The sequence below is a fragment of the Ambystoma mexicanum genome, chromosome 6p, assembly GCF_040938575.1.
Source record: "Ambystoma mexicanum isolate Mex_15411 chromosome 6p, UKY_AmexF1_1, whole genome shotgun sequence".
In the NCBI taxonomy this organism is placed as follows: Eukaryota; Metazoa; Chordata; class Amphibia; order Caudata; family Ambystomatidae; genus Ambystoma; species Ambystoma mexicanum.
In genome coordinates, this window is record NC_090935.1 from 1,126,895,926 (window position 1) to 1,128,049,358 (window position 1,153,433).

General features: G+C 47.7%; 1 protein-coding gene across 5 annotated transcripts; it reads left to right on the forward strand.

Annotated features, from left to right (window-relative positions):
• The first annotated feature begins 6,400 nt into the window (after nt 1-6,400).
• On the forward strand, nt 6,401-971,963 carry PUM3 (pumilio RNA binding family member 3). Of its 5 annotated transcripts, none has more exons than XM_069625739.1 (18): nt 6,401-6,563; nt 74,424-74,517; nt 141,199-141,408; nt 201,891-202,026; nt 282,070-282,145; nt 331,268-331,361; nt 359,437-359,503; nt 422,277-422,451; nt 448,340-448,443; nt 520,967-521,045; nt 566,250-566,348; nt 609,183-609,236; nt 649,552-649,632; nt 682,022-682,164; nt 742,394-742,616; nt 855,189-855,276; nt 934,309-934,399; nt 971,714-971,963. In XM_069625739.1, exons 2-18 carry the CDS (start codon nt 74,436-74,438, stop codon nt 971,844-971,846), a joined length of 1,935 nt encoding a protein of 644 aa, XP_069481840.1. In that variant the 5' UTR covers nt 6,401-6,563; nt 74,424-74,435; the 3' UTR covers nt 971,847-971,963. The 5 variants fall into 5 exon arrangements, with proteins under 5 accessions (XP_069481840.1, XP_069481842.1, XP_069481838.1 ...); XM_069625737.1 differs by having other exon boundaries at nt 6,452-6,658; XM_069625738.1 differs by having other exon boundaries at nt 6,557-6,658; nt 141,199-141,405.
• Nucleotides 971,964-1,153,433: the final 181,470 nt, after the last annotated feature.

Sequence of the window (1,153,433 nt, forward strand, 5' to 3'; positions counted from 1 at the left end):
TAGTATACATGAACATGCAGGCATCTAGTCACTGAGGCAACACAGGGAGATTAAAGAAGCCTGTCCTACCCAGACACAGCAGAAGAAATGCTGCTCATCTCGAAAAAAGGCAGTAAAATCATGACAAGTTACTTCATGTTTTAGCGTGATCGCCCCCTGCCGTCGCTGCTCTTCATCCAGAGCCCCAGGCCGTCGCCGCACTCATCCCCGCTCCATGATGGCATATATATCGGCGCAGGAGGGCTCTGCAGCCCCAGAGGCATCCAAGTCCATGTGAGCCTGTGCAGCAGAGCAGAAAAAGAAGCAAGCATGCAGTGACCAGACGTCCCGAAAATTGGAGCTCTGTCCACCTTTGTCAAGATTATGTTCCCATTGGAAACTGCAGTGGTCAAGGTTGTTGGTAGTAGGTCTTCAGGGCTGGCAGGCACAGATCACACAGAATAAATGCTGCATTTTACAAGTGTTAGTTTGGGTTAAAAGAGTGATATAAGTAACACGTAAACCCCCTTCTCCAACCGCTACTGAATCGTAGTGCCTTGACAGCCATGTTCACGAGTTAGTCCTACTTTTACATTAGATTCCCTGTCCCGGTTTTTTTACTTTTAAATCTGGTCACCCTAGGTTGTGGTAAAGATGGGATTGACATGGGGCTTAAACTCAAACTGGACTAATTCATTGATGTTCAAACAGCGAAAGCCGTGTTGTGCAGATAAAGGTGAAGAAAGATGGCATATACACTCATGTTTTATAGGTAGGGCTTAATCCATATGTACACAGACCAGCTGTGGAGTGTTATAATCTATGCTTATGAGCATAGGCTCATAACTAGGCTGTGGAATGGTGAGGGGGTCATCATGTGGAATGTGGAGGTTCATCTGTTCTATTATTGACGGTTGGCTTGTCAGTGAGCAAAGGTGTTGATGGGGTGTGGGGCTGTCCCAGTGTTTTCTCCCTTATACTTGTATCCTGTGTTTCCCCTACAATCCTAATGTTTGATGGAAGAGCTGTACCTGGACATTAAAGACCCATTATAACATACCTTGAGTACCAGGAAACCTTCTTTCCTACACTGGCGACGAGGATGAGATTGTAGCGGGAGACCGTTGCTGCTGGGGGGGGGTGCAGCCCTGTGCCACCGGAGAACACTGCCCCCAGAGGAAGCCCCGCACCCGAGCGGTTTAGTTTGCGCAGGTACCTCTGTCTATCTTGCAGGTTCCGTGCTGGGAGCGCTGCATGGGACTGTTACGCTCACCTGACTCCCACAGAGGCGCTGGCCTGGTTCGCGCTGCTGTGACCTCTTCTAAGGTGATGCGCAGGGTTCGGAAGACGGACTGGACCGGGCCCCCAAATCTGGCTTGTCTGGCTCGCAGAAGTATCCTTCTAAGGGTCTGGAAGGACGAGCTCTCCATCCTGCTTCTGATGCAGGGGCGCGTTGGTATCCAGATACTTCACTGGATTTTCGGATTGGTGAGAACCAAACTTGCTTGGCTTCCAGGTAAGTTTTTTTGATAAGAGGTTCCCCTTGTGTGCATGCATTAATGTACTAATGCTAGTGTCTTTTTCCCCATAGGGGCCGGGGTACGGAATGCCGGGGAACAGGCACCGACCCGAGATGAGAGGTGAAATCCTTGTAGAAATCAGGTAAGTCTTTAATGAGCGTTTTTTGGTAATGTCTTTTCATTCGCTCATTAACGCTGATGTCTTTTTCCCCTTAGGGGCCGGGGTCCGGAAATGCCAGGATGCGGCGCGGACCCGAAATGAAGAGGGAATGAATCAACAGGTAAGTCTTAACATGGAGATTTAGCTTTCCTTATTCCCTTCTCTCTCTCACCTTTTGTTCTGGTGTTTTTCTCCCTAGACGCTGGGGCGTGACTGCGAATCCGGATGATCGCTGCTGAACATGGAGGCGCCCTGTATAGGTGAGTGGAATGCGGCACTGCAGCGATCGACGCGATGAGCTTTTAAATTAAAGTCTTCCTTTTCAGGATTGTCGGCGAGATGTCTCCGGGATGCGGATTTAGCAGGTAAGGACTTTTCCTTCTTCTGTTCTCTTCTTCTGCAGGTGATCCAGGATGCTGGCAGGCGTGGCAGAAGTCAGGATGCAGGAGCAGACACGGTGAGCGTCCAGCTGCTAGATGCAGAACAACGCGAAGCACGTGTGGCTGTTCGGGTGGGGTTTAAATAGCCTTGGAAGAAGTTCCAGGTATGTATCCTTCCTCCAATCAGGTATGTATCCTTCCCCGACCACGCCCGGATGGTAAATTAGTCCCACAGGTAAAGTAGTTCCTTTCAGGCCTCAAGGAGGCCGGGATCCTGCAGCATGGTCTGCATCAGGTAAGTGCACCCAAGCATTCCCATAATGAGCCTGGCGCCTATGGCGCCAGGACTGATGTCTTTTATGAGCCTGGCACCATAGGCGCCAGGACACTGTCCAAAGGGCCCCTATATGGGGTTGCTGGGTCCTTCCTTGGGGACTGGATGTCCGCTTTCTGGGACGCCAGGCTTGAACCGGCTCCCCGGGAGCGGGCATCATGACAGGGACTTAGTAGACAAACAAGTACCAGTTCAGATGCTGTCGGGTCTCGCCGGAGGTTTGTGCCCGTGTTTGCAGCTGGTTTAGTCGCTTGCCAGCACTTGGTGGCAGTGAATTTCCGTCCGCTGGTGTGAAGGAGCGGTTGGGAATCAGAGCGTAGTGCCAGCCAGGCTCCGAATTTGATCCCAGCGGCTTATTGGAGGGAGCGGTGAAGAAGCGGCACACGGCTGGTTTCGGGCATGGAGAAGAGGAGCATGCTCGGGTGTCTGTCGGACAAGCGGCAGTTGTGCGTGCCAGGCTCCTCCTCCGGACTGACTTTTGCGTCCAAGAATACGGACGTGAGCCATCACGCGAGGTCCGCGGAGGGCTCAGCAACGTCCAGGAGCATTGTTGACAGGTCGAAGGTTGGTGGAAGAATGATGACGTTGTCCCCGCCTCTAACTAATCTGGCCAATCACTGCAAAGGCCGTTGGTGTTCCTTTCGGTTGTGTCCTGCCCACGTCAGCATTGAGATCAATGCCAAGTTTCGTAGCTCGTTTCCGGATACTACGGATGGCAGTCATGTGATGCGGAAATACGGCAGTGGTGGTGATGCCGTGGGAATCACTTTTCCATTGAAGGTGTCGAGTGTTGTGGATACTACTGGTCCTGATGGGGTCGCTCAGCAAGGAATGTTGTACCCTCTTCCGAAAAGTGATTTCCGTTGTCCTGGTCCTGGCTTTGGACGTTCAGCAGAGGACAGTGAAAGGTGCGAGGGGGACTTTTGTGCCGGCGCTGGAAGTAGTGTCACTTATCTTCACTTCCTGGATTTGTGTTCGGGCCCTTCAATGAACCGTGTGGACTTGAAGATCAAGTAACTAATAGACAAGGTTAGTGTCTTGGGCCAGTGTGTTGTTGTCCTTTATGTCGTGGCTCAACTCTTAGGGGTGCGAGGTGTAGCTTCCGGTTAGAGTAAGGGGCTAATGTTGTGAGGCCGTTGTCCCTTCCCAGTGGTGTGTTTTGTTGTGGCCTCATAGTCCATGTTAAGCCATAGTTGCCATGTTAAGCCATATTTTGAAATTCTGTTACTCTATGCTCACTGTTTAGGGTGGTGCTTCCATGGATTAGAGGGTTTATTCCTGATGTGGGAAGCAAGGACATGTGGGTGATGTTTTCATCTTTACGTAGCACAGTGTGTTGCATTGGAATTTTGACAATGGGGCTGTAACACGCTGGACTGGCGGGTGGTTTTTCCTAAGGACTGGAATATATTGGACTTGAGGGTGGTGGTCTAAGGGACAACGTTCATTGGGAATGTAATGAAAAGCAATTGTAATGCAAATTGTACCAAGAAATGTGAATTGTATGAAATGTACAATGATGTTTTGTTTTCATGTTGTTTTGTGAGGCGAGTGGGTGAATGTAGTGTCAATTTGGCTATGAAGTTTTTTATGCCAATCTTTGGGGTTGGTGTTTGGCTGTGTTAGGTGTAGATGTCCGGGTGGATTTATGTCGCTTCATTTCCATTGCTTCTTACTCATCATCTATAATAAATGTGGATGGCCGGATGGCTTCACGCGATATGCTGTTCAGGTATTTGAGTATGTGCATACTCAGGTTTTATTAGGTGTGTGGGCGGCGGCGGCGGCGGCGGCGTATACGAGTTTTATGTGCCTTCATGCAGGTCATTGTTGTGACATCCGGGAGAGTTCACAATGTTGTATTGTGGGATGTCAATCTGAAATAATGGATGCTTGTGGGTCCATTCTTTCCAGTTTTGGGTTGTGGATGTCGGATTGGGTCCACGAAACCGGGTGGTGTTCTGTGGTCAGTACACTGTTACTTTTCCGATTTTAGGCTGGTGGGTCCACCATTCCATTGGTGTTATGTGGTGATTACACGGTTACTACTCAGTGTATGTATTGGTCTTCTTAAGTGCCATGTAGGGAATTTTCCACATGCACATGGCTATGTAAGAGGTGTTGTGTGCATGATAGGTGCTTCATGTGGGGAGTACAGTTTTTTTTGCACATAGCCATGTCAGAGGTTAGCGAATTCCAAGGGTAGTTCAATCTCATGCCATGTGCCTTGGCGTTGTACGGGTTTGCCCCAGATTTGTTTTCTACCGGTTGGTTGGGGCGTGTTAACATGTGTTGTTAAGCCATATTCAGTCAGATGCGTTGTAGGACTTTTGGTTATTCTCTTTGTAAGATTACTGTGGAGTGGTTTGCTTGTTTAGTATTAGCCTGGTCCCTCTGTGGTGTTGGGCTTTTGTTGTGCTCTGTTGAACTGGGTTGTGCTCGGTGGTGGCAGTTCCGAGACTCTGGGGTGCAGACCAGAGTGGGAGGATGTTTGTGCGATGGTGGTATAGGTTGGTTAGGAAGTTGTGTTCTCTAATGAACTGCGTGATCTGGGAGTGGCAGTTCTGGGTTCTGAGGTGCAGCTCGGTACGGTGGTAGTGCATTATTTGTTATTTTTGTTCCTTGTAGGTTTCCATCGAGGGGTTTGTGTAGTTTCTGGTGGAATTTTAGGTGGTATTTTGAAACCTAGGAATTACTTCGGCATTTGATCTGGAGTTTGGTCATGGTGGTGGTGCGGGGTTTGTTGATGGTCTGTGTGGGCCTGTGGAGCATTTATGGTAGTGGTCCGGTTGGCCCAGTGAAAGATTTCCTTATGTTGGGTGCTGCAATTACGGACATGGACGGCCGCTGTGTTCTGTAGTTCAGTGCTTGTTTTGTGATGACTTGGGTACAATGCTGGTCATTTTCCCTCGTTCTTTGTTTGTTTCCCAAGGGAGGGAGAAGTGTTATAATCTATGCTTATGAGCATAGGCTCATAACTAGGCTGTGGAATGGTGAGGGTGTCATCATGTGGAATGTGGAGGTTCATCTGTTCTATTATTGACGGTTGGCTTGTCAGTGAGCAAAGGTGTTGATGGGGTGTGGGGCTGTCCCAGTGTTTTCTCCCTTATACTTGTATCCTGTGTTTCCCCTACAATCCTAATGTTTGATGGAAGAGCTGGACCTGGACATTAAAGACCCATTATAACATACCTTGAGTACCAGGAAACCTTCTTTCCTACATGGAGCCATGTAGTTTAATTCAAGAAGCTTAATTGTACATACACACACACACACACACACACACTATGTTACTCTCAATATGTACATTACAGGTTCAGGTAGTCGCAAGTGGACATTATGAGAACAGACCCCCACTGGTCATCCTTGCACTACCAGCTCAGGGCCCAAATGACATTCATAGAACACACATAACATTCACTCAACATTCTCCTGAGCTGTTGATCATGCATACATCAGCATGCACTCCTGGCCAGAGATACAATACAAAACTGACTTACATCACAATATCTCCCATCCATAACCAGTTACACACCACAACACCCGTGAATACAGCAAAAAGCCACTGCCATTTGGAGGTGGTAAACATGCAAGTACGCTTACTAAACAATGAATCCAACTCGCTGACAGTCGAATTTGCACCAAAAATAAATAAATCTGCCCTAAAAAAAAAAAAAAAAAAAAAAAAAAACTCGGCGTGCGCGGCCATAAATCACTTCGGTTTGGGGGGTGAGAAGGGAACCAGGGATAATACTTACCAGCCAATGAGACACATAAAGACTCGCTGTTGCTACAATCAAAATAGCAAAAACAAACCCACCGGCACCTTAACATGCCTGGCGCTCCGAAACACTTTCGAAAAACATAAACGCCTTTTGAACAGATAATACAAAATAAACACCTTCCAGTGTACGGTAAGGAGTGCTCCTTCCTCCATGATTCGCTTCCTAAACAAGTAGAAGTCTTACGTGTCAACGTCATGACGATTAACGGCATTTCATAAATACGTCAAGACCTTTTAAAGGCATTTCATAAAGTGTCGGCAAATTTTTGAAGACACACACGCTGCTATCGGGTCTCATAGGGACTTTAAATGTGTGTTCCAATTGATGATGAAAGCAACATAAGGCCTCCCTTTGCCAAACGCTCCTTTTTCGTTTCCGTTTCCAAGCCAGACCGGGCAGCATTAGGTGAGCGCATGCGATCCAACTTTTTTGTAATTTACGTGCCCTTCCTTTTAGTACCCATCAACTCGGATCGTTCTCGCCCCTTTGTTGTTATATTGGTAAGAGGAGCCCTTTTGCGACCTCTGGAAATGTACGTTGAAGCACGAGGTAGCAGCCGAAGCTGCGATTTGTTGTGTTGTAATTATCACGTTGAAATTAGTACGTGACTTTCTAAAGATCTGTTTTTGAAATTAGTCTGTTTTTGGTATCGTAGACACAGTAGCTGCTCCGGAGCTCGTTTGTTATAGTTCAGGCTCTGGAATGCTCGCAGACGAAGTAACTGTTGTGTAGCTGGTGTGAGTGGCTATATAGCGCCTTGATTCCCCAGGGCTAATGGCTGCCGATCCGGCACTTTCTCTGGGTGTAATGACCCTTCTGTGGATAATAACTGTAGGCACAGTGTCTGTTCTAGGTCTAATGGAATTTAACCCAACATCTGCTCATGAGCAAATCTGGGTTTGTTTATTTGTAGTGCGCGACAGAACCGTAGGTATCAGGGTGCAGAAATTACAAGGATATGCAAAGCTTAGATTACAAAAAGTTACACATGATGAGCAGAAATAGTACATGCACAGAAACGAGTATAAGTTAATAAATACACTGAGGAGCATATATAGGTACAGTAAACAAGTATTCGTCAGTAAATACAATGCAGAGTAAGCAAAAACCGGCAAGCTGTGTGTTAATCTGTGGGTAGACTGTCTGGTTGGTATAGCAGCTAGAGGGACGTGCAGGCCTAATGATCAGTGGCCTTGAGCCAGTTGATGTAGTTAAGTCTGAAGTTCAGGTATGATATTCTCTAATTGAAGGTGGCAAGGAGTTCCAAAGTTGGGCCGCTTAGACAGGGAAACTGCAGCCACCAACCTTCGAAAGCTTAAATCTGGGGATCGTGAAGCATTTGGTGTTAGCTAGTCTTATGGGTCTGCTGGAGTTTCTTCTGCAGAATCTGTCCGTGAGATAACTGAGGGCAGCGTTGTTCTGGGCTTTGTGGGTAAGGGATGCAGTTTTTAGTTGGATTTTGTTGTGGGTTGAGAGCCAGTTGTTTTGATGCCTAATCTCAGATATATGGGTTCTTGTAGCCACACCAAGGGCCACTCTTGGGGCATTATTTTGGAGGAGTTGAATGCTCTGGATAATTGATTTATTGGCACCAATGTAGAGGGCATTACAATAGTCTAGCCTAGAGAGGATGAGGGCTCTGGCCAGGATGGAGAGAAAGGGTTTGCCGGTTCTAATGAGCTTACAAGTGTAGGCAGTGGCTGAGGCCATGGAATTCACTTTGGTGAAGGAGGGAGTGGAGTCAAGGTAGAAGCCAAGGTTGGCAACTTTGATGAGGTTACCATCGATTTATGAAAGACGAGAGAACCTGATCTAGTTTATTGATGTTGGTGGCAGTATCCAGGATGATGAGCTCAGTTTTATCATTCAGGCATAGACCGTGGGTCGCCATCCTTGCCTGGATGAAGTACACTCTGTTCACCAAGGCCAAATCCTTAACGTAATCCCCAGAAAGTGGTTGGAGAACCTGAGCATCATCTGCATAGTTAGTGTAGGTGATACCAAAATGGTCCAGATCATCAAAAAGGGGCTTAGTGAATATGTTGTACAATGTAGGGGAGACACAAGAGCCCTGGGGCACCCCACAAGTAATAGGGATGGGGTCTGCCGCTGCTGCGGGTAAGAAGACCCTCATGGTCCTGTCACTTAAGAAAGACGTGATCCAGACTCTGGCCTCTTTGGAGAACTGGGCAGCTGAGTCTAGGTGGGTGCATAAAACTTTGTGGTCCACGAGGTCAAATGCAGCCGAGAGGTCAAGGAGACGGGCTTTTTTCCCCTTGTCCCTTAACTCATCGACTTCGGTCTTCAGGTCGATAAGGGCAGTCTACGTTCCGTGTTGGGGGCGGAAGCCTGATTGTCGAGCTCCTAAGAGTTAGTGAAGTTCAGATATTTTGGGATTTGAAGGTAGGCAACATTGTCCTGTATTTTTAACAGGCTACTGTAGTTATAGGTCGGTAGCTGGTTGGTATAAGTGCGTCTAGGGTTTGCTTTTTTAATAGTGGGAGCACCCAAGATTGTTTGAGGTTGGTAGGAATGGTGCCGGATGCAAATGAGGCATTGCTAAGTTTGGAGATAAAAGGGGAAAGTTCTCTCGCTGCATCCTTTATAAGCTGGGCTGGGCAGAAGTCACCCTTGCAATTAGATGGCTTAAGTGAGAGAATAACTTTTTCTACCTCAAGAGTGGAGGTTTTAGTGAAATTGAAGCGGGCAGGAGAGGTGTCCGATATCGTTTCCTTAGTGTGAAAGGGGCTGCTAGGGGTCCCTCGCGATATGGAAACAAGGCAATAACCATACACGAAAGGATGCGCCAGACACGAGGTTCAAATTCCCAATGCTAGGGTTTATTGCAAGCAAAAGTAGTCCCAATTGGCCAACTGTGGTCTCACGCCCCGCAACGTGAGTTTCCTAGACCTCGAGGGACGCAAGAGAGCGAATTACGTACATCAGTTACATATATACAAAATGATCAGCTATGTCATGTTTAACACCCCTCTTTATTAACTTTCTTTGAACGCGGGATGATGATGGACATTTCCGACGGGTATGACAATTATGACACTTTTGATGTCTATTCTAGTAACAATGTGCAATGAGAAAGTGCAGAGGCATCTTTTAGTTGTTGAACAGAACACGGTGGTTCTGTTCTTGGCAGCAAGCTGCACACAGGGGAAGAGGCACATTCCAAGCTTGGCTATCTGAGGTACTATTCGTGTCCTGGGAGCCGACACGCTCTAAAGGGTTTTGCGAAGGGGGGGGCGTAAGAAGAGCATAATTCAAGCCTTTAGCTGCTTTATTCTAACATATTCTACCACAGTACGAGACTGGCTGGCAGCTGTGAAATGATTAAATGCCCTGCAGCTCTCCCTCAAGGCTACAGAGAGGGCGCGTGGCCATTCCTTTCTCGGCTACGCATGAGGAGTTTCAAGGAACTCCTCAGTCCCGTGACCTTGCCCTTTCATATTCAGACAATGTTAACAGTTGAGCAGAGTAAGCAGAATTCGCAAGAATTGCAAGCTGCAAAGCAGTTTTAGACAGAAAGCAATGAGCAATGGTTAACAAGCAAAATGGCGATTCTTGCTATGTTTAAAATGGCTGCTTGTTGGTCAAGCATAGCAGTCTGTATTTCTATAATTCGGTGCATAAGACGGTTGGCCTACGGCCATCAAGTTACGTCCGTCATTCAAATGAAGGGTATTCACTTTTCCAGATTGACAAGGGGGGAGGTCAGGAGTCGTATTATTGTGCGGTGATAGTGTTTAGGGATGCTTTTTTCTTGTGGCTATTTTATTTTGGAGGGTGGTTACTTTTTTGGAGAGTGCCTGTTGGATGTCTGAGCACCAGGTTTTGTCTTTGGTGCAAATGTCAGGAGTGGGGTTAGGAGACTCTAATTCCTTTAGGATTGTGAACAATTCCTTCATATTGGAGTATACATTAGAGATACGTTTGTTGTAGGAATTACGTTTTGGCCAGGCAAATTTCCTTTTTGTATTGGGATGAGATTTCAGTCAATTTGATTCTATTGGCTTCTGAAAGGAGTGATCTTCAGGACGTTTCGCAATTCCTTTTTTATTTTTTTTTGTCGTAAATCTTTTAGCTTTGGGGTGAAACACTTGTTCAGGTGGGTTTTGGGCTTACTTGGTCTAAGTTTGACTGGGGGAATAATATCAAGCGAGGTTAGCATGATTTTCATTATACTCATTAACAAGCGTTCCTGGATCTAAATTATCCGCAAGTGAGTTGAGGGTTGGGGAGAATGGCGGGAATAAGTTTGTCCACCATAATATTCTTTTTGTTCCTCATTAGGCAAGGTGAGTCAGTGGGGGCAACTAGGGGAAGTGCTCTAGTAGTCATGAGCGCAAAAGACAGGAGGGAGGGGTCCGTCCAGAGTTGCGGGTAGATGGAGGTGATGTTAGCAGTGCAGTTGTAATCAGCCACCCAGTCCAGGGTTCTCCCTTTTGTTATGAGTAGGTGCGCAGATTTTTTGGGTTAGGCAGAGTTCGGACAGGATGTTGGCAGTGGAAGTGGCATGTTTATCCAGTGGGTCGTTGAAGCCCAGGTTGAAATCGCCTAATAGTAGTAATTCAGAGGAAGTTTTGAGATTGTTGGAGAGGATAGTATAGATGTCCTCCTCAAAAGTCCCCATAGGGCAGGGGGGTCTATAAATTAGATGAATAGTAAGGGTCTGGGAGTTGACTAATGGAAGTTTAGCTGTGAGGACTTCACAAGATAGGATAACTTGGGAAGGAGCTAGTCTCATAGAGAGGCTGGATTTGGAAATGATGGCAATGCCTCCACCTCGCGCCTTATCTCTGTACTGTCTTAGTATTGTGTAGCCGTCAGGGACTGCTAGTGAGCTAGCGAGCGACTGCAGAAGTGGTTAAAACCCGTGCACCCTTTCCTTTTAGTGCCGTTTCCCATCCCTAATTCCTCTGACACCTCGAACCACATGTACTGAAATGAACGTACAGCGTAAAGAAGTGATCTGTAGGGATAAACCATTGCCCCACAATTTTCAAAACGTGTTTGGTGCAACTGATGGGATGCTCGTTTACTTCACTTTCAACAAAAAGGTGGTGAACCGTGCACAAAGGACATTTAAGTGTGCACCATAGTTATGCACATTGTGATCTCTTCCCACCAAATGCACAACTGCGCAAGGCAGAGGGTGGAAAGGGGGCTCTGGGCATTTTCAAGTAAATCACTTTTCAAAAGGGGTGCACTTTTCGAAGCACAGGGGGGAAAAAAAACATTTCCCTGTGCCCATTTGGAACAGGTGCAGGGGGATATAAAATGTATGGGAAGGTCCCTTCTGATCCTCTTGTGCAATGAGTGAATGCTGTGAGTGAATGTTGACTCTGTGTCTGCCTCCCGGTCCCAAGTTTCTGTGAGTGGTCGGCCCTCTTGCCAGCTGTTGTACAAACCCTTGCACCGTTTGAGAATCCTCCCACCCCCCCATAGTCCTCGCCTCCCCCAGAAACTTCAGCCATATATCCTAGCTTTCTGTGGAGGTGCCCTCCCCAAGAGGAACGAGTACTCGCACCAGCCCCAGCAATCTCATTTTCCTCGGGCACCATGCGGCTCGCGAGTACCGCTGTACGTGATGCAGGACAATGTCCCAGCCTGAGAGAAACCTTTGGTGATCCCCCTTGAATCGAATAGGTCACCCACTCCAGTGCCACAAAGTTCCAGTTTTGACTAACGCATGTGTTCTGTGGGCCCAGGTTTTTGTTTCCATTTGTGTGCCTCCACAAGCGTTGCCGCCGCTATCAGGATAACGTATGTCTTTAAGTTTTCAAGGTTAGATCTACCAGAACCCTGCCCATTCCTAGGATGGCCATCTGTATGCTGTCTGGCATCTGACTACCAAAAATAGTATTAATTGCTGCACAAATGATGTCTCAATAAGGCTGTATGACTGGGCATTCCACCAGATATGCTTCCACAATTCCAGTTCCCCACATCCCCTCCTGTAGAGCGCTGAGGCAGTTGGGTAGAATGTCTCTAGTTTTTCTGGGGTGAGATGCCATTGGACCATTATCTTAACCCACATCTCCTGAATCGGGATGGCCTGCGTGAGCGTGGGGTATATCTGCCCATAACTGAGTCCAAAGTTCCCCCTCCAGTGGCTGCCCCACTGCTCCATATAGTGCCATGCCTGGCTCCTTGCCTCTTTGCTATATTCCTATATAACGCTCCTACCAAATGCTTGTCCCCGTATCCATTGTTACGGACCTGTCAAAGGGCGTGAGAGCCCTGTTGGCCGCTGATCTGACAGTTGGGTTCGTAAGCCAGTGCCTCGGATGAGACTAGCAATACCTCTTCCCCAACCCCCATCTAGCCCCAAGTCCTGCTTGCACTGTGCAAAGGATTTAATATTCTGACCCGAGAACATGTCGCATAGCTTGCGGCACCCTGCCACCTCCCACCCATTGAAGGCACCCCTTTCCATACCCGGTGTGAACTGGGGATTCCTAAACGTCAGCGGGGAGGGGTAGGTGGTAAAGTTCACCCTCCGCATCAGCTCATCCCACGAGTCCCCCACTAGAGCCCCTATCCTGCTACGATACATGTTTGCAGGTCTATTCCCCATGGGTTGCCACAACCTCATCCAGTGGCGAACCCACCACTGCTTTGTCCATTCGACACCAGACCTTCCTGCGATTGCCCCTGACCCAATCCCGGATCACTCTGATTTGAGCCTCAAGGAAATGGAGGCAGAAGTTTGGTGCTTACAGCCCTCCCTTTCTTCTGGGAGACATTAGCATCTGCATAGCTACCATGGGTCTCTTGCGGTTCCAAATCAATGACCCCACGACTTTTTGAAGTGTCATGAAGAAACCATGGGGAAACCCCACTGGTAGGGCCGTGAAATAGTACATGTTGGCAACATCGCCATTTTAAGGGCATTTATCCTCCCCATCCAGGATATTGATAAGGGCACCCATTCCGCCAGCAGCTGGTGCGGTTTGTTCGCTAAAGGCGGATAGTTAGCATGGTGAAGAGCACCCAGAGAACTAGTAATCTGGACCCCTAATTATCCGTCAGTTTCTGTCAATCTATAGGGTACTATACCCCGCAATTCCTGAACCTTTTCTCAGGGGGTGGTCACGTTTAATAACTCCAACTTGTGGGTGTTTATTTTTTAACCCTGCCACCTCCCCAAAGTTCCCACGACATACCAGGGAATGAGGTTTCTGTGATCAAGAGGAGCATGTTATCGGCTAACGCTGCGACTCTGCTCTTCACCCCAAAGGGAATCCCCGTAATATCCGGGGAGTCCCTAATGCTGGCCAAGAGGGGCTCCAGGTGGATGGTGTATAAGTGCGGGCAACCCTACTTAGTGCCTCGTGAGACCATGACCCTTTGGGAAAGTTGCTTGTTGATTGCCAGACGCCCCATTGAAAGGAATTTAGAACCGAATCCCATAACCTCCATGGTATGGAAGAGGAATGGCCATTCAACCCGGTCAAATGCCTTCTCGGCATCCAACATTGGTATAAGTGCAGGGGTTCTAGATTTATTTACTTTTTCAATTGAAAGACAGACCCGCGGAATGTTATCTGAGGTCTGACTATGCCTAATAAATCCCGACTGGTCGGGATCAATCAGTTTGGGGAGGAGCTTATCCATTCATGATGCCAGAACCTTGGTGTAGATCTTTGTGTCTAGATTATTAAGGGCAATCGGCCGGTACAAACCGGCTTAACCGGCGTTGGGAGCACCACAACCCTGGCTTCTACCATAGTTGGGGTGATACACCCCCTTACCCCCAAAGAGTTGAAGAGCTGGACTAATTGCAGTATCCGTGCCTCTCTAAAGGTTTTGTAGAAACACGCTGGAAAGCTGTCCGAGGCCTTCCCCGGTGGCAAGGAAACTAGAGCCACCCTTACCTCCTTGGGGGTAATGGCTCCCTCAAGTTCTTCCTGTTTTTGAGTAGTGATCTTGGGGAGAGGGCACCGGGACAGGTATTCCCTTTGGGCTCCCTCTTCAGGGGAATCTGATGTGTACAGGGATGAATAATGCTCAGTGAAGACTGAAATGATGTCAGGTAGACCAGTGCTTTCTTGTCCCCGCCCGCCTTTATTTTAAGGATTGCTTTCAACGCTTCTTTTTTACTAATCAACCTCGCTAACTGGCGATCTGCCTTAGTGGCTTTGACATAATACCTCTGTTGGATGTAGAGCAATGAATTCTGTGCAGCTCTAGTCTGCAAAACGTCTAATTACCCCCTAATCGGACGATATTCCCCTTGCAACGTACTCCCTGTGTTATTTGCCATTTGAGCCATTATTTTGTTTAAGTTTAGCTTGCAATTCTTCCTCAAAGAGACCTAGTTGTTTGTCCCTCTGACACTTCATGATGAGCACCCCCCACAATGGAGCCGTAACGCGTCCCACACCACCTGGTCGCGTACACTTTCTGTTGCATTAAGTGCAAATTCTTTGTCCTCACATAGGACTCCATCCTTGAGGATGTGGCTAGGGGAATTCCACCTCCATAGGCCTGGAACGTTCTACCCCATGTTTAAGCTAATCGTTAAGGGCACATGGTCTGGCAGGGCGATCACTCCTAACTCTATCCCTGTGACCCTACCCAATAGTTTGGAGTCGGTGTGAATTACCATTTGATGGTGCAAAGTGCAGTTTACTCTGCCGTATTGATTGTCTGGCATGTAGTCACTTTGTATCCGGGAGTCTCATGTGTAACCGGGGGTGCTCAGGGGTGTTTCATCGTGTCAATGGTGGTGGTATTTGTCGGCATTGATCCAATTAAGATGGTCTCCCTTTCACTGTACCATTCGGGTATATGTGATTACCTCGGTGGAAGAGGATGTAGTGGAGCTGCTACAGCCCCATTTTTTGCACTTCGCTTATTAATTTAGCGGGGTTTGCGTCTATCAATCGGTATAATTACACATTGAGTCAGATTGAGTGTTTTTCTGTGTTTTTATTTTTAGGTGAGCTTTGTGCCATATTTGTACCTCTGTCAACTCCCCTGAAAACACCGGACCTACTTACCCCTGAAGAATTTCTACAGAATGGAATAAGCATAGAAAGAAACATGTTGGGTTGGGGAATTTGATGCTGTAGTAGGCAGCAGTCTATATCAGTGTTGTGTATTGTTTTGAATACATTGAATATTGATTTGTTGCCTTACGGTGAGGATCTCCTGTTTTCCTTATAGTGAACAGAGATTGTATTTTAGAATACTGTTTTAGAGTTGAGTGTTAATTGCTATAATTGGATGAAATAACAGTGGTGTGAATTTGTCTGTTTGTGTATGATGAGGTTTGTCTAAAGTGTGTTTTCTGGGAGAGGATGTGAATAGTGTGATGAACAAGACAGATTTATTGTGTCTTGGATGTTTTAGAGGTGCTTCTATGTCGGCACCATGGATTATTTTTAGATATATGTGATTAATTCATTGTGATGTCTTTTTCTACAATTTAATAAAGTGAATATTTTAATGTGTCCAGTGAAGTAAATTGAATTGTTTTACTTGACCCCTTGTTATGTGGACACTGTGTAATCCTGTGGTTTGTCCGAGAGACAATGATTGTATAAATGTGTGTACTTCTTTAGAGCTCATCACACAGAGACCCATTCCATGGTCTTTTATGTTTATAGAAATATAACGGTGCTCACCAGGTTAGACCATAGAGCAGAGTTAGACCAGGTATCCCCTGTCACTCTAGTTTTCCTACCCTATAGTGACCACGAAATCCAGGAGTGATCTATCCTTGAGAATGATCTATGAATGCGGGAATACAATGTGTAGCCCCCCCCCCCAGTTCCCTCCAACCATCTACCAACGCCAATTGGGCCATGAGTTCTTTCAAGCAGGCAGATGGCGCCACCTGGTTGTGGAACACCTTTGCGCTCTTGTCTTCTCTTGGGTCCCACGCCAGATTAAAGTTGCCTACCAATATTATCTTCCCTTTTGGCAAACATCTCCATCAGTGTCTCCCAAAAGAACCCATCTTGCCCGTATTGGCGGCATAGATTGTTGCCACTGTATGTCCCCCTTTCCCATTGGAAAGGGGCTGCCAGATCCCTACTGTGTCCCCTAAGACCTGGAAGGCTCGGATGTCCTGAATAGCATTGAAACCTCCGCCCCCTCGTCCCACCCCATGCCCATCTTCCTTTGGGCATTGGAGTGGAACAGATGGTTGTACCCCTTGATTTTTCACCATATGCCTGTCTCGCTTCCCAAAGTGCGTCTCTTGGAGGGCTAAAATACCCGACCTCCCCCACCCCAACAACTGCTTCACCTTTCTTCTCCTAACCAGGGAATTAAGCCCCCTGACATTTAGGGAGGTCACCTGAAGTACTTCCCTCTTTCCCATTGTCTTACCGTGCAGGCCGCACTGAGTGGCTGCCGTTGGGATCTCCCCCCAGTCCGCCTCGCCCTTCACGCCCCCCCTCTGGGTGGGCTCAACCAGCCTCTACCTCCCCCTGACAATCATCTCTGGAATTGAGCCTTTGTAACAACCCAGAGTAAAACTGTGCGGGTCCCCCTAGATCCATGTAGATAAACCAAGACATGTACCTTCCCCTAACTACCTCCCTCAGGTGGGCTATAACATTCCTTCCTGTAACCCCCCCTTTTCCCACAGCGTGGCGCTCCTGTGTCGATGGGCGTGTGGGCACCTTCCACTCCTACCCCCTTGTCACGTTTATTTTAGCCCCTTGTTGAAAACTTCGTCCACTCCCACATTTACCTCTTGAGCCGTTCTCTCGACGGTCTTTGTTCTTGCCTTGGTGACCCTTCGTTCTCAGTCTTCATTACCCACATACCTTCCTCACAGGTGGTGACCCGATGTTTCCCTTCCCATTCGTACAGTAGTCCTAAGGGAAAGGTACATTTTTAGTGTATGTCTGCTCGCATAACGGTGCGCACCACTGGGCCCATCATCCTACGCTTCACCAAGGTGGTCTGGGCTAGGTCCTAGAATAGCTGATGTTCCGAGCCACTGTAGCTGATTGATCTGGCTCTCCTGGCAGCTGCCAGCACCTTCTCCTTCTGCCCATACTCGTGTAAGGCCACCACTAGATCTCTGGGTCTTGCCCCTGGGTCTCCATCCTTTGGCCCCATTGTGTATACTGTCTAGCTCTATCCCCAACCAGTCTTCCACCTCCAGCAGGTCTGTGAACACTTGCTGCGCCAATGTGCATAGTTCCTTGTCCGCCACTGCCTCAGCGAGACCCTTATCAAGTTAGGTCTTCGCTCTGGGTCTCGAGGTTCTCGAGGTTCTGCGTGGCCCTGGCTAATTGGCTAATTGCTCTACCAGGTCGTCGATCTTACTTGTGTCCTCTGCAACCTCTTGTATGGTGCTCCCCGCTCCTCGGTCCGCTCCTCGTTTCGTTATGTCCCCTTTCACCTCTTGCAACAATTGGAACAGTTTGCTCTCATCGTGCTCAACTGCAATTGAATGGTGTTTTCTATCTTGTCCCCCAAAATCCTGAAAGCATTGGCGAAGGACACCACTTAATCTTTTGCGGGGACTGCCAGTGCCCCAAATCCTCTTGTCCCTGATCTCCCCCAGCCGGTACCTGGCTGTCTCTGCAGATTGCCCTCCTGTGGTTTTGTCACCAATTTTTGGTCTACTTTCATGTCCTTCACCTTGTTTTGGACATAGTACGTAGGCAGGTCTGATGTAGGAACCTCTTCCCTCCGCTGCTTTGTGGGTCCACCCTTGACTCTGCGGGGGGTTTGAAACTCCCCTGTAACTGTGCGCAGGTGAGCCACTGTTTGTCGTCCTCCTTGGGTTTCAAAAGACCCTCCTCCTGGCCTTGATGCCAGGATCACTCTGCCCTGAACCCGACCAAATGGCCTCTCCCTTATTTCATTATTTTATTTTTTTATTTTTTTTTGGTTTACAAAAACTTTACACATTTTATATCACTGCTTTACAACAGCCAAATACAGTTAACACCATCATGATGCATATCTTGCTGTAGCAGATCCCTTGAATAAATAAGATGGTTTAAAATTACAACTTTGTGCAGAAAATTCAAATGTATAAATCAGCAGAGGAGTTTTCCCAAGCTTCATGGCATACATTATACTTCTTTCTCATCCTATTACCATCGAGGCCAATGTAAGCTCCGCTCTAAGTTAACAGTAAACCTTTTCTGAGTTGAGCGAGATTCCAACTTCTTCGTAGTTGGGTGTATACATCTGACATCCTAGCTGTTTATGCACCGATTGACTATCATTAGGTCAAGCAGGAAGCACAATATGCCTTAAAACACATGGGAGCATTGTGAAGTGGTGCAAGTACACAATAAAACAGTTGATCAAAGTATGCATGGATTATAGATTTGTGCAAATAACGCATTGGGCCATTTGTGCAAGATATGCAATGTGCAAAAACAACGAAGTGCAACATCTTCAGTACATATAATCCCCAATTTGGAACTACGAGTGAAAGTTCATCAGTGTGCAAGATCGTCCAAATATAATTTGCTCAATATAATGACTTTTGCGAGCCTTAAAATGCATCGGTTTGGCTCCTTTTGTCAAGGAGTTGGGCGGTGTTTGACATGTTTTACTGCTCGTTCTTCATTTGGTAGCACTAGAAAGTGTTGGATTTGCTTACTTTAGAAACTATTTGTTTATTTAAAAAAAATTTTTTTTGTGGTATATCCATTTTTTGATAGTGACCAGACCTTACTCTCATGCAGCGTCAATACTGAAATGCGATGCTAGTAAGCATCAGTGCATTATCCTGTATCAACATGGAGCTGTTCGATGGTGAATTATCGCATCCACTGTTATTAGCGCATGGGTTCCATAGAGATCGTCCTTAGCCTCTAGTCTCTGATTTTATTTCACCTACCAAAATAAAGGATTTTAGATGGATCTGGGGCTTTTGTCAAGATGGTAGACTTGTTGCTCAGAGTAAGATAATGATATGTATCAGGCTGAGACCGCCTAGGCCTACACTGGGCCAGGGAGATGGATCAGCACATAACCTGCATGTTTGGGTTATAGTAAAGGTCTTATTCCCGTATCAAGACCATCTCAATGAGGCATTTTCCCAACTCCATAAAGGTGCAGGGTGCATTTTGTTTGCAAAATGGAATCATCCACTCCAGACAGCAGCATCCTCCCTGAAGATGGCTCTAGTAGTGTGCAGCTATCATTCCTGATTGCATTTGCGATGCCTTGATTTCTTTCGTTCAGGGCTTCCTCAATCTCACATACAAGTCGTACTGTGGCCAATATAGTCGCTGCAACCCCACATACACCGGGCCCAAATAGCATAACAATCATGATTTCGGCCTGACCCCATATATGCACCCAGATGAGACTTCCTTTTGGCTTCAAAGTGCAGGCAAAACAAAAAAAGATGCTGTAATGTTTCCATTTCGTTTTCGTTGATATAAAAACGGCATTTGAGGCCGAAGTCGAATGTTTCGTGCCCATACCATTTTCAAATTCGATATCCCGAGTGAACTAAGTTGAGACGGAATCTCATAAGTCGCACGCGCTTTGTTGTCCAGAAAGCTCAACGAGGTTTTTACGCATGTCTAAAGCTGGTATAGTTGGTGAAGGAAGAATACCCTTCAATCTTATCTGAGTTCCGAGCCCAGGAATTGAGATGGAATCTTTTTTTTTTTTTTTTTGCAAGTCCTGGGCACTCAATGATGTCTTGTTTGTTCAAGTTCAGGAGCATCAGAACATTTTTCATACGTTTGTGAAAGTTCGTTATGGATACTGGACAGTCTTCGATCAGCATGATTACCAGATCCTGATATAGCGAATTGGGCGGGGTTGAAAGCATCTTCATAAAATTGCTGAACATCCGCCGTTCAAATCTGTCAGCTAGAGGGTATAAACCCAATTCATGAATTAGAATCGGATTTGGTAGATACCCTGGTAGCCTCAAAACTGCTTTCCACAATTTGCCTTGGATTACGTTCAGAATTGTACCCAAATTCAATAAACCTAGGTCCAAGCCATACAGAAGTGTTGGTTCATCCTTCAGCTGATAGAAATCTATCAAAGGCAACAGTGAGAACTTAGTGACGCTGGAGTATCAACTTCATCTTTGCTATTAGTTGGAACAGCTTTAAGATTTAGTGAAGTTTGCCAGTTGTTACGCGAGACTATTCGAAAGTTGATAACCATCAAGTGAGATGAGATATTTGGGATACCTCCTTTAGCGTCAACATACCACCTAAATCTCGGCCGTTTCTTCTTAGCCGTAAAGATTAAGATGCTTGATTTTGCTGAATTAATGGTCAAGTTGTTGAGTAGGCAATAATGGTGGAAGTAATTGAGTTTATTTTGTAGTCTGAAGGGAGTTTTGTCAAAGAGGATTACATCATCTGCGTAAGCTAACCAATTTAGACGTAGGTGTCCCAACTTCAGGAAAAATATCAAGTGCTTGCCAAATGGTGTCAATATCTGCAAGGTACAGATTGAAGAGTACTGCTGCAAGATTGTAGCCTTACCTTACAACAATTTGAGTAGTGATGTAATCTGAGAGTAGGCCTGCAGCGTTGATGCATACCCTGTAAGATGTCTTTGTGTGGAGAAGTGCGATCAGTGCTACAATATGCGATGGAATTCCATGTTGCTAGCATTTTTTTTGCTAGACTATTGCGTAAAACGCTGTCTAATGCTGATGAGAGGTCCATTGAGGCCATATAAATGGGCCCACTGGAAGCATTTCACGATGTGATCAGTAAGTGGGCAAGAATGGTCGCATTCAAGGGAGTGCCCATTTTTTTTTACGGAAGCCCACTTATACTTTCGACAAGACCGGAGAAGCGATCATAAAGGCTTCTAGGTCATTTAGTACTAGACGTGAAAAGACTTTTCCCACAACATCGATTAGGACAATAGGCCGAAAGTTGCCAGGGTTGTCTAATGGTCCCGATTTATGGATGGGGAATAATTGTTGCAGTCAACCACGAGGGCGGGATTGTGCATGTCCGGAATACTAAATGAAACCGGATGAGAAGATGTTTTGCCCAGAAACAAGGGTCGTCTTTGACGCACGGAGGAATTCCATCTGGGCACGCCGCTTTAGAGGGTGAAAGTTTGGAGATTGCCCATATTACATCCTTCAGTGTCCAGGAGCATGTAGTTGCCATGGTCCTAGTGGTGGCCTCAGATTCCTGTGTTGCATACTCTGGCGGCAAGGAGTACTTAACCGTAAAATAGTTTTGCCAGGTAATTCCAGCTATACCTGCAACCATGCAAGTCACTTGCTTGCTGAAGGGATTTCTGAGAGTTGCCTATATTTCCCTAGCATTACGTTTACATAGTAGCTCAATTTTTTTGGTTGTCCAACATATAACGCGCATGACGTATTTCTTTTATTTTAGTTCTATACTTTTCCAGGATGCCACTTTTAGTATGTATGTAGTAACAGTTGGTGATGTTCATCGCGCTACTCTTAAATCACGATTATTTTGCGCGTTTCAGAATTGCTATTTCAGTCAGATATTTGGAGGATCGAAGAGGTGTCCGATGATCCATGGATTGCTTAGATAGGGTTTCAAGGTGTTCTAATTCCTATTCATGACTCTTTGTAGATGGTAATGATGCCGGATTGGCATTGTTGGTCAGAATGTCCCTATTAACTAAGACTTAGTTTCCTGCAGGTACTTGCATTCCAGTGAACCATGAGGGCAAAATCATCACTCTCCACAAGGGCAGTATGAGCCAAGGTTTCGAAGATTTGACAATTGGTATGGAGAACAGTGCGCAATATATTGTGGTCACCAAGGCCTACATGTAAAATCATTGCGGCAGCAAGGAGGCCTGACGACTCACTTGATGCCAGAAGGTAGTCTATCAAGGAGGAGGAAGTAACACGTTGCCAGGAGTTTAAGTTGCTTGATGCCACAAAACTCAGTGGATGGATATTCCATGCTTCAAAGAATTCTAACCAAAGGCGACACCTAATCTTCACCTGCTTTTCATAAGGCATTGTGGCGGAGCAGGCAGTTTTAAATCAGAATTTCATACGTTTGGTACTGGAGCATGGCTTTTGTCAGTGCCTTAATTAAAGGTTGGAGGGCCATTTCAAATGATGTTGCAAAGGGATTCCAGTAAACTGAGATGAGAACTACTTTTAGTGCAGGGTTTCCAAACCTTGTCAGCATGACCATCAAAAAGATGTCGGTATGATCCAAGATTTTGGCTGTGGATCTAAAGTTAAGAACAGCAAGTCCGCCACTAGGACGTCCCAATGCTGCTTGTCGAGCAGGAGCACAAAAAGCGACAAAGCCATCGAGAGTAATTTTTTCCGTCAGTGCCATGGTTTCCTGTAATAACAATATATCGGGCATATGCAAGGACCCACTAATTTCGCCATGCATAGACGTTTTTTGTTCCACAGCAGTTCCAGGAGATTTTAAGTTCTGATGGTAATGAGGTGGCTGTATGGTCATTCATAGGAGCTGCCGCTTTCAGAAGTGGTTGCATCCAGTTTAGGCCAGTAAGATCTTTGGTTAGCAGAGCAAGCTGGTCCCGTAATTCGATGTTGGATTCAGATGCCCCAAGCTGTGCCGGCCCTTTAGGGGCCCTCCAATTGTACCGGAAGAACAAATTCCAGGAAGGCCCAGGCGCTATCCATCTCTCTGAAGAGGTGAGGGTGAAGCCTCAGGGATTCAAGATCCTCTTTATGTTCCAGTATCAGCTTTGTAATTGAAGATTGCAATTTACATAGTCCTCTATAGTTATTCTCGTTCGCAAGTTTGACCCACTAGATATCTTTTGTGGCAAGGATGCGAAGAGATGGGATCTGGTAAAATGCATTCATCAAGAAGGATCTATTGATCCGTATATTTCCATTGATGTTCGAGTCGTTTCCCCATCCAATGATGTATTTCATTTCTTTGGAGAGCTCGAAATACTGTGGCGTCTGTTTTCCCTGTGGTCCAAGATCCTCTTCAAGAATTTGGTGCGGCATGAGTTCCGATTTTGTTGGAGGCATCAGGCCTTTCTTGGAGTCCCTTCCATTGGACACCAACGCCACTCTCCTAGGGGAGATGCTGGGGCCCGCCTGCTGGCTATCTGTCACCACCTGGTGGCAGTCGTGAGAGACCTGATGTGGAAGCGCATCATCCTTTTACGCATCGGGTATATAGTTCTCCCCTGTACCTAAGGTAACCGCCTTTTTATTATGAATACTTTGAAAAAAATTGTGGAGTTGAACTTGCGTTTTTTCAGCGATCTTGGCAGTTGGCCTTGTCGGAAGAGGTGTCACTTCGACCTTGCCTGTAGGTTTTATTTGTAACAACCTACTCTCTTCATTCAGTTCTAATAGATTAAGAGCTGGCTCTATCACATTTACATTTGTCTTTGAATTAGGCGTTGCTGGGATGACTTTGGCAGCACCAGATCTGTCGGTTTTGGGACTTTTAGGCAGGGGTCTTTTAATTTGGCTTTAGAGAGATTTAGCCTTTTTGTGCTCTAATACTTGTTGGCCTTGCGAGAAATAAAATGCAATCCCGATTGGACTACATCCTTTTGTCATGTTTGAGGCTGTGATTCGACATTTTGTAGCTTTGTGGCTTCTTGTAGGTCAATGATATCGGTCAATACAGTCGACTATCCGGTGAGTCTTGACTTTACGTCATTGTCCGACGGTCTATTCGATGCCTCCTCCCATACAGAGGTGTCCTTTTGAGACGGCATCAAAGAGTAGCTGTTTGACTTGGAGAATACGATCATTGTGTGATTTGGCCACTTCCAGCAAATTGATCGATTCGTCCTTTGACAGGGCAGTGATCTGGTAGGTAGTTCCCGGAAGTACCCGAGCGTAGGACTTGCCAGCAGTAAGCGATCTAACACCGCGCAGTCAGTTTGTGCTTCTTCTGGTGGTCATGGGTATAATCTGCTGAACTCCAGTTGGTTGGATGGTCAGCATTTTCTCTACAAGGCATAGAGAATGAATGGGCCTGTTCCTCTGCCAGTATGTAGCCTTCAATTTTGGTAATTTTTTCCATCATGCCTCCAAAAGCACCTTTCATTTCTCGAAGGGAGGCATGAGTGAGGTCATGGCCTTTATCAAGAAGGTTGAGTATTCTCGTAATGATATCAAAGTTCTGCAGATTGTGATCTTCAATATTGATTAGTAGGTCTTCTGAAGTCGAGGAAGAAATATTCCCTGATTTTAAATGAAATTCATCAGGGGATCTAATCCTCTGCTCGTGGTCCATTAGTAAATTAGACATAGAGGGGCCTTTATCTTTTTGAGATACTGGTGCTATGTGCGTTCTAGCATCATGAAAGCTGGATCCAAAGAAGGTCCCTTCCTGCGGTAATATTTTCTTTGTATTATAAATTGTCAGCTAAGTGTAGATGAACCTGCTCCCGGCGCGGACAATCGTGGAGACGGGTGTAGATGGGCCAAGAGATAACCGAACCCGTTTCGCCAGTTCGTCCATTACCACAGGAGCAAGCATTGAATTGTCTGATATGGGCACGAAGGCCACATAATCGTCGTAAGTGGTGCCAAGGACAGCTCGCTGGCACAGTTCAATCATTGTTTATTTTCATCATTGTTTGCGTCCTTAACCAGAAATGAGAGCATAGGCTGATTAGGGGTATTTTTACATGAGGGAGAGCCTTCCCCTGATTCAGAAGGAATTGTGGATGTTATAGTCGGGCCGTCCACTATGGGTGGGAGCCCTGACGCGGGGGCAGCGTGGGCTGACATTGATGGCAAGGATTTTTTGTTTAATGGCAGCAATGGAATAGTAGTATTTGGAGATTTACTAGCCATAGTTTGAAGTCACCCAGATGGGACTTCACATGGTGGATTGGTACTACATAGATCACGACCCATGATTTCAGAGCCAGTCGTAAAGTAGTTTGAGACAAAATGTCTCACACCAAGAAAGTGCAACGTCCAAACAAAAACAGAAGTTGTCAGTGAGAAGCTATGTGTTAAGTTAAAGTGCAAAGGTAAGGGACTTGGTGGCCACTCTACCAGTTACTTCAAAGAGTCTCCAGCGATGCGTTGCTCCGAATTTCACTGTGTGGTGAGTGTTATGGAGATTCTAGCAAGTGTGAACTTTCACCTCGCACCAAAAATGCTGCACCCTCGTTCAGGTCTACCCACCATTAATCACGAGCATGGTTCTTAGGACATCAACTGGAAGGCAATTGGGACACCAATTTCTACGGGGCTGTAACTCATTTAAGAAGGCGGGTGGTGACCAGTTTCATATGAGTGATGGTATATTCAACTTCCCTGGTGGTCAGAAGTCAATCAAGTCAAAGAACAGGGCCCGCCCCGCCAAGTACGAATCCCCATAGACCGGAGGCAACAACAATCAAAAAACCCCCTGTTTAATAAAACTGGGGAGGTGGGTGGTATGCAAAGTCCCTCTACTGGAACAATATCCTAGAAAGAGGAGCCCCTATTCCCAAAAGAGTACCTGGGCCCACAAGCTTTTGAGTTGAGGACCGCTAAGGTATCGCGGTCCAATTACCTGTTTTTGAGCGTGTACAGAGTAAAACGTAGTGTTTCTCCGGTGAGGAACAAACTGGAGGTAGTGTTTTCTTAGCAGTCTTCAGAGGTTCAAAGGCTACTGTGCCTGCACCCCTTCAGTTTATGACTAGTCGGATGGGTTCAAAGGCAGCTATACCCGCAGTCACCTGTTCAAGTTGTATATGTACACAGGGTTGTCAAAAATTGTGTAGAACGTATATAAACACACGCTTACTATGCGATAGAGCAGCAATTTGGTGGGGGTGTCAGCAATACACAGGTGTCTGGACACCTGGCTACTGCTATATAGGCCTCAGGGGCTCAAAGGCTCCAAGGCCCGCAGTCTTCCCCCTAGAGTGATAACCTATAGACGCCTATAAAGAGAGCATTAGTACTTAATCAGGATGACCTAAATCGCCCTCGTGTGTACTCAACTAGTGAACACCCCCACTTTATCAAGAGAAGTGCCTGTGTGGGTGCTGATGCTTATTGCTCAGTGTCTCCTGAGGTTCAAAGGCCTGCAGTCGCCTCCTTAGGAGATGTGCTTGCTAAGAGGTGTGTGCCCAACTGTAAGCACTCGAAGCCCTATTCATCATCATGGCGTGCCTTGAGCACCACTTAATATAATGCAACACTAGCACTGCAATCAGCCTTACAAATTCGTAGACATCGATCACCCACCCATCGGGAGGCAATAATTCAGTTTTCGTTCCAAGGCTCTTAGCCCCGCAGTCACCCCCTTTGGGAGTGATCCTCTTCAAACGTGTGGGAGAAAACTGAGTTAGCAATACAATTTACAATGTCAAAAAATCGTTCATGTAAAGCTGGTCCTGTCGGCGTGTCCGACCTCATACCAGGCACTAAAAACAAGTCACGTTTACAGCCAAAGGGATGGTTCACTGTGCTGGTATCAAATAGCGCCCCGCTAAGGGGATGAACTGGAGCACAGTAACGGGAGCGCACCGCACAAAAGGGAATGGTGACTAGAGAGCCACTCCGACACGTGCAAGTCTCCCCTCCTGGATACTGTCAGTACAGTTGCAGTGGCTCTTCCACTCCTGTAAAGACACAGCAGACAGAAGATTGCAGTGCAAGTTAAGAATTAAGAGAGGGCTATAGCACGCCGCCTTTGTTGGCGCCTATAGCTGCTTCTGTTGATTCTTCAATGCTGTGGCGAGTGCATATTAACAGGCAACATGTGGCGCGTTAAGTATGAAAGTCAGCTTGACGCGAGTCGGCTGACAAGTCAATTGAGTGAGTTCAGGCAATGTTTCTCTTACCAACTGTCCAAAACCGTGTCTACAACATCCAAGTGCTCCCCGACTCCACTGCTCCACCAAACACCTAACATACTGCGCGGTGAATATGTAGGCTTGGAGGAGGGCTGGATGATGAGGCAATGAAGATAGTAGGACTAACAAAGTTCTATTCCAACATGGAGCAAATAAGGCAGCACCTTCCACCTTGCTGTCACCAAACACACTGCTGGGCACACCACGCTTCTCCCTTATTATTCCTGTCCACCACGGATGTAGATGGACTGTTTAGCCCTCTATTCAGCCTCAGGATTTTCCTGGGGAGGCCGGGCCCCACCTGTCACTCTCCTAGCGTGGTGCGCCTCTTGCTGCCTTTTCTCCCTTGTTGTGCTTCTGGATGGGGGTGCGCTGGCTGAGGCACTATATGCAGCTTCAAAATGGACCTCAAATGGGCCTCCAGCCTACCGGCTGTAACACCACAGGGCCTCCCCTGGTCTTCTCTGCAAAGTGCTGGCTTGAAAGCTTGGGCAGGGGCTCTCCCGCCGCGCTCCCCTCCCCCCCCCCCCCCCTCACTTCTCACCGTCACTCTGCTCAAAGCTGGTGATCACTACCTGTACTGGCCAGCCTTTGACCTCTTGCACCCTTTCCTTGGGCCAGGGCGCACACTGACCTGTAATGGTTCTCCCCCAAGGGAGGGCGGGGGGGAGAAGAGTCGAGCCTCTCTGGGCCGCTGCGTTACTGCCTCTTGACTTTCGCTGTGCAGCCCCTCCCGGGCCTCTTGGCCGCTGTGCAGCTCTCAGCAGTGGGCTGCGGGTATGGCCCTTCCGGATCCTCCTGATCTTTCTGAGACGCTGCTTCTCCGGCACGGGGGCAGCGCGGTCCTGCCTCGATCTTCCTGCTAGCGCTCTACATGACTCCTGCCCCGGTGGGCCTCCAATATCGCAGACGTCTCTTTCCTGACAGGCTCTTCTGCCGTCCGACAGCAGCTGCCTTCCGCCACCCTGCCTCACAGCTGCACGGAGTCCTCGGATCTCCCCGAGTGGTTCTTCTTGCTCGTGGTCTGCAAGTGTTTCTCAATACGGCCTGCAGCGGGCACAGCGCCTCCGCACCTCAGACACAGCAGAGTCCAAGGCTGCAAGTCCCCCAGCGATCCAGGCTGCTGCACTCCACCACCGCAGCCTACATAGATAAATCCCCGCCTGGGGAAGGTTCTTTTAATCTATCTTTGTTTTTGGCCCCGTGGGGGTGAGAGCTCCACAATCACGCTGCTCTCCCCTCGGCGGCCATCTTGGAGTCACATTGCACTTTTTAATTTGAATGAGTATCCATCATAGATGCCAGTAAAAGGTTTTATATTTTTTAAACATTTTTTTTAGAAGGGCTGATATGTGCTTTTATGTGGTTGCACTGGCATTACAGGGCACCCAGTCTAGACATTCTTTGCTGTAGCATGACTTTTTACTGGGATTCTATGACCAAGCAAGCATGATGAGTGCTATTATTTGTCTAGACCGGCAATTGGGGCAGCCAGTCAAGCCATGTCTTACTATGGTGTGGCTGTTTTCACTGGGCATCAGTGGTAAAGCAAACATAAGCTTGGTTATGTATCTACTCGCCTGCATTGTGCAGCCAGTTTTGACATGTTTTCTTGTTGTGACAAGACATGTAAAGGCAAAGCCAACAGGAGTGTGTGGCAGAGCCATGGTGGGCATGTTTTCTTATAGTATCACTACTGGCATTATGTCGATTTGTACCGCGCACTGCTACCGTCCATGGGCAGTCTCCAGGCGCTTGCGTGACTGCAAAAAAGGGGGCAGTGAGGTTAGTGGGGAAAAGGGAGAGAGGATAGGTTCAGAAACAGGAGGAACTGGCTTCTGTGAGTGTTTTCCATGTGGTCATTTGTGAGCGGCCTTGCGTATTGTAACCGTATGGGTAAGATTCCATGCCTCTGTGTTGTAGTGTGTTGTGTTGGTGTGTGGTTACGATGGGCTGGCAGTGTGCACTTGTTAGACAATTTCCATAAGGGATTCCGTTACAGGTGGTCGTAGCTGTAAGGTAGTCCGGCATCTTGGTGTGTTGCATTTTAGATGGTACTGGGCTATATGGGTCGTTCACTCTGGAAGTCGGGATAGTAATGGTTCTCTGTATATTTGTGTGACTAGTCCAAGATCTGGTGTAGAGGCGTCAGTTATGTAAGGGGAGCAGGAAGGGAAGAGGGTTAGTAAAGACGGTCGGTTTGTTGTGGTCTCTCTCGAGCGGCCCATTGGATGCTGATGGACGGTATCTAGCCAGGTTTTTGTTTACGATTCTTTGGCCCCTCTCGTCTCCTCTCTCTAGTTGTTTGTCTGCGTGGTGGTTGTTGCCAGCGTCCCTTCTAGGTTGTCAACGTCTGCTGAATAGCTAGGTTTTGAGCAGTTTCCTGAAGGTGATGTGGTCCTCTGTGGTTCTAATGACTTTGGGCATGTTGTTCCATGTGTTGGCAATTAGATGCAAGAATGCTGTTCTGCTGATTTCTTTTTTTGCGTAGTGTTTTGCCTCTATTTGTAGGTTGCTGCTAGATCTTGGTTCCCTTCCTTTGTGATACCGGCTTATCTTGCCTTGGGGGAAACCCGCACCTTTGTGTGCAAGGCTTTGTGGGCGATGCAGAGTGCTTTAAATTTGATGCGCTTTTTTACTGGTAACCAGTGTAGGCTTTTCAGTGCTGGAGTGATTTGGTCTCTTCTGTTTAGTCTTAGTAGGATCCTGGCTGCTGTATTTTTTCACTCTTGTGGTTTCTTGGCGAGTCTTTCTGGCATTCCTAGGTATAGGCTGTTTTCCTAGTCAATTCTTGTGAGTATCAGGGATATGATTGTGAGGGTTCTGTGGGGGAAGGAGAGGTAGTGAGTAATCCTATGAGTAGTTGTAGGAGGAAGAAACATTTTTTGGCTATTGCGTTGACTTGCGGTTCCCGTGGTAGCTAGTTGTCATGAGGATTCCTAGGTTGTTGACTACATTGGAAGTCCCTGGTTGTGTTCCCATGCTGATTGGCCAGTCCGGGTGTGGGTTCCCTCCGTCAAATCCTGCGGATGAGAGCATTATTTCCGTTTTTGCTGGGTTCAGTTTGAGGTTTTGTTGTCATCCAGTTTTATATGTCTGGCATGGTATTTTTTATTTGTAAAGTGCCTTTACGCAGGGAAGTGTTTCAAAACGCTCAAGGAGGGTAGGAACATGGGGGTGGTGGGGGGGACATTTGCAGACGATAGTCTGCACAGGCAGAGTAAGTGCGTAAAATACATTCAACAGTTGAGATACAACAAATAGGCCTGACGACGATTCTGCAGTTTTTTCCCGTGCAATTAAGGGGTGAAGACAAGGGAGAACAGCCTATCTTCAGGCACGGTGCGCAAGGAGGGGAGGTGTAAAGGGGGGGGGGTCCAAGTGCACCTGGTCAGTGGAGACTGGGGTAAGTGCTTGGGTTATTTCTCAAGTGCAGCGAGTGTAGGTGGGTTATAGGGCCCTGAGGCAAGTGAGAAAGAGGACTGGCGGGGTACCAGGGACCTGCGAGACACTGAGGTACACCAGTTGGCCAGTCAGCAAGTTGTAAGGGAGAGGGGGAAAAGAGCAGAGAACTAGGTAAGCAAGGGAGAGGGAAGGAAGAGAAGAGGAAGGTCTGGAGTTTCCGGAACTTTCAGGCTAAAGACGGAGGGCGGCAGTGAAGCTATTCCAGAGGGAGGCACCTGCTGAAGATAAGGATCTTCTTCCAAATCTCTGCTTGGAGAACCGGCTCTAGAAGAAGGTTGCTGGTAGAGGCTCACGAGGGACAGTATTTAGGTGGGCAGCGTTGCAGGTAGGTAGGTCCCAGACCCCAGAAAGCCTTGTGAACAATGCAGAGAGTCTTGAACTTGATCCTTGCAGCCACAGGGAGCAAGTGAAGGGACTTCAGTGCTGGAGAGATGCATTCGCTGGGCTTGAGGCCAAGAATAAGTCTTGCGGTTCTGTTCTGGATGAGTTGCAGAGGGCACATGGAAGAAGGGAGGTTGAGGAAGAGGCTGTTGCAATAGTCCAGCCTAGAGAGAATCGGGGCTCTGGAGACAGTGAGATGCTGGGGGAAAGTGAGAAAAGGTAGAGTACCTCTGGGGAGGTGTAGCAGATAGTGAAAAGAGATGTCCAAAACGTGAGAGAAGGAGAGTGGGGTCAAAAATGACACCAAGGCTTCTTGCCTCGCAGGTGGGTGCGGGTGCAGGGCCAAGGGAGGCAGTCCAGAGTGAAAGCGGGAGGGAGAGGTCGTTTGCAGCACACCATGGCTGAATAGCGTAAAGTCGGATCTGAGGAGGAGGGAGGAGGGAGGAGGGAGGAGGAGCTGAAAGATAGTTGTATGTCATCCACGGAACACTGGAAGTTAGAGGTGAAAGTGGCAATCGCATGTGCCAGGGCAGCCATATAAACATTGAAGGACCAGGGGGATAGGTTAGATCCCTGGGGAACGGCAGAGGAGAGGTCAAGGGGAATGAGGACAGAGGGAGTGTTGGTGTCAAGATTTGAGAGCAGGTCTTCAGATGTCCAGAAGAGCAGTTTCTGTGCTTCTGGATGCTCTAAAGCCAGGCTGATGGTCAAGGAAGCAACCAAAACATTCAGTGTGGAGGGTCAGCTGAGAGATGGCCAACTTCTCCAGGAGTTTGCCCAGGAAAGGAGTGATGGAGATAGGGCAGTAGTTTGCCAGAATGGAAGGGTCGGCAGAGTTTTTTTTAGCAGAGGGTGCACAAAGGAGTGCTTAAGGGCAGTTGGGAAAACTACAGTGGAAAAGGCGAGATTGCAGAGATCAGCCAAGGCTAGAGCGAGGGAGTCAATATTGTCTTTAATGGTTTTAGAGGGGCAGGGGACCACCCGTTTGGATGAAGCCTTCGTAGATCGGACTTGTCTGGTGATCATCAGGTGTGATGGGTGAGAGAAGAGGGTAAGTGGAGGGGAGGGGGCAAGGGAGGCTCCGGTGTTGGTGTATGCTGTGGTGTGCAAGAGAGGGTGGAAAGGATGTCTTGGGTTTTTGTGATGAAGTGTGCAGCCAGGTCCTTGGTGGGTGTGACAGAAGAGGCTGCTGCAGGATTGGCCAGTTCCTTGAAGACTTTGAAATGTTCGGCCATGTTTGATGCAGAGATGCAGGCTTGAATAAATACTTTTCTTGGAGTGGATGCAGATTCTATATTGCTTTTGAAGGAGGCGGCAGGCCAGTTTGTCAGATGGTTCGCCCAGTTGTTGAGGTTATTTTGTTCCTGTCAATGAGTTGTCGTCTGCGCAGTTGTAGGCGGTAAGTCAGTGGGATCAAATCGTTTTCATCAGGGGGCACATGTAGAGGAGAAGCTGGAACCCTGTGGGACTCCCGCAGGATATATTTTTGGTGTTTGAGGTGAACAATGGTAAGTAGGTTCTTTCTGTTTGGTTTGTTAGGAATGATTTAAGCCACTTTAGTGTGGATTACTGTATGCCCCATTCCATCAATCTTTGTATTAGTGTTGCGTGTCTGATTGTGTGAAAAGCTGCTGATATATCCAATAGGAGGGTCGATTGGGTGTCATAGTCTGCGTTTATTTTCAGGTGATCCCATATCGATAGAAGTGCTGATTCTCTTCCTCTCATTGGTCTGAAGCCAACTTGTGATTGATCGAGTATTCTGTCTGTGTCTGTTTAAGATGTATTTCGTAGACTTGGTTATCCAGGATCTTCACTGGGTAGGGCAGGTTGGATATCTGTCTGTAGTTGCTTGGTTCTTCTGCACTTGGACTTATTTTTTTATTTTATTTATTTTTTTAAATCCGTGTTTTGATGTATGCTGATTTGAAGGAGGATGTATTATTCCTCTTTTTAGTGATAGATTAAGTTCCGCAAGCGTGTCTCGGGTTCAGTGGTTGAGGATTCCTTTGAAGACGTCCAGGGACGCAGGGGTCCCTTGGAGACTTGGCAACATTGGTGTCCTTGATTAGTGTTGGGAGTTTCCTCTGTGATTGGTTCTAGGCAGATGAGTTTTGCTGTAATCTGTATTGTCTGTAGCTGGTGGTCGCATTTGCCTCCGGCTATGTTGATGGTCTCCTGTATTGTCTATTTTTGCTCTCAGATGGTTGGCGATGTCAGTGTTTGTGTAGGTGTGATTGATTTTTTGCAGGAAGAATCTTTGATTATTTTGAAGAGTTCTTCCTGTGGATTGTTTGCCGATTCTATTGTGGCGTATTGGAGCTTTTTCTGCTTTGAGGACTGTTGCTTTGTACAATTTGAGTTGTCTTTGGTATTTTATGTTGTCTTGTCGGGTGTATTCTCTCCATTTTGTTACCATTTTGCAGTCTTTTCCGTTCTTATGTGAACCGTTAAGCTGTTTTAAAAAAAAAAAAAAAAAAGTTGCTTTGAATGCTTTAGCTTGTGCTAATTGGTCAAGGGCCTTGCTGATCAATTGTGTGTCTTCGGTTGTGTCTGTTTTGTATTGGTGGCATCTCTTCCGCTTGGGAAGGTTGCGTCTAGCAGGTTTTTTAGGTCCTCTAGGTTCTAGTTCTTCTAGTTTCTTTTCTTGCTTGTGTGGAGTACTTCCTTTCCGGCTTGTAGGTGGGTTTGGGGTGTGATGTAGAATGGTATCAAGTAGTGGTCACTGTGCACCATTGGTGTAGGTGGTGCAGATGCGCATAGTCCGTCCTTGTAGAAAATTGCATTCAGGGTATGCCCAGCGTCGCGGGTGGATCCTTTTACTATTGGCTTGAACTGCAAGGTTTTCCAGGAGTGCGCAGAGTGAGTTTGCTGTGTACTAGTTTTCTTTTTCTAACTGCATGTTGAAATCTCCCAGTATGACTAGGTTGTTGTGGTGGGTTAATAGCATGGCGCCTCGTCTGCTAGTATTGTTGCAAAGTTGGGGTTGTAAGAAGGTGGCCTGTACATCAGGAGTAATACTATGTTGGATTGGTCATTTGATTTCTATCTTGATGAGGAGGGATTCATAGTCTTCCGTGTTTGTGATTCGAGATGCTCGGACGTGTTTGTGTATAATGGGATTCCACCTCCTTTTTTTGGTTTTCTCTGTTAGCGTGTATTAATTCATAATTGTCAGGTATTGCTTCGTTCGCTATGGCTTTGTAGTTGTCCGATAGCCAGGTTTCTGTAAGGAGGAGCACGAATTTCTGAGTGTTTTGCCATGGATCTAACGTTGAGGGGGCTGCAGTGTAGTTTGCTTCATTTCCTTTTTGGGTTGTTTTTTAGTATTGTTTGTTCTGACCACTGTTTCTGTTCCAGGTGGGTTTTCTCCTGTTGTCTGTTGGGTGGGGTGGTTCTTTGTTGGTCAGTCACTTAGTTGAGTTGACAGATAAGGTTTATGGTGGGGTTGTAAGTAGGATAGCTACCCCTCTGTTCTAGTCTTGTTCGTGTAGAGTGTGGTGGATTCCAACTTGTCCTGGTTGGGTCTGTATTGGTGACGCTTGTTGGCTGTCGGTTCGTTGTTGCTGTGCTGTTTTTGTTTACCACGCCTTCTTATGTGGACAGGTAGCGAGTAATGTAGTCTCTTTGCTCTGTTATTTGTATGACTGCTTGGGCCATCTGGGATGTTTATGGTCTAGTTTTTTGGGGTTGTGGTAACCTGCTGGTCAGTGCTTCCCGAGTGGTTTCTTTTGTCTGTTCTGGCTTCTTTGTTCGGCCACTGCTTGGAACAAGCTACTGTCTTCTATAAAGAAGTTGGCCAGCCATCTGGCTTTTAGGAAAGCTGTGAAAACCTTTCTTTTTTCGATGGTTCTCCTTCTGCTGGCCTCTTTATCCTTGGATATCTGTCTCTCCTCTAGCGCCAAGATGCCTTTGGGCGACCGTTGCGCTTAATAAATTCCAAATAATAATAATTTGTCTTGTGGCGAGGCATGTGTGGGTTGTGTTCCCTTCAGTGGGCATCCTCTTTCGATTAGTGTTTCCTGGTCTTTTGGGTTAAGTTTTTGCTGTTTGCTGTTTTGTGGTTTGTTGCTTGTATTTGGTAGGTTGTGGGTAGAGACCTCGGTTAATAGGACTTTGTGCTTCAGTTTCTTTATTGCTTCTTTCTTTTTTGAATCCTGGGTTTTCTTTTTTGTTTTTTTTGTTTTAACCCTCAGTCCTTTTTGCTTATGGTTGTTGGATTATGCGCAAAGCAAACATGAATACTCTGTGAATGAATAAATGTGAATAGTGGCATATATTGGTGCAGTCAGCATGGAAATGTATGGCTTGTGAGGGTGCTGGGTTCCTACTTTGGGCTTGGATGGCCAACTATTCTTACCCAGGGGGTGCATGCTATGTTTAGGCCTCTGGCTCTCGCTTTGTCCCACTATAGTCTCAAGCTTTACCCTTGCCACATTGGGGGTCATTCAGCACAAGTGCAACTAAAAAAAAGCAGAATGACAGTCTGTATTATTCTGCATATCATCCTACAAACTCTGTTCTGAAGTAATCGGAAAGACATCCCAAAATCATCAAAAACAAACATGTTTTATGGCGATGCTCTTGACGTAATCAGCAGGTCATCTCAGAATCGTCCCCAAATCATCAGGGACAAACATGCAAACCTTGACGTGATAAGCAAGTCATCCTAAAAGCATTAGGAACAAAGATTTTCCTAAAATAGGGATGATGTTGGCATATTCATGAAGACATCCTAAGCTCATCCCCCAAATCCTCACCCACCATTCTGAGACGTTTGCTGATCACTTTAACAGCGTGATGAGGTCAGACGTGGGAATGACTTCTAGTGTAGTTCGATATTCATCAGTTGACCCCAGCAAACCTGCCTGTTACAAATAAATAGCATGATATAGCAGAAAAGTGCTACTTAATTTAGGGATACTGCACTTCCTCAAGGACATAACAGAATAAACAAAGTTGCCAGTAACACTAAATCCTAGTAGAGAACATAGTTGTTATAGTTTGAGGGCTTACCCCTCACACAGGTCCTCAAAGTAGGCCTAGCTGTTAAACTCTGATGTGTCATGTGAGCTGCAAGAGATGGGGTCCTCCGGAACAGAACTCTCAAACTTGGTACTGTGCAGATGGTTACTCTGGTGTGTTTACTTTCCTCTACCTGAGTCCCGGGGAAGGAACAGAGGTGCAACCTGCTGCCACCTTCAGGACGCGCTCTCACCAACTCTTTCTCTGAGTCTTTTAGGTCCAGAGAATGGTGGTTTATCCTTCATATTCTTGCTAGGTCTTCTGGTTCACTCTCTATCCCCTACAGCATGGGTGCACAACATACGGCCCGCAGGCCAGTTGCGGCCCGCCATGCCGTTTTGTCCGGCCCGCGAGGCACAAAGCTTGTCCTAATGGAGGGCAGCCCGCAAGCAGCATCGGCCGCCCTCCATTAGGAAAGTCTTTGTTGTCTTTCGGGCCGGACAAAACACTGGCCCTCATTGGTTCAGTGCACACGAACCACGCAGCTCCTATGAGCCACGTAGTGCGTGTGCTGCACCAATGGAGGGCCAGCACTACGGCTGGCGTGGCCAGTAAGGCTTGATGCCGGAAGGCATTTCAGCCTTGCTTGCCACGCCAGCCGTAGTGCCAGAAGCCTCGCCAGCGTTCCAGCACGTCTGGGTAAGTACATTGAGGGGGTGGCTGGGCTGTATGTTTGTGTGTGTCTGTCTCTGGTCCGTCCTGACAGTGTTTTTTGTTTTTATATGTATGTTGAGATGCGGGGGTGGGGTGTGTGTCGGATCTGCTTGAATGTGTTTGTGTGCAAGTGCAGTGTGTGTTGAGATGCGGAGGGGGTGTGTGTCGGGTCTGCCTGAATGTGTTTGTGTGCAAGTGCAGTGTGTGTTGAGATGCGGAGGGGGGGGTCGGTTCTGCCTGAATGTGTTTGTGTGCAAGTGCAGTGTGTGTTGAGATGCGGAGGGGGTGTGTGTCGGGTCTGCCTGAATGTGTTTGTGTGCAAGTGCAGTGTGTGTTGAGATGCGGGGGTGGGGTGTGTCGGGTCTGCCTGAATGTGTTTGTGTGCAAGTGGTTTGTATATTGAGATGCGGGGGGGAGGGGGTGGGTCGGGTCTGCCTGAATGTGTTTGTGTGCAAGTGAAGTGTATGTTGAGATGTGGGGGTGGGGGGTCCGGGTCTGTATGCGTGCATGCTTGTGAGTTTGTTTGGTGAGTTGGGGGTGGGGTCTGTATGGGTGCATGGTGTATGCTTGTGAGTTTGTGTGCTGAGTTGGGGGTGGGGGGTTTGGGTCTGTATGGGTGCATGGTGTATGCTTGTGGGTTTGTGTGCTGAGTTGGGGGTGGGGGGGGTTCGGGTCTGTATGGGCGCATGGTGTATGCTTGTGAGTTTGTATGGTGAGTTGGGGGTGGGGTCTGTATGGATGCATGGTGTATGCTTGTGGGTTTGTGCTGAGTTGGGGGTGTGGGGTTTGGGTCTGTATGGGTGCATGGTGTATGCTTGTGAGTTTGTATGGTGAGTTGGGGGTGGGGTCTGTATGGGTGCATGGTGTATGCTTGTGAGTTTGTGTGCTGAGTTGGGGTCTGTATGGGTGCATGGTGTATGCTTGTGGGTTTGTGCTGAGTTGGGGATGGGGGATTTGGGTCTGTATGGGTGCATGGTGTATGCTTGTTTTGTATGCAGGGGTGGGGGGTGTTGGGGTCTGTGTGTATGCATGGTGCATGCTTGGTGGCATGGGGCATAGTGTTTGCATGAGGGGTGGGAGCCATGGGGCATAGTGTTTGCATGAGGGGTGGGAGCCATGGGGCATAGTGTTTGCTTGAGGGGTGGGAGCCATGTGGCATAGTGTTTGCTTGAGGGGTGGGAGCCATGGGGCATAGTGTTTAATAAAAATTAGGGGTTGAAAAAGCCTCCCGCCACGCCTACTGCCCCACCCACATTTACTTTTCAGCCCACTATAGCCATCATGTAGGGTACTTTCGGCCCTCTGTCAAAATTAGTTGTGCACCCCTGCCCTACAGTAAAACTGTAATGCAATTGTATAGCCCGAATGATATGTTGGCCAGAAGAAAATCGCATCATGTGACAAACATTGCAAACCATGAAACCTGAATGTGACCATTGGGAGTCCATTTTGTAACTGCCTGCCATTTTCTTTTCTAAACGCTTTTGCAAATATATTCTGTCCTTCAGAGCTACACACGGTGCGAGGCCACAGCTTGAACCTTGAATGCTAACATAGGCAGGAGTGTGAAACCCTGCAGAAATGCATTGTTTTTCTTAATCTGTGAAGCCTGGAAGCTGTACATAAGCATCGACTAATCGGCAACCCAGGTGCCAGCCTGTCTTGCAAATGCTGTTGTAGAAGGCAGTTAAATAAGAAGTACATGCGACTGTGCTCCTCCACGAAAGATGGTATTTTCTCTGCTGCAGAACTGTCCGACCCTTAGCCATGAGCGCAGCGAATAGATGACATTAGTTGGAATGCCCCCCTGCTAGAACATAATATCCTTCCCCGTGCCAGTGCCCCGTGTTCCCCAAAACAGTAAACTGTCTCTACAGCCTCAGCTAGAAATACCAAATGTTTAGACTGATTGAAGCTACGTGCATAACTGTCAGTTAATGAACCCTAGCTTGTATGTCATGTATATGGGCAAACCGAATAATGCTGTACAATGATTGGATGTGTGTGTATATATATATTTCTTTGAGACCCGGTCGGCCGACTGAGATACTCGGAAAATAAACCAGACTAGTTTGGGAAACTAACCTCACAACTGGCGTGTCATTAGTATATGGTTATTGTGCCTTTATTCCATATATATGGTTTTACAGCATCACTGTGCACACTGCTAAAGGCCCTTTTGCTTAGAACTCCTCCTTGCAGCTCTGCAATAATTTCTCAAACTTGTAACCATTATTGCACAGCTAACCAGTGCATAGACTGGTGCAGGGCAGTCTTCTGTGCATCAACAGTGCTCTGGGGACTGGTGCAGTAGGAAAGAATAAATGGCTGTAAATATTCTTTAGTCCAATCTGTTCTGGACAAACGTTTGGGTTAACTTCTTAGTGCTTTTCGTAACTCTCAATCCAGTGCTCTGGGGATGATACATGTCTAGTGTAACATACAATGGTCTTCTATAGCACCCTTCTGTGGTTTTCGGTCTCCTCTCTCTGTATAAACCTTAAGAGGGGGTGGTGGGTTGTTAGTGGGAGAGGCAGGTGTGAGACCTGTGGTGTTGATGGGACCAGGGTGGATGTGCCTGAATGCTCATTTGGTTCTTATTTATTGGTCATTTGTAGAGCACCTATACACAAAGGGTTTCATAGCGCTTCAAGGCGGGAGAGGGAGCAAGGGTAAAATACAAGTCATTCTTACAAGGCCTTGAGACGTTCAGAATGAACAAACAAATTAATCGTACTAGGCCTGACGACATTTCAGATAGTGTAAGGGCATTGACAAAAAAGGGGGTAGGGGAGGTGGAGGAGAAGGGAAGGAGAATACAGGAGGCAGGGATAGAACAGGGCAGCAGAATGGAGTGTCCAGAGCACACAAATGCATAAAGATATGGAGGGTGCAACGATGTTAACACACAAGTTCGAGATTTCAATCATACCTAAATTCAAGTTGCTGCCAAGGAAGGCATAGTGGGAGCCCTCCAAAGCCTGGACCAGCAACGAAGGGCATTCTATAGGCAGCCTTGATTGGGAATGCTGGCCAGCCTGCCAGCTGTGAGGCATGCTTCAAATAACCGCCATCGCCAATAAGCATCAGACGAGCACTGCCATAGAAGCGGCATCGCATGTTGAGCGTCGAATGTTAAAGGAAGGCTCTTTGGTGTGGAGCGAGCGAGGTGGCCATTTTTAAAGGTGCGCCTCGGTGCCGATTCAGGCATTGCCCTGTTGCACCCAGAGCTGTAGGAGGAGGCTGGTGTCTCCACTCCTGATGCTGCAGTAAGAAAGAAAGGGATATTTGTGTTTGGTTATATTTGGAAATGTTTATCGAGAGGGGTGAACTCCAGGACTGAAAGCTACACCTCTGTGAGCCGCTGATGTGAAGATTGTGTTGGTGCTAAAGAGGTGTGGTAACTGATAGTTTGAGGTTGCTGTGTGGGGGATTTGTGTGTAGTCTAAGGTGGTAGGAGGGGAGTCATTTAGATGGGGAGCAGAGGGCAGTAAACAAACTAGGAGTATTTGCAGTGGAAAAAGATAGGTGCCATCCAGGAGCAAGATAATTGGCCACATCTGTGGAAAGGATTAGGCTGCACTTGTAGATGTTTGTGTTAGTACTAGTTTGATTCTGTTTCATTGTTTTTGGTCTGACCCAACGGAATAAGTTTTCCTCCAGTCTTTGTTGCTTGTGGGTCCCTTGCACTTTAAAATAGTTTTAGGGGGCTTTTTCCACTGAGGCAACGTAAACATGAGTAGGTGCATAGTTGGTTAAGGTTTCATTTCTGGCCTTGCACTGGTCTCATACTGGTGGAAGTTAGTTGAATAACCAGGTTTTTGGATGCTTTCTGAAGACAACTGGTCATCTTCTGTAGGGAGGGTTTTGGGTGGAGAGTTTGAGTTTGTTTGAGAGGGGAAAAGGAAGGTCCTCTGTGCAGTTCTAGTTGGAAATTGGCACCATTACTAATGCATCATTGCTAGAATGCATCACTGTTGATGGTGGGTGAATTTCCTTGTAATTAATTCAGGGCCCCTGATGTGGAAGGCACTGTGGGCAATGCATAGTGTTTTAAAGTGAAACCTCCATTTAATTGGAAACCAGTGAACCCAAGACTGGTCTGATGTGTTGGTATTTTCAGTCTTGAACAAGAAAGTGGGGTATGGTTGGGCACCACAATGATAGAACATGTTAAATACTCAGTTACTTCAAGGCTTCTTCTAGAAACCAGACTTAATAATAATTTAGCATTTATATAGCGCTACAAACCCTCAAGTATCTGAGCGCGGCTTATTACCCACCGTGTGGTGCTCCTTTATCGACCTCGGAAGGATGAAAGGCTGAGTTTGCCCCTGCCGGGATTTAAACTTGCATCAGCAGGTTCTGCACAGATGTCAAAGCGAGCGCTCTACTTGCTGTGCTATCGGACCGGGTGACTTGGCACTCAATCAGGAAATACAACTTGACCAAAAATTCTGATCTAATCATCAGAACTGTGGACACCATTATGTATTCAAAACTACTGTATAGTATCCATTCTTAATGATGTAGAAATAAATTAAATTATGGGAATCTTCAGCAAAAACATCCTTTATTGGTGCATCTGTTCTCTCATAACTGAGGCGGCAGAACATGTAGCCGATGCGTTTCGGACAACATGCCAATCATCGGGGCTAGTTCTATGTAAATGCACAATGTATGTTTACTACAGTTTGTGAGTGAACTGTCTTGAGTTGATAGCATTCAACAATTCCTCAATATTTCTATAGTGTCTGTTTGTATCTACTGTAAGGAATTCATGGTGGCAACAGTAAAGACAGACACAAATGATCACAGTTCAAGAGTGTGTATTAATTTGTAGAATGGATGCGAAAAACCCTAAATCTAAGATGGGAGCAAGCCAGGACCATCAAGGCAGTCCTAGTGGTGTCTTGTCAAATAAATGGGCCTATAGCTATGGCCAATTCTTTCAACCAAGTTAAAAAATAGTGAGACAATGTTCTCGAGAAAAGAAAGAAGTGTTCACCAAATAAGTCAGGATGGTATGGCTCGGTCTCCCACACGTTTTTAGCACAGGACAAGGCAGGAGTTTGAGGACAGCACACTCCTGCGCTTCGCCAGCACAAGGTTACAGTTCCTTTCAACAATGACGGGACCTTCCGGGTCCAAGTCTCCTTGCCTGAAAAGGCCGGCTGTACCAAAACCATAAGTTCATTGATATTTCACGTTGGGCGATCGCTCTCCGCTCATTGGATCCCCCTCAGCCAGGCTTTGATCCTTCATGCAAAGTGGGCCTCCCTTTGCCGGGTTCACAACGGCCGCCTTTGCACAATTATCAGATCTTTAGAATACCATTCACTCTGGACAACCCTCAGCCGGGCTCACTTTTTGTCGACACACTGTTCACAGGTGTGTTACTCTTCACCCCAATTCGCAGGCATCCCTCAGTCGGGTTCACTCTTGCCACATATATAGTTTACTTGGTTTTCTCACACTGCAGGATTTATTCTCATTAGATTTCCCCTTGGCATCCCTCTGTTGGGTTCATATAGCCTTACTATCAGTTTATGATTTTCAAATGCAGTTCATGATTTGCTAATTTTATTAGAAAGCAGAGTTATCTTCCCTAGCTTTCTCTTGGCATCCCTCCGTCGGGTTCGTACTTGCCAGTGTTTCTTTTGACCCCTTAGGTTCTTCCCTTTTTTAGTAAGGTCAGATATCGGCCCCAGTCAGGCTTTCCTTTAAGCCTCAGTCAGGCTTCACATAATCATAGTTAAATCCGTTTTCTCCAATGTCAAAGCCTTTCGAGTATACAAGGGCTTTTGCTCAGCCCTCGTAGGACCACTTTGACACTTTACACTATCCTCCCCAAAGACCACTTGGTCTTTGTAGTTTCAACCAACCGCACAACCCCAAACAGGCTTCAGTCAGTCCTTCGACTGAGCGGCTTGCAATACTTGACCACTCTGATTCTGAACCTTTCAATAGGGTTCCTTTTGAAGTTCAATTACATAGGTTCTTTGTCAACAAGGTTGCTGCTTGCAACCTTGGGCCCCAGCACTGTTCTATTTCACTATCAGTCTGTCTCACCAGCTGTTCTGAACTACTGGAGTCTCTTGTCTCGGAGTCATGGTTGACACCACAGTGGCAAGCTCTTCTCCCCGCTTTGATTATCAGCGTGGGAGGGCCCTGTGTGCCATTGACCCTTGCTAGCTGGACTTCTTGGTCGTACGATTTCCCTTTTGGAGGCTCTGCAGGTCTGAGGTGAAAAGGCCAGGGGTAACTCCTCCATCCGCGTCGTCCCTCCAGGTCTTTGCTTTTCTCCTATGTTTGAATTGCCGGTTCGGAATAGCTGCGTCCTCGTACGGTTTGCCTTGCTCGTAGTGCGCTTTTATGCTCTGCCTTTTATCCCTGTGGGGAAGGGAAAGGGCAGACAGGTGTGTGTAATTATTGGCAATTGCTTGACTCTGCCTGGCCCTTGGGTTGGAACATGTCGGGTAAACAGTTTTGGTATTAGTCTGTTTGTCACAGTATAAGAAAGTGTATGTGTTGGAAAAGGAGGGGGTGGTGGTAGAGTTTCTAGATATCCTACAGGGTAGTATGGGGAAAAGATGTTGTAAGGAAGGGAGTGGTTGGTCAACTCAGAGGTGAGATTTATAGGGTTTGCGAAAAATTGTGGGAACTGTAGTGTTTCAGTATAATGGGAGTTTGGGATAGAAGAATGACGGAGTATTCGGTTAAACTGGGCTTCAGGGAGATGTGGTTTTTGAGTGCAACAGGGTTTCTAATGGATTTACCAGATGCAGATGGGATGTTGGGTTCTGTAAAGGAGGTGGGTGGAACGGAAGTAGAGTTGGTACAGCCGGTGTCTAGTCAAATGGTCGACAGACAAATGGTCGACACGACAAATGATCGATTTTTTTTTTTTTTAGTTGTGTATATATTTTTTTGGGTTTTCGTTTGGGGGAAAAAGTGTTTTTTACCAAAAAAAAGGGGGTTGGTGGGGGACCCCCCAAAAAAAGTGAAAAAACAAATTCGATCATTTGACCTGTCGACCTTTTGGTGTCGACCATTTCTCCTGTCGACCATTTAGATTCGACCATTTGACCTACAACCGGTACAGCCTATAAAAGCCTCAAGGACCTAGTCTTCCTTGTCCCTTTTTCTGGTATAATACTGCGCCTCACCTGAGACATTCCACCCCCCCCCCCCTCCCGGGGTCCCCTACCCAGGTGATTCTCTCTCGCTCGTCCACCCCCAGGGTTGGGATCTGAGAGCACTTCGCTGTCCACATGAATAAGGTATTCTCAAGGTCCGCTTGGGAGAATACCCTCCAGTTTCTCACACTACCTTGTTAAGGAGTTTTACAAAGTCCACTTTGGGTAGGACTAGAGAAGACTCCCATTTGGGATACAGGGCTCCATCTCTTAGTGTAGGCCTGAACCACACAAGTATGTTGGTAGCAGTGGTTGTGCAGCCAGGCTTATCTTGGGATGGAGCACAGGGCTGTAGGTGGTACAAAGAATGTATGTACACATATGGCCAAAGAAGCTCTGACACACTAAGTTAACATTAAAGAGTTACTTTAGAAAAACCAATGCATTATACACCGTAGGCAAATCACTTTTTTGTAATACTTTTAGAATTGCTGTATGCAGTTCAAAGGTAAGTACAACTTTTGAAATAACGTTTCAGAATATCTGTTCAAGGTCAAAGTAAATGAAAAACTAACACTGGGGAAGTAAATACTTTGCAATATTTTCAGGGGCCTAACACTTTAGAAGTCCACCCCTAACTATCTGTTTGGAGGGCAAAACAGGTAAGGCACAGCTGTAGAAAGTTCAAACATTCCAGAGGAAGTTTTCAGTTGCAAGTAAGTCTGTGTTGGGAAAAGGGTCAGGGACTTCGCAGAAAGCATTGGACCTATGCAGCTGTGTATGGGCAAACTCCCAAACGCACAAATTAGCACTCCAGCAACACAGGGCCAGCTAAACAACTCTAGGTAAATTCTACCTTGAGTCTTGCAGTACCTGAGTGATGAAGTTGCAGCATGGTGCCGCTACGATACAGCAGAAACCGACCCGGTCACCGGATTCTACATCCGGCAGATGAAAGAAGGGACACTGGAGTAGACCTCGCGGCAGCAGCCGACGGAAGAGGCTTCCAGCAAAGGATTCTTTGTTTCTTCTCTTGGATGTTTGGTTTTGGCACCCTTTTCAGGATACCAGATGTTAAATGTTAAAGGTATTTGTACCGCACTGTGGGCTACATTGACCCACTCAACAGAATTCCCATTCATAACCAAGCTGCGCTTTTACAGTCCACAGTAAAAAGGCTGTGATGGCTACTTGGAGAAGCAACGCATTGACGAAAGGATGGCTGCACCATCTTTGCCAAATGCCTATTGGGCGAGTTGGAACAGGGGGCACTTCAAGAAAGGTGCCAGTGTGTTCTTGGGGCCACCCAAAAGAAGCGTATCAAAGCAGCGCTGCTCTGCTGCTTGCAAAAACGTTCCCATTGAAAAGGGAATATTTTACACTGAAAAGGATGCTGCCCTGATGCTATTTTCATCTATTCCACATCACATTGCTTTTATCAAAAAGGCCCTGCCATGCCCATCCATATCCACATTGTGCTTCAGCAGAACGTCCCTTTCAGCCGCAGAAAAACATTTGACATTTGAGTCACAATGTCAAAGATCAATGCTTCATAGAAACCCCAGCTCTTGGGCCTATGTCAATTTCAGTGCACTTGTGTTTCAAACAAATTGCTGCATACAAGAAACTGACTATGGCTACCGAACATTGTGGGAATTCAGATGGAAGAGAAAAAACAAATTTGAAAGTAAAATGCCAGAAGTCACCACATGTATAAATGTACTTTTGCAAATAAGAAAAATACCGGTTTAAAAGTGTTGTGCCGTGAAACATGTATATGGGAGGTTTTATTCATCAGGCTTTCTTCTGATTCAGAACAAAATAAATAAAATAATGGAATTCAATTGCATTGGCTACATGGGGGGGAAATCAGCCCCACACAGGTTTCTGCTTGGGGGTTGCTAGCAACAGAAGGCTCCTCACAGTAGATGCTAGGACACACCAGTACTAATTGTTACCTTGGAAAAGTTTGAATAGGACCAGAAGGCCGCATATCACAGGGCATCTGACCTTTGTCTGTGCTCCAAGCTCTTACAATAGAAATTCTGCGAGACGGACCTGTGAAAAGGGAAATCACACTACCCTGCGACTTCTGCTCGGAGCTGCAAAGCCAACTCAATAGCAGCCTTCTAAGCTATGCCCATATATGGTGAACAATGCTGAACATTTGTCTGAAAAGACTATTTTGTTAATACACTTGTAAGACTTTTATCTTTGCAACAAGACTTCGCAAAAATGTAAAGTTACAGTTTAAATGTAATTTTGTGGGGTTTAAGTTAAGACGTGGTATCCTTCACTGCCATATCGGGAACAGAAATGGCAGAGACTTGGACAGTCTGAGGAAAGTGGACTTGGTGCCATTAGGAAATGCAATACTGATATGCCTAATAATAATCTATACCCATGTATAAAGTTATGCTGAATATTTCTCACTGAAAATGACAAAATGACTAAGCGGACGAAACTAGGTCCTACAACCGTGAGAATTGGACTGCCATGCTCTACATAAAATATGCAATCTGCCCATGTGATTTGAGATGCCACAACTGTAAAAATGTGCCATTTATTTCAAAACTGGGTTGTGGCGAAATTAACTGTGGGAGGTTCTTAACATAGTAAACTGATGTCAGGTTTCTAAGAGTCCAATAAGTTAACAAGAAGGCGGTAACAATCACCCCTGTCCAATCCAGTTGTTTAGTGGCGTACTAAGCTAAGCCTTTCCTACCATATCTTTCTGTGATGTTACCATGCTTTATATAAAGGGTGGCTGACGGGACTCTAGGCGCACACTCCTGAATTTCCAGCGCCTGCCTTCCTGATCTTCAACATTCATCGTGCCAGATTCCAGATTCCACTGCCCGGCCAAAGCATAGCTGACCCTACTCCAGCTAGGTCTTGATCTAGAAATCCCACTAAAATCTCATTAACAAGGGGAAAAGCTGTGGTATGTTTAGGATCCTGTGACCAGACCAGCTTGTTGCCCACTAACTGCATCAAGCTGTGCCTGTACCATCCAGTGACCAGAATTGCCCAGCTGTTTGCTGTAAGGCGCGCCTGCGGTGCGGTGACCAGACCCGGTTGACTGTCCCAAAACTGAAGCGTGGACTGAAAGTATTTCCCATTCCATAGAAACACATAGCCTACCCATCCTCACCCTTTTATCTTTATTCCACTCTCTAAGCAATCCTATCCATGCCTTGGTAATTTGTGCTAATGTCGGAATTCTCTGTGCACCTTGTCCTTGTTTTTCTAGTGTTAGTGCAATTCTTTCATCCACCTCATCTTGTTACTCCTTAGCGATATTTGGAATAATTGAAATTAATTCCTATATAGATCTGAACGCGGGGTGAAGGGTTTAAGTTGCAAATTTACCCAGGATCCTACCGTGTCAATATAGTCTCAATCTAGTTTAAGTAAAATCTGTCCTTTTTCTCAGCCGATTTTCTCTTTCACGGCTTTATTCTACCAAAATCGAACCTTCTTTTATCTTGCAAATCTCATCCAAATCTTCAGCTACAACCATCCTTTCACTCTTATGTCCCTGTGATGTGCATCTATCCCACAGCCCAAAAACTGCATTCCAAATCTGAGTATTTCACCCGTTTTTCATAATGGTAATTGAGAAAAAAAATGCAACTTTCCAAATTAGTCTGTTTGCTGCACAATAGCCCTGACTTCCTGCTGCTTTCTGGCCATTCCCAATTCGATTCACCGGGGTTTGGGAAAGTATTGCAGGGGGAAATATTAACTTGTGTGCTATCTACCCAAAGAGAAAACGTGCCCCTATTAATTTGTGCCTTGTATATATTCTTGTAGAAGGTTAACCAAGTGTATTGCATCAGTTTCCATTGTAATTATCACCCCGTTGGTGATTGCTGCCCAATATTAAAATGTGTATGATTTTCTTTGAAATTTAAAAATGAATAAATGTTGCATTCCCACCAACCGGCTTGGTTCATGGTCCATTGTGACCCGGGGTATTTGAAAAAGGGGGTGTGAGACAGGTTGTGTGCCATCTCAAATTGAATTCGTAGAAAATAGAGAAAGCATTCCAGTTGGGCACTACATCCTAGGCTGAGACCAAGGTGTGTTGCCCAATTGAAATCCTTAACAGCGCACTGTCATCAACGGAATTGGTCCACAGGCGCTCAGCCGGATCTGTAAATGAGAAGGCGGGCTGCGTTAGTAAGGTGAAGGTGAAGAGGGAGTAGGATAGTCAGAAGTGGTATCCTGTTGGCAACTACAGTCCGGTTTACACCGTGCGCTGAGCTTTGGTGCAGGTATCGGATCGATGTCGCTCCTCGTCTGCTGTTGGTGCGGCTTATGTGTTTGTTGCGGTGTGGTGAAGTGCGTGCGGTTTGCTGTGCGAGAGGTGGTTGTGTGGGAAGTGTGCAGTAATTTTGAGCTTTAGAAGTCTTGCAGCTGACCTTTGCAGTTTGGCTAAATGCCTAGATTTGAGAATCCTGTATGGTGGGGGAGCCCCAGGTCTCGCAGTACAGTACGTTTCACCCTACAATAGACCAGGATGTTGGCCACACCTAGATTTGAGTGTCGTGCAAAGTGGTGGCGAAGCCTAGGTTTCATAATATATTACTTTTTACCGTACAGTAGACCAAGATGGAGGCCACACCTAGATTTGAGAGTCCTGCAGAGTGGATGCGACACAGGCTAATGTTTACAATTCTATTTACGTGTGGCACTTGCTAACATTCTGTCATGCGCCGCTTTCTCACCTGGCGTCTTTGGCCCCGCTGCCGCTTACGGACTTCCTGATTTCCGTCACGCTGACGCTACGTTCACTAAGCGGTCTAGTCTTTTTCCGCTAGGTTGACCGTAGCGTTATTTAACCACTCCTCTCCCTAGGTCCAGCGCGTTGCAACCTTCCACGGTCAGCTGCTTTTCCTCGCGGCCGCGGTCTTGCTATACGCTGTTTTCCTCTTGCTCCTCGAGCCTTTCGTTTTTCTCCTCTCTTACTCCTCACGGTCCTACTCCGGTCCCCGCCTTCTGTTCTCTCCCTCCTCCCTTCTTTCCCCCCCTTCGTGCCCGGCTTTCTGCCTTTGGTTTTGGTTACTTTCGCTTCCTGTGTTTTGCTGGAGTTTACCAATCCTGCTGGGTCCTGTTGCTGCCTTCTCCCATTGTTCATCTGCTAACACGCCCAGCTGCCATCAGGATACCTGCCGGTTCCAGGTTTTTTTTTGCCTATTCTGGCTTTTTCCCCCCCTCTTTGTCCCTCCCGGGAGTGGGACACAGTCGGGGCGCATTTACACGCTCTCACTGTGGCTTCCTATTGTGGGAGACACGCTCAGCCTCGGAAAAAAGAAAAGGACTACACGGCACATCGAGCGCTCAGCCCAATTGAGGAGGATTTCGACTCCACAGGTGAGGAGGTTGAAGAGATAAAAAAGGGTACTACAACTGTATTAGAAGTGGGTGCTGACAGTTTGCAACGCCAACAAACAACCATGGCAACTCCTGAGCAAGTGCAGGAACTAATTGCTGCAGTACAAAGCCTCTCTTTAGAAATGCAAAATATAAAAACCGAAAACAACCTGCTAAAACAAATGATAGCTGTGAGGGAGCCCCCCAACACAGACCTGCCTCCTATGCCTTTGTCCTCGGGGAAGTATGATGGTTCCCCCAAGACCCTAAAAGAATTTCTTGACGCTTGCAGGGTGTATTTTTCCTTCAGAACCCGCACCTACGCCTCTGATCATGCCAAGGTTGGATTCCTGGTGTCTAATATGACGGGGAACGCTCTTGCTTGGGCCACCCCTCTAGTCACCGGAAATGACCCTGTCCTACAGAATTTCGATGCCTTTATCGATTTTGTCAAACAAACCTTTGAAAGACCCGAAATCTCGATGGCAGCTGGTGAAGACTTGATGGACATTCGTCAAGGACAAGTTGATGTGCTGTCTTATATCTCCTCCTTTAAGAGATTGGCCATGGAGACGGGTTGGTCTGAGCAGTCCCAGTTTATCCTGTTTCGCCGAGGTCTTAGGGAAGAATTAAAAGATGAAATGGCTCATTTTCCTCGGCCTACTTCCCTGCAGGATCTGATGACGGCCGCCCTTCAGATGGAGTTCAGGATGCAAGAAAGACGCCTAGAAAGAAGAAAGACGCGTACCTCCTTTTCAAGGACCTCCTCACCTCCAACAGCGCTCAAACCTCACGATGAGCCCTTGCAAATCGGCACTACTCGCCGTTCTCTAACGCCTGAAGAAAGAAGGAGGAGAAGGGAACAGGGCCTATGTGCCTATTGTGCCTCTGATCGCCACACGGTGCATAATTGTACTGAACTAACCAAGAAACCGGCGGAAAACGCAAACCCTCGAACCTAGTTGGGACGGGTTATTGAGGGCAGTCTTCCAGTCCCTACGTTACTATGTCTATTGATTCCTCGAACCCTTCAGAAGATTCCCGCCTGATGGTTATAACGGTTAAGGTTACTATCAATGGCAGCCCGGTAGAGACGCTGGCTCTCTTGGATTGTGGTGCCGCAGGGAACTTCGCCGACACCCTATGGGTTGACAAAGTAGGTGCTTCACGGATAGATCGCGGACACGGCCAGAAGGTAGGAGTAGTAGACGGCACACCTTTGAGCTCAGGACTCATTGTTCAAACTACCGAACCCCTTCCTCTAACTATATTTCAGCATTCAGAAGTCATTACTTTTGACATCATTCGAGCAGCCCATTTTCCCTTAATCTTGGGGATTACCTGGCTGCGACAACATAATCCCCATGTCGACTGGAAGTCTAATAGTTTGCATTTTAATTCCAGTTATTGCCAGACACACTGCTTTCAAGAAGCACATTACCAGGAGGTAAAAATATCTCCCACTGTTCTCCCCACGAGTATAGGGGTGCATTCCATTGACAGGGTATTGGAAGAATACCCTATGGTGTATGCTGAATCCGCCCCCATGGCATTACCACCTCACAGACCGGAGGACTGCTCCATTGAGCTAATACCCAATGCCCTGGTGCCCGAATGTTTGCCTTATCCAAGACTGAAAAGGACGCTTTACGAAAGTATTTGGATGACAACTTGTGCAACGGTCTCATCAGACCCTCTAAATCCCCGGCGGGTGCTCCCTTGTTTTTTATTCCAAAGAGGGATTCTAAGGACTTCAGGCCATGCATCGATTATAGGGGACTCAATAAGGTAACTTGCAAGGACAGATATCCCATGCCCCTCATGCCTGACATTTTGGAATCAGTACAGGGAGCGACTGTTTTCTCCAAATTGGATCTGCGCAATGCATATCACTTACTCGGAGTAAGTCCAGGAGATGAATGGAAGACGGCCTTCAGGACACCATTTGGCCTGTACGAATACTACGTTATGCCCTTCGGACTGGTCAATGCTCCAGCAATTTTTCAAAGGTTCATAGACCGGATATTCTCAGATTTATTGTTTATTTCAGTGGTAGTTTACCTTGACGACATACTTGTTTTTTCACAGTCTGTCAGAGCATCTACAGCATCTCACAGAGGTCCTGGAACGCCTTAAGAAACATCATTTATTGGCCAAACGTGAAAAAATGTGTATTTGGGGCATCTTCGGTCCCTTACTTGGGGTTTATCCTCTCACCACAAGGAGTACAAATGGATCAAAAGAAGGTCGAGGCTATTCTCCATTGGCAGGCTCCTTCCTCAGTCAAAGAGGTTCAGAGATTCCTGGGCCTAATTTTTATAGGCGTTTCGTGTCAGGTTTTTCCAACACTGTTCTACCAATTACCAACTTGTTGAAGAAGACATCTGTGCCTTTCATCTGGAGCCCTCAGGCTGAAGAGAGATTTCAACTCTTGAAAAAGAGCTTCTGCAGCGCTCCCATCCTATTCCAGCCGGACCAAAACAAACCTTTTATCGTTGAGACAGATGCCTCTGCCGCAGCTATAGGAGCTGTTCTACTACAAGAGCATGACCACGCAGAACACCCTATAGCGTATCTGTCTAAGACTCTCACTACTAGTCAACGGAATTATTCCGTAATTGAACGTGAACTCCTGGCCATGAAAAGAGCCTGTGAAGTCTGGAGACACCTCCTACAGGGGTGCAGACACCCTTTTGTAATCCGGACCGACAATAAGAATTTACAAGTTCTACAGTCAATGGAGTGCATCAATTCCAGACAAGCCCGATGGGCGCATTTTTTCTCACAATATGACTTTACCATTACTTATATTCCTGGAAGCCAAAATACTTTGGCAGATGCCCTGTCCAGGAAGTCTTTCTCCTCCCATGTTGCCTCATCCTGCCCGGAGAAGTTATTTCCCAGGAACCGCATTGTTGCCACTATCTCCTCCTTGTTTCAACGGATAAAAGAAGCCGTCTCCTTACATCCAGAACCCCGCGGCATGATTCAAAAGGATGGTTTGTTCCTGAAGAATCAGAGGATCTGGGTACCATCTAAACCTCTTCAGAAAGACATATTGTCCTGGTGCCATGATCATAAAACGGCAGGCCACAGGGGACAGGCGAGTACCTTGGACTTGATTAGTAGAGCCTTTTACTGGCCAAGTTTGTCTGAAGATGTTAAGCGTTACGTCAGGTCCTGCAGAGTCTGCTGTCAGAGTAAAAACAACACAAAAAAACCCATAGGTCTGCTGCAACAAGATTCCATCCCGGAGCGTCCGTGGAGTCATGCATCTACTGATTTCATTGTGGACTTACCTTTGTCTCAAGGATGTTCATGCATAATGGTGTCCATCGACTCCCTCACCAAGATGGCTCATTTCTCTCCACTCCCTGGTATACCAACTGCCGATGGTATGGCATTGGTTTTCATTAAAGATGTGTTTCGACTCCATGGTCTTCCAGACAAGATAGTATCAGACCGAGGGAGCCAATACGTCTCCAAATTCTGGAAGTCCTTATGCGCCGCTCTTAATATTCACCGCACATTGTCATCGGGATATCATCCCCACACCAAAGGGCAGACAGAGCGGTTAAACGCCACCTTGGAACAATATTTGCGCAGCTACACCAATCTGGAACAAGACAACTGGGTGGATATGTTACCGACGGCGGAGTTCGCATATAATAATGCCAGTCATTCCGCAAGCAAGATGTCTCCCTTCTATTGCTCATATGGATTTCATCCCCGAGCCATCATTCCCCATTTTTCCTGCAAACCTGCACTTCCGGCGGTAGAGGAGGTACTAATCCGTATAAAGGACATCCAAGACAAAGCTAAATTGAACCTCGGAGAGAGCCTCCAGGCATACAAGAGGCAAGCCGACCGGCACCGGCAGGTAGTACCTGATTGGGAGGTTGGCTCCAAGGTGTGGTTATCCACCAAATACCTTCCTAGATGGTCTCGCCCGTCTAAGCTGTCCCCCAGGTTTATTGGTCCCTATCCCATTACTGCCAAGATCAATCCAGTGGCCTTCCGCCTGAAGCTGCCACATTCTCTTAGGCGAATTCACCCAGTGTTTCACGCATCTCTTTTGAAGAGTGCCGAACAGTCACTAAGGGCTCGCCCTTTCCCCATTCTCTCTCACTCACCTGATACGCCCGAGTATGAAGTATCCAGGTTACTGGACTCCAGGTACCGCAAAGGGCGCTTGGAATACCTGGTGCATTGGAAGGGTTTTTCCCCATGCTGAGGACTCTTGGGAACCTAATGCACACATCCACGCTCCTGTCCTTCTCCGGAAGTTTCACCGTTTACATCCCGGTAAACCGGGTGGCCTGGGCCTTGGCGGGGGCATACTGTCATGCGCCGCTTTCTCACCTGGCGTCTTTGGCCCCGCTGCCGCTTACGGACTTCCTGATTTCCGTCACGCTAACGCTACGTTCACTAAGCGGTCTAGTCTTTTTCCGCTAGGTTGACCGTAGCGTTATTTAACCACTCCTCTCCCTAGGTCCAGCGCGTTGCAACCTTCCACGGTCAGCTGCTTTTCCTCGCGGCCGCGGTCTTGCTATACGCTGTTTTCCTCTTGCTCCTCGAGCCTTTCGTTTTTCTCCTCTTACTCCTCACGGTCCTACTCCGGTCCCCGCCTTCTGTTCTCTCCCTCCTCCCTTCTTTCCCCCCCTTCGTGCTCGGCTTTCTGCCTTTTGGTTTTGGTTACTTTCGCTTCCTGTGTTTTGCTGGAGTTTACCAATCCTGCTGGGTCCTGTTGCTGCCTTCTCCCATTGTTCATCTGCTAACACGCCCAGCTGCCATCAGGATACCTGCCGGTTCCAGGGTTTTTTTGCCTATTCTGGCTTTTTTCCCCCTCTTTGTCCCTCCCGGGAGTGGGACACAGTCGGGGCGCATTTACACGCTCTCACTGTGGCTTCCTCTTGTGGGAGACACGCTCAGCCTCGGAAAAAAGAAAAGGACTACACTGCACATCGAGCGCTCAGCCCAATTGAGGAGGATTTCGAGTCCACAGGTGAGGAGGTTGAAGAGATAAAAAAGGGTACTACAACTGTATTAGAAGTGGGTGCTGACACATTCACAGTTCTGTCTTCTTGCAACGCAGGCTGTTACCGGTATATTAACCATATATAAGATGGAGGCTACACTTAGATTTGCGAGTCCTGTATAGTGGGAGAAAGGCCTAGGTAAGATATTGTTGCAGGTTTCAGAATATAATACACTAGATTTAGTTTTATAGCGTATACCGATGGCTTGATATACCTATACTTGAGAGTAAATTTTATAATGGGTGATTGCTAGTGTTTTATTCCCCAAGAGTGATGCAGGTGACATTCGCCTGGCAAGCTGAGGTAAGGTATTGAAGAATGGCGGGGCTTTCCGGAGTAGAATGACTGCTCTACTCCCCACCCATGCCACACTTACTTTGGGGTTTGCAGCTGGTTGACGGCTGGACACTGGCTGCTTCTGCCGACACCTGCAGACACTGTCTGGAGCCGTCCTTTGCCTGGGGCCCCTTAGCCGCCCTGGAGTGGTAGACTAACGTCATTGGTAGCGCCAATCCAGGCCGTTGGGATGGCTGGGAGGCGGGTGGAAACCGTGTTTTCTTGAGTATGTGCGATGCACACGTGAGAAGAAAGTATACCCTGTCTCCTGTCCTTTTCCCCCTCCATAAGTCCTTTAACGCCATCCCTTCCATTCCATCTCTTACCGTCTCCGAAGGATGTACCCCCTTATTGCTGTTCTGCCCACTCCTATCAGTCTCCGGGTCCCAGGTCATATTGAAGTCTCCTGTAATTATTAGTTCTCCGACTACGAATTGCTCCAGTTTCCCCAGGACCTGCTTTAGAAAGGGGTCTTGATCTGTGTTAGGGGCATATACCGTCCCAACGGCGCTCTTTCCTATCTGCGCTTGAACGAATATATATCTCCTGTTCCGGTCCACCAGCGTGTATTTGTGCGCCCAGAGTATTCTTAAAGCCTACCATTACTCCTACTGTCTTGTTACTAGCATTTTCCTGGTATTGTTGTGAATATTGCTGGGACTAATATTGCTGTAACTGTATTTTATGCTTGTCTTTCCGTAGATGTCTCTTGTAGTAGGAATATGTCTGCGTTATGTCTCTGTTTGGACCTTCTTTCATTTTACTGGCATATTCCCGGACCCCCTAGGTTACTCTAAGCTGTTGGATCCCAAATGGTGCCTCCTCCTCCCAGCCGGGCCCCCATACTGCTGGATCAACTCTGCTGTTCATCGACATGCTTATTTGAGCATCCCACATATCCTCCACCGGTCTCCTCCATCCTGTCTCGTCCGGGTGTTTGCCCCTCGTAGGCCGCTGCTTGTATTTGGTCTCTTTTTCTTCATTTCCTGGATCTTGGGCCTTCAGTTTCTCACCTCTTTTCCCGTGTGCAGTGGACCGTTCCCAGGGCTTAGTCAGCGACAGACGCCGGCGGGAGCCGATCATCAGAGGTGGCCTCCTCCGCTTCCATCCCCAGTACGGCGAATCCTTTGTCGCAGTTTGTCACTGTCTCCCCTTCCAAGGGAATAATAACACGGAGGGAAATGTCCATTTATAGGGGACTTTATTTCCCTGCAGTTTCCTGGTCACCGGCCCCATCGCTCTCCTTTTCTGCAGGGTGAGTGTCGCCAAGTCTTCGAATAGGCTGACCTCCGAGCCATTTATTGTCTATTGTCCTCTTGCAGCCTTTAGAATTTTCTCCTTCACCTCATAGGATGCCAGTGCCGCCAGGACGTCTCTAGGCCTGTTCCCTTCTCCACTCCTCTTCGGGCCCGCTCTATGTACCCGGTCTATTTGTATCTCCTCCGGGGTGCCATCAGTCAGGGTGGCAAAATAAATAGTGAATTTCAGCTCCCCATCTGGGGTCGCTTCCGTCAAGCCTTTGATCCTGATATTCAACGTCTGATTTTTCCAAATCCTCTGCTTGTATTTCAATGTTTTGTGTGGCGGAAGCTATCTGTTTCAATAATTCAGAGTTCCGACGTACTTTTTCCATTTCGGACAGCCCTTGTTCCGTTAAGTCTACTCTGATCCCTAAGGAGTTGATGTCCTCTTTGATTTCTTTAAGTGCGTCCTTCAGATCCTCTTTCAGGCCTTCGATCTGTTGCTTTACGAAAGCCCTCATTCCCTCCTCCATGCGCAGCAGGCACTTTTGTACGTCTTCTTTGTTTCGGGCCATTGTCCCTGCCCCCTGTGTCGTCCACGTCCCACTCCACCTGGCGTGATGGCTCTTCCTCCCCTGGCTCTACCTGGTCTTTTAGCCAATATCGTTTCAATTGGCTTTTATTTTGGTTTTTCCTTCAAAGGCTCTGGGCCCTGGGTCTGCTTCCTTTGGGCCTGGCATCTGCAGCTGGGAGCGTACTCCAAAGTCTGCGGTACTTCCTCACTCCCCTGGTGCTGCCTTCCCTGTTTGACTGGGGTTTCCCCACCTCTTCGCTGGCCTGCTGTTTGCTGCTTCTCCTCTGTTTGCCCTCTGTAGTCCTATTGCTGCCCACCAGGCTGCTGACCTCTGGGCCAAGTTGCCCCAGCCCTCCGCTTTCTCCCTCTTTGGGGTCCGTAGGCCTTTTGTCCTATTACAGTTCCTGGGCTTTATTTCTCTCCCCCGAAGTATTCTTGCTGCTAATATACTGGTGGAGCCTCCCCTCTCCGGCTACACGTTCTTGGCGTTCTACCTTTAATTGTCCAGCACTTGCAGCCCTTGCACTGTACTCTGCCAAGTCCACTGACTAAACTCTTACATTTCGTTGTCTGCTGAGTTTCCAGGCCGTGGGGACAGCACGACTAATTTCCTTACAGTGCCCGTGCTTCCTGGGGCCTCTCCTGCCGTCCCTTCACTTGGATCTTCATTCAGGGGCTCGGTGGCTGCGAGCGCTGCTGTGCCCTGTATGTGCTGCTGTGCCGCGTATTGCTAATGCGGCTTGCTCAGTTTCATTTTTCACGCCCCCCCTGCCTGGCGCAGTGAGATCTACGGACTCTGTGTGGATATGCGCCTCCTCTCCGCGGCCGCCGCCCGCTCTTTTTCGTGTACTGTGTTAATCCCCCCTTGGGAGTCCTCACTGTGATTCCTTTCAATCCGCCGCACAACTCCAATGTTCCTTCCCGCCTGTCTCTGCGCCTCGTACTTTTTATCCCTGCCGGGCGGCTTGGGTCTATTGCTCTGCGGGGGTCTCAACGCCCACTGTGCGTTTTACTGCCCACTGAGTGTGCCGGGTCCTCTCAGAATGTCACTCGCACAATTTTCAGCAAATTGAATTTTCTGACTGCTCAGTCTCCTTTCTAAGGCCTGGCCAGGAGCTCCCAGGAGTGCACCTTCACTCCTTGGCGGCCATCTTGGAATCCCCAAATTCTAGTATTTTTGATGTTTCGTTGGTAACTATTCAGAGGCGGACTTGTAGCATGGCTTCAGCTATGTCTTGAAGGTTATGTAGTCTGGGATGAACTGTTTTAGGGGGTGGCAAGTTGTGCAGTTTTGGGCCACTGAGCGAGCCAGCAAGGTTTTAAGTTTGCGTATGTTACCAGTGTTGGCAGATCACAGCTGGCTGCATTAGATTAATTTTGGGGGGGGGGGGGAGGAGGGGAGTGATACGTTTTGAGATCTTGGCCAAAATAAATTAGCAATTCTTTTAGCTTACTGGCAACATTTTTCTTCACTTAAGATAACCACTAAAGCATGTGTTTTATAAAGACAATCTCCACTCCTTCTTATGATGTGGAATCCACTAGTAATAAGGTAACTCCACATACTGTAGCCAGCAGTGCTTTTACTTTATCCTTGATCTCCAAATGCCTAGCACTGGTGGGTACAGATGAAATTGCTCTGTCATCATTCAGTATACTTGCATGATCACTGTTGGACATTCTAATTGCAGTGGATCAAGAGGACACTTTTAGTAGTGAGCACTGGCAAAATGCTGCCTTTTAGTATTTGTCTGGTTCATGTGTACGACTCCACTGTGGGAACGTCAGTAGTGCTCTTGTTAAGTGGGGCACGTGTTTGTTGAGGAGAGTAGGAAACCTACATGTCATTACTTTGCATATGTTGCGGCCTGTGTTATGCACACAAGTTGTAAATACATTAATGACCCATCCTCATCTATTCTGATAACGGGTGAAAACATCAGCGCAAACATGTTTTATTATTTCATTTTAAAAAGGTTAATCTGTATAAAGACATATATCACTGCAGATGTATTACAAATACCTCAATAATTCATACAGTTCTGTCACATACATTCACATATCCTACAATTTCATTCTTAAAACCCTTAAACAATGTGTATGCCTTCTCATAATGCATCCAACAGCCATCTTGGATACATTGGCCCATAATCAAATACACATTCATTTTCCAGGGTCACAATACAGGCAGATCAAGTGAAACATACTGACTGTGAAACCGTTCCACAAAGTAACCAATAGGAACTCGCTGTTATTATACATTAGCTTTCACCCGAAACCTGTACTTGACGAGCGCCTCATTGGGTAGCTTTTAAGACTGAAAAGGAACCGCTCGGATAAACGGTCGTTTTTGTGTGAAGCTGAAAAACAGATTAAAAAACACAGGAAGAGAGGTTATCCAACACAACTAATGAAGAGAGCTATTAACGATAGATCAGCTCTTTTAGAGTATAACCAAGAAAATAGAAAAAGGGGCAATGGGAAACTGGTATTTGTGAGCAAGTTCTCTAATATATCATATACAATAAGTAGTTTTTAAAAAGAACAGCAACATTTTGGAAGGAGGGACTTCCCTATGATGATGCTTCTCATTATGTATAAAATAAAGCCATAATTTAAAAGATCAAAGTATGAATAATGTTCGGAAAAAGAGAGAACGCCTAATCTGAGACATGCGGTTTTGAAAAAATAGTGGTCCATGCCCCGTGCAGCAAATGTCAATGCTGCAACCAAACGTTGGGGAGCACAGAAATCGATGTAGGGCTTGATCGACCCTTGTGCCAGTTACACTTCACGAATTATAACTGACATAGTGGTGTAGGCAATTAGGTGCCCAAACCAGAAAGGAAAGTTAGAACGAGAATAACAAAGCACAAAAGCTGTATCGAGAATAAAATGCATACAGATAACATAAAATGACGGTTTTGTACAAATTAAACTAAAGAGTCAACACTGTACAGGGAACGTCTCCTAAGAGAAGAACAAAAACTAATTTTCATGACAAGTGATCCAAAATGTCTGGGAGTATGAGGGGCACACACTGACATAAATATGAAATAATGCTAGAGCTACTGTATAATGAACACTGAGATGAGCATCCAGTTTGTGGCACAAACTGACATAAATGTTAGACTTTGTAATGAATACCACTACGACAAATATCCAGTTCAAGATAGCCTGTACATTTAAAAAGGGCACCTTTCGATAGGCGGTGTACGTGATGATATGGATGCTCTCCGTCTAGTCAGCACTAGTTGCTTTAATAAGGCCCAATCACTGATGTACAGTAGCGATCATAACGGGTGGGCGCTATTGGCCAGTGCATGCAATGAATGCAATCATCTGGAGCTGCTGTCGTTGAACACACGCCACATATTAGAAATGTACAGCCCATTGGCTACTTTGGAGGCTGCTTGTGGGGATAATGGAGATGTGTAGATAGTCAATGACACAACATTTCTGGTGTCAATTTAGGAAAAGAAAATGTTTGGACGAAGATGGAGGAATGTGGCATGCTTCTAGAGCAAGAAGTTCCGCATGATTAAAAAACAATTGGAATGATAGAGAAGTATGTTTGATTGTTTGAGTTTACAGTTTAGTAAGTGCAATAGGTGGTCTTTTCACCTGACAGGTGGCAGTGTAAAGGGGATGGGTCCATGGCACAGAATTTTAGCCACCATTTAAAAAAAAAAACAAAACTGCTGATTGGCAAATATTTGTGAGTAATGCCACTGAGACGAGATAGTCGAATTCTAAGAACTTAAAAGACCCAAGGGAATTAGTCTCCTAGTACTACAGCAGTTGTATGGATGAACGAGATGAATATTGTACTAGGCCCCTGTAGTTGTGGTCCCCTGAAGTTTCGTATAAACTGTGGTTGCCAAAGGAACAAAACTTGTTGGGCTTGATCTGCAGATATGGCAATCGAGGCAAGTGTATCTGACTTTGGAAAATTTGTATTTGATGTTGGGTCAATGTATCCAAAATGGTTTTTTGATGCATTATGAGATGGTATACAAATTATGTTTTTATTTAAGGGGTAGTAAGAATGAAACTGTACGATATGTGAATGGATTTTATTATTGAGAGAACTGTATGAATTAAGGGTATTTCTAATATCCGCTGGGATATTAATTTGTTGGATATGTCTTTTTTGATCCAGATTAACCTTTTTGTAATGTATTAATAGTCAAACATGTTTGCGCTGATTTTTCAGCTGTTCCCTGATGAGGATGGACTAGTAATTTACAAGTTGTGGTTGTAGGGGCAGTCCACCTCCATCCATAATATCCTAGAGTCTACAAAGTGGTGACTTCTACACACACTGAACATTGATATCTGGAATGCTTCCAATCCTAATTCAAAATTGTACTGAGCACCTTTCTATCGTATTTTCTAGACTTGTTGGGATCAACTTTAGGAAAATGAGATTTGACAATATAAAATGATGGATTTGATATGCTTTGAATATTCTATTTTTATGACTCTCCTGGGATTTTAGAACATTTGCATTTTTTGTCAATTATTGTAACTGAACATACTTTTAATTGGTGTACGGTTTGATCTAAACCAGCCCACCATACAATAATCAATCAGTCTTGCCCCCATCTAGCAAATGAAGCAGTCTGGGCCAAATACACAATAGGACCTAAAGTCTGGTCGTCCAAGCAAGCAACATTGGCAGGGAAATTGTCCGATTGGGGCCTCTTTCTTGTGCTTTTCAATCACACAGTAAGAAATTGGTGGGTACAAACCATGTCTGGGATTGCTTGTGCTCACATGAAGATGCAATGGCAGTCTCAAACCTGGCACAGCACGGGGTTGGTGAGAGGCATCCAGACTCTGCTTATGACAAAGATGCTCTTGATGGTTTCTGTGATGCACGGGCTAGATTGTTTCTTTTTGCTGTTTCATCCTTGGTATGCATCTGTCTTTTGATTCGATGCTGAGAGCAGCGCCTGCACATTTTCTTCTTCATGGCAGTATTGTCCGACACACTGGACTTAAGCAGGTGGCTTTGAATGTGTTTGAACTGTGTACAGCAGATCGATCCAGGCTTACACCTTAGCCGAGAATTGTATGTTAAAGGTCCTGTTTCATTATTGCAGATGCTCCAATGTTACTTGCACCAAGTTCTGCCAGTTATCTTTTAGGAGAGTGCAGTGGAGCCCGCAGGAACTCAGCACTCTGGTTGGCCATACTCCTAGCAAGCTTTTCGCAAGCATAGGCGATGAAGTAAAATTCCTTCATGCTAAAACTTTTATTTTCAATTTACTTTACTTTACTGTACTCGAAAGGTAACCTTACTACACCCAGGAACAAAATACTGAAACAAGGAGGGCGATTAGTCACAGTACGGAAAATCTGGAATGATCTCATGCTACCCTAAAAAAAATATACCTTTTTTAAAAGGAACAGAATAACCAACATGGGGACCCGCATACAACAACCAAATCACCTCTCTCCCCCATTCAGCTCTTCGGCATGTATACCTTAAGACTAGCACTTCAGCCCAAAGTTTGCACTTAACTGCTTGAGGACCTTGAATCTGCTGACCGTGGCCCTTTGAAAGGTCACCTGACTTGTACCAACTGTTGGGTCCAATTCCTCTCCTCTGGAATGGATTTTGGAGAAGGTCAGTTCTGCTAAATAAATACTACACAAACACTGTCTGCTTTCAGAAAATGCACCCTGCGGTTGTTTGATCTGCTTTGTATCGGTGCAGACGGCAAACAAAAATGTGCAAGGACAGGCAAAAGTGCATATACATTTCATCACAGTATCCCTTTTATTTCATGGTTTGCCTGCAAACAACTTCAAAGTTGGAGATAAATACTGTAGCATCCACAGAGCGTGACCCAGCTGGAGCCTCGTATGACTAATGCAGGAATGCAGAGGTGTAACACGGGGAGCATGGTTGTAGAGACGAGAGGACAGAGATGAAGGATGCGGCCACTCCCCACTCCACGCCCTTAGAATTTATTTACCTTATGTTACTAATATATAGTGCATGTTATCTTCACCCATATTATATACTTATTAAAATACTTCCCCTTTTACCTTACCTGCGTATGCCCCTGCTTCAGTGGCGACGAGGAGTCTTCACACGGCCGTTGAGAGGGATCTCCGGCCGACAGCAGGTAGGAGCGCAAAACGAACTATAGAAAGCAACTCCCATTTTAAAAACAAAAAAAAACAGCACACATGCGTAATTAACAGCTTTAAGAAGGTGCAGGTATTTCAACCGACTTGCCGGCCATCATAAGGTCAGGCATCGCATAACACAGGACGATCATCATATGCTCGCCTGCATTGCAGCAGTACTTGATTGAATAAGTGGGTAAGCCTCATACAATCACCCTCATCTTTGCAGCAGTATGTAGAGAATGTAAAGTACCTCGCGGCGGTCGCGCGTGCTTGTTTGGAATGAGCGTCGCGTGACCGCAGCGAGGGACGGCAGTTGGAATGAGAAATGAAAGGCGGCCTGAAGTAAGAGGGGCGACTGGCGAGCTCCGTGTTAATAAACACCTACTTGTTTATTTAGTGTGGCCTCCCTCTTTCAAGTGGTGACGAGGGGGCACACAGAGCTTGCCGAGGAGCCTAGCGATGTTTCCTTTGAAGCGGAAAGTGCTGTTATAAGACTGAGACAGGAGGAAGCCTGTAGAGAGGTGGGGGCCTAAAGAGCAGCTGTCTCCGCAGTGCCTCGGAGCGTGGCGCTGCAGGGGGACGCTCTCCCCACTCTCACTCGAACGGCCACACAAGGAAAGGCTGTTTGTCCTGGTGGGTGCCGCCCACTCCCCCTCTCATTGGACACGAAGGTGAGGAGCAGGGAAAGGGGGGGCTGGGGGCATAGCCAGGGAGGAGGTGCAGTGAAGTAAAATTCAGAGTCGATGGAAGACAGCATAAGAGGGGTGTGTTCAGGACATTAAAGCTAGAGCAGAGGTGAAACCCCAGTGGCTTGCAGTGTGCACAGGAAGACTGCCTCCCAGAGGACAGTAAAGTATCTGCATCAGGGAGGAGGTATAACTGAGAGGAACTCGGAGACAACAAGAGCCATATTAAGAAAGACGTGTGTATAGTACAGTGAAGCGGGGCAAATGTGCGCCCTAGTGGTTAATGTTGTCATTGCTGTATTAGCAAGAAGAATGCCTCCCAGAGGACCGTAAAGTAACGGCATAGTCTTAACTATAAGGTGTGCTAAAGTAATTCTGTAATACGGTGAACCTGTGCTCTTCATACATAAGAGTCGCCTAATAGGGCAAGCACATGAGACTGGCAGATAGTAGGAGATAAGGATAACAAAATAGAAAAGTATTGGAGATAAAAGCAAAATAACACAAAGGGTGACAATTGGAAAATAAGGCACTAATTACAAGAAAATGGCTGCGGCAAGTATGTCACCTCCGCCATCGTTCCTGTCAGAACCTGGTGCTCCACCTATAAGGTGGGATAGGTGGAAGAAGCTGTTTTACACGTACCTGATTGCCATTGGAGGGGATAAGTTTGCAGCAGCAAGAAAAGAGGCAATCCTGCTGCACAATCTGGGAACCGAAGGCAGAAGTGTTTATGATGGATTACCGGATCCTCCACAAGAAGGCCAGGGAGAGATGGACCAGTATTCCATAGCAGAGAAGAAGTTGGAAGTTCATTTTGAGGCCAAGAAAAATATAACTTTTGAGAGAAGTTTTTCCAAAGAATACAAGATCCGCAAGAGCCAGTGGAGAACTTCATTGCAGCGTTGAGGTCTCTTAGTCATACATGTGAGTTTGGGCTGCTCACTGACTCTCTTATAAGGGACCAATTAGTTCGTTGCACAAATAACATAAAGATACAAGAGAGGTTACTATCAAAGGATGCATCACTGGAGTTGGCCATAGACCTGGCAAGGAGTATGGAACAGACCCATAAATGTATGACCACTATGAAGGGAGACAAGTCGGAAGGAGAAGTGGCTGCTGTGAAGGGATTTCGCAAGACTGGCCTCAACAAGGAAGTGCTACAAGTGCGGTAGTAACCGTCATATTTCCACAAGCATGTTTTGCCCAGCCAGAAATATCTCGTGTTTAAAGTGCAAAAAGAAAGGGCATTTCGCGAGAGTGTGTCGGGAATCGGGGACGGTGCAGAGCATTGAAGCAGGTGGAAGAATGTCGGAACAAAGTGAAGATTTAGAGATGGGAAGGAGCAACCAAACAAAGCACGTATTGGAAGTAACAGAAGTATCAAGCAAGGGAGGTGCACCTACCGATGTATTCATGGTCGATGGAAGGGTGGTGACAATGAAGGTGGACAGTTGCTCACCATGGACATTAATGTCCAAGGTGATATTCCGGAGTTGCATGCAAGGAGACGTGACAAAATTGAAGAAGCATAATATAGAGCCATATGCATATGGAAATGTTAGAATTGGAATTATAGGGATGCTCCAAGCTTCCATCAAGTACAAAGGGAGGAGCTGTGAAGCAGAGATATACGTTACCCAAGAAGGTTCTTCACTTCTGGGATGGGAAGAACAGTGGAAATTGGGAATTAGGATACAGGCGAATGCGGAGAGACCAGTTGATGTGGCTGAACTGAAGGATAAATGGGGAAAAAGAGTATCCCATGGTGTTTCAGGAGGAACTGGGATTGTTGAAGGGTTTTGAACATGAAATTCAATTAAAGGCAGGGGCCAGTCCGACGGTGCACAAGGTGAGACCAGTACCTCATGGATTGAATGAGAAACTCAGAGGAAGTGGAGTCGTTACTCCAAAGAGGAATAATAGAGAAGAGGGAAAGCTCGGAATCGCCGGTAGTAGCAGCTAAGGCCAATGGAGACATTAGGTTATGTGTGGATCTGAGAGATCTGAACAGAAACATATTAGTGGATAGACATCCCCTACCAATAATAGGTGATCAGCTATCAGTACTGAACAATGCCAAAGTGTTTTCGGTTATTGATCTCTCACAAGCTTACCATCAGATTCCGTTGAAGGAGGATTGTCAACACCTGACAGCATTTATCACGGTGTTTGGTTCATTTAGATACTGTAGGATGCCATTTGGGCTTGCGTCCGCGGCAGCCGTGTTCCAAAGGGTCATGGAGACGGTGTTGAGTGGAGTAAAAAACATTGTGTTCCAGGACGATGTGTTGATATATGCTAGTTCTACTGAAGAACATGATGAAGTGTTGAGACAAGTGTTAAGCAGATTGAGTGAGGCAGGGTTGACGGTGAAGAGGAGCAAGTGTAAGATTGCGGTACATAAGGTGGAATATCTGGGACATGAGATAGATGAGCAAGGGGTGAGGCCAAAAAAGAACTTGGTGGAAGCAGTAAGATGTGCACCTGTACCCAAAGATAAAGAGCAGGTGAAATCATTTCTCGGTTTGGCCGAATATTATCATAGGTTTGTAAAAGATTTTGCCAAGGTATCAGTGCCCCTCAGAATGTTGCTCAAAAAAGGAGTGAGGTTTGAATGGTCTAAGGAATGTGATGTGACTTTTGAGTGTATTAAGCAAGCAGTGGGTCAGGCGCCATCCATAGGTAGGTTTGAACCTAAGGACAAAACGGTTTTGGTAGTGGATGCGAGCATGTTGGGACTGGGCACGACGTTAGTGCAGTACAACAAGGACAATACTGAGAGAGTGATAGCATTTGCGTCTAGGACGCTGAGAGGGGCAGAAAGCAAATATTCTGTCATTGAAAGAGAAACGTTGGCCATGTTTTGGGCAGTAAATCATTTTAAGTTCTTCTTGTGGGGAAGAGGATTTGTGGTCAGGTCGGACCACAAACCCCTGGTTCAGATGTTTGAGAGTGGCAGGTGGGCCATGGGTTCTCCAAGAATAAGCAGGTGGGGTCTGGGACTCCAAAACTTTAACTTTGAAGTGAGCTATTTACCAGGGAAGCGGAATGTTGTGGCAGACTGCCTTTCCAGACTGCCTCTTAATGGTGAACCTATGGAGGACAGAGTGACAGAGGAGGAGTTAGTGGTAGCAGAGGTAAAAAGTGTGGTCAGTAAGGAGGAATGGGCGAAGGAAGAGAACTCTGATAATGACCTCGTTAGTCAAAGGTTGGACGGTGACGGGGTGGCCAGAAAGGAAAAGTTTGGATGGTAAGTTCAATACTTGGTGGGAAGTAAAAAATGAGTTAAACTTATGTGAGGATAGGTTCATTCCCTTAGGTCAGTACTAGTTGAGCTGGCTCATCAGGGGCATCCTGGAGAAGCGGCTAAGAAAAGGAAATTGAGGCAGAATTATTGGTGGCCGGGAATTGACAGGAATTGACAGGTGTGCGGAAAGGTGTGTCAAGGATTGTATAATTTGCCAAACGAGTGACAAATGCAGAGTGGTGAGGGAGGCTCCAATAATTCCAAATGTGGTACCGGACCAGCCGTGGAGTAAGTTAGTGGACATAATGGGTCCGGTGGCAGGTCTGGGAGATGGTTTAAAGTTTGTGTTTGTTGTAGTGGATTTTCATTCCAAATGGTTTGAATGGGAGGATGTAAGGGAGGTCACGGCAAGGGAGCTGATTGGATTCTTAGAAAAAGTATTTCTTAAGGAGGGGGTCCCGGTGGAAATTGTGTCCGATAATGGGGTACAATTTGTGTCTGGGGCAATGAAGAAGTTTCTTGCAGGATACAGTATAAAACACACAAGGACCGCTCTGTATAATCCTAAAGCAAATGGACTTGTTGAAAGAGTTAACAGATATATAAAGGGGGGCCTGCAGATGGCCATGAAATCGAGGCAACCATGGAGGGGTATTAAGGATGCTGACATGGAATTATGTCACTACGCCTCATTCGGTGACGGGAGTATCCCCATTTGTTTCAATGAAGGGAAGGGAGCCTGGGACAAGGCTTTGTCCAGGATGGCTAGGAATGGCCAAAGTGGTTAATGTTGACCGTAATCAGATTATGAAACTTATTGCATTGAGTCAGGAAAGAAATAAGGAACTGTTTGATGACAGGATGAGGGTGAAGGAACGTGATTGGAAGGTGGGAGAAAAAGTGTATGTCAAAAATCCTAGACTAGTGAACAAGTGTGTGGAAAGTAGATTTCTGGGTCCTAAGAAGATATGTGCAGTAAAAAGTAATGTGGTAGTTCTGGAAGGTGGTGAAGTTTGGTCGAAAGGAAGATTGGCGAGTGGGTGATGAGGAGAGGAGTGAAGGTGAGGAACAGTTGAGGAAGGTGGAGGAGGATAATACTAGATTTAATGAGAAGATGAGAGGAGGGGTGCCGGATGAGAACATGGAAAAGACAGGTGGGAAGGTCAGAGAAGATGAGTCAAAGGTCAAAAGTCGAAGAGGATTCTTTACATAGGTCCAGGTCTAAGCCGGTGTGGATGAGGGATTACAAGACTTGACATTATTGTGCTCAAGTCATGTTTAAGGTATCCAAAATGCAAATGGACATGGAGGGTACTAGGTCATGTGCAAACTGTACAATTCTGTCGACTTTCTATTTTATTTTGGTTCAGACATATTTTCTGATTTATTTTTATTATAGTTAAGTTTTACATTACAGTTATAAGTATTATATAAAGTATTTTTGCCCTGTTTGAGGGGGAAGATGTGTAGAGAATGTAAAGTACCTCGCGGCGGTCGCGCGTGCTCTCGTGCTTGTTTGGAATGAGCGTCGCGTGACCGCAGCGAGGGACGGCAGTTGGAATGAGAAATGAAAGGCGGCCTGAAGTAAGAGGGGCGACTGGCGAGCTCCGTGTTAATTAACACCTACTTGTTTATTTAGTGTGGCCTCCCGCTTTCACAGTACTTGCGGAAATGATCATTTGATCATCTTCATCCTCACAGCAGTACTTCCATAACAGGGTGTTAAAAATTAACAATTAATATTATGTAACCTTTTTTTTTCACTGGTCAATGATGAATCTTCAACGGACCACTAAAATACACTAAAGGGGGCCATACAGTAACAACATTGAAACTGAAGTTAATACAAACAGGAGTAGAATATTCTATCAGAACGGCTCAGAGGCAGTGGAGACATGTCCATGCATAGTGTACCAGCTCCTCAAATGTTCATGCCTGATTTTGGAGAACCTATATTACCTTGGAAAAGGTGGCTGAAAGTATTTGAGAACTATGCCAGTGTAGTATGTGGAACCAATTATAGTGTAGAGAGGAAGAAATAGTTTTTGCTACACTGTCTGGGACGAGCTGGTCAAGAAAAGTATGAAGATTCGCCAGATCTACCAGCAGGTGAAAGCAGCGACATGAACGAATGAGAAAGCAATACAGAAATTAAACCAACATTATGAAAATAAAAATCAGTACAATACTGGAGAGGTACACATTTGGGAAAAGAATTCAAGAAGAGGGTGAAACAGTAGAACAGTATGTTACAGCATTGAGGAAGTTGGTAAGAACATGTAAGTTTAACCAACAGCTGGATGAAAGAATAAGAGATCAATTCATGTTGGAGTGTAGAAGTAGTAAGGTCAGAGAAAAACTGTCGGCAGAGGATGATCCCTCATTGGATGATGTATTAAAAATGGCCAAAGAAGTAGAACCTACAGAAAAATGTGTACAGACTTTAGAAAGCAGAATAAGAGATGTCGACAAAGACAGATGTTGGTGCTTTGCAACCAGATGTGGAAAACATAGTAGCGGCTGTTGAAAATGAAACTAAAGGATAAAATGCATACCGTCACATGAATAGGAAGATGAAGTTTGAAAATAGATCGTCATCTGAGAAGAAAGATCTCAGCAGGGAAATTACAGAAACGGAAGAGAAACAGAACACCAGGATGGAGGTGGATTTGCCCAAAGAGGATGAGGGAGAACTCTGGCAAGAACATGCTATAGATGCGGAAGTCCATCACATTGGGCAAGCAGTGTGACTTGTCCTGCTTTGAAAATTATGTGCAGAAACTGCAGAGGAAGAGGCCATTATGTCAGGTGTTGTAGAGGCAGGCAAGGATCATCAAACACAAATTGGATTGGTGGTGACTATGAGGAAGAAGAATGCGTCTTCATGGTTTCAGATGAAGCTGAAGAAATTGAAAGCCTGATAGCAACCATAGCAGTGAACGGTCATCCTATAGTGATGATGGTAGACTCAGGCGCCAGATATTCGTTGATCTTTGAGAAAGTATGGAAAGGTTGTGGACCAGAAAATCTCAATGAGATAGATATTAAGCCAAGGGTGTACGGTGAAGCAAAAATAGAATTGATAGGATGCTTTAATGCAGTTTTCATGTTTAAAGGAAGACGGGCGGAAGGCCTTATCTATTTTTCAAAGAATGGACCATCTTCATTATTGAGTTGGTCTCATCAAAAACTTCTGAAAGTTCGATTAGATCCCAACGCGAGTGATTCAGTGTTAGTAGAAGGCACTGGAGGTAAAATGAGTTTGGAGAGCATTTGAGATTAATTCTTCGGAGAAAATTGTATTGGATGTGTAAAAGGTGAGACCCATCGCATACTACTCAAATCAGGTACCAGGCCAGTTGCTCAAACTTCCCAATGTACCACTTTCACTTAGAGAAGAAGTTAAACTAGTACTAAAAAAATTGGAGGATCAAGGAATAATAGAATGCATAGATGCTTCTGCATGGGTGTCACCAATGGTAGTGGTCAAGAAAAGCTCAGGAAATATTAGGCTGTGCATTGACATGAGAATGTTGAACAAGTGTATGTATAATACCGGAAAGACATCCATTGCCAAACATTCGGGAATTAATTTCTACAATAGGTCCAGCTAAAATATTTTCAACATTCGATTTAACAGCTGCGTATCAAGTGAAATTACATAAAGACTCCAAACAATTAACAGCATTTATTATGCCGGCGAACATGACATGACTGGAGAGAGTTTTTAGGACGATGCATCAAGTAGGAATGATATTGATCAACGAAAAAATCAAATGCAAGGAGATAGAATGTTTAGGACATGTGATATCGGGTGAAGGTATTGCGCCAAAAAAGGAGTTGGCGGAATCAATAGACAATAACTCGAGAACAACTCAGAACATTTCTAGGCATGGCGGAATACTATGCAAAGGTCATGAAGGGGTTTTCAGCTCATACAGTTAAGATGAGGAATATGCTGAAAGCTAATAAATGTGAATGGGATGAAGAATGTGAAAGTGAATTTGCATCCATCAAAGCAGCTTTAAAAAAAGCCCCAACACTCCATAACTATGTGAGGGGAAGAAAAAACAGTAATCGCCACAGATGCCAGCAATGTGGGGCTGGGTGCAACTCTAGTGCAGTATCATGGAGGAAAATAATTGGTGATAGCCTTTGCCTCACGGTTGCTCAAAGGTGCGGAGAAAGTGTACGCCACCATAGAGAAAGAAGCTCTCGCAATTAAGTGGGCCACAAAGAAGTTCAGGGGTTTCATTTGGGGCGTCAAGTTTGAGATTCATACAGACCATAAACCTCTTGTTGTAGTGTTTGCCACGAAAGGATTGGACAAAGTATCCAGTAGGATTCGCAGATGGGTATAAAGTCTGCAGGAACTTAATTTCAAAATGGTCTATATTCCGGGAGTGAAGAACTACATGGGGGATTGCTTATCAAGACTAACCAGTTATGATGATATGAGTGAGGATGCAGAGGAACAAGAAATGATTTGTGAAATAACTGATGCTGCAGTGTCCAAACAAGAATGGGATGAGGAAATGACAAAGGATAATGTTCTTCTACAAGTAATGAAAAATGTGGAAGAAGCAAATTGGAATAAAAATAAAACCGCAGAGCCTGGAGTATTGTTCTGGAATGTCAGACATGAACTGTATGTCCAAAGTGGATGTTTGATGAGAAGTGATAAGCTGATACCACCAGAAGGCCTCAGACAAAATCGTCCAATTCTTATGACTCTCGTCACAATCTTTATTTTTGCAGAAGAGTACTCGCAAGTCTTCTTTCTTCTAGAGCCCAGAGATAGATGATTACGGAAACGTCCCCTCAGTCGTCCAGAGGCCAGAAGACTGGGCTCAGTGCGACCCAGGGGGCCGCTCCCTGGGGAAACCCTCTTGGGTTATAAAACCCAGATGATGTGAAGAGTGATCAGGTCCGGCCGTAATCCGATGAGTAGGAAGACGATGTGCAGGCAGTACAGGCGTCCCAGGTCCGGCCAGGTGGAGCGACCCCAACAGTGAGAAGGGTTACTTCCGGAACTGAGTGATCCAATCCAGTGGACGCGCTGGAACAATAGCGCAGAATGGATGAAAAGTAAACAATACAGATCGCACCGGTGACACAAAACTGAAGACGGGTAGCAGAAGGAAAGGGAACAGAGTGAAAAGGTGGAAGCAGTGGAAGGTAACGTGGAACAACAAAGGAAATGTGAAGGCAGAAGAAAACCAAGAGAGATTGGCAAACGGTAAGTAAAAAAAAGGAAAAAAGAAAAAGCCGCGAAATACCAGCAAGAGCAGAGGAACAGTCGGCAAGGTTGCCGTGAAAACAAGGCGGCCGCTGAGATGGCAAAGGGAGGAGTAATATGCCGCGTAGGTGCGGTGAAGGAAGGTGAGAGAAGGGCCAATCAACAGACCGAGAAACGGGAATTGGAGGTAATGACGAGGTATGGAGAAAGTTACGATCCAGAAGAAAGATGATGGGGACAGAAGTCGGGACGTGCCGAAAGGAGGGGGCACGAACGACTGAGTGTAAGTTCACAAAAGGGGCTGCAAACGCAAAAGAGAGCAGGAGCAATGCTAAGTCGGGAAGACAGAGTAGCAACGCAACTACCCTTCTTTCCCACCTGCATATATGCAAGTGAAGGAAATCGTGGTTCGTTCTCCGCCATCTTTGAAGAAAGACTAGACCAGCAACAATAGTTGATGGTTATGGAACTGAGTAGCCGCCATCTTGGATTCCATTGAGTATAGCGTGGCTGGTGTAACTTCCATCTTCTCCATAATGATTTGGATGTAGTTCTGACACCAATTAGGACATGAAGGCCATCAAGGAATGATGAAAACAAAACAAAGGATAAGCAACGCATATTGGTGGTCAGGATGCGATCTACAAGTGGAAAGAATAAGAAACTGTATACTTTACATGAAAAGCGACAAAGTGTGTGTGTGGGAGTGAGTTATCCAATGGTGCTGAGAGATGTCCCTGAGACTGTTTGGAAGACAGTTGCAATCAATATTCTGGGTCCAGTTTGGAGTGATGGAAGTGCTTCATATTGTGTGGTAATGATTGACATGCTGACAAGATGGGCAGAAGTAACCATAGTACCTAATAGTACCTAATGTTACTACTCGAACAGTGAGTGTTTGGAAGAAGTCTGAGCGTGAGGGGTATCCTGAGCAAATACTGCCCGATAATGGACCACAGCTCAAATCCAAAGAGATGAATAAGTACTTGGATGAGAGGTCACTTGCTCACATAGTATATGCCATTTATCATACTCAGTCCAATGGGGTAGTTGAGCGGTACAAAAGAGTGATAAAGGATGCTATAAAGTTGGCGTGGTGTAATGGTAGAGATAGGAGAGTAGAAGTAAAGAAAACTGTGTTGGCTCGTAGATTTACGCCACATTGGTGTCTCCCCATTTGAATTAAGCAGAGGAAGGTGAGCGAATACTAAATTGTATGCAGGATGGATGAATGCGGTTGCTGGTACAGGTATTGATTTGAGAAATGTGACAGACAATATTCAGAAAAAAACAGAATATCAGTAAGAATCACTAGAGATACAAGAAAGATGGGTTACCGGTAGTGGGAAGTTGGGTCAGAATAAAACTTCCAATAGTAATGAGTGGTTGTTGGTCGAAACCTGTGGAAGTAGTAGAAACGTTTAAACATGCTGTAAAGACGATTGATGGAAGAGTATGGAACAATGAGAGGGTGATGTTGTTGGAGAGAGTAAGTGGAGAAGAGTTGTATGGAACTGATAAAGGGAATGGTTGGAGTGAGCACAAATATGTAAGAGGTGTAGCAAGGAGTGATTAAGCAAGTAATTTTCCTTGTCACGTGATACAGATCTGCAACGGAGGACGTCGTCAAGAGCTGGCAGAACATACAATCGACCTAGACGTTTATTAGATTATGAAGAAGCTTAATTGAGGAGGTGCTCTCTATTAAAGAGAGGTGTAGCATCCACAGTTAAGTACAAGGAGTGTGACCCAGCTGGAGCCTCGTGAGACGAATGCGGAAATGGAACACTGGGAGCGCGGAGAGAGGACGGTTGGAGAGACGAGAGGACAGAGATGAAGAATGCGGCCACTCCCCTCTCCATGCCCTTAAAAGACTATAGAATTTATTTACCTTATGTTAATATATATAAATAAGTTATACATGTTATCTTCACCCATATTATGCCCCTGCTTCAAATGCATCATTGTGTACGACTTGTTATCTAGAAGAACCTCGGACACCCTTGTTTCCCAGAACACAGAACAAACTGACTATTGACGCAGGGAAGTTTCCCTGCCTTCTTTTTGGTGCTGCCCAATCAGGCTTGGCGGTAGTTCAGAATTGTCTTGCATCATTCCCTTCCCCAATGTTAATGTGCACGTCTGTCCTCAGCATAAACATTTTTTTCTTAATGCAAGCATATGTCTGTTTAGAAGCAAGCAGCTAAAATGGCGGCACATATAACAAAATGACAACCTTGCGCTAGGTCCACTTGTGTCTTGTGCAAATGTGTCTACCACACCATGTAATCCCACTGACCGTTTCAATCTTGTAAATCGACTGTAACTAAGCAGACTACCTGGCAAGAACCTCATCCTATGCCTTGTATATGTCACATCTCTGTATTGTACTGAAACTTAGTAAAGCGCAAACAAGACCAATAAAGGCAACAAGGCACTAGGGGGAAGAGAGCAGGGCAGCCCGGGATACTCAAAACAAGAACGTTTTTAGACATTTACGGAAGGAAAGAAACTGAGGACTATTGCGCATCTCAGCAGGAAGAGCATTCCACAAGGTAGGGACTAGCACGGAGAAAGACCTTCCAGAGGAATCGTGGAATGCAGAGCAGAGCAAGGTTGGACGAACCAAGAGCTCTGATTTTTATCTTTTATCGCAAGTGCTTTGGAGCAACATCCCCAAGAGCAAACTCATTTAAATAAACTCCACAATAATCAAATGCATAACGCTGCCTTTTTTAACACTGTCAATGCTTTGTGGGCGCTGCTATGTTAAAACCATCTTTCTTAAGAGCCCCTTTCCATTATCGGCATCAGACGTATCAATGTTAAAGGGAATGCTTCCTATTAAATAACTTTATTAAAATTGCACATTATTTAAAATATGAGCGCACATAATCCTATTGGTATGAGAGTCATTAATGTTAACATGTATTCATCTATCCTTGTTTTCTAGAAACCTATCCCCATGGAAAGCAAAGGTAAAAAACGATTCGAGGGTAAAGACGGAAAGGCATCACATGGGAAAAACAAGCCAAAAGCAAATCATGGTAAAAGCACACTGATTTCTGTTTTTTAATTTGCATGTGGGATGTTGCATGATTTTCATTGTATGGTAGGGGTTTATAGTTATTGACTGAGGCTTTGTTGGGATTGTGTACTTGACCAGATCATATAAGTTGGAATGCTGTGAGACTGAAAGTGCCATCTTGCTAGTCCAGTGCAAAGCCTGCAGTATTGATTTGTCCCCTAAATGGCTGACCTGATCTTTTTCTTACCCTTTTCTTACCTGGACGATGCACCATCATACCATACCATACAATACTCAATTTGCCCCTGAGAAGTACTTCAGGGTCAGAGAATATCAAGTACCATCTGCCCCACTGTTGCAACTCTCATTGCACAGCTGCCTATTGGGGCAGAATTCAATTTATGGGATTCTCATGTGGGTGCCATAAAGTTTTTGCTGACTGTCCTAGTTTCTTTTTTCTTATGTGCACAGATGGACATCTACTGCAGTCCCCTTGACTCTGCAACTCCTTTTGTGATGTTCTGCCCCGATAGCTCATAAGCTGCTGCAAGAGAGGTGTTTTTTAAGAGCCAATTTTCGTCCCTTGTAACTATTGTCACCCTAAAAATGTGGCAAGTGTGCTGGTGGCAGCTGTAATTTACTTTTAGCTCTACCAGAGGTACAAATCTATATTTTTAAGCCTAACTGTTGGCCCTGTTTTCTTCTTTTAGTGGGGGGCACCTCCTTTGTCCTTGTATACCACGAGGCAGGCCTAAAATGTGCCAACATGCGTTTACTTTGATCCCAGTACTTGACCATCTACAGTGGTTTAAACTGAGATGGCCTGCTTTCTGCCCCAGACAACCTCAATCTACATGATGTGTGGGTGGACCAGTGTTTTGCTGTTTTTCTAAACTAGCCTGATTGGCTGGAAGCAAAAACTTTGTTGCCTCGTGGTGTGACTTGTGGGCTGCCTTTGGCAAGCCAATGTTTTATCAGTGGAACACACTGTGCATTCTCCAGTTTCTTGCCATCATTTCCGGAGTACTGATGCGCAGATGGGCTGATGCCGAGGACCTACTTTGACCATATTGACTAGATATTGGCTCCTTTGTCCTTGCTTCCGTTTTCTTGAAAACCCACCCTTGGCTCTTCCTCCCTTCTCTTCCCCAGTCCGCCTTACTGGTTGGAACACCAGTTTATCCTGGACCCATTTCCTGCCCTTTGCTATGTTGCCTCCCTGCAAAATCTTCCTGGATCTACCGCCTGGATGAGTCATAGCTTGGTGCTAATCTGTCTCTGCTCCACCTGGAGCCATTCCGGGTCATCTACAATTGTTGCTTCCATAGTGGGACCGTTCTTTACTGACTTACTGCTTCCTTTTGCCCACCTCACCTGAGTGGAGTCTAGTTTCTTCAGATCTGCTTGTCTCTTCACGGCTGCTGCTTCTGCCTGGTAGGTCATCTTCCTGGGTACACTGTTATTCCTCCTCCTCCTCCTGTGTTGTCGCTCTTCGAGGGTTCAAGTGGTCTTGGTACTGGAATTCTTCAGCGCTGTAAGATAAATAACTCCATACTTACTGGGTTTGCTTGTCATTTCTGGGCTGATTTCACATTGACTGACTCAGTAAGTACTTGTTCTCGGGTCCTGATATTTTCTTCAAAGTCTTTTTCTAGGGTCCTTGGATCCCAAAGTAGTGGTGGTTTTTTAAGGCTCTCCTCTACCCTTGATTACCCTTGACTTGCATTGGTCCTGAATCTGCTCTTATCCCTCTCCAATGCCTTGGGGTCGCACCTACAGCTGGTGCTCTTGTTGGAGATGGTAGGGTCAATTCTAGTGTTCCCTGGGTTTGAATACCGTTCTCGCTGCAGCACTTCCCGTGACTTTATCCCGTAACATGGCTTGCCTACGGGATTGTCGCTATTTCCAATAGACAAAAACAAATTGAACTTCTACAAACTAACTGAAAAGAGGTACTTGCCTCGACTTTAGTTCATCCTGGTTCCCCTGTGAGTCTCTGGAGTACTCTGCCAAATACTGGGACTCACAGTGCACATTAGGGAATTTAATATTCTAAATCACTGCAGTTTATTCTAGCCCCATAGGTTAAGATGGGACACTTGGTTACGAATTTTACCATTTTGATTGTGATTGGATCGAGTGGTGAACTGGAACCTTTTCAGGTCCAGTCCATTGGATCTAATTTTACAGGCTTTTTGGGTGACCCTTTGGGTCTGGTTTTTGTTAGGGAGAATTCTCAGAAATTTGCTTATTCCCTTCACCTTAAAGAACCCCAGCAACTTTGCTGGATTTTGAGGACTTGTTTTTTTCCCTGTAGAGTTTGAGCCTTTTTTCCCACTCTCTCATGTATTTTGATGTGTTACTCCTGTGTTCTTTGGTTATGGAGTTTTAGATGACTCCATAGGCGGCATCTTTTTGTTGTCGCACAGCACCGTGCAGTGGCACAGGGGTGTCCTTTAGACTTCAAGGTTTAAATGCCTTCTCTGGGATGAACTACTGTTCCTCAGAGAATGTAAAGTAAAATTTACTTTACTAGTCTTTTTAAATTCACAGATCCAGCACACGTTATCTTCCTATAGAGTGCTGGATCGGTTACTTAGTATCCCCTATGTCTAAACACTTATAGCTGTCAAAAGCTACCCTTTCCTATTGAAATGGCTGGTGGCAGTGGTTTTATAACTACCAACCATGATTTTTCCTTACCGCGAACACCTGTAGCTAAAAATCGGGGCTGCCATGTTTTTCAATATGGCGCCCAAGACCCCTCTGTAAGAACAGACTCCGGTCATCTTTTTTCGCCGTTTCTTTGTGGAAAGGTCCTTCTGGTGTTTAACTCTGCGTGCCAAACTAGGTTTGGTCCCTTTGTTCGTGAGCCTTTGGCGGGCTTCAGGCATCTGAGTGTCTGGGCTGGGCAGGAAGTGAGGGAGGTACCCAAAACTCCCTGTGCTTGGTCTCTTAGGAGACACAAATGCACTCTGGCGTGATTGGCTGGCTGATTGTCCGGCAAGGACAGCCATCCTGCTGGGTGAATGACAGCTAGGCTGGAATGAATGGAGAAAACTGTTTAAAAGGAGAGTCTCCAGGACTGGAAGACAGTCGACCACTGGAACAAAAGAACCGAAGACTAGCTGGAAGAGGACGGCTGCTGAAACCACTGGACCGTTGGTTTGCCCGGTGAAGCTCTGCTGCAACTCCAAATGGCCAGATCTCCATTCGACAGAGGAGCTCCTTCAAGGACGACTTATTCCTTTGAGTTGGTGGGACCAATCAACTCAGCAAATGCCTGGCTACCATTCTCGGAGCTTGTTAAGGTTTAACCAGGGAGAGGGAAACTAGTTTGTGTTTGGAAGCCACAGCTACTTGAGCTGAAGTGACAACATTTTGTTTGCTCAGACGGCGATCCTGCGCAGTGCAGGAGCCCCCTGACGTCGTCCTTGTCCCTCAGGGACAGATAGCTGCAGGAACTGCCAGGAACAACGTCTTCAGCTACATCTTTAAGGTACTGTGCCATCCGGTTGAGGGATCCCAACGCTCGCGGTGAAAGCTTGTGAAACGTTCCCAACTTGCAGGCCTAATCATCTTGTGACCCAACATATCATTTGCTTTCGTCTAAACTACACTCAAAGCTTTTACAAAGACCTCTCCATATGTACCAGAACTGTACTGTCCTATCCAAGAAAAGATTATTGACTTTGGCCTGCCCTATTGAATTGAACTGACCCTCCTGGTACATTGAACCTTTGCATTATCTAAAAGAAGTGTTTTCTAACCCTTCGTACAAACCTCTGCCTTTTTTATTCCGATTTAAAATAAGGGAAGTGCCATTTGGCTCCTTTTTCAGGGGAGCTCCAACTGTCCCTGCAACTAGTTTTGTACTGTAGCTTAGTTTATTATTTGTAGTGCGCTCCAGACCCGAGGGCATTCAAGCGCAAGGCATAAGGATATTCAAAGCTTGGTTACAACATGAAAAAAACATGTGTGCAAGTGCCGATTGGTTACATGTTTGCAAAATCAGGTTGATATATCAATCAATTTAGCTAAAAGATGGCGCTCGCCCTCAAGTGGCTGGTGCTGGAGTGACGAATTTAGCCAAATTCGTAAATGAGAAACGCACAACCCCCTGCACGGTTGTAACACTGCAGAAAACCACCCAGTGGGCATGTGTAGAAAATACTCCAGCACACAAGACCTAGCTATTTAAAATATCATATTTATTGTTGCTAAATACAGCACATTACAAAAAACAGAGGTGAAATCATTCGCCCCTGTGACAGCCGTAAGGTTGAACAAAACACTCACCCCACGGGTGGAAGATGGTCACGCGTTCCATAAAATCCAAATGGGGCATGCACATCATAGAATTTAAAAAGAAAAGCAGTTACAGAGCATCCCCACTCGTGTCACATCACGTGCAAAAACGGTCATGTGACCGCTACAAGAAAACTAGTGAAATCTGTCACATGCAGTGACCTCCATATTGGGATGGTCAAAGTCCTATAGATAAGGTATATATGATGGCAAATTGCGTAAAAGTTACGTGCAAGGAAATCACTTAACACCTTTGTTGGCTGCCGCAATGTGAACTACACCATGGAGATGCTCTAAACTGCTTGTTTAAAATATTGTCAAATTACAATTGATGTGTAACAAACGAGCACAAGTGTGCCTGTTCATAATTAGATGACTGAAACCAGCTCAGATGGCCGCTCTGACATACGCCCCCACATAGGGCCAGTGTTTGCAAGCCAAGGACTACGAGCACAATGGCCGCAGCCAAATCGTCAATAGGCAAGTGCCCTGTTGGAGAGTGTACCTATAATAGGCATTGTTCAAACAGGCAGGTGCCCTATTGCTTAATAGATGCACGAGTGGACCCGGAGTCAGGAAAAAGAATAAAAATGTTTCATCATATAACTCCTCCCAATGTGCAAATAGCAGTTACTTAATCAATAATACAATCCAATAGGATAGCAACCCAATACAATAAATTGGATCCACTACAACACTGAAATGTCTATTGTGCAAATAGCAGTTCCTATGTCAATAACGTGCAAAAGGCTAGCAGCCTCATTAAATAAATCAACAGCTCAATACATAGCAGTGTGATAAATAAATGTGCAAATGGCAATTCCTATGTGAATAATACAGTACAATTCATGCAGATATAAAGTGATTGCCTAAGGGTCATGCTGTATTTAAAATGTCCAACTGTTACTCCCTTGTGCAAATAGCAGTTCCTATGTCAATAATAAAGTGCAAAAGGATAGCAGCCTCATTACATAAATCAGTCAGAAGCTAGATACATAGCAGTATGGAGATGTCTAACTCACTCCTCCCAATGTGCAAGTAGCAATTCCTATGTCAATAATACAGTATAGTTTATACAGATATAAAGTGATTGCCTAAGGGTCATCCTGTATTTCAAATTACCCCTAACCATATGTGCAAATAGCAAATTTAGAACTCTTAATGGATATCGACACATGCTTCAATAATGCCCTTATAATGGTATGCAGAGATCTCAACAAAATACATATCTTGAATCAAGTGTGTGGGCAACCCTCATATTATTGAAAAGCTCAGGTTTGCAAGAACATAGTTCTGTATCTATGTTCAAGCCTTTCGGTCTCAAGGTATCAAACTTGCAAATGAGTGTCGCTTCTAATTGCCTCAATTTCAATTCTCGGTTACCTAATCTTTTACTGGGTGGTATGTAAGCCAACCCCGTAAAGGATAGAGAATTCACATCGCCATTATGCTTTTCTTGAAAGTGGCTAGTGAGAGGGTATGTTAGATCTCCATTTTTGATGGCTCTGTAATGTTGGAGAATCCGCATCTTTAAAGGACCTATTGTCGAGCCTATATAATGAAGGCCACAACTACATGTAATCACTTAGACTACATATTTCGTGGTACAGGAAATTCTGTTTAGATTTCCAGCATTGGCCATTCACACTCTGAAAGGGGACCTTAGACACATGATTGCACAATTTACAGTGAGCACATTTATAGAAACCAGTTCTACCACTCTGAATCATTCCTGTTTTCAGCTGGTTTGGTGGTTACCATACTGGGGGACAGCATGGTTTTGAGCGTGGGAGCCTTACGATAAGTGACCTGAGGGAAGTCATCAAGCGCTAGCTTGAGATGAGGGTCAGTAAGCAGAACCTTCCAATGTTTGTTCATTATCATTTTGATTTCTTTAGCTTGATGGTTAAATCCTGTGATTAGCCTGTTTTTTTTTTTTTTTTTGGGCTTTCGCTTTTCTCGACAACAAGGATTCTCTATATATATATATTTCTGATGTTTGTTAATCTGCTTAGAATCACATGCTGTGCATAGGTCCGACATCCAGTGGTCACTGCGGAGTATTGCATTTTGTTTTTCGTAGTCGAAAAAGGGGACGTCGACAAGGCGGGTCTGAAACACTATCCCTATAGTGACGTGCCTTGTACCCACAATCCCTCACGCGTCGAGGTCCCTCAGATTGTTTTTTTCCGCCCAGCTTCTGGTCGCCTTCACGCGGAGCTCCTCGAGAGACATTGCAACTCCTCGACCTTTGGTCGTTTTTTCTCATAATATTAATAATCCCTCCCTCGACGCAGTTGTAAGCTGTTCTCCGCCGAGCAAGATCTTCGACGGAGGGTCGAGCGGAGGAAATCCTTCAGCGCTGCCGAACACGTGGCCTGGCCTCGCAGGCCATATACAGTAGGGAGAGTGGGGTTGTGGGACATCTCTGGGTCTTTTCTGAGAATGCCTTTCCCTTTCCCCTCCCTTTCCCTTGGGGTGCTTATCGCGATTTATTGCCTCGGCTATGGAGAGGACACCCTTTAGGTTTTGCCCGCTTTGCAAAGGCAAATTTACTTGGAAGGACAAGCATTCACAGTGTAACCGCTGCTTGCCCCTCGATCACAAAGAGGAAGGTTGCGCGGCTTGTCGGCTTCTTAAGCCTAAAACTCTAAAAGACCGTAGGGTTAAAAGGTGGGCGGCCTACGCGATGTCGAAGGCCGAAGGTTCACCCGCCGCTGCTACCACCGACAGTGACGAGGAACGCGATAACTCGACCTCCGCTACGGAAGTCGAAACCCCCTCTAAGGAGCGCTTGCGCGCTTCGTCGTCTGTCCCCGGCCCCGACGGGCTCGGCTCACGCCCTGCTTATGGGGATGAACACCCCGGCGACACTGACACACACAAAGACTCACATAAGCACACAACCCACGGCTCTTCTTCGTCTAAGACGAAAAGAGCTTCGGCGCCCAAGGAGACGCAGGTTCCACCGGCGGCCTCCTCGGACCGTTCGGGTTCGAAGCCCCTCTCGCAATCGCAGCCGCGACCAGCGACTGGGCTTTCGGCAAATAAGGGCGCCGCCCCAAACCATCGGCCGGCGCGCATCAACAGAAGGCGCATACCGCCGTAGAGCGTTCGACACCCATAGCGTCGAAAACGCAAGCTTCAGCCGACAAACTAGTCGCCGACAAACGAGTCGCCGAAAGCTTGGCGAGGATCGCTGAAGTGTACGCCGAAGAACACGTCGAGCGCTACGCATAAGTCGAAAGACGCGCCGAAAAAGCCCGAAGAAAGGCAGGGCTACCCCCTTCAGTCGGGGGGTCACCCAGCACACCTGAAGTTTTTTCGGAGGGCGACGGGACACTTTCCTCGACGCTTTGGGAGAGGTCGAGCCGTTTCCAGCTAGATGACTCTATTTTTCCCCCGCCAGACCGCTCTGGGGTACCCCATGAAACCATGGAAAGACTCCACCTCTGTATGGAGAGGATGGAAAGGTTTATCAACACCCAGACCTCTCAAACTCCCAAGAGGACTAGAGAAGGGCCTCAGGAGGACCCCAGGGCCAAAAATCCGAGGCTAGTCGATCCCCAGGTGGACACAGCCTCAGACTTCCATAACATGTACGACCTCACTGGGGAGGAACAATACTTGGAGGAGGAGGATGATTTCATGGACGATGAAGGACAGAACCAGGAGGAATGTCTGGAAGACAGGCCAGACATTATAGAAGAAGGCTTCAGAGAAGACACTGAAGAAGGACCTTCGCACCCCTGGCAATCCCCATCAGTATATTCCGACACTGATGTCCTAAACCTAAATCCTCCTGACAATTCACCGGTTAGGAACACGTCTCCAATTGACGATCAGCCCACTTTCAATGCACTGTTGCGCAGAGCAGCAGCACATTTCGAACTGGACACTGGGGAGCTCTCTCCAGAATTAGACTTTGTGGAAAAAGTAATTAAAGAGAAACCCCCTGTCAGCCAGACCATTCTGGCCACTCCCACATTGATAAGAGGGGTCAATCCGAGAATTGAAAAACTTTTCACTCCTTCTCCCTCAGACCCGCTCTACATTAGGGGACATTCCATTCCGGATTCCCTAGTAGTATCTAATACTAGAAAGAGGGCAGGGGTACCACTTTCCACCAGTGAGGCACCCCCTGACAAGGAGGGCAAAAGGCTATATGCCCTTGCAAAAAGAGTAACTTCCTCGGCTGCCTTCTCAGCAAGAATTGCGAACAACAATTCTTTGCTTGCTAGCTATGCAGACGCGCAGTGGGCCAAACTGCGCAAGGACGCCGAGGAAGCACCGGAGCCTTTACGTACACGCCTACTTTCAACTATTGGCGAAGGAACCCAGGTGAACCAGAGCATTGTAAAAAACTCTCTAGACGCGGCAGAAACAGCGGGACGTTCCCTGGTACAGGGAATACTCCTAAAACGCCATGTATGGCTGCGCAACTCGGGGTTTAAACCGGAGACACAGGCGTCTTTAATAAATAAACCTGTGGAAGACTCTAACCTCTTCGGAAAAGCGGTGGATGAAGCTCTAGAGATGGCTAAAAAAGAGTTCGATACTATCAAGACTCTTGACCAAATCTCTAAGCCCACTACCAGACGCGGCTATGGCAACAAACGCTTTTTTCGTGGCCAACGCCAACGCCAACAAAAACAAAGTCAGCATCAACTATACCCTGCCACCAATTACCAGACCAATAGTGGGCAGTACAGCCAAAGAGGCCAACGCCGGGGTAAAGGGAGAGGTCGGGGATCCACCCCCAGAGGCTCCCAAGCCCCCAACAACTCCAAGTGACGCGAAGATTCGCGTCCCCTCCCATGCAACACCGGTCGGGGGCCGGATAACATCCTTTCTTCCTGCATGGGAGGAGATAACGTCAGACCGTTGGGTACTTTCCACCGTAGCCCACGGATACTGTATCGAATTCAACAGTTCCCCATCCTACAGACCCCCGAGGGGACGTCGCATGACACCGGAACATCTTGCCATCCTTTTCCAAGAAGTACAACAAATGCTGGAAAAAGGAGCCATAGAGGTCGTGCCTCTATCTCAGGTAACGGAAGGTATTTATTCAGTGTACTTCCTTGTACCCAAAAAGGATCTAACCATGCGCCCTGTATTATATCTGCGCCCAGCGAACAAGTTTATCAAACCCCAAAAGTTTCGTATGGTAACCTTACAGGAAGTGATCCCACTGCTTTCTCAGGGAGATTACATGACAACATTGGACATGAAAGATGCATACTTTCATATTTTAATGTTGCCAGCGCACAGAAAATACCTCAGGTTCATGATAGAGGGCAAACACTACCAGTTCAAAGTGCTACCCTTCGGCATAGCATCAGCACCAAGGGTATTCACGAAGGTGCTGGCAGTGGCAGCGGCCCACCTGCGCAGGTTGTCCATCCCAGTTTACCCTTACCTCGACGACTGGCTCATAACAGGGGATTCTTAAGAAACCTGCTTCTCCAATACCCAAAAGACGGTAGACCTTTTGTTCAAGTTGGGCTTCTCCATCAACGAAAAGAAGTCCAGTTTAGACCCCAGTCAAATCAAGCAATTCCTAGGGGCTCTAATTCAAACAAAGGACGGCCTCGTCTTCCCCTCCAAAGAGAGGGTCCAAAACATGCTGTTTCAAATCCCTCAATATGTGACCGGTCGAGAGGTGACGGTACGCAAAGCAATGCGCCTGCTAGGAATGATGGCGTCGTGTATTTATTTGGTACCTCACGCGCGCCTGCGCCCAATGCAAGAGTGGCTCAACAGCCAGTGGTGTCAGGCCAGCGGACTATGGGAGGATCTAGTTGTGGTCTCGCAAGCCTTGGTTCTCTCGCTACGGTGGTGGACAAAGGAAAACATGGAAAAAGGGAAACCCTTTGCCACACCCGCGGCGGAAGCCACTCTAACCACAGACGCATCCCTCACAGGATGGGGGGCGCACCTATCCCATCAGACTGCTCACGGAGTGTGGACTCCGAACGTAGCATCCAAACACATAAATCTTCTGGAGCTACTAGCTGTGTTCAAGGCGCTAAGAGCCTTCCAGAAACACCTACAAGGCAAAACAGTAATGGTCCTTACAGACAGCACCACAGCCATGTACTACATCAACAAGCAAGGGGGCACCCACTCTCCAGGCCTGTCCAAGCTGGCCCAGAATATATGGAAGTGGGCTCTCAAACAGGACATGTTCCTACTATCACTACATGTACCCGGGGAACTCAATCTGCTGGCACAGTCTCAGCAGAGATTTCCCCCTGCCCGAAGAGTACGAATGGCGCCTGCACGAAGACATCGTCTTCGACGTCTTCACACAATGGGGATTCCCAGAAATAGACCTGTTCGCAACCCTGGAAAACTCACAATGCCTAAGTTACGCCTCCAGGTACCCCCAGAACCAATCCAAGGGGAACGGTCTGTCGATGCAATGGTCAGGGAAATTTGTTTACGCTTTTCCCCCGACTCCCCTTCTCAACAGAGTGGTGCACAAGATGCACCAGGAACAAGTGACCATGATACTAGTGGCCCCAATGTGGGCACGACAACCATGGTTCGCTCACTTGATGGAGATGTCTCTATCCCCCCCCAGTGAAACTCCCCTGCCCGTACAACATGCTGTCTCGGGACAAGGGCAGGACTCTACATCCATGCCCCCAGAACATGAACTTAGCAGCTTGGCTCCTGAGATCATAGAGTTCGGACATCTACAACTCCCGCAAAGATGCATGGACATCCTCAGGGAAGCCAGAAAACCGAACACTCGCCACTGCTATTCTAGCAAGTGGAAAAGATTTGTCATCTGGTGCAGGAGTAAAAGCATCAACCCTATTGACTGCTCTCCCACACATGTAGTCCTATACCTGACCCACCTATTGGATTCAGGTCTAGTGTTTAACTCCATTAAAGTCCACCTAGCGGCACTTTCTGCATACACCACTTCCCAACTCAAAGTGTCGTGGTGGAGGATCCCTGTTATAAAGGCCTTCATGGAGGGAGTAAAGAGAATACACCCCCCGATAGCTGACCCAGCTCCCGGATGGGACCTTAATGTGGTACTTACCAGACTCATGGGCTCTCCATTCGAACCCATGCACAAAGCATCTCTTAAACACCTCACGCTTAAGATAGCTTTTTTAATAGCTATCACCTCCATCAGGAGAGTAAGTGAACTTCAGGCTCTTTCTATTCTAGACCCCTTCGTTACAGTTCACAAAGATAAAGTGGTTCTACGCACTCACCCTAGGTTTGCTCCGAAATTTATTTCTAAATTCCACGTAAACCAATCTATAGAACTACCAACGTTCTTTCAAAATCCTTCCAATTTGGGAGAAAGGACTCTGCACACACTAGATGTACGCAGAGCGGTCATGTTCTAGATGGAAAGAACCAGACCACTGAGGAAGACTAATCAGTCTTCGTCTCGGTGGCAGCAGGAAGAGAAGGAGATGCGGTTTCAAAATCCACTATTTCTAGATGGATTGTTCAATGCATCACTCTCTGCTATACTCTTGCTAAGAGAGAACTGCCCTTTAGGCCAAGAGCACACTCCTCGAGGCACGGGGGCATCCATAGCATTCATTGCAAATGTTCCCCTTGAGTCCATCTGCAAAGCGGCTACCTGGAGTTCTGTGCACACCTTTACAAAACACTACTGTCTAGATACACACTCTAGATCTGACTCCCAGGTGGGACAGGCAGTATTACGACACCTTTTCTCTACTGTTCCTTCTCATAACCCACCGCCAACTCCGGGTACTGCTCGCTAGTCTATGCACAGCATGTGATTCTAAGCAGATTAACAAACATCAGAAGAGAATGCATTACTTACCGTAAAAGCATTTCTGATGGTTGTATCTGCTTAGATTCACATGCGCCCTCCCTTCCTCCCCGCTCGGATGGAAGGAACATAGACTTCCTTTATATATCTCTCTTTTCTGTACTCACTCATGTCTAGAAGGCTCCCTCAGAGCAGTAAAATACAGAGGGACCTCGACGCGTGAGGGATTGTGGGTACAACGCACGTCACTATAGGGATAGTGTTTCAGACACGCCTTGTCGACGTCCCCTTTTTCGACTACGAAAAACAAAATGCAATACTCCGCAGTGACCACTGGATGTCGGACCTATGCACAGCATGTGAATCTAAGCAGATACAACCATCAGAAATGCTTTTACGGTAAGTAATGCATTCTCATATATATATATATATATATATATATACACACACATTGAGGCATGCATAGATGGTGCTGCTGGTGCCTGCAATGTGGAGAGGGTAGCGGGCAGAGTCAGCGGGTATGTGCCTAGATGTCGGCCTCTTTGAGCCAACTAGTGATGCTATGGCGGAACTTGTGATGGGTTTGATCGATTCTTAGAGGGGATGGTAGCGAATTCCATAGGAGTGCTGCCTCCGATTTTGGCACGTTTGTATCTGGGGACCCAGAGGTAGTTGGTGTTGGCGAGTCTGGTGATTCTTGTGGTAGGCTTCAAGGTGAATCTGTTGCAAAGGTAGCAGGGTGCTGCATTTTTCAAGCATTTGTGGGTGAAGGATGCAGTTTTTAGTTTTATTTTATCATGGGTGGAGAGCCAGTTGTTGGCTCTTCTGGTATTAGAGATGTTCTCTCTTGGGGATATTTAAGGCTGCTCTCAGCGCGTTATTTTGTAGGGGTTGGATTTATTTTGATGGTTTTATTGGCTCCTATGTACAGAGCGTTGCAGTAGTCTAGCCTGGATAAGATTAGGGCTCTGGCTAGGGTGATGCAGCTGTCCTGTGACAGGAAGGCCTTGCCAGCACTAATCAACTTGCATGTATATGCCGTGGCCGAGGCATTGACCTGCTTGTTGAAGGAGAGAGTGGAGTCCAAATAGAAACCCAGAGTTTTAACCTCTTTGGCGATAGTAATAATATTATTGTCTGTTAAATGCAGAGTATTTGGGGCTGAGTTTTTGAGGGTCGAGGAGTGCCTAGGATGATCTGTTTTGTCATCATTCAGGCATAGACCGTGGGTGGCCATCCATGCCTGGATGATGAGATATATCCTGTTCACCAAGGCCAAATCCTTGTCGTCTGTGTTTCATCTGCATAGTTCGTGTAGGTGACACCCAGAAGGTCCAGATTGTCAAAGGGGCTTGGTAAAGATATTATAGAGGGTGGGTGAGACGCAAGATCCCTGGGCCACTCCGCAAGTGATGGGGTTGGCTGCTGCCGTAGGAGAGAAGACTCTCATAGTCCTGTTTATTTGGAAAGATTGTATCCATGCTATGGCTTCTTTGGAGAAGTGATCTGCCGAGTCCAGGTGGCTGCATAGGACTCTGTGGTCGACCAGGTCGAAGGCAGCTGATAAATCCAGGAGTAGGAGGGCTGATTTCCCTTCATCCCGGAGTTCATCAATCTGTGACTTAAGGTCTAGGAGGGCTGTTTCTGTCCCATGTTGGGGTCGGAAGCCAGATTGGCTGGTTCCTAGAAGAGAGTTGGTTTATAAGTATTTTTGTATCTGGGAGTATGCCATTTTGTCTAAGATTTTTTAGGAGAAAAGGCACTGTGGTAATCTGGTGGTAATTGGTGGGTATTAGTGGGTCTAGGGTCTGCTTTTTCAGTAGAGGAAGCACCCATGATTCTTTGAGGTTGGATGGGATGGTATTGGTGGAGAAGGATGAGTTGATGAGTTTCGTGATAAAGGGTGCAAGATCTCTGGCTGCATCCTTTAAAAATTGAGCGGGGCATAGGTCGCCTTGACAGTTGGTGGGCTTGAGAGATAGTATAGTGTGTTCTGTTTCTTTTATGGTGACTTTGGAGAACTTAAATCTAGGGTGATTGGTAGGGTTACTTGGTTGCTCTAGGTTGATGCTAGTGGGTTTGTTGCCAGTGTGGCTTTTTTCTTGGCAATTTTTGTTTGAAGGGTAGTGACTTTATTGGCTAGAGCTTGCTATATGTTGGAGCACCAGAGTTGGTCTTTGATGCAGTTGTCTGGCACAGGGATGGGTGCTTCTAGCTCTTTGAGGTTGACCGAGTTCTTTCATGCTAGAGTTGGCTTGGGCAATTCTGGCGTTGTAGGTTTCGCGTTTAGCTAGGATGATTTCTTTTTTGTATAGGGCTGTGATGGAACTGAGGTTGGCTTTGTTTTCGTCAGAGGGTTGTGCTTGCCAGGATGTCTCGCAATGCCTTTTTTGTTTGCGCAATGTTTTTAGGTATGGGGTGTACCATGAATTGAGATGGGCTTTGGGTTTGCTTTGTCTAAGTTTGAGTGATGCGATGGAGTCTAGAGATGTAGTTGAATTCCTTAACCATAGCTTCGGGGTCCAGGTTTTCCGGGATGGCATTGAGTGTGGGGAGGATGAGGGGTAGCAGTTTGTCACAGGTAATGTTTTTTGTTCCGGGTAGGGGATGGACGGCGCTAGAGGAGCCGGTGCCAGGGTGGGGTTGGCTGTGGTTAGGGTAAAGGTTATGAGGTGGTGATCTGTCCAAATCTGGGGTTGGATATGGAGGCTATCGTGGCGTTGCAGTTGTGGTCTGCTACCCAGTCCAGGGTTCTGCCTTTGTGTGAGGGGGAGAGCACTCTTTGGGTGAATCCTTGTTCCGCTAGTATAGTAGCCACATTGGAAGCGTGTGTGTGTCTTTGAAGTCGTTGTAGCCTAAATTCAGGTCTCCTAGTAGTAGGACTTGAGAGGAATTTTTTAGGTTATTTGAGATATTAGATATGTCATCTTCAAAGGTCCCAATGGGGCCTGGAGGTCTGTAGACCAGGTATATTGTGAGGGTCTGGGTGTTATGTTTATTTTGGCTGTCATGAGCTCACATGAGTTGATGACTGGGGATGGCACTAGTCTGCAAGGTAGATTGTTTCTTGTTATGAGTGCAATGCCTCCACCCCGAGTATCGGTTCTATCTGATGGCAGTATGGTATATCCGTTGGGTATGGCCAGTGAGAGGGCGGGTCCTGCTGCGGCGTGTAGCCAAGATTTGGTGACTGCTAGGATGTCTAACTGTTCAGAGTGGATGATGTCTGCTATCTCTGTGGCGTGTGCAACTAGCGATCTAGTGTTTGTTAGGCCAGACTTGAGGCTAGGTTTGTTTAGCTCTGGTGTTGTGGGACTAGCTGTAATTTGGGTTTTGGAGGGGGGGGGGGGGGTGTAGGTGGTGGTTGGAGTGGACCAGTGTTTAGTTGTTAGTTAGAGGATACCAGGGTTCTAGCTAATGGTTCATAGTTTTGCAAGTCTTGAGCGGAGTCTGCCGTTCCTCTCGAGGGTATTGCAAGGTAGTGTGTTTTGTGTCTGGCGTTGCGGGCGGCAGTCGATTGGCCTGTGTTAACGTGGTTGAGAGGTGGTGACATGATGTTGTAAATGGTGTGTATTGGTACGTTGCTAGTACTAGGAGCAGGATGTGTATGATAGTTGTGTAGGAGGTGGGGAGCAGGATGCGCATGGGTGTGTGCATTGTTGGTATGGGTGCTGTAAGTGGGGGCGCTTGTATCACATTTAGTATTGGTGTGCTGCTAACTAGGTCGGGTCTAGGCCGTGTGGCTATGTGCAGGGTTCAAAATTCAAATACGGCAGTATCCTAAATGCAGTATGTGTAAGGGCGCAGCATTGGCTAGGTAAAAGGCAATAACATGTAGATATGGATACAGCAATTCAAAGACAGTGAGTGCCTAAAAATACAGCAGTTCAGAAGCACAGACAGTGGGTCACCTAGATTCCATTTTGCAGTGAGGATAGTGCGATGGTGTGCATTGTAGGCTTGGGGTGGTAGTAGTAGACAGTGCAGTCAACAAGCGGGCATTAATGCAGAAAGGTGGCAGGGTAAATGCAAAATAAATGGTAGGTAAGTGGGTAAGTTAATTGTTTCATAGGTTACTCAGTCTCAGTATGCAAGGGCAGGGGGGTCTGGCCCTGGGCCATGGTCAGCTCGGGACAGTTGCTGGCCTTACCCTCAGGGCCTTTCCAGTAGTATATTGGTGGTTAATACTGAGTTGATTTCTACTAGTGAATGTTTTCTAAATGACTGTGTAAATCAATGTATTGGTATTTTTACCAAGAAACCTTGAGTGGAAGTGTCTACTTGAACCACTGTGATTGTGATACTTCTGTGTAACTTCTTCTACTGCTCACATTCCCTCTTGGGATAAGCCTGGCTGCTCAGCTCGCTACCAAGTGTGTGGTAAAGACTTATACCAAAGGTTGGTGTTGGCTTACACCTGTAGTCCTAATTGTGTGTGGTGTTCCCAGAGGGTACTGCATGCAATTCTGCTTAACAGTTTTTAATTGCTTTATTCCTTTCTCTTACATTACTGCTGTCTAATGTTTCCGCAGGCTTCGAAATCGAGGAGTGCTGGGAGCTATTTAACTCTGGCTTCTAGCCTAGGAGAGCCTGGTTAGCTAGAAACCAACAGCTACCAGCTATTTTCTGGCTCCTACGGCCAACCAGTGCCTTCCAAACATGTAAATGGGGACTTAACTTTGAGTATTTGAGAATGTTAATAAAGAAGAATTAGAAAACATGTAATACACATTTTAATGGTTCATACAAAATGGACAAAACGTTAAAGGAACATCTCTGGTAGCTCCTGGATCCCCCTGCGGTAGCTCCTGCCTACAAGGTGATGCACGACACCCAGGAGCTGGTTTTAGCGCCTGCTCTTCGAATCTCAATTTCGAACCCTGGTTTCCCTTTGGGTGAATGTGTCCTCTAACATTTTAGGCTGTTGGAAACTGTTAAACCCATTCACTGTCATGCTGATTGCAGGATTGTGTATTGTAGGGTCACAAGCTGTTACACTTGTTAAGGTTAGAGCTGAAATAAACTCTAGAAAAACAGCTACTGCAAGTCTCAACTGAGAAGAGCAAGCTACAGACAATGAGGTAAGTACCCCAAAGTCAGAAGAAGAGGTTCCAGCTGGCTTCTGTCTGGTTGCAGCAATGCAGATCCTGTGTTCCTGGGCCTCAGTCATGGGGACAAGAAGGAGGACGTTTGGGGACTCCTGCTCCAGCAATTTGATGGTCGGCGGCAGCTACGGGCTCTTGTCGGATCAGCGGCACTTCACGGTTTCCGTGCTTGGTAAACAGCACCACAGCGGATCTTGGACACTGGTTGGGCTTCCTTAACTCCTTGAGTCCTGCACTCTGGTGACTCGAGCTTTGGTTGTCCTGCTTCTGGAGGGTCCTCAGGAGACTCCTGGAGCTTTTGGCCGGCTTACAGACGTTGAACTAGACTATGGATTTCTCGACATGTGGCACTCTTGTTCCTGCAGCAGCAAAGAAGTACAGCAATTCGGGGAAGGTCTTCCAGCAAAGTTCGTTTTTGGGTTAGTTGGTGCCACTAACCCAAGGGAAGACGTCCTCTCCGGAGCGTCTCTTGTCGAGTCGAAGAGTTTCAGCACAGCAGCAGGGCTTCACTGGCAGTTCAACTGTCCAGGAGGATGCAGCAAGCTTTGTTCAGTTTCTTCGTTGAGTTGTTCTTCGCAGTGGTCGACTCTCTTGTCCAAGTAGCCTCGCCTTTTAAGCAGATTTCAGCCTAGCTGTCGCACACACAGCAAGGACAGCCAGCCAATCAGGACTGGTTGCTTTCAGGTTGCCCTGGAGACAAAGGAAAGGGGAGTTTTGGGCTCCTCCATCACTTCCTGCCCTTGCAGACACACTGGAGCCAGAGGCAGGTTTCAGTACTGAAGCCCGCCAAAGGCAAAACTAATAAAGGGCTCAGACCTGGTTTGGCACGCAGAGTAAAACCCAAGAAAGACCTCACAAACAGAAAATGGCGAAAAAAGACCAGGCCATTTTGACACAATGGTCACCCATGGGTGCTATACTGCAGCTGAGGATTCAGCCTGTGGTAGAAAAGCACAATGGTAGGCACATTCAACTACTGCCACCAGCTATTTAAAGTAGTGAGGGTAACATAACTTCTCCAGCATGGGGTCTGGCATGGATTCACATGCTCATGAATATTCCCCGTCAGGCTGGGAATCCTCTGTAAAGAAAAAAATCAGTATCAGTATCAGTTTCGTTTCTGATCTGTCTTTCGTAGTAGTAACCATTCGCTGATCTCTGCGTCATACTGACCACAGCCAATGACTGCCCTCTACCTAAGCCCCGCCTCTGGCAGCCATCTTCAGATTTTTACCGCACGTTCAAGTGTTGGGATCCTCGTGCTATTGCTCAAAGGCAGACACGGAGACGGCCCGGGCTCTTGGGGTTCTCCAGCAACGGCGGCCGCCCTTTCGGAGCGGCGGAGGCAAACAGGGTGCCTCCAAAAGTTCCAGCGGCGGATTTTCCACCTACCGTCAAGCGGCCCGTTCGTCGTCACAGGAAGCTTACAGGGGATGAGGCAAGTCAGGCGGACCCCGCCGTCGTCGCCAAGGAGGACAAGGCGGCAAGTCCTCGTCGAAGCAGGACTGAACTGGCCGTGGGGTCGGGCCCCCACCGAAGCACCCCGGTGGGAGGCCGGCTGGTGAGCTTCGTCAGCGTGTGGGAGTCCATCTCCACCGACCGTTGGGTGCTGGACGCCCTAGCTCAGGGTCACGCGCTCGAGTTTTTAAAGAGGTGCCCGCGCGTCCCCCCTGTGGCCAGGAAACATCACGTCCCTCAACTTCTCTTGGAGGTAAAGGCGATGCTCAAGAAGGGCACCATCGAGCTCGTCCCAAAGAGGCTTCGGGGCTCCGGAGTTTACTCAAGATACTTCCTCGTGAAGAAGACTGGAGGATGGCGTCCCATCCTGGACCTACGACGACTGAACAAATTCATCAAGGCACAGAAGTTCCGGATGGTCACCCCCCCAGCACATCCTGGGTCAACTGGAGGAGGGCGATTTCCTGTCGTCGTTGGATTTGGAGGATGCCTACTTCCATATTCCCATCCTAAAGGGACACCGAAAGTTTCTCAGGTTCGTGGTCCAAGGGCGTCACTACCAGTTCAGAGCCCTTCCCTTCGGATTGAGGTCGGCACCCAGGGTGTTCACCAAGTGCCTCGCACCGGTGGCGGCGCAGCTGCGCCGAGAGGGGATCCACGTCTACCCCTACCTGGACTGGCTCATCCGAGCGAGGACGAAGGAGCTCGCCGTGGAGCACACGGCAAGGACCGTCCAACTACTCACGGACCTGGGATTCTCCATAAACTACGCCAAGTCCCACCTGGTGCCCGCGCAAGTCGCACTGTTTCTGGGAGCGAAGCTCGACAAACTGTCGCTTCTGGCCTCTCCGTCGGAGGAAAGGACGAGAGCCATCTTGGGCCAGGTGCAGCAGATGCTGGTTGCAGACGCGGCCAGAGTGAGGTCCATCAAGTCCCTCCTCGGAATGATGTCTTCTTGCATTTACCTCATCCGCCTGTGCAGGCTCCGGATGCGCCCGTTGCAGGAGTTCCTGGACGCGCGCTGGATCCAGACGACGGGCAGCTTCGAGGAGAGGATCACACTCGACGAGAGTTTCCGACGAGCGATCCGGTGGTGGGGCACCCGCGCGCATCTGACGGCGGGCATGGACTTCCAGACCCCCGGCCACCAGGAGACAGTGACCACGGATGCCTCCCTGGAAGGGTGGGGAGCGCACACCGAAAATCTGCACGCGAGAGGCCTTTGGCTTCCGACGGAGAAGTCCCTCCATATCAACGTCCTCAAGCTCCGTGCAGTGTTTTGGGCCCTCAGGTCCTTTCTTCCGTCCCTCAAGGGCAAGGTGGTGAGCATCTTCACCGACACCACCACCATGTTCTACATCAGGAAACAGGGCGGAACCAGGTCCCCAGCCCTGTCCAAGGAGGCGCAGGATCTGTGGCATTGGGCCGTCGCCCAAGGGATGTTTCTGGTGCCGTTTCATCTGGCAGGGATAAAAAACACCATCGCCGACTCGCTCAGCAGAGAGCTGCGCTCGTGCCACGAGTGGGAACTACGACAGGATCTAGTGGACTGCCTCTTCCGACGGTGGGGCACACCCCAGATCGATCTGTTCGCGACGGCGACGAACTCCAAGTGCCGGAGGTTCGCCAGCAGGTTTCCCCAGCCGAGGAGCATGGGCGATGCTTTCTCGTTCCCCTGGGAGGGCCTGTTTCTATACGCGTTCCCTCCATTGCCATTGCTGATCCGGCTCATCAACCAGCTCAAGAGGTCACGGTGCAGGATGATCCTCGTCGCACCTGCGTGGCCGAGGCAGATAGGGTTCCCGGACCTTCTGGACTTGTCAGCGTCCCCGTCAATCAAGCTGCCAGTGTTCGCGGATCTTCTCTCCAGGGAAGGAGGCGCCATCCTCCATCACGACCCAAAGTCGCTGAGCTTGCAGGACTGGCTCCTGCAGCGTTAGAGTTTGGAGGATACAACATACCGGCCGACTGCAGAGAGGTTCTTGCAAAGGCCAGGGCTTCCTCAACTCTTAAATGCTACGGACACAAATGGAAGAGGTTCTCTGTCTGGTGCCATGCACAGAAGATTAACCCTCTACGGATTACGGCTCCCCAAGTACTGCCGTACCTACTGACGCTGGCCAAGGCTGGACTGGCTCACGCGTCCATCAAGATTCATCTTGCTGCGATCTCCCGATACACCAGAACCACGGGGCGGACGTCTTTGTGGTCTCATCGTCTGGTGAAAATGTTCATGAAGGGACTGTTCAGATAGTTCCCGCCGGTGAAGGCTCCGGCCCCGGCGTGGGAGCTCAACGTGGTGCTGACCAAGCTCATGGGACCTCCGTTCGAGCCTCTGCACTCGGCTCCGTTGAAGTTCTTGTCGTGGAAAACAGCGTTTCTTGTGGCCATCACCTCCGCACGACGGGTGGGAGAGATCCAGGCCCTTTCCTGCAAGGCCCCGTACTTGACTTTTCACGACACGAGGGTAGTGCTCAGGACGCACCCCTCCTTCATGCCCAAGGTGCCGTCGGACTTCCACCTCAACGAACCCTTGGTGTGTTGCCTGTTTTCTTCCCGTCGCCTTCGTCGCCGGCTGAAAGGACTTTGCACTCGCTGGATGTGGCTAGAGCGCTGAAGTTCTACGTGGACCGCACAAAGTGTTTTCGGAAGACGTCACAACTCTTTGTGAACTTTGGACCTGTCAATCAGGGGAAGGCTCTCTCGAAGGCTTCCAATTCCAGGTGGCTCTCCGGCTGTATCATGTACTGTCATCGGTTGGCAAACCGACCGCTGCCTGGCCGTCCGAGAGCCCATTCCACCAGAGCGATCGCAGCTACCACGGCGTTCCTATCTGGTGTGCCCTTGCTGGACATCTGCAGGGCTGCTACGTGGAGGTCGACGCACACCTTCACGAAATTCTACTGCGTCGATCGGGATTCCAGGGAGGAGTCCAGGGTCGGCCAAGCAGTGCTGCGCAACCTGTTCGCCTAAGGTGAGCCTGGTGAGGAGGTAAGAATTGCTTAATGTTGAGTTTGATGTAATGCTTAATGTTGAGCCTTTGCCACCTCCCGTGGTTGTGCATGTGTGTACTGCTATGTATTCTTTATTCATGAGCATGTGAATCCATGCCAGACCCCATGCTGGAGAAGGGACAAGTTACTTACCTGTAACTGTTGTTCTCCAGCATGGGTCTGGCATGGATTCACATGCGAACCCTCCCGCCTACCCCTCTGCGGCTCTTCACTTGGTCATACTGCCACTTCACGTGCTACCAAAATCTGAAGATGGCTGCCAGAGGCGGGGCTTAGGTAGAGGGCAGTCATTGGCTGTGGTCAGTATGACGCAGAGATCAGTGATTGGTTACTACTACGAAAGACAGATCAGAAACGAAACTGATACTGATTTTTTTCTTTACCGAGGATTCCCAGCCTGACGACTGGGAATATTCATGAGCATGTGAATCCATGCCAGACCCATGCTGGAGAACAACAGTTACAGGTAAGTAACTTGTTCCAAATGTTACATGAGTAAGTAGGGAAAAGGGGCTACTAAGTAACCCGCCCACCCCCCGCCACAGCACTCCACATAAGAGGATGTGCTTGACCTACAAAGAGAAAAGGTAAGTAAAGTGAATTTCACTTTACTGTTCAAGGGATGTAGATGTACTGTAGTTCACCCAAGAAAAGGTATTTAAACCTTAGGAGAAATCTAAAGATATCTCTGACACTGCACTGAAGGTGCTGTGTGTCGCCATACAAAAAGTAGATGCCTATGGAGTTTGCCAGACTCCAAAAATAAAGGAAACGCACAATCCAAAATCTGATCAAAACACATGAGTGAGAAAGGTCTCACTCAGGGTTAAAATTTAAAAAGTCATGTCCAGCAAAAGAGCTGGGGGTCTCTAAGGTTTAAGGGAATTGGCACAGAAATGAGAATTCTCCCAAACACCGACCGACCCAACTGATAACTCCCAGAGCTGCTCGCTAGCGTTCTGCATGCCTCCTTCCCGCTGGTCCGTCAGCAGGATTTGAATCTCCCGCGCTGGTGATCTTCTACACCTGCTTTCTGACTGCTGCGTCCTGCTTCATGGCCGGGCTTCACACATTGGTTAGTCATTTGTTCCTTTTTATACTTTGTATCCAGTTCCTCCCATGCAGATTGCACAAGTCCTTTATCTCCAACGACTTGATCTTCATGCCTCCTCGGGGGGGCGGGGGGGGGCCACCTCGTATCGGTGTTGGCACAGTCAATGATCTTCATGGCTCCTATTTTCTTCCTCATCATAGTACTTTTGGCTTCATCTCCTATGTTATAACAATACATAGGTAACCTTCTAATGGTAGAAGGTCTGGACATTAGGGAGGGCTAGGGAATGTCTGGTAGTATAGGCATTCAATGGGCTACACCCCAGGTGAGCATCCTTATTCCCAGAGGGGCGGGGGGTCCCTCTCCATGAGGTCCTACTGCATTAAACCACCCCCACGGGGACAATTAGGGAGCGGCCGCACTTCCTAGTGTGAGAAACCTGAAGGTGTCTCACCCTCTAGTCCCCGGGGATCTGTCATCCAGGTGGCCAGGACATGGCCATTGCTTTTGCATCCAGTTTCTGGGGGTGGACCAGTGCGGGAGGATCACCTGGATGAGGAGTTTTCGGGGAGTGGAAGTGGGGACACTGGACGGCGAGACACAGTATCCCCTTCCCTGTAACACCTTTCCCCCAATCCTTCCAGATGGCATACTTAGGAACTCCACCCCTTGCCCTTTCTGACACACTTTCTCACGGACTGCTTACTGTGAGACAAAACAGACTAACACCCGAGCCGTATACCTGACCTGTCCCAATACAATGGTTAGGCAGGGTCAGGCAATTACTGATCATTGCACACACCTGACTTCCATCACTTGCCCACACAGATAAAAGGCAGAGCATGAAAGCACACTCTGAGCAAGGCAAAGCACACCAGGAAGTAGCAGTTCCAAGATGGCAGTTCAATACAAGGAGAACGACTGCGAGGCTGTAGAGGGTTGCAAGGAGAGAAGTGCCCTTGACCTTTTCAGAGAAAGACCATTCCTTTCCTGAGCCTTCGAGAATAGGTATCAAAAGACCGTAATCGAAGCTGTAAACTCTGCATTGTGTCGGAGGTACCCGGGGCCCACCCGCGTTAGATAGCCAAGGTGGGGAGGAGCGTTTGCTGCCGTGGTACTGTCCTTTACTCCTACAACAAAGCAGCACCAGTAAAGTCAGCACAGCCGGTGAGTTGGGAAGACTGATACCACACCAGTCTGTTAGGACCAAGGTTGCAAGAGGAGTGACGGCACATTGTGAATTGTCACAAGAGGTAGTAGGCAGCATGCATGGCCTCACTCTGGCGCAGAAGCCGCAGCCACCAGAGCCCCAAAAGTAGCAATTTGCATGGGTATTTTAGTGAGTCTTCACTACTCCCACTGCTGTTCTTCACCGCTCACATTTGAAAGCTCAATCCAAGGCCTGACCCATGGGTTGGGGTTCTTTTTAACCCTAGTTCCTGGTAAAATGGCACTCTGCTACAAACTGTTGTATGCAGTATCCTTTGGGACCACTACACACAACTAGGACTACAGGTGTAAGTAAAAACTACCTTTGGTATAAGGCTGTACCACAGTTTTTGGTAGCGAGCGGAGCAACCAGGCTTATCTGAAGAGGGAATGTGAACTGTAAGGGTGTTACACAGAGGTCTACAATCACAAGTATTGAGATCCACTCATACTCAAGGTTTCTTGGTAAAACACTTCTTTATTACACAATCATGTATAAAGCATTCACTAAATGAGGCAACCAATATCGCACTCAAATCATACTACAAAATTGATTACTAAGCAGTTGAGCTCCCTTGAAGTAGGAGCAAAAAGGCATAAGATAATTAACTATTTGCATTGTTTTAAAGTAACTGTAATATTAATTTTGAGTTCACCAGAGGAGTTGATTCAATGCGATAGGTAGGCCAAAGTCAATGGACTGGTGTCTTGTATAAGTAAACGGTTCAGGTATTTAAAACGGACAGGACTTTGCCACGGTTCTTAGCAGTAGTTAAAGAAGAAAGGCTCTAATGTCGGGTCACAAGCTGACTAGGCCTGCAAGTTGCCAAAGTTCTACAAACTTTCGTGGTGAGAGGTAAATTCTCTGTCGGTTTTTCACAGTACCTTATATTGAAGAAAAAGATGCAGCTGAAGACTTCTGTTCTTGCGGATCTCGCTGTTCCTGAGCCACAGTCGTGGGGACAAGACGGAGGGCGTCTGACTCCAGCACTGCACGGGGACTGGTCACAAAGCTGGCAAATCGACAAATCTTCGATTCCGGGTGCTGTTTCTTCAAGCACACAAGCTGGTGTCCTTCTCCCTGGTTAATCCTAACCAGCTCTAAGAATGGTATCCAGGTGGCTTACGAGTTGATTGGTCGCACCAACTCAGAGGAAGAAGTCCTTGAAGGGGCTTCTCTGTCGAGGTGAACTTGGCGATTCGGACCTGCAGCAGGCCAACACAGGGCAAACCAACGGTCAAGTAGTTGTTGCAGCAGCCGCCCTCCTCCAGATAATCTTCGGTTCTTTTGTTCCAGTGGTCAACTCTGCCTTCCTAGCCAAGAGACTCGCCTTTTAAACAGTTTTCTCCATTTCATTCCAGCCTAGCTGCCACTCACCCAGCAGCAGGTTGGCTGTCCTTGCTGGACAGTCAGCCAGCCAATCACGCCAGAGTGCATTTGGGTCTCCTAGGAGACTAAGCACAGGGAGTTTTGGGCACCTCCCTCAATTCCTGCCCACCCCAGACACACGGACGCCAGAGGCAGTCTTCAGTCCTGAAGCCTGCCAAAGGCATAGAAACAAAGGAACCAAACCTAGTTTGGCGTGCAGAGAAATACTAGAAGGACCTTTCCAAAAAGAAATGGCGAAAAAAGAAGACTGGGATCTGTTTAAACAAAGGGGCTTTAGGCTCCATTTTGAAAAACATGGCTCCCCTGATTTCTAGCTGCCGGTGTTCGCGGTTTGGAAAAATCATGGTAGTTGTAAAACCACTGCCACCAGCCATTTCGATAGGAAAGGGTAGCATTTGAGTGCTACATGAGTTTCTAGACATGGGGGGCGGGGGGTGGGAGGGATACTAGGTAACCCCTCCAGCACTCTATTGCAAGATAGTGTGTGCTGGGTCTAGGAATTTAAAGACTAGTAAAGTCAATTCAACTTTACATTCTCTGGGAAACAGTAGTTTATCCCAGAGAAGGTATTTAAACCTTGGGGCAGCCTAAAAAAGCTCCCCTGTGTCACTGCACTGAGGGTGCTGTTTAACGCACATGAAAAGATGATGCCTATGGAAAAAACTCCATAATCAAAAAACACATCAGAATACATGAGGGAGTGGGGAGGGGCGGGGATGGGAAGGCTCACACTCTCTCCAGGTAAAAAAAATCAAGTCCTCAAAATCCAGCAAAGTTGCTGGGGGGGTCTCTAAGGTGAAGGGAATTGGCACATTTATGAGAATTCTCCCTAACCGAGACATTAAATGTCGAGCTCTTAAAAGTACAATTTGCAAACTGTTCTTAGGTGTGTTATCCCAAGAAACTGGAAGGACCCCTTGTGTGATTTAAACACACCTTTTTTTCAAAAGCACTTAAATTACTTGTTTTTAATACATTTCAAACCACAATGTTATTTTCAAATAATTGAATTAAGCTTGAACAATTTCTCATTTTCATAAGAAATTCTTTAATCCAAAGACGTAGGTAAGTTTTCATCTCAATGAATTTCTGTCTAGGAACACCATCCTCAGGGATCATGATCTATAAAAAATGGATGAGCATAATTGTAATTTCATTGGTTGGTTGGCCCTGATCTCTAAATGTTCTATGTTTATATTTTGAGTATACAAAAATGTCTTTTCCTACTTCCTACCTGCCTGTTTTGATGTCCTATCTAAAATACAGTAAACAACAATAAGCAAAAAACGTTTTCAGTAGTTGAAGTTTCTTCAATTGAAGGAACACATCTTTTTGGTAAAAGTTAAAGATCATATCAGTGGTATCTTGTTCTTCTGCATGATAATTGTTTGTTCTGCTAGGGGCTTTTCCTTGACTCCTATGGTGTAAACTGCTCTGTATTAGTATAGCTCCTTGTTAGAAATATGTCATGTTCATTAATTCTAAATGGATTTCTACTACTTCTCTTGCCTTTCTCGGGAGCTTTGTGGCCCCCCTCTGCAGCGATCGGTTGTGAAACCGATTCTGCTTGAAGGAAACCCTTTAAGTTTTCCAAAATAGCTGCAGATTCATAAACGTGATGGCATCAGGGTGTGGCTCGCGGCCATGTTTTATTCTATAGTTACTGTGCATGTCGATCTCACTATTTGTACACGTGCATACAACTAGTCTTCCTGGTTACATCAAATAATGGTACTTTATCTGCTTTGTGTGGGGCAGATTCAATTCCATTCCTTATAATTCAGATATTTGTGACGCTACTTATTTAGCATTCTGTTCATGTGATACATGTCTGATAACATTGACAATTAGAATTTCTGTGATACTTCACATGCTATTTTTCAAACTCCTGTTGGAGACACTTGTATTAATGTCCATGAATTAACTTCATAATCTCCATATTTGTCAATTGGACACGTTTTCTGTTTTGCCTATGCACATTCCATAAAATATTCTGTTTTATGAACTTCCCAATCGTTTGTCAATTTGACTGTTTTCTGCACATTTCATCAGAGGTTTTGTTGTATTGACCTCACAATCTTATGTAGTCTACAAGTGGCAACATTGTTTTTGCTAAATATTTTCTTTGACACTTTGTTCCCTTTCAAAAACATGTTGTACAATATAATTTTATTTATTTTTTTTCCTGCAAAAGCATTCCTCTGCTAATCCCAAAGTTGCTGATCAGTGTTCTTGTCCCTTATGCATCCTCTGGGCCTTGGCCTCCCACACCAATTCTTCCCAGCTCCTGTCTATCGACAGCACTTTGCATCTGCACACCTTCAGCTCTGGAGGCTTGCACCTACACCTCCCGTGGCCCATGCCGTGTAGCTCTCAACATTCTATGGTATAACGCATACTAGAGGGAATTATCCTGGGATACACAATCACGGCAATTGACCGAAATCTCCAAAGACAAAAGGTGATTTAACAGTTTTGGATGACCGTTTTTCCCCTTCTCTTTTTTTGTAATACAGTTTGGAGTTCTGTACATAAAGAACCCCTGATGAAGAGCGACTTTGCTCGAAATGCATTGGGTACAACATTAAAAGAAATAAACGTTTAGTCCTTCTGAATGGTTGAATTTACTAGGAAAGTTAAATCATGAGATTTGTATACTTCAAATTGTTTATGTAAAAAGGACACCGTTGTCATAAATTACATACATTTGATTTAAAGCCTATACAAAAGTTTGGCTGTTTTACGGCCACACCGTGTGTGTGCAGGGGACGGGAGTTCCCACACATTGGGAGCTTGCCGCCTTTTGCTTCAGTTTTTTTTTTGTATTTGTTTTTTTTATTGAACATTTTACATAGAACAGGTTGCTATACCAAGGATAGGAACATCTGAAATATCCCCGCCCCCTCCCTCTCCCACCCCACATGAGAAGAACGGAGTTCCACTGGAGGCTGGGGACAAGCACTAATCAAAATTGGGGATCGTATAGTGGAACTAGTCTGACACATTGGGTTCAAAAAGTACAGTGAGCACGTGGTGGAGAGCAAGTTTCGGACCAGGCATGAAGGGGAACTGATCAAAGTCTCAGTGCACCACAGTCTTTGTGCAGAAGCACCATTGTCCAGTCCTGTAAAAAGCTTCCATTGTGTTGTGGGACAAAGCTCGTCTGTAAATATCACCCACAGTTTAGTTAACCACTCGGACGGCACCAAATTATTTTTCCATTTCTGGGCTAGAGTCAGTCTTCCTGCTCTCAGCATGCCCTGGCTCACCTTGGGGAAACCACTAGAATCTGATTGAGGGGAGGGGATACCAAAGAGAAGCTCAAGAAGGTGCAAAACAAGGGAGATACCAGTTATGTCTTTGATCCAACTCAAGAGCTCCGACCAATAGATCTGGGCAGATGGGCACTCCCACCACAAGAGGTACCCGGTCCCCTGTTGACTCCACTCCCTTGGGCATAAGGGGGAAACTCTGGGGAACATTTTAGACAACCTATCCGGGGAGAGGTGCCATGTGTGGAGAATCTTGAAGTTGTGCTCCATGGCCGAGGTGTACAAAGAGCCCGAAAAGAGAACCCTGTGTGCCCAGATCGACTCATCCAATACCACCCCTAGTTTTTCTTCCCAGAATTGCTTGAACCCTTGTCTACCTCGGAGGTGCGCCACGATCAAGACCCGATACATCTTAGACCGAGATCTCTTCCTTGTAGGGGACTCTAAAAGTACCTTCTCAAAGGGCTTAAGGGGGCAAGTGAGATCATTGTTCTGTTGAGGGTGGGTTAGGATCCCTTTAACACTCAGATAATCGAAGATTGACATGGGGCTATCCCCCATAACTTCTGCTAATTTATCATAGTCAATGAAGAAGTTCTGCTGAAAGGGTTGGGCAGCCCATTCCAGGCCCATGTCCGACCACTTTTGCGTACCCCGCAAGCCCTTCTTACGCAGATCTAGGGGGACCCCAGACAGAGGACAAAGGGGAGGGCCAGGAGGAAAGGGAAAGTTCTCTTTGTTGCTTTTCCATAGAGCCCATAATACTGATAGTTGGTGGTTTTTTTACATGGTGTGGGAGGTCTATAGCAGGGGACCAAAACAGGTCTGACTTTCCTGGGGTGTTTGTGGGTAACTTCAAGTCCAGTAGGTGCGCATCTCCTCTCATATGCTCTAGCATTACCCTGAGTTGAGCTTCCTTGTGGTATAGGCAGAAATCCAGAAAGCCAAAACCCCCTAGGGATTTCGGGAGGGTTAGGGTTGCATGCTTGACTCTAGATTTCTTCCCCTGCCATATAAAGTGATCAATCGGGGAATGTAAGTTCCAGAAATATACTTCTGGGATCATAGTCGGGAGGGACGTGAGGAGATGGGGCAGCATATTCATTTTAACCGACACCATACGGCCGAACCAGGACAGAGTCAGGGGAGCCCATCGGATGAGGTCCGCTTTTTATCTTGGAGAGGATTGGGGGGGAAATTCAATTCAAAGATATTTCCCAAGTGCCTTGGATGGAGGATTCCCAGGTATAGGGTGGCATTACGTTCTACTCATACCCCAGGCCGTTTCCCTCCCCAAAATTGTGGTGCCCGCCCATCAGTGTTTTTGTTACTGCATATTAAAGGCAACTAGCCCAAGATGAGGAACAGAAGATATGTGCCATAGTATTTGTTTTAAGAAGACATGACCCCTAAACACTAGCCCTTTATGTTGAATCTAGCCCACAACATTGATTTCGATTGTCATCCCTCATCCAAAGACTATCTATATTTTCACTTTTTTTCTAATGCAATTTGAGAATAGCTTTTGTATACATTTTCTACTGCAAATATATTTCCATTTCTGTCCATTATCTTGGTCTAGTTGTCTCTATTAAAATGTAAGCATTGAACGTCTCCTTGTATACGTTTTTGACATCGAATCGATTCGTCCCTCTAGGTGGCAGAAAGAGGAAATTCCTATGGATGCAAGGGATTCTGGATAATTAACCTGTATTATTCTAGGATTTGGGTCACCCTTTAATTTTGTCAATTTTTCAAAAAAATGTATTGTTTGAAGCGCAGACCTAGTTTGAGAGCAGCGAGTGCTGTACAGAGTGTGGGTAGCCATCAGTGGGCTTGCATCCTACAATGTAGCACAGCACTGTAAGTTGAGGTCTTTGTGTTGGTATGTGCATTCATTGAAATTATACTTGGTCAGGTGTTGAAAATGCCATGCTTTGAAAGAATTGTGGGGGCATTTCGAGCCGACACTGGGATAGAGTTCCAGAAAGTGTGTGCATGACGAGAGGGATTGTTTGCGGATGGGGTGTGATTTAAGCTGGTTGATTTGCTGTGAGAGGAGCCTGTGCCACCAGATATGCAGAATTTAGCTTCTAGGTACTTTGGTGTGCTACTTGCGACTGCTTCGTAGATTAATGTATACAGTCTTGAACAGTATACTGTCCTGGAGAGGTAGCCAATATAGTTCGCGTAGGACTGGGTAGATTCTGTCAAATTTCAATGCACTCGTAATAAGATGTGTTGCAGTGTGGTGTACTTCTTTTATGGGAGCCAAGTGAGCAGTTGGGAGCTCTGTCAGGAGGGCATTCCCCCATCAATGTGCAAGACCACAAGGGCCTGCACTACGGTTTAAATCGAGTGCAACAAACCCAAAAGGCATTATACAATTAAATGTGTTTTGTACATAGTGCAATCTCAAAGGGGGAGCGTAGTAAAAACTCATCAAGGTAAGTTAAATAACAAGCTAAATGAAAACACAAAATATCTACTACTGCAACAGATGGCAGTTGTCTGGTATTGTACCATAGTTGTAACACACAGATTTAACTGGATTAAACACGATTAATAATGTATTAGTCCCTGTCCAGTGGGGCATTATAAAATCCCATCCTGTATTCAGGTTGGTTAATGCATTGCAATTTAGTGTCCATTCAAAGGAAATGTAGGTCGCCTTTTTCTGAAGAGCAGTGCTTTTTTCTAGATAGTGGATACATCAATCTGCTCCTTTCTTGGTCCCACAATTCACATACATTGTGTCCCAAGTCTCTTTTCCTTCCCCCCCCCCCACAAGGTCGACCTAGGCAGAGTGTTTGAGAAACAGGCGACCTAGCTAAATGCATGAACACCGAGTCTAGATTAGCCACTACAGTACAACCATTTATTTGGAATGTCAGTGATCTAATTAAGAAGTCTGTTTATGATGTCATGTTCATTCTCTAAACCTTGATAATATGATCAAGTGGATTCCATCAATATTCATCATTGCCCAGGATTGTAAGAGTACAGTTTCAATTTTGGGGGCAGATCACTAGCCATACTTTAACTTTTCACAGCTTTTAATTGCATATTAACCAATGTGTAGGTCCTTGTTAGGGAGAATTCTCAGAAATGTGCTAATTCCCTCCACTTTAGAGACCCCCCAGCAACTTCGCTGTATTTTGAGGACTTGATTTTTTTAACCTGGAGAGAGTGTTGCCCATTTTCCCACTCATGTATTTTATTGTGATTTTTGAACTTTCTTTTGGTTGTGGAGTCTGACAAACTCCATAGGCATCATCTTTAACATTGTGTCACACTGCACCTTCAGTGCAGTGGCACAGGGAAGTCTTTCAGATTTCCCAAAGGCTTAAATACCTTCTCTTGGATAAACTGTTTCCAAGAGCACTAAAGAGAAATTGACTTTACTTACCATTGTAACTTTTCTAGACCCAGCACTCCCTATCTTGCAATAGTGCGTTGAGGGGCTACTTAGTATCCCCTTTGTCTAGCTTCTCATGTAACATTTTTGTTACCTTTTTTCTCACTGAATGGCTGGTGGCAGTGGGTTTGTTTTTAACTACCATGGTGTGCTTTTACCACTGAGTTTGCAGCTACAGTAAAGCACCCAAGGGTGCCATTTTGACACGGCAAGCTACAGTAAAGCACCCAAGGGTGCCATCTTCTTTATTCACCATTTTCTCTGTGGAAAGGGTCCTTCTTGAGATTTACTCTGTGCGCCAAACCAGGGTTGGTCTCTGTTAATTTTGACTTTGGTGGGATTCACTAGTGAAGCCCACCTCTGGCTCCAGGGTGTCGGCGGTAGGCAGGAAGTGAGGGAGGTGCCCGAAACTCCATGTGCTTATTCTCCCAGGAGACCCAAATGCACTATGTGATTGGCCGGCTGACTGTCCGGCAATGACAGCCACCCTGCTGGGTAACTGACGGCTAGGCTGGAATGAATGGGAGAGAACTGAATAAAAGGCGAGTCTTTTGGCTTGGAAGGCAGTCGACCACTGGATAAAGGAACCGAAGAAGAACTTGAAGAGGACACCTGCTGCAACTCCTGGACCGTTGGTTTGCCCGGTGAAGCACTGCTGCAGTACAGAAACGTCAAGTTTGCATCAACAGAGAAGCCCCTGCACAGACGACTTCTCCCCTTGAGTTGGTGGGAACAATCAACTCCAAAGTAAGCCACCTGGACATCCATCTTGGAGCTGGTTGAAATTCCACAAAGTTGCTGCTGGAAACCGTATAACCAGGGAGAGGAACACCAGATTGTGTGCATTGCTTTTAAGCTGGCCTAGAGCTTCAGGACGATCCTCCGGACTCCCAGGAAGCAGGACTGACCAAGCATGAGCCCCCTCAACAGAGTGCGGGACCCCAGAAGCAAGGAAAGTCCATCTTGACAGCCAGGAACCGCAGTGTTGCTATTTGCGGTAGACGCAAGTAGCTGAAATGCTGAACAGCCACTAAAAGTGGAGTTTGCCGGTTGTGAATTTTGACCGTCCTAATGCATTGCAGGAGTCCCCCAGCGTCCTCCCTCTTATCCCCACGACAGAGGCTCAAACAGTGAGATCTGCAGAGCTGCACAGGAACAGAAGTCATCAGCTGCATCTTTTCTTCATGTCTAAGATACAGTAAAAAGTATGAGAACTTAACTCTCACTGTAGAGTGCTTGCAACTACAAGTCACAAGTCTAATCAGCTTGTGGCCCTACATCAAAGACTCAGAAGAACTTGTGCAAAGACTTTTCCATTTACTTACCAGAAGTGCTTCATATTATCCAAGACTTTTGCACGTTGACTTTAGCTTAGCCTATTGAATTGTAGAACCCTTCTTGAGGGATCCAAAAGTATTTGCTTGCTTAAGAATATTTGTGGTCTTTTGTTGTTCTAATAACCTTTGCCTTTTACCAACTTCTATATTATAAATTCCAACAGTAAGATATTAATGTCCCCAGCACCCTAGTTATTGAAGTCACCTGTGGGTGTAGGTTGTGTCTGTGGGCCATCCCAAAAGGGTCTTATTTAGAAATTAAGATTGTACAGTATTGAAGTCTATTTGTGTTACTATTATATTGCTCCCTTCTGAAGAAGGCTTATTCTACCTGATAAGGGTTCTTGCATAAACCATTATTAATTTGAGTGTACGAGTTTATTTGAATACTTGTAACTGTGAATCTCTGTGTAACACCACTACAGTTCACATTGACCCCCCTTGAGAGAAGCCTGGCTGCTCAACAGGCTACCAAAACTGTGTAGTACAAGCTTGTACCAAAGGTTGGGTATCCTATACCTGTAGTCAGAGTTGTGTGTAGTGGTCCCAGAGGGTACTGCATACCAACTTTGCCTAACAGTCATGGATAGTGAGTTATCAAGTAGTGTGACATGTTCCGTATTCTGACCATGTAAAGAGGGGCTAGGGACCCTTCTCAGCCAGGGGTGGGATTCCCACCAGGTTGGAAGCCAGAGCCAACCCTACCCCAGAAAGGAAGATTGCAGTTGAGAGGGCCCCAGTTTCTGTGTACTTCCCCACTTGCTTGCATGTATCTGAACAATGCCACTGTGAATCCTCCCATAGCTCTTCAACCAAATGCTTGCCATTCTCTTCATTTCAGGTAGCAACATAAAGCAAAGGTATGGGTGGACCGCCCACAAGCTAACAGCCCACCAGTGCCTCTGGGATGACTTTGTTGCACCGCTAAGTGTTCAGATAAACGGAGAGCCTGTGTCGGCCGCAAGGAATGCTGCATGCCACTAGAGGACTCAGCACGTGCCATATTCGAGCAGCTTCAACCAAACGCCACAACATGGACTATTACAAACATGCCGCAAAGCAGCTTTCTTAAAATCAGACATTTGAAACTTATTATGAACTCTGCTGCGGCGCAGGCCCCTGGAACACTTTCCAAAACTGGACACCATTATCCTCACCCGGCGGATCTGCATGGCAAAAAGGGGTTGGGGCTTAGTCCTCTTTGTATGTATTCTGATATGTATGATGCCTCCCGGGTAAGGAGGACAATGCGAGATTGGCCAGGGAAGAAAGAAGGGAGGAGGATGAGAAACGGGAAGGTGTGGATGTTCGGGTGAGGTCGGAGGGAGGAGGTGGTGGCAGACCAAGAGACCCAAAGGAGAAAGGGTGGTGAACTGGAGGGTGGAGGCAAGGTATTAGTTGCTGAGAGACTGCAATATTGTGTTGGAAGTGTGCGTTTTTAATGTGGGGTGAGTGTTAAAGAAAAGTGTAGAGGATGAGTGGAAAATGATTGTGAGTGAAAGGAGGGTGACTAAGAGTGGTGGGGCAGCAGTGGAGAGGAGGAGAGTATTAGTGGAGATGTGAGGAGTGGCGTGGAGAAGGAGAGTAGTAGTGGAAAGGAGGCAAAATAGTAGGAAGTCTGACTGAAGGGTGGACCCAGACCATTGAGAAAGGAACATTAGTGGGACAGAGAAGGAAGAACCAATGACTGGGAGAGAAGGGAGTTAAGTACGATGGAGGAGAGAAGGCGGAAAAAGGGAGAGTAACAGTGAGTAGGTGGAATATGGGGGCACAGATGGACTTGGGCTCGTCCAGACCTATGTCTGGAAGGCACAATCCTTGACGCCTTTTATAAGTAACTCAATGGTAGTGTAGGTCCAACCTAGGAAGTCCCAGTGGGTGAGATTAGACAGATAAGACAATTGCCTTTTTAAGGCCTGACTTACTGCAAGAAAGTAGGTGTTATCAAGCACTAAATACTACTGAGTAGGATGCCTTGGCTAGGGACCGTATTGCTTCTTCTAGATGAGACGATGAGGGGACAGCCGTTAGAGTCCTTCTAAGAGTTGGTGTGTTTGTAAGGCCACCTGTGACACGTGGTATTGTGGGATCCATCAGGCCTGACCCAGAGGCCTGCCATGGAAGAACAAACCTGGACGAGAGATCAGAGAAGGGCAGCTCTCAGCCACTAGACCATGCCATTTGGGAAATCGGAGTGCAATTAGAGTTCCTCAGTCTGGATCCACTGTCTGAAGATTTGGAAGACTCTGGTCAGAGGTAGTACAGACCAATTTGGCTCTTCAAATTAGTTTTCCTGAAAGATTGAACATTCTGGCCCCCTTGAGAAGCCTGGTGGAGCAGATCCGGGAGGCCAAAGAGAACCAGCCAGTGGAAGCAACCCCAACCCCAAGCCAGAGGCAGCAAGCTAGTAGGCCCTCCCAACTAGCTTGGGGTTCCAGCAGTCGCGAAAACCTGCAGGACCAGACAACAGAGGAGGAAGTCGACCGTAACCACTTCAACAAAGAGGCCGGGCCCAAGACAGCAGGAATAGCCACAGCACCCATGGAGCACTTGTTATGGGTCTTTGCGGAAGGCCAGCGGGCCATCAGCTGTCAGCATTGGGAAACCCAACCGTACTGCCCTGACAGGGATCTACTACAGATCGAAGGGAACAACGTGTAGTGCTGCCGGCCATCTTACAGAAGTTGGTTATCAGAGAGGACCCTGTAACCTTCTTTGAACTTTGAAAGTGTGGCAGAAACTACAGGTTGGCACAATGATCGATGGGCCAGGTGCATCACCCATTGCTCACAGGAGAAGCTCAAGCTATCAACCCGGATGGGAGAACACCATAGGAAGAATTGAAAGTAGGCATATTGGAATAGCTGTGCTAAGATCTGGAACACGATGGCCTACAGCTCTGGACGGGGAGAAAGCCCCACCAGTTGTCTTATCTGGTAAGGAACCAGTTAAACGATTGGTTGACTAAAAAAATCCTTTGAAAAGGTGAAAGAAATGCTGATATTGGAGAAGTTTGCTGACCCTTATCTACAGAAAGTGGTTTGGCAGCTGCACAAACCAACCTTTGAATACTATCCAAACTGCCAATGCACACCAGAGGGCCATGTGTGTTCCAGGGAAGATGGTGGGGTTAAGAAATCTATTGAGGCCAAACGGGGTGCCTGAGGATGAGAAAAATGTCCATTAATGAGGCGGCCAGGTCCCACAAACGCAACCACTGATTCCCTTCTAATCCACTAGGCTCTCGTAGAACCCGACCTCCACCAAGACAAGTATTTGTGCTTTGTGGAAATTGTGACGCAGTCAGCTTCCGGGGCTTCCGTCTAGTAGCCATGAGCCAAGAAACTCAGGGAGCTAGCTTCTCATATAAATGAATGAATAATGGGGAAAATAGGTTTCCCATAATGCCCCGGCAAAACAAAACCAAAACCTGGATCTGAGAAGCGTAATTGGGGGCTAGGAAAAATGATAAACCTGAAATACCATCCAATCCCTTCCTTTAAGACGGAGAAGTCACCAGAAAACCGGTCACCAAACCCAAATATCAAGATCACACTAAATCTACATCGTCACAATACCCTTCTCCCCCCAGTCTGAAAATCTGGAACGGATCACAGGCAGCCAAACCGTTCAGACAGGGAGACAGTAGGAGAAATCCAAACACCCCTAGAGAACCCTTAACCCACTTACTTGCCCAATGGCAGCACAGTGTCACACAAGCTGCCTCCTCAGCTTCTGTCTGCATACGAACTTCAAAACGGCCACCAGGGTTTATAGAGTCTGCTCAACTCTCCAAGCCTCAATCTGAATACTAGGAAATGAGAGCAGCCAATCCCAAGACTTGCACGCTTTAAGCTCACAGCGGCAGACTACCAGCCCTAATTGCAATCAGCGGAGGAGTTTTTCTATATTAGCCCAGTCTAGTGGGGGAGTTGACCGGAGCAGGTGGCTCCTGTTTGGAGAAGGCTGGTTAAGAGATTGTTGCAGAGGAGCAGCACCAGAGAGATTTTGATGACTAGAGACAGTCTGCCAGAGAAAGCTGCAAAAGGGGGCAGTAGGAGAGTGGAAAAGGTGACCCTCATAGGAGAGAAGAAAGTGGCAAGAATTAAAGGTGAGAGAAAAGTGGTAAAGAGGGCTGAAGTACACCTAGGAGGGGCTTCTCAGCCAGTACACAAAATGGAGGAAAGAAAGGTGGAGGCAAACCCAGGAGGGGATTGTCAGCTAATATTTGAAGTGGAGGAAAAGAGGGCTGAGGTAAACCCAGGAGGGGCTTGTGAGCCAGTACTCGAAATAGGACACATGGGTGGAAGGAAAACCTGTAGTGGATTTTAAGTCCATATTCGTAATGGAGGCAAACTGGGAAGAAGTAAACCCAGGAGAGGGTTGGAAATCGGTAGTTGGGAATAGAGGACAAAAAGGGGGAGGAACACCCCACAGTGGAGTTAAAGGGAAGTTGGGTACAATATAAAAGGAGGAAATAAAACGAAGTGGAGTTGAAGGATAGAATAATACAAGAAGGTTGGCTGCAGAAATGAATACCCGAGTGGAGTGGTAGGCGCTGACCAAAGGTCAAAGTCGTAGTAGGACATTTAGACATCAGCAGGAGGAGGGTATAGGTGAAAGTGAGGCATTTGACCAGGGTGAAGATGATTTAAGGGTTGATGAGCTTTGGAAGAGAGCGTTTAGTAAAATACTGAAAGGAGAGGCAAGGAGCAGAGGATGACTAGTAATTTAGGAGTAGCAGGTTCGAGAGGGCCAGGTCCGGCCCTAGGTAAGTTTACATAAGGGGAGTAGGTTCCAGTAGGGTCGGGGAGCTTGGTGATGGCTCAAAGGTGGAGGGAAGAACCAAGTCCAGAACGAAGCTTAGTGCAGAGCAGTCCTTTTTGCCTCTGTCCTTGCTGACCCCCAACAAGATCCCTAAACCACCCCGGAAGATCTGACGGAAGATTAAGGACTGGTTTAGTCTTTGGGTACAGTCCTAAGGAAAGGCCGCAACTGGGCTCAGGATCATAAGAAAAGTTAGCAACATGTTCGACTGGGGAGTGAGGTAACTTCCCTGAGACATTTGGAAACAGTAGCTGAGATCACAGTTTGAACTTGCATCCTGACATTGAGAAAATCATTGCAAGAGACACTGAAGGGAGAAGACACTGTTACTTCATTTTCACTGGGATAGATCCTGTTTACATTTCAGTTGGCCCCTCCCCTGTACACAATCCCTAATAAAATGGGATAACTTTGAGTACATGGTCTTGGCCTACATCTTGCTCCCAAATGTCCAGTTTGTGACAGAATAAAATATATTAATAGCTGCCCATGACATCCCTCATAATGTCATGTACCCCAATGTAGGTTTTTAAAATGGTCGACAAAACTCATTACAATGTGCCTGTCTTGATGCATAGGTTTGACCTCAATGTATGTTGTGTGAAAACTTATCAGCACAAACACCTTATAATGTGCATATACCACGTTTAGTGAGAAATGTATTGCAATGGCTGCACACGTTTGCAGAGTGCTGTGCTGTAATGAACAGGGAGCAGAAGGAATTTAGCCAAGAGATGTATTACCTTGCCGTACTCCAGAGTGGGGAGGTGGTAGTTGAGAAGTCCGTTCTCCCCCCCCCCCCCCCCCCCCGGTTCCTGTCCTCTCACCATGCGCCTGCATGTATTGAAACGGTGCCACTGTGAATCACCCCATACCTCTTTAAACAAATGCTTGTCAAGTCTTTTTTCTTCTTTTTTCTTTTTTTCTTTTTTTACATTTCAGGCAGCAAAGGTCCGGGTGGACGGCTCACTAGCTAACTGCTCTACCGTCATCTGATCACTGACCAGAGGGAGAGCCACTGAGCGGAGCAACAGATAACCCGCACGGTTGTAAGGAGCGCTGTGTGCCTCCAGAGGACACCAGCACACACCCTGCTAGACCAGCGACAACAAAGTGCTACAACATGGACGATTACAAACTTGCAGCAAAGTGGCTTCATGGATAACAGACATTCCAAAACATACCATGAACTTAACCGCGTCACGGCCTGCTCATATGAACTGGGTTGCCGTTATCCAGGCATTACGGATGCGTACTGCAAAAAGGAGCCAGGCATTGCCTTCTTTAGCCCCCTTTTTATGTAGTCTTGCATTTGATGTATGTGCAAGGTTTGCAGGGGAAGAAGACAAATGGGGGGGAGGAGGAGGAGGAGACTGGGAGTTATGGCTTGTTCGGGTGAGTTCAAAGTAGGTGGAGATGGCAGACCAAGTGATCAGAAGGAGGAAGCTTGGTGGAGTGTGGGAGAGACCCCCCCCAAGGGGACCAGTTTGTGATTGGGAGTGCGGGGGGGTGTAGTGGAGGAGGGACAGACGGTGAAGTGAATGTGGTCAGATGATGGAGTTGAAGGAGGTGGAGAAGATGGGATCAAGTGACTCAAGATAATGTGCAGGTTGGTGTTCAAAGGAAACTAGGGAGTGATCAGAGGGCGTTTAAACAATTTCAAAGTGGTGAGCCTTTTGTCATGGTGTTGAGGTTGAAGTCTCAGATTGTCACCACAGGGATCTATAAGCAAGGCGAGTTGGTAAGTTGAGGTTGTGAGTGTCATTGGGAGGAGGAGAATGTGTGGAGTTGGTGCTAGGAGTTGAAAAGTGATGTGTTCAAAAGAAAGGTCGGAAAGGTGAGGGGAAGCGCGTGTTTATTGTGCATTTTGTAATGCGCTTATACATAAAGTAAGTGTTTCAAAGCGCCCACAGGGCAAATGTGGAAGGGAACATGGGAATGAAAGGCAAATATAATAACAATGAAGAAAGGGAGTGGCGGTCCTACTAGGCCTTGTGAGCATTCAGAGTGTGCTAGTGCAGAGGGTGAGAAGGGACTGGGGGAGGGGGGTAAGTGCTGGGAGTACCTCAGAGGGAAGTGCTAGGGAGTAGGTTGCAAGAAGCTGTACCTGGCAGAGATCCCTTGGTAAGAGGGGCCCACTGCCGATAAGTGCAGGCCTGTGAGATGGCACAGGCCAGTATGATATGGCATTTGTAACGTGCCTATGCACGTGTTTCAAGGTGCGGCGAGGCAAGCAAGGGGCAACAGAGGGAAGACCGAGACAACGATCTTACTAGGCCAAGTGACATTGAGACAGTGCAGGGGAAGGGGGTTGGGAAAAGTGCCAGGGGAAAGGGGAGGGGGCAGTGCTGTACATGGGGTCAAAACAATAACGAGAAGTGCAGGTGGCAGGTGCACGGGTAAGTGCAGATGGCAGGTGTCCAAAATTGCAGGTCGGGGGACTGTAGGGTTACAGATACAGACCCAAGTACAAGGTTTGCCGGGAGGCAGTGTGGTTTTGCAAATGGGCGGGCAGTGACTTGGGCCCGAAATCGGAGGGTAGACGGGTGACCAGTGTAATTTCAGACAGTAAATCAGCAGGGGAGAGGAAGAGAAACCAGAAGCAAAAAGGAAGGTTTTGAGATGCTTCAGGAACCGGAGATGGTTCTCCTCGTTTCCGAGAGGCAGGGATGCTGTTCCAGAAGGAGGCCCCAGCCGAAGAAAGATCTACCACCAACTTGTTGCTTGGAGAAAGCGACTAACCCTGAGGGAGTTGAAGGTGGAGGAGCGACAAGCTCGAGTAGGAAGGTATTTATGAAGAAAGTTTGGAGGTATTGAAGACCCAGGCCCTAGGAGGCCTTTTGGTCAATGCAGAGTGCCTTGAACTTTATCCTTGCAGCCACTGTGAGCCAATGCAGAGATGTCTGTGCTGGAGAGATGCGATCCCTGGGCTTGAGGCCAAGGACGAGTCTGGCAGTTCTGTTCTGGATGAGTTGCGGAGAGTAGAAGCAGGCAGATTTAGAAAGAGGCTGTTGCAGTAGTTCAGCCTTGAGAGAACCAGAGCTCGCGAGACAGTGAGCTTCTTGGGGAAGGTGAGGAAAGGAAGAATACCTCTGAGGAGGTGCAGTTGGTAGTTTGACTTATTAGAGACGTCAGATGTGAGCAGAAAAGGAGTGTGGAGGCGGAGATGACCCGAGGTTCTTAGCCTCACAGGTGGGAGCAGGAAGAGGGCCAAGGTAGGCCGGCCAGAGATTGTAGGTGTGCCGATGAGGAGAATCTGTCTTAGTGGCATTAGTCAGAGATCGTTGGTGGCACACCATTCTTGGATAGCAGACTGTCGGAGATGAAAGCGGATGTGGCAGAGGGCAGGCTGAAAAACGAGCCGAGTGTCCTCTGCCTAGCACTGAAAGTTGGAGCAGAGATCTGCAATGCAGTGGGCGAGAGGTACCGGATATTGGTTGAACAGCCAGGAAGAGAGGTTAACCCCTCCCTGGGGAACACCACAGGTAGAGGGTCGATCGGAGAGGAACAAGGTCAGCCAGGCCAGTAGGCACCCAAAGGCAAGTGCTGGGAGTGGGGGAGGTTCAAGGCAATGGGGGGCCGGGGGGGTTGGCCAGGACACAAGGGCCTTGGTCACCAATCTCAGCGACTGTAGGGTTTAGCAAGGGAGTGAGATGGGGAAGGAGGTGAAAAGGAAAGTATTGAGGAGCTTCCGGAATTTGTGGAGATCCGGCTCAAGAAGGGGGAGGCTGTTCTAGAGGAGGGAGCCAGCCGAAGAGAGATCGGCCACCAGCTCACTGTTTAGAGGGTATACTGTTCTTTCATCAGCAGTCATTTTTACGAGTGCACAATTATGAAAAGTCATAGAAATGTTGGGGGGGGAGGGCAGATAAGGGGTTAAGGGGCTCAGGAATAGTTAAGGGGGGTAAGGGGCAGCTTTAGGGGGAACCCCCCAAAATAAATTCATTAACTTTTTTTTCTAATAGTGTACTTGTAAAAATGGCAGTCATAAAAACATAAAAATTACGGTCTAACAACATAGAACGTGTTTAGAGAAGCGCTTGAAATGCAGAGTTGGCGCAGGTGGAGCATAAAGTTCTGGAGGGAGAGTATTTGGTGAATGCCAGTTGTAGATGGTGTGACCCCTGGCCGCAGACAGCCTTATGGATGATGCAGAGGGATTTGAACTGGATTCTTGCAGCACCCGGGAGCTAGTGGAGAGATTTTAGGGCTGTAGAGATGCGATCCGATCCCTTGGCTTGAGGCCAAGGGTAAGTCTTGCAGCTCTATTCTGAATAAGCGAAGTAGAGTGGAAGAGTCTGTTGCAGTAGTCCAGCCTAGAGTACCAGAGCTCTTGAGACATTGAGCTTCTGGGATAAAGGAAGGATTCCTTTGAGGTGCAGTTGAAAGTGGGCCTTCTGGTCCTGGATGTGAGGGAGGAAGGAAATGGAGGAGGTGAGGTGAAGATGACTGCAAGGCTTCTGGCTTCAGATGAAGGAGAAGGGGGAGAGCCCATAGAGGGTGGCCAGAGTGGGAGCAGGCGTCCCAATGGGAAGGATCTCAGTCTTGCTGACGTTGAGGCAGAGATCATTGTAGGCACACCAGGACTGGAGGGCAGCTAGGCAGTCAGGAATGATGAAGGAAGTACGGACAGGATCCGAGGGAAGTTTGAAGACGAGTTGTGTTGTCTGCATAAAACTGGAAGTAAGGGGAGAAAGTGGAAATTGGGTGTGCAAGCGGAGCAAGATAAAGAACCAGGGAGAAAGGTTGGAGAACTGGGCAACGCCACAAGTGGAGATGAAGGTGGAAGGAGAAAGAGCCCCGGATAACTTGGTAGGGAGGGTCGGTCAGGAAGGAGGTCCGCCTGTCCACTGTCCGCTCTGAGATACCAAGGGTATCGTGGAGCCGTGTTATGAGGATTAAGTGGTCTACCGTATCCTATGCAGAGGAGAGCTAAAGTAGAATGAGAACAGCTGGAGAGTTAGAATCGAGAGATGCGAGCAGTTCTTCATGCTTGTTCAGGAGAGCAGGTTCTGTGCCTCTAGGTGCTTAGAATCCAGGTTGATGGTTGTGTAGGCAACCAACAAGCTCGGTGTGCTGTCAGTTTGGGGAAGACCAGCTTCTCCAAGATTTTCCCAAGAAGGGGGTGATGGAGATGGGGTGGTAGTTAGCCAGACACGAGGGATCGGTGGAAGGCTTTTTTTCAGGAGGGCTGCACAAGAGTGCTTGAGGGTAGAGAGGGAAGACCCAGTAGCAAAAGAGTGATTGCAGAAATCGGCAAGGACAGGGGCAAGAGAGCCAATGTTGTCCTTTACAGTTGTGGAAGAACAGGGGCAGGGGGGCTAATAATCATATCAACTCTCCCAGTAACGCATTAGGAGTTGGAGATGGTAATGGACTTTGAGATGTTCTGATAAAGGCACAGATGGGTGGAGTGAGATGGATGGGCATGGTGGGAGCAAGGGGCAGAGTGGGTGATGGACACACACCCACCAGGGTACCAATGAAAGATTGATGTGGGGGTCTAGAGATGCTTGTAGGGAAAGACTCTGAGGGCATGTGTGGTTGGAACAACCTGTATGTTGTCTTGGAGAGATGAGGATGACAAGGATGTGGTTTGGTGTGGAGTGTAAATGAGCAGAGGCAGAACTATGCAGGGAAGTGTAGAGAGCCTGCAGGTGAAGGGTAGGGGAAATGTGGGGCAGGGAATGATGGGTGGTGTCAGTGACTTGAACATGGTGATAAGACGGGGCAAAATCGTTCAATTCCATCTGCCAGCCGTGGACTCGACATCTGTCTGCTTTTTCTGCTTTGCTCCATTACGCTGTTTGGCCACCCCTGCAAGTTTCTCATGCCTCTGCACAAATCAAAACGTAAACTGTGCAAATCTAGCGCACATGGAAAAAAAGGCCTCTGAAGTTTCTAGTGTTGCTACAAGAAAACATGCAAATGAGACACCAGTCCGTGCAAAACTGGGTGATATTTTTGTGGCGGCAGAACCGTAGTGTTGATTTCGTGGACGGGACGGAAGCAGAAAACAGTGCAAATTCCTCACTTTTGGCTTTGTGGGCAGAAATTTCACCCATCCCTGGTAATTAATAGCTTGCAACAGGGAAAGTATTCAGGGTGTTTTCCTTAACCCTGTGCTAACAGTGAGAGAAAGTCCTACGTTTCCTTCAAGACTAACATACTTTCCCAAATGTAAATGATGCCCAACAGCCAAGACCAAACTCGTGAGAGGAAGCCGGGTGGTTAAAGGCACGGCATACGTTTTTAAAGTTCTCTAAGGGAATGCTCACACAAAATAGTCAAATGTTATGTGACATTTATGTTACACCTAACTTCCATTTGTTATCACCTGTGGGTTGCCTGGGAATTCGGTAGACCAGAGCTGCCAGAAGAACAAACTGCTCTCCTGAACATCTGTGGAGTCCTGCGCTTCAACCAACACCCCTTGCGTCCTCATCCTGCTTGATCTCTCTTCTGCCTTTGACACTGTCAACCATGCCACCCTGCTCAACCGTCTGTGATAACCTGGGTATCACTGGTCAGGCTCTGGCGTGGCTGGCTTCTTTCCTCTCCGACCCTCCCAGGTCCAACTTGGGTCCTTCCTCTCGATCTTATTCTCTACCTGTGGTGTCCCCCAGGGGTCTAACCTCTCTCCCTGGCTGTTCAACCAATACCTGGCACTCCTTGACCACTGCATCGCCGCTCTCTGCCCCAACTTTCAGTGCTATGCAGATGAGACCCAGCTCATCTTCAGGGTACCCTCGGCCTCCTCCTCCGCTTCCCTCATCTGACTGTCTGCTATCCAGGAGTGGTGTGGCGCCAATGACCTCTGCCTTAATGCCAGTAGGACTGAGAATCTCCTCATCGGCAAACCCGCTCCCTTCTTTCCTGTAGCTCTCTATCCGGCCTCCTTTGGCCCTCTTCCTGTTCCCACCTGCAAGGCTAAAAACCTCATCTTCGATTCTACACTCCCCTTCTCTCCTCACATCTCTGACCTCTCTAAGAAGTCACACTGCCAGCTGCATCTCCTCTGAGGTATTCTTACTTTCCTCTTTCCCCCAGAAACTTGCAGTCTCCAGAGCTCTGGTTCTCTCTAGGCTGGACTATTGCAATAGCCTCCTTCTAAATCTGCCTGCTTCTACTCTCCGCCCCCTGCAACTTATCCAGAACAGGACTGCAAGACTTGTCCTTGGCCTCAAGCCCAGGGATCGTATCTCTCCAGCACTGAAATCTCTGCACTGGCTCCCAGTGGCTGCAAGGATTAAGTTCAAAATCCTTTGCATCGTCCACAAGGCCTTCTGGGGCCGAGGGCCTCGATACCTTCAACTATCTATCCCCAAATGCCTTCCTTCTCGAGCTCTTCGCTCATCTACCTCAAACTCCCCGAGGGTCAGTCGCTTCTCCAAGCAACGAGTTGGTGGTAGATCACTTTCTTCGGCTGGGGCCTCCCTCTGGAACATCCTCCCTGAAACTTGAGGAGAATCATCTTCGGTTCTGGAAGCACCTCAAAACCTTTCTTTGCTTCTGCTTCTGCTCCTCTCCCTTGCTAACTTCCTGGCTGGCTCTGAATTTGCACTGGTTAACTGGTCACCCCCTGATCTCGGATCCAGGTCCCCTCCCCTGCCAGTTGCACTCCTGCACTACCCTCCTGGCAACCCCCTCACTTGGGGACTGTTTCTGTATCCTACAGTCCCACTACTAGCACATGACACCTGGTGTCTGCACTTATCCTTGCACTTGCCACCTGCTAGCCGTACTTTTACTTAATGTTTGTTTTTTCAATTATTATTTTTTTACCCCATGTACTGCATTGTCCTCTCCCCTTTCTCCCTCGCACTTCTCCTCCTTTCCATTTCCATGTACTTGCGTGATCTGAATGACACCTGGCCTAGTAGGATCGTTGTCTGTCCTCCCTCTGTTCCCCGTCCCTTGCCTCCTCGCGCCTTGAAACACTTGTGTATAGGCGTGTTATAAATGCCAGATCACATATCGTAGTTTGACACTTATATTATACTGTACATTACATTGCAGGAAAATAGTTGCTTTGGCAGAGATGACTAGTTCTCCAACATTTTCTTTAACAGTCCTGTGCTTGGTAGGGTCTTTTATTTTACTGTGCTACAAAAATAACAAAACAGGTTACATTTAAGCAACTGTGTGAGATGGACTTCTTAGTGTCTTTTCTATGTGGCCCTGCCAGCTCGGGGCACCGTTTGAGTTCAGGTTTGAGCCAGTTTAGGGCTAGAAATGTCCAAATGCCTTACATTGTTATGGGGAAGCTGACTAGTCCTTCATATTATCACTACTTGGAATGTAAGGTATCCGGAGTAAGACTCAAAGGTTTTGTTGATTGCTATAAATCTTTATTAACAGAAAAGAGGGCTGGAGAAAGACCTATCTCACCCTATCAATGAGTGGTTTCCCAGCCTCAACGAAACTAAAGGATGTCAATGTCCAAAAGAAAAGGTGTTCTTTGTCCTATGTGTGAAATCCTAACGGGACGCTTACATTCTAAACCTAAGATAATGTGATAAAGCGGTAGACTCAACTGGTTGAAGGTGGTTCCTTCCACAGTTCAACACAAAGTTCCAAAAGGGTGCAAAAAGAAACAGAATAATCAAAGTTCCATGAGTCTCATGAGGGGGCTCTCTGCCCTGGAGTTGCTCAGCCTTTCAATTTTATATAGTTATCCAGTACAGGGGGTATGGATCCCTTCCCCATAGATTCCACAAACTCAATGAATTCTCTGTTGCTCCTTGATTACACAACTTACTCAAGTTCCCTTTCAGTGTGTGCTTGCCTTCCCCTAGAGTTTCCACAGTCTTAAGAGGTCACTCTCCCTCTTACCAACTCTTACAGGAGAGATTCACATTGCCTGGTGTACTCTCCTGTCAGGCTTTCACTTTATACTTTCACCTTTCTCCTATGCCTGGTACACTCTCCCGCCAGGGCTTCTTTGTATATCTACACCAAAGTGGTAGGAGTCTTCCCTTGTGTTCTCACACTTCTCCTGTGCCTACTGTACTCTCTTGCCAGGGCTTTCACAGTAGGTTGCGCCCAGCCCTACAGATAAGGGGTGTATTGGCTACTTTTACTCCCTAAAAATGGGCAAATAAAAAGGAAATAGACGCGTAGAACCTCTTGCCCCTGCTCTCACCCACAAAGTCCCTCAGAAACAAACCACTATTAGTGCTTGATTGTAAGAGGTAAACCTGCGTCTTCTAATATTCATGTATAACTAGGTGCAAAGATGTATATATTTTTAAATCTGTTTTCCAGTTTCAACATAATTTTACTCGCTCATAAAATACTCCCATTGGATTTTGGACTTGCATTATTACCCCCTAAAAAAATCATTTTTCTCCCAACTTTAAAAAATAGGGAGTATAATACTCCCACTTCCAAATCTTATCTGGAGTACTGGGTGCACCAAAGGAGTATGCATCTTCCCTTGTGCCTTTATAATGTTCACTTAGTATTTGGTTGCAGGTCCCAGACTCGCTACAAGTTGCCTGTACTTATCTTCAACATATGTCCCTTTCGCTCAATTATCCTTGGGACCTTCAACCCCTCTTCACTAGTTTCCCTTCTTAATACTTTCAGCGTTCCGTTTGTTTACTTTTACACTGCTTCTGTGTGCTGCGTGGTCTACGCTACGAAGGGCTCCTGTGTCCCCCTTCCCTTGCTTGGTCACACCGGTCTCTTGTGGCGGCTTCAGCATTCTCCAAGGTCCTTGCTTCTTTCGCCAGGGAGTTTTGTCTTGCTGACTGCGTCCTGCCTGCTCTTCGGTACCTGCTTCACCGTGGCCTCGTGAGCCTGCAGCAGTAGCCGCTGCGAGAAGAACGGTTTACCTTGGTTCCAGACTTTTGCACCAACATCCACTGACCTGCTCCCTACTCCGGCTGTCTTCTTCTTCGTTCCCTGACCCGTGTCGGTTAAAGTGGATCTTTTTCCCCCTCGATCTCCATCTTCCTTGCAATGCCAAGCTTTCGAATGTCCCGGCACCTATACACGACTAGGGCGCATCTAGTTCGGGGCTCTGCATTACTCCCACAATCTTTCTCATCTGTCTTTCCATAAGCGAATTGAAGAAAGCCTCATAGTTGGTACTGAGTAGAGGACTGGGTTCTATGTCACAATATGCAATGCAGTACAGGTTGGGGGATTTGAAGAGTGAGCGTGATAGCCTGAGCGGAAAAGGGGATACCATGTTCCTGCCAGTGAGTTTCCTTCCCTCCCATGAAGGTTGTCTCGCCGCATGTGATCCTCCCTCGGGCAGCCACCCTCTAAGGTCGGGGATCAGGTAGCGACTGCTCTTCCCTGGCCACACCAGAAGAGCACTTCCCCGGAGAGGGAGTGATGACTTCACTGGATTCACCACAGAAATGTTCCCTGACATGTTATCTATTTTGGGTAACTTGTTCATGTTGTACAATGCATCTTCCAATGCAGTGCTATTGTGATACTTTTGTATCAGCCTAGACCTACACACAAAGGATTTCTGGTTACTTTTAAATGTGCCTAAATACAAGCTAGTGGCAGCAGTTACATGTTTACAATTTTTACTTTAGTCGGCTCTCTTGTTTAACACGTTTCGCCATTAACTGTGGCTAGTGTCCTAACATGGCCGTGCCATGAGGTTTTTCGCTTGTTCATTAGCCATTTTGTTCTTTGACCGCCTCCCTGCACTTGCCTTGGAAAGCCTTGCTTTCCCCGTGCTAGTGCAGGCCATGCGTGCTGGAAGCCAGGAAGTAGGATGGGACTCTCTGCTTCCAATCCTTTAATTGGTTTCAGTGTGTCTAGAGTGCATGCATGAGTTTGCCCACAGTGGTCCCTGATTGGACCAGTGCAGTGCGGTGTGTGTGTGTGTGTGTGTGTGTGTGTTTGTTCCATTGGTTGGGCTGAGTTTCTGTGCTTACCTGGACTTTAAGAGCCCTGCAGCCATTCCCCTGAGAGCTGAAGAGCCAAGTATCCTATGTAGCTGCGCACACAAAGGAAGATCTGTCGGCCCATCCTTAAGAGCCCTGCTGACAAACTCTTGCTGCTGTCCCAGTGAAGCCCTGTCTGGCTTTTGATCTTAGAAGACCCTTGCTGGTGCTTCGACGCTTTGGTCTGGGCGGGAACAACCACTCAACGTCGTCTTGTGTCTCTGCAGTTTGAAGTCTTCAGAAGTTTCCCTGAGCCTTCCAGTGGCCTGACCAACTCCAGTTTGGACTACCGTGGTAGAGCATCCCCATTCTGCTTTTTGACTTGATATTTCAGGGGTCTTCAGCTTGTCCTGCCAATTTTCTTGTCAAATTTCAGCGTCCCAACAGCAACAGGTCCTGAGGTGTAAGGCTTTCTTTGACCATGATATCTTTGACAACTGCTGTCGAGAAGTATCAGTGACCATCGCTGGAGCTGTCCTTCCCTCATCTTGTCAAGTGTCCTGAAGAATCCTGTATCGGCGCCTGCTGCGTTATTGCACTGGAAAGGGTTGCATTCTGCTCCTGGACCTGGAACTTCTCTTGCACTCTTCTCCTGGACATCTGCGACTGGACCCAACGGAGGGCAATCCTACCTCCAGCGAACCCCCATCCATCCGACCTGCCAAGTCTGGGGAAAATAATCTGAGCATGCATGGTGAGGAGTAACGATACTTAACCAGTGACCCTATCTCCACCCTTTAAATGTTTTGAACAACCTTGTTTGTTTTTACCTTTTCTTTGGCATTGCCAACATTTGTTGCATACGCCCTCAAAAGCCAGACAAACATTTTACTCACCAGTAAACTCCTTGGGCAACTTTTTGGAACAATCCTCGCATCCACAGGACCCTTTCCCTAACCTTTTGCCCAACTCCTAAAACTGTTGGAAACTTTGAACTTTTGGGTACAATGCATCATATGACTTGTGTTTGGACTTTACTAGTTTTATGGGTGGTTGGTGTTATAACTAATTACTTACCTTCCCTTTCAGGTACTGTAGGGGTGAATTGATTATTCTGCACTAACTGTGACTGTATACAGGTTTTATATTGGTATACTGTTTTATTACCTGTTCTGAGTCATTTTTAGAGTTTGTTCTTTGGCCAATAATAGTATTTTTATACTTGCCTGTCTTAGTGTAATCCTTGATTGCTTCTTGTGTGGACTCCTTTTGGACATCTGAGCCTGCTCGCCTCTCCTGAGACTTGGCCTCCATGCTACTTTGATTGTCTTGGCTACGGCTCCCAGAGTGTCCCATGTTCACTATAACTAGGGTGTTCTCCTAAACATCTGTCCCCCAGGTCAGGGCATCAATTAGAAATCCATCTTAACAAATTAGTGTTACAGCAGTGAGGACAATATCTTGGGTACCCCAGTGTGGTATAGTATCTGAAATTATACCTACACACAACACTGTGAATTTGAGTTACCCTACTATAGTTGGAACATCTAGAAACAGTCACCAGGAACATCTAGAAACAGTCACCAGGTCATCTCTGAATGCTCTAAAAGTTGATAACACTTGTGTATGGTCAGGGGTCTAACAGTCTCTGGAAATAAGGTTGAACTTAAACGGAATATTTTAGATCCCCAAGAAAGTAAGATCGTTCCTCTTCCAGTAGACTATTGTGAACCTGTGACCCCTCTTACCTTTCTTGAGAATTAGTCTGGAACTTTCTACATGCTACCTTGATTGGTTTGGCTACAGCTCCCAGAGTTTTCCCTGTTCACTATACATAGGGTGGCCTCCTAAACATCTGTCCAGCAGGTCAGAGTGTAGTAATTGTTCTTAACAGCATGTCAGGTTGAAATGCTGTGGAACCCGTAGTGGCTGCTGTGAGAATGTTGGTGGGTGGCAATGGATATCAGGTGAGATATACTCCGTTTTTTGTTCAAGCCACCACTCTGATCTAGCTAAAGCTTTGGAATCTGTGACGACTCACAAGGTGTCGGCACTTCTCCCGAAGGGGGAGCCCCTTCTCATGAGGCTAGGGAGGTGAGGCAGCTAGCCAAAAGTACTTTGTTTTAATGCAGGCGGACCTCATGGGGAGGAACTGCCTCCTTTGGGGCAAGGACAACCATCTTAGCCTAGGGAATAACAAAACCTCTCCACATTCTCTAGTCCATCCTTTCATCCCCAACCTTCTTGTTGAAAACAATCATACTACTGTAATGCAAAAGAAACAAATGGCCTCAAACACCAAGGCGAGGAAGAACCAAGAAAACAGACTGCTCCCAGTACTGGACGAGGTAGCCTCGAAGGGGCATAGAGATAAACCTGTCAAAAGAAAGCCCACTAAAGAATGGGCTACAATGTGTAAAGACAAACGATGGACAACTGTTTTGGTCAATCCCCTTCCTGGGAGGAATGGTCATTTGGGGAGCCAGGCCAGCCAATGTCGCTTGGGCAAAAGTCTAGGTGGGCTGAAGCGCTTCTTGTAGGTTAGTAAATGTCTTGCACAATGTTTTAGAAGTCTTTGTAGAAAAAATTTGAATCAATGTAGGGCCACAAGGTGTTTAGGCTTGTGAGGTAAAGAAGCTGTAAACAACTCTACAGAGCAACCAAGACCAGTCTCAACTGAGAACAAGTAAGGCTACACAACAAGAGGTAAGTTCTCTTAGACTGTACAGTACCTTTGGTTGGAAGAAAGGTTTCCAACTGGCTTCAGTTCCTGCGCAGCTGTGCAGATCCTTTTATTCCTGTGCCTCAGTTGTGGGGAGAAGAGGGAGGACTTCTGGTACCTTCTGCAACACAACGGGTCGGTCGGCGACAGCAAAGGACAAAGTTCAATTCAGCGGCACTTCGCCGTTACAGCTCCTCGCGTCTCATCAAATAGCACCACCGCGGTCTCACGATACACTTAGGATTTCACTCTAATCTGGGGTCCAGCGCTCTGAGGTGGCTCAGGCTTGGTCAGTCATGCTTCATTGGAGTCCGAGGGATCTTCCTTCAGCATGGGTCTTCCTTAAAAGTGATGCACTCCAATCTGGTATTCCTCTCCCTGACACTTCGGTTCCTGCCGCAGCGAGGAAGTACAGCCAGCTCTGAGAGGATGTCCAGACAAGTTCACTTTGGAGTTGATTGGTCCCACCAACTCAAGGGGAGAAGGCCTTGCGGGGCTTCTCTAGTCGAAACTAATTCGGAGCTTCAGCACACCAGCAGGGCTTCACTGGGCAAACCGGTCCAGGAGTTGCAGCAGGCGTCTCTTCCAAGTTCTTCTTTGGATTCCTTCGTCCATCGGTCGACTCTGCCATTCAAGCAAAAAGCCTTGCTTTTTATGCAGGATTCTCCCATTCATTCCGGCCGGCCAATCGCCTTTGGGTGCATTCTTGTAACCAAGGGGATTAAGCACAGGGCGTTTCGGGCACTTCCCTCACTTCCTGCCCCTGCCAGATGCCCTGGAGCCAGAGGCGGGCTTCACTCGTGAATCCCGCCAAAGACAAAGCGAACAAAGGGACCAAACCTGGTTTGGCATGCAGAATAAATCTCAAGAAGGACCTTTCCAGCAAGAAATGGCGAAAAAAGACCAGGTTCATTTTGACAAAATGGGCCCCCATGGGTGCTTTAGCAAGGCTGCAATTGCACCCGAAGGTAAAAACAAATGGTACTAAAATGTAAACCACTGCCACCAGCCATTAATTGTAGAAAGGGTAACATAAAAATGTTACATGAGAAACTAGACAAAGGGGATACAAAGTAACCCCTCCATCGCCCTATTGTAAGACAGTGTGTGCTGGGTCTAGAAAGTTACAAACGTAAGCAAAGTCAATTTCACTTCACTGCTCTTGGAAACAGTAGCTTATCCAAGAGAAGGTATTTAAACCTTTGGGAAATCTGGAAGACTTCCCTGTGTCACTGCACTGAAGGTGCTGTGTGCTTCAATGTAAAGATGGTGCCTATGGAGTTTGTCAGACTCCATAACCAACAAGAAACAGTCCAAATCACAGACAAATACATGAGCGTGGGGAAAAGGGTCTCACTCGCTTCAGGTAAAAAAAATTAAAAGTCTTAGAGTCCAGGAAAAGTGCTGGGGGTCTATAAGGTAGAGAGGAATTGGCACATTTCAAGAATTCTCCCTAACCGAGGCATTCTCCTGGAGAGAACCTTTTGTGAAGACGGACTGAAACCTGTAAGCCAGGGGAAGGGAGTCATTCCCCCTGGTATGTTTTTGAGAGAACATTTTGTTGGACTCCATCCAAGAAGAAGCAGGAGAAGGAGCCATTCTCCTTTAAAGAATGAACTTTCTGTTAGTTTACCTTTTTTAGTTGTACTGTGAGGGACAGAAGTAGGCTGCGACACAGGACGGTGGAATTTACTTTGACAGATGTTCTGACAGACCCTTTTAGGATTAGTTTGGGGTAGGGAAACGCCTCTTAAAGGTTAGGGATAGTAAGGATCTTTTTACCTAAAGAATTAAGTCTATAACCAAAATCATGCCACCTTTGTGTCTGCATCCTTTGACACCCTTTCATATGGTTTCAGGAGTGGGTTGTGACCAAACATGATTCAAATTGGGAAACCCTGAAATACTCCCAACTGAGCTGTCAGGCCACTGTAGCTACTAGTGAATCTATAGGTTTTGACCTGAGTAGTTGGGATATCTCTATCTAAGTAGGAGAATGTCAATTGATCCCTGCAGGATTCATTTGATCATCTCCTAAGGGTCCAAATCCGGGTTAGCCTGGAAATAAGGTCTTGTCGTAATGGCTGGAGTGATAGATCCAGACTACAGGGGTGACAAAGATATTAATGCAGAATAATGGGAAACACTTGCCATATAAAAGCTGGAGAGAAAATTTCCAAGGGAATTTTAGAAGGGGCCCTCTTTTCTAAACCCGTAGAGGTTCAGGAACAAGAACTACAGTGGAAGAGACCAATAATTCCTGACCTAGCTTTTACTCGGTGAAATGTCAGAAGCCTTCTCAAAAGTAGTGTCTGAAGGCTATTCTTTTCAAATACATGGCCTGTTGTATAGGGTAGACCTTACCACAAAAGGTGTAATCCGGACCCAGATTGTTGTGCCTAAAAGTCATGAAAGGATTGCCTTTGAAATGGCTCATGCCCATCTGATTTGGGGACACCTGTGGACAGCCAAAACACAAGGACAGATTATCAACAGGTTTTACTAGCCCATCTACCTGTCCCCTATGCCAGAAGGTAGCTCCCTACTCCCCTTGTACCACTACAACCCCTCCAATAATAGAGATGCCATATTCTAGAATTGGTATGGATATCGTAGCCCCATTGGAGCCGTCCAAACTAGGAAATAAGTATATTCTTGTATTCCTAGTTTATGCAATGTGGAAGCCTTCCCATTGACCCCTCGTAACAAACGCCTAATCCCTTTTTGCTTCCCAAAAGGAATATTGACTGACCAAGGGAGTACCATTGTGTCTAAGTTGATGGCGGAAGGAAAGGAGATTTTTACAGGTAAAAATCCCACGCACCTCTTGTGTACAATCCTCAGACTGCTTAGTGGAACATTTTAATAAAACTCTGAATGTTTTTGAAAAAGCTAGTGGAAGCGGATGGATGCAACTGGGACACAATGATTCCTTGGACTCTTTTTACCATCCGAAAAGCCCACCAACCACTTTAGGGTTGTCTCCTTTTTGAGTTACTTTATGAACGCAATCCAAGAGATGTACTAGACATGCTCTGGGAAACCTGGGTAGAGGCAGGGTTACCTTTGTCCAACACCGCTCAGAGTCTTTTAGAGCACATGACTATTGTGCAGGACCTGGTCCAAAGATGATAGTAAGGTGGTATTGCTGTCCTTTTCCATCAGAGAGTCTTGGTGCTCTTACCCACCTCTGTGCCCAAAATGCATTCACAATGGTATGGACCATATAAGGAACTTTTTCTTCTAAGATTTCATAATTATATGGTCGCTCAAATAGACAGAAGGCTTAAATCCCAGATCTACTATGTAATCCTTATAAAGGAGTGGAATGAGAACCAGGTAGAATATGCCTGTCCTAATGGCTACCTTATCTAATGAAAAAGCAGAGTATAGTCTGGTTCCCTTTGATCTTCCTGAGCAACAAGAAGACATCCAAGACGTACGGGATCAATTCCCAGACTTATTCAGTAGTGCATCCGGGAGAGTGAAGGGTGTTACACTACATTCCCACAATCCCAAGCAAAGTAATGAATCTGAGGCCTTTCTAATTCTGGCGACCAGAGTCCTCCAGGAAGTGGAGAAGATGTTGGAAGCTGAGATAATAGAACCGTCACGGAGTCTGTGCTCATCTCCAATAGTTATTGCAGCCAAACCTGATAAATCATGAAGGTTTTGCATAGACTTCCATAAGTTTAATGCTGTGTCCCAATTCGACAACTATCCAATGCCTCGGATTGACTACCTCATCGATCGACTGGGATCGGCTGTCTACAGCTCCATGATTGATCTAACCAAGGGCTATTGGCAGGTGCCACCGAACCCCTCCTTGGATAAAGAAAAGATGGCCTTCTCCACCCCGAGAGTATTATTTCATTACAAAGTCCTTCCCTTCATGGGCCCCCAGCAACCTTTCAGCGGCTTATGGACCAGATACTGCAACCCTTTTTGCAACCCTTTTCCTATTTATGTGGCGCGTATCTAGACTATATCGTGATCCACAGCAAAACCTGGAAGGAGAATGTTTCACTGCCTTACCGCCAATCCCAAAAAGTGCCATTTAGCCCAGTGGGCGGTATAGTATTTAGGCTTTTTCGTGGGTAATGGTCCAGTCTAAAACGAATTGGAAAGAGTCGGGCTATACAGGAAACGCCTCCCCCAAAGACCAAAAGAGACCGAAGGACCTTTTTGGGGCTTACCGGCTATTATCAGAGGTTTATTCCCAGCTATTCAGCCATACCACTTTGCCTCACTGATAAACTGACAAATGCCGAACCACAAACACTCCAGTGGCAGAATGAAGATCAGGCTAGCTTTAATGCATTGAAACGCATCTTGTCATGAAAGTTCCCTATTTCAAGAGTATCCAGTTGTATACACCAGTAGGAAGCTCTTCCCACGGGAAAAGAAATGATGCCGAACTTGAGACCCTAGCAATCAAATGAGCGGCAGATTATTTGAAATATCTGACTGGGAGAGCCTTCACATTAATAACTGACCACTTACTCACTTGACTCAGTCTACCGAAGGAAACAAACCCTAGGACTATGCGCTGGTTCCTTGATCTCCAGCATTTCTGTTTTCATGTAGAACACAAAGGGTAAAGAAAAGGGAAATGTTGATTTCCTGTCCTGAATTTCCCTTGGAGGGAGATGGGTAAGCCAGCAGCATTAGGGCAAGGGTATGTGACGATTCACAAGGTGTCGTCACTTCTCCCCAGGGGAGACACCCTTCTCGTAAGGCTAGGGTGGTGAAGCCGCTACCCAGTTGCTCCCGAGGGGTGGTTTAATGCGGGAGGACCTCATGGGAAGGAACTCCCTCCTTGGGGGACAAGGATGACCATCTTGGGTTAAGCCCAGGCAATAATAAACATCTCCACTTTCTATAACCCTTCCTTCCATCCCCAACCTTCTGGTTGAAAACAGACATATATACTACCTTAATGCAAAAGAAACAAATGGCCTCAAACACCAAGATGAGGAAGAACACAAAACCGACTAGTTCAAATACTGGTAGTAAGACGAGGTGGCCCCGAGGAGGCAGATCAATCTGGCAAAAGTAACAAGGGACGTTGACAGCCCACCCCTCAAGAACGGACTACAATATATAAAGACAACCAATGGACAACAGTTTTGGTCAATCCAGCACAGAGCTCGGCTGCAGCACCTGCTGGGAGAAGCAACGGAGGCAGAGTGTTCAGCGTGGTCTGGGTGCCGACCAGAGGAGAAGAGGAACAGAGGACGCCAGCAGTCGGTGAGTTCTTGCATTGTTCCACAGGTGCGGACCTGTGCACGATGCAGAGTTCAAGAAAAGCGAGCGGCCCAGCACTGGATACGCCGGAGAAGTAGATGGGTAAATTGATCCAGCCGAGAAGTCACACTGCCATCCCTGCGAGCCCCGGTGACATACCAAAGCCTGAAACCGGGTAAAGGGTGGCATGGGAGACCCGGAGGGGCTGCAGGCAGGAGGTGCTCGGGCAATCCTTTCTTGGCTTCATCCTACGCATACCGCTGACACTCCCAAGGAGTCGAGGGTGCACCCTACCTCCTCTTCGTTACAAGTGGGGAAGAGAAGCCCACTGGCCACAAGGGAAGGGTCTCGGACCCTGTCCACCCTAACCGTGGGAAAGAGACCACTGGCCATACAAGAATGGTCTGGGACCCCAACCAAAGCAGTCTTCCTCAGTAGATAAGTCCACTAGGTACAAGAGCAGGGTCTGGGACCCAAACGTGAATAAGTGAAACCTTCGAGGTTCTCTTGTCGTCCCAGTGGTCAAGAGGAGACCCCTTGAGCACAGAAGGGTCTGTGATACCAACAAGATTTGGTCCGTTGTTGAAAACGAGGGACAGTGGTAAGGTGTCCAAGCTGGAAGCAGTGGGAAAGAACTGTCAAGCAATACCAGGAGAAGGGAGTCATTTTCTTGGTACCATATCAGAGGTTTTGATGGGAACACCACGGGAAGGGAGTCATTACCGCATGGCCTTGTGTTGAACTGTGCCAAAGCAGACTAAGAAGGGAGGCATTATCTTGGCCCTGAACTGAAAGTCGAGCCAGAGACCCCAGGGGAATGGAGTCATCGCCCCCCCCCCCCTCCCCCGCCTTAACCCCCCCCCTGGCTTGGTTGTGAATTCTACAAGCCATACCAGGGGAAGGGAGTCTTCTCCTGGCGAGAACATCGTGTAAAGACGGACTGAGACATGCAAGCTGGGGAAAGGGAGTATTCCCCTTGCCATATTTGTTGAGAACATTTTGTTGAACCCCACCCACGAAGCAGGAGAAGGGAGCCATTCTCAAAGAAGGAACTTTTTGTTTACCTTTTTTTTTTTTTGTTGTAGTATAAGGGATAGAAGCAGGCCGTGACACAGGACGGTGTAATTTACTTTGACGAACGTACTGACAGACCCTTTTAGCATTCGTTTTGAGGCAGGGAAACCCCTCTCGGACGTTAGGGATAGTAAGTATCTTTTTACCTAAAGAAATGTCTGACCAAACCCATGCCACCTTTGTGTCCGCATGCTTGTTCGACGCCCTTACAATTCCTTCAGATGTCCTTGATCCAAATATCAGGAAAAGAATGTGACGAAAGAAATCTAGTAAAACAATGCACTGTTTAGAATAAAGGGTTGTCCGCACAGTTAGTTTCAAATTAATTTTACTTATCGATTACCACTGCGCAAATGCAACTTTACTGCATGTGGCAGCTAACAAATTCTCACTTTAAAGTCGTGTGTGTTCAAGGGAAAGGTCTTCTGCAGTTTGTAGGGTTGCCTCAAGGTGAACCTGAACTATTGTTTGCATCCACTGTAGAAGATGTGGGTCGGTGGGGGGGGATTAGGGGGGGCAGCGGGCAATATTTTCCTATGGGCCAATGCCTTTCATTCGGGTTATTGTTCTGTTAACTTCCCTAGATACCTGTTCGTTTCCAACCGTGGCCATTCTCCAGACACCAATGATTGTTTCTCCGTGGCCCAATGCTTTCCTGTTGGCCAGGGGTGTCATTGAGTAACATCTGATCACGAGTGAGACATCTAGTGGTTTCTGTAGTCTTTGCTTGGTCTCCAATCACTTCCAGCAACTTTCTCTGCTGAATAGTTGAACAACCACAAGAAGAACCGTTTGTGAGTAAATAAAACGGTTGTCTGCAGCTGCTGGAGAAGGGTGTGGCTTACTTGGTCTAGAAAAAAATTCCCATTACTGTTGGTGCTGTCAGCTAATTTGCCCTTGAGGTGGTAATGTTTATTCCACTATCTTTCCTTTGTCTTCATGTTGCAGCGTAAACCATATTCGATGGCCTCTAGTTACACTCTTGCATTCTGGTGGTTGGTGTTCTCAACCTCACACTGCACGCTCCTCTTAATTGCAGAGTGGAAATCGCCAGACAGTTATTCCACTGGTAAGTGGACCGCTTCAGGGTCCTGGTTTGGCTCAAAATGAGGTGGTCTCAACTTCCGAGTAGAGCTGTGTCAATGAGGCAGATCCTTAGGTTTTAGGAAATTGGGGACTGAGAGGCAATCCCAGCCTCCAGTTATGGGCCAATTTAGACTTTTGGTGGCCACCTAATCATATGGGGTCTGTCGCATTCAAACCAAGTAGGTTTGTTCCCTGGCTTTGGGCTGCGATGTGTAGTTATACTGAAGGCCCAGCCATCCACACATTCTTGTCTTACTTGGTTGTTTCCAGAACCATTCCTGCATATGAGACCCTCATCCATACCCACCATTTCAAGCAAGCAGGACTTGTCTCAATTGCTACCTGTGTACAAACGGGTCAGCCCAGGGAGTATAGCCTCTGCTTTCCACAATTTGCTCAATCTGCCACACATGCCAGGCAAACTGGAGCACTGCACTGGATTTTAGTTGGTTGCTCAGCTGAACCATCCTTTGGTTACAGCATGTACACCCACACTATACATCTGGTGACTGTCACCAACCAGTGTGGTACTTTACAATTACTGTTCCATTACTGTGTGTAATGGACTAAACCTGGGTTTATGGAGTACCGCTGGGCCATATCTGTACAGATTATAATCACTGGTGAACTTTCGCCAGGTCTTTCCAGGGAAAGAATTCATTCGTTTGACAAAAAGGGACTAAGGAAACTTGACCAGGGCCCCTCGTTGGAAGCAAGGTAGGGACATTTTTGCATTAGAGCGGGAACATGGGCACCATGCTGATAGTGGAGCATATGCACCTGTTTGGACTGATTGTCTATACTCTGCCCTGAGGGACAGATGTATAGAAGGCCAACCTAGTCTAGTGCCAGGGAAAACTCTGGGAGTTGTAGCCAAACCAGTTCAAGGTATGTGGATGAGTGGTCTAGGCTAAGTCTCGAGAGGTGGGGAGCCCCTAAGGGGTCCTCAATGAGTGCACACAGTGAGTCAGGAACACACTTGGACAATCAGTTATACAAATATTTATTTATGGCGCTAGAACACGGAGAAAGACTACTCGCATGTAATATCACACAACACTAAATAAAAGATACATATACAATCGCTAGAGTAGGGCCAAATACACATAGAACCCCTGTAAAGGAAGGCAAATATTAGTATGCAGCACTACAGGTCCATAGAATTACAACATTAACTTTAGAAGTCCATCCCCAAGATTTATGGTGCCTCATTTAATTTTTTTATGGGATTTGTTATATACCCAAACACACCATGGCATAGGTTACATGGTTGTCAAACCGATCTGGTTACAGAGGGTGTAAAAAGTACATGATAGCAGTGGGGAAGGTGAGACCTTAGTTTACATACAGATATAAGGCTCGGGTACAGTATGGTTAGTTTGTGTACTAGTTTCTTGATATGATTCCGCATGTTAGAACTTATTGAAAAGCAAAGTTTTAATCCGTTTGTAGAAACGGGGGTGGGAAGGCTCATTGCTGATGTTCAGAGGGAACTTGAATCGAGGGATGAATAAATGTGAGCTAGAACTTTCTTAGTGACCTAGTTGAAGTTTTGTGGGCGAGACATAAGGTAGGTAGGTGCCTCTTTGGTGATGCATTTGTGTGTGATGGAGTTATGTATTCTCGCGTGTATAGGTAGCGAGTGCACTTCTCTCCTGGTCTCTGAGATGTGGTCCCTTTTTTTCTTTTTTTTTTTTGTCTTTTTTTTTTTTGCAACAGTTGCAATTTAGCTAGATTCTTCTTTGTGGTTCCTAGCAAGAGTATGTTGCAATAGTCCAACTTTGAGAGTATAAGGGCTCTTGCTAGGGTGATGCAGTTTTGCAGAAATTGTCGACTAAGGGCAGCGAGTTTGGCCACGTAGGTGGTAGAAGAGGCGAGAGCATTATTCATGGTAAGATTGGAATCCAAATGCATGCCCAATGTTTTGACCTGTTTTAATATTGGCATGGGAATATCATAATGGTGATAGTCTGGGTGTAACATTTTTAGTCGAGCCGGAGAGCCTATCATGAGGACCTGTCTTTTCGCCGTTCAGACAGACTGTTTGTGGCCATCCAGTTACATATTATTGATGAGGGTGGAGTCTTGCTCATGATCACTGGTGATTGGGATGTGGATTGGCGTGTCATCCGCAAAATTAGTGATGCTGCGAATAAAAGTATAGTTTAGTTTGGGTATTGTATAGAGTGGGGCTGAGCCACGAACCTTGTGGTACTGGTATTGGGCCAGCCGCCTGATCGCCAATTGCTACTCATGATGTACTTTCTGATATGAACGATTTAACCCAGGCGGTCGCATCTGTTGAGAAGTGGAAGTTTTTTGAGAATGCTATACAAAGTCTGTCATGGTCCACCAGATCGAACGCAGTGGACAAATCGAGTAAGAGGAGAATAGTTTCCCAGAGTGTCTTATGGAGTCCATCTTTTTTAGATCGAATAGGGCTGTTTCTATACTGTATTCACCAGATTGTTCATCACCTAGCAGATAATAGTTTTCTAGATGTGCTTGAACTTGGGAGTATGTGATTTTTGTAAATTATTTTTTAGTAAGAAGGGAACTATGGCTATGGGTCTGTAATTGGTGGGTATAGTAGGATCCAAGGTTTTTTCAGAAGAGAAGTTACCCATGCTTCTTTAATATTTGCTGGGATAGAATTGGTGGTGAAGGAGGCATTTCTGAATTTAGTAATGATGGGTGTTAGAGTGGGGGCATAGAGTTTGACTAATTTTGCAGGGAAGCTATCTCCTTTACAATTGGAGGGTTTCAGAGAAGCGATAATATTGTGGACTTGGCCTTGGGGAGACGGTGGTAAAGCTGAACTGGGTGACTGGTCTCATTGTCAGCCGTATAGGCAATGGGGCCCTCATTTTTGTTGGCAAGTAGTTTTCTTTTTGTTAATATTTTCTCTTGAAGAGGGTTGATTTTGGACGCTAGGGCGTTCTGGATGGTGGTACACCAGGCTTTGCTAGAGTTGATGGCGACGGAGGAAGGAATGGGTGCTTCTAATTCTCTGATAATGGGAAAACGTTATTTACTATTGGAGGAAGCATTGTTTATGCGCATTTTCAGGTAGTTTACTTTATGGGTTATGACTGCAAGTTTGTAATTTGTGGTTGCTACCTGGAGCTCATTGTTGGATTCAACGGTGAGGTTCTTTTTGGTTAGGTGTTCTAAGGCTCTTTTGTTTCATTTAAGAACAATGAGTTCTTCATTGAACCAGAAATTGCTTCGTTTAGTGGAGCTAGGGATTTTAGTTGTACGTGGAGCTACTTAATCTATAGTTGTTTCAGGCGGGTATGGTAGATAAGGGAGATGCTGTCTGGGTTGGTGTTTTGTTATGGGCTGTGTCTCAAATGCTTTGGACAGAACGGGGGCAAGGTTTTCTGGTGTGAGCGTACAAGTGTTTCTCCCCATGATGGGGTTAAGCGATGGAGACGGTGCCTCTTGGGCTTTCCGTATTGCTACACTGAAGCGGGCTAAATGGTGGTCTGACCAAGTGATTTCAGATATATGTTCAGTGATAGCTTGATATGTAATGTTAAAATCCAGTCTAGGATTCTACCTTTGGCGTGAATGAGGGCATTAACAATTTCAGTGAACTGCATTTCTTGTAATGCTATATGGAAAGCTGTGGCGTTGTGCTCTCGAGGGTCATTGGATCCGAAATTGATCTCCTAGGATGATGAATTTGGTGTTGGGCTTGAGGAGGGGGGTGATAGTTGGTGGATGTCTGCTTCGGGTGGTTGTCAGTTTTTAGGTGCTCTGTAACAACCAGGAAGTTGATGGTGGTTTTTTAGTCCATGGAGAGTTTGATAAAGAGGAATTCATAGCCATCAATTAAGTCTATTTTACAAGATCTGAACTGCAGTGTGGTTTTAGCAATAATAGCTACTCCTCCTCCCGTGGCATCTGACCGGTCGGCCCTCAAAATGGTATAATTGAGTGGCATGGCTAGTGTCGGTAGGGGACTGGATGCTGGATGTAGCCAGGTTTCAGTCACTACTATGAAATGTAATTGTTGCTCCAGGATGAGGTCATGAGTGTCGATGGCATGCCCTCCTACAGAGCTAACATTTTGTAATGCGCTTTTGATGAGCAAATTAGGGTGGGAGGCGCAGTGGATTTGGGGAGCATGGCGGTGTCAGGTGGCTGTGCCTTGGACTGGGAGTTTTGATGATTGCGCTGTCGTAAGGCTGTGGCCTTGGTCTGCTTATTGGTCTGTGGCTTGTGCTTCTGGGATAATGTTAGTTGGATGAGGTTCGAAAGGAGGGGGGTGTCCTGCTCTGATTCCACTTGGATAGAAGAGGGCGGTGGGTTAGTGCAGAGAGTTTTAGCCTCCTGGTAGTCCCGAGTATGGGTCTGGTGGTGGAGGGAGTATGGGCAGGAGTTCTTGTGCTGAGGAATTTACTTTGTAATGCTCCTTGGCACGAGAACGGTCTAGGGGCTGTGGTGGGGCTAGCGTGAAGCGCTATATTAACAGGATTGGTTGAGCATGGGGGTCCTGTTGCTCCTATGTGATTGGAGGAGGTATGCGAGATGAAGGGGTGGGGGCTGGACTGCTTTAAGAGGAAAGGCGGCTGCTTTGGGAAGAAGGGGAGTTGGGCAGTGGAGTGGGTGATGTCTAGGACACCCAATAGGAGCCAGGCCTGTGCCCTGCTGAATGGATGCCCCTGCCGAACAGTGCCTTGTATTGGCAACGTTATTGTCCTGGGAGAGGATAATGGTCGTTGGGTACCTGGAGGGTTTATTAGGGTCTCAGTGGTTTAGCTTGAGAGATCTTGGAGACTCATGCTATGGATCATCAACGTTTCTTGCACGCAGTACTGCGAGGGGTTAATCCAAATAGTATCCCCAGGCTTGCTATTATGAAGATCACTAATAACAATGGGGGGGGAGGGGCACTGCCGATACAAATTAACCAATTGACTGATTACAGTTGGTTGCACAATATGTTGGTGGCTAGCAAGGAATTGTAGCACAGGCAGTAGCAGTGTGAAAGTTAACCTTGTATACAATTAAAGCAATGACAATAGAAGCAGGTAGCATTTACTAAATGTACGATCGATCATGCCCTATTTGTTGCATAAGGCACTATGAGATGCTAGTAAGGATACACACTATGTATTGCTAGTATGGTGAAGTAATTTGGTGGCTAATATCAAAATGTAGCATTAACATTAAACAAGATCGAATTATACAGGGTATATGGTAGAGACAATGATTAATAGGAACAAGGTCATAATTGGTATAATGTGTTCGTACAATTGCTATTTGTTGCCTTGCTATTTGTCACCTTGGGCACTGTACAATGTTGGCGACGCAGTAAAATCAGAGCCATTAGGGGATCTTAGACAAGGCGGGAGATAATGGGCATAGTAGAATAGGCCGCGACAAAGCGGGGGAAAGCTTTGTGCTCTAAAGTTCCATATAGTTTGTGAGACTGGTAGACAGTGTAGGTGTTCTGGGGTCCAATGAAGAGTTCAAGTGGTCGAGGGCAAGTTATGCTAACTAGCAAGTGTCCCAACCTTTTCGGAGTGCTTGTGCGAACAGGCAATGGCAAAGCCAAACTGTTGTAAAAGTTTCTAAGTTACTTAAACTTTTAAAAGGGGATCGGGTAAGTATCGTTACAACTCGGCCCCACCTCCCCGTACTCTGATTCTTATGACTTGGCAGTTCTTCTGAAGAGGGTCTGAGGTTGTTTTCCCTGCTGTCAGCTTCAGCCCTTTATGCCCAGGGACTGCTGGTTTGAGCCCTTCTCCGGTCAGTGACAAATGCTGGTTCAAGGTCTTCAGAGTGGAGAATGCAGAAGAACTCGCTGCAGTCCTCCTCTGAGCACTGGACTAGACACAGGAAAGCAGTTTCAGTAGACTGCTACTGATGCACTGCGACCTAGGATTCACTTGCTGTGGTCAGGCTCCGCCTCCTATCTCGGCTCCCCTTGATGCTGGAACCACAAAATTATGCAGAGGGGAATCTTGTAGCACACGCTGAGGATCCCCCCAAGTTCCAGGCCTCCTCTCGGAACGACGTCTGCAGCATGGTAGCCCAAACTCTGAGCTGGTCAGCCACTGGGGGGTCCAGTGAACTTCCGAAGGTGGTTCTTTGGAGGACTCTGAGCTGACCTCGAGAAAGGATGTTCCCTCCACTCCAACCCGCCACTCCGGGTCGCGGCTCTTTTGCAGGACTTCTGAAGATCTTTGACAAGACGGGGCGCTTCAAGGACAACAGCAGAAGTTGGTCCCCAGGCCTCCTTCCTTCTTCCAACTGGTCCACGCTCTCCTTGCAAGTCTTGCAGCTGGACAGGATACTTGGCTCCTTCGGTTTCTTCCAGGATCTATCTGAACTGGGTGCTGGGGCCCTCTTATCCAAAAAGCCAGGTATGAGCGGAAACTCCCACTAGCCAATGACATATCTAGCCCACCCACACACACCTCAGCAGTTGTCCAATCAGGACCACTGGTGGCACATCACTGACACATCACTGACACACTGAAACCAGTTTGTGGCTTGGGACCAGACCGTCCCAACCCACTTCCTGGCAGCAACTCACATAGCCCTGCAGTAGCCCGCAAAAAGTCTCTGCTTTCCCCGGCATCTAAGGATTTTCCCTCGCCTCACAGGCCAGGAAGAAGGGTTGGAAACAAAATGGCCATGGGGAAAAAACTAAAAGCCTTGTGGCATGGCCATGTTGGCCACTTGCCGCAGTTGGTAGCAAAATGCGGGAAACGCGGTAAGGCTAAAATGAAACGCACCGAAAAGTAGCAATAAGTAATTGCTGCCACCAGCTTGTCCCTTAGGCTCACCCAGAGTAACCAAAAATCCTGAGTGTTAATCTAGGTGAAAACAAAGTGTACACCATTGTTCTGCATTGTAAGATGCATTGTTCAAAAAGTTACCAAAATTGGCAACAAAGTAACAAGACTAAGGGAAACCATGTTTCCCAGTACTGACAGCCTGAAGGACATGCAAGTTTTCCTATGACCAATGAGCAAAATCCAGTGTAGTGAAGCTGAAGACTTTGCTCCACTGCAAAAAGAGCAGGTCAGATTAAAAAATAAAAGCAAAATGTTTGAGAGTCCAAGGAAATGGAAAGAAAGGTGCTGTAAAAAATCTCTCTGTACTGCACCCAACTCTTGATGCACTGCCAGCTCAGGGTAGTGCAAAAGGGGCTCAATCGTCAGTAGTTTGCCATGGTCTTCTTTTTGACCCTTGTATATTCCGGGTAATGTGGGGGAGGGATACCCAATCAGTTTGCAAGGTGTTAGACGCTACATGGGGCTCCAGGGATGATCTTGGGAGACCAACACAGGGTTGGTGAAGAACACTGGAGACAGGAGGATGAAAAGGGTCTGCAGGCCCACCTATGCTGCCAGCTGTGGAAAACCATACTATAAAATGAAACCGTTGAGTTTTGCAGGTATGTAACCTTTTGGCTGTGTGAAATCAAATGTGGGTACTAGGCAACATTATGGGAGTATTTGATTTTGTAATGAACTGAGACATTACCTTGTTTGAAATAGTTTTACGTTTTTATATTTTGCCATAGATTCTGGTCCTCCCAAAAGGTTTCACACTAAAAGTGTTGAGAAGTCCGGTCCTGCTGGCAAGTTTAAGCCTCAGAAATTTGAAAAGGGAAACAAAAAGCCAGAAAAGACTGTAGGAAAAGCTGCTGTCAAACAGTTTTCTGCCAAGGGGAAACCACAAAACCAAAAATTCACAAAGAAAAGAAAACTGGAGCAAGGGAATCAAGAAGGTGGTGAGTTAATTTGTTTACAGTTAAAATAGATGCTTTTGTTTGGTAGCCATGTAAATATGTGAAGAAAAGGTATTGTTGGATCTATTCCTGTTCTGCCATCTTTTTATCTGTTTTTTCTGTTCAGATGTTATTTCATCCCTTCACATCTATGCTTTCACATCTGCACTGGTGAAGTTTCTTAGATTGTTAAAGCCTGTTCGGTATCATCTGGCATAAGCTTATTGTTTTACTTTGGTGACATTTGGTGCCAGCAGCAGTTTAGGTTCCATTATTACGGTGTCCGACCCTTCTGATGCACTTCCCCACTGCTTCTTTGTGTGTGCACTATATAGAGGCCCCTGAAGCAAGTGACTGGGTGAGGTTCAATGACTTTATAATGTGATCATTTTGAGGGCTTTAGTTATGCTGGTTCCTGTTGAGAACATAAGGAACCAAGCAGAAATCACTCCATCCTGTGATAGTTGTGTGTCTCAGTGATAGTATATTGTGCTGCTAACCCAGTGTGACAGTCACATTTGATCAACCATCTGGGAAGGTTTGGGCGACTAGGGGCCGGGTACACCCATGAGCACTGGAGAGCTACTGAAAGGGAGGTATCGGAAGGATCTCCTATGGATCTATCCTCTCCCTAACTTCCTCTGCCTAAAAGTTTCCCAGGTAAATTAGTTTAGGGACAGTTGCCAACCATATGATGGAGAACCTTGCAAGGTGTGGACACCCACTGTTGGACACTTTTCTATTCATCTCTGGCACTCCATTAGTTATGGCAGCTGTGAGAGATCTGCACGCTACATTACCAGAGAGGAGTAATCCTGAATGGATGTTTGAGACAACTCTGAACACTGCTACTACAATGCTAATGGACATGCATCCTTCCAAAAGGAAGGCCAAGTGTCCTGTATGCATTTATCTCCCAAACTAGACTGTTTGCTCATTATTCATGAAGGTTTTTTTTGTAGCTTGCTATAGATCACCTTTCTGAAACTTCAAAGCAATTGGTTGCCTTGTGGAGACTGCCAAGTTGGAAGACTGCCCTCTGATATTCTGATCTGTAGTTTGAAGGAGATCAACCAGTAGGGTGTTCTCAGATTGGTTGTACCCTGCTCCTTCTGCTATGGGGTGAAATGTAATCCACTATGAGAGGAACAACCACGTGTGCTAACAGCATAGATGTGTTAACAATTAAATGGAACCACCTGAAAATACAAAAACTACTTTAATTGGTACACAAAATATTGAAATGTATATTACAGAAGTTAATTATAAAAGGTTCAGTCAAAATACAATCTATTTTCTATAGATAACCAATGTCTTAAGTAGTCCCTAATGAAGTGAATTGATACTAAAACTATTCAAAACCAGTTTCAATACATAAAACTAGTCACAGGCGACACCATAAATGTACATATTTGACACTTTTGACTGAAAACCTTGTGTACAAAAAACACCCAGCATGTTTCCGTCCCATAATTTTTGTTCAGTTGTTTCATGTGGAATATACATTTCTCACATACAGGGAGTTATCCTCAAGTTTGAGACAGACTGCGTTTCAATCTACAATAAAAGACGTATAACTGAACTACAGGTCTCAATTTTACCATGTTAATAACTAGGGTATAAAAATTCCCTGTTTAGTTGGAAGTTCACAGCCTCCAGTTCTGGAATGGCAGGTACTAATTTATAGTACTTCACACAGTAATCAACTGCAATAGAATTGAACAGACGAAAACAATATAAATGCGACTCTGGGCTGGAGAGCACATAATTAGGCTGCCTATGAAATGGAAAGTAGGCTTCATATTTGTCATACCATAACCTAGCCGTACTTTGGTCTTCCACAGAGGTTACCTCCTCTCAGCGGCTGATTTTTATGTGCCAAACACAATTTCGGGTATCTTTGCGTTATGTACATTTAAAAAATAACCCTAATTTGGGAATCAAATTTCGCTATTCAAATCTCATAATAAATAATAAAAATGAGGACATTGTTACCTGCATTCTGCACGCCATGGATAAATGGACGCTGAGTGGTAATGCCAGCCACCATTTTTCATATTGTCCATCTTATTTAGAGTATTCTTATATTGTGTTGGAATGCAACAGCATGACCCTGTTGCGTGGCGCTATGCATCCAAACATGGTCTCCATATTTAAGAAAAGAAACGTATAGAGTACCCTCAACTGGAATATTGCAAGTGCATTGAAGGCAATACACTTTTTTAACTTGCAATGTACAAAACATAATGCCAAAAGCTGGTTGTAATTTCAATATGTCTGAACAATACCATTTCACTTTTCATAATGATGGTACAAATTATTCCTTATTTGATACTAGTGTACAGCCTGTGTACACGAGCCAAAGTGCAGGTTTTCATTAACCCAGTAGGACCACTATATATCCTAAGGCAACCGTTCCCTCTAGTGGTGACGGCAGGTGAAGCTACTGAATCGGACAAACCTAGAGGGAGAAACCTCCATTATGGTTTTTTATTATTACTAAAGATTATGCTATTCAATACAAGCATGTTACCTAGTCTGGAACAAAAAAAATGTCTTGCCGGATAGGTTTGCAATGAATATAAATTCGGGATAGATCGATTATTATTTGTACAACTATTCATTGGAAGTCACCAATTTAATCAACCAAGACACTGAACTGTTTCACCGACGTTGTTTCTATTTTCAAAGAACCTAGTTTTGATTTTATGCAATTTTTCCCAAGTATATTAGCCCACATGGGCATGCAATCCTATGTTACATTTGTGCTCTCATAATAGTGTTCTATTACTAGGTCACCCTTCTGCCTGGCATATCAGACCCCAGTGACTAAGGAGTGTGACATCTAGCACTTTCCATTATGAATATGATATCTAGCACTCGCTAGAACTGACGGAACCCTGATTGCTTCGGCCTTCTGATTGACTTAATTTGTACTTTTACTTTGTTGATCTTGCACTAATATATGTAATGTTGACACTTGAATATGTAAAACTAGGACATACAGTTACCGGTCATTGGTTGAGGTTATGTTTTTATTTTTTTGTTATTGACACTCATTTTTGTAGTACTCATTGTGTAATTGTTGAACTGTGACAAATTAGCCTAAACGTGATTTAGAAAATAGAAAAACACTTAAAAAAAAAAACTGACAAAAGTAAAAAACATCGGTTTCAAACGCACAATAGTATTGTCATTAAGGATCCACTTGATACCCGCTCCTATATCTATCTCTGTATACTTTTACGTAAAAGTACAAACCTTTCCACATGCAAAATGGCCTTTTTATGTGCTGCCTACACCAGTTTTGTCAAATTAGGATTTGTGTTAGCAACGTTTCTAATATCGTTCGCAACGACATGTATGCTGGTACTTTTCTTTAGATGCGAATTATACGTGGCGAGATTCATCCCTTCACGCAGTAAATGCAGGGCTTTGAGTTCTACGGACCCACTTCTAAGATATTTTGAGATGGCTATGGTCCCTGCTGGGTGTTGATACGCCCCTACGCAATTCAGTGGTTGTATGGCAGCAATCGACTCAGGAATGATACTACGGAGTTGGAAGAATGTGCAGTTTACAACTGTCCAGTTGTATGAGATCATTGGACAACTAATCTGAAGAACCGAAACATTAAGCTCACAGCTGCATAGGAGTTGGGCATAACCCGTGAGGATTAGTCAGCACATCGCTTCTACCCTCTGGAACCATGATATAGAGACATCTAAATTGGCAATCGCCACCACACACCAGTGCGGCCCTAAATGGGTTTTTGCATGTCCTGAAGATGGCTTGGGTATGGAAATCACAAATGGTACCAAGCCGAAATTTGAGTCGGCCCTCTTTGCCTAAAGTTCCATTGGACTACAAAAGTTGGGCAGTCATCACAACTGTGAGGGGGAAAAAGGCATATCAAAACTTGAATATTGATATGTGCCTATTGTATTGAATGGGTGCATCGACTGAGTTAATTTCACTTTGCACTGTGGGGTCGAGTTATAAGACCCTATTTTTCTTATAAATTGTTTATTCTGCGTATCTTGCACCAGGGGACCACTCCGTGGTGATAGTGCGCGGTACAAATATCCTTTAACATTAACAGTATGAGTGGATCATGAATGCAAATGAATTATGTGGTACAGTATGGGTCATAGTTGGTTGTGAAGTGTTATACAAAAATGTAATCCAGTGTTATTAGTGATTAAGTTCATATACTTTTTAACGAATGGAAGCAATTTTTCATACATTCTTTTCATTAATTGCTCATGTATGATAAAAAATACAATATTTTGCCATTAAAAAATTATATGGGGTTTTTATGCAAGGAGATCGCTTTTATAAGAATAATTACATAATGCTCTGAGAGTTGGTATATACCTGCGGGTCTGTACACATTGTGCAGGGTACTTTTCTTGAAAGCAGGTAACCACATTGTTCACCATTTTGATTACCAGAAACCTTTTTTCCAGTTCTTTATTATATTCTTGATCTTATAGGATAAATTATTGAAAGTATTAACGCAAACTATACAATCCTTTTATGTTTTTGACTCTTGACCGTTTCTTGTAAGCTTTGACGATTATGGTTAAAGGCATTTTGCTTTTTGCCTGAAATCTTTTCGGATAGCCTTGCTGTTCTAATTTCTAAACCACCTGGGTATTGCTGTCTATTATATGCTTCACTACTTTTTGTTTTTCAATCTTATAAATGAGTCTTCTTTAAGATGATTGGCATCGTGGCTTCTATAGTGCAACAAAACATTTTAATGATGTAGTTCGGTATTGCAAACAGTACACCTTTTTGTCTTGATAAATGGCTAAAACAAACAATCACATTGCTCGTGTTATAAGATGACCTCAAATACCATTTGTGGTATTGTTAATCTCCTTCCCAAATTACTATGTCGTCAATAGAACCTAACCTATATATATATATATATATATATATATATATATATATATATATATATATAAATTTTTTTTTTTTAAGGTTTAGTGTCTACAAATTTTATTTTAAATATTCAAGAAATCTCACATTTTTACTTGCATTGGCCAAATTTGGGGTCATGCTTCACCCATAGCTGTATCATTTGCACAGAAATGGTGCCCATACATTGGAAATAATTATTGGATCTTGGAGAGTGCTATGTCAACGTACCACATGTTGGTTTTCATAAATCTTCCTGACCCGTGTGAACCGCAGAACGTTTTGCTGGACTTGGTGATTATTTCTCTGTTGTCCCCACGTGAGTGGGAAACTTATAATTATTTTTTTACTCCTTTTTTATGGGTCCCCATTTTATGTCTCTCCAGTGTGTGTATGGATTTATAGTTCACTAACTTTTGGGCTTAAGCTGGGTTGCCCCTTTGGACTTCCCTTTTGTAATTTCCCTTTTTATCTCTTGGGTGAACTACTGTTCCCAAGAAGTAAAGTGGGATTCCCTTTGTTTTATATAGTGAGCCAGCACACCCCACCATATGTGGAGTGCTGGAGAGATACTGTATCCCCTTTCTCACAGTTAACATTAAGTTAACTTGAAAGCTGGTGGCAGTGGTTATACCTTAATGACTTTTTAGTTCTATTGCTTGCAGGTTGTCAAATCAGCTGCACTAATGCATTGGAGAGTCACCATTCTTCTAGAATGGTGGGCTTCCTTCTTTTTTGCCATTTCTCGTTTGCTTGTTTCTTGGGTCTCCTGCTTTCCTATGCTGGAAAGATCCTGGTTGAAGTTTGTCTCTTTGGCGGGAACCCTTTGTGTTTCCCACTGAGGCTCCAGAGGGTCTGTGAAGGCAGGAAATGAGGGAGGAGCCCAAAACACTGTAGCTCTTTGCCTTCCAGCTTGACTGAAAGGAACCAGTTCCCCCAGGGGAGGTTGGCTGCCCCTTTCTGTAAACTGCAAGGAGAGTTTTTAGAAGTTACGCTGTAGTTTCTGATGATAGTCCGATCTTGGAAGCTTCCGACAAGTCGACCAGTGGAACCAAATCCAAAGAGTACGATGAAGAAAAGACTATAAAATTCCAAACTGCAGAAAAAGGGGATAAGTAGGTGCACACCAAGTGTTTCAATTATAAAGTAAACTTTCTAAATGTGTAACAATGTAGGTATTCTTTCCAGGTGCGGGGGAGGAAAAGTGATCCTGGCACAGAATCACTATAACTTGCAAGTGAGGAAAAAACGAGGATCCAAAGGTAGGAGCCCTCCCATCCCCTGCACTCTTTTCAAAATCCATCAATTGATGGTTCATCAATGTCAAATTCAACTTCATCATTCCATTGTATTTAGAGTTACATAAATAATGAGAAAAAGCACTTGTAAGTTATTGTAAAAAGAAACGAAACGGGTTTTAAATTTGCAATTAACAATCAGTTCACACTTTTCGGTTCAGAATCTAAGATAAATGTCAACAAAGTCATAATTAATGGTAGTCCATGTATACAATTGAGTGATGGCCGACGCGTTTCGGGAACAATGTCCCTTCTTGCGCCAAGCAGGTTTAAACTGCAAAAAATACATGAATAAGTAGTGTTTCAGTCCTTTCAACTATAATCACGTTGAAGTCTCGTACATATATAGAACATAAATAGAAGAATAAGCAAAGGTCAATCAAGAATTGTACTGCCAAGTCTAAAGAAACTTAAAGGCTGCTAGTCCAGTGCACCCTGATTAGAGGAGCCACCAAAGTGGGCAGTGCGCATCAACATGCTCAATACACGTCCCAAGAGTGGAAAATTACAATTCAAAGTGTGCTTCCAAACCAAATTACAACCATATTGCCTGCTAAAAATACTTTAAGTGTGAAGTAGGTGAGAACTGTCGTCCCCGGCAATGGTTGAGGAGGATGTGTTCCAAATCTTAACACACCAATTTATATTGAGGCTCCTATCCTGAATGCGGAGCGCCTATAATACAAAATAAGAGGTATGGCAATGACCCACATGATCAAAGTACCTGCAATAGGATCTATATTGACCTCATATAAAGAGTGACTTTATAAATCTAAATGCTAATAATGAGATTCTGCATGGAGTTTTTAGTCAAAATGTATCCATGACACCCTACAAGAGGTACAGATGCAAGGTCTAAATTTACTTAGATTAATGATGATTCGAAAATTACAAGAAATGATAATTTACCGCCCAGGTAAGAAGATCTGGAGGTCTGAAAGTGTTAAATCCTATATCCTAAACGAATCGCGTGGAGTGTCAGGCACAGTTAGAAAAAAGATTTGGTTTTCTGTAAAAAAACAAATAAATACCGGGTCAGATAAGTAGCTAGCAAGTGTGTTCTGTAGTTGGCAGTGACTCTGAATTAATGCTAACATTCAATTCAAAGGCAATTATGTGCTTCTGCTTACCTCAGCGATGTGAATCGCACGATCCACATTAATGAGTGAAAAGGAGCATGTCACTTCAAAGTGTGAATATCTACGCCATCCGGCTCGTGAACAGAAAAGAGCGTTCCTTCGTCCTCCCGGCAGTGGGTTTACACGTCTCCCTAGCAACCCTCTCCGCGTTTAGGCAGACCCTCTATGGCTTGTTACACGTTGGTAAACATAGTAAGCAGACTATTCCAGGTCCTGCAATGTAAATGGTAAAGCTAAGTGGCGGATACATGAGCGCCATCTTGGAGTGTACATGATGCTGTTTGTTAATGCAGCATCTAACTGCAGAGGTGTATAGAGTTGTCACCAAGCACAATGGACTGTGTAAAAATAACGTGAGAATTCTACTGAAGGGCTTTATAGTGGAATGAAAAACATTCACTAAAGACTGGTAAACGATTGGACTATGCGATTCGATATTGAAATACTAGATAGCACTGCATCATTGGCCACTGTGGGTACTCCAACAGGGTAACATCTGTATTGTATGAACAAAAAAAGAATTGCATCGAATGGAAATGCAAAATCATCCTAGGTATACATTTAACGGCAGTGGCTGGTTAACAGATACCGGACTGTAGATAATTTAACAAATGTTCCACTGTCAAGATTCTTGTGTTAATTCCACTTTGTGCCTTGTAGGTCCATAGGTCTATTTTTAAAGTAAGATTACCCCCACTAAGGATGAGGGAAAAAAGTATAGCTGGTGAGTGAATGTGTCAGCTTTTCAGGGATTAGATAAAGCACCTCAGAGAACTCCTCATTCAGACCATGTGGATTTAATGTATCAAGTAGGTGTATCCAAAACTTTTCCCTACGGGAGGGGATAGATTGATGGTCAAACCATAAGGAGGGGGAGACCATCTCCAAAATCTGGAATTTAAACTGGCCTATTGTATGTTGATGAGTGAAATGTCTTGCCAGTGTTGACTTTGTGTTCTTGCATCGGATGTTAGATTTATGTTCAGTTAGTCTTTCTTTCACTGCTCTTGTAGTCTGGCCCACATATAATTTACCGCATAGGCATTTAATTGCATAAATGGCCCCTGTTGACATGCAGGTGGTGTAATCACGTAATTTATACTTCTTGCCAGATTGGGGATGCGTTACATTTTCACCCTTGATTACGTTATTGCAATGGGAGCATCCCAAGCATGGAAATGTACCTTTCTTTCTAGTTTGTAAAAGTTGCTGTTTCTCTTTAGGCGGTTTCTCAACTCTCACCAATTTGTCTCAGGTTTCGGCCTCTTTTGAAGGCCATCATAGGAGACTTTGGGAATAATTTCGCAAGACATGGGTCATTTTGGAGTAGTCCCCAGTGTTTCTTAATTGATCTCCCCACTTGGAAACTTTGGCCGGAGTACTTTGTGATTTAGAGTAGTGGTGTTTCTCTGTTTTTGACCTTAGGTGTAAGTAGTTGTTGTTTGCTCACACTTGATGATCTCTCCCTAGCTTCCTCTAAAACGGTTTGTGGGTAGCCTCTCTTTGAAAATGTGTCCAATAATTTGGTGCATTCAACATCCAATCCCGCTGGATCTAAAACTATCATTTTCAATCTCAGGGTTTGGCTGTAGGGTAGACTACTCAACCTGGATTTAGGATGAAAACTGGAAAAATTTAATAAATTGTTGACGTCGGTGGGTTTGTTATACACATTGGTGGTGATTCGATTATTTCTAATCTCCAAACAGCCTGACGGGGAATATTCATGAGCATGTGAATCCTTGCTGGATAACAGTTGCAGGTAAGTAACTTGTTTCTTAACTCCCCTTGACCTTCTTATTGCTATTCTGAACAAGGTTATACTTCGGTTTGAATACCATAAGTATTAAGTTCGTTTTTAATGATTGTGTTATATAATAGCAGTTGTACCTGTGCTTTGCACGGTAATTCCTGCTAAAAAAAAATAGACAAAGGTATATTAATATTTTAGACTTTATACATTGTCTACACCATGGAACCTACCCACATGCCACAATTTAGGTTTGTAGCATGTTGGCAAGTATGCTGAACATACACGAATCCACCTCTCTTGCTCCCCACTCTCCCCCCCCCCCCCCCCCATCCCCAAGATTTACCTTGGCCTACATGTATTTATAATCATTATTTTTACACTATATTGTGTTTCTTTGGACCATATGCATGCTAACATTTCTTTGTACCTTCCTACATCCCCCCCCTGTCCCTCCTAAGATCAGCCTGGCTGTTCTGTCTACACTGCCAAATGTTCTTGGGTGGTACAGCCTTATACTAAGATTGGAGTTTCTGTATTGCCTCAGATATGGTTTTATGACGCACTTAGTTGGACTTAACTGTCATAACCCCACATAAGAAAGAAATTCTGTAACACATGCACATCTACTCTGCAATTGTCTTTTCTTCTATAACCTTAAATGTTGCTTGGTGAGGTATTTCTGATAACATGTGCTCAAACGACGAGCAGTTGAGAAACATTATGCTGCCGAACTGTCTGCATTTTACATCTTGGGAATTTGTATGCCTCATGGCTTTTAAAATGTGCATGATGCAGTAATAAAAGTCTTTGCTTTCTATTTTTGTGGATTCTGGTTCCTGGTTTCCATGCCTGTCGGCGATGGTGAAGAGTGCTCCTTTCATCTTGTTGTAATATATCAATTTCCATTCATACACGTATTTACCTCCTGTGGATCAACTTTTTGTCCTACCAGCTTTAGCATAACACTGGTAGAAATGGATACGTAGAACTTCATTTGTTTCACTAAAGAAATTGAGTTCTAATCTGCACATTTAGATAATGGCTCTGCACATTTAGATAATGGCTCAAGTGCTGGAGATGGCTGCCAATTTTGGGCATCCAGGAGAATTCTTCAAACATTTATGAATCTTGAAAATTACATGGAGTATGTGAACCTTATACATGTTTATTTTAATTACGATTCTTGTTTACTCAACCAGGTTCAAATGCCTTGTCACTTTTTGTTTAATCTCTTCTAATACATTTTCCATCGGGTTCTCTAACTTTGTTTTCTTTGAAATATCAAAGAAAACCTTGGCAATCATTTATGTACACTGCTTTATCAAGGATAACTATATAGTTTCCCCCCACCCCACTTATCAGCTTTCCGGTTAAAAATTATTTCTGGATTCTGCCCCAGACCTACAATAGTCTTCATTTTCTTTTTTACTAATACTATAATGCGTTTTATGATGTGCCTCTTATTTATAATAACTTCTTTTAACAAATTAGTGATCGTGGGGGAGTAAGGGGCAGTCTACACAATACCATAGGGATATCCATATTCAAACTGTATTGCTTGGAATTTCTTGAGGCATGACAGGACTTTTATGGGTACACTAAAATTTGTCCTGAAATCTGGATCCCTCTACAGCTGCGTTAGGATAACTCTTCCAGGATCATCATCGGCATGTGGTGTGCAAAATAGAAAGGGCACATCTTGCCTGCTTTGAGTCCTATGCACTGTTTGCTTATCGCCTTTGATTCCCTCGCTATTTGTATCCAGTGAGTCCGCGTCCAGGTGTTTCTGGGGAAGAAACTCTTCGTTGTCTGTGCCTATTAGAGATTCCTCTGGCCCTAAGTTTCCGTGAGCATGTATCCTCAGCAGGTTTTGATTGGTAGTAGTGATACCTTATATCATTGCTGCACTATGCGTGGCCATGTTAAGTTTGAGTTGTGCATGAGTGTGTATGGAAGCTTGACTTCATACCTTCCCTCGGGTTGGGAGATATAAGCTGACACTCTGCACCAGTACTTTATCAAACATTCATTTGTGACCAGTGCTCAGATGAGATTTTGAAGTGGGAGTAGGTTGCTCCCTATTTTTTAAAGTTGGGAGTAAAAACAGAAGCCCAATTCACAATGGGAGTCTGCCCGGTACTATTTATCAGAACAAGTGCAAAGAACGAGGAATAGAAGGAAAGACTTTACTGAATTGAAAGAATGTGTAAACTGTATCTACGTGTTTGAGAGGAAATGCAGCGAGAGGTAGTGTTGCCCTCCAGCAATCACTTGTAGGAAGAATTCAAAGGTGGTGGCAACTTCATGAACCTCGCACAAAGATGTGGACTGAACAGATGAGATTGAACCACTGTGGAAAGTTAGACATTGGAGGACGACAAGAAGACTTGGTTACATTTGTATTATTAAAGTAAAGCAAACCTCAACTAACCTGATCGCTATTATGATGGCTCCTTAACTTCAAAAGAAAATAACAAACTGTTGCTCGTTGGGATGTCTTACAAAAAGCTCTGTTCTGTGCCCAAAGCCTATTCTATCATATGCTCACCCTACCAATAAAACTAAACAAATACAGCTTGGTACAAGTATGTTTTTATTCTCACTATGCTTGGGCTTCTGGTGGCTGGTTTCTGACACCAACCCACTTTGTCATTTGGCTCTTTCTATCCTGTCCGGACATGTTTATAGTGTTAACTTTGGTCTTAAGTCTTTCTTTTCTCCAGGAGAAGCTTACTTGGAACCCGCATGCAGTCTGGTTCAACAGTTCAAAAGTTCCTTTCCACATAAGAATGGCAGGTGCTCTTGCCTTTGCTTTGCTCAAATGTGCCTCTTGTTCACATTTGGCTATGGTAATGTCTGTATGTAGGTTAGCCAAAAGTCAGCCTTCAGGCCATTGGATTTTGTGTTTCACCCCCTCACTGGGTACTCCGTGTTAGCCCCTCATGGGCTACGTGATTTGCTTTCATCCCCTCGTCCTGTATTCTCAATGTCAGCACCTTGTGCACTATTTAGTTTGCTTTTACCCGCTCATGGGGTATTTCCAATGTCGATCCCTTGCAGGCTACTTTGTTTCCCTCGTCCTTTGCCCGCTTCTTCTGCCCTTCCCCATATCTGCTTTCTGGCAGCGGTGTGCGTCTGGGATACTGTGGAACCATGACTCTGATGTCCCGCGGTCTGGTCTTACTCATTGATCTGTTTTGTGCTCGACTAGATGTCAAAGGTTGCTTGGACTGTTTTGGTTTCTTGGTCGGCTAGGTGGCTCTGAGCTCTCTGCCTTCATCCTGGGCTCTGCAGCATTGTGCAGGCTCTCCGCCCACCATGTCTCCAACGTGGTTGTTAGGTTAGATTATCGTTTTATTTCTTTCCAAATAAGCTTTATGGGTGAATTGGCATAGATTAAACTTACACAGCATATGTTCTCACTTGTATATTACGTAGTTCATCATACCAAAGATTTTAAAATCCCCCCCCCAAAACCTTGTCCCCCTCAACTGTGAGAGATAGAGAACTGGAGGATCTCCCCCACCATAATACAACGCCCCATCCCTCCCCCTCTAACAAACTTGGCTCCCGTGGTGAACAGAGCGGCTGGTACATCAGAGCCTACTTTAGCCAGGTTCCTTCCATCATTTGCTCCACACCCAATTTCAAGTCTTTCTTTTCGTTGCTTTTCCCCATACCCTCCCTCTACGGCCTGGGGAGGGTCCCATCTGTATCCCACCCTTGCGCTCCCCAGTATTTTTCCCTGTGGGGTCTGCCGAGGTCCCCATTAATCCCCTGTGATTGAGGCCTCTCCGGATTGCATTTTTCCAGGAAGCCTGCCCATTCCATTGCCCCTGATGGGGTTTGGCCGTCTGGCTGTCTGGTAAATTGTTCCATCCTATATTAGATATTCATTTTTAATGCTAAATCTCCCTACCCTGTTTGGGCCAGAGCACTTTTTGCTGAACTGTGGATTCTTTTTCTATGTTCCTGAGTGAGTGGGAATCTCTATTCCCCCCCCACCCCCTTTTTTCTTTTTATGGGTGCCCTTTTTTATGACTCCCCATACTTTATTTTTTGGAATTATACTTTCCTATAACTTTTTGGGCATCTGCATTTTCTTATTGCAGCATGTCAGAGCAATGAAATACTTGACATGGAGCGAGTTGCCTCGTCGTGTAGATAGTCTTCCAAATAATGTACCTGTCTGATTGTTAGAACCTAAAACCAGAATGGTCTATTAATGGAAAGACAGGAGACCGATGACGCAGGCGCCATAGAAGTGGACACAAGGTGGGCAGGACGACATATCACCAGCTGAAAACAAGGCAAGTTATCAGTAAGGCGTAGACAAGTAAGCCAATACACCAATACCATACACAATGTACCCTCTAACCTGCTATCTCGGGTATTGCAGTGTCAAGCGTATGGATATGATGCAGGTACCTGATTTTTTAATTGAAGAAAGCAAAGTATAAATAACCGTCTATGGCGGAATGAAGATCACTAATACCAGGTTAGCAGTCTTACCGTATTGGACTCCTGTTCGACGGTAAGTAGAGTTCAGGAGCAGCAGAAGTGCGTGGCAAGATCCCTCGTAGGTTTTCAGGAGAAAAAACAAAGACCACGAAGTACACCCAGAAGTCTGTACTCGTGAGTCCCAAAATACAAATGTTACTCCTAGTTCAAAGTTTCCAAGTCCAGTACAAAGTTCCGTGTGGAGCAAGAAGACAAAACAGAATCCAAATGCGGTCCGAAGTCGGGCATTGTGCAGACAGCAAGGTACTCCACGTAATCCAAGGCAATCCCAAATTCGGTCCGTGATCAGGCAGGGTGCAGGCAGCGAAGGCAGAATCAGAGTTCAAAGGCCAAACAGTAGCGGTCCGTGGTCAGGCAGGGTGCAGGCAGCGAGAGCAAATTCGGAGATCAAAGGCAAAACAGTAGCGGTCCGTGGTCAGGCAGGGTGCAGGCGGCGAGAGCAAATTCGGAATGTCAAACAGAATAGCAAGATCCGTAAAGCCACTGAAGTTTGTTCAGAAGCGCCGGCATATTCAATTGGAGGAGATTATGAAGAATGGATCATGTGACTGCCTTGCAGGGTGGGACAGCCTGCCGTGCAGAGGACGCCAGCGTTGCCAGGCACCATGCAGCATTCTGGGTAAACAGTTATTTTCCTACGGCCAGCATTTTTGTTGCTATTAAGCGTGTTTTGATTGTGGACGTGCCTACACTTGCTTTGTGATGCTGTACGTTCTTTCCCTAATACCGTATTAGGATGGCAGGGAGATCTGACAGTATCCTCCCCCAAAGAGGTCCTCACCCTACAGGCAGACAAGAACCGGGACACGAGAGCAGGAGCATGTATGTTACTCGCAGGTTCCCAGGTACGATCTTCCGGACCGTATCCTTTCCAAACTACCAGATAGAACCGTCTCCTTTGCGTATCTGTGTCCCCAGAATAGCGCTCCCTTCATATTCATCTGAACCGTGAACTCTAATCGGAAACGGGCGAGATGGAAGTCTAGTAGAAGGATGGCAGGGTTTCACAAGTGAAACATGGAACACCGGATGGATTCTCCAGGTTGACGGAAGTCCCAGTCGTATGGCCACTGGATTGATAACATCCAATATTTTGTATGGCCCGACAAATCTTGGTAGCAAAGCCTTGCGACCAGGTATTCGCAGATTGCGTGTAGACATCCAAACCTTCATACCCGTTTCGTACTGTGGGGCCGGAGACCTGTGCGCGTCCGCAGTCTCCTTAATTTTCGCCTGAGCTTGAAGCAGATGTTTAACCATCCCGCGTGTTCCAGATAAGTCCCTCGCACATGCAAGTGCCTAAGGATTGTTCAGTGGTAGTTCAAGGTGTTTTGGAAGGGAACGTGGATTCATACCATACATAGCATAGAACGGAGAAATTCTCGTTGCAGTATGCAATGAATCGTTGTATGCAAATTCTGCAAAGGCTAGAAGAGAGACCCAAGTACGCTGATGCTGATTGATAAGGCAGCGTAGATATTGTTCCATAGTAGCATTCAAGCGTTCAGTCTCCCCATCTGTCTGCGGGTGATGGGCACTGGAATATCTACCGTTGATACCTAGGGTAGAAGTGAGTGCCAAAAAAGGGAGGTGAATTGCGAACCCCGGTCAGTAATAATGATCGAAGGAAGACAAAACATCTGAACACTTACTTCAAAAATAGGCCAGCCAGGACAGGAGCAGTAGGAATACCCTTACAGGGAATAAACACCATCTTCGAGAGAGTCTATGACGACCCAAATCGTGTCATACCATTCCACCAAAGGTAATTCCAAAACAAAATCCATGGAAATCATAGTCCAGGGTAGCACAGGTACGGGCATGGCTCTTAGCAACCCCACGGGTTTGCCACACAGCTTCTTGCACTGGGCACACACTGCGCAGGTCACCAAATGGTCTGCAACGTCCTTCGCCATACAGGGCCACCAACACTTCAATAGATCCAGAGTTTTCCGGATACCTGGATGGGCAGCAACAGAGGAGTCGTGGCACCATTGCATCGCCTGGAGTCTCGGGCAGATAGATCCTCCCCTGTTTATAAGGAAGTGACTGCACTACCTCTAATCCCAGATTGGTTATCTCAGTGGGAGACATGCTGACACATTTTCATATTGCATCCTTGAGAGAGGGTTGGAGAGTACACCCGCATACCACTTGATTTGGAAAAAGCAGGACCCCATCCATACTATTGGGTTCAGGATTACCGTAGTTACGAGAGAGTGCATCTGCTTTGGAATGGAGAGCCCCGGGGCGATAGGTGATCACGAAGTTGAACATTGAGGAAAACTCGTGGCATTGGGCATGACGAGCCGTGGTACACTTAACAGATTGAAGTGCAAGCAGGTTCCTGTGGTGAGTAAATACCTGGACAGGATCTGGGTTACCCAGCAAGTGATGTCTCCATACCATGAAGGCATCTCTCACTGCCAGCGACTCGCGTTCCGTGATAGTGTAATTCCTCTCGTAGGAGGTGAATTTCCTTGAATGATAAGCGACCGGGTGGAGTCTGTTGGGCATAGTTGTGATAATATAGCCCCAAGGGCAATATTAGATGCTTCCGCCTCCACAATGTAAGGCTGTGTCAGGTTGGGGTGCTGGAGTACTGGTGCAGAGGTAAATGCGGCTTTAAGAGTCTCAAATGCAATTTGAGCTTCCTCATTCCAAAGAAACACCCTCTTAGAACTGGTCAAAGCAGTGAGGGGGAAGCGATGGCTGAGAAGTCCTTAATAAAACATCGGTAAAAGTTAGAGAATCCTACGAAGGATCGTATCGCTTTCAAGTTAAAAGGAATTGGCCATTGCAATACTGTGGATACTTTGGAAGGACTCATTTGCACCTCGTGATTGGTGATTTTATAGCCAAGGAATACAACCTCATGTACATGAAATGTACATTTCTCCAGTTTGGCAAAAAAGTGGTTTTCCCTCAATCGCTGTAATACACTGGATACATGTATAACATGGGTTTGAAACGAGGGTGAGTAGATAAGGATGTCGTCTAGATAGACCACTAGATAATGGTCCAGCATGTCGTGGAACACCTAATTGATGAAGTACTGAAAGGTGGCCGGTGCTTTGCACAGCCCAAAGGGCATCACACAATATTCGAAGAGACCGTATTTGTTTTTAAACGCGGTCTTCCATTTGTCTCCCTTGCGTAGTCTTATCAAATTATATGCCCCCCGCAAGTCCAATTTAGTGAACACAACTGAGGCTCCGAGTTGGTCAAACAAGACTGATATCAGTGGTAGCGGATATTGGTTCCTGATGGTAACGGCGTTCAGGGCCCAATAATCGATACATGGGCGTAGGTCCCCCTCCCTCTTGGGGATAAAGAATAAGGGGGATTCTGCGGGGGATTTTGAGGGGCGAATGAAGCCGGTCTTTAACGACTTATCTATATACTCTTTCAATATCATGTCGTCTTTGGGGGTCAAAGGGTATATATGCCCAGATGGTATTTTTGCCCCAGGTACCAATTCTATAGGACAATCGTAGCTTCTATCGGGTGGTAGAATGTCTGCTCCCCTTGCATCTAATACGTCCTTGTACCCTTGATATTCCTGTGGTAAAACTGCGTTGATAACAGCCCCCACAATGGGAGCGGAATCAAGCAAGGCGCATGGCTAGGGTTCGATGAATCCGAGCTAGCCTCCAAGCAGTTTGTTTCGCAGTGATCTGAAATTAACGTCACCTCCCCCGTTTGCCAATCAATTATGGGGTTGTGTAACTGCAGCCAGGGTAGTCCCAGGATGCACCTGAACTGTGGAGCTGCAATGAGATCAAATGTTATGTTTTCCTTGTGCCCACAGCCTGTGGTCATAACCAAAGTGGCAGTACATTCTGTTACAGGGCCTGAAACCAGAGGACCCATCAACCACATTCACGGTTTCTGGAGAAGGCTTGCTTACAACGGGTAATCCTAGCTCTCGAGCATAGGTTCCATCCACGTAATTTCCCGTGGCTCCCGAGTCTAGGACCACCAACACCTCTTAAACCAATTTCTTCAGAGGCGAGGGTAACAGAAAAACAATATGGAACGGACAACTTGGAGTCCATGGAGGAAATACCCGGCAGCTGGACCCCTTCTACTGTCGAGCTTTAGCGTTTCCCTGTTTCTTAGCCGATTTCTTGGGACAAACACGCAAAAGGTGGTCTGAGGCCCCGCAATAGAAACACAACCCGTTGTTTCTTCTGTGTTCTCTCGTCTCAGCGGACAGAGGACCTTGTAAAACCCCGATCTGCATAGGTTCTGAAGAACCTGAGACCGTAATGGGAGGAGTGACGGACGCGGGAGGAACAGTTCGCCTTTCCCCTTTCCTTTCCGCACGTCTGGAATCAATCTGTAACACCAAATCAAGGAGTTCAGGAAAGGTATTTGGTACTATCGGAACGGTAGCCAAGGTATCTTTCAAAGGTTTGGCTAGACCTTTGTAAAATAATGCCTTTTTGTCCTCCGGCCATCCAGTCTCCGCCACAAGCTGATAGAACCTGGCCAAATAAGCAAGAAGGGACATATCCCCTTGTTTGAGCCAGAGCAACTCCAGATCTGTGGCATAACGTGTGTCAAACACACAGCTCATAGCATCGATCAAGGCATCACAATTGTAGAGTAAATGGCTGCCATCCTCTAGCAATGGATTAGCCCAAGCGGCCGCTGTACCACCCAAATGGGACAGCAAAAAGGCAGCCTTAGTTGTTGAGTCAGGGAAGGAAGCAGGCCTAGAAAGAAAGTGTAGCCTGCATTGATTCAAAAAGGTCCTGTAAGACTTGGGATCCCCATTGAACTGTTCTGGGGGGGCCAATGGGAACTGGGCAGTCATCTATACCGGTCCAGTACCCGGTGTTGGCGGTCCTAAGCCTGACCCAGATGCCATGGCAGGTGGTGGTATCTGTGCGCCATGGGGTTGAAGACCCACTTGAAGCTCATCAATCCGTCGTTGAGTGACGGAACGAGCAGCCGTCATATTGTTACGTAGATCAGCCACTAGTTGTAAAATAGTGGTTAAGGTCTCGTTAGCTTCCATAATGTATAAGGCTTCTGAATCTGTCGGAGCAATGAAATATTTGAAATGGAGCGAGTTGCCTCGTCGTGTAGAAGACAGTCTTCCAAATAATGTACCTGTCAGCCAATACACCAATACCATACACAATGTACCCACTAACCTGCTATCTCAGGTATTGCAGTGTCAAGATACGTATGGATATGATGCAGGCACCTGATTTCTAAGTGAAGAAAGCAAAGTATAAATAACTGGCTATGTCGGAATGAAGATCACGAATACCAGGTTAGCAGTCTTACCGTATTGGACTCCTGTCCGGTAAGTAGAGTTCAGGAGCAGCAGACGTGCGTGGCAAGATTCCTCGTTGGTTTTCAGGAGAAAAAACAAAAGACCACGAAGTACACCCAGAAGTCTCTAGTCCGTGTACTCGTGAGTCCCAAAATACAAATGTTACTCCAAGTTCAAAGTTCCCAGGTCCAGTACAAAGTTCTGTGTGGAGCAAGAAGACAAAACGGAATCCAAATGCGGTTCAGGAGCGGGCTGAAGTCAGGCAATGTGCAGACAGCAAGGTATTCAACGTAATCCAATGCAATCCCAAATTCGGTCCGTGATCAGGCAGGGTGCAGGCAGCAAAGACAGAATCGGAGTTCAAAGGCAAAACAGTAGCGGTCCGTAGTCATAACAAGGAAGGCAATGGTAAGGAAGGTCGGGAAAACGGGAATCAATGTCAGGAAACGGCATAGCAAGATCCGTAAAGCCACAGAAGTTTGTGCAGAAGCGCCAGCATATTCAATGGGAGGAGGTTATGAAGGATGGATCATGTGACTGCCTTGCGTGATACAGTCAAAGCAGGGCGGGACCTCCTGCCGTGCAGAGGAAGCCAGCGTTGCCAGGCTACCTTCCAGGCACCATGCGGCATTCTGGGTAAACAGTTCTTTTCTTACGGCCTGCATTTTTGTTGCGATTAAGTATGTTTTGATTGCGGACGTGCCTACACTTGCTTTGTGATACTGCACGTTCTTTCCCTAATGCCGTATTAGGATGGCAGGGAGATCTGACACAGCACACTGCACTTTCTTTACAGTGTGGCTGGTGTGCCTGCCCCTTGGGCTCCCCTTTAATTTTCAATTGGGTTTCTTGTGCAACCTTATGTTCCCATGGGTAGAAGGATACTTTTTATCCTTTCTACAATCCCCATTGTGAGATCAGCACACCCCACATTATGTGGAATGCTGAGGAGATGCATAGTATCCCTTTCTTACTGTTGCTGTAACTTTTGTGTTAGTCAGTCACTTACCTTGCAGAACACATGCTCTCAAGGGTAGAGAGATTTATATCTGCTCATTTTTTATTTAGTTCAGCAAATCCCACCCTATGTGGAGTGCTGCAGGGGTGTGGAGGGGTGCTGTGTTAGGTTAGATTTTCATGTCTATGCTAAATCTTCCTCCACTGTAAGACCCTCCCTTGCCCCCCCAGCACTTTTTGCTGGACTTGTGGTTACTTTTTCTATGTTCATGAGTGAGTGGGAAACATTTTCCCCACTCACACTTTCTTTTACTCTTTACAGCGTGTCTGTGAAGGCAGGAAGTGAGACAGGAGTCAAACTCCATGCACCTTTGTCCTCTGGTGTGCCTGAGAGAAACTAGTTCTCACTGGAGGGGGCGGGCTGGCAGACTGGCTGGCTATCCTGATTAGACGGTCACCGAACCCTTTCTGTAAACTGCTGAGTTTGCAGAGGTTGTGTGGGTTCCTGTGTTTATGGCCTGGATCTTGGAGATGAAGGCCAGTCGACCACTGGAACAGAAGATCTGATGATAAGACTGCTGTAGCTACTTCCAGAGACAGAGATGCCTGCTGTGTAACCGCGGCCTGTGCTGACCCCTTCTTCGAAGCGACATAGGAGTCCTGAAGATGACAACTCTGCATTCCGAGCCTTCCCATGACGAGCTGTTTTATTCCTGGGCTGCAAACCGCCAATCCCCTGGGACCTCGAGCCTGTGTGCTGTATCGTCTTCCGAAGTCAGATTTTCGCTGAAACTTTGGTGGACTCTGCTGGACCACCAGAGACCAGATGCTACTCCTTGAAGTCCCTTCACGAGTGCAACACCGAAATAGCGATGTGAGATCCCTCATGCCTTAGATTAATGAAGGACTTTTGTATAAGGCCTCGGACTAGAAAATATAAGTTACTTACTTGTAAAGGTATAAGTGTGTAACTTTAATTCCTTAAACAAAATGTGTTACTAAATTATTACACTCCTTTGAATTGCTTATTGCCCCTCTGAAAAGTATAAGTTATCTTTGAATTGTGTTCCACTCTTCTAGAAAGTAACTGAGTTCGTATTACTTTAGTATTTCTTAAACTAAAGTGAAAAAGTTGACCAATATGTTTTACTCGCCTTGAATAGCTGAGTCCATTATAAATGTGTAACCTTAGTTTCTTACTTAAACACTTAAAATTGTGTTCCACTCTTCTGCCAAAGTAACATTGGTATAACAAACTATTCCTGTATTACACATCCCGCATAACGACGTGGACAGAAAAGCTGCAGACTTGAGACAAACCTGGCCACACATCGAGTGAAGGACCAAACGCAGAGCCCGGCCGGACAACTTTAAAAAACACAACTGTTTATCCCTTAAACAACACATGCTTCCAATAATGGGAAATGTTATAAATAAACCAATGCAAGTAATGAACAAACCAATATCTCTTAAGAGTGCTCTAACTCCATTTGATATTAAAGCCTCAGCAAGCTCCATTGCGATGCAGAAGGAAAGCACAGCTGTTTCTCTCCAAGTCGAATCTGAAAGATGTTGCACTTCAACCTCGGAGAGTAAGGAAAATATATCTCCAGGTTTACCTGCACAGAATCCATCATTGACATCGGATATTTTGGACCATGAATTATGCTACAACCTGGTAGAACCCGACCCAGCGGTTATACCCGAACGAAAGGATGAACTGGACCGAAAACCCAAAGTAACTCCAATATGCTCCACTGACGGTGCCTTGCGAAACTATGACCCAATAGCCCCCAATGCTGATGACGTTCAGGCAACAGACTACCAAGATTTATGCCCTCACCAGCTGAAGCCACTGAATAATGAAGCAATTGAGGCATACTCCTGTGAACATGAAACTTTTAACGAGCCAGAACAAATAACCACTTCACAAAAGGACAAAGCGACATTCGCAAAACAGAGATGGAAAACGAAATACGAACCACAAATGAAATCTGAATTACATATTTATCCAACAAATCAACGGCTTGAGAGACTCTTTAGACCTTAGAGAAATAGAATCTGATGGAAAACCTTGAAAAAAAGGAGACAAGATTTTGGCCAAAAGCCTGAGATGACTACCACAGAGCAATCTAAAGCAGCGCCCGCAACAACTCCAGTACAAAGATGCACTTAGCACCTGTACAACATAAAAGTATTGAAAACAAGCCCTCCCAACACAAAAACCCAGGTTACCTATGAGAAGAAGCCCAGAGTCGCAAGAAAGCGAAGCTGCCTTTGACTACAACAAATGTTCCTGTGACCCAATAAAAAGACGATTCCAAGATGGCGGCCGGGCAGACGTGCGTGAGCGTAGCTCGGGCCGCGGCAATAAAGAAAATAACAAAAGCCGGCGATGAGCCCATCGAGACTCCTATATCCCTCCCATCTCAGAGATTAGGAGCGAAGTCTCGCCGAACGAAACCCCTCGGAGGCGGCAGAGCCGTCACTGCGGCCCCGAAATACCCCAGCTTCCTGCCGGCATGGAGCTCCGCTAGGAACTGGCCGCCGCGGCAGGCATCCGAGGGAAGAACGTCAGCCGGGATCGGCGTTTCCCCTGACATCGGCAGAAGAACCCTTGCAGCATAGGTCCCGGTCCCTCACCGGTGAGAAATCCGGAGGGAAGCGATGAGGGACCCCTCCAGGAGTGACGCAGCCGGAGAGGACCGGACGGGCGCCGAGGACGCCTCAACGCGGGAAAAGAGGGGAACAGCTGTAAGGGAAGCCGCCAGCGAGGGGGGGGGGGGGGGATCAGCCCAGGAGGGGGAAAAGGCGCCTCCGCTAGCCCAGCAGAAGGAAACGCAGGAGCGAGCAGCGGTGAGAGGCAGTCGGAATCCGGCGGCTCCAGAAGCAGCGCTCGAGTCCAGTGGAGCCCTGAGCCCCGAACAGGGACAAAGCAAACAGGTACACGGCTGCAGCGAGAAGATCCCGGGATACACGGGGAGGGCGCACCTCGAACATACGCATTAAAAATATGCCGGAAACAGTGGAGGACAAAGATCTCCACACAGCGGTGCAACATAGGTTCTAGAACATACTGAAGGACGACCCCAGTGAAGATATCCTCATCGGTAGAATACACAGGGTAGGCCCCCGACGGGCAGGGGACCCCGGGTCCCGCCCCAGGGATGTCTTAGTGGCCATGACCAGATACGCACAAAAGGAACGAATATTGAGAGAGGCCAGGACTTTGGACCAAATAAGAATGAATGGCAAAGACATTTTACTCTTCCAAGACCTGGCACAATCCACGCTCAGAAAAAGAAGAGAAGTGGGCCAACTGACCAAGATCTTATCGGAAAGACAAATTCGATACAAATGAACATTCCCCTTTGGCCTTCTATTCTCATGGGAAGAAAGACAACACTGCGTCACTACATGCGAAGAGGGCCTGAGGCTCTTGGGATGCCGGGAAAAGGAGCAAGATCTGACAAACTAGGGAACCCCCAAAACAACGAAGACAGCCGAAGGGGTGGCAAACGGTGAAAAGAAGAACGAGACTCCAGTCACGCAACCCAGACTAGATGCAAGAACCCGGAGGGAATAAGCTAAGACTGGTCCGGAGAAGGAGTCTATGACTACTGGAACAGAGGGCAAAAGCCGAAAACTATGCGCGGCGAGGCCATGGGACCATCGTGGAATCGCGCGACATGCAGGGTTTAGGACCCCCTGCGAACTACCACCCTGAGACCTTTGAGGGCATGGAGCAAAAGGCGCAACGCCAGAGCAACCATACGACCCAGGGCCCTCCTCAGGGACATTGTTGGGGGGAATTGGAAGGGAGGGGGTAGGGCAGGGAGTTTTTGGGAAAGTTTGGGAGGGAATAAACTCAATCACCGGATCAAATGCACACCATAGCGAACCACAGGAGGCCCCCACCGAGGAACTTCAAAAACAGAGAACAGAATGGGGCTGAAAATACTAACTTTTAATATCAGGGGGCTGAACACGCCAGTGAAGAGGAAAAAAACAGAACACCTCTTATTCAGAGAAAAGTTTGATAAAATAACGTTTAAGAAACTCACATACAGAAGAAGAGGAAAAATCTACTCCGCATAAGAGGATATAAACAGTTTATTCAATGTAACGATGAGGAAATAGACTATATATGGGCATCAGGTGCATTACTCTGGGAAATCTGGGACATTGAAAAAGGCATAATATCACTATCGGACCATGCCCTGCTATGGATCACCCTCCCCAAAATGCAAAACCACTCAGGGCTGTGGCGATGGACTCTCCCAGGAGAAATATTACAAGATCCAGTGTTAAGAAACTATCAGGGAAAAAATAAATGAATACTTTGAGCACAACGATACCCCAGATGTCACCCAGGGCACCAAGTGAGAAGCATTCAAAGTCGTGATAAGGAGTCAAACTAATAGCTCTAAAAGCGCGAAAGAATAAGCTCATCTACAAATGGGAGGATGAGCTGGGGGAGAAGCTGGAAGAAATAAGGCAGGAAATGACCAAAAAAAACTCCTCCAGAGAACTGAAGAGAGCATACCCACACACTCGGAGCCAGTTAGACCTGATAAGAACCAAAAGAGCCGAGACGCAACTACTCCATGCAAAACACTGGTATGCGATGAAATCAAAGCGGACAAGCTGCTAGCGAGACAACTAAAAGGCAGGCGCCAAGATCAAGCAGTGAAAACCCTGATAAACGGGCAGGGAGAAAAGACGATGCAAACAAAGGACATAGTTCCGAGAGTTCTACCAGAACCTATACACGTTGCAGCGGCTGAGTAAAGTGGCTCAAATGGTGTTTCTAACAGGGATTACCCTTCAGACAGTATCACCATCAGAGAAAACGGCCCTCGACCAACCAATAACGGAGGAAGAGGTGGGGAAGGCAATTGGAGACCTCCCTAGGAATAAAGCCCCGGGGCCAGACGGCTTTACGGCTGCATTTTATAAAACATACGCGGACATATTAACACCCCATCTAACTACACTTTTCAATACCTTCAAGACTTCGGGTAACATCGTACCTTCAATGAATCAAGCAAAACTACTAGTCTTCCATAAGAAGGGGAAAGACCCTGAAGTTCTGGGCTCATATCGCCCAATCGCTCTAATCAATATCGATGCCAAACTCTATACAAAAGTCCTGGCCAACAGACTAGCTCCTTTACGCCCCAAATTAATCCACCAGGAACAATCAGGCTTCATCCCTAAAAGGAAAACCCACGACAACATTGGAAGAATTATTCACCTCATAGAGAAGACAGGAATCATGGAAATCCCCTCCGCAATAATGGCGCTGGATGCCGAAAAAGCATTCGACCGGGTGGAATGGTCACTATTTTCTACATTGCAGAAAATGGGCATGGGAATGGACTTTATCAAAATGATACGGGCCAACTATAACTCCCCGACGGCCAGAATCACAGTTAACGGAGAACTCTCTGACTCAGTCAGAAACAGCAGGGGAACGAAACAGGGGTGCCCCCTTTTGCCCCTTCTCTATGCTATCTTCCTAGAACCCCTCCTAACGCAGATTAGAGCGAACCCAGACATCAGCAGCATAGAAATGGGAGAGCACAAGACGGCGGCATATGCAGACGACATGCTGCTAACTTTAGCAGACCCAAGCTAAACGCTTCCCCTCCTTATCCAGCAAATAGACAACTATGGACCGATCTCGGGTTTGAAGATAAATAAACAGAAATCATCTGTGATGGCACTGGCAGGCAACAAGAAAGAAATATACAAGACGACAGACCTCAACTACAAAAAGCAGAAGCAGGTGTCAAATATCTCGGAGTGACATTAACACCGCGGATACAGGACCTCTACAAAGGAAACTACCCCAAACTTTTAGACGTCAAAAGCGATTTTACTCAGGTGGAACCCCTTGACAATTTCATGGTGGGGCAGAATCAGTCATCAACATGACAATATTACCAAGATTACTATACTACTTCCAGGCTCTCCCCATCCAGGTCCCACCGGCATTCTTTAGAACCCTCTTCAAAACCATTTCGAAATACGTAAGCAAATCAAACGCTCACCGCACACAAGTCGGACGGAGGAATAGCGCTTCCCCACATGAAGAAATACTACGAGGCTGCACAACTGTGGGTCCTACACGAATGGATCACGGATGACTCAGAGAAGTGGTGGGCGGCACAGGACAGCAGTGGCAAGAGCGAATCTACGCCACCTCCTATGGATGAAACCCGAACACAGACACCACAACATAAACCTCAGCGAAGTCATGAGTTCCGCCATGGAAATCGGGAACAGAGCTACAAGAAAGGGCTCTCTGACGATCAACCCAGCCCCCTTCATGCCACTCTTCGACAACCCACTTTCCCCCCCGCCCCCCCCCCCCTTTTGGCCAGGAGAGAGGCTCCTTTAGGAAATGGCGCGAAGCACACTGCACGAAAGTGGGAGATATGATGGAGGGTCAACAAATCGGATCCTTCAAAACACCCAAGAATTTCTGGGCCTCACGGAAAGGGACAGATATCAATATGAGCAACTCCACCACTGGCTCACATCACCAAGAATTACAAAGGCCTGGTCAAGAGACCTCACCCCGTTCGAGACTTATATCATGACCCATACGGGGGAAACAAAATTTGTATCCACTCTATACAAATTTATCAACGCCCAAGAAGAAAACATTACCTGGCAGTATATGAAAAAATGGGAAGTTACCCTAGGGAAACTAATTACGAGGGACCAATGGTCATACCTCTGGCAAGTAATCCCGAAATGGACACGGGCAGTACAAACGAGGGAAGCCTGGATGAAAATAATGGTTCAATGGCATTATACGCCAGAGAGAATCCACAAAATGTTCCCAACAACACAAGGCAAATGCTGGAGGGGATGCGACACATTGGGCACCTGGAGACATATCTGGTGGGACTGCATTGAAATACAACAATTTTGGGAGGAAGTGAAAGCACAAATGCAGGTAATCTTTGAGGGCGCGGCCAATCTGGGAGAGGAAATTTGGATGTGCGGCATGTCGGCACCCCCCTCCCCCCCCCCAGAAAAGTCCTATACAAAGTCGCAAAAACGGAACTTCAGGGGATTCCTCATAGCAGCGTGGCTAGCCATTGCGCAAAAATGCAAACAAGAAGGCCCCCCCCCACCCCCCCCCCCAACCACCCAAGAATGGCTCCGAAGAATTTGGACACATGTAGCTATGGAAAAGATCACGTATGATCTTCAAGGGGACAGACAGAAGTTCACCACGGACTGGGAGAAGCCATCAAATTTCTGCAAGGCGACTATATACAGCAATGGTGCCCCCATAACATCTGCATACTTGATATGTTCACAGCCTAAACAAAACCATCCAAGGTTTGCAGAGACAGTGCAAAGACATTAAGACGCGGTGAGGGGGGCACGGGGTGGGGAGGGGAGGAGTTGAGGGACACTGAGTCCCAATGCTCTTGTTTAAAACAAAATGCCAATAAAAACTATTTAAAAAAAAAAGACAACCTGACTCTATTCTAACAACCATGCTGGATCTACAAAACATGCTCATTACAGTTACCACACAGTGATACCATTTATGAAAATGCATGAATCGAATATCGAGATTTAAAGACCAGGCGACATGTTGGCCCTTATACACTCGAAACAAATCAATAACGAGGCCTTTATGAATAAAATTCAAGAACGCCTCAACCTTGAGGCAGAAGCCAGCGCGACATAGCAAACGCGATCATTGGACATTGCAAGGAAGGATAGAGCGGACAAAACCCAACTAACGGCCGCCCTCAGTGCAATGATAACTCACATAATGCATGTCCAATCGTGACCACTAAAGAGCATAATAAAGGAAAACGGTTATTGTATGCAACCACCCAAACCAGCCAATCGACCTCTCTTCCAACTAATGACCAACTTGACGAGAGATACCGTGTCCATCCAAACGCCAATGTGTTGGAAGGACACCTAATCGATCTCAATATCGAAATACCAGCTATGCAACAATTGCCAACAATGATGCCCCTGGTCAATACTGCCATGCAAGATCGACTTACAGACTCAAATAAAAAACCCTGAGATTTGCGGATTATTTGACTAATCTCAAAATGCCAAACATGCTAAACCACCTAAAGAAAAACAAAGCAGCCAACAAAAAAAGACTGAAGAGCTTTCCTAAGAAACCTCACTGTTTTTCCCATGCAGAAACCGGGAAAGCATAAAGAACTTAACATGGAGCAAACACGGAACCACCCTCTTGCCTGACACCTGAAATAGCCAATGCAACAGGTAAGAGACGGCAGAAACCAAATGAATCGGATGAAGCTAATCCTAGAGGCCACTTATGAACCTGTCAACACATATGAATAAAGATGCCAGCACCACAGATCAACAATTCCATCTCAATGAATTCTCGCTAATCGTCATAGACCTCTATAAAGAGGGTCACCTGGGTCAACTCATCGCAATCAATCTGACTTGTGAAGACCTCTCAGACACTGATTTGAGCTTCCCTAACATCAGTTCGACACAACATTAATATAACAAACGTAAATGAATCCTCAATCACAAGTTCAAATGCTGAGACAGGACAGCTTTGAGATGAGTCCCGCCCAAGTAACCCCACCGCCCCCACAGGTATTTTGAGACTTCCCCACTTTGACCCATGGAGGCAAGTTACTCGCAACAGGTTAAAACTTGAAAGAACCAAACGTCAAAAAGACGACTTGATCTTAAATAGAACAAACCTCTTATGCCTCCTTCATGCCATTTCTAACATCAAAATACTGAAATCTCAAAACCTACAGTTAGTTGAATTTATGGAAGATCAAAGATTGGATAGTGTATGGATAGATTCTCTCAATACACTAAAACTCCTAGAAGCTAACACCCAACAACATTGTCAACTTGGCTTTATAATCATAATAGAGAAGTGCAACACCTCTGTTAATGAAGAGAACCAAGGCCATCAATGCTACACAGGGGACCTGTCCACTCTTTGACTCCTAAGTAGCTGTGAAAGTGACTACTCGGACTTATTCCACCGAAGGACAAAACTACAACCAAGAGTCCTATTAGTGAATATCGGCACAATAGACAATAATCTGCGATTAACAAAGCACCTCTTCTGGAGAGACATGGGAGACACATTGCCTATAATGAGAATAAAGAATAACGAATGACGATCAAGAACAAATCTACTACGATCTCTTCATAGAAAACACGTGGCCATTCTCATTTATTTAATAGGGAACAATCTGATTTCTCCAAATATCAAATCGTGTGTCTCCAAGAGACGTAGATTCACCACCAACCCATATGTGATGGCTTCACCACACACATGAATCCAGCAATACAAAAAAAAGGCGTCCATCCTCCGGTTTGCTTACACTCATAAAGCTGGGTGCTAACCTGGAGACAGTTGAATCTATCAACCTAAACCCCTGGGCACAATTAACAATACTTCAAAAATTCAGATTAACGGAAAGATATTAATGAGGAGGAAAGATCTCGCACAGAATCTTGGCATACTAAATGTTTATTGGAATCCAGCAAAATTTCAGGATGAAACATTTATAAACTGTCTTTTCAGCCATGGATATGACGTTTCAGAAATACCCTCTGACAGACTTCATAATATGCAGAGACCTCAAAGTCCATCTTTTTAATCATGCTGGATTCGCAGCCGAGGATCACATGTTACAACCTTGTGCTTTGTGATGGAACACAGAAACAGCAAATAGAAATGTGGAATGTTTAGATGCCATGGATCCCAAGACGGGAATGCTTGCTCCTATTTGGGCCTGTGGCGAAACAACTGCAAGAATTGATTACAGTACCAAGCGACTAAATGAGAACATACATAAAAATTAACATCTATTTACCACATAGCTATCATTACATAAGATCATGGTCAAATGGTAACGCTCCAACTGACAGAAATTTACCACACATGGAAGTCCACACCTGCCTGAATAGGCTTAGTATCCCCCTAAGACAACTGGAGAAACTCCCAGAGACATTTGAGATCGATGCTTGAAGACCATGAAAAAATTAATTATGAATGGATCCTTTGCAAATTTAGACAACTTACTAATCCTAGGATTGTGAGGGATCAGCACCATGCACATACATTTAATAGCAGGATTGCTGAAAAAAGAGTTGAGAACATTGAACCAACTAAGAAAACTTCCATCGCCGGAAAAATACTTGCTGATGAAATCCAAAAAACAAAAGCATACAAATTGGAAGAAAACAAGAATGACCCTGTACCAACACGATGCTGAAAACATGTTGAGAGCATTCAAAACGCACACCACTAGGAATTTATGGAACTTACTCAATCCTCGACCTCCACGTCAAGACATATGACGTGCAAGAGGCACATTTGATTATCTACTTTAAGGAACTATATAAAGAGACCACCATTGAGGGGGAAAAGGGGGCATTCTCCCAAAAAGCGAAATGGGCACTTGCATGGGACCCCGATGACCTCTTCAGTGCAATTCACAAGTTAAATGTTTCACGATCCCCGGGTCCTGATGGACTCCAACTTTATCAAACGCAATCCTAAATTCTGGGCGGCTCTGTTCTAAAATTTTCTAACTCATTGATCGCACAAATGAAATCCCAAGATCCTGGCAACTGGCGATTCTCATCCCTATATTCAAACAAGGATCATCGATGGAACCAGGAAACTATCGGCTGATAGCTCTCCTCGATCCTTTAGGAAAAATCTTCGCCACTTTGCTTCTAAACAAACTCAACAAATGGGCTGCAAAAGCAAAAAGACAAGCGACCAGACAAACCGCGAAACACAGGTATATGCAGCCTTTGTCGATCTCCACCTCTCATTCGACATGGTAAACGGGGACATTTTATGGGGCAAACTATCAGAGTGGGGCTCCCCCCGGTAGATCCTAGAGCCAATAAAATTGCTATATTCAAACACCAATATCAAAATCAGAATGTCAAGAGGGCTTGGTAACAAACTTGATTAACACCTGGCATGGCCTTAAACAGAGGTACCCCTTGGAGGCATCCCTATTTAACCTGTTCACATCAGATTTCGAAGACCATATATATACACACCAACCATGAACCCTCCGAAACTGAATGCGACTAATTTATCCTGTTTGATGTACGCAGATGACATTGTGATGCTGACAAAAATGCAAAGGGGCTTACAAATGGCTCTCAACCTACAGAAATATATGGGCCAAAATCAACTGGAAATAAATGCCAACAAAACCAAAGTCATGAAACTGACTCCAGAGCACGCCAATACAAAGAATTCATATTCCTTTTTCTTGCAAAAACTAATGGAAGTTAAAACCATCAAATACCTTGGTATCTGGATCAATGAATCCCAAGTGGAGAAGAACTGCGCTGTACATCTCAAATCTAAAGCCCGGTCACTAGCACGCCAAAGACTTACTTTACACAACAAATTTGGCAAGTTTTCTGTTAAGCCACTGATAATAATCTACAGGAAGAAGGTGGCAGCAATTCGGACCTATGGTGGTGAAACCATGTTAAGTTACTTTGCATTTATATAGCGCCTTATGTACCATTGGTATGGTCTGAAGGCGCTGGTTCGGTTGAACGCTTTTGGGAACCAGAGTTCAAGTCAGTAGAGTGAAATGTGCGTGTGAGCACCGGATATGTGTGCAGCTGGTGTGGCATTCGTGTAATAGCTGCTTCTTAGCGGTAGGTGTGGTGGTTGAGAGATCAGGAGTATGTGTTCTTTCTGGCAGGATTTATCCAGACCGAATGTGGCTGCGTTAGGCGTGAGAACGCCTGGCTGGGGCGTGTGTGACCATCAGTGTTTACTTAGAGCAGGGGTCTCCAACCTTTACGTTGGCTAGAGCTACTTGTAGTGGAGGCCAACAGTGGAGAGCTACTAGCGGGCGATATCGGGGTAGGGATATTTATAAGCCTCAGAATTTTTACCAATATTTTTTTGGCTCGATTATTTCCCCCTCTATAAACAGATGGAATAACATATGCCTTCACAATTATATTAAGAACTTCAAAAACCTCTTTGTTGCATTATTATTTATTAGTAGCTGTCTCAGAAAGACAGATATTTGTTGGACTACCACACAAATATCCTGTAATTTTTGTGCCCCTTCCTTTGCGTTTTATGCAGGCTTTCTACATGCTAGGCACACTATTGTTTTCCGAATGTGCATTTCACACTTACATAAAAAAAACAAAAGTAATTTCCAAATTGAAAAATGTTGCTTGCGTTCACAAGTTTTCTTTGAAATGTTTTTTTTTTGTCAGACACCACACATACTCTGTTGTTTGCCAGTAAGATAGCTCAGTGGGTTGAGCGCTCGCTGCTGCGATCGGAGCGTGATCTGCAGGTCGCAGGTTAAAATCCCGGCAAGGCCAACACAGCCTTTCATCCTTCTGAGGTCAATACATGAGTACCAATTTCAGTTGGGTGATATTGCATGTAAATATGTGCTCTGAAAAGCGCTTTGGATTAAGGCACTATATAAATAACTTATCATTATTATTATTTTTAGGAAATTAAACTGTGGGTTCATGGGTGCCAACTTTTGATTTTCACAGGGGCAGAAATATCCCCACCTCAGCCCTGAATATAAGCAAGCAACCAGCCCAACCCATACCCTGGCCAAACACATTGTATAGCACTTTTTTTTATAATGCATTGCAAAAAGTAATACGATTAACAACCTGTAGTTTTGAATATATAACATCTCAGCATCGGTCTGTCAACCTGCTTAACTACCCTGGTAGGCTTCTACTGTACAGCGTGTCTATGAATTGCTTAATGTACTAAAAGTGGGTGTACTTGTGTCATGGAAGTGATTTAAAGTGGAAATGTACGGTGTGGAATTTGGAAAGAAACCACCTGAAAGAAATTGCACCCTTTTTTAAATATTATTTTGAACATTTCCAGGCGAGCGGCAGTTCTACTGTGATATTTTTATTGCGTGGTCACAATTATCCTGATCCTGCCCTAGCCCCTCCAACATCTCTGGCAAACAAGAGCAGCTTCCTTAAGAAAGACTGTCGTGGGGGGCGCACAAGGCCAACTGTAGTACTACAGGCGGCCTGCAGAAGCATAACGTGATACTGACATTTGTCAGCAGATTTACAAGTAGTTCCAAGTGGCACAGTAGCCAAGTTCTCTGCCTGCAATTGGGCTGTTTAGGGTTCGGATCCTGAACACTGCTGCAAAAAGCACCATTAAATAATATAACTTACCGAAAAATAAACATTTATCCTATCTTCAGCGCGGGCGACTGAAAAGGCTCAGGCGAGCTATTAGTCGCCCGCGATCGACTGTTTGGCGACCGCTGACTTAGAGTGAGGGGGAGTATGCAGCAGATGTTTGGTATGAGAACAGTTATACCGAATGGTGTCATAGTATGTGTTCTAGTTGAATGGTGGTGTAAAGAAGAGAGTAAGCGTGGGTATGTGATATGATGGGTTACATGCTCTTTCAAACGTACTATGCACTCCAAACCATTCCATGTAAGTCACACAGTTCTATGCGCTCCAATCCGCTCCACGCACTCAATCCATTTCATGCATACGAATCTGTTCTATGTACTCCGCTCCATGTATTCTAAGTTGTTTCATGCACTTCATGCACTTCATCCACGTATTTCACCCGTACCATCTGCATACTTCATCCGTACCATCTGCATACTTCATCCGTACCATCTGCATACTTCATCCGTACCATCTGCATACTTCATCCGTACCATCTGCATACTTCATCCGTTCCATCTGCATATGTCGCCCGTTTGGTCCGCATATGTCGCCCGTTTGGTCCGCATATGTCGCCCGTTTGGTCCACATATGTCGCCCGTTTGGTCCACATATGTCGCCCGTTTGGTCCACATATGTCGCCCGTTTGGTCCACATACATCATCCACATGCATCCATCCACATCACCCGTTTCATCCACATACGTCCTCCGTTCTATTCACATACATCACTCGTTCTATCCACATGTCATCCATTCCATCCACATACTTCACCCGTTCCGTCCGCTCTACACATTCAGCGGCTCTGCGCCACTCTTCCGCTCTGCGCCACTCTTCCGCTCTGCGCCACTCTACCGCTCTGCTCACCCGTGATTAACTTAGACTCCCAACTTTGGCAAAAATTGGAGGGGATATTCTGGAGTAAAGTTTTCTCTTCCAACATCATGAACGGTGCCCCGAATCGGTTATGAACTTGCCGTTCAGTCCCTGCAATCTATCATCACATGGAAGTAACTAGATCTCTATAGGAAAATGAACCTTGAGGATCACATACCTGCACTAGAGCTATTCCATTCCAAAACACTCACGAACAGTGAGACTGCCCTAACAATATGGAAAAACTATGTAGACCATAAAAGAATAGAAGCCGAAATAGCTATACACATGCTGATGCGGCGACCTCAAAAAGCCAAAATAAAGCTGTCTCCCAATGATTGGACTACTACGCAGCTTCTCAGAAGTCGATACCAACCTGATCTCCACTGACTACCTCAATCTGTTTCCAGAGAGATGGATCTGTGATACTTTCTTGAAACTACGTCTAAATATAATCCCAACATGGGAAATTATGGCAAAAAGGAACCTGATAAAAAAAGAATGATCAACCCTGTCTCGGCTCTGCAAAGAGATTCACTATAATGAAGTGTCCAGCCTTGACCCAGAAACATTGTTTATTTAGTGATCTGTTTCTTAAACCGAATATACGGCTAGACGGTAATGAACGATGGGCACAAAGCTTACTGGGTAATAACAGAAAATTAGTAACGACCATCATTCAATTCTGGTCAAAGATCACCTAAGATACAGAAATTGAGTTCTCTAGAAGGACACATGAACTGTAATCCGATTACAAACAAGATGGAAACTGAATCAACAACTCCTGATACACGATTCTAGAAAATAAGTAAACATTTTAGAGTTTTAAAGTCTGCATGCACAATATATACATTTGTATAAATGAAAGGTTTACGATATAAACCAAAGCATTTTAATAAAAAAAATAACAAACTATTTCTGTAATAGAAATAGTGTAAGAGTTTGACCAATATGGTTTTACTCACTTTGAATAGGTGGCTTATTCTAAATGTGTGTCCCAAGCTCTTACTTATCCATGAGTTGCTTACTGCCCTCTGAAAAGTGATGGATAAGTTATTGCTTACCTGTAGAATTGTGTTCCATGTTTCTGAAAAGTATTGTTGGTGTAACCGTAACATTCTTGCTTAGGAATTACAAAGTACTTGCCTGTTAAGCAGTAGTGCAATTGCATTGTTGCTGAACCAGAATAACCTATGCAAGTGGCCAGGTACTTATTTGTAACAGTGTTGGTATAACTATGGTATTCCTGAAACAGAATAACACTGTAGGTTCTTACCAATAGGGTGTGCTTACCTTGAATTACATACTGTCCCTCTAAGTCTACTAATGTGGTTTTACTCCTCGTGAATAGCATTCTGCCATTCTAAATGTGTATCATTAGGTTTTACTCAAGTTGAACTACATACTGCTATTCCAAATAAGGTTTATACTTTGGTTTGCATTCCCATAAGTATTGTTGGTTTTTATAATTGTGAATATGACGTATAATAGTACTTACCTTTTCTAAAGAATTCTTTGCCTGTGTGTATATATAAAATTAACCATTACTTTTACAATAAATCAGTGTTTCTTTGGACCATATGTATGCTACAAGTTTTTTGTACCCATCTACAGCCCTCTCTCCCTCATAAGATCAGCCTGGCCGCTCTGCCATTGCTACCCTAATAGCAGATGCTACAGCCTTATATTAAGAGTTGAGTTTCTGTATTGGCCAAGGAATAGTTTTATAAAAATCCCTTTAGGTGGACTTTAGAAAAACTGTCCAGTGGTCCTGCCTCCAGGAGCCAAGTGTCTGGCAGACCTGACAACCAGACGCAGAATAAATGCAACCCTCTAGGGAAAAACTTGGCACATGTTTTTCAAGCATAACAAGATTTTTACTTCCCAAAAAAAAATGCATGTCAGCAGCGGCATTGAAACCCTACTACCACGTAGCGCACTGGTTAGTTCAGACAAGGCATTTGAAGGCACAACGACACTCGTGACAAACCCTGTATAGTTCCATCTCATCATTGGTGGGGCCCCTATGTGCATACAGTCTACACCTTACTGACCACCAGATGATTGGCTGCTATTGCTTGTGTAAATCGTCTTCCGCGTTGACCTTGCCCTCTAAGTTCTAGACCTTTCTTTTCACATGTTGACCATGTGATCATCTGGTAATCTGGACATAGCTCGGTGGATACTCTTGGTCAAGATAGCCCTCAGAAATGCGAGAAGCTTTGTTCGTTCCAGACACTCTGGCGCCCCCTCGTAGTGCAAATCACAGTACATTCTATTTGGGACCCCCCCCCCCCCCACCCCCCCAGCATCTGCCCCCTCCCTGGGTTGCCTGTTGGAGTGACACTAATCAATCGACGGTTGAGGGATTTAGCAGTTTGGATAGCAAGTCTCTGGTAGTTCAAACAGAAAGGCCTGGGGTTTGGGGGCGTGGGTGCTTTAAATCTGGGATCCATGTTTTGGCACCTTCAGACCTCTGCCCTGCTTCTCATGGGATTGTCCTTCAAAACCAGGCCAAACCTACCCGCACTTTGCTAGGCACATTCCTGTTGGATTACATGGGCCTACAGTTTGATAAAAGAAAGGACTATGTTCTTACTTGATTGAATAACCTTTTACGCTATCGCCTTGGATGGGAGCAGGAGTGGGGTGGGTATTCTTGCTGAGGCCTACAGTTATTATTCCCTAGTACTGGGTCCTGACCGTGAGGGGCCTTTCCAAAATGACTGTGATTCAGTGTCCCTTCATCACTCAGAAAACCTAGCATCTGGAAAATCTACATTTTCCACAAGCTCTATCCCTTGTGTACACCCCCTCTCCTTGCCCCTGCGAGCCTTCAGGTGTGTGTACACTCTTAGCATTTTGCTCTGTCTAAACCGCTTGGGGAGGGCAGGGGAGCTGGGCATGCATTCCAATATTCCGCCTTTCAGTTAATCCTACATTGACTCTGCGGCCATTCTCTGCGCTTCCTCATACCTCAAAATTCCTTGCTTTGGTACCCAAACCCTACACGCATTCCCCAGCCTGGGCATATTTTTCATGAGTACATGTTGGATAAATGCATCCTCATCCCAATAGGTAGGTCTACCCAATCTTCAGTATAGTTCTGGGATCTGGTGGGGGTGTGGCCACAATTGCTGGACGGGCAGGGGATGGGGGGGGTGGGGGTCTATGGGCCTCCCAAATCTCACAAACATTTTTTTGTACCACGAGGAACGCTATTTACCCCAATCGTAAACCATCATTGCGCTATTCGGGAGTTTCACAGCATCAAAGGATCATCTGGCACGTGCAGAACATCACCTACAGAAGCACTACTATGGGGACCAGTATCTTCCCCAGTGCTCCCATCCAGGATGGCGCCCACGAGAACATGTTATGGAACCAATCATCAGTGTCATTTCCACCTTCTCTTTGCATATTTGTCTTCAGCTTATGTAGGACCCCTATAATTTACGCCAGGGACTAATTTGGGGGTATGGATGTACTGCAGGCTAGTCTGATTTTTTCCCCCTGCAAACCCCCCCCCTTTCTTTGGCAGTGAACAGGTAGAGGTTCTGGAGTGTCATCAACCTATTCGCCCTCATTTCACTCTTGGTCACATTTAGTCCTTGCTCTGTATCGTTGGCCAACTGCATCTCCTCCACCTTACTATTTGCAGCCATGTTGCATTTGTGGCTGCCTGCACACCTGGTAGCAGTATTGACGCGAAGAACACTCCAGCCTTGTTGTATAGCCGATTTTATTTTATCAACTTGGAAGAATGCTCCGATAAGTAGTTTGAGCGGCTTATAGACATAATTTCGAATACAAAAATCTCGAAAGTCAAAAAGTCGGAAAAAAAAGTCGAATTTTTTTTGATTGTTTTTTTTTTTCGAAATGGGGGGGTTCCCCAACCCCTTTTTTTAAACTTTTTTTTATATAAACTAGAGCCAAAAAAAATATCGAAAAAAAAATAATTCGACATTTTTGATTCGACTTTTTTGTCTATCGAAATTTTTCATTCGAAATTATGACTAGACACCAGTTTGAGCGCCTCTTCTGTCGTCTGAATGAGCGTTTATTTCTTCCTAGTTGTGGGAGCTGGGGCGTGGGATATTTTGGGTGCTTTACGCCAGTGTTCAATGCTGTCCGAAGATGCGCCTGGGGAACCACAAGGATCGCAGAATGCAGGGTGGCTAAGGAGCATGTGCCCCTCCCCGATGGTTTGAGGTGCAAATAACGCCTGCTGACCGTACACCCAATACATGTCTACATGTGATGCAGTATGTTTTTGGAGATCTGAAATATACAAAGTCTTGTTACATTTGTTCTTCCCTACAGGAACAGTTCCAACTCATTGAAGGCACATTTGATATTCTTGCGCCTGCACCTTTACTGGAGCTTCTTTTGCTTCGATCCATGTTAATTTGGAAATGTGTGCTGTCCAGATCTCTTGACACAGGTTGTTTACTTCCCTTATGACCTCTTCCTCCAGCTGCAACTTTCTCTTAGGCAATATAGGTTGTGTCAACTTCAAGTAATCTGTATAAGCAGCAAGGTTTCCCCTCCCCAACTTTGCCAACTGTTAGCCAAATAATTACCCTGAAGCCCGGTGCCACTTTCTTGTCTTCGGGTAATGCTTGCATATTTGTATCTTAGGCAAGATTGAATTTCTATTGGGCGAGCAGTCATTGTTAGACCGTTTTCTGGCTTTGAGAAAGGCTGCTTTCAATCTCAATAAGGGAATACTCTTGGCTTGGGCAATGCTTGCACTCTCTCCAACTGCAGATACAATGTTATGAACAATGGTTGTTTGCATGAATAAAGAGGGTAAAGAACACTCTTCACATGGAAAATAAAAATAGGCACACAACCACCTTTTCACAGGTTTTTGGTTTAAACGTTCAATGTCTTTTCGCAACAATCGTTCTGCTTAATGAGACTTGCGACCAAATCTTCATGAAGTTTAGGGGTTTAACAATGGCTTTCAGCAGCATTTGTATTCTGATCCCACGTTAGTGCTACTTTCTATTATCCCCTTATTAGGAACACGATGTACAGCTTTTGCTTCTACACAAGTGAATATTAAGTCACTGCTGCGTGAGCACGATGTCACCATCCTTCTTTCCTCCGCCGTATGTCGGCCTCCACATTCTCTTGCTACCTACTCTACTGCTCCTAGAGGTCTGATGTCTTTTTCCCTTCTGCTTCCCCACGTTCTGGGTCTTGCCTTACCCTGGCCAGGGGCCGAACTTGTGCTGGGGGGGCCCCCCTTCCTCTTGGATCTCTACTTTGAAATGTTGCGGGTACCTTCTTGATTGGTATCCCGTTATGAAGCAATCCTCCTGTTGTGCCGTTATGGCTGTGGCGCTGGTGTATTCTGCTGCCCGCCTCCATCTCTGGCAGTCACCCTCTGTCATCCAACTGGAGGGCGCCGTTGCTCCTCCCGCTCAGCACAGTTTGCCGCAGTGACTGTTGGGGAGAATTCTCATTTATGGCTAATTTCCCTTACCTAGTGAGTCCCTCAGCAGCTTTGCTGGATTTCTGGGGTTTATTTTTTCCACCTGATAAGACTGTGAACCTTTTTCCCCACTCTTACATTTGTTTTGCCATGTGTATTCCTACTGTTTGTGATATCTTGGGCTCTGGAGCCACACCACTCCACGAGCCCAACTTTTTGTGTTACACAGCACCTTCACTGCAGTGGCACAGGTTTGTCTCTAAGACTTCCCACTGACTAAAAAGATACTAATCCACTGTTTCTTTTTGCCTTATTTGGGTGTTAGGTCAGATTTTCCTGATAGCAAATCTTCCTGACCTGCGTCAACCCCAGAACATTTTGCTTGGACTTTGATTTATTTTTCCTTGTCCCTAGGTGAGTGGGAATCTTTTTCCTCTTAGTTTTTTACTCTTATTATGGGTGACCTTTTTATGTCTCTATAGTGATGGATTTATAGTTCCCTTTAAGTTTTGGGCTTAGGCTGGGTGCCCCTTTGGTCTTCCTTTTGTAATTTCTCTTGGGTGAACTACTGTTCCCATCCCCTTTGCATTTCATGTAGTGAGCCAGCCATCGCCCCAATTTATGTGGCGGGCTGGGGAGATGCACTGAATCCCCTCTCTTACTTACCTGGTAACATTTATGTTACAATTGCAAGTTTGCTTGAATGGCTGGTGACTGGTTTTACGTCAATGACTTTTTAGTCCTATTACTCGCAGGCTGTCCAATCAGTTGCAGTAATGCATAGGAGGGTCACCATTGTGCTAGAATGGTGAGCTCTTTTTTTTGCCATTTTTAAGCATCCAAGGCATGAATTGGTTTCAAAAATTGATTAGCAGAGTTTGCTAATTAAAATGTTCTTCATTAGCAATGGTATACTAATATTTTTGTCACCAGAAGTTGTTTGTACATAGCACATAAAACAAGGAACAAAACAGTATTTTTGTGTACCGCTTAAGTAAGACATTGGTGAAAGAGACAGGCCTTGAACATTCTTTAAAAGTCTGCTAGACCAGCAGGTCTAGAAACTTAGTTTACCTACTCGACCTAAGAGACATGCAATAGATGACAGACAATGTAAATGTGCTTTCTGTAAAATGGCATAAGTCACCAAACCCCTGCTTTGTTTGGCACACCCTAATACCCTTGGGTCTGGTGTGCAATATAAATAAACAAAACGAGCACACCGCTGCCACCCAGAGGCCAGTTTTGCACAGTGACATTTTTATTTCACATTTACAGGAAACCAAGTAAATATTAAATAAGTTCCTACTGCAAATGGTACTGCCTGTCATAAAATCTACTTGATCATGCTAGTGGGCGAGTAGACTTTGCGTGCCCTGGATGAGTGTCTGAAAAAGGTTAGCTGAATGGGCACAAATAGATGCAATGAAACGGCTCTGAAAACAGTTTGGCCCCCTCTCATGCCTGTGCTGTTATACAAGGTAATCATAATCGTAGAGCAAAGTGAGCTCCGGAGGCTAAATACGGTGGATAGTATTGCAGCAGATCTGTAGTTCTGCAGACTGGATGGAACGATTGATCACTACTTTATGCAGTTAGTTTTGTGTGTTCATTACGTAAGAGGACAGTAAGAGACTAAGCAGAGTGGATGGTGTAGCAGGCAGAGAACTGGACAAACAGTTTGTGGCCATCTCGTTTTCAGGCTAGCTGGTATAAAGCAACAGGGTAACGAGATATAATACACCAAAGTATGGGTTCAGCTCATGGGCCGAGCACCAGTTGCAGATGTATGCAACCAGTCCTAGAACTAGGTTTGTCATCAAATTTATTTGGCTGTGTAATCCTGTAAGTTTTCAAAAATGTTTAATCACCAAAAGGTGATTTTGAGGAGATTGGGTCCTCCGACTTATATCTTTGACAGTAATCACCACAGCTGTGCTGCTTCGGAAAATCTTCGGCTCCTGCGTCGATGACCTCGATACGCCGCCCTCGAGGACCTCCTCCGACGTCACTGGATGTTATAAGTAGGACGCCCGTAGCCTCGGTTACGTTTTTTCTGCGAACGTGTTCGCTTCGGAGATCTTGGCGCGCCTCGACTCTTTGGAGTTTGTTCTTTCTCGGTTCTTCGAACCTGTTCGTATTGTGAAGTCTTTCTTCGTGATGTCTACCTCGTCTTCCACACATCGTCCAGGCTTTAAGAAGTGCGGAGACTGTGGGTCCAAGATGTCAGTAACGGACTCGCACCACGCCTGCCTCTGGTGCCTCGTGGAGGCCCATGACACGGATAACTATCGACTGCCAGTCGCTCACGTCCAAAGCCTTGCGGGAGCGCAAGAAGAAGCTATCGGTAGGTAAGGTGTCCAAGCCACGGAAGTCGAGGTCTGCGGGGCTTTCGACGGACGATTCGAGGGGCGACTCTCTGCCTCGTCATCGAAGTCCAGTGGGTCTCGGTCCCGAAGTCGGTCCCGCCACTACTGTGCCTCTTTGAGGCATTCCTGGAAGTGCTGTCATCGGTCGCCTTCCCCGTCCTCATCCGAGGACTCCGCCCGTCGGCGGGTCGCTTGCAATGCCGGAGGAATGGGCTTCCTTCGGGAAGAAAATGTTGGCGATTCTCGAATCGCAGGGCACTGGTCCATCCACGCCTCCGAGTGGGGTCGGTCGTGATCGGTCGAGACACCGCTCGCACGCCTTCGGGCTCGGGTGGTCAGCACGATTCGCGGGAGAGGTCCCGCTCGGACAAGGGGAATCGTTCTCGTCATGCACGTTCCAGGTCACGGTCCTCGACGCGCTCAAGATCGTGTGCACCTGTTGTCTTCAAGGAAGACGTCGACGCCAGTGGCGCCGAAGTCGATGGACTCTTTCGAGGCCCTGCCTCCGAAGAAGTTGTCGATGCCATCGGCGCCCAGGCTGTTGAGGGACACGCTCGGGGCTCCGGCCTCGGACTGTTTCGACGCCATCAATGCTGTCGGCGCACGTTCGGCATCAATGCCAATTCATTCGATGCGGTTTCGACGGGGGTTCCCCGGGGCTCGGTGGAACCACCTAGAAAGGCTCTGGCAAAGGTCAATGATGGCTTTGTTCCACATTCTGTGCCTCCTTAACGCCAGCTTGAGTTTATGGATGAGGGCTCTGATGATGGCATGGTTCCGGATACGGTGCTGGACGAGATTCTCTCGGGCCATAGCCAAATTGAGGACCTGCGGCAGTCCCTGCACGATGCCAGTGGGCTGGACACCTCTCCGGAGGTGGAGTTTTGTAGACCTGAGCCTGGCACTCATGCCGACTCCTCGTACAGGCGCCTTATGTCCAGGGTCACCAAGTACTGGTGGTCTGCTCCCCCAGGGGATTTTCTTCAGGATGACCTTACGGATATCCTCGACCAAGGTCCACCAACTGACCCGGTACTGCCGTTCCATATGGCTCTACAGAGGAGGGTGGCGGCGGCTTGGACTGCTCCGGAGAGTCTCCCGGCAGTGGGCAAGTCTTTGCCGCGAAAATACCGCCCAGCCAGTAGCGACCCCTGCTACTTGACCAAGCACCCCACTCCGGAGAGTTTGGTGGTGCAGGCGGCTACGGCCCCGGCAAAGCAGGCGTCGTATCCTACCATCCCTCCTGATGGGGACGACAAGCGTTTTGACGGCTGGGCGAAGAAAGTGTTTTGTTCAGGTGGTATGGCGCTTCAGGCGGCCAACTCAGTGTTACTCACCACTCCGAGTAGGCCGAAGATACAGAGATAATGCCTTGGAGATGTTGGTATAAGATTCCAACTCAGCCTTCCATCCCAGCTCCCCTGAGTACAAGACTCAGGCTTCCTCAAAGAGGGGCTCTTTTTCACAATGTACCTCTCTGCTGTTTTAGTTAGAACAGACAGAGATGTCAATTGAATAAAAGAGCGGGGAGAACACACACCGCCAATACCAATGCTGCAAAAGAATGCAGATATTAGACAGTGTTGGTATTATGCAAGTAATTAGAACAGATGAAATGATGGGACAACTACCTATATAGATATTGAAGTGGAGTTGAATTTCCCCGGGAATGATCTAAAATAAGAATAACACAAATGAGTGGAATTGAACTAATTCAGTATTGGTTCCCACTATAGCTATAGGATTGATAACCACTGACTTGAAATAAGATAGTAGAGTAAGAGGAGTCCAGGATTCTGAAGACGACAGGAGAAAATAGTTGGTACAGGTAAGTAACCCCGAACGGCACGAGGGACGCACTAGTGCCGGGTTGGTGCAATTCAGGAGGGTGTTCATATGCACTTAAGAGCAACACAAGAAAAGTCACTCAATGTCCCAGAATCCAACAGAAGACAATATCCAAGGAAGGCAATAGGAATGTACCTGAGTACACGGGTATAACTGAGTAGCTGTTGAGATGATCCGGATAGAAGACGGCAATTGAATAGTAGAGCAGCAGCTGGGAAAAACCGCCACAGAAGAGAGCCTATCCAGTAGCGTTCCGAATCCAAAAACCAGATGAGCACGACAGGAATAAAGGATGAGACGAGGCAATCCAAAAGTCAGGCAAAGGGTCAAAACCAGGAGTTCAGATAGGATTCGTGTAAGGAAACACGAAGAGGAAACGGTACAAAAACCGCGTGTAGCTGGGAACGCTAATTAGCAGCAACAAACCCCTTGGAAGACGGTGGTTTTATAGTCGTAAGAGGGGCGTGGCTTGCTGTACATCTTCCACGTACAATACGTGTCAGTTGACCTGGAGTGCGTCGACGTTTGTACAGACGCCATGGTAGCTTGTACCTGGACCATAGAGGAGCCTGTAAAGAAGTTGTATTTTGCAAGGATGCCCGCGGGGAAGTCTGAAGTGTAACACTTGGTTTGTGCCTTGTCAGGTTTCACGCACTCTGTGGAACTGTTTCCTTAGCGGCTGAACATCGTCCCGAAGGGGACGAATGGGATGGTTTCCTTGCCATGGTTCAGGATGGCAAGGATGCCATGTGGGAGGCCGTTCAGTCGGGTTTGGACATGGCAGATTGTGTCAGCTGGTCCATGGCGGGAGCACCATGATGCGCAGATTTGCGCGGTTGCGGAAGTCTGGGTTTGCTCCTGATGTGCAGGCCCGGCTCTTCAACATGCCCTTTGACGGGGGGGGACATCTTTTTGGCAGCAAGGCTGACGAGAGCCTTGAGAGGTTGCAGACCTCCAAAGCTGCAGCTAAGTTGTTTGGTGCTGCAGTTCGCCAACCTTTGCCTTTTCGTCCTAGGGGACAGCAATGGAGGGGCGGTTCCTTTCGTTATTACACATCCTTTGGTAAAGCGAGAGGAGCTGCCTGCCAATCAAAGGGGCCACAGTTGGAGTGCCAGAGGTGGAAAACAAGGTACTCGAGGTGCCAAGGCCGCTCGGGCTGTTGCCTCTTTGCCCTCAGGCAATGCCGCAGCTGCTTCAGCTCAGTCATGAGGCCATGTCCCATGGTTTGCCGGTTTGGGGGAAGGCTGGCGCAGCATCTTACAGAGTGGCGTGCCATTACTTCAGATGTGTGGGTTCTGGAGATCATAACACACGGCTACTGTCTCCCTTTCCGGCAGAGGCCTCAAGACAATCCAACTAGGAATCTCTTTGAAGAGTCCGGATCCGCTCCTTGCGCAGGAAATTCAATCCCTGCTTGAGAAAGGCGCCATAGAACTGGTGCCTGTAGCGGAGAGGAACAAGGGATGGTATTCCCCTTATTTTTTGATTTCCAAGAAAGACGGGGGATTGAGACCCATCATGGACTTGCACGGTTTGCGCAATCTCCTCAGGAAGGACAAGTTCAAGATGGTTACTCTCTCTCGAGTCCTCCAGGCCCTTCAACTTCAGGACTGGTTGGTGTCTCTCGACCTCAAGGATGCTTATTTGCATGTGCCGATACATCCAAAGCACAAGAAGTACCTGAGGTTCGCGGTTGGCGACTCGCACTTTGTTTCGGGTCCTGCCGTTCGGATTGACCTCCGCCCCAAGGGTCTTCACCAAGCTCATGATAGTGGTGGCAGCGCACCTCAGGAAAGGGGATTCACGTCTACCCCTACCTGGGAGGTTGGTTGATCAGGGCACTCTCCCGAGCAAGTCCTGAATCTGTCAGTTACCTGTCACTCCCTCTACAAGCTGGGCTTCTCCCTCAACTTGAAGTCCTATTTGACACCAACTCAGAGGCTCCAGTACATCGGAGCAGTGCTCGACATGTCCCTGGGGCAGTGTTTTCCTCCCCAGGTGGGGACTCATCACATTCAGCAGATGGTGTACAAGTTTCAGCTTGCCCAGAGTCTCCCGGTGTTCGAGTTTTTGAGATTGCTCGGCCTCATGGCATCCTGCATTCTTCTGGTGCCAGAGGCCAGGTTGCGCATGAGATCTTTGCAATGGGCACTCAAGCTCCAGTGGTCTCAGTCCTCCGGCAGGATGTCAGACCCTGTTCAGGTGCCGTCCTTGGTCACCCAGGACCGTCTGTGGTGGGCCGTCGAAGACAATCTGATGAAGGGGGCTCATTTTGGCTACCCTGGCCAGAGGGGACTATCGTGACGGACGCATCCCTCACGGGATGAGGAGCTCATGCCAATGAGTTGACAATCAGCGGTCGGTCTCTGTTGGAGTCCAGACTCCATATCAATCTGTTGGAGCTGAGGGCCGTCAGGCTAGCCCTGAAGGCTTTTCTGCCGACTGTGCGAGGGGAAGAATGTCCTGATCCTGACGGACAACATGGTGGCCATGCACTACCTCAACAAAAAGGGGGGGCAGGGTCACTTCATCTGTGCAGGGAGGCGATGCAGCTCTGGTTCTGCGCAATCAGCAGGATGTTTCGATCTCAGCAGTTCATCTGGCCAGAGACTAAAACGAGACGGCGGATGCTCTGAGCAGGCAGAGCGCGATCTCTCACGAGTGGGAGTTGGCTCAGGAGATTCTCCTGGATCTTCGCCATTTGGGGGACCCCTCAAGTGGATCTCTTCGCCTCCAGTGTCAACCGAAAGTGCGAGAGGTTCTGCTCGTGGGAATTTCCTCCAAAAGGAGCCTTAGGAGACGCGTTTGTGGTGGAGTGGTCATTCCCACTGCTGTACGCTTTTCCTCCAGTCCCCGTCATCCCGCAAGTACTGCAGAGGTTATGTAGGCTCGGTTCCTGGATGATCCTCATTGCTCCGACGTGGCCCCGGACCTTCTCGACTTGTCCATCTGCCCTCCACGTCGTCTTTCCTACCGAGACGATCTGCTCTCACGGGAGGGGGGGGTCAGGTTCTCCATCCAGAGGTCAGATCCCTTAACCTTCACACTTGTTTTCTGAAAGGTTGAGGTACAAGGATTGGGACCTCCCTGAAGACGTGATGGAGGTGTTGCTCTGAGCCAGACGGCCAGCAACTAAGTCCCTGTACCGTTTGCGTAAGTTCTGCGACTGGTGAGGGTTAAGAATGTGGATCCTTTTGCATGTGACATTCCCATGGTTCTGTCTTTTTTGCTTTCTTTGGCCCACAGGGGCTTGCAAGTGGGTACCGTTAAAGGTTACCTGGCAGCGCTGTCCATATTTAAGCGCCCGTCTGAAGAGTGTTCCTATTTTAACATTCCTTTAATTTTGCAGTTTCTAAAAGGGCTCACTAATGTGTTCCCTCCGTCACCTTTCCAGGTGCCGGTTGGGATTCTGATGGGTGCTCCATTTGAGCCTTTGCATTCATGCCCTTTGAGACTGTTAACTCTTAAAACTGTATTTTTGGTTGCGGTTACTTAGGCTTGCAGAGTGAGTGAGTTAGATGCACTTTCAGTTAAGCCACCCTTCACTGTGTTTCATAAGGAGAGGGTTGTCCTTAGAGTTCGTCCTTTCTTCTGAAGGTGGTGTCGGTATTTCATTTAGGCCAGAAAGTTGTTCTTCCGGCGTTTAATCCTCCTCCACATCCTGGTAAGGAAGTGGAGAGGCTCCATAGGCTTGATCCTAGGAGAGCGTTAAGCTTTTATATTTCACGCATGTCCCGGGTCAGAGTGGACGATCAACTCTTCATTGGTTACGCTGGAAAGCGTTTGGTACAAGCTGTGACTAAACACTTTGTCTCGCTGGATTATTTTGGCTATCTCTGAGTTATCGTTTGGCGGGTAAGGACCCTCCGGTCGGCTTACAGGCCCATTCTACCAGGGGTATGGCTGCCTCTACTGCCCTACAGAGGGGTGTTCCTATTCGTAACATCTGTGATGCAGCCACCTGGGCTTCGGTACATACTTTTGTATGTCACTACTCCCTCGATTCCATCCGGGGGCAGGATCTGGCCTTTGGCGGTCCTTTACTCCGCAATTTGATTGGGCATGCTAAATTTCTGTTTTCTAATTTCTTTTCCCACCTCTTTGCATTGATACTGCTTTGGGAGTCTGTCATAGATATGGAATATGTCGGAGGACCCAATCCCCTTCAAGAACAAGTAACGTTCTTTTGATGGGATGGTCCGACGTATTCCATATCGCTCCCTCCCTGCTTTCCCCGCTACAGAATTTCTTATGCGATTTGCAGCTTACGTTTCCGCAAGGCTTTGTGTGTCAGACTGGCAGAAGACTGGTGCCACACGTTCTGGGGAAAAAACTACAACTGAGGCTATGGGCGTCGTGCGTCCTACTTATACCATCCAGTGCCGTCGGAGGAGGTCCTCGAGGGCGGCGTATCGACGCAGACGCCGAAGATTTTCCGATGCAGCACAGCTGTGGTGATTACTGTCATAGATATGGAATACGTCGTCAGACCATCCCATCGAAAGAACGTTACCAGGTAAGAGAGTAACTTGTTCTACTGCAGTGAACCGAGGAAAACCAGGCAGAGGCGCCTGGGGCAAGAGAGGAATGCAGTGTTCTGTGCTTTAATTTAACAAGGCAACTTAAATGGCTATTTTTGCTACACAAGTGTCAATTTAAGTAGCAAACCTACAGAATTGCATAGCAAATTGCTATACGACACTGTTTATTTTATGCCTTGGCCTTTCTTCTGTCTTCTGCTGCTGTCCTAGGCGGGAAAGATCTTGTTTGTAGTTTTGTCTGCAGAAGTAATTTTTGTATCCCCCACTGAGGCTCCAGAATGTCTGTGAAGGCAGGAGCCCAAAACTCTGCAGCCCTTTTCCTTTCAGCTCGCCTGAAAGGACCCAGTTCCTACTGTTCCCAAGTAGTAAAGGTTTTTTTTTTTTCCATCCCCTTTACATTATGTAGAAGTGAGCCTGCACACCCCGCCTTATGTGGAGTGCTGGGGAATACAATGTATCAGGAAGTGATGGAGGAGTCTAAAACTCTGCAGCCCTTTGGCTTTCAACTTGCCGGAAGGGAACAAACTCACACTGGGTTGTGGGGGGGAGGGGGGACTGGCTGTCCTGATTGCCAGACTGCCACTTTCTCTAAACTGCAGGGAGATTTTGCAGAAGTTTTACTGTAGTTCCTGATAGACTCAGATTCTGAAAGCTGGTGACAAGTTGACCACTGGAGTGGAATCCGAAGAGGAAGAAATGGCTGTAATGATTTCCAGCGACTGGAGAATCTGCTGTGTAACTGGAGCCAGATGTAACCCTTCCTTCCGACCTTGGGGGTCCCGAAAACGATGACTCCTACCCAGAGACTGGTGAGACCCACTAGTTTCAAGAAGACCTGCAAAATGAGCCATCCCTCAACGTGCTGTGACCTTCCTGGGCTGCAAACCGCCAATACAAGGGGACCTTGAATGTGAGTGCAGTGCAACGTCTTCTGAAGTCTGAATCCAGCTGAAACTTTGGATTCCTGCTGGACCTCCAGAGACACGATTTGAATCCCTAAGTCCACTCACCAGAGTGCAGGGCGGAGAGAGTGAAGAGAATCCGACTGGCGATATTCGTTTCATCTGGTTCCTGTAAAAGGGCGCCAAATCCAGCGCTGCAAGAAGCCTTGATGAATCCTTTGTTGGCAGCCTTTTCTGACGACTGCTGCTGCAAGTTCCCAGCCAATGTCTTTCGTCACCAGATCGCGATTCCAGGGACACCCAGGCGTGAAGCCATCCACACAAGCTCTTCTCTGCTAAGGTACTGTGTTGGCTTGGGTAATACTTGTGAAGTCTTGTGTCGATCCTGTGAGGCTGAGTGGGTGATTCATGTGTCTGGGAGTTTGCCTGTACCATTAGTACATGCCCAATGCCGGGACCCCTATAAGGGAATCTTCTACGAAGTCACTGAACACTTTTTTGTTAATGAACTCTGAGCTTCTGGAACTCTGACTGTCCTGTACCTGAACCTTCTACTGACCTGCCTACAGCTGGCTCCTAGATCAATAGGGTCCCTTCTCTGACTCTGAGAAAACTCGTGCTATAGAATAGGGAAGAACTCTAAATGATCAGGCTTCTGTCTTGAAAATGGAACCAGTGTGAAAAGTACTCTCTGTAATAGAGTATGTTACAACGTGTCTTAAAGGTAGTACTTGCCCTTTTGAGTTTTGCCCCTCTAAAAACTATGTTTTAGTGTACCACTCTTCTTCTTAAAAGTAATTGTGTTTGTACTGTCTCCTTATTCTGAAAAGGAATGTGTGTAAAAGCTTACCAATAGGGTTTACATACCTTGAATAACTGTGTACCATTGGGTTTTGCGTCCCCTGACCGCTTAGCGCATATCTCAAACAATAAGTTATTATGTATCTGAGTTGCTTATTGCCCCTCTAAAACGTATATGGGTCCTTATCTTGAACTGATTGCCTTTCTTAAGTCTGCTAGAGTTCTTACTTGGCCTAGAATTGTATTCTACACTTCTGAAAAGTATCATTGGTTAAACTGTCTATTCCTATAATAGTAATGGTGTAATATGTTTATATACCAATAGGTTATACGACCTGGAATAGCTGCTGCTCTTCTTAAACTAATGTTGGGTTGTGCTTTTGCTTTAGAGCATTTCTAAAAATGTTCCACTAGGTTCCTACTTGTCCATGAGTTGCTTAAGACACCTCTAGAAAGTATACAAGCTGTTACTCCCTCTGAACTGTGTTCTAAAAAGTAACTTTGGTGTTCTAACTATATCCATTCATAATGGAAGGAAGTTACATATGTTGCAAGATATACTTGTAACAGTGTTGGTCTAATTAAGTTCTATAACTGAATAACACTGTATATTCTGACCTATAGGGTCTGCTGCCCTTGAATTACTTATGGTATTCTAAAAGTCTATCTACTATGGTTTTACTCCCCAGGACTAGCTTATTGCCATTCTGAATGTTTTACATTAGGTCTGACTCACCTTGACTGCATATTGTATTCTAAATAAGGTTAGATTTTGGTTTGTATACCAGAAGTATTGAGTTGGTTTTTGTAATTGTGATATGTGATAGTACTTGACTTTCCCAAGATTTATCTTGGCCTAATTTTATTTAAATACACCATTTATTGTAAAAATAAAGGGTTTATCAGCGTTTCTTTGGACCATATGTATGCTACAATTTCTTTGTACCCATGTACAGCCCTCTCTCCCTCCTAAAATAGGCCTGGCTGCTCGGTGTACGCTACTAAATGTTCTCAGGTGGTACAGCCTTATACTAAAAGTGAAGTTTTTGTATTTCCTCAGATATGGTTTTATGAAGCCATTAGTTGGACTTTAGAAAACTGTCCACACAAAGGGGGGCAAATCCTGCCCTGGTTTCATCTTTGGACTCTCAGAAGGATTCATTGGAAATCTATTGGGATTATAGTATATTCCAAAATATTCTGCCACAGAGGCTCCAAGGCGGAGGCAAGCTCCGTTTCCCACTGATCCCAGGGGCACATTTGGGGGGGGGGAGAGAAACAGCTGGCTGAACCATGCCTACTACACCTTAGACACTGGTACCTGCTCATTGGAGGGGGCAGAACCCTGCAGTATGCTCCACAATATTCCTGGGTGTGGGGTGCAGCAATACAGGACTTTCCTGGATTGGGTCTCTGCAGCATCCAGAAGTCAAGGAGCAGCTCTAGATGCTGTATCCCTACTTCAATCCTTTTTGAGCAGGCTGACATATTTGCAATGGTTTTGAGCTTCTGCGAAAAGGAGCTGCTTTTGACACTAGCCACTTTCTGATCTGCTGTCTCACCCGCTTCAGTCAATCATCCCTGCAGAGACTGAACCTCTTGACGCCCATGATCCCCTGGGAACCAACCATTTGAAACGCCTCAACACAGACTTGACACATTAAAAGTGCCAAGAACGCCAAATCCAATGGTTTAGAGCCCCAAAGAGATTTGCAGTGGCCCCGTTTCCCTGGCCCACGTTGAGGGGCCCTAGTGACTGATCTCTGCTGTTTGCCTTTTTAAAGCCATTTTTAAGTACTTTTGACATTTGCTCTTCAGTTCAGTTGCCTGCACCTCTGTCTTCACCCAGACTGCACTTTTATTCATGAAGTCTTCATTCTGTGATTCCTGAAGAGGGGTGAGTTTTTTGCATGTTTAATACTTTGTGTGCATTGTTCGTTTTGATTAAAGTTTCTATTTTTGTAGAACCTCGTTTGGACGTTTTTATTTTGGTACCAACATACTAGTTTCAATTATCAGCTCACACATCTTCTGAAGAGTACCTTCTGCCCTCAGCCCACATTGCCAAAAGAGACTTTGAAGATGTACCTGTTGTGCTGGGCCTGTTTCACCCTTGATTGGGATCACTGCTGGTTAAGTAGCAATGTGAGGCTGAAGAGGCACTTTAGCCACTACACCTCCCTGTAATCCTGCAGAGCGATGGTAATTTTGTCAATGAAATCCATTCAGCCATGCAACCTTGTCACTTCCTTTTTGGCCAATACCGTGGTTCGCTTTCGTTGGTCCACTACATTTAATGCACTAACATGTTGGACTAAGAAGCTTTTATACTGTGCCTATTACCATTTTAGTGGCTTTGCTGCACCTGGGCCATATATGGAAAATGGCGTTTTCAGGGGTCGAAATTAGGATTGGATAAGTAGGAGCTAAAAAGCTCCTGGATACACAGCATTAAACAGTCACAAGGAGCTACCTCTAAGGAACGAGGAGCACTTTGTAAATAAACCTTTGCATATTTTATTATAAATTTGTCCATTATTTATGACCGTTTCTGCTTTAAATGTTATACAGAAGTGTCCTAATGTTTGGGAACATATTGTCTTAAATACAGTTAAATCCACATATGTGTTTGTTCTGCATCAGTTGATATGGTGAGCCAAAACCAGCTTCCGGTAGCTGTTGTTGGCAAGCTAACCAGCCTCTTCTATGCTAAGCAGGAGCTAAATAGCTCCCAGCTCCCTCCATTTCGATCCCTGCGTATTGTTCCCTGGCCCGGGGGAAAACCTTGGTGTGTTTCCAGATGGAGGATGGCTGATGGTGCCGGTTTGTCTTTTTCATTTGGGTCAGATATGAAATAAAATGTAGCTTTGCACATGCTTTTCAGCAATACGAGCGATCTAACTTGCCTTCTTGGAGCAATAAGAAGACCTCCTGACAAAATACATTATTTATTTTATGTTTATTTACATCAGTGCCACTTCAATATCCAAATCCTCGGCACAGCTCAATGCATTGAAATTTAAGATGAAATCAGTCTATACTAATGGCAATTAAGGGGGGAGCGTTGTATCCTGCTAGTATCCATATTGGATTACCAAAGACAGGAAAAAACCGTACCTAGATGCTCAAATGCCCACTAATGGGTATTCTTTACTTTTTTGGGTTCTAATTGGAGAAACCAATTTTCGCTTTGTGTTGAAGTTTCTGTACACATGGGAACACCAAATATGTATTTCAAATGGATTGTTTCCTCCCGCGTATTCTTCATCTTAGATGTATATCCTTACCTTCAGCTTGCTGCTTCGGAAAAAGTTTTCCTCTTTCCACCAGGGGGCGCTCCCCTCGAGGCCGCCGTCGAACACCGACTTCATCGCATGTATAAGAGCCTCGAGCGCGCCTGCTGGCTTCAGTTCCGTTTTTCCGTTAGCTTCGCTTCGGATCGTTTCAAACAGCGCTTCAATCTTTTGAGAAGAAAAAGCTATGTCGTCTTCTTCTAACCCTTCCACGCGGAAGAGGGGATTTAAGTGTGGAAAGAAAATGTCTGATAAACACATTGTCTTTGGTGCCTCGGTTACGACCACCGAATTGAAGACTGGTTCGTGCCAGTCGATGACCCATAAAGCCTTGAAAGAATACAGAGCTAAACTGACGATGTGGGAGGGTTCATCGAAGTCTACTTCGAAAGGGAAAGACTCGGCCGAGTCTTTGAAAAAGTATCGTAAAAAGCATAGGTCGAGGAGTAGATCGAGAGTCTTCTTAGTCATCCAAAAAGACAGCATCGATCTCCCTCGTCCTCCTCGACATCTTCGGAGGAGGTGATGGCATGCCCATCAAAGCATGACTCCCCGAGTAAATGAGAAGCCTTTCGAGTTTCCATGCTAAATTTTGAGAACGCGGCCCAGACCCCCTCAAAAAAGGCTAAATACCATGCCCCTATTCACGAAAACCGTGACAGAGGGAGGTCCAAAACAAGAAAAGCTGATAAAGTCGTCGAGGGTGCCATCGAGGGACTCTTCTCGATCACCTCATGAAAAGGAACTTTCAGTGCATAAATCGAAGGTTGAGGGAAACAAAATGGCGTTGAAACATCATACGTCATCAGTCGACATCAACGCCATCGAAGACTTCGAAGGCCCTCGAGTCGAAAATTCCTTTGAAGGAAACTACGAGTTCACGTTCGATAACTTCGAAAACTCCTTCGACAGTTTCCGCAACCCCCTCGACAATTACATCTAGGTCATCGAAGGTTCCCTCGACGACGTCTAAGGATGTGGTTATGACATTGGTGCCATCGACGTTTATGTTGACGCCCAAGCCTTTTTATAAGGGGAAAAACCCACATTACCAGAAAAGGTTTTTCAATCTGAGAATAGACATTACTTTTTCAGGACCATGTCATCTATCTATGAGGGAGAATCATCAGAAGAGGAAGAAGTCACCTCTGCTGGTGTTAAATTTGGTACAAGATCTGTTCCAGAGGAATTAATTAATCCTCAATCAAAAATGGAAGATCTACAAGAATGTTTAGACTGCAAGTGGTCTGGACACTTCTCCAGAGTACGAATTTGACAAGCCGGACCCATCAGAGCAGGCTGATGCGGGTTACTGAAAACTCATGAATAAAGTTACAGAATTTATGGGGTGGGGTAGAAGTTCACCAGTCTGTCAAGATGATGACATGACTGATCTACTATCAGGAACTCCTCAACAAGACCCCATTCTCCCTTTTCACATTGCCTTGCAGAGAAGGGTTAGTTCTGCATGGGAACACCCTGAAGCCACCCTGGCAGTAAATAAGTGTCTAAATATAGACCCTGCAATTCTGATCCAGAATACCTGAGTAAACGTCCAACTCCAGAAAGTCTGGTAGTACAAGCAGCCACTTCCAGAAGAAATGCTGCATACCCTTCAATCCCTCCAGATAGGGACGATAAAAAGGTGGATGCATGGTCTAGGAAGATGTTTACATCAGGAGTATAGCTTTGAAGTCTACTTATGTAACCTGTACCTTGGCAAGGTTCACATACCTAGTGGGATTGCATGTCAGCAGCAGCTGAAAACATCCCAGAAGGTGAAGAGCGTGATGGCTTTCTAGCCATATTAAGAGATGGAAAGGAGGCTTTGGGAGAATGCCTCCAGTCAGGTTTGGACACAGCTGACAGTATCAGTAGATCCATGGCAACCAGCACGGTGCAACGCAGATTTACTTGGCTAAGAAAGTCTGGTTTTGCACCGGATGTGCAATCCAAGCTTCTTAATATGCCTTTTGACAGTTCGAGGTTGTTTGGCAGCAAGGCGGATGAAAGTTTGGAGAAGCTGCAGACCTCCAAAGCGGCGGCTAAATCTCTGTGCCGCTATAAGACAACCTCAGCAACGCCCCTACACAGGCTCATCTTCCTGGAGGGGTCGTTATGTCCTCTTCCTTTTCCAATTGAGGAATAATAACGAAAAGGCCAGTCAAAGAAAATTTCCTCGGCGGCGAGGAAAAGGTGCTACATATGCCCCAGCAGCGGCATCTGTCCCTTCAGCCGCCGCTGCTGCAGCTACCACAGAACCAGAGGTTTTGACCGACAAGACCCTGGTGGGAGGCAGAAGCTCACAGCATCTAGAAGAATGGCGGGGCATTACTTCAGATGCTTGGGCACTGGAAACGGTATCCCAAGGTTACTGCCTTTTCTAAAACCTCAATCACCCCCGGGATACAACTGTCAAACATCCGGATCCGCTCCTGTTGCAGGAAGTTTTAACCCTGCTACAGAAAGGTGCAATAGAACATATACCTGTAGCAGAGAGGAACAAGGGTTGGTATTCCCCATATTTCCTCATCCCAAAGGACAGAGGACTAAGACCCATCTTGGACTTGAGAAACTTGATCTAGTTCCTAAGGAAGGACAAGTTCAAGATGACCACACTTTCTCAGATCCTTCAGGCTCTCCAATTCCAGGATTGGTTGGTATCATTGGACCTTCAGGATGCTTACTTTCATGTGCCAATCCATCTCAAGCACAGAGTACATAAGGTTTGCGATTGGCATGTCTCACTATCAGTTTCGAGTTCTGCCATTTGGGTTAAACTCCGCCCCAAGAGTTTTCACCAAGTTGATGGCGGTGGTGGCAGCGAGTCTCAGGAGAGGGGGGGATTCATGTCTACCCCTATCTGGATGATTGGATGATCAGAGCACGTTCCCCGGAGCAAGCCCAGGATTATCTGTCCAGGGTTTGTCACTTCCTTCACAAATTAGGGTTTTCTCTGAATTTAAATAAGTCAAACATGATGCCATCACAGAAACTCCAGTTTATTGGAGCAGTCCTGGATACTTGCTCGGGCAAAGCCTCTCCTCCCGAAGAGACCACATTGTGCAGATGGTAACAAGATTCCAGAATTGTCATGCCTACCCCCGGGGACCCAGACCAAGTCCAGCAACCCCGGAAGCAGGCATAGTTATCCCAAGCAAGCCCAACAACCCCTGCTAGGGGCTATTTGGGTGCAGTCCTGGCGCCTATGGCGCCAGGCTTATATGGAGAGTCAGTCCTGGCGCAATAGGCGCAAGGCTCATAGATTAAAACTTACCTGATGCAGACCATGCTGCAAGAGCTCCAAGCCAAAAGAGGCTTGGAAGGGACTACTTCACCTAGGGACTATTTTTTTTTTTTTTTTTTTTTTTTTTTTTTTTAATATAACTCGGGTGGGGCTGGGGAGGAATACTTACCTTTGACTACTTTGGAGGCTATTTAAACCAGGCCCGAAGACCAGCACACGCTTCGCGTTATTTTGCATCCAGCAGCGTAATGCTCACCGTGCCTGCAAGTCTGCATACAGCCTTCTGCCACGCCCGCCTCGAGTTTGGAGCTCCTAGAAAAAGGGAGAAAGCAGGAGAAAAAGTTAGAACAAGAGCAATACCTTTGATCCTTACCTGAATTCCCGATCCATCGCGCCTTCGAGCTGGAAGAAAAGTTATTTTATGCGCGTCGCCTCGCCTGCTGCAGCGCCGCGCTGAACTCGCCGGCCTTCACAGCATCTTCACATTCCACCGCATGTTCGCGCTGCACTCTGGCACCAAGGAGAAGACGAGAACAGCAAGGTGAGCCAAGGGAATACACAGAGGAATATTAGTTACCCCCCTATAGACTTACCTGATTTTACCACCGGGGGTACTATTCCTCTTCACAGGTCGGCGCAGCTTCCACTGCATCTTCGCCGAACCCCGGCCCCTAAGGGGAAACAAAAGGACAGCAAGGTGAAACAAAGGGACTAACAAGGGGAACCCTCCTCACCACAATAGACTTACCTGATTTTACCGCCGGAGGCATTATTCCCTGAGACTTCATACTTTCTCTCAGCACCTGAATAAGGGAGAAAGCAACAGGTTACATATTGACATTATTTTATCGAACTGTGTTGGAAAATACAAATCCTTACCAGAATATTACCGGTTGCCACAAGGAACTCTTCACTAGGGTCAAGCTGCAACCTGCAAGGAATTGGACAAGAGTGAAAGTCAGGCATTTGAACTCTCCCAAACTACATACTTACGGCGTCTTGCCGGGAATCTCGGAGTCAGTATTGTTCTGGAACTCACCAATTCCTTCGAGCCAGTGAAGCAACTGGTTATCAACGCGCCCCTGCGCTCCATGCAGGATGGAGAGCTCATCTTTTCAAACCATCAGGTGAGACTATAAGAGGGGACATCAAAGGTGAACAGTGGGGAGAACAGTGGGGGTGGGGGGGGATTTACGCTCAACTCCACGGGTGGTTAATTCCCTTTCTCCATTTGCAGAAGAATATTCCTACGGGCCAAGCAAACTAAGTTAGGTGGGCCAGTCCAGTCTGTCATCTCAGCCCTACGCGTCACATTGGTGGAGACCGCAGCTGTCCAGTTCAGATCGCCTCTGTGGGAGCCAGGTGAGCGTAACAAGAAGGCCCAGTATCTTCTGGCCTTCGATTTTCTCAGGTTGCTCGGTCTGATGGCATCCTGCATTTTTCTGGTGCCAGAAGCCAGATTGAGAATGAGATCCCTTCAATGGACTCTCAGAACTCAATGGTCTCAATTCTCAGGGGAAATGTCAGATCTGTTGCAGGTTCCAGCCAAAGTAGCACATGATCTACAATGGTGGGCTTGCAGACATCATATTCTCAGAGGAGAATCTTTTTGGCAACCATGGCCGGAGATAACAGTAGTGACGGACCCCTCACTCACGGGGTGGGGAGCCCATACCAACGATCTGAAAATCAGCGGTTGTTGGTCTCATTGGAGTCCGAACTACACAGCAACCTTTTGGAGTTGAGGGCAATCAGACTAGTGCTGAAGGCCTTTCTGCCCTCTGTACGGGGAAAGAATGTCCTGATAATGACGGACAACACAGTGGCCATGTACTACCTGAACAAGAGAGGAGGAATGAGGTCACTGCCGCTGTGCTGAGAGGCGATGCAACTCTGGTTCTGGGCAATACAAGAAGGGATCTCTATCGGCAATTCATCTAGCCAGAGAGCAAAAACACAGCAGCGGACGCTCTGAGCAGGCAGAGTACAGTCTCCCACAAGTGGGAATTAGCTCAGGAAGTCCTTCAAGGGATCTTCGCCCTTTGGGGAACCCTGCAGGTGGATCTGTTCGCGACCAGTTTCAACAGGAAGTGCGAACTATACTGCTCAATGGAATTTCCCCCTAGAGGAGCTCTAGGAGACGCATTCGTAGTGGAATAGGAGTTTCCTCTTCTGCATGTGTTCCCTCCAGTCCCTGTGATCCCTCAGGTAATAAGGGAAAGTTCATGAAAACCATGATCCTAATTGCCCTGTATTGGGCCAGGAGGACGTGGTACCCGGGCCTTCTGGACATGTCCATCTGCCCTCCAATATGTCTTCCAAGAAGAGTACCTTCTCTCGCGAGAGGAAGGTCATGTTCTCCATCCGGAGGTCAACACACTCAACCTTAACACATGGCTTCTGAGAGGTTGAGATACAAGGATTGGGATCTTCCGGATGACGTGATGGAGATTTTGCTTTCGGCCAGAAGGCCAGAAACCAAATCTCTATCGTTGTTGTTGAAATAAGTTCAGTAACTGGTGCAGGGAAAAGAATGTGGACCCATTTCAATGTAATATCCCCACAATTTTATCTTTCTGTTACATTTAGCTAATCTGGGGCTCCAGGTTGGTACGATAAAAGTATACTTGGCAGCGCTATCCATTATTAAGTACTCTTCAGACGAATCTTACTTCAAGATATCTTTTAATAAATCAATTCTTGAAAGGGTTAAACAATGTATTTCCACCAATACGTTTCCAGGATCCAGTGTGGGATTTGAACTTGGTTCTAACATTTCTCACATGTATTCCATTTGAGCCTTTACACTCTTGTCCGCTAAGGCTCCTTACTTTGAAAACAATACTCCTTGTAGCATTGACATCACCCCGCTGGGTAAGTGAGTTGCAGGCGCTCTCTAGCGGTCCTCCTCACACTATCTTTTATAAGGACAGTCTTCGAGTTAAAACATCTTTTTTCCCAAAAATTGTTTCGGACTTCCATCTGTCACAAAAAAATAACTTTACCTACTTTTCATGCAAGCAAAGAGGAGCGGCTATATAGACTAGATCCCAGTAGAGCTCTCAGTTTCTACATTTCTAGATTGGCAAAAATACGTCAGTGTGATCAACTTTTTGTGGGGTACACTGGACGCAAATTGGGACTGGCGGTAACTAAACAATATCTAGATGGATAATTTTGGCTATAACAGAATGTTATAGATTGGCTGGGAAAGAACCAACTGATGGATTGAGAGCTCACTCAACCAGGGGCATGGCAACTTCAACAGCACTTAAAAAGGGGTGTCCCTGTACAAGACACTTGTGCAGCAGCCACATAGTCATCCATGCATACCATTATGATCTGGACTCTACTTCTTCTCAAGGAAGTCTGTTTGCTAAATCTGTACTCCATTCTGTACATGAAAAATTCTGTACTCCTACCTCCGAGACAAAACTGCTTTGGGAGTCTATCTAAAATGAGGAATACGTGGGAGGACACAATCCATTCCAAGAACAAGTTACCAACTGTAACGTTCTTTCGATTGGATGTTCCTCCCACGTATTCCTCATCGACCCTCCCAACCAACCCCACAGTACAGTTTACGTGTATTACACTCAAAGTTCTTTTAAGGCTTGGGTCAAAAGGGGCACGCCATTAATCAAAATCAATTGACTACAGTATACGAAAAAACAGAACTGAAGCCAGCGGGCACGCTCGAGGCTTTTATACATGCGACGACGTCGGTGTTTGACCGGTGCCGCCGAGGCACACCGACGCCGCGGCCTCTAGGGAAGCGCACCCTGGTGGAAAGAGGAAAACATTTTCCGAAGCAGCAAGCTGAAGGTAAGGATATATATCGAAGATGAGGAACATGTGGGAGGAACATCCAATCGAAAGAGCGTTACAGTTGGTAAGTAACTTGTTCTTCTTACTTAATGTTAGTGTTAATGTCAGAATGCTTACAAAATGAAGCTTGAGCTGCACAACTGCGGACTTACCCGATGGCTGGCTGATGGCTAATTAGACATTGAAGTTGTTTCTTTTACAACCTGCAGGATCAGAGGCCAAGAAGCCGAAGTGGGAGGATGTAAAAAAGAAAAAGAAGGAATTAAAGTCCACCAGGCAGCTGAATGAGAAAAGCAATTATGATGTGATCATCAAATCCAAACACATTTGGGAAAGTGTGAGAAGGTAAGCCTACTTAAGTAGACCACATTTTTTTTTCTCCTCTGTTGATAAAGTTGCATAAGAATTGATGATCTTATTGTGAATTTCTTAGTCTTGGTCTCAAACCCCACCTTTTTTTGTGCATTTTCTCAACATTTGGTGGCTTATATAATATTTAAAAAAATTAAAATTCTTGTCAAACTGATCAACAATCGCCTCTTTTGTTCACAGGTGACCATTTTGTTTTTTAACTCCCCTTTTTCACCCAACCGGGTAGTGGCTCAGGCTCTTATTTATGATTCCTGAGGTAGATTACTCTAAAGGGTCACATAGTGTTGCTAGGTCGATTTAGTCCTCTTTTGGGGAGAATTCTCAGGAATGTGCTAATTCCCTTCTACCTTGGAAATCCCCAGCTCTTTTGCTGGACTTGAGGAATTAAAATGTTTATCCTGGAGAGTGACCTTTTTCCCACTCTCTCGTATTTTTCTTTGATTTGAACACTGTTTCTTTTGGTTATGGAGTCTGACAAACTCCATAGGCTTCATCCTTTTACATTGTGACGTACAGCACCTTCAGTGCAGTGGCACAGGGAAGTCCTTTAGATTTCCCAAAGGTTTAAATACATTCTCTTGGATAAACTGTTTCCAAGAGCATTAAAGTGAAATTGACTTAACTTACCTTTTGTAACTTTGTAGACACAGCACACACTGTCTTACACAAAGTGCTGGCGGGGTTACATAGTTTCTCCAGCATTGGGTCTTTCATGGATTCACATGCTGTGAATATTTCCTGTTGTCGCGCTGGGAAAACCTTGGTCACTTTAACTATGGAGAACTTTGACACTGAGTGTCCTATCGACGTCTTTTTGGCTGCACCAATAGGACGTCTGGTGTAAAGAGCCTGCCCCGCGGCTTCCCTTCAAATTTCAACTGTCTCCAAACTGTTGGGATCAACTTGTGTTTAACTCTAGATTCTACACGTGCTTTCGTTCTGTGTATTTTGAGGCCCAGCATGTCATCCGTGGGCTCGAAGAAATCGTTGTTTCGGCCGTGTGAGACCTGCTGTTTAAAAATGTCTAAGAACGGGTTGGGCATGCAGACTGTCTATATTGCCTGTATCCCAATCATTCTGCGGACAACTGTGATTTGTCAAGGCTTCTCCTAGAAGACGCTGAAGGACCGCAACCGCAGGTTGATTTGCTGGCTCAACTAAGGCACTTACCTGGCTTAGCCCCCCTCTAAGAAGCAGCGCACAGGGCACTGGTGTCGCAGGTGGGGAAAGACGGTGAGTCCTTTGCATCCAGGTTCCATCGGAGTAGAGGGTCGAGGGGCCCCTCTCTGGACAAGCCTACAAGGACGGACAAATCGAGGGAAGTGAGTGCCATGACGGAGAAGTCAACGGCGCTGTCGCACACATCCTCTGCAGCGGATAAGAAGTTGAAGTCCAGAACGTCCAATGATGGCGAAGGCTTGTCAAGAATTTGGCCTTACTCCCGAAGAGGTGCGTAAGGACTTTTTTTTTTTCTATTTGATCACATGGGGAATAGGCTAAAGCATTTTGGACCACGTGTGGCAGGAGGGTCTTTGCACGATGCATCATCCATTCTCGGTGCCGGTGGTCAAAGGCCAATTGGAGAAAAAGTTTAAAGCGCCAGAAAGGCACATAGTCTGCACAAGTGTGCGACAGCCCCAGACAGTGAGGACCAGAAGCAGGATGCGTTTAGCAAGAAGGTGCTGACGGTAGGCGCTACGACGGTCAAGGCGGCAAACTCCTTGGCCATTCTGGCTCGCTACGACAATGTGGCACCGATTTAGCTCAGCTCTTGGATCATCGGCCTGAGAAACAACGGTAGGAGGCTATGCTGCTGGATAGGGAGGGGGAGGACACCTCCAAGCACAGCATAAATATTGCAATGGACTTGGCAGAATCCGGGTTCAAACGATGAACAATGGGGTGTTCTCCAAGGCCAGCCTGGCTTCGCTGTATCGATTTTCGGCCGGAGATCCAACATAAAGTGGTGGACATGCCATGTGAAGGTGAGCAGCTTGGGGAAAATTAACGAGGCATTGAAAGGAATGAAGGAGGACTCTGATACAGCGAGATCACTGGGAATGCTGCATAGTGGACATTCTTTTTGCCCCTTTCGAGGAGTCTCCAGGAATGGCAGACTTGCGTGCTCCTGCGACAAGGGGTACGGTCGCCACAATTATTCATCCCAAGGGTTCCGATGTGCTTTCCTGTCCGCACAGAGGAACAAGGACTATCAAGCACAGCTACTAGAGGCCGGTAGTCCAAGCCTTAGCAATGACTTCCATATAGGCAGTCAATAAGGGGGCAGAGTGGCACAACATGTCGACGAGTGGCGTTTAATTACGATGGACCGTTGGGTGCTAGATGCAGTGCAATATGGCCACTCAGAGTTTCTGCATCAGCAACTCCCTATTCCACCAGTGAAGCTGTTGCAGCCGCATCTCCCAATCTTGCAGCAAGAGGTGCGTCTAATGTTGGAAAAAGGAGTGATAGAGCTGATCCTGGTGTTGGAACAAGGACAGAGGGTGTACTCACGGTATTTTGTGATCAAAAAGCCAAATGGAAAGTAGCACCCTATTCTGGACCTTCGGACGTTGAACAAGAAGCTGCAACCGCTGTCATGATTCCTGCCCCTCATGTCCCCAGCCTTCCAAGATGTCAGGCTGGAGCCAGGCCACGATCACCTACATGGTCTTCAAGGGCCTCTCCATACCTCCGAAGACCCACTTGGAGTCCGACTTGGCGCTTGTAGCACCAGACTCACTCACTCCCATAGGATAACATTGGGGATTGGGCTTGTAGTGCATTGATGGGGACAAGATGGATGCCCCCACATATTTCGGTTCCCAGAACTGCATGTGCAGTCTAGTCTTTTGGGTGTGGTTCAGCCCGGAGACACCTGAGATACCCAGAGACTATTTAAGCCACGCCCAGGCTGAGAAACATGCTTTGTGTTTTCTGCACCTCCAGCGAGACACTGTTTGGATCGGTCTCCAGTAGGCTTGCATCTTTCTTCTGCGCTCAGCTCCTACAAGAACACCGTTAGGAACAGCCTTACCTTGCGGCGCTTCTGCCCATCATTCATCGCTCCTTCTGTTCTGTGGGCATCTTCGGCGGTGTCCTTCCCATCCCGGGACGCCGCTTCCTAAGGAAAAGGCAAAAGAACAGAAAAAAGGCATTAGTAAGCATTCAGCAAATCTTCGCTTATTTTTTAAAGACTGTACAAGCTTCAAACGCTTACCTGAATCCCAGCTGCTCTCGGGGAACTGTCTCGAACTTCTCATCCATCTGTAGGAGGGAAAAGACACTCCAGGTTAGTGTGGAAACGTCTAGAGGCGCCGCATACCGCGCTTACTCACTGCATTTCTTCTTCATAACCGGCATCCACGCTGAAAAACAGCGTGGCACCTAAGACACAGAAAAAGAACTCGGTTCAATACAAATACGAAAGGGTTGCATCACGCTCACTCGCCTTCAGCGCTACTCATTTCAGCAGCAGGTCGCCATCCCCGGACGCCGGCCATCATCTAAGGAAGGAAATGAACGAAGTTGGAGAACTGTTCAAAAGACTCATTATACTTGACGGACTCTTGCCAGAGAAGTAACGAGGCAGCAACGAGCCTGCATCAATCACTGCGGCCCTGCGCTGAAAGCAGGACGGTGAGCACACTTTCCAAGAAAAAAAGGTGAGCTGTGGATCAAAGGGAGGGGTTGGACTCCAGGGAAGAAGGGGTTCAAGCACACAGACAATAGGGAGTTAAACTCTGCCAATCCTGTGTTTCAGGCCCAGTCTCCAGTCGAGTAGACTCCAGGGAAGGGTTCAAGGTCGTAAGAGGTCAGAACAGGCTGAGTGACGTCCCCGTGGATACCAGGTGAGCGTTACAGCCTCAAGTTCAAGATGCTTACGTTACAGGAGGTGGTACGCTCTGTCCAGCCAGGAGAATTATTGGCATCCTTGGATCTCGAAGACGCTTAATTCCACATCCCGATGCTGCCCAAACATCGCAGGTTCCTGCGCTTCGTGGTCGGCGACTATCATGTCCAGTTTCGGGTTCTCCCTTTAGGGATTACAGGACGTTCACCAAGTGCCTGGCTCCGGTGGCTGTCTTCCTTCACAGGGAGTGTCATCATGTGTATCCATACATGGACGACTGGTCAGAGGAACGTCTCCACAAGGGACGTTGGAGTCTCTCCATGCATCAATGCTCCTGTTACAGCGGCTGGGCTTTGCAGTAAACTTCACAAAATCTTGTCTGTCGCCATCCAGGGTCTTGGTTTTCCTCGTGCCCAGTTTCATACGCAGATCAATCTGGTGAAGCCGTCGGTCAACAGAATTCAGAAGCTCATCTCCAGGGCGACCTCGTGGGAGGATGATCAGTCACGGTCCGAGTCTTTTTCTCGGATCCATGGCGTCCTGCATACCACTCGTCCTGAATTGTCGACTGTTTGAGGCCAGTGCAGGAGTTTCTCGCCTCTCGGTTGTCGCAGAGTCTCGGTTCCTGGTCCGACAAGGTGATCATCTCCCGAGCTCTGGGCAGTGTCTGCGGTGATGGACTTGTTGAGAACATTGTGAGGGGGCATCCCCATGGTGGAGCCTAATTTTAAGTACATGATCATGACAGACGTGCCCCAGGTGGGTTGGGGGGCGCATCTCAGTTTCAGGTTCAGGGCTTATGGTCCCTCAAGGAGCCGTTGTTAGACATCAACGTTCTAGAGTTGAGTTGTCCACTAGGCTCTGGAACGTTTTCTACCCCTCATTCAGGGTACAGTGGTTCGAATTTTGACATAAACGCCTCCACAATGTTTTATCTGCGCAAGCAGGACGGCACGCACTCCCGGCCCCTGTCCCGGGAGGCTCAGGCGGTCTGCCATTGGGCCATTGCTCACAGGATTCATCACTGCTTACCATTTGTCAGGTGTTCAGAATGTTCAGGCGGATGCTCTCAGCAGAGACGCAGGTCCGTTGCACAAATGGAAACTGAAGGACGCCCAGGTGGCGAGAATTTTCAAGAAATGGGGGTTACCCCCCTTTTTGGACCTATGCACCAGCTCGGAAAACAAGCACTGCCCTCTCTTTGCCAGCAGGGTGGCTCATCCAGGCTCGAAGGGGGACGCATTCTCATTCCCGTGGACAGGTCTGTTCACGTACACATTTCCTCAATTTCCTCTGATCCGGAGAACGATCCAGATGGTGTGCAAGGTCCAGTGCAGGGTGATCATGGTGGCTCCATTCTGGCCCAGGCAGAAGTGGTTCTCGGATCTGCTTCACCTTGCAGTGGACGACCCACTTCATCTGGGGTCGGAGCCGGATCTGCTATTGCAGGACGACAAAGGTATGGCATCACGACCCGGCATCCCTCCGCCTGACAGCGTGGCCCCTAACGACCCCGAATTTGGACATCTAGGGATCCCGCAGGATTGTCGTCGGATCTTGGCGGCGGCAAGGATGCCGTCTACCAATGTCTTAGAGTTGAAAGGTTATGTGCCTGGTCCGTAGAGCAGCTGGACTTGCATCCTTTGGAGGTGTCACCAGCTCAGATTCTCCCTTATCGTCTGCTGCTGGCGAAGGGGGGCCTGGCGTTGTCGATCAAGGTGCATTTGGCTGCCATCTCCAGTTTCACGAGACGGCGCAACTCTACACCTCTGTTCGGTGACTGGTCAAACACTTCCTCAAAGGACTTTTCAGGACATTTCCCCCGGAGAAGAGGTTTGCTCCGGTATGGAGTCTCAATGTGGTTCTCTCAGCTCTCATGAAGCCGCCGTTTGAACCTATGTCTACGGCGACGTTACTCTTGGGGAAAGTCACTTTTCTGGTGGCCATTACATCTGCCAGGAGGATGTCTGAACTTCAGGCTCTGGTCATCGACCCGCCGTATCTGATTCATGAGGTAGTAGGTTCTCCTGTCTACTAATCCTCACTTTAACCCTAAAGTTCTGTCGGAGTTTCACAATTGACTTGCCCACTTTCTTCGCTAAGGCTACCACTCCTGTGGAAAAAAGCGATGCATTCCCTTGACGCCAAGAGGGCGTTTCAGTTTTATCTCGACCAAACTGAAGTCTTCAGGAAGTTGAGACAGCGGTTTCTGGCCTTTGGCCCAACAGGAGGCAGTCGCTTTCTAAGCAAGGACTTTCCTGTTGGGTCTCCTCTACAATTTCCTTTTGCCACGGGAAGGGTGGCAGGGCCACTCCATTCTACGGGACCCACGGCGTCGTCTGCTGCACTGTGGTCGGGTATACCACTTGGTGACATTTGCCAGGCAGCATCTTGGGCGGTGCTGCATACCCTCACCAAGCACTACTGTCTCGGACAACATGTGGAAGATGTGCGGGTGGGACTGGCGGTCCTCCAACGCCTCTTCCAATAAGGTAGGCCCTGCAGCTTCCAGGTTTTGCTTTGTCTAATGGTTGTTGGATGGTTTCATTGTGTTGATGACTATGACCTGGGGCATGAGGTTTTGGGTTGGCTGTCATGCACCACCGGATTATCATACTGCTATGTAATCTATTCACATGTGAATCCATGAAAGATCTAATGCTGGAGAAGGGAGTAGCTTCTTACCTGTAACTCCATTTCTCCAGCGTTGGTATCTTTCATGGATTCAGATGCACCCGCCGGCCACCCCTGTAGGCAAACCTTGGTTCGGGTTTACTCTACTTTGGGAGGTTAACATCTGATGGGAAGCTGCGGTGGTGAGGCTATTTATACCAGCTGTCCTATTGGTGCAGCTTAAACCACCCAAAAAGACGTTGATCGGACACTGTCAGATGTTTTTCCATAGGAAAATGCTATGTTAAAGTTACCAAGGTTTTCCCAGCCGAACGACGGGAAATATTCACAGCATGTGAATCCATGAAAGATACCAACGCTGAAGAATGGAGTTACAGGTAAGAAACGACTCCCATACTACTCTCATCCCCTTCGTCTCCTTTCTCGTGTAACATTTGTGTTACCCTTTCTACAATTAATGGCTGGTGGCAGTGGTTTACTTTTTTTCTGCAATTGTTTGTTTTTACTGCGGGCTGCGTTTGCAGCTGCAGTATAGCACCCATGGGTGCCCTTTTTGTCAAAATGTCCTGGTCTTCTTTTTTCGCCATTTCTTATTGTAGATGTCCTGCCTGAGACTTACTCTGCGTGCCAAACCAGATTGGGTCCCATTGTTCGCTTTGCCTTTGGTGGGATTCACAACTGAAGCCTGCCTCTGGCTCCACGGTGTCTGTGGTAGGAAGTGAGGGAGGTGCCCGAAACTCCCCGTGCTTAGTCTCCTAGGAGACCCAAATGAGCTCTGTAGTGATTGGCCAGCTGACTGTCCGGCAACGACAGCCACCCTGCTGTGTGACTGACAGCTAAGCTCAATGAATTGGAGAGAACTGAATAAAAGGTGAGTCTTTGGCTTGGAAGGCAGAGTCGAACACTGTCAGAAGCAGCCGAAGAAGAACTTGAAGAGGACGCCTGCTGCAGCTCCTGGACCGTTGGTTTGCCTGCAGAAGCCCTGCTGCTGTGCTGAAACTCCAAATTCTTATCGACCGAGAAGCCCCTGCAAGGACAACTTCTCCCCTTGAGTTGGTGGGACCAATCGACTCCAAAGTAAGCCACCTGGATATCCGTTTTGGAGCTGGTTGAATTTCCACAGAGTTGCTGCTGGAAACGGAATAGCCAGGGAGAGGAACAGATTGTGCGAGTTGCTTTTTAAGCTGGCCTAGAGCTCCAGGAAGATCCTCTGGACTCCCAGGAAGTTGGACTGACCGATCCTGAGCCCCCTCAACAGTGCGGGATCCCAGAATCAAGGAAAGTCCATCTCGACAGCCAGAAACCGTGGAGTTGCTATTTGCGGTAGTCCCGAGGAGCTGAAACGTTGAAGTGCCACTTGTTGGAAAGATTGCCGGTTGCAAGCAGTGACTGTCCCATTGCAGTACAGGAGTCCCCAGAAGTCCTCCCTCGTGTCTCCACGACTGGCTCAGGAAGAGTGAGATCTGCATAGATGCACAGGAACAGAAGTCATCTGCTGCACTTTTTCTTCAATGCAAAGGTACTGTAAAGTCTGAGAGAACTTGCCTCTTATTGTAGAGTTGCTTGCATCTTCTACTACTCACAAGTCTAATCAGCTTGTGGCCCTACATTTGATTCTTTTCTTTAAAGACTTCTAAAACATTGTGCAAATACTTTTTTACTTACCTACCAGAAGTGCTTCATCCTATATAAGACTTCTGCCCATTGACTTTGGCTTAGCCTGTTATACTGAATGACTCTGCTTGGAGGATCCAAAAGTATTTGCCCGCTTAAGAATATTTATGGTCTCTTGTTGTTCTAATACCTTTTTCCTTTTACCAACTTCTAAGTGTATTCTAAATGCAAACAGTAAGATATTAATGTCCCCAGCACCCTAGCTATTGAAGTCACCTGAGGGTGTAGTTTGTGTCTGTGGGCCATCCTGAAAGGGTCTTTACTGATTTAGAAACTCAGTGTACAGTATTGAAGTGTATTTGTGTTACTTTTATATAGCTCCTTTCTGAAGAAGGGTTATTCTAACTGCTAAATTTAATAATTGTTTATTCAAGAAACCATGTGTAAGAGTTTCTCATGCTTGTTAATCTGCTTCGAATCACATGCTGTGCATATGGTCCGATATCCGCAGAGTATTGCATCTTGTCTTTCGGGGACCGAAGGGGGACGTTGGCATAGGCGTGTCTGTAACACTATCCCTATGGTGACGTGTAGTGTACCCAAAATCCCTCACATGCCGAGGTCCCTCATATTGGTTTTTCCGCCCAGATAACTGGTTGCCCTATAGCGGAGCTCTTCATAAGAGACATTGTTTATCTTTATACTGGCTGTGTCGGTTATTTCCCCATAAGTCACTTCGACAGCGATTCCTGCACTTTTTGCGAAGTTGCAGGAAGTTTCTACGGCGGTGGATTTCGGCACCTAAGATCCGGCGGCTGAGCCATCCACGCCGGGCCCTCTGGCCGGCCTACACAGTAGGGAGAGGGGCGGTTGGGGGTGGTCTTATCTTTTGTTGTCTCTCCGCTTTCCTCCTCTTTGCCCTCTAGGTCTGGTCTTTGTCTATACCTTTCGCTCTAGAAAGGACACCATTTAGGTTCTGCCCTAAGTGTAGGGTCAGGTACCCGTGGAAAGACGAGCACAGTACTTGTAACGCTTGTCTACCCCTAGATGACCGAGAAGTGGTGTGCGGACTGTAGACTCCTTCGGCCTAAGACCCTTAAGGATCGCTGTGTAAAGCGGTGGGCCGTGTACGGCATGTCGCGGGGGACCCTCTTCCCCCAACCGCCGAAAGTGATGGGGGCACTGATGACCAGATATCCGTGTCAGATGTCATCGACCTTGAGGCGGATGCTTCTAGGTCAGCAACACCCGTCCCAACCCCTCTAGGCCCAACGTAAGTCGTGCTTTGGGGACAACACCCGGCGACGAGGGCGTACAGAAACCACACACTCGGAACACAACCCCATCACTGATTTCAACGGTTCTGCCGAAAAAGGTGAAAGCGCCAACAGGACCGCTGATAACGGAAACCTCTGATCGGGTAAATCGGCAGCCTTCCCTGCATCCGCAGCAGCGTCTTGCGACTGGGCACTCCAAAGTTAAGGGTACTACGTCTAAATCTGGTTTAGATGCCGAAGCGCGAACATCTGATGCTCCGGTGCCGCCCAAGGTCCCGGTAGGTCCGAAACCTACTCCTAGGCCTCCTAGCCTTTCAGCAGGCGAAAAATCTACTGCTAGGCTCTGGCGCTGCAGTAAGCGATCTACCGCTCACGCCGATTCGGCAGAGATTAAGGAAAGTCTCGCGAGGATTACTTCGGCGGTTGGGCTGATGTCTTAGAAAGCGTCAAACACATGGAACATGCCACATACGTGTCTAAAGACACGCCATGGCACCCCAGTACTTGCGAAACCTACAAGGACAGTCAGGAGCCTCTGTCTAACAGCCTTGGTGACAAATTTCGACGCCAACGACAGGAAGGCGACGTTGTTCCACATTTTGTCCCGGCTGGTTCGTCTAAATGGACCAGGGAAAAGTTTGAAGGGTGCATGGACCGCCTAGAAAGGATTCTCGCGTTCAGAGCATTGTTTCCCTGAAAATCTTTGGGAACATCTTTGGCTTCTGTCCACTTGGTAAGTGGTCCAAATGGACACTTACCAAGACATCTATGACTAGGAAGAAGACCCTTCCTGCAAGACTACCCTGATGACCGGGACACTGATGTCCTATGCCTGGATTCCCCTCCCACCACTCCGGCCCACAAGGCCTTACCTGTGGACGATCAAATGGCTTTCAATGCCATTTTAAGGAAGGCAGAAGAGATCTTTAAGATCACCACCCAGGAGCCGGTACCCGAACAGGAGTTTGTGGAGGACATTCTCAAAGAGAAACCCCCCCTCAAGCCCATTCCTCTCCTGAACTCTTGTTAAAAGAAAGTTGGCCCCTCTCGTCACGCCAGCACAGACCCGGGCAGTGAATCCAAGAGTTAATGTTAATGTTAAAGGACATTTGTACCGCGCACTATCACCACCGTAGTGGTCCCTTGGCGCTCTGGCGGTTCTGAAAGAGGAGGGGAGGTTGAGTTAGGGGGAGGAAGCAGGAAAAGTGCAAGAGCAGTGATGTGCTGTTGGCGGCCTCAGCCCGGTGGGTCCGTTGGCTGGGCCTGGGGTGTTTGCGGCCGGTCGTGGTCGTGTACAGTTGTGCAAGGCTATGTGTTTTTGTTTTGTTGATGCAATGTAGTGAGGTTTGTGCGGTTTGTTGTGCTGTAGGTTTTGGTTGTGTTTGGTTTGGAGTTTGAGAGGTGTGTGCAGAAAGGGAAGAAACTATTTCGGCCATCTCCTTCTGACCCTCAATATATTAAAGGTCACGCCACCCCTGACTCCTTGGTAGTCCCTACCACCCGGAAATGGGCAGGGGTACCCCTTGCTATGGGGGAGGCACCTCTGGCTAAAGAATCCAAAAGTTTGTACGCCTTAAGTAAACATGTTACCTTGGCAGCTGCGTTCACCACACGCATAGCAAATAACACCACGTTGCTTGCCAGTTATGCAGACGCACAATGGAACCTTGTACAAGAAGGTTTCCAGGAGGTTCCTGAACCGGCTAAGTCAAGACTTTTCACCATCGTGGCTGAGGGCTGACAGGTAAATCAAAATATAATTAAAAACACTCTGGACACTGCAGAGGCAGCAGGCAGGTCCCTGGCCCAGGGCACACTAAAGCGCCACGCTTGTCTCTGCAACTTGGGGTTCAAGCCTGAAACAAAGGCCGCTCTCATTAACCAACCCATAGAAGAGACCAATCTCTTCAGTACAGCGGTCGACAAGGCTCTGAGCATGAGACTCTTAAGTCCTTACAACAAATAACACAGAAGCCTTCCCCCCAGAGGGAAGGCGGTTCTCGTCGGGCCTTTCAAGGCCAATCCCATGCAGGTCAGAAATACAATACGGGAAACTAGAACTCTGGGCAAGCATCCGGAAGCCCTGCCAATTACCCACCTAGGGGTCAACGATGCGGCAGAGGCCCCAACCCCAGAGGAGCCGCAGCCTCTGGTCAGAAATGACCAACGGATCCAGGTCCCCGCCCATGTCACCCCGCTCGGGGGGTGCTTAACATCTTTCCTTGCGGCATGGTAGGGGATAACTTCAGACCAGTGGGTCATAAAGACACTCGCCCACGGGTACTGCGTGGAATTCGCACAACCGCCACAGTTCAGACCGCCACGACACCTCGTGCCAGACCATCTGCAGATCCTGATTCAGGAGATGGAAGCGCTTCTGGGAAAGGACGCCATAGAAGCCGTCCCTATTCTTCAGGTAAACAAGGGTTTTTTTCAGTGTACTTCATTGTACCCAAAAAGGACCTCACCATGCGCCCTGTTCTAGATTTGCGCCCAGCGAACATTTATAAAACCTCAAAAGTTTCATATGTTAACGCTACAGGAAGTGATCCCACTGTTGAAACAGGGGGACCACATGGCAACACTGGACATTAAAGATGCATACTGTCATATTTCAATGTTGCCAGCGCACAGGAAATATTGAAGTTTCATGGTAGAGGACACACTACCAATGCAAGGTGCTCCCCTTCGGCATTGCCTCGGTGCCAAGGGTGTTTACAAAGGTCCTGGCAGTAGTGGCAGCACACCTGCGCAGACTATCCGTCCCGGTTTACCCTTACCTCGACGACTGGCTCGTAACAGGGGATTCTTACGACACATGCTTTTTGAAAACCCAGAAGACCGTAGGCCTTCAGTCTGGGATTCTCTCAACGAGAAGTCCTGTCTAGTCCCCAGTCAAGTAAAACAATTTCTGGGGGCTCTGATTCGGACGAAGGACGGCCTTGTCTTCCCCTCCAACGAGAGGGTTCAGAACATGCGTTTTTCAGAACCCTCAATATGTGGCCAGTCAAGAGGTGACGGTACGCAAGGCCATGCGGCTGCTAGATATGATGGCATCATGCATATACTTGGTTCCCCACGCACACCTCCGCATGCGTGCCATGCAAGAGTGGCTCAACAGCCAGTGGTGTCAGGCCAGCGGATAATGGGAAGATCTGGTAGTTGTCTTGCCAGCCCTCGTTCTCTCTGCAGTGGTGGTCAAGAGGAAACCTCTTGAAGGGGAAGACCACCACCCCTGCAGTGGAAGCCACTCTCGCGACAGACTCATCTCTCACGGGGTGGGGGCTCACCTGCTTCAGCAGACAGCGCACGGAGTGTGGTCCCCACAAGTAGCATCCAACCATATAAATCTGCTACAGCTATTAGCAGTGTTCAAAGCACTAAAAGCCTTTCATACTCAACTACAAGGGAAAACAGTTCTGGTCCTGACAAAGCACCACAGCCTTTTATTACCTAAACAAACAAGGGGGCACACACTCTCCAGGGCTATCCAAGCTGTCCCAAAACATCTGGATGTGGGCTCTCAAACATAGAATGTTTCTTTTGTCCCAACTCCTTCCAGGGGAACTCAATCTTCTGGCAGACGTGCTAAGCAGAGATTTCCCACTGCCCGTAGAATATGAATGGCGTCTGCACGAAGACCGTGTCTTCAACGTCTTTGCAGAATGGGGCTTCCCAGAGATCGACCTGTTCTCAATTCAGGAAAATGCCCAATGCCAAGACTACGCCTCCAGATACCCCCAGGACCGCTCCAAGGGGAACAGACTGTGGATAACATGGTCAGGGAAATTTGTTTACGCTTGGACCCACCCCGCCTCCCATCCGACTCCCCTACTCAACAAGATAGTGCACAAGATGCACCAGGAACCAGTTGCCATGATTCTGGTGACCCCGCCAAACCTGGTCCGCTCACCTAATGGAAATGTCCCTCTCCCCACCAGTAAAATTACCCTGCCCGTACAACATGTTGTCTCACGACAGGGGGGAGACCCTACACCCATGCCCACAAACTCTGAATTTAGCAGCCTGTCTCCTGAGGTCATTGAGTTTGGACACCCGCAGCTCCCTCAGATGCATGGACATACTTGGGGAAGCCTAACCCGCGCTATTGCTTTTCCCGTAAATGGAAACGCTTTGTCATCTGGTGTTATACCAAGGGCGTCCATCCCATCGATTGCTCACCCACACACATTGTGCTGTACCTAACTCACTTGTTAGACTCAGGAATGGTCTTCAATTCCCTAAAGGTTCATCTCGCTACTCTGTCTACACCACGTCACAACAGAAAGTGTCATGGTGGAAAATGCCAGTTATTAAGGCCTTTTATTTATTTATTCAGATTTATTTAAAGCGCACATCAGCCCGGGGGCATCGTGGCGCTGTTACATGAATACATACATAGTCTAGTTACAATGGAAGGAAGATGGTTACAAAGCAATTTACATTACAGGAAGCATTTCGTATCGAACACTTTTAGTATCAGATGTGTGCGAGCTGAGGTGGGTGAAGGGAAGGTGGAGTTAGTTGAATAGCGTGGTTTTGAGGGATTTGCGAAAGAGATACAGAGATGGTTCTGCTCTAAGCGCGTTGGGGAGGGCATTCCATAGCTTAGGTGCTATGTGAGGGAAGCCAATGCCGCCGGCTTTGGCTCTTTTTACAGTGGGTACTTGGAGTTGGTTGGCGTGGTGACTTCTTCTGGGGCGGATGGAGGAGTTCTTGGTTATAGTCTCAGATAGGTAGGGGGGTGCTGTGTGGTTAATGCATTTGTGTGTGAGGGTGAGGATTTTAAAGTTGATCCTTTCCTTGACTGGGAGCCAATGGACGCGTCTTCTGGCCTGTGAGATATGGTCAGTTTTGGGCATGTGTAGTGCAGCACGGAGGGCATTGTTTTGCACTATTTGGAGCTTGTTTAGGTTTTTTGATGAGGTGCCTGCCAGGAGGGCGTTACAGTAGTCCAGTCTGGCTCCTAAGGGTGAAGAGAATCCATCCCCCCATTTCCCACCCAGCTCCTGGATGGGGATCTAAATGTGGTTTTAACCAGACCCATGGGATCTCCCTTTGAACCAATGCATAAAGCAAGTCTAAAAGACCTTACTTGCAAGACGACCTTCCTAGTGGCTATCAGAGTTAGCGAACTACAGGCCCTTTCTGTTCTAGACCCTTTTGTTACAGTCCACAGGGATAAGGTGGTTCTGCGCACTCATCCCAGATTTGCGCCTAAATTCATGTCTAAGTTTCATATGAACCAATCGATCGGACTACCCACTTTCTCCCAGAATCCCACTAGCATGGCTGAAAGAAGCCTACACACACTAGATGTGAGGAGGGCAGTCATGTTTTACCTGGAAAGAACAAAACCACCAAGGAAAACGAACCAGTTTTTAGTTTCAGTGGCAGCTGCCAGAGAAGGGCATCCTGTCTCTAAATTGGCTATCTCAAGGTGGATTATCAAATGCATCACTGTTACACTCTTGCTAAGAGAAAACTGCCCTTCAAGCCTAGAGCACACACTACTCTGGGCACTGGGGCTTCCATAGCATTCATTGCAAATGTTCCTCTCGAGTCCATTTTCAAAGCGGCAACCTGGAGTTCTGTACACACCTTTACAAAACACTATTACCTAAAATGATATATTTTATTTATATTGTGCTCATACACAGGTGTTTCGGAGTGCGACCAGGCAAAGGGAGGGGAACAGGGGAGAGAACAAAAACCACGATCTTACTAGGCCCAGACACTCATTCTAGATCTGACTCTCAGGTGGGACAAGCGGTATTAAGCCATCTTTTCTCTACTGTTCCTTCTCATAACCCACCTCCAACTCCGGGTACTGCTCGCTAGTCTATGCACAGCATGTGATTCTAAGCAGATTAACAAGCATCACTAGACATGCATTACTCACCGTAATAGCATTTCTGATGATTGTATCTGCTTAGATTCACATGCGCCCTCCCTGCCTCCCCGCTCTGGGTGGAAGGAACATGGACGCCTTACTTTCTATCTTCATGTAATCACTCAAAATAGCCTGTGGCTCCCTCCTAGCCGAAAAAATACAATCGGCGGGGCCTCGGTGCATGAGGGATTTTGGGTACACTACACGTCACGATCGGGATAGTGCTACAGACACGCTTATGCCGACGTCCCCTTTCGTTCCCCCAAAAGACCAGATGCAATACTCTGCGGTTACCACTGGGTGTCGGACCATATGCACAGCATGTGATTCTAAGCAGATGCAATCATCAGAAATGCTATTACGGTGAGGAATGCATGTCTTGTTTGTCACTGTGAATCTCTGTGGAACTCCCCTACAGCTCACATTGAGCGCTCTTGATAAGCTTGGCTGCTCAACACACTACCAAAACGGTCTAGTACAAGCTTATACCAAAGGTTGGGTTTCCTATACCTGTAGTCAGTTGTTAATAGTGCACCCAAAGGGTACTGCATTGAAACTTTGTGGGAACAATCAACCCCAAGACGAACTCATCTCGAAATCCTTTCTGCTGGCTGTACTTCCATTGTTGCTGCAGGAACCGAGTGCCAGGGGACAGGAACACCAGAATCGAGTGCATTGTTTTTAAACTGGACCCGAGCTCAGGAAGATCTTAGACTCCCTCGAAGCAGGGCTGACAAAGCCTGAGCCACCTCAACACCCCAGGAGCAAGGAAAGTCTACAAGGTGTCTAAGAACCTCAGTGGTGCTATTCACAAGAAGCTGAAGCCGCGGAGTGCCGCTGATCTGAACTTTGTCCATTGCTGCTGCCGACCTTCGAATCGTAGTGCAGGAGTCCCCGGACGGCCTCCCTCTTGTCCCCACGACTGAGGCCCAGGAACAGGATCTGCCATACTACAACAGGAAAGGAAGCCAGCTGGAACCAATTTCTTCAGACCTAAGGTACTGTGAACTAAGGATGACTTACCTCTTGTTGTGTAGCTTGCTTGCTTGCTCTGTTGGGACTTGCATTTGCTGCTTTCTACAGGGTTGCTTGCAGCTTTGCCTTTCACAAGCCTCCCAGCTTGTGGCCCAACAGTGATTCTTTTTCTACAAAAACTCTCTAACATTGTGCAAGACTTTTTACACACCTTCAAGAAGTGCCTCAGCTCCCCTAGACATTGGTCAAGTGACATTGGCTGTCCTGGCTCCCTGAAAGACTCATAACCTCTGACATTGTGTTTGGATCCATCTCTCCATAAAGTCAAAAACAGAGGTGATGGGTGGAAGGTTTAGAATGAATCTTAAACTCTGGCATTGCACTGGGCAACCCTCCAGACCATCGTTCTTCGCCTGCCAAGCCATTATAGAAGGGGAAAGACCATATGCAAATCAGGCTTGGTCCCACCCCAAAAGGGGCAGTCCAGCTGTTTTTTCCTCGATAAAGTCTTTACTTGTATAGCTGGGAAAGGGTAAGTCTACATTGCAATGGAGGGTGCGGGGGGGGGGAGGGGGTTCAAAAGTGCTTATCTGTTTGAGAAACTTGTTAAACATTGTTTCCTTCCCTAACCTTTTCATTTTTGATGACAAATTCAGTATTGCTCTAAATGTACCAGTGATGTATCAATGTCCAGTGTCCTAGTTATTGAAGTCACCTCAGGGTGTACGAAGTGTCTGTGTGCCATCCCAGAAGTGTATCTACTGATTTATTGAAACAGTGTGTATTTTGAAGTATATTTAAGTGTTACACATTTGCTCCCTTCTAAAGAAGGCTTAGTCTAAAACTAACTGTTAAATCTTGATTAAATAATTATTTATTCATTTATCAAGAGACCTTGAGTATAAATGTTTATTGGATACTTGTCACTGTGAAACTCTGCTACCCTACAGCTCGCATTGACCCCTCTTGAGATAAGCCTGGCTGTTCAGTCACACTACCAACTTGTGTAGTACAGGCCTATACCAAAGGTTGGGTTACCTACTGCCAAGAGGATAAGCTGGTGCAGTCTCCCACAGGGTTACTGCATACAATCTTGCCTAACATCCTCCCTGCTAGTCCTATGGTTAGGCTGGCGGCAGCTTTACTTTGTGCAAATGGCCTGCACTACTTGGAACCATTTGGTCCAGCTAATGTCCTTTTTTTGACTGAGGTACCGAAAATGGACGGTGCATGTATCCTTAAGTGGGCTGTTAGCAGCCTGAAACGGTGTGGATTTGGATCCTTTCTGTGAAAACTCTCCCTAAGCGCTTGAAGACTGCTTGGAGACTGAGGTCTCTCAGCCTCCTTTCTGGGGATAAAAGGGGACCCCACACCCACTCCCCTCCTCTTGACGCTAGCACACAAACATGGACATCTGGAAGGTCTTCTGCTCGAGGAAGGTGACTGTTAGGCAAGATTGTATGCAGGACCCTTTGGGTGCACTACAACAACCCTGACCTTCTGGCAATAGGAACCCAACCTTTGGTATAAGTCTGTACTACACAGGTTGGTAGCATGATTGAGCAGCCAAGCTTATCTCAAGAGGAGTCAATGTGAGCTGTAGGGGAGTTAAACAGATACACAGTGACAAGTATTCAAATAAACTCCTACACACTGGGTTTCTTGATTAAACAATTATTAATGTATTTAACAATCAGTTTGAGTAAGCATTCTTCAGAAGGGGAAATATAATAGTAACACACAAATACACTCTTAATATTTCTAAATCAGTAAGCCCCTTTTTGGGATGGCGCACACACTTCCTACACCCTCAGGTGACTTTAGTAACTAGGACACTGTGGACATTAATAAATCACTGTTGGCATTTAGAATCTGACTTTAGAGTTTGTCAAAAGAAAAGGTTATTAGGACAAAACAAGAGATCTCACAAATATTCTGAAGCCGGTAAGTATTTTTGAAACCCCCAATGCAAAGTCAGTTAACCCCTTCCTGGAAGGAAGACCAAACACAATGACAGAGGGAAGAAGTTATTCAGGGAGCCAGGATAGGCCAAAGTCAAGGCGAGCTGAAGCACTTCTCAGAGGGAGGTGAAAGTCTTGCACTATATTTTAGAAGTCTTTGTAGAAAAGATGAAATCAAAGTAGGGCCACAAGCTGTTTAGGCTTGTGAAGTCAAGAAGCTGTTAGCAACTCTACAGAGCAACCACAACAAGTCTCAACTGAGCACTAGTTACACAACAAGAGGTAAATTCTCTTAGATTGTAGAGTACCTTTTGGTTAGAAGAAAAGGGCTTTGGCTGTCTTCTGTTCCTGTGCACCTCTGCAGATCCCATGTTCCTGGGCCTCAGTTGTGGGGACAAGAGGGAGGACGTCTATAGGACTCCTGCGCTGCAATGGGACGATCGGCGACAGAAAAGGACCAACTTCTATTCAGTGGCACTTCGCGGTTTCTGCTCCTCGCGTCCAAGTAAATGGCAGCAGCGCGGATTCTTGGCTGTCGAGGTGGGCTTTTCTTGCGTCTGGGGTCCAGCACTCTGTTGTTGCTCAGGCTCAGTCAGTCCTGCTTCCTTGAGTCCGGAGGCTCTTGACCAACTTAAGTGTTCCTCTGCCTGGCTATTCGGTTCCAGCAGCAACTGCAGTGGAATTTCAACTAGCTCCGAGAGGATGGCCAGGTGGCTTACTTTGGCTTACTTTGGAGTTGATTGGTCCCACCAACTCAAGGGGAGAAGTCGTTCTTGCAGGGCGTTTCTAGTCAAAACTAAATTTGAGTTTCAGCACAGCAGCAGGGCTTCACCGTCAAACCAACGGTCCAGGAGTTGCAGCAGATGTCTTCACGTTCTTCAGATTCTTTCCTCCAGTGGTCCACTCTGCCTTCCAAGCCAAAAAGCCACTCCTTTTTATGCAGGTTCTACCGTTAATTCCAGCCTAGCTGTCAGTCACCCAGCAGGGTGGCTGTCCTTGCTGGACAGCCAGCCAATCACCTAAGTGTGCATTCCTGTTTTCTAGGAGACCAAGCACAGGGAGTTTCGTGCAACTCCTTCGCCTCTTGCCCCTGCCAGACACCCTGGAGCCAGAGTCAGGCTTCACTCGTGAATCCCACCAAAGGCAAAGCGATCCAAGTGACGAAACCTGGTTTGGCACGCAGAGTAAATCTCAAGAAGGACCTTTCCACAAAGAAATGGTAAAAAATGGCACCCTTGAGTGCTTTACTGCAGCTGCGAGCGCAGCCCGCAGTAAATCCACACTATGGTAGTTTAAAGTAAACCATTGCCGCCAGCCATTCATCGAGGAAAGGGTAACATAAAATGTTACATGAGAATCTAGACAAATTAATTACTAATTAATGCCTCCAGCACCCCATTGTAAGATAGTGCGTGCTGGGTCTAGAAAGGTACAGTGTAAGTAGTCGTTTTCACTTTACTGCTCTTGGAAACAGTATTTTATCCATGAGAAGGTATTTAAACCTTTGGGAAATCTGAAAGACTTGCCTGTGTCACTGCACTGAAGGTGCCGTGTGACACAATGTAAAAGATGCCTATGGAGTTTCAGTCTCCACAACCAAAAGAAACATGGAAAACACACAGAATTAAAGTACAAAGTTCAGCAAAAGAGCTGGGGGTCTCCAAGGTTGGAGGAATTTAGCACTAAACTGAATTATCCTTAACAGTGACCATCTCTGCACCAGTACGCACCCTCCAAGAAAACTGATGACAAAGCTCTTACTCTCCAATGACCAAGAAACAACTGAGTGCTGCTCTCCTTCTGTCTGACTCAACAGGGGTGCCTATAAAATCACTTTTAATGAAACACTTTGAATCTGTTTTTAAAAAAAAATCCAGCAGAAACCCAGCAAACATAAAAACATTGACCTGTCGAACATTGCTACAATGTTTTTTCTGAACTAGTGCCCTTCTGTGGGTAAATCCACATCCACTAAATGCAGCAAACTAGGGTAAGACAACAAGGTAAACAAGCAATGGGAAATCCAACAATTTTGGCTCTTGTGTAGGCATGGTATAGGCATTTGCCACGCGCTCTATAATGCTATTACTTCACCTTAAGATGGCAACAGCTGGACAATGGTGCAAGTACCTGGTAAATGCCTATATGCTGCCTAGCCTTCAGAAGGCAGCCATGTTCTTAAACCAACTCCCCCACAATCACTTTTTCATGTGCCCTAATTTATAGACCAACTCACCTCATCCTGCTCTGATTGAACGCATCCTCAAGCTACAGAAACAACTGGGACCCATCATTCACTCTACGGACTAACCTTCTATGATGAATCTTATATTTTACATACACCACAGAGCCAAACTACTACCAGCAAAAACCTCTAACAAGCCACCTACCTGCTCCACCAGCTGGTGTATACTAACCCTACCCTGGATAGCCCATCATGTGCTGTCTACCTCCCCCCCCCCCTCTGACAAGCCCCACTCAATAGGTCTACCCCGAACTAATCAACCACCCTTTAAAAACTCCCACTTCCACCATACTTCACACTCCCTTCATCTACTGATGGCGTCCATGGTCCTAGTCAACATCCTAAGTGCACTACCCATCTAGGACTTCTGATCCTCTCTTCATCCAGGTCAACACAGTCCTAAGCACTCCTCACACTTTTTAGTCTTTGGGCTCTTCCCTTACTCGCAATCAACTCTGACAAACCAGTAGAAACATACTGACGCACAGGAACTGGGTAGTTCCAACCAGCACCTGTCAACACCACAGGCTTTTACAATTGCTTCTCCTGCTAACACCCCTTTCGCTCAATGAGGCAGAAACAAAATGGCAAAAGTGAGCTATACAAGACCACAGCATTATTATTCACAAGGCAAAACTGTTAGCTTTGTCCCACTTGTTTTTACAGGACTTGAGACGTGACGGATGCAAGGACACATACACATTGCTTATAAATGAGATACCTGATGACACACTTGGATAAAGTTTTATCGCACCAAGAACTCATCTACAGCTCCAATTAAGCAATTAGTTCTCTGAAAACTGCTTAGAAATAACACTGGCATGCCCTGTTTGGCACACGTGTTGATGCTTGATAGTTGGCTCATAAAAATCGCAGGTGGGTGCTTTTTGGGTGGGTGGTGGATGGGAACAGTGATGGCTGTTGGCTGTCTTGTGTGTGGGTAAAAAGCCAAAACTCCCAGAAGCTGCATGTTGCGCCTTGCATCCTTTTTAATGCAATATTTCTGGCTTATAGGTGGTGATAAAGTTCCACCTCCTAGCCAAAACTTAAAATTAGGTGGGAAAGATGAGGGCGTACAGACAAGTCAGAAATGTGGTGGGTTCTTCTTCTGAAGCAGATGGCATGGAGGGCATGTTCTCACGTAGTCAATAGCACCTGCAATGGCATAAAACCGCAACATATTTTTTTTTTCTTCATCCAAGTTCCCTTGGAAGGACCCACATAACTGCATGCCATAGGACCACGCCAAAGAAAAGTGCTCTGCATGGAAACTGATTAAAACACAATTGTAAGACTACCGGTCAAATGTTGGATCTCTTATGCTATGCAGGCGGAATTGGTGAAGGATAGGGCTTTCTCAGGAAATATTGTTTTTGCGGTTTTCCTCCATAGACATCAATGGGACACCCAGCGTTTTGCAGCTGTTTTGAACCTGTTCTGACTTTTGGAGGCCGATGAAGCCTTTTTACTTCACTGGCATGCTAAGCTCATCTGTTTTGGGGGCACTGGTCAATCCCTTTGGCAATTGCACAGAACTCTGTTTTCCATAATAAAATTCTGTTTGTTTTTCCATGCACAAATCACCTTCTGTGAAGTGTGGTTGGGGAACTTTGTGTCCCTGCAGATTTTTTACCTGGACACTTTTTGGTTACCAACATGTGTCCAGGATGGGCTTGTGGCAGCAGATACTTTTCTATTCTTTTTGTTGCCACGTGCATTTTTGCATTTTACTGCCTAATGCTATGTAGCCTACCATTCGCTCTAAAATTGCTGTGCAATGATATTTATGCCTGACCTTTGGTCATCTTGTTAGACCTTCTTCCTGCTCTTAAAGGTGGAATTGCCATGCGTTGGGTAAGAATGGATTTAGTCACGCTTTGTGAGACTACGAAACATTTATCTGCTTGATATTGGGTAACCCACCTTTTGGCATAGGTCTGTACTACGCAGCTTGGTAGTGTGACTGAGCAGCCAGTCCTATCTCCAGAAGGGTAAATGTGAGCTGTACAAATAATCTGTAAATACAAGTAGCCAAATAACACTTCCATTCAAGGTTTCTATTATAAATTTGATTAACATCAATTATTAAAGGCAGTTCATGTAACAATGTAAATGCACTTTAAAATGACTTTTCAGATTCTGAACAAGTTGATGGATAATCTTTGGATAAGCTTCTTACACAATTCCTACACCCTGAGGGGACTTCAATCACAAGGACCGTAATGGCATATATATATCGCACTAGTTATACTTTGCAGATTCTGAGGTTGCAGAAAGGAAAGGTTGAAGGAAAGAAAAGGTTAAACAGGTTCTCAGTATGTTTGATGACACTTAAATCTTCCAATGAAATCTAGACCAGCCTTTCTCAGCAGTAACAGTCTAAAACAAGTTACCACCTATGAGGGACAAACAATATCAAAGTCAATTGGCTAGAAGAGTCTGCAGGGAGCCAGGACAGCCAAAGTCAATTGGAACACGGTCTATGGAGCTGAGGCACTTCTTAGATAAATCACTTGTAGGATCACAAGCTGTTAAGCCTGTGACAAACCGAGTTGCCATAAACTCTAAAAGTAAGCCACTGCAATTCCTAACTGAGAAAAGCACAGCTAAAAGATAATGAGGTAAGTACCACAAGTCTAAACGGTACCTTCGGTTTGAAGGAGAGTGGTCCAGCTGAATTCTGTCTTGCTATAGTGGTGCTGACCCGGTGTTCCTGAGCCTCCGTCGTGGGGGACAAGAGGGAGGACGCCTGGAGGGCTCCTGTGGCGGTACTTGAGAGGTCGTCGGCAGATACAGGCTCTTTTCGGTTCAGCAGCACTTTGCGGTTTCAGCGGTTGGTAAACGGCACCGTCATGGATTCCGGATACCGACTGGGCTTCCTTCACTCCTTGGGTCCTGCACTCTGGTGAGGGGACTAGAGCTCTGGTCGTCCTGCTTCTGCAGGGTCCTTGGGAGACTCCTGGAGCTTCTGGCCAGATTTCGGACGTTTCACTAGACTACAGATTTCTTGACCCCCGACAGTTCTTGCAGCAGCGAAGAAATACAGTCAGTCAGGGAAGATGGTGCAATGGAGTTCGTCTCAGGGTTAGTCGGTCACACTAACCCAGGGGGAGAAGTCGTCCCTTCAAGAGCTTCTCTGTCGATTTTTAAAAGGGTTTCAGCAGAGCAGCAGAGCAGCAGGGCTTCACCGGGCAATTCAAAGGTCCAGGAGGATGCAGCAAACTTTGTTTACGGTTTCTTTGTTGGGTGTTTCTCCCAGTGGTCGACTCTTCCTCTAGTCCCAAAACCCCTCGTGTTTTAAGCAGGTTTCTCCCATTCATGCACAGCCAGGCTGTAATCACACAGCAGGGGGGCTGTCCTGGAAGGACAGCCAGCCAATCGGGACTGGTTGCATTCAGGCATTCCTAGAGACAAAGGACTGGAGTGTCGGGGGCCCTCCCTCACATCATGTCCTTCCAGAGGCGGGCTTCAGGGCTTAAGCCCGCCAAAGACCAAACAAAGGGCTCAAATCTGTCTCCACGCACAGTTAAAACCCAAGAAAGACCTCACAAACGGAAAATGGGGGGAAAAAAGACCAGGGCAATTTTGACGAAATGCTCCCCATGGGTGCTGTACTGCAGCTGAGGGTTCAGCCTGCGGTAGAAAAGCAGTGGTAGACCAATTAAACCACTGCCACCAGCCATTTAAAGCAGGGAGGGTAACGTGAAAAATGTTACGTGAGAATGTAGGGTAAGGGCTACTAGGTAACCCCCCAAGCACTCCACATAAGATGGGTTGTGCTGAACCTACAAAGAGAAAAGGTAAGTAAAGTCATTTTCACTTTACTATTCTTGGGAACAGCAGTTTACACAAGGTATTCAAACCTTATGGGAAATCTAAAGGATTCCTCTGACACTTCACCGAAGGTGCTGTCGCCATTCAAAAAGTAGATGCCTATGTAGTTTGTCAGACTCCAAAAACAGTGGCAACACATAATCCAAATCGGGTCGAAACGCATGAGAGAGTGAGTAAAAGGTCTCACTCCCTCCATGGTTAAAATTAAAAAGTCCTAAAGTCCAGCAAAAGAGCTGGGGGGCTCCAAGGTTGAAGGGAATTAGCACAGAAATGAGAATTATCCCTAACACTATGTATTGGAAAGCCCTTTACTTGGGAAAGCTTCTGCTTGCCTGGGTTAAGTTGTGTGTGTGTGGCTGAATGTGGGGGCTGGGAATTTGTGCTCCAGTCTACATCCATACCAAAACGTGTTTGTTGCTGGGCAGATGTTGGCCAGAGACAGTCCAGGATTGCAAAAGAACTGCTGGTTTGAATGGTGCCGATCCAAACTATTGGTGGACTTGGGAGCGACTCAGCTGAATCCTGGATAAAAGGGTGACTCCTACAGCCATTTTCAGATTAAGAGCCAAAACCCCTACAAAGATAAACATCCTGTTGGAAACCAGCCAGCAGCACTTTTTCAACCGTCTCGGTGAAGCCCTGCAACTTTGCTGATCTCCTGAAGGCCTTCATCTATGTTTGAACCCCTGGACCTGTGGGAACAACCAATCTCGACCTCTGCTTGATATGCTGACCTTGGAAGCCTTTGGAAAACATCCATGAACCGTTCTGTGGGCTGATTAGGTTTAAATTGGGCTACCTTGCTGCATTGGTCAATGCCCCAAGTTAAACCATGGCACTCCTCGGATCCCTGATTTACGAAACAAGGAGCCTTCCCCCTCCATTTGCAGCGGTCTACCGCGAAAAGATGCATAGTAGGAGCCGTTTCTTTGTTTCGACAACGAGTTTTGACCTGCACCATTTCTTTGATGTGGCCATCGCTATTCACTGGCTGATTGTATCCTCCGAGTCTTCTGAGAATATTGCTAAAGTGGGTTGAGTAAGCATTCCTGTTCCCTACCCACCCCCCAACTTCCCTAGGGTTGAAAGGGCATACAATCCTTTGCCTTCCTCGCCTGATCGTGGGGAGATTCCGAGAGGCCACCCTTTTCGGATGAACGGGGACAAACCCTAATGTCTAGCCATACTCTACCTGGGTAATGTGGATAAAGCAGCGAGGCTTAGACTTCGTAGGGTGAGTGTAGTCAAGAGTTCAGTTAAGCACACACAGAGCACTCTTAATACATTTGGGACTGGCCGGGCCCAAACAGAGGATGAATGACTGGCAAGAGGAATTGCATGAGGAAGCACCCCTCTTATATCATTTTAATAACTTGCATGCTAACTTTTTCCTCTGCTTTCCCGCACATACTTGTGAAGTTTTGTAGTCCGGATATGTAAAGGTCTCATCCAATCAAGTGAAAACATCCTCAACTCATGCCAGCAGAGTTTGCGCTCACATTTTGCTACTCCGTTTAACTTTAGTTAAATGAAAACTTTCCCCAATTGTGTGACACAATCAAAATATTGTACCCCATTGACGAGCACCTCACCAGAGGTCTTCGTTGAGACTTGCTTTTGTTTACTTTGTGGAGTTGATTCCAACTCTGCTTTTCACAAGTTTAACGGCTTGTGACCCTACAAGTGTTTTCTACAAAACTCTAACTTTGTGCAAGACTTATAATAAAAGTGCCTCAGCTTCATAGACTGTGTTCCAATTGACTTTGGCTGTCCTGGCTACCTGCAGTCCCTTGACTTTGATATTTCTGTCCCTCATGGGTGGTAACATTTTTATACTGTTATTTCTGGGAAAGGCTTTTCTAGACTTCATTGTAAGGTTTAAGTATACTCACATACCCTGAGAATCTGTTTAACCTTTGTTCCCTTCCTTTAACCTTTCCTTTCTGCAACCTCAGACTGCAAAGTATACCTAGTGATTTCTGATGCTTGTTAATCTGCTTAAAATCACATGCTGTGCATATAGTCTGACATCTAGTGGTAATCGCGGTGTATTGTATCTTTCACGGATCGAAAGGGGACGTTGACATGAGCGTGACTAACCCTATCCCTAACGTGATGTGTAGTGTACCCAAAATCCCTCCAGCGTCGCAGTCCCTCAGATTGTTTTTTTTCACCCAACTAGTTGGTCGCCTTATGCAGAGCTCGTAAGAGTTAGTGCAAAATAGTTTTTTCGTTGTACCACGACCGACGGGCGTCTAGTCTGGACTTTCTCTTCCACTACTTTGTGGACCCCTTTGCCAAAGACATCTGACTGCTGTTCGGCGACTGGTGGTTCGGTCTACGTCTGTCGACCACGTGGCCTCATCCCTCCGACCAGGCCCTTACCATAAGGAGAATGGGGCCCTGTGATTCTTTTTAAGAATGCATTTCCTTTTCTCCTTTCCTAGTCTTTTTGCCGCTTTTCACTTCTGCTATGAAGAGTGTTAGGCAAGATTGAATGCAGTACCCTGTGCGAGACTGCACTAGCCTTGTGTTCTTGGCAATAGTTAACCCCACTTTTGGTCTAAGCATGTACTACACAAGTTGCTAGAGTGACTGAGCAGCCAGGCTTATCTCAAGAGAGGTCAATGTGAGCTGTAGGGTAGTAACAGAGTTTCAGTGACAGTTATTCAAATAAACGCACACAAGGTTTCTTGATTAAACTAGTATTAACTGCCATTTGAATAAGCCTGCCTTAGAAGTATGTAACAAAACAATACACCAAAGTACACTTTCTTTTAAATCAGTAGATACCCATTTGAGATGGCACACAGACAATTCTTACACCCTGAGGTGACTTCAATAACTAGGACTCTGGACATTGATACATCACTGGTACATTTAGAGCAATAATGAGTGGAGTGTAAGAGATGAGAATAAAACAGGAGTTAACAAATATTCTTAAATGGGCAAGTAGTTTTGAAACCTCCAATGCAAAGTTAATTTACCCTTTCCTAGCCCCACGAGTTATCTAATATGTGACTTTTGTTGAGGGATAGTTAAAGTGTAAAGTCAGAGGATAAGAAGAGTTTTTCAGGGAGCCAGGACAGCCAATGTTAGTTGAGCAAAAGTCTAGGTGAACTGAAGCACTTCTTGCAGGTAAGTGAAAGTCTTGCACAATGTTTTTAAAAGTCTTTGTAGAAAATGAAATCACTTTAGGGCCACAAGCTGGGAGGCTTGTGAGGGGCAAAGCTGCAAGCAACTCTGCGAAAGCAACCAAGACCAGTCTCAACTGAGAACTAGCAAGGCTACACAACAAGAGGCAAGTCCCCTTAGTTTTGCAGTACCTTTTGGTTAGAAGAAAACTGGTTCCAGCTGGCTTCTGTTCCTGTGTAGGTCTGCAGATCCTGTGTTCCTGTGCCTCTGTTGTGGGGACAAGAGGGAGGACGTCTGGGGACTCCTGCACTACAAATGGAAGGTCGGAGGCAGCAGTGGGCAAACTTCAGATCAGCGGCACTTCGCAGTTTCAACTCCTTGCGGCTCTCGCAAAAGGCACCACTGCGGTTCTCGGAAACCTTAATGGACTTTCCTCGCATCTGGGGTCCAGCACTCTGTTGTAGCCCAAGCTTAGTCAGTCCTGCTTCATGGGAGTCCAGTGGATCTTCCTGGCGTTTGTGCCAACTTAAAAACGAGAAACTCAATTCTGGTGTTCCTCTCCCTGGCAATCGGTTCCTGCAGCAGTAATGGAAGTACAGCCAGCTCCGAAGGGATGTCCAGACGAGTTCACTTTGAAGTTGATTGGTCCCACCAACTCAAGGGGAGAAGTCGTCCTTGCAGGGCTTCTCTCGTCGAAACAAATTCAGAGCTTCAGCACAGCCGCAGGGCTTCACTGGGCAAACCAACAGTCCAGGGGTTGCAGCAAGCGTCTCTTCCAAGTTCTTCTTCGGAGTCCTTCGTCCAGTGGTCGACTCTGCCTTCCAAGCCAAAAAGCTTCACCTTTTATGCAGGTTGCTCCCATTCATTCCAGCCTAGCTGTCAGTCACACAGCATTCGAGGGAAGGCAGGAGACCCATAAACATTTTAACACATGCTAGACGCTGCAAAAATGGCAGGATGCACACTGGCACAAGTCGTAATCCACAAGAGGCACGCCTGGATGAAGAAATTCGGGTTTCCAGCCGGAAACTCGGGCCTCCTTGATAAATAAGCCAGTGGACGAATCTTAATTTGTTTGGTAGATGACTCCTTGGAAACGGCAAAAAAAGAGCATGAGACTTTTAAATCTTTCAATCAAATCACAGCCAAACCTTTTCGACAGCGGGGAGGTGCAAACTCTCGCTGATATTTTGGGGTCAGGCCTTCTACCGATCTCCACACGGGCAATATGGTGCCGGAGGTACCCCATGGTCCTCCGGACAAGTTTCAGCTGTCAACAGCGAATACCAGCAAAGGGGGCAGTGCAGAGGTAAGGGTAGAGGCAGAAACTGCACTCCAAGAGGCTCCCCGGCCTACGCATCAAAATGACTCCAGTCCAGGTTACCTCCCATGCCTCCCCGGTCGGGGGACGGTTGTCCTCCTTAATTCACGCATGGGAGGGGAATACCTCAGACGGGTGGGTGCTCAAGACCGTTACCCACGGTTATTGTATCGAGTTCCACCGGCCACCTCGATACCATCCACCAAAGAGCAGACGCCTATTGCCAGCACACCTGCAAATCCTGCTGTGAGAGGTGCAGATCCCTCAAGAGGGTGCCATAGATGTTGTTCCCATTCACCAAGTAAACAAAAGTATTTATTCAGTGTACTTCCTTGTACCCAAAAGGATCTCACCATGCGCCCTGTGTTAAACTTGTGCCCAGCAAACAAGTATATGAAACTGCAAAAGTTCAGAATGGCAACATTGCAGGAAGTGTATCCCACTGCTGGTGTCAGTACCATTAACCACAAGAGCACTCGTAAGAACTGCCCTAGAGACGGTGGGTGAAACTATGAACATAGCGCCTTAACGAATTGAGGTGAAGACAGCCATATATAGATGCAATCAAGACTGCTCACCAAAACTGCACTACGGAGACAGCAAAAGAAAAATCTGTCCCCGGGCAGAAGCCTAAGGTATGGTGAATGATTACATCTTCCGAATTGAGCATCCAGAAAGAAGCCGGATGGTGCCAAGGATCTTTCTAAATGTCTCGAAGAAATATGAGTGATATACAGATTGCAATATAAGAAACATTGTATTTGGGAAGTATAAACTACATGCTTAAATCGCCCCTATTGGCCTGAAGACGGCCCTTACTAACAAGACCAACAGCACTGTGAGTGAACTGTAAGAGTTGATATGGCCGAAACATATGTTGACTAGATTTAAGGAAATTGTCACCAACTTTTTTCCTTTCTCTCAATCTACACCAAGAATCAAAGGTTGTCTGTTTGAATTTATAACATCATGTACACCCTTAAGTAATGTCGTAATCGTACGGTGTTGTAGAGAGGCTGTATATAAAAAAACTAAAGAAGAAACGGCAGACTCTTTAGACAATTGTATCAAATTATGCAGGAGTGAATTAGCAGTATACGCCAACAGTAGTTCAAACTGTTCCTTTCCCTGTTTTGAACCTTTGATTGACTTTTTTTTTTTTCTTCATTTTTTGCATTTAGATTGGTATGGTGTTTTGTTACCCTTGAGAATGTAAGTGTTCTACACAGTGTTTGATTATTTTTTAGATGAATGTGTATAGGACCAATTGGAGGTCTTTTTTTAGCTTTGCAAAATATGTATTAAAATAAATGAAAAGGCCAAACGTGGTGGCTTTAACAATCTTATAGTGAATTAGATTGTCATTGATCTGATCTGTTGATACTCAGTGACAAAAGGAAGGAGTAGTCGACCTATCTTTGTTCTTTTTCATGGTGCAGGGGATTACATGGCAACATTGGACATGAAAAATGCATACTTTCATATTTCAATGTTGCCAGCGCACAGAGTCCCTAAGATTTATGATAGAGGACGAGCACTACCAGTTCAAGGTCCTTCCCTACGGCATTACCTTAGCTCCACTGGTGTTCACGTAGGTACTGACGGTAGTAGCTGCTCACTTGCGCAGGCAGTCCATCCCAGTCTACCCATACCTCGACGACCGGCTAACAGGGGATCTGTATGGAACATGCTGAACAATCCAGGGGATGATAGATCGCCCCTTTAGTCTAGAGATATCGATCAACGAGAACAAGTCCAGCCTAGACCCCAGCTAAGTGCAGAAGTTTCTGGGGGCTCTAATTCGGACCAAAGACTGTCTCTTTCCCTCCAAGGAGAGGGTTCAAATCATGCTGTTCCAGATCTCACTATGTAGCCAGTCACGAGGTGACCGTATGCAAAGCCATGCAACTGTTTTGGAGGATGGCATCCTGCATTTACATAGTTCCACCCGCACGCGCATGCACCCCATGCAAGAGTGGCTTTAAGGCCAATGGTGTCAGTCCAGAGAACAATGGGACGATCCAGTGGTGGTCTCGACAGCCCTCATTCAGTCTCTGCAGTGGTCGTCAAGGGAAAACCTTCAGCACCCCCGCAGTAGAAGCCACTCTTACCATAGACTCATCTTTGACGGGGTCAGGGGGCGGGGGGGCTCACCTCCTTCATCAGACGGCGCAACCAACCACAACAACCTGTTGGAACTGCTAGCATTGTTAAAGGTCCTGAAGGCATTACAAACGCACCACCAGGGGAAGACAGTCCTAGTCCTCACGGACAGTACTACGGCCATGTATTACCTGAACAAAGAAGGGGGCACTCGCTCTCCAGGGCTATCCACTATCACAGAATATATGGAAATGGGCTCTGAAATGCAAGATGTTCCTCCTGTCACAACACGTTCCAGGGGAACTCAATCTTCTGGCGGACGTACTCAGCAGAGACTTCCCACTACCCGTAGAGTACGAGTGGCGATTGCATGAAGACATTGTTCTCAACGTCTTTGCAGATTGTGGCTTCCCATAGATCGACGTGTTTGCCACTCTGGAGAACGCACAATGCCCATATTACGCCTCCAGGTACCCGCAGAACCGCTCCACGGGGAACCGTCTCTGGATAACATGGTCAGGGAAATTTGTCGACACAAGACATATTGTCCTGTACCTAACTCCCCTGCTAGATTTCGGCCTCGTTTTCAATTCCTTATAAGCTGCACTTTCTGCATACACCACGTCCTTAGAAGGTTTCGTGGTCGAAAATTCCAGTAATAAAGGCATTTATGAAAGGGGTAAAGAGAATTCATCCCTCTATCACCAACCCAGCTCCCGATTGGGGCCTGAACGTTGTACTTACTAGACTAATGGGGCCTCCCTTTGAACCTATGCATAAAGCTAGTCATGAAGCACTCCCCTACAAGACTGCCTTCTTGGTGGCGATCACACCAATAAGGAGAGTTGGCGAACTGCAAGCCCTTTCAGTTAAAGACCCTTTCGTCACTATTCACAAAGATAAGGTGGTCCTGCGCACTTAACTACGATTTGCTCCTACATTTATTTCAAAGTTCCATGTGAAACAGTTCATAGAACTGCCCTCCTTTTTCTAAAACCCCACTAACGTGGCAGAAAGTAGCCTCCACACTCTAGATGTAAGGAGAGCAGTGATCTATTACCTGGAAAAGACAAGACCACTAAGAAAGACGAACTAGTTTTTTGTTCAGTGGCAGCTGGTCGAGAATGGGACCCTGCCTCTAAATCGCCTATCTCAAAGTGGATCGTAAACTGCATCACACTATGCTACACTCTTGCCAAGAGAGATCTGCCCTTCACACCTAGAGCTCTCACTACTCTGGGACAGAGGCTACCAGCATTCATTGCAAATGTTCCTCTTGAGTCCATTAGGTAAAGCAGCAACCTGGAGTTCCGTACACACCTTTACACAACACTATTGCCTAGATACACACTCTAGGTCTGATTCTCAGTTGGGACAAGTGGTGCTAAGACATCCCTTTGCTACAGTTCCTTCACACATCCCACCACCATCTCTGGGTACTGCTTGCTAGTTTATGCACAGCATGTGATGCTAAGCAATTTAACAAGCATCAGAAAACATGCATTCTCCAGCATGGGGTCTGGCATGGATTCACATGCTCATGAATATTCCCCGTCGTCAGGCTGGGAATCCTCGGTAAAGCAAAAACCAGTATCAGTTTCGTTTCTGATCTGTCTTTCGTAGTAATAACCAATCACTGGTCTCTGCGTCATACTGACCACAGCCAATGACTGCCCTCTACCTAAGCACCGCCTCTGGCAGCCATCTTCAGATTTTTACCGCACGTTCATGTGTTGGGATCCTCGTGCTATTGCTCTCGAACGTTAGTGCTATTTTTTTCACGTTTTTTCTCAAAAACTTCATTTTTTCGGTCAAAAGAGCCTCAAGCTCCACCGACTCTCCATCCGATCAACGGGGACCCGTGTCGGATTCGTCTGCACCCCTCAAGGGTGAAGATTTCGTCGAGCTACGCTTTTGGAGGACTCCAGAAGCGTCTCAGGCCCGGACATGGCCCAGGAGAAGGGAAGCTCGACGCCCGGAAAGCTGTTCAGGATCTGCCCTGGATGCCAGATGCAGAACGTCTTTAAGGAGGACGAACACTCCTTTTGTCTCTACTGCTTACATGAGGACAAGACGCACGTGGAGAAGGACTGTGCGTTTTGCGGCAATATGTCGGAGCGGACCATGAAGGACCGCCATCAACGTCTCGCCAACTGGCTGGAAGGGAAGAGCCCGTCAGGCGAGAAGAGGAAGAAATCCGAGCGGTCTTCTAAGACCTTTGAGGACGCCCCGGCGACGGGGGTCCAACACAAGGCCAAGCACCGCGAGTCCGCTGGCACCAGGAGCGCCGAACGGTCGGGCTCTACGGGCGCCAGGCAGGGCGCACCCTCCCCGGCACCATCAGCCACGAGCCAACGCTCTGGGTCGGGTAAGAGGAAGGGCGAGCACCCGGCGAAGCTCCTGGAGAGGCCCCGGTCGAGCTCGAAGGCCCCATCGGAGGGGGAGCGAAGCAGTGTCCCCCCCCCCCCCTCAAGGATAAGGCGGTGAGCGCACCTAAGGTGGTGAAGGCCTTAATCCATCCGGCCAAGCCCTCTATCGATACTGTCGCGGCGGCCCTGGCTCAGCCTGTGGAGGCTACACCAGTGGTGGCGACCTCGGGGCTCGGAGTCTCCCTGCCACCTCGGAGGGAGTCCTCTTTTGTGCCCATCGATAGGACCCCCGTGAAATCCCCGGCGGGGAAGAAAAAGGGGGGCAGGGCGTCGTCGTAGATTCGGCCTCAACCTCGGAGGAAGAGCTGATCGAGGTCTTAAGCCATGGCCTTGGCGTGGAAGAAGACCGGCCCGTCGGGATGGATCCCGACGCAGGTGACGACGACATCGTCGAGGGTGCCGACGGGGCCCCTGATCGCCCGTCGGATTCCCCTCTGCCAGCGCCGCAAGACAACTCGGCGGCCATTTTGTTGGCTATACAGTCCTTATGCTCAGAGATAAGGACGAGACTACCGTTGCCGACGGAGGAACCTCTCCCGTCGGAGGATCCTGAACCGGGACCTTCTGGTGTTCCCCCGCCCAAGAAAAGGAGGATTCACCCTCCACCTCCTTTTCAGCCGTCGCGCCCCGTCCAGCCCTCCTCCCCGTCCACCCGAGGGGATGATACGGGGACTGACACGGCAGCGACGGGTACGTACGACGAGGATCTACCGTCTCCTCCCACCAGGGCTTCTCCGCCCGACGAGATTGGATCGTTCCACTCCATGATCGCCAGGGCATCCGAGCTTTTCCAACTCTGCCCTGAGGAGAAGAAAAAGGAAGGATTCCTTTATCAACGGCGCGAGGCCAAGAGGAAGACCGTCCTCGCGGTGCCTCTACTGGACGACATTTGGGATGAGGGCCTCGCCCTCCTCAAGAACCCTTCCACGACGCCAGCTAGAAGAGACCGGTACGAGAAGAAGTACCGGGTCCCGGACGCGGCCCCCCTGTGCCTCCGGGCGCAGCCTACCCCGGACTCCGTCGTCTCCGCGGCGGCCAGGAAGAAAGCGGGGGGGGTGCGGCCTCCACATCGACTTCCCCACCGGACGGCGAGGGAAAGAAATTGGACGCTATGGGACGCAGGGTCATCTCGTCTGCAGCGACGACGATTAAAGCGGCCAACGCCTTGGCTATCGTGGCCCGCTACGACAGGGAGCTATGGTACAAACTGCTGGACTTCCTACCGGACGACAAGAGGGCGGATGCCCTGGAGATCCTACAGGAAGGTGAGGTGGCGTCGGACATCGCCGACACTGGGTTTCGCCAGTTGGGCAACGGCGTGTGCCTTAGGCGGCGTGGATGGCTCAAGGCTACGGACTTCCGTCAAGACGTACAGACCAGAGTCCTGGACATGCCGTTCGATGGGAACAACCTGTTTGGGAAAACAGTGGACGATTCCCTTCAGGCCATTAAAGTGGACACTGAGACGGCCCGGGCCCTTGGGGTTCTGCAGCAACGACGGACGCCCTTTCGGAGCAGCGGAGGCAAGGGCGCCTCCAAAGGTTCCGGCGGCGGTTTCTCCACCTACCGTCAAGCGGCCCGCTCGTCGTCTCAGGAGGCCTACAGAGGACGAGGCAAGTCTGACGGACCCCGCCCTCGTCGCCAAGGCGGCAAAGCCTCGTCGAAACAGGATTGAACCGGCCGTGGGGTCGGGCCCCCACCGAAGCACCCCGGTGGGAGGCCGGCTGGCGAGCTTCGTCAGCGTGTGGGAGTCCATCTCCACCGACCGTTGGGTGCTGGACGCCTTAGCCCGGGGCCACGCGCTCGAGTTTCAAAGAAGGTGCCCGTGCGTCCCCCCGTGGCCAGGAAAGAGCTTCACGTCCCTCAGCTTCTCCTGGAGGTAAAGGCGATGCTCAGGAAGGGCGCCATCGAACTCGTCCCAAAGAGGCTTCGGGGCTCCGGAGTTTACTCGAGATACTTCCTTGTGAAGAAGAAGACGGGAGGATGGCGCCCCATCCTAGACCTGCGACGTCTGAACAAGTTCATCAAGGCGCAGAAGTTCCGGATGGTCATCCTCCAGCACGTCCTGGGTCAGCTGGAGGAAGGAGACTTCCTGTCGTCGTTGGATTTGGAGGATGCCTACTTCCATATTCCCATCCTAAAGGGGCACCGAAAATTCCTCAGGTTTGTGGTCCAAGGGCGTCACTACCAGTTCAGAGCCCTCCCCTTCGGACTACGGTCGGCACCCAGGGTATTCACCAAGTGCCTTGCACCGGTGGCGGCGCAGCTGCGCCGCGAGGGGATCCACGTCTACCCCTACCTGGACGACTGGCTCATCCGAGCCAAGACGAGGGAGCTCGCCGTGGAGCACACGGCAAGGACCGTCCAACTTCTCACGGACCTGGGATTCTCCGTGAACTACGCCAAGTCCCACCTGGTACTCGTGCAAAACGCACTGTTTCTGGGAGCGAAGCTCGACAGTGTCCCTTCTGGCCTCCCCGTCGGAGGAAAGGACCAGGTCCATCCTGGGCAAGGTACAGCGGATGTTGGTTTCCGACGCGGCCAAGGTGAGGTCCATCAAGTCCCTCCTCGGAATGATGTCTTCTTGCATCTACCTCATTCCCATGTGCAGGCTCCGGATGCGCCCGTTGCAGGAGTTCCTGGACGCGCGCTGGATCCAAACGACGGGCGGCTTCGAGGAGAGGATCACACTCGACGAGAGTTTCCGCCGAGCGGTCCGGTGGTGGGGCAAACGCGCGCATCTGACGGCTGGCATGGACTTCTAGACCCCAGACCACCAGGAGACGGTGACCACGGATGCCTCCCTGGAAGGGTGGGGAGCGCACACCGAAAATCTGCACGCGAGAGGCCTTTGGCAACCGACGGAGAAGTCCCTCCATATCAACGTCCTGGAGCTCCGTGCAGTGTTCTGGGCCCTCAGGTCCTTCCTTCCGTCCCTCAAGGGCAAGGTGGTGAGGATCTTCACCGACAACACCACCACCATGTTTTACATCAGGAAACAGGGCGGAACCAGGTCCCCAGCACTGTCCAAGGAGGCGCAGGACCTGTGGCATTGGGCCGTCGCCCAAAGGATGTTTCTGGTGCCGTTTCATCTGGCAGGGATAAAAAACACCATCGCCGACTCACTCAGCAGGGAGCTGCGCTCGTGCCACGAGTGGGAACTACGGCAGGATCTAGTGGATCGCCTCTTCCGACGGTGGGGCACACCCCAGATCGACCTGTTCGCGACGGCGACGAATTCCAAGTGCCGGAGGTTCGCCAGCAGGTTTCCCCAGGCGAGGAGCATGGGCGATGCTTTCTCGTTCCCCTGGGAGGGCCTGTTCCTCTACGCGTTCCCTCCTTTGCCACTGCTAATCCGGCTTGTCAACCAGCTCAAGAGGTCACGGTGCAGGATGATCCTCGTCGCACCTGCGTGGCCGAGGCAGATATGGTTCCCGGACCTTCTGGACTTGTCAGCGTCCCCGCCAATCAAGCTGCCGGTGGACGCGGATCTACTCTCCAGGGAAGGAGGCACCATCCTCCACCACGACCCGAAATCGCTGAACTTGCAGGCCTGGCTCCTGCAGCGCTAGAGTTTGGAGGATACGACATACCGGCCGACTGCAGAGAGGTTCTTGCAAAGGCCAGGGCGTCCTGAGGTTCTCTGTCTGGTGCCACGCACAGAAGATTAACCCTCTACGGATTACGGCTCCCCAGGTACTGCCGTACCTGCTGACGCTGGCCAAAGCTGGACTGGCACACGCGTCCATCAAGATTCATCTTGCTGCGATCTCCCGATACACCAGAACCACGGGCCGGACGTCCTTGTGGTCTCATCGTCTGGTGAAAGAGTTCATGAAGGGACTGTTGAGATCGTTCCCGCCGGTGAAGGCTCCGGCCCCGGCGTGGGAGCTCAACGTGGTGCTGACCAAGCTCATGGGACCTCCGTTCGAGCCTCTGCACTCGGCCCCGTTGAAGTTTCTGTCGTGGAAAACAGCGTTTCTTGTGGCCATCACCTCCGCACGACGGGTGGGAGAGATCCAGGCCCTTTCCTGCAAGGCCCCGTACTTGACTTTTCACGACACGAGGGTAGTGCTCAGGACGCACCCCTCCTTCATGCCCAAGGTACCGTCGGACTTCCATCTCAACGAACCCTTGGTGTTGCCTGTGTTCTTCCCGTCGCCTTCGTCGCCGGCTGAGAGGACTTTGCACTCGCTGGATGTGGCTAGAGCGCTGAAGTTCTACGTGGACCGCACGAAGTGTTTTCGGAAGACGTCACAACTCTTTGTGAACTTTGGACCTGTCAATCAGGGGAAGGCTCTCTCGAAGGCTTCCATTTCCAGATGGCTCTCCGGCTGTATCATGTACTGTCATCGGTTGGCAAACCGACCGCTGCCTGGCCGTCCGAGAGCCCATTCCACCAGAGCGATCGCAGCTACCACGGCGTTCCTTTCTGGTGTTCCCCTGCTGGACATATGCAGGGCTGCTACGTGGAGGTCGACGCACACCTTCACGAAATTCTACTGCGTCGATCGGGATTCCAGGGAGGAGTCCAGGGTCGGCCAAGCAGTGCTGCGCAACCTGTTCGCCTGAGGTGAGCCTGGTGAGGAGGTAAGATGCTTAATGTTGAGTTTGATGTACTGCTTAATGTTGAGCCTTTGCCACCTCCCGTGGTTGTGCATGTGTGTACTGCTATGTATTCTTTATTCATGAGCATGTGAATCCATGCCAGACCCCATGCTGGAGAAGGGACAAGTTACTTACCTGTAACTGTTGTTCTCCAGCATGGGTCTGGCATGGATTCACATGCGAACCCTCCCGCCTACCCCTCTGCGGCTCTTCACTTGGTTATACTGCCACTTCACGTGCTTCCAAATCTGAAGATGGCTGCCAGAGGCGGTGCTTAGGTAGAGGGCAGTCATTGGCTGTGGTCAGTATGATGCAGAGACCAGTGATTGGTTATTACTACGAAAGACAGATCAGAAACGAAACTGATACTGGTTTTTTCTTTACCGAGGATTCCCAGCCTGACGACGGGGAATATTCATGAGCATGTGAATCCATGCCAGACCCATGCTGGAGAACAACAGTTACAGGTAAGTAACTTGTTCCTTACTCACCGTACTAGCATTTCTGATGATTGTATCTGCTTAGATTCACATGCACCCAGCCTTACTCCCCTCATGGAGTAGAAGGAACATAGACATCTTGCACCTTCTCTCTTCTGTACACTCACGCTGCCCAGAAGACTCCCTCACGGCAGAAAAAACAATCGGAGGGACCTTGATGCTGAGGGATTTTGGGTACACTACACATCACGTTAGGGATAGTGTTAGTCATGCCCATGTCGACGTCCCCTTTCGATCCTCGAAAGAAAGATGCAATACTCTGCGATTACCACTACATGTCAGACTACATGCACTGCATGTGAATCTAACCAGATACGATCATCAGACATGCTATTACGGTAAGTAATGCATGTCATATAAATACCATTACTGTCCTTGTGAATGAAGTCGCCTCCGGTTGTAGGAAGTGTGTAAAGCATATCATAAGAGTACCCACTAACTTGTGCTGATTCTGAAAAGCATTTTGAAGTGTATTTGATTGTTGCATACCTTGCCCTTTTTAAAGAATGCTTATTTAATATTGATGTTAAATAACTATAACTGAAACCTTGAGTGTAAAGTGTTACTTGGTTACTTGTATTTGCGAATTTCATTGCTACAGCTCACATTCACCCCTCTTGAGATAGGCCCAGCTGCTCATTCGCACATCAACTTGTGTAGTACAGACCTATTCCAAAAGGTGAGTTACTGTTGGACAAGATTGTATGTAGTAGCCCTGTGGGAGACTACACCAGCCTTGTCTTTTAAGCAATAGGTAACCCAACCTTTGGTATAGGCCTGTACTACACAAGTTTGTAGGGTGACTGAGCAGCCAGGCTTATTTCAGGAGGGGTCCATGTGAGCTGTAGGGTTGCAACGTAGAGTCAGTGACAGGTATTCAAATAACACTTATACTCAAGGTTTCTTGATTAAAGAATTATTCATTAATTTAACAGTCAGTTTTAAAATAAGCCTTCTTTAGAAGGGAGCAAATATGTAACACTTAAATATACTTAAAAATGCACACTCAGTTTCAATAAATCAGTAGATGCCCTTTTGGGATGGCACACACGCTCCCTACAGCCTGAGGTGACTTCAATAACGAACAATAAATGGGGGGGTTCCAGTCAAGTTTGTTTTGGGGCTGATTGGTCCCACCAACCCAAGGGGAGAAGTTGTCCTTGCAGGGCTTCTCTAGTCAATTAGAAATTCGGAGCTTCAGCAATGCAGCAGGGCTTCACCGGGCAAACCAACGGTCCAGGAGTTTACAGCAAGCTTCTTCTTCGGTTCCTTCGTCCAGTGGTCGACTCTGCCTTCCTTGCAAAAGACCTCACTTTTTATAATAGTTTCTCCCATTCATTCGCAGCCTAGCTGTCACTCACGCCGCAGGGTGGCTGTCCTCCAAGGGCAGCCAGCCAATCACCTTTGGGTTCATTCCTGTACCAAGGAGACTAAGCACAGGGAGTTTCGGGAACCTCCCTCGCTTCCTGCCCTGCCAGAAATGCTGGAGCCAGAGGCGGGCTTCAGCAGTAAACCCTGCCAAAGACAAAATGAACAAAGGGACCAAACCTGGTTTGGCGCGCAGAGTAAATCTCAAGAAAGACCTTGCCAACAAGAAATGGCGAAAAAAGAACTCCTGGGACATTTTGATAAAATGTAAAGATGCCTATGGAGTTTGTCAGACTCCATACTACAAAGAAACAGAGTCTAAATCACAGAAAAATACAGGGAGTGGGGTTAAATTAAAAAGTCCTAGAGTCCAGCAAAAGTGCTGGGGGTCTCCAAGCTGGAGGGGAATTAGCATATTTCTGAGAATTCTCCCTAGCACTCGTCCCCCTCACCTCTCCTAAGGGACAGGAGGATTTAATCCACCCCTGGATGAATCTCCTTACTCCAGTCGGTCGTACTTTCTGGAGAGACGATCAGCATTTTGGTGATTACACCTGACCCGTGTTCTATAGTAAAATCAAACTCCTGAAGGCTGATCGACCATTTTAACAATTTAGGATTTTCACCCTTGATCTTCATTAACCATCTCAAGGGTTGGTGGTCTGTTTGAATTACAAAAGTAGATCCATACCAGTATGGTCTAAACCTCAAAGACCACACAATGGCAAAACATTCACGTTCTATGGTTGCCCACCTTGTTTCAGGGTCTTTCAGTTTCCTACTGATGAAGCATATAGGGTGTTGGGGAGAATTCTCAGAAATGTGCTAATTCCCCCAGCAACCTTGCTGGATTTTGAGGACTTGATTTTTTTTTTCCCCACTCTTGTATTTTAATGTGAATTTTACCTGTTTCTTTTGGTTATGGAGTCTGACAAACTCCATAGGCATAATCTTTTACATTGTCACACAGCACCTTTAGTGCAGTGGCACAGGGAACTCTCAGATTTTCCAAAGGTTTAAATACCTTTCTCTGGGATGAACTACTGTTTCCCAGAGCATTAAAGTGAAATTGACTTTACTTATCATTGTAACTTCCTAGACCCAGCACACACTATCTTACACTAGAGTGCTGGAGGGGTTACTTGGTATCCCCTGTGTCTAGATCCTCATGTAACATTTTTTTGTTACCCTTTCCTCACTGAATGGCTGGTGGCAGTGGTTTCATTTAAACTACCATGGTTTGCTTTTATTGCGGGCTGCATTCGCAGCTCTGGTAAAGCAACCGCCAGAGCCATCTTTTTCAAAAATGGTGCCGGAGCCATCTTTGACAAAATGGTCACCGGTCTTCTTTTTTTGCCATTTCTTTGTGGAAAGGTCCTTCTACAGATTTTCTCTGTGCGCCGAACCAGGTTTGGTCCATTTGTTCATTTCGCCTTTGGCGGGATTGAGGATTGAAGCCCACCTCTGGCGCCAGAGTGTCTGGGGTAGGCAGGAAGTGGGGGGGGGGAAGTGCCCGACACGCCCTGTGCTTAGTCTCCTAGGAGACCCAAATGCACTCTGTGGTGATTGGATGGCTGGCTGGCTGGCTGACTGTCAGGCAAGGACAGGCACCCTGCTGGGTGAGCGATAGCTAGGCTGGAATGAATGGGAGAGAACTGAATAAAAGATGAGTCTTTTGGCTTGGAAGGCAGAGTCGGCCACTGAACGAAAGAAGAACTTGAAGAGGACGCCTGCTGCCACTCCTGGACTGTTAGTATGCCCGGTGAAGCCCTGCTGCAGTGCCAAAAAAGCCAATTTTGCATCGACGGAGAAGCCCCTGCAAGGACGACTTCTCCCTTGGAGTTGATTGGTCCCACCAACTCAAAAGTAAGCCACCTGGATATCCATCTCGGAGCTGGTTACATTTCCACTGTTGCTGGTGCAATCCATATAGCCACGGAGAGGAACACCAGATTGTGTTGCTTTTAAGCTTGCCTAGAGCTTTCGGAAGATCCTCCAGACACCCAAGAAGCTGGACTAACCAAGCATGAGCCCCCTCAACAGAGTGCGGGACCCCAGAAGCAAGGAAAGCCCACCTCAACAGCCAGGAACAGCAGTGCTGCTATTAGCGGTAGACGCAAGGAGCCAAAACAGCCAATGAAAGTGACGTTTGCCGGTTGCATGTTTTGACCATCCCAGTGCATTGCAGGAGTCCATCGACGTCCTCTCTTGTCCCCACGACTGATGCCCAGGAACAGTGAGATCTGTAGAGCTGCACAGGAACAGAAGTCATCAGCTGCATCTTTTTCTTCATTGCTAAGGTACTGCAAAGAGAACTTACCTCTTACTGTAGAAGTGCTTGTAACTTTCACAACTCACAAGTCTAATCAGCTTGTGACCCTACATTTGATTCTTCTTTTTATCAGACTCCTAAGAACTTGTGCACAAACTTTTCCATTTACTTACCTGAAGTGCTGCATCCTATACTAGACTTTTGCCCACTGACTTTTGCCCACTGACTTTTGCCCACTGACTTTTGCCCACTGACTTTTGCCCACTGACTTTTGCCCACTGACTTTTGCCCACTGACTTTTGCCCACTGACTTTTGCCCACTGACTTTTGCCCACTGACTTTTGCCCACCCTATTGAATTGTATGACTCTTCTAAGAGGATCTAAAAGTATTTGCCCGGCTTAAGAATATTTGTGATCTCTTGTGTTCTATGACCTTTGCCTTTTACCAATGAGTATTCTAAATGCCAACAGTAAGATATTTAATGTTCCCAGGACCCTTGTTGAAGTCACCTGTGGGTGTAGGTTGTGTCTGTGGGCCATCCCAAAAGGATCTTTACTGATTCAGAAACTCAGTGTACAGTATTGAAGTTTTTGTGTGTTACTGTTATAATTGTTTATGCAAGAAACCTTGAGTGTAAGTTTATTTGAATACCCGTAACTGTGAAGCTTTGTAACTCCACTACTGCTCACATTTCCCCCCTCTTGAGATAGGCCTGGCTGCTCAACACGCTACCAAAACTGTCTAGTACAAGCTTACACCAAAGGTTGGGTTGCCTAAACCTGTAGTCCGAGGAGTTTGTAGTGTTCCCAGAGGGTACTGCATTCAAACTTTGACTAACTTGTGTTCCCTGCCTTTCTCATCCAGCTGACTCAGAACTGAACCTATACCTGTATTGGAAGCATCAGTTTTTACAATAAAGGATTGGTTGTAGTCCGGATATCTCATGACTGGAGCTTGACAAAGGGCTTAAGTCTTTCAAATGCCTTAGTGCACTTCTCATTCTCAATACACTTCTCATTCTACCTGACCTTCTTGGGGAATTTGGGTCAAGAGATCACATTCATGGGAGGAGCTATGGTCCCATAGTTATCAGTGAAGTTCCTATAGTAACCTGTGAAACCTAGAAAGGCTCACTTGGGTTTGAGTAGTAGGGGTGGCCCAGTCCTGTACAGCTTGTACTTTGCTAGGCAATGGCCTTATTTCACCTCATGTCCAAGGTAGACCACTTTACCCTGACCAATTTGACATTTGCTTGCCTTTATGGTCAGATGGGCCTGCTCAAGAGCCTGCAATACATATCCTAAGCGGTCAAGATGTTCTTTCCAAGTAACGCTGAACACTGCAGTGTCATCCATCCATCCATCCATGTATGCCATGCAGAAGGCCTCCATCCCATTCAGAACATGATTCACCATCCTTTGGAATGTACCAGGTGCATTCTTTAGTCTAAAAGGCATAACCTTAAACTGGTAGAGGCCTCCTTGGCATGGTCTGTCAGAGCTATTTGCCAATAGCCTGAGGTTAGGTCAAATGTACTGAGGAACTTGGCTGAACCAAGTTTGTCCACCATCTCATCTGTCCTAGGTAAAGTGTGGGCATAAATTGTTGTGACTGCATTAAGAGCTCTATAATCCACACAATCTCCACTCTTTGGATCCTGCCTTAGGCACTAGTACAACTGGACTAGCCCATGGACTTGTAGATGGCTACCCCAAGATCAAGCTTCCTCTTGACCTCTTCCTTTATTTGGGTTCTTACATGGTCTAGCATTCTGTAACTTTCATGATCCATGCTCCTGACCCCCTCGGGTATAACAGAGTCCTGGCAGCAGTGCTGCTAAAACCCTTCACACTGGCTCCAAGGGCCTTAAAACTCCATCAGAAACCTACATGGAGTCAGTCTTGGCGCCTTTGGTGCCAGGCTCATTATCAGGAATAAAGCAATTCCAGTTTTGGACCTTAATCCAACATGAGTCCTATTACACAGCTCAGTTCTTTAGAACCAAGTCATGCAATCTAGTGTTTTGGGTATGGCTGGGCCTGAAACTACTTGGCCTGGAACTACTTTACATGGGCTATTTAAAACACACCCAAACAGCAGAGCACACTTTGCGTTATTCTGCACTCCTGCAGCGTAACGCTCACCATGTCCAGCTCCTGCTCATCTGCTTCTCTGGCAGCACGATCATGAAGCCCTAGATCTAGATTCCATCATTAACCTGGATGAACAAGAACATCATTAGCGGGCAAGACTTGCCTGTGAAGTAACCAGTGTTGAATCCATCTTGTGCTTCGCTTACCTCACCCATCTCCGGAGTTCGCCGCAACCTGCAAAGGTAAAGAAACAAGGACCGCATTAATGGCAATTCTTACCTGGGCAAGCAGCGAGTCCTGGCAGCACCCTGCGCTTCTCTTACCTCGCCTATCTCCGGGTTTCTCCGCAACCTCCAAGGGAGAAGGAACAAGGTCAGCATTAACAAAGTACTTACCTGGGCAAGTAGCGCTTCGATCGCTCATCACTCCAGAACATCACTGCAACCTGTACAAAGAAGGGAAGAGAACACATGTTAGCAATTAACACCAATAAACAGCGCAGCGCTCCACGCATCAATAAGTCACTGTGGTCTTCGCCATCGGCGCGGCAACTCTGAAATCGCAACCATCCCTGTGAAAACAAAGACATTGTTAGGGAACAGCATAGTGGAGCAAGATGCAGAGAAGACATAGAAAACAGAGGGAAAGAAAGAGGCAGAATAAAGACGGAAAAGACATTATAACTCGCCTGGAAGACAGCAAGCAGCCGTCACAGCCGATCTGGACCTGCGATAAGGGCGCACGGACCAGTGAAGCAACTAGGTCCACGGAACGCCCGCACCAACCACGTGCCTCTGCGTAGAGATGCAGGACTGAGTTCAACGCACAAAAACCTAAGGTGATCAGTAACCCCAAGGGAGGGGATTTGGACCAGAGGGAGGTGGGAGTCCACCCATCACAAACCAGCATCTTAATCCTCCATTCTCCTGTTATAGGCACTACCCAATGTCTGGCACATAACCAAGCAGAGAGGGGTCCGGGATAGCGCTTAAACCTCCATCCAATATCGTGTGGATACCAGGTGAGCGTAACAGTAACCCCTGCTCTTAACAGGGAGACGGTCACCAGTGAGTATATCATGCTGGCCCCAAGGGGTCAAGCATGTTGTCAGTGAAAACATAGGGGCAAACTGATTCAACAGAATTTTGCACTCCTCCTGTTCCAGAGTCAGATCAGAAGAGCGATTAACGCCTATTTTTCAATCTAGAGTTTGTCCTCTGAGGAGGTCAGGTAGAGGTTCACTCTCCTCCCCCTCTTTATCAGAGACTAAGAGCAAAGCTCCTAGTTCTGGTCAAGAAACAAATGCCTTTAGAGGGTTGGTGTGAAAGACCCTGGGGGTCTCCTTGGGATTGCCCAAGTCCACCAAATGATTGACCTCTCCAAGTTTGCCCACAACCTTGAAGGGTCCAATCCATTTGTCCTGTAAGGCCCTTAACTTTGTATGTACCATAACTAGAACTAGCTGATCTTGAGTAAACTCAACCATGTTGGCCTTCTGGTAAAGCCAACTTTTAACCAGAGCCTGACCTGCTTTCAAGTTATCTGATACTTGTATCATTCTCCTTCAGAGACCTAACGTATAGTCTGTGACACTCACTGGCTTGTGGGAAGGAGCACTCTCTCCAACCCCTGCTTGATTAGGGCCAATGGACCTCCTACCGGATGACCATAGAGGAGCTCAAAGGGGCTGCACCCAACCCCTTCTTGAGGAACTTCTCTATAAGCAAAGAGAAGGCATGGTAGTAGAAGGTTCCATTTTCTTCTTAGGGGTTCTTCTAAAGCACCTATCATGCTCTTCATTGTTCTATTCAACCCCTCTACCAACCCATTGGGCTGGGGATTGTAGACTGAGAACTTGTAGGTCACTCCACTTTTTCCTCGTGGCCTGCTTGTAGTGGAACATAAATAAAATTGGTCCCCCTATCTGAGATAACCTACTTAGGAAACACAATCCTGGTAAAAAATACCAAGGAGGGCCTTAGACACTGCCTGAGCAGTAACAGTCTTCATAGGTATGGCTTCAGGATACCTGGTAGCATTGTCTACCACAACCAATATAAATCGGTTGCCTGAAGATGTGGGAGGGTCTAGACCCCATCTTGGGCCAGTAGAAATAGAGAAATCCTTTCCATGGTCGTCTTAAAATGTAAGTGACCAGCCATAGAAATCTCATGGGCTATCTGTAGAAACTGTGGTCTTACCTCCTGATGCACTACAAGCCTTCTGTAGTACCCTAGGGTAGACTCAATAGGCTCGCTGTAAAGGAGGCCATCCTCCTGTACAGCCTGTGCTTCCCTGGCTCTTGCCCTTCCAGCTGGGAAGCTGCCTGTTGGCAAAGTCCTTAGAGAGTGGGACACTCTTTGACTTCTGCTGAAGTCTGCCCTGCAGGGGCCACTTTCTGAAAGTAAAGTCTGCAGCTCAGGATGGTCTTTAGGAACCAGATCTCCAACAGGGGGAAGGGCTTCCTCCAGCTCTGTTTCACCAGTAGCTGGTTCACCATCCGCTGGTTGGTCCTCCCACTCAGCCTCAGCTGGTGGAGTCACAGGTGTGACCTTGAACTGTCCTCTCGAAGATGTCCTTGTTTTGTGAATGGGGTGATACTTTTCTACCCCCCCGCCACCCCCCCCCCCCCCCCCCCCCGAGACCTTGGGTTTCCCCCTTTGTCTCTTTCTTCCTGGAATCAGAAGATTGTTCTTCATGTGGACTGGGAGTTATAGGTACTTCTGTAACTTCATTGAGAGTCATCCAAAGTTTGCTCTCTGGCCAGTCTAGTTTGCTCCTGCTTCCTTTTACTGGGAGGCCTGGGGGTGATTGATACAACTCCTATAGCTTTTAGGTCATTCCCAGGCACCTCATTTTGTACACCGACTGGTATTCTTACAGACATATTGTTGCACTGGAGGAGAGCTGGTAGTATTGGAACCACCTGGACAGGGCCTCCAGCAAGCTCTGGTCTGAAAAAAGGTTTCATCCACCACTGTAATGCCGGCTCCAGTGTCTCTAATAGCAGGGGTTTTCTGACCATTCACAAGTAGTGTGTCCTTTTAATATTCTTTTGTGTTAGCTGGAATAGAGTTGCACACATCTACTTCTGCTGTTCCCACAGACCCAAAAAACACTGGCTGAGACTCCAATGGGGTCTTCAGCCAATAGATGAAAGTTTCCAGGGATGAAGGCTAAGGAGGCAGTGTGGAACCCTGAAGGTTTACCCTTGCATCTGGGATCCCTTTTCACATAGTCAGTTGACCCACAAGCATATGTTTTGACAAATGGGGGCTTCTGCTGACCTCGCTCTGGTTAGCACCAGAGGTTTCACTAGAATGACCTGGTTTCCCAAATGGCTTACCCTACATATTTTTATGGCCCTCTTTTGGAAGGGAGGTTTTAGAATTCTTTGACATCTTTCTTGTGCTGCTTACCCGCATCCTTTTTTTGAGTGACTCTGTTGGCAACTCACAAGTCAGCAGCTTTTGCTAACTTCTTGATCAATCTCTTTTGAGTCAGCCAAATGCAGTCTCAGGAGAGCAGGCATCAAAAATAGATTCCAACAAAAACAGATTTCTCATTCCTTCAAAGGTGTTCACTCTGTAATCCTTAACCCAACCATCTACGTTTTTCAAACATTCACACACCCAGGTTGCCCAAGGTGTGTACCCTAAGTCTTTTTGAGGGTGCTAAACCTCTTAAGGTACTGGGACGGAGTTTTCCCCAATCTAGCTATCAAAGCTAGCTTCACATTCTCGTGATCCAATCTTTCAAGTTCCCCCACCTCCATTGCAGCATCAGTTGCAACCTGGGGAGCCTAGACAAAAGCCAAGGAATCAACTGATGCCCTGTGAGACCCTGAATCCCATGATTGTATTCAAAAAGCACCCAACCAATCCAAAATATCAAGTTTCGCATCATACATACTCGCTGCTTCTTTGGGCAGGCGAGGCCTCTTTGGACTGGAAGACCTAGAGGACTCTGGGAGGGAAATGTATTCAAGAGACAATTTCTTCATTTCAAGAGCATGTTGCATTTCTAACTTCCTGAGGTTGATGGCCTGATGTTTGGCTTCAGCTTGTAACCTTTTAAATTCCAAATCAAGTCTCATTTTCTCAAGAGACAAATATTCTAGACTCGGTGATAGACCTTGTGGGGTCCAAGTGGATACAGGTTGAGGCAAAAGGGCCGCTGAGGCATAGAGGACTCCTTTCCTGGGACTCCTCTCCCTCCTCTGACTCTTCTACAACATTAGAGTAAGACTCTGAATTATCATACTCTTTATCAAGTTCCACATTTTCTGGGTTAGTAGATGTGACGGGCCTACTACCCAGACTTTGATTCAACAATTTTGTTATCTATCCATTTCTTTCCTTTAACAGGGAGATTCCTGATTTTACAAATTTCCTTCAGTTGTTCTACTGTTCAGGGCTTCCTGACTGAAGTTATCCATATTTGGCATGTTACAATTGCTATTCTAGTGGAGCTTAGCCTTGTGAAGGTTTTAGTTGAACAAAAGCAAAGCAAATACTTAGTGTAACAACTCTACAATAGGGACCCAACCTGTGTAGTGCATATTTATACCAAAGGTTGGGTCCCTATTGCCAGGAGGTCAAGGTTGTTGTAGTGCACTCAAAGGGCACTGCTCCAAATCTTGCCTAAAAGGTAACATAAAAATGTTACATGAGAAGGTAGACAAAGGGGATACGTAGTAACCCCTCCAGCACTCTATGTAAGATAAGTCAAGTCAATTTCACTTTTACAATAACATCCGACAAACCATCCAACAGAGGCCAACCAGCAGCGACATACAACCAAACGAACCTAACTTAGAACCGCAGCACAAACTCAACAACTTCCCTGAAATATCAGCAGAGGCATTAGCAATGCTGGTAAAACACAGCAAGAAAGCGGGCTCACCGATGGATCCCTGTCCCCCGGACATATACAAATCAATCCTCACACAAGGAACGCCAGCAGAATACTTCAGAAACCTTCTAAATCTATCACTGGCAACAGGAACCGTACCAAGGATCTTCAAATCGGCTTACATCAAACCACTTCTGAAAAACACAAGCGGGGACATAGATCTCTCCAACTACAGACCAATCTCCAACATCCCCTTCCCGGCCAAACTCCTCGAAACCTACGTATACAAACTAACCCAAGAATACATCGAAGAACACCACCTGCTAGACAAAGCTCAAGTCAGCTTCAGACCCACAAGAGGTACAGAAACAGCACTACTATCCATCTGGGATGACCTAAAAACAAACGCAGACTCCAACACAACATCAGCCCTTATTCTGCTCGACCTCTCCGCAGCCTTCGACACAGTTAGCCATGACACCCTAACCAAAAGACTAGAAGACATAGGCATAACAGACACAGCGCTACGCTGGACTAAATCGTTCCTAGGAGACAAAACAAACCGTTTGGACCAAATCCGCCCCACGAGTCAACGACTGGACTACCACAAGGATCCTCACTATATCACCACTGTACTTCAACATCTACCAAACCCCAGTTATCAGAATCTTCAAGAAACGCAACATAAAATGCTACAACTACGCAGACGACACTCAAATCATCTACAAGATCGAAGACACCCAAGCCGATCATTCAAACTTAACCGACTGTCTAAAAGAAGTCTTCAACTGGATGAATGCCAACAACCTGAAAATCAACCCAGGAAAAACAGTAATCATGATCATATCCAAAGACCAAGAGAAGGAAACCGCCATCCCGTGGCCAATGGAAATGGGATCTGCACCATCACCATCTAAGGTAGTAGAAAATCTGGGAGTCCTGATGGACAGCCCCCTAACCTTAGAACCGCAAATAAACACAACAGTCGAATGCTTCTTCCTCCTCCACACGGCAAGAAAAATACTACCTTTCCTCTCCTTCACACGCAACACTCACTATCGTCGGCCTCATCATGTCAAGTACCGACTATGCAAACAGCCTCTACCTCGGTATACCAGAATACCTACTGAAGAAGCTACAACGGATCCAAAACGCAGCAGCCAGACTACTCCTTAAACTATCCAGAAGAGACCACATCACCCCGGCCCTAAAAACACTACACTGGCTCCCAGTAAAACACTATCACCTTCAAAACAATGTGCATAACGCACAGGGCAATCTGCAGACAAGGAGCAGAATTCCTGCAAAAGAAAATAACAATCTACAAGCCAACGAGACCGCTCAGGTCAACCAATGAAATCCGACTGCTTACATCAAGAAAAAACTGGGAGGCACCGCCTTCTACCACTTAGCCGCAAAAACCTGGAACAACATCCCAAAAGTAATAAGGAACACCAAAGATCACCTTAAATTCAGAAAATTACTAAAAAACCTGGCTCTTCAACACCAGAGACTAAAAACGAAACAATAAGACAAATGACTCAACAGGAAAGGACATTGACAAGCCCCTAGAACCGACAGAAGTACTCTGAGCACCAGTAGGGCTGACGCTGGACACAGGGGTCCACCTGCAAGACCCAGGGAGACGGAGGCAACAACCCCAGCCAATCCTTACCATCCCCCACCGCCTGTACAGCTACAACTAGGTACTACGGGGTTGTGGAACGGATGAGATACCACCAATCGCCACACAATCGGAAGTATGGACACTAGCAGGTGCGCTGGTCATGTGGGTGGGGGTGAAGAGCATGCAAAGTTATTGAGGGAGCGGACGGAGGGGACAGCTAAATGCTCAAGCGTCCTCGATGCAAAACGGGCACGTACCTTCTGAGGCGCAGGGTGCGCAAGCACCCCGTCGTGTAAGATTACACGAGCCCAACCGGTCAATCCAGGATGGTGATACCAAATAACCAATACCACTAACAATTTCCTTCTCTGCATACACCTCTCAAACTCCAAACACAAACCTCCAGCACAACAAACCGCACAAACTTCACTACACTGCAACAACAAAACAAAAACACACAGATTCGCACATCAGCACACGACTACCGGCCGCATACACCCCAGGCCCAGCCGACGGAACCACGGGCTGAGGCTGCCAACAGCACATCACTGCAATCTTGCACTTTTCCAGCCTCCACCCACTAACCCACCTCTCCCTCCCTCTTTCAGAGCTGCCAGGGGACCACTCCGGTGGTGATAGTGCGCGGTACAAATGTCCTTTAACATTAACATTTACTACTCTTGGAAACAGTAGTTATCCAAGAGAAGGTAGTTAAACATTGGCAGAAATCCAAAGGACTTCTGTGACACTGCACTGAGGGTGCCGTGTGTCACAATGTAAAAAAGACGATGCCTATGGAGTTTGTCAGACTCAAAAACCAGAATTCAAAACAAAATACATGAGAGTGGGAAAAGGGTCTCGCTCTCTCCAGGATGTAAATTAAGTCCTAACGTCCAGCAAAAGAGCTTGGGGGGTCTCTAAGGTAGAAGGGAATTAGCACATTTCTGAGAATTCTCCCTAACAATATTCCTTCTTACCATCCTGTACTGGTGGCAACTCGTCCATTCACCAATAGCTGAGTTCCCTCCCAGCATCCTGGTACTCCTGATCTTTTCATTATGGCTGAACATTACATTCTCCATTTCAACGACCTTTATTTGTTTTCCAATACTTAAGTTTCAAATGAATTTTGGCCTGCAAAGTATGCCTCATCTTTGACATGTAATGTCAACAGTTCGACTGCTGCGGAAATGTTTTCGGCAGTGGGCACCCTGCGTCTATGGCGTCGGGTCAATGTCCCTCAAAGACCTTCGTCGAGGGTGACGTCATTGGATGTTATAAGTAGCGCGCGCGGCGCCCGTAGCCTCAGTTCCTTTTTTTAGCAAACGTGTTTGCTTTGTTAAACTCTGCACGCCTCATGGATACTTTGAAGTTACCGAATATGTCTTAATCTTCTACCCCGATGACCCTCCGTTCCGACTTTAAGCAATGTCGGGACTGCGGCTCCAAGATGTCAATCACCGATCGGCATCGGATTTGTCTGTGGTTCCTCGGCGAGGGCCACGATACGGATGACTGTTCAAAGTGTCAGTCGTTGACTGCAAAGGCCTTGCGGGAACAAAAGGGGAAACTCCAGGTAGGCAAGGTGTCCAAGCCCCATAAATCCCGGCCTGCTGGACTTTCGACCGAGGGGACTCTCCTGGGACGAAGAAGTCCAAGCGCTCAAGGTCCAGGAGTGGTTCGCGCCACTCGTCACCCTTGTCGAGGCGTTAAAGGAAGCGGCACAATCGGTCCCCTTCCTCATCTTCGTCATACGCCTCCCCGAAAAGAATGGTATGCCCGTCCAAATCAATGACCCCTGCGGAGTGGGATACTTTCCGGGGGGGGAGATCTTGAAACTCTTTCAAAACTAGGGCACACTTCCGTCCACGCCTTCTGACGATGCCTGCAAGGCACGGTCTCGACCAGATACTTGTACGCCCTCGAGCCCGGGTTAATGGCGTGATAAAGATCGGGAGCCTTCGAGGCCCCCTTTCGGACAAGGCATTGAAAGATCACCCGAGGCATGCCAGGCCAAGGTCTTTGTCTCCGGTGGAGCCTTTGAAATCCTCAAGCCCCTTGAAGGCATCAACGCCATGCCCGTATGGTGCGCCTGTCGGGTCTTCAACCTCAGTTGGGTCCTCGATGCCGTCAACGACATGGTCTACGACGACGGCGCCATCGACTCTTCCCCCCCAATGAATGGCTGGTGGCAGTAGTTTACTTTAACTACCGTGGTGTGCATTTACAGCGGGCTGCGTTTACAGCTTCAGTAAAGCACCCAAGGGTGCCATTTTTGTCAAAATGGCTCTAGTTGTCTTTTTTCGTCATTTCTTTGTGGAAATGTCGTTCTTGAGATTTATTTTGCACGCGAAACAAGGTTTGGTCCCTTTGTTCGCTTTGCCTTTTGGTGGGATTCCCGAGTGAAGCCCGCCTCCGGTTCCAGGGTGTCTGGCAGGGGCAGGAAGCGATGGAGGTGCCCAAAACTCCCTGTGCTTTGTCTCCTAGGAGACAGGAATGCACTTGTGGGTGATTGGCTGGCTGTCCGGCAAGGACAGCTACCCTGCTGGGTGACTGACAGATAGGCTGAAATGAATGGGAGAAACCTGCATGAAAGGCGAGGCTTTTTTGCTTGGAAGGCAGTCGACCACTGGACGAAGGAATCTGAAGAACTTGGAAGAGACGCCTGCTGCAACTCCTGGACCACTGGTTTGCCCAGTGTAGCCCGGCTGCTGTGCTGAAGCTCCGAATTCGCCTTGACCCATTCAGTTGGTGGGACCAATCAACCCCAAAGTAAGCCACCTGGACATCCTCTCAGAGCTGGTTGAAATCCCACTGCAGTTGCTGCTGGAACCGAACAGACAGGGAGAGGAAGACCAGTTTGTGTGCATTTATTTAAGTTGGCCAAGAGCTCCAGGAAGATCCTCCGGACTCCAGGAAGCAGGACTGACCAAGCCTGAGCCACCTCAAGAGTGCTGGATCCCAGATGCAAGGAAAGCCCATCTCAACAGCCAATAGTACACGTGGTGCTATTTGCTTAGACGCGAGGAGCTGAAACCTTGAAGTGCCACTGAATAGAAGTTGGTCCCTTTCTGTCGCTGATCGTCCCGTTGCAGTGCAGGAGTCCTCCAGACGTCCTCCCTCTTGTCCACATGACTGAGGCCCAGGAACACGGGATCTGCAGAGCTGCACAGGAACAAGACCGCCAAAGCCCTTTTCTTCTAACCAAAGGTACGCTACAGTCTACGAGAACTTACCTCTTGTCGTGTAACCTCACTTTTCCTCTGCTGAGACTTGTCTTGGTTGCTCTGTAGAGTTGCTAACAGCTTCTTTACTTCACAAGCCTAACCAGCTTGTGGCCCTACTTTGATTTCTTCTTCTTGACAAAGACTTCTAAAACATTGTACAAGACTTTTACCTACTTTTACCTACCTCAAAGGGGCTTCAGCTCACCTAGACTTTTTGCCCAATTGACCTTGGCCTAGCCTGGCTTCCTGAATGACTCTTCTTCCCTCTGACATTGTGTTTAGTTTTCCTCCCAGGAAGCGGTTAACTAGCTTTGCATTTTTGAGACCTTATTTTGTCCTAAATAACATTTCTCTTTGAAAAATTCTTAAGATCCAAAATGCTAACAGTGATATATTAATGTCCAGTGTCCTAGTTACTAAAGTCACCTGAGGGTGTAGGAAGTGTTTGTGTGCCATCCCAAAAGGGTACGTACTGATTTAGAACATTAAGAGTGTATTTTGGAGTGAATTTGTGTTATATTCTATTGCCCGTTCTGAAGAAGGCTTAGTCAAACTGACTGTTAAATAAATTAATAATTGTTTAATTGAGAAACCTTGTGTGTAAGATTTTATTTGAATACTTGTCACTGTAAATCTGTGCAACTCCCCTTCAGCTCACATTGACCCCTCTTGTGATAAGCCTGGCTGCTCAATCACTCTACCAACCTGTGTAGTACAGACTTGTACCAAAGGTTGGGGTCCTAATGGCAGGAGGTCAAGGTTCTTGTAGTGCACCCCTAGAGTACTGCTCCAAATCCTGCCTAACACCTGCTCAAATAGTACATTTACAAAATGCAGTCCATTGTCAGACCGCAAAACCTCACACCCCATCTTGGAAAGGCCTCACGAGAAACTTGCCAGTGCATGTGTATTCGGGTGTGTGCATGGACCTACCTCGATCAAGCCTAGAAAAACGGCATACCACAACATCATATCTGTAGCCATTGCATGTCTTTAGCATAGCTACATAATCTATTTGTAGATGCTGAAAAGTGCCATTGCGTCTAGTGATTGCTCCTCTTTCTGTTCGCAATGTGTGTCCTACAGTACATCTCTGGCACACGATGCAAATCACAATCTGCTATGCCACATGTTCTATTACATTTGGTGAAAGCCAGTATTCTGCAGTTGTAGCTGCTGGACTCTCAAGTCATATATGCTGGGTAGTGAAGCTGTTCCAGGGCCACCCTCAATAACTGGCTTTCCAGTGCTATGTTGCCTCCAAATCGCCTCAGTGGGGGATAAAGAGCATGCCCCGCTTTCTCCACAGGTCCTGCTCCTCCTGTGAGGCTCAACCTTGTATCTCAATCAATTGAACAATAGCATGTTAAAGCCATCCTTTACCAACATGCACCATCCCGCATTTTTGGCTTCTAAATATGCAGCTTTGTTTCATTGAGATATCACGTCTGTTAACTGCTATAGTCAATGTGAGCATTAATGCCTCGGAGTTTTTCCAATACGGCTACATGTTTTACTGGAGTGCTGCCTGCGCAGAGGAAGCACCGCCTTTTCTAGCTTGACAGACCTGCTTGTACAGTTGACTTCACATAGGCGGAGTCAGAGTAAGTCGTCACTTCCTCATCCTCGTGTCTTCGGAGTGAGACGATGAGCGTCACTAATTCTGCAGCCTGTGCTCAGCTGTGCAAGGGCAATATCGCGCTTGTGACTACTTCAAATTCACCCTCTCGCTGCAGCTTTACTACTGCTGATCCAGTATGCCTTTTGCCAGTTACATTTTTGAAGAACCAAAAAGCGAACTCACCCCTCCAAGGGAATTTTCTTTAACACTGGGAATATCATAAAATTCAGTATATGTTGTGCAATCATGTACATAATCGTCCTCTCTTGGTTCTGCTATAAATGTTGCTGGATTCACTATTCTGCATTTAACAATTTTGACTGCAGGGTTTGAAGAAATAACCTCATACTCTGATGCTCTTTGTGTAGTCAACGTACTGTTGCCCTTTTCTAAAATGGCAAACAAGGCATGCTCAACAAACTGTTACTGTGCACCCCATGGTAATACTTTTCATAACTGGACCTAAAATCCCACTGTAGTATGCCATGTCCTAATGTCATTTTCTGTGTGAGAACTGCTGCCATTACTTCATTTCAATCGGCACATACTTTGTTTTTCTTCATGTTAATCTGGAATCGCTAACACAGAGGCTGTACTGATCACATTTTTTTAATTCCGTAAAACCTACAGTCATTTCATTAGTCCATGCTATCTTAGTCTTGTCCACCTGTGTTTCTTTAAGTCCTTTTAGAAGTGGTCGAATATGTACTATAATGAAAACCCAGGCCCTACAATAATTGCATAGGCTTAACAAATGTTGCACTTCCCTCACTGTTTTAGGTTCTGAAGTCTTCATAATTGCTTATGCTCTTTCAGGTGTTTACCTTCTTGAGATTAATTGTCCTATAGACAGGACCTCTTCCTGACAATATTATAGCTTTTCCTTGTCCACTTTGTATCCTTTCTCTGTTAGTACAGACATGAGTCGAACTGAGTCTTCCCTGCATCTTTCCTCTTTCTCACTGCACACTAACATCTCATCCACTTCAATAATTGCACTTTCGAGCTGAACATTGCCCAAATTCTTCTGGAGGATCCTCTTAAAGATTGAGGGGGACCTGTAGTACCCATGGGGCCAACTTGTATGTTTATAGCAAATATTGCTATATAAAAATTAGGTCAAATGTTGAGCCCTCATATAGGTGATCACGTGTTTTTTTTTAAATCTAGAACTGTAAAATATTTGGCCTTAGATGGGATATTACATAATATTGTAGCAGGATTTGGAACTAAAGGGATCTCTTCTACAACAATATTGTTTAGGGGCCAAAGATCCTGGATGAATCTCCACAAACCCTGAGTCGATTTCTTCACTGGATATACAGCCGTCTTACATGGGGACTCACATGGCACCAATATTCCCTGCTTCATTAAAGCAGAAATGGTCTCAAATATACTCTAATCCGCTTCTCTGGATATGGGATATTGGTTGGCTTAATTTTAACGAATACTCCTTTCAATAGACCCACATCATATGGACTGGTAGTCCATAAAATGCTTGGCACTTTCTCCAAATCTTCCTGAAAAAATGAATTTCTTTTTTTTACCATCGCCATTCTCTGCAGTATCTCTATTCTCCACTTTAATCCAATAAGTGAGACTATAAGAAACACAAATTCACCATCTGAATAATCATCCCTAAAAAGCTAGTCTGTCAAACAATATCCTTCACTTGGTACCATCACTGCACTCCATCTCCCTTTATCTGTTACGTGGACAACGACCCATTCTTCTGACCACTACTGCTTCTAGGTATAAAGGATCCCCCGTCTGCCATCGTTATCTATAGGTATTTCTGGTTTACACAAATACTCTTCAGGAATTCTCAATATTTTACCGACCGACTTGGGTAACCAGGATAATAAAACAGTCACCCATACAAGAAGACTTCTGGATCTAAAGGAACCCCTTGCAATGCCCTCTGACTTGTAAAGGACAATATAAACTTATTCTCATTCATGTATTGTATCCCCGTAGTGGAGCACACTATCCATTTGTCAGTAAAAGATCTCATCATGTTAAGTTTTGTCATCAAGTCATGTCCTCATAACTGGTGTCTGCAGCGAGTATAATAATGGCTTACACATGCCGTGCTCTCCTATAGAGATTGGTAATTCATCTGTAAAAGGAACTAAACACATCCCCCCAGAGAATCCTTGCGCATTCATGGCAATGCCCGACATTGGAAATTTTCCCTCATGGACACAGGAACGTGTTTCTCCAGTGTCTACGAGAAACGAAAATGTCTTGCCTCCTATTGTCGCCTTGGCCCTTGGTTCCTCTTGGGGGTCGGGTGTCACTGATGGTACTGAACACATCGGGTCGCCCGTTGGGCTGTCCTATTGTGGATATAAATTCATTCCTGTACCTGTAAAAGGATTTCCTCCCACCACGTTAACACTCCCTAGTTTAGGTGTGGGTGTTTGCGGTATTTGTGTTCCATTGTGGTTCCGAGGCCTGTTTGGTTTGTATCTGTTTAGGCATGTGCTTGCTATGTTTGTTGTGGTTGCGGCTCACTTGTCTGATTCTGTGTGTGATCTTGGGCCCAATACTCCTGTGGTTCTGCATTATATTGTGGAACATAGCCCTCCCTCCCCCTTGGAGCTTGCCAATTCTTCTGCATGCCCCGTCTTCTTCTACATGTTCTGGCTATGTGTCCTACCCTTCCACAATTCCAACATTGTTGAGTTTCTCTGCCATTAAATCCTCCCCTCCCTGAGGGTTCTGAAATCCACCACCACCTCCTCTAGGTTCATTCCCTCTTGGCCAGAAAGTATACCCACTCTGATCCATAAGGTATACTACATTACTTTGCTGCGCTGGTCGCATCTTGTGTCGCTTCACCACTCGCCAATACCGCTCCCTCTATAGCTAATTCTGGCAATTCCCCCCCCCCCCGACTTTTTCCCCCCTTGGGTTCGTGGGACCAATCAACTTCAAAGTAAGCCACCTGCACATCATCTCTGAGCTGTTTGAATTTCCAGAGTTGCTGCTGGAAACCGTATAGCCACGGAGAGGAACACCAAATTGTGTTGCTTTTAAGCTGGCCTAGAGCTCCAGGAAGATCCTCCGGACTCCCAGGAAGCATGACTGACCGAGTCTGTGGCCCCTCAACAGAGTGTGTGATCCCAAAAGCAAGGAAAGTCCATCTCGACAACCAGGAACTGCAGTGTTCCTATTTGCGGTGGACGTGTGCAGCAGAAATACCGAACAGCCACTGAATTGAAGATTGCTGGTTGCGAGCGGTGACCGTCCCATTGTAGTGCAGGAGTCCCCAGAAGTCCTTCCTCTTGTCCCCACGACTGAGGCCCAGGAACAGCGAGATCTGCAGAGCTGCACAGGACCAGAAGTCATCTGCTGCACTTTTCTTTATTCTAAAGGTACTGTAAAGTCTGAGAGAACTTACCTCTTACTGTAGAGTTGCTTGCATGTTCTATTACTCACAAGTCTAATCCGCGTGTGGCCCTACGTTTCATTCTTCTTTTCTTCAAAGACTTCTAAAACTCTGTGCACTTTCTACTTAACTACAAAGAAGTGCTTCAGCTCATATAGACTTTTGCCTATTGACCTTGGCTTAGCCTATTGTATTGAATGACTTTCTGGGGGGGGGTCCATTTGAATACTTGTAACTGTAAATCTCTGTGTAACTCCACTACAGCTCACATTGATCCCTCTTGAGATGAGCCTGACTGCTCAACATGCGATTAAGTGTAGTACAAGCTTATACCAAAGGTTGGGTTTGCTATACCTGTAGTCAGAGTTGCTTGTAGTGTTCCCAGAGGGCACTGCATGCAAACTTTGCTTAACAGGCATTCCATAGATGTCTATGGCGAGGAAGCAGAAAAAAGAAAATATTTCCTAACACTTGCTATTGTAAAATAGTCCTTTGTGTGAGCCTCTCTGTATATTTGTTATTAAATGTAATTTGTATATTAGGACTAGTGTTTAAATTGTAATGTGGTTTCCATAGCGTACTGAATGTTTGCTGTGCATTTTAGTATGTTGTTGGTGAATGTAAGATTCCAAAACCAGCCCGGTGGGTAGGGGGTCGGTTTGGACAGGTTACACTATTATGTTCACAGGTAGGAGAGAGGCAAGGCTTAGTCTTGGGGTGTGAGAGTGATCTAGGGATACAATGAGTAAACACAGCACCAATAATTCCAGTTAGACCAGGAAGGACAAAAATACAATTATTGCGCCTTTAGATTACACACTGACCAGATACAACTTCAAGGTAAAACCGAAATATACAATCCCCCTTAGGAGAAATTGAATAGCATTTGATTCAATGACTAGTGAAACACAGGTTAGTATTCAGCTGCATAGACTTACACCACATGCTTCAGAACAGCTCCCCTAACACTTATAAAGTCCAGCCCTAAGACTGTTTGGGGCCTTGTCACCTGTTCCAAAGTATACTCTCTTCAGGTAGGTTAATCTAGAGATTTGCAGTGCCAGCAGTTATGATTGAGAGTGAAAAGGTTACAGTTCAGATTAGGACATGGGTAGGTCTAGGGAAGGTTCCTTAACCCAGGTTCCACCGCCAAAGGTCGGGTCAGAGCAGTGGAGTAACTTTGTGAAAATGTTGGTGGCACATGACATCTAAAGGAAAAGGGCCCCTGCCAAATGAATGGGACAAACTGGTGTGCCACGAAAGTTGGGGGTAGGGGGTACAAAAATAGTAGTCGCCTCACCAACCCCCCCCATCCCCGTAAACATACGCCCATGGGTCAGAGTGAGTTAGGGTCAGGACTTTAGGCCCTGTGAATGGTATCCTGAAGCAAGATGCAGACCAGTTTCACTGTTCTTATTTAAAATACTTTTTATTGGTCTTTGTCAGGATGGATTAATGCGTAACTTGCCCTAGGTTGAGGTGGGATTTTCCTACCTGCAGAAACTAAGGATAGTCTGTCATTAATTTCAACTCAAGTCAGTCTGTGTCCAAAACCTATACTTGCCCGCACAACTAAAGGTATACAATGTGTAGGGATGTCTGCACCAAAAGAAACCGTGTTTAAGTAAAGTTCTGAGCTTCTTCCAGCCCTGCCCTGTTTCAGCTTCATCTTTCCCAAGTTTAATAATAGTTTCAGAAAGGTCTCAGGGTTCCCTTCCCCAAGCAGACCGCTCCTCCACTAGAACTACTGTGAGCCTCTTGGCTTGTAGGACTGGTGCCAGTTTGTAATCCTCTAGGCTTTTTTTTTTTTTAAATCTTTATTTTAATTCTGACCGGTGCTTCACAGAAATACTTTACACCAACGGAGTGGACATTAGGGTATCACAACAAAATAGCATTTTCATATTTGTATTTAGTTCAGCATGTACATCAATCTAGTAGATTTCATTCTACAGCCTCACTGTCTTGGGTACAGTTATGGTATGTCCGCAACGGAGCCCATATGTCCTTTGGTCTACACACTGCCGTCACACCCCTCAGGTACTGTTCCTCACCGTCCTGGACATATAATGGGCCACATAGCCACGTCTTGTGGTTTGGGGCTGTTTTGGCTTTCCAAGCCTGTAATATGTTCCTCTTGGCCACTGCCACGGCAATAGCAACAAAACAGCAGGTCCTGACAGATGCCTTACCTACGTCGCCCAACAAATACTTCAGTGGGGTAGCCGGGATAGTCACCCGGGTGACGTCGCTTACAACTCTGGCCACTTCTTCCCAGAAAGCTTTGACAGGGGGGCAGTTCCAATACATATGCATGGAGTTTGCCTTACTAGCATTGCATTTGGGGCAAGTTGCGTCCCGGGTAGGGTCGAACTTGGATGCCTTGTGTGGTGTTAAATGCACATGATTTAGGATTTTAAATTGAATTAATCTAAAATTAGAGTTGAGAGAAATGGATTTGGTTTGTAGACAGTATTTGGTCCATTTGTAATCCTCAATGATGATGCCTAAATCCCGCTCCCATTTTTGTTTCATGCAGTTTTTGGATGGAGTATGTTCTTGGGCTGCTCTATACAGACTGGATATTGTACCTGTAAAACCATCTTGTGACATAGTTGCTGTTATGAATTGGTGAGGCTCGGGGGCATCGGGAAATGTAGGCCGTTTACTTTTACATGCCGCTTTCATGCGGTAGTACTGTAGTGTCGTGGTAAGCCCTGCGCCCACTTTTATCCTGAACAACCTCCAGTGAGGTGAACCTGCCCTCTGGGTATAAATCCCCTAGGCTCATTTCCTTATCTGGTTTCCTCAGCAGTGCAGTGTCAAATGTGGGTTCTAGGTCTGGGTAGTGCCTTAGGGAAATAAATGGCCAATATGGGTTCTCACAGCCCACCCTGGAAAACGGGGTAGACCAAGCTCTTACTGTTGGGGCCACTAGGTCTAACTCCTTAATATGCCCCTTAATTTTAGCAAACTGCATCGCCTGTATGTTGGAGGGGGCTACTGCAGACATTTCGGCCCGTACATGTGTGTGGTTCGGCTGTATCCACCCAGTATCTAGCAAAGTGTGCCTGTGCTGCGTGGAAATATGTATAGTCAGGGGCTGCCAGCCCACCGGTTTCATCTTTTGCACATCTTTTGCCAGTTGAGCCTCACCGATTTTCCCTCCCCATACAAAGGCGGTGGATAATTTTGTAGTTTCTGAAAGGTCCCTGCCCGGCCATATGGGGATGCCGCAGAACGAGTACAACAGTTTAGGAACCACCACCATTTTGAGGACGGCCACCCGCCCATATAGGGATATTGGCAGTGCCCCCCATATTTTGAGTTTATGTTCCAAAGTTTGTAAGTATGATTCAGAATTGTTTGTGTAAAGCGTCTATCGGCGGCCATTAGTACTCGCAGGTAGCATGCAGAGGTGGGGGCCCAGTTGAAACCAGTTGTAGCCTGTGATTGCATCGTAGTTGGCGTCAATGGGATGATCTCTGACTTGGTCTGGTTTATTTTGCAGCCAGAGTAGATTGAGAATGTAGATATTTCCTTCATGATGGGCAACATGCAGCACACCTTCCCCCTAACGTATATCCGATATCATTGTGTCGTCCGAGTATAACGAGAGGAGTTTGGGGGGGGGGTGCCTCTCTGATACAGATGCCCCTCCAAGTATGTTCATGCCTTGGCCGCCATCCCCTCTATCGTAAGGGCGAATATGAAGGGGGGGATAGTGGGCAGCCTTGTCGGGTGCCCCTCCCCAATGTGAAAGAGGATGATAGTGTTTGTCCTAACCACTGCAGCTGGTTTTTTATACAGCACACAGATGTAACTCTGAATGTCGCCCCAAACCCCCCTTTTTGACCAGAATCAAGAACATATAATTACAAGATACTGAGTCGAACGCTTTCTGCGGCAGCTTTGGCGTTTGGATCCTATTGCGAGGTAATGGTGAAGAACCTGTGTCGATTCAGTGCAGTTGATTGGGTTGGGATAAATCCTGACTGGTCCTTGTGGATTAGTTTGTTCATGTATGGGGATCAGGCGGTTTGCTAATGCTTTGGCGTAAATGTTTGTGTCCGTGTTAATCAGTGATAGGGGGCAATAGGATGAGGGGGCTTGTGTGGCTTAAGCAGGACGGTTATTACCGCCTCTCTCATGGTGTTTGGCAATATATCTTCGTATATCCTCCCATCCTTTCAGTAATCTAGGGGCCATCTCAGACTTGAAGATCTTATAAAAATCGACAGGAATGCCATCTGACCCCAGTGTCTTGCCTGCTCGTAGATCAGCGATGGCTTGTTCGATTTCATCAGTCGTCAACGGGAGGTCCAACAGCGCCCGTTCCTCTTCTCAGAAACTGGGCAGCGGGATGGAATCTATGTATTCTTGGAGTGCCTCCGGGCTCACTGTGTCAGCGTTTGTGTATAGGGTGGAATAGAACTGCTTGAATACCTCATTAATTGCTTCTGGGGATGTCTGTACCGACCCGTGGGAATCGTAGATGCTGGTAATTTGTCTCGCTCCCAGCTCAGTTCTGATAAGGGTCGCCATCTATTTGCTAGCCTTGTTCCCCTCTCCGTATCTCCTAGCACGCATAGGTTGTGTTATGTGATATAATTCTCTATCGGCCAGGCATTTGAATTTGTCCATTTGAGCCTGTATTTTCAGCAGGTGTGCTCTCCCCCTCCCAGCTTTGGGTTGCTGAGTCTCGAGATCCCGTAGCTCTCGTTCGGTCTGGGAAAGTTCCTTTCTTATGTCTCTCAGCATGCCATAGGATGTCCCCATCAGTTGGCCTCTCAGCCAAACTTTAAACGACTCCCATACCGATCTTTGGGTCTGCACCGACCCTACATTTCGAGCAAAGATCTATTTCGGTTCAGAGAGGTTCTATTACTTATTCATCTCTCAGCAGGTCCGGGGGCATGCGCCAATTTCGGGTGGTATGTACTGTACTCCTCAGTACCAACTACAGGAGGACCGGGGAGTGGCCCGACCGTGTATGCGGGAGAATGGCACATTGCTCCACCTCAGCGACCAGTTCAGGGGACCATAGCCAGTAATCCTTGAACTGGACCCATGTGCCCCGGAGTAGAATGTGTATTCCCTTAGTTGAGGCTGTGATTCACGCCAAGTATCTACCAGGGGCAGTGTGGTCATTGCTTGCCTAAATGTCATCGCCGCTTTGGTGCCTTGTCTGCAGTTTCCTGTTGAACGGTTCAGGCCCAGGTCCAGTTTCAAATTGAGGTCACCCCCCCCCCCCCCCCCGCCAGATCACTGACTCAATGCCCAAGGGTGACGGCAGTTCTACAATTCGCTGGTAGAAGCCTGGGCTGTTCAGATTCGGGCCATATGTATTTACCAGGATGATGTCTTTGTTATGCAGTTGCCCCCATATAGCGCCCTTTGTCTGCTATGGATTTAAGAATTTGGAAATTGAGCTGTCTGTGCACAAGCGGGAGTACTCCTCTCGCCATTGAGGGTTAGTTTGTGGCAACTTTCACGGGACCCCAGTTTCTTGCAAATGCGTCATTGATCTTTTTAGTGGCATGTTTCTTGCAAGAGAAGGATGTCAACCTTGTGTCGATTTGCATATGCCATTATCTTCCTTGCCTTTATCGGGTGTGCCAGGCCCCTTATGTTCCAAGTGAGTAAGTTCATTCCCTGTCCTTTCAGTGACATTGAGTTTGGTGTCGTAGGCTTTCCATAGCTTGCGTTTTATTGCTTGTGGTGCCTTACTCCTTGCGTTTCTCCCTTCAGTGTTTTTGCTACTTTCATACCCTCTATGATTTAACTCGTTTCCCATGTCAGTGTATTCCATCTTGCTTCTTGCACTGTGAAGTGGATTGTCCCCTGCAACTTGCGGACAACAGGCCCTGTAACCCCCACTGCCCCCCCTCCCCCACTATCCCCCCACAACTGGACAGTGTAATTCCCACTTCAAACTTCAACGTTTGAGAAAACAATCAGGCGGCTGTTTGGTTAGTCTGTCCTTTTTCCACTTCTGACCAGACTGATCCAATGGCCGCCGCACCGTTATTGTATGAATCCAGATGGCATGACTTAAAGTGTTCGAACCGGGTTGGGAGTTCTTATCCTTTTGGGACTGCGGGATATTGCGTTCAATATACCCCATGGCTGCTTCTGGGGATTCAAAGAACTGTGTCTTCCCACTGTGCTGAAGGCAGAGTTTGGCGGGGAACAGCATTGCGTATGGGATGGAGCATGCCCTGAGTGCTTTCTTGACCTGGTCAAAGGTGTGGCGCACGGCTTGAACTCCGTTGGAAAAGTCAGGGTATATGTGTATCCTGTTAGTCATATAGTAGAGCGCCCTTCTCCCTAGAGAGGCGCAGGATCATGTCCCTGTCCTAATATTTATAGAGGCGGGCGATGACTGTGTGCGGGGGTGCCCCGGTTTAGGAGGGGCAAGCAGGGCTCTGTGGGCTCTTTAGATTAAGAATTGTTGTGAAAACTGTGCCTCCGGGAAGACGGTGCGGATCACTTCAAGGTACACCTCCATTGTGACATTTAGTTGCTTTTCCGCTAGCCCAACTACTCTTGAATTGTTGCGGCGTGATCTCGATTCGAGGTCATCCCACGTCATTTGTACCTGGGCTAGGTTCTTTTAATGGTTTTCTATGTCCTTGCCATGGTTTGTCATGACGTCCTCCACTGTGCTAATGCGACTCCATCTCCACCACCCGGGCATTCACCTGATGTAGTTCTGCTTTTATAGACAACGTTGTGGTCCCCATATCGTTCAGTTTCGAATTTACTGCTGCGAAGCCAGCCTGGAGGGCTGCCATATATGGGTTTGTTGGGTCATCTGTTGGATCATCTGTCAGACGCTGAGGCGTTGATTGGCTTACTTGTAGTTTCCTCGCTCCTGCCCTCCAGACCAGTGTTCGTGAATGGATCCCCGGGGCCTTTTTTTTTTGCCTTGTTGCCTCTGGGCATATTTTATGCAGTAGTTATACGTCGGCTAGGCTGCAGGAATCAGAGTGGGCAGTGGTGAAAAGTCACGGGACCTCGACATCTAGTTGTAGGGCTGTGATGGCGCAGGTAGAGTTCTGTACGTCTAGTCCTGACTGATGTTAGTTTTAGGATCTGATATACTGGTTACCCACCTGTTCCCTGGGGAGGACACTGTTCAGTGCGCGCCCCTCCTGGGGCACTAGCTAGTGGGTGCAAAACTTGACTGACTCTTTAGATTCTCCGTAGTTCCCCTGTGGATGATCAAGTGGTCTCTGCCCCACGGCTGCCCTCTGTCCTGGTCAGGCACAAGCATCAGTTGAGTCCAAGTTGTGGCCCCGGTTTGGTGTATAAGGCGTAGGGGGCTGTACTTCTGCCCCCGAGCATTCCACCTACCTGGTGAGTATGGAAGGTTGCAGGAGGAGCACACTCCGCCTACTGTCTGCTGCTGGATAGTGATCTGCTCCGATTCGTTAAGTATGGAGAGTGGCAGGGGGAGGGGGCTCTTCCTGGACCCTGCAGGCCGGGCCACTCGCTCGCAGCGTACACAGCGGCCGCCAGGGAGGGGAAGCCCTTTCCACCCGCTGTTTGCTGTAGGGTAATGATCCCCTCTGGTGGCTTGAGTGCAGATAGGCGCGAGGGGAGGTCTCTCCCTCAACCCAGCAGGCTGGCCGCTCGCACGTGGCGGCCGCTGGGGAGTGGGAGCCCGCTCCACCTGCTGTCTATTGCAGGGCAGTGGTCTCCTTGTTGGAGGGAGGCTCTGCCCGTTCCAGCATGGTCCCCTCTCGCCTTACCTTCGGGCAGCTGTAGTCTGTCTACGCTGCTGGGGTCCCGCGGCAACACCTCTTGTGTCCAGGCAATCGTCTATCCGGGCTCACACAGCCTCACCGCCGTCTGGTCCCGGAGGGGGAGGGGAGCGCACCAGGCCCTCATTTTTCTCCCAGGGGACCCGCGAGTATCGCAGCACGGCATTTATACATGGGCACTCGAAATTGGGTGGCCCCACGTATGTCGGCAGATGCTCCAAGACTTCAACTGCCCAATCCACCGTTTATGTGCTCTGTCTTTGTCTGGATTCGCAGGATTTCAGTGCGTATATGCTTTTTACGGCACAGCCACTCAATCAGGCAGCCATTACTGTCGGCGTCCAACAGCGCCTGTCCCCCCCACCTCCCTTCTAGTCTCTCTTAAAATGGCTCAAACAAGGGCTTTCTTTCACTTCAGCAACTGTCATGTAGCATAGACTTTCTATCGTGGCTTTGTTTAATTCTTCCTCCAGTAGTGCTACTAGGTCTAGACGCAGTTGTCGGACCACACGGTCCACCCATTACAGGTCACACCACCGATAACCCTTGGCACCTTGTGATGCTCTTGGTTCTCCTTGGCCAACAGTTTTCTCCCTGGACCTGACAGTAATTCACATTCCGTACAGCTTTCACAATGGCAGTCTCTTGGCTTTGCCACAATTTGTATACAAATCACTTTGTACTTAATGTCCGTTCAATTTCATCAACTTGTATTTCACACTTGCTTTTCTGATTAATTCATTAGTGCTCATTTATGAGCTTTCAACAGGTTTTCAGTTTCATATCTATACATGATTTGCTTTTCACTCCTGCAACACTTTCATCTGTTTTCCTTATCTTTCTCTTCAATTCGGTATTCAATAAACCTTGTGGCATTTCTAAAAGTGCTTTGTAATATGCTTACTATTCAATATTCTTCCCTTAGGGTTCCAAACCCCTCTTAGGCGTTTTAGCTAGATCGCTTCTTGCAAATGTCCACTTCCTGCCCCTGGAGCGCCCCGTTACACGTGCCCCCCCCCCCTCTCTCTCTCTCTCTCTCTCTCTCTCTCTCTCTCTCTCTCTCTCTCTCTCTCTCACTGGCACTCTGCTGCTCCTCTGGGAATCTCTGCAGTCTTCTGACTTTTACTTGCTTCCTGGGTAAGTGCCGGGAGTTCCAGCGAGCAGCGCTCGCTACCGAGCAAACTTGCTGCAGCGGTCTGCGGCGTGGGGAAGTCTTCTGTGCTCCAGCTGGGAATACGCAGCTCAGGTAGTTGCTGGGGCTCTGGTCCTCACAGCATGCTTGGGTCGCGGCATCGCGCACCCCGTTGCAACACACAGCGTCCTCTCTGCCGGCCCTGCTACTCACCTCGCAGCTGCCACCTTCTGACCAGGCAGGTTTCCCCTTCTTTCGGGCTACCATTTTATGCACCTGTGACCTGTCAATTGGTTGCAGGTGCAAGTACTTTGCCTGACCACAATTATAGCAATTAACGGGACATACCCGAGCCTCCATAGTCGTCTTCCTTGTCTTGGTACCATAGTGGCGAAACTGACTAGTAGAAGTGTGCATTACTCCTAGTTGCCTCTTCCTCGTCCCATTTGTAAAGGTATGTGAATGTGGGACAGTGGGTGTGTAGGGAAGGGAAAGAGACTGAATGACGGGGGGCATTACTCCTAGTTTACTTCCAGGTTTGTGATACGCTTGAGGTATCATGGACTCAACGGAAGGGGTTTGAGGTGAGTTTTCCTTGCTCGTATAACTCTACGTCCTTCAAGGTGTTCTGTTTCTAGACCTTTAATAATAAGGCTCTTATAAGGCTATTTCAAAGGGTCATAGGTATGTAATCTTACCCACTCCTCCCACCCCTCTTTCCTGGCTCAGATTTCCCTGGATACCACTTACGGAGGTTCTAGAATTGTTTAAGGCTTGTTCTTTTGTCTTGGTTCTTTTTGTGAGTCAGCTGGAGGTCTTGGTCAGAAGAGGTACTTTGTTTTGCAGGATATAGTTTAGTCAGTCGTGGTACTGCGGATCGGTTCCAGACAGCTTCCAGTAGAACACCCAAACAGAAAGGTCCCAGCCGCCTTCTCTGGCGCACGCACATCATCCCTTAGCCCACGAAAGTCGCAGCTTTCCCCAGGAAAGGGATTTCCATATGAGGCGTTTTCTGACCCGAGAAGGCTGGAAGATGGCCAACAGAACAACATGGCCAAAGAACAAGCGAAAGACATTGTGGCATGGCCTTCTTGGGTCACTAACTATCTTTGGTAGCTGATCTGGACTCGTGGACAGATTCCAGGCCACCCTAGTTCTAGTGAGCAGGGGAACTGCGAGGTTAGCCAAACCAGTCAAGCTAAGCATGGAGAGTGGTCAAGGCTTAGTCTCGGGGGGCGTGTGTGGTCCACAATGAATCCGCACAGTGAAACGCACAATTCTACTTAGATTGGAAAGTACAAAAATAGATTTATTATAGGCCCCAAAACACACTAGGAAAATAAATCAAACCGGTCATATGTTCACACAATACTATAGAACATCTATACTGTCATCTTTGGTTATAGAAATGCACACAATTCACCTGTAAGGCAGGTAAGTAGTTCTAAAGTTAGGGCTTCTATTCTTGTGAACTGGTTTTCCTATTGTAGAAGACCACTCACTTAGTTGAAAAGGGCTTTGTGCCCAAAAGTCTCAAAGTTCCTTTAGGCGAGGGGACTAAGCTAGGATATGTTCCTGTGGTGGTGAAAAAGGTTGCAGAAAACGTCTGAAGGCTTTTACAGTTAAGTAAGGAACTCTTTCTTTTTTTATTTATTTAGAACAGCTTTTTAAGTAAACGGTTAAGTGAAGGAATGGAATAATTCACTTTTCTTCACAAACTTTTAGAATGGAGGAGGTAGGGGCATCTGTGTATTGCAACTACTCACGGACCTTACCCTGATTTTTTCCAAGTGACTTGGTAGGTCGACTGTGAGTCGTTGAAGGTAGGTTTTTCCGCCGTTGGATCCAGTAGAAGAGGCCCAGGAGCTTCGGTTGCAAGGTAGATTCTGGTCGGGTCCAGCAGTTGATTGTAACTCTTTTCGACAAGGAAATTCAGCAGTCACTGATTCGCCCTCTTCAGGGAACTCTACCAGATGGAGGGGAGCCAGTTCCAGAAACAGCCACTGCACATGGGCGACAGCAGGCGTTTCTCCAGTCGCAAACAAAGACTGCCTTCCAGGACAGGATCCCTTGATGCTGGGAAGCTGAAACTGGGCAGGAAGGTGACTTGCAGGACTAGATGGCAACCACCGAAGTTCCTGATGACGATGCAGAACAGCAATGCTTCTGGCATGGTAGCTCAATTAAGAGCTGGCCGGTCCACTGGGTGGTCCAGGGACAATTCAGAAGGCTCAGCTACAAGAACGCGAGAAGACGTCGAGACTGGTTGGTCCCACCAGTCCAAGGGTTGAAGCACTGACAAAAGCGCCTTATCAAATCGGGTAGCCCAGCAGGATAGTTGCAGGAAAGGTCGCCGGGCCTCTTCAGGAGTAGTCCACTGGTCTTCATTCGGCTGCACGGCTACACAGGATACCTGGCTCCGTTGCTGATCTTCTGGAATAGCTGAAGGACTCCTTCTCCTAAATTCGGGTGAGTGATCAAACTTATCCCTCCAATAGCAAGGATCTGCACCACTCAATCAGCCAGCAGTGGTCCAGTCGGGGACCACTGGGTTTTACTCATGCATGCACACCAGACTGACTGGACTGTGGATTGGGACCAGACAGTCGCAACCCACTTCCTGACTCCACACACATGGCATGCATTATCCTGTGAAAACGGCAGTGTTCCATAGGCAAATGCATGACCAGATTAGGGATTTTCTGACCAGAGGTGGCAGGAAAAAAGGTCCAGAAACAACATGGCCAAAGATCAAGTGAAAAACCTGGTGGCATGACCATTTTAGGGCACTAGTCATGTTTAGTACCCGGACGCGGTAAACACGAATGTGGACACTAAAAGTACTGCAAAAATGATACAGAATGTAACTGCTGCCACCAGCTAGTCAATAGGAACATCTAAAAGTAACCATAAATCCCCAGAGTAACGGTCTAGGGTGATACAAAAGTGTCCCCATGCACTGCATTGTAAGATGTGTACTGTAAGAAAAGTTGCCAAAACAGGTAAAAGGGAACTTTGTTTCCCAGCACTGATAGTCTGAAGGAATGCTCAGTTTCCCCATGACAAGATGGGCAAACACCTTCACTTCTCTGTAAAAATGTCAGGACAAACAAAAGCAAAATGTTTGGAGCCCATAGAATATGGAGGGAAAGTTGCCTAAAACAGATTTTTCCTAACCGTAGCAGTTTGCGGTAAACGCAAAAGTGCACAAGTCAAATGTCAAAAACTATAAAAAATATCACAGCTTGCCAGCAGCTTGTCTGGGGCACATTGTAAAAGTAACTGAAAAGCCATTATGTAAAAGATATACGGATACAAATATCTTTACTGCACTTCACTGTAAGGTGATGTATGCAATTATAACAATACAAGAATTCAGAGCGGCATAGGTGCTCATTACGAATTTGCTGGCATACGGTAAAAGTGGTGGTAATACCATTTACTGCCTCTTTTACCAGTCTGGTTAAGTAGGAGTTTGCCGGAATACAATTGCTGTACTTACCGGCGCCAGTATCTACTCATCCGGAATTATCGGCGCTGGTTATACCGGCACAATGGTGTCCCCTGCGAATCATGCGATTGGAGTTGCCGGTAATACCGACAAAACCAAGGTAGAGATGACACCTATGCATACAGGAAGAATACAAAACAGCCACACCTTCCCCAAAAACGCATCCCAATACAACCATGCTGCCAGCGATTGCTGCAAACATGGAGCCGGTGCTTACCAATCTACAGCTGCAGGGGTTGGGGTACCAGCAAAGGCAACAGGAGGCCAGGGAGTATGAGGATGGTGGGTATGCAGGTGGCGAGGCGTGCAGTGATCCCTCGCACAACGCCCATCTCTGGGCCCTCACTGACCTGCAGATAGTAACCCTGTACCGCCTAAACAGGGAGACCATACTTGACCTCCTGACCCACATACAAGAGAACATTGGGAGCAGTATCGACATTGGGTCAGCCATAACACTGCTGGTAAAGCTGGTGTTGGTCCTGCACTTCCTGACCAGTGGAACGTTCCAGTACTCTGAGCCTGCTGCACAGCATTTCTGCCTGCCTTCTCCAGAGTGCTGGTGCTGGAAGGCCTCCTGCTCCATGTGAGCCAGCACATCACCCTCCCCACCACCCAGGCACAGTTCAACCCCACCAAGGACCGCTTCTATGCAATTGCAGTGGTATCATTGGACTGCATGCATGTTGTGCTGGTGCCCCCCACGCATCAGATGCCTATAGGAACCGGGAGCAGTTCCAGTCCCTGAATGTCCAGGTCACGTGTGATGCAGATAAAACCATTGTGCACTGCTGTGCCTGATTCACTGGATCAACCTACGATGCAATGGTCCTGCAGAACAAACCGCATGCTGCCAGCCTACATGGAGCATCACTGAGGACCAAGGAGCATCACTGAGGACCAAGGAGCTGGATGTTGGGTGAGCACATGTACAATACCAGCTACCTTGCAGCATGAGTGACCGGCAAAGGGGGTTAGTGGGGGGTGGCAACAATGTCACAAATGCATGTCCGGAAAGAACCCTGCACATGCAGGACCCAACATTGCACCCTGTTAGGCAAAGTTTGCATGCAGTACCCTCTGGGACCACTACACACACTAGGACTACAGGTGTAAGCAAAACCAACCTTTGGTATAAGTCTGTACCACAGTTTTTGGTAGTGAGCTGAGCAGCCAGGCTTATCTCAAGAGGGAATGTGAGCTTATAAGGGTGTTGCACAGAGGTCTACAATCGCAAGTATTCAGATAGACATTCATACTCGAGGTTTCTTGGTAAAACGCTTCTTAATTTATTACAGTCAGTTAGAAAACATTCACTAAAAGGAGGCAATCAATATCACACACAAATATACTACAGTACTTCACACTATCCGGTTCTGTGAAATTTAAACTACTTTGAAGGAGGAGCAAAAAGGCATAATATAATAAAACGATTGTTAGTTACTCTTAAACAGTGCAAATAGTTTGAGTTCACCAGAGGAGTTGATTCAATGCAATAGGTAGGCCAAAGTCAATGGGCTAGAGTCTTGTATAGGTAAAAACGGTTCTGGTAGTTGAACGGAAAAGTCTTTGCCACGGTTCTCAGAAGTAGTTCATAGAAGAAAGATTCATATGTCTGGTCACAAGCAGACTAGGCCTGCAAGTTGCCAAAGTATCACTTACTTTCGCAGTGAGCGGTAAGTTCTCTCGGTCAGGTTTTCACAGTACCTTATATTGAAGAAAAAGATGCAGCTGAAGACTTCTGTTCCTGGCAGTTCCTGCAGATCTCGATGTTCCTGATCCTCAGTCGTGGGGACAAGAGGGAGGACGTCGTGGGACTCCTGCACTGCACGGGGACTGGTCACAAAGCTGGCAAACGGGCAAATCTTCGATTCCGGTAGCTGTCGTCAAGCACACAAACTGGTGTCCTCCCTGGCTATTCGGTTTCCTGCAGCTCTCTAAGGAAAATACAACCAGCTCCGAGAATGGTGTCCAGGTGGCTTGTGAGTTGATTGGTCCCACCAATTGAAAAGGAGAAGTCGAGATGAACTTGGCGATGCGAACCTGCAGCAGGGCTTCACCGGGCAAACCAACGGTCCAGGAGTTGCAGCAGTCTTCCTCTTCCAGCTCGTCTTCAGTTTTTTCGGTCCAGTGGTCGACTCTGCCTTCCAAGCCAAGAGTTGCCTTTTAAACAGTTTCCTCTCATTCATTTTAGCCTAGCTGCCACTCACCCAGCCAATCATGCCAGAGTGCATTTGAGTCACCTAGGAGACTAAGCACAGGGAGTTTTGCGCACCTCCCTCACTTTCTGCCCACCCCAGACACTCTGGCGCCACAGGCGGTCTTCAGTCCTGAAGCTTGCCAAAGGTGTATGAACAAAGAGACCAAACCTGATTTGGCACGCGGAGACAAACGCTAGAAGGACCTTTCCAAAAAGAAATGGCGAAAAAAGACCGGGACCTGTTTAAAAAAAGGGGGCTCAGACGCCTTCTTGAAAAATATGGCTCCTGCGATTTTTAGCTACCGGTGTTCGCGGTCGGGGAAAAATCATGGTAGTTAATTGTAAAACCACTGCCACCAGCCATTTCCATAGGAAAGGGTAGCATTGGACTGCTACATGAGTTCCTAGACATAGGGGATACTAGGTAACCCCTCCAGCACTCTATTGGAAGATAATGTGGGCTGGGTCTAGGAATTTAAAAAGACTAGTAAAGTCAATGTTTAACTTTATATTCTCTGGGAAACAGTAGTTTATCCCAGAGAAGGTGTTTAAACCTTGGAAGAACCTAAAAGGCTTCCCTGTGTCACTGCACTGAGGGTGCTGTGTGACACACACGAAAAGGTGCCTATGGAGTTGTCTAAAACTCCACCAGAGTAAAACCCCCATCAAAATACATGAGGGAGAGGGTAAAAAAGGCTCACTCTTTCCAGGTTAGAAAATCAATTTCTCAAAATCCAGCAAAGTTGCTGGGGCTCTCTAAGCGGAAGGGAATTAGCACATTTATGAGAACTCTCCCCAACACACACCTCACAGGCCACTACACACAGGAGTAGCACATGACTGGAGATGTAGCAGTCACTGACCCGGCCATTTCAAATCCAACATCACTTCCACATGCAAAGCTCTACAGGTACCAGAATGCAACCACTCCCCCCATGCTATGACAATGAATTGGCAGACATGGCCACCTAGGGTCATCAAATGTATGTCCCGGGGTACCCCAAGAGCCCGGGGGAAAGCCTGCAGATGACATGCAGCAACAACGAAGACCAAGGCAGATGAACAATCACAGGGAACACAGTATAGTGATGCACAATTGGCCGTGCCTATTCAAAGACGCGTCCATAACCGAAACTGGCGGCCCAGGCCCATGCACATTGGATGCAAGCCCTGGGAGTCGGGTTAAGGTAAGATGCAGGGCCCAAAAACGGTGTTGCCCATAGCGTTGACGTTGGATGAGGCACCCAAACACACCCCCATACATATGATGAGACTGCCAAACTACCGAGGGGCTACTGGCATCCACTGTCCACAAGTAATGACCAACATCATGGATGCCGCACAGACTGACCATTGAGATGCCGCTGTCACAGGCAACACCACTGCCAAGCCTCATTGCTCCCACCGGTGTTACCCCTTTTAGGTGACTCTGGATACCCACAGCTTCTGTGGCTGATGACCCCTCTGAGGAATCGCCAGATACCGCAGGAAGTGGTATGCAACAGGGCCCATTTGAGGACCAGAGGGAACATAGAGCGGGCCTTGAGACTCTTGAAGGCACGTTTCAGATGCCTACACTGGTCTGGGGGGTGCGCTCCTGTCAGACCAGAGAAGCCGGACCAGATAGTCCTGGCCCGTGCAATGTTGCACAACATCTTCGTCAGATGCAACATACCCCCGCCCACAGATCTCTACCAGAGGATGATGCAGCGCCAGCCAGGCTCATGCACGTATGCATGGAGGCCAGGGATGGGCTCAGGGCCCGCCAAGAACTGCTTGAGGACTTATTTTGTGTTTCCCCTCCACTCACTCCTTGCACCATACAGTAAACACTTGTTTGGGGGGTGGAGGAGGAGGAATGTCTTGTCGGTGCTTCAGGTGAAAACCATGTTTTTATTACGAACGTGATTGCACAAAAACCCTACATCCCCTCCCCATCGCAAACACCACCCCTCCGCTCCCCTCCCCCTTCCTCACCACGTCAGTGTTCAGTGTCACTTGTGGCCCTTCTTTGGCAGACCTGAGTTGCTGTGAGCGGCGCCTTGGGCTGCCATGCTGGGAGCTCTTGGTGGTGGTGAGAGATGTTGGTGGGTCAGACCCCTGGCCCTGCACGTGTTCCAGGTTGAATTGGAGTGAATGGCTTATGGCCTCGGCTGTGGCAGAGGCAATCTTTGGGCAAGGGTGAGGGTGGCATGGCCTCGACCTGGCACTCCTGCAGCTGGAGGCCTGCATGCATTCTCGCATGAGTCTAATCTCCAGCTGTTGGCATGCAATTCCAGTGAGTTCAGTGTGCAGGTCCTCAATTGCATGCAGGCATGCATCAAGGGAACGGATGCTGGGCAGTGGCAGCGGGGCTGTGTGGTGATCTGTGACTGAAACACTCCATTGGCTAGTACATGTCGCCTGCCGCCTCCTTGGCAGTGGTGACCTGCCATGATGGCCTGGTGTCTCCTGTGCCCGTGGTGGTGTGGAGGGACAGTGGGGCCACTGACCACAGGTGTGGTGATGTGGAAGCCCCATGCACTCCTGCACTCCTGCCAGCGGCGAGTATCTGGTGATGATTGTTGTGGTGGGGCTGATGGTGGCTGCGACGGACCAGTAGTCCTGCACTGCCACCTGGGCCTGCTGGCGAGTGATGTGGCCTTCGCAGGTCTGCCTTCAGCTGCTTGGCCTGACGATGACTGTCTAGGTGCATTTGTTGGACTGTGTGCCTGTTGGGGAGAGAAGAGCATGCTGTTGGTCTTCTGGGAGTCAGGGCTGCGGGCATGCATTACCCATGTTACATTGTCATTCGTCGTCTTTGATCTGTTTGCTCCGATGTGTGCTTCTACATGTGGGTGGTGGGAGTGCACATTGACTGAGTGTGCACGCAAGCGGTACCGATTCCTTCCCTGTACTCATGATACACATGGGCACTCATTATGTGTCTGTGTGGGGCTGTACATTTTGGCAACAGTGCTTGTGCATGGCTACATGTACCCGCATGCCCTGGCATGTGTGTGAGATCTGGCCATTTGCTGTGAGTGAGAAGTGATGGACATGTTCCCTTACCCATTAGTTGTTTCTCTGCCTGTGGATGCCTGTATTTGGATTTAACATTTACTTTTACATGGGGTTTGTTGTACTTCCCACGGTCACCTTAGGTCCCAACTCCTGCCTCTGCTGTCCCAACTCCCTCTACATGCTGTCACAGTGCAGTCAGCACCGCCTCCAAGAACTTTGGTTTCCTCAGGCGGACATCATGGACTTGTGCCTTGTTGCTCCCAGACATGTTTCCAGGTTTCAGTCATGTTGGAGGGAAGCAGGAAATGGGGGTGTTAGGGAGATTTATCAGATATGTGCTAATTCCCTTCTACCCTAGACACCCCAGCTCTTTTTGCTGGACTTAAGAAATTTTATTTCTTAACTGGAGAGAGTGAGACCTTTTTCCCACTCTAATGTATTTTTTCTGTGATTTATTCTTTGTTTCTTTGACTTTGGAGTCTGACTCCATAGGCGGCATCTTTACATTGTGACACATAGCACCTGACACATGGCACCTTCAGTGCAGTGGCACAGGGAAGTCTCTTAGATTTCCCAAAGGTTTAAATACCTTCTCTTGGTGAAACTGTTTCCAAGAGCAGTGAAGTGAAATTGACTTTACTTACAAATTGTAACTTTCTAGACCCAGCACACAGTATTTTACAATAGGATGCTGGAGGGGTTACTTAGTATCCCCTTTTGTCTAGTTTCTCATGTAACATTTATGTTACACTTTCTACAATTAATGGCTGGTGGCAGTGTTTTACTTTTTACTACCATTGTGTGTTTTTACCGCGGGCTGCAATAGCAGCCTTGGTAAAGCACACATGGGTGCCCATTTTGTCAAAATGGCCCGGTCTTCTTTTTTCACCATTTCTTGCTGGAAAGGTCCTTCAGATTTACTCTGCGTGCCAAATCAGGTCTGGTCTCTTTGTTCGTTTTGTCTTTGGTGGTATTCACGAGTGAAGCCTCCCCTCTGGCTCCAGAGTATCTGGCAGAGGCAGGAAGCGAGGTAGGTGCCCGAAACTCCTTGTGCTTTGTCTCCTAGGAGACAGGAATGCACTCTTAGGTGATTGGCTGTCTGGCAAGGACTTTCACCTTGCTGGGTGACCGACAGCTAGGCTGGAATGAATGGGAGAAACCTGCATAAAAAGCGACCACTGGAACGAAGGAATTTCCGAAGAACTTGAAGAGGACGCCTGCTGCAACTCCTGGGGCATTGGTTTGCCCAGTGAATCCCTGTTGCAGTGCTGAAACTCCAAATTTGTCTCGACGATAGAAGCCCTGCAAGGACGACTTCTCCCCTTGCGTTGGTGGAACCAATCTACTCCAAAGTGAACTCCTCTGGACATCCTCTCGGTGCTGGCTGTACTTTGTTGCTGCTGCAGGAACCGAAGTGCTAGGGAGAGGAAGGCCAGAATGGAGTGCATCACCTTTAAGACGGAAGTAAGCAGGACTGACCAAGACTGAGCCACCTCAACAGAGTGCTGGACCCCATATGCAAGGAAAGTCAAGAGTGGATCCGTGAGACCGCAGTGGTGCCATTTGCTGAGACGTGAGGAGCTGAAACTGAGAAGTGCCGCTGAATAGAAAGTTTGTCCTTTTCTGTCACCGCCCGTTGTGTTGCAGGAGTCCCCACTCTTGTCCCCACGACTGAGGCACAAGAACAACAAGATCTGCAGAGCCACACGGGAACAGCCAGCTGGAACCATTTCTTCTAACCAGAGGTACTGTACAGTCTAAGAGGACTTGCCTCTTGTTGTTTAGCCTTGCCTGTTCTCAGTTGAGACTTGTCTTGGTTGCCTTGCATAGTGCCTTGGATCTTTGCCTTTCACAAGCATAACAGCTTCTGGCCCTTCAAGTGTTCTTTACTTCCACAAACTTTTTTCAAATCTTTGTGCAAGACTCTTACCTACCAGAAGATCTTCAGCTTCACTAGACTTTGTTCAACTAACCTTGGCTTGCCTGGCTCCCTGAAAGACTCTTCTACCTCTGACTCTGTGCTTTACCCTTTCCCCCCAGGAAAGGGTTAATTTAGTTTGCATTGGAGGGTTTGAAGAAGTACTTGCCAGTTTATGAAGTGTTGTGTTCACCAATCTTTTATTCCTATATCTAAATTTTGCACCACAAACCGTATAACACTAAATGTACCAGTGATAAATCAATGTCCAGTGTCCTAGTTATTTAAGTCACCTGAGGGTGTAGGAAGTGTCTGTGTGCCATCCGCAATGGGTATCATCTGATTTGGAGTAACCAAGTGTGTGTTTGAAAGTATACTTTAAAGTTGCATGTGATTTGCTCCTTTCTGAAGAAGGCTTATATAACTGACTTAAGGTTTCTTGATTAAACAATTAGTTGTTAGTTTGAGTGTAAGTGTTTATTTGAATAACTGTCACTGTGAAACTGTTACAAACTTACTGCTCACAATGACCCCTCTTGAGATGTGTCTGGCTGCTCGGCCACACTACCAACCTGTGTAGTTCAGACTTATGATATGATAGGTTATTTATTTACCCAGAGGTTTCTAAGCGCGGACCCGGGGATCGAACCTGTGTTGCTTTGTGTCGTCTTGCTACCAAGGAGAGCACGTTGCCCCTAAGCTATCCTCCCGAGACTATACCAAAGGTTGAGTCCCTATTGCCAGTAGGTCAGGGTTGTTGTAGTGCACCCAAAGGGTACTGCATGCAATCTTGCCCAACAGGGAGATACTAAGTGGATTGGGTTTCCAAGATGGCCGTTGGTGAGTTTCCGGTTCCGGCAGTTGGTACCAGTATTACAGGCACATTTCCACTGGTAATACCAGCGGATTGATGGCGACGCTGCTAATACTGTTTCCGGCAGGGAGGTGCGCCTGTGGACTTGTAATGCGCCGGTACCAGCGTGACTGTGTTACCAGCGTTTCACTGGCAATCTCGTAAGGAGGCCCATAGTCTTAGTATTAATAGTATTAGGGACTAGTCTGTTTCCCCATAACAATGAGGGAAGTAAAGTAGAAGGCTCCCCTGGCCCCCAAAAAGTCAGGACAGGGTTCACAATGAGCAAAAAACGGGTGTTGCATAGAATTCCATGGGAGGAAAACGGCAAAACGAAAATCCTCCAGTAGGTTTGATGCAAATCTCTCCAGCGGTTAAAGCTGTAGCTGTGACCTAACATATGTTTGTGGGAAATAAATGGGGAAAGTGGACCTTCTGGGAACATTCCCTATAACTTTGCCCTCTATTGACGCTGCTGAACAGTTCTTTCAGGAAGAGCCAGGTCTATACCGTTTTGGATAAGTGTTGTGCATTCCTGTCGATCGGCACTGAAGTTAGAAGATGAGAAGATGCCACAAAAAAAGCTCTTTTTATTTAGGGTTCAACTAGTAAGTGTCCAGTTTCCGTTGAGTGACCGGGGGTGGACTGAGGATGGCATTGCTATTGCATAGCTCTAACCCGGCTGGATGTTTGGTTTGTGCAGCATCATTTGCTAAATGTATGACACTATTTAGACTTGTTCTAAAAGTTTGTTTTTCCATTTCCGGTTGTATGTATGCTGGTTTTACAGAAAAGACTGTGACAAGGAAAAACGTGTAAAGCTTATGAATGATCTACAGAAGCTGCTCCAGGGTAACATTAAAAGTGTAAGTAGAGTTTGTGCTGATTTAATCTAGTAACAAATGCTGTTAACAATTGTATTATGTCTGTGCTCTGATCTGCTATGACTAGTTTGGTTTAGACCATAATCAATTAGAACGTAACGAATTTAAGCAGCACAGAAGGTGTTATTTTGGGTTCAGTTAAGTTACCATCATACTGAAACACAAAGGAGCATCCTGTTCTTTACGTTCTGATCATCATTGTTAACAATGGCAGTTCGATTTTTGTCATATTTGTTAGGAAGATTTTTCTACAGCCCTCTGCTGAAGGATGTGAAACAATCTACCTTAGTGGAAAGGCAGTGTTTCTTATCAAAAGCTAGACAAAACACCGTAAAGTGGTAGCTTTGACAGAGCAGTTGGACTTCACTTTACAGAGGAGGAGGGCTGGCAGCGAGATACTGTTAATTCAAAAAGTTACCCCAGGGAATAAACCACACAGATACACTGAAAAATGTACACATTATTGTAAAATTCCACAAATAAAATCTATAATGGTTGAAAAAAACCACAAAACAGAAACCTTGTGTGTATAAAAACAGTAAAGGGATGCAGGTGAAACTTTCCCACTCCTATGCTGAAGGGACATGATGATTACCTGGTTGTAAATGGAATACCTGTAAAACTAAGATGGAGAGAAAAAGGGAATTGTAGAAAGCGATAGCAATACATTTATGAAGTCATAATCGAGACACAAAATGCCAACATATAAATAGTAACTGTAATCCCCACAACGTCTAACCCGTAGTAAAAAACATATTTTTAGACATACTACACCATATGCTAAATACAGTACCGAGTAGGTGTAAAAGGGGTTAACTTTTCCATAAATGCCCATGAGGGCTAACAAAAGTCAGAACATGGGTTGGCTTACAATATCAGACCTGAATGGTCTTGTTGGACTAGGAAGAAAGAAAATGATAAATATCTGCCAGTTGTGCATTATAGTCTAATATATGTCCATGAACAGTAGGGTAATGTGATTATAAAAGCCTAATAAATCTGTGGTATCCGCTAAAAGTGGTCCTTTGTCCCTTGCAAAGTCACTGTAGTGGAGATTGAGATGTTAAATTGCCTATTCAAATTATTTAGGGGGACAAATCCAATAGTGTAAGGCTGTAGATGGAGGCGACTGACACACAGGTGGCATGTTTGTTTTCAGAACTTTATTTTGTTAAAAAATAAAGCTAAATCTATGCCTCCCTTACTCTGAGGGGTTTCCCTACCTCAAATAAGGATCTAAGGAATCTGTCCAAGTAAATGAGTCAGTCGTGTGTCAAAATGCCTACTTCTATCCCTTACACAATTAAGTAAACTAAAGAGATACTTGGTCTAGAATGTCTCCCTTCTTTCTGGACAGTTATAGTTCCAATTGCCAGGTGGGAACTTTGCCTGAGAGAATGACTCCATGTCCCAGTTCCTTTCCAGGATATAAAACAAGGTTCTAGCCTGGGGTGATATAATTCTCTGTTCAAACTCAAAAGTTCCAACTCATTCCTCATTGCCAATAGTATCTCGCTATTGGGTTCCTGGAGAAAGTCCCTTCTCGGGTATCTTGTTCTCAATGCGTTTTGCCGTGCCAGGGGAATGACTCTTTCCCCAGACCTTTTTCTACTTGGTTTCATGGTGCACAACACCCAGGGGGTTATGGGTTTCTTCCCCTGATCTCTCTTGGCTTCATGATGCACTACACCAAGGGTTATGGCTTCGTTCTCCTGGTATTAGTTTCACAGTACACAACACCAGGGGGTATGGCTTTCTTTCCCTGATCGCTCTCAGGCTTTTGTCACACTTCACGGATATTGGGGGAATGTCTCCCTTCCCCTAGCCTTTCTCAAGCTTTCTGTTTGTTGTGCTTCTCCAGTGGCTCGGGTAGGCAGACCTAGCAGACTTCCCTGCCAGGAAGAAGATGCACAGTTGAGGAATTCCTCCTCGTTCACCTGCAGGTCCCCGACCCAGTCTTTCACTCTGTTTGACTTCTACTATAACCATTTTACTAACCATTTTACTATCCTGCCAGGTATAGTACTTTGCCCACATTTTCTTATATTTTAGTTCTGGGTCCCAGGCCCTCTTAAAATGGTTTCTTGTGTTGCCTCTCTGGACCCTGGCAGCACTTGTCCCTTCAACGGGAGCTCCTTGTCCTCTTCGGTTTTGGTCTTCCCAGAGGCTTCCGACCGCTTCCTCTATGGTTCTTTGGTCTTCGTGCTGCCTCCTGCAGCTCCACAGCATTGCACTGGAGCTGAGGTGCGCATCGCTGCTTGACTGTGTGGTTCGGCGTGTTCTCGTGACTGGGCTCTTCTGTTCTTGGTCTGCCAATGCACAGCAGACCAGAGGGGGACCCTGCAGTTCCTCAGTGCGTCCTGGTCATCAGCTTCTTCATTTGCGGCATGGCTGCTTCGCTCATAGTGCCTCCAAGGAGGGTCTGACAACTGTCAGTCCTTCATCTTTAAGCCACTTGGCATTCGAAAGCTAGAACACTCAATCCAATTCTGGTGATTCAGCCTGGCTCCATGCCTCTGTATATATTGCAACGGGAATTCACTATAGTGAACCCTACTCTTCCTTGTGACAGTAATGGGGTTGTCGCTGATCTTACAAACATACATAGGATACTTGATTAGGGGAAGTGTGTATGTGTGTGTGTCACGCACCAGGAAGATGGAGGAACCCGCCCAAGTGTATCTGGACTGCTCGCATGGCAAAATTGAGCATCCAGCCAGCCGTAAAGGGTCCCACGTTTGGGGGCAACAGTGGAGGCAGCCTTGACAAGGAGCAGAGGTGGGCTACTGGTTTCCACCACCACCCTTCTTGATGATGGAGGCTTCGTATTGTAATTCACTGGGGTTAAGAGGGTATTCTGGGAAGATGGCAGTAAAAACCAGTCCAGCACCGAACGTCCAGAACAGCCAATGAGAAGGACCAGGACGACTGAGGAACAGCACAGTAAGGATGTCCACTGGCCAATGGAAGAAAACGCCCCGAAGGACAAAAGACTCGGAGCACAGCAGTATCAGTGAATTTGGTCCTAGAGTTTCAGCATCCCATCTTTGTGGCAAATCCTCTGGCAACTCTGGTAAAGATCAGCAGACCTGAGGAATGCACAGGTTCTCTCCAAGATGTACACCTTAACTTATGGACTGGCCTAAGCCAGACTGCCAATCGCACACCAGTCTGACTCAAAGGTTTTTTTGGCCAGTCAATCAGGTTGGACCTAATAAATGCTGACACTTGCGTCCACCCACAGTTTGTGTTTTGGGCTATTTGGGGCACAAGACTTTAACAAGTTCCTGAGGAGAAAAATTCCGGATGGTGACGTTGAGAAAGATAATCCACGCTCTCGAGCTACAGGACTGGCTGATGTCCATAGATCTTCAGGATGCTTACTTCCATGTGCTGATACATCTGACGCACAGGAAATTCCTGAGGTTCCTCATAGGGGACACGCACCATCAGTTCAAGGTGCTTTGTTTTGGGTGGACCTCCGCACCAAGGGTTTTCACGAAGCTCATGGCTGTAGTCACGGCTCACCTCTTATTCCTGTATTTGGACGGCTGGCTGATCCGAGGGATATCTGCAGAGCAGGTATTGTCCCGCCTCGGGGACACCTGTTCACTACTCCACAGGCTGGGCTTCTCCATGAACTTGCAGAAGTCCCACACACCAGTCCAGGGGGTCCAGTTCATCGGGCAGTCCTAGACACTGAGTCAGGGAAGCCCTTTCAGCCCGATAGTAGCTAGCATTGCGCAGATGGTAAGACTGTTCCAGAGCCACGCCACGCTACCAGCGGCTAGCTTCCTCCGCCTCTTGGGTATCATGGCCTCTTGTAGTTTTCTAGTGCCAGAGGCCAGGCTGCGAGTGAGATCATTACAATGGCTCCTGCGCGGTCAGTGGTCTCAGTTCCTCTGAACGTTACAGGACGTCCTCTGGGTGTCCAGGTCCATGACCTTTCTTGGTGGGCCAGCAGCAATCTACTGGTGGGTGAAACCCTTCTGGCCCCATTGGCCTCGGGCCCGAGTGTTCATGGATATGTCCTTGAAGGGTTGAGGTGCTCACTGCGAGGATTTGCAGGTCAGCGGCCTTTGGTCAGCAATGGAAGCTAGGTTGCATAGCAACAGGCTGGAGTTGAGAACCATCAGGTTAGCCCAGAAGGCTTTCACACCGTTTCGGAAGGGGACGCATGTCCTGATCTTGAAGAACTCTGCCTCTAGCCCCAAAACCCTTGCCTTTTAAGCAGGTTTCTCCCATTCATGCACAGCCTAGCTGTCAAACAGCAGGGTGGCTGTCCTGAAATTACAGCCAGCCAGCCAATCGGGACTGGGTGCATTCAGGGATTCCTAAAGGCAAAGGACAGGGGAGTTTCGGGAACCTCCCTCACATCCTGCCCTTCCAGACATACTGGAGCCAGAGGCGGGTTTCAGTGTTAAAGCCTGCCAAAGGCAAAACGTACAAAGGGCTCAAACCTGGCTTGGTGCGCAGAGTAAAACCTAAGACCCCACAAAGAGAAAATAGGTGAAAAAAGACCGGGCCATTTTGACAAAATGATCACCCAAGGGTGCTATACTGCAGCTGAGGATTCAGCCTGTGGTAGAAAAGCACAATGGTAGGAAAATTAAACCACTGCCACCAGCCATTTAAAGTAGTGAGGGTAACATGAAAAATGTTAAATGAGTGTGTAGAAAAAGGGGATACGAAGTAACCCCCCCAGCACTCCACTTAAGATGGTGTGTGCTGGACCTATAAAGAGAAAAGGTTAAAGTCAGTTTCACTTCACTATTCTTGGGAACAGTAGTCCACCCAAGAAAAGATATTGTGACACTGGACTCAAGGTGCTGTCGCCATACAAAAAGATGCCTATGGAGTTTCAGACTCCAAAAACAAAGGAAACACCTAATCCAAATCAGGTCAAAACACATGAGGGGGGAGAAAAAGGGCTCCAGGGTTACAATTAAAAAGTCCTGAAGTCCAGCTAAAAAGCTGGTGGTCTCTAAGGTTGAAGGGAATTAGCACAGAAATGAGAATTCTCCCTAACTGCAATCATGCTCTAGGTCCCTGGGTATTGGCGGGTTGCAGCACGTTGTGGGATTGCTTGACTTGAAGGTCGTCTTGGGACTGATTATGCACAACAGTCCAAGTCCTTCTCTTCTGAGCTTCCCTGTCGATTTTGAAAACTGGGCCAAGACAGCAACGGTACTTCAGCAGGCTTCTCTGGTTGCTGGAAGAGGCTGCAGGCGTCTCTAGTTGTCTTCTGTTCCAGTGGGCGACTTGGCTTTTGCCCCTGGATCCTCGCCTTTTTATCCAGGAACCCAGCCAATCAACAGTCATGCAACATGGAAACTTTTGGGGGGGGTCGTCCCTGGTTTCACCGTTTTTCTGAAGTCCAGCGAAGGGCTTAGTAAAACCATTCAACTGAGGCAGCACAAGACTCTACTCTTAGTATACGGCTGTACCACCCGAGTTCAGGGTAGCGTAGAATGAGTGTTGGGTAAGATTATCACAGAACTGGTAAATCCTCCTGACCTGGGTCAACCCCAGAACTTTTTGATTTACTAGTGGGATACTTTGCCTTAACACCTCAGTGAATGGGAACCTTTTTCCACACTCACAGAATCTTTAACTCTTTTATGGGTGTCATTTTTGGACTCTCCATAGTGTCTTTTTAAAGTTATCCTCTTTAATTTATTGGCAGTAAGTGCCTGTTGCTGGGTTGCCCTAAGGGCTCCCCCTTTTAACTTTGTTTTGCTAACCTTGGGTGAACTACAGTTCCCAAGGGTAGAAATGATCTTGGGATCCCTTTTACATTTTATTCTGTGAAGCCAGCACACCCCCACCTTATGTGGTGTGCTGGGGCGATAAAATGTATCCCCCTTCACACTAAAACTGTAACAATTCTTTTACAGGGACAAGTTTACCTTCATTGGCTGGTGGTAGTGTTACCTTATATTAATTGGGTGCACCTTTACCGTGGGCTGTGTTCACAGCTGCAATAAAGGCACCCAAGGGTGCTCATTTTACCAAAATGGCCCCTGTCTTTTTTTCACCATTTTAGTGTTTCTTGTCGTTTCTTGTTCCTTCCCCTGACATCCATGGCGGGAAATTCCTTTCTGTGATTTTTATCTTCGGCGGGAGTCCCCTGGACTCCCCGCCCAGGCTCCAGTCCGTCTGTGAGAGCAGGAAGCGAGGGAGGTTAAACTCCCCAGCCCTTTATCTTACGCCTTGCTTGAATGGGGACAAATCCCAGTGGTGCGGATGGCTGTCCTGATTGGACAAACAGATTGCCCCTTCTTGTAAAATGCAAGAGAATGCAGAGGTTGTGTTGTAATTCCTGAGAAATACTCCGAACCTGAAGAAAAGTCGACCACGAACTGAAACCGAAGAGGACGATGAAGGATAATCGGCAGAAATGATTTCCAGCGACCGGAGAGCCTGTTGTGTAACCGGAGTCTGCTATAGCCCTTCCTTCCAATCGACCTGGGGAATCCGAAAACGACTCCGACCCAGAGCCTGGTGAGACCCACTGGACTCAGAAAGAGTGGCATTTTGAGTCATCCCACGTGTTTCTGCGACCTTGCGTTGCTGCAATACCTCAATACCCTGGGACATCAAGCCACTGTGCGGTGTACAGTCTTCCGAATCTCGCTGAAACTTTGTGGGCATCCTGGTGGATCTCCAGAGACACGAATCGAGTCTGAAAAGTCCCCTCAACAGAGTGCTGGACCTTTGTAACAACAAGAATTCAACCGCAATTCTGTCTTCTGTGCTCCTTGAAAAGGCGCAGAACCGCATTCAGCTGTGAGGGAAACCCTGCCTAGAGCCGTCGATTCCCTGCTGCAAAGTTCCTTCTGAGGTCTTGTTTTCAGTCACCATGACAAGGAATCCACTGACCGGGTATTTGGCTGCAGACCCTGAAGTCCTCCTGCTGCAAAATCTTCAATTCTGAGGTACTGTGTTGGCTTGGGTATGTACGTACTTTAAGTCTCTTCAGATGTCTGTGTAGCTGTGGAGTGTTTTCTGTGATGGGGAGGCCTCTCATCCAGTTCACCCAGTCCCACTGCTAGAATCCCGAGGGTGTCATCTGTGAAGCCCCTGGACCCTCTTCGAGCCCTAGAAGTAAAGTACTCAACTGTTGCCCAGTTTTCCTAAGGAACTCTGACTTTTGCTACTAAAGAACCTATTCTGACACTGTCTGTTGGTCACTAGTCCCTAGTGACCCCCTGTCTGCCACTGAGAATACTCATGCTCCAAGAACCAAGGAAAGACTTCTTAAAGGGTTGGGCCTTTTGCCTAGAAAAGAAAATGAGTGTTTGAAAGTTACTTACTTGTAAAGACTTGGTTGGTAACTAACTCTGAGAGTGAACAGTAACCAAAGTTCGTTCTTGAATGTATGATGCGCTAGTCTCAAAAGTATGGTTACCATCTTTTCTTCCTTAGAAACTGCTTTGCCATTCTAATAGAAAGTAGATGTGAATGTATTTTACTCTCCTGTGATTGGGTTGTGCCTCTTCCCAAAAGTAGTGTTTTCACCAGATTATTCCTGCAGGGTAATTAGTGTCCCCCAACTGGGTCTTGCTTCCCCTGACTTGCTGCTAGCCTGTCAAGAATAAGTCTGCATAAGGTTGTTGCCAACCTAGAATAGCTGAGTCATTCAGTGAAGGGTAACATTAGGGTTTTACTTTCCCTGTGCTATCTAACCTAGAGTCTGTGGTTCTAACTGTCCCTGATAAGCCATACTTCGGTTATCCTTACACAACTGATTTTCGACGGAGAGGAAGAGCGGAGGAGATCCTTCGGCGCTGCCGAACACGTGGCCTGGCCTCGACGGCCAACTTACAGTAGGGAGAGTGGGGGTTAGAACTTTGTCTCTTCTCTTTGAGAATGTCTTTCTTTCTCCCCTTTCTTTCCCTTGGGGTTGTTATCGCCAGCTATTATTGCCTCAGCTATGGAGAGGACACCATTTAAGTTTTGCCCACGCTGCAGGGGCAAATATACTTGGAAAGATAAGCACAAGCTCTGTAATCGTTGCTTACCCCTCGATCACATAGAGAACAGCTGCGCAGCCTGCAAGCTCTTAAAACCCAGGACTCTTAAAGAACGTAGGGTTAAGAGGTGGGCGGACTACGCAATGTCGAAGTCAGTTTCCTCACCCGCTGCCGCTGTTACTGAAAGTGACGAGGAGTGCGATAACTCGACGTCCGTTACGGAAGTCATGAACCCCCAGAAGGAGCGCTCCCGCTCCTCGTCGTCCGTCCCCGGCCCCGACGGGCTCGGCTCACGCCCTGCTTATGGGGATGAACACCCCGGCGACAAGGACGCACACAAACCCCATAAGGCTAAACACACTACCCACGGCTCTTCTTCGTCGAGAACGAAGGATCCATCAGCGCCGAAGGGGACGCAGGGCACTCCGGCGTCTACCGCAGACCGTAAAGGTCACAAGCCCCACCCGCAAACGCAGCCGCGACCAGCGATTGGGCTTCCATCTAACACGGGCGCTACCCCAAAAACATCCGACGCAACGCTCCATAGAGCGACCGTCGAGGTACAACGCGCAACGCACACAACGTCGACACCAGAGCCCTCGACGGACAAAATCGTGGTCGAGAGCCTAGCGAGAATTGTCGCCGAAGACAAACTTACGCGGACGACGAAACAAACGTCGAATACCGCGTTGAAAAAACATAAAAGTAGCCAGGAACTCCCCCTTTCTCCAAAGGACGCTTCCGAACTACCTGAAGGCTTTTCAGAAGGAGACGGGAACCTCTCGTCGACGTTGTGGGAGCGTTCGAAACGATTCGAAGGCGAAAACACTAATTTCCCCCCTCTAGACTATTCAGGGGTACCCCATGAGACCCTTGAAAGACTCCATTCTTGCATGGAGAAAATGGAAAGGTTTCTAGGAAACCAAGACCCACCCACTCACAAAAGACAAAGAGAATGGCCACAGGATGACCCTAGAGTCAAGATTCCTAGGCTGGTTGACCTCACTGAGGAGGAGCAATACCTCCAAGAAGATGAGGAGTGTTTGGGTGGAGAAGAAGAGGTAGAACTTGAGGAAGAGGGGTTCGAAGAAGATCCTTACACCACTGCTACAGGGTTTGAAGAGGATACAGCTACCTCGCAGCCCTGGCATTCACCGTCAGTGCAGCCTTGGCAATCCCCATCAGTACATTCAGACCCTGATGCCTTTCTCCCTTCTCTCAAGGATTCACATGGGAACTCCTCTCCCATAGATGACCAACCTTCCCTCAATGCACTATTGCGCAAGGCAGCAGCGCATTTTGAGATTGATACAGGGGAAACTCTTCCAGACATTGACTTTGTAGAAAAAGTCATCAAAGAAAAAGCCCCTGTTAGCCAATCTATTCCACTTCTGGCTTCTATTAAAAGAAGAATTTCTCCTTCCCTTACTAACCCAGCTTTAGTAAGAGGGGTCAACCCTAGAATAGAAAAGCTCTTCAGCCCTTCATCCTCTGACCCTTTATACATCAGAGGACACTCTATTCTGGACTCCCTTGTGGTTACCAACACAAGAAAAAGAGCAGGGGTGCCACTATCCACTAGTGAAGCACCTCCAGACAAAGAAGGCAAAAAACTCTACGCACTGGGGAAGAGAATCACGACCTCCGCCGCCTTCTCTACTAGAATTGCTAATAACTCACTTTTAGCTAGCTACGCAGATGCACAGTGGAACAAGCTGCGCAGCGAAGCAGAGGAAGCACCTGAACCTCTGCGTTCTCGCCTGCTAGCTATAATATCAGAGGGCACACTGGTAAACCAGGGCATCGTTAAAAACTCCCTAGATGCCGCTGAGACGGCTGGCCGCTCCCTAGTGCAGGGAATACTTCTCAAGCGCCACGTTTGGCTACGCAATTCAGGTTTTAAGCCCGAAACCCAAGCCTCCCTCATAAATAAACCCATTGAACAGACGCATCTGTTTGGGAAAGCAGTAGATGAGGCCCTAGAACATGCTAAAAAAGAGTTTGATACCATCAAGACTCTTGATCAAATTTCTAGGCCCCCTAACAGGCGAGGCTATGGTAATAAACGCTCCTTTCGTGGCCAAAGACAGCAGCAGAACCAACAACAACAATATTACTCTGGCTCCAACTGGCCCACTAACCAGGGTAACACCCAGTTCAGTCAAAGAGGCCAACGCCGTGGCAAAGGAAGAAGTCGTGGCTCCAGCCCCAGAGGTTCCACGCCCAATACCAGCAAATGACCCGAAAATTCGGGTCCCCTCCCATGCATCACCGGTCGGGGGCTGGCTAACATCGTTCCTTTCAGCATGGGAGGGAATCACGTCGGACCGTTGGGTATTATCCACCATAGCCCACGGATACTGCATCGAGTTCAACGGTTCCCCGAAGTACAAACCCCCACGGAACCGACGCATGACACCGCAACACCTCTCCATTCTTCTTCAAGAGGTGGAAGAACTACTGAAGAAAGAAGCTATAGAGCCCGTCCCCCTATCACAGGTAACAGAAGGTATTTATTCAGTGTACTTCCTTGTACCCAAAAAGGACTTAACCATGCGCCCTGTATTAGATCTGCGCCCAGCGAACATATTTGTCAAACCCCAAAAGTTTCGTATGGTGACCTTACAGGAGGTAATCCCACTGTTATCACAAGGGGATTACATGACAACACTGGACATGAAAGATGCATACTTTCATATTTTAATGTTGACATCGCACAGAAAATACCTCAGGTTCAAAATAGAGGACAAACACTACCAGTTCAGAGTACTACCCTTCGGGATAGCATCTGCACCAAGGGTATTCACGAAAGTACTGGCAGTGGCAGCGGCCCACCTGCGCAGATTATCCATCCCGGTATACCCTTACCTCGACGACTGGCTCATAACAGGGGATTCTTACGAAACATGCTTCTCCAATACCCAAAAGACCGTAGACCTTTTGTCCCAACTGGGCTTCTCCATCAACGAAAAGAAGTCCAGCTTAGACCCCAGCCGAACCAAACAATTCCTAGGGGCTCTAATTCGAACAAAGGACGGCCTCGTATTCCCCTCCAACGAGAGGGTCCAAAACATGCTGTTTCAAATTCCCCATTATGTAGCAGGCCGAGAGGTGACGGTACGCAAAGCAATGCGCTTGCTAGGGATGATGGCGTCATGTATTTATTTGGTACCTCACGCGCGCCTGCGCATGCGCCCAATGCAAGAGTGGCTCTACAGCCAGTGGTGTCAGGCCAGCGGACAATGGGACGATCTAGTGGTGGTCTCGCAGGCCTTGGTTCTCTCGCTACGGTGGTGGACAAAAGAAAACCTGTTATTAGGGAAAACTTTTGCCACACCCGCAGTGGAAGCCACTCTAACCACAGACGCATCCCTTACAGGATGGGGGGCTCACCTATCCCATCAGACGGCCCACGGAGTTTGGACTCCGAGCTTAGCATCCAAGCATATAAACCTGCTGGAACTACTAGCGGTGTTCAAAGCACTGAAAGCCTTTCAGAAACAGCTACAAGAAAAGACAGTGATGGTCCTCACAGACAGCACCACAGCCATGTACTACCTCAACAAGCAAGGAGGCACTCACTCTCCAGGACTGTCCAAACTGTCCCAGAATATATGGAAGTGGGCTCTCAGACACAACATGTTCCTACTGTCGCAACATGTACCAGGGGAACTCAATCTTCTAGCAGACAAACTCAGCAGAGACTTCCCCCTGCCCGGAGAGTACGAATGGCAATTACACAAAGACATCGTCTTAGACGTCTTCACTCAATGGGGTTTCCCGGAAATAGACCTGTTCGCAACTCTGGAAAACTCACAATGCCAAAGTTACGCCTCCAGGTACCCCCAGAACCAGTCCAAGGGGAACGGTCTGTCGATTCTATGGTCAGGGAAATTTGTTTACGCCTTTCCCCCGACTCCCCTTCTCAACAAAGTGGTGCACAAGATGCATCAGGAGCAGGTTACAATGATACTAGTGGCCCCAATGTGGGCCCGGCAGCCATGGTTCGCTCACTTGATGGAGATGTCCCTATCTCCCCCAGTGAAACTTCCCTGCCCGTACAACATGCTGTCACAAGACAAGGGCAGAACACTGCATCCATGCCCTCAGACCATGAACTTAGCAGCCTGGCTCCTGAGATCATAGAATTTGGACATTTACAACTCCCACAGAGATGTATGGACATCCTCAGGGAAGCCAGAAAACCTAATACTCGACACTGCTATTCTAGCAAATGGAAAAGATTCGTTATCTGGTGTAGAGGTACTAGCATCAACCCAGTTGACTGCTCTCCTACTGACATTATTCTATACTTGACCCATTTACTGGATTCAGGTTTAGTGTTCAATTCCATTAAAGTCCACCTAGCGGCACTTTCTGCATACACCACTTCCCAACTTAAAGTGTCGTGGTGGAAGATACCAGTTATCAAAGCCTTCAAGGAGGGGGTAAAGAGGATACACCCTCCGATAGCTAACCCAGCTCCCGGATGGGACTTAAATGTGGTACTTTCTAGACTCATGGGCCCTCCCTTCGAACCCATGCACAAGGCAACTCTTAAAGATATCACCCTTAAGACTGCTTTCCTAATAGCTATCACCTCCATTAGGAGAGTAAGTGAACTACAGGCTCTTTCTGTACTAGACCCCTTCGTAACAGTTCACAAAGATAAGGTGGTTCTACGCACACACCCAAGGTTTGCACCTAAATTCATCTCGAAATTTCATGTAAACCAAACTATATAGAACTACCAACGTTCTTTCAAAACCCTTCCAGCTCGGGAGAAAAAAGTCTGCATACACTAGATGTACGCAGAGCTGTCATGTTCTACATGGAAAGAACCAGACCACTGAGAAAGACTAATCAGTTCTTTGTCTCGGTGGCAGCAGGAAGAGAAGGAGATGCGGTCTCAAAATCCACTATATCTAGATGGATTGTTCAATGCATCACTCTCTGTTACACTCTTGCTAAGAGAGAACTACCCTTCAAGCCAAGAGCACATTCCACTCGAGGCACGGGGGCTTCCATAGCATTCATTGCAAATGTTCCCCTTGAGTCCATCTGCAAAGCGGCAACCTGGAGTTCTGTGCACACATTTACAAAACACTACTGTCTAGATGCACACTCTAGATCTGATTCCCAGGTTGGGCAGGCAGTATTAAGACATCTTTTCTCTACTGTTCCTTCTCATAACCCACCGCCAACTCCGGGTACTGCTCGCTAGTCTATGCACAGCATGTGATTCTAAGCAGATTAACAAACATCAGAAGACAATGCATGACTTACCGTAAAAGCATTTCTGATGGTTGTATCTGCTTAGATTCACATGCGCCCACCCTTCCTCCCCGCTCGGATGGAAGGAACATAGACATCCTTTTATATATATTTCTCTCTTTTCTGTACTCGCTCACGGCTAAAAGGCTCCCTCAGGGCAGAAAAATACAAACAGAGGGACCTCGACGCGTGAGGGATTGTGGGTACAACGCACGTCACTATAGGGATAGTGTTACAGACACGTCTTGTCGACGTCCCCTTTTCGACTACGAAAAACAAAATGCAATACTCCGCAGTGACCACTGGATGTCGGACCTATGCACAGCATGTGAATCTAAGCAGATACAACCATCAGAAATGCTTTTACGGTAAGTAATGCATTGTCATATGGGTTTTTCTTACCTTGAGTTAGCTGTGTGCCTTAAGAGTTATTGCGTATCTTTCTGGGGTTCACTGATCTCAAAAGCACCTCTAATTGTATATTGCATCCATGGGTTTTACCTAGTATAACTGTTTTATCACAAAAGTAATTATAGGTTCGAGGGGATTGGGTCCTCCGACGTATTCCATATCTGTGACAGGTAATGTCCACAGCTGTGTTGCTTCGGAAAATCGTCTGCGTCGATGCGCTGTCCCCGAGGACCTCCTCCGACAGCTGACGTCACCCGATGTGATGAGTAGGACGCACGACGCTCGTAGCCTCAGTTCTGTTTTTTTCCACTAACGTGTTCGCTTCGTGAATCTTGGTACGCCTCGACTCTTTGGAGTTTGCTGTATTCTTCTCGGTTCGTCCAATCGAACCTGTTCGGTTTTTGTGAAAACCTGTTCGTGACGATGTCTACTTCGTCTTCAACCCCGCGTCCGGGCTTCAAGAAATGCGGTGACTCTGGGTCCAAGATGTTGGTCACGGACTCGCACGACACCTGTCTCTGCTGCCTCGGGGAGGCCCACGATACGGACGACTGTGTCGACTGCCAGTCGCTCACGGCCAAGGCCTTGCGGGAGCGCAAGAAGAAGCCGTCGGTTGTCTAAGCCCCGGAAGTCGAGGTCTACGGGGCTTTCGACGGATGACTCGAGAGGCGACTCTCCGCGTCATCGTTGGAAGTCCAAAGGGTCTCCTTTCAGGAGTCGGGCTCGCCACTCCTCTGCCTCTTCGAGGCATTCCCGGAAGCGCCGGCATCGGTCGCCTTCCCCGTCCTCTTCCGAGGACTCCGCCCGTCGGCGGGTCGCTTATCCCACCATGCAAGCGACACCGGAGGAATGGGCTTCCTTTGGGAAGATGTTAGCGATTCTTGAATCGCAGAGCACCAGTCCATCCGCGCCTCCGAGTGGGGTCGGTCGGCACCGGTCGAGACACCGCTCGTACGCCTCCGGGCTTGGTTGGTCGGCACGGCTTGCGGGAAAGGTCCCGCTCGGACAAGGGTAGCTATTCTCGCCATGCCTGTTCCAGGTCCTCAACGCGCTCGACCACGTTATCCTGTGCCATCTTCGAGGAAGACATCGACGCCTGTGGCGCCGAGGTCATCGAGACCCGCTCGGAGCTCCGGCTTCGAGGCCTGTGTCGACTCCGTCGATGCTGGCAGCGCTGCAGCTGACGTCAACGCCGATTCTCTCGGTGCCGACTCGTTCGCCGCCTTTCAAGGCGGTGGTGTCGGAGGGGCCCCGTGGCACGGGGTTAGCCCCTAGAAAGTCTCTGGCTAAGGTCAGGCATAGCTTTGGTCCCCAGGTGTCTTCCGAGTACATTTCAGAGGGTGATGAAGGCTTGGTTCCTGTAACGGTACCAGATGAGCTTCTCTCGGGCCATAGCCAGTTTGATGACCTGAGGCAGTCGCTGCATGTTGCCAGTGGACTGGACACCTCCGGAGGTGGAATTTCGTAGGCCAGAGCCTGGCACTCGTGCCGATTCTTCAAACCAGCGCCTTATGTCTCGGGTCACCGAGTACTTGGGATGGTCGGCTCCCCAGGGGAGTTCGTTCAGGATGATCTCGCGGACATCATTGATCTTGGTCCCCCCCACTGACCTGGTGCTGCCATTCCATATGGCTCTGCAGAGAAGGGTGGCGGCGGCTTGGACTGCTCCGGAGAGTCTCCCGGCAGTGGGCAAGTCTTTGTCGTGAAAATACCGTCCAGCCAGTAGCGACCCCTGCTACTTGTCCAGGTACCCTACTCCAGAGAGTTGTTTGTTGCAGGCGGCTACGGCCCGGCAAAGCAGGCGTTGTATCCTACCATCCCTCCGGATAGGGACGACAAATGTTTTGATGGCTGGGGGAAGAAAGTGTTTTCTTCAGGGGTATGGTGCTTCAGGCGGCCAACTCCATATGTGCCTTGTCTCGTTTCACACACACTCTGTGGAACTGTGTTGCATTAGCGGCTGAACATATTCCCGAAGGGGACGAACGGGGATGGTTTCCTTGCTATGGTTCAGTATGGCAAGGATGCCATGTGTGAGGCCGTTCAGTCGGGTTTGGACATGGCAGATTGTGTCAGCCGGTCCATGGCGGCGAGCACCGTAATACGCAGGTTTGCGTGGTTGCGGAAGTCTGGGTTCGCTCCTGATGTGCAGTCCCGGCTCCTCAACTTACCCTTTGACGGTGAACCTCTTTTTGCCAGCAAAGCTGACGAGAGCCTTGAGAGGTTGCGGACCTCCAAAGCTGCAGCGGAGTCGTTGGGCGCTGCAGTTCGACAACCTCCGCCTTTTCGTCCTGGGGCACAACAATGGAGGGGAGGTTCCTTTCGTTATTACTCATCCTTCAGTAAAGCGAGAGGAGCTGTCAGTCAAAGAGGCCACCGTAGGAGTACCAGAGGTGGAAAACTGGGTACTCGAGGTGCCAAAGCCGCTCGGGCAGTTGCCTCTTTGCCCTCAGGCAACGCTGCAGCCGCTACCACTCAGTCATGAGGCCATGTCCCATGGTTTGCCGTTTGGGGGAAGGCTGGCGCAGCAAGAGTGTCGTGCCATTACTTCAGATGTGTGGGTTCTGGCGATCATAACCCACGCCTACCGTCTTCCCTTTCGGCAGAGTCCTCACGACAATCCACCTGGGAACCTCTTTGAAGAGTCCGGATCTGCTGCTTGCGCTGGAAATTCAAGCCCTGCTGGAAAAAGGCGCCATAGAACTGGTGCCTGTAGCGGAGAGGAACAAGCGATGGTATTCCCCTTATTTTTTGATTTCGAAGAAAGACTGGGGATTGAGACCCATCATGGACTTGCGCGGTTTGAACAAACTCCTCCGGAAGTACAAGTTCAAGATGGTTTCTCTCTAGAGTGCTCCAGGCTCTTCAACTTCAGGATTGGTTGGTGTCTCCTGACCTCAAGGACGCTTACTTCCATGTGCCGATCCATCCCAAGCACAAGAAGTATCTGAGGTTCGTGGTTGGCGACTCGCACTTTCAGTTTCGGGTCCTGCCGTTCGGATTGACCTGCGCCCCGAGGGTTTTCACCAAGCTCATGGTGGTGGTGGTGGCAGTGCATCTCAGGAAAGTGGGATTCACGTCTACCCCTACTTGGACGATTGGTTGATCAGGGGGAGCTCTCGCGAGCAAGTCCTGGATCATCTGTCTGTCACCTGCCACTCCCTTCACAAGCTGGGCTTCTCCTTCAATTTAAAGAAGTCCCATTTGACGCCAACACAGCGGCTCCAGTACATCGGAGCAGTGCTCGACATCCCTGGGGCTGTGTTTTCCTCCCCATGTGAGGGCTCTTCACATTCAGCAGATGGTGCACAAGTTTCAACTTGCCCAGACGCTCCCGGCGTTCGAGTTCTTGAGGTTGCTCGGCCTCATGGCATCCTGCATTCTTCTGGTGCCAGAGGCTCGTCTGTGGATGAGATCTTTGCAGTGGGCACTCAAGATGCAGTAGTCTCAATCTTCTGGCAGGATGTCGGACCCTGTTAAGGTGCCGCCCAGGACCTTCTGTGGTGGGCCGTCGAAGGCAATCTCATGAAGGGGGCTCCGTTTTGGCTTCCCTGGCCGGAGGTGACGATTGTGACGGCGCATCCTTCACGGGATGGGGAGCTCATGCCAACGAGTTGACAGTCAGCGGTCGTTGGTCTCCGTCGGGGTCCAGACTCATATCAATCTGTTGGAGCTGAGGGCCGTCAGGCTAGCCCTGAAGGCTTTTCTGCCGACTGTGCGAGGAAAGTGTCCTGATCCTGACGGACAACACGGTGGCCATGCACTACCTCAATAAAAAGGGGGGGGGGGGGGCAGGGTCACTTCCTCTGTGCAGGGAGGCGCTGCAGCTCGAGTTCTGGGCCATCCAGCAGGAAGTTTCGATCTCGGCTGTTCATCTGGCAGGAGACGACAACTAGACGGCGGACGCTCTGAGCAGGCAGAGCATGATCTCTCACGAGTGGGAGCTGGCTCAGGAGATTCTCCTAGAGATCTTCACCCTTTGGGGGACCCCTCAAGTGGATCTCTTTGCCTCCAGTGTCCACCGGAAGTGCGAAGGGTTCTGCTCGTGGGAATTTCCTCCAAAGGAGCCTTGGGAGACACGTTCGTGGTGGAGTGGTCAATCTCACTGCTGTACCCGTTTCCTCCAGTTCCCGTCATCTCGCAAGTACTACGGAGGTTCGGTTCCCGGATGATCCTCATTGCTCCGGCGTGGGCCCGGAGGACGTGGTACCCAGACCTTCTCGACTTGTCCATCTGTACTCCACGTCGTCTTCCCTACCGAGACAATCTGCTCTCACGGGAGGGGGGGGGGTCAGGTTCTCCATCTAGAGGTCAGATCCCTCAACCTTCACGCTTGGCTTCTGAAAGGTTTAGGTATAAGGATTGGGACCTCCCTGAAGACGTGTTGGAGGTGTTGCTATCGGCCAGACGGCCAGCAACAAAATCTCTGTACCATTGCCGTTGGCGTAAATTCTGCGACTGGTGCAGAGTTAAGAATGTGGATCCTTTTGAATGTGACATTCCCATGGTTCTATCTTTTATGCTTTCTTTGGCCCACAGGGGCTTGCAAGTGGGGACCATTAAAGGTTACCTGGCGGCGCTGTCCATATTTAAGCGCTCGTCTGAAAAATGTTCCTATTTTAAGATTCCTTGAATTTCTCAGTTTTTGAAAGGGCTCACTAATGTGTTCCCTCCGTCTCCTTTTCTGGTGCCCGGTTGGGATTTGAACCTTGTTCTTAAGTTTCTTATGGGTGCTCCGTTTGAGCCTTTGCATTCTTGCCCTTTGAGACTGTTAACTCTTAAAACTGTTTTTGGTTGCGGTTACTTCCACTCGCAGAGTGAGTTACAGGCACTTTCAGTTAAGCCACCCTTCACTGTGTTTCATAAGGACAGGGTTGTCCTTCGAGTTCGTCCTTCCTTTCTTCCGAAGGTGGTTTCGGAATTTCATTTGGGCCAGAAGGTTGGTCTTCCGGCATTCTATCCTCCTCTGCATCCTGGTAAGGAAGAGGAGAGGCTCCATAGGCTTGATCCTAGGAGAGCGTTGAGCTTTTATATTTCACGCATGTCCCGGGTCAGAGTGGACGATCAACTCTTCATTGGTTACGCTGGAAAGCGTTTGGGACAAGCTGTGACCAAACAGACTTTGTCTCGTTGGATTATTTTGGCTATCTCCGAGTGTTACCGCTTGGTGGGTAAGGACCCACCGGCTGGCTTGCGGGCCCATTCTACCAGGGGTATGGCTGCATCTACTGCCCTACAGAGGGGTGTTCCTATTCGTAACATCTGTGATGCAGCCACCTGGGCTTCTGTACGTCACTACTCCCTCGATTCCATCCGAGGACAGGATATGGCCTTTGGCAAGGCAGTCCTTTTATTCTGCAATTTGATTGGGCATGCTAAATTTGTGTTCTAAATTCTTTTCCCACCTCCTTGCTTTGGGAGTCTGTCAAAGATATGGAATACGTCGGAGGACCCAATCCCCTCGAACAAGTTACTCTTACCTGGTAACGTTCTTTTGATGGGATGGTTCGACGTATTCCATATCGCTCCCTCCCTACCTTCCGCGCTGCAGAATTTCTTTTGCGATTGCAGCTTACGTTTCTGCAAGGCCTTGTGTGTCTGACTGGCAGAAGACTGGTGTTGCATGTTCTGGGGGAAAAAACTACAACTGAGGCTACGAGCGATGTGCGTCCTACTTATCACATCGGGTGACGTTGGCCGTCGGAGGAGGTCCTCGGGGACGGCACATCGACGTCATTGACGTAGGACGCAGACGCCGAAAATTTTCCGAAGCAGCACAGCTGTGGTGATTACTGTCAAAGATATGGAATATGTCGTCGGACCATCCCATCGAAAGAACGTTACCAGGTAAGAGTACCTTGTTCTTCTTGTGGCCATCACCTGCTCACGACGAGTGGGTGAGATCCAGGCCCTTTCCTGCAAGCCTTCATACCCGACTTTCCCCGAGTCGAGGGTGGTGCTGAGGATGCACCCCTTCATGCCCAAGGTGCCGTCGGACTTCCATCTCAACGAGCCCCTGGTGTTACCCGTTTTCTTCCCGTCGCCGAACGAGAGGAATTTGCACTAGCTGGATGTAGCAAGAGCACTGTAGTACTACATGGCCCGCACCAAGAGTTTTCGGAAGTCATCACAGCTGTTTGGGAACTTTGGACCTGTGAACCAAGGGAAGGCCCTTTCGAAGGATTCCATTTCCAGATGGCGCTCGGGCTGCATCATGCACTGTCACCGGTTGGCGAACAGACCGTTGCCCGGTGGTCCAAGAGCCCATTCGGCCAGAGCGATCGCTGCTACCACAGTGTTCCTATCTCGTGTGCCCTTGCTGGACATCTGCAGGGCTGCTACGTGGAGGTCGACGCACACCTTCACGAGATTCTACTGCGCCGACCGGGATTCCAGGGAGGAGTCCAGAGTCGGCCAGGCAGTGCTGCGCAACCTGTTCGCCTGAAGGTGTGCCTGGTGAGGAGGTAAGAGATGCTTAATGTTGAGTTGATAAAATACTTAATGTTGAGCCTTGCCACCTCCCGTTGTTGTGCATATGTGTACTGCTATGTATTCTTGTTTCTGATGTTTGTTAATCTGCTTAGAATCACATGCTGTCCATAGTCCGACATCCAGTGGTCACTGCGGAGTATTGCATTTTGTTTTTCGTAGTCGAAAAAGGGGACGTCGACCTAGGCGTGTCTAATACTATCCCTATAGTGACGTGTCGTGTACCCAAAATCCCTCGCGCGTCAAGGTCCCTCAGATTGTTTTTTTCCTCCCAGAATACTGGGGGTCTTATGCGGAGTGCGTAAGACATTGCCATTACCATTTATTCGATCCTTGGTCGTTTGTCAGTTATCGTTGTATCCAAAGGCCTCCAGTCCCCTTGACGGCTAAACTACTTCCCCGCCGAGTTAAGACCTTCGGTGCTTTTCGACAGAGTCGATCCTATCGGCGCTGCCGAACACGTGGCCTGGCCTCGCTGGCCTACACAGTAGGGAGAGTGGGGGTTGTTGGGACGTTTGTTTACTTTTAGAATGCCTTGCTCTTTCCCCACCCTTTCCTGCAGGGTTGTTATCCCTTATTATTGTATCCTCAGCTATGGAGAGGACTCCTTTTTAGATATTGCCCTCGTACGGCAAATTCACGTGGAAAGATGAGCATAAGCGGTGTAACCGCTGCTTACCCCTCAACCACAATGAGGCCGGTTGTGCGGGCTGTAAACTCCTTCGTCCAAAAACTTTAAAGGACCGCAAGGTCAAGAGGTATGCAGCCTAAGCTATGTCGAAGGCTGATTCCTCACCCGCCGCCGAATGTGACGAGGGGGGACAGTGATAACGCTACCTTCGTATTGGAGGTTGTCAACCTCTCTAAGGAGCGCTCCGCTCCTACGCGTCTGTCCCCGGCCCCGAAAAGTTCAGTTTACGCCCTACTTATGGGGATGTACACCCCGCCGACGCACATAAAAGTAAAAACTAAACACACAACCCAAGGCCATTTATCGCAAGTCGAAAAAGGCCCCAGCGCCAACGGAGACACAGAATCCATCGGCAGCCTCCGCCGACCATACAACCGCATGCGCGACTAGCGACTGGGCCGTCCGCAACTAAGGGCGCTATCACTAAAAGGTCAGATGAAACGCCTCGTAAGAGAGCGACTGTCGGCAAAAAGGTTCTGACACTGACGAAAACCGTTCATGACCAGCCCTCGACGGACAAATTAGTCGTCGAAAGCTTGGCTCATATAGTCTCCACTGAAGCTCAGAGAAGGACGTGAAAGAGTCGCAAGGCCAGAGAGACGCCGAAACCTACAGAAGGTACGCCGGAACCTCCCCCCATGTCGAGGGGAAGACTTACAATCACGTCCCCAGTGTCGGCCCACAAGGTGGTTTCTCGGAGGGCGAAGGGGGCATATTCCCACGCGAAGGGACAAATCTTGACAGAGGCGGAGGAGCACACCTTTCCGCCACTAGACCGGTCAGGGGGTTCCCAGTGGACTTTGGAAAGATTCCAATCATGTATGGCCAAACTAGATGGGTTTATGTCCACCCCTGAACACATTACACCCAAAAGGCTTACTTTATGAAGACCCTATGGCCAAATATCCAAGACTCGGTAACCCACTTCAAGAGGAAATGGAATTATATGACCTCACTAAAGAGGAGCCACATTTTCATGAGGATGAGTTCCTCAATACTGAGGATCTACAAGACCCTGTAGAGGGTGTTGAAGAATACCCAGACATAGATGGAAGTGGCTTTGAAGAAGACCCAGACATAGGTGGATCCCAGCCCTGGCAGTCTCCAGGGGCGTCAACAGACCCAGACGTTTTGGATCTGTCCTCAAACCACACCGGTCAGATACGCGTCACCTGTAGATGACAGCCCACTTTCAATGCACTGCTACGAAAAGCAGCAGCACATTTTGAAATTGACACAGGAGATTACTCCAGAGGTAGACTTTGTGGAGAAAATAATTAAGGAGAAACCACCTACTTGTCAGGCCATTCCCCTTCTTGCCTCAGTCATGAGACGACTTGTTCCATCTTTATCCACACCTGCATTGGTTAGAGAGGTCAACCCAAGAATTGAGAAGCTTTTTAGCCCCTCACCGTCAGATCCCTTATATATTAGGGGTCACTCCATACCTCAATTCTTTGGTAGTAACCACCACAAGGAAGAGGGCAGTGGTTCCGCTATCTACTAGCGAAGCTCCCCCAGACAAAGAGGGAAAAAAGCTGTATGCCTTGGGAAAAGATTACATCCTCAGCAGCTTTCTCCACGCGGATTGCCAATAACAATACTTTGCTGGCAAGCTACGCTGATGCCCAATGGGGAAAATTACGCGAAGGACTGGAAGAAGCTCCTGAGCCCTTACAAACCCGTTTGTTAGCCATTGTGACAGAAGGTACGGTGGTTAGCCAAAGCATTGTTAAAAATACACTTGATGCTGCGGAGACTGCTGGCCGGTCACTAGTCCAGGGGGTACTTCTCAAGCGTCATGTTTGGCTCAGGAACTCTGGTTTTAAGCCAGAAACCCAGGCGTCCCTCAACAAACCGATCGAGGACTCGAACCTGTTTGGTAAATCGGATGACGCGCTGGAGACAGCTAAAAAGGAATTTGAAACCCTAAAGACTTTAGACCAGATCACAAGACCTCCTAATAAGCGAGGTTACGGCAACAGGTGCTTTTTTTCGTGACCAACAACAAAACCACCACCACCTATACTCCTCAGCAGGCAACTGGTCCTCCACTCAGGGAAACCAGTGGACAGTATGCTCGCAGAGGACAACGTCGCGGCAAGCGAAGAGGTCGGGGCCCTACTCCCAGAGGCTCCCCGGCTGCCAACACCAAATGACCCAAAGATTCGGGTCCCCTCCCATGCATCTCCGGTCGGGGGCCGGTTAACATCATTTCTACAAGCATGGGAGGGAATTGCCACAGACCGCTGGGTATTGTCTATAGCCCGCGGTTACTGCATTGAATTCAGTCGGTCCCCTACATTCAGACCCCCAAGGGTAAGACTCCTATCACCAGAGCACCTCGCCATCCTTCTTCAAGAAGTCGAACTGCTACTAGAAAAAGGAGCAATAGAGGTTGTGCCTCTATCACAGGTAACGGAGGATATTTATTCAGAGTACTTCCTTGTACCCAAAAAGGATTTTACCATGTGCCCTGTACTAGATCAGCAAACAAGTTTGTAAAACCTCACATTTCGTATGGTGACTTTGCAGGAAGTCATTCCACTGCTCACACAAGGGATTACATGACAACGCTGGACATGAAAGATGCATACTCTCATATTTCAATGTTGCCAGCGCACAGAAAATACCTCCGGTTCATGATAGAAGGCAAACACTATCAGTTCAAGGTGCTACCATTTGGCATAGCTTCAGCGCCAAAGGTACTGGCAGTGGCAGCGACCCACCTGCGCAGGTTGTCCATCCCGGTCTACCCTTACCTTGACGATTGGCTTCTTGGGATTCTTACGAAACATGCGTCTCAAATACCCAAAAGAATGTAGACCTTTTGTTCCACCTGGGCTTCATCAACGAAAAGAAATCCAGTCTAGACCCCAGCCAAATCAAGCAATTCATAGGGGCTCTAATTCGAACAAAGTTCGTCTTCCCCTCCAACGAGAGGGTCCAAAACATGCTGTTTCAGATCCCCTCAATATGTAGTCGGTCGAGAGGTGACGGTACGCAAAGCCATGGGATTGTTAGGAATGATGGCGTCATGTATTTATTTGGTACCTCAGGCGCGCCTGTGCATGCGTCCAATGCAAGAGTGGCTCAACAGCCAGTGGTGTCAGGCCAGCGGACAATGCGACGATCTAGTGGTGGTCTTGCAGGCCTTGGTTCTCTCACTGCGATGGTGGTCGTAGGAAAACCTCGTACTGGGGAAACCATTCGCCACCCCGCACTGGAAGCGACTCTAACCACAGACGCATCCCTTACAGGATGGGGAGCTCCCCTATCCCATCAGACTGTACACCTTGTTTGTACTCTGAGTGTGGCGTCCAAACACAAACATTCTGGAGCTGCTGGCGGTCTTCAAAGCACTGAAGGCTTTCCAGACACATCTACAAGGGAAGACAGTGCTGGTCCTCAGACAGCACCACAGCCATGTAGTACCTCAGCAAGCAAGGAGGCACTCGCTATCCAGGACTGTCCAAGCTGTCCCAGAACATCTGGAAGTGGGCTCTCAGACACATGTTCCTGTTGTTTCAACATGTACCAGGGGAACTCAATCCTCTGGCAGACGAACTCAGCAGACACTTTCCTCTGCCCGCAGAGTACGACTGGGGATTACAGGAAGACATTGTTTCCAACGTTTTCGCAGAATGGGGATTCCCAGAGATAGATCTGTTCGCAACTCTGGAGAACACCTAATTGTTATTTTGCATTTATATAGCGCCTTATATACCATTGGTATGGTCTGAAGGCGCTGGTAGGTTGAACGCCCTTGGGAACCGAAGTTCGAGTCAGTAGAGGGATTAGAGAGAGCGCACCCGGTATGTGTGCAGCTGGTGCGGAGTTCATGTGGTGGCTGCTTCTTAGCGGTAGGTGTGGTGGTGGAGAGATCAGGAGTATGTTTGCTCTGACAGGAATTATCCCGACCGAGTGTGGTTGCGTTATGCCTGAGGAGAACGCCTAGCTGGGGGTGTGGGGCCAGCAGTGTTTGTTTAGAGTGATGGGGGGTGAGCGGGAGAGGTTGATATGAGAACAGTTATACCGAATGGTGTCATAGTATCCCTGTGTTCTATTTGAGTGGTGGTGTAAAGAAGAGAGTAAGCGTGGGGTGTGGTATGATATATGCTCATTCAAATGTTCCCTGCATTCCACACATCTGTCTGCTTGACATACTTACACTCTCAAGTGCGCCTTGCGTGTACTGGTCTATCACTCATTCTCCAGTGTGCCGCTGCGTGTGCTCTCATGGATTCCACATGCATGCGCTATGCACTCTTGTCCTCCCCGCGCGTGCACCCCAGTCTACCACGCGCATGTGCTCCCGTCTGCCTACGCACTCATCCGCACTGTATACTCGTCCGATCTATATACTCCTCTGTCCTGTACGCTCATCCGCTCTGTATCCTCATCCGGTCAACACACCCATCTGGTATACATATTCATCCTATCCACACACTCATCCGCTCAACATACTCATCCGCTCTATGCTGTTCATCCGTTCAACATACTCATCCGCTCTACATACCCATCTGCTCCAAACACTCATTCGTTCCATGTGGAAGTCCGCTCCACACACTTATCTGCTCCATACGCTCGTCCGCTCCAGATACTCATCTGCTTCACACACCCATCTACATCACATACTCATCTGCTCCATATACACTCATCCGTTCCACACCCTCGTCCGCTCCACATATATTCATCCGCTCCCCCGCGCCCTCGTCCGCTCCCCCGCGCCCTCGTCCGCACCCACGCCCTCGTCCGCGCCCTCGTCCGCACCCTTTCCCTCGTCCGCTCTCCACGCTCATCCTTTCTACATGCTTGTTCGCTCTTACACGTTCGTCTGGTCAAGACGTTCATACAGTTGATACGTTCGTGCGTTCAGTGTAGTCATCAGTTCTACGCTCTTCTGCGTTGTATTTTTCTTCTGTTTACGTATTCATCAACTCTGCACGTACTCAACTCCACACGCTGGTCCGCTCTACACACACCAACCACGCTACCCACTTATTGGCTTTAGTATGTTCATCTATTCCATCCGATCTCCATACTCATTTGGTCTTTCTAGTCGTCTGTTCTTCCATTCATGCGCTCTTACACTTAGTGCATTCATCTGTTCTATACACTTCATCCATTCTAACTATCATCTTCCTACTACGTCCCTCATTTATTGTCCATTTCATCAGTTTAGATCTCCTATTTTCACACAGATTTATTCCTATTATCCACTTCATTGTTTTGGTCTACATTACTCGTTTAGATTTGTTTGTCTTTCTTAGTTTACATTCGAGTTTATTAGCTGTCAATTTCTCGCTTCAGGTAGCTTGTTGGGTTGGTGATTATTGTGATGATGCTAGTTTGGAAACCGGTTGGTTTTAGGGGAAGAGCCAGGTTCTCAGTAGTTTGCGGAAGGACGTTAAATCTTCAGTAAGGCGGATGTGGGGTGGGAGGGAGTTCCATAGGGTTGGGGCTAAGGCTGTGAATGAAGATCCGCCTAACCTGACTGAGTTTGTCTTAGGAATTACTAGGAGGCCGGCTGAGCTTGATTTTAGGGTGCGAGTGGGATGATAAGGTATTAGTTTGTCTTGAAGATATTGAGGTCCAGTTTTATGCAGTGCTCGATGGGAGAGGCATAAGGTTTTGAAAGCCACCCTACGGGCTACTGGAAGCCAGTGCAGTGTTTTAAGGGCTGGGGATACATGGTCTTTTGGACCGAGCGCAAGTAGCATTTTAGCCGCCGCTTTTTGTGCCCTTTGGAGTTTATTCAGTTGGTAGGCATGTATTCCGAGGTATGGGGGGTTTGAGTAGTCCAGTCTTGATATAACGATTGATTGGACCGCGGAGAGTCTGTTGGGAAATGAGATATGGAAAGATGCGCCTAAGGTTTTTGAGGTGGTAGTGGCAGGACTTTGAGACATTGTTGACTTGGCGCGAGAGTGTTAGGTCAGAGTCCAGGGTGCAACCAAGATTTTTCACTGTGTTGGAGGGTGTCGGTGAGTTGCCCATGGCGGGTGGCCAGGGTAGTGGGCGCGGAAGAAGATCGGAGTTACCGCAAACCATGATTTCTGTTTTGGAGGGGTTTAACAAGAGGTGGCTTTGGGTCATCCAGCGTTCTATGTTGAGGAGGCAGGATGCTAGGTCGGGAGTTAGGTTTCGCGTTCAAGAATTTTAGAATTAATTGAATCGTCGGCGTAGTTGTAGCACAGGATGTTGTGTGAGCGAATTATTGGTGGGAGGGTGATCAGGTAGAGATTGAACAGGAGGGCGGATAGACATGCTCCTTGTGGGACTCCTGTGTCGATTGGTCGGGCTTGGGAGGTAAAGTTGGAGAGTGTCGTTATTTGGTGCCTGTCTTTGAGGAATGAAGCTATCCATTTAAGGGCGGTTCCACGTATTCCTAGGGAGTGGAGGCGGTCAAGGAGGATTGAGTGATTGATCGTGTCAAAGGCGGCCGATAGGTCAAGAAGGATTAGTGCGGTGCATCCCGCGGAGTCAGCTGTCACTAAGGTCATCCCAGATCGAGGTTAGGGTGGTTTCAGTTCTGTGATAGTTCTGAACCCTGATTGGGCGAGGTCTAGGAGATTGTTGGCTTCAACAAAGGCATTTAGTTGGGAGTAGGCGGTTCGGTCAATGAGTTTGGCAAGGAACCTGGTGTTTGAGATGGGGCGGTAGTTTTTGGGGTCGAGCGAAGTTTTTTTAATTAGAGGTTTGACGTGCACCATTTTGAATGCGTCTGGAAAGATGCCGGAATTAAGGGAGGTATTTATGATAGATCTTGCGTGTTCTCCTGCGCAGGTGGAAGCAAAAATTTCTTTAAGGGTTGTGGCTGGGCAAGGGTCCAATGGTGATCCAGATGGTTTGCGGGCAGATAGAAGTTTTAGAAATTGTTCTGGTGATATTGGGCTAAAGGATTCGAATGTCGGTTGCGTAGAGGTCGCCGCTGATGGGCTGGCCGGTACGGGTGGAGGATTGCCTGGTGGCTGTAAGAGCCAGTTTGGTGGTTGAATTTTGTCCTTTAATGCCAAGATTACGCCTCCAGGTACCCCCAGAACTGCTCCAAGGGGAACGATCTCTGGATAACATGGTCAGGGAAATGTGTCTATGCTTCCCCCCCCCCCCCCGACTCCCCTTCTCAACAAGAATGTGCACAAAATGCATCAGGAACCAGTTACCATGATACTGATTGCCCCCATGTGGGCCCGACAACCCTGGTTTGCTCACCTAATGGAGTTGTCACTGTCTCCTCCGGTGAAACTACCCTGCCCCTACAACATGCTGTCACAGGACAGGGGCCGATTGCTGCACCCATGCCCACAGACCCTGAACTTGCCAGCCTGGCTCCTGAGGTCATAGAATTTGGACATTTGCAACTCCCACAGAGATGCATGGACATTCTCAGAGAGGCAAGAAAACCGAACACTCATTACTGCTACTTTAGCAAGTGGAAACGGTTAGTCATCAGGTGTAGGGCTAAAAACATCAACCACACAAATTGTTCCATACCTGACTCACTTGTTAGACTCAGGATTAGTCTTTAACTCTATTAAGGTTCACCTAGCTGCACTCTCTGCATACACTACGTCTCAACATAAGGTGTCATGGTGGAAAGTTAGTTATTGAAGCCTTCATGGAAGGAGTGAAAATAATTCACCCTCCTATATCTAACCCAGCTCCTGGATGGGACCTGAATGTTGTACTAACCAGGCTAATGGGCTCCCCCTTCGAACCCATGCACAAAGCAACCCTTAAGAATCTCACTCTTAAAACTGCTTTCCTAATAGCTATAACCTCCATTAGGAGAGTAAGTGAACTACAAGCGCTCTCTATACTAGATCCCTTTGAAACAGTTCACAAAGATAAGGTAGTTCTACGCACGCACCCTAGGTTTGCACCAAAATTAATTTCTAAATTCCATGTCAACCAGTCTATAGAACTACCAATGTTCTTTCAAAACCCATTAAACTTGGGAGAAAAGAGCCTGCACACACTTGATGTCCGCAGAGCGGTCCGGTTTTATATGGAAAACTAAACCACTGAGCAAGACTAATCAGTTCTTTGTCTAGGTGGCGGCAGGAAGAGCAGGAGATGCAGTTTCTAAATCCAATATATATAGATGGATTGTCCAATGCATCACTCTCTGTCCTACTCTTGCTAGGAGAGAACTGCCCTTGCCCTTCAAGTCGAGAGCACATTCTACTCGAGGCACTGGGGCATCCATAGCATTCATTGCAAATGTTCCCCTTGAGGCCATTTGCAAGGCGGCAACCTGGAGTTCTGTACACACCTTTACAAAACACTATGGTCTAGATGCCCATTCTAGATCTGATTCCCAGGTAGGACAAGCTTAGGTAGTCCTAAGACATCTTTTCTCTACTGTTCCTTCTCACAACCCCCCTCCAACTCCGGGTACTGCTCGCTAGTCTATGCACAGCATGTGATTCTAAGCAGGTTAACAAACATCAGAAGACATGCATTACTTACCGTAAAAGCATTTCTGATTATTGTATCTGCCTAGATTCACATGCGCCCACCCTTCCTCCCCGCTCGGATGGAAGGAACATTAACTTATTACTTTCTCTTTTCTGTACTCACTCATGTAGTAATAAGGCTCCCTCATGGCAGAGAAAATACAGGGGGACCTCTACATGTGAGGGATTTTGGGTATACTACACGTCAGTATAGGAATAGTATTACAGACGTGCCTATGTCGACGTCCCCTTTTTGACTACGAAAATCAAAATGCAATACTCTGCAGTGACCACTGGATGTCGGACTATGCACAGCATGTGAATCTAAGCAGATACAATCATCAGAAATGCTTTTACGGTAAGTAATGCATCTCATTCATGAGCATGTGAATCCATGCCAGAACCCATGCTGGAGAAGGAACAAGTTACTTACCTGTAACTGTTGTTCTCCAGCATGGGTCTGGCATGGATTCACATGGAAACCCTCCCTCCTACCCTTCTGCGGCTCTTCACTTGGTCCTACTGCCACTTTACGAGCTACCAAATCTGAAGATGGCTGCCAGAGGAGGGGCTTAGGTAGAGGGCAGTCATTGGCTGGGGGCAGTATGACCCAGAGACCAGTAATTGGTTATTAGGAGAAAGACAGTTCAGAAACGAAACTGAAACTGATTTTTTTTCTTTACCGAGGATTCCCAGCCTGCCGGGGAATATTCATGAGCATGTGAATCCATGCCAGACCCATGCTGGAGAACAGCAGTTACAGGTAAGTAACTTGTTCCTTACCTACCAGGTGCTTCATTCCATATAAGACTTTGGCCCATTGACTTTGGCTTAGCCTATTGTATTGAATTGCTGTTTCTGGGGGATTCAAAAGTATTTGCCTGCTTAAGAATATTTGTGGTCTCTTGTATGTTCTAAATATTTTCCTTTTGACATCTTAATCCATGATTCTAAATGCAACAGTAATATATTAATTTCCCCAGCACCCTAGCAATTGAAGTCACCTGAGGGTGTAGGTAGTGTCTGTGGGCCATCCCAAAAGGGTATCTACTGATTTAGAGAGATTAAGAGTGTATTTCATGAAGTGTATTTGAGTGTTACTGTTATATTGCTGCTTTCTGAAGAAGGCTTATTCTGACTGATAAATTGTTTATTCAAGAAACCTTGAGTGTAAGAGTTTATTTGAATACCTGTAACCCTAAATCTCTAACTCCACTACAGGTCATATTGACCCCTCTTGAGATCAGCCTGGCTGCTCAACACGCTACCAACACTGTGTAGTACAAGCTTATACCAAAGGTTGGGTTTCCTATACCTGTAGTCAGTTGTTTGAAGTGTTCCCACAGGGCACTGCGTATAAACTTTGCCCAAACCCCCCCTCCCCCCTTTCCCCTCCCTTGAGGCCATTCCAGAGAGAATCTCGAAGGTTAAAAATAGCTTCCGCCCTGTATGTTAGAACTGGTACCATGTTGGCTTTGTAGTACTTCAATGCTGCTACAGTCAAACGGCCAAACCTCCTGCAGATGCTTGGCTGTTGAGGGATTTCATCTTTCCAAGCATGTACGTTGACATTGCAACTCTATTGATGAGTTGCTCAGCCATACCCCTAGGTATTTGAAGGATTGCACCTGGTCGATTTTAATATATTTATTTTTCTCCATCAATGTACCGTGAATGTCGAATCCCCAGGTTGTTTTTTCCGATGTGGTTTTTCGTCGATTAACACAACGTCGTCCGCATACAGCAGATGTGGTAACTGTAGTCCACCGACCTGGGGGAAGCGGGGGGGGGGGGGTGGCAATGACCTGGTAGATGTGAATGGTTCTGGCAGGTCCTCCAGAAAGAAGTTGAAAAGCGCCTGGGACATTGGGCACCCCGGCTTTAGGCAACTTAACTCGTAAGGTGGTGTCAGTGTGCATTGCTAAGATTGGGTGGAATATTGGCATCGGGCAGTTCTTTGCCAGTTTTGACCATTGCTTTCCTCGGTCGATTTGGTCGAAGGCTTTTACTAGGTCCACAAACACTATGTAGATCTTTGGTTTGAACTGACCTAGGTTCCCCTTCAATATTTGGAGTAGAAGGATGTTTGCTGATGTACCCAGGCCCCTGACGACAAAGCTGGTTTGAAATTTGTCAAGACAGCCCGTCCCTCTACATAACAAGTTGAACTGGTCCAAGATGACTGAGCTATAGAGCTTTCCGATGACATCAAGTAGGGCAAACGTTCTTAGGGTTGCACCAATCCCCCTTCTTGTGGATTGGCACCACCATTGCCTTCAGCCATAAGGTTGGTAGTTGGTGAGAAATGGCTATTTGCCTGAACAAAATTGATATAAACACAGCTCAGTCGTCTGGGAACTCTCAACATACGGTTCGTCAGGCCCTGGTGCTCTAGAGCCCTTCGACTTCTTAATTCTTCTTGAGATGTCATTTGGACTAGTAGAGGAGACCCAAGGATCGAGACAATCACTGACGTCGATGGAGTCAGTGTTTTCACAGGCTGGTGCATACCATTTTCAAAAGTGTGTGACCCAGGTATCTTCACCTGTAGGGTTTATTTGGTCTGCCTTTAGCGTTGATTCGTCCGCCTTAATTAGTGACCATACTCTGTTCGGGTCTTAACCTACCAGGGCTGACACCAGCGCGACAGAGGCGATGTTATCTTAGATGTTTAGATGCACGGAGCCAGTTTTTATAGCTGGACTTTGCGGATTGAGCTGTACGATAGTCTTCTAGGAGACCCGACTTTCTTGCTATGCGTACAGATTTTCTTGCTGCTTTTCTTCGGGCCACCAGTTTGGGGTCGAAAGTATGCTTATGGTTGCGAACCGGTCTGCCCTTCTTTGGATGGAGGCGGAATTTTTCCAGTAAAGGAGAGTAGATAACTGTTGCTCAGTCTTGTCCTTGCTCGGTTGTCGGGGCTCGGATCTCTGTAGATGAAGTTTGAAATGCAGTCCCCCATTGCATGTATCAAGGGCAGTTGGAAATGGCGCCCATTCAAGCAAAAGAAGGTGGTGATCGATGTGCGCCATTTTGAGAACTTGAAATTTCTCGACCAAAGGTAGGATTGCTACGTAAACATAATTGATGATTGATGTAGTACCCAGGTTTTCCCACGTTGGTTGAGGCAGTGTGTCGCCTGTACAATTGCCGTTCATGAGATGGCTCCAGAGGTTTTGTCTGGCGCAGCGGGGGTTGTCCAGGTTACAAACTTGATCCTGCAATGTTTTGACCAGGTCCAAGGTATTAATGTCACCACATAAAATAACGTGAGAGGGCTCTGGGTGGGTATAGGTGTCATCCAATAGCTCTGCAATCTGGTCTATAAACGTTCTGTTTCCGGTCATCGCGGGATTTCAGTATGTTGATTAATCTTAGGGTCGCCAAGGTTTTAAAGCCCTGCCGGCTCGCCTGTTTCCCATCCAATCGTCGACACTTGGATAAGGACATTCTTGTCTGTAGAGCTTTGAGATTAAAGGAGCTGCCTGACCTAACCGCGGTCAGAAGACCCGCAGATGGACGAACCATGTTCTTTCTTGGCTGGGTTTATCGCAATTTCAAACCCATCCATGCCTGGAGTCTCCATCAGCCAGGTCTCCTGCAAGCAGATCAGGTCATAATCGCCCAGGTTGACATCAGTTTGGTTTATCAGGTGGGCAAATCCCTGAGTGGGCCATGAAATCAATTTTAAATTGCTTTGTGCGGGAAGTTAGGGTGGTGGGAGGTAAGCCGGAGAGTTGATCCTCGATCTTAGTTGGATTGCTACAGTCTTTTCTTGGGCCGATAGTGCACAAGAAAACCAGGACCAGTCAACGCCAGACACTATGGAGAGTCTTAAAAATGACACCCATAAAAAGAGTGAAAGATCTGTGAGTGTGGAAAAAGGTTCCCACCCACAGAGGTAATCCACCAGTAAAATCAAAGTTCTGGGGTTGATAGGAAGATTAATCATTGCTAAGAAAATCTTACCCCACACCTGGGTATTGGTGGTTTGCAGTCCAGGAAGGTTGCAGCACATCGTGGGATGCCAAGAGAAGTCGACCACTCGAACCTCCCAGTTGGAACTGGTTCCAGGCTAAGATCCCACAAGACAAAGTACAGCACAGTTCCTGACTCGTTTTTTGTTCTTGCAGAGACACTGGAGCCTCGGCAGGTTTCAAAAAGGTTTCCCGCCGAAGACAAAACTCCAACCAGAACCCCCTCTTTCAGGAGAATAGGAAAACAATCCAAAAGTCCAGCAAAATGTGCTGGGGCTCTCAGAGATGGAGGAGATTTGGCATAAAAATTAAAAATCTTAACACCATCTCTTACTAGGTTTCTTGTGAGTGTGTACTATACCTTTTAACCATCCCTCTCCTTCCAAATGGATTCTTGTCTGTTCAGGCATATTTCCACTAAGTGTCATAAAACAGAGGCATGACCCCGTAATTAAAGTAGGTTGATTTATCTGAGCTCTTAGGGAGAATTCTCATAAATGTCCCAATTCCCTTCACCTTGGAGACCCCCAGCAACTTTGCTGGATTTTGAGGACTTGAATTTTTTACCTGGAGAGTCGGCTTTTTTCCCCATTCTCTCGTATTTTGATGTGTGTATTTACGTGTTCTTCGATTATGGGGTTTTAGACACTCAATAGTCATCATCTTTTCATTTGTGTGTCACTGCACCTTCAGTGCAGTAACACAGGGAAGCCTTTTAGACTGTCCCAAGGTTTAAATACCTTCTTTGGGATAAACTACTGTTTCCCAGAGAAAGTAAAGTGAAATTGACTTTACTAGTCTTTAAATTCCTAGACCCAGCACACCCTATCTTACAATAGAGTGCTGAAGGGGTTACCTAGTATCCCCTGTGTCTAGATACTCATGTAGCAGTCATATGCTAGCCTTTCCTCTCGAAGTGGCTGGTGGCAGTGGTTTTACAACGAACCACCATGATTTTTCCCGACCGCGAATACCGTTAGTGTTAAATTGCGGGAGCCAAGTTTTTCAAGATGGCGTCTGAGCCCCCTTTGTTTAAACAGGTCCCGGTCTTCTTTTTTCACCATTTCTATTTGGAAAGGTCCTTCTAGAATTTGTCTCTGCGCGCGAAACCAGGTTTGGTCCCTTTTGTTACTAGCCTTTGGCGGGCTTCAGGACTGAAGACCGCCTCTGGCGCCCGAGTGTCTGGGGTGGGCAGGAAGTGTGGGTGGTGCCCGAAACTCCCTGCGCTTAGTCTCCTAGGAGACCCAAATGCACTCTGGTGTGATTGGCTGGCTGACTGTCCGGCAAGGACAGCCACCCTGCTTGGTGAGGGACGGCTATGCTGGAATGAATGGGGGAAACTGGATAAAAGGCAAGTCTCTAGGCTTGGAAGGCATAGTCGACCACTGGAATGAAACAACCGAAGACGAGCTTGAAGAGGATGGCCGCTGCAACTCCTGGACCATTGGTTTGCCCGGCGAACCCCTGCTGCAAGTCGGAATCGCCAAGGTCACCTCAACGGAGAAGACCCTGCAAGGACGACTTCTCCTTTGAGTTGGTTGGACCCATCAACTCGACACTAAGCCACCTGGATACCATTCTCGGAGATGGTTGTATTTTCCTCAGAGTACTGCAGGAAACCGAATAACCAGGGAGAGGGACACCAGTTTGTGTACTTGCCTACAGCTACCGGAATTGAAGACTTGCCATTTGCCAGCTTTTTGACCCGTCCCTGTGCAGTGCAGGAGTCCCCCGACATCATCCCTCTTGTCTCCACGTCTGAGTCTCAGGAACAGCGAGATCTGCAGGAACTGCTAGGAGCAGAAGTCTTCAGCTGCATCTTTTTCTTCATTCTAAGGTACTGTGAAATAAGACTGAGTACTTACCTCTCGTGCTTGAAACTTTCCCAATTTGCAGGCCTAATCGGCTTGTGACCCAACATGATTCTTTATTTTACAAACTAGTTCTGAGAACTTTGGCAAAGACTTTTCTGTTTAACTACCATAACTGCTTTATCCTCTACAAGAATTTAGCCCATTGACTTTGGCCTGACCTATTGCATTGAATTGACTCCTGGCTGGTGAACTCAAAATATTTGCACTGTCTAAGAATAAGTGTGATCTTCTTTTTGTTAACCTATGCCTTTTTTCTCCTCCTTCAAAGTAGTTTAAATTCCTCAAACGGATAGTGTAAAGTACTAAAGTATATTTGTGTGATTATATATTGCCTCCTTCTAGTGAATGTTTTATAAATGACTGTGAAATAAATTAAGTGTTTTTACCAAGAAACCCTGAGTGTAAGAGTTTTTGAATAATTATTGTAGTAGACCTCTGTGTAACTTCATTACAGCTCACAGTCCCCTCTTGAGAGAAGCCTGGCTGCTTAGCAATGCTACCAAAACTGTATAGTACAGACTTCTACCAAAGGTTGGTTTGCTTACACCTGTAGTCCTAGTTGTGTGTAGTGGTCCCCAAGGCAACTGCATACAAACTTAGCCTAACGTTAGCCCTAGAAACGTAGCTGAAGGAAAATCTCCATAAAGCTACTCAATCCCCCGCCCCAACCCCAAGTGCAGTTACAGGTTACTGGATTTCAGCAATGGAGATGTGACTCTAATGGTTATACTTCTGCTAACCAGAACCTGGTCACTGTGTATAAGGTTACTTTCCCAGGGAAACCAATGTCTAACTTTACCATAGCTATGCCTTGGGGGGGCATAAGGATCCTCAAGAAAAAGCGGACATTAGATTTGTGTCCCTAGTCGCACCTGAATGGGACCTACTGCAAAAGAAATGTCTGATGCATTTAAGAAATGGCAATCCGTTGAACGATACCAATGTGGTCTAAAGGGGGCTAATTAGTGTCTTACAGGCATAATGCTGCAATTCCATAGCACATTGATGAGCATGTTCTCTGGCATTGCTCTTCTGAACACCTGTGAAGAACTGCTCTCAACTTACTCTGTCCTGATTCTTCTCTTCGGCTTTCGATCCGGTAAATCACAACATCCTGATCACCCGTCTCTGTGATACCCTGGGCATCACATATCAGTCCCTGGCGTGGCTCGGCTCCTTTCTCTCTAACCTGCCCTCCCAGGTGGAACTTGGGCCCTTGCTCTCCTCTACCACCCTACTTGTGGTGTCCCCCAGGTATATAACCTATCCCCCTGGTTTTTCAATAGCTACATGGACCCCTTGGCCCACAGGATCTCTACCTTTTAACTATAACTTTCAGTGTTATGCGGATGACGCACAGCTCTTTCCGGCTACCCCCGGCCTCCTCCGCCTTGCTCATCCCTGACTGTATCCGCAATCCAGCCTTGGTGTGCTGCTAAAGATCTATGCCTGAATGCTAGTAAGATCGTACTTATTGGGGACCCCTGCTCCCGCTTTTCCACTTTCTCACTGGCCTGGCTCCCTTGGCCCTGCGCCCTCACCTACCAATGAGGCAAAAAATGTTAGTCATCTTCGACGCCACTCTCCCCTTCTCTTCGCACATCTCGGACATCTCCAAAAAGTCCAACTACCAACTGCACTTCCTCAGAGGTATTCTACCTTTTCTCACTTTCCCCCAGAGGCTCATCACCTCGAGAACCCTGGTTCTCTATAGGCTGGACGATTGCAACAGCCTCTTTCTCAATCTTTCTACTTCTACTCCGTCCTCTACAACTCATCCAGAACAGAACCGCAAGACTTATCCTTGGCCTCAATGCCTGGAACCGCATCTCAGGCGCTGAAATCCCTCCACTGGCTCCTGGTGGCTGCTAGGATTAAGTTCAAGACCCTCTGCATTATCCACAAGGCCGGGGCCAGCACCATCTACAACGCTCTTCCTAAATATTCTCCCTTTAGACTCCTCGGCTTGTCGTCCTCCAACTCTATAAGGGTGAGCCGATTGGGGGGCGTGGCTAGATGGCCATGTGAGCAGACATGCTCTTGGAGGAGCTCCTGATGATCCTGCATTAATCCGGATAAAAAGTGCAGGTGCACGAGCACTTGGAAGATCAAAACGTAGGCGCTAGTGTATGAATACACAGGGCCCAGATGCCGATGGATTGGAGCCCGCACAATGTAGGAATCACCAGATATGAGTGTGCAAAGTTCCTGAAGACGGAGGCCCGAAAATGCAAGATGGCAGAGGCTCTGGGAAGCTCCAGGAGAAAGGAACCTACGTGTAGACCTGAGACAGTACCCACTGCATGAGCTACCGTGGAGCGGGCTGAGCGAGGGGAAGAAAAACCTGCAGTGCAACATGGATGAGCATATTATGCTCTTTTAAGCCCCGATCGCAGAAGAAATAAGCGGTCAGAGGCGGAGAGGACGCCGGCGCTAGGACCACGTCCGCAACGCGGCAGGAGCTGCTGAATTTTTCGCCTTGGACGGTGTAGCGCCCTGGGCATCCTGGGGCTGGAGGAAGCGTGTAAGGGACCCCAGCCCGACAGCTATTTGCCTGGGGAGCCGTCGACAGCGGCGCTGGACCGGCAGTAACACAAGAAGCACCCGGGTGGCGCTGCGTACTTGGGCACTCAGGTGCCGGGACCGTACATGAAGCAGGGCATGGGCGGCTGATCCTCGCAGCCCGAGCAGCAAGGTGGCTCTGGCATCGTTCAGCTGGGGAAGGCGGGTGTTGCAACCGGACCCACAGCTGATCGCTCAGAGCCACGGAGGCAGCAGCCAGCTGGGGAGCGCTCGAAGACACATTGAGACGCCGGCAGACTTGACCTCTGCAAGGCGAGTTAAAGGGGGCAGACTGGCGAATATTCCAAACCAAGCACCCAGAAGGCAGTGAAGAATCTCGAGGAAACTACAACCCGTTACTGTTCCACACCCCCCCCCCCCCCCCCCCCCCCCCCGCTTGTGCCAGACTGTTGGACCGGGAACAAAGTTTTAAACACCTTGCGGTGAAAGGGAGAGGACAATGGCCAGCTGATAGGTCTCAGGATGGCGGCAGGTTCAGAACGGAGAAGGGTGCTGCGGAGACTATAGACACTGTCAGCTCTTGGGAGACAAGCATCCCGAATAGCTGCAACCACCCTGCAGGCACTAGGCGGAAGGAGCGGGGGTAGGGAGCGGGATACAGGTGGAGAGCTGGTGGACCTGCTCAGGCCTGCAGCGAGCCTGGATACAGTGTTTAAAGCTGCTGACCCACAGTACCTGAGGCCGCTGGCAGGATCGAAGTGAAGATCCACATTATCACGTGGGAGGGCACAACCCACTCCTGTAGCTAAAAGTCAGTTTCAGGACACTCCTTGGGTGGCCCCTATGGGCCTAGGCGATAATAGAAGTCTGCCCCCGCTGGGGCTGGTAACCACAAGTGGAGAGGTTCGCCCACGAGTTCCAGTCACGCCATGTCCAGCAAACCTCCAAGAATGAAGGGCAAGCAACCCACGCTGGACGAATATGCCAGAACACTGCCTGGCCTGGAAGGAGCCAGGAGCAAAGACAAAACCCCCTCCAGTAGCGCAGTCACCATGGGCACCAACCAGGAGGTCCTTGCTGCGATCGCTGACCTGAAAGTGGCCTGGGAGACCAAACTGGGACTGGCTATGACAGAATTGAAAGCGGCACTGGAGCTCAAAGTTGGGGCGGTACAAGAGGAAGTGAATCTTCTCTGGCAAGATGTCAGGTCACTGGCACAGCGCACAGAGAACCTAGAGAAAGAGATGGGCCCAAACACAGCGTGTGCATCACATAAATCGGAACTTCACGCCCTAGTGCAACGCGTGGGCAACCTAGAAAGCAGGGCGGAGGAGGCGGAAGCACGTGCCCAGAGGAATAATATCGGCATTGTTGGTTTGCCAGAGGGAGTGGAGGGTCCCAACCCTATGGAGTTTATTGAATCTATGCTGCTGCAGGAGATAACCGGAGGAGTGTTATCCCAGGGGTTCGCGGTGGAAAGAGCCCATAGGGCCCTAATGAGGAAGCCAGCGCCAGGAACCCCCCCCCCCCCTCTAGGCCGGTGATCGCCAAGATCCTGAACTATCAAGATCGGGAAAGGATCCTAGAATACTTCCGGAAGGGTGGAACAATACAAAGGGGGACAGCACACATCAGCATACCCGGATTACACCCTGATGGTACAGCGTAGTCGCATGAACTTTGGGACTGTGAAGAGGAGACTGCACGAAGGAGGCCATAAGTGTATGTTTCTTTACCCGGCGAAATTGAAGGTGTTCCACAAAAACAGAACCTTGTTTTTCGAATCCCCGGAAGAAGCTATGAGGTGGCTCGACACGCAGGGCAGCCCCCCAGGAGTCGCGCATCCTGACGAGTTAAGGAGAAGGAAGAGATAAGTAACCTGTGTCTGGGGCACCGAGGGGTGTCGCAGCCTAAAACAATGGGACTTGATCATTGTATAAGATGTAGCTTATGGGCGTACAGGGATAGAAGTCGATAGGAACCATCTGCACTGACACTTTTGATGCACGAGAGCCTCACAGAGCTAGTCCTCATACCCCCATACAGAGTAGTTTAGTTAGGTCACCGATAGTCCGGGGACACCCTGCTGGGTTTCTGTCCTCGGCATCCCGAGGCAGGACCAAACGCAGTGTCGCCTGAGATCCAGGGATGGAGCTGGACATTTGCTGGGGGTGGGGGGAGGGAAGGGGCGGTGTGTTGGGGTTCGTTGTTGGGGGGGAAAAGGGGGAGGGGGAGTTTGTTGGGAGTGGGTGGGTAACGAGCCAAAATTAAAATCTTATCAGGGGGGATGGAGGGCAGAGTGGGAGGGCAGGATGTTGCATCTATGTCGTCGGGGTGCCTTAGAGTGGTTACCTGGAACGTCAGGGGCCTCAATAGTTACTTGAAGCGTAACAAAGTTATGATGTGCCTGAAAAGGATGAGGATTGACATAGCATTATTGCAGGAGACCCACCTCACCAGGGAGAAATTGGAGGTCAATACACTATGCGGCGCCACATGACCTGCACACGAGGCTGGACTACGTGTTCGCTGCTGGTAGATGAGGTGAGAAGCGCGGAATATAAGGCCAGGGTGCTCTTTGATCACTACGACCCCCCCCCCCCCCCCCTGGTTCTGGAGTGGCAACACCAACCCCTTAGAGCACGGATTCCGATGTGGAAGCTTTGAGCCGAGGCTCTGCAGGATTCTGGATTCCGGGAGGATTTAAGGGAGGCGATCACGGAGTACTTCGAGATTAATACTGGCAGTGTCCGATCTATGGGAACTGTGTGGGAGGGATTTAAAGTGGTAGTGCGGGGGGCGGCTATGTCAAAATCCAGAGGGCTCCAGGAAGCAGAGGAAGAGTTGGAAGACATTACGCGTAGGGGAGGCACCTCTAGGGAAGATGGGGTCAGGATGAGATGGCTATAACAACCTAGTAGCGAACACTGGGACAGACTATGCAAATTAAGCTATAAGAAATATGTGGAGAGACCGCATGCGGGGGGGAGACAAACCGGGAAGGTTGCTGGCCTGGCTATATAAGAGCGAGGCACCACGGCCGGTGACCAGGGAAAATGGAGGGGAGGGAGGCAGGATCCTGGATACCCAGGAGTAAGTGAACGAAGAGTTCCTGGGATACTACAAATGGCTCTGAGGACCCAGGCGGAGCAAGAGACCAAGAAATCCAGCAAACGCTAGAAGATATAGGCTTGCCCACCTTAGACGATTTAGAACGGGCGGACCTGGATGCCCCAATCACATTAGAAGAACTTGAGTTAGTGATTCAACACCTGCCCACTTGTAAGGCTCTGGGGTCAGATGGGCTCCCAAGTGAATTCTACAAACAAGAGCTGCTTCCCCCACTGCTGGCTATGCTGAACGAGGCGTATGAGCAAGGCAGTTTGCCAGAGTCCCTACGAGAGGCGGTGATCATTCCGCTTTTGAAGCCGGGTAAGCCTAGCACAGACTGCGGGTCATACAGACCCCTTTTGATGCTCAACCAAGACGGCAAAATCCTTACGGCAGTGCTGGAAAACAGGCTTAAGCGAGTCATTGGTAAACTGATACATCCTGACCAAACGGGCTATGTCCCTGGTAGGAATATAACTGATAACCATAGGAGACTGCATCATATCATCGATCAGACAAAGGAGGACCCGGGTGAGCTGCCGATCATCTCGCTTGATGCGGTTAAGGCTTTCGATTCAGTAAGATGGCCTTGGCTGATGGCGATCTAGAAGACTATGGAATGGGGCCGGGGTATCTCGGGTGGGTTAAAATGTTATACAGTTCTCCAATTGCAGAGGTTAAAATGGGTGCCACGATCTCAGACAAATAGGGGCACCAGACCGGGCTGCCTCTAGTCGCCCATGTTGTATATATTAGCGTTGGAACCATTGGCTGTCTGTCTTGGACAACAATATGGGGAAATTGGGATCCGCACTGCGGGCGGCCCGCATCTTATTTCATTATATGCTGACGATATACTCTTGTATCTGCGCTTCCCAGAAGAGAATATACAATACATCCTGGAGGTGATGGAGCGATATGCTGCCCTCTCCGGCATAGCGGTCAACCCCAAGAAATCCAGCATGTTCCCCCTGGGGAGATAGACTTGTCCTACCTAAGGGTTTACCAATACCTTGTCGAACCAAGTCGTTCCGATATCTCAGAATTGACATGTATCACACGACAGGAGAAGAACATAAACACAACACGGTAAAGGCAGTCGAAGGCATCAAAAATAGCATGGGATTCTGGTCCAGATTACCCCTGGCCATGATAGGGAGAGCTGCTCTAATTAAGATGGTAGTCCTGCCCAGACTGTTGCACCTCTTTGTAAATATTCCACATGTGATCCCTTACTGCTTCTTTGCTAGTCTCCACAGCTTGTGCAGGGGCTTTATATGGCATAACTCCAGAAACAGGGTGGCTCTTTGGAAATTACAGAACTCGTACGATAAGGGGGGAGAGGGGGGGGGATAAACCTACCGAATTTTGAGTTATATTATCTAGCGGGACAACCAATATGTGGCCAGGTGGCTGTCTGAAGAAGGAACAGCTGAAATCGGGCTGTTGTGCTTGGAACCGGCTCCCTACTTCCTTAGAGAGGTGGTGTGGCTGTCCAAGCCAAAGGCACTAGAGATGGTGAGGCTGTTGGCGTTTGGCTGGGAGGTCTGGCATAGAGCATGGCAGATGGTGAGATACCCAGCTCCGTTTTCTATGCAGGTGCCGTTGGCGGCGCTATGCAGAGAGGACCCCAATTGATACAAGGGGTCCGTAGACACTGGGAACCAATGGGCCTGGCCACCGTGGGAGACATATGGCAGGAAGGGGAGGCCCTCGAATTCCAGAAACTACTGGAAGACACTGGGGTGCATAGAGGGCAACATATAACCTACTCCAGAATGGTTAAACGAGTGCGAGAGAAGTGGCCGGCAGTGGTGCTCTCAGAACTGGATGCCACCATGGAGATGATATGACATCTCGGAGAGTGGGCATGAGATATCCTGCATATATGAGCTACTTGGGTCCAAGGTGGGGAAGGAATTGTCTCTACTGAGACAACTCTGGGAGGAAGAGGTGGGAGAGCCTGTCGGATGGGTTATGGGATAGAGCCCAAAGATATCATGAGGTGTCCCGAAAGGCGAGGCTCCAACAGATCCAATTATGTCACACACAGCATATCTGACCCCTAGCAAGATCGCCAGGTTTGGGGGCCAGTCGACTCAGATGCCTCGGGTGCGGGGAGGAGGAAGCCGGGATGTTGCACATGTTCTGTGCTTGTCCAGAGGTGGGAAGGTTTTGGTCAGAACTGAAGATCCGCTTGGCAGAAAAAGGTATTAGGCTGGAGGTGGAGTCGGCCTGGGCATGCATGCTAGGGGGTTTCCCTAGGCCACGCAATCTGAGGCACATTAGCAAAATAAGACATGGCATACATCCTGGCCAAACGGATGATTGCAATGTGCTGGAAGGCAGCCCAAAGGCCTAGGATAGAGTTGTGGTGGGCTGACCTCTTGAAGTGGGCAGACACAGAAATGGTTGCTTGGTTTGAAGCGGTCAGCAGGGGAGCAGGGGAGGAGCCCTAATCGAATGTAGACAACTGGTGCCACCATGGTGGGCTCCCCAGTCTGATCACAGTGATGATGATATGGACATGAAAAGGACAATAGACCCGCCTGAAGACGTACAGGCGGATGATATGGACATATTGGCTCAAGTTAAAGGGGCGGGAGCGGGACTGAAGAATGTATTTTGTAATGTTATGTTAAACTTGAACATGGAAGTCCTAATTATTTTAATGTTTGGTGTTCTAAAATAATAAAAAATGTTTAAAAAAAAAAAAGGGTGAGCCGCTTCACAAACAGAGCTTTGGGAGTAGATCTTTATCCTCTGCAGGTGCCTTCCTCTGGAATAGCCTCCCTGCCCCTCTCTCTTGAGCCGGAGCGTGTTCTCTTCCTCCTTCTCGCTCCCTCTTCCCTGCTAACATCCTTTCTTTTCTCACCACCCTCGTTCCCTTCCCTAACTCTGTTCACTTTTTGCTGACTGGTTGCCTGGCTCTTCTCCAGAGCCTACAGGTCCCAGTCTCCCCTGCCAGTCTTTGCACTTGCCTGCGGGCCGCTGCACTTGCTCAACATTACTGCACTTTCAGCTTACGCTCCTAAAGCGAGGCAACCTCTCTGCACTTAACCCAGGTCCATGCTTGACCAGACAGTCCCACCCCGCCCCCCAGCCTGCCCTTCTCTGCACCACTGTCTGTACGTATGGATGACCTAAATGTACTAGGACCAGTTAGTTTGTCTGTCTGACAAAACCCCCCACCCCCCCCCCCCCCACAGCCACCCACTGCACCGTTTTACTGGTCCCCTCTGTTAGGGAGACTTCTCATAAATGTGCTAATTCCCTTCTACCTTAGAGACCCCCAGCACTTTTGCTGGACTTTAGGACTTTTATTTTCTAATCTGGAGAGAGACCCTTTTCCCACTCTCGTATTTTTCTTTGATTTGAACACTCTGGTTTATTCGACTTTGGAGTCTGACAAACGCCATAGACATCATCTTTACATTGACACGCATCACCTTCAGTGCAGTGCCACAGGGAAGTCTTAGATTTTCCAAAGGTTCAAATACCTTCTCTTGGTAAAACTACTGTTTCCAAGATCAGTGAAGTGAAATTGACTTTACATTTTGTAACTTTCTAGACCCTGCACACTATCTTACCATAGGGTGCTGGAGGGCTTACTTAGTATCCCCTTGTCTAGTTTCTCATGTTCAGTTTTTATGTTAACCTTTCTACAATTAATGGCTGGTGGCAGTTACTACCATTGTGTGTTTTTACCGCGGGCTGCAATTGCAGCCTTGTTAAAGCACCCATGGGTGCCCATTTTGTCAGAATGACCCTGGTCTTTTTTTCGCCATTTCTTGTTGGAAAGGTCCTTCTAAGAGATTTACTGTGCTCGGAACCAGGTTTGGTCTTTTGTTTTGTCTTTGGAGCCAGAGGGGGGTTTCACTCGTGAATCCTTCCAGAGTGTCTGGCAGGGGCAGGAAGGGAGGGAGGTGCCCGAAACTCCCTGTGCTTAGTCTCCTAGGAGACAGGAATGAACTCTTAGGTGATTGGCCAGCTGGCTGTCCGCACAAGGACAGCCACCCTGCTGGGTGACAGCTGGGCTGGAATGAATGGAAGAAATCAGCATAAAAGGCAAGGCTTTTGGCTTGGAAGGTAGTTGACTACTGGAACGAAAGAATCCAAAGAAGAACTTGGAAGAAGACGCCTGCTGCAATTCCTGGACCGTTGGTTTGCCCGATGAAGCCCTGCTGCTGTGCAGAAACTCTCAATTCGCTTCGACAAGAGAAGCCAAGCATGGACGACTTCTCCCCTTGAGTTGGTGGGACCAATCAACGCCGAAGTGAACTCGTCTGGATATCCTCTCGGAGCTGGCTGTACTTTCTTGCTGCTGCAGGAACCGAAGTGCCAGCGAGAGGAACACCAGATTGGAGTGCATCAATTTTAAGCTGGACCCCACCTGCTGGAAGATCCCCCGGACTCCCAGTAAGCAGCACTGAGCAAGCCTGAGCCACCTCAACAGAGTGCTGGACCACAGATGCAAGGAAATTCCAGAGTGTTATCCGTGAGACTCCGGTGGCGCTATTTGCTGAGACGCGGAATCTGCAAAGTGTCGCTGAATTGAAGTTTGTCCTTTGCTGTTGCCGACCGTCCCTTTGTGTTGCAGGAGTCCCCAGAATTCCTCCCTCTTGTCCCCACGACTGAGGCACAGGAACAGGATCTGCAGAGCCACACAGTAACAGAAACCAGCTGGAACCATTTCTTCTAACCAAAGATACTGTACAGTCTAAGAGGACTTTTTATTGTGTAGCCTTGCCCGTTCTCAGTTGAGACTTGTCTTGGTTGCCTTGCAGAGTTGCTTGCATCTTTGCCTTTCACAAGTATAACAGCTTGTAGCCTGTCAAGTGTTCTTTACTTCCACAAACTCTTTTGAAAACTTTGCAAGACTTTTATTTACCTACCATAATACCTTTAGCTTCACCTGCCTGGTTCCCTGAAAGACTCTTCTACCTCTGACTCTGCTTTGCCTTTCCCCCAGGAAAGGGTTAATTTACTTTGCATTGGAGTTTTAAAAAAGTACTTACCAGTTTATGAAGTGTTGTTAACCTATAGTTTTTATTCCTATATCTAACCTTTACACCACAAACAGTAGAACTCTAAATGTACCAGTGATAAATCAATGTCCACAGTGTCCTAGCTATTTAAGTCACCTGAGGGTGTAGGAAGTGTGTGCCATCTCCAATGGGCATCATCTGATTTAGAGTAACCAAGTTAGTGTTTGAAAGCATACTTTAAAGTTGCATGCGATTTGCTCCCTTCTGAAGAAGGCTTATATAACTGACTGTTAAATTAATAAAATATTGTTTAATCAAGAAACCTTGAGTGTAAGTGTTTATTTGGATAACTGTCTTTTAGGCAACGTTTGTATGCAGTACCCTCTGGGAACACTGCACATAACTATGACCATAGGTGTAAGCAAACCAACCTTTGGTATAAGTCTGAACTACACCATTTTGGTAGCATGTTGAGCAGCCAGGCTTTTCCCAAGAGGGGAATGTGAGCAGTAATTATGTTGCACAGAGGTCTGCAATCACAGGTGTTCAAATAAAATCTTACATTCAAGGTTTCTTGTATAAATACTTTATTTATCAATCATTTATAAAACCTTCATTAGGATGGGGCAATCATATAGTAACACACAAATATACTTCAATACTTTTCAAGAGGAGTAAAAGGCCAAGGTTATCAGAGCATGAAAGACTACAACTATTCTTAGACAGTGCAAATATTTTGAGTTCAGCAGAAGAGTCCATACAATTCAATAGGCTAGGCCAAAGTCAATGGGATAAATAGGATAAAGCGGTTCTGGTAAGTAAACAGAAAAGCTTTGGCACAAGTTCTTAGAAGTAGTTTGTAAAAAGACTAATCATATGTGTGGTCACAAGCTGATTAGGCCTGCGAGTTGCAAAAGTTTCAAGCACTTTCACAGTGAGAGGTAAGTTCTGTCTTGTTTTACATTACCTTACAATGAAGAAAAAGATGCAGCTGATGATTTCTGTTCCTGGCAGTTCCTTCAGATCTTACTGTTCCTGGGCCTAAGTCGTGGGGGACAAGAGGGAGGACGTCGGGGGACTCCTGCACTGGGACTGGTCAAAAGCTCGCAACTGGCAAACTTCAATTTCAGTGGCTATTTCATGTTTCAGCTACTGGACTGGTAACGCTGGTCCTGGCTGTCAAGGTGGACTGTCCTTGCTTCAGAGGTCCCACACTTAGCTGAGGGGGTGGGGGGGGGGGGTCAGGCTTGGTCAGTCCGTCGTCGGAGTTCGGAGGACCTTCCAAACGCTTTAGGCCAGCTTACAAGCAACACACACAATCCGTGTTCCTCTCCCTGGCTTTACGGTTTCCTGCAGCACTCTGAGGAAATGCAACAAGCTCCGAGATCGCTGTCCAGGTGGCTTACTTGGGAGTTGATTGGTCCTACCACCTCAAAGGGAGAAGTCTCCTTTGCAGGGCTTCTGTCGATGGGAACTTGGCGATTCGGACCTGCAGAAGGGCTTCACCGGGCAAACCAACGGTCCAGGAGTTGCAGCAGTCGTCCTCTTCAAGCTCTTCTTCGGTTCCTTCGTCCAGTGGTCGACTCTGCCTTCCAAGCCAAGAGACTCTCCTTTTATTCAGTTCTCTCCCATTCATTCCAGCCTAGCTGCCACTCACCCAGCATGGTGGCTGTCCTTGCTGGACAGGCAGCCAGCCAATCCGCACAGAGTGCATTTGGGTCTCCTAGGAGACTAAGCACATGGAGTTTCGGGCACCCCCCTCACTTCCTGCCTACGCCAGACACTCTGGAGCCAGAGGCGGTCTTCACTCCTGAAGCCCGCCAAAGGCGAATGAACAGCGACCAAACCTGGTTTGACACATAGAGAAATTCGAAGGACCTTTCCACAAAGAGATGGTGTAAAAAGACCGGGACCTGTTTTAACAAAGGAGGCTTCGGCGCCATCTTGAAAAACATGGATCCCGCAATTTAATGTTACCGGAGCTACGAATAATTTGCGGTCAGGGAAAAATCATGGTAGTTCGTTGTAAAACCACTGCCACCAGCCATTCTGAGAGGAAATAGTAGCATTCAAATGCTACATGAGTATCTAGACACAGGGGATACTAAGTAACCCCTCCAGCACTCTATTGTAAGATAGGGTGTGCTGGGTCTAGGAATTTTAAATACTAGTAAAGTGAATTTCCCTTTACTTACTCTGGGAAACAGTAGTTTTTCCCAGAGAAGGTAGTTAAACCTTGGGAAAGCCTGAAAGGCTTCCCTGTGTCACTGCAATGAGGGTGCTGTGTGACACAATTGAAAAAGATGCCTATGGAGTTGGTTAGACTCCATAACCAAGAAAGCAGATGTAAAACGCATAATGCATGAGTGGAAAAAAGGGTCGCACTCTCTCCAGGTAAAAAATTCCAGCAAAGATGCTGGGGGTCTCTAAGGTGAAGGGAATTGGCATATTTTTGAGAATTCTCCCTACATTGTCAATGTGAAACTCTGTCTTACAAACTTACTGCTCACATTGACCCCTCTTGAGATGAGCCTGGCTGCTCAGACACACTACCAACCTGTGTAGTACAGACTTATGCCAACGGTCGGGTTACCTATATCCTGGAGGACAAGGCTGGTGCAGTCTCCCACAGGGTACTGCATACAGTCTTCCATAACACCCCCCACCCCTCCTGACCCACCAAGCTTGGTCTCAACGGTGCCCCTTCATGCACTTGCACTAGGAGAAATGTCGTCCGGCCTAGTGTGCTAGTTTTTCTGATTAGATCATTCGGAATCTTCAAGGAGTAAGAATGATTACTGTATTCCCTTGTTACCTTCCCGCCTTGAAGCCTTTGTATAAGCGCTATATAAATGACCAATAAATAAAATAAATGATTCCGCAGCACGCCAGTATCCGGTTTTACACCACAATCATAGACCTATTTTGAAATGTTTATGATAATCATGGATCCATAGTCTGACCTATGAATGCCCAGTGCTGCTTTGATATTTGAGTGCATTTTTCTACATTTATTGTAGAATTTCTTACTTAATTTGAATCCACTTAGGATGGGTCATGATCTTCTAGAAACCACAATTTTGAACTGTGAATTGCCCATACTCTATTTACTGTCATCTGTTGGGCAGGCCTCTGGTTTTATACTCCAATGACTACTTGCATCTTTTTTAAAGTGGTGCTTGTGGTGATTTCTACCATATCTGTGCTGAGATGAACAATAATTTCTAAGGACAGACATTTGCTGGTTTGTGTGGTGGGGTTTTATTGTGTGCATCCTAGTTCTAAGTATGAAGTACTTCATTTGATTATCATTACTTTGCATCAACAGATTGCCTTTGCTCATGACTCCACTCGTGTTATTCAATGTTACGTGCAGTTTGGGAATGAGAAGCAACGTCAAGAGGTCTTCGATGAATTAAAAGGTATTTTGTGTCTTAAGCTGTAAGGTGAACACTTAGTATTTTCAGTTTAATTTAAGGCGTTCAGCAGAGATCAGCCATGGGTTTATGAAAGCGGGGCTTTTACCACTTTTGAAAGGCAGCAAGGTCCTTTTGGAGTGAAATGTGACCAAATTTAACAAACCTGGTCTCATTTGATTTAAGAGATCAATGTGATGTGCCCTTGATATGAGTTGAAAGTAGATTATTGGCTGTTATTGGTTTCCAACCAAGCACTTTGATATTTTTAGTGGTTTTTGGCAGTATTCTCTTTCTAATGTGAGCTATTTTTCCTTGCCTGCTGGGTAAAAAAAAAGATTTTAATGAAAGCGAGTGCTAGTCCTAATCTGTTTCACTGAGCCCATAAATTCTCCAGCATGGGGTCTGGCATGGATTCACATGCTCGTGAATATTCCCTGTTGTCAGGCTGGGAATCCTCAGTAAAACAGAAGTTTCACTTTCACTTTTAAACTGTATTTCTCTAAACCAGTCACTGTCCTCTGGGTCATACTGCCCCAATCCAATGACGGTCCTCTTCCTAAGCCTCGAGTTGCAATCTGAGATATTTTGTACTTTTTTCCACATTTTTCACAGAACATTTCTATTTTTGTTCCATCAGAGCCTGTGTGCTCCTATCTTCATCGCCCGGGCATCCGTTGTTGAAGTTGTGCGCCCCTCAAGGGCGATTATTCATTTGTTTATGGAAGGCCATCTTGGGCCTACTTTGCGCCCTCCGACCATGACGGAGAAAAAGGAGGGAAGGTCCTGTTGGGGAGAATTCTCAGAAATGTGCTCATTCCGCTCTACCTTAGAGACCCCCAGCAACTTTGCTGGATTTTGAGGACTTCTTTTTACATTGTCACACAGCACCTCCAGTGCAGAGGCACAGGGAAGTCTTTCAGATTTCCCAAAGGTTTAAATGCCTTCTCTTGGATAAACGGTTTCCAAGAGCAGTAAAGTGAAATTGACTTTACTTACCTTTTTGTAAACTTTCTAGACCCACCACACACCCCAGCACACACTATCTTACAATAGGGTGCTGGAGGGGTTACTTAGTATCCCCTTTGTCTAGCTACTTGTGTAACAATATTGTTAGCCTTTCCTCGATGAATGGCTGGTTGCAGTGGTTTACTTAACTACCATGGTGTGCTTTTACCATGGGCTGCCGCTGCAGTAAATCACCTAAGGGTGCCATTTTTGTCAAAATAGCCCTGGTCTTCTTTTTTCGCCATTTCTTCTTGAAAAGGTCCTTCTTGAGATTACTCTGCGCGCCAAACCAGGTTTGGTGCCTTTGTTCGCTTTGCCTTTGGTGGGATTCACTAGTCAAGCCCACCTCTGGCTCCAGGGTGTCTGGTGGGGGCAGGAAGTGAGGGAGGTGCCCGAAACTCCCTGTGCTTAGTCTCCCAGGAGACCGAAATGCACTCTGTGGTGATTGGCTGGCTGGCTGGCTGGCTGACAAGGACAGCCACCCTGCTGGGTGACTGACATCTAGGCTGGAATGAATAGGAGAACCCTGCTTAAAAGGCAAGGCTTTTTGGCTTGATAGGCAGGGTCCACCACTGGACGAAGGAACTGAAGACTTGAAGAGGATGCCTGCTGCAACTCCTTGACCGTTGGTTTGATGGTGAAGCCCTGCTGCTGTGCTGATGCTCCAAATTCGTATCGTCAGAGAAGCCCCTGCAAGGGCCACTTCTCCCTTTGAGTTGGTGGGACCAATCCACTCCAAAGTAAGCCACCTGGACATCCTCTTGGAGCTGGTGGAATTTCCAGAGTTGCTGCTGTTTGTTTTATTCACTTATAATGCACACCAAACCCGAAGGTAACCGGGCGCAACAGTACAGAATATGCGAGGCTTTCGTTACATGGTTACAGATTATAAACAAAACATATACAATGTAATGGGTCAAATACCTAGAGACAAATGGGAAAATGTACATAATGGGCAACTGGATGGGGAGTATGTACAAACAAGGTGGGAGCGGGAGTCTTGTATAAGCTAGTATGAAGCTAGTTGTCCGATGACTTCAGCAGATTGATATAATTAGATTCCGAATTTGAGAAGGCTGCTCTTCTCGTGAAAGATGTGGCAGGGAGTTCCATAATTGTGCCGCTCGTACAGGGAAGGTGCCGGCCCTGGCCTTAGCCAGCCTAAATCTCGGTATGTGTTCTGACTTGAGTGTCGTGTAGACCGTTGATACCTCCGTCCTCAAGTGACGCACAGGGGAACTGAAAGAAACCCGCTGTGCGACCTTTGGAGCCACAGGTGGGAGATGTTACTTCCCGGATCCACGGAACCTCGAACACCGATGCTGCTGTTAAAAAGAACGAGGTTTAGTGCCAGGCAATTACAATGTATCTCATTAACCAAAGGATCTGAATAACCTTACCTATATGGTGTTAGGAAAACCCAGGAGACCTAGGAGGGAGGTTTGAGACTCGGATGAGGCAGTCCCTAGAACAAGCGTGGATGCAGGAGAAGCCACCTGTAGGACTGAAGGCGTGACTTGAATCCCAAAATGGAAATGGCATAGAAGTACAGCAACATACCAAGAGATGATCCAAAGGCAAATCAGGGTCGGGTCCAAAATCCGGCAACAGGTAATCAGTTCCAAGCAAAGGTACAAAGGGGTAATCCAAAGGAGTCCAAGATAGAGTTCCGAGATCAAGGTAACCGCAAAGCAAAACGTAACGCCAAACAGGGTCTGAAGACCGCTGAGAAGCAATGAGTGTTCCGTGTCTCAAGCCTTATATACTGTGCGTTTCTGGGTCATGTGACGTCCACCAAGGTCACGTGAGGAACGCCACTCTGGATTACGTGATCGGCGTGGAGATGTAACGCCGCCCCTTCTGCTGTATGTTCTCCATGGCAACTGCCAGTGCAGGAAGGGTTGCAATCGAACCCGTACACCGTACCTGGTACGGAGCTTTTGGTCCTTTTGGGTAAACCGAATCACATGAGCCTCGAACCCTGGAGGGAGGTGTTGGGGAAATGTGAGCAGTGTTCTGGTGTGCAGTGGATCGGTGTGCAGAGGATCGCCTAACAGTATGATAAGGCTGTTGGCATTGGTTGTTCTTGACGCTCGGGTGGAGCTTCTCTTTAGGAATCTATCCGTAAGATAACTAGGTGCTGCATTGTTCAAAGCTTTGTGAGTAAGGGATGCAACTTTTAAGTAGATTTTATTTTGGGTGGAAAGCCAATTATTTTGGTGTCTTATCTTGGATATGTGAGATCTTTTAGGCACGCCGAGAGCTGCTCTCATGGCATTGTTTGTAAGATTTGAATTCTATGGGTGATAGATTTTTTTAGCACCGATGTATAAAGCATTACAATAATTGAGCCTGGATAGAATAAGGGCTCTAGCTAAAATAATGCATTTGTCATCTGAAAGGAAGTGTTTACCTGATCTGATGAGCTTACATGTGTAAGCTGTGGCTGATGCCAGGGATTTCACCTTTTTGGAGAAGGAGAGAATAGAGTTGAGGTAAAAGCCAAGTGTGTTCACCTCTTTGGCCACCTTGATATTGCCATTGATCTCAAAGGAGGTGTAGACTTGGCCTAGTTTTTTAAGATTAGAGTGCCCAGGATGATTAGCTCTGTTTTTTATCATTCAGACATAAACCGTGGGTTGCCATCCATGCCTGGATTATGATGCACCCTATTTACCAAGGCCAAATCCTTGTTGTAATCCCTGGAAAGTGGGAGGAGAAATCTGAGTATCGTCTGCATAATTAGTGTAGGTGATACCAAGAAGGTCTAGATCATCAAAAAGGGGCTTAGTAAATATCTTGTATAGGGTGGGGGAGACGCAAGAACCCTGGGGTACTCTGTACATAATGGGGATCGGGTCTGCCGCTGCAGAGGGGGAGAACACCCTCATGGTCCTATCGCTAAGGAAAGACTCAATCCAGGTTGTAGCCTCTTTGGAAAAGTGTGCAGCTGAATCTAGGTGGCTGCAAAGGACCCTTGTGGTCGACAGGTTGAATGCAGCCGAGAGGTCAAGCAGTAGGACTGTTTTACCTTTGTCTCGTAGCTCATCTATTTGTGCCTTCAAATCGATGAGGGTGGTCTCAGTACCGTGTTGGGGTCGGAATCCTGATGTACGTGCACTTAAGAGCTTGTATCGTTCAAGGAATTTTTGTTTGTTTGGTTGTAGGCAATCTTGTCCAAGAATGGGACTGTCGTGATAGGACGGTACTTTGTAGGTATGAGGGGGTCTAGGGTTTGCTTTTTTAGCAGAGGCAACACCCAAGATTGTTTCAAGTTGGTGGGCTCAGTGCCTGATGCAAATGAAGCATTGATGAGTTTGGATACAAATGGGGAAAGATCTCTGGCCGCATCTTTTATAAGCTGGGCTGGGCAAAGGTCACCCTGGCAATTGGATGGCTTGAGTGAGAGGATGACTTTCTCTACCTCAGGGATGGAGGTTTTGGTGAACATGAATCGACCAACTGAGTCATGTACCTTTTGAGGGGTGGCGCGGGGGGGGGGGGTCTGTATTAAAATTGTTAGACTGGGGTGGGTGAATGAGTGTGGCTTTTTTCTTAGCTATTTTATTTTGAAGCGCAATTACTTTATTTGATGGTGCTTGTTGTATGTCTGAGCACCATGTTTGATCTTAGGAACATGTGTCCGGAATATGGATAGGGGACTCAAATTCCTTGAGGATGGTAAACCATTCCCTTATGCTCGAATTAGCGTTAGATATGCACTTATTGTAGGAGTTGCGCTTGGCCAGGTAAATTTCCTTTTTGTAATGAGAAGAGATTTCCATTAGTTTATTTTTACGATCTTCTGAGGGGAATAGCCTCCAGGAGGTTTCACAACTCCTCTTAAATTGACGTAAATACTTTAGTTTTGGGGTGAATCATTTATTTAGATGGGATTTAGGTTTGCTTGGTCTAAGTTTAAGTGAGGCAATGTTGTCGAGTGTAGTTTACATAATGTTGTACTCCTCGACGAGCGTTTCTGGGTCTAGGTGATCAGATAACTGGTTGAGTAGGTAGGATAGCGGGAATCACTTTGTCCAATGTGATACACTTTTTTTTTTAAAACATTTTTTATTCCTAGTTAGACATGCTGGGGCCATGGTAGGAACTAGAGGGAGTGGTCTAGTGGAGTGCTGGAAACCGAAACGCCACGGAGAGGAACACCAGATTGTGTGCGTTGCTTTTAAGCTGGCCAAGAGCTCCAGGAAGATCCTGCGGACTCCCAGGAAGCAGGACTGACCGAGCCTGAGCCATCTCAACAGAGTGCTCGACCGCAGATGCAAGCAAAGTCCGTCTCGACAGCCAGAAACCTCTGTGGTGCTGTTTGCGGTAGACGCGAGAAGCTGAAACACCGAAGTGCCACTTGTTTGGAGATTGCCGGTTGCGGTCGGTGACCTTCCCATAAGACCTCGCTCTTGTTCCCACGACTGAGGCACAGGATCTGCAAAGCTGCACAGGAACAGAAGTCATCTGCTGCACTCTTCTTCAACCTAAAGGTACAAGAGAACGTGCCTCTTGTCGTGTAGCTGCACTCTCTCTGTTGGTGAGACTTGTTGTAGTTGCTCTGTAGAGTTGCTGAAGGTTCTTTACCTCACAAGCCTAAACATCTTGTGACTCTACTTTGAATTCTTCTTTTCTACAAAGACTTCAAAAAACATTGAGAGACTTTGAAGCACCTCTTAAGAGGTAGGTAAGTTTCACCTAGACTTTTGCTCAATTGACTTTGGCATAGCCTGGCTCCCTGAATGACTCTTCTTCTGTGTTTGGCCTTCCTTCCTGGAAAGGGTTAACTAACTTTACATTGTTTTTTTTCTTAACAAAAAAGTACTTACCTGCTTTGAGAATATTTGTGAGATTTCCTCTGTCATAATAACCTTTCCCTTTGACAAACTCTTAAGTGTGATTCTAAACTAACAGTAATATATTAATGTCCAGTGTCCTAGTTAGTAAAGTCACCTGAGGGTTTAGGAACTGTGTGCCATCCCAAAAGGGTACTTAAAGATTTAGAAATATTAGAGTGTATTTTGAAGTGGATTTGTGTTACCGTTATATTGCCCCTTCTGAAGAAGGCTCATTCTAACAGACTGATTAAAATTAATAATGGTTTACTCAAACCTTGTGGGTAAGAGTTTATATGAATATTTGTCACTGTGAATCTCTCTAACTCCCATACAGCTCACATTGACTCTCTTAAAACAAGTCTGGCTGCTCAACACTCTACCAACCTGTGTAGTACAGACTTATAGCAAAGGTTGGGTTCCTATGGAATCATACAATTACTACGCCAGATTTACTGCGCCGGGGTCTCCCTCTGCATATATAGTCTGTGAAAAGGGGGTCGAAAAAGTCTGCATTTTCGGCCGGCGCAGTAAACTGGGTCTCAGTAATAACATAGATCCATTCCTATTGCCAGGAGGGCCGGGTTGTTGTAGTGTACCCAGAAGGTACTGCATACAATTTTTAACCGGACCCTCTTCCGGCCCTGCATCAAATGCGGGCTACGGATCGTCTTTGTGGAGGACAAACGTCAATGTCTCCTGCCTGCACCTGGATCACGAGGATGGGTGCAAGATAAGCTTGGGCTTCTCGAAGAAGGCAAAGAAAGACCGGTATATCAGGCCGGCGGCATGGCTCATGTTGAGCAAGGCCTCTGACCCGTGCTCAGAGCAGGGTCTTGCCTCACTCGGGGCCGGTCGGTCCGAAGAGCGGTCTCCCGCCGGGAGGTGAAAGTCATTTGAGGACGCCCCACCCGTGGGGGATCGAAGATAAGAACCGTAAGTCCGATTCCACCGGGTTCGCTGCAGATGCGGGTCCCAGGTTGGATAGGCCGCGATCACCATCTCCTTCTCCATAGCCAGCTTGCCACCGAGCTCCTCCTCAGAGGAAGTCATCCACCACAGCCAAATTACGGGACAAACCCGCAAAGTCAAGGCTAGAGTGTTAGGCAAGATTTGGATTAGTACCCTTTGGGTGCACTACAACAACCCTGAACTCCTGGCAATAGGAACCCAACCTTCGGTAGAAGCTTGTACTGGACAGGTTGGTAGCGTGTTGAGCAGCCAGGCTTGTATCAAGAGGGCTCAGTGTGCGCTGTAGGGGAGTTAGAGATTCACAGTGACTAGTATTCAAGCACTCGCACAAGGTTTCTCGAATAAAAATGTATTAATTTATCAGTCAGAATAAGCCTTCAGAAGGGAGCAATATAAAAGTAACACACAAATACACGTCAAAACGACACTCTTAGTTTCTAAATCAGTAAAGACCCTTTTGGGATGGCCCAGTGTCGAAACCTACACCCTTGGGTGACTTCAATAGCTAGGGTGCTGGGGACATTAATATCTTACTGTTTGCATTTAGAATACTCTTAGAACTTAGTCAAAGGAAAAGGTGATTAGAACAAACAAGAGACCACAAATATTCTTAAGCAGGCAAATACTTTTGGATCCCCCAAGGAGATTCATTCAGTATAACAGGTTAAGACAAAGTCAATGGGCAAAAGTCTTATATGGGCTGAAGTACTTCTGAGAGGTTAGTAGAAAGAGTCTTTGCACAATGTTTTAGAAGTCTTTGAAGAAAAGAAGAATCAATGTAGGGCCACAAGCTGTTTAGGCTTGTGAGTAGTCGAAGATGCAAGCAACTCTACAATAAGGGCTAAGTTCTCTCAGACTGTACAGTACCTATTGAAGAAAAAGTGCAGCAGAGGACTACTGTTCCTGGGCCGCTCTGCAGATCTCACTGTTCATGGGCCTCAGTCGTGGGGACAAGAGGGAGGACTTCTGGGGACTCCTGCACTGCAATGGGAAGGTCACCGATCGCAACCGGCAATCTTTCCAAAAAGTGGAACTTCAGTGTTTCAGCTCCTCGCGACTACCGCAAGTGGCAACACCTTCTGGGGTCCCACACTCTGTTGGGGCTCATGCTCGGTCAGTCCTGCTTCCTGGGAGTCCGGAGGATCTTCCTCGAGCTCTTGGCCAACTTAAAAGCAGCGCACAGAATCTGGTGTTCCTCTCCCTGGCGTTTCGGTTTCCAGCAGCAACTCTTTGGAAATGCAACCAGCTGCGAGAGAATGTCCATGTGGCTTACTTTGGAGTTGATAGGTCCCACTAACTCGAGGGGAGAGGTCGTCCTTGCAGGGGCTTCTCTGTCGATGCAAACTTGGTGTTTCAGCACTGCAGCAGGGCTTCACCAGGCAAACCAACGGTCCAGGAGTTGCAGCAGGCGTCCTCTTAAAGTTCTTCAGTTCCTTCGTCCAGTGGTCGACTCTTCCTTCCAAGCCAAAACAACTGCCCTTTTATACAGTTCTCTCCTTTTCATTCCAGCCTAGCTGTCACTCACCCAGCAGGGTGGATGTCCTTGCCGGACAGTCAGCCAGCCAATCCTCAGAGTGCATTTGGGTCTCCTAGGAGACTAAGCACAGGGAGTTTCGGGCACCTCCCTCGCTTCCTGCCTTCCTTAGACACCCTGGAGCCAGAGGTGGGCTTCACTCATGAATACCACCAAAGGCAAAGTGAGCAAACCAGAGTAAATCTCAAGAAGGTCCTTTCCACAAAGAAATGGCGAAAAGACAACCAGGGCCATTTTTACAAAAATGGCGCCCTTGGGTGCTTTACTGCAGCTGTAAAAGTAGCCCGCGGTAAATGCACACCATGGCAGTAAAAACGAAACCACTGCCATTCAGTGAGGAAAGGGTAACATGAAATTGTTACATGAGAAGTTAGACAAAAGGGATACTAGGTAACCCCTCCAGCACCCTATTGTAAGATGGTATGTGCTGGGTCTAGAAAGTTACACATTTAGGTAAAGTCTATTTCACTTTACTGCTCTGGGAAACAGTAATTTATCCCAGTGAAGGTATTTAAAACTTGGGAAATCGAAGACTCCCCTGTGGCACTGCACAAAAGGTGCTGTGTGCCACAGTGTAAAAGATGATGCCTATGGAGTTTGTCAGACTCCACAACCAAAAGAAACTGAGTACAAAAATCACATTAAAATACATGAGTGGGGAGTGGAGGGGTCTCACTCTCTCCATGTAAAAAAAAAAAAATCAAGTTCTCAAAATCCAGCAAAGTTGGTGGGGGTCTCTAAGGTAGAGGGAATTGGCACATTTCTGTGAATTCTCCCTGTCAAAAGCCTGTCATAATGTACCCACAAAGAAATTACAGCCTCTTAAAGGAGGTCCCTGAAGAAGTGTGCAGCGATTAAGTCAAGAGACCAGTGAAGTCACAGGAAGTAGATTTGACGCACCAAGAAGAGATGCCAAAGAAGGAAGTATATAGACCTTATAGATTCTGATGACGAAGTAAACAATTGAGTGACATTTCATGTGCGGAATGAAGATTGCACGTATGAGAAGCACTGAAGAAAATGCAAGCTGTTTTACAAGTGTACAGATGTTGAAACGCAAGCAGACTAAGTAATCCTGAAGGCTGGCTAGAAGTAGTGAATAGACTGCAGGCAGTGCGATATATATATCTGCCTTTCGGCAGTCAGGATTTGTCATGCGCCGATTTGGAGTGCCCAGAGCACAAAATCAATGGACCTTTCCCTAGACCTTGTGCGTTTCCGTTTGCTCGACACGTGTGGAGTCTCAGCGGTAGGTTGTGTTTGGTGTGGTGGGTAGTGGAAGCGCTTACGCCGCCGGGTGTTGTTCCTATAACAGAGCCGCCGGCCTGTCTATTGGGTTTGGGGGGCCTGCACCAGGGAAACCAGATTATCCCTGCCGCCTTCGCCGTCGGATACCGCAGCGTTGCTGCCATTGCTGCCATTGCTGAAGGCACCCTCCATGGCTCGAGTTGCCTGGCATAGTGGGCCCTGCGTTTAGTTGATCGGTCCTTCAAAGTCTTTTGTTTGAAGAGTCTACATGCTCGACAAGAACCCTCGACGTGGTCTCGTGGGAGACACAGGTTACACACAAGGTGTTTATCTAGCCATGGGAACTGCTTGTTGCACTTGAGGCCCAATATAAAGGGGGTCCTTTCCATAACGGAATGACATGGCAGCTAGGCGAAACTGTACGAAAAGGGGTATATGCATTCTAAAATGACCTCCCCCCAGAACCCCTACTCTCCCTACTGTGTGGGCCAAAGCCCGTAGCGGCCTTCCACGGCCGAAATGATTCTGTCGATGGCAGTCTTTCGATTGTCGTTTCTTCTTCACCGGCATCTGGTTGTATTGATAGTCTGTGAATATAAAAGGATAGGAAGAACTATTATTAATTTGATGATGATAAATGGCAATAGCCAAAAGAGGAACTCTGCTCTAAGCGTTCGTCTAAGGAACCTCAGGTACAGGATTCCCTATTCTCAAAGAAGAGAGCTGCGCCATCTTCTGTACTCCCACCTCCAGAAGATTTGGGCATCGCACCGCCACCAAGGGTCATCCCTAGTTCTGCAGAATGGTCTTCTGCTGGTAGTCACGAGGAGGATGTCTTTCATGGCTGATTTTCTATGAAAATAATCCAGATTACTCAAGTTTGTACAAAAATTGCTTCTTTCATCAGGTGTTATTTGTACCCAAGACATGAAACAAGCAACAATACAGCTGAAATAAGACATTAGTGAGAGGCGTCAACCCTTGCAAATTCTTTAAACTTCAGGTAGCACTGCCGGTCGGGTAACTTAATTTCCTAGTCAAACTAAGAGAAATGCACTTGACCCATAGCAACGAAAGACAACAAATTAAAAATGTTATTTCTGTAAAAATTGCCACCCAGAGGCAATTACTGCAAAATAGATGCTTAAGTTTCAAACAACTCTTGCAAATGCTACTCGCCCTTTATAAAAATGTACTCGCTAGGCGAGTGGGCGAAAAGACTTTGCGAGATATAGATTAGTTTCTGTAAAACGTTAGTTCTATAAATGGACACAAATGAATAGATATCATAAAAAGGCTCAAACAGTTTGGCCAGCTGTCTCCTGCAGGTGGTAATATATAATACAATCCTAAAGCAAAGCGAGCTCTACAAGCTAACTATTGTGTTTGGTATTGCATTAGATCTGTAGACATAGACTGGCTGGAACTATTGATCATTACTTTGCATAAGCATCTAGTACACTTTGTGTATTCATTATGTTAGAGGAAAGAAAGCGACTAAGCGTGGATTACCTAGCAGGCAAGGAAATGGGCAAATTATTTGGAATGTTGTAGTTTGTGGTCCTCTCACTTTCAGGGTTTCCTGGTATAAAGCAACAGGGTGAAAATAATTTCATGGAGTGTTTGCTCATGGGTTGAGCACTACAAGATGTATGCAACCTGCAGGCTACAGAACTAGGTTTGCCATCAAGCATCTGATCATGTACATTTTCAAAAGTGTTTTGACGCATCTTCCCCATAAAAAAATTATAGTTGACACTTTGAAATTTAGATACACTAACCTAAACTTTACTGTAAAGCATGGAGATTATGCAGACAGTATCAATACTGTAATTATGTATTATGTAACAACTTACATTTTAGGAATGGAATTGCATGACTGTATTTTATTGGCACATACTGATCTTTGCCAGACATGATATAGAAAGCTTAATAAAAGTATCATCCCGATTACTTCTGGTTTGCAATTATTTGAAAGATATAAAGATTCTTGCCTAGCACGCCCACACGTGCCTTTGGCACGAGTGTAGGAAATGAATACTGCTGTACTTTCTCTCCCCATTAGCACTTAAAGTGAACAGAGAAAAGAGGGTGAAGAGAGCACCAACGGCAAGCAAGGAATGCAGGGCGAGCTGTGCTTTCATTGGAGAGCAACTTCAATAGCTAACTTTGCTACGCAAGTGTACATTTGATTAGCAAACCTACAGAACTGCATAGCAAATTGCTATGCAACACTGCTTATTTTATGCCTTGCAACCCCCTACTAAAAGGTCTTGCCCCAGTGAGCCAGTGCAGGATCAAGATCCAACTGTCATTGAACTATATGACCAGGACTCTGATCATGAGGATCTATATAGTCAGGAGGCTGCAGACCCTTATGGAGATAATGAGGGTGACCCAGATAGTCATGTACAGCATCGACTCCCCAGTGGATAATGATCCCCCTGTGGTAGACTCGCCCGTGGATAATCGGCCTCTTTTAAATGAAGTACTCATGAAAGCAGCAGAACACTTACAAATATCTAATCAAGAAGATCCACAGGACAAAGATTTCGTGGATGGAATCTTGGGAGATAACAAGGCTGTCTCAATTTATTTCCCTACTAAAGTCCGTCCAGCGAAAAATGCAACCTTCGCTAGAAACACCAAATCCGACGCGAGCGGTGAACCTTCGCATAGAGAAACTTTTCAAGCCTGCTCCATCTGAACCGCTGTACATCGGGGGTCAACTAAAGCCGGACTACGACAAGGAAATGGGCAGGTAATTCCCTAGCCTCTTCCTGAGGCTATACACTATGGGCAGAAAGGTTGCCTCTTCCGCTGCTTTCCAAACCAGAATAGCTATTAGCTCTACTCTATTAGCCAGGACAAGGTCTTGGCTTTACTCTCCTCAGTCCCGGAACCCCTCAAGTCTCAGTTAGCACTAGTGGCTTCAGAAGGAAGGGCAGTTTCCAGCTGCTTGCTAAAAACCAGTTTCGACTCAGCATATAACGCCGGCAGAATCATATCTGACGGAACCATTATTAAATGTCATGCATGGTTATGCCAATCCGGTTTTAAACCAGAGACGCAGGCTACTCTCATTAACATGCCCGTCGAGGCCAATGTTCTCTTTGGCAAGGACGTCGAGGATGCCTTGAAGACAGCCAAGGAAGTATGACTCTAGTCATTGGGACAATTGACCAATAAACCTCCTGGCCAAAGGGGAAATGGCAATTTTCCCAGAGGGGTTCGAACTACAGCCAAAGTCGGGGAACAGCGTGGGGAAATAATGGACAAGCCTCTCAGAATTACCAAAGATGGACCGTGCAAGTCTCGCGGTTGGGGAAGGGGTTCCTCCTCCAGAGGTGGTACCCCTCCTCAAACAGTGACATCCCGCTTCAGGTGCCCTCCCATGCCTCTCCGGTAGCAGGGCGCATTTCCAACTTCACCTAAGCATGGGAGGGAATCACCTCAGACAGATGGGTGCTGTCCACAGTAGCAGGCGGATATTGTATAGAGCGACCTCAGAACCACGCCAAAAGACCCACTTCAAAGAAGACCAGTGCATCCTCCTCGAGGAAATCGCCACACTTCTTCTTAAGGACGCCATCGAAATTGTCCCGTCCAAGGTAAACGGGGGTATTTATTCAACTTTCTTTCTTGTGCCAAAGAAAGATCTAACAATGCGCCCAGTATTCGATTTGCGCCCTGCAAACAAATGTCAAGCCACAAAAGTTCTGCATGACTAGGCTACAAGAGGTAATCCCTCTACTAAAAAGGGGATTACATGGCAACACTGGAAATGAAAGATGCCCATTTTCATATTTCAATGTTCGAGCGCACAGAAGATTCTTGCATTTCAAGATGGCGAACCAGCACTACCAATTCAAGGTGCTGCCCTTCGGAATAGCATCTGCTCCAAGGGTATTTACAAAGGTACTGGTGGTGGTGGCAGCACACCTGCGCAGCGAGGCAACCCCAGTGTACCCTTACCTGGCTGACTGGCTTATTACAGGGGAGTCTTCCCTAATTTACAGGCAAAACATTAAAAGAACCATCAACGTTCTCTTTCAATTGGGCTTCTTCAACGAGAAGAAAATCAAGCCTAGTGCCAAGCGCAACCAAACAGTTCCTAGGAGCTGTTATAAACACACGTGGGGTTGGTCTTTCTGTCAGAGGAAAGAGTCCAAAACATGTTACTGCAAATACCGTATTATCAGGCCGGCCTCCAGATAAGGGTGCGCAAAGTTATGCGTTTGCTAGGCATGATGGCATCTTGCATTCACCTTGTACCTCACGTGTGCTTGGCATGCGACCCATGCAGGAGTTTAGCGAAACAGTGGTCTCAGGAAAGTGGTCAGTGGGACGATATATTGATCGTTTCACCAACACTAGTACAAAATCTTTGCTGGTGGACACAAGAGAATCTGCTGAAGGGGAAACCCTTCTACGATCCGGAAGTTCAGGCGATTGTCACAACAGATGCCTCTTTTGCAGGGCGGGGGTGCTCATTAACTTTACCACACAGCTCAGGGTCTGTGGTCTCAGGTGGCAGCACATAACCACATCAATCTGCTGGAACTACTGGCAGTATTCAAAGCCTTGCAGGCATTCGAGTTTCACCTAGCAAATCAATCTGTGAAAGTCCTGACAGACAGCACTACCGCAATGTTTTACATCAACAAACGGGGGGGAGGGGGGGGCACACGTTCTCCAAATCTGCCAGGCTCGTGCAACAAATTTGGAAATGGGCACTCAAACGGAAGATATTCCTATTGTGTCAGCACGTTCCAGGGGAACTCAACGCTGGCAGACTCATTGAGCAGAGATCCCCTACCAGAGGTGTGCGAGTGGCGACTACACGCAGGGGTTGTAGAACAGCTTCGCTCAATGGGGTTTCCCCACAATAGACTTGTTCGCTACAAGTGAAAAGTCAATTTCCAGACTTCGCGTCCAGGTTCCCCTAGCCAGGATCCATGGAGAACGCCCTATGGATGAACTGCTCAGGGAAATTTGCTCTCATGTGGAAGGTAAACAAGAGCCACAAGGAACAGGTGACGTTTATCCTAGTTGATCCTATGTGGGCAGGACAACCATGGTACCCACATCTGCGCAAACTGTGCGATCCATCAAGCTCCTGTGCCTGTACAGCCTACTCACTCAGCACGGGGGTTAACCGTGCACCCTCAGCTTCACGCAATGATCTTGGCAGCATGGCTCCTGAAGTCCTAGTTTGGGCATCTTAACCTACCACAAAGGTGCATGGATATCTTCAAGAAAGCAAGAAAACCTAACACTAGGCACTGTTACTTTGACAAGTGGAGAAGATTTGTAATTTTGTGCCAGTCTAAACCAATTAACCCCATAGAATGTACTCTAAGTAGGCCTGAACCGCAATGTCAAAGTATGCCATGAAGTCCTCATCCCATTCAGAACATGGTTCACCATCCTTTGGAATGTAGCAGGTGCCTTCTTTAGTCCAAAAGGCATAACCTTAAACTGGTAGAGGCCTCCTTGGTTTTCTCCTTGGCATGGTCTGTCAGTGATATTTGCCAATAGCCCGAGGTTGGGTCAAATGTACTGAGGTACTTGGTTGAACCAAGCTTGTCCACCAGCTCATGTGTTCTAGGTAACGGATGGGCATCAGTCGTGGTGACTGCATTAAGGGCTCTATAGTCCACACAGAATTTCAACTCCTTGGATCCTGCCTTTGGTACTAGCACAACTGAACTGGACTAGACCATGGACTTGTAGATGGCTCTATTACCTGAGATCAAGCATCTTGTTGACATTCCTTTATGTGGGTTCTACCATGGTCTGACATTCTGTAACCTCTGATGTTAAGTGTTAGGCAGAATTGCATGCAGTACCCTCTGCGACCACCACACACAATTAGGACTACACGTGTAAGCAAGACCAACCTTTGTTGTAAGTCTGTACCACAGTTTTGTTGGTAGCGAGCTGAGCAGCCAGGCTTATCTCAAGAGTGAATGTGAGCAGTACAAGTAATTACACGGATGACTTTCAATCAGTGGTTCAAGTAGACACTTATACTCAAGGTTTCTTGGTAAAACACTTACACACAATCATTTAGGAAACATTCACTAGAAGGAGGCAATTTAATATCATATACCAATATTCTACATAGTTTTTGAGACAGTTTGAGCTCCCCTGAAATTGGAGCCAAATAGCTGTTCAGTTACTTAAAAGTGAGCAAAAAGGCACAAGGTAAGTAGAATAGATCACATATACTTGGTAGGCAGTGCAAATAGTGTCAGTTGACCAGAAGAGTTCAGTTCAAGTCAACAGGCCAGGCCGAAGTCAATGGGTTAGTGTTCTGGATAGGAAGGAGCAGTTCTGGTATGAAACGGTAGAGTCTTTGCAAAAGTTCTGAGAAGTAGTTCAGTTGAAAAAGAATCATATGTCGGGTCACAAGCTGATTAGGCCTGTAAATTGGGAAAGTTCCACAAACTTTCACCGCGAGAGTGGCGTTCTCTCAATCAGGTTGGCACAGTACCTTAGTATGAAGAAACAAATGCAGCTGAAGTTGATTCCTGGCAGTTCCTGCACACTGTTCCTGGGCCTCAGTCATGGGGACAAGAGGGAGGACGTCGGGGGACTTGTGCACTGCACTGGATCGTCGAAAAAGCAAACAAGATGCAGTCACTTCAGTTCCGGTAGCTGTAGATTCAAGAACCAAGCTGGTGTCCCTCTCCCTGGTTAATACTAACCAGACTTGAGAATGGTATCCAGGTGTTTTAGGAGTTGATTGGTCCCACCAACTCAAAGGAAGAAGCCGTCCTTGAAGGAGCTTCTCTGTCAAAAGGAGTTTGGCAATTCGGACCTGCAGCAGGGCTTCACCGGGCCAACTAATGGTCCAGGAGTTGCAGTAGCCGTCCTCTTGCAGCTCTTCGGTTCTTTCGTTCCAGTGGTCAACTATGCTTTCCAGTCCGAGACTTGCCTTTTAAACAGTTTTCTCCCTGTCATTCCACCCTAGCTGTCACTCACCCAGCAGGGAAGCTGTCCTTGCCAGACAATCAGCCAGCCAATCACGCCAGAGTGCATTTGGGTCTCCTAGGAGGCTAAGCACATGGACTCTCAGGCACCTCCCTCACTTCCTGCCCACCCCAGACACTCGGACACCAGAGGCGGTCTTCAGTCCTGAAGCCTGCCAAAACGCACAGTGACCAAACCTGGTTTGGCACGCAGAGACCAACACTCGAAGGACATTTCCAGAATGAAATGGTGAAAAAAGACCGGCACCTGTTTAAACAAAGGGGCTTAAGGTGCCATCTTTAAAAACATGGCTCCCGTGATTTTTAGCTACCAGTGTTCGCCGTCGGAAAAAATCTTGGTAGTTCATTTCAAAACCACTGCCAATCGCCTTTTCAATAGGAAAGGGTATCATTTGACTGCTACATGAGTATTTGGACAGAGGGGATACTATGCAACCCCTCCAGCACTCCATTGTAAAATGGTGTGTGCTGGGTGTAGGAATTGGGAAAGACAGTTTCACTTTACTTTCTCTGGGAAACGGTTCATCCCAGAGAAGGTATTTAAACCTTTGGGAAGTCTAAAGACATCCCTCTGTTACTGCCCTGAGGGTGCTGTGTAACGCATATGAAAACATGATGCCTATAGAGTTATCTAAAACTCCATAATCAAAGAACACAAGTGTGAAACGCACGTCAAAATACATGCAAGTGTGAAAAAAAGGCCTACACTCTTTCCAGGTTAAAAAATCAAGTCCTCAAAATCCAGCAAAGTTGCTGCGAGTCTCTAAGGTGAAAGGAATTGGCACATTTGAGAATTCTCCCTAACCAACAGGTAAACAGTCACCAGTGAGAATCTTATGCTGGCCCCAAGGGGGTCAAGCCTGGTGATGGTGAAAACAGAGGGGCAAACTGATTTAACCCAGCTTTGCACCACTCCTGTTCCAGTGTCCAATCAGAAGAGATATTAACTCCTTTCTTCACATCTAAAGGTTGTCCCCTGAGGTCAGATAGAGGCTCACTCTCCTGCTCCTCTTGAGCAGAGGCTAGAAGCAAAGCTCCCAGTTCTGGTCTAGAGACATAGGCCTTTAGGCGGTTGGTGTGAAAGACCCTGGGGGCCTCCTTAGGGTTGCATCAAATAACTGACCTCTGGTTTTCCCACCACCTTGAAGGGTCCAATCCACTTGTCCTATAAGGCCCTCTGCCTTGTAGGTACCATAACTAGCACTAGCTGGTCTTAAGTCAATACAACCATGTTGGCCTTTGGTCGTGCCAATGCTTCACCAGAGCCTGACCTGCTTTCAAGTTGTCTAAAGCTTCTGTCATATGTCATTCTCCTTCGGCGACCCAACACATAGTCAGTGACTCTGACTGGCTTGTGGGTAGGAGCACTCTCCAACCCCTCCTTGATTAGGGCGAATGGACCTCTAACCGGATGACCATAGAGAAGCTCACAGGGACTGAATGCAACCCCTTCCTGAGGGACTTCTCTGTAAGCAAAGAGAAGGCATGGCAATAGAAGGTCCCACTTTCTTCTAAGGGGTTCTTCTAAAGCACCTATCATGCTCTTCATAGTTCTGTAAACCTCTCTACAAATCCATTGGTCTGGGGATGGTAGGCTCTTGAGAACGTGTAGGTCACTCCACAGGTTTTCCACATGGCTTGCATGTAGTGGGACATAAAGTTAGATCCCCTGTCGGAGATAACCTCCTTTGGAAAACCTACTCTGGTAAAAACCAAGTAGGGCCTTAGCCACTGCTTGAGCTGTGAAAGTCCTCATAGGTATGGCTTCAGGATACCTGGTAGGATGGTCTACCACAACCAATATAAATCAGTTGCCTGAAGATGTTGGAGGGTCTAAGGGACCAACAATGTTGATTCCTACCCTCTCAAAAGGGACTCTCACCACTGGGAGAGGCACCAAAGGTGCCACATTCTCGGATCCACTCTTGCCAGATGTCTGACAAGTGTGACAGCTCCTACAGAATTTATCTACATCAGACCCCATCTTGGGCCAGTAGAAATAAACGGAAATCCCTTCCTTGGTCTTCTTTAAACTCAAGTGACCAGCTAAAGGAATCTCATGGGCTAAATGTAGATCTGAGGTATCACTTCCTGTGGTACTACAAGTCTTAGTCTCCTGGGGTAGACTCAATAGGTTCACTGTAGAGGAGGCCATCCTCCCAGTACAACCTGTGCTTCCCTGGCTTTGCCCTTCCAGCTGGGAAGCTGCCTGTTGGCGAAGTCCTTTGAGAGTAGGACACTCTTTGACCTCTGCTGAAGTCTGCCTTACAGGGGTCACCTTCTGCCAGTAAAGACTGCAGCTCAGGATGGTCTTTAGGATCCAGATCTCCAACAGGGGGGAGGTGGTCTCTTCAGTAGCTGACTCCACCTCTTCTTGTTTGACCTCACACTCCGCCTCAGCTGGTCGAGTAGTCACAGGTCTGACTTTGGACTGTCCTCTCAGCGATGTCCTGGTTTGATGCACCAGAGTGCCATCTTTCTTGTTTCCCGAGACCTTGGGTTTCCCCTTTGTCTTTCATCTTGGAAATAGGAGTTGGCTTTTCCTGTCTACTGGGTGTTATAGGTTCTTCTGTAACAACCCACTGAGAGTCATTTAAAGTGAGCGCTCTGGCCTTCCTTGTCTGCTCCTGTTTCCTTTTAGTGGGAGGCCTGGGGGGTCATTGATACAACTCCAAGAGTTTTTAAGTCATTCCCGAGCAGGACTCTCCCAGGCACTTCACTTTGTACACTGACCGATATTCTAAGTCATATTCTTGCACTGGATGAGGTCTGGTAGTATTGGAACCATCTGGATAGGGACTCCAGCAAGCTCAGTGGGGCCTTTGGGTGCCTTAGTAACATCCTCGGGTTTGAAAAAGGTTTAATCCGCCACTGTGATGTAAGCCCCAGTGTCTCTCATGGCAGGGGGGGTCTCCTGACCATTTAAACGTACACTGTCCATGTAATATTCTTGTTATCTGGTATAGTTATAGACATCTACATTCTGCTGTTCCCACAGACCCAGGGACACAAACACTGGCAGAGACTCCAATGGGGTCTTCAGCCAATAGTTCAAAGTTTCCACTTACCATATGTACTTCTCCCTCAGGGATGCAGGCTAAGGAGGTGGTGTGGACCCCTGAAGGTTTACCCTTGCATCTGGGATCCCCTTTCACAAGGTCAGTTGACCCACAAGCATAACAATTTCCAAATGTTTTGACAAATGAGGGCTTCAGCTGACCTCCCTCTGTTTTGGCACCAGAGGTTTCACTAGACTGACCTAGTTCCCATGTTTGTGGCCCTCTTTTGGATGGGGTTTTTTAGAATTCTGTCATCTTTCTTGTGCTGCTTCCCCTCATACTTTTTAAGTGGCCCCAGAATCCTTGTGAGTAGCCCTGTTGGCAACCCACAGGTCAGCAGCTTTTGCTAGCTTCGTGGAATCAATCTCTTTTGTTAGCCAATTGCTGTCTCAGCTCAGGAGAGCAGGCATCAAAAATAGATTCCAACAAAAATGGATTTCTCATTCCATCAAGAGTTCATTCTGTAACCCTTAACCCAACCATCTAAGTTTTACAAACATTCAAACACCCAGGTAGCCCAAGGGGTATAATCAGTCTTTTTGAGGGTCCTAAACCTCTCAAGGTACTGGGAAGGAGTTTTCCCAAATCTAGCTATCAAAGCTAGCTTCACATGCTCATACTCCAATCTTTCAAGTTCCCCCACCTCCATTACAGCATCAGTTGCAACTTGGGGGAGCCTAGACAAAAGCCAAGGAATCAACTGATTCCCTGTGAAACCCTGAATCCCATAGTTCTATTCAAAAGCACCTAACCAATCCAAAATAACAAGCTTCACCTCATACATGCTCAGCTTCCTTAGGCATGCAAGGCCTCTTAGGACTGGAAGACCCAGAAGACTCTGGGATAGCAACATTTTCAAGAGACAATTTCTTCATTTCAAGAGCATGTTGCATTTCTATTTCCTTTAGTTTGATGTCCTGATGTTTGGTGTTAGCTTGGATCTGTAATCTTTTGAACTCTAACTCAAGTCTCATTATTTCAAGAGACACACATTGGGGACTCGGTGATGGACCTTGTGGGGTACCTGTGGCTAAAGGTTGAGGCAAAAGGGCCTGTTGAGGTACAGATGGGCTCTCTTCCTGAGACTCCTGACGCTTCTGACTCCTCAACAATATTAGAGTTCTACTCTGAATTATCATCCTCATTATCATTTTCCACATTTCCTGGGATAGTAGGTGTGACAGGCCCACTACGGTTGATCCACTGTTAAAATGATCAGGGCTTCTTCATATCTGGCATGTTACAATTGCTTTTCTAGTGGAGCTTAGCCTTGTGATGGTTTGTAATTAAACAAAAGTAAAGCAAATTCTCAATGTAACAAAACAATATATCCTCACCGCCTTCCACCAGTGTTAGGCAATGCTTGTATGCAGTGCCCTCTTGGAAAACTACAAACAACTCTGACTACAGGTATAGGGAATCCATCCTTATAAGCCTGTACCACAGTTTTGGTAGCGTGTTGAGCAGCCAGGCTCATTTCAAGAGGGGTCAATGTGAGCTGTAGTTTATTTATTCATTTGGTAATGTGCACCAAACCCTTAGGTAGCTGGGCGCAACAGTACAAGTAGACTTAAAGCTTAGTTACAGTGCATATTGCATGCATAAATATGCATACAGGGAATATATAATACTGCCATCACCGGTTACAGTAGAGTGGAGGCAAGTGCTTACATAGTAAGTGATACATAGGCAGATACAAGAAGTGTGGTCAAGCGTGTCAGTTAGGAATGGAGGGGTTGCAGTCTGGGAGTAGGCAATTAGTACGTAGCCATTTGAGTACATTGCGTCTAAATTTAGGATAAGGTTGTTCCATTCTAAGGTCAGGTGGGAGTGTGTTCTAAGTTTGCGCTGCTTTGACTGGACAGCTAGTGCCATCAGCCGTAGTACGTTAGAATCTAGGGTTCTCAAGCATGGAGGCATTGGCGGATCTCATGGGGTGGACAGCTGTTCTCCTGTTAATTCTTTCCCACAGGTATGGAGGTGCTAAGTTATTCAGACACTTAGAAGTGAGAGAAACTGTTTTGTTGAAGATCCTGTCATTTATTTTTAACTAGTGAACATCTCTTCTAAATTTAGAAATGTGCTCTCTGTTTGGGATATTCAGAGCTGCTCTTTATCCGTAACATATTTATTGGCGCCTGAGTACAGGGCGTTACAGTAATCTAATTTGGACATTACGAGGGCATTGGCCAGGGTAATGCAGCTGGTGCCAGAGGGCAAAGGTGTGCAGGCACGGATGAGTTTGCAAGTGTAGGCAAGTGAGTTGACTTGTTTCTTAAGGGTGAGTGAGGAGTCAAGGTGGAATCCTAGAGTTTTAACCACAGGAATCACCTTGATGAGATTGTTGTCGATATTGAAGGAGGCGTAACTAGGGTTAAGTTTAAGATTAGCTTTAGAGCCTAGAATCAGTATCTCAGTTTTATCGTCATTCAGGCAGAGGCCATGTGATGCCATCCATGCCTGAATGAGGAGGTATATCCTTTTTACCAAGTCAGAGTCATCTAGAAAGTTGCCCGAAAGGGGTATGAGGATCTGGGTGTCAACTGCATAAATTGTGTAGGTGACACCCAGTCTGTCCAACTCATCAAACAAGGGTGTAGTAAAAATGGGTTACATAGTGGGTGAGACACAAGATCCCTGTGGAACTCCGCAAGAAATTTGAATGGGGTTGCTGATGGGGAGAAGACTCTCATTGTGTGGTTAGCTAGAAAGGATTGGACCCAGGCTATGGCCTCCCCTGAGAAGTGGGCAGCCAACCTGAGGTGGTTACACAAGACTGCATGAACCTCCAGGTCGAAGGCTGCCGATAGGTCCAGGAGAAGTAACATAGCTGTTTTTCCATTATCCTTCAGTTCCTCAATTTGTGTCTTAAGGTCTAGCAAGGCTGTTTCTGTGCCATGAAGGGGGCGGAAGCCCGATTGCCGTGATCCTAATGGGTGATTGAAGTATTATTTGGATGAGCTTACAAATGTCGATGCGCCGCAGGACAAAGAAAAGACATCCTCTTAGAATAGGGTTAAACATTGTAGCCTTTATGGATGAGTCACTTGTGGTGTCTCCAACCGGGCTCCTGTGTCTGACCCACTCGGTACAATGTTTTCCCAAAGCCACTATTTGATTTTCTGGACACTCCGGGTATCTCCTGTACCAACTACGTGAATGATAGCCAGATTCTCCTACCCATTACAGGCGACTTTCATTGACACAAACGCGCTAGGAGAGGTCTACCACACCATCCAGGTCTGGATGACTCCTCACTCATTCCCAAAACAAGGTAGGGAAATCCCCCCCAGTGATTTATTTTTTTAATTTTTTTGTGGCTTCCCTGTTTATATATAGCATCACTCACTATGCCTTAACAATAAGACAAAGCTCCTTGGTCGGACCACAATCTTGGCTATTGAAACTTGACAGAGCATATACATCTTTAATTATTAATGGTAATACTATCCTAGTCTCTCTCGAAGTCAAAACCCTTGCTCTATTTGGACTCCAACTTGTCACTAACCAAGCAAGTAAATGCAATTGCTTCCTCAACAGTCTATACTGCGAAACGAACAAATGAATGCTTGCTGATCTTTGCTTTCATCTGACAGTTGCATCACGCTAGAACTTAGGATCTAGGTTCGACTACTGCAACTCACTATTTGTTGGTACCTGTGCTCGCAACATTAATAATCTGCAAGTAATTCAAAACAATGCCTTGAGAGCTGCTGTGAACATTCCTAAAAAAAAAAAAATCATATATCTGCAGTCAAAAGAAAAGTGCACTGGTTGCCTATCCACGAATGCATCATGTTCAAATCTCTTGCTATCATTCACAAGTGCATTGCCAACAATGCCCCAAAATGTCCCTAAAGTTCACCAAATGTCAATCCAACAGACCTACAAGCCCCTCCTCTATGCGTCGACTCTCCATACCGAGATTTAACTGTCGACGGTCAAGAGGGGATCGGCTTCCTGGTGATTGCAACTAAGAACTGGAATGCAATGCCATCATCACTACGATCCAAGCTCTTACTGTGCCTTCCGCAAGGATCTAAAAACCTGGCTATTTTGTGAAGACAGTGAAATTGGAGCCTACTACTAGCCTTCCTTTTTACAACTGACAAACTTACATGTAACAAAAAAATGTAATGAACTGCCTGTCTGTGTTTTTGTATTCTGGACGCACAATATAAAATGTAGAGATGATCCAAATCTCGCTCTCTCCCCTTGAGACATGCCTTCTGCAAGGTAAGTAACTGTCAGGAAAGTTACAGCACCAGTGAGAAACGGCATACTATGCTGCATCTCCCCACCCCACATAAGGTGGGGGGTGTGCTGATATCACAGCAGGGATTGTAGAAAGGATAACACGTATCCTTCTACTCTTGGGAACAGTAGTTCACACAAGCAACCCAAAAGAAAATGAAAGGGGAGCCCAAGGGCACCCCAGCAACACTGCGCAGAAAGTGCTGCGTGCTGCAATACGAAAATGCAGATGCACAAAAAGTTATACGAAAGTATGATTTCAAAACTAACATATGGAGAGTCCTAAAAAGGACACCCATAAAGAGTAAACTAAGGTGTGAGCAGGGACATTGTGTGGCCTTCCTCCCGAAAGTGGTCTTTGTTTATCATCTCTCTGAAAAGATCCATCTTCCGTTCCTTTTTCCTCCTCCTTCCAAAGCATTTGAACTAATCCATCGACTGGACCCAGTGCAGGCCCTTAGCTACTACGCCTCTTGGACGAGGTAGACCAGGAAAGGTGTTAAGCAAGATTTGGAGCAATACCCTTTGGGTGCAGTACAACAACCATGTCCTACTGGCAATAGGGACCCAACCTTTGGTATAAGTCTGAACTACACAGGTTGGTAGTGTGGCTGAGCAGCCAGGTTTATCTCAAGAGGGGTCAGTGTGAGCAGTAGGGGAAATTACGCAGAGATTCACAATGGCAAAGATCCAAATAAACACTTACACTCAAGGTTTGTTGATTAAACAATTATTTAACAGTCCGTTTGAATAAGCCTTCTTCAGAAGGGGCAATATAATAGCAACACACAAATACACACCAAAATAGTACCCATTTGGGATGGCGCACAGACACTTCATACACCCTCAGATGACTTAAATAGCTAGGACACTGTGGAGATCAATATACATCACGATTGCATTTAGAGCAATACTTGGGAGCATGTCAAAGAAAAGGGTTATAGAATAAACAAAGAGATCGCACAATTATTCGGAAGCAGGTAAGTACTTTTAAACCCCCAATGCAAAGTAAGTTGACCGGTTCCTGGAAGGAGAGGTTAAACACAATGTCAGAGGAAAGAAGATTTCTTCAGGTAGCCAGGCCAGCCAATGTCAATTGAGCAAAAGTCTAGGTGAGCTGAAGTACTTTTTGTAGGTGAATAAAAGTCTTGCACAAAGTTTTAGAAGTAGTTGTAGAAAAAGTAGAATCAATGTAGGGCCATAAGCTGTTTAGGCTTGTGAGGTCAAGAAGCTATGGGCAACTCTAAAGGCAACCAAGACGAGTGTCAACTGAGAACATGTAAGGCTATACAACAAGAGGTAAGTTCTCTTAGACTGTACAGTACCTTTTGGTTAGAGGAAATGGTTCCAGCTGGCTGCTGTTCCTGTGTAGCTCTGCAGATCCTTTTTGTTCCTGTGCCACAGTCATGGGGACAAGGAGGACTTCTGGGGACTCATGCAACACAATGGCACGGTCAGCGACCGAAAAGGACAAACTTCTATTCAGCGGCACTTCACGAATTCAGCTCCTCGTGTCTCAGCAAATGGCACCACCGCGGTCTCACGGATACCACTCTGGACTTTCCTCTCATCTGGGCTCCAGCACTCTGTTGAGGTGGCTCAGGCTTGGTCAGTCCTGCTTCAAGGGAGTCCGTGGGATCTTCCTTCAGCACAGGTCCGTCTTAAATGATGCACTCAATCTAGTGTTCCGCTCCCTGGCACTTTGCTTCCTGCAGCAGCGAGGAAGTATAGCCAGCTCTGAGAGGATGTCCAGACAAGTTCACTTTGGAGTTGATTGGTCCCACCAACTCAAGAGGAGAAGTCGTCCTTGCAGGGCTTCTCTAGCCAAAATGAATTCGGAGCTTCAGCACAGCAGCAGGGCTTCACTGGGCAAACCAACGGTTCAGGAGTTGCAGCAGTTGTCTCTTCCAAGTTCTTCTTCGGAGGCCTTCGTCCAGTGGTCGACTCTAATTTCCAAGAAAAAAGCCTTGCCTTTTATGCAGGTCACACAGCAGCGTGTCTGTCCTTGCCGGACAGCCAGCCGGCCAATCAGCTTTGGGTGCATTCCTGTAACCAAGGAGATTAAACGGTGAGTTTCGGGCTTCTCCCTCACTTCAGGCCCATGCCAGACATACTGGCGCCAGAGGCGGGTTCACTTGTGAATCCTGTCAGACAACAAAGGGACCAAAACTGGTTTGGTGCACAGAGTAAATCTCAAGAAGGACCTTTCCAGCAAGAAATGGCGAAAAAAAGACCGGGCCATTTTGACAAAATGGGCACCCATGAGTGCTTTACCCAGGCTGCAATTGCAGCCTGTGGTAAAAACACAATGGTAGTAAAAAGTAAACCACTGCCACCAGCCATTTATTGTAGAAAGGGTAACATAAAAATGTTACATGAGGAACTAGACAAAGGGGATACTAAACCCCTTCAGCACCCTATTGTAAGAGTGTGTGCTGGGTCTAGAAAGTTACAAATGTAAGCAAAGTCAATTTCACTTCATTGCTCTTGGAAACAGTAGTTTATCCAAGAGAAGGTATTTAAACCTTTGGGAAATCTGAAAGACTTCCCTGTGCCACTACACTGAATGTGCTGTGACACAATGTAAAGATGATGCCTGTAGAGTTTGTCAGACTCCATACTAAAAAAGAAACTTAGTCCAAATCACATTAAAATACATGAGTGGGAAAATGGTCTCACTCTCTCCAGGTTAAAAAATGCAAGTCCTAGAGTCTAGCAAAAGTGCTGGGGGTCTCTAAGGTAGAGCGGAATTGCCACACTTCTGAGAATTCTCCCTAACAAAAGGTGACCAGCTTTTTGTTGGTTATGCTGGTTCCTGTGGCCAAATGGACCCTGTCAAGGTGGATCATCCTATGCATCTTGGAATGCTATGATCTGGCTGGTAAGGATGTGCCTGGTGGCCTCTGGGATCCAGAGGGCTTGCTTCCACCTCTGCTCTGCAACATGAAGTCCCTGTTCTAGACATTGCTGGGCGGTTGTGTGAGCTTCTTTGCACATGTTTGCTAAACATTACTGCTTGGATTCTGTCAAGACAGGATGCTCGTTTTGGCAGAAATCTCTTCAGTGTTTTCTGGTTTAGTGGATGTCCTAGCTCTCCACCCTCGTGCAGATCGAAGTGCAGGCTATGGGAGTCTGTCATATAGATGAGGGATCTGTGGCAGCAAGGAATCCATTACAAGAGCAAATTACTTGTCTCCATAATTGTCTTTCTGATGGATGATATTCCCACGGATTACTCATTCTTCGCCCTACGTGCCCCTCTTGGCAAATAGCTAGTGCACCTTGGCTCTGCAGTTCATCGGCATCAGAGTACTAGGTGGGAAAAAGGGTTGAACTAAGGTCTCTCTGCAGAGTGCCTTATATCCGGCATTGAGCACTTGGAGGCAGCGGGTGGAGCTGACCCAGAGCCATGTTGTGCGCCCTGGCCGCGGTAAAGTTTCTGAAGAGCAGCTGTGCTGGGAGATGGAAATCCAAGATGGGCAATCTGTCCGAGGTATATCTATTAGAATATTACCAAGAGGTTACTCATTTGTTCCTCTCTAACACAATCGCCACCAAGTAAACAAAGTATTGTTCGGGTGTTTGTGTATGCCCCTGAAGATGAATATATGGCAGCCTAAGGGTGCCCCGGGGATGTCCCATGGTAGGCACATCGTTGCTGACCTAATTCACATGCTCTTTTCGTGCCCAAAGTTGGAAGCCTTTTGTAGATCTGCTAAAGTTATTTCATGTTCTCTTTAAGATATATATGTTACAAGGTCAAGGCTGTTGGTCTATTTTTTCTTTATTAAAGCAGTAGTAATTGCCCTAATATTAATGGATTGCCACTGAAAGAATCGAGAACTCTCCCCCCAACCCCCCCTAAGGTCCCCAAGTGATTGCAATAATGAATTTCAGTGCAAACCTAGAATGTTGACTGCTCCAGCGTGGGGCCATTGTGGCAAACTTTATGTGGGGTCTCTTTGTGAACCTTTTGAGCCAGTGCAAGGAAGGTGCAATTGAAATTGGATTACACATTCTATATCTAAAACTGTTCATAGAAGCCACATATTTGCCCAACAATAAAATGGAATGCCATTTTGTTTTTAGGGACACCTCTCCTGGTGTTTCTTGTTGGAAGTGAAGATCTCATGTACATGGCTGTTAACATTCATTTTGTTTTGTTTACAGAACATTTGGTCGAGTTGAGCAAATCTAGATATGCCAGAAATATTGTGAAGAAATTTCTCATGTATGGGTAAGCAAATCTTTGTCTTTATGAAATGGAGAGTGATATATGTGGATTTAATGAGGTATTCTAAAACACATGGCTTCAATTTTGTGGTTTGGTCAAGTGGATTGGTATTATGAGCAGTCACATGCACTTGAACATTCTCTGACAGTTCTAGTCTTAAGAGTAAAAGTCAAAAGTGTTTTCTGTAGGCCGGACATTTGTTGCAGTTGGACACACAGCAAATAAACAGAAGTAAAATAATTTCAGGGCTCCAGTCGGTCTCTTTCCTTACACTGTGTATTCATTTGAGTTTCAGACACACTGTTCCTTCGTTGTAATGTTCTGTTACATCTCTCCCACAGCACGTGCGTTGGACCATAAACCACAGCACTGTTTTTTGGTGTGAAGTATCATCCTAGTCCTAACAAAAAAGGTTTTCTTAAACTTTTCTTGACTCATGTAGTGATACCAGTAGTCGTTCAATTGTCTCTTTTGGAGAAGAGCAAAGTAGAGAAGAATTTGTTAACCTAATATTGCTTTAAATAAAATGATGCCCCACAGGTTATTATTGAAACAAGCTTCATGTAATGTAAAGAAACTTAGAGTGCAACCATGGCCTGTAGGCGTCTAGGTGTTAGATACACAGCAGACTTTCACAGGAGCGGAGGGCCCCATAGTGTGAGGAAGGGGTAGTTGGAAAAGATACGTTTTAAGTACCCTGCGAAATGGCAAATACTCCTCAATCAAAGAGACAGAGGGAGTCTGTACCACAGGGTCGGAGCAAGCACCAAGGAAGAGCGGCCACCTAGTTGCGCTCCTTGATACCTTGGTATTCAAAGGAGCACACATGAAGATGAGCAAAGACATCTGTGTTAGGTAAGATTTTCATAGAAATAGTTAATCTTCCTGACCTGTGCCATCCCCAGAACTTTTTGCTTTACTAGTGGGATATTTTTCCTTTATACCTCTTGAGTGTGAAACTTTTAGTATCTTTTACTCTTTTTATGGGTGTCATTTTTTCGGACTCTCCATAGTCTTTTTAAAGTTCTCCAGCATGGGGTCTGGCATGGATTCACATGCTCATGAATATTCCCCGTCGTCAGGCCGGGAATCCTCGGTAAAGAAAGTATCAGTTTCGTTTCTGATCTGTCTTTTTTAGTAGTAACCAATCACTGATCTCTGGGTCATACTGCCCCCAGCCAATGACTGCCCTCTACCTAAGCCCCTCCCCTGGCAGCCATCCTCAGATTTTTACCGCACGTTCAAGTGTTGGGAGTCCTCGTGTTTTAGCTCTCGAGCTTTTACTGCGTTTTCGCGATCAACCACGAGCCAGTGTTCTGGTTCGGGGAAGAGGAAGTCCAAGAGCCCGGGTAAGCTTCTGGAGAGGCCCCGGTCGATCTCGAAGGGAGCCGAGAGGGAGCAAGGCGATGACCCTCCCCCCAAAGCGAAGGCCCAGGACGCACCTAAGGTGGTGAGGGCCTTGATCCACCCGGCAAAGGCCTCTATCGAGGTTGTCGCAGCGGCCCTGGGGAAGCCGGTAGAGGCTACGCCAGTGGAGGCGGCCTCGGGGCCCAGAGTTCCCCTGCCGCCGTGGAGGGAATCCCCTTTCCAGACCATCGTTAAGACCCCCGTGAAGACCCCGGCGGAAAAAGAGGGGGGGGGCAGTGACCATTACGGACTCGGATTCAGCCTCCGAGGAGGATCCGGTGGAAACCGTGAAAGGCCTCAACGAGAGAGGTTCATGGGCCTCAACGAGAGGTTCGATCCCAGGGGAAGGTTCCCGCTGATGTGATCGAAGATGGCGACGACAAGGGCCCAGTGGAGCAGCCATCCCGTCCGTCGCAGCCATTACCCGAGCCCCCAGGATAGCTTGGCGGCCATTTTGTTGGTGATCCAATCCTTATGTACTGGGATAAGGACGAGGTTACCACGGACCCCGACGGAGGATCCAGAACCAGGCCCGTCGGGAAGCCCTCCGAACAAGTGAAGGAGAGTCCACCCCACTCCGCCCTTTGTGCCCGTGAGGCCTGTGGACCCCTCATCCCCCTCGCTGGACCCTCAGGAGGATACGGCGACGGATACAGCGACTGGGACAGACGACGGCAGCGATGACGCAACGGACATCCCGTCATCAGGCCAAGAGAAAGACGGTCCTCGCGGTGCCGTTGCTCGACAACATCTGGGATGAGGGGCTGGCTATCCTCAAGAACCCTTCCACGACACCCGACAAGAGGGACAGGTACGAGAAGTAGTACCGGGTCCCTGATGCCATCCCCTTGTGCCTCAGGGCCCAGCCCACGCCGGACTCGGCCACTTCTCCGCCGGACAGCAAGGGCAAGAAGTTGGACTCCATGGGACGACGAGTCATGTCGGCGGCGATGACGATTAAGGCGGCCAATGCCTTAGCGATTGTGGCCTGTTACGACAGGGAGCTTTGGTTCAAGATGGCTCCTCTGCTAGACTTAAGTACCGGACGACAAGAGGGCGGAGGCCCTACAGATTCTGCAGGAAGGAGAGGTGGCGTCGGATCACGCCATAACGGTGGCAACGTACATTGCCGATACCGGATTTCGCCAACTGGGCAACAGGGTTTGCCTCCGACGAGGATGGCTCAAGGCGACAGACTTTCACCAGGACGTCCAGACCAGAGTGTTGGACATGCCGTTCGATGGCAACAACCTGTTTGGAAATATGGTGGATGAGTCCCTCCAGGCCATCAAGATAGACACGGAAACAGCCCGTGCCCTAGGAGTCCTTCAGCAACGGCGGCCCTTTCGGAACTCTGGAGGCAGACAGGGAGCCTCCAAGGGATCCAGCGGCGGCTCTTCTACTTACCGCCAGGCGGCCCGCTCCTCGTCCCAGGAGGCCTACAGAGGCCGCGGCAAGCAAGGAGGGTCTCGCCGCCGTCAGCAAGGCCTCTTCCAAGCAGGACTGAACCGGCCGTAGTGTCGGGGGGGGGGGGGGGGGGCCCCCACCGAAGCACCCCGGTGGGAGGCCGGCTGACTAAGTTCGTCAGCGTGTGGGAGTCCATCTCCACCGATCGTTGGGTGCTGGACACCCTGGCCCGCGGACACTCGCTGGAATTTCAAGTGTCCTCGCATTCCTCCCGTGGCCAGGAAGGAGAATCGCGTTCCTCAACTGCTGTTGGAGGTAAGGGCGATGCTCAAGAAGGGTGCCATCGAGCTCGTCCCCAAGAGGCTCCGGGGTATACTCGAGATACTTCCTCGTCAGAAAGAAAACGGGCGGTTGGCGCCCCATCCTGGACTTGCGTCGGTTGAACAGGTACATCAAGGCACAGAAATTCAGGATGGTCACCCTCCAGCATGTGCTGGGACAGATGAAGGAGGGCGACTTCCTATCGTCACTGGACCTGGAGGATGCTTACTTCCACATCCCCATTCTAAAAGGACACAAAGTTCCTCAGATTCGTAGTCCAGGGGCGTCACTATCAATTCAGAGCCCTGCCGTTCGGATTAAAGTCGGCACCCAGGGTGTTCAAGTGCCTCGCACCTGTGGCGGCGCGGCTGCGCCTGCAAGGGATCCACGTCTACCCCTAACTGGATGACTGGCTAATCCGTGCAAGGTCAAGAGAACTCGCCGTCGAACACACAGCGAGGACCGTCCACCTGCTCACGGAGCTGGGATTCGCCATCAACTACCCCAAATCCCATCTGGTCCCGTCGCAGGTGGCACTGTTTCTGGGAGCGAAGCTCGATACAGTGAAGCGACTGGCATCTCCGTCAGAAGAAAGGACGAAGGCTATTTTGGGCAAGGTGCAGCGCCTGTTAGCCACGGATGTGGCCAGGGTGAGGTCCATCAAGTCCCTCCTTGGGATGATGTCCTCATGCCATCTACCTTGTGCCCCTTTGCAGACTTCGGATGGGTCCGCTACAAGAGTTCCTCGACGCCCGCTGGATTCAAGCGGCGGGCAGCTTCGAAGACAGGATCCCGCTCGACGAGGAGTTGCGTGTGCATTCGATTGTGGGGTGCCCGTGCGCACCCCGCTGCAGGCATGGACTTTCAGGCCCCTGCGTATCAGGAGACAGTAACGATGGACGCCTCCCTGGAGAGATGGGGGGCCCACACCGGAGATCTCCATGCAAGAGGCCTCTGGCTCCTGGAGTAGAGTTCTCTTCACATCAACATCCTGGAGCTACGAGCCGTGTTCTGGGCGCTCAAATCGTTCCTTCCGTCCCTCAAGGACAAAGTGGTGAGTATCTTCACCGACAACACCACCACGATGTTCTATATCCGGAAGCAGGGAGGCACCAGATCCCCAGCCCTATCCAAGGAGGCCCAGGATCTGTGGCACTGGGCCGTCGCCCAGGGGATGTTTCTGGTTCCCTTCCACCTGGCAGGAATAAACACCATCGCCGACTCACTCAGCAGGGAGCTGCGCTTGTGCCACGAGTGGGAACTACGCCAGGACCAGGTGGATCGGCTCTTTCAACGGTGGGGCAAACCCCAGATCGACCTGTTCGCGACAGCGACGAACTCCAAGTGCCAGAGGTTCGCCAGCAGGTTCGTACAACAGAGGAGCATGGGCGATGCTTTCTCGTTCCCTTGGGACGGCCTGTTCCTGTACGCGTTCCCTCCGTTGCTGCTCCGTCTCATCAACCAGCTCAAGAGGTCCAGGTGCAGGATGATCCTCGTCGCACCGGCGTGGCCGAGACAGATCTGGTCTCCGGACCTTCTGGACTTGTCAGCGTCCCCACCTATCAAGCTGGCAACGGACGCAGATCTTCTCTCCAGAGAAGGGGGCGCCATTCTCCATCACGACCCAGAGTCGCTGAACTTGCAGGCCTAGCTCCTGCTGCACTAGAGTTTGGAGGATACGATATCCCGCTGACTGCAGAGAGGTTCTTGCAAAAGCCAGGGTGTCCTCAACTCTCAAATGCTATGGACATAAGTGGAAGAGTTTCTCTGTCTGGTGCCATGCACAGAAGATTAACCCTCTGAGGACTACGGCCCCTCAAGTATTGCCGTACCTACTGTCGCTGGCCAAAGCTGGACTGGCTCACGCCTCCATTTCCTGATACACCAGAACTACAGGACGGGCGTCCTTGTGGTCTCATCGCCTGGTGAAGGAATTTATGAAGGGACTATTCCAATTGTTCCCACCGGTGAAGGCCCCTGCCCCGGCAGGGGAGCTCAATGTGGTGCTGACCAGGCTCATGGGGGGTCCCCATTCGAGCCTATGCATTTGGCGTCGTTGAAGTTCCTGTCGTGGAAGACAGCATTTCTTGTGGCCATCACCTCCGCACGACGAGTGGGAGAGATCCAGGCCCCATCTTGCAAGCCTCCATACTTTACACGACACAAGGGTGGTGCTGAGGACGCACCCCTCCTTTATGCCCAAGGTGCCGTCGGACTTCCACCTCAACGAGCCCTTGGTGTTGCCAGTTTCTTCCCGTCGCCTTCGTCTCCGGCCGAGAGGACTTTGCACTCGCTGGATGTGGCTAGAGCGCTGAAGTTCTACGTGGACCGCACAAAGAGTTTTCGGAAGACATCACAGCTGTTTGTGAACTTTGGACCTGTGAATCAAGGGAAGGCTCTCGTGAAGGCTTCCATTTCCAGATGGCTCTCCGGCTGCATCATGCACTGTCACCGGTTGGCAAACCGACCGCTGCCCGGCCGTCCGAGAGCCCATTCGACCAGAGCGATCGCTGCTACCACAGCGTTCCTGTCTGGTGTGCCCCTGCTGGACATCTGCAGGGCTGCTACGTGGAGGTCGACGCACACCTTCACAAGATTCTACTGCGTCGATCGGGACTCCAGGGAGGAGTCCAGGGTCGGCCAAGCAGTGCTGCGCAACCTGTTCGTTTAAGGTGAGCCTGGTCAGGAGGTAAGAGATGCTTAATGTTGAGTTGTTGTATTGCTTAATGTTGAGCCTGTTGCCACCTCCCGTGGTTGTGCGTGTATACTGCTATGTATTCTTATATTCATGAGCATGTGAATCCATGCCAGACCCCATGCTGGAGAAGGAACATGTTACTTACCTGTAACTGTTGTTCTCCAACATGGGTCTGGCATGGATTCACATGCGAACCCTCCCTCCTTCCCCTCTGCGGCTCTTCACTTTGTCATACTGCTACTTTACGTGCTACCAAATCTGAAGATGGCTGCCAGGGGAGGAGCTTAGGTAGAGGGCAGTCATTGGCTGGGGGCAGTATGACCCAGAGATCAGTGATTGGTTACTACTAAGAAAGACAGATCAGAAACGAAACTGATACTGATTTTTTTCTTTACCGAGGATTCCCGGCCTGACGGGGAATATTCATGAGCATGTGAATCCATGCCAGACCCATGCTGGAGAACAGTTACAGGTAAGTAACTTGTTCCTTATCCTCTAACTACTTTTTGGCAAGAAGGGCCTGTTGTTGCTGGGTTGCCCTAGGGGCTCCCCTTTAACTTTCTCTGACTAACCTTGAGAGAGCTACAGTTCTCAAGGGTAGAAAGGATCTTTGGATCCCTTTTTCCATTTTGTTAGGTGAAACCAGCACACACACACCACCTTATGTGGAGTGCTGGGGAGATGCAACCCCTTTCACACTAAAATGGTAACACTTATATTACAGGGACAAGCTTACCTTCAATGGCTGGTGGCAGTGATACCTTGTATTTGCGTCGCCATTACCGCAGGCTTTGTTCACAGCTGCAGTAAAGGCACCAAAGGGTGCTTATTTTACCAAAATGACCCCTGTCTTTGTTCGCTGTTTTTGTGTTTCTTGTCCTTTCCTGTTCCTTCCCCTGACATACAGGGTGGGAAATTCCTTTGTGTGATTTTTATCTTCGGCGGGAGTCCCTTGGACTCCCTGCCCAGGCTCCAGTCTGTCTGTGAAGGCAGGAAGCGATGGAGAAGTCAAAAACTCCACAGCCCTTTGTCTTCCTCCTTGCCTGAATGGGGACAAATCCCAGTTGGGGGCTTGCTGTTTTAATTGAACAACCAGACCGCCCCTTGTAAAATGCAGGGAGAGAATGCAGTGGTTGTGCTGTAATTCCTGTTAAATACTGCAAACCTGGAAGCTGAAGACAAGTCGACCACTGGAACAGAAACCGAAGAAGATGATGGAAAAGTGGCAGAGACGATTTCCAGCGACCAGCGAGTCTGCTGTATAACCTGAGCCTGCTGTAGCCCTTCCTTCCAATCGACCTGGGGACTCCGAAAACTACGACCCCGACCCAGAGCCTGGTGAGCCCCTCTAGACTCAAGAAGACCTGCATTTTGAGCCATCCCACACGTTGCTGCGACCTTCCATTGCTGTAATACCCCAATACCCTGGAACTTCGATCCACTTTGCGGTGCATAGTCTTCCGAAGTCCGAATCTCGCGGAAACTTCGTGGGCATCCTTGTGGATCTCCAGAGACACGAATCGAGTCAGAAATGTCCCCGTAGGCGAGTGCTGGACCTTTTTCTAACAACGAGAATTCAACCACGTTTTTCTGTCTTCTATGCTCCTTGAAAAGGCGCAAAATCTGCAATACCATATTCAGCCACGAGCAAAACCTTGCCTAGATCCTTCTCCATTTATCTCTGCTGCAAAGTCCCTTCCAAAGGACTGTTTTCAGTCACCGCAACAAGGAATCCACTGACTGGGTTTTTTGCTGCAGATCTTAAAGTCCTCCTGCTGCAATATCTTCAATGCCGAGGTACTGTTGGTTTGGGTATGTACTTACCTTGGGTCTCTTGGGATTTCTGAGTAGCTGTGGGGTGATATCTGTGATTGGGATATGTCTCGTCCAGTGCACCAGACCCACTGCTAGAATCCAGCTAGGGTGTCTTCTGCGAAGCTCCTGGACCCTCTTCTAGCTCTGAAGTAAAATACTCACCTGTTTGCCCAGTGTTCTGAAGGAACTCTGACTTTTGCTACTTCAGATCCTCGTGACGCCCCTTCTGCCACTGAGAACTTTCATGCTCCAAGAATAAGGGAAAGACTTTTAAGGGATTGGGACTTTTAACTAAAAAAGAAAATAAGTGTTTAAAAGTTACTTGTAAAGAGTTGGTTGGTAACTGTAACTCAGTGAACAGTTACAAAAGTTCTTACATTGGATGTGTGATGCACTATTCTTAAAAGTATGGTTAACATCTTTTCTTCCTTAAACTGTTTTGCCATTCTAATAGAAAGTAGATGTGAAGGTATATATGAGTGTCCCCCCAACTAGGTCTTGCTTCCCCCTGACCTGCTGCAAGCCTGTCCAGAATAAGTCTGCATTAGGTTGTTGCCTACCTAGAATAACTGTCAGTCAGCAAAGTGTAACATGGGGTTTAGCTTTCCCTGTGCAATTTAGACTCAAAAAGAGTCTCTGGTTCCAACTGTCCCTCCAAAAGGTCATACATAAGCCCTTGCATAGCTGGGAAAGATCTAACCTGGATTCCTTGTGAGATTTAAAAAAAAGTATTTACTTACCTTAGCTGTGTGCTATCCCAAAAATAAGTTGCAAGAGTTATTGCTTATCTCAATCTGTTTCACTGATCTCAAAAGCACCTGTAATTGAATATTGCATCCTTAGGTTCTACTCACCTAGCATAACTTATCACAAAAGTAGTTATAGGTCTTTACTGTACCTAGAGTAAGTGTTCCACTATTCACCAAAAGTATATGGTCCAGTTGACTGACTGTGATTTGTACAGTCACTGTACAGCTGGTATGGTCTACTGCCCTTGCATTACTGAATGTAATTGTGAAAGTAACCATTGGTTTTCACTCCCCAAGAATAGGTGTGACCTATACTGAATGTGTATGAAAATGTTTGGACTTCCCTAGAACTGTTAGGTATTCCAAATAAGGTTTATGCTTTGGTCTGTGAACCTTCAAGTATAGTATGTTTTTAGAACTGTGGTAGGCAAGATTGTATGCAGTACCCTTCGGGTGCACTACAACAACCCTGACCTCCTGGCAATGGGAACCTGACCTTTGTACCTTTGGTATAAGTCTGTACTACACAGGTTGATTGAGCAGCCAGGCTTATTTCAAGAGGGGTCAATGCGAGCTGTATGGGAGTTAAACAGATTAACAGTGACAAGTATTCAAATAAACTTTTACACACAAGGTTTCTTGATTAAAAAATGTATTTGTCAGTTTGAGTAAGCCTTTTCAGAAGGGGCAATATAATTCACACAAATACACCCTCTTAGTTCCAAATCAGTAAGTACACTTTTGGGATGGCACACACACTTCCTACACCCGCAGGTGACTTCAATAGTTAGGACACTGTGGACATTAATATATCACTGTTGCATTTAGAACCAGGTTTAAGAGCATGTCAAGGAAAAAGTTTATTGGAACAAAACAAGAGATCTCTCAATATTCTGAAACAATTAAGTACTTTTGAAACTCCCAATGCAAAGTTAGTTGGCCCCTTCCTGGAAAGAAGACCAAACTCTAAATCAGAGGGAAGAATCATTCAGGGAGCCATGCCAAAGTCAATTGGACAAATGTCTAGGTGAGCTGGAGGTAAGTAAAAGTCGTTCACAATGTTTTTGAAGTCTTTGTAGAAAAGAAATCAAAGTAGGGCCACAAGCAGTTTAGGCTTGTGAGGTAAATAAGCTGTGAGCAACTACAGAAGCCACCGCCACTGGTCCCAGCTGGAAACAAGTGAGGTTACATGAGAGGTAAGCTTTTAGACTGTACAGTACCTTTGGTTAGAAGAAACCGTTCCAGCTGGCTTCTGTTCCTGTGCCACTCTGTCGATCCTGTGTTCCTGTGCCTCATTCGTGAGGACAAGAGGTAGGACGTCTGGAGCTCCTGCACTGGGACGGTCGGCGACAGAAAAGGACCAACTTCTATTCAGTGGGACTTTGTGGTTTCAGCTCCTCGCGTCTAAGCAAATAGCACCACTGCGGACTCTTTGTTGAGATGGGCTTTCCTTGCATCTGGTGTCCAGAACTCTGTTGTGGCTCAGGCTCGGTCAGTCCTGCTTCCTGGGAGTCAGAGGATCTTCCTGGAGCTCTTGGCCAACTTAAAAGCAACGCACATGAACTGGTGTTCCTCTCCCTAGCTATTCGGTTCCAGCAGCAACTGCAATGGAATTTCAATCCGCTCTGAGAGGATCTCCAGGTGGCTTACTTTGGAGTTGATTGGCCCCACCAACTCAAGGGGAGAAGTCGTCCTTGTAGGGCTTCTCTAGTTTAGGCGAATTCGGAGCTGCAGCACAGCAGCAGGGCTTGAACGGGCAAACCACAACAGTCCAGGAGTTGCAGCAGATGTCTCTTCCAAGTTCTTTTCGGATTCCATCGTCCAGTGGTGGACTCTGCCTTCCAAGCCAAAAGGCCTCGCCTTTTATGCAGGTTTCTCCCATTCCTTCCAGCCTCGCTGTCAGTCACCCAGCAGGGAGGCTGTCCTTGCCATTCAGCCAGCCGGCCAATCACTTAAGAGTGCATTTCTGTCTCGTAGGAGACTAAGCATAGGGAGTTTCGGGCACCTCCCTCGCTTCCTGCCCCTGCCATACACCCTGGAGCTTCACTCGAGAATCCCGCCAAAACGCAAAACTAACAAAGGGACCAAACATGGTTTGGCACGTGGCGTACATCTCAAGAAGGACCTTTCCACAAAGAAATGACGAAAAAAGACTGGCCATTTTGACAAAAATGCCGCCCTTTGGTGCTTTACTGTAGCTGCGAACACTGCCTGCGGTAAAGGCACACTATGGTAGTTAAAAGGAAATCACTGCCACCAGCCATTCATCAAGGAAAGGGCAACATAAAATTGTTACATGAGAAACTAGACAAAGGGGATACTAAGTAACCCCTCCACCACCCTATTGTAAGATGGTGTGTAGTTACAATGCAAGTAAGGTCAATTTCACTTTACTGCTCTTAGAAACAGTAGTTTATCCAAGAGAAGGTATTTAAACCTTTGGGAAATCTGAAAGACTTCCCTGTGCCACTGCACTGAAGGTGCTGTTTGGTACAATGTAAAAGATGCCTATGGAGTTTGTCAGACTCCATAACCAAAAGAAACTAGTTCAAATCACATAAATTACGCAATAGTGGGGTGGGGGGGTCCCACTCTCTCCAGGTTAAACATTAAAAGTCCTAAAATACAGCAAAGTTGCTGGGGGTCTCGAAGGTAGAGGGGGAATTGGCACATTTCTGATAATTCTCCCTAACACTGTAATTTCATATGTGTTAGTACTTATTTCCCCTAGATTTATCTGGGCCTTTAAATACATTCTTTATTTTTACAATACATAGTGTTCAAGTGTTTCTTTGGACCATTTGTATTACAATTTCATTTGTACTGATTCTACAGCCCTCTCTCCCTCCTAAAATAAGCCTGGCTGCTCTGGCTATCCTACCATGAACTCTGGTAGTACAGCCTTATACGAAGAGTGGAGTCTTGTATTGCCTCAGTTGAATGGTTTTATTAAGCCCTTAGTTGGACTTCAGAAACACTGTCCTAACAAATATATATATATTTCTGAGGCTTGTGGAATCTGCTTAGATCACATGCTGTGCATAGGCCGACATCTAGTGGAAGCTGCGGAGTATTACAGTTTGTTTTTCGAAACTCGAAAATGGGCGTCGACACAGGCGTGCCAGTAATCCTATCCCTAGTGTGACGTCCACTGTACCCAAGATCCCTCACGCGTCTAGGATCCTCAGATTGTTTTTTTCCGCCATACTGGTCGGCAGCATCTTGCGGAGTTCCCTGGCCTTAGCCACACTTTTGCTAATTATTGAAGTTTAAAATTATTTATTGACATCCTTCCCCACCCCAACGTCGACCCTCGACACTCGACGACGGCTGGAGAAGACATCGACCGTCGGCTGCTGCACGACGGATCTGGGCCTCGGAAGGCCGCTGGCCTCGGCCCTGCAAGTAGGGAGAGTGGGGGGTGGTACATACTCTTCACTTAGTATATAGGTACACCTTATATATTTCCTACACTTACCAGCCCGCTGCCTCAAGGTGCGTATGGAGGGTACCCCTTTCGAATTCTGCCCCAAGTGCAACCGCAAATACCCTTGGGTCGACAGGCACGCCACGTGCAATCTCTGCTTGCCGAGGGACCACCCCGAAGCGAACTGCAGAGCGTGTAGTAGGTTTAAGCCTAAGACACTTAAGGACCGTTCGACAAAGCGTTGGGCCCACCACGCCAGGCAGGCGGCCATGGCAGCGGAGGGCGCCTTCAGCGATGGCAGCGACGCCGTACTTTCGGACGGCGAGGGCATTACGGCGTCGAAAGACTGCCGAGCGCAGGTCCCCGACCTCGGAAGGTTGTCCGGCAGGGCGGCTATGGGGAAGACCCCCGGCGACGCAAGCGCTACACACCCTACACACACTAAGCACACTAAGTCCAACCGAACCTCGACGACGTCGACTTCTCGGAAAGAGGCACAGATAGAACGGTCCGACTCGGTGTCCTCTGGGCGCTCTCGATCGAGATCGCCTCATGACGCAAGGCAATCATCCACTCTTGCCAAGAGTGCCTCGCTCCCTAGATTAACAGAAGTTCGATCGTCGGAAGACGAAGACGACTTCCACCCCCAGGCCGCGCTCCAGGAGACCGAGGCCGCAGTTAAAACCAGCAAGGCCCCACGCTCGAAACAAGGTACCTCTCCCGACCCTCGACGCCAGGCGTCGAATGTCTCTGGGGCCTCCAAGGGGCAGGGAAAACATTTTTCCACGCACAGGGAGGGGGGGAAACAGCGGAAAGCACAGCCGTCCACTCCTGTAAGACCATCCTTCCACCCTAAGCAGACAGACCAACATAAATCTACTGGGACATCAACATCCAGCAAGGCTACCCTTGATAAGTCCTCTAAGTTGCCTACTAAAGTCATACCCTGTTCCAAAGAATGGTCCAGTGAAGACATAGACAGGGTCATGTCAAGGATGTCTTCCTTAGCTGATTTTTATGACAAAAACCCAGAACATTTCCTTTCGTATGACCCTCAAGGGGCCACACCCTCAGGCTCCTCTGATCCTATCCCCCTAAGTAAAAAGGCCCGGTTCGAAAGACCTGAACCCTTCGAGGTGCAGCCTTACTCTACTCCATACTCTACTCCACACCCCAGATACCAAGGACAGCCTTTCCCTGAAGGGGACCAGGAGTTTACAATTATGGAGGAACAAACCGGGACTGAATACTATGCGGATGATGAGGACCTGGAGGAGGTAGAAGACGAGCAGGAAATGAGTAGATTCCCCGGTAGAGAGCGAAGCCCCAGTTACCGACTCGCCAGTTGATAACCAGCCCCTCCTTAATGAAGTTCTCGCTCGCGCGGCAGAACATTTTCACATCGACCCCCACGGTGTACAGGAGGAAAGGGACTTCGCAGAAGAGTTGGTGGGAGAGAGGAGGCCGGTCGCTCAGACCATCCCTATCCTTAAATCCATCCAACGTAGAATAGATCCATCCCTGGTGAATCCTAACCTCACCAGAGCCGTCAACCCCAGAGTCGAAAAACTTTTTCGGGCAGCCCAGTCTGACCCTCTTTATATAAGAGGACAGCTTAAACCAGACTCCCTAGTGGTTACCAACACTCGTAAGAGGGCTGGGACACCCTTATCGTCGTCAGAAGCTCCTCCCGACAAGGAGAGCAAAAGACTGTACGGGTTTGGCAGGAAGGTAGCCTCAACGTCCGCCTACCAAGCAAGGATTGCAAACTCCACCACCCTGTTGGCAAGTTACAACTGCCATCAATGGGAAGAGGTCGCGGCGCTTATAGCCTCTGCTCCTGAACCGTTAAAGGGCCAGTTGGCTCGGATCTCGGCAGAAGGGAGAGCCGTGTCTGGTTGCATATTAAAAGCAACTATCGACGCCGCGGACAACGCAGGAAGATTGATAGCAGAAGGTACTGTTATCAAGAGACATGCGTGGTTACGGCAGTCGGGGTTCAAAACAGAAACCCAGGCTTCATTAATAGACAAGCCGGTGGAACCCGATCTATTGTTTGGGAAAGCGGTCGAAGACACACTTAAAAATGCCAAGGACGAGTACGAGACTCTCAAATCCCTTGGCCAGCTTACCAACAAACCCCCTAACCAGAGGGGGAACAGTAATTTTCGTCGCCCACGCGGCCAAAATTCACAAAGAGGCAACTATGCCCAAGGACAGGGTACACAATAGAACAACAACCAGCAGTCTACCCAAAGTTACGGCAGGGGTAACAAGAGAGGTCATGGAAGAGGCAGAGGCAGCCCCAACAAGGGAGGTGGCATGCCTCCACCAAAGCAGTGACGCTCAGTTCAGGGTCCCTTCTCACGCAACCCCAGTAGGGGGACGCATTTCCAACTTCACCCAGGCTTGGGAAGGGATCACCTCAGACAGATGGGTGCTGTCAACAGTGTCCACAGGATATTGTATAGAATTACTGCAGCGTCCCCGGAACCACCCTCCACGACAAAGAGTACACTCCTTAGAACATCAGAAGATCCTTCTCGAGGAGATCGCCATTTTGCTAGAAAAGGACGCGATAGAACTCGTCACAGGACACCAGGTAAACAAGGGTATCTATTCAACTTACTTCCTTGTGCCAAAGAAAGATTTGACAATGCGCCCAGTATTGGACCTACGGCCTGCCAACAGGTATGTCAAGCCCCAAAAATTCCGTATGACCACGCTACAAGAGGTAATCCCCCTCCTAAAAAAGGGGATTACATGGCAACCTTGGATATGAAAGATGCTTATTTTCATATTTCCATGCTCCCAGCCCACAGAAAATACTTGCGCTTCAAGGTGGACAGTCGCCACTACCAATTCAAGGTACTGCCCTTCGGGATAGCTTCAGCACCAAGGGTATTCACCAAGGTACTGGCGGTGGCAGCTGCACACCTACGCAGGGAGGCAATCCCAGTGTACCCTTATCTGGACGACTGGCTCATAACGGGGGAAACCCCAGGAATTTGCAGGTCAAACATTCAGAGGACTATCGACCTCCTCCACGAATTAGGCTTCTCTATCAACGAGAAGAAGTCAAGTCTGGTGCCAAGCACCTCAAAACAGTTCCTAGGAGCAATCCTAGATTCTCAGAAAGGGTTGACCTTCCCTTCGGAAGAGAGAATTCGGAATATACTACTGCAAATTCCACATTATCAGTCAGGTCAACAAATAACGGTACGCAAAGCAATGCGGTTACTGGGCATGATGGCGTCATGCATTTACCTGGTCCCCCACGCGCGTCTGCGCATGCGTCCTATGCAGGAATGGTTGGCGAAACAGTGGTCTCAGGCAAGTGGTCAGTGGGACGATCTAGTGGTCGTTTCGCCAACACTCGTACAGAGCTTACACTGGTGGACAAGAGAGAATCTCGCAAGGGGAAAACCCTTTTACGATCCCGAAGTACAGGCAGTGGTGACTACAGATGCATGCCTGACTGGGTGGGGAGCTCACCATCTCCACCACACAGCTCAGGGTCTCTGGTCTCACTCAGTAGCCAAGAACCACATCAACCTGCTAGAGCTTCTGGCAGTATTCCGAGCGCTTCGGGCGTTCGAGCCCCATCTGCTAAACTTGTCAGTGCAGATCCGGACGGACAGCACGACAGCCATGTTCTATCTGAACAAACAAGGAGGGACTCGTTCGCCAAATCTGTCCAAGCTTGCCCAGAAAATCTGGATATGGGCACTCAGACGGAACATCTTCCTGTCATCACAACATGTTCCAGGGGAGCTCAATTCCCTAGCGGATGCCCTAAGCAGAGACTCCCTCCCAGAGGAACACGAATGGGTCCTTCACAGAGATATCGTAGAAGATCTCTTCTCTCAGTGGGGTTTCCCCACTATAGACCTATTCGCCACAAGCGAAAACAAACAATGCCCAGGATTTGCATCCAGGTTCCCCCAGCCAGACTCCCAAGGGAACGCCCTGTGGATGAACTGGTCAGGGATGTTTGCGTACGCTTTTCCACCAACTCCTCATCAGGAAGGTGGTGTACAAGATGAACAAGGAATCGATGACGCTCATCCTAGTTGCTCCCATGTGGGCGAGACAACCATGGTTTCCACACCTACGCAGGACGGCGGTGTGCGAGCCCATCAAACTCCCAGCCTGGTACAACCTACTGTCCCAGCAACAAGGTCAAACAGTGCACCAGGAACCCAACTCAATGAACCTGGCAGCATGGCTCCTGAGGTCATAGAGTTTGGGCATCTCAATTTACCACAGAGGTGTATGGACATCCTAAAAGAATCCAGGAAACCAAACACAAGGCACTGTTACTTTGACAAGTGTAAGAGATTCGTTATTTGGTGCCAGAATAAACAAATCAACCCAGTTGATTGCACTCCTTCCAACGTTGTAACATACATGCTCCACCTGCTGGACGCAGGTTTGGTTTTTAACTCTCTGAAAGTACACCTGGCAGCCCTCTCGGCTTACACCACATCCCATAACAAAGTATCGTGGTGGAAAGTACCAGTAGTTAAAGCCTTCATGGAAGGAGTAAAGAGACTTCACCCTCCTATTTCGAACCCACCACCAGGATGGGACCTCAATGTGGTGCTAGCTAAGCTCATGGGCCCCCCTTTCGAACCCATGCATAAAAGTAGTCTCAAACACCTGACTTATAAAACGGCCTTCTTAGTAGCCATTACCTCTATAAGAAGGGTCAGTGAAATTCAGGCTCTGTCAGTGCAGGATCCTTTCTTTACTATCCACAAAGACAAACTGGTTTTACGCACACACCCTAGGTTCTCACCTAAATTTATATCTAAATTCCATGTAAACCAGTCCATCGAGCTTCCGGCTTTCTTCCAGAACCCGCAAAGCTCAGCTGAAGTGAAACTACACACCCTTGATGTGCGTAGGGCGGTCCTCTACTATGTGAATAAAACCAGACCGCTAAGGAAAACAGATCAACTGTTTGTCTCCGTAGCTACAGGCAGAGAGGGGGATCGCGTCTCTAAGGGCGCGATCTCGAAGTGGATTATCAACTGTATACAGCTGTTACTCTCTTTCTGAAAAAACTCTGCCTTTTACGCCAAGGGCCCATTCTACTAGAGGCATTGGGGCCACTCTGGCTTTCATTGCAAATGTTCCCCTCGACACCATTTGCAAAGCAGCTACTTGGAGCTCTATTCACACTTTTACTCAGCATTACTGCATTGACACTCATTCCAAGACAGATACACAAGTGGGACAAGCGGTTCTAAGACACCTGTTTGCTCATGACCTTTCTCACATCCCACCTCCTTCGGGTACTGCTCGCTAATCTATGCACAGCATGTGATCTAAGCAGATTCCACAAGCCTCAGAAGGGATACATTACTCACCGTAATCGTATTTCTGATGCTTGTATCTGCTTAGATTCACATGCGACCCACCCTTCCTCCCCTCCGAGAGAAGGCGCATGATTGCTTGTAGTCTTACCTTTCTGTATCTGCTTGGATTATCTGTACTCACGCTACTCCTCATGCTTCCTCATGTCAGAAAAAATACAATCTGAGGATCCTAGACGCGTGAGGGATCTTGGGTACAGTGGACGTCACACTAGGGATAGGATTACTGGCACGCCTGTGTCGACGCCCATTTTCGAGTTTCGAAAAACAAACTGTAATACTCCGCAGCTTCCACTAGATGTCGGCCTATGCACAGCATGTGAATCTAAGCAGATACAAGCATCAGAAATACGATTACGGTGAGTAATGTATCCCATATATAATTATAATTTTTTTTTTTTAAACAAATGTGCTAATCAGACAGTAGAACAGCCATTATTTGCATCAACAAACCCGGTGGGACTCACTAGCTCAATCACTCCACACTAGCACAAAAGATCTGAAACTGGAGCAATGCATCTCCAATCCCAGGATGTTCCATGGGAACACAACTGCCTAGCAGACCAGCTAAGCAGAAGCACATGTCACCCCTTCGAACATGAATGGGAATTAAATTTGGACATTCTAACCAACATTTTTACACGTTGGGGGCAACCAGACAGATCTATTTGCCACAAAAGAAAAAGCAAAATGCCTAAACTATGCCTTTATGTTCCTGCAGAAGGAATCCTCGGGGAACACACTGTGGATCAGTTGGCCAGGAATATTTGCTTATGCTTTTCCTCGAACCCCACTGTTAAACAGTAGTCGGTTGTGAAGTGCTTTGCTGAATGGATGGATGCATGCTATTCCGGAATGGTTGATGCCAGAGAATGTTGGAAGATGAATGCTGATGTGTGAGTGAGAATACTAGGGTGTTGGCGTTCTAACGCAGGCGTATGAGAGAAGTAGACTGTGTGGTGTTAGCCAGTGGATTCTGCTCTTGTATCTTAAGGACTCAAGAGTAAATAGAATAAAGGATATTACAAGAACTTAAGTGTCTGCAGATCCTCTTTACAACACTGATCTTCCACGAGGACAGGGCAACTGACTGATGTGTGCTGAAGCTGGAAAGAAAAGGGCACCAAGTGAGCTACTCTGCATAGGGGTAGTGTGGAGGGTGCAGAAATCAAGGACCCGAAATTCACAAGTATGGTCCCATTACCCAGGGTACCATAAACCAGGTTGCCTGCATGAAGATGGAAAAGGTTGGAGAGAAAAGGATGAACTGAGACAAATGACACACAAGGAGGCCTGTGGCATAGAGCCTGCGTTTGATTGTTTGGTGACTCTGGGCAACCTGCAGGAGCAGGGTATGCTACATACCCAATAAGGGAGAGTAGGATGAGTGGACTGTGTTGGGTAAGAATTTGTAGAGTCTTGACTGGTGTGGGACTTTACAATACTTATCTCTTGGTATTTGGTAACCCACCTTTTAATATAGGCATGTACTACACAAAATGGTGGAGTGACTGAGCAGCCAGGCTCAACTTAAGAGGGATAATGTGCGCTGTAGATCTGTATAATGAAATAAGTAAATAAAGGGATTCAAGTAAACCCTTAGACTTAAAGTTATAGTATACATATTTACTTTTCTGAGGCTTGTGGATCTGCTTAGATCACATGCTATCATAGGCCGACATCTAGTGGAAGCTGCAGAGTATTACATTTTTTGTTTTTGAAAGGGAAAGGGACTTCGATAGGGCGTGCCAGTAATACTATCGCTAGTGTGACTTGTACTGTACCCTTGGTCCTTCGCGCGTCAAGGTCCCTCAGATTTTTTTCCGCCATAGTAGTCATACGCATATCGTTCCTTTTTGGCTGACGCCATTACTTAGTAAAGTTTAATCTTACTATTTCTTTCTGTCCTTTCTTTTTTTTTTAATTTTTTTTTTTAAACTTTTATTTTTGCTGGCAGTGGTAGTTGACATACACACACAACAGATCGATAGTATGGTCTTCAAGCATGACAAGGTACATTGCACTGGGATGTTCACAAACAGCAGTATACATTTTCAGACAAAGATCGGCTAAATGACATATTAAGGAGCACAATATACAGAAACGGGGTCTAGGGTGAGCTGTCCGCCAAAGAGGTAGCGTCGAGGGCGTTAAGATAGCTGTTGAAGGCAGTCCAAATGTTTTTGGGCCGGGACCGGCCTGGAAGGGTAGTGATGTAGTCCTCCTCGCAATTACGGGACCAGGTCACCAAATTTAGCCATTTCTGGAAGGTAGGGGGGGCCGAACAGTTCCAGTTTTGAAGGATACATTTTTTAGCAATTGCACAGCATACGTTTAGCAGCCTGGCCTCCCCTCTGGCGCCCTCATCAACCCACAGTCCAAACAACACCCCCATCGGATCAGGCTCGAGCACTGCATCGCAGAGACCGGACATGGTTTTAATAATCTCATCCCAGAATGGGGCCAGGTTAGAGCAGTCCCAGAACATGTGGAGATGACCGGCATCTTCCGCCCCGCAACGGGGGCAAAGTCGCGTGTCGGAGTGGGCGAATTTGGAAAGTCTGCGTGGGGTATAGTATAGCCTATTCAGCAATTTGTACTGTATAGTGCGATGTCAAATTAAGGGAGACCCTACTGGTGTGGGAGCACATTTTACCCCACAATTGTTCTGAAATGACAACCCCCAGTTCAGAGGCCCAGTCCTCTCTCGCCTTGGAGGGCGGTGTTGCTGAAGCAGTGAGCAGGAGTTTATACAGTGATGAGACCACTCCCCGCGCCCCCCCGGAGTTGGCAATATAGGAGATGGCAGGGTGGTCTGGGGGTTCGCTGGGGAAAACGGGCCAAGCCGCCCGGAACGCTGCACGGAGTCGGTAATACTGTAGTAGCTCAAGTGGCGAGCCCGAGTGGGCTGGCTTCCACGTCTGTGGCGTTATGAATACCCCATCCGGGTAGAAGTCAGTAAGGGCCAGATAACCCAGGTCCCGCCAGTGCCGTGCCAGGGCTGAGTCATTCGTGGGTTCCAAACCGGGGACCCGCCATGCGGGGAGCCATTTGTAGTAAGGGTGAGCTTCGGGGCCTGCAGCGAATATCCGCCTCCAGGCCAATAAGGTGGTCTGGACAGGGTCTATGGGAGAGTCAGGCTCATATCTCCGATGCAGGAGTAGGGACATAATGTTAGCACCGGAGGCAGCAAGGATTTCAAGCTTGACATGCGGGCGAGAAGGAGGGCCAGGATACCAGTACGTGGCAAACTGTGCCTGTGCCGCGGTCCAATAACTCATCAAGTCAGGGGCCGCGAACCCGCCCCTGTCATAGGGAAGGGTCATAGCGCCCCACTTTTTCCGCACAGCGCCAGAATGCCACAAGAACTGGGCACACAGCTTGTGTAGATCAGTGAAGTACCTACTTCCAGGCCAGATGGGAACATTAGTAAACGTGTACAGGAACTTGGGGAGCAGTATCATCTTGACCAGTGACAGCCGCCCGGCTAGTGATAAGGGAAGAGAGCGCCAGCGCTCTAGTTTGGCTTCGGCTAGTGCAGCCATTGTCACATAGTTGTCAGCCAGAAGAGCCTCCCTAGTCAAGGACACATGAACCCCCAGATATTTGATCCCGTTGGGAGACCACCTGAGCGGGTATTCAGTGGCCGGCTGAAGTGTGGAGTGCGTGAGGGGGAAAAGTTCGGACTTGGTGTAATTAATCGTGAAGCCTGAGAATGTCCCGATGCGGGTGATGTCCCGGAGGAGAGGGTCAAGGTGGAGATCCGGGTCCCTGACGAACAGCAGGACATCGTCCGCGTATAGGGAGACGACCTCGGGGGTGCCCTGGAGACGTATCCCCCCGCGCATGTGCCGTTCCCTGATGAAGTCCGCCATAGGCTCAATGGCAAGAGCGAACAGAATTGGGGAGAATGGGCACCCCTGGCGGGTACCCCGAAAGAGAGGAAACAGAGTAGAAGTTTGAGAGTTAACGCGGACTCTGGCAACCGGGGAGGTGTATAATAATCTGATGTAGGAGATCATCCCAGGACCAATGCCCATGGCCTCCAGGACCAACCACATGTATTTCCAGGAAACCATGTCAAACGCCTTCTGGGCATCCAAGGTTACCGCCACCGCACTCACGTTCCGGTCAATGCGGGGCATCACGTTAAGAAGCCGTCGAATGTTGTGTGATGTGGACCTGCCAGGGACAAAACCGGATTGGTCCTCATGAACCATATAAGGCATGACCGGGAGAAAGCGATTGGCAATCACCTTGGCGAAGATCTTCGTATCCAGGTTCATAAGTGAGAGGGGGCGATATGAACCACATTCATCAGGCGGCTTGCCAGGCTTAAGGAGAACCGTGATGACAGCCTCACGTAGGGATGGGGGAAGAGAGCCCAGGCGCAGGGATTCATTCCAGACCTCGAGCAATTCAGGGCCCAGTATGGCCACATGCTCCTGAAAGAATTCGGCCATAAGCCCGTCGGGGCCCGGTGCTTTCCCCTTCGGGAGGCTGGAAATGGCCTCTACTATTTCATTCAGGGTAAAGGGGGAGTCCAACTGTTCCCTTGTAGCATGGGAGACTATAGTGGTGGGGATCTGGGCGAGAAGCTCGCGCATCTGAAATTCGCTATGTTCTGGAGGTTGCGAGTACAGTTCGGAGTAAAAGTCTGTAAAGATCTCCAAAATGTGCTGGTCAGACCACTGGATCAACCCATTGCCACCCTTGACGCAGGTAATTTGGGCTGGGCCCCATTCCCCCCTGGCCAAAGCGGCCAGAGTTTTGCCAGGTCTGTCCCCCTCGCCGTATTTCCGCGCCGCCTGAGGTCGGCTAAAGTACTGCACCTCCCTGATGGCCTGCTCGTTGAAAAACTTGAGTTCCTCACTTATCTGGGAAAGGATGACAGGGTCAACGGAGGCAGGGTGGGCCCGCTCAAGATCTCGCAGTTTGGCTTCAGAGCGCGACAGGGAGGCCTTTATGGACTTGAGAACCCCGGCCTCCCTAGAAATGGCTGCCCCCCGAATGAAAACCTTGAAGGCGTCCCAACGGACCCCCCGGGTGGTGTCCTGTGGTAAGTTGAATTCAAAGTAGGACCGGATATCTGACAGAATGTCTGCTTTGAAGACAATGTCCTGCAGGGCGGCTGATTTAAAGCGCCAAGTATTCATGGTGGGAGCTAGAATACCCATATTGATAGTCAGTATGACCGGTGAATGATCAGACAGAGTACGTGCAAGTATACGAATCTCTGAAACCCCACCCATCAGTTGGCCCGACAGTAGGATCAGATCAATTCTAGAAGAGCTATCATGTACCGATGAATAATATGTGTATTCCCGCGTTAGCGGATGAAGAGCTCTCCAACTGTCCAGGATGTCAAGTGACTTGCAGTGTGCCAAGAGCCTGCGCGCTGCACTCGCTAAGGGTCTGGGGGCGGTGCCAGTCCTGTCCACGGCAGGGTTTAAAATAAAGTTCATATCACCACCCCAAATGATCTGTACACCCACGTATCCCAGGAGTATGGACACTACCTGGTCAATAAATTCGGGGGAGTCTACATTGGGGCCATAGGTATTCACGAGTAGATAATCTCTGTTGGCGATGGCGCAGTGCAGGATAATGTATCTCCCCCCCGGGTCAATATAGCTCCTGTGAAGTGCGAATTTAAGAGACTTGTGGATTAGTGTCAGCACTCCACGGGCCCTTGTAGAATAAGTCGTGAAGTACCTGAGGGGTCCCCAGGTGGGCGCAATGCTTCTGGCCAACGGGCCAGTGGAGTGTGTTTCCTGCAGGAGTAACACCTTGCAGTGGTGCCTATTGGCGTAAGCCACGATCCTGCGACCCTTAGTGTAGTTACTGAGGCCGCGAACATTCCATGTCATTATCGTCACAGCCATACTAGTACCCCAATCATTAAAATCCCTAGACTGGGAAACCAAGGATAGTGATCCAACGTCAGAGGACGCCGGGTCCCCCGTCCCCCAGCACCGGACCCCAGTACTCTGGTCACCAGATCTCCCAATGTCAGAGTGACTATGACTGAAGCGGACACGTACATCTCGACAGACTTAGTGAACATCCCACCACAGTTGTTGAAATACAGAAACAGGATGATGCATAATTAGACAATCGCGATCCGATGTGTGGCCAGCTGCCAGCCCACCACTGCCATTTTCGAAAACATGTCCCCAATCCCCACCCCAGCCACATCCCACCCTCACTGCCCACCCCCAACTTGCAGTGTGAATCCCCCACCCTCCCCTGCAGGTGTCTCCAGCTAGCCCGACTCTCCCAAAAACATGGAGGTCGGGGGGCGAAATCCAACAGGGATGACACCCTTCCCGTGCCCAACAGGGGCACCAAAGCAGCGACAACCAACAAACCAAGAACATTGCAAATGCAGCGAGGTGTGCTGTAGCCGTGTGGGCGGCTTTGTGGACAGATATGTAGGACAGCAACGCCGTCAGTAGCAGGTTCTGCGGTAACCGGATCAAAAGACAGGCCTCCGTAGCCAGCCGAGCACCTCGCCCGGTTAGGCGCTTAGGGGGCCTGAAACCATAGGACTGTTGTGAGTCGTTTCAATGATCACGTTCCGATTGAAGGATAACCTGGACGAAAAAGAGATAGCCGATCAGTGTGTGGCATCGGCTCAGACATCTTCAGCCGGAGCTCCCGCCGGGTTGGGAAGCGGCAGGTGCGCCTCGATGAATTTCACCGCCTCCTCTGGTACAGTGAAGAAGTACAGTTTTCCATTATGTGTGATTTTGAGACGAGCTGGAAACAGGATAGCATAGGGGACATTCCGTTCTCTGAGTAGTTTCTTGACTCCAATGAAGTGGCGCCTCTCTTGCTGGACCGCTACAGAGAAGTCCGGAAAGATTCTCACTGTGTGTGACTCGAAGCGCAGGTCTCCCTTCTCTCGGGCCAGGCGGAGGACAAGATCTCTGTCTCTATAGTTGAGAATCCTGGCTATGATGGGTCTGGGGATGTCACCCGGCCTGGGTCTGGGAGACAGAGCCCGATGGGCGCGCTCAACAGTGAAGTATGGGGACATGGCAGGGTCGCCCAGGAGGGTCTTCAACAACGATTCGACCGCGTCTTCCATGCGACCCTTTAAGGCATTTTCAGGGACTCCAATATTACGCAGATTGTTCCTGCGGGAGCGCGACTCGAGGTCATCACACTTTGCTTTCACATTCCGCATATCTCGAGCCAGTGACGCCACAGTATCCTGTAGCGCATGTATAGCATCCTCGTTAGTTGATATATGGTTTTCAGCGTCTGTGATTCTGGTCCCCGCCTGATCCACCCGTGTCTTTATAGAGGCAACATTGGCATTGATGTCGTCAAGTTTCTCGTGAAAGGAAGCAAAGTTTTTTGCCATAGCTTCCATGATCGTGGTCAGGTCAGGGGCCGCAGGAGAAGGGCAAACGCTGATCTCCAGCTCCTCAGAAATAGGTAAGTCCTGGTCAGCCTCCCCCCTCGGGACAGCTTTAGTGAATCTATCCATGGCACCCCCCTTGGAGGACCCCTTGATCTTGCTAGGCATCGTGGGTTGGTGCGCGGGAGTGGAACAGGTAGTGGTCCCAATAACAGAGAAAAGAGAGCGGAGCCTATGCCTGGGGGGAGAACCGCAGTCGCAGAGGCTTCCCGGGGTAAAGGAGATCAGGGCTCAGCGGTGGCTGATTAGGGTGTGTTGGTGTTGGGCAGCTCCCAAGGTCCACACCTTGGAGAAGCCCGGGCCGCAGAGGCAGCCGACCCGGGAAACGGATCCAAGGGGGGGGCGCCGCAAGAAACCCCCCGCCACACCGCCGGCACCACAAGCAAGTCACTAGCGGGGACGTGGTGAGCAATGTCCACTTCGAGTCAGCAGGCAGCGGTGTAAAGATGGGTCCTCCAACGGGCCGCAGTCCGCCCAGGATGGGGGGGAGGGGCCGGGCCAGCGCCGCGGCTCCAACTATGGCGGCGAACACAACCGCAGCGGGGATGTAGGGCCCTCAGGCAGCCGCCTCTTACCTTCCGGGGGCGCACCCCCCCGATCCTCCAGCAAGGGACCTCAGCGGAGACCTGCCCACAGCCGGTGGAGGGCCGGGACGCGCTCCGCGTCGGCTCCAGCCGCGAGCTCTCAGTCGGGCCGCTCCCCGGGGGGGCCAGGCACAGGACGCCTGTAAGCCGCCGGGGCACCGATCGGGCCGCAGTCCGCCCGATCGAGCGCCCGGGAGAGGTGCCAGGCCCTGGGAAGGGGGAGGGCCTAGGGCCGATGCCGCGTACACCGCGGGGGAGAGGGCCGGAGTCTGGCCGCCCGATCCAAGACCCCGCACTGGATCACCCGGGGTCGTAGAGGAGCCGGAATTTCACCAGGCAGAAGCGCTGAAGCGCTGGGCAAAAGTAGTGAGGAGATGAGCGTACAACGCACAGTGTAGCCGCAGATGTAGAAGGATATCGCCCAGTCCCACACGGAGCTCAAGAGCTAGGCAGCCATCTTGGGCTGCTCCACAGCGCCACCCCCCTTCTTTCTGTCCTTTCGACTACAGTTTACTGCAAGATTTCCAGCAACGACTTCGAGTACAAGTCGATTTGTTGACGGCGACTCCTGTCTCAACGATCCTTTGTTCCACAGCCTTTCAGGGCCCATTGTGCCTCAGCCCTGCACAGTAGGGAGAGCGGGGGGAGGTTCATATTCCACACTCGATAAGAGACTGTATATTCCCCTTTAATCCGATTTTATTTTGCCAGGCTGCCGGCCTTGTACATCATGGAAACCCTGTAGCGGGAAGTTCCCTTGGAAGGATTTGCACCGAGTGTGCAGCCTCTGTCTTCCCAGGGACCACGCCGAAGAACAAGTGTTAAGGAAAATTCTAATTTCTGTGCTAATTCCCTTCAACCTTGGAGCCCCCAGCTCTTTTGCTGGACTGTAGAACTTTTTATTTTTAACTATGGAGTGAGTGAGCCCTTTTTTGAATGGATTGTGTCCTCCAACGTATTCAGCATCTTTGACATGTAATGTCCACAGCTGTGCACTTTGGAAACTTTTCCAGCAGAGGGCATCCTGCGTTGATTACGTCGGGTCGATGTCCCTCGAAGGCCTCCTTCGAGAGCGATGTCACCGGATGTTAGAAATGGGAGGCACGGCGCCCGTAGCCTCAGTCCCATTTTTTTCCACAAACGTGTTGCTTCGTGAAACTAGATGCGCCTTGTGTGTTCATCATTACGATGTCTTTCTCCTCGACCCCTCTGACTCGCGGTCTTAGCTTCAAGACCTGCCGGGACTGCAAGTCGAAAATGCCGATCACGGACCTGCATCGCATTTTTTGTGGTGCTTGGGCGAGTCTCGCGACACCAACGACTGCTCGAAATGCCAGTCACTGACTGCCAAGGCTTTGCGGAAGGGCAATCTCCAGGTAGGTAGGGTCTCTAAGCCTGCTAAGTCCCATAAATCTAAATCATCCAAGGGGGTTTCCACCGACGACCCGAGGGGTGATTCTCTGCGTCGGGAGGCGGCCCGGGGAATCTCGGTCCCGAAGTGGTTCCTGCCATTCGTCTTCCTTGTCCCGGCACTCTAGGAAGTGCCGTTACCGGTCACCTTCCCCCGTCCTCTTCGGAAGATCATCCCTCGAGGAAAGTGGCATGCCCAACGAAATCCTTGACTCTGGAGGAATGGGCTGCTTTTAAGGAGCAGATGTTGGTGATATTTCAATCACACGGCACGGTTCCGGTCGCGCCTTGGCGCGAAGCCGGCAAGGAACAGTCTCGTACCACGGCTCGCACGCCTTCGGGCTCGGGTCCGTGATGCAACTCATCAGGAGCCTTCGAGGTCCCGTTCGGACAAGGTTTCGGAAGGTCGCAAGAGACATGCCTCTAGGTCTCGGTCCTCGTCCCAGCGAGACTGCAGCAACCTATGAAGGGCTCGATGTCGACTCAGTCATCGCTGTGTCCGTTCGACTCGGATGTCGACGCTTTGCCATCTTATCAGCCCACACCTCCGTTGGCACCTTTGTCGACGCCGAAAACTTCGGCGCTCACAACGTCAAGGTTGACGCTCTCGCCGTCTAAGCCTTCGGCGCTTTCGCTGCCTTCGGGTGTTTTTGCCCGCAATTTGCCTTTGGAGTACCCGGATCTCGTGGATCCTCCAAGGAAGGCTAATGGGAAGTCTGTGAGGCCAGTATTGGACTCCAGGCCCTCTTCTGTCCCCAGGCCAGGGTTTCAGCCCCCTCAGGATGACATTTATGACAAGGATGAAGTTCTGATTTTGAGGCCCCTAGTGATCTTGATGTGGCTTAGTTTTTTCTGGTGACAGTCCATTGGAGGAGTTGAGGCAAACCCTGCATGATGCCACTGGGTTGGACACTTCTCCGCAAGTGGAATTTGGTAGGCCTGAGCCAGGGGCTCATGCTGAGTCTTTATATAGGTGGCTCATGGCTAGGGTCTAGGAGTATCTGGGCTCGTCCAGTCCTCCTGAAGACTTTGTACAGGATGATCTAACGGACATCTTAGCTCAAGGGCCCTCCTCTGACTCGGTGTTACCGTTTCATCTTAGCCTACAGAAAAGGGTGGCAGCTGCTTGGCAGTCCCCGGATTCTCTTCCGGCTGTTAATAAATCTTTGACCAAGAAGTACCGCCCTTCCGTTAGTGACCCCAGCTATTTATCCACTCGCCCCACTCCTGAGGGTTTGGTATTTCAGGTGGCTATGGCCACCTCGATGCAGGTGGCGTACCATACCATCCCTCCGGATAGGGATGACGAGCGCTTCGACAGTTGGGCTCGGAAGGTATTTTCTGCTGCGAGCATGGCTTTGAAATCGGCCAACTCCACTTGTGGCTTGGCATGGTTTTCACACTCTGTGGAACTGTTTCTTTAGCGGCTGAGCATATTCCCAGGGGGTGGGGGGGGGGGTGGCTTCCTTGCTCTTGTGCAAGATGGCAAGGATGCCATGTGCAAGTCCCTTCAGTCGGGTTTGGATACGGCCGACTGTTAGCCGGTCCATGGCTGCGAGCACCGGTCTATGCAGATTTGCGTGGTTGCGGAAGTCTAATTTTTGCTCTGGATGTGCAAGCCCGTCTTCTGAACATGCCCTTTAATGGCGCACATTTTTTCGGCGCAACAAGGCTTACGAGAGCCTTGAGAGGTTGCAGACATCGAAAGCTGCAGCAAAATCTTTAAGCGCAGCTGTGCGTCAACCTCCGCCTTTTCGGCCTAGGGGATAGCAGTGGAGGTATGTTCTTTTCGTTTCTACTTCTCCTTTGGTAGAATGAGGGGGGCCGCCAAAGGGGCAAGTGTAAATTACCCGTGGTGTTCAGGGAAATAAAGGTGCCAAAGCCGCTCGGGCACTGCTGCAGCCGCTTCCAAACAGTCATGAGACCATGTTCCATGTTTCGCCGGTTGGGGGCAGACTGTCTCAGCTTCTCGAATGGCGAGCTTTTACTTCAGAAGCATCGGTTCTGGATACAATAGCTCTCGGCTACTGCCTTCCCTTTCTTCAGTGGCCTTGCGACAATCCACCGGGGAAACTCTTTGAAGCTTCCGGGTCCGTTACTTGCGCAGGAAATCTTAACCCTGCTGGAGAAGGGCGCTATAGAACTGGTGCCTGTAGCGGAGAGGAACAAGGGATGGTATTCCCCTTTATTTTTTGATCCCAAAGAAAGAGGGGGGAGTGGGGGGATTGAGACCCATCATGGACTTGGCTTGGTTGAACAAACTTCTCAGGAATGACAAGTTAAAGATTTTTACTCTTTCTCAAGTCCTCCAGGCCCTTCAACTTCAGGATTGGCTGGTGTCTCTGGACCTACAGGATGCTTACTTTCATGTGCCGATTCATCCCAAGCACAGAAAGTACCTGAGGTTTGTGGCTGGCGACTCGCATTTTCAGTTTCGTGGCCTACCGTTCGGATTGACCTCCGGCCGAGGGTCTTCACCAAGATAATGGTGGTGGCAGCTTACTTCAGGCAAGGGGGGGGGGGGATTTACATCTACCCCTACCTGGACGACTGGCTGATCTGGGCGTGCTCTCCCGAGCAAGCATTGGATCACCTTGGTCTCACCTGCCGCACCCTCCACAGGCTGGGCTTCTCTCTGAATTTCAAGTCGTCGCATCTAACACCTTCCCAACAGCTCCAGTACATTGGGGCTGTGTTAGACACGTCCTTGGAAGTGCTCTCCTCCCAAGGTGAGTGATCATCACACTGTGCAGATGGTGGACAAGTTTCAACATGCCCAAAGTCTCCCGGCGTTCAAATTCTTAGGGTTGCTCGGCCTCATGACATCCTGCATTTGTCTGGTGCCAGAGGCCCAGCTGAGGATGAGATCCCTGTAATGGGTCCTCGCGATGCAGTAGTCTCAGTTCTCAGGCAAGATGTCGGATCCCGTTCACATTCCACTCTGTCTCCCCGGATCTTCTGTGGTGGGCCAACGAGGGGAACCTGATGAAGGGGGAGCCGTTTTGGCAACCATGGCCGGAGGTGACTAGTGACGGATGCTTCCCTCACAGGATGTGGCACTCATGCCAGCGACTTGACCACCAGTGGTCGTTCCGTCGGCGTCCAAACTCCATCAATCTGTTAGAACTGAGGGCCATCAGGCAGACCTGAAGGCTTTCTAGCCGTCTGTGTGGGGGGAAAAGTGTCCTAATCATGACGGGACAACAGTGGCCATGCATTACATCAACAAAAAAGGGGGGTAGGATCACTCCCGTTGTGCAGAGAGGCAATGCAGCTCTGGTTCTGGGCCATCCAGCAGGGAATTTTGATCTCGGCAGTTAATCTGGCCGGAGATGACAATGTGGCGGCGGATGCTCTGAGCAGGCAGAGCACGATCTCTCGAGAGTGGGAGTTGGCTCAGGAAGTCCTTCTGGAGATCTTCACCCTTTGGGGAACCCCGCAAGTGGATCTCTTCGCCACCAGTGTCAACCGGAAGTGCGAGAGGTTCTGCTCAAGGGAATTTCCTCCGAGAGGAGCCTCATGAGACTCATTCATAGTGGATTGGTCATTCCCACTGCTCTAAGAGTTTCCTCCATTCCCTGTCATTCCTTAAGTGTTAAAGAGGTTATGGTGGTTCGGTTCCCACATGATCCTCATTGCTCCGGATTGGGCCAGGAGAGCGTGGTACCCGGACCTTCTAGAAATGTCCATCTGCCCTCCACACCGTCTTCCCTACCGAGAGGATCTGTTCTTGCGAGAGGGTCGGGGGGGGGTCAGGTTCTCCATCCGGAGGTCAAGACTCTCAACCTTCACGCTTGGTATCTGAAAGGTTGAGGTATATGGATTGCGACCTCCCGGATGACGTGATGGAGGTGTTGCTTTCGGCCAGGCGGCCTTCAACAAAATCCCTGTACCGTTGCAGTTGGCGTACGTTTGTTGATCCTTTTCAGTGCTCCATTCCTATGGTTTTGTCTTTCTTACTTTCATTGGCCCACAGGGGCCTTCAAGTGGGTACCATTAAGGGTTACCTGGCGGCGCTGTCTATCTTTAAGCGCTCGTCTGAAGAATGTTCTTACTTTAAGATTCCTTTGATTTCTCGATTTCTAAAAGGACTGACTAATGTATTCCCACCGTCTCCTTTCCAGGTGCCAGTTTGGGATTTAAATTTGGTTTTGAAATTTCTCATGGGTGCTCAGTTTGAACCTTTGCACTCTTGTCCTTTTGAGATTGTCCTTCAAGACTGTTCTTGTTTGCCGTTACTTCGCTTGCAAACTGAGTGAATTGCAGGCACTTTCCTCTAAGCCACCCTTTACTGTCTTTCACAAGGACACGGTTGTACTGCGGGTACGTCCTTCCTTTCTACCTAAGGTATCTGAATTTCATTTGAGTCTGAAGGTGGTTCTCCCATCTGTCTATCCTCCTCATCCTGGTAAGGAAGAGGAGCGACTCCATCGGTTGGATCCTAGGAGAGCTCTGAGCTTTTACATTTCTAGGATGTCCAGGGTCAGAGGGGACGATCAACTCTTTGTCGGATATGCTGGACACCGATTGGGCCAGGCTGTTACCAAGCAGACCTTGTCCAGGTGGATTATCCTCACCATTATGGAGTGTTACCTATTGGCGGGTAAGGACCCTCCTGAAGGGCTGCGAGCACATCCACTAGGTGCCTGGCTACTTCCACTGCTCTACAGCAGCGTGTTCCTATTAGGAATATTTGTGATTCCACTACATGGGCTTCACTCCACACCTTTTGTTAAACATTATCCCTGGATACGATCCATGGTCAGGATATGGCCTTTGGGAAGGCGGTTCTTTATGGTTACTCTAAATTCTTTTCCCTCCTCCATTTACTGGTACTGCTTTGGGAGTCTGTCAAAGATGTGGAATACGTTGGACGACACAATCCATTTGCAGAAAGTTACTTACCAACTAGTAACGTTCTTTCGACTGGATGTTTCTCCCACATAGTCCACATCGCCCTCCCAGCCTGTCCCTCTGAAGAATTTCCTATGCGATTGCAGCTTCCGTTTCTGCAAGGCTATGTGCAGTCATGCAGGCATGAGACTGGTGTCACATGTTCTGAGGAAAAAAACGTAAACTGAGGCTATGGGGGCCGTGCGTCCTATTTAGAACATCCATTGATCTCGCCCTCGACGGAGGCCTTTGAGGGACAGTGACCCGACGTCATCGATGCAGGACGTCCTCTGCTGAAAGTTTCAGAAGTGCACAGCTTTGGAATACGTTGGAGGAACATCCAGTCGAAAGAACGTTACCAGTTGGTAAGTAACTGGTTCTTCTCACTTTCATGTGTTTTTACCTGATTTGGATTGTTTTCACTGTTTTTGCAGTCTGACAAACTCCATAGGCATCTACTTTTTGCATGGTGACGCACCTCACCTTCAGTTTAAATACATTTTCTTTTGTGAACTATTGTTCCCAAGAATAGTAAAGTGAAATTGACTTTGCTTACCTTTTTCTCTTTGTAGGTCCAGCACACACCATCTTATGTGGAGTGCCGAGGGCTTACCTAGTAGCCCCTTATCCTACATTCTGATATAAAAAATGTTATGTTACCTTCACTACTTGAAATGGCTGGTGACAGTGGTTTAATTTTCCTACCATTGTGCTTTTCTACCTCAGACTGAATAATCGGCTGCAGTATAGCACCCATGGTTGGCCATTTTTTGTCAAAAAGGGCCCCGGTCTTCTTTTTTTGACATTTTATGTTTGTAAGGTCTTTTTTGGGTTTCATTATGTGCGTCGAGGCAGATTTGATCACTTTGTTCGTTTTGCCTTTGGCGGTCTTCAGCCCTGAAGCCCGCCTCTGGCGGTCTTCAGCCCTGAAGCCCGCCTCTGGCTCCAGTGTCTGGAAAGGCAGGCTGTGGGGGAGGTTTCCGAAACTCCCCTGTCCTTTGTCTCTTTGGAATGCCTGAATGCAACCAGTCCTGATTGGCTTGCTGTCCTTTCAGGATAGCCACCCTGCTGTGAGATTGACGGCCTAGACTGTGCATGAATGGGAGAAACCTGCTTAAAAGGCAAGGGGTTTTGGGACTAGAGGCAGTCGACCACTGGGAGAAACACCAGACGAAACCATGAGCGAAGCTTGCTGCATCCTCCTGGACCTCTGAATTGCCCGGTGAAGCCCTGCTGCTGTGCTGAAACTCCTTTTTCAGTTCGACAGTGAAGCTCCGGAAGGGACAACCGCTTCCCTTTGGTTAATGGGACCAACTAACCCTGATACTAACTCCACTGGACCACCTTCCCCGACTGGCTGCAAGAACTGAGTGCCAGGGGTCGAGAAATCCGTAGTTGAGTGAAACTTCTGACATCTTGCTGGAAGCTCCAGGAGTCTCCTAATGACCCTCCAGAAGCAGGACGACCAGAGCTAGAGTCCCCTCTCCAGAGTGCAGGACCCAAGGATTGAAGGAAGCCCAACCGGTATCCAGTATCCGAGATCCGCAACGGTGCTGTTTACCAAGCACTGAAACCGTGAAGTGCTGCTGAACCGAAAAGAGCCTGTATCTGCCGAGGACCTCCAAAGTGCTGCCGCAGGAGCCCTCGAGACAGCCTCCCTCTTGTCCCTGCTTTTCCTTAATCTTCCTCTTCGGTTTCGGTGGTTTACTTTTCTTCAGCTTCCAGGTTCCATATTGTGCATTTTCTAGATAGAATTTTTTTCAAAGCAGAATGACATTTTTTACCTGAATCGACAGTGATAAGAAAGTTTTGTCATTTTAATACAGTTTGCATCTTTCATTTTCACAGGTGGTACAGGATGGTGGCCTATCGTTGCTTCACTTGGTGGCTTCACGGGAGGCTCGGACACCGCGTTCGGAGAGTAATACCTGCCTGTGCGGTACTTGCCATTAGACAACATTTCCCCAGCGACAGTGGACAATACCGCAGATTTTCCATGGATGTGCTGCAACCGGAACTTTACAATGTGTAATGTTTATTATTTATGTTCAATTGAAATTAAGATCTAAAATAAAACCCAACATATATTTTAACAATGGTTGTTTTGATTTTTTAAATGAATCTAGTGTGTCTCCATTGAATAGTCTTCCTGTGCCTTGTCTTGTCGCACCACATGTCTCCGGCCAGCATCCTCCCTCACGCTGGCCGCCCACCTTCAATCCACATAACCGTTGAACCCATATGCAGCAGACATACATGTTATTTTGCGGGTTGGCATCAAGCCTCCCGGCCTTGCCTCCTCCCCCAAAAATACATACCACACCATTTTGTTCAAGCGTTGGCAATAAAAGGCCGTTGGATTTTATTGATACAAAACATGGTTATAGGTAAATAATCAATATGGTTGATCATAATAAATCATCCTTTTGGGCACCGGGTACAGAGATGACCCCCTCTGGCCCGTGCCGCCTTGTCACCAGAGGCCAGCCTGCTGCTGACTAACTGCCTAGGCATCCAGGGTCTCCAGGGTGAACTGCACCCATATATTCTCCTGGGAGGGTGAGGTATTTATAAACTCACCCCCCTGCCTTCCATGTACTAGATCCTGCAGCCTGCCTCTTACATGCAGTTAGATGGCCTCTCCTTGGTGAGGCCCTGCGGCAAACGAGTCTTGTCTGCACGACCACCGCCCCAATCCACCCCCCCGCCCTATCAAAGGCAGTTCGCACCGGGGTACTTGCGCTGGCAAGTGGAGCTGTCAGGGAGCGATAAAGGCCAAGAGGTGCCAAAGACCATGTACACTTCAAAGTGGTCTGTAGAGCATGGGTTGTTGTTCTCATGTCTACCTCCAGACCCCGTGTCTCCTGCCAAGCATCCCCCTCACGCTGGACGGCCCCCTGCAAACCGCATAATGCCACGACATATACACGTCATTCATTCACAAACACACCCCTGTTTCGAATTCTTTATAACCCACTTCATATTTCTAATGAGAACTTCTTTGCGCTTTGCTAGTCAACCCGTGAAGGTGCTGGTTATCTGCTCTTCGTCTCTGTGAACTTCCGTGACCACTTCGAGGAAACTCGTCAGTTTGCAACCTGTGAACTGCTCCCTGTTCTACGACAAGAAACTACTCTGATCCCTGCATTGAACTGTTTGTTCGTCAAGGTAAGGCCATGTACCATAATCATTTTGCGTCCAATTTCTTTTCGTTCAAGACAGTACATGCAAGGAACTAGTCACATGTTCTAAGTTTAGTCAAATTATTTTTCTATTTTTTTAAAGTTATTCAAATACTTATCCGCATGTGAATAACGTGTATAGTTCCAAGAACCAAAACGAACCTTGCATTGAACCTTTTATGTGTCATTTAATTTTTTAACACATTGGTATTCATAGAGAATTGTTGATCTTTACTTTTCAGAACTTTCCACAATGCCTGCCTGTTCCATTGGCGGTTGCCCTTCGAAGACCCATAATAAATCTGAGGGTACTATAATGCATGTTTTCCCCAAGACAATAGATCAGATAAGAGAATGGGTCCGATATTGCGGATATCCACCGTCTGAGCTTGAAAGTAGCGTCCTAGAAGTCTTTGCGGACAAGAGGGGTGATCGATACCGCATCTGCAGCAGGCACTTTAGCTCAGACATGTACTCCACATCATTGCTAATAAAGAAGAACACACCGCGAGCGAGGCGAAAATTGCTCTCAACCGCTATTCCCACTCTATTCGTCCACATCCCTCCACTGGTGAGTCAAGTTTACGTATTTATCTCTCGGCCTTGCGTTAGTGTGTAGCATTAGCTAACAATAATTTCCCCATTTATGTATCCACTCAATATGAAGGCGGAAGATTCTCCATCCGTGTCGTTATTGCAGTCATCAGCCACTTCAAGCGCCTATCGGGTAATCTTACTTAGCTATTCTGCCACTGACTTGTTTTAGGCATGTAAATCAATAGTTTTAATTTATCGTGTAATTATTTTACCTAGTGGTACACCCTTGTACTCGTCCTCTAGTCTTTGTTTTCAGTTAGAATTATTGTTATCCAAAATAATGCAAGTACTGTCTTTCAGGGAGATGCTGAGGAGTCCAACGTATTGACGACAACCGTTGTTGTCACTCAGATGCTCGAGGTACGTTTCCGGACAGTTCCATCGATGGAGATCATCAGATCTTGCATTCTTGTAGCGTGATTGTTACACACAATGTTTCTTTCGTTTTTAGCCATTGATATGGCCTTCTGTCGTCGCCCTCCTATGTGTCTTCTTTTTTCAATATTGTGTTCATTACAAATGAAAGTCCTATGTTTCAGGGAGTCGATGGAGCATTAGTCCAAGAAGAAGGGGGAGCATGCAGTTACGGGTCGGTGCAACAGCTTGCAGAAGTGTGCACCGCAGTTACATCGTCCCTTGATGTTCTTATGCATTTCGAGGTATGGATACTGACAGTTCGATCAAGCGAAATCATATGACGTGATTACATCCGCTATACTTCCTTCTTTATTAACGCAAGTACTATGTTTCAGGGAGATGACGGAGCTTCTTCTACAAGAACATCACCCCTAGTAGTTGATGCAGATCTCTGGGTGGTGACACTTCCAACGATCGAGCAAATGGAATCATATTTACATATCCATTATTTATTTTAGACAACTGATCATTTGTGCAGGTCTATTTAGATGAGCCGTTGACGCCTGCACAAAGTTTATGTTCTTTTTAACAAAATAGAAAACCGTACTAATGCAATTACTGTTTCAGGGAGTTAACTGAAGCATCATCTTCAATAATATCATCAATGGAAGTCTATGAGGAGCCCGAGGTATGGATCTTGACAGTTCCATCTATTTAGATCAACTATGCGTGAATAATTGTCGTTTGAAAGTTCTACACAAAGCGTTCATTCGTGTTTTGCAATTGAGATGTACGTGGGTATTGGTCCCCAAGTACATTTTGTGTTTTCAATATTATTATACATACTAATGAAAGTTCTATGTTTCAGGGAGTCGATGGAGCGTCAGTGCGTGATGGATGTGCTTATCATGAAAATATAGTCGTTGCAGCGCAAGAGGAAGTGGAGACATGCACGCACGAGTCGGAGCAACAGCGTCCTGATGTTGAAGTTCGAGGCGAGAAAGTTTCAAAGAAAAGAAAGCAAAAGGTTAGTGTCCTGGTCACTATATTATGTTGTTTTTCACTGTTAATAGTTCAATACTGTAAGTTGTGTTTAAACTGAACATCCCTTTTCCAATCTGTCTAGTTGCGAGTGGGTGTACGAACTAGATCTACACAGACAGTGAAGCGAACGAGAGATGTTGCTTGTCAAACCTTTTGGCAGGGACTTGAGACTGGAGATGCATCGTGCCAATGGGAAGAATATGAAGTGATTGACAACGGAGCTATACCACCACCAGCCATTGATAGTGAATGTCCTCCTGGTAGTTCGGATGCAGTCTGAGATCAATTCACAGAATCCACACCCGCAAAAACTAAGACCGCGAGAAAGTTGAAGAAATTGTTTTATTCACCCATCGCCGGAGAAGGAACAGATGTTGCAATGGAAGAGAATGAAGTGGACGACAATGAAACACCATCAATATCACTGAACATAGCGGAAGACGATATCAGAGATTCTACCTTTCATGTGAGTGACATGTCCTCAACGTTACAGGCCGAACCAGCTGGGATGCAGAGTGACAGTATAAAGAAAGAGGCCAAATTCATTGTATTCGATAGTTGTTTGATTGATATTATTATTCGGATGAAATGTGGGCATTCGGTTGGTGGGGAAGTATGTGGGGAGCCATTGATTAATGTGACTCGTGCAATTCGAGGCACTAACCTTAAAATACATGCCACCTGTACAAAATATCATCCTTTCTCATGGTCTGCAAAACCCATGCTGGGGCAACTGCCAGCAGGCAATCTACTTTGTGCCGCGGCTGCACTTTTTAGTGGTTCAAGTTTTAAAAAATTAGTCTTTCTTTCAGTTTGTGGGAATCCATTTCATTGCGAAAACTCAGTTCTACAAATACCAAACCGATTATCTATTTCCAGCCATTAGCGAAGCTTGGAGAATGGAAAAAATGTCTATTGATAGTACATTCGCGGGCAAACGGTTCAGGCTAGCCGGTGATGGACAGTGCGACAGCCCAGGATTTTCAGCCAAGTACTGCACTTACCACTTTCAGGACATGGAAAGTAAGAAAATTGTGAGTTCGGTGGTCGTGCAGGTGTCACAAAGTACATCCTCAGTGGCCATGGAGAAAGTTGGCTTTGTAGCATCATTGCAAGAACTACAATCGCGGGGAATGGTGATCGACCTGATAGCCACGGACAGACACGTTTCAATTGCCAAGACAATGAGAGAAGAGTACAAAAATATAAAAAAGATATGCAAGGTATTTCACAGTGGTCCAAGTCAATCAGCAACCATCTTTGGTGGAGCTCAAAAACATGTGGAGGGTCGTTGGAAATTCTACTGGAAAAATGGCGGTCAGTAATGCTACACTGTAGCAACGTTCACCGCTGGACCACAAACCAACATTTCCACAATTGTGAACATGGCCATTTGTCCACAGAGGAGGCACGGAAGAAGAAGTGGTTGAATCCTTCATCACCCACTCACAAAGCCATTGAAAAGATTGTATTTGATAAAACTATAACAAGAGATTTGAGGGGACTCACGGAATTCTGCCACACAGGAGATTTGGAGGTGTTCCACAATATGTGCCTAAAGTACAGGCCAAAACGATTGCATTTTGGCATGGAGGGCATGATAAATCGGACTCTTCTAGCGGTCTTGGCACATAACCATAATGTTGGCCGTCAACAAAGTAGGACGAACGGAACTTTAGGGACGCTTCGCTACAATAAGGCCTTCACTAAAAGAAGTAAACAATGGGTGATCAAACCAGTGTTTGAGGATATGCAATATGAGTTTATTGAGAGACTTATTGTTGATGTCCTAGATAGGCACATACATGGAGTTGTGAACGAACCTGTGCAGGGGACAACTGCATTGCCACCCAACATTGCCTCTGTTCCATGTCCACCTAAAGCAGAGCACATTGAGAAATACACATCACGGTTTAAATGATTGTAATTTGATTGTCTGTTCTCTCGAGTCTCCTCATGTCGCAGGCCCATTGAATGTGTAGCTATGTATTGTGTAAATAAAAGTGATTGCTCAGTGTACATGCAATGTGTCTCTCCACCCTTGTTCATTTGCGCATTAAATTAAACCAAACAGTAATATAAATCATTTTTCAAAAAATATAGAATGTCTCCGTATTTATGGTTCGCTGGGGCTGCAAATGCACGCAGACAAAATGCAAAGATGGAGTGTAAATTTCAAGTCCTGTGAGATGGCCTTACACTGAATGTAGCTAACTAGGAATGTGTGCTCGTTCAAAGTGATGGTCAGCTGCTTTGATTTTTTTGCTCGGGTGCCGGAATGGCCCACGACTCAGTATAAGGTTCCTATTGTTATTTGACCTTGACAGGCCGGGACCATCCCGAAAGACTTCTTTTTGGTGGTGTGGGGCAATAACGTAAGAAACGATAATGAATATAATTTCAGAAACGAAAGCCATTTAATGTTCGTTCATTAGAAGAAATAACGTCGGCATAGAAGGAGTGGTATTTCGGGGCTGCCCTACGCACAGACACAATGGAAAATGCAAATATAATGTAAGTAACTCTTTAGATGAGTTTATACCGCAATTTAATTACTATACAGTAGCTTTAAAGACGGGTTAAGTTGTACTTGTTCGTTCTATGTGGCATATTGTATTGTACCGCGCACTATCTTGAGGAGAACCATCTCCTTTTACGGAAGCACCTCAAAACCTTCCTCTTTGCTTCTGCTTTCTCTCTCCCTCTCCCCTGCTACAACTGGTCCACTGTCTGCGACCTCGGTCCTGGGCCCTTCCACTCTCCACCTGCACTGCCTCCCTGTCGACCCCTGCACTGGGGGACTGTCTCAGTATCCTACAGCCCCCCCTTGACGTATAATACCCAGTTGCACTGTCCTAGCTATGAAATAATTTCCCGACCTAATATATAAAATTAATAATTTTAATAAAGATCTGATGGTGAGACTAATTTTTAAAACGGGTACATCCTTCATTATTGTATGTGTCACGAGTACCAGACACCGGCGGATGGCTTTTTCAACCGCCAGTTGCTTCTCCGCGTGAACAACGTTACCACCCTGACATTTTATGGGACGATCGCCAAGTACAAGTATGCCCTTACGCGGTACTAACGGCTAGATGCAACATACAGACCGTTGTGGTGGCCTAGTGCCTCGTTGTTGGAACAGCCATGCGATTATCAGTGCGACCGAAGAGCTTATTTTATCGTAAACCAACACCCTGTGTACTGCACACGAACATCGCTTGCCTCAAGACAAACTATTTTGGATCGAGAGCAAAGAAAAATGCAAATCGCTGAATATTCTCTAAACATTTGATGTCAAATAAATGTACTTTACCAAATTTACAATCTTGCGGTTTGATTTAAAAGTACAGTTTCATATTCCGAATTGTGGCGCGCTGTGTTGTGAGCTGATCTGTGTTGGTTTCCGGGTTCTGTGTGGAGTCGCGTAGAAGACGCCTGGGCGCGTTTGCCTACGCAGCACAGTCACGTCACGGATAGAGGCGGGGAATATGAATGTTTTGATAAAGTCTGTTTCAGGGGCGGGGGGATTTGATTTCGTGCCGCAAAAGCAGGTGAGCCAGGTCGATGGGGGGAAATGATAGGATTATCAGAAAATGGCGGCTGATTTCGAGTGCGTTAATGGACGAAAAGTCGGGTAAGGTCCATAGGAAAGTTTTCTACGATCTACCGATTTATGCTTAAAAACACATGGCCGAACCGTAGGGACAATAAAAAAGTGTCCCGGAACTATCCTTTAAAGATTATGGAAGTGTGGAAAAAGGTTCCCACTCACTGAGGTATTATGGAAAAATATCCCACTAATAAAATAAAGGTTCTGGGGTTTACCCAGGTCAGGAAGATTTACCAGTTCTGTGCACATCTTAACTAACAGCTGTCCTCCCAACATGGTTTTCAAAGAGGCCAAAGAAGATCTAAGAGTAGGGGCAGATCCTCCTCCTCAAGAGGGGCCTCAACCCCTTCCAATCAATGACACCCGCTACAGGTTCCCTCCCATGCCACTCCAATAGGAGGTTGTAGTTCACACTTTACCCACGCATGGGAGGGGATCACTTTGGACAAGTGGGTACTTTCCACCGTGGCAGGGGGGGTGTTTCATAGAACTGATTCATACACCAGCCAAGACAGACAGACTTCACAGGAAGAACAAAGCAGCCTCTTGGAAGAGGTTTAAAGCACAACTACTAATGGACGCCATTGAAATCGTCCTGGCGAACCAGGTAAACCAGGGTATTTATTCAATGTACTTCCTTGCGCCGAAAGAAGATCCAACAATGCGCCCTGTCCTAGACCTGTGACCTGCAAACACCTATGTCAAGCCACAAACATTCCACATGACAACGCTACAGGTAGTAATCCCTCTGCTGAAACAGGGGGACTACATGGCAAGCTTGTATATGCATGAAAGATGCATACTTTCATATTTCAATGTTCCCAGCGCACAGAAGATACTTGCGCTTCAAAATAGTGAACCAACACTACCAATTCAAGGTGCTACCCTTCGGCATAGACTCCGTATAAGAGTTTTCACCAAGGTACTAGCGGTAGTGTAAGAGAATCAATCCCAGTGTACCCTTATCTGGACGACTGGCTAACTGCGGAAACCCCAAATTTGCAAGCAAAATACCCAGAGAAAAATACCTTTTGTTCCGATTGGGATTCTCAATCAACGAGGAAAAATATTGTTACAAGCAAGACACAGTTCTTGGGAGCTGTCGTAAAGACAGAAGGCGGTCTAGTCTTTCCGTCAAACAAGAGTGCAAACCATACTGCTACAAATGCCTCCGTATCTAGCCGGTCGTCGAATAACTGTACGCTAAGCATTGCACTTGCTTGGGATGATGGCTTCAAGCATTTACCTGGTTCTGCACGCACCGCTGTGCATGCGTCCAATGCAAGAGTGGTTAGCGAAACAGTGGTCTCAGGCAGACGGTCAGTGGGACGATCTAGTGGTTGTTTCGCTAACCCTACTTCAAGCGCTACACTGGTGGACAAAGGAAAATCTGTTGAAGGCAAAACCTTTTCACAACCCTATAGTACAATCGTTTGTCACAACAGACACATCTCTCACCAGGTGGGAAGCCCATTCCCTTCACCACACAGCGCATGGCCTGTGGACTCGGAGCACTGCCCAAAATCACATAAACCTGTTGGAGGTTGTTAGGCAAAGTTTGTATGCAGTACCCTCTGGGAACACTACAAACAACTCTGACTACAGGTATAGGAAACCCAACCTTTGGTATACGCTTGTACTACAAGTTTTGGTAGCGTGTTGAGCAGCCAGGCTTATCTCAAGATGGGTCAATGTGAGCTGTAGGAGAGTTACACAGTGATTCACAGTGACAAGTATTCAAATAAACACACTCGAGGTTTCTTGAATAAACAATTATTAATTTATCAGTCAGTTGGAATATGCCTTCTTCAGAAGGGAGCAATATAATGGTAACACACACTTCAATACTGTACACTCGTAGTTTCTAAATCATTAAAGTCAGTTTGGGATGTCCCACAGACGCAACCCTCAGGTGACTTCCATATCTAGGGTGCTGGGGACATTAATATCTTACTGTTTGCATTTAGAATACTGTTATGAATTGGTAAAAGGAAAAGGTTATTAGAACCACAAGAGACCACAAATATTCTTAGGCAGGCAAATATTTTTGGATCCCCACAGTCATTCAGTATAACAGGCTAGGCCAACGTCAATGGGCAAAGGTCTTATATAGGATGAAGCACTTCTGGTAGGTAAGTAAAAAAGTCTTTGCACAATGTTTTAGAAGTCTTTGAAGAAAAGAAGACTCAAATGTAGGGCCACAAGCCGTTAGACTTGTGATGGGTAGAAGGTGCAAGCAACTCTACAGCAAGAGGTAAGTTCTCTTAGACTTTGTACAGAATTGAAGAAAAAGTGCAGCTTTTCCTGTGCAGCTCTGCAGAACTCACTGTTCCTGGGCCTCAGTCATTGGGGACAAGAGGGAGGACTTCTGGGGATTCCTGCACTGCAATGGGACGGTCACCGCTCGAAACCGGCAATCTTCCAATCATTGGCTGTTCAGTGTTTCAGCTCCTCCTGTCTACCGCAAATAGCAACACTGAGGTTCCTGGCTGTCGAGATGGACTTTCCTTGCTTCTGGGGTCCCGCACTCTGTTGGGGCTCAGGCTTGGTCAGTCCTGAGGATCTTCCTGAAACTCTAGTCCAGCTTAAAAGCAACACACAGTAGTTTATCCCAGAGAAGGTATTTAAACCTTGGGAAATCTGATTGTTTCCCAGAGCAGTAGAGTGAAATTGACTTTACTTACATTAGTAACTTTCTAGACCCAGCACACACTATCTTACAATAGGGTGCTGGAGGGGTTACCTAGTATCCCCTTTGTCTAACTTCTCATGTAAAAATTTTGTTACCCTTTTCTCACTGAATGGCTGGTGGTAGGGGTTTCGTTTTAACTACCGTGGTGTGCATTTACCACGGGCTGCGTTCGCAGCTGCAGTAAAGCAGCCAAGGGTGCCATTTTTGTCAAAATGGCCCCGGTCTTCTTTTTTCGCCATTTCTTTTTGGAAAGGTCCTTGAGATTCTGTGTGCCAAACCGGGTTTGGTCCCATTGTTTGCTTTGCCTTTGACGGGATTCACGAATGAAGCCCGCCTCTGGCTCCAGGGTGTCTGGGGTAGGCAGGAAGTGAGTGAGGTGCCCTAAACTCCCTGTGCTTAGTCTCCTAGGAGACCCAAATGCACTCTGTAGTGATTGGCCGGCTGACTGTCCGGCAAGGGCAGCCACCCTGCTTGGGTGACTGACAGCTAGGCTGGAATGAATGGGAGAGAACTGAATAAAAGGCAAGGCTTTTGGCTTAGAAGGCAGAGTTGACCACTGGATGAAGGAACCAAAGAGCTTGAAGAGGACGCCTGCTGCAACTCCTGGACCGTTGGTTTACCCGGTGAAGCCCTGCTGCTGTGTTGAAACTCCAAATTCATATTGACAGAGAAGCCCCTGCAAGGACGACTTCTCCCCTTGAGTTGGTGGGACCAATCAACTCCAAGGTAAGCCACCTGGACATCCTCCTCAGAGCTGGTTGAATTTCCAGAGTTGCTGCAGGACACCGTATTGCCAGGGAGAGGAACACCAGATTGTGTGCGTTGCTTTTAAGCTGGCCTAGAGCTTCAGGAAGATTTTCTGGACTCCCCGGAAGCAGGACTAACCGAGCCTGAACCCCCTCAACCGATTGCGGGACCCCAGAAGCAAGGAAAGTCCATCTCGACTGCCAGGAACCGCAGTGTTGCTATTTGCGGTAGTCGCGAGGAGCTGAAACACCAAAGTGCCACTTGTTGGAAAGATTGTCGGTTGCGAGCGGTGACCATCACATTGCAGTGCATGAGTCCCCAGAAGTACTCGCTCTTGTCCCCACGACTGAGGCCCAGGAACAGATATCTGCAGAGCTGTACAGTAAGTCATCTGCTGCACATTTTCTTCAATACAAAGGTAAAGTCTGAGAGCACTTACCTCTCGTTGTAGAGTTGCTTGCATCTTCTACTACTCACAAGTCTAATCAGCATGTGGCACTAACATTTGATTCTTATTTTCTTCAAAGACTTCTAAAACATTGTGCAAAGACTTCTACTTACCTACCAGAGGTGCTTCATCCTATATAAGACTTTTGCCCATTGACTTTGGCTTAGCCTGTTATACTGAATGACTCTGCTGTGGGTATCCAAAAGTATTTGTCTGCTTAAGAATATTTGTGGTCTCTTGTTTGTTCTAATAACCTTTTCCTTTTACCAACTCCTAATGGTATTCTAAATGCAGTTGGATATTAATGTCCCCAGTACCATAGCTACTGAAGTCACCTGAGGGTGTAGGTTGTGTCTGTGTAATAAAGTGGATGAGTGAACCTTTGTTAGTGCACACTATATTTTGTAGTTGATTTCTGCCTTTGGTGCCAGGGTCTTCATTGGTTATTTGTCTACAAAATCAAGACTCCTTTTTTGATTTTTGAATCAACTTTTAGTTTTATTTGCCGGTCCAGATGTCAAAGTAACCTCTACTCGTGTTTCACTGCCTTACAATTTCATGACAGATCATCAGGAGGGATAAACCCACTTTGGGCTTTCTTTTCTTTTTTTTACCGAAAATGAAATCAAAGAAAAGTACAACTTAAATATACACTTGCGTGCTTTGCAATTCAATCGCTAAAGTAAACAAATTTACACATTTAAGCAATTCTTTTGGTTTCAGATACAGTGAGGATAAAAATAGGCTCATTATTAGTATTCAAAGGCAGAAGGTAAACTCATATTTACTTAAAGATGTTTTCACCTGGTTTTTACATAATTTTTGTCAATTGGCACCCCTAGGTTATTGTTTTTGGTTGAGCTATTTCATTTGCAAAGGTTAAAGTTGAAGCGGTTTTCTACTCGCATTTTGCTATTCTAATTTGATTTTGAGTGGACTTAGGATCTTCCCAAATTTCTGTTAGTTACAACCGGCAGAAACTAGAAAGATCTAGAGAGGATATTTTAGTAACTTTCACTTCTCCAGCATGGGGTCTGGCATGGATTCACATTCTCATGAATATTCCCCGTCAGGCTGGGAATCCTCGGTAAAGAAAAAAATCAGTATCGTTTCTGAACTGTCTTTCTACTAGTAACCAATCACTGGTCTCTGGGTCATACTGCCCCCAGCCAATGACTGCCCTCTACCTAAGCCCCTCCTCTGGCAGCCATCTTCAGATTTTTACTGCACGTTCAGGTGTTGGGAGTCCTCGTGCTGTAGTTCTCGAGCTTTTACTGCGTTTTGCGTTTTTTCCAAGAGTTTACTCTTATATTTTTGGTCAATCGAGCCCCAAGCTCCACCGATTCTACTTCCGATCAACGGGGACCAGTTTTCAGTATTTTCTACGCCCCTCCAGGGCATCTTTTCGTCGAGTTGCCACTTCGTTGAGGATTCCAGAAGATCTTTGAGGCCTAATCTGCGTGGTCATGGCCCAGGACAAAGGAAGCATGAAGCCTGTTGGACCCAAGCTGTTCAGGAGCTGTCCTACATGCGGACCACAGAACGTCTTTAAGGAGGGTGAGCACTCTCGGTGACTCTACTGCCTTCACGACAAATCGCACATGGAGAAGGACTGTGCGTTGTAAGAACATGTTCGAACGGACAATGAAGGATCGTCGTACTCGACTCACCAACTGGCTTGAGGGGAAGAGCCCAGGAGCAGGTAAGAAGTAGGCTGAGCGGTCTTCTAAGACCTTTGAGGGTGCTCCGGCGACGGGGGGGGGGGGGCGCCAACAAAAGGAAAAGCACTGAGTCTGCGGGCACCGGGAGCGCCGATCGGTCGGGCTCCTCAGCTGCAGGCAGGGCGCATTCTCACCGACGCCATCAACCACGAGCTAAAGAGAAAGTCGAAGTACCCAAGTAAGCTTTGGGAGAAGCCCTAGTCGATCCCGACGGAGACAGCCGAGGGGGAGCGAGGCGGCAACTCCGCCCCCCAAGGTTAAGGCCTCAGGCACGCCCAAGGTCGTGAAGTCCCTGATTCACCTGGCTAAGGCCTCGATTGAAGGAGTTATGGTGGCCCTGGCAAAACCTACGGAGGCTTCCCCAGTGGAGACTGCTTCAGGGGCTAGAGTTTCCCTGCCACCCCAGAGGGAATCATCTTTTCTGCCTATCGAGGACCCCTGTGAAACCCCAGCAGGAGAAAGAGGGGGTGGGGGGGCACGGTAGCCATAACGGACACGGATACTAACTCTGAGGATGAGTTGGCTAGCGTCCAAAGGATCCTAGACGAGAAGTTTGAGGAATCCAGGTCCACGGAAAGGATCCTGACAGAGAGCAACGGGGGGGGGGGCTGACAAGGAAGATGGGGCCGCGGAGGACCCCACACCCCAGCCGTCAGTCCCGTTGCAGCCGGTTCCTGTACCACGGGACAAGACGGGAGCTATCTTGATGGCTATACAGACCCTGTGTACCCGATCAGGACACGGATGCCCTTACCCCCCCACCGACGACCCAGCGGGGCCTGTGTCATGATCTCTGCTTCCAAAAGGTCAGGCTTTTCCCAACTCCCTTGGAAGCAGATCCATAACCCAGGTTCCGAGTGCCAACCAGTCCCAATTGGGACCTTTTGGACCCAGTCCTGGCGCCAGTGGCACCAGGCTCATAATTATGCCCAGTCCCAGCGCTGGAAGCGCCGGGCTCATAATGCTTGGGTGGACTTACCTTCAGCAGACCATGCTGCTTACTTGCCTGCCAGTTGAGCCTCTGATCCTCTTCTGTTTGGAACTACTTTTCCTGTTGGGTGGGGCTGGAGCCACTCCCTAGATTCAGAACACTGGAACTCTTCTGGAAGGCAGGAACTCTTTTCTTACCAGGAACTCTTTTCTTAGGCGTGGCTGTGGAAGGAGACACCTAAGCACTACAGGAGGCTATTTAAACCACACCCGGTGGATGAATCTTGCTTTGCGTTATTCTGCAACCTCTGCAGCAGAACGCTCATCGTGTCTTCTGCATCCGGTCCTGGGCCTAAGGAAAAAGGCTTACCATCCTGAATCCAGTCTTCAGCAACACCTATAAAGACAAGAAAGAACAGGTTAGCATTCCGGCATCTGAAAGGCAAAGGCTTACCTACTCTTAGTGCGCTCCGGAGGTCTTCACACTGCATTCCGGCATCTGAAAGACAAAAGTTTACCAACTCTTCGCACGCTCCTGAGGCCTTCGGCGCTGCATCCCGCATCTGAAAGACAAAACAAGGTGCGTTTAAAGACATTGGGGAACTTTAATACTCACGTGCCATTACTCCTTTCCACATCTAATCCAGTGGGTATTCCGGCACCCTGCAGCCGCTCCGAACTCGTACCTGCAAAATAAAAAGACAGAGCGCATAGTGAAGCAGGCAACAAGCGCTTACTTACGTGCTTCCAGGCGCTTCTATTCATCACACGGGCTCCATCTTCAACTCACTTCAGCCCGTCATCCGCCATCGCCGGAACCCTGCAAAACAAGAGACATCATTACTAAAGACTTTAAAGACATTTGAATGACTCGAAACTTACCGTTCGTGCAGTAAACGACGGACAGCAGTCCTCTGAAGTCAAGAGGCCTGCGCTACCTATCCAGTGAAGAAACTGGTTACAGCACCCTGCCCCGAGGCAGATGGAGAGCTCGGCATTCACTTACCTAAGGTGAGAGCGTTAACCTTTGGGGGTCTACAGGAGAGGAGAAGAGGAAAGAGATAGGGACACCCCAATAACCCCAGTTCATTAACCCCATATTTTCTATCTGCAGACATCTTACTCTACACGTCAGGCATACAGTGCACAGAGGTCCAGCCCAAAGAGCCAACCGGGTGCTACACATCACCTTTGAAGATATGGTAGTCGCCCAGTCAAGACCGGCGCCTCTGCGAGAATCAGGTGAGCGTTACAGCCTGGTCCATCGGGGAGCCCACCTATCAAGCTGAGACATGTCCATCCACCTCCCCCCTTCCAGCCTTCACCCCATCCCCTCCTCTCATCACCACCTGCTTGGGCCTTGCCCCCCCCCACCACCCCCCCCTCCGTCGAAATTGGCTCCTTCCACGCATGATCGCCAGGGCATCTGAGCTCTTCCAGCTCTGCCCCGAAAAATAGAAGGAAGCTTTACTCTACCAGCGACGGGAGGCCAAGAGGAAGACGGTCCTCTCAGTCCCGTTACTGGATGACATCTGGGACGAGGGGCTGGAGCTCCTGAAGAACCCGTCCACGGCTCCTGCCAAGAGACTGGTACGAAAAGTAGTACCGGGTCCCTGACTCCGCCCCTATGTGCCTCAGAGCACAGCCGTCTCCGGATTCAGTGGTCTCTGCAGCGGCCAAGAAGGAATCGACGGGGCGACGGCTTCACTGTCACCGCCGGATAGCGAGGGGAAGAAGCTGGATGCCATGCGTCGACGGGTCATCTTGTCGGCGACTACTATTAAAGTGGCCAATGCCCTCGCGATCATGGCACGCTGCAACAGGGAGTCGTGATTTAAGATCGCTCCCCTCCTGGACTTCCTCCCGGACGACAAGAGAGCTGAGGCCCTAGAAATCCTACAGGAAGGCGAGGTGGCTTCGGATTACAGTTGCCACAGACATCACTGGCTTTCACCAGATGGGCAACAGCGTTCGCTTTCGCTGGCGCGGTTGGCTCAAGGGCACCGATTTCCGCCAGGACATGCAGACCAGCGTTCTGGACATGCCCTTAGACAGGAATAACCCATTTGGCAAAGCAGTGGACGAGTCACTGCAGGCCATCAAGGCGAACTCGGACGGCTCGAGCCTTGGGTGTTCTTAAACGTCGGCCGTCCTTTCGGAACTCCGGAGGCAAGCAAGGTGCCGCCAAAGGATTCAGTGGCGGTTCCTCATACTGCCAAGCGGCCCGCTCCTCGTCGCAGGAAGCCTCTAGAAGACGCGGGAAGACAGGAGGATCACGTTGTCGGCGGCAAGGCTGCGACGAAACGGGACTGAACCGGCTGTGGCGTCGGGCCACCACCCGAGCACCCTGGTGGGAGGCCGGCTGGCAAAATTAGTCAGTGTGTGGGAGTCCATCTCCACCCTGCCGTTGGGTGCTAGATGCCCTGGCCAGCGGGCACACTCTGGAATTTCAGAGGTGGTGTCCCCGTATACCACCCTTGGCCAGGAAGGAAAACCACATCCCACAACTACTTCTGGAGGTTCCAGCAATGCTAAGAAAGGGAGCCATAGAACTCGTCCCAAAGAGGCTCCGGTGCTCTGGAGTGTACTTCCTCGTCCGGAAGAAGACCGGCAGTTGTCGACCCATCCTGGACCATCGTCGTCTAAACAAGTATATCAAGGCTTAGAAATTCCGGATAGTCACCCTCCGGGACGTCCTGGGACAGCTGGAGGATGCCTACTTCCACTCTAAAAGGACATCGCAAATTCCTACCATTTGTGGTCCAGGTGCGACACTATCAGTTCAGGGCCCCTCGCTTCGGATTGAAGTCGGCGCCCAGGGTATTCACCAAGTGCCTGGCACCAGTGGAGGCACGGCTGTGCCTGCATGGGATCCACATCTACCCCTACCTGGACGATTGACTCATCCGAGCAAAGTCAAGGGAACTCGCCATCGATCACACAGCGAAGACCGTCCAACTGCTCGCGGATCTGGGATTCTCGATCAACTTTGCGAAATCCCACTTGCTATCTTCGCAAGACGCCCTGTTCCTGGGAGATGGACTTGACACAGTGGCGCGATTGGCCTCGCCGTCGGAGGAAAGGACGAAGGCCATCCTGGGCAAGGTACAACGGCTGTTGACCACAGAGGTGGCCAGGGTGAGGTCCATCAAGTCCCTACTCTGCATGATGTCCTCGTGCATATACCTCGTGCGCCTATGCAGGCTCGGATGCGACCACTGCAGGAGTTCCTCGACGCCTGTTGGATGCAAGCGGCGGGCAGTTTCGAAGACAGGATCTCACCCAATGAGACTTTCTGCCAAGCAATCCGGTGGTATGGCACCCGTGCGCATCTAGCGGCGGGCATGGACTTCCAGACCCCGGCACATCAGGAGACGGTGACGGACGCCTCCCTGGAAGGATGGGGAGAGCACACCGGAGAACTCCATGCAAGAGGCCTTTGGCTCCCGGAGGAGAGGTCACTACACATCAATGTCCTGGAACTCCGAACCATGTTCTGGGCCCTCAGGTCGTTCCTTTTGTCCCTCAAGGGCAAAGTGGTAAGGATCTTCACCGACAACACCACCACGATGTTCTACATCCGAAAGCAGGGGGGCACCAGATCCCCCAGCCCTTTCCAAGGAAGTGCAGGATCTGTGGCACTGGGCCGTCGCCCAAGGGATGTACCTGGTACCCTTCCATCTGGCAGGAATAAAGGACACCATTGCCGACTCACTCAGCAGGGAGCTGCGCTCGTGCCACGAGTGGGAGCTGCGGCAGGATAAAGTGGATCTCCTATTCCGACGATGGGGCAATCCCCAGATCAACCTATTCGCGACGAACACCAAGTGCCGGAGGTTCGCCAACAGGATTCCCCAGCCGGGGGGCATGGGCGATGCCTTCTCATTCCCCTGGGACAGCCTATTCCTGTATGCGTTCCCTCCATTGCTGCTGCGACTCATCCGTCAACTCAGACGGTTCCGGTGCAGGATGATCCTTGTCGCACCGACGTAGCTGAGGCAGATCTGGTTCCGGGACCTTCTGGACATGTCAGCGTCCCCCCCCCTGGTCAAGCTACCGATGGACATGGGCCTTCTCGCCAGGGAAGGAGGCGCCATCCTCCATCACGACCCAGGATCGCTGAACCTGCAGGTCTGGCTCTTACAGCACTAGAGTTGGTATGTACGATATCCCGGTGGACTGCAAGGAGGTGCTTGCAAAGGCCAGGGCATCCTCAACTCTCGTGCTATGGACCCAAATGGAAGAGGTTTGCTGTCTGGTGCCATGCACAGCAGATTAACCCTCTGCGGATTACGGCCCCTTAAGTGCTGCCGTACTTGCTATCGCTGGCCAAGGCGGGGCTGGCACATGCCTCCATCAAGATCCATCTGGCGGCTATCTCCCGCTACATCAGAACTCCGGGGCGGTCATCTCTATGGTCTCATTGCCTGGTGAAAGAGTTCATAAAAGGACTGTTCTGATCGTTCCCGCCGGTGAAGGCTGCGGCCCTGGTGTCGGAGCTCAACGTGGTGCTGACCAGACTCATGGGGCCGCCATTCGAGACGCTGCATTCGGCACCGTTGAAGTTCCTGTCGTGGAAGACTGCGTTTCTTGTGGCCATCACCTCCGCACGATGAGTGGGAGAGATCCAGGCCCTCTCCTGTAAACCTCCATACCTGACATTCCAAGAGACGAGGGTAGTGCTGCGGACGCACCCCTCCTTCATGCGCAAGGTGCCGTCGGACTTCCATCTCAATGAGCCCTTGGTGTTAGCTGACTTCTTCCCGCCGCCTTTGTTGCCGGCTGAGAGGACTTTGCACTCGCTGGATGTGGCTAGAGTGCTGAAGTTCTACCCGGACCGCACAAAGTCTTCGGAAGTCATCACAGCTGGTTGTGAACTTTGGACCTGTGAACCAAGGGAAGGCCCCCTCGAAGGCTTCCATTTCCAGATGGCTCTCCGGCTGCATCATGCACTGTCTCCGGTTGGCAAACCGACCCTTGCCTGGCCATCCAAGCGCCCATTCAACCAGAGCGATCGCTGCTACCACGGCGTTCCAGTCTGGTGTGCCCCTGCTGGACATTTGCAGGGCTGCTACGTGGAGGTCGACGCACACCTTCACGAGATTCTACTGCGTCGACCTCGATCCCAGGGAGGAGTCCAGAGTCGGCCAGGCAGTGCTGCGCAACCTGTTCGCCTGAGGTGAGCCTGGTGAGGAGGTAAGATGCTTAATGTTGAGTTTGATGTACTGCTTAATGTTGAGCCTTGCCACCTCCCGTGGTTGTGCATGTGTGTACTGCTATGTATTGTATTCATGAGCATGTGAATCCATGCCAGACCCCATGCCGGAGAAAGAACAAGTTACTTACCTGTAACAGTTGTTCTACAGCATGGCTCTGGCATGGATTCATATGCGAACCCTCCCTCCTACCCCTCTGCGGCTCTTCTCTTGGTTCTACTGCCACTTTACATGCTACCAAATCTGAAGATGGCTGACAGAGGAGGGGCTTAGGTAGAGGGCAGTCATTGGCTGGGGGCAGTATGACCCAGAGACCAGTGATTGGTTACTAGTAGAAAGACAGTTAAGAAACTAAACTGATTTTTTTTTTCTTTACAGAGGATTCCCAGCCTGACGATGGGGAATATTCATGAGCATGTGACTTCATGCCAGACCCTTGCTGGAGACCAGTTACAGATAAGAAACTTGTTCCTTCCTCTACTTTGCCTAGGTTCGCTAGTACTTTATTATTCATATACAAAGGAATAATTTGGTTGGCTATGAGTACCTTTTTTTTAAAGTTTTGCTAGGCTGCTTACCTTTTTGCTGGTTCTCCATTTTATAGTTGTCAATTTGTTTAATGTATGGGCGGCGTGCTAGCAGTCCTGTTATTTCCAGCAGTGTATTCCTACTATGTGGTGTCGCCTGCAAATTAAACGAATATACAACCATTTGCTTCTAAAGAAAAAAACAAATCGGAAGGGAAACCGAATCACTAGCAACATTGCGCAATATGATACGGTTCCCAATCCAAAATAGCGGTCACGATCACGTGAGTAAGATAAACAGGTGACCGCGACACCACAGAGGAGTAGGAATACACTGCTAGCAACAGCAGCAAGACGGTTAGCATGCCGCCCGCAAATTAAACGAATTGACAAATATAAAATGGAGAGAACCAGCAAAAAGGAAAGCAGCCTAGCAAAACTTTTAAAAAAGGTACTCGTAGCCAACCAAATTATTCCTTTGTATATGAATAACGTACTAGCCAAACTAGGCAAAGTAGAGGGAGTAAAAGTTACTAAAATATCCTCTCTAAATCTGTCTAGGTTCTGCCGGTTGTAACTAGCAGAAATTTGGGAAGATCCTAAGTCCACTCAAAAACAAATTAGAAGAATAGCAAAATGCAAGTAAAAAACTGCTTAACTTTACCCTTTGCAAATGAAATGGCTCAACCAAATACAATAATCTAGGGGTGCCAATTGCCAAAAATTATGTAAAATCCAGGTGAAAACATCTTTAAGTAAATGTTTACCTTCTGCCTTTGAATACTAATAAGGAGCCTATTTTGATCTTTACTGTATCTGAAACCAAAAGAATTGTTTAAATTTGTAAATGTGATTTCGAGGGGATTGGGTCCTCCGACGTATTCCATATCTATGACATGTAATCACCACAGCTGTGCTGCTTCGGAAACTTTTTTCTGCGTCGATGATGTTGATGCGCCGTCGTCGAGGACCTCCTCCGACCTCCTCCGACGTCATCCGATGTGATAAGTAGGACGCACGACGCCCGTAGCCTCAGTTCCGTTTTTTCCGCGAACGTGTTGCTTCGTGATTCTCGGTTCACGCCTCGACTCTTTGGAGTTCTGTTCTTCTCGGTTCTTCGAACCTGTTCGTTTTGTGAAAATCCTTTGTGTGAAGATGTCTTCTACTTCGTCTTCGACCCCGCGTCCGGGTTTCAAGAAGTGCGGGGAGTGTGGGTCCAAGATGTCGGTGACGGACTCGCACGACGCCTGCCTCTGGTGCCTCGGGGAGGCCCACGACACGGATGACTGTATCGACTGCCAGCCGCTCACGTCCAAAGCCTTACGCGAACGTAAGAAGTTGTTGTCGGTAGGTCGGGTGTCCAAGCCCAGGAAGTCGAAGTCTGCGGGGCTTTCGACGGATGATTCGAGGGGTGACTCTCTGCGTCATCGTCGGAAGTCTCGTGGGTCTCCTTCTAGGAGTCGGTCTTGCCACTCCTCAGCCTCTTCGAGGCATTCTCGGAAGCGCCGACACCGGTCGTCTTCCAGGTCCTCTTCGGAGGACTCTGCCCGGCACGTCGCTTACCCCACCAGCCGTGCGACGCCGGAGGAATGGGCTTCCTTCGGGAACAATATGCTGGCGATTCTTGACACTGCTCGCAAGAGTGGTCGGCACGAGTCACGGGAGAGGTCAGGGGACTCGTTCTCGACGTACCCGTTCCAGGTCCCGGTCCTCGACGCGTTCGAGACCGTGTGCACCTGTGAGGTCTTCGAGGAAGACATCGACGTCTGAGGCGTCGAGGGCGTCGACAGGCTTTCTCGAGGCTCCGGCTCCGAGGAAGTCGTCGAAGCCGTCGACGCTCAAGTCGTCGAGGGACACGCTCGGGGCTCCGGCCTCGAGGGCTGTGTCGACGCCGCCGATGCTGGAGGCGCTGCATCTGACGTTGATGCCGGTTCTCTCGACGCCGGCGCCGATTCGCTCGACGCCTTTCGTGTCGGAGGTACCCCGTGGCACGGGAGAACCCCCTAGGAAGGCTCTGGTTAAGAGCAAGCACTCTCGGGTGCCTTCTTTTCGCCACCTGGACTATATTTCAGAGGCGGATGAGGATTCTGATGGCCTGGTTCCTAGTCAGGTTCCAGATGAAATTGTCTCGGGCCCTAGTCAGTTTGACGATTTGAGACAGTCACTGCATGATGCCAGTGGACTGGACACCTCTCCGGAGGTGGAGTTTTGTAGGCCTGAGCCTGGCTCTCATGCCGATTCCTCGTACCGGCGCCTTATGGCTAGGGTTTCTGAGTACTTGGGATGGTCTGCTCCCCCAGGGGAGTTTGTGCAGGATGATCTGACGGACATCCTTGATGTTGGTCCCCCAACTGATCCGGTACTGCCGTTCCATATGGCTTTACAGAGAAGGGTGGCGGTGCCTTGGACTGCTCCGGAGAGTCTCCCGGCGGGGGGCAGATTCTTGTCGCGAAAATACCGTCCAGCCAGTAGCGACCCCTGCTACTTGACCAGGCACCCCACTCCGGAGAGTTTGGTGGTGCAGGCGGCCACAGCCCCGGCAAAGCAGGCGTCGTACCCTACCATCCCTCCTGATAGGGACGACAAACGTTTTGATGGCTGGGCGAAGAAAGTGTTTTCTTCTGGTGGTATGGCGCTTCAGGCGGCCAACTCCATTTGTGCCTTGACTCGTTTCACACACACTCTGTGGAACTGTGTTGCGTTTGCGGCTGAACATATTCCCGAAGGGGACGAACGGGATGGTTTCCTTGCTATGGTCCAGGATGGTAAGGATGCCATGTGAGTCGGGTTTGGACTTAGCTGAATGCGTCAGTAGGTCCATGGCAGCGAGCACCGTGATACGCAGGTTAGCGTGGTTGCGGAAGTCGGGGTTTGCTCCTGATGTGCAGTCTCGGCTCCTCAACATGCCCTTTGATGGTGAACACCTTTTTCGCAGCAAGGCTGACGAGAGCCATGAGAGGTTGCAGACCTCAAAAGCTGCAGCGAAGTCGTTGGGCGCTGCAGTTCGCCAACCTCCGCCTTTTCGTCCTAGGGGACAGCAGTGGAGGGGTGGTTCCTTTCGCTATTACTCGTCCTTCAGTAAAGCGAGAGGAGCTGGCAGTCAAAGAGGCCAACGCAGGGGTACCAGAGGTGGACGACAGGGTACCCGTGGTGCCAAGGCCGCTCGGGCAGTTGCCTCTTTGCCCTCAGGTAACGCCGCGGCCGTTCCCAATCAGTCATGAGGCCATGTCCCATGGTTCGCCGGTTGGGGGAAGGCTGGCGCAGCATCTTATAGAGTGGCAAGCCATTACTTCAGATGTGTGGGTTCTGGAGATCATAACCCACGGCTACTGTCTTCCCTTTCGGCACAGGCCTCGCGACAATCCACCGGGGAACCTCTCTTTGCAGAGTCCGGATCCGCTCCTTGCGCAGGAAATTCAAGCCCTGCTGGAGAAAGGCGCCATAGAACTGGTGCCTGTAGCGGAGAGGAACAAGGGATGGTATTCCCCTTATTTTTTGATTTCGAAGAAAGACGGGGGATTGAGACCCATCATGGACTTGCGCGGTTTGAACAAACTCCTCAGGAAGGACAAGTTCAAGATGGTTACTCTGTCTCGTTCTTCAGCTTCAGGACTGGTTGGTGTCACTCGACCTCAAGGATGCTTACTTCCATGTGCCGATCCATCCCAAGCACAAGAAGTACCTGAGGTTCGCGGTTGGCGACTCGCACTTTCAGTTTCGGGTCCTGCCGTTCGGATTGACCTCCGCCCGAGGGTTTTCACCAAGCTCATGGTGGTGGTGGCAGCGCATCTCAGGCAAGGGGGGATTCACGTCTACCCCTACCTGGACGATTGGTTGATCAGGGGGAGCTCTCCCGAGCAAGTCCTGGATCATCTGTCCGTCACCTGCCACTCCCTTCACAGGCTGGGCTTCTCCCTCAATTTAAAGAAGTCCCATTTGACGCCAACACAGCGGCTCCAGTACATCGGAGCAGTGCTCGACACTTCCCTGGGGCAGTGTTTTCCTCCCCAGGTGAGGGCTCTTCACATTCAGCAGATGGTGCACAAGTTTCAGCATGCCCAGAGGCTCCCAGCGTTCGTGTTTTTGAGGCTGCTCCTGCATTCTTCTGGTGCCAGAGGCTCGCCTGCGGACGAGATCTTTGCAGTGGGCGCTCAAGACGCAATGGTCGCAGTCCTCCGGCAGGATGTCGGACCCGGTTCAGGTGCCGCCCTCGGTCGCCCGGGACCTTCTGTGGTGGGCCGTCGAAGGCAACTTGATGAAGGGGGCTCCTTTTTGGCTTCCCTGGCCAGAGGTGACGATAGTGACGGATGCATCCTTCACGGGTTGGGGAGCTCATGCCAACGGGCTGACAGTCAGCAGTCGTTGGTCTCCGTCGGAGTCCAGACTCCATATCAATCTGTTGGAGCTGAGGGCCGTCAGGCTAGCCCTGAAGGCTTTTCTGCCGACTGTGCGAGGAAAGAGTGTCTTGATCCTGACGGACAACACAGTGGCCATGCACTACCTCAACAAAAAGGGGGGGGGGGCAGGGTCACTTCCTCTGTGCAGGGAGGCGATGCAGCTCGAGTTCTGGGCCATCCAGCAGGAAGTTTCGATCTCGGCAGTTCATCTGGCCGGAGACGAAAACGTGACGGCGGACGCTCTGAGCAGGCAGAGCACGATCTCTCACGAGTGGGAGTTGGCTCAGGAGATTCTCCTGGAGATCTTCGCCCTTTGGGGGACCCCTCAAGTGGATCTCTTCGCCTCCAGTGTCAACCGGAAGTGCGAAAGGTTTTGCTCGCGGGAATTTCCTCCAAAAGGAGCCTTAGGAGACGCGTTCGTGGTGGAGTGGTCGTTCCCGCTGCTGTATGCGTTTCCTCCAGTCCCCGTCATCCCGCAAGTGCTGCGGAGGTTACGGAAGTTCGGTTCCCGGATGATCCTCATTGCTCCGGCGTGGGCTCGGAGGACGTGGTACCCGGACCTTCTCGACTTGTCCATCTGCCCTCCACGTCGTCTTCCCTACCGAGACGATATGCTCTCACAGGAGGGGGGTCAGGTTCTCCATCCAGAGGTCAGATCCTTCAACCTTCACGCTTGGCTTCTGAAAGGTTGAGGTATAAGGATTGGGACCTCCCTGAAGACGTGATGGAGGTGTTGCTTTCGGCCCGAAGGCCAGCAACAAAGTCTCTGTGCCGTTGGCGTAAGTTCTGCGACTGTTGCCGAGTTCAGAATGTGGATCCTTTTGCATGTGACATCCCCATGGTTCTGTCCTTTTTTACTTTCTTTGGCCCACAGGGGCTTGCAAGTGGGTACCGTTAAAGGTTACCTGGCGGCGCTGTCCATCTTTAAGCGCTCGTCTGAAGAGTGTTCTTACTTTAAAATCCCTTTCATTTCACAGTTTCTGAAAGGGCTCACTAATGCGTTCCCTCCGTCACCTTGCTTGGTGCCCGGTTGGGATTTCAACCTTGTTCTTAAGTTTCTTATGGGTGCTCCGTTTGAGCCTTTACATTCTTGCCCTTTGAGGCTGTTAACTCTGAAAACTGTTTTTAGTTGCGGTTACTTCCGTTCGCAGAGTGAGTGAGTTACAGGCACTTTCAGTTAAGCCACCCTTCACTGTATTTCACAAGGACAGGGTTGTCCTTAGAGTTCGTCCTTCTTTTCTTCCGAAGGTAGTAACGGAATTTCATTTGGCCCAGAAGGTTGTTCTTCCGGCATTCTATCCTCCTCCGCATCCTGGTAAGGAAGAGGAGAGGCTCCATAGGCTTGATCCTAGGAGAGCTTTAAGCTTTTATGTTTCACGCATGTCCCGGGTCAGAGTGGACGATCAACTCTTTATTGGTTACGCTGGAAAGCGTTTAGGGCAAGCTGTGACGAAACAGACTTTGTCTCGCTGGATTATTTTGGCCATCTCGGAGTGCTACCGCTTGGCGGGTAAGGACCCACCTGCTGGCTTGCGGGCCCATTCTACCAGGGGTATGGCTGCATCTACTGCCCTGCAGAGGGGTGTTCCTATTCGCAACATCTGTGATGCGGCCACCTGGGCTTCAGTACATACATTTGTACGTCACTATTCCCTTGATTCCATCCGAGCACAGGATCTAGCCTTTGGCAAGGCGGTCCTTTGCTCTGCTATTTGATTGGCTATTCTAAATTTTGATTCTAAATTCTTTCCCTCCTTGCTCTGGTACTGCTTTGGGAGGCTGTCATAGATATGGAATACGTCGGAGGACCCAATCCCCTCGAAGAACAAGTTACTTTCTTACCTGGTAACGTTCTTTAGATGGGATGGTCCGACGACGTATTCCATATCGCTCCCGCCCTGCCTTCCCCGCTGCAGAATTTCTTTGCGATTGCAGCTTACGTTCCGCAAGGCTTTGTCTGACTGGCAGTTGGCTAGTGTCACACGTTCTGGGGGAAAAAACTACAACTGAGGCTACGTCGTGCGTCCTACTTATCACATCGGATGACGTCGGAGGACGTCCTCGACGACGGCGCATCAACGTCATCGACGCAGGACGCAGACGCCGAAAAAAGTTTCCGAAGCAGCACAGCTGTGGTGATTACATGTCATAGATATGGAATACGTCGTCGGACCATCCCATCGAAAGAACGTTACCAGGTAAGAAAGTAACTTGTTCTACTTTAGCGTTTGAATTGCAAAGCATGCAAGTGTATATTTAGTTGTACTTTTCTTTGCTTTAATTTTCAGTCAAAACAAAAAGAATCCCTCCTGAATATCTGTCATGAAATTGTAAGGCAGTGAAACACGCGTAGAGGGTTTGTTACTTTGACATTTGGACCGGCAAATAAAACTAAAGTTGATTCTAAAACCAAAAAGGAGTCTTGATTTTGTAAACCAATAACCAATGAGGACCCTGACACTACCTTACTAACCAACTCACCTCAAATGCATCCTCAAGACCACTTAGAGTGGCCCAAGTACACACAATGTCCATACCGAGATTCCAACTCCATAACTCGGGTGGTACTAGCTTCCCTGTACTGGCATCAAAGTTATGGAACACACTCCCTGCTTTCCTCAGATCAGAACCCTCCTTCCACTTATTCAAGCGCAACACTAACCGCTGGCTTCAGGATATGGATATGGATACAGTGACAGTCTAACTTCCTTAGATCTTTAGGCTTGTCTTCTGCCTTACTGTATTTATTGTATTTCTATTAATAACAAGTAATCAGGATGCGAGATCCTCACAAATTCCTCAGTTTTTGGACATATTTATTTCAATCTCAAAAACCAGTATCTTTATTACACTGCTTTCGCTAAACACGGAAGCGACAACGGACAGATTTCAATACAAAACATAGGGAAGTGCAACTGTGCACCCTCGTCAAGGATGTGGAAGACGAGTTCCCTAATGGGAAGCACATATGAGTATAGGAGATTGGTGAAACATAACTCAAGTGAGTGCTGCCGAGGCTGCTATTCAGTCCGCGTGTGTTTTAAACAAACTGTGTACACAACACTAATAGAAACATACAACAAAGGGTATTTTCACAGTTGTGTCATAAGTAATCGACACTGTAGTGTTTCGGCCACAAAGGCTTGGTAGGGGCTTGTAGTTGTGGTGGCCTGCATCAAGAGAGACTTGTTAGATGAGTCCGTCCATGGGTGTCATCTGTGGGGAGGAGGAGAGCTGTGAGGATCTCTAAGTGGGGATTGACTTGGAGGTTATCAAGTAACGGCTCATTGGTGCCAGAAAAATACACCATTGGTGTAAGGAAGAGCGCAGCTTACCGTCCAGCGAGAGTGAGGCAGTGTTGCTGTGCCATCAACAATCCTAGGCAGAAATCAACTACAAAATATAGCGCACACTAACAAAGGTTCACTCATCCACTTTATTAATTTGATTCCTCTTCTGATCAGCCTCAGAAAAGAACCTAGTGCAGCAGCTTGTTATAAAAGTTCAGAATCGTTTTTAATAAAAAATACTGAAAAACATAACGGATTAAAGAGTGTTCGCCATTTTTGTTGTTTCAAGGCTGACTTTTTTTCTTTGGATAGGTTGTGTCCGTGGGCCATCCCAAAAGGGTCTTCACTGATTTTAGAATATTAAGAGTGTGTGTATTGAAGTGTATTTGAGTGTTACTTGTATATTGCTGACTTCTGAAGACGGCTTACTCTGACTGACAAATTAATTGTTTATTCAAGAAAACTTGTGTGTAAATGTTTATTTGAATACTTGTCACTGTGAATCTGTGTACTCCCCTACAGCTCACATTGACCCCTCTTGAGATGAGCCTGGCTGCGCAACACGCTACTGTATAGTACAAGCTTATACCAACGGTTGTGATTCCTATTTCCTATAATCCGAGTTGTTGTAGTGCACCCCAAGGGTACTGCATACAAACTTTCCTTAACATCCCCCCAACAATCGCATTATGGGATTGGCTTTGTCAATAGTGGTTGCAGCGACCCAGTGTCATTCAAGGCCCTTGTGCTGCTTTCAATACTAGTTGCAGTGGTCGACTTTTGTATGGCTCCAAAACTTCCCTCATTCACAAAGCTTTCTACAGGCTCCCTCAGGGCATCTGTCGGGAAACGTGCACCATTCAAACGCCAAATGATTATAAAACCCTGAATAGCCAAATCTGATTCATTCATGACGTCACACAGGCTTTTTGTAGATTAGGGTGTCTGGAAAGCCCTTCCTAGTCCAAACAAGTTCCAAGCACACTAGTACCTTTCCCAGGTTTTGGGCAGAGCCAACAAATCGACATGACTATATATGGCCATTGCTACCTGTTTGCTTCCAAACAGACCCTAAACAACGAGGTAGCCGTTTTGGACCTTGTGCGCTTTACAAAAGCAAATAAAAATACAACGGCCATCAGGCATCGTGGCGCTGTTAAGAAGGTTTACTTAGTTACATAAGTGCTTGCGAGAAACATACAAAAACATACCTGCATATAGCCAGGCCTCATGTTTTGGAGGGCGTCTTAGCTTAGTTATAGAAGTGCTTGCAAAGATAGTGTTTGCCTGACCGCATTTTGTAGAGCGGCAACAGCATACAATGCATAAAGTCAGTAAAGGTAGCACAGACCTGATGCACAGCCCCATCTTGAAGGGCGGCATCAGCACACAATCAGTGGCAATTACATGGTGCCAATCACATGTTGCATGACGGCAACAACACACAAATGCAGAGTCGGAATCCGTAGCAGATGCAGGGTGCCAGCCACAGTAAAACAGAGGGTCCCATATGCTATAATGCATGGTAGAACTCAGCAGAGAATGGCATGTTGCCCACCCCATGTTGTGGGTCAGCGGATACCTACTGGTTCAATGTAGAGATCGGAAGAATAAAGCATGGTGCCGATCTCCAGTTAGAGGGCGGCAGCTAAAACATAGGCAGGGTCAAGTCGGCAGGGGGGCACTTACCCACACAGATACAACTAGCGGGAGAGGGGGTATTTCACGTGTAATGGCCACAAGGCATCCTTGTGGTATACATTATGGCACACAACCTTCATTTTTACCTGTGCACCTTCATTTTTCTGTGCACCAATAAAAAAAATACATAAAAATAACCCTGCCACCAGCCAGTCAAGAACCCTCTGTGAATACAAAAATGTGTTTCAAGATCAAAGTATGGGGAAAATGGGTCCGACTGCATTAATAACCATATAAACTGTACACATGTGCAGCCTAAGGGAATGCCGAATGTGTGCCCTGAAATAGCTTCAGTGGCAACTGGAGAGGAAAAAAGCACTTTATCTGCCAGTGAAAATCAAAAGTAAGTTAAACCAAATCAATCATCGAATATGCTGGGTGTCTTAAGAGTCTGAGAGCAGAAAAAACGAAGATCTCTGAACATTAATGAATTAAGAAAATGACTCCATTTTGTTCTAGTGACCTAGTAGTCTGTTATTGGTGTGTTAAGATCTTTGCAGAAGTAATTTTCAAAGTTCATAGCCCATTGGTATAGAATGATATACTCTTGTCCACCTTGCCTTTCTTCCCAGCTCAAAGCTTTAGATTAGGTTCATAAGCATGACGTGTGTACACTCCTAGCCTATGCTTTCTTTTCATCCTAAAATAATTGTATTATGAACATTTACCTAGACAATAGACAAACCTAGTTAACACTGTTTTAAAACGTTTATTTGTGTAGTTTTTTGTTAATTCAAGAAAGCAAGTGAGCTTTTACAAATGTCTATTTCTATTCTTTCAATTGACCTAGATCAAAACAACAAGTCGCGGAAATTATAAAAAGTTTTAAAGGGCAAGTGAGGAAAATGCTGCGTCATGCAGAGGCGTCGTATATTGTGGAGTATGCTTACAATGACAAGGCAGTTTTGGAGCAGCGGAACCTTCTGACTGAGGAACTGTATGGAAATGCCTTTCTGGTTTACAAGGTATGTTTTGAATTTCTTTGCCGTACTGTTTCTTGGTCCGGGGGTTGATCCAGACATGCATACCTTTAACACGCCCGATAATGGATGGAACGCTTGTGTGGCCTTTTTATGCATGTATTTATTACAGATGTACATGTAACTGTGACAAATCATGGCATAACGTCACTTCTCCCTATAGCGAGCCTTTCCCTTTGAGGCTATGTAGTTGAGGCCGTGTTGGGGAGAATTTAGTGCTTAATTCTTCCCATCTTCGAGACCCCCAGCTCTTTTGCTGGACTTTAGGACTGATTTGGATTATGTTTTTCCTCTGGTTATGTAGTCTGACAAACTCCATAGGCATTGACTTTTTGTATGGTGACACATAGCACCTTCAGTGCAGTGCCACAGAGAAATCCTTTAGATTGCTCATAAGGTTTAAATACCTTTTCTTGTGAGAACTACTGTTTCCAAGAATAGTAAAGTGAAATTGAATGTACTTACATTTTCTCTTTGTAGTTCCAGCACACCCCATCAGTGCTGGGGGTTACCTAGTAGCCCCTTATCCTACATTCTCGTGTAACATTTTTTATGTTACCCTCACTACTTTAAAATGGCTGGTGGCAGTCGTTTTATTTTCCTACCATTGTGCTTTTCTACCACAGGCTGAATCCCCAGCTGCAGTATAGCAACCATGGGTGACCATTGTGTCAAAATGGCCCGTCTTCTTTTTCTGCCATTTTCTGTTTGAGCTCTTTCTTGGCTTTTACTCTGCGCGCCAATCCAGATTTGAGCCCTTTGTTCATTTTGCCTTTGGCGGGCTTCAGTCCTGAAACCCGCCTCTGGCTCCAGTATGTCTGGAAAGGCAGGATGTGATGGAGGTTCCCGAAACTCCCATGTCCTTTGTCTCTACGAGTGCATGAATGCAACCAGTCCTGATTGGCTGGCTGCATGTCCTTTCAGGACAGCCACCCTGCCGTTTACAGCCTAAGCTGTGCATGAAAGGGAGAAACCTGCTTAAAAGGCGTGGGTTTTTTGGGACTAGAGGCAGAGTCGACCACTGGGAGAAACATCTGAAGAAACCGTGAACAAAGCTTGCTGCATCCTCCTGGATCTCTGAATTGCCCGGTGAAGCCCTGCTGCTGTGCTGAAAGTCTTTTCTGATCGACCAGAGAAGCTCCCGAAGGGAAGACTTCTTCCCTTGGGTTAGTGGGACCAACTAACCCTGAGACAAACTCCACTGGACAATCTTTCCTGATTTGCTGTACCTCTTCGCTGATGCAGGGGGTCGAGAAATCCGTAGTCTAGTGCAACAGCTACAATCCGGCCAGAAGCTCTAGTAGTCTCCTAATGAGTCTCCAGAAGCAGTACGACCAGAGCTTGAGTCCCCTCAACAGAGTGCAGGTCTCAAGGAGTGAAGGAAGCCCAACCGGTATCGGAGATCCGCAGTGGTGCGATTTACAGCGCGCTGAAACCGCGAAGTGCCGCTGATCTAAAAAGAGCCTGTACCTGCTGACTAACTCCAAATTGCTGCAGCAGGAGCCCTCCAGCCATCCTCCCTCTTGTCCCCATGACTGAGGCTCAGGAGCCCGGGATCTGCTTTGCTGCAACTGGACAGAATCCAGCTGGACCACTCTTCAAACCAGGGCCACTGTTTAGACTTTGGGTACTTACCTCAGTGCGTTTAGCTGTGTTCTTCTCGGTTGAGACTTGCATTGGCTACTTTTGTTGGAGTTTATTCCAACTCTGTTTTTCACAAGTGTAGCAGCTTGTGATCCTACAAGGGATTTCTACAAAACTCTCTAGCTTTGTGCAAGACTTTTGTTATCTAAGAAGTGACTTTGCTCCATAGACTGCGCTCCAATTGACGTTGGCTGTCCTGGCTCCTTGCAAACTCTCCTAGTCCGTTGACTTTGATATTTCTGACCCTCATAGATGGTAACTTGTCTTGGAATGTTATTGCCGGGAAAGGCTTGTCTAGACTTCATTGGAAGATGCAAGTATACTTGCATTCCCTGAGAACCTGTTTAACCTTTTTCCTTCCTTTTTAACCTCTCCTTTATGCAACCTCAGAATCTGCAAAGTATTGTTAGGCAGAATTGCATACAGTACCCTCTGGGACCACCACACACAATTAGGTCTACAGGTGTAAGCAAAACCTGGTCTGTACTACAGTTTTTGGTAGCGATCTGATCAGCCAGGATTATCTCAAGAGGGAATGTGAGCAGTACAAGATGTTACACAGAGGTCTTTCAATCACAGTGGCTCAAGTAGACACTTACCCTCAAGGTTTCTTGGTAAAACACTTATTAATTTATTACACAATAATTTAGAAAAAATGAACTAGAAGGAGGCAACTTAATATTATACACACACACTTCAATACTAAACAAATACGTTTCTGAACAAATTAGGCTCCCCTGAAATCGGAACAAAATGGCATTTCAGTTACTTTCATGGGAGTAAAAAGGCACAAGTTAGCAGAATAGATCACAAATACTTTCTTAGGCAGTGCAAATAGTTTTAGTTCACTAGAGGACTCGATTCAGTTCAATAGGCCTGGGCCAAAGTCAATGGACTAGTGTCTTGGATAGGAAAGAGCAGTTCTTGAAGTAAACAGTAAAGTCTTTGCCAGAGTTCTCAGAAGTTTGTACGAACAAGAATCCTATGTTGGGGTCACCAGCTGATTAGGCCTGTGAGTTGGGAAAGTTCCACAAACTTTCACCGCAGGAGTTGGGTTCGCTTAATCGGGTTGGCACAGTACCTTAGTATGAAGAAACACATGCAGCTGAAGTTGTTGGTTCCTGGCAGTTCCTGCAGATCTCACTGTTCCTGAGCCTCAGTCGTGGGGACAAGAGGGAGGACTTTGGGGGACTCCTGCACGGGATCGTCAGAAAACGCTGATAAAATGGAGTCCCTTCAGTTCGAGTAGCTATAATTCAAGCAAACAAGCTGGTGTCCCTATCGCTGGTTAATCCTAACCAGCTTTGAGAATGGTATCCAGGTGGCTTCCGAGTTGATTGGTCCCACCAACTCAAAGGAAGAAGTCGTCCTTGAAGGGGTTTCTCTGTCGAGATTAACTTGGCAATTTGGACCTGCAGCAGGACTTCACTGGGCAAACCAATGGTCCAGGAGTTGCAGCACCCGTCCTCTTCCAGCTAGTCTTCCGTTCTTTCATTCCAGTGGTCGAATATGCCTTCCAAGCCAAGAGACTGGCCTTTTAAACTGTTCTCTCCCTTTCATTCCAGCTTAGCTGTCACTCGTGCAGCAGGGTGGCTATCTTTGCGGGAGAGTCAGCCAGTCAATCACGCCAGAGTGCATTTGGGTCCTAGGAGACTAAGCACGGAGTTTCGTGCACCTCCCTCACTTCCTGCCCACCCCAGATAGTCGGGCACCATAGGCGGTCTTCAGTCCCGAAGCCCGCCAAAGGCATACGAACAAAGGGCCCAAACCTCGTTTGGCGCGCAGAGAGAAACACTAGAAGGACCTTTCCAAAAAGAAATGGCAAAAAAAGGACACGGACTGTTTAAACAAAGGGGCTTATGGCGCCATCTTGAAAAACATGGCTCCCGCGATTTTTAGCTACCGGTGTTCGCGTTTGGGAAAAATCATGGTTTTGCATTGTAATACCACTGCCACCAGCCATTTCCATAGGAAAGGGTAGCATTTGACTGCTACATGGGTTTCTAGACACCGGGGATACTAGGTAACCCCTCCAGCACTCTATTGTAAGATAGTGTGTGCTGGGTCTAGGAATTTAAAAAGACTAATAGTCAATTTTAACCTTACATTCTTCGGGAAACAGTAGTTTATCTCAGAGAAGGTAATTAAACCTTTGGGAAGTCTAAAGGACATCCCTTTGTCACTGCACTGAGGGTGCTGTGTAACACAAATGAAAAGATGATGCCTATGGAGTTGGGTAAAACTCAATAATCAAAGAACACAAGAGTAAAACATACATCAAAATACATGAGTGGGGGAAAAAAGGCCCACACTCTTTCCAGGTAAAAAAGTCCTCAAAATCCAGCAATGTTGCTGGGGTCTCCAAGGTGAAGGGAATTGGCACATTTATGGGAATCCTCCCTAAGAAGTATAACTAGTGATATATAAATGCCATACTCCAGCATGGGGTCTGGCATGGATTTACATGCTCATGAATATTCCCCGCTGTCAGGCTGGGATTCCTCCGTAAAAGACAGTTTCAGTTTTGTTTCTATACTGTCTTTCTCATATAGGCCCATCACTGAGCTCTGGGTCACACTGCCCCAAGCCATCTTCAGATTTTTACTGCACGTTCAAGTGTTAGGAGTCCTCGCGTTTAGCTCTTTGAGCTTTCTACGTTTTTTAAATTTTTTTATAGCAAAATCTTTTTCGGTTCAATTGAGCCCGTGTGCTCCATCGCTTATCTTTCCGATTTAACGGGGACCTGTTTTTCAGCATCTTTTATCGCCCCTCAAGGGCAGAAATCGTTGAGTAATTCTTTTTGGAAGCTTCCAGAAGTCCATCAGGCCTAGACCGCGCCGGATCATGTTGGAGAAGGACGGAGTTTCCCTCTTCAAGCTGTGCACCAGCTGCTGTTTGCGGAATGTCTTCTTGGATGACACATTCCGATTGCCTGCACCCGACGAATAAAAAAGATTGTGATAACTGTCGTGGCTTCACCAAGCGTACAATGAAGGATCGACAAGTCTGTCTTGCAACGTGGCTCAAGGCCAGGGCCTCTGCCCCGGGTGGTTCACAGGGGCATGCCTCAATCGGATCCAATCAACTGGAGTATGCTTCTAAGTCCTTTTGAGGGCACTCCATCCGTGGGGTCCCAAGACGAGGCCCAGCACCGCGAGTCAACTTGTCGGAAAATGGAGAAGGATAAGGTGTCCGACCTGCCCGTGAAAGGCCCAGGTACTCCAGGCCAAAACGTCCTCTTCCTTCAAGATGGCTGCTGCCACCCTCTCGAAGGCGAAAGGGGCTGACCCAGTCCAGGGTACCCCGGTGGCGGCCAGAGTGGCTCTTCCCAGGTGGGAGGCTTCGTCCAAGCCAGTGGTAAAGACTCTGGATGCCAGAACTTAGCGCAATACCGGCACCTCAGGATCAGAAGGTGGTGCTCGGGGGAGGGGGGCGGATTTCCTCGTCCGACGAGGAGATAATTTCCGTCTACACCATCCCATGGTATTGTTTTAGGCTAATATAGTAGCCTCAAACATAAACCCGCTTGACCATATATTACAGTTCCAGCTGGGTTTATTCGCCATTTCTTTTTGTAAATGTCTTTCTCGTGTTTTATTCTGCTCGCCAAACCAGGTTTGGTCCCTTTGTTCATTGCCTTTTTGCAGGCTTCCACACAGAAGCCCTCCTTTAGGCGCCTGAGAGTCTGGGTAGGCAGGATGTGAGGAAGGGGTTTTATGACTCCTGCCATGGGTTCCCTCGGTAACCCAAGTCGCACTCCTGTTTGATTGGCTGGGCGACTGTCCTTGCCAGGACAGCCATCCTGCTGTGTGATTGACAGCTAGACTGTATGAATGGGGGAAAACTGCATAAAAAGCAGGTCTATGGGACTGGAAGAGCAGAGTCGCCACTGGAACGAAATAACCTATGAGGAACTGACGGAAGAGGACCCCTACCAGGACTGAACCGCCCGGTGAAGCCCTGCTGCAGGTCTGCATCTTCAGAATCCGACAACAGAGAAGATCCTCCAGGAAACCTCTTCCCTTGAGCTGGTGGGACCAACCAGTTCACCCAAACTGCAAGCCAGGACCCCTTCTCTGGTCAAATTCGCTGTACAGAGCTACAGTGGGCCGGATAGCCAGGAAGGTCGGACCCTGCTTGGTTTTAAGGAGCGCACCTTTAATTTGTTGCTTTGCTCTGCTGCTGGTTTCTTCCCTGGGTAGTGCAGGACCCTCCAGTCTTCCTACTTCTGATCAGTCCGACAGTCTCTTCAGGAACCGTGAGCCTGCAGGAACAACCAGGAACTTTTGCCTCAGCTACAGCTCCCTCTCCGTTTTAAGGTACTGTGCAAATCCGGTTGGTTTCGTTCAGCCGCGGTGAAAGTGTTTGAAATCTTTCTCCAATCCGAGGGCTTGTCCTTTTCTTTGAACTAACTTTTCTACCAACCAACCTCGTCTGGAAACCGTGCCACGAACTTTACCGCAAACTACACTGAACTGTATTATCTTGAGCAAAAGACTTTTGAAACATTGACTTTGGTCCTAAGCCTTTTCTATCTGATTTTATCATTGTAGTTCTCTTTTCGATTGCCCTGAGTACGTACCTGTTGGTGTGATTCAAGTTCTGTTAACTTCTCTTTCCCTCCCTTTGACATTGCTGGAGTGCCATTTTGCTCCCACTTCATTTTGTGAGCTTAACTTGTCTGGAATTTAAGGGAAGTGGTGTGGTGTATTAAGAGTGTGATTTTTAAACTGCTTAGAATAGTGAAATGTTATACAACTGAAGAGGGAAATACATGTGTATACTTTTACTTGAAATCCGTGAGTCAGTGTTTGCCTGAATCATAGTAATTGCTGTCCTTTGTAACTATTTGATACTGCTCACTTACTCTTGAGATAAGTCTGGCTGCTCATCCATCGCTACTACTTTAACTGTGTAGTACAGGCTTGTACCAAAGGTGAATTTGTACTGTCACTTGTAGTCTTAATTGTGTGTGGTGTCCCCAAAGGGGTTCCTGGAGAGGATTCCTGTTGTTTTTCGCCCTCAAGCCCAGACGGCGGTTACCCAGCATCCTAGATAGAAATCAGTTCTCATCTCTAACAACCTGGGACTCATTTTGTGAACCAGACCAGAGACCTCCTGTCCTAATATTGGACAAAACCCACCGGCCAGAGACTCATCCAGATTGTGGCCCTATACAAAATATACCACGTTAGTCATGACGCTTCAACTACCCTAGGTGCCTGGCACTTCACCAACCACTTTGTGTTTTCTTTTTAAAACAAATCCCCCAGTCCTGAAGACAGTCCGGTGAAACTGCCAGTAGGTTCCACTACCTCATCCGCTGGTTCTTCCATCTACTCACCGTACCAGAAACACCTGAACTTTGTGTGTGTGTCGACAAGTTTTCATACTGCCATAACATTAGCAGTATATGTAATCATAATCACCATTGTTGTACTAACCCACCCATGCGTATAATTACTGCATAACTTTGTACAAACTTATTGTTTTTCTTGTGCCAAGGATGGAATACTTTACCTTTCGACTCTTGTAAAGGTTTTTAATTGTGCAAATCTAATAAATCGCATTCTTTAATGTTTGAAAAATATATCCTTATCTTTTGGTGTTTATGTTATGAGCTAACTGATATGTGCTAAGTTAGCTCCACTGTGACCTTTTTTCCTACTGAAAGCGTCAATGACTAGGGTAGCTGCTGACTCCGATTATTTTCCTAATTATTGCCTTACCCTCTGGAGTCAAGCCCCCTTAGAAAAAAAGAGGGTTCCCTGCCTTATCTTATGTACTTCTGTGGGAGACTACAACAGCCTTGTCCTCTTGGCAATAAGGAACCCAACCTTTGGTATAGGCATATACTACACAAGTTGGTAGTGTGACTGAGCAGCCAGGCTTATCTCCAGAGGGCTCAATGTGAGCTTTAGGGTTTCAACATAGAGATTCAGTGACAAGTATTCAAATAACACTGACACTCAAGGTTTCGTGATAAATTAATACATTATTTTAATAGTCTGTTTTCAAAATAAGCCTTCTTTAGAAGGGAGCAATATGCAACACTTAAAATGCACTCCAGTTCAATAAAGTGAGTAGATCTCCTTTTGGGATGGCACACAGATTTTCCTACACCCTATGGTGACTTCAATAGTTAGGACAGTGTGAATATTAATGGATATAGGGAAGGAAACCATGGTTAGCAAGTTTCTTAAAAAGGTAAGCTCTTTAGAATCCCGCTGTTAGGGAGAATTCTCAGAAATGTGCTAATTCCCTTCTACCTTAGAGACCCCCAGCTCTTTTGCTGGACTTTACGACTGTTAGGCAAAGTTTGTATGCAGTAACCTTGGGGACCACTACCCACAACTAGGACTACAGGTGTAAACAAACCAACCTTTGGTATAAGTCTGTATCACAGTTTTGGTAGCATTGCTGAGCAGCCAGGCTCATCTCAAGAGGGGAATGTGAGCTGTAATGACGTTACCCAGAGGTCTACAATCACAAGTATTCAAAAACTCTTACACTCAAGGTTTCTTGGTAAAACACTTATTAATTTATTTCAGTCAGTTATAAAACATTTACTAGAAGGAGGCAATATATATCCCACACATCTGCTTCAGTACTTTACACTGTACGTTTCTGAGGCATTTAAACTACTTTGAAGTAGGAGCAAAAAGGAATAGTTTAATAAAGAAGACTACAATTTTTCTTAGACAGTGCAAATGTTTTGAGTTCACCAGAGGAGTAGATTCAATGCAGGCCATAGTCATTGGGCTAAAGTCGTGTATAGGATAAAGCAGTTCTGGTAGTTAAACAGAATAGTCTTTGCCAAACTTCTCAGAAGTCGTTCGTAAAAGAAAGAATCATATGTTTGGGTCACAAGCTGATTAGGCCTGCAAGTTGCAAAAGTTTCACTCACTTTTGCAGCGAGAGGTAAGTTCTCTCGGTCAGCTTTTCACAGTACCTTACAATGAAGAAAAATATTCAGCGGAAGACTTCTGTTCCTGAGCCTCAGTTGTGGGGACAAGGACGTCGGGGGGGACTCCTGCACTGGGACTGGTCAAAAAGCTGGCAACTGGCAAATCTTCAATTCCGGTAGCTGTAGTCCAGCACACAAACTGGTGTCCCTCTCCCTGGTTATTCGGTTTCCTGCAGCAGTCTGAGGAAAATACAACCAGCTCCCTAGAGAATGGTATTCAGGTGGCTTAGTGTCGAGTTGATTGGTCCTACCAACTCAAAGGAGAACTTGTCCTTGCAGGGGCTTCTCCGTCGAGGTGAACTTGGCGTTTTGGACCTGCAGCAGGGCTTCACTGGGCAAACCAACGGTCCAGGAGTTGCAGCAGCCGTCCTCTTCAAGCTCGCCTTCGGTTCTTTCGTTCTAGTAGTCGACTCTGCCTTCCAAGCCAAGGGACTCGCCTTTTATCCAGTTTCCTCCCATTAATTCCAGCCTAGCTGCCACTCACCCAGCAGGGTGGCTGTCCTTGCTGGACAGTCAGCCAGCCAATCACGCCAGAGTGCATTTGGGTCTCCTAGGAGACTAAGCACAGGTAGTTTCGGGCACCTCCGTCACTTCCTGCCCACCCCAGACGCTCGTACGCCCGAGGTGGTCTTCAGTCCTGAATCCCGCTAAAGGCATAGGAACAAAGGGACCAAACCTGGTGTGGCCCGCAGAGACAAACTCTCAAAGGACCTTTACATAAAGAAATGGTGAAAAAAGAAGACCGACCTGTTTAAACAAGGGGGCTCAGACGCCATTTTGAAAAACAGGACTCCCGTGATTTAACGCTACCGGTGTTCGTGGTCAAGAAAAATCATTGTCGTTCGTTGTAAAACCACTTCCACCAGCCATTTTGAGAGGAAAGGGTAGCATTTGACTTAGGAGTATCTAGACACAGGGGATACTTAGTAACCCCTCCAGCACTCTATTGTAAGATATGGTGGGCTGGGTCTAGGAATTTGAAAAGACTAGTAAAGTCAATTTCACTTTACTTTCGAAGGGATTGTGTCCTCCGACGTATTCCTTATCTTAGATATCTCCTTCCAGCTCTGCTGGCCTCGGAAAATTTTTCTCTAGAGGGCGCTGCGCCTCGACGTCCGCCGAGTCGATGTCCCTCGACAGCCGCCGTATAGACGTCGACGTCATCCTGCCTATAAAGGCCGCGCGCAGCGTCGGTTGCTCAGTTCCGTTTTTCCGCGCTTACTCAGTGGCTCGGAATACCATTGCTCAGTTTTGTCAGGTTAATCCTATTTACCTCAAGATATTCGATCAGTACTCGATGGCTTCTTCGTCGGAACCGACAACTCCGCGGTCCGGCTTCAAAAAATGCCGACATTGTGGGAAAAAGATGTCGCTGAACACCATTGTTCGGAGTGCGAGGACTGTATGTCCATGACAGCTAAGGCCCTGAAGGAGCGTAGGGGGAAGCTGGAGAAAGGTAAGACTTTTAAAGCTTCTTCCTTGACGAAGTCGAGACATTCGTCTCCTCGTCACCATTCGCGCTCCAGGTCTCGGAGTGGGTCCCATCACTCCTCGAGATCTAAGCATTCGAAGAGGAGACGTCGAAGATCCCCTTCTCCGTCTTCCTCTTCCTCTGTTTCTCCAAAGAGAATCCCTTGCCCCACGAAACATAATTCCCGGGCTGAATGGGAGGAATTCTGCAAAAATATGATGTGCGTCTTTGAGAAAGCGGCCTCGACCCCCTCGAAGACTGCCGAGAGCGATTCTCTGGTCGAAAGACTCGAAGGTCAAAAACGCCGCGAGTCGCAGTACCCGGCGAAGGAAGCTTCTCGAGCGCGTCTCGAACCCTCGAGTAAAGCTATGACCTCAAAACCTTCGAAGGTTCCGTCGACGCCGAGGTCGGTGTCTTCGACGCCGTTGTCGAAGGGACCTTCGACACACGGGTCTGTCGACTCGACGCCATCTTTGACACCGGCGTCGACGCCAAGAAAAGTCACGGTTACGACGCACCCAGTAGCTATCCCCAGGTCCTCGATGACTATGGCGTCGAGGTTGTCGACTTCCTCAAGCAGAATCCCAATTCTGTCGACGTCATCGAGGCCTCCGCCTTTGTTTTCGACGCCACGCCCGAAGCCTTCGACGACATCGACGTTTTCGAGGCCGATTATGACAAGTTTGGCACCCTCTGCCTTGGAGATGGGGTTTACACCCTTTGAGTTCAGAACAATTGAGAACTATGTCCTCAATTATGGAAGAGGGTGAATTGTCTGAACAGGAAGACGCATTTGAGTTGCAGGGACCTGCAACCCGTGTTAGAGAGGAGTTATCCTCTGAAGAACGCAGGTTGGATCTTCATGATTCCTTACATGAGGCAAGTGGGTTAGACAATTCCCCTGAGGTGGAGTTTGCTAGGCCAGACCCGGGGGAGCATGCTGAAACCCCCTATAGAGCCTTAATGGCCAGAATCACAGAATTTATGGGGTGTTCTGCACCTTCAGTCTTTCCAACAAGATGACCTCACGGATATTCATGACAAAGGCCCACAGGAGGATCCTGTAGTGCCCTTTCATAAAGCTCTTCAGAGGAAGATTATGACGAACTGGGAAACCCCAAATAAAAAACTGTCTACAAAATACAGGGTATCTTCTGCAGACCCGGAGTTTTCGTCAAAACACCCATCCCCAGAAAGTCTGGTGGTACAGGCAGCATCCTCTGACGTCAAGACTGCTTACCCTACCGTCCCACAGGACAGGGACGATAAAAAATATGATGCTATGGCAAAGAAAGTTTTTTCGGCATGTAGCATGGCGTTAAAATCTGTTAATGCTACTTGCACCCTTGCTAGATTCAGCCATACACTTTGGGAGTGTGTTTCTACAGCGGCTGACTGCATCCCAGAGGGAGAAGAAAGGGAGGCGTTCCTGAATATCATACAGGACGGTAAAGACGCTATGTGTGAATCCCTCCAGACGGGCATTGATTCGGCTGACAGTATCAGCAGAGCAATGGCGGCAAGTACAACAACCAGGAGATTCGCTTGGTTGAGAAAGTCTGGTTTTGCCCCAGATGTGCAAGCCAGGCTCTTGAACATGCCATTCGATGGCTCTTCTTTGTTCGCGAAAAGGGTGGATGACAGTTTAGAGAAACTGCAAACATCAAAAGCAGCAGCAAATTCCCTAGGCGCTGCAATCCGTCAGACACCTTTTCGTCCCACAGGAACCTCTGCGAGGGGCAAGTCCTTTCGCTTCTACTCCGCATTCGGAAGAGGTAGAGGACGACTTTCTCAAAGGGGACAAAGAAGAACTACCCGAGGTGGACGAGGTAGATATTCAAAAGCCGCAGCAACAGCAGGTGCCTCTTTACCATCTGCATCAGCCGCCCCAAAACCACTCTGAGGACTTCCCTCACAGAACACCTGTAGGAGGCAGGTTAACACAACATCTGGCGGAATGGCAGGCTATCACGTCAGATGCTTGGGCATTGGAAACAGTTGCCCAAGGTTACTGCCTGCCTCTCCTACGCATACCTCAGTCATCCACCGGGGATCAGCTCTCAGAAAGCTCCAGATCCGCTCCTCTTGCAGGAAATTTTGGACCTGCTAGAGAAAGGTGCCATAGAACCGGTACCTGTAGCGGAGAGGAACAAGGGCTGGTACTCCCCTTACTTTCTCATTCCAAAGAAAGACGGAGGACTGAGACCCATCTTGGACTTGCGAAAATTGAACAAATTCCTCAGGAAAGACAAATTCAAGATGGTCACTCTTTCTCAGATCCTTCAGGCCCTTCAGTTCCAGGACTGGTTGGTATCTCTGGACCTTCAGGACGCTTATTTCCATGTGCCTATCCATCTCAAACACAGGAAATACCTGAGGTTCGCAATTGGCAACTCTCATTATCAATTTCGAGTGCTGCCATTTGGGCTGACCTCCGCCCCGAGGGTCTTCACCAAGTTAATGTCGGTAGTGGCGGCAAGTCTAAGGAGGGAAGGGATTCACGTCTACCCCTACCTGGACGATTGGTTGATCAGGGCTGTATCTTCGGAACAAGCTCAGATCCAGCTTAATCACGTTTGCCACTCCCTTCACAGACTGGGCTTCTCCCTCAATTTAAAGAAGTCACAAATGATACCATCGCAGAGACTCCAGTTCATAGGAGCGATCCTGGACACTTCCCTGGGAAAAGCCTCGGCACCAGAGGTGTGGGCTCAAGATATTCTACAGATGGTTACCAAGTTCCAAGATGCCCAGCGTCTCCCAGCCTTCGACTTTTTGAGGTTGCAAGGCCTCATGGCATCCTGCATTTTCCTAGTGCCAGAGGCTCGCCTGAGAATGAGATCCCTCCAGTGGGCACTGAGGACTCAGTGGTCACAATTCTCAGGGAGAATGACAGATCTTCAGGTTCCCGACAGGGTGGCTCGAGACCTTCAGTGGTGGGCCTGTCAGGAGAACATTCTGAATGAGAACAGTTTTGGCAACCCTGGCCGGAGATAACAGTAGTCACGGATGCCTCACTCACGGGGTGGGGAGCCCACACCAACGACTTGACTATCAGCGGTCGTTGGTCTCCATCGGAGTCCAGACTACATATCAACCTGTTAGAGCTGAGGGCCATCAGACTTGCGCTGAAGGCGTTCCTGCCGGCTGTACAAGGGAAAAATGTCCTGATAATGACGGACAACACGGTGGCCATGCATTACCTCAACAAAAGAGGAGGCGTACAATCACTACCCCTGTGCAGAGAGGCGATGCAGCTCTGGTTTTGGGCAATCCAAGAAGGAATCTCTCTATCGGCAGTTCACCTAGCCGGAGAGAAGAACTTGACAGCGGACGCTCTGAGCAGGCAGAGCAGTCTCCCACGAGTGGGAACTAGCTCAGGAAGTCCTTCTAGAGATCTTTGCCCTTTGGGGAACCCCTCAGGTGGATCTGTTCGCCACCAGTGTCAACAGGAAGTGCGATCTGTTCTGCTCAAGGGAATTTCCCCTGGGAGGAGCTCTGGGAGACGCGTTCATAGTGGACTGGGAGTTTCCGCTTCTGTACGCGTTTCCACCCGTCCCTGTCATTCCTCAAATGATCAGGAGGTTGAGAAGACTTGTCCATCTGCCCTCCAATTCGACTTCCACTCAGAGAGAACCTACTCTCACAGAAGGGAGGTCAGGTTCTCCATCCAGACATCAAAACCCTCAACCTTCACGCTTGGCTTCTGAAAGGCTGAGGTACAAGTATTGGGACCTCCCTGATGATATGGAGGTGTTTCTTTCGGCAAGGAGGCCAGCAACAAAGGCTTTATACCGCTGCCGTTGGAACAGATTTTGCAGCTGGTGTAGAGAACAGAATATCGACCCCTTTTCATGTGGTACACCAATGGTTTTGTCCTTCCTACTCTATTTGGCGAATTCAGGCCTTCAAGTTGGCACCATTAAGGGCTATCTCGCAGCGCTATCCATCTTTAAACGCGCTGCGGAAGAACCATCCTATTTCAAGTTACCCTTGGTAATACAGTTTCTAAAGGGGTTAACCAACGTTTATCCCCCAAGACCATTCCAGGTTCCCCTATGGGATTTAAACTTAGTCCTAACTTTCCTGATGGGCACACCTTTCGAACCACTCCATTCTTGTTCGTTAAGATTCCTTACCCTTAAAACTGTTTTACTAATAGCACTTACATCTGCTAGAAGGGTGAGCGAATTACAAGCTCTTTCTTGTAAACCCCCTCATACAATCTTTCACAAAGACAAAGTTGTCCTGCAAGTGAAGCTTAATTTCCTCCCAAAGGTGGTTTCTGAATTCCATATCTCTCAGAAGATTACCCTACCATCTTTCTATCCTCCTCCTCATCCGGGGAAAGAGGAAGAGAGGTTACACAGGCTGGACCCTAGAAGGGCTTTAAGTTTTTACATCAGTAGACTAGCCAAGATAAGACAAGCAGACCAGCTGTTTGTAGGTTACACAGGTCACAAGCTGGGGTTACCAATAACTAAGCAGACCATTTCCAGATGGATCCTTCTAGCCATTTTGGAATGTTATAAACTGGCAGGAAAAGAGCCCCCTCAAAACCTTAGGGCTCAGTCGACCAGAGGTATTGCAGCTTCATCGGCCCTCAAAAGAGGTGTGCCGGTTAAAGACATTTTGTGCGGCCGCCACATGGGTGTCTGTCCATACCTTTACACGATTTTACAACTTGGATTCCTCCTCCAGTCAAGAGACTAGGTTTGGAAGGGCTGTACTGCACTCTATTCATCAATAGAAGACAGCGTGAAGTCAGTACTCCCACCTCCATTAATAGAATACTGCTATGGGAGCCTATCTAAGATAAGGAATACGTCGGAGGACACAATCCCTTCGAAGAACAAGTTACTTCTTACCTTGTAACGTTCTTTCGATGGGATGTTCCTCCGACGTATTCCTTATCGACCCTCCCATCCATCCCCGCAGTTCTACTTCCCTTGTTGCAGCTTACGCTCCTTCAGGGTGATTAGTCTAGTCCAGACAGAAATACTGTGGGCTACAAAACTGAACTGAGCAACGGACGCTGCGCACAGCCTTTATAGGCAGGATGATGTCTACGTCGATACAGTGGCTGTCGAGGGACATCGACTCGGCGGACGTCGACGCGCAGCGCCCTCTAGAGAAAAATTTTCCAAGGCCAGCAGAGCTGGAAGGAGATATCTAAGATAAGGAATACGTCGGAGGAACATCCCATCGAAAGAACGTTACAAGGTAAGAAGTAACTTGTTCTTCTCTGGGAAACAGTAGTTTATCCCAGAAAAGGTATTTAAACCTTGGGACAGCCTAAAAGGCTTCCTGTGTCACTGCACTGAGGGTGCTGTGTGACACAAATGATAAGTCATGACTGTGGAGTGTTCTAAACCCCCTTAATCAAAACACGAGTAAAACGTGCATCAAAATATGAGTGGGGAAAAAAAGGGTCGCGCTCTCCAGGAAAAAAGAAATCTAGTCCTCAAAATCCAGCAAAGTTGCTGGGGGTCTCTAAGGTGAAGGGAATTGGCACATTTATGAGAATTCTTCCCAACAAGGACTTTTAATTTTTATCCTGGAGAGAGTCAGATCCTTTTCCCATTCATGTATTTTTCTTTGATCTGAACACTTTCTTTTGGTTTGCTGAAGTGTCTTTTGGCTGCTGAAGGCGGCATCTTTTTACATTGTGACGCACAGCACTTTCAGTGCAGTGGCACGGGGAAGTCTTTCAGGTTTCCCAAAGGTTTAAATACCTTCTCTTGGTTAAACTACTGTTTCCAAGAGCAATGAACTGAAATTGACTTTACTTACATTGTAACTTTCTAGACCCAGCACAGTCTTACAATAGGGTGCTGTGGGGGGGTTACTTAGTATCCATTTTGTCTAGCATCTCATGTAAAACTTGTGTTACCCTTTCTACAATCAATTAATGGCTGGTGGCAGTGGTTTACTTTTTTCTACCATTCAGTGTTTCTACCGTGGGCTGCAATTGCAGATAAAGTAAAGCGCCCATGGGTGCCCATTTATCCAAAATGGGCCCCGGTCTTCTTTTTTCACCATTTCTTATTGGAAAGGTCCTTCGTGAGGTTTACTCTGCGTGCCAAACCAGGTTTGGTTCCTTTGTTTGTTTTGTCTTTGGCGGGGTTCACTGCTGAAGCCCCTCCCCTGGCTCCAGCATGTCTGGCAGGGGCAGGAAGTGAGGGAGGTGACCGAGACTCCCTGTGCTTAACCCCCTTGGTTGCAGGAATGCACCCAAAGGTGATTGGCTGGCTGTCCTTGGCGGGGGGAGGGGAATCCACCCTGCTGTGTGAGTGACAGCTAGACTGCGAGTTAATGGAAGAAATCTGCATAAAAGGCGTGGTCTTTTGCTCGGAAGGCAGAGTAGACCACTGGATGGAGGAATCCGAAGAACTACTTGGAAGAGACGCCTGCTGCAACTCCTGGGCTGTTGGTTTGCCCGGTGAAGCCCTGCTGCAGTGCTGAAGCACCAAATTTACCTCGACGAGAGAAGCCCTGCAAGGCCAACTTCTCCCCTTGGGTTGGTGGGACAAATAAACCCCAAAGCAAACTCGTCTGGACATCCTCTTGGAGCTGGCTGTACTTCTATTGCTGCTGCAGGAACAGATTGCCATGGAAAGGAACACCAGAATCATGCCTCATTTTTAAGTCTGACCCGAGATTCACGAAGATTCACTGGACTCCCATGAAGCAGGATTGACCAAGCCTGAGCCACCTCATAGTGCTGGACCCCAGATGCGAGGAAAGTCCACAAGGTATCAAAGAATATCAGTGGTGCTATTTGCGAGAAGCCAAAACCGGCGAAGTGCTGCTGGTCTGAAGTTTGCCCATTGCTGCAGCCGACCTTCAAACTGTAGTGCAGGAGTCCCCAGACATGCTACCTCTTGTCCCCACGACTGAGGCCCAGGAACAGGATCTGCCATACTGCAACAGAAGCCAGCTGGAACCAATTTCTTCAGAACTAAGGTACTGTAACTTAAGCGGTACCTACCTCTGTCGTGTAGCCTTGCTAGATCTGCTAGATCTCAGTTGCAACTTGTCTTGGTTGCCTTTTGCAGTCGTTTGCAGGCTTGTCCCTCACAAGCCTCTCAGCTTGTGGCCCAACAGTGATTTCATATTCTACAAAGATTTGTAAAACATTGTGCAAGACTTTTTACTTACCTTCAAGAAGTGCTTCAGTTTTTTGCTCAATTGACTGGCTGTCCTGGCTTCCCGATGGACTCTTCTTACTTCTGACTTTGCTTTAACTAACCCTCAACAAAAGTCACACATTCTATAACTTGTGTTGCTGGGAAAGGGTTAATTTACTTTTCTTTGGGGGTTCAAAAGTACTTACCTGCTGAAGAGTATTCGTTAACCATCGTTTTATTCCCTAATCTTTACCTTTTGACACCAAACTCAGTATTGCTCTAAAGGTGCCAGTGATCTATCAATGTCCAGAGTGTCCTAGTCATTTAAGTCGCCTCAGTGTGTAGGAAATCTGTGTGCCATCCCAAATGGGTATCTACTGATTTAAAGAAACTGAGTGTATTTTGAAGTATATTTTTGTTACATATTTTTGCTCCCTTCTGAAGAAGGCTTATTCAACTGACTATTAAAATAATTGTTGGAAACTTGACACTGTGAATCTGTTAAAACCCTACAACTCACATTGACCCCTCTTGAGATGAGCCTGGCTGCTTGTTGGGGAGAATGCTCAGAAATGTGCTAATTCCCCTCTACTTTAGAAACCCCCAGCAAATTTGCTGGATTTTTAGGACTTGATTTTTTCTACAGAGAGTGAGACCCGTTTTTCCCACTCATGTATTTTAGTGTGATTTGTAACTCTCTGGTTCTTTTGGTTGTGGAGTCTGACAAACTCCATAGGCACCATCTTTTGCATTGTCACACAGCACCTTCAGTACAGTGGCACAGGGAAGTCTTCCAGATTTCCCAAAGGTTTACATACCTTCTCTTGGATAAACTACTGTTTCCAAGAGCAGTAAAGTGAAATGGACTTTACTTAGGATTGTAACTTTCTAGACCCAGCGCACACTGTCTTACAGTAGGGTTCTGGAGGGGTTACTTAGTATCCCCTTTGTCTAACTTCTCATGTAACAATTGTATGTTCCTTTCCTCGAATGTCTGGTAGCAGTGGTTTACTTTTAACTACCGTGGTGTGCTTTTACCGCAGGCTGCAGTTGCAGCTGCAGTAAAGCACCCATAGGTGCCCGTTTTGTCAAAATGGCCTGGTCTTCTTTTTTTACCATTTCTTCTTGGAAAGATCCTTGAGATTTACTCTGCGCGCCAAACCAGGTTTGGTTCCTTTGTTCGCTTTGCCTTTGGCGGGATTCATGAGTGAAGCCCGCCTCTGGCTCCAGGGTGTCTGGCAGGGGCAGGAAGCAAGGGAGGTGCCCGAAACTCTGTGCTTTGTCTCCTAGGAGACAAGAATGTACTCTTAGGTGATTGGCCGGCTGGCTATCGGGCAAGGACAGCTACCCTGCTGGGTGACAGACAGCTAGGCTGGAATGAATGGGAGAAACCTGCATAAAGGCAAGGCTTTTTGGCTTGGAAGGCAGAGTCGACCACTGAATGAAGGAATCCGAAGAAGAACTCCTGGACCGTTGGTTGGCCCATTGAAGCCCTGCTGCTGTGCTGAAACTCCAATTTCGTATCGACCGAGAAGCCCCTGCAAGGACGACTTCTTTTGAGTTGGTGGGACCAATCAACTCCAAAGTAGACCACCTGGACATCCCCTCGGAGCTGGTTGAAATTCCAGTGCAGTTGCTGCTGGAACCGAATAGCCAGGGAGAGGAACACCAGATCGTGTGTGCGTTGCTATTAAGTTACCCAAGAGCTCCAGGAATATCCTCCAGACTCCCAGGAAGCAGGACTGACCAAGCTTGAGCCACTTCAGCAGAGTGCTGGACCCCAGATGCAAGGAAAGTGCATCTCGACAGCCAGGAACCGCGGTGGTGCTGTTTGCGGTAGACACGAGGAGCTGAAACACTGAAGTGCCACTTGTTTGAAGATTGCCAGTTGCGGTCTCTGACTTTCCCATTGCAGTGCAGGAGTCCCCAGACGTCTTCCCCTTTGTCCCCACGACTGAGGCCCAGGAACACCAGGATCTGCAGAGCTGCACATGAGTCAGCTGCTGCACTTTTCTTCAACCTAAAGGTACTATACAGTCTAAGAACTTGCCTCTTGTCGTGTAACTACACTTGTGCACTGTTGATGAGACTTGTTGTGGTTGCTCTGTAGAGTTGCTGACAGCTTCTTTTCTTCACACACATAAATAGCGTGTGGCCCTGCTTTGAAGTCTTTTTTTCTACAAAGACTTATAAAACATTGTGCAAGACTTTTACCTACCTCTGAGAAGTGCTTCAGCTTCACCTAGACATTTGCTCAATTGACTTTGGCTTAACCTGGCTCCCTGAATTACTCTTCTTCACTCTGTTAGTGTTTGGTCTGCCTTCCAGGAAGAGGTTAACTAACTTTGCATTGGGGGTTTTACCAAAATTACTTACCTGCTTTGAGAATATTTGTGTGATCTCTTGGGTCATAATAACCTTTCTCTTTGACAAACTCTTAAGTGTGATTCTAAATGCCAACAGTAGTATAGTAGCTAGGACCCTGTGGGCATTAATAAAGTCACCTGAGGGTGTAGGAAGTGTATGTGGCCATCCCAAAAGGGTACTTGCTGGTCTAGAAATATTAAGAGTGTATCTTGAAGTGTATTTGTTACTATTATACTGCCCCCTTCTGAAGAAGGCTTACTCTGATTTTTAAATTAATAATTGTTTAATCAAGAAACCTTGTGTGTAAGAGTTTATCTGAATACTTGTCACTGTGAATCTCTAACTCCCCTACAGCTCACATTGACCCCTCTTGAGATGAGCCTGGCTGCTCAACACGCTACCAACCTCTGCTGTACAGACTTGTATCAAAAGTTGGGTTCCTATTGCCAGGAGGTCAGGGTCGTTGTTGTGCACCCAAAGGGTACTGCATACAATCTTGCCTAACACTGCTCAGCCACTCTACCAACTTGTGTAGTGCAGGCCTATATTACTTATTGTGTCCCTAATACCCAGAGATGAGTCTTATGAAGTCCCACACCAGTTGAACACCCCCCCCCCCCACACTTCTTGCCTGCCCAGAGAGAGAGACATGCACACACTGTTGGGAAGAATTCTCATAAATGTGCGAATTCCCTTCACCTTCAGACCCCCAGCAACTTTGCTGGATTTTGAGGATTTTATTTTTTTTACCTGGAGAGTGACCTTTTTTCCCACTCTCTCGTATTTTGATGTGTGTTTTACTCTTGTGTTCTTTGATTATGGGGTTTTAGACAACTCCATAGGCATCATCTTCATGTGTCGCGCAGCACCATGAGCAGTGACACAGCGAAGCCTTTTAGGCTGTCCGAAGGTTTAAATACCTTCTGGGCTAAACTACTGTTTCCCAGAGAGAGTCTTAGCACACACTATCTTACAATATAGTGCTGGAGGGGTTACCTAGTATCCCCTGTGTCTAGAAACTCATGTAGCAGTCAAATGCTAGCCTTTTCCTCTTAAAATGGCTGGCGACAGTTTTACAACCAACATGATTTTTCCTGGCCGCGAACACCGGTAGCGTTAAATCGCCGGAGCCATGTTTTTCAAGATGGCGTTGGAGCGCCCTTTGTTTAAACAGGCCCCGGTCTTCTTTTTTCACCATTTCTTTTTGGAAAGGTCCTTCTAGAGTTTGTCTGCATGCCAAACCAGGTTTGGTCCCTTTGTTCCTACGCCTTTGTCGGGCTTCAGGACTGAAGACCGCCTCTGGCGCCTGACTATCTGGGGTGGGCAGGAAGTGAGGGGTGCCCGAAACTCCCTGTGCTTAGTCTCCTAGGAGACCCAAATCCACTCTGGCGTGATTGGCTGGCTGAGTGTCCACAAAGGACAGCCACGCTACTGGGTGCGTGGCAGCTAGACTGGAACAAATGGGAGGAAACTGGTAAAAGGCAAGTCTCTAGGCTTGGAAGGCAGAGTCGACCATTGGAACGAAAGAACCGAAGACAAGCTTGAAGAGGGCGGCTGCTGCAACTCCTGGACCGTTGGTTTTCCCGGCGAAGCCCTGATGCAGGTCCGAATCGCAAAGTTCACCTCGACGGAGAAGCCACCGCAAGGAAGACTTCTCCCTTGTGGTAGGACCAATCAACTCAACACAAAGCCACCTGGATACCATTCTTGGAGCTGGTTGTGTTTTCCTTAGTGCCGCAGGAAACCGAATAACCAGGGAGAGGGACACCAGTTTGTGTGCTTGACTATAGCTACCGTAATTGAAGATTTGCCAGTTGCCAGCTTTTCGACCAGTCCCAGTGCAGTGCAGGAGCCCCCTGACGTCCTCCCTCTTGTCCCCACGATTGAGGCTCAGGAACAGCGAGATCTGATGGAACTGCCATGAACAGACGTCTTCAGCTGAATATTTTTCTTCATTGTAAGGTACTGTGAAAACCCGACTGAGAGAACTAGTGTGTGAAACTTTTGCAACTTGCATGTCTAGTCAGCTTGTGACCCAACATATGCGTCTTGCTTTTACGAACTAATTCTGAGAACTTTGGAAAACACTTTCCGTTTAACTACCAGAACTGCTTTATCCTCTACAAGACTATAGCCCATTGAATTGACTCCTCTGGTGAACTCAAAATATTTGCATTGTCGAAGAATAAGTGGAACCTTCTTTTTATTAACCTATGCCTTTTTGCTTCTACTTAAAATACTCTGCCATTTTGCTCATCCTTCAAATTAGTTTAAATGCCTCAAACTGATAGTGTAAAGTGCTGAAGTATATTTTTGTGATATAGATTGCCACCTTCCTGAGTATAAGAGTTTATTTGACTACTTGTGATTGTAGACCTCTAACATCTTTACAGCTCACATTCCCCTCTTGAGATAAGCCTGGCTGCTCTGCAACGCTACCAAAACTGTGGTACAGACTTATATGAAAGGTTGGTTTGCTTAAACCTGTAGTCCTAGTTGTGTGTAGTGGTCCCCAAGGGAACTACATACAAACCTTGCCTATTGTAAGATAGGGTGTGCTGGGTCTAGGACTTTAAAAGACTAAGTGAAGGCAATTTCACTCCACTGCTCTGGGAAACAGTAGTTGATCCCAGAGAAGGTATTTAAACCTTGGCAAAGCCTGAAAGGCTTCCCTGTGTCACTGCACTGAAGGTGCTGTGTAACACAAACAAGATGATGCCTATGGAGTTGGTTAGACTCCATATCCAAAGATAACACAAGGGTAAAACTCACTCTCTCCAGGTAAAAAAAATCAAGTCCTCAAAATCCAGCAAATTTGCTGGGGGGTCTCTAAGGTGAAGGGAATTAGCACATTTTTGAGAATTCTCCCTAACCACGAGCAACAAAGGCCTATGCTCTCAGGTGGTGATGCGGGCTGGTTCTTAAGTACAGTGAGTCCACAAGCCTCCCACAAAGAAATGTCCATCCACTGTTATGTGCTAACCCAGGTCTTTATATAGAAATAAGGTTCAGAGATGTATGCACAATTACACACTTTGTACTCTGGTAATTCTAATATGGCAAACGTATACAATGTCTATGTGGTACTACACTTAGCAGTTGATGCATTTTAAAGGAATCTAAAGCTGACAGTTATAATGGCATACAAACCATGCAGCAATGTGTAACCTCATGGATCATAGGAAGGCAGGTTAGGTTAAACAATGGCAGAATACTTCTTTTGCTACTCGGATACAATTCTGATTGAGCATCGCCCCTTCCCTCCCCACCCCCACATGGGCAACATGTAATCAAGGTATCGTCGAGCCCAGTCCATAAATGTTTAACCAGTCTAGTTTCCTGGTCAAAACATTTCAACTACCCCAATGTACCTGAGATAGTTTCTTCGACGGATCCCTCAAGGGTGGAGGGGGGGCTCGCTTTAAAGCGGGGGCTACAGGGTGTCAAGATTCCTCAAAGAAAAGTGAACACTGGTGTCGGGACAGCAGCTTCTTCCTTCACAGTGCCCTTCGACGATCATTCGTGGAAGTCCTGGGAAGATGAGGCGTGCAGTCCACCTTGATGCTAAGTGTTCAGTGCCGCAAAGAAGACTCTGTGATGGGTTATAGGCCTAGCAGCAGGATCAGGTGTTGGAAAATGCTTTGGTGGTCCACTGGCCTGCCGGTGCTGCAGCATGTACTTCGGGATAGCTTTTGCAATAGGGACTCAACAGGCTGGGCCTCAGATCTTCACTCTGTGTCCTTGCAAAGTCTTTGTCGGCTTGGGGGTGGCAGGAAACCCATCGGTGGACTTCCTTGGTAGCAGGCGACATCGACTTTCTCCAGTGGGACATAGTGGTCGACTAGGATGGCAAGGGAGCCCTTCGTTCAAATGTTATTAGGCAAAGGTGGAGTGTTGCCGCTCCATTCGTTGAGCAGCACAGCGTCAAGGTGTCCCCACTTCTGGGCGACTTGCCTAGACTGGCTTCAAGCAGTTACAGAATCCTCTGAACCCTGGTCGACGGCAATGGACTTTGATGGCCTCGATGTCCTGGCGCTTTAATTCCAGATTCTCGGCGGACCCCATCTCTAGTCGACAGCCTTTCGGGACTGGCTTCCAGGGTGCCTCGATAATCTTTTGCACAATGGTCTCTCGTAGCTCGGGTAGAGGTCTCCTAGCCAGGTCCTCACTCGGATCAGTCTTCGACAGACTCGACAGCTTTTAGCTTTCGTCAAAGGAAATGCAGCAGCAATATTTCTTCTTCCAGCTGGGCCTCAAGGATGATTTTCAACTTCAGCTTCTGAACAAATAGTGAAGTGAGAGGTCCCAGATATACACATCTGTCCCTCATTCACGCTGGCTGAGTCAAGCTCAGTCAGCCAATCACATAGAAGGGCATTCATTCATTCATGCAGGCAGCCAATCGGGCTCGCATGCATTCAGGCTATTCACTTCCACCCAGATACCCATAACAAGGAATGTGGATTGGGGCAAAACCCCAGGCATTCAGCACACCACAATGCATTAATGTCAATTTCAGGCAGGGCTGTGTCATACATTGTGTGTCACACGCAGAAACTAGTCACCCATAACATTAGAATGCATATTGTTCACTCTATTCACACAGGTCACACCCAAGGGTGTACCCAAGTCACTGGGAAGGCTCCAGCTAGTCTGGCCTGGGCTTCCCGACAATACCATGTATGGTTCTTTCACCCAACAGCCAGTCGGGGGAAGAGACAGTCGGGGCTTCCTAGGACTTTGGGAAAACAAGGTTGCAGGCATTAGAAACCAAGCGGGCCAAGGGGCCATCTTGCCTTCTATTAGGAATCCACAAATTCCTATGGCAGGGCCTGGGTATCCCAAAATGGAGGATACTCGGAGCACCTGTCAAATTCAGCATGGAGCTGCCACCAGCCCATACCCTGCTCTGTGGGCAACACACAGGTGCCCAAAACATACACTAGGGGTACAGTGTTGTACCCTCACCCATGGGTGCCATAAGGGTATCCCAAAGGTCTCTGTTCACCACAACCAAAAAGAGGAAGAGCTGCAGTGCCAGGAGTCCCAACTGGACTCCTGTGCAGAAAACACAACACACATAGTACAGGACAAGGACATGGAGGCCCTGTCCCTCCAATGCATTTCCAGCATCACACATGTCCACTGCCACCAGCCATAACTATAGGGTTTTCTAAGTGACAAAAGTTATAGCAGTAGAGCGAAGGGGTATACTAGGTATTCCCTTAGCACTCCACATAAGGTGGGGTGTGCTAATCTCCAGAGTATAAAGTTTTAGGAAGGATACAAAGTATCCCTCTATCCTTAAGTACTGTTGTTAGTAAGGATAAGGAAAGCATCTCAAAGGAGAACCCAAATGGTTCCCAGCAACATTGCCCAGAAGGAGCTGTGTGCTGCGAAAGTTAAACACAGATGCCTTAAAAGAGGTATGGAGTGAAGTAGACTCCATAGTAAAGGTAAAACCGAGAACAGAGTTCCAAAAACCAGAGCAAATAAGAATGAATGAGTGGAAAAAGAATCCACTCATTCATGATGGAACGGAAAAGGTCCTGAAGTCCAGCAAAAAGGGCTGGTGATCTCACTAGGAGAGGGCAGGTAGTAGACAAATAAGTGTCCCTAACGGGATGCTTTCAGGACAGGAAGCCCCCCTTTCGGCAGAGTGGCCCTTCAGAGTTTTGTGCCCTCCAGATCCACATGGGAGTCGATTGTAGATGAGTGATCTGTGGGAGGAAGGAATCCATTAGAAGACCAGATCACTTGCATCTTGATGATCTTTCTGATGACTTCCTCCTACGGATTCCTCATCCCTTCCAACCTGCTGCACTTGGCGGATAGCTAGTACACCATCAGTTCTGCAGTTTCCTTTGGAGTGCTACGTAAAAAGGGTTGGGTGAAACTGATGTCAGAGGGTGCCGTATCTTGGGGGGCTTGGGGGGGGGGGGTGTATACTAACCTCAACGTCCTGTCCAGCACAGGGCATGTAGAGTTGCAGGCCGGAGCGACCCTTAGTGGCGATAGATTCTGAAGATCTGCTCTGCAGATAGGATTACATAAGGAATCTGTGGGAGGAACATCCATCAGAAAGAACATTACCAAGATGTAAGTAATTTATTCATCCATTTGATGCTCAACTTGTCTGCAAGTTGGTCCCAACGTGTTTGTGTCCATCTTAGCTAGACCTTTGCTTTCTCTTACATCTGTGACCATGAAGACGGTTGTTTTTTGTCATCCTAAACTCATAACAGTTTGGACTCCAGATTGTGAAAGGCTTTTCTCGTTGTTGCTTTCTTTTAGTCTGCCATCACACCAACCCTGGACAAACTTTTAGAAGCTCAGCCTGAGAAGCAAGACCTTATTTTGGATGAAATGAAGCAGATTCTTACACCCATGGCTCAAAAGTAAGAATGGAATGTTTTTAATCTAGCTGGTTGACCTTAACCTTAATTGTATCTTTAACAATTGTTAAGAATTTTCAGAAATGTGCTAATTCCACTCTATCTTAGAGACCCCAGCAACGTTGCTGGATTTGAAGACTTTACATTTTTACCCACTCTCGTATTTTTCTGTGATTTGAACTCCGGGTTTCCTTTGGTTATGGAGTCGGACAATCTCCATACGCATCATCTTTTTACATTGTGACCCATAGCACCTTCATTGCAGTGACAGTCTTTCAGATTTCCCAAAGGTTTAAATACCTTCCCTTTGATAAACTACTATTCGAAGAGCATGAAGTTAAATTGACTTTACTTACATTGTAACTTTCTGGACCCAGCACATACTATCTTACAATGGGGTGCTGGAGGGGTTACTTAGTATCCCCTTTCTCAAGTTTATCATGTAACAATTTTGTTACCCTTTCTACAATTAATGGCTGGTGGCAGTGGTTTACTTTTTACGACCAGTGTGGGTTTTTACCGCGGGCTGCAATTGCAGCCTTGGTAAAGCACCCATGGGTGCCCATTTTGTCAAATTGGCCCCAGTCTTCTTTTTTCGCCATTTCTTATTCCGAAGGTGGTCCTTGAGATTTGCTCTGCACGCCAAACCATGTTTGGTCCCTCTGTTCGTTTTGTCTTTGGCGGGCTTCACGAGTAAATCCCGCCTCTGGCTCCAGTATGTCTGGCAGGGGCAGGAAGTGAGGGAGGTGCCTGAAACTCCCTGTGCTTAATCCCCTTGGTTAAAGGAATGCACCCAAATGTGATTGGACGGCTGGCTGTCCTGCAAGGAAAGCACCCTGCTGTGTGACTGACATCTAGGCTGGAATGAATGGGAGAAACCTGCATAAAAGGTACGGCTTTTTGGCTTGGAAGGCAGTCGACCACTGGACGAAGGAATCCGAAGATGATCTTGGAAGATGCACCTGCTGCAACTCCTGTGCTGTTGGTTTGCCCGGTGAAGCCCTGCTGCTGTGCTGAAGCTCTGAATTCGCCTCGACTAAAGAAGCTCCGCAAGGACGACTTCTCCCCTTGAGTTGGTGGGACCAATCAACTCCAAAGTGAACTCGTCTGGACATCCTCTCGGAGCTGGCTGTACTTACTTGCTGCTTCAGGAACCGAAGTGCCAGGGAGAGGAACACCAGATTGGAGTGCATCACTTTTAAGTCGGACCCGAGCTGCTGGAATATCCTCCGGACCTAGTAAGCAGGACTGACAAAGCCTGAGCCACCTCAACAGAGTGCTGGACCCCAGATGCGAGTAAAGTCCAGAGTGGTATCCGTGAGACCGCCGTGGTGCTATTTGCTGAGACGCGAGGAGCTGAAACCGCGAAGTGCCGCTGAACAGAAGTTTGTCCTTTTCTGTCTCTGACCGTCCTGTTGTGTTGCAGGGGTCCCCAGAAGTCCTCCTCTTGTTGCCGCGACTGAGTCCCAGGAAAACTGGATCTGCAGACCTACACAGGAACAGAAGCCAGCTGGAACCAGTTTTCTTCTAACTAAAGGTACTGTAAAACTGAGGGTGACTTACCTCTTGTTGTATAGCCTTGCTAGTTCTCAGTTGAGACTTGTCTTTGTTGCTTTTGTAGAGTTGCTTGCAACTTCGTCCCTCACAAGCCTCCAAGCTTGTGGCACTACAGTGATTTCATTTTCTACAAGGACTTCTAAAACATTGTGAAAGACTTTTACTTAGCTGCAAGAAGTGTTTCAGCTCACTTAACTAACATTGGCTGTCCTGGCTCCAAAAAAAAGACTCTTCTTATCCTCTCTGACTTTGTGCTTTAACTATCCCTCAACAAAAGTCATTGGATAACTTGTGGGGCTGGGAAAGGGTTAATTTACTTTGCATTGGAGGTTTCAAAAGTACTTACCTGCTTAAGAATATTTGTTAACCATTGTTTTATTCCTTCATCACTCTTGACACTGCACTCTGTATTGCTCTAAATGTGCCAGTCATATATCAATGTCCAGTGTCCTAGTTATTTAAATCACCTCAGGGTGTAGGAATTGTCTGTGTGCCATCCCAAATGGGTATCTACTGATTTAAAGAAAGTGAGTGTGTATTTTGAAGTGTATTTTGTGTTAAATATTGCTGGGCAAAGTTTGTATGCAGTACCCTCTGGGAACAGTGCTAGGGAGAATTCTCATAAATGTGTTAATTCCCATCACCTTGGAGACCCCCAGCAACTTTGATGGATTTTGAGGAGTTGATTTTTTGTTTTTTTACCTGCAGAGTGCCTTTATTCCCACTCTCTCGTATTTTGATGTGTGTTTTACTCTTGTTTCATTTGGTTATGGAGTCTAAACAACTCCATAGGCATTATCCTTTCATTTGTCACACAGCACCCCCAGTGCAGTGATACAGGTAAGTCTTTTAGGCTGTCCCAAGGTTTAAATGCCTTCTGTGGGATTAACTACTGTTTCCCAGAGAAAGTAAAGTGAAATTAACTTTACTTGTCGTTTTTTTTTTTTAATTCCTAGACCCAGCACACTCCATCTTACAATAGAGTGCTGGGGGGAGGGGGGGTGTCACTTGTCTAGTAACGCATTTAGCAGTCAAATGCCACACTTTCTTCTCGAAATAGCTGGTGGCAGTGGTTTTGCAACTAACTTCCATGATTTTTCCCTGACCGTGAACACCGGTAGCATTAAATCGCAGGAGCCATGTTTTTCAAGATGGCGTCTGAGCCCCCTTAGTTTAAATAGGCCCGGTCTTTTTTCATCATTTCTTTTTGGAAAGGTCCTTAAAGAGTTTTTCTGCGGCCCAAACCAGGTTTGGTCCCTTTGTCAGTCTTCAGGACTGAAGACCGCCTCTGGCGCCCGAGTGTCTGGGGTGGCCAGGAAGGGAGAGAGGTGCCCGAAACTCCCTGCGCTTAGTCTCCTAGGAGTAGTCTAACATGAGGGGGTGCCCTGCTGGCAGAACCTTGGGCTGTGTATAATAGCAGTGTATAACTAGGGGTGTGGTAGCCGCTGATTTAGAATTGGAACATATCTTGAGTGTAGTATTATTCTGATGTAGCTGAATTGGTGTTAATGGAAATCACCAAGAGCCCAACATGCAAGTATTTTGAATAGTGCTTCACATGCAGAGAGATTATGAGGCTAGTTTGGAATGAATCTCAAATCTATTTCGGGTCCATAAGTCTCAAAGGTTCATGTGTTTATTTACATGTAGTATAAATAAATATAAAATAAAATGACATTGGAACTACTAAGTTAGTACTTATTATTTTAAATATGTAAACAAAAAGTAAAAACAGTATGCCTATTTTATATTTATATATATATATATATATATATATATATATATATATATATATATATATATATATATATATTTATTTCTGAGGCTTGTGGAATCTGCTTAGATCACATGCTGTGCATAGGCCGACATCTAGTGGAAGCTGCGGAGTATTACAGTTTGTTTTTCGAAAATGGGCGTCGACACAGGCGTGCCAGTAATACTATCCCTAGTGTGACGTCCACTGTACCAAAGATCCCTCACGCGTCTAGGATCCTCAGATTGTTTTTTTCCGCCATACTGGTCGGAAGCATCTTGCGGAGTCCCCTGGCCTTAGCCATACTTTTGCTAATAATTGAAATGTATTATTCTTTATTGACATCCTTTTCCACCCCAACGTCGACCCTCGACACCCGACGACGGCTGGAGAAGACATCGACCGTCGGCTGCTGCACGACGGATCTGGGCCTCGGAAGGCCGCTGGCCTCGGCCCGGGCCTAGTAGGCCGCTGGCCTCGGCCCTGCAAGTAGGGAGAGTGGGGGGTGGTACATACTCTTCACTCTTGGTATATAGATACACTTATATATTTCCTACACTTATCAGCCCGCTGCCTCAAGGTGCGTATGGAGGGTACCCCTTTCCAATTCTGCCCCAAGTGCAACCGCAAATACCCTTGGGTCGACAGGCACGCCACGTGCAACCTCTGCTTGCCGAGGGACCACCCCGAAGCGAACTGCAGAGCGTGTAGTAGGTTTAAACCTAAGACACTTAAGGACCGTTCGACAAAGCGTTGGGCCCACCACGCCAGGCAGGCGGCCATGGCAGCGGAGGGCGCCTTCAGCGATGGCAGCGACGCCGTACTTTCGGACGGCGAGGGCATTACGGCATCGAAAGACAGTCGAGCGCAGGTCCCGACCTCGGAAGGTCGTCCGGCAGGGCGGCTATGGGGAAGACCCCCGGCGACGCAAGCGCTACACACCCTACACACACTAAGCACACTAAGTCCAACCGAACCTCGACGACGTCGACTTCTCGGAAAGAGGCACATATAGAACGGTCCGACTCGGTGCCTCTGGGCGCTCTCGATCGAGATCGCCGCATGACGCAAGGCAATCATCCACTCTTGCCAAGAGTGCCTCGCTCCCTAGACTAATGGAAGTTCGATCGTCGGAGGACGAAGACGACTTCCACCCCCAGGCCGCGCTCCAAGAGACGGAGCCCGCAGTTAACACCAGCGAGGCCCCACGCTCGAAAGACACAGATACCTCTCCCGATCCTCGACGCCAGGCGTCGAAAGTCTCCGGGGCCTCCAAGGGACAGGGAAAACATTTTGCCACGCACGGGGAGGGGGGGAAACAGCGGAAAGCACATTCTTCCACTCCTGTAAGACCATCCTTCCCCCCTAAGCAGACAGACAAATACAAGTCTACTGAGAGATCAACATCCAGCAAGGGTACCCTTGATAACTCCCCTAAATTGCCTACTAAAGTCATCCCCTGTTCCAAAGAATGGTCCAGCGAAGACATAGACAGGGTCATGTCAAGGATGTCTTCTTTGGCTGATTTTTACGACCAGAATCCAGAGCATTTCCTCTCGTATGACCCTCAGGGGGCCACACCCTCAGGTTCCACTGATCCTATCCCCCTAAGTAAAAGGGCCCGGTTCGAAAGACCTGAACCCTTCGAGGTACAGCCTTACTCTACTCCATACTCTACCCCACACCCCAGGCACCAAGGAGAGCCTTTCCCGGAGGGGGGCCAGGAGTTTGAAATTATGGAGGAACAAACCGGGACGGAATACTATGCGGATGATGACCAGGAGGAGGGAGAAGATGAGCAGGAAATTTACAGAGTAGATTCCCCGGTAGAGAACGAAGCCCCAGTTACCGACTCGCCAGTCGATAACCAACCCCTCCCTAATGAGGTTCTCGCTCGCGCGGCAGAACATTTTCACATCGACACCCACGGTGTACAGGAGGAAAGGGACTTCGCAGAAGAGTTGCTGGGAGAGAGGAGGCCGGTCGGTCAGACCATCCCTATCCTTAAATCCATCCAACGAAGAATAGATCCATCCCTGGTGAACCCTAACCTCACCAGAGCAGTCAACCCCAGGGTCGAAAAACTTTTCCGGGCAGCCCAGTCTGACCCTCTATATAAGAGGACATCTTAAACCAGACTCCCTAGTTGTTACCAACACTCGGAAGAGGGCTGGAACACCCTTATCTTCGTCAGAAGCTCCTCCCGACAAGGAGAGCAAGAAACTTTACGGGTTTGGCAGGAAGGTAGCCTCAACGTCCGCCTACCAAGCAAGGATTGCTAACTCCACCACCCTGTTGGCCAGCTACAACTGCCATCAATGGGAAGAGGTTGCGGCACTCATAGCCTCTGCTCCTGAACCGTTAAAGGGCCAATTGGCTCGGATCTCGGCAGAAGGGAGAGCCGTGTCTGGTTGCATATTGAAAGCAACTTTCGACGCCGCGGACAACGCAGGGAGATTGATAGCAGAAGGTACTGTTATCAAAAGACATGCGTGGTTACGGCAGTCGGGGTTCAAAACAGAAACTCAGGCTTCATTAATAGACAAGCCGGTGGAACCCGATCTATTGTTTGGGAAAGCGGTCGAAGACACACTGAAAAACGCCAAGGACGAATACGAAACACTGAAATCCCTTGGCCAACTAACCAACAAACCCCCTAACCAGAGGGGGAACAGTAATTTTCGTCGCCAACGCGGCCAAAATTCACAAAGAGGCAACTATGCCCAGGGACAGGGTACACAGTGGAACAACAGCCAGCAGTCTACCCAAAGTTACGGCAGGGGTAACAAAAGAGGTCGTGGGAGAGGCAGAGGCAGCCCCAACAAGTGAGGTGGCACGCCTCCACCAAAGCAGTGACGCTCAGTTCAGGGTCCCTTCTCACGCAACCCCAGTAGGGGGACGCATTTCCAACTTCACCCAGGCTTGGGAAGGGATCACCTCAGACAGATGGGTGCTGTCAACAGTGTCCACAGGATATTATATAGAATTACTGCAGCGTCCCCGGAACCATCCTCCACGACAAAGAGTACACTCCTTAGAACATCAGAAGATCCTTCTCGAGGAGATCGCCATTCTGCTAGAAAAGGACGCGATAGAACTCGTCCCAGGACACCAGGTAAACAAGGGTATCTATTCAACTTCCTTGTGCCAAAGAAAGATTTGACAATGTGCCCAGTATTGGACCTACGGCCTGCCAACAGGTATGTCAAGCCCCAAAAATTCCGTATGACCACGCCACAAGAGGTAATCCCCCTCCTAAAAAAGGGGGATTAAATGCAACCTTGGATATGAAAGATGCTTATTTTCATATTTCCATGCTCCTGGCGCACAGAAAGTACTTGCGCTTCAAGGTGGACAGTCGCCAATACCAATTCAAGGTACTGCCCTTCGGGATAGCTTCAGCACCAAGGGTATTCACCAAGGTACTGGCGGTGGCAGCGGCACACCTACGCAGGGAGGCAATCCCAGTGTACCCTTATCTGGACGACTGGCTCATAACGGGGGAAACCCCAGGAATTTGCAGGACAAACATTCAGAGGACTATCGACCTCCTCCTCTAATTAGGCTTCTCAATCAACGAGAAGAAGTCAAGCCTGGTGCCAAGCACCTCAAAACAGTTCCTAGGAGCAATTCTAGATACTCAGAAAGGGTTGACCTTCCCTTCGGAAGAGAGAATTCGGAATATACTACTGCAAATTCCACATTATCAGTCAGGTCAACAAATAACGGTATACAAAGCAATGCGGTTACTGGGCATGATGGCGTCATGCATTTGCCTGGTCCCCCACGCGCGACTGCGCATGCGTCCCATGCAGGAATGGTTGGCGAAACAGTGGTCTCAGGCAAGTGGTCAGTGGGACGATCTAGTGGTCGTTTCGCCAACACTTGTACAGAGCCTACACTGGTGGACAAGAGAATCTCGCAAGGGGAAAACCCTTTTACGATCCCGAAGTACAGGCAGTGGTGACTACAGACGCATGCCTGACTGGGTGGGGAGCTCACCATCTCCACCACATAGCTCAGGGTCTCTGGTCTCACTCAGTAGCCAAGAACCACATCAACCTCCTAGAGCTTCTGGCAGTATTCCGAGCGCTTCGGGCGTTCGAGCCCCATCTACTAAACTTGTCGGTGCAGATCTGGACGGACAGCACGACAGCCATGTTCTATCTGAACAAGCAAGGAGGGACTCGTTCGCCAAATCTGTCCAAGCTTGCCCAGAAAATCTGGATATGGGCACTCAGACGGAACATCTTCCTGTCATCACAACATGTTCCAGGGGAGCTCAATTCCCTAGCGGATGCTCTAAGCAGAGACTCCCTCCCAGAAGAACACGAATGGGTCCTTCACAGAGAGATCGTAGAAGATCTCTTCTCTCAGTGGGGTTTCCCCACTATAGACTTATTCGCCACAAGCGAAAACAAACAATGCCCAGGATTTGCATCCAGGTTCCCCCAGCCAGACTCCCAAGGGAACGCCCTGTGGATGAACTGGTCAGGGATGTTTGCGTACGCTTTTCCACCAACTCCTCATCAGGAAGGTGGTGTACAAGATGAACAAGGAATCGATGACGCTCATCCTAGTTGCTCCCATGTGGACGAGACAACCATGGTTTCCACACCTACCCAGGATGGCGGTGTGCGAGCCCATCAAACTTCCAGCCTGGTACAACCTACTGTCCCAGCAACAAGGTCAAACAGTGCACCAGCAACCCAACTCAATGAACCTGGCAGCATGGCTCCTGAGGTCATAGAGTTTGGACATCTCAATTTACCACAGAGGTGTATGAACATCCTAAGAGAATCCAGGAAACCAAACTCAAGGCACTGTTACTTTGACAAGTGGAAGAGATTCGTTATTTGGTGCCAGAATAAACAAATCAACCCTGTTGATTGCACTCCTTCCAACGTTGTGACATACATGCTCCACCTGCTGGATGCAGGATTGGTTTTTAACTCTCTGAAAGTACACCTGGCAGCCCTCTCGGCTTACACCACATCCCATAACAAGGTGTCGTGGTGGAAAGTACCAGTAGTTAAAGCCTTCATGGAAGGAGTAAAGAGACTTCACCCTCCTATTTTGAACCCACCGCCAGGATGGGACCTTAATGTGGTGCTAGCTAAACTCATGGGCCCCCCTTTCGAACCCATGCATAAAAGTAGTCTCAAACACCTGACTTATAAAACGGCCTTCTTAGTAGCCATTACCTCTATAAGAAGGGTCAGTGAAATTCAGGCTCTGTCAGTGCAGGATCCTTTCTTTACTATCCACAAAGACAAACTGGTTTTACGCACACACCCTAGGTTCTCACCTAAATTTATATCAAAGTTCCATGTAAACCAGTCCATCGAGCTTCCTGCTTTCTTCCAGAACCCGCAAAACTCGGCTGAGGTGAAACTACACACCCTAGATGTGCGTAGGGCGGTCCTCTACTATGTAAATAAAACCAGACCGCTAAGGAAAACAGATCAACTGTTTGTCTCCGTAGCTACAGGCAGAGAGGGAGATCGCGTCTCTAAAGGCGCTATCTCGAAGTGGATTATCAACTGTATACAGCTGTGTTACTCTTTCTGAAAAAACTCTGCCTTTTACGCCAAGGGCCCACTCTACTAGAGGCATTGGGGCCACTCTGGCTTTCATTGCAAATGTTCCCCTCGACACCATTTGCAAAGCAGCTACTTGGAGCTCTATTCACACTTTTACTCAGCATTACTGCATTGACACTCATTCCAAGACAGATACACAAGTGGGACAAGCGGTTCTAAGACACCTGTTTGCTCATGACCCTTCTCACATCCCACCTCCTTCTTCTGGTACTGCTCGCTAATCTATGCACAGCATGTGATCTAAGCAGATTCCACAAGCCTCAGAAGGGATACATTACTCACCGTAATCCTATTTCTGATGCTTGTATCTGCTTAGATTCACATGCGACCCACCCTTCCTCCCCTCCGAGAGAAGGCGCATGATTGCTTGTAGTCTTACCTTTCTGTCTATCTGCTTGGATTATCTGTACTCACGCTACTCCTCATGCTTCCTCAAGTCAGAAAAAATACAATCTGAGGATCCTAGACGCGTGAGGGATCTTGGGTACAGTGGACTTCACACTAGGGATAGTATTACTGGCACGCCTGTGTCGACGCCCATTTTTGAGTTTCGAAAAACAAACTGTAATACTCCGCAGCTTCCACTAGATGTCGGCCTATGCACAGCATGTGAATCTAAGCAGATACAAGCATCAGAAATACGATTACGGTGAGTAATGTATCCCATATATATATATATATATATATATATATATATATTTCTGATGTTTGTTAATCTGCTTAGAATCACATGCTGTGCATAGGTCCGACATCCAGTGGTCACTGCAGAGTATTGCATTTTGTTTTTCGTAGTCGAAAAAGGGGACGTCGACAAGGCGTGTCTGTAACACTATCCCTATAGTGACGTGCGTTGTACCCACAATCCCTCACGCGTCGAGGTCCCTCAGATTGTTTTTTTCCGCCCAGCTTCTGGTCGCCTTACGCGGAGCTCCTAGAGAGACATTGCAAAATACTTACTACGGACCTCGGTCCTTAATTATACTTACTATATTGATAAAGATCCCTCCACTCGACGTTAGCTGTGAAGCTGTTTCTCCGCCGAGCAAGTTTTCGACGGAGGGGAAGAGACGGAGGGGATCCTTCGGCGCTGCCGAACACGTGGCCTGGCCTCGCCGGCCAACATACAGTAGGGAGAGTGGGGGTTCGAACTTTTATCTTCTCTTGAGAATGTCTTTCTTTCTCCCCTATCTTTCCCTTGGGGTTGTTATCACCAGTTATTATTGCCTCAGCTATGGAGAGGACACCTTTTAAGTGTTGCCCATGCTGTAGGGGCAAATACACTTCGAAGGATAAACACAAGCTCTGTAATCGTTGCTTGCCCCTCGATCATAAGGAGGACAGCTGCGCGGCCTGTAAGCTCTTGAAACCAAGAACTCTTAAAGAACGGAAAGTTAAGAGGTGGGCGGACTACGCTATGTCGAAGTCAGTTTCCTCACCCGCCGCCGCTGTTACAGAAAGTGACGAGAAGGGTGATAACTCGACGTCCGTTACGGAAGTCATTAACCCCCAGACGGAGCGCTCTCGCTCCTCGACATCCGTCCCCGACGGGCTCGGCTCACGCCCTGCTTATGGGGATGAACACCCCGGCGACAAGGACGCACATAGACCCCATAGGCCTAAGCACACAACCCACGGCTCTTCTTCGTCGCAGACGAAGGATCCATCAGCGCCGAAGGGGACGCAGGGCACTCCGGCGTCTACCTCAGACCGTAAGGGTCTCAAGCCCCACCCGCGACCAGCGATTGGGCTTTCATCAAACACGGGCGCTACCTCAATCATCCGACGTAACGCTCCATAGAGCGGCCGTCGAGGAACAACGCGTAACGCAGGCAACGTCGACACCAGAGCCCTCTACTGACTAACTCGTTGTCGAGAGTCTGGCGAGAATTGTTTCCGAAGACAAACGTAAGCGGACGACGAAATAGACGTCGAATACCGCACAAAAAGCTATAGAAACGCCGAAAAAGCACAAGAGTAGCCAGGAACTGCCCCCTTCAATTAAGGGCACTTCTGAACTACCGGAGGGCTTTTCTGAGGGCGACGGAAACCTTTCTTCGACGTTGTGGGAGCGTTCTAAGCGTTTGGAAGGTGAAAACACCGATTTCCCCCCTCTAGACTATTCAGGGGTCCCCCATGAGACCCTTGAAAGACTCCATTCTTGTATGGAGAAAATGGAAAGGTTTTTGGGAAGCCAAAACCTACCCACACACAAGACCAAGAGAATGGCCCCGGGATGACCCTAGGGTCAAGATCCCTAGGCTGTTTCCCCCTTCTACAGACGTATATGACCTCACTGAAGAGAAGCAATACCTCCAGGAAGATGAGGAGTGTTTGGGTGGAGAGGAAGAACATGAGGAAGAGGGGTTTGAAGAAGATCCTTACACTAGTGCAGGAGTTTTTGAAGAAGATACAGCTACCTCGCAGCCCTGGCAATCCCCATCAGTGCAGCCTTGGCAATCCCCATCAGTGCACTCAGACCCTGATGCCTTTCGCCCTTCTCCTCCCAAGGATTCACCTATTGGAAACACTTCTCCCATAGATGACCAACCTTCACTTAATGCACTATTGCGCAAGGCAGCAGCGCATTTTGAAATAGACACAGGGGAAACTGTTCCTGACAGACTTTGTAGAAAAAGTTATTAAAGAAAAAGCCCCTGTTAGTCAGTCTATTCCGCTCCTGGCTTCTATAAAGAGAAGAATAACTCCTTCCCTTTCCAATCCTGCATTAGTCAGAGGGGTCAACCCTCGGATAGAAAAGCTCTTCAGCCCTTCGTCCTCTGACCCCTTGTACATCAGAGGACATTCTATTCCGGACTCTCTTGTAGTTACTAATACAAGAAAGAGCGGGGGTACCACTATCCACTAGTGAGGCATCACCTGACAAAGAGGGCAAGAAGCTCTATGCACTTGGGAAGAGAATCACGACCTCTGCCGCCTTCTCAACTAGGATTGCAAATAACAATTCCCTACTAGCTAGCTACGCAGATGCACAGTGGAGCAAGCTGCGCAGCGAAGCAGAGGACGCACCAGAACCCCTGCGTTCACGCCTGTTAGCCATAATCTCAGCGGGAACTCTTGTAAACCAGGTCATCGTAAAGAACTCCTTAGATGCCGCAGAGACGGCTGGCCGTTCCCTGGTTCAGGGAATACTTCTCAAACGCCATGTCTGGCTGCACAATTCGGGATTTAAGCCGGAAACCCAGGCTTCCCTGATAAATAAGCCCATAGAACAAACACATCTGTTTGGGAAAGCAGTTGATGAGGCCCTAGAACATGCGAAGAAAGAGTTTGATACCATCAAGACTCTTGACCAAATTTCTAGGCCCCCTAACAGACGCGGCTATGGCAATAGACGCTCCTTTCGTGGCCAACGCCAGCAGAACCAACAGCAATTTTACCCTGCTACCAACTGGCCCTCTAACCAGGGTAACAACCAGTTCAGTCAAAGAGGCCAACGCCGTGGCAAAGGAAGAGGTCGCGGCTCCAGCCCCAAAGGTTCCACGCCCAATACCAACAAATGACCCGAAGATTCGGGTCCCCTCCCATGCATCACCGGTCGGGGGCCGGCTAACATCGTTCCTATCAGTATGGGAGGGAATATCGTCAGACCGCTGGGTTTTATCCACCATAGCCCACGGATACTGCATCGAATTCAACGGTTCCCCGAAGTACAGACCCCCACGGAACCGACGCATGACACCGGAACACCTCACCATCCTTATTCAAGAAGTAGAAGAGCTACTGAAAAAAGAAGCTATAGAGGCTGTCCCCCTATCTCAGGTAACAGAAGGTATTTATTCAGTGTACTTCCTTGTACCCAAAAAGGACTTAACCATGCGCCCTGTATTAGACCTGCGCCCAGCGAACAAGTTTGTCAAACCCCAAAAGTTTCGTATGTTGACCTTGCAGGAAGTAATCCCACTGTTATCACAAGGGGATTACATGACAACACTAGACATGAAAGATGCATACTTTCATATTTTAATGTTGCCAGCGCACAGAAAATACCTCAGGTTCAAGATAGAGAACAAGCACTACCAGTTCAGAGTACTACCCTTTGGGATAGCATCTGCACCAAGGGTATTCACGAAAGTATTGGCAGTGGCAGCGGCCCACCTGCGCAGGTTATCCATCCCGGTATACCCTTACCTCGACGACTGGCTCATAACAGGGGATTCTTACGAAACGTGCTTCTCCAATACCCAAAAGACCGTAGACCTTTTGTCCCAACTGGGCTTCTCCATCAACGAAAAGAAGTCAAGCTTAGACCCCAGCCAAATCAAACAATTCCTAGGGGCTCTAATTCGAACAAAGGACGGCCTCGTCTTCCCCTCCAACGAGAGGGTCCAAAACATGCTGTTTCAGATCCCCCATTATGTGGCAGGTCGAGAGGTGACGGTACGCAAAGCAATGCGCTTGCTAGGGATGATGGCGTCATGTATTTATTTGGTACCTCACGCGCGCCTGCGACCAATGCAAGAGTGGCTCTACAGCCAGTGGTGTCAGGCCAGCTGACAATGGGACGATCTAGTGGTGGTCTCGCAGGCCTTGGTTCTCTCGCTACGGTGGTGGACAAAAGAAAACCTGTTATTAGGGAAAACTTTTGCCACACCCGCAGTGGAAGCCACTCTAACCACAGACGCATCCCTTACAGGATGGGGGGCTCACCTATCCCATCAGACTGCTCACGGAGTTTGGACTCCGAGCTTAGCATCCAAGCATATAAACCTGCTGGAACTACTAGCGGTGTTCAAAGCACTGAAAGCCTTTCAGGAACACCTACAAGGAAAGACAGTGATGGTCCTCACAGACAGCACCACAGCCATGTACTACCTCAACAAGCAAGGGGGCACTCGCTCTCCAGGACTGTCCAAGCTGTCATAGAATATATGGAAGTGGGCTCTCAAACACATGTTTCTACTATCACAACATGTACCAGGGGAACTCAATCTGCTAGCAGACAAACTCAGCAGAGACTTCCCCCTACCCGAAGAGTACGAATGGCAATTGCACGAAGACATCGTCTTAGACGTCTTCACGCAATGGGGGTTCCCGGAAATAGACCTGTTCGCAACTCTGGAGAACTCACAATGCCAAAGTTACGCCTCCAGGTACCCCCAGAACTAGTCCAAGGGGAACGGTCTGTAGATTCAATGGTCAGGGAAATTTGTTTACGCCTTTCCCCCGACTCCCCTTCTCTACAAAGTGGTACACAAGATGCACCAGGAGCAGGTTACCATGATACTAGTGGCCCCAATGTGGGCCGGCAGCCATGGTTCGCTCACTTGATGGAGATGTCCCTATTCCCCCCCCCAGTGAAACTTTGCTGCCCGTACAACATGCTGTCACAGGACAAGGGCAGGACACTGCATCCATGCCCTCAGACCATGAACTTAGCAGCCTGGCTCCTGAGATCATAGAATTTGGACATTTACAACTCCCACAGAGATGTATGGACATCCTCAGGGAAGCCAGAAAACCTAATACTCTCCACTGCTATACTAGCAAGTGGAAAATATTTGTCATCTGGAGTAGAGGTAAGAGCATCAACCCGGTATTCTGCTCTCCCACTAACATTGTTCTGTACTTGACCCATTTACTGGATTCATTAAAGTCCACCTAGCGGCACTTTCTGCATACACCACTTCCCAACTTAAAGTGTTGTGGTGGAAGATACCAGTTATCAAGGCCTTCATGGAGGGGGTAAAGAGAATACACCCTCCGATAGCTAACCCAGCTCCCGGATGGGACTTAAATGTGGTACTTTCTAGACTCATGGGCCCTCTGGTGCCGTCTCCACTAGGCATCTTTTGCCCCTCGCAGCTCGTGTTTGGTATGGATCCGGCAAAGTGCGCCTTATGGACCCCCGAGTCGGCAAGACTCTCGATGCACCCTCTCCCGCCTGATCCTGACCTGGTCGTATGTGACCGTGAAGTACAGCGGGACATTTCGGCAGGGGGGGAGGGGGGCGTCAAGGTTGTGATAATGATTCACAACACTAGGGGAGAAGATGATTTCAGGGGAGGTTGCTCAGGCAAAAGTCCCTTTTGATGCTGAGAAGCGAAGTGGAGGACCTGCACCATCTTGTGATTCCAGGGGGGTGGTTTTGCCACCTCCAGCACCTGAGACGATATTACGCCCCCTCATAAAGGGGTCTACCTCCCCCCCTCCTCGGCCCCCTAATCCTTTCTGGGACCTTCCAACCACGGCGTGTGATTGAAATTACATCTAGGACACCGAATGATACCCCTCCTAAAGAACTGGATCCAATGGCTATTTTGTCCAGTTACCATCGCTTTGGCTCCTTTTAGTAAGCTTTATGAAGCAATCGGTGACACTCTGAAGGACCAAAACACTCTGATTGCGTACATGCACGCCAAGCTTAACTTTCTTGAGGGGTTTGTGTCCGCTCAGCAACATTACTGGCGCGATGGTAAAGGGTATATTGATAATGAAAGATCTGACCACTCCGCAGCGGGGTTGGCCTGCCCCCAAGCCTGCACTGTGACTAACTCACCACTCTCACAAGGTACTCAAACCACTGAATGCTTCTTAACAAACGAAAATAACATCTCAGACTGTGTAGAGCACAGCTCCACAGAGAATGGGCAATCCCGACGACCTTTGAGAGGGCTCCCTCCACCTACAAAGACCACTCCACTGACAAAGACGCAAGTAAAGGTGGGGCAATCCCCTCAAGCTCAGACCAGCAATGCACCCAAGAAAAACGGTTTGGTGGCCTTTAAGCTCCCGGAGAGTGCTTCTATTCAAACAGCCTCAAAAGCAATTGACTTTTCCAGAATCAAGATTCCATATACTTTCCAAATTTTTCAACACAAAGGACCCAGTGAACCAGTTCAGATACGAAAGAAGGTCTTGAAAGCCAAGACTCCTGCTCCTCGAACGGAAGTGACCCCGGCTTCGACAAACTACTCCAACTCAAGAGCCCAACGGGACTCAGACAAGGACTCTGCTCCTGTCCAAAATAGTGTTTAAGTTGAAGCCTACGGAAAAGTCTGACTGTTTTGACGAGTCCGGAGGGGTCGCGAGATGCTTCCTGTAGTTCAACTGATCTAATGAACATGAGCATCTATACAGTGGAAGAATCTGAAATCCCGTTTACCAATCAGCAAAAAAGGAAAAAAACAGAAACCTGGGAAAACAGAGCAATGGAAGAGCGTAAAATAAAGGCCTTGCTTCTTGATTCCCCTTTGACTACGCCTGTGACGTTGAAAAAGAGGAAACTTCCTCAGGGAAGAGAAAGTGTCAAGGAGGGGCGGTGGAGTGAAAAGGAACAACACGAGAAAAAGTATGGCAGTGGCCTTCGAGATCAATTACATCAAGGTCACCAACCCACTGCCTTATTAACAGCTCGTGATCAGCAAGATAGAGTAAACGATCGGAGGCCCTCTCCTGTCGGCACAAGAGTTCATTACAGATCCAGGGCGCATGACCTTAGGGGGGTAAAACCTAACCCGCCAGCGAGGGGTAATTCTCACAATCATTCCGTCTTACATAGGCAAAAAGAAACCTTGACAAGAACTTTCAAACTCCAAAGATCGTATGAAAAGCAAGACAACTGGACATTAAATCGAAGGGCTCTAGTAAAACTGTTCCATGAGATCAATCTTTCTCAAATTGACATCACGAAAGACATTAAAATCCTTGAACCTCTTCCTAATGGAAGAAAAGACCACTCTTACCTCCATATAGGTTCCAACGACATTCAACAACAAAGAGCAAGAGGAAAATTGTACAATATGGGGTTTGACTTGACCAACGTACCAGGAGAAGTATCTTCTACACCCTATCCTGAAATAACACCCCCAACGCCCGAACTTTTTTTTTTCAAGGCTCAAGACAGTGACTATCGAAGACCTCATACGAGGAGATTGATCGGGGATGCTTCACACGCTAATACCGAAAATCGTGACTCAAGAACTTTACATAAATTCAACACTCGTCAGGATGCATACAGGAAAGTGAGCCCTGAAAAGCGTGTTGCGCACAATGACCATCTAAACAACTTATCTTCTCGCCGTAACTTCCAGCAAGTGGACCTTTTGGGTGAAGTGACGATAGATGGCAGGAAAAATTAAAGAGAAACCGCTCTACATGTTGATCGAAGAAGAGATAGTATGGACTTCCTAAGGGAACAACCGAGAAAGAAATAGCCATCAGATGGTCTTTATCGAGGCACTTTGAAACAGGAGGAGCCCATACCAGATCTTATAGATGTTGACTTGAAGTTGGGCTCCTGGAACACCAGGGGTTTCTCACACCTGACCATCACATCTGATGTAAATTTTGATGCCTTGTGTCTGCAAGAAACTTGGTTGGTTGAGAAACGCGTGTTGGACGGCTGGTGCACTCCCTGGCTTATAAAGGAGAGAAGGGCAGACCAAGATCTGGCCTTATCACCTCCATCAGATCAGGCAGTGGCTTGTCAATGCTTAAGGTGCTACTAGCATCGGAATTCATCCTGGCCAGTGTTGGATTGGGTATTGCCTGGAAGCCCCTCTGAGACCGCCCAACGGGCAGAGATCTTGGTGATCAACATCTATTGGAACCCTAAGCGAATAACTAATGATGATTTCATTGTTCAAATGGAGAATCTAATAGACTGATTTTTGATCATGTCCAAGTCAAGTCACGTCATTATTGCTGGAGACCTGAATATTGACTTAACCCATTGACTCAACTGTCCTCAAGGAAGATCCAGCCTATGGACCAATTTATCAAACTCGAGAGAGATGCATAATCTCCAGCAGCGGTTTGTTTCTTTGAATGAAATTATCCCTACCTGGGAGCGAATGGACCAAATGGCCATGATTGACTATATTCAGATTTCTCGTAGCCTACCGCCCTTAACGGAATCATTCATAGTCAATAGGCCTAAGCACAGTGACCATAACATGCTAACTTTTACCTGGCACACAGAGTAGAGAGGTTTGTTTTTACTAACTCTAACCTAGATACCAATCAGAGTGGTACTAGGTTAAGACTGTCAGAAGCTGCAATCACAAAACTCACTCAGCTATATGTGAAATTAAAACCCGGTGATTTAACCACCCCAACAACTTCAGTCGACTATACACCTCTACGGTTTTCAAACGTAAAAAAGGAAAGAGTGCAATAGAAAATAATGCATTCAAACACACATTCAACGAACAACTTGTAGACCGAAGAAAGTGGGTAAGCAAACTAAAACGGGATGCAGCAAATTCAATTTCTATAAAAAGAAAGGAAGAAGCGTCCGTGGCAGTTACTACAAATCCTGGCTGAAGTCATCTAAAATCCAATGCCTCCAAGACGACGCAGAAAGCATGCTTTGTGCTATCTGTGGTCATAATGCACGAGAGTTCTGGTAATTAATAAAGGGCAATTGAAAAACTATCAATCGGGCATTGCAAAATTCAGTAGGTGAGCAAACATGGATATCCCATTTTGAGGACCCCTATGGTGTCTCGGATACCACGAACGACTTCTGTTCAGCTAACGCGAAGGTGGATTGGTCAATTCCGTTGGACCTGGAATCAATCAAATGGAAAATAAAACCACTCAATGGGGCCAGGGCGGCCGTTCCAGATGGCATAACTAATTTTGACATCAAGGAGAATATTGAATCCTGGTCCATCTTCATAATGGAGGTCTTCACAAATTGTGTCCAGTCTTCTACAATCCCATTGTCTTGGAAAAAGGCGATAATGGTGCCAATTTTTAAAAAGGGATCAAAAGAGAATCCATCGCACTACCGCCCGATAGCCTTATTAGATTCTATAGGAAAACTCTTTGGCACAATAATCCTAGACAAATTCCAGTCATGGATCTCCACTACCGGACTGTCCGATCCTTTGCAGGCTGGTTTTGTGAAAAATGTTGGGACCACAGTAAACATTCTGGCTGTGAGCACATTAAAATCAAATGTTTTCGAGGGCAGGCCAAAAGTCTAGATGGCATTCATTGATTTGGTGCAGGCCTTTGACCGGGTAGTTAGGTCCAAACTACACCAACATGCTTGTCCCTCAGGGATTTTGGACCCTATCAAGGCCGTTTACTCCGAAACCTCAATGTGCGTCCATCTGAACAACCGAGGCCTCTTATCGGCATGGATTAAGATGGGAAGAGGGGTGAAACCAGGCTGCCCCCTGGCACCCGCGCTTTTTAACGCTTGTACGGCAGACTATAAAGACTGTGAGGATAGAGCTTGTCTATTCCCCCCTACATTGGGAAAGAGTAAAATATCAAGATTGTTATACGCAGACGATATCCTCCTCATGGACTTTACCCCAATTGGCCTCCAGAGACAGATCAACAATCTAAATGTCTACCTTAGAGAGAACCATCTTTTGATGAACCTTCACAAAACTAAAATCATGACACTTGGAGGTACGTCCAGGAAAGTGGAGAAATTTTCATGGACAGTGGACAATACCAAAATTGAAATCGTGAATTTCAAATATTTGGGGGTCATTTTAAAAGCAACAAAGAAACACTGATGCAGGAGAGCATCATGTCAAAAGCTCGGCTCCTCATCTCGCAGTCTCGAGCGATAGCAAATAAGTTTGGACGTTTCACAATGTCACCAACGTTGATTTTCTACATGACAAAAGTCATTCCAAGTTTGACTTATGGGGTAGAAGCGCTACCTAACCTTCAGCAAACTTCTGGCCGAGACTAAAGGGGTTTTACTGGAGAAAAGTCCTCAAATCTCCCGTAATCGCTTCCAATTGCCCTAATAAGGAGACAACTGTCATTGCAATCGTTGGGATCAATAGTGGCCCGAAATGAGACTATGCTATACCAAAAAAATTTACTCCCTTCATCTCCATTGATCCTGAAAGAAATACACCAGGAAATTAAATTGGGGTCCAGTAAAATGCTTTCGGAATGGGCAGCGAGGATCCAATGTCTCCTTCTCTGGGCTGGTCGTTCCCAAGAGGAACTTATCCATAACCCAGTAAAGGTCAAACAGCGCATCATGGAGAGAGACTGGATAGAGACATTGGAAAAATCAGCCACTAAACTGACGCAAGATCCACCTCCGTAAATGTCTAAAGTAAATGATTTAAAACCATACCTGACAAAATGTCCAGACAAAAATCTCCAGGAGAATTTCCTAAGAATACGCCTGAATATTTTACATACAAGAGAAATTCTAGCAAGAAGAAATCAGTCTGAGGAAAAATCATGCAGATTCTGTAAGCTGCCGGAAAAGACGGAAACAATTAAACACCTACTGTTAAATTGTTCAGGGGTAATAGGCCTTTGCTCCCTGCATCTAGGGCACTTATTCAGGAACACATATTTTTATGATGAGGACGAATGGTGGTGCTGGTTTGAGTGGGGAAAAGACTTCCTGGGTCATTGCAGTGGTGGGCTTCTTTTGAAGTATCGGCCTACTCATTTGATGGCCCAGTCTGAAAAGAAAGGGAAACTCTGCCTCCCTTCCTTCTTCATGTTGGACACTCTTGATGTAAGATCTTATTGGAACATGATGGACTTATCCTAACTAATGTGGGAAGTTTGTCTTGTAAAAATTGTTTTATACAATTAAACCAAGCAAATAAAAAATAAAAAATGTTTTATCAAGAAACCTTGAGTGTAAGAGTTTATTTGAATACTTGGTGATTATAGACCTATGTGTAACATCATTACAGCTCACATTCCCCTTTTGAGATGAGCCTGGCTGCTCTGCTCCTCTACCAAAAACTGTGTAGTACAGACTTATACCAAAGGTTGGTTTGCTTACACCTGTAGTCATAGCTGTGTAGTGGTCCCAAAGGTATTGCATACAAACCTTTTGCCTTACAAACACTACAAACAACTGACTACAGGTATAGATAGCCCAACCTTTGGTAGAAGCTTGTACTAAACAGTTTTGGTAGCATATTGAGCAGCTAGGCTTTTCTCAAGAGGGGAAATGGGAGTTGTAGTGGAGTTACACAAAGATTCAGTTACAGGTATTCAAACAACCGCTTACACTCGGTTTCTTGCATAAACAATAATGTATCAATCAGTTATAAAGCCTTCAGAAGGGAGCAATAGAATAGTAACACACAAATATACTTCAGTACTGTACACTTTGAGTTTCTGTATCAGACAAGGCTTTTTGGGATGGCCCACAGACACCACCTACACCCACAGTTGACTTCAGTAACAAGGAGGCTGGGGACATTAATACCTTACTGTTGGCATTCAGAATACTCTTTAAAAAGTAAGTAAAAGGCAAAGGTTATTTAGAACACAAGAATTTACAAATATTCATAAGCAGGGCAAATACTTTCAGATGGCACTTAGAAGAGTCATTCAATTCAATAGGCTAAGCCAAAGTCAATAGGCAATGCTCTTTGAATAGGATGCAGCACTTCAGGTAAGTAAATGAAAAAGTCTTTGCACAAGTTCTTAGGAGTCTTTGATAAAAAGAAGAACCAAATGTAGGGCCACAAGCTGATTAGACTTGTGAGTTGCAGAAGTTACAAGCACTTTCACAGTAAGCTGTAAGTTCTCTAAGGCTAGTTTTACAGTACCTTAGTTAAGAAGAAAAAGATGCAGCTAAAGACTTCTGTTCCTGTACAGCTCTGCAGATCTCACTGTGCCTGGGCCTCAGTCATGGGGACAAGAGGGAGGATGTTGGGGGACTCCAGCACTGTATTGGCACCGTCAAAGCTGGCAACCGGCAAACTTTACTTTCAGTGGCTGTTTTGCATTTCAACTCCTTGCGGTACAGCAAATGGCAATAAGCGCAGTTCCTGGCTGTCAAGGTGGACTTTCCTCACATCTGAGGTCCCGCACTCAACTGAGGGGGGGGGGGGTCAGGCTTGGTCAGTCCTGCTTCATGGGAGTCCGGAGTATCTTCCAAAAGCTTTAGGCGAGCTTACAAGCAACGCAGACAATCTGGTGTCCCTCTCCCTGGCTCTACGGTTTCCTGCAGCAACCCTAAGTAAATTCAACCAGCTCCGAGATGGGTGTCCAGGTGGCTTACTTGGGAGTTGATTGGTCCCACCAACTCAAAGGGAGAAGTCATCCGTGCAGGGCTTCTCTGTCGATGCAAACTTGGCGGTTCGGACCTGCAGCAGGGCTTCACCGGGCAAACCAACAGTCCAGGAGTTGTAGCAGCCGTCCTCTTCAAGCTCTTCAGTTCCTTCATCCAGTGGTCGACTCTGCCTTCCAAGCCAAGAGACTCCTTTTGTCCAGTTCTCTCCCATTCATTCCAGCCTAGTTGCCACTCAGCCAGCAGGGTGGCTGTCCTTGCCGGACAGTCAGCCAGCCAATCGTCAGAGTGCATTTGGGTCTCCTAGGAGACTAAGCACAGGGAATTTCGGGCACCTCCCTCACTTCCTGCCTACCCCAGACACTATGGAGCCAGAGGCGGGTTTCACTCCTGAAGCCTGCCAAAGGCGAATGAAGAAAGAGAAAAGAGACCAAACCTGGTTTGGCGCACAGAGAAGCTCTAGAAGGACCTTTCCACAAACACCTGGCGAAAAAAGACCGGGCACCATTTCATCAACGTTGGCTAGACGCCATTTTGAAAAAGACGGCTACGCGGTTAACGTTACTGGGTGCGCGAACGGTCGAAGTAAAAGCAAACCTTGCTAGTTCAAAACGAAACCACTGCCACCAGCCAGTCAATTTAGGAAAGGGTAACCTAAAAGATGTTCCATGAGCATTTAGACACAGGGGATACTAGGTAACCCCTCCAGCACTCTATTGTAAGATGGGGCGTGCTGGGTCTAGCAAGTACAATGCGAAGTAGAGTAAATTTCACTCTGCCGCTCTGCGAAACAGTAGTTGGTCCCAGAGAAGGTATTTAAACCTTGGGAAATCTAAAAGACTTCTGTCACTGCACTGAGGGTTTGTGTGACACAATTGAAAAAGATGATGCCTATGGAGTTTTAGACTCCATAACCAAAAAGACAGAGGTAAAATTCACACAAATACATGAGTGAAGTGTATGTGTTACTAGTATATTGCTCCCTTCTAAAGAAGGCTTTATAACTGACTGATAAATGAATTGTTTATGCAGGAAACCTTGAGTGTAACAGTGATACCTGTAACTGTGAATCCTTGTGTAACTCCACTACATCTCACATTTCCCCTCTTGAGATGAGCCTGGCTGCTCAACATGCTACCAAAACTGTGTAGTACAATCTTCTACCAAAGGTTGGGTTGCCTATTTTTTTTTAAAACACTTTTTATTGGCATTTTCTTAAAGGTTACATTTCAAGGTTGCATTTAATGAAGGTACTCATAGCCGAATAAGGTGTGAAAGAAACAGGTAACAACAAAAAGTAACAACAAACATGCACAGTCTCTTTGTGAGGATGTCTTCGTTCGTCAGGTATCCTGGAAGAAAGGAGTATGAAGGCAAGGGGCTTGCGATTGTTCAAGGTTCAGATGTTGGGTGGATCCGTGGTTGTTTTGGAATTGGGGTGGACAGGCACCTCAGGGGGGCTTGTGGTCAGCAGAGAAGGGTACGTCGCGGAGGAGAGCCCTCCACGCTTCGAGGGTGTTGTTCACGTCGGCGGTCCCAGTAGTGGCTCCATCTTGCCAGGCCCTGGTCTCGGCTGTGGTCCAACGCTCTAGTTCTCCAAGCCAGTGTTGGTATCTCGGGCCCGGCTTGGATTTCCAAGCCATAGCTATGGTTCTTTTAGCTAGGATGCAGGAGATGTCCATTAGCTTGACCACGTGCTTGATCTTGCTCAGTCTAGGGTAAGTTCCGAGGAGGCATTCCTGGGGGTCCCAGTTGTATCTGGTGATGCCAGCTTCCGTGCAGGTTTGTTTTATTCTGGACCAGAATTGCGACACCCTGTTGCAAGACCAGAACATGTGCAGTAGGTCTGCTGGGGTGGTGCCGCACCAAGGACAGTTTGGTATTGCCTTGTTGTTAAAGCTGGAGACTCTCTTCGGGGTCATATATGTTCTGTAGAGAACATTGAGTTGAATTTGTCGGAATCTGATGTTCCTGGAGACCTCGCTGGGGTATTGTAGCGCTCTCTCCCATTCAGTGTCCGATAGCGTGGCCCGGAGGTCGAGTTCCCATCTCTCTTTTAGTGTAGCGCTTTTAGGGTTGGGTATGTCTATCAGTCGGCCGTAGAGGCGGGTTACCGGTTTCCAGCCGTCTGAAAGTTCGTGCATCTCGTTAAGAAGGGGGTTGGGGATGGGTTCTTCTGGCCATTCAGGCCATTTCGTTTTCGCTATCTGTCTGAGGCGATGGTACCACAGGAATTGGCCTCTGCTTAGGTCCTCTGATTCTAGGATCGCCTCGAAGTCTTTGAATTTGGCATCTTCGTATATGTCGCCCCAGGTGTAGATCCCAACGCTCTCCCATTTTCTCGCCACTTTGAGGTCCGATAAGGATTGGCATGCGTCCACGAGGATGGGGGTGTCGGGAGAGTATGGGTGTGTGATTTGTTGGGTGGAGCAGGTTCTAGTCCAGATTTGTCTGCCCAGTTGCACAATCATAGGAGCCCCCAGTGTTTGTTTAAGTGGGTTCCAAAGTAGTTCCTTGGGAAACAGGTTGGAAGGTGTCAGACTTAGGAGACCTGATTCAGGGTTTGGGTCGTCATGGAGCCACCTTGTGACGTGGCTGAGTTGGGCTGCCAGGTAATATCTGTGTAGGTCTGGGAGTTGTATCCCTCCCTCCTTGTGTCGCAGCGTGAGGATCTTCAGAGGTAGCTTGTGCCTGGTTGGGCCCCACAGGAAGTCCCTGATGAGGGATTCCAGTTTTTTGAAGAAGGGTGTAGGGATGTAGTGGCAGACGTTTGTGAAGTAGTAGAGGAATCTGGGTAGGATGATCATTTTCACAATTGCTGCCCTGCCCATCATGGCAAGCGGTAGCTTAGACCAGAACTTCATGGAGTTACGGAGCGCCTTTGTTGCTCTTTCAGTGTTGTGTTCGTGGGTGAGTTCTGGGGTATGTGTTATGTTGATTCCCAGGTAGCGAAACATCATTGGTTGCCATTTTATCCCCACCTCCGGCAGTTCCTCCATATTGGTCTTGATGAGTCTAGCTAGTGGGAATGCGCAAGATTTAGACCTGCTGAATTTGATTCCTGAATAATGGGCGTAGTTGTCCAGAACGTCGAGTAGGACTTGTGCATTCACCTGTGGGTCCTTTACGTACAAGAGTACGTCATCCGCATATAGGGAAGTTATGAAGTGTCTGTTGCCCAGTTTTATGCCTGCATCGAAGAGCTGTCTTCTGCAGTAGATGACGAGCGGCTCCAGTCCCAGAACGTACAACATGGGTGATAGCGGACAGCCCTGCCTGGTGCCTCTTTGTATCGGCCAGGCTTCCGATATTATTCGTCCGGTCTTCACTCTGGCGGTGGGTGAACTATAAAGGACCCTGACCCATCTTACAAAGCCTTCTCCAAACCCGAATTCAATCAGCACCTCGATCAGCCATTCCCAGAAGATGGAGTCGAAGGCTTTGACGGCGTCGAGTGAGAGGACCGCCAGATCTTCAGGGCTTTCATGGGTTTCGGCTATGACGTGTTGCAGTCTCCTCAGATTGGCCGAGGTGTTACGTCCCGGGATGAACCCGTTCTGGTCTTCGTGTACAATAGACCCAATCACCCTCGCGAGCCTCTTAGCCAGAATGGTGGTTAAGATCTTGGCGTCATAATTCAGCATCGCTAGTGGGCGATAGGAATCGCAGCATTCGGGTGGCTTGTTTGGTTTGAGCATAGGGATTATGATGGTTTCCCTCATGGTGCTAGGAAGAATTCCTTCTTCGTATGCTTCCGTGTAGACTCCCAGTAATATTGGGGTGATGATGTCTTCATAGGTTTTGTAGAACTCTGGGGGGAGTCCGTCGCTCCCCGGAGATTTGCTGGTGGCTAGAGATCTGATCGCGTCGGCGGTGATCTCTGCATCGAGTGCCGCTCGCTGTTCTTCGGCTATTTTAGGGAGTTCGATCTCTTCCAGGGTGGCTCTGATGTCTTCTCTGGGTATTTGCTTGTCGTGGGAGTAAAGCTCAGAGTAGAATTTTGCAAAAGCGATGTTGATGTCAGGTTGTGATTTGTGTGGGACTCCGCGTTCATCTTGGATCTCGGTGATGTAATGCCTCGGGTTTTCTCGTTTGCATAACCAAGCAAGTAGTCTGCCTGGTTTGTCGGCTTCTTTGTGTATCTTGGTGGTGTTAGTTGCAAAGTCGAATTTCGCCAGTCTGTCCCATGCCGTTCGGCAATCGTCTCGGAGTCCCCGCAGGGTCTCTTCCCCTTCAGTGGTGGTGCTTAGTTGGGACTCGAGGCGTGCTATATCCGCTTCATGTTCTTCTAGTGTCTCTTTCAGACGTCTCCGGATACCTCCTGCTCCAGAGATGGCCTCACCCCGTGTTACCACTTTCATCGCCTCCCATAGCATGCTCCAGCTTGACACAGAGCCTTTGTTGTTATCTATGTAGTCTTCGAGTTTAGTGCAAAGGTCTTCTTTGAATTCTTGATCAGTGAGTGCCGCAGGGGACAGTCTCCATGTCGGTATCGGAGGCCTGGGACCAGTCGATCCCCATTGCATGACCAGCGGGGAATGGTCAGATATCGATCTGCCAAGGTATGTGACGTCCTTTACCAGGGCGACTTGTTCCTTGTCGGTGAAGAGGTAGTCGATCCTTGTGTGAACCTTATGGGGGGCAGAATAGTGCGAGTAGGACCTTTCTTTTGGGTGTCGCGCTCTCCATATGTCCACTAGGTCTAAGTGTTCCAGAGCGTTGAGGGCCGTGGTGGCGGCATTACGTGGTTGTAATGGAGGCAACGATCTGTCCATCTCACCATTGCTGATGCAGTTGAAGTCGCCTCCCCAAATGAAGGTGCCCTCTCTGTGGTGAGCTAATTTGGGGCAGAGCATTGCGATGTGCGATGGTATCCCGTGTTGCGGGAAGTAGGAGTTGACCAGGCAGATTGCAGTATTTTCAATGGTCCCCCAGAGTATCAGATATCTGCCCTCTTTGTCTGCTTCCGACCCTAGTAGGCGAAACGGAACGCTTGGGTTCACCCATGTGAAGACTCCCCGTGCGTACTTGGAGTACGATGCTCCCTTTCCAGTACCACCATCTCTCTGCTAGTTTGGAGGAGGATTCCGCCGTCAGGTGGGTTTCCTGGAGCATGGCTATAGAGACCTTCTGCCTGCGGAGATAGGAATGAATTCGATTTCTTCTCAGGTAGGAGTTCATCCCGCGAACATTCCACGTTAGTATCTTCAGTTGTGATGACATTTGGGAGAGTGGGTGCTCTTCTTCGTCTCCTCTTCAGGGGGTCTGTCCAGAGGGTTCTGGTTCCTGTTAGGGCGACTAAGCATTCGGCCCTCGTACTCGCCTAAGGTGGAGTGCTGTGTCGGAGTGTCCTGATGTCTATTCAGGCGTGAAGACATAGTGACTGTGCTTATAACATAACAAATAACGTAACTGAAACTTGTGCGCCTAGCGACTGCGTTCTTTTCGCTGCGCTCAGGCGCTCTCGCACCGTCGGGACCCATCCGGGCGTCGGGCTCGAGTGGGGTCGGTCAGGCAACTGGCCTGTCCTGGTCTGTTCGCGGGGGCGAAGTCCTGGATCCGGTGTGGGGCCAAGCGAGAGCCGCGTTAGTTTGGCGAACTGTAGTGTTGATTGCTTCCGCACCGCAGAGTGCGTGTTTTTTTTGCTGGGTCTTGCGTCGTCGATTGAGCGTGCTTTCAGGTGCTTGATCGCAAACATTAGTCTTTGGGGCTAGTGTCAGCGCCTTGAGCTAGGTTGTTGTCTTCCAACCACATGTTGGCTGCTTCTGGGGTTTCCAGGAAAATCGAGCGGCCCTTGTAGATGACTTTAAGTCTAGAGGGGTACAGCAGCATGTATTTTAAGTTCAGGTGTCGTAGCCTGGCTTTAATTGGTACGAATGAGTTTCTCTCTCTTTGCACTTTTGGGGTATAATCTGGATAGACAGATATTCTTGCGTTGCCGCGTGTGATTGGGCCGGTTTCCCTGGAGTGTCTGAGGATGACTTCTCGGTCCTGGAAGTTAAGTATTTTGGCAATTATTGGGCGAGGGTGGGAGCCCGGGGGGGGTTTCTTTTGGAGGGACCTGTGCGCCCTCTCAACAGCGAAGGCTTGCGTGAGTTTGCCTGCGCCCACCTCTTGTTGTAGTAGGGTCTCTATGTACTCGGTTGGGTTCGGGCCCTCATCGCCCTCAGGAACTCCGAGTATTCTGATATTGCCCCTTCTGGCACGTCCCTCGGCCTCCTCAGCCCTCGCCTCGAGAAAGGCCACCTTCCTTTCAAGGTCCGACACCTTGGACCTGAGTTCCATAGTGGTTTCAGTGGTTTCTTTAATGGTCGTCTCAGAGGTGGCGACCCTATCCGTTAGATTCCTGGCATCCTGTCTCACAAGCTGAATGTCTGACCTGAATTCGTCGATTTTGGTGTCAATGAAGGTGCGCAGGGATGCTATGGCCTCCAGGACTTGTGCTTGGTTCTCGGTGGGATCTGCATTCTTCGATTTTGGGGCCTCGGGGCTGGAGGGGCGTGGGTCGGCCGGGGTTCTGGCTTTTGTGGAGACGTAGCTGTCCATCGTAGGAGGTTTCGATTTGCCTCTGGCAGACATGGCGGGCCTGGGGGCCGGGCGACGCTGCCTTGGTGGTGCCTTGTCGGCGCGCTGCTCTCGGGTCTTGCGGGGGGTGTTTCAGTCCGCCAGGCGGGAGGTGCTGGGTGGGATGATGGAGCTAGCGTTGGGAGGATGAGGGGGGGGATTTGGGCGCTGTTGGGCTCCGGGCTCTGGGCTCGGAGCGGCGGGTGTTGAAGCCTCGGCGAAGTCAAGCGGGGCCCCCCGACTCCTCACCTCCTGAACAGCAGTCTCTTCCGCAGACGTGTCGATGGCGGTCTCGGCGGCGATCAGGATGTTTCCCGCCCGGGGAGCAGGAGCAGTTCTAGCGGCGTTCGTCCACGGCCTACGGCTTCTCTTGTGACGGAGGGGCCGCGGGTGCCAGAGTCGGGTCTGTGTGGGAGTGTGTTCCTCAGGGTCTCGTCTGCAGGCGAGTCGCGCCTCCGTAAGCTGGAGTTCCCGGCCGCGGCCCGTTCAACAGCGTTGGGGCAGCGCGGGGGCCGCCATCTTGGATGTAGGCTCGGGCGGAGGGGGGAAGGTGCGCGGAGGGCAAAACTCGGGACTCCCGGCTCCGATTTTTCTCAGGGTTGCTGTCGCTGCTCGGCGGCAGATTCCGTCGTGTGTTGTCCGAGTTTGTGGCTCGGAGATAGGCTGCAAGCGGTCCGACAAGGATCGTAACGCGGCGTCTCGGCCGGAGCTCGGCGCCTCAGCCTCCTATCACCATGAGCTCCAGGCCACGCCCCCAAAGGTTGGGTTGCCTATACCTGTAGTCATAGTTGTTTGTATGCAGTACCCTCCGGGAACACTATAAACTTTGCCTAAAACCTCAGTCATGTGGACAAGATGGAGGACATCTGGGGGACTCCTGCGCAACAAATCAAAGGTCGACGGCAGCTACCGGCGTTCTTCGGATCAGCAGTACTTCACGGTTTCAGCTCTGTATATAGCACCACTGTGGATCTTGGACACTGGTTGGATTTCCTTCACTCCTTGAGTCCTGCACTCTGGTGAGGTGACTTGAGCTTGGGATGCCCTGCTTCGGGAGGGTCCTCCGGAGACTCCTGGAGCTTTTGTCCGGCTTACAGACTTTGCACTGTAAGGATTTCTCGACCCCTGGCCCTCGGTTGCAGCAGCAAAGAAGTACAGCCAGTTGGGGAAGGTCTTCCAGCAAAGTTTGTCCCGGGTTAGTTGGTCTCACTAACTCGAGGGAAGAAGTCGAGCTTCCGGAGCTTCTCTTGTAGATCAGAAATGTTTCAGCACAGCAGCAGGGCTTCATCGGGCAGTTCAACAGTCCAGGAGGATGCAGCAAGCTACGTTCACGGTTTCTCCATCGGGGTGTTCTTCCCAGTGTTGGACTGTCTTCAGTCCAAGAAGCCTCGCCTTGGGTTCTCCCATTCATCTACAGCCTTGCTGTCACTCACACAGCAGGGTGGCTGTCCTCCAAGGACTGTCATGACCCTTACTACCCCTGGCCCTCACTGGCAAGTCAGCCTTCCAGTTGGGGCTAGGTCAAAGGCCTTAAAACCTCATCCAAGGCCCTACCTTTGGCGCCAGGCTCGTAACCATCAAACCAACATTAGAATGGGACTATTTAACTTGTGAGGGGGTTGGGGGGGGGGGGGGTTCAGCCAGCATGGAGGCACACATAGCTCAGTTACAAGGAACTGAGCTATGTGGTCTAGTCTTTTGGGTGTGGCAGGCCTGGAACTACTTTACCTGGACTACTTTGGGTGTGGCAGGCCTGAGACTACTTTACCTGAGACTACTTTACCTGAGACTACTTTACACCGCACTCAAACAGCAGAACATGCGTCGCGCTCACCGTGTCCAGTTATTTGATGCCAGTTTACCTGAAACCAAGGACCTGCAGAGAGAGAGAGAGAGAGAGAACACTACGAAACTTACCCGGAACAGTATCCTGTCTTCAATCCATTGCCAACTTCAGTTCCACTCACCTGAAGTTACGAACTCCATCATCCCGCACCACATGCATCCTGGAATACCATAACCTGGAAAGAGGAGAAAGAAAGACCGCATTAGTAAGCGTTTACTCAAGTTTCCTCCCGAACGAAGAAAGCCACATAATTCTTACCTGGGTAGTCCTCTCCTGGTCAGTATCATCGCTGGAACATTACGGCGCTCGGTGAGGAACAGCGCGACCTGCAAGGAGAGAAAAGACACAGGTAAGCAATACAAAAGGCGAAACAGAGCAGCATATTATGCATTACTCGCCGGACAGCATCGCGCACACCGCGCTTTCGCCTCACGGCCCATGCTCATCTTCAAACTGCATGACAACACCAAAATACCTTTCCGTACCTAAAAGGAAAGAAGCAAGACATTATTATTCGAACTAATAGGAACATAAGAACTGCATATAAAGACTGTAAAGCAGCAAACCTACGGAGTCGCAGCAGGCCTGGATTCCCACAGGGGGGCTTGCACCAGTGAAGTAACTTAGTCGCTGCTCGCCCCCCACATCTACGCGCCACTGCCACGAGGAGCAGGACGGAGAATCCATCTTTTACAATATTGAGGTGAGGAGAAGGCCCAAGGGGGAGAAAGGAGTTGAGGCCAAGGGAGGTGGGAAAACCTAGACAATATGGTATTGAATCCAGCTCTCCTATATTGCAGGCCCATCTTTAACCAGAGGCCAGAGGGTTCGAGAGTGTAAATCATCCAACCAGGGCTGGGTGGCGTCCCCGTGGAAACCAGGTGACCGTAACAAGGACAGCCAGCCAATCAGTACTGGGTGAATTCAGGTTGCCCTGGAGACAAAGGACCGGGGAGTTTCAGGCACCTCCTCACTTCCTTCCCTTGCTGACACACTGGAGCCAGAGGCGGGTTTCAGTACTGAAGCCCACCAATGGCAAAACAAACAAAGGGGTCAAATCTGGTTTGGTGCGCACAGTAAAACCCAAGAAAGACCTCACAAACAAGAAATGGTGAAAAAAGACGACCGGGGCCAGTTTGACACAATGGTCACCAATGGGTGCTATACTGCAGCTGAGGATTCAGCCTGTGGTAGAAAAGCACAATGGTAAAAAAATTAAACCACTGCCACCATGCATTTAAAGTAGTGAGGGTAACATACATGTTTTTTTTTACATGAGTAAGTAGGAAAAGGGACTACTAAGTAACCCCCCCAGCACTCCACATAAGATGGTGTGTGCTGGACCTACAAAGCAAAAAGGTAAGTGTTAGGCAAAGATTGTATACAGTAACCTTTATGGAATACTAGACCAGCCTTGGCCTCTTGGCAATAGGTAACCCAACCTTTGGTATAGGCCTGTACTACACAAGTTGATATTGACTGAGAAGCCAGGCTTATCTCAAGAGGGGTCAATGTGAGCTGTAGGGTTGTAACAGATTCACAGTGACAGGTATTCAAATAAAATTTATACTCAAGGTTTCTTGATTAAAATAATTATGTATTAATTTAAGTCCATTTTAAAGCTGATTTTTTTGTTGTTGAAAACACCTTTACAAATATACAATTCTATTTCAAGATAAGTTTCACAACATTATTTTAGCATAAAATCATCTTAGTATTTCACAATTACATTTTTAGACTACTTTTCAGAGCAATGTTTCCAAAACGAGACCAACATAAATACACTTTTGTACTACTTATAAAGGCATATTTCCAATACAAACCAAAATAAAAAGTAACCAATAGCAATTTGATCACTTGAATTGCATAATTTTAAATCATTTGTCATATAAAAATCGTAAACAACCTAAACACTTTACTTTCCCTGAACATTTTCCCATGCCTTAAGATGTCTCCTCTAGACTTTCTGTGGGATAACACTTATTCCCGACAAGAACCAGATTTCAGTTAAGCAGAACAAAAGCTAGAAGACAGAAGAGAAAATGAACAAAAAAGAAATTCGTAAAATAAACAGTTAGTGGGGCGTTTCCTTCGAGGCAACATCACAGCTTTTCATAACGTGGCCATCTCCTCAGTCATTGGTATCTTAACTGCCAATGACCACCACTCAGATCTTCACCCTGCGTGATAAGAGTCCTTGTAGTTAGGGGTCTTATTCCGATCCCTGGACCGCATACTCGGGATCAAAATACCCAAACAGGTGAAGCATAGCTTGTAAAGCGAACAGACTTGCCACTATACATACAAAGTCAAAGTCCTTATTTTAATCACCAATTTCAATTTTGTGAACTCAAATTATTTTCCTTAAGGGCTTCTTCAATAATGGTTACCAAACGTACTGTGGCAAATATGATCGCGTTACTACTGCCCCATATGCATCTCGTCCATATTAGCTCCCATGATACACTGGACAATCCCCCCAGCCCCCATATGTACTGACCTAAACACATCAATCTTTGATCCTCAAATCTGGAGCAGAACATAAACCGATGTTTGTGTTTCGCATACATCGGGTCTCCCACAAAACCGAAATGCTAACTCTATGGAATAGGTAGAGAAGCTGTATCAGTTTCTAATGCGTTATCCTGTATGTATTAGATCTAGTCTACACCGCATGTAAGTACTTCGTACTTTATGACGAGGAAGACAAGTAATATACTCTCTACTGCATGTCTAAATGTTGCATATTCTTTAAACAAAGCATATCCCATTATTACGTCAGACGCCCATGCGTTTAAATCAAATCTTTTTTACAACCGCCGGATGCTCCACTAAATCATGTTGCATCATATTGAGTAGATAAAGAAACTTATTAATGCAAAATTGGAATTGTGCCACCGAAACTGGGTAGGCATTAATCAACATCTCATGTATGTCTTCGTACAGAGAATTTGCTGGTGGAGGTGCATCTTAATATAGTTATTTACCATTCTCCAATCAAATTTGTCAGCCAGGGCATACAGGCCCAATTTGTGGATCAAAATGGGGTTTGGTAGGTACCTAGGTAGTCCTAATACGGCTTTCCATATCTTTCCCTGTATTTTGTTCAACATAAGTCCTATCTCTGACAAAGGTCCAACCCATATAAAATTATGGATTCGACCTTTAGTAGGTAGAAGTCTATAAGCGGCTGGAGAGAAAACCTACAATAGCGATGAAAAATGAATTTCATCTGAGCAACCAAGTGTACTGTTTTAAACTTAAGAAACGTTTGCTATTTGGCAACAGAATTACCATTAGATAACTGATAACCCAGATACGTCATCCCTGTAGCGGCCGTTATGAAATTGGAATCAATATGCCATTTGAAGACAGATTTTTCTCTTCACCATAAACACTAATATATTCGATTTGGCTGAATTGATCAAGTTATTTGACAAGCAATATTGATGGTAGTAATTTAACTTGTTTTGTAGGCCAAAAGGCTTACCATCCAGGAAAATCACATTGTCCGCAAAGGCCAGCCAATTTAATCGAAATGCACGCAGTTTCACTGGGAAAATGTCAAAGACCTTCCAGAGAGCATCAATATAGGCAAGGTAAAGATTAAAAAGCACCGCCGCTAGGTTACAGCCTTGCTTAACGCCGATCTCTGTCGGGATGTTATCCGTTAGTAAACCAGAAGGATTGACTTGCACCCTGTAAGATGTATTTTTGTGAAGATGAGCGATGAGTGCAACTAAGGTTGCCGGAATACCAAATGACATTTTTTTTCCACAATCCGTTTCTAAGAATGCTGTCAAATGCTGAAGATAAGTCCAGTGAGGCCATGTAAATCGTTCCGTTAGATGGAAGACTTGATTAAGCTAATAGGTGTGTTAAAATAGTCACATTTATTTGCGTTCCCATAGCTTTACGGAAGCCTACCTGAGATCTCGAGGGTATTTGCTTCTTCACAAGGCAAGTTTCCAGCTCATTTAGGATCAGGCGTGCAAAGATATTAGCTGCAACGTGTATGAAAGCGATGGGCCTAAAGTTGGCAGGGTCATCCAAAGGAACCTTTTTGTGAACCGGAATAATATTGACAGTTAGCCACGAGGGCGGGATGGTACCAGAGTGATGAATGGACCTAAGAGAAGATATTTCGCCCATAAAATGGGGTCATCCTTCATGACACATGGAGGTGTAAGCCGTCCGGGCTTGCCGATTTTTGAGAATTTCAATTGGGAAATAGCCCAAATTATGTCATTAATCCCCCATGTGCATATAGGAGGCATATTTACTGTTATAATTTCCCTCTCCCGCATGGAGGGCAGGCAAGGCATATTTCCTTAAGATATTTTTACCCTGTGTCCCCATTTATACACGCGACAAAACAATTTGTCGTATGTTTAGGGTTTCTCACGATTGCCCACATGTCTCTCACATTTCGTTTACATAACAATTGGACCATGTTCTGATTTTCTAGCAAATGGCGAGCAAGTCGGATTCCTTTCAAAGTTTTTTTTTTTTAATATATTTATCTAAAATAGATTTTTTAGACAAAGTACTATAGATTTTGCCTCATGCGCGCACGTCTAAGTTCACCTTTTAAGTTGAGCTATATCTGCAAAGTATTTCTGGACGGGAGTTGCGTCGACAAACTTGGGTGGCAGTTTAGAGAGTTAAAAGATGAGAATTAATCATCTTCAGGGTATAAGTAATAACTCTGTCTAAAAAAGACCACTGTTGTCGTACTCTCAGCGACCACCCATAAATCGCAGTTTACCCAGGACACAAGTTTCCTAGAATTTGACAGGTTCCAGCGGATGGAGATGGCCTGTCAGTCCATCTGTGCCAATGACATGGTCTCCATAGTTTGAAAGGTGTTACAAATAAGATGGAAATTGGCGCTTAGCATCCTATGATCCCCCAAACCGGGGTTTCTCATTATAATTGGGTCAAAGTATGCCGACAATGGGCTCAATGTCAGCATATAATCAATGTGTGAACAGGCAGACCCTCGCTGCCATGACACCTTGGCACAATTCACAGCTAGGGTAGTAAGGTGTATATACCACACCTAGAAATTGAGTCCATGTTTTTCCCCTTGCAAGTGCTCGACTAGCATATTCAGTTAACACTTACCTAGATTGTATTTTTTCATCACTCCCAAGGTTGGAATTAGAGTCTCTGCCTATAAGGATTTCATAGTCACTATGCTGCAAAATGGCATTTGACAAAGCAGCATTTAGGGAATAGAGAATGCTATCTATGAGTAATGTTAGAGGATTCCAGTACAGGGAAACCAGCAGGAGTTTACGGATGTGTAGTCCCTCAAACATCACTTCGACTATCAGAAAAGAATCGGAATAATCAAGACGTTTCGCTGTGAATCTTAGGCTATTCTTAATGAAAATAGCTAGACCGCCACTGTCGACCTAGCCCACCTCGCCTAGCAGAAGCACAGTAGGAGGAATAACCCTCAACATGTACATCTGCCATGGACATTGTTTCTTGCAAAAAAAAGTATTTCCAGGAATTCGACCTGCCCTGACAATTTATGCCAAGCAATAAAGTTCTTTATTCCACAACAATTCCACGAGCAGATGCATTTTTTTTTGTCAATTTTGAGTTGGACGCCTCCTTCCTCTTAGATGCCGCTTTAATAAAAGGTTCAAGCCAACTTAAACCATTTAGAACCTTGGTAAATGAGGCAAGCTTAACTCGGCGGTTGGAGGTGCGACAGGACCAATGGGTCCACGCACTTGAGGGACAGGTATCACGAATTCTAGAAGGACCATCCTTCATCCATCCCAGGAAACGCGTGAAGATGGTGACCCAGCACTTCTAGCTCGACCTTATGGTCCCAAATTAACTAGGTAATGATGTGTTTGTAGTCTACACAGCATTCGGTTATTGTTGTGGTTGGCAAGTTTGACCCAATCTATCTTTCATGGTTAGATTGCGTAGTGAGGCAATTTGATAAAAGTTCATCAAAAATGATCAATTTTAATCCTAGAGGTACCATTTAATTCAGGGTTGCTTGCCCATCCAAGAATATATTTCATATCACCCGTCACCTCAAAAAAACGAGGGATAAGTTATTGCAGTGGCAGAGGATAGTTCACCCGAGGAAGTATGAACCGAATTTTCAATGTAGTTTATTTTGTCTTTAGCAAACGGCAATCTCATCTCACCCCCTGTTGCTGCTAACTGCTTTTTGTCTAAGGGCTCATTGCGGGTATTGTGCAACAAAGGTCCAGAGATGGGAAGCTGACTACCTATTTGAAATTTGGGGGCAGGAGAATCTGAGATGTGATGCTGCAGAATTCGAGCCTCAGGTTGTTCTATAGAAGAGACCTTATTTTGAACTAGTGGGAACAAATTGTGTAACTGCGATTGGGTCAAAGAGGAAGACTGTTCCCTTCATTGAGAAGGGAGTAATATCGGTTGGGTCTGTTGCTTATTATGAATGTTAGTGACGTTCACTAAGGCACTCGAGGGGGTGAGGGGTGCTTTAAGTCCCTTTCCTCCTGCGCCTTAAGTTGTAAAGCTTTTTTACTCTCGTCATTCAGTTCCAGAAGATCTACTGGGAACTGCTCAGAGGATAGAATAGAGTCCGATTTCCTAGTGGAGACATCTCTACATTTCTGGCTCCCATTTCCTTTTTGTTTCCCATAGGAAGTGTAGCATTATGAGTCTTGGTTTTTGCCCGTTGAAGTAGTTTCAGGGATCTTGAGAAGGATATTTTAGCTTTACGGGACATAAAATGATTCCCTGACTGTCCTGTTTCCTCGGCACCTGACTGGTGAGGTACTTGTTCAATGATTTGTGCAGTCTTCAATTGTTGGTCTATAATCTCCGTTAGCGCTGATGGGCTGTCAGGAGACTGTAATGGGTCGTCTGTTGATACCAAATTGCTGTATGCTACTTCTGATGGACTTCCCTCTTGGGGTTTCAACTGTGCCTTGAACAAAATTTGCTTGCCTTGTAAGAGTCAATCATGCTGTAATTTTGCCAACTCCAATAAATCGATCTGCTCATTATCCGACGTTGCACCTGGCCTAGTTTATTGCCTATGTAAGACCTGGGCATACGTTTTCACTTGGTAACTATCCCCTTTTAAGTCGTCATCTGTTTGTGTTGCCTGCGACACTGTTTTGTTTGTATTTACCCGGGAATGCAGAAGCGTTTGACAAGCCAGAACCATTGTCGTATGAAGTGTGACTCGATTCTTGTGCCAATATATACCCTTCTATTTACTAACTTTCGCAGTAATATTAGCAAATGATTCTTTCAGTTCTCGGAGCGTATAGGGCTTAAGGTCACGACCTTTATCTAAAAGGTTCAGAATTCTTGTCACCACTCGAAATGTATGCAGGTCGTGCTCAAAGGTCAATCGGGACTCTTCCGGTGTCGAAGGCATGTCGGGCGACTTAGACTGATTGTGAGGGGAAGAAGCCGACCGATGCTAATTGGCAAGGGAGAAAGGAGACTCCGATGTTGGTATGCCATCTGGCGTTAACTTAAGTGCCTCTTTACTGGTGCCTCTTTACTGTTCAATTTTGCAGTAGAACCTTCCCCCAATGTCACATTAGCTATGGGTTTCGGTTGGTGCGGTGGGGACAGTGGGCCTTAGTGCCTTTGTGCAGCCGTTTAACCTCCAAAAAAGGGTAACTGTGTATTCTTAACAGTTGCGACTTGGTGTACGCACTGACAGCTGGTTTTGATGTTTCTGAATTTGAAAAAGGCTTGAATTGAAGAGTATGAGCCCTTTTTTGAATAATTGGGATTTTGGCTGGTGCAGGGGGGAGGGGGGATCATGGGCCTTAGTACTTTTGAGCCCCTTTACAGCCTGGTTTTTGTCTGCTTGTTTGAGTGCATGGTGTTAGGCAGAATCATATGCAGTACCCTTAGGGAGCACTACAGAAGATTAAGACTACAGGTATATGCAAAAGACCCCTTTGGTATGTCTGTACCACAACGATTTAGTTGGTAGCTGTGGCTGAGCAGTCAGACTTATCTCAAGAGGGAGATGAGCAGTGTTCAGGGTTTACACAATAGGACCACAGTACTATGGAAAAAGGAAACACTGACCAAAGCTTTGTATCAAAAAGAATATATACATATTTATTTTACACTCTTAATTCAACACACACATCACTATCATAAAAGCAAGTTAAAACAGTCAAAAAAAATATACACAACTCCCTATTTAAATTCTAGACAAGTTTGAGCTAGAGTGAAAACTGAGCAAACCGGCAGTGTAAGCCAAGCAGAAATGGCACTCTAACAATTTCTTCAGAGGGAGGAAAATGTCACGTTATATAGGGTTAGACTCCTAAACACACCAGCAACACTTCCCAATTGGATTGTGAACAGGTTAGGCAAGGTAGTACTTTAGCATAGGCAATACTTGGGTGAAAACCGAGCAAAATGGCACTTCAACAATATATAAAGGGGAAGGAAAAGGTGGTTAGAGTTTAGGTGCACCAACACATTTCTTAAAGAAAATCAATCTAGAGAAGGTAGTTGTAACTGATTTAGCCAAAGTCAATGGGCCTGTGCCAGAGTCAGTGGTACAAGGCAAAGTGCCCAGGATCAAACGGTTCTAGTAGCTGCAGTCAAGTCTTTGTTTAACGATTAAAAAGGCGGTTGCAGAAGGTAAAAAGACAGACAATGGGGACGGCCAGCCCAGTAGGTAAGTAAAGGATTTAAAACACCTTTAGCAGTAGCCAACGAAACGGGAGTCCTGGCGAAACAATGTACCTTGGAAAGGCTCCTGCTGTGGCGGTAGTTCCTGCAGTTCGGGAGATCCAGCAGAGGAAGAGACTTTCGTCGTGGAGGAAGGTTCGAGTTACTGCACTGCCCAGGGATGAAGCCAGCCGCGGTGGTGCCAAAACGGAATAAAAGGTATGCTCCTTTAAATCGCGGTTGTGGGGGACGGGTGCCTGGCTATCCAGTCTCCAAGTGCTTGGCACTGGCGATTCGACCAAGGCAGCTCCTGGAAGCCGATTGGCGAACTGGTTGGCCCCACCAGCTCAAGGGAAGAAAAATCTTGCAGGTGAAGATTTTCTTGGGTCGTTGGAGAAAAGTGGTGATCTGCAGCAGGGCTTCACCGGTGGTTGTCGTTGCAGATGTCTTAAGCTTCTCTCCTCTGTGTTTCTCAGGTCCAGTGGCGACGTCTTGTCCTCCAGTTCTCAGAGCCCTGCTTTTATGCAGAAAACCCCCTATTCATACAGCCTAGCTGTCACTCGCACAGCGGGGTGGTTATCCTGGCGGGATAACCCCCCAGCCTATCAGGGCAGAGTGCGACTTGGGTTGCTTAGATAACCCTGTCCAGGGTGCCTATTCCCCCTCCCACACATACTGTCTATCCCAGACTCAGTGGCGCTGAAAGGAGGGTTTATATGCAGAAGCCCGCCAAAAGGACGAACAAAGGATCTCCAAAGTGGGTTAGGATTACAGAAGAAGACGCGAGGAAGAAGTTCTAACAGATATGGCAAAAATACCCAACCGGAGAATAAATAATTAAATAAACCGGCGGTATGTTTGAGGCTACTATTTAAAAAAAAAAATATAGCCTCGAACAATGGGAAAATCCCATAGGAAACTATTCGCGGTTAAACGAAAAGTGGTAGAACCACTGCCACCAGCCATACTCTGATAAAAGGGGGACGAGACATTGTCCCCTACAAAACAGACACAGGGGAAATATTATGACCCCCCCCCCCCCCTCCAGTACTTCCATATAAGATGGTTTGTACTGATTCTGTTCAATAGATTTGGCTAGTAAAGTCAATGGCAACTTTACATGCCCTGGGAGACAGTAGTCAGTCCCAGGATATGGAGTCTGTTTGGGGGTCACTATGACACCCCTGTGTTACTGCACTCAGGGTGCTGTGTAACACAGAAATAAGATGATACCCATGAGGGTGAGAAAAACCCCATAGACCATAAGCACACAGAATAGCCTAAAACACACATCATCAATATGTCTAAGAGTAGGAAAAAGAGTCCAACTCTTAGCAGGAGAAAAAAACAAACCCTTCAAATCCAGCAAAGCTGCTGGAGGACTCTATAGGTAAGGGGAATTGGCCTTTAAAGAGAATTCTCCCTACACATGGTGAGTTTCGAGCTCCATTATTGAGGTGGGTGAATAAACGACCCGAAGGGGCGGTATACAAACGTGGCTATCGGCAGTACTTTTGCCTTCGGGTGAGTAGTGGTTCTCAAAGGGGGCGGGGATATTGTGTCCTGTACTTTGAGCAGTGGGAATATATTCATTGAAACTGAGCCTGTAAGATCCAAAAGTAAAGACATGCCACTTGGGTATAACTGAGTCTTCCTTGGCCTTTTTCAATCTTGTACTCCTCCCTTTGTGTTTCTATACTTTTGCTCTATTGTAGTAGTCTTAAAACAGACACTATTTGATAATTAGTAGAAATTTGGGAAGTGCTAATCGCCAAGGCGAAGTTTCTAAAGGATTGCATAAAGCCACGGTTAGTAAAAATAATAATTTGACTCTTCCCCCTGCTCTCGCCGAGCAAAAAGTGCTTGTCCATGTCTGAACAATCCCCCTGTGCTTCCTCAAGTATCCAAGGAAGAGGAGTCTATTTTGTTCTCCAGCATGGGGTCTCGCATGGATTCACATGCTCATGAATATTCCCAGTCGTCGGGCTGGGAATCCTCGGTAAAGAAAAAATCAGTTTCAGTTTAGTTTCTGAACTGTCTTTCTCCTAATAACCAATCACTGGTCTCTGGGCCATACTGCCTCTTCAGATTTTTATCGCACGTTCAAGTGTTGGGAGTCGTCGTAGTTGGCTCTCGCGTTTTTACTGCGTATTGTACTTTTTCAAAGAGTTTACACTATTTTTTTCTGTCAAATTTGAGCCTCAAGCTCCACCGATTCATCTGCCGATTAACGGGGACCTGTTTCTGAAATCTCTATGCCCCTCAAGGGCGAATTCTCATCCAATTTCACTTCTTGGAGGATTCCAAAAGATCTTTGAGGCCTACCCTTCGTGGTCATGGCCGAAGACAAAGACTCTCGACGCCTCTGTTTAGGATCTGCCCAGGATGTGGACTACAGAAGGTCTTCAAGGAGGATGGCCACTCCCGGTGCCTCTACTGCCTGCACACAGACGAATCGCATGTTGTGGAGGCCTGTCCGTTCTGCAAGGACAGGTCCTCCCGTACCATGAAGGACCGTCACAAGCGACTCGCTGACTGGCTGGAGTCGAAGAGCCCGGCGGCAGGTGAGCCCCGGCAATGTACTTCTCCCAAGAGAAAATCTGAGCGGTCTTTTAAGACCTTTGAGGGCGCTCTGGCGACCGGGGGCCAACATCAGGCAAAGCACAGCGAGTCCGCGGGCACCGGAGTGCCGTTGGTATGGGCTCCTCAGCTACCAGGCTGGGCGCAGCATCGCCGACGCCGTCAACCCCGAGCCAACGCTCCGGATCGACGAAAAGGAAGTCTGACAACCCAGGTAAGCTTCTGGGGAAGGCCCGGTCGGTTCCGACAGAAAGCCAACGGGGAGCGAGGCTGTGGCTCTCCCCCCACGGTTAAGGCCTCAGACGTGCCGAAGGTCGTGAAGGCCCAAATTCACCAGGCTAAGGCTTAGATTGAGGGAGTGTTGGTGTCCCTGGCGAAGACCGCGAAGGCGGCCCCAGTGGAGACCGCGCCCAAGCCAAGAGTTTCCCTGACCAGCCAGAGGGAATCCTCTTTCCTGCGCATCGATGAAGCCCCTGGGCAAGAGGGTGGGTGGGAGGCACGATAGTCCTACCGGACTCGGATATCTCCTCCGATGACGAGCTTTCGGGCCTCAAGTCAGTTCTTGACCAGAAGTTCGTCGAGGTCAGATCCTACGGGAAGGACCCTGACGAGGCGGACGTAGAGGGCGACGAGGGAGCTGACAAGGAACGGTAGGTCGACGAGGAGCCGGACACTACACTGCTGCTGCCGCTCCCGTCGCAACCGCTGCCACCACCGACGGACATGTCCGAGAACATCTTACTAGCCTTGCACACTGTGCACAGAAATCAGGATAAGGATTCCTTTGTCTCCGGCGGACAATCCAGCGGCGCCTGGACTGTCGGGGAGCCCTCCATCTAAGTGGAGGCGGGTCCATCCACCCCCACCCTGCCATCCTTCATCTCCATCCACTGAGGGACAAGACAGACAGACGGGGACGGATGACTGCAGCGACGACTGAACTGATCTCCCGTCGCCGCCGCCATGATCGCTAGGGCCTCAGAACTTTATCAGCGATGTGAGGCCAAGAGGAAGACCGTGCTCTTGGTCCTGCTGTTGGGGGACAACTGGGACGACGGGCTACGCCCTCCTGAAGAACCCATCCTTAGCCCCCGGCAAAGAGACAGGTGCATAGTCGCGAACCCGGTACTTCTCGTACCGCTGTAGCCGTCCCGGGACTCTGTGGTCTCTGTGGCAGCCAAGAAGAAATCTGCTGGGGCGACAGCATCGACTTCCACTTCCCTACCAGACGGCAAGGGGAAGAAGCTGGACACCATGGGACGTCTGGTCTTCTGGAGGTGACGACCATTAAGGCGGCCGCCAACGCTCTCGCTATCGTGGTTTAAAATCATCCCCCTTGCTGGACTTTATTTCCAGACAAGAGAGCGGAGGCCCTTGAAATCTTGCAAGAAGGTGAGGTGGCTTCGGACCACACCATCACGGTGGCCACGGACATCGCCAACACCGGCTTCCGCCAGATGGGCAACGGAGTTTGCCTTCGCCGGCGTGGTTGGCTCAGGGCCACGGACTTCCGTCAGGACGTACAGACGAGGGTACTTGACATGCCCTTCGACAGGAACAACTTGTTCGGAAAAGGCAGTGGACGAGTCACTGCAGGCCATAGAGGCAGACACTGAGACGGCCCGTGCCTTGGGCACACCAACGACGGCCGTCCTTTCGGCCCCCCGGAGGCAAGTCACAAAGTGCCTCCAAAGGATTCGGCGGCAGCTCTTCATACCGTCAGGCGGCCCGTCCTTCATTCCAGGAAGCCTACAGAGACTGTAGCAAGGCAGGAGGACATCGTCGTTGTCGCCAAGGGGCCCAAGGTGGTAATGCCTCGGCGAAGCAGGACTGAACCGTTCGTGACGTTGGGCCCCCACCCGAGCACCCCAGTGGGAGGCCGGCTGGTGAACTTTGTCAGCGTGTGGAAGTCCATCTCCACCGACCTTTGGATGCTGGATGCCCTGGCCCACGGACACTCTGGAGTTCCAAGGGAAGTGTCCCCGTTTCTCACCTGTGGCCAGTCAAGAAAACCACATTCCGCAGCTTCTGCTGGAGGTGCGAGCAATGCTAAAGGGCGCAATAGAACTTGTCCTGAAGAGGCTCCGGGGCTCCGGAGTTTACTCGCGGTACTTCCTCATCCGAACAAAGACCGGCAGTTGGCAGCCCATTCTACATCTTCGCCGCCTCCACAAATACATAAAATCCCAAAAGTTCCAGATGGTCACCCTCCAACATGTGCTGGGACAGCTGGAGGAAGAAGACTGCCTGTCTTCGCTGGACTTGGAGGATGCCTATTTCCACATCCCCATTTACAAAGGATATCAAAAGTTTCTGCGCTTCGTGGTCCAAGGGCGGCACTACCAATTCAAGGCCCTCCCCTTCGGTTTGAAATGGGCCCCAAGGGTCTTCACCAAGTGCCTGGCAGCCCGGCTGAGCCTACAGGTATCCACGTGTACCCCTATCTGGATGATTGGCTCATCCAAGCAAAGTCAAAGGAACTCGCCGTCGAACACACAGTGAGGACCGTCTGCCTGCTCACGGAACTGGGGTTCTCGATGCGAAGTCCTGCTTGGAGCCATCTCAGGACGCTCAGTTCCTGGGAGCAAGACTCAACATGGTGGCACGCCTAGCTGCACCGTCGGAGGACAGGATAAAGGCCATCCTGGGCAAGGTACGACGGCTGTTGACCATGAAGGTTGCCAGGGTGAGGTCCATCAAGTCCCGGCTCGGCATGTCGTCATGCATCTACCTTGTTCGGCTGTGCAGGCTGCGGCCGCTGCAGGAGTTCCTCGCCGCCCGTTGAATGCAAGTGACGGGAAGCTTTGCGGACAAGATCACCCTCAATGAGACATTCCTTCGAGCAATTCGATGGTGTGGGCGTCAGCGTGCTTCTAGCGGCGGGCACAGACTTTCAGACCCCGGCGTGCAGACTTTCAGACCCTGGCGCATCAGACGGTGACAACGGACGCTTCCCTGGAGGGATGGAGCACACACACACCGGAAATCTCCACGCAAGAGGCCTTTGGCTCCCGGAGGAGAAGTCGTTGCACATCAACGTCCTGGAGCTCCGGGCCGTGTTTTGGGCCCTCAAGTCATTCCTTCCGTTTCTCAAGGGCAAGGTGGTGCGGGTCTTCACCTACCGCACCACAACGATGTTCTACATTCGGAAGCAGGGGGGCGCCAGATGCTCAGGTCTCCAAGGAAGCGCAGGACCTATGGCACTGGGCCGACACCCAAAGGATGTTGGTACCGCTTCATCTGCCAGGAGTGAAGAACACAGTCGCCGACTCACTCAGCAGGGAGCTGTGTCATTGCCACGAGTGGGAGCTTCAGCAGGATCAGGTGGACCTGCTGTTTCAACAATGGGGCAATCCCCAGATCTGTTTGCGACGGCGGCGAACACCAAGTGCCGGAGGTTCGCCAGCAGGTTTCCCCAGCCGGGGAGCATGGGGGATGCATTCTCATTCCCCTGGGATGGCCTGTTTCTCTATGTTCCCACCGCTGCTGTTGCTTCTGCGACTCATCGGTCAACTCAGACGGTCCCAGTGCAGGATAATCCTCGTTGCACTAGCGTGGCCGAGGCAGATTTGGTACCCGGACCTTCTGGACAAGTCGGCGTCCCCTCCAGTCATGCAGATCTTCTCGCCAGGGAAGGAGGCAAGATTCTACACCATGACCTGGGGTCGCTGAACCTGCAGGCATGGCTCATGCAGCGCTAAAGTTCGTAGGATTCAAAATCCCGGGCGGACTGCAAGGAGGTGCTTGCCAAGGCCAAGGCTTCTTCGATTCTTAAGTGCTACAGACATAAATGGAAGAGGTTCAGTGTCTGGTGCAGTGCACGGAAGATAAACCCTCTACGGATTACGGCCCCTCAAGTGCTGCCGTACTTGCTGTCGCTGGCCAAGGCGGGGCTGGCACACACTTCTATCTTGCGGCTATCTCCCGTTACACCAGAACTCCGGGGTGATCGTCGCTGTGATCACATTGCCTGGTTAAGGAGTTCTTGAAAGGACTTTTCCGCTCATTCCCGCCGGTGAAGCCTCTGGCGCCGGCATGGGACCTCAATGTGGTGCTGACTAGGCTCATGGGTCCTCCGTTCGAGCCTCTGTATTCGGCACCTCTGACATTCCTATCATGGAAGACGGCGTTCCTGGTGGCCATTACCTCCGCACGACGAGTGGGGGAGATCCAGGCCCTCTAAGCCTCTGCACTTTATTTTCCACGCAGCGAGTGTCGTGCTGAGGACGCACCCTTCCTTCATGCCTAAGGTGCTGTCAGACTTCCATCTCAACGAGCCCTTGGTGTTACCGGTTTTCTTTCCATCGCCTTCGTCGCCGGCTGAGAGGACTTTGCACTCGCTGGATGTAGCTAGACCGCTGAAGTTCTACGTGGACCGCACAAAGAGTTTTCGGAAGACATCACAGCTGTTTGTGAACTTTGGCCATGTGAACCAAGGGAAGGCCCTCTTCAAGGCTTCCAGCTCCAGGTGGCTCTCTGGCTGCATCACGCACTGTCACCGGTTGGCAAACCGACAGTTGGCGTGGCCGTCTGAGAGCCCATTCGACCAGAGCGATCGCTGCAACTACCGCGTTCCTGTCTGGTGTGCCCCTGCTGGACATTTGCAGGGCTGCTACGTGGAGATCGAAGCACACCTTCACGAAATTCTACTGCGTCGATCGGGATTCCAGGGAGGAGTCCAGAGTCGGCCGAGCAGTGCTGCGCAATCTCTTTGATTGAAGGTGAGCCTGGTGAGGAGGTAAGAGATGCCAATGTTGAGTTGTTGAAATGCATCATGTTGAGCCTTGCCACCTCCCGTGGTTGTGCATGTGTGTACTGCTATGCATTCTTTTATTCATGAGCATGTGAATCCATGGCAGACCCCATGCTGGAGAAGGAACAAGTTACTTACCTGTAACTGTTGTTATCCAGCATGGGTCTGGCATGGATTCACTTGAGAACCCTCCCACCTACCCCTGTGCGGCTCTTCTCTTGGTCCTACTGCCACTTTACGTGCTACCAAATCTGAAGATGGGTGCCAGAGGAGGGGCTTGGGTAGAGGGCAGTCATTGGTTGGGGGCAGTATGACCCAGAGATCAGATGTGGTTAGTAGGAGAAAGTTCAGAAGAGAAATTGAAACTTTTTTCTTTTCCGAGGATTCCCAGCCTGAATATTCATGAGCATGTGAATCCATGCCAGACCCATGCTGGAGAACTGTTACAGGTAAGTAACTTGTTCCTTATTGCCGAAGCCTACTAGTCAGATGCGTGGAGGGTCATGCATGGGAGGGGGGAGCCCTATGTATCAACCACATTCCTTTTCAATTAATGACGCCAAGAACTATGCTGATCTGTTGATGAATGAGGCGATTGTGCCTGTAGAGGCTAGCGGGCGGTATGGATGTGCAGGCTGGCCATGGGTCCATATCCAACGCATCCATGCTCGCCCCTGACATTATGAAATGAGCTTGGAAAACGAGTGCGACTGTCTTTTGGTCCTTCGACCCCAGTGTCTAGATCCTTTGCCTACTGTGAACAGGTGCATCTACACCAGGCAGACAAACTGTTGCATAGGGACCTTGCCGCTCCAAGCCGCGTCTCCATAGCTAATCCTTCTTTAGAAGGTTGCAATATGCAACGCTTAAACACTTCAAAAAATACTCCTTCAGTTAAGTAGATACCCTTTTGGGGTGGCACACAGACACTTCCTACACCCCAAGATGACTTCAATTGCTTGGACATAGTGGACATATCTCACTTTTTACACTTAAATGCACTACTGAAATTATGGCAAAAATGAAAAGGTTAGGGAAGTAAACAATGGTTAACAAGTTTCTCAAACCTGAAAGCACTTTAGAATCCCCCAATAAAATATAGGTTAACCCTTTCCCAGCTGTACAAGTAAAGTATTTGTGACTTTTTGGAGGGTGTTAGGCAGAATTGCATGCAGTACCCTCTGGGACCACCACACACAATTAGGACTACAGGTGCAAGCAAGACCAACCCTTGGTATAAGTATATACCACACAGTTTTTGGTTGCGAGCTGAGCAGCTAGGCTTATCTGAAGAGTGAATGTGAGCAGTACAAGACGTTACACAGAGGACCTTCCCTCACAGTGGTTCAAGTAGACACTTATACTCAAGGTTTCTTGGTAAGAAAAACACTTATTAATTTATTACACAATCATTTAGAAAACATTTCACTAAAAGAAGACAACTTAATATTATATACAAATTCACTTCAATACAAAACTAGCCTTTGAGACAGTTTGCGCTTCCCTGAAATAGGAGCCAAATGGCAGTTCAGTTACTTAGCAGTGAGCAAAAAGGACAAAAGTAAGTAGAATAGATCACATACTTTCTAGGCAGTGCAAATAGTTTGTTCACCAGAAGAGCTCAATTCAAATCAATGTGCTAGGCCAAAGTCAATGGGCTAGTGTGCTGGATAGGAAAGAACTTCTGGTATCAAACGGTAAAGTCTTTGCAAAAGTTCTCAGTAGTTTAGGCTAAAAAGAATCATTTGTAGGGTCACAAGCTGATTAGGCCTGCGAGTTGGGAACGTTTCACGAACTTTCACCGCGGGAGTGGTGTTCTCTCAATCGGGTTGGCACAGTACCTTTGTATGAAGAAACCAATGTTGAAGTCGTGGTTCCTGGCAGTTCCTGAAGATCTCGCTGTTCCTGAGCCTCAGTCATGGGGACAAGAGGGAGGATGTCTGTGGGACTCCTGCACTGCACAGGATCGTTGAAGAAAGCAAACAAAATGGAGTCATTTCAGTTCCAGTAGCTGTAGATTCAAGAACACAAATAGGTGTCCCTCTCCCTGGTTAATCCTAACTAGCCTTGAGAATGGTGTCCAGGTGTCTTATGAGTTGGTTGGACCAAAGGAAAAAGCCGTCCCTGGAGGAGATTCTCTGTCGAATGGAGTTTGGCAATTCGGACCTGGAGCAGGGCTTCACTGGCCAAACCAGTCCAGGAGTTGCAGCAGCTGTCCTCTTCCAGCTCGTCTTCAGTTCTTTTATTCCAGTGGTCTACTCTACTTTCCAGTGCAAGAGACTTGCCTTTTAAGCAGTTCTCTCCCATTCATTCCAGCCTAGCTGTCAAGTCACCCAGCAGGGTGGCTGTCCTGGCCGGACAGTCAGCCAGCCAATCGCGCCAGAGTATATTTGGGTCTCCTAGGAGACTAAGCACAGGGAGTTTCGGGCCCCTCCCTCACTTACTGTCCACCCCAGACACTATGGCGCCAGAGGCGGTCTTCAGTCCTGAAGCCCGCCAAAGGCATAGGAACAAAGGGACCAAACCTGGTTTGGCGCACAGAGACCAACTCTAGAAGGACCTTGCCAAAACGAAACAGCGAAAAAAGACCGGGACCTGTTTTTACAGAGGGGGTTCAGACGCCATCTTGAAAAACATGGCTCCCGCGATTTTTAGCGACCGGTGATCGCGGTCGGGAAAAATCATGATAGTTCATTGTAAAACTACTGCCACCAGCCGTTTCAACAGGAAAGGGTAGTATTTGACTGCTACACAAGTTCCTAGACACAGGGGATACCGGGTAACCCCTCCAGCACTCTATTGGAAGCTAGTGTATGCTGGGTCTAGGATTTATTTTGTATAGCGTGCAAAACCCAAGGGTAACTGGGTGCAAGCAATACATGATATACAGTTTGCAGAAATGTCAACTAACATAAGTTACAAGAATTGCAAGAGTTACTTGAGTTACAATAATGTACAGTTTGCAGTAGTTTCAAATTACATGATTTACAAATTACAAGTTACATCAGTTACATGATGCTCGGTGCAAGAGAGCAGACAACATGGGCATATATGGACTGAAACATCAGAGTAGTAGTTTAGAAGGGATGTTGTGGCAGGTAGTTAACGTCACACAATGGACTTGTGATTAGGTCGCATGATGCCTACCATTGGTTCTCAGCCATTTCTGAATGTTACGTCTGAAACTAGGGTAGTTTTGGTTAGTGCGGAGTGTAAGCGGGAGTGAGTTCCATGTTTGAGCTGCCATACCTGGGAAGCTTCTGCCTCCAGATTTGGTTAGATTGAATCGTAGTACATTGAGGCAGAATGAGTTGGCAGTCCTGGAGGGGCGATTAGAGGTTTTCCTAGTTATGCGGTTGGTAAGGTAGAGTGGGGCAGCGTTATTGAGACATTTGAAGGTCAAAGAGGTTGTTTTGAACAGGATTCTGTCCTTGATGGTCAGCAAATGATTTTGTCTTCTATGCTCAGAAATATCTTTGTTTGGAACGTTTAAGGCTGTTCTTGGGGCATTGTTCTGTAGGGTTTGAATTTTGTCCAAGATGTGTTTATTAGGGCCATGTACAGGGCATTTACAGTAGTAAAGTCAATTTAACTTTACTTTCTCTGTGAAACCGTAGTTTATCCCAGAGAAGGTATTTAAACCTTGGGATAGCCTAAATGTCTTCCCTGTGTCACTGCACTGAGGGTGCTGTGGCACACATGAAAAGATGCCTATGGAGTTATCTAAAACTCCATAATCAAAGAACACAAGAGTAAAACATACATCAAAATACATGAGTGTGAAAAAAGGCTCACACTCTCTTTCTCGAGGAAAATAATCAAGTCCTCAAAATCCAACAAAGTTGCTGGGCGTCTCTAAGGTGAAGGGAATTAGCACATTTATGAGAATTCTCCCTAACAGTACCCCACATGATACTCTGGATGAGGAGATTGCAGCTACACTTTGAAGCATCATGGAATCAGGAGCGGGGCTCCCAAGCGGAGCTTGTAAACGTTCCTCCTTCTCTCCACTCGGACCTCACATGGTGGTCGAGGGACTGCAACCTCTGGATGGGCAAGCCCTTCCGGCAGCCGGCCCTGCAGGTCACCACCACTACGGACTCCTCTCTCAAGGACTTGGGAGCCACTCTGGGAGTGTCCATGGAGTCTGGACCCGGCAGGAGCAGGAGTCCCATATCAACTAGCTGGAACTGAAGGCCATCTGACTAGCGCTCAGCTTTCCTCACGCTCATTGGGTGCAAAGTCGGTCTCCTGAAGACCGACAACTCCAGCATATACTATGTCAACAAGCTAGGCGGTACCAGGTATTATCCATTGTGCAGCCCAGCTGTCTGCATGTGGGAATGGGCCCTGGAGAACAAAATCTACCTCGCGGCCGTCCACTGTTGAGAAGGATTTCTGAACTCTGTTCTGGAGGAGCAGAGGTTCAGAAGGCCAGCCTAGTTTCTTGTAACAGGGTAACCTCTGGACAAGCCAGACCAATCAGGGTAGCTATGGCAGGCGGTCAAGACTAAGTCTCAGGAGGGGTGAGGGTGACAAAGACCTCAGTGAGCATACAAAGCAAGGACACTTACAAATTACTTCGACAGATGTTACATTAAAAATATACACATTTATTACAAGGCCTTTGTAACATAGACCATAGCAAAGAATCACAGTAACACTAAGTAAACCAATACATCACACTCAATACGATATATATACAAGACCAATGGGGTCTGAAGGGTTAATCACACGAAATATGTTGACAACCTAGAAGGGAAGAAAACACAGTGCAGGTAATCTTTTAGACCCAGTTCCACATCAATAATGCACCTAAGAGGCAGTCCAAGCCCTACGAAGAGAGGAGCCTTGTGCGCAATAGTACATGCACACGCTTGTGCCAATGGGCAGAATAGGGTCTGTTCAAGGGTCTCTAGCAGCTCAGGAAGGTGGATGAGGCGATGCAGAACAAGTTCCTACTATTCAAGGAGGACCTCCACTTGAGGGCAGATGCAGTTTGAGAGTGCGGGATGGAGTCGCTGCTTGTTTCGCAATAGCTGTGGAAAGGAAAGGGGCCCTCGGGGGCCACTCGTGCGTAAAAAATGGGCTCCTGTGCTAGGGGCCACCGGTTGGGGTAAGAACTACTCACCGGTCCCTGACGCAGGCAGACCCAAACTTTGCCAGTACAGTCCTCTTCGCTGGCAGGTTCAAATGCGTCAAAAAGGACGTCTCGGCACCTTGTAGTTCCCAAGATACAGCGATGATTCCCAAACGGGACAGTGGCAATTTCTCCGCTCCGGGTGGAGGAATTGGCTGTTAAGCTCACCTGGTCTCTGCGGGGGCGTTGGGGCACGGTTGGAGCCCTCCCTCGACTTGGCTCCCCTGTATCCGCTATCTTCCCCAGCTGCTGCGGAGTATTCTGTTCTGGATGCTGGTATTGCCCCTGGCAGAAGATGAGTCAATGAGAATGGCGTGGATGTGTCACGCATTCCCTCGACCCTTAGTGCGCAAGAGTTCTACCATGCAAGCTCGCCTGTTATTTTGTGATGCAGAGCTCTCCGTCCTGCTTCCTTCAGCAGGGGCGTGTAGTGGACCTAGTAACTTCACTGGCCCGTGGAAGTGGGGATCCAGAGCGGCTGTGACCAAACCACTTGGAAGGTAAGTCTTTTGTTAAGATTATTGTTTGTTTATTATGTCTTTGACAGTGAGTCTTTTGCCTTGATTGTAAAATAATAATTCTTCTTGCAATGTCTCTTCCCGATAGGTGTGAAGATGGTAGATCGGAATCGTGGAGCGGATCCAGGGATTACCTTGAGGATGATGGGGCTCTCAAACGAACGGGTAAGTTGGCCGTTATAATGGAATTCTAGACTCTGGTATGGCGCGGCCAAGTGTTGGTTATTTATAGGATTTCTAACCTGTAGTCTGCTTTTTCCCCCTTGCAGGAGCGGTCTGGCGTCGTGGAGCAGAGTCTGGATGCTCGAAGGCCGTTCCGCGGCAAGGATAAAGATACCGCGATGATGATGATGAAGAAAAGAAGAGGAGCTCCTGCGTCTCTGGATGTCCGGATCGAATGAGGAGAGGCTCCGATGGCTATGGAATGCAGGTAGGATGCGCGCACAGCGGTGGGGCGGTTGGAATCGGGTAAGATGCGCCTTCAGCGATGGAGTAACTGGAATCAGGTAAGGTGTGCCTTCCGCAATGAGTTGCAGGATTCAGGTAAAATGGTCTTCAGAGATGGAGTAACAGGAATCAAGGTGAGGAACAGTGGTAAGCGTCACACTGCAAAGCAGAATAACGCGAAGCGGGGGCATGTGGTTGGGCTGGCGTTAAATAGGCTGGCTCTGGCCCCTACCTTTGGCTCTGCCTTGGGGCTCCACTTTGCCCCTCCCAGGTATTCTTGCACATGCCTCCCAATGATGATCTATGGCCATGCCTGGCCCTGTTGCACGTGCCTTAGGCACAAAGTGTGCAAAGCACACTTTTCTATGAGCCTGGTGCCAGAGGCGCCAGCACTGGGTCCATTTGGAGCCTGGGGGTGAGGAAGCCCTGGGCCCTTGTCCAACGGCCATGACAGCACTCCCCCGCAAGGCCCCTCTCACGGGCGTCCCTCTCCCTGGTCCAGGTTTGGTGGGATTGTTACGGTGAAACCGCCAGATTAGTCGAGGTGCATAGACAAATTCCACAGGTTCCCAAGTGCGGTTTTGAGGTCCATAACCCTCCCAATGGATTAAAAAGGTATAGCTTTGCTCGTACCATTTTCGAATCCAGGATGTCTTTAACCTCGGACTCGGGTTCTCCTTCGATAATTTCTGGCTCCAGTGGTTTTTTGATCTTCGTTTCAAGCTTGACAGGATTCAGGAGGGAAACGTGACACACTGGATGAATTTGTATATTAGCGGGTAGATCTAGTTTTACCGCGGCCGGGTTGATGATGGCCTTGACGGGATAAGGTCCGAGATATCTGGGATGGAAGACTCAAGGTCCTTTTAATGGTATATTTCTGGCAGCCAACAATACTCTAGCCCCAATTGGGTAATGTGGGGCTTCCCTTCTATGTCTGTCGGCAAACTTCTTTTGTTGTTACTTGGATTTAGTTAAATTCTTGGTTGCTTCCTTCAGAGTTTGAGTAATAGTTTTATGTAGGGAGGTGATTGCCGGCATTTCTAGCTCATCAAGCGGGTCAAAGGTGGACGTCCGGGGATGCCGACCATTCATGATATAGAATGGGGTTTGTCCAGTACTAGTGTGGACAGTTATTGTATGCAAATTCAGTTAACCAGAGAATGGGCCTCATTATGAGTGTAGCGGAAAGGCAACAACGGCGCCGGTATTACTACTGGCGCCGCTGTTACCTCTGCACCACACTAAGATGGTGCCGGACTGCACGCCTGGTCTGACCAGGCGTGCATACCGGCACCTGAGAGCATAACTCATGATTGCACGAGCACCGTTATAAACGGTGCCGGTGCAACCATGCTCCCTATGGGGCAGAATGGGGATCGGGATGCCGGCCATAACGGCACCCGCGAATGGGCAATTACTGGGTCCGCCAAACTCGGCATGACCAGTTACTGGCCATTCGCGGGTGCCAGGGGGGGAAAAAACTCCGGCGGCAGCTGTGCCCTTAATAAGTGCAGGGCTACCGCCAGAGTTATAGTGGGGGCCAATGTCCTTCCAGGATCCTTCGGTTTGCTGCAGCATGCATCTCAGGTATTGTTCTAGCATCTGATTAGTCCTCTGTTTGACCATCGCTTTGGGGATGGTGACTGATGGACGCGAAGGTCGATCTGCGCTATCTTGCAACAACTCCTCCAGAATGCTGAGATAAATTGCGTTCCTCGATCAGAAATCAATATTGAAGGGAAACCAGGTAGTTTAATTATTTGTTCTAGGAATACAGTAGCCAGAGGTCCAGCAGTAGGAAGTCCCCTGAGGGTAATAAAGTGTGCCATCTTGGAGATTAATTCTACCACCACCAAGATTGTGTTGAAGCAGTCGCAGGGAGGTAAATCTGTAATAAAGTCCATGGATAATGTATGCCAAGGGACTGGTGGTATAGCTAGTGGACGCAATAATCCTGCTGGACTTGACTTTTGGGATTTTTTTGTTATGCACAAACTCTGCAGGTTGTAATAAATTGAACCACATCCTTTCTCCAGGTTGGCCACCAATAATTCTTCCTGATTTTGGCTTGTGTTTTAGTAATTCCAGGATGTCCCTCCACTAATGACTTGTGGTAATTTGCAATAATCTTGTTTGGAGTTTCTTTGTCTTTGATGTGTAGTCTCCCCTGGAAATAAGGTAAGTTGTCGTTAAAGGAGTACTGATTCCCCTTGTTTAACCATTCCTGTTGGGCGGCTTGGTCCATTTGAGACTGGGGGTCGATCTTCCCAGCAGGCGGTTACTGCAATCTGATTTTGAATTCGCTCTTCTGGAATGATGGATACTGGTTCTGATGGTATGCATCTTTATCCTCTCCCATTTGCGACAGAGCGTCTGCCTTTCCGTTACGTACTCCAGGCCGGTATGTAATCACAAAAATCATACTCCGCGAAGAAAAGAGCCCAGCGAAGCTGACGAGAAGATTGGGCCTTGGCAGTTTTCAAATATTGCAGATTACGGTGATCCGTGATAACGCTGACGGTATGTCTAGCTCCTAGGAGGTAGTGCCTCCAAGTTTTAAGAGCTCCTTTGATGGCCAGTAATTCTTTGTCAGTTATGGCATAGTTCTTTTCTGGTGCTGTAAACTTATGGGACCAAAATGCTATGGGATGTAACTGCCCCATGTCCGGATCCTTTTGCGATAACACCGCCCCCATGGCCACACTGGAGGCATCGGTCTCAACTACATAGGGCAGATCGGGTCGGGGGTGCTGAAGGACGGGTGCTGAAGTGAAAGCCCACAAACCCGGAAACGTTTACAAATAGGCACTGCCACGCACACCAGCGCGCGCGCGCACCGGGAAGTGCCCGGAAGTGCCTGTTTCGCCTGTGGAGAGCCTGCTGTGCCTGCCGTGCTTGTGATCACTGTGTTTCTGTGGATTTTCAAGTGGACTTTCATGGACTGATTTAAGCTTTTTTCTGTTGCTAAGGGTGAGACATTTAGTACCTGAATATCTGAATATGCATATATACTTTTCAAGTATACATTAAGTCCCCTAAATATTCATATATATCTCTTCTAGAGACAAGCCCCGCCCACTAACCCAGAAACGTTGACAAGTAGGCACTGCCGCGCACACACCGAGAAGTGCCCGGAAGGGCCCGTTTCGCCTGTTTGTCCAGGGGGTCCGGGGCTTGGGGCCACGAAATGCCGTTCGTGTAATTATGAGCATCGAGTGAGAGAGGTTGGTCCTCGTCATAGAGGTAGAACGAGAGGTATTGCGATTGAAATATCATTTTGTATCTCGGGCTCTGTCGAAGGGCTTGTTCACGTCGCTGCATAGTAGCAGGCGGCAAAAGTCCTGTGTCCTCTCTGGTGAGAGGGTGTTCCTGTACGGGGAGTATGGTGGGAACCCTAAGAAGTGGCACAATACCAACACAGTGTGGGGCCCATAAAAAAGTGGAGAAGCAAATCACAAGAGGCAAAATGACAAGGCAAAATACAATCATTGCAAGTGGCTCTTTTGTATTTACACAGACAATAAATCCCTTAGTGATAAATCCCCTCCCCACTAAAATGAATGATGAAGATACTAGGGGTGCCCTGGGGGTGGTTGAGATGGACAAATGGGAACTAAGTGGTATAGATTTTCCGCCGCTAACAAATGTAGTTAGTGATCGCATAATGGCACAAATGGAATCATTCAAGAAGACGGACCTCCTTGAACAGACAGCGCAGAAAAGTTTCTTAAGCATGCAAGAAATACCGGTAAGACCGTCGGTACTAAATATTGATTCCCTGCCCCCCACGCTTCAGCCGGACAGGTCACTCCTGGCCCCAGCAGTAAGTGCGGAGTTAGATAGAAGGGTCAGGCTGTCTACTGGCCCTTCCACTCCTGCGAGGGGAGGTGGACTTGAAAATGTACACCTACACAAACCCACTATTGGAATAATGGACGAGTACGAGATCTTAAAAAAACATGACCATTATGAGAACAAAATGGGTGAAACAATGGCCATTTTTGTAGGTGGGGAAATGGGCGATGGCAAGTCAACTCCAAACAAATGCTCTAGCCCGACCAACTCTGTTCCCCTTAGGAATCATGAGACTGAGGAACTGATGTATGCCCAGCAAGGAACTAGAAGGGGGTGAAATCATGTCAGAAATTGAGTCTTTTCCGGTCCTAACCAGGATACTCAACCTCCTGGATAAGGGGCACGAAAGGACTCATGGCGACACAGGAGTTAAGATACATGATGGTAGAGTGTACAGAAAAAATGAGTAGGCTGGAGGGATTGGACATGCCTTAAATATGAGTAAAAAAGAAACGTCTACAGACCCCCTTAAGAGTAATATAATGCTTAGTAAAGGCTCCCAAACAGAAAAAGAACCTTGCGAGAATGAATGTAATGGGAAAATAATTTGGGAAGATGCTAATGAATTGAAAAGAGTGATATTAATTAACCAAGATAAAATTAAAAATGTGGAGCAACAAGGCGAGAGGCTGCGGGGGAAAACAGAAATTAATACAGCAATGACCACAGAGCAGAAAGTAGGAAAAATGCTGGATAGTCCATCAGCACTACTGAAGGTGATGGAGGATGAGGATGCCCAAATGCAAGTACAAAATCAGGAAAATTGAGGTGATCAGAAGCAGGAAGAAGAGACACTGTATGTGTGTCTTCTCACGCAGAGAAAAGAAAATGAGAGCAAGGGCCCTGAAGAGAAGAGCCAAGAGTGAGCAGGGGAGTACTGCAATGGAGTCTAAAAAATCAAAAAAATCAACCTTCTCCTAAAATGAAAAATACCTCCTAACATTAAAGATATATGTAGCCTATCGGTAGAGGAAGGCCAACTAGACTTAACCCAGTTAAATAAAGAAAAATAGCTTTGGAGGTGAAGGAAATACGGGATAAACAAGATTCTTTCAGAAAGAATGAAATGGACACTATTGTGGGTACCCAATCGGAGAATAACAGTAAGGAATATGGAGAAGCCACGAATACGCTATCAGAAGCTATGAATCATAAAGGGAAAATGAGCAAAGCTAATTCCAAAAATAAAGGGTCCAAGGCAAATAAAAAAATGATAAAGAAAAAGAACGGAAGTAAAGTCGAAATTATTAAGGAGGAAAGGAGCATTCAGCAATTTTTTTGGTGTAAAAAAAATAAGCAAAAGCCTATAGCAGACAGAGTCCCCGACAAGGTGGAAAAAGCAGAAGTCAAAATACCCAGTAAGGCAGTAGATAGCCAAAAAGATCTTAGCTCTAAACAGCCTGAGGAGACGAAATCAGCGGGAGAGCATGGTAGTGAGGATACAAATAGTAGTGAGCTGCAAATGACACCTAGTGAAGATATTAAAGAATTGGTACAAGAGGCTCTCATCATAATTATGCAGAACCCCTCTACGTTGGGATCTACTCCTTCATCTGGACCATCGTCATTTGCTCATAAAGGTTTTGAGGGACAACAGCAGAGATTTCTTTCGCAAGGAGTTGTGGAAGAAAATAAAAATCAGGAGGAGCAGGGACATGGGGCCCAAATTAATGAAGCTGGTCCTGATACACGAGAGATCGTACAGAAACAAGGGACGGTTCCGATAAACACACAGGAAGGTGGGAGGGACCGGGGAGCGGAATGTAAGGACCGGGGGCCAATAGTAAATAAATCTAGAAATTAGCCTAAGGATTTTGAAGACCGGATTAGGGAGATAGCCGAAATGTGGAACATAAAGCAGGGCCATGAACAAGGCAGGGAGTACAATTGTGATAAGGAAGGGAAAAGGGACAACGAGAGAGGGAAGAATAGGGAGGGGGAAACTAGTAGAAACTCAAGGGTAGATGCGCAAGAGCAAGCTCTATTGTCGCGCTCACCTGATTCGATTCCCACGGAGGCGCAGGTCTGGCTTCGAGTGCTGATGCTTCTTCAATGGTGAAGCGCAGGACTCTGATGGACAAGAAGGGCCCCTCTACTCTGGCTTTTCTGGCTCGCAGGAATATTCCCCTGTGCGTGAAAAGGGAGTATTACCTACTGACGGAATAATGCTCAAGCCTTCCAACCCTCCTCGATACCCTTCCATGATTCCCCGTGAAGTCTCATCTTAGGGTCTGGAAGGATGAGTTCTCCATCCTGCTTCTGAAGCAGGGGCGCGTTGAAACCCAGTTACTGCACTGGATTGAGGTTTGATGGGAGTTCAAAATAAGCTTGACTATTCAGGTTAGGCGCTGTAAGAGTTCTGTTGCAAGTTCAAAAGTTCAAGCTTAATAATAATGTTCATTGTCTTATTGCAGCAAGCGCTAATGCTTGTCTTTTTCCCCTTAGGGGCCGGGGTTCGGAATGCCGGAGATATGGCGCCGACCCCAAGTGTAAGTTCTGGATGAGCGTTCAGGTAATGTCTTTGCATTCGCTCATTCAATGTCTTTGTCTTTTTTCCCCATTGGGGCTGGGGTCCGGAATGCCAGGAAGCGGCAGGACCCGAAATGAAATGGGAATGACCCAACAGGTAAGTCTTAGAAGGAAACTGAGCTTTTCCTATTTCAGCCTCTGGGGTTGCTGGGTTGGACCTGGCTCCTTGGAGGTAGGCATCATGACATCTATATAGTGCTTGGCCAGAAGATCAAAGAATGGAGAGAGCCGAAATTCGTGGATGACCCTAGTGTCATATTAAATTTCATGCTCCCAATAGGAGGTCCCTCCTCATTACACAGAGGACGGATACGCTCCATGTTCAATGAGATACCCCGGCTCTCCCTAATTACATAAAGTGATATTAAGCTCATTGATTACATACACCCTACACGATACGATTGTGTTAGGATTGTGTTCTACTCAAAAGCCACATATGAACTGGCACGTAGGAAGGAGTGGCACTTCAACGATTTGGGTACGACATAGTAGACTTCAGTCAGGGCTCAGGGGAAAAAACAGGGAAGAGAGATGGGAGGCTAACCCAGTGAAATGCAAGGGAGGAAAAATCGAGAAGAGGAAAGAAGCTTGACAGTAGACTCATTTAAATGAGATGGCTGAGTTAAGGCAGCTTGCACTTACTCTGCAAGAATCAATCTCCAAAATTCAAGGAATGAAAGATTCAACCTAGAGTATGGCAAAACTCAGCTTCCTATCATGTAATTCTAGGGGATCGCGAGCCTTGCTATATTCTTATGATACATGTTCAGTGCTCTCTACCTATTCTGTCCTATGTATACAAGAAACATGGGCGGTTACCCCAATAGTATTAGATGGTTTTACTTTCAGGAACTAGCACAGAAAAAGCTAAAGGGGAGACCTTCAGGGGGTCTCTTAATTGCTTTGAAGAACAATATTGACTTTTAAACCTTAACATTTTTTAATATAAGTAAAGGATGTATAGCCACCCTTGTTAAAATACGTTGCAGGAAGCAACCCATACTCCTCTTAATCATAAATATATACTGGCAACCTGAAGGTGATCTAAAGGCATTTATCGATGTCATAAACACTGTAATACAAGAATGTCAGGATATGAATGAGGAATTACACAATCATGTGTGGGGATTATAATTCTGAAATATGCTTGAGCGAAGGTAGAAATGAGTACACGTCTGGTCGTAAAATTGGTGAAAGAATTGACTCGCGGAAATGTCAACAGGGGGACATATGGACCGTCTTCCTGGGAGGTTGGGGCCTGCAAGGAGTAACTGACTTAATGGAAGACTCGATGGACAAAACAACATGGTCTAATGGTAAATGGGCATCCACTATAGATCAAATCTTTGTTAGTACCAACATTTTTAATCTTGCCCAGGATTTTGCTTTGATTGGTACAAAGGAGTGATCATAAAATATTAATAATGACATTGTGGGTAGACACGTATGAGGGGGGTGATAAATACTATAACATAAGAGTGGAAACGAATTCCAATTTGAACAGAATCTCCTGGCATAAAACAAACATTGAGAAAGTAAATGTACTATTCCAGGCAGATTTTGAAAATCCTATGTATGCCCAAAAACAAATGTACTGTCACGACTCCTTTGGATATTACATCGAATCCGTAATCGGAGATAAAGCGGGAATCAAATATAAGGTAAAAAGTACAGGAGGGCACAAGCACGCATACTCTGTCGAAATGAGAACACTTAAGCAGGGAAGAAATCGTGAAGTCTCTGGTTTTCGTAGGCATTGTGCAAGCCCTCCTACAATGGAGGAAGTCCAGGAACTTCACGAAATAAAAAATAAATGGAAATCGAAGTTAAGGTGTATGCGCGCAAAGCTCCTTCAGGGAGATGCAGAGGCTATGCTAAGAGCGTTGTACAATGTAAATACCCGCAGATTCTGGGCACTGGTTAACAATGGAGGGCAAGCTCAAACAAAAGTTCTGACAACTTGTGTTAATGCAGAGAAGTGGGAAGGACACTTTAGTAGCCTATTTCCTCCACCTGTGTTATGGGTCCCGTTACCAGAGACTGAAGATGCCACATGGAATATTCCCTTTTGTGTTAAAGATATTGAATATATTATTGTGAAAAGCTCTCCATCCAGGGCCCCCGGGCCAAACTTGCTCTGCAACAGGGTTATGAAAGAGAAGGCTAACTTATTGGCCAAAATGCTATTCTTTTTTTAAAGACATCATAAAGAAACATCTAATTCCAAATAGCTGGAGAATGTCTTGCGTAGTCCCAATTTACAAGAAAGGGGACAGGGCTTTACCAACTAGCTATAGGCCAATAGCCCTTTTGGATGTTGATTCCAAAATATTTGCAAGCCTAGTTTTAGAGCGTATTCGGAACTGGATGGATCTGTGTAATATTCTGTCGCCCTTTCAGTTTGGCTTTAGAAGGAATGTAGGTACTGATGCAGGAGGTCTTTTAATAAATATTATGCAAAGAGCGGCATGGACCCCCAGGAATCTCCCTATCTACTTGGCGTCAATTGACTTAACATCTGCTTTCGATTTATTTGATAGATCAATATTGTGGACAAAATTAACACTCCTTGGGATGCCTGATTCTCTATTGTCAATTGTTTACAACATGCACCAGGACTCTAGAATTAAGAGCCGACTTAGTATGGAAGGAAATTTGTCCCAAGAAATAAGGGTTAAAAATGGACTTGGGCAGGGCTGCATATATGCTCCAACTTTATTTAATTTATACTTCTCCGATATAGGAGAGAGTTTCAGAAAATTGGTTGTAAATTCACCTAAAGTGGAGGGAACCAAGATCCAGTGGACTGCCTATGCAGAAGACGTGACTCTCTATGATTACACCCCCATAAGCCTCCAACGACTCTTAACTGCTTTTAAAGAATACATTATCAAAAATGCACTAAAAATTAATTATTCAGAAACGATTGTCAAATAGGAAAAAACAAAAAATGAGCCCTCTTTTTCTAAATCATGAAAAATTACCGACAAGGAATGTAATAAGATATCTAGGCCACCCAGTTTTTGGAAACAAGAACAAGGCAAACTTTAGGGCTTTATTGGAATCGAAAATCACTCCTATGGTTTCTCAACTACGTAAAGTTGATGGAAAATATGGTAAATTCTCTTTATTGCCCTGTATTCGCCTGTATAAAAACAGAATAGTGCCTCAACTGTGCCATGGATTAGAACTTGCACCGTTATGGTGCCGGATGGAAGTAACTGCATTTGAATCCAAAATTGTAAAAACGATGGTACATTGCTTGCCAAAATGCGTGCCTTTGGTAGCATTAAGATATGAGCTTGGCTTGCATTCGATTAGAAGTACCATAGAATGGCCCTATTCAGGAAGCTGTTAATTAGCAAAGATACTACTCTATATGATGTAATGGGCAGAGGCATTTGGAGTGGCGCTCCTACATCAAAGTACCTCGGGGACAGGTTGGAAGAAGCAAATGAAATTCTGGACAAACTAGGGATCCATAGAGATGCACTTATTACGAACCCAATGAAAATAAAAAAACTCTTGCTTCATTCCGATTGGAATTCAACTGTCCAAGAGGTTAAGATGACTCATTTATATAACCATATGGTCTCGGAATATAAAAAAATGGGGGAGCTTGCAGCATATCTATTAAAATTTCCTGATAAAACCTGGTGACATGAGTATGAGATTTAGCTTCAATGTGCTAGGTACAGGACAAATAGTAGATATTAGAAGTGGTCAGAGTAAGGGATATTCCTTTTGTAGATTTTGTAAACAAAAGGAAAATCTGGAGACCTTGGAGCATCTACTGACCAGGTGTAACGGACTTGGGAACAAACGTATTAGTCACTTTAGCATGCATGTTCCAAATACATAATGTGTTGATTTAGATCTTTTGTGGCTCGATATGTTACACGGTAAAAGAATCAAACTACAGATTGCCGTAGTCAGGTTTTTAAAGACCTATTGTTGTCTTTAAATAAAGGGTAAATGGCCTATTCTACAGGGCATGCAATCAAGCATTTAGTGCAATTTTTTATGAATGGAAAGTATCAGGATATGTTATAAGGGACATTCAGAATTTGTATAAAATGTTTTAATCTTTTTTCTTTTAACTGTACAGCGATGTAAAAACTGAATTATAGGTGGGAAATATGAATTTCGTATGGAGGAAAATGTTATGGAAAACTTGTATTAATTATGCTGTTATGTAAAACTTGTATTAATTATGCTGTTTTAAACCACAAAGAAATCATTTGTAAAAGTTACTATGTAACTATAAACAAATACAAACAAAAAAAACAAAAAAAAGAGGGGGATTTCAATTCCAGAAAGGCTTTTCCGACATCAGGAGACCAATAAAACTTCTTATTCTTTTTTTAATAGAGAAGTGATAGGATGAACGATTTGTGGAAATCCTGGGATGAATCGGATTTGCAAATCCGAGTACGCTCTGCACTCCCTTGATCGATGTCGGGGATGGCCACTAAAGAATAGCCTCCACCTAACGAGTGTCCATGTGCACCCCTCGTGGGGTAAGCATAAAGCCCAATTACTCGACTTCCGTGACATGGAAGGAGCATTTTTCCAATTTGGCAAGCAGTCGATGTCTGCAGAGTTTCTCCAGAACGGCTCTTACATGGCCCACGTGATCTTCTTTGGATGCTGAATAGATGTGGATGTTGTCGATGTAAACTAGGACACAGAGGTCCAACAATTCGTGGAGTACATCGTTCATAAAGAACTGAAATGCTGCTGATGCATTGCATAACCCAAACGGCATGACCTGGTACTTAAAAAGTCTGTATTTGGTTCGGAATGCTGTTTTCCATTAGTCGCCTTTTTTCACTCTTACCAAATGGTAAGCTCCCCGTAGGTGCAATTTTGTATAGATTTGAGCATTCTTTACTTGGTCAAGTAGTTCAGGAATGAGCGGCCGAGGGTACCTATTCTTCACGGTAATCTGGTTTAATGCCCTATAATCTATACAAATTCTGAGGTCCCCTTCCTTCTTTGGCACGATGAAGATCGCTGAAGAGGCTTTGGACTTGGACGAATGAACCCATTAGCTAAGTACTGATCTAGGTATGTTCTTAGGTGCTGGTTTTCTTGCTCAGTCAGAGCGTAGATTCTGCTGCAGGGAATTTGCTCCTGGGACCAGATCGATTTTGCAGTCATAAATTCTGTGGGAAGGCAGGGTATTGGCTTGTTCCTTTTGGAACCCGTCCAGAAAATCTTGATATTAGGAAGGTAATGAACCATCAATTCCTAGGATGGATTTCCCAATGAGATGTAGGCCCCCCCCCCCCCCCCCCCCCGTCCCTGAGGTAGCAACTCTTTGCACTTTCCTGAGGGAAGGTCGGCTTCCTTGTGCGCCCGTCAATCCTTGGGTTATGGGTTTCAAACCATGGCATTCTGAGGATCATTTGGAACTGGGGGCCTCTATAAGATCAAACAAAATACTTTCCCGATGACCATCCTGACATGTCAGCATTACCTGATCGGTGTGTTGAGTCACTGGACCAGAAGACGGCTGTGAGCCATCCACGGCAGTGACGTTTTCCGAGCGTGGTTCTTGGTGAAGTGGAAGGCCTATCCGTGCGGCCAAATCCTGATCAATGTACTTTCCCACCACACCGCTATCAATGTAGGCTTCCAGTGCATGGACTCTTGACTGTTAGGCAGAATCCTATGCAGTTCCCTTGGGGACCACTGCAAAAAGATTAAGACTACAGGAGTAAGCAGCAAACCCAATTGGTAGCAGTCTGCACCACCTAGATTTACCTGGTAGCTGTGGCTGAGCAGTCAGATATCTCTCAAGAAGAGTAGGGCAGTATATAGAGTATACACAATAGGGCTAAAAACACAGTAGAGTAAACAAACACTGACCAGAGCTTTGCATCAAAAGTATATCATTATTTAAAACGCACTTTAGGAAATACCCTAGCACTCTAAATCAAAAGCAAGTTAAAACAGTCAGGTAAAGTATAGTCACCTCCCTTGATAACTATTAGACCAGTCAGTTAAAACACCACTATTTGTTAAAACAGATGTGAGTGTGTAACCTAGATGGCACTCCAATAGTTAAGTTAAAGGGAGAGAAAAAGGCAGGGCATAAAAATAAACCGTTTCCCAACACTTTTAGAAGTTCAAAGCAAGAGAGTAAAGGCAGTATACACTGTAGAGCCAAAGTTCATAGGCCAGGCCCACTTTAAATGGAGCAAAGCTAAAAGTTCCCAAGATCACACAGTTTAAAATGCACTAAAAGTCTTTGCAGAATGTTCAAAAGAGGTTGGGGTGATTCAAGAAGTAAAGTTAGGTCTGGGGCCAACCCAGTTGGAAAGCCCAGGATTTAAGGGTCACCTTGGGCAAACCGAAGAAAGGGGGGCCAGGCAGAACACAGTACCTTAAAGAGAGGGGAACCTCCAGCGGTGGCAGTTGTTGCTGGCAGTGATTGCAGTTTGTTGTTTCGACCAGGGGAAGAGCGGATCTCGTCGAGGAGGAAACTTCGAGTCGTTGCACTGCCCAGGGATGAAACCAGCCACGGAGTTCGTTGGTTAAAAGGTGCGTTCCTTTTATTCGCGGTCAAAGTGGTGAAGCTTGACTATCCGGCCGCCGGGGTTTTTGGCACAGGCGATTCGACCAAGAGACATCTTTGGAAGGCGAAAGGGGCGAACTGGTTGATCCCACCAACTCAAAGGAAGAAGACTCGTCCAGCAGAAGATCTTCTGTTGTCTTTGGGGAAAGTGGCGAGTTTGTTGCAGCACGGCTCCACCGGTGGTGCGTCGTTGCAGATGGCTCAGCTTCTTCCCTTTTCGGATTCTTAGGTCCTGTGGTGACTTCTGAAGATCCAGTCCCAAAGGCCCTGCTTTTATGCAGAAAACCCCCCATTCAACTGCCTAGCTGTCACTCACACATGCTAAGTGGTGAGCCGGGCGGCTCACCACCGGGCCGATCAGAATAGAGTGCGACTTGGGTTGCTAAGGCAACCCAGTCCAGGGTGCCAATTCCCCTCCCCACACATCCTGTGGAACCCAGACAGAGTGGCACCATTTGGAGGGCTTCTGTGGAGAAGCCTGCCAAAAAGTGGAACAAAGGACTCGACCTTGGTTAGAGTCGCAGACGGACACGAACGCCATTTTAAAAGAGTTCTGGCAAAAAGACCCAACTGTTGATTTAATATTAAATAAATAAACCGGCGTTATCTTTAACATTGCACCAAAAAGTGGTGCGTTTAAAATCAATGGAAAAATCCCATAGGAAATATTCTGGTGGAATATTTTGTGTGGTAACTGCCACCAGCCAGAAACTTGACAAGGGGGGACTAGACAGTGCCCCCTTGGAAACAGACCCAGGGGCCATCGAATTAACCCCTTCCATTGCTTCCACAATATGATGGTTTGTACTGGTTCTGTTCACAATTTTGGACTAGTAAAGTCAATGGTGACTTTACATGCCCTGGGATACAGTAGTCAGTCCCAGGGTATGGGGTCTGTTTGGGGGTCACTATGACACCCCTGTTACTGCACTGAGGGTGCTGTGTAACACACATGAAAAACAGATGATACCCTATGGAGTAGAAGACCCCAAAGCCCATAAGCACATACAAAGTCAAAGACATACCTCAAATTGTGCCTAAGAGTGGGAGGAAAACAGTCTCACTCTTAGCAGGAGAAAAAACAAACACCAAAAATCCAGCAAAGCTGCTGGGGGACTCACTAGGTTTGGGAAATTAGCCTTATAAGAGAATTTTCCTTTACATTGACGGTTGTTTGTGGTGGGTTATTAGTACAGGGATAACCAGGTGGGAGGTCTGTACAACTTTAATTTCGCTCGACAAGTGGACCCCTACACTTGCCGGGCGTCCAAGTTTTCCGACTTCTGTTCCTTTTCTTCATTTTCATTGTCCATGGAACCTACCATTTTCTTGGGGGGGTTTAATAGGGCAATCTCGCAAGAAATGTCCAGCTTTTCCGCAATATAAACAAAGTTGTCTCCTTTTTTCCCCTCTCAGCCTTGGAAATGGGAGCTCGCAATCCCCCAATTTGCATAGGTTCGGTAGCTTCATGAGCCTTAGTTTGATTGTCCCGAGATCGCAGGTAAACTGACCTCCCGTCCGCCCTTGTGCGATCCGTTTTTCGGGGCATTGGTGCACGGTTGGAGCCCTCCCTCGACTTGGCTCCCCTGTATCGGCCATCTTTCCCAGCTGCTGCAGAGTATGCTGTTCTGGATGCTGGTATTGCCCCTGGGAAAAGATGAGGCAATGAGAATGGTGCAGATGTGTCACGAATTCCCTCGACCCTTTCGTGCCAAAACGTAGTGCATAAGAGTTTTCCCATGCAAGCTCGCCTGTTATTTTGTGATGCTGAGCTCTCCGCCCTGCTTCCTTCAGCAGGGGCGCGTAGTGTGGACCTAGTTGCTTCACTGGCCCGCCGAAGTGGCGATCCAGACCGGCTGCGACCAAACCACCTGGAAGGTAAGTCTTGTTATGATTGTTTATTATGTCTTTGGCAGTGAGTCTTTTGCCTTGATTGTAAAATAATTCTTGCAATGTCTCTTCTCTTCCCGATGGGTGTGAAGATGGTAGATCGGAATAGTGGAGTGGATCCGGCGATTCCCTTGAGGGTGATGGGGCTCTCAAATCAACAGGTAAATTGGCTGTTATGAAATTCTAGACTCTGGTATGGCGCTGCCAAGTGTTCGTTATTTATAAGATTTCTAACCTGTTGTGTACTTTTTCACTTGCAGGAGCGGTCTGGTGGCGTGGAGCAGAGTCTGGATGCTCGAAGGCCGTTCCGCGGCCCCGGATGAAGATACTGCGAACATGAAGAAAAGAGGAGCTCCCGCGTCGCTGGACGTCTGGATCGAATGAGGGGAGGCTTCGACTCCGATGGAATGTAGGTAGGATGCACGCACAGCGATCGGGCGGTTGGAATCGGGTAAGATGCACCTTCAGCGATGGAGTAACTGGAATCAGGTAAGGTGTGCCTTCCGCGATGGAGTTGCAAGATTCAGGTAAGATGGTCTTCAGAGATGGAGTAACAGGAATCAAGGTGAGGAACAGCGGTAAGCGTCACGCTGCAAAGCAGAATAATGCGAAGTGGGGGCATGTGGTTGGGTTGGCATTAAATAGGCTGGCTCTGGCCCCTCATTTTGGCTCCGCCTTGTGGCTCCACTTTGCCCCTCCCAGGGATTCTTGCACGTGCCTAACAATGATGTTCTATGGCCATGCCGAGCCCTGATGCACGTGCCTTAGCCACAGAGTGTGCAAAGCACACTTTTCTATGAGCCTGGCGCCAGAGGCGCCAGGACTGGGTCCATTTGGACCCTGTGGGTGAGGAACGCCTGGGCCCTTGTCCCCATTGGCCATGACATCGGCCCAGTTTCACTGCAGCAGGCTTCAGAGGCAAGAGGGTCAACAATGCAGCGAACTTGCACAGGTTGTTGCCACAACAGGGCAACACGGTAACCGTGTTTACTCTGGTCCTGGCGCACTTGTCTCACTTCAGACCTGGGAATGCCGAGTGTACGAAATTCGGTGTGAGGGTGCCGTGGACACAGAGCCAATAGTACCAAGTTTTGAGGGCCTCCTCGAAACGACGGCAGAGACGGAACAAAGGTCCTGCATAAGCTGGTCGGCCCACTGGTTGGCCCAGGGACACTTCCGAGAAGGCTTACTTGCAGGGTTGATGAAGGTGCAGAGAATAGTTGGTCCCACTATTCCAATGGGTCAACGCATCTTCGCAGACCTTCTAGGACGACCAGATGGAGAGGGGTCCCACGGGACAACAGCGGCCTCAGGGTGCTAAACCTTCCAGCGGGTCACCAGCGGTTCCTCGGCTCGGCTTTGTGTTGTAGGATACTTGGCTCCTATCCTTTGTTCAGTGTGAACTCGGGAGATCGCCGTAGTGGTGTTTTCGGCCTCTTCTTATCCAAAGTTCTCTTCATGCCAAAACAGAGAGGACCCAATGTGAGATCTGCTCACAAACGCACACTCCATATGTGGACCAATTACAGACCAGTGGTTCCAGGCCTTCAGGGCATTCCAGACTCTCTGGCACCCAGGATGTGTATTGGGATCAGACATTCCAGCCCACATCCTGGAGGCGCACACAAGGCATGCAAAGCCCATGAAAGCATTGGGATTCGTGGGAAAGTGCATGACCAAATAAGGACTGACCTGGGTCGACTCGACCTGGTGAAGGTGAAGGGCCAAGATGGCCAAAGGACAGGACAAAGAACCTCGTGGTATGGCCATTTTGGAGTCGGGCCACCTATTTGTGCCAAACGCGGTTAACATGGCAGGAAAGGGTTAAAAATAATTCAAAAAGATAGCTGACCAGTCCTGTCCATGACACATTTGCACAGTTCATAAAGTCCAGCGAGACCAGACAAGTCCAGAATGACTAGAGTCCCATGTGTGCTGTATGGTAAGATACATTGCACACTTGTTACTTGTTGCACAAAAGCTGCAACATGAGGAAAGGACTAAGGGAAACAAAGTCTCCCAGTACTGACTGTCTTAAGGGCATGTCAGTTTCCCCATAAAAAGTGAGTGGAAGCCCAGAGGAGTGCAGCTGAAGGCTGTGCTTCTCTGGCAAAGTCAGTCAATGGGGTCTAAACAGCAGCAATAAGTTTGGGTGTTGACACATGGAGGGAAAATTACATATAATTATGAAATCTTTCCTCGCATCCACCTTCTGGGGGAGTTCAACTTGGAGGCGGGCAGGCTCAACAGACTGCAATTACGAGTGACCATTGAACTACCAGGTGCTGCTGGGGATCTTCCTCAGGTGGACCTTTTTGCCTCCTGGGACAAGAAGTGCCAGCAGTTTGCGTTCTGGCAGGGGGAGGGCCTCGGCTCCCTGGATGACTCATTACAGATTTAGTGGAACGGCATGACAGCATATGCCTTTCCACCCACACCCCTGGTCCACAGGGTGATCTGCAAGATAAAGTAATCTTGTCACCTCAGCATCCTTCTTATGGATCCTTGGTGGCCGACGAGACTGTGGTTCTCAGAGCTTCTGAGTCTCTCTGATAGGCCACCCATTCACCTTCCTACCGGTCCAGCTAATCTTATGGTGCAGCAGGGGGGCAGGGTCATCCACCCGTGCCACAGAAATTAGCCCTCACAGCGTGGTTCCTGAGCAGGGCACGCTGAAGCACCTCAGCTTCTCTCAGGCTAACCTAGAGATCATTCAGGGTGCTAGGAGCAAGGCTACCGGGAGCCAGTACAAGAGTAAGTTGACTAGGGTCTGTCACTAGGCAGACTCTGAGATCGACCCCTTGATGCATGTTGGATGAGGTGCTCTCCTTCTCTGCCACCTGGCTCACTTGGGTGTGCAGGTGGACGCATGCAGCACTTATTTGGCGGCCATAGGTGCCTACAGAAATTCAGAAGAGCAGGTCATCTTCTCTTCCAACCTGAAGACATTTGACGGGCCTCTCCAGACTCTACCTGCCCATCAAAAAACCACACCCCGTGTGGGACCTCAATGTCCTGTTGGGCGCCTTGGTGCACAAGCCATTCGAGCCAGTGGCATCCGCAGACATCAGGCTGGTGACTATTAAGACTGCTCTGCTAGTGGGCCTCACCTCGGCTTGCAGAGTCGGCGAGATTCATGCTCTGGTGGCCTCAGAACCCTATACAACCTTTCACCAGGATAAGGTGGTCCTGCGGACACATCCTGCGTTGCTACCGAAGGTGCCCTCAGCTTTCCACCTAAACGAGGAGATAGTCTTACCTAAGTTTCTTGCTGACCCTAAGGACAAGGCTCAGAGGGTCTTGCACTGTCTGGACGTTAGACGCGCTCTGAAATTCTATCGAGACCGGACTAAGGGCTACCGCAACACTTGTGTATAGGCGCGTTACAAATGCCATATCATCAAGTCGGACGCACTGTTTGTCACCTTTTGGGGATTAAGGCCCAGTGATCGGACATCCAAGGCTTCCATAGCAAGGTGGATGGTTTTGGCCATCAAGGAGGCCTGTGAGGGGCAGCACAAACCAGTTCAAGCTAACATGCACGCCCACACTGTCTGAGCCAAGGCCACGGCCAACGCATTCCAGCGATAGGTGCCGTGGCATGTCATCAGCAGGGTGGCCACCTGGGCCACTCCTTCAGTTTTCTGTAACCACTACTGTTTGGACGTCGGCTCTAAATCTGATGTGGCTTTCGGACAGGCGGTTCTAAGGAATCTGTTTTCTTAAGGAGGGTCTCCTCTCCACCCTAGTGCTACCTTCAGTTGTAATCGCCCATGCAGTATGGAGGAAAGGGGACAGGTCGTAAGAGTAATTGTTACTCGCCTCTTAGTCCCCTTTCCTCCATACGTCCCACCATTCCCCCGCCTCCCCTCCTAATACTGGTGTCATTAGGCAACGTTAAATATTGTTGCATCAGTGGGGACTGAGGTGTGGTGCTGGTGGGCCGAGTCAGGGTAGCGCATGATCCCAGGGCCGCACCCCTGCGCGCCTCTAAATGTAAAGTGGAAGGTATGTTTCTGGTGAAAAAGGTTGTGTCCCGTCCCTAGCGAGGGGCGCACATGTAGTATGGAGGAAAAGGGACGAAGAGTGCATTGGTCACTACGGTGAGTAACTTATAATTTATTTGAACTTTGTGCTTGAATATTTCTTTAAATGCATAATTTAAAATTCAACAATTTAGACCTTGTTTTTGAACTACTGTACAATTAGATCGTCTAATTGAACGGGAATCTCTTCCTTGGTCTACACAAGGAAGGCTCTTCAATGATTTTAAGAATTCTATGCAAGTATATAAATAAAGCTTCATTTTTAAGATTCTGAGAAACTAGTCCCCATCAATGTATTTGAAGACTGAATATAAATAAGGTTATTCTCTACAGACGAGTTTTCTAGGTGCTTCCTGCAGAGCATACCTGAACATTACAAACTCTTCCTCTGATATTTTATCCCTGATACAGCATTTATATATCCATACATCTGCCAAACCTAATTTCGCTTTCGACAGAGGTGTAACTACCCCACATGGTCGGATATAGTTTAAGCTCTGGTTATGGTTCAAACATCATGTTCCCAGTTTGCTGTATAAAAGGCAATGCAATTGTGATCTATGAAGTGAGGGGGATGATTTATAAAGCATTGACCATAGACTTAAGATGGGTCATTTTTGTATGATCGAAGTAAGTCTGCGTGGAGTAATGTATAGTTCTGCAAAATATGAATAATCATTTTAACCAGGTTAAAGTCGATGCCATCCTCAAAGACCCCTTGATTTGTTTCTGATCAGTTGAAAAATACACATGTTTCTGTGGAGAGGGTTTGGGGGTTGGACCATCGTATATATATTCTTTCAAAAATTGGGACTTAAGATCAGTTATTGTACTTGCTTGCAAAATCCAGTTCATAGCTAGAAAAGTAAAGACCATTTGGAAACGTCATGAAATATAGGAAAAGTTGGCTTTTAGAAAGGTATGTACTGCAAACAATGCTAGACCTACTACTTAATGTTCAATCATTCACTTTTTCTAACAAGAAGGAAGTGGTTGTAATATTTTGTTGATGCAATTCTTAAATTAAATGTTTTGTTGTGTTAAAATCTGCCTCTATGTGCTCTTGTATTATATGCGATCTCAACTTGCATTTACATTTGTTCCTAAGGATTACTTTTGTGACTAATATTACATTTTCTATGTTGCTGGTTTATGATGGGCTGATGTGTTTGCTCTGTCTGTTTTGCAGGGAAGCTGTGATTAAACACTCCTTAGTACATAAAGTATTTCTGGATTTCTTTATGCATGTAACGCCAAAACTACGAACTGTAAGTATGAAGACCTTTATTTGCTCATGGACTTGGTAACACAATTTTTCATAGTATACTTCTCTTGCATATGCTCGTTTAGTGCATCAATTGCTGTCTCAGTAGTGTTACATCCTACTAGCTGGTTGATAAACATGATATAAACACTGATAAGAGCAGGGTAACTCTAGCCTCTGGACCAGAGTATTATAATAACATCAAAAAACAGAAAAGATATGTCCAGAGCAAAGTATGTTTAGAAAAAATGTATCCGTTTATTTAAAGTGATACAAAAATTGCAAACCAAAAAATTATTATACAATGATCATTTTAACATAGCAAAACAGCAGCAACAATAAGTCGAAAATCGGCTAAAACTTCATCACACTACACTGCATAGGTTGTTGCAGCAGCTAGGTTTTCATCAGAATGGTAACACCCACCTCCTGAGGAAGACGTTCAGTTAACCACCACTACACGTCGAAAGCGGTCGAGAGATGCATTCTACAGGGATGGGATATTTGCATCTGTTATTCCTATCCACCCTGACAATAGATTGTGAATTATTTCTATTGTTTGTAAACATCGCAATAATGTGTCATTATGGGGACTAGTTATGGATTCCTCGTCCCCATTGGTTCTTAGCATGTTTTTTGTGTCTTTTAGTACTTTGGATGTATGCCGAGTTGTGTGTATAAATGCACCATGTATGTTGAGTATGAGTGAAGTTTTAGCCGATTTTCGGCATATTGTTGCTGCTGTTTTGCTATGTTAAAATGATCAGTGTAATCATTTTTGTGATTTATTCACTAGTTTGCAATTTTTGTATCGCTTCAAATTATGATACATTTTCTCTAAACTTACTTTGCTCTGGACATATCTTTCTGTTTTTTGATGATAAACATGATATGCCTTCTATTAATTACTATGTAATATGAGAAACCTATTGCACCATAAAAGCTGAATGGGACATTCAGCTTGAAGTATATCACCACAACAAACTTAGAAATGTGTTGGGAGCACAAGTCAAAATACTGTCTTATGCGGATGATATGCTGGTTCTTCTGTCGAATCCGGAAGTATGTGGTTCAATGCTGAAAAATGTTTGAAGAGGTGCGAAAGCTGTCGGGACACAAAGTGAATTGGGACAAAACAGAAATGTTTCCTCTATCTAGAACTTGTGATAAGGACATTGGAATTGTAAATGGTCCTGGGGGGGGGGTAGGGGGCATCAACTATATGGGTATACATATACTTGGTGATTTGAATAAAATTATTCAATATAATATAGATAAGGTAATAGATAAAATGTTCTCCATTTAAAAAATGGTAAAGGTTGAACCTAAATTTATGGTAAAAAATCAATGCAATTAAAATGGTTCTTTTACCCAAGATATGATATTATGTTGTTCATTCTGTCCTATTATTGATCTATAAGAAACAATTACAGAAGATTGATGGTCTTTTTCAATCTTTCTTATGGGAAGCTGGTAAAAGACCTAAAATACCAAAATATATATTGATGCAAAAAGTTGAAGAGTGTGGATTCGGTTACCCAGAATTGGTGAAGTACTATAAGGCTTTTTTTGCTTTAAAAGGGTTCATATTATTTTAAAGATGAGTATTTCAAAGGACCGATTTGGCTGCGCATGGAAAAGGAAATGTGTGCTCCCTATCGTCTAGATAGCCTTTATACTATGGGGAAGCTGTGCCGATAGTGGAGACTAGGTAGGCTTTGTGGTTGTGGTTTAAGGAAAATTGACAGAATTATGGTTTCAGCGAAGATGCATCTATTTGCCACAATGAGGCATTACAACTGAATAATAGATGCTTGAATTGGCAGAGATGGGTCAAAAATGGAATATTGAATGTAAGCGATATACTGGATGGTAGCCGGCTATTCCAATGGATCCAGAAAAATGAGGTTTGCAGAGGTGCTTTGGTGACTTGAACTCATTGAACTGCTCAGAACCCGAAAGCGTCTGAATTCAGAAGTGTTCAAAAACTGAAAGCATGTGTACTCTACAGGTTTCGGGAAACTCAAACCATTTGAAATCTGAGTGGTGTTGAGAAACTGAAAACACTTCAGAGGTGCAGAATTAAAAAAGCAAACCAGAACAGTTTTGTGGATTTGTGACCTGCTCTCCATGAGACGGGAATGCTAATGAATATGGAGACTAAAACGTGTGACAAAAGCTGGAATTGTAAGACCTATAAAATAAGTTTATCAATCATAACCACGTACCTTGGATTAGTTAGTAGTTGTTGATGGGATAGTATTAAGACGTTATTGATCTGTTAACTTGTACAACCTTGCAACATCCTGTGTGATGGAACTATGTTTTGTTGATAAACTAATAAAGATTTTGCAAAAACAAAGATTGTATAAAAAAAAATGTGAATGGAACAGAAATATAGTATTTGCACTACGTGTTGGTGGCCAGGTGAGAGCAGAGTAGAAATTGCACTTTCCTGTAATGTATCTTTGACTTATGCCTTTGCAGGCTTACCATTTTGGATTTTTCTCACCAGAGACTGTGCATGGTATGGACTGGCAGGCTAGGAATTGTGATTTGCAGTGAAAGAATCCCAGTTTACACGATCGAGCATTGGTGCACTCAACAGCAAGGATCCTTCTTTATGGCAACTATTGTCCCTAGGAAGAAGAGCCTGACTCATCTGAAGAGGAGGCAATTGCACGTTAAGCTGGCATCACGATGGGGGCTTCCATTTGAAGACAGCTAGTTTGCTTATTTTCGTATTCTGGCCCTGTAGTAATTGGGCTTTCAGAAACCACGAATGTAGAATGGATGTCAATCTTTGGACCAGGTGTTCTCTGCCTTCAAGCCAAGAGTTATTGCCTGAATAAAATATGAACACTGTTTTTTCGATTAACCAGTACCAGCAAGGAAGGAAGAGGGATAACCTATCCACAGGATGGGACTGAATCAAGGGAAGGGTCAGACATTAAAACCACCCATCCAACTTAAGGAGCAGTTATCATCTGGATCCAGAAAAATGAGGTTGCAGAGGTGCTTTGGTGACTTGAACTCATTGAACTGCTCAGAACTGGAAAGCGTCTGAATTCAGAAGTGTTGAAAAACTGAAAGCATGTGTACTCTAGAGGTTTTGGGAAACTCAAACCATTTGAAATCTGAGTGGTGTTGAGAAACTGAAAACACTTCTGAGGTGCAGAATTAAAAAGCAAACCAGAACAGTTTTGTGGATTTGTGACCTGCTGGTCATGAGACAGGAATGCTAATGAATATGGAGACTAAAACGTGGGACAAAAGCTGGAATTGTAAGACCTATAAAATAAGTTTAACAATCATAACCACGTACCTTGGATTAGTTATTTGATTAATAAGATGCAGCCACACACGTTTGATTGTATACCGTGGGAAGACCCCTGCATTGGCACAACCATGATTTTGTATTCCATGGGAAATAATGGAGGATCTTGAGAGACATCTAATTGGCTGAACAGAATACTAGACAAGATGCTGCTTTTGTTGAGGGGAAACTGATCAGTCCTTCAGTTCCAGTGCTGGGAAACTGTTTCCCTTTTTGACTTTTACACTTTTGTAACTTTTTAACATTGCATACAGCAGTTTACAATGCAGTGCAATGGGGATACGTTTATCACCCTAGATTTTTACACTTGGACATTTTGTTTACTTTGATCTGTGCCTAAAGACAAGCTGGTGGGCTCAATTATATTTTTACCATTGTTATTTCCTGTGTGCATGTTAGGCAAACTTGTATGCAGTACCCTTTGGGTACACTAAAACAACTCTGACCTCCTGGCAATAGGAACCCAACCTTTGGTAGAAGTCTGTACTACACAGGTTGGTAGCGTGATTAAGTAGCCAGACTTGTCTCAAGAGGGGTCAATGTGAACTATAGGTGAGTTACACAGATTCACAGGGACCAGTATTCAAATAAACTCTTACACACAAGGTTTCTTGATTAAACCATTATTAATTTAAGTCAGTTTGAGTAAGCCTTCTTCAGAAGGAACAATATTATAGTAACACACAAATACACTCCAAAATACAGCCTCTTAATAGTTCTAAATCAGTAAGTACTCTTTTGGGATGGCACACAGACACTTCCTACACCCTCATGTGACTTCAATAGTTGGGACACAGTGGACACTAATATATCACTGTTGCATTTAGAACCAGGCTTAAGAGCATGTCCAAGAAAAAGATTGGAACAAAACGAGATCTCACAGATATTCTGAAGCAGGTAAGTACTTTTGAAACCCCCAATGCAAAGTAGTGAACCCCTTCCTGGAAGGAAGACCAAATACAATAACAGAGGGAAGAAGAGTCATTCAGTGAGCCAGGCCAAAGTTAATTGAACAAAAGTCTAGGTGAGCTGAAGCACTTCTTGGAGGTACAGAAGTCTTCCACAATGTTTTAAAGATCTTAGTAGAAAAGAAGAAATCAAAGTAGGGCCACAAGCTGTTTAGGCTTGTGAGGTAAAGAAGCTGTTAGCAACTCTACAGAAGCAACCACCACAGGTCCCAACTGCAAACAAATGAGGCTACACAAGAGGCAAGTTCTCATAGACTGTAGAGTACCTTTGGTTAGAAGAAAAAACGCTTCCAGCTGGCTTCTGTTCCTGAGCAGTTCTACAGATCCTGTGTTCATGGGCCTCAGTCGTGGGGACCAGACTCTTGGCTGTTGAGATGGGCTTTCCTTGCATCTGGGGTCCAGGACTCTGAGGTGGCTCAGGCTCGGTCAGTCCTGCTTGTTAGCAGTCCGGAGGATCTTCCTGGAACTCTTGGCCAGCTTAAAAGCAACGCACACAAACTGGTGTTCCTCTCCTTGGCTCTTTGATTCCAGCAGCATCTGCAGTGGAATTTCGAACAGCTCTGAGAGGATGTCCAGGTGGATTACTTTGGAGTTGATTGGGCCGACCAACTCGAGGGGAGAAGTCATCCTTGCAGGGCTTCTCTAGTCGAGGCGAATTTGGAGCTTCAGCACAGCAGCAGGGCTTCACCAGGCAAGCCAACATTCCAGGAGTTGCATCAGACGTCTCTTCCTAGTTCTTCTTCGGATTCCTTCGTCCAGTGGTCGACTCTGCTCTTCAAGCCAAAAAGCCTTGCCTTTTTATGTAGATTTCTCCCATTCATTCCAGCCTGGCTGTCAGTCACCCAGGAGGGTGGCTGTCGTTGCCGGACAGCCAGCCGGCCAATCACCTGAGTGCATTTCTGACATCTAAGAAAGCGCATGTGCATGGAAAAGGGAGAAGGGGGGAAAGTGCATGGAGTGGGGGGGGAGTGAAAAGTGCAGCGGAGAGAAAACAGAATAATTATTACATAAATAATGGTGATAAAACCCTGGTAGTGCAGCCAGCAAGTGGCGGGTGAAAGTTCGTCTGAGGTATATCTGATAAGTGCAGAAGAAAAGTGGGAGGGACTATATGGGTACAGATACAGGACCCTAGTGCAGAGGGTGGCAGGGTGAGCAGGTACTTTGGTCCGAATGACAGAGGGTGGCCAGGTGCACAATGCCAAGAGAAGAAACGAGAAGGGGGGCTAAGGCAGAGGCAAAGAGGAAGATCTTTAGATGCTTCTGGAACCGTTGATGGTTTTCTTCAAGTTTCAAGGTGGCCGAGAGGCTGTTCCAAAGTGAGGCACCAGCTGAAGACTGAGATCTCCCCCAGTTTGTTTCTCTGCAAAACTACTAACCCTGAGGGAGTTAGAAGTAGAGGAGTGAAGGGCTTGAGAGGGCAGGTATTTACGGAGGGATAGTTGAAGGTATTTTGGCCCCAGGCCCCAGAAAGCCTTGTGGACAATGCAGAGTGTTTTAAATGTAATCCGCTGGGAGCCAATCAAGTGATTTCAGGGCTGGAGAGATACAATCCCAGGGCTTGAGGACAAGGACAAGTCTTGCAGTCCTGTTCTGGATTAGTTGTAAAGGGCAGAGAGTGGAGGCAGGTAGATTTAGAAAGAGGCTGTTACAGTAGTCCTGCCTAGAGGGAACCAGAGCTCGGGAGACAGTGAGCTTTTGAGGGAAGGAGATGAAAAGCAAGGGTGCAATAAAAAGTTTGACTTTTTGGAGACGTCAGATGTGTGTGTAGAAGGAAAGTGTAGAGTTAAAGATTACCCTGCGGTTCTTAGCCTCGCAGGTGTGTGTAGGAGGAGGGCCAAGGGAGGCAGGCCAGAGAGTGAGAGGAAAGGAAGGAGATGGTGTATCAATAAGGAGGATCTCGGTCTTGTTGGCATTTAGACATAGATCGTTGGCAGCACACCAATTTTGAATGGCGATTAGACAATCTGAGATGAGGGAAGGAGAGGAGGAGGCTGAAGGAAACCCGAAAATGAGTTTGGTGTCAGCATAGCACTGGAAAGTTGAGCAGAAAATGCAGATGCAATAGGCGAGAGTTGGCAGCTATTGGTTGAAAAGCCAGGGTGAGACCACGTGTGGAGAGGGAGATAGAAGAGAAAGGACCCAAGTTGTACCTGGGAGGGTCGATCAGAGAGAAGAGGTTAGCCAGGCCAGAGTCTGATCAATGATACCCAGGTTGTCATGGAGACGATTGAGCAGGGTGGTATGGTATTTAAACCTTTGGGAAATCTGAAAGACTTCTCTGTGCCACTGCACTGAGGATGCTGTGTGGTAAGATGTAAAAGATGCCTATGGAGTTTGTCAGACTCCATAAGCAAAAGAAACAGTTAAAAATCTCATAAAATACATGAGTGAGTTGGGGAAAAAAGGGTCTCGCTCTCTCCAGGTTAAAAATTAAGTCCTAAAATCCAGCAAAGTTGCTGGGGTCTCTAAGGTAGAGAGGAATAAGCACATTTCTGAGAATTCTGCCTAACGGTGCACATTTGCGTTTACTGCGTATGGCCACTGTTGGGGAGAATTCTCATAAGTGCACATTCCCTTCACCTTAGAGACCCCGAGCAACGTTGCTGGATTTTGAGGACTTGGTTTCGAATGGATTGTGTCCTCCAACGTATTCCAAATCTTTGACATGTAATGTCCACAGCTGTGCACTGCGGCAACTTTTTCGGCAGAGGGTGTCCTGCATCGGGTCAATGTCCCTCAAAGGCCTCCATCGAGGATGACATCAAAGGATGTTATAAATACGTTGCACAGCGCTCTTAGCCTCAGTTCATATTTTTCCACGAACGTGTTAACTTTGTGAGAGACTGCGCGCCTCGTGTGCATCATTACAATGTCTTTCTCTTCGACCCCTCCGACTCGCTGTCTGGCTTTAAGACCTGCCGGGACTGCAAGTCGAAGATGTCACTCACCGACCCCCACCGCATTGGTTTGTGGTGCCTGGGCGAGTCGCACGACAGACTGCTCAAAATGCCTTCGCTGACTGCCAAGGCCTTGCGGAAGGGAAAGCTCCAGCTAGGTAGGGGCTCTAAGCCTGTTAAGTCCCGGACTTCCAAGTCCAAGGGGGTTTCCACCAATGACTCGAGGGGCGACTCTGCATCGGAAAGAGTCCTGCGTAATCTCGGTCCCGGAGTGGTTCCCGCCACTCGTCCTCGTCCCGGCACTCTAGGAAGCACCGTCACTGGTTGCCTTTCCCATCCTCCTCGGAGGTTGGTGCCTCGAGGAACGGTTACGTGCCCTACAAAGTCCTCGACTCCAGAGGAATGGGCGGCATTTAAACAATCCATGTTAGCGTTTTTTGTTAATTTATTTTTTATCGCAGGGCACGGGTCCGGTCACGCCTTCTGACGAAGCTGGCCAGGATCGGTCTCGCACTGTGGCTCGCATGCCTTCGGGCTCGGGTACACGACGCGACTCGCATCGGCAGCCTTCGAGGTCCTGTACGGACAAGGAATCGAAGACTCGCAAGAGACGTGTCTCTAGGTCTCGGTCCTTGTCTCTGGCGAGACTGCAGCAACCTGTTGAGAGCTCGGGGCTGTCGTATCGGCCCATGGCACCTGTGTCGACGCTCTCAACGTCGAAGCTATCGGCGCCTTCGGGGATTCTTTCTAGAAATTTGCCATTGGAGTACCCAGATATCGTGGATCCTCCAATGAAGTCTACGTCGAAGTCTGTGAGGCCGGTTTTGGCCTCCAGGCCCTCATCTGTCCACAGACCTGGATTTCAGCTCCCTCTGGATGATATTTATGAAGGAAAGGTCTGAGGTTGAGGAACCTGGTGACCTTGATGATTCTCCACTTATTTCTGCAGATAGTGAATTGGAGGAGTGGAGGCAGACCCTCCATGATGCCAGTGCGCTGGACACTTCCCCGGAGGTAGAATTCAGTAGACCTGAGCCTGGGGCTCATGCAGTGTCTTCTTATAGGAGGCAAGAGACTCGGAGTATCTGGGCTGGTCTAGTCCTCCTGAAGACTTTGTGCGGGATGATCTGACGGACATCTTGGATCAAGGTCTGTCCTCTTACCCTGTTTTGCCATTTCATCTTACCTTCCAGAAAAGGGTGGCAGCTGCTTAGCAGTCCCCTGAATCTCTTCCGGCTGTTAAGAAGTCTTTGATCAAGAAATACCACCCTTCCGTTAGCGACCCAAGCTATTTATCTACTCACCCCACTCCCGAGAGTTTGGTGGTTCAGATGGCTACGGCCACCTCGAGGCAGGCGGTGTACACTACCCTCCTTCCGGATAGGGACGACAAGCGCTTCGATGGTTGGGCCTGGAAGGTGTTTCCTGCTGGCAGCATGGCCCTGAAATTGGCCAACTCCACCTGTGCCTTGGCAAGGTTTTCACACACTCTGTGGAACTGTTTCTTAGGCGGCTGAGCATATTCCTGAGGGGGAAGAAAGAGATGGGTTCCTTGCTCTCATGCAGGAAGGCAAGGATGCCATGTGTGAATCCCTTCAGTCAGGTTTGGATACGGCCGACAGTGTTGGCCGATCCATGGCTGCGAGCACTGTTATACGCAGATTTGCATGGTTGCAGAAATCTGGTTTGCTCCGGATGTGTGGGCCAGTCTTCTCAACATGCCCTTTGATGGCGCACATTTGTTTGGCAGCAAGGCTGACGAGAGCCTTGAGAGGTTGCAGACCCCAAAAGCTGCTGTGAAATCTTTAAGCGCCGCGGTGCGTCAACCTCTGCCTTTTCATCCTAGGGGACAGCAGTGGAGGGGAGGTTCGTTTCGTTGCTACTACTCCTTTGGTAGACCGAAAGGGGCTGCCAGTCAAAGGGGCCAGCGAAAAAGTACCTGTCGGGGAAATCGTGCTGCCAAAGCCGGTCAAGCAGCTGTATCTTTGCCTTCAGGCACTGCCGCAGCCACTTCCAAACAGTCTTGAGGCCATGTCCTATGGTTCGCCGGTTGGGGGCAGACTGTCTCAGCATCTCGAAGAATGGCGTGCCATTACTTCAGATGCGTGGGTTCTGGATACCATTGCCCACGGCTACTGCCTTCCCTTCCTTCAGCGGCCTCACGACAATCCACAGGGGAAACTCTTTGAAGCTTCCGGATCCGCTCCTTGCACAGGAAATCTTGAGCCTGCTGGAGAAAGGCGCTATAGAACTGGTGCCTGTAGTGGAGAAGAACAAGGGATGGTATTCCCCTTATTTTTTGTCCCAAGGAAAGATGGGGGGATTGAGACCCATCATGTACTTGCTTCTCAGGAAGGACAAGTTCAAGATGGTCACTCTTTCTCAAGTCCTCCAGGCCCTTAAACTTCAGGATTGGTTGGTGTCTCTGGACCTCAAGGATGCTTACTTTCATGTGCCAATTCATCCCACGCACAGGAAGTACCTGAGGTTTGCGGCTGGCGACTCGCACTTTCAGTTTCGGGTCCTGCTGTTGGGATTGACCTCGGCCCGAGGGTCTTCACCAAGCGAATTGTGGTGGTGGCAGCGTACCTCAGGTGAGGGGGGGGGATTAAAGTCTACCTGGACGACTGGCTGATCCGGGCGCGCTCTCCCGAGCAGGCATTGGGTCATCTGTGTCACCTGCAGCACCCTCCACAGGCTGGGATTCTCCCTGAATTTCAAGAAGTCTCATCTGATACCGTCCCAGCAGCTCAGTACATCAGGGCTGTCTTTGACACATCCTTGGAAGTGTTCGCCTCCCAAGGGAAGGGCTCATCACATTGTGCAGATGATGGACAAGTTTCATCATGCCCACAGTCTCCCGGCTTTCAAATTCTTAAGGTTGCTCGGCCTCAAGGCCTCCTGCATTTTTCTGGTGCCAGAGGCCCGGCTGCGGATGAGATCCCTGCAGTGGGCTCTCAAGATGCAGTGGGCACACTTCTCTGGCAAAATGTCGGATCCCGTTCAGATTCCGCTCTCGGTCTCCCAGGATCTTCTGTGGTGGGCCAACGAAGGTAACTTGATGAAGGGGAACAGTTTTGGAAACCGTGGCCGGACGGGACTGTAGTGACGGATGCTTCCCTCACAGGATGGGACGGTCATGCCAACGACTTGACCGCCAGCGGTCGTTAGTCTCCGGAGTCCAAACTCCACATCAATCTGTTAGAGCTGTGGCCCGTCAGGCTAGCCCTGAATGCTTTTCTGCCCTTGGTACGGGTGAAGTGTCCTGATCATGATGGACAACACAGTTGCCATGCATTACCTCAACAAAAAGTGGGGGGGGGGGGTCACTTCCGTTGTGCAGAGAGGCAATGCAGCTCTGGTTCTGGGCCATCCAGCAGGAAATGTCGATCTCAGCAGTTCATTTGGCCGAGACGAAAATGTGGCGGCGGACGCTCTGAGCAGGAAGAGCACGGTCTCCCACAAGTGGGAGTTGGCTCAAGCTTTTTCTGTTTCTTTTTGGAAAGGTCCTTCTAGAGTTTCTCTGCACGCCAAAACAGGTTTGGTCCCTTTGTTCGTGTGCCTTTTGGTGGGCTTCAGGACTGTAGACCGCCTGTGGCGCCCGAGTGTCTCGGATGGGCAGGAAGTGAGGGAGGTGCCCGAAACTCACTGTGCTGAGTCTCCTAGGAGACCCAAATGCACTCTGGCGTGATTGGCTGGCTGACTGTCCCGCAAGGATAGCCACCCTGCTGGGTGAGTGACAGCTAGGCTGGAATGAAAGGGAGAGAACAGTTTAAAAGGAGTCTCTTGGACTGGAAAGCGGAGTCGACCACTGGAGCGAAAGAACCGAAGAAGAGTTGGAAGAGGATGACTGCTGCAACTCCTGGACTGTTGGTTTGCCCGGTGAAGCCCTGCTGCAGGTCCAAATTGCCAAGCTCCGCTCAACAGAGAAGCCCTTCAAGGATGACTGTTGGTGGGACCAATCAACTCGTAAGCGACCTGGATAACCTTCTCAAGGCTGGTTAGGATTAACCAGGGAGAGGGAAACCAGCTTGTGTGCTTGAATCTACAGCTAGTGCAACTGAAGTGACTCAATTTTGTTTGTTCTTTCGACAATCCCGTGCAGTGCAGGAATCCCCCCCAACGTCTTCCCTCTTGTCCCCACGATTTAGGCTCAGGAACAGTGAGATCTGTCGGAACTGCCAGGAACGAACGACCAGCTGAATTTGTTTCGTGATACTAAGGTACTGTGCCAACCCGATTGAGAAAACGCCACTCTTGCAATGAAAGTTCGTGAAACTTTCCCAACTTGCAGGCCTAATCAGCCTGTGACCCGACATTGTCCTTTTTCGCCTAAACTACTTCGGAGAACTTTTGCAAAGACTTTACCGTTTGATAACAGAACTTCTCTTTCCTATCTAGAACACTAGTCCATTGACTTTGGCCTGGCCTATTGACTTGAATTGAGCTCTTCTGGTGAACAAACTATTTGCACTGTCTAACAAGTATGTGATCTATTCTACTTACCTTGTCCCTTTTGCTCACTCCTAAGTAACTGAACTGCTATTTGGCTCCTATTTCAGGGGAGCGCAAACTGGCTCAAAATCTTGCATTGATGTGTATTTGTATATAATATGTTCTGCAGCATGGGGTCTGCCATGGATTCACATGCTCATGAATATTCCCCGTCGGCAGGCTGGGAATCCTCAGTAAAGAATAAAATTCAGTTTCATTTCTCAACTGTCTTTCTCCTAACAACCAATCACTGGTCTCTGGGTCATACTGCCCAAGCCAATGACTGCCCTCTACCTAAGCCCCTCCTCTGGCAGCCATCCTCAGATTTTTACCGCACGTTCAAGTGTTGGGAGTCCTCGTGCTATAGCTCTCGAGCTTTTACTGCGTTTGTGATTTTTCTTAGTTTGCGCTTATTTTTTCAGTCAATCGAGGCTCAATCGATTCATCATCCGACTAAAGGGGACCCGTTTTTCTGAACTTTCTATGCCCCTCAAGGGCGATTTTTCATCAAGCTCACTACTTGGAGGATTCCAGAAGATTCTTGAAGGCCTACGCTGCGTGGTCCTGGCTGAAGATAGGAGACTCAACACCTCTGTTCAAGATTTGCCCTGGATGTGGACTACGGAATGCAAAGCACCGCAAGTCTGTGGGCACCGGGAGCGCGGTTGGTACGGACTCCTCGGCGGCCAGGGCGGGCGCAGCATCTCCAGCACCTTCGACCACGGGGGCCAACGGTCAGCTTGGCGAAGAAAAGGAAGTCTGAGCACCCGGCTAATCTTCTGGAGAAGTCCTGGTTGGCTCTGACGGAGAAGGCCAAGGGGGAGTGTATCATTGACCCTCCTCCTTTGGTGAAGGCCCCAAGCACGACCAAGGTTAAGGCTCAGGTTCACCCGGCGAAAACCTCCATTGAAGGAGTGGTGATATCCCTGGTGAAGGCCGTGGATACGGATTCACAGGACAAGGGCCCAAAAGCGAGTTTCCCTGCCGGCCAGGAGGGAATCCCCTTTTCAGCTGGTAGAGAAGACACCGGTGAAGACTATGCCGGTCATCTCCCCAAAACCATCTCCTCTGATCGAGAAGGGGGGGGGGCATGGTAGTCCTAGTACGGACATCTCGTCCGAGGAGGAGCTTGCTGTTCTCAAAACCATCTTGGACCAAAGATTTGTCGAGGCTAGGTCCTACGGGAAGGACCCAGACGAGGCAGATGTGGAGAGCGACTGACACCGACGAAGAGGAGCAGGGCGATCAGGAGCCAGAGGACTCCACACCTCTGCCGCCGTCTCTTTCACTGCAACCACCGCAGCTGCCACCGCTGCCTCCGGCGGACATCTCTGTGGACATCCTTCAGGTGCTATGCACTCTGTTCAGAGATTCGAACAAGGATGCCCCTGTCGCTGGCGGGAGACCCCACAGCACCTGGGCGGGGGAACCCCTGCACAAGTAGAAGAGTTCACCCTCCACCGCCTTACCATCCGTCACCTCCCTACCCCGCCTGCCGAGGGACGAGACAGAACAGAATATGGCGACAATGGGCAGGGGTACGGACCGACGGAGTGGATCTCCCGTCCCTGCCACCCAGAGCCTTGCCGCCTGACGAAATTGGCTCTTTTCACGCCATGCTATTGCGAGCCTCGGAATTGTTCAAACGGACTCCAGAGGAGGAGGGCTTCCTGTACCAGCGCTAGAATGCTAAGAGGAAGACTGCGCTGTCTATTCCGCTGTTGGACGACATTTGGAATGAAGAATCCGGCCCCAGCGAAGAGTGACTGGCACCCTGTACTTTTTCTCGTACTGGATTCTGCACCCAAGTGCTTGAGATCGCAGCCTTCCCCGGATTCGATGGTCTTGGCGGCAGCTAGGAAGGAGTCTGTGGGCTCGGCTGCGTCAACATCGCCCTCCCTCCCCTCCCGGACGGCGAGGGGAAGAAGCTGGATGCCATGGGATGACCATCAAGGCTGCCAACACCCTCGCCATTGTGGCTCGTTACGACAGGGAGCTCTGGTAAAAGATCGCTCCCCTACTGGACTTTCTGCCCGACAAGAGAGCGGAAGCACTGGAGATACTGCAGGAAGGCGAGGTGGCGTCGGACCACGGTGGCCACGGACATCGCCAACATAGGGTTCCGCCAGATGGGCAACAGCGTTTGCCTTCGTCGGCGGGGTTGGTTGAAGGCCACTAACTTCCGCCAGGAGTTGCAGTTGAGGGTGTTGCCCTTCGACGGGGATGACTTGTTTGGCAAGACTGTGGACGAGTCTCTTCAGGCCATCAAGGCGGACACCGAGACTGCACACGCTTTAGCAGTGACGGCTGTCCTTTCGGACCACAGGAGGAAAGTCCCAGGGTTCCTCAAAGCTTTGGTGGCTTTGTGTCCTATGGTCAACAGTCCCGCTCTTCGACCCAGGAGGCCTACAGGGGCTGCGGCAAGCCCGGAGGAGGTCGCTGTCGTCGCCAAGGTCCCCAAGGCGGCACCTCTACAGCGAAGCAGGACTGAACCGGCCGTTTCGGCAGGCCCCCACTGGCGCATCCCGGTGGGCGGCGGCTGGCGAACTTTGTGGGCATGTGGAAGACCATCTCCACCGACCCTTGGGTGCTAGATGCGCTGGCCCATGGACACACTCTGGAATTCCAACGGAAGTGTCCTCGTATACCACCCATGGCCAGATAGGAAAACCACATCCCTCGGCTTCTGCTGGAGGTGCTGGCCATGCTGAGAAAGGGAGCAATAGAGCCCGTCCCAAAGAGGCTCTGGGGCTCCGTAGTGTACTCTCGGTACTTCCTCGTCAAGAAGACAGGCAGTTGGAGACCCATTCTGGACCTCCGCCGCTTGAACAAATGCATCAGATCACAGAAGTTCCGGATGGTCGCCCTTCAGCACGTGCTAGGACAGCTGGAAGAAGGGTATTTCCTGTCAGAGTTGGACTTGTAGGATGCCTACTTTTACATCCCATCCACAAAGGACACCAAGTTGCTACGCTTCGTGGTTCAAGGGCAGCACTATCAGTTCAAAGCCCTTCCCTTCGGACTAAAGTCTGCGCCAAGGGTCTGCACCAAGTGCTTGGTGCCAGTGGCGGCGCAGCTGCGTCTGTGTAACAAATTCATATGTGTTTTACCAAAAAACATTTAGTAGAAGTGTCTACTTTAACCACTGTGATTGAAGGTCCTCTGTGTAACTACTTGTACTGCTCACATTCACTCTTCAGATAAGCCTGGCTGCTCAGCTCACTACCAAAAACTTATACCAAAGATTGTTTTTTGCTTACACCTGTAGTCTTAATTGTATGTGGTGGTCCCAGAGGGTACTGCATGCAATTCTGCCTAACAGCCACTTAACCTGGCTAATGCCCTAAAAGCAGCAGGGCGCGGCCATCTTGTGCTAATCTTATCCATTGCCGCATCGCCCTAAAGTGAACTGCCCTCGCGGCACTAAAACATCCCTTGTCCATGATGCTGACATCACGATTCCTAGCGATATTCTCCATCTGCTTTCATGACTTTAGTGGGCTGCGTAGCAAACTCACCCAGTCATCACCTACGTCTTAATGTTAGTTGACGCAGAAACCGGAATATCAACACACACATTCTCTCACAGCACAGCGCTTCCCAAATCGGAATATGAAACACTATTTTTAAAGGAAACGCCAATACTCTGCAATTTCTATTGTGCTTTTAAACGCTCCGAGAACATCTCCCAATTTCCATTTTCAACATTTTTAAATTTGTTGTGTTCGTACATCAAATCTTTCTCATGAGGCACACAGTGTACCTTTCGGTAGAAGCGCATTGGACGCACCTTGAATCGCAAGGCTTTGGCATCGGCTTCTTGCTAGACCACCGTAAATGTGAGGTTGCTCCTTGTCGCTGGTGTTAGGGAGGGTTCTAAAAATGTGCTAATTCCCTTCACCTTAGGGACCCCCCAGCAACTTTGCTGGATTTTGAGGACTTGATTTTTTGACCTCAGAGTGTGAGCCTTTTTCCCATTTGCGCATGTATTTTGAAATGTGTTTTACCCTTGCGTTTTCTTTGGTTATGGAGTCTAACCAACTCCATAGGCATCTTGTTTGTTACACAGCACCCTACGTGCAGTGACACAGGGAAGCCTTTCAGGCTTTCCCAAAGTTTAAATAACTTCTCTGGGATCAACTGTTTCCCAGAGCAGTGGAGTGAAATTCACTTCACTTAGTCTTTTAAATTCCTCAACAGTGTTAGGCAGAGTTTGTATGCATTACCCTTTGGGAACACTACACACAACTAAGACTATAGGTGTAAGCAAACAATCCTTTGGTATAAGTCTGTACTACACAGTTTTGGTAGCGGTGCTGAGCAGCCAGGCATATGTCAAGAGGGGAATGAGATCTGTAATGTTACAGAGGTCTACAATCACAGGTGTTCAAATACTCTTAGACTCAAGGTTTCTTGGTTAAACACTTATTTATTCAACAATCAGTTATAAAACATTCACTATAAGGAGGCAGTTAAATATTATACACAAATATACTTCAGTACTGTACTCTTTAAGTTTCTGAGGCATTCAGACTAAAAAGGCAAATGTTATCAGAACATGAAAAGATTACAATTATTCTTAGACAGTGCAGATGCTTTGAGTACACCAGAAGAGTCACTTCAAATTCAATAGGCTAGGCCAAAGTCAATGGGCTAAAGTCTTGAATAGGATAAAACGGTTCTGGTAAATTAATGTTAAAGTCTCTGTAAATGTTCTCAGAAGTAGTTTGTAACAAGAAGATTCCTATGTTGGGTCGCAAGCTGATTAGGCCTGCAAGTTGCAAAAGTTTCAAGCACTTTCACTGTGAGAGGTAAGTTCTTTGCCTTATTTCACAGTGCCTTACTATGAAGAAAAAGATGCAGCTGAATACTTCTGTCCCTGCAGATCTTGCTGTTCCTCAGCCTCGGTCACGGGGACAAGAGGGAGGACGTCTGGGGACTCCTGGATTGGGAAGGACCTTTCCAAAAAGAAATGGCGAAAAAAGAAGACTGGGACCTGTTTAAACAAAGGGGGCTCAAACGCTGTCTTGAAAAACATGGCTCCCGCGATTTAACGCTACCGGTGTTCGCGGTCGGGAACAATCATGGTAGTTCGTTGTAAAACCACTGCCACCAGCCGTTCTGAGAGGAAATGGTAGCATTTGACTGCTATGTGTATTTAGACATAGGGGATACTAAGTAACCCCTCCAGCACTCTATTGTAAGATATGGCAAGTGGAAACTTTCAACTATTGGCTGAAGACCCTATTGGAGTCTCTGCCAGTGTTTTAGTGTCCCTGGGTCTGTGGGAACAGAATTTAGATGTCTATAATTCTATACCAGAAAACACAAAACAATATGACAAGGACCGTCTACTTGTAAATGGTCAGGGGACCCCTGCCATTAGAGACACTGGGGCCAGCATTACAGTGGTCGATGAAACCTTTTTCAAACCTGAGGATGTTGTTAAGGCACCCAAAGGTCTCACTAGGTTTGCTGGAGGCCCTGTCCAACTTCAATACTACCAGCTCTCATCCAGTGCAACAACATGACTGTCGGAATACCGGTTAGTGTACAAAGTGAGGTACCTGGGAGAGTCCTGCTGGGTAATGACTACAACTCTTGGAGTTGTATTAAGCACCCCAGGCCTCCCAGTAAAAGGAAACCGGAACAGACCAAGGCCAGAGAGCTCGCCCTAAATGAGACTCAAGAGGTTGTTACAGGAGAAACTTTAACTCCCAGTACACAGGAAATACCTATTTCCAAGAAGGCGACAAAAGGGAAACCCAAGGTCTCAGGAAACGAGAAAGAAACCCTTCCTGTGCATCAATCCAGGACATCCCTGAGGGGCCTGTCCAAAGTCACACCTGTGGCTGCTCCACCAGCTGCGGCTGAGTGTGGGAAACAACCAGGAGAGGTTGAATCAGCTGCTGAAGATTCACAGCTGTAAGAAGACCTTCCCCCTGTTGGCGATCTGGATCCTAAAGACCATCCTGAGCTGCAGTCTTTACGGGCAGAAGGTGGTCCTGGTAGGGCAGACTTCAGCAGAGGTCAGAGTGTCCTACTCTTGAAGGACTTTGCCATCAGGCAGCTTCACAGCTGAAAGGGCAAGAGCCAGGGAAGCACAGGTTGTACTGGGAAGATGGCCTCTTCTACAGTGCACCTACTGAATCTATCCCAGGGGACTACAGAAGACTTGTAGTGCCTCACGAGATAAGACACCAGTTTCTACAGTTGGCCCATGAGATTCCTTTGGCTGGTCACTTAAGCTTTAAGAAGACCAAGGACAGGATTGCTCTTTCTACTAGCCTAAATTGGGGCCTGATGTAAATAAATTCTGTAGAAGCTGTCACACTTATCAGACATCTGGCAAGAGTGCAGCCAAGAATGTGGCACTTTTGGTGCGTCTCCCAGTGGTGGGAGTCCCTTTTGAGAGGGTAGGAATCGACAACATTGTTGGTCCCTTAGACCTCCAACCTCTTCAGGCAACCGATTTTATATTGATTGTAGTAGACCATGCTACTAGGTATCCTGAAGCCATACCTATGAGGACTGTTACTGCTCCGGCAGTTGCTAAAGCCCTACTTGGTATTTTTACCAGGGTAGGTTTTCCTAAGGAAGTCATCTCTGACAGGGTATCAAACTTTGTCCCCCTACATGCAGGCCATTTGGAAAACTGTGGAGTGACTTACAAGTTCTCAACTGCCTACCATCCCCAGACGAATGGGTTGGTAGAGAGGTTTAATAGAACTATAAAGAGCATGATGGGTGCTTTAGAGGAACCCCTTAGAATAAAGTGGGACCTTCTACTGCCATGCCTTCTATTTGCTTATAGAGAAGTCCCTCAGAAGGGAGTTACATTTAGTCCCTTTGAGCTCCTCTATGGTCATCCAGTTAGAGGTCTGTTGGCCCTAATTAAGGAGGGGTTGGAGAGTGCTCCTTCCCCGAAGCCAGTGAGAGTCACTGACTATGTGTTAGGTCTCCGAAGGAGAATGACGCACATGATGACCGAAGCTTTTGATAAATTGAAAGCCGGTCCAGCTCTGCTGAAGCATTGGCATGACCAGAAGGCCGACATGGTTGAGTTTACTCAAGACCAGTTAGTTCTAGTTATGGTACATACAAGGCAGAGGGCCTTACAGGACAAATGGATTGGACCCTTCAAGGTTGTGGGAAAACTTGGAGAGGTCAACTATTTGGATTTAGGCAATCCTAAGGAGGCCCCCACGGTCTTTCACATCAACCGTCTCTAGACCAGAAGTGGGAGCTTTGCTTCTAGCCTCTCCTCAGGAAGAGGAGGAGAGTGAACCTCTACCTGACCGCCCCAGGGGACAACCTTTAGATCGAAAGATGGGAGTTAACCTCTCTTCTAATCTGACACTGGAACAACAGGAGGAGTGCAAATCTGTTAAATCAGTTCGCCCCTCTGTTTTCACCATCACTAGGCTTGACCCCTTGGGGCCAGCATGATGTTCTCACTGGTGACTGTTAACCTGTTCAAAGCAGAGGTTACAGAATGTTTGACCATGTAAGAACCCACATAAAGGAAGAGGTCAACAAGATGCTTGATCTTATGGTAAAAGAGGCATCTACAAGTCCTTGGTTTAGTCCAGTTGTGCTAGTACCAAAGGTAGGATCCAAGGACTTGAGATTCTGTGTGTACTATAGAGCCCTAAATGCAGTTGCAAAGACTGATGCCCATCCTTTACCTAGTACAGATGAACTGGTGGATAAACTAGGTTCAACCAAGTACATCAGTACATTTCACCTAACATCAGGCTATTGGGAAATGGCTCTGACAGACCGTACCAAGGAGAAAACTGCATTTTTGACCACAGCAGGCCTCTACCAGTTTAATGTTATGCCTTTTTAGATTAAAAAAATGCACCTGCTACATTCCAAATGATGGTGAATCAAGTTCTGAATGGGATGGAGGACTGCTGCATGGCATACTTGGATGACATTGCAGTGTTCAGCACTACTTGGAAAGAACATGTTGACCACCTAGGATATGTATTGCAGGCTCTTGAGCAGGCCCATCTGACCATAAAGGCAAGTAAATGTCAAATTGGTCAGAGCAAAGTGGTCTACCTTGGACATGAGGTAAGAGGAGGTGAAATAAGGCCATTGCCTAGCAACGTACAAGCTGTAAAAGAATGGGCCACCCCAACTACTCAAACCTAAGTGAGAGCCTTCCTAGGTCTCACTGGTTATTATAGGAACTTCATAGAGAACTATGGGATCATAGCTTCTCCCTTAAATGTGGTCTCCTCTTCCAAATTACCCAAGAAGGTCAGGTGGAATGAGGAGTTCATTAAGTCAGGACTTATGAAAGCCCTTTGTCAAGCTCCAGTCTTAAGAGCTCCTGACTACAGCCAAACCTTCATTGTGCAGACAGATTCTTCCAATACAGGTATATGTGCTGATCTGAGTCAGGTGGATGAGAAAGGTAGGGAACACCCAATCTGTTTCTTCAGCAGGAAGCTGAAGGATCCTGAAGGAAGGTGCGCAACCATAGAATGTGAGTGTTTTGACATTGTGTTGTCTCTGAAGAAGTTTAGACCATACTTGTATGGATATACTTGTGTGATTTAGACGGACCACTGTTAGGCAAAGTGTGTATGCAGTTCCCTTGGGGACAACTACACACAACTAGGACTACAGGTGTAAGCAAACCAACCTTTGCTTGAAGTCTGTACTACAGTTTTGGTAGCGTTGCTGAGCATCCAGGCTTATTTCAAGAGGGGAATGTGAGCTGTAATGATGTTACACAGAGGTCTATAATCACAAGTATTTAAATAAACTTCCACTCAAGGTTTCTTGGTAAAACCCTTATTAATTTATTTCAATGTCAGTAATAAAACATTCACTAGAAGGAGGCAATCTACATCACACAAATATACTTCAGTACTTTATGCTATTGGATTCTGTGGCATTTAAACTACTTTGAAGGAGGAGCAAAATGGCATTCAGAGCATTTGAAGTAGGAGCAAAAAGGCATAGGTTAATAAAAAGGTTATTCTTACAGTGCAAATATTTTGAGTTTACCAGAGGAGTCAATTCAATGCAATAGGTTAGACCAAAGTTAATGGGCTAAAGTCTTGTATAGGATAAAGCAGTTCTGGTAGTTAAATGGAAATGTCTTCGTCAAAGTTCTCAGAAGTAGTTCGTAAAAGAAAGGCTCATATGTTGGGTCATGTTGGGGGTAAGTGGGAGGACGTCGGGGAACTCCTGCACTGGGACTGGTCATAAAGCTGGCAAATCCTCAATTCCGCTAACTGTAGTCCAGCACACAAACTGGTGTTCCTCTCCCTGGTTATTCGGTTTCCTGCAGCACTCCGAGGAACATACAACCAGCTCCAAGAATGGTATCCCGGTGGCTTAGTGTCGAGTTGATTGGACCCACCAACTCAAAGGGAGAAGTCTTCCTTGCAGGGCTTCTCTCTCGAGGTGAACTTGGCAATTCGGAATTGCAGCAGGGCTTCACCAGGCAAACCAACAGTCCAGGAGTTACAGCAGCCGTCCCCTTCAAGCTCGTCTTTGGTTCTTTCGTTCCAGTGGTCGACTCTCCCTTCCAAACCCAGAGACTGACCTTATAAACCGTTTCCTCCATTTCTTTCCAGCCTAGATGCCACTCACCCAGCAGAGTGGCTGTCCTTGCCGGACAGTCAGCCAGCCTTTCGCGCCAGAGTGTATTTGGGTCTCCTAGGAGACTAAGCACAGGGAATTTCGGGCACCTCCCTCACTTCCTGCCCACCCCAGTGTTGGGCAGAATTGCATGCAGTACCCTCTGGGACCACCACATACAATTAGGACTACAGGTGTAAGCAAAAACCAATCTTTGGTGCAAGTCTGTACTACACAGTTTGTGGTAGCGCGCTGAGCAGCCATGCTTCTCTCAAGAGGGAATGCAAGCAGTACACTAGGTTACACAGAGGTCTTTCAATCACAATGGCTCAAGTAGACACTCTCGGTTTCTTGGTAAAACACTTCATTTATTACACAATCATTTAGAAAACATTCACTAGAAGGAGACAACTTAATATTATACACAAACACACTTCAGTACAGAACCAATACATTTCTGAGTAAATTAGGTATTTCCTGTGTTTGAAGGAGCGTGTTGTGAACTTTAAAAGCTCCAATTTTTTTCCCTGCATTGACTTCCTTTGGCACAGCACTGCGAGCGGAGCTCTTGCTGTGCTATTTGCTTCCTGAAGGGGGCGGGCCCCTTCGTGGACACGTGAAGGCTCACGTGACTTGCCTCCAAGTGAAATTGCCGGCCCAACCACCCTTGCGGCGTTAAGCCCTGGAGGCAGTAAGGGCTGGAGCCGCTGTTGTGCTGTTTGGCTGTGACCTGTGAGTAACCTGTATTTTCGGCCTTCAGCTGCTAATTTTACTTACACGTATTCTATTAGCTCTCAGGGTTTGGGGTGGAGAGTCGGACTCTGGCAGCTCCACAAGCTGTCGGGCGTTCCCTTCCCTGAAGACTGAACCGCTGCCTTAGACTATTCGAATGAATGTCACCACTTCTTTTTTTAAAAAAAATAAATAAATAAGGAATTTACATAACTGCGTATTGACTAAGAATACTATTTAAGTTTTTAATACATTTGTCATTAGTCTGTGTAGCACTTTGCGTGTGGCGCCAAAGTCTGCCTTTTTTTTTTTTTATTCTATTTTCTTTTTAAAAAACATTAACAAATGTACCCTTTTTTTAACTGAAATTTAATTCAAGTGTTTTTGGGTGGCGTATTAAATGCGCCGACGCTTTTACTATCTTAGTTCAAGCAAACTAGCGCCAGTTCTATCTTCCCCACCTATTGCTCCTCGGAAAAGGAAAGTAATGGGCAGTACGCCGCGTCCGCATGCGGCTGCAGCCTCCCGAGTTCCTAAAATCGCAAGATTTAAAGCAACAGTAGCGTCGCGCGATATACAGGAGATGCTCGCCACTATGGGTAAAGACAAAAGGGTATGTAGCAGTGATCTGCCCTGCAATTCTGCTGTGCCCGATATTCCATCTACCATAACGCAGCCTAAATCCAAGTGCTCTATTTCAGATATAACAATGTTAAAGGATAGCGAAATTCCAATACAACCGGCCTTTTTGCCGGATTCCAATATTGATCTGAGAAAATTACCACGTGACAAAGATACACAGGCTACAAAAGAAGTGAGCACTCTGTTGCCGCGGAGTGATAATTTCATGCCCACTAGCAAGCCTTTAGTTATACCTGGGTCAAATTGTTTATGAACTCCTGCTGCTCCGTGTACTCCTATGTGTGATACATCTTCTAATCCTACGGTTATAGCATTGGCTGACGAGTCTATAAAGGATCAAGACGAACTTGATCACTGTTCTAAGTCATCCTTTATTGATAATAATGTGGCGCCTGAGGCAAACTACGAACTACCTGAATCTCTCACATTTATTCTGATGATGAGAAACATGTCAGTATCCTCATTTCTGATGTTTGTTAATCTGCTTAGAATCACATGCTGTGCATAGGTCCGACATCCAGTGGTCACTGCGGAGTATTGCAGTTTGTTTTTCGTAGTCGAAAAGGGACGTCGACAAGGCGTGTCTGAAATACTATCCCTATAGTGACGTGCGTTGTACCCACAATCCCTCACGCGTCGATGTCCCTCAGATTGTTTTTTTCCGCCCAGCTACAGGTCGCCTTTACGCGGAGCTCCTCGAGAGACATTGCAGATTCCATCTCCTCGACCTTTGGTAGTTTTCCTATTTGATATATAACAAATCGATCCCTCCCTCGACGCAGTTGTGAAGCTGTCTCCGCCGAGCAAGATCTTCGACGGAGGGGACAAGCGGAGGAGATCCTTCGCGTTGCCGAACACATGGCCTGGCCTCGCAGGCCAAATACAGTAGGGAGAGTGGGGTCGTGGGACATCTCTGGTTCTTTTCTGAGAATGCCTTTCCTTTTCCCCTTCCTTTCCCTTGGGGTCGTTATCACGATTTATTGCCTCGGCTATGGAGAGGACACCCTTTAGGCTTTGCCCACTTTGCAAGGGCAAGTTTACTTGGAAGGACAAGCATTCACGGTGTAACCGCTGCTTGCCCCTCGATCACAAAGAGGAGGGTTGCACGGCTTGTCGGCTACTGAAGCCAAAGACTCTAAAAGACCGTAGGGTCAGGAGGTGGGCGGCCTACGCTATGTCGAAGGCCGATTCTTCACCCGCCGCTGCTACCACCGACAGTGACGAGGAACGTGATAACACGACCTCCGCTACGGAGGTCGTACACCCCTCTAAAGAGCGCTCGCGCTCTTCGTCGTCTGTCCCCGGCCCCGACGGGCTCGGCTCACGCCCTGCTTATGGGGATGAACACCCCGGTGACAGACGCACACGATACCACACATAAGCACACAACCCATAGCTCTTCTTCTTCGTCGAAGACGAAGAAAGCATCAGCGCCCAAGGAGAGACGCAGGTTCCACCGGCGGCCTCGGACCGGTCAGGTTCGAAGCCCCTCTCGCAACCGCAGCCGCGACCAGCGACTGGGCTTTCGGCAAATAAGGGCGCCGGCGCGCACCTGCAGAGAGCGCACGCCGCCGTAGAACGATCGACACCCGTAACGTCGAAACCACAGCCCTCCGCTGACAAACGAGTCGCAGAGAGCTTGTCGAGGATCGTTGTAGCCGACGCCCAGAAGCGTACGCTGAAAGACACGTCGAGCGCTACGCAGAGGTCGAAAGACATGCCGCAAAAAGCCCGGAGAAAGACAGGGACTACCCCCTTCAGTCGGAGGGACCCCAGCACACCGGAAGGCTTTTCGGAAGGCGACGGGACACTTTCCTCGACGTTATGGGAGAGGTTGAGCCGTTTTCAGCTAGATGACACTAATTTTCCCCCGCTAGACCGCTCAGGGGTACCCCATGAAACCATGGAAAGGCTCCATCTCTGCATGGAGAGAATGGAGAGGTTTATGAAGACCAAGAACACTCCCAAGAGAACAAGAGAAGGGCCTCAGGAGGACCCCAGGGCCAAATATCCGAGACTACTCAATCCCCAGCAGGACAGAGCCTCAGACTTCCATAATGTGTATGACCTCACTGGTGAGGAACAATACTTGGAGGAGGAGGATGAATTTGTGGACGATGAAGAGGGACAGAACCAGGAGGAAGGTCTGGTAGACAGCCCAGACATGGTAGGAGAAGGCTTAGGAGAAAATCCAGAAGAAGGACCTTCTCATCCCTGGCAATCCCCATCAGTATATTCGGACACTGATGTCCTGAACCTAAATCCTCCTGACAATTCACCTGTTAGAAACACGTCTCCCATTGACGATCAGCCCACATTCAATGCCCTGTTGCGCAGAGCAGCAGCACATTTCGAACTGGACACTGGGGAGATCTCTCCTGAAATAGACTTTGTGGAAAGAGTAATTAAGGAGAAACCCCCAGTCAGCCAGACCATTCCCCTCCTCGCTTCAGTGAAGAGAAGAATCATCCCTTCGCTATCCACACCCGCACTAATCAGAGGAGTTAATCTAAGAATTGAAAAACTTTTCACTCCTTCACCCTCAGACCCGCTGTACATCAGGGGACATTCCATTCCGGATTCCCTTGTAGTAACTAATACAAGGAAGAGGGCAGGGGTGCCGCTGTCCACCAGCGAGGCACCACCTGACAAGGAGGGCAAGAGGTTATATGCCCTTGCAAAGAGAGTCACATCCTTGGCTGCCTTTTCGGCAAGAATTGCGAACAACAATTCTTTGCTAGCTAGCTACGCGGACGCGCAGTGGGCCAAACTGCGCAAAGACGCCGAAGAAGCGCCGGAACCACTACGTACAGGCCTGCTATCAACTATTGGCGAAGGAACCCAGGTCAACCAGAGTATTGTAAAGAACACTCTGGATGCTGCAGAGACAGCGGGACGTTCCCTGGTTCAGGGAATACTCCTAAAACGCCATGTATGGCTGCGCAACTCAGGGTTCAAACCGGAGACACAGGCGTCTTTAATAAACCTGTTGAAGACTCAAACCTCTTCGGGAAAGCGGTGGATGAGGCTCTGGAGATGGCTAAAAAAGAGTTCGATACTATCAAAACTCTTGACCAGATCTCTAAGCCCACTACCAGACGCGGCTATGGCAACAAACGCTTTTTTCGTGGCCAACGCCAACAGCAGAATCAGCAGCAACAGTACCCTGCCACCAATTACCAGACCAATAGTGGGCAGTACAGCCAAAGAGGCCAGCGCCGGGGCAAAGGGAGAGGTCGGGGGTCCACCCCCAGAGGCTCCCAAGCCCCCAACAACACCAAGTGACGCGAAGATTCACGTCCCCTCCCATGCAACACCGGTCGGGGGCCGGATAACATCCTTTCTTCCAGCATGGGAGGGAATAACGTCAGACCGCTGGGTACTTTCCACCGTAGCCAACGGATACTGCATCACATTCAACAGTTCCCCAACATACAGACCCCCGAGGGGACGACGCATGACACCGGAACACCTTGCCATCCTTCTCCAAGAAGTACAACAACTGCTGGAAAAAGGAGCCATAGAGGTCGTGCCTCTATCTCAGGTAACGGAAGGTATTTATTCAGTGTACTTCCTTGTACCCAAAAAGGATCTAACCATGCGCCCTGTATTAGATCTGCGCCCAGCGAACAAGTTTATCAAACCCCAGAAGTTTCGTATGGTGACCTTACAGGAAGTGATCCCACTGCTATCACAGGGAGATTACATGACAACATTGGACATGAAAGATGCATACTTTCATATTTTAATGCTGCCAGCGCACAGAAGATGCCTCCGGTTCATGATAGAGGGCAAACACTACCAGTTCAGAGTGCTACCCTTCGGCATAGCATCAGCACCAAGGGTATTCACGAAGGTTGTCCATCCCAGTTTACCCTTACCTCGACGACTGGCTCATAACAGGGGATTCTTACGAAACATGCTTCTCCAATACCCAAAAGACCGTAGACCTTTTGTTCCAGTTGGGCTTCTCCATCAACGAAAAGAAGTCCAGCCTAGACCCCAGCCAAGTCAAACAATTCCTAGGGGCTCTAATTCAAACAAAGGACGGCCTCGTCTTCCCCTCCAACGAGAGGGTCCAAAACCTGCTGTTTCAGATCCCTCAATATGTGACCGGTCGAGAGGTGACGGTACGCAAAGCAATGCGCTTGCTAGGCATGATGGGGTCGTGTATTTATTTGGTACCTCACGCGCGCCTGCGCCCTATGCAAGAGTGGCTCAACAGCCAGTGGTGTCAGGCCAGCGGACTATGGGACGATCTAGTGGTGGTCTCGCAGGCCTTGGTTCTCTCGCTACGGTGGTGGACAAAGGAAAACCTGGAAAGAGGGACCCCTTTGCCACACCCGCGGCGGAAGCCACTCTAACCACAGACGCATCCCTCATAGGATGGGGGGCTCACCTATCCCATCAGACTGCTCACGGAGTGTGGACTCCGAACGTAGCATCCAAGCACATAAATCTACTGGAGCTACTAGCTGTGTTCAAGGCGCTAAAAGCCTTCCAGGAAGACCTACAGGGCAAGACTGTGTTGGTCCTTACAGACAGCACCACAGCCATGTACTACATCAACAAGCAGGAGGGCACCCACTCTCCAGGACTGTCCAAACTGGCCCAAAATATATGGAAGTGGGCTCTCAAACAAAACATGTTCCTATTGTCACAACATGTACCAAGAGAACTCAATCTGCTGGCAGACAAACTCAGCAGAGATTTCCCCCCTGCCCGAAGAGTACGAATGGCGACTGCACGAAGACATCGTCTTCGACGTCTTCACACAATGGGTATTCCCAGAAATAGACCTATTTGCAACCCTGGAGAACTCACAATGCCTAAGTTACGCCTCCAGGTACCCCCAGAACCAATCCAAGGGGAACGGTCTGTCGATGCAATGGTCAGGGAAATTTGTTTACGCTTTCCCCCCCCCGACTCCCCTTCTCAACAAGGTGGTGCACAAGATGCACCAGGAACAAGTGACCATGATACTGGTGGCCCCGACAGCCATGGTTCGCTCACTTGATGGAGATGTCTCTATCTCCCCCAATGAAACTCCCCTGCCCGTACAACATGCTGTCACAAGACAAGGGCAGGACTCTGCACCCATGCCCCCAGAACATGAACTTAGCAGCTTGGCTCCTGAGATCATAGAATTCGGACATCTACAGCTCCCGCAGAGATGCATGGACATCCTCAGGGAAGCCAGAAAACCGAACACTCGCCACTGCTATTCTAGCAAGTGGAAGAGATTTGTCATCTGGTGCAGAGGAAAAGGCATCAACCCGATTGACTGCTCTCCCACACATATTGTTCTATACCTGACCCACTTATTGGATTCAGGTCTAGTGTTCAATTCCATTAAAGTCCACCTAGCGGCACTTTCTGCATACACCACTTCCCAACTCAAGGTGTCGTGGTGGAAGATCTGTTATAAAGGCCTTCATGGAGGGAGTAAAGAGAATACACCCCCCGATAGCTAACCCAGCTCCCGGATGGGACCTTAACGTGGTACTTACCAGACTCATGGGCTCACCATTCGAACCCATGCGCAAAGCATCTCTTAAAGACCTCACTCTGAACTCTCAGTGGAACACTCGCCCTTAAATAACATTGTGGCCTTGATTGACAATGAACCTGCTGTATTGGATAATCACCCGAAATTAATCACTGCTCCAAGAGCGAACGATCTATTGGATGCTGAATTGTGTTTAAAACGTGCAAAGAAATAGACCTTTACCTAGACGCTAAAAGTAATAAATTTCCTTTAGCTGAATCTAATATCATTGATGGATCCAAATTTAAAGATAGCTTATTTGCTCCAATTTGAGAAAGAGAGCTATCTCAACTTAGATTGCCTTCTACCATAAAATCTGTACCACAGCTACTTTCCCTTCCTTCCTTGGCGGTTGTGAATAAAATGGATCAATGTCATTCATCCTCCATGCCTCCAACCTTAGATTGTATCATAGCTTCAGCCATTGAACAATACATGTTAAAATATTACCAGACTGCTGGTAATAGTGCTGCTAAATGTGATGAAGGCGGGCAGAAATTACCTTCATCTATTGCTACTTCTAATCTAAAACAAACTCTATTTGCTGCTTCTAATTTAAAACAAATTCCGCTTGGCCTTACTGAACAGGTAAGTTCCCATGCGATACCCACTACGAATTCGGAGAGTACTCAAAATAGACAGAAAAAACCTGATGTAAAACAAAATCTCCATTCACTAATTATTAAATGTAGGCGCTTGCCGTATCATTCATATGATCTGAATCGTGCTAGCCTTTTAGCCATTTTTGGTGACATATATGCATTGGAGGATATTAATTCGGGTGACATTGAACAAGTTGAAAATAAAGCAATGGAAATAATATTTACGACCTGTCTTTAGTGCGGCTCTGGCTCCGCTCAAGAGTGGTTTTAAATACTCTTTGGGCCGCTCGCTCAGCTTTGTGGGATCTGGGTTTTGATCTAGCTATTGACCATCAAAGAAGCTCTGCTATTTCGGTTTCATGTAAAGATGCACAAGTAACAGTGGGCGCCTCTACTAAAGCGGATTCGAGTGGTTCACAATGCAAACAGTGTAAATGTCGGTGTTCTGCCTCTCAAGCTTAACGTTTCTCCTGGTAAGCAACTCTCATTATTAAGCTGGAATACTAGAGGCTTCAAACATCTTTTTTCTGATGACGCCATTAAACTAAGAGTACAATTTTATATTACTACAGGAAACATGGCTAACTAACTGCCCGTCGTGGGATGGTTATTATCCCATCCTAAATCCTGCTATTTCTGCTACTAAAGGCCACCCAATGTCTGGTCTGTTGATGATGTTGAAAACAACTCCATCCATGAGTGTTATCTCACATGAAACCTTGACCCCGTATATCCAGTTAGTCCAACTATCTATTGACGATTGTCAGTATTCTCTGATTAATACATATTGGAATCCAGCTGCTTTCTCCACCGATTCCTACTTACGCTCTCTTGAGCGCCTATGGGAAAAAATATACCAATACAAGAAACAATCGCACATAATTTTAGCGGGAGATTTAAATATCCATTGTTTAAATAATAGCAAAGTATTATCCGACGATCGATTACGAAGCTGGAATGCGTTCATACAGTCGAAAGATATGTTCATGGTCAATGGATCATTTCCTGAGGACTCTCCTCCCCACCCGACATGGAAAAGGGGTAGTTCTGTGGCTACCATTGACTTCATTTATGTTAGCCGTTCATTGTTCCATCTCCTGAAGGGGTTTCAGGTTTTGCCATCTTCGGCTAGTGATCATAATATGCTGTATCTCCACTGGCCACTGAACTCTAGTGATCAAGGAATTGCTCCACTTGTGTCTTCTATAACAATGGAAGGTACTATTGATGTAAATCCTGGTCGAAACCATTTACGATGTTCTAGTACCAAACTATTGCATTTTACAGATTGTCTTAAAATATCATGTAAAATCTCTCTAAATGATTGGAATTCTGATATTGATTACACAAAACTAATGTATCAATTCGCTGGTTCTACTAAGATAACAAGACCTTCAGTTGCAGCACATTCTTATAATCAAGATATGCAGAAAGCGAAAGCTCTATTTCGAAAAAATAAGAAAGCGGTCCAATCTTTACCAGTTGATCAGCGTTGGGCTGCTCTTAAAGCAATTAAGAGCAAACATAGGAATTGGAGAAGAACTTATCGTTCGCGATTATATCAAAAAGATGGTGAGGTAATGTTGGTTAAAGTTTTGACAAAAAATTCTGCAGGATGTTGGTCATTAATAACAGACACATATAGCACCACCGAATGTCAAATGCAGATTAATGATATTGCTTCTTCCACATGGATCTCCCATTTTTCTGGTCTGTATGCTCTTCTTCCTTCTACTAACTGCTTACCTCCTGTAAAACTTGAGGGATCCTTCTCAATAGTTTTTACAATAGACGATATTCTTTATCTTATTCACAAAGCTAGTAGATCCCGTGCTCCAGGCCCTGATGGGCTTTCTAACGCCATGCTAAAAGAATTTCCAGATTTATGGGCTCCCATCCTGTTTGAAATCTTCTCTCAAGTTGTAATTACCCAAAAGATCCCTAAATCGTGGTGTACTTCATTGATTGTACCCATTTATAAAAAAGGCGATAGACAAAATCCCGCTAATTATAGGCCAATCGCCTTATTAGATGTTCCAGGGAAAATCTTTGCTTCATTAATTCTAAGAGATCTCCAACAATGGATCAACTCATCGAACATGAGAGATAGGTTTCAGACAGGATTTGTGGCTGGTAAGGGAACGGCTATAAATATTGTCTCCCTGACTGCAATTAAGGCTCTCTGCTGTCAGCAAAGGCAACCGTTATTCGTTGCCTTTGTAGACTTCAAGGAAGCATTCGACTCTATAGACCGCAATCTAATGCTGCATAAACTGCTGCTATTGGGCTGCCCTTATTCACTGGTTAAGTTAATTTATATCTTTCATGAAAATACATCAGTTCATATCCGTCTTACTCGCGATGGGATGTTAACTCCTCCCATCTTAACATATCGAGGACTGAAGCAGGGATACTATATTTAATCTATTTATCCTTGATATGGGTGAAAAATTTCAGAATTAACTCTGACGCTCCTAAACTAGACCAAGAACAGATACCATGGATCCTTTATGCAGACGATCTTGTTCTATTGTCAAAAACTCCGGCAGGTTTGCAACGCTTGATTAATGGGTTATCGGAGTATACCGTAGAAAATGCCATGACTATAAACTTAACGAAAACTCAAATTATGATGTGCCAAAATCGTAAAATGACAAAATACTCTAAATTCAAGTGGTATATAAAAAAGAGCACATTTTCTCAACTGCAATATATAGATACTAGGGTATTATGATTAGCCAGGGTAACAATGATAAAGTGTTTCAAAAAGAACTTGAATTGAAACTGCAAACCCTAATCTCCCAATCTAGGGTTATTTTATATAAGTTTGGAAAGTTTACGTGCAATCATATAATATCATTTTATTCCATGAAAGCAAAACCCATTATCTCGTATGGCTCTGAAGCTGTATCGATGTTGCCCCGTTTAGTGTGGGATCGATTGGAGGGTAAATACTGGCGCTCAATTCTTAACTTGCCTACCTGTGTCCCCATTGCAATGATTCGTTTTGAATTAGGGCTGCTATCGTTATATAGTACTATTGCATGGAAATTGATAGCTCTGTTGAGAAAATGCATTCTGTCATTACAATGTGTAGATATATCCTGTATTTTGGGTAAATATTTACTATATTCAGATCATCAATACCCAAAATGCTGGTTAAATACAGCTATAAACATTCTTTCTGATGCGGACATCTCTTTAGATACTTTAATTTTAGCTTGTGTCGGATTGTGAATTAAACTGGATCGGCAAGATTGGATATATACCTTGGAAAAATGTTCCCACTCTAAAGACTGGAACATTGCCCAGTTTGGCCACAAAAAATTTAGAGTTGTAGAATCTTATATCTTAAAATATCCATCTCCAAAATTTAGAGATGATTATATTCGTTTTCGTCTAAATTTGTGGCATACAAAGGATATTTTATTTAGGCGAAAACTAATAGATGCCAGCGAGAACATCTGTCTATTTTGTAAGGACCTTGATACCGCAGAAACGTTGAAACATGTCATCGCCTATTGTCCTGCATTATGTGCCATATGTCGTAAATATTATTTCCATTGCTTTAAAGCGCAAATGATAACCGATATGGAAGAATTATGGCTACTGATTTTTGGTGCAAAGAGAATGTCAATTAGATTAGCAACAACAGGTTTTTTAAACAAATTATACCCAAAGTAATTGTGAATGCTTTTATGGGGGAAGGTGATAGGGGGGAAAGAAATGCTGCTATTATGATTTATATACATTGGATGCCAGGCGTAAAATGTTGAAAAGTTATATACTGATGAATTGAATTGTAATATGTCTATGATATGTTTTTATTCATTTTTGTAATTATTGAAAGGTTGTTTCATACAGCCAAACAATAAATAAAAAAAATAAAAAAATTAGGCTCCTCTGAAATAGGAGCAAAATGGTATTTCAGTTACTTTCAATGGGAGTAAAAGGCACAAGTTAGCAGAATAGATCACAAATACTTTCTTAGGCAATGCAAATAGTTTCAGTTCACCAGAGGACTCGATTCAGTTCAATAGGCCTAGGCCAAAGTCAATGGGCAAGTGCCTTGGATAGGAAAGAGCAGGTCTTGCAGCAAACGGTAGTCTTTGCAAAAGTTCTCAGAAGTAGTTTGTACGAAAAAGAATCATATGTTGGGTCACAAGCTGATTAGGCCTGCAAGTTGGGAAAGTTGGGAAAGTTCCACGAACTTTCACTGCGAGAGGTAAATTCTCTCAATCGGGTTGGCACAGTACCTTAATATGAAGAACAAAATGCAGCTGAAGACGTTGGTTCCTGGCAGTTCCTGCAGAGCTCACTGTTCCTGAGCCTCAGTCGTGGGGACAAGAGGTAGAACGTCGGGAGACTCTTGCACTGCACGGGATCTTCGTTGAAGCAAACAAAAGGGAGTCACTTCAGTTTGAGTACCTGTAGATTCAAGATTAAGCGCTGGTGTCCCTCTCCCTGATTAATCCTAACCAGCATTGAGAATGGTATACAGGTGTCTTACGAATTGATTGGTCCCACCAGCTTAAAGGAAGAAGCCGTCCTTGAAGGAGCTTCTGTCGAATGGAGTTTGGCAATTCGGACTTGTAGCATGGCTTCACCGGGCAAACCAACGGTCCAGTGGTTGCAGCAGCCGTCCTCTTCCAGCTCTTCTTTGGTTCTTTCATTCCAGTGGTCGACTCTGCCTTCCAAGCCCAGAGACTCACCTTTTAAACAGTTTTCTCCCTTTCATGCCAGCCTAGCTGTCACTCACCCATCAGGGTGGCTGTCCTTGCCAGTCAGCCAGCCAATCACGCCAGAGTGCATTTGGGTCTCCTAAGACTAAGCACAGGGAGTTTCGGGCACCTCCCTCACTTCCTGCCCACCCCAGACACTCAGACCCCAAAGGCACATGAACAAAGGGACCAAACCTGGTACGGCGCGCAGAGACAAACTTTAGAAGGACCTTTCCAAAAAGAAATGGCGAAAAAAGACCGGGACCAGTTTAAACAAAGGGGCTTAATGCGCCATCTTGAAAAACATGGCTCCCACAGAATGTCCTTTCAATTGACATTTGTTCAATTTTCCAGGCTTGACTAATAGCGGGGAATAAGAATTCTCTTTGATATTTGTAGTACTGCGTTTTAGAAATGAACTGAACATTGACATAAACTGGACAGCTTACTAAAAGTTGAGCCACTGAAAAGTAAAGCTGCTGAACATAGTAGATTTCCAGCTGGCACTTTGCCTTGTATCGGTTGAATGGACCATGAAAATGTATCATGGAGGTGGGCACAGGTGGCTTGGATTTTCAGGTTGGTGCCTTGTAATAATCGAGTCTCACAGGTGACCTGCCCTTACCTTGACTAACAATTGGATTCAGCAAGCAGGGTAGTTACTAGCATGAGAACAGGTAGCACGATCACGATTTGAGGTTGTGCTCACAGATGTTCTCAGCATAAATATCAAGGGGTTTATAAAGAATTAGAAAAGTGGGTGTGTATGTGAATGCGTGACTTGTTTCTGGGGCGGTCCGATTCTGGGGAGCCTGAAGACACTGTCTGGCTAGGCCATGTGAACAATGGCCCCTGCGCGGAAGATACCTTTTGAAGTGTACATGGCGTTTGCCACCTTGGCTGTTCCCGCCCTGCCAAGACAAGTGAGCGTGTACTTGATTCACTGATAAATTGAAACCACTATTGATAAACGTTGATTTGTAATTTATTTTGTTGCAGATGTTGATGGCGCAAATGTACTACACATTGTATACTTCGAGTTGCAGCACAGTGTCGGAAAATCCACTGTACTGTCCTCGGGAATTTGGCACGAATGGCTCCAACGACACCAGCCTGTACCACCTGTGGAAGAGAAAATTACAAACTGTATTTAAATGAACATGATAAGTGTACAAACCTTAGTTGAAAATGCAATCTTGTACCCTATGGCATATTTGCCAGTGGGCTTTAAAGTATAGGCACATTACATAATTGAACACCTATGCAATCCTTAACGTTTGGGGCATATCCTTTACTGTAGGCACTCCTTCCGCCAGTACTGCTAAGACGCACCACATTTACTTCCACGATTTCCATTCCACCCCCTCCCTTACCATGCTCCACTGCACTAACCCTCCCTCCAATCCTTACCTCAATGACCCAGCTCTGTGGCTTAAGCACTTTGCCACCAAACATACACCTAATCTTCCATGCACAATACAATCTAGGAACATCAGACTTGGATCTAGACTACCCCGACCACCTTGCACTCAGCGCATCCACACTGCCCATGTACAGCCCTTCAAACCCACGCTACCTAACACCTCTTCCACCTCACCTATCCCATCACTCAAGGGAGCCCTTATCAATGCCAAATCCCTAACGGCTCATGCCCTTGACATTGCAGACCTAATCACTGTCCAAAACCTTGACTTCCTAGCCATTACGGAAACCTGGCTTCATGATGCCTCTGGCCCACTTCTCGCCCTAGCCATACCTAAGGGCTACGCCATTATTAGAAATGACCGACAATCCAACCTGTCTAAAGGATGAGGAGTCTCATTCATACATAGTGACAAGATCACCATGAGAACTATTGCCAATGCCCAATTCAGCTCCGCAGAATCCCTATCAGTGAAACTAGTCCTCACCTACCAACACAGCAACACTCCACCTTTATATACAGACCTCCAGGAAAACTTGGCTCATTCACTGAGGATGTCACTTCTACATTGTCCGCCAACACGAAGCCTAATTCCCAGGTACTGCTATTAGGTGACCTCAACCTCGGCCTCTCCGATCCTAAGGACCACATGGCCACCGAAGTTGCCACACCCTCGCCAACCTAAGTTTCCAGCAGCGCATCCTCGATCCGACCCACAACAAGGGCAGAACGCTTGACTGGTTAGCAGACTTTAATTGCAATACCACGGTCAGTTCCAACACTGCTTGTGCCTGGTCTGACCATCACGTCATTACCTTCCTCGTGCCAGCCCTCAGCCCATACCCACCATAGCCCCTGCTATACCCACTAGAAATAAAAAGGACATTACCAGGAAGAAATTGCTTCCTCTCATTCTCCCTATCTTGAACACCTGTGCGCGCAGCACAAGGATCCCACCGTCTTAGTAGACCCTTTCAACAGCACTCTACTCAAAGCCATTGAGACCATAGCCCCGCTAAAAACTTGCAAAACTAAACAACTTTCCCACCTGAACTCTTGGTTCACCCCGCATCTTAGCGCTCTGCGTAAAGAAAAGCATAAGGCCGAAGCTCTTTGGAAAAGTCACCCTAGTACGACTAACAAAGCTTCACTCTTGATCACCTCACTTAATTATAAGGAAGCCATCCTCCAAGCCAAAAAAAGACGTACAACGTATGCATAACTCAAGCAGAATCCAACACACAAGAATTATTCAAAATTCTCAAAGAATTAGAATCCCCTGCACCTTCCCCCGACTCATGCATTAAAGATAGCAACTGGTGCAACAACATACAAAATGCACTTCTCAACAAAATAACCACTCTGCAATCTAAAATTAACACTAAACAAAACTCTCCACACTCCCCTCTTAAGCAAAACCTTGCCACCTAAAACAACCGCCCTAGTCTCTCACTTGCCTTTCAGCTTTACGCTGCTCACCACCCTTGAGGTTGAAAAAAATCTGTAAATTAAAACCCTCCAATTGCCAAGGGGACTCCTGTCCAGCACCAATCATTAAGGAATCGGCCCATGACCTCGCTCCTTTCATAACAACCTTTATCAACTCCTCATTTAAATCGGGAGTGGTCCCTAACAATTTGAAGGATGCCTGGGTCATCCCTCTTCTAAAAAAAACAACCCTAGATCCTGAGGTCCCAACTAACTATAGGCCCATCACTACTGTCCCATTTCTCCTAAAAATCTTAGACGGAGCAGCTTACCTACAGATACAGAACTATCTGGAAACTAACAATCTTCTAGGCACTAGACAATCCGGCTTCAGACCCAAGCATGGTACGGAGACAGCCCTTTTAGACCTCAAAACCCAAATTGAGGATCTAAAAGACAAAGGTAAACTAGCCCTGTTACTACTACTAGACTTATCCGCTGCCTTCGATTTTGGTCAACCACCAAATCCTTGGTCAATACCTAAAAAAACTGTAGCCCATTTCTCCGACAATGCCACCAATTGGATCAAATCATTCCTGGACAACAGACCTATGAGAGTATTCTCCCCAACGTCCTCTGCCGACCCTGCGCCGGTCCCTTGCGGAGTCCCCCCAAGGTTTGTGCGTATCCCCTACCCTCTACAATGTTTTCACTAAACCGCTGTTTGATGTGCTTGACTATCTGGGTGTCACCTACACTAATTACGCTGATGACACCCAGATACTCCTCCCCATCACGGGTGATTACACGGTAGACTCGAAATCTTTAAATGACATTTACCATGTCATTCAAGCCTGGATGGCACAACATGAGCTCTGTCTTACTGATGACAAGACAGAGCTCCTCATCCTAGGTACACAACAAAGACTTAGCAAGTTGAACCCTATGTTCAGCTCCTTCAATATCGACGGAAACTCCATAAAAGTCTCCAAAGACACAAACCCTCAGAATCTACCTTGATTCCACTCTCTCCCTCCACAGACAAATGAATGCATTCGTAGCCGCCTCTGCCTACTCAGAACTGCATCACCCTTGCTAGGACGTTGGTTATGTCTGTAACGCACTGTACCAAGGCACTAACCAATGTAACCTTGACAAACTTCAGATCATACAGAATAACGCCATTAGAGCTGCCCTCAACATCCCTAGATCTGCTCACATCTCTGAAACTAGGAGGAACCTGTCATGATCTCTGCTTCCAAAAGGTCAGGGTTTTCCCAACTCCCTTGGAAGCAGATCCATAACCCAGGTTCCGAGTGCCAACCAGTCCCAATTGGGACCTTTTGGACCCAGTCCTGGCGCCAGTGGCACCAGGCTCATAAATATGCCCAGTCCCAGCGCTGGAAGCGCCGGGCTCATAATGCTTGGGTGGACTTACCTGCAGCAGACCATGCTGCTTACTTGCCTGCCAGTTGAGCCTCTGATCCTCTTCTGTTTGGAACTACTTTTCCTGTTGGGTGGGGCAGGAGCCACTCCCTTGATCCAGAACACGAACTCTTCTGGAAAGCAGGAACTCTTTTCTTACCTACGCGTGGCTGTGGAAGGAGACACCTAAGCACTACAGGAGGCTATTTAAACCACACCCGATGGATGAATCTTGCTTTGCGTTATTCTGCATCCTCTGCAGCAGAACGCTCATCGTGTCTTCTGCATCTGATCCTGGGCCTAAGGAAAAAGGCTTACCATCCTGAATCCAGTCTTCAGCAACACCTATAAAGACAAGAAAGAACAGGTTAGCATTACGGTCTTCAGTGACAGCGCTTCACTTACCTGGTCCATCGGCTGTCACCAACGCCTCGCACTGCATTCCGGCATCTGAAAGACAAAAGCTTACCAACTCTTCGCACGCTCCGGAGGCCTTCGGCGCTGCATCCCGCATCTGAAAGACAAAACAAGGTGCGTTTAAAGACATTGGGGAACTTTAATACTCACGTGCCATTACTCCTTTCCACATCTAACCCAGTGGGTATTCCGGCACCCTGCAGCCGCTCCGAACTTGTACCTGCGAAATAAAAAAGACAGTTAGAGCGCATCGTGAAGCAGGCAACAAGCGCTTACTTACGTGCTTCCAGGCGCTTCTATTCATCACACAGGCTCCATCTTCAACTCACTTCAGCCCGTCATCCGCCATCGCCGGAACCCTGCAAAACAAGAGACATCATTACTAAAGACTTTAAAGACATTAGAATTACTCGAAACTTACCGTTCGTGCAGTAAACGACGGACAGCAGTCCTCTGAAGTCAAGAGGCCTGCTCCCCTTATCCAGTGAAGAAACTGGTTACAGCACCCTGCCCCGAGGCAGATGGAGAGCACGGCGTTCACTTACCTAAGGTGGGAGCGTAACCTTTGGGGTTCTACAGGAGAAGAGAAAGGGAAGAAGAGAGAGACATTCAATAACCCAGTTCATTAATCCCATATTTTCTATCTGCAGACATCTTACCCTTCGAGTCAGACATACAGTGCACAGAGGTCCAGCCCAAAGAGCCAGCCGTGTGTTACACATCACCTTTGAAGATACGGTATACGCCCAGTCATGACCGGCGCCTCTACGGGAATCAAGTGAGCGTTAAAGAACCTTAACTGGCTGTCAGTCACCCAAAGGATTTCATTAAAATCTCTTGCCCTGACCTACAAATGTATGAATAACTTGGGCACCTACCTATCTATCCTCACGGTTCACTCATTATAATCCCACCTCGGTCACTAAGGTCTGCCATTAGCCAGAGTCTACTGATCCCTAGATACAAGCTCCAAACAGCCGGGGGCTAGCTTCCCTGTTCTGGTAGCTAAACTTTGGAATTCTGTGCCTCTTACTATCAGAAACCTGTAATCCCTGAACTTATTCAAACACAAAGCCAAACTTTGGCTAGTCACCTTAGACGACCAACTGACACACTGAAAATCCTGATTACTTTGTATTGCTTGTCTAACCTGTAATGTGATTGTATTCCAGTGCTTAATTTAACTGTCTCTGTAATGTCATATTCTTATGTAACCACTGTTTGAAGATATGCGCCCGGTAGCCTCCGGGCCTGGTTTGCGCTATACAAATAAATACAAATACACAGAAATATTGTTTCTTGGTTGTACGTGAAAGACACATGAGATGATCACTATGATTTCCCCAAATCAGTAGAGATGTATTAAATTGCCAGACTAAATTCATTTGGCAGTGATAGATCAAAGTTACGACAATATAGGAGACGAACATTAAATGTTAGTGGCCTAAGTGACATCACACCTAGAGTACACTTACTCGTTACTTGGGTTGCGGGGGCGAAGTTCGTGCATAAGCACCATCATAATCCTCAACACAGACCTTGTGAGGCAGGCTGACCTGAAGTCATGCCGCTTGGTAACTCATAGCGGCGGTGTGTCTTTTCCGATATGTAGGCCAAGCATTCTCGGCAGCAGCAGTTCTCCCCGGTTGGCATGACCTCGCACTGATTGCAGATACACCAGGAGGAAACGTCTTCCATGCAACTAGGCTCAGGCTCATGATCCGGTGATTCTTCCTCCCAACTGTCCTCAGATGCACCATCGTTTCTGCATCTTTCTATTTCAACTAATTCTGCATCGGAATACTCCGGCTCGTAATGGTAGGGCTGTATTGTTGCCATTATACAACAAAATTAAAATCGATAGCAATGCTAGTACTAGTATCTTCGCACGGTCTACGAGCAGCGAAGTTGGCTAAACAGAGCAGAAATGAGTCGCAGGATGCACAAAAAAGACAGTGAAACGATTGAAAAAGCAACTTTGTTGTCTGAAAAGCGGCCAATTATACTTATTGAGGAAAGAGGCCTCCTGCCATTTCCATGGAGACAAGTCATTAGCAGGCGCACAGAGAAAGTTACAACGAAATGTGCATTCGCATTGTGAAATGGGCAGTATGCGTCTAGTGATGTCAGCTTCAGGGCGGAGGATATGATTTTGTGCCGCGAGGGTAATTCACCTTAGAGAGATTGTTAGGTGAAATTTGAATGCAGTACCCTCTGGGAAGACTACAAGCAACTATGACTTAGGACTTATTTCCACAACCCCCCTGTCTTTGCATACAAAAGAAGCAACAACCTGAGCAACATGCTGGCCAACACAAGAGGTAAAAGCACCACAGAGAATCAGATAAACATCCAGGCTCCTACCCCTGCATGAGCTGTGGTACCTGTAACAACGTCATGAAAGGAAACACCATAACTCACCCGAGAACAGGAGCCAAAATCAAGCTCAGATACCATGATGCATGTATGTCTGAAAACGAACGCAATTTATGCTATTAAGTGTCCCTGCAGAATATATTAAGTAGGAGAAACAGCACGGAAAGTTTGAGTCAGTCACCGAATAAGTCATGCATCCGCAACGCCAATCCTGCTTCAGCAGTAGATAGACATTTCAAGGCTAATAGACATTCCATTACTCAACTACAATTTGTGGTACTTCAAGTACAATCCACGAAAGGATCAAACAGACATGAAGAAATGGAGGGCACAGCAAGAAGCCTTCTGGATTGATAAATTAGACTGATTAACTCCAAATGGAATTAATGAAGAATTTGATTTGAGTTGTTTTTTGTAAAGACTTTTTTTTATTTCCATCCAAGACCTGCTACCTAAATGATGAACATAATGTCTGAACACACCCTATAAGTATATGATACTGGTTAATAGCAGTAAGGGCAATTATAAATCATGAATGTGTAATGGCTTAATTGGTATCTGGTTTGGAAGAGGTAAGTATTGATTTCATAACTCTACCAGTTGATGGATAAAAGTATACGAAATCACATTGTACCTTACATTCAGAGAGTTTCTGATTTGGAGCTACATGATGTTTTTCTGTGCCCGTCCTCAGTAAGAGTCAGTGTACAATGAGGGTTGTAAGAGCCATATAATCAGACCTGAAATATCAGCTTCACGCAGAACGCAATAACATCCGTACTCTAGCACATGCCTCGTGACGATTATAACTGGCTGTATTCCCATGAACCTTTCAGCCTCCGTATATTTCTTTTTTTTCTTTTAAAACTTGAGGTGGAACTCGTAGTAAAATTTTGGTAATGTTCTCTTCAGTTTTTTCTATTCTATTTATTTTAAGATTTATTTTTTATTTTTGTACCAATCTGTATTAGGCTTGTTTAATTATTGAAGCTTTTCTAACCCATTATTTGATCCAGTTCCAATTTGGGCAACAATTAGACACAACAAGAGACGTTGTATCCTAATAGCAAGGTTAGATGTTCTGATATGGCTGCCAATGTTACTTCTGCTCCGGTTACCATGATTACCGCTATACAACATCACTGTTCCAGCCAAGCGCGCGTTCACGCTGCCTCAGACTTTCGGATCGAGATACTAGGTGAGACAGAGCACAGAAGGGCGCAATTCTGTACTTTCCATTCTTTTTAGCATCAATCCTGATGAACCTTTACTATTTACACTTTTGATATAGATTTGTTCAGATAGAGCACCCGCGTGTCCACGGACTCGCAAAGCAGCAGAAGCTACTTCTTTTTCGTATGCATTGCATACCTGGAAGTTACTCAAACGTAACTGCTAAGGTCAGTCTTATCTGTAACCAGCATATTTTGTACCCGTCATTCTCCAGACAGTAAACCTATTTTAATATTCTCCCATTCTTCTTTTTGTTGTTGTGACACTGCCCACTCCACCCACATCATTAATACACATGTATACTTTAAACTCTTTTTTTTGGTAACCGTGTTGTGATGCACTGTGATACTTTAAACCCTTTATTTTTTGCAAACTGTGATGTATATAATTGATTTATTTAACCGCCATTTGTTTTACCAATATGGGATGTGTATACTGTATGAACATTATGGCTTGCACACTATTGATTGTTATGTGACCCCAATGGCTGTTTAAAATGACTTTTTTCTTTTTTGTGGTGATAAAAGATTTCTGTTGTGACTACAATTATCAGATGTTAAAGGCCCTGATGAAGGAACATTCTTTCCGAAATGCATTGGCCCATCTAATGGCACCTGCACAAATTGAGATTGTAGCAATCTCACAGTTTGAATAAAAAGTGCTTAAGTTCTTTTTGACTAACAGTTTTTTCGACTTGAAGATTGTAATAAAGATTCCATATAAGTGAAAATAAACCAAATCACAGTGGTTACGGTAGTGCAGCCCACACCGCTGGCTTCACAGCCAAGGTCTGGGAACATTGGTCTTTTTAAGTGCTAGTTCACGGAGGCACTTTACTAGTGGGTTTGCACCCAAAGTATAACTAACCTGGTACTGAATAAGCCAATAATTTAAGAAAAGCTTATAGGTGGTGCACACTCACCTCAACTCTAGGGCTGTATTGTTGCCATTATACGACAAAATTAAAATAGATAGCAATGCTAGTACTAGTATCTGTTTGCATGGTCTACAAGCAGCGAAGATAGCTGAACAGAGCAGAAACGAGTCACAGGATGCACAAAAAAAGACAAACGATTGAAAAAGCAACTCTGATGTTGTCTGAGAAGCGGCCTGTTTATACTTATTGAGGAAAGAGGCGTCCTGCCATTTCCATGGAGACTCATTAGCAGGCGCACAGAGAAAGTTGACCTGAGACATGCATTCGCATTGTGAAATGGGCAGTACGCGTCTAGTGATGTCAGCTTCAGGGTGGGGGATATGATTTAGTGCTGAAAGGGCAATTCACCTTAGCGCGATTGTTAGGCAAAGTTTGAATGCAGTTCCCTCTGGGAACACTACAAGCAACTATGACTACAGGTATAGGCAACCCAACCTTTGGTATGAGCTTGTACTACACAGTTTTGGTAGCGTGTTGAGCATCCAGGCTTATCTCAAGAGGGGAAATGTGAGCAGTAGTGGAGTTGCACAAAGATTCACAGTTACAGGTATTCAAATAAACTCGTACGCTCAAGGTTTCTTGCATAAACAATTAGAAATTCACACAAATACATGAGAGAGTGGGAAAAAGGGTCACGCTCACTCCAGGTAAACAAATCAAGTCCTCAAAACCAGCAAAGTTGCTGGGGGTCTCCAAGGTGGAGGGAATTAGCACATTTTTGAGAATTCTCACTAACATCGATGAAGCAAAGGATAAGATTAGCACAAGATAGCCGCGCCCTGCTGCTTGATTTCGCATCTGTAAAAGTGAGGAAAACTAAGGTTAGATGCATAGGATTTTTTTTTTTTTTACAATCAATCAACATATGCTTATAACGAATTGTCCGATCGATCAGGTCCGTACATACTAGTGAATCCCGCCAAAGGCAAAGCGAACAAAGGGACCAAACCTGGTTTGGCGCACAGAGTAAATCTCAACAAGGACCTTTCAAGAAGAAATGGTGAAAAAAGACATGGGCTATTTTGACAAAAATAGCACCCTTGGGTGCTTTACTGCCGCGGCAGCCCACGGTAAAAGCACACCATGGTAGTTAAATGTAAACCGCTGCCATCGAGGAAAGGGCACCAAAATTGTTACATGAGTAGCTAGACAAAGGGGATACTAAGTAACCCCTCCAGACCCCTATTGTAAGATAGTGTGTGCTGTGTCTAGAAAGTTACAAAATGGAAGTAGTCAATTTCACTTCACTGCTCTTGGAAACAGTATTTTCACCAAGAGAAGGTATTTAAACATTTGGGAAATCTGAAAGACTTTGCCGTGCCACTGCACTGAAGGTGATGTGTGTCGCAATATGAAAGAAGCCTATGGAGTTTGTCAGACTCCAAAGTCAAAAGAAACATTCAAAATCACAGAAAAATACATGAGTGGGGAAAAAGGTCTCACTTTCTCCAGGTTAGAAATTAAGTCCTAAAGTCCAGCAAAAAGAACTGGGTGGTCTCTAAGGTAGGAGCGAATTCTCCCTAACAAGGCCTGAGCAGAAAGCTCCCTCTGCAAAGAGGTCGATATCTCAAGAGGATACATCCCTGTATGAAGACAGAGGGGTCATGGGCATACATTGCACAGTTAAACTACCACCATCCCAACCCCCATCCTTCTTAACGCTATGATGGCTTCCAAAGCTCCATTTAGATTATCAGTCTCCTAGTCTTCTCTGTCCGCGACCAAGGGCCTGCGGGCAGCTCCATCCTCCACAGTAGACTGGTTTATTAAAACTCCTGAGAGAACCTCTCCTTTAAGTGAATGGTTCAGTCTCTATAATTTGCTTATTTTTCATGTCATGTCTGCCTGGCCTGATCACCCAAGATCATCATGTAAAAGTTTTTTTTTTTTTTTTTTTTTAGCAGCCTGCTTTATGCTAACTGGCGATTGCTTTTGTCTGCATTTTCACAATACCCTTGTCGTAAAATCCCAAAGGAGCCTGGATACAATTTTATTTTTCCTTTTAAACACTTCTGCTGGTTCCGATTCTGTGCTGCACTTTTCCTTTATCTGCAATGCACTCCATCGGGACAAGGTGCGTGATGTCGCCCCTTTCGACGAACCTCCCTAGCCCCAGGAGTATTTGTTTGAATTAAATGCAGTCCCTAATAGAATAGCCCAGTGACCTGGCTTTATTTGATAGTGAGTGTTTATAAACTCTTTGGTTTGGACTAGCAAAGTTACAAATAACACTTGCTGTTATGTTTTTACCTCACCTTTTTACCTCACCTTTTTAAAACCGCCTTCAGAAAAAATCCTCCTATGAAACACTCACCCAATCTGGAACATACTTAATATTTAAGATGTATATTTTCTAGATAGTATTGGAATTTCTCTCATTAGCTGTAATCCTTTTTTATGGAATTGTATTTTTTACCAGGAAATGATTGAAGCCATCCGGGAAGCCTTGATCTATTTGGCACATACCCACGATGGGGCCAGAGTTGCTATGCACTGCATATGGCATGGGACACCAAAGGTATTTGTTTTTGTTTCAAGAAATTTTGATTTCTTACCTCATTTTGCATTGTAAGAATTTAAAAATTTCTTTCTAAATGTTTGCAATTCCAATAGAATGTAGCTACTTTATTGCGCACAATGCTTTCTTTGTAAACATTATTCATGTGATGTCTCTAATATGTTTGGTCACAGCTATTTGAGGGCCAGGATACTTCATGCATGTTATGTGCATTACAAAATTAATTACCTTAGATGTTAGTGACTATTGAACTCTCTAGAAAAGTTCTTTGACTTGTTAAAGGACCCTATTGTTCATCGCATATATTTTAGAAAAAACTTCTGTGAGGAATAAGTTAGTAGAAATGCCATTTTCTAATTGCTTGTGTCCTCCCACAGATTCCTCATCTTTGATATACCAATACTTTATCGATGGCACAGGGGGTGGAGGGGTCGGGTCATCAGTCGGTGTCCCTCGGCGGCGTCTATCCCTGCACTCAGAAGTGACATTGGTATATATAGCATGTACTGCACCTGTTGCCTCGGTTCTGTTTTCCCGCATGCTCAGCGATTGTTTTTCTACTGCATAGTACTTTTTTTTCCTCAAAGATTGGTTTCAAGAGGTGTTTGAACTGTTACTCAAAGATGTTGATCAGATACGCACAGGATATGCCTCTTGTGTCTCGGTAAAGAGCACCAATTTGCGTACTGTGGGTCCTGTCAGTCTATGACTAGCAAGGCCTTGAAGGAGAGGAAGACTAAACGCACCTTATGTCCGTCATTATCTGTTAGGACACTTTTTCTGAAGTCCAACTAAGGGCTTAGTAAAACCATTCAACTAAGGCAGTACAAATTCCACTCTTAGTATAAGGCTGTACCACCTGAGTACATGGTAGCGCAGACAGACAAGCCAGGCTTATCTTAGATGGGAGAGAGGGCTGTAGAATCGGTACAAATTAAATTGTAATACAAATGGTCCAAAGAAACACTGTGTATGTAAAAAAGGATTTATTTAAATACAGGTAGGTCCAGATAAGTAAGCACTGACACATTATATGAAATCGCAATTATAAAAAAAACACTAAGGTACACAGACCAAAGTATAAACCAGTAGTTCTAGGGAAGTCGAAACCTTTTCATACACCTTCAGTATAGGTAACCTATTCTCTGGGGGTAAAAAACTAATGGTTCCTTTCACAATTACATTCAGTAATGCAAGGGCAATAGACCGTACCAGTTATACACCGACTCTTAGTACAAATCACTTAATCAGTAAACTGGACAATATACTTTTTGTGAATAGTGGAACACTTATTCCAGCTGCAGTAAAAACCTATAACTAGTTTTGTGATAAGTTCTAGGTGAGTAAAACCTAAGGATGTACTATTCAATTACAGGTGATTTTTAGATCAGTGAACCATAGCTAGATGAGCAATAACTCTTGTAACTTATTTTTGGGAAGGCACACAGCTAACTCAAGGTAAGTAAAACCTATATACTTTTTATGTCACAGGCAGTCCAGGTTAGATCCTTCCCAGCTATAAGGATAACTGAAGGATGTCTTATCAGGGACAGTTAGAACCACAGACTCTAGGTTAAATAGCACAGGAAAAGTAAAACCCAATGTTACACTTTACTGGATGACTCGGTGTTGGGGAGAATTCTCAAAAATGTGCTAATTCCCTTCACCTTAGAGACCCCCAGCACCTTTGCTGGATTCTGAGGACTTGATTTTTTTACATGGAGAATGTAAGCCTTTTTCCCACTCTCGTATTTTAAAATGTTTTACCCTGGTTTCCTTTGGGTATGGAGTCTAACCAACTCCATAGGCATCGGCTTGTTTATTTGTGTTACATAGCACCCTCAGTGCAGTGACACAGGGAAGCCTTTCAGAAGCCTTTCAGGCTTTCCCAATGTTTAAATAACTTCTCTGGGATCAACTACTGTTTCCCAGAGCAGTGGCGTGAAATTTACTTCATTTAGTCTTTTAAATTCCTAGACCCAGCACACCCTATTTTACAATGGAGTGCTGGAGGGGTTAAGTAGTATCCCGTGTCTAAATACTCATGTAGCAGTCACATGCTACCCTTTCCTCTCAGAATGACTGGTGGCAGTGGTTTTACAACAAAGTACCATGATTTTTCCCGAGCGCCGCTAACGTTAAATCGCGGAAGCCATGTTTTTGCAAGATGGTGTCTGGGCCCCCTTTGTTTGAACGGGTCCTGGTATTATTTTTTCGCCATTTCTTTTTGGAAAGGTACTTCTCGAGTCTATCTCTCCGTGCCAAACCAGGTTTGGTCCCTTTGTTCATCGCCTTTGGCGGGCTTCAGGACTGAAACCTGCCTCTGGCGCCCGAGAGTCTGGGGTTGGCAGGAAGTCAGGGAGGTGCCAAAACTCTGTGATTACCTAGGAGACCCAAATGCACTCTGTGGGCATTGGCCGGCTGACTGTCCGGCAAGGACAGCCACCCTGCTGGGTGAGTGACAGCTAGGCTGGAATGAATGGGAGAGAACTGAATAAAAGGCAAGTCCTTTGGCTTGGAAGGCAGAGTCGACCACAGGGCCAACAGAGATAGTAGTCTAAGGAATAAGTCGCCTCAAAGGGCCAAGAAATGCTCCAAATGTTCCAAGCAGTCGAGGTCACGGAGCAATTTGCATCACTCTTAATCTTCGTCTTCTCTAAGAAGTAAGAAACGGCATCATTAGTCGTCATCCGACTTCTCGCCTGACAGGAAATGGGTACGTTTTCCAGGCAAGTCTGCCTCAGCAGCAGATTGGGAAGAGTTCTGTCAGACGATTAGAGTTGTCACAAAGGCGGTCCTCCCAGTCTCTCGAAGGAGCTGAAAAAGTATAGCAACCCCACGGCGCCTTCTAAAGCCACCCAAGAACCTGGGTAGATTCTTACTCGAGTGGCGTCAATGGCATCGACCGCAAAACAAGCATCGAAAGCCAAAGGCTGCCATAGTTTTTGTCCAAAACGTGACGTCTAAGAATTGGACGTCATCCTCCGATCCAGCTTCTGGTTTTAAACTGTTATTGAAGAACTTTTTAAAGTTCTTTGGATCAATTTTTGAGGAGGATGAAGACTTTCTACCTTTTAGGGGATGAACGCTTTGGCACACTCTATGTCCCTGCAGATCTCTTTTCAGATGAACCTCGAATTGAGGACTTGCTTTAAGGAAGCCAGTAGTCTGGAAACTTCTCTAGAGGTGAGTTCGCTGCACCAGACTTGGCTGCCCTTCCTACTGCAGCATGCAGGTCCGGTCAGTGATGAACAAAGTCACTGAATATTTTGGTTTCGGACATCCTGCAAGCAGGATCTTGCAGACATTCTAGACCAAGGATTCTCCATGGAACCTGTACTGACCATGCACAATGCAAGAACAATATCTTGGAGGATTGGCAGAAGCCAGATACCACTCCTGTAGTAAGGAAGTGTAAGCCATTGGCTATTTACCCCGATTTCCTCTCGAGGAACCCTACTCCTGATAGCCTGGTAGTACAAGCAGTTGCTTCCACATCCAAAGCAGTGGCTTAGCCAACCATTCCACATGATATGGATCACAAGAGGTATGATGTGCTCGGAAAATGGGTGTTTTCCGTGGAGAGTGTTAGGACAGTTTTTCTAAAGTCCAACTAAGGGCTTCATAAAACCATATCTGAGGCAGTACAAAACTCCACTCTTAATAGAAGGATGTATGATATGAGAACATTTGGTAGCGTAGACGGAGCAGTCCAGCTCATTTTAGGAGGGAGAGAGGGCTGTAGCTTGGTACAAAGAAATTGTAGCATACACATGGTCCAAAGAAACGCTGAAACCTATGTATTTATAAAAATAAATGTTTATTTAAATACAAAAAGTAGGCCAAGATAAATCTTGGAAGTAAGTACTTTAACATATCATATAAACACTATTCTAATAACCAACTCAATACTATTGGTGTACACACCAAAGTATAACCTTATTAAGAATAGCAATCCGCAGTTTAAGGCGAGTCAAACCTATAATGCATTTAGAATGGCCTCCAGCTATTCTTGTGGAGTAAAGCCACAGTTACTTACTTTTAGATTACATTCAGTAAATCATGGGTAGCAGACACTATTCGTTATAACCTTGTTGTTCACTTTCTGAGCCACTTGGTTATATCAACACTGGTTTCAAGTATATCTTGCAACCATGTAATTTTCTTTTAGCAAGAATGTATACATTTACCAGAGCAGTGTTACTTTTAAGAACACATTTCAAAGGGAATAACTTAAATTTTATATTACCTAGAGGTCTCAAGGGGTAGGTATGAATACAGTAAACTATTTAAGAAGTGCCCTAGGGAAGTTTAGGGAAAGCACAACCCAGCATTACAGTTTTAGAAGAGCAGCAGCTATTCAAGGTCTGCATAACCTATTGGTATTTAAACTATTATACTATTTCTAAGCATAGGAATAAACAGTTTAGCCAATTATACTTTTCAGAAGCGTAGAACACAATTCAAAGGCAAGTAAGAACTCTTATGACTATTTTAGAAGTGCTCTAAAGCATTTCATGGAAAGCATAACCCAGTTATACACTTTTAGAAAGACGCAATGTATTTCACGGTAACTAACCTGGTATATATATATTTTTTTTTACTTTTTTTTTTTTTTTTTTTTTTTTTTTTTTTAGAAGGGCAGTCTGCAATGCATAGGTAAGTATTAACGAAAATACTGTTTTAGAAATGCACAAGGCAGATCAGGGAAAGCAAGCGGAGTGTGGCGAGTGTTTCCCGTGTGGAGACTCTGCTGTTTTTCCCCAACGTGGAGCGAGAAGGAAGAGGAGGAGCCCGCCTATAAAACGCCCAGCTACGCGGAGCGGAGTGTGGCGAGTTTCCCGTGTGGAGACTCTGCTGTTTTTCCCCAACGTGGAGCGAGAAGGAAGAGGGGGAGCCCGCCTATAAAACGCCCAGCTACGCGGAGCGGAGCGTGGCGAGTGTTTCCTGTGTTCCCTGGCGTTCCCCTGGCGTCTCCCTGCGGCCCTGGCGATTTGATCCTGTGTTGACGCGCACAACTGTAAATCAGCGTCCCCAAACCTTCATTCTGCATTACACAAAACGGACGCGCCTCCCGGTAAGCCAAAGATATTTCCAACCTGTCTCCTTCCCAACTCTGACATGGCGCAGCAACCCCTAGAGGTAGGGGCCGGCACGGTGGGGGGGGTCGGTCAACCCAATCCTCACCGAACCATACAGAACTTTGCGTAGCAAGGCAAAGGGCTTATTCCAAGGAGACCTGATTTCGACAAAGCTTTCTCCCTTGGTGGTGGTTGGCAGCCTTAAAAAAGGCGAAATGAACAGCGGTGATGCCGGTCTGAGAAGTGTGGGCGGAACTCACCTGGTGGATGGACAAAACCTACCCCCCCAGAGACTGGTCTCTGCCCAACAAGCATCACCGCCGAGGACGAACCCAATCAAAAATAAAACAACGGATCAGAGCTCCGCCTTGGCGAGAGGTTTCCCAACGAGAGACACCGAAGGGTGTGTCCCATTGGACCTTGCTCTGTCCCCGTGCCTCGATACCGGGGGACCTGCCGTACGGAACCAGGCAGTTGCTGAGTCCGAGAGTCCCCCGCCGGCAACGTGCCTTTACCCTCGAATTATAACAGATGGGGGTCCTTTTACAAGAACAGATGAGCAGCCACCAGACCACACGATGCCTGCCTGTTCTCAAAATAACATAACACCGTATAAAATGGCAGCCTCAGACGCCCTACCTGCAGGGAAACCAAATCCGAGTCGGGACACAATCAGTACCTTTACCCGAGTCGTGAAGCGACCAGCTACAGATAACGCAAAAACCAAGGCGAACAGCTCGATTCGTCCAGTCGAATCTTTTACAAACCTAACCAACGACAGTGGCGACAGGCCGGACCTGAATTCCTCAGGTCAGATAGAGCCATCAGAGTCATTAAAGACCCATAAGCAAGGTAGCACCAAAAGGAAGTATATAAAACCCCTAAAAAGAAAAAAGATTCAGATAGAGGTCAGAAAACTCCAAAAATTCGGAAGCAAGTCCCACATCACAGAAACAAAAAAAGATAATCGGAAAAAACTCTACCAAATTCAACACGGGACAACAACAAAAAGGTGCTGAGACACAAGAAAAGATCTTACCATATGCTAAGCCAAACGCATTCCACACGTACTTTAGGAAGCAACAATCAAAACGAAAAATGGAAACAGACGATGAAATTACAGACGCAGAGATTGTAGAGGTGATCGAAGGATCCTTGCCAGCTTTTAAATCCAGACGAACCTCTGTAGGGCAGGAACACCATATACAAAGTGTAAACAAGGAATCAACCAAACCAGACCTCGAGACACCCAGTCCGTCAATTAGTGATTCAGACAATACTCAATGCAACGTCAATATAAAGACCAAAGATGTTAGTTCCTTAAAAACGGTCCAAACTGATGGACAGGATCCTGCAAATTCCATCGATCTTACCGGCGATCAGCATAACCCCTCTACTCCTCAAAGGTGGGGCGCAACCGGATCTGAAGCCTCTCCGTCCCAAATAATTCAGGAGCCTCCACTCACCCGATCCACATGTGACATGATGAGCAGAAACCAGAAACTTCATGAAAACAGCACAATCGTTATCGATAAAAGTCAACTGAAAGAGTTTCACGAAATCGAAGGAAATGAAACGGAAAGAACAAGATCTAATGAGTCAAAAACAATTCGACCACCTAATATGAGCGACCAATTGTGGGCAAAAAACTACATCCAATTGCAGCAAAATAGAGGTCAATTCATTAAGCATGTCAGAGAACGTACCTCGTCGGAGCTCAAGTCTCCGCCCCAGGAGCAAGATCGCGAAGAGGAGGAACCCAGTTTAATTGAACCATTAAGTGGAAATCCTTCTTGCACACCTGTCGAGCTAAACTCTAGCCGTGTTGTCCAGAACACTGCGGCAAAACATAGAAGACATAGTGAAATTTTGATGGATACCCAAAGACCTTCTCCAACAAAAAAACAAGATCTGACGACGATCATGTCAGCCTTAACCATAGCCCTTGCACCATTCTGCAAATTATACGAATCACTAAATGACGTGTCTAAGGACAACACGGCCATTCTATGCAGATTGCAATCCAAGATGGACTTCCTGGAAGGTTTCATTACTGCGTCAGAAGAAAGGCATAATAAGAGATGGGAAGAACAGGAAAGGACCCATCTAAACCTAGTTAAGAATCAACCAGCAAGACAAGGGCCGGAAACGATGGTAAAAATACTAAAAGAAACTGCCTCACAAACAATGTTAATACCTGACGCAGGTCAGCCTGAACTAACTCGCAACAATTGCCCCTATATACACTTAAACTAAGTACGAGAAATTAAAACACTGAACAAACAGACAAAGGCAACCACAAAGAAAAAGGCGGGCCTGCAGCCCTCAAACGTGACTGCGAATGGCAACCGATCTATTGTCAAAACAGACCAAGCCTACGTAAACACACGGCTGACGACAGAAGCTGAGAGAACAAAATCACCTAGTAGCCTCGCAAACATAAACCACGATGCCATCGAGAATCTGGACTCATGTGTACAATCCCCAAAATCTCCTAGAACCATAGATGAATTCGCTAGATCGAGCCCTCTAATGGACCTCTCGTTATACGAAGATCCGGAAGGAAATGATGCCGAAAACAAGAGTCATGAGCCTTATAAAAGCGACCTGGTGCGTCCCACGACAGCAATCCCCGATGGGAAAATTGACGCAAAAAGCAGAGGGGAACAAACGGAGGGGGCCACCGCCTTGAAGCGCTCGAAGTTGTCCTGGTCCGAGACACCAAAGCTCCGAAACAAATCTTCTAATGGAGATACCGATGCTTCCCCTCGACTATCGCCAAAAGACGAACTTAGGTCAATCCCAATTCCCCGAAATCTGGAGAGCTCAGGAAATGGAAAAAATTCCAAAAGAGAAGTCCGAGTGTTCAAAATAGAACAGACCTCAAGTCAAACGAAATTCATGATTCTGAATAGAAAAACGGTTCTTCATATCCTGCGCAAGATCAGATGCCTCGATCATCTGAAATCGGATGACTTTCCATTAATCGAACCATATCATCGTGAACAAAAAGCAAAGAGCTACATACACATCTACATCTCCTCATTAAAAGCGATGCCAGAAGCGGCATATCTGGAATTAAGGAAAGCTGGTTTTACCTTAACAGAAATAAAAAGGGCACGGTACGAAAAGACAAATGATGGCAGATTGAGTGAACAAGACAGGATACGCCCCCAAGGAGTTAGCTGGACCGATCGCTATAACAGGAAATTAGTAAAAGATAATGACGGTAAACAGAGTCATTGGACTAGTGGAGAGAGAAGTTATGCCCCACACGCACGTCCCAGAAGCAAGTCGGAAAACGGCACGCCATGATGCAGATGTGCGATGCTACTTTGAAACAAAACGACCCACTAACGAACGCCAGGAAGACAAACATCACAAAAACAAACTGAGAAGGACGGCGAAGACAACCGTCAAAAAGGCCCATGGTCGTGGCTAAAAAGTACGCTCAAAAGGCATAATGAGAAATAGCAACTAGAAAGCAGCCATCGGCAGATCCCAACCTCATCTAACGATACCAACTCCAAGAACTTGCCCAATCTGATCTCGATGGCTCCATGGAACACTAGAGGGCATTCACACCTGGCAAACCCGGATAACCTAAACCTGGGGGCATACGATATAGTATGCCTCCAAGAGCACTGGCTGATGGAGAAACCACTGCTCGACGGTTTCGAAATGGCGTTCTCCCCTGCGTCAAAAGGCATCCTGGGTCGTCCGTCCTCTGGCCTATTAATTGCAGTAAAAGCTAGATCGGGAATCTCCTTAAAGAAAACACTGAAGACGTCGCGAGATATCTTAGCCATACAAACTGAATGGGAAGAAGCGAGTGATCATTCAAACTCAACTGCAAGAGAAAACTTGGTACTTATCACGGTCTACTGGAACCCGGCGAAAAGTTCCACTGAAGACTTTTGCAATCAAGTTGCTAATACAATTGACGACATCACTTCAGATGCTCCAGATTCCCACATAATACTATGTGGCGATCTAAACGCAAACTGCAACTACGAGCTTGAACATCTGGTCTCATCGCCCAAAACTCCAGCCGAAAAAAGAGGCCGCTCATGGTTGTCACTGATGAAATCGCGTAATTTTCACAATGTTTCAAGGCTGAACTCCTGGAAGATCGGTACCCCCACCTGGGAACGGGGTAAATCCAGAGCTAACATCGATTACTTCTTTGTGTCACAGTCTGGTGGATCATATTGTAGACTATTCAGTGGTCCAGACTAAAGAGAGCGACCACAACTTACTGGAAATCAAATGGAAGACACAAAGTACGAAAAACGATCATTATTCTTACCAAATTGCATCCAACAATCAACAAACACGTGTCCATCTGACAAAGATAAATCTGGAAAGAATAACCGACGAATATACAACGCGCTTTGGGAGCAAAGAAACCTCGAATCAAAATCCAGATTACTTGCTATTCCTTCTACAACACCAGAAGCTAAAACTAGGAACCAGCCTACAAAAGAAAACAAATCTTCACGTATTTGACGCAAAGGTCGCAGAAAAGAAAAGACTACTGAGAAAGCTGAAGAGGCAAGCAAAAAATGAACTCGCCAAACACCTGTAACAGATGGAAGAAGGAAACTAATATATACAAAGCATGGCTAAGATCCCACAGACGAAATGTTCCAAAGAGATGCTGAAGAAATGCTCCAGGTCCTAGGCTCAAAAAAGTCTGGAGACTTTTGGGCTCTCATCAGAAAATCTGAAATAAAATACCCTTGCACATGGCCAACACAGTGTCCGAAATCCGGTGGGTCAACCATTTCGGAAACCTGTTCGAAACTTCGGCCCATATCCTGCCAGACCAAAACAGGAGCACTTCGCAGACCTGGATCAACCTATCCTCCAAAGATGATATAAAGGAGATCATTCTTAAATTGAAAAAATCAAGAGCACCAGGACCTGACGGCCTTTCCAATACTGATCTTAAACAAAACCCTGAGCAATGGTCAATCTTGATCAGCGCTATTTTTACTCAATGCGCCAGGACTAGGACCATCCCGCCCTCATGGACCAACGCGGTGGTCGTCCCGATTTTTAAACGAGGGAACAGAGAAGATCCAGAAAACTATCGACCAATTGCTCTCCTTGACATAATTGGAAAGATATTCGCCTCCTTGCTCCTGATCCACTTCAGGAATTGGGCAAATCAATCACCGGCGTATGACCCCTTCCAACTGGGTTTCTTAAAAGGGGGGGGGGGGGGGGGAGTACGTCTGCCAACATCCTTCTTCTCAACATCTTAAAAGCTAGGGTCAAACAGGGCGCACCAACTCTCTTTTTGGCCTTTGTGGATCTGTCCCAGGCTTTTGACAGTCGACAGGCAAAAGCTCTGGGACAAACTGGGAAAAATGGCATTGCCCTCCCGAAATACTGGACCCAGTGATGGCTCTTCACACCAACACCAAACTAAGAATCCGACTAAACAACCAAGGTCTTCTGTCAAGAGAGATCCGTAGAGAGAGGGGTCAAACAAGGCTTCCCGATGGCCCCTCAATTATTCATCACCTTCTTAGAGATATGAAAGATACAGAAGCTGGCATTAAGATGGCACCACCGAAGCTGGGTAACGAGCACATATCACGTCTCATGTATGCCGACTATCTAATTTTATTAGTTCAGACTCAGATCGGACTTCAACGCCAACTATCCAACTTGGCTCTGTACATGGGAAAGAACAACATGAAAATCAACAAAGAGAATTCAAAAATCGTGATAATCGGAAAAGGTGGAAAAAAGATCAATCCACATTTCACATGGACCATGGACTCAATTCCTATTGAGGTGGTTACCAGCATTAAGTACCTAGGGGTACACATCGACCTTTCAGCTAGGGAGGCCACGATGCAACAAGCCTTATGGGACAAAGCGCGCAACCTCGCAGCCCAAATGAAAACCGTTAACAACAGATTTGGTAAATTCTCACTTAAACCAGCGATTGAATTTTACAAAGGAAAAGTGGTGCCTACACTCGCATACGGTATGGGAGCAACCTTGACCATACCAAATAGCATCTGGCGCAGATTAGAAAGTCTGATTTGGAAATCAGTTTTAGGACTACCAAATTCCACCTCGATGGATCTCATCAGACGAGACATGGGCCTACAGTCGTTAGAAGCAACGGTGATGCTACACGCTCTCACTCTCTTCAGAAACACCTTAATACCAGACAGGCCATTAATTTACAAAATCGTAGCTGATGAAATCGCAAAGCAGCGAACAATGAACTTAAACGCATGGTCAGAAAACTTAAAAGGAAAGCTATCAGATATTGCATGCTCAGTTGAACATCTTAAGCATAATCCGGAAAGAGTAAAAAGAAAGTTAAAGGAACTTGACTGGATCCTGACCCTGTCGAAAGCTCAATCAAACAAACTGACCATGAACCTCCCACCTACCTTTAACAGACTCAAGGTACCTATACCATACTGCTCTAAGTTTCCAAGCCAACAGCTAAGAAAATTCTTCATGAGAGCTCGTTTCAACCTCCTGCCGACGAGAGAAATTTTAGCAATCAGATCCAGTTCAACTGACATTATCTGTCGCCTTTGCCACAATTCCACTACGACAGAATCAATCAAACATCTCTTACTTAGATGTCCTAATGTGAGAAAAATTCGAGCCACCTACCTGTCGACACTAATCTGTGAACACTCATCTTTCGGAGAGGAAGAAGAACTTACGTGGTGGAACAGGTTAATGTCGGGAGAAAAAACCAGATGGACAATCGCGACTGTCAAAATCCTGGAATCTGCCTTTGAAATGATCAGTTCCAGTTCACAAACCACGAGTGGGAGTACAATTCCCGAAGACTCCACTCCCCCACAACAATGTTGATAAGGGAGATCAAGCTTCCTTCGGTATCTACTCCTCGTTCGGACTCCTATGTCCGTTTGAGCCCTTACCAACATCTTTTATACACTATACTGAGCTGGAAGAGGTAATCCCGTTCTTACTGGAATCTGACATAACATGAAAGCTCGAGGCGCATCTCACTAGGGGTTGCTGCCGTCCTCAACCGTTTGTAAAAATTATTTTCAATGAATTATAAACAAATAAATAAAAAAAAAAAGAAAGCAAAACCCAATGGTACCCTTTAGTTAGTCAAGGTAGCTTAACCCTATTGGTAAACATTTACGCGCTTTCAGTTAAGAATAATAAACAATATCAACACTTACTTTTAAGAAGAGTAGAACACTATACAAAGTAAAGCAACTTGTATACTTTTTAAAGGATCAACCAGCAACTTAAAGCTAATTAATAACTGTTGGACATTTTGTAATTTATTGTGTTTCAGAGATAGTTACAACACTAACTCATTTACAAACAAGTACTACACTTGTTATATTTTCAAGACAGAAACCTTATCTTTTATAGTCCTTCCCTATCCTAAAGCATGAGATATCTCGGAGGCAGAAAAGGGACCATAGTGGTCTAGAAGCCAGCTGTAGTCAGATCAGGGTAGGGTTCAAGTATAAAAGTCAGAGTTCCAGTGGACATCTTCTTTAACTAGTATTAGCTTCAGTGTTGGTAGTGTTCAGGGACTTCACTGAAGGCTCCCTATATGCGTTCCAACATTAGGCCTGGGCGAATGGTGGGCAAACTCCCAACACACGAATCACCCACTCGGCCTCACAGTTTGCACACCAGAAAAGTATTACCCAAGCCAGCACAGTACCTTAGGAGAAAGGAAGAGCTTCTTGTCATGATGCCTACCCCCAGGCATCCGGATCGAGTCCATCAGCCCCGGGAGCAGGCATCCAGATACTCATTAACAACCCCAACAGCCCCGGCTGTGGTCTGTTTGGATTCAGTCCTGGCTCCTTAGGCGCCAGGCTCATAGACTTTACTTACCTTATGCAGACCATGCTGCAAATGAGTCCAAGCCAACGTGAGGCCTGGATGGGACTATTTTATTACAGGGACTATTTTTCGCTCGGGTGTGGTTCTGGGAAACTTCCTACCTGGGACTACTTTGCAGGCTATTTAAACCACGCCCGAACAGCGGCCCATGCTTCGCGTTCTTCTGCATCCAGCAGCGTGACGCTCACCGTGTCTGCAAGTCAGTATCCAGTCTTCTGCCACGCCCGCCTCGAATCCGGAGCTCCTAGACAAAAGGAAAAGAAAGGAGAAGAGGTTAGATCAGACATTATTTGATTCTTTACCTGATTCCGGACCCAGCACATCTCTGAGCTTGGAAAGGACATTATTTCAGCACGCGTCACTTCGCCGGCAGCAGCGCTGCGTTATACTCACCAGTCCACCGCATCTTTCGACTCGGCGCTGCCTCCATCATTTTCTTTGTCGAAATCCAGCACCTGGGGGGAAAACAAAAGGAATAACAAGGTGAGCCGAGAAAACAAAGACAATCTCTTAGCCACCATAGGCTTACCTGCTTTACCACCGGAGGTATTATTCTTTAATTCGCCGCATCTTCCTATGCCGCACCTATAAAGGGAGAGAACAGCAAGTTAAACTCATGCAACTTTTACCAGACAGTGTTTGGTAATACAGACTCTTACCTGAAGGCCATCGGCTGCCTCCAGGCAATACTTATTGGACCCAGCTGCAACCTAACGAGGGAATGGAACAAGAGTGAACATCGGACATATTGAACTTTCAACTTTATAGACACTGGAGTCAATATTCCTCTAACTCCTCCAGTACCTTCAACCCAGTGAAATAACTGGTATCTACGCGCCCTTGCATGCCATGCAGGATGGAGAGCTCATCATTTAAAAACATAAGGTGAGGTTACCAAAAGGGGATATCGGAGGTGATTAGTGGGGAGAAGGAGAACTGTTGGGGGGGCCATCACTAAAGTCCACGGGTGGCTAAATCCCTTTCTCCACTTGCAGGAGAATACTTCTACGAGTCCAGCACACCAGATTAGGCGGGCCAGTCCAGACTGTCATCTCTTCGCTACGCATCACGTTGGTGGAGACTGCAGCTGTCCTGGTCCAATCGACGCCCCTGTGGGAACAAGGTGAGCGTAACACTTCTTGATGGATGCAGCAGCACAGGACCCGGTCCATAGATTCTTGGTCTGGAGATGAAAGAAACAGACTCTGGATGGGAACTTGAAGCAGCAGTCTCCTGAGGAGGCTTCCGGCAAAGGATTCTTCATGGTTTCCCGCGGCTCTTTGATTTTTGCGCCTCTTTACAGGTGCCAGATGAAGAACGAATATCGCTGGTAGGATTCTCTTCACTCTCTCAGTCCAGCCCTCTGGTGAGGGGACTTGGGGATTCAAATCATGTCTCTCAAGGTCCTGCGGGAGTCCACCAGAGTTTGGGACAGATTCAGATTTCGGAAGACCAAAGACCATGCAGTGCCCTCAGGCTCAAGGTCTCCTGTTATTGGCGGTTTGTAGCCCAGGACAGTTGCAACACTTTTAGGGATGGCTTGTTTTGCAGGTTGTCTTGGGATCAGTGGGTCTCACCAGCCTCTGGGTAGGAGTTGTCTCATTCAGGACCCCCAGGTCGATTGGAAGGAAGGGTTGCATCAGGCTGTGTTTACAAAACAGGATCTCCGGTTGATGGAGATAGCTACAGACGTCTTTTCTTCATCTTCCTCTTCATATTCAGCTCCAGTGGTCGACTTGTCAGTGGCTTACAGAATCGGGAGTATTTATCAGCAACTACAGCACAACTTCTGCAAACTCTCTTTGCAGTTTACAGAAAGGGGCGGGCTGGCTGCCCAATCAGGACAGCCAGCTCCCCGGTGGGAACTGGTTCCATTTAGACAAGGTGAAAGACCAAGGGCTGGAGAACATTGGACTCCTCCCTCGCTGCCTGCCTTTTCAGATACTCTGGAGTGTCTGCAGAGAATACAAAGGATTCCTGCTGAAGACAGAACTTGCACCATGGGCTTTCCCGCCTAGAATGGCAGAAGACGACCTAGGAAACCAGCAAAGGAGAAATGGCGATAAAAGGAGCCCACCAGAATGGTGAACCTCCTTTGCATTACCAAGGCTGATTTGACAGCTGGCAAGTAATAATGACTAAGTCATAAAAGTAGTTTCACTGCCACCAGCCATTCAAATAAACTTGCAATTGTTAGTGCGCGGTACAAATGTCCTTTAACATTCTCACCACCGGAGTGGTCCCCTGGGGCTCTGGCGGCTCTGAAAGAGGAAGGGAGGGACGGGGTTAGTGGGAGGAAGCTGGAAAAGGGCAAGAGCAGTGATGTGCTGTTGGCGGCCTCAGCCCGGTGGGTCCGTTGGCTGGGCCTCGGGTGTATTCGGCCAGTAGTCGTTGTGCGCGTCCATGAGTTTTTTGTTTTGTTGTTGCAATGTAGTGAAGTTTGTGCAGTTTGTTGTGCTGAAGGTTTGTGGTTGTTTGGTTTGTGGTTTGAGGTGTATGCAGAGGGGGGGATTGTTAGTGCAATTGGTTAATTGGCATCTTTAGCCTGAACTGAGGCACTGGGCTTACGTAATCTCCCCAGGTGGGGTTTGGGGGCACCCTTGTGTCTGTTCTGATCTGGATCCGTCCGGCCTTCAAGGGCCCTTTCACATCTGGTCCCCTCCTCCCTCAGCCTCCCTTGCAGTGCTACCTGTCTTCCCTTCCCACTCGTAGGGCTAGTGCCCCTGTCAGTGTCCACAGCTCTGATAGTGTGGTGATTGCCAATATCCCGGTAATTCCACCTCACTGTGGTACCTGGTGGCAAGTAAGGTGAGTGTGTGGGTGTTGGGTGGGAATGTGTGGGTTGTTGACTGTGTCCGTGTGTTCCACTCTGACCGGTGTCTATCGTCCGGGTGCCGTGGGAGTTTCTTCACATAGGGAGTTGTTCACGGTCTTTACTGAGAGTTGACCGTGTCCACTCAGTTTAGTCATCCCTTTTCCTTTCTGTTTCGGTTTTCAGTTTGAGTCTGTGGTGTTGAAGAGCCAGGTTTTAGTAATTTCCAAAATTTTAGGTGACTTTTGGTGTTTATTTCTTTTGGGATGGTCCAGGTTTTTGCGGCTAAGTGGTAGGAGGTGCCTCCAAGTTTGTTATTGAGGTATGGCTTTGGTTCCAGGCGGATTTCGTTGCTCGACCTGAGGAGTCTTTTTGGCTTGTAGTTTATCATCTTTTGTAGGAATTCTGCTCCTTGTCCACTGATTGCCCTGTGCGTTATGCACATTGCTTTGAAGGTGATGTAGTGTTTTACTGGGAGCCAGTAAAGTGTTTTTAGGGCAGGAGTGAAGTGTTCTCTTCTTGATAATTTGAGGAGTAGTCTTGCTGCTGCATTTTAATCTGTTGTAGTTTCTTCAGGAGGTATTCTGGTATTCCGAGGTAGAGGCTGTTTGCATAGTCGCTTTTTGACATGAGGGCGACAATGAGTGTTTTGTGCGTGAAGGAGAGGAAAGGTAGGATTCTTCTTGCTGTGTGGAGGAGGAAAAAACCTTTCGTGACTTTTGCATTTACTTGTGGTTCTAAGGTTAGTGTGTTGCCCATCAAGACTCCCAGATTTTTTACTACCTTAGGTGATTATTGTCCGGTTCCCATTTCTGTTGGCCACAGGATGGTTGTTTCGTTCTCTTGGTGTTTGGATATGATCATGATTTCTGTCTTTCCTGGGTTGATTTTCAGGTTGTTGGCAGTCATCCAGTTGAAGACGTCTTTTCGACACTCGATTAGGGTCAAATGATCTGCTTGGGTGTCTTTGATTTTTGTAGATTTGGGTATCATCTGCGTAGTTGTAGCATGTAATGTACTTTTTGAAGATTCTGAAAACCTGAGTCTAGTAGATGTTGAAGTACAGTGGTGATGGTGAGGATCTCTGTGGCACTCCAGTCGTTAACTCTTGGAGTGGATTTGAAGGGTTTAATCCATACGGTTTCTGTTCTGTCTGCTAGGCATGATTTGGTCCAGAGTAGTGCTGTGTCTGTCATGCCTATGTCATCCAGTCTTTTGGTTTGGGTGTCATGACTGACTGTCGAAGGCTGCAGAGAGGTCGAGTAGAATGAGAGCTGAGGTGGTGTTTGAGTCTACGTTAGTTTTTAGGTCATCCCAGATGGATAGTAGTGCTGTTTCTGTTGGTCTAGCAGGTGGTGTTCTACGTATTCTTGGGTTAGTTTATATACATAGGTTTCCAGGAGTTTTGCCGGGTAGGGAATGTTTGGAATCGGCCTGTAGTTGGAGAGGTCTTCTACGTCGCTGCTTGTGTTTTTCAGAAGTTGTTTGATATATGCTGATTTGAAGGTCTTTGGTACAGTTCCTGTTGCTAGTGAAAGGTTCAGAAGGTTTTTGTAGTATTCTGCTGGCGTTCCTTGTGCGAGGATTGATTTGTAGATGTCCGGTGAACAGGGATCCATGGGTGATCCAGCTTTCTTGCTGTGTTTTACCAGCATTGCGAATGCCTCTGCTGATATTTCAGGAAGGTTTTAGTTTGTGCTGAGGTTCTGTGATGGGTTCGCTTGGTAGTATGTTGTGGTCGGTTGGTATGTTTTGTATGGTATGTCGGCTGTCATTGATTTTTTTTTTCTTGAAGTGGTCTGCCAGGTCGTTGCATAGTTTCTCTGAGGGGTTTAGGGTGTTGTCGCAGCCTGGTGGGTTTCTCATCTAAAGTTAAACATCTCTTTTTGTGTGTTGGTGGCATTGGTGATTCTGTCATCATAATGCCTTCTTTGCCTTTTTTGATTTTCCTTCTTGTATGCGTGGATTTGTCTCTGGAACAGTGTTTTTTTTTTTTTTTTTTTGTCTGGCTTGTATTCTTTCCTCCATTCCAGTTCCATCTTTTTGTTTCCTTTTTCATGGTGCTTATTAGTGGGGCGAACCATTTGGCCATTGCGCTTCTTTTTTTGGTGTGCTGGCTCACTATATAAAATGTGAAGGGATGGAGATCCCAAGTACCCCTGGGAACAGTGGTTCACCCAAGTACATTTAAAGATAAATTAAAGGGAAGCAACTGCATTCAAAATGTGGTGTGCTGCCATGGCACTTTAGACAGTCCAAAGTTATAGGAAACTAGAACTCCAATCACAAACTATAGAGAGACCTACAAATGTCACACACAAAGAGTAAAAGACTGGGTGAGCGGGGGAAAAGATTCCCACTCACCTAGAAATAAGGGAAAAATAATCCAAGTCCAGCCAAAGGTCCTAGAGTTGAGGCAGGTCAGGAAGTTTTATCACTGAAATTAAGAACCGAACAGGGAGTATGGCGCTTAAGGCCATTAATGCTTCTTGCGCTTTAGCCAAATACACTTTCACTCTGTGGGATGTTTTATCGCAATCGGCTGAAAATATTCCTATGGGGCAAATGGCTTTCTGAACATCATTCAGGATGGTAACGAGGCTGCATGTCCATATCTTCAATCGGGGCTGGGTGCTTACAACTGTGTTGGTCGTTCTATGGCAGCGAGTTTAGTCGCACAAAGGTTTGCTTGCCTGCGAAAATCTGGATTTGCTCCGGATGTCCAGTCCAGGCTTTTGGATCGGCCCTTTGGTGGGTTAAACCCCTTTGAGGGGGGGAAAGGAGGCTGCAAAATTCCTGTATGCACCCATCCATCAGCCTCAACATACTTCTCAAGGTTGGAGAAGACTATTTTTTTAAAATTTCTACTCCTCCTTTGGACAGAGAAGTAGGGGCCAGTCTGCCCAAAGAGGGCAAAGTATGTTCCTACATTGCACAAGAGGACGTGAGTAAGAACTGCCCACAGTCACTTCCTCACTACAGTCTGCTGCAACTACAGCTCCAAGGCCATTTTAGCCACAAGACTCCAATGGGAGGCAGGTTAACTGAACATTTCGAAGAATGACAACGCATTACTTCGGATGCTTGGACGCTGCAGACAGTAGCTCAAGGATACTGTCAATTTTTGAAAAGAACCCCAGATTGTCCTCTGTGCGAGCGGTCTCTTTGGGAACCAGACCTGCTACTCCTGCAGGGGATTCTTTCTCTGCTGGAAAAAGGTACAGTGGAAAGGGTATCTGTAGCAGAGAGTACCAGGGTTGGTACTCCACTTACTTTCTGGTTCCCAAGAAAGACGGAGGACTGCAACCCATCTTGGACCTGAAACGCTTGAATAAGTTCCTCAGGAAGTACAGGTTCAAGATGGTCCCTCTTTCGCAGATTCATCAGGCCCTTCAGCTTCAGGACTGTATCGTGTCACTGGATCTTCAGGATGCTTACTTTCATGTGCCTATGCAATAAGCACAGAGTACCTGAGGTTCGCCATTGGCAGTTCTCACTTTTTCGTGTACTGCCTTGCGGGCTGACCTCCGCCAAAGGGTATTCACCAAGTTGATGGCAGTGGTGGCAGCAAATCGAAGCAGGGAGGATTCATATCTTCCCTCTACCTAGACAATTGGCTGATCAGAACTCGTTCTCCCGAGCATGCTCTGGAACATCTGAGCAGCACCTGTCACTTTCTACACAAACTGGGCTCCTCCCGAAAACGTCAAGAAGTCCCAGGTGACACCTTTGCCAAAAGCGTCAATTCATTGGAGCAGTCCTGGACTATTCCTTGGTGAATGCCTAACATTTTCCAGCTTTCGATTTTCTGAGGTTTCTGGGTGTTGGGGAGAATTCTCAGAAATGTGCTAATACCCTTCTACCTTAGAGACCCCGAGCTATTTTGCTGGACTTTAGGACTTTTTAATTTTTATCCTGGAGAGAGAGACTTTTTTTTCCCACTCATGTATTTTTCTTTGATTTGAGCACTTTCTTTTGGTTTTGGAGTCTGAGAAACTCCATAGGCATCCTCTTTTTAAATTGTGACACACAGCACCTTCAGTGCAGTGGCACAGGTAAGTCTTTCAGATTTCCAAAAGGTTGAAATACCTTTTTCTTGGATAAACTACTGTTTCCAAGAGCAGTAAAGTGAAATTCACTTTACTTACCTTTACTTACCTTTGGTAACGTTGTAGACCCAGCACACACTATCTTAAATAGATTGCTAGAGGGGTTAAGTAGTATCCTCTATGACTACGTTAACATGTACCATTTTATGTTACCCTTTCTAAAATTAATGGCTGGTGGCAGTGGTTTAATTTTGTCTACCATTGTGTGTTTTTACCGCGGGCTGCTTTTGCAGCTGCATTATAGCACCCATGGGTGCCCATTTGTTCAAAATGGCACCCGGCTTCTTTCTTCACCATTTCTTGTCGGAAAGGTCCTTCTTGAGATTTACTCTGTGCGCCAAACCAGGTTTAGTCCCTTTGTTTAGTCTTTGGTGGGGTTCACTGCTGAAGCCCGCCTCTGGCTCCAGCGTGTCTGGCAGGGCAGGAAGCGAGGGGAGGTTGCTGAAACACCCTGTGCTAGTTACAGGAATGCACCCAAAGGTGATTGGCTGACTGGCTGTCCTTGGAGGACAGCCACCCTGCTGTTAGTGACAACTAGGCTGCAAATTAATGGGAGCAACTTGCATAAAAGGCGAGGTCTTTTGCATGGCAGGCAGAATCAACCACTGGATGAAGGAATCTGAAGAAGAACTTAGAAGAGCTTGCTGCAACTTCTGGACCTTTGGTTTGCCCGGTGAAGCCCTGCTGCAGTGCTGATGCTCCGAATTCACCTCGACTAGAGAAGCCCTGCTAAGGATGACTTCTCCCCTTGGGTTGGTGGGAGCAATCAACCCCAAGACAAACTCATCTGGAAATCCTCTCGGAGCTGGCTGTACTTCCATTGCTGCTGCAGAAACAGATTGCCAGGGAGAAGAACACCAGAATCGAGGGTCTCGTTTTTAAGTCGGACCCGAGCTCCAGGAAGATTCTCCGGACTCTCCCGAAGCAGGACTAACCAAGCCTGAGCCACCTCAACAGAGTGCTGGGGCCCCAGAAGCAAGGAAATCCCGCAAGGTATCAGAACTGCGGTGGTGCTATTTGCAAGAAGTTGAAACCGCAAAGTGCCGCTGATCTAAAGTTTCCCCTTTGTTGCCGCCGACCTTCAAACCGTAGTGCATGAGTCCCCAGACGTCCTCCCTCTTGTCCCCACGACTGAGGCCCAGGAACAACCGGATCTGCCATGCTACAACAGGAACGGAAGTCAGCTGGAACCAATTTCTTCAGACCTAAGGTACTGTGAACTAATGGGTACTTAAAGGGATGGTCTAGTAAAAATTTTTATTTAAAAAATAGATAGGCCACATAAAAAAAAAATACTAGCATCCTCCGTTTTAAAACTTCCTATGTAAAATTTTGAGCTAGTCAAGCTCAAAATTCGAAAAAGCAAGCACAGGGGCGCAGCCATTTTGTGAAATGGAGGCCCTCCTCTGCTGGCTTTTGCTTTTGCGGCACTAATGAAGGAAAAGCCAGCCAGCTGTAGTAAACTAAGTCTACCGCTGGGTGGCTTTCCCTTCATTAGTGCCGGGACTCGGAGGACGCGGACCGGAGACCAGAGCAGGAAAGCTGCAGCTGAATCTCGGTAAGTGCTATTTATTTTTTTTACTAAAAATAAGCACTAGCTGCGGTTTTTTTTCTAAGTTTTCCGGGCTGGAGGAGCCCGGAAAACTTAGAAATAAAACCGCAGCTTTAAAAACGTTGTATTTATGTTTGCGGTCGCTTTTGAAGCGACCGCAAACATAAATACAACGTTATTGTGTTGGAAAACGCTGCGGTTTTTCGTTCCAAGTTTCTCAGGCTCCTCCGGCTCGGAGAAGCCTGAGAAACTTGGAAAGAAAAACCGCAGCGTTTTCCAACACAACCGCGTGTGTTTCTGCCTGCTGTGGCTATCACTTTGGGTCTCCGGTGGGAGCACCGGAGACCCAAAGTGAAAGCCACAGCAGGCAGAAACACACGAGGTTATGCTTACATGCCACGCAGCTCCCCTAGACTTTGCTCAATTGACATTGGCTGTCCAGGCTCCCTGATGGACTCTTCAGACTGTGTTTTAACTATCCCTCCAAAATTGCATCCATTCTTTACTTGTATCGCTGGGAAAGGGTTAATCCACATTACATTGGGGGTTGAGGTTCAAATGTGCTTACCTGTTGGAGAAACTTGTTAACCAGTGTTTTCTCCCTCTTACCTTTCCCCTTTTTGACACCAAACTCAGTATTGCTCTAAATGTACCAGTGATATATCAATGTCTAGTGTCCTAGTTATTGAAGTCACCCGAGGGTGTAGGAAGTGTTTGTCATCCCAAAAGGGTATCTACTGATTTATTGAAACTGAGTGTGTATTTTGAAGTATATTTAAGTGTTACATATTTGCTCCCTTTTAAAGAAGGCTTATTCAACTGACTGTAATTAATAAAGAATTATTTTAATCCAGAAACCTTGAGTGAAAGTGGTATTTAAGTACTTGTCACTGTGAAACTCTGTTACAACCCTACAGCTCACATTGACCCCCTCTTAAAATAAGCCTGGCTGCTCAGTCACTCTACCAACTTGTGTAGTACAGATTTGTGCCAAAGGTTGGGTTATCGCTTGCCAAGAGGACAAGGCTGGTGCAGTCTACCACAGGGTTACTGCATACAATCTTGCCTAATACTGGGGCTCATGGCATCCTGCATTTTCTGGTGCCAGAGGCTTGTCTAAGCATGAGGTCCCTCGTAACCGAATGGTCACAATTCTCAGGCAGGAAGACTGACCTTGTTTGTTTTATTTATTTGTATAGCGCTCCAAACCCAGAGGTAGAAGGGCGCTTATAGAAGGCGGTTACATAATTGTGATATATAAAATTTTCAATATTCAGCAATTTACAGAATATATAGACAGTTAAGCAGTGGGAGGTGTACACACGTATCTAGGTGGTACTACAATTTCAAATACAGCAGTTTGCGGAGATCACATATATATTTAAGCAGAGGAAGTGTAGCCAGATATTTGTGGTGTTACTCTTTGTTAAGGAGCCAACCGATAACATGTTTCCTGAAGATCTGGAAGGACTCAATAGTTTTAATGTTGAGTGGTAAGGTGTTCCAGAGTTGGGAGGCAAGTGCTGTGAAGCTAGCCCCTCCAGCTCTTTTTAAGAGGAATCTGGGCACTGTCAAGCATAAAGTGTTGGAGGATGTAGTGGTTCTGGTGGTGGGTTTCATGGTGAATTTATTACTTGGATATGGTGGGGCTAGGTGGTTTAAAGCCTTGTACCTGAGGCAAATGGTTTTCAAATACATTTTTTGTCATATGGAGAGTCATTTGCATGATTTCCTAGCAGTGGAGATGTGCTCTCGCCTGGGGATGTTGAGTGCTGCACGTAGTGCGTTATTTTGAAGTACTTGTAATTTGTTAATTATAGATTGGTTAGCACCTAGGTACAGGCTATTGGAATAGTCCAGTTTGGACTGTACGAGGGCTCTAGCAAGAGTGAGGCAGCTATTGGATGATGGGAAGGGTCTACTGGCCCTGATAAGCTTGCCGGTGTAGGCAGAGGCTGAGGCGATCATGTTGGTTGGTTTGTAGAGGTTGGAGTTGGCATCAAGGTAAAAGCCAAGCGTTTTCACGGTTTAGGCAATCGGGATGGTGTGACCATCGATAATCATGTTTTTGTAGTTCGGATTAAGTTTAGCCATGTTACTGGGAGAGCCGACAAGGAGGAGCTCTCTTCTCATTCAGGCAGAGGCCATACATGCCTGAATGATGGAGAATATTTTGTTGATCCGGGTGACGTCTGTATGGTAGTTGCCTATGCTGGTGAGGAGTATCTGGGTGTCATCTGCGTAATTCGTGTAGGTGACACCCAGACGGTCCAGTTGGTCAAATAGTGGCTTTGTAAATATGTTGTTCAAAGTGGGGGAGACACAGGAGCCTTGTGGGACCCCGCATGAGATGGGGCTGGGGTCTGCTGCAGTTGTTGAGAAAACCTGCATGGTTCTGTTTGCCAGAAAGGATTGTTTCCATGTGACGGCAGAGGAGGAAAAGTGAGCTGCGGTGGCTAGAGGATTTTGTGGCCAACCAGGTCGAAGGCTGCTGAGAGGTCTAAGAGGAGTAGGATTGCGGCATTGCCTTTCTTTAATTTCATCAATCTGACTTTTGAGATCAACAAGGGCAGTTTCTGTTCCATGTTGAAGTCTGAAGCTAGATTGACGTATTCCTAGCTGTTGGTTGGATTCCAGTTATTCCTGAATTTGGAGGTAGGCGACTCTGTCCAGGATTTTTAGTAGGAAAGGGACTGTGGTGATGGGTCTGTATTTGGTGGGTATGGCAGGGTCTAGAGATTGTTTTTTCAAGAGTGGGAGAACCCATGATTGTTTTAGGTTGCTGGGGACTGAGTTATTGATGAATGATAGGTTAATAACTTCAGGTCCCGAGAAACGTCGCGCAGGATCTCGTCTGGTGTGCCTGCAAAGAGAATGTGATGATAGGGGAGCCTTTTTGACAACCATGGCTGGAGATGACGGTCACAGATTCTTCCCTCATTGGCTGAGGAGCCCTCATTAGCGATCTCACTATCGGCGGCCTTTAGCCTCCAACAGAATCCAGACTACAAATAAACCTTTTAGAGCTGAGGGCAAACGGAATAGCGCTGCCCACCTTTTTGCCGTCAATACAGGGGAAGAACATCCTTATGACAGAGCACATGGTGGCCATTGTTAGGACAGTTTTTCTGAAGTCCAACTAAGAGCTTACTAAACACCATTCAATTGAGACAGTACAAGACTCCACTCTTAGTAAAAGGCTGTACCACCCGAGTATCTGGTAGCATAGACAGAGCAGATGTGTAGTGGGAACCGCTGCGGTTAAACCATGTAACCAGATATTGAAAGTTTGTGGTTTATACAATAAGAAATACTCTGTTGTATTTGGTCCTGTTACCAGAAAGCTCCCACTTGCACTATGGGGTAAATGGAAGTTACAATAGAATATTGACTGTTAAGAACCCTGGTCGTCTGTAAGGACCTGTAGTGAATAGATCACATATGTAAATGGTACATTTTGTAATACAGATACATGGATGTACTTTTATACATCTTTGTAGTTTTACAAATATACAGTGCAAAAAACTGTCCATGTTCTTCGGTTAGTTTTAGTAAAATGAAGCATTTATTCTGGAGACATTAGCATCTTGGTGGTATCCAATGCATTTCGTTCTCGTAGACAGTCTTCAGGGACTCAATTCTGTCTTTAAATGCATCACTCCTATGTTTGCTTCTTGGCTTGCTTTCAGGCTGTGTTGTGGTGGGCTACCATACGGTCATTAATGCAGACTTGGGTATTTCGAAGGGATTGTGTCCTCCGACGTATTCCTTATCTTTGATAGATCTCCCAGCTTGCTGGACTCAGAATTTTTTTTTTCAGTAGAGGGTGCTGCGCGTCGACGTCCCTCTAGCCGATGTCCCTCAACAGCCTCTGTATCGGCGCAGACGTCACCGCGCATATAAATAGTCTCGCGCAGCGTCCGTTGCTCAGTTCCATTTTTCCGCGCTTCGCGGGGCCTCGGAATAGTGTTGCTCAGTTCTTCAGTCGAATATATCAATATATTCTTTGTGAATACCGACTCGTACTCGATGGCTTCCTCACCCGAACCGACGACTCCATGGTCCGGCTTCAAAAAATGTCGAGACTGTGGAGAGAAAATGTCGTTGACGGATCATCACAGGATCTGTTTGTGGTGCCTGGGAATCGAGCACCATTGTTCGGAGTGCGAGGACTGCATGTCCATGACGGCGAAAGCCTTGAAGGAGCGTAAGGGGAAGCTCGAGAGAGGTAAGGCAGTTAAAACGTCTTCGAAAGTTTCCTCGGCGGAGTCGAGACATTCGTCTCCTCGCCTTCATAAGGCATTCTCGTTCTAGGTCTTGAAGCAGTTCCCATCACTCTTCGAGATCTAAGCATTCAAAAAAGATGTTGAAGATCCCCTTCCTCGTCTTTGTCTTCCGTTTCCCCAAAAAGGGTCTCCTGCCCCACAAAACATAGCTCTCAGGCTGAGTGGGAGGAATTCAGGAAAAAGATGCTAAGCGTCTTCGAGAAAGCAGTCTCAACCCCCTCGAAGACTGCTGAGGGTGATACCCTGGGTGAAAGACCCGAAAAATCAAAAAAGCCGCGAGTCGCAGTACCCGCCGAAAGAAGCCACTCTAGAGCGTCACAAACCCTCGAGTAAAGGCAAAGTTGCATCTTCGCCGTCGTCGAAGATCCCTTCAACACATAGATCGGCATTGTCCACGCCGTTATCGAAGGGTTCTTCGACGCACAGGTCAGTCGAGTCGACGCCGTCTTCGACACCGAGAAAGAATAAACCTATGGCCACCTCACAGCCAGTGGCCATACCCAGAGCCTCGAGCACGAGAATGTCGTCGACAACCTCGAGTAGAATCCCGATACGCTCAAGTTCATAGAGGCCTCTACCACCTTTCTCGACGCCTTTTTCGATGGCTTCGAAGCCTTTAACGTCTGCGTCGATGACGTCGACGTTTTCTCAGCCAATCATGACAAATTTGGCTGCTCTTGCTCTGGAAATGGGATTTATACCATTTTCAAGACCTGATCACTCCAGGGTCTTATCTTCTATTTATGAAGAAGGGGGGATTCGGATCAGGAAAGATCTTTTGAGTTGCAGGGATCTGCAACTCCTGCACCAGAGGAATTTGCCTCTGAGGAAGGTAGGTTGAAAAACCTCCATGAAACCCTATAGGAAGCAAGTGGGTTGGACACTTCCCCAGAAGTGGAATTTGCCACACCAGACCCAGGGGAACATGCTGGACCTATAGAACCTTGATGGCAAGGATAATGGAGTGTATGGGATGGTCCACACCCTCGCCTGCTTTTCAGCAAGACGACCTCAGACATCTTGGTCAAAGGTCCACAGGAGGATCCTGTGGTGCCATTTCATGCAGCATTACAAAGGACAATATTAGCAAACTGGGAAACACCTGAGGTAATCCCGGCAGTTGACAAAATATTATCAGCTAAATATCGGATGTCTTCTGCTGACCCTGAATATTTATCCAAACACACAACTCCGGAGAGTCTGGTTGTTCAGGCAGCTACTTCAGCAGGTAGTAAATCGGCTTACCCTACTGTTACACAGGACAGGGATGATAAGAGATATGACTCTATGGCCAAAAAAGTATTTTCCGCATGTAGCACGGCGTTGAAATCCATCAATGCTACTTCTACGCTCGCAAGGTTCAGCCACACACTTTGGGAGTGTGCTTCATCAGCGGCTGACTGCCTCTCGGAGGGAGAAGAAAGGGAAGAGTTTCTCAACATCATTAAGGATGGTAAGGATGCAATGTGCAAATCCCTTCAGACTGGCATCGATTCTGCTGACAGTATCAGCAGGGCCATGGTGGCAAGTACAACAACCGGGAGATTTGCTTGGTTGCGAAAGTCTGGTTTTGCTCCAGATGTCCAAAGCAGACTCTTGATTTTGCCCTTTCACGGCTCTTCTTTGTTTGGTAAGAAGGCGGATGACAGTTTAGAAAAACTACAAACATCAAAGGCAGCAGCCAAATCGTTAGGAGCTGCAATCCGTCAGACACCATATCGCCCCTCAGGAACCTCTTGGAGAGGTAAGTCCTTTCGCTTCTATTCCGCATTCGGAAAGGGCAGAGGACAGCCGGTTCAAAGGGGTCAGAAGAAATTCACCAGAGGTGGACGGGGTAAAAACACAAAAGCCACAGCAGGTGCCTCTTTACCCTCGGCATCTGCATCAGCCGCCTCCAAACCGCTCTGAGGACTCTTCACAAAACACCAGTAGGGGGCAGGTTAACCACATCTGACGGAATGGCAGGCTATTACGTCAGATGCTTGGGCATTGGAGACAGTTGCCCAACGTTACTGCTCTACGCATCCCTCAGTCATCCACCGAGGAACAGCTCTCTGAAAGTTCCAGATCCGCTCCTCTTGCAGGAAATTGTAGACCTGCTAGAGAAAGGTGCCATAGAACCAGTACCTGTAGCGGAGAGGAACAAGGGCTGGTACTCCCCTCCCTCCCCCCTACTTTCTCATACCGAAGAAAGATGGAAGACTGAGACCTACCTTGGACGTAGGAGAATTGAATAAGTTCCTCAGGAAGGACAAGTTCAAGATGGTAACTCTCTCTCAGATCCTTCAGGCCCTCCAGCTCCAGGACTGGCTGGTATCTCTGGACCTCCAGGATGCTTATTTCCATGTGCCAATCCATCTCAAACACAGGAAATACCTGAGGTTCGCAATTGGCGGCTCTCATTATCAATTTCGAGTTCTGCCATTTGGGCTGACCTCCGCCCCGAGGGTCTTCACCAAGCTAATGTCGGTAGTGGCTGCAAGTCTAAGGAGGGAAGGGATCCACGTCTACCTCTACCTGGACGATTGGCTGATCAGAGCTGTATCTTCGGAACAAGCTCAGATCCAGCTAGATTATGTCTGCCATTTCCTTCACAAACTGGGCTTCTCCCTCAATTTAAAGAAGTCACAGATGATACCATCAGAGACTCCAGTTCATTGGAGCGGTCCTGGACACTTCCCTGGGAAAAGCCTCGCCACCAGAGGTGAGGGCTCAAGATATTCTGCAGATGGGTCACCAAGTTTCAAAATGCCCAACGTCTCCCAGCCTTCGACTTTTTGAGGTTGCTAGGCCTCAAGGCATCCTGCATCTTCCTTGTACCAGAGGCTCGCCTGAGAATGAGATCTCTTCAGTGGGCACTGAGAACTCAGTGGTCGCAATTCTCAGGGAGAATGACGGACCTCCTTCAGATTCCGGACAAGGTGGCTCGAGACCTTCAGTGGTGGGCCTGCCAGAAAAACATCTTGAAGGGGGATCTGTTTTGGCAACCATGGCCGGAGATAACAGTAGTCACAGATGCCTCACTCACGGGGTGGGGAGCCCATACCAACGACTTGACCATCAGCGGTCGTTGGTCTCCATCGGAGTCCAGACTACAGATCAACCTGTTAGAGCCGAGAGCAATAAGACTAGCGCTGAAAGCTTTTCTGCCATCTGTACAAGGGAAAAATGTCCTGATAATGACGGACAACACAGTGGCCATGCACTACCTCAACAAAAGAGGAGGCGTAGGATCACTGCCACTGTGCAGAGAGGCAATGCAGCTCTGGTTTTGGCCAATTCAAGAAGGAATCTATCGGCAGTCCACCAAGCCAGAGAGAAGAACTTGATGGCGGACGCTCTGAGCAGGCAGGGCACAGTCTCCCACGAGTGGGAACTAGCTCAGGAAGTCCTTCAGGAGATCTTCGCCCTTTGGGGAACCCCTCAAGTGGATCTGTTTGCCACCAGTACCAACAGAAAGTGCGATCTGTTTTGTTCAAGGGAATTTCCCCCGAGAGGAGCTCTAGGGGACGCGTTCGTAGTGGACTGGGAGTTTCCACTCCTGTATGTGTTTCCACCAGTCCCTGTCATTCCTCAAATGATCAGGAGGTTGAGAAGATTCCGGAGAACCATGATCCTAATTGCCCCAGACTGGGCCAGGAGAACGTGGTACCCGGACCTTCTGGTCATGTCCATCTGCCCTCCAATTCGTCTTCCACTCAAGGAGAATCTTCTCTCACAGAAGGGAGGTCAGGTTCTCCATACAGACATCGGAACCCTCAACCTTCACGCCTGGCTTCTGAAAGTATGAGATACAAGGATTGGGACCTCCCTGATGACGTCATGGAAGTGTTGCTTTCGGCCAGAAGGCCAGCAACAAAGTCTTTATACCGCTGCCGTTGGAACAAGTTTTGCAGCTGGTGTAGAGAAGAGAATATCGACCCCTTTTTATGTGGTACACCAACGGTGTTATCCCTTCTACTCTACTTGGCAAATTCAGGCCTTCAAGTTGGCACTATCAAGGGCTATCTCGTAGCGCTATCGATCTTTAAGCGCACTGCGGAGGAGCCTTCGTATTTCAAATTACCCTTAGTAATACAATTTCTAAAGGGATTAACTAATGTCTACCCTCCAAGACCTTTCCAAGTTCCTTTATGGAACTTAAATTTAGTCTTAAATTTCCTGATGGGTACTCCTTTCGAACCGCTCCATTCTTGTTCGCTAAGATTTCTCACCCTTAAAACTGTCTGATTAGTGGCTTTAACATCTGCTAGAAGGGTGAGCGAATTACAAGCTCTATCTTGTAAAGCCCCCTTATACAATTTTTCATAAAGACAAGGTTGTCCTACAGGGGAAGCCTAATTTCCTCCCAAAGGTGGTTTTCACATCACTCAGAAAATTACTTTACCTTCATTCTATCCGCCTCCCCATCCGGGGAAAGCAGAAGAAAGGCTACATAGGCTGGACCCAAGGCGAGCTTAAAGCTTTTACATCAGCAGACTTCCTAGGATTAGGCAAGCGGACCAACTGTTTGTGGGTTACTCGGGGCACAAGTTGGGACTACCGATAACAAAATAAACCATTTCCAGATGGATTATTTTGGCTATCCTGGAATGTTACAAACTGGCAGGGAAAGAGCCTCCTCAAAATCTTAGGGCTCATTCAACCAGGGGTATCGCAGCCTCCTCGGCACTCCAAAAAGGGGTTCCGGTTCGAGATATATGTGCGGCTGCCACATGGTCGTCCGCACATACCTTCATAAGATTTTACAACCTGGATTCCTCCTCTAGTCAAGAGACTAGGTTTGGCAAAGCTGTATTACATTCGGTTCATTCCTGAAAGGAAACATGGCGTTTTACTCCCACCTCCAATTGCACACCATTGCTATGGGAGTCTATCAAAGGAAAGGAAAGGAATACGTCGGAGGATACAATTCCTTCGAAGAACAAGTTACTTCTTACCTTGTAACGTTCTTTTGATGGGATGTTCCTCTGACGTATTCCTGATTGCCCCTCCCATCCATCCCTGCAGTAATGCTTCCCTTGTGGTTGCAGTTTACGCTCCTTCAAGGTCAATAACCAATTCATGTAAAACGACTGTTAACGTCAAAACGGAACTTAGCAACGGACGCTGCGCGAGACTATTTATACGCGTGGTGATGTCGGCGCCGATACGGAGGCCGTCGAGGGACATCGACGCGCAGCGCCCTCTACTGAAAAAAAAAAAATCTGAGGCCAGCAAACTGGGAGATGATCTATCAAAGATTAGGAATACGTTTGAGGAACATCCCATCGAAAGAACGTTACAAGGTAAGAAGTTACTTGTTCATCTTGCTTATCCTTGAGCTTTCAAGGTGTTATCCCACTATTTTTTCACTCTATTTGATGTCCTTGCTTACGTGATGTATCCTTCCTCCCTGGAAGTGGATCATCCCTGATTGTCTCGAGTTGCTTGATTAGTGATTTTTATGAGTTTGCGTTCTCTTATTCAAGCCATATGTTGAAGTCCCTGAGGATTATCAGGTGTTCTCTGTTTGATGGCTTCTATAAGGTGTCAACAAAGGTTGTGTCGTAGGTCGGTGGTCTATAGACTAGTATGAATATAAGGTTTGATTTGAAGTTCGCTGTCAAGTGAAGGGCGAGAGATTCAGTTTTTGATATTTAGTTGGTCGTCTGTTTTTATTTTCAGGTGTTCCTTGTATGCCATTGCAAGTCCTCCTTTTTTTCTGTCCTGTTTATCTGTGAACAATGGATTGTTTGTATGTTTTAGATTTGTTTTTCTAATCGTCTTAGTCTCGATTGTCATGTTGGTCTGTTTCCATGTTGCTCTCAGGGTGTGAGGATTGTTCATTGTCATCGGTTTCTTTGTTGAATAGGTCTTCTCTTACATATTGGGTTCCTGATCATCTGGTTTCTCTTGTATATTCTGTCATAGTTGATGCAGGTGTCCCATGGTTTTGGTGATGTATGGGGTGAGGGCGCCAATTTTGTACTTAATCCTTCTTGTTTTTGTCTTTTTCTTTCCTGATTTGGTTCTAGTATGTTACTGATACGTCTGGCACTATTAGTGGTTGTAAGTTGTTGTAGTGGGTAGTTCGTTGCGAGATAGTGTTGGGTTTAGAGATTTTTCTCCTTTCCTGAAGTTTGTTCTGTTTCCTACCGTGTTAGTGGGGGTGTGTTCCGTAATCGTGACTGTCTAGTGGAGGAGTGAAGTGGTGTGCTTCCATCTGATTTATTACTTCTGTTTTTCTTTCGTGTCATCCTGTTCTGTGACGTGGCATACTGCAGTAATTTGTTTTATGTTCAGTATCCCGGGTCTGTAGCCCACATGCGACACATTGCAGAGTTTGGGATTGTACAGGTTTTTGGTTTCCTTAAGTTTGTGGTTTGTGGTGTAAGGGGTGATCGGGGGCAGTCTAGTGGGCTGATATTGTGAGGTTATTATCGGATAAAGGCAGAAAAGGTTGCTGGAGAGTGACTGGATGGAGTCGGAGTAAGGGGGGGGGGGGGGGGGGAAGGTCCCTGGGGGTAACTTCATTTGTTGCGTTGAGGGATTTGGTGAGCTTCAAAGGTTCATGTACGGGCAGGGCGTCTTAACTATCTTGATAGAGGGAGGGTGACTGTTGTATCACCCAAGTAGCGAACACAAGGTCCTAATATACCAATATCCTGTATAAGAAAGAGGGAGTGGAGAAGGGAGTGGCTGAGGTTCTTGGCTTAGCAGTGGAAGCGACTCACCCGGATGTTGGCTGGTGGGGAGATAAGTGACCGGAGCTTCAGGCTTAGTGTATGAAACACCCGTAGCTTTGAGTTTCCTGGATATAGTGGGTAAAGAAAAAATCAGAACGAACAAGTCCAGACTCCAAATACTCGATCCAAAGCAGGCAAATTAAAGAAAGTATTCTGAATCAATGGCACATCCTTACTAGCGATAACAGAACCAAAGATGTATTTCCTAATCCACCGGTCTTCGTGTATCAGAAGAGCAGTAATCTCAGCAATTTGCTTGTGGACACACGAGGAAAACCAACACGCAAGGTACCTGGCAAACACCCTGGAACATCCATGCATGAGCTGCGGAAACTGCAATAATGTCATAAAAGGGACCACGGTATCACATCCAAGGACAGGAGAAAAAATAAAACTTAAACGCCACACAGCATGCCTTTCTGAAAATGTGATTTACGCAATCCAATGCCCATGTGGGAAATATTATGCGGGTGAAACATCATGAAAAGTATGAGTGCGTATTAACAAATACAAATCATGTATCGGAAACAACCAGGCATCACCTGTGGCTAGACATTTCAAAGATAATGGACACTCAATCACATAGTTAGGTTTTCTAGTACTGGAAGTTGTACAAACTAGAGTTCCATCACGGACATAAAAAACTGAGAGCACAACAAGCTGCTTTCTGGATAGAGAATAGATGCTCTGTCACCATGCAGAATTAATGAGTTGGATTTGAGTTGCTTTTTATGAATTGATTACAACAGAACTACTATAATGGCTGTTATAGCAAGACTGAGCATATTCGTATTCTTTCCTTTTCCTTCCATTTTTACAAGTTTTACTGTCTTTAGAGCCTTGAACCTTTGTTACTTGATCTGCTGGATTCCCATATTTAACAGAATTGGCATCAGTTTCACTTTCTGTTTAGTTCATCATAATGAGTGTATCATAAATCACTAACCACAATCTCCTTTACCTGAGTAAAGGAGATTGACCATATTTACTAGGCTTGACATTGGGATCTCCAATTTGACTGATTATTTGTTTTCACTGCACACTGATAATACTAAACAGTATGATCTCCATAGGTCCGACAAATTTAAATAAGGTCCACCTCATACACGATCATTATATACTCTATGTTGCTTCTGATACCGATGTTAAGCACCTGGATTATATTGTCTGTTTATATGCTCTAATTATGTAATTTGAACTCGCGCATTATGCCGCTTCGATCCATTAGTTATGGAAATGGAAATTATATAACCTAGCTTACAGTTGGGACAAGAGCAGGTACATAGTTTGCGTGGCCAACGATCTCACTGACCACATGGACATGTAACCATCGGCAGCGAGAATCTACAACGCATAGTTACATGCTACTACACGTTTTTAATCCAGGTTGAGTAAGAGCAGTCCCTTCATAACCGCAAGTATAATCTTATTCCTTTTATTCAGTCTCGCATTTGGGAAAATGCAAATGTCTGACCCTGAAAGTATACTGTTCCAAGATGGCCGCTCCAACTTTGCCACATAACCAAGGGTTACCATAGATGCAGCCGATACACTAAAAGCAGGTTGGTCGTACGCGTGTTCACGCGGCGTTAGAATCGGTACCTACTTTCGCTAGTACAAGGTAAGTGCTCCCACTATGAGATTCAATCTATTTCTCTTTTTTGTAAGCATTACAAGCCCCAACGTAGATCTCTATATTGTTACGAGATCAGGGTTTCTACACACACGAACGAAGCACTTTATACGCGAAGCGATGCATCGCGTGATGACTGGTAAGAATTGCATTACCGTGCATGTTCCACTTGTACTGATGAAGGGGTTTGTTTCCTTTACTGACATGCTCCCTTCTATTCTCCCCAGAATTATCATCCGCACCACTAGCATCAGGTTAGTCATATTAGCACGCTTACCAGCCAAACAAGTAAACACACTGTAATAATGTACTTGCAGGTTTTTTCTCTTCTCCTCCTGTACTTTTCAAAACTGCCACTTTTCACCATTATCATGTATGAATGTTGCAATCTTGCAATTTTGGTATGATGCACATGTTTTTTTATTCACAATATGATTTATTGATTAACATGATTATCATTGTGGTTCAATGGGTTGGACATTTCAAAGAACTTCATACTCCCACCTTGGTGGATTTTATTGTATAATATTGATGCACGTTATACTGGGGACAACTCTGAACTTCTGCGTTTGGTTATACTTGATTGATTGGAATGGCATACTCCTTGAACATTGTTGGTATGTAACAACGCGATATGTAGACTATATATTGGTATATGAGTAATACCAATCACTGGCCCCGACTAAGGACGTGGCAGTCCAAAATACAAAGGCCATACATCTGCAAACATTGAAATTTAATTATCTGAACACCAGTTAAAGGAATAAATACGAAATTCTTTGTTAAAACTATCACTGGTACCGTATCGTTTATTGTATAGAACATTGATAATTTACACCACATAATAGTGGTAGATCGGAGTGTAGCCCACATCGCTGGCTTCACGGCCAAGCTCTCGTTCTAGTTATAATGGCAGTAGAAGGTCCCACTTTCTTCTAAGGGTTTCTTCTAAAGCACCTATCATGCTCTTCATAGTTCTGATAAACCTCTCCACCAACCCATTTATTTGGGGATGGTAGGCTGTTGAGAACTTGTAGGTCACTCCACAGTTTTTCCACATGGCTTGCATGAAAGTAGGACATAACGTTGGATCCCCTGTCAGAGATAACCTCCTTAGGAAAACCTACTCTGGTAAAAATACCAAGCAGGGCCTTAGCCCCTGCCTAAGCAGTAAGTCCTCATAGGTATTGCTTCAGGATACCTGGTAGCATGGTCTACCACAACCAATATAAATCGGTTGCCTGAAGATATTGGAGGGTCTAATGGACCAACAATGTCGATTCCTACCCTCTCAAAATGGACTCCCACCATTGGGAGAGGGACCAAAGCTGCCACATTCTTGGTTCCACTCTTGCCAGAAATCTGACAAGTGTGACGGCTTCTACCGAATTAATCAATATCAGACCCCATCTTGGGCCAGTAGAAATAAAGAAAGCCTTTCCTTCGTTGTCTTAAAGCTTAAGTGACCACCAGCTAATGGAATCTCATGGGCTAACTGTAGAAACTGAGGTCTCCCCTCCTGAGGCACTACAAGTCTTCTGTAGTCTCCTGGGGTAGACTCAATAGGTTCACTGTAGAGTAGGCCATCCTCCCAGTACAACCTGTGCTTCCCTGGCTCTTGCCCGTCCAGCTGGGAAGCTGCCTGTTGGCAAAGTCCTCAAAATCCAGCAAAGTTGGTGGGGGTTTCTAAGGTAGAGCGGGATTAGCACATTTCTGAGAATTCTCCCTAAGATTTACATACATAGTGCTTCAGTGTTTATTTGGACCATTTGTATTACAATTTCACTTGTATTGATTCTACAGCCCTCTCTCCCTCCTAAAATAAGCCTGGCTGTTCTGTCTGCGCTACCATGAACTCTGGTGGTACAGCCTTATATTAAGAGTGGAGTCTTGTACTGCCTCAGTTGAATGGTTTTACTAAGCCCTAAGTTGGAATTCAGAAAAACTGTCCTAACAGTCTTCCACAGGGTACTGCATACAATCTTGCCTAACAGGGCTCTTTTCGTATCAGCGGCACTTCAGGGTTTCAGCGCGGTAAACGGCACCATCGCAGATCTCTGATACTGGTTGGGCTTCCTTCACTCCTTGCGTCCTGCACTCTGGTGAGGGGGCTCGAGCTTTGGTCGTCCTGCTTCTGGAGCGTCCTCAGGAGACTCCTGGAGCTTCTGGCTGGATTGTAGAGGTTGCACTCTACTACGGTTTCTCAACCCCTTTGACTCAGTTCTTGCAGCAGCGAAGAAGTATAGCCAATCAGGGAAGATGGTCCAGTGGAGTTCACCTCTGGGTTAGTTTGTCCCACTAAACCGAGGGAAGAAGTCTATCCTTCCGGAGCTTCTTGTGTATCAAAAAGGAGTTTCAGCACAGCAGCAGGGCTTCACCCTCTAGTCCCAAAACCCCCGCCGTTAAGCAGGTTTCTCCCATTCATGCACAGCCTAGGCTGTCACTCAAACATCAAAGGACAGCCAGCCAATTGGGACTGGTTGCGTTTATGCACTCTTAGAGATAAAGGACAGGAGAGTTTCGGGAACCTCCCTCACATCCTGCCTTTCCAGGCGCACTGTAGCCAGAGGCAGGTTTCAGGACTGAAAACTGCCAAGGGCAAAACTAACAAAGGGCTCAAACCTGGCTTGGTGCGCAGAGTAAAACGCCAGAAGGACCTCACAAACTGGAAATGGCGAAAAAAGACAACCAGGGCCATTTTGACAAAATGGTCCCCCATGGGTGCTATATTTCAGCCTGCAGTAGAAAAGCACAATGGTAAGAAAATAAAACCACTGACACCAGCCATTTAAAGTAGTGAGGCTACTGGAAAAGTTCCATGTGAATGTAGGCTAAGGGGCTACTAGGTAACCCACCCCCCACCCCCACCGACACCCCCACCCCCTACACTCCACATACGTTGGAGTGTGCTGGACCTACAAAGAGAAAAGGTAAGTCCAGTCAATTTCACTTTACTATTCTTGGGAACAGTAGTTCTCACAAGAAAAGGTATTTAAACCTTATGAGAAATCTAAAGGATTTCTGTGACACTGCACTGAAGGTTCCGTGTCAACATACAAAAAGTAGGTTCCTCAGGAGTTTGCCAGACTCCATAACCAGAGGGGAAACATAGTCCAAATCCAGTCAAAACACATGAGCGAGTGAGAAACAGGTCTCTCAATCCAGGGTTAAAATGAAAAAGTCCTAAGGTCCAGCAAAAGAGCTGGGGGTCTTGAAGGTTGAAGGGAATTGGCACAGAAATGAGAATTCTCCCCAACACTCTTCTAATGTGACTGCATTGCCGGCTTGTACTGTACCTCCAAAAGTCATTCGGCCATGTAATACTGCTTCCTTGCATCCCGACACCACTCTCGTATCTACCCCCTATGCCGGCAGCAGCCACAGCTCCACTCCAGGTAATCCCTCAAACCCAAGTTCCCGCTAATTTGCACACTCATCAATGCCCGCTCCATCCCAGCACACTCCCTGGAAATCCACGACTTGATCACCGCTCACAACCTGGACCTGTTAGCGATATCAGAAACCTGGCTCCAGACAAGCTCTGGCCCAGCCATCTCACCTGCCCTCCCAAGGGTACACTATTTACCGTGAAGACCGACAACATGGTAAAGGTGGGGAGTAGCCATCATAGCCAAAGAATCACTGCCTCTCAGACAATACATTACCACCATTGAAGGGAATAGTGCCTCCCTATCCCTCAAGCTTGTTGTATCCCCAAACTGCACAATGTGGGTCTCTATCCACATTGTCTACCACCCACCTGGTCCCACGGCTGACTTCCATCCACCTCATTTCTGAGATCTAGCTCTCATCTAAGTCTATTCTTTTGGGCGACCTGAACCTAGTGTTCAATAACGCAGAAGACCGTCAAGCCAAATCCCTTGCCAAGGCGCTAGATACCTCCGGCTTTAGACAATCACCAAAACCACAGACACCAGAGGCCGCATCCTGGACTAGATAGCCGACCACGACTGCCCACCGGCCATCAGCTCAAACTCCCCTTGCCCCTGGACAGATCACCATGTCATTCGCTTCTCCATCTCCCCATACTCCAAGCAGGAACTTCGTCCCACTCCCCTACCGCCGGCTCTAGCTCGGAGCACCCGCAAGATAACCAAATAAATCCTAACACCCTATCTAGAATCACATGCATTCAGACCTCCATTCTCCAACGACCCAAGTGCTCTTGCAGATACCTACAACGCTGCACTCACACAAGCAATTGATGCTACAGCACTGCTAGTGCTGCGAAAAGCAAAACAGGTAAGAGACAACTCCTGATGCACCCCAAAGCTACTGGAACTACATTCCAAGAAACCTATCGCCCTCTCCACCTGGCAAACTAATCCATCAGACCCTGCAAAATCTGAATTCTGCAAAATCTCAGTTGAATAAAAAAAGTAATCATCCTAGCCAAAGCGGCCTCCTTCAACACCAGGATTGCCAACGCGTAATCAGGATCCAAGGAGATGTTCGCCATATTCAGGGAACTTGAAGCCCAGCCCCAAACACACAGCCCATCCTCAAGGACGAGGGGTGGTGTTCAAACATCCAAACTGCAGCCATGCTGGACAAATTAGACCTATTGCACAATAAAATCAGAAACAACCAGAAGGCCCAAAGCATTCCACAATACGATGCCCCATCCACTGCCACAGATAACCTCTCCTCCCAGGACACACACACGTTTCTCCTTCAAGGATGTCCCTGAACTTGAAGTCCTAACCCTTCTCAAAAACCTGAAAACAGCAATCTGCAACTATCATCAAAGACTGTGCTGCCCCACTGGCGCCATTCCTCGCTGCCTTTTATAAATGCCTCCTTCGCCTCAGCATCTGTCCTCTCATGCCTCAAGGAACCATGGGTTTGCCCAGCATTAAAATGACACTTGACCCCACACTCCCCAACTACAGACCCATAAGTCACCTTTCTTTTATAAATTCTGGATAAAGCAGCTTACCTTCAGGTCCAACACTTCCTTGAGACCCATCACATTCACTCCCTACGACAGTCCGGTTTCGGCCTGGTCATGGCACGGAATCCACCTTGCTGGACCTGAAAAACCAACTGAATGAGATTAATGACGCAGGCAAACCAGCACTACTCCTTAACTTATCGGCTGCTTTTGATTTAGTAGATCATAACATTCTGTCATCTCACCACTTCAGCTCATTTCTCAACCAGTGCCATAGCATAGATTACCTCCTTCCTTGAGGGAAGAGCCGTGGCAGTAGTCTCAGATCAGACCTGTGCTGGTCCCGTCACTATCCATTGCGGAGTCCCAGAGGGCTTCTGCATCTCTCCTACGCTCCAACATCTTCACCAGACCCCTCTTTGACATTCTGGACACCATTGGCATTGCTTACACCAACTATGCCGATGATGCACAAATTCTTCTCCATCTCTCTGGAAACTACGAGACATATTCCAGGGCTATGAACAGCCACCTTTCAACCTTGGATGGCAACTAACTGGCTCTGCCTCAATGGAGGCAAAACCGAAATCCTCTTGGTAGGACCCAATGAAACCTTGAATAAACTCAACAGCCAAAATAAAAACTTCACCATTGACAACGTACTGATCCCAGTATCATCTGTAAAAACCTTAGTCTGTTTAGACGCTACTGTCGCAAGTCGGCGATATCTCCTCTGCAGCTTAATCCACCAAGCTACTCAACGCAGCTAAACCATTTCTGTTTACGGAGAACTGCCTCTCCATTGCCAGAGTTCTAGTTGGATCAAGACTAGACTACTGTAACGTCCTCTTCGCCGGTACCTCAGCAGAGAACCTACGCAAACTGCAAATAATCTAGAACCAATGCTCTCTGAGCAGCCCTCAGCATACCTAACCGAGAACACCTCTCCATAGCAAGAAGAGAAGCCCACTGGCTCCCCATTAAAGCGTGCCTTGTGTTCAAAACTCACTATCACACACAAGTGTCTCAACCACACAGCCCCCCCTATCTCTCACACAAAGTGATTAAAGCTGGCTCTTCAAGACCTACCAGAACTCCATACCCCCACAGACTTGTAATTCCCTGGGACAAATGCACCAAAGCAGGTGGCTCCAGCTTCCCCTTCATTGCTTCCAGGAAATAGAATTCCTTGCCACACCCGCTAAGAGCCGAGCCCTCCCACCTCGCTTTCAGCAAAGCCTTCAAAACATGGCTGTTAACATGTAATGTCATCCTGTATACCACGGTCTTTTCATTCTGCATGTACTCGCCTGTAACTAAGCAAACACATATACAGATCCAACTCTACCTAGAATCCAACGCAATTCTAGGCAAAAGGCAATCTGGATTCCGTAAGGCACACAGAACTGAAATCGCCCTTCTAGACCTAAAAAATGAAATTACTAACATCCTCGACAAGGGCAAGCCTGCCCTCCTCCTCGACCTATCAGCAGCATTTGACCTAGTAGATCACGACACTCACCAATCATCTAACACAAGCAGCACACTTTTCTAAGGACGCGGCCTCATGGGTAACCTCCTTCCTACAAGGCAGAGCTATGAAAGTCTTCTCCAACACAGCTCATGCTGCGCCATCCATCATCCACTGTGGGGTTCCTCAAGGCTCCTGCACGGCCCCTACGCTATACAACCTCTTTACTAAGCCCTATTCGACAAACTGGACGCTATGGGGATCACTTACACGAACTATGCTGACGACACGCAGATACTCCTGCCCCTGACTGGTAACTATCATCAAGACTCCACCTCCCTCCAACTAATCTACTCCACCATACAAGCCTGGATGGCCACCAACGGACTCTGCTTGAATGGGGACAAAACTGCAATCCTCATCTTAGGCCAGAAGCCCACCCTTGCCAACCTTAACCCACTTTACACTAACTTTAGCATAGACAACTGCACTAACCCAGTCCTATCATCAGTTAAAACACTAGGAGTTCACATAGATGCCACCCTATCTATGGATAAACAAGTAAGCTCAATCGTCTCGGTCTCGGCATCAGCATTGAGCACTAAACTCATCAATGCTATAAAACCGTTCCTAACAAAAGAAAACTGCCTGTCCATCGCAAGAGCCACAATTGGAGCCAAACTGGACTACTGCAACGCGCTTCTAGCCGGCACCTCCAAGAACAACCTAGCAAGGCTCCAAACCACCCAAAATAATGCTCTTAGAGCAGCACTCAGCATACCTAAAAGAGAGCACATCACCCTAGCCAGGAAAGCCGTCCATTGGCTCCCAGTCAAGGATAGGATTGCTTTCTAAATCCTCACCACAACGCATAAATGCATCAACCTCACAGCACCATCCTACCTATCTGACACACTGTCTAGATCCCAATCCACAAGACCAACCAGATCCACATACGCCAACCGTCTCACCATACCACGCATCAATAGATCCAAAGCAGGAGGTATAAGCTTCCCATACCTAGCACCCAAGCTTTGGAACCCACTGCCCACCAACCTCAGAGCAGAATCATCCCTCCTCTCCTTTCGGAAACAACTTAAAACTGCTCTCTTCAACTAACTTGTGCACCTGACCACCTCTGTGTTCTCTATGTACATATACTTAAGCATAACCACTGTGTTCTCTATGTACATATACTTGAGCAACCATTGCCCAATGTAACCAAGGGTACAACTGCGTGTAACTAAGTTTAAGAAACACTGTAACCAGCGCCACGATGCCTTCGGTCTGATGTGCGCTTAACAAATGTGAATAAATAAACTGTCGAACATCTGTAACAGCACTGCGATGCATACGGGCCGTTGTGCACTTTATAAAATAAAAATAAGTGTTACATGATCATCTTCATTTATTGGAACAATTGCTTTCCATGTTTGCCTGGTCACTACATTGACCACTTTTTAATTTAAAGTTTGTGTGGGGGAATGTGAAGATATTTGGACTTTATTGATCAAACATATCAGCATTAGTGCATGTTGATCAGATAATGGTTACATTTTGTGTTCCCTTACTTCCTCTTGCTCTCGGAATTCAAAATGATGCTTCAGTAGGATCCCTGAGATCAGTTCCATGTCATTTCATTGCGGGATGAAACGACGATGGGTTTTTCTCCGTTGATATTTCAACTCGAAAACTCTACATTTTTTATTTTTGTGGGGTTCCCCCAACCCACATTCCCTCTAATTATTTAACTATTCCCGAACACTCACACCCATCTATCTTTTTTTAACCCCACTACAAAATTCGATGATTTTTTACGTTGAAATTACACCGGTGAAAAATCCAGCATCCTTTCATCCCACGATGAAAGGACGGTGTACCCTGAAATCCACTTGACTTTGAAGAACGGAGGTATTGGACATCCAGCGCATCAAAGAAAAGCTTCTTACATTTACAAATTGTGCACGTTGTCAGTATTATAACATACCTTGACCCCATAGAAAAAGATTGAATAAAGTCAACTACCATCAAAACAGAAATGCAATTACTAGTTTGAGGTCTGCATCATTCATTTAAGAAATGTCTGAACTTGAGATCTGATTTGAACCAAATGGGTAAATGGCTTCCAGATTAATTTTTATGTTCCATGTACTAAAATGGGTGTTGGGTGTATAATTCTCCATATGAAAAAACTCTTAACTTGCTCAAATAAGTAATGCATGTATCATCATTTTAAAGAAAGTTTTTGGTTAATCCATTAAGTAGAGTATCTTGATGAAAATCGCTGAATTTATCATTTGTGAACTTATGTTGAATTGCATTAGTTCAAGTTGTTAATTGAATGTGCTTTTCTTTCATAGGACAGAAAAGTCATTATAAAAACCATGAAGACTTACATTGAAAAAATTGCCACGGTAAGCATTAAGGGCTGACTCTTAATACGTAATACAAAAAGATGTTGATGTTATGTGTGCATTTGTGAACAGGACCCTACAACTTGTCCCAATAGATACTTGTATATTGAAAGCAGATGGATGAGGGCAGCAACTCGTAACTTGCTTTCCTGTATCCGTGCCTTCTGTGATATGTCGTCTCTACTTGATACTCGGCTTTGTTTTTGCTTTCATTATTTGTTTAGCGCTTAATGCCTTGCTCAGTTGTAACTTTTAGTTTTTTCAGCTCCCTCTCCTTCATGAAGTACTATAGTTCTGCTTGTATGCAAATAGTCCTTTGTTAGTCATTGGCTTTCTGCCTACATTGCTTTCAACCAGACCATGGTTGACAAGCCTGTAGGGCGTGCGGCTCGCTGTCCTCGAAAGCGCTGAAGAACAGACTAGCCAGGTGGAGGGAGCTCTTTCAGCAGTCTCCTTCTGAGGATCTCGAGAACTTCGTGAAACATCGATCCAGGCCTGAGGTAGGGCCTATATTTGTATCTGCATTCCGGTAGGGAGACTCCTTCCCATGGACTCTCCTGCGCAGGAGGGACCGGTTGGGTACTTCTACCAACACACGCACCTAGGCTTTCACAGCTACCGGCCTCTGGGCTGAGGGGGATACGGATCCTCTCGGTGCCAGTGTTGAGGGGCCGCTAGAATCTTACCGGGCTTACGCCCGAGGGGCTCCGCCCTTGTACCGGCGGCATGGCCGAGGGGCTACGCCCTGTTACCGGCAGTGCATCTGAGGGGGCACCTGAACGCAGCTCTAATGACCCCGGGTCGAGGTTGGTACACCTACCGGGCCTGTGCCCAAGGAGCCGGACAAGTTGCGCGCCTCACACATAAGAGACCGATGTGCCAGAAAAGGACACCCGTTCGACGCCTCTGCATGACTTTGGCGAAGAACGAGTATCGAGGTGGGACTGGCATCAACCAGGGATGTGGCCTATGGCCTACCGTTCTTATTCGCAAGGCTGTTTTCCCTTGCGTCCGTATGACCAGGGTCGGCAGCGGCCTCAGCTGCCTCTAGCTACCCCGTCTGTTCCCTCCTCCTATTCAGCCAGCGAGGACTGGATCTTCGAGAGGTTCCTCGGCCTCATGAAGTCTCCACAGATGGGGGGGCTTTCATCAAGGACGCAGTCAGGGAAGTCCTTCCCGCCATGCTAGCGGCACCACAGACTCTGCAGGCTCCTCGGCCTACTCTGCAGGTGGTTCCATACCAGCCTCCATCTCTTCCTCAGCCTCCGGCTGTGGTCCCAGTGCCCCAGCCTCCAGCACCGGATACTCCTCCTCCACAGCATCCCCCAGACCCTCTGGATACTGATGAGGAAGAGGATCCTGACACACAATCAGCCAGGGCCTTCCACGAGCGTCTCTCGGGCCTGGTGGAATACCTTGGCCTCACCCAGCCCCAGGTAGAACAGCCGGCAGAGGGCGCTGAATCCTCACAAGGCGCCCTTTTGCCAGAAGGGGGATTCCACTGCCAACCGAGTAGTCTCCCTCGCCAAGAAGGGTGGGCTCAAACCCTACTCTGTCCTGCCATTCACCCGCCGCCTGGACGCCAAGTACAGGCAGATGGAGGGGGGGGGATACACTCTTGCTCTCCTCCCATCCTCAGCCACACTCTTCAGTGATCGCTGCGGCATCACTGTACTCCAAGCCTCAGTCGTCCTAGTCATCTACTGCACTATTAGGCAAGGAGGAGAAAATCTTGAAGGCATACGGTAAGAAGCTGTATTCCAATGCTTCCTTGCATCTGAGCCAGGCCAACAAAGGCACCATGCTGGCAGCCGCCAACTAGAGATTATGGCGGGAGGGCCATTTCCGACTTCCTCCCGGAACTCCCCGCCCACAGCCAATCGCGTTTTAAGGTGGGGCTAGCCAAAGCCAAGCTTGTGGCGCAGGATATCATGGAGTCCACCCTAGCACACATTGATACATCTGGACGTGCCATCTGTATTGCCACAGACATGAAGGATGGCCTGGCTCCGGGCAACCAAGTTCAACCCAGATGTTCAGGAACGCATTCTAGATCTGCCCTTTGAGGGCAGTGACCTCTTTCACTCCAACACAGACTAGGAGCTGGATAAAGAGAAAAACGGCTCTGACAGCTAAGTCTTTATCCATACTGACAAAGGCCACGCCCAAAGTGTAATCCCAGTCTCAGCAACGCTCGGATAAGGGTCGCATATCTGGAGGCTTCCGCGGCTTCCAGGAACAGAGGTCTAGGCAGCCGGAACGCTCGCCGACCTGCCGAATCGGCGCAAGCATCAAAAAGGGATTGGGGGGGTGGGGGGGGGGCAGCAAGGGCTTTTTCCAGTCCCCCCCCTCCTCCGCCTCTGCCTCCGAGGGTAAGAAGTCGGGACACACCCCTCCGAGTCCACGTGTCGCCAGTGGGGGGCAGGCTTGCTCTTCACACACACTTTTGGCGACAGAACTTTGCGGACCCCTGGATCCAGTCAGTAGTCTCCTCAGGGTATAGTCTACCTATTTCTGCCTCTCCTATCGTCCTCTCCCTCATTTTGGGACAGCAACTCTATTGGCGCACATTTGGTCGCTCGTCCTGAGCCAGGCCGTGGAGGAAGTCACAGCCTCCCAGAGAGGCTTGGGCTTTTACTCCAGGATCTTCGCCATTCAGAAAGAACCAGGCTGGCCTGAGAGTTGTACTGGACCTCTCCACCCTCAACCTCTCCTTACCTCTTCAGAGATTCAAGATGGTTACGTCAGCCTTTATTGCAGAGACATTGGGCAGGGGAGACTGGATGTGCTCCCTGGATCTGAAGGACGCATATCTGCATCTCCTGATCTGGCAACCCCATCGTTCTTTCCTATGGTTCAGGATCATGGGCTGACATTTTCAGTACAAGGTCCTCCCTTTTGGCCTCAACTTGGCCCCCATGGTCTCTATCAGACTCATGCCTGCTGTGGCAGGCCCCCTCCGGGCCTCCATATATACCCCTACCTAGATGACTGGCTCGTCGGGGCTACATCTCAAGAAACCGTTTACCACTCCTCCCATGCACTCATGAACACGCTACCCGACCTGGGATTTTCGCTCAATCTCAGGAAATCACAGCTGCAACCCACGCAGTCTTTGACCTTCCTGGGCATCATCTGGGACACTCGCTCCGAGAGGGTCTTCCCCTCGGAGGACAAGATCTCGGCCATCAGGAGGGCTAAGTCCCGCTTTCTCAGCCGAGGCGCTACTTCGGCTTGGTGGTACCAGCATCTCCTGGGTCTTTTTGCAGCGGTACGGTTGGCCGTCCCCCACACGACTCAGGATGAGGAGGATTCAGCTCCACTTCTCAGCGTCGTGGAACCAGGAGAGGGGATCTCAGGACGAAATCAAGATCCCCATTTCTCTCCACCCGGACCTCACATGGTGGTCCAAGGACTGCAACCTGCGGAAAGGCAAGCCCTTCAGGCCCCCTGTCCCGCAGGTGACGATTACCAGGTGGGGAGCCACCCTGGAGGATCTCGGTCCACGGCACGTGGACCCGTCGGGAACAAGATTACCACATCAATTGGCTGGAACTGAACGCCATCTGGCTAGTGCTCAGCCTTCCTCCCACGTCTCAAGGGAAGGGTTGTCCTCATCCAGACAGAAAATTCGACCATTATGTACTAAATCAACAAGCAAGGGAGGGACCACGTCCCCATCCCTGTGCAGACTGGCGATCAACATGTGGGAATGGGCCTTGGAGAAGGAGATTTTCCTCACAGCAGTCCACCTTCTGGGGGAATCCAACCTGGAAGCGGACATCTACGAGTGCCAACTGAACAACCGTGTTGCACAGGAGATCTTCCACAGGTGGATCTCTTTGCCACCAGGCACAACAAGAAATGCCCCCAGTTTGCCTCCTGGCAGGGGCAGGGCCTAGGCTCCTTGGGTGACGCCTTATGGCTCCAGTGGAATGGCATGTCAGCACACGCCTTCCCACCCACTCCACTGATTCACAGAGTGCTTTGCAAGATCATGGAGTCTCACCAACTCAACATCCTGGTGGCCCCGTGGTGGCCAGCCAGGCCATGGTTCTCTGAGCTGCTCAGCCTCTTGGAGGTCCCTCCAATCCACCTCCCGACGGGCCCACCACATCGTATGACTCAGCAGGGGGGCAAGGTCGTCCACGCCGCCCCTCAGAAGCTGGCCCTCACAGCGTGGTTCCTGAGCAGGTGACGCTCAATCACCTCAACCTGTCCCAAGCCAATCTGGAAATCATACAGGGGGCTAGGAGCAAGGCTATCTACCAGCCCATCAGGAAGCCACATCCCGTGTGCGATTTGAACCTAGTCTTGGGCACCCTCCCGCGCAAGCCCTTTGAGCCTATGGCATCCGTGGACATCGGGCTGGTCACCATCAGGACGGCTCTGCTAGTCGGGCTCACATCGGCACGCAGGGCGAGCTAGATCCAGTCCCTAGTCGCTTCAGAGCCATACACTACCTTTGACAAGGACAAAGTGGTCCTGGTCACCCATTCGGCATTTCAGCCTTTCACTTAAACGAGGAGATCGCCCTTCCTACATTCTTTGCTGACCCGAAGGACGAGCCTCTGCACTGTCTAGGTGTCAGGCGTACCCTGAAATTGTACCTGGACAGGACCAAGGGCTTCCGCAAGTCGGATGCCTGGTTCATCACTTTTGGAGGCGACGGGCAATCAGGCCTCCAAAGCCTCCATTTCCCGCTGGATGGTCTCGCCCATCAAGGAAGCGTACGAGGGCCGGCATAAACCCCTTCCGGCGAACATGCATGCCCACAAAGTCGGGGCCAAGGCAACGGCCATCGTCTTTCAGCGCCATGTCCCCTGGCAGGTCCTAAGCAGGGCGGCCACATGGGCCACTCCATCGGCTTTCTGCAAGCATTACTGTTTGGATGCCGGCTCCAGGTCAGATGCGGCTTTCGGACAGGCGGTTCTCCGGAACCTGTTTGCTTAAGGAGGGTCTCCTCTCCACCCTGGGGCTACATTCATTTGTGATCGCCCATGCAGTATGGAGGAAAGGGGACGGGGCGTAAGAGTAATAAGTTACTCACCAAAGTGACTAATTTACTCTTAGTCCATAGTCCCCTTTCCTCCATACGTCCCACCATTCCCCCCCCCAAAAATAATCTGGTGTCATTAGGCAATGATAAACCAATTGTCGACGTGTCTTAGGGGACTGTGGTGTGGCGCTGGAGGGCCGAGTCAGGGCAGCGCATGCTCCCAGAGCCGCGCCTCTAAATTAAGATGGGAAGAAGATTTTTCTGGTGAAAAAGATTCCGTCTCCCGTCCCTCGCGAGGGATGCCCATGCAGTATGGAGGAAAGGGGACTATGGACTAAGAGTACGTTAGTCACTACGGTGAGTAACTTGTAATTTTTTGGTTATCGAAGTAAGGGCCATATCCGTTGCTGAAATAACAATCCAGACGCACGCATATGCATATAGGACAAAGTGTAAAGCAATACAAAATATTGTCGCTGAAGGCGATATGGCTATTGGTACTGATGCTGACCACCCGGTAGCCAATCTGCTCAGAGCTAAGCATCCAAAGTCTCACATTGTTAACCAAGAGTCCCCATGACAGCAATCCCCTGAAGCTTTAGTTGCTGCTCGTCAGCGAGGCCCTGAGGGGCTGACGCCACATGCAGGGAGAATGGGGGTATAAATGCCGGTGTAACCTGAGGAAGTAGCGCAAAGAAGCAGAAGCGATATCGATAGCCCCTCCCCAACAAGGCCCCCAAGCCACACAACCCACAATACACCCACTGGCCCAGGATAGGCAAGATTTCCCAGGGCCGTTATTGGACCCCCCCAGGGACTTGGCAACAAAGGCAGACTACACCTTGTACATGGGATCAACCAGTTCCCTGAAACGGTCAGTCTGTGCTGAACCAGAGGTGCTTGAAAGAGCTACGCTCCAGCGAGCATAGCTTGGCCAGCAACGTCTTCCAATCCGATAAAGTAGGCGATGAATTGGTTTTCCAGTTCAGGATCAAAAGCTTGCGGGCAGTAAAGAGCATGATGTGAAGGATTCACCCATAAGCTTATTCACATCATGCACCGTGAAGGAGACCTTGTGCCATACCTCCTTCTGGGCCCCAAACAACATAGAACTGGGGGACATCCCGAGCTAGGTGCCCTGGATGCGGGCGATCTGCCTCTGAACCATGCGCCAATAAGCAGCAATCAACGGACAAGACCATAAGGCATGCCACCATGGTACCCAATCCCCCAGAGCGTCGCCAATTTACTGGGTCTATAATAAATCTCGATCATTTTATATTGGATTTCCCTATTCCGAATGTTAAGGGAAACCGCCGGAATGGCTTAAAAAATTAATCAAATAGATCCCCCACAGTCCAGCACAATCTCGAGGTAATTAGCTAATTGTGTCGGAAGTGTATGATTACACCAACGTTGTCGGGGTTGTAGATGGTGTAGAACGTGCGCAAGCGCGGAATGGTCTGAATATTTGGTCCCAATTCAAGTTCAGTCTGCCCCGCTCGCCTGGAATGTTCTGTTGTGTGTGTGCGCGCGCGAATCACTGCTAGTAAGGTCCTTGTTGGGTTACAATTGGTGCAGTCACACTGTGTGTGAGGCTACACAACATTGATCTGCTTGGTATTCGGTAACTCACCTTTTGGTATAGGTCTGTACTACACAAATTGGTAGTGTGACTGAGCAGCTAGACCTATCTCAAGAGGGGTCAATGGGAGCTGCAGAGCTGTAAAGATTAAATCCATCAATGCAAGTAACCAAGTAACACATATGCTCCAGGTTTCAGTTATAAATAGATATTTAACATTAGTTTTAAATAAGCATTCTTTAAAAAGGCAATTCGTTGTAACAGTTCAAGTAAACTTTTGGAAATACTTTACAGAATCAATAAAGCTGGTGAATAATCTTTGGAAATGCACAATACACTTCTCCTACACCCTGAAGTAACTTCAATTACAGAATAGTATTTGCATTTATATTTCACGCTAATATACTTTGTATTCTGGGTTGCAGAAAAACATGGTTAGGAGAAATAAAAGGTTAGAATAGTTTCTTAATTGGAGGATTCCGTTGTCCTCACCTTTTTAAGTCTCGGTAAGCCTTTCCCAGCAGTAAAAGTATTCACAAGCTACCACCTATGGAGGGACAAGCATGAGAAGAGTGCCTTTATGTAGCCAAGACAGCCAAGGCTATTCGGACAAAGTCAATACTTCTGATGTACTTTTTGGATCAAAGTCTTTCACACAGTCGGATTGTTCAAAAGGAAATCACTGAAGACACACAAGCTGTTAAGACTGTGCAAAGGGGAGTTGTATCTCAAGTGAGACAGCACGACTTAAGGCAAGAAGGTAAGTACCTCCAAACCCCAAACAGTACCTCTGGTTAGAAGAGTGGTCCAGCTGTATTCCGTCTTGCTACTTTTATGCATACCCTGGTTCCTGAGCCTCAGTCGTGGGGACAAGAGGGAGGACGTCTGGCTCCTGCGGCAGTACTCTGGAAGATCATCTGCAAATACGGGCTCTTTGATTCATCGGCACTTTGCGATTTTCAGCGCTTCGCAAACAGCACTGATGCCGAACAAATCTCTGGTTGGACTGTCCTTGCTCCCTCGGTCCTGGACTCTGGTGAAGGGACTCTGGATTGGGATTTCCTGTTTCTGGAGTATCCTTCGGAGGCTCCTGGAGCTTTTGACTGGATTCGTTCCGCGGCAGGCTTTGCACTCTGCTATGGACACTCGTCCCCTGGCATTGGGCTTATGCAGTAACGGAAAGGCACAACAAATCGGGGATTGCGCCAAAGTGGAGTTTCTCGTTGTTAGTTGGTCCCACTAACCCAAACAAAGAAGCCCTCCCTTCCGGAGCTTCTGTCAATTTGAAAAAGGTCAGCACAGCAGCATGGCTTCACTGGTACTTTGAGGTCCATGAGGTTGCAGCGGGCTTCTCTTCACGATTTGTGCTTTGGATGTTTCTTCCAGTGGTCGACTCTGTCCGTAGTCCCAAAACCCTTGCCTTTCTAAGCAGGTTCTCCCATACATACACAGCCTATCTGTCAATTACACATTTTCAGGACAGCCAGCCAGTCAATCAGGACTGGTTTTGTTCGGGCACTTCTAGAGACAAAGGACAGGGGAGTTTTGGGAACTCCCTCACTTCCTTCTCTTCCAGACACACTGGACCCACGGTTGAAGCCCGCAAAATGCAAACTCCCAACGGGCTCAAATATGCCAATAAAGAACTCACAAAAAGAAAATGTCGAAAAAAGACGACCGTGCCGTTTTGACAAAATGGACACCCATGGGTTTCAATTCAACCACTGCTACCAGCCATTTAAAGTAGTGAGGGTAACAAAAAAATGTACATGAGAAAGTAGAATAAGGGGCTACTAAGTAACCCCTCAGCACTCGACATAAGATGTTGTGTGCTGGACCTACAAAGAGATAAGGTAAGTAAGATGCATTTCACCATACTATTTCTTGGAAACTGTAGTTCACTCAAGAAAGGGTATTTAAACCTTAAGAGAAATCCCAAGGACTTCTCGGTGACATGTCACCATAAAAAAAGCAGATGCCTATGTCGGACTCCAAAAACGGTGAAAACATAAAATCCAAATCGGGGAATAACACATGAGGGAGTGAGAAAAAGGTCCCACGCACTTGGGAGTTAAAATTAAAAAGTCAGAGCAGGGGGTCTCTAAGGTTGAAGGGAATTAGCACAGAAATTAAAATTCTCCCTAACAGTCCTGTACTGGAGCCAATCTGTTTCTCCCATCCCCAGCACCTGCCTAGCATCAGGGAAGTCAAGTGGGGTGTCCCCATCGTACAAGTCCATCGCCCTAACATGCAGCCAAGCTGACTCTTGGTTGGAGTGCAATTTGTGGGCCAGTCCGAAGGTTGGCAACGCTCGACGCCGTCCTCAATCTGTGCCATTATGCCAGTGTCAGCCCGACTATCAGATGCTCACTGATACTGTTGAGCAATTTGGCCGTGGGAAAACCCAGGACTGCAGATGGGGAGTACAGCGCCAGTAGGGACAGTTCCATGTCCCGCCAACTGGCCGGGTCCTTCAAATTGAGCCACTGCTTGGCCCAACACAGCTGGGCAGCCTGATTGTAGATCTACCATGCCGACACGGCCAGCCCCCTTTCAACCTTGTAGGCATGGAGAACCTCAAGCTTGAGTCTTGCCTTCTTGCCCCTCCAAATAAATGTACACATGTATTGGTCAAGCTCTCAAAACATGCGCTGTGTGGAAGGGCAGCATCGTGCCAGGTAGAGCTGCTCCGGTAGAGTTAATTTTGACGGCATTAATTCTGCCTATTAGGGGTACCGATGGAGCGTCCCACCTGACCAAATCGTGTTTAATCTTTTGGATGACTGGTGGATAATTCAGTTCCACAAGCCCACTAAGCGCCGGGCTAAGAGTAACCCCTAGATATTTAATATGGTTCAGTTGGAGCCGGAAGGGGGCAACCTCTCCAGGGTCCCAGGGGGATGTCCGTCCTAAGTGGGAGGATCTCAGATTTTGACCAGTTGATCTTCTGTCCTGCAACTACTGCAGCCGAGGTAGCGAGGTCATGCATGCAGTTGCTAACATACAAAAGGAGGGCATCAGCATATAGGGACCCCGATATTCCTTCTGCTCCCCCAGTATGCCCGACCACCCAGGATCCACACGTAGCTTCACTGCCAGAGGTTCTATGGTAAGGGTGTAGAGGAGGGAAGATAGTGAGCACCATTGTCGTGTACCAGTGTGAAGAGAAAAAGTGGCCAATGTGACCCAGTTAGTGACCACAGAGGCAGTCGGGCAGGTATAAAGGAGTTTGACCAATTTGAGGAACACAGGCGGAAAGTCGTAGGACTCTAGAACCTGAAACGGAAAAGGCCCATTGGACTTTATCGAATGCTTTCTCTGCATCACGTGTTACAATTACGTCCCCCGGATCTGCCTTGCCAATGATAATGTGGAGCAGCTGATGTACATTCAGAATGTCTGCCGCAAATGAAGCCTGTTTGGTCCCTGTGGATCAGCAGCAGGAGTATCCCCTCAATTGTCTTCGCAAGGCATTTCACCAGAATTTTAGCATTAGCGTTAATTAAAGAAATGGTGTGGTATGACCCACCGGCTCCAGGATCGCGTCCCTTATGAAATATCACAATGTTGGCTACCAACATCGTACTTTGCAAGTGGCCATAGGTACAGGCACCCTAAATCACAGACTCAAATGTTGGTGGCAAACGGTCTTCCAACGCCTTGTAATAGTCGATGGGCAGTCCATCGGGGCCAGACGACTTGCCAGACGAAAGGGACCAGATGGCCTGGATCACCTCTGCAGTAGTAATTGGGACATTGAGATAGTCTGTCTTGAGGTGAGCTGAGTGTAGATGGGTCATTCAATTGTCACAAGAAACTCCCGTATACAGTGGGTCTCAAGTGGTTCGGGCTTTGCATACCGAGTGCCGTAGTATTCTGCAAATTGATTATTTATGTTCTTGTCCCTGTTGGGGCTGATTCTCTATACTCTGGCCTGGTGGACAGATGTATAGAAGGCCAACCTATATTGTAACAGGGACAACTGGGGAGCTGTAGCCAAACCAGTTCAGGTAGCAGTGACAGGCGGTCAAGGCCGAGTTCTTCAGAGGTGGCGAGCTTGTAAAGGGTCCAGAATGTATAAAAGTAGTTAATTATTGGCCAAAACACACCATAGAAAAATGACTGCTAGCAAATAGTTATCACACAACACTAATAAAAATAGATACATGTATACATTCACTTATTAAAGGGCATAATATTAAACACCAACTCCTGCAAAGGAAAGGTAATATTATGCGCTCAAGGTGCACCGAGAATGGTCCCCAACTTTAATTGTCCAGCCCTAAGTTGTCTGGGGTAGTTCAGGTAAAAGTTCCACATAATCTTAGAAGCAGGAAAAATGCAGGTTGTCTTTGGGGGGTCCAGTGAAGGGTTCTTAGGGTTAGAGTACCAATTAAACTAGCTAACGGAAGTAGCCCAACTTTCGGAAGTCTAGCGCAAGCAAGCCTTGGCAAAGCCAAAAGTGTTAGAATAAAGTTTATTATAAGCCAGTTGAGTTATAATGGGAGTATAGGGGTAGGTAAAAAGCTCTAACTTACCCCCCGTGCTCCGATTCTTCCACAGACTTGGCAGGACAAAGGAAGAGGGTCTATGGTTGCTTTTCCCACCGAAAGTCAGTCCTCGATTTGCAGGGGTTGCAGGTTCTAGCTGATCTCCAGTTAGTGTCTTTCACTGTTGCAAGGACTTTAGGTTGAAGAATGCAGCAGAACTCGAAGCAGGACCCCTCTCAGGACTGCACTCTGGTCAGGTAAGTGATTTCAGACGGTGGTCACCGCAGCATAGCCACGTAAAGAGACTCAACTGCTGTGGTCATTCCTTCCCTTATATCTCGGGGTCCCCTCGAAGTTAGGTCACAGTGGTCCGTCTCGTAGGGCCAGCTGAGGATCCCCCAAGTTCCAGGTCGGAACTCGGAATGGTGATGCCAGCAGCACGATAGCCCAAAATGGTAGCTGGTCAGCCAGAGGACGGTCCCTGGACACTTCCGAAGGCTCTTTTTTGCAGGGTATTGAGCAGATGTCAGGAATGAATGTTCCCTCCACTCCCAGCGTCGCAGCCCCTTCGCAGGACTGCTAAAGATCTTCAGCAAGACAGGGCTCCTCCAGGACAGCAGTAGAGGTTGGTAGCCAGGCCTCCTTCCAACGGGTCTCTGGTTTCTTCTCAGGTCTCACAGCTGGATAGAAGTCTTGGCTCGTTCAGATTTCTTGAGGTTCTCTGAGGAATGGGTGTGTTGGGCAATGTTTGTATTCAGTACCCTTTGGGAACACTACACACAACTGACTACAGGTGTAAGTAAACCAACCTTTGGTATAAGTCTGTACTATACAGTTTTGGTAGCAGGGCTGAGCAGCCATGCTCATCTGAAGAGGGGAATGTGAGCAGTAATGATTTTACACAGAGGTCTACAATTGTAGGTGTTCAAATAAACTATTACACTCAGGTTTTCTTGGATAAATACTTATTAATTTATTTACCAGTCAGTTATAAAACATTCATTAGGAGGCAATCCTATATGACACACAAATATACTTCAGTACTGTACACTCTTTAAAAAAAGGTAGGTAAAAGATATTGGAACAAACGATTACAATTATTCTTAGACAGTGCTAGGAACTGAGGGAGGTGCCCGAAACTCCCTATGCTTAGTCTACTAGGAGACCCAAATGCACTCTGTTGCGATTGGCTGGCTGTCTGGCAAGGACAGCCACCCTGCTGGGTGAGTGACAGCTAAGCTGGAATGAAAGGGAGAAAACTGTTTAAAAGGCAAGTCTCTTGGCTTGGAAGGCAGAGTCGACCACTGAAATGAAAGAACAGAGGACGAGCTGGAAGAGGACAGCTGCTACAACTCCTGGACCGTTGGTTTGCCCGGTGAAGCCCTGCTGCGGCGCCTACTTGCGAAGTTCTAATCGACAGAGAAGCCCCTGCAAGGACGACTTCTCTCTTTGGGTTGGTGGGACCAATCAACTCCAAAAGTAAGCCACCTGGACACCCATCTCGGAGCTGGTTGAATTTCCTCAGAGTTACTGTAGGAAACCGTAGGACCAGGGAGAGGAACACAAGTTTGTGTGTTACTTACAGCCACCGGAATTGAAGTTTGTCAGTTGCGAGCTTTCGACAGTCCAAGTGCAGTGCAGGAGTCCCCCCGACGTCCTCCCTCTTGTCCCCACGACTGAGGCCCAGGAACAGCGAGATCTGCAGGAACTGCCAGGAACAGATGTCGTCAGCTGCTTCTTCATTGTAAGGTACTGTGAAATAAGACGGAGAAAATACCTCTCTCGGTGAAAGTGCTTGAAACTTTTTCAACTCTGAGGCCTAATCCGCTTGTGACCCAACATATGATTCTTCTTTTTACAAACTACTTCTGAGAACTTGTGCAGATACTTTACCTTTTACTTGCCAGAACCGCTTTATCCTGTCCAAGACTTTAGCCCATTGACTTCGGCCTAGCCTATTGAGTTGAATTGACTCTTCTCCAGCATGGGGTCTGGCATGGATTCACATGCTCATGAATATTCCCCGTCGTCAGGCTGGGAATCCTCGGTTTATTCCCCGTCAGGCTGGGAATCCTCGGTAAAGAAAAAATCAGTATCAGTTTCGTTTCTGATCTGTCTTTCGTAGTAGTAACCAATCACTGATCTCTGCGTCATACTGACCACAGCCAATGACTGCCCTATTACCTAAGCCCCGCCTCTGGCAGCCATCTTCAGATTTGGTAGCACGTGAAGAGGCAGTATGACCAAGTGAAGAGCCGCAGAGGGGTAGGCGGGAGGGTTCGCATGTGAATCCATGCCAGACCCATGCTGGAGAACAACAGTTCCAGGTAAGTAACTTGTTCCTTCTCCAGCATGGGGTCTGGCATGGATTCACATGCTCATGAATATAAGAATAAATAGCAGTACACACATGCACAACCACGGGGGGGTGGCAAAAGGCTCAACATTAAGCAATACAAAAAACTCAACATTAAGCATCTCTTGCCTCCTCACCAGGCTCGCCTTAAGCGAACAGGTTGCGCAGCACTGCTTGGCCGACCCTGGACTCCTCCCTGGAATCCCGATCGACGCAGTAGAATCTCGTGAAGGTGTGCGTCGACCTCCACGTAGCAGCCCTGCAGATGTCCAGCAAGGGCACACCAGATAAGAACGCCGTAGTAGCAGCGATCGCTCTGGTCGAATGGGCTCTCGGACGGCCTGGCAGCGGTCGGTTAGCCAACCAGTGGCAGTGCATGATGCAGCCGGAGAGCCATCTGGAAATAGAAGACTTCGAGAGAGCCTTCCCTTGATTCACAGGTCCAAAGTTCACGAACAGCTGTGATGTCCTCCGGAAACTCTTTGTGTGGTCCACGTAGAACTTCAGCTCTCTAGCCACATCCAGCGAGTGCAAAGTCCTCTCGGCCGGCGACGAAGGAGACGGGAAGAAAACAGGTAACACCAAGGGCTCGTTAAGATGGAAGTCCGACGGCACCTTGGGCAGAAAGGAGGGGTGCGTCCTAAGCACCAGCCACGAGGCATGGAAAGTCAAGTACGGTGCTTTGCAGGATAGGGCCTGGATCTCTGCCACTCGTCGTGCGGAGGTAATGGCCACCAGGAATGCAGTCTTCCACGACACAAACTTCATCGGTGCGGAGTGCATCGGCTCGAATGGGGGCCCCAGGAGCCTGGTCAGCACCACGTGAAGTTCCCACGCCGGGGCCTTCACCGGCGGGAACGACCGGAACAGTCCTTTCATAAACTTTTACCAGTCGATGGGACCACAGGGACGTCCGTCCCGTGGTTCTGGTATATCTGGAGATCGCCGCCAGATGAATCTTAATGGAGGCATGGGCTTAGCCCAGCCTTTGCCAGCGATAGCAGGTACGGCAGCACTTGAGGGGCCGTAATCCGTAGGGGGTTGATCTTCTGTGCTCGTCGCCAGATAGAGAACCTCTTCCACTTATGACCGTAGCATTTGAGAGTCGAGGACGCCCTGGCCTTTGCAAGAACCTCTCTGCAATCGGCCGGTATATCGTAGCCTCCAAACTCTAGCGCTGCAGGAGCCAAGCCTGCAGGTTCAGCGACGCCGGGTCGTGGTGAAAGATGGCGCCTCCTTCTCTGGAGAGAAGGTCCGCGTCCGCCGACAGCTTGATGGGAGGGGACGTTGACAATTCCAGAAGGTCCGGGAACCAGATCTGCCTCGGCCACGCCGGTGCGACGAGGATCATCCTGCACCGGGACCTCTTGAGCTGGCTGAGTCGAAGCAGCAACGGCAACGGAGGGAAAGCATCGCCCATGCTTCTCGGCTGGGGAAACCTGCTGGCGAACCTCTTGCACTTCGAGTTTGTCGCTGTTGCGAACAGGTCGATTTGGGGTTTGCCCCATCGTCGGAAGAGATGATCCACCTGATCCTGGCGCAGTTCCCACTCGTGACACGCGCGCAGCTCCCTGCTGAGCGAGTCGGCGATGGTGTTGCTTTCTCCTGCCAGGTGGAAGGGAACCAGGAACATCCCCTGGGCGACCGCCCGGTGTCACAGATCCTGTGCCTCCTTGGATAGGGCTGGGGATCTGGTGCCTCCCTGCTTCGGTATGTAAAACATTGTTGTGGTGTTGTCCGTGAAGATCCGCACCACCTTGCCCTTGAGCGACGGGAGGAACGATTTGAGAGCCCAGAATATGGCTTGGAGTTCCAGGACGTTGATGTGCAGGAGATCTCCGGTGTGGGCGCCCCAACCTTCCAGGGAGGCGTCCGTCGTCACCGTCTCCTGGTACGCCGGCGTCTGAAAGTCCTTGCCCGCCGTGAGGTGCGCTCGAACGCCCCACCACTGAATCGCCCGCCGGAACACCTCGTTGAGGGGGACCCTGTTTTCGAAGGTGCCCGTCGCCTCCATCCAACGAGTGTCGAGAAATTCTTGAAGAGGGCGCATCCGTAGTCTGCAGAGGCGCACCAGGTAGATGCAAGAGGGCATCATCCCCAGGAGGGACTTGATGGACCTCACCCTGGCCACGTCCGTGGGTAGCAGGCGGTGCACTTTGCCTAGAATGGTCTTTGTCTGTTCTTCGGACGGGGCCGCCAGGCGCCTCACTGTATCGAGCTTCGCTCCCAGAAACAGGGCCACCTGCGACGCACCAGGTGGGACTTTGGGTAGTTTATGGCGAATCACAGGTCTGTGAGTAGCTGGACGGTCCTCGCGATGTGTTCGACGGCGAGTTCCCTCGTCCTTGAGCAGATGAGCCAGTCGTCCAGGTAGGGGTAGACGTGAATCCCCTGCAGGCGCAGGCGCAGCCGCGCCGCCACTGGTGCTAGGCACTTGGTTAAGACCCTGGGGGCCGACTTCAATCCGAACGGCAGTGCTCTGAATTGGTAGTGGCGTCCCTGGACGACGAACCTGAGGAACTTTCGGTGACTTTTGAGGATGGGAACGTGGATGTATGCATCCTCCAGGTCCAACGACGATAGAAAGTCGCCTTCCTCCAGCTGTCCCAGTACGTGCTGGAGGGCGACCATCCTGAACTTTTGTGATCTGATGTATTTGTTCAAACGACGAAGGTCCAGGATGGGCTGCCAGCCGCCCGTCTTCTTCCTGACGAGGAAGTACCTTGAGTACACCCCGGAGCCTCTTCGGGACAAGCTCGATGGCGCCTTTCCTGAGCATCGCCCGTACTTCCAACAGCAGTTGCAGGACGTGATTTTCCTGCCTGGCCACAGGTGGAACGTGAGGGCACTTCTTCAGGAATTCGATAGTGTCCTCTTGCCAGGGTGTCCAGCACCCAACGGTCGGTCGAGATGGACTTCCACACGCCGACGAAATTCGTCAGCCAGCCTCCCACCGGGGTGCTTCGGTGGGGGCCTGAGACCACGGCCGGTTCAGTCCTACTTGGAGGTGGTGGCCTTGCCGCCCTGGCCACCTTGCCGACGGCGGCGAGGCGCTCCCTGCTTGCCGCGACCCCTGTAGGCCTCCTGAGACGAGGAGCGTGCTGCCTGGCGGTAGGACGACGAGCCACCGCTGGATCCCTTGGAGGCACCCTGTCTGCCTCCGGAGCTCCGAAAGGGCCGTCATTGCTGAAGGGCTCCTAGGGCACGGGCCGTCTCTGTGTCCGTTTTTATGGCTTGGAGGGTTTCGTCCACCGCCTTCCAGAACAAGTTGCTGCAGTCGAACGGCATGTCCAACACCCTGGTCTGGACGTCCTGATGGAAGTCGGTCACCCGGAGCCAACCCCGTCGTCGTAGGCAAACACCGTTGCCCAGCTGGCGGAACCCGGTATCGGCAATATCGGTTGCCACCGTTATGGCGTGGTCCAACGCCACCTCGCCCTCTTGCAATATTTCCAAGGCCTCGGACCTCTTGTCGTCCGGCAGGAAGTCCAATATGGAGGCCAGCTTAAACCAGAGCTCCCTGTCATTACGGGCCACGATCGCCAGGGCGTTGGCCGCTTTGATCGTCGTCACCGCCGACGAAATGACTTCTTTCCCTCGCCGTCCGGCGGGAAATTCGACGTCGAGGCTCGTGACCCCGCCGCTTTCTTCTTTGCCGCCGCCGAGACGACCGAGTCTGGCGTTGGCTGGGCCCTGAGGCACAGGGGAGCGGTTTCGGGGACCCGGTACTTCTTCTCGTACCGGTCCCGTTTGGCTGGTGCCGTGGAGGGGTTTTTGAGAACCGACAGGCCCTCCTCCCAGATGTCATCGATTAGAGGCGCCGCGATGACAGTCTTCCCCGTCACCGGGGCGCCCGCACAGGACTTAGAAGCCTGCTCGGACCCTTTCTTCTTCTCACTTGTTGAGCCCTTCTCCAACCAGCTGGCGAGACTGGATCGACGGTCCCTCATGGTCCGCTCCGACAAGTTCTTGCAGAACTGGCAGTCCTTCTCTACATGAGTCCTGTCCCCATGAAGACAGTAGAGGCATCGCAAATGTTCGTCTTCCTTAAACACATTCTGCAGCCCGCATCCTGGGCAGCTGCGAAACAGCTTGGGTCCGGGCGACACTCGCATCCTGGGCCATCTCGAAGTAGGCCGCGAATCTTCTGGAATCCTCCAAGAAGTTGATTCGATAAAATTTTCACCCTTGAGGGGCGTAGGAAAAATCCCGCAGCAGGTAGCCGTTAACGGGAGTAGAAACGGTGGAGCTTGAGGCTCGATTAACCGAAAAAATTTGAAAATTCACCTGAAAAAGCACGAAACACGCAGTAAAAGCTCGGGAGCTAAGCACGAGGACTCCCAACACTTGAACGTGCGGTAAAAATCTGAAGATGGCTGCCAGAGGCGGGGCTTAGGTAGAGGGCAGTCATTGGCTGTGGTCAGTATGACGCAGAGATCAGTGATTGGTTACTACTACGAAAGACAGATCAGAAACGAAACTGATACTGATTTTTTCTTTACCGAGGATTCCCAGCCTGACGACGGGGAATATTCATGAGCATGTGAATCCATGCCAGACCCATGCTGGTGAACAGTTACAGGTAAGTAACTTGTTCCTTCTGGTGAACTCAAAATATCTTCACTGTCTAAGAAATAATTGTAGTCTTTTTATGTTCTGATAACCTATGCCTTTTTGCTCCTCCTTCAAAGTATTCTGAATGCCTCAGAAACGTAGAGTACAGTACTGAAGTATATTTGTGTATATTTAACTGCCTCCTTCTAGTGAATGTTTTAGAACTGACTGTTAAATAAATTAATAAGTGTGTAACCAAGAAACCTTGAGTGTATGTTTATTTGAACACCTGTGATTGTAGACCTCTGTGTGACATCATTACTGCTCACATTCCCCTCTTGAGATAAGCCTGGCTGCTCATCTCCTCTAACAAAAACTGTGTAGTACAGACTTATACCAAAAGTTGGTTTTGCTTACAAGTGTAGTCCTAGTTGTGTGTAGTGGTTCCAAAGAGTACAGCATACAAACCTTGCCTAACAGATGGCACACTGACACTTCCTACACCCTTAGGTGACTTAAATAGCTTGGACACTGTGGGCATTAAGATATCAATGTTGCATTTAGAGAAATAGTTGGGAATATGTCAAAGAAAAGTTTTATTAGAATAAAACAGATCACACAAATATTCTGAAGCAGGTAAGTACTTTTGAACCCCCCGATGCAGACTTAGTTAGCCCTTTCCTGGAAGGAAGGTTAAAACACACAATCAGAGGAGAAAAGAGTAATTCAGGGGGCCAGGCCAGGCCAAGCCAAAGTCAATTAGACAGAAGTCTAGGGGAGCTGAAGCACTTCTTGTAAGCCAATAGGTCTTGCACTGTTTTAGAAGTCTTTGTAGAAAAGAATAATCAACGTAGGGCCACAAACTATTTAGGCTTGTGAGGTGAAGAAGCTGTGAGCAACTCTACAGAAGCAACTAAGATAAAGTAAGGCTACCCAAGAGGTTAGTTCTCTTAGACTGTACAGTCCCTTTGGTTAGTAGAAATGGTTCCAGCTGGCTTCTGTTCCTGTGTAGATCTGCAGATCCTGATGATCCTGTGCCTCAGTCGTGGGGACAAGAGGTAGGACTTCTGGGAACTCCTGCAACGGGAAGGTCGGCTAGAGAAAAGGACAAACTTCTATTCAGTGGCACTTTGCGGTTTCAGCTCCTCGCTTCTCTGCAAATAGCACCACTGCAGACTCTCCAATACCACTCTGGACTTTCCTTGCCTCTGGGGTCCAGCTTTCTGTTGAGAGGTGGCTCAGGCTTGCTCAGTCCTGCTTACTAGGTGTCAGGAGGATCTTCCAGCAGCCAGAGTCCGACTTAAGAGATGTACTCCGAATCTAGTGTTCCTCTCCCTGGCACTTCGGTTCCTGCTGCAGCAAGGAAGTAGGGCCAGCTCTGAGAGGATGTCCAGACGAGTTCACTTTGGAGATGATTGGTCCCACCAACTCAAGGGGAGAGTCGTCCTTGCAGGGCTTCTCTAGTCGAGGCGAATTCTGAGTTTCAGCACAGCAGCAGGGCTTCACCGGGCAAACCAATGGTCCAGGAGTTGCAGCAGGTGTCTCTTCCAAGTTCTTCTTCGTCCACTGGTCGACTCTGCCTTCCAAGCCAAAAAGCCTAACCTTTTTATGCAGGTTCCCCCATTCATTCCAGCCTATCTGTCAATCACACAGCAGGGTGACTGTCCTTGCCGGACAGCCAGCCGACCAATCCCCTTTGGGTGCGTTCCTGTAACCAAGTGGATTAAGCACAGGGAGTTTCCGGCACCTCCCTCACTTCCTGACCATGCCAGACATACTGGAGCCAGAGGCGGCTTCACTCGTGAATCCCGCCAAAGGCAAAACAAACTAAGGGACCAAACCTGGTTTGGCTTGCAGAGTGAATCTCAAGAAGGACCTTTCCAGCAAGAAATGGCGTAAAAGGAGGACCGGATCCATTTTTGACAAAATGGGCACCCATTGAATGCTTTACTGCAGCTGCAAACACAGCCCGCCTTAAAAACTCCCAATGGTAGTTAAAAGTAAACCACTGCCACCAGCCATTAATTGTAATTAATTGTAAAAAGGGTAACATAAGAATGTTACATGAGAAACTAGACAAAGGGGATACTAAGTAACCCCTCCATCCCCCCTACTGTAAAATCATGTGTGCTGGGTCTAGAAAGTTACAATGTAAGTAAAGTCAATTTCACTTCACTTATCTTGGAAACAGTTTATCCAAGAGAAGGTGTTTAAACCTTTGGGAAATCTGAAAGATGTCCCTGTCACTGCACTGAAGGTACTGTCGCAATGAAAAAGATGATGCCTATGGAGTTTGTCAGACTCCTCAACCAAAGGAAATGCAGAAAACACAGAATTAAAAGTCCAAAGTTCAGCAAAAGGGCTGGGGGTCTTTAAAGTGGGAGGAATTTAGCACTAAACTGAAAATTCTCCCTAACTCGTCATTCCCCTGTCCCCCATAGTAAGGGACTTAAGGAACTTAACCCCACCAGGATGGATCTCCTGTTGCAAGTCTAAATATGGGCATCCGGTGTGTGGACTGCCCATGAACCCAATACAATTGTTGCTAGTTTTAACAGCGGTCTGCTCTAATTGCTACCTTCCCATGACACTACCTAACTGCCAAAAAGTCCAGACAATATGTTCCAGACCTGTTCTCCTTCACTGAACTTTCAATGAACAGCTATGAGATAATTATTTCAGCATGACCTTGTGAAATTCAACCATTTTGTATTTCTAGCAACCATTTTAGAATCTGCCTGACCTTGTCTCAACCAAAATCGCTGACCAATCTGTTTTTAATTAGAACTCATTTTCTGTTCAGTTTTCAGTCTAGATTTGTGGTATGCGTAATGCATGTGTACCACCTGAGATACCCTCCGTTGCGTAAGACATTCTGACACCAAAAAATGTTGCTCTTAGACGGGTTTTTGGCCTACAATGCACTACAATTCTGATGTTTACCACTCTGGAACTATTGATCAGCCTGACAAGTTGTCTGCATTCAGTTTGAGGTGGGCGGGGGGTGGGTTTAGCACCACCTCTACAGTAACATTCAAATTTTGGATTCACTCTTTTTAAAAGACAATAGTTAATAATTACTTTTCTTATTATAATATTCCAGCACACTGAGTGCCTTCAGTAAAGGTCAGTATTGCACTTATTTCGGTTACCAATTCAGTTATTGAATTGTTTAAGGAAGGAAAGATTAGAATAAGATTTAGAGCATACTTTCAACAGTTTGTAAAACGATTACAATCTAAGGGAAGGCAGGTACACTTTTATCCCAGCAATAATAGTATCAATAATGATAACCTCAGTGAACAAGTACTGCCATAGCCAGTAGGTTCAGAAGAGTGCCTTTAGGGAGCCAGGACAGCCAAAGTCAATGGACGAAGTCAATAGTTCCTATGCACTTCTTAGCTAAAGTCTTGACAAAGTTAGTAAGTTCAGAAGAAATCACTAACTCAAGTGAGCTACTTTAGAGTATAAGCTGTTAGGCCCATACAGGTGAGTTGAGATCAACTCTACTTCGAAGACAGGAAGCACAACATATGGCTAAAAGGTGAAATCCCAAAGTCCCACAGTACCTGTGATCTGAAGAAAAATGTTCCCGGCTGGATTCCTCCTTGCTACACCTTGGCAGACCCTTGTTCCTGGACCTTGGTAGTGGTGACGAAAGGGAGGACGTCTGGCTGGCTCCTGCGGCAGTACCTGGCAGAGGGACTCCCCAGCAATGTATTTACTTTGTTTCAGCGGTACTTCAGTGTTTTGCTGCCTTTTTCTCAGCGTCCATGAAGAATGAAAACTCTAGTTGCAAGAAGCTTGCTCCCTCGGTCCTCGACTCCAGTTAGGGGACTGTGAATCAAGATTTCCTGCTTCAATAGGGTCCTCTGGATGCCCACGAAGATTTGGACAGATTCGGACTTCACAAGACAATGCATGCGTCAATGGTCAAATGACCCCTGGCATTGGGCTTCTGCGACTCTGGTGAGGCACAGCAAGACTGGGGGGATGTGCCAAATGGAAGGGACAACCAGCTGGCCAATCAGGACTGGTTTCACTCAGGCACACCTAGAGACAAAGGACAGGGAAGTTTCAGGACCCTCCTCCCTTCCTGCCTTTCCAGACACACTGGGCTTGCTTCAGGGCTGATGCCCGACAAAGTCAAAACACACAAAGGACTCAAACCTGTTTGAACTAATGGAGTAAAAGCCAAGACGGAACTAACAAACAGAAAATGGCAAAAAAAGAAGACGGGGCCATTTGGGGAAAATGGTCACCAATGGGTGCTTTACTGCAGCCGAGGATTCAGCCTGCAGTAAAAATGCACACTGGTAGTAAAAAGTAAACCACTGCCACCAACCATTTAAAGTAAGAAAGTGTAACAAAAAATGTTACACTAGAAGTGGGATAGAGAATTACTAAGTAACCCCCAGCACTCCACATAGGGGTGGTGTGTTCTCGTCCCACAACGAAAAAGGTAAGTAAGACAGTGATCATCTTACTATTCTTGGGAACGGTAGTTCACCCAAGAAAAAGTATTTAAACATTAAGAATAGTCGAAGGGACTTTTTAGTGGCACTGCACCTGAGCTGCCATGTTTCACTATAAAAAAAAGCAGTTGCATATGGAGTTTGTCAGACTCCATAAAACAGTAAGGCACAAAAATGGTAGTCAGGAAAAATACATGAGGGAGTGAGAAAAAGGTCCCGCTCACTCAGGAGGGAAGAATCGCAAGCCCCAAGTCCAGCAAAAGAGCCGGGGCTCTCCAAGTTTGAAGGTCATTTGCACATAAATGAAGTCTACTTAACACTTGTCCCCCCAGACTAAGGGACTGGAGGATTTAACCCACTCAAGGGTGAATCTCCTATTCCAGTTGGTCATACTCTCTGGAGAGACCCTCAGCATTTTGGTGATTGCATCCTGAGCTATGCTCTATAGTGAAATCAAACCCTTGGAGGCTAATAGACCATCTTAACAGTTTAGGATTTTCCCCCTTCATTTGCATTAACCATATCAAGGGTTGGAGGTCAGTTTGATTAAGGAAAGTGTAAATATACAAGCATGGCCTAAACTTCTTCAATGAACACACAATGGCAAAACACTCATGTTCTGTGGTTTCCCACCTCGTTTCTCAGTTCTTCAGTTTTCTGCTGATAAGCAAATGAGGTGTTCTCTGCCTTGCTCATCCAGTTGACTCAACACTGCACCTATACCTGTATTGGAAGCATCTGTCTGTACAATGAAGGATTGGCTATAATCAGGCGCTCTCAAGACTAGAGCTTTGCAGAGGGCTTGTTTCAGCCCTTCAAATGCCTCGGCACACTCCGCATTCCAATTTTGTAGAGGAGATGACATTTAGGGGAGAAGCTATGGTCCCATAGTTCTCTATACAGTTTCTGTAGTACCCAGTGAGTACTAAAAAGGCTCTCACCTGGATTTGAGTAGTGGGGGTGGCCCAGTCTTGTACTACTTGTACTTTGCTAGTCAACAGCCTAATCTCCACCTCTTAATCATGACCAAAGTAAACTACTTTGCTCTGACCAATTTGATATTTACTTGCCTTTATGGTGAGATGGGCCTGTTCAAGTGCCTGCACAACATATCCAAGGTGATGAAGATGGTCTTCCCACGTGGCGCTGAACACTGCAATGTCATCCAACTATGCCATGTAGAAGTCCTCTTAATGCATTCAGAACCTGGTACACCATCCTTTTGAATGTAGCAGGTGCATTCTTTAGTCCAAAAGGCATTACCCTAAACGGGTATAAGCCTCCTGGGGCGGAAAATGCAGTTTTCTCCTTGGCATTGTCTCAGTGCTATTTGCCAATACCCTGAGGTCACGTCAAATGTACTGAGGAACTTGGTAGAACCAAGATTATCCACCAGTTCATCTGTCCTTGGTAAAAGATGGGCATCAGTCTTGGTGACTGCCTTCGGAGCCCTATAGTCCACACAGAAACGCTAATTAGTTCCTGCTATTGGCACTAGCATGATTGGACTAGCCCATGGACTGGTAGCTGGCTCAATAACCAAGGTCAAGCATCTCGTTGACCGCTTCCTTTATATGCGCTCAGACATGATCAGGCCTTCTGTAGCGCCTGCTTTTGACAGGGAAACTGTCACCAGTGAGGATATCCTGCTGGCCCCACGGGGTCAAGTCTGGTGTCAGTGAAAATAGGGAGGCAAGTTGACTTAACAGATGTGCACTACTCCTGTTACTGCAGTGTCAGATCTGAAGAGAGTTTAACTCCTTCAATTGTTTCATTTGAAGGTTGTCAGCTGAGGAGCTCAGGGGGAGACTTGCGCTCCTCCTCCTCTTGAGCAGAAGCTCGATGCAAAGCTCCTAGTTCTGGTCTGGATACATAACCTACAAACGATTAGTGTGATTGACCCTAGGGGCTCCTTGGGGCTGCCCAAGTCCACTAAATAATGTACATCTCCATGTTTGCCTACAACTTTGAAGGGTCCAATCCATTTGTCCTGTAAGGCCCTCTGCCTTGTAGGTACCATAACTAATACTAACTGGTCTGGAGTAAACTCCACCATGTTGGCCTTCTGGTCATGCCAATGCTTAACTAGGCCTGACCAGCTTTCAGGTGTTCTGATGCTTCAGTCAACATTAGTGCCATTGAGGCCTAGCACATAGTCAGTGACACAGACTGGCTGTAGGTAAGGAGCACTCTCCAGCCCTTCTTTGATCAGGGCCAATGGGCCTTTCACTGAATGACCGCAGAGGAGCTCAGAGGCTGAAACACAGTCCAGCTTGAGGCACCACTCTGTAAGCAAATAAAAGGCAAGGTAGTAGAAGGTCCTTCTTTCTTCTAAGGGGTTCTTCTAAGGCGCCGATCATGCGCTTCATAGTTAAACCTTTCCACTTACCCATTGATTTGGGGATGGTAGGCTATTGATAACTTGTAGGTCACTCCACAGTTTTCCCCACATGGTCTACATGTAGTGGGACATAACATTTGATCCCTGACAGGGGGTCAAATGTTAACGTCCTTAGTCCATCCTATCCTGGTAAAAATACCACAGAGGGCCTTAGCTACTGCTTGGGCATTAACAGTGCTCATAGGTATGGCCTCAGGGTACCTGATGGCATGGTCTACCACATCCAATATAATTCTGTTGCCCTAGGTTGTTGGAGGGCCTAGGGAACCAACAATGTCAATCCCCATCCTCTCAAAAGTGACTCCCACCACTGGTAGGGACACTAAAGGTGTCTCTATCTTGGATACTTTTGCCAAAGGTCTGGCAGGTGTGGCAGCTCCTACAATGTTTGTCAACATCTTTACTAATCTGGGGCTGTAGAAGTACAGAGAAAGCCTCTCTTTGGCCGCCTTTGAGCTCAAGTGACCAGCCAGAGTAATCTCATGTGCTAGTTGTAGGAACTTAGGCCTGAGATAGCACCAGTCACCTGAAGTCCTCTGTGGTAGACTCTGTAGGCTCACTGTAGATGAGTCCCTTCTCCCAGTAGAGTCTATGCTTCCCTGGCTCTTACCCTACCAGCTGGGAAGCAGTCTGTTGTCTCAGACCTTCTAGAGAGGGACACTTTGTCCTCTGCTGAATTCTGCCCTAGAGCATCCACCTTCTGCAAGTAACGTTTGCAGCTCAGGATGGTCTCTAGGGTCCAGATCTCCTATGCAGGGAAGGCTCTCCTCCAGTTCTGTTTCACCAGTCACTGGGTTTTCAGAAGTTGGTTGGACCTCCCACCGAGCCTCAGCTGGGGAGGTGGGGGGTAGTCCTGGTTTTCAGTACAGGTTTCGGTTTGAGACCCTTTTTCTTTCCAGAGATCTGGATTTCTCCTCAGCCTTTCTTCTTCTTAGAAGTGGAAGGTTGGCCTGCCTGCTGGTTTGAGAAGCTAGATTCCTCCTGATCTTAAACTGAGTCTCTTAAGGTTGCCTCTCTGGCCAATCTTGTCAGCTCTGGTTTCTTTCTTCTGGGATGCGCGGGGTTACTAGACACACCTCCAATAGCTTTTAAGTGATTACCCAACAGGACTCTTCAGTTTGTACACTCGCAGGGATTCCCAGAATCCAATTATTGCATTGATTGAGGGCTGGCAAAATAGGAACCATTTGGATAGGGCCTCCAGCAAGTTTAGTGGGTCCTTTTGGATGCCTTCGCTACATCCTCGGGTCTGAAGAAACTTTCATCAACCACTGTAATGCTGGCCCCAGTGTCTCTAATGGCAGGTGTTTCCTGACCATCTACAAGTACACTGTCCTTATAGTATTCTTTTGTGTTGTCAGGTATGGTATTAGGCATCTATGTTCTGTTCCCACAGACCTAAGGACACTTAAACACTGGCTTGAACTCCAATGGGTTCTTCAGCCAGTAAATGAATGTGTGCACTTGCCATCAGTGTTTCAACCACTCCGCCCACCGGCGCCACTCCCCAGTCCCCTTTTCTACGTCGATGGGAACGGACCGCTTTCACCCGCGCTCCTCGGTTTGGTTTCGGCCTTGTAATTCCACGTGCTCTTCCCCGGATACTGCCTTTTTGTCTGTTTTTTAGTCTTAATCTGGTACTCTGTCCTCTGGCGCCACGCTCCTCCCTGCGCATGTCAACATCATTGGGCTTCAGCAGGTGTCCAACCTACAAGAGGGCTCCTTCCTACGTCTGACCCCCACACTCTTTTCCTCTGCTGCCTTGGCCCCGAACACGGCTGGGAGGGTTGTACCGCGTGTGACGCGCTTGCACCGTGCGCTCTGAAGAACCGGTTAGCTCGTGGAGGGAGCTCTTCGAGAATTCTCCTCCAGAGGACTTTAAGAACTTCATCAGACACAAGTTGAGCCCCAAGGTAGGGCCGCTTTTTTCTATCGCACCCCGCAAGGGTTTCTCCTTCTCAAGGAAACATCAGAGCGGGAGGTACCGTTCAGGTTATCACACCAGCACAGGTACCACGGCTGATTCAGCTACTGGCCGCCAGGCCGAGGCGTCGCTACATCCTTCTGGAGACAGTGCTGAGGCACTGCAAGGTTCTTTTACCGGGTGTCCACCCAAGGAGCTGTGCCCTACTACAGGACAAATGTCTGAGGGGGCGCTTGTACGCAGCACTACCGGCGACACAGCCGAGGGCACTACGCCTAACCGGCCTCGTCCTGAGGTGCAGGGTAGACCTCAAGCTCCACCGCCGAGGCCGTGCCCAGTGAGGCAAGCACCATGACGCAGGCATGTGGCATGCAGCCCGACAAAATGGCTGCTCGCCCGACACCATCCCAGTTCCTGGAGCATGTTGAAGATAAAGTGTCCAGATGGGACTGGTCTTCGTCAGGTACATGGTCTACAGCTTATCCTTTAGCATCTCAGGGCAGATATATCCTGCAACCAGCAAGGCAGAGTACGCCCAGGCCCCAGTAGCCGCCCTCTACTCCATCACCTATCACCCGACCAGCATGTCAAGACAGGTTTTTTTTTAAAGTTCCTCACGCTTATGAGGTCCCCTCAGATGGGTGCCATCCTTTGGGCTGTGATCAGGGACATGCTCCGTCCAGTCCAACCGCCAGTGCCTATTGTCATTCTTCTTATGGCTCCAACGCTTCAGGCCCCCGCGCAGGCCCAGCTGTCTACGCCGGGGCCTTCTATTCCCACTTCCCTGCCTCCTACAGTTCAGCCGGTTCTGCACCAGCCTCCACAACAGCCTACGGCTATGGTCTCCACACCTTAACCTTAGGCGCCCAGCACTCCTCCACCTGCTTTGGACCAACCGGACACCCAAGTGGACACCGAGGAGGATGACCACGACATGCCATATTCAGCCAAGGCCTTTCATGAACGGCTCGTAGGTTTGGCCGAATACTTGGGGCTTTCACAACCCGTGGTGGAACAACCGGGGCGGGGATCCTGGCCGAAGTCCTCACTCTACGCCCTGTGGCGAGAACAGGGATCCCGATGTAGGACAGTGTCGCCTTGGCCAAAAAGTGATGGATTAAACCCCATTCGGCCCAGCCTACCAATCGGCGCCTCAACGGCAAGTACAGGCAATTGGAGGGGGATCCACTATTGCTATCGGTACACCCTCAACCATGCTCGTCGGTGATAGTCAGTGTCACTCTCTCCAAGCCTGTCGTCCTCTGCTACCTCGTCTTTGGCGCTTCTAGCCAAGGAGAAGATCTTGGAGGCTTATGGAAAGGTCTATTCAACGCCTCACTGTACCTTCGTCAATCTAACGCAGACGCAGTGCTGGCAGTTGTTTATCTGAGGCTTTGGCCGGAAATAGCCGACTTCTTCCAGAATGTCCGATGCTGTCAGGCACGTTTTAAGGAGGGCCTAGCAGAAGCTAAACGGGTGGCCCAGGACATCATGGAATCCACTGTGGCACAGTGTCACCTCAGGCTGTGTCATCTGCATTGCCACGGACATGAGCCTGCCTGGTTGCAGGCTACCAAGTTCAAACCGGACGTCCAGGAACGCATATTGGACCTTCCATTCGAGGGTGGCAACCTTTTTCATTTCACCACTGAGGAGGAGCTTGATGAAGAATAATTCCCAGACTGCAAAATCCTCATCCAGCCTCACAAAGTCCACGACCAAGACGTACAGCCAGATGCGTCAGCATTCCGACAAGGAGCGAGCCTTCAGTGGGTTCCGGGGATTCCAGGAACGAAGGTCCAGGCAGCCGGACCGTTCTCCTAGTCAGTACCACCACAAACACAAGGCAGGAATAAGGGATTCTTCTCCAGCATGGGGTCTGGCATGGATTCACATGCTCATGAATATTCCCCGTCGTCAGGCTGGGAATCCTCGGTAAAGAAAAAACCAGTATCAGTTTCGTTTCTGATCTGTCTTTCGTAGTAATAACCAATCACTGGTCTCTGCGTCATACTGACCACAGCCAATGACTGCCCTCTACCTAAGCACCGCCTCTGGCAGCCATCTTCAGATTTTTACCGCACGTTCATGTGTTGGGATCCTCGTGCTATTGCTCTCGAGCGTTAGTGCTATTTTTTCACGTTTTTTCTCAAAAACTTCGTTTTTTCGGTCAAAAGAGCCTCAAGCTCCACCGACTCTCCATCCGATCAACGGGGACCCGTGTCGGATTCGTCTGCGCCCCTCAAGGGTGAAGATTTCGTCGAGCTACGCTTTTGGAGGACTCCAGAAGCTTCTCAGGCCCAGACATGGCCCAGGAGAAGGGAAGCTCGACGCCCGGAAAGCTGTTCAGGATCTGCCCTGGATGCCAGCTGCAGAACGTCTTTAAGGGCGCCATCGAACTCGTCCCAAAGAGGCTTCGGGGCTCCGGAGTTTACTCGAGATACTTCCTCGTGAAGAAGACGGGAGGATGGCGCCCCATCCTAGACCTGCGACATCTGAACAAGTTCATCAAGGCGCAGAAGTTCCGGATGGTCACCCTCCAGCACGTCCTGGGTCAGCTGGAGGAAGGAGACTTCCTGTCGTCGTTGGATTTGGAGGATGCCTACTTCCATATTCCCATCCTAAAGGGGCACCGAAAATTCCTCAGGTTTGTGGTCCAAGGGCGTCACTACCAGTTCAGAGCCCTCCCCTTCGGACTACGGTCGGCACCCAGGGTATTCACCAAGTGCCTTGCACCGGTGGCGGCGCAGCTGCGCCGCGAGGGGATCCACGTCTACCCCTACCTGGACTGGCTCATCCGAGCCAAGATGAGGGAGCTCGCCGTGGAGCACACGGCAAGGACCGTCCAACTTCTCACGGACCTGGGATTCTCCGTGAACTACGCCAAGTCCCACCTGGTACCCGTGCAAAACGCACTGTTTCTGGGAGCGAAGCTCGACAGTGTCCCTTCTGGCCTCCCCGTCGGAGGAAAGGACCAGGTCCATCCTGGGCAAGGTACAGCGGATGTTGGTTTCCGACGCGGCCAAGGTGAGGTCCATCAAGTCCCTCCTCGGAATGATGTCTTCTTGCATCTACCTCATTCCCATGTGCAGGCTCCGGATGCGCCCGTTGCAGGAGTTCCTGGACGCGCGCTGGATCCAAACGACGGGCGGCTTCGAGGAGAGGATCACACTCGACGAGAGTTTCCGCCGAGCGGTCCGGTGGTGGGGCAACCGCGTGCATCTGATGGCGGGCATGGACTTCCAGACCCCAGACCACCAGGAGACAGTGACCACGGATGCCTCTCTGGAAGGGTGGGTAGCGCACACCGAAAATCTGCACGCGAGAGGCCTTTGGCTCCTGACGGAGAAGTCCCTCCATATCAACGTCCTGGAGCTCCGTGCAGTGTTCTGGGCCCTCAGGTCCTTCCTTCCGTCACTCAAGGGCAAGGTGGTGAGGATCTTCACCGACAACACCACCACCATGTTTTACATCAGGAAACAGGGCAGAACCAGGTCCCCAGCACTGTCCAAGGAGGCGCAGGACCTGTGGCATTGGGCCGTCGCCCAAAGGATGTTTCTGGTGCCGTTTCATCTGGCAGGGATAAAAAACACCATCGCCGACTCACTCAGCAGGGAGCTGCGCTCGTGCCACGAGTGGGAACTACGCCAGGATCTAGTGGATCGCCTCTTCCGACGGTGGGGCACACCCCAGATCGACCTGTTCGCGACGGCGACGAATTCCAAGTGCCGGAGGTTCGCCAGCAGGTTTCCCCAGGCGAGGAGCATGGGCGATGCTTTCTCGTTCCCCTTGGAGGGCCTGTTCCTCTACGCGTTCCCTCCTTTGCCACTGCTAATCCGGCTCGTCAACCAGCTCAAGAGGTCACGGTGCAGGATGATCCTCGTCGCACCTGCATGGCCGAGGCAGATATGGTTCCCGGACCTTCTGGACTTGTCAGCGTCCCCGCCAATCAAGCTGCCGGTGGACGCCGATCTACTCTCCAGGGAAGGAGGCGCCATCCTCCACCACGACCCGAAATCGCTGAACTTGCAGGCCTGGCTCCTGCAGCGCTAGAGTTTGGAGGATACGACATACCGGCCGACTGCAGAGAGGTTCTTGCAAAGGCCAGGGCGTCCTCGACTCTTAAATGCTACGGACACAAATAGAAGAGGTTCTCTGTCTGGTGCCACGCACAGAAGATTAACCCTCTACGGATTACGGCTCCCCAGGTACTGCCGTACCTGCTGACGCTGGCCAAAGCTGGACTGGCACACGCGTCCATCAAGATTCATCTTGCTGCGATCTCCCGATACACCAGAACCACGGGCCGGACGTCCTTGTGGTCTCATCGTCTGGTGAAAGAGTTCATGAAGGGACTGTTGAGATCGTTCCCGCCGGTGAAGGCTCCGGCCCTGGCGTGGGAGCTCAACGTGGTGCTGACCAAGCTCATGGGACCTCCGTTCGAGCCTCTGCACTCGGCCCCGTTGAAGTTTCTGTCGTGGAAAACAGCGTTTCTTGTGGCCATCACCTCCGCACGACGGATGGGAGAGATCCAGGCCCTTTCCTGCAAGGCCCCGTACTTGACTTTTCACGACACGAGGGTAGTGCTCAGGACGCACCCCTCCTTCATGCCCAAGGTACCGTCGGACTTCCATCTCAACGAACCCTTGGTGTTGCCTGTGTTCTTCCCGTCGCCTTCGTCGCCGGCTGAGAGGACTTTGCACTCGCTGGATGTGGGTAGAGCGCTGAAGTTCTACGTGGACCGCACGAAGTGTTTTCGGAAGACGTCACAACTCTTTGTGAACTTTGGACCTGTCAATCAGGGGAAGGCTCTCTCGAAGGCTTCCATTTCCAGATGGCTCTCCGGCTGTATCATGTACTGTCATCGGTTGGCAAACCGACCGCTGCCTGGCCGTCCGAGAGCCCATTCCACCAGAGCGATCGCAGCTACCACGGCGTTCCTTTCTGGTGTGCCCCTGCTGGACATATGCAGGGCTGCTACGTGGAGGTCGACGCACACCTTCACGAAATTCTACTGCGTCGATCGGGATTCCAGGGAGGAGTCCAGGGTCGGCCAAGCAGTGCTGCGCAACCTGTTCGCCTGAGGTGAGCCTGGTGAGGAGGTAAGATGCTTAATGTTGAGTTTGATGTACTGCTTAATGTTGAGTCTTTGCCACCTCCCGTGGTTGTGCATGTGTGTACTGCTATGTATTCTTTATTCATGAGCATGTGAATCCATGCCAGACCCCATGCTGGAGAAGGAACAAGTTACTTACCTGTAACTGTTCTCCAGCATGGGTCTGGCATGGATTCACATGCGAACCCTCCCGCCTACCCCTCTGCGGCTCTTCACTTGGTCATACTGCCACTTCACGTGCTTCCAAATCTGAAGATGGCTGCCAGAGGCGGTGCTTAGGTAGAGGGCAGTCATTGGCTGTGGTCAGTATGACGCAGAGACCAGTGATTGGTTATTACTACGAAAGACAGATCAGAAACGAAACTGATACTGGTTTTTTCTTTACCGAGGATTCCCAGCCTGACGACGGGGAATATTCATGAGCATGTGAATCCATGCCAGACCCATGCTGGAGAACAACAGTTACAGGTAAGTAACTTGTTCCTTTCAGTCCCCCTCCTCAGCCCCAGCCTCGGCGGGAAAGAAGACCTGACACTCCCCTCCGGTCCACTTGTCTCCGGTTGAGGTGGTGGGGGGTGGGGGGGTGCAGGCTTGCCCCTTCACGTACAGTAGGGGCGCACGTGCGGACCCCTTGATTCTATCCATAGTGTCCACAGGTTACCACCTAACGGTTCCTCCTTCTCTTCCACTCCCACAGATTGGGACAACCACTCTGTTGGCAGAAATTCGATTGCTCGTAGAGGGCCAGGCAGTGGAAGAAGTCCCAGCCTCCCAGCTGGGCATGTGCTGCTAGTCCAGGATTTTCGCCATATAAAAAAAGAACCAGGCTGGCCTGAGTTGTGTTGGACCTTTCCACCCTGACCTTTTCCTTCCCTCTTCAAAAGTTCAAGATGCATACGCCAGCGCTTATTGCGGAGACACTGTGCAGGGGAGACTGTATGTGCTCCCTGGATCTGAAGGACGCTTACCTACACCAGGGATGTCATTTCACCAAAATGCCAGGGGTAGCAGAAAGGACATCACATGACCCTTGACCTCTGACATCACAGGAAGTGATGTCATTTGACCCCACCCAGAAGTGACATTATGGGAAGCGATGGAGCATGACCTTTCAGCCCTTTGAGTCTAGCAATTAATGTATAGAATTGCAGAAAGAGAAATGATTAATATTCTTATTCTTTATTTAGGGTCACTGCTCAGTATTACACTTGTGGAACCCTCTGTATTTTTTAAGAGGCCTCAACATAAATTGCAGTCACTCCAAAAACAAAGTGCCACATTGCACTGGCCACAGCCGAGGAGCTTCAAGGTAAAAAAGAAATACAAATGTTTTAAATTTTTTTTTAGGGGTAGCGAGCAAGACCACTGGGGTAGCAAGGGAACCCTCAGGGGTCGCAATTGCGACCCCCAAATGATGTCCCTGGCCTACACGTCCTGATTTGGCAGCCTCATCGGTCCTTCCTGATGATCAGGATCATGGGCTTCCATTTCCAATACCAGGTTCTACCCTTTAGCCTCAATTCAGGCTCCAGGGTCTTTACCAGGCTGATAAAGGCAGTGGCAGCCCTTCTCTGAGCTCAAGGTCACCATGTCTACCCGTACCTGGATGACTGGCTTTTCGGAGCGAGATCACCGGAGGGGGTCCATCGCACCTACTCCGCCCTTGTGAATACACTCCACGATTTGGGATTTTTCATCAATCTCAAGAAGTCACAGCTGCAGCCGACGCAGAATCAGACTTTTCTGGGCCTCATCTAGGACACAAGCTCTGAGTTTTCCCCGCAGAGGACAAAATCGCAGCCATCAAGGGGGCCACAGGGCATTTTCTCTGCAGAGCGGTGACCTCAGCTTGGTGGTACCAGCACCTCTTGGGTATCAAGGCAGCATTTTTACTGGCAGTGCCTTACACAAGGCTCAAAATGAGAAGATTGCAGCTGCAAGTCGCAGCCTCATGAAGTCAGGAGGGGGGAGGGTTCCTGAGCGGAGCGTGTCAGCATTCCTCCCTTTTACCACCAAGACCTTGTCTGGTGGAGCACGGACTGCAGCTTGCGGATAGGCAGGCCCTTCCAGCAGTCGGCACCACAACTTACAATCACCACGGATTCCTCCTTGCAAGGCTGGGGGGGGGGCTACCCTGGAGTTTGGTCCCTTCGGAAGAAGGAGGCCTATAGCAATAGGCTGGAGCTGAATGCGATCTTGCTCTCTCTGAAAGCCTTCCTGCCGCTTATCAGTGGCAAGACGATCCTCATTCAAACGGACAATTACACCAGCGTGCATTAAATCGACAAGCAGGGTGGCACCAGGTGGTCTCCCCAGCCTAGAAGTCACCATTTGGGAGTGGGTTCTGGAGAACAGCATTCACTTGAGCGCAATCCACCTCCCGAGGGAGTCCAACCTGGAGGAGGATGGACTCAGCAGATTGGTTGAGGACAATTATGAATAGCAATTGAAAGCTCAGGTCCTTCTGGGGTCTTCAGCAGATGGGGGCAGCCACAGGTGGATCTTTTCGCCACCTGGTACAGCAGGTAGTGCCCTCAGTTTTGTGTCCTGACGGGGCTTAGGCTCCCTGGGCGACACCTTACAGTTAGTGGAACATCATGAACACATATGCATTTCCTCCCACTCCCCTGGTTCACAGGGTGATCTGCAAGATAAAGCAGCCACGTCACCTCAGCATCATTTCTGATAGCTTTGTGGTGGCCTGCGAGACAATGGTGCTTTGAGCTGCTCAGCCTCTCGGACCAGCCTCTGATTCACCTTCGATTGGGCCCAGCGGATATTCTATTGCAGCAGGGAAGCAGGGCCATCCACCCCGCCCGCAGAAGTTGGCCCTCGCAATGTGGTTCCTGCGCAGGTCCCACTATAAAGCATATGCGTCTATCATTCTAACCTAGACATCATACAGGGCGCTAGGAGCGATGCTACTAGGAGCCAGTACAAAAGCAAATGGACTAAGTTTTGCCACTGGGCGGACGGAGTCAAAGGAAGTTGATCTGCTTACTTGGGTGGTGTGCTATCCTTATTTGCACACCTCGCACACTCAGGGGTGCAAATAGACACATGATGTACCTATCTGGCGAAAAACAAGGGGGGGGTCCCGGGAGTGTCTCTGCCAGACCTGGTTACGAGATCCTTGACCAGATTCTTTAGCTCACTATCTTTTACAGAGGAGAAATATCCAAAACATATCCGTCTTTGTCCTGCCCAGGGGCAGTCCAGCACTGAAATGCCAGGTAATTCTCCTCTGAACGAGAGTACCAACAACCCCAGACACGTGTTTCAGTCTGATTGGACCTCATCAGTAGGGTGGAGTTGTGCCTCTCTAAGAATAGTGAGCAAGGGGTCCACGTCTGGATTCCCCTAGTAACCAGACTGATATGTTTGGGATATTTCTTCACTGTGAAAGATAGTGAGCTAAAGACTCTGGGTAAGTCTCGTAACAAGGACTGTCTGGCAGAGGGACTCCCAGGAACCCCCTTGTTAGTTTGCATATTTAAGTAACTTTGGGTCTCACCCTAAGTTACTAGGGGAATCCAGACTTGGACCCCTTGCTCACTATTCTTAGAGAGGCACAGCTCCACCCTACCGATGAGGTCCAACCTAGACTGAAACACGTGTCTGGGGTTGCTGTTGGTGCTCTTGTTCAGAGGAGAATTGCCTAGCATTTCGGTGCTGTACTGCCTCTGGGCGGGGCAAAGACTGATATGTTTGGGATATTTCTTCTCTGAAAAATGGTGAGCTAAAGACTCTGGGTAAGTCTCTCGTAACCAGGACTAATATCTGGCAGAGGGACTCCCAGGACCCCCCTTGTTAATTTGTACCCATCTGGCGGCCATCAGAGCCTACCAGAACTCAGAGGAGGACGTTTTCTCATCCTCCAACCCGATGGTTAAAATACATCTGGCGGGCCTCACCAGGATCTACCCGCCTATCAAAAAGCCACACCCAGTGTGAGACCACAATGTAGTGTTGGTTGCCCTGGTGCACAAACCTTTTGAGCCAATGACGTCCGCGGACATCAGGCTAGTCACCATTAAGACAGCCCTCTTGGTGGGTCCTGCGTCTGCACGCAGGGTTAGTGAAATCCAAGCACTGGTGGCTTCAGAACCATACACTACCTTTCATAGAGACAAGGTGGTCCTGAGAACGCAGGATGCATTCTCTACCTAAAGAAGTCTCTGCGTTCCACTTAAATGAGGAAATAATGTTACCTACTTTCTTTGCGGACCCTGAGGACGATGCTCAGAGGGTCTTGCACTTCCTAGATGTCAGGTGCGCTCTGAAATTCTATCTGGAGAGGACCAAGAGCTTCCGAAAGACAGAGGCTCTTTGTCTCCTTTTGGGGGGGGGGGTCAGTCCAGGATATCAGGCTTCTAAGGCCTCCATAGCAAGGTGGATGGTTTTGGCCAACAAGGAGGCCTATGAGGGGCAGCACAAACCACTTTCGGCTAACGTGCATACCACGCTATCAGAGCCAAGGCCACGGCAGTCGAGTTCCAGAGGCACAATCCGTGGCAGGTCATCAGCAGGGCGGCCATGTGGGCCACGCCTTCGGCCATCTGCAAGCACTACTGTTTGGATGCCGGCTCCAGGTCATATGCAGCATTTGGGCAGGCAGTATTGAGGAACTTGTTTTCTTAAAGAGGGTCACCAACACCCTGGGACTACATTCAGTTGTAATCGCCCATACAGTATGGAGGAAAGGGGACAGGACGTAGGAGTAATTATCACCGTCCATATTCTCCTTTTCTCCATACGTCCCACCATCCCCCCCTAATAAAACTGGTGTCATTAGGCAATGATGATATTGTCGATGCGTCAATGGAGACTGATAAGTGGCGCTGGGGAACGCATGCTCCCGTCTCTAGCGGGGGACGCCCATACAATATGGAGGAAAGGGGACTATGGACCAGGAGTACGTTAGTCACTACGGTGAGTAACTCACCTTAATGTCTGGGTGAGGCTTGGCCTCCATCCCCACCCAAGTTCCGGATGTCTCCACCTCTCTGGATCTGTCTGCACATTCTCTGTTCTCCCTGTTATAAGATTGTGCATTGTTCTCGCTCTAGCACTTGCCTTGGGTCAGCCGGGCCTCCACATAACATCCTTATCTGTCTATCTGGTCTCTAGGCTCTGCCTCTTTTTGTTTTTTACTACTCTCCTCCTGATGTTCTCCCACCTCCTCTGGGTTATCCCTTTCTTCCTCATGTTATTCTTACTCCACCTTCTCCTTATTTCCTTTAATCACTTCCTGATATTTTCTAGTACTCCCCACCCTCTGCCTTCCTCTCATCAGCTTCCCCCTTCCTCCACCTGATCATCTCCTAACTGTCACAAACCTTTTCTTTCTTTCTTCCAACCACCTCAGTCTCTTCGAACCGCCTCTCCAAACTGCCATCATTTGAAGCGCTCTCCAACTCATTGCAGCCGCTTGCCCCAACTTTGTTTACCAAATTCCCACACTACACAACTTCTCTTGTGGCCTTTCATACCACCCTTCTCCATTCCCAGGGATGGGTTCTTTATGAGGGTCTGTGCTCTTGAATCAGTGAGGGGACAGGGTTGGCTGCTTCTCATAGATCTGCCCGTGTTTACCCATGGTGTGAGGAGCTCGGCCAAGCTTTTATGGCCTTTCTACCACCTTGAAATCCATTTCCCCTTTCTTACCTCTGTGCACTGCACAGCTTCCCATCTTCCCCGGGGTGTTACCTTCATGCTGGTGAATCTTTTGACATACTCTTAATCCCTCCAAGTTGAAAATTGTGACTTTGTATCAACTGAGAAGTGAAACACAACTGGTAGACGGTGGGTTGTTAATGGATCACTCGCATGTGAAAACTGAAAATGTGAAACCTTTGATCACATGAGAACTTCTCTATCACATGAACTTCGACAACAGTAACCGTGTTGGTTTAAAAGTATCTAGTCGGAATCAGTGTGGTTTTTCCCCACTCATAGAGCATACAGATCCCACGAGCCAGACGCAAAGTCTATGACCTGTGGAGGGGCCCGAAATATATTCCTACTGTGCCTGTCCCGTGCTATAGGATCCTCCTCATACAACCCTCTGTTAGGCAAAGTTTGTATGCAGTACCCTTAGGGTCACATACAACAACTCTGACTACAGGTAATGGGAAACCCAACCTTTGGTATAAACTTGTACTACACAATTTGGTAGCGTGTTGAGCAACCAGGTTTATCTGAAGAGGGGTCAGTATGAGCTATAGGGGAGTTACCCAGAGATTTGCAGTGACAAGTATTCAAATGAACACTTACACACAAGGTTTCTTGAATGAACAATTATTTATCAGAGTACGCCTTATTCAGAAGGGAGCAATATAAAAGTAACACTCAAATACACTTCAAAACGCACTTAATATTCTAAAATCAGTGAAGACCCTTTTGGGATGACCCACGGACACAACCTAAACCCTCAGGTGACTCAATAGCTAGGGTTCTGGGGACACTAATCTCTTTGCATTTAGAATGTTAGAAGTTGGTAAAAGGAAAAGATTATTAGAACAAACAAGAGACCACAAATATTCTTAAGCAGGCAAATACTTTTGGATCCCCCACAGCAGAATCATTCAGTATAACAGGCTAGGCCGAAGTCAATAGGCAAAAATCTTATATAGGATGAAACACTTCTGGTAGGCAAGTAGAAAAGTCTTTGCACAATGTTTTAGACGTCTTTGAAGAAAAGAAGAATCAATTGTAGGGCCACAAGCTGGTTAGACTTAAGTAGTAGATGATGCAAGCAACTCTACAATAAGAGTTAAATTATCTCAGACTTTACAGTACCTTTGTATTGAAGGAAAAGTGCAGCAGATGACTTCTGTTCCTTTGCAGTTCTGCAGATCTCTGTTCCTGGGCCTCAGTCGTTGAGAAGAGGGAGGACTTCTGGGGACTCCTGCACTGCAATGGGACGGTCACAGCTCACAAGCGACAATCTTTCCAACAAGTGATACTTCGGTGTATCAGCTCCTCGTGACTAACACAAGTGGCAACACAGCGGTTTCTGGCTGTCGAGATGGACTTTCCTTGCACTCCGTTGATGGGGCTCAGGCTCGGTCAGTCCTGCTTCCTGAGAGTCCGGAGGACCTCCTGGAGCTCTTGGCCAACTTAAAAGCAACGCACACAAACTGGTGTTCCTCTCCCTGGCTCTACGGTTGACAGCAGTAACTCTGTGGAAATTCAACCTGCTCTGAGATGGATTTCCAGTTAGCTTACTTTGGAGTTAATTGGTCCCACCAACTTGAGGGGAGAAGTCGTCCTTGCAGGGGCTTCTCTGTCGGTACGAATTTGGAGTTTCAGCACAGCAGCAGGGCTTCACCAGGCAAACCAGCGGTCCAGGAGTTGCAGCAGGCGTCCTCTTCAAGTTCTTCAGTTCCTTCATCCAGTGGTCGACTCTGCCTTCCAAGCCAAAAGCCTTGCCTTTTATTCTGTTCTCTCCCATTCATTCCAGCCCAGCTGGCAGTCACCCAGCAGGGTGGCTGTCCTTACCGGACAGCCAGCCGTCCAATCACTACAGAGCGCATTTGGGTCTCCTAGGAGACTAAGAACAGGGGGTTTCGGGAACCTCCCTCACTTCCTGCCCACTGCAGACACCCTGTAGCCAGAGGCAGGCTTCACTTGTGAATCCCGCCAAAGGCAAAGCGAACAATGGGACCAAAACTGGTCTGGCGCGCAGCGTAAATCTCAAGAAGGACCTTTCCACAAAGAAATGTTGAAAAAAGACTGGGGCCATTTTGACAAATGGCACCTTTTTGGTGCTTTACTGCAGCTGCGACCGCAGCTCGCGGTAAATGCACACCACAGTAATTAAAATGAAACCACTGCCACCAGCCATTCAGTGAGAAAAGGGTAACATAAAAATGTTAAATGAGAAGCTAGACAAAGGGGATATAGGTAACCCCTCCAGCACCCTATTGTTAGATAGTAGTTCAGAAATCGCATAAAAATACGTGAGTGGGGAAACGGTCTCTCTAGGTTAAAAAAAAAAGTCCTGAAAATCCAGCAAGTTGCAGGGGGTCTCTAAGGTGGAGGTAATTGGCACATTTCTGAGAATTCTCCCCAACACCCTTGAGGCCATAATTTACTAGATGGGTGGAGGTAGCCAGTCCCAGAACCAAGCAGGTGACAGTCACATATGCTAATGTTTCTGATGGATAATCCATGTGCTGCAGGTGAATCATCACCCCAACCTCACTCCCCTGAGCAAGATGGTTTATTCTTGACCACTAACCCCTTGAATCTACAAACGTGTTCTCTTAAAAGTTCCTTGGGTGTACTTTCCAGAACCTGTGGTTAGGTGTGAAGGTCATCATTGCTGAGGCCTGCTCTACCAATTTAATTTGATACCCCTTTTTGTATTTAGTGGCCATTTTAATTGATTTGTGTGGTTGTTTCTTGCAGGGAGAGTTTTCTCACTTGGTCTTGCTGGCAGCATTTGATTGCATTGATGATACCAAGCTCGTGAAGCAGTTGGTAATCTCGGTAAGTTTGAACATTAAGTTGAATGTGATAATGTGCTGCTGATTGTTTATCTAGTAAATTGGCCCGAAGAAGCCAGACGTCAGTGGATGCTCACACATAATCCAAAATGCCCTAATTTATAGTGTTCAAATAAATATTTAATGGTCTCTGAGCCAAGACTTGAAATTCCTAGTAATACTCAGCTGGCACTCTCATCCTTCTGCCCCCGTTGCTAACCTGCTCTCATCCCCTGTCTGCCACCAGAGCCCTACCCATCTGATTACCACTTTAATCTTCCACAATAATTGAGACTTGTAAGGGATACATTATCTTTCTCTAAGGGCAGCACCTTGCTTATTCAGCATGGTTGTTGTATGCTAATATAGCTCGATGTAGTATTTATTCACACCAGTGAATTATCTCCATTTCCAATTTTAGTGATCTTGCTTCTAGTAGCCTTTCCTGAGCAACCCAGCTTGGAACCTCCCATATCTGTCTCTTTGTAGTTTAGAGGTATGTTCCCTCTAATTAACCTCAGGACCCCATACATGATGTGGTTATCAACCAAGCACATGACCAGTGAAATATCTCTAAAATTACCATCTGTCAGAATTAAGTAAATGATTAGGTTGTAGGGTAGTCTCCACAAATAAGCATGTTTTGCCTTCTGAAAAATCTAGGCAGCAAGTGTAGGATGCAGCACCTTGTATGCTTCTAATGGATTCCTCATCTATGATATCCCTATCCCATTAGCTGCTCTTCAGAAAATGTTTCCGCCACCAGGTGGTGCAGCGTGGCTCTGCCCAAGGCCTCCACGTGCCCCGTGCTGGACATGACTTTGGGCCAGAATATATCGAGGCACTGCGCCCTGTGACCTTTTTTTGTTGGGCAAGATTGTATGCAGTACCCTTTGGGAGACTACATCAACCTTGTCCTCCTGGCAATAGTTAACCCAACCTTTGGTATAAGTCTGTACTACACCGGTTGGTAGTGTGGCTGAGCAGCCAGGCTTATCTCAAGAGGGGTCAATGTGAGCTGTAGGGCTTTACACAGAGATTCACAGTGACAAGTATCCAAATAAACACTTACAATCCAGGTTTATTGATTAAACAATTAATTTAAATCAGTTTGAATAAGCCTTCTTTAGAAGTGAGCAAATATATGTAACGCACAAATATACTTCAAAATACACTCTCGGTTTCGGTAAATCAGTAGATACCCATTGGGGATGGCACACAGATACTTCCTACACCCTCAGGTGGCTTGGATAACTAGGACACTGTGGACATTAATATATCACTGGCACATTGACACCAAACTCTGTATTGCTCTAAAAGAAAAGGTTTTAGGGAATAGAACAAATGTTAACAAATATTCCTAAGCAGGTTAGTACTTTTGAACCCTCCAATGCAAAGTAAATTAACCCTTTCCTGGGGGAAAGGTAAAGCACAAAGTCAGTGGTAAGAGTCTTTCAGGGAGCCAGGACAGCCAATGTTAATTTAGCAAAAGTCTGGGTGAGCTGAATCACTTCTTGTAGGTAAGTAAAAGCCTTGCACAAGGTTTTTAGAAGTCTTTGTAGAAAATGAAATCACTGTAGGGCCACAAGCTGGGAGGCTTGTGAGGGACAAAGCTGCAAGCAACTCTGCAAAAGCAACCAAGACCAGTCTCAACTGGGAGCTAGCAAGGCTACACAACAAGAGGCAAGTCCCCTTCATTTTACAGTGCCTTTGGTTTGAAGACATTGGTTCCAGCTGGCTTCTGTTCCTGTGTAGGTCTGCAGATCCTGTTGTTTCTGGGCCTCTGTCGTGGGGACAAGAGGGAGGACATCTGGGGACTCCTGCTGTACGAATTGAAGGTTGGTGGCAGCAATGGGCAAACTTCAGATCAGTGGCACTTCGCGGTTTCAGCTTCTTGCAACCCTCGCAAATAGCACCACTGTGGTTCTCGGATACCACTATGGACCCCGCATCTGGGGTCCAGCCCTCTGTTGAGGTGGCTCAGGCTTGGTCAGTCCTGCTTCCTGAAGCTCGGGTCCGACTTAAAGACTCAATCGATTCTGGTGTTCCTCTCCCTGGCAATAGGTTCCTGCAGCATCAATGGAAGTACAGCCAGCTCTGAGAGGATTTCCAGATGAGCTTGTCTTGGGATTGATTGGTCCCACCAACTCAAGGGGAGAAGTCGTCCTTTGCAGGGCTTCTCTAGTCTAATCAAATTCAGAGCTTCGCACTGCAGCAGGACTTCACCGGGCAAACCAACGGTTACAGGAGTTGCAGCAGGCATCTCTTCCAAGTTCTTCAGATTCCTTCGTCCAGTGGTCGACACTGCCTTTCAAGCCAAAAGCCTCGCCTTTTATGCAGGTTTCTCCCATTCATTCCCAGCCTAGCTGTCAGTCACATAGCAGGGAGGCTCTCCTCTAAGGACAGCCAGTCAGCCAATCACCTTTGGGTGCATTCCTGTAAGCAAGGGGATTTAGCACAGGGAGTTTCGGGCACCTTCCTCACTTCCTGCCCCTGCCAGACACGCTGGAGCCAGAGGCGGGCTTCACCAGTGAAGCCCGCCAAAGTCGAAATGAACAAAGGGGCGAAACCTGGTTTGGCGCGCAGAGTAAATCTCAAGAAGGACCTTTCCACAAAGAAATGGGGGAAACAAGAAGACAATTGGCACCCATGGGTGCCTTACTGCAGCTGCTAATGCAGCCCGCTGTAAAAACACACAATGGTAGGAAAAAGTAAACCACTGCCACCAGCCATTAATTGTACAAAGGGTAACTAGACAACGGTGATACTAAGTAACCCCTCCAGCACCCTATTGTAAGATGGTATGCACTGGATCTAGAAAGTTACAGATGTAAGTAAAGTCAATTTCACTTCACTGCTCTTGGAAACAGTAGTTTATCCAAGATAAGGTATGTAAACCTTTGGGAAATCTGAAAGACTTCCCTGTGCCACTGCACTGAAGGTGCTGTGTGCCACAATGTAAAACGATTATGCCTATGGAGTTTGTCAGACTCCACAACCAATAGAAACAGAGTCCAAATCACAGAAAAATACATGAGAGTGGTAAAAAGGGTCTCCCTTTCTCCAGGTTAATAATGAAGTCCTAAATGCAACAACGGTTCTGGTGGTGTCTAAGGTAGAGAGGAATTAGCACATTGCTGAGGATTCTCCCTAACAACTTTTTGTCAAGTGCCTATTGCTGCTGGGTTGCCCAACGGGCTCCCCTTTTATCTTTATCTGGATAAGCTTGGGAGAACTACAGTACCCAAGGGTAGAAAGGTTCTTTGGAATCCCTTTTACATGTTATTTGGTGAAACCAGCACACCACACCGTATGTGTGGAGTGCTGGGGAGATGCAATGTATCCCCTTTCACACACAAACTGTAAAAATGTTGTTACAGGGACAAGCTTACCTTTAATGGCTGGTGGCAGCGATAGCCTTTATTAATTCGGTGCACCTTTACTGTGGACTGTTGGCACAGCCCCGGTAAAGGCCACCCATGGGTGCTCACTTTGCCAAAATGTCCCGTCTTGTTGTTTTGCCATTTTAGTGTGCCTTGTCCTTTCTTCATTCCCCTGACCTCCAGGGTGGAAATTCCTTTGCATAATTATCTCCGCCGGGAGTCCTGTGGACTCCACACCCAGGCTCCAGAGTGTCTGTGAAGGCAGGAAGCGAGGGGGAGTCCAACTCTGCAGCCCTTTGTCTTCTCGCCTGAGTGCGAGATGCCAATTCAAACTGGAAGGCTGGCTGTCCTGAATTGGATTGCCAAACCCCCAAGTTTGAATGTTGCCAGGCTGTTTGTTTGGCTGGGTTTCTGCATACGAGTTTGATCCTAGAAGCTGAAGAGGTAGTCGACCACTGGAACCAAAACCGAAGGGGAAGATGAAGAATTTGCGGCTGAAACTATTTCCAGCGACCGGAGAGCCTGGTGTATAACAGAAGCCTGATGTAGCCCTTACACTCGACCTAGGGACTCCAAAAACGATGACCCTGAGCCTGGTGAGACCCACTAGATTCAAGAAGACCTGCATTTTGAGCCACCCCATGCCGTGCTACGATCTTGGGAGGGAGGGGGGGTTGGAATACCCCCACACCCTGGGACCTACATCAGGAAGCAGGGGGGGCACAAGATCCCCAGCGCTCTCTGGAGAGGCGCAGGATTTGTGGCACTTGGCCGTCGGCCAGGTATTGTTCCTCATTCCTTTTCACCTGGCGGGTGTCAAGAACACCATTGCCGACTCCCTCAGCAGGGAGCTACGCCCTTGACACGAGTGGGAGCTTCCGCAGGATCAAGTGGACAGCCTCTTCATCAAGTGGGGCACACCCCAGATCAATCTGTTTGCGACGGCGGCGAAAGCCAAGTGTGAGTTTCGCCAGCTTGTCAACTCAAACTGTGCCACTGCAGGATGATCCTAGTCGCCCTGGCGTGGCCGAGGCATATGAGGTACCCCGGACCTTCTCAGCCTGTCGGCGTCGCCTCCAGTCATGCTGCCAGTGGTTGTGGATCTGCTCGCCAGAGAGGCGCAATCCTACATCACAACCCAGGATCGCTGAACCTGAAGGCCTGGCTTCTGCAGCCTTTGAGTTCGGTGGGTACGAGCTTCCGGCGGACTGCAGGGAGGTCCATGGCAGGGCCAGAGCGTCGTCAACTCTAAAGTGCTACGGGCACAAGTGGAAGCGTTTCGCAACATGGTGCCGGATGCAGAAGATCAACCCTCTGAGGGTCCCGGCTCCCCAGATCCTTCCGGTTTTGTTGTTCTTGGCCAAGGCGGGGCTGGCACATGTTTCCCTCAAAATACATCTGGTGGCCATCTCCCGCTACCCCAGATCTTCAGGACTGTCTTCTTTTTGCTCACATCGTCTAGTTGAGGAGTTCCTCAAAGGACTTTTCACGATCGTTCCTGCCGGTGAAGGCGCCTTCCCCCTCCCACCCGCATGGGAACTCAACATGGTGCTGATTAGGCTCATGGGAGGGCCCCATTCAAGCCTATGCATCCAGCCCCCCTTGTTCCTTTCATGGAAAACGGCTTTTCTTGTGGCCATCACCTCTGCCAGGAGGGTAGGTGAGATCCAGGCCATGTCTTGCAAGCGGCCCTATCTGACTTTCCACGACACAAGGGTGGTGCCGAGAACACACCCCTCCTTCATGCCAAAGGTTCATTGCAATTCCACCTTAACAAACCTTTGTTGTCTGTTTTTTCCGACGCCTTAGTCACTGACTGAAAGGACTCTGCACTCACTGGATGTGGCGCGTGCTCTGAAGTTCTATGTGGCACACAGAGTTTCCGGAAGACTTAACATTTTGTGAAGTTTGGTCCTGTGAACCATGGGAAGGCCTTGTGCAAGGCTTCCATCTCCAGGTAGCTCTCCGGCTGCATCACGCACTGTCACCGGTTGGCAGACCGACCGCTGCCTGGCCGTCCGAGAGCCCATTCAACCAGAGCGATCGTGTGACGGCGTTCCTGTCTGGTGTGCCCCTTCTGGACATCTGCCGGCTGCTACGTGGAGTTCCACGCAGAGCTTCACGAAATTCTACTGCGTCAACAAGGATTCCAGAGAGGAGTCCAGGGTCGGCAAAGCAGTGCTACGCAACCTGTTCTCTTGAAGGTAAGCCTGTTACGGAGGTAAGAGTAATTGCTTTTGTTGAGCCTTGTTACCTCCCATGATTGTATATGTTGTACTGCTATGTATTCTTTATTCATGAGCATGTGAATCCATGCGAGACCCCATGCTGGAGAAGGAAAAAGTTAGTTACCTGTAACAGTTGTTCTCCAGCATGGGTCTGGCATGGATTCACATGCAAACCCTCCCTCCTGCCCCTCTGCGGCTCTTCTTGGTCATACTGCCACTTTACGTGCTACCAAATCTGAAGATGGCTGCTAGAGGGCTTAGGGAGAGGGCAGTCATTGGCTGGGGCAGTATGACCCCGAGCTCAGCGATTGATTTACAGGAGAAAGACAGTTTATAAGTGGAAGTGAAACATTTTTTTCTTTTACAGAGGATTTCCAGGCTTACGAAAGGTAATATTTGAGCATGTGAATCCATGCCAGACCCATGCTGGAGAACAACACTTACCGGTAAGTAACTTGTTCCTTCCCAAGAACAGCAAAGTGAAATTGACTTTACTAACCTTTTCCCTTTGTGGGTCCAGCACACACCATCTTATGTGGAGTGCTGGGGGGGTACCTAGTAGCTTCTTATCCTACATTCTCATGTAACATTTTTTATGTTACCCTCACCGCTTTAAATGGCTGGTGGCAGTGATTTTATTTTCCTACCATTGTGCGTTTCTACCGCAGGCTGAATCCTCGGCTGTAGTATAGTACCCATGGGTGACTATTTTGTCAAAATGGCACCGGTCTTCTTTTTTCGCCATTTTCTTTTTGTGAGGTCTTTAGTTTTACTCTGCACCAAGCCAGGTTTGAGCCCTTTGTAAGTTTTGCCTTTGGTGGGCTTCAGTCCTGAAACCCGCCTCCGGCTCCAGTGTGTCTGGAAGGGGAGGAAGTGAGGGAGGTTACCGAAACATCCCTGTCCTTTGTCTCTAGGAATGCCTGAATGCAACCAGTCCTGATTGGCTGGCTGTCCTTTTAGGACGGCCATCCTGCTGTGTGATTAACAGCCTAGGCTGTGCATGAATGGGAGAAACCTGCTTAAAAGACAAGGGTTTTGGGACTAGAGCAGAGTCGACAACTGGGAAGAACACCCGACGAAGAAACCGTGAACATAGCTTGCTGCATCCTTCTGGTCCTTGGAATTGCCCGATGAAGCCCTGCTGCTGTGCTGAAACAACTTTTCCATGATCGACAAGAGAAGCTCCAGAAGGGACAACCTCTTCCCTTGAGTTAGTGGGACCAACTTACCCTGAGACGAACTCCACTGGACCATCTTCCCTGATTGGCTGTACTGCTTCGCTGCTGCAAGAACCGAGTGTCAGGGGTTGAGAAATCCATAGTCTAGTGCAATGTCTGCAATCCAGCCATAAGCACCAGCAGTCTACTAAGGACCCTCCAGAAGCAGGACGACCATTGCGCAAGTCCCCTCACCACAATGCAGGACTCGAGGAGTGAAGGAAGCCCAACCGGTATCCAAGATCTGCAGTGGTGCGGTTTACTGCGTACTGAAATCGCAAAGTGCCACTGATCCAAAATTTAACCCGTAGCTGTCGCCCTCCAAATTGCTGCCGCAGGAGTCTTCCAGACGTCCTCCCTCTTGTCACCGTGACTTAGGCTCAGGAACCTAGTATCTGCATTGCTGCAACAGGACAGAATCCAGCTAGACTACTCTTTAAACCAGAGGTACTTACCTCTGTGTCTTTAGCTTTGCTCTTCTCAGTTGAGACTTTTAGTGGCTACGTTTGTTAGAATTGATTTCAGCTCTGCTTTCCACAAGTATAAAAGCTTGTGACCCTACAAGTGATTTCTACATAACTCTCTAACTTTGCAAGACTTTTATTAACTACGAAGTGCCTCCGCTCCATAGACTGTGCTCCAATTTCTGGCTGGCCTGGTTCCCTGCAGACTCTTCTAGTCCATTGACATTGCTATGTTCTGCTCCTCATAGGTGATAAATTGGGTTTAGACTGTTATTGCTGGGAAAGGTTTTGTGTAGACTTCATTGGTAGATTTAAGTATACTCACATGCCATGAGAACCTTTTTAATGTTTTTCCTTCCTTTAACTTTCCCGTTCTGCAACCTCAGGATCTGTAAAGTATCCTAGTGATATATATATGCCATTACTATCCTTGTGAATGAAGTTGCCTCCTGGTGTAGGAAGTGTGTAAAAAGCATTTCTAAAGAGTATCTACTAAACTTATGCTGATTCTGGAAAATTATTTTAAAGTATATTGGATTGTTACATAGCTTACCTTTTTTAAAGAACGCTTATTTAAAAATTGATATTAAATGATTTAAAACTGAAACCTTGAGTAGAACAAGTTACTCTTACATGATAACGTTCTTTCGATGGGATGGTCCGACATATTCCATATCTATGACGGTAATCACCACAGCTGTGCTGCTTCGGAAAATGTTCGACTCCTGCGTCGATGACGTTGATACGGCGCCCTCGAGGACCTCCTCCGACGGTCAACGTCACTGTTTGTTATAAGTAGGCCGCACGACGCCCGTAGCCTCAGTTGTAGTTTTTTCCCCAGAACGTGTGGCACCAGTCTTCTGCCAGTCTGAGACACAAAGCCTTGCGGAAACGTAAGCTGCAATCGCATAAGAAATTCTGTACCGTGGAAGGTAGGGAGGGAGCGATATGGAATATGTCGTTGGACCATCCCATCGAAAGAACGTTACCAGGTAAGAGAGTAACTTGTTCTTCGAGGGGATTGGGTCCTCCGACGTATTCCATATCTATGACAGACTCCCAAAGCAGTACCAATGCAAGGAGGTGGGAAAAGAAGTTAGAAAACAGAAATTTAGCATGCCCAATCAAATTGCGCAGTAAAGGACCGCCTTGCCAAAGGCCAGATCTTGTCCCCAGATGGAATTGAGGGAGTAGTGACGTACAAAAGTATGTACCGAAGCCCAGGTGGCTGCATCACAGATGTTACGAATAGGAACACCCCTCTGCAGAGCAGTAGAGGCAGCCATATCCCTGGTAGAATGGGCCCATAAGCCTACCGGTGGGTCCTTACCCGCCAAGCGGTAACACTCCGAGATAGCCAAAATAATCCAGCGAGACAAAGTCTGTTTCGTCACAGCTTGTCCCAAACGCTTTCCAGCGTAACCAATGAAGAGCTGATTGTCCACTCTGACCCGGGATATGCGTGAAATGTAAAAGCTTAATGCTCTCCTAGGATCAAGCCTATGGATGGAGCCTCTCCTCTTCCTTACCAGGATGTGGAGGAGGATAAAATGCCGGAAGAACAACCTTCTGGTCTAAATGAAATTCTGACACCACCTTCGGAAGAAAAGGACGAACTCTAAGGACAACCCTGTCCTTATGAAACGCAGTGAAGGGTGGCTTAACTGAAAGTGCCTGTAACTCACTCTGCGAGCGGAAGTGACCGCAACTAAAAATAGTTTTAAGAGTTAACGGTCTCAAAGGGCATGAATGCAAAGGCTCAAACGGAGCACCCATCAAACTTGAGAAAAAGGTTCAAATCCCAAGCGGGCACCTGGAAAGGTGACGGAGGGAACACATTAGTGAGGCCTTTCAGAAACTGAGAAATTAAAGGAATTTTAAAATAGGAACACTCTTCAGACGAGCGCTTAAATATGGACAGCGCCGCCAGGTAACCTTTAATGGTACCCACTTAAAAGCCCCTGTGGGCCAAAGAAAGCAAAAAAGACAGAACCATGGGAATGTCACATGCAAAAGGATCCACATTCTTAACCCTGCACCAGTCGCAGAACTTACGGCAACGGTACAGGGACTTAGTTGCGGGCCGTCTGGCTGAGAGCAACACCTCCATCACGTCTTCAGGGAGGTCCCAATCCTTATACCTCAAACTTTCAGAAACCAAGCGTGAAGGTTGAGGGATCTGACCTCTGAATGGAGAACCTGACCCCCCTCCCGTGAGAGCAGATCGTCTCGGTAGGGAAGACAACGTGGAGGGCAGATGGACAAGTCGAGAAGATCCTCCGGGCCCACGCCGGAGCAATGAGGATCATCCGGGAACCGAACCTCCGCAGTACTTGCGGGATGACGGGGACTGGAGGAAACGCGTACAACAGTGGGAATGACCACTCCACCACGAACGTGTCTCCTAAGGCTCCGTTTGGAAGTAATTCCCATGAGCAGAACCTTTCGCACTTCCGGTTGACACTGGAGGCGAAAAGATCCACTTGAGGGGGTCCCCCAAAGGGTGAAGATCTCTAGGAGAATCTCCTGAGCCAGCTCCCACTCGTGAGAGATCGCGCTCTGCCTGCTCAGAGCGTCCGCCGTCTCATTTTCGTCTCCTGCCAGATGAACTGCCGAGATCAAAACTTCCTGCTGGATTGCCCAGAACCAGAGCTGCATCGCCTCCCTGCATGGAGGAAGTGACCCTGCCCCCCCCCTTTTTGTTGAGGTAGTGCATGGCCACCGTGTTGTCCGGATCAGGACATTCTTTCAAGCCTTCAGGGCTAGCCTGATGGCCCTCAGCTCCAACAGATTGATATGGAGTCTGGACCCCGACAGAGTCCGACCGCTGACTCAACTTGTTGGCATGAGCTCCCCATCCCGTGAGGGATGCGTCCGTCACGATCGTCACCTCTGGCCAGGGCAGCCAAAATGGAGCCCCCCCTCATCAGATTGCCTTCGTCGGCCCACCACAGAAGGTCCTGGGTGACCGAGGACGGCACCTGAACCGGGTCCGACATCCTGCCGGAGGACTGAGACCACTGGAGCTTGAGTGCCCATTGCAAAGATCTCATCCGCAACCTGGCCTCTGGCACCAGAAGAATGCAGGATGCCATGAGGCCGAGCAGTCTCAAGAACTCGAACGCTGGGAGACTCTAGGCAAGTTGAAACTTGTGCACCATCTGCTGAATGTGATGAGCCCTCACCTGGGGAGGAAAACACTGCCCCAGGGACGTGTCGAGCACTGCTCCGATGTACTGGAGCCTCTGAGTTGGTGTCAAATGGGACTGCTTTAAGTTGAGGGAGAAGCCCAGCTTGTGGAGGGAGTGGCAGGTGACCGACAGATGATCCAGGACTTGCTCGGGAGAGCGCGTCCTGATCAACCAATCGTCCAGGTAGGGGTAGACGTGAATCCCCCCTTTCCTGAGGTGCGCTGCCACCACTAGCATGAGCTTGGTGAAGACCCTCGGGGCGGAGGTCAATCCGAACGGCAGGACCCGAAACTGAAAGTGCGAGTCGCCAACCGCGAACCTCAGGTACTTCTTGTGCTTTGGATGGATCGGCACATGAAAATAAGCGTCCTTGAGGTCGAGAGACACCAACCAGTCCTGAAGTTGAAGGGCCTGGAGGACTTCAGAGAGAGAGTAACCATCTTGAACTTGTCCTTCCTGAGGAGATTGCGCAAACCGTGCAAGTCCATGATGGGTCTCAATCCCCAGTCTTTCTTGGAAATCAAAAAATAAGGGGAATACCATCCCTTGTTCCTCTCCGCTACAGGCACCAGTTCTATGGCGTCTTTCTCCAGCAGGGATTGAATTTCCTGCGCAAGGAGTGGATCCGGACTCTTCAAAGAGATTCCCCGGTGGATTGTCTTGAGGCCTCTGCCGGAAAGGAAGACAGTAGCCGTGGGTTATGATCTCCAGAACCCAACATCTGAAGTAATGGCGCGCCACTTTGCAAGATGCTGCGCCAGTCTTCCCCCAACTGGCGAACCATGGGACATGGCCTCACGACTGAGCTGAAGCGGCTGCGGCGTTGCTTGAAGGCAAAGAGGCAACAGCCCGAGCGGCCTTGGCACCTCGAGTACCTTGTTTTCCACCTCTGGCACTCCTACGGTGGCCCCTTTGGCAGCTCTTCTCGCTTTACCAAAGGATGAGTAATAACGAAAGGAACCTCCCCTCCATTGCTGTCCCCTAGGACTAAAAGGCGGAGGTTGTCGAACTGCAGCGCCCAACGACTTTGCTGCAGCTTTGGAGGTCTGCAACCTCTCAAGGCTCTCGTCAGGCTTGCTGCCAAAAAGATGTTCCCCGTCAAAGGGCATGTTGAGGAGCCGGGCCTGCACATCAGGAGCAAACCCCGACTTCTGCAAACCTGCGTATCACGGTGCACGCCGCCATGGACCGGCTGACGCAATCTGCCATGTCCAAACCCGACTGAACGGCCTCACACATGACATCCTTGCCATCCCGAACCATGGCAAGGAAACCATCCCGTTCATCCCCCTTGGGAATATGTTCAGCCGCCAAGGAAACAGTTCCACAGAGCGTGCGTGAAACGTGACAAGGCACATATGGAGTTGGCCGCCTGAAGCGCCATACCCCCTGCAGAAAACACTTTCTTCGCCCAGCCGTCAAAACGCTTGTCGTCCCTATCAGGAGGGATCGTAGGGTACGACGCCTGCTTTGCTGGGGCTGTAGCCGCCTGCACCACCAAACTCTCCGGAGTAGGGTGCTTGGACAAGTAGCAGGGGTCGCTACTGGCTGGGCGGTATTTTCGCGGCAAAGACTTGCCCACTGCTGGGAGACTCTACGGAGCAGTCCAAGCAGCTGCCACCCTCCTCTGTAGACCCATATGAAACGGCAGTACCAGGTCAGTTGGTTGACCAAGGTGGAGGATATCCGTAAGGTCATCCTGAACAAACTCCCCTGGGGGAGCAGACGATCCCAAGTACTCGGTGACCCTTGACCCTTGACATAAGGTGCCGGTACGAGGAGTCGGCATGAGTGCCAGGCTCAGGCCAACAAAACTCCATCTCCGGAGAGGTGTCCAGCCCACTAGCATCATGCAGTGACTGCCTCAGGTCCTCCGAATTGGATCTGGCCAGAGAGAATCTCATCTGGCACCGTGTCAGGCACCATGCCATCATCAAAGCCCTCATCCACCTCTGAAATAAACTCCAGATGGTGGTAAGAAGGCACATAACGTGAACCAAAGCCATGCTTGACCTTGGCCAGAACCTTTCTAGGGGGTTCACCGAGCCACGGGGTACCCCTGTCGACACAGCCTCGAAAGGCATCGAGGGCTTTGAGTGAATCGGCATCGACGCAGTGCGGCATCGACGGCGCTGACAGTCCTCGAGGCCGCAGCCCCGAGCGTGTCCCTCGACGGCCGGGACGCCGATGGCGTAGACTTCTTCGAAGGCAGGCCCTCGAAAGAGACCGTTGACGACCTCGGCGCCACCGGCGTCGACGTCTTCCGTGAAGACACGACAGGTGCACAGTCTCGAGCACATCGAGGACCGGGCATGACTAGAACGATTCCCCTTGTCCAAGCGGGACCGCTCCCGCGAATCGTGACTCCCCGAGCCCGAAGGCATGCGAGCGGTGTCTCTCGGCTGATCACGACCGACCCCACTCGGAGGCGCGGCCAGACCAGTGCCCTGCGATTCGAGAATCGGCAACATTTTCTTCCCGAAGGAAGCCCATTCCTCCAGCGTCGCATGCTTGGTGGGGTAAGCGACCCGCCGATGGATGGAGTCCTTGGATGAGGACGGGGAAGGCGACCGATGACGGCGCTTCCGGGAGTGCCTCGAAGAGGCAGAGGAGTGGCAAGACCGACTCCTGGACTGAGACCCACTGGCCTTCCGACGACGCGGAGAGTCGCCCCTCGAGTCGTCCGTCGAAAGCCCCACAGACCTCGACTTCCGGGGCTTGGACACCTTACCTACCGATAACTTCTTCTTGTGCTCCCGCAAGGCTTTAGATGTGAGCGACTGGCAGTCGACAGTCATCCGTGTCATGGGCCTCCCCGAGGCACCAGAGGCAGGCGTCGTGCAAGTCCGTAGTTGACATCTTGGACCCACAGTCCCCGCACTTCTTAAAGCCCGGACGCGGTGTGGAAGACGAGGTAGACATCTTCACGAAGAAAGTACTTCACAAACACCAAACAGGTTCGAAGAACCGAGAAAAAACAAACTCCAAAGAGTCGAGGCGTGCCGAGATTCCCGAAGCGAACACGTTCGCAGAAGAAACTGAACTGAGGCTACGGGCGTCGTGCGTCCTACTTATAACATCCAGTGACATCGGCCGTCGGAGGAGGTCCTCGAGGGCGGCGTATCGACGTTGACGCAGACGCTGAAGATTTTCCAAAGCAGCACAGCTGTGATGATTACTGTCATACATATGGAATACGTCGGAGGACCCAATCCCCTCGAATAAGTGTTACTTGGCTACTTGTATTTGCGAATTTCATTGCTGCAGCACTACTGCTCACATTTATCCGTCTTCAGATACGCCTGGCTGCTCAGTCACACTACCAACTTGTGTAGTACAGCCCTATATCAAAAGGTGGGTTACCTTATACCAAGTAGACAAGTGTTGTGTAGTCTCACGCAGTGTTACATCAATTCTTGTCTAACACTTCCCCAAAAGTAATGCTGTTAGTTTCACTTTATTATTCCTGTTGGGATAAATGGATGAGTGTCCCCAACTGGGTCGTTCTTCTCCTGACTTGCTGTTAGCCTGTCCAGAATAAGTCTGCCTTAGGTTTTACCTAACTAGAATAACCAAATCATTCACAAAGAGTAACATTGAGTTTTGCTTTCCATGGTGTGTTTTAGACAGACAAAAAGAGTATTAGGTTAGTTGCTGATAGTTCCTGGAAAAAGTGTATAGGTTTTACTTACCTTGAGCATAACGGTGTTATCCTAAACCAAGTTATTGTTTCCTTTAGTCTGTGAACTGAAAAGCAACTGAAATTGAATATAGCTCCCCTAGAATGACTGGGGTTATCCTGAATTAGTTATAGGTTTATACTGTTCCAAGATTATGTTTCACTAGATCAGAAACGTATACTGTCCAGTTGATATTACTATGATTTTTTTTTGCAGAGCGTCGCAGTTCATCTGATGGGTTCTTCTACCCTGGTATTACTGAAAGTAATCTAAAAGTAACGATTAGTTTTGACTTCCCGAGAACTCCTGTTAGGTGTTCCAAATTGGGTTATATGCTTTGGTGTGTGTACCTTCAAGCATAGTTTTGCATTTTTACAATTGTGGTTATATATAATGTGATGGCACTTATTTCCCCCAAGATTTATCTGGGCCTACTTGTATTTAAATTAACCATTTATGTTTACAATACATAGTGTTTCAGTGTTTCTTTGGACTATGTGTATTACAATTTCATTTGTGCCGATTCTACAGCCCTCTCTCCATCCTAAAATGAGCCTGGCTGCTCCGTCTACACTACCCTGAAATCCAACCGTACAGCCTTATACTAAGAGTGTAGTCTTGTACTGCCTCCATTGAATGGTTTTACTGAGCCTTTAGTTGGACTTCAGAAAAAGTGTCCTAACAGCAAGGCAGAGAACACCATTTTTGCTTCATCAGTAGGAAACTGGAGGACCGTGAAACAAGGTGGGCAACTATAGAGTGTGAGTGTTTTGCCATTGTGTGGTCCTTGAAGTTTCCGCCATACTTGTTTCGTTCTACTTTCCTTATTCAAACGGACCACCAACCCTTGAGATGGTTAATACAAATTAAGGTGTAAAATCCTAAATTACTTAGATGATCTATCAGCCTCCAAGGGTTTGATTTTTCGACTTAGCATAAGTTAGAATGCAATCACCAAAATGCTGATGATACTTCAGAAAGTATGAACGACTGGAACAAGAGATTCATCCAGGAATGGATTTAAATCATCCTGCCCCTTAGTCTGGGATGGACGAGTGTTAGGGAGAATTTTAATTTCTGTGCCCATTCCCATCAACCTTAGAGACCCCCAGCTCTTTCGCTAGAGTCAGTGCTTTTTAATTTTTACTCCTGAGTGAGCTGGACCTTTTTCTCATTCACTCGTGTTTTTCTGACTGATTTTCTATGTTCCTTACTGTTTTATGGAGTCTGGTAAACTCCATAGGCATCTGCTTTTGCATTGTGACACACAGCACCTTTTGTGCAGTGCTACTGTTTTGTGCCGTTTAACTCCATTTTCTTGGGTGAATTACTGTTCCCAGGAATAATAGGAGGACCTTTGTCTTACTTAACTTTACATGGGTCCAGCATACACCGCCCTATGTGGGGTGCTGGGGGGGTTACTGTCATGCTGGAAACCCATTAGAGGGACAGGGCCTCTGAATCCTTGTCCTTTATTGCTTTTTATCATGTGTTCTGACCTGTTTTCCACGCAGGAGTTCATGTGGGACTCGTGGCGGTGCGGCTCTACCTGTATTTGGTTTGGTGAACAGACCCTTGGGGTACCCTTATGGCACCCATGGGTGGGAGTACGACCCTGTACTCCTAGTGTATGTATTTGGGCACCTGTGTGTGGCCCACAGAGCAGGGTACGGGCCGGTGGCAGCTCTGTGCTGAATTGAGAGGTGCCCTGAGCATCGTCCGTTTTGGGATGCCCAGACCTTTTGGCCCCCGTAGACTCTTGCTTTCTATCGCCTGTTACCTTACTTTTCCTGAACTCCCCACTGTCCCTTCCCCCTGACTGGCTGTTACGTGGAACTTCCATATAGTCCAGGCCAGACTGGTTGAAGCCTTCCAATGACTGTATGTTGTGGGGTGGAACCTGGGTGAATGGAGTGTATGACGAATATGCAGTCTTTGTTATGGGCGTCTAGTATCTGGTGTTTGACGCAATGATTGAGCCGGCCCTGCCTGAAACTGGTATGAATGCAGTGTGGAGTGTTGAATGGCTGGGTACTTGTCCCAATACATATTACTTGTGAGTGGCTGGGGAGAAGTGAATGGCCTGAATGCACTGTCCGCCTGATTGGCTGGCTGGCTGACTGACCTTCTGAGTGATTGGTTGCCCGAGTATGACCCAGTAGAGTGAATGGGAGATCAACTAGTATATCTGGGGGGCCTCTCACTGCTAGAAATACTTCAGAAGCTGAAGTTGATACTTGATGCTTACTCTCGAAGCCGAGTCGGAAGAAGGTGAACCGCTGTTCCCTTCTGTGTAATCTGAAAGCTGCTGTCTTCAAGAACCCATACAAGAGAGGACCTGCTAAGGAGACCTCTCCCCAAGCTACCATCGTGCTCCAGCTAATCTTTGCCAAAGCTCCCTGTTAGACACACCTACGAAAGGCTTCCGACCAGAGAACAAAGAAGCACCGGACAGCCGCCTGTCGATGACCACTGTCGCCGACTGGAGCCGCCGTGCTCCCTTTGCCCAAGAACATTTTATCCAAGGTCTCCCTTGTTCATTGTCGACTGCTTTCGTCCTGCCGGAGAAAGTCAAGGCCATCGACTACCGAGGAGAATCCGCTGGTGCGGTTTCCCGCCACCCGAAGACCTTGGAGACGCTGACAAAGCTACTGAAGCCAGCCATGGTCGTGTCCCGTTCGCCGGCGCCAGATGCCGACAACTCGACGCCTTTGCTGGGCTAAAGTTCTTCACTGACTCTTTGCGGCAACAAACCATCATCACCGGGGTGCACCGCACGCCTCCCCTGTTGCAGGACGTTTTCGATCACTCGTCAATGAGCACTGCAAGGATCGAAGCTGCTGCCTCAACGACCACGTTCACCCTTCATTCATTTCGGAAGTTCAATTACCCGTCCCTTTCTGCCTGAAAGGGAGTGCACTCAAGAAGGGTCAGTCGATTCCCTGATGAATAACTCTACAACACAAGGTACATTTGGGTTGCAGAACTATAGAAAAAGATAACTCTAATAGATGGACTTGGCTTGTAGTGTATCTGCATTTACAGGTTTCCCAGGTGGGGGGTAATACTCAGTGTATTATCGTGATAGTGTATATAACATTGAACCTTATTTATACAAAGACTTAACTAATGGTGTGTGGACATTCCTTTGTGGGTGCTTGTGGACTACACTGTACTTAATAACAAGTCCGCATCACCTCCTGAGAAGCTAGGCCTTGATTGCTCGTCCATTGCTACCAACAATAGAGAATCTTGGATGTGGCTCTCTGTGCCTCTCCTCTGCCATATAGAGAGGAGTACAGACACCCTCACCCCTCAGGTCCTTCACAGTTGCATAGTAATTCCTTTAGCCCATTCCTCATGTAACATTTTGTTACACAAACTCACTTGAATGGCTGGTGGTAGTGGTTTCTTTTTTACTACCGAGTAACATGTATCTGCAGGCTGCTACCTCAGCTGCAGTGCTGCACCCAAGGGTGACCATTTTCTCAAAATGGCCCCTGTCGTCTTTTTTCGACATTTCTTGTTAGTTTCTTCTAGGCTTTTAATCAGCTTTTTTTTGCATCTGGTTTGTGTACTTTGTGTAGTTTGCCTTTGGCAGGATTCAGCACTCAAGCCCACCCAGGCTCCAGTTTGTCTGGAAAGACAGGAAGTGGGGAGGGCCCTGGAACTTCCCTGTACTTTGTCTCTAGGTGTGCCTGAGTGATTCCAGTTCCAATTGGCCAGCTGGCTGTCCTGGAGGACAGCCATCCTACTGTGCGATTGACAGCCTGGAGCTGTGAATGAATGGGAACTTGCATAAAAAGTGAAGTTTGTGGGACTAGCGGCATAGTCGACCACTGGAGGACAACAGCCGAAGAAGACTAGAGAAGACGCCAGCAGCACCCTCCTGGACCGCCAACTGCCTGGTGGAGCCCTGCAGCTGTGCTGACCACGTTTTCGAATAGACTGGCAAGACCCGTAAAGTATTACTTCCTCCCTTAGGCTGGTGGGACGAACTAGCCTCAAGATACACCATTGTGGCGCAAACCCCAACCTTCTGTGACTTTCCAAGGCTGCAGAAGCCCAATATCTGGGGTATGGCAACCACTTGTGAATGCATTGTCTTCTGAAATCCGAATCCGGCCAGATCTTCGTGGGCATCCAGAGGAACCTACAAAATCAAAAAATTTGCGCCCAGAGTCCCCTCACTAGAGTCCAGGACCGAGGGATCAAGGAAATCCTAACCAGAGCTTTTCGTTCTTTGTTGGCACTGAGAAAAAGGCGTCAAAACCACGAAGAGCCACAATGGATGGAAATCCATTGCTACTGAGTCCCCCTCGAGTGCTACCGCAGGAGCCCACCAGACGTCCTCCCTTTCATCACCACGACCAAGGACCATGCATCATGAAGGCAACCACTTCATTTTCAAGGTACTGTGGGGTTTGGGGTATTTGCGATTTAACCCTACACTAAGTTGACCTCAACTTAACTTCATTGGCCTTACAGCTTGTGCTTTCAAAAGGTGACTCCTCGAGTAGCTGTGATTTTCTTTTTTGAACACTGACTATTTAAGAACATATTTCTAATAAGAGCATCAGAACTTTGATTTTGTCTGTTGGCTGTCCTGGCTCCCTAAAGGCCTCCTTCTGAACCTATTGGCTTCGGCAGTGCTTGTTTTAAATGTTGAACACTTTAATGCTGGGATAATAGACTGCCTGCATCCCTTTGGGAGAATCTAAGTGTTCTTATAACCTATCAGTCTGTTCTGATCTAACCCTAGTCTTTCCTTCCTTAAAAACTCAATATTGCAAAGGTGATACTATATAAATGCTATAATGATGTCACCTCTGGGTGCTGGAACATGTGTAACATATGAATTAATTACTCGCCTGCTTTATTGTTCACTTTTTGAATTGAATCCCAACTTGGGATTAATGTTACAGATAATTACTGCTTTGTAAAGAATGGTTTAAATAGCTTAGTGTATAAATACATGATTGATCATATAACTGTTTAATTGGATATTTGTATTTACTGATTTCATTTCACAGCTCTACAGCTCACATTACCCTTAAAATCAGCCTGGCTGCTCAGTCACATTACCAACCTGTGTAGTACAGGCCTATATTAAATGATGGTTTACCTAATACCAAGAGAAGTCTTGTGTTGTCCCACACCAGTTGGACTGCACTAATTCTTACCCAACACCTAATTTCTTTCTTTTTTGTAACAAGTGTTGCATCGTTGGAATGCAAAGTGAGTCTTCCCAACTGGATCTGCCCACGGTTTTCTATGTCGAAACACTTGAGGAGGGAGATGTAGTATACAGAACCACCCATTTCCGTTGTCCTCACAGAAAGAGGACTTGGAGCAAATCGGGCCGAAAAGCTGTCAATCGAGTCCTTTGCCATTCTTAGTCGTGTTCCTCATTAGGTTCAGTGAAAAGACCCGTCATTCCATATCTTTCAGTTTTCACTTCTGATGCCCAAGCCATTGCTAATAAGTCGTGGTCACCCTGGGTAGTTCCCACGACTTTGAAAGAGACGTATGGAAGAAAGCTCCTAGAGACAAACGTATAGTCTAAGTGCCTCGTGGCTGTCATTTCCCCAAGTCTTCCACCATTTGTCCATTTAACATGTGTGTCCCTCATTGCCATAAGTGATTGCCAGGCCACTCCTCATCGTTGAGGAACTTTGGTGCATGGAGTTAATTGAGAAATCATCCCTGACCAGGCACCTGGCAATCAAGTTGCCACACAGGAGTATGTTGCACACATCATGTTTTATTTATGCTTGGTCTATCAAGGTCACCAAATCCAAGAAACCTTGGGTCATCACGCCCCCCCCCCCCCCACCCCCCTCGGGTTCAAATATAAGTTTATAATCACTAAAGGTAGTTTGTATGCTTGTTGGTACTCACTGGCCGGTGGAGACCACCCCACTATGGTCACCTGGGCAAAGAGATTTTCAAATGCCACCTTGATCAGGTTCAGTCCGCTCCCTGACTTAATTGCAGTTGAGGCCAGATGATGATCTTCCTTTAAGGCCCTTTATAGTGGGGCTACGAATTACAGTATATCCATCCAGGCATGGTTTCAGCCTTAACCAGGTCTTTTGAAGACGCAGAATATTGTAATCACCCAATGCTACATCACTGATGGCAGTGAGATGCTTGAATCTACACCCAAGGCTGGCATTGTGGAACCCAAGTAAAGTGGTGCCCCTCTCAAGCAGCTATGGCCTCTTATTGAAGGCCAAGGCACCCGAGAGCCAGGACCAGGTGAAGTTGTCCAAAGCTCCAGGCTCTATTTCCAGGGGCATCGCGATCTTCTAGGTCCAATGCTGCTGATAGTGTGTAATGTGATGGCTTAAGTTGCTTCTACCAGGGCCTTGTGGGGCTCGCTTTCGTGCTAATGTGTCTTGTACAGTGCCGCTTTTGCTTTGATTTCCTGAGGCGAACCCTCCAAGTGGTTCTTCTTCCACCTTCCAGAGTTGTTCACTTTGATTAATACTGCGGCTCAGCTCCTTCATATCATTTGCAGGCGGGCCTACTTCTACAAAGTCTTTCACAGTGTAATATCAAAGCCCACCATTTGCAGGCTTTCTGCTGCTTTCAACGGCATGCCTTTCATGATCGGGCAGGGTGTATGGAGGAAAACGCTGTCCTTGCGTGATACGGGCACAAATGCGATGATTGGAAGGTCATTGGAAGTGATTTGGCGAAGGTTCTGCGGTTCAATATCAGGTCATCCTCCTTATCCACTTCTCTCTCCAGTTTCACAAAGCAGGGACTTTTCCCACCCAGTAGATGATTTTGAGAAGTGACCCATGTACCTTCCCGTTTTTTTCCGGTTAGTCCAGTTCTCCAATAAGGGCAGGCATCTCGGGTTTGTAGTCGGGGAGGTTGAATCTTCGAGTCAGTTTATTTTTTTAAACTTTGTTGTTGTGTTCATTAATTGTTGCAAAACAAACAAAACATAACAAACACACTGGCACTTCTTCATGGATTCCACCTCACATCACTTGTTGTGGGGCAATACCGTGGCGTGTCGCCCTGGTCAGTAACCATCTGTCCTATCCAATGCCGTAACAGTCTTGTATCCCCTATACTGCTCTGTCGGGGGGGGGGGGGGGGGGGCTTGCTCTTTTGCGGGTTTTAACGTTTAAGGCTCCTCCGGGTATGTCAGAGCCGCTTCCTTCACCTTGTCCGAACAAGCCCTGTATCAGTTGCATGCAAGTATCTTGTGCCCACTCTCCCGCTCTCCCCTCTGTACCGCTCTAGTCCACACTACTGTCTCCGCCACTGACCATTTCTGGAGATCCGTCCACCACAAGCCTATGCTCGGTCCCAAGCTGGAGTTCCATGCCATTGCTATGCGTCTTTGCCAAGATGCACACTAGGTCCTTCATTTTAGCTAAATGTGTTCTGTGTCTGTTTCCTCTAGGGAAGAGGCCCAATAGGTACGACTCTGGGGTCCATGCTCGCATGTGATTTCCACTCTCCGCCACCATTTCTTTAATCCCCTCCCAAAATGCTTTTATCACTGGGCAGGTCTAGAACATATGCATTATGTAGGCTTCCTTCTCTGTGCAACGTGTGCAGCCCCGGGGCTCCCCAATCTGCATCATGGTCATCCTCCTGGGCACGAGATGCACTCTATGCATGAGGTATATCTCTGCCTGCTTGAATCCCTAGACACTTTTCTTCGGGTATCGCAAGACTCTAATCAATTCCTGGTCACTGAAGGGCTTCTGGAGCTCCTTCTCCCATCGGTCTCTTATTTCCAGCTCCCGTTCATTATTAGATTTCAGAAATTGTTCGTACAGTCTAGAGACCGCATGTCCCCCTTCCGATACATTGTACCACGCGTCTAGCCTCCCCTCCGAGTCCTCATCTTCCGGCCATTTTCTTTGTCTGCACCATGCAGTTCTATAGCATAAACTGGCCCCCGTGTATATCCTGCTCCTCCATGTGTCGAAGTCCATCCATTGACCTTCTTTCCTCAGATCCCCTATCTGAACTACTCCCTTTGCTTCCCACTGGGATCGGTATGTTGTGAGGGTCCCTGCATCTACGCCCACGAACCTTGCGAGAGGGAGCTGTGCTGAGTAGGGGTTCTGCTCTCCCTGAAGTTTCCATGCTTTGTTCCACAAGGTCAGGTCCAATTTGATATGTTGGGTAGGGTCCTGGTCAGGGGCTTGTCGATCCATACTGCTTCCCTTAGATAATATTGCTTCAACGCCGGCTGGAAGAGTAGTGAGTCTATTGATGTTTCATCCCCTAGCCACGCAACCACAAACTGCAGTTGTCTTGCAAAATAGTATCGTTAAAAATCTGGCAGTCCAATACCTCCTGCTTCATAGTCCCTTTGTAGGGTGTTTAAAGATATCCTGTTCCTCTCCCCACCCCACAGGAATTCCTGCACCATTGTGTTCAGTTGTATGAAGAAGACCTTAGTTGCATCATATGGGATGTTGAAGTAGTAGAGCATGCGTGGCAATACCGTCATTTTCAGTAGGGCCGCCTTCCCCATCGAGAGTGTCTTTCAGAAAGTCCCTGCCTTCTGTGTCTTATCGAGGGCTCCCAGTGTGTTGAATTTGTGTGTCCTTGGTGTCGTATCTCTATCCCCAAATAACGGACAGATTTCTGTGCCCATGTGAGTCCCAAGTCTGGCAGTCGGCTCGAGGGGACCCAACTTGGGTCGGCTAGGGGGAAAAGAGAGGACTAATCTTTATTGGTGGCTATATCTGAAAGTCTGGTATATGCGCCTATTGCTTCCAGTAAGCATGACCGGTTCTCCCGCGGGTTCCCCACAAAGAGGAGCATATTGTCTGCGTACAATGATAATTGATGTATAACCCCATCTATATCTATCCCAGTATCCCCATATTCCGCCCTCTGGAAGACTGCCAGCGGCTCGAGGGCCAGTGTTTATATATAGCATTGGTGACAGCGGGCATCCCTGCTTTGTGCCTCTATAGATCCTCCATACGATCGAGATATGCCTCCCCGTCCTGACTCACTCTGGGGTTTTTGTATAGCAGCTCCACCCAGAGGAGGAACCTCTCCCCATCCCAAAGTGGGCCAGGACGTTTAACAACCACTCCCGATTCACAGTGTCGAAAGCTTTAACAGCATCTGGTGATGCTATTGCATATTTGCGCCACATGCTGTTTGTCTGGTCCACCACGTAGTCTTCGCAGATTCCACGTCGTGTTCCTCCCTGGGACATATCCCGTTTGATTGATGTGGATTAACGTGGTTATCGCCCCTTTAAGTCGGTTAGCTAGCACCGCTGTAAGATTTTTGGAGTCCTGGTTGAGGGAGCTCGGCCTATAGGAAGCGCATTCTAATGGTGACTTCCCTGGTTTGAGGATGGGTACAATTACCGATTCAGGCATGCTGTCAAGCAACTGCCCCTTTTCATATGCCTCCTTGATATGTTTCCAGCAGTCTCTGTGCTAGGGTAAAACTCGCCTGGTAGCCCATCAGGTCCCGGGGCTTTGCCCGATGGGAGTTCAGAAATCACAGTCTCCAGTTCCTTCACCGTAAGGGGAGCCTTCAGGATCTGAACCTGGTCTTCCTCTAGCTTTCGGAGTCTAAATCTCAGACCGGGCATCTGCTAGATCGCCCATTTCTACCGCCGGGGTTGGGAGTGTACAATTTCTCATAGAATTGTGATAATATATTGTTAATGCCCTCCTGGGTCCTGACCTCCTCCCCTGCTTCATCTCTTATCCCATTAATGGGGTCCCTCCTGCCTTCCTGCTTGGTGAGCCAGGCCAGGAGCCGGCCAGGTGTATCCCATTCCGCATGCAATCTCTGTATAAACCTCCCATAATCCAGTTTCCCCAGTCTCTCCCAGATTGCGGCACACCTCATTCTCAACTCAGAGTTCCCTGGATTCCTCCCCTGTCAAGCCCACTTGGGGTTCTGCCTGCTCCATTTCCCTTTCCATCTATCTCACCCAGTTCAGTCATGGCACTTCCTCTTATTCTACCCGTTTTCCCTATCACCGCCCCCTTACCACCACTTTGAAGGCGTCCCAGATTTTACCGGTGCTCTCTATACTTCCCACGTTATGCTCAAAGTAATCTACTGAAGCGTCTTGCATGTATTCCCGAAACTCGCCCTCCAATGCCTCTGCTCTCAACCGACACGTTGGTATTGGGGCCTTTCTATAAGTATGTGCGCATGTTAGCAATGGTGAATGATCTGACGGTGTCCGTGCCCTAATATGTATCCCCGTGCATTCCCTCAAAGATTCGGTGCTCGTGGCAGGCGCTATAGTGTGTACCCTCTCCCCTGTCCATGTACCTTCCTCCAGATGCAGATGTTTCAGGATCGTTTGCAGGGCCTTCGCTGGTCGTACTGCTTTCCTGTATTTGTCGTCAGATCTGTCCAGCAGTGGGTGGAGAGTGCAGTTAAAATCACCTGCCCAAACAAATGTTGCCTCTGTGGATTGGGCCATTTTGAACTCTATTGCATCATGATTTGGAGCATATGTATTTATCAAGCACATCTTGTTGTCCAGCATTCCATGCTCCAACACATCTGCCTTCCGGGTCTTTCTTGTCTTATAAATTGAAATGGAACCCCCGGAGCAACCTATATCAGGGATCCCTAGCATAATTGGAGTATGTCACACTGTACATTTGGCCTCCTCATTTCTTAGCCACTTTGGTTTGCTTCTCAGGCGTTAAATGAGTCTCTTGTAACAGTGTTGGGGAACATTATCAGAAGTGTGCCAATTCCCTCCACCAGAGACCCCCAGCAACTTTACTGGATTTTGAGGACTTGATTTTTCTTTTACCTTGAGAGAATGTGACCCTTTTCCCCACTCTCTCGTGTATTTTATTGTGATTTTGAACACTGTTTCTTTTGGTTGTGGAGTCTGACAAACCCAATAAGCATCATCTTTTACATTGTCACACAGCCCCTTCAGTGCAGTGGCACAGGGAAGTCTTTCAGATTTCGCAAAGATTTCAATACCTTCTCTGGGATAAACTACCGTTTCCCAGAGTAGTAAAGTGAAATTGACTTTACTTACATTGGTAACTTTCTAGACCCAGCACACCCTATTTTACAATAGGGTGCTGGAGGGGTTACCTAGTATCCCCTTTGTCTAGCCTCTCATGTAACATTGTTACCCTTTTCCTCACTGAATGGCTGGTGGCAGTGGTTTCGTTTTAACTACTGTGGTGTGCATTTAACGCAGGCTGCGTTTGCAGCTACAGTAAAGAACCCAAGGGTGCCATGTTTGTGAAAATGGCCCAAGTCGTCTTTTTTCGCCATTTCTTTGTGGAAAGGCCCTTCTTGAGATTTACTCTGCGTGCCAAACCAGGTTTGGTCCTATTGTTCGCTTTGCCTTTGGCGGGATTCATGAGAGAAGCACGCCTCTCGCTCCAGGGTGTCTGGGGTGGGCAGGAAGTGAGGAAGGTGCCCAAAACTCACTCCCTGTCCTTAGTCTCCTAGGAGACCCAAATGCACTCTGTAGTGATTGGCCGGCTGCCTGTCCGGCAAGGACAGCCACCCTGCTGGTTGACTGACAGCTAGGCTGGAATGAATGGGAGATAACTGAATGCAAGGCTTTTGGCTTGGAAGGCAGTCATCCACTGGACGAAGGAACCGAAGAACTTGAAGAGGGCGCCTGCTGCAACTCCTGAACCTCTGGTTTGCCCGGTGAAGTCCTGCTGCGCTGAAACTCCAAAATCGTATTGACAGAGAAGCTCCTGCAAGGACAACTTCTCCCCTTGAGTTGGTGGGACCAATCAACTCCAAAGTAAGCCACCTGGACATCTTTCTCGGAGCTGGTTGAATTTCCGCAGAGTAGCTGCTGGAAACCGTAGAGCCAGGGAGAGGAACACCAGTTTGTGTGCGTTGCTTTTAAGTTGGCCAAGAGCTCCAGGAAGATCCTGCGGACTCCCAGGGAGCAGGACCGACTGAGCCTGGGCCCCCTCAACAGAGTGCGGGACCCCAGAAGCAAGGAAAGTCCATCTCGACTGCCAGGAATCAGTGTTGCTATTTGCGGTAGATGTGAGGAGCTGAAACACTGAATGGCCACTGAAAGTGAAGTTTGCCGGTTGCGAGTTTTGACCGTCCCAGCGCATTGCAGGAGTCTGCCCGACGTCCTCCCTCTTGTTCCCACGACTGAGGCCCAGGAACAGTGAGATCTGCAGAGCTGCACAGGAACAGAAGTAGTCTGCTGCATCTTTTCTTAATTTTAAAGGTAGTGTACAAAGTATGAGTGAACATACCTCTCAATGTAGAGTTGCTTGCATCTTCAACTACTCACAAGTCTAATCAGCTTGTGACACTACATTTGATTCTTCTTTTCTTCAGACTTCTAAAACATTGTGCAAAGACTTTCCACTTGCCTACAAAGAAGTTCTTCAGCTAACTAAGACTTTTGCCTATTGACTTTGGCTTAGCCTCTTCCACTGGACCTCTTATTGTGGGATCTGAAAGGATTTGCCTGCTTAAGGATATTTGTGGTCTCTTGTTTGTTCTAAATAATAATTTCCTTTCACTTATTACTATATGATTCTAATTGCAACAGTGATGTCCCCAGCCCTTTAGCAATTGAATTTACCTGAGGGTGTAGGTAGTGTCTGTGGGCCATCCCAAAAGGGTATCTACTTAGAGATATTAAGAGTGTTTATTTCATGAAGTGTATTTGAGTGTTAGTTATATTGCTCCCTTCTGAAGAAGGCATATTCTAACTGACTGATTAATAATTGTTTATTCAAGCAACCTTGAGTGTAAATTTATTTGAATACTTGTAACTGTAAATCTCTAACTCCACTACAGCTCACATTGACCCCTCTTGAGATAAGCCTGGCTGCTCAACATGCTACCAAAATGGTGTAGTACAAGCTTATACCAAAGGTTGCGTTTCCTATACCTGTAGTCAGAGTTGTTTGTAGTGTTCCCAGAGGGTACTGCATACAGACTTTGCCTAACAGCGCTTGAGAAATATAGAGGTACATCTTTAAGCCGTACTGAAGCTACAGGAAGATCTTGAGGACCTTCCCAAAGCAGGACAACCCAAGCTCTAGGCACCTCACCAGAGTGCTGGACCCGAGGAGTGAAAAGAGCCCATCCAGCGATCCGGGGTGGTGGTAGCTGAAACCACAAAGTTCTGCTGAACTGAAACAACCGGTAGCTGCTGCCGAACTGCAGTGCCGGTGTCCTCCAGATGCCCTCCCTCTTGTGCCCACGACTGAGGCCCATGAACACATGATCTGCAAAACTGCAACCAAGAAAGAAGCCAGCTGGATCCTCTCCTTCTAACCTAAGGTACTGTTCTGACTAGCTTGCTTTTCTCAGTGAAGACTTACAGTAGCTGCTTTCTAGAGTTGATTTCCGCTCTAACGCTTCACAAGTTTAACCGCTTGTGGCCCAACAGTAATCTTTCAACAACACTAACTTTGTGCAAGACTTTTGTTGCCATCTAAGAAGTGCCTCAGCTCCATAGACTGTTCCCAATTGACTTTGGCTGTCCTGGCTCGATGAAGACTCTTCTAACCCATTGACTTTGATTCTTACTGTCCCCCATAGGTGATGCATTGGTTAACTAATATTTGCTGGGAAAGGGAGATGCAAAAAGTGCTCACATGCTCTGAGAACCTGTTAACATTTTTTCTTTCCTTAACCTTTCCTCTTTACCAACATCAGAATGTTACAAAGTACAAAAGTAATATATTCCAATACTGTCCTAGTTGGTGTAGGAAGTGTGAAGCATCTCTAAAGAGTGTATACTTGCTTTGCCTTGATTCTTAGAAAGTATTTTGAAGTGTATTTTTACTGTTGCACATTGCCCTTTTTTAAAGAATGCTTATTTAAAACTGACCATTAAATAAATAGTTTACTAGAAAACCTTGAGTGTAAGTCTTATTTGGATACTTGTATTTGTGGATTTCGATGCGACAGCTCTACAGCTCACATGTACCCCTCTTGAGATAAGTTTGGTTGCTCAGACACTTGACCAACTTGTGTAGTACAGACCTATACCAATAGGTGGGTTACCTAATACCAAGAGGACAAGACTGGTGTAGTCTCCCACAGGGTTACTGCATCAAATCTTGCCATTTTAGCATTTCTTGTGCTTTCTTGTTCCTTCCCCTGACCAAGAAGAGATCAGCTCAAGAAACCACAGCTAAGACGATTTCCAGTGACCAGAGAGCCTGCTGTAGCCCTTCCTTCCAATCGACCTTGGAACTCTGTAAACTACGTCCCAGACCTATAGCCTGGTGAAGACCTGCATTTCGAGCCATCCCACGCTGTGCTGCAACCTTGTGGGCTGCAATACTCTGGGACCTTCAGCCATTGTGCAGTGCAGAGTCTTCCGTATTCCGAATCTCGCTGAAACGTTGTGGGCAACCTGCTGGATCTCCGGAGGAGCGATTCCAATCCGAAAGACCCCTCACCAGAGTGCTGGACCTTGCAAACCACCGGCCAGCGATAGTCGGTCTTCTGTGCTCCTGAAAAAGTCGGCAAATCCACAGCCGCATCCAGCCACGAGGAAAACCTTGCCTAGAGACTTCCCTGTGATCCTTGCTGCAAAAGTCCTTTCAGTGTCCCGTCTTAATGAAGCAATTCAATGACCAGGTTTTTGGCTACAGATCCTGAAGTTCCCCTGCTGCAAAATCTTCTGTGCTGAGGTACTGTGCTGGCTTGGGTATTTACTTACCTTACGTCTCTTGTGATTCCTGTGTAGTTTTGGGGTGTTTTCTGTGATTGGGAGGCCTCTCGTCCAGTTCACCCAGGCCCACTGATGGAATCCTCCTAGGGTGTCTTCTGTGAAATGCCCCAGGACCCTCAGCTAACCCTAAAAGTGAAGTACTTACTTGTTCTAACAGGCTTCCTTAGGAAATTTGACTTTTGCTACTTAACCTATCCTGACCTGCCTGTTTGAGACCAGACATTAGTGACCCCCCTTCTGCCACTGAGAACACTCGTGCTCCAAGAATAAGGAAAAGACTTCGAAGGATTGGGCCTTTTGCCTAGAAAAGAGAATGTGTTTAAAAGTTACTTGCAAAAGAAGTTGGTTGGTAACCGTAACTGAGTGAAAATTTACAAAAGTGATTACTTACCTTAGAAATGTTCTAATTGGGTTTAGTTGATGATGATTTGTGTTGGGGTTGTGGAAAAGAACAGGGTACTCTGTTACATATGTTGTGGCATTGTGAAAGAGTGGTAAGATTTTGGAGGGAGGTTATTGACAGTATTGATCAGGTCTGGCACATTGTTTACCCACGCAATCCCTTAGCAGTTATATTCCTGTCGTATGGTGGTGGGCGTAATGTAAGTTGGGTGATATTGTGCGGGGTGCGTAAAGTTTTGTTGGTGGCGGTTAAACAAGTGTTGAAGGTCTGGAAGACACGAAAAAAGCCGACAGTGGAGGAGTGGATTTTGGATGTTAGAGCTTTATCAAGATTTGAAAAAACTATGTTTAGTAAACAAAACAAGGCAGAACTTTATGATGAAATGTGGGAGAGTTTTAATGACCTTTATGGATAATGCTAGGTTGAATTATAGAGTGGAGTGAAATGGTTTACTTTCAGGTACTTTACATATAGGGGGGGGGAGAATTGTGTTGTTTATGTGGTTGTTTTGTGTAGTCTTGTTTGTCTGTTATTTGTTTGATATATCTGGTTTGGTTTTAAGTTAATTTTACATTTTGATATGGTGGGATATGGGGTTATGGTATGAAATTCTGCTGTATTGCTTCCTGCTATTGTATATTTTGCAGTTCAATGACTTATGATGATGATACTTCTTGTTGAATATTGTTGAAAATGAGAAATAAAGAGTTGAAAAAAAAAAGTTCTACCATTCTGGAAAGTATATGTAACATCTTTCTTTCCTTTGAAACTGTTTAGCCCTTCTAATAGAAAGTAGATGTAGGGTCAATTTACTCGCCTGTAAATTGGCTGTGCCTCTTTCCCAAAAATAATGCTGTTGGCTTCACTAAATATTTCTTTCAGAGAATATGTATATACGTTTTCCAACAGTCTTTTTTCCCCTGACTTGCTGTTAGCCTGTCCTGAATAAGTCTGCATTAGGTTTTACCTACCAACAATAGCCTGGAGTCATTCATAAAGTGTAACACTGGGTTTTGCGTTCCCTGGTCTGTTTTAGACGGACCCAAAAACAGTCTGAGGTTTATACCTGCCTTTAAGTTGCTATTGGCGCCTTCAAAAAGTGTATAGGGTTTTCTTACCTTGAGTTAGCTGTGTGACATCATAAAATAAGTGACAAGAGTTATTGCTTCCCTTAGTCTGTGAACAGAAAAGCAACTGTAATTGAATTGCACCCCAAGGTCCAACTCCCCTAGAGTAACTGTCATCCTGAATCAGAGTTATAGGTGTTTTACTGTTACTAGAATAAGTGGTCCACTATTCTGTAAAGTATATTGGCCAGTTAACTTAATATGTGATTTCTTGCTGAGCGTCACGGTACAACTGATCGCGTCTACTACCGTGGTATTACTGAAAGTAATCTAAAAGTAACTATTGGTTTTGACTTCCCTACAAATACTGTTCTGAGGTTCCAAATTAGGTCAAATTTTATTGGTCTGTGTACCTACAAGCATAGTTTTTTTTTTATTATTATTATAATAATGTGTTTATGCTCTGTGATAGTACTTATTTCCCCCCAAGATTTATCTTTGCCGACTTGAATTTAAAACATTTATTTTTACAACATATAGTATCAGTGTTTCTTTGGACATGTATAATACGATTTCTTTGTACTGATTCTACAGCCCTCTCCCTACTACGATAAGCCTGGCTGCTCTGTCTACGCTACCATGAGCTCAGGTGGTACAGCCTTATACTAAGAGTGGAGTCTTGTACTGTCTCGGTTGAATGGTTTTGCTAAGCCCCTAGTTGGACTTCAGAAAACCTTTCCTAACACTAAGTCCTTTGCTTACACTACTTAGGTCATGTCGGTAACGCACTCGATGTGGTGGCTTTGACGCATGGGAGCATCATGTGTGCCTGTATACGTAGGGTAGAGATGGTGTGACAGGAATGTCTGAGTCAACACTATTTTACTTTGTAAGTAAACAACTTGTTATACAATGGACAAACCACTGGAGGGTGGCCTATGCAAAGGATGTTCCTTCATGCAGATAAAAGCCACAGACTCTTATTCCGCAAATAACATGTGCCATATCTGTTAGTGGAAAAGAAAACTTCTTTTTAAAGTTGAAGTTTACAAACTTTGTAAATGCCAATGTTGAGGTACAAACATTCAGTCCACGTGAAGTACTTCCCTAATACAAAGTTCATCCTGAATGACTTAATGAAAGGGCTAGTGTCAGATGCTGCATGTGTCCTGGTGTAAGAGGGGCCATCAATGCCTGCAAGACGTGTGTGTGGAGAACGATAAGGTGAAGTCTTCAAAGGTTGTAAATGTCAATGTTAAGGTGCAAACACAAAGTCCATATTAAGTCTTTCCCTAACACAAACTTCATCCTTATTGACCAAATTTAAAGGGCCAGCGGCAGGTGCTTTATCTACCCACGTGTAAAATGGTCACCAGAGAAGGTGGGGGACATGACCAAAGTACTGACTTGTACCCAGCCACACATACAGTCCTCCCCTAGTCACACTGCTAGCATACTTTTTGGCAACTTTAGGAGAAACGTCTGAGAGAAAACATAGTATCTGCTCATAACTATGGCTTTTTCCTCACACCCACAATGTTTGCTGCGCTGTATGAAGGACTATTTTGACACATTTTCTGATTAATGCCACACCTTATCTTTATCATGCTATATGCTTACCAGATTTATTTTTCTGTTTAACTGTTATTTGGAGTATGTGTTATTTATTTGGAATTCTTGCATCTCATTGTAGCATCAAGGTCCAAGGTGAAAATAATGTGCAAATGTGCTTCCAAGTGTATGCTAGCATGTGCAAATGGGAAATCTTGTCTATGTGCATGACGTTATTTGAATCTTTATGTAGTTCGTTCTATATAGTACCCACAGACGACCTCCTAATTACAAGCTATTCCTGGTCAGAAGCTTTTAGTGGTAAAGCATATAACTGAGTTTGTTTTCCAATAGTAATCCCGTAAATGCACTCTATGGGCCTTCCAACAATAGCCTAATGAGGTGAACATTCGCCTACTGGGTCAATTTCATATTTGCTATTGACACATTTCCTAGTTCAGTAACAGCAGGGGTTCTCTGTTGCAACTAGCTGTCAGCAAATAATTTGGTTATCTATTTTTAGGAGATGATTGGTTGCCTATCGAACATCATAAACAACAAATATGGCAAGAAAGTGTTGTTGTATTTACTGAACCCGAGAAATCCTGCACATTTCCTGCCAGAAATTGTCAAGGTTCTTCAGCAAGGTGATGGAAACGCTCACAGGTAACAAACACACCAGTAACATTGGGCTGCCAAATCCTGACATCTGTGTGAGGTGGGAGAGAGTGAGGGGATTTAGCAGCTGCCATTTTGATAAGTAGCTGTAAGCTAATAAAACCAAAATGCTTATTGCCACTATCTGCAATTACCTGCAGGTCACATGGCTGATGCATGCCTTGAGCTCCTTTGGGACATGGGCAATACAATAAGTGCCTTCAAGATGATGGGAATCCCTGTTTTTTACAGTGCTTTCAAATGGCACAACCACAGTAGCAAGTGCTATATAAATACAGAAGTTAATATAACTTTTAGAAAACATATTTAGTAGATTGATGGTTAATCCAAGCAAAGGTAAGTAGAAGCCAATTGACAGAAATTTGCCCATCTCTGTTGAGCATAAAGCCATGTTATGCAAGTTTAACGTTAGCTGCAATTATTTTGGGAGGTCTGGACTGTAAGCACAATTCTAGGGATCCCACCCCCAGGAATACATAAGTAGCAGCTGCCCACATTCCCGATACCTGTCTTGATTGTGTTAATGCTCCAGCATCCAGGTTATTGGAGGGCTGGAGGCTGATGTAAACCGGCTCCAATCCTCCCAGTGATGGAGCTCATTTAAGCATGACTGGCATCTTGACTTGAAGAAATGAAAATTTAACATTTCTACCCTTAACACAAGCTTACACATGTATTTGGGACTGCATCAACTGCTGCCCCAAGCTGATAGTGCATAGAGGGATCAATTGTTTGCATTGTACTTTCCCCTGCTTCAAATAACCAAAAGTAAAAGCCAAAGTAGTTGCTCACATTTGTGACTTCATTCAGTTTGTAAGAAAAGGAGGATTAGCTCAAATTGGGAAATGTCACCATGGAAAATCTTATGCATCTATGCAAACCTTCACAAATGTGCCCCTGCATGAAAGTATGCAGGATCTCTGGAAACTCGAGCAGAAGCCCCCGGTAACCAAAGAACCCTGGAGGGCCTGAAACTAGCAGAACAAGTAAGAAATTAACATGAGTGAGATTTGTTTTGCTTTTATTATTCCTTTATGGTCAATTCAGGTTTTACTGTAAAAACAGATACTTTCATGCTTAACGTTTCACGTAGTTATACTAAATGTAAGTACAATAAAATCTAAATCTTTCATAATGGAAGAGAGAAGTGTGGTAGGTCAGGAGGAGGACACGGACTCTGATTAGAAATTCACTGGTAGGTTTAGTAAAGAAACGGAATAAAGACAGTCTCTCCCTACTCTACAAGGCGTCCCTACCTAACGAAACTAGCGAAGGTGCTAGTCAATGAATGTCTTGAAGTTAAACTGTCCAACTATAACCTACCAGACCCTACCACTAATTCTAACAACTCAAAAACAGGAGGGTTTTGCCTAAGGTGTGCTGACATATCCTTCAGCCACTTTTCAATAGATCTTCAGATAGTCTCTAGTGTTTACTTTTATCAATTGATACAGTTCATTGTCTTTGCCTGCGTTCTTCTATAAGGGTTGATCCCTTTCTCTTCCCCCAGGTAAACTTATCACAGAACTATCATTTCCTTCTGGGCTGTTTCCTATGTCCCTGAATAGTTCATGGTAATTAATTTCCTTTTGCCTTTTATCTGGACATGGTTTTCCCAATTCGAGGTTGCTATCTGGTTTCCTGCTTATAACCAGTTATTTTACTTCACGTAGGCCTTACAGGTATGAAATATTACAAACTGGGTCATTCCCAGAACATTTCTTTCACTTCTTTTTACTGGCTGTACAATACTTTCTTCTGAACTAAGACGAGTATGATTTTTTTCATTAATGATTCTCAATCACTCATTAGGTTCTCTTGACTGACGAGTATCAGCATTCCATAATGCTGGTTTTCATCAACTCCCCCATGTCTCCTGTTATCCCTATTCCCTTCTGTTCATAAGGTGAACGTCACCAGGATTTTTGTTTGTTGAGGATCGGCGGCTTCTCCAACATGGTGTCTGGCATGGATTCACATGCTCATAAATATTTCCCTCTCAGGCCAGGAATCCTCAGTAAAAAGAAAAACGGATTCACTTTCACTTACAAACTGTATTTCTCCTCTAAACCAATCCCTGTACTCTGGGGCATACTGCCCCCAGCCAATGACTGTCTTTGCCTAAGCCCCTCCTGTGGCAGCCTTCTTCAGATTTTTACCACACGTTTCAGTGTTGGGACTTCTCCTGTTTTGTTCCGTGAGCTACTTCTAAGGTTGTCGCCGGGAATAGTTCTATTTTTGTCAAAAGCCTGTGTGCTTTTCTCTCCATCTATGACTGCGGCAATCAATTGTCGGTGAACTTCAAAGCCCCTAAAGGGCGAGGATAGTCAAAGTTTCTTCAAAGATTCCAGAAGGCCATCAGGCCTACTTCACACCTCTGACCATGACAGAGGAGAAGGAAGGGTGATCCCTTTTCAAGCTCTGCACCAGATGCGGGCTGCGGAACGTGTTTGTGGAGGACACACCCAGACCACAAGGCGGAGGGGCGTGAGATCTGGCTCGGATTCTCCAACAGAACGATGAAGAACCGACTCAGTAGACTGGCGGCATGGCTGAACGCCACAGCCTCTGCCCCGAGCAGGGTCATGCCTCACCCAGGACCGGCCGCTCAGAGTAGCAGGCTTCTATGTCCTTTGAGACAACGGCAAGCACAGCAAGTCCGGGTCCATCAGGGTCGCTGCCGTTTACGGATCCCGCGATGGACACTGCTGGATCAACATCACCATCTGCAAGCCAGCGATCAAGCTCCTCCTCGAAAAGGAATCGTCCAACCCGGCTAAGCTGCGGGAGAAACCAGAGAAGCCAAGGACGGAGGGAAAGGTGGCCAACCTGCCCAAGAAGGCCCATGGAGCTCAGGAGAAATCGCCGTGGACTATTGAGCTAGTGGCCGCTGTTCTCATAAAGGCAAAACGGACTGACCCCGTGAAGGTAGCCCCTGCATCGCCCAACGTGTGCCTGCTTCCGAGGCAGGAAGCCTCAACAGTGGCTACAGCAAAGCCAGTTAGCACGCCAGAGAAGAGGATGAGCGTCTCTGAGCCTGGCTCCGACCCCTCGGGATGCAAAAAGGGGAATGTGGGCGAGGAAGGGCCCAAGCTGTGGTAGTGTCATCCACAGACAACAAAGACATGGAGGACGACTACGGTGGCGGCGCAGGGTCTAGTGTTCCGGTCACGCCGGCTCAACCAAGGGATGTTTCTGGACATCATATCGACCCTGCACACTTTGGTGTCAGAGATCCAAAAGAGGATGCCGCAGGGCCCAGTCTCTATGGCCCCCGATCCACCTCCGAGGAAACTTTATCAGACACCCCCGTATCAGCATCCAGATCCGGGTCACGGCCCCCTTGGTGCACCCAGACACGGAAATGGATACGGAGACGACAGACTAAATTGTCACGGCGGGTGGTTCTCTGCAACAGAGGGAGTCTCCACCGGACGAGGTGGGGTCGTTCCATTCCATGGTCGCCAAGGCTTCCGAGCTTTTCCAGCTGACACCCGAGGAGACCAAGAAGGAGGGTTTCCTGTATCCGAGGCGCAAGGCCAAAAGGAAGTCCATCATGGTGGTGCCCCTTCTGGACGATGTTTGGGAGGAGGGCCTGGCCCTCTTGAAGAGGCGCTGCAGGGCCCCGGCCAAAAGGGTTAGGCTGGAGAAAAAGTACTTGGTGCCAGAGTCGGCGCCTAAGTGCCTACAGTCGCAACCATCGCCGGATTCAGTGGTATCGGCGGCTGCAAAGAAAAGGTAGTTGAATCCTTCCTCGTCCTCGGTCCTGCCGGACAGCGAGGGGAAGAAGTTGGGCGCCATGGGAAGGAAGGTCATCTACACTGCAGCGTCCACCTTCCAGGAGGGAGCGGTGGCTTCAGACCATGCCATCACGTTGGCACTGGACATCGCAGACACAGGGTTCCGGCAGATGAGGAATGGGGTCTACCTCTGTCATCTAGATTAACTAAAGGCCATGAATTTCAACCAGGATGTCCAGGTGAGGGTACTGGACATGACGTTCGACAGCGATAACCTGTTTGGAAAGGCTGTCCACTAGTCCCTGCAGGCCATCAAGGCGGATACAGAGACGTCCCGTGCACTGGGCATTCTCCAACAACACTGCTCGTCCTTTTGCTCCTCCAGAGCAAAGTCGAGCAGATCAACGAAAGGTTTGCCCTTGTCATACCACCAGCCCTCCAGGTTTACAACCCAGGAGGCCCACAGAGGCCGTTCCCAGGCCTACGGTGGAAGTGGTCTACACTGCCGTCTCCCTCAAGGTAGGATGCTGAAGCAGGACTGAACCAAACAGGATGCCTGGCTCCCACCCGTGCCCCCCAGTGGGAGACCGGCTGGTGGGATTAGTCAGCGAGTGGGAGAAGATCTCCACCGACAGATGGGTGCTGGACACTCAACCACTGACATACACTGAAGTTTCAGCACATGTGTGCCGGGATCCCTCCGGTGGCCCGGCAGGAGCAGCACATCCCTCAACTCTTGGAGGAAGTACGGCCATGCTGCGAAAAGGGGCGATGGAGCTGGCCCCACAAAGACTCCAGGGCTCCAGAGTCTACTCCAGATACTTTATAGTCAAAAAGAAAGCAGGGGAATGGTGGCCCATTCCAGACCTGAGGCACCTCAACAAATAACTGAATTTCCAGTTGCAACGTGACCATCCTGAAACTTTGGAAGACGACTTCTTGACATCACTAGACCTGGAGGACGCTTACTTTCACATCCCCAGCCACAGCAAACAGAGTTCCTGCGCTTCATGGTGCAGGGACGGCACTACCAGTTCCAGACACTTCCGTTCGGCCTGAAGTCTGCCCCCAGGGTGTTCACGAAGTGACTGGCACCAATGGTGGCCCATCTGCCTCTACAGGGGATACACGTGGACCCGTACCTGGACGTCTGACTTATTCGGGCCAGTTTGCAAGAGTCTGCCATCTGACACATGGAGCCCACCATCCAGCTGCTGACGGACCTGGGATTCCCCATCAATTATCCAAAGTCCTGCTTGACACCATTGCTGAATGTGCTGTTCCTAGGGGCCCAGGCTCAATACAGTCTCCTGCCTGGCATCGCCCTCGGAAGAGAGATTAGCTGCCATTCTGGGCAAAGTGCAACAACTGTTGTCGCAGAAGACTGCCTCGGTGTGGTCCAAGTCGCTTCTAGGCATGATGTCGCCCTGCATCTACCTTATCCAGCTCTGCAGGCTACAGATGTGACCCCTTCAGAGGTTCCTGGGTGCTCGCTGGATTCAGGTGTCCGGAAGCTTCCTAGACAAGATCCCGCTTGATGAGGAGTTCCGTCAGGCGATACAGTGGTGGGGCGTTCACTCCAGCATCGCCCGGGGTTCCAAAGCCCCCCCCGTATCAGCAGACGGTCACAACGGATGCTTCCCTAGAGGGCTGGGGAGCCCACACCGGATGTCTGCACGCCAGAGGCATGTGGCAGGCTGTGGAGCTGGATCTTCACATCAATATCTTGGAGCTGCGGGCAGTGTTCTTGGCCCTCAAGTCATTCCTCCTGTCTCTGAAGGGCAAGGTGGTAAGTATCTTCATGGACAACGCCACCACGATGTTCTATATCAGGAAGCAGGGGTGCACTCTATCCCCTGCACTCTCCAAAGAGGCGCAGGACTTGTCACTGGGCCATCGGACAAGAGATGATCCTCGCCCTCTTTCACCTGGCTGGAGTCAAGAACACCATCGCAGACTCCCTGAGCAGGGAACTGCGCTCATGTCACGAATGGGAACTTCGGCAGGACCAAGTGGATCGCATCGTCTCCAAGTGGGGCAGGCCCCAGAACAATCTGTTTGCGATGGCGGCGAACGCCAAATGCCAGCACTTCTACAGCAGATTCCACCAACCGAGGAGCCTAGCTGGTCGCAGAAGATCACCCCTCTGCGGGTCACGGCCCAGCAGATTCTTCCATGCTTGTTGTCCTTGGCCAAGGCGGGACTGACTCACGCCTCTATCAAGGTGCATCTGGCGGCCATCTCCCGCTACACCAGGTCTCCAGGAAGATCTTTGGTCTCACCATCACGTCAAGGGGTTGCTCAAAGGACTATTTCGATATTTCCCACCGGTCAAGGTTCCTGCCCCAGCGTGGGAACTCAACGTGGTGTTTACGAGGCTCATGGGGATGCCCCCTTCGAGCATATGCATCTCTCTCTCTCTCTCAAGTTCCTATCATGGAAAACGGCTTTTCTCGTGGTCATTACATCTGCCAGGAGGGTGGGTGAGATCCAGGCCCTATCCTGCAAACCGCTGTATCTGACTTTTGACAACTTGAGGGTGGTGCTGCGGACGCGCCCCTCCTTCATGCCAAAGGTGCATCGGAATCCCACCTCAACAAGCCTTTGGTGGTGCCTGTGTTCTTCCCGACACCTTCGTCACCGGCTGAAAGGACTTTGCACTTGCTGGATGTGGCTCATGCTCTGAAGTTATGCATGGCACGCACAAATAATTTCTGCAAGATGTCTCAACTATTCGTGAACTTTGGTCCTGTGAACCATGGGAAGGCTTTGTCCAAGGATTCCATCTGCAAGTGGCTCTCCGGCTGTATCACACGCTGTCATCGGTAGGCAAACTGACCGCTGTCCGGCCGTCGAGAGCCCATTCCACCAGAGCAATCGCTGTGACGACAGCGTTCCTGTCTGGTGTGCCCCTGCTGCTCACCTTCACAAGCTTCTACTGCGTCGACGGGGATTCTAGGGAGGAGTCTAGGGTCGGCTAATCGGTGCTATGCAACCTATTTACTTGAAGGTGAGCCTGTTCCGGAGTTGAGAGTAATTGCTTCTGTTCAGCCTTGCCACCTCCCGTGGTTGCGCAGTATTGTACTGCTATGTATTCTTTATTCATGAGCATGTGAATCCATGCCAGACCCCATGCTGGAGAATGAACAAGTTACTTACCTGTAACTATTGTTCTCCAGCATGGGTCTGGCATGGATATGCATGCCAACCATCCTGCCATCCCCTCTGCGGCTCTTCGTCATACTGCCATTTTACGTGCTTACCAAATCTAAAGATGCTGCCAGAGGAGGGGCTTGGGGAGAGGGCAGTCATTGGCTGGGAGCAGTATCACCCAGAGCTCAGTAATTGGTTTAGAGGCGAAATAGTTTTTTTCAAGTGAAATCAAACTGGTTTTTCTTTTACCGAGGGTTCCCGGCCCGACGATGGGAAATAGTCATGAGCATGTGAATCCATGCTGGAGAACAATAGTTACAGCTAAGTAACTTGTTACTGATTAAGGATAAGGAAAGAATCTCAAAGGATGTAGCATAATAATGGGAAATCTCCCCAATGCCTTACACTAATACATACAACAAATCTTGTACTGGAATTATATGGCGGTTTCAACTTCATAAAATAACATATGAATTCAACCATAAAGAAAACATGAATACTTGTGACAAGGGTTGCATCCCCTTCCCCAGGATCAATTCAGTAGGTTTCCAACCAAAGATCAATTGTAAGAAAGTTCTTTTCACTAGCCAAGTTTCACTTCAAATGGAATACACAGGTCTTTTGTAAGGTTTCTTGCTCTTAAGACAATTAAAGTTTTCACAACCTTCTGCTTGGTGAACCACAAAATACTCTCTTCATGTGGAAAAGTCCATGTAAAGACTTATTTTCTCAGAGACCAATACTTTTCTTTCACATTGCCTTTGTAATCCAGATGGTTCATTCACAATGTTATACATTAGTCAGGATGGTTGTACAACAGTTTACCAAAACACAGTAGTGGAGTTGCCACCTCTTTTCCACCATAACCTTCACAACCTTCTACCGCAGTCACAGTACTTCAAATGTTCTTCCTGTTCCATTCGTCTGCCACGACTAACCACTTTTTATCCCTTTCCTGGTGTACTCGCCTGCCAGGATAAAGCTCCTACCGCTATGATTTGTACTCTATAGTGAGGTGTGGTCTAAACTTTCTACACTTAACTCTTCAATGGGGAAAGTTGAACCAACACTCTTTTCTTGGGTAAGTATTTTGACATGCAGCATAATTGGACAATTTCTTTAACATACATGCTTTACAAAAGGACTATTTGCCCTCAGCATTGTAGGTCACAGCCTCCCCCCCCCCCCCCCGATTCATTCTACAAAGAGGGCTTTTCTCCTGATGTCTTTGATTTTTCGGTACAACCCACTGGCTTTTGGCAATATTTTACAACTTTCTTCCAAAGGGTATCTGTTGGGGAGAATTCTCATTTCTGTGCTAATTACCTTCAACTTTAGAGACCCCCCCCACCCCGGCTCTCTGCTGGACTTTAGGACTTTTTAATTTTAACCCTGGAGTGAGTGACCTTTTTTCTCACTCACGTGTTTTTACCTGAGATTGTCTTTCCACTGTTTTGTGGAGTCTGACAAACTCAATAAGCATCTACTTTTTGTATGGTGACGCAGAGCACCTTCAGTGCAGTGTCCCAGAGAAATCCTTTAGATTTCTCATAAGGTTTAAATACTTTTCTTGTGTGAACTACTGTTCCCAAGAGTAGTGAAGTTAAATTGACTTTACTTGCCTTTTCTCTTTGTAGGTCCAGCACACACCATCTTATGTGGAGTGCTGATGGTTTACTTAGTAGCCCTTTTTCCTACATTCTCATGTAACATTTTTATGTTGCCTTGACTGGTCTAAATGGCTGGTGGCAGTGGTCTAATTTTTCCTACCATTGTGATTTTCTACCGCAGGCTGAACCCTCAGCTGCAGTATAGCACCCAATGGTGTCCATTTCGTCAAAATGGGCCCGGTCTTCTTTTTTCGCCTTTTCATGTTTGTGAGGTCTTTCTTGCGTTTTACTCTGTGTTGGAGATTCGAGCCCTTTGTTCATTTTGCCTTTGCGGGCTTCAGGCCTGAAGCCCGCCTCTGGCTCCTGTCTGGAAAGACAGGATGTGAGGGAGGGTACCAGAACTCCCCTGCCCTTTGTCTCTAGGAATGCCTGAATGTAACCAGTCCTGATTGGCTAGCTGTGCTTTCAGGACAGCCAACCTGATGTGTGATTGACTGTTAGGACAGTTTTTCTGAAGTCCAACTAAGGGCTTAATAAAACCATTCAACTGAGGCAGTACAAGACTCAACTATTACTATAAGGCTGTACCACCTGAGTTCATGGTAGCGTAGACAGAGCAGCCAGGCTTATCTTAGGAGGAAAGAGGGCTGTAGAATCAGTACCAATGAAATTGTAATAAAAATGGTCCAATGAAACACTATGTATGTAAAAATAAATGATCTATTTAAATCCGGGTAGGCCCAGATAAATCTATGGGTAAATAAGTACTAACACATTATATTATGTGCCACGCTTAGATAGAATTGTGAATGATAGCATATGCCTCACTTGGATTGAATAGTGTGCATTGACCTGAGTCTCAACTAGATAGGATTGGGAATGTTAGCAAGTGCCACACTTAGAATTAGGAAGGCTAGCAAGTACCATACTTGGATAGAATTGTGAACATTAGCCTCCGCCCGACAGACATAATTATGAATGATAGCAAGTACCACACTTGGACAGAACTGCAAATGTTAGCATGTCCCACGCTTAGATAAGATGGTGAACACTAGCCTACATCACAACTAGATAGGACCGTGAATGGCGGCCAGTGCCACATCTACATAGAACAGCGATTGTTAGCAAGCACCACTTCTAGACTACATGAGGAATACTATTGTGGCCAGATTTATAGAATTGTGAATACTAGCTTGATTCACATATAGACAGGAATTTCGAAGGTGGGTCGGTGCCACATTTGGATACAGCTGTTGAACATTGATTGGCATCGTATATGGAAAGGATTGTGAATATTAGCCAGTACCGGATGTAGATAGAGATGCTCACGCGCCACATCTAGAAAGAATGTGGAAATTGAACACATCACTTCGAGACAGCAATGCCAATAAAAAACCCACTAACAATTTCAACCCTCTGCGTACACCTCTTGAACTCCAACCATACACAACCAGAACCCTATAGCACAACAAACCGCACAAACTTCACTACACCACAACAACAAAACAAATCAGACTCGCACAACAGCACACAACGGCTAACAACCAGAAAGCACCCCAAGCCCAGCGTGCTGAGACTGCCAACAGCACATCACTGCTCTCTTGCACTTTTCCCGCCCTTTACCACTAACTCGCCCCCTTCCCTTTTCAGAGCCACCAGAGCGCCAGGGGACCACTCTGGTGGTGAGTGTGCGGTACAAATATCCTTTAACATTAACATGAAATCACAATTATAAAAACACAACACTATTCTTGAAGGTATACAGACCCAAGTATAAACCTTATTTGAAATTCCTAACAATAGTTGTAGGGAAGTCAAAACCTTTTCATACACATTCACTATAGGTCACACCTACTCTTGGGGAGTAAAAACCAAAGGTTACTTCCTCAATTACATTCAGTAATGCACGGGCAGTAGACCCTACCTGTTCTCCAGCATGGGGTCTGGCATGGATTCACATGCTCATGAATATTCTGTCAGGCTGGGAATACTCGGTAAAGAAAAAATCAGTTGCTTTTCTGGACTGTCTTTTTCTCCTAACAACCAATCACTGAACTCTGGGCCATACTGCCCCCTGCCAATGACTGCCCTCTACCTAAGCCTCTCCTCTGGCAACCGTCTTCAGACTTTTACTGCACGTTCAAGTGTTGGGAGTCCTCGTGTTTAGCTCTGGAGCTTTTACTGCGTTTTGCACTTTTTTTGGAAGAGTATTACTCTATTTTTCAGTCAATCGAGCCTTGTGCTCCATCGATCAACCTTCTGATTTAACGGGGACCAGTTTTTGGATTCTTCAGCACCCCTCAAGGGTGGATTTCGTAGAGTTTCTTCATGGAGGCTTCCAGAAGATTCTCAGGCCTACACCGTGTGGACCATGTCACAGGAGAACGATTCATCTCCCCTGTTCAGGATTTGCTCCAGCTGTGGCTTGCGGGATGTCTTTTCGGACGAGAAGCATTCGAGTGGCTTTATTGCCTGTACCCAATGTACAAGGAGGAGGATGGGGCTTTTTGCCAGGAGATCGCCCCTCGCACGATGAAGGCTCAGCACAAGCGGCAGAACAAATGGCTACAGGCCAAGGCCCCTGCTCTAGGTGGGTCCCAGCAGCATGCCTCTCCTGGCTCCAAGAAGACTGAGCAGGCTTCTAAGACCTTCGAGGGTGCCCCTCCTGCGGGGGGGGGGTCCAATAAAAAGCTAAGCACTGCGAGTCCACTGCCACCGGGAGCGCCATTGCGACGGGCTCCTCTGCGGCCTGGGCAGTCAACACTCAGCCAAACGGAAGTCGGATCATCTGGCCAAGCTCAAGGAGAAGTCCGTTCTGGTGAAGTCCAAGGGGGATCGGAGCTCAGACCCTCCCCCTAAGGAGAAGGCCAAGGCGCCGACCCCGACCGCGATGGATCAGGTGGTTCAGGCGAAGGCCCAGCCTTCCATTGAAGGCGTGGCGTTGCTTGCGAAGGCCGCCGAAATGGCTTCGCAGGGCGCAACCCCCCAAGACTAGTGTTTCCCTTCTTCCCAGGAGGGAGGCTGCATTCCGGCCCATAGAGAAAACCCCGGAGAAGCTGATGGCCGTCATCTCCCGAGGCCTACCCCTCTGGGGACGAATGGGGGGCAGGGGGTGCAGTGGCCCTCCTTGGTATGGATATCTCCTCTGAGGAGGAGCTCACCGGTCTGCAAGCTATTCAGGGGGAGGAAAAATGTGGGAAGCGGGCCCTACGACGAGCGCACAGAGGAAGGCGACGACAAAGGTGATGACGGCGAGGACACCGTTGATTAAGCGCAGCATGGCGACGACGGACGGGCTCCCTTCCTGTGCCCCAGCGGCCTATTCCGCCCACACCTCAGCTGCTACCCCCCACCTCAACTATCTACTAGAGACCTCTCGGTGGACATTCTATCAGCACTGCATATGTTGGTCTCAGAGATGCAAACAAGGATGCCCATTGCACTGGCGGCGCCTGCACCAACCGACACCCTGTCAACGGGGGAGCCTCCGGACGAGAAGAGTTCACCCTCCACTTCCTTGCCACCCTTCGCGAAGAGTAAGACCATCCTCTCCGTCCCACAGCTGGATGACATTTGGGACAAAGGTTTGTCTCTCATGAAAACACCTTCTACGGCCCTGGCGAAGAGGGATCGCCTTGAGAAGAAGTACAGGGTGCCGCACTCTGCGCCCAAGTGCTTGCAGGCCCAACTGTCTCCGGCTCTGTGATATCAGCGGCGGCCAAGAAGTTCTCAGGCACTTCTTCCTCAGCCGCCTCCACCCCTCCGGAACATCGAGGGCAAGAAGTTGGATGCCATGGAACGGGTCATCTATTCTGCGGTGACTGCCATCAAGGCCACCAATGCCCTCGCTATTGTAGCACGCTACAACCAGGAGCTGTGGTTCAAGGTCGCTCCCATCCTGGACTTCCTTCCCAATGACAAGAGGTCGGAAGCGCTAGAGATTCTGCAGAAAGGCGAAGTGGCGTCGGACCATGCCATCACGGTCGCCACAGACATTGCTGATGCAGGATTCCGCCAAATGGACAACAGTGTTTGCCTTTTTCGTCGTGGCTGGCTCAAGGCCGCCAACTTTCGTCAGGACGTCCAGTCGAAGGTGTTGGACATGCCCTTCGACAGGGACAATTTGCTCGGGAAGGCTGTAGATGAGTTTCTACAAGCCATAAAGACTGGCAAGGAGACGGCGCAGGCTTTGGGCACTTTTCAACAACAGAGGCCATCCTTTTGGTCCTCAGGTGGCAAGTCCCAAGGCTCCTCCATGAATTTCAGCAGGGGCTCCGTGGGTTACCGCCAACCCTCCCGCTTTTTGGCCCAGGAAACCAGCAGGGGCCGCTCCAAGTCCTTCGGGGAGGACGTCGTCGTCACCAAGGATTCCAAGGCGGCCCTTCGACGTCCAAGCAGGATTGAACCGACCGTGGCGTCGGGCCCCCACCCATGCACCTCGGTGGGAAGCAGGCTTGGAAGACCATCTCCACCGACCGATGGGTGCTGGATGCTCTCGCCCACGGACACACCCTAGAATTTCAACTGAAGTGTCCCCAGATACCAGCTGTAGCCCGGCAAGAAAACCACCTCCCTCAGCTACTACTGGAGGTGCGGTCCATGTTAAGAAAAGGCTTGATAGAGCTTGTCTCAAAGAGGCTCTGGGGCTCCGGAGTATACTCAAGGTACTTCCTCATGAAAAAGAACAGGGGCTGGAGGCCCATCCTCTATCTCCGTTGACTAAACAAATACTTAAAGTCCCAGAAATTCTGGATGGTCACGCTTCAGCACATGCTCAGACAGCTGGAAAAATGGGACTTCCTGTTGTTGCTGGACTTGGCGGATGCTTTCTTCCACATCCCCATTCATAAGGGACACCGCAAGTTTCTACGCTTCGTGGTTCAAGGGAAGCACTATCAATTCTATGTCCGTCCCTTCGCATTGAAGTCTGCTCCAAGGGTTTTCACCAAGTGCCTGGCGCAAGTGGCCGTGCGGCTGCGGGGGATCCACGTCTACCCTTATCTGGACTGGCTCATCCGGTCCAGTTCGAAGGACATCGCCATCGACCACACGGCGAGGACCGTTCGCCTACTGACGGATCTGGGTTTCTCGGTGAACTATACAAATTATTTCTTGACTCCATCGCAGGATGTGCTGTTTCTGGGATCCCGACTCAACAGTGTTGTGCCTTGCGTCTCTGCCGGAGGAGAGGGTAGTGGTCATCTTGGGCAAAATACAACGGCTGTTGGCCCTGAAGGTCGCCACTGTGAGGTCCATCAAGTCCCTGCTCGGAATGATGTTGTCATGCATCTACCTCATCCGGCTATGCAGGCTACGGATGCGTCCACTACAGGAGTTCCTCAACGCCCATTGGATACAAGTGTCAGGAAGCTTCCAGGACAAGATTACATTTGAGAGCTTCTGTCAAGCAATAGTGGTGGGGAGTCTGCGCACATCTGTCCGGGGGCGCGGACTTCCAGATTCCACCGCACCAGGAGACTGTCACGACAGACGCCTCCCTAGAAGTATGGGGAGCTCACACCGGACGTTTTGACGCAAGAGGCCTATGGCTACCGGAGGAGAAATTGTTGCACATCGTGTTGGAGCTGCAGGCTGTCTTTTGGGCCCTCAAGTCTTTTCTTCCGTCCCTCAGGGGCAAGGTGGTGCGAGTCTTCAGACAACGCCACCACAATGTTCTACATTAGGAAGCTGGGGGGCACCAAATTACCGGCGCTCTCCAAGGAAGCGCAGAAACTTTGGCACTGGGCCATTGCCCAGGAGATGGTCCTCCTGTTTCATCTAGCAGGAGTGAACAACACAGTCACTGACTCTCTCAGCAGGGAGCTGCGCTCGTGCCACAAGTGGGAACTTCGACAGGACCAAGTGGATCTTCAGTTCCGCAAATGGGGCTATCCCCAGATAGATCGATTTGCTACAGCGACGAGCACCAAGTGCTGGAGGTTCGCCAGCAGGTTTCCCCAGCCGGGGAGCATGGGGTACGCATTCTCATTTCCCTGGGAGGGCCTGTATCTGTATGCGTTCCTTCAGTTGCTGTTTCTTCGACTAGTCAATCAACTCAGACGGTCTTGGTGCAGGATGAGCGTGTTCGCACTGGCGTGACCGAGGCAGATCTAGTACCCGGACCTTCTCGACATGTCGGCGTCCCCTCCAGTCAAACTTCCGGTGGTCGCAGATCTTCTCACCAGGGAAGGAGGTGCGATTCTGCACCGCGACGCAGGATTGCTGAACTTGAAGGCCTGCCTCCTGCAGCATTAGAGTTTGGGGGTTACGATCTGCCAGCAGATTGCAAGGAGGTACTGGCCAAGGCCAAAGCTTGGTCTACTCTTAAATACTACGGACATAAATGGACGAGGTTTGCTGTTTGGTGGTGTGCACAGAAGATCGACCCTCTACGAGTCACTGCTCCGCAGTTGCTTTCGTTTTTGCTGTTGTTGGCCAAAGCAGGACTGGCCCATGCCTCCAAGGTTCATCTGGCGGCTATCTCCCGCTACACCAGATCTCCTAGACCATCATCCGCATGGTTGCATCGATTGGTCAAGGAGTTTGTCAAAGGACTATTTTGCTCGTTCCCACCAGTGAAGGCTCCGGCCCTGGTGTGGGACCTCAATGTGGTGCTTACTAGGCTCATGGGTCCTCCTTTCGAGCCTATGCATTCGGCGCCACTGACATTTTTGTTGTGGCAAACAGCTTTTCTTGTGGCCGTCAACTCCGCGTGACAAGTAGGAGAGATCCAGGCCCTCTCCTGTAAACCACCTTACTTGACATTCCACGAGACGAGGGTAGTGCTACGGAGATACCCCTCCTTCATGCCCATGGTGCCGTCGGACTTTCATCTAAATGAGCACTTGGTGTTACCGGTATTCTTCCAGACGCCTACGTTGCCGGCTGAGAGGACTTTGCACTCGCTGAATGTGGCTAGAGCGCTGAACTTCTACGTGGACCGCACAAAGATTTTGGAAGAAATCACTACTTTTTGTGAACTTTGGTCCTGTGAACCATGGGAAGGCCCTCTCCAAGGCTTCCATTTCCAGGTGGCTCTCCAGCTGCATCACCCATTGTCACCGGTTGGCAAACCGTCCGTTGCCTGGCCGTCCAAGAGCCCATTCGACCAGAGCGATCGCTGCAACTACGGCGTTCCTGTCTGGTGTGCCCCTGATGGACATCTGCAGGGCTGCTACGTGGAGGTCGACACACACTTTCACGAAATTCTACTGTCGACAGGGATTCCAAGGAGGAGTCCAGAGTCGGCCAAGCATTGCTGTGCAACTTGTTCGCTTGAAGGTGAGCCTGGTGAAGGAGGTAAGAGATGCTTATGTTGAGCCTTGCCACCTCCTGTGGTTGTGCATGTGTGTACTGCTATGTATTCTTTATTCATGGGCATGCAAATCGATACCAGACCCCATGCTGGAGAAGGAACAAGTTACTTACCTGTAACTGTTGTTCTCCAGCATGGGTTTGGCATGGATTCACATGCAAACTTTCCTACATGCCCCTCTTCTCTTGGTCCTACTGCCACTTTACGTGCTACCAAATCTGAATATAGCTGCCACAGGAGGGGCTTAGGTAGAGGGCAGTCATTGGCTGGGGGCAGTATGAACCAGAGCTCAGTGATTGGTTGTTGGGAAGAAAGACAGTTCAGAAATGAAACTGATTTTTTTCTTTACCAAGGATTCCCAGCCTGACGACGGGGAATATTCATGAGCATGTGAATCCATGCCAGACCCAATGCTGGAGTACAGTTACAGGTAATTAACTTGTTCCTTGTACAAGGACTCCGAGTACAAATCACTTAATCAGTCAACTGTACAATATACTTTTTGAGAATAGTGGAACACTTATTCCAGGTCCAGTAAAAACCTAACTACTTTTGTGATAAGTTCTACTAGGTGAGTAAAACCTAAGGATGTAACATTCAATTACAGGTTCTTTTGAGATCAGTGTAACACGGAGATAAGCAGTAACTTGTGTAACTTAATTTTGGATGGCACCAGCTAACTCAAGGTAAGTAAAACCAACATACTTTTTTAACCTCACAATGAAGGGAAAAGTAAAACCCAGTGTTACGTTTTACTGAATGACTCAAGGTTATTCTAGGTATGCAACAACCTAATACAGACTTATTCTGGACAGGCTAGCAGCAAGTCAGGAGAAGCAAGACACTCATACAATTATCCTAACAGGACTAATCTGGTGATACCAACAGTTGGAGGAAACTCATAAAATTATTCTGCAAGAATAATCTGGTGAAACCAACACTTTCCTGTGATTAGGTTGTGCCTCTTCCCAAAAGTAGAGTAACATACCTTCACATGTACCTTCTATAAAATGGCAAAACGATTCTAAGGAAAGAAAGATGTTAACCATACTTTTGAGAATGGTGCATAACGCATCCAAGATGGGTAAGAACCTTTGTAACTGTTCTCTTAGAGTTAGTTACTAACCAACTCTTTACAAGTATCTTTTAACCACTTATTTTCTTTTCTAGGCAAAAGGCCCAACCATTTCAAAAGTCTTTCCCTGGTTCTTGGAGCATGGTGTTCCCAGTGGCCGTGGCAGAAGGGGGGGTCAGTAGGACTATTGACTGACAGACATGTCAGAATAGGCTCTTTAGTAGCAAAAGTCAGAGTTCCTTAGGAAAACTGGGCAAACAGGTGAGTACTTCTCTTCTAGGGTTAGAAGAGGGTCCAGGGGCTTCTCAGACAACCCAGCAGGATTCTAGCAGTGGAACTGGGGGCACTGGACGAGAGACCTTCCAATTAGAGAAAACACCACACATCTACACAGCAATCCTAAGACTTAAGGTAAGTACATACCCAAGCCAACACAGTACCTTAGCATTGAAGATTTTGCAGCAGGGGGACTTCAGGGTCTGCAGCCAAATACCCGGTCAGTGGATTCCTTGTCATGACTGAAAACAAGACCTCATAAGGAACTTTGCAGCAGGGCTCGATGAAGGCTCTAGGCACGGTTTCCTTCGTGGCTAAATGTGATTCTGCGGTTTTGGCGCTTTTTCAAGGAGCACAGAAGACAGAATCGCAGTTGATTTTTTTTGTCATTACAAAGGTCCAGCACTCTGAGACTTTTCGAACTCGATGCGCGTCTCTGGCGATCCACCAGGATGCCCACGAAGTTTCCACGAGATTTGGAATTCTGAAGACCGTGCACTGCACAGTGGCTCGAGGTCCCAGAGTATGGGGTATTGCAGCAACGCAAAGTCGCAGCAGCGCATGGTATGGCTCAAAATGCAGGTCTCCTTGAGTCTAGTGGGTCTCACCAGGCTCGGGGTCGTCATTTTCGGAGTCCCCAGGTCGATTGGAAGGAAGGGCTACAGCAGGCACTGGTTACACATCAGGCTCTCCGGTTGCTGGAAATTGTTTCAGCCGCTTTTCCTGCATGATCCTTTTTGGTATCGGTTCCAGTGGTCAGCTTTTTTTCAGCTTCCAGGTTCGCAGTATTTATCAGGAATTACAACACAACTTCAGCATTCTCTCCTTGCATTTTACAAGGGGCGGTCTGGTTATCCAATCGGGCCAGCCAGCCCCCCACTGGGATTTGTCCCCATTCAAGAAGTAAGACAAAGGGCTGTGGAGTTTTGGACTCCTCCCTCACTTCCTGCCCTCACAGACAGACTGGAGCCTGGGCGGGGAGTCCAGGGGACTCCCGTCAAAAATAAAAATCACACAAAGCAATTTCCCGCCCTGGATGTCAAGGGAAGGAACAAGAAACGATGAACACTAAAATGGCGAAAAAAGACTGGCCCATTTTGGTAAAATGAGCACACTTGGGTGCCTTTACTGCAGCTGTGAACACAGCCCGTGGTAAAGGTGCACGAAATTAATACAAGGTATCACTGCCACCAGCCATTGAAGGTAAGTTTGTCCCTGTAACAGAATTGCTCAAATGTATTCCCCTTCACATTAGAACTGTATCTCCCCAGCACTCCACATAAGATGGGGTGTGCTGGCTTCACAGAATAAAATGTAAAAGGGATCCAAAGATCCTTTATACCCTTGGGAACTGTAGTTCTCTCAAGGTTAGCAAGGTTAAAAGGGGAGCCCCTAGGGCAACCCAGCAACATGCACTTATTGCCAATAAGGTGTTAAAGAGGATAACTTTAGAAAGACACTATGGAGAGTCTTAAAAAATGACACCCATAAAGAGTTAAAGATTCAGTGAGTGTGGAAAAGGGTTCCCACTCACTGAGGTATTAAGGGAAATATCCCACTAGTAAAGCAAAAAAGTTCTGGGGTTGACCCAGGTCAGGAAGATATACCAGTTCTATGAAAATCTTACCTAACATTAACAGCCTAGGCTGTGCATGAATGGGAACTGGCTTAAAATGCGAGGGTTTTGGGACTATAGGCAGAGTCGACCACTGGGATAAAGACCTGACCAAGAAAAAGTAAACCAAGCTTGCTGCAGCCTCCTAGACCTTGGATTTGCCTGGTGAAGCCCTGCTGCTGTGCTAAAACTCCTTTTTCCATTCGACAGAGAAGCTCCGGAAGGGACGACTTCTCCCCTTGGGTTAGTGGGAGCAACTAACCCAGAGACTAACTCCACTGGACAATCTTCTCCGACTGGCTGTACTTCGCTGCTGCAAGAACCGAGTGCCTTGAGTCGAGTAATCTGTAGTCAGGTGAAATGTCTGAAATCCAGCTAAAAGCTCCAGGAATCTCCTAAGGACCGTCAGAAGCAGGCCGACCAGAGCTAGAGTCCCCTCACCCGAGTGCAGGACCCAAGGAATGAAGGAAGCCCAATCCAGATCTACAATGGTACTGTTTGCTAAGCACCCAAACCGCAAAGTGCTGCTGAACCGAAAAGAGCCCATAGCTGCCAATGACCTCCCAAGTACTACCGCAGGAGCCCTCCAGATGTCCTCGCTCTTGTTCCCACGACTGAGGCTCAGGAAGATGGGGTCTGCACCGCTGTAGCAAAACTGAATCCAGCTGGACCACTCTTCAAACCAGTGGTTCTGTTTAGACTTGGGGTACTTGCCTTATTGTCTTTTACCTTTGCTTACTCTTGCGTCCCGCCCCCTTTCCTCCATACTGCATGGGGGAGTCCCTTCCTAGGGACGGGGGAGACTGAACCTTTCACCAGAAAAAAACCTTCTTCCCCTTCAGATTTAGAGGCGCGCTGGGGTGTGGCCCTGGGAGCATGCGCTTCCCTGACTACGCCTGCTGGCGCCATACCTTAGTACAACTTTTCCGCGTCGATGGAAATGGGCCGAATTCAGCAGCGCTCCCGAGTTTGGCTTCGGCCATGTAATTCCATGCGCGTGTACTTCTGTCTTTTTTCATTCAGGTACTTGGTCCTCCTGTGTCACGCTCCTCCCCAGCGCATGTTGACTTCAACAGGTGTCCAGCCTGCAAAGGGCTCTTTCCTACTTCAGACCCCCACGCCCTCTGCCTCCGGTGCCTTGGTACCGACCACGGCTGGCAAGCTTGTACCACGTGCAACGTACTTTCTTCGAGGGCTTTAAGGAACAGACTAGCCAGGTGGAGGGAGCTCTTCCAGATGTCGCCTCCAGAGCACCTGAAGGACTTCGTCAAACATCGATCCAGGCCCAAGTTAGGGCCACTTTTCCAGTGCACATCGCAAGGGAGACTGCTTTCCAGGGACTAGCCCGAGTGGAAGGAACCTCTTAGGTTCTCATCCCAGCACGAGTTACGAGGCTAATCCAGCTACTGGCCGACGACCGAGGGGTCAGTAGATCCTCCCGGTGACAGTGGTGAGGGACTGGAAGGTTCTATTACCGGGTCGTCACCCAAGGGGCCACGCCGTTGTACCAGCGCTATGTTCGAGGGGGGTTCCTATACAAGGCACTACCGGCAACTACGCTGAGGGTGAAACGCCTACCAGGTCTCAACCCGAGGTGCAGGCTAGGCCTCATGATCCACACTCAAGACTCCTGGTCAAGGCCGGGCCTAGTGAGCCAAGGAACACAGCGTTGGCACGTGGAAGGCAGCTCAACAAGATGGCCGACTTGCCAGACAATTTGGGCGCCCGTCCGATACCGCACTATGGAAGGGAGCAGGTGGAGGAGCGAGGATCAAGGTGGGACTGGTGTCAACCAGGTACGTGGCCTACAACCTATCCGTCATTTGCACATAGCAGGTTTCCGCTGCGTCCGTATGGTCTGGGCATGCAGATCTCCTCGGATGGGGGTTAACCTCAAGGATGCCATTGGGTACGTGCTCCCACCAATGGCTCCAGCACCGCAGGCACCAGTGCAGCCCCACTGCCCACTCCGACCCCCCCAGCTTAGAATGCAGGTGGTTCAGTGCCAGCCTCCGCTGCAGCCCCCTGCTCTGGTTGCCACACCCCAGCTGTCGGCTCCCAGCACCCCTCTACCGGATTCCGGACCAACCGGACCCCCAGGTGGACACGGATGAGGATGATCCCAACACACCGTTAGCCAAGGCCTTCCACGAACGTCTTGCAGGGCTGGCAGAGTACTTTGGTCTTCCTCAACCCGAAGTTGAGCAACCAGCAGAGGTGATGCTTGCCGAGGTCCTCACGCTGCGCCCTGCGGCTAAACCAGCGATCCCGATGCAGAAGGAAGTTGTCGCCTTGGCCAAAAAGAGGTAGCTGAAGCCCCACTCGGTCCAGCCGGTCAATCGACACCTGTGCGCGAAGTACAAGCAAATGGAGGGGATACACTCTTGCTGTCGGCCCATCCTCAGCCACACTCTTCGGTGATTGCTGCCACATCACTATACTCCAAGCCTAAGTCATCCTCGGCCTCCTCGTCTGCGGCACTGTTAGGCAAGGAGAAGATCTTGGAGACGTATGGGAAGAGGCTGTATTCCAACGCTTCACTGCATCTTCGTTAAGCTTACGCGGATGCCATGCTGGCAGCCTTAAACAAGAGGCTGTGGCGGGAAATTGTGGATTTCCTCCGAGCTTCAGGCGCAGAGCCAATCCCAATTCAAGGCAGGACTGGCAGAGGCCAAGATGGTGGCACAAGACATGGAGTCCACCGTAGCCCACATTGACAACTCTGGCCGGGCCATTTGCATTGCCACGGACATAAGAAAGGCCTGGCTCTGTGCTACTAAGTTCAACCCAGATGTCTAGGAAAGAATTTTGGACCTGCCATTCGAAGGGGGGTGACCTTTCACTCTGCCACGGACGAGCAGCTGGATAAAAATAACAGGTCACAAACAGCAAAGTCTTTATCCATCCTCAGAAAGGCAACGCCCAAAACGTACACAGTAGCGCTCGGACAAGGGGCATACATACAGAGGGTTCTGCGGCTTCCAAGAGAGTAGGTCTAGGCAGCCGGACTGTTCGCCGATCTAGCATCGGCGCAAGCAACAAAAAAGGGGGGGGGTAAGGGCTTTTTCCAGTCCCCCCTCCTCCACAACAGCCTCAGCAGGACAGCAGGCATGACCCCTCCCCTCGGGTCCACTTGTCTCCAGTGGGGGGGCAGGCTTGCTCTCCACGCACACTTCTGGCGCCAGAATTTTGTGGACCTCTGGATCCCCTCTGTAGTTTCCACGGGATAGAGTCTACCTATCCCTGCCTCTCCTTCCCCCTCCCCTCCACTCCCACAGGTTGGGGCAGCAACTCTTTTGACGGAGATCCCGTCGCTCGTCGATAGCCAGGCAGTGGAGGAAGTCCCAGCCTCCCAGAGAGGCTTAGGTTTTTACTCCAGGATTTTCGCCATTCAGAAAAAGAATCAGGCGGGCCTGAGAGTTGTACTGGACCTATCCACCCTCAACCTCTCCCAACCTCAACCTCTCCCAACCTCTACAAAAATTCAAGATGGTTACGCCAGCGCTCATAGCAGAGACATTGTGCAAGGGAGCCTGGATGTGCTCCTTGGATTTGAAGGACGTGTACCTACACGTCCCGATTTGGCACCCTCCTTGTTCTTTTCTACAATTCAGAATCATGGGCTATGATTTCCAATACAAGGTGCTTCCCTTCGGCCTCAACTTGGCCCCCAGGGTCTTTACCAGACTAATGAATACAGTGGTGGCCCTCCCCAGGGCCACCACATCTACTGTACCTCAATGACTGGCTCGTCAGGGTGACCTCTCCGGAAGCGGTGCACCACACTTCCCATGCTGTTATGAGCACACTCCACTATTTGGGCTTCTCGCTCAATCTGAAGAAGTCACAGCTACAGTCTAAGCAGAGGCTGACTTTCCTGGGGCTCATCTGGGATCCGGACTCTGAGAGAGTGTTCCCCTCGGAGGATAAAATCACAGCCATCCGGAGGGCCACCGCTCACTTCCTCAGCAGAGAAGCAACGTCGGCATGGTGGTACCAACACCTACTGGGTCTCATGGCGGCGGTCCTATTGGCCGTCCCCCACACAAGACTCTAGATGAGGAGGATACAGCTGCACTTCGCAGCATCATGGAACCAGAAGCGGGGCTCTCGGGCATAGATTCTCATCGTTCCTCCCTCTCTTCACCCGCACTTCATATGGTGGTCCCAGGACTGCAACCTGCAGACGGTCAAGCCCTTTCGGCAGCTGACCCCAGAGGTCACCATCACTACAGACTCCTCTCTCGAGGGCTGAGGGGCCACTCTGGGCAACCAGTGTCCACAGGCTCTGGACCCGGCAGGGGCAGGAGTACCACATCAGTTGGTAGGAACTAAAGGCCATCTGGCTAGCGCCCAGAGCCTGCCTTCCGGTTATAGGGGGGCAAGGTCATCCTCATCCAGACGGACAACTCCACCAGCATGTTCTATGTCAACAAGCAGGGGGTACTAGATCCCCTGCGCTGTGTAGACTATCACTCAGCATGTGGGAATGGGCCCTGGAAAACAAGATCTACCTCGGGGCCTTCCACCTTCCGGGGGATTCCAACTTGGAGGCAGACAGACTCAGCAGACTGGGAATGGGCAATTACGAGTGGCCATTGAACTACCAGGTGCTGCAGGAGATCTTCAGCAGACTGGGGCACCCCCAGGTGGACCGCTTCGCCTCCTGGGACAACAAGAAGTTCCAACAGTTTGCGTCCTGGCAGGGACAGGGCCCTGGCTCCCTCGGCGATGAATTTCAGATTTAGTGGAATGGCATGACCGCATACGCCTTTCCGCCCACACCACTGATTTACATGGGGATGTGCAAGATAAAGGAGTCTTGCCACCTCAGTCATTCTGATAGCTCCATGGTGGCCGACCAGGCCATGGTTCTCGGAGCTGCTCAGCCTTCCGGACAGGCCCCCCATTCACCTTCTGATGGGCCCAGCACATCTTCTGGCGCAATAGTGGGGCAGGGTCATCCACCCTGCGCCACAGAAACTAGCCCTCACAGCGTGATTCCTGAGCAGGTCATGCTACGGCACCTCAGCTTATCACAGGCTAACCTTGAAATCATACAGGGTGCAAGGAGCAAGTCTACCAGGGCCCAGTATAAGAGTAAGTGGAACAGGTTCTGTCACTGAGCAGTCTCTAAGGACATCGGCCGCCTTGCATGTACGTTGGACAATGTGCTCTCCTTCTCTGCGAACCTCCCCCACTCAGGCGTGCAGGTGGACACTTGCAGCTATTATTTGGTGGCCATAGGAGCCTACAGAAATTCGAAGGAAGGTTTTTTTCCTCATCCAACCCGATGGTCAAGAAGCATCTGACGGGTCTCGCTAGACTCTAACAGCCCATCAGGAGGCCTCTCCCTGTGTGGGACTTAAAATAGTGTTGGGCACCCTGGCGCACAAACCATTCCAGCCAATGGCGTCCGCGGACATCAGGCTGGTCACCATTAAGACGGCCTTGCTAGTCAGCCTCACCTCGCAGAGTCGGTGAAATTCAGGCGCTAGTCGCCTCGGAACCATATACTGCGTTTCACAAGGATAAAGTAGTCCTGCAGGGACACCTAGCATTCCTGCTTAAGATGCTGTCTGCTTTCTATCTAAACGAGGACTGACTACATTTTTTGCTGAACCTAAAGATGAGGCACAGAGTTCTGCACTGCCTCGATGTCAGACGTGCCCTGAAATTCTACTTGGACAGTACCAAGGGCCTCCGCAAGTCGGGCGCTCTATTTGTCACCTTCGGAGGTTCAAGACCGGGTTATCAGGCATCCAAGACCACCATATCTGATGGATGTTCTCGGCCATCAAAGAAGCATACGAGGGACAGAATAAGCCACTTCCGGCCAACATGCACGCCCATGCGGTTAGAGCCAAGGCAACAGCCATCGCATTCCAACGACATGTCCCCTTGCCAGTCATAAGCAGGGCGGCCACCTGGGCCACCCCTTTGGATTTCTGCAAGCAATACTGTTTGGATGTCGGCTCTAGATCAGAAGCGGCTTTCCGACAGGCGGTACTTAGAAACTGGTTTGCTTAAGGAGGGTCTCCTCTCCACCCTGGTGCTAAACTCGGTTGTAATCGCCCTTGCAGTATGGAGGAAAGGGGACGGGACGTAAGAGTAATTGTTACTCACTGTAGTGACTAATGTACTTGGTCCCCTTTCCTCCATACGTCCTACCATTCCCTCCCCCCAATAAAACTGGTGTCATTAGGCAATATTAATATATCGACACTTCTATATGGACTGAGGTGTGGCACCGGAGGGCGGAGTCAGGGCTTTTTACATACTCATTTATGGCTCGCAAAGCCTTTTCGCCCACTTGCATGGTCATGTAGATTTTATGAAGGGCGAGTAGCATTTACAAGAGAAGTTTGAAACTTTTATTGAACTTTTACTTTGTTTGCAGTAAATATCAAATAAAAGATTCACTGTGCATGGCTGCTTTCTGGGGGCAGCAGTGTGCCAAACACAAAGTGGGTTTGTAGTAACATGCCCCATTTGACAGAAATCGCATTTTATATTTGTTGTCCTCCGTTCCTATGAGTCGAATGCATTTCTCTAAACTAAGCTACAGGTCTAGCTGAAATTTAAAGAATTGTCAAGGCCTGACTCCTCTCAATGTCTTATTTCAGCGGTACGCATAACTGCTGTATTGTTGCTCATTTCATGTCTTGGGTACAAATAAAGTCTTGTGACATTAACAATATTAATACAAAATTGCTAATCAAATGGGTCTGTTTGCTAATCAAAAACATTTAATTAGCAAACTCTGCTAATCAATTTTTGAAAACTAATTTATGCCTTGCAGGTACAACTTGGGTCCTTCCTTTCCTCTAGCTCACTCTCTACATGTTGTGTTTCCCAGGGGTCTAACCTCCCTCCCTGGCTTTTCAACCGATACCTGGCACCCCTTGCCCACCGCATTTCCGTTCTCTGCTCCAAGTTTCAGTGCTATGTGGCCGACACTCGGCTCATTTTCAGGCTTCCCTCTGCCACCTCTTCTCCTTTTCATATCTGACTGTCTGCTATCAACGAGTGGTGTGCTGCCAATGATCTCCGCCTTAATGCCATTAAGACGTAGATTCTCCTCATCGGCACACCTGCACCCTCCTTTCCTGTCACTCTGGCCTGCCTCCCTTGGCCCTCTTCCTGCTCCCACCTGTGAGTCTAAGAACCGTGGGGTCATCTTCGACTCCACACTCCTTTTCTCCTCACATCTGACGTCTCTAAGAAGTCAAACTACCAACTGCACCTCCTCAGAGGTATTCTTCCTTCCTCTCCTTCCCCCAGAAGCTCAGTCTCTAGAGGTCTGGTTCTCTCTAGGCTGGACTACTGCAACAGCCTCTTTCTAAATCTGCCTGCTTCTACTCTCCACCCTCTGCAACTCATACAGAACAGGACTGTGAGAATTGTCCTTGGTCTCAAGCTCTGGGATTGTATCTCTCCAGCCCTGAAATCTCTTCATTGGCTCCCAGTGGTTGCTAGGATTAAATTCAAGACCCTATGCATTGTCCACAAGGCTTTCTGGGGCCTGGATCCACAATACCTTCAGCTCTCCCTCCGTTGCCCTGGAAGTCTGAAGAAATTCTATAACTATCAAATTAGCCCGGCTGGCGACCAGACGAAGGAACTATTTTGTCTCTTTAGATCATGGGAAAACCCACTGTATCTAGTCCATCCATCAAACCCACAGCTAATGATTGCGATCGATTACAGAAGGCCTTTGCGGACAAACTATCTAAAGCACAAGATAAAATTAAGAAGGAAGCCTTGGCATTTCCATTACTAATCCTGACATTTAATCAAATCCCGATCGAGACACAAGAAATGTGTTAATCCATCAAAGATCCTGATTAATCAGACAACTGGAACCATAGTCTCACCAGACTTGCCTCCACGATTCAGATTCAAGGAAACAACCATAGCTGATATGCTAAGTATACTTAAAACTATGCACCCCACCAACTGTCCGGGAGAACTGCTCCCGTCAAAATACTTATTAGAACACAAGGAACTGTTTGCACCCTTCTTTGCAGATTCGCAAATTCCTCCTTTCAGACTGATGTTATTCCCCAGTCAATAAAAAATGTAGCAGTTACACCCTTGCTAAAAAAAAGTAGGATTAGAACCCACTGATGCAGCTAACCCGAGACCCATAAACACTTTATTCTTTAAGTTCATTGATAAAGTAGCCACTACTCAGCTACAGTCCCACGTACAGACTACTGGCATTTTGCATGTGAAACAATCAGGATTCAGGAGTATTCATGGCACGGAGAGTGCACTACTGGACCTTCAGACACCTATGCTTTCCAAATTGGAACATAGCAAGTCAGGGCTGCTGATGCTGTTAGATTTGTACGCAGCCTTAGACTTGCTAGACCATGAAATATTACTTAATCGTATGCAAACTTTTGGGGGCCTTTCTATGGATGCCATCACTTGGTTGAGATCCTTTTTGGAGGGCCGACAGTCACGGGTACATTGGGGCGACAGTGCCTCTGAGTCACAAACCATAACGTGCAGAGTACCTCAGGGGGCATGTCTTCCCCCCGCACCATCTGTTTAATATCTAGATTTTCCCCCGCTTTAGCAACCTAGAATTACTACAGGTATTTTTTTGTAACTACACCGCTGATTTCCGGTTGGTCCTTGACATTACTGGTGATCATGAGAAAGACAAATGTATGCTGGACGCGGTGTATCATACGTGCGTTCTAAATAGGACCATCATACTCGACCTCTTCGGTGACATCCCGTCGATGGAAGCATTCAATCCTCCGACATAGCCTTGATTGAATTTATTAATGACTACTATCTTGGAATTGTGAGAATATGGATTCAATCTGGGCTGGTGCCAAATGTCTTATGGAAGGCTAGATCCAATGTATTCAATGTAGGCTTTATTTTAAATGCAAGAGGACAGTTCCCCGCAACAAATTAGGAAGAATTCTGTGCTTTTTCTTTTCTTTTTAAATACAAATCCTGCTGCAGCAATTGATAAACTTTTTTAACAATTACTTGTGATCAAGAGGATCTCAGTGCAGGACGGCAGGTGAACTTCCAAAACGCAAGCAAATATTCGAACTACAGATAATTCGCTCACTCTCAAGATGACAACCTGGAATACTAGGGGCTTCAAGCACCTCTTGCTTATTGAAGACAATCTTTTAGAAATCGATATTGTCATGCTCCAAGAGATGTGGCTTGTGGAGCCTCCAGTCTGGGAGACCCATCTTGTGATTTTGCTACCAGCTGCGAAAGTGGTCCAGGGATACCCCTCTGCCGGCTAATGGGTGCCTGTGAAGAAAGCCTATGGATTCATTTTGTAACCATGGGAGTTCCCCGATAGGTTTGTGCGACTTGTTAGGCTGAGGACCCCTTCCGGTGACATAGCCCTCTTGAATCTATATTGGAACCATGCTGGTATTTTTGATAATCTGTTTTTATCAGAGGTTGCATACATGCTACATTTAATAGCGGATGATAGTGCTGTTCTTTCGACAGTAATCTGTGGTGATCTAAACATCTCTTGTATATCTACTTCTACTAATACTCAAACTCATCTCGCTAATCAATGGCTTGCGCTTATGGCTGAGAGATAATTCATTATGTTAAGGGGGACATTCTCCGAAAGCGCCCTGGAGAAGAGCTAACCAGTGTTCCATTATTGATTGTCTTTGTTCAGAGGAATATGTTCATGAATGTTGAAAGCTTCTGTGTACTCCAATAGGCACAACGTGATCACAGCCCATTATACTCTACTTGGAACTGGCATGAATCCGGTTCTATAATTCCATCCTATCCAGGTCAAATTGTACTATCAGGAGTAAGAAATCGTTTTCAATTAACTCACGGGATGATTACTCATCTAGCTGTTTCTTTAAGTGAACTACCAACTCACTTCCCATCAGGTATAGTGGACTCAGAAGGTCGAATGTAGCAGCGATGAGTCTGTTCAAGCAATATGCCCCCTTCATGCAAAACCCTACTTTAAGCACAAATGCATGTTTGACCTCAGATTCAATCATGAAAAATCTGAGCTTCGAAGGGACCGAAGAACGATTGCTTGTATGAACTTCACAAGATTTGCTGACTCTCACACATTGAAGATGCGTTGTAACGACTGGTTGAAAACCCATCAGGCTTATATTGTGTAGAAAGATGGAGAATTAATGCTAGCTACTCTTGTAGCAAAACATAGCACCCATATATGAACCACCTTGAGTGCTGCCTTCGAGGATGCTCAATTGCCTTTCCAAATTAATGCACTTCAAGAAGACTCCTGGTACAAATATTTCCTGAACCTTTATGCACCGTAAAATTTGTAACAAAGACAGACCTTCCGTCTAATTTTCGACCAATTGCTCTCCTAGACCCCCTGGGGAAATGGTCTGCCACATACCTTCTTCAAAAACGTACTACTTGGGCTAAAGAAACAAAGCTCTTTGAAACCCGACAAACAGGCTTCACCCCCCAATGTGGGCACGAATGTGAACCTCCTGACTCTAAATCTAATAAAGCACGAAGCCCTAAGAAATAACTTTCAAGTGTATGCTGCCTTCATAGACCTGCATATGGCCTTTGACGCCATCAACAGGAACAAACTTTGGCATAAACTTGCAATATGGAAATGCCCTCTGGAGATTAGTGAACCGATAAAGCTTCTTGTTACGCTCACCTGGTATCCACGGGGACGCCACTAAGCCTGTTCGGACCTCCTATAACCTCGAACCCTTCCCTGAAGTCTGTTTGACTGAAGACTGGGCCTGAAACACAGGATTGTCAGAGTTTAACTCTCTATTGTCTCTGCTTGCTTGACCCCCCTCTTTCCTGGGGTCTAGACCTTCCCCTTGGTCCTTTCCTCACCTTGTTTTCTTGTGTAGCGCGCTCTCCGTCCTGCCTTCAGTGCAGGGGTGCGTTGACTGATGCGGGCTTGTTGCTGCCTAGTTGCTTCTCTGGCGTAAGCCCGACAGACAGGGCTTGCTCTAACTGCAGCCCGACCGGTAAGTAGAATGAGTCTTATGACTAGTTCTGTTGACTCTCGTTCCTTCTATAATGTGTCTTTCCTTCCTTAGGTGATGGAAGGGGTTCAGAGATGGCGGCGTGCTGCTGAGGTGAGTAGCACTAACAGTGAGTGAGTGAGGGTGCGATGCAACCCCTTCTTACTTGTATTAACCAGTGTTCGTCTGTGTCCTTTCAGATGCCACAATGTCCCAGCGTGGTTGCCAGCTGAGAGAAAGACACGGTGAGTAAGTGCGATGTGCGGTGCCTCCGAATGATTTCCACACTAACCTGGTATGTCGTTTCCTCTTTGCGGATCGATGAGATGCTCCGGAGTTGAAGTTACCCCGAGCGGCTTGAATTCAGGTAAGTGTTTGAATCTCGTACAGTTTTCGAGTAAGCAGAGATGTGCAGAATGCTTACTAATGTCTTCTCCTTTGTTCTTTTTCCTTTTCTTAGGATGCGGCGTGCCGAGATGAAGATGACACCGCCGTAGGCTATTATTAATGGTGTTTTTGTTCTTGCAGGGGTGCTGGGCGCGGAAGAAAGGAGCAGGTCTTCTGGAGACCGATCCGAGCGCGGTGAGTGTCACGCTGCAGGTGCAGAGAAACGCAAAGCGTATTTCTCGGCTTGGGCGTGGCTTAAATCTCTAGATATACCAGGTACCCCTGGGTTAAACCACACCCAAAAGGCTAGACTGCATATGCAGTTCAAGGAACTGGAATATGTGGGGCATCCATCTTGTCCTCTATGCATTACAAATCAAATTCCATCCTATGGCAGTGTGAGCCTGGTGCCACTGGCGCCAGGTCTGACTCCAAGTGGGTCTCTGGGAGGATGGAGAGGCCCTTAGGGGCCATGTAGGTGATCGTGGCCTGGCTCCAGCCTGATATCTCAGAGGACTGGGGGCAGGAATCATGACACTTCTCTATTCCAACACCTCGGTCAACATCAGACTTACAAAAGAAGGAACCATCACAGACTAAATAACATGGAATGGACTAAAACAAGGCTGTCCCCTTGCTGCAACACTAACTTCTACACCGCTGACTACTCTACCCATATCAAAACCGACATACTTAACACGCCAAAAATCAACCCTCACCCGATTGCATACCTCATGTATGCAGACAACATTATTTTGGTGGATAAAACACCCTCAGGACTTCAAGATAATTTACGTATGACAGAAAAATACATGAGCGAGAATCAACTCCAGATCAATGTCAAAAAAACTAAAATAATGACACTATAAACATCCAAGTACGAACAACCGACACAGGCTCCCAAACTTTCTTTTGGACAACAAACCCTTGGAGGTAGTTACCCCTTTTTCAATATCTCGGTGTACTAGTAAACCAGCAGAAATCTGAAAAAGCATGGATGACTTTCCTAGAAGGCAAGATTCTTATGTTAGCTAGACAAGTAGTGATGCTGCATAGACGATATGACAAATTCTCCCTAAAACCTGTCATTGTGTTGTATCGTCAAAAGGTCATCCCAATTATCACTTATGGGAGTGACGCAATGCTTATTGCAACTCAGATAAATTGGCAAACCATCGAAGCCTCCTTTTGGCAGACTATTTTAAATCTTTTAAAATAGTTATCCCATGACCAGAATACGGTTTGAAGTGGCTTTGCAATCTCTCACTTCAATTGTGCTGCGGAAGCAGTTAGATCGCTTATGTAAATTGATAAATGGAGATTCACCACCCGCAACCCAAATCTTGCGAGAGACCCCGCATGCCATGAACAGCTCGTTAAAGGCATGGAAAGCAGCCCTATTCCAAGAAATGACAACTGAAGACATTTCTACAGAAATGCTTATCAATCTCCCCCAATGTGCGAAGAAAAAGATGCAGCAAAACGATTGCTCAAAAACATCAGAAGCAAAAACGAAATACAGCATGTATTTGCAATGCCCAACGGACATCCGAGCACTCAATGAACTTCCGCAATACTTGGCACTCTTCCCAGACCCGATCCTTCGTACAGCATTTATGAAAGTTCGTCTAAATACACTCCCGACTAGAAAAAGACTTGCCAATGTTGGACAAATACCGAACTTTGAACAATTCTGCCGATTCTGCATGGACAAATACTCACCGGAGACACTGAAACACCTAATTGTGATATGCCCCGCACTCGTCGCTAAGAGAGCGCTCTTTGGAGAATCCTTCAAGATATCTGCTCAACAAGAAGACGACTCTAGATGGACGAAATTACTAAAAGGACAAGACAAGAAATTTATATTTACAGTCGTCCAATTTCTCACGGATATTTTGGCTTCTACAAAAGAACTAAACCCGTAGTCTAACTTGAGAAATTCGTTCCCAACCCCCTTTTTTTTCTTTGCTTTTCCCCATTTTTCTTTTTCTGTAATTTGAAGAACTCTCCCTTGTAATATTGATGAACTCTCCTTGCATGAGAAAATAGACGGAAATGTTTAGTCGATCCTGAGGCATACTTTTATTAATTCAAATGAAGTTTGTTTAAACTATACCATTTTAAATAAAAAAAAAATAAAATAAAGGTTTATTAAACCATCTACGGGACTCTCAGGATACCAACATTTTTGATAGAGAAGACACATTCTGATTCAGATAAATCGTTTAAGCAAGTTGAGGGCGCCAGGCCCTGATGACATTACCAATCGCATGCTAAAAACACCATCCAGAGGCTTGGGCATCAGTACTACTTATACTCTTAATGCAAATTCTGTAATCCAGGCAAATTCCTCCAACCAGGAAGAAGTCAATTATAATCCTTATATATAAGAAGGGCAATCGTGAGAATCCCGAAAATTATCGACCAATTACCCTTCTTGACACCCCAGGCAAGATTTTTGCTTGATTCCTACTAAAGGATTTCAATCGATTGGTGAGACTGAAAGCCTTAGCAGATGGATTTTCAGACGGGCTTGTCCCTGGGTTGGGAATTTAAGTTAATCTACTAGCCCTTTTCCTTAAAGAACTCAGTAAACCGATGGGCCATCCTATTTATGTGGCTTTTATCGATTTCAAAACTGCTTTCGACTCTGTACCAAGGGAATTGTTTGCTAAAATGGAAGAAGCAGGGCACGTCCATTCAGATTCGACATTCTCAAGAAGGGATCTTGACCCTGCCTATTCCAACGTATTGGGGGCTTAAGCAAGGCTGTTCTTTGCCCACAGCTCTCTAACTTCTTTATAGCAGACATGGGGAAGAATGTGGTCTCACTCTCCTAAACTGGGCACATGTGTAGTGCCATGGCTCTTATATGCAGACAATTTGGTGCTTCTAGCAAAAACCCCAAAAGGGTTGCAAAATGTGTTATCGGCTTTAGAAGCTTTATGTAGACAAGAATTGGCTGATTATAAACCTGAAGACCAATAGTCTCATGTTTTCCATCAAGTCTTCCACTAAGTGTACCTTTAGTGGCACCTGCATGGCACACCTCTCAGTGTAGCCACTGTATATCGGTATTTGGGGATGAACACAAATAGCCCCCTAAAGCTCCCCTATCATGTAGAACTGAAAAAAAAAGTCTGAATAGCGGTGCCTCAAGCCCGGATCATACCTAATACGTATGGGAAATTTTCCTATGAACTGTTTTTTTATAAACACAAAGTTGTACCAATTATGCATGGGGGGGGGAGAGACCAAGGTACATGTATTTGTGCTCTTCTGGTCGAGGGTCTATTCTGAAAGAGTGCTCCCTTCCATTAAGTCACCCTATCGCATTTGTACGATACGAATTGGGCCTTTTGTCGCTAAATGCCATCTGTATGTGTAAAATGCTTAGCCTGTATAGGAAATGTCATGCCAACTGCACCAGATACGTTGCTATCGGCTATATCCATGCTGCTGGCATCTGGTGTTGACAAGTCTTTATCTTGGAAAGTCAAATCTGTAACCCTGATGGCGGAAGCCGACATCTCACTAGATTTAGTTATAACAAACCCCAATCAGGCTAAATTGAAACTGTGGCTATGATTGCCGCCAGACTTGGTACCTGTGTATGGGATATAACCCTAAGGATGCTAAAACTGGACATTTTCAAGATAAATTGCTTTAATCATCCTGAAATGTATTTAATCAGGTTCCCAGCGACTAAATAATGTTCCTCTGCTTTTGATTAAATTTATGGTCAAAACGAGAGGTCCAGGGAATTGGATCTAAGCTAACTGAGGGGGAGAGGGTTTGTCGATATTGTGATGTCTCGCAAATTGAAATGTTAAAACGCCTACTAGTATAAGTTTTGTTGCATCTAAGAAAACGGTTTCTCTAGCATCTGTTTAAGGATTCACACCTGAAGCCTTGTGGTTGCTGATCCTTAGCGGTCAACGAGTAGCAGTAACCCTGGCAGCTATGAAATATTTGGAGTCCATACGATTGAGGTTGCATGAGTTGTGTTATCGCCCATTTTTGATCTTCCTTTCTGTTCTACGATGTGTTAGGTTGTCCGAAATCTTGCTCTATTAATTTTTATTATTGTATTCAGTTTATATAGCGCTCTTTCCCCATTTGGATGGCCTTAATGCGATTTGTGATAGACTCCCTCGGTGACCGCAGTCAATGTGGTGGAGGTGGAGATTCTAAGAGTTTAGATTAAGGGATGCTTGTGTGCATTTCACCAGCTAAGGACTCAGGTGGCTAGCTAGGCTTCACTAACCAGCCCAAAGATCAGGCACGTGGGTGGGCGCTGTTGGTGATTTAGGATAGAGTGCTATTGTTGAAGATTCGATGTGTGCCCAGTTGTACTGCATTTACTTTCCGTTGGTAGTCACTGTATGCTAGTGGCAGAGATATTGGGGTATGTCGGGGGTTTCAGTGGGGACGGTCATATATGCGCTGCTAGCCCTGAAAGGCATAGCCATAGCTGCATTATGTGGTGCATGGATGTTTGGCCGTGTGCCTGCGGCCTGTGTCCACAGAGGTGGTGTGAGGTATACATACAGAATGCTTTAGTGTAGTTTGGCTGCAGCATTCTTTTTCTTTGTCCAATGTGGACGGCGTGGTGTCATCGTTCATGGTGTCTCTGGAGCGAGGTCTGAGCTGTGCGGGCTAGTGCAGTTTATGTGCCTCCGCGAATGCTGCTGGTTTCCCTGGTGTATTTATCGGGTAGTAGAATTGTTGTGAATGGGGAGATAGATTGTCAAGCGTGGCCCGTTATGTGAACCATCAAATGGCACATTTTAATTGTAAACTAAAGTTTTATTGAAAGGTTGAGAATTTGTTTCAACCAAATAATAAAATAAAACAAAGCAGTAATTGGCTGTAGCATTAATCCTAAATTAGGATACAATTCAAAAAGTGAAAAATAAAGCAGGCGAGTAATGCATTCATGTTACACATGTTCCAGCACCCGGAGGTGAAGTTATTTGGGATCAGTGTAGCATTTATATAGTATCACCTTTTGTAATGAGTTTTTAAGGAAGGAAAGGTTAGATCAGACTAATAGGTTGTAAGAACAGTTGGATTCTCCCAAAGGAATGCAGGCACTTTATTAATCCCAGCATTAAAGTGTTCAACATTTTAAACCTGTGAGGGAACAAGCACTGCAAAAGCCAATAGGTTCAGAAGGAGGTATTTAGGGAGCCATGACAGCCAAAGTCAATGGACTGATGCTCTTCTTAGAAATACGTTCTTAAATAGCCAGTGTTCAAAAGAGAAAGCACAGCAACTCAAGAGGATTCACCTTTTGAAAGTACAAGCTATAAGGCCAATGCAGGTAAGTTGAGGTCAACTTAGTGTAGGGTTAAATCACACTCCCAAAGATAGGAAGCACCCCAAATGGCAAGAGGGTAAACCACCCCAAACCCCACAGTACCTTGAAAATGCTGGAAAATGTTCCAGCTGGTTGCTTTAACGATGCAATGCAGTAGACCCTTTTTCCTGGTCCTTGGTCGTGGTGCCGAAAGGGAGGACGTCTGGGAGGCTCCTGCGGCAGCATTCGAGAGAGAGGGACTCGGCAGCAATGGATTTCCATCGATTCAGCGGCTCTTTGTGGTTTTGGTGCCTTTCTCAGTGCCAATGAAGAACGAAAAGCTCAGGTTAGGATTTCCTTGATCCTTCGGTCCTGGACTCTGGTGAGGGGACTTTGGACACAGATTTCTTGCTGCTGTAAGATCCTATGGATGCCCACGACATCTGGCCGTATTCGGACTTCGGAAGACAATGCACTCACAAGTGGTCCATGTACCCCGGAAATTGGGCTTCCGCAGCCTTGGAAAGTCGCAGCAAGTCGGGGGTTGCACCAAAATAGTTTCTCAATGCTAGTTGGTCCCACCAGCCTAAGGGAGGAAGTCGTCCTTTACAGGTCTTCCCTGTCGATTCAAAAAAGAGGGTCAGCACAGCTGGAGGGCTTCACTGGGCACTTCATGGCCCAGGAGGGTGCTGCTGGCGTCTTCTCTCGTCTTCTGCTTCAGATGTTGTCCTCCAGTGGTCGACTCTCCTAGTCCCAAAAACCTCGCTTTTTATGCAAGTTACCATTCATTCACAGCCCTAGGCTGTCAATCACACAGCAGGGTGGCCGTCCCCCAGACAAGCCAGCTGGCCATTTGGAACTGGTGTAACTCAGGCACACTTGGAGATAAAGGACAGGGAAGTTTCAGGACCCTCCCTCACTTCCTGCCTTTCTGGACACACTGAATCCTGCCAAATGCAAACTGTTTGCACCAGGTTTGAGTCCTTTGTGCAGAGTCAAAGCCTAGAAGAAACTAATGCGTAATACAGCAGGTGGAAAATTGGCATTGTTTTTTTTACCCCCTACTGAGAGCTGGGATGAATAAGCCAGACTTGTGAAAGGCCACCCCTAAAATGCGGCTGCAATACAGTTACCGCCGCATTTAAGGGCTAATGCCCAACTTGTGATGAGGCCCACAGTTTTGAGAAAGGGGGAATATGGAATAGGAGTTACGTTAGTCACTACGGTGATTAACTTGTCATTTCTTTGGCCACCACTTGCAAGCCGTTTTGTCTCTTGCTTAAGCGCCATTGGTTCCTCCAATCTCCTATGTCTGTCCTTCAGCTTTGAGACTCAGTGGCTCAGCTTTTTGGGATCTATCCTCAGTTTTTTGGGGTCTATCCTCTAATCTCCTGGTTCAGACTCTGCTCCTTCTCCTTCCGACTTCAAATCAACTTCAGGCTCCTGAAAAAGTAAACTCATTTTCAAAATGGCTACCGTTTTTGTAGTAGCCTGGCTCCTCCTCTTTGCTAATTGGGAGTGGATGTGTGTGGCTTTCAAAGAATTGGCCAGTCCATCATAAGGTCTAGTGCTCCCTTAACTCTGCCACTTAATGAATGAACACTTGCCTTTCTAATGGATTCCTTCCTCCCACAGATTGCTCATTTCAGATATTCTGTCTCCAACGCCTGAAAGTTTCACCCACCACAGTGCGAAGCGCGTCACTGCCCGGCACTGTTGTGCACCCTGACAACTGACATGACTTTGGGGCCAGTACATATTGAGTGCTGGTCCCCATGGCCCCATTTTTTCATCCACTCAGTATGCTTCAGGAATGGCAATTAAATTTGCGAGTTCTTTTACGTCTTACCTAACCTTATGCAGACCTCCGCTTCATGTCCTGCTCTGACTGTAGGAGGCAAATGTCTTCGTAGGACCCCCCCACTGGTTAGGTCTCTACCGCATTAGGTAGGACCCCACAATACAGACAATTTGTACGGTTCCTATGAGTCAGTGCACAATAAGGCCCTCCGGGATATTGGTCCAAAGCGCTTCACCTAAAACCACAAGGTGGCAAGAGAATGTCTCTGAAGTCCCAGAATCTAATCAAGCCATGCTGGAAGGGCCTGTAGCGGAACATCCTCCAGTCTGAGCAGCAGCAGCATAGGAAAAGGTCCTGCTTTCCCTGCAACGACTCTAGACACCACTCTTCCTAGTCTTCATTCAAGAAGCGGTCATCGCTCCCACTGCAGGGATGCCTCTGAGGATTGAGCTGCAATGTCGTAGTTGTCTTTCCCCTGAAACCCCGCACTCCAGAGGAGTGGGAACATTTCGGGTAGAAGCTGCTTGACATTTTTGCCAGTGCACTGGAATCTTCGGCCTCGACGCTGGATGCACCCACAGTATCCACCCCACTTAATGCAGCTGGCAGATGTTGCACTTTGAACTGCAACCCTGTGCCTGCTGGCTGGGTTCTGGCTCCAGTGGTGGACACTGCTCAGCTATGGCGCTGTACCGCTCTGCCCAGTGGCATTGCGACCTCAGTGCCGGACCCCTTTGCCGTGGCGCTGCAAGGGAGTGTGCCCTATATTCGAGGGGGCACGTTCCTATCAAAGATGTCAGATCTTCATAGAGGAACAGGATCCCATCCTGTTTGGGTTGTAATCCTCATTACTCTTGTGGGGCTGCGTGTTGGGCAAGATTGTATGTAGTAAGCCTGTGGGAGACTACACCAGCCTTGCCCTCTTGGCAATGGGTAACCAAACCTTTGGTATAGGCCTGTACTACACAAATTGGTAGAGTGACTGAGCAGCCAGTCTTATCTCAAGAGGGGTAAATGTGACCTGTGGGGTGTTAACAGAGATTCAGTGACAAGTATTCAAATAACACTTATACTCAAGGTTTTGTGACTAAAATAATTATTTATTTAACAATCCGTTTTAAAATAAGCCTTCTTTAGAAGGGAGCAATATGCAATTCTTAAATACACTTCAAAAATACACTTGTTCAGTTAAGTAAGTAGATGCCCTTTTCGGATGGCACACACCCTTTCTACACCCACAGGTGACTTCAATTGCTCGGACACTGTGGACATTAATATATCACTTTTTTTACACTTAAACTGTAATACTGAACTTGTGGAAAAAAGGAAAAGGTTAGGAAACAATGGTTAACAAGTTGTTAGGGAGAATTCTAAGACCTTTGCTAATTCCCTTCACCTTAGAAATCTCCAGCAATTTTGTTGGATTTTGAGGACTTGATTGTTTTACCTGGAAAAAGTGTGAGCCTTTAGTTTTGATGTGTGTTTTACATTTGTGTTCTCTGATTATGGAGTTTTAGATAACGCCATAGGCATCATCTTTTCATGTGTTACACAGCACCCCCAGTGCAGTGACACAGGGATGTCTATTAGACTTCCCAAAGGTTTAAATACCTTCTCTGGGATAAACTACTGTTTCCCAGAGAATGTAAAGTGAAATTGACTTCACTAGTGTTTTCCAAATTCATAGACCCAGCACACACCATCTTACAATGGAGTGCTGGAGGGGTTACATAGTATCCCCTGTGCCTAAACCATCATGTAGCAGTCAAATGCTACCCTTTCACCCTTTCCTATTGAAAAGGCTGTTGGCAGTGGTTTTACAACGAACTACCATGATTTTTCCCGACCGTGAACACCGGTAGCTAAAAATCACAGGAGCCATGTTTTTAAAGATGGCGCCTTAAGCCCCTTTGTTTAAACGGGTCCCGGTCTTCTTATTTCGCCATTTCTTTTTGGAAAGATCCTTCTAGTGTTTCTCTGCGCGCCAAACCAGGTTTGGTGCCTTTGGCGGCCTTCAGGGCTGAAGTCCGCCCTTGGCGCCTGAGTGTCTGGGGTGGGCCGGAAGTGAGGGAGGTGCCCGAAACTCCATGTGCTTAGTCTCCTAGGAGACCCAAATGCACTCTGGCGTGATTGGCTGGCTGACTGAGTGACAGCTAGGCTGGAATGAAAGGGAGAAAACTGTTTAAAAGGCGAGTCTCCAGGACTGGAAGGCAGAGTCTACCACTGGAACGAAGGAACCGAAGAGCTGGAACAGGACGGCTGCTGCAACCACTGGACCGTTGGTTTGTCCGGTGAAGCCCTGCTGCAGGTCTGAATTGCCAAACTCCATTCGACAGAGAAGCTTCTTCAAGGACGGATTCTTCCTTTGAGTTGGTGGGACCAATCAACTCCTAAGACACCTGGATACCATTCTCAAGGCTGGTTAGGTTTTACCAGGGAGAGGGACACCGGTTCGTGTTCTTGAATCTACAGCTACTGGAACTGAAGTGACTCCATTTTGTTTGCTTTCTTCAACGATCCTGTGCAGTGCAGGAGTCCCCCAACGTCCTCCCTCTTGTCCCCATGACTGAGGCTCAGGAACAGCGAGATCTGCCGGAACTGCCAGGAACCACAACTTCAGCAACATTTGTTTTCTTCACAAAAAGGTACACTGCTCCCCCCCTGTTCCCCCACACCCCAATTGAGAGAACGCCACTCTTGCGAAGACAGTTTCACAACTTGCAGGCCCAATCAGATTGTGACCCCACAAATGATTCTTTTTCGCCTAAACTACTGAGAACTTTTGCAAATACTTTACCGTTTGATACCAGAACTGCTCTTTCCTATTCAGAACACTAGCCCATTGACTTTGGCCTGGCCGATTTGACTTGAACGGAACTGTTCTGGTGAACTGAAACTATTTGCACTGCCTAGAAAATATATATAATTTATTTTACTTTTGTCCTTTTTGCTCACTGCTAAATAACTGAACTGCCATGTTGCTCCTTTTTCAGGGGAGCTCAAACTGTCTCAAAAACGTTGTATTGAAGTGTATTGGCTTATAATAAGTTGTCTTCCTCTAGTGAAATGTTTTATAAATGATTGTGTAAATAAATTAATAAGTGTTTTACCAAGAAACCTTGAGTATAAGTGTCTACTTGAACCACTGTGATTGAAAGTCCTTTGTGTAACTACTTGTACTGCTCACATTCACTCTTGAGATAAGCCTAGCTGCTCAGCTCGCTACCAACAAACTGTGTGGTACAGACTTATACCAAAGATTGGTCTTGCTTACACCTGTAGTCCTAATTGTGTGTGGTGGTCCCAGAGGGTACTGCATGTAATTCTGCCTAACACAAGTTTCTTAAACCGGTTAGCACTTTAGAATCCCTCAATGCAATGTAGGTTAACCCTTTCCCAGCTATACAAGTAAGGTATGTAAGACTTTTTTGAGGGATAGTTAAACACAAAGTCGGAGGGTAAGAAGAGTCTTCAGGGAGCCAGGACAGCCAATGTCAATTGAGCAAAGTCTAGGGGAGCTGAGGCACTTCTTGAAAATAGGAAGTCTTGCACAATGTTGAGAGTTTTGTTGTAAAGAAGAAATCACTATTGGGCAACAAGCTGGGAGGCTTGTGAGGGACAAAGCTACAAGCAATTCTGCAAAGGGCAGCCAATGCAAGTCTCCAGTGAGAACAAGTAAGCTACACACAAGAGGTAAGTACCCCTTAGTTCACAGTGCCTTAAGTCTGAAGAAATGGTTCCAGCTGGCTTCTGTTCCTGTTGTAGTTTCTGCAGACCCTGTTCTTGGACCTCAGTCGTGGGGACAAAAGGGTGGAGGTCTGAGGACTCCTGCACTACGATTTGAAGGTCTGCTGCAGCAATTGGCGCAATTCAGATCAGCAGCACTCGCGGTTTCAGCTACTCGCCTATAGCGCCACTGCGGTTCTTGAACTCCTTGTGGACTTTCATTGCTTCTGGGGTCCTTCACTCTGTTAAGGTGGCTCAGGCTTGGTCAGTCCTGCTCCGAGGGAGTCTGGAGGATCTTCCTGGAGCTTGGGTCTGGCAGAAAGGCGATGCACTTGATTCTGATGTTCCTGTCCCCTGGCACTCGGGTTCCTGCAGCAGCAAAGAAGTACAGCCAGCAGAGAGGGCTTCCAGTCGAGTTCGTCTTGGGGTCGATTGGTCCCACCAACCCAAGGGGAGAAGTTGTCCTTTCTGGGCTTCTCTAGTAGATGTCGAAATAGGAGCTTCAGCACTGCAGCAGGCTTCACCGGGCAAACTAACAATCCAGGAGGTGCAGCAAGCTTCTCTTCCAGTTTCTTTCTTCGGTTCCTTCGTCCAGTGGTCGACTCTTGCCTTCCTTGCAAAAGACCTCACCTTTTATACAAGTTTCTCCCATTCATTCGCAGCCTAGCTGTCACTCTCACAGCAGAGTGGCTGTTCTCCAAGGACAGCCAGCGAGCCAATCACCTTAGGGTGCATTCCTGTAACCAAGGAGACTAAGCACAGGGAGTTTCAGGAACCTCCCTCGCTTCCTGCCCTGCCAGACACACTGGAGCCAGAGACGGGCTTCCACAGTGAATCCCACCAAAGACCAAACAAAGGGACCAAACCTGGTTTGGCGTGCAGAGTAAATCTCAAGAAGGACCTTTCCATCAAGAAATGGCGAAAAAAAGAGACCGGGCCATTTTGAGAAAATGGGCATCCATGGGTGCAATATTGCAGCTGAGGATTCAGTCTGCGGTAAAAACACACAATGGTAGGAAAAAGTAAACCACTGCCTGCAGCCATTAATTGTAGAAAGGGTAACATATAAATGTTACATTAGAAGGTAGACAAAGGGGATCCGAAGTAGCCCCTCCAGCACTCTATGTAAGATGGTGTGCACTGGGTCTACGTAGAGAAAAAGGTAATTAAAGTCAGTTTCACTTTACTACTTGTGGAAACAGTAGTTTATCCAAGAGAAGTTATTTAAACCTTAAGAGAAATCCAAAGGACTTCTCTGTGACATTCCCACTGAGAGTGCTGTGCACAATATAAAAAGATGCCTGTGGAGTTTGTCAGACTCCAAAACCAAAAGAATCACAGGGTTCAAATCAAACAAAAATATGAGTGAGAAAAAGGTCTCCCTCTCTCAGGGTAAAAATTAAAAGTCCTAAAGTCCAGGAAAAGAGCCGGGGGGGTCGCTAAAGTAGGAGGGAATTAACACAGAATTGAGAATTCTCCCCAACACTGCGGTCTTCGCTGAGGAGTTCTGCGGCGAAGGGGAGAATCTGTTGGATCTGGCCACAGATATGCAGGAGGCCTCTGGCTTGGGTACATCCCCAAAGTTGTACATTTCTACTACCAGAGTCCCTAGCAGGCCACATGGTTCTTTTCAGAAGACCATGTCACAAATGGTTGACACTGGGTTTGTCTCATACCCCCCCGCCCCCTCCTTTCAGACCAGGAGCACTGCAACCCTACAGAAATCTTGGCCATGGGTGCTCAACCGTAGCCCTCATTACTCTTCAACCCATCAGTGGCAAGCCCTTTGATAACCACATACAAAATTGTGGGAACCCCTCTCCTGGGAACGAACATGTTTCAAATAACCTGTTCTATGGGAGGTTTCTCATTCAGGAAGCTCTGTCGGGAAGGTCTACAACCACGTCTTCATGTTCTCAGTAGAGGGGCTTCCACATCCTTGCTTAATTTGTGAAACTTGGGGTCTCTCACTAGGTAACCCAGGGTAATCTAGACATGGACCCCTTGCTCACTGTGCCTTTAGAGATGCTCAGGCAAGGAAAATATACCCCCTTCCATACTTGCAATTGAGGTTGAGGTAGTTGGCTAAATCCCTGAACCTAACTAGGAGGGATTGCCGGAATCTCTACCAGGGTTGTCTAATTCCAGGCCTCGAGCTGTATCCATGCCAGGTTTTCAGGATACCCCTCATTAATATTGATACATTTGCATATAATTTGAAATGTATGCAAATTATTCCTCATGAATATTAATAAGGGATATCCTGAAAATCTGAGAATTATGGCCCTTGAGGCTCGGAGTTGGACAACCCATGGGTCTCCTGCACTGCCAAACTGCTTGCAGAAGAGGAATACCCTAAGGATGAGATCACTAAGGGCCAACAGAAAAGGCCATCACTTAAAGGCTTAGGGAGAAAGGCCTGTTTCCAATTGGAGGGCGAGCCACCTGTGAAGCAAAGAATCTGACTTGAGATTCTCTGTGGACTACCAAGTTCCTAATGCTGTCACCGAGACAGATGCTTATCATCTTCCACAAACAGATGAGTTGGTCAACAAGTTAGTTTCTGCCAAGTACCTTAGCACCTTTGACCTTACTGCAGGGTATTGGCAAATATCCCTGACAGAAAATGGCAAATACTGCATTTTCAACACCTGCAGGACTTAACCAGTTCAAGGTAATACCCTTTGGTTTGAAAAATGCACCTGCCACTTTACAAAGGTTTGTTAACCATGTCCTGAATGGGTTGGATGAACTATGCATGGCTTATCTGGATGATACCGCGGTTTTCAGCCCCCACTTGGGAGGCACATGACACCTGGAATTAGTGTTGGAGGCTCTTCAGCAGGCCCACCTGACAGTAAAGGCTACCAAGTGCAAGATTGATCAGGGTTCAGTTACCTACCTTAGGCATGAGGTTGGTGGGGGCAAGATTCAGCCTCTTCCCAGCAAAGTACAGGCTGTACAAGACTGAGCAACCCCCACAACCCAAACCCAGGTGAATTTTACTGGGCTTCACTGGGTATTCAGAAACTTCATGGCGGACTATGGAACCATAGCTGCCCCTCTGGCAACGCATAGCAACACAGGTTCGAATGCCGGTCTCGCGCTTAGAAACTGGTCTCTGTTATTAAGCGCGTTATAAAAGAACAATTAAAACATGCAGTGGACCCCTGTTCTTATTAATGGCAATTACGTACAAATAATATTAAATTATGTCACCAATCCTGTTGTGACTTTGCCCAACTCAAATTAAAAATTAAGTTTGTTCCCTCGTACACAAATTCTGTGACAATCCTATTGTCAGATGTTTCAAATAAAAATGTTACATGTTATAATTTCTATAGTTCTGTATCTTTATTGGGTATAATTTGCTAATATATTCGAAATGTTTTTGATGGCTGATAGCAAAGCCCAAAAAATGAAAAGGTTGTTTAAAATATTACTAATCACTGTTTTAGTAATCCATTGTACTATACTGTGTGATACCATGCATATCCTCTTACCACATACTAGTTCTGTTAGTCGTAGTATGAATGGTTATATTGTTGTTGGCTGAATGTTAGTTTCTGTTTTCAAACCTGATTGCTAAATGTTTCTGTAGGGAAATATCAACAACCAGTGCTCTAGCTACGATTTGTAAGTGGGAATATTTTACTCCCTTTTTTAAACTTTGGGAGTAAAATGATTTCGAGGGGATTGGGTCCTCCGACGTATTCCATATCTGACATGTAATCACCACAGCTGTGCTGCTTACATGTCATAGATATGGAATAAGTCGTCGGACCATCCCATCGAAAGAACGTTACCAGGTAAGAAAGTAACTTGTTCTTTTAGGGCGTACAAATGTAAGTCCAATTCCCAATGGGAGTATTTTATAAGCGAGTAAAATTATGTTGTAACTGGGTAACAGATTTTTTGTTGTAATTATTGATTTTCACTGTTATTCATGCACATTAAAAGACACATGTTTACTTCTTACAATCAGGCACTAATAATAGTTACTCCTACGTTGCGTCCCCTTTCCTCCATACTGTATGGGCGTCCTTCGCTAGCGACGGGAAACAACCTTTTTCACTCAAAAAAATGTTCTTCCCCTTTAAATTTAGATGCACGCAGGGGTGTGGCCCTGGAAACATGCCCTCCCCTGACTCGGCCCATCGGCGCCACTCCCCAGTCCCCTTTTCCACATCGACCGGAACAAACCGATTTCCCCAGCGCTCCTGGGTTAGGCCTATGGCCTTGTAATTCCACGTGCTCTTCCCTAGAAGACTTTTTTTTTTTTCTCATAGCAATTGTCCGAGATGATACTCTGTCCTCTGGTACCACACTCCTCCATGGCGCATGTCGACAACGGGTTTCAGCAGGTGTCCGGCCTGCGAGGGCTCCTTTCCCACATCAGATTCCCACTCGCTCCGCCTCCAGTACCTTGGGCCGACGACTGCTGTTCTGCGTGCGATGCATTGACCCCGTGAGCTCTAAAGAATCGTTTGGCCAGGTGGAATGAGCTGTTCGAAAGATCACCTCCAGTGGACATCAAGACATACGTCTGGAGGAACACAAGGCCCAAGGTAGGAGCCCTGTTCTCCTCCGCACCCCGCAAGGGCAACTCCTCCCCAGGGAAGCGCCCAAGTGGGAGTGGCTGTTGGGTAAGATTTTCATAGAAATGGTAAATCTTCCTGACCTGGGTCAACCCCAGAACTTTTTTGCTTTACTGGTAGATTATTTTTCCTTAATACCTCTGAGTGAGAACCTTTTTCCACACCCACAGAATCTTTTACTCTTTTTATGGGTGTCATTTATAGGCACTCCATAGTGTCTTTTTAAAGTTATCCTCTTCCACAACTTTTTGGCAATAAGTGCCTGTTGCTGGGTTGCCCTAGCGGCTCCCCTTTTTATCTTTCTCTGGCTAACCTTGAGAGAACTACAGTTCCCAAGGGTAGAAAGGATCTTTGGATCCCTTTTACATTTTATTTGGTGAAACCAGCACAGCCCACCTTATGTGGAGTGCTGGAGAGATGCAATGTATCCCCTTTCACACTAAAACTGTAACAATTCTGTTACAGGGACAAGCTTAACTTCAATGGCTGGTGGCAGTGATACCTTGTATTAATTTGGTGCACCTTTTCCACGGCTGTGTTCAAAGCTGCAGTAAAGGCACCCAAGGGTGCTAATTTTACCAAAATGCCCCTTCTCTTCTTTTTACGCCATTTTAGTGTTTGACGTTTCTTGTTTCTTCCCCTGACATCAGGGCGGGAAATTCCTTTGTGTGATTTTTATCTTTGCCTGGAGTACCCTGGATTCCCCGCCCAGGATCCAGTCTGTCTGTGAAGGCAGGAATCGTGGGAGGAGTCAAACTCTGCAGCCCTTTGTCTACCTTCTTGCCTCAATGGGGGCAAATCCCAGTGGGGGCCTGGCTGTCCTGATTAGACAACCAGACCACCCTTTGTTGTAAAATGCAGGCAGAGAATGCAGAGGTTGTGCTGTAGTTCCTGTTAAATACTCCAAACCTGGAAGCTGAAGACCAGTCGACCACCGGAACTGAAACCGAAGATGATAATGAATGAAAAGCAGCTGAATCGATTTCCAGCGACCAGAGAGCCTGCTGTGTAACCGGAGCCTGCTGTAGCCCTTCCTTCCAGTCGACATAGGGACTCAGTAAATGACGACCCTAACCCAGAGCCTGGTGAGACCCACAAGACTTGTGGACATGCAATTTGAGCAATCCGACGCGTTGCTGCGACCTTGCGGGGCTGCAATACCCCAATACCTCGAGCCATTGTGCAGTGCAGTCTCCGAATCTCGCTGAAACTTTGTGGGCATCCTGGTTTATCTCCAGAGACACAAATCGAGTCCGAAAAGTCCCTTCACCAGAGTGCTGCACCTTTATAACAACCTGAGTCTGACCGCAATATTTTGCCTTCTGTGCTCCTGTAAAAGGCACCATATCCACAGAACCGCATCAAGCGGCGAGGACAACCTTGCCTCACTGACTATTTGGCTGCAGATCCTGAAGCCCACCTGCTGCGAAATCTTCAATGCGGAGGTACTGTGTTGGATTGGGGTATTAAGTCTCTTGGGATTCCCGTGTAGCTGTGGTGTGTTTTCTGTGATGGTGAGGCCTCATCAAGTGCACCCAGTCGTACTGCTAGAATCCTTCTAGGGTGTTTTCTGTGAAGCACCTGGACCCTCTCAAGTAAAATACTCGCCGGTTTGCCCAGTCTTACTGAGGAACTCTTGACATTTGCTACTTAAGAACCTATTCTGACACTGTCTGTTGGACACTAGATCCTCTGCCACTGAGAACACTCATGTTCCAAGAATAAGGGAAATACCTTTAATGGATTGGGCCTTTTGCCTAGAAAAGAGAATAGGTGTTTAAAAGTGACTTACTTGTAAAAGAGTTGGTTGTTCACTTTAACTGATAGTGAACAGTTACAAAGGTTCTTACTTACCTTGGATGTGTGTACTATTCTCAAAAGTATGTTTAACATCTTTTTTTTTTCCTTAACCATTTTGCCATTCCAATAGAAAGTAGATGTTAGGGTGTATTTCTTACCTGTGATTAGTTTGTGCCTCTTCCCAAAAGTAATTTCACCAGATTATTCCTGTTAGGATAATTGTAGGAGTGTCCCCCCAACTGGGTCTTGCTTCCCCTGACTTGCTTCTAGCCTGTCCAGAATAAGTCTGCATTAGGTCTTGCCTACCTAGAATAACTAAGTCATTCATTAAAGTGTAACATTGGGTTTTGCTTTCCCTGTGCTTTTGTAGACAGTCTTTGGTGCGAACTGTTCCTCATAGGTGCTACATAAGTTTAACTTGCATTGCTGGGAAAGATCTAACCTGGACTTCATTAGAAGGTTGCAAACATATATGGGTTATACTTAGCTTGAGTGAGGTGTGCCATTCAAAAATAAGTTACAAGAGTTGCTGCTTATCTCACTCTGTGTTTCACTTATCTCAGAAGTATCTGTAATTGCATATTACATCCTTGGGTCTTACTCACCTAGTAGAACTTATCACAAAACTAGTTATAGGTTTTTACTGTACAGTGTTACACTAATCACAAAATGTATACTGTCCGGTTGACTGATTATGTGATTTGCTACTGAGCAAGGTGAGGTCTACTGCCCTTGAATTACTGAATGTAATCTGAAAGTAACCATTGGTTTTTATTCCCCAAGAATAGGTGTGACCTATACTGAATGTGTATGGAAAGGTTTTGACTTCCCTAGAACTACTGTTGGGTGTTCCAAATAAGGTTTATGATTTGGTCTGTGTACCTGCAGGCATAGTATTGTTTTTTTTATTTTTTATTGTGATCACATATAATGTGCAATAGTACTTAATTACCCCAAGATTTATCTGGGCCTACCTGTATTTAAATAAAACATTTTTACAATACTTAGTGTTTCAGTGTTTCTTTGGACCATTTGTATTACAATTTCATTTCTACTGATTCTACAGACTCCTGGAGCGACCGGCCAACAGACTCGGGGGCCCAAAGCTCCTGGTACTTGGGACCTCCCTGAGGGGCTTTGCTCGAACTCGGGCTCGCTCCCGAGGGGGCGCCTATACGCACCAGTTGCAGAACCGGTGCCATGGCCAAGGGCACTCCGCCTCCCAGGTCTCTACCTGAGGTGCATGGAAGGTCCGAGCCTAGACTTTTAAGCGTGCAGGCGGAGACTGGGCCCGGCTCATCGGGTACAGGGCATGACAAAATGGCCACCAGGCCAGACAGGATGGTGCCTCACCCGGAGCCGCCGCCTTCTGGAGAGCAGGCTTGGGAATGCATATCTAGATGGGACTGGACAACACCATTTACCTGCTCCACATCATACCCAACCACATCGGCACAAGGGCGATACGCAGCCTCCCGCTTGGTGCTACAAGCAGCAACCAAAGGGCCTGGCTCCTATGCCCCCAGGCCCTTCACCTGCATGCGAGGATAGGTTCTTCGAAAAGTTCCTTACCGTCATGAAATCCCTGCAGTTGGGCACCATCCTCAGGGGGATATCAAGGACATGCTCCCTCCGGTACTACCTCAGGCTCCGACAGTGGTTCAGACCCCGGTTCCAGTTCAGCCCCTGGTTCCCGTGCTCGCACAAGTCACGGTGATTCCACCTCTGGCGCAGCCCCCTGCCTGCCTGCACCCAGCACTCCGACTGCTCCCGACCTGCAGCACACAGCGGGTGACGCAGACTAGGATCAGGATACTCGATCAGCTAAGGCTTTCCACGAGAGGCTGGTGGGTGTGGCAGAATACCTGGGGATCCCGCAGCCACAAATTAAACAAGCTGAGCGGGGGTCCTGGCTGAGGTGCTGACCTTCCGCCCTGCCACTAGAACTGGCATCCCCCTACAAAAGGATGTAGAATCCCTGGCCAAGAAGGGATGGTTGAAGCTGCACTCCATGCAGCCTACCAATAAACGCCTTGATGCCAAGAATAGGCAAGAGGAGGGGAACTCGCTCTTACTGTACGTGCACCCCAACTGCATTCCTTTATTATAGCTGTGGACTCCCTTTAATCCAAACCGCAGTCTTCATCTGCCCCCACATGAGCACTCCTAGGCAAGGAGGAAAAGCTGTTGGAGTCCTACGGCAAAAAGATTTACTCCACTGCCAGGCCAATGCTGACGCGATGTTTGCACCAGTTAATCAAAAAGCTTTGGCAGGAGATTTGCAGACTTCCTCCCAGAGCTTCCTGCGCCTAGTCAGGCGCAATACAGGGCAGGTTTGGAGGAGACAATAGTTGCCCAGGAGATCATGCAGTCCACAGTTGCTCACATTGACACCGCGGGCAGAGCTATCTGTGTTGCCACCGACAGGAGGAAAACTTGGCTCAAAGCGACCAAGTTTAACCCCCCCATGTGCAGGACCGCATTCTAGACCTGCCATTTGAGGGTGGGGGACTTGTTTCACTCGATCACGGATGCGGAACTTGACACAAATCAAAATAGCTCACAAACGGCTAAGCCCTTGTCAATCTTAACAATCTGTGCCCAAGTCCTATAGCCAAAGCCATCCCCACTCAGAGTTTGCACCTTCGGTGGCTTCAGAAGCTTTTAGGAGCGACACGCTAGACAGTCCAACCAGTCTCCTAGCCAGCACAGGCGCAAGAAGCACAAATCCTCACAGGTTTTTCCAAGACCCTCTCCCAGGCACCAGCCCCAAAGTGTAAAAAAACGAGGACATTGCCATCCAGATCCACAAGTCTCTGGTGGGGGGCCGGGGGCAGGCTAGCCTTTAATTTACATTCCTGGCGGACAAGGTTTGCGGACCCATGGATTCTCCCTGTAGTTTCCACAGGCTTCTGTCTGCCAATCCCTCCATTTCCTCTTTCCTCCCCTCCACTCCCACAGATTGGAACGGCAACTCTTTTGGGGGAAATCCACTCGCTCATGAGTCAGAGCAGAGTCACCCGAGGCTGTACAGCACACAGCTTGCACATGCTATTCGATCTGGGGTTCTCCATCAACCTCAAAAAATCGCAGTTACTCGCCATGCAGTCCTTAACATTCCTGGGGCTAAGATGGGATACGAGGGCGGAGAGGATCTTACCCTCGGCAGACAAGATCACAGCAATCGGAAGGCCACCAGGCATATCCTCAGCAGACCAGTGACCTGAGCATGGTGGTATCAGCACTTGCTTGGCATTACGGTGGCTTGTCTCCTGACTGTGTGACACACAAGACTCAAAAGGAGGAGGGGGCATCTGCATTTCTCAGCCTCTTGGAATCAGGAGACGGCCCCCAGTCAGCTCTAATCAGCTTACCCCAGCACCTACACCCGGACCTGGAGTGGTGGAGTGCAGAGACCAACCTATTGGCAGGCAGACCGTTCAGGCAGCCTTCTCCGCAGCACACTATTACCAAAGACTCGTCCCTAGAGACAACCAGTGTCCATGGGGTATGGTCATCACTGGAACAGCTGGAACACCTCAACTGGCTTGAGATAATGGCCATCTGGCTGCCCCTAAAAGCATTCCTCCCCATTGTCAACAGCAAGTCTGTCTGCATCCAGACAGCTCCACTTGCATGTAGTACATCAACAAGCAGAGAGGTGCCAGCTTCCCTCTGCTCTGCCGGCGGTCCATCGACATTTGGGAGTGGGCACTGTCGAACAACATTCACTTATCGCAGTCCACCTGCCGGTGGAGTCCAACTTTGAGGCGGACAGGCTCAGCAAACTGGGATATTGATATTTTATTTCTATCACGCTCCTACACAAGTGTTTCAGAGCGCGACACGGCAAGGGAGAACAAAACGGCGATCTTACTAGGCCCAGTGACATTGAGAAGGCCCAAGTGCATGGGAGAGGGGGAGGGTAAAAGTGCATGGATGGTGAGAGAAGTGGAAAGTGCGAAGCAGAGGAGAAACAGATAAACAACAATAAATAATGAAGGCAACAAACAGTTTTAGTGCAGCCAGCAATTTGCAAGTGCTAGGTTTAAGGCAGCAGACAGGGTAGGTCTGATAAGTGCAGGAAGAAAAAAGGGGGGGCTGTATGGGTACAGATACAGACCCCAGTGCAAGGGGTGGCCCGGAGGCAGTGCGGGAGGGTGGCAGGGTGAGCAGGTACCTGGGTCCGGAGGACAGAGGGTGGCCAGGTGCATGGTGCCAAGAGAGCAGATCAGCAGGGGGGAGCAAAGGCAGAAGAAAAGAGAAAGGTCTTGAGGTGCTTGCTGGAACCAAAGATGGTTCTCCTCAAGTTTGAGTGGCAGGGAGGCTTTTCCAGAGGGAGGCCCCAGCCAAAGACTGATCTACCCCCAGCTCGTTTCTTTGAAAAATGACTGACCCTGAGGGAGTTGGAGGTAGAGGAGCGAAGCGGTCCTGAGGGGATCAACAGGTGGGGTCACCCTCAGGTAGACCCATTTGCCACCACAAACAGCAGGTGCCCTCAGTTTGCTTCCTGGCTGGGGCAAGGCAGGGGTTCTGTGGGTGACACGTTGCAGTTCCCGGTGGCACGGCATGAATGTGTACACGTTCTCCCTCCCCCCCACCCCCCACTCCACTCCTCAGAATGAAGGAGTCATTTGCAGGGTCGGGAGTCACAGAGCCTTCGAATCATCCTAACAGCGCCATGGCGGCCAGCAAGACCTTGGTTCTCGGAGCGCCTCCGGGCTGTCGGACCAACCTCCTGTACACCTCCTGCTGGTCCCAGCCCACTTACTCTCCCAGCAGGGGTGCACTGTGGTTCACACCGCTCTGCAGAAGTTAGCCCTGGCAGCTTGGTTCCTGATCAGGTCAGACTTAAGCATCTACTCTTGTCTCAGGACAACCTGGCTATCATACAGGAGGCAAGAAGTCGGTACAGAAGCAAGTGGACCAGGTTCTGCCACTTCGCCAAGACAAACAAGATTGATCCGCTGACATGCTCACTGGACCATGTGTTATCCTTCTCTGTGCATATGGCTCACTCAGGTGTGCAGGTAGACACCCGCCATACATATCTGGCGGCCATAGGGGCCTACAAGAATTCCAGAGACATCTCTTCCAATCCGGTGGTTAAAGACACATAGCGGGTCTGACCAGATTATATCCTGTCAAGCGTCCGCATCCGGTCTGGGACCTTAACGTGGTGTTGGACGCCCTGGCACCCAAACCCTTCGAACCCATGGCGTCAGCAGACATCAGGCTGGTTACTTTTAAGACTGCCCTACTGGTTGGCCAGATCCGCGAATCTCAGGCTCTGGTGGCTTCAGAGCCCTATACCACGTTTCACCGGGACAAGGTGGTACTCAGGGCGCATCCTGCCTAAGGTTGTTTCTTCCTTTCACGGAGATGGGACTCCCAAAATACTTTGCAGATTCAAAGGATGAGGCCCCAAGATTCTATCTGGACAGGACATGGAGCTTCTGTAAATCGGGTGCCTTGTTGATCACTTTTGGTGGATCAAAGCCATGCTGTCAAGCCTCCAAGGCTTCCATAGCAAGGTGGATGGTTATGGCCATGAAGGAGGCGTGAGGGCCGGACAGGCCGTTTCCAGCTAGCTGATATACATGCTCACGCCATCAGAGCCAAGGCCACAACAGTGGCTTTTACAAAGACACGTCGCATGGCAGACGATCTGCAAGGCAACCACCTGGGCTTCCCCATCAGCCTTTTGCAAACACTACTGCTTGGATGCCAGTTTTGAAGAACTTGGTTTTCTTAGAGGAGCAACTCTCCTCGCCAGCGCTGCATTCAGTTGTAATCGCTCATACAGTATGGAGAAAAGGGGACGGGACTTGGGAGTAATTGCAAGCTACTCACTGTAGTGACTAACGTACTCCTAGTCCCCTTTCCTCCATACGTCCCACCATCCTCCCCGTAACAATCAGTGTCATTAGGCAATCATAATGTCGATGTTAAAGGGGACTGATGAGTGGTGCCGGTGGGCGGAGTCAGGGGAATGCATGCTCCCAGGGCCGTGCACATCTAAATTTAAAGGGAAGGCCATTTTTTTCTGGTGAAAAATGTTTTCGCATCCCTAGCGAGGGATACCCATACAGTATGGAGGAAAGGGGACTATGGACTAAGAGTATGTTAGTCACTACGGTGAATAACTAATTTCTTTCTGTGGTACTACATGTACTACTGGTCCGGACATCCATGGAGCTGCGTGTGTGAGAGCAGGGACACAAGGTTCTAGGTGTCGGTTTCCTGTTTTTTGTTGGGAGTATTTTTACTCCCCATTTTTTTTTCTGAGCATTTGTCTTTTTTAGGGAGTAAAGGTAGCTGATACACCCCTTATCCATAGGACTGTCAACAACTCTTTAGCGTGGAAAGAAAACTCAAGCTATATATTTAGAATCATTAGGCAGTGTCATAAGAAATATTACCATGAAAAATAGATGGTTATTACTCTCTGAATCATTTGTCCCATTTCATCTGGATTCCTTTCTTTTCATTCCCCAGCATTGGATCTTTCAGTATTCCCAGTCCGCAGCTGGGCATCCTCGGTAACCGTAAATCAGTTTACATTTAAATTTTAAAACTTATCACTTTAGCTGTGACTTAAGCAGAGGCCAAATAGTGTTCTACTCTTGAAGGGCAAGAGCCAGGGATGCTTAGGCTGTACTGGGAGGATAGCCTCCTCTACAGTGAGCCTATTGAGTCTACCCCTGGGGACTACAGAAGACTTGTAGTGCCCCAGGAGGTGAGACCCCAGTTCCTACAGTTAGCCCATGAGATTCCTCTGGCTGGTCACTTGAGTTTCAAGAAGACCAAAAAGAAATCTCTATTTCTACTGGCCCAAGATGGGGTCTGATGTAGATAGGTTCTGTAGGTGCTGTCACACTTGTCAGATTTCTGTCCCCTTGACAGTCCCACATCTTCAGGCAATCCATTTTATATTGGTTGTGGTAGACCATGCTACCAGGAATCCTGATGCCATACCTATGAAGACTATTACTGCTCATGCAGTGGCTAAAGCCCTCCTTGGTATTCCTACATGAGTTGGTTTTCCCAAGGAGGCCATCTTAGACATGGGCTCAAATTTTATATCACACTACATGCAAATCATGGAAAAAGTGGAGTGACCTACAAGTTCTCAACAGCCTACCATCCCCAAACCAATGAGTTGGTGGGGAGGCTTATCAGAACTATGAAGAGCATGATAGGTGAAAGTGGGACCTTCTACTGCCATGTCTTCTTTGCTTAGAGAATTACCTCAAGAAGGGATTGGTTTCAGCCCCTTTGAGCTTCTCTATGGTTATCCGGTTAGAGGTCCTTTGGCCCTAATCAAGGAAGGGTTGGAGAGTGCTCCTTCCCTCAAGCCAGTGAGTCAGACTATGTGCTAGGTCTCCAAAGGAGAATGGCACAAATGATGACGCAAGTTCTGATAACTTGAAAGCAGGTCAGGCTCTGGTCAAACATTGGCATGACCAGAAGGCCAACATGGTGGAGTTTACTCCAGACCAGCTTGTTATGGTTCCTACAAGGAAGAGGGCCTTGCAGGACAAATGGATTGGACCCTTCAAGGTTGTGGGCAAACTTGGAGAGGTCATTTTATTAAGTGGACTTGTGCAATCCCAAGGAGGCCTCTAGAGTCTATCACACGAACCGCCTAAAGGTTTATTTCCAGACCCGAACTAGGAGCTTTGCTTTTAGCATCTGATCAAGAGGAGGAGGAAAGTGAACCTCTACCTGACCTCCTCATGGGACAGCCTTAGATTGTAGGAGTTAATCTCTCTTCAGATCTGACTCTGCAACAACAGGAGTGCAAAGCTCTGTTAAATCAGTTTGCCTCCCTGTTTTCACTGACACCAGGCTTGACCCCTTGGGGGCCAGCATGATTCTCACTGGTGAGTGTATCCCTGTCAAAAGCGGGGGTTACAGGATGTCAGACCATGTAAGATCCCATATAAAGGAAGAGCTCAAGAAGATGCTTGATCTTGGGGTAATCGAGCCATCTACCAGTCCATGGCCCAGTCCATTTGTACTAGTGCCAAAGGCAGGATAAAAGGAGTTGAGATTCTGTGTGGACTATGGAGCTCTTAATGCAGTCACCACGACTGATGCCCATCCTTAACCTAGGACTGATGAGTTGGTGGACAAACATGATTCAGGCAAGTCCCTCAGTACATTTGACCTAACATCAGGCTATTGGCAAATAGCTCTGACAGACCATGCCAAGGAGAGAACTTCATCATTTTCTACCCTGTGAGGCCTCTACCAGTTCGTTTGGACTCAAAAATGCACCTGCAACATTCCAGAGGATGGTGAATCAAGTTCTGAATGGGATGAAGGACTTATGCATGGCACACTTGGATGACATTGCGGTGTTCAATCCCACTTGGGAAGAACATCTTGACCACCTTGAATAGGTTTTGCAGGCTCTTGAACACGCCCATCTGACCATAAAGGCTGGCAAATGTCAAATTGGTCAAAGCAAAGTGGTCTACCTTGGACATGAGGTAGGAGGAGGTGAAATAAGGCCATTGCCCAGCAAAGTACAATCTGTAAGACTCAGCCACCCCTACTACTCCATCCCATGTGAGAGCCTTTCCAGGTCTCACTGTTACTGTAGGAACTACATTGAGAGCTATGGGACCATAGCTTCTCCCTTGAATGTGATCTCCTCGCCCAAATTCCCCAAGAGGGTCAGGTGGAATGAGGAGTGTACTCAAGCCTTTGAAGGACCGAAGCCCTTTGTCAAGCTCCAGTCTTGAAAGCTGCTAACTACAACCAATCCTTTATTGTACAGACAGATGCTTCTAATACAGAAATGGGTGCAGTTTTGAGTCAGCTGGATGAGAAAGGCAGGGAACACCCTATCCGCTTCATCAGTAGGAAACTGAAGGACCGTGAGACAAGGTGGGCAACTATTTAACGTGAGTGTTTTGCCATTGTGTGGTCTCTGAAGAAGTTGAGACCATACTTGTATGGATCTACTTTTGTAATTCAGACAGACCACCAACCCTTGAGATGGTTAATGCAGATAAAGGGAGAGAATCCTAAATTAAGCAGTCCATCAGCCTCCGAGGGTTTGATTTCACCCTAGAACACAGGTCAGGGTGTAATCAACAAAATGCTGATGGTCTTTCCAGAAGGTATGACCGACTGGATTAGGAGATTCATCCAAGAGTGGATTAAATCCTCCCGTCTTAGTCTGGGGGGGTGGGGGGGGCGAGTGTTAGGGAGAATTCTCATTTCTGTGTTAATTCCCTTCTACTTTAGAGACCCCCAGCTATTTTGCTGGATTTAGGACTTTTAATTATTATCCTGGAGAGAGTGAGACCTTTTTTCCCACTCGCTCATGTATTTATCTCTGATTTGGACCCTGTTTCTTTTTGGTTTTGCACTGCTGTGTAGATGGGCTGCAATGTGACCTCCCTGATTCCTTTATGCATCCTTATACATCCTACTTTTCATTGCCGGTGGAATGCCATCCAGGGCTCTGCCATGGCTTCTTGCCGTCCTCCTAGCTGGTTGTCATTGCAGCACTCTTCCTCATTGGAAGTTGCTGGAACCCTGGCACTCTTCTTCTGACTCTAGGCCTGGGGGGAGAGCTCTCCCTTTGCTTTTCAGGCTTGGAAATAATGAGTACCTTGCTGCTGATCAACTTCAGCTCCATCATCGGAAGTTTGAGTCACCTCCAGCCGTTGTCTGTCATGGGACTATTTCTTTTCCCACTAACTGTGCCCTGCTGCTACCCTGGGCTGACTTGTCGGGTTCTGCAGGCCCCGGTCACTGTCATTGCTGCTGCCAAGTTCTTTGCCTTGTGGATTGTCCCTCCGGGTGTCTTCTTTGTTGGTCCTTCCTCGTCTGGGTCTTTGCTTTTGTGGGTTCAAGAGACTCCTGTTAGGCAGAAACCTGTGCAGTTCCCTCTGGGACCACTGCAAAAGATTTAGGACTACAGGTGTTTGGCGGTGAACCCACTTGGTAGCAGTCTGTACCACACAGATTCACTTGGTAGCTGTGGCTGAGCAGTCAGACTTCCCTCAAGAAGAGTTGAGCAGTATGTGGAGTATACAAAATAGGGCAATTCTTCCCCACAAGACAAGCAAACACGCAACGAGGCTTAGTGTAAAGATATTAAGGTATTTATTTATAACAGAACATCTATGAAAAACACTATAGCACTATCACGGCAAACAAATCAAACACAATTACTCTACGAAGCAGAAAACGATCAATCCCCCTAGCAATATCTCGACAACTCTAGGTTCTACTGGTACCACTTATTTTCAGACAGAGGTGTATACCTCAACCTAGATGAGACTCGAACATTAGTTAGGATGGGAGAGAAAAAGATAGGCAGGTTATGAAATCAACACAGTTCAATCCTTCGCGGATAAAATGCAAGACGGGAAGGCAAGAATCACAATAAATCATAAAGTTCAGAGGCCAGGCCCACTCTGAGAGAGGCAAGGCGCGATGTCCCAACAAGTCTCTAATGGAGATGCATTCAAGTCTTTGTAGCAAATTATCGGCAGATTGAACCAGTTCAGGACAATAAATGAGAAAAGCTTGGAGGCGACCCAACGGAACGGAGAGGATTAAGACACCTCACTCGAACCGATCGAAAGGGAAGCCAGGCGGACACGGTACCTTGTTGTGGAGGGCAGCTCCGGCGGGGGCAGTTGTTCCTGGTGGTGGATGCACGTCGGGTCTTTGCCATGAGTAGAGATGATCTCGTCGTCGAAGAAAAGTGAAGTCCGGTGCACACCCAGGAAAGAGAACAGCCGCGGAGTGCTCCGTCACAAGGCACCACCTTTTGGTCGCGGTACAGGGGTAGTGGCTATCCGGTTGCCGAGGTGCTCTGCACGGGCAATTCGACCACTGCGTCCTGAGGAGAATAAAAAGCAAAGGGGACTGGTTGTTCCCACCAGTCAGGGGAAGAGACTCTCCGGCAGGGAGATCTCCTCTGTCGTCGGGAAGTGGTGAGTCGGTTCCGCAGGGCTCCACCGGAGGTGTCGTCGTGCAGGTAGGCTCATCGTTACCCTCGTCGGATTCTTAGGTCCTGTGGCGACTTCTGAAGATCCAGTCCCAAAAGCCCTGCTTTTATGCAGAAAACCCCCATTCATTCAGCCTAGCTGTCAATCAACACATGCTAAGTGGTGAGCGGGAAGGCTCACCACTTGGGCCAATCACTCCAGAGTGCGACCGGAGTTGGCAAGGCAACTCGGTCCAGGGTGCCTAAACCCCCACCCACACCCCTGCGGTAACCCAGACAGAATGGCACCACTTTGGAGGGTCTCTGTACAGAGCCCGCCAAAAGTGGAACAAAGGGCTCGACCTTTGGTTTAGGAGTCACAGACGAACACAGACGCCATTTTACAAACCGAGTTCTGGCAGAAAATACCACCCGATAAACTTATTTAAGATAAGTAGACCGGTGGTACGTTAGAGATTAACCAGAAAAAGTATCAATCTCCAACAATGGGACGAATCCCATAGGGTTATGTTTGGGGTCGAACATAACAAGTAGTTTCCACTGCCACCAGCCAAAACTCGACGAGGGGGGACGGGACAGTGCCCCCTCGAGTAACAGGTCCAGGAGTAATCGAATTACCCCTACTAGTACGTCCACAATAAGATGGTTTGTACTAGTCCTGTTAGTAAATTTAGGTCTAGTAAAGCCAATGGTGACTTTACATGCCCGGGGAGACAGTAGTCAGTCCCCGGGTATGGAGTCTATGGTGGGGGTCCGCTAGGACGCCCCAGTGTTACGGCATGGAGGGTGCGGTGTAACATGCATAGAAAAACATGAGACCCTATGGAGTAAAAGACCCCATAGCCCATAGAACACATTGACATTCAAAGGAATTACACACATTCATGTCAAAGAGTGGGAGGAAAAGAGTCTCACTCTTGGCAGGATGGAAAAAACAAACTCCCGAAATCCAGCAAAGCTGCTGGGGTACTCACTAGGTTAGGAAATTCAGCCTAAACAGAGAATCCTAATGGATTTGTCCTGTTGATTCCCTTGGGGCAAACTTTGTAAACTCCTTTAAAGTGATTTAAGAAGGTACTTGCCCAGACTTTGACATTTGATCCTGGTCCCCTTGTGTTTTTTAGGACCAAAACCAATTTTAGAGGATACCAGTGATTTATAAAGTGTATCAGAATAATAAAACACTGCCGTTCACTCTGCACCATAGAAAGTAATTTTACAGTATCTGTTTTTGGTTACATTGTTTCATTGTGTTTCTAGGGGTGAATTGAATACGACATTCAGGCCCCTGCACAGTTTGACTGGTTTTACAGCCCGTTTTGGTATTTGCAGCCTGATTTCCAGTAACATTTAACACTTTTCTTCCCTCCTGTTAGGGGTTGTCTAGTTGTATTCTGTGGATCAAATGGGTATCGAATTGAACCCAAAACATTATTTTCCTATATACATACTTGTTATGTTTTCTTATACATATTTGACTTTGTATTTATTACTCTACTTCAATATTTAAGAGTATTTATATTTTTACAGTATAGTGTGGTGTTGCACGAATTGTACTTTTGTACAAGTTAATCCCCTCAAGTGAAGCCTGACTGTTCTGCTTTAACCATTGAGAGCATTTTGGTCTTACTTGGTGGAAACCATTTTCTCTCACTAAGGATATGTCCCCTCACACCCCACACCAGAGGGCCGTCGACAAATCTCCCCAACAATTTTGCAGAAAGCATTTCACAGAATCTAATTTGCTTTGGATTTCCATTTTTGGAGTGTTGGTATGATTTTAATCATGCCAAAAACGGGTCTAGGCTTTAATGGTTCTTCATTCTTTAATTTTCTAGTAAGAAAGACCCAGCAGTCCGCCGTCGTGAACTCTTGGAACTTGTGTCTCCTCCGCTTTTGAAATACCTAGAGGACCATGCCCAAGAACTTGTGATGGACAAATCCTCATGTGTCCTGGTTCCCAGTATACTGGAGTCTGCTCTTGGAGATACTCAGCCTGCCATGGATGCCATTGCTACTATTGCTGCAGAAGAATTTGTTGCTGGCGGGAAAGACGGAGCGGTAATACACCTAAACAACAATATAATTCCGGAAATACACACTGTATTTTTGTTCGGGTGCATTCACTTTTAATTTCAAACACCTCTGTCATTTAATTGTTTAATGTCTTGCTAAATGGGATCATGCTCTTTTTGATTTAGAAATGACTGTTATATATTGTTTGTGCGAATTGCCTCGGTTGGCCGTATTTAGATTGGTACAGATTAGTTCATAGGTAAAACATGATCTGGGAAAGTAATCCTCTCTTGGGTTATGTCATGTTGACTTATACCGCGCACCGTTACCACCACAGAGATGGTCTCCAGAGTTGAGAAATATGGCCTTCCCAAGCGGAGTTAAAGCTTGCAATAGTGTAGAATTTTTTGAGCCCCTCACACAAATGCAGTTCAGATTGGCACTTTCAGTTTGGGGGCATATTTGACAATACCCACTCGTAAGACCAAATGTGCTTGATTACTTGGCAGCAGCTACCTTAAACACCAACTCATCTGTTTGTGGAATGGGGTGAGCATATCTATTGATTACAACATTTAGTCCTGTAGTCCACATGGAATTGCAAATCCTAAGAATATGCTTTCGGAACCAGTACCACTGCATCGGAACAAGGACAAGCTGAGTTGATACTACAGTTCCTACATTTTGTAGGTACACTCTCTACACTGTAAACAAGATGTTGACACCACCAATGTGTTAGGACAGTTTTTTGGCTTAAAAAAAACCTTTCAACTGAGACAGTACAAGACTCCACTCTTAGTATAAGGCTGCACCACCTGAGTTCATGGTGGGGCAGAACGAGCAGTCAGGCTTATCTTTGGAGGTAGAGAGGGCTGTATAATTGGTACAAAGAAATTGTATTATACATATGGTCCAAAGAAACACGGACACACTATGTATTGTTAAAATAAAGGGTTTATTTTATATACAAGCAGACCAAGAGATTCTTGGGTAATTAAATACTATCATAAAGCATATAAACACATTTTAAAAACACAACACTATGCTTTAAATACACAGATCAAAGCACAGGCCTTATTTGGAATACCTAACAATATTTCTAGGGAAGTAAGACCATAGATTACTTTCGGATTACTTTGAGTAATACAAGGGTAGTAGACCCTGTCAGTTAGGCAGTGATACCAAACAAGGAAATCGCATAGTGAACCAACTTGCAAATATACTTTTCTGAATAGTGGAACAGTATATACCTCTACTACTTTGGTGATAAGTTATACTAGGTCAGTAAGACCTTTTTGGTTTAATATACAATTAGTTGCTTTTCAGCTCAGTGGAACACAGTCTAAGATTAGCAAGAATGCTTTACACTCATTTTGGATGTTCCAGGCAACCCAAGGTCAGCTACACCTAAATGAACACTTTCAGGAATCTCGCACAGCTATTCTAGGCAGGTAAGATCTAATGTTGTAACATACTATTACATCTGGGATTTAAGTTTAGTGGAACACAGATTGAGACGCAGTAACTTTTTAACTTGTTTAGGACGGCACATTTAGTAATGTATACTTTTTTTTTCAGCAATTTAAAAGTTAAATATAACCTTAGGCAGACTTATTCTGGACATTGTAGGGGAGGCATGGTATCACAGGTATGGCACTGACACAATAGGTACAGTTTGTAGAAACTTTATTAAAGCTTCTGGCTTTGGAAAAACTCCTACTTTGCCCTATAACTAAGATGGGACTAGTCTCAACCATCAAACAAAACAGTCCTAGTGCTGTCCGTCAAATTAAAATGGCCTATTTTAACAAGACCTAATGCCGGCCTTATCTTGTGTTAAACAGTGTATAAAGGAGGAATGTATGTAAAGGAAAAATCTGTGTTCAAAAGAATAAATGTAGTTGAATCGGCTCTTCCCCACGTTGGACCACATGGAGTAAGGCAGTCCTTGTAGACAGGATGACACGCTCGGGTTTTCAGTACAATAAATAGTTCCAAAACGTGGATCGAGGCCCACCTGCCTTACACGTTAAAGTCTCTCTTTCAGACCTCCAAATAATGTGTTAACACAAAGTTCACGTAGGTCCCCCTCTGTCGGGTTCAGACCTCTTCAAACAGGACAGTTGCTTCAACTCAAGTTCAAGGTTCAACCCTCGCTCTCCACTTCCCTAGGAGTTAATTTTCCTTCGCTTTCGCAGTTCATTCGCTGTATCCTTGCCAACTCACTGGCTATGTGCGTTCCTTTATTGGTTTTACGATTTCCAATTCTCGTGTCAAGGTTAGTACCACATGCTTGGCCTTGCCTCCCCAACTGTGCCGTTCACTCGGGAGGGTCGTTGGCGTCAAAATGCAGTCTTCCTATGTGGGTTCTGGCATTCTCCACGTGTCTTTCGCAGCCTGTCGGAGGCAAAAACCTCTATTAGGGAACTCTTGGGGTTGCCGACCTACTGCTCTCGTTCCTTGGTTCTTCGCGCTGCTCCAATAGGTTTGCCTTCGTCCCAGAAGTCCTGCTCGTACTCGTGTTCCGCCTTGCTTAGAGTGTCTCTAGTTGCTGCCTTTTATCCGTGTGAGGAGAGCTAATTGGTATCAGGTGTATGCACTTAAAATCAAGTGCCTGACTTTGCCTTACCCCATTAACGGGACATGTCCAGTACGATGAATGAGAGTTAGTCTTGTGACTGTCACCCTCTTCCTTGGCCCAGTGTTTTTGTAAATAGAGTCGGGGGGGGGGGGGTGGGACCTTGGAGAATCCTAAAGAAATAGGATGAGTAGATGAACAAAAAGGGGGGGAATACTGTGCCCCCCTTGAGAGAGGTCGGGAGAGAGAGGTGGGGGAGGAGAATCAATCGAACCTTGGGGACAAGCGGCTGTCTCACCCGCTGGTCTCATAACAGGCTAACAGCAACTGAGAGAGCCGTACGAACACAAGCGCAATGATTGAGAAACAAGGTTGCACAATAAGCCATGAAAGAAAGCTGTGGGAAGTGGAAATCTAGATAAGCGGTTCTCCCAGACTTAAACAGGTGGCCCAGAAACCAAGTGGATCCCGGACAACTGGGCCATTGTACAGATTAGGACACGTACTTGAAGATCTGAACAAAAGAATTAAAACTGCTAAGAACGAGGAACCTGGAAAACAAGAAGCCTGTAAGGAAACGGACGCTCTCCCCAAAAAAAGAAAATGGAGATTAAGACATGAAGAAGAATGTTGGATTTTTTAGATAAAATCTTTGAAACTTGGTCCTCAAGAAAACGGATAGTGATACTCATCCCTCTGAAACTGATTGACCAAAAGATTCTCAGGGTGATGACTTGACCTCCGAGACATGCTTATGAATTAGCAAGCTCGGCTGAATGTTATCATTTGAAGAGAACCGATTGACTCTGTAGATATGAGTGTGAATAGATCTAAACACAAAAAAAGACAAACCTATCAATCTTCACATTAGATTGTATTTTTTAAGAATAAACATTGTTTGTAATTGATAAGGCACACGGTGAGGAAGCAATAATAATAAAAAAGTTAGAATTGACTTCCAAGAGTGCACCTATTTTTAGAAGTCAGAAAAAATGAGGGCAGGGCGAGTCCCTTTTCTATCCCCTAACCTAGATAGGCGGCACACCAGCGCACACTAGGGAGAGAGCATCCACCTGAGGGATAGTTGGACTCTTTGATGAGGGATATCTAGTTAGTCATAGGTGACTTTAGATGTAAAAGCTGTAACTTATTACATTTTCTGTCTGTGTTGTGGTAAATAGTATGTGGGTTCAGACAGAATTTGTTAGCCCAAAGGCTTTTGTTGTAATCTAAATTGGGGACACTCATACATTTACCCTAACGGGAATAGTAAAGTGAAACCAACAGCATTACTTTTGGGGAAGAGGCACAACCAATTCACACATGAGTAACTTAACCTTATGTATTCTTTTCAGAATAGTTCTACACACATTCAACGTAAGTAAGAACTTGTGTAACTTCACTCTCAGAGTTAGTTACCAACCAACTTATTTTACAAGTAACTTTTGCACACTTTTTCTTGTCAAGGCAGAACCCTTTTCTTATCCACTCCTTCCCTTTATATAGCATTAATTCACTCCAAGGCAGTAGAGGTACTCGAGGGGTCTAGGTTCCAGATGTAGGAAGGGTGAGATAGGGTTCAATTGCAGGCAAAGTCAGAGTTCCAGAGGAAGACTGTTCAAACAAGTAAGTATTTCACTTTAAAGTTAGTTGAGGGTCCAGGTACTTCAGAGAAGGCACCTTAGGAGGGTGCCACAGTGGGCCTGGGTGAAATGGATGAGTGGCCTCCCAATCACAGAAAACACCCCAAAGCTATAGAGAGATCACAAAGGCTTAAGGTAGGTAAAATACCCCAGCCAACACAATACCTCAGCACAGAAGAAGCGTTGTAGCAGCAAGACTTCAAGATCTGCAGCCAAAAACCTGGTTGATGGAATAATTTGTCAAGAAGATGGAAGGTACGACTTTGGAAGGATTTTTTCAGCAGGGATCACAGGAGAAGGCTCCAGGCAAGAATATCCCCGCGGCTGGATGCAGCTATGTGGATTTGGCGCCTTTTAAGAAGCACAGAAGAAGACAGAATATCGTCAGTTAGATTCTCGTCATTTGCCAGGTCCAGCACTCTGATGGGACTTTTCGGACCTGAATCGTGCCTCTGGAGATTCAGCATGATGCTCAGTTTCAGCGAGATTTGGAAGACTGTGCACCGCAGAATGGCTCTAGGTCCCGGGTTATTGGGGGTATTGAAGCCCATCAAGGTCACACCATGGCATGGGATTGCTCAAAATGCCAGGTCTTGAGTCTAGTCGGTCTCACCAGGCTCTGGGTCGGTGTTTTTGGGGTCCCCAGTTCGATTGGAAGGAAGGCTACAGCAGGCTCCGGTTACACAGCAGGCTTGCCGGTCGCTGAAATTGTCTCAACTGTGGTTTCTTAATCGTCCTCTTCGGTATTGCTTCCAGTGGTCGACTACCTCTTCAGCTTCCAGGATCAGACTTTTATGTAGGAACCCAGCCGATCAAACAGCCTTGCAACATTCACACTTTGGTGGCTTGGGGGGGTTTCGGCGTGAGGGAGGGTTTGACAATCCTTTCAGGACCGCCAGCCTTCCAGTTTGAACTGGATTCTCGCAGTCCGCCTGGAAGAGAAAGGGCTGCAGAGTTTTGAACTCCTCCCTTGCTTCCTGCCTTCAGACACTCTGGAGCCTGAGCGGGGAAACCACAGGATTGCCGCCAAAGATAAAGTTAACACAAAGGAATTTCCCACCCTGGATGTCAGGAGAAGGAACAAGAAAGAGCAAGAAACGCTAACATGGTGAAAAAAGAAGACACGGGCGATTTTGGTAAAATGAGCACCCATGGGTACCTTTACCGGGGCTGTGCAAATAGCCAGCGATAAAGGTGCACTGAATAAAAAGGTTCACTGCCACCAGCCATTAAAGGCATGTTTGTCCTAACATAAATGTTATATTTAAAATGAGAAAGGGGATACTCAGTAATCTCGCCAACGCTCCACATAAGATGGGGGGGTGCTGGTCTCGCATAATAAAATGGAAAAGGGATCCAAAGATCCTTTCTACCCTTGGGAACTGTTGTGGTTCCCACTCACGGAGGTATAGGGAACAATAATCTACCAGTTAGGCCAGAATTGATGTAGTAACCCTGTGGGAGACTACACAACACTTGTCCTTGATTATTTGATATTTTGATCTTTTTTTCTTTAAATCGCGCTCGTACACAAGTGTTTCAGAGTGCGACAAGGCAAGGGAGGGGAACAGGGGAGAACAAAACTACGATCTTACTAGGCCCAGTGACATTGAGAATGCACAAGTGCATGGGAAAGGGGAAAAGTGCATGGAAGGGGGGAGAAGTGGAAAGTGCGGATCAGAGGAGAAACGGATAAATAATAATAAATTAAAAAAATAACAAGGACCATCAACAGTGGTAGTGTGACCAACAAGTGCTGTGTTTTAGGCACAGACAGGGTATGGCTGATAAGTGCAGAAAGAAAAGAAAGGTGGTGCGGGACTATATGGGTACAGATACAGACCCCAGTGCAAGGGATGGCCCGGAGGGAGTGCAGAAGGGTGGCAGGGTGAGCAGGTACATGGGCCCGGAGGACCGAGGGTGGCCAGGTGCATGGTGCCAGTATTGGGTAACCCACCTATTGGTTTAGGCCTGTACTACACAAGTTGGTAGTGTGACTGAGCAGCCAGGCTTATCTCAAGAGGGGTACAAGTGAGATGTAGAGCTGTATCAATGAAATCCACCAATATAAGTAGCCAAGTAACAGTTGTACTCAAGGTTTTTGTTATAAATAATAATTTTTCTGATGCTTGTTAATCTGCTTAGAATCGCATGCTGTGCATATGGTCTGACATCCAGTGGAACCGCAGAGTATTGCATCTCGTCTTTCGGGAACCGAAAGGGGATGTCGGCATAGGCGTGTCTCTAACACTATCCCTATCGTGACATGTATTGTACCCAAAATCCCTCATGCGCCGAGGTCCCTCATATAATTTTTTCCGCCCAGATAACTGGTCGCCCTACAGTGGAGCTCTTTATAAGAGACATTGTTTATCTTTATACCGACTTTGACGGTTATTTCTAGGGCTGTACCGAATAGCATATTTAGTATTCGGCCGGAGCCGAATAGTTTTTTTTTTTTTAAAGGCAAAGATATTCTAGGGCATAAAAAATCAGCATTTCAATGAATAAACTAAGGAGGCATTCTATTGCATGGGTACATATTTATTAATTGGACACATCTCTGTAAGCTTATGAGAAAAGACAAAGAAAAAATACAAATGTTACGGGAAAAGCCCTCACTCTTAGTAAGAGTAACCTGTAAGGGGAAGGTTGTATTTTAGGAAAACAAGCCTTTCAACATTTTCAGCTAAGAGGCTACTTCTGTGTTCGGAATAAATATCTCCAGCTGAACTGAACACTCTCTCGCTGTCCACACTGGTAGGAGGAGGTGCCAAGTACACACGCGCAACTTTTGCCAACCCTGGAAACCGAACACTGTTCATGTCCCACCACTCCAGCGGGTTTGCAGTTTTAGGGAGCAGCGGCTCTCTCAAAAAGACAGTGAGCTCCGTGTCCAGGGAACTTATGGACTGACTCACACCAGCCGTGGACTGCTCAACAACACTGTCCCAGAATGCCCATATGCCACATGGTGGAACGCTCTTCTTGGGTGGTGGCTCATCCTCTTGGGTGGTGGCTCATCCTCTTGTGGGTCAGGGTCTGCAGGTTGCCCCTCAGGGGGGGAGGACTGCTCACAGAGGGCTAAGGCAGTAGGGTGCATAGAACATTTCACATTGTTGGCCACAACATCATTGCTGAAAAATGTTAATTTGAACCGCGGATCGATGCCTGTTGCCACACAGTAGATAGATATAGCCTCAATGTCTTTGAATCTTGCCTCTACAGCTTTCAATAACTTCACACCAGTGTCCCTAACCTCGCCAGAGCTCAGGTAGGCCCTTAAAGCTTTCACAGCAGGAACAACCAGGAAGATGCTTGATGCATGAGAGCAAATCTCCTTTGTGAGCTCTGCAAAGGGTGCCAACAAAGATAAAACATTTTCTGCCAAAAGCCACTGGCAGGCAGAAAGATTTGACACTTTATCGTCCTCCGCACAGTACAAACTTACTGGCCGCCTCTGCCCCACCAGTCGCCCCAGCATCAAAAAGGACAAGTTCCACCGTGTAGATACATCTTGAATCAACTGCAATTCAGGCAGCCCTAGATCTTTTTGCAGTGCGTGCAGGCGGGACGTGGCCGAACTAGAATGTTTGAAGTGGCCTACAAGTTTCCTTGCATGTGCCATCATGTCTGACACAGATCTTTGCACAAAAAGGCCATCATGGATGCAAAGCTGTAGGGTGTGAGCAAAACACCCCACACTAGCTAGGTCTGCTTCTCTGAAGGCCTTGCACATGTTAGCGGCATTATCCCGAAGAATGACGTGCACTTTGGAATGGCTAATTTGCCACCTTTCTAGCATTTCTTGAAATGCTAATCCTATTTTGGCACCAGTATGGCTTCCGCCAAAAGCCTCGCACTGCAACAAAACTCCATGCCTTTTCATTTTGCTGGCCAGCCAATGCCCTGTTAAGCTCATAAAAGATTTCACAGTGTTATCAGATGTCCAAATGTCCACAGTAAATGCAATTTTCTCAGCCCTCTGAACCTCTGAAGCAATAAACTGGCTCACTTTCTCATACAGGTCGGGGATGATGCGTGTTGAAAAATATTTACGTGATGGAACCTTGTACCTAGGCTCCAATTTATGGAGTAAACGCACAAAACCGACATCCTCAACAACAGAAAATGGTTGCAAGCCTAGCGCTATCATTTCGCCAATACTGCGATGCACTGCATGTGCGGAAGGGCTGTCCAGAGGCTATGCTTGTTTTTTGTCCAGACAATCTTTAATGGACAGCTGTGACCATGCCCTCTTGCACTTTGCGGGAGACACATTGCTATTGATTCTCCCAACAACTGCCTCTTTTTTCCTTTCATATTGGACATATTCATTGTGATGTTTGGACCGCAGATGGTTGGTCAGTGCTGATTTGCTGCACTGTCTCGAGTTTGCAGATCCACGAGACAAAACCGCAAGGCACACAGAACACGCTGCCTTGGAGTTATCGTCCATTTTTATGGTAAAGTAATCCCACACAGGGCTGGTTTTCTCCTTGGTGCTACTCATGCCGACAACGAAGGGGGTTCTGCAGCTCTGAGGGATAGGGTTTCTGCTGGGCACGTCTCCTAGCTGTTGCTTGTGGGCCTTTAGGTAAATCAGAAGCTCGTACTGGTGACAAAGAAATGTAAAGCAAAAGTCAAACTTAATTTTTTGGCAGGGCAGTACTGCATGATGGCTCTGGGCTCTGAAGTGGTATCGAGGTTCCCTTTAAAAAAGTTTTTGAAAAAACCTTTTATCAAAAATAACTATGTAAAAAACCGAAATATGAATGACAAAAACCTCACTTGAAATTGCCAGGAGTTGGTGTCATTATGTACATCCATTGACGGCAGCAAGAATAATATAGCAGTCTTTCATTTAATCAGGCATATGAGTGTTAACCTCCCACCGCAAGCTTCCCCTGAATAGTAAAACCCCCATAGTACTCACCAGGATTGTGGGCACTAAGCGGGCATCTGCATCAAGGCGGTGTAAGTCCGTCTCAGGGGTGAGCTTCCTTGGTACGTGCTGTGTCTTTTCTGGGCTGTGGTATAACTAAAGTAAAGAAAAGGATGATGTTACTGCTAGACAAGTGTTGCAGGATTAAGAAAATGCACAATTTTTCTACTCATCACATTTTGTCACAAGTCTACAAGAACAAATACTTGGCCCAGGACAACTGGATCATAAGATCAAGAAACTATGGCCTAAAAGGAACAAACTATGAGACTCTTTGGGACGCAGAAGTCCTATCACAGCCAGCGGGACTGAGATCCACTCATAAAATATTTCAGACACAGAACTCTATGGAGGGCAAGGCTAAAAGCAACCCTGGGGGCTGCTCCAGCAGGGACATCATGGCACAATGGAGGGGGTGGGGGAACATGGGAGAACATTGCGGGACAACAGTGGGGGTGGGGGTAAATGGCAGAACATTGCAGGACAACAGTGGGGTGGGCGGGAACATGGGAGATCATGTGACAATTGAGGGGTGGGGGTAAATGGGAGTACATTGCTGGACAACTGTGGGGGTGGGGGGAACATTGGAGAACATTGCGGGTCTGGGGGGCACATGGCACCCCTGCTGCCTCACCGTGATGAGGGGGAACATTTCAAAGTGAGGCCGCCCGGGTGGCTTCAGTGCCCCGGCGGCCTCGAGTCTTGGGGGGGGGGGGGGGGCTCCTGTAGGAACGGCCCCCCAATGCAAAATAAATGTTGGGCCACCGGCTTTGCACCGGTGGCCCGACCAGCATACCTGCAATTACTGCGGTGAGACCGTGGGGGTGCAGGGCACCCCCGCGGCCTCATCGTGGTGAGGGAGCATGGGGGGCACATTAGAAATGGAGGCCGCCGGGGTCGGCAAAGTGCCCCGGCGGCCTCATAACTACAATGTCGGGCCACCGGCTTTGGCCCGGTGGCCCGACAAACACAACATTATTGCAGTGGGGCCGCGGGGGTCCCCTGTGGCCCCACGGCCTCACCGTGCTCAAGGGGCGAGGGGGGGCACATCTCACAGCGAGGCCGCCGGGGTGGCTTCAGTGCCCCGGCGGCCTCATGAGTCTGGGGGGGGCCGCTCCTATAGGAGCGGCCCCCCAATGCAAAACAAATGTCGAGCCACCGGCTTTGGCCCGGTGGCCCGACAAACACAACATTATTGCGGTGAGGCCGCGGGGGTTCACTGTGGCCCCGCGGCCTCACCGTGCTCAAGGGGCGAGGGGGGGCACATCTTACAGCGAGGCCGCCGGGGTGGCTTCAGTACCCCGGCGGCCTCATGAGTCTGGGGGGCCGCTCCAGTAGGAGCAGCCCCCCAATGCAAAATAAATGTCGGGCCACCGGCTTTGCACCGGTGGCCTGACCAGCATACCTGCAATTACTGCGGTGAGACCGCGGGGGTGCAGGGCACCCCTGCGGCCTCACCGTGATGAGGGGGGATGGCGGGGGGGTCACTTACCTGGTGATTTCTCTGGGTCCGGGTGCTGGCATCTGCTGGAGCCCGTCTGTTGGCATAGGAAGCGAGGGAAGGGAAGAACTGTTACCTTCCCTCGCTTCCTATTTCAACACGTTAGGCTGGTTCCTCTGTGGTCAGACTGCAGAAGCCAATAGGCAAACAGCTTGTTTGGCTTCTGCAGCCTGAACACTGTCAAACTTTCTATGATTGGCTGTCCTCTCCCAAACAGGGAAAGGGCAGCTAATCATAGAAAGTGGACTTCGGCTTCGAGTCCCTAAACAGAAACTATTCTGCCGAAGCCGGATAGCTGTATTTCAGCCGAACTTCGGCAGAATAGGGACTCGAAGCCGAAGTTCGGTACAGCCCTAGTTATTTCCCCATAAGTCACTTCGCTGAAGTTGCTTGAATCGCTGTCGAAGACTGCAGGAAGTGTCTACGGCAGTGGATTTCGGAGCCTAAGATCTGGCAGCTGAGCCATCCACGTGTCCGGGCCCTCTGGCCGGCCTACACAGTAGGGATAGTGGGGTCGGGGTGGCCATATCTTTCGTTATGTCTCTCCTCTTTCCCCTCTAGGTGTGGTCCTCTTTGTCTGTACCCTTCGCTATGGAAAGGACACCATTTAGGTTCTGCCCTAAGTGTAGGGTCAGGTACCCGTGGAAAGACAACCACAGTACGTGTAATTCTTGTCTACCCGTAGAACACAACGAGAAGCGGTGTGTGGCCTGTAAGCTCCTTCGGCCTAAAACCCTTGAGGAGCGCTGTGTAAAGGATTGTCTCACGTTCAGAGCATCCTTCCCCTAAAAGATCTCGTGAAGACCCTCTTCTGCTTCACGTTTCCATAAAAATCTTGACTTTCAAGACCCTTCGGCTTCTGTCCACCATGAAGATGTGGTCCAGATGAACACTTACCAAGACATCTATGACGAGGAAGAAGACCCTTCCTTCCTGCAAGACTACCCTGATGACAAGGCGGATGCCATGGGAAACTGGGAGGAGACACAGCAAGTGTAGCCTGCACACACTAGATATGCACAGGGCAGTCATGTTTTACCTTGAAAGAACGAAACCACTGAGGAAAACGAACCAATTTTTAGTTTCAGTGGCAACTGACGGAGAAGGGGATCCGGTCTCTAAATCCGCTATCTCAAGGTGGATTGTCAAATGCATCACTGTTAAACTCTTGCTAAGAGTGAACTGCCCTTCAAGCCTAGAGCACACACTACTCTGGGCACTGGGGCTTCCATAGCATTCATTGCAAATGTTCCCAACGAGTCCATTTGCAAAGCGGCAACCTGGAGTTCTGTACCCACCTCTACAAAACACTATTGCCTATTCTAGATCTGACTCTCAGGTGGGACAACCGGTATTAAGACATCTTTTCTCTACTGTTCCTTCTCATAACCCTCCTCCAACTCTGTACTTTTCGCTAGTCTGTGCACGTCATGTGATTCTAAACAGATTAACAAGCATCAGAAGACATGCATTACTCACCGTAATAGCATTTCTGATGATTGTATCTGCTTAGATTCACATGCACCCTCCCCGCTCGGGGTGGAAGGAACATAGACGTCTTACTACTTTCTATCTTCATGTACTCACTCAAACTAGCCTGGGGCTCCCTCATAGCAGAAAAAATACAATCGGAGGGACCTCGGCGCGTGGATTTTGGGTACACTACACTTCACAATAGGGATAGTGTTACAGACGCGCCTATGCCGACGTCCCCTTTCAGTCCCCGAAAGACAAGATGCAATACTCTGCAGTTACCGCTGGATGTCGGACCGTATGCACAGCATGTGAATCTAAGCAGATACAATCATCAAATACTATTACGGTGAGTAATGCATGTCATTTAACAATGCAGCAATCAAATACACTTCAAAATACTTTTGATACTCTTTAGAGATGCTTCATACACTTCCTACACCCTTAGGTGACTTCACTAACTAGGACAGTAATGGCATTTATATATCGCTTGTACAGGTTTGTATTCTTTGGTTTGTAGAAAGGAAATGTTAGAGGAAGGAAAGGTCCTTTGGTTAGAAGAAGAGTGGTCCAACTGAATTCTGTCTGGTTGCAGCGATACCGATCCGTTGTTCCTGGGCCTCAGTCATGGAGACGAGAGTGAGGACGTCTGGGGACTCCTGCGGCAGAAATTCGAAGGTCTGTGGCAGCTATGGGCTCTTTTTGGCTGAGCAGCACTTCACAGTTTCAACGCTCGGTTAACGGCACCACCGCGGATCTTGGATACCGGTTGGGTTTCCTTGAGTCCTGCACTCTAGTGAGGGGACTTGAGCTCTGGTCGTCTTGCTTCTGGAGGGTCCTTGGGAGACTCCTGGAGCTTCTGGCTGGATCACAGATGTTGCACTCGACTATGGATTTCTCGACCCCTGGCACTCAGTTCCTGCAGCAGCAAAGAAGTACAGCCAGTCGGGGAAGGTTGTCCAGTGGGGCTTGTCTCGGTTAGTTGTTCCCACTAACCCAAGGGAAGAAGTCGTCCCTTCCGGAGTGTTAGGGAGAATTCTCAGAAATGTGCCAATTCCCTCTACCTTAGAGACTCCCTGCAACTTTGCTGGATTTTGAGGACTTGATTTTTTTTAACCTGGAGCGAGTGAGACCCTTTTCCCACTTTCGCATGTATTTTAATGGGATTTTTGTACTCTGTTTCTTTTGGTTGTGGAGTCTGAAAACCCCATAGGCATCATATTTTACATTGTGCCACACTGCACCTTTAGTGCAGTGACACAGGGAAGTCTCATTCCCCCAAGGTATAAATACCTTCTCTGGGATAAACTACTGTTTCTCAGAGAAGTAAAGTGAAATTGACTTTACTTACATTTGTAACTTTCTAGACCATGGGTGCACAACATACGGCCCGCGGGCCAGTTGCGGCCCGCCATGCTGTTTTTTCCAGCCCGCGAGGCACAAGACTTTCCTAATGGAGGGCGGCCCGCAAGCAGCATCGGCCGCCCTCCATTAGGAAAGTCTATGTTGTCTTCCGGGCCGGACAAAACACTGGCCGTCATTGGCTCAGCACACGCGCAACACGTCACTCCTATGAGCCACGTAGTGTGTGTGTGTGTGTGTGTGCTGCACCAATGGAGTGCCAGCACTACAGCTGGCGTGGCCAGTAATGTTCGGAGCTGGAAGGCATTTCAGCCTTGCTTGCCACGCCAGCCGTAGTACGATTCAACTTACCTCACCAGCGTTCCAGCTTACCTGCCTTCCAGCACGTCTCCGGTAAGTGGTCTGTGTGTTTGTGTGTCGGGTCTGTTCTGCTGTATGTTTGTGTTGTGTATGTTGAGATCCATGTATGGGTGCATGCTTCAGAGTTTTTGTGCTGAGTTGGGGGGGTTCGTGTCTGTATGGGTGCATGTTTGAGAGTGTGCGCTGAGTTGGGGGGTTCGGGTCTGTATGGGTGCATGCTGTTTGGTTGGGGGTGAGGGGGCCATGGGGCATAGTGTTTGGTTGGGGGTGAGGGACAGGGGGCATAGTGTTTGCTTGAGGCGTGGGGGCCTTGGTGCATAGTGTTTGGTTGGGGGTGAGGGACAGGGGGCATAGTGTTTGGTTGGGGGTGAGGAGCCATGGGGCATAGTGTTTGGTTGGGAGGGAGGGTGACAGGGGGCATAGTGTTTGCTTGGGGGGTGGCGGACAGGGGGCATAGTGTTTGCTTGGGGGGTGAGGGACAGGGGGCATAGTGTTGCACTCCAAGAGTGAACTCAATAATAAAGCTAAAACAGGCACAGTTAGGAGATGTACATCCTTTGCTTTCTTGAGGAAACCTGACAACGAAGGCCATACTCCTCTTGGGCAACCCAAACAGCAAACTATAGCAGTCCAAAATAACTGAATGTCCAATCAAGGGTCAATACAATATATATAATTTAATTAAACAGACGATGTACAATAACTAAATCGAAATAAATAACAAAGGAAAATGTGTAGCACAAAATGTAAGTTTGAAGTGCAATAAAAATCGTTACCCCTCAAAAACATATTCTTTCCATGGGTTTAATACAAATTGGGGGTTGAAAAGGCCTCCTGACATGTCCTGCCTACCGCCCCGCCCACTATTACTTTTCGGCCCACCATAGCCCCCATGTAAGGTACTTTCGGCCCTCTGTCAAAATCAGTTGTGCACCCCTATTCTAGACCATGCACACCCTATCTTACAATAGGGTGCTGGAGAGGTTATCTAGTATCCCCTTTTTCCAGCTTCTCATGTTACATTTTAATGTTACCCTTTCCTCACTCAATGGCTGGTGGCAGTGGTTTCGTTTTTACTACTGTGTGCATTTACTGGGTGCTGTGTTCGCAGCTGCAGTAAAGCACCTGAGGGTGCCATTTTTGTCAAACTGTCCCCAGTCTTCTTTTTCGCCATTTCTTTGTGGAAAGGTCCTTCTTGAGATTTACTCTGTGTGCCAAACCAGGTTTGGTCCCTTTGTTTGTTTCGAGTGAAGCCCGGCTCTGGCTCCAGGGTGTCTGGGGTAGGCAGGAAATGAGGGAGGTGCCTGAAACTCCCTGTGCTTAGTCTCCTAGGAGACCCAAATGCACTCTGTGATTGGCCGGTTGACTGTCCGGCAAGGACAGCCACTCTGCTGGGTGAGTGGCAGCTAGGCTGGAATGAAAGGGAGAGAACTGTATAAAAGGTGAGTCTTGGCTTGGAAGGCGTAGTCGACCACTGGACGAAGGAATCCAATAAAGAACTTTAAGAGGACGCCTGCCTCAACTCCTGGACCGTTGGTTTGCCCATTGAAGCCCTGCTGCAGTGCCGAAACACCAAGTTTGCATCGACACAGAAGTCTATGCAAGGACGACTTCTCCCCTTTTGAGTTGGTGGGACCCATCAACTCCAAAGTAAGCCACCTGGACATCATCTCGGAGCTGGTTGAATTTCCACAGTGGCTGCTGGAAACCGTAGAACCAGGGAGAGGAACACCAGTTTGTGTGCGCTGCTTTTAAGTTGGCCAAGTGCTCCAGGAAGATCCTCCGGACTCCCAGGAAGCAGGACTGACCGAGCCTGAGCCCCCTCAACAGAGTGCGGGACCCCAGAAGCAAGCAAGGACCATCTCGACAGCCAGGAACCGCAGTGTTGCTATTGGCGGTAGACTCGAGGCGCTGAGACACTGAACAGCCACTGAAAGTAAAGTTTTTCGGTTGCAGGTTTTGACCGTCCAGTGCAGGAGTCCCCGACGTCCTCCCTCTTGTCCCCACGACTGAGGCCCAGGAATAGTGAGATCTGCAGAGCTGCACACAAACAGGAGTCATCTGCTGCATCTTTTCTTCATTTTAAAGGTACTTTACAAAGTCTAAGAACGTACCTCTTGCTGTAGAGTTGCTTGCATCTTCTACTACTTACAATTCTAACAGCTTGTGGCCCTACATTGATTCCTCTTTTTCTTCAAAGATTTCTGAAACATTTTGCCAAGACTTTTCTACTTGCCTTCAGATAAATGCTTCAGCCTATCTAGACACTTGCCTATTGACTTTGGCTTAGCCTGTTTTAACTGACTCTTATTGGGGGATCTGAAAGTATTTGCCTGCTTAAGAAATATTTGTGCTAACTTGTTTTCTCTAATAATCTTTTCCTTTTTACTTGCTCTTAACTAATTCTGAATGCCAACATTAATTAATGTCAACAGCACACTAGCAATTGAAGTCACCTGTGGGTGTAGGTCTCTGCTGTGTGCCATCCCAAATGGGTATTTACCGATTCTTAACTAAGATTGTGTAATTTTGAAAGTATATTCGTGTGGTGTTTACAGTGCTCCCTTTTGAAGAAGGCTTACATTAACTGACTGGTAAATTATTAATAGTTTTATCTGTGTGTAAGTGTTTGCTTGCATACTTCTCACTGTGAACCTCTGTGTAACTCCCCTACAGCTCATATTGACCCCTCTTGAGATAAGCCTGGCTACTCGTCCACATTACCAACCTGTGTAGTACAGATTTATACCAAAGGTTGGGTTACTGCCAGGCTGTCAAGGTTGTTGTAGTGCACCCTATGGGTACTGCATACAATGTTGCCTAACAGATCTTATTTATTTTTTTTATTTGTAAAGTGCAGCCAGGCCCAGGGGCATACGGGCGCATAAATTAGATCTGGTTACAGTTACAATTGAAAGCAGTCAAAAAAGGTTACGTTACAATACAGTTACAGGTAAGTACAAACTTGGTAATCGGAGTGCATACATACATGGTCTAGTATAAATACATTCATAACAAAATTGTGCTATTGGCATTCAATCATACTGAGGTCAGGCAGTTAGGCTGTCATGGAGTCCATATTGTGAAGCCAACACTTCGTGTTGTGTTTAAATAAGTTAAATGACGGTTCTGCTCGCAGAGGCGCAGGGATAGTGTTCCATAATTCAGAGGCTTGTACAGGGAAGCTAGCACCACCCGAGTTATGAAGTTTAAATCTCGGTATGGATATGGTGTTAGCTTGTGCTGATCTCAGTGGTCTTGAGGAGGTGTACGTTGGTTGGTGAGGTAGGCTGGTGCAAGGTTGGCCCTGGCTATGTGTGTAAGGGCCAAAGTTTTAAGAGATATTCTGTGATTGACTGGGAGCCAGCGTAGTTTGCGTCTGGTCTCAGAAATGTGCACCCTTTTGGGGATGTTGAGGGCAGCCCTGATAGCATTATTTTGAATTACTTGCAGTTTGTTGATGTTTTTGTGGCTGGTGCCTAAATACAGGGCGTTACAATAGTCTATCTTGGATAGGACTAGTGCTCTGGCAAGAGTAATGCAATTAGGTGAGGAGATGAACGGCCTACATGCAGTGATCAGCTTACAGGTGTGAGCGGCTGATGATGCTATTGCATTAGTTTGTTTTGAAAAGGATAAGGTGGCATCGATGTAGATACCAAGGGTTTTGGTGTTATTTGACACAGGGATAATGTTGCCATCTATGGTGAAGGAATTGAATGCGGGATTAAGATTTGAGTTTGGCGTGAGTGCCAAGGATGATCAACTCAGTTTTTTCGTCATTCAGACAAAGTCCATGATGTGCCAGCCATGCTTGGATTACTGAATAGATTTCATTAAGGGTTTTGCTGTCTGATTCATAGTTGCCCGAGATAGGAATGAGTATCTGGGTGTAATCCGCGTAATTGGTATACGTGACACCCAGATAGTCAAGGATATCAAAGAGGGGCTTTGTGAATACATTATAAAGTGTTGGGTACACGGAAGAGCCTTGCGGGACTCCACAGGGTACTGGTGAGGGTTCAGCAGAATCAGTGGAAGAGAAGACCCTCATGGTTCTGTTCGCCAGGAAGGAGCTAATCCAGGCCGTGGCTGCGTCTGAAAAGTGTGCCGCAGTTTTCAAGTGGTGACAGAGTATTTGGTGGTTTACCAGGTCAAATGCTGCTGACAGGTCAAGCAATAATAGGAGTGCAAGTTTGCCGTTGTCTTTCAGGATTTGGATCTGGGTAGTGATCTATTAATGCAGTTTCTGTGCCGTGTCTCGGTCTAAAACCTGATTGTCTAAGTCCTAGAAGGTTGTTTGATTCTAAGTAAGCCTGAATTTGTAAATAGGCTGCACTGTCCAATATTTTTAATAAGAAAGGTACAGTTGTTGTTAGCCTGTAGTTAGCCAGGTTGACTGGATCGAGAGTAGGTTTTTAAGAAGTGGGATGACCCACGCATCTTTTAGGTTATCAGGTACTACTCCAGTTTTAAAGGAGGCATTGATGAGGTTGGTTATGAATGGTGCCAAGTCATGCGCAACTACTTTAATGATCGGGGCAGGGCAGGCATCACCTTGGCAATTTGAAGGTTTAAGTTTCTTAATGATGTTTACTACTTCCCAGTTTCAGAGGAGAGAAACTAAAAGGTTTACAGGTTGACTTAAAGGTAGGTGATTTGTTAGGTAATTGTTTGTAGTCAGGGTCAGCTAGTAGTAGGGATTTTTTTTGCATTGATTTTAGATTGTAGGCGAGCTATTTTATCTAGTAGAGCTGTCTGAATATTACTACACCATAGTGCATCTGTAATACATTTGTCTATGGGGGCAATGGGCGAGTTTAGTTCTTTCAGAATCTTAGTTTCTTTGTGTTGGATTCCGCTTGTGTAATCCTTTTGTTATAGGTGTCTTTTTTTTAGCAAGAAAGATGGCTTCTTTGTAGCTAGAGGAGGCTAGGGTTAGCTCCATTTTATTGGATGCTGTGGGATGTTTTTTCCAGTGTGCTTCTGCGGTTCTTAGTTTTGCGTAATTCTCTTAACTGCGGCGTGAACCAGGTGTTAAGGTGACGCTGTGGTTTGGGTTTCCTCAATTTTAGTGGGGCAATGGTGTTCAGTGCTTTGAGTATAGCCTGGTTGTAGATATCCACTAAGACTGTGGGGTCAGCATCAGAGTTTATATTATTCACGATGGGCAGTAGTATGGGTAAGAGTTTGTCAGGTGTAATATCTTTCTTATTTCTCGTGCTGGTGGCTGGGGCGATGATAGGTGCCAGCTGAGGTGTGTTGGCTTTGATAGAAAAGGTTAATTTGTGATGATCCGGCCAAATACATGGGTCATTGGATAGAAGGTCAATAGAACAATTGAAGTGAGTGAGCCAGTCCAGGGTTCAGCCTTTGACATGAGTGGGCTCGTGAATAATATGCGTGTGACCCAAGTCAGATAAGGTGTTGGCTAGGTCATGGGCGTTGGTGTCCTTAGGGTCGTTAAAACCAAGATTAAAGTCCCCAAGTAAGATGGTTTGCGAGTTGGGTTTGGTATCTGCGGTTATGAGTGCGGTATCCTCAATGAAAGAGGAGATGGGTCCTGGTGGACGGTAAATGGGGTGCATAGTTGCCGTGTGGTTAGGTGATAAGGGAAGCTTGATAGACAAGGATCCAGCAGAAGGGATTTGAGAGTCCTGGTTGACTGTAATATCAAATGTATTTCTGAATATGAGGGCAAGTCCTCCTCCCTTCGTTTGAGAGGTATTTCTGTCGCATCTGATAATAGCATAATCCTTAGGTATAGCAAGGGCCAGCGATGGACCAGACACAGCATTAAGCCAGGTTTCCGTGACTGCAAGGAGATCGAGCTTTTCGTGAGATATAAAGTCAGCGATGTCGAGCGCATGGGCAGGAAGAGACCTGGCATTCACCAAGGCTGCTTTGATAAGTGTCTTTTTGGGGAGATTTTTCCGGTGGTGTAGGCAGGTCATGTGAATGGGTATGGGCTAACTTGTCTGAGTCAGTGGTTAGTTTAGCAAGGTTGTGATCAATATGCGAGTGTTTCATGCTGCAGGCTCTTAATCTAGTATTTCTGGTTAAGATGCTAGGGTGGAAAGAGCATGGAAAGGTAGGTAGGCTGGTTCTAGAGTTCAATCTAGTGTTTCTATTAGAAATGCTTGGATGGTGACAGCGTGGAAAGGTGGGTAGGGTGGTTCTAGAATTCAATCTGGTATTTTTAATAGCAATAGTACAAGGTTGGTTCGGTATTGGTCTAGTGGCGAAGTGGCGTATCCAGAGTGCTGGATCATCCAAATACGGGTTAGCAAGCGTCATGGTGCTAGGCCATGAGGTAAGGGTGGTAGTTATCATACGTGTGCAGGTGAAAGTGTCTTGATTAGGATCTGGGTTAGGTTGACTAGTCCAGCGTCTAGTGTAGATATACAATAGGTGTATAAGAGTAGATGGGCACCAATACATGATGAGGGTAGTGTTGCTAGAAGGCAGGGGTTGCAAGTGGGTCTAAAAGCGACCGCAAGGTAGAACACAAATCAGACAGATGTAGTCTGTAGGCGACCATATGGCAAGATACAATCAAATGTGGTCTAATAGCGACCATAAAACAGAACACAAATTAGTCAGATGTGGTCAGTAGGCGACCAGGTGGCATAATACCATCAAGTGTGGTCTGTAGACGAACATGTGGCAAGATGCATTCATGTGTGGTCTAATAGCGACCATAAAACAGAACACAAAGCAATCAGATGTGGTCTGTAGGCGACCATAAGGCACATCACAGATCAATAAGAAGTGGTCTGTAGACCATGAAGCACAAGACAAATCAATCAGATGTAAACTATAGGCGACCATGAGGCATAAACCATGAGGTGTTGTAAGTAGGCGACCATGTGGCACAGCATAAATCAAACAAATGTGGTCTGAGGCGACCATAAGGCACAGCACAATAATCAAGTGTAGCCTGTATGACCAGAACATTAACATTAGGATCTGAGGTAACACCTTTAGGCTTCTGATGACAGTTCTGGGGCAATTAGTGGCAGTGGTATCAGCATCTAAGATCGAATTTACCCAATTGGGCAAAGAGTGCGGATAGCGTGGGCTTGAAGAGTGGAGCCATGCCAGGGTGAGGGGGGGCCACCCTCGTGTGTAGTGGTGAAAGATCTCTTGCACACCTGTGGGAGCGGGATGCGTGGCCGTTGGCTGTGAATGGGTACGGTTAGCCAGGAGAAAGCACCTGATCCTGTGGATGCTCGATCCCTCAGGCACAGAGGGGGATAGAGTGGGAATATATGGGTTATAGGGGAGAGCAATTGTTAGAAGTCTACTTCCATGAAGTGGTGGTGAGATTGAATCACTATCTGTAATGAATTACTGTATAGTAAGGGGGCAATGTACTTGCATGGACTTCAATCGGGCAGGGAGTCTGGCCCACGGCGCGTATGGTCGCGGACAGGCGCAGACAGGCCCTTAAGCTTGCCCTTCGGCTGCCGCCTCTCGGTGAGCTGGAGGGCGGGAGATTGGTGTAAGCAGCCAATCACAGGCTGCGGGCGCTGCTGGGCTCCTGGCAATGCTGCTGGATGTCCTGGCCAGCGGCCATTGAACACGTTGTGGCCAATGGCGGCCAGTGAAGCCACTGTGCAAATCAGTGGTGTTCGGGCCCAAATAAGTTATTTAGGCATTTTCGGGGGGTCGGGAACCGCTTCCAGGAATAATGATGCAAGAAGCAGCCAAATTTAAAATTAGCCCGCTTTGCTCGTTCCGAGCGTGGGGGGGGCAATGGGGGTCGCGGCGACTTCTGGCGGTCTCCTGAGGTCCTGAGGATGAAGGGAGGGAGCTCCAGCCCACGCCTCCCGGCGCAACGACTCTTTTCTTGTCGATCAGAAAAAGGAGTTTCAGCACAGAAGCTGGGCTTCACCGAGCAGTTCAACGGTCCAGGAGGATGCAGGAAGTTTTGTTAACAGTTTCTTCGTCTGGTTTTTCTTACCAGTGGTCGGCTGTCTTCAGTCCCAAAACCCTCGCCTTTTAAGCAGGTGTCTCCCATTCATGCACAGCCTAGCTGTCACTCAAACAGCAGTATGGCTGTCCTGAAAGGACACAGCCAATCAGGACTGGGTGCATTGAGGCATTCCTAAAGACAAAGGACGGGTGTTTCAAGAACCTCCCTCACTTCCTGCCCTTCTAGACATACTGGATCCAGAGGCGGATTTCAGTACTGAAACCCGCCAAAGGCACAATGTACAAAGGGCTCAAACCTGGTTTGGCATTCAGAGTAAAACCCAAGAAAGACCTCACAAACGGAAAATGGTGAAAAAAGAAGACTGGGCCATTTTGACACAATGGTCACCCATGGGTGCTATACTGCAGCGGAGGATTCAGCCTGCGGTAGAAAAGCACAATGGTAGAAACATTAAACCACTGCCACCAGCCATTTAAAGTAGTGAGGGTAACATAAGAAATGTTACATGAGTATGTAGGAAAAGGGGCTATTCAGTAACCCCCTAGCAAGGAAACACATAATCCAAATCAGTGTGTGAGAAGGGCTCACTCCAGGGTTAAAATTCAAAAGTCGTAAAGTCAAGGATAAGAGCTGGGGGTCTCTAAGGTTGAAGGGAATTGGCAAAGAAATGAGAATTCTCCCTAACACGCATGTGTAACCACTGCCTTCCAAGAGACCAAACGACTCTTGGTTTAAGGCCTGTAGGCTCTATAAGATGAAAACATTAAAGGAGCGTCAAACCAAAATGTGGGTAGCCTACGCTATGTAGGTCGAAAAATTGGGCGAGTCGTCAAGATCTCAAGCAAAGGAAACAGGAAGCAGTGGGGTTGGTGAAACTGAGGAGCAAGAAATTGAGAAAACATCCAAGATTTCTTCGCAGCTGTCCCCCAGCTCCAAAGGACCGATGTCAGGTTGTGCTATGGAGACAACCTCTGGCTTCCATATAGCTGCACATGACCCACAAGACTGGACAAACACACGCATTTGTCCGATGTACCCTCTGCAATGCCAAAGACAAAGACGGCGGAAGTATGAGCGTCTCCTAAAGTAAGGCCTTCAAGCGGACACACCTGGGACACGCACAAACATAAAAACTGAGATTTTGTCAGGTTACTCGAAACCAAAAATAGCAGAAGCCCACATTCCAAAGTCTGCAGGAGGGAAACTAACGCTGAGCGAAGTCAAGCCCAAAAAAACACAAGGCAGTCCCCACAAAGACTGAAGGGAAGAGAAAACACAGATGTTGAAGGGAAGGGTGTCTTATCCTCTGCCATGAAGAAAAAGGGTACCACTCGTGAATCACGCCAAAGACCAAGCGAACAAAGGGACCAAACCTGGTTTGGTGCGCAGAGTAAATCTCAAGACCTTTGCAGCAAGAAATGGCGAAAAAAGACCGGGACATTTTGACAAAAAAGGCACCCAAAGGTGCTTTACTACAGCTGCGAATACAGCCCACGGTAAAAACACCCAATGGTAGTTAAAAGTAAACCACTGCTACCAGCCATTAATTGTAGAAAGGGCAACATAAAAATGTTACATAAGAAACCAGACAAAGGGGATACTAAGTAACCCCTCCAGCACCCTATTGTAAGATGGTGTGTGCTGGGTCTAGAAAGTTACAATGCAAGTAAAGTTAATTTCACTTCACTGCTCTTGGAAACAGTAGTTTATCCAAGAGAAGGTATTTAAACCTTTGGGGAATCTGAACGTGCGTTGTGCCACAATGTAACAAGATGATGCCTATGGAGTTTGTCGGACTCCACAACCAAAAGAGTCCAAATCACAGAATAATACATGAGTGTGGGGAAAAAGGGTGTCACCCTCTCCAGGTTAAAATTTAAAAGGCCTTAAATTCATCAAAGTTGCTGGAGGTCTCTAAGGTAGAGAGGAATTGGCACATTTCTGAGAATTCTCCCTAACAGTGGGTTACTACATCAATTCTTGCCCAACACTCGGTTCCTGCAGCAGCGAAGTACAGCCAGTCGGGGAAGATGGTCCAGTGGACTTCGTCTCGGGTTTGATTGTCCCACTAATCCAAGGGAAGAAGTCCACCCTTTCAGGAGCTTCTCTTGTCGATTTAGAAAAAGGAGTTTCAGCACAGCAACAAGGATTCAATGGGCAATTCAAAGGTCCAGGAGGATGCATCAAGCTTCGTTCACGGTTTCTTTGTTGGGTGTTTCTCCCAGTGGTCGACTCTGACTCTAGTCCCAAAACCCTCCCCTTTTAAGCAGGTTTTCCCATTCATGCCCAGCCTAGGCTGTCAATCACACAGCAGGACTAGTTGCATTCAGGCATTCCTAGAAACAAAGGACATGTGAGTTTCGGGAAACTCCCTCACAACCTGCCTTTCCAGACGCACTGGAGCCAGTGGCGGGTTTCAGGACTGAAGCCCGCCAAAGGCAAAACAAAGGGCTCAACTCTGCCTCAACACGCAGAGTAAAACCCAAGAAGTGCCTCACAAACAGAAAATGGCGAAAGAAGACTGCGACCATTTTGACTAAATGGTCACCCATTGGTGCTATACTGCAGCTGAGCAGTCAGCCTGCAGTAGAAAAGTACAATGGTAGGAACATTAAACCTCTGTCACCAGCCATGAAAAGTAGCAAGGCTAACATAAAGGATGTTACATGAGAATGTAGGATCCGGGCTACTAGGTAACCCCCATCACTCCATATAAAATGGGGTCTGCTGGACCTACAAAGTGAAAAGGTAAGTAAAGTCAATTTCACTTCACTTTTTTTGGGTCTGTAATTCACACAAGAAAAGTTAATTAAACCTTATGAGAAATCTAAAGGATTTCTGACACTGCACTGAAGGTGCTGTGCGTCACTATACAAAAAGTAGATGCCTATGGAGTTTGTCAGACTCCAAAAACAGAGGAAACGCATAACACAAATAAACACTTTGCTCTATGCTTGACCTTAAGTGCTCTGCTGTGGAAGCTGGTTGAAGTGACTTTCTTCACTCTGCCCTAATTTACATCACCAGCTTAGTTTCATTATCCAGGAAGGTGAGCAAATATGTCTTTACATATTCCTACATGGTAAAGTATCAGTAGATTAAACTGTATTACTCAACCTCTGCGCAGCTCAGTGTGATGCAGTTCCTCACTGCTGGAGGTGACTGACGGCTACTTTTGCGCCCCCATGCGTGTGATGTAAGGAAATGTTTCTATAAACTGAAAGGTTGTTTCAAGAAGTTTCAAATGTTGTGGACTTTCTCAACCGCGCCTGGGGTGACTGCAGCCTTGCAGCCTTTGAGCCCTGCATTCTTTGAGCGAATCTCCTGCGCTCACCTATCAATCACGGGTGACTGCTGGTGATTTCGCCTTTGAGCCAGTGATTGCAATATGGAAAAAAAACCTATGTTTGCAAATCAGCATTTCACAATTGTCACGGAAGTGTCTGTGGCCTGATTTTAATACAGCCTTCTGAGTTCTACGCTCACATACACAGCTGGGTCACGATAAAACATTTTCGAGGGGATTGGGCCCTCTGACGTATTCCATATCTTTGACAGTAATCACCACAGCTGTGCTGCTTCGGAAAAATTTTCTGCGTCGATGCGCCGTCCCCGAGGACGAACTCCGACAGCCGACGTCACCCGATGTGATGAGTAGGACGCACGACGCCCGTAGCCTCAGCTCCGTTTTTTCCGCGAACGTGTTCGCTTCGTGAATCTCGGTACGCCTCGACTCTCTGGAGTTTCTGTTGTAATCTTCTCGGTTCTTTGAACCTGTTCGGTTTTGTGAAAAAGCCTGTTCGTGACAACGTCTACCTCATCTTCAACCCTGCGTCCGGGCTTCAAGAAATGCGGGGACTGTGGGTCCAAGATGTCGGTAACGGACTCGCACGATGCCTGCCTCTGGTGCCTCGGGGAGGCCCGCGACACGGACTGTGTAGACTGCCAGTTGCTCACGGCCAAGGCCTTGCGGGAGCACATGAAGTTGTTGGTAGCTAGGGTGTCTAAGCCCCGGAAGTCGAGGTCTGCAGGGCTTTCGACGGATGATTCGAGAGGCGACTCTCCGCGGTATCGTCAGAGGTCCAGTGGGTCTCCTTCCAGGAGTCGGTCTCGCCACTCCTCTGCCTCTTCGAGGCATTCCCGGAAGCGCCGGCATCTTCGGAGGACTCCGGCTGTCGGCGGGTTGCTTATCCCACCATGCAAGCGACACCGGAGGAATGGGCTTCATTCGGGAAGAAGATGTTAGCGATTCTCGAATCGCAGGGCACCGGTCCGTCCGCGCCTCCGAGTGGGGTCGGTCGTGATCGGTCGAGACACCGCTCGCACGCTTTCGGGCTCGGGTGGTCGGCACGGTTCGCGGGAGAGGTCCTGCTCGGACAAGGGTAACCGTTCTCGCCATGCCCGTTCCAGGTCCTCGATGCGCTCGAGACCGCGTGATCCTGTGTATTCTTCGAGGAAGACGTCGACGCCTGTGGCGCCGAGCTCGACGGCCTCTCTTGAGGCTCCGCCTCCGAGGGGGTTGTTGACACTGTCGGTGCCCAGGTCGTCGAAGGACACGCTTGGAGCTCTGGCTTCGAGGCCTGTGTCGTCGATGCTGGTGGCACTGCGGCCGACGTCGATGCCGATTCTCTCGGCACCGATTCGTTATGCGCCCTCGACGCCTTTCGAGGCAGTGGTGTCGGAGGGGCCCCGTGGCACGGGGGAAGCCCCTAGAAAGGCTCTGGCTAAGGTCAGGCATAGCTTTGGTCCCCAGGTGTCTTCCTCTCACCGTCTGGAGTACATTTCAGAGGGGGAGGAGGGCTCTGATGAGGGCTTGGTTCCGGTTACGGTGCCAGATGAGCTGCTCTCGGGCCATAGCCAATTTGATGACCTGAGGCAGTCACTGCATAATGCCAGTGGACTGGACACCTCTCCGAAGGTGGAGTTTTGTAGGTCTGAGCCTGGAACTCATGCCGATTCTTACTACCGGCGCCTTATGTCTCGGGTCACCGAGTACTTGTGATGGTCGGCTCCCCCAGGGGAGTTTGTTCAGGATGATCTCACGGACATCCTCGATCTTGGTCCCCCCACTGACCCGGTACTGCCGTTTCATATGGCTCTGCAGAGAAGGGTGGCAGCGGCTTGGACTGCTCCGGAGAGTCTCCCGGCAGCGGGCAAGTCTTTGTCGCGAAAATACCGTCCAGCCAGTAGCGACCCCTGCTACGTCCAGGCACCCCACTCCGGAGAGTTTGTTGGTGCAGGCGGCTACGGCCCCGGCAAAGCAGGCGTCATATCCTACCATCCCTCTGGATAAGGATGACGAACGTTTTGATGGCTGGGCAAAGAAAGTGTTTTCTTCAGGGGGTATGGTGCTTCAGGCAGCCAACTCCGTATGTGCCTTGTCTTGTTTCACACACACTCTGTGGACCTTTGTTGCATTAGCGGCTGAACCTATTCCCGAAGGGGACGAACGGGATGGTTTCCTTGCTATGGTCCAGGATGGCAAGGATGCCATGTGTGAGGGTTCAGTCAGGTTTGGACATGGCAGATTGTGTCAGCCGGTCCATGGTGGCGAGCACCGTAATACACAGGTTTGCGTGGTTGCGGAAGTTGGGGTTCGCTCCTGATGTGCAGTCCCGGCTCCTCAACATGCCCTTTGACGGTGAACATCTTTTTGGCAGCAAGGCTGACGAGAGCCTTGAGAGGTTGCAGACCTCCAAAGCTGCAGCGAAGTCGTTGGGCGCTGCAGTTCGAAAACCTCCGCCTTTTCGTCCTAGGGGACAACAATGGAGGGGAGGTTCCTTTCGTTATTACTCGTCCTTCAGTAAAGCGAGAGGAGCTAGCAGTCAAAGAGGCCAACGTAGGAGTACCAGAGGTGGAAAACAGGGTACTCGAGGTGCCAAGGCCGCTCGGGCAGTTGCCTCTTTGCCCTCAGGCAACGCCACAGCCGCTATCACTCAGTCATGAGGCCATGTCCCATGGTTCGCCGGTTGGGGGAAGGCTGGCGCAGCATCTTGTAGAGTGGCGTGCCATTACTTCAGATGTGTGGGTTCTGGAGATCATAACCCAGGGCTACTGTCTTCCCTTTCGGCAGAGGCCTCGCGACAATCCACCTGGGAACCTCTTTGAAGAGTCCGGATCTGCTCCTTGCGCAGGAAATTCAAGCCCTGCTGGAGAAAGGCGCAATAGAACTGGTGCCTGTAGCGGAAAGGAACAAGGGATGGTATTCCCCTTATTTTTTGACTTCGAAGAAAGACGGGGGATTGAGACCCATCATGGACTTGCGCGGTTTGAACAAACTCCTCAGGAAGGAAAAGTTCAAGATGGTTACTCTCAAGTCCTTCAGGCCCTTCAACTTCAGGACTGGTTGGTGTCCGTCGACCTCAAGGACGCTTACTTTCATGTGCCGATCCATCCCAAACACAAGAAGTACCTGAGGTTCGCGGTTGGCGACTCACACTTTCAGTTTCGGGTCCTGCCGTTCGGATTGACCTCCGCCCGAGGGTTTTCACCAAGCTCATGGTGGTGGTGGCAGCGCATCTCAGGAAAGAGGCGATTCACGTCTACCCCTACCTGGACGATTGGTTGATCAGGGGGAGCTCTCCCGAGCAAGTCCTGGATCATCTGTCCGTCACCTGCCACTCCCTTCACAAGCTGGGCTTCTCCCTCAATTTAAAGAAGTCCCATTTGACGCCAACACAGCGGCTCCATTACATCGGAGCAGTGCTCGACACGTCCCTGGGGCTGTTTTCATCCCCAGGTGAGGGCTCTTCACATTCAGTAGATGGTGCACAAGTTTCAACTTGCCCTGACGGACCCGGCGTTCGAGTTCTTGAGGTTGCTCGGCCTCATGGCATCCTGGTGCCAGAGGCTCGTCTGTGGATGAGATCTTTGCAGTGGGCACTCAAGATGCAGTGGTCGCAATCTTCCGGCAGGATGTCGGACCCTGTTCAGGTGCCACCCTCGGTCGCCCAGGACCTTCTGTGGTGGGCCGTCGAAGGCAATCTCATGAAGGGGGCTCTGTTTTGGCTTTCCTGGCCGGAGGTGACGATCGTGACGGACGCATCCCTCACAGGATGAGGAGCTCATACCAACGAGTTGACAGTCAGGGGTCGTTGGTCTCTGTCGGAGTCCAGACTCCATATCAATCTGTTGGAGCAGAGGGCCGTCAGGCTAGCCCTGAAGGCTTTTCTGCCGACTGTGCGAGGAAAGAGTGTCCTCATCCTAACGGACAACATGGTGGCCATGCACAGCCTCAACAAAAAGGGGGCGCAGGGTCACTTCCTCTGTGCAGGGAGGCGATGCAGCTCGAGTTCTGGGCCATCCAGCAGGAAGTTTCGATCTCGGCTGTTCATCTGGCCGGAGACGACAACGAGACGGTGGACGCTCTGAGCAGGCAGAGCACGATCTCTCACGAGTGGGAGCTGGCTCAGGAGATTCTCCTGGAGATCTTCGCCCTTTGGGGGACCCCTCAAATGGATCTCTTTGCCTCCAGTGTCAACCGGAAGTGCGAAGGGTTCTGCTTGTGGGAATTTCCTCCAAAAGGAGCCTTAGGAGACGCGTTCGTGGTGGAGTGGTCATTCCCACTGCTGTACGAGTTTCCTCCAGTCCCCGTCATCCCGCAAATACTGCGGAGGTTACGGAGGTTCGGTTCCTGGATGATCCTCATTGCTCTGGTGTGGGCCCGGTGGACGTGGTACCCGGACCTTCTCGACTTGTCCATCTGCCCTCCACGTCATCTTCCCTACCGAGACGATCTGCTCTCACGGGAGGGGGGGGTCAGGTTCTCCATCCAGCGGTCAGATCCCTCAACCTTCACGCTTGGCTTCTGAAAGGTTGAGGTATAAGGATTGGGACCTCCCTGAAGACGTGTTGGAGGTGTTGCTCTCGGTCAGACAGCCGGCAACAAACTCTCTGTACCGTTGCTGTTGGCGTAAATTCTGCGGCTGGTGCAGCGTTAAGAATGTGGATCCTTTTGAATGTGACATTCCCATGGTTCTGTCTTTTTTGCTTTCTTTGGCCCATAGGGGCTTGCAAGTGGGGACCATTAAAGGTTATCTGGCGGCGCTGTCAATATTTAAGCGCTCGTCTGAAGAATGTTCCTATTTTAAGATTCCTTTAATTTCTCAGTTCTTGAAAGGGCTCACTAATGTGTTCCCGCCGTCACCTTTTCTGGTGCCCGGCTGGGATTTGAACCTTGTTCTTAAGTTTGTTATGGGTGCTCCGTTTGAGCCTTTGCATTCTAGCCCTTTGAGACTGTTAACTCTTAAAACTGTGTTTTTGGTTGCGGTTACTTCCGCTCGCAGAGTGAGTGAGTTACTGGCACTTTCAGTTAAGCCACCCTTCACTGTGTTTCAAAAGGACAGGGCTGTCCTTAGAGTTCGTCCTTCCTTTCTTCCGAAGGTGGTTTTGGAATTTCATTTGGGCCAGAAGGTTGTTCTTCCGGCATTCTATCCTCCTCCACATCCTGGTAAGGAAGAGGAGAGGCTCCATAGGCTTGATCCTAGGAGAGCGTTGAGCTTTTATATTTCACGCATGTCCCGGGTCAGAGTGGAAGATCAACTCTTCATTGGTTACGCTGGAAAGCGTTTGGGACGAGCTGTGACGAAACAGACTGTCTCGTTGGATTATTTTGGCTATCTGAATGTTACCGCTTGGCGGGTAAGGACCCACTGGCTGGCTTGCGGGCCCATTCTACCAGGGGTATGGCTGCCTCTACTGCCCTACAGAGGGGTGTTCCTTTTCGTAACATCTGTGATGCAGCCACCTGGGCTTCTGTACATACTTTTGTACGTCACTACTCCCTCGATTCCATCCGAGGACAGGATCTGGCCTTTGGCAAGGCAGTCCTTTATTCCGCAATTTGATTGGGCATGCTAAATTTGTGTTCTAAATTCTTTTCCCACCTCCTTGCTTTGGTACTGCTTTGGGGGTCTGTCAAAGATATGGAATACGTCGGAGGACCCAATCCCCTCGAAGAACAAGTTACTCTCTTACCTGGTAACGTTCTTCCGATGGGATGGTCAGACGACTTATTCCATATCGCTCCCTCCCTACCTTCCCTGCTGCAGAATTTCTTATGCGATTGCAGCTTACGTTTCCGCAAGGCCTTGTGTGTCTGACTGGCAGAAGACTGGTGTCACACGTTCTGGGGGAAAAAACTACAACTGAGGCTACGTGCGTCCTACTTATCACATCGGGTGATGTCGGCTGTTGGAGGAGGTCCTCTGGGACGGCGCACCGACGCAGGACGCAGCCGCTGAAAAATTTTCCGAAGCAGCACAGCTGTGGTGATTACTATCAAAGATATGGAATACGTCGTCGGACCATCCCATCGAAAGAACGTTACCAGGTAAAAGAATAACTTGTTCGTCTCACCAAGCTTTGTGATTACCTGTGCATTCTCTCCATCAGAGTGTAACTTTGCACTCAAGTAGTGTCAGAGGTGTCCATCCGTACAAAAGGCTGAGTGTTTCACAACTGCCGGAACCAACACAATATAAAATGTACAATTTACGCAGCACAACCTTTTAGGACGATTTAGAAGCTCTGTAAATTGACCATTATTCATCTATAATATCTAGTAGTGATATAACTCCACTCATTGCCCATGGAGCTCTAAGTCCTGAACATGACTCTGATCCCAACACACACTCGTCTGTGAAAAACCTAGGACAATCGTGTGCGTTGCCTTGTATATTACTCCCAATAATAGATCAATTATGCATACCAGCCACCTCTTCTCAATTGGTGAAAAACACACTAATTACCAATTTAGAATATACTGTTTCTGCTTCCACTATGAAACGTCACATAGACGACCTTGCTCAAAAAGGAAGACCCAGATCCCGGAGCTTAAATGCTCTAGGAAACTTTTGATGGGCAGCCAGTCCCATCCAATTAAATTCACAGTGCAATTTGGAAATAAATCTCAATCAAGCTTCACTTTGTCAAATAACTGTCAGGACAACTCCATTCAAACACTTGACCTTATGGAAGATGACCAATCTAAATGCCATGAGAATGATGTAAGATCTCATTGTGAGTTAATTTCTACAGCCAGTTCTCACCCTATTCAAGCCCCAAGATCACTTCACAAAAGTGGCCGTGATAACATCACCACCAGTGATACATTTATTGAAAAAAACATAAATGCCTTTCTGATGCTTGTTAATCTGCTTAGAATCACATGCTGTGCATATGGTCCGACATCCAGTGGTAACCGCGGGGTATTGCATCTTGTCTTTCGGGGACCGGACTTCATGACAACATTGGCTATGAAAGATGCATACTTTCATATTTCAATGTTGCCAGCGCACAGGAAATATCTTGGTTCATGATTGGTGCATTACCAATTCAAGGTACTCCCCTTCGGCATCGCCTCAGCGCCAAGGGTGTTCACCAAAGTCCTGGCAGTGGCGGCAGCACACCTGCGCAGACTATCAGTCCCAGTTTACCCTTACCTCGACGACTGGCTAATCACGGGTGACTCGTTCAACACTTGTATTTCGAACACCCAAAAAACAGTAGATCTCCTTCAGCCTGGGTTTCGCAATCAACGAGAAGAAATCCAGTTTAGTCCCCAGCTAAGTAAAACAATTTCTGGGAGCTCTAATTCGGACGGAAGACTGTCTCGTCTTCCCCTCCAACGAGAGGGTTCAGAACATGCTTTCTCAGATCCCTCAATATGTAGCCAGCCGGGAGGTGACAGTACGCAAAGCCATGCGTTTGCTAGGGATAATGGCGTCATGCATATACTTGGTTCCCCATGCGCGGCTGCGCATGCGTCCCATGCAAGAATGGCTCAACAGCCAGTGGTGTCAGGCCAGCGGACAATGGGAAGATCTGGTAGTTGTCTCGCCAGCCCTCGTTCTCTCTGCAATGGTGGTCAAGAGGAAACCTCTTTAAGGGGAAGACCTTCACCACTCCTGCAGTGGAAGCCATTCTCGCGACACACGCATCTCTCCCGGGATGGGGGAGGGGTAGCCCACCTGCTTCAACAGACGGCGCACAGCGTGTGGTCCCCTCAAGTAGCGTCCAACCATAGAAACTTACTGGACCTGTTGGCAGTGTTCAAAGCATTGAAGGCCTTTCAGACGCAACTGCAAGGAAAGACAGTGCTGATCCTAATGGACATCACTACAGCAATGTATTACCTAAACAAGCAGGGGGGCACTCACTCTCCAGGGCTATCCAAGCTGTCCCAAAACATTTGGATATGGGCTCTCAAACACAAGATGTTTTTGTTGTCACAACGTGTTCCAGGGGAACTCAATCTTCTGGCAGACGTACTCAGCAGAGATTTTCCTCTGCCAGAAGAATACGTATGGCGACTGCACGAAGACATTGTGTCCAATGTCTTCGCAGAATGGGGTTTCCCAGAGATCGACCTGTTCGCTACTCAGGACAACGCCCAGTGCCAAAACGACGCCTCCAGGTTCCCCCAGAACCGATCCAAGGGGAACAGTCTCTTTATAACTTGGTCGGGGAAATTTGTCTATGCTTACCGCCCCCCCCCGCACCTCTCCCGTCCCCAACTACCCTTCTCAACATGATAGTGCACAAGATGCACCAGGAACCAGTTACCATGATACTGGTGGCCCCCATATGGGCCCGCCAACCCTGGTTCGCTCACCTGATGGAAATGTCCCTCTCACCACCAGTCAAGCTGCCCTGCCCGTACAACATGTCTCAGGACAGGGGGGAGACCCTACACCCATGCCCACAAACTCTGAACTTAGCAGCCTGGCTCCTGAGATCAGAGTTTGGACACCTGCAACTCCCTCAGAGTTGCATGGACATACTCTGGGAAGCGAGAAAACCTAATACACGTTATTGCTATGCCAGCAAATGGAAACATTTTGTCATCTGGTGCAATTCCAAGGGCGTCGATCCCATCGATTGCTCACCCTCATACATTGTGCTGTATCTAACCCACCTGTTGGACTCTGGGTTAGTCTTCAATTCCCTAAAGGTTCACCTGGCTTCTGTCGGCCTACACCACATCACAACAAAAGGTATCGTGGTGGAAAATAATCAATCGAACTACCCACTTCCTTCCAGAACCCTACTAACATGGCCAAAAGAAGCCTTCACACATTAGACGTGTGCAGGGCTGTCATGTTTTACCTGGAAAAAACTAAACCACTAAGGAAGACTCAACAATTCTTCGTTTCAGTGGCAGCTGGTAGACAAGGGATCCTGTCTCTAAATCAGCTATCTCAAGGTGGATTGTCAAATGCATCACACTGTTACACTCTTGCTAAAAAGAGAGAACTGCCCTTCAAGCCTAGAGCACACTCTACTCGAGGCACTGGGGCATCCATAGTATTCATTGCAAATGTTCCTCTTGAGTCCATTTGTAAAGCGGCAACCTGGAGTTCTGTACACACCTTTACAAAACATTATTGCCTAGACACTCATTGTAGGTCTGATTCTCAGTTGGGGCAAGCAGTACTAAGACATCTTTTCTCTACTGTTCCTTCTCACAACCCACCTCCAACTCCGGGTACTGCTCGCTAGTCTATGCACAGCATGTGATTCTAAGCAGATTAACAAGCATCTGAAGACATGCATTACTTACCGTAATAGCATTTCTGATGATTCTATCTGCTTAGATTCACATGCGCCCTCCCTGCCTCCCTGGGGTGGCAGGAACATAGACTTCTTACTACCTTCTCTCTTTATGTACTCACTCACTATAGCCTTGGGTTCCCTCATGGCAGAAACGATACAATCGGAGGGACCTCGGCGCGTGAGGGATTTTGGGTACTACACACGTCACTATATGGATAGTGTTACAGACACGCCTATGCCGACGTCCCCTTTCGGTCCCCGAAAGACAAGATGCAGTACTTCGCGGTTACCACTGGATGTCAGACCATATGCACAGCATGTGACTCTAAGCAGATACAATCATCAGAAATGCTATTACGGTAAGTAATGCATGTCATATTGAGAGAGGTCAAGATCCAACTCTCTCAGCTCTGACTTCTTTTAAATTCATTGGTTAACGTGTTTGTATCATTAAAGGATGAGGTTCTTACTTATGCTGGCATTGTCATGGAACTGACCAAAGAGGTAACTGTGAGTCCGCTTTAGTTGGTATTAACAACACTGTTCAGACTCAATTTGAGGCAATATCTTTATCAGAGATTCTTCCATCAACCTCCTTACTTGACGTAGAGCTTGTTTCTAGCCCTACTTTTCTTAATAAGCCATTTGCGGCACAAAAAGTGTGGTTTCAATTGATCAATCAAAAAAAAGGCCAACAAGCATTGAACAGAAGCAATATTTTGTCTTAAACAAAAAGAATATCAGATCTCTACCTTTTTTCATCCAATGATATAGATGGTCTTTCTTTTCCTTATGATAAAATTACACATACTGTTGAACTTATCCTGAAATCTTCTGAAGGCATTCGGGCACTTCTCTCATGCGCTACAGTCTTCAAAAATATTGGTCGACATTTTTTCTCAACAAAGTTGACACACATCTCCCCACATGGGTCGATATTGAAACATGCTAATACTGCTGAAACGAGTTCAAAGAGCTAACGGCGACTAGACCTCGCAGATCCGATCCCAAGGAATCATTGAAGTCCATGCAAATAAAGACTATTCCAACTTATTGTCCCTGCTGCCAGACATAACCCAAGTTTTACAGCGCCTGAACGCTTCTGATCACCATCTGTAGACTGATGACATTCTTAACTTACTAATCTAGAACACTCGTGGTTCATTATCGTTTCAGCACAAAGCGAACACTGACATTCTCTTTAAAGAGTTTGATTCAGTTCTCCTGCGGGAAACATGGCTCACCTTCATTTCGTTTAGATGGTTTCACCGTAGTTCATCAACATGCAACTTGTCTGAAGAGAGGGCGTCCATCTGGCAGTCTTTTGACAATTGTCTGCAACTCAATATTCTGTAATGTGCAATGCATAAGTAATGATAAACGGCTTCTTGGGTCACGGGGTGTGGCGACTAGAGGGTTATTGTTGATAAACATTTATTGGAATCCAGCCATTAGTGACTTACCAGTGTTTCTCGAATATCTGCCATTCTTACTGATTGCAATGTTCAATATCCTGACAATGTCGTACTAATTGGTGGTGACTTTAATGCCACATGCTAATCTGAATCCAGGCGTTTGTCTGAATCACTGATTAGCAACACCAATGGCGAACTCTGGGAACTGTTATTTTTATCTCGGAATCTTAACATCTTGAATGGAAATGTTAATTCTGACTGTCCCCCATAGCGACAAGGACAAATTCACTTCAGGCGTACTTCCATGTGGAAACGCATGCAACTGTAAAAAGAATTATCAGAGTACAGCTTAACTGACAAGGAACTCGCATTTTGTGCTTTCCATGAGGGGGGTCACATGCTAAATACAATACTATATCATCTAGTCAATCATGGATCTGATCAACAGTTTGAAAGGCGTGGCTCCCGTGGCAGTTTCGTAGAATTCATATGGGAGTTAAACACCCCTCAATCTAAAAAAAAATGTGCCTAGAAAATCTCATACAAACACCTTTGATCAAATAACTCACTTGCATAAGAAACACCTTAAAAAAAAAGTATTCGTGAGTTAAGCTATGCACCTTGAGCGATGTAAACACTTATAAACACTGGTCTCGTGGGCATAGACAATTGCATCACATTAGATATGGGCAGCACATGCTAGAGAAACTTATGCCATCACAAACGAAACATTTCTGGGCTTTAATAAATTACCAAGACTCCTCCTAAACTGCCCGCCAAACGTCTTGACCTCATTTATATGGGAAACGTACTTTAATGAACAGCAGATGATAAAGGTCCACTGATTAATTCACAGAGAACATGGAATGGACCTTACACATAGAGGAAAGTGAAGTTTTGAGTTTCATCTCATCAGCCTGTCACAAGCTGCTGGCCCAAGCGGCTTAACCGAGATGTTTAGATCGGACCATCTGACTTGGGCCACAATCTTTACCACTCTTTTTAGAAAAATGGTAGCAATCAAAACAATAACTAGGTCCTGGAAAAGAGCAATAATTATCAGTCCCACGGAGACATGGTTCATGGCCAGCTCTCATGTTTTGACACACTCCTCCCCGACGGCTACAAGATCCTCTCAGCCCCCAGATCCAACCGGCCTTGCGGAGCAGGGGGGAAGTGGGGTGTAGCCCTAATCTTCCCTGAGTGCATTCCTGCCTCCCTCATTCAAGTTTTCTTCTCTTTTGAATGTCTGGTCTGCAGGCTCCCTCTCCTAGCCACTCTTACTGTTGCTACTCTCTACCGGCCCCCTGGTCAAATCACCTATTTTCTCTGAGTGGGCTGACCGCTACGCCCCCCTCTTGTCCTCAACCACTCAACTTCTCCTCCTTGGTTGCCTCAACATCCATCTCGACACTACCTGTCCCTCATCTGCACTCTTTTTCTACCTCTGCGACTCCCTCTCCCTCCTTCCCTCCGGCTCGACTCACTCTGCTGGACACACACGTGATGTCTTGATCTCTTCCAGCCTCCCGCTCTATACCCCCTTACCACTCCTCTCTCCTGGAGTGATCACTGCCTCCTCTCCTCTCTCTCTCCATCGCCTCCCCCCGAGCCAAGTCCACTCCTAGATTGCCACCCACCTGCTCGGATGTCCGGCCCATGAAGCGTCTGTCAGTCGAGGCCTTCGCTGCAATCTTCTTCTACTTCCCCCCCTCCACTCCAGGCTGATTCACACCCTGACACAGCCCTCTCTTCTCTACTCCTCTATTTCTGCTACTCTTGCCCCCGTCATGATGATCCGTTTGGGAGTCCAAAGCCAAGTGCAATTCTTGGTATGACTCTCACCTAGCTACACTTAAAGGAATGGTTCGGTCCTAATTTTTTATTGCCCCTATGGGTCGGCCAAGTGTTTTTAAGCCTAAGTTGCTCGATTTTAGAAAAATGTCCTATGGACCTTACCCGAGTTTTCGTCCATTTAAACTCACGCGAAAATAGGCACCAGGGAGCTGCCATTTTGTGATAATCCTATCATTTTCCCCATCGCCCTGGCTGACCTGCTTTTGCGGCACTAAATCATATCCCCCGCCCCAGAGCCTGACATTATCAAAACATTCATATTCCCCGCCTCTCTCCGTGAGGTTACTGTGCTGCGTAGGCAAACGCGCCCAGTCGTCTACTACGCAACTTCACACAGAACCCGGAAACCAACACAGATCCGCTCACAACACAGCGCGCCACAATTCGGAATATGAAACTGTACTTTAAAATCAAACAGCAACACGGTAAATTTGGTAAAGTACATTTATTTGACATTAAATGTTTATAGAATATTCTGCAATTGCCATATGAACTCTGAAAGTAATTTATTTTCTTTTATCTCTATCCGCAAATCCGTAAAATTTTATCGTGAGTCACGAGCTGTTCCTTTATGGTACACAGGGTGTTGGTTTTCGTTCAAAGAAGCACTTTTGTCGCACGTTGAACCGCAAGGCTGTTCCATCAAGTAGGCACTAGGCCAGCGTAAAGGTTGATATGTTGCTTCTAGCCGATAGTACCGCGTAAGGGCATATCGGCCCTTGGCGATCGTCCCATAAGATCATCAGAATGGTGCAGTTGTTTACATTAAGCTGCAGCTGGCGGTTAAAAAAATCCATCTGCCGGTGTCTGAAACTGGTGGCAGGGGCAAAAGGGAAGGATGTACCTATTTTGAAAACATAAAATTTATAATTAGTCTCGCCAGCCGATCTTTATTAATATTATTAATTTTATTTATTACGGCCGAGCTGAAACTATTTGCTTTCAGGGATAGTGCAATGGAGTATGTTCGGCTCTAAAATCAATGCGAAAACTAACAAAATAAATCGAGGTTGGTACACAATGAGAAGCGACTTTTTGTCTACATGCGTGTGGAATGTGGACCTGCATGCCCATGTGCCCGCTACAAGAACCATCCCACAAACCTTTTCAAAGCTCTTCATTCATTCATGCATCCATTCATTAATTCTTCATTCCGATATAAAAGCGTCTAAAAGAGTTACTTACATTATATTTGCAATTTCCATTGTGTCTCTGCGTAATGCAGTCCGTAAATCCCACTGTGCTCTTGACAACGATTTTTCGTATACTGAATTAACATGAAACTCGGTCTAGTTTAAGAATTTTCTGCCTTATCGTCTCAAACATTATTGCACCCCCCAAACCCTCCTTCAAATGAAGTTCTTTCTGCATGGTCCCTGTCTCTCAAGGTCAAAAAACAATAGAACCTTATACTGCCAGTGCGAGTTGTGGGCCTCTTCAGGGCGCGAGCTGAAAATCAAAGCCGCTGACCTTCACTAGAAATGAGCATACATTCTCCAGCATGGGGTCTGGCATGGATTCACATGCTCATGAATATTCCCCGTCGTCAGACTGGGAATCCTCGGTAAAGAAAAATCAGTATCAGTTTCGTTTCTGATCTGTCTTTCGTAGTAGTAACCAATCACTGATCTCTGCGTCATACTGACCACAGCCAAAGACTGCCATCTCCCTAAGCCCCGCCTCTGGCAGCCATCTTCAGATTTTTACCGCACGTTCAAGTGTTGGGATCCTCGTGCTATTGCTCTCGAGCTTTAGTGCCTTTTTCGCGCTTTTTCTTAGGAACATTTTCTCTTTTTCGGTCAAAAGAGCCTCAAGCTCCACCGTTTCTTTATCCGATCAACGGGGACCCGTTTCGGATTCTTCTACGCCCCTCAAGGGTGAAGATTTTGTCGAGCCATGCTTTTGGAGGACTCCAGAAGTTTCTCAGGCCCATCTAGATCATGGCCCAGGAGAAGGGAAGCTCGACGCCCGGAAAGCTGTTCAGGGTCTGCCCTGGATGCCAGCTTCAGAATGTCTTTAAGGAGGACGAACACTCCCTTTGCCTCTACTGCCTGCATGAGGACAAGACGCACGTGGAGAAGGACTGTGCGTTTTGCGGCAATATGTCGGAGCGGACCATGAAGGACCGCCATCTGCGTCTCGCCAACTGGCTGGAAGGGAAGAGCCCGTCGGGTGAGAAGAAGTCTGAGCGGTCTTCTAAGACCTTTCAGGGCGCCCCGGCGACGGGGGTCCAACAGAAGGCCAAGCACGCGAGTCCGCTGGCACTGGGAGTGCCGAACGGTCGAGCTCTACGGGCGCCAGGCAGGGCGCATCCTCCCCCGCGCCATCAACCACGAGCCAACGCTCTGGCTCGGGTAAGAGGAAGGCCGAGCACCCGGCGAAGCTCCTGGAGAGATCCCGGTCGAGCTCGAAAGGCCCCATCAGAGGGGGAGCGAGGCTGTGAGCGCACCTAAGGTGGTGAAAGCCTTGATCCACCCGGCCAAGGCCTCTATCGAGACAGTCGCGGCGGCCCTGGCTCAGCCTGTGGAGGCTACACCAGTGGTGGCGACCTCGGGACCCAGAGTCTCCCTGCCACTGCGGAGGGAGTCCTCTTTCATGCCCATCGACAGGACCCCAGTGAAACCTCCGGAGAAGAAAAGGGGGGGGGCAGGAGGTCGTCGTGGATTCGGCCTCAACCTCTGAGGAGGAGCTGATCGAAGTCTTATGCCACGGCGTTGGCGTGGAAGACCAGCCCGTCGGGAGGGACCCCAATGTGGGAGACGACGAGAACGTCGAGGGTGCCGATGGGGCTCCTGACCGCCCGTCGGAATCCCCTCAACCAGTGCCGCAAGACAACTCGGCGGCCATTTTGTTGGCTATACAGTCCTTATGCTCGGAGATAAGGACGAGATTGCCGTTACCACCAACAGAGGAACCGCTCCCGATGGGGGACCCGGAGCCAGGCCCTTCTGGGAGCCCTCCTCCTAAGAGGATTCATCCTCCACCTCCTTTTCAACCATCACGCCCTGCTCAGCCCTCCTCCCCGTCCACGACCCGTGGGTATGATACGGGGACTGACACGGCCGCGACAGGTACAGACGACGAGGTTTACGACGAGGATCTCCTGTCGTCACCTCCTCCCCGGGCTTCCCCGCTCGACGAGATTGGATAGTTTCATGCCATGATCGCCAGGGCATCCGAGCTTTTCCAGCTCTGCCCGGAAGAGAAGAAGGAAGGTTTCCTTTATCAACGGCGCAAGACCAAGAGGAAGACTGTCCTCGCTGTACCTCTACTGGACGATATCTGGGATGAGGGTCTCGCCCTCCTCAAGAACCCATCCACAACGCCTGCGAGAAGGGATCGGTACAAGAAGTAGTACCGGGTCCCGGACGCGGCCCCCTTGTGCCTTCGGGCAAAGCCGACCCCGGACTCGGTCGTCTCCGCGGTGGCCAGGAAGAAAGCGGGGGAGGGGGGGGGCCGGGGCCTCGGCCTCTACGTAAACCTCCCCGCCGGACGGCGAGGGAAAGAAATTGGACACAATGGGACGCAGAGTCATCTCATCGGCAGCGACGACGATTAAGGCTGCCAATGCCTTGGCTATCGTAGCCCGCTACAACAGGGAGTTGTGGTACAAAATCGCCCCCCTGCTGGACTTCTTACCAGACGACAAGAGGGCGGAGGCCCTAGAGATCTTGCAGGAAGGAGAAGTGGCGTCGGACCACGCCATTACGATAGCGACGGACATCGCTGACACTGGATTTCGCCAGTTGGGCAACGGCCGGCGTGTGTCTTAGACGGCGTGGATGGCTCAAGGCAACTGACTTCCGTCAGGACGTGCAGACCAGAGTCTTGGACATGCCGTTCGACGGGAACAACCTGTTTGGGGAAAACGGTGGACGATTCCCTACAAGCCATCAAGACGGACACGGAGACGGCCCGGGCTCTTGGTGTTCTCCAGCAACGACGGCCGCCCTTTCGGAGCGGCAGAGGCAAGCAGGGTGCCTCCAGAGGTTCCGGCGGCGGATTTTCCACCTATCGTCAAGCGGCCCGTTCGTCGTCACAGGAAGCTTACAGGGGACGAGGCAAGTCGGGCGGACCCCGCCGTTGCCGCCAAGGAGGACAAGGAGGCAAAGTCTCGTCGAAGCAGGACTGAACCGGCCGTGGGGTCGGGCCCCCACCGAAGCACCCCGGTGGGAGGCCGGCTGGCGAGCTTTGTCAGCGTGTGGGAGTTCATCTCCACCGACCATTGGGTGCTGGACGCCCTGGCCCAGGGTCACGCGCTCGAGTTTCTAAAGAAGTGCCTGCGCGTCCCCCCCCCCCCCGTGGCCAGGAAGTAACATCACGTCCCTCAACTTCTCTTGGAGGTAAAGGCGATGCTCAAGAAAGGCGCCATCGAGCTCGTCCCAAAGAGGCTTCGGGGCTCCGGAGTTTACTCAAGATACTTCCTCGTGAAGAAGATGGGAGGATGGCGTCCCATCCTGGACCTACGACGACTGAACAAATTCATCAAGGCACAGAAGTTCCGGATGGTCACCCTCCAGCACATCCTGGGTCAACTGGAGGAGGGCGATTTCCTGTCGTCGTTGGATTTGGAGGATGCCTACTTCCAAATACCCATCCTAAAGGGACACCGAAAGTTTCTCAGATTCGTGGTCCAAGGGCGTCACTACCAGTTCAGAGCCCTTCCTTTCGGATTGAGGTCGGCACCCAGGGTGTTCACCAAGTGCCTCGCACCGGTGGCGGCGCGGCTGCGCCTGCAGGGGATCCACGTCTACCCCTACCTGGACGACTGGCTCATCCGAGCAAAGACAAAGGAGCTCGCCGCGGAGCACACGGCGAGGACCGTCCAACTACTCACGGACCTGGGATTCTCCATAAACTACGCTAAGTCCCACCTGGGTCCCGCGCAAGACGCACTGTTTCTGGGAGCAAAGCTCGACACAGTGGCGCTTCTGGCCTCTCTGTCGGAGGAAAGGACGAGGGCCATCTTGGGCAAGGTGCAGCGGATGCTGGTTGCGGACGCGGCCAGGGTGAGGTCCATCAAATCCCTCCTCGGAATGATGTCTTCTTGCATTTATCTCATCTGCCTGTGCAGGCTTTGGATGCGCCCGTTACAGGAGTTCCTGGACGCTCGCTGGATCCAGACAACGGGCAGCTTCGAGGACAGGATCACACTCGACGAGAGCTTCCGACGAGCGATCCGGTGGTGGGGCACCCGCGCGCATCTGACGGCGGGCATGGACTTCCAGACCCCGGGCCACTAGAAGAGTGACCACGGATGCCTCCCTGGAAGGGTGGGGAGCGCACACCGAAAATCTGCACGCAAGGGGCCTTTGGCTGCCGATGGAGAAGTCCCTCCATATCAACGTCCTGGAACTCCGTGCAGTGTTTTGGGCCCTCAGGTCCTTTCTTCCGTCCCTCAAGGGCAAGGTGGTGAGGATCTTCACCGACAACACCACCACCATGTTCTACATCAGGAAGCAGGGCGGTACCAGATCCCCAGCCCTGTCCAAGGAGGCGCAGGACCTGTGGCATTGGGCCGTCGCCCAAAGGATGTTTCTGGTGCCGTTTCATCTGGCAGGAATAAAAAAACACCATCACCGACTCGCTCAGCAGAGCTGCGCTCGTGCCACGAGTGGGAACTGCGACAGGATCTAGTCGACCGCCTCTTCCGACGGTGGGGCACACCCCAGATCGATCTGTTTGTGACGGCGACGAACGCCAAGTGCCAGAGGTTCGCCAGCAGGTTTCCCCAGCCGAGGAGCATGGGCGATGCTTTCTCGTTCCCCTGGGAGGGCCTGTTCCTATATGCGTTCCCTCCCTTGCCGCTGCTGATCCGGCTCATCAACCAGCTCAAGAGGTCACGGTGCAGGATGATCCTCGTCGCACCTGCGTGGCCGAGGCAGATATGGTTCCCGGACCTTCTGGACTTGTCAGCGTCCCCGTCAATCAAGCTGCCAGTGGACGCGGATCTTCTCTCCAGGGAAGGAGGCGCCATCCTCCATCACGACCCGAAGTCGCTGAACTTGCAGGCCTGGCTCCTGCAGCTTTAGAGTTTGGAGTCTACAACATACCGGCCGACTGCAGAGAGGTTCTTGCAAAGGCCAGGGCGTCCTCAACTCGTAAATGCTACGGACACAAATGGAAGAGGTTCTCTGTCTGGTGCCACGCACAGAAGATTAACCCTCTACGGATTACGGCTCCTCAAGTACTGCCGTACCTGCTGACGCTGGCCAAGGCTGGACTGGCGCACGCTTCCATCAAGATTCATCTTGCTGCGATCTCCCGATACACCAGAACCACAGGACGGACGTCTTTGTAGTCTCATCGTCTGGTGAAAGAATTCATGAAGGGACTGTTCAGATCGGTCCCGCCGGTGAAGGCCACAGCCCCGGCGTGGGAGCTCAACGTGGTGCTGACCAAGCTCATGGGACCTCTGTTCGAGCCTCTGCACTCAGCTCAGTTGAAATTCTTGTTGTGGAAAACAGCGTTTCTTGTGGCCATCACCTCCGCACGACGGGTCGGAGAGATCCAGGCCCTTTCCTGCAAGCCCCAGTACTTGACTTTTCACGACACGAGGGTAGTGCTCAGGACGCACCTCTCCTTCATGCCCAAGGTGCCGTCGGACTTCCACCTCAACGAACCCTTGGTGTTGCCTGTTTTCTTCCCGTCGCCTTCGTCGCCGGCTGAAAGGACTTTGCACTTGCTGGATGTGGCTAGAGCGCTGAAGTTCTACGTGGACCGCACGAAGAGTTTTCGGAAGACGTCACAACTTTTTGTGAACTTTGGACCTGTCAATCAGGGGAAGGCTCTCTCGAAGGCTTCCATTTCCAGATGGCGCCCCGGCTGTATCATGTACTGTCGTAGGTTGGCAAACGAACCGCTGCCTAGCCGTCTGAGAGCCCATTCCACCAGAGCGATCGCAGCTGCCACGGCGTTCCTATCTGGTGTGCCCTTGCTGGACATCTGCAGGGCTGCTACGTGGAGGTCGACGCACACCTTCACAAAATTCTACTGCGTCGATCGGGATTCCAGGGAGGAGTCCAGGGTTGGCCAAGCAGTGCTGCGCAACCTGTTCGCCTAAGGTGAGCCTGGTGAGGAGGTAAGAATTGCTTAATGTTGAGTTTTGGATGTAATGCTTAATGTTGAGCCTTTGCCACCTCCCGTGGTTGTGCATGTGTGTACTGCTATGTATTCTTTTATTCATGAGCATGTGAATCCATGCCAGACCCCATGCTGGAGAAGGAACAAGTTACTTACCTGTAACTGTTGTTCTCCAGCATGGGTCTGGCATGGAGTCACATGCGAACCCTTCCACCTACCCATCTGCGGCTCTTCACTTGGTCATACTGCCACTTCACGTGCTACCAAATCTGAAGATGGCTGCCAGAGGCGGGGCTTAGGGAGATGGCAGTCATTGGCTGTGGTCGGTATGACGCAGAGATCAGTGATTGGTTACTACTACGAAAGACAGATCAGAAACAAAACTGATACTGATTTTTTCTTTACCGAGGATTCCCAGCCTGACGGGGAATATTCATGAGCATGTGAATCCATGCCAGACCCATGCTGGAGAACAGTTACAGGTAAGTAACTTGTTCCTTCTCCAGCATGGGGTCTGGCATGGATTCACATGCTCATGAATATTCCCCGTCAGGCCGGGAATCCTCGGTATAGAAAAAAATCAGTATCAGTTTCGTTTGTCTTTCTTAGTAGAAACCAATCACTGGTCTCTGGGTCATACTGCCCCCAGCCAATGACTGCCCTCTCCCCAAGCCCCGCCTCCGGCAGCCATCCTCAGATTTTTACCGCACGTTAAAGTTTTGTGAGTCCTCGTGCTGTAGCTCTCGAGCTTTTGCTGCGTTTTCAGGAGATTTTTCTCATTTTTCGGTTAAATAGAGCCTCAAGCTCCACCGTTTCTACATCCGATCAACGAAGATCCGTTTGGGAGTTTTCTACGCCCCTCAAGGGTGAAGATTTCGTCGAGTTACGCTTTTGGAGGATTCCAGAAGTTCCGAGGCCTACCCCGGACATGGCACAGGAGAAAGGAAGCTCGACGCCCGGGAAGCTGTTCAGGACCTGCCCTGGATGCCAGCTTCAGAATGTTATCAAGGAGGACGAGCATTCTTTATGCCTCTACTGTCTCCATGAGGACAAGACGTACAAGGAGAAGGACTGTGCGTTTTGTGGGAACATGTCGGAGCGGACCATGAAGGATTGCCGGGATCGCCGAACGGTCGGGCTCCTTGGCTGCCAGGCAGGGCGCATCCTCCCCGGCACCATCAACCACGAGCCAACGCTCTGGCTCGGGTAAGAGGAAGTCCGAGAACCCGGCGAAGCTTCTGGAGAGGCCCCGGTCGATCTCGAAGATTCCGGCAGAGGGGGAGCGAGGCTCGGACCCTGCCCCCAAGGTGAAGGCCCCAGGCGTCCAGAAGGTGACTATGGCCTTAATTCACCCTGCTGAGACCTCGATTGAGGATGTCGCCGCGGCCCTGGCTCAGCCTGTGGAGGCTACACCAGTGGAGGCGCTCTCAGGACCCAGTCTCCCTGCCACCGCGGAGGGAGTCGTCTTTCAGGCCCATTGAGAAGACCCCCACGAAGTCCTTGTTGGAAAAGGTGGGGGAGGGGCTGGTGGCCATCGTGGATACAGACACGACCTCTGAAGAAGAGCTCATCGAAGTCGTGGAAGAGGCCCAGCCCATCGGGAGGGATCCCGACAAGGGCGACGACGAGAGCAACGGTGTCGCCGACAAGGCTCCTCGAGAGCCCTCGCGCCCGTCGTTTCCGGTGCCGCAGGACACCTCGGTGGCCATTTTGTCAGCGATTCAGTCCTTATGCTCGGAGATGGACAAGGTTGCCCCTTCCCCCGACGGAGGTACGTACCTGAGCCAGACCCGACGGGGGAACCGGAGCCAGGACCTTTGGAGAGTCCACCGCATAAGAGGACGACGACGCATCCTACGCCACTTCTCCCACCTCTGCGGCCTGCTCGGTCTTCCCCCCCCGGTCTACTACCCACGGGGATGATACAGGCACGGACACGGCTACGACAGGTACAGATGACGGAGGCGACGACGGGACGTGTCCCCCGTCACCCCCCCCTGCTTGGGCGTCCCCGCCCGACGAGATTGGATCCTTATATGCCATGATTTCCAGGGCATCCGAGCTTTTCCAACTTTGCCCAGAAGAAAAGAAGAAAGAAGGGTTCCTGTACCAACGGCACAAGGCTAAAAGGAAGACGGTCCTCGCCGTACCGCTTCTTGATGACATCTGGGATGAGGGGCTCGCCCTCCTCAAGAACCCTGCCACGATGCCGGCAAAGAGGGACCGGTACGAGAAGAAGTACCGGGTCCCCGACGCTGCCCCCTTGTGCCATCGGGCACAACCTACCCCGGATTCGGTCGTCTCAGCGGCGGCAAAGAAGAAAGCTGGGGGGGCATCGGCCTCGACATCAACTTCCCCGCCGGACGGCGATGGCAGGAAGTTGGACATGATGGGACGACGGATCATCTCATCCGCAGCGACGACTATCAAGGCGGCCAACGCCCTGGCTATGTAGCCCGCTATGACAGGGAGTTGTGGTTCAAAATCACCCCCCTGTTAGACTTCCTTCCGGACGCCAAAAGGGCTGAGGCCCTTGAAATCCTACAGGAGGGGGAGATTGCTTCAGACCACGCCATCATGGTGGAAACGGACATCGCCGACACCGGTTTCCGTCAGTTGGGCAACAGCGTTTGCGTGAGACGAGGATGGCTCAAGGCCACGGATTTCCGCCAGGATGTACAAACCAAGGTTTTGGACATGCCCTTCGACGGGAACAACCTGTTTGGGAAGGCGGTTGATGAGTCCCTTCAGGCCATCAAGACGGACAGACTGCCCGGGCACTGGGAGTGCTCCAACAATGACGGCCGTCCTTTCGGAGCTCCGGAGGCAGACAAGGTGCCTCCAAGGGATCCGGCAGTGGCTCCTCCACTTACCGCCAAGCGGCAAGATCTTCGTCCCAGGAAGCCTACAGGGGACGGGGCAAGTCAGGTGGTGCCCGTCGTCGTAGGCAAGGCGGCCTCCAAACAAGATTGAACCGACCGTGGGGTCGGGCCCCCGCCGAAGCACCCCGGTGGGAGGCCGGCTGGCAAGGTTCGTCAGCGTGTGGGAGTCCATCTCCAACGACCGTTGTGTGCTGGACGCCCTGACCCAAGGGCACCCCCTCGAGTTTCAGAAGTGCCCTCGCGTTCCACCCGTGGCCAGGAAGGAAAATCACGTCCCCCAACTACAGTTGGAAGTAAGGGCGATGCTCAAGAAGGGTGCCATCGAGCTCGTCCCAAAGAGGCTTCGGGGCTCCGGAGTTTACTCTAGGTACTTCCTCGTAAAAAAGACAAGAGGATGGCGCCCCATCCTGGACCCACGACGACTGAACAAGTACATCAAGGCACAGAAGTTCCGTATGGTCGCCCTCCAGCATGTGCTGGGACAGCTGGAGGAGGGCGATTTCCTGTCGTCGGACTTGGAGGATGCGTACTTCCACATCCCCCTTCTAAAGACACCGAAAGTTCCTCAGGTTCGTGGTCCAAGGGCAGCACTACCAGCTCAAGGCCCTCCCGTTCGGATTGAAGTCGGCACCCAAGGTGTTCACCAATTGCCTCTTACCGGTGGCGGCGCGGCTGCACCTACAAGGGATCCACGTCTACCCCTACCTGGACGACTGGCTCATCCGGGCAAGGACAAGGGAGCTCGCCGTGGAGCACACTGCGAAGACCGTCCAGCTGCTCACAGACCTGGGATTCTCCAACTTTCCAAAATCTCACCTGGTTCCGTCGCAAGTCGCCTGGACATGGCCAGGGTAAGATCCATCAAGTCCCTCCTCGGGATGATGTCCTCCTGCATTTATCTGGTGCGCCTTAGCAGGCTTCGGATGAGACCCTTACAGGAGTTCCTCGACGCCCACTGGATCCAGTAAACGGGCAGCTTCGAGGACAGGATCCCTCAATGAGACGTTCCGTCAGGCGATCCGGTGGTGGAGTACCCGCTCCCATCTGTTTGCGGGCACAGACTTTCAGACCCCAGCTCACCAGGTGACGGTGACGACAGACGCCTCCCTGGAAGGTTGGGGAGCACACTCCGGAGATTTTCACGCGAGAGGCCTTTGGCTCCCGGAGAAGTCCCTCAAGGGCACGGTGGTGAGGATTTTCACCGACAACACCACCACAATGTTCTACATCCGGAAGCAGGTCCCCGGCCCTATCCAAGGAAGCCCTGGTTCGGTGGCATTGGGCCGTCGTCCAAGGGATGTTTCTGGTGCCTCTTCATCTGGCAGGAATAAAAAAACATGATCACCGACTCACTCAGCAGGGAGCTGGGCTCGTGCCACGAGTGGGAACTACGCCAGGATCAAGTGGATTGACTCTTCCGACGATGGGGCGAACCCCAAATCGATCTCTTCGCGACGGCGACGAATTCCAAGTGCCGGAGGTTCGCCAGCAGGTTCCCCCAGCCGAGGAGCATGGGCGATGCTTTCTCGTTCCCCTGGGACGGCCTATTTCTTTATGCGTTCCCTCCGGCTCATCAACCAGCTTAAGAGGTCCCGGTGCAGGATGATCCTCGTCGCACCTGCGTGGCCGAGGCAGATCTGGTTCCCGGACCTTCTGAGAAGGAGGCGCCATTCTTCACCACAACCCGGAGTCGCTGAACTTGCAGGCCTGGCTCCTGCAGCACTAGAGTTTGGAGGGTACAACATCCCGGCCGACTGCAGAGGTTCTTGCAAAGGCCAGGGCGTCCTCAACTCTCAAGTGCTACGGACATAAATTGAAGAGGTTCTCTGTCTGGTGGCGTGCACAGAAGAGTAACCCCCTGCGGATTACGGCCCCTCAAGTACTGCCATACCTACTGTCGCTGGCCAAAGCTGGACTGGCTCACGCCTCCATCAAAATACATCTGGCTCCCAAGATGGCCGCCGGGACAGAGAGACGTACGTAGTCCTCTCCCCGACCGGGCCGCCGCAGTAAATGAAATAAAGCAGGACCTCAGCAACAGAACTGCACCGAAAACCTACCAGCCGAAGACAGGACACCACCCGGTGCCCGAAGCAGACCGCGCACCGAAGGAGTCCCGGATACTGAGTCCCACAGAAACGGAGAGACGTAGCCGCCCTTCCCCCTCCGGAGCTTTCCAGAAGACGACGCCGAGGCGAAGAACCAGCAGGAGTCGCAGGCGACCGAGACGGCATCCAGCCAGCAGAGCGGCCCCGGAGGCGATCCTGTGGTGGAGCGTGGGGCGCCCCCCCCACGCGCCGAACAACGGAGGAGAGGAGAAGACAGCACCAGACGGAGGGGCCCAATACCGGAGAGGAGAAGGGCCATAGCCCGAAAAGCACGCCATACGCCTTCGGTCGCCTGGAGGCGCTTCAGGTGAGCGTCCCCACTGCCCACGACAACGAACACCTGAACAACCCACAGAGGCCCAAAGCGGGCCGGAGAAGGGGGGGCAGGGACTGAGGGGAGCAGAAGGACAAACCCACAAGGGCAAAAGTCACAGATAAGGGGACCCCCGCACCCCCCCAACGATCCACAAAGCAAGGGGGAACCAGCATAAGGGGAGCGCCCCCCCCCCAACTAACATTGCGAATAACGTCACAACCCCCCAGAGGCCTTACACAGGACAGAAAAGCACGGGAAGGAGGAAAAAAAAAAAGAAAAAAGAAAATACCCCACGAGAGGACAACAATCCACAAGGCAAGGGGAACAAGGTAAAGGCGACAACTGGCAGACAGCACCCGAGACCCCCGATAACCATCTCACGCCTCACAGCAGCGCCAGGAGTACGATACACTTCAGGGAAGGCATGTCGAAGGGAAAGGGGAACACCGCCTTCCCAAACCCACAATCAACCAAACAAGATGCGAACCTAGTACAAATGTGGTCGGCCGAATCCCAGATCCACACCAGGGGGAGACCCCGGGAAGACTCCCCAGAGGATCGTAACCACACCAACGCAACCCCATCGCTTCCATCAAGGGAAGACATGCATTCATGGTTCGCGGAGCTACAGGAGAGGTTCATGACCACGGTCCAGGACCAGTTCACCTCAATGAGAAATGAAATGAAACAGGTGGTCCAAGAAGTTAAGAGAGACATCGCCAAGCTGGAAGAGAGGACCGACACGGTGGAGAAAATCATCCAAAATCTGGAGGATGAGACAACCCAAAATAGCGAGACCCAGGAACATCTAGTGCGCCTAACCCACAATCTAGAGATTCAGTGCGAAGACCTAGAAAATCGCTCCCGCAGATCCAACATAAGGATCAAGAACATCACAGAGGCGGTACTCGACAAGGACCTCAAGAACGCAGTCCAGGAAGTCTTCAGAGACATAGAGGCACAGGAAACAGAAACCATAGGGATAGACAGGATCCACAGAGTGGGTCCAAAAAGAACAGGGGCGCCAGGAGAAAGACCAAGAGATGTCCTAGCAGCCCTATCATCATATCCACAAAAGGAACTCATCTTGAGAAAGGGGCGACAATTGGATCACATAAGGATGAACGGAGCGGACATTCAGCTGTACCAAGATCTGGCATCAATCACACTACAAAAGAGGAGAGATATGGCACCGCTAATCAAAGCACTGGTGTCGAAGGAAATAAGATACAAATGGACATTCCCATTCGGCCTTCTGTTCAGCTGGGAAGGTAAACAACGAAGAGTGACAACATGTGATGAAGGCCTACAAATAATGGACATACAAACTGAGGAATCGGGGGGAGCGCATGACAGAACAAGAGGCGGACACCAAAAGAGGTCGAGAGGATGGGAAGAGATACGGAAAAGAAAGAAGCAAAATGGGTAACCAAACAACCCAGCAACGGTCCACGGAACACACTAATCGGCGGCCCGGGAAGGGCCCCTTGGGACTGAAACTCGGGAAAGTCTGAGGACATGCGGGGTATAGGACCCCCCGCGAAGTTGTTACCGAGCACCTTGAGGGCAGGGAGCGATAGGCTCAACGCCCTAGCTACCTTAGGTACCCGGGCCCTCCTCGGGAAGTTATATGTTTCAAAGTTTGAAGTTGGGGGGACAGAGAGGGAGAGGGGGAGGGAAATGTACCGGAAGATGCAAAGTTCTCACAACACAAGGGAATGGGAATCTCCCATAGTGATAATACAAAATGGGGAAACTTAGAATCCTAACATACAACATACGAGGCCTGAACTCCCCGATAAAGAGAAAGAAAGTGGAGTCCCTGCTGAAGAGAGAAAAGGCGAACATTCTGCTTCTTCAAGAAACACACATTAAAGCACAGGACAAGCAGAAAATACATCTCAGGGGATACCGGATATGGGCACAATCAAACGCCACTGACAAAAAAGGAGGAGTCCTGATAGGATGACTTTCGCTCCTTCTTTTATTGCTAACAGACAGGCTCACGGATAAAGAAGGGAGGCTAGCAATTGTCAATGTTCAGCTCGAGGGATGCCACCTAACTCTGGCTTCAATCTACGCACCCAACTCGGGACAAGATGGCTTCATTCGAGATGCTTTGGAGAAGCTCGAGGGCTTCGCAAAGGGAGAGGTAATTTTGGGAGGAGACCTAAACCTTGCATGGCATCCACAAACAGACAGGAGCACAGTGGGCCCCACCACACAGGGCGCCCCCTCCAAACAACTCAAACAAAAAATGGACCAACTGGCACTCTGCGATGTGTGGAGACAACAAAAAGGCCACCAGAGAGGCTACACGTACTTCTCACACGTATATAACACGATGTCAAGGATAGACTATTTCTGGGTCTCGGTGGGCCTCATGGGGAAAATCCAAGATATAGAAACTGGGTCGATATCCCTGTCAGACCACGCCCCACTCTGGCTAGAATTAGCGACCCCAGAAAAAGGTGGAGGGCTGTGGCGCTGGAGGCTCCCTCAGGATATCCTCCAGGACCCAGTTATGGGAGAAACGATTAGGGACAAGATCACAGAATATTTTACACAAAACGACACAGGTGAGGTCCCACTAAGCACGGTCTGGGAGGCATTCAAAGCAGTAACCCGAGGCCACTACATAGCGCTAAAAGCCACCAAAGATAACCAGAGACACCGCTGGGAAAAAGAACTCGAAAAGAAAATAGCGGACATACAGGAAGAAATTATATCCCACCCCTCTAGACCCCTAAAGAAGGCCCTAAAACACACACAGGGACAATTAGAAATGTTTCGCACAAAAGGAGCCGAAAGATCCCTCCAATTCCTCAAACAACGGCTATACATAAAAGCCAATAAGGCGGACAGACTATTAGCAAGACAACTGCGAGAAAAACAAAAGTCATTTAACATAATGAGCATGCGAGACAAGCATGGAGAACTACATACACAAACCCGAAACATAGGGAGAATCCTCCAGGAATATTACCAAAACCTTTATACCACAGAACATCCGAATGTATCCGACCAAGACATATACTTACAAACTCTCCCCATAAAGAAAATTCCAGAGGAAGACAGAGTAGCATTAGAGAACCCGATCTCGGAAGAGGAAGTCAAAAAGGCAATAGCGGCACTCCAGATAGATAAGGCACCTGGCCCAGACGGCTTTACCGCCCCCTTCTATAAAAAATACGCAGATATACTCATCCCCGTCTTGACGAGACTCTTAAACACCTTCCGAGAAAAGGGCAATGTGACTCAATCAATGAATGAAGCAAAGGTCCTGGTGTTCCATAAAAAAGGGAAAGACCCAACTCTCCCCAGCTCATACCGTCCCATTGCACTGATTAATATTGATGCAAAAATATACACTAAAATTCTGGCGAATAGGCTATCCCCACTTCTCCCGTCATTAATAAACCCAGACCAATCAGGATTTATCCCAGGGAGACAAACGCATGACAACCTGAGAAGAATAATACACCTGGTTGAGAAGACCGAGATCACCCAAACACAAGCAGCCCTACTCACATTAGACGCCGAAAAGGCTTTCGATCGGGTGGAGTCGACAATACTATTTAAAACTCTAAAACATATGGGATTCGGAGACCAATATATAAAAATGGTAAAGGCCAACTACTCCTCCCCAACAATTAGGATAGCCATAAATGGGGCGGTCACGGACAAAATAGAAATATCACGCGGCACCAAACAGGGATGCCCATTGTCCCCTGTTCTGTATGCCATCTTCCTGGAACCGCTTCTAACTAAAATAAGGGAGACAGACGCCATAACGGGGATCGAAATGGGAGGCTCACAACACAAAGTTATAGCATACGCAGATGATATGCTGCTGGCCCTAACGAACCCGGGGACTGCACTTCCCCATGCCATCAGAGAACTGGAAACCTTCGGGGTGATATCGGGCCTTAAAATAAACAAGAACAAATCAGAACTCCTACTCTTAGCCGGAGGAAAGCCGGAAATGGGAAGAATAGCAGCATCGCAAGACTTGAAAATAGCGGATAAAGGAATCAAATATTTGGGGATAACCTTGACACGCAAGATAGAAACATTATACAACGAGAACTACCCCCCCCTTCTGGAACGGGTAAAGAGAGACCTGGAGCGCTGGAACCCCCTAATGGTGTCATGGTGGGGTAGAATTCAAGCAATAAAGATGAACATCCTCCCCAAAATGCTATACCACTTTCAGGCTCTCCCAATCAGGGTCCCCAAATCATTTTTCAGAGCACTGACTAAAGCAATCTCGTCCTATATATGGAACAAAAAGCCCCCGAGAATCGCCAGAGCGACCCTCACCGCCCCAACAAGGGAAGGGGGAATGGCCCTGCCACACTTTCGCAAATATTACATGGCAGCACAACTCTGGGTCCTGAGAGAGTGGCTGGGAGACAATCAACAAACAATATGGGTGTCACAGGACCGGGCGGTCGCCAGATCCCCCTTAGAGGAAACACTATGGAAAGCAAAACAACATAGGCACCCCAACCTCCGCATAAGCGAAATCATGAAAACCACCTTAGAAGCATGGGATGAACAGACACGGAAGGGCATCATGACCACAGTGGAGGGGCCATTCACACCCATCTGCCGGAACCCTCAGTTCCCACCGGGAATGACACAGGGAGCATATGAGAAATGGGAGGCAGCAGGATACACCAAAATAGGTGAAATGTTCCAGAACGGGAAAATAAGATCCTTCAAAGAATGCAAAGAAATTCTGAAACTAACGGAAGCAGACAAATACAAATATGGACAGCTAAATCATTGGCTCGCAACCCCAGACATCAAAACAGCAGCCACAAGGGAACTCAAGCCATTCGAGAAGTTTCTAATAACCAACTCAGGATCTCGAAAATTAGTCTCCTCGCTCTACACATTTATCAACTCCAAAGGGGAAGAACTCAAATGGGCATACATGGTCAGGTGGACGAAAACATTAGGGGAGGAAATCCACAAACGCCAGTGGGAAGACCTGTGGAACACCATACCGAAAATGACCCGATCAGTCCAAAAAAGAGAAATGTGGCTAAAAATCGTAACCCAATGGCACTATACTCCGGAAAGGCTGCACGCTATGTACCCACAAACAAACACGTGCTGGAGAGGCTGCACGGAGGTGGGCATGTGGAAACACATCTGGTGGGACTGCCGGGGCATCAAAGCTTTCTGGTCAGAACTAAAGGTGGAAATCACAAAAATATTTCCAGACGCGGAACTTTTAGGCGAAAAAGTATGGCTATGCGGAATTAAAGATCAGGCAGCTAAGAAATTCAGGAAACCACAATGGAGAGGCTTCATGGGTCTACTCATACCAGCTTGGGCGACAATTGCCCAAAACTGGAAAAAACAAGAACCCCCTCAGATGTTCACATGGCTCCAGAAAGTATGGACACAACTGACCATGGAAAAGTTAACACATACAATACAAGGAACGAAAGAGTCTTTCACAAAGGAATGGGGAGAGATACTGGAATACTTGCAGTCAGATTATATGGAACAATGGTGCCCACATAATATAAGAATATCGGACATATTGAGAACATAGACATTCACAGTCACGAAAGAACTAACGGGAAATCTTCCGGGGTGAGAGGGGGGTGGGAGTTGGGGGGAGTTGGGGAACGCCCAGGGGTTCCCAATGTTGTAACAGAAAATAATAAATAAATCTTTTGAAAAAAAAAAATACATCTGGCTGCCATCTCCCGATATACCAGGACGACGGGACGGGCGTCCTTGTGGTCTCATCGCCTGGTGAAAGAATTCATGAAGGGACTATTCCGATCATTCCCGCCGGTGAAGGCTCCTGCCCCGGCGTGGGAGCTTAATGTGGTGCTGACCAAGCTCATGGGGGCCCCATTCGAGCCTATGCATTCGGCGCCTTTGAAGTTCCTGTCGTGGAAGACAGCTTTCCTCATGGCCATCACCTCCGCATGACGAGTGGGAGAGATCCAGGCCCTATCTTGCAAGCCTCCATACTTGATTTTCATGACACAAGGGTGGTGCTGAGGACACACCCATCCTTTATGCCCAAGGTGCCGTCGGACTTCCACCTCAACGAGCCCTTGGTGTTGCCAGTTGTCTTCCCGTCGCCTTTGTCGCCGGCTGAGAGGACTTTGCACTCGCTGGATGTAGCTAGAGCGCTGAAGTTCTACGTGGACCGCACGAAGAGTTTTCGGAAGACGTCACAACTGTTTGAACTTTGGGACTGTGAATCAAGGGAAGGCTCTCTCGAAGACTTCCATTTCCAGATGGCTCTCCGGCTGCATCATGCACGGTCACCCGTTGGCAAACCGACAGCTGCCCGGCCGTCAGAGCCCATTCGACCAGAGCGATCGCTGCTACCACGGCGTTCCTGTCTGGTGTGCCCCTGCTGGACATCTGCAGGGCTGCGACATGGAGGTCGACGCACACCTTCACAAGATTCTACTGCGTCGATCGGGACTCCAGGGAGGAGTCCAGGGTCGGCCAAGCAGTGCTGCGCAACCTGTTCGCCTAAGGTGAGCCTGGTGAGGAGCTAAGAGTTGCTTAATGTTGAGTTGTTGTTTTGCTTAATGTTGAGCCTGTTGCCACCTCCCATGGTTGTGCATGTGTGTACTGCTATGTATTCTCTTATTCATGAGCATGTGAATCCATGCCAGACCCCATGCTGGAGAAGGAACAAGTTACTTACCTGTAACTGTTGTCCTCCAGCATGGGTTTGGCATGGATTCACATGCGAACCCTCCCGCCTACCCCTCTGCGGTTCTTCACTTGGTCATACTGCCACTTTATGTGCTACCAAATTTGAGGATGGCTGCCGGAGGCAGGGTTTAGGGAGAGGGCAGTCATTGGCTGGGGGCAGTATGACCCAGAGACCAGTGATTGGTTACTACTAAGAAAGACAGATCAGAAACGAAACTGATACTGATTTTATTTTTCTATACCGAGGATTCCCGGCCTGACGACGGGGAATATTCATGAGCATGTGAATCCATGCCAGGCCCATGCTGGAGAATAACAGTTACAGGTAAGTAACTTGTTCCTTCTTTCTTTGCAACATCCCGTAGTAAAGCCATCTGTGAGAACTTGAAGTTTCGAATCCATCTATGTAGTGCGCCTCAATGTGCAAATGCGAACTGGCTTCTCTCCCATCTGCAACGGCTCGCTTGGCACGTTCTAAGGCCCCAATTTTGTCCTCGTTGTCTGCGAGCTTTGAAGCCCCAAAGAACCATAACTATTGAGACTTTTAATTTTTTGGGGAAGGTCAGGGAAAGTATAAAGTACCCGAGGAGTCGAGTTGAAAGTGACTTATTGTTTGTTTTATTATTTGCAATAAGCAAGCCTCCCCTTAACAGTGCCCAGCATTTATAAGAGATTGCGAAATTAGTTACATCAACAAAAATATGTACATACACATATAGACGGTCAGCAATAGAGAGAGAATTCAAAGATGACACCCAGGTAGTTCGGCACCCAGGATGGTGAAGGTAGGGGTTAGGGTTAGCGTACTTTGTATGCACACTGTACAATAAAATGTATTTACAAAAAGACAATCGTATTACAATTATTTAAACCGGGATTTGTACTTCACAACCAGCTCTCCTTTGGGTGGACATGGCACATTGGCAATGTTAGGTGGCAATGGATCAGTGCTCTGCACAGAAACGTTCAAAATTCCATGTCTGTGCTTCTCTAATACAGCAACAATAAGGCTTTTGACAAAGTCGAACTCCATTTCCTCATAGACTGGTTTGATCACCCATTGCTTACTACTTTTTGAAAAGGCCCTAGTGTAGCGAGGCATCCTTACATTACCCTTAGTCCTAGATTGTTCACGGCCGAGATTCTCGTTATGGGCCAAGACGGCAGGTAGAGTCCTATGTCTCATGCCCTGTATGCTGAAATGCAAGCGCTTTGGCCTGTCCTTTAGGCACATATTGTGAAACACCTCCAAACCTCCTCTGTGACAGAATTCTGTCAGTCCCCTCAAATCTCTTGATAGAGTTTTATCAAACAATCTTCTCAATGGCTTTGTGTGTCGGTGAAGATGGATTCAACCACTTCTTCTTCCGTGCCTCCACTGGGGATAAAGGGCCATGTTCACATTGGTGGAAATGTAGATTTTCTGACCAGCGGTGCACGTTGGTACAGTGGTGCATCAGTGACCGCCATTTTTCAAGTGGTATTTCCCCTGACCCTTCACAAGTTTTGGAGCTCCATCAAAGATGGTTGCTGATAGACTGGGACCACTCTGAAATACTTTCCAAACCTTTTTTTTCCCTGCAGCCGAGATTTTCTTATTGATTGATTTAGCAAGATGCCATACGTCAAATTGATGTTTAATATGTGTCTGTCCGTGGCTATGAGGTCGATGTGCATTCCCCTCGATTGTAGATATTCCACTGATTTTATAAATCCTAGTTTCTCCATGGCCACTGAGGATGTACATTGTGTTACCTGCACGACCACCGAACTCACAATTTTCCTTACTACCCATGTCCTGAAAGTGGTAGGTGCATTACTTGGCAGAAAATCCAGTGCTGTCGCACTGTCCATCGCCAGCTAGCCTGAATAGTATGCCTTCGAATGTACTTGCTAGAGACAATTGTTCAATTTTCCAAGCATCACTAATGGCCGGAAACAGATAATCATGTTGGTATTTGTAGTACTGCGTTTTTTAAATGGAGTCCCACAAACTGAAAGACTCTAACTTTCTAAAACTGGAGCCACTAAAAAGTGATGCAGCTGCACACAGTAGATTGCCTGCTGGCAGTTTCCCCAGCATCGGTTGTGCAGACCATGAGAACGTATGATGTAATCTACAGGCGGCATGTATTGTGACGTTACTGCTTTGTCACATGAATCAATGGCTTCCCACATACTTTCCCTCTGACGGAATGCCCACATTTCAGCATACTTATAATATCCATCAAACAACTATCGAATACTATGTATTTGCCCTCTTTCATTAGACTGTCATCCTGCGTCAAAGTTGTTTCGGCCTGTTACGTTGAGGACATATCACCACATTTGAAAGAAATATCACTTCTTTTTTTCAAGTTCTGATGCGTCGGTGAATGCTGCTGCTGGTTCATTCTGTCATTTCAACATCTGCTACCTCAACATTGATGGGAGAACACAACAATGTCGACAACTTTTTTGGTGCCAATTTTTTGGCGGGTGTAGATTGTGTGAATTGATCTGCGACTACTTCAGAGCTATCTTCAATACATCCAGTATCATGATGTTGCGGCGGTGCGGTTGTACTGTAGCAATGGTCCAATAAAACTTTGCTGTATTCTCCGGACACATTCATTTCATGTTCTGGCCATTGGACATGAGCATCCCGAGTCTCAACATGCCGTGTCTGAATTAATAGTTCCTCCATAGTGTAAATGGTCTGGCAAACAACATCTCTCATTCCCTTCACTGTCTGTGTATGTATAGTTCGTAGACCCACGGGTAACTAGAGGACAGATTGGAAAAGGGATGTTCAGTTTAAACACAAGATAAAGTATAGTACAATTGACTGGAAAAAAACATAAAATAGTCCCCAGCACAAACAAATTTCTAAAGTTATGAACTGCTTGTAACTAACCTTATTTTGGTTTCTTTTCTTTGCAACTTTTTTGACTCGACCTTCAACATCTGCACGCTGTTGCTCCGATACGTATCCGCATGTCTCCCCTTCCTCTTGCGCTGCAACGGCTATATTTTCTGTATCCGCATAGACAGCACGGAATGAGGCTCCATCGACTCCCTGAAACATAGTAGTTTCATTACTGTGTATCAAAATATTGTTAGCGTAAAACGCACGCAAGGACGAACAGCATGTACATCTCAATAGCCAAACACGATTTAAACATTGTGTGGAACAATCAAACGACAAGTATTCGAGCTCTGATGACCTAGTTTGATGGAGCTGTCAGTATCCATACCTCTGGCTCTACATGGACTGCCACAAATGATTGTATTGAAGAGGCATCAGCAACTCCCTGAAACACAGTACCTGCGTTAGTATGGTTTTCAATATCGTAAACATAACACACACTTGGGGTCAACGGCACAGGTACATATAAAGAGATAACCACAAATGTTGCATTGTCTAAAAGAATCAAGGAATATTTAAAAATGAACAGATTTAATCGACTTATTTCTCCGATTTCTTTACATCTGCATCATCTAAATGGGATCTTGTGATTGTAGTGGAAGCTCCATCATCTCCCTGAAACACAGTACTTGCGTTAATAGGGAAGAAGGTATAGCAAATGGAATCACGTTATATGATCACGCTCGATGGAGCTGTCAGTATCCATACCTCATGCTGCTGAAGAATATCTAGGGCTGTTGTCAATGTGGTGCGCACTTCCGAAAGCTGTTGCGCCGATTCGTATCCGCATGGTCCCGCTTGCACCGGAATTACTTGAATGTCAGGCTCCGCATCAAGTGCGTGGGTTGACGATTCAACAACTGCCTGAAACATAGTATTTGCATTAGTAAGGATTACAATATTGAAAACACAACACACGCTTGGGGTCGACCGCACAGGTACATATCAACGGCTAACCACAAATGAAACATGGTGTAGAACAATCAAACGACAAGTGTTCCAGTCCTGATGATCACGGTCAGTTGTGCTGTCAGTATCCATACATCGGGCTGCTGAAGAACATCTAGGGCTGTTGTCAATGTGGTGGACGCTTCAGTATCTCCCTGAAAGACAGTACTTACATTAGTATGGATAACACTAATTATAACTGAAAACAAACACCAGGGGACGACAACTAAGGTGTATATCAATTGGAAAGCACTAACCAAACAATTGGTAAAATAATCACACGATACAAACTATTACTTGACCTGCATAAAATAAGTCTGTAGCGGAATAGCCAAGTATGATTACCTGATACGCGCTAGAAGTGGTTGATAACTGCGAGCATGTGACGGAAGTAGAATGTTCTTGCTTCAGATTCAAGGGATAGTCAAGAAGTTGTGAAGTTAAATTATTGTTTGATAATGAAGTGCCAATATTTAAAATTGCCATGTAAGGAGACAGAATACTTGAGTAATGCGCAATATAGCACAATTCCCTGTGCCCATATATAGATTTTGTTTGTGGGTTATGAAATCTAAAAATAATATATTGATAAAGGTCATTATTCAAAAAGTTATACACTCATATCAATGTCGAAAGTATTACAAATTGGAAACAACACCTAAAATATCAATGAATCCATTCGGCTACCTACACACTACCGCAAGGCCTAAAGCTAAAAATGGACATTTGACTCACCAGTGGCGGATTATGGATGAATAGAGTGGGAATAGCGTTTGCGAGCAATTTTCATGTTGATCGCCGTTTGTTCTTCTTTGTTACCCAAGATGTGGTGTACATGTTCGAGGGAAAGTGCCAGCTGCAGATGCGGTATCGATCACCCCTCTTGTCCTCAAAGACTTGTTGGACTCTACTTTCCAGCTCATCCAGTGGATATCCGCAATGTCTGCCCCATTCTCTTATTCGATCAACAGTTTTCGGGAATACATGCATTGTAGTGCCTTCAGATTTAGCATGGGTCTTCGAAGGGCAACCGCTAATCGAACAGGCAGGCATTGTTGAAAATTCTCAAAAGTAAATATCAAGATTATTATAAAACCTTGATGAATAAAAGTAAATGAACCAAACCATGCTCAATGCAAGGTTTGTTTTGGTCGCCGGAACTATAACAGTTCATCATGTGCGGCTTAGTATTTGCATAAGTTACAGAAATTTCTGTTTTGTCTTGCATGAAAAGGAACCATGCTCACATTATAGACTGGACCCCCGAAGGATGCAATTCCATGACAATTGACACAGATGAAAATAAATAGATCTACTGATAGCATAACAATTGAAACTCAAGTCAATAGCAATGAGATCAATGACCATAGCTCTATTGGGTACTGTAATAGCAAATAGATTGAAATGTAAAAATGACCGAAATATGACTAGGATACATGGCCTTACCTTGACCAACAAACAGTTGGATTCAGCAGGCCGAGCAGTATGTTGCAGGAGAACAGGTAGATGGCCACAGGTAGCACACTGACGAGTTTGCTCGAAGCGGTCACAGATAGCACGGCGACCAGCAGATTAGCATAGATCTCGGTGCTTCTCAGGTAGAAGGTTCAGGAGTTGACTTGCAAAGCACAAAGATGTTCTCATGAGACATATCAAGTGGTTTATAAAGTATTAGAAACGGGTGTGTTTGTGAATGAATGACGTGTGTATGTTGTGGTATTATGTTTATTGCAGGGGGGCGGCCTACCTCAGGGGAGGCCTGCCTGGAGACACTGGGTCTGAGGAGGCCATGTGAGCGATGGCCCCTGGGTGTGGGATACCTTTTGATGAGTACATGCTGTTTGGCACCTTGGCCGTTTGCGCCCATCCCTTGCCCTTATGTGATAACTTTGCATGACATTCGCGTAGATGGGAACACTGAGCAGGACACGGGGCATCCGTTTTTGTACCCCCTTTCCACTCCTTTTTGTGACCAGGCCTCGCTGCGATAGTACAGCGCGCAGAGCACATGGCCCACAGCCTCGTTCCCACTCTGACTGGAAAACTCTAGAGGTATTTGCAACAGCTAATAAATGTAACACATCACTCTCTGAGATCACGGTCCTGCATGTGAACCGGCCTGAACCAAGCACATGGCTCGTTCATCTCCACAAACGTGTCCTTGCCCACGCACACTCGCCAGTGGAAAGTTACTGCCATTCTGACCCTGTCCCCCTGCAAGGTATTCTCTTCATGTGTCAGACCACTGACCACGCCATGATGGCCACATAGCAGATGCCCAACTAACATTAGACCCCTACTGCAGTATATCGTTGCCTATCAATAACAAATGCCACATATAGGAGATTCTTGTGAGCACAGACCCACACTTCAAACACTGTATTATAGTGGTCAAGACCCTTGACCTAAGGCCTGTATAATCCAATGTTAATTGATAGTATTGATATATGTGTGACTGTCATGATCTCTGCTTCCAAAAGGTCAGGGTTTTCCCAACTCCCTTGGAAGCAGATCCATAACCCAGGTTCCGAGTGCCAACCAGTCCCAATTGGGACCTTTTGGACCCAGTCCTGGCGCCAGTGGCACCTGGCTCATAAATATGCCCAGTCCCAGCGCTGGAAGCGCCGGGCTCATAATGCTTGGGTGGACTTACCTGCAGCAGACCATGCTGCTTACTTGCCTGCCAGTTGAGCCTCTGATCCTCTTCTGTTTGGAACTACTTTTCCTGTTGGGTGGGGCAGGAGCCACTCCCTAGATTCAGAACACTGGAACTCTTCTGGAAAGCAGGAACTCTTTTCTTACCTAGGCGTGGCTGTGGAAGGAGACACCTAAGCACTACAGGAGGCTATTTAAACCACACCCGATGGATGAATCTTGCTTTGCGTTATTCTGCATCCTCTGCAGCAGAACGCTCATCGTGTCTTCTGCATCTGATCCTGGGCCTAAGGAAAAAGGCTTACCATCCTGAATCCAGTCTTCAGCAACACCTATAAAGTCAAGAAAGAACAGGTTAGCATTACGATCTTCAGTGACAGCTCTTCACTTACCTGGTCCATCGGCTGCTGTCACCAACGCCTCGCACTGCATTCCGGCATCTGAAAGACAAAGGCTTACCTACTCTTTGTGCGCTCCGGAGGTCTTCACACTGCATTCCGGCATCTGAAAGACAAAACAAGGTGTGTTTAAAGACATTGGGGAACTTTAATACTCACGTGCCATTACTCCTTTCCACATCTAACCCAGTGGGTATTCCGGCACCCTGCAGCCGCTCCGAACTTGTACCTGCAAAATAAAAAGACAGTTAGAGCGCATCGTGAAGCAGGCAACAAGCGCTTACTTACGTGCTTCCAGGCGCTTCTATTCATCACACGGGCTCCATCTTCAACTCACTTCAGCCCGTCATCCGCCATCGCCGGAACCCTGCAAAACAAGAGACATCATTACTAAAGACTTTAAAGACATTAGAATTACTCGAAACTTACCGTTCGTGCAGTAAACGACGGACAGCAGTCCTCTGAAGTCAAGAGGCCTGCTCCCCTTATCCAGCGAAGAAACTGGTTACAGCACCCTGCCCCGAGGCAGATGGAGAGCACAGCGTTCCCTTACCTAAGACATCTTACCCTTCGAGTCAGACATACAGCGCACAGAGGTCCAGCCCAAAGAGCCAGCCGTGTGTTACACATCACCTTTGAAGATACGGTATACGCCCAGTCAAGACCGGCGCCTCTACGGGAATCAGGTGAGCGTTACAGTGACTTTTATAGAGACATAACCGACTGAAAGACTTTGAACAAGTATTATTTAGTGCATGCATTATTGATAATATATTATGTTAGCTTAGATAGTGACCACCCCGCTTCACAGCGACCTAAACTTCACCCATTCCGAGCACAGGTGTCTGACGTCCATCCTTGAATGGAGACACACTTGATTGATTTAAAAAATCGAAACAACCGTTGTTAAAATATATGTGGTTTTTTTTTGTAGCTTATTTTGATGACACAAAAGTACAAAAGTTTACACATTGTACAGTTCAGGTTGCAGCACAGCGAGAGAAAATCCCCTGTACTAACCGCCATCACTCGGGAACGTTTCTCTTATGGCACGAACGGCACAGGTGGGTATCACTCTTCGAACGCGGTGTCCAAGCCTCCCGTGAAGCCACCATGTAAAGGAACGGTAGGCCACCAGCCTGTACCACCTGTGAAAAGGAATGAAGCAAACTGTTTTTAAATGACCAAGCTAAGTTGTTGTCATTGACAATTCTTGTAACTAATGGCATTCTGCTCGGACAAATGCTATCTAGACACTGCACACTATTCGTTACAATGATATGTATATGTAATTTTGGATATAGTAGAAGACCATAAAATCGGAGTGGCATGACAAGCAGAGTATACTTACTCGTTACTCGGATTACGAGGACGAATAGTTGCGCGAAGTTCGTGCATAAGCACCATCATTATCCTCAACACGGACCGTGTGAGGTAGGCTGCCCTGAAGTCTGGCAGCTCGGTGATGCATTGCAGTCGTGGCTCGCCTTCCAAAATGTAGGCCACGCATCCCGAGTTTTCACTGCAGCAGCAGTTCTCCTCCTCGGTCGGCATTAGCTCGCACCGATTGCATGTGCACCAAGTGGAAACACCGTCCATGCGACTAGATCAAGTGTCTTCATCCGTTGATTCGTCCTGCCAACTGCTGTCCGAAGCCCCATCATTTTTGCATGTTTCCCTTTCCAGTAGTTCCTCTTCGGTATACTCTCGCTCGTACATGTAGGGCATTATTGTATCCATTGTGTGTTGCACAAACTAAAATAATTGATAGCTGTGGTACTGTTATCTGTCCACACGGGCTACAAGCAACAAAGGTAGCTGACCAGAGCACAGAAACGAGTCACAGAATACTCAAAGTAACAGAGGAATGGAATCAAATCTGCTGCTGTGTTTTGTGAAACGGTCTGTTTATACTTATTGAGGAAAGAGGCGTCCTGCCATTTCCATGGCGACACGTCATTAGCTGAAGCGCAGCGAATGTTGACACAAGACGTGCTTTGGCGTTGTGAAATGGGCGGTACGCGTCTGCTGATGACAGGCTCAGGGGCGGGGGATATGATTTAGTGCCGCAAAAGCAGGTCAGCCAGGGCGATGGGGGAAATGATAGGATTATCACAAAATGGCAGCTCCCTGGTGCCTGTTTTCGGCGTGCGTTTAATGGACGAAAACTCGGGTAAGGTCCATAGGACATTTTTCTAAAATCGAGCGACTTAGGCTTAAAAACGCATGGCCGACACGTAGGGCCAATAACATTTTTTGACAGAACCATTCCTTTAAACGGAAGTGTAGAGCAGCGGAGAGGAAATGGAGGGCTTCTTGCTCATCCTCTGACAAACTGGCCTGCTGCCTCCTAGGCAATACTGACTCGCTGTCCGCACTAAGAAGAGTGTCAACATACAAGCCTGCGTCTCTGCGGCATCTAACAATTTGGCCGAACTCTTCAAAATCTGCAACGAGCTGGACAACCCTGCTGCAGTCTCCCCCCTCCTCTCGCCTCCCAAGCTCTTTGCAATGCCCTTGCCTCTCACTTTATCTCTAAAACCCAGGACATCCTGTCCACCCTCTCCTCTACCTCCTCCTACCTCTTTTCGGCTTGCTGACCCTCCCTCAGCTACCCTCTCCCCACTTTCTCCTCTTTTCCTCTTTTCTCCCCGATGAGGTAGCTAGACAAGTCTGATCTATGAAAACCTCATCAAAACAGGTCCCTCCCTGTTCCTCTAAAACCATTAAGGACCACATTGACACTCTTGCCCCGGCCCTTGCAGATTTCTGCAACCTCTCCTTCACCTCTGGCTCTTCCCCTCCCCTCTTAAGCACTCCCTTGTGCATCCTCTACTCAAGAAATCCACTGCTGATCCATCTTGTCCAGAAAACTACTGCCCAATTTCCATCACTCACTTCTTGGGTAAGCTCCTGGAAAAGCTGGCCATCTGTTTAACCTTCATTCCGACTGTCGGCTACCTCCACGACCACCAATCTGGCTTCAGAGCTGCCAGAAGCACGGAAACTGCTCTCCTGAACATCCGTGAAGACCTACTCTCCAACTTACATGCTAACATTCCCTCTGTCCACATCCTACTTGATCTCTCCTCTGCGTTTGACACGGTCAACCATACCACCCTGCTCAATCGTCTGACAACCTGGGTATCGCTGATCAGGCTCTGGCCTGGCTGACTTCTTTTCTCTCTGATCGACCCTCCCAGGTACAACTTGGGTCCTTTCTATCGTCTATCTCCCTCTCCACATGTGGTGTCCCCCAGGGGTCTAACCTCTCGCCCTGGCTTTTCAACCAACACCTGGCAACTCTCGCATACTGCATCTTCATGTTCTGTTCAACTTTCCAGTGCTATGCTGACGACACCCATTTTATATTCGGGCTTCCTTCAGCCTCATCCTCTCCTTCCCTCATCTCTGATTGTCTAATCGCCATTCAAAACTATGTCTAATGATCTGTCTAAATGCCAACAAGACCGAGATCCTCCTTATTGGTACACAATCTCCATCCTTTCCTCTCACTCTGGCCGGCCTCTCTTGGCCCTCCTCCTGCCCCCACCTGCCCGGCTAAAAACCTGTTTTATCTTTGACTCTACACTTTCCTTCCCCGCACACATCTCTGACATGTCCAAAAAGTCAAACTTTTTATTTTTATTGCACCTCTGCCTTTTCTCTCCTTCCTTCAAAAGCTCACCGTCTCCCAAGCTCTGGTTCTTTCCAGACTGGATTACTACAACAGCCTCTTTCTAAATCTACATGCCTCCTCTCTCCACCCTCTACAACTAATCCAGAACAGGACTGCAAGACTTGTCCTTGGCCTCAAGCCCTGGGATCGTATCTCTCCAGCTCTGAAATCCCTTCATTGGCTCCCAGTGGATGCAAGGATTAAATTTAAAACCCTCTGCACAGTCCACGGCTTTCTGGGGCCTGGGTCCAAAATACCTTCAACTATCCCTCCGTAAATACCTCCCTTCTCTAGCCCTTCACTCCTCTCTTTACAAAACGAATAACCCTGAGGTAGTTCGAAGTATACTAACTGGGGGTAGATCTTGGTCTTCGGCTGGTGCCTCCCTATGGGACAGCCTCCCGGTCACCTTGAAACTTGAGGAAAACCATCTCCTGTTATGGAAGCATCTCAAGACCTTCCTCTTTGCCTCTGCCTTACCCCCTGTTGATGTATTTCTTCTTCTTGGCATCGTGCACCTGGCCACCCTGTTCGGGGCCCAGGTACCTGCTCACCCTGCCACCCTCCTGCACTGCCTCCAGGCCACCCTCTGCACTAGGGCTCTGCACCAGTACCCATACAGTGCCCCTCCTACATTTCTTCTGCACTTATCAGATATACCTTATCTGACTAACTTTCACCAACCACTGGCTGGCTGCACTACCATGGTTTATCCCCCTGCCCCCCACGCACTCCCCCCCCCCCCCCCTTTTCCCTTTACCATGCACTTGCTTCTTCTTGAATGTCACTGGGCCTAGTAGATCGTTTTCTTTTTTGTTCTCCCTTGTTCCCCTCCCTTTTTGCCTGGTCGTGCTCTGAAACACTTGTGTACGAGCGCAATATAAATAAAATATAATTTAATTTCCTCCTGGCCTATTGCAAATCATGATTGCTCTTCATGAGCAAACACCCATACAAGTAAGATTGAACCTACTAGGTGATTTATCCTCTACTATACCCATGGATACTGGCGTTAGGCAAGGGTGTATTTTGGCGGTGCTTCTATTTAATCTATACCTATCTGATTTGGCCCCCAGCCTTCGAAAACACACCTTTGCCTCACCTGTGATCGGAAAATCTAAAATTCACCCGTTAGCCTACGCTGATGATCTAGTCCTCATAAATGACACTCCTATAGGGTTAACTCATCTTATCACAGCGTTAGAAGCTTACGCCAAGACCAATGATTTGATAATCAATCCTACTAAATCCAACATATCTACTCCACTGAACAGAAAAATAAAACCTTTGTGGATAATTGACAAACAGGAAATTCAAATAGTTAAACAGGTCAAATATCTGTTTCATCCTTGGAGTTAATATATCATTACAAACCTTAACATCAGACCTAGAGTGTAAAACACACCAATATATGTCAACTAAAAAAAAACTGCTAGGCTCGTATTGTCGATTTTCATTGATGCTGTTAATAAAGTTATACAAGAGTAAAATCATCCCCTCTCCTATACGGAATGGAATGTACTCCCTGTGCACGTAAGGTCAATTAGGATCATCAAGAAGCTCGACTGTTGAGGAAAACTTCAACCCTTCCAGTCATTACCTGTTTTGTGTCTAAGATACGAACTTGGCCTGCACTCGCTCTATGCTCTCTATTGTTGGAAAGTGTTGGCAGTTTAGAGACTGATCCTTATTCCTCTCGATCAGTCTCTTTATCTAGACATACACAACTTCACTAACACAGGCACTAATTCCTCCTTATATGACCTTTAGCAGATTAAGAAAATATACTTGCACAATGTGAGTGCACACAACAGACCCTCATAAAGAACCCTAACAAAGTTAAGTATTCATTAATGAGTTATGATTGGATCAAAACCAGAATGTCTCTAACCAGTCTGAAAAGTGGTAAATAGTTTTCGTGTGTGGAAAGTCCTGTTCATATGTTCTCCCATGTAACAGAACATTTCCCAATCCCTCTTGGCGTCAAGAGTTCAGTTTTCATCTAAACCTGATTAAAACTGAGACGAATCGTATATGGCATAAATTAGATCCTTCTGCCGGCTCCGGTAATTTATGATGGGGGAAGGTCTTATACAAGGCCTGAAACACATCTTAACAGTTTGTTCCTCCCCTTTAGCATTGAGGTAGAAATACTTAGCAAAATTTGTGTATGATGTCTCGCGCATTGCCACGCAAGATGCTTTGTACAGGTTGTCTGCAGGAAAAGAGATTGCATTCTCAATTGCCCCGTTGAAACTCTTGAATGAACTGAATTTCAGCAAAATCAATTTTTATTGTTTTGGAAATGATGCTATGTCCTAGGTTTTTTTCCCCTCGTTTATTTCTAGTCTTCGGATTTTGTGGTTGTTAATGGAAATGTTCTCTTTCAAATTAGTTTAACTTTACATTGTGTTAATCTTATTCTTTGATATGACTGACAACTGTATTTTAGTTTTTAATCCATCATTATTGATTAATCATATGATCTTTTATTATAATAATTTTATTGTCGTGGATTTTTTGTATTTCTTAAATTGATGAAATGTGTAAAGTCATTTTACTCTTTTCTTATTCCTTTTCTATATAACTAAATGCACAATAAAAAATAAAGATTATCAGGTCATAACACATGATAGAGTGAGCAAAAGGTCTCGCTCACTCCAGGGTTAAAATTAAAAAGTCCCAAAGTCCAGCAAAAGAGCTGGGGGTCTCTAAGATAGAAGGGAATTAGCACAGAAATGAGAATTCTCACTAACATGTGCCAGACCAGTCCATCACACAAGCACTATCCTGGTTCAGGGTCCTCAACCCAACCGCATTCTCTTTGACTGGATCCTGCCTTCTCTCATTCAATTCCTTCCACATCTCCCCACTACTACTCTTTCCCTCCTCTGACTTGTGTCCCACGCTGTTTGGCACGATTGTATACAGTACCCTCACGGAGCACTACAACAACCCTGACCTCCTGGCAGTAGTAACCCAACCTTTGGTATAAGTCTGTACTATACAGGGTGGTAGTGTGGACGAGTAGCCAGGCTCATCTCAAGAGGGGTCAATGTGAACTGTAGGGAAGTTAGAGTGTCGGTGACAAGTATTCAAGCAAACACTTACAAACAGGTTTCTTGATAAAACAATTATTAATATATTTATCAGTCAGTTAATCTAAGCCTCCTTCAGAAGGGAGCACTGTAAAACACCTCACAAATTTACTTCAAGATTATACACTCAAGTTCAGAATCATTAAATACCCATTTGGGATGGCATACCGCAGGAACCTACACCCACAGGTGACTTCAATTGCTAGGCTGCTGTTGACATTAAGGTATTACTGTTGGCATTCAGAATTAGTTAAGAGCAAGCAAAAAGGGAAAAGATTATTAGAGCAAACAAGATAACACAAATATTTCTTCAGCAGGTAAATACTTTCAGATCCCCCAACAAGAGTCATTCAGTGAAAACAGGCTAAGCCAACGTCAATAGGCAAGAGTCTATATGGGCTGAAGCACATCTTTGAAGGTAAGTAGAAAACTCTTTGCACAATGTTTCAGCAGTCTTTGAAGAAAAAGATGATTCAATGTAGGGCCACAAGCTGTTACTTGTGTGTAATAGAAGATGCAAGGGTATGCAGTGATAAAATTGCGGCAAAAATGTTGCCTGTACAAACCATTGTGGCAGAAATGCTGTGGGTTGACCCGTTAAACGTGTACCCCATTACACCATTTAAGGGGAGTGGACTGTCCCCCACACCCTTAACCCCTTAAGTGCCAAGGACGAGATCTCATCCTTGACATTACGTACGCAGTGCCAAGGACGAGATAGCTCGTCCTTTTTGGAACTCTGTTTTGAGCCATCCCTGCAAAGCAGGGATCGCTCAAAACTGTAATCCAACTCCTGGGCTATGTGAGTGGGAGGTCCCCCCTCACTGCCAGGGGGCTGGATTACCTTCACTTACGTCGGCGAGCGTAATGCACGCTGGCGTGAAACTGAAAATAAATTCACTGCGGCAGCCATTTTCGGCTGCCACGGTGAAGACCGAAGGTGAGTGCCCTTCTCCCTCTGCCTCGATCTCCGGCTCTATTTCATGCTGGAGATTGAGGCAGGTATCGTTGGAAAGGGGAGATTCTCCCCTTTCCAACGATACCTTGTGTGACAGCATTGCTGCTCCTGGATCAATCGGAGGGAGCTCAATCCGGGGGCAGCAATGTCACTAGACACCAGGGATCTGTTACAGAGGCGGGGGGAGGAGGGGAATCTTACTAGGTAAGCCGCCCCCTCCCTCCCGTGGCCCCAAAGCATGGGGCCACATGTAAGGAGACCCCTGGGGGCGGATGGATGACCATCTGCCCCCAAGGGTGGGGGGCAACAAAAAAAGAAAAACGGGAAATGAAGCATGGGAAGGGGGAGCGGGGTGGGGACCCCTAGTCACCAGGGATTTTTTGGTTAGGGTGTCGTTGGAAAGGGGAGAGTCTCCCCTTTCCAACAACACCCTTTGTGTAAGCATTGCCGCTCACGGATCGGGTGCAGGGCTCTCGATCCATGGCCAGCAATGTCACTGGACCACCAGGGAGCAGTTTGTGATGCCGGGGGAGGGGGGCTGTTTCCTAGGTAAGCGGCCCCCACGTCCCCAAAGCATGGGGCCACATATATGGAGACCCCTGGGGGGATGGGTGACCATCTGCCCCCAGGGGTGGGGGGCAAAAAATAAATAAAATCATGGCTGGTGTTGGGGGAGTGCCCTCCCCCTTCACCGCGCCCCACTGGACCACCAGGGAATTTTTTTATATGGAAAGGGGTTGTGCCCCCCCCACCCAAAATGGAATTGGGGTCATCTCATGCAGCCCTCCCTGGGGGCAGTTATTTGCTCTTAGGAAGGGGCATGTAACCCCAGGGAGGGCTGCATGAGAACCCCCCTATTATATGCCCCCAGGGAGGGCAGAATGAGCTGCCCCCTCCTGCATTTGGTGTGGGGGGAGAGGGTCAACCCCCAGTACATTAGAAAATGACCTGGCGGTGTAGAGTGCCCCTCAGCCCCCCAAAGAGCAGCCTGCAATTTAGAAGAATTTTCTTTGTTTACTAAACTTTCCTTGGCACAGAGCGGCACATTGGTGTGCCAATCTGGCCACAGGGTGCCCAAACCCTACTGCCCCACCCACTGGGGGGGCCTGTCCCAGAATTTCTGGGGGCCCTCTCCCCCCACCCCAAATGGAGGGGAGGTGTACCTCATGCAGCCATTTGTAGGAGGCCCAGGGAAGCCTGCATGAGGTGCCCCACCACCCATTTAGGGTGAGGGGGCCCCAAAAATTGTGGGACTGGCCACTCAGTTGGTTGGGGCAGTAAGGTTCGGGCACCCCGGGGCCAGATTGGCACACCAATCTGGCGAAAAAAAAGCCATTTTCCACACATTTCACTCGGCTCACCCAACGAAACACGCCGGCAACAACACATGGCCTACTGTCCCTCGTTCTCACACGTGTCTCGATGAAAACGGTACCTCACGTGTGTGGGTGCACCTACCTGGGCGCCATGGGGAAAGCCTCAAAGACCCCTAACCCCAACTCTTTTCCGACAGTTGAATTTCATGATTTTTTCATTCAGACGGGCACACCATACAGATATGGGCCTAGGGTGTCTAAGCCACCAAAGAAAACAGGGAACCCCATGCATTTTTGAAAAGAGGATACCTGTGGGAATACACAAGTCAATTTCACTTTCCTGCTCTGGGAAACATTAGTTTATCCCAGTGAAGGTATTTAAACCTTGGGGAAATCTAAGACTTCCCTGTGTCGCTGCTATAAGGGAGATGTGTGCCACAATGTAAAAGATGCCTGTGGAGTTGGTCAGACTCCATAACCAAAAGAAACAGAGTTCAGAAATCACATTAAAATACCATGGGAGTGGGGGAAAAAGGATCTCGCTCTCACCAGGTTAAAAAAAAGTCCTCAAAATCCAGCAAAGTTGCTGGGGGTCTCTAAGGAGGAGGGAATTGGCACATTTTTGAGAATTCTCCTTCACACACACCTGTGTTCCCCACCTCAAAAAACCTTCAAAGGCAGATACCCCCTCCACCTGGCGACTCTTAACACCCGCTCAGCCAACAAGCGCTCCGATGACATCTGCCTCCTTCTTGAAGACATTGACCTTGACATTATCACTCTTACAGAGACCTGGTTCAATGCCAGCACAGTCGCTGCTTTTGACTCCCTCCTCCCTGACTGCTTCAAGATCATCTCCAAGCCTTGGCCTCATCGCACTGGCAAGGGTGTTTCCTTATTCTTCCCTGAGTGGATTCCTGCTTCCATTTTACCCACTCAGCTCGACTCTTCCTTTGAGAGCCTGTTTTGCATGTTGGTCATTGTTGGGTAGAATGTTCATTTTAGTGCTTAATTCCTCCCACCTTGGAGACCCCAAGCTCTTTTGCTGGACTTTAGGACTTTTTCATTTTAACCCTGGTCCGAGTTGGGTTTGACCTGATTTGGATTGTGCTTCCCCTGTTTTTGGACTCTTACAAACTCCATAGGTATCTACTTTTTGTATGGTGACAAACCGCACCTTCAGTGCAGTGTCAGAGAAATCCTTTAGGTTTCTCATAAGGTTTAAATACCTTTTCTTGTGTGAACTACCGTTCCCATGAATAAGTAAATTGATATTGACTTTACTTTCCTTTTCTCTTTGTAGGTCTAGCCCACCCCATTTTATGTGGAGTGTTGGGGGTAGAGGGAGTTACCTAGTAGCCCCTTTTCCTACTCTTTCATGTAAAAACGTTTTTTACCCTCACTACTTTAAATGACTGGTGGCAGTGGTTTCATTTTCCTACTATTGTGCTTTTCTATCGCAGGCTGAATCCTCAGCTGCAGTATAGCACCCATGGGTGACTATTTCATCAAAATGGCCCCAGTTTTCTTTTTTTCACCATTTTCTGTTTGTGAGGTCGGTCGTGGGTTTTACTCTGCCTGTGGAGGCGGGGTTGAGCCCTTTGTTCGTTTTGCCTTTGGCAGGCTTCAGTCCTGAAAATCGCCTCTGGCTCCAATGTGTCTGGAAAGGTAGGATGTGAGGGAGGTTCCCAAAACTCCCGTCCTTTGTCTCTAGGAATGCCTGAATGCAACCAGTCCTGATTGGCTGGCTGTCCTTTCAGGACCCGCCACCCTGCTGTGTGATTGCAACCTAGGCTGTGCATGAATGGGAGAAACCTGCATAAAAGGTGAGGATTTTGGAACTAGAGTCCGAGTCGACCACTGGGATAAACACCAGACGAAGAAACCTTGAACGAAGCTTGCTGCATCCTTTGAATTGCCCGGTGAAGCCCTGCTGCTGTGCTGAAACTCCTTTTTCTAATCGACAAGCGAAGCTCCGGAAGGGGCGAATTCTTCCATTGAGTTAGTGGTACCAGCTAACCCCGAGACAAACTCCACTAGAACATCTTTCCCGACTGGCTGTACTACTTCGCTGATGCAGGAACCGAGTGCCAGGGGTCGAGAAATCCATAGTCTAGTGCAACGTCTGAAATCTGTCCAGAAGCTCCAGGAGTCTCCTAAGGAGCCGCCAGAAGCAGGACGACCAGAGCTCGAGTCCCCTCACCAGAGTGCAGGACTCAAGAAGTGAAGGAAGCCCAACCAGTATCCGAGATCTGCGGTGGTGCTGTTTACCACGCGTTGAAACCGTGAAGTGCAGCTGATCCGAAAGAGCCAATAGCTGCCGATTACCTCTAAATCGCTGCCACAGGAACCCTCAGACATCCTCCCTCTTGTCCCACGACTGAGGCTCAGGATCCCAGAACTGCAACAGCTGCAACAGGACAGAATCCAGCTGGACCTCTCTTCTTCAATCAAGAGGTACTGTTTAGACCTGGGGTAACTACCTCAGTGTCTTTTGAGCTGTGCTTTTGTCAGTTGAGACTTGCATTGGATTAACGTTAGCGTTGATTCAAACTGTTTTTCACAAGTGTAACAGCTTATGACCCTACAAGTGATTTCTATAAAACTCTCTAACTTTGTGCAAGACTTTTTATCTATGTAGTGCTTCAGCTCCATATGCTGTGCTCCAATTGCCTTTGGCTGTCCTGGCTGCCTGCAGACTCTTCTAGTCCATTGACTTTGATATTTCTGTCCCCCATAGGTGGTAACTGGTCTAGACTTCATTGGAAGATTGAAGTATACTCGTATGCCCTGAGAACCTATTTAACCTTTTTCCTTCCTTTGACCTTTCCTTTCTGCAACCTCAGAATCTGCAAAGTAGAACTAATAATCTATAAATGCCATTACTGTCCTTGTGAATTAAGTCCTCTCCGGTTGTAGGAAGTGTGTAATAAGCATTTCCAAAGAGTAACCACTAACTGATGCCGATTCTGAAAGTATTTTTAAACTATATTTGATTGTTACAGATCTTGCCTTTTTTGAAAAACGCTTATTTAAAAAGGTGTTAAATAACGATTTATAACTAAAACCTTGTGTAGTGTTACTTGGATACTTGTATTTGCAAATGTCATTGCTACAGCTCTACAGCTCATGTTTACCCCTCTTGAGATGGGCCTGGCTGCTCAGTCACACTATCAGCTTGTGTGGTGTACTGACCTATACCAAAGGGTGGGTTACCTAATGTTCTGTAGTCTGTTACTTCATCAATTCTTACCCAACAGTCAACACTCCCATCTCCACCCTGACCATTGCTACCATCTACCTGCCTCCTGGAACCACCACCCTGTTCCTCTCTGAATGGGCCGATTTCTGTTCTTCCTTGCTTTCATCCACCTCCAACCACCTCCTCTATGATTTCAACATCGAACTAGACTGCCCTTGCTCAGCATGCACTCTTCATTGACCCCTGCACCTCGGTTTCCCTCTCAATTCTCCCTTCTGGTACAACCCACTCGGCTGGACACTCTGGACGCCCTCATACACCTTGACCTCTCCCCCCCCCCCCCACTAGTCACCCCTCTCTCCTGGTCAGACCATTCTCTCCTCCCACCTGGGTCCCTTTGGCTCTCTGACAGCACCTCCAAAAGACCTGCCAACCTTGTTCACGAACATCCGCCCAATGAAACGAGTGTCGGCTTCTGGCTACGCTTCCACCTTCATCCCCCCCTTACCCCATACTTCAGTTTCTACCGCTGACTCGGCTCTCAGCAACTTTCACTTGTCCATCAATACTCTTGACATTCTTGCCCCAGTTATGGGGATCCGCCTGAAACCTGCCACTAAGCGGAACACCTGGTATGACTCCAAACTTGCAGCCCTGAAACAAAAGTGCAGGGCGTCGGAACGGAAGTGGCATACATCAGGCTCATCCTCTGATAAACTGGCCCACAAACAGGGACGGGTTTCCAGTGCATCCAACAACACTGCTGAACTTTGCGAAATATGCAGGGAGCTAGCCAACCCTTCCGCATTCTCCTCCCTTTCTAATTCCCAGGCCGTCTGCAATGCACTGACCAATCACTTTGCCACCAAAACTCAGTACATCCCGAAAGCCCTAGTTACCCACCCTCCCAACCGATCCCACACCCCATTCCATCCCTTGGCCCATTACTCTCTCCCTTCCTTCTCCCCTGACACACTGGAAGAAGTTACCAGAGTTATCCGCTCTATGAAGGTCTCGTCTAAAAAGGTTTCCCCTTACTAATCCAGAACCTTCAAGGATAACATTGGCTCTCTTGACCCTGTACTCGCCGATTTCTGCAATCATTCTTTTGCCACAGATTGTTTCCCCTCCTTCCTTAAGCACTCCCTTGTGTGCCCCCTCTTGAAAATCCCTTCACCAGACGATACCTGCCCTGCCAACTACCACCCTATTTCCATCGCCCCCTTTTGGGGAAGCTGCTGTAGAAGCTGGCATTGCCCCAACTCAACATGCACACAGAACTTGTTGGTCGTCTCCATGACCATTAAACTGGATTAGAGCATCCAGAGGAAAGGAAACTGCTCTTCTGAACACCTGTGAACTGCTTGCATCTCTGGACTCCAGCTCCCCAGCTGTCCTCATCCCTCCATCGCTCTTCTGCCTTTGACACGGTCAACCATTCCATCCTAATAGAAAGGCTCCACCCTTGGTATCTCGGAATGGGCACTGGACTTGCTGACATCCTTCCTAACTGACCACTCTTCCCAAGTCAACCTGGGCACCTTCTCCTCTCCTCCTTAGCCACCTGTGGTGTCCCCAAGGGTTCTATCCTCTCCCCTTTGGCTCTTTAACATCTACCTTGCTCAGCTTGCACATCTCCTTCTCCTCCAACTTCCAGTGTTCTGCAGATGACGGAACTCTTTTTCAAACTTCCTACTGACCCTCTTGCGCCCTCCATCCCCGACTGCCTATCTGCCATCCAGTCCTGGTGCACCTCAAATGATCTCTGCCTCAACGACTGTAAAATTGAGATCCTTTCCCTCGTAACCCCTGCTACCTCCTTCTTCCCTTCACTCTGGCCTTCCTCCTTGGGCTCTCCTTCTGAAGCCAGAAGCCTTGGCGTCATCTTCATGTCTCTCTTTCTCTCTTTCTCTCTTTCTCTCTTTCTCTCTTTCTCTCTTTCTCTCTTTCTCTCTTTCTCTCTTTCTCTCTTCTCTCTCTCTCTTCTCTCTTTCTCTCTTTCCTCCCTCACACTCAGGACAATGCCAAGAAGTCCAGGTTTCAGCTCTTCCTTAAAAGAATGATCAATTTTCTCATTCCCCCCCCCCCCCAGAGGCTCAATGTTACTCGAGCCCTGATTCTCACTAGGCTTGACTATTGCAATAGGCTCCTCCTGAATCTTAACTTCTTCCACTCTGTGACCCCTCCAACTAATCCAGAATAGGACCGCAAGACTTATCCTTGGTCTTAAGCCCAGGTACTGTATCTCTCCTGCCCTAAAAAGTCTTAATTGGCTCCCAGTTGCTACGCGGATTAAAATCAAATCCATCTGCATCATCCACAAAGCTGTCTGGGCCCGGGGACCTCACTATCTTCAACTTTATCTTACTAAAGGCTCTCCCTCTAGACCACTCAGTTCCTCTGGCACCAACTCTTTGGGGGTCATTAAGAGGTTGGAGGTAATGGAAAAAAGATGCTAGTAAGGGATTACCGACGCTGCATACCGCTCCGGGCTATTCGACCCAACATCCCTGTATTAGCGCTACCGCTGATATCATGCTCCCCCGTACTGGCATGCGCTCGGGCACACGCCCCTTGGGCCCAGCCCGGCAATAGCGGGATGGCGTTAACAGGAGGACATCACAAGTCGGGTGGACATGCAAATACCGGCATCATGAAGGCGGTAATGAGGGATACTGGGATGCCGGCAATAACGGCATCGCGAACCACCCGCAAACAGCAATGTGCAGTGTTCCCAACTGCCACTCAGCACAGGTGGTGGCAATGGAGTCTGGCCTAGCACAAAAGGAGCACACCCACACACCAAAATGATTCCACTTGTAGTAGCAATACTGGGGCTGGAGGACATGCTTGCATTGTTACACCAGCAATAACTGGCATCACAGAGGAGACTCAGGAGGAGGAGCAGGGTGAGACGGGCCCAGCAAGCCCCACCAGTGCAGCCAGTGGTACCACGCAGGCAGCCCCCAATCACTCGCATCAGAGCCAGTCCATTCAACCTAACCCCTGAGCAGATCCACACCCTTTACTGGGACACCACCACCATTGTGGACATGATACACGACGACATTGTCAGCTTGATTGAAATATGTACCGCCATCCCACCTCTACTGAAGGTAGTGTCTGTGCTCCACTTCCTGGCCACAGCCACCTACCAGCACACAGAGGGGCACATGGATGGCATATCACAACCCTTATTTTCTCGCATGCTGAACCAAGTGCTGGATGCCCTCCTGAAGCACTCAAGGAACTACATATCCCTACCACGGACTGCCCAGGAGATCTATGACACGAAATTTGGCTTCCATGCACTGGCAGGCATGCCAAATTGTATTGGTGCACTTGACTGCACCCATGTGGAATTTGTGGTCCCGCATGCAACGTTAGTGGTGTACCGCAATCGTAAGTTCTATCACTCAATCAATGTACAGATGGTATGTGACTCCAGCAAGATCACACATTGTTGTGCTTGATTTCCCGGATCAACTCATGACTCAATGATCCTGCGGAACTCCACGCTACATGGAGCTACATGCAGGACGACGTGCCTGGCAGCTTGGTAAATTGCATGACGGGCACATGGCAGTGTAATGGGGGGAGAGATGCACACACCACCATGGTGTCATTGTTGTGGTGACAGCACGATGTCCACATCCCAAAACAGTGTGCCCCAAAGCATCCCAAACTGAAAATGACAACCAATCCCCATAGCAATGAAGGAAGCTACACACCAATCACAATATGCCAAACTTTCAACCACCCCACATCCCACAACACGTGCACCACTTATCATCAGACCTCACCCTCCGTAACACAATCCAGCAACATGCTGTGAGTATACACAATGTAAATGTCTGCAGCAAATCACTACACAGGACAAGCATCCATGAGAGTGCACAAAACAAAACCACCAAGGGAATCCACTGCTAGTCACAGGGCCACCACCACAGTAGTGCAGCATGTCACCATGAGAATAATCGGCGCTAAATAATGAAGAGACTACTGCCAACACTGCCAGTAAGAAAATCCTAAAGAACAATACACATCACATATATAACACAAACACAGCGGTATGCGTCCACAGTGCATGAGCAACATCAAGGCAGTGTACACTGTATCATCTTGAAGACGCAATCCACACCATAAGACCATGGCACAGCACACATTCAGGCTAGCTAAAATGTGTGCCTACAACCAGGGACATGTACATGTGAACCACAGATATTTGCAGGCATGTGTGATAAGTACAGCTGTCCATCATGAATTGACTAACGCATACCTTATTTTGCACCCATGCAGGTGATAGTGGCTATCCCTTGAAGACGTGGCTCCTCACCCATGTCCGGAACAGGCACAAAGAGGAATACAATATTTCCCGTACCCGTGTGGTCATCGAGCAGACCTTTGGCCTGTTGAAGGCACGTTTTCGCTGGTCTGGTGGGCCACTCCTCTACAGGCATGAAAAGGTGGCCAAGATCGTCAAGGCATGTGTCATGCTGCACAACCTGTGTATCCGACGGAACCTGGCCCTGCCCCCTGATATTGAACAGCAACCACCAGGTGATGAAGAAGATATGGGCGCACATCATCGCAGTGCCGATGCTCAGAAGGGACGTGCTGTACGCCAGACTTTGATTGGCCAATATTTCTAAGACACATGGGTGCAGAGGGTGCCATGAAAGTGGGACTGAGGGCACTGGGTGTGTGAGCACATGTACACTATGCACTGTAGACCAAAAAATTACACACATACAATAAGGAATGTCCACTCAAGTATTTTTTCAGGTACACAACGGGTGTATTAAACAGTCAAAAGTAAAGTGCTCATACCCTCCACCTCAAACACACCCCCTCCCCCCACAACTCCCCCTCCCTCTCCCCCCACACATGGTGTCCAATCGAATGCTGCAGGTTTCTGCATCAATTGCCATATTCAGGCTGCCCCTGCTACTTTTGCCCACTTCCTGCATCTGATGGCAGCATGTCTGAGCGCCGCAAGGTGCACGAAGTCCTGCGAAGGGGGCTGGTCTGAGTGGAGCTCGAAGAGGAGGCCTTGCGCGCTTGCTCCAGTCTCGGGGCAGGATGATGTGCCTCCAAGGCATCCGCTATTCGGCAAAGGACCTGCCTTACAGCAGACAACTCCTTGCAGATGCGAGTTGTGCTCGCCTCAATGGCCTGTCTCAAGGACACTGTGTTCCGGCCCTCCTCCCTTGCCTGGGCACCTTCCGATACAAACTGTCTGACTAGCCCTGTCAGCTCCTCCTGGCGCTGCTCCGTCTGTGCCATTTGCAGCACCCCATCTCGGACACCAGTGGAGGTGGATGCTGCATGTGGCAAATGTCCCAAATCATGTGACTCCTCTGTGGGGCTCAAGCTCCCTTGCCCTGGCTCCCCTACAGACTGCTCTTGTGTGCTGTCGTTGGTGATGCTGAATGGGGTGATCTGGGGTGATGGCGGGGGATTGGGTTTGGCAGGTAAATCTGATGACTCATCCTCCACAGGGACACACACCTGGCCTTGGCTCTGTACATCCTCGTCGCTCTGGGGTGCTGTGGCTGCTGCCGCCCCCCCACCCCCCCTGACAGAGCTGTTGGCAGCTGATAGGGCCCCATCGGCCACTGGCTCCTGTGCAGTGGACACAGCTGTTGTGGGGACTGTTACTGTGGCAGTGGCCCTTAGCCGCCCCAGTGACTTAGCATACTGTGGTGCCTTCGCCTTCTGTGGCAGTTGTGGCTTCCCTGGGCCTTTTGATGTAGGCCTGTTGCCTTCTTCCCTGCCCGTGGCCTTCTTTCTGGAGTCGTTGCCAGTGCTGCTGAGTCCCGGGCCTCGCCGTCAGGATCTGAGCCTGTGGGGAACCGAGAGAGGGACGGCATCAGTGATGGTTCTACATGCATCATGGATACATTGGTATTGTTGCTGTCGTACACATTAGAGGGGATTAGGTATTGGAGTTTTGACGTTCAGGGTGCTTGCTATATGGGGGGAGCATGCAGGCATACGTCAGGTTCACACATGTTTGAGGGGGTGTATGCTGTGTGACATGCCTTTCTGTTGTGGACTGCGTGCAGTGTGACAAATGATGTTTCCATGATTGTGGGGTGTGTCTCAGGTATGGCATTGGCATGCTACATGCATGTGGATGTGTCAGTGCTGAGGCAGGCATCTAGGCAGGGATGTGTCTGTAATGGGCCATGCATTGCCTCATGGCACGGTCACATTGGTGGACTATCATCATACTTTGCATTACAGTGTTTTCTTAGGACACTCGCCTCCATCTGTCGATGACGTGGCGTCATGTTCCATCTGCGGGATACCCCTTTCTTCACTGCCTTTGGTATGATGCTGGTGGAGTTGATGATTTCCTTGTGATTTCATTGAGGCTCCAGGTCCTGTGTAGTGAGGATGGCAATGGATTAGGTTTTTAAAGATGGCCGCCGTGCCCTTTCCGGCGCGATGACATTACTTCCGGTTCCGCTAATGGTGGTGACCGCTATTAGCTGCACCCACTAATAGCGGTTGCTGCTAATGCTGTATACAATGATGCCGGGCCCGTTATTTAGGGGTGGACGGCGGCGATAGTGCGGTCTGCGCTTCCCAGGATGCCGCTAAGGGGCATTTATGGGACTTTAGCGGCAAGCCGGTACTGTCGATACCGGCATGCCGCTACGCACGTCCATGCGGACTCGTAATGGGCCACTGTTAGCGGCCTCTTTCCTACACGGACACAATATTTGCTCCATGCCGGTAAAAACTGTTTTTTACCATGAATCTCGTAATGACCCCCTTTGTGTGTAAAGCGTTTTCTAAACCGAGGGTTGGTGGTCGATCACTTTCCTCAGCTGGCTCCCTCCTATGGAACAGCCTCCTCCTCCCTCTTGAACAGGACTTTAAGTTCCGGAAGCTCCAAGATTTTCCTCTTTACCTTCTTCCCTCCTCTGCTAATCCCACAGTTGCAGTGACTGGTGTCCGGGGCCCTTGTGCATCCTCTGGGCCCCTGAGCTCCCACACCCAATCGCCTCAGCTCCTGTCCACCCTCAGCACTCGCTTGCCTTGGCACACCCTCCTCCCTGGAGGTTTGCACTTACATTTAACATTGCTCCAGGCTGTGTCGCACTCAACATTCCAAGCACTTCATCTGTGGCTCATCCATGAGCTGGACTACCCAGCACTTACCTCCTCTGCCCTCTTCCTTGCTGCAGTTGCACGTTCTGAATACTCACAAGGCATACTATGTTCTTTTTTCCCGTCCACTGCTTTAATTTATTGTGTTTTGTAAGTTCGGACCATATAGTACATAACTGGGTCTTTAACCAACATTTCATCAGACAAGTCTATCTCTTTGTATGGACAAATGTTCAACCAGATAAATTCTTCATCTCTTCAGGTATAAACAAATGTTCAACATGACTACTACTTCGTAAGGAACGAACACTTTTGCGATACTTCTATACCGACAATGTTTTGTCAGGATGATATAACCACAGTTCATAACACTTTAGTGGACTTGCCACTTCTCCACAATATTCAACCACATTGTAGTACTTCAAGGATTTCTTCCTGGTCCACTTACCTTCCAGGACTACCACTAAATGTCCTTATCCTAGTATGCCTGCCAGAGCAGAAAGCCCCTAGCACTACCAAAAGTTCTCTGTGGTATGGTTTACTCCAAACCTTCTAGAAAAGTCTTCAACCTCAAAATTCACTACTACTTTTGGGAAAACAGACACATTGGTGCTGTTTGTTCCACTGTTGTATTTGCCAAAGGCATTCCATGTTGTTCTCCTCTCCTTCATACTTCCTACCAGGAGGGCTTCTCTCCTGTCACTTTTTTGTTTATCCTCTTTTACATTATACAACTGCTTATACTGTTTCTGTATTACTTGCCCCTCCTTGGCCTAGGAAATGCTTGTCGAGGTCTTCCTCAACTATTCTTTTTCTTACTCTGGTTATAATTAGCTTGCTTCAGTATTGCCCTCTCTTTATATTGGCAATTACTTTACCCTTGATAGCAATAATTCTAACCTTTCTTTTCTCTCTTCACAAAGTTCCTGTTCTTCCAATCTGACTTTATATCAGTTCGGTATTCAAAATTACTTTCAGTAGCTAGTGGGCGATTAAAGAGCGTACCGGGATTACCCAACAATGGTATACTCGCCAGTGTCTGCAAACGCATCGGCTCCATCCGCTGTCACTGCTTGTTCTGCCACTTCTGCTACCTCTGGCACGTCAGTCTGCTTCAGATTGTTTCCTGTGGCGTGCGCCCCTCAGGAAAAGAGCTTTCCTGGCTCCCTGTGCACCCCAGTGGTCACCAGGCACAAGGATACATCGCGCAACAAGGAGAGCCTTTCTCTCCATGAGGACAGCTTGTCACAACAACGCTTCCCGCTGCACGCCCTCTGCAAATAAGGCCATCAATGTTGGAGACTGTTAGGGAGAATGTTCATTTCTGTGCTAATTCCCTTTAACTTTAGAGACCCCCAGCTATTTTGCTGGACCTAGGACTTTTTAATTTTAACTCCTGAGTGAGTGGGACCTTTTTCTCACTCGTGTGTTTTTCCCTGATTTGGATTTTGTGTTTTCACCATTTTTGGAGTCAGACAAACTCCATAGGCATCTGCTTTTTGTATGGTGACGCACAGCACCTTCAGTGCAATGTCACTGAAATCCTTTAGATTTCTCTTAAGGTTTAAATACCTTTTCTTGTGTGAACTATTGTTCCCAAGAATAGTACGGTGAAACGAATCTTACTTACCTTTTCTCTTTGTAGGTCCAGCACACACCATCTTATGTGGAGTGCTGGGGCGGTTACTTAGTAGCCCCTTATCCTACATTCTCATGTAACATTTTTTGTTACCCTCACTACTTTAAATGGCTGGTGGCAGTGGTTTAATTGGTTCTACCATTGTGCTTTTCTACCGCAGGCTGAACCCTCAGCTGCAGTACAGCACCCATGGGTGTCAATGTTATCAAGATGGCCCCTGTCTTCTTTTTTGCCATTTTCTGTCTGTAAGGTCTTTCTTGACTTTTACTCCGTACATTGAGACAGATTTGAGCCATTTGTGTTTTGCCTTTGGCAGTCTTCAGCCCTGAAGCCCGCCCCTGTCTCCAGTGTGTCTGGAAGGGCAGGAAGCGATGGAGGGTCCTGAAACTCCCCTGTCCTTTGTCTGAGTACTTGAACGAAACCAGTCCTGATTGGCCAGACAGCCACCCTGCTGTGATTGACAGCCTCTAGGCTGTGCGTGAATGGGAAAACTTGCTTAAAAGGCAAGGGTTTGGGACTAGTCAGTCGACCACTGGAAGAAACATCTGTAGCAGAAATTGTGAAGAGACGCCCGCTGCAACCTCCTGTTCCTCAAGTACCGATGAAGCCCTGCTGCTGTGCTGACCTCTGTTTTCGAATCGACAGATGCTCTGGAAGGGACTTCTTCCCTTGGGTTAGTGGAACCAACTAACCCAGAGACAGAGGTTGCAGACGCCGACGCCTATGAACGGAATCACCTCTTGTGAGGCGGGATTCATCCCATGAACAAGGCAACCGACAAATTGTAAAATTGACTAACATTGGCACCCACTAGCCCTGATTGAAAAAGGCGAGTTTGTCGCTGAAACACGTATCTCAAAAAGGGCACTTTTGAATATATTATCCTTTTTTCTCTCACAATTACCGAGTGCGAGTCTTCATTGACCTTTGGCGCTACACGTTAGTTGGAGTATGGGTTCACCCGAGCCCCGAACACGTTCTATAACCCAGAGACAAACTCCAATTTGGCGCAATCCATGACTTGCTCTGCCTCTCCGTTGCTGTAGAAGCCCAATGCCAGGGGTCGAGTGTCCATAGTGGAGTGCAACGTCTTCTACGGAACGAATCTGGGCAAAAACTCTAGGAGCCTCCTAAAGACACTCCAGAAGCAGGAAATCCCGATGCAGAGTCCAGGACCGAGGGAGCAAGGAAAGTCCCATTGGAGTTTGATCTGCATCAGTGCTGTTTGCAAAGCGATGAAACTGAGAAGTGCTGTTGAATCGAAGAGAGCCTGTAGCTGCCGCCTACCTTCCAGAGTACTGCCGCGGGAGCCCTCCAGGCGTCCTCCCTCCCTACGACTGAGGCACAGAAACCAGGGTCTGCATAGCTGTAGCAAGAAGGAATCCAGCTGGACAACCGTTTCTTCTAACCAGAGGTACTTTTTGGATTTGGGGTACTTACCTTCTTGCCCTAAGTCGTGTTGTCTCACTTGAGATTTATACTTGCTTAACTTTGAGTTGATTTCAACTCCCTTTGCACAGGCCTAACAGCTTGCGTCTCTTCAGTGATTGCCTTTTGAACAATGTAACGTGGTGAAAGACTTTTATCCAAGAAATACATCCGTACTATATATTTTGTCCAAATGATGTTGGCTGTCCTGGCTCCCTAAAGGCACTCCTCTAAATCCATTGACTTTGGCATTACTTGTTCCTCCATAGGTTGTAGCTTCTTGAATACTGTTACTGCTGGGAAAGGCTTACCTAGACTTCAATGGAGGATTCAGTTGGCCTCACCTTTTTTTAAGAAACTGTTCTAACCTTTTTATTTTCCCTAACCCTTTCCTTCTGCAACCCAGAGTCTACAAATACATTGGTGTGATATATAAATGCAAATACTTTCCTTGTAATTGAAGTCACTTTAGGGTGTAGGAGAAATGGATTGAGCATATCCAAAGAATATTCACCAGCTTTGATTCTGTAAAGTATTTCGAAAGTTCACTTGAACCGTTACAAAGAATTACATTTTTTTAAAGCATGCTAATTTAAAACTGAAACCTTGAGAGTAAGTGATACTTGTATTGACTGATTTCATCTGTACAGCTCACATTTACCCCTCTTGAGATGGAGATCGGCCTGGATGCTCAGTCACACTACCAACTTGTGTAGTACAGACCTATACCAAACGGTGGTTTACCTAATACCAAGAAGATAAGTCTTGTTTAGTCTTACACAGTGTCACTGCACCAATTCTTACCTAACAGAAACCCTCTCGGGACGACACCCGCTTCAAAGATAGTGGCGGTTCCGACATCTCAATTTTCTTTCTGCTGCAACTGGGACTAACAGCCTTTGCAACTACTCCACCTCCTGCTTCTAATGGCTTGCACCTTAGGTGTTCTTATATATTCAAAGGTCCCACTGTGTGTGGGTAATTAGAACCACTAGACGGCATCTTTAAGTTTAGTGCCGTAGTTCCCTCTTCCTCGTCTCAGTATTTAGGGCTGTGAGGGGTCAGTAATGCGAGACTCACTGTTTAGTTTTCTCAAGGTTTGAAATTTTATTTTAAACAAAATTAGAAAATAAACCCCAACTAAACCCACTGTACCAGGGGATGCCCTACCTAGTCTAGGATCTAAGCGTACACAAAACTAACCCTCAAACTAAACACACCTTGAAAGTAACATAGAAACAACATAAATAAAAGGCTACCAAATGACTAGTGTCTTGCATGACTTCTACTTGTCCAGGCAGATCTTGCTTACCCAGGAATGTCCCAAAGTAAATTTTTTGCAAGAAAAAGTCTACAAGTCTTGAAAAGTTGCAAAGAAACAAAAGTTCACTCTAATTAAAATCCACTGGTAACAGTTCCTTCTTCGCTTGATGAAAAGATTCCCTTTCCAAGTTCCGCAAAAAAAAACGCACCAATGGTATTCCTGGATAACCTCCTTCCTGGAAAGAAAAGGTAAAGTTGAAGACACAAACTTAGCAACAGCTATTCTTGCAACTTCTACAGAGTCATTAAATACAGTTTGTCATAATGCTTCTTCTTGGGGTTTGCTCGTTCTCTACCAGTTCCAATGATAATTGGCAGAAGGGATGAGGTCTTCCCTCATCTCAGCTTACCACTCTCAAATCTATTTACCACTCTGCTATTCGTACCCTCTGTCGCCTTACCTCCTGTGACTCCATCTCCGCTTCGCTCTCAACTTGGCTGGCTACCTTTCCACCTACAACTTAAATTTCACTTTCTCTGCCTTGTTTTCAAAACCCTCCATGGTCTTGCACCTCCCTATCTCTCCTCCCTTCTCTCCTTCTACTCCCCCTCTCGCCCCCTTTGTTCTGCTGACCACTTCCTTCTCACTGTTCCTCCTTCCCCCTGTGCTTCCTCCCGGTTCCGCTCCTTCCAACTTCTTGCTCCTCTGCATTGGAACTCTCTCCCCCTCTCAATCCACTCTTCCACTTACCTCACCTCATTTCGCACTTCCCTTAAATCCCTCCTCCACTCCCCACCTTGATGCACCCCCCTGCCCTCCTTACTCCCCCCTGTTCTTTTTCCCCTCTTTTAATCCCTCTCTCCCTTCTACCTTTACTTTCTTCCTCCCCTCCTATTACATTTATTCAATCCTTCCCCTGCCCCTCCCCCAACACTCCTGTTCCCACTCCTCCCCCTCCTCTCAGTCAATTGCTCTTTGCACTGTTTTGCTGAATGATTCAACTTGTAATTTGCTCATAAAGTTATTGTTATTACTCTGTATTTTGTTGTTCCAATGTACAGCGCCTTGGTGTAAAGCGCTCTATAAATAAATCAATCAATGTGAGAGCAGACTCCCTTGCCCCACAGTTAACTTCTGCTACATTCAACTGATACAGTTCTGACAAAAGTATTGACAACTACAGTTCTTCTACTGCAACTTAGAATTTTAGGTAACTTAAACAAGACTCTTCGACCTCGACAGGTTGGCAAGGCATTCCTCTTGTATGGCAAGAAAGGGCAGCTCTTTGCCTTTCCTTTCTGTCTTGCAGCAACCACAAAATCTGTCTTTAACTCCCAGACTGCTTCTTCTTAACTTGAACAGTCTCAGCTCCACAGACTTTAAATGAGTTCTTCTTAAGTACCCAGCTCCCTTCACCAGCTTCATATACACCATCTGACTCCAGTTGTCACCCCAAGGATTCAGTGCCACTCTTCTAGCCTTGAATGACCTTGTCACCCTTATATCAGAGGACTGTGAGGTTACCACAGCTTCAGCGACTTTAAGATAATGGTTTTCAGTTCTTAAATTAGCTGGTTTCACTTTAACAGGGTTTGGTCTACTGGCTTTGGTAATACGTGTTCTTGATTAAACTTCAGCCACTCCTACAACTTCTACTTCAGTGTTGAGTATGTTACAAGAAGAAAGTTTCTTAGAAGGAACAAAATTAGACACACACAATTTTGTTTTAGTATTGAACGTTGCCTCCTGTCAGTCCGAGTTCTGCTTCAAAGAGTGGTAGGAAACCTAGATTAATGTGCAACCTCTGCTGATGTTAAATGGGCTTGTAACTGGCTTGTAACTTTGCAGGAAAGTCAAGTTCTGCTTCATAAGGTTTTCCAGTAACATGCTCCTCTTTAATTGGAGGCAAGCGACCCAACAGGTTACATCTAACAATGGGGGGGGGGGGATGCTTCTCCAGCATGGGGTCTGGCATGGATTCACATGCTCATGAATATTCCCCGTCGTCAGGCTGGGAATCCTCGGTAAAGAAAAAACCAGTATCAGTTTCGTTTCTGATCTGTCTTTCGTAGTAATAACCAATCACTGGTCTCTGCGTCATACTGACCACAGCCAATGACTGCCCTCTACCTAAGCACCGCCTCTGGCAGCCATCTTCAGATTTTTACCGCACGTTCATGTGTTGGGATCCTCGTGCTATTGCGCTAGTGCTATTTTTTCACGTTTTTTCTCAAAAACTTCATTTTTTCGGTCAAAAGAGCCTCAAGCTCCACCGACTCTCCATCCGATCGACGGGGACCCGTGTCGGATTCGTCTGCGCCCCTTAAGGGTGAAGATTTCGTCGAGCTACGCTTTTGGAGGACTCAGAAGCTTCTCAGGCCCGGACATGGCCCAGGAGAAGGGAAGCTCGACGCCCGGAAAGCTGTTCAGGATCTGCCCTGGATGCCAGCTGCAGAACGTCTTTAAGGAGGACGAACACTCCTTTTGTCTCTACTGCTTACATGAGGACAAGACGCAGGTGGAGAAGGACTGTGCGTTTTGCGGCAATATGTCGGAGCGGACCATGAAGGACCGCCATCAACGTCTCGCCAACTGGCTGGAAGGGAAGAGCCCGTCAGGCGAGAAGAAGAGGAAGAAATCCGAGCGGTCTTCTAAGACCTTTGAGGACGCCCCGGCGACGGGGGTCCAACACAAGGCCAAGCACCGCGAGTCCGCTGGCACCGGGAGCGCCGAACGGTCGGGCTCTACGGGCGCCAGGCAGGGCGCACCCTCCCCGGCACCTTCAGCCACGAGCCAACGCTCTGGGTCGGGTAAGAGGAAGGGCGAGCACCCGGCGAAGCTCCTGGAGAGACCCCGGTCGAGCTCGAAGGCCCCATCGGAGGGGGAGCGAGGCAGTGTCCCCCCCCCCCTCAAGGATAAGGCGGTGAGCGCACCTAAGGTGGTGAAGGCCTAAATCCATCCGGCCAAGCCCTCTATCGATACTGTCGCGGCGGCCCTGGCTCAGCCTGTGGAGGCTACACCAGTGGTGGCGACCTCGGGGCTCAGTCTCCCTGCCACCTCGGAGGGAGTCCTCTTTTGTGCCCATCGATAGGACCCCCGTGAAATCCCCGGCGGGGAAGAAAGAGGGGGGGCAGGGCGTCGTAGATTCGGCCTCAACCTCGGAGGAAGAGCTGATTGAGGTCTTAAGCCACGGCCTTGGCGTGGAAGAAGACCGGCCCGTCGGGATGGATCCCGACGTCGAGGGTGCCGACGGGGCCCCTGATCGCCCGTCGGATTCCCCTCTGCCAGCGCCGCAAAACAACTCGGCGGCCATTTTGTTGGCTATACAGTCCTTATGCTCAGAGATAAGGACGAGACTGCCGTTGCCGACGGAGGAACCTCTCCCGTCGGGGGATCCTGAACCGGGACCTTCTGGTGTTCCCCCGCCCAAGAAAAGAAGGATTCACCCTCCACCTCCTTTTCAGCCGTCGCGCCCCGTCCAGCCCTCCTCCCCGTCCACCCGAGGGGATGATACGGGGACTGACACGGCAGCGACGGGTACGGACGACGAGGTATACGACGAGGATCTACCGTCGTCACCTCCCACCAGGGCTTCTCCGCCCGACGAGATTGGATCGTTCCACTCCATGATCGCCAGGGCATCCGAGCTTTTCCAACTCTGCCCTGAGGAGAAGAAAAAGGAAGGATTCCTTTATCAACGGCGCGAGGCCAAGAGGAAGACGGTCCTCGCGGTGCCTCTACTGGACGACATTTGGGATGAGGGCCTCGCCCTCCTCAAGAACCCTTCTACGACGCCAGCTAGAAGAGACCGGTACGAGAAGAAGTACCGGGTCCCGGACGCGGCCCCCCTGTGCCTCCGGGCGCAGCCTACCCCGGACTCCGTCGTCTCCGCGGCGGCCAGGAAGAAAGCGCGGGGGTGCGGCCTCCACATCGACTTCCCCACCGGACGGCGAGGGAAAGAAATTGGACGCTATGGGACGCAGGGTCATCTCGTCTGCAGCGACGACGATTAAAGCGGCCAACGCCTTGGCTATCGTGGCCCGCTACGACAGGGAGCTATGGTACAAACTGGCTCCCCTGCTGGACTTCCTACCGGACGACAAGAGGGCGGATGCCCTGGAGATCCTACAGGAAGGTGAGGTGGCGTCGGACCACGCCATCACTATTGCGACGGACATCGCCGACACTGGGTTTCGCCAGTTGGGCAACGGCGTGTGCCTTAGGCGGCGTGGATGGCTCAAGGCTACGGACTTCCGTCAAGACGTACAGACCAGAGTCCTGGACATGCCGTTCGATGGGAACAACCTGTTTGGGAAAACAGTGGACGATTCCCTTCAGGCCATTAAAGCGGACACTGAGACAGCCCGGGCCCTTGGGGTTCTGCAGCAACGACGGACGCCCTTTCGGAGCAGCGGAGGCAAGGGCGCCTCCAAAGGTTCCGGCGGCGGTTTCTCCACCTACCGTCAAGCGGCCCGCTCCTCGTCTCAGGAGGCCTACAGAGGACGAGGCAAGTCTGGCGGACCCCGCCGTCGTCACCAAGGTGGTCAAGGCGGCAAAGCCTCGTCGAAACAGGATTGAACCGGCCGTGGGGTCGGGCCCCCACCGAAGCACCCCGGTGGGAGGCCGGCTGGCGAGCTTCGTCAGCGTGTGGGAGTCCATCTCCACCGACCGTTGGGTGCTGGACGCCTTAGCCCGGGGCCACGCGCTCGAGTTTCAGAGAAGGTGCCCGCGTGTCCCCCCCGTGGCCAGGAAAGAGCTTCACGTCCCTCAGCTTCTCCTGGAGGTAAAGGCGATGCTCAGGAAGGGCGCCATCAAACTCGTCCCAAAGAGGCTTCGGGGCTCCGGAGTTTACTCGAGATACTTCCTCGTGAAGAAGAAGACTGGACGATGGCGCCCCATCCTAGACCTGCGACGTCTGAACAAGTTCATCAAGGCGCAGAAGTTCCGGATGGTCACCCTCCAGCACGTCCTGGGGCAGCTGGAGGAAGGAGACTTCCTGTCGTCGTTGGATTTGGAGGATGCCTACTTCCATATTCCCATCCTAAAGGGGCACCGAAAATTCCTCAGGTTTGTGGTCCAAGGGCGTCACTACCAGTTCAAAGCCCTCCCCTTCGGACTACGGTCGGCACCCAGGGTATTCACCAAGTGCCTTGCACCGGTGGCGGCGCAGCTGCGCCGCGAGGGGATCCACGTCTACCCCTACCTGGACGACTGGCTCATCCGAGCCAAGAGGAGGGAGCTCGCCGTGGAGCACCCGGCAAGGACCGTCCAACTTCTCACGGACCTGGGATTCTCCGTGAACTACGCCAAGTCCCACCTGGTACCCGCGCAAAACGCACTGTTTCTGGGAGCGAAGCTCGACAGTGTCCCTTCTGGCCTCCCCGTCGGAGGAAAGGACCAGGTCCATCCTGGGCAAGGTACAGCGGATGTTGGTTTCCGACGCGGCCAAGGTGAGGTCCATCAAGTCCCTCCTCGGAATGATGTCTTCTTGCATCTACCTCATTCCCATGTGCAGGCTCCGGATGCGCCCGTTGCAGGAGTTCCTGGACGCGCGCTGGATCCAAACGACGGGCGGCTTCGAGGAGAGGATCACACTCGTCGAGAGTTTCCGCCGAGCGGTCCGGTGGTGGGGCAACCGCGCGCATCTGACGGCGGGCATGGACTTCCAGACCCCAGACCACCAGGAGACAGTGACCACGGATGCCTCCCTGAAAGGGTGGGGAGCGCACACCGGAAATCTGCACGCGAGAGGCCTTTGGCTCCCGACGGAGAAGTCCCTCCATATCAACGTCCTGGAGCTCCGTGCAGTGTTCTGGGCCCTCAGGTCCTTCCTTCCGTCCCTCAAGGGCAAGGTGGTGAGGATCTTCACCGACAACACCACCATGTTTTACATCAGGAAACTGGGCGGAACCAGGTCCCCAGCGCTGTCCAAGGAGGCGCAGGACCTGTGGCATTGGGCCGTCGCCCAAAGGATGTTTCTGGTGCCGTTTCATCTGGCAGGGATAAAAAACACCATCGCCGACTCACTCAGCAGGGAGCTGCGCTCGTGCCACGAGTGGGAACTACGGCAGGATCTAGTGGATCGCCTCTTCTGACGGTGGGGCACACCCCAGATCGACCTGTTCGCGACGAACTCCAAGTGCCGGAGGTTCGCCAGCAGGTTTCCCCAGGCGCGAGGAGCATGGGCGATGCTTTCTCGTTCCCCTGGGAGGGCCTGTTCCTCTACGCGTTCCCTCCTTTGCCACTGCTAATCCGGCTCGTCAACCAGCTCAAGAGGTCACGGTGCAGGATGATCCTCGTCGCACCTGCGTGGCCGAGGCAGATATGGTTCCCGGACCTTCTGGACTTGTCAGCGTCCCCGCCAATCAAGCTGCCGGTGGACGCGGATCTACTCTCCAGGGAAGGAGGCGCCATCCTCCACCACGACCCGAAATCGCTGAACTTGCAGGCCTGGCTCCTGCAGCGCTAGAGTTTGGAGGATACGACATACCGGCCGACTGCAGAGAGGTTCTTGCAAAGGCCAGGGCGTCCTCGACTCTTAAATGCTACGGACACAAATGGAAGAGGTTCTCTGTCTGGTGCCACGCACAGAAGATTAACCCTCTACGGATTACGGCTCCCCAGGTACTGCCGTACCTGCTGACGCTGGCCAAAGCTGGACTGGCACACGCGTCCATCAAGATTCATCTTGCTGCGATCTCCCGATACACCAGAACCACGGGCCGGACGTCCTTGTGGTCTCATCGTCTGGTGAAAGAGTTCATGAAGGGACTGTTCAGATCGTTCCCGCCGGTGAAGGCTCCGGCCCCGGCGTGGGAGCTCAACGTGGTGCTGACCAAGCTCATGGGACCTCCGTTCGAGCCTCTGCACTCGGCCCCGTTGAAGTTTCTGTCGTGGAAAACAGCGTTTCTTGTGGCCATCACCTCCGCACGACGGGTGGGAGAGATCCAGGCCCTTTCCTGCAAGGCCCCGTACTTGACTTTTCACGACACGAGGGTAGTGCTCAGGACGCACCCCTCCTTCATGCCCAAGGTACCGTCGGACTTCCATCTCAACGAACCCTTGGTGTTGCCTGTGTTCTTCCCGTCGCCTTCGTCGCCGGCTGAGAGGACTTTGCACTCGCTGGATGTGGCTAGAGCGCTGAAGTTCTACGTGGACCGCACAAAGTGTTTTCGGAAGACGTCACAACTCTTTGTGAACTTTGGACCTGTCAATCAGGGGAAGGCTCTCTCGAAGGCTTCCATTTCCAGATGGCTCTCCGGCTGTATCATGTACTGTCATCGGTTGGCAAACCGACCGCTGCCTGGCCGTCCGAGAGCCCATTCCACCAGAGCGATCGCAGCTACCACGGCGTTCCTTTCTGGTGTGCCCCTGCTGGACATATGCAGGGCTGCTACGTGGAGGTCGACGCACACCTTCACGAAATTCTACTGCGTCGATCGGGATTCCAGGGAGGAGTCCAGGGTCGGCCAAGCAGTGCTGCGCAACCTGTTCGCCTGAGGTGAGCCTGGTGAGGAGGTAAGATGCTTAATGTTGAGTTTGATGTACTGCTTAATGTTGAGCCTTTGCCACCTCCCGTGGTTGTGCATGTGCGTACTGCTATGTATTCTTTATTCATGAGCATGTGAATCCATGCCAGACCCCATGCTGGAGAAGGAACAAGTTACTTACCTGTAACTGTTGTTCTCCAGCATGGGTCTGGCATGGATTCACATGCGAACCCTCCCGCCTACCCCTCTGCGGCTCTTCACTTGGTCATACTGCCACTTCACGTGCTTCCAAATCTGAAGATGGCTGCCAGAGGCGGTGCTTAGGTAGAGGGCAGACATTGGCTGTGGTCAGTATGACGCAGAGACCAGTGATTGGTTATTACTACGAAAGACAGATCAGAAACGAAACTGATACTGGTTTTTTCTTTACCGAGGATTCCCAGCCTGACGACGGGGAATATTCATGAGCATGTGAATCCATGCCAGACCCATGCTGGAGAACAACAGTTACAGGTAAGTAACTTGTTCCTTTCTCTACACGCTGGTACTTCAGCTTTGTTAATGTAAGAGTGTGATACAATTCCCTTGTTAGAATGACTTCCTACTTCTGCCAACAACTTTTATTCTCTTATGTGTACGCAAGTATAAATTACGCTGGCAACATTTACCGGCAAGGTATTACCGATTTGGAGTACGGAACTGCCCTTTTCTGACTCGACAATCACAGCGGCTGTGGGCTGCTTCTGCTTAACAACTTGGTTTGTTCTAATGCTACAGGCACTCTTGGGACCCACACCCTTCTGTAGCAACAGTTGTTTCTGATCCGGCCTCATTAATGGAGTCTTCCTCTCTCTGGCTTCCCTCGGCTTGCTTCTGCACACAGCCTTGGTTGAATGCACGACTTGAGCGCTGCATTCACAGAAATTAGGCGCACATGGAAAGACTACCTGTTTCTCCCAGTCTCTTCCAATGCTGCTACAGCCAAACAGTTTGTGAGCACAGGACCTACTCGGAACCTACAGGTGAAATCTGCTCTTCATCTGCTCGGATGTCCCTTCTGTGGCCACACTTCCTTGTGAGCTGCCAGCCTCATACTCGGCTTCTTCTGTTTACTGCCGACCTTCCAGCTCCTACTTTTTTCTACTACTCCTGCTGAAGCCTTTTATGCCCTGCAGGTGGGTCAATTGGCTTCAGGTTCAGGCCCTTGGGGCTAATTGCCTGACCTTGCCAAAAGCGATTAGGCCTGCCTGCCCCTCCTTGGCTCCTGTATGACCCCTTAGCCCTCTTCTTCATCACAGTTCCTGTGGATTCAGGGACATGCAGTCCACCTTTAGAAAAGTTCAGTTTCTCTACTTTAAAAGGTTTAAGGATGGTTTTTCCTACATTGGTATTATTGAAAGAGGAATTATAGGATTTAAACTTTTGAGAGACAGATGGGAAAGGAAAAGTCCCATGTTCGTTGTTCCTTTTGACATACCGTTGGCATTGTGGAGGATATAGGGATTTTGGGGTATAAAAGATTTGTTCTTTGGGTTCAGCGCCAGATTGAGTCACTTCTTTAGAATGTACCTTTCCATCTCTGTAGGAGGCCGAGAAATATCAAAATGGCAATAATCCAATTCTTCCTGTAAATCTGTGGTAAGAGTATTCATCTTCAAGGAGAAAAACTCACACTGCGAAATCACTGCACTACCCAAGGCCTTGTCTCCACCCTGGTCATCCTTCTGCAGTACACCACCCCCAGGATTGGGATCAGGAAGCATATGCCCTCTCTTGGCCACCGGGGAGGAGACTTTAGGCAGTGATTTTGTGGGGGATCATCCAGATTCTCCACAGGACTTTGTGGGACTTACAGCCCCCAATGTTATGATCATCTTGTTAATCAATTACTTAAATTCTACAGTAAGCCATTTAAACTGTAGGGCCTCTAGGGAAGTTAGAGGGGTTCTCCCAGTTATCCTGACCCGATTTCCCGCCTCCCATGTGATCTTCCTGCAGAACACTTAACACTAGGGTCGGGGATCAGGTAGGGTCTGCCTTTCCCTGGCCACATGAGAAGGTTCCAAGGCCAGGGCTTCTGGGATAATCCTCTGATTCATCACATATACCTAGAGTAGAACTTGGCTATTGAAAAGAACTTTCCTGACTTTGAACTTAGATCTGAAATATGCTTAATGGATCCAGGGGAAGGGGATTCAGCCCTGGTCACAAGGATTCCCGTTTATAATTTTTATGTTTGAATGTATACGTTATTTTGAGGTTTACACAGTATGAGAAACCGGAGGGTATTCTCACTCCTGTTCCCTCCTCTGTGCAGGTGGACAACGAAAGGCCATCACTTTTGGATCCTGACCCATGGGGGTGGACAAGCGAGGGAGAATCACCTGGGTGGAGTCCTTGGGGACTGGGAGTGTGGGGCTCTTGGGCGAGGCATTGTATTCCCCTCTTCCTAATGACGACCTGTTATGAAAGATTGCTCTTTACTGCACCTTTCCTTCCATTTTTATGGACCCCAAACTTTTTGCTTTTATTTTTGATCCTGACATGTACTTTTTTGCAGTGAAGCCTTGAGCTTCACTACACTGTGTTTTGCTCATCTGTTATGGGGAAAGTGACATGTCCTTCAGGCGGTCAGTACTGGGAAACGTTGTTTCCCTTAGTCTTGTAACTTTGTTACTACTTTTAGTAACTTGTCATCACTTGTGTTAACTTCTTATCATTGTACAATGCATCTTACAGTGGGGGACACTTTTGTTTTTTCCCTAGACTAACACTCAAAGGATTTTTGGTTGCTCTAGTTGTGCTAAATGGACAAGCTGGTGGCAGCAGTGACTTTTTACCATTTTTTGGTGCTTTTCGTTTTAGCCTTACCACGTTTGGCTCCTAACTGTGGCTAGTGTCCAAACATGGCCGTGCCACATGGTTTTTCGCTTGTCCTTTGGGGATCTTGTTCTTTAGTCTTCTTCCTGGCATGTGAGGCCAGAAAAATCCTGATATGGCCTTCCAGTGCCAGGGAAATCATAAGCTTTAGGCGGGCTACTGGAGGACTGTTTGCTGGCAGGATGTGGGCTGGGACTGTCTGGTCCCAATCCACAAACTGGTTTCAGTGTGTCAGTGATATGCATGAGTGTTTCCGCCAGTGGTTGTTAGGTAAAGTTTGAATGCAGTACCCTCTGGGAACACTACAAACAACTATGACTACAGGTAGAGGCAACCCAACCTTTGGTATAAGCTTGTACTACACAGTTTTGGTAGCATGTTGAGCAGCCAGACTTCTCTCAAGAGGGGAAATGTGAGCAGTAGTGGAGTTGCACAAAGATTCACAGTTACAGGTATTCAAATAAACTCTTACACTCAAGGTTTCTTGCATAAACAATACTTTATCAGTCAGTTAGAAAGCCATCCTTAGAAGGGAGTAATATACTAGTAACACACAACTACACTTCAATAGTGTACACTCTTGATTTCTGGATCAGACCAGGCCCTCTTGGGATGGCCCTCGGGCACAAACTACACCTACAGGTGACTTCAGTAACAAGGGTGCTGGGTACATTAATACCTTACTGCTGGCATACAGAATACTCTCTAGTTTGTAAAAGGCAAAGGTTATTAGAACACAAGAAATTACAAATATTCTTAAGCAGGGCAAATACTTTCAGATAGCAAGAGAAGAGTCATTCAATTCAATAGGCTAAACCAAAATCAATAGGCAAAAGTCTTTGTATAGGATGCAGCACTTCAGGTAGGTAAATGGACAAGTCTTTGCACAAGTTCTTAGAAGTCTTTGGTAAAAAGAAGAATCAAATGTAGGGTCTCAAGCTGATTGGACTTGTGAGTTGCAGAAGTTACAAGCACTTCTACAGTAAAAGGTAAGTTCTCAGACTTTTTTTTACAGTACCTTAGTAAAGAAGAAAAGATGCAGCTGAAGACTTCTGTTCCTGGGCAGCTCTGCAGATCTCACTGTTCCTCGGCCTCAGTCGTGGGGACAAGAGGGAGGACGTCGGGGGACTCCTGCACTGCCAATGTCAAAACTGGCAACCGGCAAACTTTACTTTCAGTGGTTGTTTCGCATTTCAGCTCCTTGCGGTACAGCAAATAGCAATAAGCGCGGTTCCTGGTTGTCAAGGTGGACTTGCCTCACATCTGGGGTCCTGCACTCCACTGAGGGGCGTCAGGCTTGGTCCGTCCTGCTTCGTGGGAGTCCGGGGATCTTCCAAAAGCTTCAGGTCAGCTTACAAGCAACGCACACAATCTGGTGTCCCTCTCCCTGGCTCTACGGTTTCCTGCAGCAACTCTGAGGAAATTGAACCAGCTCCGAGATGGGTGTCCAGGTGGCTTACTTGGGAGTTGATTGGTCCCACCAACTCAAAGGGAGAAGTCGTCATTGCAGGTGCTTCTGTCGATGCAAACTTGCTGATTCAGATCTGCAGCAGGGTTCACCGGGCAAACCAACGGTCCAGAAGTTGCAGCAGCCGTCCTCTTCAAGCTCTTCTGCGGTTCCTTCATCCAGTGGTCGACTCTGCCTTCCAAGCCAAAAGACTCGCCTTTTATTCAGTTCCCTCCCATTCATTCCAGCCTAGCTGTCACTCGCCCAACAGGGGGGGCTGTCCTTGCCGGACAGTCAGCCAGCCAATCACCAAAGAGTGTATTTGCGTCTCCTAGGAGACTAAGCACAGGGAGTTTCGGGCACCTCCCTCATTTCCTGCCTGTTAGGGAAAATTCACAAATGTGCTTATTCCCTTCACCTTAGAGGCCCCCAGCAACTTTGCTGGATTTTGAGCACTTGTTTTGTTTCCCCTGGAGAGTGAGTCTTTTTTTCCCCACTCTCTCATGTATTTTGATGTGTTTTACTCTTGTGTTCTTTGATTATGGAGTTTTACATAACTCCATAGGCATCATCTTTTCATTTTTGTGTCGCACAGCACCATTAGTGCAGTGGCACAGGCATGCCCTTTGGGCTTCCCCAGGTTTAAATACCTTCTCTGGGATGAACTGCTGTTCCCCAGAGAATGTAAAGTTAAATTGACTTTACTAGTCTTTTTAAATTCATAGACCCAGCACACACTATGTTCCTATAGAGTGCTGGGGGGGGGTTACTTAGTATCTCCTATGTCTAAACACTCTTGTAGCCGTCAAAAGCTACCCTTTCCTATTGAAATGGCTGGTGGGAGTGGTTCTATAACAAACTACCATGATTTTTCCCGACCGTGAACACCGGTAGCTAAAAATTGGGGCGGGCATGTTTTTCAATATGGCGCCCAAGACTCCTCTGTAAAAACAGACTCCGGTCAGATCCTTCTGGTGTTTAACTCTGCACGCCAAACCAGGTTTGGTCCCTTTGTTCCTGAGCCTTTGGTGGGCTTCAAGCCTGAAGTCCTCCCCTGGCGTCTGAGTGTCTGGGATGGGCAGGAAGTGAGGGAGGTGCCTGAAACCCCCTGTGCTTGGTGTCCTAGGAGACCCAAATGCACTCTGGCAGGATTGGCTGTCCGGCAAGGACAGCAACCCTGCTGGGTGAGTGACGGCTAGGCTGGAATGATTGGGGGAAAACTGTTTAAAAGGAGAGTCTCCAGGACTGGAAGGCAGTCGACCACTGGAACGAAAGAACCAAAGACGAGCTGAAAGAGGACGGCTGCTGCGACCGTTGGTTTGCCCGGTGAAGCCCTGCTGCACCTCCGAATAGCCAGATCTCCATTCGACAGGGAAGCTCCTTCAAGGACGGCTTCTTCCTTTGAGTTGGTGGGACCAATCAGCTCAGAAGACACCTAGATAACATACTTGATGCTGGTTAAGGTTAAGCCAGGTAGAGGGAAACCAGTTAATGTCTTGAAGCAACGGCTACTGAACCAAAGTGACTCCATTTTGTTTGCTCCAATGACGATCCCGCGCAGTGCAGGAGTCCCCTGACGTCCTCCCTCTTGTACCCACGACTGAGGCTCAGGAGCAGCGAGATCTGCAGGAACTGCCAAGAACCAACGTCTTCAGCTGCATCTTTTTGCTTCACATTAATGTACTCTGCCATCCAGTTGAGAGATCTTCACTCTCACAGTGAAAGTTCGTGGAACTTTCCAAACTTGCAGGCCTAATCAGCTTGTGACCCAGCATCTCATTCGTTTAGTCTAAACTACTTCTAAAAACCTTTACAAAGACTTCTCCATCTGTACCAGAACTGTTCTGTCCTATCCAAGAATGCTAGACTATTGACTTTGGCCTGGCCTATTGAATTGAACTAACCCTGATGGTACACTGAACCTTTGCTTTGACTAAAGTGTTTTCTAATCCATTGTACAAACTTATGTCTTTCTAGTCCTATTGAAAGTAATTGAAGTGTCATTTGGCTCCTTTTTCAGGGGATCTCAAACTGTCCCTACAACCTAGAGTTTGTTACTGTAATGTATTGGTGTTTTTAATATTGAGTTGATTCCTACTAGTGAATGTTTTCTAAATGATTGTGTAAATAAATGTTTGTATTTTTTACCAAGTAACCTTGCGTGTAATTGTCTACTTGAACCACTGATTGTGATACTTCTGTGTAACTTCCTTTACTGCTCACATTCCTTCTTAAGCTAAGCCTGGCTGCCCAGCTCGCTACCAAAAAGTGTGTGGTACAGACTTATACCAAAGGTTGGTTTTTGCTTACACCTGTAGTCCTAATTGTGTAGTGTTCCCAGAGGGTACTACATGCAATTCTGACTACCCCAGACACTCTTGAGCCAGAGGTGGGTTTCACGCCTGAAGCCTGCCAAAGGCGAATGAACAAAGAGACCAATCCTGGTTTGGCGTGCAGAAAAAACTCGAAGGACCTTTCTACAAAGAAATGGTGAAAAAAGACCAAGGACCATTTTAACAAAGGAGGCTCAGCGCAGTTTTCAAAAACATGACTCCCGCGATTTAAGGTTACCGGAGCAGCTAACAGTTTGCAGTCAGGGTAAATCATGGTAGTTCACCAGCCATTCTGAGAGGAAAGGGTAACATATAAATGTTACACGATATGATATGTTAATGTTAAAGGACGTTTGTACCGCGCACTGTCACCACCAGAGTGGTCCCCTGGCGGCACTGAAAGAGGGAGGGGGGTGGGGGTTGAGTTAGTGGGAATAGGTTGGAAAAGTGCAAGAGAGCAGTGATTTGCTGTTGGCAGCCTCAGCCCGGTGGGTCCGTTGGCTGGGCTTAGGGTGTTTTACGATCGGTAGTCGTCGTGTGCTGTTGTGCAAGTCTATGTGCGGTTTGTTTTGTTGCGGTGTAGTGAAGTTTGTGCGGATTGCTGCGTTTTAGGCTTGTGGTTGTTTGATTAGAGTTGGAGCTGTGTGAGCAGAGGGGTGAAATTGTTAGTGGATTGGTTAGTTGCCCTTTCTGTCTTTGCAGTTATGTCTAGGGGTGATGCTTGCTATCATTTATTATTCCATCTGAGTGTGTGGTACTTGTTGATTCAAAATTCTGTCTATATGTGAGGAGGCTAGTGATCATGATTCCATCCGGGTGTTGCCCTTGTCATCATTACGGTTTCATCTAAGTGTGGCATGTGCTAACATTCACAAACCTGTATAGACTTATCAATCGATGGCATTTATAACATGAGTAACTAGACACAGGGGATACTAAGTAAGCCCTCCAGCACTCTATTGTAAAATAGGGTGTGCTAGGTCTAGAATTCTACAGGACTAAGTGAATTCAATTTCACTCCACTGTTCTGGGAAACAGTAGTTGATCCCAGAGAAGGTATTTAAACCATGGGAAATCTGGAAGACTTACCTGTGGCACTGCACTGAAGGTGCTTTGTGACACAATTGTAAAAGATGCCTATGGAGTTGGTTAGACTCCATAACCAAAATGAAACGGTGTATAAAATCACATTAAAATACATGAGAGAGTGGGAAAAAGGGTCTCCCTCTCTCCAGGTAAAAAAATGAAGTCCTCAAAATCCAGCAAAGTTGCTGGGGACTCTCTAAGGTGAAGGGAATTAACACACTTTTGAGAATTCTCCTAACAGTGGTTATGATTGGACCACTTCTCGTGTGTGTGTGTGTGGCGAGACCTGCTATTTGCTAGTGGATGTTTCGGCTCTTACCTGGTTTTTAGGATGAGAGCACCCCTGCACCCTTTCTTCAGAGATCCTGGAGTAACCTGAAGGAGCCAACACTCCTGTCCAGCTGTGAGACCATGAAGAGACCCGAGACCAGACTGAAGGAGACCTGGCGACCAACTTCTGCAGCTGTCCTGCTGGAGCCCTGTCCTGCTATTGATCTTCAGCAGTCCTGTGACAGAGCTGCGCCCGTGGAAGGACCATCCATTCCTGATGTCTGCTCGGTACCCTGCGAAGAAGAGCCATTGGAAGTGTCCCGGGTCCATCCTGTGGCTGACGAGCTCTGAGTTTAGGCTACCGTGCGGCTGACGTTGCTGTTCCGAGTCGAGGCCTGTAACTTGGGGCATCTTCGGCTGGTCCTACAAGACTTAACTAAGTGAAAATGTGGAGTCCTAGCATCAAGGCTACCCGAGATGGGAGGGAAAATCTGACTGCGACAAGTGAGGCCCTTTGCCGTGCCGTGGTGACCACCGTCCGAAACAACTTTCCTGCATTGAGTCCAGTCCTGAGGGGTCCAGCATCATGTTTTCCTGCATTCCCCATCCAAGAGTCCTTGCACCAGTGAAAGACACTGACCGGAGATCAGCTCGAACCTGCGAATCAAGGACTGAAGCTGACGGCGGGAAAGCAACCTCAGACCTTCCATTGACCTGCCAAGCCCTGGGAAGAATCAGAGTATGGGAGGTAAGTTAAAGTGGTTCTTACCTGCCCCTAAACTACCTTTTTAAAGGTTTTCCTAACTTACAAAACTTTGACTATATTTTGGTTTTACCATAGCTGGTGCAAGCATTCCGAAAGTTGGGGACACTTCTATTATTTAGAATACATTGTTCACTGGTCCCCAGAGACCCTACCTTCATTTTCTCCTGCATCACAAACTGTCAGACCTTTCCTGAATTTTTGGGCATAAGGCCCCAGACAACTTAGGGAAGGAATTTTAAAGATGGGGTTAATTCTCTGTAGTACATAACCTAACCTGCACTTTTCCTTTACAGGGGTTTGATTTGTGTTATGCCCTACTTCAGTGACTGTATATGTAATCCATTGTTAGTGGTGTGTGATACTTCTACCTGTTAGTAGTCATTTTTCAAAGTGTTTGGCCATAAATAATAACTATTTTTATACATACTGTTTAAGTGTAATTTGTGATTCCCATTGTGTGTACTCACTGTGGACCCTTTACAAGCTCACCACCTCTTGAGACTTAGCCTAGACCTCTTGTCCCTGCTACCTTGAACTGGTTTGGCTACAACTCCCCAGAGTACAGAAAATCAGTCCCAACATCAGTCGACATCCAGGACTGTATGATGGCTAGGTAATCGCAGAGACTAATGATGACCTGCATGCTATTTACTCTCATGTACAACTGAGTATCGTCTGTGTATTGGTGGATGACTATATTGGGATCTTTAAGGAGAGTGCCCAAAGGCTCCATGTAAATGTTAGATAGAATTGGTGAGGGGATGCAGTACACCTGGCTTCTGTTAGAATGCAACAAGTTAATCTGAGAGGCAGGGTAAACCAATTCAGGACAGTGCCAGACAATCCCATCTTGTCAGCAAGGAGGGAGATAAGGCTGCAGTAGTCGACAGTATCAAATGAAGCTGATAGGTCATGGAGGACAAGGAGGTACGAGTCACCCTTCTCCATGATTTGAAGAGCATCATCCACTGCCTGGATGGTGGCTCTTTCGATGCTACACTTTGAGTAGGACCCTGACTGATGGTCATTTATGAGATGGATTTGTTCGATTCTGGTGAGTAGTTGTGTACAGGTTTGTAATGAGCCTGTAATTGACCAGGTCATCTGGATCTAGGGTTGTTTTTTTCAAGAGGTCGTATGAGACGACTTGAAGGTGTCCGGAATTATCCTTCTGCGATGAAGGCATTAATCATGCTGAGGAGCGCATTGAGAGCCGGACCCGTCAATTGTTTGATGAAGAAGGCCAGAAATTGTATCGTACGAGTAAGTATTATGAGGGAGGCAATCATTTTTTAGCAGATCCGGGGGAAAGAGGAGATAATTCAGTCCAGACGGGCAGTGTGTGCTGGGGTGCAGGGGATGCTAATGCTGTGAGATGTTGATTTGATGGTCTCTCGGATTTTGTCTATTTTATCAATAAACAAATGTGGTGATTCGGTCACATTTTCCCTGAGTTGGTGGTACTGCGGTCGTGTGAGGGTTTATACAATGCTTTACTACTTCAAAGAGGGCTTTGCTCCTGTTTGAGACTGCCACAATAGTGGTGGAGGAGTAGTAAACGCTTTGGCCTCGGTAATCAGAATTCTATAGCTTGCGCGCAGAAATTTGAGGTTGGTGGGGTTTTTGCACCACTGTTTCTCTAGGGCTTTTTGTTGGAGGCTAGCTCGATGGATGTACCATGGGGCAGGTTGTTTGGTCTTAGCCCGGCTGGATTATAGGGGGGCAATGAGGGTCCATCGGTTTCATAGCAGAGTTGCTGAATAATTCCAGGATCCCTGAGGCATTCTCTGTGGTGGGGAAGTCTGCAAAGTTTGCTTCTAGCTCATTAACTGGGAAGGTTTTGAGTGAGGGGGTGTTTAGCCTGACCTTTTGTGAGCCATAGTTGAGTGGGTGACTGATGATGGGATGACAGCGTGGCCAGACCAGTCAAGTGGGATAGGGTCTGCACAGGTGATGCAAGGGGTGATCTGAAGATTATTTCTGGGGTGTTTCATTTGTTCATGTGGGAGAGCGCAATTTGCTTAAGGTCCATGGAAGCAGTCGGTGCGAAAAGTGTGCTTAGAGTGTTGCCAGCCTGTGACTCGGATGTTAAAATCACAGAGAAAGACATTATTTGAATGTGCTAACTTGGCAGAGGAGAGTAAGTTGGAGATGTCTTCAATGAGTCACTCCTGTGAGGTGGTCTGTAGATGAGGTTGAAGGTGGTGATTCCTTGTGTGATAAAGGGAACAGGAAGGCAAGTGTCTCAAATGAGCTTGTTCTGGAAGAGGGGATGGTGGAGCATGGCCAAACACTCCTGTGGATGATTACCACTCTGCCTCCTGCCCTTCCTATCCAGTCGGCATGTTGGATGCAGTAGCCTTGGTAGGAAGATGTCAAACATGTGGTGAGGATTGGGTAAACTGTGTTTAGTGATGAACAGGACATCAAGTATGTTGTACGAGATGAGGTCCGCGATCCCTGCAGCATGAGCAACTGCTGAGCACTGATCAACATGAGGTCGTGTGCATGTGGTCCGTGGGTGTTAGATGGGGAGGGGGGGCAATATTGATGAGGTTCGCTAGGGTAGCTTGCCGGGGCTGCCCAGGGCCCTTAGCCACCATGATTCCTCATAGTTGATAATGCTGGCTAGGGCTGATGGGTTGTAGTTGAAAATATCTAGAAAGCCAAACAATGCTACCCTGTGTTAGAACTGGTCAGGTCACGCACCAAAGGCCCTGCAAGAGCTTAATATTATGTAGTTGCTCACCTACCACAATTCTTATCTGTATGCCAAATATACTGTGTGGAGAGATATCCTTTATGAACGATAAGTTTACTCCAGCATGGGGTCTGGCATGGATTCACATGCTCGCCAATATTCCCCGTCGTCCAACTGGGAATCTTCGGTAAAGAAAAAAATCAGTTTCACTTCTGAACTGTCTTTCTCCTAACAACCAATCACTGGTCTCTGGGTTATACTGCCCCCAGCCAATGACTGCCCTCTACCCAAGCCCCTGCTCTGGCAGCCATCCTAAGATTTTTACCGCACGTTAGAGTGGTGGAAGTCCTTGTGATTAGCTCTCTGGCTTTTTACTGCGTTTTGCACTTTTCTATTTTTTCGGACAATCGAGCCTCAAGCTCCATCACTCAATCATCCGACTAACAGGGACCCATTTCTCCGAACTTTCTACGCCCCTCAAGGGTGATTTATCATCTAGTTCCCTTCTTGGGGGATTTCGGAAAATTCTTTGAGGCCTTCTCCGCGTGGACATGTCTGAAGATAAAGGAGACTCGACACCTCTGTTCAGGATCTGCCCTGGATGTAGACTACGGAACCTTTTCCTGGACTATGGGCACTCCCTGTGCTTTTACTGCCTGCATTCCGACTAGGGACCGGTACACCCTGCAAGAGGAAATCTGAGCAGCCTTCTAAGACCTTTGAGGGCTCTCTGGTGACGGAGGCCCAACATAAGGAAAAGCACCGCGAGCCCACGGGCACCAGGAGCGCCGTTGGGACAGGCTCCTCCGCGGCCAGGTCAGGAACGGCATCTCCAGCCCCCTCAACCATGAGCCAACGCTCCGGGTCAGTGAAGAGGAGGAAGTCAGACCATCCAGGTAAACTTCTGGACAAGTCCCAGCCAACTCCGACGGAGAAAGCCAAGGGGGAGCGGGGCGCTGCCCCCGCTACCCCTCCCCCCCAACCCCCACGGTGAAGGCCTCAAGCACGCCCAAGGTCGTGAAGGCCCAGGTTCACCAGGCAAAGTCTTCCCTGGAAGGAATGGTGGCGTCCCTAGCGAAGCCCGCTGATGCAGACTCGCAGGAGTTGTCCTTAAGGCAAGAGTTTCCCTGCCTGCTTGGAGGGGATCATCTTATCTACCCATTGAGAAGACACCGGTGAAGACGATGCCCATCATCTCCCCTCTGCCGTCCCCACTGGTCGAGCAGAAGGGGGTGGGGGCGGTAGTCCTGCAGGGCTTGGACATGTCCTCTGAGGAGGAGCTTTCTGGTCTGTAGGCGTACTGGAAAGTTTGTCGAGGCCAGGACCTATGGGAAGGACCCGGGCGAAACAGATGTGGAGAGCAGCGAGGAAACCAACGAGGAGCAGCAGGGTGGTGAGGAGCCAGAGGACATCACACCACTGCCACCACTCCCATTGCAGCCACCACAGCAACCTCCGCCATCCGACGTGTCGGCGGACATCCTACAGGCACTGCACACCTTGTGCTCAGAGATCCGGACAAGAATGCCCCTGTCACTGGCAGGAGATCCTGCGGCACCTGGGCCGTCGGGGGAACCCCCTGTCAAGAGAAGGCGTCCATCCTCCACCTCCTTGCCATCCTTCGCCGCCATCTCCTCCTCTGAGGGATGATACAGAACCGGATACGGCGACGACGGGCATGGGTACGGATGACGGAGTGGACCTCCCGTCGCCTGTGCCCAGGGCATCGCCACTCGACTAGATTGGATCTTTCCATGCCATGATCGCCAGGGCCTCAAATGTTTCAACTGGCCCCCGAAGAGAAGGAAGGCTTCCTGTACCAGCACCGGGAGGCCAAGTGTAAGACCGTGCGTTCTATCCCTCTTTTGGACGACATTTGGAACGAGTGGCTGTCCCTTATGAAGAACCTGTCACCGTCGAAGAGGGACCGGTACGAGAAGAAGTACAGAGTGCCGGACTCTGCACCCAAATGTCTGAGTTCCCAGCAGTCCCCGGACTCGGTGGTCTTGATTTCGAAGAAGATCTTCGGCGTTGGCGGGATCTTCCTCTCCCCCCCCCCCACCCCCCCACCAAACGGCGAGGGAAAGCATCTGGACACCATGGGGCGACGAGTCATCTCATCGGCTGCAACGACGTTCAAGGAAGCCAATGCCTTGGCCATCGTGGCCCGTCATGACAGGGAGCTGTGGTACAAGATCACTTCCCTCCTGGATGTCCTTCCCGACAACAAGAGTGGAAGTGTTGGAGATCCTGCAAGAAGGCAAAGTGGCATCGGACCGTGCCAACACAGTGGCCAGACATCGCAGTCACAGGATTCCATCAGATGGGCAACAGCGTTTGCCTTCGGCGGGGTTGGTTGAGGGCCACTAGCTTCCGCCAGGACGTACAATCGAGGGTGTTGGACATGCCCTTTGACGGGGACAACTTAATCGGCAAGGCTGTGGACGAGTCTCTTCAGGCCATCAAGGCAGATACCGAGATGGCCCAGGCGTTGGGCACGCTCCAGCAGCGACGGCCGTCCTTTCGGACCTCCGGAGGAAAGTACCAGGGGTACTCCAATGGATTCGGTGGTGGCTCAGCATCCTATCGTCAGACATCCCGTTCTTCGGCTCAGGAATCCTACAGGGGCCGCAGCAAGTCTGGAGGAGGTCGTCCCCAAGGTGGCACCCCCACAGCGAAGCAGGAGTGAACCGGCCGCGACGTCGGGCCTCCACCCCGGTGGGAGGCAGGCTGGCGAACTTGGTCAGCGTGTGGAAGTCCATCTCCACCGACAATTGGGTGCTGGACGCCCTGGCCCACGGGCACACCCTGGAATTTCAACGGAAGTGCCAACGCATTCTACCGGTGGCCAGGAAGGAAAACCATATCCTGCAACTTCTGCTGGAGGTACGGGCCATGCTGAAGAAGGGCGCGATAGAACTCGTCCCCAAAAGGTTTTGGGACTCCAGAGTGTACTCCCGGTACGTCCTTGTCAGAAAGAAGACTAGCGGTTGGAGACCCATGCTAGACCTCCGCTGCCTCAACGAGTACATCAGGTCCCAGAGCTTCAGGATGGTCACCCTTCAGCATTTGCTGGGACAACTGGACGAAGGGGATGTCCTATCCTCACTGGACCTAGAGGATGCCTATTTCCACATTCCCATTCACAAGGGGCCCCGCAAGTTTCTGCGCTTCTTGGTCCAAAGCTAGCATTACCAATTCAAGGCCCTTCCCTTCGGATTGAAGTCGGCACCAAGGGTTTTCACCAAGTGTATGGCGCCAGTGGTGGCGCGGTTGTGCCTGCAGGGGTTTCACGTCTACCCCTACCTAGACGATTGGCTCATCCGAGCGAAGTCGAGAGAGACCACCGTTGAGCACACAGCGGGGGCCGTCCGGCTGCTCACGCAACTGGGGTTCTCGATAAACTTTGAAGTCCTGCTGGGTGCCATCGCAGGACGTGCTGTCTGGGGTCCCGGCTCAACAGTGTTGTGCCTGGCGTCCCCATGGGAGGAAAGAATAGCGGCCATCCGGGGCAAGGTACAATGGCTGTTGACCCTGAAGATCGCAAGGGTGAGGTCCATCAAGTCCCTCCTGGGTATGTCGTTGTGCATATACCTCGTGCGCCTGTGCAGGCTGCGGATGCGACCGCTGCAGGAGTTCCTCGATGCCCGTTGGATCCAGGTATCGGGAAGCTTCGAGGACAAGACCACCCTCGACTAGAGTTTCCGTCTAGCGATTCGGTGGTTGGGTGTCCGCGCACATCTCAGTGGGCTTTACATTTACAGACCACCCTCATCAGGAAACTGTCACGACGGACACCTCCCTGGAGGGATGGAGTGCGCACACCGGTCGGCTCCACGAAAGAGGCATGTAGCTACCGAAGGAGAAGTCGTTGCACATCAATGTTCTGGAGCTACGGGACGTGTTTTGGGCCCTCAAGTCTTTCCTTCCATCCCTCAAGGGCAAGGTGGTGCGGATCTACACAGACAACACCACCACAATGTTTTACATCCGGAAGCAGGGGGGGGGGGCACCAGATCCACGTATGGCGATGAGCCGTCGCCCAAGAGATGTTCCTAATCTGATTTCATCTGGCAGGAGTGAAGAACACCATGGCCCACTCTCTCAGCAGGGAACTGCGCTTGTGCCACAAGTGGGAGCTTTGGCAGGACCAAGTGGATCTTCTATTCCGACGATGGGCAATCCACAGATCGATCTTTTTGCGACGGGGACGAACACCAAGTGCCGGAGGTTGGCCAGCAGGTTTCCCCAGCCGGGGAGCATGGGGGGATGCATTCTCCTTCCCCTGGGACGGCCTGATCCTCTATGCGTTTTCCCCTTTACCTTTGTTTCTGCAACTTATCAATCCACTCGGACGATCCCGGTGCAGGATGATCCTCATTGCACCGGTGAGGCCGAGGCAGATATGCTACCCGGACCTTCTGGACATGTTACCGGCGGACGCAGATCTTCTCACCAGGGAAGGAGGCGCAATTCTGCACCACGACCCAGGGTCGCTGAACTTGCAGGCCTGGCACCTGCAGCGCTAGAGTTTGGTGGATACGATCTTCCGGAGGACTGCAAGGAAGTGCTTGCCAAGGCCAGGGCTTCGTCTACACTGAAATGCTACGGACATAAGTGGAAGAGGTTCACTGTCTGGTGCCATGCACAAAAACTCTATCCTCTATGGATTACGGAGCCGCAGGTACTACCGTATTTACTGTCGCTGGCCAAGGCAGTGTTGGCTCATGCTTCCATCAAGATTCATCTGGCGGCGATCTCCCGCTACACCAGAACTCCGGGGTGGTCGTCGTTATTGTCACACTGCCTGGTCCATGAATTCATAAAAGGACTTTTCCGTTCGTTAGCCCCCAGTGAAGGCTCCGGCTCCGGCCCCGGCGTGGGAGCTCAATGTAGTGCTGACTAGGCTGATGGGTCCCCGTTCGAGCCTGTGCATTTGGCACCGCTGAAGTTTTTATCGTGAAAACAGCGTTTCTTGTGGCCATCACCTCGCACGACGAGTGGGAGAGATTCAGGTCCTCTTGTAAACCACCTTACTTGACATTCCACGAGACGAGGATGGTGCTGCGGATGCACCCCACCTTCATGCCCAAGGTGCCGTCGGACTTCCATCTCAACGAGCCCTTGGTGTTCTGTTTTCTTCATGTCGCCTTCGTCGATGGCTGAGAGGACTTTGCACTCGCTGGATGTGGCTAGAGCGCTGAAGTTCTACGTGGACCGCACAAAGTGTTTTCAGAGGACATCACAGCTGTTTGTGAACTTTGGCCCTGTGAACCAAGGGAAGGCTCTCTCGAAGGCTTCAATTTCCAGGTGGCTCTCTGGCTGCATCACCCATTGTCACTGGTTGGCAAACCGACTGTTGCCTGGCTGTCCGAGAGCCCATTCGAACAGAGCGATCGCTGCAACTACGGCGTTCCTGCCTGGTGTGCCCCTGCTGGACATCGCAGGGCCGCATCGTGGAGGTCGACGCACACCTTCACGAAATTCTACTGCGTCGACCAGGACTCCAGGGAGGAGTCAGAGTTGGCCAAGCAGTCCTGCGCAACCTGTTCGCTTGAAGGTGAGCCTGGTGAGGAGGTAAGAGATGCTTAATGTTGAGCCTTGCCACCTCCCGTGGTTGTGCATGTTTTTACTGCTATGTATTCTTCATGAGCATGTGAATCCATGCCGGACCCCATGCTGGAGAAAGAACGAGTTACTTACCTGTAACTGTTGTTCTCCAGCATGTGTCTTGCATGGAATCGCATGCGAACCCTCCCGCCTACCCCTCTGCTGCTCTTCTCTTGGTCCGACTGCCACTGTACTTGCTACCAAATTGAAGATGGCTGCCTGAGGAGGGGCTTGGGTAGAGGACAGTCATTGGCTGGGGGCAGTATGACCCAGGTGCCAGTGATTGGTTGTTAGGAGAAAGACAGTTCAGAAGTGAAACTGAAACAGATTTTTTTCTTTACCGAGGATTCGCAGCCTGACGGGGAATATTCATGAGCAAGTGAATCCATTCCAGACCCATGCTGGAGAACAATAGTTACAGGTAAGTAGATTGTTCCTTCACTACCTTTTTCCACCCTTCTAAAAGTTTAGCCTTAACTGCTCAGCCACACTAACCAGTAGAATTATTAATGTGGTCTATTGCCTAGTGGTGGGTAGATCTTTCTCACACCTTGACCACAGTGCTGCTGAGGAAAACCATCCTGACAGTTCATTTTTATTGAAAGACTTATTTCTGTTGCATACACTTCAAAACCTGTTGAACAAAAATTCCTTTGAAATTTACTTTGCTTTATATTTTTCTTTTCTTTCAAAGCTCCACGTTGCTGAGCATCCGGCAGGTCACCTAGTTCTGAAATGGTTAATTGAACAAGATCAAAAGCTAAAAGAAGCTGGAAGAGAAGGTAAGTTGGATACATTGGCCTTGGTGTACGCTTTCATTGTGGGATTGTTAACTTCAGACTCCGCTTGTAGGTGAAATGCATCTGCAGAAATGTCTCCCCAATGCTTCTCCTCACTACCCTAAATTACCTTCCTGGTCGATCTAGATTATCGTAATCTCCCTGAATTGGTGATTGCCCAAACCCACCCGGGGTGATATTCGCAGGGTTCTCCTTACTAATGAAAGAGTTGTCAACATTTTGGAGAAATTACGTAAAGCGTTCTTATTTATTTTAAATAATGTAGTAAACCCAGTAACAAGCCATACCCAGGAGCGTTATGATGCAACAAATCATATACACGACCATCTGAGAAATGCCTGCCAATAGAAAGATGATGCCCAGTAGACAAAAATGTTTATTTGCCATGCCAATGAAAGAATATATTCATGTTTGTGTGTCAGTGTCAATCAGGTGCCAGTAGAAATTACACCAACTTTAAATACTCTAGCAGAATTAGCGGTATGTTGTTTCCCCCCATATGCCAGATTGTTAGATGTGCACAGGCTCAAGTCAATGTACCAGCCAGCGAGCATGCACACTACCACGCCAATTTCCAGGTTCCATATTTCAGTGTCCTGGCAGTTTCAACAGGGCTACTTTTTGCCCGACACTGGGCTGTCAACACCGACTTTCCCTTTGGAAAACACATGGTAATAATGAAGACCTACAACTAGACAGAGGAATTTACCCATTGTGTGCTTCTAAACAGATACAAGCACCAGAAGAACAAATTACTTACCAACTGGTAACGTTCTTTCGATTGGATGTTCCTCCAACGTATTCCTCATCTTTGATGTATTCCATCCAGCTTCAGCTGCTTCGGAAAATATTTTTGCCAGAGGGCGCCGTGCGTCCATGTCGCCGAGTCGATGGTCCCTCGAAGGCCTCCGTCGAGGGTGACATCATCGGGTGTATAAGTAGCACGTGCGGTGCCCGTTGGCCTCGGTTCTGTTTTTCCCCCCTTTCATTATCGATTTTCCACTGTGCAGACTGTGCCGGTAGACGGGTATTTTGCCTTGCGAGAGTTGGAGTGGCAACAGCCTGGGAAAAATCTACAGAGGGGTAGGTTGGGAGGGCGATGAGGAATACGTTGGAGGAACATCCAATCGAAAGAACGTTACCAGTTGGTAAGTAACTTGTTCTTCGAGTGGATTGTGTCCTCCAACGTATTCCTCATCTTTGATAGACTCCCAAAGCAGTAAGGATAATTCTTATGGAGGAGGGATTAGATTTTTTTTATTTTTTATTTAGATTTTATTTTATTTTTTTATCTTCAGATGGCTGAGTATAGGACTGCTCTACCAAAATTTAGCTCCTTAGATTAAGAAGCATCTAGGTTGTAGAATTTTGAAAAAGTATGCAGCGATGACCAAGTCGCTGCTTCATAAATGGACCTTCTAGGAACACCTCTTTGCAGGGCTGTAGATGAAGCACTGCCCCTGGTGGAATGAGCCCTTAAACCTTCTGGTGGGTATTTTCCCACCAGTCTGTAGCATTCTGAAATGCAAAGCACAATCCAGCGTGATATTGTCTGTTTTGTTACCGATTGTTCCAATCTTTTTCCTGTGTAGCCAATAAACAGTTAGTTGTCCAATCTAAGCCTAGAAAGCCTAGAGATATAAAAGCTTAAAGCTCTTTTTGGATCCAACCTGCGTAATCTTTCCTCTTCCTTACTAGGATGGAGTGGAGGATAGAATGCATGTAACACAATTTTTGGATTTCAGTGAAACTCGGATACCACTTTTGGTAAAAATTAGGGTCTAACCATCAACACAACTTTGTCCTTATGGAACACAGTATAGGGTGGCCCAGAAGACACTGCCTGCAATTCGCTCACTCTTCTTGCAGATGTTAAAGCAACTAGGAAAGCACTTTTCCATGTTAGTAATCTTAATGGACATGTGTGCAAAGGCTCAAAAGGAGCACACATTAAGAATTTTAGGACCAAATTGAGATCCCAAATCAGTACTTGAAATGGGTGAGGAGGAAACACATTAGAAACACATTAGTGAGTCCTTTTAAGAATTGTACTATCAAAGGAATTTTGAAGTAGGAACATTCTTCTGACGAGCGCTTGAAGATGGAAAGCGCCGCAAGATAACCTTTAATGGTTCCAACATTCAGACCTCTATGTGCTAGGTAACCACAAAGTGGAGTTGAAAGGCAGATGCCTCCCGTTTGCGCCTCAGTATTATAACACTTAGAAAACAGAAGGATAAATAATTACAAAGTTATTCCTATTGCTGAGTCCCTAGCACAAAGTTAAATGACCCTATCTGTGAATAATCTCGTATCGATTGGTTGTTGGCCCTAGTGGGTGCTCTATGTGCTAGGGTCAGAAGAAAAGATAGTACTTCCGGAATAGAACATAGAAAAGGATCGACATTCTTTTCTCTGCACCAGTTGCAAAACTTTTTCCAACGGTATAGAGACTTTGTTGCTGGTCTTCTTAACGAAAGCAACACCTCCATAACGTCATCTGGAAGGTTCCAATCACTGTATCTCAGCCTTTCAGATACCAAGCATGAAGGTTGAGCGTTCTGACCTCTGGATCGAGAACCTGACCCTCCATTTGAGAGAGAAGGTTCTCTCTGAGGAAGACGTACTGGAGGACAGAGGGACATGTCTAGAAGGTCCGGGTACCACATTCTCCTGGCCCATTCCGGGGCAATTAGGATCATGCGTCTCCCGAACCGTCTCAGTCTCCTGATGACCTGAGGAATGACGGGAATCGGAGGGAACGCATACAATAGTGGGAAATTCCACTCCACCACGAACGCGTCCCCCAGGGCTCCTCTCGGGGGAAATTCCCTTGAGCAATACCTTTCGCACTTTCGGTTGATACTGGTCGCAAATAGGTCTACCTGAGGGGTTCCTCAAAGGGCGAAGATATCTAGAATGACTTCCTGAGCCAGTTCCCATTTGTGGGACACTGTGCTCTGCCTGCTCAGAGCATCTGCTGTCATATTCTCTTCCCCGGCTAGGTGAACTGCCGTTAAAGAGATTCCTTCTTGAATTGCCCAATACCAGAGTTACATTGCGCCTCTGCACAGAGGTAGTGACCCTACACCTCCCCTTTTGTTTAGATAATGCATGGCCACTGTGTTGTCCCTTCATTATCAGGACATTCTTCCCTCTGACAGATGGCAGGAAAGCCTTCAGCGCTAGTCCGATTGCTCTCAGCTCCAGAAGGTTGATGTGTAGTTTGGAATCCGATGAAGACCAACGACCGCTGATTGTCAGATCGTTGGCATGTGCTCCCCACCCCTTGAGTGAGGCGTCCGTCACTAGTGTAATCTCCGGTCATGGTTGCCAAAAGGGTTCTCCTTTCAGAATATTCTCTGGAAAAGTCCACCATAAAAGATCCTGACGAACCTTGTTCGGAATCTGGAGAAGATCCGTTATTCGACCTGAGAACTGGGACCATTGAGTCTTTAGAGTCCATTGAAGGGATCTCATTCTCAGGCATGCCTCTGGCACCAGAAAGATGCAGGATGCCATGAGGCCAAGCAACCTTAAGAAGTCGTAAGCCTGAAGATTTTGGGCGTTTTGGAATTTGCAAAACCTCTGAAGAATGTCTTGAGCCCTCGACGTGGGAGGCGAGCTCTTTCCCCCAGGGATGTGTCTAACACAGCTCCTATATATTGGAGCAGTTCAGAATGTGTCATTTGTGACTTCTTGAAATTGAGGGCGAAGCTCACACTGTGGAGGAAATGGCAGGTGACTTTCAGGTGATCCAGTGCCTGTTCGGCAGATCGTGCTCTGATCAACCAATCGTCCAGATAGGGGTAGACATGAATCCCTCCTCTCCTGAGGTGTGCTGCCACTACTACCATCAATTTGGTGAAGACCCTCGGGCGGAGGTCAATCCGAATGGAAGGACTCGAAACTGATAATGTGAGTCGCCAACCACGAACCTCAGGTATTTTCTGTGCTTGAGATGAATCGGCACATGAAAATAAGCATCCTGGAGGTCCAATGACACCAACCAGTCCTGAAGCTGAAGGATCTGAGAAAGAGTGACCATCTTGAACTTGTCCTTCCTGAGGAACTTGTTCATGTTTAAGTCCAGGATGGGTCTCAGTCCTCTGTCCTTTGTGGGGATCAAAAAATATGGGGAGTACCATCCCATGTTCCTCTCCACTGCAGGTACCGGTTCTACAGCACCTTTCTCCAGCAGGGTTAGAACTTCCTGCTGTAGGAGCGGGTCCGAAAACTTCAAAGGGTGTCTCCCTGGTGGATTGCTTAGAGGTTGCGTTAGAAAAGGAAGGCAGTAAGCTTGGGCTGTTATTTCTATAGCCCAAACATCTGAAGTAATGGCTCGCCATTCTTGCAGATGCTGAGACAGCCTGCCTCCTACAGGTGTTTTGTGATGCAAGTCCTCAAAGTGGTTTTGTGGCGGTTGATGCAGCCGCTGATGGCAAAGAGGCTGGAGCTGGCTTTGCACGTTTTGCTCGTCCACCGCGAGTGGCCTTTCTTTGGCCGCTTTGACTGGCCATTCCTCTCGTTCTTCCATATGAGGAGTAGTAACAATAGGATCGTCCCCTCCAAGATTGATTTGTCGCACGAAAGGGCTGAGCTTGCCTGATAGCAGCTCCCAACGACTTGGCAGCTGCCTTTGAGGTCGGCAACCTCTCAAGGCTCTCGTCAGCCTTGCTGCCAAAAAGGTGAGACCCGTCAAAGGACATGTTCAGAAGACGATTCTGTACGTCTGGTGCAAAACCAGACTTCCGTAACCATGCAAATCTATGCATTACTGTGCTAGTGGCCATGGACTTGCTCACACTATCAACAGTGTCCAAACCAGATTCAAGGGATTCCTGCATAGCTTACTTTCCATCTCTAGCAATGGCTAGGAATCCTTCCCTTTCTTCCCCTTCTGGTATGTGCTCCGCCGCCATTGCAACGCACTCCCAAAGAGTGTACGAAAACTTTGCCAAGGCACAAGTGGAGTTGGCTGATTTTAATGCCATGCTCCCAGCTGAAAATACCTTCCGTGCCCAGCCATCCGCATGCTTATCGTCCCTGTCTGGTGGGATAGACGGGTACGCAAGTTTGTTAGAAGCTGTGGCTGCCTGTATGACCAAACTTTCGGGAGTGGGATGTTTAGACAGCCGGGGTCGCTACTGGCAGGGCGGTATTTTGAAGTAAGGGATTTATTCACTGGAGGAATACAATCCGGCGTCTCCCAATTTTTGGCCACCCTATTTTGTAAGGCCACATGGAAAGGTAGAATTGATTCTTCAATAGGACCATGGTCCAGTATGTCTGTAAGATCATCTTGGACAAATTGGGCTGTAGGCCTGGCCCAGCCCAAATAATCTACTACCTTAGTCATTAACTGACGGTATGATCGATTGGCATGTTCAACTGGCTCTGATCTGCCAAATTCATTTTCTGGGGGCGTATCAATACCACTTGCATTGTGCAATGATTCAATCAAATCCTTCATCCTTGAAATCAGGCATTCAGAAACATTTGGAGTACCAAATTCAAGCCCAAAAGGTACATTTTCCTCATCAGATCTTTCTTGTTCCTCAAAAATGGAGGTCAGGGAATTGAAAAATCTCCTTCCTAGGCAGAGGCTTGAAAACCTTCTCTGGAGGAGGTAGAGTAGAAGTGCTAATGGGTCCTGAATACAACCCAGGTGTTTTAGCCTTTTCTTTCTCTCTTCCTAGCTGATCTTGTCGAGCTGGAAGTTTCGGTGTCGAGGGCTTCGGTGTCGATAACGTCAACGTAGTACCCGACTTCGATGGCATCGGCTTCGAGGGCGTCGAGGCACTCTTCGAAGACTTGCCCTTCGAGGTATGTTCGGTCTCGGACGGCGTCGGTGTCCTCGAGCAATCTTTTTTCGCTTGATGTCCTAGAAGGTTCTCTATCCTTCTTCCTTCGATCACCCGGGCTCGAGGGCACGCGAGTGTCGGAGCGATAACGCTCCCAGCCGGCTTCCGAGGAAGGCGCGGACCGAGGCTTCGTTTTCTCGAACATCTCCATCATTTTTACTCTAAATGCTTCCCATTCATCAGATGATGAATGTTTTGTGGGACATTTCATCCTTTTTGGGGATTCGTCCGAAGACTAAGTGGAGGGGGGGATCTGTGGCGGCGTTTCTTCGTTTTTATTATTTATTTAGCCGAAGGCGAGCGATGGGAATCGCTTCAGGACCTAGACCGATGCCTTTCGTGTCGAGGAGATTTCTCCTCACGGGACTTCGACTCGACGCTAGAAGCTTTTTGGTCAGATTTACGACCTACCTGCAGTTTTCCCCTCCTCTCTCGCAAGGCTTTCCCCGTCATCGCTTGACACTTCATACAGGCCTCCATGTCGTGGCCTTCTCCAATGCACCATAAGCACTTTCGGTGCGGATCGGTAATTGGAATTTTTGAGCTGCATGATTTGCATTTTTTGAAACCCGATTTCGTGGTCGGCGTCTATGACCAAGACACATTTCGTTATTTATTCTTTCTTCACAGAACTCGAGGCGCGCCGAATCTCCGAAGCAACGTACACTGCGGAAAAAAGAACTGAGGCCAACGGGCGCCGCGCATGCTACTTATACACCCGATGACGTCACCCTCGACGGAGGCCTTCGAGGGACCATCAACTCGAGGACATCGACGCACAGCGCCCTCTGCCAAAAAAAATTCCGAAGCAGCTGAAGCTGGATGGAATACATCAAAGATGAGGAATAGGTTGGAGGACACAATCCACTCGAAAGACTTTTACTGGAAATATTGGTTTCTCATGCTGTTATCTACATTTCCCCCAAATACTGGTGATGCTAATCTCACAAGGCAGTGCCAATGTGCACCAGTAAAATATATTAGCCTTCCAACATAATTTATTATACTGTGGCAATAGTGGCAGCCAGTTTACTAAACTTGCATCAAAATATTCTTGGGGACATGTAGATATACTTTGTCCTCAGAAAATGTATTCATTTAAAGGTACCTTTTTTGAAGTTTATTTTTTTGTATTTGCATGTCTTGTGTACAATGGGTAACATATAGTGTGTAGTTCATTAAAACCAACTTAATTGAACAGGTGTTCTCTTCCGCTGCTAATTATAGAATGGGAGATAAATATTACTGCTTCCCCTGTGCATAAGTTCCACCACAATGCTCTTTGTGTTCACTAAAGCTTAGTGTAAAGCTTGCAATTTATAGACTGTTAAAACATTTCTCATCAGCTTCACACTGGTTGGACCATAATCTTGTTGCCTCAGTGGAAGACTGGATCTGGAACTCATTATCAGAGATTATTGCTACATTTTGACAAAAGTAGAGGCTGATATACAAATAGCGGTTTCAAGAGCTGCGACTAACATTACATTTTTAATGCCTTTCTCCCTCCTACGGATTACTTGTCTTCGAAGTATTCTTCAGGCACAATCTGGCTTTGGAAATGTGTTCAGCTACCAGGGGGTGCACTGCATCTCGCCTTGGCATTGTTGTCACCCATAACTCTGGATTTGAAATCATGGGTGGTATGTGTGGAGCTGCTGTGCCCCCCGACTTCAGGTTCCTTTTTTAGGACCGTTCAAGTACTGCTCTAGAACCTCACTGCTGCCGACAATTTTAACATCAGGCATGTCCCTTTGCCTCCCCAAAAGGCTTTCCAAAGAATTAAGAAGCAAATGTATTGGACTCAAAACACCAACCAAATCCCAGAGTCCTTCTGAGCTTTCAGTCTCAAACAAGAACCTTGGGTGTTAGGCAAGATTGTATGTAGTAACCCTGTGGGAGAACACACCAGCCTTGTCCTCTTGGCAATAGGGAACCCGACCTTTGGTATAGGTCTGTACTACACAAGTTGGTAGAGTGACTGAGCAGCCAGACTTACCTCAAGAGGGTTCAATGTGAGCTGTAAAGGTGCAACATAGAGATTCAGTGACAAGTATTCAAATAAGAAACCTTTAGTATAAGTGTTATTAAAATAATTATTTATTAATTTCACAGTAAGTTTTAAAGTAAGCCTTCTTTAGCAAGGGCAATATGCAACAATAAAATACACTTCAAAAATACACTTGTTTAGTTGGTAGATACCCTTTTGGGATGTCGCGCGCACACACACTTCCTACACCCTGAGGTGACTTCAATTGCTAGGACACTAGACATTGAAATATCACTTTTCACACTTAAATGTAATACTGAAGTTATGAGAAAAGGTTATGGAAGGAAACAAAGGTTAACCAGTTTCTCCAAACAGGTAAGAAGTTTACAATCCCCCAATGAAATATAGGTTAACCCTTTCCCAGCTATACAAGTAACTAATGTATGGCTTTTTGAGGGACAGATGAACACAAAGTTAGAGGGTAAGAAGAGTCTACAGGGAGCCAGGACAGCCAGTGTCAATTGAGCAAAGTCTAGGGGTGCTGAAGCACTTTTTAAGGATAGCACAAAAGTCTTGCACAATATTAAAGAGTTTTGTAGAAAATCACTGATGGTCCACAAGCTGTGAGGCTTATGAAAAGCAACTCTGCAAGCAACTCTGCAAAGGGCAGCTAATGCAAGTCTCCAGTGAGAGCAAGCAAGCTACACAACAAGAGGTAAGTACCCCTAATTTGACAGTACCTTAGTTCTGAGAAAAAAGGATCCAGCTGGCTTCTGTTATTGTTGCAGTCCTGCCGATCCTGTGTTCCTGGGCCTCAGTAGTGGGGACAAGAGGGAGGATGTCTGGTACTCCTGCACTGCGATTTGAAGGTTGGGGGCAGCAATGGACTTACTCAAGATCAACTGCACTTTGCAGTTTCAACTACCGGCAAATAGCACCACTGCGGTTCTTGGACACCTTGTGGGCTCCCCTTGCTTCTGGGGTCCAGCACTCTGTTGAGGTGGCTGAGGCTTGGGTCACCCTGCTTCGGGGGGGTCCTCGGGATCTCCGGGAGCTTGCGTCCGGCGTAAAAGATGCACTTGTTCCTGTCCCCTGGCACTCTGTTCCAGCTGCAGTGAGGAAGTACAACCAGCAGAGAGAGGGGCTTTCAGTCAAGTTTGTCTTGGTGTCAGTTGGTCCCATCAACCCAAGGGAAGAAGTTGTCTGTTCCGTGCTTCTCTAGTCGATACGAAAATTGGAGCTTCGGCACTGCAACAGGGTTTCACCGGGCAAACCAACGGTCCAGGAGGGTGCAGCAAGCGGCTCTTCCAGTTTCTTCTCTTCCTCACCTTTCATGCAAGTTTCTCCCACAATTTAGCTGTCACTCGCACAGCAGGGTGGCTGTCCTCCAAGGACAGTCAGCCAGCCAATCACCTTTGGGTATGTTCCTGTAACTAAGGCGACTAAGCACAGGGAGTTTTGGGAACCTCCCGTGCTTCCTGCCCTGCCAGACATGCTGAAGCCAGAGGCGGGTTTCACCAGTGAATCCCGCCAAAGACCAAACAAACAAAGGGGCCAAACCTGGTTTGGCACCCAGAGTAAAACCCAAGAAAGACCTTGCATGCAATAAATGGTGAAAAAAGAACACCAGGGCCATTTTGACAAAATGGGCACTCATCGGTGCAATACTGCAGTTGAGGATTCAGCCTGTGGTAAACACGGACAATGGTAGGAAAATAAAACCATTACCACAAGTCATTAATTGTAGTGATGGTATCATGAAAATGTTACATGACAAGGTAGACAAAAGGGGATACTAAGTATCCCCCAGCACTCCACATAAAATGGTGTTAGTTCTACAAAAGAGAAAAGGGTAAGAACAGTCAATTTCACTTTACTACTCTTGGAAACAGTATATCCAAGAGAAGGTATGTAAATCAATTCAAAGGACTCCTCTCTGACACTGCACTGAGGGTGCTGTGTCAGAATACAAAAGGTGAAGCCTATGGAGTTTGTCAGACTCCAAAACCAAAAGAAACAGTCCAAATCAGATAAAAAATACATGAGATTGTGAGAAAAAGGTCTCACTCGCTCCAGGATAAAAATTAAAAAGTCCATCAAAAGAGCTGGGGGCCTCTAAGGTAGAATGGAATTAGCACAGAAATGAGAATTCTCCCTAACACTGGGTTTATTCAAAAGGCCAGTGTTAAGGCCCTTTTTAGAATACCACCTGGTGAGAGAACTGCAACCACTAACCTTACAGGGTGTTTAAAAACACCTGGCAAGAAAGGGAAGGCAAACCTGTTTTTAGTAAGTAACGTAGTATTAGGACAGTTTTTCTAAAGTCCAACTAAAGGCTTCATAAAACCATACTTTGATAGGATTGTGTCCTCCCATGTATTCCTCATGTTTGATATGACATCCAGCTTCTGCTGCTTCCGAATTTTTCTTTCGGCACAGGGCGCTGTGCGTCGATGCATTTGACATGTCCCTCTAGTGCCTCCATCGCGAGGATGCCAATCGAAGGCATATATAGCACGCACACCGCCCATTGGCTTCAGTTCTGTTTTTCTGCATAAGCCACTGCTTCGAGAAACTACGGCATACTTCCTTTGTTCTTCGTGAATATGCCCTCTTCATCGACACAGACTACCCCGAAGACCAGGTTCAATAGGTGTTGAGATTGTGATTCGAAAATTCTGTTAACCGACCCGCCCAGAGTATGTCTGTGGTGTCTCGGGCTGGGGCATAAGACCTTGGCCTGCTCCAAGTGCCAGTCAATGACCGGAAAGGCTTTGAAGGCGCAAAAGGGGAAATTGGCGGTAGAAAAATCTCAATCTACCCCATTGAAAAAACCTTTGTCTGACGAGCCGAGAGGTGACTCTCCTCAGAGGAAGAATGTTAAAAGATCAAGATCGCGGACTGGCTCCCAGCACTACTCATCGCCGTCGAGGTTAAAAAAAGAGACACAACAGGTCGCCTTCTTCGACTCAGTTGTGCGACACCTCCCAAGAGGGTATCTTGCCCCACGAAAAGCTCCACACCTGCCGAATGGGAAGTATTTAGCGCCTTCCAAAGAAGCCGTAAAGGATGGGACTCGAGCCAAATCCTGCACGCCTTCGAGCCCGGGACGTTCCTGTCTGGTGTGGCCCTGCTGGACATCTGCAAGGATGCTATGTGGAGCTCCACACGCACCTTCACGAGATTCTACTGCATCTACAGATTCTGGTTCCAGGGTTTGGCCAAGCAGTGCTACGCAACCTGTTCGCATGAAGGTGAGCCTGTTCCGGAGGTAAGAGTAATTGCTTCGGTTGAGCCTTGCCACCTCCCGTGGTTGTGTAATGTTGTACTGCTATGTATTCGCTATTCATGAGCATGTGAATCCATGCGAGACCCCATGCTGGAGAAGGAACACGTTACTTACCTGTAACTATTGTTCCTCTGCATGGGTCTGGCATGGATTTACATGTGAAACCTCCCTCCTGACCCTCTGCGGCTCTTCTTGGTCATACTGCCACTTCACGTGCTACCAAATCTGAAGATGACTGCCAGAGGAGAGGCATGGGGAGGGGGGGGCAGTCATTGGCTGTGGGCAGTATGACCCAGAGCTCAGTGATTGGTTTATAGGAGAAAGACAGTTTGTAAGTGAAAGTGAAACTTGTTTTTCTTTTACTCAGGATTCCCGGCCTGATGGGGAATTAGCATGTGAATCCATGCTAGACCTATGCTGGAGAACAATAGTTACAGGTAAGTAACTTGTTCTACACCACTTCATAAAACAGTGTCCTGGTGGAAAGATCCTGTTATTAAAGCTTTCATGGAAGGGGAAAAGCGGCTATACCCTCCCATCTCTAATGCTCCACTGGGTTGGGATCTTAATGTCGTGCTCTCCAAACTCATGGGTCTGCCCTTTGAGCCTATGCACAAAGCCAGGCTAAAACATTTGACTTACAAAACTGCATTCCTAGTAGCCATCACCTTTTTATAAGACGAGTCAGTGAGCTACAAGCTTTGTCAGTACATGACCCTTTCTTCATAATCCACAAAGACAAGGTTGTCCTCAGAACACATCCTAGGTTTTCCCTTAATTCATTTCAAAGTTCCATGGTAATCCATAGAACTTAAGTTCTTTCAGAATCCATCCAAATCAGATGTGAGAAACCTCCATACACTCAGCGGGGACGGTCTTGTACTATGTGAACAAAACTTAAACCCCTAAGTAAAACAGACAAGCTTTGTTTCCATAGCACCTGGAAGAGTGTGCTATCACATATCAAAAAAACGCCATCTCCAAATGGATGGTCAAGTGCATACAGCTCTGCTATTCCCAATCCAAAAAGGTTTTCTCTCAGAGGTACCGGAGATACTTTAGCCTTCATTGCAAACGTCCCTCTAGACACCATTTGCAAAGTTGCAACATGGAGTTCCATTCATACTTTCACACAGCATTATTGCATTGACACTCACTATAAAGCAGACTCACAGGTGGGAAAAGCGGTTCTAAAACATCTATTTGCCGCTGCACCTTCTCACATCCCACCTCCTCATGATACTGCTCTCTAATCTATGCAGAGCATGTGTTCTAAGCAGATCCACAAGCCTCAGACAGGATACATTACTTACCGTTATTGCATTTCTGATGCTTCGATCTGCTTAGATTCACATGCGCCCACCCTTCCTCCCCTTTTGGAGATGAAGGCGCATGGATGTTTTGTGGTTTATCACACTTTCTGCTTAATCACATCTGTACTCATGTTACATTTCATGCAACCTCATGTCAGAAGCAAACCATCTGAGGGTCCTTGAAGCATGAAGGACCATGTGTACAGTACATGTCGCACTAGGGATAGTATTACTAACACGCCCTGTCGAAGTCTGTTTTCGAGTTTCGAAAACAAATCTTGTAATGTTCAGCGACTACCACTAGATGTCGGACTATGCAGAGCATGTGAATCTAAGCAGATGCAAGCATCAGAAATACGATTACGATGAGTAATGTATCCCATATATTTGAGGCTTGTGGATCTGCTTAGATCACATGCTATGCATAGGCCGACATCTAGTGGTAGTCGCAGAGTAATAAATTTGTTTTCGAAACTCAAAGGGACGCCGACAGGGCGTGCCAGTAAAACTATCCCTAGTTTGAAGTCTCCTATACCCATGGTCCTTCACACATCAAGGTCCCTCAGATTGTTTTTTTCCGCCAGCATAGTAGGGCGAAAGTTGCGGCGTTCCTTCTTCTGGCTAACGCCTTTACTATACAAAGTTTAAATTGGGACTTTTCTATACTTTTCGACGGCCGTACACCTCAAAATCTCTATCGATGGCTTTCGAGGACAAGATCATTAGTCGAAGACAACTGCTTATCCGTCTCAAAGAACTTTGACTGTGGCCTACCTACGCCCTAACGGGCCTCGACCCTGCACAGTAGGGAGAGTGGGGGGAGGTCATCATTCCTTTAATTTAGAGAATGCCTATTTCCCTATTCTTCCTTTTACATAGCTGAGCTGCCATCTTTCCTAAATATGGAAAACAGACCATTTAAATTGTGCCCTTCCTGTAACTGGAAATTTCCTCCCTGGAAGGACTCGCACAGGGTGTGTAACCTCTGCCTTCCTAGGGACCATTCCGAGAAACAGTGCAAATCCTGCAAACTGGCCCACAGCACTAAAGGACCGAGAAACTAAACACTGGGCACATCACGCCATGCAGGCCGAGGCTGCCATGGACGTGGAGGGAGCCTCCAGCGATCGCATCGATGTCCTGTGTGACGGAGGGCGATCGGGTCCCATGGATTCCCGCATGCGAGCCCCCGACTCAAACAGGCAGGCCAGCGGTTCTACGGAGACGACACCCAGTGGCTCAAGCACCCACATTAAACACATCCTCCAAGGCCGACAGTCGACCGATAAGCCACACGCAGTGTCGAAATGAAGGTCTGAATAATACCTGTCCTCTTGACCATCTCAATCGCTGCATGGCAGGCCCCCAAAACAGGTGCCGAAGTCTGTTCCCGACCCCGCGAGCAAAGCGGTCAAGCACTCTGGTATTGGCGACAATTCATCTAAAGATGCATCGATGGCCCATTCTAACAATTCCAAGATGAGAGAACTCATCAAAAAACACATCCCATATACACTCAAAGCCAAAATCTTCGCCCCTATCCTTCAAATCCCCCGTTAGGCAACATTGTATGTAGTAACCCTGTGTGAGACTACACCAGCCTTGTTCTCTTGGCAATAGGTAACCCAACCTTTGATATAAGTCTGTGCTACACAGGTTGGTAGGGTGACTGAGCAGCCAGGCTTATCTCGAGGGATCATTGTGAGGTGTAGGGTTGCAACATAGAGATTCACACTGACATGTATTCAAATAACTCTTGTACTCAAGGTGCCTTGATAAAATAATTATTAATTTAACAGTTTTAAAATAAGCCTTCTTTAGAAGGGAGCAATTGGCAACATTAAAAATGCACTTAAAAATACTTCAGTTCAATAAAGTTAAGTTAGTAGAGATACCCTTTTGGTATGGCATATACCCTCAGGTGACTTCAATAGCTATGACACTGTGGACATTAATATTTCTGATGCTTGTTAATCTGCTTAGGTTCACATGCTGTGCATATAGTCTGACATCCAGTGGTAACCGCAGAGTATTGCATCTTGTCTTTCAAGGATCGAAAGGGGGCGTCGACATAGGTGTGCCTGTAACACTATCCCTAGCGTGACGTGTAGTGTACCCAAAATCCCTCACCCGTCGAGGTCCCTCAGAATGTTTTTTTCCGCCCACCTCTGGTCACCCTAATGCGCAGCTCTTCATAAGACATTGCATTATTGTTATATTTCTTGCCCTTTGGTCGTATATTCTCATTGTCACTCCTTTCAATGGTTGAATCCTGTGCCACTGCCGAAGACTGGTGATGACGGAATTTCGACAGCTGTTGATACGGTTGGTGCTGTTGACCACGTGGCCGGGCCTTCTGGCCTGCCTGTACAGTAGGGAGAGTGGGGTTAGGGTGGTCATCTTTTCAAGAATGCCTTTCCAAAGACGACTAAGGAGCGCAGTTTAAAGCGGTGGGTGGCCTATGGTATGTCGCAGGCCGAAAGTAATTCCCCAGCGGCTACAGCCGCTGAGTGCGACGAAGGGACTAGGGATGACCAAGGCTCCGTTTCGGGGGCCATTGACCTTGCAGCGAGAGTTTTCGATCCGCAGCGTCTGTCCTCGGCCCCGAAAGGCACGACACGAGTCCTGTAATGGGGAAGATGCATCCCGGCGACAGGAACACGCAAGATTCACGCACAACCCAAGGTTTGGCTTCGGTGGTCCAGTCGAAGCGTTCCAAAGCGCCAACAGCCTCATTGGATACTTCGACGGGGTTTGCTGATCTTTGATTGGCAGCCCTCCCCACAACAGCTGCATGCGTCTGGGCAGTCCAAAGGAAAGGGCGCTAGCACCAAAACACCCGGCCGTCTAAACGCTTCAGAATTAAGCGCTGACACCGCTTAAAGCCCCGGTCGTGCCAAAATCCACTGCGCAGCCACCAGCTCAACCGGCACATCTCCCTACTACTCCAAGCATCAGCGATAGTATTGCGAGGATCGCTTTGGCGGTCAAACAATAGGAACAGTCAAAAGAGACATCGAAACAGAAAGAATGGCCTAGAGACTCTTCTAGGGACACGTCGCAATGCCCGGAGCCTCGAAAGGACTACTCGGAGAGTGTCTTTATCCAACACTTTAGGAGACAAATCATCTCTACGCTCTAGAGAGTAAGATAATCGGAATGACCCCTTTCCCCGCCTGGACTCTTCTGGTTCGTCATCATGGACCAGGGAGAAGTTTGAGAGGTGTATGAACGGACTGGAGAAGTTTGTTACATTTTAGGTGAGGTTTGCTCCCAAAAGATCTCGTGAGGATCTTCTTTATACACCTATGGTCAAGCTTCAGAGGACCGTTTGAGGATCCTCATGAAGAAGATATTCATGACCTTACTGATGACGAAGTCCCCATGGACCCCTACGTACCGGATGATGCTCCCTTCAGGGACCCTACTGATGATCCTGCGGATCCAATGGAGGGTTAGAAAGACAGCCATCCAGTTGATATCAACCTTGGGCGTCCCCTACTCCTACCCCGGAACCTGACATTCTGTTTATGGATTCCCCCCCCTACCACTCCAGTCCGCCAAGCCTCACCTGTGGTTGATCAGATGGCGTTTAACGCCATCTTAAAGAAGGCGGCTGAACATTTTCCAATCACTCCCAGGAAGCATTTCCGGATTTCGGATTTTGTAGAAGACATACTAAAGGAAAAGCCTCCTGCCAGTCAGGCCATTCCGTTGCTGAACTCTATCAAGAGACGTCTGGTGCCTTCACTGTTGACACCAGCTCAGACCAGAGCGGTTAATCCCAGGGTAGAGAAGTTGTTTAGCCCTTCTCCTACCGACCCTGTTTACATCATGGGCTATGCCACCCCGGATTATCTGGTAGTTACGACTAGAAAGAGGGCAGGTGTACCCCTGTCTACAGGTGAGGTACCGCCTGATAATCCAAAAGGTTGTATGCACTGGGAAAGAGAGTTACAACTGCTGCTGCAGTCTCCACCAGTATAGCCAATAACACCACTCTGTTGGCTAGCTATGCAGACGTACAGTGGAACCTGCTGCAAGAGTGCCTTAAAGAGGTCCCTGAACCAATGGTGGGCTAGGTTGCTCGCAATTGTATCGGAAGGCAAGCAAGTGTATCAGAACGTTCTTAAGAACACTTTAGAGGCTGCCGTGACAGCAGGAAGAACCTTGACCCAGGGTACCTTACTAAAACGGCACGCCTTGTTGAGGAACTCTGGTTTTAAGCCTGAAACCCAGGCAGCCTTAATAAATGAGCAACAGAGAGGGGGCAGCTCTTCTCTTCGTGGGCAATCTCGCTCCCCTCAAAACCAGAATGGTTCAGGGAACAACTGGAATTCAGGACCAGGATCTAACGCCACCACCACGTATCCACCTAGAGGACAGCGTAGAGGCTGGAGTTCCACCCCCATAGGCTCCCCGGTCGCAGGTCAGAAATGACCCTCGGATCCGTGTCCCCTCCCATGCCACCCCGGGCGCGGGGCGTCTAACATCATTTCTTCATGCATGGGAGGGGATAACAGGCCAGTGGGTACTCAAGACCGTGGCCCATGGGTACTGCATGGAATTCTGCCGACCACTTCAATTCAGACCGCCAAATTCAAGACATCTGACGCCGGAACACCTAAGCATCCTGCTGCAAAAGGTCGAGATCCTGCAGGAAAAGGGCGCCATAGAAGTTGTCCCTCTTCTACAGGTAAACAAGGGTATTTATTCAGTGTACTTCCTTGTACCCAAAAAAGAATCTCACCATGCGCCCTGTGCTAGACTTGCGCCCAGCGAACAAATTTGTCAAACCTCAAAAGTTTCATATGGTCGCGTTGCAGGAAGTAATCCTGCTTCTGAAACCGGGGATTATGGCAACATTGGATATGAAAGATGCTTACTTTCATATTTCAATATTGCCGGCACACAGAAAATACCTAAGGTTCATGATAGAGGACAAGCACTATAGGTTCAAAGTACTCCCCTTCGCATTGCCTCGGCGCCAAGAGTGTTTACTAAGGTACTGGCAGTGGCAGCAGCGCACCTGCGCAGAGAATCTGTCCCAGCCTCGACGACTGTCTCATAACGAGGGATTCCTACAGAACATGCCTGTTGAACACTCTAAAGACGATAGACCTCTTATTGAGCCTGGGATTCTCCATCGAGAAGAAATCCAGCCTAGACCCCAGTCAAGTCAAGCAGTTTCTAAGTGCTCTAATTCGGACAGAAGACGGCCTCGTCTTCCCCTCCAGCGAGAGGATTCAAAACATGCTGTTTCAGATCCCTCTGTATGTAGCCGGTCGAGAGGTGACGGTACGCAAAGCCATGCGACTGTTAGGAATGTTGGCGTCCTGCATTTACTTAGTTCCTCACGCGCGTCTGCACATGCGTCCCATGCAAGAGTGGCTCAAAAGCCAGTGGTGTCAAGCCAGTGGACAATGGGAAGATCTGTTGTCTTGCCAGCCCTCCTTTTCTCTCGGCAGTGGTGGTCGAGGGAAAACCTCTTGAAAGCGAAGTCCTTCACCACCCCCGCAGTGGAAGCCACTCTCACGACAGACGCATCTCTCCCAGGCTGGGGGGGGGGGGGCTCACATGCTTCAGCAGACGGCGCACAGCGTGTGGTCCCTGGAAGAAGCATCCAACCACATAAATCTGTTGGCTGTATTCCAAGCACTGAAAGCCTTTCAGACAGTTACAGGGGAAGACAGTCCTGATCCTAGCAGACAGCACCCTGGCCATGTACTACCTGAACAAGCAAGGGGGGGACACTCTCCAGGGCTGTCCAAGGTGTCCCAGAACATTTGGAAATGGGCTCTCAAACACAGGATTCTGATGGATGTACTCAGCAGAGACTTCCCGCTGCCCGTAGAATACGAATGGCGAGTACACAAAGACATCGTCTCCTACGCTTTCGCACTGTGGGGCTGCCCAGAGATCGACTTGTTCACAACTTTTGAACGCTCAATGCCAATATTATGCCTCCAGAACCGATCCAAGTAGAATGGTCTCTGGATTGCATGGTCAGGGAAATTTGTTTACGCTTTTCCCCGGCTCCCCTAGTCAGGATCGTGCACAAGATGCACCAGGAACCAGTCACCATGATATTGGCGGCCCCCATGTGGGCACGCCTACCATGGTTCTCCTCTAATGGAGATGTCCCGATCTCCTCCAATGAAACTGCCTTGCCCGTACAACATGTTATTTCAGGACAAGAGGGAGACACTACACCCATGCCTGCAAACCCTGAATTTAGCGGCTTGGCTACTGAGGTCATAGTTTGGGCACCTACAACTCCCTCAGAGATGCATGGACATACTTAGGGAGGCGAGAAAACCTAACATCCGATATTGCTACTCCAGTAAATGGAAGCGCTTTATCTGGTGCAACTGCAAAGCCGTCAATCCCATTGACTGCTCTCCTACACACATTGGGCCTCATCACGAGTTGTGCTGTAGCCCTTGAATGCGGTATTACCGCCGTATTTAAGGGCTGGCCGAGTTGGGCGCTAAATCATTCATTTTACCTCCAGCTTTTTTTGGAGGTGAAAATCCCTGTTTTCGGCGGCATTACAACCGGCTGTATTAGCCCGCAGTATTATCACTGAAAATTCCCCATTGGATCCAATGGACCCAATCAAGAATGGGGATTTACCATTGAGGCCCAACCCGTGATCCCGTGCTAATACCATCGGGCCGATCGGTGCTAGGGCTATTACGGTCGGTGGTATTACAGCCAGGAATACAGCCCAACTTGTGATGAGGCCCATTGTGTTGTACCTGACTCACTCACTAGACTCAGGTCTGGTCTTTACTTCCCTAAAATCTCATCTAGCTGCTCTCTCAGGCTACATTACATTGTGGTGGAAAGTACCAGTTATTAAGGCTTTCATGGAAGGGTTTAAGATAATTCATCCCCCCCATTTCTAACCCGGCTCCCGATGGGACCTAATTCTGGTATTGACTAGACTTAAGGGGTCTCCCTTTAGCCTATGCATAAGGCAAGTCTCAAGTATCTTACATATAAGACATCCTTCCTAGTGGCTATCACTTCTATGAGAAGAGATAGTGATCTACAGGCCCTTTCGTTTCTAGACCCTTTCGGTTCTAGACCCTTTCGTTACAGTCCAGAGATATGGTGGTTCTGCACACTCGCCCTCGATTTGCTCCTAAATTTCCAAGTTCCATGTGAACCAATCAATAGAACTGCCTACTTTGTTCCAAAATCCCACTAACGTGGACGAAAGAAGCCTACACACATTAGATGTGCGCAGGACAGTCATATTTTACCTGGAAAGAACTGGACCACTGAGAAAGTCATCAGTTTTTCGTTTCATTGGCAGCTGGTAGAGAAGGGGATCCTGTTTCTAAATCACCCATCTCAAAGTGGATTGTCAATTGCATCACACTGTTACACACTTGCTAAGAGAGACCCGCCTTCCAAGCCTAGAGCACATTCTACTCTAGGCACTGGGGCTTCCATAGCTTTCATTTCAAATGTTCCCCTAGAGTCCATTTGCAAAGCGGCAACCTGGAGTTCTGTACACACCTTTACAAAATACTATTGCCTACACACTCATTCTAGGTCTGATTCTCAGGTGGGACAAGCAGTACGAAGACATCTTTTCACTACTGTTCCTTCTCACAACCCGCCTCCAACTCCAGGTACTGCTCGCTAATCTACGCAGAGCATGTGATTTCAAGCAGATTAACAAGCATCAGAAGACCTGCATTACTCACCGTACTAGCATTTCTGATGATTGTATCTGCTTAGATTCACATGCGCCCTCCTTGCCTCCCCGCTCGGGTGGAAGAAACATAAACGTCTTACTACTTTCTCTTTTATGTACTCACCCACGATAGTCATTGGGCTCCCTCATGGCAGAAAAAATATGATCGGAGGGACCTCGACGCGTGAGGGTTTTGGGTACACTACACGTCACGTTAGGGATAGTGTTACAGGCACGCCCATGTCGACGTCCCCTTTCGATCCTCGTAAGACAAGGTGCAATACTCCGCGGTTACCACTGGATGTCGGACTATATGTACAGCATTTGAATCTAAGCAGATGCAATTATCAGAAATGCTATTACAGTGAGTAATGCATGCCATCACTTTTCGCACTTAATCGGTAATCCTGAAGTTGTAGCAAAAAGGAAAAGATTAGGGAAGGAAACAATGGTTAACGCGTTTCTCAAACAAGAAAGCACTTTTGAACCCCCCTATGCAATGTAGATTAACCCTTTCCCAGCTATACAAGTAAGGCATGTATGACTTTTTGGAGGGATAGTTAAACACAGTCCGAGGTTAGTCTTCAGCTGGCTTCTGTTCCTGTTGTAGTTCCTGCAGATCCTGTTGTTCCTGGGCCTCAGTCATGGGGACAAGAGGGAGGAAGACTGGGAACTTCTGCACTACGATTCGAAGGTCGGCGGCAGCAATGGGCAAAGTTCAGATCAGCAGCACTTCGCAGTTTCAGCTTCTCGCGAATAGCACCACCATGGTTTTTGGACACTTTGTGGGCTTTCCTTGCTTCTGGAGTCCAGCACTCTGTTGAGGTGGCTCAGGCTTGGTCAGCCCTGCTTCGAGGGAGTTCGGAGGATCTTCCTGGAGCTCGGGTCTGGCTTAAAAATGATGCACTCTATTCTGGTGTTCCTGTCCCCTGGCACTCGGTTCCTGCAGCAGCACTGGAAGTACAGCCAGCAGAGAGAGGACTTCAGGTCGAGTTCGTCTTGGGGTCGATTGGTCCCACCAACCCAAGGGGAGAAGTCATCCTTTCCGGGCTTCTGTAGTCTGTCGAAATAGGAGCTTCAACACTGCAGCATGGCTTCACCGAGCAAACCAACGGTCCAGAAGGTGCAGCAAGCTTCTTTTCCAGTTTTTCTTCGGTACCTTCGTCCAGTGGTCGACTCTGCCTTCCTTGCAAAAGACCTCGCCTTTTATGCAATTCTCTCCCATTCATTAGCACCCTAGCTGTCACTCACAGCAGGGTGGCTGTCCTCCAAGGACAGCCAGCTAGCCAGCCAATCACCTTTGGGTGCATTCCTGTAATCAAGGGGATTAACCACAGGGAGTTTTGGAACATCCCTCGCTTCTGCCCTGCCAGACAGGCTGGAGCCAGAGGCATACTTCACTGGTGAATCCCACCAAAGGCAAAACGGACAAAGGGACCAACCCTGGTTTGGCATGCAGAGTAAATCTCAAGAAGGACCTTTCCACAAAGAAATGGCAAAAATAGACGACCAGGGCCATTTTGACAACTTGGAAGTGCTTGGGAAGGGTCGGTCCAGGAGCATGACAATGACTACCGCCTATTTAAGTGAGGGCCACCCAACATTTCCCTCTGCACGTGCCCTATGTTATCCCTGTAGGTGGTGCCCCTTCCGTACCGGCCCTTTCCTTCTGTGTCGTGTGTTATAAGACCGACATAAATAGAAACCAACTGGAAAAGGAAAAATTACATGAAAAAAGCTCCCTTCAGAGTTGAAAAATTGAATTGCCAATGAACGGCTGCAGGGCGCGGCGCACCGTATAAGCTCCACAGAATGTGCGCTAAATAAAGGGAGGCGTGGCTCTGTGAAAAACACTGTAGTGGAATCGGGTAGAAAGGGGCAGCAAGGCATTTTGGATTGGTCGTGCAAAAATCGGAATGGCAGGAATAGTGAGATGAACGGTATTTGTGGGAAAAACTCTTCATGCTGTGAAACGTCATATTCCCATTTCGTAAGTACGACATTGCCACATGTCGGAAGAAGGCACAAATAGACTTCTTCACAATGTACCGCGCTTTCTCCATTTCCAGACCAAATGAAAAATAACGCAGCCACATCTGTGTCTGCGTAATGCGCAAATGAATTATGCAGGAGATCGGAAACATACACATGACCTGGTCAAGTGCCTCCTTCATCGTAAACGGCACGGAAACTCTGGTAACATGTTGTGAACTTTCCCCTCTACAATGAAGAACAATGTCGACATGATCGCGCGTCACCAAAGTCTCACAAAGACAAACCAAAATCAGTCACTTCATTGCAGGTACTCCTACCTGTACAATTCCACATGATAGAATCCAAAATGAGTAGCCATGGCGCAGTGTTTTCCATTCACTTTCAATCAGTGTATTCAGAACTCTCCCAAAAACCGTACGCTGTGGCTTGTGAAACACACAGCCATAACCGCACCTTCTATATTTTTGTCCACAAATACACTGTGTAACACAGTCTGTGCGTACAAACCACACCCAGGAATCTTATTGAGCAATCCTGTAGCCTCCACAGAGCCATTTCTATGGCCACCATCTGCAAAAGGCCCGGATGTGACATGTGCAACCCTGCAACTATCGCACTGTCCCCGGACGTACGTGCTGTGCGCGTGGGAGTGGGAGAATACATTTCAACCCGGATAGGGTCTTTTGTTGGTAGTGGTGGCTCTGAAAAGAAACACCTTTTTTCTGGTTTTTAAGTTTGTTTTTTGTAGTTCGCCTCACATTCTTACAATAGCGTCTTCAGTGCCGCCTGTAGATTGTAAAACAAAATATCATTGCCACTGGTCGTCAAAGAAATGCCGTTTGCATTGAAAAGGTGCACATATCGAGACCCAATGTCATTCTCACAGGAGAACATCCAAGCAGCACTCAAGTCACACATGCTTCTGTTGATAAGACCCCTTCCTACCTCTGGCTGGCGACAACATTCACTGGAATAGTCCCATACTATTCTTGGTGGTATACATGAGAAAAGCACCTTCGCAGTGGGAAAAATGCGCTTCACTGCTTTCATCAACTTCTCAGTTGACAGTACACATGTGAACAAGCCATGGAACCCAACTGGAAGGCTCCATAGTGCACAACCACAACATGTACAATAGCGAAAGTGGCCACTCGTCGACATTCTGCAAGCACAACGCCAAAACTGCAGACATCGATACCACACCACAAAGTCTCCACTCCCTCTAAATCCAAATTGCCATAAAAGCCTCTTTCGACAGCATACTGGAACGGATCTAGCACAAAGGCATCACCCAGGATGAAAACTGTGTCTCTCCATGTCTGCCAGCCTCACCACACAGAGTAATGAAAAAGCATATTGCCGCCTTTTCCTGTGATGCACACCCTGATTGGACAATCCCCACAGTCCCATTTCCATTGGCCAGCATGGCGAGAAGCGCAGAATGTGGTACGTGCGCTTCCCCAAGTACCGTGTGGGCCGCGCCCCAGTAAAGCAGGAGCAGTCCTTCTTCTCTTTCCACTATTTTCTGTCCATCACTACCTCGTTGGGTACTGTTAAATAGTAACACATGCATCCACCAATGGCATCCAAGACGTTAGCATCGAACACTGTCACTTCTGTACAACACTTCATATGTACCGTTACACATTCAGCCTCCAAGTGTCGTGTCATTGGAAAGCACGTCTAGTAGAAAGTTCAGTAAAAGAATGCAAGATTTGTGCATCAACAGTCATCCACATGAGCACCCATCACCACAAAGTGGAGTTATGAATACTTTTGCTAGAGTATGTTTACAGCTCTGTTATAAGTTCCTGTGTGCATGGTATCTGCCACTGAGCGTCAGTTACGTTCTTAAAAAGCTTACTGTTTTTTTCTTCCATCCACTACCATCAAGTGGCACTTCGATTGTATATGCTTGCAACATTTCCATTTACCCATATCATCCATTGTAATATCGAAAAAGGAACTCTCTGCTTTCCTTTCGGCAATACGATTTTTTTTTTTTACCCACTAACCCATCTCCTACATAAATCGTAAAATGATGGCACCAAAACCAGCACTGAAAGTATGTTACTAACCCAAAGCAAGGTCCGAAAAGCTCACTCTCTCCACAGCTGTGGTTCTCTCTAGGTTGGAATATTGCAACAGCCTTGTTCTAAATCTGCCGGCTTCCGCTCTCGGCGCTCTGCAACTCATCCAGAAGTGGATTGCGTGCCTTGTCCTTGGCCTCCAGCCCAGTGATCGTATCTCTCTGGGACTGAAATGTCTGCACTGGCTCCAGAGTGGCTGCGAGGAATAAGGTCAAAACCCTCTGCATTATGCACAAGGCCTTCTGGGACCGCAATACCTGCAACTCTCACTTTCTAAACATCTCTGTGCTCAAGCTCTTCCCTCATCCGCCTCCAACTCCCTCAGGGTCACTCGCTTCTGCAAGCAACCAGTTGGTGGTAGATCTTTCTTCGGCTGGGGCCTCCCCCTGCAACAGCCTCCCTGAAACTTGAGGAGAATCATCGCCAGTTCCGGAAGCACCTCAAAACCTTTCTCTTTATCTCTGCTTTTTCTCATACTCTCCCCTGCTGACTTCCTGGCTGAAACTGATTCTGCACTGGTTACCTGGCCACCATCTGATCTCGGCCCAAAGCCACCTTCCCCCACCAGTCGCACCCCTGCACTGGCTTTCTGGCAAACCCTGCACTTGGTGACTGTTTTCTGTATCCTTAACAGTTCCACTACCACCACCTGATGTCTGCACTTATCCTTGCACTTGCCACCATCGGGCTGTATTTTTACTTGTCATTTTTTCTTCCCTGTACTGCACGTTCTCCTCCCCCTCCCCATGCACTTGGGCGAACTGAGTGACATTTGGCCTAGTAGGTTTGTTGTCTGTCTCCCCTCTGTGCCCCCTCCCTTGCCTTGTCGCGCCTTCAAAAACTTGTGTATATGTGCACTATAAATGGCACATCATACAATATCACATCTTATCATACATATATTGCATTCATAACAGGATGCTTGCCACTTACCTTGTACATGTCACAGAATTTTATTCTGCAGCCCCCCACTTACTATAAACTTATAAAAATGATCGCACAAAAGCAACACTAAGTGTATCTTAGCAACTTCAAACAAGTACAGTGCATGCATACAAACGGGATGCCTGCCCCTTACTTTGCACACTTCCACCATAGCCTTCTGCATTTCTCTGTACAAAGACCTTCTGCCACAGTTTTTCCATACACAACCTTATTGAGCAATCCCTTAGCCACCACACTCCCATTTCCATGGCGACCATCCTGACATGGAAATGACGTACCGACAGAGGCCACACATCTGCAAAGGTGAACCATACCGCCGAAACTGCCCTCATAGACACTGCCTCAGAAAACCTCTGCTCCTTCCAACGCAAAATTAGCAGCCATGCCTCTTTGTGCGGCATACCTGTACAGATCTTGCACAAAGTTATCATCCACTATTAGTACTCTGCGTCTCTCCATCTCTCCATCTCTGCCTGCCACCCTCACTACACCGACTAATGGGGAAGAATAGTACCGGCCCTTCCTGTGAGGCACACCCTCGACACCTGATTCGCTAATTCCCACATTTCCATGGCCACCATCCTTAAAAGGGCAAGATGTGGCACATGTGCTTTCCCAGCTACAGCGAGGGCCACGCCCCAGTCAAGCTGGGGCAGTCCTTCTTCCCTTGCCACTCCAGCCATGCTTCCAAGGTGCTAGGCCCTCACCACACACAACACACCATAGTACACTCTGTTTAAATGCTCATGTCATATGCAATGCACGCCCCATCTGCAATTGAGCCTGCCAGCTTGCACCCATGCCACATACTTGCATGCATGGCTGCATAACGTTGTGTTTTGTGTGCTGAACGGTATGTAGGTGGCTGTGTACATTATCAATATTTTACATGTTTGATGCTGAGCACTTCTTTTCATGACGCAAGCACTTCCTAACGCAAGGGTCTTATAAGGGCCTAACCATAGCAAACACAGATGGTCACATGTGGCACCCTAATGTGCAACAGGTGCAGTGATCTACACCATATGCTAATGTAAGCATAGCAGCTCACTTCTGCTGTTCTACCAAGTCTACAATGGCCTACACAACCATTGTGTAAAGGTCCCCCCCTTCGAAGACATGCAGAGTTACAACTGCATGGCTGCATTATATTGTGGTGAAGGCCTAGGCTCTTGGGTGCATGCACCCAATAGGCTAGGCCTTGCCCACACCCACCACAACATAACCGAGCCATGCAGGCGAACATGTAGCCATGTGCCAGAATTCACAAAGGCAACATAGGCACCAGCACTTCTACCCAACTGCCGCACCATAATACAGGGTTGCAAGCAGACCTGTTCCAGTTACCATAATCCACAAACATACCAGTGTTTGGCACCGCTACCCACTTCCATTCACAAAGCATTCTATTACTGGCAACCAAACAATCTTGACAACATTGGTCCCGCTCCCAACACTCTAGTAAGTGCATAGAACCAATACTGCATAGTGCACTACAACACTTATCTGCGCAATGCAGACTACCCAATCACATATAAGAACCAGTTCAACCGTAACCTCTTCTATATGGACACTATTCCAACACTGCACCCAGTGGGCACACTGCAGGACTGCTCACTGCAGCATCTCCACCCATACACCGACAACTATAGGATGTTCTAACAATCACCACACCCATGGAACCTTCAATGTATGCAATGCAGCCAAACCACACACAAAGCAACAATGTCAAACCTACTTGCAACCAGTGGACCTACCTTTTCAACCAGTGGACATACTTTTAAGTGCAAGGGCTCCAGCCATGCATCGAAGGGGCAAAGAGACTTGCCACACACAACACACCATAGTACACGCTATGTTTAAATGTTCATGTCATGTTGAATGCACTCCCCTTCTGCAATTCAGCCTGCCACCACTCATCACAGAAAGAGATCGCTGCTGGAGCGGTCATGCCATAACGACAGCTGCTTGCAATCACCAAAGAAAGTTGTTGCCTGTTGAGGTAACTGCTAATTGGTGTAGTGTGCATGGATACCACTGGCACACCACTGTCTTCTTCTAATGAGATATATCAGATGAACCACTTCTCACTCCCTCACCCTTTCCATCTCTTCTTCCCACCACCAGATGCCGTAAAGTATGTTTTCCAGACCCTTTTGCTGCTGCATTATCCTCGGATACAACATGCCGGCGTTATCAAACTTGTGCCAATTAGCCCAAATGCAAACCTTTTTCTCAAGGAAATTGTCTTTGTCTTAGAGGGCAGTGCTTCTTCCATCAATAGCAACTCCTGTGACAAAGGACACCCCTGTGGCACCAAGCTCCATCCTGTCTATTACCCCCCTGGACCCAGACACAATTTGAGTATACCATGGGAAAAATCTCGTCCATGTGGATTTTATGAGCAGGCTGCTCACTCCTTCAAAGCCTACAGAGCAGCCTTCTTAACCCATCCAGTGCCAGTGGCTCTCTTCCTTCCCCAGCCTTGCCGCCTGGGGAAATCTCACAAGGTTCTCTTCATGAGGACATGCAGTCCACACAAGCAGACCAGGACCTGTGGATAGATGATCAGGGTGACCCTGGTTAGGATGGTGATATCTACCGCAGGATGAGCCAGACCCCATCTTTGATACTGTTGACACCTCATAGTGGAAGGTGGTCACTCCTCTCCCATTACGGACTAGCCACTCTACAATGAGTTGCTGAAGAAGGCTACTCGCCACTTTGGCATTAACCGACAAATTTAGCACTGCAGGGACTGACTTTGTTGAGGATATTCTCAACGAGAAGAAACCCGTTAGTCAAGCCATACCTCTTCTGGAATCTATTAAAGATGGTCTCTACATCCTTGTCTACCCCGTCCCTTACTAGAGCGGTCAACCCTTGGGTGGAAAAATCCTTTAGGGCCTCTCCTTCAGATCCCCTCTACATTAGGGGTCACAATAAGCCATACTCCCTGGTGGTGACCACCACAAGAAAGAGCTGGTGTTCCACTCTCAACCTCTGAGACACCTCCTAAACAGGAGTGCAAAAAATTGACATGCTATCACAATCTCTGCTGCGTACCTTTCCAGGGTAGAAAACACCAGCTTGCTTGACAGCTACAGCAGCACCCGGTGGGATGACGTTTCACACCATCTGGACTCTGTACCTGAACCGGCACGATCCCACCTTATGAAGATCACTGCAGAGGGGAAACAAGTCTCTCAAAACATCGAGTGTCTTGGACTCTGCAGACACCTCAGGAAGAGTCATTGCAGAGGGAACTTTCTTTCTAAGCCATTCCTGGCTTAGAGACTCAGGATTTAAGCCAGACACACAAGCGTCCCTAATATGCCCATCGAGGAGGATCTCCTCTTTGGCAAAGGTGTTGACGACCAGCTCGAGACAGCAAAGAAGCAGCATGAAAAACCTTGGTCAGAGTTCCAGCAAGTCCTTTGTTCCAAGGGGAGCGTTCAACACACAACGAAACGTTTGGGCGCCAGTCTCAGGAAAACTGGGCCAAGCCGGAGCAAGCATGTCTGGCGCCTCCTTCTATAATCCACAAAATAAGACCACCTATCAGTACCAGCAGTGCCGGTTTCGTGGGAAAGGACAAGGCAGGGCTGCAGCCCCTGTTGCCAAATGACATGCCAATCCACGTTCCCTCCCATGCATCACCAGTCGGGGGTCGCTTAACACTCTTTGCCCAGAAATGGGAGGTGAATAACATCAGACCGCTGGGTCTTTATATGCAGTGGCAAAGGGATACTTGGTGGAGCTCCTCGAAACATATCCTACGCAAGGTGAATGGTGGTGAGGTATGGTCTCCGCACATTTCAACATCCTCAAGGAGATCAGAATCCTGTTAAAAGAAAGCCATCGAGCTGGTGCGCTTCATGGAACAAAATCAAGGTATTTCTCCAGCATTGGATCTTTCATGGATTCACATGCTTAGAATATTCCCCGTCGTCAGGCTGGGAATCCCCGGTACATTATATAGACCCTTTCCCGTAGGAAAACTTTTTCGACGCTATACGTCCTATCCACCTCGTTTTGTATCATGCGTGCCCGCGCCGTCAGGACGCCATGATATAAATACAGGACCCGCCCCCGCGCTCCCTCAGATTTCAACCGTCTTTCAAAGTAGTGGGATCCTCGCGGTTACTGCTAGTCGAAATTAGGTTGTATTTTCGCTTCGGCGACGTTACATTCTGGAAAAAATATGTCTGGAAAAGCTTTATTTCGTCCTTGTGCGACATGTGGACTCAAAAAAGTCTATGAAGGTGATGCCCACATGGATTGTATCTACTGTCTCCACCCGCACCACACGGCGGACACATGTGAGATATGCCAGGGTTTCTCCCAAAAAACCCTTAAAGACCGAAAAAGGAGGTTGGTCGACTGGCTTAACGACGGAGCGGGTGCCTATCCGGCATCAGAAGTTGGCTCCACGGCCTCCAGGAGCAAGTCGGAGCCTCCCTCGAAGAAGGTGCGGCCTGCCGAAAAACGCCCTGCGGACAAGCAGACGGAGAAGCATGCTGGGTCTTCCTCATCACACAAAAAGTCCTCATCCTCTAAGACGGAGAGGCAAGCGGCATCAAAATCCTCCTCAGGGGACCGTCCTAGGTCTTCCGTGAGTCGAGACTCTTCAGCAGGGAAGTCGGCAACGAAATCAGCTACGAAGTCTAAAGGCTCGGTGCCGGCTACTTGCTCGTCGACCCCGGTGTCGCTGACGATGCCTATTACTATTCAGGCAGCAGCGGTGGGGATTCCTTCGTCGACGGTGACTCAATCTATGGCCTGGCAGCCAGAGGTCTGTGACCCGGCCCCCCCTGAGGTCCTACTGCAGCCAGACACGGCCTTGTCGGTGTCGTCGGTGGACGGAGAATGCATGGTTATGCAGCCGTCGGACTTGGGCTTACGGCCTTCCAATACGTCGACGATGAGTGCGAGCGGGGGTGTACCCCCTCTATCCTCGACGTTGCTGACCCCCCAGACGGTTTTGTCTCTGGATGTGCTTAATACACTTCAGAAGCTCCTGCAGCGTCTGGATACGCAGATCCCTCAGCCTGGCACTTCATCGTTGATGTTTTCTGCACCTTCCGTCGACGAACAAGTTCAAGCAGCTCGCTCGACGACCAGAAGCCCGTCGGCCTCCCAGGCGGTGAAGGGTCGTCCTCGAGCGCAGGAGGAGGGTGAGCTATCGGATTCCGATTCTATACGAGGTGACTCGGGGTCGGACATTTCCCTGTCACCGTCGAGAGACCCAACATGGAATTCGGATGTAGAGGTGGAGTCTACGAGGAGCCAGGCACAACCATCTCCTCCGGATGATGTGGGAGCCTTCCATGCAATGATGGGAAAGGCGTGTTCCGAGTTCGGCCTAATTCCTGAGGAGCAAAAGAAAGACTTTTCTTTTTGATCACATGGGTCAAAGGAGGAAATCGGTATTTGCCATCCCAATCCTGGACCACGTGTGGCAAGAAGGCCTCAAGACGATGCGTCATCCGTTCTCGGAACCGGCTATTAAGGGGCGTACTGAGAAAAAGTTTAAAGCTCCGGAGTCCACTCCAAAATGTCTGACATCACAGCCTCTGTCAGACTCTGTGGTATCGGCGGCAGCGGCTAGGAAGGCCAGAGTACAGCAAAAATGTTCAACCCCACCTGAAAGCGAGGCCAGGAGGCAGGACGCCTTTGGAAAAAAGGTGCTCTCAGTCGGCGCCACGACGGTAAGAGCAGCCAACTCCTTGGCGATTGTATCACGATACGATAGGGAGATGTGGCATAAAATAGCCCCTATCCTAGAACATTTGCCGGAAGAACATCGAAAAGCAGCCATGTTGCTAGTACGAGATGGTGAGGAGGCCTCGAACCACGCTATTAATATTGCGGTGGACCTAGCAGAGGCTGGTTTCAAACAAATCAATCATGGCGTAGTACTGCGTCGACAAGCGTGGCTCAAATGTACTACTTTCAGACCTGAAGTCCAGTACAAAGTCCTAGACGTGCCATGCGAAGGAGAACATCTGTTTGGAGACAAGGTAGACGAAGCCTTGAAGGGGATGAAAGAAGACACGGATACCGCTAGGTCTCTCGGCGCCCTCCAGACAGGTAGAAGTTTTCGCTCTTTTCGCCCCTTCAGGGGTGCTTCCGGAAACTCCCGCTTTGGAGCCTCTAGGGACCGCGGATTTAACAGGCCCTCATACTCCTCACAAGGTTACAGACGTGCATCCCAGTCGGCACGTAGAGGCAGAGATTATCAAGCCTCCAGACGACGCGGCTCGGGTCCCTCGTCGACGAAGGGCAAGCAAACCAGCAACCAATGACGGCCTTCGGAACGTCCTGGGGGGTCGAGTCTCATCATATCGACCAATGGAAATGCATCACCACAGATCGATGGGTTCTGGACACGATTCGCATGGGTCATGCGCTGCAATTCAAAAACAAGCCTCCAAGTCTTCCGCCAGTGTTTTTGGCCCAGCCCCACCTTCGAGTTCTAATACAAGAGGTGGCGCTTATGCTACAAAAAGGAGCGGTAGAACGGGTTCCTGTGGCACAGGAAGGACAAGGGGTTTATTCCCGGTTCTTCGTTGTCAAGAAGCCAAATGGAAAATGGAGGCCCATTCTCGACCTGAGGGTACTCAACAAATGGCTAAAGAGCTTAAAATTCAAAATGCTAAAGCTCCAGGAGGTGATCAGGTCAGTGCAACCCATGGATTATCTGTCGTCGCTAGACCTTCAGGACGCATATTTTCATATCCCAATACGTCCACGACACAGGAGATATTTAAGATTCGTCGTCGGGCGAAAGCATTTTCAGTTCAAGGTCCTCCCGTTCGGTCTCAAGTCCTCCCCCAGGACGTTCACCAAGTGTTTGGCCCCTATAGCGGCCCATTTAAGGAAGGACGGTCACCATGTCTATCCCTTTCTAGACGACTGGCTGGTCAGAGGGTCGTCTATGGAACAAACACGAAACAGTCTGGGAGCCACGATGTCCCTCTTACAGGAACTGGGCTTCGCGATAAACTTCAGCAAGTCCTCCGTAGAGCCTTCGAGGACCTTGGTCTTTCTAGGAGCGGAGTTTCATACACACACAAGCCTTGTAAGACCATCCAGCGAAAGGATACAGAAGCTACAAAGCAAGGCGTCGGAATGGAGATGCGGTACCAGGGTGTCGGTGCGCAAATACATGTCCCTGCTAGGGACCATGTCATCCTGCATTCCGTTGATAAACAACTGCCGTCTGTTTGAGGCCTTGCCAGGAATTTCTAGCGGACCGTTGGGCGCAGAGCCAAGTTCACTGGTCCGACAGACTGATCATCGACGAACAACTGGTACAAGCACTCTGTTGGTGGAGAGCTTCTTCTCATTTAACGAAAGGAATGCCTCTGGTGGAACCGGAGTTCCAGAAGACGGTGGTGACGGATGCATTGCTGAGCGGATGGGGAGCTCATCTGGATACGTTACAGGTACAAGGCCGGTGGTCGTTACAAGAGTCCTCCCTGCATATCAACCTGCTAGAACTGAGAGCAGTGCGGTGGGCTCTAAAATCTTTTCTTCCTCAATTGAGAGACTCCGTGGTGCGTGTCATGACGGACAACACGACTACAATGTTTCACCTACGGAAACAACGAGGAACACGTTCCAGGTCCCTGTCGACGGAGGCACAGAAAATCTGGCATTGGGCCCTGCAACACAACATACAAATCTTGGCGTTCCACCTGCCAGGTGTGAGAAATGTGGAGGCCGATGCCCTCAGCAGGGAAATGAACGAAGTTCACGAATGGGTGCTGAACGACCAGCAACTACAACATGTATTCAAGAAGTGGGGACATCCTTCCATCGATCTGTTCGCGACGAAGGACAACAGGAAATGCCCGCAGTATGCAAGCAGGTGGCCTCAGCAGGGCTCACTGGGGGATGCGTTCTTCTTCCCATGGACGAACAAATTCCTGTACGCATTCCCTCCATTTCCTCTTATCCGCAGGACTTTGCAATGGATCCTCAAGTACCCATGTCGGGTGATTCTGGTGGCCCCGTATTGGGCCAGACAGGTGTGGTTTTCAGACCTGCTGCACATGGCGGCGGCGGAGCCAATGAGGTTCAGGAAGATCCCCAACCTTGTGTCTCGACAGGAGGGTATTGTTTGGCATCACGACCCGGACAGCCTCAAGTTGACGGCCTGGCTCCTGACTTCGCCGAATTTGGTCAGCTAACGATTCCGGAGGTGTGTCGTATTCTGCAAGCGGCAAGAGCACCTGCCACAAACACTTCATACTCGTACAAATGGAGGAGTTTCTGTCAGTGGTGTGGGGATCACCCAGGTCTGGTTCCGCAGTCGATTACGCCGGAACAGCTCCTTCCATACTTACTGTTCTTAGCTGAAAAGGGCTTATCGGTGTCGTCGATAAAAGTACACCTGGCCGCCATCTCCAGGTTTACACGTCAACGACATTCTGCACCATTATTCAGCGACCGCCTGATTAAGCACTTCCTTAAGGGTCTGTTTAGGAGTTTCCCTCCCGAGAAGAGATTTCCTCCGGTGTGGAGCCTCAATCTGGTGTTAGCGTCTCTTATGAAACCTCCTTTTGAACCAATGTCATCATCGTCTCTAAAGTTTTTGTCGTGGAAATTGGCCTTCCTGGTGGCCATCACTTCAGCCCGACGTATTTCGGAAATCCAAGCTCTAATGGTAGACCCACCATACTTAAGATTTTTCAAGAACAAGGTGGTCCTTGCCACTAACCCACAGTTCATACCGAAAGCTCCTTCAGTGTTCCATAAACATTCGTCTATTGTTTTACCTACGTTTTTTCCAGAGCCATGCTCGGGAGCAGAGCGCACGTTACACACATTAGACGTGAAAAGGGCTCTCAAGTTTTATATGCATCGCACGCAACCTTTCAGGACAACAAGGCAATTGTTCGTGGCCTATGGTTTGGGTGCTAAAGGCAAAGCTATTTCAAAGCAAGGACTGTCAAGATGGGTATCGTCTACCATTTCGTACTGCCATTCCAAGGCTGGTAAGCCTCTTCTGCGACGCCCAAGAGCTCATTCAACTAGAGCGGCGGCATCGTCGACGGCGCTGTGGTTTGGAGTCCCTCTGGGGGACATCTGCATGGCGGCTACCTGGGCGGCTACACACACTTTTACCCGCCATTACTGCCTGCCACAACAACATGCCAAAGATACTCGGATGGGACAGGCGGTGCTTCGACACCTATTCCAATAAGGTACGCCCCGGTTGAGGGGTTAGATCTTGTTGCAATTATGATTGAATATTGTTCGTTTTCTATGTTAACTATTGCTGATGGGTACACGACCATAGGGAACGGACATTGTGAGGAAAGTATGTGAGTTTGCATGCACGCCTCCTCTTTTCGGGATGGTACTGCTATGTAATTTATTCTAAGCATGTGAATCCATGAAAGATCCAATGCTGGAGAAGGGAGTAGTTTCTTACCTGTAACTCCATTTCTCCAGCATTGGTATCTTTCATGGATTCACATGCGCCCGCCTGCCTCCCCTGAGCATGCAAACTGGTTCCACCACTACTTTGGGGGCCGAAATCTGAGGGAGCGCGGGGGCGGGTCCTGTATTTATATCATGGCGTCCTGACGGCGCGGGCACGCATGATACAAAACGAGGTGGATAGGACGTATAGCGTCAAGTTTTCCTACGGGAAAGGGTCTATATAATGTACCGGGGATTCCCAGCCTGACGACGGGGAATATTCTAAGCATGTGAATCCATGAAAGATACCAATGCTGGAGAAATGGAGTTACAGGTAAGAAACTACTCCCTCACCCGATGTACTTTCTTGTTCCAAAGAAAGATCTTACAAAGCGCCTAGTGCTGGACCTGCGCCCTGCAAACACGTATGTCCAACCTCTGAAATTCAGGATGACAACTTTGCAGGAATTCTCCCCACTTTTACAAATAGGGGATTACATGGCAACATTGGACATGAAAGATGCTTACTTTCAAATTTCATTGTTGCCAGCCCACAAAAAATGACTTCTGATTCAAATTGGGAGACGAGCACTACCAATTCAAGGTGCTACCATTCGGCATAGCGTCGGCCCCCAAGGTATTCACAAAGGTCCTACCAGTGATGGCCAGCCACTTCCAAAGGCAGTTCATTCCAGTGTACCCTTAAGTAGACGACTGGCTAATTACCAAGGACTCTCCATAAACGCAGAGAAGTTAAGTCTAGTGCCCAGCCAAGTAAAGCAATTTCTGGGGGAACTAATCAAAACAGACCTTGGACTAGTCTACCCCTCCGAAGAGAGAGTCCAAAACATGCTATTTCAAACACCTCAGTACGTGGCCGGTCGGCGGGTAACGGTACGAAAGGCAATGCGCCTACTCGGATAGATAGCTTCCTGCATCTACCTAGTGCTTCACGACAGGCATTGCATGCGTCCAATGCAGGAGTGGCTAGCGAATCATTGGTAGCAAATAAGCAGGTTGTGGGACAATCTGGTGGTGGTTTCGCAAACCTCTGGTTCAGTCGCTGCTGTGGTTGAACACAGACAATCTGCTAAAGGGACAGCCTTTCCATGTTGGGTAAGAAGTTGTGTAGTAGCGCTGTGTGAGACTACACAACACTTATCTGCTTGGTATTGGGTAACCCACCTTTTGGTATAGGACTGTACTACACAAGTTGGTAGTGTGACTGAGCAGCCAGGCCTATCTCAATGGGGGTAAATGTGAGCTGTAGAGCGGTAGCAATGAAATACGTAAATAAAAGTAACACTTGCACTCAAAGTTATAGTTATGCTTATTTAAAAATGTATGTTAAATACATCCTTTAAAAAGGACAAGGTATGTAACATGGTAAATGCACTTTAAAAATAAGTTTCAGAATCATGCCAGTTAGTGGATACTCTTTAGAGATGCGGTTTAAACACTTCCTACACCCGAGGTGACAGTAATGGCATTTATATATCACAGTAGTCAATTTCTGAGGTTGCAGAAAGGAAAGGTTTAAGGAAGGAAAAAGTTTAAACAGGTTCTCAGTAGACACGAGGACAACTAAATCTTCCAATGAAATCTAGACAAGCCTTTCCCAGCAGTAATAGTCTAAAACAAGTTACCACCTATGAGGGACAAAAAATATCAAAGTTGTTAAGCAAGATTTGGAATAGTACACTTTGGGTGCACTACAACCTTGACTTCCCGGCAATAGGAACCCAACCTTTGGTACAAGTATGTACTACACAGGTTGGTAGCGTGATTGAGCAGCCAGGCTGATCTCAAGAGGGGTCAATGTGAGCAGAAGGGAGTTGCAAAGAGATTCACAGTGACAAGTATTCAAATAAACTCATACACATGAGGTTTTGTGATAAACATTTATTTAAGTCAGTTTGAATAAGCCTTCTTCAGAAGGGGCAATATAATAGTAACACACAAATACACTCCAAAATACACATTTAGTTTATCTAAATCAGCAAATACCCATTTGGGATGGCACACACACTTCCTACACCCTCAGGTGACTTAAATAGCTAGGACACTGGACATTAATATATCACTGTTGCTTTTAGAGCAATACTTAGAAGCATGTCAAAGAAAAGGGTTATTGGAATAAAACAAGAGAACACAAATATTCTGAAGCAGTTAAGTACTTTTTAACCCCCCAATTTTCTGGAAGGAAGGTAAAAACACAATCGGAGGAGATGAGAGAAGATTGATTCAGGGTGCCAGGCCAGGCCAAAATCAATTGGGCAAACGTCTAGGTGAGCTGAAGCACTTTTTGTAGGCAAATAAGTCTTGCACAATGTTTTAGAAGTCTTTGTTGAAAACATAGAATCTATGTAGGGCCACAAGCTGGTTAGGCTTGTGAAGTAAAGAAGCTATTGAAACTCTACAGAAGCAACCAAGACAAGACTCAACTGAGATCAAGTAAGGTTACACAAGAGGTACGTTCTTAGACTGTACAGTAGGTTTGGTTAGAATAAATGGTTCCAGCTGGCTTCTGTTCCTGTGTGGGTCTGCAGATCCTGTTGTGCCTGTGCCTCAGTCGTGGGGACAAGAGGGAGCAATTATAGCCATGCTAATGCGGGACTAGCCCATTTCATTTAATTTGATTTTAGCCATGCTAATCTGGGACTAGCCTAATCTTGACCTACAACTACCCTATTGTTGAGGAATCAGACTATCCTGCCTCTATCTTCCATACCCATGAGGGACTACCCTACTTGATTTCATATGCGAGACCAACCTACCTTACTGCTACTACCTTACCAATACGGGCTAGCCACTTGCCTAGCCGTACTAGCCACTCATAATTGGCTCCATTCCCTGCTTATACTAAATAATCACAGCCAAACTGAACTATGCTCACCAATAAGTCCCAGTTGACCAACACACGACTGTTACTCCTCTGCACCCTCACAATAATGGCCTGCCCCAATTTCATGCCCTGCTCCTTGCAGGACAAAAACTATAGACTACGAGCTAGACTACCCCGTCTTCACAAACCTAAGACGAATAGTATCAGGCTACACAACCCTCACCTTAGTTATAACACCACCGCCTTTGATCTAGAATCTTCCACATCAGATCCAGAAGCACTGCAAAAAACACAGAACTGCACCATCCGCCCTTCACCTCACGCCCACACGAGAACCAATTACCCTAAATGTAGACCATCCCATCCACAAGGGCTGAACAAGTTGACAATTATCTCAGGAGCGCTTATTAACGCAAGATCCCCTTACAGCACGCACCACTGAAATTGCAGACTTACTATCCACCAATGATTTAGACATCATGGCAGTTACTGAATCCTGGCTTCATGATGCATCAGGCCCTGCCTTTATGCTAGCTATTCCAGATAACTACCAAATACTTGAGAGTAGACCGACCCAACGCCAGAGGAGGTGGCCTAGCTATCGTAGCAAACCCTAATTTGGCGGTAAGACTAACCACACCTCCCCAGATCCAATCCTGTGAAATACTCTCAACCAAATTGCATATCTCCAACAACCGTATGCTAACTATCTTCTTGCTATATAGACCTCCAAGACCAATAGGTACCTTTTGAGGAGTACTTATTGAGTCTCCTTACCAACAACGCCAAGGACAATACAAAGCTTCGTTTTAGGCAACTTCAACCTGTGCTTCAATGACCCCGAGGACAAACACGCCCTATCAGTTAGTCATCCTAACTGAACATGGCCTTACACAAAAAGTTCTTGCTTTCACCCACACCAAAGTGAGAACATTAGACTCGGTTGCCCACTTAAACTGTGCTATTACTATCACTGAAATGATACCACAACCATGGACCACCACTACCTAATTAGCTTCGCCTCCACAATAGAGCCCCATAAACTGAAACATATAGATATGGGTTCCCACCCACTCCCCCAACCAGAAGTAAAAAGGATATTACAGCGGAAAAATTACTTCCTCACCTCCTCCCTACCCTCGTACCTCCAACACTGACCCTAACGTGCTAGTAGAGACCTTCAACAAAACCATGATTAAGGCCCTTGACATCATTGCACCTGTCAAACTACACAAAAGCAAACAGATGACTCACCTCAACACCTGGTTCACCCCCCAGCTGTAAGAACTATGACTCCAAGTTCTCGCCATATAGCTCCAAGCTATATGGCGACACTCCCCCACAAACGAAAACAAAGTCCAATTAACCAACTTTGCCAATATGTATAAAAAAAGAAATGATCCTCACCCAAAGGAACATGTTCAATCACAGAATTTCCAAGGCCAACTTCAACACTAAGGAGCTATTCACCATCCTCCGTGAAATGGAAACCCCCATTCCACCCACAGATAATGTCCCTAAAGATAAGAAATGGTGCACTAGCATCCAGAATGGTCGAACCAACAAAATAGCCACTCTTCAAACAAATATAGCCAACAAAAAAGCATCCCTTCTCTCCACTGAGATGCAACCCACCCTACCTTCGGTAACTAGCACCGACACAGCCTTTAAATTCATTAGAATCTCCATACTACAAAGGTAAAAAGTCATACTTTCTCTTAAACCCTCACTGTCAAGGTGACAGTTGCCCAGCACAAATAATCAAGGATGCAGCTAGAGATTTAGCACTGTCTATCTCTAAACTAATTAATGCCTCCTTCAAGACCAGCACTGTACCTAACAACCTCAAAGAATTCTGGGTTCTACCGTTACTGAAGAAACAGGCCCTAGATCTCATGGCCTCTGCCTGAACGACGACAACACTGAGATCCTGATTCTGGGTTCTGACGCCAACCTAAAAAAAACTCAGCCCCAGCTACGCTGCATTCAATATTGACGGCAATGCAATTAAAGCAGTTACTGAGGTAAAAACATTAGGATTTTACCTGGACTCTACCCCATCATTAAAAAAAAAAGTCAGCACCATGGCATCAACTGCCTATACCTGCAAACTTATTAAGGCTTGCAGACCATTCCTTTCCAAACCTAGCTGCATCACGCTCACCGTCGCACTAATAATGTCCAAATTAGACTACTGTAACGCCCTATACACAGGAGCAAACAAATACATCTTAGATAAAATGCAAATACTACTAAATAATGCCCTTAGAGCAGCTTTGAGCATTCCAAGCAGAGAGCACATCTCTAACATCAGAAGAGACCAGCGCTGGCTAAAAATCAGCAACAGAATCCTTCTTAAAACTGTATCCCTTACCTTCAAGTGTCTGAACAATGCTGCACCCCCGTATCTCTCAGACAGCCTTCAGAACTGAACAACCATACCCTAGATTCAGACGTAATTTGCTAAACTGGCTTCTAGCTAATAACAACTAAGACAACTAATACTTGCTTGTTGTGTTTTACCTAGGCGCACTCGACTATCCTTTTATCTATTGTACTATTCTGTTGACCACTGCACTTGCTCTGTTTTTTACTCCCTACCCATTGTACTCCCAACATTGTTTTTGTACCTATTTACATGTTGTAACTAAGCCTCAACTATACTTGTATCTGCTGCGCCCAGTTACATAAGGGTGCGCATTACCAAATTAACAAACTTCTGGGGACTCCTGCAATACAATGGGATGGTCGGCGACAGAAGAAAAGGGCAAACTTCTATTCAGTGGCACTTCACGGTTTCAGCTCCTCGCGTCTCAGCAAATAGCACCACCGCGGACTCTCTGATGCCACTTTGGACTTTCCTCGCATCTGGGGTCCAGCACTCTGTTGAGGTGGCTCAGGCTTGGTAAGTCCTGTTTACTAGGAGTCCGGAGGATCCTCCAGCAGCTTGGGGTCCGACTTAAGTGATGCATTACTAATCTGGTGTTCCTCTCCCTGGCACTTCGGTTCCTGCAGCAGCGATGAAGTATAGCCCGCTTCAAGAGGATGTCCAGACGAGTTCACTTTGGAGTTGATTGGTCCCACCAACCTACGTGGAGAGGTTGTCCTTGCAGGGCTTCTCTATTCGAGGCAAATTCAGAGTTTCAGCACAGCAGCAGGGCTTCACCGGGAAACCAAAAGTCCAGGAGTTGCAGCAGGCGTCTCTTCAAAGTTCTTATTTGGATTCCTTCGTCCAGTAGTCGACTCTGCCTTTCAAGCCTTTGATGCAGGCTTCTCCCATTCATTCCAGCCAAGCTGTTAATCACACAGCCGGGTGGCGCTCCTTGCCGGACAGCCAGCCAGCTAGTCACCTTTTGGGTGCATTCCTGTAACCAAGGGGCTTGAGCACAGGGAGTTTCAGGTACCTCCCACACTCCCTGCCCATGCCAGACACTCTAGAGCCAGAGGGGGGCTTCACTTGTGACTCCCGCCAAAGGCAAACGAACAAAGGGACCAAACCTGGTTTGGCGCACAGAGTAGATCTCAAGAAGGACCTTTCCAGCAAGAAATGGCGGGGGAAAAAGAAAGCCGGGCCATTTTGACAAAATGGGCACCCATTGGTGCCTTACTGCAGCTGCAAACTCAGCCCACAGTAAAAACACACAATGGTAGTAAACAGTAAACCACTGCCAGCAGCCATTAATTGTAGGAAAGGTAACCTAAAATGTTACATGAGAAACTACACAAATGGGATACTAAGTAACCCCTCCAACACCCTATTTTAAGATAGTGTGTGCTGGGTCTAGAAAGTTACAAAATGTCAGTAAAGTCAATTTCACTTCACTGCTCTTGGAAACAGTTGTTATCCAAGAGAAGGTATTTAAACCTTTGGGAAATCTGGAAGACTTACCAGTGTCGCTGCACTGAGGGTGCTGTGTGACACAATGTAAAGATGATGCCTATGGTGTTTGGAGTCGGACAAAGTCAAAAGAAACGCATAGTCCAAATCACAGAAAAATACATGAGGGAGTGGGGAAAAAGGCTCTCACTCTCTCCAGGTTAAAAATGAAAAGTCCTGAAGTCCAGCAAAAGTGCTGGGGGTCTCTAAGGTAGAAGGGAATTAGCACATTTCTGAGAATTCTCCCCAACGCATGTCTTGCCCTTTTTAAAGAACGCTTATTTAAAAATTGATGTTAAAATCAATAAATATTTGACTGAAACCTTGAGTGTAAGTGTTACTTAGTTACTTGTTTTTCATTGCTACAGCTCTACAGCTCATATTTACCCCTCTTGATAGGCCTGGCTGCTCAGACTGCCAGCTTGTGTAGTACAGACCTATACCATAAGGTGGGTTAACTTATACCAAGAAGATCAGTGTTGTGTAGTCTCACATAGTGTTACTACATCAATTCTTGCTTAACAGGCGAGTACACTGAATCTTAGCTAGACCGGCACAACAAAGAAGCACTTTCACATAGTTGTATGAAAAGTATATAGTTATTATATTTACATCAGAATCACTTTAAATACTTCGCAAGTTTATACTAGAACACTTAGGATTACTTGATAATACACTTCAAAGGGCACTTTCACTTTTGTGTTTGTTCGCGGTTACATTTGTAGTAACGTTGGAAAGGCAAAAGACAATGTTATCGTATTATCGGTTATTGTGCACTCATGCGATTTTCAACAAATTATTCGGTAGTACATTTACTCTGCAAACACATATAGTAAAGTCACTTAAAGGGAGGAAACTGGTTATTTAGTGCAACATAAGATTAGTTCAAGGTTCTAGAGACCGTTTCTTTGCCTGTTGGGTCTCTTGTCCAAAAAACACAACCCTAGCTAAAGGCAGTTCGGAGAGGGCTTGATAGGCAGCGAATTACGAAGATTTCCTGTGGATTTCTTCCCGTGTCTAGAGTTGTTGAAGCAGCAAGTTAATTAACGAGGGAGACCTTACAACAGACTCGAAGGGGACACAAGCAGCGTCTTGGGTTGGAGTTAAGAGGGGGTTGCCCTGGACACCTCTACATGCACTCCAACGCTCTGGAGCGACTACTTGGGATCAGGTAAGCAATACCTTTTTCCCCACAGTACCTCAGTTTAGAAGAACATTTTCGTGCTGGATGCTCCACTATGTTATAGCTATGGACCCAACCTCCAGATTCCTATGTCGGGTGACTGAAGGCATGACAATTGACAGGATCTCTCAGCAGCAGTGTCAAGGGAAGATCTGTGGAATGACTTTCAGCAATGGTTTTGGTACCTTTTCTGCAGCACCAACAAAGGATGCAGATCACCCAGTCAATCTTCTACGCTTCCTGCAGTCCCACACTCTGGTGAGGTGATCTGAGTGAGTTGGATCGGATCTCTGGAGTGTCCATACGGGTTCTGCAAAGATATGGATGGATTCAGCCTTTCTACGACGATGCACGTGAAATGGGCAGCAGGTCTCCTGGTATTGGGGTTCCGCCGCTCTGTAAGCTTGCAGGACCTCGGGAGATGGCACACTTCAAAGTTCGTCTTGGGACTGGTTGTTCCCACCAGCCAAAAGAAAGGCCTTGTCTTCTTCGGAGCTCCTCTGTCGCATACATAACTGGGTCAGGACAGCAGTGGTCACTTCACGGCATTGCAAAGGGTCTGCAAGCGTCCCTGGTAGTCTTCTTCGGTTACTTCTGCTTCCAGTGGTCGACTTGCTTTTCACACGAAGCCTCACCTTGTATACAGTTCCATCACACACTCCTCTGCAATCTCTCTCAGCATTTTACAGAAAGGGGCGTGTGGCTGTCCAGTCAGGACAGGCAGACTGCCTGTGGGAGCTGGACCTATTTAGGCACTCTGGCAGAAAAAGGACAGGTGGGTGGAAAACTCCTCCCCTACTTCCTGCCTGCATACACTCTGGAGCCTAAGCAGGGATGTACTTGGGTGTCCCTATTATGTTCTACCGAGGCTATGAGCAGAGCCTGCGGTATAACAAATACACAATAGTCTGTAGAAGACATCCACTGACACCAGCCATCACTAGGTGATTGTCTGTGACTTAAGTCACAGTAGCAGAGAGAAGGGGGATACTAGGTATCTTTCTTGCACTCCACTGAAGGTGGTGTGTGCTAATCTCTCAGACTACACAGTTTTGGGAGAGAAACTAAATATGTCTCTATCCTTAAGAACTGTAGTTGCTTGAGGATATAGAAAAAGAATCTTAAAGGAGGAACCTAAGTGTCCCCAGCAGCACTGCCTTTTGACTTTGGCAGTGCTTGTCCCCTCATAGGTTGTAATTTAACACTTTTACTGCTGGGAAAGGTTTACCTAGATTTCATTAGAGGTTTCAAACTGTCTTCACATTATAAGAAAGTGTGTTGTAACCTTTCTATTTCCCTAACCATTCCTTCCTGAAACCCAGAGTCTAAGAGTATAGTGGTGTTTAAGATAAATGCAATACTATCCTTGTTATTAAAGTCACTTCAGGGCGTAGGAGTAATGTATTAACATACCCAAAGAGTATTCACCATCTTTATTGACTTTGTAAAGTGATTCCAAAGTTTGCTTGACTATTGCAAACAGTTGCCTTTTTAAATAATGCTCAACTAAAACCAATGTGTAAATAAATGCATATTTGTAACTGAATCCTTGAGAGTATAAGTGTTACTTGGTTACTTGTATTGATTGATTTCATCTATACAGCTCTAGAGCTCACATTTCCCCCTCTTGATATAGGCCTAGCTTCTCAGTCATACTACCAACTTGTGTAGTACAGACCTATACCAAAAGGTGGGTTACCCAATACCAAACGGATAAGTCTTGTGTAGTCTTAAACAGTGTGACTGCACCAATTCTTACCCAACATTTGGCTCCTGAGGTTAGAGTTTGGTCACCTTAACCAACGGTGCATAGAAATACTCAAGGAGGCACGCAAGCCTAACACAATGCACTGCTATTTTAACAAATGGAAATGCCTTGCGTTATGTTGCAGAACCTGGTCTCTCAATCCAACTGACTGTTATCTGACAAATATAGTCAACTACCTGCTCTATCTACCTGACTCGGGATTGGTCAGGATTAGTCTTTAACTCATTCAAAGTACACCTCGCGGGTCTCTCCGTCTACTTACACCACGTCTCAGAACAAAATGTTGTGGTGGAAGGTGCCTGTAGTTGAGGCTTTCATGGTGGGTATCAAAATGTTGTACTCGCAAGGCTAATGGGGGCCCTCTTCGAGCCTATGCACAAGGCCAGCCTTAAACATCAAACATTCAAGACGGCCTTCCTCATTACCGTTGCCTCTATCAGAAGGTTTAGCGAGCTGTGATCTCAGTCAGTACAAGACCCTTTCATAGTTGTACACAAAGACAAGGTTGTTCTACGCACACCTCCTCGCTTCCCACCCCAAATTCATATCAAAATTCCATGTCAATCAAACTATAGAGTATCCTGCGTTTTTTCAGAACCCAACAAACGTAGCAGAAATATGTCTACATACACATACATGCAGTGAATGTACGCCGAGCTGTCCTGTCCTGTTCTACATTTCGAAGACAGATTGTTCATTTGTATCAGTAGCCGCTGGAAGGGAAGGCGACCCTATCTCTAAAGCAGCAATTTCTAAATGGATTGTCAACTGCATCCAACTCTATTACTCTCTTGCCAAGAGAACATTGCCCTTCAAGCCCAGAGCACACACAACTCGAGATACTGGGGCAACTTTAGCCTTCATAGCAAACATGCCTCTAGATGCCTTTTGCAAGGCTGCCGCAAGTTCAGTACACACCTTCACCCAACATTTCTGTCTGGACACACGTTCTAGGGGTGATGAACAAGTGGGACAAGCAGTGCTGAAACATCTTTTTGCAGCACTACCTTCTAATAACCCACCTCCTATGAATACTGGTCGCTAATGTATGCAAAGCCTGTGATTCTAAGCAGATCCACAAGCCTAAGAAAGGATGCATAACTCACTGTAATCATATTTCTGATGCTTGTATCTGCTTAGATTCACATGCGTCTGTCCTTCCTCCGCTCTTGGAGTAGAAGGTGCTTGGGGGAAATAAGCATAGATCTTTCAGACCTCATGTTCTCTTCCTACACTTCACGCTTACAACTTACACTCCCTCTTGGCAGAAACTGATCTGAGGGACCTCGATGCGTGAGGGATCATGGGTACAGGGTACATCACACTAGGGATAGTATTACATTCACGCCCTGCCAAAGTCAATTTTCGAACTTGGAAAAACTTAATTTGCAATACTCTGCAGCTTCTACTAGATGTCGACCTATGCAAAGCATGTCAATCTGAGCAGATACAAGCATCCGAAATACGGTTACGGTGAGTAATGTTTTTTATACATACATTTCTGAGGCTTGTGGAATCTGCTTAGATCACATGCTGTGCTTAGGCCGACATCTAGTGGAAGTTGGAGTATCAGTTTGTTTTTCAAAACTCGAAAATGGGCGTTGACACAGGGCGTGCCAGTAATACTATCCCTAGTGTGACGTCCTTCTGTACCCATGATCCCTCATGCGTCTAGGACCCTCAGATTGTTTTTTTTCCCGCCATTCTGGTCGGAAGCATCCCGCGGAGTTCCCTGGACTTAGCCATAGTTTTGCAAAAATCTTAATATTTCCCCAATTTCTCCACCCCGACGTCGAGCCACCAAACTTCGACACTCGACGCCAACCTGGAGAAGAAGGCAACCGTCGAGAGCTACACGACGGACTTGGGCCTCGGAAATCCTCTGGCCTCGGCCCTGCAAGTAGGGAGAGTGGGGGGTGGTACACACTCTACACTGTATATATATATTTCTGAGGCTTGTGGAATCTGCTTAGATCACATGCTGTGCATAGGCCGACATCTAGTGGAAGCTGCGGAGTATTACAGTTTGTTTTTCGAAACTCGAAAATGGGCGTCGACACAGGCGTGCCAGTAATACTATCCCTAGTGTAACGTCCACTGTACCCAAGATCCCTCACGCGTCTGGGATCCTCAGATTGTTTTTTTCCGCCATACTGGTCGGAAGCATCTTGCGGAGTCCCCTGGCCTTAGCCATACTTTTGCTATTATTGCAATTTAAAATTATTTATTAACATCCTTCCCCACCCCAACGTCGAACATCGATCTCGACGACGGCTGGAGAAGACATCGACCGTCGGCTGCTGCACGACGGATCTGGGCCTCGGAAGGCCGCTGGCCTCGGCCCGGGCCTAGTAGGCCGCTGGCCTCGGCCCTGCAAGTAGGGAGAGTGGGGGGTGGTACATACTCTTCACTCTTGGTATATAGGTACACTATATTTTCCTACACTTACCAGCCCGCTGCCTCAAGGTGCGTATGGAGGGTACCCCTTTGCAATTCTGCCCCAAGTGCAATCGCAAATACCCTTGGGTCGACAGGCACGCCACGTGCAATCTCTGCTTGCCGAGGGACCACCCCGAAGCGAACTGCAGAGCGTGTAGTAGGTTTAAACCTAAAACACTTAAGGACCGTTCGACAAAGCGTTGGGCCCACCACGCCAGGCAGGCAGCCATGGCAGCGGAGGGCGCCTTCAGCGATGGCAGCGATGCCGTACTTTCGGACGGCGAGGGCATTACGGCGTCGAAAGACTGCCGAGCGCAGGTCCCCGACCTCGGAAGGTTGTCCGGCAGGGCGGCTATGGGGAAGACCCCCGGCGACGCAAGCGCTACACCTACACACACTAAGCACACTAAGTCCAACCGAACCTCGACGACGTCGACTTCTCGGAAAGAGGCACGGATAGAACGGTCCGACTCGGTGTCCTCTGGGCGCTCTCGATCGAGATCGCCTCATGACGCAAGGCAATCATCCACTCTTGCCAAGAGTGCCTCGCTCCCTAGATTAACGGAAGTTCGATCGTCGGAAGACGAAGACGACTTCCACCCCCAGGCCGCGCTCCAAGAGACCGAGAGCGCAGTTAACACCAGCGAGGCCCCACGCGCGAAACAAGATACCTCTCCCGACCCTCGGCGCCAGGCGTCGAAAGTCTCTGGGGCCTCTAAGGGGCAGGGAAAACATTTTTCCACGCACGGGGAGGGAGGGAAACAGCGGAAAGCTCAGCCTTCCACTCCTGTAAGACCATCCTTCCACCCCAAGCAGACAGGTAAACATAAATCTACTGGGACATCAACATCCAGCAAGGGTACCCTTGATAAGTCCTCTAAGTTGCCTACTAAAGTCATACCCTGTTCCAAAGAATGGTCCAGTGAGGACATAGACAGGGTCATGTCAAGGATGTCTTCCTTAGCGGATTTTTATGACAAAAACCCAGAACATTTCCTTTCGTATGACCCTCAAGGGGCCACATCCTCAGGCTCCTCTGATCCTATCCCCCTAAGTAAAAAGGCCCGGGTCGAAAGACCTGACCCCTTCGAGGTGCAGCCTTACTCTACTCCATACCCCAGTTACCAAGGACAACCTTTCCCTGAAGGGGACCAGGAGTTTTCAATTATGGAGGAACGAACCGGGTCTGAATACTATGCGGAGGATGAGGACCTGGAGGAGGTAGAAGATGAGGAAATTTACAGAGTAGATTCCCCGGTAGAGAGCGAAGCCCCAGTTACCGACTCGCCAGTTGATAACCAACCCCTCCTTAATGAAGTTCTTGCTCGCGCAGCAGAACATTTTCACATCGACACCCACGGTGTACAGGACGAAAGGGACTTCGCAGAAGAGTTGGTGGGAGAGAGGAGGCCGGTCGCTCAGACCATCCCTATCCTTAAATCCATCCAACGTAGAATAGATCCATCCCTGGTGAATCCTAACCTCACCAGAGCCGTCAACCCCAGAGTCGAAAAACTTTTTCGGGCAGCCCAGTCTGACCCTCTTTATATAAGAGGTCATCTTAAACCAGACTCCCTAGTGGTTACCAACACTCGGAAGAGGGCTAGGACACCCTTATCGTCGTCAGAAGCTCCTCCCGACAAGGAGAGCAAAAGACTGTACGGGTTTGGCAGGAAGGTAGCCTCAACGTCCGCCTACCAAGCAAGGATTGCAAACTCCACCACCCTGTTGGCAAGTTACAACTGCCATCAATGGGAAGAGGTCGCGGCGCTCATAGCCTCTGCTCCTGAACCGTTAAAGGGCCAGTTGGCTCAGATCTCGGCAGAAGGGAGAGCCGTGTCTGGTTGCATATTGAAAGCAACTTTCGACGCTGCAGACAACGCAGGAAGATTGATAGCAGAAGGAAATGTTATCAAGAGACATGCGTGGTTACGGCAGTCGGGGTTCAAGACAGAAACACAGGCTTCATTAATAGACAAGCCGGTGGAACCAGATCTATTGTTTGGGAAAGCGGTCGAAGACGCACTTAAAAATGCCAAGGACGAGTACGAGACTCTCAAATCCCTTGGCCAGCTTACCAACAAACCCCCGAACCAGAGGGGGAACAGTAATTTTCGTCGCCCACGAGGCCAAAATTCACAAAGAGGCAACTATGCCCAAGGACAGGGTACACAATGGAACAACAACCAGCAGTCTACCCAAAGTTACAGTAAAGGTAACAAGAGAGGTCGTGGAAGAGGCAGAGGCAGCCCCAACAAGGGAGGTGGCACGCCTCCGCCAAAGCAGTGACGCTCAGTTCAGGGTCCCTTCTCACGCAACCCCAGTAGGGGGACGCATTTCCAACTTCACCCAGGCTTGGGAAGGGATCACCTCAGACAGATGGGTGCTGTCAACAGTGTCCACAGGATATTGTATAGAATTACTGCAGCGTCCCCGGAACCACCCTCCACGACAAAGAGTACACTCCTTAGAACATCAGAAGATCCTTCTCGAGGAGATCGCCATTTTGCTAGAAAAGGACGCGATAGAACTCGTCCCAGGACACCAGGTAAACAAGGGTATCTATTCAACTTACTTCCTTGTGCCAAAGAAAGATTTGACAATGCGCCCAGTATTGGACTTACGGCCTGCCAACAAGTATGTCAAGCCCCAAAAATTCCGTATGACCACGCTACAAGAGGTAATCCCCCTCCTAAAAAAGGGGGACTACATGGCAACCTTGGATATGAAAGATGCTTATTTTCATATTTCCATGCTCCCGGCGCACAAAAAATACTTGCGCTTCAAAGTGGACAGTCGCCACTACCAATTCAAGGTACTGCCCTTCGGGATAGCTTCAGCACCAAGGGTATTCACCAAGGTACTGGCGGTGGCAGCTGCACACCTACGCAGGGAGGCAATCCCAGTGTACCCTTATCTGGACGACTGGCTCACAACGGGGGAAACCCCAAGAATTTGCAGGTCAAACATTCAGAGGACTATCGACCTCCTCCACGAGTTAGGCTTCTCTATCAACGAGAAGAAGTCAAGTCTGGTGCCAAGCACCTCAAAACAGTTCCTAGGAGCAATCCTAGATACTCAGAAAGGGTTGACCTTCCCCTCGGAAGAGAGAATTCGGAATATACTACTGCAAATTCCACATTATCAGTCAGGTCAACAAATAACGGTACGCAAAGCAATGCGGTTACTGGGCATGATGGCGTCATGCATTTACCTGGTCCCCCACGCGCGTCTGCGCATGCGTCCCATGCAGGAATGGTTGGCGAAACAGTGGTCTCAGGCAAGTGGTCAGTGGGACGATCTAGTGGTCGTTTCGCCAACACTCGTACAGAGCTTACACTGGTGGACAAAGGAGAATCTCGCAAGGGGAAAACCCTTTTACGATCCCGAAGTACAAGCAGTGGTAACTACAGATGCTTGCCTGACTGGGTGGGGAGCTCACCATCTCCACCACACAGCTCAGGGTCTCTGGTCTCACTCAGTAGCCAAGAACCACATCAACCTGCTAGAGCTTCTGGCAGTATTCCGAGCGCTTCGGGCGTTCGAGCCCCATCTACTAAACTTGTCGGTGCAGATCCGGACGGACAGCACGACAGCCATGTTCTATCTGAACAAACGAGGAGGGACTCGTTCGCCAAATCTGTCCAAGCTTGCCTAGAAAATCTGGATATGGGCACTCAGACGGAACATCTTCCTATCAGCACAACATGTTCCAGGGCAGCTCAATTCCCTAGCGGATGCCCTAAGCAGAGACTCCCTTCCAGAAGAACACGAATGGGTCCTTCACAGAGAGATCGTAGAAGATCTCTTCTCTCAGTGGGGTTTCCCCACTATAGACCTATTCGCCACAAGCGAAAACAAACAATGCCCAGGATTTGCATCCAGGTTCCCCCAGCCAGACTCCCAAGGGAACGCCCTGTGGATGAACTGGTCAGGGATGTTTGCGTACGCTTTTCCACCAACCCCTCTCATCAGAAAGGTGGTGTACAAGATGAACAAGGAATCGATGACGCTCATCCTAGTTGCTCCCATGTGGGCGAGACAACCATGGTTTCCACACCTACGCAGGATGGCGCTGTGCGAGCCCATCAAACTCCCAGCCTGGTACAACCTACTGTCCCAGCAACAAGGTCTAACAGTGCACCAAGAACCCAACTCAATGAACCTAGCAGCATGGCTCCTGAGGTCATAGAGTTTGGGCATCTCAATTTACCACAGAGGTGTATGGACATCCTCAAAGAATCCAGGAAACCAAACACAAGGCACTGTTACTTTGACAAGTGGAAGAGATTCGTTATTTGGTACCAGAATAAACAAATCAACCCAGTTGATTGCACTCCTTCCAACGTGGTAACATACATGCTCCACCTGCTGGACGCAGGTTTGGTTTTTAACTCTCTGAAAGTACACCTGGCAGCCCTCTCGGCTTACACCACATCCCATAACAAAGTATCGTGGTGGAAAGTACCAGTAGTTAAAGCCTTCATGGAAGGAGTAAAGAGACTTCACCCTCCTATTTCGAACCCACCGCCAGGATGGGACCTCAATGTGGTGCTAGCTAAGCTCATGGGCCCCCCTTTCGAACCCATGCATAAAAGTAGTCTCAAACACCTGACTTATAAAACGGCCTTCTTAGTAGCCATTACCTCCATAAGAAGGGTCAGTGAAATTCAGGCTCTGTCAGTGCAAGATCCTTTCTTTATTATCCACAAAGACAAACTGGTTTTACGCACACACCCTAGGTTCTCACCTAAAGTCATATCTAAATTCCATGTAAACCAGTCCATCGAGCTTCCGGCTTTCTTCCAGAACCCGCAAAGCTCGGCTGAGGTGAAACTACACACCCTTGATGTGCGTAGGGCGGTCCTCTACTATGTAAATAAGACCAGACCGCTAAGAAAAACAGATCAACTGTTTGTCTCCGTAGCTACAGGCAGAGAGGGGGATCGCGTCTCTAAAGGCGCGATCTCGAAGTGGATTATCAACTGTATACAGCTGTGTTACTCTCTTTCTGAAAAGACTCTGCCTTTTACGCCAAGGGCCCATTCTACTAGAGGCATTGGTGCCACTCTGGCTTTCATTGCAAATGTTCCCCTCGACACCATTTGCAAAGCAGCTACTTGGAGCTCTATTCACACTTTTACTCAGCATTACTGCATTGACACTCATTCCAAGACAGATACACAAGTGGGACAAGCGGTTCTAAGACACCTGTTTGCTCATGACCCTTCTCACATCCCACCTCCTTCTTCGGGTACTGCTCGCTAATCTATGCACAGCATGTGATCTAAGCAGATTCCACAAGCCTCAGAAGGGATATATTACTCACCGTAATCGTATTTCTGATGCTTGTATCTGCTTAGATTCACATGCGACCCACCCTTCCTCCCCTCCGAGAGAAGGCGCATGATTGCTTGTAGTCTTACCTTTCTGTCTATCTGCTTGGATTATCTGTACTCACGCTACTCCTCATGCTTCCTCATGTCAGAAAAAATACAATCTGAGGATCCCAGACGCGTGAGGGATCTTGGGTACAGTGGACGTCACACTAGGGATAGTATTACTGGCACGCCTGTGTCGACGCCCATTTTCGAGTTTCGAAAAACAAACTGTAATACTCCGCAGCTTCCACTAGATATCGGCCTATGCACAGCATGTGAATCTAAGCAGATACAAGCATCAGAAATACGATTACGGTGAGTAATGTATCCCATATGTACTTCTTATATATTCCTTTTTTTTAACACTTTTTTTATTAGTGGTCACAGATGTACATAAAACAGTTACAACTTCGCATTACAGGCAGAAATAAACAGGAAAAAGGAGAGAATCAGTCCACATATCATACATCTCCTCGAGGTGGTATATTTACACAGTGTCATCATCGGAAATCATGTCACACAAGTACATTCTGAAGGGACCCCATATATCTTTAGGTCTGCTCGCCGCTGGGCGGGTGAGGGCAAACTGTTCTTCAGCCTCATTGACATACGTCAATTCCCGTAGGAACTATTTCACAGTGGGTGGAGCAGTATTCTTCCATTGTTGTAAAATACATTTTTTGGCCACTGCGCACGAGACATTAAACAGCCTCCTGATCTTTTCAGAGCACTTGCCTATGTCCCCGAACAAATATTTCTGTGGGGTTAATGTCGGGTGGGGGGGGGGATTTATGATTTCTTCAATGACATCCGCCACTTCCCTCCAGAACCCAGCCACAATCGGGCAACTCCAGTACATGTGGAACGAACCAGCCATGTCCGCCTTGCATTTGGGACATTCATCGGGACTATCTGGCACAAACTTGGCTATTTTGGCCGCGGTGTAGTGTAATCTGTTTATAATTTTAAACTGGATCAGCCGCAGCCCAGCGTTCAGGGAAATCCTCTTGAGCAGTATCTATCCCAGGTCTTGTAATCTATGGGGATTTGAAGATCATTTTCCCATTTGTCTTTGACTGGGTTAGTCGTGGGGGAGTGTGCTTGTATTGCAGCATATAGACTGGAAATCCTCAAACGATCTCCAGATGTTATCATCTGCACGCAAGGATGTGTGGGGGGTTCATCAGGGAAAGACGCCAGCGCTTCTGGAAGGCAGATCTCATGCGATAGTATTGCAGTGTCCTAAGTGGGCCCCTCCCAAACGCCCCCTTGATCACCTGAAGGGTTGCAAATTTCCCATCAATAAACATGTCGCCCAGTTTCATCTCTTCATTTGGATCCCAGGCTTCACGCAGGCTGATGTCGTGTCGGTGGCATGTCTGGGTAATTCCGGAGGGAAATCCCAGGGCTATAGGGGGCCAACACTCCCAGTCTTTTTAAATATAGCTCTCCATGCACCAATCGTGCAGCTCACCGGGTTGAAGTGTGCGTCAAAGATTAGGGACTATGTTCGTGGGGGAAGTGGTAAGCTCCTCTATCGCCACATGGGGGGGCCCTCATCTTTGGAGTACCAGTATTTCGTGAATTGGGCTTGGGCAGTATAATAGTATAGTTCAAAGTCAGGTGCTGCTATGCCGCCCGAGTATGGTTCTACCATTTTTTCCCACCCTATTCTTGGATTCTTCCCATTCCAGAGAAAGGTCGTCGCCATTGACCTAAGTTTATTAAAGAAGGGTCGTCCTGGCCATATCGGGATGTTCACGAATAGGTATAATAGTTTGGGCAGGACTATCTGTTAGGCAGAAACCTGTGCAGTTCCCTTAGGGAACACTGCAAAAGATTTAAGACTACAGGTGTTGGCAGTAAACCCACTTGGTAGCAGTCTGTACCACCCAGATTTACCTGGTAGCTGTGGCTGAGCAGTCAACACCTGTAGTCTTAAATCTTTTGCAGTGTTCCCTAAGGGAACTGCACAGGTTTCTGTCTAACACTGGTGTACAGTGGTGGGATCTGTATTGAGTATACATTTTAGAGTGCTTTAGGATACCTTAGTACAACTAACCACAAAGCTTAGCACTGAAAAAGTAATCTTTCTAACATGTCAACTATGGAAACTTATAGTCAAGAGTCCCTTGCTACAAAAACTACTGATTGTTTAAGAATTCTATGTAAGCATAAGAATCTCCTGACTAAAGGCAAGAAAATGGAATTGATAGAAAGGTTGTTAGCTAACCAAAGTCTGGATGATGGTTCAGAGGAACCTACCATGCCAGAAAATGTAGATAACAGTATAGAAATTGATATTGATCAAAATGTTGATAATCTTGACGAAGAGTCAGAAGAGGAGGGTGAGGCTGCTGTGACTGTCCCCCCTAGGCCTCTGTGTGCTCTACCTGCTGTACCTACTGGGCCTTTGCCAAGTCCCACACTTAGTCCTCAATATCTTGAATTAGAGAAAATGAAACTTGAACTAGAGTTCAAAAGACTGAATACTCAGGCTGAACAGAGACATCAGGAAATTAATCAAGAACTAAGGGAAATGGAGCTCAAGCATGAGCTAGAAATGAAGAAATTATCTGTCGAAAATGCTTCTCTCTCTGGCTCCTCTAGAAGTTCCAGTCCTAAAAGACCCCGGATGCCTAAAGAATTGGTTGGTATGTATGAGCCTAAGTTGGATGTGTTGGATTGGTTGTCTGTTTGAATATAATCATGGGCTCCAGAACATCACAGGAAATGACTTACTCACCTGGTTGTTCTCTAGGCTTCCCCCTGTTGCAACTGATGTGGTAATGGAGTTGGGGGAGGAGGATGGGAAAGAGTATGAATGTGTGAAACTAGCTCTGATAGCTAGATTTTGGAAGACCCCTTCCCAGTATCTTAAGAGGTTTAGAACCCTCAAAAAGCATGATGGTACCCCTTGGGCTACCTGGGTGAGTGAAGGGTTGAAAAACGTAGAGGGATGGATTAAGGGTTACAAAGTGAACACTTATGTAGGTATGAAGAATCTTTTTATGTTGGAGTCAATTTATGATGCCTGCTCTCCTGAGCTCAGACAGCACTTAGCTGATTCAAAGGAATTAGATTCCCGAAAACTAGCTAAGGCTGCTGACTTGTGGGTTGCCAACAGGGCCACTCACAAGGATTCTGGGGTAACTCAGAAAAAAGATGAGGGGAAACAGCCTAAAAAGGACTCCAAAGAGAATTCTAATACTGCAAATTCCAAAGAGGGCCCCAAACAAAACCAGAAGGGTAAGCCACCAGGGAAACCACAGCAGAATAGTGTCTCCTCTGGTGCCAAACCAGAGGGAGGTCAGAACAAGCCTCCATTCCAGAAGGCATTTGGTAAATGCTTTGTTTGTGGCTCTACTGACCATGTGAAAGGATGTCCCAGATGCAAGGGTAAACCTTCAGGGATCCAACTTGCCTCCTTAGCCTTCGCTCCAGAAGAGGAAGTCCCCATGGCAAGTGGAAACATTCTAATGCTGGCTGATGAACCCATTGGTGTCTCAGTCAGTGTTTCTTTAGTCTCTCTGGGGTTGTGGGAACAACAGGACTTAGATGTGTATAATTCTATCCCAGATAATACTAAAGAGTATTATAAAGACAGTGTCCAGGTGAATGGTCAGGAGACTCCTGCCATTAGAGACACTGGGGCCAGCATAACTGTGGTGGATGAATCATTTTTCAAGGCAGAGGATGTTGCTAAGGCACCCAAATGCCTCACCAAGTTAGCTGGAGGGCCTGTGCAGATGTGTCCCCAGTTACCAGTTCTCATCCAGTGTAATGACATGTCTGTAAAAATACCTGTCAGTGTACAATGTGAAGTGCCAGGTAGGGTTCTGTTGGGTAATGACCTGAAAGCTCTTGGAGTTGTCACATACCCCCAGACCACCTAGTAAAAGGTTACAGGAGCTCACAGAACCTGCAAGAGAGAAAACCCTGCAGGAGATGACAGAGATCACTCCTTTACCACTGGAGCAACTCACTGCAGTAACTACCAGATCAGGAGCAACCCAAGACTCCTAGGAAAAAGTCAGCAGCAAGCACTCCAGTGCTTCCAACAGTTACACCTGTAACTCCACCTCCAGCTGAGGCTGAGAGGGAGGTACAACCCTGTATGGTTGAACTAGACTCTGAAGAAGAGCTAGTGGGAGGCCAAGAACTTATTGGAGATCTAGACCCTGAGGACCATCCTGAGCTGCAGTCCTTACTGGCAGAAAGTGGGCCCAGCAGGGCAGCTTTCCGTAAAGGACAAAGAGAATGTCCAACTCTAGAGGGTCTCCGCCACCAGGCAGCTGCTCAGGCTGATGGGCAAGAGCCTGGGAAGTATAGGTTGCACTGGGAAGATGGCCTCTTCTACAGTGAACCAACTGAGTCTGAACCTGGAGACTACAAACGCCTTGTAGTACCTCAAGAAAACAGACAACAGTTCTTGCACTTAGCCCACGAGATTCCTTTGGCTGGTCACTTGAGCTTCAAGAAGACCAAGGAAAGGCTCACTCTACTTCTATTGGCCAAAAATGGGGGCAGAAGTAGATAAGTTTTGCAAGAGCTGCCATACCTGCCAAACTTATGGTAAGGTTGGTGCCAAGAATGTGGCACCATTAGTGCCTCTCCCAGTTGTGGGAGTCCCATTTGAGAGGGTAGGGATTGACATTGTTGGTCCCCTTGATCCCCCTACCTCCTCAGGCAACAGGTTTATCCTTGTTGTAGTAGACATGCTACTAGATACCCTGAGGCAATTCCTATGAGGACTGTTACAACTCCGGCTGTGGCTAAGGCCCTCCTTGGTATTTTTACCAGGATTGGGTTTCCTAAGGAAGTAATATCCGACAGGGGGTCAAACTTTGTCCCACTACATGAAAGCGATGTGGAAAATCTGTGGAGTTACTTACAAGTTCTCAACCGCCTACCACCCCAAACCAATGGGTTGGTAGAAAGGTTTAACAGAACCATGAAGAGCATGATAGGTGCTTTAGGGGAACCTCTGAAAAGAAAGTGGGACCTTCTACTGCCATGCCTTCTCTTTGCTTATAGAGAAGTCCCTCAGGAGGGTGTAGGTTATTCTCCCTTTGAACTTCTCTATGGCCATCCGGTCAGAGGTCCATTGGCCCTGATTAAGGAGGTGTTGGAAGGTGCTCCTCCCCTCAAGCCAGTCTGAGTGACTGACTATGTGATGGGTCTCCGTAGGAGAATGTCACACATGATGGCAGAAGCTAGTGATAACCTGAAAGCTGGACAAGCATTGGCATGATCAAAAGGCTAACATGGTTGAGTTTACTCAAGACCAGCTAGTTCTCGTTATGCTCCCAACAAGGCAGAGGGCCTTGCAAGACAAATGGATGGGACCCTTCAAAGTTGTGGGAAAACTTGGAGAGGTCAACTATCTGGTGGATCTGGGCAGACCCAGGGAAGCTCCTAGAGTCTTCCACACCAACCGACTGAAAGCGTACGTCCCCAGACCTGAAGTAGGAGCCTTGCTTCTAGCTTCAGCAGCAGAGGAAGAAGAGTGAGTCTCTCCCTGATCTCCTCAGAGGTGTACCTTTTTAGATGAAAAAATTGAGTGAGTCAATCTCTCTTCAGATCTGACACCTTAGCAACAAGAGGAGTGCAAATCTATGTTAAATCAGTTTGCCTCCCTGTTCTCACTCTCACCAGGCTTGACCCCTTGGGGACAGCACAAGATACTCACTGGTGACTGTCTGCCAGTCAAAAGCAGAGGATACCGAATGTCAGAAAATGTGAGAACCCATATCAAGGGGGAGGTCAAGAAGATGCTTGATCTCGGGGTAATAGAACCCTCTACTAGTCCATGGTCTAGCCCAGTTGTGTTAGTACCAAAGGCAGGATCCAAAGACTTGAGATTCTGTGTGGACTATAGAGCTCTTAATGCAGTCACCAAGACTGATGCCCGCCCTTTACCAAGGACAGATGAGTTGGTGGATAAACTTGGCGCAGCCAAGTACCTCAGCACATTTGACCTTACGTCAGGCTATTGGCAAATAGCCTTGACAGACCATGCCAAGGAGAAAACTGCATTTTTCACCCCAGTTGGCTTGTACCAGTTTAAGGTCATGCCTTTTGGATTAAAAAATGCACCTGCTACATTCCAAAGGATGGTGAACCAAGTTCTAGCTGGGATGGAGGACTTCTGCATGGCATACTTGGATGGCATTCCAGTCTTCAGCCACTCCTGGGAGGATCATGTGAACCGCCTAGGACATGTTTTGCAGGCTCTTGGACAGGCCAATTTGACTATCAAGGCAAGTAAATGCCAGATAGGTCAAAGTAAGGTGGTCTACCTTGGGCATGAGGTAGGAGGTGAAGAAATAAGGCCTTTGCTCAGCAAGATTGAAGCTGTGCAAAATTGGACAACACCTACTACTCAAACCCAAGTGAGAGCCTTCCTAAGCCTCACTGGGTATTACAGGAATTTCCTTGAGAACTATGGGATCATAGCTTCTCCACTGAATGTAATCTCCTCTCCAAAATTCCCTAAAAAGGTCAAATGGAATGAGGAGTGCAATCAGGCCTTTGAAAAACTGAAGAAAGCTCTTTGCCAAGCTCCAGTATTGAGAGCTCCTGACTACCACCAAACTTTCATTGTACAAACTGATGCTTCCAATGTAGGTATAGGTGCAGTTCTAAGCCAACTGGATGAGAAGGGTAGGGAGCACCCCATTTGCTTCATCAGCCGTAAACTGAAGGATCCTGAGACAAGGTGGGCAACAATCGAAAGAGAATGCTTTGCTATTGTGTGGGCACTGAAGAAGTTTAGGCCATACTTGTATGGTTCTACTTTTGTCATTCAGACTGACCACCAACCCTTGAGATGGTTAATGCAAATGAAGGGAGAAAATCCAAAACTATTGAGATGGTCAATCTGCCTGCAAGGGTTTGATTTCACCATTGAGCACAGGTCAGGGTGTCGCCATCAAAATGCTGATGGACTCTCTAGGATGTATGTCATCAATTAGAGGTATGAGGTTCATCCAGGAGTGGATTAAATCCTCCTGTCCCTTAGTCTGGGGGGGGGCGAGTGTTAGGGAGAATTCTCTGTTTAGGCTGAATTTCCTAACCTAGTGAGTCCCCCAGCAGCTTTGCTGGATTTTTGGGGTTTATTTTTTTTCTCCTGCCAAGACCGAGACTCTTTTACCCTCACTCTTGGGCATGATTTGAGTGTGTTTCTTTGAATCTAGATGTGTTTAATGGGCTATGGGGTCTTTTACTCCATAGGGCTTCATGTGTTTTGTGATGTGTGTTACACAGCACCCTCAGTGCAGTGACACAGGGGTGTCATAGTGACCCCCCCCCCCCCAGTATAGACTCCATACCCTGGGACAGACTGTCTCCCAGGGCATGTAAAGTCACCATTGACTTTACTAGTCTTAAATTCTGAACAGAACCAGTACAAACCATCATATTGTGGACGTACTGGCTGGGGCAATTCAATTGCCCCGGGGTCTGTTAGTCGAGGGGGCACATTTCCGTCCCCCCTGATCGAGTTTTGGCTGGTGGCAGTGGATACTACTTTTTATATTCAACCGCGAATATTTTCCTATGGGATTTCCCATTGTTTTAGGCTACTACCTTTATTTAATTATTTACGGTAGCCTCGAACATACCGCTGGTTTATTTAATTAATATTAATTCTCCGGTTGGTATTTTTTGCCAAAACTTGATTCTAAAATGGCGTTTGTTCTCTTCTGTGACTCCAACCCAAGTCGAGCCCTTTGTTCCACTTTTTGGCGGGCTTCTCCACAGAAGCCCTCCAAAGTGGTGCCACTCTGTCTGGGGTACTTAGGAGGGGTGGGGGGAATTTAGGCACCCTGGACTGAGTTGCCTAGGCAACTCAAGTCGCACTCCGTCCTGATTGGCCCAAGGGGTGAGCCGACCGGCTCACCACTTAGCATGTTTGAGTGACAGCTAGGCTGAGTGAATGGGGGTTTTCTGCATAAAAGCAGGGCTTTGGGGACTGGAACTTCAGAAGTCGCCACAGGACTTAAGAATCCGACGAGGGAGAAGCTGAGCCGACCTGCCGCGACACCACCACCGGTGGAGCCCTGCTCGACCGTCTCACCACTTTTCCCAACGACAGAGGAGATCTCCCGCCGGAGAGTCTTCTTCCTTTGACTGGTGGGGATAACCAGTTTCACCATCTTTTCGCCTTCCCGACATACCTCGTGGCGCCTTGCCTGTGCCAAGCACCCCGGCAACCGGGATACCACGTTTTACCGCGAACAAAGGTACCACCTTTAACCGGAAAACTCTGCGGCTGGTTTCTTCCCTGGTAGTGCAACGACCTTAATCTTTCCTCCAAGTCGAGATCTTCTCTTCCCCTGGACGACGACGCGACTTGCACCCACTGCCAGGAACAACTGCCACAGCTGGAAGATCCTTCCCACTTTAGGTACCGTGTCCCGCCAGGCTTCCCTTGCCACCGACTGTACGGGGTAGATTTAGCCCCCGGCTTTCGAACCTGGGTTAGCCTGGGACACCCTGGCTAAACTTTCCTAAGCCCTGTAAACTATTTTTGAACCCTCTGCAAGACTTTCAAAGCCTAGTGTAACTGTGTGATCTTGGGCGCATTTGTGCTCTGCTCTCTCTAAGAGTGGGCCCAGCCTTTGGATTTTTGGCTCACCAGTGACTTTTGCTCTTCTGCCTTGCTAACAGTGTTCCTGAATCTTAGAGTGGTGTACCTTTCCATATTCTTTTTCCCTCCCTTTCTCACAAACGTATTGGAGTGCCATCTAGTTAAGCGCTCACCTCTGTATGAAAATAAGTGGTGTTTTACTGACTTCTGATAAGGAAAAAGGGGTGTATATATTACAATAGTAATGTGTTTAGAATATTTTACAATAAGAGTGCTGGATTGTTTCACAGTGTTTTTTAATAAATAATTATATACTTTGATACCAAAGCTCTGGTCAGTGTTTGCCTGTATTATTGTGCCTATTGTGTATACTTTGCATACTGCCTAACTCTTCTTGAGAGAAGTCCGACTGCTCAGCCACAGCTACCAGGTAAATCTGGGTGGTACAGACTGCTACCAAGTGGGTTTACTGCCAACACCTGTAGTCTTAAATCTTTTGCAGTGTTCCCTAAGGGAACTGCACAGGTTTCTACCTAACACTATCATTTTAAGGACTGCTACCCTACCATGTAATGATATCGGCAGGCGACCCCATAGCTGCAATTTAGTATTCAAGGCCTGTAGTGTGTCGTGATTGTCTGTGTACAGCGTGCGTTTGCTTCGTGAGACAAGTACCCCCAGATATCGAATGGACCCCTCCGACCACTTCAGACCACACAAAGAGCCGGGGCGGCTGGTTGCCGGGGTAAGAGGGAAAAATTCGGACTTGTCTGTATTTATGGAGTACCCCGAGTGTGCAATGAATTCCCGGATCTCCGCCATAATAGGTGCTAGGTTGTGTTCTGGTTCGCGGATATATAAAAGCGTGTCGTCCGCATATAGGGAGATCAGCTGAGTGGCACCCTTCAGATTAATGCCCCTATTGGAGTGTCGAAACCTGACCGATATCGCCATTGGTTCTATTGTCAAGGCAAACAATATGGCCCAGAATGGGCAACCTTGCCTGGTGCCCCTTCCCAATAGGAACAGATCTGATATTGATTGGTTGGTCAGTACCCAAGCCCCAGGTTCCGTGTACAGTAGTTCCACATATCTAGTGAAATTAGGGCCAACCCCAAATGCCTCCAACACTGCTAGCAAGTCGGCCCACGACACAGAATCGAAGGCCTTCTCCGCATCTAATGATATGGCAACTGCGTTCCTACCCGGGTCTATTTGGGCCATGATACCGAAGAGTCTACGAAGGTTAAGGGCTGTGGGTCTAGCGGGGATAATCCCATTCTGGTCAGGGTGAACAAGTGTAGGGACTGCCGGTAGAAGCCTATTGCCCAGCACCTTGGCAATATCTTAGTATCCGTGTTAATAAGAGAGAGTGGCCTATAGGACGACATGTTCTGGGGCGGTCGGCGCGGTTTAGGAAGAACAGTTATCAAGGCCTCTCTCATAGACTGGGGCAATATTTTACACTGGAGGGATTCCTCCCAGACCTGTAATAACAATGGCACGAGCTCCTCACGGAACTCCTTGTAAAATTCCGCACCCAAGCCGTCTAACCCTGGAGTTTTATTGGATGCCAAGTCCTTAATCGCCTCAGCAGTGAGAGGCTGGTCCATTGCCAGGCGTGTCTCTTCAGAGCGCTTCGGCATAGTCAGCGTATCTAGGTATGCTTTGATTTCCGTGACTGATTTAGTGTCTGTTATACAGCTGTTGGTAAAACTTAGCAAACTCACCATTGAGCTCTCGTTCATTCAGCAAAATCTCATCACACGATGTTTGTATGGTAGTGATTCGACTGGGGTGCTTGTCTTGTTTCAGTAAATTGGACAGTGTCCTTCCCGCCTTGTTACCCTCGCCATAACGACGGGCTCGGATCGGGGCTGCCATATATTGAATTTCCCTAGCAGCTAGTCTGCCTAATTCCTGTAGATGTAACTGTATCCCAGCTAGTATGGCCTTATCCTGTGTACGAATATAAGCGTCCTCCAGTTTCCTCAGTTCATTTTCAGTTTGGGTTAGTTCAGTTCTAACCCCCTTTAGAAGACCCACAGATTTGGATAGCAGAGTCCCCCTAGTCCAGACCTTAAAGGATTCCCATACCGTGGAACATCTATCAACCGAGCCCATGTTATTCTCAAGGAACTCCGTGATTTCAATGTGTAGTCCGTCCACCACTCCAGAATCGCTTAACAACCCCCTGGGCATTCTCCATCTCCTGGGCGATCTAGGGCAGTTGTGAAATATAACCTCGTGTTATCGGGGAGTGGTCAGATAGTGTACGAGTATCTTACACGACTTTGTTGCAGTAATCATAGCAGGGGATACAAACCAATAAACAATTCTGGACTCAAAATCATGAACAAAAGAATAGTATGTGTAGCCCTTTCCATTCGGGTGTGGTACTTGCCAGGCATCTTCGAGGGAGAGCTGGGATAGGATGTGTCTCAGAGTAAGAACAGCCTTACTTGGTGCTCTAATGATTGTGCTGGATCTATCCAGTCTGGGGTCCATGGCAATGTTGAAGTCCCCACCCCACAATATAATAGGCATATCAATGGCAGAAATTGGTATACATTTGTATAAAAGGCTGTGCCATATGTGTTGACCAGTAGCATCTGCTGACCTGCAACCGAGCCCTACACCAGAACATACCTACCAAGGGGGTCTGATTTATGGCCTTTGGGCCGGAATCCCAGATTTGGGTGTATGAGCGTGGCGACCCCCCTGGACTGAGATGAATAGTTTGTGCAGAACCTGGATTTGCCCCAACTGGGCAATATGCACTCATTGCTAGTATCAACAGTACCTGTTTCTTGTAGCATGACAAGTTGAGCACCATGCCTGACAATGTAATTCCCCACCTTCTTAGTTTTGAACCGATTTTTTTAATCCCCTCACATTCCACGACAATAGTTTGACCCTCAATATGTGTTCAAAGGCTCACATAGAAATGTTTGAATATCACCAACCTCTTGGTTAAATCTTTCACATACCATGGATCGTGTCAGAATCTCAGAGACCACTTGTTTAACCAGTAACCAACAACTAATTCCCCCGGTAACTTCCTCAGGGCAAAGTGCCATAAGGTGGGGGCCCTTTTCCACTTCAAACCATGGAATATTGAAACAACAACCCATTCCAGATCCCCCTAACCCGCCCACCACCTTCACCGTCACCCCCAACTTGACGATGTTCATCTGGGTGGTTGCAATAACACCAAACTTCTCCCTTCACCCTATCCCCCCTCCGCCCACATCGTCTACCCCAACTTGACGATGTACCCAGGTAACTGTTTGGAACATTCCTGAGGGCGCTTGGTTGCCGTCCAGAGGCCAGCCATCTGGTTGCCCACGTGGGAGGCTCTACGGCTAGGAACAACGGATCTTGGTCCAGTTCAGTTGTGTTGACTTTAAGAGAAAAAAAAAACATTGTAGTACTACTGCAGGGAAGGTGCAGTTTCATCCGTTGGCCGGGTCGCCTCTGCCCTCGCCCGGGTTAGGTCTCACATTCGTCTCTTTCATGCAATCCCTGAGGGGCAACGGAATGGAGGCCTCCACATATGCCATTGTCTCAGCAGGGTTTTCAAAGAAATGGGCTCTTCCTCCTTGCTGGATTCTCATTTTTGCAGGGAAAATTAAAGCGTAGGGGACGTTGGGGAGCTGTAGCTGTTTCTTGACCATCTCATAGCATCTGCGTTGTTTGTATGGTCGCCGAGAAATCTGGATATATATCAATTCTATTTTCTTAATAGTGCAGTGTTCCCTTTTCTCTGGACAGTTGGAGTATTGTGTCCCTATCTCTATAGTTTAGAAAGCGTGCAATGATGGTGCGGGGTGGAGCGCTGGGCTTTGGAGGTGGTGCAAGGGTGCGATGGGCTCTTTCAACAAGGAAGTGGTTCGAAAGGGATTCTTCCCCCAGTACGGATTTCAGTAGATCTTCCACCCGTCTTTCCATGGAGCCCCTGCCAAACGCCTCCGAAACCCCGACAATGCCGATGTTATTTCTGCGGGATCTGGATTCAAGATCTTCGCACTTGCTCTGAGTCTTGCGTAGCTCGTTCTGAAGTAGGGCTATGTCCCGGCTGTGTTGCGAGATCACATCTTCATTTGAGCTTATCCTGTTTTCTGCTTCCGAGATGCGTGCGCTTTCCTTTTCCACTCGCGCTTTCAGGGATCCAATCGTGGCCACTGCCATCCAGCTTAACATTGATGGCCATGAACCCATTCTGCTTAATAGTTGCCAGGCGATCCAAGGGGTCTATATCTCGGCTGTCGGATGTTTGTACTGCCCCTCCTGGTGCCGTCTGCGGCTGGGAGCTGGCGAAGGAGTCCATTGGGCCGGTCTTTCTCCCCCCCCTGTGGCCTTCTTTTCAGTGCGGCCCATTTGACAAAGTGACTACCTGTAGAGTGGGTTTTGCCCTCCCAGGCAGGTATGTATAACCGCTGTCTCTGCGACCAGTCACTACTCACAGCAGGTATAATGGGGGGTGGCGGCGATGTAGCCCTTGTCTCGTTTCCCCATCCGAGGTGCGTTGTAATGCGAGTGGGGGAGCTGGGCTCTGTCGCTCCAGGTGTAAGCACTTCTCTCCAGAGGCTTTATCTTGAATCTCACACAGTTCTGGCGTGAACACGGATAGTGTCCGCAGGGTATGCCGTCAATATGGTCCCAGTGCAGGTCTCTGCCACCCTTAACGTTGTGGTGGCCAGGTGACCTCCCAGGTCCCCTCACTGTATTCTCATTTTCCCACGCTTTCCCTGTCTCAACGCTTTCCCTGCGGTCCTGGAGCTTTGTCTGCACAGTTGCAGACCTATCCACTGTGTCTATTCACCAATCGTGCCTCCAACTCCCACCACCAATATGTCTTGAGTTTCTGGTGGCCAATCAAAGGGGTTCAACGGGTGTGGAAGCAGGTATTTCAGCAACTTGTAGTTTTCCTTTATCAGGGCATGCCACAGTGCACATTAGGAATCGGGTGTTGATTTGCCTCAGGATTGTTTCCCTTCCGCAGGGATTAATGCATTACACGACAAGTGGAAATTGGGTGGGTTAAGCGGGTCCGTATTACGCCTTGCGGCCAGACGCGTATCCCGCCTCTCCTCCAGCCGCCATGGTCGCCGGGCAGCACCGGTCTCATTGCTTACTTGCTCCTCTCACCCAGGGTATCCAGGCAAGCCCCTTCCCGCAGCACGTCCCTTGCCCTCCGCAAGCCGCTTTTATTTCGGGGCGTCTCCCCTTGAGCGGGGACCCAGACGCGCCATGCTCGCACCCCCCACCCCGCACGGCCCACTTACTGCACCAGCGTCACCTCGGCTGGACTTCAGCTGCAGGGGGTCTGGGGCCCGCGCAGCAGTCGTGGCCTGTCTCCAGGCACTCGATTGGAGTCTTCCCCTGGCCTGACGCAGGGAGAGCCGCTTCAGGTCTGCGCTCGAAGGGAGACGGAGCGCCGAAGCCCAAGGCGGCGTCTGTATGTTGGCGGGCCACCCCTCCCCCTCCGGGCTCGCGTAGTAATGTCGTGGAGCCCTAGGGCGGCTGCGCCACAGCCCCGCAGACGCTGCAACTTCACAAGCTGGTATCTCTGCAATCCCGGTGTCGGGGACTGCCGTTTTTTTCAGGGGTTCTTCCCAAGCCCCTCCGCAGCAGTTTTCCGTGGGTTGTAGTCGAACAACTGATAGCTGGCAGGATATTTGGGATAAAAGGATTTCAAGCGAGCCGGAGCTCTCAACCTAGGTGGCCATCTTAGACATGCGCAACAGCGCCCCCTTCACTTCTTATATATTCCTACACACACACACACACACACACACACTAGCCCGCTGCTACAGGGTGCGTATGGAGGGTACCCCTTTCCAATTTTGCCCCAAGTGCAACAGCAAGTACCCTTGGGTTTACAGACACGCCACGTGCAACCTCTGCTTGCCGAGGGACCACCCCAACGGTAACTGCAGAGCGTGCAGTCGGTTTAAACCAAAGACACTAAAGGACCGTTCGACCAAATGTTGGGCCAGGCAACAGGAGGCCATGGCAGCGGAGGGCACCTTCAGTGATGGCAGCGACGCTGTGCTTTCGGACGGCAAGGGCAACGTGGCGTCGAGACAGCCAAGCGCAAGTCCCCGACCTCGGAAGGTTGTCTGGCAGGGCAGCTATGGAAAAACCCCCTGGCGACGCGAGCGCTACCCACAGTACCCCCCACTAAGCACGCGAAGTCCAACCGAGACTCGACGTACACGTCAAGTTCTCGGAAAGAGGCACACAGAGAATGGTCCACCGATTCGGTGTCCTCTGGGCGTTCTCTATCAAGATCGCCGCATGACACCAGGCAACCATTCACTATTGCCAAAGGTGTCTCGCTCCCTAAGGTAACGGAGGTTCGATCGTCGGAAGACTAAGCCGACCTCTATCCCCAGGCCGCACTCCAGGAGTCGCGTCAGCAGACTGTGTGACGGATGCTCCCGAGTCCCGACCTCCACACTCTAAAGATGGGGACACTACTCCCGAATCTCGACGCCGGACGTCGAAAGGCTCCGAAGGAGCAAAGACATCGGGAAAACACACTTCCACCCACGGGGAGGGGGGAAAACAACAAAAGAAGCACTCTCAACCTTCTTCTACACCACAGAAACAGACAGACAAGTCACAACCTCCTGTTAACTTACCAAAGACCCCTGCACAAGGCCATAGGTCCAGTCAGGATAGAACAGGGAAACTCTCCCAGGAAAAAGTAACCCCCATCTCTAAGGAATGGTCTAGTGAGGACATAGTTATGTCTAGGATGTCATCCCTAGCAGACTTCTATGCCAAGAACCCTGAGCACTTCCTCTCCTATACCCCTGACCGGGCTACACCCTCGGGGTCTAGGGACCTGATATCCCCAAGTAAAAAATCCCGGTTTGAAGCACCAACACAAGGGCGGTCTTCGGACCCCATTGCTATACAGCCTTACTCTCAAGATAATGAGGATCCACTTTTTTATTGAGGATCCAGATTTGGGCACGTTGGGAGACCAAACTGGGATGGACTACTATGGGGATGACGAGTACCAAGAGGGAGACGAGGATGACCCAGAAAACTACAGGGTACACTCCCCAGTAGGAAAAGAACCTCCGGTTACCGACTCCCCGGTCGACAACCAACCTCTCCTGAATGAGGTGTTGTCCAAGGCGGCAGAACACTTCCGCACAGATACCCAGGGAGCACAGGAAGAAAGGGATTTTGCCGAGGAGCTAGTGGGAGAAAAGAGACCTGTTGCCCAGGCCATCCCTATTCTCAAAACTATACAGAGAAGAATAGACCCTTCCCTTCAAAATCCCAACCTCACCAGGGCAGTAAACCCTAGGATCGAAAAACTATTCAGGGCAGCCCAGTCAGACCCGCTGTACATAAGGGGCCAACTAAAACCGGACTCCCGGGTAGTGACAAAAACCCGAAAAAGGGCGGGAACGCTCCTATCATCGTCTGAAGCTCCCCCCGACAAGGAGAGCAAAAAGATCTATGGTTTGGGTAGAAAGGTAGCCTCCACTTCCGCCTACCAGGCAAGGATTGCCAACTCTACCACCCTACTGGCTAGTTACAACTGCCACCAGTGGGAACAGGTTGTGGCACGCATCAACTCTGCTCCAGAACCTTTAAAAAGCCAGTTGGCACAGGTTTCGTCGGAGGGAAGAGCCGTATGCGGCTGCAACCTTTGATGCGGCGGATAACGCCGGCAGACTGATAGCAGAAGGCACTGTTATCAAACGACATGCTTGGTTAAGGCTATCTGGGTTCAAACCCGATACACAAGCATCCCTAATAGACAAGCCAGTGGAGCCTGATCTACTGTTTGGTAAGGCGGTACAGGACGCGCTAAAAAATGCAAAGGATGAGTACGAGACTCTCAAATCCCTGGGCAAGTTAACCAACCAACCTCCGAATCAAAGAGGGAATGGCAATTTTCGTCGCACACGCGGACTAAATTCCCAAAGAGGCTCTAACTATTCCCAGGGGCAGGGTACACCATGGAACAACAATAACCAGCAGTCTACCCAGGGTTATGGCAGGGGTAACAAGAGGACGTGGTAAGGGTAGAGGCAGCCCCAATAGAGGCGGCGGCACGCCTCCCCCAAAAGTGACGTTCCGTTCAGGGTCCCTTCTCAGTAGGGGGACACATTTCCAGCTTCACCCAAGCTTGGGAAGGGATCACATCAGACAGATGGGTGCTGTCCAGTGTCCGCAGGATACTGCATAGAACTGTTAGAGCGTCCCCGAAACCACCCTCCACGACAGAGTACTTTCATTAGACCACCAGAAGATCCTGCTCAAAGAGATCACCAATCTTCTAGCAAAGGACGCAATAGAACTCGTCCCGGGACACCAGCTAAACAAGGGTATTTATTCAACCTACTTCCTTGTGCCAAAAAAAGATTTGACAATGCGCCCAGTATTGGACTTATGGCCTGCAAACAAGTATGTCAAGCCCCAAAAACTTCACATGACTACTCTCCAAGAGGTAATCCCCCCTCCTAAAAAAGGGGGATTACATGGCAACATTGGACATGAAAGATGCCTATTTTTATATTTCCATGTTCCCAGCGCACAGAAGATACTTGCGCTTCAAGGTGGATGGTCGGCACTACCAGTTCAAGGTACTGCCCTTTGGGATAGCCTCGGCTCCAAAGGTATTCACCAAAGTACTGGCGGCGGCACACCTATGCAGGGAGGCTATCCCAGTGTACCCTTACCTGGACGACTGGCTCATCACGGGGGAGACCCCAGTAATTTGCAGAACATTCATTCAAGGAACGATAGACCTCTTTGAATTAGGTTTCTCCATAAACGAGAAAAAGTCAAGTCTGGTGCCAGGCACCTCCAAACAGTTCCTAGGAGCTGTCCTAAACTCACAAGAGAGGTTGGCCTTTCCATCAGAGGAAAGAATTCGGAATATATTGCTGCAAATTCCGCAATATCAGGCCGGTCGCCAGATAACGATACGCAAGGCAATGCGTTAGCTAGGCATGATGGCATCATGTATTTACCTGGTCCCCCACGCGTGCCTGCGCATGCGCCCCGTGCAAGAATGGTTGGCGAAACAGTGGTCTCAGCCAAGTGCTCAGTGGGACGATCTAGTGGTCGTTTCGCCAACACTTGTACAAAGCCTTCACTGGTGGACGAGAGAATCTGTCCAAGGGGAAACCCTTTTACGATCCCGAGATACAGGCGGTAGTCACAACGGACGCATGTCTGTCAGGGTGGGGAGCACGCCATCTCCACCACACAACTCGGGGTCTCTGGTCTCACTCAGTGGCCAAGAATCATATCAATCTGCTAGAGCTTCTGGCAGTATTCAAAGCGCTGCAAGCGTTCGAGCCCTACCTGTTGAACCTGTCAGTGCAGATCCTGACGGACCGCACTACAGCCATGTTTTACCTGATCAAGCAGGGAGGGACTCGTTCGCCAAATCTGTCCAAGCTTGCCCAGAAAATTTGGATATGGGCACTCAAGACGGAACATCTTGCTGTCATCTCAACATGTTCCAGGGGATCTCAATTCTCGGGCAGACGCTTTGAGCAGAGATCCCCTCCCAGAGGAACACGAATGGTGTCTACACAGAGAAATCGTAGAAGATATCTTCTCTCGGTGGGGTTCCCCTACTATAGACCTATTCGCCACAAGCGAAAATACAGTGCCGAGGATTTGCATCCAGGTTCCCCCAACCAGACTCCCAGGGGAACGCCTTGTGGATGAACTGGTCAGGGATGTTTGCATACGCTTTTCCACGAACACCTCATCAGAAAGGTGGTCAACAAGATGAACAGAGAATCGATGATGCTCGTCCTAGTTGCTCCCATGTGGGCGAGACAACTGTGGTTCCCACACTTACACAGACTAGCGGTGTGCGAACCCATCAAACTCCCGGGCTGGTACAACCTACTGTCTCAGCACCAAGGTCAGAAAGTGCATCCTCAACCCAACCCCATGAACCTGGCAGCATGGCTCCTGAGGTCCTAGAGTTTGGACATCTCAATTTACCGCAGAGATGTATGGATATCCTAAGAGACTCTAGGGAGCCAAACACGAGGCACTGCTACTTTGACAAGTGGAAAAGATTTGCTCTCTGGTGCCAGAATAAGCAAATCAACCCAGTTGATTGCACTCCTTCCACAATTGTTACATACATGCTCCATCTGCTGGACGCGGGTTTGGTTTTTAACTCACTGAAGGTACACCTGGCGGCGCTGTCAGCATACACCACTTCCCATAACAAGGTGTCGTGGTGGAAAGTACCAGTGATTAAAGCCTTCATGGAAGGAGTAAAGAGACTTCACCCTCCAATTTCAAACCCCCCACCAGGATGGGACCTTAACGTGGTGCTAGCTAAACTCATGGGCCCCCATTCGAGACCATGCATAAAAAGTCTCAAACACCTGACTTATAAAACGGCCTTCTTAGTAGCTATTACTTCTATAAGAAGGGTCAGTGAAATTCAGGCTCTGTCAGTGCAGGATCCCTTCTTTACTGTCCATAAAGACAAACTGGTTTTACGCACACACACCCTAGGTTCTCACCTAAGTTTATATCAAAATTCCATGTAAACCAGTCCATCGAGCTTCCGTCTTTCTTCCAGGACCCTCAAAGCTCGGCTGAGGTGAAACTACACACCCTAGATGTGCGTAGGGCGGTCCTCTACTATGTAAATAAAACCAGACCGCTAAGAAAAACAGATCAACTGTTTGTCTCCGTAGCTACAGGCAGAGGGGGATCGTGTCTCTAAAGGTGCCATCTCGAAGTGGATTATTAACTGTATCCAGCTGTGTTACTCACTCTCTGAAAGAACTCTGCCTTTCATGCCAAGAGCCCACTCTACTAGAGGCATTGGGGCCACTCTGGCTTTCATTGCAAATGTACCCCTTGACACCATTTGCAAAGCAGCTACTTGGAGCTCTATTCACACTTTTACTCAGCATTACTGCATTGACACCCATTCCAAGGCAGATACACAAGTGGGACAAGCGGTTCTAAGACATTTATTTGCTCATGACCCTTCTCACATCCCACCTCCTTCAGGTACTGCTCGCTAATCTATGCACAGCATGTGATCTAAGCAGATTCCACAAGCCTCAGAAGGGATACATTACTCACCATAATCGTATTTCTGATGCTTGTATCTGCTTAGATTCACATGCAACCCACCCTTCCACCCCTCTGAGAGAAGGCGCATGGTTGCTTGTAGTCTTACCTTTCTATCTATCTGCTTGGATTATCTGTACTCGCGCTACTCCTCATGCTACCTCATGTCAGAAAAAATACAATCTGAGGATCCTAGACGCGTGAGGGATCTTGGGTACAGTGGACGTCACACTAGGGATAGTATTACTGGCACACCCTGTGTGGACGCCCATTTTCGAGTTTCGAAAAACAAACTGTAATACTCCGCAGCTTCCACTAGATGTCGGCCTATGCACAGCATGTGAATCTAAGCAGATACAAGCATCAAAAATATGATTACGGTGAGTAATGTATCCCATATATATATATATATTTCTGAGGCTTGTGGAATCTGCTTAGATCACATACTGTGCATAGGCCGACATCTAGTGGAAGCTGCGGAGTATTACAGTTTGTTTTTCGAAACTCGAAAATGGGCGTCGACACAGGCGTGCCAGTAATACTATCCCTAGTGTGACGTCCACTGTACCCAAGATCCCTCACGCGTCTAGGATCCTCAGATTGTTTTTTTCCGCCATACTGGTCGGAAGCATCTTGCGGAGTTCCCTGGCCTTAGCCATACTTTTGCTAATTATTGAAGTAAAATTATTTATTGACATCCTTCCCCACCCCAACGTCGACCCTCGACGACGGCTGGAGAAGACATCGACCGTCGGCTGCTGCACGACGGATCTGGGCCTCGGAAGGCCGCTGGCCTCGGCCCGGGCCTAGTAGGCCGCTGGCCTCGGCCCTGCAAGTAGGGAGAGTGGTGGGTGGTACATACTCTTCACTCTTGGTATATAGGTACACTATATTTTCCTACACTTACCAGCCCGCTGCCTCAAGGTGCGTATGGAGGGTACCCCTTTCCAATTCTGCCCCAAGTGCAATCGCAAATACCCTTGGGTCGACAGGCACGCCACGTGCAATCTCTGCTTGCCGAGGGACCACCCCGAAGCAAACTGCAGAGCGTGTAGTAGGTTTAAACCTAAAACACTTAAGGACCGTTCGACAAAGCGTTGGGCCCACCACGCCAGGCAGGCAGCCATGGCAGCGGAGGGCGCCTTCAGCGATGGCAGCGACGCCGTACTTTCGGACGGCGAGGGCATTACGGCGTCGAAAGACTGCCGAGCGCAGGTCCCCGACCTCGGAAGGTTGTCCGGCAGGGCGGCTATGGGGAAGACCCCCGGCGACGCAAGCGCTACACACCCTACACACACTAAGCACACTAAGTCCAACCGAACCTCGACGATGTCGACTTCTTGGAAAGAGGCACAGATAGAACGGTCCGACTCGGTGTCCTCTGGGCGCTCTCGATCGAGATCGCCGCATGACGCAAGGCAATCATCCACTCTTGCCAAGAGTGCCTCGCTCCCTAGATTAACGGAAGTTCGATCGTCGGAAGACGAAGACGACTTCCACCCCCAGGCCGCGCTCCAGGAGACCGAGGCCGCAGTTAACACCAGCGAGGCCCCACGCTCAAAACAAGGTACCTCTCCCGACCCTCGACGCCAGGCGTCGAAAGTCTCTGAGGCCTCCAAGGGGCAGGGAAAACATTTTTCCACGCACGGGGTGGGGGGGAAACAGCGGAAAGCACAGCCTTCCACTCCTGTAAGACCATCCTTCCACCCTAAGCAGACAGTCAAACATAAATCTACTGGGACATCAACATCCAGCAAGGCTACCCTTGATAAGTCCTCTAAGTTGCCTACTAAAGTCATACCCTGTTCCAAAGAATGGTCCAGTGAAGACATAGACAGGGTCATGTCAAGGATGTCTTCCTTAGCTGATTTTTATGACAAGAACCCAGAACATTTCCTTTCGTATGACCCTCAAGGGGCCACACCCTCAGGCTCCTCTGATCCTATCCCCCTAAGTAAAAAGGCCCGGTTCGAAAGATCTGAACCCTTCGAGGTGCAGCCTTACTCTACTCCATACTCTACTCCACACCCCAGATACCAAGGAGAGCCTTTCCCTGAAGGGGACCAGGAGTTTACAATTATGGAGGAACCAACCGGGACTGAATACTATGCGGATGATGAGGACCTGGAGGAGGTAGAAGACGAGCAGGAAATTTACAGAGTAGATTCCCCGGTAGAAAGCGAAGCCCCAGTTACCGACTCGCCAGTTGATAACCAGCCCCTCCTTAATGAAGTTCTCGCTCGCGCGGCAGAACATTTTCACATCGACACCCACGGTGTACAGGAGGAAAGGGACTTCACAGAAGAGTTGGTGGGAGAAAGGAGGCCGGTCGCTCAAACCATCCCTATCCTTAAATCCATCCAACGTAGAATAGAGCCATCCCTGGTGAATCCTAACCTCACCAGAGCCGTCAACCCCAGAGTCGAAAAACTTTTTCGGGCAGCCCAGTCTGACCCTCTTTATATAAGAGGACAGCTTAAACCAGACTCCCTAGTGGTTACCAAAACTCGGAAGAGGGCTGGGACACCCTTGTCGTCATCAGAAGCTCCTCCCTACAAGGAGAGCAAAAGACTATACGGGTTTGGCAGGAAGGTAGCCTCAACGTCCGCCTACCAAGCAAGGATTTCAAACTCCACCACCCTATTGGCAAGTTACAACTGCCATCAATGGGAAGAGGTCGCGGCGCTCCTAGCCTCTGCTCCTGAACCGTTAAAGGGCCAGTTGGCTCGGATCTCGGCAGAAGGGAGAGCCGTGTCTGGTTGCATATTAAAAGCAACTTTCGACGCCGCGGACAACGCAGGAAGATTGATAGCAGAAGGTACTGTTATCAAGAGACATGCGTGGTTACGGCAGTCGGGGTTCAAAACAGAAACACAGGCTTCATTAATAGACAAGCCGGTGGAACCCGATCTATTGTTTGGGAAAGCGGTCGAAGACGCACTTAAAAATGCCAAGGACGAGTACGAGACTCTCAAATCCCTTGGCCAGCTTACCAACAAACCCCCTAATCAGAGGGGGAACAGTAATTTTCGTCGCCCACGCGGCCAAAATTCACAAAGAGGCAACTATGCCCAAGGACAGGGTACACAATGGAACAACAACCAGCAGTCTACCCAGAGTTACAGCAAGGGTAACAAAAGAGGTCGTGGAAGAGGCAGAGGCAGCACCAACAAGGGAGGTGGCACGCCTCCACCAAAGCAGTGACGCTCAGTTCAGGGTCCCTTCTCACGCAACCCCAGTAGGGGGACGCATTTCCAACTTCACCCAGGCTTGGGAAGGGATCACCTCAGACAGATGGGTGCTGTCAACAGTGTCCACAGGATATTGTATAGAATTACTGCTGCGTCCCCGGAACCACCCTCCACGACAAAGAGTACACTCCTTAGAACATCAGAAGATCCTTCTCGAGGAGATCGCCATTCTGCTAGAAAAGGACGCGATAGAACTCGTCCCAGGACACCAGGTAAACAAGGGTATCTATTCAACTTACTTCCTTGTGCCAAAGAAAGATTTAACAATGCGCCCAGTATTGGACTTACGGCCTGCCAACAAGTATGTCAAGCCCCAAAAATTCCGTATGACCACGCTACAAGAGGTAATCCCCCTCCTAAAAAAGGGGATTACATGGCAACCTTGGATATGAAAGATGCTTATTTTCATATTTCCATGCTCCCAGCCCACAGAAAATACTTGCGCTTCAAGGTGGACAGTCGCCACTACCAATTCAAGGTACTGCCCTTCGGGATAGCTTCAGCACCAAGGGTGTTCACCAAGGTACTGGCGGTGGCAGCTGCACACCTACGCAGGGAGGCAATCCCAGTGTACCCTTATCTGGACGACTGGCTCATAACGGGGGAAACCCCAGGAAATTGCAGGTCAAACATTCAGAGGACTATCGACCTCCTCCACTAATTAGGCTTCTCTATCAACGAGAAGAAGTCAAGTCTGGTGCCAAGCACCTCAAAACAGTTCCTAGGAGCAATCCTAAATTCTCAAGAAGGGTTGACCTTCCCTTCGGAAGAGAGAATTCGGAATATACTACTGCAAATTCCACATTATCAGTCAGGTCAACAAATAACGGTACGCAAAGCAATGCGGTTACTGGGCATGATGGCGTCTTGCATTTACCTGGTCCCCCACGCGCGTCTGCGTCCCATGCAGGAATGGTTGGCGAAACAGTGGTCTCAGGCAAGTGGTCAGTGGGACGATCTAGTGGTCGTTTCGCCAACACTCGTACAGAGCTTACACTGGTGGACAAGAGAGAATCTCGCAAGGGGAAAACCCTTTTACGATCCCGAAGTACAGGCAGTGGTGACTACAGATGCATGCCTGACTGGGTGGGGAGCTCACCATCTCCACCACACAGCTCAGGGTCTCTGGTCTCACTCAGTAGCCAAAAACCACATCAACTTGCTAGAGCTTCTGGCAGTATTCCGAGCGCTTCGGGCGTTCGAGCCCCATCTGCTAAACTTGTCGGTGCAGATCCGGACGGACAGCACGACAGCCATGTTCTATTTGAACAAACAAGGAGGGACTCGTTCGCCAAATCTGTCCAAGCTTGCCCAGAAAATCTGGATATGGGCACTCAGACGGAACATCTTCCTGTCATCACAACATGTTCCAGGGGAGCTCAATTCCCTAGCGGATGCCCTAAGCAGAGACTCCCTCCCAGAGGAACACGAATGGGTCCTTCACAGAGATATCGTAGAAGATCTCTTCTCTCAGTGGGGTTTCCCCACTATAGACCTATTCGCCACAAGCGAAAACAAACAATGCCCAGGATTTGCATCCAGGTTCCCCCAGCCAGACTCCCAAGGGAACGCCCTGTGGATGAACTGGTCAGGGATGTTTGCGTACGCTTTTCCACCAACTCCTCTCATCAGGAAGGTGGTGTACAAGATGAACAAGGAATCAATGACGCTCATCCTAGTTGCTCCCATGTGGGCGAGACAACCATGGTTTCCACACCTACGCAAGATGGCGGTGTGCGAGCCCATCAAACTCCCAGCCTGGTACAACCTACTGTCCCAGCAACAAGGTCAAACAGTGCACCAGGAACCCAACTCAATGAACCTGGCAGCATGGCTCCTGAGGTCATAGAGTTTGGCCATCTCAATTTACCACAAAGGTGTATGGACATCCTAAAAGAATCCAGGAAACCAAACACAAGGCACTGTTATTTTGACAAGTGGAAGAGATTCGTTATTTGGTGCCAGAATAAACAAATCAACCCAGTTGATTGCACTCCTTCCAACGTTGTGACATACATGCTCCACCTGCTGGATGCAGGATTGGTTTTTAACTCTCTGAAAGTACACCTGGCAGCCCTCTCGGCTTACACCACATCCCATAACAAGGTGTTGTGGTGGAAAGTACCAGTAGTTAAAGCCTTCATGGAAGGAGTAAAGAGACTTCACCCTCCTATTTCGAACCCACCGCCAGGATGGGACCTTAATGTGGTGCTAGCTAAGCTCATGGGCCCCCCTTTCGAACCCATGCATAAAAGTAGTCTCAAACACCTGACTTATAAAACGGCCTTCTTAGTAGCCATTACCTCTATAAGAAGGGTCAGTGAAATTCAGGCTCTGTCAGTGCAGGATCCTTTCTTTACTATCCACAAAGACAAACTGGTTTTACGCACACACCCTAGGTTCTCACCTAAATTTATATCAAAGTTCCATGTAAACCAGTCCATCGAGCTTCCGGCTTTCTTCCAGAACCCGCAAAGCTCGGCTGAGGTGAAACTACACACCCTAGATGTGCGTAGGGCGGTCCTCTACTATGTAAATAAGACCAGACCGCTAAGGAAAACAGATCAACTGTTTGTCTCCGTAGCTACGGGCAGAGAGGGAGATCGCGTCTCTAAAGGCGCTATCTCGAAGTGGATTATCAACTGTATACAGCTGTGTTACTCTCTTTCTGAAAATACTCTGCCTTTTACGCCAAGAGCCCACTCTACTAGAGGCATTGGGGCCACTCTGGCTTTCATTGCAAATGTTCCCCTCGACACCATTTGCAAAGCAGCTACTTGGAGCTCTATTCACACTTTTACTCAGCATTACTGCATTGACACTCCTTCCAAGACAGATACACAAGTGGGACAAGCGGTTCTAAGACACCTGTTTGCTCATGACCCTTCTCACATCCCACCTCCTTCTTCTGGTATTGCTCGCTAATCTATGCACAGCATGTGATCTAAGCAGATTCCACAAGCCTCAGAAGGGATACATTACTCACCGTAATCGTATTTCTGATGCTTGTATCTGCTTAGATTCACATGCGACCCACCCTTCCTCCCCTCCGAGAGAAGGCGCATGATTGCTTGTAGTCTTACCTTTCTGTCTATCTGCTTGGATTATCTGTACTCACGCTACTCCTCATGCTTCCTCATGTCAGAAAAAATACAATCTGAGGATCCTAGACGCGTGAGGGATCTTGGGTACAGTGGACGTCACACTAGGGATAGTATTACTGGCACGCCTGTGTCGACGCCCATTTTCGAGTTTCGAAAAACAAACTGTAATACTCCGCAGCTTCCACTAGATGTCGGCCTATGCACAGCATGTGAATCTAAGCAGATACAAGCATCAGAAATACGATTACGGTGAGTAATGTATCCCATATCATTTTTCAGTTGATACAAATAAGCAAGAATTTTGATTTGTTTTGTACAAAGTATGTGTAACCCATAATAGAGGCTAATACAAGTTTGGAAAAGTGCCTGCATGTCAAATATCTTTCTCCCTTTTTTTTTTCTTTTCTCCAATACTCCTGAGGAGGCATAATTACAGCTCTTGGGAACTGGTATGTAGGGCTGTATAAAGTTTGGACACTATTTTTATTTTGAAATGTTTTGATTTGATTAAAATGTGATTAAGTTCTAATTCCTATGTGTCTTCCATGACTATTAGCCAACAATGCAATTAACTTGTTAGGATTTTATTACTTTTTGAATAACAAAAGTGTAATTGTCAGTCATCTTTTCCCACACCTCCCACAAAAATTAAAATCACTGCAATGTCTTCATAAAGGTCTGTCTTGATAGCAAAGCCGTTTGCCAAGTCAAACTGTACATACTATTACCCTTCAATGAAGGCTTGCTTGCAAAGAGATATGTTGGGATTGCTTCTAGTCTGTTTGGAGTGTTTGCCATTCTTTTGTCATGAATAAATAGTACATTTTTAACTTTCTTTTAGGAAGTTTTGCACGAACACTTGTAGACCACGTTGGCATTGAGAATTTGAAATCTTGGGCAGAAGTGAATCGTGGTGCTATCGTTCTTAGTTGGTATGTACTGTGTATGACTGCTATCGCACAGAAGGAAATGGGATGAACTTATTTCATAAATAATACAAGTTGGTTGAATTGCATCTTTGATGATGTGTATAATAGTCTTTAGGTCTACAAAAAGTAGTATATTCTGCGATATTTTTGTTTTTTACTTGTATGAATTCATCACGGATATCCCAATTAGACTGGCGACGGAGTGGGCATTGAGTTCCCCAGACCCTGACGGAGGGAGGCACTGCTGGTACAATAAACAAGGAGTGGGCTTTCATGGTATTTGAGACATTGAGGAGCTGGCGCAGAGTCTACAATAGGTTATGCGGCAGTAATAACAGTGGACAATTTCTGAAAATTGCTTTTGAAATAGTTTTTACTGTTTCAATCTCATGATGTGACCACTATTATTAGTGTCTTTAATTTATCACAATAATCCTTTATTCTTGAAGCGCTTTATCAGTGTCCCTTATAAACGTCCATACACCATCAGAGGGAATGCCACCTTGCTAATCTATGCACAGCATGTGAATACAAAACCAATTAATAAACAAAGATAAGTGACTTACCAGCAAAGGTGCATTCTTAACTTGCATCTTTTTGAGACCCACATGCCCAAGTTAACCTCCCCATAGATGGGTATAGAGCAGGAATAATGCTGTATTCAGTACAAAATCAATCCAAATAAAATGAAAGGAAAAAGAGTACAAGCCAGGATTAATATTTACAATACTACAGAACATCATAAATGCTTGTGAAAAGTAAACCATCTTCAAAGTACTAGGAGTATTGCGAGTAGCAGGTATGCATACTACTTGGAACTCCTCGGTCAACATGTAACTTGTTGTGGTAAATATGTTGTAATACTTGGTCCAACTACTAGATGGCAGACTATGGATAACATCACTTTAAAACAGATATAACCAGCAAAAATACTATTACTGGTAACTAATGTTATGTTTCTGGTCTCTAACTACCTCAAAACAATGGGAGCAGGTGGGGCAAGGAGCAGGGGGGCCTATACCAGATCAGGTTGCCTACCTGAATGATGTCTGTAATTCCTGATTAGAATTCACATCTTCAGTGTTTGCCTAGAAGCCTGCACACATTTGAATGTGCCAACCATCATTGATTGGCTATCTGCCAAATGTTTGAAAAAGGAAACCCCTGTTGGAAGCATAGTTCGCACTCCCCTCCCAATATTTTTATTTAACCTCATTGTGTGCATATACTTTGTCTAACCTCGGGACAAGTCCCTAAGCGTGAGAAGATGACTCCAAGTAAGGATGACCTTCAGGAAGTTCTGCGGCTGCATCTTGCCAAGATCAGTTTGATGGTGAAGCAGTGCCATTGTTCTAAAGAGACAAGTGGGAACATAGAGAGTGGTGCTCCCTTATCCATCGTACCCATCTGAGTTGAAGGCCTCAAGCATTCCCTACTCCCAGAAGTCTTGATTCTCATCCCTGTGCTTATCAGAGGTGGGAACCTTGATCCCAGGTAACAAATCGAGCCCAATGTGTATTAAAGAACCAAGAAATATAGAATTATTGGAAATCGGAGTCTTCTATTTCTCAACTAAGCTGAGATCACTAAGTGATGGGGAGTGTTAGGGAGAATTCTCAAAAATGTGTTAATTTCCTCCACCTTGGAGACCCCCAGCAACTTTGCTTTTGAGGGCTTGATTTTTTTTTTAATCTGGAGAGAGTGAGCCCGTTTCCCACTCTCTCATGTATCTTAATGTGATTTTATACAGTTTTCTTTTTGGTTATGGAGTCGAACCAACTCCATAGGCATCTTTTTCAATTGTCACACTGCACCTTCAGTGCAGTGCCACAGGGAAGTCATCCAGATTTCCCAAGGTTTAAATACCTTCTCTGGGATCAACTGTTTCCCAGAACAGTGGAGTGAAATTGACTTCACTTAGCCCTGTAAAACTTTAGACCCAGCACACCCTATTTTACAATAGAGTGCTGGAGGGGTTACTTGGTATCCCCTGTGTCTAGTTACTCAAGTAGCATTTGTTACCATTTCCTCTCAGAATGGCTGGTGGCAGCGGTTTTGCAATGAACTACCATGATTTACCCCGACCGCAAACTGTTCGCACCTCCCTTAACGTTAAATCGCGGGAGCCATATTTTCAAAATGGTGCGGAGCCTCCTTTGGTAAAATGGTCCCCTGTCGTCTTTTTTCACCATTTCTTTGTGGAAAGATCCTTCTCAAGTTTTTCTCTGCACGCCAAACCAAGTTTGGTCTTTGTTCATTTCGCCTTTGGCAGGGTTTCTGAGAGAAACCCGCCTCTGGCTCCAGAGTGTCTGGGGTAGGCAGGAAGTGAGGGAAGTGCACAAAACTCCATGCTTAGTCTCCTAGGAGACCCAAATGCACTCTGTGGTGATTGGCTGGCTGACTGTCCCGCAAGGACAGCCCCCCTGACGGGTGAGTGACAGCTAGGCTGGAATGAATGGGAGAAATGAATAAAAGGCGAGTCTTTTTGCTTGGAATTCAGTCGCCCACTCGACGAAGGAACCGAAAAAGACTTTGAAGAGGATGGCTGCTGCAACTCCTGGAATGTTAGACGACTTCTCCCTTTGAGTTGGTGGGACCAATCAACTCCCAAGTAAGCCACCTGGAAACCCATCTCGGAGGTGGTTGAATTTCCTCAATTGCTGCAGGAAACCGTAGAGCCAGAGAGAGGGACACCAGATTGTGTGCATTGCTTGTAAGCTGGCCTAAAGCTTTTGGAAGATCCTCCAGACTCCCGCGAAGCAGGACTGACCAAGCCTGACCTCCCTCAGTTGAGTGCGGGAACCCAGATGTGAGGAAAGTCCATATTGACAACCAGGAACCGCACTTATTGCTATTTGCTGTATCGCAAGGAGCTGAAGCTCAAATCAGCCACTGAAAGTAAAGTTGCCAGTGCCATTGCAGTGCAGGAGTCCCCCCACGTCCTTCCTCTTGTCACCACGCCTGAGGCCCAGGAACAGTGAGACCTGCACAGGAACAGATCTTCAGCTGCATCTTTTCTTCTTTACCCAGGTACTGTAAAACAAGTCTAAAAGAAATTACTTTACCTCTTACTGTGGAAGTGCGTGTAGCTTCTGCAACTCACAAGTCTAATCAGCTTGTGACCCTACATTTGAGTCTTCTTTTTATCAAATACTTTTCCATTTACTTACCTGAAGTGCTGCATCCTATACATAGACTTTTGCCTATTGACTTTGGCTTAGCCTATTGAATTGAATGACTCTTCTCTTGCTATCTGAAAGTAATTGCACTGCTTAAGAATATTTGTAATTTCTTGTGTTCTAATAACCTTTACCTTTTACAAACTATTGAGAGTATTATGTATGCCAACAGTAAGGTATTAATGTTCCTTGCACCCTTGTTACTGAAGTCCCCTGTGGATGTAGGTTGTCTGTGGGCCATCCCAAAAGGGCCTTGTCTGATCCAGAAACTCAGTGTACAGTATTGAAGTATATTTGTTACTAGTATGTTGCTCCCTTCTAAAGAAGGCTTTATGACTGATGAATAAATTGTTTATGCAAGAAACCTTGAGTGTAAGAGTTTATTTGAATACCTGGAGCTGTGAATCTTTGTCACTCCACTACTGCTTACATTCCTCTCTTGAGATAAGCCTGGCTGCTCCACACGCTACCAAAACTGTGTAGTACAAGGTTATACCAAAGGTTGGGTTGCCCATTCCTGTAGTCAGTTTCTTGTAGTGGTCCCAGTGGGTACTGCATTCAAACTTTGCCTGACAGGGAGATCTTTAAGCTCTATATTTAGGGCCTAGATACAAAAATATCCTTCTGGTACTGTTTTTTCCTCAGCTATCCGGACTATGATGGCTGATAAGTAAAGGACAAGTTAAACACATTTCATGATGCACAGTAAGGGGTTGTCCACACAGTTTTAATTAAACATGTATTATTGCTAAAGGAATGTCTATAGTTTTACATGCAAGTAGCCTTTGAGATACAGAAAACATTCAGGAATACAAGACTGACTAAATAGAGTTTAAAGATTGCACCAAAAGCCATCCAGACATTTGATTGGACCCACAGGCTCCTTTAGGAATTAATGCCCCAATTTGCAATGTGAACATTATTCCTTTTAGGCTAAAGCCAACTCCTCATAGGTTGAGGGGTTTCCATTGCAAGTCAGCGTCCCAATACACACATCTGGGTGGATATACCATACGGCCTCACAGAATGGAGATGCCTAAAGTAGATTCAGAAGATGAGGGGACCACAGTGAAGAAATCCAGTCACTGAAGTAGAGTCCCCACAATGCCTAACTGGAGATTGCTGAAAGGAGCTCTGACGTCAGCAGCCTATGGCGCAATGGTTCGGATAGACAGCATTGTGCAACAGAGCCCCATAACAAACACGTGGAACAAAAAAAACAAGTTGAGTCTGGGGAGCACAAGGAAGAGGTCCAATTGCAGAGCATCAATTACTCTGTAGCAGCAGCTTGAGACATTGTTGTCTGCAAGATGGGCAGTGTTGTCAACGAAGAACCACAAAGCCAGGGGACCAGAACAAAGATACCAGTCAGCTGCCAGGGTCCGAAAGAAGTGGTAAAGTGGCAGAAAATGTCAGCCTTGTCTGAAGAAGTCTGCTGCGTGGTGTCCCAACTTTGCAGCAGGAGAGGGTTTCAGTTGTTTTTCGGATTGGCAGGGGGAGCAACAAGACACCAATCCTGGAAGAATGTAATCCAAATCTTGGATACAGTAGATGACTCCCACAGGTCCAGGATGGATTGGTACAAGGCATTGCAGCAGCTTCAGGTTGAAGAAAGCACGATGGTGACCCTAGTAACTGTCATGTCCTTGGTGTGGGCAAAGCTACCAGATCCGGCGGTCTCCATGCTGAAAAATGGTACAAGGGACCTGCTTTTGATGCTCATGATGTCAAGCAAGGCAGTAGTGACATACACACTAGACCCGATGGATGTCTTAAGCCCTCATCGGGTACAGTGCACACTGGCAAGTCCTGAACTTTAAAGTAACAAAAACACATTAATGCTTGTTGCAGGAGAGGCGACGTTTCACACTGGTTTTCAAGGATTCAAGAGATGTTGGTGCAGAGATTCTGTCACCTTTCTCATGCAAGTCCTTCTTTCTGGTGCTTCAGGATCGAATCCCAGCTTTTGACAAAGTACTGATCCAGAGACTTGGCTAAGATTCCTAAACGGGGGCGGTGGGTAAGGTTTGACCCGAACATCTAATTGCACACTTATGCAACAGTCAATCATTTGGCAGCCGGCCAATCAGTGCTGGTCGGAACATACAAGAGGAATCCAAGATGGCCCACCCCTTATTCTCTCGTGCGCACCACACACAAGCCCTTTGTGAGCTTCTGATGAGAGCTCATGTCTGGGGAATTACTCTGCATGGTCATTCCTGTCCTTGCGCACACAGGGAAACCGAGTACAGTTGCCATTTTGCTGGATTTAAATAAACCGCAACCGTCATTTTATAGAACTATGAGGGAGCAAGAACTGCTCCCTGTGTTAAAATGGCCAGACCTGGTGCAGCAACTACATATGGTAACCCTGTCACTACCCCTAATCGGAGCTCACCTTCTGGGCAAGGTTAATTGTTCTTGTAAACTATGGGCACCTTTGCTCTAGCAACCACCTTCTAGCCCTATGGGGGCACAAACAATAACTTGTTGCGTCTCGAGTAGGACCTGGATTGGACTCAATAGTGAAAAATAGTAAAGAGCATGACATAAACAAAATACAAATGAATGAGATTTACAAAAGGACAAAAATCGTTTTTTTTTTTTTTTTTTTTTTTTTTTAACCTAACACTAGGACTTCGCCACACCTTACGGTTCTGGAAATGTACCGATTGAAGAGCATAGATGCATGCTACCCTACCTTTAACTTTAACAATTAGTCTTTTCTTCAGTCCAACACCTTCTCCAGTGGGTCTTCTGTCATCCTGCATCCTACAACATGCAGTCGCCACTGAAACTGTTGTTGAAGATCTGGAGGCCAACTCTGCCCCTTGTGAAATTTGATTCTTCCCAACTACTGAAGTTTTGAAAGACTACTTTCAGGTACTGCACAAGATTTCCTACTGTGAGTACCAGCTATGTGATTTGAGTCCTATTCTGATCATAGGGGCTAGGTTTAATTTTGGATGGTAGCGGTTCCAGCAGCATTAGGACTGTATCCTGCCCAACCAATTTAGCGGCTGGTCTGTTACTACCATTTATTCCCATGAAAGGCTTACCTCCGTGGATACTTGGGACTGGATTTGGCACCCAGATTACCCCCAGAACTTTGCACATTACCACTGACCCCAATTGGCAAGGTCATCCAGGTCTTTAGGACGCACACATACTCCTGAAAGTTTACTTCCCTGTAACCTGCCAAAAAACAACTTGCCTTCACAGAAATGTTGCACTGAATCTTAACCACCCCCATTGGTTTATCTACCTGTAGTTGAGCCAGGAAAAGCTTGAGGGAAATTCTATTGCCCAGCTTTAGGTCAGTCTCTCTCATTACCAGAACACAAGGAAGAGAGAAACTGAGTGCCAATAAAGTGTGTCTGTAATAAAAAAGGGTTTCCCCATTGGTGATCTTTTTAGACCCCACATTCTTCATCTATACATTGATACAGACGGAATTCATGATTTGTTGGGTTGCACAATATTTTGCACTTTTTCTCCATGGATACCACGAAGAGTGTTGGTTGTTAAATAAGACGATGTGCTTTGACCCGAGGTCGACGTCCGATTCATACTTTTCATGCAAGGATTGTGACTTGTTCAGTTTTCCAGCATGGCATGTTTCTGAGGGAAAACAGAGTTGCTAAATTGAACACTCCCCAGCTCAAGTGTTATCATTCCTCTTGATCTTGAATTTGTGAAAATTCTTATTGGAAATACCTATTGATCAATCCCAGACTGATATCCATGGTGTGCTGAAAAATAGCAACTGAGCTATGGCAGCATTGAAAAATGAAATCTAGATTTGGGGCTTTGTTTCTAGCACCAGTGTCGCTCTGATGGAGTGAGGCTATTTGATTTAAATATATATTTTGTTTAAGGGAAGCTCGCTCAGATTTGATTGGCCAATGGATTGGCAAGTATTTTTGAGCATATATCGATCCAAATATATTTTCCAATGCATCTTGCTTTTGGTTTTCTCACATGTACACATGCCAAAATCATGGGTCGGAAATCTCCATCTCGTGCTAATCCTATCCATTGATCTATCGCCTTAAAACTAAGTTCAAGTGCCTTTGCGGCAGTAAATCGGATCACCCGCCCCTCAAGTTGACAGCGACATGTCAATCCGATATGTTCCACCTCTTCAATGGATTGCCTTTCTCCCACAGATTCCTCATCTGATGGCTATCCATTCCAGCGTCAGCTGCTCAGAAAACCTTTCAACAGGGGGCATAGTCCACCTCTACTCGGCCATCGATCCGTCTTGCCTTAATGGTTTGTTAATCGGCTCCGGATGTGACGTCGGTGGTCGTACATATACTGCGTCACTACAGTATTTATTTCCGCACACTCAGGGTGTCTGGCTTCAAACACTGCAGGGACTCTAGTTCCAAGAAGTCCCTTACGGACCCACACAACGTCTGTGTGTGGTGCCTCAGTGTCACTGAGGACTGTGCTTCCTGTAGGAAAATAAATCCTAAATCACTGCGGTAAAAGACGGCGAAAATCACTGTAGACTGGCCCCATCGAAGTCTCTGGCGCGGTCGACCACTTGGAACCCGAGACGGAAAGGCCTACTCCTGAAAAGGAGGCAAGGCATCGGAAGAAAACCAAAGAGGTTGCACTCCCTCTCCTCTTCCTCCCATAGGAAGAAGTAGCGCCATTGGCGCAGGCATAAGTCTGTCTCATCAGATGACCTGGGTAAATCATTGGCAGGCCTACAACCATGGCCGAATGGGAGGCCTTTAAAAAGCAGATGCTTGAGATGTTCCGAAAGGCAACTACTGGTTCGGGTTAATTCCCTCGATGCAGCAGACACCTGTGGCTCCAGTGGCATCTGGTAACCCGGCCCCAAGCTGACCACAACAACGTTATCGCCGAAACAACTATACTCAGCACCGGTACTCACTAGTGCAGCTCTGGAGGCAATCTCAGCCAGTGCGCTTGAGGCGTCGATGCACTTTTTGGTGTCGATCAGCGTGGGTCCATTGGTGTCGGCACCCGCCGCTAAGAGGTCCTATGCCCCTAAGTCGAGGACAGAGTTCTTTGACACGATGGCCACAATTTCCGATGACAACCGGATGTTGTGTAGCCTTGACCCTGCTTATGCAGGTGTTAGAGGTAAAACTTACTTTGCTGACCAGGCAGATTGGTCACCTTGCCTGAGGGCTTTCACGTAACCAGTGGCCTGGACTCCTCTTCTGACTTGGAGACACAACAGGCTCACCTTTATGGGCATACTAATGCCAAGTATCGTGCCTTGGTGGATAGGGTGGTAGATACCCTAGGCTGGAAGTGCTCCAGCCAGGCCCTTGTTGAGCTATGAACTCACCGACATCCTGGACGAAGAACCTTCTACTGAGGGGGGCCGTGCCATTTAATGTGGCTATTGCTGACCCCATCGCCACTTTGTGGCACAGACCTTGCACCATTCCCCAGATGAACTGGCTTTGCGGCGAGGGGTGACGGCTTATATCTCCACTCACCCAACAACAGAGGGGTTGGTGATGCAGGCGGCCACTGTTAATACCACATCAGCCACATCATGTCTATTCTCCCTATGTATAGGGAGGGAGAAAAGGTTGATACCTTAGCCCAGAAGGTGTTCTCTCCGGGTAGTATAGCCCTTAAAGCAGTTAACGCGCCTTGCACGGTCGCCAAGTGTTCTTTTGGCTTGTGGTCTATCGGGGAAGCCGCCCAGTACATTCCCTAAGGAGAGATGGGGGAAGGCTTCCAGAGACTAGTGGGATGGAGGTGGCCCGGCGGTTGTTGCAGACGGGCCTGGACGTTGCAGACTAAGTCAAGAGATCCAAAGGGTCAGCAAATGTCTTGAGAAGGCAGGCTTCCCTTCATATTTCTGGGTTCTCGCCAGAACACCCTACTTGACATGGCCTTTGGTGGCAAGAGCCTCTTTGGCCTAATGGCCAGTGAGTCCTTAGAAAAATGTAAGGACTCAAAGCTGGCCGCCAAGCCTAGCTGTCCAGCAACCAGCAAAACCTTTGTTTGGCTTTGCCTCACAGTAGAGGTTGCAAGTGTTACTTCCCCTTTTGCTGGAAGGGTCAGCTCCCGCAGCCCAGGCAGGGCCGGAGGCATTTCCCCTGCTCCAGAAAGTGTTGGGGGGCCTTCAGAGGCCAGGAGACGGTGGCAGCAGCGGCTCTGCCCTCAATGCATCTTTAATTTCTCCCCCATGATTCCCCGTTTGGAGGACAGATAGGCGAGCACTGGCCCCAATCCCGAGAGATTCCCTCTGTTGCTTGGGCACTTCCACTCATTTAATGGGGCTACTCTCTGCCTTTCTTTAAAAAGGCAGCCGGAAAGACCACCACCACCTCCTCACCAACTGGAACAGTAGCTCCCGGAAGAGCTGCAAGCCCTGGTTTTGAAGGGTGCCGTGGAAGAGGTACCTCCCGAGCAGAGGGGTGGTCGGGCTGGTATTCCCAGTATTTCCTGGTACCCAAGAAAGGGCGGAGACTCTGTCTCATCTTGGACCTCAGAGCCTTGAACAAGTTCCTGAGAGAGGACAAGTTCAAGATTGTGTATAATGAAAGGGCCCTTGGCTAAGCACTGATATGCCCACATGGATATACAATATCTCACAAATGAGTCACACCCTGATTATTTGTGAGATAATACAAGTTCAAGATTGTGACATGGAAAGAAATTCAAGATTTCAGGATTGACTTGTGTCGATAGATCTCCAGGACACACATTTCCATGTGCCAATTCACCAAAAACGCAGGCGATTCCTGTGATTCCTCATATGGGACAGCACTACCAGCTCAAGGTGCTCCCCTTTGAGTTGACCCCTTCCCTAAGCGTCTTCACCAAGCTCATGGCGGTAGTCGTGGCTCATCTCAGGAGATCCTGGGATCCGGCGTCCATGTTTTCACATACCTAGGTGACTGGCTGATCTGAGGAAAGTTGGCACCAACGTAAAGGCTCCAATTCATCAGAGCAGTTCTCGATACTCGAGTGGGTAAAGCCAACACCCCTGCCCCCCCTGAGGAGAGTCTTGCCAGTGTCAGTCAGATGGTGCCGCTGTTCCAGTGCCACAACACCTTGCCAGCGGCTTCCTTCCTCCGCCTCTTGGGTCTCATGGCCTCCTGCATTTTTTTCCAGTGCCAGAAGCCAGTCTGGATGTGGTCGCTGCAATGGCTCCTGCGGGGTCAGTGATCCCAGTATTTTGGCACTTTAAATTACATTCTGAAAGTGTCCAGATTGGTGGCTGGGGAATCTCTTGGTGGGCCAGCAGTGAGAAAATGTTGGTGGGGGGAACCTTTCTGGCCTCCATGGCCCCCAGGCCAGGCCAGGGTGGGGGGTTCACGAATGTATCACTTAAGGGTTGGGACTCTCACTGTGATGATTTGCATGCAAGCGGTCTTTGGTCCGCGATCAAAGCCAATTGGCAAATCAACAGGCTGGAGCTGTGAGCCATCAGGCTAGCCCTGAAAGCGTTTGCACCTTTCTCTGAAAGGCAATCATTATTTGGGCATAACATGGGGGCACTGACATTAGTTAACACAGAGAACATACGAATAGTGGCTAAGACTTAGTTAAATAGTAGCTGTGACAAGTACACAGCGGACTTAAGTTGCCAATATCAAATGCAATTTCTACGTTGTAATCATGAAGGCGATTCCTGTAATCAAGCAGATACCATGTTCCCCACAATGACAACACCGACCTGTAGGGAGGAATTACCCAACAGGAATACAAGAGCAGCACATAATCAGGCTACAGTAAGGGTAAGTCTGCATCACAATACTATAAATTCACAAAAAAGACAAGTGCTGGACAAATTAACTGCTCGTGTTGTGGGCTTTCACTGCAATGTATCATTACAGCTCGGAATAGTTGGAAAGCTAGTTTGAACATTTATGCAACTTATAGGCTACGATAAACGTATTAACGTTTGGTGTCTTTAGAACCAACCTCTTGCTTATAGGGGAGGGATCATAAACCTATATAGCTATTAATCACAAGCCAACTATCTCTACTTCCTATTTCAGAGCATCCATAGTACCAGTGACTGGTGAGTGGTTGGATCTGACTTGATATTGAATGATGGATGGGCTCACTAATTTCAATTGGGTTTATACCACTAGCCAACCCCACTTGGGAGACATAACATTAACACTTAAAGTTTGAAGGTCTAATAGGACACCTGCATGGGTGTGAGGAGTTAACTTATAGATAGACACATAATGTTCAATTTTGGCTTTAGTCCTATTTGACTAGAGCATTTTGGGTGCTTGTTAGGGAGAATTCCCAGAAATGTGCTAATTCCTCTCTACCTTAGAGACCCCCAGCAACTTCGCTGGATTTTGAGGACTTGATTTTTTACCTGGAGAGAGCAAGACCCTTTTTTATCACTCTCGTGTATATTTTAATGTGATTTTGAACGGTTTCTTTTGGTTGTGAAGGCAGACAAACTCCATAGGCATCCTCTTTTATATTGAGTCACACCCTCAGTGCAGTGACACAGGCAAGTCTTTCAGATTTCACAAAGGTTTAAATACCTTCTCTTGGATAAACTACTGTTTCTAAGGTGAAAATTGACTTTACTTACCATTGCAAATTTCTAGACCCAGCACACACTATCTTACCATAGGGTGCTGGAGGGGTTACTTAGTATCCCCTTTGTCTAGCTTCTCATGTAACAATTTTGTTACCTTTTCCTCAATGAATGGCTGTTGGCAGTGTTTTACTTTTAACTACCATGGTGTGCTTTTAACGCGGGTTGCTGTTGCAGCTGCAGTAAAGCGCCCAAGGGTGCTATTTTATCAAAACGGCCACGGTCTTCTTTTTTCACCATTTTTTCTTGAAAATGTCCTTCAGATTTACTCTGCGTGCCAAACCAAGTTTGGTCCTTTTTGTTCGCTTTGCCTTTGGCGGGATTCACGAGTGAGGCCCGCCTCTGTCTCCAGGGTGTCTGGTGGGGGCAGGAAGTGAGGGAGGTGCCCGTATCTCCCTGTGCTTAGTCTCCTAGGCGACCCAAATGCACTCTGTGGTGATTGTCCTGCTTGCTTGGAAGGCGGAGTAGACCACTGGACGAAGGAATCCGAAGAAGAACTTGAAGAGGACGCCTGCTGCAACTCCTGTATTGTTGGTTTGCCCGGTGAAGCCCTGCTGCTGTGGTGAAACTCCAAATTCTTATCGACGGGGAAGCCCCTGCAAGGATGACTTCTCAATTTTGAGTTGGTGGGACCAATCCACTCCAAAGTAAGCCCACCTGGACATCCTCTCGGAGCTGTTTGCATTTCCGAGTTGCTACTGGAAATCATATGGCCAGGTAGAGGAACATCAGATTGTGTGTGTTGCTTTTAAACTGGCCAAGAGCTCCAGGAAGATCCTCCGGAATCCCAGCAAGCAGGACTGACCGAGCCTGAGCCACATCAATAGAGTGCTGGACCTCCGATGCAAGGAAAGTCCATCTCGACGGCCAGAAACCACGGTTTTGCTATTTGCGGTAGTCGCGGGGAGCTGAAACACTGAAGTGCCACTTGTTTGAAGCTTGCCGGTTGCGGTCAGTGGCGCCCCATTGCAGTGCAGGAGTCCCCAGAAGTCCTCCCTCTTGACCCCACGACTGAGCCACAGGAACACCAGGATCTGTAGAGCTGCACAGGAACAGAAGTCATCTGCTGCACTTTTTCTTCAACCTAAAGGTACTGTTTAGTCTAAGAGAACTTGCCTCTTGTTGTGTAGCTGCACTTGTTCTCTGTTGGTGAGACTTGTTGTGGTTGCTCTGTAGATTTGCTATTAGCTTCTTTACCTCACAAGCCTAAACATCTTGTGGCCCTACTTAGAATTCTTCATTCTACAAAGACTTTTTAAAACATTGCAAGACTTTTTACCTACCTCTGAGAAGTGCTTCAGTTTCACCTAGATTTTTGCTCCATTGAACTTTGGCTTAACTTGGCTCCCTGAATTACTCTTCTTCCCTCTGTGAATGTGTTTGGTCTTCCTTCCAGGAAAGGGTCAACTCATTTTGCATTGGGGGGTTTACAAAAGTACTTACCTGCTTTGAGAAATATTTGTGAGCTCTTGTTGGGTCATAATAACCTTTCCCTTTGACAACCTCTTAAACCTGATTCTTAATGCAACAGTGGTACATTAATGTCCTCAGCACCCTAACTATTGAAGTCCCCTGAGGGTGTAGGTAGTGTCTGTGGGCCATCCCAAAAGGGTACTTGCTGATTTAGAAATATTGAATGTGTATTGTTTTGAAGTATATTTGAGCGTTACTGTAATATTGCTCCCTTCTGAAGGCTTATTGTAACTGACTGACAAATAATAATTCTTTATTCAAGAAACCTTGTGTGTAAGCGTTTATTTGAACACTTGTCACTCTGAATCTCTGTAACTCCCCTACAGCTCACATTGACCCCTCTTGAGATAAGCCTGGCTGCTGAACACGCTACCAACTTGTGTAGTACAAGCTTATACCAAAGGTTGGGTTCCTATTGCCAGGAGGTCAGGATTGTTGTAGTGAACCCAAAGGGTACTGCATACAATCTTGCCTAACAGTGCTAAACCAAATCCATGCTTTGCATGATGCTTAACAAGCGCTAATCCGATGGTATTGTACAGTATTTTTAGTACAATTATTATGTAACTTAAAAGTTGAATGTTTGTTCTTTTCTTTCTGCCATTCTCCCTTACCTGATATTGGTATGCATGCATCATATGTTGTACTTAATATCATTTGAATATATGTTATGTTTCATACTAATACCAGCCTTGAGAAAGACAAGAGGTCGAAACACGCGTTAGCTGGATTGTGTTTGTCAATTAAACATTACATTTTGAAGATTAACCAACTACACTATCTGCAGTTATTGGCTCCTCTATGGGAGAAAGAGGTGAGCTTTTTGTTCAAGGGCTACCGTTGACTTTGTTGGTGTGCCACACTTTCTTTTGCAGTCCATTCCTTACTGTTTTTAAAAAGGAAAAAAACACCTCTATTGGGTTTTCCTTTTTCCTTTGAGTTGGGGCTGTTTCAACCAGATCGGTTGATCTTCTTCCGCGGCGGTTGAGCTTGGGGGAGAAAAGGTAGGGAAGTGAGGCACATGCGCATAGTGACACGGTATATGTACGACGACCAACGTTGCGTCTGGAGCCGCGACCAACGCATCGAGGCAAGACTGATCGATGGTCAAGTCGAGGTGCACTACGACCCCTATGGAAATGTTTTCTAAGCAGCTGACACTTGAATGGATATCTAGCTAATGAGGAATCTGCGGGAGAAGAATCCATAGAAAGAACATTACGGTAAGTAATTTCTCCTTTTCATGATGTTGGTGCACAGGGTAGCCAACCTGGAAGATCAACAATCACACGCACCACCAGCATATTTTTTTTTCATAAAAGGAAGAAAACAACGTGCACTTTTAAGAAAATACTAATAGCCTGGCATTTGACAAGTCATTATATTTTTACATTCAAGTTAAAAAATAGAAGATTATATCAAAGCAATCATTGAAAACCTTAGGGAATATGATTGCAAGAAAACGTTGTTTACTAGTAGGCAAAGTTCCAATGTTTAGTTCGACTGTCACTCTCCATAAAAGCTTTTAATGGCCTTCATCAATCTGTACTTGAATTGGGAAGTCAAAGTTGTGTGGTAAAATCTAATGCACTTGTGTTCATCTTCGTTTTTGTCTCGATGCACATGGCATTCTGTTTGTGAGAAAATAAGGTTCCCTTTCACATCGAAATGCAGCACTTAAGCATCCGCAAGATCCTACTGTAAATGCTGGCATGTTGCTCTGTATCACTAGCAGCGCAAATGGGCAAACTGGTGCCTCACAATAATAATAATAATAATAATTAGGCTTTTATATAGCGCTACAAACCCTCAGGTATCTGAGCGCTGCTCATTATTACCCACGGTGTGTGGTGCTCATTTATCGACCTCGGAAGGATGAAAGGCTGAGTTTGGCCCCGCCGGGATTCGAACCTGCGTTAACAGGCTCTGCACGGGTGTCAAAGCGGGCGCTCTACTCGCTGTGCCACTTGACCGAATATGGTTATTACTGTTCCCTTACTGATGGTTTTCTTCCACTCCCGGGTTAAAGAACCCATGCACAGGAAGATTGTATCCATGGCGCATGCACATCCGAATGACGTAACTATGTAAATTTGGCGAGGCAAAAATATATATCAGTACCCTACTGGAAAAATAAGTTGGACAATAAATCAACATGTTAATTAAAAATTACATTTTCATTTAAATGTACATTTACAGTGTGAACTCTTTGCATCAACTTGAATAGCAATGAGGCACATCGTTAATCATGAAGAATAAAATTGCATAAACTGATAAATGCATATATTAGTACAAGTTTACTTACATTATTTGCTGATCCATTATAACAATGTAAAGTTGAATGAATGTCTCATTCGAAAGCTCTTATGAATAGAAATTGAACTTTTATGCATTATATTTCATTCTAGTGGATCTTATAATTTCTTTGTGAATACTTGCCACATTGTGACCTTGCAAATATTAGTAAGGGGGATTCAGGGACAAATAACAGAAACCCTGTTTTGTGTGGTTGTGTTGCCAAAGGAAGGTTTCATTTTCAGGAACACATACCACAAAAATTAACAATATCTTCCAGTTTCAATTGCAAGCTGTGGTGTGACGATAACATTATTGAAGGCTTAAATAGAAGCAAACATTTTCTTTATTTACTGTAAAAAAACGCATTCTTAATTTAACCTTGTTTAATTATTTCTTTATTTAAGGTTTGAGTCATTTACAACCACAGTTTCATCATTACAGTTCTGGCTCTTCTACAGTCTAATATTACAATAAAACTTCCAAGTTTCAGTAACCAGTAACATATGGCTCTCGCTTTCGACTCGCATTACATTGCGTTTTACATGACTGTTCCAACAAAGTGGACCTTTTAATCATATCCATCTACAATCTCTTATGTTAATTGTTCCAGATAACAAAAAAATGAGGAGAACAAACTATATAAACCAAATACAATTCAAACAAAACAGTCTGTGGAAATTCCATACACTTATTTGCCCATTTTTGAATGAAGTGACTTAAGTTTTTGGTGTCTGATGAAAGTGTAAGCAAGGCTGGTAGTTTCCCCCTCTTTAGTAGTGAAAAAGACCTCTCATGGGGTTTGTGGCGAGTCCCAGGATTGTCAGGTACATTTACAAATGTGATTAGTGGGGCCCAATCTGCCAGAAACTGTCATAGTTCCCTGCATTGCTGCTCCAATTTTGGACATAGCTGCCACATACCATACTTTGGTCAACCATTCCTTGATGCCTCGTGCATTTTGCGATTTCCAGTGTTGTGCTATTAAACGTGCTGCCACTAGAAAGAAGGTAACTAATCTGGAGCTTCTAGCTGTGACCTTGTAATGCCCTTGTGTGTCTTCGTTTTCATAAAAGCAAACCATAGGATCAATTTCCAGGTCGAAAACCACAAATACCTTTTGATCTGTGCGATTACATCTCGCCAAAATGTTTGTACTTGGGGACATTCCCACCACATATGGAAGAATGAGCCCAAAGGTGCGTTACACCGCTAACAATTAGGGGGGTGGAGGGGTGTCGGTGCAATTTTATGCATACACTCGGGAGTGAGATACCATCGGAATAGTAGTTTTAAAGCGTTTTTCCCTCAGATGATCCGCTTGATGTCTTGTTAACCCTGGTCTATATATTGTACCACATAAGATCATCCATCGGCCTACCCATATTTGCTTCCCAACTCGCCATATACGTATGTGGGGGTTTAAATCTGATCTTATTGAGCACCTTGTATAGAGTTGCTAATTTAGCTTTGGTGGGAGGGGGATCACGAAAAAACAAATCCTCATATGTAGTCTCCCATTTCCCCAATGGTGCTACCCTCAGTTGGACAGCCCAGTGGTGTAGCTGCAGATATTCAAACCGATCCTCCTCCACTCCGTAGGCCTGTCTGCACTCATCAAATGTGAGAGGACGATTGTCTTTAGCTGGCACAGCGCGTGTAAACCTCCCTCTTTCCAGCGAACAAATCTACCTTTGTCCAACCCCGGGGGGGAAACGCCCTATTCTCCAGCATGGGGTCTGGAATGGATTCACATGCTCATGAATATTCCCCGTCGTCAGGCTGGGAATCCTCAGTAAAGAAAAAATCAGTATCAGTTTCGTTTCTGATCTGTCTTTCTTAGTAATAACGAATCACTGATCTCTGGGTCATACTGCCCCCAGCCAATGACTGCCCTCTCCCTAAGCCCTGCCTCTGGCAGCCATCCTCAGATTTTTACCGCACGCTCAAGTGTATGGAGTCCTCGTGTTTAGCTCTCGAGTTTTTGCTGCGTTTTCACTTTTTTTTCAGATCTCATTTTTTCAATTGAATCGAGCCTCAAGCTCCACCGCTTCTACTTCCGATAAGAGGGACCCGTTTCGGAATTCTTCTACGCCCCTCAAGGGTGAAGTTTTCGTCGGGTTTACACTTCTTGGAGGATTCCGGAAGATCTGCGGCCTACCTCTACGGACATGGCCCAGGACAAGGGGAGCTCGACGCCCGGATCCAAGCTGTTCAGGAACTGCCCTGGATGCGGATTATATAAAGGTTTCAAGGAGGACGAGCATTCGCGATGCCTCTACTGCCTCCATGGGGACAAGACGCACGTGGAGAAGGACTGTGCGTTCTGCAAGAACCTTTCGGAACGGACCAAAGAAGATCGTCGTTCCCGCCTCGCCACCTGGCTGGAGAAGGGCACAGCAAGTAAGAAGGCGAAGAAGTCTGAGCGGGCTTCTAAGTCCTTTGAGGGCGCCCCGGTGACGGGGGCCCAACAGAAGGCCGAGTCCGCGGGCTCCAGGAGCGCCGAAAGGTCGGGCTCTTCGGTTGCCAAGCAGGGCGCTACTTCCCCGGCACGTTCGACCACGAGCCAGCGCTCTCGTTGGGGGAAGAGCAAGTCTGAGAACCCGGGTAGACCGCTGGAGCGGACCCGGTCGATCTCGAAGGGGGAGCGAGGCGCTGATCCTCCCCCCCCCCCCAACCCCACCCAGGCGAAGGCCCAGGACGCACCTAAGGTGGTGAGGGCTTTGATCCACCCGGTTAAGGCCTCTACCGAAGTGGTTGCTGCGACCCTGGCGGGGCCGGCTGAGACTACGCCAATGGAAACGGCCTCTGGGCCCAGAGTATCCCTGCCGCCTCAGAGGAAATCCTCTTTCCAGCCCATCGCTAAAAAGAGGGGGGGCGGTGGCCATTACAGATTCGGAATCAGCCTCTAAGGAAGAACTGGTGGAGACCGAGGAGGGCCTCAACGAAAGATCCATAGGCCTCAACGAGAGGTTCGAGAAGGTTCAATCCCAGGGGACGGTCCCTGCTGGCGTGATCTAAGATAGCGACGACGAACAGGGCCCAATGGAGCGGCCATCCCGTCCGTCGCAGCCATTGCCCGAGCCCCAGGATAGCTCGGCGGCCATTTTGTTGGCAATCCAATCCTTATTTGCCGAGATAAGGACGAGATTACCACGCACCCCGACGAGGAGCCAGAACCAGGCCCGTCGGGAAGCCCCCCGAACAAGCGGAGGAGAGTCCACCCCGCTCCGCCCTTCGTGCCTGCGAGACTGGTGGACCCCTCATCCACCTCGCCGAGAGAGGATACGGCGACGGGGACTGACGATGACGGCGGCAATGGCACAGCAGACATCCCGTCGTCACCATTCCCCCCGCCACCCCTCCCCCGCGGGCGTCCCCAGCCGACTAGGTTGGCTCTTTCCACGCCATGATAACCAGGGCATCTGAGCTCTTCCAGCTCTGCCCTGAAGAACAGAAAAAGGAGGGGTCTCTGTACCAACGACGAGAGGCTAAGAGGAAGACGTCCCTCGGGGTGCCTTTACTCGATGACATCTGGGACGAGGGGCTTGCGGTCCTCAAGAACCCTGCCACGACACCCGCCAAGAGGGACAGGTACGAGAAGAAGTACCGAGTCCCCGATGCCTCCCTCCTGTGCCTCAGGGCCCAGCCCATGCCGGACTTGGTCATCTCGGCAGCGGCTAAGAAGAAGACAGCGGGCACGGCGGCTTCCACTTCCCCGCCGGACAGCGAGGGCAAGAAGTTGGACTCTATGGGACAACGAGTCATCTCAGCGGCGACGACGATTAAGACGGCCAATGCCTTAGCGATCGTGGCCCGCTACGACAGGGAGCTCTGGTTCAAAATAGCTCCCCTGCTAGATTTCATGTCTGACAAAAGGGCAGAGGCCCTAGAAATTCTGCAGGAGGGCGAGGTGGCGTTGGATCACGCCATAATGGTGGCGACGGACATCGCCGATACCGGATTTCGCCAACTAGGCAATGGAGTTTGCCTCCGACGACGGGGATGGCTCAAGGCGACAGACTTTCGGCAGGACGTCCAGACCAGGGTGTTGGACATGCCGTTCGACGGCAACAACCTCTTTGGTAAGGCGGTGGATGAGTCTCTACAGGCCATCAAGACCGACTCGGATACGGCCCGAGCCCTTGGGGTGCTTCAGCAGCGACGGCTCTTTCGGAGCCCCGGAGGCAGACAGGGTGCCTCCAAAGGATCCAGTGGTGGCTCCTCCGCTTACCACCAGGCGGCCCCTCCTCTTCCCAGGAGGCCTACAGAGGTCGCGGCAAGCAAGGGGGATCCCGCCGTCAAGGAGGCCAAGGTGGCAAGGCCTCCTCCAAACAAGACTGACCCGGCCGTGTGGTCGGGCCCCCACCGAAGCACCCCGGTGGGAGGCCGGCTGACTAAGTTCGTCAGCGTGTGGGAGTCAATCTCCACCGACCATTGGGTGCTGGACACCCTGGCCAACGGGCACTCGCTGGAATTCCAAAAGAAGTGCCCTCGCATTCCTCCCGTGGGCAGAAAGGAGAATCACGTCCATCAACTGCTGTTGGAAGTAAAGGCGATGCTCAAAAAGGTGCCATCGAGCTCGTCCCCAGGAGGCTACGGGGCTCCGGAGTGTACTCAAGGTACTTTCTCATCAGAAAGAAGACCGGCGGTTGGCGCCCCATCCTGGACCTGCGTCGGTTAAACAAATGCATCAAGGCGCAGAAATTCAGGATGGTCACCCTCCAGCACGTGCTGGGACAGCTGGAGGAAGGCGACTTCCTATCGTCGTTGGACCTGGAGGATGCTTACTTCCACATCCCCATTCTAAAAAGGCACAGGAAGTTCCTCAGGTTCGTGGTTCAGGGACGCCACTACCAATTCAGAGCCCTACCGTTCGGATTAAAGTCGGCACCCAAGGTTTTCACCAAGTGCCTGGCACCAGCGGCGGCGCGGCTGCGCCTGCAGAGGATCCAAGTCTACCCCTACCTGGACGACTGGCTAATCCGGGCAAGGTCAAGGGAACTTGCTGTAGATCATACGGCGAGGACCGTCCGGTTGCTCACGGAGCTGGGGTTTGCCATCAACTACCCCAAATCCCACCTGGTTCCATCGCAAGTAGCTCTGTTTTTGGGGGCGAAGCTCGATACTGTGGAGCAATTGGCCTCCCCTTCAGAGGAGAGGACCAAGACCATCCTGGGCAAGGTGTGGCGCCTGTTAGCCACGGACGTGGCCAGGGTGAGGTCTATCAAGTCCCTTCTCGGGATGATGTCCTCATGCATCTACCTTGTACCCCTGTGCAGACTTCGGATGCGTCCGCTACAGTTCCTCGACGCCCGCTGGTTTCAGGCAAGGGGTTGCTTCGAGGACAGGATCCCCCTCGACGAGGAGTTCCGTCGGGCGATCCTATGGTGGGGCACCCAGGCTCACCTCACGAGGGGCACGGACTTTCAAACCCTGGCGTTTCAAGAGACGGTGACTACGGACGCCTCTCTGGAGGGTTGGGGGGGGGCCACACCGGAGATCTCCACGCAAGAGGCCTTCGGCTCCCGGAGGAGAGGTCTCTTCACATCAACATCTTGGAGCTCCGAGCAATGTTCTGGGCGCTCAAGTCGTTCCTCCCGTCCCTCAAGGACAAAGTGGTGAGGATCTTCACAGACAACACCACCACGATGTTCTACATATGAAAGCAGGGGGGCACCAGATCCCTAACCCTATCCAAGGAGGCCCAGGATCTGTGGTACTGGGCCATCGCCCAGGGGATGTTTCTGGTTCCCTTCCACCTGGCAGGAATAAACACCATCGCCGACTCACTCAGCAGGGAGCTGCGCTCGTGCCACGAGTGGGAACTGCGCCAAGATCAAGTGGATCGACTCTTCCATCGATGGGGCAAACCCCAGATCGACGTGTTCGCGACGGCGACGAACTCCAAGTGCCAGAGGTTCGCCAGCAGGTTCCCACAGCCGAGGAGCATGGGCGATGCTTTCTCGTTCCCTTGGGACGGCCTGTTTCTGTACGCGTTCCCTCCGTTGCCGTTACTGCTCCGCCTCATCACCCAGCTCAAGAAGTCCAGGTACAGGATGATCCTCGTCGCACCGGCGTGGCCGAGGCAGATCTGGTTCCCGGACCTTCTGGACTTGTCAACATCCCCGCTAGTCAGGCTGCTGGCGGACGCGGATCTTCTCTCCAGAGAAGGAGGCACCATTCTCCATCACGACCCACAGTTGCTGAACTTGCATGCCTGGCTCCTGCAGCACTAGAGTTTGGAGGGTACGATATCCCGGCTGATTGCAGAGAGGTTCTTGCAAAGGCCAGGGCGTCCTCAACTCTCAAGTGCTACGGACATAAATGGAAGAGGTTCTCTGTCTGGTGCCGTGCACAGAAGATTAACCCTCTGCGGATTACGGCCCCTCAAGTGCTGCCGTACCTACTGTCGCTGGCCAAAGCTGGTCTGGCTCACGCCTCCATAAAAATACATCTGGCTGCCATCTCCCGATATACCAGGACTACGGGACGGGCGTCCTTGTGGTCTCATCGCCTGGTGAAGGAATTTATGAAGGGACTATTCCGATCATTCCCGCCGGTGAAGGCTCCTGCCCCGGTGTGGGAGCTTAATGTGGTGCTGACCAGGCTCATGGGACCCCCCTTCGAGCCTATGCATTCGGCGCCTTTGAAGTTCCTGTCATGGAAGACAGCGTTCCTCGTGGCCATCACCTCTGCACGACGAGTGGGAGAGATTCAGGCCCTATCTTGCAAGCCTCCATACTTGACTTTTCATGACACGAGGGTGGTGCTGAGGACGCACCCCTCCTTCATGCCCAAGGTGCCGTCGAACTTCCACCAGTTTTCTTTCCGTCGCCTTCGACGCCGGCCGAGAGGACTTTGAACTCACTGGATGTAGCTAGAGCACTGAAGTTCTACGTGGACCGCACAAAGAGTTTTCGGAAGACGTCACAACTGTTTGTGAACTTTGGGTCTGTGAATCAAGGCAAGGCTTTCTCGAAGACTTCCATTTCCAGATGGCTCTCAGGCTGCATCATGCATTGTCACCGGTTGGCAAACCGACCGCTGCCCGGCCGTCCGAGAGGCCATTCGACCAGAGCGATCGCTGCTACCACGGCGTTCCTGTCTGGTGTGCCCCTGCTGGACATCTGCAAGGCTGCTACGTGGAGGTCGACGCACACCTTCACAAGATTCTACTGCGTCGATCGGGACTCCAGGGAGGAGTCCAGGGTCGGCCAAGCAGTGCTGCGCAACCTGTTCACTTAAGGTGAGCCTGGTGAGGTAAGAGATGCTTAATATTGAGTTGTTGTATTGCTTAATGTTGAGCCTGTTGCCACCTCCCGTGGTTGTGCATGTGTATACTGCTATGCATTCTTTTATTCATGAGCATGTGAATCTATGCCAGACCCCATGCTGGAGAAGGAACAAGTTACTTACCTGTAACTTTTCTCCAGCATGGGTCTGGCATGGATTTACATGCGAACCCTCCCGCCTACCCCTCGGCGGCTCTTCACTTGGTCATACTGCCACTTGGCGTGCTACCAAATCTGAGGATGGCTGCCAGAGGCGGGGCTTAGGGAGAGGGCAGTCATTGGCTGGGGGCAGTATGACCCAGAGATCAGTTACTACTAAGAAAGACAGATCAGAAACGAAACTGATACTGATTTTTTCTTTACCGAGGATTCCCAGCCTGACGGGGAATATTCATGAGCATGTGAATCCATGCCAGACCCATGCTGGAGAACAACAGTTACAGGTAAGTAACTTGTTCCTTACCCCAAAGTCCTGTCTTAGGTGAGGGTTATGTAGTCCGCTTATATTTCCGTGCCGCTCTGTCCCAGTATTCCAGTGTGGCCCTAGTCGTTGGAAGGCCCGTCCCCCGATCCTGCAATGTTTGGGAGAGACCCAGCAAACCTCATGTAGTGGGGCCCCTGTGACTTCTTGCTCAATGTTTAGTTACTTGTTTTCGAGACTCCTCATAGCTCTCAAAGACTGGCGCCAGTTATGGCACGCACAAATAACTTTCGATATCTGGCACTGCTAACCCCTTTCCCCCCTGCTATTCTAGGCTCCATCAATGTATGCCTGGCTACTCTCTGCCTATTCTGGGACCATATAAAATTAAATACCTGTGATTGCAGATCCTTCAAGGGCGTTTTCGGTATCCAGATCGGTAACGCCTGGAAGATGTACAGCAAGCGTGGCAATAGTGTCATCTTAAGTGCTGTCATTTTTACAAACCAGGATATTTCAGAGTCTCCCCCTGTCCCCCTCAATCTTATCAAATCTTGCTTGATTCTACTGAGCAACGGGATGTTATTAGCTGTGTAAAGGTCGCTGTATTTTACTGTTAGGTTCACACCCAGATATTTCAAAGTTTGTGGGGCCCATGAGAGGGAAGATATCTCTGTAGCTGTGCTACTGTAGTCGGCAGCTCCGTAATGTTAAGAATAGTTGACTTTGTCAGATTCATTTTAAAGCCCGAGTCCTTGCCGAATCGTTCCAATAGCACAATAATGTGCGGTATTGTGCTTCTGAAGTTCTGTGTGAAAGAGGTAATCTGCATACAAAGCTAGCTTGTGATGGTAGCCTGCTATTTCGAACCCTTTAATGTCTGCAGATGAGCGTGCCCAACAGGCCAACGGTTCCATATACAGGGCGAACAACAATGGGGACAGTGGGCACCCCTGACGAGTTTGCCTATACAAATGCACAGGGCCAGAAAGGATCTTGTTTACCATCTTTGTAGTCGGCAATACAAAGTTGACTAGCAGTAACCTGTGGAAGCATTGGCCTAAACCAAACCCCTCTAAGACTTTAGATAAATATGACCAATCAACTCGGTCAAACGCTTTCTCTGCGTCGATTGAGACTAAGGCCATTGCTCGCTTATGCTTGTGTGGCCCAGGTCGTAATATCTATTGTTCGCCTGATGTGGTGTGCTTGGCACCTGGGTATGAATCCTGTTTGATCTGGCATCGATAGTTCCGGCAATAACCTGGGCTAGCCTCCTGGCCAATACCTTTGAATATATTCGAGAATCGTAATTGAGGACTGCGATCGGTCGGAAAGATGAGCGAAGGGTGGGGTCCTTATCCGGTTTAGCAAGTAGGGTTAGATTTGATTTCCCCCATAGTAGATGTGTTCGTACCTGTTTCTGCAAAGTAATTAAAGTTGCCATGTGGTGGGAGAGAACCGCTGAGAATTCTTTTTTAAAAGGCAGCTGTAAAGCCGCCCAGACCTGGTGCTTTATTGCCCCGGAGGTAGCGGATAGCTCTTACAATTTCTTCTGTTGTAATCGGTCCGTCTACAGCTTGTCTCTGCTCATCTGGGAACTGGGGGAGTTGAGCCTCTTGAATGAAGGCTTGCTATTGTGGGCTCTCGGAGGGGTCCGCAGCAAACAATTCGGAATAGTACTGCGACAGGATCTGTATTTTCTCTGATTCATCAGTATATAACTGCCCGCTATTGTCTTGTAGGGCTCCTATCGCCGTACTACTCTGTTGTGCCTGTAGTTTGTATGCTAGTAAGTTAGACGCCTTATTGCAGGTGCTAAAATAAAAATGCTTAATGCAGAGCAATTTATGTGAAATGTCCCCTGCCCATATTGCCTTCAACTCCGCTCTGGCCACTTGGAGTTGCCGATATGTTTTCCTGGCCCCATCACGTTTGTACCAAGATTCCAATTCGTTCTCCCTCTTCTCAGCTTGCTCTCTCTGGGTGGACAATAGCTTTTTCCAGGTTGCTGCTATACTAATCAATTCTCCCCTAAGTATAGGCTTAATGGCCTACCACACCCCCGAAATGTGCACCTCCCCAATAAGATTTTCTTGGAAGTACGGTGTAATCCGTTTGATGTCGGAGCATATGGCTGGATCGGTGAGGAGTGAATTGTTCAATCTCCATCCCATGGACGACCTACTTCCCAGGCCATAACCTTCTAAGTGTAGTGTGATGGGAGAATGAGCCGATACTAAAGCCACTTCTGTGGTGGCCGCTGAAACCTGGAAATGGGGATTGGGGCACAACAGGAAAAAATCTATTCTAGAATCGGTGTAGTACACATGCGAAAAATGAAACCTGCTGCAGACCGAGTACAAGGCAGAGGCAATATACCAGCAAATTACCCCCAAGAGGAGTTCAAACTCTGCACATAGCCCGGAGCAAAGGAGGGCCCCCAATTTGCCAAAGAATCACAGTCCCACCAAACCGCGCCTAACAGACAAACAGGAGGCACACCCGAAACACAAACAACGCCATACCCTACCTCCAGGTAGGCATATCGAAGAGAACCAAGAGCAACCCAGGCACACACGGGCGTACATCACACCCAGAAGAGGGGAGAGTCACCCACTAAGAAGCACGGGGTGGGCGCCCAGCGAGGGAGAGCAAGGACCCTGAACTTAGAACTCTAAGGGCCACCAAACCTGGGCCCTAACAACCCAGAAGGAGAGAAGCCCAGCAGCACCACAGCAGTAGGGAGACACCATTCTCCCCGACACGTGTAAGCGCACGGACACCAGCACGCTGATTCAGAATTATCAAAGGACATCACTGCAACCGCAGCAGACAAGGGTGTGAGCAGCAAAGTGAGAAACACCCGCACTTGTGGACACCACGTGGCTCTGGAGAAGAGCGCTTAACAGTTTAAAGGCTACCTCATGGCAGAGAACTCTCGACCACCCCCCCCCCTGCCCCCTCCCAAACCTAACCGGGAGAACGGAGGCGGCCCGGATAACTGCAAGGTCAGCAGGCACGGTACACAAGCTCGCTGACAGCCGATCAGCTCCTCACCCGACTAACAGAAGCACACAGGCCCCACCCAGTCCCCGGCACTGCAGCGCCCGAGACAACTGCCCAGAGGAAGAACTTGAGGGCACACCTGGAGGGTTCACGTGAAAGATGCCAGGCAATCGCACCCTCGTGGGGACAGGAGTGACCCACCAACAGCTAAGCCCATCGGGAACTGCCTTAACGTTGCAAATAAGGTGGCACTGCAGGGGGCTGTGCAGGGCTCAAAAGCGGCACTGCAACCCACCAATCGAACACTAGCCAGAAGTGGGTCTGACGCAACTGGTCGATCGGGCATGCAAAAAAGGAAGCCGCACCCTGGCTGTTGTAGAACCCGCAGCCCTCACACCCACCCTGCCCAGCCAACCATGAAGGTCCAACAGGAACAAATCTGAGATGGACGTCCAGACACAGCTGCAGACAATTCTGTAGGAAATGCGGCTCATAGGGCAACGAACCCAAGGAACAAACACTATACAGGACATCAAGCGGGACCTACAGGATGTGCAAACCCGTCTGGCTGCCCAGGCAGAGCGCACCACCGATAATGAACAACGGATCAGTGCGGTCGAAGATAACCGGACAACGATAAAGGAGGACCTGGACGGGGTGACCAGACAAGTGCAAAGACTTGGGGAGAAAATTGACGATCAAGAAAATCGCTCCCGCTGGAACAACCTACAGGTGGTGGGTTTTCCCCAAGAACCTCGAGGGAGCGAACCTCAAGACTTTAATTCATGACTTCTTACGAGACACCCTTAAGATCGAGAACTCGGAATAGAGAGAGCACACAGGGCACCAATACCGAAACCTGCACCCGACCAATGCCCACGGATCATAACAATGCGCCTTCTCAACTTCCAACACAAGATGACCATCCTGAAGGCCTATAGGGCGGCATGTCCCATCAAAATAGAATCCGCAGACATACGTATATACAAGGACTACTCGATGGAAGTCTCCAGGAGATGCAAAGAATACAGTCCGATCTTCGAAGCACTGAAAAACTGACATCCGCCACTACCTGAAATTTCCTGCAACATGGTGTCTCCAACACGACAAACAGTGGCCCAGCTTCATGGACCCGGAGACAGCATGGCACTTCCTCCAACAGCACGACAGTCTCCTCAGAATTTGAACTAATCCCACCAGAGACTCAGTGACCGGAACAATGCCCCTCGCCGACGGGCCACAATCAAGTGGAAAATGGCATTAAAACGGCCAGAGCCCTTAAGGCTGGTAACCAAAGCGGTAACAGCGCTGGGCCACACTTCTAGCAGATCACTCACCATCCGCTACCAACTACCTACTCTGCATACCCTCCGAATGTCCTGCCCCCCTCCACACTCTGGATCCATGCACCAAGCGCTGCAGAAGCCTCTCCTTCAAAGACAACCGAGCGCATACAATCTGCGTGCCAATACAATTGTCTCCGGAGACTCAAGCCCAGCTGCAGCCTCGAGAGGAACACTTGGCGGCAAAAAGCACCCAGAGTCTGGTGTGGCAGGAGGGAACCGAGGCCACGGGATACACCGACCCCCTCCTAACCCTCTTGTCATGGCACACGTGTTGTGTTGGGCATAGGCGTTTGGTTAGACCTACCCAACGTTTGAACCTTGTTGTTTGGTTAAGCACTGGGGAAGGCTCTCGTTGGAGCCAGAATGAGTTGCTGGCACCCAAAGTCAGACCACGATGGTGGCACCTACCGACACTGCACACCAAAGTACCTCAAGGCAATATCGATACACAACCGACACTTCCCAAGACACCTACACTTAAGCTATGACCACAGCCATCAACTTATTGACACTTAACATACTGGGTCTAGGGCACCCTATCAAATGCAGAAGGATGCTCAACAGCATGCACACCTACAAGGAGATATATTCCTCCAGGAAACGCATCTTGGACTAGCGGAATCAGAGAAACTACAGCATGGATGGATGGGTGGGCACCCCCGTCCCCATGGGAAGAAAGGGGTATCCATACTCCTCAGCAAGCGAGTCCCATTCCAGGTCAAACATACCCACGCAGACACTGAGGGCAGATGCATACTGGTTCAGGGTCTAGTCCATTTTCACCCCATCACGTGCCTCAGTGTGTATGTGCCCACCCCAGACACCCCATCCTTTTTCATGAAGATGTTCGCGGCTTGCGCACAATACCTGGGCAACCTCTCTCTCATAGGGGAGACCTGAACGTGACCCTAAAGCCCTGGCTTGACCTTCAAAGTAACACCATAGGGGGCACCGGCTCATCCAAGAAACGGACAGCCCTCTTGACGCTCATCCAAGATCCAAGACTTGCACAGTATAGACCTCTGTAGAGATATCCACGGGCAGAAGCCAGACTTCACATTCTACTCATAGCCACATGACTGCTATTCTTGACTGGACTACTGGCTAATACCCGTTAACGCACACTACCTGGCGGCAAAATGCACTATCCTCCCGACCACTCTATCCGATCACGCCCCGGTCCTCCTGCGCATCTCCCTGCCAGACACTATACGCAAAACACCTCAGTGGACGATGAACCTAAGTATGCTCCACTATCCTGACATAACAGAGCAGCTCGCTACAGACACGGAACAATTCTGGGAGGAGAACCTGGGACGAGAATATACTGCACACAAATGTTGGGACGCCTACAAAGCGTATGAGGGGCAACTGCATAGCACGATGGGCACACAAGTGAAAAAAGTGGGGGGCGAAAGTGGCTTGCCTAACCGCTTAACTCAATGAAGTCGAGAAAGACCACAAAAAAATCCAGAAACAAACAACTTAAGCCACTCCTGATTAAGCTCTGTGCCCAAATCAGACAACTGACGTCCAACGGGGCACAAAAATCGTACACCAGCTAGTCCCAAACGTATTATAGCGATGGTGACAAACCAGTCGGGACAAGGGCCCTGGCCCTGGCCCTAAAGCAGAGACAGGCCGCACAAACGATAACCTCTATTCAAGACAAGGGGGGGAGAGAGTCTAGTGGGGGACAGCAGATTAAACGAACGCTTCGCAGAATTTTATACATGGCAGCAGACGCCTCCACAACCCAAGATATAGATCTCTTCCTAGACTCCATACAAATACCCAAAATCTCACCCAATTATATTGCCGCCCTAGAGGCCCAAATTACAGCGGCGGAAATATTAACGGCCATAGCCGCACTCTCCGCAGGGAAAGCATCGGGGCCTGACGGGTTACTGATAGACTTTTTTATAAAGAACTAGTAGAAGAAATACCACCCGATTAGAGGAAGTGTTCAAAGAGGCAGCTGAGCAAAGCTGACTCCCCCAATCCATGCTGGCGGCCAACATAGTAGTTTTCCACAAGGGGATCCAGAAAAGTGCGGCTCCTATAGGCCAATCTCTTAAAAATGCTGACGCCAAAATCTTGGATAAGTGCCTAGCCAAACGCATAGAAAACACACCCACATCATACATAAAGACCAAACAGGCTTCATCTGGAATAGACATTTGTGTGACAATATCAGAAGAGATCCGAAGACCTAATTCTGGCCTTGGATGCAGAAAAGGCCTTTGACAAAGTGCAATGGGAATTTACTTTCAAGGTTCTACCATGATATAGCTTCCCCCCCCCGCCCCCAAACCTGGTTCAAATGATCAGATTACTATATATGGGCCCCACCGCAGCGGTGGTAATAAACGGGATCACCTCCCCGGCATTCGAACTTCAATCGGCCACGCGCCATGGATGCCCGCTGTCGCCCATGCCTCTATGCCCTCTCCATAGAGCCAATCATGATCAAGCTCTGGGCAGATAGCGGGTGGGCTGGCATAGTACAAGGGGGCGAAAAACATTGCGTGTCCCGTTACGCGGACGACATGCTGCTCTACATCAGCAAGGGCCCCACATCCCTCCTGCACATCCGAGCGCTGCCCAATGGCGAGATACATTATCAACTGGAACAAATCGGAGGTTATGCCGCTACGCCCAGATATTCCATGGGACCCCGGGGGGGGGGGGGGGGGGTGGCTCCATTTTCTTTACAAACGCACCACATTAAATTCCTGGGTATAAACGTCAACAGGACACTGGGCGACATCAGGGACCTGAACTACCCTCAGGGCATCTGTCAGGACCTCGAAAGATGGGACACTGTAAACCTCTCCCTGACTCGCCGGATCAATGCCCTGAAAATGAACTCGTTCCCCAAAATAATATACATCACAATGATGATCCCAATCAGCCCGCCACCCAAGGTCATGAAGAAACTAAACAAGGCAATTAGCAAATTTATATGGAAGGGGAAGAAGGTGAGGATACAGCTATCAATCCTACAGGCAACCAAGGTTAACGGAAGACTGGCGACCCCATCCCTTAGGGCATATTTTCTAGCGGCACAAATATGCTGGTTAAAATGCTGGCTAGACTCATCCGATGACTCCAGCTGGAGGGCAGTGGAGATCGAGCTAATGAAACCACTCAACCCCATCGAAATCATGGCCACCCCGCCAAACAAACTTCAGCCCTACATAAAAAAAGCACCCCATAATAGGGCCCACCATTGTGCAATGGCATAAACTCCAGGGCTATGCAAGGGATTCAGACCAAGCACGCACCTCCATGGTCCAGCATCCGGGCAGTGCTAACTTATGGGCTACCACACAACTCTCCATAAGCAAGAGCAAGATTGAGCCAACATAAGAATGGACATATGCAAAGATGGGGTTCTGCAAATGTTCAGAGACAGGCGGCCAAAACTCGGCCTAGGCAGTAGCGATTGGCTCACATACCACACAATATACACCACTATCCGCCACCACACCACACAACCCTCTCTCCCACGTACCCTGGCCCCTTGCGAGATGGAAATGGAATGACACCTTGACTCCCACCCTCGTCTGCGGACATTCTACCAAATGGCTGCTCCGAATAATCAGGGAAGGAACCACACACTCACGCAGGTCTGGTCCGAGGACATGGGGGCATATATAGAGGTAACGGGCATCCTGGAATACTACACTGCGATTCCATTGGTTTCCGTTAACCTCAGGAACAGAGATCCAATATAAAATATTGCACAGACTATACTTACACCCCTGTGTGCCTACACCAGATGGGAATTTCCCAAACAAATGCCTGCTGGAGAGTGTGAAGCCACTGGCACGATGGGAGGCATACTATGGCACTGCCCGAGGATCTCCCCATACTGGCGGGAAGTGCACAGGCAGATCATCTACATTAGAGTGGCCACCGTAGATTTTACCCCAGAGGTAATGATCTTAGAGGCAAAAGCAGATGACTGGCACGACAGGCTCACCCGCAAACTCATAAGCTTACTTCTATTCTCGCTAAGGAAACTTCATCAGTCACTGAAAGGTTAATATCCCTCCTACTGAGACAGAGCAAGCCACACTGCTCTCCAAAATATGTAGAATGGAAAGAGAAGCTTTCGCCAGACCGCAGGCACACAACCCCTCAAGTGCAATAAAATTCTGAGAACTGACAGAACCATACACTTAGAAGGGGGGCAGGGAGGAGGAGGAGGAGAAACTGAGAATTGTAGAAGCACGGTTCGCCCCCAATGAGAAACGGAGTAGATGGCAAAGTGGATACACAGTACACTAACACCGAAGTACGACGGACAAAAACTCGACGCAGCAACTCCTAGTTTGGGGCAGGGGGAAAGTTGAATGTTGAAGATATAGTTCTTATGGACTAAACTATGTAAGTATACCTATGCAATGCCGTACAACAAAAAATGGTTATAGGAGCACTCAAAGATTTAATCTCACTGTATTGCTGTTATATGGTATCTTGCTTATATAAAAGGCCATTAAAAAGATGGTTTTAAAAAAAAAATGGCCCCCCCAGTACCAGTTCTCCTTGCTGAAATTGGGAATACGTCTGTGTAAAACTGCTGTTACTGGTTATGGCCGTATACTGATACCTCTGTAAGGTCTTTCCCTGCTATGCGCAATACAGCCCCAATTTATCTCCCCTTGGTATCCTTTACTATTTTTACGCGCTCAAATAGTAGGTATTTCGCTATTACGATAACCACCCCTGCTTTCTTAGTAGCGGAGGAGGCGAAGTACTGATGCAGGAGCCAGTACGATCTCATGCGAGACTCATCTCTGCTCAGTAAGTGAGTCTCTTGAAGGGCAATGTCTGTTTTGAGCTCTATTAATTTCGTAAGGACTCCTTTCCTTTAATCAGTGATTTAAGCCCCTGGACATTTATGGACCCCATTTTCACATCAGCCATGATCTATAGCTATGTCGATAAACCGAGGCTGTCTGTGCACACAGGACCAATTTACCCCGTGACCTCCCGACTTTAGCTCCTACTCGCAGGGTATCGTACCCTAGTCCAGCTCTCGATTAAGTAATCCTCCCTATCATGTTTCTGATCATATGGCCACACAGTAAAAATAAAGGTATGGGGAAAAACTCAAAACGAAAGCGACCCCATGCAGGGTCGATGACAAGATACCATATTACTGAGAGCAACAAGCACTCTGCTTGAATAAGGGCACGTGTTCCGATCGCCCTTTAAGATATGAACAATTGCAAAATGACCAACCTGCTGTTGCCGTTCCAATTAATATCATTGGTGTGAAGCTCCTTGGTACCACAGTTTCAATTACCCGGACCGCCAAAGTCACAGCATCGCCCCCAAAGGAGCAACATTTAATCAACTATCCTAGTCTGTCTGGTGCTTCTTCGTCTCTGCTCCTTTTATCCATTGACGGGCTTCTCCGGTCGCAGCGTCTACTTTTCCTTGATTTTGTTTGTGTCCATGGTGGTGCTGATGCGTCCGATGCCTGCTCATCGGGCACACGTAGCTCTGCATCAGGGATCTTCAGGGTTTCCACTGCCGCCTTGTGCAAAGCAAACTGATGCTGAGTCCCATGTAAAATATGATTTGAAATGTGTAGCTCCATTTGTAGTCGATCCGCTTTTCGGAGAGCTACGTGGTGAGTGGCTTCATTTGTCTGCAGCGTTGTATTGTCCCCTAGGAGAGGTCCTGGAACAGTTGAAAATAGTATTGACCTTCGCCCTGGATTTTTGATAGGAGATCCTTATATTTAAAAAAGTGGACTTGTACCAGGACATCTGGAATAAGATTTTGCCTAGTCTGAAAGTTGGAAACACTGTGTACAATCCAGTGTAAGATCGATGGTTTAGTCTCCCAATGCTTCTTGGAATAAATCGTGAACATACTCTTTTAGGCATCGATCTAGGATTTCTCGCGGCACGCCCCTTATTCGTACATTATTTCTGCGGTATCGATTTTCCGCATCCTCTAGTTTCTCTTCTGCAGAGCGCCTGTGGGATTCTATTGCCGTCACCCTCTGCTCGAGTTGATCATAAAATTGCATTTGTTCGCAGAAGGCTGTTTCGAAGTCCTCAAACTTTGATTCAATCCGTTGAACAGTATGGGACAGTTCTTGAAAAGAGCTTTTAACATCTTTTGCCATTGACGCCAATGATTTTTTTTTGCATGGATTGCAACAGGTGCTGAATGTCTCCTTTAGCAGCGGGTTGGGCTTCCTCCTCCTTTGTCGGTGGTAACCCTGGTGGCGGCTTCAAGTGCTGGAGCATATCCCTGATTGACGCTCCTGATTTTTCTTTTGCTTTACCGGTCTTCATCCTGCCCATATGCCAGTCTGTGTCGGGGCTATTTCAACCAGGGCCAAGCGGGAGACTTTCAATCGCTATTTCCCCTGATTCAGACGACCCTCAGACTTCCTGTCATAAAGGGGCATTCATGTTGAACACACAGTTGCCCTTGCACTTGCTGGAGGGTCCACCATATGTTTTGTCTGCGTTTGATGTACACGATCACTCTTATACACCCTTCTGACTCCGGTGCCTTGTCAATGCTCTGCTAAGAAAACATGCGCTCCAAGCTCCTCTCTACTCCAATGTAGGTCTTTACATGTGCATAACGTGGCCAAAACCCCAATTGTTTGTTTGTAGTTCTACAGGAGCTTTAGCTGTAGGGGCAATGTTCTGCCAACTAGCTTCTTATTGCCTTCCTCCCTCACAGGGCTCCTGTAACTTCTTTCTCAACTTCTCTTCTCTGCACTCTAATTCTGCAGATGCTGTGGTAAACTGTTGAAGCTGACCCGGACAGCTATATATCCTTTGTGTGTCCCCTCGCTGGGTTAATTCTCCCTGATTGCAATCTCCTTGTGAGGCAGTTCAGTAAAATTGTTTCCACCACACCAGTTTGGTTTTTACATGTGGGATTTAAATTTGCTTTATTACCTGGTTGTTGATGGTGGATCCTTTCGAGCGCAAAGTCTTGCCATGTATGCTTTCTCACCCGCAAGTTGATATCCTAGCTGTCATAACGTCAGCAAGGCATGCGAGTGGGCATCAAGCCCTTTCAGTATTGCCCTATCCCCTTTTTGTGGGCATAAGTGATTTAGAGTCAGACCGCCTTTCCTGCCTAAGGTGCTGAGTTTCATCTTTCTCATATTCCTATCCATGTGGTTTTCACTCCTCATCCCTCCAAGCTGCATGAGCGGTTCCATGATTTGGACCCCAAGTTGGCACAGCGTTTGTCTCTCGGGCAAGAGATTTCCATGATAACAATCTCCTCTGTCAGGTTTGTTGGTGCCTTTGCATGCACAGCTGAGTCAGATGCATCTTTTCTCCTAATTTTAGACTGTTATACCCTGGTAAACAAGTAAATGCTTGCGAGTCATTCTAATAGCAGTATGGCAGCTACCTCTATTTTCCAGAGTATCCCTGTCATTGACATGTCGGTCTTCTACTTGGGCATCCAGGACATTGCCTGGATCCCTCGTCTGGCCAGACTGTCTGTCTTGGTCATTCTGTACTCCAGAGCTTTCTGGTGTAAGTGTTGGTTTCTAAAATGAGGAATCTGAGATGTTCTTTCTGGTGGTTTTGTCCTTTGTACCAGAGCTTCATCGTCCACCAACCTACCCCCTCAAGTGCACTGCTCACAACTTCTACCATTTCTACTGTGTTGCTGCTCTTCAGCCTCCAACTGCAGGCCCCGATGTCATGTCCGGCACTGGTTACATAGAGTGGTCAAATGGATCCACGCTTCACCCTTTAGGTGTGCAAATGTTTACAAAGAATAGCTACACTGTGGATAGGATTATCATAGATGAGGAATCTGTGGGAGGAACATCCATATGAAAGAACATTACCAATAGATAAGTAATTTGTTTCAATCTTTTATTACACTCTATACTTAGTGAAAATTCCGTCCTCTGCCTCGGTTAGGGCATAACGGATTTTGCTACTTTCAATGTAGAACTTTGTGCATGCAGACAGCAGAACTAGGTCTGCATTCACACACCAACTTTATGCTTTTTAACCTGAAGTCTTTCAAGTAATGGGGGAACAACTTAGACCGCTACCCTTTATTAACAAGAACCATTAATTTGATTGACGGATTCTCTTTCAATATTTCTCAGATACTTTCAATAATCTAAGAGGCTCTATGGCCATCAAATCAATGGTGCTAGCTAAAGCATAGCGTTCTAGTCGTTCCCCCATACCTTGGGCCTAGAACCATGATGTTAGTGTGTGAATGCAGACAGGGCTCTGTTTCCTGCATCATTAAGTTCTACTTTGGACGTCGCAACATCCATTATACACAAACCGATGCAGAGAACAGGAATTTTCACGGTGTATTGAACGTGATAAAGAATGGAAACTGCGCCAATTCAACAGTAATAAGTGCAGAAGATATTATGTCCAACACAGTGACCATATAAGAAATTAAATGCAAAAAGAAATCATTTAATCTATTAACGTTTCTTGTAGAATAAAGGGATGAGCCACTTTTCTACATTCCACCGTTATGAGATGGTCAACATTATTAAATGAACTTACGATTCCAGTAAAAGGGGTGTAAATTGGAGTCATTTACTGACAGTAACATCAGTAAATTTCAGATCTGAAAGGACAAATTGCAAGTTTATAAATGTACAGTGTGTAATGTTTGAATATGTTTGGTTTGTGATTTTCATAGATCGGTGATAGAATGAGAAAGGCCCGGAGGAAAATTGGGTCAATCACGACAGCTCTTAGCATTTCTGAAATATGGCAAGCAATTCTAAGCTAGTTGGCCCTGGTCCTATTGTTGAACAAGATCTGACTATGTATAATGAATTGGGAAAATAGTAAATACATTATCAGAATTAAATAAAATATGCTGTATTTAGTACTTGTATATGTAATTTGAGTTAAGTCAAGCAGTAGCACTTTCTTGGTCCACAATAAGTAGCAAATATGTTGATAGATTAAATTGAATACCTTGTTCGATACATAGGTTTTGGACAAGCACGTTGTAGTATTTTTAAGTTGGAGCAGGGATTGTGACGATTACTTTTAGTAATTGCACATGTAATTTCCTTAATAGTATTGGGTGGCTTTTTTTTGTATGAAATTCATTGTTTGTACTTTAATTACTTTGTAATCTATCTCTAAGAATTTTTATAACATTTGAGTATGAATTAAGGGTATTTTTAGAGTAAACTAGTGTACAGTAACTAGGTGTAAAATTCTGGTGAGATTTGGATCTTGGATTTATTGTAATTAACGTTTGTGTTGTAAGGTCATTGGATTTGTGTCACACAATGTGCCTGGTTATTAAATTCTAGATTCATTTTCAAGAGTTATATTTCTGAATGAATGCTTAAAAAGTTCAGATAATTGGTCTAATCTAAGACAATTGTGGTTCCATCGTTGCCACTTAGTCTGTTCAGTTTAACCATCTCGTCATCTTATTGTCCTTCGTACATTATGTAGTTTTGTTTCTGCCTCCTAACTCTGCCAGTATATCAACTAAAAAAATGTTGCTGCATAAGTAATGTAATTGGACATATGCCACTCACTCCAGAAATTGTGTTTTTACCCATCCTAAATGACTACACATGGAGGTGGTAGAAGTGGGAAGATATTGTATTTTAGCTGCAACAATATTTGTTCCTATTGTGAACCAATTTATTTTTGAAAGAAGCATACAGAACATACTTATTGTTTTTATCTTGCCGTTTATCTTTTAGCCTTCTTCAGAGTGCAGATCAAGATCTAGCAAAGAAAGTGAAGGATGAATTAAGCAGCTTGATACCAAAACTGAAAAACAAAACGAATACAAGCGGGATGGATGCTTTGCTTGAAAAATTGTGTTCCACATAACCATCAAGGAAAGAAGCGAATTGTTTGTCCTTTGTTGTCCAAGAATTCTGTAATTAACTGGATTTTTGTATTTCCAAAGGTTTTATATTTATAAATAAAACAAGATGGCCAACATGACTTGGTGCCTTCATTCATCTTTGTACCTTTCAACAAAGTAATTACAAAGCTTGTGACCAAAGAACTATGGCATGAAAGGCTCAACCTCTCCAGCACAACATTTGCAATGTGGGGGAAGCTAGCAGTGATGGAGGAGCATGGTTGTTTATTTATGTTGGTGTGATTTACATTTTATTGAGAACTTAACTTGCTAGGAATTTACTGAGCCATATCTTTATCCAACAGAATTGTTTGCGTTCATTTTGTTTAAGAAGAGAAGTTAATGTTCATTTGCAGGATCTATACATCTTGATAGAAACATAGGCTAGTGCTGGGACTTTTTCTTTCACATAAGTGCTTGGAATTTGAATTTCTAGGTCCTGATTTAAATTTACTTGAAGCTCTTTTGGGATGCTAGAGTACCAGTGAACAAGTTGTGTTGGTTTTAAGAAAACTCTGCATATTTGTGTCTTCCTACTGAATATATAAACTAGTAATCCACCATGCATTAGCTGACTGGATCTGAGGCCACTAAATTGTCTGCAGCAATTTATCAGACTATTCCAAAAGTGGCTGATTGCCATACTGCCTCTTGGCCTCTGTCATTGAAGTCCAACAGAGCGCTGATGGTAAGCCTGTGGCAGAGTCCCTGTCACTCAAGTTGAGTAGCAGTGCTACTCGTCCTTTATGTATGCTCTTTAAGGATTCCAATCGGGCGTCACACACTGGACCAGGACACTTGGTCTTGACCTGGGATGTGGTGCTCAATAGGAATGCTTTTTCTTTAATTGAATTGCATTCAAATTGAAACGGTAGCCGACTCGTCTCACACCCCCTTTTACAAATACCCCGGGTCACAATGGACCATGAACTAGGACGGTTGGTGAAAATTCAATATTTATTTATTTTTAAAGTTCACAAAAATCATGCAAATTTTAATATGGGGCAGCAATCACCAATAGGGTGATAATAATAATGGAAATGTAAGCAGTGCACTTGGTTAACCTAGTAGAACCTATAAAAAGCATAATTGAATAGGAGCACTTTTTGAATTAGGATAGATGGCACCGAAGGTAAGGTTTCCACCTGCAAGTTTCCCTCAACCCACAAATCACATTCTGAGTGTATAGAAAGAAGAAGGTGGTAGTCAGGAACAATAGGCAGCAAACAGATTCAAAATCCGACCTTCCCTCACAAAAAAGGCGAAAGCGGATCTTAAACCCTTTTCAATAGCATGAAATGACACTTGGAAATTGACATAAATAATTAATGTGCGGTTACATCCTTGAGTCACATCTGATTTCTTCACTAGCATGAATGCATAACCACAAATAATCACAAGACCCAGGGATCAACAATTTGAAAACAAGTGGAAACTTAAAACATGCTGCAGCCGAATGACACGTTTGAAAGTTGCAATTTTCACAATTCCCGTTTAAATGACCCAAACGGTTTTTAATAAAAACGGGTGAAATACTGAAAATCGCAATGCAGTTTATGGTCTGGGGGAAAGATGTATATCACAGGGACAATATCAAAGTGAAAGATCGTCTCTAGCTATGAAATTGGATGAGATATGCAAGATAGAAAAAGGCTCGATTGGAGTAAAATGAAGCCGTGAAATAGGAAAGAAAATCAGTTGAGACAAAAGCAGGCTTACTTTTAAACTAGAGTATTCAGACTGGATCGCCAAAGAGGGACACAGTAAGCCCCAAGGTTGATTGGCAACGTCAATTATTCACCCCAGCGCTCAACTTTATGCAAAAACCAGTCTAACCACTCAAAATATGACTAATGGCTTAGGATTTACACAAGACAAAATTAATAAAGAGATGGAGCTAGCACTTAGAAATGAAGGACAGGTGCACAGAGAATTCTAACAGTTTTAACAAGTTACCAGGGTAAGCTAGGATTGCTTGGAGAGTAGGATAGACAAAAGGGTCAAGATAAGGTAGGCTATGTGTTACTATGGGGTGAGGATTTATACTCGGTCCACGCTTAAGGCTAGGGATCTTGGACAGTCAACAGGTTCTGGTCACCGGATGCAGACTCTCCTGGCAAAGGACAGCTGGGCAAGGTCTGGTCGCCGGATGCAAAGGGTCAGCGGGCATGCAGGTAGTGGCAAGAAGCCGGTCGGGTTTCGGGATGCTTAAGGTACCACAGCTAAACATGCCTTTATAAACAACTGCAATAGACAATCCATGTTGGTTGCCTCCTCTAGGCTGTGACTCAGTTTAGGGATTGTACTTTACGATGTACAAAGCCTTACCACAGTCCTTTTTGTCAAAAATCAGTCATAACAATTTACACATTTGTACAGTTGTGGCACGGTAACAAATCACATGGGCAGATCATACATTTTATGTAGAGCATAGCAGTCCAATTCTACAGTCTGAGACATTGTTTTGTCAGTTTAAGTTTTTCACTATTTTTTAGTGAGAAATATTCGGCCTACAGTTCCATAACTTTATACATGTGTGGATTATCATAAGGGATGTAATTATGAAAATTCACACTGGCATCATGGATCCTTTCCTCATAATTCCCAATTCTCTCCCACTTCTGTTCCCCATGCGGCAATGAAGTCTATGACGTCTTACATGAAAGCCCATAAAATCATATTTAAACTGTTAACGTTGCAATTTTTTTTTAAAAATGTGAAAATGTAAGTCTTCGAAGTTTGTTTATAAAATAGTCTCTGGCAACAAATGGGCTGGCCTTTGTCCTTCACTGGACCATTTTTTTCTCTTCTGCTACCACCAACTGTCATTTCGTCCAGCCTAAGGATGGGAGTTTCCCAGCTTGATTGAAGGTTTATTGCCCCTTATTCACTTGGCACTTTGGTGTCCCAGAACTTCTATTGAAAGAGGCTGGAACACAGACAAGTCTGTCCAACCTAGTAATTATCACTTGTGTGTTCGAGGATCTACTGTGGGGGTCCTTCTGTTGCTAGCATCCTCCCAGCAGACCTGTTTGGGTGATTTTTTTTTATTCCCCCCCCCCCCATGAAGCCACTGCAGTTTGATTTATTTTTGCCCTGAATTGGAAGAAAACCTGCTGAATAAAACCATCTCATACATTTATTTTAACACAATCCCCTTTCACATTGCTAGGCACGGACAAGCTTTCATTCAACATACTTTTTAAAACGGGCATTTTCTTCTTTAGTTTGCAAAGGCCAATTTTGACACATGATGTGCAAGCTGCTAGCACTTTCCTTTCAAATTCGGTTTTTCCATCTGCCTTTCCACTATTGTTTTTGCAGCCATAGTTAGTTTCTGGTAGTCAGCAGTTTGTTTGAAACACAGATTCATTGGGCTGGAATTTCTTTGAATTATTGATCCTTGACACGTTGTAGTTCAAAAAGTACAGCGTTTCCCTTTGTGGGTAAAAGTGAAGTTTCTTGGGCCTTTTTTCAGATTTAGCTTGACAGAGCCCGTCATTCCCGGGTTATGCTTTCTTTTGCTGAAGCAAATGGGGTATGAATGGGCATGGCAAGGCCTTCTTAATAACAGTAGTTTGATAAAGAGCAGATGTAACTAGCATCAGAGCAGCATTTTTTTTTCAAGGTAAAATATCCCCTTTTCAATGGGGATTTTTGCAAACAGTAGAGCAGGGGCACTTTGATTTGCTTCTTTTTGGGTGCACACAAGAGCAAACACTGGCACTTTTCTCACTGTGCTCCTTGTTCCAACTCGCCCATTTCGTGTTTGCCAAGATGGTGCAGCCATCCCTTTGTCGCAGCAAAACACAGTTTTGAGGCCATGGTGCTCACAGCAGCAGGCACAGCCATTTTTGCTGTTGACTGCAGATGCGCAGCTTAGTGATGTGGGGAAGTACTGTTGAGTGGGTAAATGTATCCCACTATAAGCAATGAGTGGAAGGTACTTGACCATTTCAGGTGCAGGGTGTGGGAGGCTCCAATCCCACACATGTTGAACTACATAGGACATTGGCATGGAGGAGATGACCAGGGATCAATCAGCTGTTCTTAAACATGGGGCGGAAAAGGCATCAATTTGCAGTAGAGGGGCAGTTGCTACGAAGCTGTTTGTCTTCTTGGCAATGTGTGTTTTGAATTATAGCTCAGTCGATGGTAAAGCAGAAAGATTTTGCAGTGAATGTGAGTTGAGGTGTGAGCATGTCAAGCTTCAACTAGTCGGCCAATTTTGGACTTTGGGATGCTCGGTGGCGGGTTTTAGGAGAATGCATTTGATCTTTGTAGCTGGTGGGGCCTACAAGCTTTGAATCTGGTCTTCATCAGTTATTTTCCTGCTTTAGAGCGAACCATGGTTTGCCTTATGTATATATTGTGTGGGAATAAGTTGACGGTGTTGTATTTGTCAGTGAATTGCAGTATTTCATGAGTTGGCAGGGGTTAATGCTGTGCTTCAGAGCTTGCATTGCTCTTCTTGAATTTTTCTGTGATGGTTGTTGCATAGTAGTTTGCTTCTGCTGTGTCGACTGTCATGTGTGCTGAATGTGCAGGGTTCTGTCATCTGGTTGACATTAATCGTTATTGAACTGGCCGCAAAAAAATATATTTCACAAACAATATTTTAGGGACAAATTGGGGCCAAATAAATTATCTTGTATGGTCCGAGTGCCACTTAAATTCAGGATGGTCATTCGCCAGGTTGTGTGCAATACTTGGAGAAAACTAAACAAAAATAGTCTCTATGGAGAGTACAAAAGTGTCCAAACAAAAATCCTCTGCTTAGTGTGTGTCTCAGGGTAGTGCAAGAGAATCCAAAACGAAGACGTTGTCCCGTACATGTCAGATTAACACAATAAATGTATAATCCTGGACAATACCCTTGGTCGGAGTTTCCCACCCGAGGACAGAGTGGTGAACATCTTCAAGATGGTCCAGAGTTTCCAACCTTGCTTGACGGTTCTAGCCTCTGGCTATTCTGCGCTTACTGGGTCTTATGGCAGCATCCATCTTGGTGGTCCCGGAGACTCGTCTGTGGATGAGGTCGCTACACTGGTCTGCGCTTACTGGGTCTTATGGCAGCATCCATCTTGGTGGTCCCGGAGACTCGTCTGTGGATGAGGTCGCTACACTGGCTCTTGAGCTTTCAATGGTCTCAATTTCAGGGACAGACTTCAGAACACCTTCTGGTCTCAGTGTGTGTGAAGACCTACAACGAAGACCATGTCACGGATGTGTGCATGAAGGACTGGGGCGCTCACTTACAGGATTAGACATTTGAGCGAGTGCCAGGAACACATCAATCTGCTAGAGCTGAGGGCGATCATGCTGGCCCTGATCACTTGTCCCCCCTCTGTGAAGGCCAAGACGGTATTTGTCCTTAGAAAATACTGTAGCCATGCATTACCTCAGTGACGTGCGCTTCTTGCCACTGTGCAGAGAAGCAATGCAATTGTGGTTCTGGGCTATCTGAAGAACATCTGGCCTGCAAGGAAAACGCTAGCGGATGCACTGAGCAGCCAGTTTTCAATCCCCTCAGGAGTGGGAGCTCTGCCAGGAGGTTCAGAAGGAGATATTCTCCCTCCTGGGGTACTCCCCAGGTGGACTTTTTTTTTTTTTTTTTTTAACTGTAAGGACCTGCAGGTCGTTATGCTCCAGGGAATTTCCTTGTCCGCATCTTTTGGGGGACACCTTGACGGTCGAATGGGACTTCGACCTGCTCTATGCGTTCCCTTCATGTCATTTTGTTGGTTCTATCTGTTTGGGACCATGATGATCTTGATCGCACTAGACTGTGCCCCGAGAACGTGGTACAGAGAGTTGTGGGACATGTCCATCTGCCCTCCTTTGCATCTTCTGCAGAGGATGGACCTCCCCCGGCTCGGCGGGTAGGCTCCTGCACCCGAACCTCTGCATCTACATGCCTGCCTGCTGAAAGGCTGAGGTATAGGGATCGCGATTTGTCAGAGGGCATTCTGGACATACTGTATCCTAGACGACCCACCAAATCAGTTTCCGCCTGCAGGTAGTGGATGTTTTCGGCTTGCGCCAAGAAAGAATCTGGCCCCTTTTACTTGCTCCACTTCCTCCGTTTTGGAATTTCTTCTGTCCTTTTCCTGGGCGGGCCTACAGATTGGTACAGCAAACTAGTATCTTGTGGCCATTTTGGTCTTCAAGAGGTCACCGGAGCAGGGCTCCTTTTTTAACTTCCCTACAGTTGTTCAATTCCTGAGTGATCGTACCAGTATGGGAGATTGCCTTTCTCCCTCAGATTCTTCATCAGATACATATCTATTCCAGCATCAGTTGCTTGGGAAACCTTTCGACAGGGTTTGATAGTGCACCTCTACTCGGTTGTCGATTGTGATGTTGATTGTCATACATATACTGCATCACTACACCCCTGTACCTCAGTTCCTTTTTTCAGCACGCTGCTTGAGGACAACTCTATATGAGAATCTTTTCAACCGATAAATTGGTTTGTTCAACGCGATTTGGATACCATGTCGACTGCCAAGGTGTCGGGCTTCAAGCGCTGCAAGGACTGCAGTTCCAAAATGTCCATCACAGACCCACACAGCATCTGCATGTGGTGTTGATCTCGTCACTGAGGATTGTGGTTCTTGTAGGAAGATAACCCGAAATCACTACGGGAGAGGACTGCGAAACTCGTGGTAAGCCGGCCCCCATCTTAATCTCTGTCACGCTCAGCCTGCCAGTTGTTGGAGTTCGATACGGAGGGGGCTACTCCGGAAAAGGAAGATGGGCATCAGAAGAAAGCAAAAAAGAGGTTGCACTCTGAGCCATTCCTCTTCCTCCTATAAAAAGAAAAGGTGTCATCGACACAGGCATGGATCCGACTCGTCGGATGAGCCTGGTAAGTCATACGCGCCTACATACATGGCCGAGTGGGAGGCCTTCAAAGAGCAGATGCTTGGTGTGTTGAAAAAATGCAGCTGCATGTACGGATGATCACGTGAAGCAGCAGGCTTTGGTGGCTGCACTGGTGCCCAGTAGTCCCAGCCCCAAGCTGACCACCGTGACGTTGTCAAAGCCTGCGGTTTTGGTGCCCAGTGTGGCCTGGGTGCAATGTGTGGCCAGTGCGCCCCAGGCATTAAAGCGTCTTTTGGCACTGGTTGACACAGGACCATCGGTATCGGTGCCGATAGCCGAACGTTCTTATGTCCCGCAGTCGAGTATTGAGTTTTTTTGATGGTGACAATTTTCAATGACATTGATGACCAGATGTCATGTAGCTTCGACCACGCTTATGCAGGTGCGTGAGGCAGATACTTTTTCGCTGATCAGGCAGATTTAGTCACCTTAGCTGAGGGCCTCCATCATGATTGTGCCCTGGACACCTCTGGACTTGGAGACGCAGCAGGCTCACCCTTACGGGCATGCACATGCCAAGTACTGTGCCACATTGGATAGGATGGTGGATATCCTAGGGTGGAGTGCCCCAGCCAGACCTTTGTCAGGCTACGAGCTCATGGACCTTTTGGAGGAAGGACCCTCTACTGAGAGGGCCATGCCATTTAATGTGGCTATTGCTAACTCCTTCACAACTTTATGGCAGAGGCCATGCACCTCTCGCCCAGTGAATTCAGACTTCGCAAAGTAGTACAGGCTGGCAAAGGGAGACAGTTTATCTCTCCTCTCACCCAACACAAGAGGTTAGCGTGGTGCAGACAGCCATTATTAATACTAGGCCATCCACATCTATACTCCCTACAGATTGGGAAGCAAAGAAGGTTGACGCCCTAGCCAAGAAGGTGTTCTCTTCGAGCAGTATGGCTATTAAGGTGGTAACACTTTCTGCACATTCGCAAACGACATGTTTAGCTTGTGGAGGGCTATCTATCTGGGAAGTCGCTGTGTACATTCCTGAAGGGTAGATTCTGGAGGGTTCCAAAGAATTGTGTATGATTCGAAAGAGGTGGCCCGGCAGTCATTGCAGATGGTCCAGGACGTTGCGGACTGCTTCGGAAGTTCTAGGGGGTCAGGGACTGTCTTGAGAAGACAGGCATGTCTTCACACATCTGGGTTCTCGCACAACGTCCAAAACAAATTACTGGACTTAGACTTTGACAGCGAGAATCTGTTTGGCCCAAAAGCCGATGAGTCCTTGGAGAAATTTAAGGTCTCAAAGCTGGCTGCCAAGTGTCTGGACCTAGCTGTCCAGCCTGCAAAACCTGCCTTTGACTTGCCTCAAGGGGAAGAGGATACAGATGTTATGCCCCCTTTAGCAGGAAAGCTCAACTTCCGGCAGACAGCGGCAGCAGTAGCTGGGGTGGCTCTGCCCTCAAAGCCGCTTTGATTTCTCCCCCCACGTTTCCCCAGTTGGAGGACAGATTGGCGAGCACTGGCACCAATGGTGGGAGATCACCACTGCCTGGGCGCTGCAGTTCATCCAATGGGGTTACTGTATGCCTTTCTTAAAAAGGCCACCTGACGATCCCCCTCCTCCTCAGAAACCAGAACAGGAGCTCCAGGAACAGCCTTGAGCCCTGCTTTTGAAGGGTGCAGTGGAAGAGATACCTCCCAAGCAGAGATAATTGGGCTGTTATTCCCGGTATTTCCTGATACCCAAGAAAGGGGGAGGACTCCTCTGTCCCGTCATGGACTTTAAGGCCTTGAACAAGTTCTTGGCAAAGGACAAGTTAAAGATGGTGACGTTGAGATAAATAATTCACTCGACTTCAGGACTGGCTGGTGTCAATAGAGCTCCAGGACACATTTCCACATGCCGATCCACCAGAAGCACAGGATATTCCTTAGATTCCTGATAGGGGACAAGCACTACCAGTTAAAGGTACTCCCCTTTGGGGTGACTTCCGCCCTAACTGTTTTCACCAAGCTAATGGCGGTAGTCGTGGGCCACCTCAGGAGATCCGGCGTCCGTGTTCCCATACCTAGATGACCGGCTGATCCAACAGAAGTCGACGGAACAAGTTTTGCCCCATCTCAAGGACACTTGCTCACTACTCCACAGGCTGGGCTTCTCAGTGTACCTACAGAAGTTCCAGACGACACCAACTCAGAGGCGCCAGTTAATCAGAGCAGTCCTGGACACTCTGGTGGGGAGCAGCACGCGAGGTGTCCCCCCCCCCTCCCCCCCACAGGAGAGTCACCAGTGTCAAGCAGATGTTTAAGTGCCACCACACTTTGTCAGCATCTTTATTCTAATGCTTCTTAGTTCTCATGGCCTCCTGCGGATGTGGTCCTTGCAATGGCTCCTGCAGGACCATTGGTCCCAGAATTTGGGATTTTTAATAGACCTTCTCAAAGTGTCCAGGTCCGTGGATAACTATCGCTTGGTGGGCCAGCAGAGAGAACATGTTGGGGGCACCTTTCTGGTACCGTGGCCCCAGGCCAGGTTGGTCACAAATGTGTCACTGACTTGTTGGGGCTCTCGTGAGAATTTACAGGTGAGCAGGCTTTGGTCCGCAATGGAAGCTCAATGGCACATCAACAGGCTGGAACTGCGAGCAATAGGTCAGCCCTGAAAGCATTTCCCCCCCTCCCTAAAAGGGAAGCACTTTCTGATTATGGCGGACAACACAGTGGACATTCTCTATCTGAACAAGCAGGGTGGCGTGTGCTCCTCTCCCCTTTGCAGAGGGGGGATGCAGCGGTGGTTCTGGCTTTTAGATAATAGTATCTCCGTCTCAGCAGTACCTCCTGGCAGGGACGGGGAACGGATTGCGGACGCTCTAAGCAGGCAGAGAATGGTCTCACATGAGTGGTAAGTGTGCCAGGAAGTCCTAGAGGAGGTCTTCTCTCAGTTGGGTACCCCAGCATGGATCTTTTTGCCACAGTCCAACAGGAAGTGCAGACAGTTTTGCTTGAATTCCTGGCGAGAGGCACACTGGGTGATGCATTTCTGGTGGAGTGGATTCTCGACCTTCACTGTGCCTTTCCTCTGATTCGTGTCATTCTGTGGGTTCTCAAGAGGTTGAGGGGGTTCTGAGCAACTGTTATCTTGATTGCCCCGGATTGGGCGAGGCGAATGTTGTACTCTGAGTTTCTCGACTTGGCCATCTGTCCACATCTCTGGTTGCCTCGGTGGCCGGATCTCCTCTGTCGTTAGGTCGGATACTCAAACCGAAGTCCCTCAACCCACATGCTTGGCTCTTGAGAAGATGAGATGACCGAGACCTCTCGGAGAAGGTACTTGAGATGCTACTGGCTGCATGTAGACAGTCAACAAGATCTCTGTATGCGTGCAGGTGGATAAGATTCGAGGTGTGGTGCAGGGAACTCGAGATTGACCCTAGCTCTTGCCCCACTACTACGGGGATGGATTTCCTTCTATCACTGGCCTCGTCAGGCCTTCAGGTTGCGACAGTCAAAGGATACTTGGCGGCTTTGTCTCTGTTAAAAGTCTCTAGATCAAGGGTCTTTCTTTACGATCCTGGTTATGGCCCAATTCCTGATGCGCCTTGTAAATAAGTTTCCACCTGTTCCCTTTGTTGTCCCAGACTGGGACCTTAACTTGCTTCTCACTTTCCTCACGGTAGATCCCTTTGAGCCTTTGCACTCTTGTTCCATTCGTTTACTTGCTCTAAAGACTGCTTTCTTGGTAGCCATTACGTCAGCCAGACGGGTCAGTGAGCTGCAGGCTCTGTTATGCAAGCTGCCATTTCCCAGTTTTTTCAGGGAGAAGGTTTCTCTTAAGGTACAACCAGGGTTTTTACCCAGTCTTTGAGGTTCCATCTGTTCCAGGCCATTGACCTGCCAGTTTGTTTTCTACCCGCCTCTGCACCCCTCCAAGGAGGAGGAGCGGTTCCGTAGGATAGACCCAGAGAGGGCTCTTGGCTTTTATGTTGCGAGAAAAGCAGAATTTAGGAAATCGGACCAACTGTTTGTAGCCTTCTTGATAGCATGAATGGGTTTGGCTATCTCCAAGCAATCCGTCTCTAGGTGGATCACGCACTGCATTTCGGAATGTTACCTCAATGCAAGGAAGGAATTACCTGCGGGCACCAGAGTCCACTCCACAAGCGGGGTGGCTGCCTCGTTGGCTCTGCAAAGGAGGGTGCCAGAGAAGGACATCTGAGCGACAACTTGGTCCTCACTGCATACCTTCACGAAATACTATTGCCCAGATGTAGCCCGTGGAGCCGATGCTCAATTTCAGAGAGCAGTTTTACAAAGTTTCCCTGTGTAGCGACTTTCATCCCACCTCCTTCACACATGCTGCATAGGGAGTCTATCTGAGGAGGAATCTGCAGGAGAAAGGCAATCCATTGAAGGAGAAATTATTTACTGTTATGTTCTTTCTATGGATTATTCTCCCGCAGATTCCACATCACAATCCCATCCAACCCTGATATGAAAGTGCCTGCAGTTAATGACTTCTCTATTGGGAGAGAAAGGTGAGCTCTCATTAAAGGGCTACCGTTGAACTTATTGGTCCGTTTTCGCATTCTTTTTGCGGTCCCGTTGCACACTGTTCTAAAAAAGAACAAAAGTTCATAGGTTTTTTCTTTTTTGAGTTGTGGCAGACTCAGCCAAATCATTTGATTCTTCCTCAGCAATGGGTGAGCTTTGAAGGGTAGGGAGGAGGTGGGCAACTGAGGTACAGGGACGCAGTGTATGTATGAGGACCGACTTCCCGTCCGGAGTTGGCTGCTGCATCGAGGCAAGACAGATCGATGGCCGAGTCGAGGTGCACTACGCCCCCGGTCTAAATGTTTTCGACAAACTGATGCTGGAATTGATATCTGATGAGGAATTTGCAGAAGAAGAATCCATAGAAACAACATTACGGTAAGCAATATATCAGTTTCCCCCACGCCAGTTTGTTGTTCCAGCATGGGATTTAAATTTAGTGTTGACTTTTTAATGGGTTCTCTGTTTGAGCCCTTTTATTCTTGTTCTTTAAGACTGCTCACCCTTAAGGTGATTTTCCTTGTTACCATCACTTCTGCTAGACTGGTGAGTGTGCCAGGCTCTGTCTGTTAATCCTGCCTGTTAATCATGGGCCCCCATCCTACACCTTTTTTATGTGCACGGAGTATGCACCATTCCTTCAGTACCCTGGACCTACTGACTTCTAGGAACACCATACACCTACAGAAGGTCAGATTCCCGCTTCTCTCGCCTACACTTCTCCCCTTCCATCTGACACTGCATCCCCTCTCTCCCCCCTCCCCACCTTCTGGACTCCCACTCACTGACTGTGCCCAGCTGCTACATTTGTTCACCTGCCCATGCCAAATTGAATCCTGTTGTGACTCTGTTCATTGTATTCACCTGCCCATGCCTCCCCCTCATCATCCCTCCCTACCCCACTCTCTTCCACTCCTTCCCTCCCTATCCTCCTGTTGCTCCTGGTCACCTCAAACCCGTCGGCCCTACATCCTCACACCACACCCTTCTGATTCTCGGACTACCCCTGCCTCTCTCCTTCCCCTGCCTTCTTCTCCTCCTCCCCCCCCCTACCCCCTCCACTTTCAATGCTCTTACACTAACAGAAATGTCGTCGGGCCTAGTATGATAGGCAATTGTTTGTTCCTCTCCTTCCCCCGACTCCCCTTTCTACCCCGTTTTTGTGGTCAATGGTCTTGCACGATCTGAAATGTCGTTGGTCCTAGTACGATAGTTATTTGCCCATTCTTATTGTCTCAAGGCCTTGTAAGACTGCTCATTGGATTATTTCCCTTCCCTGCCTTGAAGGGTTTGGAAACACACTTGTATAGGCGCTATATAAATAATAGAAATAATATATCAATCTGGAAATTAGCTTGTTTTTAACTGCTATTGCTAACTAAAATCTAGCCTACTTTCAACTGCTGCTACTGCTGTTCCTATCCTCCTCCTCCTGCCCCCCCTCTCCTTCACCTATGGCACGCTCTATTCATCGTATCTTCTCGAACCCTAATTATTTATCACCACATGTGCTGATGTAGCCGCCTTGCAACATGAGGCTAGGCTTTTCCTTATTTACCTTGGACTTTACCATTTGTAACTGCATGCTCTGATGGAGCCGCCTTGCAGCATGAGGGCAGGCGCATTCCTTATGTATCTGGACTTTACTATTTGTAACTACATGCTCTGACGTAGCCGCCTTGCAATGTGAGGCTAGGCTATTCCATATCATGTAGCTGGAATTTACCATTTGTAACTGCATGCTCTGATCTAGCTGCCTTGCAACATGAGGGCAGGCTTTTTCCATATCGTGTATCTGGACTTTACTATTTGTAACTACATGCTCTGACGTAGCCGCCTTGCAATCTGAGGCTAGGCTTTTCCATATCATGTACCTGGACTTTACCATTTGTAACTGCGTGCTCTGATGTAGCCGCCTTGCAACATAAGGTCAGGCTTTTCCAATGTGTGTACTTGGACACTACTTCACTTTGTAACGGTTGTAACCACCTTCTTAAGCTTAAAGCGCCCAGATGCCTCAGGGTTCGGCCCGCTATATAAATGTCAAAATAAATAAAATATGTGGTTTTCTCTAAGGAGAAGGTGATGCTGAGAGTTACTCTTTCCTTCCGAAGGTGCTCTTTGATTTACATCTCTCTCAAAAGATCAATCTACCCATCTTCTTTATACTGTTTAACCCGTCCAATGCAGAGGAACGGTTCCATCAGTTAGTTCCAGTGTAGGCCCTCAAGTTCTACATCTCTCAGACATGGAAGAACAAGGCTAATGACAAGCTTTTTGTTGGTTATGCGGTTGCCCGAGCAGGCAGGGCTGTCGCGAAACGGACCCTGTCTCATGGATCATTCTCTGCATCTCGGAATGCTATGATCTGGCTGTCAAGGACATCCGGGAGGGCCTCCGTGCTCACTCCACCAGAGGGTTGGCCGCCGGCTTGGCAACGCGGATTGCCTGTTCCTGGATATTTGCCAAGCTTCCTTGCACATGTTTTCTAAGCATTACTGTGTGGATTCTATGTCTGGTCAGGGTGCTAGTTTCAGCATAGCTGTCCTTCAGTGTTTTCTGGTTTAGGTGGTATCCTTGCTACCCACCCACCTGCCTCCTGGCCGTTGTACTGCTTTGGGAGTCCATCGGTGATTACATCCATTAGAACACATTATTTGCCTCTCAGTAATGTTGTTTCTGATGGATGTTCTTCTCACGGATTCCTCATCACCTTCCCTACCTGCCCCTATTGGGTTCGCTATTACACCTTCATTCCATGGTCCTTCAGTGTTGGGAGTCCTACGGAAAAATGGTGGCACTGAGGTCCCAGGGCACAGCATAAAAAATGGACGCAAAGCCGCACTCTGCCCCACAGCAGTGGAATGTTTCTGAAGACCACATCCCCTTCAGGAAGCGACTCAAAACCTAGCTATCCAACAGACCATGGCAACCTTGCAGGGACACCGGCTCCGGTGGTAGCCACACTTGTCATGAGTGGCTTAGACTACTGTAATTCGTTGCATCTAGCACAGCCACGCTACTTGGTCAACCGCCTTCAGCTGTTGCAGAATGCTGCAGCTAGAGCGATCTTACGGCCTCCTTTTGGCATCCATATGACTCCATTATTGAGGCTGCTTCAGTGGCTCTCGGTGGAAAAGCGGATTTTGTTTAAGTCCTTTTGTATAGTGCATTGTGCCTTTAACGGCTTGGGACCTGAATACATCCAGGCCAAATGTCCCCACTATGCTCCAACTGGGTGCCTCCGATCTCAATCCGCATTTCTTTTTGTGGTTCCCCGTTTCAGATTGATCCGCACTGGAGGACGTGCCTTCTCACTGCTGCTAAGGCATTGAATGCCCTCCCTCTGGCGTTGCGCAAGACTGTCAACCACCTTGCCTTTCGTCGTCTGCTAAAAACATTTGTGTTTTCATTTTGGCTGTTAAACTTCTCTGTTCACATTTTAGCGCCAGGGTATCTTTGGGCGTTTGTGCGCTCTTCAAATTTGTATAACCTTTGTATAACATAACAATAACATCACAGACAAACTAGAGAGGAGACGAGATGGGCCAAAGAACCACAGCCAAGAACCTGGCTAGATACCGTCAAGCAGCAACCAAAGAGCCACGCCAAAGACTCTAATAAACCAACTTACTAAATCCTTTACCCTTCCTGCTCCTCCAACATAACCAACACCACTACACCAGACCTGGGCTAGCCACACTACACATAAACCAACCAAGAATCAATCCTATGTCACCTAGAGTAAAACCACCGCACATAGTCTGTAAAAACCATCCACAACGCAATTGCGCACCTATACACCGGATAATCTTACAGCTACGTCCACCCATGACTCTGGATCCCTTATGGACTCTAACCAGTGCGCACAACCAAACCCGCCACAACAACACACTAACACAAAACACTATGACACACCCGAGGTACTGAATCTTACCCATATGGTTACAAAGCACAAGGCCTGAGAAAAATGTGTAGTTCCTATTGGTAATAGAAACTCCCGTCCCCTGCACACCATGAGATCATCTCACAACGGAATAGTTGCCACTGTAAAATCCTGAGGATATACTCACTATCAAAAAAGGAGATGATGTTCTCATTCCACATTGAAGTATCATTTTGAAATTATTATGAATAATTGTTGAAATTAGTGATTACTGTACTAGTTAGCAATAAGTCATTGCTCCTGAAGAAGAGAGGTAAATCTCTCGAAACACGTTGAGCTCATTACTATCCCCCCTTTTTTTTAGAAATTTGTGTAGAAATTTATTTTAGAAACTTATTTTTTTGAACAGTCTTGATTCCCTTGAATCTGTTAGAAATTCGTATCAAGTCTCCTGAATTTTGTTGAATTTGTTGAAAAACTACTTTTGGTTATTTGTTAAATTACAATGGTTTGACTGAATTGAACTCAAAAGAAACAATATTATTTTGTACAATTTCGATAAACATTAGTAAAAAAACAAATACCTTCAAGGTGAAAATTTGTTGATTGAACTTTACTTTCAATGCTTGTTTACGTTGATTGTGGCTAAATAACTTCTTGAAAGAGTGATATATCGAATATTTGAAATCACTGAAAATATTGAGATTTGTTTGGAAAATTTTCTTTCCACTCTTGAATGGTGTGCAGGGGCCTGGAGTTTCTATTACCAATAGGAACTACACATTTTTCTCATGTCTTTCTTGACTTTTTGATACCAGTCATTCTTTTCTCCCCGTACCGTACATGGAAAATATACATAAGATAGGGTGTGCTTTCCCTACTTTCTTCTTTTTTGCTACAAAGCACAAGGCCTCCAGCACGAAACCTTGCATGCAAAACAACACTCTCAGACGGCGGTTCTCCAGCGTGGGGTCTGGCATGGATTCACCTGCTCATAAATATTCCCAGTCAGGCTGGGAATCCCCGGTTAAAGAAACAGCTTCACTTTCACTTAAACTTTGTTTCTCTTCTAAATCAATCACTATCCTCTGTCATACTGTCCCTATGCAATGACAGTCCTCTCCCTATGCTCCACCCCTGGTGGCTATCTTCAGAGTTTTACCGCACACTTTAGTTGGAAGTCCTCAAGTTGCTCTCTGAGCTATTTCCGTGTTTTTTCAAATTTTTATCCAAAATAGTAAAAGTTCGGACCGATTTTTGCTTAAATAGCTTTGACAAAGGGCAGAGGCCAGCAGCGGGGTTCCACTACTAGCGAAGGTCTTCATTCACTGTCTGACCATCATTGAAGTTTCAACAAGGCCAGGCCTTGGGCATTCTTGGTGCCCTTTTCAACCCTGAGTGAGGAGAAGGAAAGCCAAAGCCTTTTCCAAACTGGATTAAGGAACGTCTTCATAGAAGATTGGCATCATAAATGCTTGTATTGCCTGCATCCGAGTCACGATGAGGGATGTGTGGTGTGCCATGGTTTCTTGAAGAAAAGCAATGAAGACCACTACAGCCGAATGTCTGTGTGGCTCAATTCGAGCAAGGCCACTTACTCAGCCACGGGCAGAGTCAAGCTGTCACATCCAGGTTCCGCCAGCAGTCCATCTGAAACAGATGGAGAAGGATTAGCCGATTCTTCAGATGCCTACCAAGATGGCGCCCAGTGTTTCATGCAATAGTCTAGTCTCCGGTTACTCACCGATCTCCTTTCTGCTCCCACCCCCATCTAATTTCAGCAGCGGAAATATGGGACGGCAGACAGGACACCTGCGCGTCACTACTCTCCAAAGTTTAGACGCTTCATGAGTATACACGCTTCCTTCTATAAACCTCTCAGGCGAGACTAATCCTCATTTCAATTTACTCTGACACATTATTCATTACCTCGCATCAAAAGGAAGATGCGATTCACTGGTTTCCTCAGCGCGATCAACCCGTACGTTTTGACAGACTGCTGTTCACCCTGGTACGTAGTTTTTCCCCATTCCTACATTTCCCAGAGCCGTTCAAATCGCATTCCTTTCACACGCACTCCACATTTTCCTCCAGCATTACAACGCAAACTCAGCTCTTCCGGAAAGTCCCGTATTTCAGCCCGTGCCTCCCGGTCATCGGTCTCTTCCTGGTACGTTAATTTTCTTTCCCTTCGCCAAATACCCACAATCACACTGTAGAACACATTCTTACCTATCCTTCTTACTTTCCACTAGCACAGCAACTGATTCTTCTGCTTGTTTCGGTGTGGGCGTTCTTCTGAACACCCCAACCTAATAGACTAGCTCAGCGACCTGCACGCCAGGGTTTTTTCCCCCCACAGGGGTTCCCTGTAATCTTTGTTTTCCCACTGGTTGTTCCACTCTAGGGACTACGGGGGAATCGAGGTTTCTTGTGGGGCTTCTCCTGCCACACGCTGTTGCATCATATCGGGTCAGTGCATTCGATTTTGAGCCTTAATTTGTGATAAAAGCCTCTAGGACTGGCTGGTCCAAGGAGCAAACCAAGAGTAGGTTGAGATCCTTTGAGGATGCCCCGACCGCGGGGGTCCAAGAGAAGGCCAAGCTCTGTGCCACAGGGTTCGCCGCTGATGTGGCTCCCGAGTCGGGCTGAAGGCGATCACCATCACCAGCCACCTTTGCGGTGAGGCCAACATAAAAAAAACCTTTTCAAAGAGGTAGTCCCCAAACCCAGCAAAACTCGGTGTCTGCTCATAAGCCGATGAAGGATAAATCCGAGGGAGGATTTGTCAAAACTGGCCAAGACCTCGCAGCATGCCAGGTCAACAGAGTAGACGGCACTGTCGACAAAAGCGGCGACAAGCTCATTGTCTAAGTCCACGATGACTACTACAATAGCGATATCGTAGAGTGGGTCAGTGAAGGAGTTGGGGGCCACCCCAGGGTTGTCCTTATCCCTGAGGTGAGATACAGCTGCAGAAGCAGGGATGAAGGTGATGGCGACTCCGGGGTCAGGGATGGACCCGGCAACCACATGGACCCAGCCACCTGTGAAGGGGAGAGAGATGGTCCCTCCAGTGGAGCTTCCCCGGTACGTGGATCAGGTGGCTGTCCCAGACAGACCTGACCATATCTACTTTAGGAACAATGAGGACAATGATCTGCAGGACAATTGCTACACGGATCACAAGGTGTCACCTGCTCGCAAGAGGTGGCCTGTCAGGCTAAACCAGACTCTGCTGGCTCCGTTCACCCTTAGACAAAGGGATGTCGCTGGATATTCGAATGATCCTGCACACACTGGTCACCAAAATCCATCAGAGGATGCTTCCAGGACCTACGCCTTTAAGGGACATGCAGGAGCCCACGTGGCTAAGCTCGCCCCCACGAAAGAAGGCCAAAGGGGGGGCACTGGTCCTAGACATCATCCGACTCCGACTCCTCCACCACCTCGTCACGAAAAGACCCCACCCAGAGCCCTGGACTCACATACGGACACAGCCACCCACGGGACTTAATCGTGACAGACTGGGAGACGCTGTGTGCGGATGAGCTCCATACGGCCTCCCTACCCGCTAAAGTTGGATCCTTTCATTCCGTCATATGAAGGGCTTCTGAGCTGTTTCAGTTAACCCCCGAGGAGACCAAGAAGGCAGGCTTCCTATACAAACAACGCAAGTCAAGAAGAAAGACTATCATGTCTGTTCCCTTCCTGGACGACATCTGGGAGGAGGGCTTGGTGCTGATAAAAAAAAAACCTGTGTATGGCCCCGACCAAGCGGGACAGGCTGGAGAAGAAGTAAGGGTCCCAGATTCAGCCCTCGGGTGCTTAAGGTCTCAGCCATAGCCCGACTCGTGATCTTGGCAGCAGCCATGTAGCACTCAGCGAACCCGTCGTTGGCAGCCATTGTACCACCGGACCAGGAGGGGAAGAGCTGGATGCAATGGGCAAGAGAATCATTTACACGTCAGCCTCTACCATCAAGGCAGTGAACGCCCTAGCTATCTTGTCCCGTTACGACTGGGAACTATGGTTCAGGTTGGGTCGTATTCTGGACTTTCTGCCCAAAGACAAGAAGGTCGAGGCACAGGAGCTCTTCCAGGAGGGGGGAGGTGGCCTCGGATCATGCCATCACAGTGGCGGTGGACACGGGTTTACGCCAGATGGGGAACAGGGTGTCCCTGCGTCATCAAGGTTGGTTGAAGGCAACTAACTTTCGCCCGAACCTTCAGACTAAGGTAATGGATATGCCGTTTGACGGGGAGAACCTCTCCGGAACGGCGGTCAACGAGTCTTTTCAAGCGATAAAGACTGACAGACGGCACTCTACTTGGGAATTTTGCAGCAGCGACGGCCGTCGTCCTTTCGTTCTTCCACAGGTAAACCAGGAAGATCCTCCATGGGATATAAGATGCCGTACCGACAGCCTCCACGCTCCTCCCAAGAAGCATACCTGGATTGCTCTCAAAGCAGCAGAGGACTGCTGCAGTGCCTCCCGCAGGGCAGAGCTCCGACCCTCGAGCAGTCCTGAACAGGCCGTGGCCTCGTGCCCCCATCTAGGCAGCCCTTTGGTAGGCTGGCTGGAGAAGTTCGTCAGCAAGTGGGAAAAGATCACCACGGACAGATGGGTGCTGGATTCTCTCAGACAGGGTCACACCTTGGAGTTCCAACACAGGTGTCCTCATATCCCACCGCTTCAGCGACAAGAACATGGACCACAGCTTCTGCAGGAGGTGCGGGCCATGTTACAGAAAGAGGCAATAGAACCAGTCCCCCAGTGTCTCGGGGGCTCCGGATTGTACTCCAGATACTTTCTGGTTCGAAAGGGGGTGGTGGTGGAGGCTGATCCTAGATCTTCATCTCAAGTACTTGAAGTCCCAAAGGTTCTGGGTGGTCATGTTGTAACACTTGCACGGCCAGCTGGAGCAAGGGGATTTTCTGATGTTGTTGGATCTAGAGGACACCTACTTCCACATCCCCATTCACAAGAAACACCAAGTTCCTACGGTTTGGGGTTCAAGGTCACCATTACCACTTCAGGGCTCTACCTTTCGGCCTGAAGTCGGCCACAAGGGTATTTACGAAGTGCCTGGCCCTGGTGGCAGCACATCTGCATCTACAGGGCATACCCCTAACTGGACGACTAGCTGGTGCATTCCCGCTCAGGCGCCACTGGCGGGAGAACAAATATCCAAGACCATACATCTGCTGATGGAGTTGGGGTTCTCCATTAAACAGCCCGGTGGCATCGAGGCGCTGTTGCCGAATTTTTGTTGTCTTAGTTGCATATTTATAATGCGCTTAAATACTGAGGTTTCTAAGCGCGGACCTGGGTCTCGAACCTGTGTTGCTTCATGTAGTCTTGCTTCCAAGGCGAGCACGTTGCCACTGAGCTATACTCCCAAGTTTAGCCCTCTCTGTGCTGGGTGATGCAGATTAGGACAGTCCAAGGGCAGAAATTAATCATTGACAGAAGAGTGGAGATTATGGGGTGCATGGGGGTCAAATACACATGCACAGCAAATTAAGTGTTCTTAGACAAACTGGATGAGCATGTCCAACTGCAAGGCATATACATAAATGCATGGGGAGGTAGATCATCCCTGAAAGTGTCATCGAAACCAGTCGACCCCGTTTTGTTATGACGATATCCTTAAAAGAACTATTGGGATACCGTATATTTGAACTAACCACTCATGTCGACTGCTTTGCCGACACAGTACTGATGTGATTGAGTCACTCATATGGAAATTAGATTGGAGCTGAAATAATGAACAGCCATTGAAGTAGCTAACTCATTGTATTGCTTTGAAACTTTAATCGCACCTTGTTCTTTTCAAATATCGCCCCTTGCGCTCCGTGCACACACTTCGTTGGGGGTGAATAAAGAATGGCGCATTCCTCTGTGAAATGTCCAGACTGTCAAAAGGTTGGGATATGGTTCAACTTACTTTAAATATTCTGTGATGAACCCCTTGTAGAGATAGCGATAGTCCCTCTCACCCTCTTTTCTATTAGATAGGCGGCGCATCAGCATTGACCATAGGGACAGGGTGTGCTTCTGACTAAGGGATAGTGTTAGCAGACTCATTCATTGTTGCTACGAAAAACTCATACTTGCTCTACATCTGTTCTTGTGTAATATAATATGAAAAGGTCATAACCACCTGTTTAATGGGGTGACAGCGATAGTTTTTTTAATGAAAATATCATGTACGTCAAGAATGTGGTCAAACATAATGAACGCTTGGTAAAAATAAGTGTTAATGGTGTGGCTGACCAATAGAACACGTGGCACACAATACAGTTTCAATGTCGTATTGTCGGGATCAGGGTGGGATAAACGTCTATAGAACTAGGGGTTTATCTACAGCTAAAAAAAAAATCCCAACTTGGAACGGTCTACATAAAAGGTGTCGGCATGGGGTAAAGTATAGCATGTTAGCATATTTGGTCTAGGTTTACTGATCTCCCTCTGGATTTGGATTCTACCTTCAGTCCCAGGAATATAACAATTATTCAACTTTGTAAAGGTTTTACAGCATGGGGGGGCTTGGGATAAACGTTCACTATAAAGGGTGTTCCTATCTGGGAACAAACTCAGGAAAATGTGTCCGGTTAGGGTATGCTAAATGGTATCAAGATTTGTTTTTCAGGGTTCTAGCACTCAGCATGTTTCTTTGCCAGAGTCCTCGTCTCAGGAATATAGTGCCCAGCTTCTTGTATGTAATCTGCCCATAGTGACAGTGCCTGGCCTACTTAATTCTGATCCCACAGATATGGTGCCCAGCTGACTCTATAGCCGTTCCAGGGCTTGTAGTTCATTCCGGCTATGCAGATTCATAGGTTTCTCAGTAGTTCAGTTAGGCCTCTCAGCCTTCTAAGAACACTTAGTGCTGTCCCTGCTGGCATGGTGTGGTTCAGTACTGTTGAGTCAGAAATCAATTTTTGAAACTCCTTGTATTGCCTGTGTTTTATACCTATACCATTATGCTAACCTTTAATGTCCTGACTTTTTTGGTAACAGACTTTGTCCAAAGTCCCCATGAAGACTGCTACTACATTTTGGCTTGCTGCCCTCAGTAACCCATAGGGCTAAATGTAGAGGGGTAGTGTTAAGTGCGCCAACTGTTCCAGTGCAAGTGGCAGCTGTGTACTTTTATTTTGGCTACACCAAGCTGTTGCCCCTTGCTCCCCGAACAGGAGCAAAACGGGCAGTAAGTCATTTTTATGTCCTATCTCATTGGTGTTTTATTTTTTTAAGCCCTACTTCACCTTGGCAACTGCCAGTTAGGTTGTTCTGTATATGGAAGCTCCGGCTAGAGCTCACGTATGTGCCAACTATATTTTTGTGGTACCTAATGTAGGGTTATTGATCATTGATCTGAATGTGTGGTTTTCTCTTATGCGTGAGAATTTCTCATAGTTCGTGTTTGCAATATACATTCAACAGGTTCCTGCAACATCTGACAACAGTATCATTACACAACAGGCCATCACTTTTTTCCATTAAAATATTAGTAAAATCAATATTTTTTTTGAATTTAAGAGCTATCATGGACACAAACCGCATAATTAGAAAAGTGTTTGAGTGCATGCATTTTCTACATTACAGGGTTATAGGTGAAGACTTTTTAAATTACGCTTCAACTGCCAACGTACATTTGCATCTGTCAATCTTTTGTACCACAAGGATGAATTCATCTAGTAAACCGAAAATAGGCAAACCTATTTGAATAGCCTATGAATTGGTTAGATCTATAGCCTTTAAGCGAGGTAGTGCTATCTGGGATGCAGAATTTACTCTCACCAATAATAAGACCGACTCAGGAAATTGGCAAAACGTAACTGTTTTATTTGCAATTATCTAAAACAGGGAGTTCAACAGACGTTCGCTGAAATCTATTCAACTCACTCAATACATTTAATAAAAAACAGACTTTATACTAAATGTTCGTCATAGGTGACGTCATACTACGTGGAAAAACCTAACAAACTGTGATTGGTCGAAGGGGAACATCTACATATACTCTCTATAAGGAATAGGATTGTGATTGGGTCTCTAGTCGGTTGGACAACTATGCCCACCCCTAGTGCAAGTCATCTTCATGGTCAAAAAATACACGTTTCATTGGCTTACAAACTATAGGGCTCCTTGCTATGTGGCCCTCTACAATTGGTTGGCACCCTTGTACCCTTCTGGGATATTCCACTCGCTAGCAGCACGCAAGCTGGTACCCCAGGTGCTTGGGGGGTTGGCTTGATCATGCCCCCCACCCAATTAGCTCATCATCCATCATCACTCCTACTTCTGCCATTCGAATTGTCTTTGAACTCGGCTTTGCAAAGTATCACTGCTCCTGAGAATAGAAGGGAGTGTGAGCACAGCCTTATCTTCAAGTCTCGTGTGGATCACCCAAAGTCTATTTCCATCTAGACCATGTGACGGGAGACCGTGTTTGAGCTTTCTCTTTCATATTTAATACTATTAAGTGAATAAAACCTGGCACCCAGTGTTTTTCCACTGCACCTTAACAGGAGCTCATCTCTGTTCTCACGTTCATTGTATATTCTCAAATAGATAACCAGTTTCTCCAGCATGGGATCTGGCATGGATTCACATGCTCATGAATATTCCCCGTCGTCAGGCTGGGAATCCTCGGTAAAGAAAAAACCAGTATCAGTTTCGTTTCTGATCTGTCTTTCGTAGTAATAACCAATCACTGGTCTCTGCGTCATACTGACCACAGCCAATGACTGCCCTCTACCTAAGCACCGCCTCTGGCAGCCATCTTCAGATTTTTACCGCACGTTCATGTGTTGGGATCCTCGTGCTATTGCTCTCGAGCGTTAGTGATATTTTTTCACGTTTTTTCTCAAAAACTTCGTTTTTTCGGTCAAAAGAGCCTCAAGCTCCACCGACTCTCCATCCGATCAACGGGGACCCGTGTCGGATTCGTCTGCGCCCCTCAAGGGTGAAGATTTCGTCGAGCTACGCTTTTGGAGGACTCCAGAAGCTTCTCAGGCCAGGACATGGCCCAGGAGAAGGGAAGCTCGACGCCCGGAAAGCTGTTCAGGATCTGCCCTGGATGCCAGCTGCAGAACGTCTTTAAGGAGGACGAACACTCCTTTTGTCTCTACTGCTTACATGAGGACAAGACGCACGTGGAGAAGGACTGTGCGTTTTGCGGCAATATGTCGGAGCGGACCATGAAGGACCGCCATCAACGTCTCGCCAACTGGCTGGAAGGGAAGAGCCCGTCAGGCGAGAAGAAGAGGAAGAAATCCGAGCGGTCTTCTAAGACCTTTGAGGACGCCCCGGCGACGGGGGTCCAACACAAGGCCAAGCACCGCGAGTCCGCTGGCACCGGGAGCGCCGAACGGTCGGGCTCTACGGGCGCCAGGCAGGGCGCACCCTCCCCGGCACCATCAGCCACGAGCAAACGCTCTGGGTCGGGTAAGAGGAAGGGCGAGCACCCGGCGAAGCTCCTGGAGAGGCCCCGGTCGAGCTCGAAGGCCCCATCGGAGGGGGAGCGAGGCAGTGTCCCCCCCTCAAGGATAAGGCGGTGAGCGCACCTAAGGTGGTGAAGGCCTTAATCCATCCGGCCAAGCCCTCTATCGATACTGTCGCGGCGGCCCTGGCTCAGCCTGTGGAGGCTACACCAGTGGTGGCGACCTCGGGGCTCAGAGTCTCCATGCCACCTCGGAGGGAGTCCTCTTTTGTGCCCATCGATAGGACCCCCGTGAAATCCCCGGCGGGGAAGAAAAAGGGGGGGCAGGGCGTTGTCGTAGATTCGGCCTCAACCTCGGAGGAAGAGCTGATCGAGGTCTTAAGCCACGGCCTTGGCGTGGAAGAAGACCGGCACGTCGGGATGGATCCCGACGCAGGTGACGACGACATCGTCGAGGGTGCCGACGGGGCCCCTGATCGCCCGTCGGATTCCCCTCTGCCAGCGCCGCAAGACAACTCGGCGGCCATTTTGTTGGCTATACAGTCCTTATGCTCAGAGATCAGGACGAGACTACCGTTGCCGACGGAGGAACCTCTCCCGTCTGGGGATCCTGAACCGGGACCTTCTGGTGTTCCCCCGCCCAAGAAAAGAAGGATTCACCCTCCACCTCCTTTTCAGCCGTCGCGCCCCGTCCAACCCTCCTCCCCGTCCACCCGAGGGGATCATACGGGGACTGACACGGCAGCGACGGGTACGGACGACGAGGTATACGACGAGGATCTACCGTCGTCACCTCCCACCAGGGCTTCTCCGCCCGACGAGATTGGATCGTTCCACTCCATGATCGCCAGGGCATCTGAGCTTTTCCAACTCTGCCCTGAGGAGAAGAAAAAGGAAGGATTCCTTTATCAACGGCGCGAGGCCAAGAGGAAGACGGTCCTCGCGGTGCCTCTACTGGACGACATTTGGGGATGAGGGCCTCGCCCTCCTCAAGAACCCTTCCACGACGCCAGCTAGAAGAGACCGGTACGAGAAGAAGTACCGGGTCCCGGACGCGGCCCCCCTGTGCCTCCGGGCGCAGCCTACCCCGGACTCCGTCGTCTCCGCGGCGGCCAGGAAGAAAGCAGGGGGGGGTGTGGCCTCCACATCGACTTCCCCACCGGACGGCGAGGGAAAGAAATTGGACGCTATGGGACGCAGGGTAATCTCGTCTGCAGCGACGACGATTAAAGCGGCCAACGCCTTGGCTATCGTGGCCCGCTACGACAGGGAGCTATGGTACAAACTGGCTCCCCTGCTGGACTTCCTACCGGACGACAAGAGGGCGGATGCCTTGGAGATCCTACAGGAAGGTGAGGTGGCGTCGGACCACGCCATCACTATTGCGACGGACATCGCCGACACTGGGTTTCGCCAGTTGGGCAACGGCGTGTGCCTTAGGCGGCGTGGATGGCTCAAGGCTACGGACTTCCGTCAAGACGTACAGACCAGAGTCCTGGACATGCCGTTCGATGGGAACAACCTGTTTGGGAAAACAGTGGACGTTTCCCTTCAGGCCATTAAAGCGGACACTGAGACGGCCCGGGCCCTTGGGGTTCTGCAGAAACGACGGACGCCCTTTCGGAGCAGCGGAGGCAAGGGCGCCTCCAAAGGTTCCGGCGGCGGTTTCTCCACCTACCGTCAAGCGGCCCGCTCGTCGTCTCAGGAGGCCTATAGAGGACGAGGCAAGTCTGGCGGACCCCGCCGTCGTCGCCAAGGAGGTCAAGGCGGCAAAGCCTCGTCGAAGCAGGATTGAACCGGCCGTGGGGTCGGGCCCCCACCGAAGCACCCCGGTGGGAGGCCGGCTGGCGAGCTTCGTCAGCGTGTGGGAGTCCATCTCCACCGACCGTTGGGTGCTGGACGCCTTAGCCCGGGGCCACGCGCTCGAGTTTCAAAGAAGGTGCCCGCGCGTCCCCCCCGTGGCCAGGAAAGGGCTTCACGTCCCTCAGCTTCTCCTGGAGGTAAAGGCGATGCTCAGGAAGGGCGCCATCAAACTCGTCCCAAAGAGGCTTCAGGGCTCCGGAGTTTACTCGAGATACTTCCTCGTGAAGAAGACTGGAGGATGGCGCCCCATCCTAGACCTGCGACGTCTGAACAAGTTCATCAAGGCGCAGAAGTTCCGGATGGTCACCCTCCAGCACGTCCTGGGTCAGCTGGAGGAAGGAGACTTCCTGTCGTCGTTGGATTTGGAGGATGCCTACTTCCATATTCCCATCCTAAAGGGGCACCGAAAATTCCTCAGGTTTGTGGTCCAAGGGCGTCACTACCAGTTCAGAGCCCTCCCCTTCGGACTACGGTCGGCACCCAGGGTATTCACCAAGTGCCTTGCACCGGTGGCGGCGCAGCTGCGCCGCGAGGGGATCCACGTCTACCCCTACCTGGACGACTGGCTCATCCGAGCCAAGACGAGGGAGCTCGCCGTGGAGCACACGGCAAGGACCGTCCAACTTCTCACGGACCTGGGATTCTCCGTGAACTACGCCAAGTCCCACCTGGTACCCGCGCAAAACGCACTGTTTCTGGGAGCGAAGCTCGACACAGTGTCCCTTCTGGCCTCCCCGTCGGAGGAAAGGACCAGGTCCATCCTGGGCAAGGTACAGCGGATGTTGGTTTCCGACGCGGCCAAGGTGAGGTCCATCAAGTCCCTCCTCGGAATGATGTCTTCTTGCATCTACCTCATTCCCATGTGCAGGCTCCGGATGCGCCCGTTGCAGGAGTTCCTGGACGCGCGCTGGATCCAAACGACGGGCGGCTTCAAGGAGAGGATCACACTCGAGAGTTTCCGCCGAGCGGTCCGGTGGTGGGGCAACTGCGCGCATCTGACGGCGGGCATGGACTTCCAGACCCCAGACCACCAGGAGACAGTGACCACGGATGCCTCCCTGGAAGGGTGGGGAGCGCACACCGAAAATCTGCACGCGAGAGGCCTTTGGCTCCCGACGGAGAAGTCCCTCCATATCAACGTCCTGGAGCTCCGTGCAGTGTTCTGGGCCCTCAGGTCCTTCCTTCCGTCCCTCAAGGGCAAGGTGGTGAGGATCTTCACCGACAACACCACCACCATGTTTTACATCAGGAAACCGGGCGGAACCAGGTCCCCAGCACTGTCCAAGGAGGCGCAGGACCTGTGGCATTGGGCCGTCGCCCAAAGGATGTTTCTGGTGCCGTTTCATCTGGCAGGGATAAAAAACACCATCGCCGACTCACTCAGCAGGGAGCTGCGCTTGTGCCACGAGTGGGAACTACGGCAGGATCTAGTGGATCGCCTCTTCCGACGGTGGGGCACACCCCAGATCGACCTGTTCGCGACGGCGACGAATTCCAAGTGCCGGAGGTTCGCCAGCAGGTTTCCCCAGGCGAGGAGCATGGGCGATGCTTTCTCGTTCCCCTGGGAGGGCCTGTTCCTCTACGCGTTCCCTCCTTTGCCACTGCTAATCCGGCTCGTCAACCAGCTCAAGAGGTCACGGTGCAGGATGATCCTCGTCGCACCTGCGTGGCCGAGGCAGATATGGTTCCCGGACCTTCTGGACTTGTCAGCGTCCCCGCCAATCAAGCTGCCGGTGGACGCGGATCTACTCTCCAGGGAAGGAGGCGCCATCCTCCACCACGACCCGAAATCGCTGAACTTGCAGGCCTGGCTCCTGCAGCGCTAGAGTTTGGAGGATACGACATACCGGCCGACTGCAGAGAGGTTCTTGCAAAGGCCAGGGCGTCCTCGACTCTTAAATGCTACGGACACAAATGGAAGAGGTTCTCTGTCTGGTGCCACGCACAGAAGATTAACCCTCTACGGATTACGGCTCCCCAGGTACTGCCGTACCTGCTGATGCTGGCCAAAGCTGGACTGGCACACGCATCCATCAAGATTCATCTTGCTGCGATCTCCCGATACACCAGAACCACGGGCCGGACGTCCTTGTGGTCTCGTCTGGTGAAAGAGTTCATGAAGGGACTGTTCAGATCGTTCCCGCCGGTGAAGGCTCCGGCCCCGCCGTGGGAGCTCAACGTGGTGCTGACCAAGCTCATGGGACCTCCGTTCGAGCCTCTGCACTCGGCCCCGTTGAGGTTTCTGTCGTGGAAAACAGCGTTTCTTGTGGCCATCACCTCCGCACGACGGGTGGGAGAGATCCAGGCCCTTTCCTGCAAGGCCCCGTACTTGACTTTTCACGACACGAGGGTAGTGCTCAGGACGCACCCCTCCTTCATGCCCAAGGTACCGTCGGACTTCCATCTCAACGAACCCTTGGTGTTGCCTGTGTTCTTCCCGTCGCCTTCGTCGCCGGCTGAGAGGACTTTGCACTCGCTGGATGTGGCTAGAGCGCTGAAGTTCTACGTGGACCGCACAAAGTGTTTTCGGAAGACGTCACAACTCTTTGTGAACTTTGGACCTGTCAATCAGGGGAAGGCTCTCTCGAAGGCTTCCATTTCCAGATGGCTCTCCGGCTGTATCATGTACTGTCATCGGTTGGCAAACCGACCGCTGCCTGGCCGTCCGAGAGCCCATTCCACCAGAGCGATCGCAGCTACCACGGCGTTCCTTTCTGGTGTGCCCCTGCTGGACATATGCAGGGCTGCTACGTGGAGGTCGACGCACACCTTCACGAAATTCTACTGCGTCGATCGGGATTCCAGGGAGGCGTCCAGGGTCGGCCAAGCATTGCTGCGCAACCTGTTCGCCTGAGGTGAGCCTGGTGAGGAGGTAAGATGCTTAATGTTGAGTTTGATGTACTGCTTAATGTTGAGCCTTTGCCACCTCCCGTGGTTGTGCATGTGTGTACTGCTATGTATTCTTTATTCATGAGCATGTGAATCCATGCCAGACCCCATGCTGGAGAAGGAACAAGTTACTTACCTGTAACTGTTGTTCTCCAGCATGGGTCTGGCATGGATTCACATGCGAACCCTCCCGCCTACCCCTCTGCGGCTCTTCACTTGGTCATACTGCCACTTCACGTGCTTCCAAATCTGAAGATGGCTGCCAGAGGCGGTGCTTAGGTAGAGGGCAGTCATTGGCTGTGGTCCGTATGACGCAGAGACCAGTGATTGGTTATTACTACGAAAGACAGATCAGAAACGAAACTGATACTGGGTTTTTCTTTACCGAGGATTCCCAGCCTGACGACGGGGAATATTCATGAGCATGTGAATCCATGCCAGACCCATGCTGGAGAACAACAGTTACAGGTAAGTAACTTGTTCCTTCTTGGCTGCCCCAACCCTTGACACTGGGCCAGACCAGCCTTCTCATGTCATTGTCAGCTGTTTTCTTCTACTGCACCACACTTTCAGCCCTTCTGCTCATGGGGTCCTAGTTTGATTAAACACAACGTGTAATATCCAGATTCTATATACATTTATACATATTGGCGGCACCGTCTGCAGTCTATTCACTAACTACCAGCCAGACTAGTCTTCTGCCCTTTGCCACCTTGTGTCTTTAACTTAAGACGGGTGCCAGCCCAGTCTTAGTTTAGTGATTTGAAGTTCTGAGCTTTATGTGCCTGCCTAATGCAAGCTCATTGCTTTGATGTTCGTGGATAATCCTGTACTAGCCTAGGCAGACTAAAATTCCCTTGCGCACTGTACCCAAACTGCGCTAACCCTCCAATTGCCTGTACCCGTGATCACAACCCACAGTCTCTAGCATAACCCTAGCTCACAACCTGATCTTGGGATCTACCAGCATTTAGCCTCTGGCGACTCGCGTTGAGCACTCCCCTCCCACCTAGCTCTCCAAGCACTTTGTACCTCTTGTTCTTAATTAGTAGTCCCACTTCTGCTTTGTAACCTACACCTGACTCCCATTATCATGGCTGCGTTCCACAAAGTCCCCCTCGCCATGACCTCCTTCCTCCCATTGTTCCATACGATCACCCCAACGAACTTCCTCCTGTCCAACGCGTTACAAAACACATCTCCTTGGACAACACCCTCACTAGGAACTCAGCCAGTACATTTCTCAGCCCAACTGAATGGATTGTGCTTCGCCACACCTCCTACCACATTTATCCCTTGTCTGGTAGACATCAGAAACCAGAGATTAGGTTCTCACTTCCCCAACCACAAAGTAACCTTAAGGATGCACAATCGATATACACCGCCCAAGCCCAAAAGGCACCCGCCAAGCCCCTGCCTAGCAGCAGCCTCACAGCCTCTGACCTCACCGACCCCTATTACCACCATGTCCGCTCCCACTCTGACCTCGGCACCATCCTCTTCAGGAAATCTGAGCCCAGGAGGTCCGCCAGCTAAACCGCGAGTGCCCACCATCAAAGGAGCACTCATTAATGCTCGATCACTAGTTGCCCCCGCCCTAAACATTGTTGACCTTACCACGGCCAATTGTCTGGAATTCCTGACTATTACCGAAACCTGGCTTCACCAGGCCCAGCAATCTCACTATCCCTCTCTGAAGGATACACTATCATTAGGGTTGGCAGAAAATCCGGTAAAGGTGGAGGAGTAACCTTTATAACTAAAACTCACTTGGGCCCCAGAGCCACCTCCCATACCAGCTTTCCTTCTGCAGCATTTCTATCGGTCAGTCGCACTCACCCACCCAAACGATTCTTATGCTTCTCATCTACCGCCCGCCTGATCCGATCTCCTTTGAGGAAGACATCACTGACCTGTCCGCCAACACTAAGCTTAGTTCCCAAACCATCCTCTAGGGGGACCTTAATCTAGGACTTCAGGATCCTGATGATACTCAGGCCTTAGCCTCAGAAAACTCCATCTCCCAACTTCAAACATAGTCACATAACCTACACATATCAAGGGCCGAATCTTGTATTGGGTGTCAGACCTCAATTGTTCCATAACAATACTTCAGAATGAACCTGTCACCTGGTCGGACCACCACTTCATATCGTTCACTATCCAAGGGATAACACCCCTTTGCCCTACCATGGCACCCCCCCACCTTCGCTATAAACTGTCGAAACGTCACAATCTCGAGTCTCTAGCCTCTCATCAACAATATCCTCAACGTATCCAACTATAAGAACCTAGACTCAATCGAGTTAGTGGATCTATACAATGACACTCTTGAATCAACCTTAAATGCTGCAGCACCACTCGAGCAAAAAAAAAAAGCCAAACCAACTGCCTGCCTCAATAAGTGGTTCACTCCTGAACTAAAAACCCTAAGGAGCACCAAAAGGATGGTTGAATCCACTTCGCGAAATTCACCTACCGCCCATAACAAAGCCTTGTTTGCCACAGCTGCAGCATCCTATAAATCTGTCATCCTATCCACAAAAAAAGAAGTCTATAACACTAGAATCCTTAATGCCAAATCAACCTCTAAGGAGCTCTTTAGCATCTTAAAGGAACTAGAATCACCATCACCTCCTACCGAGGACTGCATCAAGGATGCGGCCTGGTGCACCAAAATTCAACAAGCCCTATCTGACAAAATAGCGTTTCTACAAAATAAGATGAGCTAAAAAGAGCACCCTCTCGAGCAACCATCACATTGATCCAGCTCCTGAGCAGTCACTGCCTCAATGCCCACCTTTTGCCTTCTCCCAAGTGACACCTAAAGAAGTGAAAGACATTATCAAGAGTTTGAAACCTTCTTGCTGTCAAGGAGACACTTGCCCAGCCTCCATTATGGAAGGAGCCAGAGAACTGTCCCCTTTCATTGCTACATTGATGAACTAGTCATTCAAGACAAGCCAAGTACCTAACTATCTTAAGGAGGCCTGGTTCAGGCCGCTCTTAAAAGAACCTAACTTAGACCCGAAAATTCCAATGAATTACAGGCAGATTACCACAGTTCCCTTCCTATTGAAAATCCTGGATAAAGTTGCATACTTACAAATACAGAATCACTTGGAGGTTAACTTATTAGGCTTTAGACAATCCGGTTTTAGGCCAAGACATGGTACGGCGACTGCACTCCTCGTTTTGAAAATCCAGATGGATGAGACAAAGGCAAATTAGCGATCCTTCTGCTGTTAGACCTGTCTGCGGCTTTCGACTTAGTTGATCATGAAATCCTCACTGGACACCTCACCTCAGCAGCAGCCTTCTCCAATTGGATCAAATCCTTTCTATCCAATCGAACCACCAGTGTCTTCTCACCCTTAGATTATGCTGACCCGATCCCTATACACTGTGGAGTCCCTCAAGGCTCCTGCGTATCCAACGCTTTACAATATGTTCACGAAGCTCCTCTTCGATCGCTTGGATAACATTGGTGTCATCTACACTAACTACGCAGATGACACCCAGGTCCTCATCCCGCCCACTGACCACTACCAAGAGGTTTCTCAGTTAATTTATGAAATTTACTTTGCAATCCAGGCTTGGATGGCCACCAATAGTCTGCCTTAATGATGAATAGACTGAGCTTCTGATTGTCGACCCTCGGACACACCTAAATAAACTGGACCACAGGTACATATCCTTCAATATAGACAGGAATTTGATCAAAGTCGCCAAGGAAATAAAAACCTTGGGAGTCTATCTTGATTCCACCCTGTCCCTAAAGAAACAAGTAAATTCCGTGGCATCCTCTACTGGCTACACAAACAAGCTAATCTATAGTTAAATCCTACTTGTCCACTAGCAGCTGCATAACGGTTGCCAGAGCCTTGGCCTTGACAAAGATTAACTATTGCAATACACTTTTCCTAGGATCCTCTGAACAGAACTTAAATAGGCTACAAGTCCTACAAAATAATTCACTGAGAGCAGCACTTAACCTTCCCAGATCTAGCCACATCTCAAATATCAGACGGGAAGCCAACTGGCTGGCTGTTCGTGATAGAATCACTCTCCGCACTCTGGCAATTACACACAAATGTCTGTCAAACTCCGCGCCTAAATATGTCAGATAAAGTCAGCATGCACCAACCTTCCCTGCCCACTAGATCTATCCAATCGCCTCGTAGTACTAAGGTTCAACCTAAAAACTGCAGGAGGTGCCAGTTTCCCAGTCAAAGCAGCCAAATGCTGGAATGTTCTACCTCTCCCTCAGACTCTAACCTTCCTTCTTGACCTTCAAAAATGGAGTAAAAAGCTGGTTTAGCGACAAGCCTCTCCGATGAGGCTTCTCCCGTCCACCATTTATCGTGGCGCTCTCACTTGTAACCGATCGTCATTTGACCTAACTGTAACCACTTGTCTTCATATCTGTTAACGTTATTTATGCCTGTAAAACACAAGTTTTCCAGCGCCCAGTTACCTCTGGGTTTGGAGTGTGATACAAATAATAAACCAATACAAATACACTACTTATGGCCAGCCTTTATGATTACTTAGTCTGCTTGCGTTTCAGCATCTGTACCTTTACAAAACGGCTTGCATTTTCTTCAGTGGTTTTCGTATGTGCAATCTTAATTCCGCGCATGATATGTCACTCAATTCCTTACTTCGACATCAGGATCTATGGGGTTTATATACTTCAGCATCGAACTTGGTGCGTCATCTTTACTTCACGTGACGTCACCAGGCTCTTGCCTTCACCGCTTCACACATCTTCAAGGAACTCCCTCAAGAGGCTGTCATTCCTTCGTGGGTACATTACATAGGGTATTCTTAACGGATACCTTGTTTCGAGGATTCTTTGCGGGGTATGTATCAATACTGGCGTTGTGCATGTCGCAATTTCCGGTTTCCAACATATGGGCAGAATAGGGCGGGACTTGCGGTAGAGGCATTTGGCTCCTCCTCTACACTTTGTTTACATTTAAAATCAATAAAAAGGATAGTATTAACCATATCAAAATGACAGCTATTAGTGTAACGTTGTCTTAGAAGTCCAAAGAGAACTGGTGGTCAAAGTCACTTGAAGTCCACTGCGCTTGCAAATTAAATTGGGGGTCACTGAGGCTGCAAGCGACTGTAAGGTCTGGGTACTTAGCCAGAATAAACCATTGAAGGGAGGATATTTCTAAAAAACAGTCACACAGCGCCAATTGTGAAGCATAGACTTGTGCTTTTGATGGATACGTTAAATTTATTGTCATCGAGCTAATCCGTACAGCCTAACGCATGTTTCGAGCTTAGACTTGCTCTTCCTCAGAGGCTTGTTACAGCTATGTAAGTTCCCAGTTTGTGAAATGGGTCCAGTCTGGTAGAGATGCCAGCTGATGTCCCGTAGGATAGTCAACCAACTCTGATGCTTTGCAGTTGCGGTTAATTACTCTGCGATTCAAATTAAGGTTCTGAGTTCAGAGTCTAAGCTCGAAACACGTGTTAGGCTGTACTGATTAGCTCGAAGATAATACATTTAACTTATCCATCAAAAGCACAAGTCTATGCTTCACAATTGTCGCTGTGTGACTCTTGTTGTATAAATATTGTCTTAGAAGTCCTTGGGTTGTTTCAACTCGTAGGATATGGATGCTTTATTGGTAATCTACTGTCTCAAAATTGCCTCTTTGTTTACATCTAACAATGAGGAATCGGTTAGACTGACTGAAATATTAGCAAAATGGCGTTTCACAACAGAAAGCTCCTGTAGTAGAAAGACTATATTAACCATAAACTATATTAACCATACCAATAAAGACTATATTAATCATACTAATATGGCATCCATTAAAAAACTGCCGCCTTATAAATCCTTTAATTTTTCCTACAAGATCAAGATATGGAAAGTTTTTGTGGAAAACAGGCTTAAAATGGCCTTTGACTGTTTACATCAAACCTAGAAATATGATCGTTACATCAAACTGGTCATGGACAAATGCGGGAACCTGCATTAGTTCTATGGCATCAGATGCCTCCAGTAAGAGATGTTATGATTGGCTTTCATTTTCCCAAAAAAGATGCTGACCTAGTCTAACTCCATGAAAATGGATGTCACCAATAAGATAACCCTGTGATTGGCTAACAAAATGGAGGCTAACATGCAAGTATATAAACTTGAACCACTGCACGATCCGAATGTCACAAGGTCTAGTATGACGGTTTTTGTTTTGTCATCCCCGCCCCCCACCCCCTCTCTTGTCTTGTTGTGCCTTGAAACACATTGTGTATAGGTGCATTATAAATACCAAATAAATAAAGCAAGTGATGGCAACATGCGTTTATAGACACAAACACTCTGAATACTGCACAACGTCCTCTATGCAAATTGTGGGTAAACATGATGAGTTTGCTTCTTTCTAGAGCCATTCGGTTTAATGGTAAGTACTGAATACATATATATAGCTATCATGTAGCAAAAAAGCCCTTGACATCATTACAGGCCCATTGCTAACTCTTGGATTGACCGCTCTCTTCCCTGCCTTTTAACTGTGTGGACCATCAGTTTAACATGTTAACCCTACAGAAAACCTGCCACTCGATTGCACCTCTAAAAATCATTTAAATAATCTAAAAACAAAAACAACCTATGGTACTCTGAATCACTATGGAATCTGAAGAAAAAGTACCGCAAGAAGGAAAAGTGTTGGCTCAGGTCTAGAGATCCTATTGACCATCAGGCTGGTACAGCCGTGCTGACTGCATATACAAGAGAAATGTTCTCAGCTAAATCTCACTTTCTTCAAAATCAGATTAGGTTTGCTGTTAGCAAGAACAAAGAACTTTTTTACAGTAATAAAGGGTTTAGTCACCCCTGCTTGCGCCTCATGTAGTCTCCTTTGCCTAAACTGACTAATTTAATAAAAAAATGTTATGTACAAAGTCAATTCCATTTGACAGACTATTGACTCAGTTTATTCATCTTCAAACATCCATGCTAAATACTGATGCAGCCATATCTTCCTTACCAACGTCACCTATTTTTTTAAAGTTCAACCTGGTTTCCCCTGAGGAAATTCAGGCACTGATCTTATAACTAAAACTCACCAACCATCAATATGACCCCATTCCTGCCTGACTCACCTAACAGCATGCCCCTTTTTTAAGAGATGTAATTACTACCTTTTCAATGTCTCTCTTGCTCAAGGTTGTGTGCTCCTCGATTTAAAACAATCTTATTTGACTCCCCTACTCAAAAAACCTTCACAATGTTCTTTCCAACTACTGACCTATTGCAGGCCTGGTCTGGCCTTCGAAGATCCTAGAAAAATTGTCACAGTGCAACTTCAGAATTTTTGGGAAGAACAGAGCGTCCTTGACAACTACCAATCCGGTTTCAGATCTGGCCATGGGATTGAAACTGCCCTTGTGGCTGTCTTTGACGATGTCGTTAGGGCTGGCGATGACTGGGACATGGGCATGATGGTCAAACTCGATTTATCAGCAGCATTTGATACAGTGGATTTTGGCATTCTTACTTCCAGGCTGTCCAAAGTAGCCTTGGTATCTAAGGAATCCTTTAAATGGTTCTCATCCACCTCAACTGATCGGACTCAACAAGTTAAAATAGGACCCTATTACTCAGATTCTCTTCCTGTTCTTTGCAGAGTCCCACAAGGGTGTACCCTGTGCCCAGTATTGTTAAATGTTGGATATTTTTTCTGAATGTAACCTAAGCTACCATTCCTACACGGACGATACCCACATTTTGAATGGATTGTGTCCTCCATCATATTACTCATCTTTGACATGTTTGTCCACAGCTCGGCTGCGGACACTACATGTCAGATGAGGAATACGTTGGAGGAACATCCAGTCGAAAGAACGTTACCAGTTGGTATGTAACTTGTTCTTCTGTTGGGCTTAAATCCCAGCTTGAAGCAATTCATCAAGTGCTTTCCGGTGCTAAAAAAAATAAAAAGAATCAGATTGTCCAGCTGTAGTCGGTACCCTGCAAAATTCCAGATTAGATTATTGTAGCACTCTTTTATTAGGTATTCTGACAGAATACCTTGGTTAGACTACTTTACAGGCTTTCTCGATACGGTTTCATAGGAGTCTCCATTGATTACCAGTTCAGCAGAGACTTATTTTTAAACTCCTCTGCTTGATTTCCACGTGCATTCACGGCACTCCCCCCACTTATTTTATCTCAAGTTTCTCTTCATTGTCCACCCCGCTCACTTCGATATTAAGGTCAATGCCTTCTGACGTCTCGTTTTGTGAACCACAGGGATAGAAGTTTCTCAATCCCCAGTCCTGGAGCCTGTAATTCATTACCTGCCAACCTTGGAAAATTAAACTCCTTGCCATTCTCTTTAAGAGCAAATTGAAAACCTACCTTTTTTCAATAGCTACCTCCTCATCAAATGTTTTCCTTACACCTTCCTGTGATGGATTTAACATTTGTGCCTAGATGCAGTTTCTGCTTGTTGCCTCATGGATTGTCACAATATGATTAATCAAATCATGTTTTTTGTTTTCATGTCTTTTAACAAGGATTAATAAAAAGAAAAAAAACATTATATGGAATTTATTTCCAGGTATAAACTTGAAATGTAATAGGTACTTATTGTTACTAATGTAGTTTAATATGTGAACAGAGCCTATAGTTTTACAGGTTCCAAAGTCTTAGGCAAGATCTATCCCTTTTTAAGTATAGGAATGTTGTGAAAAGCTAGGACAAACCAGAGAAGCTTTCAGCTTCTCCAGAAATTATTCTCTTTACCTTGGTCTTTACCAGTCATTCAATTTAATGAAGTTATACATTCTTCCTAACCAGAGAAAAATAATGCCTTTTGAGAATTCTACTGGCATAGTATTTATGGGAACTTCCATATTTTATATGTTTGTTACAGATAAAGAATGTATAATCTACTATAAAATAGGAAGTTCATTTCTAAGGGAAATCCTTGATTACTTTATTGGATCATGTATGTGTTAAACACTTTCCAAACACAATTATTAGTAAATATTAGGTTACATTATGTTATGTGACATACCACCACAAACTTTAACCTTAACATTTGGTTTTGTATTTTCAAATTCACTCTAGGTGCTGAAGAAGCATGCACATTGGGCATCCATTAAGGCTATCAGTGTCAAACATGTGCAGAACAGAAATTTCTATTTGCTTAGATTAGCAGTATTCAATGTAATGCTGGGATTATAAGTATCCTTCAGTTTCTAAGCACATGAAATCATAATTGTATATACAGAAAGTCGGAGAAGGGATTTGTGATGACAATTTATTTACTATTAAAAAATACAGCAAGTTTTTGAACCCACGCTTGTAATTAAAAAAAATATATGGTTTGTTAATTAAAAGCATAAAATCCAAAGATATTCGGTTCTGAATTCACATTTGGCTAAACATTAATGTACCAGAACATTGAGCTAGCCCAACTAATCTATCTCACGGCCTAGCACCCTTGCCAGGTATTCCCTGCATTTTGGGACCTTTTTCACTTTTCAAGCGCCTCCAGCGCTCCCACGCGCTCCCCTGATCGGGAGACATAGCCTCCCCTCGTCCCCTCCTACAGCCCACCCTCGCCGCTTCTGATTGATGTTCCAGGACCTGGAACACCAAAAAGACTCTGCTACGGTAAGCAAAACCCAGCCATTTCTTGATCCTGGGGCCTTCAGGACCAATCTCGGAGCCTATCGGTCCATGCTGGGCATTCCCTGCATTTTGAGAAATGTTTTCTTTTTTCAAGCACATCCAATCATCCAATGATCCCACATGCTCTCCTGGTCCAGAGACCCAGCCCCCCTTCCCCCCTTCCCCTCTCCCACAGCCCGCCCTCCCCGCTTCTGATTGGTGCTCCAGGTCACGAGACCCGGAGCACCAAAAGGACTCTGCTATGGTAAGCAAAACCCAACCATTTCCTGATCCTGTGTCCCCCAGGCACCATCTTGGGCCCTAGCAGCCCTTGCCAGGTATTCCCTGCATTTTGGGACCATTTGTCAAGCGCCTCCAGCACTCCCACTCGCTCCCCCTGGTCAGACATGCAACCTTACCACAGTCTGCCCTCGCTGCTTTGGATTGGTGTCCCAGGTCATGAAACCCAGAACACCATACTTGAAGTGCTCTCCCAGGGCAGCCTTCCCCAGGCAGTCGGCTAAGGGCTCAGGCAAAGGGCACCTTCCTTGGGTGCCTTCTATCCCTGTTCGCCCTGGCGCCCTAGCCCTCACGGTCTGCAGCAACAACCAGGTGGAGACTATGCCATTGCTGTACTGCTGCATTTCTTTGTTTTATTTCACCAAATTGCATTTCCCTTACCACGGTGCTCTGGGTTGGATTTGCTTTTTGAATCTCGATGTTTTGTCCCACCACATTGCGTTTCTCTTTCCACAGTGCTCGGGTTTGCATTTTTTGATTGAGATATTGGTATAGAGCAAGTCATAAACAAAACTTAATCGTATCTCGGAGCTGATGTTGACAAAAAGGGGGGGAAAAATAGTGCTGACCTCAGTCCAGGATCCAGGCGGTTACTCCTGGCAGACATAAGTTATTTAAATAAACACGTTTTCAGAGCTTTGCAGAACTGGGGAAGATATTATGTCCTGATGGCCCAAGGAACACTATTCCGTATTCGGGGTCCATACATGGCAAATCTTCGATCTCCCCTAGAAACCAAAGAGGGCGGGGTGGGTGGGGATCTGTCAAACAGTTTGCCCCTAGAACGTAAGTTGGTTGATGTAAACTCAGTTTCTCTGCCAGATAGCAAGGCACAAGATTATTCAGGCACTTGTGAATCGGGCACCGAATGTTGAAGTCAGTCCTATCCCCCCCACTGTCAGACAGTTTTCAATCTTGCTGCCGTTTTGTCCCACCACATTGCATTTTTCATCCCACAGTGCTCGGGGTTGGGTTTGCATTTTGAATCTTGCTGTTTTATCACACCACATTGCATTCACTACTCACAGGGCTTCCTAGACTGGGTCCGTTTGCATTTTTAAGCTTGATGGTGTCGTGCGTCACCACACTGCATTTTCTCCTCTGACGTGCCTTCTGGGCCGGGCTGAAATAACCATCTTGCTACTGTGGTGGTCAACTGCATCTCATTTCAGTATTTCCTAGGTTGGGTTTGTTGTCAACTTTGTTTCCTTACACTGCTGGCACTGTGCCACACTTGAATTGTCGGACTGGGCTTCCCAGCTGGATTACTCCTTTGAATCACCGGACTGGGTGTGGGTCTCAAAATTGAACTCTGATGGTATTCTGCTCTGACATATGTACATTTTCCTACTTTAGGGCCTAGCACCTCCAAAGTTAGAGGTGCATTGTGGTGCACCAGAACCTCTGCTCACACATGCAAAACCCACCCATACGTGCCACCTTCCCTACCCCAACCTAGCACCCACAAGAGGATATGAACTACCCCTATTTAGCCTAGATACCCCTAGATATCACCCTTAAACCTTACCCGCGCTCTCACCCATGCTACCTTCCCAACACCCTCTCCTACACCAAACCCTTCCCTCTATGGAGCTCTCTTCTTCCACCTAACGTGTGCAGGGGCACCCGATGAGTAGACAAAGTGGAACTTAGCCCCCCACCGAAAACATTTCAGTCGTGCCTTAAGATCAGCTACGCAAGTCCTTGATCTAACTATGTGTCAACCTTGCTTCACTGGCACGTCTAGCCCTACATCACAATGGAACATAGCTGTATCCCTCCCGCAGCACGACCTCCCATACATATACAATAAACTCTGCTCGACTTCACCATCCAAACACACATCACCACTTTCAACAGAATGCAACTGAGTCCCATTTAAAAAATGTGGTCCAGCTGTGCACATAATGGGTATCTGCGACTCTCCTCCCCTGACACTGTCACCGCATCCATCCTCTCTGATTTCTATGGGCTGCTATTAGGGACCTAACCACTCCCTACCTACCTTCATGTTGGCTAAAAATGCACACTCTTATTTTAGAATCCTTCCTTCACATTGCACGTCTCGGACCACAGTCCCCGAAATGTGTTCATCCCCACAGCGCTTGGAGGCGATACCAGTAGGCGCTGTACAAATGCCATGTAACATAACATATGTTTGTGTAATTGTACAGATGCAATCTTTAATTTTGTTCTCAACTGCAGCACAGGTACCACATATTAATAGCCTCAGCTATTGGTGTGCAGAGCTAGGTACCTGACGGGACCTACATTTTTAAACTTTCTTTTAATTATTCATGTGATGTTGAAAAAATAAAACCTCAATCTGCTGAAACTTTCAGTATTTTTCGAGAGTCCTTCAGAACTAGGGCAGTCTCCACCAAATACTAGACATTTGAGAGGGAGGGTTTGTGTGTGGTTTTTGTGGGCATTATAACAGTCCGTATCAAGCCTTCTCTGGGGATTAAGAGGGGAACTTGGACTTCATAGTCAATAGTCAAGTACTGCTAAGTATAGGTACTGCCCATGAAGAGTAAAGCATTCCTACTGAAAAGTGCAAGAATGCTTGCATGTGTACCCTTATCTCCTGCCATCCCTCTTGACAAAGATGCTCGCCAGTATTTCCCTTCTTGTGCCAGACACCCGGAAATGGAAAGTGATCTGACTGACTAGCCCATGAGAAAACATTCGTACATTTGTAAAGAGAGGGAATATAATATAATGTCTCTGTTCATTAGAATGTTTCAAATCGCAGTTATGAAATAGCCTCGATGCCCATGGGCCGTAGTGCGCTTTACAAATTCAAAAATATATATATTTTTTAAATCCATGTAAATAGGATTAGTAAGAGTTGACAATCAATGACTCATCTTTGCAAATCATTTACAGCCACAGCTGCCCACTACCTGATTAGATTGAACCCTTCCTTCAAAAGGTATAGGGTAGCCTATAGCTCCCTTTATCAAAGCCTGAGCCTTGCACCAGACGTCCCTAAAGGCTGCAGATGAGATCGGGGAGGTACCCGTCATACAGTACCGCAGGGGCGCCTTCAAGGGGTGGCCAGGGGGGGCCATGGCCACCCTTATAAAAATGCTGGCCCCCCCATCGGCCACCCCATGAAAAAGCAAAAAAATATTTTTCTTTCTTCCCCTCTGAACTGTGCATGGACAATAATCACATGTGCAGTTCAGTGTGAACACATTTTTTTGTTTGTTGCCGCAGCTCACCACCCGCGATGGACTGGATCAAGCCACGTATGATGGTGGCCCTACCCCCATTGATCGCACAATAAACACAGCCTGAGTGCACGCATTTCTGTTTTGGCTTGCACTTGCAGGCTTTGTTCACTTCCAGGCACTGAAAAGGAGACCTGGGCTGCGGCGCTGAGGGATCGAGTGGTTGTCCTAGGCAAGCACTTCAGAGTTGAGGTATGTGGCACCAGGGGTGGTGCCAGGCATGGGCGTGGGAGGGCTAAAGTCCCCCCCCCCCTCTGCAGCTGCCTATTTGCCATGCACAGGCCTGCTCGCTTGACCTCAAGCCGGCGCTCTCCACACCGCTTTATTTTCTCCTCACAAAACTGATTGTGGGGGAGGGAGGAGGCGTTAAAATGTAACAAGCCCATTATTATTAAATAGAACAATTGTGGAGGTGAGACGCCCCTGGAAGAAGAGAGTACCTGCTGGCTGCGAGATGCATGCTGGCCACCTTAGCAGGATAATCGGTGTCTCTTTCAGTGAGGCCATTCTCCTTGTACCCCTCGTGAAGAGTACACCCTTTGTCAAAAACGTGTTGCTGCGGTGCCTGCCAATTGAAAGAGCAGCTCTTTAAATTGTATCTGGCCTACGTGGCCAGACCATGTCTTATGCGAACCCTGCCACGTCGTCATTTGCCAATCGGCAAAGAGCAGTGCTGCCATCATTGCTGCCTATCCAAAAACAGGGCCCCTCCTGTCACAGCCGTCCCCTGGACTAGAGGCCCATGTTCGGTGACCTTTACTTTCTACCCCCAAATACCTTTGCCCTTCTACCTGCCCATTCGACAGGTGGGAGGCATTTCACTGCCCTACTCTCCACACAAGACACATGATTGCTGCCCACCTTCACCCCACCCTTGACCGAGGCCAGCACTGCACTGCCCTGATCTCCCTACACAATTCTGCTCTCCTCACACATGCAATTTCTTTATACTTACACCTCCTTACGCAATCCCGACCATTCTGTCACCACCCAGAACAAATGAGCTCCTAGGCCTGTTGTGCACAGCTAGATTTGGTCCCTCTATATAGGACTTCTAGAAACATTTAAATTAAATAACTATCAACTTTCCCACTAACAGATGCGACTCCCCTCATTCTTGTGTGCACTTCAGAATGCTGCATTAAAATAGAAACGAGCACCCCTCTCTAATGCTTCAGAGGATGACAGTGTCCATATTACTTGCCAATATGCTTCAATACACCAAGTCCTTCCCTTCCTTGACATAGTCCTTACAACTTGCGGCACTTTCACCTCTCGAGTCACCTTATGTAAGCAAATAGCTTTCAAATAATACTTTAGTTTAATTCAAATGCGGACTCCAAATAGCACTCCTCCCACTCCCAGAATGGTCTCTTTGGCTAGAAAGCTCCTAAGCATGTGCACAGGCTGGCAGCATTACTTGGCAGGGTAGCAGGAGGATTGAGAGTGACAAGAAAGAGTAGGATTTGGAGTAACGAGAATCCCCTGTGGACACTATAGCACCTTCCTCGCCCCAGTTGTAGATATGAGGCTATAGCAAGCACCATTAAACACACACACTGGAAATGCTGCAACACATTTGCTGAAGACCAGATCCTTAATGAGCAATGCTTTCTGAGCTAAAATGAAGTCCAACAAAGTCTACAACATGGAATGTGTAATGCTTAATGAATGTTAAGGGACACATGCTTACATTGTGGTCCTGCAGATTTTGGGCACTGATACACACCTCCTTTCTGCCCATAAAGCTGCAATGCCACCCGAGTAATGAAATTGGATCACATTAAGTAGCAGAACTTTCTGGTGTCCTTAGTCCAACACAAACATTTGCTTTGCCCATCTGCCTTTGATAGTAGTTGCATGTTTCCAGCTCCATTTCCCTGGAACAAAAGCTACTAACAGTGTGCCAACAGAGCGAAAAGGAGCAACCCCGTGTAAATAGATGGCCCTCCCTAGGTAAAACATATGAGGCAGCCCATCAGGGCAGTTTTACAGACTGAAAGTAGGGAGAATATGCTTCAGTGATATATGAAAGGGCATTTACTTACGAACAAACCCAGAGTAGAAGTCATTTCAGATGAGGCTCAGAGGAAAGAAGGGCCCCCCAATTTCCCTAAGCAGTGAGTTGAAGTAATAGCCACTAAATAAATAGTGCCATAAATGACAAAAGCTGCAGGTGCACCTTTTGCAGAAGGGTCTAGTCGGGAGACTCACACTCTAAGTGCATGGCATGTTTTACTGCCATTTTTGGGCAATGGAAAGCCTACTTGAGTGTTTGTATGTGATGGTGGGGTTGGAGTGGGGATGGGTGGGGGAGAATACTACAGTGGGGCTGGCCTGGCAGGGTCTTACTGTGGCATGGAATGTTGTACTCGCATTAAGGTCAAAGGCAACATGAGTGTTCTTACATTGGGAGCACATGCTTCCTTATCTTGACTTGGGTCTTTATTATTTTACTGGTGTTTAAGGTCAAAGGCAACATACATATTGTTACATGGGGGAATATAACATGATGTGTGCAACATAAATGTTCTTATATGGGGGGGTTTGTGTGGTGATATGCTATTTATACAGCGCTTTCACCAAAGCGATTTTCAGAGAACATATTTACATCAAATGTATCACCCAGCCGAAGTTTGCACTCATTTAATGAGCTTTAATTATTTATTGCATTTATTGACATTGCGCAAACCCATACGTATCACGGCGGTGGTACAACTTGGTGAGCAGGGAAAACAGTACAGTACAGAGTAAGAGAGGTAACAAGTTGCAAAAGCAACATAATAGTACGAGGTCCATATAGGAGGGTAGAGATCACAGAGATCACATTGAAGTATGAAAGACAGAGTTGGCCTTGCCTGGATTTGAACCTGCGAATCACACTCTGATTACAAAAGCATGCGCTCAGCCCGGTGAGCTATTTTACCGGCTTGCCAGCAAGAGCATGTTTTCTTTCTGTGGCATTGCAGTGTATTACTGGTGTTAAGGCCAAAGGCAACATACGTATTCTAACATTGGGATGGGGGCATTCGTGCTGCCTGCAAGGCTGTTTTTTTACTGTGGCATGACATTTTTTATTGCCGTTAGGGAGCAAATACAACATGAGTGTTATTATATGTGGAGTGGGGGATTTTTGTAGCCAGCAAGGATATATTTTCTTAATGTGGCATGGCTCTTTTTTCACTGGCATTAAGGCAAAGCCAACAGGAGTATGTTCTTACATGGGGATTCTGGCGCGTATTGGGAGAGCTAGCATACACATGCTTTGTTATAGTATCGTTACTGGCATTATGGACAAAGCAAACATGATTATTGTCATATATGGAAATATTGGCATATATAGGTGCACCAGAAAGGACATGTGTGAGCACAATCAATATGAAAATGCTTTTTTACACTTGCAGAGTACTGGCATATAGCGGACAAAGGCATTATGAAAATGTGTTTGAAAATGCTCCGGTGCATTGTTGGTGGCTTGGAATCTAACATACTTTTCATGTCTTACCCTACAAAATCGATTGTAAACTGGGTGGTTTTTACCTAATTTATCACAGTGTGTACTGTAAAATGCACTATATTTTAGCACATTATTTAAAACCTTTTCTCAAGGGGACAAACCCCCTTTGATTGGTTCGCCCTCCCTCAATACTCTGTCACTCCTATGTATTTGGCTGGGGGCAGAACAAGTGCCCTTCCTTCTGCAGGCTCTTCTTAATGTGGGCCCTACTACATTAGCTCCAGGCCCCACTTGTTACAGAATAACGGCTACGCCTCTGATGAGTTGGGGTGAAAGATGGATCTAATGGGCCAAAGGAAGGCGTGATATCTACTCAGCCTACTGGGCTTGCAAAGCGGATGTTAGGACGAGGGTGGTTCAGTAGCCCAATAGGTTTAATGTCAGGGCTCACTAACAGTTTTCAAAACTGCCATCCAGCCCCGCCAAAATGTTGAGGCTGGATCCGCCCCTGTTTGGCCCCCTGTGTGCCACCCCAAGATTTCCTGTGGCCTCATCAGGCAACCCCTATGAAAAATTTCTGGAGGCGCCACTGCGCGTTGTCCTCAATGTTTACCATATTCAACACACATTTTTCATAGCCCCTGTATGAACATCCAAAGAGCCTCGGACACAAAGTCAACAAGTGCCTAACTTTTTCTGTGGAAAGATGGCATAACCTACATTGTCTCTTTTCTCGTGGAATACCACATCTGACACCGATTATTGCTATGGCAGGACGTTGGTTGAATCGTAGGCACATAGTAAATCTACAAAGGGATGAATATGGTACCAGGCATAAATAGCTTTGGGGGCGATGTAACGGAAATGCCTGGGTGGTATATTGACGGTACAAATATTTGGTTACCAGGTACTCGGTTACACCGCCAATCCTATAAATATGCTTTTTTCTTGAGCTCGCTAATCGTACTGCTTAAAATGCCATGTGTTTCTGGCTGCCATTCTATAGCTGCATGAAAACGTTCTCGCCTCTTTACAAATATACCCTATGTGTTATGACTATATGGTTTAGATTTGACCAGTTTGTAGAACATATTCATGATGGGGTCACATTCACTACACCGCATTGTCAAATTCAATACTCTTCCTAATGTGTATTTCTGTAAGAAGAAGAATATGGTTGAGACGCTAGGTCATTGAGTAACGGTATGTGAGTCCCTCAAAGAGATTAGAGAATTGTATCTAGCGGATTTCAAGTTGGATGAAAGTATATTGAGTCCGAAGGAGTGGTGGGCCTGGGCAGGCTATCATGGGGGAAACGATCAGTTTAATCATTGCTGTTCTGAAGGTTATTGAAATAGTTTTAAAGATGAAGAGCGAATTGGCTGAAAAGGTATAGATTATGTTGGTTTTAAAGTAAGGAGAGGCTATGACAAATAGTATTGAGCTGAGATAAGGAAAGTTAATGACTGAATTTGAATGATGTGGATGAATAAGGAAGGGAATGAATGAATGAATGATTGAAAGTGAAGTAAGTTTTTAATTTGTCCTGCCTCTCCTTTTTTATTATGGAGAAAGTATGTAAAAGTAATGTTAAAGGTTTATGTAAAGAGTGAGGTAATTTGATTTCTTTTCTTTCTTGTCAAACCAATAAAACATTGGGAAAAAAATTGTAATAAAACTTTCAAAGAGGGACTACCCACTTCTAATCGGATCGCCTGTACGGGACCCCCTATTCAAGCCCCAGTACTGGTCGCCACAGTTTCCCTTGCAGCACATATAACCAAGACGTCTTAAGGTTGGGATAAGATTCAAGGCCATGTAGGAGCCCCTGTATTATACTCTCCGGATATAGTTTAATCAGCCCTCTGTGGAATTACCCCCTTGGGATTTGATGAAATGCTTAATGTCCGCAGATTTACCTATGTAATTTCCGCATTTCTTTTGTATAAATAGCGGAGTGACCTTGCCATCGCTAATCACTACCCCAAGGTATTTAAAACAAGGAGCAAACTCGATCTTTTCTTTTTTAATGTACCAGGAGAAAGCCCTTTTCATCTTAGCCTTACCAAAAGCCATGATCTTCGTTTTGGACTGATTCGTTATGAATTTGTTTCTCTTGGCGTTTTCCTTTTTTTGTTATTAATATCCTCGCGGTTTCGTTCTTCTTCATTCATTACCCGGCTCTGCCACCGTGGAGACCTCCGGGTGCTGGGCGGAGGGTCACACGGCTCCATATGCATGTCGGACTCCACATTGGAGCAAACTTCGGGAGGGGCGGTATCCAGGAAATGAGGTACTATCACTGCCTCCATAACTTCCATCTCGAGGGCAGAGCTTTTCAATTGATAGGCCGTTGTTTCTACCCTGTTTATTGTTTCCTTGTGCTCTTGCGCTATCTTCCGTAGATCGCTAGAAGCACATTCCAATTGCTTTGAGTGGTTGAACCCTTGATTATATAGAACAAAGCCTCTTTTGTATGTTTCCTCACCGTGAATAGGGAGTAGCAAGATGGCGTTTCTTATGATATTGAACAAAAAGAAACATTTGGTAGTAGTGCTGTCCCTTGCTATTTCTCACCTGCACACCACTACCTTACGTGTTACAATACCGTCCTTCAGACTTTTAGCTAGACGCCCTTGCTCCCATGTATCATGTGCTAAGAGTCCATCTACGGTCTAGTCTCTGCGGTACGTTATGGGCCTTGCCGCTCTTCTGTTCTCAAGGCCATATGGGCGTTTATGCTTCATTATGCCAGCAAACATGGCCGCCTTTCTAACGCTTTAATACACAGTGATGCATGGTTTCCTTTCTAACTCATCTCATGGCAGTTCTTGTGTGTTTTTGTATCCACAGTCTCCCCGGTTGTGGTTTATTCACAGCCATTCGGTATTAAGTGTTTTTTCACATCAATTTAGAGCACTACTTTCTCTGACCCCAACAGGTTCAATACAGACTGATTCTTAATTTTACTGACTCCACCTAAACATAGTCTGCTAATATAAAACCTTAATTTCATCTTCAAGATTCAGAAAGTTTCTAAGAAAATCTTTTCCTATCCGCATTCTGTATTTGTGGTTGGGCATGGAACCTGTACCAACCTCTATTCATAACTGCATTTACGACAACAGCAATTACAGAATCAAGTTTGAAGCCAGTATCACTGCCACCAAATAACCCATATAAAATGCTGCAGTTGGTTGCATGTTTTAGCTGCAAAACACCAGACTGTCACTTGGGTTGCATAAAGTGGCAGTTCTACATGCTGCCTGGATGGCACGTTTCTCAATGTAACCTGCAATATTATATGCGTATCTGTTTATCTAAAACAGATGTTCTCTATCTGTGGCAGAAACTACACTAAATTACGGAAAGCCTCGGGGAGGTTCAATTAAATGGAATGTCATAACACGGATTGACTTCTGTAATTCTCTCTGCTCTCCAGTAGACATGTTCCCTCATTCTGGTGTTTATTGTGAAGTGGAGGTTGTGTGAAATTGTCTTTTTACCTTCTACACAACGATCATTGACACTGAATAGTTTTACTGTTTTAGGAGAAACGTTTACTTACTCCCAACAGACCTTAAGGGCACATGTTGCTATCTGCCCTGGGCTTAACTTCTGAATGCACTTCTGATGTAGTGACTTGGTCCATAATTATATCTTCTCTCCCAGACATCACTGTGGATGACCCAGTCCCATAGGCATTCTGCCCAGGGTCCAGTGAGCAGCCAGTAGATGGGCGGCAAACACTGCTTTAAGTGGCCCATATGCTTAAAATGAGCATTGAGAGCGCTTACACTGTCAGCTGGTATATTTCCACAGCGTTCACCATAGACCCTGTTCTGGTGGTATTTGCGAGTCACTTAGGGAGGGCCCTTGGCTAGGCTTTGCGCTCAGTGCTTATCATGCATTGTCCTCGGCTCATTATTTAGCAAGTCTTGCACCTCTGCACATGGCATGTCCCACTCAATCTATTCCCGTTTTGAATTGGTATTCAAAATCAAGTTTGTTAGTAGGCTCTAATGTCCTCTCTCTATTGTTATTACATGTGTTAAGGGCAGGACCACTGTCCCCTTTCTGTTGTGGGTTGAAACCCACGTAATGTTAAAGGTGGGAGCCAACGGCTTTATGCCAGTTCCCGTTAGATAATTCTATGACAAGACTGGAGGCGAGCATTATGCTTCATCTTCATTTATTACTACTCTTCAGCAGTTCAACAAAACACTATAAAAAATCGTGAAAAGCGTAAACTTTGCTTTCCTCTTTTCCTTTCCTTCTTTCTTTTTTTTTTTTTTTTTTAACTACAATGTCCATGAGTCTCTGTAGTCCATGCCCTTTCCACCAGTCATAACCCACTTCCTGTGCTCGGGCTCCTCCTCTTCTTTTACTGCTCTTCAAGCAGATAAGTACAATTTCTTCCCTCTCCGCATGAATGTATTGACGGGGGTTGAGTGGGAGATTAATCTTTATGAATTCTTTAGATATGAGTGTGTAAGAGAGGAACGCCGAGAGAGCGTGTTAAAAAAAAAAAAAAAAAAAGAATATCTTGGTATTTTAGTCACTATAATGGTTTCATAGTGTATTCTGCGTAAAAGCGCGTTGACATAGATTTTCGAGCGCTCGCGTCGGCGCGAGTTTGCGTGGGAGTAGCCCAAGGGGTATCTCAGGCAGGGGCTTATTCGCGAGGCGGGCGGCCCCGTGTCGCAATTTCGGCACACTTGGGGTTAGTCAGCCTCGCGAACGACGCAGCATAGGCCGCGCCGACATCCGAGAGCAGGCCCCATCTCCGCGGAGGCGGGCCGGCTCCCGCGAAGTTCGGTGCGCGGCCAAATGCTCCGCAAGCAGCCCCCACCCTTGTGTGGGAGGAGTTAGGCGCATAAGCGCACGTGCCGACAGGTCGCTCCATGGCGCCACTGTCTACAGAGTTCACCGACTACAGTACACTCGTGTACAATCATTTCTGATGATTTTCAGTCGTGCGACTTGTTTCTCTGATTTAGCGGTTATAGCGACCGCAAGCGCCGTGTTTCCTATGAAGCACATTGAGTGACGATAAAGTCACGGATTGGGAGCTGCAGAAGGTAGAAACCGACGGAGCTCTTACACTGCCAAGTAGCAGAGGATTGGCGCAGCAGAAGTGAAGGCTTCTCGGAGCCACGAGTGATCGCGTCTAGGTGCAGCCACTGAAAAAAAAAAAAAAAAAAAAGAAAAGGGGGAGCGCAAGAGTAAAGACGACTTTACGAACCCCAAATCATCAAGAGGAGCTGTGGGCGTGCTAAGACACCTGACTCAGGTATTTTAGGCACAAGCACGAGAATGTCAGAATTTGAGTGGAGCGAGGAGGAGCAGTCCCAGGACCTCGCGGCCAGCTTCAAAAAAGTGCTAGGAAGCTCCCTCATTGATGCAGTGGCAGAGGGCGTCAGACCCCTACAGGAGAGGCTGGAGACGTTGGAGGCCATGCTTTCACAGCCTAGCAGCAGCACCGAAGACTGGAGACGCACGCCCACGGATCCCGCGATAGAGGGACGTAAGGGGAGTAAGCTAGCCCTCAAGAGGAAAGCCTCTGACGACCCCCGGGGCTCTTTGGAAGGGGCAGATGATAAGGCCCCAGAGGTGCCTGACGCGTTCGCGAAGCTGAAAGAAGCTTATCTGCAACGCCAGACAGTGCCACACCTCATGACCCCCACTCCAGGGGAGGACAATACAGGGGAAGACCCTGACTCGGAAGACGAGAGGGATGGATTCCAAGCCTCACTAGAGGACGAGGAGATAGAGCAGGAGGACTGGGCCAAACCCAGCGGGGGCAAAAGACTTCGTAAAGAGAAGCACCTCCTCGAGCCACAAGAGGATATGTTTGACCCCGATAGCATACGGAACCCGAAATCCTCGGAGTGGCAACCATCCCCCCGGGTAGCACAATACATGGCAGCTAGGTTGCGCAAGCCTCTCGACAAGGAGGTGAGGCAGCGCCTGCGAGCGGAATGCCCGCGCCCAGATCTCCCTGGAAAAGTAGCGGAGGCCCCTGAGCTCGACCCGAAGATGCTGACATTCGTATCAAAAACAAATAAAGACCCGCGCAAGGGTATCGATAGGTCCTGGAAAAGCTGCCAGGAGAAAGTTCTGGACTTAGCAGGCCCTCTCGCTAAAATCATGGACCTGGCGGAGAGAGCAAGGGACACGGGAGAGGAAGTTGACCCCGAAGCTCTCGCAGGATGGGCGCAGAGAGCAGTCTGCCTTCTGGGGAACGCGAACTGCGCCATCGCTTCGGAGAGAAGGAAAGGCCTCCTGCTCAAGATTGATTCTAAGCTCAGCGACCTCTCATCGTATGAGGCAGGAGAAGGGGCCCAGGGCCTCCTGTTCGGTGAGACCTTCGGTAAGGAGATGGGCCGATTCGTAGGGACATACGCTTCGCTCGAGAAAGCCCAAGCATCGATTCGCAAGATATTCCCGAATAGAGTTTTTGGAGGGACCGGACGCTACAGAGGCCGGGCGGCCGGTCGGACCCAAGGCGGAAGAAGGCCTCAAAACCCCAGAGCTCAATACTGGGAGAACAAGAGTCAGGATACTTTCTTCCCATCCAGAGGGAGATTCCCAAGAGGCCGCAGGTCCAGAGGATCAGGACGAGGTCAAGGGTTTACACCAGGTGAGAGCGATTCAGTATCCTCCGGTAGGGGGGAGGACGCGCATGTTTTTAGAGAATTGGCGCAAGCTTTCCAGCGATTCCTGGATACTGCAAACCGTCAGAGGTATGAGGTTAGATTTCATAGAGAGGCCAGTGCAAAAGGACAGGCCGCGGAGCCAGAGGCTAGCGCTAGCGGAACAGGCGCTTTTAGACAGCGAGATAGAGCAGCTACTGCGCAAGCGAGCGATAGAGAGATGCGAAACGCCACCCAAGTTTGTCAGCAATATGTTCCTAGTACACAGGAAGGAGAAGGTACGCCCAGTTATCAATCTCAAAGAGCTGAACGGTTGGATCATATATCGCCACTTCAAGATGGAGGGCATACATCAGCTCAGGGACTCCCTAAGGGAGGCAGACTGGCTGACGCGCCTAGATCTAAAGGACGCGTACCTCACAGTACCCGTGCTCGAAGAGTACAGACCATTTCTAGCGTTCCGATGGCACGGACAGTTTTGGCACTTCAAGACGATGCCGTTCGGGCTGGCCTCGGCGCCCTGGGCGTTTACGAAGCTGATGAAACCAGTAGCGGCAGCGATCAGGGAGAAAGGCGTCAGACTGATAATTTATCTGGACGACCTTTTGCTCCTAGCAGAAGACCGAGAAGTGCTAGTATATCAAACAGGATGGGTACAAGACCTCCTACTATCTCTAGGATTCCTAGTGAATACAGAGAAGTCAGATACCGTACCAGCTCAGAGGCTAGATTTCTTAGGGTTCGTACTAGACACGAAGAAAGCGACCCTGGAGCTGCCAGCTCGGAAAATGAAGGACATAAAGAGGGAGATCAGATTATGTCTGGAGAAGAAGCAGATATCTATCAGGACGCTAGCGAGAGTAGTGGGGCTACTAGCAGCATCCATTCAGGCCATATTTCCAGGGCCTCTGCACTACCGAGCGCTACAGAGATTAAAGATAAGACACCTACAACAGGGTCTGAAGTATCACCAGAAAGTACCCCTAGATCAGGACTCCATTACCGAACTAGAGTGGTGGTTGAAGAATATGGACGCCTGGAATGGGCGAGCCATATTCGGGGACAAACCAGATCTGGTAATAGAATCGGACGCCAGCCGGAAGGGCTGGGGGGCCAGATGTGGGACCCTACAGACCGGGGGCAAATGGAGCGAAGAGGAGCTCCGGCTACATATAAACTGCCTGGAGCTACTGGCAGGATCGTTCGCGATCAAGGCATTCACAAGAGGAAGAGTGAAATCTTGTGTGCTGCTGAAGATGGACAACATCTCCGCAGTACGTTACATAAATCACCTAGGCGGTACGAGGTCCAAGATGCTAGCGGAACTAGCAAAGGACTTCTGGCATTTCTGTCTACAGTCAGAGACGTCAGTGATAGCGGAATACCTGCCAGGCGAGCAGAACATAGTAGCGGACTGGAACTCGCGTTACCTGATAGACTCCAGCGATTGGAAGCTGGACCCAGTCGTGTTTCAGAGACTGGACAGGAGATGGGGTCCACTGAAGGTAGATCTGTTCGCATCCCGGCTCAATGCACAGACGAGCCTATATTACAGCTGGAGGCTAGATCCGGAAGCGCAGGGAACGGATGCGTTCCTGCAAGAGTGGACAGGAGGACCGCATTACGCTTTTCCCCCCTTCGCAATGTTGAACAGAGTTCTAGCGAAGTGTCGGAGGGAGAGAGCGGAACTGGTGTTGGTCGCACCGTTGTGGAAGTCACAAGTGTGGTTTCCAACGCTAATGGAGCTACTAGCAGACTTACCCAGAGTGCTTCCCGAAGGAGAGCGATTGATCACGGACCCAGCTGGGTTGTGTCATCCTCTGAGAGTGAGAGGGACACTCCCCTTAGTCGCGTGCAGGATATCAGGAGACGTTGGGCCCTGCCAGGAATTTCGGAGCAAGCAGCTCAGCTTATCGCAGAATCCTGGGCTCCCTCCACTAGGAGGAGCTATGACGCAGCTTGGGCAAAATGGACAAGCTGGTGCAAGGACAGAGGTGTTCATCCCGTTTCAGCACCTGTAGTGGTAATTCTAAATTTCTTAGCGAACTTACTGCAGGACGGGAAAGCTTTTCGTACGATAGGGGTGTACAGATCAGCTATATCAGCGGGACACATTCCAATAGAAGGAGGGCCAGCAGGAGAACACCCCGCGGTAGTCAGGCTCGTTAGAGGAGCAAAGTTCAGAGTGCCACCAGTGCCCAGATATAATTCGACATGGGATGTGGCGACAGTATTAAGACTATTATCGGATTGGCCGACGGATAAATGTCTTACCCGTAAACAACTATCCGGTAAGCTAGCTATGTTATTATGTCTAATCTCATGCAAACGAGTGTCAGACGTTAAAGCTCTGGAGATTAACAGACGAGCTTTCGGACCGGAAGGAGTCACGTTCTCTATTGCTAGGAGAACCAAGACAGGTACCTCCACAGTGCATTATCCGTATTTTCCGGGCAATTCGAAGTGGTGCGTTGCACGGTGTATTAAAGAATACGAGAGTAGAACAGCAGAGAACAGAGCAGCGCAGGTTACCCAGTTGCTAATAGCGCGCAGGAAACCCTATCACGCCGTAACATCAGCTACTATAGCTAGATGGGTAAAGGAGATCATGCATGCAGCGGGTGTGAATGTGGACATGTATGGAGCGCATTCAGTGAGGGGTGCGATGGCATCGTCAGCAGCGAGAGAGGGAGTGCCCTTGAATGTAATAATGCTAACAGCGGACTGGTCAAACGACCGTACCTTTAAAGAATTTTACTTTAAGCCAACAGAGGGTCTGGCTAGTACAGTGTTGGGCAGCTTTGAACAAGCATAATGCTCGCCTCCAGTCTTGTCATAGAATATAGATTACCCCTGCTATCTGCGCAGGGAGTATTAATTCTATTAAAGACTAGGAGGCGAGCATTAAATTCCCTCCCGAAGTAATGTACTGTACTAAATGTCGTTGCATTATATGAGTGAAGTACACTACAGACGCACCACCCTAAGACTTTCTATTTCTGTTTCATAGGGGAAGATCAGAAGAATAACTGATGGCCGTGCCGTAGCTGAGAGTAGCAGACCGGGAGGACACCGGCGGTGGAGTTTTAAAGTTCAGAAGAACCTTCGCTCTGTTGGCGAGGATCAGTTAATGGACTTGTGCAGTTTCAGAGCGAGTAAAAGCAGAGGAGGAGCCCGAGCACAGGAAGTGGGTTATGACTGGTGGAAAGGGCATGGACTACAGAGACTCATGGACATTGTAGTTAAAAAAAAAAAAAAAAAAGAAAGAAGGAAAGGAAAAGAGGAAAGCAAAGTTTACGCTTTTCACGATTTTTTATAGTGTTTTGTTGAACTGCTGAAGAGTAGTAATAAATGAAGATGAAGCATAATGCTCGCCTCCTAGTCTTTAATAGAATTAATACTCCCTGCGCAGATAGCAGGGGTAATCTATATTAAAGCTGCATCCACATCAGCCGTCTCCTTGATTCATTGAAATACTCCATTACTGCTATCTCGCCTATTGCGAATCCGCCTGTCTAAACTTAACATTGGTGACAAGGCTATCCACAGCGTGCCGGCACAAGATCTCTACCGCGGTGCCGCTCGGGTCCTCATGCCGGCTTCATCATATGCTGCCTTCCTGCATCCTCGCGGAGCCGAGGAAAGCCGCTCTCCCGCTCCGCACCTGGCAGCCTACATTTCCGCTTTGGATACACTCCTGCCTGCATTGTGCGATGACGTGCCAGCCATATATGACATGGATACACCCCCAACTGCTTTGCACAACGAGGCGCTCAGCTACATCGCCACGGGGGAAAGGTATCTTTATTTACATTCGGAGCACGCATTACCGGAGCACCGCCAAGAGGAAACTCATCGTGCATTTCCACAGTTATATAAAACTGTGTGCACCACCACGGAGGAACTCCTCAGGCACTTCTAATACCAGGCACCGGAGGGCACATGCCCAGGAAGGCCTATCTGCTTCTCTGGGTCAACTGGGCCGAGGCATTGCCACACAAGCACGTGCAGTACACGGGACCCACCTCTCCACTCAAAGGTGAGCACTGCAACACCTCCCACTGATGCCCAACTAACCATGTCGGATAATGAGGTGGGCAGCAGCTCAAAGAGCCCTCAGTCACAGTCGACCCCTTGCAATCCAGTGCCCACTGTCCAGAGAGGAGGGAGGCCATGAATATTTACAATTGTGTTGAGAGTGGGGTGTAGCCTAGGTTGAGTGCGCGGGACTCCAAATTGCAACAATTGATCATTTGCAGGAGTATCCGCATAAGGAGGTACCCCTAATCCTCCAAAATATACAAGAGAACAAAGGTGTATGCTGAAGACGTTGCAGTAATCATATATATTGCTAGATTAGATTCTTTCTAAATGGCAATTCTTCCAAAATAAAAGTTTCAAATGTGCATTCACATTTTTTAATAGCGAGATCTAACACAGCCGACACGTGTTTTGACCTATGGTCGTCCTCAAGGCAACTTGTTCCATCAGTTGGTTTCCCTGCTGATAATGTCTTCCAAGTGATCTTCTAGTAAAGGCAAGAGCTTCACAATAATTCATTATGGTCCTCAACCCATATTTGTATCTCTTGTCATGAAGTGAGTCTGCAGTTTCCCAATTGCTCAACAATGATAATCTTATCTGTATTAATTGTCCTTTAATTCATAGTTGCATCAGATAGTCTGGTTGTAAATCCTGCTTCTTGAGTTTCCATTTAAGCAAATGGAGTTAATCCTCTTGAGGTAATTAAGTAGGCCCCAATACTTATGCATTCATTTGTTCATTTTCGGGTTCGATCCTGTGTGTCTCTTGTTGAATTAAAGGACAATTAACACACATAAGAATATCATTATTGAGCAGTTGGGAAACTGCAGACTCACGTGATGATAATAGATACAGATTACCATTTATGGAATACCAACGGCCTAGATGCCTCCCTGCATCGCAAGGTTCAGACTTTGTTTGCAGGAGTACTCTTTTAACATCATACAACGACCTGGAAAGTATAGCAACCCTGCAGACTTCCTATCTCGATATCCGTTGCCAGCCCAAGATGAGAGACGATCCATTAAGGCAATCAATACATAAACTATCCGGTGAGCAACACACTGCCCAAATATGTCACAAGAACACAACTGCTAGAGGGTATGAAGACTGACCAGCTGCTCCTGAAGATACGGAAGTGCATAACATTGGGCCAGTGGCACCTCAAAAACAAGCACGACCAACCACTTTCGGCAGTTAGAAATCCTTTCAGACATTCCGACTCATAAAACATACACTGTCTGTCTATCTCCCCGGAGGGATTCGTGTTAAAAGAAAACAGGGTCGTCATCCCTGCAAGCCTACAAGACCAGATACTTGCTCTATCACACACGGGACACGGAGGGATCATGTCCACAAAAAGACAACTCTGGGCTAAAGTATTGTTCCCACAAATGGACGAGATCCTCTCAAGATGACGACAATGCCACTACAGGTATGGGACGAGGTCGCCATCGGCATGTGTTGCCCGCTGGCTAATGGGAAATATATACTGGTAATCATTGACGAGATATCCAGGTTCCCGGAAGTCCATTTGATCCACTCCACCAGTGCCCATGCAGTGATTCCAGCGCTAGACAAAACCTTTGACGACTATGGAATTCCCTCCATAGTGAAGTCAGACCATGGACCCCCTTTCAGTGGGAATGACTACGCCATGTTCGCAGAACACCTTGGCTTCCAGCATCGTAAAATCACACCTCTGTGGCCACAAGCCAATGGAACAGTGGAAAGATTCATGGGAAATCTAAAATGCACCCTGCAGGTCTGCTCAATCACCAAGGTATCCTTCATGCAGTCCATCTGCACTTTACTCTGGAACTACAGGAATACGCCACATAGTTCCAAAGGACCCAAGCATAAAATGAAGGAGTATGCATAACGCAGACGAAAGACAAAGCCCAGCAACTACCAGATAGGAGACCAAGTACTGGTACATCAAGCGCAAGACTCCAACGAGGTTCCTGCATTCAAGCCAGAATCGATAAGTGACTCCCGTTCAATGGAGCATAACACCCGCAACTCCCACTGGCACAGTCAACCGAAACTCTTCTTTCTTTCGTTCTTTTGAAGGCGAAGCAGACCATGAATCAACAGTCGGTGACGACTCGTCTGATGTGGATTCAGAGTTCCTGGAAGGTGATGTGGACACTGATGATAGCGATGGTGACCACAATGTGGAAGACTCTCCCCTCGTGCAAAGCCCATCCATAAGGGTAGTTCGCAAACCATCTAGATGGATTGAAGAAACGGGCTGCGATCCTTAAGTCGCTTATTAAGCAAGGGGGATATGTAATGTCCTCTGTAGTGTGTTAAGGGCAGGACCCCTGTCCCCTTTCTGTTGTTGCGTCTGTTGTGGGTTGCACCCCACGTAATGTTAAAGGCGGGGGCCAAGGCCTTTGTGCAAGTTCACGTTAGATAATTAAAGAAGCTGCATCCACATCAGCCGTCTCCTTGATTCATTGAAATACGCCACTATTGATATCTCCCTTATTGTGAATCCGCCTGTCTAAACTTAACAGGCTCTTGTTAATCATGCGCAAATCACAGATAATGAGAAACTCTGCAAGACTTGCTTCCTACTTGTCAATTGTACCCCAGTAATAAGGCCTGCTGCCTTTTAAAGTTGGTCCAGTTCCTCTCCAGGCACTTGGCCTTTGTATGTGTCTCAGGGTGCAACAAGGCAATTTGCACCATCCCAAAGATGCCTTTTTACATCCTTTCCCTTGCTAAAATGGATGCCCTCTGCTGAGATAGGCGAGTAGCAGCACCCTTCCAACAGGAACATGATGGGAAGTCATCTGGAATGCTGACAAAGGTAGAGAGAACTGGATTGTTCCCAGAGAAGTATTTAATATGGTCCATATAGGTCCCATAACATCACCTTTGACTGATGTCACATACCATAGCTGCTAGTCTGCTAAAGTAATACGACCCTGTAAATAGGTAGCTTTCAGACTATCAGGTGGAGAAAATTGCAAGACAGAGAAAGTCACGTCAGCAACTGAGAGCCTTTCAACACATATTGCCTTATTGGGAATTTCGTGGTAATTTGGTAGTAAATTCAGCTAATTACTATCAAAATAGTTTACTGATACTGCCACTCAGTACTGTGTTCTTGTCACAGGATTATGAGTGGTGGTAGGAAGGAGTAATTCCCCATTTCTGGAGTCCAAAGGACTCCATGAGGATGTTGGCAGATTTACTGCGAGCAGTAATTCCACTGCAGTAAATCTGCCGATTTTTGGAGGAAGTGCGAGGAGTTACCTCCAGCAAAAAAGCTAGGAATTCTGCGGTTCGGTAAAAATGGTGGTTATTGCATTACTACCTAAAAAAGCAATGCTAATGGAATTGGCACCACTTTTTTACTGCAACGCCGAACTCGTAATGAGGTTAATGGTAATCTATGACAGTATATAACCTTCCAGCGGAGGCAACTGTATAATCTGAGCGTTATTTTCAAGCAAGAAGAACCTTTTCTATCCACAATACCCAGGAACAGCTATTATATTTAGTTCTTCAGAAAAAGGGATACAAAAACGAGCGGTTTGAGCATCCGATTCATGAGTATTGTTGTGAACCCTTGTTAATACCTGGCCCTTCGTAAACCACTTGGTCATGTATTGACATCTCCTACCTCAGCGTGTAAAATGTAAAGCATTAGGGCAATATTACATGTGAGAGTGCATGCATCACTTAATTTCATCTGTATACCCTGCTGCTGTAGGAGGGACACTCGTAGGACGGCATATGGGGCGGGGTTAGGTAGACTACGAGTAGTTGCAACTAACATTTTCTGGGATACCTTATTTGTGTTTGAAGGGCAGTGCTCTCAATTCCGATCCTAATTGACGCACAATAACTCATTTGCAGATAGCAGAGGTATAGTTGCTGTCCCTAGGGTGCATACCCAGAGCCCGACACACAAGGTTGCATACCGAAGCGCAACGTGCAGTAAATTGGGCTTCCAGGTATGTGCCCTGGAGACTGTCGGAGAGGACAGCAGGGGCTGCAGCACGTAAGTGGAGGAGGTGGGACAAAGGCAGGGCTGCGCAGCAGAGGGGTGGGTGTGGTCGGGGGACCCCCTCAAAAAGGACCATGAGAAAGGGGGGAAAACAAAAGACCAACCTTGCAGACGGCGGCATTCACGGGGTACCTTCTGCAATATCCGCCTTCTGTGTTCGGTTTCCAGACCCCAAACCAGAGGCATTCACATGAAGGGTGTCTGTAAAATAGCACAAAGATGAGAACAAGTGGTGAGCCAATTTATGAGGGGGAAAGTGGGACATCGACCAGGCACAAAACAAACAAAGAAATATATATATAAATATACAAGGGACTACGAAGGTAACGTTAACCCAAGAGGGCAAGCGCTTCAAATTAAAGTGGAGTACTATATAAATATACAAAATGACCTTAAGTTTCACTGGAGGAAGTGGTAGGGACATGTAGGGAGGATGGGAGGGAAAGGGCAGGGGGAGCTCTCTCGCTATCAAGTAAGTGAAATGTAAGCTGAGCTTTGAAGAGACCCACAGCTGGGCTGGTTTTGATTGAGGTGGGCAATATGTTCCAGTGGAGTGAGGCAAGTAGGGAGAGTGGAAGCGAGTGGTGCACAGGTAGGGTGATATGACTGTGAGGTTGAGTTCAGAGTAGGATTGGAGGGAAGGAGATGGTGAGTAAACTAAGACGTAATCACCCAGGTACTGAGGAGCAAGGCCATTGATAACTTCGTAGACTAGGAGAAGAAACTTTAAAGGGGAGCAGTTGCGCATGGAGAACCTACCAGCGTGATGCCGGTAGGTGGAAGTGCGAAGAATATGGGCGAGCTGTAGAGTGTGGGTAGCAAAGTTGCGGACTTTCCCCAGATATAGGAAGGAGTAAAGAGGAAGGTCAAGGAGTTGTCATGAAGATTAGTCAAGTTTGCTTAGCATGAGGGTAGAGATTAGAGTTTTTATAGAGTTTTTTTTAGAAAAGGAGACATTTTCCGAATGTTGAGGATATAAAAGCAGCAGAGTTAGTGGTAGTGGTAAATCACTGTAGTCTGAGTTCGCTACCAAAGAGGACCCCAAGTTTGCGAACCTTGTGTGAGGGAGCAAGGGCAGATGGCAAGGAGAGGGGGGAGGGATGACACTGGCAGTCGGAATACTCCCAATGCCATCCCTCCCCTCTCTCCTTGCCATCTGTTTTTGTGAGTTCAGCATGAGGCAGCAGAAAGACATCCAGTGACAAATTGCAGTGAGCCAGTTCGTCCTCTGTTCTGAGATGGCTGGGGTGAAGGAGAAAAATATGTGTGCTCAGTAAAAAGGCGATAGCCTCATTAGAGACTCAATTCAGAACTGCATAACATTCTATGGGAACTTAACTACCTTCAGATGCCCTGAGAAGGAAACTTAAATAATAATGTAATCCACAAAACTATAAGCCAGTACTGCAGTTCCCTCGATGCCACACAACGTCTACGCCGCGAAGGCTAATTTTTTCACTCTTTCATAGTAATTCTATCTGGTTCACCGGTACCTTTTGAGATAAATTTCAAAATCCAGTACCATTATTTGAGAATATTTGTTTGAAATGCTGCACTCAATAATAAATAATGCAAACAAAACACTAACCATAGGATGCACAACATTGTTGGGGCTTGCTCCTTTTTACACTATTATGTAGTCACTAAGGCAAACCTTAAACAGCAGTTCCAGTAGAACTTGAGAAGGACATTTCCAGTGTGGTGCCAGGGCAGCCTTCCCTTGGTAGACATGGCCATACACCCAATCACCAAGTTCCACGGAATGGCAGGCTTGCTCAAGTTTTTACGTCACTTGAAAAGAGGAGAATACTAACACATGCAGATCCTATTAAAAGCAATACGTATCCTTACTGGGTTTCTTCACAGTAAAATGGGGCTGATGGTGGGTGCAATCATTTTCTGTTTCAATAAGGAATTGATGTCAGTCATACCTTGGAGTGTACTGGATAATGGGTGACCTCTGGAAAGGGCTTCTAGGGATTCTTCGGATTCTTCCGGACTACATGTTTCTTAGATGACCTACATCATTGTCATGTTGTGACCAGAGGTAATTAGGAACTTGGTTTAATGCATCAATAGAATCCTTACTGAGGTTTGCATTGTTTGGTGCTGGTGGTTTAATTGGTCCCTCTTGCAAGTTCACAAGTACAACCTCTGCGATTTCATGGTGGACATCCAAAAATGCTCCATCTGGTGTGGTATGAATTGTTCATTTTAGCTTACATAGGATATTTTGTCCTAACAAATGGAGTATAGTGTGAATCGACAAACGCGTGCTTATCTGCTATCGATTTAGTCACAGGATGGAGAATAGGTTGACTAGAGGGATGGCAATCGCTTTACCAGGGGCTTAAGAAAGAGCAGTAGGAACATCCTCAGAGTGTAGAGCTGATCGACTGGCCCCTTTAGGGCAGGGTACATTGTCATTGTATTGCACACTGCCCAAAGAGACCTTAATCAAGAGAAATTAAAGCATTTGTGCCATGGATGTTTTTTCCCAGGTTTTCATTCTAGGACTCCACCCCCTTACAGTAGTCATTTTAGTGGTTTGTGGGGGTAAACAAGGCACATCAGCATTGGGAAATGGTTGCAGAATTGGAACAGGGAAGATCAATTTGGTGTGGTCTGTTAGGACATTCAAACTTCTACTGTCCCTCCTGTTTACAATAATTGCATGCAATATCGCTATGGAGTGCAGCACCCTGAAGGGTATTTTCAGCTCCCTGGCCGTGCTATGGCATATTTGCCTGGCAGCGCCTCTCCTCGTTTCCAGGATGATCTGCCGCTGTAAGCTTTGCTTCTGTGCTCTTTTTTTCTGTTCTTGCCTTGAAACCATGATTCACCACCGCCATAAATGTATCCAGTGCTTTAGTTTGCCATCCCACCCATATCCTTGAGTTGCTGTATTTTATGTTGTAAACCCTGAACGAAAGCCGCTTATATTGTCACGTGTGCAAGAACTGTGGGTTTATGTATGCTGAGGCAACACTTTTGAGTCAAATGAAACAGTCGATGGGTGATTCCCCTTATTCTGTTTACAATTGTACATTTTTGCCTACTTGGTTTTCTTTGGAGAGACACCTCAGGGATTTCTGTCATTAGTTGCCTGCAGTCTTAAAGGGTACACCTATACCTGGGTCTGCAGTTGGCCAATTACTTTGCTCAAGTAGTAATTGTCGTCCCTCACCTAGCAAAATCACCCTAATGAGTTAATATATCTCCCTAGAATGGATTCTAACACTCTAATAACATCTTTTAGCTCTTATGCAAAGCATCCAGTTTCTACCCTTGATAACTGCCTTCTAGGGTTTGGGGTGTGTGGTTTGGCACCAAACTCAGCAGATGTGGTCTCCTGGAGCTCCGTCCATGCATCCTGAGCAATCCTGGTGCTGATGGCACTGATGGGCGTTAACGGTGAGCAAAGCCTTCCTGTTTCTCCTGGCACTTTCCTGGTACTGATCGAGGTGTGTGGGCCTTGCGCTGCTTAGGCTCCCGGAGGACGACCGCTGAGTCCACGCGGCTGTAATCTTTGTTGTGGCGCAGCCGATCCTGATGGTGAGGCGATCAGCCCAGCTGGCGATACACCCCGGAGTGGCAGCTGAGGTGGCTGCCTACCATTAATGGTGTGCCCAGCGCCTCAAATTTCCCACGTTATGCTGCCGAAGATTGGAGAGTGCTGCCGGTGAGTCATTGCAGAGAGGAAGGACGAGCACTGATGGACATGCTGTTGGGCTTATTTCTATGGTGGGTGCACTCTGGCCCACCTGTGGTTGCCTTTCAGGTGACGAGGACAGCAGAGGAGCCTTTTGAGGTTCTGTGCTTTTTTGGACTTGACTTCAGCTGTCATCTGACATGGAGTTGAATTCTGCTTCTGCACGGGAACTAGGTGGTAGATCTGCTGCGGGGTAGCTGGCCCATGAGGTGTGTTGCTCAGGTGGAGGAAGAAATTGTACTGGTGGGAGGCGCACTCACTGGCCCAACTTTTTGTTTGGTTGGGTACCCGGCATAGTGACTGTGCTTGCATGTGCACTATTGGGATGGTGTTGGGCACTGCTATCCTTCTTGACAGTGGTGCTCTGTATGGTGGCATCATAAGATGAGCGCTCTCGATGAATCGGCTGTTGGGTGTGCAAACTTTATAGTCCTGGGACCACTTATCTTTGCTTCAACACCGAGGTATGGTGGTATTGACCACAGTGCTTGGATTGTTAGGGGTTGAAAGCCTACACTGCTGTGACAGACACTCAAAATGCTGAAGGGGCATCAATAGCAGCAGAACCTGGCCCACTTATGGGCTCTAGAGGGAGACGAGCCAAATTGTCCCAGCAACTGGGTAAGCATGCAGCGAAGACCACTCCTGAGGAAAGTACGATTAACATCGAAGCAACTCTTGGAGGCTATACTGGATTCTGATTCTTCACTGGAAAACAAGATAGTCAGTGGGAATTGATGTGTCACTGGTGAGGGCAGACCTGAAGAAGGTGAATGTGAGGAGTTATGGATGTTAAGCAGAGTTAGTGAGGCAGAAGATGAGTAAAGGCTCTTGCCACATGGTCCCTGGAGGACAGGGCAGAGGATGCTGAGTGACGACCCAGGAGATGTAACGCAAACATCCTCTGGATTGCTGAGGGTGAGGAGGGTCAAAGCACTGAAGTACCTTGAAAACCTTATGGTGGGCATGTTGTGCATTATGGGTCTTTTGTAATGGTTCACCATAGTGAGGGCGTACAGGGTTCCTGGTAAGAAGCCTCCGGTGGGAGCCCCACTATGTGCGATAATTGCTAAATTCCTAAATTGTTCGAGACTGGGATGCTGTGCTTTAGTATGCCAGAAGGCAATCCATGTACATGGTCAGTAGTTTGGGAATTTTAATGTTCCTGCATTTTACACAGAAGGTCCAGAGGTAGTGGAAGTCCTATGATGCTGTGAAGATGCTCCGAGATCCAAACCTGAAATACATGATTTTTTACTCCATATTGTTGAAGGTGCTGTCACAGGATAGATCTTTCTTCTTTAACAGCCCAAAGAAGGCCTTGGACTGGATTGAGGAATTGGAGCATTATGGCTATGCATCCAGACAGAGGGATGGCAATTCAAGGGGTGGTGGTAGTGGTGGTGCCCCTCGACTGCATGTGCCCAAGGTGGTCCCTCCTGAGCGGATTTCTGTGAACGCAGATGGCACGTTGGCGTTGAATGACGCCTCACATGTTCCGGGACTGGATGGTTTGCAGGACACTGGTTCGGTTGATGAGCCTGAATAACCAAGGAGGGTGCTGTTTATTACTGGTTTATTTCTTTTACTCAGGACAGTATTGGGGGTGCTGAGGGGGAACTGTATATATTGGAACATATGGGCTGCCACTGTTAATCTGAAGCTGTTAAGCGATTGATGTAGTAAAGTAGTTGTGTGTGCCTTTGTGCAGGGGGAGGGGATGATTTGTGCACTGGGACGTGCAGACAGGATTAGCCCTAATGGTGGGTTGGGCTCCTCGGACTTGAGCCTACCCCTGAGTTTTTTTTCTCCGGACTCTTGGCAGCTCGTTTGCTGAGCTGCTTTGGTCCTGGTAGAAAACCTGATTTGTGTGGACTATGGTGGGCCGGTCGTGTTACCCCAGGACTTGGGGTTGGAATCAATAATTAAACACAAACGCAGAAGGGTTCTTGCAACAAACCTCTTTATTCACTGCCGGCTCATAACTGGCGCCAACCATGGCTTTTCCCAACAACCCCTTCTTCCCCACGTCACGGTGCCTGCCGTGATGAGGGCTGGGCTAACATTAACCCTGCAGTGGTGGGCAACACCACCCTGGATAAATGTCCAAATGTGCCCTTTAACATTCTTCGACTAGTCGTGTTGATCTCTTGATGACCCTCTACGGTCTCTCGTGTGGGACCTCTGCTTCTCCTTCGTTCCAGGCGCTTTCGCCTGGGTCCATTTTACTACTGTCCTCTCTTGGCGGGATCCATAGGTCGTCTCGAGGAGCCCTTGGCTCTGGGGAGCTAGGTCTCGGGGGAGACTCGCTCTCTTATCTATTGATATAATGTTTGAACTGTTGGCAGTTCCTTGTGATTGCCTTGTCATGGTCTAGTGCTGTCACCATTGTCCCTTTTATTGCTGTGACTCATCGGGCTCGGAGCGTACAGAGAGTCTGTCTTTTGTACTCTGTGTTGCTGTACTAGCACCTCATCTACAATCTGGAAATCTTTTGGCATTGCCTTACGTCTTGTGTCGGTATCTTGTTTTGCTAACAGTTTCTCTTCTGCGTCCCTCTGTAGCATTTCTGTGTCGTGGTCCTCTGTAGCAGAGGGTTTTGTGGTATGCATGTATGTACCTCATACCGAATCATGAGCTTAGCAGGTGTTTTGTTTGTGGCTTCATGTGGCGTATCACGGTAGTCTCCGAGGAGCCGGCATAGCGCTTGATGAGGGTTGATTGCTTCGATTCGGGCTCTCTGGATTGTCTTCTTAATTGATGCCATGAATCGTTACGCCATCCCATTTGCCTGTGAGTGTCAAGGTGTAATCTTCATGTGTTTGAACTCCAGGTGGTTTGCTAGTGCTGCAAACTCATATCCACAGAAAGGTGGACCATTGTCCGACTTAATCACTCTGGGGATTCCCCATTCGCTGAGTACTTCTTCTGTCACTGCCGCTACTTGCGGAAACGCTGTGGTGGCTAGTTTTTTCACTATGGGGAATCGCTAGGTTTCGTCTATCAGGAGTAGGAGATACTCGCCCGACTCTGTGGGTCCATAAAAGTCTATGGCTACCCTTTCCCAAGGGTGTTTCTAAAATTTGTGTATGTTGCAAGGGGGCTGGAGGTTCGGCTGGGGACGTGCACTGACAGGTGTGGCAGTTCTTTACCCATTCGTCCACTGCAGGGTCTAGGAATGGGAATCAGACGTGGCATCTCAGTTGTTTCTTTGTGTTTTCGGCGCCTCTGTGTCCTTCGTGTGCGGTGCGGGCAACTTCTTTTCTCAGCGCGGCTGGGATTATGAGGCGGTAACCCCTGAGTAGGATATTGTGGTCTTTTACCGCCAATTCGTTGTGCACCTTCGCTAGTCTCTCTATTTCTTCCTTGCACACCCCCGGGTGGGCCAGCGTTGCACATCGGTGGTCCTTCCACTTGTTGGCTGACGTCAGACTGATGGCCAATGATATGGTGGGATCTGCAGCCGATGCTGCCGCGACTGCGTCTATAGAGAGTGCGGTGGTAGAGCGTTTTCAGCGAAATAGTTGACGTATGTGACGTCTCCTTTCTGTGTCAGTGGGGCCCCCACTGGATGTCATGACAAGTAGTCGGCTGAGTTGATTTCACCCCCGAGGCGATGGATAATGTCGTAATCATATTCTTGAAGGCGGATGCCCCAGCGTTCTATCATCGGAGGCATCTTGGTGTGAGGATTGCCGAACAGTGAGAGTAATGCTTGATGATCGGTTATCAGGGTAAACTTTTTTCCTATCAGGAAGTTTTTGAAAATGTTCACATGCCCAGACTGCGGCTAGGCTTTCTTTCTCCGCCTGGGTGTAGGCAGTTTCCGGGGTAGACAGTGCCATGCCTGCGTATGCTACAATGTGCCTGGGGTAGATGTCTGCTCCGCTCGTCTGTGCTAAAATCACGCCCAGGCCCACCGGGCTTGCGTCAACAATTACTTCTGTGTGCCATGACGGGTCGAAATATGCTAGTCGATGGGCTTCGGTGAGGGCTTGCTTGATGTCTTCGAAGGCACGTTGGCATCCTTGGGTCTATTCAAACGGTGCTTCTTTCTGTAGGAGTTTCCTGAGCGGCTCTGTGATGGAAGCATAGTGTGGTATATACCTGCCGCAGTAACCGGCCATCCCCAGAAAAGAGCGGACATCGGCTGCCTGTTGAGGTGCTTTGAGTTTTGAGATGGTGTCCACTTTCTCAGGGTCGGGCATCATCCCTTCACTGGAAAAAATGTGTCCAAAAAATGTGAGCTTTGCCTTGCTGAAACTGCATTTTTTGATGTAAGTGTGAGGCCAGTGGCTTGTACTGCCTCACAGGTGGCAAATAAGGCGGCGTTATGGTCTTCTTTGGACGAAAATGAGGATGTCGTCACTATAGTTCAACGCTCCTCGTATTGGCCTGATGATTTGACGCACTGTTTCCTGAAAGATTTCGGCCGCTGAGGATATGCCAAAATCGAGTCTGCGATATCTGAATAAGCCCTCATGTGTGGCAAAGGTCGTGATTGGCCTGGATTCCGGGTGTAGATCCAATTGGAGGTAACCCTGTCTTAGGTCGAGTTTGGAGAACATTCGAGCATTGTTCAATTGTATGATCATGTCCTCGATGCATGGCCCCGGGTGCCTTTCGCGTTGGATGGCGGTGTTGGCCACCCTCATGTCAACGCACAGGCGTAGCTTGCCCCCTTCTTTCGGCACTACGACAAGGGGGGAAACCCATGAGTTGGTCCTGTGGCAGGTTCGATGATGCCATCAGCGAGTAGTCGTTGAAGTTCTCGTGACACTGCCTCTTGCAGGTGAAAACCGACTCTCCTCGGGTGCTGTGGCACTGGTCTTACTTTGGGGTCTATATGTAGTTTGATTGGGGGACCTTTGAGTTTTCCGAGGCCAGAACAAATGTTTGGGTAATTTTGTTCAATGTCAGCCTTTGAGATCAGGCTATGGGATTGTTCATGGACCATCGTCCTGATCTGTTCCTTAGAGTTCTGGCATATCATAGTGGACGTGATGGTGTCCCCGACGCCCACGTGGATCTCCACCCTAGGCGAGAGGCAGTGTGGTAGCTCAGAAGTCACCTCCCTTTGGTGTGGGATCTAATAACATGAATGGTGGTGTCTGACGTCCGTTTAGGCAAAAACCGCGCGTGAAATGTCCAATTGTCAGTAGTGGCGTGGCTGCACCCCATTGAAAAATTCTGGAGTGTGAGGGCTCGAGTATGGGCGGACGTGGAATCCTCATGTAGTCTTGCTCGCCCATAATGTTCACGGTAGCGCCCGAGTCTACCATAAAGTGAAAAAGGCAGTTCCCCATTTTAATCAGTATCTTGAGGGCTTCTCTGGCCTCCTCATTAACAAGCACAAGGTTGACATATTCGTCCTCGTCATGTGGGTCGTATTGCATATTGTACACCGCTGCCGGTGGGTCATAGTAGTACTTGTATTCCCCAAATCCTTCTGGAGGGGTTATCATATTCATCTGTGAGGTATTGCGGCTGGTCTGTGTAGTCGGGCGCATGGACATAATCGTGATCTTGATATTCATCAACAGCTCTCACATAGCGCCGTTGGTTCTGTGGATAATATCTTTGTGTTCTGTATTGGGGAGGCATCAGGCGAAGAGGCATTCTGACCGGTACTTGGGGTGGCAGCGTGGGGAAAGGTTTTCCTTCTCTGCATACTGATTGAAAGTGTACTTCTCTTCCGCAGTTTGTGCACCTTTGTGAGTGTGCTGGACAGGATCCTGAGTGTGGAAATGCCATGCCGCATCAGTAACATTGCCTCTGTTGACGTGGTATTTGCTGTGTTTGTGGCCTGTAAGGATGTGGTCCTCTGTCGTTTTGGCGAGGTGGTTGGATGGTGGCTATAAGTTCCGTTGTATCTTGTTTAAGGTTTCTGGTGCAGCACATGGACGCGGCTTGTGCATCAACTCTTTCGAAGATGCGAGCAAGCTTGCTGACTTTGGGGATGGTGAGTGGTTCCTTCTTGAGTGCGGGTGATATGCAACCTTCAATGACTCTCAGGCGTATTGCTTCTTCCAGAGAGAAGGCATCAAATTGGCCGTGTGCTCCTTTCACTCTTAGACGGGTTATGAATTAATCTACCATTTCCTGCAGTTTTTGAGAGCACTGGTTGAAGAGTTATCTTTCATAATCACGGTTTGGCTCAATTATAGTAGTTTGTCTAAGGCTTTGACTAGCGCTGCAAAGTCATTTTGGTCAGCCGCTGGGATTGTCTTGACAATCGTCTTTATTTCACCCCCCCCCCCACCAGGTTGAGGAATATGTCTATTATGTGCCGGGAGTTGCCGTCTCCTGACCCCCTCACAAAATGGTGGAAGTCTTCCATCCACTCAGTCCACCTCGGCCCTTTCGTGGCTTGTGGTGATGTGCTGAACGGTGGTGGCATCCGTAGTTGGATGGACTTTGTCGAGTGAGTTGGCTGGGGTGATGTTGGATTACTCATCTTGTGGGGAGGGTATTCCTTTTTGGGTACTGTTGTGGGAAGTGCTTCGTGGCAGGACGGTATTCCTCTGCGTAAAGGGCCTCCAAGATGGCAGTGTGGGAGTGTGTCGCCCAGATTACATGGGCCTGCTGGACCCTAGTTTGGGCCTGCTGTTTATTGAATGTGGAGCGGGTTGGGAGCACGCGCTGGTGAAGTGTATAGGTCCACTCACCGATTGTTTTGGGCACGTGTCTGTGGAGGCCACCTGTCCTGGAAATTGCGCACAAATGTCTCTGGAGGCCACCTGTCCTGGAAATTGTGCACAAGTGGCTAGCTGGTCCGCTGGGGCTGTTGTGACAATTCTGCATCGGTGTCTGGGCCTGCGACGTCCCTTCTGCCGGGTTGCAGGCTTCATGGTATTTAATTATTGTCTTTTTTTATTTTTTCTTAGCGGGTTCGCCTGCTCTGTCAGGAGGCTGAGGAGGTGCTGGGCGGACTGCCCGCAGCGGGTCGCCGGTGCCTGCAGGAATGCGGCGGAGATGGGGCGGTCCGCCTGTGTTGAACTGAGCGCCAAGCGGTACTCGCTGGCGCTCGTGGAAGGAGTTGGAGGAAGGGTGGACTGCCCGACGTCGGCCTGCCAGGAAAGCTTTTGTGTTGGTGCGGCGGGATCGCCGTGGGAGGAAGGAGGAGGAGCGGCCGTCAGGGGCCAAGGAGTCCGACGGATGATCGGCAAACAGAGGATTCCTTCGTGTGTTTTTCGGGACCGACCTCGTTGCCAGTGTTACCCCAGGACTTGGGGTTGGAATCAATAATTACACACACACACACACGCAGAGGGGTTCTTGCAACAAACCTCTTTATTCACTGCCGGCTCGTAACTGGCGTCAACCGCGCCTTTTCCCAACAACCCCTTCTTCCCCACGTCACGGCGCCCGCCCTGACGAGGGCTAGGCTAACAACCCTGCAGTGGTGGGCAACAGGTCACCTTCTTTTTTGGGTTTGTGGGGTTGGTTTCACTGCTTGCTCTCTTTGTTGGGGGTTTGTCTGTACAATGGGGTAATGGGGCCTTTTCAAGGTTGATTTATTAATGATCACTGTGGCACTGAATCTATCGAGTTGGAATGTGCGAGGAATTAAGACTGCGATTAAGAGAAGCAAGATACATTCATACATGGTTAGACATAAGGTTGAAGTGGCTGTGCTACAGGAAACGCACCTGAGCTGGATAAACTAAGGGGTAGTTGGTGGGCGCAAATTATTGGTCCCTCGTTTTCTTCTTTTACTAGAGGTGTACTTACATTGATTAGAGATTCTATTGCTTTTTCTGTGCAAAGTACTTTGACCGTGATGGTGGTAGTAGTAAACACTTTATTCGGCTTATACCATTTGCAAAGTAATAAAATAAGCATACAAAATATACTAACATATGTGCAAATCTGAACAAAAATTTAATTACACTGAATACCAAATTCGAATACATAAAACTTGCTGAGTTAAAATTGTCTTCGTAACTGTTTAAAAGAGGCGTTTACATATTCAGAGGTCCGAGATAAAACACAGAACATCGCAAGACAGGTTAAACAACATTGCCTCAGATATTGATCTAACATTATTACGTATAAAATGACAACGCAGCCACTGTCTCCTTAAGTTCAGTAATTTATTGCAGACTAATCGAAAATGAAGTAAACCCTCGATAGCCCCACAAAAACGGCCTTTTTTTTTTTTTAAGAGCCAGCACATTCGATCCTTTAACGGTAGAGTATTAAGCCTACCATTGCCACAATGCGCCCTTGCGCAGGTGATCTTATTGTACTTATTGGGGTGTTTACTGAAGTTAAGCTACGTGTAGGCGCAAAATATCTGAATGAACACAGCTCATGATAAACTCCATGGCCCATGTACGCTCCACCTCCCTTGCTTTCGTTTTTAGCTGCTGTTTGTTCATGGCGCCTGCCTTAAACTGAGTAATATTTACACCGCATTTCTTGCACAAAATGGTGCACTTCCTAAACCAGGGGTTATTAACATCAGGGCCCTTTGACACCATCTCCCTCATAACATTCCTTACATTTAGGTTTTCTGGAGGTGCTGTGAATAATCTCTGGAAGAATTCATGGAATCTCAATTCAACCTTCAGACTAATACTAAGAATACCTGCTTCCAAGCATAGAGGCACCCCTTGCGTGCTTGGGACCAAGCCCAATAGCTCTCTCAGAAATACATGCTGGATTTGATACAGTACTAAACGGTTCTGGTTACCCCAGATTTCATTGCTGTACAAGACCGCAAATTAAACCTTCGCCTCCATAACCTGGATACTTTTATAGAACCGGTGGCCACCAAACCTGCACTAAAAGCTTGTCAGGCTGCCCAAGCCTGTCCATTGCCTTTTTTCCACCTGCTCTATGTGCGAGGTCCAGGAACAATTGCCTGCAAATCAACCCCCTAAATAGCAATAGGTGCTCACTACTTCGATCTTAACTTTATGAATTGACCAGGTGTATTTGGGAATATTGCTGCCGAAGACTACTATCTTCGTCTTCAAATGATTTCAATTTAAACTATTTCGCTCAAAGTAGCTTGCTGCGTAACCCAGGCTACGTTCCAAGCCTTTCGGCATGAGATAAAGTAAAATGGCATTGTCCTCATATAAAAGAGTTGAGTACCTAACTCCATTTAAAACTGCTGGTATTGTACCTTCCTTTTTAGAATGAGGCTTCAAATGTGAAAGGCAAATGACAAACTACAAGGGAGCCATTGCACAGCCCTGTCCTACACCTTTATTGGTGGAAAACTTGATGGGTTGACAAGCCTTACTAGCAACTGCAGCTCTTGTATCGGAATAAAGGCAAATAATCAATTGCAAGAGGGAGGTGGGCACGCCCAATTTATGGAGCTTGTTCCACAACAAGCCCTGATCCAAGGAGTCAAAGGCCTTCGCTCAATCTAAGAAACCTGCGTAAACTTTGCCCCTTCTTAGTGAAACATATTTTTCTATAATAGTTTTAGGAAAGAATGGATGGTCCATTATCATGAAACCTTCTCTGAATCCCTCTTGGTAAGTAGGCGGGATATCATTGCATGCTGCCCACTCTGCAAGCCTAGCAGCTAGGCACCTGGCAGAAATCGTGGATGTGCTATCGAATCAGGATATCGGCTGATAGCAATGGTGGGGTCAGCGTGTGAGCCCTTCTTAAAGACTGATATAATGTTTTTTATTCCAAGAGGATAGAACTACCAGGTAGCATGCAATTGTGTTAAATGATTCCAAAAGGATTGGTACCCACCAATCTGGGAACCATTAAAGATGTTGGGCCTGATACTATCCCGGCCCAGAGCTTTGCCAAACTTGCTATCATTAATAGGGTGCGTAATCTCACCTATTGTAAATGTAACCCTGCTCTTGGGAGATGTGTAGGAATAATTGGTAGGCTTTTGGGAAGGGTGACTCTGTTGATGTGCACCTATACACCGAACTCGGAGCAGGCTGATTTTTTTTGTTGTGCAAATTTATTTTTATTTGTTTTGCAGGTGAACATAACGTTAGAGTGTTGCAGCTTTGTCGTGAAAAATAACAGATAACATAAAACATCAACCCTTAAATAAAATCCTGCCAATATCCCTGCATGAACCACTGCCCTCCCTCCCTCTCTCCCCGGCATCAAATATCTGACAATGAAAGGGTCCCACTCCATTTCTGTCGGCCCGGCCTTCCATGGAGCCCTGCAGTCATTCTTTCCATCAAATAAATGCTCTTGGTCAATTTGGCCCATTCTCTCTTACAAGGTATATATTCGCTTTTCCATTTAGTAGCGATACATGCTCTGGCGGCCAGCAAAAGTGCTGATGCCATTTTTGGAAGCCTGGAATATTCCCCCTCCTCCTCAATCCCAAACAAAACCAGGAGGGGATTTGTATCACTAGGCATCCTTTCCAGGTCTCTGATCCAGATGAGGACTTCATCCCAGAAGACCTGTATCCTAGGACAGGCCCATCGCATGTCCCAATAATCCGCCCTCCCCTCTCAGCCCCTCCAACACTGTGGGCTAACCTCGGGAAACATCCTTGACAGTCTGGCCTGGTCATAATGCCATCTATGGAGGAGCTTGATCGCGTGCTGTCTGTACTGGCACAATAGTGTTGTCTTGTTAATGCCCCTTCAAAGCCTGTCCCAGAGGGACTCATCAATTTCCACCCCATGCCCCTTTCCCAGCGCCCTCTCAAGTTATCCGTGGTCCCACCTCTCACCCCAACCAAAGCTCCGTACATGGTGAAAATTAACCCTTGCATCATTGTGCCCCTATCCAGCAACTTCTCGAACTGGGGAAGCTCCCTACCCGTCTTGTCCCATACCCTTGCTTCTGAGAGCCCCTTTTAGCTGCAAGAATAGGAATACAGAGTGTTTGCCTATGCCCAGGGCTTCTTCTAAATCCACTATCAAGATGAAAGTTCCCCCCACTTATAGATCTGCCCTATCCTCTCCAACCCCGCTTCAAACCACCCCTGAAACCTCCCTGGGTTGGGGATGGTGTCTCTGATTCCAGGTACCCACAGATGATCCTGCAGCAAGGGCCACGTAGTGACACCCCATAATGTCTGCCCCCTGTCTCCCAATTTCCCATAGTTCCTGGGATGGGGTGATCCCGTATTCTCTTTGGCAATGTATTCCTGGGTACCCACAACCATTCCCCTAAAGTGGCCCGACTCGGATGGAGGTTATCCATTGCCACCCATTGGTGGTTTGTCTGAGACCACAAGTGAGGGATCAAGATTCTAAGCTGAGTTGCCTTGTAGTAAAGCTGCATATCTGTAAGGCCAACCTACCTTTCTCTGTTGGTAACTTTAGAGTTGGCCTTGGGATTCTGGCTTTCTTCCCCTGCCAGAGCACCCTGTGGAGCGCTTCCTGCACCTCCCGAAAGAACTCCTCTGGTATGCTTAACGGTAGCATTTGGAATAAATATAGCACCCTCGGGAGGACCACCATTTAGGCGACCCAACTAGGAAATCGTTGGCTTTTGCCATTTTTCTATATCCTCGTGTATTTTCCGCTTTAGCGGGGGGAAGTTGGCGTCATATAGAATCTCGTGAGATTGACACCCAAATACCTCATCATAGACACATTAATCTCCAACCCGAGTGGGGTGACCATTTCAATATCACCATCTCTACCTTTATACAGGGGGAAGAGTACCGACTTCTCCCTGTTAATCTTCAGCCTGGCCATAATGCTCAATCAACCGGAGCGCCGCCGGAATGGAACTCAGGGGTTCGCTCAAATGTAACAACATATCTGCATGTAGAGCCACTTTATATTCCTCCCCTCCCATCATGATGCCCCGCACCCCTGGGTCATCCCTAATCCACTGGGCAAGGGCTTCTATCGACAGAGCGTACAGTGGGAGTGAGACGGGGCTACCCCTGCCTGGTACCCCTACCGAGCGCGAACCACCTCGAACTCCCTGTTCACCATCATCCATGCCATAGGGGATGTATATACCGCTAAGACCCCCCTGAGTAACCTTTCCCCTATACCAAACTTAACTAAGATGGCCCTGAGAAAGCCCCATTCCACCCGATCGGAGGCCTATACTGCGTCTATTGAAAGAAGGGACAGGTCCCCCCATGTCCCGGGACATGTGTATGAGATGTAATGTCTTCCTCATTGTACCCGCTCCCTGTCGCCCCATGATAAACCCCACCTGGTCCGGATGGACCAGGTTCGGCATGCACCCTTCGAGTCTTGTGGCCATCACCCTGCTGTACAGCTTGGTGTCTGTGTTGAGGAGAGAGATTGGCCTATATGCACCACACTTCCGGTGATCTCTACCTTCCTTGGGGATCATAGTGATCAAAGTGTGAGAGAATGATTCAAGTGCCCTGCATGTATCGAGTATGTGGTTAAACAGTTTAGTCAAGAAAGGGAGTAAGGTGGGAAGGAATCAGTGGTCGAAGTGTACTAAAAGTAGTAGTGGAACTATGTTCCCTGCTGGTTTGCCCTGTTCCCCACAAACCCCATCTCTGCACCCCCTCCCACACACAATCCAAACACCCAGACAAATACACCTGCTATTTAGGGGAATGTGCAGTGCAGTGCACTGAAGTGCAAGCTTCAACTTTTTCCTACACTTTTATTTTAAAATAAAAGTATAGGAACTATGAAACTTACAGATAAAAAGTATGGGAGCACCGCTCCCACCCACTTTGACTTCTGGAAGGAATGCTTTATACAACCCAGAGGTGAAACCATCCTCCCCCTGTGCCTTCCCTAACGGTAGCCTCGCCACCGCCTTCTGAACTTCCTCCTCCATTATATGGGCATCCAACGCAGAGGATTCCTCCTCAGAGTTTAGGCAGGCTAGTGGCCTCTAAGTAGGTGCCAATATCCTGCACCTCGGGGAGGAAACTCCGAAGCATATAGTTTCTCATAGAAGGCTGCGAATGCCTCTGGAATTCCCTCCCCTGTTGGAGCTGCAGTCTCGTCTTTCCCACCTATTTCCGCTACCCTCCTCTCTGCACACTGACCTCAGTTGCGTGGCCAATAAGTAGTCTGCTTTGTCCCCTTTTCGTAAAACATTTGTTTCAGGAAGAGCAAGCTACAGGTGACTTTCCCTACTTCTAAGAGTCTCAGTTCCTCCCTCTTGCCCCTTGCCTCCTGTATACTCTCCTCCCGGCTCCCAGAAGGGTCATGGGCCCTTGCATCCCAATGTCTTATCTACTCCCCAGTCTCTTCTCCATTACTGCCTTTTCCCTTTTTTTTTTGCGGGCCCCTTCCGAATCAGGATCCCTCTCCAAGTAGCCTTCCCGGTCTCCCATACGGTCCTCATGTCTACCTGCCCATCATCATTGACCTTAAAGTATTCCACTATTTCCTTGTTCATCTCAGAGGAGAACACAGGGTCCTTCTAAAGCGAGTCATTGCATCTCCACCTTGATCCTTTTGGAGAAATTCCTGGCCACTGTGTATTCACCGTAACCATGCAATGGTCAAACCATGAGATCGGGACGATCTCCGAGCCGTGAGCCTCCTCCCATATGTGTCGCGAGATGTACAGATAATCAATCCAGGTGTAGGTCCCATGGGGTGGGGGAGTAGAACGGGTAGCCCCTTATCCCTGGGTGGAAATGGCACCATATGTCCCTCAGCCCCCATTCTCCCATTGAGTCATGGAACTCGCAAGGCCCTGGGCCCTCTGTCCCCTGTCCCCTTTCCCCTGTTCCCTTTCCCTGAGGCCCTGTCTATCCATGGCCGGATCTGCCCATGTACTGAGCCCCCCCCCTGTGATCAAATGCCCCGAACTCTCTATCAGGATTTTGGACATGGTGTCCTTAAACTGTAGCTGTCCCTGGTTGGGTGCGTAAATGGTGGAAATGTGAACTTTGTCTTTCTAATATCCCCTGAGACCAGTCAGGCTCTCAATTACATCTGACCATGCCTTGGAGACCTCCATCCTCAATCCCTTCTATACCAGAATCCCCACCCCCGCCTTACGCAGAGGGCCGGAGCCCCAGATTTCACGGCCAGCATGCCTGCCTGGGACCCTTCTTTCCTCCCCCTTACAGTACTTGGTTTCCTGGAGAAACATGACATCCGGACCTCTGAAATTCCCTTGCCACCATAGATATGCAAACCTTTCACATTCAGGGTGCCGATCCGAAGGCCACAGTCTCCCGGTTTATTTCCCGCTGCACTGCTCATGTTGTTCCTGTCCGGGGGTGGCATGCCCTCCTCCTTTTGGACTTTGGTATATCAGCCTGAACCTTGCACATACTTATTTCTGCTTCGGAAACACCCCGTACCAGTTGAGATACTGCCTCCCCATGGCCCCAATCCCCTCCCACATCCTGTCGCGGCGCTCAGTTCTGCCCTGTTGATATCACTGGGCGAGATCCAAACCACCCGTGGAATCCTCCTCCTGCGGAGGGCCCCTTCTTTCCATACCTCGTATTCTTGACCCCCCTACTTTTACAAATTCACATTAATTGCCCCCTAAAAGTTCTGTCACATTCCCCCCACACCCCTTATCCAACTGAACCTTGGGTCAAACTGCCCCCTAAAGAACATAACCAGTAACACACAATGCCCCCACCGCCAGGCAGTGACAGAAAAAGTTACCTGGGACCCCACGTCTGGGTTTGTGGGACACACCTCATCAAATGCTCCACCACCTCAGGGTGGGCCGCCATTAACACCTGTTGCCCCCTCCCTGGGGACACAGACATAAAATGTTACCTCTGCCCCACGGACCGGGTCCTTTGGGTCACATGGGCGTGGTGGCTCTGCTACCCGGAGATGCCCCATCGTCCCCTGCCTCCTCAGGTCCCATCGGCTGGGGGAGTGTTCAGCTTCCTGAACTTCCTTGCGCCTGCAATTCTATGTCTCCTTGTCCCTTGTGTTTGCCACTGACTTCCATCTGGCTTCCGTTCCCTGGAGGGGTGGAGGGTCTCTCCTTCTCCCAACAATTCGCTCATGGCCCTCCTGATCTCCTGCTACATGCTAAGTCTATATTTGCTCCCCTCTACTTCAAACGATATTGAAAACGGGAATCCCCACCTGTATCTGATTCCCTTTTAACTGAGCTACTGGGTGAGGGGAGTGCAGATCATTCTCCTCAAGAGGGAGAGGGAAGATAAGTCCTGGAAGACTGTCCCCTTTGCCGTGCCGTACATCACAGTGCCCTTCTCTCTTGCCCATTCCAGTATTTGGAGTCTCTCGCTATAGTTGTGAGAGCGAACCAGCACGGATCTGGGGCCACCTGCCGCTCACCCGGCCCTGTGTTTCCTCTCTATCTTAACCTTGTTGATGGTGTCATTGGCAAAGAGGGCTCTATGCAAGTCTTTCCCTCTTTTGCCAGCACCCCAAATAGACGTAGGTTATTGCGCTTCTCTCTATTTGCCAAATCGTCCATCTTCAGAAGGATTTCCTCCTCTCTTCCCTCTACTATTGTGAGTCGCAAATTGACTTGGGTCTCCAGCTTGTCCAAGGAAGACTGGTTATGTTCTACCTCCTCCTGTCTTTCCTCCATTTTATCGATTCTGTGCGTGATCTTGTCCACTCTCGCCCCAATGTCCGCCCTCATACTTTGAATCTCCACCAGGAGGGCCACCACATCCTTTTTAGTGGCACTAGCGACTTCACCCATCATTGACCCTTGGCCCTGGTCCGGTGCCTTCCTTTCTCAGGCTCGTGGGGGTGTATTCAGCTTCTTCCTTACGTCTATACAGCACCACCCCACACCACACGCATGTTGCAGGATCCACTGAATGCACTGTTTGACCTATGTCCGTTGCAACAGGTCCGGGCCCCCAAGTCAGTTCACTAGGGGCTGCTTTGATACTTTCAGTACGTATGGAGTGGAGAGCCCCCACGGTCCTGGACGGCGTCCTCCATCTCGGGACAATCAAAATTGGGGCATGCCACTCTGGGCCCCCTGAGCTCTTGTCTCTGGCTCGTGGGGGGGCCCTCTGACTGGCCTCTTACCTCCTCTGGGTAAAACATTCAGCGAGCAGGGTGGCTATGGCAGGCCGGGCACATGCCCCCGTACTCTTTCCGGGGGGCCCTCACCCCTTCCAATCCACCTTATGGCGGGGGATGCCTGCGTTCTGTTGGGGGTGCCTGCTGATGTTGCCCCCACTCTCCCCATGAGTCATTCCCTGGGGTGCTGCAGGTGTCCTATTTGTCTATGGACGGGGATGGGGGGGCAGGCACACGCCCCTGTGGGATCCCATGGAGGTGGGGGGTCCACACCTCCGTCCTACACTCACCATCCTGCTCCTCCTGCAAGCCAACACGGGGAGTTGCCTCCTGCCACCAGCTCCTTCAGTTTTGGCTGTTCCTCTCTTACAGCCCCCACCACTTGCCGGGGGTGGCCCACATGCTTTGCTGCTACTCTGTGGGCCTGTTGCCTCCCTGAGCGTGTCTCCTGGACTAGGGCAGGTCTCCAACTCCTCACAGCATGTACCCATGGGGGCCCGGCGTGCGACAAACGCCTCCTGCTCCCTTGCCCGTGGTAGGGGCAGTGAGTGGGGGGGCGCCAGTCCAGGGTGCAATCCGTGCCCAGAGTGAGGGAGGGCCGCGACCGACCCCGTCTCCACCTATGCATAGTGTGTGCCCCTCAGCCCAGGGTGCCACTCTCCCGGTGCAGCTCTCGCAGTTCTGGCCTGCACCTCTCTCCCCCGCCCCTGGAGGGGAAACTGGGGCAGGGGGAGCACTGTCTGCTTATTACCCCTTTCCTCAGGCAGACCGCCCACTTATTACCTCTGTGCTTCTGGAGCCAAGCCTCGGGCCGCGGCACTCCTGCCGGACCATGACCATGGGAATGTTTGTTTCTTCGGTTCTAGTGCACTCCCAGTCCCGGGAGTTGTGCCTGGGGGTGCTGCCTGATCTCCCACGTAATGCTGGGGGAACAATCCGCTCTAGTGGGGGCTTCTTGAGGGGGACTCAACTCACTAAGAGGCCCTCTCGGCGGAGACTTCAGAGACATCTGTTGCCTTCTACCAGGCCTGAAAGGAGGACATGCACACGGAGGGGTTTCTCAACACGTCTTTATTTCAACTTCCCTAACGATCACTGGCGCTTCTCGCGCCTTACCCAGAACTCCCTTCGTTCCCCAGCTTCCCGTCATAAACTCCGCCTCTCCAACGGTGGGGGCTAAACAAGTTAACCCATTGGTGGCCGGCAACACCACCCCCGAACAATATGTCCAAACATCAACTCAACACTCTTCAACAAGCCTCATAGGTTTCTTGATGGCTCGCTGCGGTCTCTCATCTTGGGCAACTGGCCCTAACATTTCCTGAGTTCCTGCTTCATGGCTTGTCCCTCCAGGGTCTGCTACCGGAGGGGTCCACAGGTCGTCTCGCGGCTCTCGCGGTTCTGGGGAAACCGGCCTCTGAGGTAGCTCCGCTCCCTCTCGCCTGCCATAGTGTCTGAATTGCTGACAGTTCCTGGTGACAGCTCTGTTTTGATCTTCGGCTGTCACCATCGTACCTTTCACTGCGATTACCCTCATGGGACTTGGGGCAAACCGCGGATCTGTCTTTCTGGGCATTGGCTGTTGGACGAGAACTTCATCTCCTATGTGGAAATCTTTTGTCACTGCATGGCGGCGAGTGTCAGTGTCTAGTCTTGCTCTCTCTTTGGCTTCTGCATCCTTTTGGAGTATGCCCATGTCCGGTGGTTCATCGCTTGATGGGTTGCGTGGTATGCGGGTTCGCACTTCGTAGCGGAGCATTAGCTCGGCGGGTGTCTTGTTCGTGGCCTCCTGGGGTATTTCTCTATAGTCTCGTAGGAGTCGCCACAGTGCCTGATGGGGATTGACTGCTTTGACTCTGGCCCTCTGTATCGTCTTTTTAATTGACGCCATAAAGCGTTCTGCCATTCCGTTCGCTTGCTGGTGGCGGGGGGTTATCTTCATATGTGTGAAACCCAGATGCTTCGCCAGTGCCCCGAACTCGTGGCCACAGAACGGTGGTCCATTGTCAGATTTGACTGTTTTGGGGATTCCCCACTCGCTGAATACTTCCTCCAGTGCCGCTGCTACTTGGGGAAGTGCTGTGGTGGTAACCAGTTTGACAGTCGGGAATCTTGAATGTTCGTCTATTAGAAGCAGGAGATAGGCACCCGCTTCTGTGGGTGGCTACTTGTTCCCACGGGCGATCGGGTATCTGCGTTTGCTGTAGTGGCGGTGGGTTTTCAGCCGGGGCCGTGCACTGGCAGGCATGACAGTTCTTCACCCATTCCTCTGCTGCTGCATCTAAGAAAGGGAACCAGACATGGCACCTCAACTGTTTTTTGGTGTTTTCGGCCCCTCTGTGCCCCTCATGGGCCGTTCGGACAACCTCGCTCCTTAATGTGGCAGGGATGACAATCCTGCACCCTCTGAGAAGAATATTGTTGTCCTTGACAGCCAGTTCCTTGTGCACCATTGCCAGTCTTTCGATCTCCTGTCTGCTCACTCCCGGGTGTGCCAGCATTGCTCTGTGATGGTCTTTCCACTTATTGGTCAATAAGGCTGATAGCGAGGGCTGTCGTAGGGTCGGCAGCTGATGCGGTGGCAACCATCTCAACTGATAAGGCCGGTGGTAACGAGTTGGATGCTACGTACTGCACATAGGCGACATCACCTTTCGGATCAGTGGGGATCCGACTGGATGTCGCGACAGATAGTCAGCAGGGTTGAGGTCACCCCCGAGACGATGTATAAGGTCATAGTTGTATTCCTGCAGACGGATGCCCCACCGCTCAATCCTTGGGGGCATCTTGGTGTGCGGGTTCCCGAACAACGACAGCAGCGCCTGATGGTCGGTGATCAAGGTGAACCGATTCCCAATGAGGAAGTTATGAAAGTGCTCACATGCCCAGACCGCTGCCAAACTCTCCTTCTCTGCCTGGGAATAGGCCAGTTCTGGGGTTGACAATGCCCTGCTTGCATAAGCAACCACGTGCCTGGGGTTGATGTCTGCGCCGCTGGTTTGGGCTAAGATGGAGCCAAGGCCAACTGGGCTCGCGTCTACCACCACTTCTGTGTGCCACGAGGGGTTGAAGTACGAAAGGCGGAGGGCTTCCGTTAGGGCATGCTTGATGTTGGTAAAAGCCTGGCGGCAAGCGGGGGTCCACTCAAAAGTTGAGTCCTTCTGCAGTGGCTTTCTCAGTGGGTCAGTGAGAGAGGCATAATGGGGTATGTACCTTGCACAGTATCCCACCATGCCGAGGAAGGAACGGACATCCGCGACCTGCTGTGGTTCGCCGAGGTTGGTGATAGTGTCGACCTTGTCGGGATCTGGTATCATCCCTTCACTGGAGAAGATGTGTCCAAAGAATTTTAGTTTTGTCTTGCTGAATCGGCACTTGGTGATGTAGAGTGTGAGGCCCGCCTCCTGAAGGGCTGCACAGGTGGCGTGTAATGCTTTGTCGTGGGACTCCTTTGACGACCCAAAAACGAGGATGTTGTCACTGTAGTTCAGAGTGCCCCTTATGGGTCTGATGACCTGGCGTATGGCTTCCTGGAAGATCTCTGCGGTGGACGAGATACCAAAATTCAGTCTCTGGTATCTGAAGAGTCCGTCGTGCGTCGCAAAGGTTGTGATGGGCCTGGAGTCAGGATGTAGCTCCAGCTGATGGTAGCCTTGGATTAGGTCGAGCTTGGAGAACATCCGGGCATTGTTTAGTTGCACAATCATGTCCTCAATGCTCGGACCCGGATGCCTCTCCCGTTGGATGGCGGTGTTTGCTACCCTCATGTCCACACACAACCGGATCTTGCCTCCTTCCTTGGGCACGACCACGAGAGGGGATACTCATGGTGCCGACCCCGTTGCCGGTTCGATGATACCATCGGAAAGCAGTTGTTGGAGTGCTTCTGACACTGCCGCTTGCATGTGGAACCCAACTCTTCTGGGGTGTTGTGGCAACGGTCTCACTGAGGGGTCGATGTGGAGTCTGATGGGAGGGGCCTTGAGTTTACCCAGGCCTATGCATAGGTTGGGGAATTTTCTTGTGATGTCGTCTTGTGTCATGAGGTTCTGTGATTGGTAGCACGCTATAGTGCCGACAGAGTCTCTCGGATTCAATCTGTTCGAGGTTGCGGTAATGGTGTCTCCCGCCTTCACGTGTATCTCAATCAGCCCTAGGTGGGATGCCGTATGATAGCTGAGTAGGCATCGGCTTCTGACAAGTGAAGGGATGATGTATATGGTTGTGTCCACTTGCCGACCATTCAGTAGGAGACGTTGTGTGAAATGCCCCACTGTCTGCAGGGGGGTGGCAGCTCCTCATTGGAAAATTTTCGAGTGTGATGGTTCGAGCGTCGGCGGTTTGGTATTTTAGCGTAGTCCTGCTCGCCCATGATATTAACAGTGGTGCCTGAGTCAACCATGAATTGGAATTGGCAGTTCCCCATTTTGATCGGGATTTTGGGGGCCTTCCTGGCCTCTTCATTGTCAAGTATGAGATTGACGTACTCGTCCTGGTCGTACTGATCATATGGCGTGTTGTATGCTGCTTCCTGCTCGTCATGGTAGAATGTTTCAGGCCTATAGTCTGTCGGTGGGTAATTATACTCATCCGTGAAATATCTGGTTTGGTCTGCCTGGTCTAGCTGTAGCGGGTACCCCTGTGTTTGGTACTCATCAATGACTCTGACGTATCGCCTCTGTCCTTGTCCTTGTTGGTAGTATCTGGGTTGATTATATTGTGGGGACGGCGAGCGGAGAGGCGTCCTGGCGGGCGCTTGGGGGCGCATTGGAGGAAATGGTATGCCTTCTCTGCATACAGGGTGAAAATGTCCCTCTCTTCTGCAGTTTGTGCATCGTTGGGATAAAGCTGGGCATGACCCAGAGTGTGGAAAGGACATCCCACAGTGGTAGCATTATCTCTGTTGGCATGGAACCTGCATAGCTTGTGCTCTGTATGGTTGCGACCCTCTGTCGCCTTGACGAGGGGGCTGTATGGCTGCGACGAGTTCATTGGTGTCTTGTTTGGGGTTGCCTGTGTTTGTAACGCTCACCTGATTCCCACGGAGGCGCGGGTCTTGGCAGGAAGCTGTCTGTGATTCGAAAAGTGATGTGCAGGACTCGATTGGCTTCTGGGGTCGAACCTCTTCGCACGGTGTGTCGGACTCGAAGAGTGAGGTTTCTGCAGGTGAAAGAATATGGGGGTTAGTGGTCTGGGTTGTTGAATGTCCCTCTCACTCTCTCTCTCTCCCCAGCTTTTTTGTAGAGCCCCCAGGTCAACGTGCTCACCTTAAATAGGTGAATGCTGGGCTCTCCATCTGCGTCTGGTGCAGGGTGCCGTTGCTAGTTCCTTCACTGGTGAAACACTGGCCTCTTGAATTCAGAGGATGGTTACCGTCGTTATCTGCATGAGCGGTGAGTTTCTGGACACCTTTTGTCTTTATAGTCTTTACGTGCGTGGCACGTTTATATGCAGACTCTGTATAATGCCTTTCCCTTATGTATTGCAGGGCTCTTGAGATGAAAGATGAAGTGAAGCGCCTGGAAGTTCGTAAGTATGGCAAACGCTCTAACTGTCTCTTTCCTTGCAGCTTAGTTCGTGTTAAAGAGACGCCGGAGTATTCGCAGGCGTTTTATTGCGACGAGCGTGATGGACATAAGTAAATACCTGCTTACTGTCTTTTCTTTTGCCTTTCAGATGTTGGATTGCAGGGCCGGAGTCCGCGGAATGCCAGTAAGTTGTTAACGATACTTTGTCTTCACAGGCGACGATGCAGAACGAAGAAATCCGGAATTCACAGCGTGCCGGTAAGTATGGCAATGCTTTTGTTCTTGCAGGTGGAGATCCGGCGTGAAGAAACGGCTGCAGCCGATGGATCAGGTAAGTAAGCACTGCGTGTAAAGTTCGCCTTGCTAACCTGTTTCTGTTCTTTGCAGGTGCTGATGATGTCTGGATACTGAAATGGTAAGTAGGATTCTTGCAGGTCCAGGATCGGAAGAAAAAAGGCCGGAGCAGACTCGGTGAGCGTTCTGCTGCAGATGCAGAATAACGCGAAGCACGCTTCATCTATCGGGTGTGGTTTAAATAGCCTTGGAGTGATGAGGCGTCTTCTTCCACGGCCCCGCCTAGGTAAGAAAAGAGTTCCAGTTTCCAGAAGAGTTCCAGTGCTGTATCCAGGGAGTGGAGCTGCCCCACCCAGGTAAGAAAGTAGTTCCTGTTCTCAGATGGCTTCTAAGTGGCTGGTAAGTAAGCAGCATGGTCTGCTGCAGGTAAGTCCACTGAAAGCATCTTCACACCTATTATGAGCCCGGCGCTTCCAGTGCCGGGACCAATGGTTTTGATGAGCCTGGTGCCACCGGCGCCAGGACAAGGTCCAAAAGGTCCCAGTGGGGACCGGCTGGTGCTTAGGATTAGGGGCCTGCTTCCAAGGACGTTGGGCTGGTCCTGGCTCCTTGGAAGCAGTGATCATGACAGTACCCCCTCTCAAGCGTGTCTTCTCCGGGGGTTTTGGCTTGTCTGGGTGATTCAGATGGAATTTCTTGACCAGACGAGGTGCGTGGACATATTCTGAAGGTTCCCAAGACCTTTCCTGGGGGCCGTAACCTTTCCAATCAACCAGATAATATAACTTAGATTTGGAGATCTTGGAGTCTAGGATGTTCTTAACTTCGAATTCGAGTTCTCCATCTACTAAAACCGGTTCTGGGAATTGTCAATCGGGTTTCTGGTTGTACTGGTTTTAATAAGGAGACATGGAATACTGGGTGTATTTTCATATGCGTAGGTAACTCCAATTTGACAGCCACCGGATTAATTATGGCAGATATGAGATAGGGTCCAAGATATCTCGGGATGACGGTGCGGGGTCCCTTTAGAGGCAGGTGCTTAGTGGATAGCCAGACCTGATCTCCTACAGCGTAGTGAGGAGCCTCTTTACGGTGTCGATCTGCTCCTCTTTTGAATTGAGCTTTAGCTCTTTGCAGATGGGCCGAGGCTTCCTTAAAAGCACGGGTGATCTCCGAGTACAAGTGATCCACAGCAGGTGCTTCGAATTCTTGGGGAGGATCCAGGTTAGAGGTTCTAGGATGGCGTCCGTATAGTAGGAAGAAGGGAGTCTTCCCTGTTCCAGAATGAATCGAATTATTGTAAGCGTATTCAGCGATCCAAAGAATATCCTTCCAGGGGTTTTCGGTTTGTTGGAGCATGCAACGTAGATATTGCTCTAGAGTTTGATTTGTCCTTTCGGTTTGTCCGTCAGTTTGGGGATGGTGACTAGTTGAAAGTCTTACATCAATTTGGGCTAGACGACAGCAACTGTGCCAGAAGTGAGAGATGAATTGACTTCCCCTATCGGAGACTAAAACCGAGGGAAAACCGTGTAGCCGAACGATGTTTTCTAAGAATTCTCGGGCCAATACTGAGGCTGATGGTAGACCCTTTAGGGGAATGAAGTGAGCCATCTTGGAGAATAGATCCACGACTACTAAAATGGTAGTATACCCCGAGCATGGAGGTAAGTCTGTGATGAAATCCATGGACAGGGTATGCCATGGACAGGGAGGGATGTCTAGTGGCTGTAGTAGGCCGGCAGGTTTTTCCTTCTGACTTTTATTCTGGGCACACACACCACAGGAGATTACAAAGTCTCTAATATCCTTTTTCCATGACGGCCACCAGAAATGTCTTTTAATCTTTTCCATGGTTTTGGTAATGCCAGGGTGACCCTCCATTAGAGAGTCGTGATAACAGGAGATTACTTGTTTTTGTATTTTCTCACAGGGTAAATGCAATCGTCCTCGAAATATGGTAGGTCTTGATACACTGAGAATTCTTTCCCCTTTAATTGCCAATCTTGCAAATCGCCCGGAGTTAGGAGTGATTTAACCATGGTCTTGATGTCTTCAAAAGATTGAGCGCTGACCAAACCCAAAATTCTTTGTTCTGGGATTATGGCTATTGGTTCTGGATTGGTCAAATGTTCATCTACTCCCATCCGGGAGAGAGCATCTGCTTTTCCGTTCTTACTGCCTGGTCGATAAGTAATTATAAAGTCAAATTCTGCTAGAAACAGAGCCCAGCGAAGTTGTCTGGAAGACTGAGCTTTGGCTGTCTTTAGATATTGTAAATTGCGGTGATCAGTCATTACGGTGACTGTGTGTCTGGCTCCTAGAAGATAATGCCGCCAGGCTTTAAAGGCCGATCTGATGGCCAAAAGTTCCTTGTCTGTAATTGAATAGTTGATCTCAGGAGGCGAAAACTTGCGGGACCAAAAGGCAACAGGATGTAGTTGGTGTGTGACCGGATCTCTCTTTGATAAAACTGCCCCCATAGCAAGACTAGAAGCATCCGTTTCCACGATGTAGGGGAGTTCTGGGCGAGGATGTTTTAAAACAGGTGCAGAAATGAATTTAGCTTTTAAGTCCTGAAAAGCTTGTTCTGCTTCAGAAGACCACTCAAAACGTTTGTTCTTTTTCAACAGAGCGGTGATGGGCTGGACTATCCGAGAAAATTCAAGAATGAATCTGCGGTAAAAGTTAGCGAACCCTAACATGCTTTGAACTCCTTTTACAGAGGTTGGTGATGGCCACTTGATGATTGCATCAACTTTCTTTGAATCCATATGTACTCCGTTAGGTGACAATATGAATCCCAGGAACTCGACTTCCGTTACGTTGAAAACGCATTTCTCAAGCTTAGCAAAAAGATTATGTTGACGCAATCTCTCGAACCTTTTTAACGTGTGTCTGATGTTCCTCTTCAGATGATGAACAGACGAGGATGCCATCAATGTAGACAACAACACACACGTCTATGAGTTCTCTAAGGACATCGTTCATAAAATACTGGAAAGCAGCAGGAGCATTACACAGTCCAAAGGGCATCACTTGATATTCGAATAGCCCGTACTTGGTGCGGAAGGCCGTTTTCCATTCATCACCCTCTTTTATCCGTACCAAGTGGTAGGCTCCTCTGAGATCCAACTTTGTGTATATACATGCATCTTTGACTTGATCCAGGAGTTCAGGAATCAAAGGTAACGGGTATCTGTTTTTAACGGTGATCTGATTCAGGGCACGGTAATCTATGCAAGTCTTAAGGTCTCCTTCCTTTTTCGGAACGAAGAACAAAGCCGATGAAGCTGGAGATTTTGAAGGACGGATAAACCCGTTAGCTAGGTATTGGTCAAGGTATTGTCTGAGGTGGAGGTTCTCTGGCTCGGTGAGGGCATAAATCCTGCTGCAAGGAGGAGTTGCTCCAGGTATCAGATCTATTTGACAGTCGTAAGACCTATGAGGAGGCAGGGTGTTGGCTTGATCCTTCCGGAAGACGTCTTGGAATTCCTGGTATTCGGGAGGTAATTTGGGCACCTCCTCAGAAGAAATTGCTGCCAGTGAAACATCAGGCCGAGGATAACAAGTGGTAAAACACTCTGGAAACTGAACCGTCTTTGCTCGTCAATCAATCTGAGGATTGTGCTTCTCTAACCAAGGGATTCCCAGAATGATCTGGAACTGAGGGGCCTTGATTACATCGAACACGATTCTCTCCCGGTGTCCATCTTGACTCACTAGCGTCACTTCTTGGGTGGCATGCGTTACTGGTCCGGAGGCTATCTCCGTGCCATCCACAGTAGTGATGACGTCTTTCACTGCCATAGGGACAAGGGGTAGATTCATCCTTGATACCCTTTCACGGTCCACATAGTTACCGATTGCTCCGCTGTCAATGTAAGCTTCAATTGCATGCAAACGATCCGGACGTTCAAGACTAATGAGGACCATGGGTATCACGAAATGCGAGGTCACGGGACAGATCTTAACGCTCGGCAAGAGGACCTCTACTCTTGTCGGGCGAGGTCGTTTCCCTGCTCAGAATTTGTGGTACAGGTATCCGCGGCTCCTACAGTCTTCTTAGCTGGTTTCACTGGACAGTCCCGAAGAAAGTGTCCTGAGTTTCCGCAATAGAGGCATAATTGCAGCTGCCTTCTTCTTTCCAACTCTTTCTGGGTTAAAGGTCCTTTCATGCCCCCTATTTGCATGGGTTCCACCGTGTCAGCTCCCTTATTCGAGGTCTGTGGTTTAGAAAACACTCGGGTATCAAATCTGGAACGATCTGCCTTCCTGTTCTGTAGTCTATGGTCCAATTGGACAACTAAGTCAATATAGTCAGAACATTCTTGTGGAGGATTCACAACTTGCGCTAACACATCTTTGAGCTCTCCACGCAGGCCTCTGTAGAAAAGCGTTATTCTCTTGTCCTCGGGCCATTGTGTTTCCACTATGAGTCTATTGAAGGAGGCTATATAAGTCAAGAGGTCTTGATTACCCTGTCGAAATGAGAGAAGTTCATTGTCCAAGGCCTGCCCTTGTGCATGTCTTGCGAACAGTTTCTCCATGCTGGACTGGAAGGCCTGAAAATCATGTAAAACCGGATCATCCTGGGTGACTAAAGGGATCGACCAATCTGCAGCGCTGCCACTGAGATAAGAAAGCACAAAAGCCACCTTGGTCTGGTCTGTTGGGAATGCAGCTGGTCGACATAAGAAGTGTAGGCGGCACTGATTGATGAACACTGCGAATTTCTTTGGATCACCAGAAAAGCGTTCGGGCGGAGCCAAGGGAACATTACCGGGCAGATTAATTTGCACCGGATTTGAAGATGATGCAGAAGGATAACTTCCTCCTGGAACAGGCAAAGGTGTCTGTCCTGCCTGCGTTTGTAACAACTGCCTAGCAAGGTCCTCTGTTCTCTCCTTGGAAAGTATCAGTTCTCTTCTTAGAGAGTTCGTTTCCTGACGAGCTGCATGTACTTCTGCTCTTAATTCCCCGAGCAACTGGGCTAGTTGATCAGTGTCTGAGGTTTCCATTGCGCCTGGGTAGGAGTTTTGTGGTGGGCTTCGCGTTCTGTAACGCTCACCTGATTCCCACGGAGGCGCGGGTCTTGGCAGGAAGCTGTCTGTGATTCGAAACGTGATGTGCAGGACTCGATTGGCTTCTGGGGTCGAACCTCTTCGCACGGTGTGTCGGACTCGAAGAGTGAGGTTTCTGCAGGTGAAAGAATATGGGGGTTAATGGTCTGGGTTGTTGAATGTCCCTCTCTCTCTCTCTTCCCAGCTTTTTCGTAGAGCCCCCAGGTCAACGTGCTCACCTTATATAGGTGAATGCTGGGCTCTCCATCTGCGTCTGGTGCAGGGTGCCGTTGCCAGTTCCTTCACTGGTGAAACACAGGCCTCTTGAATTCAGAGGATGGTTACCGTCGTTATCTGCATGAGCGGTGAGTTTCTGGACACCTTTTGTCTTTATAGTCTTTACGTGCGTGGCACGTTTATATGCAGACTCTGTATAATGCCTTTCCCTTATGTATTGCAGGGCTCTTGAGATGAAAGATGAAGTGAAGCGCCTGGAAGTTCGTAACTATGGCAAACGCTCTAACTGTCTCTTTCCTTGCAGCTTAGTTTGTGTTAAAGAGACGCCGGAGTATTCGCATGCGTTTTATTGCGACGAGCGTGATGGACGTAAGTAAATACCTGCTTACTGTCTTTTCTTTTGCCTTTCAGATGTTGGATTGCAGGGCCGGAGTCCACGGAATGCCAGTAAGTTGTTAAAGATACTTTGTCTTCACAGGCGACGATGCAGAACGAAGAAATTCGGAATTCACAGCGTGCCAGTAAGTATGGCAATGCTTTTGTTCTTGCAGGTGGAGATGCGGCGTGAAGAAACGGCAGCAGCCGATGGATCAGGTAAGTAAGCACTGCGTGTAAAGTTCGCCTTGCTAACCTGTTGTTTCTGTTCTTTGCAGGTGCTGATGATGTCTGGATACTGAAATGGTAAGTAGGATTCTTGCAGGTCCAGGATCGGAAGAAAAAACGCTGGAGCAGACTCGGTGAGCGTTCTGCTGCAGATGCAGAATAACGCGAAGCACGCTTCATCTATCGGGTGTGGTTTAAATAGCCTTGGAGTGATGAGGCGTCTTCTTCCACGGCCCTGCCTAGGTAAGAAAAGAGTTCCAGTTTCCAGAAGAGTTCCAGTGCTGTATCCAGGGAGTGGAGCTGCCCCACCCAGGTAAGAAAGTAGTTCCTGTTCTCAGATGGCTTCTAAGTGGCTGGTAAGTAAGCAGCATGGTCTGCTGCAGGTAAATCCACCCAAGCATCTTCACACCTATTATGAGCCCGGCGCTTCCAGTGCCGGGACCAATGGTTTTGATGAGCCTGGTGCCACCGGCGCCAGGACAAGGTCCAAAAGGTCCCAGTGGGGACCGGCTGGTGCTTAGGATTAGGGGCCTGCTTCCAAGGACGTTGGGCTGGTCCTGGCTCCTTGGAAGCAGTGATCATGACAGTGTTGCCCATGGATGAGGCTTGGGCATCAACCCTCTCATGTATGCGAGCAAGCTCGCTGACTTCTGGGTTGGTGAGGGGTTTTTTCAGTAGCTGTTTCTTGAGTGTGGGGGAAAGGCACCCTTCTATGACCCTCAACCTTATTGCTTCTTCTAGAGAAAATGCGTCGAACTGGCAGTTTGCTCCCTTCACTCTTAAACGGGTTATGAATTTGTCGACTGTCTCTTGTGGCAATTGGGTGCATTTGTTAAATAAATACTGCTCGTAGTCACGGTTGACTTCGATGATGAGGAGTTTGTCTAAAGCCCCGATCAGGTTTGCAAACGTGTTTTGTTGAGCTGCGGGAATCGTTTTCACAACTGTCTTTACCTCCCTCCCCCAACCAAATTGAGGAAGATGTCCCTGATGTTGGGGGAGTCGTCGCCATCACCAGATCTCCTCACATAGTGTTGAAATTCTTCCATCCAGGTGGTCCATCTCGGCCCCTTGGTGGCTTGGGGCGCCATGGTGAATGGCGGGAGTAACTGCAGCTGTATTGGTTTTGTCTCGCGGGCCAGTTGGGGGGGGGGGGGGAATCCAGGATTGGACACAGGGTTGCTCATGTTGCTGGGCAGTGGGAGCCTGCCCCAGGTGCTGTGAGGAGGAGGTTTCCACTTCACTCCGATGGGCCTGAACTGGGACTGGGTATATTAACGGAAAGTTGAACATGGTATAATCGTGTTTAGCAGGTTGGTGGAATTTTGGCCGAATTTCCCAATATCAGTACTGGGGGCATGTGGTACTTGCTAAAATGATTGCTGATATGCAATTAATACTTCCAGAAGGTACATATGATATTAGGGAAATTGATATGGAAAGGTGGGGGTTTAAGAAGTGCTTTGTCAAAGTTGCAGTTACCTACAGGGATGGAGGGGAAATGCGCCCCGGATTAAGCATACTACTGGGCTGCTCAGTTGCACCATAAAGTGGATTTGTTTCTGCACTCACCATGACCAACATGTGTGTAGTCTGCTTAAGCTATTTGATCTCTTGGGATCCCAGGTGGGGGAGCCGAGATCAATCCTCTCCCCAGTGGTCACATTTATACGTGTATGGTGACAAAACCTGCGCGTCAGAAAGTGCCCTTTCTTGCAGAGATGAATTTATCGAACAGTTGGGTGGGTTAAGCCCTCAGAAATAAGAGGTATAGAAGTTTATTGGATGGGTCCAGGAGGTAGCGTTGAGGATTTGTATAGAGAAGAGAGCTGTTTCGTACAGGGAGCTTCCGGCTCAACGCTCTAGTATTCGACTTAACTTCTTGAAATATGTGAAATTGATGTTAGAGGTGAGGGAAGGATTGCCCGGGAGGCCTATGATGCATGGAATTAAAAGGGCTGATGGAGAGCGGTAAACGGATACCAGAGAGTTAGACTGCTGAGCTGGAGCGTAGACCCATAGAGGGGGGGGGTTAAGGAGCTGAATCAATGGGGGAATTGATCACTGATGGTGAATGGACCAGGGTCCTGCTTCATGTGAAAAAGGTGTCTGGGAAGGCCTGCTTTCAATGGATACAGTACACATGTATAATGAGAGCCTATCCCTCTGGTGGTTCCAAAAATGGTGCCAGAAGCTGAATCCTGCTGCTGCATATATGAAAGAAACGGGGACGTATTTGCATATGTGGTGGAGTTGTGATGCATTTGGAGCATTCTATAATAGAGTGGTTCATGTGCTGATTGCGCTCAGTGGGACACGGATCCAGTTCTTGATAAGCGTGTGCTTGTTTGGGTTACTTCAACAGGGGAAAGGCAAAAGGCACAAGATGCTTATTAGGGTGATCTGCCCGGGACCGATTCTAGCTAAAGGTGGCATTGCAATGCCATGGAAATCCCTGGGTGGACTGTTTCTGGGCTGATGATAATAATAATTTCGCATTTATATAGCGCTACGTCCGGTATCTGAGCGCTGCTCATTTATCTATCTCGGAAGCATGAGGATTCGAACCTGAGTTGGCAAGACCTGCACGGATGTCGGTATTGCTAACAGAACAGCCAGATGCAGTTCTGAGGTTGGCTACTATAGCTTATGGCATGAGGTGTGGACTTTACTGCATAACCAGTCTAACTGAGACCGTCCTGACTTAATTTGATTGATTGGTATGGGGATGAAGAATGTGTCTTCCTGTTTGTGCTCTGGAGAAGGATAGAGATGAAGTTTTCATCTGGATCCATGATTTCCATTATGCTCTGGTTGTTGAATAGGTGGGGAAGGCTGGATTGCGGAAGTTAGGTTTATACAGGGATGTTTGTGTTGTCTGGCAAGCGCTGGCTTACTTTGTGTTTCCTGATTGAGCATAGCTAATGTACCCGACAAAGCGCCATGCGTCATTATAGTTGTAAATGGGGATGTACCTTAAATTCCCGTGAGGAGAGGACACTTTCTTCCTTGCTGCTGCTGTCTTTTTTCAACGTGCGCTGGGAGTTCTAAGAACTCGCGCATTTCGTATTTCCAACTCGCCTGCTCGCTCGCTTCCAGGAGGAGGCGGAGCGCTGTGCCGTCACATGACTGATCACCTGACCTACCCAGGCACAGAAAACCGAGCCCAGCACAGCCGAGCGGCGTGTGCAATTCCCGTGAGGAGAGGACACTTTCTTTCTTGCTGCTGCTGCTGTCTTCTTTCAACGTGCGCTGGGAGTTCTAAGAACTCGCGCATTTCGTATTTCCAACTCGCCTGCTCGCTCGCTTCCAGGAGGAGGCGGAGCGCTGTGCCGTCACGTGACTGATCACCTGACCTACCCAGGCACAGAAAACAGAGCCCAGCACAGCCGAGCGGCGTGTGCAATTCCCGTGAGGAGAGGACACTTTCTTTCTTGCTGCTGGTGTCTTCTTTCAACGTGCGCTGGGAGTTCTAAGAACTCGCGCATTTCGTATTTCCAACTCGCCTGCTCGCTCGCTTCCAGGAGGAGGCGGAGCGCTGTGCCGTCACGTGACTGATCACCTGACCTACCCAGGCACAGAAAACAGAGCCCAGCACAGCCGAGCGGCGTGTGCAATTCCCGTGAGGAGAGGACACTTTCTTTCTTGCTGCTGGTGTCTTCTTTCAACGTGCGCTGGGAGTTCTAAGAACTCGCGCATTTCGTATTTCCAACTCGCCTGCTCGCTCGCTTCCAGGAGGAGGCGGAGCGCTGTGCCGTCACGTGACTGATCACCTGACCTACCCAGGCACAGAAAACAGAGCCCAGCACAGCCGAGCGGCGTGTGCAATTCCCGTGAGGAGAGGACACTTTCTTTCTTGCTGCTGGTGTCTTCTTTCAACGTGCGCTGGGAGTTCTAAGAACTCGCGCATTTCGTATTTCCAACTCGCCTGCTCGCTCGCTTCCAGGAGGAGGCGGAGCGCTGTGCCGTCACGTGACTGATCACCTGACCTACCCAGGCACAGAAAACAGAGCCCAGCACAGCCGAGCGGCGTGTGCAATTCCCGTGAGGAGAGGACACTTTCTTTCTTGCTGCTGGTGTCTTCTTTCAACGTGCGCTGGGAGTTCTAAGAACTCGCGCATTTCGTATTTCCAACTCGCCTGCTCGCTCGCTTCCAGGAGGAGGCGGAGCGCTGTGCCGTCACGTGACTGATCACCTGACCTACCCAGGCACAGAAAACAGAGCCCAGCATACCCTTGCGGCGTTAAGCCCGAAGGAGAAAAGGCCGCTGGCTGTTGTGCGGCTGTTTGGCGCTGGAGGTGCACAGGTCAAATGCTAGATTGACGGATAAACAACATCTGGGTAACTGTATCCAGAGTTGAGCTCGGAGATCGGCTGTACACCGTACATCGGACAAACCAGGTGAGCAAACCCCGCACCCTTAGCAAACACTCTACTCTATTTTATAACGAACGCCAAGCAATAGCGTACAACGTTGGATTTAAACATTTCACCATCTGGGTGGGGTGTTGCTGAGAGTTGCAGGAGGCCAGACACCTTAGATCCCTAATCCCCCACAGCTCAGAGAACACTTCCAAACTGAGCTGACCTAACTATACATCTGCAAAGTCTAGGGTACTCTTACCAAAAGAGAATGGCTGATACTCAAGGCCATATTGGAAAACTTAACGAGGACTCAGCAGCATCATCCAAAATGTCGTCTGCTGGTCGCCCACATGTGGAAAACCTGACACACCCACACACAAGATCACAGTTACGAAGATGGAACTCGCTGGCCACCTCAAGTAAATCCCTACGGCCGCAGCCGATCTATCATAAACCTGAACGCAAGACAGACTGCGACGGTGATTACACGGGGGAGACAAGCCGTCTATCATCAGCATCTGAGCCTGAAAATAGACAAGATCTAGATAAAGACCTAGATCATACACAAACAAGAGAAGAACTACCAAAAACTCCTAATGTTGGGATCAATAAACAGCGACACACCACAAGTTTGCAGAACGCGGGCCACAATCGGATAGCAAGTTGCCCAGCTGTGATAGGTCTCACTCCCTCTAACACAAAAGGAGTCCCAGAAAATGACCTCTCAAGCGTCCCATCGACCAACGATATCTGTGACGCCGAGCCAGGCAAGAATGGTTCTCCTTGCAATTCAACTCTACAAAGCGACAGGAGCCAGGGCACGACCCACGATTAATGTAGCATTCTATCACAGGCTACTGAGATGGGAACGTCAAAGGAAAGCTCATATATCAATAGCCATTATTCCTCCACACCCACCCCGAGGAGCTCACTAACAAACGGAGAAGAACATCTGTACCCAACACAAAAAACGGGACATACGGACGACTGGGTCGGTGCCTCAAAAGACGATGAGGTCTTCCACCAAGCACATCATGATATAATCGAGACCCTTCGCATCAACGAGCCAATCGCTATGGGATCCAACAGGAGGAACTCACTGGAGGTCGTTAACAAGATACTAAACGACATCACTCTAATAAATAAAGCACGAAGCGCCATAGCAAAAGACAAACTGGTCACCTTGAACAAAGAGCCCAGCGTCTCCGAGGACATTGTAGATGTAATGAAGGAGACCTTGGGAGCCCCGCCCGTAACACATTGGAAAACGCCTATGGGAAACGCAGGCGCATTGATCACAGCCTATCTCCGACCCTTCCATGTTCACAGAGAAAAGGTACCAAGATCTCTACACAAAACTTAATGAGACCATCAACTCCACCATCTAGACACGGAGGCCTCTCAGAAATGGCACAATCACCTACCCCTCTCCTGTCATCTTCGTCTGACTCTTCTTACTCAGAGTCTCAGCTCAACAAACCAAGTTGCCATAGTCCTCGAATACCTCAACTCCCACTAAAAAAACATGCGGAGCCTTCTTCTGATATAGTCAGCTGCATTATGAAAGAAATACAACCGCTTGTAATGTCCTCTCTTGCAATATAAATAGCTCCTTTTTTAAAACTGTATGAGCAAGTAGATGGGAACCTCAGAGACCTGTCCACACTAGTTGCAATGATCAACTCAAAACTGGTAGGTCTGGACATGGAAACCACATTAACAAATCAAGCGCAGCGAGACTCCAACAAAAGAATTGAGGCTCAATTGAATACTCTCCTGGACCAAAGGAAATCCAACGGATCGGAAAAAAAGGTACTGGCAGAAATCGCTAAAGAAGCACTCAACCTCTTAAAAACAAGGAAAACTCCAACGCAGTCTGCCAACGATGAACACTTTAGCATCCGTCCGGATTCTCAAGAGCTGACATGTACGAACAACAAAACAGGTCTACAGGCGTGCACCAACCTGGAGCCCAACTTGAATAAACAAACTTCTCCACTGCAACAATCCGAGAGCACAATAATCGAAAACCAAGGGGCGATTAGCCCCCTGCCTCCACCAATAGATCTAACCAAAGATGACACCACACAGCAGACTTGTTTACACGACAATACTAGATCGGTGGAGACAAGTAACCCTGAAGTATATGATAACGCATCAAAAACTATTCCATCTAACACGCACCCACAGGCTCAACTAAACAAGCCTTGATTTCAAACAATCCTAGATAAAACAAGATCGATACTTAATCCAGCCTCCCTTGATCCACAAACACCGACTACCTCAACTAACATTGAGAAATGTGCCAGACTACAAGATTGCCCCTCTGGGCACCTCGACACTGAAACTGAAAGAAATAAAGGAATATTCGCGATCTTTAAGCAAAATACTAATCAGACCACGAGGACACATCCAAACCAAACTAGAAAGGAACCTCAAATTAAAAAAACAAAAAATCAACGCACCAAGAACACACGACGCGGAAACAATTCCAGAAAGTTCTTACGCAACATAAAAACAGTAAATGTAATTGTAAACCAGAACACAAAATCTGTAGATCTAACCCCGAATAAAAAGATCACAGAAAAGGAGGCAATAAGCGAGCACGCAAATCAAAAAAGCGAGGATTCTGACAAGGAAGCTGACCTATTGAACGAGTTGATAAATATGTCAACGTATGATGACACAGACGAATTGGAGCCAATCGATCCTAAGACTTCAATTGGGTCACCTTCCAGTTCAAACGACCTTTTACGAGACACAGTAAATAGGATCACTGAACAAAAATCAACACCTACATTGTTGCCCTCACAAGTTTCTACGTTACAAGGAATCTGTACAATGATCCCCAAGAATGTAAACATTGAAAAAGCCTCACCGGTGAAGGCCAGTCCTATCTTCCTCACTCTGACAGAAAGACGGGAAAGGCTGCTCAAGAAAAACGAGGATAGAGACTATCAGAAGACAAAAAATCTCAAAAGCCTGATAGAATCAGACCGCAAGAACGAAAATCGGGAGCTTTATGACGACGTTCGAAAATTTGCACCAAACAAGTGCTATGGAAAAGAACCTTCGGCAACCAAAGCTCCCGCATCAAAACAAGTGCCTGGCGATTATAAAAGAATTATACCCCACCAAATTGAACAATTAGGCATTAAAGCACCCATACCCACCTACAAAATAAAGATTGAAAGACTAGAAAGTCAAGACGACGTGATCATGAATCGCAACAATGTTCTACGACTACTCCACTGTGTCCCGCGTCTGAGAACGATACAATCGTATGACATCAAAACAGTGGAATTTCCACGAGAAGGTCAAAATGACCTCGTTATACTACATCTGAAATCAAAAATTATAACCAACAGTATCTTGGATGCTACACCTGAGCTGTTGTCGCTCGGATTTGACACTCTGGAACTAATCGACGAAGGCACCCACAAAAGTCATTTCAATAAAATTATAGAACTACAGCCAGTCTCATCCTTCTGGAAGAAAAGTAACGAAGTGAAGAGTCCTGAGAAAATGCAAGAGGCTGGCCAACATAACAGAAATCAGTGCTCCAATAATGTCTGCGGCCTGAGAAAAGTGGAACACGTCCAAAACGACTCGGTGGAACAAATCCAAATCACAGTCGCTGGCACCAAAGCTCTCAACAAGAAAAATGGCACAGGGGAACTAGAAAACAACGAACATGACTCAACGGACAACTGGGGGTGGCTCGCAAAGGCCCTGAATAAAACAACTCAAAGCTAACGCCAACTAGAAAACTCGCCCCTAACAACTAAGTTTGGATCCTGGAACACCAGAGGTTTTGTGCACCTATTCCAAGAGAGTTGCTTCCCAGAGCTGGATGTCGTGTGCCTCCAAGAAACGTGGCTGGATAACCGCCCCATTGCTGGAGAATACGAGATCGCTTTTAATCCAGCCATCAAACATCTGATGGGTAGGCCCATGGCCGGCCTTATCACTATGATCAAAAAGAGATCTGGATATCAAATCCTCAACACTGAAAACGTGACTCGATATATTCAGGCAACGACAATTGCTCATAATTACGAAGAAAATAAGAAAATCCACATCCTGAACCTATACTGGAACCACAAGACTAAAAATGGTAATGGATATATAGACCAAGTTACAACTATAATAGATGATTGGCTCGAAACAGACGTTGGTGCTGATATTGTGATCTGTGGAGACTTGAATATGAACTGCCTAACAGCTAACAACGAATCGAATCCAAAAAATCCCAACAAAACACAACTCCGCCAGTCAATGGGCGACAGAGATGGAGTTAAGAAATCTCATGCTGATGAACGGAAACTTAGCAGGAGACATACCAGCCCAACCTACCTGGTCCAGAGGCACCCAACGATCGACGCTTGACTACTTCTACGTCAGCGAGAAAATACATCAACATGCAACATCCCTCACGGTGCTCCCTATGACCAATAGTGATCATGACTTAGTCATCCTGACATGTACCACAGACTACGGACTCAAACCCACAACTTGGACATTCCCGGTAATGATCGAATCCAACAGGGTGAGACTGAAACTAAAGAAAACAGAGGTCAAAAACATACTAACCACATACGTAGACGATCAAAAGGAGACTGAATACATCCATCTCTTAGACGACTACAAAGAAAAACATCAAGGATCCAAAGCCCGCGGCTTTGTTGCTAGACACAAATTTGATCTAGAGTTGAGAAAAAGAAAGAGAGAACTAAGAGCGCAAATAAGAAATCTATCAAAAACGAACTTCAAAAGCTACTTAACTGCAAAAAGAAACTGTAAACAAAAGTACAAAAATTGGTTACGATCACACAAAGCAGTTATGATGCAGAACGATTCAGAACTAATAATGCAAAAACTGCAAAAAAAAACTCCTCTGCTTTCTGGAAAATAATAAACAACGCAGGAGCCCCACAAATGGCATTACTTACAAACGCAATTCCTGAAGCTGAATGGATACAACACTTCTCGAAGCTATATAGCAAAAGAACAACTGTAGCAGAGACACCACCACCTACTTTAGAAAAATGGAAGCTGGAATTTGACAAAAACGACATTGAGGAGATAATAAAAAGAGCTAGCTCCTCCAGAGCCCCAGGCCCGGATGGTCTAACAAACCACACAATCAAAGAAAATCCAGAGCTGTGGGCAGAGCTATGTCACATGATGTTCAAAAGAATAGCAGCTAACTGCAAGAGTCCGGACTCATGGAAATGCGCAATAATCATTCCTATCTTCATGAAAGGGAATCGATCTGATCCAACAAATTATCGACCCATTGCGCTGCTAGATGTGTTAGGCAAAGTGTACGCGACTCTCTTACAACAACAACTTGTAAAATGGGCAGCTGACTCAAAACATCTGGACCCACGTCAGACTGGCTTTGTCAAGGGTGTAGGCTGCTCCCTGAATCTTCTCTTAATCAACCTTCTTAAAATGGAAGCAATAAGAACAAGAACCCAAGTGCATCTTGCACTGATAGACTTCTCACATGCCTTCGACAGTATAGATAGAGAACTACTATGGGAGAAAATGAAGAAGTGGGAATGTCCAAAAGATCTGATAGCGGCCATCAAAGAGCTACACACTGGCACAAGCATCAAAATCCGTCTGGACCAAAAGGGCACCCTGTCCAAAGCGATAAACACCTATAGCGGGGTTAAACAGGGTTGCCCACTGGCTGCTATAATATTCAACCTATTCTTATCGGACATTGGAGATGCAATTGACAGCGTGCGCTCCTTCTCTCCAAAAATACATGGAGCCCCGTTAAGCTGGATGCTTTACGCCGACGACCTAATATTGCTAGACGTAACACCCATAGGCCTACAGCGAAAGATTGACGCAGTAGACCTCTACGTGAGAGCTAATGGCTTACAAATCAATAAAAAAAAGTGTGAGGTGTTAACATTGCAAAACTTGAAAACAACAAAGCATAAAAAACCTAAATGGCATTTGGGAAAAGAGTGGCTAAACAACACAACAAACTCAAGATACCTAGGCATGCAAATTAACTCGAGCCTGAACGACAGTCAATGGGAACAGATAGCCAAATCCAAATGTCGGCAATTTGCATGCCAAGCTAGCGTCTTACATAAGAAATACGGTAAATTTTCAATAAAACCGGTAAGGAACTTTTACTCCCAAAAGGTAGTGCCGGCCCTGATTTTTGGTGCTAAAAATGCCCTCGGATGCTCCGCGGATGTCTGGCCTACCTTAGAAAACATCTTCTGGGTAAGAGTTCTGCAACTACCAAAGGGTACATCAACTGCTTGCATCAGATACGAGCTAAACCTAACATCAATTAATGCACGAGTCAGTTGGAATCTGCTGAGCCTCTTTAGAAAGATAACCATGAAGAAAGTGGCCCTACAATTCGAAATACTACAAAATCCCAGCAAAGGAAATCCCAACTGTCTGCTATCAATGTGGTATAAACGCTGCGAGGAAATTATGGCTTTTTATGACATCAACCTAAAAATCCTACACGACAATCCGAATGCTGCAAAAACTAAGGTCTGGCGATTAGATTGGATCGTGACTGGGAACTTAAGATCAGCCAACAACTTAATGAAGGAGGTGCCGAGCGAAGCAAGAAATCTAAACACCCTACAGCCTTATATCGAACTGTCCCCAGACAACGGCAGCAGAGCTTTGTTTCTACACTTCAGATTAAATGCATTTAAAACAAGAGAGTGGACTAGAGAGCAACGCAAAATAGAAGAACCCAATGCAGCCTGCAGATTCTGCAACAAGAAGGAAGAAACTCTAAAACATTTAACACTCGAATGCAAAAGCCTACACCGGGAGAGATCATTGACATTAGGGCCCCAATTAATGAAATTTCAAACGCCAAGTGCGGACGATTGGTGGCAAGCTCTGTTCGACAGCCAGGAAAAACACCTGCATTATGCGTTAATTCGCTTTTTGAGCCTGTTGAAAAAACTATTGATATAACACCTAAAACAAGGACAAAATTGTGAGAGTGAAGCAAAGGCGAAGTATCGAAAGCGACTTACAAACTCATGATGCTAAGGTGCCATCAGACGAGAGATATCCGAACACTCAAGGAGAGAAGAATGAACTAATTGTAGTGAAACATTCATCTCCTTTCTCTTTTTAAAGGCATTTTATGCCAACAAAAATAAAAAAATAAATAAATAAATAAAAGTTCATTAAAAAAAAATGTCTTCTAGGGGTGCGATGTTGGACTTTGAAGAGCCATACTCTGCTCTGCTTCTGATCGTAGAAAGCTAGTACGTTGTTGCTCCAGACGCAGTAGCCCCTTCTCCACTGCCTGGAAAATATGCTGCTCATTGACATTGTTGTAGTCAAACTTGTGGTGGGACAACAAGCAATGTTAAATGATTTGATGGTGTTAAACAAAATGTTTGGATGGGCCATTTCACTGAACAGGTACCAGAGTATTACAGAAAGACTTGCTGTTTCCTCCTATTTTTTTTTCTTTTGGATTATTTGGGGATAAAGTGTGACTATAGTCCGGGTAGGACTTTGTGAGGATGGGTAAATTCCTACACTTCGATTTTAAACGTTGAACTTGACTTTCAATTTTTCATTGTAATCTATAAACTTCTCAACTTGGACACATCAATTAATTTTGTGGCTTCCCCAAATCATTCAATATGACACGTACACAGTTATGCACAAACTGTACCCTCCGTAGATGCAAGCACTCTTTAAAGCAATAACATCTAAGGTATGTTCCATCAGGAACTCTTTAATTCCACTATCCTATGTAAAAAGAACTCTGTTTCTGTAAGAACTTGCAAGTTTCTTTATCATGATTAGTGTACCTAAAGAGTGCTAGTGAGTGTGACCTTTGATGAAATCGACTCTTCCCTTGACCGGTCTGCCACTATTTTGCATTCATATAAAAGGAAGCCTCTGCTTATTTCATGGCCTGAGAAAGGAAAAGATTTTCAGACATTCAAATGCCTGCCAGATGCGGACTGAGGTAGGAAACGGAATCAATCTGCTGGGTCCACTAGTCACCCCTTGCTTCCAGAACCCACTCGCATCGAAGAGCACTGGTGTGGCTAGCACCAGACCTGGTCAGCAGCTCCTGCATCAATTGCTCTTTTCATCCCTATCGACTCGTACTACTCAATTTAAGAATTATATTTCTGTGCTTCGAATCATCGTGGTTCTCCTTTTCCAGATTACATTAGACTAATTATTGTTACTGATGTTGTGCAAATGTATTATTCCGACCTCGCCCGTTTTACTGATTTGAGGTGCAACATCTTCCCCATGCCCAGCCTTTTCTGCTCTCTGTTGCTTCGGCAAATATGCTTGACACATAAGCCCCCCCTCTGGCGGTTCGTGCCTGGAGGTTAAAGAAGACTGGTCCTCAGTCCTGTCGCTGTCCCACCTGGATTTTCACAATCCAAGCCACGACATCAGATAGTCAAAGTAAAGACTCCACTTTTCATTTTTAGTTATCACAAAATAGCAGACTGATTATTTTCAATGTAATACAAGAAAAACACAGGGTATCCCCATCAAAACGAATCCCCCTGCCCATATTTATTTATTGGGTTTTTTTTTTTATACATCAAGTAAATTGTGTTTCAAAGCGCACAGGGCAACAGGGAGGGAACATGGGATTGCAAATCGATATAATAATAAAAGGTATAGACGGACCTACTAGGGCTTGTGAGCATTCAGAACGTGCAAGTGCAGAGATTGTACATCAACTTGCTGTTTAGCGAAGCACTTGACACAGAGTGTTGGTGCCGAGGAACGTAAAGATCTGAAGGGAGACTATTTGGTGAGAGCAAGTTGTGCCTGACCCCAGACAGCCTTGTCTATGATGCAGAGGGATTCGAATTTGATCCTTGCAGCCACCAGGAGCCAGTGGAGAGCATTTAGGGCTGGAGAGGTGCGGTCCCTGGGCTTGAGGATAAGTCTTGCAGCCCTATTCTGGACTAGCTGGAGGGGGTCATAGAGAAGAAGAGGGTAGATTAAGGAAAAGGCTATTGCAGTAGTGTAGCCTAGAGAGAACCAGAGCTCTGGAGACATTGAGCTTCTGGGGGAAAGTGAGGAAAGGAAGAATTGGCAAGGTCCAGGATGAGAGGGAGGAAGCAGGGACGTCATTTGGGGGTCGCCAGAGGTCGCAACTGCGACCTCTGAGGTCTCCCTTGCGACCTCTGTAGTCACCCTTGCGACCTCTAGAAAAAAAATGGAAAAAAAAAGATTTTTTTGAATTTTTTTTTTTGAATTTTTTTTTGTTGTAATGCAAGCTCATGGGCTGTGGCCAGCACCATGTGGCACTGTACTTCTGGAGTGGGTGGCTTTCTTGTTAAAGCCCCTTAAAAAAAGAAGGAAAAGAAGAAAAGGAGTGACACAAGTCTAACACTTTCAGCACTGACCCTAAATAAGAAAGATTAGGAATACCAAATAAAGTGTCTTTCTGGAATTCTATACAATAATTGATACTCATTAAAGGTTTATTTCAGGCACACTTCAGGGGGTGAGTCACTGATTTAGTCTGTTCTTAAATGCCTCAAATCAGCCTTTCATCCTTCTGAGGTCGATACATGAGTACCAACACAGGTTGGGTGATATTGGGTGTATATTTTTTCTATATAAAGCGCTTAAGCGTAAGTGCTATATAACAACACATCATCATTTGGTCATGGTGCTTGCATTCACAGTAATTTGGTAATATGGACCTATACACACTGATCTTAACGATACATATGGCGATCCATTCTTGTATGAAATGTACATCACATTATAGTGATAGCGTAACCATATTTTTTGTAGTGTACAATGCTATGCGATAGCACTTCCTGTTTGGTCAACGGGTGAAAGGTCGCGTTCCATCCCATCCTGCGATATCACTTTGGGGTGGGATCAAATGACATCACGTCCTCTGATGTCACCAGGGGGTCAAGGGTCGTGTGATGTCACTTCCGCTACCCCTGGCATTTTGGTGAAATGACGTCCCTGGGAGGAAGGATAGAGAGGAGTCAGAGATGATTCTAAGGTTTCTGGCTTCAGATGAAGGAGAGCACATAGAAGATATAGAAAGGCTTCTTTTGTATGTTTGCTAAAAATAAACCATGATTAGTAAGATAGTGCTTTGCATGACCAGTGTTTTAAATGGAATAAATGTACTGGAGGAACCCGCTCCTCCTTTGAGGCCCAGGGCCGTTGAAGGTGTGTGGGGGGTTGGGGGTGTGGTCACACGCCAGGTCAAGTCCCGCAAAACAGTATTGCTTTACAAAACCCAATCCTGGTGATTTGCATAAAAGCAAAGAGCATTATGGGAACATAAGAATGGCCACAATTTTACATTTGAAACATGTCTTATAGTGATTCAGCAATTAACGGTTTTGAGGGAACACTGGAAGTTGCACTCTGCTTTTTTCATTGGTTACAATACCCACCCTAACCAAAAAAGTTGGTAAATTGTAGGACCAGTTTGAACACCTACACCACGATGTGTGAGTCATGGCGGCTGGTGAATTTTTGAACTGGTGGGTTGTTAATGTATTTGCCTAATAGGCGTGAGCATCAAGGGTAAAGCAAAGTCAAGTGTTATTATGTGGGTAGATTGAATGTAGAGCAGCTTAGTCAAGTAACCACCAGAGCTGTCAACTCACTCGCCATTTGTGGGTTTGACCCGGAAAAATGTAAGTCCAGATAATTGTCACTACATCTATGAATTACTGAATTTTCAATTTGTCAAGAAAATCACTGCTGGTGAACACACATTCTCAAAAAAGTTTTACCCAAGATCACAAGGCACTCCAGTGCAATTCCGTCACTTCTAATTACCTGTAACACATTATTAAAAGTGCAATGCAGTACACACTTTAGCTGAGTGATGCAAATAAAATGACCTGCTTGTCTTTCAAACTAATCACAAATCATATATAATTGTCCGCTCTGTTGGGGAAAATACACATCTATGCCATTAAAAACTATTACAAAAACGTAAATGAAGCGAACTGCTTGTTTCTAATTCGAATGAAATTGTCCTCAATGTTGTGGGTTCACAGTGCATTTTGTCCTTTTAGTGGGGTGGGTAGAGATCTACATATTATGCAAATATTTGGAGTGCGAGCCATGTGTGAAAAGTTGGCATCTCTGGGTAGTAACACGTGCCATGTTTGTTTTACACTTGATGCACAGTAACTGTGCATTAAGTGTAAAATAAAGACAAGTGCTATCACGTGGAAAGACTGGAATGCATACAATGTAGGCAGGGAAGGCCTTACCCCTGGCAGCACCTCAGGCGAAACAAAATGTGGCGCTGCTTGTGCCAGCACAGGAGTTCGGGGTCTTTCCACTTAAATAGGGTGGCACCAGCCCCTGCCTTGGGAGGGCTTAAGCCTCCCACATTGTGGTAGTGCAGGAAGAAGGCAGCACTCTGCCTTGATGTCTGAGTCCTACGCCCTGGGCTCTGATGGGAATGGGGTGCTGCCAAGAGCCTGTGAGATTTCGTACCCGGGTGCGCAGACTATTTACATTTAAACATTCATTAACATGGCAGCATCAGAAAACATGGTGTCCGAGGGCAAAAGCCTGCACAGGTGATATCAATACTCTATCCCTACAATGACAAGCTTTCAAAACTGTCAATTAGCCACCCTTCAAAAAATAAATTGAGGCTGGCTCCACCACCGTGCCAGCTCAGGGAGGTGTTCTATGTAAAAGAAAAGCTCCTGGCACAGGGACCTTCTCTCTCCTGAGGACCAGGGCTGACCAAGGAAACTCCCGGGTCTACTTCAGAAGAATTGGCACGAGACTTAACAGCCAGCCTCACATCCTGTTCAAAAGATGTCCATATTGGTATATATATATCTAGCAGTTTACAGAAATCTGATTCTTTTTGTTAGGGTGAGTATTGTGAGCAATGAAAACAGCAGTCGCCAACTTCCATCACTTGCACAATAGGATTTCCTGCTGAATCTCTATCGGACATGTTTCAAACTTAAAATTGTGGGCAATTTTAAATTTGAAACATGCATTTTGCATAAACGCAAAGAGCATTTTTTGGAACATAAGGCATTCTTATGTTTCCAAAATACTATTTTCCTCTACGCAAAATGTCAGGTTTGGCCACAACCCTCGACCCTGCCACCCCCCTCCCCCAAAGAGAAGGGGGGAGCCCAGAGTATTTTATTTCTGGGCAGCGGTGCCCTATTGATGTGAAAAGCTCCCCTCTCCAACACAGGAGTGGGGAGCTTTTCACTTCAATAGGGCACCTCCAGCTCAGGGAAGCCTTTCAAGGGCTGCCCCGTGCTGATGTGGCAGTGGACCCCTTTTAAAGTGAAAATAGTCTGCTCTAGCACCGGAGCAGTGAGCTGTTCACTTAAATAGGGATCGGCCACCACGCCAGCTCGGGGAAGCCTTTCAAAGGCTGCCCTGGCCTGCTGTTGCAGCAGGCCCCTATTAACGTGAAAAGTGCCTGCTACAGCACTGGAGCAGGGGGTTTTTCACTTAAATAGGGCGGCACCAGCTCGGGGAGCCGTTAAAGGCTGCCCTGTGCTGGCATGGCAGTGGTGCCCTATTCAATCGAAAAGCTCCCTGCTCCTGTGTTGGAGCGCCAGCACAAGTGCATGGCACTTTTCTTTTAAATAGGGTGCCTCCAACACGCCAGCTCGGGGAAGCCCTTGAAAGGCTCCCACGAGATCGTGTGGCAGCGGCGCCCTTTGTAATAGAAAAGCGGCCGGCTGTGCTGGCATGGCAGTGGCACCCAAGGTAAGTGAAAAGATCCTCCCATGGTGGTGGGGGGGGGGGCATTCACCTACATATGGAGCGACTGGAGTGCTGGCATGGGGTAGCCTTTTATTTTACATAAGGTGCCAGGGCCGCTGCCACGCCAGCACAGAGGCTTTTTTAAAGGCTCCTCCATGCTGGCATGGTGGAGGCTATGGCACCCAAGCCTAAAGCCAGCCCTGAATGGAGCCAAATCATGTTTGATTTACCCTTGATGGACAGTAACTGTGCATCATGAGTAAAGCAAAAAGAAGTCTTTATTACATGGATGGACTGGCCTACATTCAATGTAGACCAGCCTATCCACGCAATAATACTCCTCTTTCCTTTAACCGTGATGTACAGTTCCTGTCCTTCAAGCGTAAAGCAAAAAGAATGCGAAGCAGCCCACACCCCTAAAATGTAGGGGGCCCGCTTAGGGCTGGGAGCTGATACACCCTCCCTTCCTCAAAACACAAATTCCAAAATAAATATATATATGTGTAAATACCCACGCCTGTCACTCAGGGGAGGTGGCGGTCACTGTATTTGCCGTTTGCCCTGTGTCTGTATTCAGTTTCCTGCGCACGTGCTGAGTCTTCGGAAAGCCGCATGCTTGTTGAAATGTGGGTTGCTCGTGCACGCTGTAACTCGGCTTCACAATAAATCTTCCTGGGAATGTCCTGTGCTAGCCCCTTGGGGCCAGGTCTGTTCTGTCCTGTCCCGAAGCCTTGTTATGGCACGGACGAGATGAGCAACCCGCGCTTCAATGAGCAGACTGCTCCAGAAGACTCGGCAGGCTTGAGAAATCTGCTTCACAGCAGATATGCGAGTTTCCTGTGCTAACTTATGGCCCTCGGGACAGAGGAGTGCTCCAGAAAACAAACCTTGCTGGTTTGCATTTTGATAAACCTCGCTAAGCCCTTAATACGCCATGCATTTTTCTATGGGGGTTGCCTCGTTCGGAAACTGTTGGGTCCCGAGAGTCGAGAATCGCATCATAAACCGGGTTACTTTTACCCCTAATCCTCTAGGGATTTCCTGCAGTCGTTTCAGGAACATTGGGAAACATAATCTAGATACATGTCATACACACAGAAATGAATATAGATGCACACAAGCAGAGTTTTGCGTTTTGAAGTGGTGCACCAGCCCAGAAAATATAGCTTGGTCTTTTGGCACCTATATGTTTTGAGTGTTCTAAACTTTGAACACTCCTATCATATTGAATAAACATCAGCAAAATGATGGCCACTTTGTGTCCTGGCGCATGCACCCAAGCTGCCCTGTATTTGGATATAGTTGACATACCAACGTTTAGGGACAAAATGAATCTCCACTGTTTGGTGTGCCTACAGATATTTAGAATGTAACTTTTTAAAACGCCCACATCAAGGAGCGAACAGGACTTCCTGTCTCATATGTTATGTTATATGGCATTTTTGTTGAGCCTAATGCCACTCGTATGTCCTCAAAGCGCTGTGGGTGAATGCCCTTGGAGGCCCGAGGTCAGAGGTATGAGAGTTGATAAGTGGATTTTAGAATGCGTGTGTGCATATTAGCCAGTATGAAGGTAGATGGGGACGCTTGAGTCCCTGATAGTGTCCCACGGATATCTGGCTACTGGATGGGTGTTGAGATGGGCTGTCTGGAGAGTATCGAGCCAAGGAGACAGACTATGCGCCCAGCTAGACCTAATTTTCTAGTGGGACTTGGCTGCATTCTAGTGGTAGAGGTGATGTGCGATGTGAGTACGAGTAATGGATTTTTGCAGATGTATGCGGGTGGGTGGCCATGCCCCGGGAGAGACACAGCTATCTTCCATTGAGACGGAGTGCGATATGTACCCTGGAAGTCATGGCTGGTGTCTAGTTGTGATTAGTGAATGCAGATCCTATGCTGCGTATCGACTGGAATCCTTTCTGTGCATACTCAGTACAGTGTTGTCTCCTTACTTGATTCATCGAATCCCCACCTGCCTGTCTGGAGATGATAGTTCACACATGAGGTGGGCTAGATCTGTCAAGATGCAGAAGGGAAGACCCTGGTCTTGAGTCTTCCAGAAGGCGAGGTGGTCCTCAATGCAGTGGATGCTAAAAGGGATAAAGTTCCACATTGTGAGTGATTGGACAGAGAAGTAGGATCCCTCTATTCTGGTCAGTTTTGCGAATGGGATGACAAGGAGGAGAGCTGTGTCTGATCTCAAGTTTCTCTTGTGCCTGTAGGGGGTGAGTTTGTGTGTATTGTAGATTTTCTGGGCCAGTGTTGTGTTGATCACAGTGGGCGAATTTTATAGCCGTGAAGGTGGACCAACGTCCGAGCGGTAGCCAGTGAAGAACACAGAGAGCAGGTGTGATGTGTTCTCTGGGGCCTAGGGAAAGAAGTAGCCTTGCAGCAGATTTTTGGATCCGTTGGAGCTTGTTAAGTTGAGATGGTCGTGACTGCAGCAACTCTGTGTGGGAAGGTCAGATGGGGGAAGATGCATCAGAGTATGCGTAGGTGTAGATAGCAGGATTGTGACACTGAGTTAATGTAATGTAATGTGATGTGATAGTTGTTGTGATTTGAATTGCCCCAGCACCCCCGCATGTAGGCCTTGTCCCACCCGTCCCTGGAAGGAACACAGACGCATGTCCTCACGTATCGGGCTCCTGGCGCGCACTGGTGTGTTGTAGGACCGCCCCCTTTATTTGTTACAATGCACAATGGCAGAACATTGCCGTCGTGCCATGTGACTACATCACATTCCTCCTTTTTCATAACAATGAAAATGCAGCTTTTCAGAATAAAGTCAGTGTAAACAGGACAGACTTAAAGGAATAGTGCGCTCAAAAATTTTGTCCCGCGCGTTCGGGCATGTGGTTTTAAGCAAACTGTGATCGATCGTAAAAACATTTCCTATGCAGCTTACCTTAGTTTTCTGCACTTTTACACATGTGAAATCAGGCAGCGGGACGCGCCCATCTTGTGCTTATCTTATCCGTTGCCACATCGCCCTAAATTGACTGCCCTTGTGGCACTAAATCATATACCCCGGCCCCTGAAGCTGACATGACTATTCCTAGCGATATTCTCCACCTATTTTCATGACGTTAGTGTACAGCGTAGCCAAACGCGCCCAGTCATCACCTACGTCTTAACGTTAGTTAACGCAGACCCCGGAATAACAACACACACATCCTCTCACAGCACAGCGTGTCCAAAATCGGAATAGAAAACACTATTTTTAAAGGAAACACCAATACTCTGCAATTTATAATGTGTTTTTATTTCACAATGAACGCTCCGAGAACATCCGATAATTTCCATATTCAACCAATTTTGTAATTTTGTTTTTGAACATCAAATCTTTATCATGAGGCACACAGTGTTCCTTTCGGTAGAAGACGCGCATTGGACGCACCTTGAATCGCAAGGCTTCGGCATCAGCTTCTTGCTAGACCACCGTAAACTATGTCAGGTTGCTCCTTGTCGCTGGTACCTCCAAAAGGCATATCGGTCCGGGGCGATCGTCCCACATCAGCGTAATTGTAAGCCAGCTATTTAGGTGTATCTTCTACTGCCTGTTGAAGAACCCATCACTGGGTATCTGGAAACGATGACATTCGCAGAAACGAAGGATGTATCTGTGTAGAAAACATAACGGAAATATATCTCAGTAGCAGTTCTTTATTCAAATGTATCCATTTACCTTTTAATTCTGCACCGGGTGAAACCTAATAATGAACACAAATCACAAACAATGGAAACACAGAGAAAACAGCGTGGAAAGTTGGAGTCTACGATGTGCTTGAGAGCTTAGTGTTGTGATGTATGTTTAGCCCGCAGTGGGATGCGAATGCAGAAGCTTACGGAAGAATTCGAACAACAAATAGACGGCATTATAACCGAATATTAGCAACAAACTTGGCGTTGGTGGAACCTGGGGGAAACCATACGTGGACTTCATGCATTTCGGTGCCCATGTACCAGGGACAAAGACAAATACATACAGGTTGTGTTTGCGTGTCGTCACAACATCCCCCAACCAACAACCCATTACAATGTAAACCAGCAATACCGGTCAGAAAATGAAACTTTGACTCGTTCGTCTATAAACTCTTCTACAGTAAAATGTGCATTATATTTGGTATTTCCATTCTGTTGGCGTAACGCAGTGTCCGCTCAGATCAACAGTTTTCATAAAATGAAATTACATGTTCCTTGGTCCAGTTTTCAAATGGTGAACTTTATCATTTTTGCGGGTAGTACACACCTCCCGTCATTCAATCCATAGCGAAACCTCCTTTTCTTCCAAGGACGAACGACAATTGAACCTTCTTAGGAGCGCGTATGCTAAGTATCCTTTTGGTGAAGGAAAACTACAAATCAAAAACATACTCTACAGGATGCGTCGGTGTGAACAGTCCACAAGCATCATCAAACGCAGTGACCTTCACTCCATGGGAGCGAATAGCCCGGCCGTCCAATGTGGCATTCAAAATATGTTCGAAAAATAAACAAATTGTTTGCTGGCATCCACCAATGCCACATTATCGTGAATACTTTTTTACTCATTTATATTGATAGTGATTTAGTTATTTTAGGGCAACAGTTCCAGTTAGTCCTCCCCATTATCACGTCTGCATGAGCCCTGTTTTCGCAGAGGAATGTGCTCTGTGGATAACGTGGGACACTGACAAGTCATAAATCCAAATGCCCTTCCATCTCCACTCAACTTCCTGTGCACTAACAAATGTTGGAGGAGAGGCTGTATATCCCGCCCCCCTGCACCATTCTCGTACCGGGCAAATGACGTATAAGCTAAGGTGGGAGACAGCTAAACCCCTCCTGTACCTATTTGCATCACTCATGTTTCATATAAGTGTATTAACGCTGTGCTAATGTGTATACTTTGAACTCCACTGTGTGTCCTTCCAAACGCCATCTTTTTCTAGGCCCTCTGCCCCTCTGGCGAAATGTTCACTCTACCAGCACCACAAACGGCCAGCCCCCACCACCTCTGTCAGCTCAGCGCGTCTCCTGTTCTCACAGAAATGCAGCTATTCATTCTTGCAAGTAGCGAGTATCGAGCCCTGACAAAATGTGCTCATCCAAGAATGTGAGCCCAAGGCCTGCTCCAACCTTAGTGCGCCATCCATCTCTGCTGACCGACTAATGCCATCTCCAACCCCTCCCTGCCAGGCCGCAATCCCCTGAACCCATGCCCCCTATTCACTTTGAATGCATCTGGTCACCAGACCCTACCCCCGCACCACCCCCAATTCACCTACCATTTACCTAATCTAGAGTGGTCATATATTTCGGTAACACTAACACCTATCCCCACTGTGTTTGAAATTGTAAGACTCCAAAGGCCGCAAATCAAACATCAGCCCTTCTGATAAGGCATCCGAAAGGAAGACCCCTAACACATGCCCCCTTAAATAGGTCAGAATGCACTTATTTCACACCAACGGCCCCCTTTCATTTGGTGTTTTGCTTACAGTCATTAGTCGCTTGCATGCCAAGTTTGGTATTTAGCTTGGGGCTCATTCCTTAGTGGGACGCGTATTTATTCTGTCTATTCGGACATGTGCATGCTAAGGCAACTGCAGACCCTGCAGTTGCTTTAATGCTTATAACCATCTGAACCTCCCATGCCCTGAACAGTGAAGGACCCACAAGACCTGGCCGAAAAGCGGGAAGGAGGAAACAGAGTTACACTGTATGGCATCCTCCAACAGGCACTTCCTGCTAAAGAAATTGACAAAGAAGATACATTGGAAAAGAAAATTTGGACGCTTAATACTTCTTAATACTTTTAATAGCTTTGAAATTCAAGTTAAATAGATTTCCTTTGGTCATGTACAATGTACATACATTGTGGAACATACACACCGCTGCTAATCATTTATACCGGGAAGTCAACTGTTCAACGAGGGTCTCTTTGGGAGACAGGGCTCGTTTGCAATGTATTGTGGCCATGTATGTGTCATGGGAACAAAATCAGGATTGATTCTATTTGTATACATGGCCAACACAGTCAGGCCAACGCAGACAAAATGAGATCTTTTACAAAATTGAATTCCATTTCCTGATATATCGCCTTGGCAACCCATTTTTTGCTTTGTTTTGCAAAGGCCATTGTGTAATGAAGCATTCCAAGGTTTCCTGCAGTTCTCCATTGTTCTCTGCCTAGATTCTCGTTATGCGCTAATATGGCTAGTAATGTTCGATATTGCATACCGTCTATGCTGAAATGCAACCTCTTGGGCCTGTACTTTAGGCACATATTGTGGAACACCTCCACATCTCCCGTGTGACAGAATTCTGTGAGTCCCTTCAGGTCTCTTGAAAGAGTTTTATCAAACACGATCTTCTCAAGAGCTTTGTGTGGAGGTGAAGATGGAACCAACCACTTCTTCTTGCATTCCTGTTCCTCCGATAAAGGTCCATGTGCATATTGGTGAAAATGTTGGTTTTCTATCCATGAGTGAACGTTGGAACAGTGGTGCATCAATGAGCACCATTTTGTAAGTAGAATTTCCACAGACCCATCAAGTTTTGGAGCTCCACCAAAGATGGTTGCTGAAAGACTGAGACCATTGTAAAATGTTTTCAGAACCCTTTTTTTTTTTTTTTTTTACCTGCAGCTGTGATTTTTTTATTGGTTGATTTGGCAATGTACAATACATCAAATTGATGGCAAATGTTTGGAAACTGCTGTGGCATGGCCTTGGCTATTGAAACATGTCTGTATGTGGCTATGAGGTCTATTTGCATTCCCCTTGATTGAAGATGTTCGAGGGATTTTATGAAACCATCTTTCACCATGCCCACTGAGGATTTACATTCGGACACCTGCACGACCTCCGAACTCACCATTTTTTTTAGTTTCCATGTCCTGAAAGTGGTATGTGCAGTACTTTTGCTGAAAATCCGGGGCTGTCACACTGTCCATCGCCAGCTAGCATGAACCGTTTGCCAGAGAATGTCCTTTCACTTGACATTTGTTCAATTTTCCAGGCTTGACTAATAGCGGGGAAGAAAAATTCTCTTTGATATTTGTAGTACTGCGTTTTTAGCAAGGAACTGAAGTCCCACAAATTGACAAACAGGACAATTTACTAAAACTAGAGCTGCTGAACACAGCAGATTTCCAGCTGGCACTTTGCCCAGCATCGGTTGAGCGGACCATGAAAATGTATCATGGAGGTGGGCACAGGTGGCTTGGATTTTTAGGTTAGTGCCTTGTAATACACGAGTGACAATCACTAATGGCTCCCCGCATATTTTCTCCCTCACTGGATGCACAGATTTCATCATCAGGTTTAATCTCTACCAGGCAGCTGTCGAATATAATGTATTTCTGCTCCTTTATTAGCTAATCGTCCAGCATGATTGTGGTTTGTGACTCAACTTTGATGGACAAATTGGCCAAACTAGACAAACTGTAGTCGAGAACTTTGGCAAGTTCCTTGGTCAATTGCATAGAAACTTCAGTCCCTGTTAGTGTAGCTTGTGTTATTTGCACACGAATTGGAGAAACCATCAACGTCGATTGTTTATTGGGTGGACCTTTTTTTGTGTGTGTAGATTGTGTCAAGTGGTCAGCGAGGAATTCAAAGCAACTTCATTATACTCAGTTTCATCTTCCATCTTGTCGAGTTCTCACATTGTAGCAATGGTCCAACATCACTTTGCTGGCTTCACCAGTCACATTCAATTCATTTTCTGGCCATTGGACATGAGCATCTCGATTCTGCTTGTTGTCTGGACCACGCTGCGCCTCAACTAGTAGTTGCTCCATGGTGAAATCTGTTTGGCAAGCCGCATCTTTGGTTTCATTTGTTGTCTGTGTCTTTATACTTCTTTTCCTTCTTGGCCTCTAGGAGATGGGTTGTAAAAACATGTTCACTGTAAATCACACATACAGTAGATAGCACTTTAAATAAAAAAAATGTTAAGAAGAAAATACCAGCCCAAAACACTTCTAAAAAATGAATATTTTTTATTTTTATTACCCTTGTTTTCTTGATTTTCTGTGAAACCGTGGTCTTCTCTGTAACAACTGCAACCAGCAAGCTGGTCCACCACCTCTGATCCATGTGCCTCCTCATCTAATTACCAACCTTGTATACATTCCTTGAATAGAATATTGATTTAAAAAAAGTCAAAGGTTTTTGAAATTAAAATCTCATCGCACACATCGCTTCCATACATACCCTCGGAAACAGTATGTGTCATTTAGTCAAAATATACATTTGAAATTTCACCTGATTGATGGCAAGTGTACTCGATCAGAGATCATCGTGCAAAACATACTGATTGTAATGTTGCCCTCAAACATTTTGCAATGTATTCTGCATTAGGGAGAAATTGTAACGTTAGAACTGAAATGATAAAAGTTTGAAACCCTGCACGTTTATAAGAATGTCACTGTCCAATAGTATCCTATGTAGGATTTACTTTCTTTCGTTCAAGGGGACTGTCAGTATGCATACCTCATACCCTGGACCAGCTCAAAAGGATGATGTAATTGTAGTCGAAGTACCAGCATCCCCGTGTAACACAGTACTTGTTTTAGTATGGATGAAAACAGCGAAATGGAACAGAGACAATGGGATGCAGACAATGGTACATATAAAGAGAAACCCTTAAATGACACATAGTGTAAACAACCGACAGGATACATAAGAAATTTCATGTTATTTGAAATTCCAAGCATAATACATTCTCGTAATTGAAAAGTGAAATAAAACTACCTGATAGGCGCTCAAAGTTGTTGTTGACTCCGGAAAAGAAATGTATGCAGAATCTTGTTCCTTCATTTTCAGTACATTAGTACAAACAAACTGGTAAAAGGGAAAATTAGATTTGCATTAGATATGTGGGAAGAGCCAACTCTTGATAATATGAAATTCTGCAGGTTTGTAGGGTTCACCATTGGTATACTGGACATGTCGTCACTTGTGAGGGTCTGTGCTCCCGTCAGTATGCTCTAAGAAAATTGACATGTTAAGCATGCGATTACGAAAAGATTATGCTTCTTTTGAAGGGCACTGTGGCATTGTTTTCTATGGTCATAATTACTTTCTATGATGCTCCATAAACCAGGGACAGATGTGTAGTAAAATGTGGTACAGTTAAAAAAGAATACAGTCTGGTAAATATGTACTTCATCATCCGGGACTCACCTTAGGCAGCGTGTGCATGAAGAGAGTTGGAATTGCATTTGGAAGCAATTTAGGAGATGTTCTGAGTCGATGCTTTTTTGTGTAGTGCGATTGGTCGTACATATCCGGGGTAAAGTGCAGGCTGCAGATGCGGAATCGATTGGCCCTCGAGTCTCTCAAGACAGCCTGGGCTCTACTTTCAAGCTTGTTGTTAAGAAGGATTTCTGAACTCTGACCTGGATGGGCAGAGGTTCAGAAGGCCAACCTAGTTTCTTGGAACAGGGTAACCTCTGGACAAGCCAGACCAATCAGGGTAGCTATAGCAGGCGGGCAAGATTAAGTCTCAAGAGGGGTGAGGGGGACTGAAAGAACTCAATGAGCACGCAAAGCAAGGACACTTACAAATTACTCCAGACAGGTGTTATATTAAAAATATAGACACATTTATTGCAAGGCCTTTGTAACATCGACCATAGCAAAGAATCACAATAATACTAAAGTAAACCAATACATCACAATCAACACAATATATATACAAGACCAGGGGGGTGTAAGGGGTTAAAAGCACGAAATATGTAAACCACCTAGATGGGGAGGAAAACAGGCAGTGCGAGTAATCTTTAGACCCAGTTCAATCATCAATAATACACCTAACTAAGAGGCAGTCCAAGCCCTACGAAGAGAGGAGCCTTATGCTCAGTAGTACATGCATGCGCTTGTGCCAATGGACAAAATAGGGTCTCTTCGAGGGTCACTAGCAGCTCAGGAAGGCGGATAAGGTGATGAAGAACAAGTCCCCACTCTTCAAGCAGGACCTCCACTTGGGGGCAGAGGCAGGTTGAGAGTGCAGGATGGAGTTGCTATTTCGCAATAGCTGTGGAAAGGAAAGAGGCCCTCGGGGGCCACTTTGTGCGTAAAACTGGGCTCCTGTAACGCTCACCTGATTCCCGTAGAGGCGCCGGTCTTGACTGGGCGTATACCGTATCTTCAAAGGTGATGTGTAACACATGGCTGGCTCTTTGGGCTGGACCTCTGTGCACTGTATGTCTGATTCGAAGGGTAAGATGTCTGCAGATAGAAAATATGTGATTAATGAACTGGGTTATTGAATGTCTCTCTCTTCTTCCCTTTCTCTTCTCCTGTAGAACCCCGAAGGTTAACGCTCTCACCTTAGGTAAGTGAACGCCGTGCTCTCCATCTGCCTCGGGGCAGGGTGCTGTAACCAGTTTCTTCACTGGATAAGGGGAGCAGGCCTCTTGACTTCAGAGGACTGCTGTCCGTCGTTTACTGCACGAACGGTAAGTTTCGAGTAATTCTAATGTCTTTAAAGTCTTTAGTAATGATGTCTCTTGTTTTGCAGGGTTCCGGCGATGGTGGATGACGGGCTGAAGTGAGTTGAAGATGGAGCCCGTGTGATGAATAGAAGCGCCTGGAAGCACGTAAGTAAGCGCTTGTTGCCTGCTTCACGATGCGCTCTAACTGTCTTTTTATTTTGCAGGTACAAGTTCGGAGCGGCTGCAGGGTGCCGGAATACCCACTGGGTTAGATGTGGAAAGGAGTAATGGCACGTGAGTATTAAAGTTCCCCAATGTCTTTAAACGCACCTTGTTTTGTCTTTCAGATGCGGGATGCAGCGCCGAAGGCCTCCGGAGCGTGCGAAGAGTTGGTAAGCTTTTGTCTTTCAGATGCCGGAATGCAGTGTGAAGACCTCCGGAGCGCACGAAGAGTAGGTAAGCCTTTGTCTTTCAGATGTCGGAATGCAGCGCGAGGCGTTGGTGACAGCCGATGGACCAGGTAAGTGAAGAGCTGTCACTGAAGACCGTAATGCTAACCTGTTCTTTCTTGTCTTTATAGGTGTTGCTGAAGACTGGATTCAGGATGGTAAGCCTTTTTCCTTAGGCCCAGGATCAGATGCAGAAGACACGATGAGCGTTCTGCTGCAGAGGATGCAGAATAACGCAAAGCAAGATTCATCCATCGGGTGTGGTTTAAATAGCCTCCTGTAGTGCTTAGGTGTCTCCTTCCACAGCCACGCCTAGGTAAGAAAAGAGTTCCTGCTTTCCAGAAGAGTTCCAGTGTTCTGAACCTAGGGAGTGGCTCCTGCCCCACCCAACAGGAAAAGTAGTTCCAAACAGGAGAGGATCAGAGGCTCAACTGGCAGGCAAGTAAGCAGCATGGTCTGCTGCAGGTAAGTCCACCCAAGCATTATGAGCCCGGCGCTTCCAGCGCTGGGACTGGGCATATTTATGAGCCTGGTGCCACTGGCGCCAGGACTGGGTCCAAAAGGTCCCAATTGGGACTTGTTGGCACTCGGAACCTGGGTTATGGATCTGCTTCCAAGGGAGTTGGAAAAACCCTGACCTTTTGGAAGCAGAGATCATGACAGCTCCTGCGCTAGGGGCCACCGGTTGGGGTATGGACTACTCACCTGTCCCCGATGCAGGCAGACCCAAACTTCGCCAGTACAGTCCACTTCACTGGCAGGTTCGAATGCGACAATCGGGACGTCTCAACACCGTGTAATTTCCGTGGTACAGCGGGGATTCCCAAATGGGACAGTGGTGATTTCTCCGCTCCGGGTGGAGGAATCAGCCCAATTCCACTGCAGCAGGCTTCAGGGTCAAGGGGGTCACAAAACTTGCACAGGTCGTAGCCACAGCAGGGCAACACGGTAACAGCGTTTACTCCGGTCCGGGCGCACTTGTCTCACTTCGGGCCTGGGAATGCCAAGTGTACGAACTTCGGTGTGAGGGTGCCGTGGACACGAAGCAAGCAGTATACCAAGTTTCGAGAGCCTCCTTGAAACAGCAGCGGTAACAGAGCAAACGTCCCGTGTAAGCTGGTCAGCTCACTGGTTGGCCCTGGGACACTTCCGAAGAGGGTTACTTGCAGGGTTTGATGAAGGTGCTGAAAATAGTTGGTCCCACTATTCCAATGGGTCGAAGCGTCTTCGCAGACCTTCTAGGACGATCAGATGCAGAGGGGTCCCACAGGACAATAGCGGCCTCAGGGTGCCAAACCTTCCAGCGGGTCACCAGCGGTTCCTCGACTCGGTTTCTTTTTGCAGGATACTTGGCTCCTTAGCCTTTGTTCGTGTGAACTCAGGAGATCGACATGGTAGTGGTGCTTTCAGCCTCCTCTTATCCAAAGGTCCCTTCTCACCAAAACGGAGAGGACCCAATGGGAGATCTGCTCACAAACACTCACTCCATACGTGGACCAATCACGGACCACGGTGGTCCCAGGCATTCAGGACACTCCAGACTCTCTGGCGCCCAGGATGTGTATTGGGACCAGACATCCCCGCCCACATCCTGGAGGCACACACACGAGGCATGCAGAAGCCCGCAAAAGCATTGGGTTTGGCGGGAAAGTGCATGACCAAATAAGGACTGATCTGGGTCGACTCGACCTGGGGAAGGTGAAGGGGCAAGATGGCCGAAGGACCGGACAAAGAAACTCGTGGCATGGCCATTTTGGAGCCAGGCCACCTATTCGTGCCAAATGCGGTAAGCACGGTTAACATGGCAAGGAAGGGTTAAAAATATAAGAAAATGATAGCTGCCACCAGTCCTGTCCGTGACACATCTGCCCAGTTCATAAAAAGTCCAGCGAGAGTTTCTAGGTCCTTTGTAATGACTAGAGACCGAAGTGTACTGTAAGGTAGGTTACATTGCACACTTGTTACATGTTGCACAAAAGTTGCAACATGAGGAAAGGACTAAGGGAAACAAAGTCTCCCAGTACTGACTGTCTTAAGGGCATGTCAGTTTCCCCATAAAAAGTGAGCGAAAGCCCAGAGGAGTGCAGCTGAGGGCTGTGCTTCTCTGGCAAAGTTTAGTTCAGGGTGTTACAACAGCAGCAAAAAGTTTGGGGGTTGACACATGGAGGGAAAATTACATTCAAATATGAAATCTTTCCTAACACTCGGACTTCCCAGACTAAGGACAGGGGGAACTAATCCACCCTTGGATGATTTTCTTGCTCAGGTCGGTTAAACATTCTGGACAACCCATCAGCATTGCTATGTTGTACACCTGGCCTATGCTCAATAGAGAAGTCAAAGCCTTGCAGACGTATGGACCACCTAAGCAACTTTGGATTATCTCCCTTCATGTTAATTAGCCACTTTAAGGGCTTATGGTCAGTTTGCACAGTGAAGTAGGTCCCATAGAGGTAGGGTCTCAGCTTCCGTAGGGCCCACACAACAGAGAAACATTCTTTCTCTACTGTGGATCATCTGAGCTCTCTGTCCTTAAACTGGCGACTAATGAAGCCAATAGGGTGTTCCTTACCCTTCTCATCTACTTGTGATAGTACAGCTCCTATCCCAGTGTCAGAGGCATCTGTCTGCACAATAAAAGGTCTTTGGTAATCAGGGGCCCCCGAGGACAGGGGCCTGGCACAAGGAGTCTTTTAAGCCATTGAAGGCCTTCTCACACTCTTCAGTCCAAGTTACCTTCTTGGGTTTCTTTGGAGTAGTGAGAGCAGTCAGAGGGGCAGCTATGGTACCATAGTCTGCCATGAAATTTTGGTAGTACCCAGTGAGGCCTAAGAAGGCTCTCACTTGGGTCTGTGTAGTGGGGGTAGGCCAGTATTGTACTGCTTGTACTTTACTGGGTAGAGGCTGTATCCTCCCTCCACCTACTTCATGTCCAAGGTAAACCATGGAGCCTTGTCCAATCTGGCACTTACTGGCCTTTATGGTCAAGTGGGCCTTCTGAAGAGCCTGTAACACAATCCTAAGGTGTTTCACATGGTCTTCCCAGGTGGCACTGAAAACTGTTATATCATCCAGATATGCAAGACAGAATTCATCCAACCTATTCAACACATGATTCACAAGCCTCTGGAAAGTGGCAGGGGCATTATTCAACCCAAAAGGCATTACCCTGAACTGGTAAAGGCCCTCTGGAGTTGAGAAAGCTGTCTTCTCCTTGGCATGCTCCGCAAGGGCTATTTGCCAATAGCCTGCAGTGAGGTCAAACGTGCTGAGGTACTTGGAGGCACCCAAGGTATCCACCAGCTCATCTGTTCTAGCAAGGGGTGGGCATCTGTCTTGGTGACAGCATTCAGAGCCCTGTAATCCACACAGAACCTCAATTCAGAAGTACCTGCTTTTGGAACCAAAACCACAAGGCTGGACCAAGGACTACTAGAGGGTTCAATCACCCCAAGATCCAACATTTTGTTGACTTCTGTCTTAATGTAAGACCTTACTTTGTCTGACATTCTGTATCCCCTACTTTTGGTAGGTACACTGTCGCCTGTGTCTGTTATGTTTGCAAAAAGGTGTCAAACCAGGGGACTGTGAAAACAGGGGGGAAATTGCCTAAGCAAAATTTTCACCTCAGCCTGCTGATCAGATGTCAGGTGAGGGGCCACTCGGACACCCTCAATAGAGCTATCTGAAGGACTGCTTTGGAATAGGTCAGGAAGAGGTTCAGACTCCTCTTCCTCAACATCTGAAGTCAATAGTAGTGCTGCGATTTCAACTCTTGGGATGAAAGCCTTCAGCCTATTTACATGGAACACTTTTGGAGCCTGTCCACTAAATAGTTGACCTCACCCACTGACTCCACCACTGTGTAAGGGCCTGACCATTTATCCTGTAAAGCTCTAGGCCTTATAGGATTCATGATCAGGACTTTCTGACCAGGTGTGAAGTTGATGAGGGAAGCTTTCTGGTCATACCAATGTTTCACCAAAACTTGTCCTGCCTTCAACTTGTCACTAGCTAGACCCATCAGGAGTACCATCCTTTTGCTGTCATGATGCCTACCCCCGGGGACCCAGACCAAGTCCAGCAACCCCGGAAGCAGGCATCAAGTTATACTAAGCAAACCAAACAACCCCTGCTAGGGGCTATTTGGGTGCAGACCTGGCACCTATGGAGCCAGGCTCATATGGAGAGTCAGTCCTGGCGCCGTAGGTGCCAGGCTCATAGATTAAAATTTCCCTGATGCAGTCCATGCTGCAAGAGCTCCAAGCCAAAGGAGGCTTGGAAGGGACTACTTTACCTAAGGGACTATTTTTTTACACGGGTGGGGCTGGGGAGGAATAATTACCTGGGACTACTTTGGAGGCTATTTAAACCACGCCCGAAGAGGAGCACACGCTTCGCGTTATTCTGCATCCAGCAGCGTAACGCTCACCGTGCCTGCAAGTTTGCATCCAGTCTTCTGCCACGCCCGCCTCGAGTCCGGAGCTCCTAGAAAAAGGGGAGAGAAAGAGAAAAGGTTAGAACAAGAGCAATACCTTTGATCCTTACCTGAATTCCCGATCCATCGCGCCTTCGAGCTGGAAGAAAGAAGTTATTTTATGCTCGTCGCCTCGCCTGCAGCAGCGCCACGCTGAACTCACCGGCCTTCGCAGCATCTTCACATTCCACCGCATCCTTCTGCATGCTCCCGCTGCACTCTGGCATCTAAGGGGAAGACAAGAACAGCAAGGTGAGCCAAGGGAATACACAGAGGCAATATTAGTTACTCCCCATAGACTTACCTGATTTTACCACCGGGGGTAATATTCCTCTTCACGGGTCGGCGCAGCTTCCACTGCATCCTCGCCGAACCCCGGCCCCTAAGGGGAAACAAAAGGACAGCAAGGTGAAACAAAGGGACAAACAAGGGGAAACCTCCTCACCATAATAGACTTACCTGATTTTACCGCCGGAGGCGTTATTCCCCGAGACTTCATATTTTCTCTCAGCGCCTCAATAAGGGAGAAAGCAACAGGTTACATATTGACATTATTTTATCGAACTGTGTTGGATAATACAAATCCTTACCTGAATATTACCGGTTGCCACGAGGAACTCTTCGCTAGGGTCAAGCTGCAACCTGCAAAGAATCGGACAAGAGTGAAAGTCAAACATTTGAACTCTTACGAACTACATACTTACGGCGTCTTGCCGGGAATCTGAGTCAATATTGTTCTGGAACTCACCAATTCCTTCGAGCCAGGGAAGCAACTGGTTATCAACGCGCCCCTGCGCTCAAATCAGGATGGAGAGCTCATCTTTCCAAACCATCAGAAGAATATTCCTACGGGCCAAGCAAACGAAGCTAGGTGGGCCAGTCCAGTCCGTCATCTCGGCTCTACGCGTCACATTGGTGGAGGCAGCAGCTGTCCAGTGCAGATCGACGCCCCTGTGGATGCCAAGTGAGCGTAACATTTTCTGAACCCTGGCACATAGTCTACTACGTTGGTAGTAATGGGTGGGGGGGGTGGGCATCTCCCATCCCTCCTTGACTATGGCTAAGGGTCCCCTTAAAGGGTGACCAAACAGAAGTTCAAAGGGGCTGAAGCCAACCCCCTCTTGTGTTACCTCTCTGTAGGCAAACAGTAAGCATGGTAATAGAAGATCCCATTTTCTTCTTTGAGGTTCTTCCAGAGCCCCAATCATACTTTTCAAGGTCCTGTTAAACCTTTCCACCAGACCATTGGTCTGGGGTGGTATGCGGAAGAGAACTTATAGGTGACCCCACATTCCTTCCACATAGCCTGCATATACTTTGACATAAAGTTGCTGCCTCTGTCAGACACAACTTCTTTAGGGAAGCCAACCCTAGTAAAGATGCCAAGTAAAGCTTTTGCAACTGACTTGGCAGTCACAGTTTTTAATGGGATGGCCTCAGGATACCTGGTGGCATGGTCGGCCAGCACCAGGATAAACCTATTGCCTGAGGATGTTTGGAGGTCAACAATGTTGATCCTTACCCTCTCAAATGGTACCCCCACAATGGGGAGTGGTACCAACGGAGCTTGGATTGTTGAGCCACTCTTACCAGATAACTGGCAGGAGGCACAACTCCTGCAGTGACTTTCTACTTGCACCCCCATCTTGGGCCAGTAGAAGTGCACAGATAACCTTTGCTTGCTCCTCTTAATACCAAGGTGACCAGCAAGGAGCACTTCATGTGCCAGCTGCAGGAGGAAGGGTCTTACAGCAAGGGGAACCAGCAACCTCCTATGGTCTCCTTCTGTAGGCTCACTATACAGGAGCCCACCTTCCCAATAAATCCGATGCTTCCCAGGAGGTTCACCCTGAAGCTGGGAGCAGGCCTGTCTCCTTAGGCCTTCCAGAGATGGGCACTCACGTTGGCCTTTACTAAATTCTTCTCTGTCAGGACCACCTTCTACAAACACATCTTTTAGTTCAGGATGGTCATTGGGGTCAAAGACTTCAGGCATCACCACCTCCTCGTCGGGTCCTGGTGGTTGACCAACTACCTCCACCTCAGTGGTAGGTGAGTTAGGGGGAATATTTTATTTCCCTCTTTTTGATTTTCTGACTCGTTTAGCCTTGGGTTTCCCCTTTGGCTGGGGCAGGGCATTGGTCTTCACCAGTGCTGCCCTTGTTTCAGACCTTGTGCAGGGTCTGTCAGCAGTGTCTCCCACAAGCTCTAAAACCCTGAGATCACTGCCCAACAAGACCTTTCCTGGGACACTCCTCTGAATGCTCACTGGAATTCTGACTGCTGTACCATTGATAGTAAGAGTTACAGGTATTACGGGGAACATGAGAGGTGAACCATCAGCCAATTTAGTGGGCATCAGAGTAGCTCTGGCAACTTCCTCTGGGTCTACCAAAGTAGAATCCACTACAGTTCGACTGCACCCACTATCCCTAAGAGCTGGAGTATCTACTCCATTGCTCAGCACACTGTCTTTAAAGTAGTGCTTGGTGTTATCTGGAATCCTAGTATAAGCCTCTGAGACTTTAGGCTCCCAGGAACACAGGGAAACTAAACCTACCTCAGCTTCTATCCCACTGGGGAAGGAGTCTGAGGAGAAGGATGCTCCTGTAATCTCTTCTTCCTTATAGGAGAAGGCCATATTAGCAGAGTGGACCCCCAAGGTTTTGACCTTACATCTGGGATCCCCCTTCAGGTGGTCAGTTGCTCCACAAGCAAGACAAGATCCATTGGGTCTGTTTACATAGGGAGGCTTACTATAACCAGAGTTATGTTTTGGAGGCTGACCTCCACTACCCTGTGAGTTCTCTTGTGTCTTACCCTTATTTTCCTTTTTGTGGCCTTTATGGGGGAAAGATTTATCAGTTTCCCCACCCTCTTTATCTTTGGACTTTTTCCAAGATAGGAGGCCCCAGACCCATGTCCAGGACCCTTGGATCCATTGGCAACTTGAAGCTTGGCCAGTTCCAACTGGTGATCCCTGTCTTTTTGTTTTTCTGCCTGCTCTATTTTTAGTTTGGTGATATTGAACTCAAGCTCCTTCTGCCAAAACAGCAGCTCTTGCTTCTTGAATTCAAGTATGGCCTCCCCATCAGCACTGGCAGAGGAAACATTCGACATTACATCCTCCATGTCCTCATGGTTGCTGTGGATCAGTGCAGCGGCAGAACCATCAGTTCTACCAGTGAGAGCAGCCCCACCTCCTTCTGCACTGTCCTCAGAAGCTATAGCTCTAAGCTGAGCTTCTTGCCAGTCCATGATTCTCTGGATCATTTCTACTTTTGTGCCTTGAGAGGAGACACCTCTCAAGGCACACATCTTTCTTAATGTGTCGGATTTAGAAGCATTTAAAGTTAACAAGGTACTTGTTTCCATACCGTTAGATAGGACTATGACCTTTTTAAAAGTTATACTACAACAATTCACTATGTGTCCTGGTAGAAATAACTTGAAATGCCTTCACTCATGTGCAACACTGGATACCTTCAGTCCTATCCCACCGCTGTACACCAATTTGTTAAGAAGGATTTCTGAACTCTGACCTGGAGGGGCAGAGGTTCAGAAGGCCAACCTAGTTTCTTGGAACAGGGTAACCTCTGGACAAGCCAGACCAATCAGGTTAGATATGGCAGGCGGTCAAGACTAAGTCTCAAGAGGGGTGAGGGTGACTGAAAGACCTCAATGAGCACGCAAAGCAAGGACACTTACAAATTACTCCATACAGGTGTTATATTAAAAATATAGACACATTTATTACAAGGCCTTTGTAACATCGACCATAGAAAAGAATCACAATAATACTAAAGTAAACCAATACATCACAATCAACACAATATATATAAAAGAACAGGGAGGGTCCAAGGGGTTAAAATTACAAAATATGTAAACCACCTAGATGGGGAGGAAAACAGGCAGTGCGAGTAATCTTTAGACCCAGTTCAATCATCAGTAATACACCTAAGAGGCAGTCCAAGCCCTACGAAGAGAGGAGCCTTATGCTCAATAGTACATGCATGCGCTTGTGCCAATGGACAAAATAGGATCTCTTCGAGGGTCACTAGCAGCTCAGGAAGGTGGATAAGGTGATGAAGAACAAGTCCCCACTCTTCAAGCAGGACCTCCACTTGGGGGCAGAGGCAGGTTGAGAGTGCGAGATGGAGTTGCTATTTCGCAATAGCTGTGGAAAGGAAAGGAGCCCTCGGGGCCACTTTGTGTGTAAAACTGGGCTCCTGCGCTAGGGGCCACTGGTTGGGGTATGGACTACTCACCGGTCCCCAACGCAGGCAGACCGAAACTTCGCCAGTACAGTCCACTTTGCTGGCAGGTTCGAATACGACAATCGGCACGTCTCGACACCGTGTAGTTTTTGAGGTCCAGCTGGGATTCCCAAACGGGACAGTGGCGATTTCTCCGCTCCGGGTTTAGGAATCAGCCCAATTCCACTGCAGCAGGCTTCAGGGTCAAGGGGGTCACAAATGCAGCAAACTTGCACAGGTCGTTGCCATAGCAGGGCAACACGGTAACCGTGTTTTCTCCGGAACGGGCTCCCTCGTCTCACTTCGGACCTGGGAATGCCAAGTGTGCGAACTTCGGTGTGAGGGTGGCGTGGACACAGAACAAGCAGAATACCAAGTTTCGAGGGCCTCCTCAAAACCACACGGTAACGGAGCAAACGACCTGTGTAAGCTAGTCAGCCCACTGGTTGGCCCAGGGACACTTCCGAAGAGGCTTACTTGCAGGGTTTGATGCAGGTGCTGAGAATAGTTGGTACTGTTGAACACAAACTGGTAAATACACTTGCACACCAAATTAATAACAATTCAAATTTGTAAAATGAGGACTGTTCCAAATAATGATTACAGAGTTCAAGGTGCAGGGGAGAAAATACACAGCCTTGGTATCTAGGCAGGAAACATATGCAAAAAATGAAAGCAATCCGTGAGGGATAGCCGCGTCCCCTGCACACTGTCTAACAGGCCGAACGGCCTAATGGAGTTGATAATCCGAAGATTATTTTGAAAGTTTATGAATTTCTTTATATTCAAAATACAGAAGATTTAGGAAAAACACATTCAATAGACAATTAGTGATCATCAACAGTAAATTCTGTTATTTATTTGTGTTTTCAAGTGCCCAACGCGTTTCGAGTCGAAAAAACTCTTCATCAGGGGCGACATATTCATCAAACAATTTCTATAAAAGGAAAATTATATACAATATATTAGTGCTTTAGATAGACTTAATGGTGAACAAAATCTAACAACAAAATCACATTTGTTATGAAGACAGTAATTAGCTTAAACATTTTAGCTGTATTGGTGGGTAACACATTCTATTGAAAAAAAGCCCAACATTACCCTAGTCTTTCCACATTCACCAAGTTAGTGTGATTATGCCACATATGTGTCTATATAGAAAATAGGTAGCTGCCCCTATATTTTGCCTTTGGCGCAGTGAATTTTGGGGGGATAATTTATTACTAAGGAGTGCAAATTATTGTGCTGCATTGATGCAAAATGACCTCTTACCTTGAGTTATGCTAATAACCAGCAAGGACTCAGAGGGTAGACGATTGTGTATTGTCCACTAGGCTCACGGTAACTAGTTCTTTTAAATCTGTGACCAATGGGGACCGATGGCAGAAGCGAATCTCTCAAGCCTAGAGAGAAGGAAAGATATTTTATAACAATGTATGTGAAAAGCTTTCTAAAAGAAAAAAATAGGCTTAGAGCCAAAAGTTAAGTGCGTTTACTAAGTAGTTTTAAAGTCCGGTCTAAATACTCACTTCGATTCACACCAGCAATCTAGGAGGAGTTCAGGAGCCGTAGAAAACGGCAGTTGAATGAGCCTCTCTCACATTTTGCGTGTTTTTATATTGTTAAGTGTTATGACGTCACTCGCGCATGCGTTGGCGGCGTCACGCTTACGCATGACGTCACCCGCGCATGCGCGGAGTGATGTAAACAATCCCCCATGTTGTGTATGAATTAAAATGCAGCATTCTACCATAGGCGATCCATATGCGGAAGCAACGATATCGATTTTTAATTATATGGCGTTACTTAGTAAAAAGTGATGGCCGTAGATGTGTATTTCTAATCTAAAATTTGAAATAGCGGTAATCCGTGAACCTCGATATGGGCAAAAGTGGGTCAAACGGGCTAATGATTAGGCTTTTGTACTAGGGCAACTGAAGAGAGTAGGTTGCTCTCTGAATTGTGATGTTATGTAATTATAATTTGTGTATATATCATCAACAATACTGTCGTGGAAACTTTGTTTAACACATTTAGCATTTTTCAGACCCTTATAAACGTTTCTTAGTTAATCAGTGGAGCATAAGGAAAACACACATTTCAATCACAATGACATAGCAGAATCCAAAAAAGGATAAGGTTTTGAATGTAAAGAATTAAACCGAAAATAGCTTCTAAAAGACATGTCATTGGTTCGGAAAGTTATATCTAGTGTAAGGTTGACCTATGTGAGTGAGACTAAGATGGCTACCTCCTTGTAGTGGGAGTTCATAGGAATGGCCCTAGAAAATAGTCCTCATTAATTCCCAGGGGTGTCATAGCGTCCAATTTGTTGATCCAGAAGAGTTCTCTTTGTGCAAGCTTTTTAGGAAGATTTCCACCTCTACTTGATGGTCGTAGGACCTCCAAAACCACAAATCTCAACTGTGAGATATTGTGTTTTTTCTCTTCAAAATGTCTATAGACTGGGGATTTGCAATTTTTGGTCCTGATGCAGGATTTATGCTCCGTCCATCGGTCTTTAACTTTCCTGTTTGTTCTCCCCACGTAGTATATACCGCATGGGCAACGTATAGCATAAATTACATTCTTGGTATCACATGTTGCAAATTGTTTTAACAAGATTTTCTTGCCGTTGTAGGGGTGTCTGATATGGTCTCCTTTTATTACATTATTGCAATGTTGGCAATGTAGACATGCAAACGTACCAAGTTTTTGTTTACTGAGAGTTGTCTGTGATGGTTGTTTTGGTTTCTCTGCCTTAATCAGTTGATCTTTCAAATTTCGCCCTCTTTTGTAAGCCATCATAGGTGGATCCGGGAAAAGCTGAGCAAGCGTATTGTCTGATTTAATAATGTCCCAGTTTTTGTGTATAATTCTTTTGATCTGATAGCTTTGGCTTGAGTATTTAAGTGTATGGATTAATCCCTTCTCGTTCTTCTTTGGATGGCCTTCCAATAGTGCATTTCTTTCCTGGGTTTCTGTGCGTATTATGGCTCTTTCTACCACTTCCGATGGGAATCCTCTATCCAAAAATCTTTGTTTCATAGTGTTATATTCTCCCTGGAGTGTATCTGTTTCTGAGGTGATTCTTTTGAGCCGTAATAATTGGCTGTAGGGTAAATTGTCTTTCAAATGCTTTGGATGGTGGCTTGTGTGGTGAAGACAACTATTCACATCCGTCGGTTTTCTGTATAATTTAGTTTTAAGTGAAGTCCCTGTTATTTCAACAGTGACGTCAAGAAAGTTCACATGTGGTTTGCCGATATCCATAGTGAAACCTATTCTTGTATTACAGGTATTTAGAAATTTCCAAAACTCTTGTAGTTCTGTTTCTGTGCCTTTCCATATCCCGAAGACGTCATCTATATACCTCTGCCAGCATTTGATCTTATTCGTCCAGGTTGGATTGTCCAATACATAATGTTTTTCAAAATGATACATGAAGATATTGGCGTAAGATGGGGCCACGGAGGACCCCATTGAGGTACCAGAAATTTGTAGGTAGAACTGCCCATTGTGTCGAAAATAGTTATTGTAGAGTATGATGTTAATTAACTCCAGTGCCAGAATCTTGTGGATTTTTACTTGTCTATTGGATAATAAAAACCATTCTAGAGCTTCAATTCCCTCGGAGTGTGGAATAGAGGTGTATAGACTGTTCACGTCCATGGTGAATAGTATCAGGTTGTCTTCTGTTAGTTGTAATGTTTGTAAAATTTTCAAAAAATGAGTTGTATCCTTAAGATAAGTCGATGTTGCTTGGACCAATGGTTGTAGGGCTGTATCTAGATAGATAGCAAGAGGTTGAAATATACTTTCTGTCCCGGCCACAATTGGACGAAATGGTGGATCTCGAAGGTTTTTGTGTATTTTCGGCAGTCCATAAAAGACCGGTGTTATGGGATATTTCTGTATCAAAAAATCAGCTGTTTTATCTGTTATCCAGTCCATCATGAGAGCCTTCTCCACAGTTGTATTGATAATGTTAGTTATCCCAAGTATTGGGTCACTATCCAGTGGTGTGTAGGTCCTAGTATCTTGTAAAAGTTTGGAACAGCCTAAATCATAGAGGGTTGTATCCATTAGTACCAGAGCTCCGCCTTTGTCTGCTTGTTTGAGAGTCAAGCTGCTGTCCTCTGCCAGTTGTTTAATTAGTTTCAGTTGGTGCTTGCGGATGTTCTGTTTTTTAGGCTGGGTGTACTTCAATCTTTTAAGGTCTTTTATGGTTTTTTGTTTAAATAGATGAATCAATGGGTGATTGACCTGCGGGTAGAAGTTGCTTTTATTTTTCATTTCTAGGTATTTTGATTTTGTTCTGGTTTGCATGTTATCCTCAATGTTATTAAAAAAGACCTTTAATTCCATCTTCCTTATAAGTTTAAAGAGGTTGACTTCTTCTTCGAAGAACGTAGTGGAGTTAGTTGGTATAAATGAAATACCCAAATTGAGTGTATCTATTTGGGCCGAGGTAAGAGGTTTGGAAGAGATGTTAATCACCAAATTATTCTTTATTTCTTTTTCTGGCGGGGTTTTCTTTTGTCCTCTTCTGGTTTTCCGTCGCCTAAAAAAGGAATCTGTGGAGTGACTACTGTGGATCCACTGGTTGTAGCTTCAGATAAAATATTAGAAGCTGTTGTAGCACTTGGTATTTCTTCGAGTTCCCCACTAGTTACCTCGCTGCTTTCTGTATGTTCTTCTACTGCTGCTGGTTGCCTAGGTGGTCTTCTTGGTACTGGTCGGCTGTTTGTGTAAAATTCTTGCCAAGAGTAAACGATGTCCCGAGCGTAATCCAAAGTATCCCTACGGAATTTTCTAATTTTACGCTGTTCTATGTCCTGTTTGTAAGATTCAAGTTTACTGTTGGTATCTTCCAGAATCTGTTTGAGTTCTGTGTCTGTTTTTAGTTTGGAAAGCTGTGTAGAAATATCTTCAATTTCCTGTTGCAATGATGTCACTGATTTTGAGAGTTCTTCAATGGTGAGTAAGATGAGGTCCAAGGAACATTTATTCAGAATGTGCTCCCATCTATTAACAAAGTCTTTGTTCTCTTTGCAGAGGGTGGGTCTGAGATAAATTCTGAGACCCCTCGGGATCCGTTTAGCTCGATAATACTGAGCGAGTGTTGAAGCGTGTAATTTCTGTGAGATTTCACGTCTGATAAGGCGCTCTAATTTCTGTATAAGTCGCTCTGGATTGTTGTCAGATGGTGTAGATGTGCCGGTATCTTTGATAAGTCCAAGGATCCTTGCGGCTTCTTCAGGTGTGAAAGCTAACGTAGTAGCTGCTTTATCTGTTAGCGAGCTAATACTCGAAAATGACATTTTCTGTGTAAGGGTGCTAGTGTATTATGTAGATACCAACTCTCCAAATGAGGAGACAAACAAATGAATGAACACAAACTGGTAAATACACTTGCACACCAAATTAATAACAATTCAAATTTGTAAAATGAGGACTGTTCCAAATAATGATTACAGAGTTCAAGGTGCAGGGGAGAAAATACACAGCCTTGGTATCTAGGCTGGAAACATATGCAAAAAATGAAAGCAATCCGTGAGGGATAGCCGCGTCCCCTGCACACTGTCTAACAGGCCGAACGGCCTAATGGAGTTGATAATCCGAAGATTATTTTGAAAGTTTATGAATTTCTTTATATTCAAAATACAGAAGATTTAGGAAAAACACATTCAATAGACAATTAGTGATCATCAACAGTAAATTCTGTTATTTATTTGTGTTTTCAAGTGCCCAACGCGTTTCGAGTCGAAAAAACTCTTCATCAGGGGCGACATATTCATCAAACAATTTCTATAAAAGGAAAATTATATACAATATATTAGTGCTTTAGATAGACTTAATGGTGAACAAAATCTAACAACAAAATCACATTTGTTATGAAGACAGTAATTAGCTTAAACATTTTAGCTGTATTGGTGGGTAACACATTCTATTGAAAAAAAGCCCAACATTACCCTAGTCTTTCCACATTCACCAAGTTAGTGTGATTATGCCACATATGTGTCTATATAGAAAATAGGTAGCTGCCCCTATATTTTGCCTTTGGCGCAGTGAATTTTGGGGGGATAATTTATTACTAAGGAGTGCAAATTATTGTGCTGCATTGATGCAAAATGACCTCTTACCTTGAGTTATGCTAATAACCAGCAAGGACTCAGAGGGTAGACGATTGTGTATTGTCCACTAGGCTCACGGTAACTAGTTCTTTTAAATCTGTGACCAATGGGGACCGATGGCAGAAGCGAATCTCTCAAGCCTAGAGAGAAGGAAAGATATTTTATAACAATGTATGTGAAAAGCTTTCTAAAAGAAAAAAATAGGCTTAGAGCCAAAAGTTAAGTGCGTTTACTAAGTAGTTTTAAAGTCCGGTCTAAATACTCACTTCGATTCAAACCAGCAATCTAGGAGGAGTTCAGGAGCCGTAGAAAACGGCAGTTGAATGAGCCTCTCTCACATTTTGCGTGTTTTTATATTGTTAAGTGTTATGACGTCACTCGCGCATGCGTTGGCGGCGTCACGCTTACGCATGACGTCACCCGCGCATGCGCGGAGTGATGTAAACAATCCCCCATGTTGTGTATGAATTAAAATGCAGCATTCTACCATAGGCGATCCATATGCGGAAGCAACGATATCGATTTTTAATTATATGGCGTTACTTAGTAAAAAGTGATGGCCGTAGATGTGTATTTCTAATCTAAAATTTGAAATAGCGGTAATCCGTGAACCTCGATATGGGCAAAAGTGGGTCAAACGGGCTAATGATTAGGCTTTTGTACTAGGGCAACTGAAGAGAGTAGGTTGCTCTCTGAATTGTGATGTTATGTAATTATAATTTGTGTATATATCATCAACAATACTGTCGTGGAAACTTTGTTTAACACATTTAGCATTTTTCAGACCCTTATAAACGTTTCTTAGTTAATCAGTGGAGCATAAGGAAAACACACATTTCAATCACAATGACATAGCAGAATCCAAAAAAGGATAAGGTTTTGAATGTAAAGAATTAAACCGAAAATAGCTTCTAAAAGACATGTCATTGGTTCGGAAAGTTATATCTAGTGTAAGGTTGACCTATGTGAGTGAGACTAAGATGGCTACCTCCTTGTAGTGGGAGTTCATAGGAATGGCCCTAGAAAATAGTCCTCATTAATTCCCAGGGGTGTCATAGCGTCCAATTTGTTGATCCAGAAGAGTTCTCTTTGTGCAAGCTTTTTAGGAAGATTTCCACCTCTACTTGATGGTCGTAGGACCTCCAAAACCACAAATCTCAACTGTGAGATATTGTGTTTTTTCTCTTCAAAATGTCTATAGACTGGGGATTTGCAATTTTTGGTCCTGATGCAGGATTTATGCTCCGTCCATCGGTCTTTAACTTTCCTGTTTGTTCTCCCCACGTAGTATATACCGCATGGGCAACGTATAGCATAAATTACATTCTTGGTATCACATGTTGCAAATTGTTTTAACAAGATTTTCTTGCCGTTGTAGGGGTGTCTGATATGGTCTCCTTTTATTACATTATTGCAATGTTGGCAATGTAGACATGCAAACGTACCAAGTTTTTGTTTACTGAGAGTTGTCTGTGATGGTTGTTTTGGTTTCTCTGCCTTAATCAGTTGATCTTTCAAATTTCGCCCTCTTTTGTAAGCCATCATAGGTGGATCCGGGAAAAGCTGAGCAAGCGTATTGTCTGATTTAATAATGTCCCAGTTTTTGTGTATAATTCTTTTGATCTGATAGCTTTGGCTTGAGTATTTAAGTGTATGGATTAATCCCTTCTCGTTCTTCTTTGGATGGCCTTCCAATAGTGCATTTCTTTCCTGGGTTTCTGTGCGTATTATGGCTCTTTCTACCACTTCCGATGGGAATCCTCTATCCAAAAATCTTTGTTTCATAGTGTTATATTCTCCCTGGAGTGTATCTGTTTCTGAGGTGATTCTTTTGAGCCGTAATAATTGGCTGTAGGGTAAATTGTCTTTCAAATGCTTTGGATGGTGGCTTGTGTGGTGAAGACAACTATTCACATCCGTCGGTTTTCTGTATAATTTAGTTTTAAGTGAAGTCCCTGTTATTTCAACAGTGACGTCAAGAAAGTTCACATGTGGTTTGCCGATATCCATAGTGAAACCTATTCTTGTATTACAGGTATTTAGAAATTTCCAAAACTCTTGTAGTTCTGTTTCTGTGCCTTTCCATATCCCGAAGACGTCATCTATATACCTCTGCCAGCATTTGATCTTATTCGTCCAGGTTGGATTGTCCAATACATAATGTTTTTCAAAATGATACATGAAGATATTGGCGTAAGATGGGGCCACGGAGGACCCCATTGAGGTACCAGAAATTTGTAGGTAGAACTGCCCATTGTGTCGAAAATAGTTATTGTAGAGTATGATGTTAATTAACTCCAGTGCCAGAATCTTGTGGATTTTTACTTGTCTATTGGATAATAAAAACCATTCTAGAGCTTCAATTCCCTCGGAGTGTGGAATAGAGGTGTATAGACTGTTCACGTCCATGGTGAATAGTATCAGGTTGTCTTCTGTTAGTTGTAATGTTTGTAAAATTTTCAAAAAATGAGTTGTATCCTTAAGATAAGTCGATGTTGCTTGGACCAATGGTTGTAGGGCTGTATCTAGATAGATAGCAAGAGGTTGAAATATACTTTCTGTCCCGGCCACAATTGGACGAAATGGTGGATCTCGAAGGTTTTTGTGTATTTTCGGCAGTCCATAAAAGACCGGTGTTATGGGATATTTCTGTATCAAAAAGTCAGCTGTTTTATCTGTTATCCAGTCCATCATGAGAGCCTTCTCCACAGTTGTATTGATAATGTTAGTTATCCCAAGTATTGGGTCACTATCCAGTGGTGTGTAGGTCCTAGTATCTTGTAAAAGTTTGGAACAGCCTAAATCATAGAGGGTTGTATCCATTAGTACCAGAGCTCCGCCTTTGTCTGCTTGTTTGAGAGTCAAGCTGCTGTCCTCTGCCAGTTGTTTAATTAGTTTCAGTTGGTGCTGTATTTTGAATATAAAGAAATTCATAAACTTTCAAAATAATCTTCGGATTATCAACTCCATTAGGCCGTTCGGCCTGTTAGACAGTGTGCAGGGGACGCGGCTATCCCTCACGGATTGCTTTCATTTTTTGCATATGTTTCCAGCCTAGATACCAAGGCTGTGTATTTTCTCCCCTGCACCTTGAACTCTGTAATCATTATTTGGAACAGTCCTCATTTTACAAATTTGAATTGTTATTAATTTGGTGTGCAAGTGTATTTACCAGTTTGTGTTCATTCATTTGTTTGTCTCCTCATTTGGAGAGTTGGTATCTACATAATACACTAGCACCCTTACACAGAAAATGTCATTTTCGAGTATTAGCTCGCTAACAGATAAAGCAGCTACTACGTTAGCTTTCACACCTGAAGAAGCCGCAAGGATCCTTGGACTTATCAAAGATACCGGCACATCTACACCATCTGACAACAATCCAGAGCGACTTATACAGAAATTAGAGCGCCTTATCAGACGTGAAATCTCACAGAAATTACACGCTTCAACACTCGCTCAGTATTATCGAGCTAAACGGATCCCGAGGGGTCTCAGAATTTATCTCAGACCCACCCTCTGCAAAGAGAACAAAGACTTTGTTAATAGATGGGAGCACATTCTGAATAAATGTTCCTTGGACCTCATCTTACTCACCATTGAAGAACTCTCAAAATCAGTGACATCATTGCAACAGGAAATTGAAGATATTTCTACACAGCTTTCCAAACTAAAAACAGACACAGAACTCAAACAGATTCTGGAAGATACCAACAGTAAACTTGAATCTTACAAACAGGACATAGAACAGCGTAAAATTAGAAAATTCCGTAGGGATACTTTGGATTACGCTCGGGACATCGTTTACTCTTGGCAAGAATTTTACACAAACAGCCGACCAGTACCAAGAAGACCACCTAGGCAACCAGCAGCAGTAGAAGAACATACAGAAAGCAGCGAGGTAACTAGTGGGGAACTCGAAGAAATACCAAGTGCTACAACAGCTTCTAATATTTTATCTGAAGCTACAACCAGTGGATCCACAGTAGTCACTCCACAGATTCCTTTTTTAGGCGACGGAAAACCAGAAGAGGACAAAAGAAAACCCCGCCAGAAAAAGAAATAAAGAATAATTTGGTGATTAACATCTCTTCCAAACCTCTTACCTCGGCCCAAATAGATACACTCAATTTGGGTATTTCATTTATACCAACTAACTCCACTACGTTCTTCGAAGAAGAAGTCAACCTCTTTAAACTTATAAGGAAGATGGAATTAAAGGTCTTTTTTAATAACATTGAGGATAACATGCAAACCAGAACAAAATCAAAATACCTAGAAATGAAAAATAAAAGCAACTTCTACCCGCAGGTCAATCACCCATTGATTCATCTATTTAAACAAAAAACCATAAAAGACCTTAAAAGATTGAAGTACACCCAGCCTAAAAAACAGAACATCCGCAAGCACCAACTGAAACTAATTAAACAACTGGCAGAGGACAGCAGCTTGACTCTCAAACAAGCAGACAAAGGCGGAGCTCTGGTACTAATGGATACAACCCTCTATGATTTAGGCTGTTCCAAACTTTTACAAGATACTAGGACCTACACACCACTGGATAGTGACCCAATACTTGGGATAACTAACATTATCAATACAACTGTGGAGAAGGCTCTCATGATGGACTGGATAACAGATAAAACAGCTGACTTTTTGATACAGAAATATCCCATAACACCGGTCTTTTATGGACTGCCGAAAATACACAAAAACCTTCGAGATCCACCATTTCGTCCAATTGTGGCCGGGACAGAAAGTATATTTCAACCTCTTGCTATCTATCTAGATACAGCCCTACAACCATTGGTCCAAGCAACATCGACTTATCTTAAGGATACAACTCATTTTTTGAAAATTTTACAAACATTACAACTAACAGAAGACAACCTGATACTATTCACCATGGACGTGAACAGTCTATACACCTCTATTCCACACTCCGAGGGAATTGAAGCTCTAGAATGGTTTTTATTATCCAATAGACAAGTAAAAATCCACAAGATTCTGGCACTGGAGTTAATTAACATCATACTCTACAATAACTATTTTCGACACAATGGGCAGTTCTACCTACAAATTTCTGGTACCTCAATGGGGTCCTCCGTGGCCCCATCTTACGCCAATATCTTCATGTATCATTTTGAAAAACATTATGTATTGGACAATCCAACCTGGACGAATAAGATCAAATGCTGGCAGAGGTATATAGATGACGTCTTCGGGATATGGAAAGGCACAGAAACAGAACTACAAGAGTTTTGGAAATTTCTAAATACCTGTAATACAAGAATAGGTTTCACTATGGATATCGGCAAACCACATGTGAACTTTCTTGACGTCACTGTTGAAATAACAGGGACTTCACTTAAAACTAAATTATACAGAAAACCGACGGATGTGAATAGTTGTCTTCACCACACAAGCCACCATCCAAAGCATTTGAAAGACAATTTACCCTACAGCCAATTATTACGGCTCAAAAGAATCACCTCAGAAACAGATACACTCCAGGGAGAATATAACACTATGAAACAAAGATTTTTGGATAGAGGATTCCCATCGGAAGTGGTAGAAAGAGCCATAATACGCACAGAAACCCAGGAAAGAAATGCACTATTGGAAGGCCATCCAAAGAAGAACGAGAAGGGATTAATCCATACACTTAAATACTCAAGCCAAAGCTATCAGATCAAAAGAATTATACACAAAAACTGGGACATTATTAAATCAGACAATACGCTTGCTCAGCTTTTCCCGGATCCACCTATGATGGCTTACAAAAGAGGGCGAAATTTGAAAGATCAACTGATTAAGGCAGAGAAACCAAAACAACCATCACAGACAACTCTCAGTAAACAAAAACTTGGTACGTTTGCATGTCTACATTGCCAACATTGCAATAATGTAATAAAAGGAGACCATATCAGACACCCCTACAACGGCAAGAAAATCTTGTTAAAACAATTTGCAACATGTGATACCAAGAATGTAATTTATGCTATACGTTGCCCATGCGGTATATACTACGTGGGGAGAACAAACAGGAAAGTTAAAGACCGATGGACGGAGCATAAATCCTGCATCAGGACCAAAAATTGCAAATCCCCAGTCTATAGACATTTTGAAGAGAAAAAACACAATATCTCACAGTTGAGATTTGTGGTTTTGGAGGTCCTACGACCATCAAGTAGAGGTGGAAATCTTCCTAAAAAGCTTGCACAAAGAGAACTCTTCTGGATCAACAAATTGGACGCTATGACACCCCTGGGAATTAATGAGGACTATTTTCTAGGGCCATTCCTATGAACTCCCACTACAAGGAGGTAGCCATCTTAGTCTCACTCACATAGGTCAACCTTACACTAGATATAACTTTCCGAACCAATGACATGTCTTTTAGAAGCTATTTTCGGTTTAATTCTTTACATTCAAAACCTTATCCTTTTTTGGATTCTGCTATGTCATTGTGATTGAAATGTGTGTTTTCCTTATGCTCCACTGATTAACTAAGAAACGTTTATAAGGGTCTGAAAAATGCTAAATGTGTTAAACAAAGTTTCCACGACAGTATTGTTGATGATATATACACAAATTATAATTACATAACATCACAATTCAGAGAGCAACCTACTCTCTTCAGTTGCCCTAGTACAAAAGCCTAATCATTAGCCCGTTTGACCCACTTTTGCCCATATCGAGGTTCACGGATTACCGCTATTTCAAATTTTAGATTAGAAATACACATCTACGGCCATCACTTTTTACTAAGTAACGCCATATAATTAAAAATCGATATCGTTGCTTCCGCATATGGATCGCCTATGGTAGAATGCTGCATTTTAATTCATACACAACATGGGGGATTGTTTACATCACTCCGCGCATGCGCGGGTGACGTCATGCGTAAGCGTGACGCCGCCAACGCATGCGCGAGTGACGTCATAACACTTAACAATATAAAAACACGCAAAATGTGAGAGAGGCTCATTCAACTGCCGTTTTCTACGGCTCCTGAACTCCTCCTAGATTGCTGGTGTGAATCGAAGTGAGTATTTAGACCGGACTTTAAAACTACTTAGTAAACGCACTTAACTTTTGGCTCTAAGCCTATTTTTTTCTTTTAGAAAGCTTTTCACATACATTGTTATAAAATATCTTTCCTTCTCTCTAGGCTTGAGAGATTCGCTTCTGCCATCGGTCCCCATTGGTCACAGATTTAAAAGAACTAGTTACCGTGAGCCTAGTGGACAATACACAATCGTCTACCCTCTGAGTCCTTGCTGGTTATTAGCATAACTCGAGGTAAGAGGTCATTTTGCATCAATGCAGCACAATAATTTGCACTCCTTAGTAATAAATTATCCCCCCAAAATTCACTGCGCCAAAGGCAAAATATAGGGGCAGCTACCTATTTTCTATATAGACACATATGTGGCATAATCACACTAACTTGGTGAATGTGGAAAGACTAGGGTAATGTTGGGCTTTTTTTCAATAGAATGTGTTACCCACCAATACAGCTAAAATGTTTAAGCTAATTACTGTCTTCATAACAAATGTGATTTTGTTGTTAGATTTTGTTCACCATTAAGTCTATCTAAAGCACTAATATATTGTATATAATTTTCCTTTTATAGAAATTGTTTGATGAATATGTCGCCCCTGATGAAGAGTTTTTTCGACTCGAAACGCGTTGGGCACTTGAAAACACAAATAAATAACAGAATTTACTGTTGATGATCACTAATTGTCTATTGAATGTGTTTTTCCTAAATCTTCTGTATTTTGAATATAAAGAAATTCATAAACTTTCAAAATAATCTTCGGATTATCAACTCCATTAGGCCGTTCGGCCTGTTAGACAGTGTGCAGGGGACGCGGCTATCCCTCACGGATTGCTTTCATTTTTTGCAATAGTTGGTACTGTTCTAAGGGTTTCTGCCGCCGTGCAGCTCAGTAGAGAGTGCTTATGTCTGTGACGAAGAACTTGGCCCTAAACTCCGTGGGCAACTTTGTTAACGAACATGCCTCTGAAAGGTATCGGTTGGGTGCAGCCAAATGTGAATATTATTGCCCAGGCTCTCGAGCGCAGGAGGCCCCAGGAGTGCTTCGTGGTGACGGATTGCCAACACGCACGCCGATGCCCCATTGTCCATGAGTCCTGGTGTCTTAGTTCCGTCCACAGATACCATGCACATGGGCTGTCTCCTGTTTTTCTTTATGGAGTCTATATTTGAGATGAAAAATATCTCTTCTTCTTCCTCCTCCTCCTCCTCCTCTTCCTCCAGATCATTACTCGGCGCTACCTGCTTGACAACAGCAACCTGCCTCTGTTGACGTGCAGTACCACTGGGTGTCTTGCTGGGCCCTCTGGGAATAGTCCCTGGTGTGGGAGCTTTGCGCATCTGTGCAAAATTACCCGCTGCTACGCAGAGTCTGCACACACTCCCTTTCGCTGGGCTTTCCCTGCATGCAGAAGGTCATAGCCACATTTGGGGCAGGGCATCAGTGTTTCAGTTCTCCTTGTGGGCCATCTAGCCCTTGACGGACCAGCATTTTGCAGGCGCCCTATTGCGCAAGCATCCTCCACTTTCAGTGAACGAATCGGCGCAGCTTCCCTGAAGTGCACCCTTGTATCAATGGTTTTCTCACCATACCGTCCTCATTCTCCCATGCACACGTACTTGCCAGGTGACAGAGCCTGCCATAGAACTGGTCCAGGGATTCTTCCTCCTTCTGTTTCTCACGACACATAACAAACCTTTCATAGTCTTGATTAGCTAGTGGCAAGATGTGTTTGAAGGTGTCCTTTTCTGCTTGATAAGAGTTGTGGATGGGATTGAAGATTCTGTGAGCCTCTGACCCAGCGTAGTATATGAGGGTTGCGATTTTGGCCTCATCATCCGTTTTGCCGGTCGCTCTAAAATACATGTCCAACATTTCTATCCAGAGCAGCCATTACGGTCCCAGCTCCGAGGAATTGTCAAATTCCGGCATCAGGCCAGTGTCCCTTGTTGGCGTGGTGCCCTTCTTACCCAAGGGCGCCTTGCCGCATCCTGACTGGCTCCCTGAAGGTCCTCCTCATCGCAAACTTCACAGGCATCCTCTTTGGGAAAGAAGGCCGCAATTCGCACCCACTGGCACATTTCCGGGACTTCCGTTGCTGTCGTATTTACCTTCTGCGACTGCCAGGAGACCACGCCCTTATGCGAGGTACGTCCGCCATTCCAGATAGCACTTCAGTATGGCTGAAAAATTGTTGATTGCAGACAGAAATGGAAGATATAGGAGAAAAAGGAGAAAGTCTCTCCTTCCTTTCTTTTTTTGTTGAAAGGGCCCTTGTGGCCCTGCTTATGGTTTGTGGCCCTTGTGGTACAAGAAATTGCCCACACGGCCATTGAGCACTCCACGTGTGGAGCTGCTGCTGTTGGGACTTCAAAATGGTGGCGATTGCCTTACTGCGATGATCGATGCACCTGACCGGCGTCTGGTTAGGTTGCCGGAGATGTAATTAGCATCGGAGCACCTTCCTCCTGCCCAGCTACATCCTCGTCACCAATGTTGTGATCTGCATTGCCCCAGGACCCCTGCATGTAGGCCTTGTCCCACCCGTCCCTGGAAGGAACACACAGACACAGGTCCTCACGTATCGGGCTTGCGGTGTGCACTGGCATGTTGTGGGGGTATACCGTTCTTTTGCTGCGGGATTTTTCGTCACGGGATTTTTCGTCGCGGGACTTTTCATCGCCGTTTTTTTATCGAAAAAAAAAATCATTTTTTTTTGTGGGGGTTTAAAAATTAAATAAATATTTGTGGGTGAAAGGGAATAATAAAAATAAAAAAGTGGCGTTTTGTGGGGTTACCCCCCTAAAAAAAAAAAAACCCCATGAGTTTTTTTCGATAAAAAAACGGCGATGAAAAGTCCCGCAACGAAAAATCCCACGACAAAATAACGTAGAACCGTTGTGGGACCGTCCCCTTCATTTGTTACAATGTGTGACAGCAGAACGTTGCCTTCGCTCCACGTGACTACATTACAATAGTGTCAGATCTGTGTCCATAGTGCATCCAAGGTTCTTTACTGTATTGGAGGTAGAGGGGGGAGGACCTAGGGAGGGCGGTCAAGTGGTGGGTTGGAGGAAGAGGGAGAATTCCCACAGATCATGATTTCAGATTTTCCACAGTTGAGGAGAAGGTGGTTAGCAGTCATCCACTGGCCGATTTCTGTGATGCAAGAAGCAAGGTCAGAGGAGGCGTTGGAGGGGCCCTTTAGGGTCCTGAGGATGATTTGGGTGTCATCATTGTAGTTGTAGCAAGACCGGCCGTGTGAGTGGATGATAGCGGAGAGAGGGCTCAGGTAGAGTTTAAAGAGCAGGGGCGAGAGAGAGGAGCTCTATCGTACTCTGCAGAGTAGAGGAGAATGGAAGCACACATATTATTTGGGATCTACTGGAGAGGAAGGAGGAGATCCACTTCAATGCACCATCCCTGATGCCAAGGGAGTGAAGTCTGTCCGTGAGAGTGTGACGGTCCATGGTGTTAAATGCTGCCAAGAGGTTGAGTAGGATTAGTGCAGCACAACCTTCCGAGATTATCCCAGATGGAGACTAGGCAGGATTCAGTTCCTCGTAGGGGTCTGAAGCTGGATTGGGCAGGGTCGAGGAGGTGGTTAGTTTCTGTGAAAAGGCATAGCTGGGTGTAGGCTGTTCAGTCAATTACTTTGGCTATGAAACAGTTGTTTGAGATAGGTCTGTAGTTGGCCGGTAGAAGGGGGTCAAGAGTGGGTTTTTTGAGCTGGGGTTTGATGTGGGATGTCTTTAAATCTGCCACAAAGGTGCCCGAGGTGATGGATGTATTAATGATCGATCTAGCAAAGCTGCCAGTGCAGGTTGAGGAGAGGATTTCTTTTAGAAGAGAAGGAGGGCAGGGATCTCCAGGGGATCCTGAGGGATGGCTGCTAGCAACAAGATTTCAGAATTTAGGGTTGGAAATAAGAGTGAAGAGAAGAGAGGGCAGGTCTGAAAGCCTGGGTGTAAATGCAAGTGGGTGGGTCAGAAGCATAGCTATTTAACACAAATGTTGAGGTTTCTTTCCAGGTCTATGTGGAAGTGGTCCGAGAGAGAGTCACAGAGCGCTTGTGTGTGGGTTGAGGAGGGGGTGGTGCAAAGAGGGGCCCTGAATGTAGAGATGATCTTGTGCAGTTCCCTGTAGGTGTTGGGGTTATGGTTCGTCATGGGTGCCACAAATCATGCGCCAGTGAGGGTAATTTTCCACTATCGGGTCAAACTCTTGACACGCAGGGCTTCTCTGGGGCTGTCTCCATGGTTCCATATACTAAGGAGGTCGACATCAAAATAGGGGGGGTGCGGGCCCCCTACTGTATTCTGAAAGTTCCTCAGTGACCCTGTTGGGCAGGGATCTGCTCAACAAGCTCAATATGACCATATAGTTCACAGACAGTGGCATAGTTTGCACCAAGCCAGAGATGTGTGCCATCAGAGCAATGTTAATAATTCATGCAATCGGAGGAGAGGTGGTGGTTTGTGGAATTCCCATAGATCAGAAAATGTTTGTGAATAAAATTGCGGTGCCTCCAATTGGCAAATGGTGTTGGTGAGTGCCCACAGATTTAATTTTTCACTCTGTTGTGTCCCCTGAATTGGCGGCAGCTACAATACTGTCCCTGGATTTACAAGGATTGGTGATCTCGGCAAAAAGGTTTGTTGTGATTGGGACTGACCAGGATGTGTGCAAGAGCCGCACAGTACTTTGAATTGACCACACGATACCTCTAAAGGAGGTGACTGACGCAGAATTGATTGAGGACAGGCCAGATGACAGAAATCGTGCTAGCAATATGTTTGGATCTGTCCCCCCTAAATCATGTTGTGCAGCAAGAATGTCCTGTGGTTCATAACCTGCCATGATATTGTGTAGCATCCCCAAGGAAGCAAGCCACTTCATGGTGGTTGACCTCAAAAATGCATTTTCGATACCATTGTACTCAGACTCACAGTACCTCACTGCTTTTACACATGGGGTGGGGGTGGTGTGTGAGGTTCAAACACACACGATTACCTCAAGGGTATTTGAAAGGAAAGCCCCAGCATTTTCAACAGAATACTCCACGCAGATTTAGGCAACATCCAAGGGTCCAGAACAATCATCCAGTATGTGGACGATCTACTGGTATGGTATGCAGCAACACTGCAGACAAGACTCAATTACACTGTTACAGCTCCTGGCTCGCAAAGGGTACAAGGTTGACAAGGCAAAACTGCAATACTGTCTACAAGACGTTTTATATCTAGGATAGTTAATATCAGCACATGGCAAGAGAATAATACCCGACTCTGCTGCCTATGTCCGTGCCACCCCACTGCCCATGACAGTGAAAGAAATGCAAAAGTTCTTAGAGTTGTGCAATTACTGCAGGGAATGGATACTTGATTATGCAGCATGCATGAGGCAGCTCTTACAGGGCTTCAAGGAAGCACAACAAACTGACAACAAAATCGTAATTCTACTTATTCTCACACTCTAACGGCCAGCTCATGGCTGTGGGACACAAGCAATTGGCCTATTACAGTGGCACGTTAGATTCAGTGATGCAAGGGGAATTCGCTTGAGAGCAGGCACTTGCAGCTGCAACATGTGCTATTGAGAAAAGTTCGACAATTGTGATGGGCTGTTCAATTACACTGTATGTGGAACATGCCGTCTTTGCTGGTTTAGAAAGATCAAAATCTACCCTGACTACCCAAAGAGCACCTGCATACGAGATCATACTCTCCAGCTCAAACATTCACATTGTATGACGTAAGACAATGAACCCCATAACATTCATAACAGAAATTTGCACTAATGAGAATATGGCCAGACTCGACTGTGTAACATACGAAGGGAAGGAGGATGGCATTCCTAAAGCAAAGGACAGGGCACTCGAGGGGAGGTGTCGTCTTCGTGGACGGGTCAGCGACAATTGACCAGGACACAGGTCTCAGACATACTGGCGAAGCAGTGGTGTGCCTAGTGGATGGTGAATACGAAACCTTGATTCTAAAAAGACTGCCAGTGGAGGGGCGTGCCCTGGAGGGCCATCAATGTGGCTGCTCTGTGATGGCCTCTGTGTGAAACCCGCATATTATACTGACAAAATGCAGTTCCAGATGGCATCCTGACGAAAGAAAGGCACTTTTCAGTACCGGAATGCCGGGGCTGCTATCAGAGACGAGTTGAGCCCCTTACGCTCACCCTGGCCTTGGATTGCAGCGGATCCCTTCCGCGGCGCTTGCTGCCGACGCGGCCCAAGATGGTGGACGGACCGAAGATGAGGGGCCACGGCAGCATGAGATGCAGCTAGCTGCTGCAGTGGTGTGCCTGGGAGGACTCTCCTTTGGGTCGTCGAATTACGATCACCAACCAGTGCTTGGCAGAAGGAGATGTGTTACGGCACCGTCCCTTTGCATTCCTGATGGGGAAGGGACCTCCCCACGGATCTATGAAGGCTTTGACTATGTGGGCCCCCCTCCAAGCAGCCTAACTACCAACTCAGCTGCAGGCCCACTCTGCCCCCAGCTCCTTGCCCTGAGAGGGGGTCCAAGAAGATAGCGGGAAGCTAGGCTTTCCTTCAGCGACGCCACCCTGCAGGTACAGCTGGAGACTAGATTCCACCTGTGCATGGAATTCCATCTGCCTGCTTGCTGCAGCCCGCTTGGCCTGTCTGGTGACCCGGGCGGAGCGGGGTGCAAGCCACTGCCGTGGACACCCCCTACAGCTGGCCGTGAAGGTCGGGAAGATCTGCACATTGAAGCCTGCCCTTATCAGGGTAATGGGGAGACAGACTGCGGAGGGACCGGGCTGCACAGAGTGATTGTCCCAATACTCACACCCCAATGGGTGCTATTGCTGTCATCTGCCCCTTAATGAGGGCCTTTTCCTGCTGCCAGCGCTCAATGAGGGTTTTGGCCTGACCTCTCCTCAATCTATTGATCTCCAGCGCCAGCGATATTTGGGACTTCCACGCAGGCTCTACATCATTCTACACCTGAGTGGCCTCCATGCCTGAGCATGCCTGCCACCTTCAAGACTGCTGATGCTGGACCGGGAGGGGCGCACTCAGAGCACAGTGATTTTTCATGAACCGGACCTGGTTTCCATCACGTTTTGTCACCAGGAAGGCCTGCAGCAACTATCAGGGGCATATTCTCCGGCTGCCTGACTCCTCAGCCCGCAGGACCAGCCATTGCCTCCGCCAAAATCGTCCTAGCTGTGTCTATGATGCCACTACCTTTCAGCCCCCTCAGTCTTCATGAGCACCAACACAGGGCTCCATAACTGGGAGTTCATTTCCTCACCTAGCAACATTTTTTGGCGGCGCAGATATCCCCATTTGCATCCCTTACCGCTTGAGCAGTAAGCAATTTGGCCCCGGCCAACAAAAACACCCGCCCGTGCTCTGGAAGATCCCTTACCGACATGATAACCAACTTGGTCATCGCCCACTAAAGACCCAGACACAGGCACAGGCATTCTCGACTCGAACGCCAGGCCTACTCTGTCCCCTGCCTGCCTCCCGGAAAGTGGTTGGGTCTCCAGCCCTCCCCCTTAGACTGAAAGGTGGGTGCGGTGTGGGGTTTCAGTCTACCACTTCCCGAAGGCCACACAGAGGGGATATGACCGAAGTCCGTGGCAATGGCTAGGCACCTTAAATCTGTAAAGAATGCGGACATTACCACTATGCTTCTCCCTGCTGACAGGGGGAAGAAATCTGATTCTCCAAGACCTAATCTTCAAACATCTCCTGAGGGTGCGGGAAAACTGGCCACCAAGGGGGACATTCAAGCCTTCATGGCTGAATTTAGATCCTGCATGACAGAGCTCACAACTAAGATGGAACAGACGGAACAAAGGGTCGCCGAAGTAGAGCAGAGACTGGGAGAGGTGGAAAACCTGACCCAAGAACATTCAACAATCCTCCTCTAGGTACAGCGCTCTATCCTGGCCCTGATCAACAGAAATGAGATCCTAGAATTCAAGCAGGAAGACCTTGAAAATAGGTCCCGTTGAAACAATCTGCAGACTCAGGGGGTTCCCTCCTCGATCCAGGACCAGGATCTCGCTGAGTATGTGGGCGACCTCTTTCAGTCCCTATTGCCACACTTCGACAAATCACAACTCGTGCTGGACCGCACCCATAGATTGCAACCTCGCTGAGGGGTGGAGACAAACCCCCCCTGACGTAATAATGAGGGTGCATTTCTACTCTACCAAAGAGGCTATCACGGCAATAGGGTGATCCTGAGATGAGCTGATGTTCCAGAGCTCTCCCCTTCAAATCTAAGAAGATCTCTCCTTGGTGACTTTACTGAAACGCTGTTCCTTCAGGACCAAAAAATTAGGTATCGCTGGCTGTTCCCAACAGAGCTGCAATTTTCCTATAAGGAGGTACCCTGTAGGATAAGTCAACTAGATGATGCAGCTTTGATCCTACACCCCGACTCCCCTGGAGGGATGGAGGATGCCCAGCCTGACCATACAACAGTCGGCCCGGAGAAACTCTCACCTACTCCCCAAGCCAAAGCGGTCGACCTGGACGAAGGTGCAGAAGGGTCTGAACACCAAATGACCCCAACGATGGTGACTGGGGGGGGGGCAAGCCACATCGTTCTTCTGCGGCCTCCCACTCTCCCCGCTCCGGACTCTGAATTTTGAACGATTGCTTCAATTAGACTCAGAATGCTATGGAACACAAAACTACTGGACTCGAGTCGCGGGATTCACACGGCCCATGCCCAGCTCCGAGGGGAATGACACCTGAATACCTCCGGAGTGGAATAAAGTCTAATATTCCGCAACCCGTTTTAGCCCCGTTGGCTAAGGGACACGCCGAAAGGAAACAATCGGCTTCCTGCAAACTTATAGTTAGGGCCTCCCGTTGGAGGTTCCTGTTAAAATCCCAGATGCATGATGATCTCAAGATAGCAAGCCCCCTGGATGGTGACTGAGTCTCAGCCAACCCAGACCCCAGTCCCGGATAACACGGATCCCAGCGACACACTAGTTCCACATCAGAAATTGAAATTTACCTCGCTGAACATTAGAGGTCTAAACTCCCCTGCTAAACGTAAACCTACACTGCAGCAGCTACAAGATGGGGAGAACTCAGTGGTTTTCCTGCAAGAAACGCACCTAATGCCAGTAGATTTCACACGTCTCCGCAATAGACATTTTCCACTTCAATTCCTGGCTTCCAGCGGATCTAAGAAGGGGGGTACAGCGATTCTCTTCACCAAAGGAGTGAAGCCACAGATTTTGGAATCACTACGGTGCCCGAAGGGCCACCTTATAGCAGTCAAAGGCCTTATATGTGGACAGCTATACTCCCTCGTTTCGGTTTATGTTCCAAATGACAGGCAGGAGGGGTTTTACAGGGCGCTGGGCGAAATCCATTCGTTGAAGGCCAGATCATAATCAGCAGAGACTTCAATGGGGTCCCAGACCCTGTAAAAGACAGATCACACCCTCCAGCTCCCAGAGACTTCACGTATTCCTAACCCTGGAAGTGGTAGACGCGTGGAGAGTGCTTTGCCCTAGTGAAAAGGACTTCTCATTTTATTTTCCCAGATTGACCTCCTGTTGACTTCCCCACAGCTCCTAGCTTTCGTTGATGAGGTGACCATCGGAAAAAGGGTGCTCTCCGATCATGCTCCAGTAACTCTGACCCTCCGGGCCTGTGACCCTGACCCACCTCCTCGATGCTGGTGGAACTTATATGATCCCATCCTTAATGAAATGCTATTAAGGGATTCCATAGCTACGGTGATCCAAAACTTCTTCAGAGAAAATCCGACACCACCAGCGAATACATGGGACGCTATGAAAGCAGTGGTGCGGGGAGAACTAATTGCACATGCGGCGGCATTCCATTGACACATGCGGCAGATACGAATGGATCTCGAAAACGAGGTTCAAAGAGCCGATGCTGAACACAAGCGCAAAGGTTGGTCCCCGAGGTCCCAACGAGCCCTACAAGCTGCCCAGTGGAAACTGGAGGCCCATTATGCGGAGGAAACACAGTGCACCTATTGGCCAAATCTGAGCAGGGGTACTACGCCAGGAATGACAAGGCTAGTAAACCTCTGGTGGAAAAGTTAGCCAAGGTGAAGAAAAGGAGCACTACAGTGGGCCTTTGCGACTTCCTGGGCAAGATGCACTATGCGGAACAGGATAAACTGCGCCTGGCAGCAGCCCACCTTTCTGAGGTAATGTCGGCATCATTGCGGGATCAGGAGATCAACAAGAGTACCTACAAGGTGCTGTTCTTCCCCACCTTGAGGAGTTGGTCAGGGAAAGCCTTGACGATACGATCACATGGGAGGATGTCGATGAGCCATTAAGTCCCTCAAATCTAGAGCCCCAGGCCGGATGGGTACAGGAGGTTGTATAAAATGTTCAGCCCCCAACTACTACTAACAGCCCTCTTTAATTCCTTTGGAGAGTCGGGATCCATCACCTCGTCAATGCAGGAATCTATCACCATTCTCTTACTTAAACCGGGCAAGGACTCTAGGGACAATAGGTCATATAAACCCATTTCCCTATTAAATATTGACGCCAACATTTACTCAACAATATTAGCGAACCATTTAGCGAGTGCCCTACCCGACTAGATAGACCCAGACTAGATGGGCTTTGTAATGCATAAGTCGATGGGGGATAACATTCGTAGGGCTTTGAACTTAGTGGATGTCGCAACCCAGAACTCGCATAAACTAACTCTGTTGGCTCTAGATGTGACTTAAGCTTTTGATAAAGTGGATTGGGCCTTCCTGCGTTTCACCTTAGAAGCTTTACACTTCGGCCCGAACTTTCAAAAATTCATCCTAGCAGATTAGCAATCCCCAAAACCCTCCTTAGAGTCAATGGCGCCCTGTCAGGCCCAATCCAACTAACCTGTGGAACCAGGCAAGACTGTCCCCCTATCTCCTCTCCTGTTTGCGCTGGTCATGGAACCTTTCGCTCAACGGGTTCGATTGAACCCGAACATCAAAGGCCTTCCCATTGGTGCCTCACAACACAAAATTTCTCTCTATGCTGACAATGTGATGTTAACCATCACGGATATTGGTTCCTCGCTAACGTCAGCCCTCACACAGGTTCACAGGTTTAGGAAAGTAGCTGGGTTTGCGATTAACTTTGGGAAATCAGTCGACCTGGGAATTGGCCTGGAGCCAGGGGAGCGGGAGGTCCTGGAAACTCTGTGTCTGATCCAGGGGAGTGAGAAGGCCATTTTTTACTTGGGGGTCCAGATCCACGCTCGTCCCGGGGATGTATATATAGAGCAAACTTCCCCCCCACTCTTTAAGGAGCTGGAGGGCAATCTGGATCGATGGTCCCCACAAGAGAGCTCAGTCATTGGGCGTATCACTGCCTGCAAAATGAACCTCCTTCCATGGTTCTTATATGCCTGTTCCTCCTTGCCCAATACGATTCCACTGCCCTCCCTTAGATGCATGCAGAGAAAAATGCTCCGGTTTATTTGGAGGGGTAGGAAGACGAGAATTCCCCAGAAAGTTATGAAGGGCACCGCGAGACTGGGAGTGCTGGGGGTCCCGAACCTGCACAAATATCAGCTGCCACATATTCGGGCATGGGCCATGACTTGTGGGCGCCCGGAATGGGTACAGGTGGAACAATCCCGCCTGCCGCTCCCCCTGCGCTTTCTTCCACATATCCCGCCTCCGCTGTACCGAATCTGGAATGGGATTTTGGCCTCAACTAAACATAACCTCAAGAATTGGGATTGGGCTTTAAAGCACAAGGGCAGCCCGAGGGGTATGGGTCCTTCCTCCCAAATCTGTCATAATCCTGCTTTCTCGCCCGGATCCCAACCACTGCGTTTCAAAAATTGGATTGGGGGGGGCCTCGAATCCCTGGAGCAACTCTTTGAGGGCGACCAGCCATGCTCCTTTGAACAATGTAAAGCGACTTTCCAGCTAACGGAATCGGATAGGTTTTCCTATATGCAATTGCGACACTGGAGCTCCCACCCCCAAACCCGTCATGCAGCACTTCTCTCCCCTAGCCCTCTTGCGCTTACTCTAAAGGAACTGCCGCTGCAGGGGAGAGCTTCCACGCTCTATAAATTATTGCAGGAGGACATACTCACAACAAGGGCCCCATACATGGCACGGCGAGAGGCAGACTTGGGGCACCCCGCTGATGACCAAACATGGGTGGACATTTGGTCTAGGACACACTCCTCATCCTTCTGTGTCACTAATTGGGAATGCACCCATAAACTGTTGCTGCGATGGTACTACCCTCCAGTCCGTCTACATCACTTTAAACGAGCTCTGGATCCCAAATGCTGGCGCCTATGCGGACAGCCGGGGTCATACATTCATATGTGGTGTTCCTGCCCAATTGTAAAGGACTTTTGGGCACAATGCATCACCACGATAAAATACATTACCCAGGTGGTGCTCCCCATGGAGCCAGAACCCATTCTACTGAGTGCCCCAATACCGGGGGTTTACCCTAGATCCGGGAAAACAGCCAGAATTTTGACTTGGTTCCTATTAGCGGGTAAAATCACAGTTGCTTGCACCTGGAAGACAGCCGAGGGCCCCTCAGTGACGCTTTGGTGGATCAAAATCTGGGACATATTGATTGCAGAGAAAGTCACAGCTGCTAAAGCAGGCCTTTTACATCGCTTCGCAAACATATGGGCCCCATTTGTAGTCTACAAACAGAGGTTTCCGGCGATGACCCACAAGACCCGTCTGGCCAGGGGGGTCCACAGCTCGAGCGGTGGACTACTTGTAGCTCTTTCCGTACCGCTGGATCGGTAGGAGGGCTGAGCAGGGGGTAGGGGTACAGGGGAGTCGGTGGGTTCCTGGCCCTCCGAACTGTGCTTCCTCTGACCCATCCTCTTTAGGGGACTACTATATGGCTTTGAAAATGTCTGTATTGTTTTCATCTGTGCTCCAGCTTAAAAGAAACATGTAAAAAAAAAAAAAGACTGGCAGTGCACTATTCAGCGCAGGCAGCAGAGCTCATTGCGCTCATCGAAGCGCTGCAATCATCACAAGGATGTCATGTGACCATTTATTCTGATTCGGCATAAGTCACTACAACCGAGCATGCCGGTCTTTCAAGATGGAAAATGAGGGGCTTTAGGAGGGCGGATGGGTCCCTAGTACAGCATGCAGCGTTACTTGACAGGCTAATTTTCGCAATCTCACAGCCTTCTGTAGTGGAGGTTGTTAAATGCGCCACCAATACAAACAACACTGGCAAAGTGTCTCTCGGAAACACTGCCGCAGACACCATGGCCAAAATAGCATATCTCCCAGTACCAAATGTAGCTGAATATGTTGTCACAACCCCTGCCACTGACCAGCCACCTTTTCCCGTACAGTGCCCTTCCCATAGCGCAAATTATCAAATTACAAGTCAGGGCCCCAGAAGAGGAAAAAGAGTTATGGGTCAAAAGGGGGGTGCAAACAGTCCCCTACTGAATTATTGTGTAAGCAGGAAGGTACAGGAAAAGCAGTGATGCGACACAAACTGTTGATAATAGCATTTGATCAACTCCATCACCCCTCCCAAAGCTCCAAACACCACAATGCCACTTACATACAAGAGGATTGGTTCATTCCAAATATCCAGGAACACTTGACGAGTTTGGTTATTAGATGCATCATGTGTCAAAGTTTTAGGACAGGCATGACATTAAGAACACTGAGGCCATCTTGCCAAACGACAGCCATCTTAGAATGTAAGCCCAAGCACGGCAAACAGCATTTTGTGTGTTAGCATTAGACCCCTTGCATGAGTGCGAACACCACCCCCACCCTGGCAGGTTTCAGAGATCCACAGCATCCTCCATTGTTCAGAAAGTTACAGGCCCTCGTGCCCTGGGAAAAATGTGCCCTTCAAGGTCATGAGAAGGGAGCAGAGAGCCTCTTGGCAGTACCATCCCATGAAGCAAAAAATGAGTGGGCACCACTGGAACATTAATCTTCTTAACAGTCTTAATGTTAATATGCAAAGTCTCTGTAAACAACTATCCTTAGAAATGTAGTTCAGTGTACAGGAGCCGGCTGTAAAAGGTTAGGAGACACCCAAACCAAAAAATAACAGTGGGTGCAAGAGACTAGGTAAAATACCCAGTCATACAGCCGCTCTCTGGAGTCCCAATCCGGGTTTAAATTAAGTGCAAATTTTATGAACCTTCAATAAGAACCTTGAAGATTGTTAAGTAACAAAACTCAAAAAAATCCAGTTGTTTTTCCAACAATGATTTTATCAGTCAAATCAAAGTTCATTTTTGAAAAGAGTAGACACTAGTAATATTTAGTGAGGAAGAGTTTGCCACAAATCACTTCATCAACAGACTTTGGTTATGCCAATGCATTTCGGAACGGAAATTCCTTCATCAGGGCAAGTCTATACAATGTGGACACAACATGTACATTCAAATGATTGAAATAAATAATGCAAATAATGTCATGAGTAATATCCATACACCATCAAACACATCAATGCAAGAAATTTATGTCATGTGAATTAACGTTTGAAAATGGAACACATACCCAGTAGTCATGTATGTAGTAGCAGAAGGCAGGTTGGGGAAAAAATAATAAATAAAAGAAATGAAAGAAAACCAATCAGTAAGAAAGTTGAGTACTAGTTCATAATGGCCATAAGCAGGGAGAGTGGAAAGTTACCTGAATTAGGTAAATGTATTGCAGTCAAACCAACTTAGCGCTGAAAGCGTCAAAAACGACCTGCTACACCGTGATCTGTGAGCAGTATCTGTAAACATGGAAGCATGTCATTTAGAAATCTATGTGAGCGTTGTTGAACGCATCGTGTATGGTAGAGCGATATGTTTGCACTTACCGTTGTAATGTACGGAACAGAGCTGTTCTCTCTTTGTCTGCCTAAAGCAGACTGTCCTCGCCGCATTGGAGCGTTGCCGAGCAACCCTCACTTATACGACACGTGATCACGGCTCCTCTCCAGAGGGCGCGAGTTACGTGTCGAGGCTGCAATCAAGCCAATAGGCTTGAATCAGGTCGAAAAAAATATTTTAGGGTTATCCTGGGCTCTTATTAAGAATATTAATCCGATAAAAATTAAAAATTTGAAAAATCAGAAAATAATGAAAAGTAAAGAAATACTGGAAATGAAAATCCAGTGTTCTGTAAAATGGTAAATGATATAGGGGGCAGAGCAGGGTTCTAAAAAAGACAAAAAAGAAAGAGTGGATGTATTGTTAAAACTCTAGACAATATCTAACATTATATGTTCAAAACCTGTATATATTGGTGCTGCCAGTGGTGTCGTCAAGCCAGACGGCACCTTGGGTCCTGGATGGAGATCCAGGATATACAGCATGCAAGCCAAACACATAGAAATTACTGCAAAATCCCATATATACGTGAAACTTTAGAATACTAAATAAGTTACAAGTTAACATCAACAGTATCATGTAAGTCATGGTGCCACTTACACCTAAATGTGAATCCAAACAGGTTCATTCAAACAGAAAAAGTAACATACAATAAGGGAAAACATACAATTAGAGAAAACAGTGAAAATTAATCTCTTCATTTAGTCCATTAGGTACCAAACTGCCTAGTTTGTATATCCAATAAGTCTCTCTGCGATTCAGGCATTGGCATAAATCTTCATGGGGACTATTTTTAGTAAGAACCTCCAAAATTACAAATCTAATCTGTGTCACATTATGTCCCTTAGCTAACCAATGACATGCCACAGCTGAATTGGTGTTCGCATTACGGATACAAGACCGATGTTCACCCCACCTCAGTTTAGCTGTTCTTGTCGACTGTCCGACATAGAATTTACCACAAGGGCATTTGATGCCATAAATGATGTTGCTGCTGTCGCAAGTACCAAAAGTATTGAGTACAATCTTGCGCCCTGTTCTTGGATGATTAATGGTGTTACCTTTGATAACAAAGTTACAGTTGACACAGTGGAGGCAAGGGAATGTTCCAGTAGTTTGAGTTATGGGTCCCTTCGCTATAGGTTTAGTTTGCACCAGTTCGTCTCTTAGGTTCCTATTGCGTTGATAGGCAAAAACTGTTTTTTTGCTGAACAAATTCTGTACTCGAATGTCATTCTTAAAGATCTCCCAGTGTTTCATGATGGTTCTCTTGATTTTATTACTTTGAATGGAAAACTTGGACACATATACCGGTGATTTCAATTCTTTCTTGTTCTTGGGGTTCTGTACTGATAATAGAGTCTCTCGTGACAGGGCATTGACTTTGTCCGATGCTAAATCGAGTTCATTTTGCTTGTATCCACGGGCCAGAAAATTTTCTTTCATCTCCATCTGTTGTATTCTACAGTCTTCAGGATCACTCACTATCTTTTTGACCCCTAATAACTGACTGTATGGCAAATTCTTAAGTAGACTCGGCTGGTGGAAGCTGAGGCGATGCAGGAGATTATTGCGATCTGTCGTTTTCCGGAACAGTGTAGTACTGTAGCTGGTTGCCTGCTTTCTGACTTGGACGTCTAGGAACGTTATGGTGTCATATGAAATTTCTTTAGTGAATTGTATCCTTTGCTCAATGCTGTTTAAATATTCAAAAAATGTCTCAAAAGATTCTTTGGTCCCCTTCCAAACTCCAAAGATATCATCTATATGTCTTGTCCATATCCGGATGTCCTTGTTCCATTCCTGTCTATTCAATACATAATCAGTCTCAAATTTGTGCATGAAACTGTTGGCGTATGAGGGTGCCATGGTGGCCCCCATTGACGTCCCTGCAGTTTGTAGATAAAACTGATTGCCATACTGAAAATAAGAGTTTTCTGCAATGAATTGTAAAAGAGCCAATATGAACTCCTTCTGGGCACGTATTTCAGGTGCTTCAAGTAACAGCCACTCAACAGCTTCTATTCCTAAGTCATGAGGTATCGAGGTATACAAACTCTTCACGTCGAATGTGAACATTAGATCTTCTTGTAAAGGTGTCAAGGAGTTGAGCTTTTGAAGGAAATGGGTGGTATCCCGAGTGTAGGTACAAGTTTTCTGAATTAGAGGCTGCAAGAAGAAGTCAATATAGATACCCAGAGGTTGATTAATACTTTCTATTCCTGCAACAATTGGTCTGCCTGGTGGTTTAGTACCATCTTTATGAATCTTTGGCAACGTAAAAAAGTTTGGTATTCTCGGGTGACTTTTGGAAATAAATCTTTGTGTATGTTCATTGATCCATTCCAATTCGAGTGCTTTAGCCAAAAGGCTCTCCAAGTTCTGTTTAATCGAGAGAGTTGGGTCATGATCCAAAGTGGCATATGTGGTGTGATCTTAAAGTTGTCTGTTGCACTCAGCATCATAGTCAGTTGTATTCTGGATGACCAAGGCTCCACCCTTGTCTGCTGGACGGATGGTGATACTCTTATCACTGAACAGGTCCCTGATTAATCTCATCTTGTGTGGTTTTAGGTTCCTGTGTGGAGGACTCTTATAACTGATGCGTTCCAGGTCACGAGTTACCAATTTCTGAAAAATGTCTATGGATGGTACTGTAATTGGTGGAACAAATCCACTTTTGACTCTGAATTCCTGATAATCTGGAATCTTGGTTGGTCTATCTTGTGTTTCCAGTTCCTCGAAGAAGACTTTGAGCTTGCGTACAAACATGTACAGTTCGATCTTCGTATCAAACAAGGTGGTTCCGTACGTGGGTACAAAACTAAGACCCTTCTGGAGGGTCTCTTCTTCAGACTTGTTCAATCTCCTCTCAGATATGTTTATAACTAGATTTTCTTTTGCTGCAATCTGGTCTGAGGTTTGTTTTTTATATTTCCTCCTCCCCCAGCGGGTTCTTTTCGGCGGGCGCCTAAAAAAGATGAAGCCGACGGTGCTTGTGCTGAGGGTCTTGTGGTCTGTACTGGGTTGTCTGTGGTTGGTTCGGCTGAAGTCTCAGACTCCCTCTGGGCCTCTGAGTCGGAGCTGGAAGTATTGTCTGATGCGTATTTGAAAAGTTTCTTGGGTGCTACTGGACCGTATCTGTCCATCAAGGTGTATACTTCATCATTTATATAGTCATAAGTGTTACCTTTGAATTTTTTAACCTTATTTTGCTCAAGTTCAGACTTGTAATCCTCCAGCTTTGTGTTAAGTACCATCCCATGAAACAGATCGCAAGGCCCTACTGCCCCCAACGAACCCCACATGAGAAATACAGCTTTGCCATGCTTTTATCCCTTGACCCCCGCATGCCAAAGCACCGTCCAAACCCAGACCACTGATGATAAAACTTTTACACCCCTCGATCCATCACAAAGATCAGAAGGCAATGCTATTGTACCTTCAGGAATTGGTCACATGATTTGTGCAGCGAGGTGCAGGGTAGCATCTGAATTAAGCCTAAAACTAAGGTGGAGGACCTTGGGAGTTGCTGATCTGTCTGCGGCGAGTGAAGTATGTGAGTTAGTGTGACATTGGCTCTCTCCCCTAGCCCATCCCTGTACCTGCCAGGTGCATTGTTACACCGATAGAATAACATTGTTTGTCAGAGTAGCTACCTGTCAAGTCAGCTTCACTGCGGATGATGAACCCAACAGCACCCACATGGACGCAGATGCACAGATGAAGATGGACCAATTACCTGGCATTCTGCATGCATAGGACTCATCCAATCCGTATTGTAGAATTGTACTATATATCATTACGTCATCTTTGACATCGTTTGTGCTTATAATGTGCCACACATGGCTACGGAGCTCAGAACATTCAGCGGCAGCAGAGTTCTTTGATGATGCATTTCTATTGTATCCTTGAAAGCTTGTCTTGAGCCTTTTTCCTCAGGGGGCTTTATTTTTTCTGGTGTGAGCGTGCAGGGGCATGCCTTCACCTCATAGAATAAATTAATTGCACGTGAGACCATGCAGGTCTAGGGAGGGAGTGGAAATAGGAAGAGTTTGTTTTAGGGCGCGTTGGGAGTCAACAGGGAGAAGCTCCCTGTTGCCTCCACACATAAAATAGAAAAATAAAGGTTGCCACTCGAGGAAGGGCCTCGGGTGTCTGGAAACAGTGGGCAGAAAATGTCTATTCTCGCTTGTTGTTGCCGCCACCTAATTGGCTAATGGCCCTTCCCTGGGTGCGAATTCATATTGAATTGGGTTTATAATCTCTTCATTCTATTATCACATATATTTGTGAAAGTATGTTTGTATGTTCTTGGTTGGCTCCAGCCCCATAACAGTTGGTCGGCTGAAATTCTTGCCCAAGGTCGGCATACCTGTCTGGGGTGTACTAGCGATGGTGAAATTTGATGAATCCCACCCATGCGCCCTGCACAGGGGCGGAGCGGGGTCTAGCCCTGTGCTATAAGTATATGCGATTTCGGGAGATTGCCGATTTTGTGATTTTTCAGAAATAGGAAGTTATAACACAATATAACATACACAAGGGTATAGCAGACTCCCCACGTGCATGTCAGCTACAGACCCGGGCCATGCCGGGTGGGTACTGCTAGTTTTGAATAAACTCAAGTTACCAAGTAAAATATTGAATCTTCCCAGAAAATCCCTTTTTGACGGCTCAAAAGAAGTCTTTTTGGCAGGGACATCTTTAGAGCTTGCGAAAATAAAAAATGAATGTCTGACTTATTTGGATGAAATAAGTTCTAACATTGAGGAACTACTGTCAAATTTGAACAGGGTAAAACTTAAAATCACACGGAACTACTCTCCAATAGCAATAGGATAAAACTTAAAATGACACTTTGGGACTGGACAAACCAGCATGCCACCCATAGGAAACATAAGGTATACCATCATCATAAATATATGATAAGTAGATGTAACACTTCCGCCTTATCTAGTTACATTTGCAGACGGAAGGGTTTGAACGACATTCATGCGATTTCATTTGAACAAAGGATGTACACTTTCACATCCTGGGTCCTCCACATGGCCTCTCACGCACTGACTTATGTTAACGTCTTTGTACATCTATTGACGAAGTTGGAATCGCCTTCTGTTGGAGTGTGAAGTTACTTATTTGGTTAGGCGGCAATGGTTGGAAGGTTTGGTCTTTGACTTTAATCGATGCAATAATGGAACGTTTTGGGGACGCCTTTTAGTGGGAAACCAGACGCTGTTTATTTTAGCGCCTGTGTGCACAATCAAATTTACATATACTATGTTGGGTGGATTTATTTTTTTATAAGTGATTATTAATGTAATGAATGGTATATTTTCTTTTATCCATGAATATATAGCTGACATAGTGTGATATTTTCTAAGTAATGTGTAAAACCAAATCACAATAATATCGCTTTGTCTGGATTGGTTATTACGGCAACTCGTTTCTGCTGATGTCACACAACGCTTACTGCTTCCTTCGCTTCCCACTGACGTCTATAAATAGCAGCTAACACCTAAAGTTAATCCCAATCTGGCCTGATTAAGAATGACATAAAGTGTGGGCACGCACGCACCTGTACACAGATAACATCTGATGGGATCCCTTACAGCATGTCGGCTCATCCGTTCCCCTGAAAGGATTTCGTTTGTGGCACGGACACGTTTAACTGCATTGGTTAATTAATTGAAATGACGCCAAAGCAGTGTGTATTCGTTATATACTGTGTTGGGCAGTTTGAAATAGGCCACAGCTTTTTTCATTTTTATTTTAAAGATGCATTTGCTTAAATCGGACGATGTCCTTTAACCTTGTGTAGTGATGCTGTACACACGTGCTGGGGTGTGTCACGTCATAGGCAGGGCTTTAAGTGGGCTGGGGCGGAGCTCCGTCTGGCTCAGAAATATGGTTCTGAGATGGGGCCCTGCCCGGTCTCCCTCTTGTCCCCTGGCAGCCCCGCACACTAGAGTCCAAGGCTGGCATGACCATTATGAAGAAAAGGTGAGGGCGTGAGGCTGCTGGAAACCGAGGCCTTTTTTTTTTCTAAAGCCTCTGTTTCCTGTGGCCTCACTTTTTCAGCTTTAATGGTGGCGCTGTCCCTCGCCAGGCATTTCTTTAGCTCAGAGATGCAGCGATCTCTTAGCGAAAGAAATGCCTGGCGAGGGACAGAGCCACCATTAAGGCTGAAAAGGTGAGGTGCTGATCTCTGCACAGGGCTGCCTGTGGTGGGTAGGGGGGAGGGGTGTCTGTACCCCATTGACTGTATGGGCAGGTGGCAAAACCCATGGGAGGAAGCAGCAGAATGGAAAGAGAATGCTACCGATGTGGGTACAAACATAAGGCCAATGACAAACACTGCCCTGCCACAGATGCTAAATGCACCAAATGTTCGCAATGCACTCATTTCGCGAGGTGTTGCACAATGTGAAATGTGTGGCTGGTGTCCCAGAGAGAAGGTAGTTCCCGCTGATCGAGATAACCCGAGGGGCAAAACAGAGGGGTCATCCTGAGTCAGACACAAACGCAAATCAAAAGTACTGAAACCTACGTGCAGAATACAGCAGTGTCAAGAAAATGTCAGGGTGCTAGATGACTCCAGCTCTTATACCATCATAGTATGGCAAGAAACATATCAGACAATAGATCAGAAGGGGAAAAGGCCCTTCAGTTATGATGGTCAAGTCATCATTCCAGTGGGCTACATAAATTGTGACCGCTTCAAGAGCAGATAATTAGGAGGTAGAGTGAACATGGCCAAGCACGGCAGCCCAGTCTTGGGCTGAAGCCACCAGGCGCAATTCGACATCAAGCTCAACCCAAATGCAAGAGAGCAAGTCATGTCGATCTAGGTGTCTGAGGTAGAAGACATCTTGAGTATGGGCAAATCTGTGTTCGATATTGCCACAGGTGTGCTTAAGAACTATAGACATGTAAATTGACTTAAAAAGAATGCATTCCCGGTGAAGCACAAAGTGAGGGCCATGCCAGTGATGGTCAGAGCGGAAACATAAAGCAGTACCTGCAGACCTACTGAAAGAAGCAGTAGTGAAACTCTGGTTGAAGCCATAAAATGGCTGTACAATTGTGGTCATCCACCAGTCAAACGCGCAGAAAGTAAAGCTATGTATGGACTTACAAAGCCTTAGCAGAGAAGGGATCTGTGACAATTTCCAGCTGCAGAACATTTGTGAGCTTGTACTGTCCCTTAATGGTGCCACTGTTTTCACACAGCTAGACATGAGGAACGCCTACAACCAGACACTATTGCACAAGAAATCCAAGAATCTTATGGCATTCATCACCCTATTTGGGATTTACCAATACACAAGGATGCCATTCGGACGGTGGTGCAGAATGTTGGTTCACCAGAGACCAATGAAGATCACAGTAGAAGGCATAGAGGGAGATCAATTACGTCTAGGAGAGCATACCTGTCCAGGGGAAAATGAAGGGATAACATAATGGAACATTGTCCAAAGTACAGGTGCATCTAAAAGAATTGTGCATGCGACTCAGACAAATGCTCATTCTTGCAAAGGGAAACAGGCTCCTAGGATACCTCATGCCCAAGGAAGAATTCTACTTGACGGACAGTCTGATTAGAGGCATAGAAGAAGCGCCACAGCTGGAAGATGTTGACCAACTGAAGTATTTCATGGATATGGCAGAGTACTATGCCAAGTTTGTCAATAACTACTCCAAAACCATCAAATGCATGGGAGCTCTCCTTCAAAAAGCGGGCTCCCTGCGCATGGTCCGAAGAGTGAGAAGAGGCTTTCAGAAATGTCAAAAGTCCCAGTGAAGGCACTGTGCCTGTGCCCCTTAAAACTGCAAATATTCTGTGACTGTTGGTGCTTATGGGTAAGGAGCTGCCCTAGTGCAATAATTGGGGGCTTCCACCAAGACTGTAGAAGTTGCATCCGAATCCCGCACAGACTCAGAAAGACACTTCAGTGAGCAAGAGGGACATACAGACCTGCACATGGGCAGGCACCCATTTCTGGTCATATCTATGGGGAAGGACCTTCCAGAAAGCAGCAGCATCTGAAAAGTGGCATTAGGCTGAGTGACACAGTGAAAGCCAGCTGAAGGTAAACGCTTTGCAGGGAACTCAACCATTCTGCAAACTTGTCTGTGAGTTACACATCAATGCAAGTGAGTTTCTTCGTGCTAACAAAATGAGTACCTCAACCTTAGCAAGAGGGACAATGACTAGACTACGATGGTCACCTGGGAAAGGCCCTCACGAAGAGGCAGCTTAGACAACATTATTGGTGACCCATCACAGACCAGGATGTGGACCAAGTCAAGCACTGCCAAGTCTGTCACAAAACAACAAAAGGCTATCCCCAAGAACACCACCACGGCATCATGTAGAGTGGGGTGGTTAGATGTGGATGAAAGTCTGCTTTGACTTAATCAGACCAATAGAATATATGGCTTGTGCAGGGAGATTGGCCATTGTGCTTACTGACTCTGCTTCCAAATGGGTCGAGGTGAAATTCATGGGACCCATGAGCAAACTCTTGGGTAGGGAAGGTGCACGTTGTCAATGGGCGACGGAAAATGGTCGCCAGTTCCTCCCATTAGAAATGCAGAAATACCAGAGACAGCAAAAAATACTACGCATCACCGTGTCACGCTATCACACACAAGGAAATGGGCAGGTAGAGTGGATGAACAGATTTATCAAGGATACCCTACAAGCAGCACTGGTACTCAAGCAGATTACAAATCCGTCTACAACGCATGTTACACACTGAACGCCATCACAGGAGTGTCCGCATTCTTTCTGATTACAGGTAGGAGGGTGGGAGCGATGATCTCATTACATGGATCCTAGAAGGGACTGAAGCCAAAATGTCCACTTACACAGAAATGAGAAAGAGGGTGAAATAGCATCTAAGTAAAAGGAAGTACAACCTCATAGCAGGAAAGCCACTAGAATGCTGTCATTTCACAGAGGCAATAGGTCAAAATAAAATGTGCATAGAAGGATAAACTTGCAGACTTTGCTATTATACCCACTTTAGATACTGGATGTCAAAGGGAGCACTGTAATCGCGGATGGAGGGAAGAATTGGAATGCTGAAAAAGAAGCACTCTACACCAAAGAAGTGGACCAGAGAAGGCGTTCCATTTTGGAAAACACTGTCAGGGTTGGAGCCACAAAAGCACATTCGACAGAGAGAACAACCAAGTGAAGAGAGCAAGAACAACCAGGATGACAAAACTATTGAGAACTCTTTCCTCGATGCAGAAGACAGAGAACCTGCATCTGAGAAGAGAGAGGCAACGCAAAGAAGCATTGCGTGCACCATTCACGTACAGAGACCACGAACTGTAAGCAAACCCATTGCTACATGGCTCTCGTTCCCAGCTAGGGGGATATGAGATGATATGATTGGTTATTTAGAACGTGCTTAATACCCAGAGGTTTCTAAGGGCAGACCCGGGGATCGAACCGGTGTTGCTCCGCGTCGTCTTGCATCCAAGGCGAGCACGTTGCCCCAGAGCTATCCTCCTGGTGTAGAGAGGGTGCATGCACACGCTGGGGTGTGCCGCATCCTAGGGGAATGCCCCAGGGTGGGGCAAATCATGGGGAATCGGAGAGCAGGGAGAGGGAGCATAGCACGCATAGCAATCAACTGAGCTACTTCGATACAACGGATACATATTGTTCTATGTGATGATTAAAATTAAAAGAGAGGAACTTATACACCTTATGTGGAGTGTAAAAATGCCTCCTTTGCAAAAGTTTGTCTGCCCGTCTACCTCGCCACATGTCGACCCCAATATTGCAGCTTGCCTCAAAACCCTTTGAGTGACTGGCCTCTGATCCGCCACTCACCCCCTCCGCCCCTCCTCAATTTTATCAATGTGTATATACGTCCTAATGGCGTAACTGGACTTTTTTTCCGGACGTTTTAAGGACACGCAAATGGCAATGCTTATAACAAGGACAGCACAGGAGCAATGATGGTTCTTGTTCAGTATTTAGGCTCCCAGGTGAGACTTCCAATTAGTGCTGAAATGTGGTAATGACTATGCATGGGGAAAAATGGTCATTAAATGCTCGCTAGGGGGTCTGGGCTAGGCCAGTATTCAGTGAAAGTGCCACTTTACCCAGCATGCCGTATAGATTAGTATCTCCAACTTTCTTAGGTATCAATTGTCTTTTTTTTGCACAAGTTGCTGCTGTATAGTTTCAAATCCATCACTTGCGATGATACGTTGGGTGGCAGCAATGCCTGGAAGAGTTTGCCTTTTTTTACTGTTTCTTGCCTGGAGCTAGAAAGACTCTGGGCCTCATTACACGGTAGGCAGTAAGGGATTACCGGCACCGGTAAGGACACCAGTGCCGGTAATCCCTTACCGCCCTACTACGAGGTCCCTTAGCGGGTCCCGTCCCTAACGCCTGGTTTTACCAGGCATTATGGAAGGGACCCGTTGAGGGACTTCAGAGCTAATAACGGTACCGCAAATTGCGGTACCGTTGTTAGCTCCATCCCCATTCCCATTGAGCCCTATGGGGGCTCGAATGGGAATGGTTCCCGAAATGGGGACTCACCGGGTCCTCCAAGCTCGGAATGACCTGGTAAGTCCCTATTCTGGGAACACGGACCCGGAATGCGAATATAGAAAATTAAGTTTTGCCCCAATGTGTATAATTTACAAATGTTTTCACAAGAGCTTAAATAAAGCAGACTGTGTTTTCCTATGCTTGTTGCAGAACGGTGGTCAGTCAAAATCTCGAAAACATAAAAAAGAAACGCAGTACACGTTTGTTACGCAACAAACTTAAGTTAAAAAAAATGCATTCATTTTTGTTCTAGTGCAAATGTTTTTAGATAATACGGAGTGGGGCCAAGCTTACTTGCTCTATTCCGTATTATCTAAGTAGCAAAACGGGTGCAGAATGCATTTGCTCAATTATCAGCACTGGTGCAGATGTTAGATCATCTGGCACCAGGAAGGTTGTTTAAATGGTGTTGTGTCCCACCAATATTTTCACAAATGGGCCGGAATGAGCAGTGATTACATTGTGTCCTGCTAGTGTGTTTAGTGCGAGGCGCATCTTTGCACATCTCAAGGGTGTCTGCACCCGGGAGGAATGCATGGTATTGGAGCCTTTGGGCCTGGGTAGGCTGAGCTCTTGCGTGCTATATGGATGCATTACTTTGCACGAGAAGCACATTCATTGCCGTGAAGTTAGGCGGCAAAGTACATAACTGTACAAGATAAATAAATGATCTAGCCTAGCCCGTCCTCGACCCATTTACGATTAGCTTTATTTTCAAAGCTGACCATTTGATTTGACATCCACCAATTATCGGGTGCCAACTACTAATGTTGTGAAGCTAGCTCTCGTTCTGGAAGGTGCGGCAGAGGGCGCCTTGTTGATATTGCGTAGTTCCATGCATTGGCCCAGTCCAGAGAGCCCTTGCTCAGACTGCTAAGGATATCGAACATTGTGACCAATCGAGTGCTCCGTCTTGTCACGGGCATTTCTACACACCAGAAGGTTTCCTCCAAGGATGAGAGTAACTCTGAAAGGAAGGTGCCGGAGGCGTATTCTCTAAATCCACCAATAGGAATAACCTTCTACAACCAGGGGTGGACTGGGAACCAAAAAAGGCCCTGGAAAAAACGTTCAAAGTGGCCCCATGACATTTTCAGCAAACCCAACCCTTTTCCTATGAGACAATGTGAAAATAAAATAGTGTCCCAGAAAAAAGAGGCCAAGGGTGCAGAGGGCTACCAGGAAATCTACGGAGTTCCCTATGGACCAGTTCACACCCTGTCTGGAGCTAGGAAATGAATTGGGTCTTTCTACATTCGACTGGGGTAAAATCATTTTAGTTTTAAAGATTTGCTGACAGAAGGGGGGCCCCGGGGGGAACGCAAAGCGTTTCCCCCCGGGGAGTTTTTGGCGATGCACATGGCCAGCGAGTGGCCGTGGGGCAGAGCGCCTCCTGGGGGGGTATTTAAGGGCTCAGGGAAGGTTCGGGAGGCAGGCGACGGTTAGGACTTGATGATTGTCCGGGTCGCCTGCTCCCGAGCCTTCCCTGTGTAGCGGGGCCTAGGACTGTGGAGGGGTAGAACAGGTGAGGTGGGTGATTTAGAGGATAGTGTTGTTAGAGTGGGGCGGTCAGATAGCTTGTTAAAAAAAAAAAAAAAAAAATAGAAACATAGATTATTTAGTTTAGCTTAACAGTTAATTATTAAAATTTTGTGAAGGTTTATTGGGGGTGCCGTAAATAAGACACCCCCCTACTTACCTTAGCTCTGGGTCCGTGCCGCTTTAGAGGGGCTTTATTGGTCCGAGGGTGCGGGTTGCCGTGGGCGCGCGGTGGGGAAGTTAGTGGGAGAGCATTCGTGCTCCGTTGCTCGCCAGCGGGGGCGGAGTGTTGGGGAAGCATCGGGCTTCCACGAACTGGCATCCGCTCAGGAGCGGGTGTGATAGGGATCATTTTTTGTGGATACGGGATCCTTGGCCCGTGTTGTGCCTGCAGGGAGAGGGGATCGGGGAGCGCGGTGTACGTCGCAGGACAGAGGGGGCAGAGCGCTCCTTAAAGGGGCCTCGTCTATTTTTGTGGGCCCAAGGTGCGGTGGCGCTCTCTAGCCGCCAGGGGGCAGTGTGACAGGGAAAGAAACAGTAATTCATTGTGGTGCGGTTGATTTTGGTGGGGTTTTTTCGTTAGCAGGGGGCACTGGGTTACCTGGGCAGGGGGCTACAAGGGATAGGGTAGTATTTTGGGGGTATTTAGTGGGGGCAAAATAAAAAAAAAAAAAAAAGCTTAGTTCAAAGTAACAGTTTCTATTTGTAGATTCCCAAGGGTAGTTTCGGCTCGGGGGCTTAGTTTTTGCTAGGTCATTTTTAAAGGGGTATATATATATATATTTGTGGTGCACAAGCAAGTTATTAGTAGTGCATGATGGTGGGTCAGGGAGCTAACAAGAAAGGGTTGGTTGATGCAAAGGCGCTCAAGGAGGCTTTTGAGATAATTAGTAGGGCATCTAGGGCCCAATTGGAAGGGGCAGTTGGGGAGGTCACTGGAGGAGAGGGCACGGGGGAGGGGGAGATAAGTGGGGGGAGGCCGCAGCAGAGAGCAGCGGCAGATGGGGCTCTCGCGGCAGTGGTGGCTTGCACCCCTGCGGCAGGGAGAGGGGAGGTATGGGAATACAGGGGAAGGAGGATGAGAAGGGAGTTAGACAGGAGAGCGGCTGAGGGAGAGATGATTTCAGGTGGGGAGCCTCGGAGAGAGGGAGTGGGTAATAGCCCTAGGGAAGAAGGGAGTACGCTGATGGAGAGGGCTCTTGGGGAGCGGAGCGAGGGTGTGCTGAGGGGGGTGGCAGGGCAGAGGGGAAGAGGGGGAAAATATTTGCAGAAGAGTGCAGGAGGGAGAAGGAGGGAGAGGTCCCCATCAATTGAGGAAAGTAGAGTGGGGCGCGGAACGGCCCCCAGGGGTAGGAGGATGGAGGGTGGAGGGCGCTGCGCAGCCCCCACTGGTCAGAGTGAGGTTGAGGGTGTTAGTACGGCCCCACCTCGATCGGCACAAGGAGAGCATAGAGGGTGCAGCACGGCCCCTAGCAATGAAGAATATAGGGTGGAGGACGGAACGCCTCGCCCAAGAGAAGAGGACCAGGCAGGGGTCCCCCCGTCCCCGCCGAGAAGACGTCAAAGGAGTGACGGGGCGTACGCCCCGGGCTCGCAAGAAGAAGATCGCCTCAACTTGAGCAGGAGCTCACATCAGCAGTGTAGGAGCCCTCTAAGGAAGGAGATGAGGAGCATCGGGGTGGACGCTAGACCGCAGACGGCGGGTGTGGAAAGAGGTGAGCAGGAACGGGAATGGTCCTCTGCATGGCAGAGAGGGGTCACGAGAAGGGTGTCGGGGAATGAAGGGACGAGTTTGCATGGGGTAAGAAAAGAAGCTGGTGTGCAGGCCATTGGAGCCTTTGGGGTTGAAAAGAGCATGTGCTCAGTGGAGGTCCAAACGGACAAGGCGATGGAGCCATTGGTGCTTGAAGTGCAAGCTGGTAATAAAAAAGAGAATGAAGTGAAAGGGAAGGAGAAAAAATTGCCGTACATGGGGATAACAAAACCATTGGGGGCACACTTGATGGCAACGACAAGGGAAAAGATTCAGGCGGGGGAGTTTGTAGATGTGTTCAAATTACTGCATAGGGAAGTGAGAGCAAAAGAGGGGTCTAAGGAGGAAGAGAGGGAACTGGCGTCACGCCCAAGGGTCCCGGTGACTATTGAGAATTGGACGTCGGCGTTTATCATTTATGCCAGTGTGTACTGTGAAAAATTCCCGGAGCGTTGCGTGGCCCTGCTTAAATATATGGACGTGATTAGGAAGGCTTTCACGAGTTTTGGGGGTTTTGCATGGGTACGCTATGATGAGGAATTCAGAGCGAGATTGGCGGAGGACAGTCAGGTGGTCTGGGGGGAGATAGACATGGATCTTTGGCTGCAATGGATGGCTCCAACGAGGCCTGCCCCGACATTACACACGGCAAGTGGGCTGCCCGTGCCTTACCGGCCCTTTCTTGGTCGCCCCGCCCATGAGGGGGCGGGGGGAGGAGGCGGAGGACAGCCCTCGATAGCATGTTGGGCGTTCAATAAAGAGGGATGCACGAGGTGGTTGTGCAAATTTCAACACGAGTGCAGCAGGTGTGCGGGTCGGCATCCGGTTACAGATTGTTTTCAGGCAGGGGACAGTGGGTCAGGGCAAGGAGCGGGGCAAGGAATTTGGGGGGAAGGACCGCATGCCAGGTAAATTGGGGTGTGCTGGTAGGTCGGGCTCAGTTTATCGTAAAGGAGGTGGGGGGCACAAGGTTTGATAAAAGGTTTGTGGGGAGCAAATTAAAGGGGACAGGAAAAAGGTGAGGAGGAAGATGCGTAGGTAGGGGAGGGCCCAGGGGGGAGGTATCGGGGGAAATTGTTAAGGGAGAGGTAGCTGTCGTTGGGAGGGCAGGGACGACGGTGGTGAAGCCCTCACGCTTGCCGCACGACAAGGTGAGTAGGCTTCAGGCTGCATGGACGGAGGTGCGGGAGCGCCTCTGGTGCAGCAGGGGGATGTGAGGAGATGGGTCTGCATGGACGGGGGTGCACTAGGGCCCCTGGTGCAGCTAAATTAAAAAAAAAAAAAAAAAAAAAGTGGAACAGAGAAGCGAGGTGCCGGAAGAGTAATTTATGTGTAATGGGCTGCATGGACTGGGGCGCAGGTTTGGCCCCTGGTGCAGCGGTGGAGAGGAGTAAAAAAAAAAAAAAAAAAAAAAAGGGGCCTGCATGGACGGGGGTGCGCTAGGCCCCCTGGTGCAGGTGGGAAGGGGCGCAAGGAGCTTGAAGATGGTGATATGGAAGGAACTGCATGGACGGGGGCGCAGGTTTGGCCCCTGGTGCAGCGGTGGAGAGGGGTAAGGCAGAAAAGGGGCCTGCATGGACGGGGGTGCGCTAGACCCCCTGGTCCAGGTGGGAAACAGGTGGTAAGGGGCGCAAGGAGCTTGAAGATGGTGATATGGAAGGAACTGCATGGACGGGGGCGCAGGTTTGGCCCCTGGTGCAGCGGTGGAGAGGGGTAAGGCAGAAAAGGGGCCTGCATGGACGGGGGTGCATTAGGGCCCCTGGTGCAGGCGGGAAAAAGGTGGTAAGGGATGCGAGGAGCTTAAAGAGTTATATGGAAGGGACTGCATGGACAGGGGTGCAGGTTTGGCCCCTGGTGCAAGGGCGAGAGGAGTAATAATCTAAAGGGCCTGCATGGACGGGGGGGCACGTGGGCCCCCGGTGCAGGGGGGACAAGGCAGGAATGTAAAGGAATAATACTGGGCACAACAAGTGGAACAAATGGTTTATTGATTGTAGGGGAGCTGGTTGCGACCTGTTTTACGTGGTTATTGTTGGGGGCTTTCAGGCTTCTGAGTTGGTCGGGGGGAAAAAGGTGGGTAGGGTGACTGCAATGGGAAGATGTTCAAATTACAGAAGAAGGTTAGACATCAAGATTAAAAGGTCTAAGACGGGTAAGAAGGGAAGGGGCTCTTGGGTTCGGCTGGGTCGTGGGAGCAAGGTCTTATGCCCAGTTCCAGGTGCTAGGGGTATTGCGGAAGGAGTTGGCGGCAGTGGGAGAAAAGGAAGAGGATTTTGGGACTCATTACTTTAGGATGGGTGCAGCATCTGAGGGTACCGGGCTGGGTTTTTCAGAAGACAAGGTGAAAAGAGTGGGACGTTGAAGGTCTGGGAAATACAAGGGGTACGGCAGAGAGTTTGATAACGCGGATGTTGAAAAGGTGGTTAGGACTTTGTGGGCCAACTGTTGTTGAAATAATTTTGACTTGTCAGTGATTTTGTATTTTCTTTTTCAGATGCTGCGCGAAAGGAAGGGGAGTTGGCGCAAGTTTTGATTTGTTGGCCATTCAATTGTTAAGTGGGCTGGGAAGGAAGTGGAGAAAGAGGTTGGAAGGTAACAGGGGTGCAGTTACAAGGAAGTGGTGGTGAGACGGCACGGGTTGGGGGGCATGCGGTGGGATCAGCGGCTTCCTATATTGGCAGGAACGAGGGAACGCTTGGGGTTACTGAGGTGAGGATTATGCATGCAGGGGAGAATGACCTGGTGAGAGATTAGGGGTTGGCTCTGCTAAGGAAAATGAAGAGGGACTTAGGGGGGGTGCGGGAAAAGTGGCCTCAAGCAGTGGTGGTATGGACTAAGTTGTTGCCGCGATGAGTGGGGAGGGGAGTGAGAAGGGGGGAGCAATGGAACGGGCCAGGAAGGGGATAAACAGAGAAAGGGTACAATTTTGGGCCTCGGTGGCAGTGCAGGTCATGGACCATAAGGAAATAACATTTGAGGGTCTCCGTATCTTTAGAGAGGTTGGGGTACACTTGTCCGTGTATGGGAATAATCACTACCTGGAGGACTTTGGTGCTTGGCTGGGAGAGTGGGTAAAAAGTTTGAGGTAGAAAAGTTGGGGGGGGGGGGGGGGTTGGGGCAGAAAGAACTCCTCGGGGGAGGGTTTTTCTGGTGCCGGGGGCATGGCCCCTTTTGATGTGGGGGGAGGGAAGCACAATGGGGGAATGACACGGGAAAGGATGGGGTGGCGCTGTTTGCACAAGCAGGTCACCCCGGGGGAACAGGTATTGAGCCTGGAGGGGCATGGCCCCTGGGAGAAAGCGGGACGCCTGGAAAAGGGGCAAGGAGACGGTAGGATCCAAGGGATCATTAGGGAGGAATTGGGTTATTTAATTATTTAATTGTTGGGGGAAAATGAAAATGTTTAATTTATTTAAGTGGTGGTTAAAATATTCCTTTAGTTTGTTAGGCCATGGAGCCAGTTAAGCGTTTGATTGTAAGCTTTGGCCTGTCACATTAAAGCGACCTTTTCCACTTTTAAACGAGTCTGGGTTTTTGTGCATTAAGCCAAAAGGGGGGCCCCGGGGGGAACGCAAAGCGTTTCCCCCCGGGGAGTTTTTGGCGATGCACATGGCCAGCGAGTGGCCGTGGGGCAGAGCGCCTCCTGGGGGGGTATTTAAGGGCTCAGGGAAGGTTCGGGAGGCAGGCGACGGTTAGGACTTGATGATTGTCCCGCCCTCCCACCCCCTTCATTTTCGTTAGGGTAGTGTCTTGTTATGTAAGATGGGGGGGTCCATTGTTCATGGGATTATGCAGGGGGGTTTTTAGATGACATGGCGGGTTCAGGAGTTTTGGGGTCTGTTAGGAAGGTAGGGTTGGTAGTTTTGTGTGACAGGTCAGGGCATTGTGAAAGTGTGTGTAATATATGTTGCTGATGTGGCAGGTCAGGCTGGCTGCAGGTCATAGGAAGGGGGATTTGGGTGTAGAGGGGAGTTTGAAGGGTGTTGAAGTGGGTCGGGGCGACGGGGGCATGGCCCCTTTTGATGTGGGGGGAGGGAAGCACAATGGGGGAATGACACGGGAAAGGATGGGGTGGTGCTGTTTGCACAAGCAGGTCACCCTGGGGGAACAGGTATTGAGCCTGGAGGGGCATGGCCCCTGGGAGAAAGCGGGACGCCTGGAAAAGGGGCAAGGAGACGGTAGGATCCAAGGGATCATTAGGGAGGAATTGGGTTATTTAATTATTTAATTGTTGGGGGAAAATGAAAATGTTTAATTTATTTAAGTGGTGGTTAAAATATTCCTTTAGTTTGTTAGGCCATGGAGCCAGTTAAGCGTTTGATTGTAAGCTTTGGCCTGTCACATTAAAGCGACCTTTTCCACTTTTAAACGAGTCTGGGTTTTTGTGCATTAAGCCAAAAAGGGCCTGTGCATTTCACAAACAAGGACAGGGCTGACATTTAAACAGACAACAAAATGCCCAAGTGCAACTTCAATTTAATCAATTAGAAATGGTTTAGGCTGGAACATAGGGTTTTAAAACATCTATGAACAATTAGTAGGAACATTGCAGTTGAAATCTGGGCCTGGTTTCTCGTGTTTCCGATGTCTATTGATTTCAGCTGCATACATTCCAACATGTTGCATTCAATTTCGGAATTGATAAGTACAGTCCTGACTTTAACTTTGCATTCTGGTACTTGCAGCACTGGATGTCCCCATCATAAACACAGGACTCCAAGTACCAGAATACAAAGCTAAAACCAGACCTGCACTGGTATCCCCTAATGGAATAAGGCATGCTGTCATGTATGCAGTTAGTTTCTTTTTCTCCTGTCTGGATATAGGCAAAGTCCAGAAACCCAGACGCTCCAGTTAATTTTATTAGAAATGTTTTTTAAATTAGAATTTCCAGCAGGGAAGGGTTTTTCCATCTTTAGTATCAATGTACCAGCATAATCCTTAAAAAAATCTCCTATGGAAAGTTGCCATCTTACACTTAACTTGCAGCCACAGGATGTGATACGTTACAGTGTAAGCTTCCCCTTGCTATGCTGAAGCTCGCCTGGGCCCTAAATTATCTTTTTCGAAGACTGGCTCACACCTTTCTTACAGTAAGCAGTTTAAAAACAATCATTTTGATAGGCAGCTCCAAACTATTACTGTTCTTTGGGCAAACAGAGCATTGCCTTCCTTCAAGTCGAGGCACTCCCAAAATAGCCACCAGCATATAATGTGCAGTGCCTAAAAGGCGTGTTTATGCGTGGACCCTTTTCCTGCCACTACACCCTTCCCTCCATCCTGACACTGGTTAGCCCCCCAGCAGTCTGTGGGTCGGTGCTTTCTGCGTGGGAATCCCGGATGATGGATGGTGATGCAGCGGGATGCTGCAAGCATCCTACATCCCATCCGCACTCAGTGATGCAAGTGATGGACCACTCTCTTTCCAGCTCCAGGAACCTCCTTTAAGGCATGCTTTTCATCGTCCGGCTGTCGATGAAATCAGTGCCTCCAGCGGTTCATGGCGCCTCCTATTTCTAAAAAGCATGAGTATTGAGGTTGCGTTGTGGACTTTATAAATAACCTAATATGATCACATGGCAGTGAATAGAGGGTTACCAAATTCGGCGCACGGCTTGTATGAAACACAGGCAGTGGTTGAAGTTCTTGTGGTGTATTTACATAGCAATGTAATCCTGCTTGATGCTACCCCAACCCAACGTGCCCATAGTTGTCTGATATGCCTTGCAAAGGATGGAATTCTGCTCTATACTGAGATTCAAACCTGCAACTTACATTCACAAGCAGCCAGCCGGTGCATTGACCCATTGAGCTGTGTTACTGGGATTCAAACGGGCGAGTCACATCCAGGCTAGAAACATATCTGAACAGCTGATGCATTAGCCCACCGAGCTATCAGCTGGAATTTGAACCAATGTCTTATTGGCCCCAAACGAAGCAGGCACACTGACCCCCTGAGCTCCTCCCGCGTGAACCCCTGCACCGCAGTATTTCGCTCCTGTCTGGATTGAACCCCCTGCTCTGGTAATGGGAGAACTGTTGGTGTGTGCTCCTGCTTTACTCGAGAACAAGTGAGGTCTGAGGTATGAGGGGGTGATGAGTGGGACTCTGGAGGTGAGGGAGGGGTTTTTGGGAGCCTTGTTTTGTCTGTGGGCAGATGAGGACAGGAGGTGGGGGGGTGGGTAAGCACCAAAAACTGCCACACCAACAGGAAAGCCAGGTAGAGGGAAGAAAAAGAGGAGGGGAGCTGGGAGTGCAGGGCGAAGAGGTCATATGATAGGCAGATAAGGGCAGATACGGGAGACAGCGGTTAGGGGCACAGAAAAATAGAAGGGACACTGCGATAGAGGAGATAGGTTATGGGTAATGAAGGACAGAGAGGAGAGATATTGCTGGCATACAGAAGCCGAGGAGAAGTAGTGGGGTCAGAGGAGAGAGGCACAGAGTTACAAAGACGAGTGAGATAGGGAATGAGCACGGGAGAGGTATCTGGTGTGGATGTGGGTAAAGGAGAGTAAAAGGCAGAGAGGACGAGGAGGCGGAAGCTCCATGGAAAATATTTTCCAAGCATTCGCTCCCGAACAGAGGTGCCCCGCGTTTTGATTACCCAGCCACCCTGGGGCTCCTCCATCCAACACCTCCACCCACCGCACCACCAAGCAATGTTCTAATGCATTTGCGCACTTTGCACATGAGTGAAAATGCTGCTCTGCTGCGCTCGCCTCGCCTGTCGCACTCGTCGTAGAACACTTTGTGAAGTGCATCATATGATGCAACATGATTCGAGCGAGCACACTGACCAGGGCTGCATTCTGGCACATGAGGTTCCACCTACTCGGGCAGTGCCCTGGCCTCAAGAGGCGCATGCGCCAGCCTGGCTGTCGTTTGCTATGGATGGGTAGAAAAGAAATGCGCAGCCAATTTCAGCCGAACTACCCAGACTGACTGGGTTTTCTCACATGATTTGTATCCTTGCGCAGTTCATTTGGTTAACTCCCAAAGAGGCCCTATGCCCCGAGGCCTAGCGGGGAAACTCCCGGTGTCCCGGTGGGCCAGTCCAGCCCTGTCTACAACCCTAGAGTGTTTATCCCTGTGCTACTTTTAAAACTTTACCATTCAGCCAATCTTTGAGAATTAAACATGTAGGGCTTCGTTACGACCCTGGCGGAATGGGTGAACCGGTGCCGCTAATGGTGGCGGACCCGTTAAACCCATTCCGCCTCATTACGAGGTTCCCTCGCGGGACCCGATGTGGACGTCTGGTTTTACCAGACGCCCTTACCGGGTCCCGCAAGGGGACCAGGGAGCTAACAACAGGCCGGTCGTAATTGGCCCGTTGTTGGCTCCCTGCAACCATTCCCATTGAGCCCTGTCGGGGCTCAAATGGGAATGGGGAAGGTCCGGGCCCGGGTTCCCTGAAGGAGGAATTACCGGCCTTCCAAACTCGGAATGGCCCGGTAATTCCCCATTCAGGGAACCTGGACCCGATTTTGGTGGCACCCATGCCCTTATTAAGGGCATGGCTACCGCCAAAGTCGTAATGAGGCCCGTGGTGTCTTACGAAGAGGCAGTGGCAATAGAAATTCAGAAATTGCAGAATGCATTTATGACACGAGGCTATGATGGAAATTGTCTAAAGCTGAAAGAAGAGCATCCACATTTGTTCATGCTATACTTTTAAGATTTAAAATACACAGGCTACAATCTTATCTTGCGTACGTTACCACATTCTGTAGACCAAGTCAGAAGAATAGAAAAATGATACAGAGAAATTAGCACATTTTGAATTTAGAACTATTAACGACACAAAGGTTTCCAAATCCCTCTACACTTACATATCACACGCAGGAAAATATTTGGATTTACCTACCACAGACATAAGAGCAGGAGGGGGTACATTTCCATGGTTTAATTGTAAACATTGTCATAATCTAACTTAGGGTGACAATATGAAACATCCAAACATTATTATGGAAACATTAAATTATGCAAATATGCCACATGTGATTCAATGAATGTGATTTATGGCTTGAAATGTCCATGTGGAATGTATTATGTTGAGCTAACTGCTCATAAGGCGAAACAGAGATGGACTGAACATAAATTGAACATTAGGTTGTAAAATACAAAATCTTCAGTGGCTGTAGACTTTAGCGACCATCGCTACTCAATTGCTCAAATGTAATTTGTAATATTTTCTTGTAAAAATCACTAATCTGATTAAATCAAGTAAATAAAAAAAATATATATACTTTAAATTGTTAAAGCACAATTGAGTGGCGGCACATCTCTAAACCACTAGCGCAAAGGGACATGTTTTGGATTGAGAGATTTATTTTCTCTTTTTCCTGAAAGTTGATTGGGACCTTGGATGTTATAGTTCAGTTAATAAGATCTTTACAGAAATCTGTCGAATGGTGAATAGCTATTGATTCTCACAGGTGATGGTCATGATTACATTGTAATAGGCATATTAGGTTAAGCTATTGTAGGTCAGATGAGATGTTGGGGAGAGGTACCGTTCATCTACTAGTTTTCTGCAATGTTATTGCCACAATTCACTTCTACAAATCTACCCTTTTCGTTACAATGTTGTTTGGTTTCCGTGCCTTGCGTGAGTGGTGAAGGGTACCACGTAGAGCTCTTTTGGACATATTATGCCCTAGACTCATTTCAAGGTCACTTGGGAGTTTAGAAAAGGATTTCCCACATGGCAGCTTTCTCTTGGCCAAAAATAAATGGATTGGTATAGTTGCCTTAAGCAGGCCTTGACACCTGGCACAATGGAGTGTTCAACATTTAAAAAGGAGAATGGGAGCGGAGGCTGAACATCTGTTAATCTTGGGCCATTTCATCAAGTTTTGCTGTACTTCACCTTTGCTGTAAGGATGTTTATACTTTAATGTATTTAGGGATATATTGATAGCGTTCATCGGTATAATCTTTACTCCTCTTTCTCTGAGATGATTCGGATATGTGAACTGATTTCAGGTATGCTATTTATATAATTGTATCAGATGAGAATTTGGATTGGGTTAAAAAAAAGATTCTCACCAATGCTGCTGATTGAATGCATATCATGAATTTAGGTTGTTGTATGTATGTAGGTTTGTGGGGATTGCACTATGTGATTGAAGGAAGGTATCATGATTCATTTAGGGCTTCTAAATCATTTTATCTTTTCTTTGGATCAAATATACTTCAAAGCATTGGAATATCTGAAGAACTCCAGAGTGTGCGGTAGGGAGATGCATTGTTTCTGGTTTTTAAATTTTGATTGCATACTTGATTGTTTATTTACACAATATTCAAGGGGGTTGATTTTTAACATAGGAATTGAACAATGAGGATTGATTGAGACACCTTTTGAACAGACCTTCCTTTGAATGTAATGATTTTCTCTTCCATAAAGAGTTGCCGACTTATTCATTATCCCTATTTCTAGTCAAGTATACTGGGTACATTCTTTGGAATTTGGTACTAGAAGGTATTTCATTGTCCGAAAGGTCATTTGTTTGTTATATTTGTGTAGAAGACTAACAAAGGAACCTCCCACCTTGAAGAAGGGCTTCTATCCTAAAATCAAAGTGTATTATTGCAGGATACCATGCGTGGATGAACCTCATACTCCACATATTGTAATCCTTATACTCCATTATTTAATTTTCTCTTTATTTGTGTGCTTATTTATTTGTTAAGGTAGAAACTGTTTTCTGTGTCATTATTTCTCGTGTAGACTGTTTCCATGCCAACCATGAGTTTTTTGGAGGACTTCGCCATGAGTCTAGTACAAATCAATGGCTACTTCACAACCCAGGCTTCTCCCAGGTAGAGTTTTGAATTACTCTCCTTTCCCACCAAGAGTTCTCATGCCTGAACAGAAACCCAACACCCGTAATCTCCAAAAAGGATTTAAGTTCTGCCAACAGTGCTCTGTGGCCCAGAATGTGGTGTGCATCAAAGGCAGGAAGGTAGCGTGGCCTGAACAAATAAATATCACTGCATCTGCCCCTGAAATGCTCATGGCGACCTTTGTTCCAACTCACAGAACAGGAGTGTAATTCCTAGTTAACACTACCCGCCTGAAGTACGTGGAGAGAGGGTATCATAGTCCCATCAAAGGGAAACGAGGAGCTACAAAAACCTGGCCGGATTCTCTACGAACTCAACACAACCACAATGCACTTCAGGTCTCACTGCACATTCATCAAGGAGTTCTACTTCATCTGGGCAGGTATGCAGCTGATAAACTCAAGGCACAAACCAGACCTTCACTGCTTAGCTTCCTATATCAGACAAGAGCAGGTACGTTCAGAGCAGAGTTGCTGAGAGCAGCCCTACATCAAATAGCTTCCCCCATGCTAAGCTAGCCCTTCGTACACACTGAAGAATCTGAGCTCTGAAAGGCTGGCTTATTGCTCCCCATAGAACAAGCTCTTTTGGCACCATCCACCCCCCTCAGTTTATGCAGGCCCCCAGTGCTCCGTAAGCCACAAGAAACTCTGACCCATCACAAAGGGATGTAGAAAAATTAGGTCAGTGGAGATAGGCAAGAGAAGTCGGTCCACTCTAGCAAGAAGCCCTTCAAAAACATCAATTCTCGCTGACTACACAACCTCCCTAAGGTCCCCCGACCCCCTGCCCCTGTGATCAGGTTTATAAGTGCTGAAAAAGGTGGGGA

Excerpts from the sequence above, each read along its gene's own strand:
- PUM3 (XM_069625737.1), top strand. The coding sequence starts at position 6,467 with ATGTGTGTTCCAATTGATGATGAAAGCAACATAAGGCCTCCCTTTGCC. Across the intron at positions 282,146-331,267 it reads TCCAGGGTAACATTAAAAGT|ATTGCCTTTGCTCATGACTC; the intron begins GTAAGTAGAGTT and ends TTGCATCAACAG. Across the intron at positions 609,237-649,551 it reads ACATTGAAAAAATTGCCACG|GGAGAGTTTTCTCACTTGGT; the intron begins GTAAGCATTAAG and ends TGTTTCTTGCAG.